We start from the raw sequence: 1,153,433 nt of genomic DNA on the forward strand, positions 1-1,153,433 counted from the left end.
CAAAATGTCAGAGATATTTTTGTAGAAATTGAGAAGCTAATTAAAAATTTATATGGAATAACAAAGTAATTAAGAGTAGCTAAAATTTTGAAATAGAAAAATAAATTTGGAAGACCTGGTTTACCTGAAGAACCAAACTACCTTACTAAAAAGTTTTATAATAAAATTGCATATAGATCCATGGAACAGAATCTAGAACTAGATTGAAATGCATATGGCCAATTGATTATCCACAAAGTTATCAAAGCAGGTCAATGAAAAAAAAATAGTCTTTTCAAAAACTAGTACAGAAACAATGGTTATCTATAAGACCCTCCCCCCAAATTAACCTTATTACTTTCAACTCCAAACACCAAAGTTAACTCAAAAGTAATTGCATCCTTAAATGTAAAATCTAATATTTTACCACTAGAATTGAGCATAGGAGAAAGGTTTCTGTTATTTTGGATCAAGTAGATGCTCTTAGATATGACAGCAAAATGATGACCCATAGGGAAAAAGAAAACTTCATGAAAAGAAAGAACTTGCGCAATTCAAGAGATATTGTTTAGAGAATGAATAGAAATGCCACAAACTGGAAGAAAATATTTAAAAATTACTTATATAACCAAGAACTCATATCCAGGATACATAATCAACTCTGAAAGCTCAGGAATGAGAAAAAAAAATACACGACATTTGTTCTTTTATTTTTTTTCTCAGCGCTTTCTCTACTTTATTTCATTTTGGGAGTTTCTATTGCTATATATCTTCAAGATCATTAGCCTTTTCTTCTGCAGTATCTAGTGTGAGGCAATCTCGTCCAGGGTCTTCATTTCAGACATTGAAGTTCTTCACATCTAAAAGTTTTATATGGGCCTTACAATTTTTATATCTTTCATCTATCTATTATCTCTTTTGTATGGAATGCAGTTATAACTATCTTAATATCCTTGCCAAGTAATCCCATCATCTGTGTCAATTTCAGTGTCTGTTTCTGTAGATTGACATTTCTCCTCATTTTAGGTTGAATTTTCCTGCTTCTTTCTGTGACTGGTAATTTTAGTTTGGATGCCAGACTGTGAATATTACTTTGTTGGATTCTGGATAGTTTTGACTTCCTGTAAATTCACTTAAACATTGTACTAGGATGCAGTTTAATTTTACATGGAAGCAGTTTAATTTTTTCAAGACCTCCATTTAAATTTAGTACAGCAGAACAAGAAAAGCTTTTGTCTAAAGGAGTAACTTTACCCCCACTGATTATACTTCTGAGTAATCTATTCTACCCCTCTGGAATTATATGAGGTTTTCAACTCAGGTTATTGGGAGCCGAGACTATTCTTTGCCCTGTGTATTATTTTAAATTGTTTCCCTCTCATTATTTTGGGTAATTCTCCCGGTAACTCCATGTGTTAGTTTGCTAGCTGCCAGAATGTGATATACCAGAACTGAGATGGCTTTTATAAAGGGGAATTTAATAGGTTACTAGTTTACAGTTCTAAGGCAATGAGAATGTCCAAATTAAAGCACCAACAAGAGGTTAGATGGGTTAGGAACACTTTTGTCAGCTGGGTGGTGATGTGGCTGGCATCTGCCCCTCTAGGTTCTGGCTTGCTTAACACTACATGGCAACATCTGCTATTCTCTAAGCATCTCCAAACATCTGTGTCTCTATTCTCTATGTGTCCACATCTGTGTCAGCTCTGCTGTGAAGTTTCTGCCAGTTCTGAGGCTTCTGTCATTTCTTTAGGCTCTGTTACTTCTGTCGCTTCTAACTTTCTCCAAAATGTTTCCTCTTTTAAAGGATTCCAGTAATCTAATCAAAACCCACCTGGAATGGGTGGAATCACATCTCCATCACTTATAAGGTTATTGCCAACATTGGGTGTGTCACATCTTCCTGGAGAAAATCTAATCAAAAGATCACAACCTATAGTGTTGAATCAAGATTAAAAAACACAACTGTTCCTATGAGATTGGATCAGGATTAAAACAAGGCTCTTCTGGGGTGCATAATAGATTCAAATCAGCACACTCCAGTATTTTCTTACATTCATACACTGATTAGTACTCAGTTAAAATCTTAAGGGTGGGGTGCATGGGTGATTCAGTAGTAGAATGCTTGCCTTCCATGTAGGAGACCCAGGTTCAATTCTCGGACCATGTACCCACCCCCAAAAAAAGAAAACTTAAGGGTGACCCTCTGCAGGGTGAACTTCTTCTCCTATATTTTTGTGGCCTTGTACCACAGGTCCATCTTCTCAACTCAAGGATATCTCTAGGATCCAGCTGGTTTCTGCTTTTTATGCTGCAGCTTGGAAACTGCCTTTAAGTACTAAACTGGAAAACTCTTGGGCTCACCTCATTTATTTTGCCTGTCTCAGGTATCACTGTTCTTTGCCCAGTGTCCAATTTCTAAAAACAAGATATTGTTTTATATATGTTTCCCAGTTTTTAGTCATTTGGGGATGTACTTAGGTGTCTTATTCCATGGTGGCCGGAAAAGAAAATCAGCATTTAACTTTTCATGCAGTGTTTCTCAATCAAGGTTTTGCTCATTTATTCTTAAGCGTTCATTTTTCTCCACACATATACAGATACTTTTATGCATACATATGTACACACACACACACACAGAGATTTCTATCTTCAGAAAATGTCAGTATATTACTTAAGCATGTGGGACATTGATCTAAATCTTCTTGAAGAAAGTTTCATGCATATGGTCACTATGACATTTCAAATTGTGCTTTACTCATTGTAGCAACAGGAATTTTCAGCACCTTAAGAATACTGTTATGGAGCTCTTTTGGAACACAGCTCACAGGACACTCTCTAATTACAATCTACTGCCAAACGTGGAAGGAAATGAGAAGTACATCTGTCCATGCAATCCATTAATGACACTTAGCCTTTCATCCTAATGGGTAGATGATATGCACAAGATCTTCATTGTTCCAAGGAATGTGAATTTTCATTGCCAGGGATGTGAATTTTCTAACAATAAATCTTGGCTAAGAACAGTCACTGACAGAAAAGGAAACACACAAATTAAGGAAAAGGATATCCATTTAAGAAAAGTGAAGTTCACTAAGACAACTTATATTTGATTAACTGCTACTATTCAATGAGTAGATGGAATTGAAAACCATCTTCTGTCAGTTATTAGGCCACATGCACCTATATTCAAATGTAATTTTTTAAGTGAAGATTTCTTTTACCATGAAGAATAGCATGGCATCCCTGAAAGTATGTTTTATAGTATGTTATTCTTATTAGAAAAGTATTTACTTATTAATTTGAACTCTTATTTTCTTGTTCCTGTAATGAGTCATACGAAAAACAATTATTTGCCCATCAGTTTCAGTACAGAGTGTCAACTACATAGCCTTTTATTAATTTGACCCATAGAGGACCTCTCTATGCCATCCCACAAACCCTGCCTCACTGTGACAAGGTAACAGGAGGTGACACTTGCTTATCAGTCTGATGAGGCTTGCTCTTCCTAAAGACTCTTCCTGTAATCTTTCATGTTTACAGAACCATGTAATTCTTGTGTCTCTATTGTGCTGGTTTGAAATAATGTATGTACCCTAGAAAAGCCATGTTTTAATAAAAATCCTATTTTGTAATGGCAGAATAATCCATACTCAAAACTGTATGTTTGAATCAATAATTAGATCGTCTCCCTGCAGATGTAACCTAATCAAGTGTGGTTGTTAAACTGGATTAGGGGATATGTGTCTCTACCCATTGGGTGGGTCTTGATTGGTTTACTGGAGTCCTATAAAAGAGGAAACATTTAGGAGAAGGGAGATTCTGAGAGAGCAGAATGACATAGCCAAGAGAAGCAGAGTCCATCAGCCAGCGACCTTTGGAAACGAAGAAGGAAAACCATCTCAGGGAGCTTCATGAAAGGAAGCCAGGGGAGAAAACTAGCAGATGACACTGTGTTCACCACATGACTTTCCAGATGAGGGAGAAACCCTGACCTTGTTTGCCACGGGCCTTCTCACTTGAGAGAGAAACCCTGAACTTTATCGGCCTTCTTGAATCAAGGTGTCTTTATCTGGATGCCTTTGATTGGACATTTCTATAGCCTTGTTTTAATTGGGACATTTTCTCTGTCTTAGAACTATAAACTAGCAACATATTAAATTTCCCTTTCAAAAAGCCATTCCGTTGCTGGTATATAGCATTCTGGCAGCAAGCAAACTAGAACATCTTTCTATAATACATCCCATAGTTTCTCCCTTCTGAAAAATCTCATTCATCCTTCAAGAACTTTTCTCAGTGTTCCCTCTTAAATGCAACTCTCTCTAACTTATCTAGGAGAAAAGGATACAGACAACTCTAACCTACTCCTCCACAGTTAGTTCATCACATTACAGGATTGACATGGAGGTTGCTTCTGCCATTATCTTCTGAGCTTCTGGAGATCTAAACCCTGTTTAGTATCTATATGCGTCTGTTCTACCCACAGTGCACATACTCTACTTTTGAGAAATAACTGCTGGAAGAAAGAAAAGTAAGCAAGAAGTGAGAATGGATAAAAAAACAACAAATTTACAAATACCCCATTGCTGGCACAGGACAGTACAAAACTTATGGAATATTCCAACTCTAATATTTCCACAAATGGATAGTTCAGGTCATCAAAACTTGGCCACAGTTTCTGAATTAAGATGACTTTGATAAACTCATGCATTTCAGAGAATTTGCACTTTAAATAGTAGGGGAAATCCTGAAATAAGACAATCTGATCATAAGATGTAAATATGTGGAATACAATCCCAATATATTACTATATGAATAACTATTAGCTAAAGTATCCGAGAGACGAATAACAGTATATGACATCTCCATTGATCATTCCTTTGTTGTACTATTAGAGAGATAAACCAAGTTTTCTTCTTGGGTAACAAGGAGAGATAGGAAGATAGAAGACACTGTAACTAGCTTATATTCCGGTTGTGATAATATATATTCTCTTGAAGAAGGATTTGAATAAATTTCTAGCTTCATATAGATGCCAGACATAGGACTTGGTTTCCATAATTAAATTGCCCATTTCTAGCTTGGTGAACCATGAAGAAATGATCCCACCCTGTGGGATTCATTGGCAATCTGAACGGCTAAGAACCCTCCCACTAGAATATTCACACATAAGAAAATAGTGCTACGGTTGAAATAAGATATAAAAACACTGAGTGAATATTAGCAAAGGAGAAACTGAACTAGAGAGGATACATTAATAAAGAAATCTTGAAGGGCTAGATGGAATGTGAAAGCACCAGCACAGAGGTTATCTTTATGATTGATTGCATTCTGTTATTTAGCTGTTGCTGGACGTGGAAGTTATTTCACAATAAAGAAAGTTTGTGCATCCAAATAAGAGACTAATAGCTCATATATAAAATTTGAGGTTAAAGTTGCCATGTACCTAAATATGTCCATGGTAGCTAAATTCTTATCTTGAAGTTAGGGTCAAGTTTTATTTTGCCAAAGTAGTGCCACCAGATATTTATATAAACACTTTCTACATTTTAAGAACTATTTGCCTTCATTTTTGAAAGCATGCCAATATTTTTCATAGCAATCCCACTCGACATCTGAATGTTGTAATGAGCTAGCAATTGCCTTAATTGCTACTCTCATTTTACCTAGAATGTTAGACTTTCAAGAACAATGATGACCTGTCAGAAGATAGTGTTAAAAGGAATGATTTTGCTTAAAACAAAACTGATATCCAATGTTCATTTATCTAAGCACTGGGTTGCTTCCCATCATAAATATGAAATTGTCTCTATCTGGTCAGCTTCCAGTATAGAACCTGATAACAGGGACCTCATATTTTCAGTCTACATGCAACAAAGTAACAAAATAAAAGTTTTATAAAATCAGCAGTGTGCTTTTTTTTTTTTTTGGCCTAAAACCAAAAGAAATTCTAGAGATTATGTTAGAACAATTAAATTTAAAGCATTTCATATTGATGCACAAATTCATTTGTGCATTTGCTACTCGAAGGATAACGATATTTACTCAAACCAAGCTGAACATTTGCTGGTTAAAGTGTAACTATGATTGAATTTCTTCTCCCTCTCCTAACCTTGCCCTTTTCTTGAGTATTTTCATTTCTGAACAAACGCATTTTATAAAATTCTGATCTTTTTCTGAATTCTGAAGCAAAATAAGAAGTCCCATTTCAGGGACTCACAAAAGCCTACTTTTTGACCTTTTCTTCTATGACAAAGTAATAGCATATTTCAAGTGATAACACCTAAGAAAAAATCATGGCAATTATATGAATCATTCTTTTTGGAAAATTAGCAAACCTATGAAATGATAATCTTTGAACACTCATATGTTCCAAGGAAAGTGTTAAATAGTTTTTGCTTAGTCTGGTGTTCAAAAAGTTCATTGTGATACGATTTAATCCATTATTTTATGCTAAGATTCAGGGAGAAAGCTTTGATTGAAAGAGAGAGTTCCATTTTCACCAAATTCTACATAATTTACAAGTAGATTAAGTAAAGAATACAAATTGCTATGGTGATGCAAAAATTAATGACTAAAATCTATAAAATAAAATGTTATATCTAGATAAATCAGTTATTGGAGAATGAGGCTCATTAAGTTTAGTGGCAAAGGGAAAGCTATTCCATCCATGAATGCCTGTTTCTATGACTACAGAAGGTCAACTATATGGATTTGACATAAACACTATTTTATTTATTTTGCACAATTGTTTTCTAGCCAGTCTCTTCAATCTGAAGCTGAAATAAATTATGATTTCTCTAGCAGGATGCTCCAACTGGAAGATGAGAAATTCAGATATTAAGGTGCTGTCTTCAAGATCGTTGAGATACTGTGACACTAATCTCTTGAAGTGACAATGCAAAGCCAATTGGAAGGCCTAACCTGAGTGAATGAAGAGCTTGATACCTAATGTCTTATTCCTCAGAGGGAAAGTGAAATGGTAAGTACATCATCGCTTCTGTCAAGAGTATTCATTTCCAAACCTTGGCATCATCAGATTCATTGCCACTGGGTGGGTAAAAGCTGTTTCACTAAACTTTGCGTCACGTTGGAAACCAAGCATCTCTGCTCTGGGGTGGTGACTCACAGGAAGAGACTCAATCTTTCCCATTCTGTCATCTGTTAAAAAAAACAAAAAACAACTATATGTTTGGGGCATTAAAGGCCTCAAATATTTTGCATGAAAGAAAATCCTTGAAGAAGTGTAGGACATTGTCATGGTTTTTCAAATCTGGAACAACAGTGGCAACTATCAGCAGAGAGATGCTGGAAGATTTATTAGGAGAGCATTAAGAGAACCAAGAAAAGATATTTGATCCCAAGACTAACAGACCAGCCAACTCCAGGAGAACCACTAATGCTGAGATATGTGTAAATGGTCCCTTGTGCCACAGGAATCTCTCTAAATTCCTCAAACAAAAGAGGATCTTTGCAAAGGGTTGGAGCTCCTGCGAGAGTATATGGAAACAAAACAAGACAACCAGTCCAACTGCACTTTAAGCAGGCTCTTGCCACAGCATTTGCAACTAAGTTTCAGAAACCTCTCCTCCAGCAGTATTTTATATTTTATATGTTCAAATACCTAAGTGTACATACAGCCATGTAGGGTAAAACAAAACTCTGGGGCTCTTCCACAATACATTCAGTTTTTCCAAATATAGCAAAAGGGCTCTAAGGCTGAGATTGAGATAGAGTACCAAATTTCATTACTGGCTCCATCACTGATTATCTCAATATTCCTGGGAAAGTTCTATGGTCATATCTGAGCATCCATTTCTTTCTTCTTTATAACACATAGAACTAGCTTAAAGTGTTGTTATAAGATGCTTGCAAAATAGTAAATGTAAATCACTATAAGCATTAGAACACAACATAAAATGGATGCCATTTTCCATTTAAATGGCCCACTTAGCTACTTTGTGGAATGTTAGGAAGGTATTAAGTCAAATCTTAGTCATATGACTTTGGGACAATCTAATGATATTAAAAGTCAAATCAGCGCTGCAACCACCACACTGGAAAACTCGGTAGAAACTAATATAGCTGGACACATTCCATATATGGAGACACTTCGCATTCTGTGAAATTCATGTACATGAGTGTTTATAATGGTATTATTCATAAATAACCCCTGTTCTAGTTTGCTAGCTGCTGGAACATGATATACCAGAACCAGAATGGATTGTAAAAGGGAGAATTTATTAAGTTGCAAGTTTACAGTTTTAAGGTCATGAAAATGTCCCAATTAAAGCAAGTCTATAAAAATGTCCAAATTAAGACACCAACAAGAGGTTATCTTCACTCAAGAAAGACCAGTGACATTCACGGTTTCTCTTTCAACTGGAAAGGCACATGGTGAACATGGTGACATCTGCTAGCTTTCACTCCAGGTGTTTTGTTTCATGAGGATCCCCCGGGGACATTTTCCTTCTTTATCTCCAAAGGTCCTGGTTGTGTGGGCTCTTGTGGTGGTTCTCTGGAGCATTCTCCAAAAATGCTTCCTCTTTTAAAGGATTTCAGTAAACTAATCTAGACCAACCTGGAATGGGTGGAGTCACAACTCCCTAAAATCAAAGGAAAATACCAACAATTGGGTGAGTGACATTTCTGCAGAGATAACATAATCAAGTTTCCAACCTATAGTGCTGAATAGGGATTAAGAGAAATGGTTGCCTCTAAGAGATGGATCAGGGTGAAAATATGGCTTTTCAAGGGCACATAATCCTTTCAAAACAGGACAGCCCCCAAAACTAGCAAAACCCAATTGCTCTCAGAAGTAGAATGGATAAATATATTGTCAGAGATTTATTAATTGTATATAATACATCAACAAGAATAAAGAGATTCTGTTACACACAACATGGATAAATCTGATAAACATAACATCAAGTAAAAGACACCAGATTAAAAAAAGTAATGCTGAGTGGGCAATGGTGGCTCAGTGGCAGAGTTTTTGCCTGTCATGCGGAGACCCAGGTTCGATTTCCAGTGCCTGCCCATGCAAAAAAAAAACATAATGCATGCTCTTTCTGTGACTCTATGTGAAGTTCAAATGCAAACATAATTAATAAATGCATGTTGATAAAAGTGTGAACAGAATTTACCTCTAAAGGATAAAATTAATTGGGACAAGAGGATTCAAGGGAAGTTCTTGGTGTGCTAATTTTGTTCTTTGCTTTTACCGGGGTAGTTGCTATAGAGGTTTATACATTTTTTCAAAACAATGCATGATATTTATACATTGACTAGTAAATTATATTTCACTTTAAAATTTCCCCAAAATAAATTCTAGAATAAATTAAATCACAATGAACTATTTTGAAAAGGTAAAAATTAAAGCGTGACATCATTTTTATCAACTTGTTATTTCTGATGCTCAGTCTCACATTTGGTGGATCCAAAAGAAATAAATACTCTGCTTGATACATAAACAAGCAATATTTAACTGACAGACTGATCTATGATCTTTCAAGAACTAGGTGCCTGCAAGAGTTCACTGTCAATATTGGGTTTACTTAAACTTATTTTAAATTTTAAAATGTCATTTCAATTTATCTTCTCTCAACTCAAAATTATGTGCAGAAATAGGCATTTTGTTTGCATAAGGAGCAGGTCACTGGAACCTTGCAAATTCTCTTTAAAGGTGAAAAATCTTTTTATATCTGGGGAATCCAATATTTATTTGAGCAGGCAGAATAAATAGTCTGGGGCATAACAATGAAATATTGGGTTCAAATAGTGTGAAATAAAGAAGAGAAATCAGATAAACATGAGCGGATAGGTTTGAACTTTTTTCTGTAAGGCTGTAGCTTTCACCATTATTTCTTCATTCGTTATAGTCCTCTTTTCCTTTTACATCAAGCTATGTAATGTTTAATGCAACTCTCTTTGTTAAACACTTAGCCACATGCACCATGCTGCTCAGGATGTATTTTTGTTGATATTTTTGCCTAAATCTTTGATGCAAACAACCATTTTAACATGTCAAGGTTGAAATTAACATAATAATAGATTATGTTCACTCAATAATTTCAGAACTGGAAGGGACCTTAAAAATGTCCCAGCCCCCTCCCCTGGTTTTGCATATTGCAAAACAGGGACAAAGATAGTTGAAGTAAGTAGATGATGCTCACACTGCTTTTTCATGATATGATTAGAACCTAATTTTCTCACCATTACCCATTTCTTTTTCCCCAATGGGCTATTGCAGAACTTGCATAAAAACACTACATTAGGACCCAAGAGCATTCCCATCCCATGCATTTTTCCAGAGATATTCTACCGCATTAAAGTTCCACATTGAATTTTGGATAAATAACAATGAAAAGGTCCCTTGCTAACAGAAAGGACTGAAGGATGTCAGAAGAGGCCTCATTATTATGGTTCTTGACAATTAAGGATAGTTTGAAGAGAATTAAGAGGAAAGATGATATTTGAGATGCCTTTTGTTAAGGCTAGGTGTAGGAGGTTCTTCATACAAGAGTCAAGTCACATGGACATCTTGGAGCTCTTAGGTGTGATGAGTGGGAATGGAAAGGAACTATCCTTGCAGTAATCTCCAGTCTTTGGGCAGGTTTCCAAGTCCCACCTACTGACCGTGGGGGAATCTGTTACCTATATTGCTACCCACAGAGCCCCAACAGTAAAGCCTCTGACTGAAACCTATTTCAGACAAAATTAAAAGCATCGACCTACCTGTTGCCTGAGTTACACAGTTGATCATTTCGACAGGAATTGTGTGAGAAGTCAATACAGAGTGACTGCGAATGAATATTGACAGTTGGGGTTGGTCCCACCCTCCTGTGTAGTCAATATTCATTCCCAGTCAAAATCACACTCTCTTCTACTTCTATCTCATTTTTCTCTTTCTTGCAATCTTCTTCTTTTTCTAACACTTTGTCTCCATCTCTCTCAAGGATCAGGGTGCACTCTTGTTAGTTTGCTGATTTGAAAGTTACTGAGATCAATGCCTGCATTATTTTATTATTTACCTTATTCCATCTGTTCTAGTTTGCTAGCTGCCAGAATGCAATATACCAGAAACAGAATGGCTTTTACAAAAGGGAATTTAATAAGTTGCTAGTGCACAGTTCTAAGGCCGAGATAATGTCTCAATTAAAGCAAGTATATAGAAATGTCCAATCAAATGTATCCAGGGAAAGATACCTTGGTTCAAGAAGGCTGATAAAGTTCAGGGTCTCTTTCTCATCAAAGAAAGCACATGGTAAACAGTTATGATTTTCTTTCTCATATGGAAGAGCACATGGTGAACACAGCATCATTTGTTAGCGTTCTCTCCTGGCTTCCTTTTTCATGAAGCTCCCCAGGAGGTGTCTTCCTTCTTCATCTCCAAAACGCTGGCTGATGGACTCTCTGCTTCATGGTGCTGCAGCATTCTCTGCTCTCTGAATCTCCTCCTCTCTCCAAAATGTATCCTCTTTCATAGGACTCTAGAAACTAATCAAGATCCACCCAAATAGATGGAGACATGTCGTCACCTAATCTAATTTAACAACAACTCTTGATTAAATCGCATTTCCAGAGAGACGATCTGATTACAGTTTCAAACTTACTGTATTAAATAGGGATTATTCTGACTTTATGAAATGGGATTGAGATTAAAACATGGCTTTTCTGGGGACATACATGCTTTCAAACTAGCACACCATCTCTAATGTGTCACCATGCTCCTTATCCACAGATTTGATTTTACCTGTGGTATTTGTCTTGTGCAAGTGTGCCATAGTTATAGAGTTGAACAGTCCACTGGATATTAGTGGATCAACACAAAACCATTTTATCCATTTCTTTCTTTGTGCTTTCTTCCTTTCCTCTTTTATGCATAAAAAATATTCTTGAGTATCTATGTTATCGTATAGGTGATTGTGCTAAATTTTAGAGATATAAGGAGGGAAGACCTAATCCCTGCCTTTTTAGAACTCCCAGAACCCTTGTGAACATTCATGTTAGACTGAACAAGGTAGACACATGGTTGAACTTCACTGTTCAAAGAATCAGCCAACTCTAAAACATGAAAGCAGCATTGTATCTGAGGGCCTGAAAGAGAAAGGCCTATTTATAGCAATTTGGTGAAAAGAGAATCTCAAAACCAGGCGATGCAATGATTTGCCAATAACCACTCAATACTTACATGACAGAGCTATTCCCCAGACTCATCCTCTAACTCCAACTCCTGTCTTCTTTACAAATATACTATATCCCTATACATCTACTTTCAGCATCTTGGTGACCCTGCTTTCCATCTCTTTTCTCCCTTTTTCAAGTTCTTACAGATATTTTGTGTTTTCTACCACTACCAGCCCATGTTCCTAGGCTTTCCTTTCCCTGTTAGTACTTCATGATCCTAAATTCTCGGGAATTGAAAATCTAAAACAAGAATCACTTAAATCAGTACTTTACAGTTTGCGATCATACATCCCTGATTTCCATTCTCTTAAGCATCCTTTCTCCAAATTAAAGCTCAGCAGCAAGTTTAATCCCATGCAGCTGTCAGCTGTTCACAGCAGAAGTGCTCAGACTGATGGTGGGAAGGACAGGCCCCCTTCCTCATCCAACTCACCACCATATAATTGCCTGATCTCCGCAGAAGCTACCTATAATATAGTCACCAATAAAAAGCAATCGTGTGGGGTTTATATACTTGAAAACACTTTAGAGATGAGGGTGCTGGGGCCGACTTTGTCTGAGATCTAAAAGAGAGAGTGGTACAGAGAAAACTTGAGATCAACTCTTCTGACTTCAGATTATACATTAACTACTAAGGTTTCAATCTTTCCAGTTTTTGTTCAGAGCAAACGCTCATGTTGCAAAGCATTCTGAAAACTCTGTCCTCCTGGATATCTCCGATCATCATGGGTGAGTGTCTCTCAGATCTGAGCTCCACTCTCTCTGTATCTGAGCTCTCTGATCTCATTATCTTTTCATCCAAAGGTTACTGGGTCAATCTTATTGATGAGAAGGCTCAAATTTTGAGTATAAGTCCCTAACCTTTTGGTGTAGTCCACAGTTTCATTTTTGCTACTGCTGGTTTCTTTGTCCTGTGCACAAGTTACAAAGTTCTTTCTCTAGTTAGCAGGTCAATTCTGTTGTTCAGAAGGCTCAAATTTTGAGTCTGAATCCCTAGACTTTGGTTGAGTCTGCAGTTGTATTTTTTGCTATTACTTTCTTTGTTCTGTAACATCACAAGGTAAGAAAATAAATGATAAAAATGGGTTCCTTAAACTCTGTTCCCTTTGGCTCCCTGACATATTACATTAAAAAAAAATATGGAGCAGACCCTTGGAGGGCAGTGTGCTGGTTCCACAGGAGGCTAGGTGGAAATATTCCTAGGAGGAAATATTCAACTTCTCCAGTTGGAGAATTTCTCGTACCCTCATAGGCAGTAGAGACAACCAAATCAATAGGCCAAACCCTAGATCTTGGTGTTTACCCCTATGAAACTTGTTCCTACAAAGGATAGGCTAAGCCTACTTAAAATTAAGCCTAAGAGTCACCCCCAGAGTACCTCTTTTGTTGCTCAGATGTGGCCTCTCTCTCTAAGCCAATTTAGTATGTGAACTCACTGCCTTCTCTTATACGTGAGACATGACTCCCAAGGATGTAAATCTTCCTAGCAATGTGGGACAGAAAGCCTGGAATAAACCAAGAGATTGAGAAAAACTTCTTGACCAAAAGGGGAAAGAGAGAAATGAGACAAAATAAAGTTTCAGTGGCTGAGAGATTTCAAACAGAATCGAGAGATTATTCTGGAGATTAATCTTATGCATTATATAGATATCCCTTTTTAGTTTATGGTGTATTAAAGTGGCTAGAGGGAAGTACCAGAAACTGTTGAGCTGTGTTCCAGTAGTCTAGATTTTTGAAGATAATTGTATAAAGATATAACATTTACAATGTGACTATGTGATCGTGAGACTCTTGTGTCTGATTCTCTTTATATCCAGAGTATGAACAGATGAATAAAAAATATGGATATAAATAAATAAATAATGGGGGGAAAAGGGTAAGCTAAATTCCGCAGATGGAAACATTAAGGGTCAATGAAAGGGAGGGGTAAGATGTATGGTATGTATGACTTTTTTCTTTTATTTTATTTCTTTTTCTTGAGTGATGCAAATGTTCTAAAAGATGATCATGGTGATGAATACACAACCATGTCATGATATTGAGAGTCATTGATTGTGTGCTATGTATAGAAAATACATTGTGAAGATTTCTCTATAGAAATTTTTGAACAAACAACAACAAAATTATGGAGCAGGAAACTTTACCTGTCTAACCAAATAGCAAAATCTTGCCAAAGACAACCTAGAGTTGCAATGGCCTTTAGGGGAAACTTTCTAATTAGATGATTTACTTATCTCAGAGGTGTACTTGAGATAAAAAGCTCCCAAGTTAGGCCAATGAGATGCCTTTTTAAATTGGTGCTCTAAGGCTACTAAGGAATTGCAAGACTGTAAAATAGCTTATATAAAGTAGTGAGTTGTGTATGTCTATGTTTTTATTTCTTACTCATAGCTGAAAATTTTTAACTTAAAGCTATAAATTCTCCATCTGTGTCTGTATGTTTGATGTATGGTATTTCCTTACCTTTGAATGGTAAGAACAAATTAATTTACAAAACTCCTTAATAGAGCTCTACTGAAATTGTTTATTCTTAAAGATAAATAAGCATTTATATATAGATATATAGCTATTAAGTACTTCCTTGTAGGAGTATATCTCATGAATTTCTAAGTCCTAGAAATTAAGGAACCCACTCTTCTAATATTTCCAGTGGAAAAAGAAAGTATTTATAGAACTAAAACCTAATGTTCAAAAACAAAGTCAAGTTCACATAATTCAGGTAAATCTTTGATAAACTGGACTAGTTTAATATTATCAGATAAATAAAATAGCTAAGCCTTCTGAGTTAACAATGTTAAATGAAATATAAGCACAATTTTATTCTACTTGGGTATGTTTTCCCTAAATTCATACAGCTTTACTGATAAAATAAGCCAGCGTTATATCTACTAGATCTTTAAGATGATGAAAACGTAAATTTATGTTTAATCAAATTGAGTTATTTTGACAAACTTTATTTTAAGAAAAACTGTGTTGTGTAGTGTTAGCTTGAAGACAGCTTCCAAGATCGTTTTGGTAACTTCAATACGTAAGATATGTAGGACATGTTTTTGTTAAGGAAAAAGAGGGTAAAGTAAAATGACTGGTTGTTGCAGAATGAGACACAAGAATGCGTAGGCAAAATCTGAATGATGCAGAAAGTTGTAGAAGGTTTGCGAAAAATGAATTTTATCTGATGTGGTCAAGGCTGGCTAAGATATGAAAGGTTATATGATTTCTAAGAGTTTTCTCAGCAGACAGTATCTTCATACAAAATTATAATTTGTTTTTCTCTCTGTCAAAATGACAAAGTTTTCTTAGATTATTGGTGTGCTCTTCGTGAGAGGCTATAAAAGGGTTTTCTTATCCATCTAAGTAATCTGCCTAAAAGGCAAGGATTTTATGTAATATCAGAAAAAATTCTTGGTTGACCTTAATAATATTTATACTGAACCTATCATCCTTAATTGTCTTACAGAACAAGCCTTCTCACTTTTAAAATAAGTTTTTTGGTTGTTTAACAATCATGTTAATCCCTATTTACTTTTAAAATCTTATTGTCACTGCAGATCAATAGGGAGCCAAATATTATTTCACAGTGACCCCTTTTCTTATTTAACAAATGTGTGAACCTGTCGGATTTTGACATTGTCCTTCCCAAAATCAAACTTTAAATGATGTCCTATTATCTCAAACTATGTTTGGGATTTTCTACAAAATATTTGTTCTTTCACCTTGAAAAATGAGAGGTTCTAGAAATGACTAGTTTTATTTCATATGTTATGGATTGCCTGGGAAGGACTGTCATATTAAATGGGATTTTCTAACATTCTGTTGGTTAAATTTGCATTGGTAGAATGTTACTAAGATGAACATTTCAGAAATTGTATAAAGTTCTTATCCTCACTGTCCGTGAGATGTTCTCCTATTAATATGTCTGATATTAGACAACAGCACAGTTTCATTGGTCCTAATTTCAGTGATTCTTAAAAAAACATTACATGTCACAGAAAGAACCAGATTTCCTTTTCAATTTTATTATTTTTGTACTGAAATTTCTTCATGCTTCAAGTTTGGTATAAGAGTGATATGTTAACCATAGCCATTTTGAATCTTTTGTCTTCTACAGTTTTTATTCTGATGGTTCCCTGGAAACACTTGAAATCAAAGCCAAAGTGCTTCATAGTCAACAAAAAGGACTGTCTCAGAAACCCACAGAAAAGGACTATGCCAGGTTCTCTGGAGCACAGGTTTCGAATAACATGAATTAAATAACTTCAAGAACATACACTGGACAGAAAAGATTCCAGAATTCTAGTGAAGAAGCTGATGGTTCATGAGATTGCTAAAACAAGGTTGAGCAAAAGAAGTACTAATTATCTATAATGAATATAGTTTTGTTTGGATTATTGCTGATGTTTTAATGTTCTATTTTCCAGATATAAGAAATCCCTTACTCTTTTCCCTTAAGCTATTCATAATTTCTAAAACATTCAGCTTTTACCCCCTGCCTGCACTTTCTTAAATTTGGAAAATCTTATTGAATATTATTTTTATGGAAAAATAATGACTTGCAATAATTTCAATCAAGATCTGTCCTCCTTGTTAACAGGACATAATTAGAGATGCTGGTTATATAACCGATGCTTCGATTGGAATGCCATGATTGAGAGTGCTGCTCATTTAATCAGATTTGACCAGAGACTTTTAAGGAACTAAGGTTGATGTTATGGAACCAATGCTTTAAAAATCCTCCTGGGGTAAATTCTGGTACCTGGATGCAGGATTGTCAGTCTTACAGGTTAGCAAAGAAAGTTACTTTCTGGCAAATATAGGAATCATATATTTTGGGGACAGAAAAAGAATTCATCCAAATCCATAAGTAATGCAGGTGAAATCTAGTGTCTAGTTCTTGACTTGACTTCTTAGCCTTGAGAGGCTTTGAAAAATCTAATTGGTTATTCCTTATACCGACAAAACAAACTTAAAATGGCTTAAATGGTAAAGTGTCATTCTTGCTGCACCTATATAAATAGTCAGGCCAAATCTAATGAAACTACCTTATTTTATGAGTAAAAGATGATCTTTTTGAGTTCATCATTGATCGAAAGGAGAGTGACTGTAGAGAAATTTTATATATATTTTTTTACATGGGCAGGCACCGGGAAACGAACCTGGGTCCTCGGGCGTGGCAGGCAAGCACTCTTACCTGCTGAGCCACCGTGGCCCGAGAAATTTTATATTTCAATAGGATGTTATAGCACACTCCTTTGGGGTATCTGATTCAGCTCCTGTTTATTGCCTGAGCTATCTTACATCTGCTTCGTAAACTGCAGATAACTACATGGATTTTTTGGACTAGATCCTGTGATCTTTCATGTTTAGACCCATACTCTCCACATGCCTGAGCATTTCAAAATAACTGGTGTATGTCAGTACAATGTGGATTGAGCCTCCTAGTAAATCCTTCAAAATTTATAATGAATCATAAGCTTCACAATGGATTACCTCACTCAATTTATACTCCTGAGCCAGAAGCACATTGTCTAGGGCTGATGCTGGATGCACCTCTTTTGTTGGACTTTTATTTCCTTGGTTAGGAAATAATATAAATAATTATATTATGTTTCCTAATATAAATGGAAACATAATCAGAAACTTTTCTGTAACAGTAGGAGGAACCTACTGAGTCCACTGCAAAAGCTATTGCTGCCAACAAAAATCTTTAGCTTGTTTAGCTAGAATTATTTTAGATAATAGAGTTGAACCTGACTACGTGCTGGCTGAACAAGGAGGAGTTTGTGCTGTTGTCAATACCACTCCCTGAACCTGGAGAAACATTTCTGGGAAAGTCTAAATGCAGTTACAAGAAATAGTCAAACAAGAGGCATGGTTTAAGCAAGTCAGGACTTCCTCAGGATTGTTCTTTGATCTCCTTGATTTCACTTGGTTTGGGTCCTGGGGTCCTTGGCTCCACAGCATATTTCAAACTGTGCATTTTAATACTAATCATAATTGTCTCTCTAGTACACTGTAACTTCTTTAAGTTTTTAAATGGTTGCACCCAGCCATCTCACCAAATAGTGTCCATCTTCTAGAATGACAGAAGCCTGAAGAGAACAAAACAATGAACCTCTCAATATCTGTAACCTAGAGTTAGTCACTTGCAAGACTATCTAGAGCCAGCAGTTTATAACTGAGAGTGGCACCAATCTCTTAAATTTTGATCCCAGCCCTTCACTTGGCTGAGGACCAGATCAATAACTAAAATCTAGTAGTCCCAACATGAAAGCACTTATGCTTAGCCCCACATCAGCAAGACAGAAAACCTAAGCCTGTTAATACCTGGCTTGCCCAGAAAACTAAACTTAAATACAGCTGATCAGTTATCACCACCTAACTTCCTCATTCCTAATCAACCTAACACCTTCTTGACACTCTGTAAGAATCACCCTAACTAAAACAGAAACTTCATGTAGCATTTCCCCACTTGCTTCAACATTTGCCCAATATGAGCTTCCCTTCCTCCACCTCTTTGGTGGAACTCCATTTTACTTTCTGAATGAGATGCTGCCAATTCATGAACCACTTGCTAAAGCTGTGTGATCCTAATTTTGCATGATTTTATTTTTTAATCAAGCCCAAAATCAAAAGAGAGATAGGTGTCTGCCAGAGCAGAGGAGGCAGAAGTCCTGGCTTACCTGGGAAAGATGCAATAGGACATGGGTAAAAAGAGTCCACCTAGGCTATTGGTCAATACAGGGTGGGCAGCCACTCTGGGCCAAGAGGGTGCCACCTCTAGAGGCTGCAAATATGGAGGAGTCCACACCCTCTTGTGTTTTTTTTCCCCCATATACCTCATTAGGTACTCATAGAAAAGATTAGAGGAATCATCAAAAAGTCACTCAGTGTTTCAGACCTGGGTAAGGAAAACAGCAGCTACTTTGATAGGAGCAGGAAACTGATGGGACCCTAAATACATATCTCCCCTATGGAATAGAAACTTTTATCTGTAGGAGAAAGGCAAACACACACTGTGGATCTATAGGCTTTAGTGGAAAAATGCTGTGGCTGGGAAAAGCAGTAGGCAAAATCCCTCTAACCCTGGGAGAGGAGCAGAAATAGCTTCTGTACTCACAACTTTGTGGGGAAGGGAGAAGCCATGCCTCCAGCACCCAAGGGTGTGGTGATTGCCTAAGACTGAACCACAGAAATTGCCTCAGCTCTTCCCTCCACCTCCCCCCAACAGGCTAACACACATCTCACAATAAGTAGCTGACAAGAGTCAGACCCTAGGGCCATGGCTGAGGCAAAGCACAAAGGAAATCTCTAAAGCTGAAGGGGAAGGCGACACTAAAGAAATACCCTCTAGCAAAGCAGCTCCTACACTGAACAAAAAGTATCACTAGAGTAATCTAACACCTGAGGTACCCAGGCAGTAACCACAGCAACAGCAATCTTCCAATCCATCCCAACTTCTAATTAGATTAACTCAAACCCCTGCCCTAAAGGCCTAGCAGAGGAAAAGTGTTCCCATTTCCAGGTGAAAAATTTATTTACTTCAGTCTCAATTCTGCTACACAAGACGGCTGGCTTTCAAAAAAAAAAAATTGTAAAAATTTTCTGACAAAAAGTCAGAAAAAGACAATGCACTCCTAAGAAACAGAGCTATCATCAGAGCTAGATGGCATAGTTGTAGGAGCTAGCTCACCACAGGTAATTTAAAGTAATTAGGATTACTATGTTAAAGAGTTATAAAATAGCAGTGAGAAATTACATCATCTATCACCTGGTATGATGTACTGGCAGTGGCATAGCACCTCAGGGTGTCCTGCCCCAGAATCTATACCTTCAGTTTAATCATGTGGAAACATTAGATAAACGCAAATTGGGATTCTACAAAAGACTTGACAAGTACCCTTCACAGTATTATGGTTATGGAAGGTAGGGGAATACGGCAGAACTGTCACATTTCCATAGCAGCTTAAGATGACACGACAATTAATGCAATGTGGTATTCTGTATTGGATCCTAGAATGGAAAAGTAACATTAGTGAAAATCTGGTGAAATCTGAATACAGCTTACGGTTAATAGTGCTCTACCACATGCTTAGTTCTGATCATTGTACTGTGAAAGATGTTAACATTAGGAAAAGCTGGATGAAGGGTATTTGGGAGCTCTCAATATTATTTTTACCATTTTTACAATTCTTCTCCAATTCAAAGATGATTTCAAAGTAAAAGAGTTAAAAAAATGTTTCTGCTGGCCTGTTAATATTCATCCATGTAGTCAACAAATATTAATTGAATGCATGGTACACCCGAGGCATTCTAGGAAGCACCAAGGAATCATTTCATGGCTTCATGGTGTTTGCTGTCTATAAAGACAGATATTTGGTAAATAATCTAACACATATTTTATTATAAACCAATGAATTAAAATAAGTTATACAACTAGAAGCTGTCATACAGGATTTTATCTTGAAGTAATGGCAGTCTCCGAGTACATGGTCATACAAGCAATCTCAGTAGTCAAAGAAAAGAAAAGCTCCCAGACCAAAATTAAAATGATTGAGTTACATGGTTTTTTAAAGTCAATTTGAAGTATACAGGATTAAGAAATGGGAAAGAAATGGCTGTTAATATACTTGGAAAGGGAGCAGGTGAGTTGAAAGTATATGTCACACTACACATACTGTCTTATGCCTGTATATACAGTATTCCTATGTTCTGTCTGCCACTTTGAAACATGACTTTCCCTACTGATGACTGGTTTATGAGAACCAGAGTTGAAGCTCAAGAAAATGAGTCTACAGACAGAAGATGGCTAGGAACAATGGCACTCTTCCTCTATCAGAGAAAGGCAGGGAAAAGTACACTTGTCCACAGCTATGACTTGCCTATTAACCTGATACACAACCACGGGTTTTATTTTGGGGGTTGGGCAGAAGAAATGTGGGGTCATAACAGGTGTCATCAACAGGTGGCTAAATTAAGATCTCATGAATATGTATTGCTTCATCCATATTTAGAGTATTCCAAATATTGAGTATATGTAATATCTTGTATGTCTCCTATATATTTAGAGTATAATGAATATTTAATATCCAGGTGCTTCATGAATATTAGGTATCTTTTGGTCCCCCCATCTGTTCCTCTCTATTTGCACTCCTCATAACCCCTCCTCATTACCCTACATTTTGCTCCTCCAGAATCAAATAAGCTGTTGGGAAGGAAGATAAGTTTAAAAATGATTTCACTGGAAAAGCTTTAATGTGGTATCATACACTTAAGGAGTGACAGCTGCTCATTCAAATGCTTTCTATCATGGGACTTTTTGTAGGTTCTTCACAGATCCTTCCCTTATTGCTAGGTAGTTTTTATTTGTAGTTGCCTGATAAGTAAGGCCTCAGTAAGGGGTCTGCTGATGACAGTCCCTTAGCCTCAGGTTCAGAGGACTCCTCTCTCTCTCTCTCAGGGATGTGACATTCCTTTACCAACCATTCTTAGTTGTCAGGCTGCTTTGAAAAATGTCATACGATGGATTGACTTAGCAGGAATTTATTCATTCATTCTTGGGAAGGTAAGAAGTCCAAAATCAAGGCATCAGCAAGCCTATGCTTTGTCCCCAATTTCTGTAGTGTTCTGGTGCTACCTTGACACAATCCTTGGGGTTCCTTGTCTTGCATCTCTGCTTCTCTTCATTTGGCAATCTCTCTTTGCAACTGCTCTTCTTGTTTCTTCCAACTTCCAGCTTCTTTCTGGGTGGCCTTTTCTGTCTGGTAGCATCTAGATTCCTTCTGCTTATAAAGGAATCCAGGAATACAAATGAAGGCCAACTCTGATGCAGTTTGGCCACGTCAATGATAAATAACGTCTTCAAAAAGTTACTATTTACAAAATGTTCATACCCACAAGAATGCAGATTAAAACTAAGAACAGCTCTTCTGAGGGGGCACAAAATTCAATCTCCCACACTCTTTCAAGGTAGTTCCTTCCAAGATGGCATGCTTTCATGGGGCAAAGGCCAGCACCATAAGAAACAAGGATGTTAGCTCATGTATTGGTAAAAAAAAACAAAAACAGATTGGATCACTGTGGCCCATTTGTTTCTGCTCTGTAATCAGTAATCAGAGGCTATCAGAAGAGTGAGTCAGATACAAGATCCTGAGATTTGTACCGAACCCCATATTCAACTGCCTGGAAGAAAGGAGGAAGGAGCTCCCAACCTGGAAGCACACACTGCACCAACTGCAATCTACACAGAAGCAGAATGATGCAAGGGATGCAAAACTTGCTTAATTGATATCTTGAATCTCTTTAATCAATGGTTTTGCTTCTGATGAGAATCTTAACTGAAAAAAAAAACGTTGAATTGAATGTCCTGTCCTTTTTTAATACTTTACATCAACACATTATTACTATTTTTAGATACTATTAGTTTACACATCGAGTAATCTACCACTTAACATAACTGATAGATAATTGTATTTCCAGGTTGCCATAGTTCAAATAAAATGTGTACCCTAATGAAACAAACAAATTATGATATGTTCACATTTATTTTATTTATGTATTCCATTTATGTTCATATAAACTATATTGTTATGATTTCTAACCTCTTCCAGATCATTTTCAATTCAGAAAAAAGTGCTGAATCTACCAACATTTCCCACTCTCACAAAGATAAATCCAGAAGTTCAATGGCAATGCTGGGATAAATCACTTAAATTAAAAAGAAAGGTATACTTTTTTCATGTTAGAGTCATCTTGGGATCTTATTCAGGATAAGTTCCCCATGTTAAGCAGGTCTGTCTCCATTGGGTATTGGAACAAAACAAGGAGGTAAAACGTACATTTACCCAATTATAGCCCAAAAGTACCCATTAAATTGAAAATATGACAAACTCAGTACATAGCGTTTTTAACTGATGATTTTCAAGTAATTTATACCTTTGTGCTGGGCAGGTAAGTTTTTATAAGCAGGGGGCATAGGACAACCAAACATATCCTTAGGAAAAGCTTACAAGCTGACAATTTTCCTGTCCCTCTTTTTTTAGACCACTTGATGATAGAGTATTGAGCAATCAATCATGCTGCAAAACGTTGATCTGATTCAGTCACAGTCAGCTGGGGGGAAATTCAACTGAAAAATGGCCAATTTAAAGGCACCATGAAGACCAAACAAGTTTGTTTCCCTGGGGGTAAACAGATGAGGAAAAGCAATGTAGTGGCAGTAGTAAAAGAGGATTTTCTCAGCCTCCACATCTCTGAGGCTGGTCGCATGTTGCTTCTGTACCCACAGAGCAAAACCACAAAAATGAAGGTAGTAATAAGATTTTGCCTGAGCATATGCAATGGGATCCTTTTTTTATGATGCCTTCCTCAACTTCTTTTATCCTAGTTTCTCCGGTATTCAGATCAGAAAGTTTCTGGTGAATCGGCACTTGCATTTGTACTCTGTGTTCCTTTCTCTTCTCTAAAGTTTGAGAGACTGAATATACACATTGACAATGACCAGGAAACTCTAATCAAGTATCAGCAGCAACCAGATCAGGAAAATCTGGCCCATAACCTTCAAACATCAGTCCAGGAATCTGGCTAATCTCTATTGCAACAACCCCAGGAAGCCAAGCCATAGTCCCTGCAAATAATCAACTCAAAGCACCCAGGACTGGATCAATAGCTGAGAGATTCCCTAATTTTTGCACCCACTTATAACTTAGGACCAAACAGAGAAAGCCAAATATGCTCCCCTAATTCATTAAATATAATATACTTCCTTTAGGTAGTGCAATTACATTGTCCCATGCCAACAGTGTCCAATCAGTGTTTTCCTGAAGATTTCTTTTTTTGCCCTTTCCACTGTCTTTAAGTCTCTGCTAAAATCAAGTGATGGTGGTAGACAAACTTGCTATATCAAGTTCTAAATAAATTGGCTCTGCTTTTCCTCATTTGGGTGTTCATTTATTTCCAAAAGACAAAATAGAAATAGATAAGACCCCTTAAATAAGATAGAGCTAAGCTATGACATTTAATATAAATATCTCTGGAGACCAGAAACATAGCAGAGAGCAAGGTTGAAGCTACAAGCTCTCTGGGTTCCAGATGCAGAAGCAGGTAGAAGCAGATGAAAGTTTTGCTCTTGTAGGGTTATAAGGACTAAAATTCCCGACAAAAGGTAAAGAATTATAGACCTGTTCATTGTATTAAATCATGGTAAGTTTCTTTAATTATAAAAAAAAGACTGAAAAATTGTTGCTGCCAGCCACTTCCTGACAACAAGGCTTGTAAAAACCTGTTTGTTTGTTTTTTCACAGAAAACAGGGCAGAGATGCAGTGACTGAGTCTTGGTGATGGAATCAGCAATATATACAAATCACCATGGAAGTGGAATTGCTCAATTCTCTACTAGGATCCCTGGAAGGCTGCTTGGAAGCAACTGCAAAACTGTAAGACTGTGAGGTTGAACAGAAAAAGAGCAAGGAAAAAACCTCCCTGCAAACGCCAACAACATGTATTAGTAAAGTGCAATTAAACCACAGAAGTTAGCCAACAAAATCTGCACTGGGTGAATACATTCCCTCCAGATAAAGTGAAAATAACATTCAGAAAAAAAAAAAAGTTTCAAGTGTTCATATTTAGAATCCTCCAAATGATTAGTGAATAACATTCATTAAAAAACCAAGTTATGAAGCTAAAATTGAAAGAAATGAGGCTTGAAAGATGTGCATATCTTGCAATCAGTGTTGCCTTTGTTAGGTTTACAATTACAGAAGGTGAAATAAATTAGGAAAATATTAAAATTATTAAAGTCTATATCATGTGATATATCATAGCAATTTCATGTTTCTTTTTCATATATGAACACCAAGAATGTAAGAGGGCCGATATTATCTGCATTTTATTGAAGACAAATTGAATCTGAGGATTTTAGTCAATGGTCACACGGCTAAGGACACAGCTTTTTTCTCAAATTTAGGTCTTCTGATGCAGAAGCCCTTTAATGTGGTCCCACAACCGAGACCCTTAATCTCTTTGAGATTCCAATTTACACACTTATTGGGATATTGGAAGGATGAAATGCCATCTGTAAATCCCCACATAAGTCCTCAGCAAATGTTACTATTCTTTCTTCTCCTCCTTCCAGTGCCTGTTTGGCTTTCCTTGGTGTTTGGTATTTATTTGACTTTTGTTTCAGAAGATTTTGAAAATTCTGTACAGGTGGAACCAAGTTAAAGTTGTATATATCTTCACCCATTCCACTTTTCAATGCTAAGAGTTTATTTTTACTATCTATGGTAATAACAACTTGGTTCCTCACAGCTAACATATAAGTAGGAAAGGAAGTTATTAGCTTCAATTATTTGTTCGGTTAGCATTGAAGCTCGGGGTTTTGTGACTCACTGACTTTCATGTAACTGTAAAGAAGCTGAACTGCCATATTATATTTTGTTTTCTGATTCTAAATCCAGAATTTATGTCTAAGAGTTGGGTGTTCAATAACCTACCTATCTATATACATACTGTTCTAGTTTGCTAGCTGCCAGAATGCAACACACCAGAGACGGACTGACTTTTAATAAAAGGGGATTTATTTTGTTAGTTCTTCAGAGGAAAGGCAGCTAACTTTCCACTGAGGTTCTTTCTTACGTGGGAAGGCACAGGGTGGTCTCTGCTGGCCTTCGCTCCAGGCCTCTGGGTTCCAACAACTTCCCCCAGGGTGATTTCTTTCTGCATCTCCAAAGGCCTGGGCTGAACCGTGAGTGCTGAGATGAGGGATGCTGAGCTGCTTGTTCTGTGCTACATTGAGCTCTCTCATTTAAACAACATCCTTTATTGCAGCAGGCATGCCTCCTAGCCGACTGCAGATGTAAATCAGCAACAGATGAGGTTCACATACCATTGGTTCATGTCCACCGCAACAGAACTAGGCACCTTCACCTGGCCAAGTTGACAACTGAATCTAACTACCACAAATACCTATGTTTATGTATTAATCATTGTCCTTAAGGCCTGTTATTCAAACAAAACCATGAGTGGAATTGATGCTAGACAACTCTGGGAGTTCTCAAAGAACTTGAGACCTCAACCAAGGGCTGGAGCGTGAAGGTTCTTGACTCAGTCACAAGAAAGAATTCTAGCATAGTCTGTGTGTAGAAACAAATCATTTCATGCCAGAGAACCTCGGGAGTTCTTGGCTGGATGCTAGAGAGCCCTGGAAATTCTTGGTAAAGTACAGACCTTGACTATGAGCTGATGTAGATTCTTGATTCAGCTACAGGAAAGAACCTGAGGACAAGTCAGTGTGTACAGCCTAAGAATCCAAAGACTAGCCAGTGTGTGCTGCTCAAAACTTTAATGCATAGCGAAGGTACAAGCTCAAAGGAAGACGAGGGCAGGCATTCTCCAAAGGAGGAGACTAGTCTGAGGCCTGGATTTTGCTTTATAAGAACTTGGAAGAGCCCTTCCCCATCTGGCTATGCTAGTGAGGGATTGATGAGCTGCACTTTTCACTGGTTCTTTTCAGATGCTGACCAGGGTAGAGGGCTAGGTGTATGTGCCCCAAAGGGAGCTTTTGCTTTTAGGGTCACGTCCCTTTCTATCCCTTCCCTATCTCACCTGCCTCAGAATCTGAATGTGTAAAATAAATGAGCGTGAATTTTCTGTGACAGAGGGGGATAGTTCCGAAAGGCGAGCCCCTCTGCTTAAAGTACATCTGACCCAGATTTACCATTCCTCTTAGAATTTGAGAAAGAGAACTCCTGTGCTGTGTACACGCAATTGTCTTTATACACTTATTAATTGATTATTTTTAGTCTGGACAATGAAATCCAATGCTCTCAAATTTTAGTGAGCATCAGCATTCCAGAGGTTTGTTAAAACACAGATTAATGGCCCCAACTCCAAAATTTCTGATTCAATAGGTCTGGAATGAGGCCTAAGAATTTGTATTTCTAATAAGTTCCTAGGTTATTCTGACGCTCCTTGTCTGAGACTACACTTAGAAAATTATGGTTCCAATCGTTTACTATGAGTTGTACAGTGGAGAGAACATGAGCAGCAGCATCACCTGATAACTTGTTAGAAATGCATAATCTCAAGACTCATTCTAGATCCACTGAATCAGAATTTGCATTTTACCAAGATCTGTACGCATGTTTCAAATTGGGTTTTGAATATGGTTCCAGGTATAGGTCAGGTGTGACCCAACTGGAAATCGAGGCAATTATTACAATAGAAAAGATTTCTTACTCATAGGTCCCAGGGAAGGGGGTGCAATCGTGTAGGACGAGAGGGAACCCTGTGCTTGTGCGCTTCCTTCAGGGGTCATGGATTGATTAGTTTAAAACAAATACAAACAATAAGGGAAAGGGCTGGTAGTTCAAGGGTGGTGAGGATAGATGGTGAGCTTATCATCTGGGATCACTATGGGCTTTGGGTGAGGTGTGTGTATGGTGTGGGTGGCAGCTTCAGATGTGGATTTGAGCTTATAGGAGTTTATGCCCTGGGCTGGAAAGCTGTTCATTAACTAGGGCTAATGGCTAGTGTTGAGGTAAATGGCTTAGTTGAGGTGAGATGGATGCCTAAGCAGCACACAATGGTTTTGATAGTTATGACAGTGCATTAATGAGAAGCTCTGGTTGATACACTGGATATTAGTCCTAGTGAAAATTAACATAACCTAGAGAGCTAACAAAAAACACATGCTTTAGTGTCTCCCAAAAGCATTTTAATTTAATAGGTCTAGGTACTGCCCATGTGATTCTAAAGTGTAAACCAAGTTGGGAGCCATTCACCTGGAATGCATCAGTTTCCCACACTTGCCTTATGTCAAGAAACATCTAATAACTTGATAAAAATGCAAATTCTAAGGCACCTCCTATGAAAATGTTAATTCAGTAGATCAAGGAGTATACAAGCATATATCATTATAACAAGAATTCTAAGCAATTCTTTTTATCAGATAAGTTAGAAACATCCTACTTCAGAATTCCGCACATATCCCTAAAATAAATTAACTGCACTTTGGGAACATTTTTGCTTATACTACCATTTTAAAAGAACCTCAGCTAACACTAAGCCAACATATAATTTTGAGGCTTGTAATTTATCAAAAAAATATTTTGAATTCCTCAGAGATAGGCATTATTTTAGTGGGATGGAATGATTAATAGTTTGAAAGTTGGGGAATCTGGTTTCTAGCCCTCTCTGTGTCATTAATTATAGGCATCAATGGTGTTCATTTAACATCTTAAATGCATTTCACCATTCATAACAAGAAAAGAACGCTATATGGCTGTAGCCTGAAAAATATTTTCACTAAAAGATGAGATGTGTAGCAATTATCAGAAAGTTTACTGTCAAACCTAAGAATGCTTGATTTTGTATTTGGTGCCTTCAACATATTTCCTATAACATCTCCACATATATTTATGGCTGTCACTTCCCCAAAAGATCTCCAGTAAAACCTGTTATCTAAGCAAAGCTAAGAGTAAGGGATAGCATCACCTTGACTAAGTCTTAATAATGTCTCAAGATGGGAAAATTGGGAACTGGTCTTTATAGTATTTGTGACCTGGGCTGGGCTGGATGATTCGAAGGCAACTATTGTAAAGTGAGGAACTGGTTGAGGCAAGGCAGTGTTTGACCTAAAAACTTTTATCTAATGGGCTCAATGAAGTAAGTCTTGGAATTGAGTCTTGATGCACAAGTTGTTAATTTTGATATGTGAGCTGTTTATTTGGATCCTAGGTAACCCTGCAGTAATTAGGTAAATTATTTTTTCCCAATCCAATGATGTGCAACACAGAAGTAGAGAAGTATGTTTCCTCCTAGAATTGTTTAGCACAAGAACAGAAATGATTTAAGTTTTTGGCATTTAATGAAACAAATGTTTGCAAGTTCCATTTCTTTTTTTTTTTTTTCTTTTGTTGAAATAATCATTTTTGTTTTCTGAGGTATTACATGCTAAATCCTAGTCCTTTTCCCCATTAAGGCTCCCTATTTGAGCCAGCTCATCTTTTCTTACTCCTTGGACTTCTCCCTGAGTTACAGAGTCTGTGCCTCCACCCACTAGTAGGATATTCACCAGTTGTATCTCCTGTGGTTTTCAGGGCCATAACGTTACCATAGTTATGCTAGATAAAGTACTAAGGGCAAGATTAAATTCCAGCAACCTTCTGCTCATTCAACACAGGCCATAATCAGCCCTGATCAAGTACTCCTTCCCACAGCCCCAGGAGTTCACTCCCTCAGGCATCTATAGATCTGACCTCAGGGATTCTTTGTTCACGATCCTTTGTGCAGAGGGCAGAGGCTGCCCACTGTGCAGTTGCCTGGTGTGCCAGGAACTTTCATTCTGGAAAGTAAAACTCAGAAATACTTCAAATAAAGACGACCACTGGGTTAGAAAATGGAAATTTAACATGCCAGCAAGTTGTCAAGCTTGAAAAGGGTCAGAATTGCATGGGGGCAGTAAAAAGCACAGAACCAGGCATCTGTAAAGGAAAGGGAAAGGTGAATTATCATATATTAAACAAAAGCTATAATTTCGGAAATTTGATGAGGCCTTTATATTTTAACCTCTTTAAAAAAAAATCAGTATAGCAGTTGTAGGTTTACAGAAACAGCATGCAGAAAGCAGAGATTTCACATATACACCCCCCTCCCACACATAGTTTTCCCTGTTATTATCATTTTGTATTGGTATGGTACTTTTGCTACAATTCATGAAACGATTTATTATCATCAACTTTAGCCTACTATTTATGTCAGGATTCGTTCTTTGTGTGGTTCGGTCTGTGGATTTTCTGTATGTGCGTATGTAAGTAGTAACATATTCAAAAACCTTAAATTTCCCTTTTTTCCCCTTTTCACATATACAGTTTAGTGGTATTAATTACACACTCAGAGTTCTGTCTCCATTCTCATCATCCATTGCCAAAACTTTTTCCATCACTTCAAACAGAAATTCTGTACCAATTTAACATTAACTTCCCCGGTCTTCTCCCCAACATGGTCTCTGGCAAACTGCATTCTAGTACTTTATAAATGTGCATAGTCTGTTAATTTCATATAAATGAGATCATAGACTATTCGTCCATTTGTATCTGGCTAGTTTCACGCAGCATGATGTCTTCAAGACTCATTCATGATATAGCATGCATCAGAACATCTTATTTTTCATGGCTGAATAATATTCTATTCTATGAATATACTATGCTTTGTTTACCCATCCATCTATTGATGGATATTTGGGTTGCTTCCACATTCTGCAGTGGTAAATAATGCCACTGTTAATATCAATGTGTAGATGTCTGAGTCCCTGCTTTCAACTCTTTGGGTTATATACCTAGAATTGGGATTGCCTAATGATATGGTAATTCCATATTCAACTTTTGGAAGAATTGCCACTGTTTTTCCACAGCAGCTGCCCCATATTGTTTTCCTACCAGGAATGTACCAGTGTTCCTATTTCTCCACATCTTAACCAACTCTTGTTGTTTTCTGTTATTGTTGTTTTAATAACCATTCTTGTGGCTATGAGTTACTATCTCAATGTGGTTTTGATTTGCATTCCCCTGATGGCTAGTGACTGAGCATCTTTTCATGTGCTTATTGGCCATTTGTACATCTAATTGGTTTGTGTGCCTTTTTGCTGAGTTGTAGAAGTTCTTGTAGGCTCAATATTAAACACTTATCAGATATATGTTTATCTTTCTGCTTTCTTCATAAAGTCCTTTGATGCATAAAAGTTTTTGATTTTTATTAAGCCACAATTACAACTATCAAAATTTCTGTATGCTACCTCAGCATCCATCTTACTTTGGCTAAGACAGTTGGCTCAACACTACCTTTTGCTTAGTTAACTAGTTCAGACTGGGCCATAAACTGCCCCAAAGCTCAGACTCATATCTTGGCCACCACCTACATACCTCAGCCAAAGCCAACAGCTAGCACCAAATGATAAGCTAACCATCCTCACCACCCTTGGACCTTCATTCAAGTGTGTTTGCTTTGAACTTTGTCTCCTGTGGGAGACAAATCTATGATCTTCCACCCTGGACCACACAAGAGACACAAGCCCATGAGTCCCTCTTGCTCAGCTGGTGTGCTCTCCACATGCTTGTTGAGCTACTTTTTGCTGATTGTATTTCCAACTGAACCCACATGTCACCCCTTTTTTTCTGGGACTTTTGAGTAACAAACTATCTTTTCTTATGCATTATGGCCAGTTTCTTATTGTGCCCTCTACCCAGACCCAAATTTAAAATCCAACTTAACTAATTCATTTAGTCCCATTTATCTATTTTTTTTTCTTTTGTTGCTCATGCTTCTGTTTGAAGTCTGAGAAACCACTGTGTAACACCACGTTCTGAAGATGCTTCCCTATATTTTCTTCTAGAAGTTTTAGCATATTAGTTCCTATATTCAGGTCTTTGATCCATTTTGCTTTAAATTTTGTACATTGTGTGAATTAGGTGTCCATCTCCATTTTTTTGGCTCATGGATATCCATTTTTTCCAGCACATTTGTTGATGAGGCTATTTTTTTCCATTGAGTGGATTTGGTACTTTTGTCAAAGTCAGTAGGGTTTAGTTCTGAACTCTCAATTTGATTCAATTGGTCTATATGTCTGAACTTGTGCCAATACCACATTGTTTTGATTAATGTAACTTTCTAATAAGTTTTAAAATCAGGGAGTGTGAATCCTCCAATTTTTTGTTCTTTTTCAAAATAATTTTGGCTATTTGAGGCCCTTACCCTTCCATATGAATTGATGATTAGCTTTTTGATTCCTGTGAAGAAGGAGTTTTGATTGACATTACATTGAATCTAATATAATGCTTTCAATAGAATTCACATATTAACAATATTTAGTCTTCTAATCAATGAACACAGAATGTCCTTCTATTTATTTAGGCCTTTAACTTACTTCAACAGTGCTTTGTAGTTTTCTATATATAAGTCTTTGTTTACATCCTTGGCTAAAATTATCCCTAGTTATTTGATCCTTTCAGTTACTATTGTAAATCATTTTTTTCTTTATTTCTTCTTTGTATGGTTCATTGCAAATGTGTAGAACATGAACTTATTTTAATACTTATGACAACTCTGTGAGAGACGCATCTTCTCCACTTTATATGTGTGGGAGGAACCTGAGCTGAAGGGAAATAACAGACTCATCCAAGTCAATCCAGTAATATTCAACAGAGCCAAGCTCTAATCATAACTCCAATGCTACTCTTCCCTCCATGGTATGTTTTATCTCTCTGGGCAAAAAGATAGGAGAAGTTGTTCCAAAACTTTTGCTGAGGTCATTTCAATAGACCAGTGGCCTTAGCAGTACAAAAAAGGATAACACTAGCTTTTGTATTTGTCTCAGAGAAATCTAACACTCCATCTGGTAACAAGGCTTAATTTTTCTTGAGGAACAACCCTATTCTACTCGTGGCCATAATATTTAGTTGAGGCTGATGTCATCATAGCCATATAAGATTCTATCATATTAGCTACAACAATAATAGTTGGCATAACCACAAGACCCACCTGGACCACTCATAATCATTGCAAAATTCCTCAGCACATTTTGTTTTCACTAGTGAACTGAAACATATTTGAGTCCAGTGTTTGTTTTAATTAATACTTTAAAAATATGCTTAGATTCCTGGTGCCTGCCCATACAAAAAAAATTAAAAATAAAAAATAAAATATGCACATGGTAAAACATTTCGAACACAAAATGGCATTCAATTAGGTATCAAGCACCACCCAGAAAAATCCACAATTTCCATTCATGAAAAATAATAATTCTGCGAGTTTTTGGTATTTTTTTTTTAAGAAAACTTCTTCATACAATACATTTAAACCATTTGTTTTTTAAAAAGATAACAAATGGAAGCCAACTTGATATATGGTACTAGAACATTTTTCTCTTGAGAAGCTATGTTGGTAAAACTTTCTACATTGGCATAGATACATCAACCTATGTTCTTTTTTTTTATTTTTTATTTTAAATTGCTTGCTACTGTGTTGAATGCACTTAGTATATTTTGCTTAACCTACCCAATAATAGGGATACACATCCACATACATACACATACAAACTTGCAAACTCACACACATACGCACATATACATTGAAAACATATTTTGTTTTGGCTGTTACAAACACAGTGCTGCAATAAATATCCTCCTACATATGTTTTGCTTGCTGGTGTAAGTGTTTCTGTGGAATAAGCATATAGACCTATAACACTGAGATCAAACATTATGTTTATTTAAACTTCTGTTAGATATTGTAATATTGCTTTCCCATTGTTTTCCTTTCTACCTTAAAATATATGAGAAGTTACTTTTTTCCTTTGTAAGCTTCTACTCTCAGCCCCCGAGAATGTGCAAACATGAGGAGAAACAGCCCCAGCTCCCCAGGTAAAGCAAACTTTGCCACATGATGAGATGTTCCAGCTGAGCTCAGTCCAAACTGCCAAACAACAGGAACATGAGGAAATATTCCATTGCTTTAAGCCACGAAGCTTTGAGGTGAATAGTTACACAGTAACAATTGGTAGATATTTAGATGTTGGTAGATATTTAATGTTCCATCTGCCCTTATTAAGATTAGTTTTATAATTTATGGATATGTGTTTTACTATTGTAAATGAGATCTCTATGTCTAACGATTGTTGTTTGTAAGTAAGAAATCTGGGTACATTAACTTTGTATCTAGACTGATGAATTTATGTAGCATTTCTAAAGATTTCAAATTTACTTCCTTGATTTTTCCAGTGATATGATCTAATCATGTTTTAAAAGGATCGTTTTTCCCCTCCTTACCAAATATGTGTTATACACACATGCCTTTCTTCTCCATTTACATTGACTAGTACTGGAATTATGTTTAATAGTAGTGATGAGGTGATAGAAACCCTTTGTGTATTCCTAAATGTAATGAGAAACTTTTATGTTCCGCTGTCAACATCACACTGAAAGTATCCATCTGTTAATATTTTGTTGAAAGGTAAGTGGTTTTAGTCAAAAATATATTTAAAATGTTGTCAAATACCATTTAGTTATCAATCTAGCTGATTATATATTATTATGATAATTATGGATTACATTAATGTATTTCTTAATTTTAAGCTTTCATTATTCTAGGAACAAATTCCATTTTTCTTTGACATTTCCTAATTTATTTATTTGTGGGCTTTGTTTTCTATTATTTTATTTAAATCTTTAAAATCAGTATTTAAAATGAGTTATTGTTCTATATACAGTTTTTTTGTGATTTTGATATCAAAACTATATTTACTTTTAAAAAGTTTGAAGTCTTCTTTAGCTCTCTGTGTTCAAAGTTTAAATAGCATGAGGATGATCAATTCCTGAAATACTGATAAAATTCACCTGTAAAAGCCTCTTGTCTTTTGCCTTTTGCAGGACGTAAAAGATTCTGTAGTGACAATGAAGGTATTTTCTTTTTAAAGTGTTTAGTTTCTCTCATGGTTTGTTTAGGTATTCTGTCATTTCATCTGGTGCTTGTGGAAATTTGCATTTCCAGAACCTCATTTTTATAGTGCACTCTCAAACTGATTTGAGAATGTGATGACTTGTTTAATTCTTTCAATTTCCTCTGTTTTTTCCATTTTCCCTCTAATCTTTTGCATCTTTGCTTTCTTCCTTATGTTTTCCTAAAATGAATCACACTTGGACTTACATGTCATTAGTACATTAGTTTCGAGTGTTTTTTTCTGTTTTTCTTTTCTTTATTAATTCAATCCTTCTACATTCCTTACACTTCTACTAATTTGCTGATTTTTTTTTCAAATTTCACTTGTTCTTTCTGTTTTCTTCTTTCCCTCATTGTTTCCCAGCCTAAATGTCACAAAGTCTCCTGCAGCATTTATATTATAACATTTTCACACATTGGAAAAAAACAAAAATTATGATTATGAAAAAACGCATCTTGATGCAAAACATCCTAACAAAAAATCTTTCACATACTAGGGTGTCATAAACCATACACCTATAATGTTACTTTTATATTCTTCAAATAAGTAAGTTTACATTTTGTTTTTTCCAGGATCAAAGCAAACTCACACAACATTTTAAATAAATTGTTAGAAGAAAGGCTCATATATTGTTTATTAAAGTGTACCCCACTTAAAACACTGGCAAAGGTGTGATTGTAGCCTTTTTTTTTTCAATTTTAGGTTCAGAAAAATTTTTTACTTTGGTAAAACAATCTCATATTTAACACAAAAGGCAACAGCCCTAAATAATGTATTACTGGAAACAGAAAAAGAAATAATTATCCTTTCCATTGTGCATATGGTCCTGCCATCAAACTAATATGGTTCAGTTTTATCTCACTCTGTGTAGAGAGCTGCTCATAGTGAACAAAAAATGTACATTGTTATTTCTCCAGGATCTGTGGACTTAAATTACCATTTCTTTTGGAATGATAAGAACAATAGTGAAACTAAAAATAGTAACCGAAATCTCCCAGTTCAGTTTTGAAGATGGATTTCTCATTTGGAAGCTAAACTAAGACTGAGGCTGGCTGTAGTAACCTGTTGCTATACCATTACATCTCTTTGTATTTGTTTAGGAGAATCTCAGAAAATATCTCCTCACTTTGGTCTCACATTGGGGATCACTTTACCAATAGATAAAATTTTATGTACATACGGATGAAAAAGGGACTCTCAGAGCTTTAGATAAGATTTCTGATCACAGAAAATATTTGTAAATTTCTTCTTCTTTATTCAATTTTCTGACATATTTACTGGTTTTATATAATCTTATAATCAGTCTATATTGACATTAAGCCTTGTTCTGTTCACATTTTTCATTGCTTACACTCCAGGAGATGTACTTGGGCATAGATATTTTCCCGGTGAGTTTCAGGTAAAATTCTAACTTCGTTTCCTAAGGTTTCCTACCCTCTGTCTATTTCTATCCTAAGGGAAAAAATTGAAGTTATAATGGGCAAATATATAAATTATGCCCACATCTGTTTTAATAACATGAAGTCAGCAAGATATTTTGAATGATCCTACACTTGTTACCTGCGTGCTTTATCCAAAACACACGTTTTTGCTTGTCTCATTTTTTTCAATCCTTTTTTCTTTTAAATGGCATGCACCAGAAAATTGAAAATGTTTTTTTTTCCTTTTTTTCTATTTTTTCAATTTGCATGGGCAGACACCGGGAATTGAACCTGGGTCTCTGGTATAGCAGGCAAAAACTCTGCCTGCTGAGCCACCATGGCCCTTTTCCTCTTTTTAAAATTAACTTATTAATAGTTGTCAAGATACAGAAAAAATATTCAGAAATACAGTGTTCCCCTATACAATCCCTCTCACATAGCCAGTTTTCCCTGTCATTAACACTTTGCATCAATGTGATAACTTTGTTGTAATTTATGAAATAATATTATTATAATCATACTATTAACTATAGTTCATGGTTTACATTAGGGCTTATTCTTTGTGTTGTAGAGTAGCATGGTTTGGTTTGTTTTTCTAAAATTTTATTCTGCAACCTAAAATTTCCCATTTTATCCTCTTTCAGATATACAATTCAGTGGTGTTAATTACATTCACACTGTTGTGCTGCCGTCACCATCATTCACCATGAAAGTTTGCCTTCTCTCCAACAGGCTGTCTTGTGATTTGCCCAGTAGTGAATAATTCAATAGCTTGATGTTCCATTTCAAGTGTGATAACAGAATGTAACATAAAAACTGGAATACTTGTGAGAGTGAAAAGAGATTCTGTTGCCAATTATCTTGGGAAAAATGCATGAAAATTTGGATTTTAGGTAAAACCATACATTTGGTCATCCTACTTCCTAACAGCCAAAGGGAAGTACCCTTTTTATCTGTGGTTTACCAACTTTAATCAACATCAAAGAGTTTATCAGAACACAGATTGCTGGGCCCCACTCCCAGAACTTCTGATTCACTAGGTCTGGAGTGAGGCATCAGAATTTGTCATTTCTAACAAATTCCCAGTAGAGGCTAAGACCCCATATTATGAACCACTACTACATAAGTACCAAGATGGTGGTGCAAAGATGCTTCAGGGTGCTCTTTCCCTACAGAATCTTTGGACAACTAGCCAAAGTGGCACACTAATCTTCCTCAAAACTCTGGAAAATAGTTAAGGGTTGCAATAACTGAACAACATGTAAATTAAGAAAAGACAGCCTTAAAAATGGTAGGAGAGACTTGTGCTCCCTTGCTGATCCTGCTCCTAAAACCCCCCATAGCAGTGTGGTATGGAACCAGCTTTCACTCCCATTGTGGATGTCTGGCCCAGTATAGGAGGAAACATAATAACCTCCATGTGCTATGAATGTCTGAATATTCATACTAAACCATACAGGGGCAACCAGAAAGATGAAGTCATCTAACTTATCCTCTCTGAACTTGCCCTTCAGGCAGAAGCAGCTTAAGTGAGCTAACTCAGTTTTAGAAATAATTATGTTAAGGTGGCATGGGGTGTACGAATATCTGCTCCAAGTCACAAAGTAGAGCAACCAGGAGGGAGAGAAATCTATTTCTTAGGAAGTAAAGGAACACTAAGATTCCTCTATATGGGGAATAGCCAAGGTCATGAGTAAGTACAAGTCCAGGACAAGACTAAGATTCAGATAAGACGGAGAAAACCTAGCACTTCACATTTGCCTTGGGCTGATCTTGATAGGAGGGTTAACCTGTGAAGGCACCAGCCAACTCAGAGCAAATTTGTAAGGACTGTGAAACATGTCTTTTGAATCTGATTGTTTGTTTTTGTTAGCTCCTGGCCCACAAAGAAATCTTTATCATATAAACAATTGGATAGAAACTTAAGAAACAGACAGTTCAAGGACTAAATTTCAGAGTGAACACATTGAACTTGAAAGTGCACAACAAAAGATTACAAAGACAAAAGAAGAAACAGTGAATGTTGGCTCATCAAAAGAAACAAGATAAATAAAAATCCGAAATAATCTACCAAGGAAACAAGATTTTGGATATACTAAACAAATAAAGAATTGTTTTTGAAACACAGTATTCAATATGTTCAAAGAGAAAAAGGAAGAAAAAGAGACAAAACTAAAGCATGTCAGGAAAACAATGATTGAACAGTATGATAGTCTCAATAAATAGAAATTAAAAGAAATTACAGAGAAATCTTGAAGTTGAAGACCACAATAGATGAAGTTAAAAATTCCCTAGATGGTTTCAACAGAACATTAGATCTAACAGAAATAAAGAATCAGTGAACTCAAAGAAGAGACAATTGAAATAATGGAGGCTGAGGAATCAAAAGAAAAAATACTTGGCTAAAAAAGTGAACAAAGTATGTGAAAGAGATTTTTGAACATCATAAAGCATTATGGGAATCCCAAAAGGAGGAGAAAGAGAGAAAAGAGGAGAGGAATATTAAAAGAAATGGCAGAAATTTTTCCAAATTTAATGAAAGACATGAATATTGACATTCAAGCCAATGAATCCAATAAGGATTATCTCTGAAGTAACCATGTACAGAAGTCAAATTGTTGTATGCAAAGGAGGAGAGAACTCTGAAAAAAGCTGCAAGAGAAAAGCAACATGTGATATGTTCAAGAGAGTACCAATAAAATTAGTTATTTCTTATCAGAAACATTAAGGCCAGAAGACAGAGGGAATAAATATTTAAAGTCCTGAAAGAAATCTGAAATTTTATATTTGGTGAGATAGTCTTTAAAAGTGAAAGAGTGGGTACACGGGTGGTTCAGTGCAGAATTCTCACCTTTCATGTGGGAAACACAGATTCAATTTCCACACTTTGCAGCCCCCCCCCCAAAAAAAAACAAGTGAAGGAGTGATGAAGAAATTCCAAGATATGCAAAAGCTGAGGGAGTTTATCATCTAGAAATATTAATAATGCTAAAGGGAGTTCTTCACACTAAATGAAAGAACACTAGATCAAAGTAGCATAAATGAATAAAGACCTCTAGTAAAAGTACCCATATGGGTAATTATAAATACCTGACCTATTGTATTGCATGTCTTTTTATATAACTCCACATTTTGCTTTTTACAGTTTCTAAAATTTAAAAGCATAAAAAGAACTATACATCCATTGTTTTGGACATACAATGAATAAAGACGTAGTTTTCAAAAGTTTAATGAAAAAGTGTGTGTTCAGAGGCTATAGGAATAGTGTATGTGTGTGTACTTGAAGTTAATTTGTTATCAGTCAGCTTCTGTTACAGATTTATTGTTAAACATAAGACCCATATAACCGCAAAGAAAATACATTTAAAATATAAAGAGAAAGAAATGAAAAGGGACTTAAAAAGGTGTACCACAAAAAAATCAAATAACTCTGAAAGTAGAAATTAATGGGGAAATAGAGGGACAAAAAAGGTATAAACTTAGAAATACCAAACAGATAATTGGCAGAATAAAGTCCTGCATTATCAATTGTTACCTTAAATGTAAATGGATTAAACTCTCCAGTTAAAAGGCAGAGAATGGCAGAATTTGGATATAAAAGCATGACCCAACTATATACTGTTTTCAAGAGACTTACCTTAATTTCAATGATACTAGTAAATTAAAAGTGAAAATATGAAAAACAAAATACAATGCAAATAGTAAACAAAGAGATCTCAGGTAGCTATACTAATATCAGATAAAATACAGTTTATATCTAAAAATATTATGAGGGAAAAAAGGTCGATTCAAGAAGAAAATGTAATAATTATAAATATATATGCACCTAATCAAAGAGGTCCCAAATATATGAAGTGAATATTGAGAGAATTGAAGGGAAAAACAGATAGCTCTACCTAAATTGTAAGGAAACTTCAAAATACCATGTTCAACAAGTGGTCAGAATATCTAGAGAGTAGAACAATAAGGAGATGGAAGACTCAAATAATAATGTAAACCAACTAGACTTAAGAGACATACAAAACATTTCAGCAACATTAGCAGAATACACATTCTTCTCTAGTATACCTGCGTCATTCTCCAGGATAGACCATAGGTTCGGTCACAAAACAAATCTCAATAAATTTTAAAATATTGGGGATATTCAGTGTGTATTCTCCAACCACAAGAGAATGAAGCTAGAAATCAATAACTGAGGGAGAACTGGGAAGTTCACAAATGTGTAGAAATTCAACATATTCTATTTTTTTTTTTTTTTTGGTATGCTGTATGGTGGGGTCACATTTCATTTTTTTCCATGTGAATATCTGTTATTGCAGCACCACTTATTGAATTTTCAACAACACATTTTTAAACAACCAGTGGGCCAAAAAGATTGAGTCACAAGGAAAATTAGTAAATATTTTGAGGCAAATGAAAATGAAAGTACAGTATATCAAAACTTATGAGATGCATTTAAGACAGTGCTCAGAAAGAAATGTATAGCTCTAAATGATTTAAAAAGGAAGAAAGTTCTCAAATAAGAAAACTAACCATTCAAATGAATTGCCCAGAAAGTGAGGAGGAAAAATAAACCCAAAAAGAACAGATGTAAAGAAACAGCAAACATTAAGAATGGCAAAGAAAGTAAATTTTTAAAAAGACAATTGAAAGAATCAACAAAACCAAAAGTTGGCACTTTGGAAAGATCATTAAATAGATTGAAAAATATTTAGCTAGACTGACAAAGAAAAAATAACTAAATTAAGACTAAATATATTAAATAACTAAATTAATTACAAATAACTAAAATAAGAAATGAAGGGGGGACATTAGTACTGACTCCACAAATAAAGTGGATTAAGAGCCTACTAGCATATCTGTTTGCCATGTCTGTTTGTCAACAAATTAAAATACCTAGATAAAAATGGACAAATGCCTAGAAAACTCAAATTATACACCCTGACTCAAGAAGAGATAGAAGATATTAAAGACCGATAACAAATAGAGTGGCTGAATTAGTAATAAAAAAACTTCCAAACAAAGAAATCCCAGGACCAGACGGGCTCATTGATGAATTTTAAGAGCACTTCCAAGAATTAAAGCCAGTCCTTTTTCAACTCTTCCAAAAATTGAAGAGGTAGGAACACTTCTTAAATCATGCTATGAAATCAACATCACCCTTATAAAAATGCCAGTTAAAGATATGACAAGAAAAGAAAATTACAGACCAATATCCCTTACGAATATACATGCAAAAATCCTCAGTGAAATATTAGCAAACCAAATTCACCAGCGCATTAAAAGAATTATACACCTTGATCAAGTAGGATTTATCCCACATATACAAGTGTGGCTCAACATAAAATCTATTAATATACTATGCTACATTAATAGAACAAGGGAAAAATATAACAATCCCAATTGATGCAGGAAAGATATCTGGCAAATCTAGTGCCCTTTATTGATTAAAAAAAAACTTTTAGAAAGCTAAGAATGGAAGAAACTTCCTCAACACGATGAAGGGCATGTATGAAAACCTAACAGTTAACATCATGGTCAATGATGAAAGACTATAATGCTTTTCCTCAAAGATAGGAAATAAGAAAAGGATGCCCACTGTCACCGGTGTTATTCCACACTGTATTGCAAGTTATAGTCAGAGCAAATAGGCAAGAAAAAGAAATAAGGCATTCAAATTGTAAAGGAAGAAATAAACATTCTTTATTGCAGACAACATGATCCAATATATTAAAATCCTGAAAACCACAACAATGATCCTAGATAAAAAATAAAATAAAATTTAGCCTAGTGACAGGGTGTGTGGTAGTTAGATTCAGTTGTCAACTTGGCCAGGTGAATGTACCTAGTTTTTTTGCTGCAGACATGAGCCAATGGTACGTGAACCTCATCTGTTGCTAATTACATCTGCAGTTGGCTAGGAGGCGTGCCTGCTGCAATGAATGGCATTTGACCTAATTGGCTGGTGCTTAAATGAGAGACTGCAACATAGCACAGCCCAAGCAGCTCAGCATTCCTCATCTCAGCACTCGCAGCTCAGCCCAGGCCTTTGGAGATGCAGAAAGAAGTCACCATGGGGAAAGTTGTTGGAACCCAGGGGCCTGGAGAGAAGGCCAGCAGAGACCATCCTGTGCCTTCCACCTAAGAAAGAACCTCAGTGGAAAGTTAGCTGCCTTTCCTCTGAAGAACTATCAAAATAAATCCCCTTTTATTAAAAGCCAATCCATCTCTGGTGTGTTGCATTCCGGCAGCTAGCAGACTAGAACAGGGTGTAAGATCAATACTTAAAAGTCAGTAGTGTTTCTGTACACTAGTAATGAATAATATAAAGAAGAAATCGAGAAAAAAATTCATTTACAATAGCAACTGAAAGATCAAATAGCTACTAATACATTTAACCAACAGTATAAAACATTTATACATGTCAAAGTAGATCTAAATAAATGGAAGGGCATTCCACATTCATAGATTGGACGAATAAATATTGTTAAGGTATCAATTCTACACAATGCAATTTACAGATTCAAAGTAATCCCAGTCAAAGTTATGACAACGTTCTTCACAGACCAGAAGAGGCAATGACCAAATTTTATGGAAATAAGAGGGATCACAGAGAGCCGAAATCATCCTCAAAAAGAGTGAAGTTGGAAAACTCTCACTTTCCTATTTTAAAACTTACTGAAAAACTACACTAATCAAAACAACATTGTAGTGTCACAAAGGCAGGCATGTAGATTTGAAAATATAGAAATAAACCCTCATCTGTATGGCCAAATGGTATCTTTTACTATTTTTATTGAAAAATACTCACACACATAGAGTCCAATCATATTATACATCAGTGGCTCATAATACCATCACATAGTTGTGCATTCTTTACTATGATCATTTTTAGAATATTTGCAACAGAAAAAGACATAAAAAGAAAAAAACAGCTCATACATCTCATACGCCTTACCCCTCTCTCTCATTCACCCACAGTATTTTTGCCCTTTATCTACCCAGTTTTTACCCTTTCTCTCTCCTTATTACTTATTTACTTTTTATCACTTTTTTTTTTACTCATCTGTCCATAACCTGGATAAAAGAAGCATCAGACACAAAGTTTTCACAATCACTCAGTCACACTGTAAAAGCTATATAGTTATACGATCTTCATCAAGACTCAGTTCTATTGGAACACAGTTTAACAGTTTCAGGTACTTCCTTCTAGCCACTCCAGTACACCATAAACGAAAATGGGATATCTATATAATGTGTAAGAATAACCTCCAGGATAACCTCTCAACTTTATTTGAAATCTCTCAGCCACAGAAACTTTCTTCTGTCTCATTTTTCTCTTCCCCATTTTTGTCAAGAAGCTTTTCTCATTACTACAATGCCAGGGCCAGGATCATTCACAAGAGTCTTGTCCCATGTTGCCAGGGAGATTTATAGCCCTGGGAGTCATGTCCAACGTAGGGGGAAGGGCAATGAGTTCACCTGCCAAGTTGGCTTTAAGAGAGAGGCCACAGCTGAGCAACAAAACAGGTTCTCTGGAGGTGACTCTTAGGCATAATTGTCAGTAGGCTTAGCTTCTCCTTTGCAGGAATAAGCTTCACAGAGGCAACCCCCAAAATTGAGGGCTGTGCTAATCGAATTGGATGTCCCCATTGCTATGAGAGTATCAGGAATTCCCCAGATGGGGAAGTTGAATATTTCTTCCTTACTCCCCAGTTCCCAAGGGGACTTTGCAAATACTTCTTTATTCTCTGCCCAAATTACTCTGGGATATATCAGTGCATCACACTAACCTGTACAAACCAACAAGATCTTACTCCTATTCATGGTCAATTGATTTTTTGATGAGTGCCAAATCCATGCAATGAGGGAAAGATTAATCTTGTCAGCAAATAATACTGACAAAAGTGATATTTATGTGCAAAAAAATGAAGGTGGACCCCTTTCTCACATCATATTAAAAAAAATTAACTCAAAACGGATCGAAGACCTAAATGTAAGAACTAAAACTCCTAGAAGAAAATATAAGAAACATTACCAGGATCTTGTGTTATATAGTGATTTCTTAGACTTTATATCGAAAACATAGGCAACAAAATAAAAAGATAGATAAATGAAACTTTTTTAAACTTAAAAGCCCTTATTCCTCAAAGGACTGATGAATGTAAAAAGACAACCCACTGAATAGTAGAAAATATTTGGAGACAACATCCAACAATGGTTAAATATCCAGAATTTTTAAAGAAATCCTACAACTCAAAAACAAAAAGACAAACAACCCAATGATAAAATGGTCAAAAGTCTTGAATAGACATTTCTCCTAAGAAGATATATGAATGGCCAAAAAACACATGAAAAGATGGTCCACATCATTTGCCATAGGGAAATGCAAATCAAAATCATACATTATCATCTCAGACCCACTAGAATGACTAGTAATTAAAAAATAAAAACTCACAAGAGTTAGACAGCCTGTGGAGAATTAGGAACACACATACATTGTTAGTGAGAATGTGAAATGTTACAGCTAATGTGAAAAAGAGTTTGGCATTTCCTCAGAAAGTTGAATAGAAGTATTTCATGACCCAGCAAACTCACTTCTATGTATGTGCCCTGAAGAAATGAAAGCAGGAACTTGAACAGATGTTTGCACAGTAATGGTCATAAAAGCATTATTCACAATTGCCAAAAGGTAGAGGCAACACAAATGTCCATCTATAGAGGAATGGATGAACACAATGTGGCATATATGTACAGTGGAATATATTATTCAGCCATAAAAAAGAATGAAGTTCTCATACATGTGACAACATGGATGAATATTGAAGAAATCTGGTTGATTGAAATAGGCCAGACCTAAAAGGGTGAATATCCTTTGATCTCAGTGATATGATATAATTAGAATAAATACATTCATATTCAGAAACTAGAATATAAGTTACCAGAAGCTAGAGGGTAGGGATGGATGAGGAATGGGGAATTAATATTTAATTGGTACAGAGTCTCTGCTTGGGGTGATGAAAAAGTTGGCAATAAATGGTGGTGCTGGTAGTACAACATTGTGGATTTAATTAATACCACTGAATTATATATTAGAATGTTGTTAAAAGGGGAAGTTTTAGGTTTTATATGTTATTAGAATAAAAAATTGTAAATAATCCATTTAAGACTGTATAACACAAAAAAGCCTAATATTAAGTATGGAAATTTTTAATGATGTGGTTATGATAATGTTGTTTTATCAATTATAACAAAGTTACCACACTAATAGAAAATGTATGACCTTGCTGCACATCAACTCATCTCAGGAGTGGCAATATTATTTTTGTCTTCACTGTATTTAGGATGGCTTTTTACCCAGTTAATTTTCCAAACAGGTGTCTCATTTTTTAAAGGGAACAGACACAGGACACTGAGTTTATTTTAATGTTCTCTTTTACATGCTAATAATTATGCCTCAATTATTGCAGTAATTTCGTTGTCAAGAGTTATTTCTCTTGAGTGGCCCTAAATTGTAAGTGATATAGAAAAACAGAGCTCACCTGATTATCTATGTGGTCCGTTGCCAATGCTGCGATGTGTCTCTTCAGGACCTCTCTTTGGACCACTTCCCAGATACAAGCACGTGGTTGTTTGTGCTTAAGCCACCTGTACACCATTTGCTCTTATCCTCTTTGACAACACATTGCCCTCATTGTGACTATAGCATATTCTTTCCCAGTTTTCAGAACTCTTATTTTAAGATTGAACTTGGATGTGTTCCCAGGGATTAGTATGATGTTCTTGTTGGGAAGTTTGGAGATCCATGCAAAGATCTATATAGGCAAAAGCTGTACATGCAAAATTTCCAGAGTCTTGTAAAATAAATACCTTGATTTTCACACCACCCATCCAATGTCATATAAGGTCAACTAAATTAAAGTGAAAAGTGTGTAAACAGATAACCATAACTCTTTGTAAGCAAAAATATATATATGATTCCTTCAATACCTATCATTGCAAATTTTCAATACTCATCATTTTCTGAAAATATGCACACATTTTCCTATATTAGAAAAATAAACCCCAACTACGTAATTAGCCCCAACTACACTCTTATTATCTTCCTTTAATTATTTTTAAACTCTAGATAAAGTGGTGGGCATCTGTTGCCTACACTTCTTTACCATCTACTTGCACCTGGACCCCCAGCCATCTGTGTTCTACCTGAACCACTCTGGTGAACTATACCCAAAGCCACACATGTTTTTCTTTGCTTACACAAGAATTGTCCCAAATATTTAAAGAGAAATTAACCCAAGTTTTACATAACCTCTTCCTGAAAATACGAGAAGAAAGAACCCCGTCCAACTCATTGTATAAAGTCATCATTACCCTGATACCAAAAATAAAGACAGTACCCAAAAAATAAATAAAACTACAGTTCAAAAACTCCCATGCACTTAGTTGCAAACATCCTAAAAAATATGGACAAACAAAATCTGAAAAATATATAAAAAGGATTGTATACCATGATCATGTGAGATTTATTTCAGATATGCAAGATGAATTGATCATTTGAAAAATCAATCAATATAATCCATCATCTCAAAAAGCTAAAGAAGAAAAAATCATTTGATAATATCAGTCAATGCAGAAAGAATACTTGAAAAACACCAATTTGTGATAAATCTTTTAGAAAAAGAGGAACAGAGGGGAATTTTCTCAACTTGATAAAGAGTGTCTCCAACAAGCCTAGAGCTGACATTATAAATGGTGGAAGAATCAATTTTTTCCCCAAAGTCAGGAGCAGCAATGATGTCTGCTCTCACAATTCTTATTCAGTATCGTCTGGAAGTTCTTGCCAGTGCAATAAGGCAAGAAGCACAAGACACAAAATAATAAATAAATAAATAAGATTTCATACAAATTAAGCTTTATGCATCAAAGAAACCATCAAGAGAGTGAAAAGGCAGCCTACTTAATGGGAGACATTACTTGAAAATCACATATCTGATATTGTACTCATATTCAGAATACATAAAGAACTCTTAAAACTTGACAATGAAAAGAAAAATAAACCAATTCAAAAATGGGCAAAGGTTTGTAGCAAACATTTCTCTAAAGAGATATATAAATGGTCAATAAGCATATGAAGAGATGCTCATTAAAGAACTGCAAATCAAAATCACAAGATACTACTTTGCGCTAGAATGGCCATTATTAAAACAACCACCACACACATGTACAAGTCTTGTCAAAAATGTGGAGAAATGGGACCGTTACACAGTGTGATTGGAATGTAAAATGATGCAACCATTTTGGAAAACAGTTTGGTGGATCTTCAAAAAGTTGAACAGTCACCATATGACACAGCAATTCCACTTATGGTATGTAACCAACAGAATTGAGAACATAGGTTCACATGCAATGGTACATGAATATTTCTTAGCAGCATTATTTATAATAGTCAAAAAGTGAAAACAACCCTAATATCTATCCACTGATGAAGGAATAAACAAATGTAGTGCATTGTACAATGGAATATTATCCAGCCATAAAAAAGAGTGAGAAACTCATACATGGCATGGTATAGATAAACTTTGAAAACATTATACTAATTGAAAGAAATCAGATACAATTGACCACATAGTGTGTGTTTTTATTTACATGACATTTTGAGAATAGACAAATCTATAGAGACAAAAAATGTATTTGTGGTTGCCAGGTCCTGAGTAAGGTGGCAAGGGGAGTGCTAATAAGTACCAGATTTTTTGTGGGGTTGATGAAAAACTTCTGGAATTAGATACTGTTGATTGCTAACAACTCTGAATACAATAAAACCCACTCAATTATATGTTTTAAAAAATTAATTTGAAAATTTAAAATGATGTGGTTATTTTTAATAAAATGGTTTCATATTTAAAAAATGGGTAGATTTAAAAATATGTAGATGCCAATTTCAAAAACCTGATTCTAATATAAAGCATGAATGTATACTTATTTGACAATTTTGATGTAGGCTCTAGATGTTCTGTCTAAATATTGCTCTAATGATCAGAATTCTTTCACATCTTTGTTGAATAAATTTTATTAATAATGCACCATCTACACATACCAGTTACAAAACCTTGAAAATGGAGCAAGAATTGAAGGACAGATGTAAATTATTCTCAGTCTCTCATCCTGTGGAATTAATATTTTTGTTAATTTTTCATCATTATCTTTTCTAAGTCTACTAAAAAAGACTATTTTTTGGTGCCTGCCCATGTAAAAAAAAAAAACAAAAAGAAAAAAGAAGGCTATTTTTTATTGCTGTTCATTTTCTGTAAGTTGTTTCAAAACACTTAATTTGCTTTTGATAGGAATAACCCTTTATTTCATGATTCCATTTAATCCATCTCTACTTTATTTAATGAAATTATATAATTTATTATATTGCATGTTCAAATAGGCATAACAAGCAAACATATCAAATAGTGGGAGGGGAAGTACAGGAGCATTAATCATCCTGTTTTGCTAAAAAAAGAAAAAAATTCCATCATACACACTTCATTCCTTTCTCCTAGCTATGGTGCTGGGAATTCCAAAATGATTGACAGAGCCCTGGTATGGGTTCTGCAGCCAGCTCAACTTGAATTCTGGCTCCACCACTTGCTAGCTGTGTATTTGGACAAGTTATTTAAACTTTTTTGAGTACACATCCGGTGTTTAATGGGTGCCCATATACCCAGTGCTTGTAACCATGAGGCCAGAACTGCAGGACTCAGTGATTGTCCCATGGTCTGGCGCAGCTGGCTACAACCCTCAACCCAGATCTGGTCTCACATGCAAGTAGAAGAGTGTCACTAAAATCATGGTGTCATATATACAGTAAGTGCTAAGTAAAAATGCTGCTTTTTTTTTTAAGTTTAACAACAACAACAAAAAAAAACAAAAACAAAAACAAAACAGATAAATGTCAAGAAGCTCCCCGTGCCTTTAGTACTTTGGAGTCGCATGTGGCAGAGAGGTGGGACACCCACTGGGGTCACACAGGCTTGACCCCAAGGGATCTGCCATGTTCCCAGTGAAGCTGCCAATCCTGCACAGCTGCTGCACTACGAATTCTGGCAGTGATGCTCACTGGTGTGGCCAAGGACTAAGACATTCTCTTCTGGGTCATCGGCCACCACCAGAGCGTAGCCGGCCCCACAAGTTGTGAGGAATGTCTACCTCGGCGTCTAACTTACAACATCCTGAGCTGTGCCCCTGGGATCCTGCCCCCAGTAGCCAGTGGGGGCCTTAGTCAGGACAACCTGGTGACTCCTCCCCACAGAACCTTGTGGCAGATCAGTGGAGCAGGGCCCAGTCTGCACATCAGTCGGCTGCTCTCCTCCTTGCTTGCCCAGGGCAGGAAGGGCAGCTCGGTGGCCCCTAAGTGCAGGAAGCAGTGCCAGCAGTGGCACCAAGCAGCCTGTTGCCAGGATGTCAGGGTCCAACAGCCACCCAGCAAGACCTTGTGGTGATAGTTGAAGACCCCATCATGGTTGAGGTTGCCCAGGAGCACCCAGCTTGCTGGAGTTCAGCGCCAGGGCCAGGTCATTCGGCTGTACCCATGCAGGATCCAGGTGCTCATCAGTTTCTTGGGGTTCTCCCACAGGCACTGTGACATGGCCAGGAGCTGGGTGTAGGTAGAGTTAGCATACCCCCAGGCCATCTGGGCAGAACCCGTGCTTGTTGTCTGTGGCCCTATCAGCCCCAGACTGGGCATATCAGGAGAAGCTGGGGTTCTGCAAGGAAGGACCAAGAAGCAGTATGAGCGATGAGGTCCGCACTCCCCCTGGCATCTTTCAGGGCTGGGCCCTTCAATATTTTATTGTTTTTAACCTTTTTCTCATCTATAACATGGGGTGAAAATACACATATGAGAATTAAATGAGTTGATTATATGTAAAATACTAAAAGTGTTTGACACATTACACGATCAATTAATGTATGTTTAAGACAAAAGTGAAAGAACTGTATTGAGAGTTCTCCATGTTCCAGAGGAGAATTGAAGAGCTACCACACCATGAGTTCTTATTTTGTAATTACTTGACTATTGATTACCAGATGATGTCATAAAATAGGACAAAGTGGAATAGTCAAAATTACTGGCAAATAGAAGAAGGAAATGCATTTTGCCTCTAATTTTCTGTACTAGTTCATGTAAGCAAAGCATGTGATTATCGTTAGCCACACTTGAGCATTATCTCAGGCGCTGCATTTGATTCACTATGGTAAACTGATATAGGGCAGATAGAGGATAAACCACTGGTTTCTGTTGGATAGAAATACTGCTCTTTAGGGGCAGGCAGCTGCTCTGGTTACATCTACTTTCAGAAACATACATAATATGCTTTCAGAGTCAACCATGATTGGGCCAGCCACGGTAGTCCCAGGGCGATAGTTGATTGCAGCAGCAAGGACACATTTGGCTGATTTCTTTCTCTCAGGCATTTGAAACTTGGGTTGAAAGAGGAATATTAGTCTTGATAATACTCAAACTGAGAAGATAGGTAAACTGATGAGTTATGAAGTAACCACATTCTACCATTGATCTGGAGCAGCTGGAAAAAGCAGTTGACTGAGAGAAGATTTAACAAATGCCCAGAGATAGAAGTGCATGACAATACATTGTAAAAAGAGAGAAAGACACTGTTTTTATCCCCAACTGTTTTCCAGGCAAAAACTCTAGTCTTTTGAGAGATTGACTGCATTTTCTGTTTATTATTTATAATTACTTGCCCCTTTTTTGAAAAATATTTTGAGTGAATATTTATTGTTCTCAACCAAAAGCGCTTTGACCAAGAACAGTCCACTGTTTCCCCTGGAGGAGATGATTGGTTATGTTGATAATTCCTGGTGGGCAGAACTCCTCAAGCAAATAAAATGGTGGAGAAGCATTTGTGTGAGAAATTCCAACAAAAACAGCTGAAATATTTCAACTGGAAGAAAAGAAAGAAAGAGAGAAAAACTGATTTTTTTCCTAAGTTTAACCAGGCAATTGCCTTCAAATTAGATTTAAATTTCCTATGGGATACCAGTTCCATGTATACTTCAGGAATCAGAAGTCCTTAGATAAATTGTGAAATAGGTTCTATATTTAGATCAGATTTCATCCATGTTGATTAAGCTAAAATCTCCTTTATACTGAAAGTTGGCTTTGAGTAAGAATTGATCGAACCCAAGGCTCAGAGTTCCTGTGTGAAGACTAATTGGTGGTGGTGGGCATGTACCTTCTACCACCGAGTTCTCTGTGCTTCCCAGAGCCACAGAGGCTCTCATGTTACACCAGAATTTTGAACCAGATGTTACTTAATGCCAAACATTCCAGACCTATAAGAAGCTTTCCAGGGATGGAAAGTCCTCTTGCCAAGTAATACCTCACGAGGCTTTGGAGGCTTTTCAACTTTACCACCTGGTTTTGCTCATTTTCCAAGGACACACCAATTCTTTCATTCTACAAACATTTATTAAGCAACCTCCAAGTGGCCAATTCAGAGCTAAGACACTAAAAGGTAGGCATGAAAGATAATCTTTTCTCTCAAGGAACTTGTATCAAGGAGACAGAAAAGTAGAGAAATAACTGCAATGAAATTGTCAAGAGATATATGAGCTTGAGGGCTCTGAAGCAGACTAGAAGGGCACCTACTCATTTTGCATAGAGCTGAGCTGCGGAAGTGGAAGTTTCTTGAGAGAGACAAATCATGAATGAGTCTTTATGTTCAGAACAAAAGAACCTTCCAATCATAAGAAATAGCTTGTGAGAAAAGCCATGAAGGGGTGAAATAATATAGCATGGGGAATTTGGGAGTCGTGTGGGTGTGGTAAAAATAGACTGGTGCTGAAAGCTGTGGTGAGATCCGGAGGGATTTTAGATTATGTTTAGGAATTGAGATTTTTGTCTTAAAGACATTAAAAACATAGTGAAGGAAATAACAGAGATATGGCATGTTCAGATTTCATATGACTTTTTTATTATTGAATAATCATATTTTGAGCATCTATAATATGTTACTAGACTGTGGACAGAATAACAATTGTACACAAAAATTAGTCAAGGAAGTACAGAAATGTTTGTCAAATTTCACTGGTTTGTCTAGGCAATGTTTTGGAACCAGAATTGAAATCTATATATGAGGTCATGTCCTTTCCATTGTACCATCTGCTTCCTAAACTAGAATTCAGTTTCAATTAAACTCTACTTCCTCTTTAACAACTGGCACAGGTCTTTGTGCTCAGATAGAACTCAAGGTTATTGTCCATCATCACAAAATCACCAGGAGAGAGAATGTCCTTCTAGTATTATGTGTCATTACTTATGCACAGAGCCTCCCAGGGGAAAAAAAATGTATATGCACCTATATTATAAAACTTCGTTATATTTCATTACATTTTTTTGATAGTAAAGAATATGATTTAATCAGCTTTCATAATTTTAAGGATGCAAAATTTATTAATGCTGTGCTAAACAGTGCATGGTATGTGTGTGTTTAATATTTGACTCAATCCTATTAATCAAGTATTATTTCCACTTTAAAGATGAGGAAACTGAGGTACTAAATGGTTCCTTATTGACCCAGGTCAATCATCAATTAAATATTGGATTCATGATTTTGATGGTAGGCTGCATGAATTTCCATTATGCCATCATCTTAGTTTGCTAGGGCTGCCATAACAAAGTATGACAAATGGAATGGCTTAAAACAACAGAAGTTTATTGTCTCACAAAGTCCTTCAGGCTAGAATTATGAAACCTGTAGAGTAGGATCCTTCCTTGCCTCTTTCCAGCTTGTGGAGGCTTCCTGGCTACCCTTGGGCTTTGATGTGTGCTTCTCTCTAACCATGTCCAATTCTCACCTTCATATAAGGACACCTTAATCCAATTTGGTTTCATCTTAACTAATCATATATTCAAAGATCTTATTTCAAAATTAGGTCTCCTCTATAGGCCTGGAGGATAAGACTTGAGCATGTCTTTCTAAGAGGTACAATTCAACCTGCAACAGCTTTCATTTTTATTTCATCATGTCTGATACATGTTAAGCACTCACTAATTAATTTTTGATAAATGAATGAATGAACACATTAATCTATCTTATTTTTAAATGAACGGCTCTCAAGTAGTCATTCTCCAAAACAAAGTTGTCTTCATGATTTCTGCAGTATCTAAACACAGAAATGATTTAAATTAAATTCCAGTAAAAATGAATGTAATGTATATAAACAATACTGTGCAGTGGAGTCTGAGTCTGTATTTTGTCAAACAGCCAGATCAAATGAATGTCCCTCTAATCATCAGGATTCTTCTTCTGAACCTCTTGATTATCACGTTTCCTATTCATCAGCTCTGAAAGAACCAGCCTGGTCAGACACTATTATTGAGGATACTTCAGATGGCATCTGGTTGTCTGTTGAGGCCTATATTGGGAGCATGTACAACTCTGCCACGGACTTAGGCACATCGTCTCATGAGTCTTCCAGACCATCACCTACTTACGCTGAACCCGCTTCCTTTTAGGTTCCCCTGTTTTGTATTCTAACATGCTGTGTTGAAAGCTGCTGGAATGCAATATACCATAACTGGAATGGCTTTTAAAAAGGGAACTTTAATAAGTTACAAGTTGTGTGGGCCACAACGGCTCAGCAGGCAGCGTTCTCACCTGCCATGCCAGAGACTGGGTTCGATTCCTGGTTCCTGTCCATGCAAAAAAAAAAAAAAAGTTAAAACAAAATAAGTCACAAGTTTACAGTTCTAAGTCTATTAAAATGTCCAAATTAAGGCATCAATAAGAGGTTACCTTAGTGAAGAAAGGCTGATGGGTCTGGAACAGCTCTGTCAGCTGGGAAGTCATGTGGCCAGCATCTGCTAGTCTCTTGTTTGTCCTGGGCACTATAAGAAAAAAAAAAAAAAAAAACTTGCAAGTTGAAATTTAATTTAATGTGAGGAGAAGTTCTCTTTTACTCTTCTTTTCAACCTACTTGTTTTCTTATAGTGACTGTGAAGCCAATATATCTGTGGTACCATACATTGGACTATACAGTGTTGATTAGAGTTACTATCCACTATAGTGGATACTAATTAGAGTTAGGCTGGACATAACAGGAACAAGGAGAACTAGAAATACCTATCAATTTCTTTTTTAATTGCTAGAAATAATGAATGTAACTTTATATGAGTATGTGCATACTTAGGACATTGTCTTTAGCACGACATAATTTATCTCTTCTTTTTTATTAAATGCAGAGGATTATTTGAAAGGGAGATTTACCAAGTAAAGTCTGAGAATTCTAATAGCTAACATGTGAGTTTTACATTGGTTCAAAGCTTGGTAAATAAGCACCTCTGTAAGCCTTTTAAATAGTATTTGAGCTGAGTTAGGTTTATGAGTTAGCTATAAAATTATAATTTGGTTCTGAAGAGGAAACCTCATTTAGTAAGCACTCAACAAACTAATATAGTGACCCTAAATCCCAACCTGACTGTTTAGTTATTACAACCCACCACTATGAAGCCTATTAACAGGCCTAATTATGGCATCAATCACCTATCAGAACTTCAAAACCTTCCAATAACTCTTTTTATGGCATTTTTAGCAATTTGCTTTAATGCATGGGGGCCATATACAAATGAATTGGGTATTAGGGGCCTTGAGAACACGAAGCCATTTGGCAAGCATTGCCAGACCCTGTGCTCACACAAGCTCACTGGGAAACACGCTATGTACCTTCTAAGACGGACAGAATTGAGTCAGAGCTGGAACTCATTCAGCACAGCACAATATATTGTCCAGTTTTTAGATCCATGCAGATATCCAAACAGAATAGGCCAGTGGGCATTTCTACATGAATAAAAATTCCTTTGGTTCAACCTTCACTATCCAGAACAGCCACCCAGGAGAAACAAATCACCCGTATGGTGGCCACTTTAGACGTAGGCTGTGTTGAAAACTATCGAGAGCACAATAAGAGGTTTGACCTGCTGTGTTAATGTACCTGAATTTCTCAAGGGAACACATCTCTAGTAAATCAAGTACCTTTTAGTAAGACAACTTTAAGGGCAGGACATTATTTGCTAAATTTACATGAAATAACATACCTTGACTTATCTGCAGATAGATTTTTAGTATTTACTAACTGGTTTGTAAACTGGAAAATTTACAGATCACTATCTATCCCCTGGTGAAGGCATCTTGGATTCTTGATTCATGTGTCAACAGAACATCAGTGAAGATGAAGGAAATAGGTAGGCAGTCAATGTCTCTTCCAGAAGGATAGCAATTTAAACATCCCAAGAGAATATCAATTTCATGAGTAGGCAGAAGGTGGGATGAGTGGGTGGGAGGGCGTTAGTGGGAAGAATACGATTGATAATGTGATCATTCAAGTCCCAGCCGGGTGCTGCCAACTGATTGGCATGTCCAGGACTCACCTTGCATGCTGAAGATAGGAAATATATCTTGTGATATGATATGAAGGATCCCAAATCCCCCTAAACAAATAAGCTTCCAATTGGTTTAGGTTTCTCATATTAGCCATTTGCTGAAACTAGTATACTGAACCCTTTAAAATGCCAAAGGTGTTAGCATTGAGGTACAATATTTTCAATCCCATTTGTGTATTTACACATTGGAGTAGATTAATTCGTTTTCAAAGAAAAAATCCATGAAGACATGAGGAAGAGATAGGTCAGTTTGAAGAGGAAAAAGATTGAGGTGATTGGAAGAGAGATTCAAGTCTTAGCAATAGGCAAATGTGGGTAGGGCAGATTTAAGGTAGATAACTGAGAGAAAGGAAGGACTGATGATGATTCTTTCTGCTTTCTTAATTAAGGTAATTTTAGCTGCTGTAACAAATAAAGTTCTTGATTGACAGATAGCTTTCCTCCAATGGGTGATTCAGAGACTCACTTTCCTTCCATCTTGTGGCTTCGTCATCTTTGAAAATTACAACTTCTAAGGTTAGCAAACCCATCTTTATTGAGCTGGGGAACAGAGAAAGACTGGATTTTAGGAACCACATTAGAAAGAGATGCTCATCATCTCTGTTCACCTCCAGTTGACTCAAATTCATTCACCAAACACACCTAACCACAGAGGAGATGGAGAAATGGGTTTGGAGAATGCCTGCTGATCGCTGCCACATTCATATTTCTCTTGGTCTCTGACCCTGGCTCTGTGGCTCATAGTCTCCAGCAGGCTATAGTTGCTCATACTAAGACAGAGGGATGCAGAGGCTTAAGACACAAAGGATAGTTAAAGTGGGTGACAGAGGGGGAGGAAATTTTTGGTTATTGTTGGTTTAACTCAACTTTGGCAAAAATAAAAATTAAATTCCTGTCTGTTGTTGTAGGAAATTAATATTTGAGGTAAGAGGGTTGGCAGAACTGGACTGGAGTTTGTTCATGTTTATGTAGTTATTATGTGTGGAACTAAAATCACCTAACCCTATTAACTGAACAGAGTCTAGATAAAGAATCTTTATGTGGGCAGAGTGTTGGCACTCCTATTTCCCACTCTCTTCTCAGCTGTGCTCTTTTTTAGTACTAAAGTGTACCCAATGGTTTTCCTAATTGATATGCCTCAAATACTAAATCTACTTCTATCCCAAGTTAGACTGTCATTATGGAAATCTTGAATTTACTTTACATTTGGGGGATTTAGCTAGGATGGAGTGCTCAATAGCATTTTTTTTTTCAATAGCATTTTATAATTGCAATGTCTTTAAAGACTGAATAATCAGGAAAATGTGATCCCTAAAGTTTAGATAGAGAAACCAAACTGGCTTTCAACTATTTTGTTCTAAAATTCTATGTCCTAAAATTCATCGACACATTTGCTTCTAGCAAAAGGATTATTGAAAATTATCAAATCTGATATTGGGCTCTCACAGCTAGCTGTATTACAACCCATGATATGGATCCACTATATTGATTTAAGGCTTGTACACCTTTGTGTTTACAAGCTCAGGGTGTTCCAGGAACTGAGAAATGAACATCAGAGGCATTCAGAAAATTTAATTCTCTATTTAAAAAAATGGGGAAATACAACTTTTTCTGTGCTTAATTTCCTTTTTCTTTGTTGATAAAAACTGCTCTTTTGTTGTTGTTTTCCTGGAGCATTCAAGCTCTATAGTGGAATGTTGTTACTGTTGAGTAATGTGAGATCAGTGCCTAATGTTGCATCCCTAAATACATGTGGAAAACATTGTTGTAAAGTTGATCATTAGAGCTTAGAATTGTCATTCATTTTAAACCAAGGCCATAAAAAGTATGAAATGTCCATAGTGATGATCAGCTCTTTTAAAAGATGTGAGAATAATTGTGCAGAGTTCTTACAATTATTCAGACAACGCTAAAAGATAAAATATTGCTGTTGTTGTTTTCTCATTTTCTTCATAAAGAATGGTTCTCTGCTCACAGCATAAGGTGACTCATCACAACTATGTCACAGTGAGTGGGCAGAAGGCATAAGCCAGAACTCCACATTATCCAACAGCTGTCACTTCCATTTAAGGAACCGACTCATCCTCTGGTGGCCACTTCCTGGGGCAGTCTTTTGCAAATTGCTCACCTAATTATTGGGAGAACCCAGAAGGAGTTTTGCCCAAAATAATCTCAGAAGTTGACCTGATGTGGAATGGTAAACTAGCCTTATTAGCATTGTTGAAACATGTGATTTTCTCCTATGTAGGGCATTCATTCAGATTTTGAAAATTTGTGGTGCCATTTCTTTCTTTAAGTTACAAAACATGCTCTTTTCAGCAGTTGGTTGGCCTTTAATTTAGTGCAGAAAATGAATGTGTAAGTCAACAGACTGCAAGAGCTATCATTAAGTAAAATGAAAATCATTCATGCTCCCTTGACATACTTCTCAGTATTTTCTTATGGAGAAAGGGATTAATTTTGTCATGTCTTTCATTGTAAAAGACAGTATCAGTTAAGAGTTACATTTTTCTGCAAGTAACAGAGACTCTTCTGCCCTTAAAAAAACAAAAAAAACTTTAAATAAGTTAGGGAATATATGTTTTCCTTTAGCAAGGATAAATCTCAAAATATGCCATCCTACATTTTTACCATGACTGGTTTTTATGCATGACCCAAACCACTAACTCTTCATATTCATTCTCATGAGATGGCTGCTGTGGCTTCAGCCATCACATCTGAGTTCCAGAGAAAGACACAGGCAGTGCCAAGTATAAAAACTGGTAAGCCCTTAAAGTATGCCATTTATTAAGGAAAACTTCCTGTAAGCCTGACCCAACAACTTCCAACAACATCACACAGGACAGAAACATGCCTGCCAAATGAGGTTGGCAAATGTTGCTCCTAAACTAGGGACAATTTCACTTTAAAAATATCTGGAAATATAAATAGTCAACTAGTTGTTTCTGTCATGGGAATGCTGAGAAGGAAATTTCTGTTCTCATCCCTCCCATCCCTATCCCGAACTTTCAATATATACTAAAATCAGGCCGACCTGATTGATCAGACATTGAAATTAATTAGATCCTGTTTTACCAAGAAGCAGAGTTGCTAATCAGAAAAGATACAGATCAGCTTCCTGAATCCTCTCATGTGTCCTATGTCAAATTAATAAACAGACCTGCAGAACCTGCTAAAGCAGGTCCAAAAACATTTTTCTGCTCCAGATTCTTTTCTCCGATATATGTAAAATGACTTAAGTACACATTGCAGGCCCAGTTACCTTTACTTGAGGAAAGAAAAGCAGTGCAAGTAACCCAAACTGGGTCTCAGACCCATGCCACCAGCACACATTTTGAGCATTCTAGGTGGCTAATCCACATATATTCCCATGACATATATACTCTATCAATGAGAAGTGGAAGAGAAGGCATCACAAATCCCTAAATTTTGACCTCTGCATGATTTAGAAAGCTGCACACATTCCACTTTGCTTGCCTTTCCCACCTCTCTAACCCAGTACTACTCTGTCTCCAGTCATCCAAAACCTTGTCTTGATCATTCCCTGTCAAGAAAGATTTTTCCCCGAGACTCCTCTTTGGGCAGAATTGTCACCCTCCTATCTATGTCAGGCATGCATATTGTACCTTGATTTATGAGAGCATTCAGCCTCGAAGTCATAATTATTCACTTGCTTTTCCTCTTCCTTTTCCTTTTCCTCTTTGTGGGCAAGCTCATTTTGAATCTACAGGGCCTCGCAAAATTCTTGGCACATAGTTCTCAATGAATGGTAATTAGAATTATTATTATTTAATAACAGAATGGAAACTAGTAGAACCAAAATAAAATACCTAAAGAGGTCAAAGCAGTATCTTTCCCAAGAAGTTTGGCAACTTGCAGAAGATGAAAACTTTAGTTGGTAGCAGTAGTTTATAAAGTCTGTTAGGGAGACCTGTGGCAGTGGATTTTAAGCAGGCATGCAAAACAGGCTCTCTTATGTTGTGTCCTATTTTCACTGTTTAGTTTCATATTCAATAGATTGGTGTGGGTGTGAAGCTTCTGTAGGTTTAAAAGTGCTCCCCAAGGATTCTGCTTCACCTAACTAGATTAAATTAGTGAGAACAGGCTCCTCTGTTCCCCTTCCCGCCAGTAACTCAACCATGGCTGGTTTTTCATGACCAGGGAGCTTCTCAACTTTGGCCAATAGAATCACCTTGGCAACTTCCAAAATTCTAGAGGCAGAGTCTATACCCCAGGGAGTTACACTAGAATTTTTGGGGAAAGTCCTAGGCATCAGGTCATTCAAATGAGTAGTCAAAGTTGAGTCTATTGCAAACAGAGATTCTATAAAAACTTTCATCCACTGATACAAGGCAACGAAATAAAACATGAGCAAATAAATTAAACCTCACAGTGCCATTTCAGATATTGGTTCCATGCATTTCTAAATTCATGCCAGATAGTCATTTGCTGAGCATTAAGTTATCACTTCAATCCGGGTTCTCACTCTGGCTTGCTCTGCTCTTTCACACAAACCTGTTTATCTGGTCTTTGACCCTCTCTTCCTTACTTTTCTCTCCTGAATTGAGTTCTCTTCGTTTTGTTGGTCTCAAATGGATTCTGCCCATCTGCTTTCCCTAATCCTCGACCTTCATTGTCTCTCTAACTATAACTTGTGCCCAGTACTTCCCTCTAATACTTTTCTGATCTCACAAATGTTTCATCTCTGCTGTGTCCAGCACTTAACCTGATTCAAAATGTCTGTTTTTGTAAGATGTTTCAAAGAGCATTCAGTAAAGAATCTGTATGCTCTCAAGACTTAGTTGCAACTCAGTTATATGTAAACTAGTGTAAATTTTCATTATTTCAATGGCATTTTATGATAAGGAACAGTAACTTCTACTTTTGGGAAATTCCACTGTGTCCTCTGTTACTTCATGTGCATAACTCTAATGGGTCTGTACCTCTGACTGCCTCACACTTTTGTGTTTGTGGCCAGCCCTCCTAATTCTCAGGGATGCTTCGATATCAGTGATTATTTACCTAAAACAGTCATTGTTTACATATATACAGATAGGTAGATAGATAGATATAGATATCTAGATCTAGATATAGATATATACATATATTAAACCATCAATGATCCAAATCACTACTCTACTCTAGCCCCTCCTTTTTTTCCTGACCTATTAGCCTTCTACACCTTAATACTTCAATCATTGTTAGATTGTCCAGCCTTACTCACAGAGTAGCTCTTCCTCCAGCCTTGTTGTCTCTTTGCAATGATTTCACCAGCCTTTCAGAGTGGAAACCTGACCCTTTCTGCTCCTTTGTGGAGAACACTTCACTATCTTTCACAATATCTTCCCCATCCTTCACAGGCTTTCCTTGTCCTGACCAGGCTGTGGTCCAGTCCTCTCCCTATTATAACCATATAGTACCATGCTTCCCCAAGAACAAGGCTTGTTAATATCATCAATATGCTCAACACAGTGAATGATCCACCTCAATAAAGGACTAATGTCTGGACCACGAAATGGTTTAGTACCCTACTGCATGGGTGCTGGGTCTGCTCACTGGGATGTCATTTCCTGCGATATAGACTTTCCCAAAGCTACTGCTTCTGTCGTTCTCCTTGGCTGTGGTGACCTTTCTTACTGTTCCAATTTTATTCCTCTGTTGTATCTGTCTAATATATCATTTACTAATTGAAATCTTCCCCCAATGATCCCATCTGAATAGATAACACTTTCTTTGACTCTGATGGCAAATATTATATTCTGCTTTGTACTGCACTTGTTAATAGCTTATCTTCATTAACAGATTCAACTTGCTCTGATATTGGGAAATTTACTTATTTTATTACCTGCACCCACACATACCCCTATCATTAGCTCATTGGCCTTGACCTTAGACAGCTCTGAGTAATTAATGCGCAAAATTACAATTAATTAATGAAAAAAATGGGTATCCTCTGGACAGAGTTGTATGTTTGTACTAGAGAAAAAAACGGAACTTCCACTTATGAAATATTTGCATCTCTTTCTCTCTTTCCCTCAAATATAGAGCTGTTTGAGTTCCAAATTGAATGCTAGCCTCCTGGCAGAAAAAATATTTGGAAGCAATGGCATAAAAGTGAGGCTGTTTAAACATCCAAGGCCTACAGAGTCAAATAGAACTTCTAGGCAACAGGAATTAGCTGTGAGATACATTTAAATATGAATGTACTTGGAATATTCATTAAAAAATAATGGGGGCTGAATGTAGATTTCCAGGCAGTATTAATATGGGAGTATTTCATTCACCCTATTTGGGGATGCAAATCTTTTGCCAAGAATATCAGGACTCTCATGTGGGTATAATGTCTTGGGGCCAGATTTTGTTTAACACAATGTGTTGCCTAAAATATAATGAAGAACAAATGGAAAATATGAAAAAAAAAATACACATTAAGTAAGCCTTGCAGAGCTAAAGGATAAGGTGAATAAAATCCTTTAGGGTAGAAACATCTGTTTTGAGAAATTTAAGATCTTATAAGAAAATACAGTTTGAGAAAGATGGTGAAATAGTGAAGTGTGGAATTTAGTCCATCCTCCAGAGCAGCTAGCAAATATCCAGAAAGGATGCAGAACAACTTCTGGGGGAACATCAATGACTGGACAGACAGCATACACCAATCTGGACCAGGTAAATGGCTGAGACCCCACACAGAACTGTAAGTCCCCTAAGCTACAGAGGCTGGTGCCTCTCCCCTATGGGCATGACAGGCTGATTCCCCCAAGAAAAAAGAAACAGAATTTACTAGCAGCAAGGGCTTAGCTCAACCAATCTCTAATGACAGAATTAATTAACAAATTCTGATTACTGAAAACAGGCCCCCAGCACAGATAAATCTGAAAAAAACAGTTTTTACCCTGGCAGAGAGGGAGTGAGGCTGATGGAAATAAAAAAAAAAAGCAAAACAGAGTCATTTTGGGTTGTACAGCACAAAATAGTGGAAAAGAGCTAGACTCCAAGAAAAGGGGTTACATAGAACCTAGAGATACATGGATCCATGTCCCAACTCAAGCTCTTGATTGTCAAACTCGAGGAGTAGGGTTCTAAATCTGAAAAGGCTTCTTTTTTTTACTTCATAACAGTTCATCAAATAGAACTGCAAGCACTCTCAGGCTCCAGCACTGCCCCAGGCAAGGGCGGAAATAAAGCATGTCTGAGAGACAAAGTAACTAGTCAGGTAAAAAGGGTTAATTCCCTAAAGGGCATATCTTTCCCAAGAAAATGGGGGCAGGGACCACCTCAGTGGAATCCCTCCTTCAAGGAATTTGGTCCCCAGAGGCTGCAACACAGAAGCAATCAAAGCCCACCTACCACCTCACCTCTGTATCAACCAGGCCCCTGGCAGGGAGAATCTGCTGAAAATAAAGATGCTAGATCACTTTACACTGATGGGTAGCCACAGGTATATAAGCATCACATGGTGGGCAGGATGGGAAAAGAACGGAGTCTAGAGGCTTCTAGAAGGTGCTGAGTCTCACCCTCAGAGAAAACTGATGATGGCTACTCTCTCTTCCTGAGACATAGTCCTGTCTGGTCTGGGAAAATCTGACTGGAATCTATAATATCTGAGGAGACTAGCCGTAAAAAGAAAAGAGAAAAAAAAATTGCTCCAAGGCTCCATATAGGCAGGGCAAGAAACAGAAAAATAGGAACTGAAAAAATTCTGATGAGTTCAACAGAACCTATGCTAGAAGTCTAGAATAAGTTGAACTGAATATCAAGGAACAAATAGAAAAGAAAAGATCCAATAAGAAAACCCCAGGTAAAAGAGTTAAAACAACCCACAGACTAAACTAAGTAAGGAAATCAAATGCCTAGATGCCAGCAAAATTAATGAGTCATACTAGGAAATTTGAAGATATGGCTCAGGCAAAGGAACAAACCATCACGTCAAATGAGATACAGGAGTTTAAACAACTAATTCAGGATGTTTGAACATAAATGCAAAATCTCATCCAAAATCAAATCAACAATTGAGGAAGGATAGGAAAAGATAGGTGAGAGAGGTCTATAAAGGAGTTTAGAAATGAAGACTATCAGTAAAGGTTAAAAGAGAGAAAAAATTAGGTATTGCATATAAAATCCAAAAGACAAAATGGTAGAAGAAAGTACTGCCTTTACAGTAATGCATTAAATGTTAATGGATTAAGGATCCCAATCAAAATACATACATGGCAGAATGGATAAAAAAAATAGTACCCATCTATATACTGTCATCAGGAGACTCACTTCAGGTCCAATGACAAAAACAGATTGAAAGTGAAATGTTGGAAAAAGTTACTTCATGCAAACAACAACCAGAAAAGAGCAAGAGTTGCTATACTAACAGACTACACATGTAAAACAATTAAAAGAGGCAAAGAATAACACTATGCATTAATAAAAGGAATAATTTGACAGGAAAGCATAACAATCATAAATATTTATACACAGAGCTAGAGTGCTCCAAAATAGATGAGGCAAACGCAGAAGGATAAGGTACTGTATGATTCTACTTTATGACCATGGTAAAAGTAAAGTCAAAGGCTTATAATATAAAATATAGAAGACTTAGGGATACAAAGAAGCTAGCGATGGGTGAACAGTTAGCTAATTAGGTTATATTTTGGGTAGCATATTATCTAATTTAACTCATATGGTCAGTTTACTTGAACACCATAATTACATGTAATCTTGAATAGACATGAGGTCTGGTTGGTTTGTACAGGCTAGTGTGATGCCCCTATACATCCCAGAGTAATTTGGGCAGAGAATAAAAAAGTATTTGCAAAGTCCCCTTGGGATATTAGGAAGAAAGAAAGAAATATTCAATTTCCCCATCTGGGAAATTCTTGATATTCTAGCAAGCATTGGGTCAACCAATTCAATAGACTGAGCCCTCAATCTTGGGGCTTACCCTTATGAAGCTTATTCCTGCAAAGAAGAAGCTAAGCCTACTGATAATTACACCTAAGAGTCACGTCGGGAGAACCTCTTTTGTTGCTCAGATGTGGCCTCTCTCTCTAAGCTAAGTTGGCAGGTGAACTCACTGCCCTCCCCCTGATGTGGGACATGACTCTCAGAGGTGTAAATCTCCCTGGCAATGTGGAACAGGACTCCTGGGGATGAGCCAGGGCCCAGCATCATGGGAATGAGAAAGACTTCTTGACCAAAATGGGAAGGACAGAAATGAGACAAAATAAAATCTCCATGGTCGAGAGATTTCAAACAGAGTCATGAGGTTATCCTGGAGGTTATTCTTATGCATTACGCAGATATCCTTGTTTAATTTCTGGTGTATTGGAGTGGCTAGAGGGAAGTACCTGAAACTGTTGAACTCTGTTCTAGTAACCTTGATTCTTGAAGACAATTGTACAGCAATGTAGCTTTTACAATACCACTGTGTAATTCTGAAAATCTTGTGTCTGATGCTACTTTTATCCAGGATATGGACAGACGAGTAAAAAAGTAATAACAATAAAGATAAAAATAAATAAATAATAGAAGGAGATAAAGGGTAAAAATTGGGTGGATTAAAATACTATGGGTCAATGAGAGGGGGGTAAGGGATATGAGATGTATGAATTCTTTTTTTTCTTTTTATTTCTTTTTATTTTTCTCAATAAAAATATTTTTAAGTAAAGAGGGAAAGATAATCTGTAAGAATTTTGAGATAGAAGGATTGCTTTTAATGAAATACATATTTTGACTTACAAATACAGTTGGGAAGTGATTTCATGTGACGGTAAAATACATATATGCATATACACAGACATACACACTTACATATGTTTCTGCAACAAAAAAGACCAATAAATATAAATACACTTTAAATTAGTAACAATTTGTGGCACTCTGGTCAATTTCTGTTCTTTGTTCATACTTTCTCATCACTACTGGTTTCAAGTGGATTTTTTAAAAATAATGTGCATTTTCAGTTACTATGCTTTTGGGAATGAGTACTTATCCAAATATAAATTCTCTTTTTTTATTTTAAGTAAATATTTTCCTAATGCCTCCTGTACTCTGGAACATTCACCAAAACAAAATATCCATTCCCTAGTTATCTATATCTTGCCACCTAATTCAATAATTCAGTAATTCAATAGTAGGATCTGTAATCCACAGTAATTCAATAGTTGAATCTGGTTATACTATTCCCCAGCTTTTTAAATGATTTTAAAACATTATTTATATTTTAAATAAATTTACAATACCCACTCATCAGTCTTTGACTTTTCTTTCCTTTTATTTTTTATTCACATCATGTTTCTAATTGCCTAACAATTTCTAGGTGGTGTGTCTTCGTTTGTAAAAGCTGCTGGAGTGCAGTATGCCAGAAACAGAACAGCTTTTAAAAAGGAGAATTTATTAAATTGCAAGTTTATAGTGCTAAGGCCATGACAATGTCCAAATTAAGGCAAAGCTATAAGAATGTTCAAACTAAGCATCTAGGGAAAGATACCTTGGCTCAAGAAAGCTGATGACATTTCAGGATTTCTTTCTCAGCTGGAAAGGCACATGGCAATGTCTGCTAGCTTTCTCTCCAGGCTTTTTCAACTGCTCCGCCAGGGGCATTTTCTTTCCATATGTCCAGTGGTCTCTGGCTATGTGGGTTCTGTTGGTTCTGTTAGCTCTTTAGCTTTTTTCAAAATGGTTCCCTTATAAAGGGTTCCAGTAAGGAACCTCACCTTGAATGGGTGGAGACATATCTCCATGGAAGCCATATAATCAAAAGTTACCAACCACAGTTGGGTGAGTCACATCTTCATGGAAACAATAAAATAGAGCCCACCCTGCAATATTGAATTAGCATTAAAGGACATGGCTTTTCTGGGGTACATAATAGCTTTGAAAAATTTCTCTAATGGTTTATGAAATTGCTTTAAACCTAACTTTAAAGTGGATTTCTACTGGCAAAATTAGGCAAAATTTTGATTTTCTAACATATCATGATTGAACTGTAAATGGAACCATTATTTTCCTAGTGTTTTATCAAGAAGTTTCTTTTGTTTATTTGTTTGTTTTTGCTTTTGAAAAGTGTTTACAAGTTCTGTTAGTAAGTGACTTAGGGCCTGGCAAGTATTATTGTGCATAGGTTTTGAAAAAGCAAAATGTCTTAATTTAGTGTATTTGTCACTATAAAATTGTTTCCCAAGGTTGAGATTTTATCAATTGATTTTATAGCTCATGTAACCCTAAGAAGTAAATATTGATAAATAGAAAACCCCAATTATATTTTTATTGAAACTAAGAGAGTGAAAATATTCTTCACTGGGATAATACAATTTGTTTTGTTTTGTTGAGGAATATACAAAGAAGGAAGACAAGCATTCAGAGAGAAAAAGTAGAGTATTCCCATAAAAAAATAGCTTCGCATCTTTGCTGCTGGTAGTCAGATATGTATGGATGGGATTAATGCCTTCACATGTAGACTGTTTAATGTCTCTACGAGCATTGCAGGAATTGGCATTTTAGTTTCAACTAGAACATATGGTTAACTTGGAATGGTCTCTTCCTGGGATGTAGAACAGACTATTTTCAGGCTCCAGTCAGTAAAATTGGAGCCACTACACTTCTACCTGCTTTGTTTATAGCCAACATTGACAAGAAAAACAAAAGCAATGCAAATGTCACCCTTAAAAATGTTCTCTTATGTTTTTCTCCACCGATTATGAGGGCACCTGGTAAACCATAGGACACCCTACCAAATATTTTTGTAGCATTTTTTTTAACTTTTGTATTAGCTAGGGTTCTCTAGAGAAACAGAATCAGCAGGAGATATGTGTAGATACAATATTCATAAAAGTGTCTCAGATAACCATGGGAATGTAGACTCCAAGGTCTGTAGGGCAGGCTGCAAGCTGGCCATCAATGAAGGTTCTCAACGAACTCTCAGGAAAGGCTGGCTGGGCAACCACGGGAACATAATGGTCCAAGGTCTGTAAGACAGGCTGTGAAGCTGGTGACTCCAACGAAGGGTCTGGATGAACTCCACAGGAGAGGCTCACCCGCTGAAGTAGGAAGAGTGACTGTCTCTTCTGAATCCTCCTTAAAAGCCTTCTGGTGTTAGATTGAACATCACTCACTGCAGAAGAGACTCCCCATAGCTAATTACAAATACAATCAGATGTGGATGCAGTTAATGTAATCATGATTATGCCCATGATATGTCCTTGTACAACAGACAAGCCTGCACTTGCCTGACCAGATGACCAGGCACCACAACCTGGCCAAGTTGACACATGAACCTGACTATGACAACTATGAAGTTACCTTTTGGGGGGAAAAAAAAAAGAGCTGAGTGAGCCTACTCCCACTCTAAAACTCCCAAATGCACAATGTAAATAAGAATCCTTTAATATTTATACCTACGATTTTTTTTGTTTTTGTTTACCTACCAAATTCCAAACAAATCATGACCTTAAAGTGATAAAAGTGCCTGCATTCTTCTGCAGTTGCCAAAGAGTAAGTTGAGACAACAGTAAGCAGTAGACCTATTTTTTAATGTAAGCAGTTTATTTTGCCAAAGGCAGTATCTGCTGTGATTTATCATTTATATTTTGAGGGTTCCCTTTTTTCCTCAAAAGTGCCATCAGAGCAATGGGGTGTTTTATTTGTTCTTAGAGTAGCAGCACTTTTTTTCCTTGGATTTTTGTACCTAGATACCATAAAAACTTGTCATGTCCAATGTGGTAGCCACTAGCCATATGTAGACATTGACTCCTTGACAAATAGCCAGTCCAAATTGGAATGTGCTATAAGAATAAATTAAATACCAGATTTCAATTCCTTAGTACAAAAAATAATGTACAGTATTTTATTCATATTTTTCTGTTGATCACATATGGAAAGAAAAATATTTGGGGTATATTGGAGTAAAATATATTATTAAAAGTAATTTCTCCTATTTATTTTTATTTTTTTTACATGGCAACTAGAACATTAAAAATTACATATGAACCTTGCATTATATTTCTAGGGAATATTGCTCATAGAAATTAAGTTACCCTGCCATTAAATTTCCCTCCCCAAATTGATTTATACAGACATTTATAAACTACTTCAGATTGGAGCTGTCATCCAAAGAGTTATAGTAAGATATTTATAAAATCAGGGTGGTGCAATGGTGGCTCAGTGGCAAGAATTCTTGACTGCAGAGCTGGAGACCCGGGTTCAATTCCCAGAGCCTGCCCGTGCCAGAAAACAAAACAAAACCAATGCTGGCATCATTTTTCTCTTCCTCTCCAACCATTTTAATGAAAAGTTCTATAATTATCTAATAATTAGAGTTCATTAAAATTATTGTGACTTGTAATATATTTTGTACTTCTTCGGTCTGAATTCAACAAATTGCTCTTAAATTCCTCAGTATGATTCCTATATACTTGGTAGAGACAGGAAACATTGTTATTTAGCAACCTTTTGAAAACTAACACAAGGTCCATAAAGACAATTGTGAAATCCTATCTCATCATACCAATGTAGAAATGAATCTAGAACACCCAAATAAGTACGAACCAAGCCTATTTACTCAGAGCTTGCCATAACAAGGGAGTCAGCCACCATCACTTGTGTTTGGTAGAGACTTAAAGGTAGGCAGTGGGATGTGGAAGTGGACAAATGGAAGAGTTAAAGTCAGCTCTGCTTGCAGGCTGTTGGCATGGGAATGAGGTGGGTTAACTATAAGTAGGGCATCCCATGTGATTGGTTAGGGGAGTGTATTTGGTTTTCTCTTGTTGGTCCCATGTGATTGGTTAGGGGACCGTATTTGGTTTTCTCTTGTTGGTCCCATGTGATTGGTTAGGGGACCATATTTGTTTTTCTCCTGTTGGTCCTACATCGGAAGCAAAGGCAGAAATTAGGGAAGCTGTCAAGGCTATTTTGGGTCAGTTGTTACAGGGACTGTGGTGTGATTTCCTGGTCTGGCTGCTATAGTTAGTGGCCAGGTTCCTCAACTCTTTGTTGTAGGTAGCGGACCAGAGTTTCCTGGTCATTGCCTGTTTGTATATTCAATTTCTCCCTACATTCAGTTTCCAGCTTATGTGAATTGCACTTACGATCTATCCAAATTTGGCCCATGTTTTCCTCATTGTTCACCAGTTTTATGGAGCAAATGAAGAACAAGTTATCTAGGAGTGAAAGAAATAGCTATGGGATAGGGAGAAAAAGGATTCAAACTTAGTATTCCTGTAAATCCTAAACCTTGGAATGCATGCATCACAGAGGATGTGCTTTGGAAATAATAACTGCCTCTGTTGGGGAAGGGGAAATAAGTTAGTGTTTGAAAAAATGCTGTTGCTGAGAGAGAGAGAGAGAGAAGGCTGTGCATCAGGCCTTACCTATGCAGAGATATCCTAGGGTGTGGCCTTTGTCCTCCCCCAACTGTCAGATTTTTCTGATTCACAACAGATGTGACTTTCAACAAGCGCTTCTAAGGCACCATGAAACAATGCATTTATTAGCAGTGTTCCCCCAAGGCACAATGTACATATTTATGTTAGAACCATTTATCACTCTTGAGTGTTAATCTCTGATGCTTGACTCTCTGAACAGAAGTGCACAAGAACAAACAAGCCTGGGGAACCTGAAACAGAGAGAATATACTGTTGGCTGATATTTTAATATTTCGTAGTTGAAAACATTGCTCAAGATTACTCTTAATTTTGAAGAGGTGGGGGACCTATTTATATAGTAATTAAAGTTTCCAGTTGGTTTTCCTAACATTTTTGTTTGGAGGATCTCAATATCAAGCCATGTAACTATCAGTGGAGCACTGAAACCAAGTACAAATCTATCATTCAATAATAATTGAGCTTATTTTTCTCGTGAAAGCCTTTTCAGGTGACCTAGTAATTCTAGTAGGTATGAACCAGTATAAATTGGCAAAAACAACTCTCTTTGCCTGGAATAATGTCCCATCAAATTTCCTTTGAGGATTCTGGCTTTCTTCAGTCTTGGCACCCATTGCCTGCTGTATTCCCACTACTGACCCCATTGTTTATTGAAAAAGTGATGCTCCCGTTTAGCATAGAAGGTTCCAAAAGGAAGCAATGAGGAGCAGATGTGTTTTATCTCAGACCTAGCAGGCTGTTCTTCTACAATAGGATCCTCTAGCTGCTGGCTAGCTATGCATATGAAGCAGAGGCCAGAACTATGGCTCAATAAATGTGCCATATTACTAACCTCAACTACAAACTGCTGCTCATAGCATCACTTACTTCTTGAAAATTGTTCCACCAGAATGAATCTTATTTTTTTATATCCACCCCCCCCAAAAAAGACCCTCAAGCTTGTGATCATACATGCTCTCTTTTCTCTTTCTCTGCCATGTATACACAACACATTCAGAGCTACATTGGAATGCAGAGATTCGGAGATCTAGTCACCAAACATACAGCTCATTTGAGAGAAACACAATTGAATAGAAAGATTTAACCCAGATATGTTTACATGACATAAAATAACCTGCTCACTTTTCAGAAACCTACAGCCTCCAGATGGGTTCCTGGACCAGATAAGTCCTGAAGCCTAGAGGGCCCAGCCTCTCCAGAACATCAACGAGTTCCATCTCCATACCTCATATTATTGACAGCCCCTTCCAACGTGAAAAAGTTAGAATGGCCATAGCCCACATACCCATAAAGAGTGGGATAGAAAGATCAAAGGTGATGGTGGAGTTATACAGAGAAGGTAGGGTTTAATAAATGAATATGATTGCTGGATTATTAAATTGATATTTCTTTTAGTCTCCAGTGTCTTAGAGCAGCTGGAAGTAAAAACTAAAGTTGTGAAATTGTAACCCATGCCAAACTCTGAAGTCCATTCTACAACTAGCTGTTGTGCTGTGCATTGAAATTTATTGCTCCTCTCTACACTTGCCTCCATATGACCATCTATTATTCACTAACTCTTTCATGTCACATTTTTTTTTGGGGGTGTGGTCCAGGAATCAAACCCGTGTCTCCCACACAGAAGGCAAGCATTCTACCACTGAACCACCCGTGTACTCCACATCATATATTTTATATCTCATAGGTCCTAACTAATATTCTTGCAAAATGAAATTTAAGATGCTGCTTCCTATATAAAAATCTTTGTTTTCTTTTTGGATTCCTTTTCAAAATGATGAATGGCTCAATTATGGAAGCCTCATATTGACTTAAGATTGAAATGGACTGATATGTGTATACTGCTTTGATATAGATTAAGCCGTAAAAGAAGAACAATGGAAACGCCACCTATCTAACGAATTTCACTTTTAGGTGTTCAAAGAAATGTCCACACAAACAAGGACATCATGACAAACAAAACAATTACGATGCTTTTAAACAGCCCTTTCACATTTCCTGAGGCTTTTCTGTTGAATCATTATGACTTGTGAAGTTAAATTCTAGGAAATCAACAAGAGTGATAATGAGTAGTCTCACAAACCAAGCTTCTTTTTTTCTATTTCTTTTTAGCACCAAATGATAATGCCATCTTAATATATCCTAAAGGATTATGTCTGTTATATCTGTGCCAAGCAATGCTCCCTGAAGGTTCACAGGTCTGTGGCAGGAGGATTGCAGAAACTACAAGTTGTGTATATTGGGAGGGAGTGTGGGAAGAAACAAAGCCTAAGAAATGACCTATGTGGAATAAAATACCTGCTAATCACAGACACCTGGGAAGGAGCGTTTTGCGTCCAGGAGAGCCTGAAGCACATTCACAAATGTAAAATGCAGCAAACCTCATTAGGTGAGTAGCGTTTTCTAAACTTCCACAAATGGCTCATTAATGTATTGCTGGGAGGGAAAATGAAAAGCCCTAGACCTTCCCCTGAATATTTAGATTGATCTCTTGTTCAACAGAAATCAAGAAAACAAAACCTTGAAATGAAATAGTTCATCTCTTTAAAGAGAAATATAAAAATAAATTAAAGGGCTTCAGGTTTACTTCTATGGGAAGTTTGTGCCCCAAATTGCCACCCCTGGGTCTTGTCTTATGTAAATATGGATGTGGCTGTACAAAAAAATGGTCAAAGGATTTATGAAAAAGTTCCTGATCTACATGTCTGTGTTCCTTACCTTTAAATATTTTTATATGAGAATAAGGAATTTTCCTTTATGGAATGACACTTGGCAGGACATTGCAAAGTGACTGACCAAAAACTCAATGATTGTAGAAGGAAAGTAAGGTTTGCATTCGGATTAGGCACCAACCTGGAAGACTGAGGAAAAGATGGATGGACAGTGTGAACCAGAATTGTATTCAGCCATTCTGAGTTGCTTTTAGGTGACAGGAGCCAGGATGAGAGAGAGGCAACATATATGAAATGTTAGATTATTTTTCCAATTTACATGAGACTTTAAGGTGATGATTAACATTTACTTACTACTCATTGTGTGTCAGGAGCTATTCTAAAAGTGTTTCTTGTAGTATTGTAGCGAGAAAACCAGGAACGGCCTCCAGGAACATTCCGCACAGTTAGAACAGGCTGAGACTAAGGATCCATGGTTTTGGGAAGCAGGTTTTATTTTCTATGGCCATAGGACTCAGCCGAGTAGCATCTGAAAGTCTGATCCCCGAACAAAAGGCAACCTTAGCTTTTATAGACTGTTTGACATGTCAAAGACAAGGTAAATGATTGATTGAAGTTGAGAATGGTCCAAAGCTGAACCGTTGAGGGGTCCCCACCCCAGGAATGTCTTATTTTGCCTACATGCATTGTCACCTGTACCTGAAGACTGGCGGAGGGGGTTTCTATCCCAGGAATGTGTCTTATCTCGCTTACCTGCAGTTTTACCCCTTCCTGAAGGTCAGGAGAGGGGGTTTGGGGATTTTCCACAGAGAGCACAGCTGAACCAGAAAGAGCGGGAGGCCTACCTGCTACAGTAGTTCATTTAATTCTTACAAATCCTCCATGATGTAGATACAATTATCATCAACAGAAACGATGCAAACCATGCCCAAGGACATACAGCCAGTCAATGCTAGAGCTGAATATCCAGCCCAGTCTATCTCCAGAAATACCCCAACCAATCATTATACTAAACTGTTTAGTTGAGAGAGCACTCCTGAATGGAATAGTTACACTCTCTTTTCACCTGTTACATCATTTTGCTCACCTGTGCTATCCAGTCCAAACCCTGCTTTCTTCCTGACATTTATCTCCACATCCACAACTCTGTCCTAAATGGTTTTAGAGTCTGTATACTCACTTGACATATATCATTAACTCTTCTTAAGGGTAGTACATTTATTTTCTATTTTTTCATTTTCTTTTTTAAAAGTATCATTTGCTCATTGAAAAAACAATCAAAGAATTGTGAAAGCTATGAAATAAACAGTTGTTCTGAATCTGCCCTGTTAATTATTTCTTCAGTATCCTTCTAGGGGGGAGAAATGCATGTGTGTGTGTGTGTGTGTGTATTTGTGGTATGAGTCAACAAATGTTTGAACATATTTTTTAATACACAAAGGGAATTACTCATTATCCATTGTTCTGCACTGTGTTTTTCTTTCCCACTTACGACTGTATCTCAGAAGTATCTCCACATTTGCAAAAGATACTTGCCAAGGCCATGGTGGATCAGCAGGCAGAGTTCTCATCTGCCATGCCAGAGACCCAGGTTTGATTCCTGGTGCCTGCCCATGCAAAAAAAAAAAGACACTTGCCAGAGAGAGCGAGACAATGCTTACACGAAGAGGTGGCTTGGCTGGGTGGAATAAACTTGCAGCAGAGTGTGGCCATAGCTCGTCCATAAGAATCCCACAAGTGAGCATTTCCAGACTACCCACAGGCTGATTTCCTTGCTATTATGTCCTCAAAACAGTAGACCAGAAGCAAGAAGCTCCAGTTTCTTCTATTGACAAAGTTGACATTGAGACATCTGCAAAGGAGAAATGTCTACAGGGTCCAGCTCCAGTATCACAGAGGAAAAAGAAGGGGGATTTAGAGCTGAGAGGCAATGGTACATGTATCAGACTGATCAGAAATGCACAATGGTGTATTTTCCACTTCTAGGGCCTCTCCTGTTTCATTGTCACATTTGAACAATTCGAATTTATATGGGAAAAGAAAAAAAAAAGGAAAGTATAATGCCCTGTCAAAACTTGGCTCAGAGGCAACCCCAGCAGCCTGACTGAGTCATTCCTGCCTTATAGCAAATTACATGTACATGCCTGTCATTATAGTGAGGCATTAGCTTAATTAATTCAGTCGTGTTCCATGAAGTTATCAACAAGACAAGATGACATGAATGTCTTATTTAGTTATGTTTCTGGAAATACTGACACTTGAATTCAATAATGCACATTCTTCCACAAAGAAGGAAGGTGGATGAAGTGAGGTAGAGTATGTGTAGGCATTCTTCAGCCTGCTTTTATGGAATAAGGAATATTTAAAACAATTTGGTGGTAAATGAACTTTCTGTTTGCCTCATTTCCTTGTATCGATTGTATGACTCTTCACCATAACTATTTATACTGTATCTCATGCTATCTGAATCATTAAGGATATACAACTAATCAAGGTAGCAAACACTACTTCATAGTTTAGATTATTTTTTTCGAATTCAAGTTAATTCAACTAAAGTTGTTTTGCATAATTAAATAATTGCCTTTGGTGAGTTTTTCAAAAGTGTAATTTCTTCCTTATTTTCCTTGATTAAACTATATAGAAGGAAAGAACAAGGGATGGATAGGATAACATACATAGTATATCAGATCAAGCAGTCCACCAAGCATTTATTATCTTTTGCAGAGGACATATTAGCAAACAATATCAGAAACTATCACTTCTCTAATAACAGTATATTAACAACAACAGCAGCTGCTACTATTTATTGAATGGTTATCTTGTGTTAGGCATCATGCTGGGTGCTTGTTATATATTAACTCACAAAGTCTAGTAAACTACGTAAATTGTTACCCCTACTTTTTTACAGAGAGAATAAAGACTTAGAATTTAGTTACTATCCACAGGTTGCACAATTTTGTAAACAACAGACATAATATTCCAATACCGATTTGACTAACTTCAAACGTGTTTTTCATTGTGCTATACAGTCTATTAAAATGTCAAATTCTGTTGTACAGATTATATATACCACATAAGTGAAAGGAGGAGATTTTAGCAGCCACCCTTGCCCTCTGTCCCCATTTGTTCAGGAAACCATTTGAAAGAAGTGCTTGATGCTTTTCTCAAATCTACTCCTATATTCCCTGTTATCTTCAACTCCTAGCAACTTAGCTTGCCTCTCTTCATTTTTATCTATTAACCATCCTCTGCTGAAGCATTCTGCTCAGGTCTTAGTTGGGATGCAGACCCTCATATTCCTTTGACTTCTGTGGCAGAAGCAGCCATACTCTGGCCAGCAGATTCATTTAAATATCTAATCAATCAGGTAAGATGACATTGCACCAAAAATGTACATGTCCCCTAGTCCATAAGGACCCCACAGGTCAGCATTTCCAGACCTAGGGTGCCATCCTGAAAGGGGGTAGTTCACTGAACTAACTAGATTTTGCCTCTCTTCCTTCATTATAAACTGGATACCCATGTAATGACTTTTCAGATGATTTCAGATATTGCTGGAACTTTCAAAAAGCCCTCTACCATATACCTTTCCTAGAACTCATCCCTCCTTTTCCCCATGGAGAGGAAACACTTATTTTGACTTATATAATAATCATATCCTATCTTTTTCTTTCCTGTTTAAATGCCTGTGAATGAATTGCTAAAATCCACACATTACTTTTACTTGCTTTTGTACTAAATTTAAACACAGCTTATTGCTTCATTTGTAAATCACTTCTTTTGATCATTATTGTTAGTGATTTTCATTTCTGTTACTCTTTATAATTTTAACTTTATGGATGTCTCTTCACTCATTTGTTCATTTTGGTATTGACTGGTATTTACGTTAGATCCAGTTTGGAATACTAACAGTGAAGTATTAACATTCCTGAATGTATAATCCAATGTAAATGAATAGCATTTCTAGGAGAGAGTTTTACCGCCTCAGAACTATTGACATTAGGGCCAAATATTCCTTTTCCATGGGGGCTGTCCTGTGTATTTTAGGTGTCTTTCTTTTTTTTTTTTTACTTGTGTATGAATGTGTATGGAGGGGGAAATGTAGTTCAATGCAATTTTAGCACATATTTTACCCATATCTTTTTACTTGTTGCAATCAGCAATATCAGAGAGAGAAGGGAAGGTAATAGTATGCAAAGGATATATAGAAATATCAGGGGTTGTCCATATACTGGAACCTCTTATGTGCTTTATGGAAAAGAATTACATAACAAAACTAATAATAGTTGTCACCAAATGTTGAGTACCTACCATATTCTAGGTCTGGGTATTTTATCAATGTGAGGTATTTTATTATTATTTTTTTTAATTTATTTATTAATTTAAAAAATAAGAAACAAAATAAAACATACATAATCAGTAATTCACAATATCATCACCTAGTTGCATATTCATCATTTCTTAGAACATGTGCCTTAATTCAGGAAAAGAAACAAAAAGACAATAGAAAAAGAAATGAAACGGACACAGGAAAGTTAAAAAAAAAAAAGATGTTTAGTAGCACCCCTGTTCTCTCCTCACTGGATGCCAGTAGTGTGTATCCCCATCCCCACCAGGCTGAGAGAAGCAAAAATGTCTCCAAACATTGCTAAATACCCCTTGTGGGGGAGGCAAAATTGCCACTTGAGAGCCACTGTTACAGAACGGTGGGATTATCATTAATTTTTCTGAACAGACATTTCAGGATCTTCACCTTCTGGTCATCCATTGTCCTTCCTGACCATGTGTGGATGAGTATGACATGTGATTAGTTATGGCCATGAGTTGTGTCAAAATGCATGCATTTTTCCTGGGCTACAATGTCATAGGCTTTTTTCCCCTCCAACTTTTTTTCCCCTCCTGCAGCATTCAAAATGGCTGTTGATTTGTCTGCTTGGGTTGCAGAAAATATGAGCAAAGCACAATTACCAACACTCCATAGGCTGAGTATAAGATGTGTGAGAACAAATCCTTGTTTTAAACAACTGAGATTTTGAGAAATGCTTGTTCTAGGACCCATTACAGAAACCAGTATCTAGAGTTAGGGCACTATCATAACATAAAAATAAAATGATGGCTGCCTATGGGCAGAAAGAAAACTGCCACTCGAAGTTGGAAACATGGCCATCCGCATAATGGAGAAGCAAAATACTTGGTAATAATTTAGCCTGAGATGACTTCAAAAGCAGATAATATCCTAATACATATTATGGCTTTAGGGATGGAGATCGAAGAACAGAATGCTAATAGAGTATGTTGGCTTTTGTTTGGCTGCATTTGATATGGTTACTCTAAGGAAAATAAAACAAACCTTACATTTGCAAGTAACAAATACAAAGATTACAGAAATGTAGGGACTTGAAGAGTTGGGTTGGGTAACTTTGCAATACCAAACACTAAAAGATGAATTTGAAAAATGCTACAAGTACCAGAGGTAAATTAGAGCTCAGCTTAATGACAGATAAATAATCTAGGGTATATGCATGGTGTAAAATAATCTAGGCTTACTCACACTGTAAAATCTCTGCATGAATTAGGAATTCCAGTAATCTATCAGCAGAACAAAATTCTCAGGGTAAGGATGTTGTTTGCCCACCAAACTGATATGCTTGGAATACACACACTAAATCTAAGAAAGGGAATTCTTAAAAAAGTGCTGTAGGCGTGGCTAATGACACATGGAGCTATGTGTGATTACATAGGCTAAAAGCTAAGATTTTGTAGATTTTATCAAAGACACAATGAGCCAATACTGAAAAAATTTTTTACTAAGATTTACAAAAATCCTTATGATCTCAACCTTTTACAAAAAAGAAGCAAGCTAACACCCGCTCTCAACACCTGTCCCTGAAGAACGTTTCCTCCAATGCTAACTTCAGAAGGGGCCAAGGAGGAGGATAAAAAAAAGAAATGTTGGGAGACAATTTTCCATATTTCTACTTGTCTTGTTAGCAAAGGCATTGAATGGCTTTGCTCTGGACTATCTTAAGTATTGTGGACTGATTTGGAGAATAAAAAAAAAGTCTCTCCAGAAAAAGGGCAAGAGTGCTTACTGTACAGTATAATAAAAATAAGATCCTCTGTTCCAGGCACACTTGCTGCCCCTTATAAAATATTTTGGTTTCTTCAGCTCAAGGATCCATTTCTATAATGTAACCCTGTATATACAGGTGTCATCTGATCCCTTCTGCATTACTTAAGATTTAGGGCTTGGGAAAGAGGCACAAGAAAATGCTGATATTCTGGCTGGTCCTATTGTTGTGAATAATAAAGTTCTCTGCCTCATGTTTTCTGCCAGCAACTGTAAAACTGTGGCAGGCCAACTTGTTAGTTTGCAAGTATGACAAAATGTCAGACCCTTCATAGATTTTGACAGGCAGATCCACAGAGAGGGTTGAAGTCAAGGGCAGCATACATACACACAGGCACATAATGTACTAATGATTTTCTGGAATGTAGTAGAATCAAGGTGTAAAAGGGATATTCTAATCTCAGATCAAGGGTCCCTTGAAATGTCTGCTCAACAAAATTGTAGAATTGCTGCAAATTAATCAGTTGTGTGTATTCCTATTATTCTCTTTTCTAAATAGCAGAGTTTGTTTGCAATTATCCTACCCCTGTAAGATGATTTTTATTGACTATGTGGAGAGTAGATAACATGCCTTGGTTCAATAGAATCCATGTCTGCATGTGAATTTAGAACCTAACTAATGCCTGAGTTTGTTGCTGTGTCTGGATAGAACATTTTGGGTGAGAATATTTTGTTGGTCTGAGGGAGAGTGCTTCAGTTTGCTAAAGATGCCCAAATGCAATATACCAGAAATGGATTGGCTTTTACAAAATAAGTTTATTAAGTTACAAGTTTACAGTTCTAAGGCTGTGAAACTGTCCAAATTAAGGCACCAATAAGAGGTTACCTTCTTGGAGGATATGCAGCATGCGGGTTCCTCTTCTATGTAGCAAGGCATGTGGCAAAGTCTGCTGTCTCTTCTGGATTGGTTTCAAAATGGCTTTCTCAACTCCTATGACTTCTTCCGGCTTCTGCCAGGGTGGGGCTTTCCATCTGCATCTCTAAATGTCTATATCCTTGTTTCATCTTTTTGCTCTATGTCAGCTCCAGAGCTCTTTCTCTCTTTGTGAGATCTTTTAAGGATTCCAGCAAACAAATTAAGTGGGTGTGGTCAAGCTCCATGGAAATAACCTAATCGAAAGGTCCCACCCAAACAAATAGATCCACCCCACAAGATTGGACTAGGATTAAAAGAACATGGGTGGACAATGATGGTGATTAAATGTACACATATAAGACTGTTTTTGGATGGGGGATAGCAAGTAAATGTCAACATTGCAAGGTGTTGAAAATGAGATGGCAATACAGGAAAAACTGCAGTCAATGCAAGCTAGGGTCTATAGATAACAGTAACATTGTAAAATGCTTCCACTGAATGTAACAAAGGCAATATGCAAAAACTCAATGTCAATGGGGAGGGGGCAGAGGATGGGAGGGGATATGGGGGAGAGGTATGGGATCCTTTGCAGAAGAAAGGAAATGTCTTCATATAGATTGTTTTGGCGAAGGCATGGCTATGTGATTATACCAGGGACCCTGGATTTTTTACTTAGGTTGAATTGCATGATGTACAAATAAAACTGTTTAAAAATGAACAGAGACAAAAAAATGAACAGAAAGATACAAGTGCTGGAGAAAATGTAGAGTTAGAGATGCACCTATTCACTGTTGGTTGGCAAGCACAGTGGTGCAGACCCTTAAAAAAAAAAAGGGCAATTTTGGGATTCCACAGGAAGCTATAGGTGGTATTGTCATATGATACTGAAACCACATTGCTAGGTACTTACTTGGAGGAACTGCTAGTGGGGACAGGAATGGATATTTGCACACTGAGGTTTATGGTGGCAGCATTTGCAATTTGCAGTGGATGGAGGTGGCCTAAGGATACATCCACTATGGAATGGAAGGGGAAACTGTGGTATATACATACAAAGAACTACTGAGAGGCTGCAAGAAGGAATGAAGCTGTGAGGCATGCAACTAGGTGCATGAACCTTGAGAACAGGGTGCTGAATGAAATGACAGGAACAAAAAGACAAATATTAATATGCATCACTCATATGGACTAACTATAATAAATAAATTTAGAGAAGTGAAGTCAAGAGCATGGATTATCAGGTTGGGGTCTATTGCAAAGCTTCCTAAATTATAAACTCTTGCATCAGTTACATCTATTCCAGAGTTGTAACTGTTACTACTAAATTCTGAGATGCTGAGCTATTTGTGCACAATCTGGTTGTTCCCTACAACTTGGGGTATTTATGTGACACCTGAGACTCAGAGGTAGAGCTCTGAAGCCATGAAAGTCAACATTACCCCATACAGCAACTGTTTAAAAGGTTGAAAAAGTGATGAGAATTTGACTAGAGATGTGAATGAAGCTGATCTGGATGGGACTAAGATAAATCTGAATACAGGGTAAAGAACAACATGGCCTATATTTTAAAACTTCAACTTCTATGTGAGGCCAAAGGAAAGGTTATTTATTTTGGGCAAATTTATATTTTTGGTAACACATTATCTAATTTAACTTGTATAGTCAGTTTATTTGAACACCGTAATTCCATGGAATCTTGAATAGGGCGTGAGATCTTGTTGGTTTGTACTGATTAGTGTAATGCCCTGATACATCCCAGAGTAATTTAGGCAGAGAATTAAAAAATATTTGCAAAGTTCCTTTGGGGGACTGGAGAGAAAGGAAGAAATATTAACCTTCCCCATCTGGAGAATTCCTGATATTCTTGCAAGCAATGGGGACAACCAGTTCAATAGGTTGAGCCCTCAATCTTGGGTCTTGCCCCTATAAAGCTTATTTCTGCAAAGGAGAAGCTAAGCCTATTGATAATTATTCCTAAGAGTCACTCCCAGAGAACCTCTTCTGTTGCTCAGATGTGGCCTCTCTCTCTAAGCCAACTACGCAGGTGAACTCACTGTCCTCCAGGGGAGCATGTCCTTACATGAGACATGAATCTCAGGGATGTATATCTCCTTGGCAATGTGTAACAGGACTCCCGGGATAAACCAGGACTTGGCACATCTTCTTGACCAGAAGAGGGAAGAGAGAAATGAGTCAAAATAAAGTTTCAGTGGTTGAGATATTTCAAACAGAATTGAGAGGTTATCCTGAAAGTTGCTCTTATACATTATATAGATATCCCTTTTTAGTTTATGGTATATTAGATTGGCTACAGGGAATTACCTGAACTGCTGAATTGTGTTCCAGTAGCCTTGAATCTTGAAGACAATTGTATAAAGATACAGCTTTTACAACGTGACTATATGTATCTGGTGAGTCAAAGGATACTGTGATAGACTTATCAAGTGTCTCTTTAGCATGCAGGTTCTGTTCCATTCTTTTGGTTTATTTGTATCCATTCTTAATTCCTTTCACACCAATTATTATGGCTTTATATAATAAGTTTTGAAATCTAGTAAATTTTCTTTTTTTTCTCCTTCCTTTCAGTAGTCATTCCATTTCTGTATAAATCTTGGAATTTTACTTGATTAAAATATAAACACATGTGTGTACATACACACATACACAAATATACACACTCAATCACTGGTATTTTTATTGGATTGCTTTGTACCTAGAGATCAAGTTGGGGTGAACTGACATCTTTACACTATTGAGTCTTCAGAACAGAAACATTGCATATTACTCCATTTATATAGATCTTCTTCAATGATATCCAATAAACTTTTATGTTTTTCTTAAAGTTCATGCATAATTTTGTTATTGCATAATTCGTGCATAAATACCTAGATTTATTGCTAGGTATTTTATTTTATATGTTGATGCTATTGGAAATCAGATCTCATTTGTTTTCTGTTCTTTTATATAAAAGCACAATAATTTTTTTTTAATATTTGATTTTATATTCTCTTCAAACTTTCTAATAAAATACATTTAACTATAGAATCTTTAAATATTTTTCAGAAATTTCACATATATGAATAATGACCTTTTCTTTCTAATTATTTTATCGTTATTAGTTTTTCTTGCCTTAGTCTTCTAGGTTAGTGACTCAAAATACTAGTTTAAGAATGTTAACTATGGTTAAGATACCAGGCCACATTATACTGTCCTGATCTCAAAAGATATACCTTTGACATTTCATCATTACGTAAAATATTTATAGTTTTATTTTACTGCTAAAATGATTATATCCCATCACAGAAGGATTTTTGATTGACCTGTGTTGATGAGGTATAAGTTAATTAATTAATTAAATCTGTATTAATTAAAATAATATTGCCATATTTCTGGGCTATAGCCATATCTGGGAAGCACCTCTAGCCCTGGTTTCTATCAGAACTTTCTGAGACGATGGAAAATGTTATGCTGTGCTGCCCATACTGTGGCTATTGAATGCTTAAATTTTGTTGATGCAACTAAAGATCTGAATTTTTAAGTTTACTTAAATTTAATTTAAAAAACCACAAGTGGCAAAAGTTTTGGTCTGTTGTAAATCACAGATTTAGAGAAATTAGCCTAGGTACACAGGACATATTTAACATAATCTTACTGCTGCTGCCCGGTTTTAAAAGAACAAAGAGTAGGCATAAAAATTCAAATTACATTTAAAAAATCTCAGCATTGTTCTTACACAAATCCTGAAATGAATGATCATTGGAAGAGCAAGAAGGAGAAGTCAAAGTTCACCCTCAATAGCATGAGTAGACATTGTTCATATCAGTGGTTTCCTGAGGATGCTGAAATATACTTCTTAAGAGGAAGTGAAAGTCTCCAGTCCATGCTTTCACTCTATGTAAAATGTCTTCCTTCTTGTGTATTCTATTAGGAATGCCTTCACCTTCTCAGAGGACAGCTAAAGAATCTGATAAAGTAAACTGTGATCGTGTCTTAACAGCTATCATGGTGCAAGAGGATGCCTCTTTGAATTTATTAAAATTCCCTATAGGACTCCCTGAAATATTATCTTTTAACCAAAAAGGATGGATTTCAAGTGACTACCAGCCAATCAATGAAATGCCATAAACCCTATCAAGAACACTTGGCAAGTATCAACTCTGACCTTGAGGATTTAAGCAAAGTCCCATTCAGTATAAACCATTTGCTAAAAAAGGCCATCAAGGTTGGAAGAAAACAATGAAATTTTTGGCCAAAACCATACGTGCTTGTCACTATCTGAAATTCAATTCATCTTGCTACACAGGGACTTTTATTTAAGAAATGGGACTATGTGGAAATAATAAGAAAATTAAGCCTAGTGTGTGATATTAATGACTGGGCATTCATTAGCCCTGACTCTTAAGTATAGTTTCTTGTGTGTGCTTTTGCGTTTTGAGTCCCCATAATGTTTGTACTCCCTTAATTCCTCATTTTGGCCTTCTACACAAGTTCTATCAGTGGGTCATAACTCATTTTTGGTATGAACATTTTTAAGAAAAAACTGATTTACTATCTTGATATTTTCTCCCACTTGCTTGGATAGATAGGGAGACTTAAATTATCCATCACACCAAGGGTGAGGATAATTCTGGAAAGAAAATTGGAAAGTTCTTGGTTATTGGTATTTGGGTCAGGAACATTTACAAATCACATAGCTTGACCTAGCTTTCTCTGAAAGGTTGTGTGGTGTAAGGACAATAATAATTTCATTTTGTTGTTCAATCTCCGTTTTGATTTGGTTGTGCAATCTCCTTTTACTTTTCCTCACCACACATATCTGCCTGTAAGATACTAAATTTTATTTGAGGTAAGAACAGATTTATGGAGACTGCAAATATAGTCTGGCTTCAGAAAAAATACAGAAAGAAAATATATCTAAACACTATTTCTATTAAGATATTTAGTCTTTATATGTTAATTGGGAGATATCAATAATAAGTCATACTGCTGTGCAGATTTTAACCCATATTCAAGCGTCTTCTTATTTCTACACTTAAATGAGTACTGTTTTACAGCCCAAAAGACTGAAGGAAGCAGATAGTATGCTGTTATGACTTTGATATATTTTGACAGCACCTTGAATTCCAGCTATCTTCATGACTTAAGGGGATGACATTTAAAAATTAATGCTTTGATTCCTTTTAAAATTAGGTAAAAATCCTTTTGAGCCCAGGTAGGTGGTAGGAAAGAAATGGGTTGATTTTTTAAAAGTTTTTCAGAAAAGAAAATGGATGTTTCTGACTCCAAAGTATTGCCTATGCAAGAATCAGACAAACCCATGCATCCCAATAAAAAGGAGAGAATAGTGCTGGTTCTGTATATAGGTTTCAAATTTTGCAACAAATCTGCATGGGGCACAGAGAATATTTTTAATTTCCTTATACTTAGATGCTATTTTTTATTGTGAAGTATAAGATACATACAAAAAAGCAAAGAATTTCAAATTACATTTGTAAGTAGTTATAGAACAGATTTTGTCGTTTGGTATGGATTACAATTCCACAATTTTAGGTTTTACCTTCTAGCTTTTCCAAGACACTGAAGATTAAAATAAATATCAATATAATGGTTCAGCAGTCATACTCATTTGTTAAATCCTATATTCTCTATTATAACTCCACCTTATTCTTTGATCCTTCTCCCAGTCTTTAGGCTATTTGTGCTCTGCCATTCTAACTTTTTCATGTCAAAAACGGGTGACAACAACATGGCATTGGAGGATGGAAATAGTTGATGTTCTTGGAATGACTGGTCCCTCTGGATTTCATGGCTTATCTGTCCAGGAACCTTCTGGAGTTTGTAGGTTTCTAGAAAGTAATCTTATTATGTGAAACTTTTGTAGAATCTCAGTAGAGCCCCAGGTGTTTTTTAGGGTTGAAATGAATGGTTTTGGTTGGGGTCTTGCAAACCCTGATAATCAGCAATATCTACCTGAAGCTTGTTTAAATGCTATAAACCCTATCAAGAGCTTCCAGAATCATCTCTCAACTCTATCTTTTAATGATAAAATATAAATCAAATTGGATGAAAAAAATGAAATGAACACTTCTTCTTTAATGGGGATTAAAATCTGGGCAATAGCATCAGGAACTTCAGCATGGCATTAGAAAAGAATGACTGGACAATGGTTTACTCTCCTTTGAACTCTACTTTACTTGACTTTGTTTTAGAGGAAGGAGGCAATGCTTAGTCTCTCAATCTTTCTGAATATATAAAGGATAAGGATAAATATCTTATGAAACAAGGTAATTGCCTGGAATGTAAGTGAAGGAAAATACTGTAGAAACATAATCTATCATTACATTATATGTCATGATACTGCTCTCTATTTATGGTTTCCAGTTGGTAGCCTTGTTAACGTGTGGAGTGGATACAGTGGTTATAATGGTTAGCATGCATCCAACTGCAAAACAAAACAAAACTGAAAGCCTGATAAAAACAGCTTAACAACAAAAATATTGTTATATTGAGCACTTTCTTTGTAATAAACATTTTTTTAGGTGTTTTCCCTATATTATTTTATTAATTCTCACAATAGGTCTGTAAGGTCATTACTATTATTATCCCATTTTACAGAAATGAGAAAACTGAAACCAAAAGCATGTCTTTACAATAAATTTCCAAGGAATGCAAAATACCAACAATAAATTTCCAAGGAATGCAAAATACCAACATGATAAGTCCCATGATAAATATTTACTTTTGTATTTGCTTATATGGCAACAAGATGGTTGTAGCTGCTATAAGAATGACGAAGGTAAGGAAAAGAGGCAAGAAGTAAGCTGGGTTTAGCTGTGGGATGGGGCCCCTCTTTGCTGATTTTTTATTTGAATAAGGGAGGAAATTTTTTTCTACAAGTAAGCAAGCAAATTCCCCTTTTCTCTTCATCTGGAAAATGGAACCACGTGACAATCAATAAAACTTGCTGGCAAAGGAGAATGGGATTGCCATAAATGATTTAGGTACCCAGGTATCTACTGCATACCTTGGTAATGGGCATTTTGCTTCCTGAGACCTGGCACTATCTAGGATATTTTAGCAAGGAAAAGATTGGATGCTGGTTAGTTTGCCAATTGTGCTGGTTTGAAGTGATGTACCCCAGAAAAGCTGTGTCCTTAAATCCTCATTCAATATTGCTGGGTGGGACATGTCTAATGATTTCCATGGAGATGTGTCTCCACCCATTCAAGGTGGGATTGCTTACTGGAACCCTTTAAGAGGGAACTGTTTCAAAAAAAGTTTTAGAGCAACCAGAACCAACAGAGCCCGCACAGCCCTTTGGAGGTGAAGAATGAAAATGCCCCCACCAGGGAAGCTTCATGAAACAAGAAGCTGGGAGAGAAGGCTAGCAGATGTCACCATGTTTGCCATGTGCCTTTCCAGTTGAGAGAATGTATCCTCTTGTCGGTGTCTTCATTGGACATTTTCATAGCCTTAGAACTGTAAACTTGCAACTTAATAAATTCCTCCTTTTAAAAAGCCGCTTGGTTTATGGTATATCGCATTCCAGCAGCTTAAAAACTAGAACAACAGCCTACATATCTGCCGTATTTGTCATAAATAAACATTATTAGCTGGAGAATTAAATAAAGCTGATAGTGAAATTGACTGATCATCAATAACATTGAAATTAAGCATCTGTACAAAGATATTTCAATTAAAAGCAACAAAAGAAAGCAGAGCTGGAGTAATATTAAATTCAATTTAAAACTAACCTGATCAAAGAGATTTCTTTCCAATGGTGTTCATAATTTTATGAACCTTTATGGAAAATCTGAGAATTAGTAAAAGAAATTGTTAAAATTCAAGATTGTTATGTATATTTAGCTGCACCTACTTTAGATAACAAACGGATATAAATGGGTGATGGATAGACATAAATAGTTCTTTTCAAAAGAAAATACAATTTCTTTTCAAGCACCCTTCAAATGTTCACAGAATAGATTGTATATTTTCCATAATGCATACCAGTAAATTTAAAATTAGCGTTAATATAAGCCATGTTATCTAAACACAACTTATAAACAGATTAATCATTGAACTAAAATATTTGAAATTAACAACACAGACAGCTAATAAAAACAAATATTAATGAATTTAAATAAGATTTTAATGCATTAGAAATAAAGAAAATAGAATTGATGGCTACACCCATGGCAAGTTTTTCGAAACTAGAAATTCCCACCTAAAATAAAGAGAATTCTTATGATGTAAACAAACTGAGTTTCAGTTACTACAACCCTAAAGAACACTATACAAACATATCTGAAAAGGTATGTGTGTGTGTGTGTTTCAGAGGAACTGAGTGTATTTTTGTTTTCTTGTTTGTCTTGCTTATGGATTAAGTCAAAATTTCTTAGGCCAGAATTATAAAACTGGAGTATGATTCTGGATTTGTAGGATTCCTAAATCAGGAATCATTATAAGAGGAGAAGTTCTGGTTAAAGAAGCAAATGTTTTATGAGTCATGAAACATCCTGTTGTTATACCTCCAGGACTGATGGGGTTGTGGTTCTAATTCTCAGTCTTTCATAACAAATGAGATTGGTTGTTCAGTACAAAATCCACCTAACTCAGATGTACACCATTGCTGTGAACTTTACATGAACTTGTCATCTCAGAAACTATAGTGCTGGAACAGGGTATAACCTTGCTGTTCTCTTTTTGCTGAATGATAACTTCTTAGATAATCTGATGTGACAATGACTGCAAGACTCTGGAGAATGCATGCCTGACAACTGCATCACACAGTACTAAGATCAAAATGATAACTAGACTTCTTTGAATTTTTAATGCCATGATCTGAGTTACTAAGCTCAAGCCTAGATCAGATGCCCTGGGGTCTACTTGGATCTACCTTGGAGCACCTGGTGATTATCTCCTTTAGTTAAGATTTCCTAAAAACCAAGTGTCCAGAAATTAGTTCTTGTGACTTTTGCTTGGGTGGATTTTGGGGAAAGGATGTTTATACCTGTTGACGATAAGGTGGAGGGTATTTCAAAATCCAGAATGCTTTGCAATGTTTGGCCATGCTTACAGTGTATAGGATGAAGGATAATATCCCTAGTTGCAACATGAGCCTATTACCAGCTCAGAAGAAGAGAATCAATGAACTCCCAGAGAAATTGAAATCACTGCCTTCAAAGACAAGGGCAGAAACTTGGGTCAGAGAAGATCTAGTGTTTCTGAAACTTCGGCCAACTTTGAGAATGTCATTGATCCTTTAAACTTTACCTGAATATTGGTGTTGTTAGGACAGTGTTGTCTTGGAGTAAATGGCAATGCCTTGCAGAACTATTTAATGACAGTCTCAGGGAAATGAATACTCTTATGACAAGAGAAATAGATTAATATCCCCAAGTAAGAAACACAAAATTAAATAGCCATTTTGCTCTGTAGGTGCCATAGTTTTAAAATAAGGAATGGCTTGTAAAAGCATCCAATAACTAGAACACAATAATATCTTGTTGCAGGAGTTAATTTTACAAAATGCTTTTGATGTGCTCAAGTAAGCCCTGGGGGTTTTGCCCTCAGCCATGCCCCACTTTACAGTTCTAGCAAGATTAAATTCTTGGCAAGAAAGGCATGCACTGGAGATTTTCTTAGTGATTTTTCTCCCAAGTCATCTACCAGTTTGGGTTGAGAATGGTGGCCAGTTTGCTTTTGTTGGGTAGGTGATTTTTGTGTAAGGTTCTGTTTGGGATCCTGTAGCACTACCAGGTGGCCATCTGAGGAATTCGAGAGATTCTCCTCCTGGAATTGATACCGCAAACATTTCTGGTAGTTTACTTCGATTTGGTGGACAATATTACATTCTATAATGACCTCTTTGAGCTCTTGAAGTCTTGTATTTTGGGGATATCATGGGGTGAACTCCTATGTAAGCACCATCTGTTGGGCACAATGATATGATAAGGAGCCTCCCTCAATCTCTGTATCATCCTTTCTGGAATGAGTTTCAATATTTAAAGCAGATGTTTCCTTTGGCAGCATTACGGCATCTGTAAGTTTCTTAACCAGATGTCTATTTTTGAGTATTATCTTTTATTTAATACCCATATCCTGCATGATATCAGTGTTGTGCATAGATTTATATTAAGTACAATATTGATATTGCTACACATAGTTTTTTTTCTTTTATCACCATTGTCTGATAGGTTGTTTTTCTTTCTCTTTATTTTCAAGCTTTCTTGTCCTTTAGTTTGGTATGTCTTTCACAGTATTGTATATGTGTATCATTTTATTTTAACACTATCTGTGTTCTCACCTTTTTTAATAGAATCTTTATTATGAATGGTCAGTGTTAAAAAATGTGAAACATATGGAAACCGTTGCTTATGAAGTCATTTGAGAACTCTAGCTGCAGACATATAATATCTAGTTCATTGCTACATATGAGTATAGATTTTTAATTTTTATTGTATATATTGGTTAGAATGAGGTAAGATCTCTCATGTGTGTGTTTTGTGTGTGTTCATAATTACTCTGAACTACTAATTCTTTCAGAGAGGATATGAAGGTAAAACGTTTTCCATATTCTTTGATATCAAAAAATGTCTTTGTCTTGCTCCTAAAATTGAATTCTAGTTTGGCTGAGGATATGAATCCAGGTCTAAAGCATTTTTCCTGTGGAGCTTCTTAATATTGTCCTCATTTACCTCCAACATTTAGTGTGTCTAGTGAGAAGTCTGCTACTAATCTGACTCTTGTTCTTTGTAAGTTATTTCTTTTTCTCCTGTGGAAAACTTTATGACTTTCTTTCTATCTTGGACCTCAAAATTATATAAAAATGAGTCTACAAGTGAGTTTATTTTGATCCATCTTATTTTGTATTCTGCTGTCCTTTTTAAATTTCAAGACTCGAGTTTTTCTTTAGAGTTGGACAACTTTCCTCAATTATGTCTTTTGCTATTTCCTTCTTATTCATTCTCTCTTTCCTTTTCTTCTGGATTCTTATGAGATAGATTTTAAAACTTCTGAAACTATCCTTTTTATTTTTTAATCACTGAACAAGTCAATCATGAAAGATCACATTTTGTATGATTCTATTGATATTAAATGTCCAGAATAGGCAACTTCTAAGAAAAGGAAAATAGATTAGTGGTTGTGTCATGGGCTGGGACAAAAGAAGAATGGAAGGTTATTGCTAATGGTTATAGTTTCCCTTTGTGACGGTGAAAATATTATCCAATTAGAGGTAATTTTTTTACAACTTTGTGAATGTACCAAAAATCAATGAATTGTACACTTTAAAATGGTGAATGTGGTATGTGTATTATTACTCATTACAATGAATTTAAAAATAAAATCATAGAAAGTCTAGATATCTGAGTCTTTTCAGAGTTAGACCATTGAGTTTAATGGTCATAAATAGAAAGCAATGGGATCAAATAAAGCTCAGAACCACAAACATCTAGTAAAACTTTACCTTGAATAGGAGATCAAGGTAAAAATCAGTTTAAAGGTGTAGACTTCCCTTCTACTGAGGCAGCCTTTAATTAGCAGCCAATATATTGAGTGACAAAGGAAAAAATTCCATTCCCTACCCTCCTAAAAAGAACAGAGTATCAAACTAGACTTTAAAAAGTGTTTGGGTTTAGTCACAGGTTTTAGACCTTTCTCCAAGTAAATGAATAAGAAACCAGCTAACTTTTCCATATCTTTTTAAAAATGAACCTATGTTAAAGATCATTTGCTTATTTAACATTTTAGAAGAACTTGAGCCTGCAACTCTCTCTGGGCTAAGAAAGTTGTGTGACACCCCCACGCTAACCCCCAAAGCAGACTTATCCATCCTTTCCCTTTCCAAATGAGACTATTTATTTTGGTTATCCCATCTCTGTTCAACCCTTGTATTTTAGGAGTCTGGAGGATAGAACAGTTTTTTAAAGTCAAATGTCTTCAGACCAAAAGTAGTCTCCTATGAACTGAATGTGAAGGCTACTGTATAAAACTCAGAGAACCTGTGATTTGAACTGGAAAGGATGGGGTTGATTCTTTTGAGGTGTGTAGGTGAAACAAAGGAGAAAATAAAATATTTAATGTCCAGAATGGTAGACTCTAACACAAATAGCAGTGCTCACTAAATTCTCTGTTATTTTTTTCCACTAAATTTTTCCAACCCCTTTTCTGGCTAGATGTGGACCTTGAGATTTGTCCCAAATAATAAGACTATAAGCAGGCATGCAATGGATGTCACTTTACAGCCGTGATAATGGAGAGTTGGCGTGGTGGTGGGCTCTTCTACCTTTCTATCACTCCAAGGTTACTTGGTGAAGACCATGTGCTCCAGGTGGCATAACCATAAAGCTCTCACATGCCCATATGTGAATCCATATAAGTTGAGAAATTAAGCCTTATCTGCCCAATATACTGAAATTTACGATATTGCCCATCACAGCAACTAGTGACTTTTAGTAACTCATTTAACTTTGCTAAGCTTTGATTTTCACATTTGAAAATTGGAATATTGATTGTACATAACTCTTGTGGCTGTTTGATAAGTCAAATTAGTCTATTGATGAGCTTAGTCTAAGACCTGGTGCATAGAAAGCAATTTATTATTATTTATTATTATTATTATTATTATTATTATTAAGAATATAATTATTTGCCTAATAAATTACAAACAGGGAAGAGTATAATATAAATTACTCACATAAAAGTACACGTGAATGAGGCGTTATACTCAGTGGTATAGAATAATGAGGTGAGAATTTGAGGTTGTGGAGCATTGGACATATTGGGAGAGACACATTAGAATTTGATCAAAAAGTGAATAAGTAAAGGTTTATTTTGTTCAGAACCCAAATTTTCTGTAGCACATAATGTAATCCAATCTGTCTGGATAGCTCATTTGAGCAATCAAAACCCAGAATAAGGATAAGGGCCTTTAATCCTGTGTACATTAACACAATGCCTGGATATATTCTGGAATATAGTAAGGAGATAATCAAAAAGTATTGGTAAAGTCCCTTAAGGGATGTGAGAAAAAATATGGAACCATTAAGCTTTACCTTTAGGGAATCCCCTGATACTGCGTCAAACATTAGGGAAACCCAAATCAATAGGCCATGCCCTCAATCTTGGGACTTGCTCTTGTGAAGTGTATGTAACAGAAAACCTTAGCTTACCTATAGGTATGCCTTAGAGTTACTTCTGGAGGACCTCTTTTGTTGCTCAGATGTGGCCTCACTCTCTCTAAACCCAACTCCGCAAGTGAAATCTTTGCCCTCTCCACTATTTGGGACATGATATCCTGGGGTGAAAGTCTCCCTGGTGACATGGGAGATGAATCCCAGGGATGAGTCTGGGCCTGGCACTATGGGATCAACAATTCCATCCTGACCAAAAGGGGGGAAAAGAAGTATAATTAATAAAGTATCAGTGGCTGAGAGAATTCATATAGAGTCGAGAAGCTACTCTGGAGGTCACTCTTATGCAAGCTTCAGTTAGACATTGCTACCTATCATAATTTGCCAAACTCCAACAAAACCATTCCAGCCAATCCTAAAGAACACCTAGGGCAATATATAAGATTCTACAAAGGTTCCATGCAGTAAGGTAACTTTCCAGAAACCTACAACCTCCAGATGCATTCCTGGACCAGAGAAGTCCTGAAACCTAGAGGACCCAGCTTCTCCAGAACATCAGCTACTTCCATCTCCATACCCTGTGTTATTGGCAGCCCCTTCCAACATGAAAAAGTTAGAATGGCCATGGCCCAAATACCCCTAAAGGGTGGGATAGAAAGATCAGAATTGATGGGAGAGTTATACAGAGAAGGTAGGGTTTAATAAATGAATATGATTGCTGAATCATTAAATTGATATTTCTTTTAATTTCCAATATCTTAGAGCAGCTAGAAGTAAAAACCAAAAAGTGTAGAATTACAACCCATACCAAGCTCTGAAATCTGTTCTACGACTAATTTGGCTATGCTTTGAAACTTATTGCTTTTCTGTATACATGTTATTTTTCACAAAAAGTCGATTGTGATGATTGAACAGTATTTATTCCTTCTAGCCTCTTGTGTTCTGGAGCAGCTAGAAGGAAAAATCTGAGATGATGTTATGGTAGCCCAGGACAAACTCTGGGATGTATTCTGTAACTACTTGTTGAAGAGTGCTTTGAAAACTTGCTTTTTCCTCTTTTTTTTTTGTATATATGTTATATTATATAATAAAAAAGTTTTTAAAAAGTGAATAAGGATATTAAAGAACATTTTCTAATGCTGTACAGAGTCCAGGTGAAGTCAACGAAATGTATATTCACACGTAAGAACTTTTAACTCCCTTTTCTAATGTGTATCACCCTGAGGGCAATAGAAGAGTAAGCAAGTTACATGGTTTCCTGGTTTCTGGGGACTGAGGAAAGTATATTGAAAGAAGGAAAGTAAACACACAATTGGTTCTGCATCCAAGCTGGATAGAGATACAACTGATATCCAAATCCAGGGGCTGAGCTAGGGCCAGTGAGTCATTTGATTTTTCTTTGTACTTTTCTTCTTAAAAAAAAAAATCCTGGAAATATCTAACTTTCTATAAAACATGAATTCTTTCCTTCAACCCATAAAAAAATTCAGTTAAAATAAATTAAACATGCCACAAAATAATGAAAAAGGAAAAAAAAATAAAACTGGGCAAAAACATCTTTATCAGTGTTCCTCTGCAACAGGAGATTTGAACTGAGAAAAATTTGTTAAAAAATGGTAGGACTTTCCCAAAATTTTCCCTAAAATTGAGCATGGAATAGGAAGCTACATACAAACTAACTTCTCATTAGTATGAAAGTTGGCTTTGCAGCCCCTTTTAACTTGCATAAAGTAAGTACTTTCATTATGAGGTACTTTTTCAAAAGGAGGACTTCCAAGGGAATGAGATATGCAAGCAGGAGAGCATTGCAAATGCCACACTGAGAGTCAAATACTATTAAGTGCACTTTAATTTTTAGTACTGATGACTCACTTGGCTATAATCCTTCAACTAAAATGTCCATTCAGACATTAGACATATTAATTAGATGGTGTCAGAAAGGATCATAATGCTGTGTCATAATGGCAAAGCACCCAGAACATAGTAGGCCCAAAATAGATTTGATTTATTACATGATTTGATGCCAACCTTAAAGCTGAACATTTCCAGTTTCCATTTATCTGGATAATTTGTCCTCCCCAAGGACTGAAAATCCAATAAGACCATACAGATCTTTGAAAGTCACACATGATGTCCTCAGGGATCAAAAGTTGGAGCATAATGAGAATTATGCCTATTACAAGTGCATATGAATGGAGCAGCTGTGTTACCTGTGCTCCTTGGTCAGGCCTTTTCTTTTCTCATCAGTAGAAGCCTTGCAATAACCATCAATCAGTAGAATTAATGGTGGGTCTAGCAATTCAGGCCATACGGAGATAATCAAGGCATCATAAATCGTGTTACAGCAAATAAAGCCTGCAAAATGGGATCCCTAGTGCAGCAATCAAATTTTAAAACTGCCTGCCTGCTCTGGAAAATATGTCAACAGTGAAGAGCAGAGGTGAAAATAGAAAATGTTGACTAGGGAAGAATTTACTAGTTCTCAGGAACAGAGGGTGAGACAGGTGTTGGGAATCATCTTGGAGGAAAATAAGACATCTTCAAATCTGTGTCAAACAGTCAGTCCTCTGGTCTAATGCCTTGAGAGATGCCTTTAGCTAAGACAGCAGGAAGGCTCCTATTATCATGGGTAGAGTTTACCCATACATTGGGCTCCCATCTTGTACCTACTTTTGTACCTTTCTTACTTGTGTTCTGGCTAAAGAGGTTGCATATTTCAGAACCATAACTTTCTAGCCTTCCTTATATCTAGAAGAGGGGCTTGTGACCAAAGCACAAAGGGGAATTGTGCTCAAAACTCCTAGAGGAATTTATCTGTATTCCCTGACAAACTAATAGTAAGGGGGTTGTCACACCTTTCCCATCAATCTTTGGGCATGGCTGTGAAAGGACAAGTATCCTAGGCAGGTTGCAGTTTTCCTAATACCATCAAAAGGGACAGTCAACAGATTGAGGCTGGAAAAGTAGAAATGGTGGAGGAGGATGGGAATTGGTTCCATCATTGCTCTGTTAAATGGAACCTAGAACCACCAACTCTGAATGTCAGTTAATAAATATTCTTATCATTTAAGCCCATGTTTTTCAAACCGTAAAATACACATCACTTAAAATTCAGTCTGTGATTCAGGTAGGTCAGGGTGGAGTCTGAGAGACAGCACTTCTGACAGACTCCCAGCTGATGTCCAAGATGCCCACATATAGTGTCACAGATATTCAGGCCAATATTGAGTTTGTGTTCAGTTACCTGTAGCCAGAAGCATCTTAAGTGACATCACTGAGTAGATTCAGACTAGAAAATTGAATACAACTTAAGAACATGAAGTTAAACCTTAGGAATTCACCACTCTAAAATGATCATTCTAAAATGATCATTGCATGTGAGGGCTTTGAGATCACCAAAGTCCGAGTTCAAATCCTGAGTCTATCATTTATAAAGTTTGACCAATACTATGAAAATTCTTTATCTTCTTTAAGTCTTGATTTATTCATTTTTGAGCATTTCCATATATCTCAAATGGTTGCTTTAAGGATTAACTGAAAAATGTAGGAAAAAAAAAAAGCCTAGCACAATTTGTGGTCCATAGAAGACGCTGAAAAAATTTGAGTTCTTTTTCTATGACACCACTGACAATATGGGATTCCACAATCTAAATCCCCCCTCATGTCAAGGATAATTTAGCTAAAATGGTGCCAGGCCTGATAGAGATGTTCCGCCAAGCTTCCATATTCAAAAACCTTGTATCATTGTGATCCTTGCATTAGACAATTCAAAACTTAATTGGAAGTCTAAGAAAAATAAAGAAAATTTTACTTTGATGTGATTTCTTTCACTTTTAAAACCTGTCTGCCTGTCACTGGTGAGAGAAGAAACTTTGAAATTCATAGAGTCTTTCTTGAGCAATGGTTGGGACATTTCCAGATGGAATAAACCTGTCGTTAGCAGCTCTGATAGATGGCGACAAATCCTAGTGCCTAAAATGGTAGAAAAATAGGATGGAAAGCAATTTCCCTAAGTTACAGTGTGGGTAGGTTTGTTGGTGCTTGCTGTGACTCTAAATGTTGCAAAGTGCTTTCTGGATTTGTGGTTGTATATTTGAATTTTGTCCCAAATCATCCAATGGGCATATGTTTTATAGTGTGTGAAGATCAGGTAAGGTTTTCATGTTTTCAAGTCTGGATGCTCTGGTAAAATAATGTTCCTCATAAATGGACGCCTCTTAGAATGATTTTGGAATGTCCTGCTATAATGTCAGTGAAAGGGTATGTACTACTGACTTTCCAGGTATATACTCATGGCGTTTTGGGAAAGGGTTTCCATGGAAAGGAGGAACTCTTAAACTCTTACATGTCTCCAAAAGAGAGTGAGGGAAGTCAAACATGTAACTTCAAACTATGGCTATAAAAACTGTGATAATTGGGCTATCATTTACCTTTTAATATTTTTGGTATCAAATCATTCTAAAAAACTTCTAGAACTATGTGTTTAAATATTGAGAATCCTTTCTCAGATGGATGAACATAGGTTAAACTTCCTCTCTTTCATAGAGTGGAGTGCCTGAGAACATGGGCTTCTATGCTGAATGGAGCTGGGTTTTAATTTACTTATTAGTTATTGTGACCGTGGGCAAGTTACTTCTCTGAGACTCACTTTCCTTATTTGTACAAGGGGAATAATGCTACCTCATCAGGGAATGTTTTGAAGAATCAATTTGATATTGCATGTAGAACACTTAGATATGTCTGACACTTAGCAACAGTCCCATATATTTTAGGTAGAGACAGCTTATTCAAACCTGAAAAGAAGCCATTTCCTTAGTCTCCTTTTTATTTCTTCTTCCTATAATATTCACAATGGTAAAGTCTTGTGGAAAGTAGAGTTTTCCTAGAAAGCAAAACCTGAGACAATAGCTGGGGCATGTGTAATTTATTTGGGGAAGTGGTCTTAGGGAAGAGGAGTAGGAGACTGAGAGGAGTGAGTGGGAAAGAGCAAAATGCAAGAGTACACAGCTGTGGGCACCCAGGGCTCATTGGAACCTTCAAGAACCACAGAGAACATCAGCAGGGAGAAAAATGAGAACATATTGCCAATGGCTGGTATCTCCCATAGGTTGGGGTTCAATGTGGCGGGGGGGCAGGGAGGGGCAGGAAGGGCGCAATACCTCCATGCATGCTTGTATTGTGTGGCTAGTGAATCAGTTGGTTCCAGCAGGTGGCCAATATGGCAGTCAGAGACTCCCCAGAGCACCAAGTGAAAGACAGGCAGTGCAGCTGGGGAGGTAGGTTATACTTTATGCAGTACTGGAGGCAGCAGGATGTGAAGGTGTTCACAGGAAGTGAAGAGAAAGAAAAGCGGTATATGATACATGGTCCTTTATAGATGCCACGTGTTCCCAATGAACCTAAAGGCTTGGGAGAAATTGGGTCTCAGACATCACGGTTGCAAAATCCACCAGGTGAAAGGATGGTGGCTTAAATAATCCACCAATGTGGAAAAGTCTCCTCATTTTTTGTAGACTGGCACCCGCGAGACACTCAGGGGTGGTTTCTATTTTAAACATTCAAACAGAAAGACCCCTCAGAGCAAGCTGAGGTGTGTGCTGTGAAGCGTTCCCCTCCTCCCAGCTCTGTCAGAAAACACAAAGGGGTCAATACTGTCTTCTTAGCCTCTAAGTGTTGGATGAGAGCCTTCCTAATGGAAGTAATTAAAGTGAAAGAAACACTTCTCCCTTTCAAGGATAGTTTCAAAAGGTTATGTGTTTATCTCTGGGGATCACTTACTATTGCTTACCTGTTTTATTAGAGAGTTTATTTTTTGTATCTTGAGTTTTTCTAACTTTAAGGGGAAAATAACACTCGGCAAGCTTGCTACTGGATTCCTAGGACACTCTAGGAATACATAAATATGTCTGAAATACTGGAATTATTATGACAAGGGGTATCTGGATAATGGGCACATCCAGTTACATGATTCCTTTAATAATTGGTGACTGTGTTGGTGAACATGCCTTATTTAAAATGGCCCGATTGTTAAGCTCAGATACTCATGGGGACCGGGAGAGGGAAGACAAATTTTCTCCTTCCTACTAAGCAGTATGTCTTCATTTGAGAGATACGTAGTCTTTGAAGTCAAAGTGGGTTCCAGACAAATGCCATTCACATTAGAAAGTGTATTAAATTAATTGAAAAATAGATAAGCATTGATAATAATAATAATAAAACAAGAGAAATGATGAACAGAAATAGGTAAATACGTTTAAGTGTTACTCAAAATGACATTCAATAAAACCACATCTTTCAGACAATGTAATTATTTGCATCATAAAAAACTCTAGTGGCTGAAGTTTAAAATATTGATTAAAAAGCTTCAGTTGGACTTGAAATTAGCCTAAAAAGAAATTTCCATCTTAATAAAATAGGCAAAACTTTCCTTTTAGTCATTACAACTTATTTTGTTTAAAAAAAAATGCATTGACTATTCTTGAAAAAGACCTGCAAAGGGTCTTTCGAAACAGAGAACCTTTCCCATTTTAAATTGAATTCAACTGGGCAGTGAAGACACAATTTCAAAGCATCCAGAAGAAAAGTGGGTTACCCAATCAATGATTCATACATTTCCAAATAACCTCGGGTTTTTCAATGAAACAGGAGGATGACTGAGCAAATCTTGACATTTGAATGTTTCCTTCTGCTATTCTGCCATCATGATAATTCATGATGTAATAACGCCTTCTCTAAGACCACAAAGGATACTGCATATGCTCTCGGTTTGTCTAAACTTCTATGCCTGGTTACAGACCATTATATATCTCCTGGAATGTCCCTTAAGAGACTGAAAGACATTCTTTGACTTAAGCCACCAAAGTTAATATTCTCATGCCTTAAGTTGACTTCATATAGTCAGATTTATTTTACACTCTCAGTTGCTTACTATTGCAAGTCACAGGAATTGATGTATTTTGTGCCTTCAACTCAAATTAAATAGCAACCACCTCTGTTTGTGAACTTTTTGGTCAATGAATAAAAATGTTTCATTTCTTATTCTCATCAGAGAATTTAAATTAAACAGTAACAGATGTATTGGATAGGCATAGAATACTAAATAGGAACTGGCAAATGAAATAATCCAGCTCTGTATTTACAAGGAAAATGAGAATTGATTCTGCACTGAGAGATAGAAGTAAAAGGACCAAGTACTTAAAAAAAAAAAAAAAAGCCTTCTCCACCAAAAGAGCAAAATAGCACTCAGTGGCATTGCATTGTTAACAAAATTTCTTTATCAGAAACTATAATTTAATATTTAAGTATCTAATTTACAGGTGACAAGGTATCATATCCAAAAAATTAAACTGCAACTAGAAAACTATTAAACACTAAAAACAATACCAAACACAACCCAAACATTTATAGGAAAGCAATAGCTAGAATTTGAATTGGAAAAAAATGTCTCTCATATTTGGCTCATTAAACAAAGCATCCATTATAGCCTGTAATAGAGCATCTCTCTAACTCATCAAAGGTTTATCCTTTGTAGCAGGAATAACATGTAAAGATAGGTTTATAGACTGCATATGCTCACACGTGTATATATATTGTGAAACATACACTCGTGTGTTGACTTAAAGATATTATATCTACCATTAAATGGCTGAACTTTGGAAGGTGCTGAAATCCATATTTCTACATGTCTTTGACCCATTTAATAATGCCTTTTTTAAAAACAGAAATTACATAAAATACTCTGTTTTTTATTAACTGAATATTTTCTTATGCATAATAATAGACAATGAAGGAATTGCACTTATTGTAATGGTACAGTAAAGTGTTAGATTGCAGCTCAGCCATCAAGATCAGAAACTGTAGTACTGATGATAACTTGTGATGATGATGGTGGCCACTGAAATTAAAATGTGAGCAACTAGTTACAGAACAAATGGGGATAACAGAAGAAAACATGCACTACTCCTACTTTAATGCAAAACTAATTTCTCCCAGAAAACCAAAGCTTTGCCCTCCATTCTACAAAGAAACAGGTTCTGCACGCCCTGGCAACACTGACTTGGACTTCTGTATTCAAATTCTAGTTCATTGTTTCTGAGTGTGCTGTTTCAGTGTCATCTCCTTAAGCTGCCCTTGAAATTCTGAAGCCTCTGCAATATTAAAGTCTCTTGGTTAGGTTTCATTGAGCCTCAATATCCCCTTCAGTCCTGTATAAATAGGGTCCATTATTCATCTTCTTCTGGTTCCTGTGGCAACTCGGCTATTTCTTCCTTTAAGCAATCACTGAAGAATCTGAGGATTGTGCTGTAGAGGTGAAACTTGCTTTTCTCAGATACGTTATGACCTTCATCTGGGTAAACCTAAGATGTTGAAGGGAAAGGAGACTTCAGGTTACCAAAGCAGCTGTTCTCTCTCAGCATTCATTTAACACCAGTGATGTGGAAACTTGGAAAATATCTTACCTAATTCAATTCTGCTCTCTGTATGTGGATTTATGTGTGCTATAAGCATATCGGAATCTATACTTGAGACAACACAAGTTTTTATATATAAATTTGGGCTTAAACAACAACAACAAAATGTCAACTCTTTCTTGTTTATGTCCTTTCCAATATAAATGACACTAGTAATTTTTTTTCTAAAATACAAATATGGTCCAGTGAATTTCTGGTGAAAACTTTTTAAATGATGCCTCATCACTGCCTCAGTTATTGTTTCTCTGTGAGTAATAGTGCTTGACAGTTTGTGCTGGACAAACTATTGGGTATTTGAGGGTTGAGTTATGGAGGTCAGTGATGGATATTCCATAGGTTTAGGGTAGGAGAATATGTAAAGCATGTGATTTGGTAGTCTTCAAGAGTAAATGCATATGGTTCTGTGGTTGCCTCTAATGGGTCAGTGGTAGGCATTTTTTTATCAGTGTTTCATGTAAAGGGTAGGAACAGATATGTTTGCTTTGTTTCTGATATTAGGGAAAATAATATTCTATCTCAATGATTAGAATACTTATTAGTAGGTGGGAGTGTCTTACATGCAACATCTCATCAGTCAGGGTACGGTCCAAATAGTTGACATTGCCCCTCACTAATTCCAACTAGAGATTATCAGGTCAGAAACCCACTGAAAGAACTGTCTGAATAACTAAAGGGGCAAAGGATTCCGTAATGTACAAGGTCCATTGGCAATGCCATTATGATGGCCCAGATGTGGAAATTAATTCTGGAAAAATTAGGGTCCAGAAAATGTATATAGGAAAACCTTTAAGCTAATTTTGTGATTGTAAAATACTGCTGAATTCTTCCTTACTAAAACTTGCACCCCTAAAAGTACTTCTTACCACTATACCTCATATTTTTTGAAGCATTGACCACTATTTAGACGTAATTATTTAGATATAATAGCATAACAAGTCAGAGTCAAAAGAAAAAGAAAACTTGGAAAGGGAAATAAAAGTACTTTTGTCTACAGATGACATGGTTGGGTATATAGAAACCACTATTAAATGTACAAAAATACTAGAGGTCATTAGTAAATTTAGCAATGTCACAAAGCCAAAAGTAAAAATAAAATTCAAATTTTTTACACTGGAAAAAAAATAATGGTGCCCCATCACCCTCTGAATAAAGCCCACTACTTCTTAATGTGGCTTAAGGCATGACCTGAAATCTGTTTCTCTCTATATCTTTATCTTTCATCATCCTAACCTCAGTGCTTTGTGTTTTAGATAAGCTGAATTATTTCTGGTTCTCCCAAATACCAAGGAATCAAAATTAATTTTGATTTCCTTCTATGATTTTGCCACAAGACTGAGAGATCCTTGCTAGTATAAGTATATGTTATTGACTCATTTGGCATACTGGCCACTCTAAAGGAAGTTCATGATAAATATTTGTTAAATATGGTTGAATGCATAAACATAAGTGGGGTTTCAACCTCTCCTTTCTTCCTCGTAATATTTCCCCCAAACACGTTTCCCACCCTGTATGATAACTGATTGTTATAGATTGAATCATGTCCTTCATAAGGACACACTGAAGTCTTAAACCCCACAATCTCAGAATGTGACCTTATTTGGAAATAGGGTCAATACAGATGAAATTAGGTAAGATAAAATGAGGTCATATTGCTCCCAGGGATGAGCCTGGCCCTGGCACCATGGGATCAACTGTGTCCTCCTGACCAAAAGGGGGGAAAGAAATGTAATAAAATAAGGGATCAGTGGCTGAGAGAGTTCAAACTGAGCCGAGAGGCTATTCTGGAAGCTAATCTTAGGCAAACTTCAGCTAGATATTGCTATTTGCTGTGGTTCGCCAATCTTCAACCAACATCATTCCTATTAACCCTAAAGAATACCCAGGGCTTTATCTGAGCTCTTACAAAAATTTCACAAACTAAGTTTATTTTCAGAATCCGAAACCCTTCAGATGGTTCCTAGGCCAGATAAGTCCTGAAACCCAGAGGTGCCATTCTTTCCAAGGACATCCTCCTATTCCATACTGTCAATACCCCTTTACAACATAAGAAAAGTTAGAATAGGCATAATCCAAATATCTCTAAAGATCGGGAGAAGGATCAAAGGAGAAGAGGAGTTATAACAGAGATGTTAGGATTTAACAAATGAGTATGACTGCCGAATCATTATAGTAATGCTTCTTGTTAGTCTCCAGAGTCTTGGAGCAGCAAGAAGGAAAGCTCTGAAATTATGGAATTGTAACCCATACCAAACTTTGAAATCTGTTCTATAATTACTTTGTTAAAATGTACTTTGAAATTTATTGCTTTTCTGTACATATGTTATATTTCACAATAAAAAATGTTTAAAAAGAGGTCATATTGCAGTAGAGTGAGACCTTAACCCTATATGACTGGTGTCCTTAGAAGAAGCATAGAATTGGACACAAAGAGTCAGATAAAGGTGCAAATGCTCTGTGATGACTTAGGCACAGAACACTGAGGCTTGCTGGCAAGTCACCACCAGAAGCCAGGAGAGAGGCAAGGAACATGTTTTTCCCTTCAGATTCTAGAAGGAACATGACCTTTCCAACACCTTGATTATATACTTCTTGCCTTCGAAACTGTTAGCTTATAAATGTCTGTGGTTTTAAGTCATCCAGTTTGTGGTACTTCATTTTTGCAGCTCTAGGTGACTAAAACATGGTTGGAAAGCAAGGAGAGACAAGAAGAGGGACAAGAGGGAGAATAGGAAATGATTCTTTCAAAATAATTCATTATTAGTGTTTTATTCATAAACATCTGATACGAAAAGAAACGTGTTGAAAAAGATTACCAAACTCACTTGTAAAACATGAGCTGATACAAATTCTCATTGTGATTAGGAACACAATTTATGGTACCTAAAAACATAGTAAAAACCATAGCATGTTGGATGGGTGGTGAAGTCAAAAGAGAGTGGTAAGAAAGAAAGGAGGTAATGGACAACGAGAAGGTGCCACCACAGCATGGGAGACAAATGTGGCATTCTACCAAAATGTCCTCCAAAATCAATTGAGGGGACCAGATTTTAAGTACATATTTTAACAGATTGGTAAAGTAGAAGGCCTAACTAAAATTCAAAGATGCTTAAAGATGAAGCATTGTGGTCTCTACCGAGCTAACACATTTCTTCCCTGGGAACTAGGGGCTACTGTACACACGGTGAAGTTCAAAGAAGCAGAGTTCTATATCTTGTCACAAAAAGGGCAAGGTCAGAAAACACATTCTTCTGAAAAAGTGTTTTACCTGCATAGTATAATTCACTCCGGCTTTTATTAGGTGCTTGATTAATTCTGCTGAATGCTGGAAATGAACTTTTGCTGCAAGATATTAAATTATGATATTTGAAAGAAATAAATTTATTAGAATCAGAACATTTTGTATTATTTTTTCCAAAACATTAGATATTTTCATTACATATACTGTACACTTAGAAGAACGGTACCTGGGCTTTAACTGGAAGGCTGGTGGATATGATAGAGATAAAGCAGTGTTACATTATATAACAACACACAAAAAGAGAAACTACCAGTAAGGATCTACTTCCTGTACTGGATGGTATTTACATTTACTTTGTTGAATAACATTTTTTATTTCTCATTGTTTTCATAATTCATATAATCCTAAAAATTTTAACACAGGAAATGTTTGGGTATTAATGCAGCAAACCAGCTTGCTATTCCTTCCTGAGCACTACTGATGTTAGTCTCAGTTAGATAATGACATTCTGCCTTATTATTTAAAATCAGAAAATAGCATCCCATCTTGAGAAAATAAGAGTACACATCTCAGGAGCTAAATATTTAATGGCACTCAATCTGGTTTCAACTGTTTCCTTCAGTTTCCTTCTGTCTGAACCTAAGATCCCAAACACTGAAATATGCACCAGAGTGGACCTGGATTAGATAAGGGTGTGACCATTAACTACTTATGAAAACCTGGACCAACCTCACACCTCTCTGCATATCAGTTTGGTCACATGCCACCTGGGCTACTCATTCCTGCCCTCGGCACCCCTTTGTATTTTTGTAAATCATTTTTAAGCTAATATCTTAATTACGTTAGCAAAAATGGAGATTCTTCATTCTCTAATTCTATAATATTGATTAAATATATCACATAGCAGGTAATAAAATATTCTAAACAATCATCAAACTCTTCTTTAAAAAAAATATGCCCAAGATATTTTTAAACATTTTCTTATTGCAACACTTATTGGGAAAATTACCATGGACTCTCTACATAAGTACAAGTTGCTCTGTAAAAGTAAGCTTACTAGAAATTCTAATAAATAGGGGCAATGACCGAGATGAAATGATAGTTCATTTGTTTACTACTGGAAGGAAAAGGCCCCTATCCTTCCTCTGTATAGATCCAGATTTCCCAACTGGATTGTTTTTCTTCTTAGGTTCTCGTGTAGTCTGTGGATATTTGTAATGTGCGCCCCTCCCTATAATTAAACAAGGGCATTTTCTAATTGACCGAGTCTGACTGGCTGAGTAAACTGATTCACTGGCAATTTTTGAAGATCATACTAATAATGGTACATTATAATGTCCCTGACTGAGCACCTATTTTCCACCAGGCCCAGATGGAGCAGGCGGTGTGTGTGTGTGTGTGTGTGTGTGTGTGTGTGTACTTGTTTCCACACTCACATGCATTTCCTCTATATTAATCAGTGCTGAATCCACCCCCCTCACATTTTATAAAGGCGGGTGAAGCACAGGCCCATGACTGAATCAGATGGAAAGGACATGATTCACTGTAACGGCTACCGCACATGACAGAAATATTTGTGTGATGGCTGGACATAAGGGGTTCCACTAATCAATAGCTGTGTGATTTAGGCAAGTCACAAAAACACCCTAAGATCAATTTTCTCAAATTGTTAAATCAGTAGAGTAATAATATCTCCTGTAGAACATTTTTGTGAAGAACAAATAAGAATATACTAAAAGACTTGGAAATATTTTGACATGTAGTCAGCACTTAATAATTGCTTCTTCCTGCTATTACCATTCATATATATGTAAGCTCTCATGAACTTAGAATACAATTCAAATGCCCTTCAAAACTTTTGTGCTCACTTTCATCAGTGTGCATTCAACACTGGCACAAATCATCTAAGCCCTGTTTCTTTTTCTTTTGAATACATTTTTCTTTTGCATGTATCTACCTAAATTTTTTGAAACTCTTCATAAGGAAGTTTATCTCTTCTCCCCATTTATTTATTTATTCAATCATGTACTAGCATCAGTGTGGATCAAAACCCTAACTACATCCTGAGATGCTTGAATATTAAGTAGGAGAGCTGATTATATAATAATTTTGCTTAGTGATTTTCTCTGTAAAATGGGCTAAATATACCGATGTCTGGCTATGCGGGCCAACAAAAATAAGTTCAAGATTTTGGAAATATCTATCTATTCAATACATTTACTCTCCTGTTCACTTGCGAGGTAGCCTTGAATAAATCAGTTTTCCTCCTTGAAATTTATTTTCCTTGTCTGTGGCTGGTGCTATAAATATGTGGCCCTCTATTATAAGGCATCACATAGACTAGTAAAATTATAAATTCTTTGAGCACCAAAAGCTTCATGCAAATATAAAATAATATTATTTATTTCTATAGTATTATCAATCACACCCATTTCCCGTGTCTAGTGATGAACAAATGAGAGATGACATTAAAGTGCTTCTTTAAAGTTATAGTTTTAAGTTCATTCTGGTGAGTAACTTCATCAGAATTCCATCTCCGTGCTGACACCATGTTGCTATCATGCTGTCTTCCGTGCTCGTTTCCATTTGAGCTGTGCTGAATAATATCATAGTTACTAGCCACAGGTGGTTACTCGAATGTATATTAATTAAAACACACACACAAAAAAATTATTTTCCTTAGGCACACAAACCACATTTCAGTTGCCAAGGATTCACATGTGGCCAGCAGCTCCTGATAGAGAACGGATAAAGAACATTCTCTTCATCACAGGGTCATTGGTACATGCTGCAGTTTGAGTCTGATTGTTCCTTCTCCCTGTACTCTTGGGATTCCTTCTTTCCTCTCCCTGAGGTTGTGATTTCAGCCCCTAATGTTTCCTAAGCAAGGTCATGGATCTGTTTGTGCCTCTGCTTTCTATTTCTCTTTCAGAAGGTTTACAAGGCCCCGTGTAAGCAAGTCTTCAGATGTATTCCTCTGTACAAAGTCAGACTCCATAAAATGGAAGCACCAAATACTATACTTACTGTCAGCAGTTCCATGAATTATTAATAGATTTTCTTCTTTTAAGCCATGAATATTATGTAGTACACTGGATGCCTATAAAAGTAAACACAAATACCTATATGTTTAGATTTATCTCTCTATATATCTAATTTGCCTGAACACTTAAGAATAACAACAAAAAATATTTTTCTTTTTTTCATGATTTTAAGTTATTTACCTGATAGGTGCTTTCTTCCTTAGATGGCATACCAAGGTATCTTTCAGAGAAAGCCGAGGCTATAATCCAGAAAACAGAAATTTAAGAATAAGCTAAGGAAATACCTTACCAGTACATTTCAATAATTAATTTTGACATTGCACATGTAATTTTCATATTCCAGGAACGGTGATTGAATCAGGACAAGAAAAAATGGCTGAAAGCATAATCAGGTAACACCTGATAAATGAAGTCAATTGAGCTCCTCTGCATTGGTATTTTCTTTTCTACAAAACAATACATTGTATTAGGACCTTCTGCAATAAGTACTCACCATACAATTTCATGTCTGTCATGGGAGCTACCACTGATCCACATTTGAAAAGTTTCTCATCTGATTTTAAGATCATTGATGCAATGTATCCACCATACCCCTGAAAAAATAAAATATACATTCACATATATGACAATTATCATTGGAGACTTTTTTAGTTTTCTTATCAATGTTCAATAATGGACACATCAGAATGTGTCGCGACATCTCAGTTCTGAGAAAAGAACATGCTAAAATCACATAGTGCAAATGAACATTTTAAAAATAGCTTAACATTTTATATCACAGGCTGATTCTAACAACCTTAGATGAAATAGAAAATTAATTGCAAGCTGCCTAATGCCAAATATTTGCTCTTTGCTTTCATACTGTACCCCTGGGAATAGCCCCAAATATTCTGAAGCAGAGAATTAAAGTTAGTATTAAATGGGATAGCATTTCAGCAAACTGTACATATATATAATAAAACATTTCAATAAAATACATAAATAAGGTGTTTAAATAACACATTTAAAATAATAAGTATGGTTATACAGAATTAGGAAAATAATTAGGAAAGTACACAGATAGTTACTATACAGCAAAAATGGCCACCAGAGTCCTTGAAAAATCTGTCCCAAGAGAGAGCTTTTCCAGTATGGTGTTTCCATTCCCCTGCCACGGAGCAGGAGCAGAGTAAGGCAGCCAAGTGTCTTCAAAAGTCACTTTCAATAGTGAGATTATTCATATAGTGAGAAGATGCACACATCTTTGGTGATTCTCAAAACACTCTCGCTTCTCATTACTCAACAATCCAGCAAACTTTTATGTAACCTGACTACACTGAGAGAACAGCTGACTATTTCAACCCACAGAACTGCATATAATATTTACATGATTCAATTTAATAAATTGGCAAAGAGCTTTTGTTTCTTAACCTCAGTTTCACTTGTCTTTGAGAGCCTGGTTATCTTCAAGAACAAAGAATGGTGCCTGGGAGAACTGCATGCGGAACAACGCCTCTCAAATCGAAAGTGCGTTCAAAGCACTTGAGAGTCTTGTTAAAACGCAGATTAAGATCCAGTAGATCTGGAATGGGCCCTCAGATGTTGCATTTTTAACGAGCTCCCAGTGGATTTCTGCTGGTCCACATTTTGATAGCATAACAATATGATAAAGATGCTTACTAGAAACATCTTACCAGCTCCAGCAGCCTTCCCTAGACCAGGGGGATTTTTAAAACATTACCAATGTCCCTCTAAAACAGTTCAATCAGTGTCCATGGAAGTGGATACCAGATGGCGCTCCCCATGTGATTTTTAAGTGATGTCAGGGCTGTGACTCACAGCGGAAGCACAAGGAGTTGTATTTTACTGTCTTTTTAAAATATGAAACTTCGGAATTTAATGACATTAAATAGTTTCTAGGACTTAATGATAGTGGAAGCCATTGTCTAACATTTTCTCTATAGCATTTAAAAACCAAATCCAAAATGCTCATTATATTTGATTTAATTGAGGGAAACAACTTTGATTTTTAAAAAGAAAATCAACAAATGTGGGAATTAGAATATGTTTAATTTTAATTGCTCACCTTCTTCCCTATCATTTTATATTTATTCACTTGAAAGCAAGAGGAGCTCACGAATGAGTTCTTGAAAAATATATTCTGAAAAATGCTAGAATCAGAATCTAAATTTTAACTAGATATAAAGATAGTGACTTTAATTTTCAAACCAACTCATATCTCAGGTTGATTCTAAAAATTGGTGCTCTGCAGTCAATTAGAGGGTGTTTTATATTTGATTTAGACTAGAAACAGTAAGCATAGTCAGCATAGACTGTTGTGCTACACTGAAATTAACATTCGATTGGTTTTCACAGTCTTTACAATTGGTTTGTCATTTCCAAGTGCAAAGCACTTTAGCATTATTTATAAAATTTTAGCATTTTTACCTTATTATTATTATTTTTGGGGGGTGGGTGCACCGTCTGGGAATCGAACCTAGGTCTCCTGCCTGAAAGGACGGCATTTTACCACTGAATCACCTGTGCACCCTTACCTTATTATTTTAATATATAATTTAGTAGAATCATGGTATGAAATGTTTTCTGGAAATTTTCTTCCTTTAAAAAATCACACCAGAGTCAAAATTAATAATTCAATTTAAATTTAATCCACTGGATAGAAGGATTTATGGGAATAGGAGATAGTGCCTCATAGTTTTCAGAGTCCCATGTTTTGAGATAAATTTCAAATGACCATGGAAATAATTTTCAATTGGATTTGTGAATATAATCAAAAGGTACACTGACAGAACTAGAAAAGATGGAGCTTCTTCCTCCAACTTCAACTTGTGTGAATTCTCACTGAACTACACCACTTACCTACACAATGAACAGATATAAAATAATAACCCCATAAATGCTGTAAGTTAAACAACTTTGTTGCATTTGTATTATTTTGCATTGAAACTGCTCATTTGTTTAATGCAAATGTTTAATCTTTATCACAATCCTTGAATTTTTTTCTTCAGATTATATATATTACAAGTTTCAAACCCCAGAAGTGGCTCAGACTTGTCTCAAAATACGGGAGCTTGGCTCCTTTGAGAATATGTAAAACTATAGAGAATGAATAATTTATTTGTACAAGTAAAATTTTAAGAGCCCCTCCCATATTCATTCATATTTTTAAATTGCTTTACCTTCTCCAGATATCCATATTTCTTTGTTTTTCAATTTCCTTGTTTTTGCTCAAACTCTATCTCCTCAGTGAAACCTTTCCTGAAATCTGATTTAAAATTGCAACCTCATCTTGTCCAGAATAAACTGGCCAGAAGTGTTCAGTCAGGAGAGTAAATATGTCATACCAATTATTATTTATTGAATAATTACCATATGGCAAGTTAAAAGCTAAATATGCAAATATTGTTAGTTTTTCATTATTTCAGAAAACCAGATAGAAAATAACACTGAGAAAAGGGTACCAATCACAATGAAATTAAACTCACTTGAAAAAACGCAATACTTAGAAATAAAAACTAGCAAGAGAAAGAAAACCACAAAATTCTACTGAAAGATATAAAAGAAATATTGAATAAATTAGACATAATGTGTTACCCAGATGAAGACTACATTCTGTGATGATGTTAATTCTACTTTAATTAATACATGGGTTGTTTTAAGAAAATTATTAAAAATTAAAACTAAATCTTTGAGACAATGAAGAACATATGAGAAGTAAGCCAAGAATGTTTTGAAAAATAAAAGTCAAGGGTGGAAAATCATTTTAATAAATATTAAAGTGTATTATTATTAAATGTGCCATACTTTAAAAACTATGTAAGATTGGCAATTAGAACAAATCTAGGCAGAACATGCCCAAGAAATAAGCCCAGGAATATTTGAAAACCTAATAATATCTATGTGGACTTACTAATCAAAGTGTTAAGGATGATTTACTCAGTCACTAGAGCTGAGGAAACTAGCTAGTCAAAGGTAGATATATAAATAGATCTTGACCATTTATCACAAGTGCCACACAATTTTCTCTGAACTACCCAAAACCAGGTAAAATAAAGAGAAAACACACACACACACAAAAGCTATTTAACCTTTTAATAAGAGTGAGATTTCTTAGGAATATAATCATTGGAAGCAATCATGAAAGAATTTGAGGCAATTTTGTAGAAAGAAAAATGAAAGTTTAAAACAACTTTTTTGAAGTACCATAAGCAAAATAAAATGTCAATCAACAAACTGAGGGTATATTTCAAACCAATGTGATCAAGAATTGATATCTTTAGTATAGAAAAATCTCAAAAATCAATAAACAAAAACACAAATGTTCATATATTCATCAGAAATTATTATAAACTAAGCATTCATACGTGTATAAAAAGACAATTCAAAAAGAGAATTTTAGATCAGTTAATAACTTAAAATATTTAAATTTACTAAGGAATTCCCAATTCTATTATGGAGTAATGGAAACTGATTTATCCTTCCTCGTGAAACAATTAAAAATTTTGACAAAAGATATGAAACAGCTATTGTCAATATATTGGACATTGGGCAAGAAAGGTAAATGATCCTTGAAAGACACAAAATCAACAAGCCAGCCCTAAGATTGCTACAGATAGCTGCCTACAAGAGAAAAAAAAAAATTAACAGAGCATTAGTGAGCTTATGGACAACTTAAAGTGGTCTAATATATAGGCATTTGGAACCCATAAAAAAGGTGGGGTTGGGGGGCTGGGCAGGGGGAGTGGCAGAAAAGAATTGAAGCTATGCTAAGTGAAAATTTTCCAATTTTAATGAACATACTAAACCCAGTGATCCAAGAAGCTCAATGCACCTAAACAACAAAAGGCACATGAATAAAACTTCACCCGATTATATCACATCCAATTGCTTAAAATAAGCATAAAAAGAAATTATGAAAAGCATCTGGAGGAAAAGGACACAATACAGAAGAAGAAAGCAGAGATTATAGCATATTTTTTACCTGTGAATTGGTAGATAAACATCTTTAAATACTAACAGAAAAAACAAAAAAGTCAAAACCTAGAATTCTTTGCTGAACCAGATATCTTTAAAAATAATGACATACTAAATTTGAAAGTATTCATTACTATCAGACATTCAGTTAAAAAAAAATGGAGTTAAAAGGTATCCTTAAGGCAGAAGGAAAAAATGATATCAGAAGAAATTTGAGATTTACAACAAAAGAAAGAAGAACATTGGAAATGGTAATCGCACGGGCAACATAAAAATATTTTTATATTTTATATGTCTCTTTAAAACAACTGACTTTCCAATGCAAAAACAATAGCAACACATTTGGGGATTTATAACACATAGCAGTAAAATGTACGACAAAAACAGCATAAAGGCTGGGAGGGTTGAATGGAAATATTCTAAGATTTTTATACTATATACAAAAAGAGATATCACAAGAAGGTTAAACTGTGATCAATTAAAACTGTATGCTGTAAATCCTAAAGCAACCATCATATTAATAGAAAGAATAGTAAAACTGATGATCTAATAATGGGGCTGTCTCTTATATTCTGGAGCAGTTAAATATGAGAGGATGGTACAGTCTGTCTCATAACAGAGTCTGGGATCCGTCCTGTAACTACTTGTAAGAGTTCTCTGAAAAGTATTGCTTTCTTCTTCCTTTGCTTTGTATATATAGTATAACATACAATTTAAAAAGTATATAGATAAATAAATAAATAATAGGGCTGTAACCTGTCCATAAAAAATACTTTTTATAGAATAGAAGTTACGTTAGCTGGAAAATATGCTAGCCTTAGCTGATTTTAGCAATCTTCTCTTTATACTTAGTTCCCAGGGCATTAACTAAACATTCTCAGTTCTGCTTATAGAAATAAGATAACAGAACAGCATCAAGAGCACCCGTGTGTCCAGTGAATCAGTGACTCCCTCCTCAAAAGACAAAAGTTTGAAAAGAGTCATGAGGACCCTGCATGTAAGAGTTTGCACGTCACTATCTAAAGCTGATCACAAGCTAGAAAAAGACGTGCCTGAAACAATGCAGGATAAGATATTTTGCCCCTGCCCTTCTCATGATGATCCAATGTTATTGCTGACCTGACAGGAATAAATCATATAGATGTTACTTAGTTTTTTACCCCAATCCCCTTTCCTTTACCTATAAAAACCCTAACCCACTTCCCCACTTTGAATTGATTTGGGGAAGATTCCTCCAGTTCCTTTCAATGTGCACTTGCAATAAATCACCTTCACACTGAGCCACGTTTCTCCTTTGCAGCACCAGGGCAGGTAGGCTCATCTATGGAAAGTGCCATGCTTGCAGTAGCAGATAAAAAAATAAGAGAAAAGAGGACAAAGAACAAATAAAAAAAAAAAAAGAAAGCAAATAGCAAGATGATAGGTTTACATGCAACCATATCAATACATATTAAAAGCAAAGGGTTTAACCAAACCAATAAAATGCAGACCTGTCTGATTGGATTAAAAAGTGAAGAGCCAACTATATCCTCCCTATAAGAAACACATTTAAAATATGAACACATAAGTTGAAAGTAATAGAATGAATAAAATATAATTTGTTAATTTTAATCAAAAGATAGCTGGAGTACCTATATCCACATTAGACAAAATAGATCTCAAAGCAATAATTATAACCAGAGATAAAAAGGACCCTCCTTAATGATCAGGGGGTCAACTAATCAAAGGAACATAAAAATCCCAAACATGTACTAAAATAGCTTTGAAATACATGAAGAAAAAATTGATGGAACTAAAAGGAGGAAAAGGCAAATTGATAATTATAGTCAGAGATTTCAACAATCCTCTCTCATTAATTGATGAGTCAGAAAATCATAAAGCTCTAAAAAAAAGCATAAACAATATGCTCAATCAAGACCTAATTGACATTTATAAGAACAATTCATTGGCTGAAATTTAATTAAATTCCTAAAGAAGACATAAAGTTTGAACAGAGGTTTGACAAAAAGGGTAAGGTTTGAATCTCCAGAGGTAAAGGAAATTTTAGATTAGGGAAAGGGCATGAGACGATATTAATTCAATATCTTTGCATCAACAACAAGAAAAAAATAAAATAAAACATATTTATCCTGAAAGGTTTATAGGCTAGAATAGGAAATGAAGCAAAAATACAAATAAATATATGGACTGATGTTTTAATAACTAAAAGAAGTTACCAATGAAGTGTTCTAAAATTGTACAGAAGGGAATGATGGAATGATGCTTTTCTAGTGGGAGAGATGTAAAGAATGATTTATGGAGGAAGGGGCATTTGAGTTGGGCCTTTAAGAAGAGATAGAATTATAAAAGTAGTTTATGAGCCTGTGTCTGTTGTGAGAAATAAAAAAATCATGAACAAAGACACTGACATTAAAAGGCGGAAGGCATATTTATTGCCAAAGAGAATCCCAGTTTAATTTAATTATAGAAAACAGTTGAGGCAGTAAGTAACATTTGAAATATCCTTAAGATACATTTTAAGTAATAATCAAGCTTTAGTACAATTATGTTTATCCAGGGAATACTTAATGATATAAATTGGACATATAAAGCCAAAAGGTGTCTTCTATGCTGGCTGCGGTTTATCTTTTCTTTTCCTCTTATATTCACATTGTTTTAGATGGCAATATATTCACATAATCAGTGGTTTGTGGGTTTCTACAGCCTAACATTTAAACAAATAATATAAAGCAAGTAACAGTGTTCACTGAAAAAAGTATTACAAATATTACCTTCCTATTCCTTAATCAAAGTGCATGGTTAGAGAGCATAGTTTAGAATTGGTTTTCAAATTCCAGAAGATTAAACTAGCACAAATTACACATAAAATAAAAAAAAAATACTGATAGTTTTTCCATTCAGCTTTATAGATACCAATTGGGAAATATACCCCAGTATTTGTATCTGAATTTAGTTTCTCCAAAAAAATTCAAGTATAATGATTGAACTTAGTTAGTTAGCTAGCAAACTAGCTACTGATACAGATGCAAATGCAGATATACCTATACAGGGCTATTTAGCTTGGACAGATAGAAAGAAAGATTAGATAGATAGATAGATAGATGATAGATAGATAGAGATTTAATTTATAGAAACAGAGATAAAGATATAATCCCCACAAAAACTGGCTGGATCTTATGTCCAAAAGCGAAAAAGCAGAACCTGGAAATTCAATCAAATATTGGTGAATGTAAAGGCAATAACTTGATCAGAGATGGCAAACACCTGGTCCTAATGTTGTTACCCATCCTTATTTTTCCAGGGGGAACATCTCAGAAAATAACGACATTCTTTTCCCCTTCAGGTCAAAATCAGCCTGTAAGTAGTAAGTCCTGCTTTACCCTCATGGATGACCTTCGTATACTCATGACAATTCTATTTCCAGCATTTGGTGAAATGGATACTTCTGATGATCCTCAACCAAAAAAAAAACCCCTCCAAAAATAAAAATTAAAACAAAAAATGCAAATCTAATGTGGTGGCTAAAAGAAAGAATAAAAAAAGAACAACAAAACTAAAGCAACAAATAAAAATAAGCTTAACTGCATTGCTAGATTGATATAAAAAGTGATGAATACATAGAGGCCAAAGACAAATGGAAATTTGGAAACCTTGAAGATAAACAAGTATAAAACTAGTATTTTTTTTCCCTCTAGTGAAATTGAGCTTGTGTTATGATGGCTTCCTCAGGAATGGAGTAGAAAAAGAATGCTTAAACTCCTCCACTCAAAGGGTCTAAAGAGAGCCTTTGGGAGGAGGTGAGAGCCCAGAGGATTGACTGAAGTTGACAAGGGATAAAATGCTGTACAAAAAGGATTGGTAAATAGGCTTTATTTGCTTATTTCCCTTTCATAGCTTGTATGGCATTAAGGAAGAACAATCTTGACTAAAAAATTGAATTGTTAATCTACACTCAAGTCTGCTGTTCTAATTTACAAGTGTGATTAAAGAAAACTAAACTTAAACACCAAAACACAACATAAAAATGTAACTGCATTCCACGCTTTAAGGAATTCCCATAGATAATATTCCAAGAAAGATAAGCTCACAGTTAAATGTATAAGCAACTGGAAACACACACACACACACACACACACACACAAAGAGAAAGAAATCAATTAGTGGGAGCCAGCAGAAATAATAGACCAGACAAGACAAACAGATTCTCATAAGCATTATATGTGCATTTAATCAGATGTGAAATATCTAATAGCAATGCAGAATATAAGTAAAGAAATACACATTTGAAAACACCAAAAAGAGACTAAATATAACTAAATATTTTTATGGAAAGAATGCCCAATAGACTTTCTGGTAATGCAAACATTTAGTTTAAAATTCAATGAAGAGGGAATTATTGGACTATTATTGGAAGAATGGGAGTTAAATAAAATGAAGCACAGAAAGGCAAAATAATATAATATGTGGGAAAAATTTATAAAATTAGTGATAAAGTGAATTTAACTTTTTGTTTTGCATGGGCAGGCACTAGGAATCAAACCCAGGTCTCCAGCATGACAGGCAAGAACTCTGCCTGCTGAGCCACTGTGGCCCACCCTAACATATTTTTAAGAAGAGGTTATAGTTTAGGAGATTAAGGAGGCAATATACGAATAGAAAATTGACGCTAACTTTCTAGAATTGATCAAAGATACCCAACACAGATTTAGAATACCTGACAAAATCTAAGCAGAATAAATAAAATTTATCCATAACTAGAAACATTTTGTATAAACTATAGAACACCACAGAAAAAAGAACTTTACAATAACTAAATATGAAAGATCCAATATTGTTTGGATTTAAGTTCTTCCCAATTTATCCACCGATTCGAACAAATCTGTAACTGAGAATTCAAGATATAAGGGCCAATTTTGATTGCTGAATCATTATATAGATATTCTTTTTTGCTTTCTGGTATATTGGAGTAGACAGCGAGAAATATTTGAAATCTCTAAACAGTAATCCAGCTGCCTTGAACTCTGGTAATGATTGTATAGTCCTTATCTTCTGTCTCTACGATTGTAAAAACCTTGTGACTAACCTTCATTTATACCCAGTTACCCAGTTCTTCAATTTTAGAGTCTTGTGATCACTAAAGACAATGCCTAATGTTTATTAATGAAGGATCTTAGGTCAGCCCAGAGCTAACCTACTCCAAGTCCAAAGATATTGTCACCTATACCTCATTCCACCATTTTCTTACATATGTGTTCAAAGCATGTAATCAATCTGCACATGCTCAGTAATTAGATCATTTCTAATTATATCATCTGGGGCCACTATGTTCATTATTCTAAACTCTGCCCATCTTTTGTGTTAAAAATACTATCAGAACTACTGCAGTATGTGGAGGCAGATTTTGCATCAATAGGATATCTGATCTCCCACTATGCACCTAGTAATAAACTCTTTCTGTGGTGTCTCAGGAATTGGTTATTGTGTGTGTTGGGCAAAAGAATGCCCAGCCTTTGTCTGGTAACAATTCTGATCAAAATCCCGGCAGTCTCCTCTGTTGAAGCTGGCAAGCTAATTCTAAGATTTATATAGAAATGCAATGTACCTGGATGAATCAAAAGAATTTTGAAAAAAAAGAAAAACAAGATATAAGGCCTTACTTACCTGATTACAATGTAATTAACATGGGTTAATTTTATGGTATGTTTAAAAAAAACTAAAATTACTATGGCTTAGAGATTTAAAATGAGACATTTCCTTGGCCTTAGAACTGCAAACCAGCAATTTATTAAATTTCCCTTTTTAAAAGCCATTCTGTTTCTGGCATTTTGCATTCTGGCAGCTAGCAAAGTAGAACAGCAGGTCTCAGACAGATACCAACTGTAGAAGAAAACAAAGCATCAAGCAACAAATTTTCTCAAAACCCCAAGGATATCTGCACCATAAAACAAACTAAAGATAACTCAGTTAACTATCTAACTTGAAGGACAATTAGAGTAACCCAAGTGTCCATCAACCACAAAGAACTTTTATAATTTTCTTGTTCAAAAACACATGCCTGGAAATGTCAAGACTGGATGTAATTCGGGTTGCTACTTAAAACCATGCTCCCCGAATTGCAATTCTGAAACTCCAAGTAAATGTGTTTGTTGCTTTGCAGCTTAATTTGTTATTTCTTGGTTGATAATGTGTGAATTATATCTCAAAAGCTAATACTAAAATAAAATGAGAGGCATACTTGTGGTTACAATATGCTCCTGCAATTTAATAAGTCTTAAATGATAGTATCTGTTATACAACATGAATGATCAAATGATAGTATCTGTTATACAACATGAATGAACAATTTATAAGTTTTGCTAAAAAAAAAAGAGAGAGAGAAAAGAAAGATTTAATATATAATTAGAGTATTTAAGACAGTAGGGTACTTGCTTCCAACCAGATGCAATGGTTCTCCATTTGGAATGACCTTGCCCCAAAGGGGATATTGAGCAATGTCTGGAAACTTTGTGGTTTTCCAAACTGGTATGTGAGGGATGGTGCTTCTGGCATCCATTGGGAAGGGGGCAGGTGTAGTGTTAGCATTTTAAAGGTAGCCTTAAAACTGTAAGCAAGCTGTGATTTGAGTTTTAGTCTCACCAAGGAGCAATGTGTAAAGCGTGTACCCAGGCACAAATAGGCAGCAACTGAGCTATACATTAATTACCATTGTTTGTGTTCTTCCATCACCCCAGACTTGGACACAGCATGCCCCAGGTATCTCAGGATGTAAAATCTAAAGGACACAGCGAATAACTGAGAAAAGGAACTAATGAAGTTCTCTAGGCCTTGCTACTTGTACCCAAGATGATGATGATCTTTCTTTGTCTCTAATGGGTGCAAAGCCACAAGAAAAATCACTGAAGAGGCAGATTTGGGAAGGTTCTCCTGCCCTCCCACCTGCATAAATCAACCCTCATTTTCCTTCACAGCCTGTGCTGTGTGTTTGTGCATTAAGCCAAGCCCAGTGAGGAACTCACAATGGGAATGGGGGTGGGTGTCAGCTTTACAAGAATGTTGTTAGTTGCTAAACATCCCATGATACAGAGGACAGATCCTGGGGGGGGGGAAGGGGGGAAGTAAATTAAAGACAAACTATATCATTCTGCATTATAATTGGATATATATTTTTAAATTTCAGTATATATAAAACATATACAGGGTGGGTCATGGTAGCTCAGCTGGCAGAGTTCTCGCCTGCCATGCCGGAGACCGGGGTTCGATTCCCAGTACCTGCCCATGTGAAAAAAAAAAAAATATATATATATATATAATATTATATATATTATAGATTATATAATTTATGTGAATATAATACATACTATCAAATTAATTTAATATATTAATATATATTTAATATATTTTACTTCTGTATTCACCAGTTTTTAGGTAAAGTAAGAAACTCTAAAGTGCTCATGACATTTGGATTATCAAGTAAGTAACAGGACATTTTAACACTTCTATCAGAAATTAGAAACAAAATAAATCATTAAGTAAGTTTCTAATTTGAATAGCATGTTGGCCAAGTTTAACTAAATGGACGTGCATGCAATACCCAAATTTTCAAGCATACCTGGAAATTTTATTTTATTTCCTTTTTAGGGCATAAATCAACTGATACATTTCAAAGGATTTTTGTTATACAGACAAATTCTCTAACAGCAGTTCAATTCTAATCAAAGTCAGAAACAGAAAGGTAACAAAAATGCCTTTATTTAACCTGATATAAAAATAATAGAAACAGTTCAGAGGGCAAAGACTTACCTGGAAAATCAATGAATCCTTTTACCAAGTGTTAATGAAAATACCACACATAATTACTAGTGGGAGGTACCTAAGGGAGTTCATTCTTGAAGGTAATTATAATGTAAATGCTTATATTTTAAAAGAAGAATGCTAAAAGCATAATAAACTAGATGATCAGTTTACTAATTTAAGAACAAAAGAAATTTAAAAAGTAGAAGAAAAGAAATAATAATAGTGAGAATATTAAAAAGTGAAAGAGAAAACACAGATGAATAAAGAAGAATCAAGCCCAGTTGATGGTTCTTTGAAAAAGAGGGGAATGGAGCCAAGAGAGGAAGAGGTGAAAGCAGGGCAATGGAGAGAGACCTGCATGCAAAAAGAATGAGAGAGTCCTCTAGGAAGAGAAGCAGGGCATTAGCAAACAATACTGAGGATCAAATAGTATATTGCTATCTCTAGAGAAGAGGTTAGACAGATAATAAGGAGATATTATCTATTATTCTTTGCAAATATACTTGAAAAATCATATGGAATGGGAAAAAAAATCCTAAAAAAAAAATAACAAAACTACTTAACCAAATAAGTATGGTCCAAGAAAAACAAAATTACATGACTTTCAAAGACCTGAATGGTATGTTCCTCAAGGCTTAACAATGCTCCTATATGGTCAGAAATGTACTTTCTAATTAAGAATTCAGTGCTGTATATGCGTATTTGGTTAAGTGAAATGGAATATTTTACTCGTTTAAAAGGAATCCACTGGTGTTATTACATTTGCTTACATCCTATAACAATCTGTTTGCAAGTCAATTGCCCTGATTGATTGGGAATCAGATTCCCAATACAGTGAAAAAGACACGTTTTTGGACTTCTAAAGCTATACTAGAGTTTTTATTCCCCCATGTTTCTAGACTAAAATCCAGTTTCTGTGCCTAATCTGGAGGACCCTCTGAGGTCTGTGCTCAGCCTTCCTATTAGTCTTATTCCCCATCATTTCCCTATATGAGCTTTAATTATATTCAATTACTTCATTTCATGTTCTCCAGACATGCTCTCCTTACTACTGACATTGTGCATCTGCATGAGACTATTCTCTGCATCTGTATCATTTTCATCATCCAGTTGATGTCCCATTTTTCCCATGAGGCATTTTATAACCCTCGTATTTTCTCTAAATTTCCACCATAATGAATGTTTGTATAGCTCATTTGATCTTGTAAAAAGAAATAAAGTAGAGTTACTATAGCTAAGAAATTTAATGTGAGTTGGGAGGTCATTCTTATGCAAATCTCAGCCAGATCACAAACCGCCAAAGTATGCAAAACCTCAAGCAACAAAGTTCCTCAAACCTTAAGGCATTGGGACACTATAAACAAACTGCAAGATAAGGAATTCTGTAAACTATTAACCTGAAGGGCAACTAGGAATACCCCAAATACACACCAGCCACAAACAACTTATCTATTCTTCTTTTTCTTTGAAAGCCCTTTGAAACCCTTGCCTGGAAATGCCAAGGCAGGACAGGATTTGGGTTGCTGCCTGAATCTGTGCTTTCAGAATTGCAATTCTAAGACCTCAGATAAATACCTTTGCTGCCTTGCACTTTAGTTTGTTATTTCTCAGTTGACAATCTTTTATACTTAGGTGTCTAGAAAGTAGAACCCTGAAACACATAAGCCCTGAGTCCTTCAATTATTATGTACCTCAATGCACTAAGGAGTAAAGTATTTTCTACTATACATGGTTTTGATGTTTCCAAGTGTCACTCTCTGAGACATTTTCATTTTTTCACTGTTATTTTTGTTACTAATGATGGGCTTTCATATATCTATTTGTGTGCACTGATGTTGGAGCAGCATTGTTCACCAAAGATATTTTTATTGAAAGCTTGAAAAGTTCTGGCAATGAGAATAGAGGACAACAAAGCCAAGGTGTTTGGAGTAGGGAATGGGAATGGGAGATGCTGATGGTTTAGACTGATTTATATTTTACCCATTTGTTCAGTGGCTGTTTATACATATATGTGTCAGTGTGCACAACTAAAATTAATGCTCCAGTAAAATTTCCTGTTATTACATGTCATGAATCTCTGGGTTCGCTTATGAACAATAGAAAATATTACATGTTTAAGACCATCAAGACCAGTAATTTGCTTTGTCTCTAGAGTAAACAAGGTCTCCCTCCTTTCTTTCACCTTAACATCCTTGAGGCAGGTTACATAGGAAAGGAGGGAGGAGGAAGTGACCCCAAAACCCATAACAAAAAGTTCATTTTGATGCACACACACTTACCTATGGCATGCACACATCTACCGAGCACCAGCCCCCTCCCTGTATACCTAGCCCTCACTCAGATCAGTACCTGAAAAGAACTAATGAAAAGTAGAGCTCATCAATCCTTTATTAGCATAGCCAGAGGGGGATGGGCCCCTCCAAATCCTTCTAATAAGGATCCTGACCTCAGATGGCTTCTCTTCCTTTGGAAAATTCCACGCTCATCTTCCTTCAAGCATGTACTTTCACTACCTAATGCGTACACACTGGCTAGTCTTTGAGTTCTTTGGCTGTACACACTGATAGTCCTCAAGTTCTTTCTAACAGCTGAGTCAAGAAGCTTCATGGCATAAACCTCTGGTTGAAGTCTTGACTTGACCAAGAATTTCTGGGGCTCTCCGGAATCCAGCAGAGAATTCCCAGGGCATTCTGGTATTGAGCTTATTAAACTATTTGTACACATTGTCTAGTCTTTGACTTGTAGGACTGAGTCAAGAACTCTCAGGGCACCAGCCCTTGGTTGATGTCTCAATTTCTCCAAGAACTCCCGGCCTCATCCTTAAAGTGTCGTATCTATAGGAGGTCTGCTTTCCTACTGTGAAAATTATGAAGAACCTGACAGCAGTTACTGCAATGAGAAGCAAATATTTCGCAGAGAGCACAGGAGATAATTATGCACATTGGCCATCATTCTGTTTCTAAGCTAAGGTCAGCCTTAAAGCCGTGGGACATGCTTCCTTCTGTGATAATCTTGGGCTCAAGAGCTTGGTAGCTTAAATATCATCTCATCTGAATGGTCTGCCTTGGCCACCCACTATAATAACATTGCTTCTCTCTCTAATTCCCTTTTATCTGTCTTTTTTTGTTTGTTTTCCTTATAGATCTCAGTACTATATGAAACTATCTTTCATTTATTTGTTTGCTATCTATTTGCTCTCACTAGAAGATAAATGTCATAAAAACAGGGTCCTTGTCTATCTTGTTTGTTGCTCTGTTCCCAGTCCCCAGCACCATTTAGATAATCAATAATTAGCTGCTGAATTAATAAATGATCAAACGCATATATCAGTTAAAATCTTACATTTTAAAGGATAATGCAGAGAAATTGTCACAAAATGAGGAAAGCACTTACACCCACATAAACACACACATACATTCAACTTTCCTACTATGTACCTTTCCAAAAATACTTAATCTTTTGGAGTCAACATATGGCTGTTTCAGTAAAAATCTGCAACAAAAAAGAAAAAAATAAAGTTAAATCATCTTGAGTGACATGTACATGGAAATTCATTCATGACACAAAAAATTCATTAGAAATACTTTTACTGATTGCAACTCTATTCATGTGGAAAGGTAGTATATTCCAAAATCTTGCTACTCAAAGTGATGATCCAGTGTCTTTGGTATAATTTGGAAGCTTGTTAGACATGTAGAATCTTGGGCCCCATTCTAGACCAACTGAATCAGCATCTCCATTTTAATAAGCTCTTACCTTTTTTTTATGTGCCATTTTAAAGAATCTACTGGTTTTATTAGGTCACTCTTCCATATAGCGTGCTAATGTCTGTACCAGTTTAACATTTATAATGAACTGGGGAAACTTAAGTTGTATCGATAGTCACTATGGATAACTATAAACAATTAGCATAGTGATGTACTTATGGTCCCTCCATATTTTCATTATGGCACTAAGGCTGATAGGTACTTGAAAAAAATGCAGTAGGCTACATGATTAACTTAGAAAATTGTCCAATCGCCAAAACAGAAATAGCTGAGTTAGGGATAATGGTATCATATATTGTATACCTAGATTTTATCATTACGGAGAAACAATAGGAAAAAGTCCACCTACTTACTTTGCAGCTGTTATCTGATCCTTTACTTCCACTGAACCTAGGCGTCGATGAATCTCCTGCAAAATTTTCAGGCCCTGGAATCCACTTCCTCTGCCATCAAATCTTGCTATAATGACATTATCTGAGTCGATAAGTACTGAATCCCAGTCCATGTGGAACTTATCTGTAACCAGCTGTCCTCCTGGTTCTTCATCCCTACAAACATCAACACATCAAACCAAAACAAGAGCAACTGACATTCTGGTAGATATTTTAGCATTCACAATTAGTTAACAAAAACAATGGGAAAGAACTCAGACAGACCTATATTGACTATTAAACTTTCTATCAATTTTTGATGATAAACTTGAAGGGGTAAATGCTATTTGACTTTGTGACATTTAAAATGAAATTTCTCTGAATAAAATGAAAAAATTGAGCAGGAGAGATTCATTTAACTCATTTTTGCACAGAAGAAAAATGACAGAAAATATACTTTCCATAGATATTCCTAAAGGATGATCTGTAAGTTGACAGGCCTATTTCTATTAGATTTCTTCCTGACATTATATTTTAAAAATTTCTTACAATTGGTACACAGAGGCCAAAGTGTCTGAAAGAGAGAACCAAATATGGAGGATTGATAATAATTTAAAAGTAAATGTACAAGTTTAAAGAACGTCAGACTCAAAAAGAATACTGTACTTATATTTCCTGAGTTCTATTTTTGGGGAGATGGGGGAATTCTCCCTAAGGAGAATTTAAGCACACAGTGAGAAAAAATTCCAATTCGTCATGAAGTTGACAGCAAAAAACGCAAGCAGAGGCACATATTTTTGAAAAATTTGAAAGCTAGAAGTAAAGAAAGACACACAAATTATAAAGCGTGAACATTCCCTCTAGAGGCAAAAGGTAATACGATTTTAAAATCTCAGATTAGAATGGTATTTATTATTTTATTGTCTATAAAACAGGAAAGAGAAAAAAAGCAGACTCATAAAATCACACCAGATAACTCCATCTACATTCAAACTTAGGTATAGTTTCAATAGGCAGCTGTCCAGGTGATAGGTTTGAATGGTCAAAAAACATCTAACTATGAAAACACCTCCATTGTTAGTTGGGCTACATACTAGAAACCTTACCCTACTTCCTCTTCAAGGTAAAGGCACCAACTCTCCTGCCTTCATGCTTACAAAAATGTGTAACCTAGAAGCAGCCACACCCAAAACCAATCCCCATTAACAGACTTATTCTATTTGCTAGACCAACAATCACTGGGTAACAAATGGCACTAGACAGATACGGGAGTTGCATGGGCTGGGTGCCTTGGGTAAAGTTGGAAGTAGTGAATAAGGAAAAGTGAACATTGTACAACTAAAAATTTGTTGAATTCCTTCTGTGGTCTAAGTACTTAAACTTTATTATCTCATTTGCTCTATGCTACCAAAAAATAAACAAATCACCTTTTCAGGGAGGCATTTATTACATGTATTATTACTCTTACATTGTTAATAAAGAAATTGGATTGGAAATGATTTATTCATGCCACCCCAACTCCCTCCCATCCCCCACAGCTAGTGTTGGTACCGCAATCCAAATCTAGACCTGCCTGGTCCTTCTGCGACGTTTGTAACCTTATCTCTTGATCATGGTAACTGGAAATCAGTTATTATGCAAATGTGCATGCTCTAACCTAGAATTCAGATGGACTGATTCAGAGTTAAGTCTGGGATTGGTGTTTTCTCTATTTCCCCAGTTACTACTGATACAACTAGTAGAAAATTTGAGAACTAGCTTGAATCATCATGCCCAGCAAAGTTTCTAGCACATGTGGACTACAGCAAGTACTGGTTGAATTAGAGATGCTTTCAGGGAAAGCAGATATAGGGAAAGAATGGAAAGACTTTTAAAAGCCTTGAGCTAGTATAAACACATTGTATTTTGAAGCATGGTGATTTATTGTAGAGATTAGAAAGCAAAACATGACTCTTGGAGGATGAGGTACAAGAATTAACTTCAACTTGTAATACAAAGCTGTGAGTTAAAACACCAGTGTCGGAGTCCCACCTTTACTCAGAACACTGACAAAATATTAATACTCTGACTCAGTTTCTTTATCTTTAGAAATGATTTAAAAGTGCCATACTGTCACCCTAAAGGGATTTTGTGAACATTAAATGGTATAATGTATTTGGAAATAGTTTATGAAATATAATGAAGAATGTAAAACTATTATTAAAGTTATGGTACAGGGCCACGGTGGCTCAGCAGGCAAGAACGCTTGCCTGGAATGCCAGAGGACCTGGGTTCATTTCCTGGTGCCTGCCCATGTATAAAATAAATAAATAAATAAATAAATAAATAAAAATTTATGGTACAATAAAGCCAGTATTAAGATTTTGTTTGAAGCCATTTTTTTTTCTGATATTGAGTATACTTCCTGACAATTAAAAAAAATTAGACAACTATATATTTTAGCTAGCTGGGCAGAAATTAGACTAGGCAATGTTTGTGGATAAAGACATCATGCGTCCTGAGTGAGCTATTATGTCAGTGGGATTGCCATTTTCTGGATGGAACGACGATATTAGAAGACTCACATGACCATAAAAAAGTAAATCAACAGTCATATTCAGGTGATTAGGGGAGTATTACTAGCTTTTAAGGCAGGGTTGTCCAACTTGACTCACTGGTAGCAACTCTAAAGTACTGTTTAAAAATGCTTGTTAATTTGAAAGATACAATTTATTTTGACCCATTGCATTGTTCACGGCTATTTCAGGAGTTCACAGCTAAGTTAATTTTAGACAAAATGTAAATTCCACAGACATTTTATGGGAGAAAAACAAATTATTTTAGAAACTAGTTTCAAATAAAGCACATTTTTCAAACTTGCAATTGGTAAAATGTTGCACATTTTTCAAACAATAATCTTCAATCCTTTACTCATGCTTTCAACAGCTAGGGGAAAACAAAATGTCACTCTCATTCTTTTCCAAAACTGCAATTTGTTTTAACTTCAGCATTGCCGCCTTGTTTTTGCAAGGTTTTAATGTTGAAACACTGCATGCCAGCAATACATCATCAGCCAATTATTTTAAATACATTCCTGTGTCTATTTGGATTGCACTGTTCTTTCTGTTTTGGTGTATGATTTCACAATGAGTTATAAAAGAATATGGGCTGTGATGCAGGTATTGCAATTATAAGATATGAGCCAGACACTTAGAAGGGTATGATTAAAGTCCATTGTTCATAAAATATTGAGCAGATAACACTAAACCTGCTTTGCTAATATGGCCAAATAATTGCTACTGATTCAGGAGGTAGAGACAGTATGATGCTTGATGGCAGATGGCAGTCTACTGCCAACCAATCCTGGATGTTATAATTAAAGGGTGTAATTACTTGGGCACGTATTGGCCATATAGAATAAGGTAGTGCTCATTGATTTGATTCCAGTTTGGTTTTCCCTGGGTTTCTTCTTCATCTTTTATTCTGCACTATTTTACTTTTCTCTCTCTGTTTTAGAAACCTCTGGGGAGCCATAATTTGGAGGGTGTTTGAGGGTTGAGTGTAGGGACACAGTATTTTTTTTTTAAGTTGTCATGAAAAGAACAATTCCATCTGTTCTAAGTGGAAAGGTCACAGCAATATGAAACTTGTCTATTTCCTAGCACAAAGAGCAGAATCAAATTAAGACTATAAACTTCTCTTAGAATGTAAGGTCTCAGAGAGCAAAATCTCTGTCTATTTCAATTCCTTCCCCAGCGAATGTGTCCCTATGGATGATGATTTCAAGATTTGTGCATAAAATAAAACATGAAAAGGATGATGAATAAAATAAACAATGTCCAATAGATCTTTAAAATGACAGAACAAGTCACCTGTTTATGGCATAACATCATCTATATCAAAGCTGAATTAAACTAAAGAAGCTAAATTCAGATTACATGCTTGGCCAGGTTTACAAAGAGCCATTTAACTTCATGTAAAAGGTGTTGAGTTTATTTTCAGAAAACAAAGGTTTCGATCCTGGTTTTGTTACTGATATGCTGAGTTACCTTAAACACTTACATACTTTTAAAATTACTATTTTCTGATTCTCGAGAGGCGGGGCCAAGATGGCAGCTTAGTAAGATACGTGCGTCTTAGTTCCTCCTCCAGAGCAACTACTAGGTGAACAGAAACAGTGCAGAACAGCTCCCGGGGCCATGGCAGGGAATGGACACACAGCGTACCCCAGTCTGCACGGGCTAGACTGACTGCGAGACTCTGCTGCGGTGAGATCCCCAAGCAGCGTGCGAGTCCCCGAGCCACGGCAGCTGGCGGCCGGAGCACCTCCCTCCCTCCTTCCCGGGCCGGCTGAGAGTCTTGGAGAGGCAAGTTTCCCAAGCCGTGGCGGCAGGCGCCCCTCTTTTGCGGGCGGCTTCCTGGACCGGCTACGAGTCTCGGATCAGAGGGCTACCCAAGCTGCGGTGGCCGGCAACCGGTGCCCCTCCTCCGCGGGCGGCTTCCTGGTCCGGTGGTGAGTTCCCCAGGCTGCGGCAGCTGGCGATCGGCACCCCTCCAGGAAGAGGAGGGAATTTCCAACAGTGGCAGGGACTGGGTCCAACCAAAAACCAATAGGGGCATTAATAATAGGAGCCACAGGGTCCCCTCAAGCCGCGGCGGATGACGCCCCCACCACGCGCGGCCTCCCGGACCAACTGAGAGAATTGGATCGGAAATCCCCAGGCCGCAGAGAACGGTGACCGGGGGATCCCTTCCAAACACGTGAGACAAACGTGTGCCACGAGCGCCACCTACTGGGCAGGATAAGAAAAACAGAACCCAAAGAATTCACAGAAAAATCTTACAACCCGTTGGGTCCGACACCCAGGGAAATCTGACTAAATGCCCAGACGCCAGCAGAAGATAACGGTCCACACTCAGAAGATTGAGAATATGGCCCAGTCAAAGGAACAAACCAATAGTTCAAATGAGATACAGGAGCTGAGACAACTAATGCTGAATATACGAACAGAAATGGAAAACCTCTTCAAAAACGAAATCGATAAATTGAGGGAGGACATGAAGAAGACATGGGTTGAACAAAAAGAAGAAATAGAAAAACTGAAAAAACAAATCACAGAACTTATGGAAGTGAAGGATAAAGTAGAAAAGATGGAAAAAACAATGGATACCTACAATGATAGATTTAAAGAGACAGAAGATAGAATTAGTGATTTGGAGGATGGAACATCTGAATTCCAAAAAGAAACAGAAACTATCAGGAAAAGAATGGAAATATTTGAACAGGGTATCAGGGAACTCAAGGACAATATGAACGACACAAATATATGTGTTGTGGGTGTCCCAGAAGGAGAAGAGAAGGGAAAAGGAGGAGAAAAACTAATGGAAGAAATTATCACTGAAAATTTCCCAACTCTTATGAAAGACCTAAAATTACAGATCCAAGAAGTGCAGTGCACCCCAAAGAGATTAGACCCAAATAGGCGTTCTCCAAGACACTTACTAGTTAGAATGTCAGAGGTCAAAGAGAAAGAGAGGATCTTGAAAGCAGCAAGAGAAAAACAATCCATCACATACAAGGGAAACCCAATAAGACTATGTGTAGATTTCTCAGCAGAAACCATGGAAGCTAGAAGACAGTGGGATGATATATTTAAATTAGTAAAAGAGAAAAACTGTCAACCAAGACTCCTATATCCAGCAAAATTGTCCTTCAAAAATGAGGGAGAAATTAAAACATTTATAGACAAAAAGTCACTGAGAGAATTTGTGACCAAGAGACCAGCTCTGCAAGAAATACTAAAGGGAGCACTAGAGTCAGATACGAAAAGACAGAAGAGAGAGTTATGGAGAAGAGTGTAGAAAGAAGGAAAATCAGATATGATATATATAATACAAAAGGCAAAATGGTAGAGGAAAATATTATCCAAACAGTAATAACACTAAATGTTAATGGACTGAATTCCCCAATCAAAAGACAGAGATTGGCAGAATGGATTAAAAAACAGGATCCTTCTATATGCTGTCTACAGGAAACACATCTTAGACCCAAAGATAAACATAGATTGAAAGTGAAAGGTTGGGAAAAGATATTTCATGCTAACAACAAACAGAAAAGAGCAGGAGTGGCTATACTAATATCCAACAAATTAGACTTCAAATGTAAAACAGTTAAAAGAGACAAAGAAGGACACTATCTACTAATAAAAGGAACAATTAAACAAGAATACATAACAATCATAAATATATATGCACCGAACCAGAATGCCCCAAAATACGTGAGGAATACACTGCAAACACTGAAAAGGGAAATAGACACATATACCATGATAGTTGGAGACTTCAATTCACAACTCTCATCAATGGACAGAACATCTAGACAGAGGATCAATAAAGAAATAGAGAATCTGAATATTACTATAAATGAGCTAGACTTAACAGACATTTATAGGACATTACATCCCACAACAGCAGGATACACCTTTTTCTCAAGTGCTCATGGATCATTCTCAAAGATAGACCATATGCTGGGTCACAAAGCAAGTCTTAACAAATTTAAAAAGATTGAAATGATACACAACACTTTCTCGTATCATAAAGGAATGAAGTTGGAAATCAATAATAGGCCAAGTGCCAGAAAATTCACAAATACATGGAGGCTCAACAACACACTCTTAAACAACGAGTGGGTCAAGGAAGAAATTGCAAGAGAAATTAGCAAATACCTCGAGGTGAATGAAAATGAAAACACAACATATCAAAACCTATGGGACGCAGCAAAGGCAGTGCTAAGAGGGAAATTTATTGCCCTAAATGCCTATATCAGAAAAGAAGAAAAGGCAAAAATGCAGGAATTAACTGTTCACTTGGAAGAACTGGAGAAAGAACAGCAAACTAATCCCAAAGCAAGAAAAGGAAAGAAATAACAAAGATCAGAGCAGAAATAAATGAAATTGAAAACATGAAAACAATAGAGAAAATCAATAAGACCAGAAGTTGGTTCTATGAGAAAATCAATAAGATTGATGGGCCCTTAGCAAGATTGACAAAAAGAAGAAGAGAGAGGATGCAAATAAATAAGCTCAGAAATGGAAGAGGAGACATAACTACTGACCTCACAGAAATAAAGGAGGTAATAACAGGATACTATGAACAACTTTACGCTAATAAATACAACAATTTAGATGAAATGGACAGGTTCCTGGAAAGACATGAACAACCAACTTTGACTCAAGAAGAAATAGATGACTTCAACAAACCAATCACAAGTAAAGATATTGAATTAGTCATTCAAAGGCTTCCTAAAAAGAAAAGTCCAGGACCAGACGGCTTCACATCTGAATTCTATCAAACATTCCAGAAAGAATTAGTACCAACTCTCCTCAAACTCTTCAAAAAAATTGAAGTGGAGGGAAAACTACCTAATTCATTCTATGAAGCCAACATCACCCTCATACCAAAACCAGGCAAAGATATTACAAAAAAAGAAAACTACAGACCAATCTCTCTAATGAATATAGATGCAAAAATCCTCAGTAAAATTCTAGCAAATCGAATCCAGCAACACATTAAAAGAATTATACATCATGACCAAGTAGGATTCATCCCAGGTATGCAAGGATGGTTCAACATAAGAAAATCAATTAATGTAATACACCATATCAACAAATCAAAGCAGAAAAATCACATGATCATCTCAATTGATGCAGAGAAGGCATTCGACAAGATTCAACATCCTTTCCTGTTGAAAACACTTCAAAAGATAGGAATATAAGGGAACTTCCTTAAAATGATAGAGGGAATATATGAAAAACCCACAGCTAATATCATCCTCAATGGGGAAAAATTGAAAACTTTCCCCCTAAGATCAGGAACAAGACAAGGATGTCCACTATCACCACTATTATTCAACATTGTGTTGGAGGTTCTAGCCAGAGCAATTAGACAAGAAAAAGAAATACAAGGCATCAAAATTGGAAAGGAAGAAGTAAAATTATCACTGTTTGCAGATGATATGATACTATACGTTGAAAACCTGGAAAAATCCACAACAAAACTACTAGAGCTAATAAATGAGTACAGCAAAGTAGCAGGTTACAAGATCAACATTCAAAAATCTGTAGCATTTCTATACACTAGTAATGAACAAGCTGAGGGGGAAATCAAGAAACAAATCCCATTTACAATTGCAACTTAAAGAATGAAATACCTAGGAATAAATTTAACTAAAGAGACAAAAAACCTATATAAAGAAAACTACAAAAAACTGTTAAAAGAAATCACAGAAGACCTAAATAGATGGAAGGACTTACCGTGTTCATGGATTGGAAGACTAAATATAGTTAAGATGTCAATCCTACCTAAATTGGTTTACAGATTCAATGCAATACCAATCAAAATCCCAACAACTTATTTTTCAGAAATAGAAAAACCAATAAGCAAATTTATCTGGAAGGGCAGGGTGCCCCGAATTGCTAAAAACATCTTGAGGAAAAAAAACGAAGCTGGAGGTCTTGCGCTGCCTGACTTTAAGGCATATTATGAAGCCACAGTGGTCAAAACAGCATGGTACTGGCATAAAGATAGATATATCGACCAATGGAATCGAATAGAGTGCTCAGTTATAGACCGTCTCATCTATGGACATTTGATCTTTGATAAGGCAGTCAAGCCAAGTCACCTGGGACAGAACAGTCTCTTCAATAAATGGTGCCTAGAGAACTGGATATTCATATGCAAAAGAATGAAAGAACACCCATATCTCACACCCTATAAAAAAGTTAACTCAAAATGGATCAAAGATCTAAACATTAAGTCTAAGACCATAAAACAGTTAGAGGAAAATGTAGGGAGATATCTTCTGAATCTCACAATTGGAGGCGGTTTTATGGACCTTAAACCTAAAGCAAGAGCACTGAAGAAGGAAATAAATAAATGGGAACTCCTCAAAATTAAACACTTTTGCGCATCAAAGAACTTCATCAAGAAAGTAGAAAGACAGCCTACACAATGGGAGACAATATTTGGAAATGACATATCAGATAAAGGTCTAGTATCCAGAATTTATAAAGAGATTGTTCAACTCAACAACAAAAAGACAGCCAACCCAATTACAAAATGGGAAAAAGACTTGAACAGACACCTCTCAGAAGAGGAAATACAAATGGCCAAAAGGCACATGAAGAGATGCTCAATGTCCCTGACCATTAGAGAAATGCAAATCAAAACCACAATGAGATACCATCTCACACCCACCAGAATGGCCATTATCAACAAAACAGAAAATGAAAAGTGCTGGAGAGGATGCGGAGAAAGAGGCACACTTATCCAGAGTTGGTGGGAATGTCAAATGGTGCAACCACTGTGGAAGGCAGTTTGGCAGTTCCTCAAAAAGCTGAATATAGAATTGCCATACGACCCAGCAATACCATTGCTGGGAATCTACTCAAAGGAATTAAGGGCAAAGACACAAACAGACATTTGCACACCAATGTTTATAGCAGCGTTATTTACAATTGCAAAGAGATGGAAACAGCCAAAATGTCCATCAACAGACGAGTGGCTAAACAAACTGTGGTATATACATACGATGGAATATTATGCAGCTTTAAGACAGGATAAACTTATGAAGCATGTAATAACATGGATGGACCTAGAGAACATTATGCTGAGTGAGTCTAGCCAAAAACTAAAAGACAAATACTGTATGGTCCCAATGATGTGAATCGACATTCGAGAATAAACTTGGAATATGTCATTGGTAACAGAGTCCAGCAGGAGTTAGAAACAGGGTAAGATAATGGGTAATTGGAGCTGAAGGGATACAGACTGTGCAACAGGACTAGATACAAAAACTCAAAAATGGACAGCACAATAATACCTAATTGTAAAGTAATCATGTTAAAACACTGAATGAAGCTGCATCTGAGCTATAGGTTTTTGTTTTGTTTTTTTTTTACTATTATTACTTTTATTTTTTTCTCTATATTAACATTCTATATCTTTTTCTGTTGTGTTGCTAGTTCTTCTAAACCGATGCAAATGTAAAAGAAACGATGATCATGCATCTATGTGATGATGTTAAGAATTACTGATTGCATATGTAGAATGGTATGATTTCTAAATGTTGGGTTAATTTCTTTTTTTCCATTAATTAATAAAAAAAATTACTATTTTCTCATTATGAGATAATAAGTGGTAAATGGTTAAGAGCTCATATCATCAGCACAGTACAGTTTTTTTAAAAGCAATTTTTTATCAGTAAAATTTTGGTTACAATTAATGGAAGGAAGAGTATTAGAAGAGTCATTTCCATAAATGCCCTATTGCATTACAGAATTTTAAAACTGCCTTATTGACAGTTGCATAACTTTGTCTCTTGGGGGATGAAAGGAGGACACATAGAACTGCTTATAGTCATCTCTGTTCTTTCTCTTACTAGACCTAATACAGCTGGATTTCAAACCATCAGGGCCTGGTAGAGCTCAATTCACTGAGAACCAGGTATCACAGTTTTATTTTAGGTGGCATGAGCTTAAAAGGCATGTATGTGAAAGGAAGGGATAGGAGAAGAATGGAAAGATAAAGGAAAGGAAAATAATTATGTGAAGTGCTATATCACAGTAAAATTGTAAGAAAGATTAGCTGTCAATGCTTCTGATTTTGTTCTTTAGGAGAAGATTCATTTCACACTAGGACATTAATTTTACTGGACAGTAGCTTTATACAATGTTTACATTGTCTTAATGTGAAACACTTGATAGAAATTTCATCAGTGGTGGTTTAGTTGCAGCATGTATATACATGTAAACTATCATGAATTTTTCCTTCTCTTTTATGCATATACACATATATTCATACGTCCAGATACATACATTGGTTAAGGGTCTTTTGAGCCAATTCTAGCTCTTTATTATTCTTAGATTTCTTTGCAAGTATTTTGTCCTATATGCAGAATGTCAGAATGAGTTTTTTTCATATATATCTGCTCCATTAGTTGAAGAATGACGTTACTTTTCCCCACATTTCTTACACACATTCATATCTTCTATTATGAACTTGGTAATATAATCTTCGATATTCTGACTCATGGTTTGTTCATAATATAATTTTGGGATGAATTCCTTTTCTTTTGAGTCATAATTAGGGAAGTATTTGATGTGGTCGAGGTTATTGATCCCTCCATCCAGAAACTGTTTTCCAGTTCCTGAGACATTGCCTCTGATGGTGATTATGATGAGGCTAGCTGATAATACATAGAAAACCAGGCTTACCAATTTATCTTTCAAATTGTATTAATCTCCACTCACTTGTATTAATATATTTGTATTCAGGGATCTTGTCCACATCATACATGTTAGAAAGATTGTTCTTATGACCTGTTCTCAGAGGGAGGTGGTGTCACAGTAGAAAGTGTACAGGTGATGTGGCAATAGACCAAACTGAGTTGAGCTCAGGCCCACTGCTTTTAGACAAGTGACTTTTCTTTCCTAAGCCTCTGTTTGTTCATCTTTGGTAAGAGAGATGATCATAATCATGCCTACTGAATAGAGTTATGCAAAGATTAAAGATCATCTATGTAAATTGCTTAGTGAAATGCATGCTTCATGGTCAGAGTTCAATAGTACTAACTCATTTCTTGCTAATGCTTTGGAACTTGACCTTATACCTTCCATTCCTGTCATACAAACTGAGCTCTATGATTTGGCCATTCCTAGCTAACTCTACACTAATAATTTCTATGCCCTTATACAATAACAGGGCTTCTCATGAAAGGGAGATATTGTCAGCCAAAATTTTCTTGACCTCTATGCTATGAATTTCACAAATACACATGATTCTTTTTAAAAATATGGAATGATTCTCGAATTTGCATGTCATCTTTGACCAGGGGTCATGCTAATCTTCTCTGTATTGTTCCAATTTTAGCATATGTGCTGCCAAAGTGAGCACTGCACATGATTCTTAAAGCTCTTTTTGTGTATGAACTATTACAGAATTCTACCTACAATAGTTTATATATATCACATATCCAAGTCTTTCCTTATATATATCAAAGTTACTTAGCAATTATTTTTATACTAATGAAAATTAAACATTTTAATTTGTCTTTTTGACATGTATATGATCTTAAATATATAGCTATTGAATGAATCCCAGTCAGTGTGTACTCAAGATGTCTCAGGAAAGGGGTTGGTGTCTTCCTTTTTAAATAAATTGCTAAAATCCAGGGTCCTTCTAAGAAACTCAGTTATAGCTTGATTTTAAATGAAGAATTCATTGGCATTTCCATTTATCTTTCTCATATTGGTCAACTGAGTAAATTTAAAAACTATTCATGTTGTTAGTTTTGTCTACATAAGAATCTGAAAAATGGACCTGCCAAATTAAGCCACTTTTATGACTCATCAAAGCCAATTTCTGAAAACTCAAGTTTTTCATGTGGTGTGTGTGTGGTTTGGTTTTTTGTGGTTGTCAAATTTTTCTTATTTGGTTTAGTGTAAATGGAGGGACAGTCACCTACATTACAGATGTTCTCCTTTTCACAGTGGCGGGATCTTTCCATTATTTTGGGAATGAAATGATGTGTACGTTTGCTTCTGTTCACGTGCATGTCTGCCCGGGTATTCGATTTTTTTCTCACTCATGGTCACGTATGTTTTGGTATGCGAGTGAAATTTTGTATGTTATTGTAACTTTGAAATCCCTCTATTCCTTTTTCCACACATGTGTAGTAAGACAGCCTGCTCTGGTATTATCTTTCTGGACTTTAGAATGTGTGACATAAAAACTAGGTCATCTTCTACTCCTCTTTCTTCTGGAGGCACTATGTTTCTTTACATTTATTTTCCTTTACATTATTATTCTTTATATTTAGAAAACTGCTCAGAAAAAAAATGATTTTTTTTTAATTGTAACTTTGGGACTTGGAGTGTGGGAGGGCATTTGCATTAATAAAACTGAACCTTCCCCACCTCTTTCCTTTACCCCTCCTCCCACTTCCCCACCTTTCTTTCCTGCCATTGCTAATAGAAAACCTTAATCATGCTGTAGTCATTTTCTGTCAACTGAAGGCACTCTTCCTTGTCGTGAAGGGAGTTCTACCTTATTTTGCTCTTTGGTTTCTCCTGAATGGAAGCGAGAGAGCGGCTTCTTAGCCTGATGCAAAGACTACATGATAGCTATCATGAGACAGTGAAGAAAGAGCAGAATCCAGTTTTTAAATTAACTTACTTATATTGTAATAGGAAACCAAAAACTGACAAGTTTATCAGTACACGGGTTTAAACATGGAACAGCCTGGATATTAATGAGCCAACTATAAAACTCCAAAATGGACTGCTAATATTATCCACACAAAATTAACCTCGGGATAAACATCTTAGACAGCACATGAAAATATCGGAACACAACCAATAGAAAAGGGCCTCAGGGACATCTTCCAGACAGAAATTGTGCAATAAACGGGAGGAAGCTCCAATCCCCTAATCATCTCTGCTGTCAAAGTCTTACTACATTAATTTTTATCCTTTGCCAGTTTTGACTTGGGATAATTTCTAACAGAGTGAGTGATAAAATAGAAAAGGAAAAGAGCTTGGTGATCCTTACTTCCAGTTAATGGGAAAAGCAGTGCCATCACAGAGATAAGATTGCCTTTGATCCATCCTCTTGCCTTTAACGAGGGTCACACCTAAACCACTCAGAGTCAAAAGAAAGCTTAGCACATTTTTTAAACAGACCAAGATAGTACAATTTGCCCTATTCTTTATGTGTATATGCACTTTCCTTTTACAGCAAGTCTGCTTTAGATGTGATAATGGTAAATACTTTACATGCTGTCTTAATGATGTGGGAGTATTCTAGATCACAATAGGAAAAAAATCTGTATCTTTAAAAAGAAAGAGATGCAAATCTCCACAACAATCTTAGATTTCTCCATTTTTCTGATGAAGAATATAATTCAGTGCGGAAATGGTGTGATTGTAACATATTGAGGCATACAAAACATGGGTATACAGCAGTCACATATATTCAGGAATTGTAACTGTTATCTCTAAATTCTGAGATACTGAGCTATTTGTATATAACCTGTCGTTCCCTGAAACTTTGGGTATTTATGTGACACCTGAAACCCAGAGTTAGAGAAATGAAGCTACGGTTGTCAGCATTAATTCATTCAGCTAGCGGCAAAAAAGCTGAAAAAGTGATCAGACTTTGTCTAGAGATGTGAATGAAGCTGATCTGGATAGGACTAAGGAAATCAGAATACTGGGTAAAGGATGACATGGCTCATATTTTCAACCTTCAACCTCTGTGTGAGAGAAAAGGGAGAGATGTTGATTTGGTGAACATTTATATTGTGGGTAGCACGTTATCAAATTTAACTTGTATGGTCAGTTTACTTGAACACCTTAATTACATGGAATCTTGAATAGGGAGTGAGATCTTGTTGGTTAGTACAGGTTAGTGTGATGCCCGATATATCCCAGAGTAATTTGGGCAGAGAATAAAAAAGTATTTGCAAAGTCCCCTTGGTGGACTGGGGAGAAAGGAAGAAATATTCAACTTTCCCATCTGGGGAATTCCTGATATTCTCGCAAGCAGTGGGGACAACCAATTCAATAGGCTGAGCCCTCAATCTTGGGGCTTGCTGCTGTGAAACTTGTTCTTAGCAAAGGAGAGGCTATGCCTTCTGATAATTATGCCTAAGTGTCACTCCCTGAGAGCTTCTTTTGTTGCGCAGCTGTGGCCTCTCTCTCTAAGCCAACCTGGCAAGTGAGCTCATTGCCCTTCCCCCTACATGGGACATGACTCCCTGGGGTTAAATCTCCCTGGCAACATGGGACAGGACTCCTGGGGATGAGCCAGAACCCAACCTCAATTGCAAGAGAAAGCCTTCTTAACCAAAAGCAGGAAGAGAGAAATGAGACAAAGTAAAGTCTCAGTGGCTGAAAGATTTCAAAGGGTCAGGAGGTTATCCTGGAAGTTATTCTTATACATTATATAGATATTATTTTTAGTTTATGGTATATTGGAGTAGCTGGTGGGAAGTACCTGAACCTCTTGAACCATGTTCCATTAGGCTAGATTCTTAAAAACTTTATACCTATATAATTTTACAGTGTGACTATGATTGTAAAAACCTTGTGTCCAATGCTCTTTCATCCAGGGTATGAACAGATGAGTAAAAAAAAAAAAAAAAATTAAGGACCATAAATAAATAAATAATATGGGGGAGATAAAGGGTAAAAATTGGATAGACTGAAATACTGTGGGTCAATGAGAGGAAAAGGTAAAGTGTATGGGATGAATCAGTTCTTTTTTTTTCTCTATTTCTTTCTCAGAAGTGATGCAAATGCTCTAAAAATGATTACAGTGAAGAGTACACAACCATGTGATGATATTGTGAGTCATCAATTTATAATATGGTTGGACTATATGTGTGTGGCTATTTCTCAATAAAAATATTTTTAAAAATAGGTATATGTCAGGGATTGTAAAAGACTTATAATACAGGGACGGATTCCAACTATATATTAACATTGCAACCTGCAGTTCTTTCTTTAGTATATAATCATGGCATCAATAAGGTAGGATAAGTTTACATTACAAGTCAATTTATCCAATGGAAAATATCTATGTACAAACACATGCAAATTCTAATATTAGTTTACTTTGTTGAGTTAATTAAAGAGAAATAATAGTAATTAGTAATTATGCTAACTTTAGGCAGGGACTATAAGTAGAACCATTTTACAGTTCAGCAAACTGAGACACAGAAGTAAGAAAATTATTAATTATAGATTAATACATAATTCCAGCTTTTTGAGATAACAAAATTATAAGAGTTGACCTCAGCAAAACACCATTTAGTATCTTTGCCATATATGTATGTGGTTATATCCACAAAACAGGGAAAATGGAATTCACAGCAAGGAATAAGGTTAGGCATTTAAGGTGTGAAGAGTCTCTCTTTTTTTAAAAACTGAGTTCTAGCTCTGGGTCTTTTTCAAAATTAACACCACATCTTCTGAATGTCTTTGTCTTTAGAATTTCTTAGGGGAAAATAATGAAAGCCTGAAAATGTACTTTTCTGCTAAATTTTCACCTGTGGTACATCACTTACCACTTCTGATCAAGTGTCCTCAACTATAAAATGGGGATTATAATATCTGCCCTGTTTTACTCATGTAACTGTGAGAAAAAAGTAAAAAAGAAAAGTGTGTGGAAGTATCTTGGAAACTGCATGCTATATACACTGGCATATTTTAAAAGACTATCTTTACAAATTAATATATACTTACACATATATACATATGTTTATAGTTCATTTTTCTACTTTTAATACTCAAAGATACAGTGTGTACTGCTACAACACGTTTCTTTTACACAACAAGTTTCATATGTAATGGCTAAAAAGGGTAATGATGTTGGAGTAATGCAGACATCATCATGGCTTATGCACAGCTTTTCCTAAGACATTAATGGTTGGAAGAAATCAGGGACAAACTTTCACACAATTAAAAAGAATACCTTTGTTTGTTGGTTTGAAGCTATGATGTACCCCAGAAAAGCCATGTCCATTAATCCTCATTCAGTATTGCTGGGTAGAATTTTTTTGATTATTTCAATGGAGATATGACTGACACAATTGTGGGTGGTAACTTTTGATTAGGTGATTTCCATGGAGATGTGTCTCTACCCATTCAAGAACTGCTTACTGGAGACCTTGGAGAGGGAACCTTTTTGAAAAAAGTTTTAGAGCCAACAGAACCAACAGAGTCGTGGGGAAGCCTTTGAAGACTCCTGGAGAGAAAGCTAGCAGACTTCGCCACGTACCTTTTCAGCTGAGAGAGAAACCCTGAACTTCATTAACCTTTCTTGAGTGAAGGTAACCTCTCGTCCAAAGGCAACTGGGACATTTTCATAGCCTTGTCTTAATTTGGACATTTTCACAGCCTTAGAACTGTAAACTCGCAACTTAATATATTCCCACTTTTAAAAGCTGCTCTGTTTCTGTATATCACATTCCAGCAGCTCACAAACTAAAACATTTAGAAACATATTAAGATCTTAAGCAAAAAAAGGTGAAAACCAAACCAAGAGCTTTTCTTTATTGCTATTTATGGCTATTTTAGTAGCCAAAGTTATTACGTTTTCCTCTATGATAGGCTGCAGGGATATGGATTACTAAAGAAGGCTTCCCATTAATAAGGTATGGTTTTGGTAAAATGGCTGTATAAAAATGTTCATAATGGTTGGAAGAGAATATTGTCAAGGAAGATGCACACATGTCCAAGTATAAACTTGAAAAGGACTGAGTGATTCTAGGCACAGAAAGTATGAGAGAAGTACAGAACTTATCATTATCACTGGAATCCCTCAACTCTTCCTTATTTTACCTACATGATACAGTCTTACGTAATTCATGAGACAAGATTTTTAAATATAAGATAAAAAGGGAAGAGGATATAAGAGAAATCTCAGAATGATATAAACTCATTGATGTACTGCTCAAAGTTGGAGTTTTGTGGGATACCCAAAGGAGAAAATACCATATTTAAGTAACTTAAATTTAATCTTTCAGAGTCATGTTAACCTAGTAACATGGTTAATATTCTTTTTTATCATGTTTTTTAGAGATAAACAAATAACCTAAACAGAAAAAATAATGATTTAAATACAGATAAACGCTTATATTTATGACATAATTTATACTGACCCAAACCTAAAAGCCAGATATTTTAGGAAGATTTTCTTATAAAGTTATTCAATAGGATATCTTTAAATATAGAACATCCTTATGAGTTTTAAACAGCACTTAGTATATATAATTCAAATACCAAACATTTGTAAAAACATATGAATGGCATAACCATAAACATATTTATATTTATATCAATTGCTATTGAACCCATATTATTCATATTAAAGTATGCATAGCTATGGCCTCACTAACAGTGGAAAAAAGCTAATGTGTAATTGTGTAAGTCGTGGAAATTATTTTATAAGTTCTACTATATATATATATATCTGTTGAAGAGAAACTACCAAAGAAAATATTATAACTAATGGATTATATGCTCATTCATTGTAAATTTTTATATTTTTCCTGTGGTACTTCCTTAATACATCAACTTTGGGTCTGTTCAACTTTAAATAGTACTAAGTAATGAACGCTGACATTTAAGATGCATTATCCACAGACTGTGAAAGACCAAGGTTAAATATGTTCAAGAAAAAAAGAATGAAAAGAAATGATCACCTTCTCCCCTTCCATTACCTAGATTAAATGCCACTGTCTTTTCTCTTCTTAATCATTTCTTGTGTATTATAATGTGGGTACATTTTCCACCATTTAAATGAGGACAATTAAAAAAATGAGAAAAATCAGAGACAGAAAATTTAAGCTTTGACCCTCATTACTTGGCAGAGTGATAATAATCATTCTTTGCGACAAGCACTACCTCTTTCTCTTTTCATAGGAGACAGTATGCGTTATCTTTGAAAGAAACTGAGAGTTAAGTGGATGTGCATTTAGCCTGAACAAAAGGAGGGCCAAAGAATATTGTGTAGTTCTTTGAAATATGCATTTCCACTCTTGAGAAACAAAGCAAACCAACCTCTGCCAATATGATCTGCTCGAAAGTCTATGAATATAAGAAATAGGAGAAGAATGTATAGAATTTCCATAAAGTAAATATTTTGATTAGAACGCAGAATTTTATGAATCGTCTGAGTTGAGAATTTGATCTCCCATATGGAATGTTTAGGAACTCACTCATGACTTCTAAAATCAATATTTCATTTCAAAGCACTAACATCGTACATGTGGAAAATGTTATATTCCAGAGGTTCTTGAAAACTGTTACGTGGGAAGAATAAATGATGATAGAGTTTGACTGTAAAGAAGCTGCTATAGATTCAGGTTGGTATTCTTTGATAATTTGCTAATAATAATTATCAGACAATGGACTGTTTAGGCAGGCTGTCAGTATAAAGTAATAAAAAGAACAGGAGGCTTTGAGCCACAAAAAACAACTGAATAAAACTTGCTTCAAATCCTAATTTTGCCACATTCATGATCTTGAGGAAATATATGTGATATATTTTAGTTTTAGTTTCCTTATCTTAAAATGGTAATAATGATATTTACCTTCCATGCTTTCTATAAGGATTAAAGATGGTATCTAAACATCTTTTGCATGGGGCCTGCTAAACAAAGACACTTAGCAAAAGCTAGATAAAATTGAAAGTCATTTTTAAGAAAATATGCTCAATATTAAAAATGAGAAGATATAGGGAAAAGACAGCAAAAAGACCAATCAGAATTCAGCATTATTTAGAAATGAGAAAGTCTCCTCATATTTTGCTAGGCAGAAAACTAAGTTGCAAAGAAATTAAATGACTCATCCAAAAGGTGGAATTCATGCACACTATATAAACTCAAACAATTTATTTCTTCCCCTTTTCCTGCCTTGACTTAATCCATTCCTGATGGCAAACTCTGGGTTGATGGATTTGTTTGGTTATTCAGTCACTCATTTCCCCTACCAATAATGAAGCACTCACTGTGAAAAAGCAAAACAATACAGAAGGAGTTCTCACCAGCAAGGAATTTACAGTCTAATGGAAAATACAATAAAGTAAACATTTGTAATCTGGTGTGATCACGTGTTACAACAAAGGAGTGCATAGAATTATGTGGAAGTATATCTTGAAATATAAATAGAGCTTTCCTAGTTGGACAAAGAAACTAAAGGCACTGTCAAACTGTGTAAAAAGTCATAGAGGGATGACTGAGTGGCTGCTATTTTTTCAGTATAAAGTAGATGGCATATCTCAAACACTGAATCGCTATCTAAGGGGTGGGTGGCTTAGAATGAATATAGAAAGATAAGTAGTAAGCAGATCATGAAGACTTTTTCATGCTTTGCTAGGGAATGTGAAATTTCAACAATTTGAATGACAAATAATGAGAGAATTTTAGACAGAAGAGAACCGTTTTTAAATAGTAATTCACAAAGTTCACTTTTGGGGCAGAGTGGAAAAGCAACTAAAGGAACTTATGAGAAGGAAGAGGAGGTAAAGAACAGGGGTCAGAATAGAAAATGTTGATAGATCCAATATCCAGATATGAAATCTGCCTGTTATGGGGCTTGATGAAGAGCATGGACTCTTAGATAATGCCCAAGGTACAAATATCAAGACAAGAGGCTATGATCCCTTGGGCTCCACTTAGTACACGACTTTAAACAATATCTCCTATTGTATGCTAAAAGGACAACGTGTGCACAAGAAACTGGTGATGATATTTTCTTGACTATTAGAAAAGAGTAACTGAAATATTGCACTCACTCTGAATGTATCAATTAATTATATTCTACCATTCAACAAGTAATTATAGGGAAAAAAAACAGCTGGCAAACAGCTCACTTCCATCAAGAAGACCAAATTGTGGGACTCTAATATACATCATATTCATCAAATGATGAGAATACCTGCATTAAAATGAATAATGCTCCCCAGTTAGAATAGCTTATTGGGAAAACTTTAATTAGCCCTGTTCATTTGGCATTCAAACAGTATTCCATTGCTCACTCAACAAATATTTTCAGAACAATTCTTATTGTAAAAGCTAGTTGATATGAGGACCACACAAATGAATCAGACATTGTTCAGTATATGAGTGGTATATTTTTAACCTCTATTTTCTTAAGGTATTGAATATTCAATAAGCCACTTAGCAAATTATTTATCCAAATACTCACTTCTAACTTGCAAATCTTATTTCAGGATCGGTGGTCTAAAATGTAGTGAAAGTCAGAACTCTCCTAAATAGCATATAAAAACATTCGTACAAAAATTAGGAAAATGTGAAGAAATGACAATATGATCAACTTTGTGTAAGGCATATGGAGAACCCTTGGACAAGTCTGCAGAAGTGGACATGGATTTGGATTTTGCTAGAAATTAGCTGGACTAATAAGGAGAAATTAGCTGGACTAATCAGGAAAGCTTCAGGGAGATAAGTATAGGTGGAGGACCAAAATTCACTAGAAGTTCAAGGAAGATAAATTCAGGGAGGAGGTACAAAAGCAGAGAGGCATGATAGAGCATGCCACATACTGGAAAGTAATATAATTTGTGGTACAGTTTCTGTCTTGCTGCATTAGACCTTTATTAACTGTGGCATGGGTAAGTTTAACACGAAAGAGTAGAAAATGGGAAGAGAAGATGGTACTGATTTAAATGCCTCAGCTCAGCTCATTTTTCTTCAGGGACAGCAAAATTAAAAAAAAAATTAAAATCTTTTATCTTTAATAACAGTATACCTTTCTGGACTACATTGTATTAAGGTCTAGGCATATTAAAGTGGTATTGATATTTACCAAAAAAATATCTACAATGGAGGCTACCTCCCACAGAATTACAGAATTACACGTTAATGAAGAAGTTTCTCCAAAGTGTGCTGGGGATTTTGGAGATATGCTAAGCAAATCTTAAAAACTATTATAGATATCAAGAAGCTTGTAACCTGTTTTTATCTCTGAACAGTCATCAGCACAGGAACTTGGTAAATGTTTATTATACTAAATTAGATATACATGAATAGGAAATAAAAATAACATGGGTAGCAATTCAAGGTTATAAAAGCTGAAATAGATATAGATGTGGATAGAATGGATATAAAGAAGGAATTAAATTACTGACATCTTCAGGACTCCCTATCTGGTTAAACAGAAGGATTGGGGAAGGAAGAGAAGGCACAGGAAGAGGAATTGACTTAGACTAGGAAAAGGGGGTGATGGGCACACAGAGGCCACAGTAAATCCAGGCTAATGGGATACATCTGTGGTTGCAATGAGTCTTAGATTTTCTGTTATAGTTGAATATCTGTCCCACTGATTCACTAGTATTTTCGATATCATGATTTAGGTTTGTGTTTCAAAAAAATATGACCACAGACAGGTCTTCAGAAAACCACGTCTTCTGACACTTCCAATGAAGACTTAGAGGAAGTGGGGTTTACAAATCGCCGAAGGCCACTTCCTTCAAGGCCAGTCTTCCTCTGAGCCACTCAAGTACCTGTTACAGTTTGTATTGACTCACACATTCATCAGAGAATTTTCTGCATTTAACCCATCTCTATGGATGAAGAAAGGACTCATAGTCTGTCAGGTACCAGATACTCTACACGGGATAGCCATAAAATAGTGATGCTAAAATCACCAAATCATCTCAGCCTCATTTGAACAATAGACCCTCTATATATCATTCCCACGCTCTAATTGACCACTGAGCAAAAACAAAACAAAACAAAACAAAACAAAACATTTAATTTATTATCTATTTCTTTTATAAATCGGGGTGTCCATTTGTCACTGAAAACATTGTTTAATCTTCTGAGAAAAAAATATTCCTTTAAATACAAGCGACTTAAAAGAAAATACAAGCAACTTAAGGCAGAATAAAAAAACACTTTATACTTAAGCTATTCCAACCCATATATGTTTCCAAGCATAAATATTTCAGGCATGAGAATGCAAGTTAAATCAACAGATAATTTTTAAAAGAAAAAGAACTACCTTGGTATATATTTTTTCAAGTTACATTCTGAATTATTAAATATTAGCAAAACATCTGAGATTCTAATTCTGAACACCAAGGAGTTTGGATAAAGTAAATTAATATTTAATATAACCAACATATAAAAAGGAAATAACCACTAATGAATCGTTTTCTGCTCTCATTATTCCCTTCATCAACCAAATGTAGCAAAATAAATTCTATTGGCATGACTACAGTCCTGTAATAGTATGTGTCTTTCAAATAACTTTATGGATGCTAAATTGCACACTGATTCTGATGTTGATAATTGCATATTTGAAATATTACTATGAATAATGACTCTTATTATGATTACAATTTATTAAACGCTATGTGTAAGTGTTTATGCTCTACCAAATAAAGTGATTATATATAATATATATATTATGTATATGCATAATATATATATATATATATCCCATGTTATTGTCTCCAATTTATTTATAAGGAAAAGGAAGCTTAAATAAATTAAGCAACACAACGGTAAATCTTTGAGCTGAGATTTGAATCTCCAAAACCTTTACTCTTCTTTCCTGTTTCTAAAAAAATGATTTATTCTTTGCAACAAGATAAATCCTTAAATTGGCTTCCTATGCTAGCCTTTATATTCCTCCTATAAACTAAACATCAACCAGACAAAGCACAAGCCTGATACCAAGAAGAGTCTGTACTTCTTGTCTGCTTTTTCCCCACAGTGTTTGATACTATTTGGAGCCAGTGGAGAGACAAGTGTGCATGTCCAACTATGCAAGTGAGTCATTTCTATCATCTCCCATGTTGAAGATAAGTAAATACTAAAGGGTATCTAGTAGGATTCTTTCCTCTGAGAAACCTTATTTTTCAGTGAGTAAAGATAATTTCTTTCCTCAAAGGGAGATATATTTGAGAGAGAGGATGAATTAAGGATTTTTTAAAATTCCTTTTGGTCTCTTTTTAGTGCTTCAAATATTTTCTTCCATAAATCACAATTATAGTTCAAATGGGAATTGAAGGGATCTAAGTGAGAGAGAAGAGAGAGAGGAGGAAGTTAAGTAAAAGCAAATAAAAACTTCTTCAGTAAGATCCCTAAAACTTTCAGAGCCATCTGGCTATTCAAAACAACATGAAGAGGTCTGGGCATGAGAAAGAAACTAAGTGACACCAAGGCATTATATTTTGGAATGAATGCTGGAATGAGGAAAATATTAAGTATTATGTAATTTTTATAATATTTGACTTGTTAAAATGAAACCACAAATTGCTTCTATATATTACAATAGCTCTGTAAACCCAATGTAATCTACATGCAAATAATGAATTTTTACCACAATAATCCTAAAAATCATATGTAGTAGGCATTGTGGAAAGCATTTTTTGTATTGCATTTAATTTAAACAAAAAACATAGTTTGTATAATAAGAGGTTAACTCACACAAGGACGCGTAGCAAAGGAATGACAAACCCAGAATTTTAACCCAAGCAGTGTGATTCCACAGCCAGAATACTTAACCTCTACACACTCATAATCATAAGAAGCAATAATATTTTTTTAAACTTTTTTTTACTAAGACTTTGTATATAACTCCAGACAATTTTAAGGACTGACATATCAATATGTTGGTTGGACTCTCAATAAGGGAAAAAACCCTAGGGAATATAATATTAATTCAACATTAAGTTAGTTATCCATTAGGGGCTTCTGTGCCCAAAGCTACACAGCCACAATATTGTCTCACAGAAAGCATGAAGGAATTCAGTTTCAAAGTCAAGTTCAAAGTTGGCAAAGCATGGAAACTGCCCATTGCCAGTCACGAATCCAGGAAGGAAAACTGATAGGAGGAGTGGCAAAAAATGCAACCAATTGCTTCATCATTGGAAATAACTGTTTTCTCGATGTTATGTAAATAATCAATAAAAAGCACAGGGCTTGATTAATTGCTAGCAGACATCACAAACCAAATTATCTCCTGTCAGTATTCCCAGTGTAGCACTGGATTCTGTTTGGGATGCAAGAAGGCACAGAAATTTACCTAGTCCTGCATGTAGTTTAGTGATGGTTTTCTGGGGAAACATATACATATGACAGCTGCCCCAGTAACTATACATATAGGGCTTCCTCTGTTATTTTTTAATTGGAATGCTGTCATATGAGACATAGGAAAGATGGAAACATATTTAGATTCCTTTATTTCATAAACAAATAAAATACTTACATTATTAAGAGAAGAGCATACTGGTTTCGGTCCGTAAAATCTTTGGGAAAGGACAACTGTAAAGGAAGTTCTTTTAAAGAAAGAGCACAATATTAAAGATGGGGAGTCATTTACATGTAAAACAATAAGATGCAGAGAAAGTTGGTTTTGAATAATATGCGATGCACAAAACTTTACCATAATCATCAATATGAAGCATTTTAATTTCTGACTTTACTATCTTCTTCTTCAGGAGAGCTTCCTTCAGCAGAGAATTGTTTTCCAATATAAAATACTCTGTAAACCAAAAAGGGTAGTGTAAGTAAAAACTGCTATTAGATGATTAAGAATCGATGTAATACAACAAATACTTATCCAGCTGTTACCATTTGGCAGGCACTTTACTAGGAACTGATGAAACTCTTAAAATTTCTCCCCTGACTTAGTACAATAGTTTTTAACCAGTGAAATTTTCTCCAGTTGGTCCAATACATTGGAATTGGCATTTAATTTCCAAAACACAAAACTGCTCATTTTGCTATTCTGTTTAAGACTATCTAAAGGGATGCAAAATTATCCAGCATCCAATGGGATGAAATTCACAGTATCTGGCACCTAATACATAATTAATAGATGTGCAAAAAGAAAAAAACAGAACAGTAAATACTACCCATGATGAAGACAAATTTAACAAATAGAGACAGATTCAGAGGTGACACAAATGGCACAAATTAGTAGACAAGGACCTTAAAGTAGAGATTATAATTATATTCTATATGCTTAATAGCATAGAAAAAAGAATGACCCTTAAGAAGAATCATGAAAGATACAAAGACCAAAATAAATTTCTAGTAATGAAATTTCTAGTAAATTTGCTAGTAGTTTCACTTGTAAATTTCTAGTAATGGAAGACTGGAGATGAAAAACACATGAAAACCATAAGATATGAGACAGAAAATGAATTGGATACAAATAATAACAGGTTAGATACTGCACAAGAAAATATTAATGAACTTTATAATATAGCAATAGAAATAACAAAAATGAAAAACAAAAAAGACTTGAAGAAATGAAGAAATAGCAGTCACTTGCTGGAATTTTTACAGATATTGCATTAAATCATAGATGCAATTTTGGGGACCATATACTAAAGATAGTGAGCTTTATCTTTATACTAAATATTTAATACAATTTAAGTTTTTCTAAATTTCTCCCAGCAATGCCTTACAAATTTTATTTTAGGGGTCTTGCACATGTCTTATTAGATTTATTATTGATAATGCATGATTTTTAATGTTATTTTAAATTATATTTTTCATTGCTAGTTTATGAAAGAAATTTGACTTTTGTGCATTGAATTATACCTGCAATCATGATGAACTCACTTATTATCTGTAATAGTTTATGTGTGTTTGTGTAGGTATGTAGTAATTTTTTTAATACAATTTGTCTTCACAAATAGTGCTTTACTTCTTTTATATTTTTTCTTGTCCCGTTTACTGGCTAACAATTCTAATATAATGCTGAATAGATGTGGTGAAAACAGGTATTCTTGTCTTTTCACCCTATCTTTAGGGGGCAAAGCATTCAGTCTTTTACCATTAAATATGATGTTAACTGTAGTATTCTCATAGATAACATTTACCAAGGTAAGGAATTCATTTTTTCTTATCTTGGTGAGATATTATTGCTATTACTATTAATGTCTCTCAAATTTATCAAAAGATTTTCTAAATCTTCAGATTGTCAGTGTAATATGGTGAGTTTTATTGATTGATTGTCAATGTCACAATAACTCTGGGTTCCTGGCATAAACTACAGGATCATAATGTATACTCCTGTTTAGAAATTTCTGGGTTTGACTTGCTAGCACCTTGTTAAGGATTTCTGCATCTACATTCATGTGAAATTAGATTTTTTTATCTTTGTAATGTCTATATCTGGGTTTGGAATTTGTATAATGTATGGTCTCTCCCCCTCCTCTATTTTCTGAATGAAAATATGTATGTATTAAACCACTTGTGTAATTTTAGTTTGTGTTTGAAACAATCGACCAGTAAAGCAAAGTAGAGCTGGAATTTTCTTTGTGGGAAGAATGTTAATTGTAAATTGAACTTTTTATAAACAATGGGATATTTAGATACTATATATTTTTTGAGTGAATGTACAGCAGTTTTGTTTTTTAAGGAATTTATCCATTTAACCATACATGTCAAACTTACTAGCATAAAATTATTTATAATATTCCATTATTATGTTTCAAATCCCTGTGGTATCTGTATTAATATCATCTCTTTCATTAGTGAAAGTGATATTGATATTTGATTTCTTTCTTTTTCTGTGTGATTCCATGTAGAATTTTATCAATTTTTTGGTCTTCACAAGAAAGATCTTTGGGTTTTATATATTTTCCCTACAGCTTGTCTATGTACTCTTTGATTCCCAAATGTATTATTTCCTTCCTTTGACTTTGCATTAACTTGGTTGTCTTTTACTAGTCGCTTAAAGTAGAGGCTTAGATCATTGGTTTTAAAATTTTACTAGAGCCATAAATTTGCTTTTAACCATTAGTTTAGCTGCATCCCACAAATTTGGATCTGTTGTGTTTTCATTTTTTTTTTTTTTTGGTTAAATGTATTTTCTAATTCTTTAAAATTTCTTCTTTCTTCTTTTAAAATTCTTTAAAATTTCTTTCTTTCTAATTCTTTAAAATTTCTTCTTTGATAGAATCAAAGAAGAAATCCTATGTGGTAATGTCCTAATGTTTGAATGTTTTTCAGATAGCTCTCTGTTACTGATTTCTAGCTTAATTCTATTTTATTCAAAGGACACTATGATTCTAGTCATTTTATATTTGCAGAGGCTTTTTATGGAAGAGGACTGGTCTTCCTTGGTAAACGTTCCAAGTGCACTTAAAATATATATTCTGCCGATGTTTGGGTGGAGTGGTCTACAAAGGCTGCTAATCTCAACTCAGTAAATGGTGTTCAAATCTATATCACAAATAGATTTTCTGTTCACTTGTTATGAATTACCAAGAGCAAACTGAAATCGATAACAAGAGTTGTGGGTCTATTTCTTCCTTTAGCGCTGCTAATTTGTGCTTCCTATATTTTTGAGTTCTACTATTAGGTGCATAGACAATCATAGGACTTGTTATCTCTTACTGATGAATAGATCCATTTACTATTACAGAATATCTATTTTTCTATGTGGTAATATTCCTTGTTCCTGAAGTGTTTTTACCGGATATTATTAAAGCTACTCTACATTTCTCATTATTTGTGCTTACATGATGAATCTTTTTCACTCTTTATTGTTAAGCCATCTGTGTCTTCATATAAACATAGTGTTTCTTTTACAGAGAGAGATAGCATACTAATTGCATCTTTATATCATGACTGACAATATCTGATTCTTAATTGGACTGCTCAGATGATTTTACATTTACTATAATTACTGATATTTGTGCACATAAATCTAATTTTACCCTCTGTTATCCTTTGCTCCATAATTTTTGTGTCTTTCTTTTGCCCTCTTTGATATTGTTATATTATTTTATTCATGATTTCACTTTATCTACTATTGGAATATCAAAACACTTATTTAGTCTTTACTCTAGGTTTTGCCAAAAGTATTTTAATCTCCAATACTCTACCTCAAATACTGTTATGTCATATGTCATGGTCAGGTTCATGTGTCAACTTGGCCAAGTGGGGGTTGGGCAAGTGCTGGCTTGTCTATTGTGATGAGGACATTTCATAGAATTAAATCATGATCATGTCAGCTGCATCCACAGCTGATTCCACTTGTAATCAGCCAAAGGGGCATGTCTTCTGCAATGAGTGATGCTTAATCTAATTACTGAAAGACTTATAAGGAGGATTCAGAAGAGACAGGTTCTTCCTGTTTTGGCTGGTGAGCCTCTCCTGTGGAGTTCATCCAGACCCTCCATTGAATCTTCGGCTTCACAGCCTACTCTGTGGATTTTGGACTCTGCATTCCGGCGGTCACGTGAGACACTTTTATAAATTTTATATTTGTGAGAATTCCCTGTTGATTTTGTTTCTCTAGAGAACCCTAACTAATACATCTTGGTACCAGGAGTGGGTCTTAAGAACCAGAATCTTAAAAATGGATTTTTATGAATGGTTTTCTTTTTTTTTTTTTTTAACATGGGCAGGTACCGGGAATTGAACCCGGGTCCTCGGGCATGGCAGGCAAGCACTCTTATCTGCTGAGCCACCGTGGCCCGCCCTTATGAATGGTTTTCTAATCTGATTAGACACAAAGACACTAAAGACTCTGATTCCCAGAATCAGAATGACATTCCCAATCCATGTGGTGAGTTGGCAAAAGAAATAATCAAAAACCACCATTTGATTCTCCTAATGCTTTGCTTGTTTGAAGCCAGGCTCTGGGGGAAAATATTTTTGACACCTTTACAGAGTTTTATAGAAATTAGAGGTATAGAGATGTTGGTTGGTTGTTGTTAGTTACACTGGCTGCATTAAAGGGTGGAAGGGATGGGCTTAAAGTTTTAAACGAGAAGCTCAAGCGCCGTCTGAAAGATGTAGATGCTTCTATGAGTATCCTGAAGGAAAATCTTATTTCCTATAGCCGTAGACTTGAGATCTCTGAAAATCAGACTCAGAATTTTATTGTTAGAGTAGCAACGTAACAACGTAAACTGAAATCTCAATCTTGAATGGTGTCTGCCGTTAAAGTGAGGGCATTGATTGGAAAGGAGTGGGACCCTGAAAAATGGAATGGTGACATATGGATTGATAATGATGTTGGGGGTAAGGTTGAAACCCTAGGTCATGCTGACTCTTCTCTAGATAACCCTGTAATAGTCTGCCCTGTAATAACCGCCCCACCTCCAGCCTGCCTTGAGGAGTCGGCTACCCAACCTCCTCCTGAAGGGATCAGTGCTAGAGTGATTAATCCTATTTCACTGGATGAAACTGAAAATGAATGCTCTGAAGCAAATGGCTTGGAAGATATTTCTAATTCTTTTCATGATCCACCCCCACCACCCCTCATTTCATTCAGACCTATAACTAGACTAAAGCCCCAACAGGCCCCTAAAGGAGAGGTACAAAGTATCACACATGAGGAGGTACATTACACTCCAAAAGAACTGTGTGAGTTTTCCTATTTATGATGACAGAAATCAGGGGAATATGTGCGGCAATGGATTTTAAGGGTGTGGGATAATGGTGGGAGGAATATAAGGCTGGATCAGGCTGAATTTATTGATATGGGCCCACTAAGCAGAGATTCTGCATTCAATGTTATAGCTCAAGAGGTAAGAAAAGGTATTAACAGTTTGTTTGGATGGTTGGTTGAAACATGGATCAAGAGGTGGCTGACATTACCTGAGGTTGAAATGTGAGAACTGTCCTGGTATAATGTAGATGAGGGGATCCAGAGGCTTAGAGAGATTAAAATGTTAGAGTGGATTTATCATGCAAAGCCTGCTCTTACACACCAGGAATGTCCAGAGGATGCACCTTTTACCAGAACAGTGAGAAATAAATTTGTGAGACTAGCACCATCATCCCTAAAGAGCTCTGTGGTTGTACTTGTCTGTAGATCAGATATTACTGTGGGAACTGCTGTCAGTGAGCTGGAATCCTTAGACACAATGGGGATGACAGGATCCCGAGTTTGCAGAAGCCAAGTGGCAGCACTTAATCACCAAAGACAGGGTAGACGTGGCTATTATAATAGACAGCAAACTCAAAGCAGGCATTAAAATTATATGACATACAGAGATTTGTGGCATTGGCTAGTAAATCATGGGGTATCTAGAAATACAATAGAAGGACAGTCTACTAAATTCTTGTTTGAGCTGTATAAACAAAAGAATTCTGGATCAAGTAAACAGAAGTCTGACTTGAATTACAAAAACAAGATTCATGGCCCCTTAATCAATTTCCAGACTTGAGAGAGTTTACAGATCCAGAGCCCCTTGAATGAAGGGGAGGCCAGGTCCCTTTGGGGGAGAACCCTGTTACACTGCCACAAATTTATATGGTTGATCTTCCTCCAAGCCTTCCCCAAGGAGACTGATGGCCTTTTACCAGCAAAACTGTGCATTAGGGAAAAGGGAATGATCAGATATTTCCGGGATTATTAGACACTGGTTCAGAAGTGACATTAATTCCAGGGGACCCAACACATCACTCTGGTCCACCAGTCAGAGTGGGGGCTTATGGAGGCCAGGTGATCAATGGAGTTTTAGCTCAAGTCCATCTCACAGTGGGTCCAGTGGGCCCCCAGAACCATTCTGTAGTTATTTCCCCAGTTCCAGAATGTATAATTGGTATGGACATGCTGAGCAACTGGCAGAATACCCACACTGGCTCTCTAACTCATGCAGTGAGGGCTATTATGGTGGGAATGGCCAAGTGGAAACCACTAGAACTGCCCCTACCTAGCAAAATAGTAAATCAGAGCAATACTGGATTCCTGGAGGGATTGCAGAGATTACTGCCACTCTTAAGGACTTGAAGGATGCAGGGGTGGTGATTCCCACCACATCCCCATTTAACTCTCCTATCTGGCCTGTGCAAAAAACAGATGGGTCTTGGAGTATGACAGTAGATTATCATAAGCTCAACCAGGTGGTAACACCAATTGCAGCTGCTGTTCCAGATATGGTATCATTGCTTGAGCAAATTGGTACATCCCCTGGTACCTGGTACACAGCTTTTGACCTGGCAAATGCTTTTTTCTGAATAGCTATTAGTAAGGACCACCAGAAACAGTTTGCTTTCAGCTGGCAAAGTCAGCAATATAGTTTCACTGTCCTAACTCAGGGATATATCAACTCTCCAGCCCTATGCCATAATCTTGCCTGCAGGGACCTTGATTGTTTCTCCCTCCTATGAGACATCACACTGGTCCATTATATTGATGATATCATGTTGATTGGACCTAATGAGCAAGAAGTCACAACTACTCTAGATTTACTGGTAAAGCATTTGTGTGTCAGAAAATTGGAGATAAATCCAACAAAAATACAGGGGCCTTCTACCTCAGTGAAATTTCTAGGTGTCCAGTGATGTGGAGCATGTTGATATATCCCTTCTAAGGTGAAGGATAAGTTGCTGCATCTGGCCCTCCTACAACCAAAAAAGAGGCATAATGCCTAGTTGGTCTTTTGGATTTTGGTGACACCATATTCCTCACTTGGGTGTGCTACTCCAGCCCATTTATTGAGTGACCAGAAAAGCTGCTAATTTTGAGTGGGGACCTGAACAAAAGGAGGCTCTGTGACAGGTCCAGGCTGCCATATAAGCTGTTCTGCCACTTGGGCCGTATGATTCAGCAGATCCAATGGTGCTGGAAGTGTCAGTGGCAAATAGGGATGCTGTCTGGAGCCTTTGGCAGGCCCCTATAGGAGAATCACAACACAGACCCTTAGGATTTTGGAGCAAAGCCTTACCATCTGCTGCAGATAACTACTCTCCTTTTTCAGAAACAGCTTTTTGCATGCTACTGGGCCTTAGTAGAGACTGAACGCTTAACCATGGGCCACCAAGTTACTATGAAACTTGAGTTGCCTATCATGAGCTGGGTGTTGCCTGACCCACCAAGCCATAAAGTTGTGTGTGTGCAGCAGTACTCTATTGTAAAATGGAAATGGTATATACAAGATAGAGCCAGAGCAGGTCCTGAAGGCACAAGTAAGTTATATGAAGAAGTGGCCCAAATGCCCATGGTCTCCACTCCCGCCACATTACCTTCTCTTTCACAAACCAGAGCTATGGCCTCTTGGGGAGTTCCTTGCAGTGAATTGACAGAGGAAGAGAAAACTCGGGCCTGGTTTACAGATGGTTCAGCACGATATGCAGGTACCACCCGAAAGTGGACAGCTACAGCATTACAACCCCTTTCTGGGGTGTCCTTGAAGGACAGTGGTGAGGGGAAATCCTCCCAGTGGGCAGAATTTTGAACAGTGCACCTGGTTGTTCATTTTGCTTGGAAGGAAAACTGGCCAGAGGTGCATTTGTATACTGACTCATGGGCTGCTGCTAATTGTTTGGCTGGATGGTCAGGGACTTGGAAAGACTATAATTGGAAAATTGGTGACAAAGAGGTCTGGGGAAGAAGTATGTGGATAGACCTTTCTGAGTGGGCTAAAAGCATGAAGATATTTGTGTCCCATGTTAATGCACACCAGAGGGTGACTTCAGCAGAGGAAGATTTTAATAATCAAGTGAATAAGATGACCCATCCTGTGGATACCAGTCAGCCTCTTTTCCCAGCAACCCCTCCCTGTCATTGCCCAATGGGCTCATGAACAAAGTGGCCATGGTGGTAGGGATGGAGGTTATACATGGGCTCAGCAACATGAACTTTCACCTTCCAAGGCTGACCTGGCTACAGCCACTGCTGAGTGCCCAATCTGCCAGCAGCAGAGACCCACACTCAGCCTCGGATATGGCACCATTCCCGGAGGTGACCAGCCAGTACATGGTGGCAGGTTGATTGTACTGGATCACTCCCTTCATGGAAGGGGCAGCAATTTGTTCTAACTGGCATAGACACATACTCTGAATATGGGTTTGCTTTCCTTGCATGCAATGCTTCTGCCAAAACTCCCATCTGTGGGCTTACAGAATGCTTTATCCATCGTCATGGTATTCCACATAGCATTGCTTCTGATCAAGGAACACACTTCCCAGCAAATGAAGTGCAGGAATGGGCACATACTCAAGGAATTTTCTGGTCTTACCATGTTCCCCATCATCCAGAAGCAGCTGGATTGATAGAACAGTGGAATGGCCTTTTGAAAACTCAATTACAGCGCCAACTAGGTGGCAATGCCTTGAAGGGCTGGGGTAATGTTCTCCAGGAAGCTGCATATGCTCTGAATCAGTGTCTGCTGTATGGTGCTGTTTCTCCCATAGCCAGGATCCATGGGTCCAGGAACTAAGGGGGTGGAAATGGGAGTGGTACCACTCAGTATTACCCCTAGTGATCCACTAGGAAAATTTTTGCTTCCTGTCCCTGTGACCCTGAGCTCTGCTGGTCTACAGGTTTAGTTCCAAAAGGGGAAGTGCTTCCATCAGGAGAAACAACAATGATTCCACTGAACTGGAAGTTAAGACTGCCACCTGGTCACTTTGGGGTGCTTATGCCACTGGATCAACAAGCCAACAAGGGGATTACATTATTGTCTGGGGTAACTGACCCTGACTGTCAGGAGGAAGTAGGACTGCAACTACATAATGGAGATAAAGAAGAGTTTTCTTGAAATACAGGAGATCCTCTAGGATTTCTTTTATTACTATCATGCCCTGTGATTAAAATCAATGGAAAACTGCAACAACAGAATCCAGGCAGGACTACCAATGGCTCTGAAACTTCAGGAATGAAGGTTTGGGTCACCCCACCAGGCAAAGAACCACTGCCAGCTGAAATCCTTGTTGAGAGTAAAGGGAACATGGAATGGGTAGTGGAAGAAGGTAGTGATAAATATGAACTTTGACCTCGCAATCAGTTACAGAAATGAGGACTGTAATGCTGTTTTGTTCATGTTATACTATTTAAGTTGTAAGATATCAAGTTTAAGAATGAATATTACCCAAGGACTTGGACCCTATTCTGGAGAGATTTAATGTGTTTCCAGTTATATGCAGGACAGTTGAGTATTGTTAGGTGAAAGAAAAAAATGTGAGTTTTATTGTTTTTTATTTAGAAATTAGGTATGGTTTAAGGTGGCATGTATAGCTGCCAAGTTGACAAGGGGTGGACTGTCATGGTCATGTCATGTGTCAACTTGGCCAAGTGGGGGTTGGGCAAGTGCTGGCTTGACTGTTGTGATGAGGACATTTCATAGAATTAAATCATAATCATGTCAGCTGCATCCACAGCTGATTCCATTTGTAATCAGCCAAAGGGGCATGTCTTCTGCAATGAGTGATGCTTAATCTAATTACTGAAAGGCTTATAAGGAGGATTCAGAAGAGACAGGTTCTTCCTGTTTTGGCTGGTGGGCCTCTCCTGTGGAATTCGTCCAGACCCTCCATCGGAATTTTCAGCCTCACAGCCTACTCTGCGGATTTTGGACTCTGCATTCCCACAGTCACGTGAGACATTTTTATAAATGTTATATTTGCGAGTGTTCTCTGTTGATTCTGTTTCTCTAGAGAATCCTAACTGATACACCACATTATATATAATATTAGAAAATGTCAGCAGTTCACTTCCATTTTCTCCTCATCCTTTCTGCTATTGTCATTCCAAATTCACTTCTACATCTATCATAAATATCACAATATATTTTATTATATTTGCTTTAGCATTCAATTATCTTTGAAATAAATTTTTAATATACTAAAATATTTACCTCCATTTCCAAATCTGACATTCCTGAGGTTTTTATTCCCTTGTGTAAATCAGGTTTTCATATAGTAATTATTTTACTTCCATGTGAACAACTTCCTTTACTATTTCTTATCCCTCATGTTTTATGGCAAAATATTCTTTCAGATTTTTTTCCTGAAAATTTATTTATTATCATTTTTATGTGCCTTTTCTTTTGAAATTTATTTTCCTAGATGTTAGTCTAGATGGCAATTTTTTGTGGTTCTTTATGTTGTTTTTGTTTTTATTTTTGCAATAGGACTTTCTTCTCTCAGATTGTTCATTTTTGCATGATCTTTTGAGCATGCAAATAAAAGCTGTTTCATCATTTGTCAGCTAGTTTCATCATTTCTGTCTTTTCTGATTATATTTCTTTTCAACAAATTTACAGCTAATTATGGGTCATCTATTCCAGTTTCTTCTTTTTTTTTGGATACTGGCCATTATAATATTTACATTTTTCAATCATAGACTGGTATTCTTTTTTTTTTTCTTTGAAATACTTTTAAATTTAAAGAACAGTTAAAAATAATACAAATCTCATACAGAGAACTCCATATATTCCTACTCTTATACCCCAGATACACAGATCCAAAATTTTAACACTTTGCAACATTTACCATATAATTGCCTCTATCTATCTATTTATCATCTATCTACCTACCTATCTATGTGTCTATCTATCAATCTATTTTCTGAACATTGAGAGTAAGTTGCACATATCATGCTTCTTAAATACTCAATGCTGCCATGTACATTTACTTAAGAACAGATATATTCACTTACGTAACCACCTTAAGTGAGTTATCAAGCCCGGGAAATCTAACATTAATATAAAGCTTACATTCTCTATTCCAATATTTTCATATGTCCCATAAATGTCCCTTTGAGCCTTTATCACCCTTTTCTAGATGCCATCCAAGATCATGTATTAATTTAATTGTCATTTTCTCTTCAATTGCTATTTCTATTTTTTTTTTATTGTGGAACACAAATAAAACATGATCATTTCCTTCTCAAACATTCCGAAGCCTGCTGTTCAATGGGATTAATCACATTCATGATATTGTGATAACTTCACCTCCTTCCAGTACTAAAATCTTCCCATCTCCCCAAACAGAAACCTTACATCCATGATGCATTAACTCCCCATTTCCCCTGCACATCACCCCTGGCAACCTGTAATCTAATTTCTATCTTTGTGAGCATGCATACTCTCCAATATTTTCTTCCTAGTTACCAGGAGACTTAACTTAAACTGAAATCTATATAACATTCTTGGTTTGATACCAGCTTAATTTCAATAAAATATACAAACTATGTTCCTATATTCCTCAATCCCACCACTTTATGTAGTTCTTGTTACAAATAACATGTTTATAAATTATCTGTTCAATAGCAATGATTTATAAATTCCATTTTATGAATTTGCCTTTTAGATCCTGTAAGAAGTAAAAAGTACAGTCATAAACCAAAAATACAAGAGTATTGACATTAATAATTATCCATTTCATTACCCTCAGTGGAGATCTTTACTTTATGCAGCTTTGATCTGTTTTCTATTGTTCCCTTTCAACCTGCAGAACTCTCTTTAGCATCTCCTGTAAGATACTTCAGTGGTGAGAATTCCCTCAGCTTTTATCTATGGCTATCTTAATCTCTTCCTCATTTTAAATTAAAAATTTAAAAAACTAAAAAAAGTTAAAGATTGTTTTGCGAGATATAGAATTCTTTGATGGCAATTTACTTTTGCTTTCAGCATTTTAAATATATCATCTCACTCCCTTCTTATCTCCATGTTTTCCATTGAGAAATCAGCACATAATCTTATTGAGTCTCCCTTATATGTGACATGGTGCTTCTCTCTTGCAGCTTTCAGAATTTTCTTTATTTTTGGTATGCAACAGTTTGATTATAGTATGCCTCAGTGTGGGTCAACTTGGTTTTATCCTATTTGGAGTTCCTTGAGCTTCCTGGATATGTGTATTCATGTCTTTTGCTAAATTTTGGAAGTTTTCAGCCATCATGTCTTTGGATATTCTCTCTGTCCCTTTGTCTCTTTCTTCTTCTGGGACTCCCACAGTGCACTGATGGTATCCCATAGGTTTCTCAAGCTTTGTTCACTTTTCTATGTTTTTTCTTCTTTCTGCCCCTCAATTGTCTTATCTTGAAGTTCACTAATTCTTTCTTCTCCCAGCTCCTCTAATGCTGAAAATGTCTAGAGAATTTTTAATGTCTTCAGCTCTTTTTTATTCCTTTTCATAATTTTCATCATCTATTGAGAGTTTCTTTGTGTTCACCTATAGTTTTCCTGATTTCATTTAGATCACTGTCCCTATTTTCTTTTGCTTCTTTGAGCATATTTAGGATCAATTCTAAAAAAGTATTTTTTTGGTATGTTCCAGGTCTGACCCTCCTCACTGATGATTTTTAATCTTCTACTTTGCCTAGGTCATCACTTTCTGTTTCTTTTTATGTTTTTAAACCTTTTGTTTAAATCAGCACACTTGGATATTTTAATAGGTGTTTAAGTTTGCTTAAGCTGCCACAATGCAATGCACCTGAAATGGACTGGCTTTTATAAAGGGGATTTGTGTAGTTACAGATTCACAGTTCTTCAAAGGAAGGGCAGCTGTTTTTCACCTGGGTCCCTGTGTAACATAGGAAGCACACAATGATGTCTGCTGGTCTTCTTCCCAGCTTCTGGTTTCAAACAGCTTTCCCTGGGGCATTTCTTCTCTGTATCTTCAAACATCTGGGTCTGTGTCAGCTCTGAGTGTTACAAATGCTTCTTTCTCTTCTGATTTCTCCTTTGAAGCCTCCAGCTGATTAATTAAACCACTCATTATGGGGGGTACTACCCTTCGCTGACTGCAGATGTAATCAGCCATAGATGAAAGTCACATGCTGATAATTTGAGTTCACAGTAAGAGAACAATGGGGTATCATCACCTGGCCAAGTTGACACCTGAACCTAATTATCAGTGTCTCCCCCTTGCCAACTTGGCAGCTATGCATATACCTTGAATCATATTTAATATTTAAATAGAAAGCAATAATAGACATATTTTCATCTAACAATGCTTATCTGTCTTGCATACAGTGGGCTAAATCTTTCCATAAGCAAAATACATTCATTTCATCACAATATCACAAAAGCCTTAAATCATTTTAGTAACTATATATATAATACCAACTCAAAAATAGTGCAAAATCTCATCAAAGTCAGCTACAGGCATGGTCTGTCCTAAAACAAAATTCTCCTCTAGCTCTGGATCTGTGAACTTAGAGCAGACTATATACTTCCAATATACAAAGAAGGAATAGTCATAAGACAAATGATCTCATTGCCATATGGAGAAATTAAAAGGAAAACAGGTGTGCTGGTTTGAAAGGACATATATCCCCTAGAAAAGACATGTTTTAATCTAAATCTCATTTCATAATGGCAGAATAATCCCTATTCAATACTGTATGCTTGAATCTGTAATTAGATCATCTCCCTGGAGATGTAACCCAATCAAGAGTGGTTATTAAACTGGATTAGGTGATGACATGTGTCCACCCATTTGGGTGGGTCTTGATTAATTTCTGAAGTCCTGTAAAAGAGGAAATATTTTTGGGAATGGGAGAGATTCAGAGCAGAGCAGAATGACATAGCCATGAGAAGCAGAGTCCACCAGCCAGCGACCTTTGGAGATGAAGAAGGAAAATACCTCCTGGGGAGCTTCATGAAACAGCAAGCCATGAGAAGAAGCTAGCATATGATGCTATGTTCGCCATGTGCCCTTCCAGATGAGAGGGGTACCCTGACTGTGTTCACCATGTGCCTTTCCAGATGAGAGAGAAACTCTGACTCTGTTCACCATGTGCCCTTCCACTTGAGAGAGAAACAGTGAACTTCATCAGCCTTCTTGAACCAAGGTATCTTTCTCTGGATGCTTTTGATTGGGCATTTCTATAGACCTGTTTTGATTGGGACATTTTCTCAGCCTTAGAACTGTAGACTAGCAACTCATTTAATTTCTCTTTTTAAAAGTCATTCCATTTCTGGTATATTGCATTCTGCCAGCTAGCAAACTAGAACAACAGGGGTCACTGGACCAAAACAATTCTGAAAACCTACAGGTAAAACTCCAATAGATTTTAAAGTCCGAGAGTCATTCATCCTCAGGACTGTAGAAGGTGGCCGTTCCATTTTTTCCAATGGCCTATACAATGGCCCTGGTCTCTCCAAACACTGCAAATAGGGTTGCAACATTGGGGAACATTGGGGAGACCACTTTTTTCTCAGTCCCACGTTCCTTAAGCATGTAGGTGGCACCCAGATTCCCTGCCATCTGCCATCTTCAGAGAAAATGCTCTTCAGAACAATGGGGTGGCAGCCAGCCTTCCCCCTGCTCCCCCGCCCCCCCCATCTCTGGGGAATGTGCTCCAACCTCTATGAGGCCTGAGTTTCTTTGTACCTTAAAGTTCAGTTCTCAGCTTATCCCCTTTTTCCCCCTCACATTTCACTATAAGCTACAAGGAGAAACCAGGCTGCATTTTCCATATTTAGTTTCAAAATCTCCTAGTCAAGAATCCCAGATCATAACATTCAAATTCTTCCTTCCATTCAGCAGCTGGACTCAATTTTGCCAAATTCTCTGCCACCTTAAAATCATCTTCCTTCCAATTAGCCTTGGCACATTCCTCATTTCTGTCGGGGGCTGCATTGGAAGTATCTTTAGAGTCTATAATTCTACCAACAGTCTCTTCAAAGCAATCTAGGCTTTCACTATTAAGTTCCTCATAATTCTTTCAGAATCTTCCCCTTATCCATTTAAAAAGCTTTTCCAACAGGTTTAATATTTTCAAACACAGCAGCATCCTACTCTTGGTACCAAAATCTCTTTTAGTTTGCTAAAGCTGCTGGAATGCAATACACCAGAAATGGATTGGCTTTTATAAAAGGGATTTGTTTAGTTATAAATTTGCAGTTCTTTAGAGTAAGGACAACTATCTTTCATCTGGGTCCCTCTGTCACATGGGAAAGTACATGGTGATGCCTGTTGGCCTTCTCTCTTGGCTTCTGGCTTCAAACAGCTTTCATCTCCAAACATCTGGGTCTGTGTCAGCTCTGAGCACTGAGCTGAGCTGTGCTAAGCTGCTTCTCTCCCTTCTGACTTTTCCTTTTAAGCCTACAGCTGGTGAAATTAAACATCACTCATTGTAGGGAGAATTAGCCAATGGCAGATGTAATTCGCCATAAATGAAATTTACATGCTAATAACTTAAGTCCATAGCAATAGAACAACTGGGCGCCATCACATGGCCTAGTTGACACCTGAACCTAATTATCACAGGTTATAATTGGAATTTAGACTCAGGCATTTGTTCCTAAGCTTATATATAGGTAGTGTCATAATTGAAATTCCTTGAATTTCCTTGAATTGAACTTTCCTACTTAAAAAAACAAAAGAAAAGAAAGAAAAACCTTTCCCAGGCTCCTCTGATTGAACTGTGGTTGCAGGGCTTATTTACACAGTACGTTTAGAGAATAGCTCCAGGCCAAAGAGTAAGATTCTCCCTGATCCTTTCTACCCATGCCTTTTGTTTTGGGCATGCATGTATAGCCCTAGGAATGTCCTCATTTACACAGTTCTGAATGTCCCTTCTTCCCTAGGAAACAGTTTTCTCCCATCTTCAAGCATGCTACTATATGTCCTATACCCAACAATCCCTTGCCCAGGCATCACAACTTGATTGCTTACCCATAGCATTCTGTCGAGACGCTCTATGAATTGTTTTCCACTGCAGGACAAGTTCTAGGTAAATAAGTCCCTCAGACCACCCTTAGACAGATTGAACATGGACTACATGCTCTTAGTGTGTGCATGAGGGCTACTCTGCTCACTTCCTACTGGGACCAGACATTTGCACTGAGAGTGTGGGCTAGCTTTGCACTGAGCTAGTGAGGAGTGAGGGCAGAGCCAGACAAGGCACCATGAGATCCTGCTTCTTTCAAATGGCTTTTTTCTTGACATGGTGCTCACCTTGTTACTGCAGTCCTTTAATTGTTCTATGGAACTTTGAGAAATTTATGTCAACCAGTTCTTGCTGGTTGTCCAAAGCTCCTGTGGGGGAACAGAGCCCTGAAATGTCTCACTCTGCCATCTTGATTGGGGTGGGTCTATTCATGTGTGTTTTTTTTTTTTTTTTAAAGAGTGTCTTGAGGAAAGTTGTTTGTCTGAAGTCATATTTGTTGCTTTCCTTTTAGCTAAAATCCAAGTCTCGAAACCCTGAGAAAGATGAACAGCATTTGTGCTGTCAATATCCATTATAGTTTTATTACAGTAAAAGGATACAAATAAGAAGAAACTAAAAGAAGAAACACGTAGGGTGAGGTCTGGAAGAGTCTCAAGTGCTAGCTATGATGTCCTCCTCACCTGGAGTCAGAATGTGTCACCTTCCTGGCACAGAGACACATCTTATCAATCATGGAAGCTCCTGTGGTGTTCCTTTAAAAATTGTTGGATTTTATACTGACAGGCGTACAAGCTACTGGCAGATAAGCTTTTCCATTTTAAAACTTTTGAAACAGGTGTTCTGGTTTGGTTATGAGTATACTGTATTCTATGGCTAATTTAGTTCTACTATTAAGACATGACTCTTCTGGGATATATATTGAATGTCCCAATATATTCCCTGGCTGAGAGTTGAACATCTCTTAGCACTGTGTGAGCTCTGGAAATAGCGTCCTGGCTGCCCTTTGCCCAGGCTCATGGAGCAGCCCCCTCTGCGTGTACAGTTAGGTATTCAACAATGAACTCAGTGTGATCTCTATCAAGATGGAATCTGCTTTCCACAGAGTGCCAGAACCTAACATTTCAGAAACTCAGCCTTCCTGAACTCCAATCTTTGTTTCCTAAACTTAGGGATATCACTGTGCACAGCTTGGGTTATCATCTAGTGATCAAAAAAAAATCATGGCAAGAAACCAGGGCAATTACAGGGTTCTTATCAGTTATTTCCATTCTGTTAAGAGTCAGAGACCTATGTAGACTCATGTCCAATATCCAAAAACAGTTGTTTGATATATTTTATCCAGTTTTCTTGTTTATTTCTTTTATTTTTTTCAGATCTTTTCTCTTTATTTTTATTTGTTTGTCAAGCTATCACATCTACTTTCATTTACTCTATGGCCAGAACAAGAAATTAAAATGACAAACTTGTCAGTAATCGACAATGGCTTATCATTGATTATTTGTAGTTAAATCCCAGTTCCTTAGAAAGAAGTATAGTCACTTTATGTTCTGGGCCCAGTCTAACCCTCCAGAAGATAGTTCTTCACATGTTTCTTGAATGTTCTCTTCCAGTCAGGTTGGACAACTTTTATCTTGCAAATGTGATATATTTTTCAAGTCAGCTTGTGTTTGTTAACATGTGTTCCCTCTTCCTGAAATGCGCTCCCACTGACATTCATTTTCTATTTCTTAAATCTGATATATCCTCCTCTGTCGCACCTCCCTGAAGTGTGTCCACTTCTACCAGAGGACTGTGACTTCTGATATGTGATATAAGGCATATCAAATCACCTTGTTTGGAAATAAATATCTTCTGTAAATATAAATCACTAGATTTTGTTAACTACAAAGTGGCAGCTGTATGAAGTATAAAGACTTACATTTTAAAATTTTACACTTTTAACCACAGATCATGATGTTGGGTGGGGATTTTTATAAAGTAGCAACAGTTTATTGTATTATAATCAATGAATAAATGAATAAGTAAATCAATAAATTCAGCAAGAGGCCACGGACTGAGTGTAACAAATTAGTTTCTAATAGTTACTCTTTATTACTAAATACTAACAGAAAAAAAAACACTTCAATCTAATAACGTAAATTAATTATGTGATCATAGGGGTCAATTGAGACATTTTTAAACTTTTAAATAGAAGACCATTTATTTAGGGAAAAAAAATCAATTCCTGGCCACAGGAAAATAAATTCTATTTTAAGAAAAGGAAATATATAAAAGATTAAAATCACTTTTTTTTTTTTTTTTTAAAGAGGGAGGAAGGGAAGGAAAGACAGAGAGAAGGAAGGAAGGATAGAAGGAAGGAAAGGAAACATCTTTAAACATTTTCTTGTATTTTGTTTGTTTGTTTGTTTTTTACATGGGCTGGGGCCGGGAATCGAACCGAGGTCCTCCGGCATGGTAGGCAAGCGCTTTGCCCGCTGAGCCACCGCGGCCCGCCCCTAAAATCACTTTTAATATATAAAGAGCAGACAGAACAGTTAATAGATGCAGAAAATATGTTAATATATATGACATGTTTGGTTAAACACTGTAAAGAGAAGGAATTGGAAAAATGTTATTTTAAGTATGTGATTGAAGGGAAATAGAGAAGGAAAATGAGAAAAGTGAGATGAAAATAGAAAGAAAAAGATGAGAAAGAAGTACAAAGAGAGATAAGGAGATAGAGATGGAACAGAGAGAAACGAAGAAGAAAGAGGAAACAAAGAGTTAAAGAAAGGAAATAGCCATATGCACAATGTTAGGAGGAAAGAAAAAGGTAAAACTATAAAATTAAAAAAAGAAATGGTAGGAATACAAGAGAAAGGACTTTAGAAATATTAACTAAGCAAAATGTTATGTATTTACACTTTGTCTCAAGTCACTGGACACTTTAACAAAGGGATTCTTTTTCATTATAACAGTAATAGATACTCACTGTAGAGAATTAAGAAAATATTAATGGAGAAATAAAAATAAAATCACCTGGAGGGCTGCCGGACAAATGTAAGAAATTTTAACACTTGCTTGTATTGTTATCTTGCATTTTTATATGCATTTTCAAATGGTTTCATTCAAGTGGCATGAGTCTTTGACTTCCTTACACACTTAGATATCTGGCTTAAGCATTCTTGATAAATTGACTTGTATAAACATGTATGCATTGTTAATCCTAGCAGGAAAATGATATCATGCTGCAATTAGAATTATTTGCTGAGGTTTTAATAAAGGAGTTAATTGCACATGCATGGGCAATGGGCAAGGAGATTTAAAGGGTAGTACAGTTACCTAAAATTTATGACAATGACTAGGGGTCAAGGAGAAAGAGTCGTTCCTAGAACCTCCATAGAGATGTTTGTGTGAGAGATCATCATTGGGAGAGTGGCAACCTTCAGACAAGGGTTAAGGCTTGCCTGTGCGGACTCCAAAGGGACCTTTCTCTCTTTTTCCAGTCACCTACAAGAGTCTCATTTGCTAATTCTGGTTATAATCCATAGGGCCAGGAAAAGTATTCAGTTATCTATTCAAAGAATTGTGGCAGGGAGCATGGCAGAGAAGAATTGAGAGTGGAGAGTGGTTCTGAAGGGGAAAAATAGAAGATAAACAGGGCACTGAATAATATTCCATTAACATTCAGTTACAAATTCTCCTCTTTGGTCACATGTAATATGTTTTCTGCCAATATAAAGAGCACTGTTATTCTGTATTTAGACTTACTTTCTCAGTATAGACAAAAGGAAATACCGTGAAATATAAAAGTTAAAAAAATTATACAGAAGATATAAAGTATTTAATGCTTGTGTCTGAGGTTTTTTGTTTGTTTGTTTTGTTTTGTTTTTTTGTTTTTTTTTTTTGCATGGGCAGGCACCAGGAATCGAACCCAAGTCTCCAGCATGGCAGGTGAGAACTCTGCCACTGAGCTATCATGGCCCACCCTTGAGTTATTTTTTAACAACGTATTTGAAGATACAATGTTCATTATGTCTGCATTAGCGATTAAGTTTTTGATGTTACTAAGTTGTTAGGAAAAATTATATTGCCATGCTTTACTTTTCATTTCTTTGATAGCTATCGGACTTAAAGTTGTTCTAAGTTTTTAAATTATTTACACTTTTTCTCAATTTTTTCTTCATTCTCTATTCTATATTTTGTGGTCCAAAAATGAGTTATGAATGATCACTAGCATACTTGCTTTGAAAAACCCAGAGTCCCTTGCCACTGAATCTAAGTTTTATCTCTATAAACATAACCCCTGAAAAGAAAATTAGACACCTGACTCCTGTTTACAGCCTTTTTTTTGTTTCTCTTTATCCTCAGACAATTAAAGTTAGCTTCTGAAAGGGGGAAGTTACAAAGATTTCCCTTAGACAAAAATGTTTTATGATTTGCAGCCAAAGTCATTAGACAAATATTGCCTTTAGACAGTTGGATTAAATTCAGAACAAACTGCACTTTTATTATCCTTGTTAAAAGCAGAATTCTCAATGTAGGCCAAATAGCTGTCATTTGTTGAGGGTGTCCTATGTGCCACAAATACATCTCATCCTCATAGCATACCTGTTTGAGCATTTGGAGGGAATTGATCCTATAAGATATTAAATACCTTGTGTCTGATCCCCCCAAAAGTATTTGGATTTATTTCGTACATTGCTTTCTCTGTCTATAAAATCAACATTATTTTAATTTTAACCATTTAATCAATCATAATGTATTTTTTATCATTACTGTCACTTTACTATTAACATTCAAAATTCTAAATTTGCTTACCTTAATCTGATTAAGGTTTTATACTGAGGACAGGGATAAAGAAATAGACATTAAAAGAAGTGCTAAACCATCTTCCACCCGCACAAAAGCCAATGCAAATTTAGAAATTTTGTCTTTGTTTGGGATATGTAGGACAACTCCATCTGGTGGCATTTGAAGAGTATACAATGGTCTGTCTTTGTTCTCTCAAAGTGACATCTGCCATTGGACCTTATACTTTTAAGTCAATCTACTGTGCCTCAAGGCATCTAAGACTCCTACTTAAATGTAATTATGTTATTCAAGAGGCAAAGACACAATAAAATATTATTATTATACTGATTACTATCCCTATTATTATTATACTGATTACAAACATTATACTGATTACTATCCCAACTTGCAGTCAAATTGCCTCACTTGATTCCTGGCTCTGCTACTTATTTATATGATATTGATCAAGTTACTAAAAAATATTCTCTGTGACTCAGTTTCCCCATTTGTAAAATGGCAGAATAAAATTATCTTTGCAGACTATTCAGAGGATTAAGTTAATATATATAAAGTCTCATTATTAGTTAATATTAGCTATATAAATCATTAGAATATGAGAGAATTATTTGAATAGGTGACAAAATAACATGAAAGAGGAAATATAGATGAAAGAAAAGAAGGAGAAAGAAGGCAGGAAGCAGGTTAGCTATTCCTTTGTAAAATTAGTTCAACTTAATATTTACTTAACCACTGTGCATTAAGTACTTAAGCACAATAACCACATCCTACTCTAAGTAGCCCCAACCTCTATCACATTATTTGATAAACTGCTAACTTAATAAATGTTGGATTGACAAATAACTATATAAATGCATGAATAAATGATTGAATATATAAAACTAGAAGGCTCTGGATATTCGGAAAAAAGATCAGAAACTACATAATATAATGTAGTTTTCATAATATCCCTGAAAGTCTTTAAGAGACGTTGTTCCATAGGAATGATTTATATGAGGCACAGGAAAGAATAAACCAGAGAACTCCAGGGCCGATAGACTGAAACATATGCACAACATCTTTTTCAATCACTTCTCATGAAATTCAGCATAAATGAGACCATCTGATTAATCCAAGTCCAGATGTAAGATGGCCCAAACTATTTGCTCTACTGTTTCTCTTCCATACACAAGGTCAACTTGATAGTGTCTACATAGCTTTACCCAACTGAGGATTCCTTTGAAGTAGGTTCTGTAGAGTATGGCATTCAGTATAAGTAATATGATATCTGAACCCAATGCCAATAATAACGATTCTGAATCGTCTTGCTCATATACTCACTTGCTGTGTTGTCCGTGCTATGCAGACTCACCACTGGGACCCCTGGACCTGGATTTTAAAAATATATGTATAAATATTTTAAAGAGATCTATATAATAATTATTTGAAAAGCCATATGGCAGAGTTCTTTTTTCAGAATGGAGGCATTTCACAGTTAAAATATAATGAAACAGAATCTAGATAACTAGATATCATTTCTTTATAGGGATCTTTTACTCATAAAATAAGGACACACTGAAATAAAACACTATTTGCATAGATTTTTGTAAGATTTCTTCTCCCCCAGAATACCCACTACTTCTACATTTCTGTGGCTCTAACCAATCTTCTGGGACTCACTCTCTAGTGTTTTATGGAATTGTCACTGAATTTTAGAAAGCTGACTCACAGCCCTGAGACCCCAAAATCACTGATCCAAGAGCAAATTCTTTTCACTCCTCATCCAAAAAAAGGATAAATGCTTATATATTACAAATATTGCATACATGGGATGCACCAAACATCTTGGGGTAATTATACTGTCAAGTTTTAAAACATAAGTTAATCAGAAACTTCAAATATTCAAGTATACAGATGAATTAAGATGTTACCTCAAATGCTCCTCTCTGAGGAAGCTTATCTAAAAGCCTAATGGCTTTTCAGTGCTGTCATCATATAAGACATTCTCTCTTTTGATTATTTCATTTGAGGTCAACAGAAAAAATAACTATAATGAGCAAGTTCTGGTCTCTTACTCATGGTGTCTTTAAACAGGACAGTTTAAGGTACCAGCTAAAACAGCAGCATCACTCTCTTCCCATTATAAGAGATTATATGCATCCCATTTCATCACTGGGAAGTATCATATGACATATTAAAGGTAAAACGATTGCTATAAGTATATCCTAGACATACCATGCAGCCACGTAAGTGTATAGCATACTGTGCCAAATAAAAGTAGTATTTGGAGTCAAAGAAATTGCTCTAGGGGGATGCAATAGGGAAATTCGATTCCATGTGGATCTCAAATCTCTTAGCAACTAAGCCAATGTTTTACCAACAAGACTGTTGCTTCTTTTCCTAAAGACTGGGTACACTAGTTTATTCGTGTGACACGCTTTGCTGGTAGGAATGTTTATTCACCTTTTTAAAAGGCCCATGTTCAAACAGCCTTATTGATTGTGTGTGCATGTTGACTTACTCCCTTTCTACTCTTAAACGGAATATCTGAATAAGATTTGTATCTCAATAAACCTATACTTTTTAACATTTTACCAAAACTGTTATGAATTAAGACTATCAAATTCTATAACTAGAGAGTAACAATTACTAATGGCAGTAATAGTAAATGATGAAATGAGAATGAGAATTTTTAAGACATCATCTGTTCTCACCTTTGCAGAATAATAAGAAATGTTGATTCATAGGACTAAAACTGGCACTGAAATATGTGCATTGTTCTTTCATAAAATTACAAGAAATGCATTGACGATTCAATAATCCTTCAGTAGAAGCACTGGGGAAAGTAAAAGAAAATTATAAATCTCCCATTCAAGGCATTTGAATGTATGGTATCCATATTTATACAGTAGCAAAAAGAGAGGAGCTACAACTGTGCTTGCATAGAAGCTCCTTGTAAATTACCACTTACTAAAGACAAGCAGAATCAATTTCCATTATTAATATAAGGACATACACTTTTTTATTACATGTAATAAAATTGAAACTATGCATGCCTGTATGGTGGAATTCAGGTATGTATCTATGGCACGGCTATAAATCAACTAAATGATTTTCATGGGATTAAATATAGCATTATTATCTGCCTTTTCTTTACAGGTATGTCTTTGTAAAGTCTTATAGGGAATTTCCCACAGAGACTAACATAAAGCAACTGTCAATAAATATTAGTTGAAAGCATGTGGAAATGTTTCTATAAATCACCCCAAATATCAAGCTCATGAATTTCTAAAGTCAACATTATACACATTGGAATTTGTCATTAGTGCCAAATTTTCCCCATCAAATATTTGCATTGCATTTCTTTGGTAAAGAAAAATTTAGTTTTGAATGATGATAAATATAATGCTTGAATTTTCATCACTCCCAAGAAACATCAAAATTGCTAAAGTATGCTAATGATAATGTATACTTTGAAATATTGGGGTGGTAAAGACAAAAGTGATCATTACCTTTATTTTACAAATAATGGTGCTTAAGGTCATAGGGATTGAGAGAATTAACCAAGATTAAGTTCCATACATAGAATTGCTTACTTTATAAGCACAGTTGAATGCTAAATTATCTAGACTGATGTATGAAAACTCTGGTAATGATTAAAACAAAAACTGGATTGGTTAAAGGACTTTCAGTTTCAACTTGGAATGAAACACGATTTTGGCTATGTATTTACAAGCGAATCCCAGTTTACAGAACTGGGATTCTGAACATGCTGGTTCTGATAGGCAGCATGCTGACTGCATGGTAAGGAGGACGGGGTGTTGAGGTGGGCACCAAAAGCACTGAAGAAATTGATTTTGAATATCACATATAGTTCACAAAATTGCAATTTCATATTTGAAGCAGTAAATGTAGGAGCTGATTACAATCCAAATTTTACCTTTACTAATGAAGGTCATAATATGCACTAGGCACTTAAACAAGGAACTAATTTCTTTCTTATGATAACCTACAAGGTAATCACACCCATTTTTAAATCTGCCGAAATGAGGCTCTTAAGAGAGGCTAAGAATATGTTGGAGTCACACAAGGCTATTTAGTAACAGATCCAAGTTCCTTAGAGACTTATGTTGCTACTTTTTCATAATTTAGACTGCTGAAATAAAGAAATGCAAATTTTGAGAAAAAAATATAATACTGAATATAGTACAGTTCCGACTCTGCAGAGGTCTCTAATGCCACTTATTAAGTCAGCCAATGATCATTTTTATGGCCTGGAAAAGACATTGATTGAGTTCTCTGGGTCAAACACTAACATTATCTTACAGTAAAGCCAACTGGCATTTGATGAGCTATTTAAGGGGAAATTTATTGGTGCTACATTTTCTTTATAAAACAGCCTGCTTCACTAGCACATGTCATTGATACTTTGACTGCTCTGCCTCAATCACTACAGAGATAAGACAAACACACAAATCTAAGAAATCATTGTGATTCAAATCACATTGTAGGCTAAGAAGGACAAGAGAGATTTAGGCAGTTACATTGGATGATCTTGGCTAAAATTAATCTCTTCACAGTGACATTTTTCTCTCAAGTTCTATGAAATGAGAGGACTAAAACATTGATCAAGTATTTCCATGTCTCTAAGGTATTGTTCATGATCATCAGTATCAATCATACAGTATATGTTGCAAGAATGATAAGCTTCAGGTCATTGTAAAGAGAAACGGTCTGATCTTTAATTAAGACTTCAAATCCAAAATTAGAACCAGTCTCACTAAATAAATAAATAGCACTTCTTTTTTTTTTTTTATAAGTCATTAGACTTGGGAACAAAGGTTCCAGGAAGACCAAAAGAAAAGAACAACAATATGAAAATGAAATATTGGGAGAGGTGATAAGAAAGTTGAAAGCAAATTATGCATAAATAAGAGCATGGGTGTGGATGAGGGGGAGCTACAGGATGTTAAACAAGCATTTGTGGTCTCTGAGGAAAGCTTGGGCTACTTGGCAAGAATCTGGGGTGACGCATCTTCAAACATAATGAATTTCTGCTGAAAATATGCCATGGCAGCTTTGACACTTTAAAATGGATTTATGAAATGGGAATTAGAAAGTATATATAAAGTCTAGAATTAATGTTTGCCAGATATTAGAAAAAAAATTCTTATGATGTCCTGTTGAAAGCTTTTCAGGTGAGCAGGCATTTTAATACTAAATGGGTGTGATCTCCTGCCCTTTTATAAATATAGCTTTGCATTTGGGAAAATCAGGTTGATGTAAATATCCCCCCATGCATTGCTTTAGTTTAGTTACCAACAAGTGTTCCTGGCTTAAATAAGGATGCTTATTTAAGCATCCCAACAATCTCAATGGATTTTAGAGAATAAGGAAAAGAAAAAGCTTCCACTTACTGCACTCTAAGTGTTCACAAAAGCCTTCTGTTGTTCAGGAATAAATTACATGAGCACCACATTAATGCACTGAAAATTCAATAGGAAGCTTATCAGAAGAAGAGGCCACACAGGAAAACACTTAAATGCCTGTGATGTGGGTTGCTTCTAGAGGCAAGCCATGGAAAAGGATATTTTGAACATGTAAAAGAAGATGAGAAGGAAAGAAAGGAAGTAATGGCAAGGCAGAGAACAGTTTAAGGGACTGGACTAAGAATATGTGTCTTTGTCATAGAGGGTTGTCTCCCCCCAACCATGTTGAAAATAAGACTTCAGATTTTCTACCCTTACTCTATATGGTGTGGATGGCTACTGAGAAGCCAAGCTGTGGAGGATGCCCATTACCTTGTGCTTACCTGTAAAGCTGCCTCCCCCTGGGAGAAGACTCCGTACTCAGAAAGTAACTGTCCAGGAAAGAAAACAATGTGAAATTCAGGCACAAATCTAATTTTTCCAAGCTGAGTTTTCACTTGAATTTTCAAAACTGTTAAAGAACAGGCAAGGGCTCTTCTGTTATTTGACAGCAAGACTTTTTGATCCATTTGGGAAACATATACATGTTTTTTTTTTTTTTAATATAAAGTCATCCCACGTTTTCAGAATCTCTCTCAATCTTTCTGTGTGTGTGTCTGTGTGTGTGTGTGTGTGTGTCCGTGTAAGGGTGTCTCTTTGAGGCATAGAAAATTTCTTCAAGGAAAAGGCTGTACTTTACATGTTTTGGCTGGGTCCATGGGAAGCTAAACATATTTCTGGTAGAAAATTTGGGCTTTGATAAACCTGACCTTCAACCTGGCGAGAGAACCAAATGTTGCTCACATTTTTTGAGCGTTTTCATCGTATGCCAAGATCTTTATCACTTCCCAGTTTCCTGACGTCAGATGTCGCACGGTAATTTGCTCACTTTTACTCTGCAAAGGAATAGAAAATATTGATTTAAAAAATGATAACAGTGTTTCTCTGGGAAAGCCGAAAATATTGACTGCTTGTCCCCCTTGTAATTTTTAAATTTTCAGTTAACATTGTTTATTGTTTTAAATCTCAAGAATGCACACACATTCATCTAAACACAGGCTCAGGCAGCAAATGGTTTTCTGAATGAAAATCATTCAGAAACTATCCCCTGCCCAGGTTACCTGACAGCAGTGTTTGGTACCTGTGTAGGACTTTGATTGTTGCCCTCTAAATAAGTAGCTGTGAAGTTTGGACAGCTTTAAATAAAACATTCCAGGGAAACTTTATTCTGAGAAAATACTTCATGTCATTTTCTCTTAAAACATGAAAGCATGTGCATTACTACGAGATTTGCTATTTTCATGCGTTTGTTTCTGAGATTAAGCCATGTAGATGCTTGTACTCATTGCTCATTTTCCCTGCTGTAAGGCATTGTATTGTATAAATATAATTTACCTGTACTTCTGACATTTAAGTTGTTTCCAAACTTTCATTCTCAAAAACAAGTTGCCTGTGAGTATTTTTATTAATGCCACCTAACACGCATGGCTAGAATTTGTTTTGAGATAAACACCTACAAATGGGATTACTTGGTCATAGTATATACACAGTTTCTGCTTAACTAAAGAGTGAAAAATTATTTTCTAAAGTTTGCCCAATTTATACTCTACTAGAATATGAGTTGTGGTTGTTTCATATAGTCCCTATTTCCTCCCCAACAGTTTATTATCATTATCACACCATTTTACCTTTGTCAGTCTAATGAGTATGAAATTGTATCTCATGCATTTTATGTTTATTTAGAAAATGTTCCAATCTACAGAAAGGTTGAAATGGGTACCTATAGAACCTTTACCTAGATTTCCCAAATGTCAGCTTTTGAATATATTCCTTCCCCTTTTATTTACCGAGTCATTTGAAAGTAGATTGCAAACCTTGGGATTTTCCAGCCTTAAATATTTTGGAACATATGTCCCAAGATGAATATTTTCCCATAAAAGCAAAATTCATACCTACGAAAATTAACAATCCAGTATCATTGTAGCATACAGTCCATTTTAATTTTTTTTCAACTGCCTAAAATAATAACACTTTATATTAAATCATAATATTATATTTTATATGTGTGGATGTGTGTATATGCATGGATATAACATAAGATCTAATCAAGGTTTACCTATTGCATTGAGTTTCATCTCCTCAGTCTGTTTCAATAAAAGTCATCCTATCTAGTTTGTATTCTTTGACATTGACTATGTTTTAACAGTCTTGGCTCACTTGTCTAATAGCACACCTAACATATTGGATTTATCTGATTGTTTTCTCATCATTTCATTCAGGTTAAACATTTTTGGCAAGAATATTATGTAGATGATATTGGATACTTCCTATTAGGAGGCAAGTCATATATCATTGAAAGTTTTCCCATATGCGGCAATGCCATTGAAGGAGAAACTTCCAAATCTATTAACTAAAAATACATTTTGGCTTGTAATTAAAAGTGGGATGACAATTGCACATTATGCGAATCTCCTTTTTCCGGTCGATACTTCACTCATAGTTTTGGCATCCGTTGATGACTTTTACTTGAATAAATTATAGTTCTACTGTGATGTTTCAATTTTAATATCCCTTCTTATTTATGTGGCATTCTTCTTTAAGGAAGAGCATTCTCACCTTTTTCCCGTTACATATGCTCCCTCACTTTCTCATCTTCCTCTATTAGTATTGTCTTAAAAATCTTTTAAAGCAATGTATTATACTCCATTAATGTTATTCTTTATGGTGCTGAAATTGTCAAAAAATTTAGTCAGTAGGAACCCCTTCAATGCCTCTATTCTTTGGACATGATTATAATGGTCTTTGACACTTCCTTGATTTTTGCAAAACAAAAGATATTCCAAGAACATTTTACCTCCTCTCTCCCATGCCTGCAATCAGTCTTTTCTCTCTATGACTCTAGTGGATTGTGGTATATAGACATTAAGATCTGGAGTTAGGTGATCTCATTGCTTCTGGAATATTATTACTTTTAGGCTCTTTAAAAAGGACATACCTATATTGATCGATCAATTGATCAACACAGAGATATTACCTTACGTTCTCCTTCTGTATGTGTGCGTGTATGTGTACATATGTTCAGAGAAATATCTCCAATTATCATTCTCATAAATCCAGCTTTTCTTTTTTTGCTTCTCCTAGCATTTAAATTTAGGTTTAAGTTGGTATTTTTACAACCATTTATTTAATTTTTAAAATATGCACATGGTTCAAAAATGTACGTAGTATAACACGTAATATTGAGAGAAGACTTTTTCTCATCTGCATTCCCATTCTCATTAGCCATATGTAGAAACTTTTTCTCATTAATTTTTTATTTTCTTTCCTTTTCTTTTGGAAAACTAAGAATAATAAATTTTGTAAATATAAATATAAATGTAACCAGGACCCACATACACACACACATTAAAGAGAGTACGGGATGCACTGCAGGTCCATTCTCACAGATCATTGGCCATCTTTTTTATTCCTTTCTACGTCTCTGCTAGGTGGATGTATCCTAGTTCTTTCAACTAGCCTTCAATGGTGTTTATCTCAAATAATGCTGCAATGACGTATATATTGTTTCATATCTATATATCTTCAGGATAGGTTTCCCCAAAAAAACACTATCATTTCACAATCCCACCAGAAATGTAGAGGAATAGCTGTTTCCCCATGAAATTGTTACTGGTTGCATGCTCAGTGTTTGCATTTTTGCTGTTCTGATCATTAAGAACCAGTATTGTACAAAACACGAGATTGTGACTGATCGGTGCCCTCTTCAGGAACAAAGGGCCCACTCCCCAAATTGCAACAGGGCCAGTTGAAGCTCCTCAGGCAGCTGTCTGCTTTGGGGTCCACCTTGACTGAAGAAAATTGCCTCCACTATCATCACGCTTCTCTCCAAGGGCAGCCCTTCCTCCAAGGATGCCCCATGATGCTGTCCTAACAGGCTCTGAAGGGTCACCACAGCCCAAATTCTCAGGGAGTTCAGCTGAGGTATGGCACCTCAAATCCTTCTGCCCAATCTTTCACTCTTCTGCTCCTTTTCAGAGTTACTGATCCTTTCTGTAATGGTTGTTCTATGAGCTAATCTTCCTTTCAGAGTCTGTTTCCTATGCAAACAAACTTGTAACAGGTATCATGCAGTTTCTTTTTTGCATGGGCAGGCACTGGGAATCGAACCCGGGTCGCTGGCACGGCAGGAGAAAACTCTGCCCGAGTCATGTAGTTTTAATTTGCATTTCTCTTAAGAAAAATGTTAGACATATTTTAATAAACAAAAAGTTTATGTGCACTCTTTTCATGTGACTCTGTTCCTGTTAGCCCACCAGGTATTTTGGTCTTTTTTTTTTTTTTTAAGAGTTCTATATGTATAATAGATCATCCAAGCAGGTATGTGAAATATAGACTGTAAATATTGGCTTTTCATTTTATTCTGACATTGCTCATAGAATTATTTTTCACAAAAGTTTTTTCTTTTTTCTTTTTTCCAGTCTTCACATAATCAAGTGTATGCTATAGTCTTGTATTGTTTCTGGGTGCTGATTCATACTTCAAAATAAAAGCTCTCTCCACACCGAGATTAGTAAAAATTTACCATGATTTCACCTAGTATATGTGTGGTTTCATTCTTTACCATTAGTTCTCTCAGCATTTTAGTCACAACTTTTGTATGGAAATAATTTTATCTTTTTCCTAATGGATATTGTTTTGCCAAAACTATTTTATTAAAAGGTTCATTTATTCCCAGTGATTTTAGATGTAATCTTTATTATGTAGAGTTTATTTCTGCACACTCTGTGCCAAATCATGAACCTCTGTTTATTCATGTCCCAATACCATGGATTTTTAGTTACTGTTTTTAAAATGTCTATATTATTTTAATATCTGTCAAGATCAGTTCCTTCTGATTTTTTTCTTTTTCAGGCTTTCCCTAGATATTGCTGCATATTTTTTTTTTGAATGAACTTAAAAGTAAGCATATATAATTGAAGGGAATTAATTTTTTGAAATTTTTTTATGGAATCCCAAGTTTTTATATTAATTTGTGGATAACTGACATCTTTATGGTCATCAGTCAGTGCAGATGTTTTTCCATATGTCTATATTTATGTTTTTCAGTAATGGGCTTTTTTTTTGTATGCTGTATGGCGGGGTCACATCTCATCATTTTTCCACGTGACTATCCTGTTATTGCAGCACCATTTGTTGAATTTTTGTTTGTTTGTTATATTTTGTTTGTTTGTTTTGAGGGGAGTGCTAGGACAGGGAATCAAACCCAGGTCTTCCGCATGGCAGGCAAGAATTCTATCATTGAACTACATTGTACCCCCCTCAGTAGTGTTTTAACATAGTCCTCATATAGATTTTCCCCATTTCATTCCATATTCATCTCATTTTTATATTTATTACTAAGGATTTTAATTTTGTTGCTATTGTAAGCAGGGCTTCCTCTTCTGTTATATTTGCTAATTGGTTGTTTCTTGCATATATGAAGACTACTGATTTTTTAATGCTAAGCATCTATTCTGATGTGTCACTGAGCATTTTTCCAAATATTACAGCTCTGGTTGATTATTTTTGCTTGATTTACACTGTCTATTGCCTCCAATAGAACATTAAATGTAGTGGGGACAAGTGTGCATATTTCCCTCGTTCCTGACTTTAATGGGAATGTCACTGATATTTCTCCATAAAGTAAGATATTATCTTTTGGGAACATATGTTTTATCATGTTAAGAAGTAATCCATCAATTCCTACATTTTAGCTATTATATTTCTTGTGATTGTGGCCTTTAGTATTATAAAGTATGCCTTTTGGCTTCCTTTAATGCTCTGGGACACGAAAGATCTCTTGTCTGGAATCAGGATTTTAAATTTTCTGAAACATTTTCTTTAGATGTGCAGTTTGCATGAAAGAATGAATCGGATACATATATTATATATAGTATTTTTTCTTTTAATAAATAAAGCAATTCACATTTATTAATAAGACTGTTAGACTTTTTAAAAATTCTGTCATATTTTTGTATATATGTTGTGCATATTATGCCTATTGAGGTTTGTGAGATTTCCCCCTAGGGTTTTTTCTGCTTTTTTAATTTCTTTTACTATTTAGGAATCTGGTATTAGGTTTGTATTTTTGTCTTACAAATTAACTTCTTATTAATAACTTTCATAATGATCTTGCCACCTGCCGTATATTTTTAACTTAGATTTTTATTATTTGCTTTGCCAACCTTAAAAGATATTCCTTGACATTCATCTGTGCAGTAACAAATGTACAGATTTAACCTTTCTCTTTCTCTTTTTCTTAGAATCTTTTGAAAATGTTTCATATAGTGTCAGACCTATAAATTTTTACAGTAGTTTTCCACACTTATCTTCACATATGCTTTAATTTTCAGAGCCAGCTCTTTGGATGTCTCTGCTCAGTTAGTCGTTTCTTCAGGGAGGATCATAAGTAGACTATTTCCCGAGATCTTGAAAATGATAACTCGTTCAATGATCTGACATTTAAAGGCAGCTAGTCTGTATAGAAAATACTTGGCTCACACTTTCTTATCTTGATTATATTGCTCACCCATTTCCCTGCTGTGTATGTTGCTGTCTCGCAGTTACATGCCTGCCTGATTTTCTTTCTTCTGTAAGAGGGTTAGTTTTTTTTTTACCAGGAAGATTCAATGATTATTTTTCTCATTAAAGTCTAATATTTTTACAAGGTACTCTAATGGAATTGGCAGTCAATTTTTCTGAATACACACAAGGATACATACTCATTATTAAATAGATTGAGGGGTGTTCTTGTTTTTATTATTTCCAGAATGTTCATATCTTGTTTGTTTTGATTAGATTATGGTTTTATATGTTGCCTCTCTCCCACTGTTTTGTTTTTCTCATTTCAGAACACCAACTAAATATCAGTTGGACTGTATTTACCCATCTTATACAACTATTCATCTAGAATCCTTTATTCTTTTTATTCCATTGGCTGTTTTCATTTCTTTACTTTTACCGTATTTTCAACGATATCTATGTACCATAGAATGCCACCTAATTAATTTGTTTCTCTTATTATTTTGCACTTTTTTTCCAATTTCCTTCCTGAAATCTGTCATTTTGGGGGTTATAAGTTTTTTTTTCTACTCTTTGTGGCCACTTCTAAGTTGTTTATTTTTTTTAACTTTCTTACTGAAATATAATTTCATACCTGCTTATTTAATAATACTTTAATTCATATTGGAGTATTGCTTTACACTATTCTCAATCTTTTTGTGGGGAGTATTTTTTTATTAGCTGAAATTCTTTTGTTTTAATTCTTGTTTTCTGTTTCCTTCTATAGTAACTTTGTATGACTAGTCATGTTTTGTTCTTTTGAAATATCTTGGATTTTGCCAAGCCATATCTACATAAGGCTGATGAAAGATTGAGGCAGAGAGGTTTCCATGCTAGCACTCTGACAAGCAGTTTCTTTATTAGGAGGCACAGTTAGGAGCAGATATGTGTTCTGATTTCTAATAACCTTTTTTTTCCCCTGAAAGATCCTTAATTTCCATCCTTGCTTCCATGTTTCTCTTTACTTCCAACATTCTCAGAGATGCCTCTCCTTATCAAGTTCCTTTCTTCTTCTTCATAAGTGGTATTTTCCAAAACTGCCATCTCTGGTTTTGTGCATATTCAAATTACTTCCTTTTGCCTCCCTATCAATGCCTTACAGATTTGCACTGTGCCATTTGTCATAAATCTAGTTTCTTTCAGTGCATAGTTTTTTTCCCTGGGTTCTCTACCATCTATTGACCTATTTGTTAATTGTGGCATCAATTTCATAATTACCTTAGCTTTTTAGTACATCGCAATATCTGAAAAGACAAGTTTCCTTCCCTGTCCTTCTTTAGGAATTTGTTATTCATAGCACTTTGTTCTTCCACCTTACTTTTGGAATTAGCTTGTCAAATTAGACCAAATAAACAAAAATCCCAATGATATTTTGAATGGAATTGCATTGAACAGACATATTTACTATACTGAGTTCTCCTACCTATAGACATGTTGCTTCCTCTTCATTTGTAAGACTACTTTAATGATAAATTTTAAGTTTTTCTTTATGATGATTTCATATCTCTCAGGTAAAAAATATATATTTTTTATATATTGTCTATACTCCTAGACACTGATATTTTTGTTGTTGCCCTTATTATAAGTATAATCTTTAAAAATCCTATATCCAGCTGTTTTTTATTGAAATAGAGAAATGTGAAACTTTTTTGAATATTAACATTATACCCAGAAAACCTACTAAATTTTCTAACAAGTATTGAGTAGATTCTTCTGAGTATTCTAAAATTTCAATACATCTAAGGATTCAATTTGCCAATATTTGGCTTAAGGTTTTTTATCCAACCATTAATTGTCCTTTCTTACAATGTCCTGATTTGTTTTCGGGTTACAGGATTGTATCAGTTTCATAAAATAGATTGAAAGATATTTTGGCTTTTTCTATTTCCCCAAAGTGTTTCTATTAAACAAGAAGTAAGTATTTGTTGAATATTTGGTAGAATCCACCTTTACAAATAGCCTGTGCTTGATGTGAAGAGATTTTTGATAACTTTTCTCTTTATGTGGACTGAACAGTTTGTCTGTGTCTTAAATCAGATTTGGCACTTGTTTCTCTAAGAATTTATACATTTCATCTATGTTTCCAAATATTTTGTCATAAAGTTATTCCTAATAGTCTTTTAATACCTTTTAAAATTGTGGTTATGCCCCCCTCCCGCTGACTTTCATTATGTATATTTTGGAGAAAGTTTTCCATCTTTATTTATTAAACTAGATAGACATCTATAGATTTAATTATTTTTTCTAAAGAACCAATGATTTCTTTTTCCCATCCTTTTTATTTTAACTTTAATTTCAAGTTCATTAATTTCTGTGCATTCTTTTCTCATTTCTATCCTTCTAGATTTTTATTGTTTTTTGTTATTTTCCTAAATTCACATATGGGATATTCATTAATTTATATTTGTAATATAATATTAAATATATATATGATTATATATTATATGTATAATTACAAGTCATGCATTTCCCCATAGTTATTGTTTTCTATTTCCTTCATGTTTGAATGTTCTTTTAGTTCTAAGTATTTACTAACATCATTATGATTTCTTCTTAAATCTCTGAATAATGAGAATTCGTATTTTTATTCCCAAATGTATGGCTTTTTAAAAGTTGTAATTGTTGTTTCTGACTTTTAATTTCCTTACATTGACTTTTGGAAATATGATCCATTAACTGAGTAATATTAAAATTTCTGAGATGTGAGACAGGCTCAACCCAAAGATAGGCAAGGAGTTCTGAAGTCAGATATTTGATTGCCAAATCCTCATAAGACACTGTCCCAGTGGATGACTCCCCCACTCATTTCCAGGCCCTGCTTTTAAAGAACCAGGGAAGACTCAAGATTTTATTGCATCCCTGGTGCCCAATGTCAAGATGGAAAAAAAATCTCAAAACATTAAAAAAAAAAACTTGACTCAGTGTTTGTAAATATCTGGAGATGCATTTGTTTCTCAAATTCCTAGGTTGGTTATTTTCTTTATCAGAGAAATTGATTTTGTGTGTGTGGTATGTGTTATGTGTTTATGTAGGTTTTACGGACCACATTAAAAGTGCTTAAAGTAAAAAAAAAAAAATAAACAAAAAAACAAAAAACACTGCTTTGACCAGTGCTTGACACAGTGTATAAAGAATAAAAATTATATAAAATTCATTTTTACAATCAATCTAGTGTCAAAGTATGATGCTTCTAAGTGTTGGACCACCAGACCTCTACTTGGAAGCCACAATAACAACCTTACAACCTTTGGATTTTACTTCAAAACATCTATAATTGTCGGACTTGCTTTAGGGAAAATTTGGGCTAGGAATAAGCTGAACCTTCACTTCAAATATAATAACACAGAATGTAATTTACAGCTAAAAGACCCTTAACATATTCTCCAGTAATAGATGTCAAATTATCTCACAGCAGCGAGCATGTTAAATTTGAATTGGACTCTAGGTAACAATCCCACAACAATAAAAATATAGTGGCCAAATATACAATAGGTTAAAAATAATTATCATGGGACTTGGCTGTCTTCACGTGGGGGCGCCTATATCTCAGGCAGTTTTCCAGTCACCTTCAGCAGGCATAAAACCAGAGGAGAAGGAATTTAAAACAGCAGGAAAGAATAATCATTTTTACTCCTGAACAATTATTTCTTTGCATGAACCCATTCTCTTTATATTTAAACTCGTTACAATAGAATTCCACTAAATTACAAATATAAATCATAGTGGACTTTTGGCAAGGGCATCATGGCAATATACTTTAAAATGAACATGTATTTCAATTTTATTTTTAGAATAAAAAGTAATAAATCCTATGATTTTATTCATTATCAAAAGAAGACTGAAATTCTAGGAAGAAAATAGAATAGCTATATTTGGTACTTCAGTCATCAGATATCACTCCTTGAATCCGTACAGGTTTTATTTTTTGTATTCAAGGATGTTGAATATTAATTCTATATTTCTATTTATAAATTACAAACTCATTGGTATCAGTAAAAGTTTAATGACATGTGTGCTTTTTACCTGATTATACAGTATTCATTAAAATTTCTCATATTAAATTATGTTCCACTTTTACACCTTCTAAATAAGGGAAATGCTCTGGTTCTTATAAAAAGCATGCTTAATTTACTATCTATTCATCATACGAGGTAAGCTAATTGTTTTCAGACAATGTCCTAATCAGATGCAGCAGTGAAATTTAATGAAAAATTTTTATTGGGTTGATTAGGTGATAGAATTGTGGATTGGGGGCATGCTATTTTCTACAGTATTTATAATGAATAACGGCATTTAAAATGGTTCCAAGTGAAATCAGCTCTTGTGAGTAAAACTTTCTATTGGTTAGAAGAGAAAGTGAAAGGATTCACCAACATATAATTTTTCATTTAACACCATTTGGCTAGGTAATAGGGCAATAGCTTATGTTCATAAATCTGAACCACTTGCCATGAGTGAAACTCTGCTTACCCCACATTAGAGAGAGAAAAGTGACTATGCTTTGACAAAAACCCTTTCCTTAATTTCCTTCCTGAATGAGCAGGATGTTATAGTTCCAGAGACAGGAATTTAGAGTTAGAAGTCTACCTAAGGAATGCTAATTAAAAATATATATATATGTATATATGTGAAGTGATCAAAAGCTTAATGGTTTGAGATAAAATAAATTTTATATTACTGCTTGCTTCAAGAAGTATATAAACTGAAATTAATGCTGCATACTGCATACTCAGAAGGTTATTTTAGCTATATAAATTCCCAGATAAATGCTGTTTTAAAATATTATCTTTAATGGAATATATGGAAGTACAGAAAACTCATGAATTCTATTTTCACATATTCAAAATGAAAGTAATTTGGCAATATATATAAGGCCCTGGAAATATTTTACTTCTGATTCTAAAATTCCAATTCTGCTAATAAATACTTGAGAACATTAATATGATTATAACAAATTATCACTAAATTAAATACTGAAAAATAATGGTTAACTATGTACATAAGGCAACTAAATATCAACCTTCTAAATATTTTTCAAGATTATTTGGCATTGTGGAAAAATGTTCATGATATAATTATGTTTCTTTTAAAAAAAACAGGATATAATACAAGGATTTCCATTAAATTATACTTATTTATTTAAAGGCGAAAACTGGAGGGAAATGAGACATTCTTCTATTTTGGAAGGGGAGGAGCTTTAATGAGCATTGCCTTTATAAATGAGAAAAATAAAGTCCTAAAATATTTGTAATGAAACCATCACTCTCCATAATGAAAATAGCCTGCAAGGACTAATTTTATAGCTTGCTCTTTAATCAGTGTTTTTTATCTACCCACTAATTGTGTAAGAGGGCAAGGTGTTTACAAAAATTATTAATTTAAATTAGTAAGGATATTATTCTATTCTCCCTGAATTGTGGAGCTCTGAGATATAGCTAAGTGTCAAGTAACACAAAGGTGGCATTCTTGAGTACGGATTGCCAGGCATCAGGTTCATAACTGTTTTCATTCCCTTGGCTGCTCAAGTAAACACCATGCAATGGGTTGGCTTAAACAAGGGGAATTTCATGGTTTACAATTTTGAGGCTAGGAAAATGTACAAAGCAAGGCCTCATCAAGGTAATGCTTTATTCCTGAATGATGTTCTGGGGCTGGCTGCCATATGGCAATGCACATGGTGGCCTCTCCCGGCCTCTCCCTTCTCTTCCAGTTTCCGTTGACCTTCAGCTTCTTGCTTTCCTTGGCTATCTCTGCCTCTGTGTCTGCATTTCATTCTGCTTTTAAAGGACTCCAGTCATAGGATTAAGTCCCATCCTGATTGAATTGGGCACACCTTGACTGAAGTACCCTCATCAAAAGGTCCTGCTCACAATCTTTTCCCATTCATAGGAATGGATTCAGTTTAAGAGCATGCTTTTTTGGGTACATACAGATCCAAATCACCACAATGTCATTTCCTACTTTCTAAGCATGTCAGTTTTAACTGCACTACTCTAGCATGGCAGGGGAATGAAGGAAGTGTAAAAAGTAATCCATGTTGGCATGTACTGCAAATTATTATACTGTTTTCGAGAACCAGTTTGGCCCTATATATCAAAAACCTAAAGATATACATAAATATACATATGCTTTGCCTAGGTATCTTTTCACATCTAGAACTGTATTCTTATGGGAAAATCAGAAATAGAAACAAGTATGCATTTATAAGAATGTTTGACTTGCAATCATTTCTAATATAAAGATAGAAATAATTTTAATGAGAAATAAAATTGAATCATGTAAACACAATAAAGAGTATCTACTAGATGGACTGTTGAACAGCTATTAAAATCACATTTAGGAATAATATTAAAATATTATTAAATAATGGGAAAATGCTCAAAATATTGCAAATATTTATGAATATTATATGTGTGTAGGGATACTTTTATCACAATCTATTAATGAAAAGTGTTTTTTGCTGTTTTTTTCTTTTGGCATGGGCAGGCACCGGGAATTGAACCTGGGTCTCCTCGTGACAGGCGAGAATTCTGCCTGCTGAGCCACTGTGGCCTGCCTGAAAAATTTTTTCAGTGTAAAAAGAAACTGGGAACATATACACTGATTGATTAACAGGATGAAGGTGTTAGATGATGAGATTGTGGTGTATTTTTCTCACTCCCTTATTCAATGTATTCATTTTAGAATTTTCCAATTTTTCTATAGTATATATAGAAATGTTTTATAAGTAACAGATTCAGCATTTTTGTTAGATATTATTAATTGAGGCAGGGAGATTCAAACTACTTATTAAAATAGTGTGTGTGTGTGTGTGTGTGTGTGTGTGTGTGTGTGCATACCTAAGTAAAAATCGTATTTACCTAAGTGCTAACCTCTCATTTTTTAACAAAGTAGATTAATTTTAGCCACATTGCCAAAATATGCATAATCATATGCAATTCTCAGTGATGCAAATCCAGAATTCCCTAAGCTTCAACCAGAATAGATATAAGTGTTCTTTACTTCATGAAAACTTTGTTAAAATTTCCATATGGAAGGGAGGAAAGTAAACACATTTGTTCTATGAAGTTGCTCTTCTGAACATTTCAGAAACAACAGATTGTACTGCATATAGGCTGGTTAGATTGGGGGACAAAAGGTATTTCTTCAAAAGGCTTATGAAGGTACTTTTCAGGTGCAAAAATACCTTAGTTCCCAAATGTCAACATCATCGCCAACAAAACACTTTTTAAAAGATGTTTCTCTTCCTGTTTTGTGGAATAGATTGTCTTCTTCTTGGAATTGCATATATAAAGATGTACTTAATGTATAATATGTAGAAACTTTGATCACCAGGGTTTGTACACAGCTTCTTGAAAATAACATACTGGGAATTAAAAGCGCAACAAAATGCCTCAGTCAATCCTAACATTTGGAAAGTGTGATTTTTTTGGCCAAATATTGACTTAGAATTTCTGATAACTAAGTTTGTTCTTAACTAGCAAAAGTCAATCAGGTTAAGTAATTCACTAATGAACCTTCCTCCAGTTCACAAACAAAAACTCAAAAGGTTTCCTTAATCCCAACTTCCCAACCCATATTATATAATCATTTTTATAGCTTCATATGGAATTTTCAAAAGTTCTATTCACATATAACATATACATTTATTGAGAACATAAAGATCATATTATAATATTATATACATATAATTATTATAAATATAAATGTAATTATATAGTCTATAATCTGATTTTCCACCTTAAAAATAATGCATCATGAAAAAAATCTGTATACTGTGGAAATTATAGGTGTTTCAAACTATTTATTTCTTCCATGATCAAAATTAAAGTTAAAACCATTACCCATTATTTTAACAGCACAGATATTGGATGAGTGTTAGGTTATGCACCATTGAAACAAGATTTTGAGGATTCAAAGCATTGAGCTTCCCAATAGAAACATACATGTAGATAAGGTAAAAGTATGAGAAGATGCACATGACTTTGAAGGTTCTAAAAACAAAATTAGCCAGATCGGGGTCTATAACCAGATTTAAATTTACTCTGAATTTTCTGAGTATGAAATTGACTCTTGATTTTTTTTTTGTAAGATTCTCCCATTATATTTCAATTTAACCACAATTGTTTTTTGAGACCAGGAAGCTTGTTTACTTGATTTTGAAGCAATTCCATTTTCCTCCTAAGTATTTGTCATTGGGAAATTAAATTCAAATTAACTCCTCAACCTTGTCATATGTAAACCACTTATTATGAGTTCATTGGTCTTTAAAATAACTGAATAAAAATTACAAGATTCTGGGCGGGCCGCGGTGGCTCAGCGGGCAAGAGTGCTTGCCTGCCGTGCCGGAGGACCCCGGTTCGATTCCCGGCCCCAGCCCATGTAACAAACAAACAAACAAACAAAATATAATAAAACAAGAAAATGTTTAAAAATGTTTCCCTTTCTTCCTCCCTTCCTTCCTTCTCTGTCTTTCCTTCCTTTCCTCCCTCTCTCTTTAAAAAAAAAAAAAAAAAAAAAAAAAAAAATTACAAGATTCTTTTGAAGTTTGAAGGAAAACTGAGCCTTTCTAATAAAAATAAGGACATTCATATACATGCAAATCTGCACTGTATTTCATATGCACAAAATCTGCACTGTAATACATTGTATTTGTACAAATCTGTGCATAATCTATGTGACCATTCAATTTTTGATGAGCATTTAGGTTGCCCCAAATATTTAAAATATAATTTCTAAAAAATAAATAATAGATATTTGATGGAGTGAAAAATAAATGTCTCCAAAAGATTTGTCCTCAGATCCTTGAAAGCAGAGGTCAGCAGTTTTCATTTATACATATACCAGGGGTCTCAATTCATAGCACATGTGTGTGGTTCTTTCAATCTCATTGAGTATTAAGGTTACTTAATGGGAGAGTATGGTAGGTTCAATTAGGCACCTCAGGAAAAAAAAAGGTCTTAATCTTAATCCACGTCTGTGAATTTGGACCCACTGTAAATAGGACCTATTGAAGAAGTTATTTTTAGTTAAGGTGTGGCAAACTGAATCAGGATGGGTCTTAATCCTATACGAGAGGCCTTATAGAGAATTCCACAGGGAAAAAAGTCATCAGAGAGGAGTTGAAGCTGGAAGTCAAAGGAACCTGGAAGAGAAAGGAGAGGACATCGCATGTGCATTGCCACATGCTGGCAAAACGACAGACCAATGGTCTCTGGTGACCAGTCTCAGAATATCACAGTCTTTGGGGAGAAGCATCACCTTGCTGATGCCTCAATTTGGAACTTCTCTAAGTCTCAAAACTGTGAGCCAATAAAATCCCATTATTAAGCCAACCCATTATATGGTATTTGTCTTAGCAGGCAGGAAACAAAGAGAGAGGTACACCTAAATCCATGGCTGCAAACAGGGATCCTCTTCTTAAAACGAGTCTTGCTGGATCCCATGTGTGAAGTTGACTATGTAGGACATTTGGCTGGGCTTTACAGGCATTGACTATAGGTTGACAATACTTCAGAATCAGGCTTTTAGAGAATAATGGAACAAGAGCAAACCATGGAAAATACTACTACTTACCTGGACTAGGAACATAGCTATATGGTGAAATTCTCCACGGCCCCCTTGCTTAACAGGAACTGTCATAAAGAACTTACTGCCATCTCTGGAAAACACAGGCTCCTCATTCTACAACACAGAAGTGCATATAATCATCACAAAATAGCATTTGAAACTTTTGCTGGCAACTATTATTAATCTATAAATGGATCATGCTAATTACTGATTGAGAATTTATTTAGAAATATATTCTAATTATTTAAGAATAATTAGAAGATATTTAGTATTTTTTAAAGTGAACATAAGATAAATTGTGTGCATGTGCATGTTTGAGTAGCAGGAAGGATAGGGTAGATTCTTGCACTTCGAATAGGTATGACTAACAGTTAACCTAAAACACATTTGAAAATTGGTTCAACAAAAACTTCCATATTTTACTTAAGATTGTATTTAGCAGCATTTTATTCACAAATAAGTAAAATGTGAACATCTGTTCTAGTTTATCAAAGCAAAATTTTAACAAAATTATAAAGTTCTATTACATTAAATATTTAATGTGCTGAAATCTCACTCAGCAGCTCTAATTACTTAATATAAATTTCTGATGATGTCTATGAAAATATATCAAAAATACAAAAACCACAAAGCTACAACATTGGAAGGGATTGATAGAGATCTTTTAATCCAATTTCCCATCCCTACTGTTCATTCCCCCCACACACATACACCTACACAAATGCTCACCTACTCTCAACTGTAAATTCCAGTTCAGTGTGTTTTAGTGAAAATCTAGTAGTACATTAATTGAATTCAAAAATAGAATTACTTTTGAAAATTAAGTGATGGAAGCCATATATATCTATATATTGCTTTATCTTGCTTCAGGAGAAGCAAAAGAAAATGGATTTACCTGACCAAAACTGAGTCCTTTTCTGTTGGATTAGTAAGACTAATTATACATATGGTATAAAAGAGAGGTTTTTATATTATTTCTTCTGTAGGTCTTTAAAATAGCCTCCAAGGTCTTTTTTGAAGGTCATGTCCTCCAATATCTTCCTCATCCCATGTTCTTCCATTTTTCTGTCTCCTCTCTATGCTCCTACATACTCTTGCCCCAGGGCCTTGAAACTTCTTATTCTCTTTGCCTGCCTCTTTCTCTTACCTCCTTCATGTCTCTTCTCCAATATTACCTCACCAATGAGTTAGGTATTTCTTAAAGCATGATCAGAAAACCCAGAACCTAACTGCCTGCCATTCATCATGCCCTTTTATCTTCTACTTGTGTTTATTCCATTTTATTATATATTATATTTTCTCTATGCATTCTTGCTTTCATGTATGTATGTATGTATGCATATATGTAGTCTTCCTTTAGAATGGAAGCTCCATGAGAAAGGAAGCTGGTTTTCTTCATGTTGTATCTTCAACACTTAGCACAGTTACAGTCACATAGATTGTACTCAGTGATTATTCATGGAGTGAAAGAGTATGTTGAACAGATAACTATTTTAATACCCAATAGAGTCTTATTCTAACTTCATGAGTAAGAACATCTTTGATAGTAATATAAAGCTAATATTTTCCTTGTCTACCTTGTTGGCACTTGTGAAAATATAAAATGACATATGTAATAAAATTAAAACTCTGAAGAAATATGTAATACAAAGGCAGGATAATTGCATTACTGGGCATATAATAGGTAATGACAATGATTAAGTGAATCACATCTTTCCTCCATGAGAGAGTCATAATTCTGTTGGTTACAACTCTTGTCCTTCTGGAATATTTCTCTTTACCTTTTCATACGGTGCTTCTTCTGTCTGGAATAGATTTACTTTCTTTCTTTTTGTGCTAAATCCTACTCATTTCTTTTTAAACTTCTAATTCAAGGGACAGAATCTGTTTTTCCCTAGTTAGGGAATCTCCCCTCATTAGGATATCTTTCCTTAGAGACTTTGACATTGCCTTTAATTCACCTCAAGCATGGCTTTCATCACACCTTTTCACATTGATCTATTATCTTGTTGACCTCCTTCACTAAGAAATTAGTCATTAAACTAAGTTTGTAATTTTACCTTCAGCCCCAATTGCCTAGGACACAATAGCATTTGGCATAGGTTTGCTGAATGTATAAATTCATGCATGTAATGGGCAAAGGCATTTATGATAAATCATTCTATTCACTACATTAACACCAACCTATTGACTCCTGACTAACTCACCATTCTCCCTCCTTGTTCAAAAATAATTTGCTTTCTTATGGCATGAGGATATATGAGCATGCTCCCTTTTACATTGACACCCTCCCCTTTTGGAGCCTTAATAAGTGATTCTGATGAGAAGCTGATGAATGCTGCAATGTCAAATGCATAGCTGGACTTAAAACTCTAACCACTAGGCAATAACTGGCCACAAACATTGAGTTCCATGCAGACCCTTCCCTACAATCAAATGAAGGAAGTTCTGATAGTCCCACTGTCCACTTTCATGATCCAAAGCAAGTCAGTGCTTATGGTACAGCAGACAATGATTAGACAAATTCTATCCATTATTAAAAATTATTATATACCAGTTATCTCAACTCCAAGTCCCTTGAAGCATGGCCACTTCTGTCTGTTCTTCCTACTAGCCAGGAAGTGAGTATGTTATAATTATCATCTTAGTAAGATGCTTCATCTCATTACTGCTACCAGGCTTTGTCTTTAAATTTCATCTATTTCTAAATATTTCATAAAATTCCCTTATTGCTTCTAGAGAAAATGTCAACTGTGATAAACTATCAAATGCATTTTCTAACTGAATAATTGATAACTGGCTGCTTTGTTTTTTAAAAAAAGTTTCTATTAAACATTAATAAATTGGGATTTAAAATTTAGATGGCATAATCCCAGAACAGCAAGCATTATGTTGATGTATGTTAGACAATTATCAATGTCATCAGCAATAAAAATATTAGCAAAATAGGTTTAATAACGTAAGGCAATTCAGAATGTATCAAAATCCATTATATTATTGCTTTTCATTGTTTTTATTTTCAATATCTAGATTTTTCCAATTTCATTTTGCATATTGACTAAGATTTAATTTTTCACATGAAAAAATATCTGCATATATGTAAATATATAAATAAATATATAGGGGGCTTTATAAATAGACAGATATAAACAGAAGTACATCTATACTTCAAAAAAACAAGGAATTAGCCTATTTAGGATCCTTTTTACAATTTTCTGTTTATTCATTCAACAAGTATTTATGGAGATCTTCTGATATATTAGGCTCTATATTAGGTATTTGGGTTATAATTTGGAATGATGGACATTCTTCCTGTCTTCATAAAGCTTAGTAAAATAATCATAGGAAATATTGTAGAAGTAGTACAAAAATATTACACTTGACTCTGAGATAGTAATTAATTGACTAAAAGCAAAAACATTATCAATACATTCTGAATTGCCCTGGATTGTTAAATCTATTTTGCTTTATTGTTATTGCCAGTGACATTCATAATTGTCTAACATGTATCAGTATAATGCATGCTGTTCTGGAATTATGTTATCTAAATTCTGAATCCTAATTTATGATTTTAATAGAAACTTTGAAAATGTAACCAGTATTAATTTTATTAGAGGGATGTAATGTGGTTAGGGTGGTTGAGGGAACTGTCGTCTTATACGGGTAAGAGCTGAGATCTTTAAAATGAATAGGTGTCAAATAAGAAAGTAATGAAGAAAATTCCATTCAAAAGAAATGGCACATGTCAAGGTCCTGTTTATATGAAGGACAATGTGGGTGGAATGGAGAAAAATGAATGGAAAAAAAAAGAATGGTATGACTTTGAGACAGAAACACTTTAAATTCAATCCCTTAAAGACCACATTAAAGATGTTGGTATTTATGTGAGGTCAGAAGGAAGAGATGAAAGTATTTTAAGTTGGGGGCTGGTAGGATGAGGATGATGTGTATAGAGACAATCAGATGCATAGAACAAAAAGGTCACGTGACCCGCAGTGTGGAGAACAGATTGGCAGGTGCCCAAGGGTTTCATGGTTCACCAGATAAGAAGGAACTGCAGTACCTTCAGTTTAACCTGCACAGTGTTTGTGAAATGGAGGAAAGTCAAATGATTTGACAGTCTGTGGAACTATAATCAAAGAACTTGGCAATGCATTATATATGCAGATAAGTATGAGAAAATCTTTGAGAAGGACTACTAGGTTTCTAGTTTAAAGAACTGGATGGATAATGATGTCATGTCTACCATGGGGAGAAAAAATAAGACTGATGAGAAGAGGGATGTGTTCAGATTGAACCTGTGGAGTTTGCTGTTACTTTAATAGATTTAGGAGGAGATGCCAACAATTAATTTGAGTGTTTCAGAACTCAAGAAGTATCTTGGGCTATAAATTTAGAAATATCAATAAATGGGTGGTAATTGAAATCATAGATGTACCTACTATGTGGGAGAGAGCATAAAATTAAAGAGGGCTGTGAAGAACAAAGCAAATCAAATTCAAACTAAACCAAACAAAACACTCTTCCATTAAGAAAAAAAAAGACAATGATAGAGTTAATATAAAAATGCATTCAGCCATATTTGGTTAATCTGCTTATATTTCCCTCTGAAATGTCCAATATAAGCCCATTTGTAGAAACATGTGGTTATGTTATTCTATCATATCCATCTGGATTCCAGCCTCGTTTGTGTCACAACCTATATTTGAGAGCTAAGATATATCTTCTGATGAAGAAAGTCTTCATCTCTACGATTTCCACATGACTAATTTATGGGGCAGTTTGGTGAATTTTATGGACAATTTGAGCAATGATTGTTTCTAATTTTGATGGTCCACAACTTTTTCTCCTTCATCTACAAAAAAGCTGACTGATCTGAAAGATCCTGGAAATGAACTCTGTTATTCTTCAGATTCATATCTCATAAAATATATAGAATATATATAGAATATATAGTTATTCTTCAATTTATATCTCATAAAAACAAAAATAACCTGTTCACAAATGACATCATAGAGAGCCCAAATCATAAATAATATTTTAATGGAAAAGACTCACTTTGTGAAAAAGAGCAAATCCTTAAAGTCCCATTACTGAAATAACATTTTAGAGAAACTTATCACATACTAAATGAGTTAAATGGACAATCACAGTTGTGAAAATATAACAAAGACCACTAGTACCTGTTTAGAGAGCCACGTATCTGATGTCATCTCATATTTCTGAAACAAAACAATTAATTCCATGAAACATTTAATGACAGAAGTGAATATATAACAATTAACGCTTTTTTTATATTGTTCTCATTAAGGCTTTTTTTTTTCCTCTTCAATTGGTGGACCACCATGAGAAATCCTATTGTCATTATTGATTTAAACTGAATGAGGAAGTAGAGAATTGAGATTAAATAGTAATTTAATTATAAAGTCTTGTTCTTTGGTAAGTTCCTTTAGAATTCACAGCAATATATCATCAGGGATAGCAGATAATTTTCCATCTCTGTTTGATTACCTTGCTCAAAATGTTTTGAACCACTAGACACTGTCTCTTTTTACATGTAGACATCATTGAGGAATAAAACCAAGTCCTTCAAAGAAACTGGGCAAACAGCCAGAAATAAAATTAAAAGGTGTACATTCTTTCAATATTCAATCCACCATTCAGGATAGCCACATTTTCATTGAGTACTACAGTTTTAAGGTAAAACAATTAAATATTTGAAATGATAAAATTATAGGTTTATTTAAAACAGTTTTTCAAAGGATCAGAACTAAAACCATATGCTAAAAACAAAATTAGACTAATCTAATGCTAAATATATAGATAGATGAAATAAAATTTAAATATTATTAAAATTTCAGTAGTACATGTAATGACATGAAATGTCTTATAGTTTTCAGAATAAAATGATATAATAGAGGTTTTTTAGTAAAGAAAACAAAATCTCAATATGTAATGGATTTTACCTATATGTAGAGGTACTTATTTCAAAACGCTAATGATAGTAATACCTTTACAGATTTCTCTCTTTTTAGCAATTTCCTTTTCTAAAGCTATATTGCCATTATTTTCTAATTAAGCCCCTCTCTTCTTAGGGCACTGTTATTAATCAATAGATTTTTCACTGCATGCAGACATCAGGGAAATGCTTTACTAAATCATCCCTTGATTTTCTATTTGCACCTCAACAATAACCATTCACAGACTTATAATACATACCAATGACTGTGCTCATTGGTATCACTGTGTTTCCTTAGAATCCATGAGACTGGACAATTTTATGTGCTGCTTTTTGCCACATGATTTCACTTAAAGTAGATAGGAAAATATCTGCTTAACCCAATAGATGGAATAGAAATAAAATAGAATGTCAATAAGGTACCAAATGGATAATATGGCAGGGTTCCTATCTCCATTTGCTATTGAAGTTTTTTAATGTGTTCTTGATACCTATAAATAATGAAAACATTTAGATTATCTTTACATAGAAAAGATAACAGGCTTTCTCTGATAAACCAGAATATGTGTGCACCAATTTTTGAGTGACTTAGTGGTCAGTTGTATAAGAAACTATACAGAAGGGTGCATGAGTGGTTCAGTGGTAGAATGCCTTCCATGTGGGAGACCTGGGTTCGATTCCTGGACCATGCACTCCCCACACAAAAAAAATAATAATAATAAAAGTAAAAGAAACTATCCAGAACACTTTAACAAATAAATGGAGAAAGCTTAGCCAGTTTATAGTCTATCTCAGTGGTAGAGAATGAATGGAGACTGAAGTAACTGTTCCATTAACACAAGATAAATGAAAAGAGCATCAGTCATACCCAATAAATAAATGCTCAACAAAATGACCTCTTGTTTGTACACTTATACTCATCATTCCAATAAGAAAGAATTTTCTCTTGCTTTTTATTTTTTAGACCATTTAAAATAACACTTTTTAAAATATTGAGATATAATTACATACAGTGAAATGCACATTTTAAGTATATAATTTGATGGTTACTGACAAATTCATTCACATCCCTCTAACAGAGGATGTTTACATCTCCACAAAATGTTCCCTTGTATCCACTCCAAATGGTTTTCAAAAGATAAACACTTCTGGTTCTTTTTCACCATAGATTACTTACACCTGTTTTAGAACTTCAGCTAAATGAAATGATGCATCACGTATTACTTTTTGCATGAGGTTTCTTCCTTTGAGTTTTATTCACGTCGTGAGTGTATCAATATTCTGTTCCTTTTAAATTGTTGAGTAGAATTCCAGTGTATAGATATGCCTCATTTTGTTTATCCATTACCTTTTAATGGACAATTCAATTGTCTACAATGTTAGATTTGTTGTGAATAAATCTGCCATAAAAATTTTTGTACAAATCTTTATTGTGGACATATGTTTATATTTATTGTTTAAATGTGTAGGAAAAGAATTACTGTGCTGTCAGGCATATGTATTTAAATATATAGAAACTGCCATCATTTTCTAAAGTACTCATACCATTTTACAATCTCAGCAGCAAAGAAAGAGAATTCCAGTTGTCCACATTCTTATTAACAGCTGATATTGTCAAAACAGCTAACTTTTTTGTTATTTCGTGTTTTTAAATTTTAGTCATTTTAGTGGATATGATGGTCAGGTTCATGTGTCAGGTTGGCCAGGCAGTGGTGCCTGGTTGTCTGGTCAGGCAGTGCTAGCCTGCCTATTGTTGTGAGGACATTTCACAGATTTAAATCATGACCCTGTTGGCTGCATCCATAGCTAACTGCATTTGCAATTAGCTAAGGGGAATGTCTTCTGCAATGAGTGATGCTTAATCTAATCACTAGAAGGCTGTTAAGGAGGATTCAGAAAAGACAATCACTCTGCTTCAGCCAGCCAGCCTCTCCCGTGAGTTCATTGAGGACTTTCATTGGAGCTGCCAGATCACAGCCTGCCCTACAGACCTTGGACTCTACATCCCCGTGGTTACATTAGACATTTTAATAAATTTTATATTTACAGATATCTCTTGCTGATTCTGTTTCTCTAGAGAACCCTAGCAAAAATATAATATATGCAATATATATATATATAATATAGCTGGGTACCAGCAGTGGTTCTTGAGAAACAGAATCTTAAAAATGGGTTTTTACAATTGGTTTTCTACTCTGACTAGACTCAAAGGCACTACTGACTCTGATTTCCCATAATCAGGATGACACTGACAATCCAAGGGGCGAGCTGACAAATAGTCAAAATATCACCATTTGATTCTGTTAATTGTATGCTTACATGAAGCAAGGCTCTGGGTGATAATGTTTTACATCTTTACGGAGTTTTGCAGAATTAGGAGGTATAAGGATGTTGGCTGGCTGTTGGATACACTGGATACATTGATGAGGGAAAGGGATGAGCTGAAGGCTTCAAATGAAAAGCTTATCTGCTGTATGACAGATGTAAATGTTTCTATGAGTGCCCTGAAGGAAAATCTTATTTCCTGTAGCTGCAGACTTGAGATTTCTGAAAAGCAGACTCAGAATCTCACTGTTAGAGTAGCAACTTTACAAGGTAAATTGAAATCTTAACCTTGCTGGGTGGCTTCCATTAAAGTGAGAGCATTGATTGGAAAAGAGTAGGACCCTGAAAAATAGATGGCAACATATGGATGGATAATGATGGCTGTGGAGACATTGTGCTGAGTCTTTTCTAGATAACCCAGTAATGAACAGCCCTGAGGTCACAGCTGCCCCACCTCCAGTCTGCCTTAAGGAAATGGCTTCTGGACCTCCAGTCAAGTCCTGAGGACTTAGCCACCCAAGCTCCAACTGAAGGGCTTAATCCTTCGGTGCCTTTTGAGGCACATAATTACACCCCATGGGGAACTAGCCCTTGGTCCGCTGCCTTAAATGATTAATCCTGTTTCACTAGGTGAAACAGCAAAGGAATACCCTGAAACAATTGGCTTGGAAGACCCTCCTAATTATTTTCATGATCCACCCCCACCATCCCTCATTTCTTCCAGACCTACAACTAGACTGAAGTCCCAACAGGCCCAAAAGGTGAGATACAAAGTGTCACCCATGAAAAGGTACACTATACTCCAAAATAACTGCATGAGTTTTCCAATTCATGTAATCAGAAATCAGGGGAATGTATGTGGGGATGAATTTTAAGGGTGTAGGATAATGGTGGAAGGAATATCAAGCTGGATCAGGCTAAATTTCTTGATATGGTTCCACTAAGCAGAGATTCTGCTTTCAATGTTATAGTTTGAGGAGCTAGAAAAGGCACTGATAGTTTGTTTGGATGGTTGGCTGAAACATGGATCAAAAGGTGGCCAATGTTATTACTTGAAATGCCAGAACTGCCCTGGTAAAATGTAGATGAGGGGACCCAGAGGCTTAGAGAGATTGGAATGCTAGAGTGGATTTGTCATGGAAAGGCTGCTCTTACACCCCAGGAATGTCTGGAGGATGCACATTTATCAGTACTGTGAGAAATAAATTTGTGAGACTAGCTCCATCATCCCTGAAGAGCTCTGTAGCTGTCCTTCTCTGTAGGTCAGATATTACTGTGGGAACTGCTGTCACTGAGCTGGAATCCTTAAACACAATGGGGATGATTGAATCCCAACTTGGCAGAAGCCAGGTGGCAGCACTTAATCGCCAAAGACAAGGTGGATGGGGCTATCATGATGGACAGCAGACTCAAAGCAGGAGTCAAAATAATCTGACTCACAGAGACTTATGACATTGGCTAGTAGATCATGGGTACCTAGAAGTACAACAAAGGCAGTCTACTAAATTCTTGTTTGAGTTGCATAAGCAGAAGAGTTCTAGGCCAGTGAGCAGAAGTCTAACTTGAATTACAAAAACAGAGTCATGGCCCCTTAATCAATTTCCAAACTTGAGAGAGTTTATAGTGTCAGCACCCCTTGAATGAGGGTGATGCCCCTTTGGGAAAGGACCTTGTTACACTGCCACAAGTATATACCGATAATCTTTTTTCAAGCCTTCCTCAAAGAGACCTATGGGCTTTTACCAGGGTAACAGAATTGGGGAAAAGGAGATGATCAGATATTTGGGGGGTTGTTAGACACTGGTTCAGAAGTGACATTAATTCCAGGGGACCCAAAACATTACTTTGTTCCATCAGTCAGAGTGGGGACTTATGGAGATCAGGTGATCAGTGGAGTCTTACCTCAGGTCCATCACACAGTGGGTCCAGTGGGTCCCCAGACCCAATCTGTAGTTATTTCCTCAGTTCCAAAATGCATAATTGCAATAGACATACTGAGCAACTGTCAGAATCCCCACATTGCCTCTCTAACTCATGCAGTGAGGGCTATTATGGTGCAAAAGACCAAGTGGAAAACAAAACCATTAGAACTGCCCTTCCTTAGCAAAATATTAAATCAGAAGCAATATTGGATTCCTGGAGAGGTTGCAGAGATTAGTGCCACTCTTAAGGATAGAAGGATGCAGGGATAAAGAGTCCTACCACATCCTCATTCACCTCTTCTATTTGGCCTGTGCAAAAAACAGATGGGTCTTGGAGGATGACAGCAGATTATCGTAAACTCAACCAGGTGGTAACTCCAATTGCAGCTGCTGTTCCAGATGTGGCATTATTGCTTGATCAAATCAACACATCCTCTCATACCTGGTATGCAGGTATTGAACCGGCAATTTTTTTTTTTCTCAGTAGTTAATAAGGACCACCAGAAATAGTTGGCTTTCAGCTGGCAAGGTTGGCAATATGCTATAACTGTCCTACCTCAGGGGTATATCAACTCTCCAGCCCTATGTTATAATCTTTTCCACAGGGAACTTGATTGTTTTTCCCTTCCAAAAGACATCAGACTGGTCCATTATATTGATGATGTCATGTTGATTAGACCTAGTGAGCAAGAAGTAGCAACTAATCTTGACTTATTGGTAAGACATTTAAGTGTCAGAGGATGGGAAATAAATCCAACAAAAATATAAAGGACTTTCACCTCAGTGAAATTTCTAGGTGTCCTGTGGTTTGGAGCATGTTGAGATGTCCCTTCTAAGGTGAAGAGTAAGTTGCTGTATCTGACCTATCCTACAATCAAGAAAGAGGCACAATGCCTAGTTGCTCTCTTTGGATTTGGGCAACAACATAATCCTCATTTGGGTGTGCTACTCTGGTCCATTTATAGAGTGACCAGAAAAGCAGCTAATTTTGAATGCGGACCTGAATAAGAGGAGGCTCTGCAACAGGTCTGCTGCACAAGCTACTCTGCCACTTGGACCTTATGATCCAGCAGATCCAATGGTACTGGAAGTGTCAGTGGCAAATAGAGATGCTGTTTGGAGCCTTTGGCAGGCCCCTATAGGAGAATCACAACGCAGACCCTTAGGATTTTGTAGCAAAGCCTTACCATCTGCTGCAGATAACTACTCTCCTTTTGTCCTGCTATTGGGGCTTAGTGGAGACTGAACACTTTACCATGGGCCATCAAGTTACCATGAGACCTGAGCTGCCTATCATGAGCTAAGTGTTGTCTGACCCACCAAGCCATAAAGTTAGGTGTGCACAACAGCACTCCATCATAATATGGAAATGGTATATATGAGATAGGGCCAGAGCTGGTCTTGAAGGCACAAGTAAGTTACATGAGAAATGGCTCAAATGCCCATGGTCTGTACTCCTGCCACATTACCTTCTTTTTCCCAGAGCAGATCTATGGCCTCTTGGGGAGTTCCTTATAGTGAGTTGACTGAAGAAGAAAAAATTGGGACCTGGTTTACAGGTGGTTCTGCACGATATGCAGGTACAACCCGAAAATGGATGACTGCAGCACTACAATCCCTCTCTGGGATGTCCCTGAAGGACAGTAGTGAGGGGAAATCCTCCCAGTGGGCAGAACTTCAAGAGAGTGCCTGATTGTTCATTTTGCTTGGAAGGAGAACTGGCCAGAAGTGCATTTTTATACCAGTTCATTTTATCCTGACTCAACAGTAATTTTATACTGTTGCTAATGGTTTGGCTCGATGGTCAAGGACTTGGAAAGACCATGACTGGGAGACTGGTGACAAAGATCTGGGGAAGAGGATGCAGATAGACTTTTCTGAGTGGGCTAAGAACATGAAGATATTTGTGTTCCATAGGAATGTGCACCAGAGGGTGACTTCAGCAGAGGAAGGTTTTAATAATTAAGTTGAGGAGATAATCTGTTCTGTGGATACCAGTCAGCCTTTTTCCCCAGCAATTCCTATCATTGCATAATAGGCTCATGGACAAAGTGGTCATGGTGGTAGGGATGGAGGTTATGCATGGGCTCAGCAACATGGACTTCTACTCACCAAGGCTGACCTGGCTATAGCCACTGCTGAGTGCCCAATATGCCAGCAGCAGAAACCCACACTCAGTCCCTGAAATGCAACATTCCCCGCAGTGACCAGCTGGCTACCTGATTGCAGTTTGATTATATTGGAGCACTCCTTTCCTGGAAGGAGCAGTGATTTGTTCTAACTGGAATAGACACATACTCTGGATACGGGTTTGCTTTCCCTGCATGCAATGCTTCTGCCAAAACTACCATCTATGGACCTACAGAATGCCCCATTCATCATCATGGTATTCCACACAGCATTGCTTCTGATCAAGGAACACACTTCACAGCATGAAGTGTGGGAATGGGCACATGGTCATAGAATACTCTGGTCTTACTATGTTCCCCAATATCCAGAGGTAGCTGGGTTCATAGAACAGTGGAATGGCCTTTAGGAAACTCAATTATGGTGCCAACGAGGTGGCAATTCCTTGCAGAGCTGGGGCTGTATTCTCCAGGAGGCTGTGTATGCTCTGAATCAACATCCACTATATGGGGCTGTTTCTCCAATACCCAGGATTCATGGGTCCAGGAATCATGGGATGGAAATGGGAATGACACCACTTAGTATTACCTCTAGTGATCCATTAGGAAAATTTTTGCTTTCTGTGCCTGAAACCTTGAGCTCTGCTGGTCTACTGGTTTAATTTCCGGAAGGCAGAGTGCTTCCACCAAGAGAAATAGTAACGATTCCATTGAACCAGAACCTATGAGTACCACCTGCTGGTCACTTTGGACTACTCATACTTCCATATCAAAAGCCAAGAAGGGGATTACTTTACTGATTATGTTACTGACAGGGGTGATTGACCCTGACTATCAGGGGAAAATAGAACTATAACTAACACAATGGAGGTAAAAAGAGAATTTTCCTGGAGTATAGGCGATCCCCCAGGGTATCTCTTAGTACTACAATGCCCTGTGATTAAAGTCAATGGAAAACTGTAACAACCCAATCCAGGCAGGACTACCAAAGACTCTGAAACTTCAGGAATGAAGGTTTGGGTCACCCCACCAGGCAAAGAATCATAGCCAGCTGAGGTGCTTGCTGATGGTAAAGGGAACATGGAATGAGTAGTAGAAGAAGATAGCAATAAATATGAACTACAACCATGTGATCAGGTCTGGAAATGAGGACTGTAATGATATAAATATTCTTCCTTGCTTTGTAGTAAGTATCTATGTATTTATGCATAAATCAAAATATCTTTTTTTCTTCTTTATTTTATCCCCCATTTTCATATGACATAAGCTGTTTTGTTCATGTTATAGTATTTAATTTGTAGCATATCAAGTTTAAGAGTGAATATTACCCAAGGACTTGCACCCTATTCTGGAGAGATTTGATGCATTTCCAGTTGTACACAGGACCGTTGAGTATTGTTAGGTAAGGAAAAAGATGTGTCTGTTATTGTTTTCTATTTAGAGATTAAGTATGGTTTAAGGTGATGTGTATAGCTCCCAAGTTGACAAGGGGTGGATTGTGTTAGCCAGGTTCATGTGTTAACATGGCCAGGTAGTGGTGCCCAGTTGTCTGGTCAGACAAGCACCACCTTGTCTGTTGTGTGAGGACATTTCATGGACTTAAATCATGACCATGTTGGTGGCATGCACAGCTAATTGCATTTGCAATCATCTAAGGGGATTATGTTCTGCAATGCTTAATCCAATCATCAGAAGGCTTTTAAGGAGGATTCATAAGAGACAATCACTCTTTCTGCTTCATCCAGTCAGCCTCTCCTGAGTGTTTGTTGAGAACCTTCATTGGAGCTGCCAGCTCGTAGCCTGTCCCACAAAAGATCTTGGACTCTTAGATCCCTATGGTTGTGTGAGACACTTTTATACATTTTAGATTTACAGATATCTCTTGCTGATTCTATTTCTCTAGAGAACCCTATCTAATACAGTGGCCATGCAGTGTTATCTCATTGTGAATTTAATCTACATTTCCCTAATGTCTAATGATGTTGCATACTTCTACATGTGCTTATTGGTCATTGGTATATCTCCATTTAAAAATGTCTGTTTCACAATGTTATTATAGCCTTACCACCATCCACTACCAATACCTTTCCTCATCTCAAACAGAAACTCTGTACAGTTTATGCATTAACTCCCCTTCCCTACGACAACCTCAACCTCTGGTAACCATATTCTAGACTGATTCTAAGAATTTGCTTGGTCTGATTATTTCAGATCAGTGAGATCATACAATATTTGTCCTCTTGTGTCTGGCTTATTTTGCCAACATAATGTCTTCAAATTTCACCCATGTTGTCATATAAACCAGAGCATCATTCCTTTTTAATGCAGAACAGTATTCCATTGTATGTATTTACCACACTTTGTTTATCCCATTGTTTGATGGACATCTGGACTGCTTCCCTCTTTGACAAATGTGAATGATCCTGCTTTCAACATCAGTGTGCAAATATACATTTGAGTCTCTACTCTCAAATTCTTCTAGGTATTTACCCAGATGTGAGATTACTAGGTCATATAGTTATTCCATACTTAGGTTTCTAAGGAACTGCCAAACTATCTTCCACAGCAACTGCACTATTTTATATTCTTACCAGCAATACATGTGTTCTTATTTCTCCACATCCTCTCCAACACTTGCAATTTTTCTATTTCTTTAATAGTATCTTTCTAGTAGGCAGTAAATGGTATCTCACTGTGGTTTTTATTTGCAGTTCCCTAATGGCTAATGATGTGGAATACCTTTATGTGCTTTTGGGCCTTCTTTGGAGAATATCTATTCAAGTCTTTGCCCATTTTTAAATTAACAACACTGAGCTATGTATTTAAGTATGACTAAAAAAAAAAATTGTAAGTTGTATATATGTTATTAGAATAAAAATTTTAAAAATATGACATAGGACTGTACAACACAGTGAATCCTAATGGGAACCATCAACTATAGATAATAGTACAATTATTATAACATTCTTTCAATAGTTGTAGCAAATACACCACACTAATGCAAGGTGTAAAGAATAGGGCGGTGTACAGAAAACCTGTATTTCTGCATTGTTCTTTTGCAAACCTACAACTTCTCTAATATTTTTAATTGCCTGTTTTGCTTTTTTTATTGGGTTGTTTGCTTTTTATAATGAGATGTAGGGGTACTTTATTTATTCCTTTGTCAGATGCACATACTGCAAAATACTTTCTCCCAGTCCATGGTTTTCCTATTCACTTTCCTTAACAATATCCTTGATAAGAAATTTATAATTTTTGATGATTATATTTTTCTTAAGATTAGTGCTTTCCCTTTTGTAAGGCATTTCACCTTCTCATGATAGTAAAATTATAATCTCACAATACCCTCTTGATGATTTATTGTATTAGCTTGTAAATATAAGGTTACAAATGATCTCAAATTAACTTTAGAATATTTTTTGAGATAGACATCAAACTTCATTTTTTCCCATATGGATACAGTTGTTCAAGCACCACAATTTCCATTGAATTACTTTGAGCCTATGTTGGAAATCAATCGATGTTATAAATGTGGGTGTATTTCTGAGATCTCTGTTTAGTTTAATAGGACTATGCATGTATCCTCATGTCTAAACTAAAAACTTTGATTTATGTGGTTTTCTATTTATTCTTGAATTCACATAGTGTGACTCCACCACTTTTTTACTCTTTTACAAGATTGTGTTGGCTATTTCAGGGCCTCTACATTTCCATTTAAATATTAGAACCAGCTTAATTATTTCTATAAAAAGAACCTGATGGGATATGAACTGGGATTATTTTGAACTATTTTAATTGTATCAATATGTTTTCTTAATATATTTAATTATTCAATTGCATAACATGATATAGCTTCCACTTATTTAAGTCTTCTTTAATTCTTAACAGTGATGTTGTTCTTTTTTGATATTGAAATTTCACACAATATTTGTTAAATTTATATCTACATATTTAATGTATTAGAGTTTTTAATAGCATTTTATTTTATATTCCATTAGATTATTGCTAATGCATTGAAAAAATATATATATATTTTGTATGCTGTATAGCAGGAGTCACATTTCACTCTTTTTCCATGTGAGTATCCCATTATTGCAGCAACATTTGTTGAATTTTTGTCTGTTTTTTTATTTGTTTGTTTGTTTGTCTGCTTTTTTTGGGGGAAGTGCATGGACCAGGAATCAAATTTGGGTCTCCTGCATGGCAGGCAAGAATTCTACCACTGAACTACACTTGCACCCCTAGAAATACATTTTTATGTCTTTATTTTTATATAAGCACAAATTTACAGAGTGGCTTCAAGACAGCACAAGAAATCTCTTCATACTATGCACATATATTATATATTACATACATTCATTCACTGCATGTTTAAATTTGAGACATTAGCTTTTTACTGTTCTCTCTGTTTCACTCTATGTTTTCTAGACCATTTGAGAGAATGGTGGGAGTGTACATTTTCAAAAACAACTAAAGGAAAGTTGGAAGTATTTTTTATAGACCATTTGACAGCAAGTTTGAGGCATTTTACTCATTTACCCTTAAATACTTCAGTCTTTCCTAAGAATACCACACTTCATACATAGCCACAGTAAAATTATCAAAATCAGAAAATTTAATAAATAACAGGTGTTGGCATCTTGGCCTTATAAACTGTGATCTGGCATCCTAGTATATTGTTTTCTGTGGCTATGTTATTTTTATGTATGTAATTAAGCCAGTCAAAATGGTATTCTTTCCTTACTAAATTACCCTAGTAAGGAAGTGTGCTGGTTTGAAGCTGTTGCGTACTCCAGAAAAGCCATTTCCTTTAATCCTCATTCAATATTGCTGGGTGGTCTCTTTTTTATTGTTTCCATGGAGATATGACCCACCCAATTGTGTATGGTACCTTTTGATTAGGTGGTTTCCATGGAGCTGTGTCTCCACCCATTCAAGGTGGGAATGCCTACTGGAGCCTATTAAGAGGGAACCATTTTGGAAAAAGCTTCAGTGTTAACACAGCCCACACAGCTATAGATCATTGGAACTGCAGAAGAAAACACCCTTGGAATCCTTAGAAATAAGAAGCCAGCAGATAAAACTAGTAGAAGTCACCAAGTGCCTTCCCAGCTGACAGAGGTGTTCCAGACAGCATCAACCTTTCTTGAATGAAGGTAACCTCTTGTTGGTACCTTAATTTAGACATTTTCATGGCCCTAGAACTGTGAATTTCAACTTGATAAATTCCCTTTTTAAAAGCCCTTCCATTCTGGTATATTGCATTCTGGCAGCTTTAAAAACTAAAACAGGGTGTAAAAGGTTACACAGTAGTAGTGCCTAATTGCAGATCTTAAGAAAAATGAGGTCCCTATTCCATCATTAACTGTGATATTTGCTGTGTGTATTTCATAGACACTCATTATCAGATTGGGTAGGTTTCTTTCTATTTTTTCATACTGAAACTAATTATCATGAATGAGTGCTGAATTTTGCCAGTTGATTTTTCTTCATTTACTGACATTTATCTTTTCTCCTTTGTCTGTTCATAGAGGACTTATATTGATTGATTCTCAAATGAACCTAAATATGAAATTCTTGAAACCAGTCTTGAATTCCTGTAATAAGCCTCACTTAATCACAATGCACTAACTTTCACTTATATTGCTGGATTTGATATATTAAAATGTATAGAGATTTTTGTTGTTGTTCATGAGTTATATCATTCTAAAATGTTCTCTGTTGTAATATCTTTGTCTAATTCAGATATCAGGATTATCCTAGTGTTTTAGTATATTAAAGCTGCTGGAAATGCAATATACCAGAAATGGGTTGGCTTTGTAAAGGGAATTTATTAAATTACAAGTTCACAGTTTTAGGTCCATAAAAAAGTAAAACTAAGGCATCCAGAGAAAGAAACATTGACTCAAAAAAGGGCCAATGACTTCAGGGTTTTTCTCTCAGCTGGGAAGGCACATGGAGACATCTGCTAGCTTTCTCTCTTGGCTTCTCATTTCAAATGACTTCCCTAGGGGTGTTTTCTTTCTGCATCTCCAAATATCTCTGTGTCAGCTCTGGAGCTTTTTCCAAAATGGTTTCCTCTTAAAGGACTTCAGTAAGTGACCCACTTAGAGTGGGTAGAGATACATCTCCATGGAAATTACCTAATCAGAAGCCCCACCCACAATTGGGTGGGTACATCTCTCTGGAAGCAAGTTAATCAAAAAGTTCCCATCCAACAATATTGAAGCAAGATTAAAGAACACAGTTTTTCTTGGGTACACAACAGTTTCAACCCAGCACAGTTAGCCTTATAAAAAGATATGGAGTATGTTGATCTTTCTGCATTTTATAAACATTTGTGTGAGAATGGTACTACTTATGCCTTAAATATTTAATAGGATTCATAATTGAAGCCATCTGGTCCTGGGGTTTTCTTTGTGGGAAGGTTTCTAATTATGGATTTAATTTCTTTAATTATATATAATTTAAATGTTCTTCATCTACCTATGTCAATGTTGGTAATTTGTGTTTCAAGGAATTTGTCCATGCCATTAAAGTTGAAAATCTGTCAACATACTACTCCTTCATTAGATTTTTAGACTTTATGAAATCTATAATGATGCCCCCTTTCATTCAATAATAAATGATATTGGTAACGTGTTTTTTTATTATTAACTTTTTTTTAACTTTTTATTTCTTTGCTTTGTATATAGTATAGCAGATATACAAAGCAAAGAAATAAAAAGCAGTAGTTTATTCTGATTAATCTTAATCAAAATAAATATGAATTTACCAATATCATTACTCTTTGTATAAAAACAATTAAAAATCATTGTGAAATATAACATATACGCAAAAAGTGATAAATTTAAAAATACAGATTAACAAGTAGTGAATAGAGCAAATTTCAAAGTATAGTATGGGCTACAGTTCCACAATTTCAGGTATTTCCTTCTGGCTGTTCTAACATACTAGAAACTGAAAAGGAATATGCATATAATGATTCAGTAGTTGTAATCCTTTGTTAAATCCTAACTTCTCTCTTCTCTGTTACAATTTCTCCCTCTCATTTGACCATTCTCTCAATCTTCAGGGATATCTGGGAAATGACCATTCTAATTTCTTCATGCTGAAAAGGGGTAGAGGATGCAACTGGTTGAAGTTCTGGGAGAGACTGACAGCTCTGAGTTTCAGCATTTATCCGGCAGAGGAACAACCTGGGGGTTTTACATTTCAAAGAAACAATTTTCCTTTCATTGATTTTCTTTACAATTTCTTTTTTCCACTATTTTTAACATTTGTGCTCTTATGTCATTATTTCTCCTCCTTCTAATTAGTTTGAGTTTAATTTGCACTTTCACTTCCAGATTCTTAAGTTGGAACTTCATATAATTGATTTTATATCTTTCTCATTTTCTAATACAAGTGTTTAAAGATGTAAAGTTCACTTAAAGGACGACTTTTGTTACAGCAACATATTTTGACATGTTACATTTTCATTTATGATTGAGTTTTTAATTTCTCTTTTGATTTGTTCTTTAACCTATGTGTTATTTAGGTATAAGCGTTGTTGTTTAATTTCCAACTGTTTAGAGATTTCCCAGATATATTTTACTTTACTGATTTCTAATCTGTCTTGCAGTAAAAAAATATACTCTTCATGATTGCAGCGCTTTGAAAATTGAGGCTTGTGAATATTCCCCTTGCACTTGAAAACAATGTTTATTTTGTAGTTGTGGATGAAATGTTCTCTAAATATGTACCTGGTTACACTGTTGATTGTGTTGTCTACATATTCTGCACCATTAATGATTTTTTTGGTCTACTTGTTCTATCAAATATATAGAAAGAAGTTCTAAAATCTCTAAGTGTAGTGTTTCTATTTCTTCTCTAGTTTTGACAGTTTTTGCATATGCATTTGGTTTATGTATTTTGAAACTCTGTTATTAAGTGCACAAATATTTGTAATTGTTCTGTCTTCCTAATCAATTGGATATATCACTAAAAAATGATCCTATTAATTTATAGCAATATTCATTGTGTTAAAGTGTATTTTCATATTAATTTAGCCACTCTAGCTTTCATACGATCATTCTATTTGCATGGTATTTATTTTGCTTTCCATAATTTTCCTTTTAACCTTTTTTCTATGTATTTTTAAGAAATATTATATAGGTTTTGCTTTTATATCCAGTTTACAACTCTTTCTTTTGAGTATTTATTGTTGCTTTCAATTGGAACATACATCATTAATGTGTTATTGTCTATCATGAGATAATATTATATCACTTCACATATACCACTTACAACTGTACACTTTTGTAATTCTTTTCTCATTTTTTTGTGCTGATGTCATTCTACTTTTTATTTTTACACATTATAAATCCTATATTATAACTTTTATTTGTTATAAGTTTTCAAGTATGTTTTTGAGAAATTAGTAACTAGGAATAGTATCTTATATCTGTACACATATTTAACATTAGTAAACCCTTCCTTCCTTCATTTGGACTTCAGGTTCCATCTGATGCCATTTGCCTTCAAGCTGAAGAACTTTATTTGATGTTACTTTGTAAGTTATATATACCTATATTCTCTTGTATATGTTCTTAAATTCTTTCTCAACTCTTGTTTATCTGAAAGTGGTTTTTGTTCTCATTTTTGAAAGACATTTTCCCAGAATATAGAATTTTAGGTTGATATTGTTTTCCTTTCAGTCCTTCAAAAATGTCATTTCATGTTTTCTTATTTGTTTAATGAGACATGGACAGACATTCTTCTCATTCCCCCTTATTTGTAATGCGTTTTTGTTTCATTTGACTTTTCATATTTTTCTCTTAGCCCTTGAATGGTAATACTTTGAGAAAGGTGTGCCTAGGTGTGCATTTGTTTGACTTTCTCCTGTTAGCATCTTCAATCTGTGAGGTAATATTTTCAAATCAAATTTAGGAAATTGTAAGTCATTATTTCTTAAGATTTTCCCTGTCCCAATATCTCACTCCTTATCCTCTGTGCCTACAAATTCATATATATATATTGTACCAGTTTATATTCTCCTATGGTTAATTAAGGCTTTATTCATGTTTCAGGATGGCTTCAGTTTCAATTGTTTCTATCTCCCTGACTGCAACTGCACTAATTTTTACTTCAGTAGAGTCCAATATGCTGTTATGTACATACAGTTAATTTTTCATTTCAGATATTGTATTTTTCAGGTCTGGTCTGGACATGCCATTGTTCTATTTTTATAGTTTCTATTTATGTATCAAAATGTGTCATCTAATTAGTTATTATGGGCATTCTTTACTTAAATATCTAATAGTTTCTTAAAAAGTACTTGTCTGCTAATTCCATGATCTCTGTCCTTTGTAGGTTGACTTCTATGGATTAATTTTTAGGGATATTGGGTGGGTTAGAATTTCTGCTTCTCCATATCTGTAGTATGTTTTGATTTTGTGGTTGGCATTATGAAGCTACATTGTTAAGAGGGAAATTTTCATTATTTTAATTTTCCTTTATGAATGGTAAATTTTGTTCTGACAGGCAGTTAATACAGGCAGAACCACTGAATCTCTTCAGAGTTGGATATAAATGTTTATAAGGTGGAGTCTGGAGTAGTCCTACTTTTAATGCCTTCACTTTTTAGATTCCCAATTGAATGTCCAAGGTTTCAAAGAGATCTCTCCACTTTGCATATTCAGAACTACAACGTCTTTCAGCACTGTGCAACCTAAAAACACCATTTGACTCATAGATCCTTAATGGCTATTTTCTCTGAGGCACTGTGAAGTGAAGTTATGCCCTGTATATGCACAGAGATTAAAATGTCCACTATGTAGGTTGGAGTTCTGTGGGTTTTTTTTTTTTTTTTTTTTTGTATACATCTACCTTATCTAGTACCTGCCCTGCAAATTCTAGCTACACCATATTCTCCCACTCTGATTCTATCATCCTATTTTGGATCATTGAGACTGCTGTCCTTTTTTTGGGCCCAACATCCAAGCACTGTGGTCTCAAAAGTGAAGCCAATAGAAAGTCCTAACAAGGATTACTTTGTGCATTTTCTTCATTTTGGAATTTATAGGCCTGGTCTTCTTAATCAATATCTAAAAACAGTTTATTTATATATTTCATACAGTTTTATAGTTGTTTACTGCAAAAGGGCTACTCTGGTAACATTTACTCTTACCTTGGTCAGAAGCAGAAGCTTGAAAATTCAAGCTTCTTAATTCCACAATCTTTTAGATTTATCCAATTACTAGGTACAAAATATAACAATTTAAACCAACTATGCCGTTACCTTTACCAAGCACCATTAAAAATGACACATAGAGAAGTTATTGAGGAGTTTATGAAAACTGATTTTAGCAAATGAAATGCAATCTGCTTTCAAAACACAGTGATTCAGCAACCCATTTTTACTTTTGACTATTCTTAATTAATTTAAGGATATAATCATTGTTATTTCATAAAGCTAACCTGTACTACAGAGAAAAATTAAATTTTTGGAATGTTTTTAAAAGAGACAGGAAAGAGGGCGGGCCGCGGTGGCTCAGCGGGCAAAGTGCTTGCCTGCTATGCCGGAGGACCTCGGTTCGATTCCCGGCCCCAGCCCATGTAACAAAAAACGGAAAAACAAAATACAATAAAACAAGAAAATGTTTAAAGATGTTTCCCTTTCTTCCTTCCTTCCTTCCTTCTCTCTGTCTTTCCTTTAAAAAAAAAAAAAAAAAAAAAAAAAAAAAAAAAAAAGAGACAGGAAAGAAACATCCCTTTTCCTCAAGTTAATTAAAGTCAAACCTTACAGAGAAGTTCCAGATTTTTTGATAATGAAACTAAAATGGTTTGGACTCTGCTTTATGCTGTACAAGTATTCATTTATTGTTTAAAATTTCAGTTTATTCTATTCTGCTTCTCATTTGTATGCCTCACTTCAAAGATTGGAAACCTTGTGGCTTAAAGTATACACTCTTAGTAGTACTACTATTTATTATTATTTGTTTTTACTACCTTGAGATGTTAAATATTGAAGACTTTGTACCAAAAGATATCATACTTCTCTTAGAAAAAGAAACATAAACTGCTTCATTTTCAGTGTAAAAGAAGAAAAAATTATACTTACTCGGCTACAAGCACCAGTCGTGGTCTCACAGACTGTGAGGATAGAGATGTTCTGAGGTCGGTTTAGCCATCTTACCACCGTCTTGGTATTGCTTACCCATTTAACCATAGTGATATAATATTCTCTAGTTTAGAAACAAAATTAAAATTTAAGTTTAGAGTCAGAGATTACATATAGTAATCAAACCCAGGTCTCTGGCATGGCAGGCGAGAACTCTGCCTACTGAGCCACCATGGCCCACCCCATGTTATTTTATATGGATAAATTACCTGAAGGCTAAAAAGATCCTCAAATTATATTAAATTCTATGTGTGTGTGTGTATATATATATATATATGTATATATATATGTATATATATATATACATTTATCTGTTCTTCTAAATATTCATATATAGATAAATACATAAATGTGTGGGTATATATAGGATACATATGAATATAGATACATGTATACACATGTAGAAAATTCATGAAAACATTTGTTAATGAATGCTTTTCCAGAAAAGAAACCCTTTCAAAATGAAAATCAGGGTGCTAGATATTTATAAATAGTTGGTGATTTTCTATTGATTAGTAGTAATATATTTCCAAGATAAGTGTTTTCTAAGCTATATATTATATCTTTAAATATAAAATCAATAACAAATTTAAAGACAAAGATTATTCTTGAATTAAAAATTATTTTTTTATGCATCATTTCTATGTCATTTACATTGTTCATGGGAATTTGCCTATAGAACTGTAAACCCTATTTTCGATTTTGTCGGTTGTGGACTAGGGATCAACAAGTTATTTTCTTGTTACAATTTGGAACAAGAAGGAGCTGCACTGAAGTATATGAGGGGCTCTGGATTCTTGGTAGAGTGCAGGTACTATTTAGCGGGGCTGATGGTGTCTTAAGGGTGATTGTAGATTAGAAAAAGTTTTTATCTTTTCCTTTATGACACACAGATTCTATGTTTGTAAATTTACATAATATATGACAAAACCTCTGGCCTATACCCAAAAAGTACAATCATCAATAAATATTCAATTTTTGCTAAAAAGGTAATACAAACAACTTTTCTGCAAACTTGTTTCAGCTTCAGAATAGAGTCTGAGATACTTTAGAATTGGCCTGAGAAATACCATCCATGAATATTCTCTTAAAACTAATCAGCTGAGTTTTTCTAGAACCAAAAAAAAAAAGCTAGAAAATATCACCTACAGCAGAAAAACTTTATGATACAATTACAAATTATGTGTCTTTAAACATGTCTGGGTTAGACATCCAGCCACATGAACATTACATTTCTAACACTGCTGGGTAGCTATAGCTTCCTCCGGAAAACCTGTTAGCCCATCAAACTGTAGATGTCAGTAAAAGGGCAAGCATAACTTGTCATCTAAAGAAATTTGCCATATTTTCTTCAACAGTCTCTCCAAGACATCTGGCAGATTTCACAACCAGCTGAGCCCACTTGAAAATTGCCAGACACTCATTGAAATCATAACATGAAGTGCCATAAATGGAGTTTATACAGCGACTTTGAATAAAATATGCAGCTGATTTATGAATAATCTTTGGCCAAATCAATAAGCCTTGAGATTATGCAAGGAACAATGTCTAGTTCGCTTCACTATGTGTTGTTAAAGCATATTTATTTCACACATATTATAACATTTGGCAATATGAATATTAAAAGCAAAAAATACAGTTATTCACATTTAAATAGTTTTATCTAGAGAATTTAGCATGGGGTCAATATGATAGTGGGTATTACAATTAATCAGAAAAAGAAGTGCTGAATAAGGTACATTATTTTGATAATATTTATTTCTGATTCGTTGGTATCAATGCTCAAAAGTGAAGTAAAATTAATCTGATCATTGTAAAACAACTAACTAAAAACTGCAAGATCGAGGTGGGCACATTTATGGGAAAATCCAAATAGAACTGGTATAAATAAGATTTTCAAATCCGGTCTGAGATTTGTCCCAAATATATAAACTGATATTATGTTATGCTTTTTTGCAGAGTGAAATTATAAACTAACGTGAATTATTTAAAAAATAACAACAGAAAGAAACAAAAATTTTAATAATTGTGTTGTCCCTTTCAAAGTAGCCTTCAAGTGAAATTTTGCAAGAAACCTCCTTTGCAACACCTGAATAGTTTTTGACAGTCTATATTATCTACTTATGATGGCAAATCCTGGCTTTTAAAGAGGATTCTGTATTTGGAAACCAATCAGATGTCAACCAGTGTTAAAGGGAAAACTTAGACGTAGAATTGTAAGTTAAAAAGCATTAATCTATAACTGTGACATATTTCTCTTGGATTAACAATGTGATTATTTGTGTTTTACAGTGTTATCTTATGTTCTTAAGCTAAATTTAAAGATATCTCTGTTATCATCTCATTTTTACCCAAGGGTGCCCTTATCCATGTAACAATAATCTGAAGAGTGAGATTTCTCCCCCAAATAGAATTTGTAAAGCCTTACTAGGGCCACTTTCAAACCACTGAAATGTCCATGATAATGTGCTGGAAATATCTCAAATGGAAGTTAAAGTAGAACTTGACACATAACGGGGAGGAAAGACATATCAGCTAACTAAACCACACTCTATGCCCTTTCTTCTCTTACCTCAATACCCTGGATGTCCATCTTATGATTCGCATCTACTGATTCTGCTTGCTCATAATATTCAGGCTTCTTCTGGGTGGGGGTGTAGCGAAGTGTCTTATCTGAAAATGACACACTCCTGGGCCTGCCTGCTGCAGTTGTGACTGTCCTTCTGGAACCTGATCTCCTGAACATGTTGGGCTTGGTGTCCCACGACCAGGTGCCAGCAGAAGCATTCCTTTCTTATAACTGCTTGTCCCTAGACTCCATGATTCTGGATTACTCAGGAAGTTCTCGAGGATCTGGTCCTCCTGAGTCACAGAAGCAGAGACCAGTGGGCTAGAGGGATTACACTCAAGTCATCAGCTGGATGGTCTGGCACAGGAGATCTAATTGTCCACAAGGTATTTGAAATGGAGGTCCCAACATCACCAGGAGATGGGTATGAGAGCTATTATACCTGTGTTTTCACTGGCTTTCTCTCCAATCACCACACTGTATTCACAAAAAATCTTTGTGCACATACAGTTATACTGAGATCATTCTGAGTCAATGGCCAACTCATAGATAGTGTCCCAAAGACACCTCTGTTAATAACCATGCATTATTTGTAATAAGGGTCATTTAGGACATTTCCATGAACGTGGATGAATTTACTGAATACATTTTCTTGGGAGGAACAATATTCCTTCGATTAGTATGAGAGATTGGAGACATATATAAACAGAGAGACACTTATCACATGGCTTCATGTATAAAAACCATTGTGTGTTGGGGACATCGCTAACAACATCTCTAAAGTAATTACAGTAGGCAAACATAATCTTTAAATTATTTGTGTTGAATATTCTTCATTTCCCTTAACAGATCCTTTCTCCAAATTGTCTCCCGAAGCCTCCAAGGGGCTAGACTCTATCATGGAGCTTCCTTACCAAGGAGACCCCTCCAGGATCTCAGGTTGAGAGGAAAGAGAGTTTAGGGCTTATTCCCAGGCCTGCTTCCTTGAAACTGGGGTCAGTGTCTTGGGCTCATTTGGCAGTCTGGAAGACTGTGCCCTTAACCTTGCAGTTAGGCTAACTCTAAGTATAATGAAAAATAAGTGTTTAGTTCCCCTCTTGTGTACAGTTAGGTGAGTGAAGCTTTCTTTGATTCATTACATGGATATATCTATTTTGCTCATGTCTGTGTTCCTTTGGGCCTATCTACATAATACCTGGGTTCAGAGTGGCTGAATGACGAGGATATAAAATTCATTGATTATCCTAATTTTCTATGAACTGGACTAAAACTTTCAGCATGAACAAATAAAGAAGGAAACATATTTCTCTAAAATTGAAGGATGGGGACTAGAGAGCACATCAGTTTTGAAGTAATTTTTTATATTAAGTTATCTAATGCACGTGCTAAATAATATTCTGATGCAGTTGGTATGCTTCAATTGGCAGTCACATAACACTATAAGGGAGATGAAGCAATATTGTCATTCACATTGTATAGATAAGGTATTACATGGCTTCCCCAATATCATAGATCAAGTTCATTGCTAAATCCCCATCTGATTAACTCACTGGAAACTCTTAGGTAACAAATCAAGGGCAGGAATCACTATCTCTTATTAGAAAGAAATCTGAATGTTGTCAAATTGACCCCATTTCAAAGATTTAAAAAAAACGATGAAACTAGAAATCATTGTTTCTTAATCAATTTGAAGATTAGGGGATCGAATCCTCAGGAGGTCAAGTGACTTATCCAAGGTCACACAATGAAGTAGTGGCGAAGGTGAGATCTAAACACATTCCTAGTCTAGGGCTCTTTTCTGTTAATGCAGAAAATTAAATAAATCTGAGAAAATATATCAGTTAAGGACCACATAAAAAATCAATAGTTTCCAGAATTGCTTCATTTGTGATTAAATCTTTCATGGTTTGTAGGTGTAACTCAGAAACCAATTGGTATTTGATTCTGTCTGTCCTACTAAATTATATATGTGAACTCAGGTGGATCTTGCAGATTTCCATCTCAACCTGGATGATATGTTCTGGAACCTGACCCAAGTTACTCCATTTTGTACCTATGCTATCAACTGGTCCAAAGGTCCTACCTCACCCATTGATTTTCTTAGGCCTCATCTTTTCTTTCAGTAAAAGTAGCAGTTTATATTAGGTAGTTAATAAAAGTCCTTATAGTGTAAGCATACTATTACATTTTCAAATAGAAAGTATTCCCACACACTCCAAATTATCTGTGGAAATCTCCCAATGCGATGAAATTTTGCTAAATATGTCAATGGAACAATATTGAGTGGAAGTTCTATTTGAACTGATCACCTTGCATTTATTGGTGCGTTACCCACATTCAAAAGTTCTTAAATAAGGGGCTTCTTATGTAAGGTACTCAACAAAATCTCACTAAATTTCACTGCATGGAGAAGAAAGCTAAGCAAGCCGTGAGGAAAAAGTTGGAAAAACTCCACAAAATTTAGAGAGAGTACTCTTGTAAAGAGCAGCATTTTAAAAGTGGGGAGATGCTTTTCAGGAACAAAATTCAGTAGAAAATTACCCTTTGTCCCCATTGCACTGCCCCATCTCTTGCAAAAGGCCCTATTCTCCTTATCAGTATCTTGAGTCATTTTATGATGCTGCTTAATCACTGTGAAACTGAACTTTCTTGGGAACAGCCAGAAATCCAGAATGACTTCATTTCTGAAGTAATGGAGGCAACGTCAGCTCTATTTTCAAGTGGATTCGTTGCACCGAACATTTCTCTCTCTCTAAATTGCAATGAAATGATAATTGGAATGAAAATATCTATTTCCCTGTAAAAGTGAAATTGAAATTGCCTACCTTGATTTAAAGCTGTCGGGCGGCATGAGTTCCAAAGTATGAGTTGGTCCATATAGGTTTACAACATATAATTTTATTGTTGGGTTCACTTGACCTGCCTTTGAGAAAATGAAAGTTATAATGCAAATACATTAACCATCTGAATATTTTCAGAAATAAAAGGATTGCATTTTGAGTCGTTTATTTCTTATCTTAGAGAAAAAAGCTTAATTTCTCTGAAGTAGAAATGATTTTAAATTCAACAACTTGATTGCTTTCCATTGTTTTCGCAGAATGCCATTTCTCAGGCATTCTAGTCAGAGACAATTAAAGGTGATAGAAAACCATGATCACTTTATTCATTAGGCAGTGCAATTGTGTTCCTCCCCCAGAACGGCACCGGGAGGGCTACTTTATAACACAAGGGGTAAATCAAGCAGCTACTCACATTGTAGGATATGAAATGCTTGGATAATTAAACAAGAAGTAGGTAAAAGAAAAAATATATACCCAATCCAGGTGCCACATGCTTGAAATTTGACAATACCCGATTTATTCCCTAACATTAGTCACCCGGAATTTTCTTTTAAACTTTAATGATCATTACTAGATAGGTGACACATTTATATAGGTGACCCATAGGAGGGGGGGCATGGGGCAGACTGTCCTAACTGAGTACCTAGTGGAAAGAGTAGAAAGACAGTGCTAAGAACATGTATTTGTGCTCAGTGAATCAAAATTTTATTAACTAGTAATTAGCATGCATGTGGTTACTGTGTTTCAGAGACATAGTATGAATTAAAGGCATTACATGAATACTTTCATTAAATGTCCCTATTACAGTTCTAAGATACAGTTATGGCCATTTTGTATATGAAAATGGAGAGGCTAAGCAAATCATGGGAGGTGACATACCTAATAATTGATGGAGCTATAATAAAAGCACAGAAGGTTCTTAGTGGTAATAATGTGATTTTGCTTCAGTTGATTTCCAGGCAATGGCCTCCAAAATTTTCCTAAATACACTCTAAACTGTTAGGGGGCAGGAGATCAAAAATTGTGTTAACATATCTCTAAGCATTTCCAAATATTCGTTAGTTATTTTCTGAATGAATGAATGGATGTGCTCACAAATACATGATTTACCAAATCACTTGATTACTTGTGTCTCAATGTGTTTCTAAACAATTCACCAAAGAGAGGACAATGTGAGATATGCAGAGCAAAAGGATGAAAATAAAAATGATTTGGATTAAAAGACCTAACAGAAATCTAGAGAAAATGATAAATCTGATTTAAAGATGGCAAAGAAATATCCACATTCGGGGAACTGGCATTGGCAGATCCCAAAGCCAAATCAAAACCGGAATCAGCATTTTCTCCACCCATAGTCAGTAATAGATTCTCAAGGTCAGTTTTGTTAGGTTAGCTAAAGAAACTAGCACTTCTAAAGCAGTGGGTCACACACAAGTCTGAAATTTTGAGCCAAAGACGACAGTTTGAAAAAAAAACCATTCATCTAGAGAAATGCAAACACTATTAAGACAGAGCATAGGGACATTTCATGGGTAAAGGGCTTTCTAGAAGATAAGCTCTGGGCCTGTCTTACAGAGAAGGCTCTGGTCTAATTCTTTGTAAAGCCTTTTAATACTGTGAAACCCCAAGTGTCTAGACACATTTATCTGGAGGAATTTTTGTTTGACCACTTTGAAGAGCTCCTTCTCATATCACCTTTGTTTAAATTAAATTGCCATTTTCATCCCTGCAAATATTATCTGTATCCAGTTCTTTCTTAGTCTAAACCTTTCTCTAGCTTCATTAAGTTATGTTCAAATTTAGCATTGGCTGGTATCGAGAGAGAAGAATGAAGCTGATCAGGTTGGGATTAAGGTAATTCAGAATACAGGAGTAAGGAAGACTGTCTGTATTTTACAACAACATCTACTCTATGAGATCAAAGGAAGAGAGATTTTGTTTTGTCCAGAACTTAAATTTCCTATAGCACATAATCTAACTCAATCTGTCTGGATAGATCATTTAAACAATCCAAACGCATGGAGCCCAAAATAAAAATGAGGGCCTTTAATCCTGTATATCTTAACGTGATGCCTGAATAAATCCCAGAATATATTAAGCAGATAATAAAAAGTATTGGCAAAGTGCCTTGAGGGGCAGGAGAAAAATATGAAACTATTAAACTTTATTACTGGGGAAACCCCAGACACTGTGTCAATCATTAGGAACACCCAAATCAATAGATCAAGCGCTTGATTTTGAGGTTTGCACCTGTGAAGTTTACATATGTAGTAGAGAAGCTTAGCCTACCTACAGGTATGCCTAAGAGTTACTTCCGGAGGACCTCTTTTGTTGCTCAGATGTAGCCTCAGTCTCTCTGAGCCCAACTCTGCAAGTAAAATCATTGCCCTCCCCTGTTACATGGGACAGGGCATCCAGGAGTGAAAGTAGCCCTGGCAGTGTGGGAGACGAATCCCAGGGATGAGCCTGGTCCTGATACCATGGGATCAACAATGCCATCCTGACCACACGGGGGAAAAGAAGTGTAACAAATAAGGTATCAATGGCTGAGAGAGTTCAAGTAGAGTCACGAGGCAACTCTGGAGGTCACTCTTATACAAACTCCAGTTAAACATTTCTCTCTATCATAGCTTGCCAAATCCCAATCAAAACCATTCCTGACAATCCTAAAGAATATCAAGGGCATCATATAAGATTCCACAAAGGTTCCATACACTATCGTAACTTTCCAGAAACCTACAACCTCCAGATGGTTCTCTGGACCAGATAAATCCTGAAATGCAGAGGAGCCAGCCTTTGCAGAATATCAACTAATTTCATCCCCCTACCCCATATTATTGACAGCCCCTTATAATCCTAAAGCATGAGAGAAAGAGAAAAGGTGATGGTGAAGTTATACAGAGAAGGTAGGGTTTAACACGAGTATGATTACCAAATCATTACATTGATATTTCTTTTAATCTCAAGTGTTTTGGAGTAACTAGTAGTAAAAAACTTAAAAATATGGAATTGTGACCTGTACCAAATACTGAAATCTGCTCTACAACTAATTGTTGCAATGTGCTTTGAAATTTATTGGTTTTTTGTATTTATGTTATTTTTCACAATAAGGAAAAAAAGTTGATTGTGATGATAAATGCACAGCTATATGATGATCTTGTGAACCATTGATTGTACACTTTTGGGTAATTACATGGTATGTGAATATATAATACATATCCAAAAAATAAATAGATATATTAATTAAAATTTAGCATTGCGACATAGTATTTAGCAGGGTCTTTATGTGTGAGGTTCCTGTACCAGCAGTGTCAACATCACCAGGAACCTTAAAATAGCAAGTTCATGGGCCTGCCTCAGCTCCACTGAGTTAGCATCTCTGGGTGTGGGACCAATCAAAATACAGTAGGTGTTTTACAAGATTCTCAGGTAATTAGTATGCAAATCTTGGCAAAATATTATGTGTGTATATATACACATCCATATATACACACACAAATTTTATATATAAAGATACATGTGTATATGTATGCAAGTACGATTTCAACTCAGAAGCTGTCAAACATTAGTCTGCATGAGAATCACCTGGAGGTTTACAGGAATTGTTAAACCACACATTGCTGGGACCCATAGACAGTGTTTCTGACTTCTAAATGAGACATGAGGATTTGCATTTCTACCAAGTTCCTAGTGATGCTGTTGGTACAAGGACCACATTTTGAGAACTTATTTAGCTTGAGTCAGATCTGGGTTCAAATTTTGGTTCTATTGTTTACTTCCTACATGACCATGGACAGGCTTCTAAAGATCTTCAACTATTATTTTTATTTGATTATCTATGATGAGACAAAGATATCTCAGGGAATAAGTCTCAGGTCAGAAGTTTTATGCCAAAGAAGCTTTTCTCATGAAGACAAAAATATCTAAATGGTTTGTTTAAAAAAAAACTTTTTTACGTAACTCAGAATAGTATAGAGTAGTGAATACAAATGATAGTTAATGCTAAAATACTAACCCCTTTCCTAGTTAGTGACATGGCACACTTATTTTTATTATCATTCATTATATTGATTAAAGAAAAAGGCAAATTAAAATCAATTTGATCTTTTTGTGAACGCATATCAATGATGCATAATTACATGATATACTTTGTCAAAAGACATACATGGTTATTATGGCATTTGTTTTCTTGTCAGTAGCACTGTAAGCTTATACCCGGTGCAGAATTACTAATATCCCAATTAGATTGTACATGTACACAAATTAAAATTTTGTACACATGGGTCCAGTTTTTAGATGAAAAGTGAACAATTCAAACAAATATCAGGCTGTCTCCAAAATTCAGCTGCTTAGCATTCTGTAAGCTGATTCTCTTAATAGACAATTAGATTTTTATCTTTCATGGAGTTTTGAAATTAAGTGCAAATTCAGGTTCATTTGTACCTTTTAATATCTGAATTGTTCCAATACTTTGCAAATTGAAAGAGTTCATCTATTTGCTTTTTACAGTCACATTTGCCACAAAGACTGCAAATCCACAGAATCCCTTCCTCTATGATTCTGAAACAGAAGCCTCAATAATAATTAACCTTATTTTACTGGCAACTAAATTGTCATTAAACGAGATAATGCTTTAATTAAGAAGATTAACCTGAGGTTACTGAGATAGAACCGTGCATCTCTTTTGTGCTGAATTGCTAATGATAGGGTATTTTATGAGTTCTGAATCATGCTGAATTAAGTAAAATCCAAATATGTTTGTTTAGTGTAAGTATTCCATTAGTAAATCTGACCACATTGGACATTTGCCGCAGTCATTTTAGTCTGGTTAATTTGAAGCACAATTTAGTAGAAACTCTAGGCGTTACTTCAATTTCTCAAATGTCTCTTTTTGAAAGTTTATGGCTTAGGTAAGAGCAAGTCAAAACAATACATTTGCTACTAGAAAAACTAATAACATTTTTTTCCAAAGTAGAACATTATGAGGCTTTGAAAATTCAAGTAACATTCCCAAAATGGTATTGACAATTTATTGTGGGGAACAGGACTTTAATGGCACAGACCAGTCTTCTTTGAATTCTATTGCCTAAGTACCTGAACAATTACTCCTACTGACAAAAACATAAGGCCCTGGGTTTTTTTTCTCTTGGATTTGGCCTCAAAAGAATAGCTTTCTCTTTTTTATCTTCTACATTCTTTAGTGGTAGTCATTGAAACACACTCACAACTTTCATCATGTATGCCTAAGTTTTATACATCTATATATAAATTGCAGGTGCGAGACTGCCTAAGAGAGATACCCATATATAGCTAAGTAATCAGCAGTGAATTGAGTAAACAGAGCTCCACAAATATTTGTTGAAGTTGACAAGTAGATGTTTAGATTCCAGCAACTTCTTCTGACTCACAACTTGCCTTTTGGTAGTTTAAAAAAATGGGATGTACTCAATAAAGCTGAATAATTTCCTTTATCTTAGAACAACTTCTGTGACTTTGATAAAAACATATAGCCTTGTAGAACTTTCGTTTTTGCCCATCTGTATGGGCAATTGTGATGAGGGACCAAATGAAGAAGAAAAAAAGGAAAAGTCTTTCTAAAGTATAAATCATACTATGAGCACATGTGATTTATAGAATTAATAAACAAACTACTCCTACTACTATCATCTTTACTATTAAATAATATTAAATAATTAATTAAACAATAATTATTTATACAAATAGTAGCCAAGTGTATTGGCTTGCCAAGGCAGTATCTTCTGAATTACTGCCGACAAATTTCAACTTTCTCAGTTGCATTTCTTTGTAACAGTATTGCTAAGATTATGAGACCTAGGAGTGTCCAAGTTTGAATACTGTAAGGCCTTAACTGACAACGCCACTTGAAATTGCAGCTATCAAATATGGCTCTTGTGAATCATAAAGTTCCCACTCTTCTGGTGAAATGAATTCCAATAAGTTGTCCCTTCCTTCCTTGGGGCTTTTTGGGACTGATTTTATCCCTTCTGTGGAATCCACAAATTGAGCTGCTGTGTATGAATTTTTTCCCTATTGATATTTCTTAGTAAGTTGTAAAATGCCTTTCACAATATGCCACGAGCTCTCCATTTTGTATTTAAATTGGTGAATCAGGTGAATGTTCATTATCATAAGTAAATTAAACGATGTGAGAATCACTATGTTGGAGAAGTCATTTTCTTTTTTTTTTCTGGAATGAAAAGATACTGTTATGCTATGTAGGCACATAATGTTACCAACAGAAAAAGCTCTATCTATAATTGACTAAATCTCTAATTGGAGAAGTCTTAATACATTTTTTGGAGCATAATGAAAATCTTTTGTTAAATATGACTATTTTGATGGTATGTCAAAATGTGTTCTTCCCAAGAGCACTGAGTACATGTGTCTTCTTTTCTATGTGCAGAGCAGACCCTAAAACTAATGTTTCAAAATCATAGAATCAGAGTCCTCACAGTCCTGCTACCCTATCCTTATTAGTTTTAGGTGAGTCACTTAATAGTACAAGGGTGATAGTTACCACAATAAGTCTTAGAGGATTTGAACTCTCTTCAACTAATCAGAAATTCAGAGATATAGGGACAGGGAGTTCTGGTGTTTGGAAGGCATGGAGCAATCGAAAAGAAAGAAGATCAAGGTAGTGAAATGCCAACTCATTAATGAATAGAAATTTAGGAATGTGTGCATAAACCTACGGAAGGAAAGCAAGGTGAGTGAAAGAAAGGCCGTTCAGAATAGCTTACTTAGGACGACTCATTTTATTTCCACATGCAAGATTTCTTTTAAATTTATTTACCTTGGGTAACTTGAGTCTGGTGGATGATAGTAGAAAAAAGTGGGTATAAAGGACCTCACCCCCCCACCACCATCTTCACGCCTTCATTGAGGGCCCAGAGTGTGATAAGTAGTTTGTCGGATTCTTTGCCCAGCTAATGTAGCCCATAAATTGAAAGGCAGAAAACCCATTGTGTTTGGGAAATATATAGCATAACTCACTAAAGGAATGTTTGCAAAATGGCTTTTAAATGAAATCAGCAGTCATCTCTCACCTAAATAGGAGCTAAACTGTGTAGAATGGAGTTGAAAATGTGCTCTGTAAAATATCTTTACGTGATTAATGCCTTGGGGGGGCCTTACTCTTGAATCTTCCTCATTGTTAGAAACATGGGGAAAATAAAGAAAAAAAAAGAGCCTCGTGTAAATAAAGTTGACATACAATAGAAAAACTAATACCCTATAGATATTGTTGAAACTTCTTCCTAGAAGGCACAACTAATACTTGAAATGTTCTTCCTATCTGGCCAGGATTTCCATATTCACCTTACCCAATAAAAGAATTCCATCTATCCTACTGACCTCTGGCTATGACTCCATCTTGGTAGGTATCTTACAAAGCATTTTCCAGAGTACGCTCTGCCAAAATGAAACTAACACCAATACTAATGCTAACAATAATACAAATAAATTTGTTAACCTTAGCTATTCTTTATGAATATTAGCTATTCTTTACTGAAGATTCCTTATGCTTGGTCCATTTTTTATTGGAGATTTATAATACACATTAACATTTAGTCTATTTAGTGCTGTAAGAAAACATCTGAAAGAAGCTTGTTTTTATAAATCTAAGAACACCTAACTTATTGACCATAGTACTTTTGGTTCCTTACAGCACATATTAACAACTCATAGAATGCACTTTGGGAAAACATTTGACCTGTCATCAGTGCTGCCACCTATCTCTCTTCACCCCTTCTTTAGCTGGGAGGGTGAAGAAACAAAAGAAAAATAGCTTAGTGGTAAAGAAATGCAGCAAAAGTGAAAATTTCGACACCCCTCCCCAAAGCTGCTTCTTCTCCTTTACTCAAGCACTGTATATAGACCCCTTCAAGCTCTAAAATGATGAGTTTGCTAACAAGTAAGTGGGACTTTTCTTTTTTCTCCAATGACAACTTGTTCATGAACTAAGAACAGTATCGATCAACTCATTCGTACAGACACAGGGAACAAACCAGACTTCCACATTACTTACCTTAGGATATGGATACTGCTTTCCTTTGGGATACAATGCTCCAGTAAAGCGAGGGATAACCATGTTAGGCACCAAGGAGTCATTTATCATCAGGAATGCAAGCCTTTCTCCATCTGGTGACCACCAGTGGGCGATGTGAGAATGCAGAAGCTCCTCTAGAATAAATGAGTGTTAGTTGAAATGAACTGTAGAGATGTGGGCTCAGTGACCCACAAACATCTGTCCTTGACACCTCTGTTGTACATATATGTTTTCTGCCTGGTGTGCTGGATTTTTTCAACACTGCTGAGAAGTCTCTATATCTGAGTTACCTTTTTTGTTCCAGAAAAGCAGATCAGGATGCAGAGGGAGTAAAGAATGAAGTGGTGAAGTCAGGATTTTGTGGATTGTCAGCAAAGTAAACAGAGCACATGAAAGCACAATTGCAATAAAATGAATGAGAACAGTGATTGAAGAACTGAAGAATGATATATGGCCTAGAACTATTTTCATGTTGCCATCCATTCATATTTGCATTTAAACATGTTTATCCTCTCATCCTCAAATGACCTTAGGCTCTAAGGACATAGAATCAGGAATATACTGGATATCTTCCATATGCCCTAAAATTCATAATTCAATTTCTATGACTGTTTTCTGGCCCAGAAAGTTAATTTGTATGAACTACATCAACAGGGACCCAGGACCCTTTGTTGCATTTGACCCTTCTTTAGTCAGACTTCTCTAGAGGAACAGAATCAACAGGAGATACCTGTAAAAGTATCTCTAAAAACTGTGGGGATATATAAGTTCAAATTACATAGGGCAGGCCGCAACTCCAATGAAGGTTTTTGATGAATTCCTTAGGATAGGCTGGCTAGCTGAAGTAGGGACAAAAGTTCTCTCTTCTGATGGCTGAAGTGTCACCTCCCCTTAAAAGCCTTCATATGATTAGATGAACCATCAATTATTACAGAAAACACTCCCATTAGCTGACTGCAGATGTCATCAGCCATAGATACAAATCAACATACTGATGACTTAAGTCCACAAAATGTCCTCACAGCAATAGACAAGCCAGTGCTTACTTGACCAGAAAACTGGACCCCATCACCTGGCCATGTTGACACATGAACCTAACCATCACAAACTTTATGGTGCTTTAGCAAGGAATTAAAAGGAGGAGGTTAAAGTCAGGATCTTTATTCTCTTGGCTCCCTCTTGCACAGTCACCGCAGTTTGGCTGTGTGTTTGAATTATGTCACTACTCTTGTCATTGCAGCCTCCTCTACACAGCTATCTCCTTCTATGTTGGGTAATAGTTCAGCTGTATGCCCACAGGAGGGGTAATAGCTTGGCTGCTACCGGTCTACATTACAGCACTTTCCTTTCTGGTTCCCCTACACCTTCACCTTTTTAAATGATTTCTTCATAAATAACTCTTCCTTAAATTATCCTGTGCTGAAGGGGTCAACTGTTTCTCTTTGGTACTGTGACTAAGCATAAATTAATATCAGCAAATTAGATTCTGGGATTAGGTTGGTGATATAGATATGAGGGTTATAATAATCATCTTTTGCATGGGGGTGGGATTGGGGCATTGGAAACAGCATGGTATCCTAATTAATCAATTGTTATAGGCATAACATGGAATGAAATCCAGGTAGGGGGAGAAGGTCTTTGGAGGAAAAGTAGCTGTGACACTTAGTTGCTATAAAAATAATGGCCATTATGAATATCTTGGCATAAATCCATTCTGACTCATGCACAGTAACTAGCCAACTGACCAGGGACATGGAAAGAGTTAAATCAGAACATTAGTGACAAGGAGGTTTAGGGAGAGAGAAGTTGATAGATCTGTTGGAAGGGTTAAAAGCATGAAAATGTGAAGTTATTAGTATCCTATGCAATGTCCACCAGAGCACATTTATAGCTGGTGATTAAGGCTCTCCATAATCAGATAGACAAAATGACTTCCCAAACAAGCCAAGGAGCATATTTCCTCAGCCATGCCCATGCTTTATTTATTGAGATACGAATACAGTGGCCATGGCACAAGAATAGAAGCTATGCACAGTCTCAGGAACATGGATGTTCTTGTAACAAGACCAATCTGCTTTCCACTATGACCGAGGGCCCAACATGCCAATGTAGTAGCCATCAGTGAGCCAACCAGCAGGATGCACTTGCTACCTGATGGCAGGTGGACATGGGGTCCCTTCTATTCACAAGAGGTATCATTTTTAACTCAGAGAGACAGACACATGTTCTGGTATGCCTTTCTTGCCTGCAGTCCTTTGCCAGTCCCGTTTTTCATGGATGTGGAGAATAATTCATATTCTACTATGACCCACCCTAAATTACCTCCAAACATGGAGTATTTTGGGCAAAAAAGAAGTATAAAGGGTTTAGACCCATGGAATTCATTGGTCTTATCACATTCTCCAAAACTATAAGCACCTGGCTTGATAAGAGTGTGAAATAGCCCACTCTATCTCACCCAGCCTCATTTGGTTGATGGCAATCTTGAAGTTGAGATGTCTTCCTACACAGTCTAATGTATCCCTGATAATTAGGCAGGGTGCACACATCTACAAACAAGTGGTTGTGGCCTGTTTCACTTTCATAACAATAACTAACTGGACAAATTTTCCTTCTTGTTCCATGATACTAAGTTTGGTGGGTTTTAAGTCCTTTTGCCTAAGGGAGATATGCAATAAAGAATATAGTCACAATGCTATTACTTTGATTTGGAAGCTGAAATTCCCCCTGGCTATTTCAAGCTCATTATACTTAGGAGGCTGCATGTAGGGTGGGGTGAGGGGCAAACAACATAAAAAAAATAGTTAATGCAGTCACTGTGCTGGGTCTGATGATTGAGTACATCTACCAAGAAGAAAATCAGTCTCTGCAATACAAGGAAGTCATCAAAGAATATATTTGGAACTCAGGAAGTCCACAAGTACTCATTTGCCAAATAATCGTGGTCAATGAACAACTGAAAGTGTAGCTATTTAATAAAGACAAGGATACAAAGGAGTAAGATTTGTTTTGGTTTGACCTACCAGATAAGTAATATGTCTAGTTGAAATGCTGGTAAAAGGTAGGGGGTAAAGAAAAAGAGTGTGTGTGTGTGTGGCGGGGGGGGGGGAACAGTAGCAGACTTGGACTTTATAAATCCCTTTTTCAGGGACAGAAATGTTCTATTTGGCCAAAGAATAAAAGCAGATTCTGAGGAACAAAAGGAGTGGCTTGTGCACAATCCATTTTGTTTGCTCTTCTGAATCTTTTCCCCATGCTTCTTTCAGCCCCAGAGAGCTGTCTCATGTATATTATATCAATAGTACATCCATGCTCTCTAACTTAGTTGGGTTTTGGTTATATTAAGTCCAGGCAAACCAGATGAAGGGAAGAAATAAGGCATGGAATTTATTTTCTTGTCTCCTATCCTGTGAAATCATATCGGCTGTTTCCCTCAACCCAAACTCACTGCTTCTATTAATATGATAACTCTATAGAATTCCTTCCTTCTAGATTCTGAGAACTGCTGCCTCCCCTTATCACTTCAGAGATAATGGATCATCTATTATTAGCCACAGGATACTGCATAATTCCTTGACATTCTCTCCTCCCCAGACCCCTGTAATAAATGGCCTGTTCGTAGATAAAACCTCTGTGATTTATTCTATTTTGAATGTGCCTTTTTTTTTCTCCAGTTGTGATCCTGACCTTGATTTATATTAAGGAACTTGCAGTCTAGCTAAGGAGACATGAGTTATACACATGCCACACTTGGAAGCAAAAATGCATGTGATCTGCTGAATGAGTGTAAACTGTAAACCTTATGAGATTTCATGCTACAGAGAGATAGCAGTGAGTGGAGTCATTGCTTTGGGTTTCTAAGATGTGGAATCTCTCCTAGGTGCTGAAGCATGTATGTACAAGGGTAAAATTGCCCCAGATTTGAGAGCACTTGTTCAACAAAAACTGGATCATCGACTCTCATTTATTTTACAGTGATTTCTGCCTAAATTTCTTCTCCAGAAAAAATGCAAAAATATCAAACTAATACATTCCGGGAGTTATGCAGCCTTCAATACATAAATAAAGCTACCTGGAACGGAAAAGAGATAACTCAAAGAATCTTTAATGCACATTTGCTTAAGAATTACCTTAGAGAAGGCACAAATCTCTTTTAATTGCAACTACTGGAGACTTTTTCTCATGCAATGAAACTTCCTGTGTTAATTATATTATTTACAAACGATTTAACTTTACAAATTGCATATTACATTTAGGGTTGGTTTAGCTCTCCATTGTTTTTATTACACTGATTTACAATATCTCAGTACAGATGGAGTTTTCAACACATGCATTTTTATATCACAGACATTTTAAAACATAGCCCTTGCAGAAATCCAACTAATATACAACCGCTGTGTTCAGATTAACATGTTATCCTGAAAAGCAAACTGATTTTACCCATTTATACTTTATATACTTAGCTAGAAGGATTTCCTGAGGATGCTATGTCAGGCCTGTGGACATAAGTTTTTGGTTTTTCTTCTCTTCTTTTCACAATTTCCAAGTCAATTTTATTGAGAGACTTGTCTATATTCATAACTTTCTCACTTTCTATTTGGACTCCTATCCCCTGCAATCTATTTCCAACATTCAACTAATTTTGCTTTCATGAAGATCAACAAAGATATGACAGCAAATTCATGGTAGTTTGCTTGACTTCTCCAGAGACTCAGCACTGTTGATAACTCCATCTTCTTTTGACTTTCAGAACTGATTTTTCTTGCTTTCTCTCTCTCTCTTTCTTATCTTTCACAGTCCAGTTTTACTGGCACTTAGTAGGTGTTTAATGAAAATTTGTTAAATCAATGAGTGGATGAATGTAACTTTCTGTGTCCAACAGAAGGCAAAAAATAAAAAAGAAAATGGATGTTTCTGTTGTTCTCATTAATCAAAAAGGAGTGACCATCATCATCTGTTGATAATGATATTGTCCCATTTCCTCCATGTAGCCATTCTGAATTTCCCCTGTTCCATCAAAATTAGTCCTATTTATATTTCTATTTATCATGATTCTGATTTTACTTATATAATAGCTGTTTACATGTTTATAGTTGCACTGTGTTAAGAACATCCAAGGGCGGGCCACGGTGGCTCAGCAGGCAAGAATGCTTGCCTGCCATGCCAGAGGACCTGGGTTCGATTCCTGGTGCCTGCCCATGTATATAAAAAGAAAAAAGAACATCCAAAACATAGATATACTTATTTTTCATTGCATTATGTCTTATAGATGTATATGCTTAATAACTATTGGGCTGAAATTTAAAGAAGTACCCCTTAAAAACACGAGTTTCTCAAATATTCCTTTGAATCATTTAGGCACATCAGTTCTGTTTGTCTATATGCTCAAATAATTGGAAATGACAGTTGTTTTTTTCTAGTTAAATTAATGCTCTATGGACATCTTCAAAGCCTTGAACTGGGCAACTGTAAACATTACTTTTACTTTCTTAATCAAAATATCAATATCCAATTTTATTTCAGTAAGTTGCCATGGTAAATACTCCAACTTATATGAAATAACTTCAGATGTGCTTCATGAGAATTATTTTTAAAATGCTCCTTTATTTTGAGCATTTTATTTTCTCCTGAACTTCACTAAGCCTTCAAAATGCATTATGTTTTATATGCTTTCACTTTCCTTAGCAGATGAATAATATTTGAAATAGAGACAGAGTTTTAAATACTGATACTTTTAAAGACTTTCAGACTCTGCATTAGTGACTGTGTTTGAGAACAACACCTATACTAAAAAGATTTAAATGTGCTTAAAATTGCCATAAAACTGTTTAATGTCTTTTATGCAGCTCCTGTTCTCTCATTTATTTTTTTCTATAACATTTGGAGTAGGTAAATTTTAATTAATAAGAAAAAAATGTGGCAATGTTACATGTGCATCTCCTTCTGATGCTAATTTAGATTGTATTTGGTTTCAGTAAAGTAATGAAAAGAAAATTTTCATGCCAGGGTACCATACATGTAGTGTGGAGGTCATATGAGTTCCCTAGAAGCTGTATCTGTATATTGGTGAGAGTTTTCAAGGAAGGAGGAAAGACCTGGAGTTTGGGAGCTCTTGGCATATTGGCTTAGCAAAGTGATAAAGGGAGATTAATTAAGGGACACCCTTGAAGCATGGTTGAGGATGACAGAGAAGGTGTAGACAGAAAAACAATGAGACATCTGAGTTCCCTAAATCTCTCTGTTATCCCCTAATGTTGATTTCCTTGGTAGGGCCCCTTCTCTTGGAAAAGGAGCAAGAATCGGAGTCCATGCATGGACAGTAGGGTTCAGAGCCATTGCTGAAGGAAACAAACCAGTGAACTCCATAATGGCTGACACCTGATAATGTATGCTATACCTTAGGGACAAACAAAAGGCAACCCACTATGACAGGCAGAAAAGACTGGAGACTGAGCTCTAGCTTGGGAGGCAGAAGTCACACATGCAAATACATGGCTCTACCAGGCACCAGGATAACTCAGGCTATCCTTCCTGAGTCTTGGTTTCTTCATTAAGTGATTAGATGTACTAGTGTTGTTAGGATGTCATGGTCAGGTTCATGTGTCAACTTGGCCAGCTGGTAGTACCTGTTTGGTTGGGCAAGTGTTGGCCTGTCTGCTGTGATGAGGATATTGTATAGAATTAAATCATGATCACATCAGCTGTATCCACAGCTGATCCCATTTGTAATCAGCCAAAGGGCATGTCTTCTGCAATGAGTGATGCTTAATCTAATCACTGGAAGCCTTTTAAGGAGGATTCAGAAGAAACAGGCTCTCTTCCTGTTTTGGCCAGTGAACCTCTCCTATGGAGTTCATCCAGACCCTCCATTGGAATCATTGGCTTCACAGCCTGCCCTGCGGATTTGGACACTGTGTTCCCATGGTTACATGAGATACTTTTATAAATTTTATATTTGTGAGTGTTTCCTGTTGATTCTGTTTCTCTAAGAACCTTAACTAATACAACTCGGTACCAAGAGTGGTTCTTAAGAAACAGAATCTTAAAAATGGGTTTTTATGAATGGTTTTCTACTCTGACTAGACTCAAAGGCACTAAAGACTCTGATTCCCATAATCAGAATGACAATCCCAATCCATGGAGTGAGTTGGCAAAAGAGATAATCAAAACATCACAAATTGATTTTCCTAAAGCTTTGGGGTATAATGTTTTTGACACCTTTACAGACTTTTGTGGAAATAAGAGGTATAGCGGTGTTGACTGGCTATTGATAGTTACACTGGCTACATTAAGGAGTGAAAGGGATGGGCTTGAAGCTTCAAATGAGAAGCTTAAGTGCCATCTGACAGATGTACAAGTTTCTATGAGTATCCTGAAAGAAAATCTTATTTCCTGTAGCCGTAGACTTGAGATCTATGAAATCAGACTCAGAATCTCATTGTTAGAGTAGAAACTTTTCAATGTAAACTGAAATCTCAATTTTGCATGGTGTCTGCCATTAAAGTGAGGGCATTGATTGGAAAGGAGTGGGACCCTGAAAAATGGAATGGTGACATATGGATTGATAATGATTTCAGGGGTGAGGTTGAAACTCTAGGTCATGCTGAGTCTTCTCTAGAAAACCCTGTAATAGTCTGCCCTGAGGACATAGCCACCCCACCTCCAGCCTGCCTTGAGAAGTTGGCCACCCATCCTCCTTCTGAAGACATTAGCCCTAGAGTGATTAATCCAGTTTCACCAGATGAAACTGCAAATGAATGCCCTGAAGCAAATGGCTTGGAAGATATTTCTAATTCTCTTCATGACCCACTCCTACCACCCCTCATTTCTTCCAGACCTATAACTAGACTAAAGTCCCAATAGGCCCCTAAAGGTGAGGTGCAAAGTATCACACAAAAGCAGGTACATTATACTCCAAAGGAACGGTGTGAGTTTTCCAATTTAAATAGACAGAAATCAGGCAAATATGTGTGACAATGGATTTTAAGGGTGCGGGAAAATGGTGGGAGGAATATAAGGTTGGATCAGGCTGAATTTATTGATATGGGCCCACTAAGCAGAGATTCTGCATTCAGTGTTATAGTTTGAGGGGTTAGAAAAGGTATTAACAGCTTCTTTGGATGGTTGGTTGAAACATGGATCAAAAGGTGGCCAACATTACCTGGGATTGAAATGCCAGAAGTGCCCTGGTATAATGTAGATGAGGGGATCCAGAGGCTTAGAGAGATTGGAATGCTAGAGTGGATTTATCATGCAAAGCCTACCCTTACACCCCAGGAATGTCTGGAGGATTCACCTTTTACCAGAACAGTGAGAAATAAATTTGTGAGACTAGCGCCATCATCCCTGAAGAGCCCTTCACTGTAGGTCAGATATTACTGTTGGAACTTCTGTCACTGAGCTGGAACCCTTAAACACAATGGGAATGATCAGATCCAGAGTTGGCAGAAGCCGAGTGGCAGCACTTAATCGCCAAAGACAGGGTAGACATGGCTATTATAATAGACAGCAAACTCAAAGCAGGAGTCAAAATTCTATGACTCACAGAGATTTGTGGCATTGGCTAGTAAATCATGGGGTACCTAGAAATACAAGAGAAAGGCAGTCTACTAAATTCTTGTTTGAGCTGTATAACAAAAGAGTTCTAAATCAAGTGAACAGAAGTTTAACCTGAATTACAAAAACACAGAGTGACAGCCCTTTAATCAGTTTCCAGACTTGAGGCAGTTTACAGATGCAGAGCCCTTTGAATGAAGGGGAGGCAAGGTCCCTTTGGGGGAGAATCCTGTTGCACTGCCACAAAATTTATACTGTTAATCTTCCTCCAAGCCTTCCCCAAGGAGATCAACGGCCTTTTATCAGGGTAACTGTGCACTGGGGAAAAAGAAATGATCAGATATTTCAGGGATTATTAGACACTGGTTCAGAAGTGACATTAATTCCAGGGGACCCAAAATGTCACTCTGGTCCACCATTCAGAGTGAGCGCTTAAGGAGGCCAGGTGATAATTGGAGTTTTAGCTCAGGTCCATCTCACAGTGGGTCCAGTGGGCTACTGGACCCATTCTGTAGTTATTTCCCCAGTTCCAGAATGTATAATTGGAATAAACATACTGAGCAACTGGCAGAATCCCTACATTGGCTCTCTAACTTGTGCAGTGAGGGCTATTATAGTGGGAAAAGCCAAGTGGAAGCCACTAGAATTGTTCCGACCTAGCAAAATAGTGTATCAGAAGTAATACTGGATTCCTGGAGGTATGGCAGAGATTACTGACACTCTGAAGGACTTGAAGGATGCAGGGGTAGAGATTCCCACCACATCCCCATTCAACTCTCCTATTTGGCCTGTGCAGAAAACAGATGGGTCTTGGAGGATGATAGTAGATTATCATAAGCTCAACCAGGTGGTAACTCCAATTTAGCTACTGTTCCAGATGTGGTGTCATTGCTTGAGAAAATCAACACATCCCCTGGACCTTGTATGCAGCTATGCAGGCCTCTATAGGAGAATTACAATGCACACCCCTAGGATTTTGTAGCAAAGCCTTACCATCTGCTGCAGCTAACTACTCTCCTTTTGAGAAACAGCTTTTGGCCTGCTACTGGGCCTTAGTAGAGACTGAATGCTTAACCATGAGCTACTAAATTACCATGAGACTTGAGTTGCCTATCATGAGTTGGGTGTTGTCTGACCCACTAAGACTTAAAGTTGAGTGTGTGCAGCAGCACTCTATTGTAAAATGGAAATGGTGTATATGAGATAGGGCCATAGCAAGTCCTGAAGGCACAAGTAAGTTACATAAGGAAGTGGCCCAAATGCCCATGGTCTCCGATCCTGCCACACTACCTTCTCTTTCCCAGACCAGAGCTATGGCCTCTTGGGGAGTTCCTTACAGTGAATTGGCTGAGAAAGAGAAAACTTGGACCTGGTTTACAGATGGTTCAGCATGATATGCAGGTACCACCCAAAAGTGGACAGCTGAAGCACTACAACTCCCTTCTGGGGTGTCCTTGAAGGACAGTGGTGAGGGGAAATCCTCCCAGTGGGCAGAACTTTGAGCAGTGTAACTGGTTGTTCATTTTGCTTAGAAGGAGAACCTACCAGAGGTGTGTTTTATACTGACTTATGGGCTGTTGCTAATGGGTTGTCTTGATGGCCAGGGACTTGGGAAGCCCATAATTGGAAAATTGGTGACAAAGAGGTCTGGGGAAGATGTGGATAGACCTTTCTGAGTGGGCTTAAAACATGAACATATTTGTGTCCCATGTCAATGTGCACCAGAGGGTGACTTCAGCAGAGGAAGGTTTTAATAATCAAGTGGATAAGATGACCTGCTCTGTGGATACCAGTCAGCCTCTTTCCCCAGCAACTCCTGTCATTGCCCAATGGGCTCATGAACAAAGTGGTCATGGTGGTAGGGATGGAGGTTATGCATGGGCTCAGCAACATGGACTTCCACTCATCAAGGCTGACTTGGCTACAGCCACTGCTGAGTGCCCAATCTGCCAGCAGCAGAGACCCACACTCAGCCTCCGATATGGCACCATTCCCTGAGGTGACCAGCCAGCTACATGGTGGCAGGTTGATTACATTGGGCCACTCCCTTCATGGAAGGGGCAGCAAATTGTTCTAACTTGCATAGACACATACTCTGGATATGGGTTTGTTTTCCCTGCATGCAATGCTTCTGCCAAAATACCATCCATGGGCTCACAGAATGCCTTATCTGTCATTATGGTATTCCACACAGCATTGCTTCTGATCCAGGAACACACTTCACAGCAAATGAAGTGCGGGAATGGGCACATGCTCATGGAATTCTCTGGTCTTACCATGTTCCCCATCATCCAGAAGCAGCTGGATTTATAGAACGGTGGACCGGCCTTTTGAAAACTCAATTACGGTGTCAACTAGGTGTCAATGCCTTGAAGGGCTTGGGTAATGTTCTCCAGAAAGCTGTATATGCTCTGAATCAGCATCTGCTGTATGGTGCTGTTTCTTCCATAGCCAGGATCTATGGGTCCGGGAACCAAGCAGTGGAAATGGGAGAGGTACCACTCACTATTATCCCTAGTGATCCACTAGGAAAATTTTTGCTTCCTGTCCCTGTGACCCTGAGCTCCACTGGTCTACAGGTTTTAGTTCCAAAAGTGGGAGTGCTTCCACCAGGAGAAACAACACTGATTCCATTGAACTGGAATCTAAGACTGCCAACTGGTCACTTTGGGCTATTCATGCCCCTAAATCAACAGGCCAAGAAGGCGATTACATTATTGTCTGGGGTGATTGACCCTGACTATCAGGGGGAAATAGGACTGCAACTACACAATGGAGGTGAAGAAGAATTTTCTTGGAATATAGGAAATCCCCGTGGGCGTCTTTTAGTACTACCATGCCCTGTGATTAAAATCAATGGAAAACTGCAACAATCCAATCCAGGCAGGGCTACCAATGGCTCTGAAACTTCAGGAATGAAGGTTTGGGTCACCCTACCAGGCAAAGAACCACAGCTAGCTGAGGTGCTTGTTGAGGGTAAAAGGAATGTGGACTGGGTTGTTGAAGAAGGTAGTGATAAATATGAACTATGGCCATGTGATCAGTTACAGAAACGAGGACTGTAATGCTGTTTTGTTCATGTTATACTATTTAAGTTGTAAGATATCAAGTTTAAGAATGACTATTACCCAAGGACTTGGACCCTATTCTGGAGAGATTTAATGTGTTTCCAGTTATATGCAGGACAGTTGATATTGTTTGGTGAAAGAAAAAAAATGTGTGTTTTATTGTTTTTTATTTAGAAATTAGGTATGGTTTAAGGTTATGTGTATAGCTGCCAAGTTGACAAGGATGGACTGTCATGGTCAGGTTCATGCGTCAATTTGGTCATGTAGGAGTACCTGTTTGACTGATTGGGCAAGTGCTGTCCTGTCTATTGCGATGAGGACATTTCATAGAATTAAATCATGATCATGTCAGCTGCATCCACAGCTGATTCCATTTGTAATCAGCCAAGGAGCGTGTCTTCTGCAATGAATTATGCTTAAATTATTCACCGGAAGGCTTTTTGAGGAGGATTCAGAAGAGACAGGCTCTCTTCCTGCTTCAGCCAGTGAGCCTCTCCTGTGGAATTCATCCAGACCCTCCATCAGAACTGTCAGCTTCACAGTCTGCCCTGCAGATTTTGGACTCAGTGTTTCCACGGTTAAATGAGACACTTTTATAAATTTTATATTTGTGAGTGTTTCCTATTGATTCTGTTTCTCTAGAGAACCCTAATTAATACATAGGGTTAGATGTCATTGTATATGTAAAATTTCTTACTGAACCTGGAACGTAAAAACCAAAGAATTGAGTTTAACCTAAATGGCAACAACTATAATTTTTCCATTACTAATTCAATAACTGATGTGTCCCCTTTGGAATATGTCTGGCCTATTGTATCATTACAGAGATGTTTGTTACTTGTTTGTCTTCACTGCGCCACACATGGTTCATGCACAGCCCAAATATATAGATTTTAATTCTCCATTGAAAAGTACATTGGGTACCAGATAATGGTCTGTATTTCTTTTCTTAAAATTTCCATAAAGATGTAATGTCTATACCTCTGTGAAGCCTTCCCAATAGGGCATAAACCTAAGTCATCTTGATCCATGGTCAAGAGAGCAAAATAGGCACATTTTACATTAAATATACCCCCAGCTGGCTTAAAAGTGCATTGACGTTAAGAATCGCATTCTGGCACCCAATGTGGCATGCCAGCACACTTGGATATGCCACGCTCCCACTAAATTATTTCACTCCTCCCTCAAATCCACTGTTCCTTGTGATTATTGCTCCCTGTGTTTGCCACCACTATTTACCAGTGACCCAGAACAGAAAGTTCTCATCTACCCTATCAATTTGTTCACTAAGTTTGACCTATTTTACTGCCTCATCAACTTCAGAATCTACCCTGCTTCTTACTATTCTAACTCTAGTTCCATTGCTCCTTATCTCTTGATAGAATACAGAAAAATGTTTATAGCTGTTCAGAGGGTCTTAACCCTATTAGATCCCAGCTTCATACTGCAGCCGAAAATGACCTATTTATACAGAAGATCTAATTTGGCACTCCTTTATTTGAAAAGCTCTACTGGTTCCCCATTTACTAGTGGAAATATAATTGAAATCTAAGATCAGTATTAGGGTCACCAGTGCTTGATTTTTGCTGCCTCCCTTTGTCTCAAAATGTATGCCTCAATAATATCAAACAGATTGTAATCTCTGGACACATACCGTGCTATTTAACCCTTCATGGTTTTGTAGGCTGTTAACCTCTGCTTTGGTTTTCTTTCCAAATTTCTTCTCATGTATAACATTTCTTAATCTTTCAGACTCAAGTTAAAACATTTTACCTCTAAGGAAATCATATGTAAATCCCTAGAATGGGCTAAGCATTACCACTCTGGTGTTTTATAGAATCAGGTGTTTACTGTGATTTGACTTTGACTTTCTACCTCACTGCATTGGCATATTATTTCTTAACCTATTTGAGTCCCTTATGGTACCAATGACATTGTGAAGATAAAAAGCATATCTTTGTCTCCATACTTCTCTAGCCAGGGCTGTCAATTAGCTACTGCTATCTGGATTCCCAGAACTAACTGTGCTTCAGGTTCTCCACATGTTTTCTCAATTCCAAGGGTTATCCCATGCACCTCCAATAATTAATTGTTTTAACATAGGAAAGCCAGAGTCAGCTTCTGGTACTCTCAACCAAAGAATTATACTTTTCTATCTGTATATTTCCTTTTTACACTTTCATGCCAAACTTCAGCTTATTATTTCCATAGTAGGTCCCACAAATCCTTTTATAAATCTGGTCTCTTAAATATTTTATTATTTGAAGCTGGCATGTGTAAAAGTAAATTATAGATATAAATATGCAAAGCTCAAGGGCTACCCCATTTCTCCCTTACTAAAAAATAGCATCAACCAACATAATATTGCACTTGAATGTCAGGTTCTGAGGGTAGTACTTTATTTTGCTCCCTGCTGTATCCTATCACCTAGAAGACTACCTGGAACATAGTAGGCTTTGTTTTATCTTTTGAGTGAAAAATTGAGTGAATGGATGGATAATCTCAATGATTCACTGTAATAGACTTTATGAATATTGACACTAAGGCAGAGAGATTGCATTTGGAAATGTTTCTGTAGAAGTGAAACTGATATTTCTGGGTGATACTGAGCTTTATAATTTGTAATCACATAGGCTGATTTAGTCTAAATCTTAACATATTTTGCCAAATTCATCTGCTGAGCCTCTAATCTAGGTTTTAAAATCAATCTTTGAGTCTTCCTCAGGCAACCTGCCTGCACCCAGAACTCAGTTGACAACTGTACATGATAAAAACTGGACAAAGGTTTTTGTCACCTGATTCATTTTTATAATCTCAGCTATTACTAAAACTCAATTCAATAGTCATTGTTAAACTATTCTTTAGGTGGGTTTTACTTTTCTCCTTAGAAAGTAGCTTTCAAATGTGATGGAATGTTCCTACTGGGGATGATTAAAATCAAGTGCCTTTCATGCATTTTTGGAACAGTGTAGGTTTTTTTTTTCCAGAAAAATAAGTATCTAATTCCAAAGTGATGTAAGGCCACCATCCAGTGTCATTAATTAAGCATTGTCTAAAATAAAATCTCCCTTGCCTTATATGTGAAATCATATAAGTAGATGTAAATTACAACCAGTGGAAATATGAACTCATACAAAGATAAGTTCATATGAAGATCATTTTGGAAGGAAATGAAGAGAAGAAATAGTGCTATAAGTATTGTTCTGGAATGCATTGATTTTTCTTGTAGATTTTGTATAAAAATTTGTCATTTGTACTCTTTTGAAATCAAATTTGTTCAACTCACCTTCATATAACCAGTCAGCAATTCCATTAAAAATAATTCCTTCTTTTCCAGAAGATGTCAGTCGCAATGAACTGCTCTTTATATCAGGTTGATAGTAGATATTATTTTCAAAAATATAAATCTGGATCAGGAAACATGTGAAGCAAAGAAACAAAAAATCCAACATATTAGGATGATTTTTTTAACATTCATGGAATGATAGCTGAATAGCTAAGTTTCTTATTATTTACCTGGTTTCCTTCATTTTGTATTTAATGGATATATTTGTCTTTTTTCAATTATTAATAGCTGCTTCTTTCCTTATCTTATCAATATCAAGTTGCCATTTGGAAATTACATGGCGCTCAGTATTGATGTTCTAAAATCCACATTTTTAACGATAATATTGCACCTATTTAATAACTTCTTTCATGTGGAACATGCAACCCATGCGGCTAATATTTAAAGTAGGGCTGACTTTACACCAAACAACCTGGTTTGAAATCTGAAGCTTTTGAAGGATAGAAATTCTACATCAAAACAAATCCTCTTTGGCATCAGCAGTAAATTACCCCAAACTATAGACAAAATAGGCACACAAAATCCCCCTCATCTGGAGGGAATCCCTTTTCTGTACCTGCACTTTCTGTTAGGACTTGCGAACAATAATGTATAGCCTCCACACCAAGGCCACTGGCACATGTGGCAATTATTAACAATAGGGAGGATTGCTCCAAGAGTCTTATGGTTCCAAATCCCCCTGCTTTCCAGAGGCTTCAAACTCTCAGTCAAAATAATTAATAAAACCTCCACGACTTTGGCAGATGTATAAATTATTCCAAACTATTGACCAGTAATTACATTTATATTTGAAGAACAGATTGGATGATATTCAGAATCCATATGAAACTGACATCTGCTCCAATGTAAAAGAATAAGAATATGGAGTCAGAATTTTAATGCCCTTCTATTGAAAGCTGCAATATCAGGAAAACCTCCATAAGATATTTTTCTGTGGATTAACAATTAGTGGTTCTCTTTCATAACAATGTAATTTTACAGTTTTCTAACCCCTTTTCAATTATCAAGGTATTTCCTTAAACTAAAATTTGATTAAAACAGAATCATAAACTCTAATGCTACCTTCGCAATTTGAGAGTTGCAAATGTTTCTAGGTGCTTTCTGGGCAATCTGTTGAAGTTAAACTTGATCCAAATGGCAGTCATTAAGGGCTGCAACTGGATTTAAATCACACTGAAAATATGACAAACTCTAATGCTAATACCTTACTGTTACTAATTAAGCTGTCACACTATTTTGATACCATTAATAAATTCCTTCGATGAGCCACCTAAATAGTATAAGTAGAAATGGACAGCTTTTTAAAATACTTTTTGATTTATGAAGTCAGTCAACTATCCCATTTTTCGAAAGGAGTGCACTTAATATTCCACAAAACAATTCAGAATTCATAAAGGCACTACAAAGAGAACAGGAGAGCAACTGAAATGATACATGCTGAATCATGCCAATTTAAGAAATATGTACTAAATGTTCCCAAAAATTAGAGTAATCAATTATTACTCCATTAGTCAATATTGCTCATGTTAAGTGATACGATACAATGTGAGTCACTATTAAAAAGTTGACTTTAGGGGCAAGTTTGCAGTTTACCACCCTTTCTACTCCCTGTGGTGTCTACCAGCTCTTCTCCAGATGGTGAGGGCCTCAGCAGACTATGATTTTGGGCAAGGAGAGATAGAGGAGAGTCACTGAGCCAATTTGTGATGCAGATGTGACAACAAATAAACAACTGATGTTATAAAGCCATTAAAGTTTTGGAGTTGAGAGTAATCACAACATAAACTAACCTACTCTGACTGATTCAACTAATGATGGTAGCTAATGCAAATTTACACCAGCAGTATGGTCAAACTTTTAACAAACTTTAAAGAAAGATAACTACAAAATCAAACAGGAATATAATTGAGCATTAGATTCATTTTCACTGAAATATTACTGAAAGGCCCTTCTACCGTCACTGATTTGAGTGATTTTCATAAAAAAATTAAATTTGAAAACTGTGGAACATCAAAAAAATCCCCATGCATTGTAATGGTGTCAGAGGATCTACAGAGTTACAGTAGAATGGGGATAGTACTGAGTTCTCTTCTGTGACCTGTTTTCTCAAAAACATTGTCCTTAAGAAACTATCATAGATAACACATTGCTGACAAGGATATGGTGAAAGGGTCATTTCCTATATTGATTATGAAAATATAAAGCAGTACAGTAATTGGGAAGGCAATATGACAATTGGAAACCAAAAATATTCTATCTCACCAGCAATCCCAAACATGAGACCTTGTCCTGGAAATAAAAGCAACCACTTGTATGGAACAATGGACAGTGATGTTTATTTCAGTATTGTATACAATGTTCAAACAGTAGAAGCAAATAGAAAACCCATCATGATTGAGTGCCTGAATGAATTATGATCCATCCACATTGTAATGACTTGTAGGCTTTGAAGAGAATATATTGGTGCTATATGAGTTGACTTAGTAGGGTTTCATTGTGATATTGTTGAGTGACAAAAGCAAGATGCAAGAAAAAAAAAACCGAGTTCAACGTGAACCCATTTTAGTGCAACAGACAATGACAATATTCATACAAACTTATACTAGCAAGATTTTTTACCAACACCTATACATGAGATATCATCTGCTAGTACTCCATAGCCTTTTATTACCCAGGTGGATAGATACCTGAAGTCTACATTTCCAATACTCCTTTGCAAACTACACTTTCAAGGCTTTTCTGTTACGTGAGTTCTAGTCACATTCTGACAAAGCAGGAATGGAGGAATTGGAAATCATTCTGCATCTGATAGTAGCGCAACAGCTTCAGTAACGGTGGCTCAGTGGCGGTGGTGACACTTCCAGAAGTGGTGAAGAACTCCTAGGCTCCTGCCTCGTTAATGGAAGTACAGCTGCACAGGTTCTAGGTATGTCCACTTCAGATCCTCCAGCCTTTCCAAGAATTTGTATCTTGGTTTCGTAGGGCAACTATGAAAAACACCACACACTGGTTGACTTAACAGGAATTTATGTCTCAGTTTTGGAGGCTAGCAGTCCAAAATCTCAGTACCAACTGGCCGTGCTTTCCCAGAATCCAAAGCATTCTGATGGTGCTTTGCTGCCTCCATAAAATGACCATCTGTCTCTTTGGTCTCTTCTTATGGCTTCAAAAAATTTTTCCTTTGCTTATAAGGACTCCAGTTAGTTGGGTTAAGATTCACCTGGTTTTAGTTTGCTCTCATCTCAATAGGATCTTCATAGACTTCAGTTACAAATGGATTCACACCCACAGGACAGGGTTAGGACTTGAATATGTCTCTGTGGGAGACACGACTCAATCCCCAAAAGTCTGTAACAGTTACCTTTATCAATTCCCTTCTGCTTGAAATACTTACAATGATTTTTGTTTTCCTGACAGGAAGCTCTTACTCTGTGTGTGTGTGTGTGTGTGTGTGTGTAGCTTTAGGTAAATGTGGGAACACCAAGGAAGGACATATGCTTGCCTTTTAATATGGGTATATGTGTTGAAGCATTTATGTACAGTGGAAAGGGTAGTGGAAAAGCAAGTATTAAGCAGGAAAGACTGGGAAAATGCACTAAAAGGCTTTGCTAAATTTATATGTATATGCAAATTATATAGGTTGGTTTATGTGTAAATAAACTATAAACATTAATTTCAGTGATAATAAAAAATGATGATGGTCACAGGCATCATCAGTCTGGCATGTGATTACATTATTAGTATAGGCTTAATCATTTTTTTCTTTGAAACTAATGACCATAAGGTCTTTTTCCTAATTTACTGCAGGGATTTCCATCCTGGACACTATCAACATTTCTAGACTGGATAAATCTTTGCTGTGAGCGACTGTCTTGTGCATTGTAGGATGCTGCCAAGCCTCTACCCACAACATGCCAGCAGCACCCCTCAAAAATATCTGATATTATCGCATGTCACCTGGGGACAAAATCTCCCTCAGTTGAGAATTACTGATACATATAGAAATAAGTTCTTTGCGTGAGCATGCTCAGTAAATGGAATAATTTAGTTTCCCCCCCCCCCCAAGCCTTTAAGAGCCAATTTGTAGTTTGTTGTTTCAAAGTACTGTACTATGTTTCCTGGGGTTATAAAGACTTCTAATATGCAGACTCTATCCTCAAGAAGGTTAAAATAATTTAGTGTGAGAGACTGGTGTGTAAACTTTTATAACCCAAGGAAGAGAAAGCACATATTTAAGGTCTTAGACATGAATTGCAGTGGTGGAGGGAGAAGGTGGTTCTTGAATACTTTCTAAAAGGTATTGAGTTTTAAATTGTGTCATAAAAGGAGTGATTTAGTGGGATAAGGAACATAGAGTGAAAGAAACTGCAGAGTGAAGGAACAAAATTGAGCTAAAGCAAAAAGAGAAATGCTATAGAAATATTTGGGAAACATCATCTAGGATATTCGGTATATTGCTACACACCTATGGTTCCTCTAAGTGTTAAGTTGGTGTCTAATCATGGGGCAGCTCAAGTGCCAGACTTACTTTGTCAGTAATTAGCAGCTTTAAATAGTTTATGAGCAGGTGAATTATTTGATCTACTTTAGGAAAATAATTGGTGTCAGTTAAAGAATGGATAGTAGACATGGGAGACTCCTGGCAGAAGGATAATTAAAATATTCTACTTAATAGAAATAATAGTCATCCAAATGGAATCATGACTTCTAACATTGGACTTCTTGCTTGTGTCTAGGAAGTTCGCTGGCTCTAAAGACCATCTTCCAGTCTCTCATATGTTTCTTGGCATCACCATCCAGAGTGGACCATTCCATGTTCTTTTACTCTGATTGCGTATCTCTCATATCAGTTGCAGTTGCTGACATTTGCCACACTCTAACAGAACTTGAGACCTGAGCAGCCAGACAGCCACTTTCAGCTCCCAGCAGTCCCAGGACTATCCTTGGCTCCCTTTATCTCCAGGCACCTCAACCATACTCCACCATACTCACTTGCCTAAGAATGATTCCAAAATTTGCCTGAAACCTTTGGCTTTTTGTGAAAGCAAGTGATTTTAGTTTTCAGTCATACCAGCTTATCAATGTATTAAAGAGCATTTATTGGATTGGGTAAAGCAACTATTGGTTAAAAATGAATTTAAAATTGTCTTGGAAGTAACCCAGGAGACGTATGAAAATTTTGCAATGCTTAAGAGTCACTGTTAGGGAGAGCGGTTATTATTGTTCAATAAATGAGAAGGTTTCATTAACAGAATTAAAACATATAATTAATTATGCATATAATTATTATTTAACAAGAGAATGAACTATGTCGTACAAATAAATTGCCTTGAAATCCAGAACTACATCATGTAAGATAAGATGTTGCAAGACATTTAAAAATTAATGAATACAAATGTTTGAATTACTTAAAGCATATTGCATTAATGGATTTGGTTCCATTTAATATTGAAGAAAGTTTTTCTGCTATAAGCTATATACCACTTATAGTAATATACTTGTATGCTATATAATTTCGGTCTAGGGAACATTTGAAAAAAACATTTTTTAAGTCTTGACATATAAGTTTATAAATGAAATGTTCTTATTTTGATTTATGTAACTTGGATTCCTCTGGTAATATGAGAAAATATAAGCAAACAATCAGAAATAAAAACAGTAGAGTTTTTGTTTTACAATAAGATTGGCTCAAGTGAAAGAGAGAAACAGTAAGTTTTGCCAAGGATGTGCCTGGAACACGCATGTACTGCTGATGGGAGAATAAATTGCTACAATCGCTATGGAAATCTTCTTAACATTTTTTTTTTTTATTAAAGGGGAACATATGCATAGCTGTATGATTCAGCAACTCCACTCCAATGTATATCTCTAACATAAATGTGTAAACACAAACACACACATATAAATGCACACACACACATATATAAAAAAACAAACGCAAATTAAAAGATACATACAAGAATGCTCATAGCAGTGATATTTATAATAGCCTATTATGACTTTAGAAGTCAGGCTATTGATTATCCTTGGAGGCAGATAATGCCTGGACGAGGGAAAAATTGGGGTCTTCAGGGATGTAAGAAATCTCCCATTTCTGCTCTGGGAGCCATGTACATAGGAGTGTTGACAGGTATCATTAGGCTGTTATTATGGTCTGTATACTTTGCTGCATGTATGTTAAATGTCAATAAACAGGTGTAAAATATTTTAAAGAATGTGTACTAGAATCTTAATTCATTTAAAATGTTGCCATAAAGCTTATTGATATTTCACTGAAAGCCACAGTGCAATATCCAATTTTTATACAAATTCTGTTTTCTTTATTTGCTAGGATGTAATAAATTAGAGTGTCCATTTTGTATAATGCAAAGTAAAGCTATGAACATAGGTTACATAGTTTGATTACCTCTGATATTTTGGCCTTGAGTAAATCTCTCTGTTGGTTATAGAGTACTGCTTTCATTTCTCTGCAGGACTTTCAATGGGGTATAGAGCAACTCATTCAAATCACTCATGTCACCTTTGCACGGGTACCTGACATTCTAGAAATAGAACTACGATTAGAGAACTCTCATCCCTTGACATTTGCAATTATTCATATCTGGGACTCCTTTCAAAAAATTCTTGTTTCTAAAAACTTTTACAGAATATGCAGTTTCAAAGAGGTGAAATATATCCCTTTGTCTTAAATTCATAATGATGGAAGTTACTTCCCAGCACCAGAGTCCTGTTTTTTATCCATGCTCAGGAGATAAATTGCTACTAGTTACAAGTTAGCAAACAGGTAATTAAAGAGCAATGCTGTGATGGTTAGGATCTGGGGTCAACTTGGCCAAGTGATGGTGCCCACTTGTCTGGTCAGGCAAGTACTGGCCTAACATTATTAAAAAGATTCTTCATGGTTGGTTGATAAACCAGAAGGCTGGTTTCAGTTGGGGCCGATTACATCTACGATAAACTGAGGGCATGTCTCCCGCAAGCAAGATAATCCAATCAGTTGGATTTGAGCTCATCAGCTGAAGACTTTTAAGGGAGAAGAGACAGTTTTCACTGCTTCTTCAGCCAGCAACCTTCTCCTACAGAGCTTGTTGAGACCCTTCATCGGAGTTGCCAGCCCTGAAGCCTGTCCTATAGATTTGGGACTCTTGCCCTCCCATGATTGCATGAGGCACTTTTCTAAATCTTATATTTACAGATATCTCCTATTGGTACTATTTCTCTAGAGAAGCCTAATTAATTCAAATACCAATCAATGAAATGCCAAAAAAATAAAACTATCTCTTGGCTATGTCAGTCCATAAGACCTACGTAGCAGCAAAGAAGACCTGCTAATGATCAGAGCACCTTAATAATTCAAAATGTTTATACACATATTTATGGACTACAGGAAATTAAACAGGGCCCATAAAATCCCGAGAGTCATCAACATTATTATTAGTGTGAAAAAAAAAATGCTAGTGTTAGGAGGATGGTCTTATCCAGTCATTGTCTCTTCTCTCTTGCTCACTTTCCCTTCACCATTCCATCTTTTTGCACTGCTTCCTTTTCTCCAGTTCTCAGTCATAAGTCAAATATTTGTTAGATACTGTCTATATGCTAAAGCACTATGCTAAGTCCAGGAACATAAAAGCTAAAAGGGGGGCAGGGAGAGAGAGAGAGAGAGAGGATCTTATAGTCCAAGGGGCTCATCCAGCACAAGAAGCAGCACATATATATTCCTATAATAGGAGGGATAATAGAAAAATAAAATCAGGGGCCCTGAGCATTAATTGCAAAATGTTACTGCCTAATATGAATTATGGCAGTAGAACTTGAAAAAAAACATGAAAATAAAAACAAGGTTTTGCATACTGGGTAAAACTATATTTAAAAATATGTAAGAAATATAGAACAAATAAATAATGAAATATGTGACAGCTTTTCAATTTGAAATATAATGTTATCCATGGCCTTGTGGAAAAATGGATTTTATATCAGAGGGACATGAGATCAACTTCTGACAATATCAATTACTCTTTGTAAGAATCTAGGCAATTAAATTACTTCACTTCTCTGAATCTCAATTTCTTCATCTGTAAAAAGGCAGTATTAATACTTTTCATGGTGGTCTATAGAAATAAAGAAACTGAAATCAGATCATGGATATTGGCCTATGTACCTTTACATAGATGTCTGTAATTTAAAATTAATTGAAACCAGTAATGAGTAATTGGCCACAAAATGATACCATCTTAATTTGTGAAGAAGTAAAAACCCTTACCAAGCTATCCCGAAAAGAAGCTCAAGCACTTGAAAATAGTAGGCAAGTAAATGATGCCCCACATTTTCTAAACTCAGCTACAAAGTATACATCTTTTCTTATTTGGCTACTCAGCATTTGACTTCTCTTTCTATTTTGGAAAAATATGTGATTATTGGTTGGAATTACTGCCCAGCCTCTGATTATAAAGTCAAAGAGCTAGATAGATCTTCCATTACATTAGGTCCTTATCTGTGACTCTGAATCTTGAAGAAATAAAGTTGCAGATGAGAAATTATTCACGAGAGCAACAGCAGACCCTCAGGGTGCCACAGAGACAGTGGTGAGTGTCCATGAATGAAGTTGCCTCTTGCAGCATCCTCATAAGATGCTGACGTAGCAAACATATTCCTATATCCAGCAATGCCTGGCCCCTCATGGTTTCTGTTCATTTTCAGTCCTTGGCCTTCTAACCCTCTCATGATTCAGAGAGTTTCCGGTTACATTTTCAATGAAGTGAACCTGGGTTCATTTCTGTTCCTTGCTCCCAGGAATCTTTATTGGCAGTTGGAATACAGCAGCTTAACTTTCAAATCCTCACGGGTAGGAAAGTCTTTTCCTTTCATTTCATATGTGGGTGAGCTGAATTTTCCTTCCATCTTGTTTTCAGCTAGCCGTCCTCCTTCTCATCCATTCAAATATTTGCAAAAAGCATGTTGCGTGTGTCCTTTCCCCTTTGTTGTTAAAACGCTTTGTTTTCACATTTGTAGTTTAACTTATTTTTTATTTAACTCATTTTATTTCAAATGAGGACTCCAAAATTCTTAAAAGAAATTCCATAAAGAAGGATAAAGGGGGAGTAGAAGAAGTTCACATATGCTTATCAATGGGTTTGTGCCTAATACTTTCCAGTTTATGGGCATGCTGATAAGAAAACAAATTGAAAAAGCAGAAGGTGGAACCAGCCTTGGCTATCTCCCATGCACATTTTTCCCATAGCTCCAGAGCCTTTATTCCACTCCATGCCATTTCAAGGCATCTTTCGCCACAAATGAAGAAATATAATTTTATTTGAAATACAGAAACATTCAAACATTTTTACTTTATCCATCAAAAAATCCTGGATAGGAAATATGTATAGAAAAGAGGGTCCTGGTAATGAGATACTCATGTCCAGAATTAATTTGCTTATTCTAGCTAGTGTCTGTATGAATTTAATTTTAATTGAATCAATGATCAACTGATGATGGGGGTCATTTAAATCCAAGCATAGTTAGTGACCCAGAAAGAAAGAACCTTTGGATGTTTCCCTGTGTCCCCCAATGAGGTTCTATATAAATGACCACCCCTTGTGACCTAGTTGCCTGCTACAATGTGGTATAAGTACACCCTTCCTATGATGTATATGTAATTGCAACAAATCATACTCTAATAATCTTTTATTTTGTAAGAGGGTGTTCTAGTTTGCTAGCTGCTGGAATGCAACACACCAGAGATGGATTGGCTTTTAATAAAAGGGGATTTATTTTGTTAGTTCTTCAGAGGAAAGGCAGCTAACTTTCCACTGAGGTTCTTTTCTATGTGGAAGGCACAGGATGGTCTCTGCTGGTCTTCTCTCCAGGCCCCTGGGTTCCAACAACTTTCCCCCGGGTAACTTCTTTCTGCATCTCCAAAGGCCTGGGCTGAGCTGCAAGTGCTGACGTGAGGAATGCCGAGCTGCTTAGGCTGTGCTACCTTGTGGTCTCTCATTTAAGCACCAGCCAATTAAGTCAAACGCCACTCATTGCAGCAGACACGCCTCCTAGCTGACTGCAGATGTGATTAGCAACAGATGAGGTTCACGTACCATTGGTTTATGTCCGCAGCAACAAAACTAGGTATGCTCACCTGGCCAAGTTGACAGCTGAATCTAACTAACACAGAGGGTATTTAAAAGAATAATTTCTGGTTCTTAGTAATTCATCTTTGATTTTTCACAATAGACTATTCATTGCTGACCTTCCCTTCATTTCTTCTCACTCATATCCAATACAATGTAATACATAATCCAATATAATGACAAAACAGAATCATGTTGGTATTTTGACTATGTTGCTGCTCAATTAAAAGAGCAGTTTATGACTCTACTTTCTAAAGGTTAAAGGTCAAACCATTTAGGCTAATATTCTAAGTAATATTTACAATTTATAGATTACTCCATCTGTAGAGACAATGTCTGTCTTAGCAAATCTCATCTACTTGCCATTGTACAAATATGACTTTATATCAGTATGTGTCATATTTACTACTTCCTTGAAGACAACACTGACACAAAATAGAAAAAGCTAGTTTGGACAGAACAGTTATATAGACTTCTTGGTGAAATATCACTTATGTCAAATGCTAATGCCAGATGATATTATATCATAACATTTATTTTCAAAACATGCAGGTATATATTTGGTATTTGGGGGAAATATTTTTAAGTTTGCTAATTAAGAAAGTTTAAAGATAAAATAGAGACGATTGCATGTATAGGGGTGGGGTATACATGCAGGCATGATGGCTATACAGCTATACACTCATTCATTTACATGTTCAATATGTTCCAAATATGTACCATATCTGTGAGACAAAGCTGACTCTGTCTTAGCCCTAGCTGTTGACGAATTCACAGTTTAAAATGAGAAAAATAAGTAAAGACTGAATTAATTTACAAAATACAATATTCCTATAAGCTAGTGATGCATAAAATATCATGGGAGCTGAGTGAAGGACACAGGAATCTGAATCTGTTGGAGTAGAAGGGTCAGAAAAGGCTTCACAGGAGACGTGACATTTGAACAGGACCTGTATGTTCAGGAGGACCCTGCTTGGAAGAGTAAAGGTAAAACTCTTTAAGAAGGGGAAATAGTATGCATAAAGGCATACCTAGATGATCAGATGCTGGAAATGTAGTACAATGAAAGCAGACAGGAAAGGAGGAGAAATGACAAGGTAAAGAAATGTGTGTTAGAAAGTAGAGCCAGACGGTGGTTTAACAGAACAACTGGAGAACTGGAGGTGGAAACATATGGAGATGTGAGGGACACATTTTCTTAACAGTTGTTCATTTGGTGGTTTGAATCATCTTCATTCTAAAAATCACTTTCATCAAAAAAACTGGCTAGAATAATGCCGGTGCATTTTAAGAGAGACAAAGATAGATCTAGAGAATGTTTTTCATCCTGAACTTAGAAATTTTCATTTCATTTTGCATAGATATGAAAAAAAATGCCTTCTTTACTCCCTGCTCTAGTGAAGGAAATGTAAATGAAAAGGAATATCAAGGATCTGAATGATTTAGTAGTACTGACAATTAGGGCAAAAGGATCTCTCCAAGTGAGTCCCCAAACACCTTTTTCACATATGTTTCCTGGTTCTACAGGTATTAATACAGTAAACAAATAATATGATGAGTTAAAATTGACAGCCTTTCTCATTAACCTTTGGTAAAGGATAGTGTGCTTCCTAAATTTGATGCATATAATACTTTAATGTTACAATGGACAAAGCAGAGCCTGGAAGAAATGGAAATGCAGATAGCAAGATGAGATTATGGGAAAGTCAAATTCAATTTCCTCCGATGACTTGATATCAAAACTCTTTTTTAAACATTTTTTATTGAGAAGTACCCACACATGTAAAGTTCAACCATATTACACAATCAGTGACTCACAATAGGTATCATAACTCTTGAAAAAGATATAATAATATCATAGAAGAGCAAATGGACAGTGGAATTCCGGGTTGGTTGTTCCCAGTGCTTATAAATTTAAGAGGTTATAAATGGAGGATGAGATAAGAAGATATGAAAAGAAATAACAATTGACTCGAATTAACCTTTAGTGCAATCTCCCTGAAAAGGCTTTTCTGGGGAGTTAAAAGTAAGAAGAAGGGAATTTTGAATAGGGCGTGAGATTTTGTTGGTTTGTCCAGGTTAATGTGATGCCCTGATAAATCCCAGAGTAATTTGGACAGTAAATAAAAAAGTACTTGCAAAGTCCCCTGGGGGGAATGGGGAACAAGGAGGAAATATTCACCTTCCCCATTTGGAGTATTTCTGATATTCTTGCAAGCAGGGGGACAACCAAATCAATAGGCAGAGCCAGGTGGGCTATGGTGGCTCAGTGGCAGAATTTTCGCCTGCCAGAAAGCTGGGTTTTATTCCCTGTGCCTGGCCATGTGAAAAAAAAATAGGCAGAGTCCTCAATCTTGGGTTCACCCCTATGAAACTTATTCCTGTGAAGGATAGTCTAAGCCTACTTAAAATTATGTCTAGGAGTCACTCCCAGAGAACCTCTTTTGTTGCTCAAATGTGGCCTCTCTCTAAACCAATTCAGAAGGTGAACTCATTGCCCTCTCCCAGCTATATGGGACATGACTCCCAAGGGTATAAGTCTTCCTGGCAATGTGGGATAGAAATCCCAGGATGAGCCAGAACCCAGCATCAAGGGATTGAGAAGGCCTTTTAGGCCAAAAGGGGGAAGAGAGAAATAAAACAAAATAAAGTTTCAATGGCTGAGAGATTTCAGAGTTAAGAATTTATCCTGGATGTTATTCTTATGAATTATACAGATATCCCTTTTTAGTTAATGGTGTATTGGAGTGAGTGGAGGGAAGTACCTGAAACTGTTGAGCTGTTCTAAAAGCCTGTGCTGGTTTGAAAGTATTATGTACCCCCAAGAAATTGATTCTTGAAGATGATTGTATAAAGATATAACATTTACAACGTGACTGCATGATTAGGAAAACCTTGCATCTGATGCTCCTTTTATCCAGGGTATGGACAGATGAGTAAAAAATATGGATAAATAAATAAATGAATAATAGGAGGGACAAAGAATAAAATAAATTGAGTAGATGGAAATATCAGTGGTCAATGAGAGGGAAGAGTAAGGTGTGTGGTATGTATGAGTTTTTTCTTTTTTCTTTTTATTTCTTTTTCTGAGTGATGCAAATATTCTAAAAAATGATCATGGTGATGAATACACAACTATGTGATGATATTGTGAGTCACTGATTGTACACCATGTATGAATGTATGTATATGAAGATTTCTCAATAAAAATATTTTTAAAAGAGTAAGAAGAAGAAGGGAAAAGAAAAAGAAGAGACGTGTAGAGAGGAAGAAAACAATGAGAATTGAGGAAATGCACACACATGGTTTATTATTTATTTTTCAGTCATAGGCTCCAAAACATACACGACTGCTGCCCAGAATCCTTCAACACACAGTTCAAGCACTACGATGATTTATAATACCTTATATTCTACCAAAGAAAAATGGGCAGGCCCATTCTCATGGATCCGATCAGCCCAGCAACTGAATTAGATCCTCCTGCTGACAAGTCTAGAGCCTGCCTTCCTCATATATTATATGAACTAAACCTCTCATGCCATTTAATCTTGTTTACATCAGTCACTCCTATGGTAAGCCCTATTGCTTCTATAAGCCTGTGCTGGTTTGAAAGTATTATGTACCCCCAGAGAAGCCATGTTTTAATCCTGACTAAATCTTGTGGGAGCAGCTGTTTCTTTTAATCCTGTTTCAATAATGTAGGCTGGAATCTGTTGATTAGATTATCTCCATGGGTTGTGATTAATAATAATACTACCCAATTGTGGGTATTAACTTTTAATTAGTTGGATATGTGACTCTACCCATTCTGAGTGGGTCTTAATTAGTTAACTGAAGTCCTTTTAAAGAGGAAACATTTTGGAAGAGAGCTCAGAGCATACAGAGCCTATAGAAATGACAGAAATGAGAGAAATGATAGAAGTCTCAAAGCTGACGTTAAGTTCACAGCAGAGATGATACAGATGTGAGCATGTGGAGAACAGAGACGCAGGCATTTGGAGATCCTGGGAGCCCAGCAGATGCTGCCACCAGATGTTAAGCAAGTCAGAACCTGAAGAGAGCCAAGAGATGAAAACCAGGTCCAGAGAAGCAAAGTAAGGAACCTGCACATGGACAGACATTGAAAGCAATGGAGCCCAGGAGGAAGGGACTGGCAGATGACAGCCACATGACTACCTAGCTGACAGAGGTGTTCCTGACCCATCCGCTTTTCTTGAGTGAAGGTAACCTCTTTTGGTGCCTTAATTTGAACATTTCCATAGGCTTAGAACAGTGAACTTGTAATTTATTAAGCTCTCCTTTATAACAAGTCATTCCAGTTCTAGTATATCACATTTCAGCAACTTGCAAACTAACACACAGCCAACCCTCCACTATGCTATCACTTCTATGAGACAGTACTCCCCACTCCTTTAATGACTCAACCAAGCCCTTTCACTGCACATTCAAGAACTGGCACTCCATATGCAGCACATTTCACTTTATTCCTATTTTTTCTAAGTATTCCTCCTCCTTCTTGCTATTGCTGAATCCTGCTTTTCCCTTGAGGAAACTATTACTTGGGTGCCTCTCTAGTGACTCTGCTTAGGCTCTTATGCTTCAAGATACTCGTTGCTCTTGATTGTCTCATTACACTGTAACTTTTCTACCCTATTAAATAAAAAAAAAAAAATCTCAATTGCAGTTCATGCCAATTAGCCTAGCCATTTTTTCCCTCTTTATTGTAGAGTGATTTTTTTTTTTAAATACTGGTCCTAAGAGGTATTATAAGAAAAAACAATTCCATAGTCTTGGGCAGGGTTCAGCAAAACATGGTCTGCCACCTGTCTTTATATGGACCATGAATTAATAATATTTTGTACAAACCAACTTTTGCAATTAATTTAATGACAGGGAGCACTATGTTAGAACCCCAATTAATTGTAATTTTATCCCACAAAACAATTTTATTCTTATTGTTAATAAACCTGTATTATATATATTGTATTAATCATTATATTTTTTATTACTTCAATAGCATTTTTGGTCATTTGATTTCTGTAACTACCTACATACGTGCGATGTTGCCCCTTGTCCTGGAAAAGTTTAATATTTACTATTTGTTCCTCTTCAGAAAAAGTTTGCTGACTCCTAGTTTAGGATAAACACAACTGGGAAATTTTGTGTTAAATAGAATTACACAGTTTTTATTTCATTTTTCTTCCTCTTTTCACCTCCCTTCTTCCTTCTCTCCTTCCTTCTTTAACTATTATTATTATTTTTTAATTCAGGATTCCTCAAAGTCTTTGCTGATTTCGCTGTGAATCTTTTAGATCAACGGAGTTATACTGTGTTCCCTAAATATATTTGACTCAGGATTTTTTTTTTTTTTAATAAGAAATATGGGCAGGTCCTCCCTGCTAAGTGGGACATGACAGCCAGGCATAAAAGTCTCCCTGGCAGCGTGGATGATGACTCCCAGGAATGAGTCTGGCCCTGGCACTGTGGGGTCAACAATTCCATCCTGACCAAAAAGGGAAAAAGAAGTATAACAAATAAATTATCAGTGGCTGAGAAAGTTCAGAGGCTACTCTGTAGTTTGCTCACATTGCTACCTATCATAACTTGCCAAACCCAGCCAAAACCATTCCAGCTAATCCTAAAGAACATCTCGGGTGCTATGTAAGGGTCTACAAAGTTTCAGTACACTAGGGTAACTTTCCAGAAACCTACAAACTCCAGAAGTATCCCTGGACCAGATAAGTCCTGGAACCTAGCAGGCCCAGACTCTCCAGAACATCAGCTAGTTCCATCTCCCTACCCCATATTATTGACAGCCCCTTTCACATGAAAAAGTTAGAATGGTTGTAACCCACATACCCTTAAAGATAAAAAGTGGGATAGAAAGATCAAAGGTGGTGGTGGAGTTAGTTATACAGAGAAGGTAGGATTTAAAAAACAAATATGATTGCTGAATTATAAAATTGATATTTCATTTAGTCTCCAGTATCTCAGAGCAGCTAGAAGTAGAAATCTAAGATTGTGGAATTGTAACCCATACCAAACTCTGAAATCTGTTCTAAAACTAATTGTTGTGATGTGCTTTGAAATTTATTACTTTTTTTGTATATATTTCATTTTTCACAAAAAAAAAAACAAGAGAAATGTCAATTGTGATGACAAAAAAATATGTATTCATTCTAGTCTCATATATTCTGGGGCAGCTAGAAGGAAAAATCTGAGATGATGGTATGGTAGCAATGACAAACTCTGGGATCTGTCCTGTAGCTACTGGTTGAAGAGTGCTTTGAAAACTATTGTTTTGTTCTGTTTTTTCCTTTGCTTTGTATATATGTTATACAATTAAAAAAAAGTTGAAAAAATTGGCAGGCCACATATTGTAGAGAAAATTCTTTTAAAATGCATTTTAAAAATATATCTTGTTTCTTAAATTAAAATGAACTGTAATGTGGATTGTTATATGCATTCTTAAGGACCAATTATTTTCAGTTTTTGGAATTCATAGTATTTTCCTAAAATGGGTGTCAACTCTACATCAGCAATGTCCAGTAGGAATTATAGAAACTTGTCACAAAGAAATTAAATATTAAAGATTGACTAGAATTAATGTGCTTCATTATAGCAACATTTTCACATTTTCCTAAAAAGTGAGTGAAGTTTTCCAAATAAAACTATTCATATTTATCATATTTATTCATATTTTCTTCACTTAACTGCTTGTCTGTTGCAAACACACAGTACTTAACACTTATTCTTTATTCTCTGACAGATGTCACTTTTTAACTTTCCATTTTTCCTCCCCATGGTCCTACCATTTAAAAAAAATTCTTTATAAACATGTAGAAGAGTTAATTGTGATCTCCCTATATCCTGGGCTTCTTTGATGGCCATTGTTAGATCAAAATATACAAAGTATCTCCTATCTACGTTATTGGCATGCTATGAAGCTTTTCCATACCCCAAATGGTAATGGGTTAGAGGGTTGGCAGAACTGTTACCTCAGTGGATTCCATTCCAAGTTGCCTTTCTGCACTCCTATAAATACATTTGGTGCATACCTATGGAGTTATCTTTTTAGAATTATTATTATTATTTTTTTTTATTAGAGAAGTTGAAGTTCCTGAATTAAACTGCATTTCAGATGTACAAGAATCCAGAGTGATGCTCATGGTCAGTTTCATCAAATATTTAGCTACAATAGTATTTCAGGTCACCCAGCTATTCCATGCTTTCCCACTGTATCCCTCATATTTTCATCTTTTGGATTCTCGAATATAGTAAACCCATTATCCAGAGCAAACACATAAAACCATTACCAAAATTCTTTGCAAATAGTTTTTTTTGTGTGTGTGTATGTGTATGAAATCTCTTCATTCTTATTTGCAAATTGAGGCAAATCAATGCACTTTCAAGCCCCAAATCAAAAAACCATGATTCCAAAATTTTTTTTTGGGGGGGGGGGAATTTCCACCTTTAAAAATATTCATTCAGCCAGCATTATCTGCACATATAGTTGTACTGTATCCATTGTAGTTTTGCTCGAAGTATTTTCTGACTTGTTACCTCTGCTCCTAGATTTTAAATGCCTCAGCAGTTTTTAATTTCCACTCCAATTGAATTCTCTAGAGTGACTAACATATAGCAGATACTGAAAACAAACTTCTTATTCTTTAACAACTCAGCCACCTATCATTTACAGAAATATTTTTCAATTTTACCAATTATTAAAGATCATAACCTTTGGGAATAACAAATGCTACCAGAAAGACTGAATTACTTAATAACAATTTTATTAACAAAATGATTAAAACTCAGCTTTGAAGAGAATACATCTTCCCTTTAGGAAGAACAAAAATAACCAAAATCTTAAATGTTCACAATGTCCTAGAAAAGCCTTGAAAAAATTACATACCATTATATCATAAATCATTTAAAAGGACACTTTTAGAATGACTTGCTTCAACTTTTCAAATGTACTGAGAAGAAAAATCTTTTAAATAACGAACACTGTTTACAGATGCGTGATTGTTTCTATGGTCTGACTGACAGAAATGAGCAACCACATTCCAAAATGATCCAAAATCATTTACCAATCTGATTTTTATTAAACAATTCCAATTTAAGCCAATTCTAGTCCAAAGGGTTAATTTAAAGATCTCATTTATCAATAGATATATGTCAGCAAGACTCAAGGACAGGGTAGGTATTTATTACAGATATAGAAATAGTCATGAGATGGTGCAAATTATTCGAGGAAAATTCTTTTGGAAGCCACTGAATTTGGAAGGACTTATTGCACAGTTTTGTCTCTCTTAAACGAATTGCTGTACCTGGCTATATTCACTCCCATATTCCAGTTTAGATCTGGGGCATAAAATGTAATTATTAGGATAATTTTGAAAAAAAAAACAGTTTGGGTACCTGTTACAAATATAATTATACTTTATCCTACTTTTCATGCCAGAGCACATCAGAAACAAATGAGATACTAAGGCTTTTAAAATTCAATCTCAGTACTAGCACCTTCTAACAAATAGAGATGAAGGTACAAGACTTACATAACTGTTTTTTTTTTTAATTCTGTGTTAACTCTGTAATCAGAGAGTTAAATTCTTCCTTCTCAAACTATAGTTCCACATGTAAATTTAAACTGTATAATAATTTTAAACAATTTTTGAAGTCCAAGTCATCCATTATCTTACTATTCTAACCAAGTAGTTATTTTTCCCTAAATATATCCCCTTTCTGTCTCTGCAACTGATTATGTTCCACAGGTAAAATCTGGTGTCAGTATTGCTGAAATATTCTTCAGAGAATAAGTTATATATATATATATATATATATATATATATATATATAATATATAAATGTCTCCCCATAAGATAATAAATTTAAACTGCCATTGTCATAGATTTTATCTCTATTTTGAAAATTATTGACATGCTTTAGTTTCTATATGTTGTACTAAACATAATCAATTTTTTCTTTTAAGCTTTGTTGTTGATAATTTTTACATTAAAAAATATATAGAAGATATCTATGAAAAATGTTAAACATTATGAAGGCATATATAATATAATAAATATAAACTTCTCTCTTATCCTTGTTCTCTCCCCAGAAGACTTTTATCATTTCTAGTGAATTCTGGAAATGCTTAAGAAATATATATGCATGTATTCTTATTTTGGGGGGATTTTTTTTCTTTCTTTATTGCAATTATTCAACACTCCAACTAATTGTCTGCTCTTTGGATTTATTACTGGATAACAATCCAGACATGTACATAAAGAAAATTATATTAATTTTAATACCTTCAAAATATTTTATTATATTATGTGCTGTCATTGACTTTACAAATCTCATATGGATGACCTAAGTTATTTTCAGTCTTTTCTTTTGGTTCTAAGTTTTAAATAATATTGCAATGAATTATCTTGCATGTCCGTAGGCACATGCACACTGTATTGATAAAAAAATCTACATTTGGAACTGCTAGATATAAATATAGTTCTTATTGGACTTTTTTTTGAAATTTTTTCTATATCTATATATACCTCTCTATCAATCTATCTTTCTATAGATCTATATATCTAGTCTATATAAGCATTTTAAGCTTTCTTTAATCCTTGATTATTGGTATCAGGAGTTTTACATATGTATTTCCTAGTAATCATCTCTCTTTGAATCCCTGTGATAAATCATACTTGAATTATATTTGCAACTCTTTGACTCTGTTTTTTCAAAGGTACCTACAGATTGATCATTAAAAAGAAAATTGGGGGCGGGCCGCGGTGGCTCAGCGGGCAAAGTGCTTGCCTGCTATGCCGGAGGACCTCGGTTCGATTCCCGGCCCCAGCCCATGTAACAAAAACGGAGAAACAGAATACAATAAAACAAGAAAATGTTTAAAAATGTTTCCCTTTCTTCCTTCCTTCCTTCCTTCTCTCTGTCTTTCCTTTAAAAAAAAAAAAAAAAGAAAAGAAAATTGGTTTCATATCCTTTTGTTTTTGGTATCAGTATAATATTGGCTTTGCAGGAGCAAATGAAAATTCATTATTTTAATCTTCTAAGTTTAGGAACAAGTCAACAACATCAAAATTAGCTCTATTCTTTAAATGACTTCTTTGTGAAGGCATTTGGGATTGCCAAGGTTTTTGTTTTGTTTCTTTCTATGTTGAGGCATATCTTTGGCAGCTTTTTAAATTTAGTTTATGGTAATGGATGTTCAAGGTTTTCTATTTCTTCTGGGATCAAACATGCTAATTTATATTTTCCTAGAAAATTGTTCATACCATCTGTTTTTGCATTCATTTACCTATGGTAGTGTACATTTATTTTTTCTATTAATATTGATATAAATGGTAGTTTTTAATTTTTTATTTGATAATTGAGTTTGCTTGTTTTCATTTTGATCATAAATTTAGTTTGTGCCTCTTCTATTTTATTGCAAAATACTCAGATTTTCTTTGTGACTCGATGCTTTGCAATATTTTGTAAATATTCATGTGTACTTGGAAATATGTTTTCTCTTCCAAAGATAGAATTTAGAGTTTTGCATGCATCTACTTATAATTAAGTAATCCCATGAATTATTTTGGGATAATAATTTTTGGGTGGTGAAGTGCTATAACTTGATATATTGCAGGGTTGCTAACAATGTGTTAAGAATGTTCATATCCACATTTATAAGGGATACTTGATCTGCAGCTTTCTTTTTCTTTTTGGGGACAGTAAAGTTCTTATTTTGTCATAATGGTTATGCCTGACTCAATGAGTTGAGATCTCTTCCTATCTCCTTTGCTATTTTGTTTGTTTTTTTTGTAAAATATATGGCAGGGGTCACATTTCATTCTTTTTCCATGTGAGTATCTCGTTACTGCAGCACCGTTTGTTGAATTTGTTTGTTTGTTTGTTTGTTTTGGGAAGTGCATGTACCGAGAATAAAACCTAGGTTTCCTGTATGGCAGGTGAGAATTCTACCACTGAACTACACTTGTACCCCCTCTCGTTTGTTTTTAGAAAAAAATTTGGTAGGATTGGTTTTATTTTTACCATAGATGCTCAGTAGAATTTATGAGTGAATTCATTTGGACCTAAATAATAAGAAGGAATTTAATTAAGAGCGCAACATATATTTTGTGTTTCAGAGCTATTCAAATTTACCATCTTCTTTATTTTGCAATTTGTATTATTCAAAGAAATTGTCAATTTCATTATAGTTGTCAAATATTGACATAAATTTGTTTAAAGCCTAGGTTATTATCTCTTTCATATCTTTAAGATCTCTAATATCCATTTTTATGATATTGTTAATTTTACATTTGACTTTATTTTATCAATCAAGTGAGATGTCTATCAACTCATGATTTTTCTAGGAACAAACTAATGTCCTTGATTTTATGTTTCATTATTTTCTCCTCTTATTTCCTTCCTTCTACTTACCTTAATTAAAATTTGTTGCTGTTTTTTAGCTTCTAAATGGAAAAACTTACATTGTTGATTTTAAAGTGTTATTATCTAAGGTAGATATCTAAAGCTATAAGTCACCTTGTAGGTACTGCTTTAGCTGCATCCCACACATTTAATATCTCCAGTTCTCATTTTCATTTAATATAAAATATTTTAAAAGTTTCCTAGTGATTTGAACTTTGATGCACTGGTCAATTAAAATCATGTGGTTTAATTACCAGTATTTGGGGATTGCAAGATATACTATTCCTATTGATATCTCATTTAATCCAATTGTGGCCAGAGAATCTATTTTAAATGATTTCAGTCATTTTATATTTATTGAGATGTGTTTTATGGCCTAGTGTGTGCACGTGAAAATACCATGTGTTCTGTAATTGTTGAATATATAGTATTCTGTACATTTAATTATGTCTGGTTGGTTGATGGCATTGATCAAATTTTCTATATCAATATTGACTTTCTGCTACTTGGTCCACGCTTTATTGCAAGAGTTGTGTTGAAACTATCAGATGAAATTGTTAATTTCTTTGTTTCTGTGTATTTCAAAAAATCTGCTCAAGTTCACTTTCAATTCATTCCTCACTTCAGTGAATTTTTACTTCAGTTCCTTAAGGATTATAATTTAGGTTGTGGCTGTTAAATAGTTTCAACAAAATAAAGTTTTCTTTTCTTATTTTCATTTTCCTTATCGTATGTGAGAAGGGGATACTGGAAGGGCTCCTTTACTACAACATCTCCAAGGATGCATAAAATTATTTCTAATGTGAAGATTCTAGACATTAACACAAGTCACAGTTCCCCTCAGAATTCTCTGCATGTCACTTAATAAAACACTGAAAATCACTAAAATACTACTAAACTCCTCTTAATTGGGATCTTTTTTACCTCAAGGATTGCATGAGGTAGTTCACCTCTTACAAAAGACACTATTAAAATCCTATTATTTAAAAAATATTTTATTTAAAATGTTGATCATAACTTTAAATCACCATAGGAAAACCCTGCATGGCTAAAAGTAAGAATAATATGCATACAAAACCATAGGTGCAAGGAAACAGAAAAAAGGGTCTAATATTTAGGAACTCTTATTGATTATTACCTACATTTCTATTCAGCAATATTTGCTTAGCAGGAACTGTCCAAAGCATTCACTACATTAAATTATGCATGAACTAGATTTACAGCCAGAAAACTTACAATCCTGGAAACTTTATTTCTCATACTGCACAATTTACTATTCAATTTCATGTTAGAAGCACAAAAATTGCTACTGGTGTTAGAAAACAGAGGGAAAATGATTGTTGCATTTATCTCATTATTGCTAAGTAAAGCAACAACTGCCTAAACTTCAGTTAAGGGAAAGACAGTGAGCTTCTCGTACTATTAGAAAACAATCACTCTTTCTAGTGCAAACCTGCTGATGTGTTTTTTATTTCCAGCTTACCCAATTCTTTTTTCCTTTTCACTTTTGGAAACAATATTTATGTTTTAATTTTGTTATTAGAAATATAAACAACAGAGTATACGAATGTTTATGGCAGAATTATTTATAATAGCCCAAAGGTAGGAATAGCCGAAATGTTCATCAAGAGACGAATGGGGTAAAAGTTGATATATCCATACAGTAGAATATTATTCATCCACAAATAAGAATGAAATTTTAATATTTTACAACACAATGAACCATAGGGTTTTCTTGGAAATGCTATGCTGAATAATATAAGACAGATATAGAAAAGCAAATATTGCATGATTCCACAGATATGAAATATCTGGAATAAACATTGCTGAGACAGAAAGAGTAGAGGTTACCAAGGACCTGAGGGGGGAGGGGGGAGCAGGATGGGAAGGAATCAATTAATAGGTACTAATTTCTGTTTGGGGTCATGAAAATGTCTTGGCAATGGTTAGTGGTGATGGTGGCACAACACTGTGAATATAATTAATACCACTGAAGAATATACTTAAAAATGGCTAAAAAGAGAAAATACAGATTGAAAAAGAAAAATGTGATTAAAACATGTAATTCTATATAAATCTATTCTATTTCCTTTTGTATTTGGCAAACTCATAGTTCAAAGGAATGCTTTTAAATAATGATCCGAGTTTTGTTCTCTATAACTCCAAAATTCAACTCACATGTCAGTTCTTCCTTGAAACTGCCTTATCATCTGTGAGATAGGGCCCAGGTGAGGAGAGCTTCTGTTCTAGAATCTTCTACAGCTTGGTATCCTCACCCCAGAAAATAATGTCCATGAACTCCTGGAATGCAGGTCTTGTCCTTCTATATCCCTAACGATCATTATATATTTAACCCATAGTTATAACCGCTATAAATAGAATAATGCATAACCAATCAATACACTGTGGATAAGGGTGAAGCCTATCTCTCCTAGACCAAAGAAAAAGAAGTAGGCAAAGTGCAGAAGTCCCCTCATTAATATTTTATCTTTGTATGATAAAGTTCTGACATCAGCTTGATTTTTCTAAAATTTGGAATCAAACATGAAAATATATAGCACATGTAAAAGGTGTCCTCAGAGCACTGATGATTTTCTGTTGTTTTGTGTTTTCCCTAGAGTTACACCTGGAATAGTTCTACTCACTCTTTAGAGCTGTACTGACATACATCTAAATATCTTCCATTTTCATATGTTGGCCGCTTACCCAAACAGCTACCATCATCATCATCATCATCATCATCATCATCATCATCAGAGTGGAATAAACATGGCTGCTACCTCTATGGTTCACTATATAGTTTTATATGCTATGAGGATTATAGAATTTGAACTCCTATATTGAGAAGGTCTACAGTCTGGCACACTCAGCAAGGTCAACACATACTGATCAAGTGACTTATACTAAGGCCAGAGAGATCAGCTAAAAGTAACACAAGTATGGCTAAAAGTATATAAGTTGCTTAGTTTTCTCCTTACACTGATATATGCAACACACAACAAAAGGAACAGAGTTTAAAATGTGTGCTTTAAGGAACAGGAATTTATTTTTCACTTCTTTTGGATATTTCAGAATTTAAGCAGAAATTCATAAAATGTTTAATTATAAGATACTAAGGGTTTTATGGTAGTGTTTACTTGGTACATGTGTGATTTTCATACAGCAACAGAATTTGTTATTTTTAAAATTGTACATTTTAATGAATTTGCTTTTTCTGTTTCCTACACAGACACACACAGACACATACACACACACTGTCATAACATTTTTATTTATATTTAGGAGAACACATTCTTTGATACATTTACATACATAATATGTGAATGTAAATATATACCTTATACTTGAATGCATTACAAATCTATCAGTTTTGATGTTTGAGATATTTTATGGTGGGTTTTTTCCTTAAATTAAAACAGATTATGGCCAGTTCTGTATTTCAAGCCTAAATATTGAGCAAAGAAATTTTATAAGCTTCTTGATATTGATCATCCTTACCTTAAATTTAAATTGAGACTTATTGGCCTTAGGTGTTGCTAGTTCTAGAATGTGGTAAGGAAGATTGTTTTTATTTTTTGCAACTAAACAAAAACATTAAATTGTATTCCAAATAAAAGGAAACTGAATCTGTTTTCAAAGATCTCCACGACTGAAGATTATGGTGCTGTAAATGATCCAAAATTCATTGATATTGGAAACGCATCAAAATGCTGAACACCTGAAAATATTATTGGTGAAAATTTTCTTTCTTCTTTTTCCAGCAATCATCCTGAATCAATGTGCTAGGTAGGAAATGAAACTTAAACACAATATAGTAAAGAATTGACTTGAAAAATGTAAGACAGAGCATAAATGGATATGGATGGTTGTAGCAAGTTCATGAAGAGTAAAAATCATGGTCAAGGTTAAGCAAAATTTGATGGGTCTATAATATACTATATATTATAATATATTATACATAATGTAAAACTAAAACTTAGTTTTCTGTTACAGTGACAACATTTTCTTAAATTATTATTCTATTGTTGGTACAGAGTTTTCCTTAAGTAGAAGTATAAAAAGCATAAAGTTTAGTTTGGCAAAATAATTTGTGTCTGGGTTAACATTAGCATACCCTTAGTTGTTCAAAATAAAACTTCTAAATCTTTTCCCCAACTTTAAATAAAAACAAAATACTTTCAAACCAGACTACTTTTAACATTTTGCATTCCTAAGGTCAAACACTAAAAAATATCTTTTTATTCCAAACAGCTGCAAAACTTTATTTTCATTTATAAAACTTAAGTGCTAAAAACATCTAACTTCATTTAATATAAGTGGCATAAAAATATTCAGTTATAATTAAATTTTCCTGTCAACTATTTCATTTCACTTTAATGCTTTTCTAAAAGTGTTTGCAGTAAACTACAAATCAAAAATTCATCTTCAACAAAAAGAGATTTTTCAAAGAAGCAAGGCAAGTATATAAATAATATTCTCTCTGTGAGCTAACCAAGCCCAGTTATGTTAGAAAAGAGAAGTTAACGTCAGTTTTAACTCAGTATTTTGCAAATACGTTCCTACTTCAAGTAACTCTAGCCTCCCATGGAATATTCCTCCACTGTCTTCAGCTAACTGGAACAATTAAATAATAAACTGTCAATCATTAATGTCTCTTAAAGTGACTACCTAATTCTAATACTCTCTATAACTATTCCCTCTGTTCTATATGTTATCTCTATTGTTAGAGCACATCTAAAAAAGACCTGCCCATCTGTGACACGTGTTTGGAATAGCTCCATCTGGATAACTACCAAAGATGGCATTCTGGGTACCAGAACTCCTCTGAATTAGAGGAGTTGAATTAACTGTACACCGGCACATTGGATGGCTGTCCACATTCAAGTGACTGAAACATTACATGACAAAATAAATGAATGGGGTGAGCCAGACCACACTTACCTTCCCCCAAATGCGATTGTATTTTCATTTCTCAACATGGTAAACATAAATCTATAACCTCCTGCTCCCACACTCAGGGACTTATGTGGAAGAAGTGGCTGAAGATTGTGAAAGTGGTGGGATGGGGTGGACTATAATATAATAATATTTTTTCATTTTCCAATATCCCCCAGCCTTCCAATAATTATGCACATTCCTACAGGTACTGTCTCAACTCTATAAAATATATATTTTTAAAAAATCATCCATCCACCTCCCTTTAAAATGAAAGGGATTTAATTTTTTCAGGAGGAGACTGAAACAGGATAAAAAAAGACAACTGTCGAGTCCCTGGTTCCCTATTCAGCTCTGAAAGAGTTAACAGAAAACTGCAAGTCCCTTGTTTCTTATCTAGCTCCAAAAGAACTATACAGAGCTGAAAACTTCCTAGGACAAAACCTTCCTATAGCCCCCAAACCACCGAAACCTCCCTAAACCATAAAAGCTTATATAATTCTGGCCCCAAACACTTGGTTAGTGATGGAAAAGCATAGGGTCATAAAGATTGTTAACCATTTGCCCAAAGACAAATTTTAAAAATATAACAACAAACCACAAATTCTGCTATCTCCTCCTAGAACAAAGAAGACACCTAGTATTCAAAGATTACCATGGAAACCTGCTCAAAACAAAACTTTCCTAGACAACAAGCCAGCCCCCTCCGATCAGTGCATGTCCCTCCATTTGGCAGGTCTGCATTAACCTCTTTAACATGTATTGTCTCTTTTTTAATAAACTTCCTTTTTTCAATGTTTTATTACTTATTCCTAAAAAAAAAAAAAGACCTGAAAATGAACTTGATTTTCACTGGCCTATTTTCCTTATCTATTTCCCTTAAAGCTCTGGCACTCAAGACTCTAAGCCCAGGCATTGCATTAGCTGTAGAGTTTTTATGTGTGTGTTTGTGTGTGTGTGTGTGTGAATGCAATACACTCATTATTTATTATCCCTATCAATTATTTATTATATTTGCATATGTTTATCTTACAGTTCTTGATTATATCCTACTGGTGGTTAAAATAATTACTTTTATATTGAATGACAGATATGTGGCGGGATATGAGGCAAATCATATTGATTTTTATTAGGAAAAATGAGGTTCAAAAAACATGTTTGAAAAGTGCAACTTCAAACAAAACAAACAAGGGAAAGTTCAAAGTGGAAAAGTCAATAAAACAGTTCAAAATTTTATATGGAAAAAAATAAGCAGATACATGAAACAAATTTAAGTTCTACCAGAGACAATAAGTCATTGTAAGAAGTCATTATTGATTATTATTAAGGTTGTAATAAAATTTTAAAGTAAACCTCTGATCATGATAAAAATATAAGTGATAAGGAGAGCTTGTACTTTTTGTTTGTATTTGGAAAATAACCCAAACATTACACTTTTCAAATATAAAGTCAATAAGTTTTGGGAAAGTGATTTCCCTAACATCTAGTTTGTGGTGAATAAAACACTGGATATTTTAAAGTTTTGTGTCATTGGAAGTATAGATATTTTGATTTTATTTTATCCTGTTTGCAGTGAGATAGTAGTCATATCAGATGAAATGAGTCTAAAAGACAAATTTTTCCAAAAATTTGTAAAAATATTTTCCTTTAATATTTGCCAAATTTACTTTTCATAAATGAGTATATCCAAAGTAATTTTCATTGTTGGACAGCCACCAAATTTTACATTTCTGTTAAGGCCTTTTCCATATATTTGTTAAACATGTTCAGTTACAAATAATAATAACAGCATCTAAACCTAGCTCCCTGACTTCAGTAAGTTCCTCACAGTGTGTCCTAAAGTGGTCTACTAGACCCATCTTTTCAGCCATGATTTTTTTCATATTGTGCTGTTCTCAGCACCTTCTTTGGTTTCCCATCGTCCACAAGAACAGGAATCAGCCTTTCATTAATTTCTCAATGCAAGCAAGCCTATGCCCTGCCTTGCAGTAATTTTTAAGACTGTAGACCACTGACAGAAAATAGCAAGTAAATTAATAATATAAATATATTAAATAATTTGAGTTTAAATAGAAGAATGTTAGAATCCTGAGAAGCAAGCAGTTTACTAAGTAGACTAATGGTGGGGAAGAATTATCAGAGACTGGAGAGAAAGGTTTTGGCAGTTTTTTAAGGAAAAGGAAAAACTGATGAGGTCTTCAAAGGATGACCAAAGAGTGGCTCAGGGACAAAAAGGTGCATTGAGTCATCATGCAAGAAGTACAAAACGTTTGGTTCAGGTAAAGAAAAATCTGTGTTTCTGCGATGGAGTGGCAGAAGCCAGGTGATATGTATAATTACTCACATCTTGTATGTCATAGCGATGACATTGTGTGTGCCTTCAATGATATTTTGCAGCCCCCTGGAGCCCATTAGGTATATACACTTTTAACACATATCTCTGCAGTTGGTAGATGGAGTAGAGTAGCTAGTGAATGGAGAAGGTGAGAAAATAAGCTACTAAAACTTTTAGGCCTAAAATGATGAGACCCGAATTATACAAGTTATCATAGAGAAGGCCAAATGAGAATACAATAGCTATCACTTATTATGAGTGTTTATTATGTCAAGTGTCATAGATGCCATATCTCATTGAGACCTCAAGCAATACTGGAAGTGATTATGAGTGTCTTCCCTTTTTAATATGAGTAAACCTAAGTTTACAGCTGCCAGCCTTAAGTTACAAAGTAAGAAAGAATCGAGGCATAAGCTGAGGTTTTTCTGCTTCTATATATCATGTTTCAACCAGTAAAATATTTTCACTTCTTAAGCACAAACTCCTCCATCTTATTTTTAAAATCTTCAACTTTGATGATGAAGTTACAAATGAGTATATTTTCTTTTTTAATATAATTGGATGAATTTTAAAAATTTCTACAAACTTTTATAAGAAAGAGGTAATATTGAAAGAAAGAGACTGTCTTCAACCAGAAGTCTTTTCTGTTTTTAATATCCATTATTCCTTTTTGTAAAACACTTCATATAACTGCAATGATCTTCTCACCACCTTCTTTGAATAATACATGTGCTATTGCTTCAGAGTCTTCTTTCCAAATTTGCCATATCCAGAATGGCTTCCTGGATTTGGAAGCATTTCCAAATTTCATGCTACTGAAAACGCTCTATCCTTTGAGTTCTAACTCAGGTCCTTATCTTCTACAGATTTGGAAGATTTCTTTTATAGCAATCCAAATTAGAAAATCAAGGATCAGAGATTTATTTAATGTGAAACTAAAGTATTATAATTACTTATCTCTAATAAAATCTTATCACAGAATTTGCCATTGGTGTCAAGTACTGACTAAATGCCTGTCATTCTCATATGAAATAGATTATTAGTTATCTGTAGAGATATGTTCTTTACTTATATTGAATTTCTGTTTCTATATACACAGAAAGAACCTTGACAGGTATTGAATCCTTCCTTTAAGAACTTTGAAAATCCATTACAAACAATTTAGTCTTATTTCTCTATGAAACTAATGAAACTACTGTTCCCTAAGACGCTTAAATTCAAGCAACAAGGGTTTTTAATCTCTTTTTTTAGAATAATCATAATGATTAACATGTAATAATTTCTCCATGCCAGACACTATTCAAAATGTTCTCATCTATATTAAGACATTTAACACCAGAAAAAAAGCACTATTAATAAAGTGTGGTTATTATCCCCATTTTACAGAGGAGGAAACTTAAGCACATCAAGTAATGTTCTTAAGGTTAACATCTAGTAAGCATTGGTCCCAGAATTCAAACACCTACCATCTGGTTCCAGTGGTAACTGGAATATAAAAGACTGATGACTTTTATATTGTTTGGTAATTGTTAAATGATTTTCTAAGGTATCTTAAAGGACAAGAGCTCAATAACATATGTGATTCATTAAAGAAAATGCATATGATTAGTAATTCTGTCTTCAATATATCAAACTGTTATTTGGGCATTGGTGTGGACTCCTCTCAGGCTTGGAAAATAAGGAAATCATTGAAAACCAATCAAAATTTTCAAGATTCTGCAAAGGACTCTCCAGTAACATAAGTATGAAGATTCCCTGATAATCAGGGCTCTGGAATTTTGTTTGTTGTGAATTTTGTTTGTTCCAAGTGGAGCAGCACTATTGCTCACATCTCCTGAGTGAATCAGTAGGTCTAGAGCACGTGCCCCATTCTTGGACTCATGCACCACTCTCCATGAACTCACTGATCATCTGACTTCTCAGAATCTAGTCTACTCTCTTAATATCTCTAGCACATCCCAGGCAGTTTTAGCTGCCATTCTTCAAAAAATGTCATATGGAACCTAGAGACAGTCCCATAAAGGAAGATTAAATGAGTTTTCCCTAAAGGCAAACATACAGTTCATAATCTATGAGATTTGGAAAATTACATTAATTTCTCATTCGAGTTATTGTCTTATTTCCCTTGCAATTGTTTGTTCGACTGCTCATGTGGATATGGCAGTGCAGAAAAGGTACTTTGAAGGACTTCTTTCTGCAAAATGCAACCATAAACACTTTTAAAAGCAGCTTCAATTCTAATATCTGGCATCTTAGTGTATGCTTCTCATTATTTTCAGGTAAAGCTTTTTTTCATCAATGTCCCCTTTGGTCTGAATTCGCAAAACAATGTTTAGCATGTGGAATATTAAAGATCAGGGTTAACATAATTTATTTTCTCTTGCTTATTTTAATTTTAATTTACCATTTAGGTTTTGTGTTTAAGAAACACATGCACCAAAGCACAATGGCAGTTTTGGGCTGCAAAATGTTTTTCATATGATAAAAAGCTAATTTATAGCTTGGCTATAATTAGCTTTTTTCTAAATGAATGAACTCTCTCAGGTTAAATACCCCTTCCCTCTTTTTCAATCTCCCATATTCTCCCTTTGTTTTTATCTAATCACTATGAAATAAAGATTTTTAAATAATCTCAGTTTTTAAATAAATAGAACAATGTGCTATTTGATATGGTGATGAAGATGCGATGAGGTGAAGAGGGAAAAAAAGATTTGCCCAGGGTCACATGACCATCTACTAGCAGTAGTTCTGGAAAAGTCCAGAAACTTTTCTACTGACAACCAGTAACACTAGTTTTGTATGCCATTTCATGGCCTCTTGTGATGTGGAAAATATAATAGTATCAACTCCCTATTTTACCAATTAGCTTAATAAAGAATTTCTTAGGATAAAAAGCTGAATAAAAATAATAATTAGGGCAACACAAGAATATTAAGTGAATATTTGTTCATATAAAATACTTCATTAAGGGAAATATTTATATTACTCCAATTAATTGACATAAGACATGATGGTATGGATACATTCATTTCATAAGTGAGGAAATTGAGGTACATAAAAAAGTAACTAAGCTCACCCACCAGATGTTGCTGAAGCAGCAATTCTAATTAAGAAGTCAAAACTCGAGCATTCTTACCTCTATTAAGGATAGGGTGAGGGTTGATCAGTCTGGATTATTGAAGATGAACAGGGTAAGCAAATATTGATAAAAATGTCAGAGTTTCAATTTACCAAGAGGAGTTAATGTTTTACAACTCTCTTACTCTTAATAAAACACAGTTTCATAAAACATTTTCAGACAAAAAAGTCACTGAGAGAATTTGTGACCAAGAGACCAGCTCTGCAAGAAATACTAAAGGGAACACTAGAGACAGATATGAAAAGACAGAAGAGAGAGGTGTGGAGAAGAGTGTAGAAAGAAGGAAAATTAGATATGATATATAAAATACAAAAGGCAAAATGGTAGAGGAAAGTACTACCCAAACAGTAATAACACTAAATGTTAATGGACGGAACTCCCCAATCAAAAGACATAGACTGGCAGAATGGATTAAAAAACGGGATCTTTCCATATACTGCCTACAGGAAACACATCTTAGACCCAAAGATAAACATAGGTTGAAAGTGAAAGGTTGGGAAAAGATATTTCATGCAAATAACAACCAGAAAAGAGCAGGAGTGGCTATACTAATAGCCAACAAATTAGACTTCAGATGTAAAACAGTTAAAAGAGACAAAGAAGGATACTATGTACTAATAAAAGGAACAATTCAACATGAAGACATAACAATCATAAATATTTATGCACCAAACCAGAATGCCCAAAAATACATGAGGCATACACTGCAAATACTGAAAAGGGAAATAGACACATCTACCGTAATAGTTGGAGACTTCAATTCCCCACTCTCATCAATGGACAGAACATCTAGACAGAGGATCAATAAAGAAACAGAGAATTTGAATATTATAATAAATGACCTAGACTTAACAGACATTTATAGGACATTACACCCCACAACAGCAGGATACACCTTTTTCTCAAGAGCTCATGGATCATTCTCAAAGAAAGACCATATGCTGGGTCACAAAGCAAGTCTCAACAAATTTAAAAAGATTGAAATCATACACACCACTTTCTCAGATCATAAAGGAACGAAGTTGGAAATCAATACTAGGCAGAGTGCCAGAAAATTCACAAATACGTGGAGGCTCAACAACACACTCTTAAACAATCAGTGGGTCAAGGAAGAAATTACAAGAGAAATCAGTAAATATCTCGAGGTGAATGAAAATGAAAACACAACATATCAAAACTTATGGGAGGCAGCAAAGGCAGTGCTAAGAGGGAAATTTATTGCCTTAAATGCTTATATCAAAAAAGAAGAAAGGGCAAAAATTCAGGAATTAACTGTCCACTTGGAAGAACTGGAGAAAGAACAGCAAACAAACCCCAAAGCAAGCAAAAGGAAAGAAATAACAAAGATTAAAGCAGAAATAAATGAAATTGAGAACATGAAAACAATAGAGAAAATCAATAAGACCAGAAGTTGGTTCTATGAGAAAATCAATAAGATTGATGGGCTCTTAGCAAGATTGACAAAAAGAAGAAGAGAGAGGATGCAAATAAATAAGATCAGAAATGGAAGAGGAGACATAATCACTGACCTCACAGAAATAAAAGAGGTAATAACAGGATACTATGAACAACTTTATGCTAATAAATACAACAATGTAGATGAAATGGACAAGTTTTCTAGAAAGGCATGAACAACCAATTTTGACTCAAGAAGAAACAGATGACCTCAACAAACCAATCACAAGTAAAGAAATTGAATCAGTCATTCAAAAGCTTCCAAAAAGAAAAGCCCAGGACCAGATGGCTTCACATGTGAATTCTACCAAACATTCCAGAAAGAATTAGTACCAACCCTGCTCAAACTCTTCAAAAAAATTGAAGTGGAGGGAAAGCTACCTAATTCATTCTATGAAGCCAACATCAGCCTCATACCAAAACCAGGCAAAGATATTACAAAAAAAGAAAACTACAGACCAATCTCTCTAATGAATATACATGCAAAAATCCTCAACAAAATTCTAGCAAATCGAATCCAGCAACACATTAAAAGAATTATACCCCATGACCAAGTAGGATTCATCCCAGGTATGCAAGGATGGTTCAACATAAGAAAATCAATTAATGTAATACACCATATCAACAAATCAAAGCAGAAAAATCACATGATCATCTCAATTGATGTAGAGAAGGCATTTGACAAGATTCAACATCCTTTCCTGTTGAAAACACTTCAAAGGATAGGAATACGAGGGAACTTCCTTAAAATGATAGAGGGAATATATGAAAAACCCACAGCTAATATCATCCTCAATGGGGAAAAATTGAAAACTTTCCCCCTAAGATCAGGAACAAGACAAGGATGTCCACTATCACCACTGTTATTCAACATCGTTTGGGAAGTTCTAGCCAGAGCAATTAGACAAGAAAAAGAAGTACAAGGCATCAAAATTGGAAAGGTAGAAATAAAACTCTCACTGTTTGCAGATGATATGATACTATAAATAAAAAACCCTGAAAAATCCACAGCAAAACTACTAGAGCTAATAAACAAGTACAGCAAAGTGGCAGGTTACAAGATCAACATTTAAAAATCTGTAGTGTTTCTATACAGTAGCAATGAACAAGCTGAGGGAGAAATCAAGAAATGAATTCCATTTACAATTGTAACTAAAAGAATAAAATACTTAGGAATAAATTTAACTAAAGAGACAAAAGACCTATACAAAGAAAACTACAAGAAACTGTTAAAAGAAATCACAGAAGACCTAAATAGATGGAAGGGCATACCGTGTTCATGGATTGGAAGACTAAATATAGTTAAGATGTCAATTCTACCTAAATTGATTTACAGATTCAACGCAATACCAATCAAAATCCCAACAACTTATTTTTCAGAAATAGAAAAACCAATAAGCAAATTTATCTGGAAGGGCAGGGTGCCCCGAATTGCTAAAAGTATCTTGAGGAAAAAAACAAAGCGGGAGGTCTCACACTGCCTGACTTTAAGGCATATTATGAAGCCACAGTGGTCAAAACAGCATGGTACTGGCATAAAGATAGATATATTGACCAATGGAATCGAATAGAGTGCTCAGATATAGACCCTCTCATCTATGGACATTTGATCTTTGATAAGGCAGTCGAGCCAACTCATTTGGAACAGAACAGTCTCTGCAATAAATGGTGCTTAGAGAACGGGATATCCATATGCACAAGAATGAAAGAGGACCCATATCTCACACCCTATACAAAAGTTAACTCAAAATGGATCAAAGATCTAAACATTAAGTCTAAGACCATAAAACAGTCAGAGGAAAATATAGGGAGATATCTTATGAATCTTATAATTGGAGGCAGTTTTATGGACCTTACACCTAAAGCAAGAGCACTGAAGAAAGAAATAAATAAATGGGAGCTCCTCAAAATTAAACACTTTTGTGCATCAAAGAACTTCATCAAGAAAGTAAAAAGACAGCCTACGCAATGGGAGACAATATTTGGAAACGACATATCAGATAAAGGTCTAGGATCCAGAATCTATAAAGAGATTGTTCAACTCAACAACAAAAGAGAGCCAATTCAATTACAAAATGGGAAAAAGACTTGAATAGACACTTCTCAGAAGAGGAAATACAAATGGCCAAAAGGCACATGAAGAAATGCTCAATGTCCCCGGCCATTAGAGAAATGCAAATCAAAACCACAATGAGCTATCATCTCACACCCACCAGAATGACCATTATCAACAAAACAGAAAATGACAAGTGCTGGAGAGGATGCGGAGAAAGAGGCACACTTATCCACTGTTGGTGGGAATGTCAAATGGTGCAACCACTGTGGAAGGCAGTTTGGCGGTTCCTCAAAAAACTGAATATAGAATTGCCATATGACCCAGCAATACCGTTGCTAGTTATCTCCTCAGAGGACTTAAAGGCAAAGACACAAATGTACATTTGCACACCAATGTTTATAGCAGCATTATTTACAATTGCAAAGAGATGGAAACAGCCAAAATGTCCATCAACAGACGAGTGGCTAAACAAACTGTGGTATGTACATATGATGGAATATTATGCAGCTCTAAGACAGAATAAACTTATGAAGTATGTAACAACATGGATGGACATAGAGAACATTATGTTGAGTGAGACTAGTCAAAAAGTAAAGGACAAATACTATATGGTCTCACTGATATGAACTGACATTAGTGAATAAACTTGGAATATGTCATTGGTAACAGAGACCATCAGGAGATAGATATAGGGTAAGATAGTGGGTAATTGGAGCTGAAGGGATACAGACTGTGCAACAGGACTGGATACAAAAACTCAGAAATGGACAGCACATTTCTGACCTAACTGTAATGTAATTATGTTAAAACACTGAATGAAGCTGCATGTGAGAATGATAGAGGGAGGAGGGCTGGGGACATAAATGAAACCAGAAAGAAAGATAGATGTTAAAGATCGAGATGGTATAATCTAGGAATGCCTAGAGTGTATAATAATAGTGAAATGTACAATGTACAAATTTTAGAAATGTTTTGGCATGAGGAAGAACAAAGGAATGTCATTTCTGCAGGGTGCTGAAAAAAGATGGTAATTAATACTTTAAAATGTCACCTTATGTGTGAGACTAAAGCAAAAAATTTTTATTGGCTACAAAATTTAGATTTTGACTAGAGCATTTCCTAATATAACTCATGTAGATAGTTTGATTGAATGTCATAAGTACTTGGAATCTCAGGTAGCACATGAGATTTTGTTGGTTTGTCCAGAGTGATCCCCTGATGAATCCCAGAATGATTTGATCAGTGACTGGAAAAGTATTTGCAAGCCCCCTTCAGGGAATGGTGAGAGTGGGGAGAAATTCAACTTCCCCAAGTTGAATTTGTGATATTCTCACAAGCCGTGTGGACAACCAAAGCTATAGGCTGAGCCCCTAGTCTTGGGGTTTGTTCACATGAAACTTAACCCCACAAAGGATAGGTCAAGTCTACTTAAAATTTAGTCCTAAGAGTCACCCCCAAGAGAGCCTCTTTTGTTGCTCAGATGTGGCCTCTCTCTCCAGCCAATATGATGAGCAGTCTCACCACCCTTCCCCTCTCTGCGTGGGACATGACTCCCAGGGGTGTGGACGTTCCTGGCAACGCAGGATAAAAATCCTGGAATGAGCTGAGACTCAGCATCAAAGGACTGAGAAAAACCCTAGAATGAGCTGAGAATTAACACCAAGGGATTGAGAGAACCTTCTCGACCAAAAGGGGGAAGAGTAAAATGAGACATAGTGTCAATGGCTGAGAGATTCCAAACAGAGTCTAGAGGTTATCCTGGAGGTTATTCTACGTATTAAGTAGATATCACCTTATTGTTCAAGATGTAGTGGAGAGGCTGGAGGGAATTGCCTGAAAATGTAGTGCTGTGTTCCAGTAGCCATGTTTCTTGATGATGATTGAACAATGATATAGCTTTCACAATGAGACTCTGTGAATGTGAAAACCTTATGTCTGATGCTTCTTTTAGCTACTATATCAACAGAAGAGTAGAACATATGGAATAAAAATAAATAATAGGGGGAACAAATGTTAAAATAAATTCAGTTTGAAATAGTGGTAAATGAAAGCAAGGGGTAAGGGGTATGGTACGTATAGTTTTTTTTTTCTCTATTATCATTTTATTTCTTTTTCTGTTGTCTTTTTATTTCTTTTTCTAAATCGATGCAAATGTACTAAGAAATGATGAATATACAACTATGTGATGATATTAAGAATTACTGATTGTATATGTAGAATGGAATGATATCAAAATGTTTTGTTAATTTTTTTAATTAATAAAAAAACATGGTTTCAAATTATATAAGCAAAAATTGAGAAAATACTAAAGGAAATAACGTTTACATATTCATCTTCATTATATTAGGAAATATGTTTTAAACAATATAATTATTAAGATTGATCTAAAGGAAATATACAAGAACATGATATCTATCACATGGAGAATGCATAAAATTCTCCATTATTTTGAAACATTTCTAAAAATTTAAACTAAGTCATAAAACAAGACTCATCAATTTCAAAGTATTGAAGACTTGTTTCTGGCTCCTAAAGATTAGTTTCAAAATCAATTTTACATTTTGAAATTTAAAAACAAACTTCAAATAATCCACCTAAAATAAGAAGACACTAGCAGGTATATTGGGAAATACACAAATACTAATAACATACTACTTTCAAAACTCATAGAATACAAAATTGTGGAATTGTAACCCATACTAAACTCTGAAATCTGTTCTACAACTAATTGTTGCAATGTGTTTTGAAATTTATTGCTTTTGTGTATATATGTTATTTTTCACAAAAAAATCAATTGTGATGATAAATGCAGAACTATATAATAATATTGTGAACCACTGATTGTATACTTTGGATGATTACATGGTATGTGAATATATAGTATATATCAATAAAAGATAGACAATTAAAAATTTAAAAAAAGCAGTGAGCTGGAAACTCATCATCTATCTCAGGCAGGACTCTCTCTTGCAGCTATAAAATGGTTTTATAGTCTGTACAACCTTATTATGAGATAATTCATTATGACATAATTTCATATATACAACACATAATAACCACACAGTTGCTGTGACATTGTTAGCCTATAACTGAGTTATTAATCCTGCCCACATGACACAAGGATTATGAACATAACTGTGCTTCTCTTTAAATACAGAGACAACACTCTTGCAGTAGGTGGGTGTTCTAGTTTGCTACTGCTAGAATGCAATATACCAGAAATAGAGTGGCTTTTAAAAAGGGAATTTAATAAATTGCTACTTTACAGTTCTATGACCAAGAAAATGCCCAATTAAAGCAAGTCTCTAAAAATGTCCAAGTTAAGGCATCCAGGGAAAGATAACCTTGTTTCAAGAAAGCCAATGAAGTTCAGGGTTTCCCTCTCAAGTGGAAAGGCACATGGCAGAACACAGAATCAGCTAGCTTTCCCTCCAGGCTTCCTGCTTTATGAAGCTCCCTGGGAGGTGTTTTCCTTCTTCATCTCTAAAATGTTGCTGGTTGGTGGACTCTCTGCTTTGTGGTTCTGAGAAGCATTCTGCTGCCCTTCTTTGCTCACTCCAAATTTCCAGCTTTCTCCAAAATGTTTCCTCTTTTATAGGATTCCAGTAAAGTAATCAAGACCCACCTGGAATGGGTGGAGACATGTCTCCACCTAATTCAATTTAACACCCACTCTTGAGTGGGTCACATCTCCGTGGAGATAATCTAAAGTTTCCAACATACAGTACTAACTAGGGATTAGAAGAAACGGCTGCCTTTCAACATTTAATTTGGAGATCTCTCCGGCTAAATATCCAAGTTCATGGCTTTTAAAATCAGCCTCCCAGCCAAAGTCATTCATCAATCTTGCCAGATTATCTGTCATTTTAAAACAAGGCTCACCTTCCTTCTAGTCTATAATAACACGTGCCTCATTTCTGTCTAAGGCTTTATCAGAAGTGTCTTTAGAGTTCACATTTCTACCAACAGTCTCTTCAAAGCATCCTAAGGGCTTCTCTATCAAGTTTTTCACAACTCGTACAGAATTGTAAGAGTTATTCATTTAAAAAGCCATTACAACATGTTTGGTATTTGCAAACCACAGCAGCACCCCACTATTCTGGTACCTGATTGCTAGCTGTTGGAATGCAATATACCAGAATGGAATGCTTTTTCAAAAGGGGAATTTAATACATTGTAAGTTGACAGTTTTAAGGCCATGAAAATTTCCCAATTAAAGCAAATCTATAAAAATGTCCAATGTAAGGCATCCAGGGAAAGATACCTTGATTCAGGAAGGTCAATGAAGTTCCAGGTTTCTCTCTCAAGTGAAAAGGTACATGGCAAACATAGTCACAGTTTCTCTCTCATCTGGAAAGGCATGTGGCAAACACAGCATCCTCTGCTAGCTTCCTCTCCAGCTCCCTGGGAGGCATTTTCCTCCTTCATCTCCAAAAGTCGCTGGCTGGTAGATTCTCTACTCTGCAGTTCTGTGGCGTTCTGCTCTCAGAATCTCATGGCTTTCACTCTTGTTATTCTGCAGTTTTTTCCAAAGTGCTTCTTCTTTTAAAGGATTCCAGTAAAACCAATCAAGATCCACCTGGAATGGGTGGGGAGACACGTCTCTACCTAATCCCATTTAACACCCACTCTTGAGCGAGCCTCATCTCCATTGAGATAATCTAATCAAGTTCCCAATATCCAATGCTAAATAGGGTTTAAGAGGAGTGGTTGTTTGCACAAGATTGGATTATGATTAAGACATGACTTTTCTAGACTACATAAATCCTTTCAAACCAACACAGTGGGTAATAACTTGCCTAAAGATATGTTTTATTTGGACTAACCAGTGTTAAAAAATATTTTTTAAAATATATGCAATGAATTTAAAAAGTTAACATACACACACACGTGTGGAATGAAGAGTAGGCAGAATTTAGAAAGGAATCAATAGATTTCAGTGCTTATGTTAGAAAAATAAAAACTGGAAAGGTATTGGGCTAGGCATTCATCACAAGAAGTTAGAATAAAACACATCAGAATGAACCTATAGAAAATAAGAGGAGAGAAATAAAAGAAATTTGAGACAAATAAAACCCCCAAATTAATGAAATAGAACATAACAGAAAGGATCAAATAAATTTAAAACTTGACTATTTAAGAAGACAAACATGAAATTAATAAATATCAATCAAGGTTGATTAGAACTAAAATAAAGCATGTATTTATAAATTATGTTAGGAAAGAAGAAGAAATATAACAACAAATGTCGAACATAAAAGGATAATATTTAAACGTTATTAACAATATTGTGCTAAATGTAAACTTAAGTGGGAGTCTTAGGAACATATATTACCTAAACTGCTTCAAAAATAAAGCTACAACTTAAATAATTCTATAACCAAAATAGACTCAATTTTTTAAAATCTTCTTGCAAACAAAATACCATACCCAGACACATTCATAGGCTACTAGTACAGTAAAATAATAAAAATGAGCATAACCTATAAATAATAAAGTGAAAGACGCAGTATTGTCATTACCAACAATATGTTAGTCTACATCAAAATAATTAGGAACTGTGAAGTGGTCTTAGCACCAGTGATACACACAAAAACAATAAAATAATTCAATTACATTTCTATGTAGCAATAACACAAGGACAAAAAATGACAGCTTTTAAAATAGCAACCATAAATAAAAGGTGCAAGAATCTTTAGGTAAATAATTATAGAATTTCCCTGAAATAAATTAATGAAGTCCAGAATAACTGAAGCTATGTAAAATGTTCATGGATATGAAAATGAAATATTAAAATGTTAATTTTCCAAAATTGACCTATAGATTCAAAATAATGTCATTCAAATGACCAACAGTGGGCAAGTATGTATGTGTAAGTTGAAAGTCAATTCATAAGAAAAAGTAAAAAAGAGGATCTATTTCAAAGTACAAAATAAAAGATGAGCAATTCCCTTATCACACATTAAGGCATTTCATTATTACAGCGTTGTCTAGGGGCATGGATAGACAAACTGGATGAAATAGAGAGCCAAAAGAGATTTATGGAACATGTGTAGAAGAGTAAAGGATTAAAGGGTCAATAAAAGGTTTTGGGAAAACGATTGGCCATATACATATATGCAAATGTATAGTGATTTAACATCATGCCTGAAAAGCAATTTCAGATAGATCAAGAACATGGAGAACACAAGTTAAACAACTTCTAGAAGAATGGAATAAAGATGTATGACTTCATGGTAAGAATTACTTTAAAAAGACATAAAAATATAAACCAGAATGCATTCAGTTAAAAATTCTGTTATAGAAATGAAATTTAAAATGAGTAAAAACTATGGCCAATAACTGGGCAAAGATAGAATTGACTAAGTATTAGTGGCCAGAATATAAAAGCTATTTTTAACTTAAATTAGACAAAAAACAAGAGAGAGAAGTATGTGGAAAATATATTAATAGGTATTTCACATATGAACGAACGTAAATAGCCAGTAACTATATAACATTTGCCCAGATCCATGAAAAATAAGGGAAATAGAAAATATTAATCAAGTCGCAATGAAATACTATTTCATACCCATAAGCTGGGGGATAATTTACACTGGTGAGGATTTGGAAGAAAGAGAACTCACACTTTGTTGCTGGTAGGAATATAAATAACAAAAAAACACTTCAGGAATCATTGGACAATGTCTAGTACATTTGAGCATGTATATGCCATATAATCAAGCAATTCCATTCACTGGACAGCATTCCCTAGAGAAAGTCCTTTATATGTACATCAGAAGACATGTGCCAAAATATTTAGCACAGTGATTATACTGCTTTTATAATAAAATATACATGTTTTTGAGTTTATGATTATTTCTTAATACAATATGATGAAAATCCCAAGAATATTGTCAAATGAAGACATCTGTTTTAAACTTTTTTGCCTGAAGACATCTTAAAGAATAAATAACCTCTTTTTTTTTTTTACTTTTGCATGAAAATAGAAAACACAGTATGATGGAAATTGCACAAAACTCGACCCTGCTATTACTGGACTCTTTTCTACGTCTCGTTATTAACTAGTGGTTTAATCATACATTTTTATTTTTATAGTTGTAAACTTTTAATCTTTTCATTAAACTCTAAATAATACCAGTATCACAATATATTCTTGCTATAATACTAAATAAGCTATGAAGGTACTTTATAAATTATCAAGTCTAACAAGGCAGTTTTAACATAGAAGTAGTTCTGAAAGCCTGTTCCATCAGCCCAGGACTCACGGCACTGGGTGGAGACTACTGTCTCCTGCTTACCAGCTGTTGTCCTTGGACACCCCAGGCTGCATACTGCAAGACAGAGTCCTCTACTTCTGGAGGATTTAGCTCCCAAACTTCCCTTGAAAAAATGTAAATATTTTTTACATGAACAAATGCACCTCCACCAACAATTGATCGGACAACTGTTCATGAAAACCAGGCAATCAAAGAACTTACCTAGTGTGTATGTTGTAAATCACATATGAAGCAGTATACGAATAATGAAAAATCTGAAACAAAGAGAAAAAAACAGTTATTCGTGCTACTTTGATAGGAAATTTCAATTGTGTGTGTGTGTACGTATTTTTTCTCTTGTATGCTGTATGGCAGGGGTCATATTTTATTCTTCCTCCATGTGAGTATTCTGCTATTGCAGCACCATTTGTTGAATTTTTTGTTTGGTTGTTTTTTTCTTTGTTTGTTTGTTCTGAGGAAGTGCACCGGCCGGGAATCGAACCCAGGTCTCCCACATGGCAGATGAGAATTCTACCCTTGCACCCTCTTATTTTAGTGTATGTATATGTTTTTAATACACACAGGAATTGCTGTTAGGGAGAAATAAAAAAATGTGTATATATCCCAATTCCAGAGTTTATTACTTTCTTTGTTCCTTAGGGTTATAGCCTTCAAACGCCTCTCCCTGTCATCAGTCTCAGCCCTTATTCAATCCACTCTTTACCTAGTACAGTTGTGATTATATCACTTTCTTGTTCAAAATTTCAGTGGCTCCCTATTGCCTGCACAATACAAATCAAACTTTTTCCTCTGATGTTCAAGGATATTTGTGTTTGGGCTTCTACATGCTTTTTAACTCTCACCTCCCACTACTTCTTTTTACCCAGTCTCTAGTTCAGTTTAGATGAATTCCCTCATGCATTTTGAATTTTTTATATATATTTTTTCTTACCCCTGGTAGATCCTACCCTAAATCAAGTGGGGATTTTCAGTCTCCTGCAGCCGTTGCATGGAGCTCACACTGGTTCCCTCAGTTGAAAGACAGCTCTCTGACAGTTTACTGTATGATTCTTAAGACACTCAGCGCTATACCGTAAACTACATAAGTATTTTAAGTTTATGTGTTCTTTGTCGACTAGAATAATGCCTAGTCCCAATGTGAATTACCGTTGCATCTTCCTACATGTTTACATGAGAGCAAAAGGAAAATGTCATGCAGCATTTTAGCAAGGGCTATAGAACCCATCACAGGAGTGACATTAAACTCAAACACAGAACCATTGGAAAGAAGGTAAAGACATTTCAATTGTTTTGATTATTACTAAATGAAATAGGAAGAATTGAGATGACATAATGGAATACAGAGAAAATGAGGAAAATTGCAAAAGACAAATTAGGAACGAAACGGGACTTATATTTCAATGAAAATGATTTTTCTTTAAGCTTTGTGGAAGAAGCGTTGCAATTTTTTTTGACTTAGCTATATTACACTGTATTATTATTTCTAGTACTTAAAGAACTTACATTGATTCTTTAATTTTTCAACATGCAAATATAAAGCTTTTTAAATTCTGTAGTGGACATAGCTTTTTAAATTCTGTGGTTATGCAAATATAACACTGTCAAAACTGTTATTTCTCTGGCTGCTGTGATAACTTCAATTAAACATGATTAGGCACATATATTGTAAAGAAATACCAGTGTTCTCTTTTTGCATTGAAAATGCAATCCCTCCTCCATTTGTTTTAATAGTGTGTTTTACAATAATTTTTCTCCATTTCTTTTGGAATAATCTTAAAGCTGAGATTGTTTGCACTTTAGAGTTGCAGAAGCAAAAATAATATTCTCTTTGTCTATTTTGGCATTCATGTATCTTGTAAAATTCCCCAGTTGACTTCAAATTGTTAACCCTGAACCTATTACTACAACTTAGAAGAGATGAAAAAAATACGATCAACTCTACAAACGTATTTCCCATCTCAGAAAGTTCTGTTATCAAAGCAAACTGCCATGTGAGCACTAGCTCTTCAAAACAAAGTGGTGTTATGGGTTAAAGACACTATTCATCCCATCTGTTAATCATCTCACACTCTATACCCGAAATCTAGGTTCAAATTCATCTTGAGAGAAGGTTATGTGCATTCCTGTTTTAGGCAAAGCAGGTCAGAACTGGATATAGCTATTGAATTTTGTTTTCTTCCTGTAATATTTGTTATAGGGGTTTCTGCCTCTTTTCAAAGTGTCAGCTCGATTTAAATGCCTTCAGGATGTTGTAAACTGGAGAGTGAAGGATATAAAATCCACTTGTAGTTTTCTGGGTCTTAGCCTGAGACCATATTTGTTTCCCTTAGTTGGTGTGAGGAAGTGGAAAACCGCAATAAAAAAGTCAAACCTTAACTGCCAGCAAACTTGTAGGAGGTTGAAGTAAGGAGTTATAGGGGTTTCATTCTCATCTACTGACAGCTATGTGTACTACCAAGTCAGCAGCTTGCCATCTAAAGAAAATTAGAAACTTGCCATTTACATCTAGCTTAGAGCTCTTTCCTTTAAATTCACTGTCTTTTGATGTGTGTATATATGTGTGTGTGTGCATGCATTACCAGCTAATCTCAAATATTTCTTCTTTTGTAACTTCCCATAATTGAAATAGAATTCTGGGTGGTGCAATGGTGAAATTCTCGCCTGCCATGCCAGAGACCTGGGTTCATTTCCCTGAGACTGCCCCTGTTGAAAAAAAAAACATTGTATGCCCATACTAAATTCAGAGTATAGTATGAGAGGGGTCAAAAAGAGTCTTGAACAGCGTTAAAGGGAGAGGTTTCTTTTTTCTTGTATAGTGTTGGAGAGACTTAAGAACTCTCAAAAACTTAAATCTCAAAAAGAACTAGATTCAGCTATGTTGAAGGCACACTGGCCTAAATTCAGTCTGTTAATGTGCCTTTTTCTCTCACCTGCTTGCTCATTTGCTCTTGTTCTCACTCTGTCTCTTTATCCCCCTGCTTTCTTGGACTTTTTTTTTTTTGCCTTCAACACTTCTCTTTCCTTTTATCTTAGGGTCCCTTTCTATGTTGTCTAAATGGTTCTGATTTCAGGTTGTGGATGTCATGGTGGAGTCACCCAACTTCAGGAACAGTTTTCCTTTCTTCTGTAATGGTTGGCTAATGCATAGTGTCATGGTCAGGTTCATGTGTCAACTTGGCCAAGTGATGGTACCTGTTTGTCTGGTTGGGCAAGTGCTGGCCTGTCTGTTGCAATGAGGACATTTCATAGAGTTAGATCATGATCACATCAGCTGCATCCTCAGCTGATTCCATTTGTAATCAGCCCAAGAGGAGTGTCTTCTGCAATGAGTGATGCTTAATCTAATCATGGGAAGCCTTTTAAAGAGGATTCAGAAGAGACAGATTCTATTCCTGCTTCAGATGGTGAGCCTCTCCTGTGGAGTTCATCCAGACCCTCCATTGGAGTCACAGGCTTCACAGCCTGCCCTGCAGATTTTGGACTCTTCTGCATTCCCACTGTCTCGTGAGACACTTTTATAAATTTTATATTTGCAAGTGTTCCCTGTTGATTCTGTTTCTCTAGAGAACCCTAACCAATACACATAGTGAAAGCCAAAGTGAACATCTGGTGAGATCTTCAAGGACACATGCATTTCCAAGTCAAAAACTGCCTTGGGATATATATTCCTTCCTCCCTCTGCTAATCCTGTCCCACTGGTTGTTGTGGAATGTGAATTGTTATAGTAATTGGGGGAAGGGGGGCATAATTAAGATCTAACATGTAAAACTATGACCAAAGCTTACTCCTGTAGCTGGCTTTGACATGTCCCGTCATTCAGTACGATGCCAAAACACAACAGGAGACCCAGAAAGCATCATAAAGTTCTGCAATCCAATCTGGTCCCCATCTTCTTTACATTACTTTGGGAATCCCAAGAAGGGAGTGATTACTAAGACAGGCATGCTAATATCAATAACATAGACATAGCATGGGATAAAACCAGAAGAAAGAAAAAAAAGGTCATATATGCCCTTCCAGAACTTGGAAACAAGCAAACTATGAAGTGTCCAAACCGGTGGCATTCATGCTTTAAAGAAAATGAGCCACACCCATCCTTTTAACAAGTGTCTGTTAAGCAACCTCTTTTCCAGTTACTGCACTAAGTACTATCTTGTGTAAAGATTACGGTAACAAAAATGATAAAAAGGAGGGCCAAAAAGCCAAAAAAGCGTCAGATAATTTTATTTATTTCTAAACATTTTCTGTCCATTCATAAAAAATTATTGACTATTAATTATGTGCCAGCTAATAAATTAAGCTCATTTTCAAATTCAAAGATGGTAAAATATGTGACTGCTATTCCCAACGAGCTTATCATCCAGTCAAGGTGACACGGCTAAGAAATACCACATTAGTATAGAACACTCGGTTGCAGCTCATTGTTAAATTAGAAACTGTTTATTATAAGTCTCTAGGCTTTCCAAGAAATGATTAATCTTTTTGGTTTCAAGAACACATCATAGAGAAAATAAGAATTGATTTGGGCATTGAAGGGATGAATATAGTTGAGAAAAATACAACTGTGTGCCAAAGTTAAAAGAGTTCTGCATATAATAACTCTTGAATTGAGCATTGGCTACCTACCAGACTCTGCTATGTGTTTCATATAGATCACATCGTTTTATCTTTAAATCAACTTCAAGAAGTAGATATTATCAGGCATAATTAACATGACAGAATCTGGAAGCACTGAATGTTTAAGATAAAAGAGCCACCATTTGAGACCAGGTCTGTCTGACTGCAACCCATTTTGAGACTTAATCTCTCCACATACTGCCTTTTGGTGAAGCTCGTATAAGAAGCACAACTCCAGCTTTGTGAAAGATTCATATCTGAAAGACCTATAAAACTACCATCTGAAGATTTATTGACAGTAGCAGGTGTGAGTTAATTGTGATCACCACAGTTAAGAGGGGCTTCATTTTGAAAAAATGATCTAATATATCAGATTAAAAATGTAAATTCCCTTCTCCTTTGCTGTTTTTCACAATTTTTTTCTCTTGGAATATCCATTATTACCTGAGACATCTATGGGGATTCATGTCAAAGAGAGTTACAATTCCAAGAAAAAAAGAACAAGGTACTATAGTAATTTATGCTTGAACCAAAGGTTTTTATCTCTAGGTGGCAAAGCTTTCTCTGTGCTGCAGTTAAACTGCTGAATTGGTATAAATAGCATTCATTTTCATGGCCTAGAGAATATTTAAAATGGGATTATGGATTTGCCATCAAATCAAACAGTTAGTAAAACTTAACTATGAGGAAGCAAGCCTCTGAATAAACATTTATGAAAGAATTCCAGTAAGGAGAAGACAACATGAATGCAAAGGGCATTCATTTCTCTTTGGAGTTAAGTAGTATGGTGATGCTAACCTAGTTCTAGGATAATGAGACACTTTTGAAGATGAGCGAGTAGTGACTCTGTTGTTTGGAAGTTTTTTTTCCTTTATAATACAGTTAAGGATGAGGACAGTCAAGTAGGAAACTCTAGTGCAATAAATTCAAATCACCCATTGACAAGCTGAAGCTCTACAAAAATTTTGATAAAACATTGTAAAACAAGACTTTGTGAACACTGTGAAGAAAGAATATCAGGTAAATGACAAAATATATAAGGAATGGAATTTAAGGAATCATTAACATTTATCAATAATAAATCAAAACTATGGTTTCTCACTTAATGATCATTATGTACTTAAGAAATATTATCCATCACAACTAGCATGACCATTATCAGAATCTATGACTTATTGTTTCCAAAATCCATGTCCTGTCCAGTACAATAAAGGAGGAGAAAAAGCAAGCATTGTTTAAATTTAGTATCGCATAGCAAAGTATTCTTTAATTGTATTACCGTCATGCTGAAAGGCAGACAAGGTCACCTATTTCCATGTGTTTCAAGCCAAAGACTAAATGTGAGTGCCGATGAAGATCAAGTTTAGGTGCTATTTATGTGAGGCTACATTTATGCCAACAAATATAAAATGTAAATAACAATAAGCTTCCTAATTTAAAAAGAAATCCATCAGACTAGGCTGCCAAAAAAAATCATGGTGCCATTTACACACTAAATGTACAATAAATTAACATTAATACTTTTTCCTAGGACTACTTGGGTCTAGTAGGCTTTGCATTAGGAAATGATAGGATATTATTTTGTCTATTTTAGCAGTAATTGTATGTTCACTCTGAGTTGAAACACAATACTTAGAGCATACTATACAAGCTCACACCTAATAAGTTACTACATGAGGTAAACAGGTAGAAAAAAAAACACATTATTTTATTTAAGAAAATGATGGCTGATGATTCAGATTTTAAGGCAGGCAGCACACCAACAATTACCTGGGCAGCACTTTTCAATTTCATGGGTAGGATTGTTCTCCTCAGGATATAATCTAACTGGCTACTTATTGACAACAGCCAGAAGAAAAATAATATACATTATTATACAATAGCAGATCCTTGGGTGAGCCTAGTAATTCATGTGTTGATACTTCCCAGCTAGAAAAAAAACTGATCTTCACAGATAAAACTTCTTAAAATTGTTTTTAGAATTCAGTTCATGAGATGGTGTGAATATTGTAAAATTTCATTTCCAATTATTCATATTTACCTTGCGATTTTCATCTTACTATAATGCTTATTTGAGTATGTGACATTGACAGTGCCACTCTGTAATAAAATTTTTCCATGTACCAGCCTTTTTGCATTAATTAATAGAACTGAGCTACTTTCATTGGCATTCAACTACTACTACTTACCATTATTTGAAAATAACTAGTTTGGTAATCTGAATAGCACTCAGAGGTCAATTACTGACAGGAGTACCTGTAAGTTTTCAATTTTACCCTGAAATAAATTTATCATCTTACTACCTATAAACTAGTTTTCTCTCTAACATATCAATATATTATAAATATATTGATTGACTGATAAAATTAAATAACTATACTGCAATGGAACAGAATGAGAGTGAGACAAGCTCTTAAACCTATTTCTACTTAGTGCTAGAAATAAAGAGCCAAGGACGAAAACGTTTGACCATGGGATACTGCAGGTCTTCATCAGCTGAGCCAAGAATATGACACTAAAGTGGTCATTCTATTCTGCAGCAGCTTGGTGAATAGGTTATTTCTCCATCACAATGAGATCAAGTCCCAACTTCAGTTTTTTCAAGCATAGTGCTTAAAAAATAATAATAATTTACTCATCAGAAAAATGGCAAAAGTAATGCCTATCTGTGGTGGTTAGAAGCTATACATAACCCAGAAAAAATATTTTCTTAAATCTAATCCATTCCTGTGGGTCATTACGAGGAGGACCTTTTGATGAGATTACTTCAGTTTTTGTCCCTCCTCAATCAGGAAGTGCTTTAACCATATTACTGGAGCCCTTTATAAGAGCTGTAGATAGAAACAGCCACTGAAGCAAGAAACTAAATGCAATGAAGTACAGAAGAGAAGGGAGTGACCAGGAGGCAACACCATGTGCCTTGCCATGTGACAAACTAAGGACCAGGGACTGTCGGCAGTGAGTCTTCTGGAAGAAAGCATTGCCTTGACGATGCCTTGATTTCAATTCTTTCCTGGCCTCAACACCATGAGTGAATAAATTCTGATTGTTTTAATCCAGCCTATTGCATGGTAGTTTCTTTGAACAGTCTCAGAAACTAAAACACTGTTCAACATAGTTTGATGATGTTTGGTTTTGAGGATTATAAAACAAAATATATAGAAATTAACTCAGTTAAATATACCATAGGCTAGGAAAAGAGAGTGAAGAAGAAAAAACTCAAATTTCAATCACAACTTGTTAATTTCTTTAATAAACTTTACCCTCCCAAGAAAGGTAAAGGTAAAGGGAGGGTTTTCTCCTTTTCAAGAAGGAGAAAACCCTCCCAAACTTAAATGATTTCTTCAGATATTACATCAGTCATTTTTTACACTTTACTGGCATGGACAATTTAGTCTCAACTATGTTGGGAGAGTTTTAAATTCTAGAAAATACTATGATGGATATCATTCCTGAACATGTATAATATGTTTAAGTATCTTCTACTTACTAATTGCCATTTAGGTGTGAAGATTTTTCACATGAAAAATGCCGAGATTATGGTGTGAAGATTTTTCACATGAAAAATGCCGAGATTATTCTCATTGCTTATTTGTGCATGTCCTTAGGATGTATTCTTAGGCGCGAAATAGATCAAAACTACGTTTAGCAGTTTGAGGGGGTGCGAGGGTAGTTCAGTGGTAGAAATCTCACCTGCCATGCGGGAGACCCAGATTCGATTCCAGGCTCATGCACTTCCCAAACAAACAAACAAACGAACAAAAACAAACAAAAAGACCAACCAAAAAAGAAAAAAATTCAACAGATGGTGCTGCAGTAAGGGGATACTCACATGGAAAAAGAATAAAATGTGACCCCAACCATTACAGCATGAAAAAAAACAAAACAAAACTATACTTGGCAGTTTGATTCATATTGCCAAACCATTTTCCGGAAAGGTTTTAAAAATTACACTCCTAAGTGTTAAAATGTTATCTCTTTTTTATGATGCAATACCATAACGTTACCCACTGTACTGTTTTGGATTATCTGAAAGGTAAAACAAAACAAAACAAGACAAACAAAACATTATTATATAGACTTGCAGTTTGATTATGATAAAGCTTAAATATCTTAACATAAATTTGTAATCCATTGTATTTCTTCATTCCTGTGACTCAGCTATCAATGTATTTTCCCATTTATTCATGAGGTCTTTTGTCTTCACTGGTTTGACCTCTAAACTTTGTAACTTTGTTTTCATGAATACAACACACATATTACCAAATTAAATGTTCGCCTTTTCATATTGGGAGGGGGTGTTCTATAGAGAAAGTTTAACTCTTTGTATGGTTATTTCTAATTGTTATTTCTTTTTTGCTTTCAGACCCTTGTAGCATGCTTAAAAAGGCTTCACTAACTCAATGCTATAAATTTTTGGAAATTTTTTCTCCTAATATTTTTAAAATCTATGATCCCCTCCAACCAACTATAATTATTTTTTTGTTCAAGGTGTACTATATAAACCTAGTTTGTTTTAATATACAATCGACAAGGCAGTTGCTCAATACTATTTGTTCAATAATTTAGCTTTTTAAAAATTTGCTTGAAATGTTAGTCTTGTTACACTTGGATTTTTTTTTGGTCCTTCTGTTTATATATTTATTTATCTACTTATTTATTAGTCTAGTTTTTTGCCTTTCCAAACCACATGGCAACTTTATAATTCATTTTAACATTTGGGATGATTAATAAAGTTAATCGTTTGTGTGGCATATATGCAGTCTAAATTTTGACCAAATAATGCCATCTTCTTTATTAAGATCTAGTTAAACTGAGTAGAAGAATGTCATTGACGACAAACTGCCTTGAAAATAATTTAAAAAAGAAAAATTGTTTGGCCCATGGTCCTTTAAAAGCTCTTGAGTCATTTGTTAAAACACACATCTTTAATGATCATGAACATCATTTAACTTGTTCCTGCTTTTAATTAATATGTTCCATCATCGTACCAGTGCGAGTCTGCAAGAGGGTGTCACAGTGAAGACCGTGCATTGTGTGTAAAAGCATCTGTGTGGATTGTGTGGCTGGCACACCAGCCACTGTATAATCTTCGGCAAGTGACAACTTCTCTTGCTTCAGTTTCCTGGTGATGATGACATGGTCAAGACAAACTGCTGGCTTTCTTCTAGAGGAAGAAAAGGTTTTGGAGCATCTTAAGTAACTCTAGGCAAGGGTAAGAGTTCTGGGTTGAAAATATTTGAGAGTAATTAACCTTGGAATACAAATAGAAGCAGATATCTATAAAGATCAATGTGCTGTTTATGAACTGCTTATGAAAAAATGACTTGAATGCTAATGAGAAAGATTGGTTTTTCAAAAGGAAACAGCACTCTAGAAACAGAGCTTTATGGTCCACTTGCTCTTGTGCTAATATTAAAGTGTTGTTTCTACCCACAGCAAAATAACGCTACTGATTTTCAACATAAAATTCCCTCTGACCTCTATTTATAAGGTCCTGACAGCATGAAGCTCAACTACCTAAGGAACTGGCTTTCACTCTCAATCATTTCATGTATATTCAGTTGGGCTGGCATGTGGCCCATGTTAACACGGTTATTATTAAAAGAAGATATTATTCCCTGAAGGCCAAATCTTTAGGCCTGTAACCCATCCAAACTGCTGCCATGAGCTGAGCCTTGAAAAAGTGGAGCACATCATCCAGCACATCATGCAGAACAGGTTCCAGATAGAGCTGTGTTTAGAGAACAGAACTTTTCTCTCCCTTAGGAAGGCTGCCTGCTACAAGCAGTACCTACTTGGCAAGGGGCAGCTACTACAAGTTATTCAGATCAGAAATCAGAATATCAAGGGATATTTGCAAGAAAGAGGTATAGATCTGTTTTCTTCACTTCTAGGCCCCATCTCTCCTTGATACTAGAAGCCTAGTGTTATACCCTGACCACCTAATGTTTCCCCGTGCTCCCCACAAACAATTCCACCTAAGGTGAGCCATTCCAATTTTCCACTCCTTTAAAAAAGAAAATATGGGGTGCAAGGGTAGTTCAGGAGTAGAATTATTGCTTGCCATGTGGGATGGCAATCCATGCACTTCCCCAAACAAAGAAAAACATTCAACAAATAGTGCTACAATAATGGGATACTCACATGGAAAAATAATGAAATGTGACCTCATCATACAGCATACAAAAGAAGAAAGAAAAGAAAATAGTACCCTGCTGTCTTCAACTTTTCCAAATCATAAAAAATCATTGGAGACACTTCATAAAAATATAAATTTCTGGATATCACTTGAGGTGAGACCTTGGATTATAAATTTTAACAGGTGCCTCTGGTCATCCCTCAAGGTAAGGCAAGCTTGAGAAACACTCTTCTCTATTATCCATTTGTTTAGTGCTAATGTGACTGAATAGTAAAATTGAGAGCTGCAGAAGTTTGGTTATAGTAACTCCAAAGGGCTTCAAAGTCAATGTTCCTATCCATTGTGAAATTGAGCATCCTTTTACAGTGGGGCCTACAATAAGAAATGATTCCTTTCAGCAAACCTCCAAACACAGTTACATCAGGCTCAGAGTCCAGAAGTTTCTATGTGAAATACACAGATATCAAGTATTCTTACAGAACATGCAGAAAAAGACCACTGAGACTCAAAGTAAAAATATCTGACTGTAGGCATTACATGTCAGACTGCATAAAAAAATGCTTTTTATAAAGAACTATTGAGATGTCTAGGAAGAGAGCAGAATAGTAAGGCTGAGTTCACTTCTGCTCTGTGGAATAACTAGAGAAGTGACAGAAAAACAATCAGAACAGCAGTTCCTGGTGTGACCAGAGAGGGTTTTCTACACAATATAGGGAGGTCTTGGATGAAAAAGTGGAGAAAACTTGGAACGGGGAGAACAAGGTGAGTCTACTTGGTCATGACTTCACCTGGGGCAAGTGGCAACACACAGGAAATGGTGGGTTCCGAAGGAATGGGGCACTTTTGCAATTCTGCCTGCCACTGCTGCTAACTTGGGAGAGCTTCCCTCTAAGCAACACAGCCAGGAGCCCCTCTGGGGAACCCAGAAGCCAGGAGTCTTGGTTTGCCAGTGAACAGAGACTTTCCAATCAGTGCACAGTGCCTGCTCCCAACCCCTGAGGAAGGGGGCTGTGGGTGCCTGGTACTTGGCAGAGACTGGGGAGCCCTGCTTTTAGGAGGAGGGGGAGATGCAGGGTGGAGCTGAACTGACAATTAGCTGATGAAAGAGCCCCACTATGGCTTCCCTTTCCTCACGGAGGACTGGAGCACTCAGGTGTGCACTGGTGGAGAGGCATGGCCGAGGAAGTGAGAGAAGTTGTGCTATACCACCAGGCTTTTCCAGGTTAGCCGAGTATTATCCAGTTGAAATACTCGGTTTCATAAGGCAAACTCATTCCAAGCATGAGCCTGATGCCCACCAGACCTATCAGATTCTCTGCCGAGGTGCACACTGCCCATGCCCAAGAACTAGGGGATCAGCATTTTCAGTGCACTCTAAGACCAGCAGCCTTTGCTGGAACTGCACCAGGTCTCCATGTTGCTCAGCTGGCCATCACGTTCAGGGAGAGGTGGTCCTGAAGGGAAGAGGTAACCCAAGAGTGCCATCTGTGGGGAACCCGTGGAAAGTTCGGTCTGGCAAACTGCCACCTGCCTAGCTTTCAACAGATCTTCAAGTGGGGCTGCTTCTTCTACATGATGTCTGGGTCTTAGTTTGGTGGGGAATTACAGACAAACCAAGAACTAAAGGAGACCTTCAACGCAAACCCAAGCAAATACAAAACCTTAGGCAAGCAAGGGAAATGATCCATCAAAACAACCTTATCAAGATAATTAAATGCCTCAAAGCCAATAGTAACGTGCAAAGCACATGAAGATCCAGGCAGATATGGCCCAGCCAAACGATCAAATTAAAACCCCAGAGGAGACACAAAATTTGGAACAACTAGTAAAAGACATTAATACAAGTCTCCTAAAGAAATTCAGTGGGTTGGCTAATGACATAAAGGATATCAAGAAGACACTAGAATTACATAAAGAGGAATTTGAAAGAATAAGTAGAAAAATAGTGGATATAAAAGAGATGAAAGATACCATAGATCAAATTAAAAAGTTACCAGAGACACACAACAGTAGATTTGACAAAGTAGAAGAAAGAATAAACAAACTAGATGACAAGGCAACTGGATTTGAACATACAAAGAAAAAATAAGAAAAAAGGTGGAAAGATGGACTTGGATCTTGGGGAAATGATCGAACAACATGAAGCATGTAAATAAAAGAATCATTGGTGTCTCGGAAGGAGAAGAGAATAGTAAAGGGCTAGAAAGATCAATTGAAGAAAAACTGAAAGAAAACTTCCTAACCCTTATAAAAGCCATAAATATGCAAATCAAAGAAGCCCAATAATCCCAAATGAAATAAATCTAAATACACCCACTCCAAGACACATGTTAATCAGACTCTTAAATACTAAAGAGAAGCAGAAAGTCCTGAAAGCAGTAAGAGAAAAGCAACTCACCACCTAAAAGGGAAGCCACAAAAGACTAAGTTTGGATTACTCAACAGGCAGCATAGAGGCAAGAAGGCAATGGTATGATATACCTAAGATTCTGAAAAAGAAAACCTGACAGCCAAGAACTTTTATTCAACAAAGCTGTACTTCAAAAGTGAGGGACAGAAAAAGAAAAGGGAGGGAGTTATAAAAAATTTCACAGCCAAAGAAATGCTGAGAGAATTTATTAAGAAGAGATATGCCATATAAGAAATACTAAAGAGAGTACTGTCTGTTGAGAAAAAAGACAGGAGAGAGATATCTGGAGGACAGTACAGAATTCAAGAGTATCAGTGACAGTAACTAAAAGGATAAAAAGAGAGAGTGGGAAAAGAAAATATAGATCTGATATAAATAAAAATCATAGGATAAGATGGTAGATTTAAGAACTACTTTTTTTTTTTTTTTTTTTTGCATGGGCAGGCACCAGGAAATCAATCCGGGTCTCCAGCATGGCAGGTAAGAACTCTGCCAGCTGAGCCACCATGACCCACCCAAGAACCACCTTTACAGTAAGAATTTTGAATGTTAATGGACTAAACTCACCATTAAAAGATACACATTGGCATATTGGGTTCAAAAATATGATCCATGCATATGCTGCTTGCAAGAGACTCATCTTAGACCCAAGGAAACAAATAGATTGAAAGTTAAAGCATGGAAAAAAATGTTCCATGCAAGATGAAACCAAAGGAAAGCAAAAGTAGCTATACTAATACCAGACAAATAGACTTTAATGTAAAGATGTCAGAAGACACAAAGAAGGACACTGCATATCAATAAAAGGGACAATTCATCAAGAAGAAATACAATCATAGATGTTTATCTTCCCAATCAAGGAGCTCCAAAGTACTTGAGGCAAGCATCAGAAAAACTGAAATAGATGTTTCAACAGCAGTTGTGGAACTTTTCAATACACCACTCTCCTCTATAGATAAAACAACTAGACAGAAGACTAATAAGGGAGTAGAGAACCTAAACAATGTGATAGATGCATTAGACCTAACAGACATATATATATATATCATTACACTCCAAAAACACCATGAGATTTATTACTCCATTCTTCTCTAGTGCTCATGGAATGTTCTCCAAGATAGATGATATGCTGGGATACAAAACAGGTCTTAATAAATTTAATAAGATTGAAATTATCAAAAGCATTTTCTCTAAACACAAAAATGATGGTGGAAATCAACAACCACCAAAGAACCAGAACTTTCACAAATATATGGAGATTAAACAACACACTTTTAAATGAACAGTGGGTCAAAGAAGAAATTGCAAGAGAAACTGGCAAATATCTGGAGATGAATGAAAATGAGAATACAACATATCAAAATTTATGGGATGCAGCAAAGGTGATGCATAATATCTATATTAAAAAAGGAGAAAGAACAAAATTGGAGGATTTAACTACTCACCTTGGGGACCTAGAGAAAGAACAATAAGCTAATTGCAAAACAAACAGAAGAAGAGAAATACCAAAGATTAAAGCAAAAATAAATGAATTGGAGATCAAAAAACAATAGAAAGAATCAACAAAACTAAAAGTTGGTTCTTTGGGAAAATGAATAAAATGATGGAACCTTAGCTAGGCAAATAAAGAAAAATAGAGAGGATGCAAATAAACAAAATCAGAAATGAGAGTAGGGTGTTACCATGGACCCTAAAAAATATAAAAAATAAAAATAAAAACAAGAGGATACTATGAACAACCATACACCAACAAACTAGACAACTTAGGTGAACTGGATAAATTCCTAGAAACACATGAACAAATAGAAGATTTGAGAAAAATAGAAGATCCCAACAAATCAATCACAAGTAAAGAGATCCAACCAGTCATCAAAAATCTTCCTACAAAGAAAAACTCAGGGCCACATGGCTTCACAGGGGAATTTTACCAAGCAGTTCATAAAGAACTAACACCAATCCTGATCAAACTCTTTCAAAAAATTGAGGAAAAAGGAATACTACCTAGCTCATTTTATGAAGCTACATCACTACAATACCAAAACTGGGTAAAAATGCTACAGGAAAGGAAAACTACAGGAAAATCTCCCTAATGAATATAGATGCAAAAATTCTCAACAAAATACTTGCAAACTGAATCCAACAACATATTGAAAGAATTATACGTCACAACCAAGTGGGGTTTATGCCAGGTATGCAAGGATAGTCCAAAAAAAAAATCAATCAATTTAATATAACACCTTAATAAATTGAAAGAGAAATATCGTATCATCTTGATTGATGCTGAAAAATCATTTGAAAAAATTAAGCATTCTTTTCTGATTAAAAAACCTTTCAAAAGTAGAAATAGAATGAAACTTCCTTAATATGATAAAGGATACACACGAAGATCCCTCAGTCAGCATCATACTTAACTGTAAGAGACTGAAAGCATTCCTCCTAAAGTGGGGAACAAGACAAGGATATCCATTGTCACCACTGTTATTCAACAGTATTAAAAGTTCGAGTTAGAACAATCATACAAGAAAAAGAAATAAAAGGCATCTAAATTGGAAAGGAAGCAGTAAACCTTTCACTATTTGCAGAAGACATGATCCTATACTTGTAAAACCCTGGAAAATATACAACAAAGCTACTTAATACAAAAACTTGATACAAAGCTAATAAATGCAGCAAAGTAGTGGGATACAAGATTAATGTACAAAAATCAATAATGTTTCTATAACAAGCAATGACCTAACTGAGGAGACAATTAAAGAAAAACTTTCATTCAAAATAGCAACTAAAAGAATTAAGTATCTAGGAATAAACTTAACCAGGGATACAAAATACCTGAACACAGAAAATGACAGAACATTGCTAAAATAAATCAAAGATCTAAATAGGTGGAAAGATATTCCTTGCTCATGGAGAGGAAGGTTAAATGTAGTTAAGATGCCAATTCTATCCAAATGGATCTATAGATTCAATGTGATACCAATCAAAATTCTAGGAACCAACTTTGAAGACTTGGAAAAGCTAGTTCTCAAATTCATTTGAAAGAGAAAGAGACCTAGAATAGCTAAAAATATCCTGAAAAAAAAAGAAGATGAAGTGGGAGGACTAACACTGCCTGATGTTAAAGATTATTATAAAGCCATGGTGGTCAAAATAGCATAGTACTGGCACAAATACAGAATTGACAAATGCAATCAAGCTGAGTGTGCAGAGATAGACCACTAAATCTATGGTCAACTGGTCTTTGACTAGGTCTCCCAAATCCACTGAACTGGGACAGAATAATCTCTTCAATAAATGGGTATGGAAGTACTGGGTATCAATAGCCAAAAGAATGAAAGAGGATCTCTACCTTACATGCTGTACAAAAACTGACTCAATTTGGATAAAAAACATAAATATAAGCACCAGTACCATAAAACTCATAGAAGAAAATATAGGGAAACATCTCCAAGATCTAGTAATAGGAGGTAGCTTCTCAAACTTTATACCCAAAACACATACAATGAAAGAAAAAATAGATAAATGCAAATTCTTCAAAATCAAATGCTTCTGTGCCTCAAGGAACTTTGTCAAAAACATGATGAGGCAGCCAACTCAGTGGGAGAGAATATTTGGAAACCACATATCGGATAAATATTTGATATCCAGTCTATAAGAAACCATATAAATCAACAAAAAAAGAATAAACATCCCAATTATAAAGTGGGCAAAATACATGAATTCATATGTTTCTGAAGAGCAAATAAATATGGCTTAAAATCACATGAAGAGATGTTTTATCTTCATTAGGTATAAGGGAATGCAAAACAAAACAACAATGAGATATCACCTCACATTTATAAGAATGGCTCCTATTAAACAAACAGGTAACTACAAATGTTAGAGAGTATGTGAAGAAATTAAACACACGTACTGCTGGTGGGAATGTGTCATGGTACAGCTGCTGTGGAAGACGGTTTCATGGTTTCTCAGGAAACTAAATATCAAGTTGCCCTATAACCCAGCAATACAACTATTCAGTATATACCCAGAAGAGCTGAAAACAGTGTCATGAACAGATATTTGCATAGTGATGCTCATAGTGGCATTATTCACAATTGCCAAAAGATGGGAACAATCCAAGTGTCCATCAAAAGACGTGTGGATAAACAAAATGTAGTATATACATAAAATGAAATAATAAGCTGCAGTAAGATGAAATGAGGTCTTGAAGCACAACATGGGTAAACCTTGAGGACATAATGCTGAGTGAAATAAGTCAGACACAAAAGGATAGCTACTGTATAGTTTCTTTAATATGAGCCTAATAAAAGTAAACTCAGAGTCTTATAATATAAAATATAGGGAACCTAGAGGTACACAGAAGTTAGAGATAGGTGAATGGTTATTTAATAATGTTGAACTTAAATGTATGGTAATGGATAGGAGTTATGGCAATTCATTAGTGGGTATATTGCAATATTTAAGGTGAATATGATTGAAAAGAGTTGTATACAGCCATGTATTTCACTGATTAACACACAAAAAAATAACAAGTTCTTGCAAAAACTGTTTCAAAGGTATGAATCTTGTACAAAGAGTCAATAATATAGGGATATGGGGGAAAACCAGTATTGCATACTAGGGCCTATATTTATCAGGAAGACATCGCCAGTACCACAGCTATACCGGGGGTAAATAGTTGGGGGGCAGGGGAAGGAACAAGAGTTGATTTTCTCTTTACTGAGGGTGTGTTTATCTGTTATTTTTCTCTTTGGAGCAATGAAAGTTATCTAAATTTGAGAGTGATTATGACTGTACAATTAAGTGAGGAGATAGTAAGACATGGATTATTGACTGTGGATATTATACATGATGCCCAATGGAAGAAAGTGTCTGAATTGTGCAATGACTGAGAAGCAGAAAGGCTAGTAGTGATGTAAAAATATAAGGAGTATTGTGGGACCACAAAAAGGAATCAAGTCATGAGGCATGCAATGAGGTGAATGAACTTTCAGGACATAATGTTGTGCAAAATAAGCCAGAAAAAAAAGCACAAAAATGTATGGTCTCTTTTAGACAATATTTATATAAAAATTGGAGCTTAGATTGTAAGCTCTTATAGCAGTCACATTTATTCCTGGGCTTTAACTGTTGTTTCTAGGTTCTGAGATGCTATGCTATATATGTATAACCTGGTATTTCCCTGGAACTTTGGGTACTTGTGTGATACCTAAAACTCAGAGTTGGAATTCTGCAGCTCTGAAAGTCAGCAGTGCTACATGCAATAGCTGTTAAAGAAACCAAAATAGAGTCCAGGCTTCAATTAGAGATAAGAATGAAACCAATCTGGTTGGGACTAAGGTAATCAGAATACAGGGTAATGATAAAAGATAATGGTGTTTGTATTTTAGAATTTCACCTACTATATGAGACCAAAAGGAGAGAGCTTTGTTTTGTCCAAAACCTTTGTTTTCTGTGTTACACAATCTAACTCAACCTCTCTGGATAGTTCATTTAAACAATCCAAACACACGGAGCATAGAATGGGACTGAAGGCTTGTAATTTTGTACAGATTAAGGCAATACCTGGATATATCCCAGAGTATGTAGGCCAGATACTTAAACGGTATTGGCATAGTCCTTTGAGGAACTGGAGAAAAAAAAAGGAACTATTAAACTTTCCCACCCAAGAAACCCTGGATACTCTCTCAAACACTAGGTATTCCCAAGTTAATACTACAAATCCTTTATCTTAAGGCTTGCTCTTATGAAACTTATTTCTGTAGCAAAGAAGTTAAGCCTACCTATAATTAGTTATGCCTAAGAGTTACAGTCAGAGAACCTCTTTTGTGGCTCAGATGTGGCCTCTCTCCTTCTAACCCCAATTCTGCAATCAAAATCATTACCCTTCCTTTTAGGTGAGACATGACATCCAGGGATGTGTCCCCTTGGCAACATTGGACATAACTCCCAGGGATGAACCTGACCCTAACACCAATGGATCAACAAAGTCTTCCTGACCAATAGGGGGAAAAGAAATGTAACAAAATAAGGTATCACTGGCTAAGAGAGTTCAAATGGAGTCAAGAGGCTATTCTGGAAGTTATTCTTATGCAAGCTTCAACTAGATATTGTTAATCACTACAGTTTGCCAAATCTCAATGAATTATCATTCTTGTTAATCTTAAAGAACACCCAGGGCTCTGTCTGAGATTGTACAAAAGTTTCACGCATTAAGTTTACTTTTCTCAAACTTAAAACCTTCAGATAGTTCCTAGGCCAGGTAAGTCCTGAAACCCAGAGGTGCCTGTCTCTTCAAGAACATCAACTGGTTCCATCCCCCTATCTCATACTGTTGACACCCACTTTTCAAAATGAGAAAAATTTAGGCATAACCCTAAATTACCTAAAGATTGGGAGAAGGATCAGAGGAGAAGAAGGTGTTGTTATCACAGAGAAGTTATGACTTAACAAATGAGAATTACCACTGAATCATTACATTGATATTTCTTTTTAGTCTCCAGTGTCTTGGAGCAGCTAGAAGGAAAAACCTAAAATTGTGGAACTATAACCCATACCAAATATTTTAATCTGTTCTATAACTATTTGTGAAATGTACTATGAAATTTGTTTCTTTTTTGTATGTGTTATATTTCACAATAAAAATGTTAAAAAAAGTATTGTTGATGATCTATATTTTCTTTAATCCAAGAATCAATGCAAATTAAGGCTCTGAACTTTCTAAGATAAACATGAGGACCTGCATAAGAGAAAATAATATCACAGTTCAATCTAGGAATACAAGAAAAGAACATGGAGAACTTGAGAAAGTATCAGTAGATACTGTAAACGAGAAGTTAAGATTTAAGAATGATTATGATTACTGAATGAATCATAAGCATGATTGTGATTACTGAATCATATAGATATTCCTTCATATTTTCTGGTATATTACAGTAGGACAAGGGAAATACCTGAAATCTTTGAACTGTTATCCAGCTGCCTTGATCTTGATAATGATTGTATAGACTTTATCTTGTGCCCTTGTGATTGTAAAAATCTTGTGCTTGCACCCATTTATCCAGTTTTTTTTTTTAATTTTAGAGTCTTCTGATCACTAAAGACAGCTCATAGTATATACTAATAAAGAGTCTTGACTCAGCCCAGAACTAACTTACCCCATGTCCAAAGTTATTCTGATAACCAAAACTGGATCTTATCAAATGGGCCTGTCTGCCAGGTACAGTAGCGTAGACTTTAACCTATAAGTCACCTAAACCTCATTATAATACTAAAAATCATACACATTATCATAGCAAGGCTACCATTTCTTACAAATGTTCGGTGACTAAGCATGTAATCAAGCTGTGCATGCTCAATAACTTCAATTACCTCTAATTACATCATTTGGGGCTATTGTGTTCATTATCCTAAAACCTGCTTATCTTTTAATGCTATAAAAGCATAGAATTACTGGAGATCAGGAGCAAGTTTTTGTGCTGATAGGCCATCTGATCTCCTGCTTCACACCTAGCAACAAACTTTTTCTCTCTTTGCAACATTAGTGTCTCAGGTCATTTGAGTACATCACACAAATGTATTTACCCTCTTTGTCCTGTAACATTATTGGGAAAGGAGTAGATGACACAAGATTGGACAGGAGAAATACAATTTTTTTTATCAAGTGGTTAAACACTTGATATGCTATTGGAATTTAAATTCAAATGAATCACTTTCTAAAGTAGGGGATGCTCTCTCAGCAGGCAGAGTTCTTGCCTGCCATGCCAGAGACCCAGGTTCGATTCCTGGTGCCTGCCCATGCAAAGAATATAAAATAATAATAATAATAAAGTAGGGGACGCTCTACTTTCCACATCTGGAAGCTAAGAATGATGATGGGACCTGTTTCAGAGATTTGTGCGGATTAAAAGACATAATACTTGGGAGGTTCCATAAATGCTGGATTTTATTATTGTTATTGTTATTATATTAGGAGTTTCATACTTGAATAAATTATATGCGTTCTCACAAAACCATCTCAATTAATATAGTCAAGCTAAACTACACTGGTTTTAATTATACATTGCTGAGAAAAGAAAACTCTTCAAGTAGTCTTAGAAATGTCTTGATTCTCTAAATGCCTCATTGATGACTGTTTTGAAGATTATAGTGCTTGGAGTGGAATATTCCTTATAACATCCTCCCTTAGCCTGCCATTCCTGCCTAGGCAGGCTCTACATCACAATAACTTACTGACATGTTGTAACCATTAGAAAGAAAGTAATTAAATAGATTCATCCTGAGGGTTGAATCAAAGATAGACAGCTGAATAATGATATCACTTTTGGTTGCACTGGTAATCTAACACCAATAATTTTTTAAACCCCCAACTCAATCATTAATGATTGAACTGTTTCTGGATGACGGATGGGGTAAGGGGTGGAGACACTTCCCAGATTTGCCTTGTAAACTATGTAGGCAAATGTTAACTCCACAATTACACAGGATTGCCTTGGGAGAGATTGTTGTAGCTCTGTTGACTGCATAATCACTTTTTATAATATAAATCATGCAGACTATAAACTAGAAAAGGAAATGAGAACATTAAGGACAAGCAAAAATGGAAACATCTTTGAATTTAGTTTCTTGTGAGTGTACACCTTTTTATTAAGATATATATTGGAATCATCATTGTATTAATTCCTAAGGAGTCCACTTTTTCCCTTGTCCTTGCCCTCATTTTTAGCATTTCAGGTTACATTGTAATTATTTATACAAAAATGACTTTCACCAAAGAGGAATTATGATATATAAACTCTAGAATCTAATATGGTTTTGGGGGGAGGGACAGTACTTTGTACACTATGCCTCAAAGAGGATATCAAAAAAACAAACCAACCGTTTCAACCAACCACAAAAAAGACTTTATTTATACCAGGAACACCACAAACGCATATGAAATCTTTATGTACAGGCATTATTTCTCAATTGATAGTAGTTTTATTCAATTTTGCACTCAAGCTATTCTTAGGAAAATGCACATGTTCCTAATACTGGAAGTTCCAGTTAGCTTCTCAATATTGAATATATTAAGGTAGGTAGCCTCAGCTATAACCTTTTTTGCCCCATGAGTGGCTATGAGCCCAATATGAATAACCAGAATCTTCATATAATAAAATGTTTTGCTTTACATATTTGATGCCATACTGTGCCTTTTGCATAAGTATTGATGAGGTATAAGCCAAGTTTCAATAGCTTGGGCATTCCTTAAAATTGCTGAATAAAATGTCTGGTTAATATGCTGTTTAGCTAGGAGAAAGGAAACAATTTTAAATGTTTTGTAAACATCTGTGTAGAATATTTAGGATACAAAGGGCTTTCTAAATTTATAAATCTGGAACTTGCCAGCATTGTCTAACAGAATCAAATCTAAGCCATATGTACAATTTTAAATTTTCTCTTAGCCAAATTAAAAAAAAAAAACTGAAAAGACTCAGGTATAATTCATTCTAATGCTATATTTTATTTAATCCAATATATCCAAAATACTTGTTTGACATAAGGAGCTAGTCACATTTCAAGTGCATAATAGCCGCTATTGGCTAACAACTACCAAATGGGACAGCAACATAAACTAGATATTTGAACTAAACAGAACATGAACTAGATATTTGATGAGTTTACTTTTTTGTTAAGTTCCAGTTCAGACTCCAAAATCTATTTAGGTTTACTACTGGACTGGAAATCAATAGTTCAATGCAAACCAGTATTTGTATACTTACCTTTTTCAGATGTGTTAATTTTAAAATCACATGAGGTTATAAAGAAGTTGCATTCAGTTCAAAAACAAAAGAGTCATATACTAAATATGTGTCTTTTTCTTTACTCAGATACCTAACAAAGGTCTATACAGAATTTTTTAAATGGACAAAGATAGCATTTAAGATTAGAATGTTCTGAAAAGCATTATTTCACAATGAAAACTGGAATCAATAGCAATTATATCAATCAGGAACACAGTTGTACTCCCCATGATTGTGGACACATCTGAACCACAAACTTTCCCATAACATAAACTTTAAATTAAGTTTAAAACAGTTAACTTAGGTGTGTACAACATTAAAACTCAAGAGTATCCTTTATTTCTCAATTATGGCTTATTTTAAAGGTTTTAAGTTAATACAATGCAATTTATTGGCCCTATAGTTTTGTGGGTTTTTGTTTTATTTTGTTTCCCTGCAGTTCTTCCAAAACATATGGGGGCTAATGTGAATCTGTGTTTGGCTCTTCAACCAGATCGTTATATTAAAACTAGTAAGAAGTTTAAAGTGTGTGAGAGAAGAGTTCTAAACCAATTTCCATTTGTCCTGGGGGTATGCTCAGAGGCAATGTTGGCAAATGGTAGACAACATCACACCTGTATGAATTAACTGAAAGGATTACATGGTATTTATAATGACATGATACTTATTTATGAATATGTGTTTTATACAAAGTTTGACTGAGTTATTATTAGCAGTAGGTAAAAATCTCCCTGTGAAAGCAAAGTTAATGATAAGAGAAATGAGTTTCAGCTATAATCACATCTTTCTTCTTCAACGATTCAACCTCTCAAAATTGCTTTTGTTTCATTGAATGGCCATAAGATACAAAACTAGCATGAGCTGAGGTAGCACGGCATAGTCACAAATTTTGGTATCAGGCAGACAGGTGATTGAATTTTTTTGGCCACACAGAATTAGTTAATCCTTTTTTTCTTAATATCTTCTAATTTTTGCTTGGGAATATAGTCTTTCTTTACTCTTAGTCAAAGTAGTAAGAAGGGATTTGGCTTCTCTCTTGATGTCATGAATACCATGTGACAGTGTTTAGTTTGCTAACTGCAAGAATGCAATATACCAGAAACATAATGGCTTTTAAAATGGGGAATTAAAAAAGTTGCTAGTTTACAGTTCCAAGGCTGAGAAAATGTCCCAATTAAAACAAGTCTATAGAAATGTCCAATCTAAGGCATTCAGGGAAAGATTCTTTAGTTCAAGAAGGCCGATGAAGTTCAAGGTTTCTCTCTCAGCTGGAAGGGGACATGGCAAACATGACATCATCTGCTAGCTTCCTCTCCAGCTCCCCAGGAGGCATTTTCCTTCTTCATCTCCAAAGTATACTGTCTGGTGGATTCTCTGCTTTGTGGTACTTTGGCATTCTCTGCCCTCTCCGAATTTTTTTTCACATGGGCAGGGACCAGGAATCGAACCCAGGTCCTCTGGCATAGCAGGCAAGCATTCTTGCCTGCTGAACCACTGTGGCCCGCCTGCCCTCTCCAAATTTTAAGCTTTCTCCAAAATGTTTCCTCTTTTATAGGATTCCAGTAAACTAATCAAGACCCACCTAAATGGGTGTAGACACATCTCCACCTAATTCAGCTTAACAACCACTCTTGATTGAGTCACATCTCCCAGGGAGGTGATCTAATTACAAATTCAAACATACAGTACTGAATAAGGATTAGAAGAAATGGCTGCCTTCACAAAATGGGATTAATATTAAAACATGGCTTTTCTAGGTTGCATACATCCTTTCAAATCAGCACAGACAGGCTTGGTCAATCACAGCCTCAAATCTTATGGTATTAATGACTTGTTTAATTTCCATTTAGCCATTAGAGCAAGTGGAATGTCTTATATTGTTAGATAAAACAACTGGAACAGAAGAAAACAGGTTTCACTCCAGACAGGGAAGGTGGGAGGCTCTAAGAGGCAATCTTGCTGCACAGGGGAGTAACTGTCTTAGAATCAAATTAGCATGATAGAAAAAGAATCACAGAAAGAGAAGACACCAGGTCCACATAATATTGTTTTAGCATTTAATCAAGCCACACTTGAAGCTAAAGTAACTGTGAACTTTTCATTATATAATCCATTAAACTTCCCTGAAGCAATTTTGGAAGAGGATTTTACTCTTTTGCAAACAAAAAATTTCTAATTATACACAGAGACTTAAGAATTCACTTTAATTTTTCCCATTTGGATTATTGTCCTTTCTATTAACTATATGTGCTGGTTTAAAATGATGTATGTAACTTAGAAAAGCCATGTTTTAATCCTAGTTCAATTTTGTAAAGGCAGCCATTTCTTCTAATTCCTATTCAGTATTGTATGTTTGAAACTGTAATTAGTCATCTCCCTGGAGATGTGATTTAATCAAGAGTGGTTGTTAAAATGGATTAGGAGAGATGTGTCTCCACACATTTGGGTGGGTCTTGATTAACTTCTGGAGTCCTATAAAAGAGGAAACATTTTGGAGAATGAGAGATGCAGAGAGATTTGGAGAGAGTAGAATGACATAGCCATGAGAAGCAGAGTCCATCTGCCACAACCTTTGGAAATGAACAAAGAAAACACCTCCCGCAGGGCTTTGTGAAGGGAAGCCAGGAGAGAAAGCTAGCAGATGATGCTGTGTCCGCCACATGCCTTTCCAAATGGGAGAGAAACCCTGACCCTGTTCGCCATGTGCCTTCTCACTGGACAGAGAAACCCTGAACTTCATCGGCCTTCTTGAACAAAGGTATCTTTCCCTGGATGCCTTTGATTGCACATTTCTATAGACTTGATTTAATTGGGACATTTTCTCTGCCTTAGAACTGTAAACTAGCAACTCATTAAATTTCCCTTTCTGAAAGCCATTCTGTTTCTGGCATATTACATTCTTGCAGCTAGCAAACTAGAACACTATAGTATACAAGCAATCTGACCTTCTGTTACATGCTTTCCAAGAGTGAATTTTGCTTTATCTCTGGAGATTAAACAAGAGATCTTAATTAGTTTAAATAATAAATGCCATGTCTTTATTTACTTTTCTTTGTTTGCTTATTATTGTGTTAATTATGTTCATTTGCTTATTTTTATTTTCACTTTATTTGTTCTGTAGATCTTCTCTCAGCTGATAAACCTAATGTGAAGGTATATCTTCTGGTATTAGCATTCTCCCCAGTCATAGATACATTTGTTATGTATAGTCTGTAAAAGCTTTACTCAATAACATAACAGTAACACACATTTCCCCATTCTAAGAAACTAGTATGGTATGTAGCTACTCCATCCAGTAAGTTCTATTTGTTCAATCTCAATTTTGTGAAAACTCTGCAATTGTGAAATGAGGTCATCATTTTGGGTCCTACTGCAAAAGCCCAGAATAAATGTTGTTCCCTACCAGCAAGGTTAAAAACAGAAGAATACAGAATACCTTCCTGCCTGCCTGCCAACACTAGGCTAACAAGTGTTGAATATCAAGTAACAATCTACTGTTGTGAGGACTCAAGAGTGTTAACAGAAGGACCTTTTCTGATACATTTTATTTTTCTTATAAAAATAAAATGAAAAGAGCAGATATTATGAGAAAACACATGACAAACCAGCCCTTATATTAGGCACTAGGTAAGTAAGAGGAATGGAAGGAAGTCTTAGGGAATTGAGAGTAACCATAGTAACAGAAAAACGAAAAAAAAAAAAAATCAATAGTCCAGCATCTGACTAAACTGGCACAATATAAGGCATGGGGAAAAAAAAAAAAAAAGAGCCCCATTTGTAGGCAAAATATTATGTATCTCAGTTTCTACTGTTCTGATCAAGATATCTGTTTTTCATCCAAAAACTTGAAGGTATGTGATAGGCAAGTAAAAATTACAGCTGCCCAGAAGAAACAATCATCAACAGAACCAGATGTCTAGATGGCACAGCTGTTAGAATTATGAGACAGGAAATTTAATTTACTAATTATAAATATATTAAAGTACCAAATGGAAAAGATGGAGAATATCCATAGTGAGATGAAGTAATATCAGCAGAAATGTGAAATTTATGAGAAAGAATCAAATAGCAATGCTAGAAATGAAAACTAAACAACAGAGGTAAAAATTGCCATTGTTAGGGGCAACAGTTGATTTGACATCACCATAAAAAACAAATCAGTAAAGCTGAAAATAGGTCAAGAGAATTACCAGAAGTATATGGAAATGAGAAGAAAGAGTTAGAAAAAGTCACATAAGAGAATCCAAGATTTGTGGGACAATAGCAAATGGTCTAGTAGATCTGCAAATGGAATTCCAAACTGAGAAAGAGACAATAAGGCAGCATTCAAATGAAACAATGTAAGAGGATTTTCCAAAATTAAGGACAGTAAGTCACAGACATTTAAGAAGCTCAGCTAACACAATGCAGTATAAATCCCTCCACCACCATGCAGAAAACCAGCCAGATTTTCAATGCTAAAAAGCACAGATAAATACAAAATATTGATGGCTGTCAGGAAAATAAGAAAACAAGCATGTTGTATACAGAGGAAATCAAATAAGAATTACACCAAGATGTCTTTTCAAAAACCATGCAAATATTGATATTTTCAAAGTGCTAAAAGAAAAATAAAATGTATCAATTAGGAATTCTATAACCAAAAAAACCCCAAAAAGCAAAAACTAAACTTTCAAAATTTAAGTTGGAGTAAAAACTTTGTCAAACCACCAAAAACAGAGGAAATTTGTTATCAACAGACTTAGATTGTGGTATTAAGAAAAGCAATAAGGAATATGATATTGGAAAACAACATGGATGTGTACATACAAATGAAGACTGCTGAAAATCAAATTAACAAATTAAATATAAAGGTCAGTTTTCTTATTTCTAATTGCCTTAAATGAGAAATGACCTACTATAACAAAAATAATGGCGCTATATGATAAGATTGGATGAAGGATGGGAGTGAGAAAATGTAGCCAAGTCTTTAAACAAGACTTAGAGTTGAACTTTCAGTATTTGAAGGCAATTAATTAAACATACATATTTTAAACCTTAAAGCAAGCAGTTAAAAAAAAAAAGCAAGGTAGGTATAAATTCTAAGTCAGTCATAGAGATAAAGTTGAATAAAAATTATCAATATATCCAAAGAAAGAAGTGAAAGAAAAAAGAAAACAGATAACCAGTGAAACAAATTGAAAAATGAGTAATATGAGATCTCTACCCAAACATATCTATGATTACCTTAAAAATAAATTGCCTTGATAATAAAATAAAGACACAGACTGACAGACTGGATAATAAAGAAAAAAATTAATTATATACTCCCTATAAAACAAAACAAAACAAAAACGCTTAAATATAAACTACAATTTAACAGACAAAGTAAAAAAGATAGAAAATATTATATCATTCAGACACTAAAAATCTAGAACAGCTATATTCATCTCACTCAAAGTAAATTTCTACCAGTAATAAAAATAAATATTATATAATAATAATGTCAATTAAGCAAGAGGATATAATGATGCAAAATGTATATGCACCTAAACAACAGAACTTCCAAATGTACAAAGTAAAAATGAATATCATTTGGAGGCAGGACAAGACGGTGGCAGAGGGGTGTGTGGAATTTAGTTCACTAGAGCAGCTAGTGAATAGCCAGGAACTGAGTGGAACACCTGCTTGGGGGACATCCATGGCTGGACACACATCATTCACCAGTCTGGAATGGGTGGAATGACCAAGAGTACATCACAAAACAGTGAGTAAAGTCCCCTAAATCCAGAGGCTGGTGGCCCTCCCCCACTGGCACAGCAGGCTCAGTCAAAGAACACTTACCCATGGGAAAAAGAGGAGGCCTATGCTGGGAGCAAGGGAAGGCAGCCCAGCCAAGTTCCAACTGCAGCTTTAATTAACAGAGTTGGTCCAAGCACAGATAAATACAAACTCCAAGCACCAGTAATTCAAGAGAAAATAGGGAAGGAAATCTGAAGTTCCTCCTGGTGGCAAGAGGTGGAGCTGATGGGAAAAACAAAAACAAAAACAAAAAAAAAATGAGACTTCTGGAGTTGGCACAGCTCAGAATACTGGAAAAGGGCTGTGCCCCAAGGCACAAAGAGACAGGCAAAGCTTAGGGGCTGGGAACTGGCTCTTAAAAAGGATTTAAAAAAAAGATTCTAAGGAGTTCATTACAGAAAGCATCACATATTTAAAATTGTAAGCCCAAATCCTGGCAAGGAATTAGGCTAGGTTTGAGAATCAAGTAACAAGCCAAGTGAAGGACAGAATTTCTTAAAGGTCTTATCTTCCCCCATGAAAAGGCTGGGGGGTGGGGGATGAGTAGCAGAGACCAGCTCAAGCGGCAGCCCTCAATCAGAGAATTCAGACCCCAAGAGCTAAGCCCTGATACTACCTTCTACAACAGTCTGTCTCAACCACAGCCTTGGCAGCTATAGAATCACCTTGGTACTATAGGCACTGCACCACTTTACATTGGTGGAGAATTGCAGACGGACAAATACCATCAGCTGGGAAGGACAGGAAGAAGCACAAAATATAGAGACTTCACAGGAATCTCTAACAACCTGCTGGTCTCATCCTCAGAGAAACTTGTTACTGATTACACCCTCCTCCTGAGACCTGGGCCTGCCTTGCCTGGGAAAATCTAATGGGTCAGTGAAATTTGGTGAGACTCTCCTCAAAATAAATGGTTCCATATAACAGGCAAGAATCAGAAAAACAAGAGCTGAAAAATTGTGATCAGTTAAATAGAAGCTATGCCAGAGTCCTAGAATAAGTTGAAGTGAACATAAAAAAAATAGATAGAAACCCAAAACCATCAGTTAAAAAAAAATGTGAAAATGACCATCAGAATAAAGAAATCAAGGAAATCAGATGCTGAGAGAGTACAAAAAAAAATTATGAGTCATACTAGGAAAAACAAAGATATGGCCTAATCAAAGGAACAAACTAACTTAAAATGAGATATAGGACTTGACAAAACTAACGTACAATCAGACAGGATAAATCAAGTCAAAAATCAAATCAATGAGTTGAGAGAAAGTAAGGCAAAAGAGATGAAGGATATAAAGACAATGGGTGACAATAAAGAAGAACTCAAAATCTTGAAAACACAAATGGCAGAACTTATGAGAATAAAAGGCACAATAGAAAAGATGAAAACATCTTACAGCAGCAGATGTAAAAAGGCAGATGAAAGGATTAGTGAACTAGACGACAGGATAACTGAAATCCTACACACAAAAGAATAGTATGGGAAAGAATGAAAAAATACGAGCAGGGTCTCAGGGAATTAAATGGCAATGTGCAGTACCTGAATATACATGTTATAGATGTTTCAGAACGAGAAGAGAAGGGAAAAGGGGAAGAAAGAATAATGAGGAAATAATCACTGAAAATTTCCCATCTTTTATGAAACACATGAAGTAGCAGATCCAAGAAGCACAGCATACCCCAAACAGAAGAGAGCCACATAGACTTTGTCCAAGACACTCACCAATCAGACTGTCAAATATTAAAGAGAGAATACTGAAAGCCACAAGAGAAAAGAGATCCATCACATACAAGGGAAGCTTAAAAAGACTATGTGTAGATTTCTCAGTAGAAACAATGGAGGCAAGAAAGCAGTGGGTTTGATATATGATATATTAAAGACTCTGAAAGAGAAAACTGTCAACCGAGAATTCTATCCCCAGCAAAACTGCCCTTCAAAAATGAGGTAGAGTTTAAAATATTCTCAGATAAATAGATACTGAGAGAGTGTGTGACTAAGCGACTGATTCTAAAGAAAAAACTAAAGGGAGCACTACAGGGAGATAGGAAAAGACAAGAGAGAGAAGTCTGGAGAATAGTGTAGAAATGAAGACTATCAGTAAGTGTAAAAAGAGAAAAAAAAATGATATAGCATATAAAATCCAAAAGACAAAATAATGAAAGGAAGTACTGCCTTTACAGTAATAACATTAAATGTTAATGGATTAAACTCTCCAATTAAAGGCACAGACTGGCAGAATGGATTAAAAAAAAAAAAAAGACCCATCTATATGCTGTCTACAAGAGACTCACTTTAAACCCAAAGACAAAAATAGATTGGAAGTGAAAGCTTGGAAAGAGATATTTCATGCAAACAACAATGAGGAAAGAGCAAGCATAGTTATACTAGTATCTGACAAGTTAGACTTTAAATGTAAAGCAATGTAAAGAGATAAAGGACACCATGTATTAATATGGGCAATTCATCAAGAAGATGTAAAAATCATAACTATTTATGCACCAAGCTAGAGTGCCCCAAAATATATGAGGCACACACTGACAACACTGAAGGGAGATCTAGACACCTCTACAATAATAGTTGGAGAGTTCAATACATTGCTTTCATTAATGCATAGAACATCTAGACAGAGGTTCAATAAGGAAACAGATTTTGAATAATATGATAAATGAACTAGACTTGAAAGACATTTACAGTATTAGATTCCAAAATAGCAGGACACATATTTTTCTCAAGTGCTTATGGATCATTCTCAAGGATAGACCACATGTTGGGTCACAAAGCAAATCTCAATAAAACAAAATGATTGAAATTATACAAAATATTTTTTTTAGATCATATGGAATGAAGTTGAAAATCAGTAATAGGCAGAAGGCTGGAAAATTCACAAATGTATGGAGGCTAAACAACACAGTCTGAAAGAACCAGTGTATCAAGGAAGAAATTACAAAAGCAATTAATAAATATCTCAAGGAAAATGATAACGAAAACACAACATATCAAAACCCACAACTATATTCAATAGGAAAGATTGAAAGCTTTCTCTCTGAAATCAGGAACAAGATAAGCATGTCCACTGTCAACACTGTTATTCAGCATTGTGTTAGAAGTACTAGCTAGAGCAATTAAACAAGAAAAAATGACATTCAAATAGGAAAGAAAGAAGTAAAACTTCACTGTTTACAGATGACATGATACTATATGCCAAAAAACTGATAAATCGACAGCAAAGCTATTAGACTAATAAATGAGCATAGTAAGGTGGTAGATATAAGATCAACACCCCAAATCAATAGTGTCTCTATAAACCAGTAATGAGCAATCTGAGGAGGAAATCAAGAGAAAACTTCATTTACAGTAGCAACCAAAAGACTCAAATATTTAGGAATAACTTTAGCATGACCTCTAAAGACGTATACACAGAAAACTAGAAAAAATTGGTAAAAGAAATCACAGAAGACCTAAATAAATGGAAAGGCATACTGTGTTCATGAATTGGAAGACTAAATATAGTTAAGATGTCAATTCTACCTGGATTGATTTATAGATTCAATAAAATACAAATTAAAATCCAAACAGCTTATTTTGCAGAAATTGAAAAAACAATAACCAAATTTATTTGGAAGGCAGTCTGCCCCAACTAACTAAAAATTTGTTGATAAAGAGGAATAAACTGGGAGGGCTCACACTACCTGATTTTAAAGCATAATACCAAGGCACCGTGGTCGAAGCAGCATGGTACTGGCATAAAGACAGATACACTGACCAATGGAAACAAATTGATTGTCATCTGTGGACAACTGATCTTTGATAATGTGGTCAAGCCAACTCAACTGGGACTGAGTCACTCAATAAATGGGGTTTGAACAACTGGATATCCATATCCAAAAGAATAAAAGAGGGCCTATATCACATCTTATACAAAAATTAATTCAAAGTGGATCAAAGACCTAAACATTAGAGCTAATATCATAAAACATTTAGAAGAAAATCTAGGGAAATATCTGAAAGATTTTATGATAGGAGGTAGTTTCCTAGAACTGACACCCAAAGCATGAGCAATGGAAAAAGAAATAAAATAATGTGATCTCCTAAAAATTAAATACTTTTGTGCATCAAAGGACTTTAACAGGAAAGTAGAAAGGCAGCCCACACAATGGGAGACAATATTTGGAAACCATATATTGGATAAGGGCTTAATATCCAGAACATATAAAGAGATTCTACAACTCAACAACAACAAAAAATAATCCACTCTAAAAATAGGCAAGACCTGCAGCCATTTTTCCAAAGAGGAAATACAAATGGCTCAAAAACATATGAAAAGATGCTCAACCTCAATAGTTATTAGGGAAATGCAACCTGAAACCACAATGAGATATCATCCCACATTTACTAGAATGGCCATTATACAAGTGCTGGAGAAAATGCAGAGAAAGAGGACTAGGATAGTATAACTTAGGCCTACAGTAGTCAATGATGGTGATTAAATGTACAAATGAAAGAATGTTTTTTGTGTGAGGGAGAATAAATGAATGTCAACATTACAAGGTGTTGAAAATGGGATGGTATGGGGACAATATGATCAATGCAAATTGCAGTCTATAGTTAATAGTAACATTGTAAAATGCTTCCACTGAATGTAACAACCCAAATCTAAATGTTAATAAGAGGGGGATATGGGGAAGGGCTATGGGATTCTTTGTGGAACAAATAGAATTGTCCTTATATAGATTGTAGTGTTGAAGACATGACTATGTGATTATGCCAGGAACCACTGATTTTTTACTTAAGTTGGATTTTATTCTGTATGAATAAAACTGTTTAGAACTATACAGAGAGATACAGTGCTTGAGAAAATGTGGAGAGAGATTTAACTATTCACCGTTGTAGGGAACTAGAGTGCTGCAGCCCCTCTGGAGGGCAGCGTAGTGGGTCCACAGTAGTTAAGGTGGCTCTATGATCCTACAATCCTGTAGACAGATGCATGCTTGGAGGAACTGAGAGCAGGTACCCAAAGGACATTTTCACATTGGTGTTTATGGTGGCTGTGTTCATGTTTTGCAGTGGATGGAGGTTACCTAAAGTAATGGAATGGAAGGGGGATCTGTGGTGCATATATACAATGGACTATTGAGTGGCTGCAAGAAGGAATGAAGTTGTGAGCAATGCATCTAGATGAATGAACCTTGAGGATAGTATGCTGAGTGAAATAAGCCGGACATGAAATGACAAATGTTGTAACACCTCACTAACATGAAATATCATGTGCAAACTTTAGGGAGAATTGAAGTCCAGAGCGTAAGCAATCAGGTGAAAGCCTGATTGTTTGGTATTCTAGTTTGCTAGATGCCAGAATGCAATATACCAGAAATGGAACGGCTTTTAAAAAGGGGAATTTGATAAGTTGCTAGTTTACAGTTCTAAGGCCAAGTAAATCTCCCAATTAAAACAAGCCTATAGAAATGTCCAATCTAAGGCATCCAGGGAAAGACACCTTGATTCAAGAAGGCCGATGAAGTTCAGTGTTTCTCTCTCAACTGGGAAGGCATGTGGTGAACATGGTGCGAGTCTGCTAGCTTTCTCTCCCAGCTTCAGGCTTCATGAAGCAACCCGGGTAGTGTTTTCCCTCTTCATCTCCAAAGGTCTCTGGCTGCATGGACTCTGGTTTTCTCATCCTTCTATCATGGTTCTGCAGCTCTTTCCTCATTCTCAAAAGGTTGCTGCTGGTGGACTCTCTGCTTCGTGGCTCTGTGGCATTCTCTGCTCTCTCAGAATCTCCAAAGGTCACTGGCTGGTGAACTCTGTGTTTCTCTCGGCCTCATGGTTCTGCTCGGCTCTGCTGTGGCTTTCTCGTCTTTCACAAAAGGCATTCTCTCCAAAAAAAATGTCTTCTCTTTTATAGGAACTCAGTAAACTAATCCAGACACACCTGGGATACCCACACTTGATTGGGTCACATCTCCATGGAGATCATCTAACGTTTCCAACATACTGTACTGAATAGGGACTAGAAGAAACTGTTGCTCCCACAAGGTTGATTGAGATTAAAACATGGCTTTTCTAGGGTACATAAACTTTTTCAAACTAGCACATATGGGTTCCTAGATTATAAGCTCTTACAGCAGTCACATCTATACTAGAGTTGCAACTTATTTCTATATTCTGAGATGCTGAATGCTTTGTGTATAACCTGGTCAATCCCTGGAATGTCACATAATTGTGTGACATCTGAGACTCAAAGCTAGAGTTCTCCAGGTATGAAAGTCAGTATTACTCCATACAGCAACTGGTAAAAATATTGAATAAGTAATCATACTTCAATTAGAGATATTACTGAAACTGATCTAGGTAAGGCTAAAGTAAATCAGACTACAGGGTAAATGATGATAATGGCTGCATTTTAAAACTTCAATTTCTGTGTCAGAATTTATATTTTTGATAGTACACTATCTAATTTAGCTTATATGGTAAGCTTATTCAAACACCATAAGTTCATGGAACCTTGACTAGGGAGTGAAATCTTGTTGGTTTGTACAGGCTGATGTAGTGCCCAGATACATCCCATAGTAATCTGGGCAGAAGAGAATAAAGTTTTTGCAAAGTTCTCTTGAGGGGCTGAGGGGAAAGGTGGAAATATTAAACTTCCCCACCTAGGGAAGACCTGATATTCTTCCCATCCTTGGGGACTGCCAAGTTGATGGGCCAGGCCCCTAGTCTTGGGGCTTGCCCTTATGAAACTTCGTCCTACAAAGAAGCTAAGCCTACTTATGATTATGCCGAAGTCACCCCCAGAGAATCTCTTTTGTTGCTCACATATGGCCTCTCTCTAAGTCAACTCTGCAGGTGAACTCACTGCCCTCCCCCCATGTGGGCCATGATTTGCAGGGGTTTAAATCTCCCTGGCAATGTGGGACATGACCCCCAGGCATGAGCCCAACCCTGGCATCATGGGATTGAGAAAGAGTTCTTGGCCAAAGGAGGGAAGAGAAATGAAACAAAATAAAGTATCTTTGGCTGAGGGATTTCAAATAAAGCTAAGAGATCATTCTGGAGGTTATTCCTATGCAGTATATAGATACCCTTTTTCAGATTTTGGTGTATGGAGTAGCTAAGGGGAAATACCCGGAACTGTTAAACTGTAATCTAATAGTTTTCATTCTTGAAGACAAACGAATAAATACAGAGCTTTTAATGTGTGACTGTGCATAATGGTCATGTCCATGTGTCAACTTGGCCAGGTGGTGGTACCCAGTTGTCTAGTCAGGCAAGCACTGGCCTATCCATTGCTGTGAGGTCATTTCATAGACTTAAATCATGAACACACTGGTTGCAGCCACATCTGATTACATCTGCAGTCAGCTAAGGGGAGTTTCTTTTGCAATGAGTAAACACAATCTAATCACCTGAAGGCTTTTAAGGAGAATTCAGAAGAGAGAACTTCTCTCTCTGCTTCATCCAGCCAGCTTCTCCTGGAAAGTACATTGATTAGCTCCACTGGATGTGCCAGCTCATGTCCTGCCCTACAGATTTTAGATTCTTGTGTTTCCATAGTTGCATGAGACACTTTTATAAATCTCATATTTAGAGATCTCTCCTGTGGTTCTGTTTCTCTAGAGGACCCTGACTGTTATCTGTGTGCCTGTGAAAACCTTGTGACTGACACTCCCTTTGTCCAGTATATGGACAGATGAGTAAGATAAAAAATAAATGAATAGTTGGGGGGAGAAAAGGTATGGGATGTTTCAGGTGTTCTTTTTAACTTTTCTTCTTTTTTTTTTTTGGAGTAATGAAAATGTTCAGAAATTGATTGTGATGACAGGCGCATGGCTATGTAATGATACATACACTGAACCACTGATTTTACAATTTTACTGATTATAATATATAGGCATGCGAATATTTAACATACTTCAATAAAATTGCATTTAAAAAGGAGTATAATTTAAAGAAGAAATAGTCATATCCATAATTAAATTTGAGAGTTTATCACTTCTTTCTCTGGAATTGATGGAACAAGTAAAAAATATTCAGTAGGTATATAGAAATACTGAACCATACTGTTAGGCAATTTGACTTAACTGACATTTATGAAACAGTCAACTAACCACAGCAGAATATACATTCTTTTCAAGTGTGCCTTGGACATCTAATACAATAGATCATGATATGGGTTAGAAAACAAATTTTAACAAATTCAATTTCCCCAAAGGAAATTTTTGAAAAGCTCTCAGACTATGATGCAATTAAATACAAAATCAAACCCTCAAATATTTGGAAATTAAATAACTCGCTTCTAAATTACACATAAGCCAATGGTACAGTAAGAGTAAATAATAGAGCATTTTAGGAAATAAATGAAAATAAAAGTACAACATAACATTTTTATGATTCAGCTGAAGCAATGCTTAGGGAGAAATCCAAAGCAATAAAAGCTTATATTTGAAAAGTAGGATGTTCTCAAGTCACTGATTTATACTCCCATCTTAAGAAACTAGAAAAAAAAATCATCTAACTACATCCCAAGCCATAAGAAATGAATAATTATAGATAAACAGATGAAAAAATGAAAGAAAACATATACAAATATATGGAATGAAATAGAAGTATCATTATAGAAAGTAAAATATTAAAATGATAATAAGCAATACAATTAACTATAGCCATACAATTTAACTATAGCCATAAATTTGATAACTTAAATGAAATGGAAAAATACCTTGAAAAACACAAAATTTATATCAAGATGGACTATATCATCTAAATAGTCCTTTTTTGTATTAAAGCAACTGAGTCCACAGCTAATAAAATTTGCACCAAAGAAACTTTGGCCCACGTGGCTTCATTAATGAACTTTATTTTGCACTTAAGGAAAAAAAAAATTAATTCATACACATTCTTCCAGAACATAGGAGAAACATTTAATATCCATCCATCATAAAAACTCTGAGAAACTAGAATTAGAAGTCAATGTCCTTAATATGATATATCTGTGTCTATGAAGAACATATAGCAAAGATCATATTTTATTTTTATTTTTTTCAGTGAAGGACTAAGTATTCATCCCCTTTGTTCCCCTTGGAAACAAAGCAAAGGTATCCATTCTCACTATACTTATTCAACATGTACTGGGATTCCTAGCTAGGGCAATAGGCAAGAGAATAAAATAACATGCTTATTAATTGGAAATGAAAAAAATAAAACTGTGCATTCTCAACCAACATAATTGTCTGTGGAGAAGACCCAAAGAATCTACAATAAAGTTGCCATAATAAAAAACCGATAAATGGGATTGATAATGCCAGAGTATACAATGACAAGTACAGAAAAAGAATTAAAAAATTGTGTGATAGAAATGAACAATCAGCATTGAGAATTTATGATATCATATGATTTCTAATAATACCAAAAATGAAATATTTAAATATGAATTGTCAAACAATATGTGCAAGCTCTATATGCCAAAACTATCAATCAGTGATAAGAAAAAGCAAAGACCTAACTATAATGTGATATAAAGTATTCATGGATTGGAAGACTATACACTTAAGATGGCAATTCTTCCAAAAAAGTTGATTTCTAGATGCAACAGAATTCAAATCAATATCCCAGCAGAAATTTGTGGAGATATTGAAAAACTGATTCTAAAATAAATATGGAAAAATAAAATAAATATATAATTTTAAAAAATGAATGAAAGCCTAAAATAACCTAAATTTTTTTAAAAAAGAAGAAAGTTAGAAGACATGCACACTCTATTTTCAAGATTTCTTGTAAAGCCCCAGTAATCAAATCAGGATGACACTGGAGGAAGGATAAACATATAGAACAAGAATGAGAAATCAGAAATAAACCCACATGTATATGGTCAATTGATTTCTTTTTTCAGTATGTAGTAATTTTAATCCCGGTAGAACATTATATATTACCAAAGTTAATTTAAATGACTTATTCTAATACCACCACTGACGTGGTGATATATGCATATAAATACATTCATGTACAGATTATATTAGATATATCAGTACTTCATATGATTGTGAAGTTTTTTCTCTACTTCTATCACCTTTGGGGGGATAAGGGAAGGGAGGCTGAAATCCAATCCACATGCTAGCTGTGCTCTGGCACAGGGCTGTGTTCTCCCAGAGGAAAAAGCACCTTTTTCATCAGTCTACTGAGCCCTTGCCAAGCAGTATGCTTGTAGAAGTAAATACCAAGAAGGGACAATTTTCATAATGTTTTTATCTGGAGAGACAATTCCCATTTTTAACACACAGACACAGGGGCCCTGAGATATATCTATCTACTTATATAAAGGTAGTAAACACATGCACACCCTGACACCAATATGCATCCTTTAGGCCAAACACATTTTCTCATAATATGGAGGCTCAGAGAAATTAAGGAACCAATTCAAAGAAAGAATAGGAACTACAGATGAACATGTAAATAATGTGTATGAAGATAGAAAGATGAAGTAGGAAGAAAAAAGAGAAGACAAAAATAAAGATGAGTGCATAAAATGAAGGGTGGGTCACTGGGCTTAAAGCCACAGACATTTGCAATGATACAAGGATTGCTTCAAGATTATCATTTTTATTATAGAGCACAACAATATTAAACATTAAGAATGGGTGGGGAGTGCTTTAGAGAGGGAGAGGAGTTTGGCCTTAATCCTCAGCCTGATAAAGAAGCAGAGGTTCAAGACAAACTGCACCGGTATCCAAATGTTTTGGTGGAAACTACACCACGAAACTTGGGTGGTGAAAAAAACACTGTGGCCATAATAAGCCCTATTAAAAGTTTCTTCCTCCCCCATTCCTCAAAAGCTATTTCTATGCTAGGAATAGGACTTGGAACAATTGACACCATTGAATGCCAAACACTTGTGTTGGACCCATCCTATAAAACACAGAGACACCAGAGAGCCTGCTCCCTCATACTGATCAATTCCAAAATAAAGTTCAGTTGATTGGTAGTCTACGTTACTTGCCAACATCCTAACTCTTGGAGGTTTCCATATTGGCAAGGTAGAAATACGGGGATTGCAGAAAGGCTAGTCAAAGATGGGAAGCCACATAAATGATATTACCCAGTGCACAGCCAAATAGAAATACAACATTTCAGACCAAAAGGAGGAAAAGAAGTGTAACTAATCAAGATTCAGTGGCAGAGAGAGTTCATATAGAGTCGAGAGGCTACTCTGGAGGTTGCTCTCATGCAAGCTTCAGTGAGATATTGCTGCCTATCATAACCTGCCAAACCCCAACCAGGACCATTCCAGCCAATCTTGAAGAACACCTAGGGCAATATATAAGATTCCACAAGGGTTTCAGGCACTAGAGTAACTTTCCAGGAACCTACAACTTCCAGATGGCAACCTGGTCCAGATAAGTCCTGAAACCTAGTGGGCCCAACCTTTCCAGCACATCACATAGTTCCATTCCCTACCCCATATTAGCGACAGACTCTTCTAACATGAAAAAGTTAGAATGGGCATGGCCCAAACACCCCTAAAGAGAGGGACAGAAAGATCAAAGGTGATGGTGGAGTTATACAGAGAAGGTAGAGTTTAACAACTGATATGATTGCTGAATCATTAAACTGATATCTCTTTTAGTCTCCAGTATCTTAGAGTAGCTAGAAGTAAAATCCTAAAACTGTAGAATTGTAACCCATGTCAAACTCTGAAATATGTTCTACAGCTAATTGTGGTGCTATGCTTTGAAATTTATTGCTTTTTTGTATATATGTTATTTTTCACAAAAAAAGGAAAAAAAGTTAATTGTGGTGATAAAAAACATTTAAGCCATGTAGCCTCCTATATTCTGAAGCAGCTAGAATGGAAAATCTGAGAGGTTATATAGTAGCCCATGACAAACTCTAGGATCTGTTCTGTAACTGCTTGTTAAAGAGTGCTTTGAAAACTATTGCTTTTTTATTTTTTTGCTTTGTGTATATGTTATACTACGCAATAAAAAAGTTAAAAAAAAAAAAAAAAAAAAGAAATACAACATTTCACGTAAAATAATAAAGCCAGATTATTTTTTTCTTTTTTGCATGGGCAGGCACTGGGAATCAAACCCGGGTCCCTGGCATGGCAGGCAAGAACTCTGCCTGCTGAGCCACCGTGGCCCACCCTAAAGCTAGATTCTTTAGGCAAAATAAATTATGAACAGGCTGCACACATTTTTCATTAAGATTATTCTTGAATTTCATATGCTGGCATGGAAAAATATGACTTTTGAAGAACTGTCCCAGAACTCACGTTGGTTTAATAATTAGCAAAATAATAAATGGTATATAAATTTGGTACCAAAAGGATACTCTTATTTATAAGGTATACTTTATTACTTCCTACTAGATATAAAGAACCACATGATTGCAACAAAGCAAAAGAGGACAGAATAAACAAACAAGACACAAATTCATGTAACGGGACTATGAAGATAACAATTAGAACAAGTATATACAACCAGGCAGAAAAAATGAAAGGAAAACATAACAAGAATTATAATGGAACCTAGGATAAACTGGCAATTTGACTTGGACTATTGGACTCCAAATAAAATAAGGAGTTGATTTGTTTTCCAAGATATTTAGAATGCGTAAATAGGCAATCTTAATCTTAAGGCTCCAAATGCTCTATTTCCTCTAAAGGAATCCTCCTCTTCCAGGGATATTTGTATAATAGGATTTTGGAGCCAAAAAAACTCCATAGCTAATTAGCTTAAACTTCTCATTTCCCATCCAATTATTTGATTTACCACTTCATTTTACAATGACTATAGAAATGGCCACAGATACATGAAAAATGAGTCAGGCATCTCAAAAACTGTTAATTTACCTGGCTGTACTATACATTGGTCAAGTGAAAGAAAGAAAAAAAAAAACAATTGCAATATTTCAATTTTATGGTCAAGAGATATCTAATGCAGCTGCGAGTATGAGAAATAGACATCTGGAGTTGATAATGATAATGATAAGGATAATCTGATAAGATTAAAGAATAAAGTAAAAGATGCTGAATCAGGAAAAAATATAAATGACACAGAAATCAGAGAAAATATAAATGACACAGAAATCAGAGAGGGTTTCATCAAACCCTTTCCTTTGGTCTACCCTCCAAATTTTGATTTCTATAATTCAATCCAGATTTCTCTCTGAACAATTTTCTCTTTCTGGGGTAGTGTGTTCTTTGGTCTAGTTCTTTTCTTGCAGTTTTGAACATTTCATCAAGAAATCCCTGCGTTATTTTTTCCACTCTATTTTAACTTTGGTGGCACTTTCAAAGGCTCCATTATAATTGTACTAGGTTCAGTTTATCTCTAAAAATTATTTTGATTCTAAGAACATAATAAGAAGTTTATTTTCCTGGGTGTTATAGGATATCTCCAAAGTGAAAAAAAAAAAAAAGTAAAGCTATAATTTATAATATGTCACTGTAGACAATGCCACATTCATTCAAGACAACATGATTCAGAACTCTCATTATTATAAAAACAGTTCTCACAAAGCTCTGGGAGAGTGTGCAATCATCCTCATTTTAAAGATATGGCTACATAATTTTCCTCTGCTTACTGCTCTACTAAGTAGGACATGTAGATTTTCTGATTCCAAAGCACATGTGTTTTCTCAAAAGACCAAAATGGCCTAATTTCCAACCTTGCTTAGAAATGGCGGGCCACCAAATACAGTCAGTTTATAAAAGTCACATTGTCAAATTTCCTGGTATTCTCTTAACAGTTTTCCAACTTCTTATATTTGAGCTAAATTCTGGAACTTTAAAGGGACCTTATTATAGAAATAAAGAAGGACATGCCCATATCAAGAAGTTAAATTTATGCAGCATTCCACTCTTCTAGTAAGAACACACTATATATACAAAATCAAGCTTCAAAATACAAATTCTGTAATATTATTGATTACGCATAGGCGATGCATGCTTATATTTTCATTTAAAATCACATCGATATGATAAAAGTGCAAATGGTAAAATTCATGATTATTAAAATTTTATTTTCTTTATGTAGAATGACAGTAAATGGTAAATAAAATAAATCACAGCAAATAAATAGCAAAAAAAAAAACAAAGGAAAAACATGGAGAGACCTAGGAACTGAAGAGATGTGGTGCTGGTTAGGCACGTTTGCCAATTTAGAACTCGGAACTTAATGACTTTATATGTCTTTTACACCCTACACTATGTCAAGCCTGGGCAGAAAAACAAGAGGGCACAAGGCAACTTTGTATAATGGGAATAATGTTTTAATTCTGTGATTTTGAATGTAACACTTTTTCTAAACTATACTTTTCATTAAAATAGCATTATTTCCTAAGTCCCTATTTTTTGTTTTTTGGGGGAGGGTCTAGATTTTCCCCCTTAATAAAATCCTTAATTCACTTAAGAATCGATTAGAAACAAACAAAAGGCAGTAACAAAAAATAAAACATTGAGAGGCCACCACAAAAAACATTTTCAATTGTACTACCTTTAAAAGCCTTTCTCTCCTGCTTTTTGAACACAAGATCCCACATTTTCATTTTGCTCTGGGTCTAACAATTTATGCAACTGGCCTGCCTACCTAGCTGGGAGTTAGATTTTATTGATGTGATTTACTCTGATTCATTTACACCATCCAGTTTTCTTCAGACCTGTATCTAATTAAGTTCCATTTCAAGCTCTTGAATAGAAAATCAGCTATAGTGCTGAAACATTTGCAACAATAGGGAAATCTGACATCCGGGAATGACAACACTATGAACTGAATGGTCTTTCATGCTTTCAGATGAGATGACTTGAAACACCGATGCCTCTACCTCTAATTTTCCTGATCTGCAATATCGAACAGGTGAAGAGATAAAAACACCTGTGATATCGAACAGATGAAGAGATAAAAACACATGATTTGAATCCAAAGGCAAAGAACTAATGCTGGATCTTCTGCTCACCAATCAGTTCACCTTTGGCAGTAAGATCAGATTTTCTGAGCCTCGGTTTCCTCTTCTGTGAAAGGAATGATTTCACCTAGATAATCCCTCTGTAGTGGCCAGTTACAAACAGGATATAACACAAGGAAAATACTCAGTGCACTGATGGAAACATAAAAGGTATTCAATAAATGAAAGCTATTCTAAAATTGTAGAGCAACCTATTTCTCAAATTAACCACATTTATATCCTTAAATGACATCATAACGAATGTATCTGGGGCTGTTTGTTAGCATAATGTGGCAAAACTAAGAAAGATGGCATATGTAAAAAAGGTAAATTTTTGAAATGACTAATTGCTCTTAGTACTTAGGATATGATTAATTAATAATAAATCAATAGAAAGAAATTTCCACATTATAAAGAAAAGAATATTCAAAGAACCATTTCTATTTTTCTATGTTAATGTGAATCTGCTTCTTTCAGTTATTCTTAAGATTCAGTTTCTAAAGCTCTGATAGATTTGTTGCACTAAAATTAACTGACAAGGTCTTGGCTTTGCAAACATCCCATATACTTGACTCAATTAGCATCAATTTCTCCCTGGTGATTGATAACCACTTGTGTCTACTATCGGTCATAATTTATAGGTAATATTAACACATTGAGGAGTGAAATATAGCAAGCCAAGTTTAATATTTGCTGCCAAGTTCAATTAAATATGAAAGAAAGGAAGATTTTAAGACACCTAATTTATCTTTAAGAAAAAGCGTTTCCAGATACACCTAAATAGGATAAGTAAAGAGATTGGTCCAGAAAAACTAGAACTAAATGGGTGAAACCTGTGATCATTATGCAATATTAACAACAGTATACTGATGGGGATGTGTAAAAAAAAAATTTTGTAGAATGAAAATCAATTAAAAATCTATTACAATCACTTTAAGCAGTTAAAATTGCCTTTTTCAGATTGCTGCTACATTAGCCAACCTTTACAGATACATATGTTAACATTTGGATATGTACATTAGACATAGCTCAACAATCCAGGATAGGTGAATTTCTTCAAAAAGAATAATTTACATAATTTATCTTGAAAGTCTAATATATCACTGTCACAGAAAACATCAATAGTTTTACTAACTTGGTATAATAAATGTGAATAACACATAAGATGTTTAAATATTGAAAGAAAGAAGGACAGGTATATTCTGACAGCTGTTAAAGAAGTTTCTCTTCAGACATGCATATTTAAACATTCTTTTCTGCAAAACAAGTTTCCTATGATTAAAGCTTTAAGAGAATTTTGTTAAACTATTTATTTTTCATAGCCATTATCATGGGAAGGAAACAAAGACACATAAGGCAAGTTAAAATGTATTTAAAAGGTTTTAAATCTTGTGATGAATATCGTACGCACTTTACGATATCTTATTTATCAGAGTATCTTCCAACCATGTAGATCAGTCAATAATCTTAAATAATCAATTAAAGCAATAATCAATGGGCCCCCATATTACTAATTTACATGTGCCAAGGAAGCCTTTTTGGTATGGTTTTGGAGTATTAGAAGCAGACCATAGGCAGTTAAAGCAGGAGAAATGAGTAGACTACATTAGGGGGGAAAGTGAGAGCAATGAAGATTAAACAGCAAAATTTTTTTTTTTAATAGACATATTAAACAACGTCTAGAAAAAAAGGCTAGAGAAAATAAATGTATTTTCTAGGTTTTATAAATTTAAAGAAATGCATTTTGTTTAAGATTCACATACTAGAATAAATACAGAACTTAACATGGGATTTCATAATTTTGAAGTGTGTGGCTTTAAAGTCATTAGCAATGGGTTTCAATATTGCTATTAAATTAGAGGTTTAATGTTAATTAATTCCTTATACATAATGTTTCAATGGGATGAAATGAAATGTTAATTTTAATTTTCTAGGATTTACTGACAATTTAAGATGATTTTACAATTACTATCATGGAAAGATGGTCATGTTAATTTATATGAAAAAATCACTTTATAAATTTCATGGAGAATGATTACAGTCCTATAAAATAAATAAGTATGACTGTCAATATTGTAGTCACAATTATATATAATCTTATATTCTTGAGGAATATAAATTTTTTCTATGTAATATAGCATAAGAATTGTTTAATATTTCTAATTTTCATGTATTCCTAAAAATGTTTTCAATATTGCAATGAAAGCTTGACAAAGGATTAATTCCGAACTAAAATTTATGATTTCCCTTCTCCCAGATCCTGAGATTTACCTATCCTTTTTTTCATGCAAAAAATGTGAGAAAACACAAGATTCTTATATATCTTCAGAACTATGTGAAAAATATTAGCTGTTTTCTGGAGCTGGTATAGCCTCCAGCTTTTTATTCCTCTCTGTATTAATTATATATGTATATAAACTCCAAATTTTAATTTAAGCCTAAGCGAAACCAATCCAAAATATGAACAATGTCATACAGAGTATCACTTTCTTTCTGACCTTTCCATAATAATTAATACCCAATCAATAAGGCAACTTCTCCAGTCTTTACATTGGAAACTTAAATATATCTTGAATGAAGAGCAAATTCTCTGAAGATTAAAATTAATTCAGTAGGAAGATGTTAAGCAATTATGTGATCAACCTCTTAATAACTTCTATATTTGCTAATTTTCCACTATTCTTGGAAATAATTGTAAATTTAAAAGAAATTTTACCAAAGGAGGAAAAGGACAAATATCCATGTGATTGGAGAGTCCACCTCCACATACCTGAGCCAATCTGTCAATAGAGCTATCCAGAAGGAAATAAGATGGGCAGACATGAGGAAAAGAAATTCAATCCATTAGCAGAGCATAAAGTGTGATTTTCACCTTTTCCAAATTCATGCAATATATTTTAAATATTGTATCGGTTTATGCAAAGTTTTCTAATGGACCTTGTATAGTTAGATTTAAGAAAAAAAAAGCAAATTCCAATGCATGTGCACAAATAATAAGTGTTTTTCAACATATAATATACACAGAATGCATATTGTATGTGTATTGATTATTGAGGTTTTTTTTTCTTTCCAAATCTAAGTTCTAGAAACCTCATTATAATTGTCGACTGTGGTTATTTGTTCAAATACCTGTAATTAAGACATCTGAAGGAGTTACTTATTTGGGACACTGTAAAAATTACCAAATGCAATGAATACTTCACCAGAAAGTAATATTGGAGTCTAAATTTCAATCCAATTCTACCTCCAGTTGAACACATTTCCATAACAAACTAAAGATGAAGTTAAAACAAAATTAATTGCTCTCAAGTATCCACTTGGAAGGATAATGTGCAAAGAAATGCTGAAAAAGACAAGTAGAATAACAGAATAAGTGTAGAATACTTAAAAATGAGAACAAGTGAGGCTGAATTTCATGAAGAAATTAAGTCAAAAGGCCAAAGTTGTGGGGATTGATGACTGGAGACTGCTCTCTCTATCGCTGATAATTAATCTAATGAGTCTATCAGCCACTTTATCTTGTACAAGCTAACATGCATTTTTACCTCTTTTGCCCTCTGTTGTCTAAATGCTGACAAAGACACATTGGGATGAAGAGATATTGATTGGTCTATAAACAATAAAGACTGCTATCCTGACTATTAATGTGTAATCATACAATGGGATTCGTACCTTAAAAAGTGAAAGAAAAAAACATGCGGTGTTCCCTTAAGACAATATTATTTAAAGCATATAATTTAATTTTCATGCTGTTTTTGTGACTGATGAAAGAACAACTTCCAAATTCCTGATGTATGGGCTTTTCTGTTTGTTTATGCAATCACATAGCCAAATTAGTATCTTTCCTGATCTTTCTGTTATTATATTGTTTGGTACTTCTCTTTTCAAGGATATTCCACACATAAAAATGAAGAAAAATAAACTGTATAGTTGTTTTCGTTCAAAACATATGTCCATTGACATTCCGACAGAAGAAATTTTAATAAGGTTTTTCCCCTTAATTTTTAAAATGGCAAAGACATTTGGTGCTTTATGAAATACTTTTGTTATTGATTTTGTTGCCTTCATTCAGAGTTAGAATTTCTCCTGACATCTTTTCATGATGAATAAGATATTATAAAGTGCATATAGTGAACCTAATACTGCACAGAGCACAGGGGAAGCAGGGTGGATAGAATTCATTTCTAGATTAAAGGAAAGCAATAATAAATTAAGTAGACTGATTAATTAGTCTACTTAATTAACAATTATTAATTCTGATATGAATAGATACAATATAGTGAGGACTTTACACATTTTTGTTATATTATTAATAAGAGGGTTGTCAGAAAAATCAATTTTGATAATTTTGTAGATTTGGTATTCAAACCGGCAATTACAATTGCTTTTATTAACTGAGGACCTTGGGCAAGTCATTCAATTTCTCTGAGCTATAATACTCAGCCCCACACACACCCACCCACACACAAAAAATAAAATATGGATAACAGAACCTGCCTGTGCCAGTCTGAAAGGATTATGTACCCTAGAAAAGACACATTTTAATCCTGATCCAGCTTTTGGAGGCAGCTGTTTCTTTTAATCCCCATCCAGCATTGTAGGCTGGAACTTGATTAGATTATCAGAGCATGTGACACATCCAATTGTGGATATTAACCTTTGATTAGAGGGAGATATGACTCCACTTATTTAAGGTGGGTCTTGATTAGTTTACTGGAATCCTCTAAAAGAGGAAACATTTTGGAAAAAGCTTCAGAGTCATGCAAACCACAAAGCCCATGCAGTCAGAGACCTTTGGAGATGAAGAAGGAAAACACCTCTGGGGGAGCTTCATGAAACAAGAAGCCTAGAGAGAAAGCTAGCAGGTGTCACCATGTTTGCCATGTACCTTTCCAGTTGAGAGAGAGACCCTGAACTTCATTGGCCTTCTTGAACCAAGGTATCTTTCCCTGGATGCCTTAGCTTGGACATTTCTATAGACTTGCTTTAATCTGGACATTTTCACAGTTTTAGAACTGTAAACTTGCAACTTATTAAATTCCCCTTTTTCAAAGCTGATCTATTTCTGGTGTAAAGTATTCCAGCTGCTTGCAAACTAGAACATTGCCTCATAGGGTTGTAGTGAGAATTAAATGAAATAATGTAGTTGTGATACACTCAACAGGACTTGACCACTCATAGATAATGAATAAAATCAGCTACAATTTCCAATTCTCGTTTCCTCTTCCTCATCAAATTATCAATCTCATGCATATCAAATGTTGTCTTGCTCAACCTAAACTTGCTTTCCAAGGCATAGTTTTCACCATTGGAAATTGTGAATTGGAATTGTCTAGACTAGAAAATGAGCACAGGTTGAGAAAATAAACTTCATCACTATGGAAATGTTTGTGTAGTTAATAGTGGGTATAATTTAGTGCATATGAAAGAAATAGTGGTAGGAAATGAAGCTGGAAATAAATAGTAAAGGCATAGTATTATGAGCATTTATTGGGATACAAAGGAATTTGAATTTAATTAAGAAATTGGGGATTTCAAGACATTTTTAAGCATGTGGATGGCAATTAGAAGTATTGCTTTGATATGCACTTCTAACTACTGATTAGTAATTGAACTTTATTATTAATTGCAGGAACATTTACTGTGCATGATTATGAGCCAGGCTCCATTTTCACTTATGCTTTGCCTTTCCTTGTTTTAAAAAAAAACTGTACCTTTAATTTTGACAGTACATTTATGAGTGATTCCACCAATATTTTTCTCACTTGAAATTGTCATAATAGATAATAGAAATATCTGTTAGGAGCTATTATCTGCCAGTGCCTATGTTATATGCTCCATTTACCAAGTGGTTCATAATTTCCTTGCTTCTCAGAGTTCTCATCTGTAAAATGGGTAAAAGAATTGTATATAACTCATAGTTTTGTTGTGACAATTTAAAGCATTAATTTATAAAGCACTTGGAAGCATGTCTGGGCACATACCATGTACTCAATAAATTTTAGCTATTATATAGCTAGCATAAATATATTAGCTATTATTCATTTTATCCTCATAAGATTATACCAATATATTATAACTCAGAAAAAACAGCTTTAAAGATGAAAATTAACTTGTCCAACATTGCAGATATGATTAATTATGGGGTCAGGATTTGAATTCACATTTGTCTGAATCTTAGGACTTGCTTTTAATCTACACATCATTCAACTGGTATATTTCAGATGGACTTTAAAAACATCATTATTTCCTATAGCTAGAGGAAGCTGAAAGTTCAAATCAGTTTGACTCTGCTCTACCAACAATCGGTAGCTGGGTATGCTGCCAACTATTGGTAGAAAGAAGGGAATTTTCCAAAACATACAAAGGCTGTTCAAACATGGAAACTATCTGTTTCCTTTCTTTAAGCATCTGTAAAAAAAAAAAAATTACCATCTCTATCTTTTCTCCAGTCCCTGTATCATATGATCAACATTCATTGACCAGATATATCTGTCTTTACTCTGTGTCCTGTGGATCATCCCAGTAATATTCACAGTTTTTTTTTTTCCCTCCATATATGTGGGAAAACATTTGGCTTCCAAAATATTTATTCATAATATCATTTGGCTTTCTCTCTTTCTAACTCTTTTAATAGCTTTTGTTTTTTTGTATGTTATACAGCAGGGGTAACATATCATTCTTTTTCCATGTGAGCATCTCATTATTGCAGCACTATTTGTTGAATTTTTGTTTGTTTGTTTGTTTTGGAGAGTGCCTGGGCTGGAAATCGAACCTGGGTCTCCTGCATGGCAGGCGAGAATTCTACCACTGAACTATCCTTGCACCCCCTCTTCCTAACTCTTTGACTTGAAAATGAAAACACTTTTTTCCCTCTAATTGCTTAATAAAATTAATTAACTTTCAACTTGGGTAAACTATTTTAGAAGATAATTCAGAGTGAAAAGGGAAAGGATGAAAACAGAAGAATAAAAGGTCCCAGTTATGTTCTTAGAAAGCTTATAATGTGACACCCCAACTTTCATTTGGAGTATCATTAGTTTTTGTCCAATTTACCCGTTAGAAAAACTAATTTAGATGTCCAATTCTATTGTACAAAAAGGGATGGGTGATTCAATTTTGCTCTGGTTTGGTTTGTTCTCTCTGTGTTTCTCTTTCTCTCTCTCTCTGTGAGCTGTAATTTCCATTAATTTCTTCTTTCATCCAAAAATGGTCTAGCCCCCGATACTGCTAGATGCTGGGGCACACAGAGACAAGACTCATTGCTGCCTTCAAGTTTTTAATCATCTGACAAGGAGGAAATAAAACATGAAAAACCTTTACAATACCATATGAATTTGGTAGGTGGTGAAATGGTACAAAGTAGAGTGAAAGTGGGCCATCTGTCAGGGGCATTTGGTAAAGTTTAAGGAGAGAAATACCTGAGGAGAGTCTTGAGAAATTAGTAGGAGGATTTTGTTGTTATTGTTTGTGTTTTTTATTCATTTTTTTTTATACTGCTAGAAGAGAAAGACTACAGGCAAAAGCCTCAGCACCAAGGGGAGAAGAAGGAATAAGAGGACTACAGTAGTTGAGCATTGCCAGAGTGTAAATGCCATGGGAGAATAGGGGAGAAAAGGTATTGGGGCCAAGCAGGGGCCACAGTGAGAAAAGACCACTGTATCATCCTAAGAACAGAAATAAATTTGTAAACAATAGAAAGTCACTCTTTATTTTTTCCACCAGGTTTGTTATTGGCCAAATATATGACAGATGACATCACTTTGGCAGAAAGGTATAGAATGCGATGGAAGAATGAGAAACTATACTCAAACCATGCTTACAAATTACCAATTCATTTATCTTAAAAAGGCAAAAATGCAGGTAGCCTTATTAATGCAAATAAATTACTTTTCCCCTTACTCCCACCCCTATACCACCATCTGCATTTATCTTGACTCCAATTTCCAAGATCAAGGAGATAAGAAATTGCCACGTCAGAGAAATTACTCAATGAAAATTTTAACATGTTCCCAGAATGATCACACTAGCTAGGAAATCTTCTTTGGACATTACATGATTCAAGTTGAAGTGACTGAAAGACACTTTTGAATGTTTACAAACTTCTGAGGAGACATCACAATGACTGAAATTCTGTGTGGCTAAAATCTGTGATTCAAAATCTATTGCTAAAGTGAGGCCATCAAAGAGGGAATTAAGTACCATGTACAATATAGAAATTATTTGTGCCAACAAATTAGCCCTGGCCACATGGACGCTTATCAGACATTAATTTTATTATTTTTAAATTGTGATTATGATTATGATTTTTTTTTTTTTTTTGCTTGGGCAGGCACTGGGAATTGAAACCAGGTCTCCGGCATTGTAGGCGAGAACTCTGCCTGCTGAGCCATGGAGGCCCACCCCATACACTAATTTTTAGTGCCTGTTTTCTTCCCACAAATCCAGAAGTTCATTGAATTGTCACATTTGAGATACTGGGAACAAAAAGTATAGCTTAGTTCTTTCATACTGGAGGGATGTGATATTTTCCAGATTATTTTAATAGCAACCAACCTCCTTTGATGGAATTAAAAATAGAAAGAGATTCTTATGGCTGATTGGAAGCCAGATATAACAAAAGTAGGAAGCTGGAAAAAAATGAAATATGTTTATTTTCTCACCATCTGAATTAATATGAAAGATTAAGGGAGTCTGTAGTTTGAAAATATGGGATGTTTCCATTTTAATATATTGTCTAACACAAACAATAACAACAGCCCATACTGCTTATAAATCCATACAGTGAGGGAATGTAAAATTTAATTGAATTCTCTGCTTTTTTACCAGTTCAAAGTATAACATTGTTAACTCCAAGGATTATTTTAAAGTAGTCTAAAAGCAACTTAATCTTATTCTAAAAGATATTGTAAAAAATGAAGTATTAACAAGACACTGATCAATGACTTCTTTAAAACATCATGTATCTATATAAAGAACATTTTGAAGACATACTAAGGATTGAAAGACAAAAATATGCATATCGAAAAATTCAATCTGCAGTTCCTAAAATGTATTTTGAATTTATCATTAAATATAGTATTCTTCATAATAAACTCTCATCTCATTTTGATTGTTGATTATTATCACTTAATCCTGTCAAGTCCATTAGGATCCCTTAGGTTGTTTGATTGCAGAACATCATTTAATTCTAGTGCATTAGTGATCCCTTTAGTTGTTAATGAACTCAGAAAGTGTAATATAAGAGTAGCTCTTCTCACTTACATTGGAGGGTTGACCTGGCATTTATGCCATTTATAAGTATTAATTCACTAATCCTGCCAGAAAGATACATATTCCCAGTCATAAATTCTCCCATTCTTGTTGCTGTACTGCTTCCTCTCTTCTTTACTATTCCACTGAATTTTCTCTGGATTTTACTCTTTTCTTTCTACCAACACTGAGAAGATACACTTTGAACATGGACTCACAGTTCCTTTTAGGACCCACCTATAGAAGGAACTATGCCAAGTCTCAACTACTGCTCTGTTATCCAACTGGGTTTGTGACTCTGCTCTATTAATCTCTTTATCTTCACTCATTCTAGCTTTGCTAGGTACTAAGGTAACAAAAATGCATGGTAGGGAACCACCATATGATTTCAGTTACTGCTGGCTTTTCTACTGGGTTGGAGTCTCCACTCCATTAATCTGTGAATTCTCACTTCATTCTGCCTTTACTTTTCTTCATTCTACTTTTACTTATCTACTCCGTCCCTTAGGATAATTGGCATAAATTAGTTAGGATGCCTTCGGCTACAAAAAAGTACTATGGGTTACTTCTAAATAAAAAATTTAAATAAATAAATAATGAATGAATGAATGAATGAATGAATTACAATAATGAATGACTAAATAAATAACTAATTACTATGGGTTACTTTTTAAATAAAATAAAAAATATTTTTTATTAAATTAATAGAATTTTAAATAAAGTTAAATCAATAAAATTTTAATAAAATAAAACACTTTAAATTAAATAAAATGTTGAGCAAACATTCTTCTTTTTATAGTGGAGCCTTCCCCTGTTCTCCTAAGTGAGAAAATTGCTTGGATTTCTCTTTAACTGTTAGCTAAATGAGGTACTTATATCCCTCTGGATGTACATATACTAAAGTAACACGATAAAATAAGTTGGTCCTCCTTCCCACCGAGCAAAAGCAATGATAGAGTCTTCACTGGGTGGATTTAGTCACACCCCCACCCAAGTTCTCAGTCTTTTGCTTATTTACTTTTTCTCAGAACTATCTCTATCACAGCATGTTCCTTATTGTACCCCAGTAGCAAAGATTTGCCTATGTGATATTGTATATCAGATTCCTAGCACAATGTCTAGCACAAACTGCCACCAAATCATTATTGGCTGAAAGAACTGACGAAGGAGTACAATCGTTGCACAACTGCATGGGGAGATTTAGAAAGGCAGCTAATGCACCACACTCTCCTCCTGATGGTTTATCTCCGCACTGAAATTCTAGCATTAGGAATGCATTTCTCTGGGTTAATGTCTACAGGGACCCTTGTTAAATCCGTTGTACCTGTAAGAGAAGCACTATTCATCCTTTGGCTGCATCACACTAAGGAAAGAAAAGGCCCTGATGTGACTTTCAAAAGCCCATGACTGGGTGGGCCACGGTGGCTCAGCAGGCAGAGTTCTTGCCTGACATGCCAGAGGCCCAGGTTCGATTCCTGGTGACTGCCCATGCAAAAAAATAAAAAATAAAATAAATAAAAACATGACTACCTCTTCCTTCTTGCTGTCCATGCATCAGGAGCCAGCCCACAATAACTGCAAATATAGAGCTATATCGCTAGTCTCCAGAGTCCACATGACCTTCCTTTCATCTCAATTTTTGGGGACTATTTTTCCATTTCCAATAAAATTTATTATGAGTTACAAATTATGAGCTACAAGAACTTATACAAAATTATCTCCCTTATCTTTTTTTTCCTTATCTTTTGATACTGACCCAGGAGCAATCAGTGATCTCAAAGTGGCAAAAAGAAAACTATTTCTAAATGACCTTATAGAATTCTAGAAGTATTAAATCTGAAAGAAACTCAGTAAATACACAATTCTACTTCCCCCAGTTTAGAGTGGAGGAGCTTGAGGTTCAGATAATCTTTGTTAGAACGTATTAGAAAATAGCCTGTTCAACCTGCCAGAACAAAATGTTTTGGAAATAAGATTCAATCAGAAGAACTAACAATATGTATCTAGTGGCAACTGAAATAGTTCAGTACAGGCACCCACACAATATTGTACCCCACAATTCAAGGTGGGTAAAGAAAATATCTAAATGTATACTAAACACACACACATACACACATTCACAAACTCACTCATGTCTTAATGAAATGGCGTCTTACATCCAAAGTAGAAGGCATTGCTGTTCAGCTGAACTAATAGTGCAGATGAGCCTGACTGTGTTATCACAGCCCTTCTGAGATTCAATTTTAAGTTGTGCCTGTAGATCTTTGTTCCTTAATCTTTTTGTTTTCTTGATGCAATTCTAGAACTCCCTTACATGTTATGTTCTCAATTGCCTTCTTACCACCACTCAGGTTGTCTTCCTATTCCCAGTGCTGATAATGATAATTCCCTGCCATAATGATCTTTAATATCTAAGTAGGATGTACTATTTTGAAAGACTTTCTTGGTCATTATGAGTCTAACAGACCCAGAAGAATCATGCCAAAATCTGATTTCCATTAATCTAAGACTGAAGCAGGGCTGGTATAGTTAGATGAACATATAATAGGAATTTAGTAAATCTTTTTAGAGTAAATTAATAATTGCAATTAATAGGAAGAGGGAAAGAGCAGCAGAGGTGTTTTGTGTGTGTGTGTGTGATAGGATGGTGTTCTAGTTTGCTAGCTGCTGGAATGCAATATACCAGAAATGGAATGGCTTTTAAAATGGGAAATTTAATAAATTGTTAGTTTACAGTTCTAAAGCCAAGATAATGTCCCAATTAAAGCAAGTCTATAGAAATGTACAATCAAAGGCATCCAGGGAAAGATACCTTGGTTCAAGAAAGCCAATGAAGTTCAGGGTTTCTCTCTCAAGTGAGAAGGCACATGGCAAACACAGTCAGGGCTTCTCTCTCAGCTGGAAGGGCACATGGTGAACATGTTGTCACCTGCTAGTGTTCTCTCCTGGCTTCCTGTTTCATGAAGCTCCCTGTGACGCGTTTCCCTTCTTCATCTTCAAACCCTCTGCTTCTCATGGTTATGTCGTTCTACACTCTCCAAATTCTCTTGCATTCTCCAAAATGTTTCCTCTTTTATAGGATTCCAGTAAACTAATCAAAACACACCCAAATGGGTGCAGACACACCTCCACCTAATCCAGTTTAACAACCACTCTTGATTAAATCATTTCTCCAAGGAGATGATCTAATTAAAGTTTTGAACATACAATACTGAATAGGGATTAGAAGAAATGGCTGCCTTTACAAAATGGAATTAGGATTAAAACATGGCTTTTCTAATGTACATATATCATTTCAAACCAGCACTGACGGGAAGCATCAGTTAGGGTTATATTTGGTCCATCTAGCCAAAACACAACCATAGTTGCTTAACATTTCAGAATCTTCTAATTTTCCTTGCTATAATATTTAAATTTTGTTTCTGTTCCAATAATTCTTACCTCATCATCATGATATGGCTGCCCTAAATTCTCCTTATATTTTTTTCTGTAGGAAGGAGGAGGGGGAAGATAGGAAGAGTCGGCAAAATTTCCTCAGAAATCCCAAACAGATTTCTGCTTTTATAATACTGGACCACACTCTGTCATATGACCAAGAATTTTTGTAAGGGAAACTGGGAACTTCAGGATTTTATTTATGGTTTTATTTTGCTTTTGTATTTTTAAATGGGCATATTGCCAACCTGAACAATATAAGGTTTTTGTAGAGTAAGGAAGAAGGGATAACACATGATGGAGGTGTGGGCGAGTTTCAGATTTCCCTCAGCTTCACACAAATAATTTCCCATTCATGACACTAGTTTTCACATGAGGAAAATAAAGGATTCAGACTCACCTAGGGATTGCAAAAACACATGACTACAGAGGCTAGGAAGATGTTGCAAAAATTAAAGTGCCTGGTGGGGCTTAAATTGTAGGGTTCACAGGGCTGAAATGAGATGGAACTTCTCAACTCCGGCTGATCAAGGTTATGTGAAAATGTGCACACAATTTTCTAATTTTTCCAAGTAAATTGAAGATCACCATGATTGTGTCAAAATTCCCCATCTTCAGTAGTTTAACTCAAGGAAGTAAAACACATGAAGGGGTTGAACTTTGCCTGTTAGATAAAGGTTTAGGACTTTAGGAAAGTGTGTTAGTTAGATTCAGTTGTCAACTTGGCCAGGTGAGCATACCTAGTTCTATTGCTGCAGACACAAGCCAATGGTACGTGAACCTCATCTGTTGCTAATTACATCGGCAGTCGGCTAGGAGGCGTGTCTGCTGCAATGAGTGACGTTTGACTTAATTGGCTGGTGCTTAAATGAGAGAGCACAACATAGCACAGCTAGCAGCTCGGCATTCCTCATCTCAGCACTCGCAGCTCAGCCCAGGCCTTTGGAGATGCAGAAAGAAATCACCCCAGGAAAGTTGTTGGAACCCAGGGGCCTGGAGAGAAGACCAGCAGAGACTATCCTGTGCCTTCCATGTAAGAAAGAACCTCAGTGGAAAGTTAGCTGCCTTTCCTCTGAAGAACCAACAAAATAAATCCCCTTTTATTAAAAGCCAATCCATTTCTGGTGTGTTGCATTCCGGTAGCTAGCAAACTAGAACAGAGAGTAACAGTTTTCAGAGCCTATTTAGCTGGAACAATCTGAGACTTGGCTCCCTTTCGGACCCCATTCCAGAATAATCCTCACAGCACCACCAAGATAAACACTTCAAATGACAGGAGGCAACAGCAGAAGGTCAAGAGCCAGAAGGCCAATGAGCCCCTGGACAATTTGCCTTTGTCATCTGACTTTGTCACTCTATGGGTTTTTCTATCTTGTTTCATCATCACAAAAAACCATAGGATCCAATTATGCGGGACATGTTTATACTTCAGTAGACATAACTACATCTTTGGTGAGTATAATTTACTCAAACTACATTAAATTGAGGGGATAATTTTTATTGGCTTCTGAACTCAACCCCACACTCATAGTCAAAGAATAACTAGATGATGAAAATTGTTTGCTTGTTTTTCATATGGGTTAGACTTATATGTCTGAGTTTTTCTAATTTACAGGAATTAGATTTTCTAATTTATAGAAATGGGGTAGCAACGGTTAATGTGCAGTTGAGACTAGATTTTAAAATGCTGACTGGCTTACCAGAGAATCCAATCTAACTGACCTGGCAGTCCAGTCAGGTGCTGATGGAGCCAGTGATGACGTCAGTGACAGGAGAACATCACCCAAGATGATCGTGCAGACTATATGAAGCATCTCTACATTGCCCTCTAGAATATTATTCCCAAATATTCCAAAATGGAGTGTGTAGAAGATGGCTTGACTTAGCCTGGGCTAAGTGTGACCATACTCAAAATAACTGACTAAGCCAATCATGGACACATAGTAAGAATTCATAAATATTCAGTAAATCAAAAAATTACCTTAATGACAGCAAAAATCTGGGAATAGGACTTATTTCATGAGTATAAACCAAAACCAAACCAAACCAGACCAAAACTCTGTGAGGAGCTTTCTAAAATTATGCAGAATTTAGCTACTTTCACAAAAAATTAAGGGTACTAAGAGTACAAATAATCCAGGGAATGTAAAAGAGGCCTTAGAGAATAGTTCTTTGATACAGCTTCAAATGTGCACCCTTTCCCCAGTGCCATCTAGATTTCTGACTTAGCCGTTTCTGGTATTAATCCACCATATCATGGGTTCATCTTTATTCACCTTTTCTAATATTTGTGCAGAATATGGATTTCACAATCTGCACAAGGAGCTCCCTTGTGCCTTCAGTTTTAGTATGTCTTTATAATCTCGCTATTACTGCTCTTTATTAGCAATCGTGTTAACTGTAAAATACAATGGCTTGATTCTTTAATCTCTCTATCTCAGCCAAAGTAGCCAATGTCATGGGGAAGTGTCTTGAGTAATTAAGAAGAAAAATTGTGCTGAACATAACTTTGAACTCCCGCGACAAGTTGTACATATTGTAACAGCTAATATAATAAGACTAACTCACTAAGGTCATCCATTCCATGGAATACTAATGCTGTTACACTTACTCTTTTTACTTTTTTTTTCCCAAAGAAGTCTATCGTTAGAGCCAAGACTGGCTTTGATTAGAAAATCTGGGGAAATAAACTAAATTGAGCTTCTTCTCCTGTTTCCTTTTACATGCTAAATTATTTTAAAGGCTTCATTTCCCACAGGGCATTCCTTATCATCTTTTGGTTTTATTATAATCTATTGACAGTCTTTGAGCGGTGACAAATTGAGCCAATCTATTTAATCAAATTAATAACCAAATTAATATTTCAACAGGTAATGTATGTTCACTAAATAGCACATTTTGAATCTATAATCATAAATATGTTCTAAGCTGCTAAATATCACTCAATTATATTTATGAGACACCACCATTATTCTTTTAAACATGTCCTAATTTTTATTAAAGGAAGGATCATATTTTGGTGATGAATTGCAGTAATGTATAACATGTAAATACCATATTTACAAATCCCTTATCTAATCATATCAAATCCAATAATTTGGAAGACAGTACCCTATCCAGTTCCATTTTGGGGAAAGTGATCACCTTAAATTCTCCATGAGTTTTCTCCTCAGTATTCCAGCTGTTTAAGGAAGACATTGATTCTGAGGTCAGCTAGTTCTGTTTCACTATTTCAGATGCTGTGGCTGAAAAGGAGATACTTGCAAACAGTATTATACACGGAATGATGTAAGAAAAGGTTTTCTTTGAAGCCACCCATATCTCACATTTTCCTTAATCTGACTAGCCATCAAATTGTCCAGTAAATGTGAGACTCTCTTGTCATTCCCATTTGCCCATTCCTTTATTCAGCACATGTATTGAACACAAAATATGACAGTCACTTTTCTAGGTATTAGAGATATGAGACAAAGACATTATCTTCATTGAGCCTATGCTTTAGTAGTAGGAAACTAACAATACATATATATAAATAAATAAAGTATATTCGGATGTGATAAGTTCTACTTAGAAAATAAAACAGGGGCATGTAATAGAGGGGAAGAGATTGGACTAACTGATTTAAGCTGGGCTACAAAGGTGTGTCAAGAGGTAATATTTGAACAGAATGAGAACTGCAAGACCAGGTAGAAATGAGCTGGGCATGTTTGAGGATTGGAAATGCAGCCCCTGTGGCTGGAAAGTAGAGAATGGGTCATCAGTTATCTATTAGTCTATTTATTTTCAAAGCTCTTTCATAATTTTAAAATCATGTTAGTCCTAGCAGGAATTCATCAAGATGTGGGAAGAGAGATAGCTTTACCATGGTTTGGCAAATGAAAAGCAAGCAGAACAGAAGTAAGGTTGAAGGATTGAAACTTCTTATTTTATAACAATCTTTTATAACATCCCTGTGTAAATACCAGTTCCCACCTAAATATCTTTCATACTGAAGAATTTGTTAATACGCAAGACAACTAAAAAAAAATCTGGGCCAGCTCTGATTGTTAGAAACTTACCCAGTAATCTGCTTCCCAACATCGCCTGAATTGAAATGCAAGTAGCTGAGCCACATTTCAGCTCCTGCAGCCAGACTTATCTTTACAGCTGCAATCTGTTTCCACAACTTTCTCCCTCATCTTTTCCTTTGAAAACACAATTAAATAATTTGACCAAAGTGAGTCCACAATATTTCTCCCAAAAAAGGTAGGCAAAGAAAATCTGATTTTTTTTAAATTCACTATAAATGTAATATCATATAAACAAGCCAGATATGTTTTGTTTTGTTTTGTTTTATCTTGAGAAGAAACATGAAGTATACTGAGGACAGCCAAAGATGGAAATATCACAGGAGATTTTTACTGGTGTTGGGTCCAGAGAGAGGGAGGAGCATGATGTAGAAAATAAGGCAAATCTAATGTTCTCATTCTTTTTGGTGGTAAGTTTCCCAAGCCCTTCCTTCTTACCTTACTAGTTCTCTTATTTTAAGAGTCTTGGCCTCTGGGCTTTTCGTAGAAATCAACACAGACTTAGTATACTAGGAGACAACTATTATTTCCTCTTCCTTGAGAGGGTTTAATTGTTGTATGAGTAACAGGCATGTCACTAATTAGGTAAGTATGGCCTTTTACCCCATTCAATAGATAAATGATGCAACATGGAATCAAACCAATCTAAATTAGGATATGATATGACTTGAATAATTTATTTATCATCTTTAGCTTTAACATTCTTTTCTTTAAAAAATGCTAACATTTACTCCACTAGTTAGTTTTATTCAGATTTTCATTCATGCATCTCTTACTCTAATCAGTCTCTGGTCTCAGTGCTGAATATAGAACAGCCTCTAAATAAAGACCTGACATAGCTTTGGCATGAATTAGCCAGTCAGCAAGTCATTGTTTCCAGACTATACTACACAGAAGAATGACCAATCAGAGAATCCTGTCTAACATCCTGGAGCCAAGACTCAGAGGTTCTTATTCCTAAATCAGCAAGGGGGTTAAAGAAATCTCTATTTTAAAAAGAAGCTCAAGCAATGTTGCAATGGGTTTTCTATGATTATATTTGGAAGAAAAAATAAGTATAACAAGTTTGATCTATAACTGCTTGTCATCTCACAGGTAAATCTTGCATCAATTTGACTCATAGCACAGACCTGACTCTTGACCTCCTACATTCTGACATGACCTATAACCAGGCAGAAGTCATCTGCCTGGACTGTTTTTCTTGTCTGCCCCCTTTTTTTGGCTTGTCTTGTGCTTTAGACACTGATAGAGACTTCCTAATTTTTCTAAGTTACATGAAAACCACTGGCTTCTCATTGCACTGGCTGCTGGGTTGTGTTATGTCAGCCTAGCTAATGCAGGCTATTATATTTCCCATATACCTTTCTGATACTTCCAGGTTAGAGTTGACCAGAAGAAATACTTGTGATCGAAAGACTTGTGCTCGTAAAGTCTCTACACAGAGTCATACGATAGATGTGAAAAAGAAGCCACTACTCATAAAAGATTATCATTCACATTGAGAGACAGACATAGAGACACCAAGCAAGTCCCAGCTTATTCTTACTTTCCTATTCAGGAATAATGGCAGCCCTAGACCTATCACTGGGCACTTGGCTGTGATCCTCAGAAGTCGTAACTCCAAGAGGCCACATTTTCTCATAGACCTCAAGTTCTGTCTACCCAAGTTCATTTTGGGGCAGGACATGCTCAGTTTCTTGGATTCCCCTGAATGCTCTAACCTGTCTACCTGGGCTGGAGCTTCAGACAAACTCTTTAATAATTCTTTCTCTGATCCTCTCACTCATCCTTAAAGATCTTCGCTTCACCTGCTGCTCCCACATTCCTATAATAAATTCCTTATTCTCATGATGTTTTTAGTAGCTATTCTCATGACTGATATCAGAAGGATACACACACTAAATCAACTCAACTAACAGTCCAGAAGCTTCACATTTTGCAGTGCACAGAAGAGTAAGGACATCAAAGGGAAACTCAATAGGACAATTGAATCTCAAACTTAAAAAAAAATAATAATAACATACCAGATTATTTTAAGTGAACTACTCTGAAAATGAACAGAATTTTTCAGGCATCCCTACTTTATTTCTGGAAATAAATATATTGATAGTTTAGTCACAAAACTTTTCCCTGACAGAGAATCCAAGATGCAAGAGAGACAAAAACAACTTTTCTCTCCTGAAGGCTTGTTTTGTAGGCACTTGGATCCAGTCTTGGAGATAAATGCCAAGGTTGATTGAAATGCACAGATGAAAGAGATTACCATTGCAAATTGCGTTAACCTTCTTACTGCATGGTTGGCCATAACCAAAAGAGTGCAGTCTTCCAGATTGCAATCACATATAATATCAGAGAATTAAATCACCCGTTACCAACCCTTCAAGCACAGTTTTAGTAAATATACACTTAAAATTCTGAGTCAGTTTTGACTGAACAAGAAATGTGCAATCAACTGATGGATTTCCAAGTCCCATGATACTTTTCTTTCCAAAATATCAGATTCCAGTACCCATTCAAATGAGGCAGAACCACAGATGTGTATAAAATTGCATACATGGAGAGATGCCCACAAGTCTTATTCAGAGGGAGACTGAACCTCGCATTCTGAAGATTATATTAATCCTCAGATTCTTGTCTATGCCCAACACAAACCCAACATAGAATCAGATCTCTAGCTATTATTGTACATATTACTCTCTAACTTTATTTGATTCAATGTTTTCATTCTTTACTTACACTTGAATTATACTGCTTGAATGTGATATATATGTGGCATTCACAAGAGTTATACTAGAGGTCATGAAATTTTTAGGCCTTAGTCAGACTTCATACTTGTTTGATTTGACCAGCATCATCATGCCATTCACTGCAAGCTGTGTGTATACCTGCCTTATGTAATGCAGGCCCCTCACCCTTAGAAACAGACAATTGAATTCCAATCTTATGCTCTATGAAAGATCTTCTATTTCTGGGTTCACTAATAAATTCAATGGCACTTTTTGTCTTAATTTTCATAAACTAATCTCTATCTATAAGCTGGAATTGCTAAATTCTTTCAGCTCTTGGAAATTCTCTATATTAATTTATCTAACAATACACTGCAATGGTTTTTCTCATCTCCCAAATCTTTACTCTGTCATTGTTGTCCAATCATCTTTTATCACCTACATTGCATTTTGCATGTTCCTTGAGGCTCAGTTCTGTACCTTTTATTTTATTTTTTTATTTTTCTCCTCTATTTTTGGCATGATTTAGGTCTATCCTGTCAGTGGTTATTCTAATTTTACTTTAAAAGTTTAAAGACAATTAACTTATCTACTTCCCAAAGCACATGAAGACCACAGAATGCTATCATTCTGCTCACCTTCATACCAATGTATATTATTTTGTGACAATTAATTTTTATGTCCAAAGAAGATTTTTCCCTTCAAGATTTTCATAGTATTGTCTCACACACTACTCATTTTGTTTAGATTTAACCCACATATATACCAATATAATAGTGCCTAATTTCTTCTTGTATTTCTGCCTTTCAAGATATCATAATTTTCCTTAAGCCTAAAGTATACCTTTATAATTTCTTAAATGTTTTCTATTGTTTTTTGTCAGTATGCTCGTCTAAAAATATTTTCCTCTTACCCTTGCTCTTGAAAGATATTTTTGCTGGGTATAGAATTCTATTCTGATAGCTTTTTTTTTCTCAGCTCACTGAAGATATCATTCTGCTATATTTGGGTTTCTGATGGCTGTTGATGAGAGTTCTGTTGAATTATTAATGTTCTGTACTTAGTTCATCTTTTCTCCAGTTTCTTGAAAGGTTTCATTTCCCTTTGTATTCTGCAACTTTATTGTGATACATATTGTATGGGAATAGAAATCTGCCATCCTCTAAGTCATTTATCCTCAGTCATTTATGTGATTTCACATTCAGTTATATTGTAAATTAAATAATATTTCTCTTTTAAGAATTTCAAACTTGGAGAAAAGTTTTAAGAATAGCGAAATGAAGACTTGAATAGTCCTCAATTAAACTCATAAACTATCAACATCTTGCCTTATCTATTTCATCCTTCTCTCTCTCAACACACACACACACTCGCACACACACAACTCTTCTGTCAAATCTTCATAAGTAAACTGCATATATCAAGACACTGCAGCATGCATCTTCCAAGAACATGGCATTCTTTGATATAAACAGAACACCACTGCTGCACTTGAGAAAAATCAGTCTTAATTTACAACTTGACACAGTATATAATCTATATTCAAATTGCCCCAGTTGTCTTAAAAAATGTTCCTTGTATCTATTTTTTATCCAAGTTGCAATCAAAGTTTATATACTGCATTCTACTTTCGAAATGCCTTAAATTTCTCTTATTTGGAATCATTGATTTGATTCCCTGTGCTTCTTGTATTGACTCCTATAAAAAGTCCAGACCAGCTGTCTGTGGTACATTCCATAATGAGGATTTGACTTTTTTCTTGTGATTAGATTGATATCAACATTTCTAATAATAACATGTGAATCTCCTACTGCAGTACATCAGAAGACACATACAGTTAGATTTTTGGCCACCATCAATAGCAAATCTGACCGCGGGGTTAAGATTGTGAGTCTTATCATATGAAATCCCCATTGTAAAGGCATATATTACACTTTATATCTCACAAGTAATACGTGTGATTGTGCTTTGAAAACATATGAATATCCTATTCCTAAACACTATTTTTTACCCAACCATTTGGCCAAATAGATTATCATCTATCGATAATCTTTCTACCAATTATTAGATTAGCAGATAAAAACAAAGAGTTTATTTTCTTTCATACCAACAAAATTTATTAGCTGGCATTCTTCTCTAAAAGAGAGCTCCCCAATCTTTTTCCTTTCTTCTTTCTCTCTTATGTCATTGTGGAATCATAGGATTTAAAACTTCAACATGTTTATCTATATGTTTTCGTCGACATTACATTTTGCAAATTTGGTCAATATGCACAAATTTGTATATAGCCCCTATACACAAGATTTGTATCCTTTACATTTACTGTATTAATCTTTAAGCACTCCTTTGTGTTTGGGCACAACAAGAAGTTCCAGACACATTTTTCTTGCCTGTCTCAGGCCTGAAATCAGTTTTGTATGTAAGCCTCCCAGATTCTGTTTTCATATAGAATGGTTTTTAGAAATCACGATCTTGGGACTAGATGCACAAATGGGAGTTATGGTATCCTTTGATCAAGAAGAAGAAAATAATGTTGGAACAAAGAACAGTTAATGGATTTAAACTGTGAATGCACTCTTACTTGAGGGATATATACGTAGTGTGTCTGTGTGTCTGTGTGTGTGTTTGAAAGATTTATGATACTTCCTGTGGCATATTTCTCAGGGATTGGAGCCTAGTCATACTTAAAAATTTTTAATCATTTCTACCTTCTCTCCCTGCCTCTCATGTCTGTAGCCTAACTCACTGTTCTCCCTTCCCCCTCTCGTCGTAAACCGCCCATCTCAGTAGCTTATCTCAAAACCACAAGCCTTCCTGTTATTCTGTCCTTGCCTCCAGCCCTCTTCTGCCGCCCTTGCCTAGCAACTACCTTTTAGCTTGCGTGATTGGCTCCCCAAACCCCCTACCCTCTCCCCTACTCCTCCCCCTGTGCAACTGTATATAACCTGAGCTCCCTAGAGCCTCGGGGTCTTTTGTGCACTTGAGCCCCCTCAGTACTTATAGCTTATACCATGTAACAATAAAGAAGCTTTGTGCTGATTAATTGGCCTTTGGCTCAAGTCCTTCAGTCCCCTAGCTGAGACGGCTAGGTTCTGCTTACCTCAGGTTTACACCCAGCGAGCTCGCCCCCTCTCACCCAGGGTTCTGGCCGCGAAGCAGCCCGGCTGAAGCTATCCCGGCAACTTCCAAATAAAACCAGTACTATACTTCCTCACTGTCCACCATTCCTTACGTGTATCTCCCTTATTTCAACAATATCAATGTATTTACTTGTTGATTCTTTCCTACAATGCAGACAAAATATTTTTAGAATGATAATGTTAATACCACTACCAACAACAAACTTATTAAGAAAATTTCAGGACATTTTGTGGTTGTTTTGGACCTTGAACTACATCTTCCTAAGTATATACATTCTGGGTACCATTGTCAAAAGTTACATGATTAATTATTTGCTCTGTGTGGTAGTTATGAATTTTATATTCAGTAAACATCATTTATTTCTGTTTAATTCATTGTTTTTCATCCTTTATATTTAATTTTGTTTTTTTAATATATAAACCATTAGCACAATCCAAAAGTCAAACTATAAAGAGGTGTTCTCAGAGAACTCATGCTCCCACTACTATTCACTCAATCTCATTTTCATTTCGCTAGCTTCTGTTTATTCTTTCTCTCTCTTTTTGCCAAAAATATATAGAGAGAGATGGATGGTTATAGATATCTCAAGATATAGAGAATCATATATTCTTATATGTCCTTATTTGCCATATAAAATTTAGTGTATATAATCATTCTTTTATATTTTATGTCCTGGAAATCACTTGATATCACTTCAAAGAAAACTTCCTAATTCTCTTATAGGACTAAATAGTACTCAGCTAAGTAGCTATAGAATAAATTATTTAGCCAGCATCTTAGATTATTTCCAATACTTGAGAATGTAAATAATGCTTCAATTAAAAACTTTGGGTATATAATGACTTTATATATGGGGGGAAATCTTAAGGGTAAACCTCTAGACAACAGGAAAAAAAGGGTAAATTCAAAGGTAGTTTTGTTAAATATTTCCAGTGATATTCTAATCTTCATGACTGGTCCTAATATCTCAATCTTTTATCTCATCAACAACAGCCACTAACCGACTATTTAACTTTTCTTTAATACTCTGTACCTTTCATAATGGAGTGACTACAACAGAATCACATACCGTAATAATCATGTTTAAAGAAGAGTAGGGCAATAATCACCATTGTTTTGCATACTCTATATCTATTTAGAGTGGCTATGTTTATAATGGATCACTTTTGGCAGACATACCTCATTATACCATTAACTCTTATTCTGCTCTTACATTCAATTTAAACCCCTAAGTCTTTCCACAGTTATATCTTCCATTTTACAGATTTGTGAGGGTAGTATTTTGTATCCAAGCAAGGGTGGTTCTCACATTTCTTTTAAATGTCACCTCAAAAATCATATGCATTATACCGTCTGTCAATATGGCGTGGCCATCATTCTGCCACACAGCATTTTATTAATCTCTTCCAGCTTCAGTTTTCCACCCAAAACTTGATTAAATTGTCTTAATTTTCATTTAAAACACTGATAAAAGTGTTCAATGGACAAGAGAAAGAACACTGAACCTTGAAAAACCCAGAGGAACTGTCTTCTATATGTCAAATATCTCCTTAAAGTATAGATTTATGCAGTTGTTACTCTATTTAACTCTTTTATGTTATAGGCCATTTCTTCTGCTGCTCATAAGACATCAGGATATCTCTATTCATTAAGTCTTTTGTATTTCACTGATCTGTGTAGTGAAAAACTCTGACCCTTGCTACACTACTAGTGTTTTCACACATACTCAAAGTTGTCTTTCAAATAGACATGCATTCATTACTTAGACAGATGTTATGGGTAAGTAAGAATAATTATTGCATGCCAACTATCTACTTGGTGCCTCAGAACTGCTAAGGTAAATACTATTAGCAGTATTTATTATACAACTGAGGGAACTGAGTAACTGAGGAAGACAGTAATTCATGTACAGTACATACTTGATAAATGGCAGTGTAGGGAATTGAACTTGAGTCTGACCCAGCCCTGAATTTTGAATAGCTTCACACAGCAGCATCTTAGGTGATCTCACCTGCTTGCTATCTACACTTCCAGTCTGTCTACTATTTCTAAATTGGAACTCCTTAACAATGCTTGCATTTTATGGTTGTTTGTTTTTATATTTTGGAGGTATTTTTTGAGAGATTCAATTAAAAAATTGGCAAGGAGATTATGATGGTATTTATGCAGCTGATACCCAACCATGAAATGGTCAAGGAGGGAAAGTGTTAGAAAGAAAAAAAAAGGGTGGGGAATAAGAAAGTTTCTCTAAGCCTTTGAGAACTCAAATACTTCACTTTGAAAATTTTATCTAAATCAATTTAACAAAAAAGTAAGGAATAATCCTTTTAAAAGTTTTTGAGCCTCAAGAAGAATAAGCTATTATATTATCTTTCCTTGAACTTCTTTCCTCATGATCTTAAAGTGCTTTAGAAAGACTCGTGAAAGACAGGTATTTAATAAAGGAAAAAAATAAACTTCAAAGACCTTTTGAAGAAGGAATTACCCTAACTAATTTATAGGCCTAACAGATACATAAGGAAAAGTTTGAAAATCTAAAAGATCGACTTGTACTAGGAAACAAAAAATGACCAGTATTTGGTCTCATTTTGCTTCCACAACCTTTTATGAGGCTTTTACATCTTAACTCAATTCTTGACCCATAGAGTTCTAATTCATTTCTTTTTTTGTCCATAAAATGCTTAATGGAACACTAACTCTGTAAAATGTTCTGTGAAACTCAAAGGTGCTATGGTCAGGTAACTTCAGGAAACCCTACTAGAAATTTTGCAATGCACATTTCACATATTGAAGGCTATGGGAAATGATGTGGAAAAATAAATCTGTTCCTTGGATATTGAGCCGGATATTTTTTTTCCCTCACAACACAGAAATAGTCTCACACTTTTAGAAATGACTATTCTAACAGTTCTTCCATTAACCCTTACTTACTATCATCTCCGGGAGTCTCTCAGGCCTTTGGCGCCCTTGGACACCCACCAACTTACACTTTCACGTGTAAGAGACAGGCTTTCTATAAATTGTGAGCTCTGTTAGAGCAGAGGTCTTGTCTATGCTCATTGCAGTGTCTCCAGATTCTAACATAGCTCCTAACAATATGTGTGTAAATGAATAATGAATATGAATGAATGGATAGACCCTTAACTCCAATATCAAGTTAATAAGTGGATTCAAACAAAACTATTTCAATCTTCTACCTCATATACAATTTATTTCTTATTAAGCAAACTGGTATGTGGAAATGCACTTGTAAAAAATATATAAATGAGATTATTTTATAATAGACCAGTTAGTAATTGTTTTAGGCTTTCTGGGTCATATAGTGTCTGTCATAGCTACACAACACTGCTACTGTATTACAAAAGAGGCTATAAAATACAAATAAATGGATGATATGGCTGTATTTTAATAAAATTTTATTTAAAAAATAGGTAAAAGTGCTCAACATTATTAGTCATCCACTTGAATATCTATGATATAAATGATGAATAATAACAAATGTTGGCAAGGATGTAGAGAAGTTGGAACTGCCATATTTTTCTGGTGGGAATGTAAAATGGTGCAGCCACTTTGGAAGACAGTCTGACAGTTCCTCAAAATGCTAAACATAGAGTTACCATATGACAAAGCAATTCCACTTCTAGATATCTATCCAAGAGAAATGAAAATACATGTCCAGAAAAAGTATACATGAATGTTCAATATAGGAATTATTCACAATAGTCAAAAAGTAGAAACAGTGTCCATCAATTAATGAATGGGTAAATAAGTTGTGGGATATTCATGTAATGGAATATTATTCAATAATAATAAAGAATGAAGTACTGATACATGCTACTACATACTACTCAAAAACATCATAATAAGTGAAAGAATACAGAAACAAAAGACCAAATACTGTATAATACCATTTTATGAAATATCATCATAGGCAAATCCATACAGACAAATGTAGATGAAAGGTTGTCCAGGGTACCCACTTGAATATATTTATAGACACAACTGAATGTGGCTGGGAAATCTGATTATATGGACAATCCAGTTATATAGGATATTGTGAACTGCTAAAGGCAGCTGTTCTATCATAGATATTCATAAATAATATTATCTACATTGCTAGGAAAATGCTTGAGTAATAATGGATGCTCAGTAAACATTTCAGAATTGAACAATTTTTGGGGTTCTATAGTTAAGTAAAAACATCATATTTTTAAAGCTGTGACACAAACTAATTGGATATTATTATTATTATTATTATTTTGCATGCATGAGTAGGCACCAGGAATAGAACCCAGGTCTCTGGCATGGCAGCAAGAACTCTGCCACTGTGCCACCATTGCCCACCTTGGATATTATTTTTAAAACATGAAAAAATTAGAAAATGTGATTGACCCATACAAGTATATTCAACAAATTATACACATGACAAAACCAGATCCTATAAAATAAATGAAAATAATTTTTACAAACTTTCCAGATGGTGTCATGTTATATATTCAAGTAAGAATCATGTAAATTAGCAAGAATTCTTAGAAGAAAGGGCTTAAGCATCAGAAGTAGCAAGGTCTTAATCTGGAAGCCATCAACTAAAAGATAGGCTCTTGTCATGGTCAGGTTCATGTGTCAATTTGGCCAAGTGGTGGTACCTGTTTGTCTGGTTGGGCAAGTGCTGGCTTGTCTGTTGCAATGAGAATTAAATCATGATCATGTCGGCTGCATCCACAGCTGATTCCATTTGTAATCAGCCAAAGGGGAGTGTCTTCTGCAATGAGTGATGCTTAATCTAATCACTGAAAGCCTTATAGGGAGGATTCAGAAGAGATAGGCTCTTCCTGTCTCGGCTGATGAGCCTCTCCTGTGGAGTTCGTCCAGACCCTCCATCAGAATCATTGGTTTTACAGTCTGCCCTGTAGATTCTGGACTCTGCATTCCCACGGTCACGTGAGACACTTTTATAAATTTTATATTTGTGAGTGTTCCCTGGTGATTCTGTTTCTCTAGAGAACCGTAACTAATACAGCTCTAGTGGTTGTGAGCTCCCAAAATTGAACACAAAATTGTGTGTTTGAGTACTTATGTGCATTTTTCTGGGTAGAGGATCCAGGTTTGATCAGATTTTCAAAGTGCTATGTGGCTCCAAGCAAGGTTAAGACAAAATTTTCCAATATTGTATGATCTTATAAACAATAGGAACAAAATTAACAACATGCTTGGAATTTAGGGAACATCCTATTCTCTTATACCAATTACAACATAAAGGCTAAATGCAGGAAAAGGTAAAGTTTATCATTACACACTGATTGATTGATAACAGATGATGCTACAATTCACATATAAAGAGTGTGCTCTTAAATTTACTACCTAGTTGCATTTATTTCCTAGAGTGAAAATGGACTGCCCTTCAGTGGATTACTTGATCAACAGTACATGTTTGCTAATAACCACCCTGAGAGATAGCTGTACTCTGGAATGACTTAGGTTAAGTGTTCAGATGAGGATTGAATCCAGTATTCTGAAACTCAGTAACCATACTATAACCAGCTTTTGTTAAAGCCTCGCACATACATTTAACAATAGAAACTATTGCTGGTTCACTTATTGGAAATTTGTTTTTGAAAATTCATCCAGTCCCTTTAAAACATCAGTTCCCAAAATACATTCTCTTTTGCGCTACTTCCAGGCAATGCTAATGGGTATTATGAAAAATGCATTTAACATTTCTGAAACATGTTTGTTCTTGGAATTCTTGAGAGCCAGTCCTTTTTTGTAGCACTTTTTGTAAAGTTCCCACTTTAACTCAAAGATGAGAATGCAAAATAATTCATAAGTCACCAGGAAACTAAAAATTAAGGTACCCTTAATAGAGGTCTGAAAAAAATGCAGTCTTCTTAATGCATAAATTAAAAATGAAGCAAAACAACAACCTCTAACATTTAAAGGGAATGCTCATTCTTAGGGACCTTCATTATCTTTTGCTAGTCATCTTTTTTTTTTCACTGGAATAAAGTTTACAGAGTAGACAGCAAACTATTCCAGTAAAAATAGGATACATTCTGCTTTCTTCCACGGAGAAACATAGCTATGCATATTAGAGGTATAAAAGAATATCATGCAAGTATTCATGGGTGCTCAAGAACCAACTTCAGAACAAAGATATGAATCAAATGGACTTCAAGGTTTATGAATGGCTACAAATAAGCCATATTCCATGAGATACTTGCTCACTTAAGCAAATATGCTGAGACTAGGAGTAAAACTTCAGAATTATTTTTGTCAATATTGAACATTTAGTATATAGATTTTACAGTATAGAATTCCATTGTAGAAATGTTCCTTACATTTAGATAGGCTCCCCCTAGACATAATCTAGAAAAATCAAAAGTTCTGTATGGAATTAAAGTCAAAGAGGAAATAATCTATCACTGCAATTAATGGTACTCAGCTTCCCATTTTTCCTATTTAGATATGTTCAGTGCGTTTTATCAACTGTGCTCTCATGAAGTATTACCTATTCCTTATCACATACTAAGATATCACACATTTGACAATTTATAGCTAGAAGTAATTACTATAGTTAAATGCAATATTTTATAATAGAAGGATAATTACTTTATAATAGAAGGATAAATAAGCATAAATTAATGTATTTATGCTTATTTCCCCTTCTTTTGAACACTGCACTTTCATTTAAAATAAACATCACACAAAAAAAGCAAAAATAAAAAAAAAAACCTACAGGGAAAAGAATCTACAATAGATTAAAAGTTCATTGTCACTCTTTGATCCAAAAAGAGATCCTTAAGCACTGCAACTTTCTGCATCTTTTTCTGCATTACAAATTTGTACCTAACACTTGGAAGTAAGTGGAGAAAGATTTTCACATCATACATCAGTGTTATGCCATCTTTCTCCTCCCAGATAATAATCATATCACTCTGAAATATGAAGGTAAAATTGTGCATTTAGAAGGGACTTTATATTTCCAGAAGTGTTGAAGATTAAACATTTGCAGTATTTGGAAATATTCCTTCCCATAAGAAATGGCTCCCTTAGCAAATCCACCTTCCAATTTATGCCTGTGGTCATGGTATAATAAAAATAAAGCTTTGTTTATTCTCAAAATGTCACCTGGATCTCATGGATACCAAGATGGCTAAGAATCAAAAAGTCAGATCATAAGAAATATTGGCAAGGATGAGGAAAAACTAGAACCCTCATCCACTGCTGGTGGGAATGAAAAATTGTGCAGCCACTTTGGAAAAGTCTGGCAACACCACACAATGGGTTGGCTTAACAACAAGAATTGATTGGCTCACGTTTTCAGAGGCTAGACGCTTGCTTCCTCCCCAGGTCAGTATCTTCAAGCAGGCTGGCAATCTTTGGGGTTCCTTGGCTTTTCTGTCACATGGCTATGTATGTGGCTGCATCTTCTTTCTCTTTTTGGATCCCTTGATTTCCAATTTCTGATCATTCCCTGTGGCTTTTCTTTTTGGGTTCAATTTTCTTTTGTGACAAAAAAAGAATGTTTGGGCACACTTTAAAAAGAGCCTCAAAGGTCATGTTTACATATGGGTTCATACTCAGAGGAATGGATTAAGAGTAAGAACATGTTTTTCTGGTGTACATTATTTCAAGCCACCAAGATAGTTTCTCAAAGAATTATATACAGTTACCATATAATCCAGCAATTCTCTGAGGTATTCATCCAAGACAAATGAGAACAACTCTCCATGCAAAAAATTTGTATGCAAATGTTTATGGCAGAATTATTCGCAATAGCCAAAAAGTGGGAACAACCAAAATGTCCATCAATTGATGAATGCATAAACAAGATCTGTACAATACAACATTATTTGGCCATGAAAGAAATGGAATACTGACTCATGTCACACAATTTGGACGAACATTGGAAAGACTGTGTTAAGTGACAGAAGCCAGCCACAAAAGGTCACATATCACATGTTTGCATTTTTATGGAATGTTCAGAATAAAGAAATAAACATATTAGCAGTTGGTTAGGACTGGGGGAGTAGATGAAGGGATCAGGGGGGATAGCTAAAGGGTATATGATTCTTTCTGAGGTTATGAAAATGTTCTAAATTTAACTGTGGTGATGGTTTCAAATATATCTGCATATACTAAAAACCGAATGGCTCCCTTTAAAACCCTTTATTGTATGCTATATGAATTACACTTCAATAAATTTACTTACAAAAACAGTGACCTGGTTTGGACAATAAATTTTATGGCCACTTTACCCTACTTTCTTCTGGAAGTTACCTAAATTAATCTGATATGAATCTGATTAAAAGATGAAAATTTCCATAATCATAGTCACTTGGAAGTTTATAGGAAAGTAAGACATTACTAATCTTTACCTTATAGGGACAAATACCAAAAAAAAAAAAAAAAAAGACATTTACCTTTGAGCAAATAGATAGAGGACTATGGCTCTATAGGGAACTTTTAAAGTGCCAACTCAATTGATAAAATACACAGGGAAAGTAGTTATGTTTTTCCATGAAATATGAAAATGTTCTGTTTAACTGACAGTGTTTTGCAGGTTTGGTTGCAAGACATAATATTTAGCCTTTGTTTTGTTTTTCTAACTTGGGTCATTTGCTCTACAAATCCTAATCCATACTCACAGTAAAACTAAAAGTTGGAAGTTACAAGCTACTGAATCTGGACAATCTTTTCTCTTTAAACACAAGAATGGTATGTATACTAAGACAAACATGAAGTTATTATTTTAAGCATAAATAATGTGTGTGTGTGTGTTTGCAGAAGGGATAGAGAGAAAGGTAAACTAGTGTTTAGCACACGTTGAGCGACTAGATCACAAGTTGAAGTCCAATGATCTGTTTTGGAAGCCAGTTTCAACTTGCAGGGTGTACCACCTATTCTCCTGAAGAATACTGGTGCATATCAGCAGCAGTGAGCACAAATTCAGGAGGGGGAGAATACCCATCACTAAAGTAGAAGTGACAGAGCATTTCAACATGCCACTTATGAAACATGAAGGTACTTCACTTTTAGGGCAAAAGTAATGTTGAAGAATAAATTCTCTTTCTCGGTCTCTATCCAGTTGTGTTACAAGTATGACACCCATTTCAAAACCTATTCAGATTTTTAGAATCACTCAGGTATATATAATCAAATCATAAACCACTCTTCAGATGACACCTCTATTCATTGTAGGAAAACAAAGATAGATCAGGCTCCCATACACAGTGAATTTACCAAAGCAGACTGGGTGGCAAATGCCAAAATGCAGTAAATGATAGCAGCTGTTGTGAAAGAAATTCTTATAGAGTATGCCAGGGCCACTGAGGAAAGTCAGATCTATGCCTGGATTTAAGTTTGCCAGGACTGGTATAAAAAACACAGACTGATCAGCTTTAATAATTTATCCTCACTGTTTTGGAGGCTAGAAGTTTGAAATCAAGGTGTTGGCGAGATCATGCTTTCTCTGAAGTCTGTAGCATTCTGGTGGTGGCTGGCCAGCAATCCATAATTTCATATGTGCTTGTGTCACATGGTTGCTTCTCTCCCCATCTATGCCAACCTATCTCCTGTTCTTACTGTGTCCAATTTCCTTTGCTTAGAGGGACTCCTGTCATATTGGACTAATGTCCACCTGATTCAGTTTGGCCTCGCATTAACTAATAACATTTTTAAAGATCCTTTTTACAAATATTTTCACAACAACAGGACTAATAGTTAGAACTTGAACATGTCTTTGCAGGCAACATGATTCAAACTACAAGAGTTTGGCCAGAAACAGCCTCAAAGTATAAATGACACTTGAGCTGAGCCTTAAGAGAAGAATGGGTGACTTTAGATTGGCAGAAGATTATACAGAGGAATCAGCATGAGTCAAGACAGGAGTGTTGGAAAGAGCTGGTCTATTCAGAAAATTCTAAGAAAACATGTACTTGAGTGTGGATCTATTATGGAAAAGGAGAGAGTTGTAAGGAGTTATGAAGCAGGGGAAATGCCATGCTAAGGCATTCAGAATTTTAATTACAGATAATGGGGACACATGAAGTATTTCCAGCACAGAACTAATACATGCAGACTTGAGTTTTAGAAGTATAAATGGTATGGAAAATGGAAAGTCAAATAAAAAGGGTTGCAGTACAGGCAAGCATTTATTCTAGACTTTAGAAGGCTACTCCATGCAGGTAATATCTGAGCTAAAGTTCAAAGAGAAAGCAGGGGCTTCTCCAAATAAAGAGGTCATTCCAGAGAGAAAGAAGGAGAGTAGAACCACAAAAACATGAAATATCATGATAGAACATAAAGACAGTAGTAGAAAATTGTGATGAAAAGGGCTGAAACAAAATGTACACCCCAGTTCAGAAGAATATTGCTTTTTATAAGGATTGACACCTCCTGACACTATCGATGACATGCAATTCAGGACCAGTATATAATACAACTGTAGAGAGTACTACCTATATCATAGTGTAAATGAATCATACCGGTGTTTTGCAGTGCACAGTGTAAAAGGCTTAAGAACTGTCTTAGTTTTCCAAGTCTGCTATGACAAATGCCACCTGTGCCAGTTTGAAAGGATTATTTGCCCTAGAAAAGCCATGTTTTAATCCTCATCCATCTTGTGGAGGCAGTCATTTCTTTTAATCCCTAGTCAGCACTGTAGGTTGGAAGCTAGATTAGGTTTTAACTCCAGGGAGACATGACACACCCAATTAGGGGTATTAACTTTTGATTAGAGGGAGAAGTGACTATACCCATTCCAGGTGTGTCTTGATTAGTTTACTGGAATCCTTTAAAAGAGGAAAAAATTTGGAAAAAGCCACAGAACCCATATAGCCAGAGACCTTTGGAGATGAAGGAATATGCCCCCAGGGGAGCTTCATGAAACAAGAAGCCTGGAGAGAAAGTAGCAGATGTCACCATGTTCACCAGGTGCCTTTACAATTGAGAGAGAAACCTGACCTTCATCACCTTTCTTGAGTGAAGGTAACCTTTTACTGGTGCCTTAATTTGGACATTTGGATAGGCTTGTGTATTAGTTAGGGTTCTCTAGAGAAATAGAATCAATACGAAATATTCATAAATATAAAATTTATAAAAGTGTCTAATGTAACTGTAATAAAGTCCAAAATATGTAGGGCTGTCTGTGAAGCTGATGATTCTGATGGAGGGTCTGGATGGACTCCACAGGAGAGGCTCAGCAGCCAAACCAGGAAGAGAGCCTGTATCGTCTGAATCCTCCTTAAAAGGCTTCCAGTAATTAGATTAAGCATCACTCATTAAAGAAAACACTCCCCTAGGCTGACTACAAATGGAATCAGCTGTGGATGTAGCCAATGGGATCACGATTTAATTCTATGACATAGTAAAAGACAGGCAGCACTTACCCAACCAGACAAACAGGTATCACCACCTGGCCAAGGTGACACATGAACCTGACCATGACAGTCCACCCCTTGTTGACTTGGTAGTATACTGATCACCTTAAACCATACCTAATTTCTAAACAGAAAACAATAAAATACACATTTTTTTTTTCTCACCTAACAGTACTCAACTGTCCTGCATATAACCGGGAACACATTAAATCTCTCCAGAATAGGGTGCAAGTCCTTGGGTAATAGCCATTCTTAAACTTGATATCCTACAACTTAAATAGTATAACATGAACAAAACAGCATTATAGTTCTGTTTCCATAATTGATCACATGGCCATAGTTCATACTTATCACTACCTTCTTCCACTACCCATTCCATGTTCCCTTTACCATCAGCAAGCACTTCAGCTGGCCGTGGTTCTTTGCCTGGTGGGGTGACTCAAACCTTCATTCCTGAAATTTCAGAGCCATTGGTAGCTCTGCCTGGATTGATTTGTTGTAGTTTCCCATTGATTTTAATCACAGAGCATGGTAGTACTAAAAGACGCCCTAGGGGATCTCCAATATTCCAGGAAAACTCTTCTTTACCTCCATTGTGTAGTTGCAGTCCTATTTCTGCCTGACAGTCAGGGTCAATCACCCCAGCCAGTAATGTAATCCCCTTCGTGGCTGGTTGATCCAGGGGCATGAGTATCCCAAAGTGACCAGGTGGTAGTCTTAACTTCCAGTTCAGTGAAATCATTGTTGCTTCTCCTGGTAGAAGCACTCTCCCTTTTGGAACTAAAACCTCTAAACCAGCAAAGCTCAGGGTCAAAGGGACAGGAAGCAAACATTTTCCTACTGGATCACTAGGGGTAATAGGGAGTGTTACCACTTCCACTGCCATCCCTTGGTTCCTGGACCCATGGATCCTGGCTATGGGAGAAACAGCACCATGCAGCGGACACTGATTTAGAGCATGCACAACTTCCTGGAGAACATTACCCCAGCCCTTCCAGGTATTGTCACCTAGTTGGCACCATAATTGAGTTTTTGAAAGGCCATTCCACTGTTCTATCAATCCAGCTGCTTCTGGATGATGGGGAACATGGTAAGACCAGAGAATTCCATGAGCATGTGCCCATTTCCGCACTTCATTTGCTGTGAAGTGTGTTCCCTAATCAGAAGCAACTCTGTGTAAATATCATGATGATAGATAAGGCATTCTGTAAGCCCATGGATGGTAGTTTTGGCAGAAGCATTGTGTGCAGGGAAAGCAAACCCATATCCAGAGTATGTGTCTATTCTTGTTAGAACAAAATCACTGCCCCTTCCATGAAGGCAGTGGTCCAGTGCAATCAACCTGCTACCATGCTACCATGGTAGCCAGATGATCACCTTGGGGAATGCTTCCATATCGGGGGCTGAGTGTGGGTCTCTGTTGATGGCAGATAGGGCACTTAGCAGTGGCTGTAGTAAGGTCAGCCTCGATGAGTGGAAGTCCATGTAGCTGAGCCCATGCATAACCTCCAACTCTACCACCATGGCCACTTTGTTCATGAGCCCATTGGACAATGACAGGAGTTGCTGGGGAAAGAGGCTGACTGGTATCCACAGAATGGTTCATTTTATCCACTTGATTATTAAAACCTTCCTCTACTGAAACCACCCTCTAGTGTGCATGCACATGGGACACAAATATCTTCATGCTTTTAGCCTACTCAGAAAGGTTTATCCACATACCCCTTCCCCAGACCTCTTTGTCACCAATTTTCAAATTATGGTCTTTCCAAGTCCCACCTACCAGCAAAACCATTAATAAAAGCCCATGAATCAGTATACAAACGTACCTCTGGCCAGTTCTCCTTCTAAATAAAATGAACAATCAGGTGCACTGCTCAAAGTACTGCCCACCGGGAGGATTTTCCCTCACCACTGTCCTTCAAGGACACCCCAGAAAGGGGTTGTAGTGCTTCAGCTGTTCACTTTTGGGTGGTACCTGCATATCATACTAAACCATCTGTAAACCAGGCCCGAGTTTTCTCTTTCTCAGTCAATTCACTGTAAGGAACTCCCCAAGAGGCCATAGCTCTGATCTGGGAAAGAGAAGATAATGTGGCAGAAGTGGAGACCATGGGCATTTGGGTCACTTCCTCATGTAATTTACTTGTGCCTTCAGGACCTGCTCTGGTTCTATCTACTTTGATTTTATGTCAGAGTGCTGCTGCACAAGTCCAACTTTATGGCTTGGTGGGTCAGACAACACCCAGCTCACGACAGGCAACTCAGGTCTCATGGTAACCTGGTAGCCCAAGGTTAAGCATTCAATCTCTACTAAGGCCCAGTAGCAGGCCAAAACCTGTTTCTCAAAAGGAGAGTAGTTATTTGCAGCAGATGGTAAGGCTTTGCTCCAAAATTCTAAGGGTCTGCATTGTGATTCTCCTATAGAGGCTTACCAAAGGCTCCAAACAGCATCTCTATTTGCCACTGACACTTACAGCACCATTGAACCTGTTGGATCATATGGTCCAAGTGGCAGAGCAGCTCGTACAGCAGCCTGGACTGTCCAGTCCTCACAGAGCCTCTTCCTGTTCAGATCCCCACTCAAAATTAGCAGCTTTTCTGGTCACTCAATAAATGGGCTGGAGTAGCACACCCAAATGAGGAATATGCTGTTGTCAAAATCCAAAGAGATCAACTAGGCATTGTGCCTCTTTTTTGGTCATAGGAGGGGCCACATGCAGCAACTTATCCTTCACCTTAGAAGGGATATTGCGACATGCCCCACACCACTGAATACCTAGAAATTTCACTGAGATAGAAGGCCCCTGTATTTTTGTTGGATTTATCTCCCATCTTCTGACACACAAATACCTTACCAGTAAGCCTAGAGTAGTTGCTACTTCTTGCTCACTAGGTCCAATCAACATGATTTCATCAATACAATGGACCAGTGTGATGTCCTGAGGTAGGGAGAAATGATCAAGATCCCTGTGGACAAGATTATGATATAGGGCTGGAGAGTTGATATACCCCTGAGTAGGACAGTGAAAGTATATTGCTGACCTTGCTAGGCGGAAAAAAAAAAAAAAAAAAAACAGTTTTTGGTAATCCTTACTAGCAGCTATTGAGAAAAAAGCATTTGCCAGGTCAAAAACTGCATACCAGGTACCAGGGGATGTATTGATTTGCTCAAGCAATGATACCACATCTGGATCAACAGCTGCAATTGGAGTTGAGCTTATGTTAATCCACTGTCATCCTCCAAGACCCATCTGTTTTCTGCACAGGCCAAATAGGAGAGTTGAATGGGAATATGTTGGGAATCACCACCCCTGCATCTTTCAAGTCCTTAAGAGTGGCAGCAATCTCTGCAATTCCTTCAGGAATCCAGTATTGCTTCTGATTTACTATTTTGCTATGTAGGGACATTTCTAGTGGCTTTCACTTGGCTTTTCCCACCATAATAGCCCTCACTGAACGAGCTAGAGAGCCAATGTAAGGATTTTCCCAGTTTCTCAGTATGTCTATTCCAATTATGCATTCTGGAACCGGGGAAATAACTAAAGAATGGGTCTGAGGCCCCATTGGATCCACTGTGAGATGGATCTGTACTAATACTTCCTTGATCATTTGACCCCCATAAGCCCCCACTTTGACTGGTGGACCAGAGTGACGCTTTGGGTCCTCTGGAATTAATATCACTTCTGAACCAGTGTCTAATAATCCCCCAAATATCTTATCATTTCCTTTTCTCCAATGCACATTACCCTGGTAAAAGGCCATCAGTTTCCTTGGGGAAGGCTTGGAAGAAGATTAACAGTATAAATTTGTGCCAGTGTAACAGGGTTCTCCCCCAGAGGGACTTGGCCTCCCCTTCATTCAAGGGGCTCTGAGTCTGTAAACTGTCGGAAGTTTGTCTTAAGGGGCTGTGACTCTGTCTTCTTGTAATTAAATTTAGATTTCTATTCACTTGATCCAGAATACTTTTGTTTATACAGCTCAAATAAGAATTTAGTAGACTGCCCATCTATTGTATTTCTAAATACCCCATGATTTACTAGCCAATGCCACAAACTCTGCAAGTTAGATTATTTTGACTCCTGCTTTGAGTTTGCTGTCTATTATAATACCCATGTCCACCTTGTCTTTGGCAATTAAGTGTTGCCAACTGGCTTCTGCCAACTCGGGATCCAGTCATCACTATTGTGTTTAAGGATTCCACTTCAGTGACAGCAGTTCCCACAGTAATACCTGACCTACAGAGAAGTGCAACAACAGAGCTCTTCAGGGATGGTGGTGCTAGTCTCACAAATTTATTTCTCACTGTTCTGATAAAAGGTTCATCCTCTGGACATTCCTGGGGTATCAGAGCAGGCTTTGCATGATAAATCCACTCTAACTTCCATTCTCTCTAAGCCTCTGGATCCCCTTATCTACCTTATACCAGGGCAGTTCTGGCATTTCAAACTCAGGTAATGTCAGCCACCTTTTGATCCAGGCTTCAGCCAACCATCCAAACAAACTGTTAATACCATTTCTAACCCCTTGAGCTATAACATTAAATGCAAAATCTCTGCTTAGTGGGCCCATATCAATAAATTCAGCCTGATTCAGCCTTATATTCCTCCCACCATTATCCTACACCCTTAAAATCCTTTGCCACACATATTCCCCTGATTTCTGTCTATATAAATTGGAAAACTCACACAGTTATTTTGGAGTATAACGTACCTCCTCATGTGTGATACTTTGCACCTCACCTTTAGGGGCCTGTTGGGACTTTAGTCTAGTTATAAGTCTGGAAAAAATGAGGGTTGGTGGGGGTGAGTAATGAAAAGAATTGGAAGTTATATTCCAAGCCATTTGCTTCAGGGCATTCATTTGATGTTTCATCTGGTGAAACAGGATTAATCACTCTAGGGCTAATCCCTTCAGGTGGAGGTTGGGTGGCCAATTCCTCAAGGCAGACTGGAGGTGGAGCAGCTATGTCCTCAGGGTAGACTATTACAGAGTTATCTAGAAAACAATCAGCATAACCTAGGGTGTCAACCTCTCCACCAACAACATTATCAATCTATATGTTGCCATCCCATTTTTCAGGGCCCCACTCCTTTCCAATTAATGCCCTCACTTTAACAGCAGACACCATTAAAGAAGACAGTCCCCTTGGCTGACTACAAATGGATTCAGCTGTGGATGTAGCCGACATGATCATGATTTAATTCTATGAAATGTCCTCATAGCACAAAACAAGCCAGCATTTGTCCAACCAGAGAAACAGGTACCAACATCTGGCCAAGTTGACAGCGATGAACATGACTGTGACAACTTGCTTTAATTTGGACATTTTCACAGGTTTCGAATAGTAAACTTGCAACTTCATAAATTCCTCCTTTCAAAAGCCATTCTGGTTCTGGTATATTGTATTCTGGCATCTAAAAAACTAAAACACCACCTAATGTGTCAGCTTACACAACTGAAATAGATTGTTTCATGGTTTGGGAGGCTAGAAGTCCAACAATGAGGTATTGGTAGGACTTGCTTTCTCCTAGAGTCTGTAGCGATCTATCATTCCTCCATCTCATGGGCATCGTGCTCTCCTCTGATTACTCCTCCAGCTTCTACTGACTGTATCTGAATTTCCTTTGCTTATTAGGACTTCAGACATATGAATCAAAGCCCACTCTGATTCTATTTGGTCTCATCCAAGTAGGATCTTTGAAGATCCTATTCACAAATGATTTCACACATAACTAGTAATAATATCCTCAAAGGTCCTATTGATAAATAGCTTCATGCTGCAGGCATGTGGACAAAGACTTGAGCAACTTCCTCAGGACATTTAATTGATCTGTCTTCTACCTTTATGCTCTTTCCCCAACCCTTTTCATTGATTTCTCTCCTTTTATTATTCATACCTTGGTTCAAATATCACCTTCCCAGAGGAAGTTTACATGACTGCTAAGAGCCTCAATGGCACTTTGCAACAAAGTTAACTCAACTGACAGACTTCACTCACAAGTACATTTTATATAAAACACTGTGCTCTTTTGCTCTTTATCCCTTATCTGTTTTATGTTTCTTCAAAACACTCATCCCTAGCAGTAAGCACATTATCTGTTTACAAATTCATTGTCTTCATAACTTGAACAGTTCAGTCTGACTATAAGACTCTCAAAGGCAGTACTTAGTTATTTCTATATCTGTATCTCCAGCAACTGGAAAAATGTCTAATACACAATTATTCCAAAATTATAAAGAAAGACTGAATGAAGGAAGATAAAATAAAGATTATCATAGGGCTATGTGTAAGAATAGTTTTGTGGGAATATAAGAAGATCAAGCTTTAAATGAAGATGTCCAGCAGACATCTGAGCATATATGAGTTTAAAATTCTGAAGCAATCTGGGGGTGCAAAGGTAGTTCAGTGGTAGAATTCTCGCTTGCCATGCAGGAGGCCTGGGTTCGATTCCTGGTTCATGCACTGCCCAAACTAACAAACAAACAGAAATTTCTACAAAATGGTGTTGCAATAACAGGATACTCCTGTGGAAAAATAATGAGATGTGACCCCTGCCATACAGCATGCAAAAACAAAAATTCTGAAGCAGTCTGACTAGAACCAGTAGCATGAAATGATGGTTGAGCATGGGCATACCAAAGATGAATATGTAGCATACAAAGGAGACACCGGAAAACACTAGTGTTTATTAGAAAGAAGACAATAAAGAACAGTCTTTGAAGGAGTCAAAGAAGAGAAGTCTTTGAAGTAATCAGAGGACTACATCATCAGAAAGTTAAATGGTCAATTAGCAAGGCATAGTAGTTCTGGAAGGCAAGAGGGTAGTGGCTTACCAAGTCAAGTGGTGACTAACTTCATTAAATGCCACTGAGAGGTTCAATAAGTAAAAGAATGAAAAATAACCTAATATCGCAAATCATGACTAATATTCTATATCCTATATTCTGGTTTAGGTAAGAGCAAGGACAACAGAGGATTAAAGTAGGTCCTATACAAACTAGCTGGATAGCCATAAACATGATTCTGAGCTCTGAGTCACTCATTTCACATGGAAAATGGGGGGAGGGGACAGATTTCTATACAGATTTATAAAAGATTTAAATACAATGCTAAAAATAATGTACATATTATCATTATACCTTCCTATTCTCCAGCATAGTATACCCTATTGTACAGAATATAAGCTTCAAAGATTTCCTAACAGATCTAAGATAAAATGAAACTGGCTAGGTTGGGATATCAAAGCTAATTTTTACAGTTTTAACAAACTGACTTACTTTCCTAATTCATCTAAATCATAGTTCATTGAATTTAAGCAGGCCTGAATGATTTAGAATAGCTAATAATTGCACAAGTGCTATATTCAAGAGGGAGATTTCTATATTTTAAAACAGTTACTTTAACAACTCAGACTAATTCCATATAACCCTTGCTTTATTTAATTAATACCGTTATACTATTCCTTCATGAATGACCTGTCAAATTCAATTTTCTTATATAATCACCATTCCAATTCCCTCTGAAAAGAGAAAAGGATAGGATTCCTGGATGAAATGTCTAATTCTGTGATAATTGAGTCTTCCATTTTTCCCAATTATTAGGTGTGGCATTAATTTTCTGAATAGCCTTTTAGAATTGCAATGATCTTAAACAGAACTGACTTCATTCCCGATTTGAAGCAGTGGTTTGTAGTTTATCGCTTAATACAAAATTAATTGTATTCATTTTTTATTTATATTTTTAATGTGTTGCTCCACCTTTTGCTTTAATAAACACCATTCTGCTTTAATGCAGAAATTTCATAGATAACTTTGGCTACTTGAGAATACATTTATTCTATAAGGCTGCAGTCTTATGAGCAGAATCTGTACTTGTATAGTCTGTGGAGTCACGTGATACCACTCATAAACCCCTGTCATTCTAAAATTTATATCAACCAATTGTATAAATGTATGATTGTGTGTGTGTGTGTGTGTGTGTGTGTGTATGTATGAACTTGAGTGAATTAATAGAGAATTTGCCAACAAATTCTTAGGTATAACAAAAAAAACCCACAGTTTTATATCCATGATGCTATTGTCAAATATTTGTTCACTTTTACATTGTTTTTTTCTTGGTAGATTACATAAATTCCAGCACTTGCTAACATTGCTTCATTTGTTTCTTTTTCTTTTAAAAGAAAAGGAAACAGTTTAAATTTTAATTCTCTTTTTTCTCATTTTTTAACCTCAGAGTGACTTAACTTTATTTTGATTTTATTTCCTTTTTTCTTGATCCTAGCATATCCATAATTGTTCTTTTACAATTTTACTTATACCCCAATTTTGCATTCTTTCTCTATCCTGATGGATCTTGATTTTCATTTTTTAAAAGTCTTACAGACCTCATAGAATATCACCTCTTCTCAGAACCCGTGATGAATCTGAAAGCATCTACGTATATAAGAGGAATGACTAATACAACAAAGCACCAGGAGGGGGAAATATAATCTACACAAACAGGGTAGAAGTATGTCAGTTGAAATACTCAAGTGTTTCACAGTCTTTCACAACTAGATTCCATTTATTTAAGAATCCATGAATACAGAGTCTCCCCACCTAATTCCTGCTTGGCAGCATTTGTAGAAACTATTAGCTAAAAAAGATGATGGTACTTAGGAGAGTAAGAATTTTGTCTATGATGAAATTCTGGAATTATAGTATGTATCGTGTAAACTTTACTGGTCACAATAACAAAGTTGTTCCAAAATATACATGCTTTCTTATGGGTGAATGTTTTTGTTGACTTGCAAAGATGTTAAAGTGATGCTCTCTCATTCTCTGCCTCTGCCTTGTGCATATAAGATTGCTAACACAAGTAAGGCTATTTGACGAGTCCACATAACACTTCAATATCTGTTCTTCATTCAAACATTATTTTATACTGTATGCATCAGAATTCATTGCTATCTAGGTAGAAAAAAAAAGAAAGGTGGGTTTCTGCTCTCATTCCATGTGGAATCAGGAATCTGGGCTCCAGTTGCCAAGCACCCTTAAGCAAGACAACTTCCTTGCCAAGCTAAAATTCCTCCCTTTATCATATTGTGGAATTCAGAGAGCAACATTTAATAACAGTTACACCAGTATTAGGGGCACATGAAAATGTGCAGATGTGATTTGTGCAGTCAGGATAACTGGGCACCTAAATGACATTGAATAGGCAGGGTGGAACCAGGGAAGTTAAACATCCTGCAATGTGCATAAATTAGTCTTACCAAACAAAGAACTGTCCCATCTAAAATGCTATCTACCACCTTTTTGAGAGACATAGGTGGAGACTGATCTCTAAGATTATTTCCAAACCTAAAATTAGATAGGGAATATGATTTGAAGCATCTATAGCAGACACATGGGTCCCCTAACCATCTACTCCTGCCCACACCATTTCAGAGCCTGTCTTCTCTCCCAGCTGATAACCCCACAGCATTCTCTGACCTTCACTCAGCAGGCTACAGTGCTTGGTAATTAATGCCCCTGGGGTCAGCTTTAAATTAGGGACTGAGACCAACCCTCCCTCCTGGGAGATACCTCTCAGGTATGAGTTCCACACCATTTCCCAAAGCTTGTCAAGTAATGAAGTGCCACTTACCTACCAAGGTAATAATATGCTTGATAGTTTCCCTTTTATTATACCTTTCGTTCCTGGTCTCGCATTCTCATTGGTGTTTGTGCTGGTTTGAAAGGATGTTCATACCCTAGAAAAACCATGTTTGAATCCTAATCCCATTTTGTAAAGTAGCTGTTTCTTCTAAGCCCTATTCGTTACTGCATATCTGAAAGTGTAATTAGATCATCTCTCTGGAGCTATGACTCAATCAAGAGTGGTTGTTAAACTGGATTAGTTGGAGACATGTCTCCACCCATTCTAGGTGGGTCTTGATTAGTTTACTGGAATCCTATAAAAGAGGAAACATTTCAGAGAAAAGGGAAGATTCAGACAGCGCAGAGAAGAATGACATAGCCACGAGAAGCAGAGTCCACCACCCAGCAACCTCTGGAGATGAAGAAGGAAAAGACCTCCCAAGGATCTTCATGAAACAGGAAGCCAGGAGAGAAAACTAGCAGATGACGCCGTGTCCACCATGTGCCCTTACAAATGAGAGAGAAACCCTGACTGTGTTCACCATGTGTCTTCCCAGTTGAGAGAGAAACTCTGAACTTCACTGGCCTTCTTGAATCAAGGTATCTTTCTCTGAATGCCTTAGATTGGACATTTCTATAGGCTTGCTTTAGTTGGGACATTTTTCTCAGCCTTAGAACTGTAAACTAGAAACTTATTAAATTACCCTTTTTAAAAACCATTCTATTTCTGGTATATTGCATTCTGGTAGGTAGCAACTAGAACAGTGTTCCTTAAGATTACCTCCCAAATGATCTACTTGCACTCAAATCCACATCTCAGAATCTGTTTCTGTGGGAATACAAATTAAGACAATAATGCACTGACTCTAAGTTTCATCAGACTCAGAGAATCTTAGCAGTATTTGTTCAAGCTGTCAGGATGGGATTCACTGAAGATGGAGACTTATGTTAGAAAATTGAAGCGGAAAAGGGAGAGGGCAGCTGGAGGAGTGAGTCTGATATATGCAGGGACCTCTTTTGAGCTGCTGTGCAAAGTTTACACCATGCAGAGTCAGTTATGTTAGATGGACAAATTGAAGGCACATAGAAGTGAAAAACCTATGGACATTGAGGATGGAACTGTTCTCGTGATGCAATGGTGCAAGGATTTCTATATGTCAGTCGCCAAATGGTGTTCCGTTAGTATTTATCAATCAGAAGTCACAAATAAGTTTTGTCTATGTTGACCTTCAAATATTTCCTGCCAGCTTATTAAACATTCAACTAAGCAGTGGAATTTCCTGAACTTCATTCATAGCTATGGGACCTTGTCAGCCATCAAATTACAAAATATGAGGCCACTAACTTCCAATAAATGGAAGTTTACCTGTATAAAGTTTACCTGTATAAAGTGGTATCTAAGCATCTTGTTTACCTAAAAATCACCTGAGGGGCAAGTCACAAAACCACATCACCACTCATACGGCAGTGTAATTATTTCAGCTCTAATATACATATGCAGTCTCTCTGCAATGAAATATGAAAGTCATATAGCAGCCATGGTTATGCTCATTAAAAAATACATTATATATATATATATATATATATATATATATATAATGTATTTTATATATATATCAAACACATAGAAGCTAATGGGGACTTAAAAATATAAATTTTGAATAGACACATATCCCAGGGTCTAAGTTTAGTTCTCCGATGAGTGCTGTAGGGAGGTCTCACAAGGGGATATCATTTTCAATTCATATTTTAATATATCTTATTTGCCTAGTTATGAAAAGTTACCTTTCTCATTTATAAATAGAGGTCTACCATCTTTGAACACACCAAACTGAGAATAAGAAGACGTGTGGTCTAGATTTGATTGTTACCTTAACTTTCTATTTGACTGTGAGCAATATTAGAGCCTACAGAGATCTTAAAAACAGACAAAAAAGAGATTCCTGAAATGTAAGTGACTTACTCAAGGCAATTGTACTAGTAAGTAGCCAGGCTAACAGAGGGCTTCAAAGTCCAAAAGGAGCGCTTTTAAAACATTTACGGGCTGCTTTCCACCCTATGATATGGGGTCAGCAACATGATTACAAAGGTCAATTACAAAATTAAAAACTCTGTGACATTCTCATATTCTTAAGCTACAGAAGATGAAGCATGAGAGGAATCCAGAACCATATTTTTTATAAAGAAGTTAGTAAGTCATATTGCTTTAAAGCAGTTCAACTTAAAAGAAAACAAAAAGTCAGCTTTGTATTCAAAGCCTGCAATAGACAGTAAATTTTCTCATCAACAAGGCTGTGGGCATACAGAAGAAAGTTTCAGAATCTGTGGTGCTGGAAGATGCTTCTCTAACTTACTATAATTCATTCCCTTGACGATATTAATTTACATATTGAAGTGTTCATTGCTTAGATTAAGATTGGATTTTTGAAAGATGTTCCCAAATAATTTATGCAGGAGAAAAATATACTCTTCTCCTGAAGTGTGGAATACTAATTTGAAAATGATCTATTTTCTATAATCATTTTACATTTCATTCCCCTCTCCTACTGGAAAGTTAGGATTCTAATTTTTTTTCTCTCTCTTTCATTTCCTGCATGAGGGTTTTTTATGCACTACAATTCAAGAATATTAGTCACACAATCCAGCTTTTATTAAAATTCTATTTCCTTTTCACAGTAAGAATGCAAGCTACATCGATCTAATATAATATAGATATGTAGGAAAAAGATCTATGTCTTAAGATATCAATTTCCAACCATTATCAAGAGAACAGATTAATATCCTGACATGTCTAAGAATATCAATGTTCTATTAAGAAAGATTCTTTCAAAAGGTATTCATTTTGGCCACTGCTATTTTTCAATTTTTTCCCCTTTGCTAGAAACTTTTCATTACCATCCCATTCAGTACTTGGAGTTTTGCAGTTCTCTTAAAGACATTAATATAAAACAGCCAATTCCAAGCACTTGCAACTTGCTTGCATCATGGTAGCAGATATGTAAAATTTAAAGGAGGCACATAGCCTGCTCTTAGATAACTTGATAGCTCTTTCAATAAAAACAAAGCAACCAGATTAAGTGGCTAAATATGTATGGGTTTTAAGGAAGAGATGATCCCAGATGTACAGTTTCATTCACATGGTTAATTATAAAACATATTCATTTTTAAATAGTGAAGCATCTTCCCATGAAGCTCTTTGTTAGAGGTAAGGGATCAGTTCTAGGTATTACTTCATATTGAACACATACACGGAAGCATGTATGCGAGCGTGTACAAGCACACACACACACACACACACACTTATACAGATTGTGGTAGCCAGTCTCCAAGTTGGCTTCCATGAACCTTGCCTCCTGATGGTCTCATCCCTGACTTGTCCCTTTCTACCACGAATAGGGATTATTTTAGCAATTGTGGAAATAATTGTGGACAGTGTGGAAATAATAACTCTTGAGTTCTCAGACTATTCATGGGAAACATTTCCACTATTACCAGCTTTTGCTTGAAACACTCTCTGGGGAAAGCCATCTTTTATGTTGGAAGATTCAAACAGCCCCAGGGAGAAGTCCATGGGTGGGAATTAAGGCTTCCTCCCAACAGACAGCACACGGCTGCCATTCCTGTGAGGGAAGCATGATGGCAGCAGAAACTCCGGCACTGGCTGAGCCTGAATAGCTGCACTCCTCGCTGACATCTTAACTCCATCTTCGGGAGAGACCCCACACCCTACGCCATGAGCACTCAGATGAGTCACTCCCACATTCTTGACTCACAGAAACTATGCGAGATAAGGAATTTGTTATGCAGCAATTCGTAACTATCACACGGCATTTTCTTTATTTTAAAAGTTTTAGATATTCCCTATTGACTTCCCACTAAAGGAGATGAGGATCTAGCTCTCATATATTCATCCTCATCCCCATCAAACAACCACTGATTATTTCCTTATCCACCCCAACGCATGTATAGTCTACATTTTTATAAACCATCTTCAATAGTTTCACTTTTTTATTTTTTATTTTTTTTACATGAGCAGGCACCGGGAATCAAACCCGGGTCCTCTGGCATGGCAGGCAAGCATTCTTGCCTGCTGAGCCACCGTGGCCCACCCAATAGTTTCACTTTTAATGACTATAAATATGACCTACAACTGAGCATCATTGCATTTATTTATTTATTTTCGATGCACCTTTGGTTTCACTAAAGTTAATAATTCACCCTTAAAAAAATTCTTACTGTTCCATGTAATAACAACTAATTCATGCCATAAGTCCCCAAATGGACAAATGTCACAATAACTATCAATATTGTATCAGTTTGTTTTTGTTTCTTTTTAATTTATTTTAAACCTTACACATCCCTTTGAGAGCTTATAATCATCTTGATTTTATCTGAATTTAGTTGTTCTCTGGGCTTGCTAATAAAGGGCCTCCTGGGATCCCCTTTCACTATCGTTTTGATAATCTGCTTTTCATTTTCCCTTTGATGGATCCTTTTTCACCTGGACACCAAAATCATGTCTTCTTTCTTTGTGATATTCATGCTATTATTTATTCCAAAACACTGCATAGTAGCTGTTGTTTCTTTGGAAAATTTTAGGATGTTTTCATTAACATCTATTTTGAGGAATTTCATAATGATTTGCCTTAGCATGGATTTCCTTTCCCTTTCCATTGTTCTTGTTTCTCAGTCTAGAAAATCATGTCCTCAAAATTTAGGAATTTTAATATATATATTTTGATAATGGTTTCCTCTCCATTTTCTCTGTTCTTTCTTTCTGGAATTTCTGTTGACACTTATGGATTGATCTTTTATTTGTTGTATGTTTTCTCTTTCATATTATATGCCTAAATACTTGGTTATCTCCCAATGCCTTCATATTTACTTCAAAATCTGTAGTGATTTTTTTAAAAAAACTGAATTCATTATATGTTTTTTTAAATTTCCACCCCAATAAGAAGAAGAATATTTCTTCTTATAGTGTCTGTTCATTAATAGAAGGAATTTCTCTGTGGACATGAATGTTATTTTTCTTTTTATCACCCCTACAATGTGTCTGATACTTACAGGTTCTATTTCTCCCGTTTGCTTATTATTGACCCTTTCATGTTAGAAGCTGTACTCACATATCTGGTCTCACTGACTATCCATTCACATTTAAGGGAGAGAACACTAAAGGCTAACTGCAACTTCTTATCTCAGGTAACATGGAGAATGATGATCCTCACTGCAAAGTGACCAGGAAACTCATGTTATCTGGGATAACTGTGTGGCAATATCTGTGCATTCTTTTCTCTTGGATTGTACCACTTTCAGATAAGAGCCTCTCAATTTCTTGCATGAGAGAGTACAGTGAGCAGGCAGAGTTTTGGGATCTTGAGTGGGGAAAAGAGTCAGAGATGTGTTATCATTCAGGACACAGATTTAACCATCACCTTCTCCTTATTTAGAAATGCTGTGTCCTCAGTTGACTTGCTGTCTACAAGGCCAGAGATATGAATACAATTTTATTCCACCATGTTTAATCAGATGTCTGGGTTACTCCATTTGGGAGTATCTTTCAGTTTAGAAAAGTTACAACAGAATATGTTGAGTTTAAATTCATCTCCCCATAATTTGTATTTATTGTTTCTGGGCATGTGTCCTGGAATGTAATGTATAATATATCCACCCAGTCCCCAACTTGTTCAAATCACACCTATTAAATTGCCTCAATTAGTCAGACACTATGAATACACACCTTGGGCCATATTAGGCATAAGTTGAATAAGTATTAGTGAATATGACAGAGTTTATATGGGGCTTACAATCTAGAAGAAAAGATATTCATTAAAAAGTAATGAAATGGAGGGCAAGCAACCGTGGCTCAGTGGCAGAGTTCTTGCGTGCCATGCAGTAGTCCTGGGTTTGATTCCCAGAGTATGCCCATGAGGGAAAAAAAAAAAAAAAAGGAATGAAATGGATTACTAATGTTAAAATGTTACAAATACTAGTCAACATGAAATGGGTAGAATGTAATGGAAAAAATTCTACTTTTATTTTAGCACACCACTTCTAGAAATGATACCCGATATTACATGAGAGCATCTTTACCAGCAATATAATGCATTTAGCTCATGTTCAATGTCATCAACTAAAATGCCCATGTATTTTTTTGCTTAAACAGATGTTAAATGGCATTTCCCCAATGTGTTTGTATCAATATTATGTTTTTATTTGAATGATTTTACCAACGTGGGCCCTGCCATCTCTATTAAATCTCCTCATGTGAGGAAACGTGCAATTTCTTACACTGTTGAGATATATTTGAATTAATTTTTTGTTATTTTTACAAATATTGACCAAGTCTCCCATGGTTTTGTGATCTCTAAATAGAATGAGCACACCTCTTTGACCCTTTTTCATCATTAACTGAGTCACTGAGTAGATGATCAAAGAGATCAGGGAAAAGCTGTAAGGGGGCCTGATATAAACTGAAATTATTCCGCTAATCAAGTCTTAGGCTTTAGACTTTTAGTTGTCTGTGAATCTTTCTTAGAGTTCTGTTCCTTTTACCATCAGATATGTTTGGAGCTGCAGATTGTTTGTGAGCTACTCCAACCCTAGACAGCCAAGGACACCTGGTTCCATTTTACTGACTCCAATATATCACAAAGAAGAAAAATGACAGCTCTCATTCCTTCCCTTATTTTTGCATAAAATACTTTTTGCCACTTCTTATCTCTGAATTATTGAAGCTCAAAGATTTTTGTGGGCTCAGGGAAACAGGAATAAAATTTCCTCTTTGTTTTGTAGTGCACATATCAGCCTCTAACCCAAAAAGAGGGGACCTTCTTGAGAGCCAGCCCAGGAAATGTAGCGTATGCACTGGCATTCAAATCCTGAGCTCTTAACTCTGACTTTCCTGATTTCTTTATAGCAGGAACAAGTCTGATGAGCAGATGAACCCTTCTCTATTCACAGCTCAAAAGGTCTCCCTTCAGAATTGATAAACTTACTTGAACACAAACTCCTCTCCTATTGCAGAGGCTGAGACTCTGTCAGTCAAGTATTTTTGAGTAGCTGTGATCGCCTGCTATAACCAACATCCTAGCTCTCAAGAGGGAAGTGAAAGAAACAATTCAAAGGAATTAATCAGTACTCAGCCACAAGTTACAGAGGATGAAGTGAAGAGGAAAAGACAAGAACACTTTTTGGTCTACTTACATTTTACATCGTTCTATTTGGTTTTGCTTGGTTTTGTCTTTTAGACTTACAGTTTCAAATTGTACATATTATCTTGAATAAAATAATGCTTGGGATGACAGTGAAAAAGTTTTTATTTATATGCCTTACATTGCAGTTTCTCAATATGTGAGAGCACACATTTAGAATTAAAGATCAAATGCTCCAGTTTTACCTGCAAAATATTAATAAGATTTTTTTGCTTTCAAGAATTAAAAGGCAGGCCATGTATGGCTCAGCAGGCAAGAGTTCTCATCTGCCATGCCGGAGACCCGGGTTCGATTCCCAGTGCCTGTCTATGCAAAAAAACAAAATAAAATAATAATAATAATTAAGAATGTATCCCAAGTTATTACCATATTTTTAAAATTAGAATAATTCTTATTTAACAATAAAATTTCAATTTTGAGCCAGTATAAACAGGCATAATTTATTAAAAATAGAAAATTTTATACAAAAAATCAGCAAATTTTAATTAACCTGAATGTCTATTGAATTTTTAGCAAAAGAGCTTCATTTTTAACACCTCTAAACCATGAATATGAAAGACTATTATCTAATGATATATAACATTGCTCAAAGCGTTGCTCTCTGGAGCCATGAGATGTAGGTTTGAATTTCTGTGTGAATGTTGAACATAGATTTACTCTATTAGAGTTTAGTTGTTTCTTCTGCCTAGCATGCATAATAATATCCATTCATAGTATTTTGGGGAAGATGAAAAGGAGGATGACCCTCTCATATAGTAGATATTACATCAATATTGATAGGATTTGAGTTTAAAAGATGAAAAAAGTTACTGTGTTTGAAATAATTTTCTTGAGTAGATTTAACTTTCTTTGATTACAAAATGGGAACATTATTTATTGGAACATATCATGATTTGACACTAAGTCGAAATTTGCTAATCTGCAGCCTTTCCTCCCTCATCCTTTCATCCATTTTCCTCATCCACCCTTCATTCAATACTAAGGAACATGAAAGCAAGATCAAATACCAAGACCTTCACTTAGACTTGAGATGATAATGATACACTTCTCTTCTCCACAGCATGGACAGAATCAGAACATGGAAAAAACTGTAAATCATCTGTAACTTGGAAATTCTTTACCAAAAGGGAAAACAAAACAAACTTAAGAATATTGGAGTTGGAGGCTCTTAGCTAATGCAAAAAAATTAAACCACACCATTTGGAAGGTTATTCAATTACTCTATCCTCCATTATATCACTGCATTTTTTAGGACATTAATCAGTCACATTTAACTACCTAGATAACACGTAAAGAGTGACCTCTTAGAGATCATGTGGTAAATGTTAGTACATTCCCTTACGCTAAATTAATGGCAAATCAAATAATATATAATCTTTTTAAGGAGAGAAAAACTAAGAGAACAACCTACATGCAAGGTGAAATTCATAAATTTATTACAGAATTTATTACAATTTCTGTAACATTTATAAAGACTGTTGGCCAGAGAAAGGGACTTATAAAATGATAAATCTCAAGCTAGGTATTATTCAATAATTTTCAATTATGTACATGTTAAATGTTAACGTCAATTCCTATGAGGGCATTTAGAGAGAGAAAAAATGGTGTTTGATTTTGGGAACATGGATCACGTGTGAGAGGATGCATGTGCAGTTTTTAGTGTTGTTATTTATGGTTGGTTTGCTGACTTTTATAAATACCTATACAATCAGAAAAATCAGGATCAGCATGTTTACCCCCATTTCCCAACTTCTTCCCCTCTTTCTTCTTTGTTTTTTCTCTCAGATTATGAAATTTAAGAAAAGAGTTGACCCTCTCTAGTTTAGACACATCCCAGAAGTAATTCAACAGACAATTATCCAGGTGTGAATAGAGCCTATTTCCCATGTGTTAAGAAGTTTGTAAATACTGAAATATGTAGTCAGTACAGTGTCATGTTAAATCATAAAATAGAGCTACTTGAGGATTCTGAATAATAATTAGCGAAGATTTGGGTAATTTAGGAAATATAAATTGAGTTCATTAGAGACGTAGTAACTTTTAAATAAACTCTTATCTTTAACATTCAGTGAGAAAGCATGGGGAGATAGAAAAGTTTTAAAACATTGACCTGTCCTCCAAAAATTGTGTCATGTTAGAAAAAGTATGATATTTAATCTTTCTAACTCATAGTCTTCTCAACTTGAAAGTGGGGGAAACAATGCAGTTGAATGTTTCTGATTAGTATTAAATGATAAAATGTGATACCTTTGACACTGATTGCTCTCAATAACTGTACATTAATCATCATCTACCCAAAAAGACACAACCAAATGTCCTTCTTTTCCAAAAATATAGCTAAGACCTAGTCCTATAGATCAAATGAATATAAGTGACTGTATAATAATCTACCCATCCTCATGTTCTCTTGTAATATCACAGAAAATCTCTATAGAACTCTTCTTTAAACAATGAATTGCAAAACTTAATGGTAGGTCATTGTGCTCAGAAAAAGCCATATTATTTTAACACATTCCTGTGGGTATAGATATGTTGTAGGTGGCATCTTTTGGTTAGGTTATTTCAATTTAAAAGGTGACCCACACCATTCAAGGTGGGTCTTAATCCTTTTACTGGAGTCTTTTTTGAGAGAATAAAGGACAGAAAAGGTTGAGAGAGCATAGAGAGAAAATCCCTGGAGAATTTAAGAGAAGACCCACAGAGGAAGCCAAATAGAACCAGAAGTTGAAAGCAGTGAAGCCCAAAAGAAAAGGACCAGTGTGTTCACAAGTGACAGAGGTATTCCTGATGCCAGCAGTCCATCTTTATAGTCCAGGTATCATCCTGCTGATGCTTTAACTGGGACATTTTCATGGCCTAAGAACTGCAAATTGTAAGTTAATATACCCCCAATCCATTTCTGGTATATTGCATTTCAGTAGCTTTAACAAACTGAAACAGTGAAAAAATCAGTTTAATATTACAAAATTAAAAAAAAAATTGAATAAAGTGGAAAATAAAATATCACAGTTCACTAGGTAATTCATATTTCCTGAATTTTGTGTGGTAAGAATGAGAGATAAAATTGGAGAATTTTAGATTATAAATGGCCTTAACAGTCTTATAGAGAATTTTTGACAATAAGTAGCAAAGGAGGTAATTAAATGTTTTCAGTAAATAAATAGACTGATAAAAAGTGTAGTGGACAATACTGTTGATATTGTAAGACTGTAAGATATTGGGATAATTGTTGAAAGGTCCATTCCTGCTTGTGAACTCATTGTAAGTAGCTCATTTTTTTGAGGTTACTACAGTTAAGGTGTGGCCCACCTCAGTCAGGATGGATCTTAACTGATTACTGGAGTCTTTTATAATGGGAATGAAATTCAGGCAAGAAAGAACGTCAGAGGGAGCAGCCAGAAGCTGGACATCAGTGGAACCTGGTAGAGAAGGGAGGGACTAGGAGACATTGCCACGTTCATTGCCATGTGCCAAGCTAAGGACCAAGGATCACCAGCAGTCAGGCCCAGAACAGGAGTCTTCAAGGAAAAGCAGCACCTTGATGATGCCTTGATTTGGACATTTTTCCAGTCTCAAAAGAATGAGCTAATAAATTCTCATTATTTAATCTGACCTATTTCATGGTATTTGCTTAAGCAGCCCAGAAAACTCAAACAGTATTCAAGGTGAGGTAGGTTGATAAATCTGTGTCATTTCCTTGAGGAAGAGAAAGAAAGGTTGTTAATTGTAATAGCAATTACCTTGAAAGAAGAGAAATATGGTGGCTGAACAGTTAAGATTCAGAGAATACTGTTTGTTATATTGAGTTGGCAAGTAATCTAGATTAAGAGAGTTCCTCTGAGGTCATGGAAAAAAAAAATAGAGATAAAAGAATTGCAGTCAGGAAGTTTGGTTTTAAACTAGAATTCGGGTAAGAGCTTACAGAAACTCTATGATATATTGTTTTAAAACTAATACCAGAAGGCTAAGGACTTCAAGAAATATACAAGTAAGGCTAGAGAGCATACACATTCTGCAAATGGAGTGCAGAGGCTACACTCTCAGGGGATGGCTCTGAGAATCAGCTGTCATCATCCCACTTAAAAGAAAAAAGTAGTGGGGCCCAGCTGTCGATTTGGTTGAAAGCATATCCATATATCCTGAAAAAAGGGCATTGTCTCAAAAGCCAGTGACTTTAAATAAAGCAGCTTCAAGGGAGGTTTATTCACATTGTAGTTTGTTCCTAACTTGGTGCTGTCTCTATTGACCTATGGGTACATTTACATCTGTCCTTGTTTGACCAAGTCTTTATAAACAACTAGTCTTATTAAGCATTCAGTTGCCTATGCAATTTATATCTTTCTCAGAAAGTTAGTTTCTAGGGGTTTGCCTTAATTTTATATAGGTAGAACTGCACCAAGCATAGAGTTTGCAAAAGATTGCTAACAAATGCCTCATGATAACAATCATGTTGTAAATATCTCACCTTACAAAATATATGAATCCTGTGTATCCCACATCTTGGACAATCAATCATATTTGTTCCATGAAGAAGTATCACTGCTCTGAAACAGTGAAGATTTATTTTTTCACAATGTGCAGCTTTAAAAATATGCCAGCACTGCACATACCAGGACTAACAGTTTATATGTTTCTCTCTGCACTTCATCTTACATGGTTTTATCTGTCAGGAAAGCCATAGAAAAACATAGCTGAAAACTAAGTCTTTCCAGCCAAACTCTGTTATGCCCAGGTTTACAGAGGAGTATGAGCTGACACCTATCTTACCTGCTTTTGCAGACACTGAGGGGAGCAGAGAATGCTGAGAAAACAGTTCTGGTCTATTTTCATGGTCACTGCTGCTGTATTCCTTTTTGTACATTTCTAATCCACAATTCACAGACAATATGGCACCCTTGTAACCAACTGGAGAAACTATACCACAAAGACAGGCTGTAACTTGAGCAGGAAATTTCGAGGCAAACCCAAGAGGTTTTTTTTTTTTTTTTCCACTATAACATATTCAATACCAGATGGGAATTTTTAATTATGGATTTATTTATTTCTAACTGATAATATCCACAACATTGATAAGGGTGAAGGGAAATACTACTCTTAAATACCCCAGGCAGAATAGCAAATGTATCCAATCTGGAAGATAATTTGTCAATATATATCAAGAACCTTAACAATATTTCTCTCTCTTAACCATCTTAAACTTTATGCTATTTAAACAATCATTACACTTTTGAGAACTTATTTCAAGGAAATAAGAAGAGAAGAGTGTGCCAATTTTTATGTAAATTAATTTGTTACAATATTATCATTATTTAAAATAGCTGTTGACTGCCTGGCTTTTTCAGCGCAGGAAGAGTAATCCTTGGCAGAAATGATGAAAGCAATCGCAAAGCTCAGATTTTCCTGCAGCAATTGTTCTGTGATCTGCGTGCACCCAGGCTGTTCCCTGAATGATGTCCTGGGAGGACTGTCATCATACAAAGAGATGCAAATTCTTTCTCACACTGAGTATTTGCCTGGGGGGAAGGCCATCCTTTCCTTCATAAAAGCCTAGCATTATATGATTATCAACTTCACATGAAAGAGAAGAAAGAAAAAGTATAGACAAATTTTACACGGCTCAAAAGAATAAATAGAAATACTAAAGGAAGTATATTTGAAAAGACACTTTTAGATATTGAATGAGGTTGTTTCTTTACTGGACAGAGAAACAAATACAATTAGAAAATATGTGGTTTAAATGGATTCTTTAAAGTGCCGTAAATTTGATTATGACATTTGTAGTGGCTTGAAGCTGTATGCACCCCAGAAAAACATCTTAAATTTAACCCATTCTTATGGGTGTGAATTCATTGCAGTAAGACCTTTGGATGAGGCAACTTCAGTTAAGGTGTGACTCACCTCAGTCAGGATGGGTCTTAATCCTATTACTGGATTCAGTCAGACAAAAAAAAAAAAAGGAAAAATGTACAGGAAACAAGAAGCTGAAATGGAACCCCAAAAAGAAGGAATAGACCAAGAGATGCCATCATATGCCTTGCCGTGTGACAGAGGAACCAAGGATCCCAGGCAGCCAGCTCCAGAATGCCACAGGCTTCCCGGAAAAAGCATCACATTGATGGTGCCTTGATTTCAAATTTTTTCCAGCCCCAAACCATAAGCAAAAATTCCCATTGTTTAACCTAACCCATTTCATTAGTATTGGCTTTGGAGCGTCTCAGGAAACTTAAACAAGTTATTCCCAAGATTCTGCACGAAAAATGCATGTTGATTTTGGAAGGGTGTACATTCTTGCAGCACTTTATGTACTATTCATTTATTCTCATATGTCTGACTCTGTCATCCCATCACAATTGTCAGCTTCTTTAGACATAGGCATATTAATTATTCTTGTAACCTTCAAAATACATACAGGTACACAAGATTATGGAAATCATCATTGCTTAGAGCCCTCTAATCCATGGATACAAATTTTTACCTAGAGATGCTAAATTCTTGCTTGCATTCTGGGCTGTTATTCATGGAAATGCTAATTTTTGAAGAAAATAGAGAACTTAGAGGTGATTTGATAAAAAATAAATCTAATTTCACAATTGAAACAGAGGAATTGAGTGGTCAAACCATTTGTCTAAGGTTACACAGTTGCAGTGCTATCCATCTCGTTAGGAGTCAGGCTTTCCAATTCCCCTGTCTATGCTAATTAACCCAAGTGATAATTCTTTATTTTGCCTCTGTAGGTCTCTACTTAATAGGACAGAACTTCTGCCAAAATCGCCACATTTTATCAATGTTACCAACATTTAACTTATCTGTGTTACAGATTATAGATAATAAATCTCAGATGAGGCATCATTTAACATGAAACAATGTCACTCTTATCATTGATTTACTTTTGATTATTTGACATTTGTGTTGTTGTTACAAGAGAGGTGGGTCAGCTCAAAAAAACTAATTCAAACTTAGGATAAGTTAATACTATTTTAAAGTCCAGATTAAGTGGAAAAGAGAGCTTGATCACATTTAACATGAAACACATTTAATCTGAATAAGCAAATTCTATGCAATTCTAGTCCCCACTTTAAGATGGTTTTTCAAAAACTAAAACAATTCCAGTGAATAGCAGCTATAGTTCAAAAAGTCTGAATGAATGGATACCTTTTCTCTTTTAAGAAATAGGTAACTGGGCCAAAAGTGAAAAAAAAAAATTATTTGGCCTCATAATGGCATAGAAGGACTTGGAGAAGAAAAATAGATGAATGGGCATGAAATAGAATGGGTAAAGTAAGCTTTTATTTCTTTTTATTTTTTCTGTTCTCTAAGTGCTAATTCTGAAAAGGCCAGTTCACATCAAATTGACTATATTTTGGCTACTCATAGAGGATGGGAGAAAAGAAACTTGGAATGGTGTCACTGTTAAATGGTACCAAGTTTTGAACAAGCTGTTATGCTTTTGTGTAAATTTAAATTAAGGTATCTTCTTATAGACTGTTAATCAAACAGCAATATTCAACTGAAGTTTTCCCTCATAATTAAACTTTTATTTTGCATAATATGCCATTTGCACTTCATCTGCAGCTGTAATCTCTCTGATATAAAAGAAATGTCAACTTCAAAGTTGCCATCTCTTACAAATTATAAATTCAGCTTTGTAGATTAAGGTTATAAGTGGCCTACTCTTAAGAAAATTAAATGTGAACGAACCATGTTTTAGAGGCAATCAAGCAGAACTCTTTTTTCCCAAAGATGTACAAGAACGGATTACCTTAATTATTTAGTCTTGTGCTTTTTACAGTGAAATCAACTAACACAATTTAACAGGATTGATATGTAAATAAAATTTTCTGGAAACCACCATTATCATTATTTTTCAAGATATATTTTAGTGCATTCAAAATTGTTAAACTCTTTACCATTCATTTGAGGGGAATTATATTCCATTATTCTTTTAGTTATTCAAAAATTACTGCACCTGGGGCTTGTGCTTTTAAGATTGAGGAGTGAGCTCCTAACATCAATCCTCACAAAATTAACAGCTATATGTTCTGGATAAAATATAAAAAAAAAAAAAACACCTAGTTGAAGGGTCTGGAGTCTGAACAATGCTTGGAATTTCTGGAGAGGAGGAAACTCTTGGAGCAAGTGACCAGCACAGAGTACGATCCCCATTTTATTGGTGTTTAACCTTAGGACATCCACAGTTATAGCAGAGGCTTAAAGGACTTCTGCTCAGAGGAACCAGGTGAAGAAGCACAGGGAAACAAGAGCTACCAAAGAGTAAGAGACACGAGGGAGAGAGCCAAGGAGAGGGAAGTATTTGGTGCATAGATTATGTCCAAGTTGGTTGGCCATCAAGGTGGTGGGGAGACAGGAGCAAAATAAAAGTGCCTTATAATTAAAAATTACAAAACAAGTGAGATTTGAGCCCCTGTGTACTTCAGGTGTGATGGTCTCTTATTTGAGCCTAAGCAAGTCAATTGCTGCTAAAATTAAAAGCATCAACAATTTTGGAAAAATAGACCCAGAATGCATGCAGTATAACACTTAACAATGTCCAGTATGCAACCCAAGATTACTCCATTTAGGAAGAGCCAAAAATATGACCCACTTTCAATGTAAAAGAAAATCAATAGATGCCAGCCTGAGATGACCCAGAGGCTAGATATAACCGAAGGGGATGGTAGACAGCTAATAAAAATATGTTCTGTAAGGTAAATGAAAGTGCATTTATAATGAATGAAATGGGAAATCTCAGTAAAGATACAGAAAATATAAAAAAGAAATAAAAGTAAATTTTAGAAGTAAAATAAATCAATATCTGAAATAAAATCCTGGGCAAGCTAGATTTTTGCTAATGATAGAATGGAGATGACAGAGAAAAAGGTCAATGCACTCAAAGACTGTCCCTTAAAAATCTTTAAATCAAAAGATGAGAGAAGGAAAAGATTAAAAAAATGAACAGAGGCTAGGGGTCTATGGGGCAACTTCAAAAATTAATACTAAGTTAGTGGGTTCCCAGAAGGAGAGAAAAGAAAGCACTTGGGGCAGAAGGCCTATTTGGAAAACAAACAAACAAACAAACAAATAAAGACTAAAATTACCATTGCTGGTAATAGAACAAAATGTTAATTTAACAGTTCAGCAAACACCAAATAAGATAAATTAAAAGAGGACATTTCCTAATTATATCATACTCAAATTGCTCAAAGCCAAAAAGGAAGAGAAAATGTGAAAACAATCAGTGAGAATAACATATTACTATAAAGAAAGTATTTGAATGAACACTTACTTCTCATCTTGAACCATGGAGTCCGTACAACAGTGAAATAAATCTTTCAAGGTCTAAACAAATGCAAAATCTTTCAAGAGCTAAAATCTGGCAACTTGTAATTTCAAATCCAGTGAAAACTTTAAGAATAAATATATTCCACATAAATAGCAACTAGGGAAATTTATAACCATCAGATTTACAAACAAAAAAAGCTAGATTAATAGTTCTTCAGGTTGATGGGAAATTATACCAGGTGAAAACTTGAATCTTTATGAGTGAATTTATTTTGCAGCAAATATAATTAACATTCTATCAGGCTTTTTTTTTTGTAGATCTTGACAAGTGATTCTAACCTTCAATGAAAATGCATATTACTAAGAATAGCCAAAGACATTTTTTAAAAGTAGAACAAAATTGGAAGACTTATGCCAAGACAACTCAGCAAAGAAAGGAAAGTCTTTTTTGAAAATAGTGCTAGATATCCGTATGGAAAACATAAAGAGCAATCCTTACCTCATACATACAGAAAAATGAACTGAAAATGGATCACAGACCAAAATGTAAAACCTAAAATTATAAATATCTTCAATCAAATGTTAAGGACAATATACAAGACCTTGGAGTGGGTGAAATTTTATAATCTATGACACACAAAAATGCAAACAATAAAAGAAAAATCTGATTACTGAAATTTATCAAAATTAAAACCTTCTGATTTTTAAATGCCATTAAGAAAAACGAAAGTTAGAAACTGAATTGGAGAAAATCTTTGCAATACACATATATGACAGTAGGTTAATATCAAGGGAAAAAAACTCCAATTCAATAATAAGAAGATAAACACAACAAGCCAATAAAATTCAGACAAAAAAAGACTTTATTACATCCCAACCCGAAAAAGATGGCCAAGTGAGATGTTTCAGAGCTCTATCTCCACAAAGAAGCTTTGAACAATCAGAAGGTACTGGCAGACGCATCTTTCTCCAAGGTCCAGAAAACAAATAAAGGACTACAGTAACAGGGGGAGCACTCAGCCAAGGAAAATGTTACTAAGTGATAGGATCTCCTGGAAACCTGGCTGGCCCCTCCCAACCCCTCAATGGCTCAGGAGGGAGCAGACCCATAGCGCTGGTTCTGAAGGAAGCAGAGCAAATCGTACACACCTCCTGAGGGCATTTAGGTCTGCACAATCTGTCTGGTGGAAATCTGAGGGACTGGACCAGGACACTGGTTATGTACTTGCTTCCCAGAACCTACCCTGCATAGATGGCAGATCACTGAGTTTTCCTATAGAATGTTGTAGGAGAGCAGTCAAGTGTCTGCCTAAGCCAAAGGATTGCTGGCTGTAGGATATACAGTACAGAGCTAGGACCCCAGGAGGCCATTTCCTAGGGCAGAGGGAACATTCATATCCATGTTAACAGGGGAATTGCTAGGGTCAGTGCGCCTGCCCAAGACAAGACCAAGGCATAGGAAGAATCAGGGTGGCCCCTACACTTTGGTCTTAGGAGATTCTCTAAAATCATTGTATGGATAAAATCATTGTAAGGACTGCATTCACACAGGTCAAACTTACTTTCCCTTCCTTCCTTCCTTCTTTTCTTCCTTCCCTTTGAATGCTCCAGGCATCTTTCTTTCTTTCTTTCTTTCTTTCTTTCTTTTCTCTCTGAATGCTCCAGGCATCTTTCTTTCTTTCTTTCTTTCTTTCTTTCTTTTCTCTCTCTCTCTATCTCTCTCTCTCTCTCTCTCTCTCTCTCTCTCTCTCTCTCTCTCTCTCTCTCTCTCTCTCTCTCTCTCTCTCTCTCTCTCTTTCTTCTTTGAATGATCCAGGCATATCAAGAAAATGCTGTTTCAAAACTAGTTGGATACAAGCTTAAGGAATAGATGCCACAGAGTCCAAATTCTAGTACTAAATACATTAAAATATCTAAAGGTCCAGGTTTAAACAAAAGACTTAAAAATATACAAATAAATTGTGTAATTGTCACCCATACCAAACTCTAAAATCTGTCCTACAACTAATTGATGTGAAGTCCTTTGAAATTTATTGCTTTTTTTGTGTATGCTATTTTTCACAAAAAAGAAAAATAAAACAGCCATAAAAAATTATATAGATAAACATGAAGTGATGGTCCAGGCCAATAAATGATTAAAGCATTAGATACCATCAATGAGGAGGACTGGATCTGAGACACACCAAACAAAGATTTTTAAAAATTATATATTGTTCAGGAAAATTTCATTTCCTCTTTATATTATATATTATATATATCAACCAAACATGAGAACCATTATCCTTATTTTACAAAGAGGAATGTGAGATTTAAAGAAGTGTTTTAGAAAAGTCCCAAAGTTAAGTGGCAGAGCTGAAATTCAAACTGAGATGTATCAATTACCCAAATCATTCTTTCTGTGTACTATGCTTCATCATAAATAGATGAGAAATCCTGTATGAGAAGCAACTTTCTTCATATTTGAAATCATCCCTTTCTAATCTTTCAAAATATTATTCTCACCCCTTTAATTGTTAATGATAGACAGAACAGTGTACCAAGAGCTATTCTAAGTAGTTTATGTGCCAGGCACCATTCTAAATAGTTTACAAATAGTGACTTAAGTTTTATGACAACCATATAAGGTAGGTATTATTGTTGTCATCCAATCCTTCTGATGGTGACACTGAGACATTGAGAATTTAATTGTTTGTATAACATAGGTACCACCAGAAAGCAGAGCCTAAGAATAGACTTGCAGAAAGGATTTGATCTCAGGAAGCAGGAGTAAGGAATCAAGAGAGTAAAATAAGGAAGGAAGGAAAATCAACATAAAGATGCATGATTGAGTTGGTGATCACTGTGGATTACCAACATTTGACTCTGCCAGGACCTTTTGAGTATTTGTGTAATAGTTTGCCTGAGGGATGAAAGGGGGAAGGGTTTATCCATCTGCTCCACTTTCCCATTCTTTGAAATTTGGCCCTTGGAGCATGAACTCCCCAAAATGATTTTTTCAGGTGGCCCCTGGTCCTTAGTTAGAGAAGTCCTGGGGCAGACAGTGGTGTGCATTTGACTTTAGTTATCATGAGTGTGAAGCAAGTTGAAGCTTGCTCAGAATTGTTCATCACAGCCATTGCTGGAATCAAAGCATGGGATGAAATGCAAAAGTAGTGTTCCATATAATCTATTCTTACTTCACTCAGATGCCTTCACATTAAACGTACCATGGACCTAAAAAAAAAAAGACTGTAATTAAACAAGTATTTGAAGAAAATGTGGTTTATTTCCCTTCTAACATTGGAGATGAGAAAGCTTCATCAATTGTCTAAAATTCCATATATTGTACCCTTCAAAACTTCATATAAAGGGGTTTATAGAACAAGCTATAATCCCTGATGATTTCACTAGTTCTGAAACAATATTCAATATTCCTTATCTGTCTCTTCTAGTACCACTCATTCTGTATTTTCCTCACCCTTGGACATCACCTCAGCTAGGCTACTTTGCCTGATGAGGTGACATATACCTGAACACAAGGGTTCTGAGGCATCAGCAATCTTTCACTTACTGGTTAAGGCTGAATGTCAGTTACTGTTATAATAAGGCATGAAAGCATCAAGAAATGCTACAATGGGGACAACTAAATCAATAGGCCAAGCCCTCAGTCTTGGTGTTTACCCCTATGAAACTTATCTCTGTAAGGATTGGCTAATCCTATTTAAAATTAGGTCTAAGAGTCATCCCCAGAGAACCTCTTTTGTTGCTCAGATGTGGCCTCTCTCTCTTAGCTAACACAGTAAAACTCACTGCCCTTTCTTTCTCTACATGGATGTAAACCTACCTGGTGACATGGGACTCAGCATCAAGGAAGTGAGAAAACCTTCTCGGCCAAAAGGGGAAAGAGAGAAATGAGACAAAATAAAGTGTCAGTGGCTGAGAGATTCCACACAGAGTCGAGAGGTTATCCTGGAGGTTATTCTTATGCATTATATAGAAATCTCCTTTTTAGTTTATGGTGTATTAGAGAGGCTAGAGGGAAGTGCCTGAAACTGTAGAACTGTGTTCCAGAAGCTATGTTTCTGGAAGATAATCTCGTAATGATTTAGCTTTTGCAATGTGACTGTGTGACTATGAAAACCTTGTGTCTGATGCTCCTTTTATCTATAGTATGGACAGATAGGTAAGAAATATGGATAAGAAATAAACAAATAATAGGAGGAACAAAGGTTAAATAAATTGAGCATATTGAAATACTAGTGGTCAATGAGAGGGAGGGGTACAGGGTATGGCATGTATTGATTTTTCCTTTTCTCTTTCTTTTTCTGGACAGATGCAAATGTTAAAAAAAAAAGATCATGATGATGAATATACAACTATGTGATGATATTGTGAGCCATTGATTGTAATCATGTCAAGATGTTTGTATGTCAAGAATGTTTGCATATAAATGTTTACAATAAAAATATTTAATAAAAACAAGAGAGAAACAAATGCTACAATGGATCCCCTGGGTTCTGGACAAATTTCCCTTGCCCTTTTCACTAGCAGGTGCCTGAGATCCTCCTGGTAATAAGGGTGGTTACTTTCAGCATGATGACACTTTATTTTTAAAATGCATGCATTTACATTTTTACATATATGATAAAGAAATAACTGGAACTATATTAAAAAATGAAGGGAAAAAATAAGCTTTTTCACCCTGCACATCACAATAAATTCCAAATGGGTCAAAAACCTTAAAAAAGACTGTAATTAAAAAAAAAAAGACGATAATTAAACAAGTATTTGAAGAAAATGCCTAAATAAAATATGACAAATGGGAAAAAAGTATATTTGCATTTTATATCATAAAAGTAATAATTGTCATTTATAGCTCATAAAACACACAGTTTACAATTGTATCACATTTTCAACATATGAAGAGTTTTGAAGAACTGAGAAAAATAAGCCCAACAAATTGAGAGAAAAATGGGCAAAAGAGCAATTTAGAGAAAAAATAAAGTCTTTTAATCATGAAAATCTTTATAATAAGAAAAACTGCAGTGAGAAATATTTTCTTCAAAAATATTTTGATTCACTATATAACCAAAATTCTATGTTGAGCAACACATCTTTTGGTGAGCCTGTGGGGAGCAGTCACTTATATCCCTTATTGTTGGGAATGCAGAATGGAACAATACAAACAGAAGGGAATTAGATGATTATCATGTAAAAGTTTACATTAATTTACCCTTGACCCAGTAATCCTACGTCTCAAAATCTTCTTAAAAAATATGAGATGTGGCAGTGGAAATATGAGATGGCATATGGCAATTCTATTTTTAAAAATTATATTATTTTTAATAGCAAAAGCCTGGAAGCAAACCTAAACGTACTCAAGTGTGGTCTTTAAACTATGTTGCATCTTTACACTGGATTATTAGTGATTATAGAAAAACACTGATGGTATCTTTATATACTGTTTTATGAAATAATAAAGGGGGTCTGGATAAAATTTGACTTTTTGACCTTGTTTGGTTGTTGCAGGGCTCAAGCGACAACATACATGAGAAACTATAGTGTTTTGCGAAGGAAAGGGATGCAATTAGCAACAACAACTAATAATCTTGTTGAATTAGCTAAATAATAAAACATGATCTTTTTTTTTTCTCAGTACTACTTGGGTGTTTTTTAATCATATATCTCCTCAAGATGCTATTTATCTGGATTATCCATGCCCACAACTGCAATTATGGCTAGGTTAATCACTGCAGTTTATTCAAATGAAGACTAATGGAACTAAGATTATTAGTAATCCTAATTAATCAATTTACTTTTCAGCTCATACCTGCTCTGAGGACTTAGAAAATATTACCTGGATGGATTTGATAACCAGTGTTTTTGCTCCATAGCCTTCAGTGGAACACTTTTTCTTAACTACCAATGTCTGTGATGTACAGTTCATAAAATAGTTACTCTGTAAGAAGGTTATTATTAATATATCATTTCCAGTTGGCTATTTTGTATAATTAAGGTCAATGAGACTCAATAAAAGGTGTGTTAGTTAGATTCAGTTGTCAACTTGGCCAGGTGAGCATACCTAGTCTTGTTGCTGCAGACATAAGCCAATGGTACGTGAACCTCATCTGTTGCCAATTACATCTGCAGTCAGCTAGGAGGCGTGTCTGCTGCAATGAGTGATGTTTGACTTAATTGGCTGGTGCTTAAATGAGAGATTGCAATGTAGCACTGCTAAGCAGCTCAGCATTCCTCATCTCAGCACTAGCAGCTCAGCCCAGGCCTTTGGAGATGCAGAAAGAAGTCACCCTAGAGAAGGTTGTTGGAACCCAGGGGCCTGGAGAGAAGACCAGCAGAGACCATCCTGTGCCTTCCACGTAAGAAAGAACCTCAGTGGAAAGTTAGCTGCCTTTCCTCTGAAGAACCAACAAAATAAATCCCTTTTTATTAAAAGCCAATCCGTCTCTGGTGTGTTGCATTCCAGCAGCTAGCAAACTAGAACAAAAGGTAACGGCAAACAAGAGAAGAAAGAGAAATTGTGAGGATCATGCAACCAGTACTTAACCTCCTTGAACCCAGCATGACACCAATCACAGTTGCTTCTGTTCCATTCGGAAGTACTGGTCTCAGGGACCCTCCTATATCCCAGGAGCTGAGGCAAGGCTCAGAAATGCAGTCCCTAGCTTGGATAGCACAGCTCAGCAACAGCTCTATTCCACGAAATGGAGGATGACCTTCTGCTGGTCACTAAGCAGGGTCAAACACAACTTTCTAAGCAGGCTCAATCATAAGTCCATAACATCACATTGAAAAGCTCAACAAAAAAGAATGGAGTGAGCTCTAGAGCAGGGAGCAGCAAACCTTCTCCATAAAGGGTCAAATAGTATTTTAGGCTTCTCAGGCCGTTAAACATTTTTCATTCATTCCTTCCTTTTTTGTTGCTTTTTTCCTTCCTTCTATATTTCCACCTTCCTCCCTTCTTCCTTTCCTTTCTTTTTTCTTATCTCTTTTCCTCCCTCTCTCTCTCCCTGTTTCTCCCTTCTTTCCCTCACCCCTCTCTCTTTCTTTGTATTTTTGTGACTTTTTGTTTTTACTAAAGAAATTGTAGGTTTGCAGAAAAACTATGTAGAGTTCCCATATACTGCCCACACACACACTATTAACACCTTGCATTATTATAGTACATTTATTACAATTGATGAAACAATATTATTATCGTACTATTCCCTATAGTTCACAGTTTACATTAGGGTTCCCTGCTTATGTTACACGGTCCTATGTTTTGTTTTTTTGTTTTTTATTTCTTTAAATTTGTATTCTAATAACATATATATAACCTAAACTCTCCCCTTTTTAAGCACAGTCACATATAATCCAGAGCTGTCAATTACATTCACAATGTTGTACTATCATCATTACCATCCATTGCAAAACTTTTCCATAACCTCAGAGAAGCTCTACAATTTAAGCATTGACCACTACCTCTTCCCTACCCACATTCTACCATCTGATAACCCGTGTTGTAGTTTCTAACTCCATGAATTTGCTCATTCAAATTATTTCATATCAGTGAGATCATATACAATACTTGTCCTCTATCTCTTAATAACCCTTTAAAAATATAAAAATCATTCTTAACTTCCAGGTGGTGCACAAACAGGCCACACACTGGATTTGAAACCACGGGACATAGATTGCCAACTCCTGCTATAGAGCAAGTCTGTGCAATAGAACTTTCTGTGAAAATGGAAGGATTTTATTCTTCACTGCCCATTATAGTAGCCATAGTGACACTGGTTATTTGAGCTCTTGCAACATGGCTAGTACCGAAGAGGTCCTACATTTTAAAATTTACTTATTTAAATTAATTTAATAGTCACATATATCTATGGCTTCCATATTGGACAGCACACGTAGCCCCACATTGTTTCAAAAACAATGTCCCCATTTTATTTCTTGACGTTACATGTACCCTGTGGCTTATACCAGAATAAGTTTTTCTCTTCTAGCTGCTTGCTCCCATCTAAATTAGAGCCCCAATTATGACATGTCTGTATAATACTCAGTATGTTTTCTTCTCATCAGTTTTATCAGGATTGTGGCTGTGTGATTTAGGTAATATCTGCCTTTACAACTAGATTGCAAGGACTTTGAGGCACAAGACTACATCTGCTTTGTTTACTGCTCTGGTTCCGAGGACTAGCACAACACATGGTACAAAGTAGGCATTTAATAAATATACATTGATGAAACTTTGGGAGAACCATGATAAAAGAGCTCTGTAACAATAATATGACAGACTATTGTTATGTTCAAATGTTCATGAACATAATGAACATAATGTGTGAATGTTCAAAACGGGTGATAGATTACAGCATTTCCCAAAGTATTGCATGTCTTTGTGTTTTGTTGGTTTCCAGAACACTTAGTAAGATGAAACACAACATGAAAAAATGCTGTGTTAGATTTTTTGCTAAAGGAACTGTTCTAGTTTGCTAGCTGCCAAAATGCAATATACCAGAAACAAAATGGCTTTTAAAAAGGGGAATTTAACAAGTTGCTAGTTTACAGTTCTAAGGCCAAGAAAATGTCCCAATTAGAACAAGGCTACAGAAATGTCCAATCAAAGGCATCCAGGGAAAGATACTTAGTTCAAGAAGGCCGATGAAGTTCAGGGTTTCTCTCTCAAGTGAAAAGGCACATGGTGAATACAGTCACGGTTTCTCTCTTGGCTGAAAGTGCACATGGCAAACATGGTGTCATCTGCTAGCTTTCTCTCCTGGCTTCCTATTTCATGAATCAGCCTGGGAGGCATTTTTCTTCTTCATCTCCAAAGGCTGCTGGCTGGTAGACCCTCTGCTTCTCATGGCTATGTCATTCTCTGTTCTATCAGAATCTCCTGCTTTCTCTAAAATGTTTCTTCTTCTATATGATTCCAGTAAACTAATCAAGACCTACCTGGATATAGCTTAACAACCACTCTTAATTGAGTCACATCTCCAGGGAGATGATATAATTACAGATTCAAACATACAGTATTGAAAAGGGATTATTCTGCCTTTATGAAATTGGATTTTGATTAAAACATGGCTTTTCTAGGGTATATATATCGTTTCAAACCAGCACAGGAACAAAAGTAATTCTTGCAGCTCATATATGTTCTAGTGCAGATCACTGGGCTAAAGCCAAAGCTTTATAATGACACACAGTGTGTTTTTCCAAAATGCCTCATGCTATATAATTTCTAAGAAGACTCTCTCACCATAGGAGATTTAAACAGTCATGATTCTTTGTACCTACTGCAATCAGGAGGTGGAAACTATTTTAATATCCTAGAATCTGGGCAGGCAATGTGACTTGTTTTAACCAATAGCACATGGTGGGTGTAATGTGCAAGTTGTGTGCCCAGGATTCTCTCCTCTTTGTTTGCAGACACCATTTGTACAACCCTGGTCTAGCTTCCCTGAGGTTGAAAGATCACATGGTGTGGTAGTTAGATTCAGTTGTCAACTTGGCCAGATGAAGGTACCTAGTTCTGTTGCTGTGCACATGAGCCAATGGTACGTGAACTTCATCTGTTGCTGATTACATATGCAGTCGGCTAGGAGCTGTGCCTGCTGCAATGAATGGTGTTTGACTTAATTGGCTAGTGCTTAAATGAGAGAGCTCAACATAGCACAGCCCAAGCAGCTCAGCATACCTCATCTCAGCACTCGCAGCTCAGCTAAGGCCTTTGGAGGTGCAGAAAGGAATCGTCCCGGGGAAAGTCGTTGGAACCCAGAGGCCTGGAGAGAAGGCCAGCAGAGATTACCCTGAGCCTTCCCACCTAAGAAATAACCTCAGATGAAAGTTAGCTGCCTTTCCTCTGAAGAACTAACAAAATAAATCCCCTTTTATTAAAAGCCAATCCATCTCTGGTGTGTTGCATTCAGGCAGCTAGCAAACTAGAACACATGGTAAGAGAGTCCCAGCCAAATCAAGAGGCCAGATGTTCCAGCCATCCTATCTGAGATCTCCCAATTGTCTGTACTTATGACAAGTGATAGTGGCTTTCCATTAACAATAGTGATACAAGATTTATTTTAAATATTAAATAGCATAGAGTCAATTCAAGTTAAAAATAATTAAAATATAGTAAGAGGGACTCAGATGTTTTAAAAATGGTCAGCAACGTAGGTGAATTACAACTATCTGAGAACCACTGATGTAGGAAATACAATGGATGTGGCTATAAGTATGGGGCTGGAATGGATTTCAGTTATTCAGTATCTTTGCAAAATACTCATCCCACAATTAAGCTTAATAGCAAAAGTTACGAGTATAGCAATGGCTAACTTTAATTGCTTTCCAATTTTTTGACTAGGGAAATCCTTCCCAGATGTTGGAATCAAACTAACAAGACGAACCTTCTAATGCCTCTCACTCTACACCTTGCAGCCATCCCATTCCCCACACTATAGTACCCAGACTGTGAGCAGAGCAGATAGCTGCATGCTTATCATCAAGGAGCAGATATATATAAAATGTGCAAATTAAAGATGGCTATAGACTCTGTGGTATTTTTCTCATTGAGAGGTGGGGGTCTATGCCCTTTTCCCTTACATCTGGACATCATCATGACTACTTTAATCAACAGAAAGCAGTGGAAGGAATGTCATGCTTGTTTCTGTACCCAGGCCCCAAGGAACTGCTGGGTTCCTGACTATTGGACCACTTTCTCAGAAGCTCCGAGTTATCATGTAAGAAATCCAACTACCTTGACACCACCATGTTGTGGAGGTCATGTGTGGTGCTTTGGTGGATAATCCTAGACAAACCCAACCTTCTAGCTATCCCCTCCAAGCCACCATCCCTTTCAAGGCATCAAGGAGAAGCCTTGATCCAGACCAGCTCGTATCCCAAGTGAATGCCATCAAGTGACTTCCACTGATGTTCAGCGGAAGAAAGGAATCTCCTGTTCCAAATTCCAGACCCATGAAGCCATGATATATAATAAAACATGTTTTAATTTGCTAATGTTTGGGATGATTTTGCAATCAGCAATGAATTGCTGGAATAGAACCAAATTTTGAGCCCAAGTAAGTCTAAAAGGGCCAGCAAAAGAACTGAAATCCTAGGGGTTCTCATGACCATGAGATCTAAGAGGAAGGCCACTTTGTTTGGCATTTGACCTGGAACATATGAAATCTAGTGAATAGGTAGTATACTATTACCCCATTCTTTGTTGGACTTAAATCCCTCTTCTGCTTGGCAACAATTCAATAAGCTTCTGAGCCTTTATTTCTCAATCATAAAAATGGAGATGACAATATTTGATAACTTTATAGAGCTTCAAGATAATAAAATAATTTAAATATGGGGCATAAGTAATAAGAAATAGATAACTAGTTGACTGAGTGCCTAGTATATGCCAGGCATATGCCACGTTCCCCTCATAATTTGGTTACAAGATCACAGGCTCAGAAATACAAGAATGAGTAATATTAACTGTGGGACACTAGTTAGCCACTGACTACCTCTGAGAAAGTCTTTTGCTATCTGAAATAGTGGGGGGGATTATTACTCCTTCTACTAATATCACTGGGTCTTATAAAATGAGTTTCAAAATGTTAACTGCTATTAACAGACTTTAATAAGTTAAAACTGCTAGGAAATGTGAAAGAACCTTGTTCCTACCATACCTACAATTTTGATTCATCAGGGGTTTGACTATTTTGTTTAGTAGGTTATTTTGTATAACAGTGTTTAGCAGCATGTGTGGCAATGAAAAGACCAGGTCAGGAATTGGGAACCTGAGCTTTAGTTCTGACTCAGCCATGTTTTTCTGGGTGACCTTGCGGAAATTACTAACTCTTGGAGCTTCAGCTTACTCGTCCACACAAAGGTGATGATAAGACCTGATTCACATGCTCGTTAATTAAGAGTAAAAGAAAAATTAAGTAATTAATTAATTAAGCAATAATTAATTAAATAAATAAAAAAATAAATCCTGCAAAAGTAATGGGAGAATAGTAAAGAGCCTTCCAAATGCAAGGCATTATTATAGTGTTGCTATTAAAAGTGCTTATTATTATTGAGTCAAATTCTTTTCTGCAGTTGAGCTGGCACAAATGACCACAACAAGACAGAGACATTCATACATGAACATTCAGTTTGCCCACACTTGAAATTATAAAAGATGAGCTTCAGTTATGGTCCTAATGCTTCTCTGAGATGAGTAAATATATAAATTTATACAAATATTTATTAAAATATAAATATATAAACAAATACAGCCAATAAGTACTTGGGCTCCACAAATGATTACTGGGTATATATTTTTGCTTTGCCACTTTCCAGAAACTTGACTTTGGCTGAGTGATTTAAGCTTCTGTATATAACATTTTCCTTATCTGTACAATGGACATTTTTCTTTTTTAACCTTTGAATTAGTTCATGAAATAACTTATTTATATTTGTAGTGTTAATTGGTGGGATACATGAGTCTATACAACTCCTTTCAATCATGTCCATCTTCAATATGAAGGTGGTTCATGAGTGGGTCTATAAGTAATATTACCATATTGAACAATGGACATTTATTCAACAAATAATTATGGAGGACCTTCTATATGTCAGTTCTCAGAGATGGGACACAGAAGCACATCCGGCAGCAACATTTCTTGTCATCTTGAAGCTAACATTCTATAGGAGAAAATTTGCAATTAACAAATAAGTAAAACCTAAGATATATAAGATGGAGGTAAGGTGACGAAAAAGGGAAAATGGGAGTGTTAGTGAAACGTTGCAATCTTCAATAGCATGGCAAAGAAAGGCCTTGCTAAAATAATGGAATTAGAGTAAATTCCTGAAGGCAAGGAGGGATTTAGTTTATGGGATCTGGATTGAGAACATTCCAGGCAAATAGAAGGGCAGGACAAAACCCTAAGACTAATGTGTGCTTGTTATATTCAAGGACCACCAAGGAAGCCAGAGTGGCTGGAGGAGCATGAGTGAGGAGGAAAGTAGAAAGAGTTGAGGCTGGAGAGACAGAAAGGATAATTACATTACTATGTCACAGGATGTTTGGGAGAATAGTTGAAATAACACAGAAAAGTGTTTCGGATATAGTAAGTGCTCAATAAAGTTAGTTTTCATAACAATGCTGATTATTATGAGCAGTGAGTTGCTTTGAAAATTTAATCTAGGAAGAAACAAATGAGCTTTTCCAAAATGATAATGCCAAATGGGTCCATTACAAACCCAGCCCCATCAGCAAATGTGTTTCTTCACTTGTGGATTTGTCTTTTACAAGGTACCAACACCTCCCTCAAAAGGAGATGCCATGCCTCCACAAAAGAGGAGAACAGATGTTCAAAAATATATTATGCAGGTGTGTAGAGAGAGAGAGAATGGAGGGAGAGAGGAAGGAGGAGAAAAAGCAAGTGTACAAATTATAGGAAAAAAGGATATAAAATGTTAACAGTGGGAGGTTCTGGGAGAAGGGCATATGAGCATCCTTTTTACCATTCTCATTCTCACAACATCTCTGTAAGTTTGAAAGTGTCTTCAAATAGACTTTTTACAAATACAAAGAAAAACGTAGGGGTAAATTCACAAAGCTTGCATTGGATGGAGTCCAAGGTTTGATCAAGCAGCAGTTTGAGCATCTGGAAACATAAGACAGTTTGGTTTTCACTTTGCTACATGATTTGCCTCACATACTAGAACCACAGAGAGATTCAGTGGCACTGAGCAACATTAGCAGGGATTCCTTTTAGAATTTTAAATAATTATTCTTATAAAGCATAACACTTTTAAAAAAACTGTCTGGTTAATATAGCCTCTGAAACAAAGTGGGTTTGTAATAAATGTTGTTCTCCCCAAAGAGATATGCATGATTGGCAGCAACTGTTTACTTTAATAGAGTCACTTGATATATGCATATGAATATTCTTTAAGGTTCTCTTACGTGACACAGTCTTAATGATTCTCAAAATGTGATTGGTGGAAAATGAGCACCAAAATGAGCATCAAAATGAAGCCAAACATGGCTTCCAAGAGCATAGGCTCTGCGACATTATTATTTGGAGTCAACTACCCTGCCTCCTTTTCCCTCACATAAAATTAGGAGAGAAAAAAAAATGTAGTGTTTTGTGACTTTAAATAAGTTGACATTTATCAATTGCTTACAACAGTGTCTGTCATATAGAAAGCTCTGTGTGAGTGTTTGTCTAGAAAAATAAAAGTCACAGGGAGGTGTGTTTTAATATAGTGCAGATTACCAGGTCCCGCTCAAGACCTATCAATCAAAAATCCCTTGGGCCTGTTGCACTTTAACGAGTTCTCCAGATAATTCTTTAAGACATAATTCTTAAAGGCACTGCTTTAGTTAATAGGAGTCTTGATGGGCTGATTCCTCAGGGGTAGCTAATACAGTAAAATGCAACTTCACAATGTATGTGAGCACATTAGGTCCACAAAATACCCAAATCCTTATGGTACACTTTTCCCCAAATCAAATTAAATGAACCAATAAAACATGCTTCTGGAATGATTAGCATCTCCAATCACAGTTGTGAATATGCAGGTTTCCTTGATTGTTTTATCCAGGTGGCTTCCCTTCCTTGATCAATTTCCCCAGGATAAATGTTACTGCCTATCCATCTCATTGCTTGCCTTGGAATGGATGTATATGCAGCTATGGGGAACTGGGGAAAGAGCCCTTCCCCTAAATTATTCAGAGAAAGGCTCTATGCCTGGTAGGAGAGAGGCTCTCACACAAAAGTACAGCTTACAGGTTTAGGGGAAAATGCCAGTTAAACATGACAGTTTTAGCATTGATAGCATTCCTTAAGGGAATTTAGAGTTGTTGCAGAGAAGTTGTCATTGCCCACGTTTATTTTGTCATTGAAGACAACTTCCACAATGAAACTGAATGTGTTCAAGAAGCACAAAAAATGATGCCATAGATTTAGGGCAGCTTTTCATAGTAATGATAACAAAATCTACAGAGTTCCAGGTGCTGGTGTCAGAGGCTGTTCACATGAAGGTGAGACACTGGAACTTGTTGCCACCTTATTATTGTCCCTGAGAAGCAGTGACTCTGTAAACCTAAGACATCAAGTGGACCTAAAAACATCATTCACATTTTAATAGATGAAGTTCATAGCTATCATAATTTACAAAAATACTATTTTAATAGCTGAACTGGCATTAATAATAATAAAATTTTTATAGAACTTTAAATTTTACTGAAGATTTATACGATCACATGGAAATTCATTAAAAAATACATAAGAGTTTACTGTGAGAATTAATATTATCATTCCCATTTTAAAACTGTAGAAACTAAGGCCCAGGGATGTAGGATGATTGGCCAAATTCTCATTGTTAATAAGTGCTGAATAAGAAATTCAATTCTTGCCTCCTCACTAAAAGTACTGTTCTCTTTTCATTGTACTACATGGCTTTCTTGGGTTACCTGATCTAAAAGTTCTTGGGTCTACAGAACCCTAGGTAGGAAGAGATGCTGATGATGCAGTGTTTACCTCTAGACAGAATACCTTTAGCCCCAGGAGTCAGTGCACAGCTGGAGCATCTTCAGGTGCAACTTCTGATAGGTAAGGGCCCCTCCACTGCCTTAAGCAGCATTGCTCCTTCAATACTTCAACATGTGGTTAGAGGATATCATCTGAGGATTTCTTCTAATGTTAATGACTATCATTGTCTCCCAACTCCAGAGGGGCTGGAAACCAAAATGGTAAGTGGCACAGTGTCCCACAAATTGGTAGACCAGTTTCCTCTGACAATCCTGCTGCAGAGTACAGTGGGATTATGCAGAGTGAGAAGCTCTGAAAGTTATTACTAAATCCCAGGACCCACAATGCCTAAGTTCAATTCAATTAAAAAAATGTTTGTTGGTCACTGGCAAATACTAGGTAGTATTCCTGATTTTGTGTGCACAAAGAAATGTAAGATGCCATCCTCACCATCAACAAGTTTACAATTTAATGACTAATAAAGACAATAAGATATTTATTCAGCAGACAATAATGTGTGCTAAAATAGAAGTAGCATAGAGATCATTTTAAGGAAACAAGATTGGTGGCAGGAGAGAGTCAGTTAGCAGGCTTTCATAATAGGTTGGGAAAGAGATGTTATATGCCAAGAGGGTAGTATGAGGGAGCAAGGAGGTTAAGTAACTCAAGACATAAAATTGTCAGGACTTGCTGAACATTAAATGGTAGTCCTCACAGGGTGTCAGTAGGGGGAAGAGGCAGAGAAACTTAGGGGAAGGGAAGACTGAAACATGACTTCCAAGTTACTGAACTGTGTGAATGTATGGATTGCTGGTAATTGACTAAACTCACAATACCTCAAGAAAATTATGCTACTGACATGGATTGTGGGTAGAATGGATCTAGTTTTAGTTACGCTTTAATAGTTCAAGATGTAGATGATCAGTCAGCTCATGTAAAGGGAGGGGTTTCTATAAGGACACATAAGTGAGAAATAAGAAGAGGGGAATAAATTGGAAATTCAGGAGTAGAAACCTCAGGAGGCCTGACCTTCACAGAGGCTGTGCTAAGGGGCTCTTCAATATACCAGGTAGGGTTAGTACTACGGTAGTGAGAATTTATGTAACTTCATTTGCCTCATTAACATGGCATCCTCTGACTCTTTGCTCTTTTCTACTTTCTGCCAATAGACTTCTTCAATCCCTACCCTACACGTCATTTTAGCATACCAACATTTTTGTTTTCTTATGAATTTGGGTAATATGTTCTGCTTAGAAAATCTCCAAAGAAGCATGAATACACTACTAATCAATTTTCAGGACACTAAAACAGAATTTAGACATAGTTTAGACAATGATCAGTATGTCTTCCATATGGTGTTATTGCAGGTGCAACGCTAAATCCACCCTCTTCAGTCTCTTTCCTGCCTATGGCAACATGCAAAATTCATGGTTAACACAAGCTAGTTATTTCCTATAAAATGCCAAGTTACCACCAAAGCTAGTCAAAGGTGATTTTAAAAAATAGGGTGATCACGGTAAACTTGGATTTGTGAATAATTCATCCACTTCTTTGACTGTCTGCAAATCAACAACCCACATGTAAGGTTCTATGTTCCTAGAGAAATATAGTCCCCAACTCCCAGGCAATCTCAAAACTACAAATCTGTGTGATGACTCTTATATAAATCAAATAACCTTGATTCTGTCCCACATGAATTATTAGAATCTTCATGCGCTTTGTTCACACATGTAGAAAGAAGAAACAGAGGTATGAACAAACGAATACACGTGCATGTATATATGATCTATCCATATGGGAATATACACTTACATGAGCATATACACATATATGCATGCACATATGTATTTACACACATATATACCCACCCCATCAATTTGGCAGACTAAGTCAAAAGAAAATAAGTAACTTTTCCACTGGCAATTCTAAACTGAGGAAAGGAGTTAAGGGGCGAGGATACATTAGAAGAATAAAGGACATGATATTAGAAAATACTGTTATCCCAAAGCCTCATAATATTTTGCTCCTATATCTTTCCGCAAACTAACACAGGAAGTGTTTGTGGATAGTTAAGTTATGGGGCAAACTTATGATATGTATAAAATGAATGCATCAAATGCATTTATTATCAAAGTTTTTTTTAAAAAGTCATGATGTTTATATATCACTATAGCAACCCAGGTGTTTTGTTACATGCTTTGATCTGTAAATATATCAAGCTTTTTAAAGAGTACAATATATAATTCTATAATTAAACCACTTTGGTTTGTTCAGACAATAGCTGGGTAAAATACTTTCGATTCAAATTGGCTGATACGATTATCCAATAGAATAATGTCCCTCTACAATTTAGTTTGGAAGATGAATATGGTTTACTCCATAACCCTCTTGGAGCACATATTTTTACTTTATAAAACGCACACACATACAGAAACTACAAGATACACTGGAGGAGAATTTATCAAGAATGTGTTAAGGATTTTTGGGGGGGTTTGGAGATTATGGGTGATTTTTGTTTTCTTTTCAAATTTTTCTCCATTTTTCATGTTTTCCATAACGAGTATATATTTCTTCTAAAATCAGGAAAACAACAGCCATGTAAGCCATGTTTTCTGAGACGAAAGAAAGCTAAACCCTTGTAGAGGGGTGCCTGTAACTAAGGGACAACCAAGTGACGCAGATAAATGCCTGTTTTCTGTACACTGGCTATTCCTAGCTCTTTGTGCACATTTGTATGTTTGATGGAAGATATTGACAACAACCAAGGTGACAGAATGACCAAATGCTTTGAAACTTTTGGATTTCTTGACTCATACTTAATACCTCCTTGGATCTAATTATTTTGCTTTCTCAGTGAGACTAGTAAAAAGACAGCCAGGCTGAGAGTGGGCAACAGCTTTCTCAAAAGGAAACCAGGAGTGTGGGTGCCCCAGACAACTGAAACCAGGAGTGTGGGTGCCCCAGACAACTAACTGATTCTGAATCTCAATGCCTTAATTCACACTGTGGCTAATCACCATGGACTTGCTTGGCAGGACTGGGATGAATGGTCACTGAGTCAGCATCTGCCATGCGAGATGCTTCAATAGCTGCGAAGAACAATATTAAGCAGGATGTGAGATGTAAGTATTGAGCGACCATTTTGTCTTATTATATTTCTGTATTTATATTTACAATATTTGTTTGCTCAAATTGTTTAAGGTCTTCAGTCATAAAGAATAAATGGTAGCCACTTCAGTAATTTAGTTAATAAGCACACTTATGAGAGAAGCAGGCCAAAGTTTGTACTTTTAACAAAGGAATCTTGTTTTTAGGACTTTTTTCTTCCTTAATTGACAGCCTCTTATAGATAGATTAGAATAACTACATCACAGAATTAACTCAGAACCAATAATTGGCAGGCACTGAAAGATGACATAGCAATATGGAGATGGAGTGATTTCTCTAAGACAAAGGCCCTGTTAATAGGTTCTGAAGTTCAAATGAAACGTGAGCAGAGGGAGAACTGTTGGTACAAATTCCACATGGGATCTGAAGTACAGGCACTACTTGAAATGCCAAAACAATTTACTAATAGAAGTTCAGTTTCACAAATTTTACCTTTGAGGAAATATCTGGAAAATGTCTAGCAAACTTATAAAAGGATAACTCTTTTACAAGTGTCCCATTGAAATTGTTGAGCCAATTTCGGTAGATGTGGGTTTGAAATTGCCACTTCACCCCCCACCCCCTTATCCTATTTTGACTATACTGAGTACATGGAAGTATTTTAAGTCTGTCTGTTTATTTTGGTCATGCAGATGCAGATACATCATATCATTTATCGCTCAGTTTCTTTCAAGTAACTCATGATGAGTATCACTTGCATAAAATAAGAAAACAGCAGGCATGAAAGACAAGAGTTTTCCAGCAGTCTAGATTTATCTGCAGAAATAAAGACTTCTCAGAAAGCAACACTTCAGTGCCAAGAGGAACTTATTACATGCAATTTTCTCCTCAGATGCTCAACCTTACTCCTTATGTTACACTCATCATTCAGAGGTAATTTCAATTGCAATGAGCCTGAATCAAACAAGATTGGCTGATAGGAAAATTTGTTTTCCATTTCTCTTATTTTAAAATTATTTACTTGTAATGATTAGTATTCATACATAGACAGATTGCATTTTATTTCACATTAGATAATCCACATTTATGATAAAAATTAAAATATAATAACAACAGTGTGGCGATTATGTGACACATTCCATTGAATCTTAGGTTCTCCCTGTTTTCTGACCCATATTACTTCATTGTGCTCACAGTCTGGGCAGGTGTTTATGCAGCCTACAGCCAGGGTGTCAGTCCATACACACACAGGTGTGGCTGTGAATGTACATCATCATGGTCCATGCTAGAAATGATTATTCTGGCTAAATAAAGCTCACCAGACAAAAGCCATCTTTTCGTTGGATCATATGCCAAGTAAACCAAAAGAAAAGACCCCAGATCATTTGGTTATAATCAAAGTGTATTTTAAAATAAATCAGTGCAATATCTTATTAACGAATTTGTACTCACCCCACAGAGTATGATTAGTATTTGGATTATCTCTTTAAGTATAAATCAATTTTCAAAATCATTGCCACTAAAGGCTTATAATTATTTAATATATGAACTATAGCATATTACTGCCTCTTTAATGAAATTCAGATACTTTATTTGCCTATTGTATTACTGGATAAACTGTTGTCTTATTAAACCTTAATATACAGTATTATATTTCTTCAATTTTTCCAAACCAATCAAATGCATTCATCTCATGCAGCATATAGATTACTGGTTCAGAGTTCTGGCTCTGAAAGCAGGCTGCCTTGATCTAAAATCTAGTTGTATCAATTATAAGTGATATGAACACGGCTACTTCATCTCTCTGTAACTTGGTTTTGCCTATTTATCTCTAAACAAAGGGCTTATGAAAGTACATATCTCATACAGTTGTTGTCAGGTATAAGTGACATACTGCAAAAAAGAGGCTTAGGATATTATTTGAACACATCTACCAAAATAAGGACCTTTGTTTATGATGATTAACAGTAGAAAGAAACTAAGAATGACTACGAAATATCCATCACAAATACGAATGTGAAGGAAAGAGAAACACAGAGGGAAAAAAGGATTAACACACCACCAAAAAGATGAATGGGGCTTCTCATCAAACCAGTGTGGCCAGTGCAGGGTCAATGTATACTGGTAATGCACAAGACACGTCATTCTTAGAGCCACTTTTCTAGAGGACATGGAAAAGGTGCTAGTAGGAGGTCAGAGAATAAAACGATTGAACAACTCAAAGATGGTCTGGGTGAGTGGAGAACACAGCTAGGAAGTTATTTCATGGGGAGAAATAGAGACAGAGGATAAAAGTAAAACTCCAGATCCCACAAATTCATTTGTAAGATTTTATGTTTGCTTGAAGAAGAATACTGATGCCACAGAGAATTTCTGAGGAGGGAAGTGACTTCATGAAGCTGTCCCTGGTGTAGTGAATGTGGAGGAGAGGAGAGAATACAGGCAGGTACCTCAGGAAAAAATACTATTCTAAGTTTTATTTTACAAACCACTGGTTTTGTGAATTACAGGAAAAAAAAATAAACCATAGCCAAACACAATATATGTATATATTCTGTGCGTGTGTCTCTCTCTCTATATATATATACATCACATATATGTATGTAATGTATATGTGAATGCATATATATATATGTATGTTTAAGGCATTCATGTAACTGAGAAAATAACATATCCCCCATAGTCTATGAAAAAAATTACATAGGAAAAATTAAATACACAAACACCCTAAATGAGCATCGTTAAAGGGAGGGAGAAAACTCAAATTACCTGAGTGTAAAAAAAGAAAATGGAAAAGAAAAAGAAAGAAAGGAATAGAGGGGAGAAAGGGAAGGAAGAAAGGGGGAGAAAAAGGGAAGAAATAGAGGCAAAACTTTGTCAGAAGTAAAGATGGAAGGGACGAGAGAAGAAAGGAGGTCATGGCACACGTAAGATAGAGCTAACATCTCTCCCTAAAAGAGAGAGAAAGTTGATTCAAGTGTAGAAAGACTGAGGACGAGTCTTGCTAACTGAGAATTCTGACCACAGGGAAGTACATACTATTGGCGACTGCTGTATGAACACATCACCTGTGGCAGAGAAGAAGATGAAGAAGGAGGGAGAGGTCCTTTAGAGATTGTTGATGAAGGAGAAAATGAGCAAGAAATGGAAATTTAGCATTTCACAATAAAAAAGAGAAGCAACATAGTAGGGATCATCCTATTTATTCCCCTATTTCCAAAACCACAAAAGTAAAACTAAGATAGATAGATAGATAGATAGATAGATAGATAGATAGATAGATAGATAGATAGATAAACAAAAGTAATAAAACATAAACAAGCATCATTGGATCATTGAGCCTTTTAAAATACCAGGAATCTTCAAAATGACCAAATGAAAAAATAAATTTAGACAATTCTAATAAAATAAATTTTAAAATGAGAACTAAAGCACCTAAGTTGATGAAACCTCTCTCCCCCATAAATAACTGCAAAAGCAAACAAACAAAAAACAATGAAGGAGAATAACATTATAACTCACCACTTCAAACTGAATTAAACATTTGGAGATATGAAAACAAGAACACCTTAACTCAGAAATTGAAAAAAAAAAATCAGACCAAAAACAGGAAGAAATTTAAAAAGAGTTGAAAAATTGGGTCAAGTATCTGCTATAACCTTGTAGGGAACATTTTCCAAAATATGATTTGAATTCCAGATACAATTAAAGAAAATACTGATAAATGCTACATTGTAAAAAATTAACTTAAAACACTCACATTTTGTCATATAGATATTCATGTGTTCTTTTATTTGGCATTTATTTATTATTTATTTATTTATTCATTCATTCTGGCTCTAGTGATTTTGTGTATTCAAGTAAAAAGCTAAGGAATTAAAACATGTTTACCAATGCACTGGTAGCAATCATTAGCATAGTGAATGTCCTTCCAGAATGTTCCCTATAAACAAACGCACTTAAACATGAATAGAATGATGCTGTTTATGTTAATATGTAACCAGATTTTTTTTGACATGTCATAATTCTATGTTAATATATACACAATCCGTTCTTATTTAATGGACTTTTATTCCAGAATATAAATGGACCATAATTCATTTAACTACTATCCTTGCAATTCTTTTGTTATGAAATTATTCAAAACCCATGATTCTTTTTAGTCACAAGTCTCAACAGTTATCATACACAGCTAATGTTTTCATTTATTTTACTTGAAAGAGAAAATCTTGAAAAGTGTATCATATGGTAAATGTCAATTTTGAAAGTGTTTCCCATACTAAAAATATTCAGTTTTTCTGTTTTTCAAATTTAATTCCCAATATAAGTCATATTTTATATTAATTTGTCTTCTATTTATAGAAGAGTCTAGTGTCCTAATCAGTTGAGTTAGAGTGGAAGAAACTGGATATCTAGAGGCACGTTCTGGCCACAATTAGATCTCAGATGTTTGCTTTTGAGAAACTAAATTTATTTCTCTTTCTTCATTGAGAGAGGGTGAGTAATAATCTGAGTTTCTGTACTTTTATACCAACTAACCTTCTTATTTCCTATGATTCCATAATAAAAACATGAAAATGCTATGTACCAGAGACTGAAGAGCATAGCACTTTTTGCTACTGCCAGAAAAGCAGCAGGTAATAAGCAATTAAATTTTTGAATGTGGGTATGCATGGGTGGATATGTAGATGTCCCTGGAAATTCTTTACTTTTTGTTTTGTACTTTTCAGAAATACTTTTAATGTGAAATACTTTCAGATTCCAAGTAATTCACAAAATTATTCAGGTTATAATGTAATCTCTTAATCCACATTATCCCTCCTTTGTCAGTATATGCACAATCACATGTATACACACATACAATTTTTTTTTCTGAACCATTTTAGAGCAAATTGATTATTTAGCCTCAAATACTTTATTTCTAAAAAAAAAGAGAACATTCTCTTGGAAAATTAAATAATGAAATGATTAAAAATAAAAAAAAATTAATCTTGTGCCATAAATAAATCACCATATTACATTAGCATCTAGTTTACAGAATTTATTTAAATAGTCAATTGTTCTGCTACTGTCCTAATAGGGGAAAAAATAGTCCTGGATTCAATCCAGAATCACCCATTGCATTTAATTTCATTTCTTTCGGGTCTTCTTTCATCATATTGCATTTATTCTATCCCATTTTCCCCATAATTGGAGATGTATTCCTTTGGATAAGGAAAGCTTTGTAGTTTTGAACAAATACAATTTACTCTCTGATAGAGTTATCGAAATAACCTTCCAGAATTAGACACAATTATATGCTTGGAGTCAAGAAGAATGAAGAAAAAAATAGTTGAAAGTGAAATGAATGAATCTAAATTTCACCTATTCAAAATTATGGCAAGGTAACCACCTGGAAATATTAATAACAAACATATGAATGTTAACCTCAGGCATAGAGGTAAAAACTTAAATATAGATGTCTAGCTTTATTTCATCATTTTTAGAGTTCTTGGATGGACCATTTAATTTTAGAGAAAATCTGTCTTGTTCTAGCACTACCACTGATAATGGGGAATCCTTAGCCACACTCTCTTTTACCTCTAAAATTGTTTGATACCTTGATATTTTCTCTAGACATTTGCTATTTTGTCATATTTTCTCAAGCATTTAGTTCCTTGGGTTCTGAGCTCAGCTCTCTCTCTCAAGTATATTTCTTTACAAAGGGATAGCTGGAGGAAAAAGAAGAGAGACCAACTTTTATCAAGTTTTTCAGATTCTGCCTTTCAAATCTTCTTAAAGAGCTTTGATATTTCTATATAATGTCACTAAGTGGTAGAGATAAGATATGAAGCTTTGATTATCTGGGGAAAGCCCAGCATATTCTCCATAGCAATGTTTATAGCTACAACCAAATCACATGTTCTTCATTTGCCTTTGCATTTTCTCATTTGATTGTAACCGTTGTTTGGGGTCTGATCCTTGTTAGGGGCTTCTGCTTTTTTCTATCTGATTACATGCATGGTATATTACCCCTTTTAGAGCTACATTGAAATAACTTAATAAACAGGAGACAAGACTTCTACAGACTCCCTGTCTCAGAACTCTGATGTTGACTAATATCAAAAAAAAATAAAACAAACATTTCACATACATATAAGTTATAAATGAATAAATATGGGGAAAATGTTGAGGGTGCAATGATAAATTAACAAGAAGACACTGTTCCAGAGACGATCCAAATGTCAGAGTGCATGGAAGTTATGGAAAGTAACAGATACATTCAAGAGATGTTTGTTCTAGACTCTCATGTTTTACTTGCAATTTTCATAAAAGGAGAAATAATTTAGTCGGTCAAGATATATGCTCATGCATTATATTCCAGGAAACATAGTTGGATATCTGATACATTTATGCCTGAATGAATTCCATGCAGAAAGAAGTAGCGAACTGGCCTCAAACATCTAACAGAGGCAGGTCTGGGGAGATTTTATCAGCTCATCTATGATCACAGAGCTTCCTGATGATCTTCTAGTACCAAAGAGTAGCCAGGGATAGTCAGGAAACTTAAGGTGGGTATTTAGAGCAGGATTGTTGAGAAAAACAACTTGCATTATCATGGTACATTTGCTACAATTGATGAAATAATATTGCTGCAATTGTACTATCAACTGTAGTTCATGGTTTACATCAGGATTCCCTGTTGGTGTTGTACAGTCCTATGGTTTTGATTCTTTTTTTTTTTTAATTTGTCTTCTAGTAACATATAGACAATCTAAAATGTCCTCTTTTTAAGCACAGTCATATATAATTCAGGATTTTTAATTGCATAAGAGAATACAGAAACAATGGTTCCCTTTATTGTAGGAAGGACCGTTGCCGTTAGTGATGTGCTCTTCCTTATGTTCACTTTTACTGTGTGTGTGGGGGGAGCTAAATGAGCACAGGTATTCCTACTATTCCAAGCCAAGATCACCAACTCAAGGAAGATCTGGTGATTCACTTGAAAATGTTCCAATCATTTTAGAATGGAAGACTAAATGGTTATAATACCCATGGTGAGATGAATTTCATAGGGAACATCAAAATATTTATTTCTTCTTTCCCCTTTCTTTTAAATGCTTGCAGTATGGCTTTGCTTGATTTTCTCCTGTGCAGTCTTGGCCATGCCAGGGTGAGGTCAGGTAACTATAAACAGAACTACTTAGGGGGCTAGATTTTGTGAAGGTCTTTTTTAGGTATGCTGCAACAAGATACCCTTTGAAGTCTGTAAATACATTTTCACAAAGAAAATTGGTAGCTTGTCTTATGGTCTTCAATAGCAGTGAAGACACTGTGGGCTCTTTTGCAGCAATGAGTTCTTTGAACAGAGATGTCAAGCTTAAGAGGGAGAATTTAAAGCAGGGAGCCCCTACAGGATCACACAGAAGAAAGGATTTTCTTTCTTTAGAATCACATACACATAGATGGAGCAAACTCAGGATCCTAAAACCATGAAACAATGCACCCTTTATAGACACGGTATCTAGCAGAGAAACACCACAAATTTATGTCTAAACACTAGAAATGAACCTAAAACAGTTTGACAAACTGTGGTATTTGTTAAATAATCTGTCCATTCTCATTTGATCTTGTTACTGAAAAATGAATTTTAAGATGGTTTTAGTAAGGACAAAAAATAAAAACTAACTCTCCAGATTGAACACATGGGGAGAGGCTTCCTCTTCCTTTCCAATCCCCTCCTCTCTTTTATTTACTTTAGAAAACCTTTAATTGTAGTTTTCTCTTTGGCTTTCTGAAATGTAATCAAGAAGATGACACCCTTATCTCTCAGTTTTCTGGGAAGATATTAGCATAACTTCCATGGAACTCTTAGCTCCAAATTATAAATTTACCTCCAAAATCTTAAGAATGTTTATGTAGTGGATTGCATCTCCTTAGTCACATAAAAAGGGTATGTTCTTTTGTGTCTTTCAGCTGTCTTTGGGGCTTGACTGCGATGCATTACAGTCTGGCTTAATGCTTACTAAATAATAAACTTGCTTTTCTTACACTTCTACCCTAATGGAGAGGCTTTCTGGGTTCAGAGAGAATTCTGTTTTTCATGATATTTCCCCAACACTATCTGGTCACTACAGCTGTAGATTTGACAGGGCTTCCTCTATAAGACTGAACATGATTTGGAAAATAACTGCAATATTTTTAGTGCAGTTATAAAAACAAACATACAAACCACAAATGAATAATTTCAACTATCAATGGAAACTGAGCTGAAGTCTAATGTACCATTTTATCATTTTAGTATTATTTATATTACCTTGGATTAATTTAAACACCAAGAAGGCAGTCTCTACCCTATTCAAGTTTATAAAATAGAAATGAAACTGTGAAACAAATAAGCATGACCTCTATTTATCTAGCTATTCAATGATACCAAGCTAAGAAGTCGAGTCATAAATTATCATTCTGTCACTAGTTACTATTTCAGAATATTGAAAAATTATAGGGGCCTATTACCATCATCCAAAAAAATGTTTTGGTCACAATAAATGAGTCCCTTCTAGAATATTTTGCAATATTTTTAATAGAATGATTTACATTTATACTCAACCTGCTGCTATGGCTTTCAGATTTTCATTGGTGTATTTGTCCTATTCAGTACATTTTTGTGAGGTTGAACAGGAAGAAATTAATAAAGTTCTAGAAAACAGTGTGTGCAACCAATCTTACCAAAAGTTGTGGAACAAATAAAGGACAAAAATATTACTTGGAATTTGAGATAGAATGATATGCTCTAATGCTTTTCCACTTTATCTCCCAAGGGATTTATCTTGATACTTACTCTTATCTGGGAAAATGCCCTATTTGACCTGGAAAGCTTGATCAACTAAACTAGCTCAGTATAGGCAATTCATTTGCATAAAGTACCTGACATTCACAAATTGGGCTCCCCAGTGATTCATTATGATTAAAGTAGAGAAGGGCACTTAGTGCAACAGAAATACCAGCTGAGAAGCGAAGTTGAAGTCCTTCAAATGTCTGTCAGTCTCTACTGACTTTGTGAAGTTCTATAAAAATTTTTAATCTATTGATGCTTCATTATATGATATCATTCACTGTATATAATTTATGTAAAAAAAAGAAAGTAATTCTTAATTCCCCAGTGCATTTTTTTAAATTTAAAATCCTTACATATTTCAACTTCTCAAATGTCTTAATGAATGCAATTTTATATTTTCTTTATGACTGAGGCAGGTCAGTGTTTTTCAGACCTTGGTGCACCGAGCACACATTAGAATCACCTGTGCTGCTTGTTAAAAAAATGCACATTCTTCATCCTCACTACCCATCCACTGAATCATTACATCTGAGACCAGGGACAACATTTAAAACAAAACATTTGAGTTGACTCTTACGCACCCTAAATTTGAAAGCCTCTGACACATGGTTACCATCAATAACTGTTCCTACCATTGATCAATGATGGCATTTAGTGAAATCCCCAAGAATTCTTGAAATGCACAAAGCTATCTTCTCTAGTAGTCATGCATTTTTCGTGAACATTCTGGGTCACACACAGTGACAGCATGGAAATGCACCACTTGTATCTCCTTCAAGAGACCCTGCTGAAGGGAGCAGAGCTGGCCAATGGTCCCATCTGCTGTTCTCTATATCCATGATCAGGTTCATGCTTAGGTATGTGTCCCCCAAGGGCCACTCTCAGCATTGCCCTAGGATGGGTCCATCCTGCAGGATGTGGGACTCCTTGAAGATCAGCTTGGGCTCAGGGACTCTCCATTGTCCTATCTGAAAATTTCTCAGATCTGCACTACAGTCTGAGCCTTCCCAAATCTCTGTCATTTGCTATACTGAGGCCTGAAAGCCTTCTCTACTTAGTCTTGCTTCTTTCTCTTTATCTTTCTTAGGCCTTTCACCAAATAAACCTCTTCCACACCTAATTTGCCTTTCAGAGAAACACATCCACCCACCTACCCACCAACAACCACCCACACACACACTATATATAAACAATCTATGCAGATGAATTTTAAAGCATATATATTATTATTCCTGTATAAGAACATCTTAAGAAACAAACCCACTAAAATTTGACTTCTAAATCCATGCATTTTTACTAGGCAATGATGCCTTCCTGTTCTGAACATTAATCATGCAATTATGATGACATTTGGGAACTCTTCTTTATAAGTAAAAACCCAAGAGTCTTATCGGCCACCTGAAAAATGTCTTCCTAAGAATAAGCCTCTGCATTTCAGATTAAGTATCAAATGAGAAAAGGCCATGCTGTTTCTCTCTGACCTTGATCCATCTTTTTTTGTCAAAGGCCCTGTAATCCATGATGGATCTATGGCCTTTGAAGCATCTGGAAAAATGTTCTGGGTGTCTCTGAGTTTGTTTGTTTGCTTTACCACCTGCCCACAAATCTTCAATCCGGTTCATTAGATTCCACAAAATTGTACATAGAGGAAGGGAAGTTCCTGTAAAATTTAGAACAGCAATTGCAAGAAATCAGATAGCGCTTCACTCTGCAGGCTCTGCAGAGGTGGAGGACAGGATTCTGGATGAAAAACTTGCAATGATGGATAACGCCATGGCTGTCCTATACAGAGTCAAAATAATAGCTTGCTTGGAAATCTGTTTTGATAGGTGCTTCAAACTGTCCTCCTGCTGCTATCAAGAAGTTTCTCACCAATTTGATCATCATGCTTTCTGAAAACACACCAGTCATTAACTCTCAGAAGCAACATGATAGGTTTCATGCATTTCGCAATTTTTGCGATGCCACTGGAACTCTTCTGTTATATTTGTTACATGAAGTCCAAGCATATAGAACAAAGTGCAGGTTCTTCATGAGGCCAAATATACATTTTTAATGGAATACAATTTAATTGTGTGTAGAATCCCTTTAGTATACCTAAGTTGCAACTACTGGTTTCCATTTGCTACTTCACAACGTGAATGATAAGGTCATTGTAGTCAGGGGAAGAAAGTCTGAATTTTGAGTTTAGCACTGTTCTATGACCTTGGGCAAATAACATAATATCTTATTATGACATGATAGCTTATGTCATAAGGCTGTGTAAGCTTGACACTTTATAACTTCACAATAGTGCATTAAGTGGCAAATAGAAAGCTGTTCTATTTTCGGCTTATTTCAAAACGTAAAAGCAGCTCTAAAATGCAAACAATACCTTGGAGAAGAAAACATTAGATAAAACCACTTTGGTCTGAATTGTTTTTTAGGTACACTAATTTAACTAGAATGTCCTTATAAGGATGGATATGGTATAGATTAGATTACATTTGTTATGGTTTAAAACAATATGATAGTATGTGATACACATAATGGTTTCTTGTAAGTGAGGGCTCTAAATTTTTTTTTTCCCTGGTAAGAGCAGGAAGATTCTAATAGTACTTTTCTTTTTTGGACACAATTAGGATTCTGATGCTGGTGTCTTCTTTGAACAAGTTACAATTATATCTACAATGGCACCTTGTTTCTCAACTTCTAGAACTTTTCTTTCTCATTTTAAAAATATTCATAATATTAATAAAAAGAGTATCTTCCTATTAAGAAAATGTGCTTGTCTTTTGAACAACTCAGCTAAAGGTATAATAAAGAAAAAATCTACAAGTTGACCTTAGGTTATGCTAATAATACTTAGAAAAGTTCTGACTTCAAATTCATGTGTATTCTTTGAGAGTTCGCAAATGGTTATTCAAAAATTAGAACGTGCTAATATTGCATGGGCAGGCACCAGGAATCGAACCTGGATCTCCGGCGCGACAGGCGAGAACTCTGCCTGCTGAGCCAGTGGCCTGCCCAGGATTTAGGTTTTAGGTAGGAAAAAGATTTGTACACAGTCATGTGTTCCAAGTTTAGGGAAAGGTTCCTGAATAGGAGGGAATACTTTCAGAAAATATTTTGCCCCTGAATTTTAGATCGAAAAGGAATTCTCACATCTACATCCATATTGAACATTAAATACCAAAGAGGTAGTGCGATCCTGAGGTCAGGCCACAGTCACCTTCTCCCTTTGCCTGGGTATTAGTGTGAGAGTTAAATATTTTCTCCTACCCCCAGCAAGAGTTGAAGAGTTGGTCTGTCTCTGTATCGGAAAGTAATATTTCTGAGAAAGAATATCAACAGAGAGCTCAATTCATTCTGGGCTCATGTTGCACAGTAGGCAGTTTTCTCCAGTTTTAACTCCCCAAGCTTTGTCAAATACAATGTCAAAATTCAGGTAGATAGCATGGTAAGTCTGGGAAAAGGACATGAGTAATCACTGGCATTAATTCAAATAAGGATTTTATGTGGCTATTTTTGTGGATGTGAGAAAACCTGTTTATTTGTCCGTGTGTGTGTGTGTGTGAGTGTGTGTTTCATGTAGTACTCTCCACTACCCATTTTACCTGGGAACACTGAATAATTCAATTTGCCGTGGAAGGTTTAGGAAGTTTGAATAGTATAATAAAAATTGCCAAAGGCAAAATACATCTAGAAATAATTTTGCGTGTCAAAAGAGCATCAGAAAGCATGTTTTCCCAGTACAGACACAAATCTAAGTCATATGCTTATGAAGTTGTCTAAATAAAAGAATCAGAATAGATTATTTTGCTGCCAAGATCACAGCATGAATAAAGTCAGATATACCACTTGTTTAGTAAATACTAGCTTCAATGTACTCAATAATGTATTTAATCAATGTTCTAATCCAATTAGGATCCTTTATTCTTCCAGCAGGAAGCCCATGATCATGTATTATACTCAATTACCACAACATTTTATGCTAATTTAATATACCATTTTATTTATCCATTCAAAGTTCAAATGAAAAACAGTCACACATTTCTTGAGGAAGAACTATAATAGCAAACGTGTGAAATGCCAGATTTGAAAAGAGTTTACTAATGTATGTTAATATATTTATTAATCCTGAAAGCAACAATTCCCATTTACAAATGCAATTTGGATTGGATTCATATTATTTGGAAGAGCAAGAAGGACAGCTATGAGGAAAGACACAATGCGAATTTGAATATAAAGATTCATGGTTAGGATGCGGTGCAATTTCATAATTTATACCAAGCATATTAGGCCTGAGGAATCTACAGAATATGCTTTGAAAGTTAAATGACTTTAGACTTGAATATAAAATGATAATATCTTTATAGTACATGAATAATGCAAGAGTGTATATTGAAATGTTTGCAATAAATTTATCTGAATCGCTTCTGGCATAGTGAGTTCTCTTTAAAGTCATTCATTTCTCAGGCCAGGCAATGACAACTACATGAAGGTTTTGGTTTGAATCTTCTGTTCTCTATATTCTTTTGATTCATCACAGCTGGACTGAGACCTCCAAATCCAGGAATTTAAGTAAATGTTTGCATGCATTGTATAATCTCTTCTTGCTTGAAATCAAAGGAGGGAGATTGTTTTAAAATTGTGGCCTTCTTTATCTTGTCTCTCTGGTTAACCCATTCTTTGACACTAGCCCCTCCTAAACCAAGGTCTCCTCCACCTGCTTCAGTAGGCGTAACATGTGTCAAGGACAAATTAAATCCAAGATAAAAAGAGGAAAAGAACAAAGAGTTCAGCAGCCGTACTCCTCATAAAATATTGATTGGTTTATTAATATTTCCATAAGTGTGACAATATCCTGGAAGGAGGCTCCCTGAAGCACAGGACTAGGTCTATGGTAAAGTTGTCTGGGAGAATAGAAGGGCTGTGTGGCCACCTTTGTGGAGCGCCTCCACGATCACTTCTCTTTCCTTCCAGATTCTAGGCTACCACAGCACTGGGAGATACCTTAACCTCAGGGAAGAGGTATCCTATGTTAGCCCAAGGGGACAGATTATAATCTTTTTTAAATGAGTCATTATGATCTCATTCCTCTTGGTCAGAGATTGTTCTTAATTTAAGTCAGCCGGGTGGGACTCCAGGAAATATTTTGCTTCATTGATGAGTAGCTACAAACATAAATGGGATAGCTGTTCACCCTTTTTATTTCCTTCCCCTCTCTGCCTGGAATAGATCTGGGGCACCTGAAATTGTGGCGTCAATCATATAACAACAAAGCAATGGGTATAAGGGAAAGGTTAAAAGCAGCTGGAGGTGCCATCCCAGGTATTGTGGAACCACAGAGCCAATAAGATTAGTGGACCTCTCATTGTGTGCAACTAATAAATCATTTTTTTAAATGATTTGTGTTCCAATTTTTTCTTTTACTTGTAGTGAAAAACATGTCTAATCGATAGACATTGTATCTTGCACTTTATCACTGAGAGATTTGCATTTAACTTTGAAATTGATAATGCATTTTGCCTTCCTTCTATTGTTCACCTTGGTCAAATCCTTTGTTTCTGAGGATTGTGTTATATGATTGTTAAAATCTGAAATGTCATCAGAAGTTGGGCAGATAATATAATAGTTGAACTACATTAAAATAAGAAAATAGCAAAAATGTGAGTGCTAAGGTTAACTGAAGAGGGACTATGCCCTATCAGTAAGGGCCAATGATCGCTATGAGGAAGTACCATCCCAATTTTGACAGATCTTCCAACTTTTCAAGAAAATAAAAGAAACATAGATCTGTATGTAAAATCTCCCATTTAAAAAAATGTTGACAGATTATTCTTTTTAAAATTTTTAAGGCAGTATTTGAGCCAACATTGTGATGGTCAACCTAACCATCTTTGTGGGCCAGAATATTACTTCTGAGTTGAATTCTTTAAACATGAAGACTGAGACAATGCTGATTTTCACTCATCTCACTGTGGCAAAATGGTGCAGCACACAGCTTTCCTTTGTTTTTCCCACTTCATAACAATTACATAAATAGATCTTACATTATACCAGGACATGAGAATGGCATGGAAAGTCTGAACCAGCTGCAACCCCATATTTAGCTTTTTCACATTCCTTTAAATAAGCTTTTAAAAGTGTATTCTTATTTCAACTGAAAAGTTGAGAAATAAAATAGGTCACAGTCTAAGCAGATGGCTACTGAGAACTTTGTACAAAAACTGAAAATGGGGGTCAGTTTCTGAATGGAAAAACAGTTACAAAATTAAGCAGATATTTCTAAGTCATAAACTGCCATAGAAACTGTTTCAATAATGCTCTATGCATCTTCCTGGAAGCATGGTTTTGAGCATAATTTGTAATTATCATATACTTCATTATATCTATCAGGTCTGAAAAACGTTTTAGAGATGCGATAACAATAACAACATTAAAGGAGTTGGTGTTATGAGAATTAAAACTTCTAACTGGGATGAAGAAGCAAATCAGTTACTTTAGCCATTGGGCTGATATGCATGCAATATATGATAATGAGTGTTTTTTTTTTTTTCATTTTTCACTCATATTTCACTATCTTACTCAATATACTTCTTAACCATTTACAGAGTCTCTGTAATTACATATTTTATAAGAGCCATTACTGATCAATGGCTACCTAGCCCCTATTCTTACTTTCATTTTCTTAAGAACATTTTGACTTTCCTTTAGGAAAGTGTCTCTTGCTGCTTTTGAATAACTCAAAAGGTTTGGGTGGGATTAATCTCACCCCAAGCTGTAGAGGTGGAATTTATTTGTATATAGGAAACAGTGGAATTATGTCTTCACACTGGCTCAGTGGGGAAGAGATATACGAAGGAATACAGTTAGGTAACAGCATACTTGAAGACTGGGTAAGACGGAATATGAATTACACAGAAATACATACCATCTAGTGTGCCTGGAGCATAAACAGTGAAAAAGATAATGGAGAAAGGCAAAGGTAGAGAGATACGCACAGGTCAGAGCATGCAAATCTTTATAGACCGTCTAAGAACAATACTAATGGGGTATCATTGATTAATTTTAAGTAGGTAACTGATATGGTCATATTTGTGCTTTTAAAAATCACTCTGGTTTCTTGTTTAGAGACTGGATTAGAGAGGAGTGTTGGCGTGGCTATAGAAGGACCTGTTATAGCAATTCAGATGAAGGATGATAGAGATTCTGACTGGTGTGGTGTTGTAGAAATGGAATTACCAGGCATGGTCGAATGGCAATGTCTTAGTTTCCAGGTTGCTATGACAAATACCACACAATGAGTTGGCTTAAATAACAGGAATTTATTGCAAACAGGAATGGCTCACAGTTTCAGAGGCAGGGTTCATAGTGTTCTGATTGGCTGGTAATCCTTGGATTCTATTGACTTGTTGCTTCAGTCTGTTTCCCTCGACTTTCTCTTTTATAAGCCCTCAGTGATACGATTAAAACACATCCTGATTCAATTCACCACACCTTAACTAAAAAGTAACATCATCAAAATGGATTTATTGAAAAATGGGTTCACATGGGATTGGAATTAAGATTAAGGATATATTTTGTTTTGTTTCCCCTGGGGTACATAACTGAATCTACCATAACTATACAGATGCTTTGACTTCTATATATCGATATAAGTATCACAAGAGTGGTACATAAGTTTGTAAGATCGCAATGGCTTAAAAAGGTCATCCTGAAGTGAGGAGATAAGGGGAGAATGCATGGAAGATAAAATCTTTGGACTGAAAAAATGAAGGCTAGAAGAAATTTGATAGAAAGAGATGAAGGTTGAAGAAGCAGTATCTGTGAGCATAATTAATAAGACAGTTAATTAGTTTGCTAGCTGCCAGAATGTAATATACCAGAATCAGAATGGCTTTCATAAAGGGGAATTTAATAAACTGCTAGTTTACAGTTCTAAGGCCAAGAAAATGCCTCAATTAAAGCAAGTCTATAGAAATGTCCAATCTAAGGCATCCAGGGAAAGATACCTTGGTTCAAGAAGGCTGATGAAATTTAGGGTCTCTCTCAAGTGAGAAAGCACATGGCAAGCACAGTCAAGGTTTCTCTCTTGGCTTGAAGGGCACATGGTGAACACGGCATCATCTGTTAGCTTTCTTTCTCCTGGCTTCCTGTTTAATGAAGCTCCCTGGGAGGCATTTTCCTTCTTCATCTCCAAAGGTCACTGGTGGTGGAATCTGCTTCATGGTGCTACAGCAGTCTCTGCTCTCTCTGAATCTCTCTGATTCTCCTAAATGTTTCTTCTTTTATAGGAGTTCAGAAACTAATCAAGACCCACCCAAATGGATGAAGACACACCTCCAGCTAATCCAGTTTAACAACCACTCTTGATTAAATCACATCTCCAGGGAGATGATTCAATTACAGTTTCAAACAAACAATACTGAATAGGGATTAGAAGAAATGGCTGCCTTTATAAAATGTGATTAAGATTAAAACATGGCTTTTCTAGGGTACGTACATCATTTCAAAGAAGCATAGAAGGGGTAAAGAATAAGTGTGCACATTTGGATAGAACAAAGAAAACAATGCAGACATGGAAAACAATGTCACTGAAGGTACACTGTGTTGACCTCAATACCAGGTTGCATAATTTATATATCACTCAACAGAAGACATTGTGCAATTTAAGGTTGTCAGGAAATCTATTTATCCAAGCAAAGCTATGTTTTAGTAGTAATGAATCTGGCAGTAGTAGTGACAGTGTTTTTGGAGTCATAGCTAAGTAGAAGATTCAAAGGGGCCTCAGCATATCCTTGAAGTGAAAATGCAGAAGCAGCATTAGGGGGATTCGGCGATGTCAAAACATACTGCCCGGGTGATCATGACGGTAGTACAGAGCAGACCAAGGTTTCAAGCTTATTTAGTTAGGTAGATAAAGATACCATTAACAGAAACAGAAATATCAAGAGAACATTCTATTTATAAAGAGATTGTCCAACTCAACAACAAAAAGACAGCCAACCCAATTACAAAATGGGAAAAAGACTTGAACAGACACCTCTCAGAAGAGGAAATACAAATGGCCAAAAGGCACATGAAGAGATGCTCAATGTCCCTGGCCATTAGAGAAATGCAAATCAAAACCACAATGAGACATCATCTCACACCCACCAGAATGGCCATTATCAACAAAACAGAAAATGACAAGTGCTGGAGAGGATGCGGAGAAAGAGGCACACTTATCCACTGTTGGTGGGAATGTCAAATGGTGCAACCACTGTGGAAGGCAGTTTGGCGGTTCCTCAAAAAGCTGAATATAGAATTGCCATACAACCCAGCAATACCATTGCTAGGTATCTACTCAAAGGACTTAAGGGCAAAGACACAAACGGTCATTTGCACACCAATGTTTATAGCAGCGTTATTTACAATTGCAAAGAGATGGAAACAGCCAAAATGTCCATCAACAGACGAGTGGCTAAACAAACTGTGTTATATACATACGATGGAATATTATGCAGCTTTAAGACAGGATAAACTTATGAAGCATGTAATAACATGGATGGACCTAGAGAACATTATGCTGAGTGAGTCTAGCCAAAAACTAAAGGACAAATACTGTATGGTCCCACTGATGTGAACCGACATTCGAGAATAAACTTGGAATATGTCATTGGTAACAGAGTCCAGCAGGAGTTAGAAACAGGGTAAGATAATGGGTAATTGGAGTTGAAGGGATACAGACTGTGCACCAGGACTAGATACAAAAGCTCAAAAATGGACAGCACAATAATACCTAATTGTAAAGTAATCATGTTAAAACACTGAATGAAGCTGCATCTGAGCTATAGTTTTTTTTTTTTGTCTGTCTGTTTTTTTTTCTTTTTCCTTTCCTTTTTTTTATTATTATTATTATTTTTATTTTTTTCTCTATATTAACATTCTATATCTTTTTCTGTTGTTTTGCTAGTTCTTTTCCTAAATCGATGCAAATGTACTAAGAAATGATGATCATGCATCTATGTGATGATGTTAAGAATTACTGATTGCATATGTAGAATGGAATGATTTCTAAATGTTGGGTTAATTTTTTTTTTCTTTAAATAATAAAAAAAAAAAAAAATTAGGCTATATGGAGAAAGTGGCTCAAAATGCAAAATTGGGGCCAAAACCTCAGTGCCAAGCTATAAAGGCACCAGCTGTAGAGAATTCCCTGTCGGGAACCCAGCTCAGATCTCTCTAGGCCTCAGTTTCCCCTACTGTAAAGAAACAGCGTCAAACTGGGAGACTCAGTCCTGACCTTCCTGAACCACATTTTGTTCTGGGCCCAGATTTTCTCATTAGTAAAAATATCATCTTAAGAGATATAAACTTTATAAGAAATTAGGAGAGAAAACTTTTGTAAGATCGCAGAGCAGTTTTTAAGATCTTTGTAGAAAGAATAAAGCAATGAAGGGCTCTAAAAAGAAAAAAAAAAGAGAACATTCTGTTTAGGTAAAAGAAAAGGATCATTATAAAAAATAGTTTAAATTTGTGATATATCTGTGTCAAATTTCCATAGAACCAAGCAACATTAATTACAGCTAAGATGGGATCAAATGTTATTTTCAAGTGAATGTATAGCTGCCTCAAAGTGTACAAGTATTCATACTGTGGATGCATCAAACCTTGTCATGATATTTATTCATAGTTCTTTTTATTTATCTGCTTATTGATATCCCTCCTCTCCCACCATTAGAGGGTGAATTCATGGAGTCAAGGAACTGTGTCTTCTTCAGAGTCCTTCACGTTTGGAAAACTAAGGAATCCTGAAATCTGTTGATGATCCACTTAACACCTCTATACAAGGCCCCTCATTGCATCACTGACATATTTACATTGAATTTAAAGAATACCCCCCTTTGTGCTCCATTTGTCTTTATACTTCTATCTCCATCTTTCTATCTGTGACTTGACTGACTCTCTTCTTATAAGACTAGCAGCTCCTTCATGTATGTATTTTCAGCACAATGCCAGGGAATGCCAGAGGTTTGTTGGACTCTGCCAGTTAACCGAGGGGTCATTGGAAACTGTTCTTTCAGTATTTGTCAATGATACTCTCCTTTTCAAGGTTTGTAAGAATATGAAATCTAACACCCAGAAGGAAATCTGTATCAAGGATCCCCAAAGACTTACCTATTAAAATTGTGATTATAAAAATACAAAAAAGCAAAGGAAGCAGATTAGATGCTTATAACCCAAAGTACATTTTCTATTATATTTTTCTAAATTCCAGACATTTTTGAGATGCATTATATTTTCATTTCTTCTGGTTAATTGATATTTCTTGTTTATTTTGTTCTACATTCCTTCTGGTTAATTGATATTTCTTGTTTATTTTGTTCTAGCTAGCCAAAGTTTGATTGTGCAAAAGTTAAAATGACATATTTCACTCTAGTATGCTTTAAAGTCTAATTGTTATGGAAAGTGCATTTGGACAATGAAATATAAAAGAAATAGATTTTATTCTAACTTAAGTAAAGATGGCAATTCTACTCAAGAAAATTAACTGCGTGCTGTTCTTATGTATAAAGAAATATAAAAAGTCTGCTCCCCTAACGAATTTTGCCCTAACAAAATTATTTATATGCCATTTTCAGAAATATACAGATGATGTAGTCTTATGAAATGAATTCAGAAATGGAAAAATGAGATAGGGCATTGTGTTTGATTTTGAATATATGCTACTATCATAACATTAAAGTCTTAAATATTCTCTTGTACAAAGGAACTTTTGCAAAGATCTTGATGGTCTAATGAAAAAGACATCAGTATTATAACTCTGGAAATGCAGCCGTCCAAAACAGCTTTATAAGTTATAGCCAGATAGTTTTTTAAAATACTAATCCAAATTATGTAACAAATGAAAAATGAAGAATGACCTCACTAGGAATTCTAGAGTATGTTATCACTCATGTCTTGCTTAGACTTTTTCTTTAGGGCAAAACGGGGATGGAAATGGATATGGAGTGACATTTGGTATCAGGGATGAAGAGCAGTGTGCAGGAGCAAAAGTGAGTTAAGGAAAGAATATCAAATTTCAAGCTTCTCAAAGACTGGGGTCACAGCTTCCAAGACTTTTATATTATTTCACCTTGGGCTCAGCACACCATAATTCTACTAATAGGTGTACAATAATTACTTTTTAAGTGAAATTTCATTTGCATATGCGATGCAGCAACAGTGCTGCATACTGAAAGGGGGAGCTGGAAAGATTTTTACTAGTTCAATGATGAAATAGGTAAAATTTCTTTCTCCCCAAGGTACCTGGCATTTTCATGCTGTCCACTATATCAGGCAATTTTGATGGGTCTTCTCAAGACTTTAGATCTCTAGTTCAAGCAACACTCCCTGAGCCCTTTATTACTTGAAAAGAAAGGAACTGGATGCATGTGATATTGCTGGCATTTGAGGAAATTCAACTATAAGACTCTTCTTGTTTTATATTAACTCTACACCTATATTTTATAAAGACATTGATTCATCTAACTCATTCTAATGAGAACAGAAAATATTTCCTATTTATTAATACCAGGATACAGAATAAATGGGAAGAAGCAATGTGTAAGGAAAAAAAAAAATGGTAGATATATTGTGGAAAACACAAAATGACCAGGAAGGAAGGCAAAATACATCCCCGTTTCACCACAAAATAACCCCTGAATTCTTTGTAGGTTTGGGTTTATCCATATTAGGGACACATGACAAAAACAGCTGCAGAGAGCTTTACTTAAATAGGGAAAATATGTATATACATATATACATACATGTATGCAAGAATGCACACCTACACACATACACACAAATACACATGTTAAATTGGGTTACCCCAGGGATTGACAACTAATTCAATAATTTCTGTTTTAGCCAAAGGAATTTTCATTTGATTGGAAACTGCCAGGCAGGTAAGCCCTGGCTTTTTATTTTTGATAGACGTTTTAGTGACCAATTGGGAATGAAGTCAATGGAACCCAAGTGTGTCACCACCTTCCAGAAATGGCTAACCATGAAAAGAGGTTCCTAAATCACAAGGCATCCCACCTTAGATATAAGATGGCCTTTCCTAATTTGGTGTGTTTCTCAGAGCTTCCTCTTACCTTTCTCATCCACTCCCACATGGGAAGGGTACTGTTGAGACCAAAGATGGCTTGGAAAGGTCCTAAGGGCTAAGTGGGGAATATGAAAAGAAGGGCATCGAGATACTCACTTTCATGCTGGCCTAAGTCAGTGGGTGGAAAGATTCCCTGTGACTTCCTGATATTGCCCAGCTCATTAGGGCTACAAGTGCCCTATAGAGGCAAACGTCTCAACACAAGCAGGCTACCTTCTATCGACTCTTCAGGAGCCTGCAGGTGATTCAGGATTTGGGGATTCATACTTTATTTCATCACAACTAACTCTAGAAATGGAAAATAGTTAGCAGATTGATACATTAAGTTTAATTCATTCCCATACTTCATCTTCCAACATCCAATGGAATGTCTCCTCTGTTCTGTCAGCTTGCTAGGGCCTCTCATGTGTTTCTGCACATACCTTAAAACATGTTCCCATTTTTTAAATCTCTCTTTCTTTTAACCTGGAAAACTTCTATTCAATCATCAAGATAAAGTTTTGATGACTCCTCCTTGGAATTTTTGAGCCTTTTCTTTCTCTCTAAGTCTGGTCCTTGCTCCAATGATTATACTTCTATTTATATAAATTTCCAGCACTAGACTGTGAACTATTCAAAAGCAAGGTGGAAATTATATATAACTATATTTTATTCCTAGTACCTAGCACATTTCCTGACATTTAGTAGTTTGAAAGTGAATGAAGTTGTGTTTGCTCTTTTTAGAATCCAATGCAATTAGTATCTGAAAGATATCAAGATGTATGTCTGTTTCCAACACTTTTGGAAGGAGTAAAAGTTCTCCCCCTCCCATTAATATGGAATATCTTGAAGAATAGTGTGGTGGAGAAGCCTTTTGCTTGAGAATTAGAAGACCTTATATTCAGGCCAAACTCTATCACTGCTTAGCTTGATGTCATTTGACTTTTCTAGGCTTCAATTTCCTCAGCAATAAATCGGAATGTTCTCAAAGTCCTCTCTAACATAAAAATGCTGTCATTTCTTGGAAACCATCCCAGAATACCTTCCTTTACCCCAAAGAAAGGAAAAAAGCTGAGACAACAACTGAGACAAGTCTCTTATCTCTATTTATCTAACAGACAATACAAAATAAACAAAGTAAAAGGAATAAACTGTATGTGGGGGCTGAGAAAGGGGTTATGAGAACTCTTTACTTTCCCCATGATTTTTCTTAAATCTGTAACTTCTGTAAACCTGAAACTTTTCCAATTAAAAGAAAAGTGGAAAGAAAAAAAAAATGAATAGCACAAAAGAAATGTGTTCCCCAGACTAAAACCAGCTCCACTCCCCTCACTCTATTCACCTTCAGCAGTAGGTGAGGAACATGTAGTTCTTTCTACATTTTGTTCTACCATTGTGGCAGCATAGGCTTGAATTTCACCGTGTTATCTTTCCCCAAAGGCCTGCAAAGCTGTAAACAAGGACTGGTCTAAATGCCATTGGTGTTAAAGATTTAATTTGGCCTGGACCTTTAAACTGAAGCAGACTTGCACTGAACCAGACTTAAACTGAGCTGGACTTAAGTTTCAATCAAGAGTTGTACTTTTGATGGGAGGGAAGGACCAAATAAGTACTTGCAGGATGTGGAGTTCAAAAATTGGTGCTGGATTGAATTCTGTGGAAAATGCAAAAGTTTCCCATATGTGAAGTTTGTAACCCTTGACCAGGTTGTCTTATATTTCCTATGGTCTCTATATTACACTCTCACACTTCATTCTTTTTTTTTTGCATGGAAAAGCACTGGGAATCGAATCCAGGTCTCTGGCATGGAGGTGAGAACTCTGCCTGCTGAGCCACCATGGCCTGCCCTCTCACACTTTATTTTTAAAGATAAGAATGGTTAGGAATTAATACAAAGTAAAATGGAAACTTGATCTGAGCTTGAAAAGACCTGCAAACTAACAAGTGTTCATCTTCCATCTTATTGTTCATAGGAGTTTAGGAGATTTAAATATGGAAATAAGAAATTAAATCAACAATAGAAAAAGTCCCTCTAATTCCAGAAGGCTGGCTTTATTGACAATTTCTTAAGGATTATTTAATATCCTAAAAATGAAAACCATAAAGAATTTATATTCTTATTTTTCTCATGACACATTACTATAGAGTTAAAATACATTTTATTTTTCAGTTAGTACTATCTGGTGCTTTTCAGAAAGAAAACAAGCACCTGAGAGATGGTGTTTGTTCATTTTTTCCCTTATCTCTACAGTATGAGGAAATGCTTTTGAGTATTTTTTTTCAGATAATTAGTTTTCCTTTTTGAAGTTACAATTGTTAAATAAAAAAACATTTTATAGTAAGGTGATATGCACAGCAGGCCCTCAAATCAACACAATTACCACTTTCCCCTCTTGATTCTTGGGAGTTAGATTTTATCTCTCAATTATTTGTTATAAGGGGAAGAAACAATAATCATTAAAGGCCCATGGAAGGTATTTCCTAGTTCTATTTACAGTAGGATTCATATTTCCACATGACTTGGAAGGGATGCCTTGTGTTCTTTTATGTAAGAGAAACATCTCCACGTCACAAACAGTGACTAAGCACCTGCTGCTTTCTACTATTCTGGGCACTACAGGGAGAATAAATGAAGGGGAAAAACAAAACAAAACAAAAACAAATGCACACACAAATAGAGTGTTTGCCCTCAGGGAATTTATGTTTGATGATGGAGATGCAATTTGTAGAAGAGCAAAGGGTAAGTTTCCAATTACATAATGCAGAATAAAGAAAATCAAATATTCATGGAGAAGCTAACAGCTGAAAGGAATAAACTTCTAGATAGTTGGCTGCATATTAACCTGAGAGTTTACTGTTATCAACACATTTGTGAGCATCAAATTAGGATTGCCAGCTCTCCCCAGCACAAATCCAATTCAATTTCTTCATTAACATCTGTGACTCTGACTTCCAAAGTTTTGCTCATTTATTGAGTTGCTTATGAGACCAGTCAAAGGTCTTAGTCTTTGACACAGTAAAAAACTGAGACTTGGCTCAGATCATATAATTACTCAAATGGACAGGAATTTTCTGAAGCACCCAGTTAGTCCTGGTCATCTGACATGATCGCACAGAAACACAGATATTGCCTGGTAAGGCGTCATTGCCATTTCCCCTTCTTCTACATTATTGTGAACTGTGTTGAGAGCCCCCACCTTGATGCAATGTCCTGATGCAGTAGTGGGTGGGAGGAGATGAGACATCAGAGAATAAGTGTTACCCATCTCATACCAAATTACTTGAAGTTTAGATAAAATCAAGACAGACATTCCATAAATGGAATATAAAGTTCATATAAACTTTTTAAAAAATAAGTTGTTAGCCAAGACAGTTTGCTATTACAAAATACCAATCCTTACAATCTATTCAGTTGTTGGAAGTAACTTCAGAGGGAAAAGCTGTAGTGCATAACTACAGAGGTGTAGTTATGAAGTCTCTATAGCCATATAGTCACTAGAATTATACTAATTTTGGAGGATTTACAAAGCCTTACAAGATTGGTCCCCTGTAAACCCCAATTCATCTCTTAATGCTCTCACCTCTCCCACTCCTCAAGCCACAAACAATTTGCCCACTGATCCAAACTTTTCCCCAGGGCAAAGACCTAGCTAGATAGTCCATCTTCTTGAGAAACTTCTCCCAGAGATGCACAAGAGTCTTTTCTCATACCCCAAGGTCTAGATTTACGTGTCACTTCCTCAGGAATGTGTTCACCAGCCACTTCATTGAAAATTGCACCCTTTTTAATGGTGTTTCTTCTTTGATTTAAATTTCTCTGTCCAACACTCAGCTAGAAAAAGGAACAAAGTGTTGATATGCACAACTAGGATGGATCTTCAGAGCACTATACTGACTGGAAAAACAAAAGCCAATCTCTATGATTTAATTTATATAGCATTTTAAAAATGATACCTTATAGTAAGGGAGGTATTCTAGTTTGCTAGCTGCCAGAATGCAATATACCAGTAACAGAATGACTTTTAAAAAGGGGAACTTAGTAAGTTGCTAGTTTATAGTTCTAAGGCTGAGAAAATGTCCCAATTAAAGCAAGTCTATAGAAATGTCCAATCGAAGGCATCCAGGGAAAAATACCTCGGTTCAAGAAGGCTGATGAAGTTAGGGGTTTCTTTCTCAAGTGGAAGGGCACATGGTGAACACAGCATCATCTCCTAGCTTCTTCTCTTGGCTTCCTGTTTCATGAAGCTTCCCAGGAGGCACTTCCTTCTTCATCTCCAAAGGTTGCTGGCTAGTGGATTCTGCTTCTTGTGGTTATTCATTCTGCTCTGCTCTCTCTGAATCCCTCTCATTCTCCAAAATGTTTCCTCTTTTATAGGACTTCAGAAACTAATTAAGACCCACACAAATATATTGAGACATGGCTGTACCTAATCCAGTTTAACAACCACTCTTGATTAAATCACATCTCCAAGGAGATGATCTCATTACAGTTTCACACATACAGTACTGAATAGGGATTAGAAGAAATGGCTGCCTTTACACAATGGGATTAGGATTGAAACAGGGCTTTTCTAGGGGACATACATCATTTCCAAGCAGCCCAGGAGGGTATATCTCTGATTGACAGAGATTAGAGAAGGAGAAGAAAGATGTGACTGTATAAAGGGGAATCAGGAGGGAGTTCTTTTGTGGTGAGAGAAGAGTTCCGATTGCAGTTGAGGTGGAGGTTGCATGTGATAAAGTGTCACAGGATTATACACAAAGGCCACAAAATATGAGTGTATACGAAAATTGGTGCACTCTGAGTATGTGCTATTGTCTATTTAATTTTATTGTGCCAAACTATTTCCTGGTTTTGATAATGTACAATTGTTATAGAAAATGCCACCCCTGGGAGAGTAGGGTGATGGGTACAGGAGAACCCTCTGAACTATTTTTCAACTACTTGTGAGTCTTTAATTAAAAGTAAAAGTAAATACAAATAAAATTAAAAAATAAACTATAAAAATAGAAAATTCTCCTTGGAACCTATTACTATCTAATATGCTATATAACTTAGTTATGTTCTTTATTCTCAGTTCCTCTCCACTAGGATGCAAGCTCCATGTGGGCAAGGGATTCTTGTTTTGTTCATTGCTGAATTTATAGCACAGAGAACAATGCTGAGTACAAGGTAAGTGCTATAAGCAATCATGGAATAATTTATGATTAATGAATATAGTATTTTACATTAAAAATCATTTTAACACTGTGGATAATGACCTTTGGTTTTGATCCTAAATTTGTTATCTACTTTACATTCATTGAATTTCTTGAAATGTTCAAGTTTCATTTTTCTCACCCAATATATTAATAGTGTTTAAAAGGTTAAATTAATAAAAAGCACTACACTATAGTCTCAGTAGCAGTGATATTTGAGATAAACTTCTTGGGAAAAAAATGTAGTGATATGTTTCAATTTCCTTTACAAAATTAATTCTGTTTGGCCTATTGATTTATCAGCTTTGTAGATAGAGATTTAAGTACAAGAATGAGCATCAGAACATTACTTATAATGGGAAAGTTTGAAATAACCTAAATGCCTAATAAACAGGAAAAGGGCTACATATTTTTGGTGTACAGTCAGTTGCAATATTTTTTAGAAAATGAATACCTCAGTTCATTTTACAAATGAATAACAACTAGTGTTCTAATTCACAATTACTGAGTTAAGGTCAGATGGTAAATTTCTATGTTTTATTAACATAATGACTCTTCACAACATCCATTCTTTAGGAAAAAAAAAATCCCTCTCTCAGTGTGTATTGCAACATGTCTGAATTTTGCATGACATCAATTAAAGCAAATATAATTTTTCATGTCACTTATAAGGGAGAGTAAGTAAGCATCCATTTGCTTGTTTTGGTCTTATGGCATTGTTGAATCTGCAGACACAGGAAATGTAGATTATTGGTAAAATACCTTTTCCTGGAATGCGTTATTATAAATGACAGGCATAGGTGTTAAATAAGCTGCAATTTAAAAAAATATCTGGGGATATTGACTACTTCTTAATTCTGCATGTAAGAAAAACCACTAATGACAAAGCGATAACCTTATATTGAAAATTATAAATATTTTTATCTTCTAAATGTTATGGGTAGAAATATTTTATAAAGAAATAAAAAGTATTATGAAACTTGTTACTCAGACGATATTCATAATTTTAAGCACAAAATCATAGGCCAAAATATGTTTGAAGTATGAAATTATATACAGAAATAGTATTTAATTTGTTTTTTCATGAAGATCAAAGTTCACATGAAGTTCAGCCATTTCACACTGCTGGCTTTTCATCAGCAGTGTCAATTATCTCTCATTTTGAGTAGGGTCTTTGAAAGGGGGTTGAGAAGCAGCAGCAGTGTTCCATATTCATTTATTCAAGAAACACACAAATGGCAAAATTATGCAGCCACACTGTTCCAGGTATTGTACTTGGTGTTGAAGATACCACACAAATTCAGGCCCGCTTAGAGTCTTAAGGATCTCAAGGCCACAAAGGGTAAAATGTCTCAAAATGTGAAATAAATATAATTAACTATAAGCAAAATTAAGTTGAATAAACAATAAATATAACATGTCAGGGACAATGATTAAATCTCACAATTAAGCAAAATTTTGCTCTTAAAAACATGAATGAAATTCAAATTTTATGACAGTAAGTCCTGGTTATTTTCTGGTTGAAATCATTTAAAAATGTATTGGCATCACTATTCTAATTATATGTTCTTCTCCCTCTTTACTCAGAAACACTAATGTTCTTTCCACTTGGTTTATTAAGATACTACTCTAACCACACATTACCTTTTAACTGGTTAATTTATTAATGCACAATCTTTAGCTGTTTTTTTTTTTTTTTCTTTCTTCAACAGGCCACATAAAAACAGCACAAAGTCAATAAATGTAAACTCTAGGTTCCAGAGAGTGGTAGGAAAAAAAAAAAACGACTTCCAGCTTTCTTTCTCTGTGGGTATATTTTGTTGTTTGCTGAACTTTTCTAATTCTAATAAGAATTGTTATTTTTATTATTATATGAAAGCTTATCTATATTTGATGCTTTCCAAAAGAAATATGACTGACTAAAGCAAATTCTATGGCTTTCAGTTGAAATCTGTGGCAAGACTTGAAAAGCAAAAGGCAGGGACCGTATATTCTGCAGATTTCAAACTTGACATAAAAGCTATAGAGTCACAGCCTCCTTTCTTCCTGTGTTTATGCTGTGATCTACTTCATAGGGAAGTGAAATTAATGAAGACATTCAAATTTAACCATCCCAAAGCAATTCACCCATGAGAGATTTTCTTGCACCACTCTAGTCACCCTTGAAAAATTTCTCTACCTCTTACACTGGCCTATGCACTGTTGAACAAACTCAACTGTAGGGGAGATGTTTATGTTAGGTCAAAATCTGCCTCCGTGATAACAGCTGATATCATAGGCCTTACCCTAAAGCATGTGTCTAATTTCTATTACCTTTAAGAGCCCTCCAATCCTGAAGATTACTATTATTCTCCTTATATTTTGCCAGGTTTTCTCTTTCCAAAATAACATCTCCAATTCCTTCATCAAAATTACAAAGTCGTTGAGGATTCTGTCTCCCTCTATAAAAACATTGTCGCCAACTGAGTAGTTTCATGGATGTTTTCCAATCAGCACTTAGAAACACTGGAATATTAAGTTTGGTGTTCTAGACATGTGCTGAGCAACAGAAATACACACAAGCATATGCAATTTCAAACCTACTAGTAGCTGCAGTAATAAAAATTAACCAGGTGAAATCAATTTACTAATATATTTACTTCACCCAATGTGTCCAAACTAGCATTTCAACAATGATGCATTATTGATATTTTACATTCTTTTTTTCTTGTTGTTGTTCTAAGTTTGTGAAGCTCAGAGTGTATGTTGAATCCATACAGCATACTTCAGTTAGGACTAGCCAGAATTCAAGTGCTTGATAGCCACATGTGACTGGTGGCTAGAGTTTTAGACAGCACAACCTAGACAGTTTAATTTTATTAACTCAGCCTAAAAAGACATCAGCATTTTAATAGTTATGAGACAGCCTAGGCTCTCACTGAGCTTCTGGTCAATAAACATATCTAAATTGGCATACCAATTACCATCACTCATCCTGTATTTTCAGAATCAGATTTTTATAAAGTACAAGCTTACGATGATGAAACACTATTAAGTTTAATTGTATTGACTTGGATCAGCATTCACACCTCTAGCTTATCTCTAATTTTATTCTGCACTCTACTAAATTACCTCTCCATTCTAACTCACTCATTCAAAACTTCGATAAGAATTATTTTTCAAACTTATTTAAAGTACTGAGCAGATCATCATGCAAATAATAAGGGCTCATGATATATGGGTAGAAGCCCTCACTCAAAATATTATTTACAATTCTCTACGTATGGCTATGCAGACAACTTTAAAGACACTTGTTTCCGTTTTTAAAAGCTACTAGAATGCAATACACCAGTAATGGAATGACTTTTTGAAAGGGGAATTTATTAAGTTGTCAGTTATAGTACTAAGGCCATTAAAATGTCCAAACTAAGGCAACCAGGGAAAAATACCTTGATTCAAGAAAGGCCGATGGGTCCAGAACACCTCTGTCAGTTGGAAAGGCACATGGTGACATATGCTGAGGTCTCTGGCTTCTAGTGTCAAATGTCTTCCTCAAGGGCATTTTCTTTCTTCATCTCCAAAAGTCTCTGGCTGTGTGGGCTCTGTTAGCTCTGCTGGCACTGTGCTTTTTCCAAATTGCTTCCCTCTTAAAGGACAACCCCTTGTTGTCCTTTTTCCACCTTGAATGGGTGGAGACTTATCTTCATGAAAATCAGCTAAGCAGAAGTTACCACCCATAATGGGTGGGTCACATATCCTTAGAAACAATAAAAACAATCCCACCCAGCAATATTGAATGAGGATTAAAGGACATGGCTTTTCTGAGCTACAATTAGCTTCAAACTGGCACAACACCTAACTTCACTAGCATTCAACATAAAACCTTCACCCAACTCCTCAGTCATTTCATGAGGTCCTCTTCAATGCCTTCACACAAGTCAATTCCTTCATCTCAAGATCCATGGTAGCAAAGAGAACTACCAATGATACTCATCACACAATTTTATGCCCTTACATAGTTTTCTCCCACAAAGTGTTTGCAGCTGGCTCAGGGTGACCAATAAATTCAGCAGTTGTGATAGTGTCTGAGTTCCAATGCTGGCACATAAAAAGTATTGCAGACTCCACCTTGCCCTGTTGGATCGTCCACTCTGGGAGAAACTAGATACCAGGCCATGAAGACTTTAAGTAGCTCCATGGAGAGGCGCACATGGAAATAAAGTGTGGCTCCTAGCTAATGGCCAGGATCAACTTCCCAGCTGTGTGAATGAGCCACCTTGGAAGTAGATCCACTTCCAGATAACAGTAGGTTCAACCAAAATCTGATTGTAATCATGAAAGAGATCCCAAGAAGGAACTGCATAGTAAAGCCCTTCCAGAACTCCTCACCCACAGAATCATGAGCATAAGAAATTAAAGTTTTGTACCACTAAATTTTGGAGTAGCTACACAGCATTAAGTAACCAAAACAAGATTTTAACATTCAGTATTGTATGTTGTACAGTTGTATGTTGTATTTTGCTAATATGCAAACTTAGTACATACCCAAAGAATGTTCTTTGTGGTACTCTATTAACATAAGCTGCTTTAAGAAAATAAGTGAAATGTAAGAGTATAAGCTTGGGGAGCATTAGATATGCCATCTTCTACCTAGTGAATTATAATACAGTAGTGTTACTTATATCTCTGAGAGCCTTACAATAGAGATACTGCTTTAGTCTAAATTAATCCAACACTTTCAAAATGTATGAGGATTCTATAATAAGCCCATTGATATTTTGTAGAATTCCATATGTTGCAGAATAATAAGGGAATAAGGTAACTCGCTCTCTTAGCTACTCACCTGCTGGTAGCAAAGATAAATACCAGGCTTAAGCAGGGATCTTTTGAACTAAAAAAGAGCCTATCAGCTTACTATAATCACATATATAAGTACTTATCTAAAAATGGATTTCCAAAATCCACCTGCTATTGTAAATATAGGCAAAGCTCAACTAGCTATTTATCATTAGTGAAATTTGCCAAATTAGGGCAATCAAGGAAGTAGTTGGGGTCTGCATCTCATAATTTAAAAAGGATATATAGCAGTATGCTATTTGCAAATAGATTCATGCAATGTCTGCATTATTCATTATTATTATTATTAATTTATTATTTTACCATTAAAAGCCTGACATGGGTGGTAAAACAGTTCAGATATGTTCCATTAAATAATTCTAATGTCCAGAAATTCTCCTTAATATTTATTATTTCTAGTGTAATTTGGACAGAGTAACAGAAGCACCTGCGTGATGGAGAAATTGTGCAATGATTTTAAATGTTTATGGTTGCTTTCTCAATACTCTAATCTTCTATATCTGCACTTAAAATAGAGATGGAGTTTAAACCAGTGAACTTTTGGTGAAAATAAGAGGAGAGATCAAAACCTGTCAATTAACATCTTGCAGATACTCCTATGGATGATAGCTCCTTTATAAATATGTTTTCATTGCTTTATCTAAGAATAACTGTTAGTATTATAAAGCAGCAAGTCCAACATGAACTAAAAACACTTTAAAACTCTTAACTGGAAAACACACATTTACATTACTTCCTGGAGGCATTTTAGAAAACTGTGTCAAGAGGCCTAGCAGAGTAGATCATCTTTGAACTAATAATTCCAATCTAATTATTTAATTAGAATCTAAAATCTAATGATTTAAGTGGGAATAACCAAAGACATATTTACTATATATGTGTGTTAATTAAGCATTTTTTGTAATATCAATAGATTCTGTGAGCTTTAACTATCAAATAAAATTAGTAAGAAGAAATTAAAACACATGAAATTATTGTGGAGATATTACAATTTATGTTTTGGAAATATTTACAATAAGGACAATGTCTATGATGTGATATACTGGATAATAACCCATATTATCCCTATCATTTGTCTATAAATGGAAAATTTATACATTATTATGACAAAACAAAGACTTGGATGAGATAAAACAATATATTGTCAGTGATTTTCTCCAATAGAGGTGATACAGGCATTTTAATGATCTTTTGTACATTTTTCAGTATTTTCAAATTTACTATTATAAATATGTATTACTTTCACAATCAAAAGAAAAATATTCTAGCTCAAAGCATGTGGATAAGCTAGTGGTAAACTGATAGATACATTGATAATTATGATAAAAATGAAAATTGTAAACACTGGGAAATAAAGAAGTACTATCCTTTGGTTTTCTTTTTAATTTGTTGTGTTTTGTTTGTTTGTTTTTTCAGATTTAATCAAGGTTAAAAAAATCCTCTGAAATTAATACTGAGATTTTTTCATACCTTGTAATTCCTTAGTAAAGAAGAGGTTAACTATTAGGTTGCATTAGCATCAGCAGCTTATAAACCTAGGAAGAGGCACACCCCCAGGGTCCTGGGGGGCAGGAAGCTCATGGATGAATTGTGAGATGCATATATTACAAAACAGTTTATTTTCTAGGCTGTACTTTCCTTGAGTTTATCATTAAGATTATTTGAAATATCAATGCAACCAAATGTATGAGGCTTTTGATACTCTCATGACCAGCTCACACACTCCCAGAGACTGTTTGTTGCAGTTGTTGGCATGGGCAGGCATCAGGAATCAAAGCCGGGTCTCTGGCATGGCAGGCAGGAATTCTGCCACTGAGCCACTGTCATCCGCCCCACACTTCCAGAGACTTTTAAAATAAATATCTATAATTACAAAGTGCTGACGTATTAAGGTCCACAATTTAATGATGTAATTTACTGACAAAGAGTTACTTGTTCAAGCTGTAGGATATGCAGTGATTATTTTTTAGCTAAAATAGATATTTTATAAAGTATATTTTAAATATGCAGGTGGTAAAGGATGGATGACTGAGAAGTAGATTGGAGAATGATGTTGCAATAGATACAATCGAATATTGTGCTGCTACAAAAAGGAACCAAGTTGTGAGGCATGGAACACTGTGAATGAACCTGTGGGACATTTGGTGAGGCAAAATAAGCCAGAAACAAAAGATCAAATATTGTATGGTCTCCTTTAGAAAATTCTTATAAGAAAACAGGGGCCTAGATTGATAAGCTCTTATAAAAGTCACATTTAGTCCAGAGTGGTAATTATAATTTCACGATTTTGAGAGACTGTTTTATATATGCATTACCTGGTATTTAGAGATAAGAATGAAGCTAATCAGGTCAGGATTAATGTAATCAGAACACGGGGTAAGGAAAACATTGTCTATATTTTAGAACCTCACCTTCTTTTTGAGACCAAAGGAAGAAAGGCTTATTTTGTCCAGAACCAAAATTTTCTGTAGCACATAATTTAACTCAACCTGCCTGGATAGATCACTTAAACAATCCAAATACAGGGAGCCCAGATAAGAATGAGAACCTTTAATCCTGTATAACTTAATGTAATGCCCTGATACATCCTAGAAAATATTAAGCAGATAATCAAAAAGTATTGGCAAAGTCCCTAGAGGGTTGGGAGAAAAAATATGGAACCATTAAACTTTACCATCAGGGAACCCCTGAGGCTTGCTTTTGTGAAGTTCATGTATGTAGTGGAGAAGCTTAGCCTACCTATAAGTATGCCTAAGAATTCCTTCTGGAGGACCTATTTGTTGCTCAGATGTGGCCCCTCTTTAAGCCCAACTCTGTAAGTGAAATCTTTGCCCTCCCCCTTACATGGGACATGATATCCAGGGATGAAATTCTCCCTGGCACATGGTAGATGACTCCCAGGGATTAGCCTAGTCCTGGAACCAGGGGATCAACAATTCTATCCTGACAAAAGGGGGAAAAGAAGTGTAACAAATAAGGTATCAGTGGCTGAGAGAGTTCAAATAGAGTCGGGAGGCTACTCTGGAGGTCACTCTTATGCAAGCTTCAGTTAGACATTGCTACCTATCATAACTGGCCAAACCCCAACCAAAACCATTCCAGCCAATCCTAAAGAACACCTAGGACAATATATAAGATTCTACAAAGGTTCCATGCACTAGGTTCACTTTCCGGAAACCTACAACAACCAGATGCGTCCCTCAACCGGATAAGTCCTGAAACCTAGAGAGGCCAGCCACTCCAGAACATCAGCTAGTTCCATCTCTTTATCCCAGTTACTGACAGCTCCTTCCAACATGAACATGTTAGGATGGCCATAGCCCAAATACTCCTAAAGAGTGGAAGAAGAGTAAAGGTGATGGTGGTGTAATACAGAGAAGGTAGGGTTTAACAAATGAGTGTGATTGCTAAATCATTACATTGACATTTCTTTAAGTCTCCACTTTTTTAGAACAGCTAGAGGTAAAAACCTTAAATTGTGGAATTGTAACCCATACCAAACACTGACATCTACCCTATAACTACTTGTTAAGTTGTGCATTGACAATTATTTATTTTCTGTATATATGTTATTTTTCCCATGGAAGAGGCACTACTCAGCTACTCAGCTAATGCCTGCTCCCTCATCCACATTCCCTTCTGTAACAGGTGCCAAATTAGAATTAGAATCCAGTTTATAGGCCTTCATATGAATGGAAAAGTAATTATGTCAGAGTACAGAATAAATCTATTAAGATAGCTAAGAACTTTCTCATAATGACAGTCTAATCAGAAAACCAAGGGCTTTGGAGCTAGACATATGGGATTCTGAATCCCTGCTTTAAACTCTGAAGCAATAAAAAATATATGTTAGTTTTTATCATCACAATTGAAAAAAGCCAATTTAAATATTTAAATAAATATTTATCAGAGAGGGTCTTATCTACAGAACCGCAGACCTGTGAAGTTATAAACTGAACGGAATATATCAAACTCTAGAGAATAACAATATTCTTCTTTTGCAGAGCATGAAGTTTGGAGGATGGAAACCAACACAACAGATGTAATACATGTATAATTGATTTGTTCTTTCTATTAGACATGATTTAAATAATTCATTCAATTATTAACTTTTTTATATTGAGGAAGTGCTCATTCTCATGCAGGTTGATGCCTCAGTATGCATTAAGAACATATCTCATTACACTGAAACAACAGTAAATTTAATTAAATTTCCTACATCAAACATAAGACATATTAAGAAAGAAGTTGACAATACAAAATAGTTAACTAGTTCATTTAACAAACATTATTAATCCAAACTGAAAGAAATTATGATAATTTGTTATAAAGGATATTCTTAACCACTTGTTTCTGCCTACTTTTTTTTTTTTTTTTTTGTCTTAAAAATGGTTATATAGGGTGGGCCATAGTAACTCAGCAGGCAGAATTCTCGCTTGCCATGCCCGTGACCCGGGTTCGATTCCCAATGCCTGCCCATGCCAAAAATAAAAAATAAAAAGTTGCTGACTTTTCAGATGCCTTAAAAATGTAATTGTTAAATAATTCAAATGTATCCATACTTCAAGCATATTGTAATAATACAAAGAAATGTGTTCAAAAGGCTAAATTCAATGTTTATGTAAATTATTCAGAACAACAGAAAGATAAATTAATTGGATATGGGAAGTAACAACATACTAAAAGGCAATCCTGAACGACAAATATTATGACAATCACTATTTTGGAATCCCTTTTGTCTTCTTTAAAAAACACTTTCAATTTTATGACACTGAAATGCATTGCATAAGGATTTATTTGGGTATTTTTGAGAAACTATTTCAAGCAATAGATACACAAATAAAATGTACAACCACTAAGCCTGGAGAAGTATAATAAATGCTACTTGAATAGTGCAAATAATCATATACAATGCAAGTTCCAATTATCTTCCAATTAGAATCCAGTTCATAGGGTTTCATATGAATGGAAAAATAATTATGTCAGAGTACAGAATAAATCTATTAAGATATCTAAGAACTTTCTCGTAATGACAGTCTAATCAGAAAACCAAGGGCTTTGGAGCTAGAAATATGGGATTCTGAATCCCTGCTTTAAACTCTGAAGCAATGCCTATGAGTAAGTTAGTTAACTCTCTAAATCTCCTTCTGTAAAATAGATTATCAATGGCCAAGGAGGTTTTAAATTGGGAGGTTTAAATTTACAAACACAATCAAAACACTTCCCATGGAAGAGACACTACTTAGCTACTCAACTAATGCCTGCTCCCTCATCTACATTCCTTTTTGTAATAGGTGCCAAAGGAGAAGCTGGGTGATGGAGGGGATGGGATCAGAGGAAGAATCCAACACAAAAATGTGGTATTCATCTATACAGATTTTATAGTCCAATCAACAGTAGAATGGATGAACTTTGATACATGCAATGGAAGTTTTTATAGTACCAAGGATAAGCACATTATAATAAAGTTCCTAAACCTATCAATCAAAAGAAAATATACACTAAAGAATACACATTGCATGATTCCATTTATATAAGTCATACATACATGGAAATCCTGATCTAAATTGATAAAAGTTGGGACAGTGGCTTCCCTTGTGGTATTGTGGTGGGTCCACTGGAAAGAAACACAGTAATATTTTGTTTCTTGATCTGGGTGATGGTTACATGGACATGTTCAGTTTGTAAACATTCATAAGGCTATATTCATAATATGTTTACTTTCCTTTAAGTACATTTCACTACATCAGGCTATATTCATATACACGCACTTGCCTATATGCATATTTCACTACAATCATAAATTTCAAATCCAAATAACTCAAACTTAAGCTCACAAATTTGGCTCCAAATTCCCTTCACTGTCTACTATACAAATCCATACAAGTGTCCAAGGTCAGGAAGAAAGACTGGAACATTAAATCCAGGATCAGTCCTTTTAAAGGCTGAATAATATTCCATTGCATGCATGCGCCATGCTTTACTTATCCATTTACAGCTTGATGGACACTTAGGATGCTTCTATCTTTTGCCTATTGCCAATACGTTACTATGACTATTGGTGTGCAAATATCTGATTCCCTGCTTTCAATTCTTAGGGTATATGTCTAGTGATGGGATTGCAGGGTCATATGGCAATTCTTTACTTAGCTTTTGAAGAACTAGAATGATACATGCTGTAACATGGACAAACCTTGAAGTCATCATGTTGAGTGAAATGAGCCAGATGCAAAGGGACAACTATTGTATGATCTTACTGATTTGAAAGAATTAGAATGAGCAAACACAGAGTCAGGATCCAGAATATAGGTTACTAGGGGATACGGTAGGGATAGGGTATGGACAGTTAAGGCTTAAAGTATACAAAGTTCCTATTTTGAATGATGGAAATATTCTAGCATTGGATGGGGTAATGGTAGCACAACATTGTGAATGCAATTGTCAGCAATGAAATATGTAACTGAAAGTGATTAAAAGGAGGAAATGTTAGATTGCATACATGAAAACAGGATAAAAAAATTTAGAAATTTTGAAATACAGTGCACAAACAATGAACCCTAAGTTAAACCACAGGCTATAGTTAATAGTACAATTATAAAAATGAGCTATCATGAATTATAAAAAATAGTCTACACCAACATAAGGTGTTATTAACAGGGTGATGGGGGAAATTCTGTATCTTATGCAGCTTGCTCTGTTTACCTTCAACTTCTCTAATAAAGAAAAAAAAAGATCCAGGATCAAATTGTTGTGAAACACTAATGGAAAAAAATGGCATAAAATCGTCCTTAGGTGATATTTTCTGTACATTTTTCCTCTGTACATTGTTAGGATCTGGCTTAAGCATGTTTTCACGTGAAGACTTTAGATGTAAAGAATCAGTTCTAAAACAGTGGTTCTCAATTTTAAGCATGCACCAAAATCACCTAGAGAGATTGTAAAACCACAGATTGCCAGGACCCTTTTTGCTTTAGGAGGTCATGACTGGAGCAAGGGAATTTCCATTTCTAACAATTCCCCAGATAATGCCGCTGCTGCTGGGGCTAAACTTTAAGAACCACTGTTCTAGAGAAAAGGCTTTCAATCCTGAGTCACTTAGGCAAGTTTTGGAATCTCCTTAGCTCTGTATTGCCAACAAAAATATAAGAATAATAGCAAATTTTGTAAAGAGAGGTTAAAGGGATTAAAAGTCTATAAGTAGGGCGGGCCGCGGTGGCTCAGCGGGCAAAGTGCTTGCCTGCTATGCCGGAGGACCTCGGTTCGATTCCCGGCCCCAGCCCATGTAACGAAAACGGAGAAACAAAATACAATAAAAAACAAGAAAATGTTTAAAAGATGTTTCCCTTTCTTCCTCTCTTCCTTCCTTCCTTCTCTCTGTCTTTCCTTTTAAAAAAAAAAAAAAAAAAAAAAAGTCTATAAGTAAAGACTTAAGAATGGTATAAAAAAAAGCAGTTATTTTAATTCTTATTTCTAATCTTTCCCTTGTCTGGAGTCAGAAAGCATTTAAGAAATGGAATAGACCAGTTTGCTTTAGTTCAGTGTCAACCCTAGCTGCAAACTAAACTCTCCTAGAGAGTTTTAAAAACTCCAAAGTCCAGGCTGTACCCAAGACAAATTAAATTGGAATTTCTGCAGCATGGGACCAGAGCATTCAGCATTTTGGGGACTCTCCGGATGTTTGTTACACAAACACGGACTGAGTAATTCCTATGTGCCAATCACTGAAGAAAACTCTACAGGCATAAAAATGAACGAAGCAAATTATTCCTTTTTCTTTTCTTTATGGGACTTATAAAGACCTATAGTAAAGGATATGTACAAATAAATTGATGTCAATAGAAAGGGAGAAATATTATGGCATAGGTATAAACCAGGCGCTATGAAAGAGCAGAGAAGAACCAGTTCCCTTCACTTGGCACTTCAAGAGAAGTTGGCTGGAGATTCAGTTTTATTAATTCATACAACAAATATTTTTTCGAGAAACACAACTAGGGACTCTGCTAGACACCATTACAGTTGTGGTAAATTCCACAAAGGAGAGGTGAAATGCTATGAAACTTAGGAAAATGGAATTTGACTAAGTCAGAGAAGTCTAGGAAAGCTTTTGGGGGTGGGGAGGTAAGTGATGATTGAGTTGGCATCTGAAGAATAAGCAAGAATCATCAGTATGAAGAAGAGAGCATAGGCAGGAAATTTTTTCCAGGCAGAGGAACAATAAAAGTCACATGTTGGGATAGAACACAGTAGTTTGAGACACTAGAGGAAAGACAATGGATTGGAGTGATGAGAGCAAGGTGAGGAGAGGGGGATGTCCTGAGAGGTGAGGCTGGAGAGGCTGGTAGGGTCTTCTGGACAGTATTATGAATATTAATCTTTATCCTAGGATGCCTAACAGAGGATGATAATCAAAGTTTCTCCTAATTTAGCTTCAGCATAGAAAACTGTTTAAAAGGAATGAGAGCGATTGCAGGAAACACAAATGGCTTAAAGGCACATGAGAAGATGTTCAGTTTCACTGGCTATTAGGGAAATGCAAATCAAAACCACAATGAGATATCATTTCACACCCATTAGAATGACCATTATCAAAACAAACAAACCAAAAAAAAAAAAAAAAAAAAAAAAAAAACAGAAAATGACAAGTGCTAGAGAGTGTGTGGAGAAAGAGGCACATTTATCTACTGTTGGTGGGAATGTAAAATGGTAAAACCACTGTGGAGGGCAGTTTGGCGGTTCCTCAGGAAGCTAAATATAGAATTGCCATATGATCCAGCAATCCCATTACCAGCTACATATGCAGAGGACTAAAGGGCAGGGACACAAATGGACAAGTACACACCAATGTTTATAGCAACATTATTTATGATTGCCAAAAAACGTAAACAGCCCAAACGTCCATCAAAGGATGATGGCTAACTTATAAACTGTGGTATACACATAAGATGGAATATTATTCAGGTATAAAACAGAATAAAGTCATGAAGCACATAACAACATGGATAAACCTTGAGGATGGTATACGGAGTGAAACTAGTCAGAAACAAAAGCATAAATACTGATTGGTTTCACTATTACAAACTAACATTAATGAGCAAATTTGGAGAATTGAAGTTAAGAACACAGGTTATCAGGAGATAGAAATAGGGTAGAGATTGGGCAATTGGTGCTGAAAGAATATAGATTGTGCAACAGGACTGATTGTAAAAATTCAGAAAATGCACAATATTACCTGATTGTAGTACAATAACATAAGTACAGAATGAAACTAAATGTGAGCATGACAGAGGGAGAAGGGCTGGGGGCATGTATGACACCAGAAGGAAAGATAGAGGATAAAGACTGAGATGGTATAATTTAAGAATGCCTAGAATGGACAATGATGTTGATTAAATGTATAAACAAACAAACAAAAAAAACACATTTTTTGTATGAGGCAGAAAGAAAAAGAGTGATTTCGGGAAGACGTGGTAGGGGGCATTGCATTCACCCAAACCAGAGATTATGTAAGCACATTATTTCTCCATTTCCAGAATCCTTCATTCATCCTGATTTTGCACCCACCCCCAGATTCAAGCACACAGAGGCAAGAGCAGAAGCAGGAAAACTCTCATTGTATTATAGCATAGTAATCAATATTCAAAATGTAATGCTCTTGAGCAGAAAGAAAAAGCATTTAATGGATTCTCTTTCCTCCATCTATTAATGCAGAAAATGTACAGTCTATTTTATAAACATTTCTCTCAAACATTGTTATATCCTGAAATGGAATTGGATAAACCAAAACAACGCTGGATATATGAGGTAGGGATTGTTATGTTTTTGTCTATATATTTGGCCTTTGACTATGAAAATTTAATAACTTCTGAAAAGGGGAGAAAGTTGTCAGATTGCTTGTGTTTTTGTCCATCTATCCAGCATTTCAGGAATATCCACCTGGAGATTTCTAGTGAAAACTGATCTCTTTCTCCCTTTTCACAAAGTTGATGTAGTATGCACCTTGGAGCTTTTACCATACTTCAAGTGTCTTATAGCAAATATATAAATATATAAATATATATATATATAAATAATCATCATCTTCCTCTTTTCTTCCTCTTCTTGATAACAATGGGGAAACAGGTTGATGGCATTTAGCTGTGTTACATCTCTATCAGTTGTTTTGTGTGTTCTCCTTATAATATATCAAAATATTCTTTTGGAGGCTACCCAGGAGATTCACTATGATTTTACTCATTCATATATGAGATAGATCTTTTCTATTATTATTATATTTTAAGAAATGGGTTCAGACCACCTATCCCATAAAAAATAACTAAAAATAAAATAAAATAAATGTCAAATCAATATTAATAAAATATATAAAAATAAAATCAAAATCAAATAAATGTCAAATTAATATGAATAAAATATATAAAATAGGGGAAAAAGTACACTGAGAGATTTATCATATTGGTGGAAATTTCCTGAGACTAGAGACAGGAGAAAACAGCAAAGTAATATGCAAATTTTTATGTCAAAATTTAAACTTTCTCTAAGTCAAAAGTAAAGCCAAAAAAATGTGAAATGTTTAAAGAAAGGACAACAACAAAATTAATGTTTGAATTATACAAATGAATATTTTTAAGAAACCAAGACTCCAACAGATAAACAGATGGAGATATAAATGCATTATTCAAAATAAAGCTATTAAAACTGATGTATATGTACTGAAAGTAGTAGTCTAACTAGTATTCAAATACATATTAAGATAAATATATTTAGTCCTAGATCTCTAAATATACATATATATTTTTGCACTTACATGGTTAGAAATATATACATTTATAATAATACATACAGACATGCAAACACATACACCTAAAATAATATATGCACATACAGACACACACACATATGCGTATACTATTTCTATCAAGTCAACAAATTTATCAATATAACAATTACTTTTTCTTTAAGATACTATCATGTGTTGATGAAGATGGGAATATAACTGGAACTAATATACTGCTTAAGGGGCAGTATGAAGCAATACAACCATTTTAGTAAAAAATTTAAAAATGTATAACAGAGATCTTAAAATGTTACACCTGGATTAGTATAGACTAAAACCTAACTCAAAATGGATCAGTTACCTAAATATAAGAGCTAAAACTATTAACCTTTCAGGAGGAACCTAGGGGTAAATCTTAATGCCCTTGAATTTGATAATGGATTCTAAGATGAGAGCCAAAAGCATGAACAACAAAATAAAATAGAAACATCGGGGGATTAGAAGAAAATGGTACCTTAGCAAGGTGTGGGATTTAGTTCATCCTCCAGAACAGCCACTAAATAACCAGGAACAGTACAGAACAGCTCCTGGTGCCACACCAGTGACCAGACACACAGCGTACCCCAGTCTGGACCAGCTGGACTGGCTGTGAGCCCACCTAGAACTGTGAATTCCCCAAGCCATGGCGGCTGGCGCCCCTCCCCCACAGGCTGCTTCCCAGAGTGGGAAGGAAAGAGAATTTACCAGCAGCAGGGGCTAAGTGCAATTAAGCTTCAAGTGTGGAATTAATTCACAAATTTTGACTACTACAAATAGGCTCCCAGCTCAGGTGAACCTGGTCAAAGTGAAGGTCACTCATTTTTGCCCTGGTGCAAAGGGGGCAGGGCTGACAGAAAAAGAAAAAAAAAAAGAAATAGAGGTTTTTGTGGCTATGTTTCTACAAAGGCTTGACACTCTTTGGATACAGCTGCAGAGCTTCTCAGACTGCAACTGCTCCAGGCATAGGCAGAAACAAGCCTGTTTGGGAACTTGTCTGGAGCCTGTGCCTTCTCCAGTGGAGGGGTGAGGCCCAACGCAGGGGGAGTATCTCCCTCAAGGAATTCAGATACCAGGGCTTGGTAATTTGAAGCCATTAAAACCAGCCTACAACCTCTCCTCTGCCTCCACCATGCCCCCAGCAGGGAGAGTCTACTGAAGTTATAGGTACCACATCATCTTACGCTGGTGGGACCTGCAGGCAGACAAGCACCACATTTTGGGCAGGATAAGAAAAACAGAGCCCAGAGACTTCACAGGAAAGTCTTTCAACCTGCTGGGTCTCACCCTCAGGGAAAACTGATGCAGGTGACTCTTTCCACCGGACAGGAGGCCAGTTTGGTCTGGGAAAATCCAGCTGGGATCTATAATACCTAAGTAAACTCTCCTAAGGGTGGGGGGAAAAAAAAGCACCACACAGGCAGGGCCAAAAAAAAGAAAAAAACTGAAAAATTATCCTCTGTTAAACAAAACCTAAGCTAGTGGTCCAGAAAAAGCTGAACTGAATGTCAAAGAATAGACAGATAACAAATTCATCCAGCAAGAAAACCCTAGGTAAAAGAAGTGAAAACGATCTCTAGACTAAACTAATTAAAGTAATGAAATGCCTAGAAACCAGCAAAAAATAACAAATCACCCTAGGAAAATTGAAGATATGGCCCAGTCAAAGGAACAAACCAACAATTCAAATGAGATACAGGAGTTGAAACAATTCATAATGTACAAACAGACATGGAAAACCTCATCAAAAATCAAATCAATGAATTGAGGGAGGATATTAAGAATGCAAGGATTGAACAAAAAGAAGAAATTGAAAATCTGAAAAAGCAAATCACAGAACATATGGGAATGAAAGGCACTGTAGAAGAGATGAAAAAAAAAAAAACAATGGAAACCTACATTGGTAGATTTCGAAAGGCAAAAGATAGGATTAGTGAACTGGAGGATGGAACATCTGAAATCCGACAAGCAAAAGAAAATATAGGGCAAAAAAATGGAAAAATATGAGCAGGGACTAAGGGAACTGAATGACAATATGAAGCACATGAATATACGTGTTGTGGGTATTCCAGAAGGAGAAGAGAAGGGAAAAGGAGGAGAAAAACTAATGGAGGAAATTATCGCTGAAAATTTCCCAACTCTTATGAAAGACTTAAAATTACAGATCCAAGAAGTGTAGCATACCCCAAAGAGAATAGATCCAAATAGATGTACTCCAAGACACTTACTAATCAGAATGTCCGAGGTCAAAGGGAAAGAGAGAATCTTGAAATTAGCAAGAGAAAAGCCATCTATCACATACAAGGGAAGCCCAATAAGACTATGCATAGATTTATCAGCAGAAACCATGGAGGTGAGAAGACAGTGGGATGATATATTTAAATTATTAAAAGAGAAAAACTGCCAACCAAGAATTCTATATCCAGCAAAATTGTCCTTCAAAAATGAGGGGGAAATTAAAACATTTTCAGGCAAAAAAATCACTGAGGGAATTTGTGACCAAGAGACTGGCTCTGCAAGAAATACTAAAGGGAGCACTAGAGGCAGATATGAAAAGACAGGAGAGAGAGGTGTGGAGAAAAGTGTAGAAAGGAAGACTATCAGTAAAGGTAAAAAGAAGAAAAAATAGATATGACATATAAAGTCCAAAAGACAAAATGGTGGAAGAAAGTACTACCTGTACAGTAATAACACTAACTGTTAATAGATTAACTCCCCAATCAAAAGACATAGACTGGCAGAATGGATTTAAAAAAAGGAACCATCTATATGCTGTCTACAGGAAACACAACTTTGACCCAAGGATAAACATAGGTTGAAAGTGAAAGGTTGGGAAAAGATATTTTATGCAACTAACAATCAGAAAAGAGCAGGAATAGCTATACTAATATCCAACAAATTAGACTTCAAATGTAAAGCAGTTAAAAGAGACAGAGAAGGACACTACATATTAATAAAAGGAATAAAAGGAACAATTCAACAAGAAGACATAACAGTCATAAATATTTATGCACTGAGCCAGAATGCTCCAAAATACATGAGCCAACCACTGAAAACAGAAATAGACACTTTTACCATAATAGTTGGAGACTTCAATCTTACACTCTCATCAATGGACAGAACATCTAGACAGAGGATCAATAGAGAAACAGAGAATTTGAATAATACAATAAATTGCTAGACTTAACAGACATTTATAGAACATTTCATCCCACAACAGCAGGATACACCTTTTTCTCAAGTGCTCATGGATCATTCTCAAGGATAGACCATATTCTGGATGACAAGGCAAGTCTCAATAAATTTTAAAAGATTGAAATCATACAAAATACTTTCTCAGATCATAAAGGAATGAAGTCAGAAATCAATAATAGGCAGAGCGCCAGAAAATTCACAAACATGTGGAGGCTCCACAACACACTCTTAAACAACCAGTGTGTCAAGGAAGAAATTACGAGAGAAATCAGTAAATATCTCGAGGCAAATGAAAATGAAAACAACATATTAAAACTTATGGGATGCAGCAAAGGCAGTGTCAAGAGGGAAATTTATTGCCCTAAATGCCTATATCAAAAAAGAGGAATGGACAAAAATTGAGGAATTAACTGTCCACTTGGAAGAAGTAGAGAAAGAACAGCAAACTAACCCCAAAGCAAGCAAAAGGAAAGAAATAATGACGATTAGAGATGAAATTGAGAACATGAAAAGAACTGAGAAAATCAACAAAACCAGAAGCTGGTTCTATAAGAAAAGCAATAAGATTGATGGACCCTCAGCAAGATTGACAAAAAGAAGAAGAGGGAGGATGCAAATAAATAAGACCAAAAATGGAAGAGGAGACATAACCACTGATCCCACAGAAATAAAGGAAGTAATGACAGGATACTATGAACAACTTTATGCTAATAAATACCACAATGCAGACGAAATGGACAATTTTCTAGAAAGACATGAACAAACAACTTTGACTCAAGAAGAAGTAGATGACCTCAACAAACCAATCACAGTAAAGAAATTGAATCAGTCATTAAGAAGCTCCCCAAAAAGAAAAGTCCAGGGCCAGATGGCTTCACATGTGAATTTTACCAAACATTCCAGAATGAATTAGTACCAATCCTGCTCAAACGCTTCAAAAAAAATTGAAGAAGAGGGAAAGCTACCTAACTCATTCTACGAAGCCAACATCACCCTCATACCAAAGCCAGACAAAAATATTACAAAAAAGGAAAACTACAAACCATTCTCTCTAGTGAATATAGATGCAAAAATCCTCAACAAAATTCTAGCAAATCGAATTGAGCAACACATTAAAAGAATTATACATCATGACTAAGTAAGATTCAACCCAGGTATGCAAGGATGGTTCAACATAAAAAAAATCAATTAATGTAATACACCATATGAACAAATCAAAGCAGAAAAAAACACATGATCATCTCAATTGATGCAGAAAAGGCATTTGACAAAATTCAACATCCTTTCCTGTTGAAAACACTTCAAAGGATAGGAAAAGAAGGGAACTTCCTCAAAATGATAAAGGGAATATATGAAAATCCCCCATGATATTCAATGGGGAAAAATGGAAAACATTCCCCCTAAGATCAGGAAGAAGACAAGGATGTCCACTATCACCACTGTTATTCAACATTGTGTTGGAAGTTCTAGCCAGAGTAATTAGACAAGAAAAAGAAATAAAGGCATCAAAATAGGAAAGGAAGAAGCAAAACTCTCACTGTTTGCAGATTATATGATACTATATGTCAAAAACCCTGAAAAATCCACAGTAAAACCTCTAGAGCTAATAAATGAGTACAGCAAAGTGGCAGGTTATGAGATCAACACTCAAAAATCTGTAGTGTTTCTATACACTAGTAGTGAACAATGAGAGGGGGAAATCAAGAAAAGAATTCCATTTACAATTGCAACCAAAAGAATAAAATATTTAGGAATAAATTTAACTAAAGCGACAAAAGCCCTATTCAAAGAAAACTACAAAAAATTGTTAAAATAAATCACAAAAGACCTAAATAGATGGAAGGGCACACTGTGTTCATGGATTGGAAGACTAAATATATAATCAATTCTACCTAAATTGATGTACAGATTCAATGCAATACCAATTATAATCCCAAAAACTTACTTTTCAGAAATAGAAAAACCAATAACCAAATTTATCTGGAAGGCCAGGGTGCCCCAAATAGCTAAAAGTATCCTGAGGAAAAGAGTCAAGTTGGAGGTCTCATGCTACCTGGCTTTAAGGCGTATTATGAAGCTACAGTGATCAAAATAGAATGGTACTGGCATAAAGATAGATATACTGACCACTGGAATAGAATAGAGTGTTCAGATATAGACCCTCTCATCTATGGACATTTGATCTTTGATAAGGCAGTCAAGCCAACTCACCTGGGACAGAACAGTCTCTTAAATAAATGGTGCCTAGAGAACTGGATATCCATATGCAAAAGAATGAAAGAAGACCCATATCTCACACCCTATGAAAAATTAACTCAAAATGGATCAAAGACCCAAACATTAGATGTAAGACCATAAAACTGTTAGAAGAAAATGTAGGGAAATATCTTACAAATCTTATACAGGAGGCAGTTTCCTAGACCTTACACCCAAAGCAAGAGCATTAAATAAATAAATAAATAAATGGGAACTGCTCAAAATTAAACACTTTTGTGCATCTAAGAACTTCATCAAGAAAGTAAAAAGACAGCCTGCACATTGGGAGACAATATTTGGAAATGATATCTCAGATAAAGGTCTAGTATCCAGAATTTATAAAGAGATTGTTCAACTCAACAACAAAAAAGATAGCCAACCCAATTACAAAAGACTTGAACAGACACTTCTCAGAAGAGGAAATACAAATGACCAAAAAGCACATGAAGAGATGCTCAACTTCCCTGGCTATTAGCGAAATGCAAATCAACACCACAATTATCTCACACCCACCAGAATGGCCATTATCAATAAAACAGAAAATGACAAGTGCTGGAGAGGATGTGGAGAAAGAGGCACACTTATCCACTGTTGGTGGGAATGTCAAATGGTACAACCACTGTGGAAGGCAGTTTGGCAGTTCCTCAAAAAGCTAAATATAGAATTGCCATATGACCTGGCAATACCATTGCTAGGTATTTAGTCAGAGGACATGAGGGCAAGGACACAGATGGAAATTTGCACACCAATGTTTATAGCAGCATTATTTACAATTGCCAAGTGATGGAAACAGCCAAAATGTCCACCAACAGACGAGTGGCTAAACAAACTGTGGTATATATATATATATATATACCACATCATATATATATATGATGGAATTTTATGCAACTGTAAGACAGAATAAAGTTATGAAGTATGTAACAACATGGATGGACCTTAAGGACATAATGCTGAGTGAGATTAGCCAGAAACAAAAGGACAAATATTGTATGGTCTCACTGATATGAACTGATATTACTTAATAAACTTGGAGAATTTCATTGGTAACAGAGACCATCAGGAGATAGAAATAGGGTAAGATATTGGGTAATTGGAGCTGAAGGGATATAGATTGTGCAACAGGATTGAATGTAAAAACTCAGAAATGAACAGCACAATACTACCTAACTGTAATACAATTATGTTAAAATACTGAATGAAGCTGAATGTGAGAATGATAGAGGGAAGAGGGCTGGGAGCACAAATGAACTCAGAAAGAAAGACGATAAAGACTGAGATGGTATACTCTAGGAATGCCTAGAGTGTATAATGACAGTGACTAAATGTACAAATTTAAAAAATGTTTTTGCATGACGAAGAACAAAGGAATGTCATTACTGCAGGGTGCTGAAAATAGATGGTAGTTAATATTTTAAAATTTCAACTTATGTGTGAGACTAAAGCAAAAAATGTTTATTTGGTACAAAATTTGTATTTTGACTAGTGCATTTCCTAATATAACTTATGTAAACAACTTAATTGAACACCATAAGTACATGGAACCTTGAGTAGGACATGAGATTTTGTTGGTTTGTCCAGAGTGATGCCCCGATAAATCTCAGAGTGATTTGAACAGTGAATAAAAAAGTATTGCAAAGTCTGCTTTGGGGAATGGTGAGAAAGGGGGAAAATTCAACTTCCCCAAGTTAAATTCTTGATATTCTCACAAGCAGTGTAGACAACCAAAGCAATAGGCTGAGCCCCCAATCTTGGTGTTTGTTCATATGAAACTTAACCCCACAAAGGATAGGACAATCCTACTTAAAATTAGGCCTAAGAGTCACCCCCAAGAGAACCTTGTTTGTTGCTCAGATGTGGCCTCTCTCTCGAGCCAACACAACAAGCAAACTCACCACCCTACCCTGTCTATGTGGGACATGACTCCCAGGGGTGTGGAACTTCCTGGCAACGTGGGACAGAAATCCTAGAATGAGCTGAGACTCAGCACCAAGGGATTGAGAAAACCCCTAGAATGAGCTGAGACTCAGCATCAAGGGATGGAAAAAACCTTCTTGACCAAAAGGGTGAAGAATGAAATGAAGCAAAATAAAGTGCCAATGGCTGAGAGATTCCAAACAGAGTCAAGAGGTTATCCTGGAGGTTATTCTTATGCATTAAATAGATATCACCTTGTTAGTCAAGATGTAATGGAGGGGCTGGAGGGAACTGCCTGAAAATGTAGAGCTGTGTTCCAGTAGCCATGTTTCTTGAAGATGCTTGCATAATGATATACCTTTCACAATGTGACTGCGTGATTGTGAAAACCTTGCGTCTGATGCTCCTCTTATCTACCTTATCAGCAGACGAGTAAAACATATGGAATAAAAATAAATAATAGGGGAACAAATGTTAAAATAAATTTAGTTTGAAATGCTAGTGATCAATGAAAGGGAGGGATAAAGAGTATGGTATATATGAATTTTTTCTGGTTTCTTTTTATTTCTTTTCTGAATAGATGCAAATGTTCCAAGAAATGATCATGATGATGAATATGCAACTATGTGATGATATTGTGAATTACTGCTTATATATGTAGAACAGAATGATCAAAATTTAAGAATGCTTGCTTTTGTTTGATATTTTTAAAAAATTTAAAAATTAAGAAAAATAATAAAATAAAATAGAAACATTGGACTTCATCAAAATTAAAACCTTTTTCAACAAAGGATATTATCAAATGGTGAAAAGCCAATGTACAGAACAGGAGAAAATGGTTTAAAACCATATATCAGATGTAGGTCCAATTCCCAGGATATAGATATATGTTATCACTTAGAAACAAAAAGAAAAACAATTCAATTAAAATGGGCAAAGAGCTTGAATAGACATTTTTGAAACAAATATGTAAAAAGATGCTCAATATCATTAGTCGTTAAGGAAGTGCAAATAAAACCATGATGAAATTCCACCTCACATCCACAAGAAAAGCTGTAATTAAAAAAAAAAAAAAAAAGAGGAAAATAGGAAATGTTGGTGAAAATGTAGACGAATTAGAACCATTGTACTTTGTGAGTAGGATTTTTAAATGGTGCCATCACGGGAGAAAACAGTTTGGTGGTTTCTCAAAAAGTTAAACATTGATTCACCATATGACCCAGCAATTCCTTTCCTAGATATATACAAAAAACTGAAAGCAGCTACTCAAACTAATACTTGTACACAAATGTTATAGTAGCACCAGTCACAATAGCCAAGAGGTGGAAACAATCCTGATGTGTAATGAATGAATGTATAAACAAATAGTGGAATGCATATGTGGCTGAACTATTATTCAGCCACAAAAGGTATGCAGTACTGATACATGCCACAGTATGGATGAAATTTTAAAACTACACTAAGTGAAATCATCCAGAAACAGAAGGTCACATATTGTGTGAGACACTTTGCATGAAATATCTAGAAAAGCTAAATTTATAGAGAGAGTAAAGCAGATGGGTGGCTACTTGGGGGCCTGGGAGAGGAAGGAATGGGGAGTGACAAATTAATGGATACAAGCTTTTCTTGTTGGGTGATTAAAATGTTTTGGTACTACATAGAGGCGGTGGTTGCACAACATTGTAAATATAATAAATGCCACTGAGATATGTACTATAAAATGGCTAATTTTATGCTATATGAATTTCACCTGAATTTTAAAAATCCATTAAATACGTTCACCCACACATTTCATTTCTGGAAATGCATCTTATAAAAATATTAAATTCAGGAAAAGGGGGTATACTAAAAGATATTTTTGAAACCTTTTAAAACAGTGAACATTTGGAAACAACTAACGTCCAACAATAAAGGAGAATCTACAAATAGAATGCAGCCTTTGAGTGAGTTTTTAAAGTTCAGCATATCTGCCATACAATTAAGATAAGCCACTTCACTGGTGTGCAGCAATCCCTTCTAACTGAAAGATCTTGGGTAACATTCTAAATCTGTCTGATCCTGCATTTTCCATTTTTTTCTTAGCCAGAATTTTCTCCTATCTGAAATCAGGATAATAGTGTCTGATTAACACAATGTTTAATACATGAAAAAAGCACCAAAACAATTCTAGTGGATGAGTTCAGGAAGCTGTATTTTATGTGATTGCTTATTTCCTGTTTGTGTTGATGAACATTAAACACTCACATAAAATGACACATAGACACAAATACTCACACATGGAATAATCACATCTATTACCCTAAAACAGTTAATGACCCCAAATTGCTATATTTGTATAAACTAAAGAACAGAATGTCATTCAAGTTCTTCTATAATTTGAACACAATCCATATATATAGGTTTATGTTTTTTTTTAATGTGTTAACTTGTGGACAGGTTAATCTGAAATCACTGCTATTCTCAAAGATTTAATGCTACTTCCATATTACCTAACCACCCAGGATGTTTTTCTATTAATCTTTGCATAACTGCTTTTCAAAGTTCAGTATAACGTTCCCCATTCAAAATCCCATGATTAGCATGAGTGGAAATTTTCTCTACTTCTTTCATGTGACCATTCTTATGTCATGTCATATAGAGCTGTGCATACTGTATATAAGCATTTGTGTTCCATTACTTCTACTGGACAGTAGGTTTCTTGAAGGTGATGGCTCAAATTTGTGCATACAGACACACATACAAACACACACACAAGATGCAGAATGTCTGGCTCAGTAGTTTGCAGCTGATAGATGATGAATAAACAAAATGAATGAATGAGTGAAGTGATTTAACATTGTGCGTTTTCATTTGATCTTTTTAAATCATCAAAATAACAGCTTCCTCTCATTTCTAAAGATTAATCTGCCATAGAGTATTTTTACTGTTCCTCAAAGTAACAAAAAAAAGATATGACATATAAAAAATGGTCCACAGATATGTTTCTATTGTTAATTATATTTTCATATGATCTTGACATGTTTGTCCAAATATTCAAAGGGAACCAAGTTTTATACTTTATATTCCACATTCTTCATTTAAAGAGGAATCAAAATTACCAAAAGTTAAGATGAAAAGATGACATCAAGTCCTCTGAGTGAAGGATGGTCATCAGGGACTCTATATGGGCTGAACAGTTATATTCTAGCATAATTTTATTTCTCACACCTCTCAACTCCCTGAAAACAACTACTAAAAATATATATAGACACTGCATGGCATGGACAGAGATACAGATTCCATCAAACTACTAATCCTAGGTTGATTAATAATTGGTCATAATTTACATTTTTAAACTTTTTCATACTACAAGTCTTCTAAAAGTACATCAGATTTGTGTAAAACACAATAAATATGGGTATAAGTACAAATATTTCTCATCTATTTTCCCAGCAACTTATCTGAGGCAGAAGATGTCAAAGATCTGGCATCATCTATACATTTGATGAATTTTATATGAATAAGGAGAAATAAATTGAATTTGATTGGGGGGCTACCAGGTCTTACTTTATTTTAGGAAATTTTCTTCAATTATACTTTTTATAAAACTAAAATTTTTATTTTGAGATAATTATAGATTCACAAGCAGTTGTAAGAGTTAATACAGAGAGGTCTCATGTACTCTTTATCCGTTTTTCTCCATTGGTGACATCTTTCAAAAAAGTACAATATCACAAATAGAAGATTCACATTTATAGTCAAGATACAGAAGATTTCTATCACCACAAGGATCCCTCATGTGGCCCCATAAAATAAAGAATAGCCACACCACTGTCCTTTTTAAGCACTGGCAGCCACTTAACTGTATCCATAATTTTACTACTTGAAGAATGTTGAAATACATATGGCATGTAATCATTTGGGATTGGCTTTTTCATTCATCATAATTCAGCACAGATTCAACAAGGATGTTGCATGTATCAATAGCTTGTTCCTATTTATTCTGAGTAGTATGCCTGGAATGCACATACCAGAGTGTATTTATTTTTCTATTTTTACTTTTAATTATTTTTTAAAACTTTTTTATTGTATAATGTAACATATATACAAAGCAAACAAAGAAAAAAGCAATCATTTTCAAAGCACTCTTCAACACGTAGTTACAAGACAGATCTCATAGTCTGTCATGGGCTGCGATATCATCATCTCAGATTTTTCTTTCTAGCTGCTCCAGAGCATTGGAGGCTAGAAGGGATATATTTATATATATTTATCATCACTTTTTTTATTTTTTGTGAAAAATAACATATAGACAAAAAATCAATAAATTTCAAAGTACATCACAACAATTAGTTGTAGAACAGTTTTCAGAATATGGTACGGGTTACAATTTTAGGTTTTTCTCCTAGCTGCTCTAAGATGCTAGGGACTAAAATACCAGTATAATGATTCAGCAACCATATTCGCTTATCAAACCCTACCTTCTCTGTATGACTTCACCATCACCTTTGACCTTTCTCCCATTCTTTAGCTGTATTTGGACTATGCCCACTCTAACTTTTTCATGTTGGAAAGGCTGTCAGTAATGAGGGGTCAGGAGATGGAAAAGCTGATTTCTTGGAGAGGCTGGACCCTCTAGGTTTTAGGACTTATCTGCTCCAGAGACCTATCTGCAGGTTCTAGATTTTTGAGAAGTTATTCTAGTGCGTGGAACCTTTGGAGAATCTTATATTTTGCCCTAGGTGTTCTTTAGGATTGGCTGAAATGGTTTTGGTATCACACTGTGTTTAAACATGAACTCATTGGATAACATCTAGGTTACCTTCAGTTTTTGGCTATTACAAAGAAAGGTGCTATAACTATTTATGTTTAGATTTTTGCATGAATGTAAGTTTCCATTTCTCTGGGATAAATGCCTAGGTGTACAATTGCTGGGTTGGAAGGTAATTGCATGATTGCTACCAATATTTTTTTCCAGATAGGTATTTTTTTCTTTATATATCCCATTAGCAACGCATGAATCATCCAGTATCTCTGCATGCTTGCCAGGATTTGGTATTTTGTTTTGCTTTGTTTTATTTTATTCTATTTTTATTTTAGCCATTTTGAAAAAAAAAAATGCAGTGATAGTCCGCTGTGGTTTTAAATGCATTGCATTAATGGCTAATGACGCAAACTTTAATGTTCTCATTTGCCATTTGTATCTCTACAGTGAAATATCTTTTCATGTGTTTTGTTCATTTTCTAATTGGCAGTTTTTGTTCATTTTTTTGTTTATGTTGACTATTGAATTTTTTTAATATTCTAGATATTAATCTTTTCTCAGCTAGGCAAATTGGAAATATTTTCTCCCAGTGTACAGCTTGTCTTCTCATTCTCATCACAGGGTCTTTCACAGACTACAAGTTTAAAATTCAGTGAAATCCAATTCATCAACTTTTTTCCTTAATGGACTGTTCTTTTGATCTAAGTTTAAGAACTTTTACATAGCCTTAGATCCAAAGATTTTCCATATATATATATATATGTATATGTATTTCTTATTTTTTCTAGAAGCTTTACATTCTGTATTCAAGTAAGTTTGTGATCCATTTTGAGTTTGTATAAGATGTCAGACTAAAATAGGTTCTTTCCCCTTTTTTTTTTTTTTTTTTTACTATGGATGGTCCATTGATCTTTCCAACATTAAGTTATTGTTATAGCTACACATTTGTCAAAAATCAACTTGGTACTTTTTTGTGCATGTATTTCCATGTTGTTTATCATGCTCCATTGATCTATGTGCCTATCCCTCTGACAGAGTTCTGTTTTTTAAAAGCCATTAACAGTTTAATGTAGCAGTAATTTTAAGTTAACATTAATCAGATAAATAATAGTGTTTAAAAGTTTTTAGGAATGGTAATATTTTTGTTTACAGAAGTCAATCATTTTTTCTTACAAGTTACATGTGATTTTCAAAACCTCAGTGAAAGGAAATAGCAGCAAAAGTTAAGGAAAAAAGACCAAGATTTATAATAGAAAGTGATGAGTTTCATTGTAAAGTCATCTTTACAATTTATCTTTTTCAGTGCAAAATAATTATTTTAAATCATAATATAAACTCTTGCAAAAATATAGCACACGTATATCCTAAAAGACTAAAAAAGTAGCAGGTCTTTACTATGACATTCCATGTGTTCAGGCTTTTGATGCATTATACGAAGCTTCCTGCCTTAAGTCCATAAATTTTTATTGTCCATCCTAAAGCCCATAAAACTTTCTTCAAAGGTTTCCAGTCATTTATTCTATACAGAAACTAATCTGCTGAATTGCGTTCCAGCATTTTAACAATGAAAATTATATCTATGTACAAAACTACTCAACAACCATACGTACTGCTCTAATTGTGCTTTAGAGCTGGCATGGAATACTGAAACCCTAATTGCAATTAGAACATTTAATATGTTCATAAATAATTTCTTGTCTTGCCTTACTTGTAAAATTTTCTACAACCACAAAACTTATGCTTAAACACCACTAAAAAATCCATTGAACACAACCTAACTCAGTCTGTCCCCACTATCCACACTGCAGCTCTGGGCACAACCAGTGAGAAAGCACCTTATCTACCGATGCATGAAAAACTCAAGTACACAATGTGCCATATCCTGAGAATGTTAGAAGCCCCTATTTGTTGCATTTTCAAATCCCTGACCCACTCCACTCTGAAAAGAGATGGCCTTGGATCAGCTCATGCACTTGACAGTCCACGTTTCCCACTGGTTAGAGACAGGAGAAAGATCATTATATCTAAACTGTCTTGTGCAATCTTGGTCATCAATGCCCCTCTGAAACCATTGGGTACGCCAAACTTTTCCTAACCAGGTGGACTGTCAAGGAAAAATATGAACGGCTACCTGAATGCATCACAACAAAATTTTCTCAAAGAAAAAAAGCATCACTCTTTTACCTGTTTGACATCATATGCCAGAAGAACATATTTTAAATCAGGTGAAACTGAATGTCTTGATGCTTTGAAGGTTACCTAGCAAAGAAAACAAACAATTAACTTAAAAAACTTACTATATAAAGATTACTATGTACTTGGATCCATAAATATCAAAAAGACTTTGATTCGTATCACCACACTGTGAAATGGACATTCTCATTCCTATTATATATATATATATGCCTATGGAATCATACCATGTGTGGTATCATATCATACAAATGAAATCATAGAATATGTTGAATTTGCTTCTGGTTTCTCTTACTTAGCATAATTTTAACTATTTTTTTTTTTTAATTAGAGAAGATGCAGCTTTAAATAAAAGTCATGTAAAAATGCAACATTCCCAGAGACCACCCTACCATTCACATTTTGCATTGGTGTGGTACCTTTCTTATAATTAATGAAAGAATATAAAAATGTTACTGTTAACTATAGTCCATAGTTTGCAATAGGTGTATTTTTCCTCATATACCACTCTATTATTAACACCTTGTAATAGTGACGTACGTGTGCTATAATTCATGAAAGGTCATTCTCTTGTTTGTACTATTAACCAGTCTTCATCCACACAGGGTTCACTATGTTATACAGTCCCATATTTTATCTTCTATCTTTCTTCTAGTAACATACATGACCTAAAATTTCCCTTTTCATCTGCATTCACACCCATAATTCATAACTCATAATAACATGCTACCATCTCCATTATCTCTTTCCAAATATTTACAATCAAACTGATTGAAAATTCTGTACAAATGTAAGCATCAGCTCCCCATTCTATAACCTCATTTTAACTCCTGATAACCTACATTATAGATTCTAACTCTACGATTTTGCTTATGATACTTAGTTTATATCAGTGAGATCACACAATATCTGTCTTTTTGTGTCTGCTTATTTCAGGCAACATAATGTCATCAAGGTTCATCTATGTTGCCTCATGCATCAGGGCTTCCTTTCTTCTTAGAGTTGAATAATATTCCATAAGTTGCTTTATATGTTCTGGATATTAACCCTGTATCGGATATGTGGTTTCCCAATATGTCCTCCCATTGAGTAGCTTTCCTTTGCACATTCTTTACAAAGTCCTTTGAAACACAAAAGTTTTTAATTTTGATAGGGTGCCTTTGATCTATTTTTTTTCTTTCCTAGCATATGCTTTGGGTGTAAAGTGTAAGAAACCATTACCTACAACAAGATCTGGAAAATGCTTCTCTACATTTTCTTCTAGGATTTTTATGGTCCTGGCTCTTATATTTAGGTCTTTGAACGATTTTGAGTTAACTTTTCATTGGGGTGTGAGATAGGGGTCTTCTTTCATTCTTTTGCATATGGATATCCCGTGCTAGCACCATTTATTGACAAGACTATTCTGTTCCAGTTGAGTGGACTTGGTAGTCTTGTCAAAAACCAATTGCTTATAGACATAAGGGTCTATTTCTGAACTCTCAATTTTATTCCAATCATAAATATATCTATCTTTAGGCCAGTACAATACTGTTTTGACCAGTAGCATTACAATATGCTTTAACATCAGAAAGTATGACTTCTTTACACTTTGTTTTTCTTTATCAAAAAGTTTTTGGCTGCTCAAGGTCTTTTACCTTTCCAAATAAATTTGATAATTGGTTATTCTGTTTCTGCAAAGTAGACTGTTGGAATTTTGATTGAGATTGCTTTTAATCTGTAAATCAATTTGGGTATAATTGGCATTTTAATGACATTTGGTATACTAATTCATGAACATGGAATATCCTTCCACTTATGTAGGTCTTCTTTGATTTTCTTTAGCAATTTTTTGTAGATTTTTATGTACAAAGTCTTTACATTTTGGATCAACTTTATTCCTAGGCATTTGATTCTTTTAGCTGCTATCATAAATTTCCTTCTCAGATTGCTTATTACTAGTGTATAGAAACAGTAATGATTTTCCATATTGAACTTGTCCCCATCACTTTCCTGAATTCATTTAACAGTTTTGTTGTAGTTTTGGGGGAACTTTCTATATATAAGACCATCTCACTTGCAAATATTAAAAGTTTTACTACCTCCTTTCCAATTGGGTATTTTTTAATTTATTTTTCTTCCCTAATTTCTCTAGCTAGAACTTCTGTATAATGTTGAATAACACTGGTGACAGTGGGTATCCTTTTCTTATTCCACATCTTAGGAGGAAAGCTATCAGTCTTTCATCACTGAATACAATGTTTGTGGTGAGTTTTTCATATGCTCCTTTTATCATGTTGAGGAAGTTTCCTCCTATTCCTGTCTTTCAAAGTGTTTCTATCAAGAAAAGATTTTGGACTTTGTCAAATGCCTTTTCTGCATCAATCAATATGATCATAGGGTTTTCACCTTTAATTTGTTAATGTGGTGTATTATATTAATTGATTTTCTTGTGTTGAACCACCACCATTGCATACCTGGGATAAAACTCACTTTAAAAGAATTATGCACCATGATCAAGTGAGTGATGTGCTGTTGGAGTCAATTTGCAAGTATTTTGATTCAGATTTTTGCATCTATATTCATTGCAAAAAATAGTCTATAGTTTTCTTTTCTTGTAGTATCTTTATCTGGCTTTGGTATTAGGTTGATGTTGGCTCCATTAAATGAGTTAGGTATCATTCCCTCCTCTTCAATCTTTTGAAAGATTTTGAGCAGGATTGGGATTAATTTTTCTTGGAATGATTGGTAGAATTCACCTCTAAAGTCACCTGATCCTGAGCTTTCTTTGTGATGACTAATTCAGTCTCTATTAGTAATTGATGTATCAAGGTTTTCTATATCTTTTAGAGTCAGTGTAGGTTGTTTGTGTGTTTCTAGGAATTTGTCTATTCCATATAGGTCATCTAATTTTTTGGCATAGAGTTGTTCATAGTATCCTCTCATGATTCTTTGAAAAATTTCTGTGGGGTCAGTAGTGATGCCCCCTCTCACTTCTGATTTTATTTATTTGTATAGCCTCTCTCTCTTCCTTTTCAGTCTAGTTAAGGGTTTTTCAATTTTATTGATCCTCTTAATGAACCAACTTTTGGTTTTGTTAACTTTTCTATTGCTTATTTTTGTTTGTTTTAATTCTCAATGTCATTTATTTCTGCTCTAATCTTTATTATTTATTTCCTTATAATTGCTTTGGAATTAGTTTGTTGTTCTTTCTCTAGTTTCTTCAAGTGTTCAGTTAGGTCTTTGATTTTAGCTCTTTCTTCTTTTTTAATGTAGGAATTTGGGGCTATGAATCTTCCTCTCCAGTGATTTTTTCCTCTCTAGCAATTTGTTCTTGCTACATACCATAATTTTTGATACGTTGTACTCTTGCCTTCACTCTTTTTGAGGTATTTACTAATTTCTCTTGCAATTTCCTCTGTGACACACTGATTGCTTAAGAGCATGTTGTTCAACCTTCATGTATTTTGATTTTTCCAGTTCTCTGCCTGTTATCTATTACCAGCTTCATTTCAATATGGTCAGAGAAAGTGCTTCCTCTGACACATACTCGTCTTTTTTAATTTATTGAGACCTGCTTTATGACCCAACATGTAGTCTATCCTGGAGAAGATCCATAGACATTTGAGTAGAATGCATAGCCTGCCATTTTGGTGTGAAAAGCTCTGTACATGTTTGTCAGGTCTAATTCATCTAGCATATTATTCAAGTTCCCTGTTTTCTTACTGATCCTCTATCTTGATGTTCTATCCATTGATGAGAGTGGTATATTGAAGTCTCCTACGATTATTGTGGAGACATCCATTTTTCCCCAACTTTGCTAGTGTCTGCCTTATGTATTTTGAGGAACCCTAGCTATGTGCATACATATTTATGATTGATACTTATTATTGATGACTTGGTCCTTTTATTTATATATAGTGTCCTTTGTCTCTTATAACAGTTTTACATTTAAAGTCTTCTTTGTCCAATATTAATATAGCTACCCCGGTTCTTTTCTGGTTAACCTTTGCATGGACTATCTTTTCTCAACTTTTCACGTTAAAACTATTTGTATCCTTGGGTCTAAGGTGAGTCTCTTGTAGACAAAGCCCATAGATGGATCATACTTTTTTTTTTTTTAATCCACTTTGCTAATCTGTGTATTTTGATTGGGAAGTTTGTTATCACTGTAAAGACAGTATTTACTTTAAGATTTTATCTTTTAGCATTTATGTGTCATCTTTTATTTTTGTCTCTATTTTTACCTTTTTAGCTACCTTTACTAATAATCTTCATCCCCACACTCTCCTCCAAACATCTCTCTCCTGTCTTTTCCTTTCAGCCTGCAGAACTCCTTTTATTATTTCTTATAGACAGATCTTTTTTTGATAAACACTATCAGTTTCTGTTTGTGAATATTTTGAACTCTCTCTCATTTTTGAAGGACAGTTTAGGCAGATAAAGGATTCTTGGTTGCATTTTTTTTTTTTTTTTTTGTACCTTAAATATATCACACACTGCCTTCTTGCCTCCATGCTTTCTGATGAGAAATTGGCGTCTTATTGTAGTTCCCTTATATGTGATAAAATTGCTTTTCTCCTGCTGCTTTCAGGATTCTCTCTTTATCACTAACATTTGACATTGTGATCAATATGTTTCAGAATAGGTCTATCCTTATATTCTGTTTGGAGTATGTTGTGTCTCTTGGACATGTATATTTACGTCTTTTATAAAAGTTGGGTCATTTTTGGTCATTATTTCCTCTCATATTCTTTCTACCACTTTTCCATTCTCTTCTTATTCTGTGATACTTGTGACATGTATATGTGTGCTTTGTGCAGTTCCAGCTGTCATTCACTTCCCTGAGACCCTGTTCAATTTTTTCCCATTCTTTTTTCTATCTGTTATTCTGTCTATAAGGTTTTGTTTGTCCAACATTGTGTTCTCTGTCTCTTTATTCTGCTTGTTCAAATATGCAGTTGTATGTCCAGTATATTTTTAATCTCTTCTATGAAGGTTTTCATTCTCATAAGTTCTGCTATGTTTTATTTCATACTTCAGCTCTTCTTTATACTCACTCAGTGTCTTCTTAATATCTTTTATCCCTTTAGCCATAGTTTCCTTTATCTCCTTGAACTGATTTAGGTAATTTGATTGAACATCTTTGATTAGTTTTTACCTTTCTTTTTTTTTTTACCTGTTATCTAGGCATCTGCCTATCTTAATGAGCTTACTCTGAAGGTCAGTTTTGCTCTCTTGCTTCGGTTCTTAGTGTTGATCAGCTTTGTGTCAAGGTTCTTCTTTGACACTTGGTTCAACTTATTCTATGCCTTCACAATTGTCTGCTTTAACTGATCCGATTTTTTTCAGCTCTTCTTTATCTGATACTTGCTCTGGGTGTGTGGTACTATATTTAAGATTTCACAACTTGTGAAATTGTTTCATCCTAAGAGAAAGTTTCCTTTCCTCTTTTTTTTTCCTGAGGATCTTGATCTGTTTTGTTTGTTTTTGTTTTGCCTCTATTGTTTTGCTGTTTTTAAAATCTCTCCTTTCATTGCCACTAGCTTCTTTTGCCTGGAGAACAAATTCTGGCAGGAGGGTCACCTAGAAAGTACTTCCCCAAGTAAGTACTTTCCAACCAAAACAGTGTCAGGGACCCATGAAGGGGCACAGACCAGATTCAAAGAGCCCTGTGGAGAAGATTAGGAAAGACATCAAAATGCTTCTGAGATGGCACCCTGAAGCTACACTTTTCTGGTCTTCCCAGCAGATGAAACTCTTCAGTAAGCCATTCTCCTCAGCCCTACCTCCGTAGATAAGTCCCTTCATCTTTAAACTTCCACTGCTTTTGCCATTGTGGAGGGTAAGGTTAACCAGTGGCCGTGGTGGTCCCTGGTTGGGTGGGCTAAAACAGTGGTTCAGAACCAGGACCCAGCAATCTAAATTCACCAGTAAAAAAAGGTTCTCAGTACTTGGCCATGCCCCTTCTCTTCTCAGGGAAGAGGGCTTCTATTTTAGTTTCTGTGGCAGACAACCAGGGACTAGACTTAGCTAGTTAGCCTTAAAAGTGTGGGATGGGAACAATGGGCATGAGCACAGCCGTGGAGTGAATAACTCACAATCCTTCATCACACTTCCTTAGCCTCTTCATCCTGCTCCTGCCTGGATTTTGCACAGTGCCCTCCTTGCCCCTGGAGCCTCAGAAAGTTCTCTCAGACAGTTTCTGAAAAAAAAAAAACAAGCTACTTTTGGAAGAGGAGTGAGTCCTTGAGCTCCCTACACTGCCATTTCCCCCAGAAATCCAAAGACATTCTCATTAAATGAAATTCCCAGAGTGAAACAGACTGAAACATAAATATATTACAGATTATATTTGATTTAAAAAGTTATACTGCCCCTGATTGAATTTGAACCTGTAATTTAATCATTGAATATCAAAATGTCAAAGGGAATTTGAAATATGAATGAAGGAGAATATATTGAGTTTAGGGAGAAAAGTTTTATTTGAAATAAAAATACTTATGCAATTCATATCTAGAGAAAGGACAAGCAAATAGTGATGATGCATCAAAAACCTGCAAAATACAAACAAAAAAGAAAATAAACTGTATGTAACTTTTAAACAGATTAGAAAATCTGCATGACACATAATATATTGTACACCTTATGTCATGAAGAACAGATAAAAAGTAAAAGTCAGGTTTTTCTTACTTAGGGATCCCTCCCCAAAATCCATGTATAAAGATAAGAAATTCAGACTAATCAATATGGGGCAAATTTGTTTAGTCCTGAACCACGTATGCAAGAAAACAGAGTGATCTGAGATAGAATGTCTTTGAGTGGCAAGGATAAGACTTGGGGTGTTTGTCTACATTCATTCATAATACACAGCCCATGTTAAAGCCACTTTAGAAGAGCAAAGTAATAACTAGCCATTCTTCACCTCAAAGATTTTGGTTTTCATATTTTAAAAGACCCATGCTAATGACAATGAGGAGAAAGATGATGAAACAATAACAACAATAGTGGTTAACATTGAACAATTATTTATCACATACTCTGGGCTTGCTAAGAACTTTGAAGAAATTATCTTTCAATAGCCATCATAATTGCACTGTGAGACAGGTTTCCTCATTCATATCCCTTTCTCTCTTTTCCCTTTCATTTCCTTTTTCTGTATCTCTCTAAGATATATCTATGGCTGGATGATAGTTCAGATAGACAGTTTAGATAGATGGTGCATTAGCCAGGTTCTCTAGGGAAACAGAACCAACAAGAGATATCTGTAAATATGAGATTTTATAAAAGTGTCTCACTCAACTAAAGGGATGCATGAGTCCAAATTTCGAGGGAAGGCTGCAAGGTGACAGCAGCAATGAAGGTCTTCAATGAATCCCCCAGGAGTGGCTGGCTGGCTGAAGCAGAGAGAGAGAGAGAGAGAGAGAGAGAGATACTCTCTTCTGATTTCTCCTTTAAAGTCTTCACCTGATTAGATTAAATGACACTAATTGCAGAAGACACTTTCCTTGGCTGACTGCAGATGTCATCAATCTGCTGAAGATTTAATAAACTAGCCTTCTTATTAACCTGCTATGAAATGTCCTTACAGTTACAGTTAGGCCACTGCTTGCTTGACCAGAAAGCTGGGCACTATTACCTGGCCAAGTTGACGCATGAACCTGACCATAATGGATGAGTAGATAGATAGATAGATAGATAGATAGAGAGAGAGAGAGAGAGAGAGAGAGAGAGAGAGAGAAAGAGAGATTAGAGCAATCTGTGTAATTTGTCTATGGTCAGAACATTAACTATAGGAACACATTTGAAACCCTGGTATCCAGAAGCCACAGATATATTGCTTATACAGAAGGAATAGAGAGATTGAACACAAGTGAACTTATCATAGGTTGAAACACAATAGAAATCAGTCTATAGTGGATTGAGGGTAACATTGAGGACATAAGGTCACCTCTCCCAACATTACAATATAAGGAGGAATAGTAATATGTAAAAACTGGTTAAGAAGGCACTGTCATCATTCCTGTGCTATGTGGATTAGGAAACTCTAATACCACAGTTCTTAAACTTTTCTCAAGGTCACAGAGAAGCATACATAATAAGTAAATCCAGGAGGACTCCTTTTATAGGCCTTGCATTATATCACCAGCACAATTTTTTTTCAAAGAGCTTTACCGTCTGAAGTCTCAATTATTTAAAGAAAATCTCACCTTCCCTGTCCCTATCCACCCTCGTGTGATGTTTCTCAAACAAATTAACTTCACATGTTCACAGGTGTGTCTGTGCCTCCAGTTAAAACATTTTAGTATCTTTTACAGTTCCTACAATTATCCAGTCTGGCACTTTATTAATTATCACTATTCTGCCTCCAGCTCATTACACAGCACACAAATTGGGAAATCTTCCAAACACCATTTCAGGGTCCCGAGCTGCTGAAAGTTCTCTGCATTTACTGAGCACTGTGCATGTCACTGTTGCTGCAAAGAAATGATACACATATCATCTCAGCCAAAAAAATCTCAGGCAAATCTCTGTTACCATGCTCTTTTAAGGTTATCATCCACCACATCTGGGGATTTATTGTTGCTGAGAATGCTATCAGGCTACCTACATGTTTAATCATTTCATTACAACTACAATAAAAGGATGTAGAGATATTTTCTATGTGTTTATTGCTATTTTTGACACCCAAAATGGTACAATAGGTGTTAAATTGGATAACTCTGCCATCTAGTCACATTCAATTAAAGTCAGGCATGGTAAAATAATCATAGCAAAATAAATATGCAGGGGATTAGCTATAATACTTAAACAGAAAAGATAAGATATTTAATCAAGTTGAGAAACACATGTTTTCAGGCAGCTTGGGAAGATATTTGCAGTATCTCATTTGTTTATTTCACTCAGCTCTAATAAATTATTCACTGAACATTCACTATATGGCAAACATCATGGTAAACACTAGGTACTACAGACTTGAGAAACAAAGCCCACTAGAGCATTTTCCAATCCATATTGGCACACTAAGGCAAGCACCATGGATCTCTATAGTCTACAGAAGAGCAGAGATCCAAGCCCAAATGCCTAAGAAACTGGGTGGGTGGTACAAGAACGAAGCAGTCTGGGTCAAGACTGGGGACAAATGGAGCTGCTACGGATGTGCTGCTAGTTGTCTACTTTTTTTTTTTTTTAATAAGCTAGAAATCAAGATATTGTCTGTTGATTTTTATAGCCCAATATTTTAAAAATACAACTTAGGCCAGATCCTGCCTGGAGGTTTCCAGTCTGGTAATTTTTGATAAAGTAATAACAGTCATAAGCATAGGGAGAGGGTAAAGAAGAAAATGCTACTGAGTTTAAAGAAGTAAATGAAAACCTCATGATTCAGTGTTTTTCAGATCAATGAGATTATGAACCTCACATGAGACTAACCTTCACAAAATGAACAAGTGGCGTAAAAGATCCCTGAGGGAAAATGTGGATTCATGCTAATATTAATAGCCGAAGTAATATTACCAATATAAACATAGCAGAGCTAATCACTGTTTTCATTAACAAAATTTAAAACTACAGAAGCAACAAGACCTGATCTGGATTTAGAGTGATTACTCTGGCAATTGGGTGGAAAATGAGCTGAATCTGATGACACCTTGAGGTCATGAGATCTAGTAAGAAGCGCTCATGATAATCTATGCAAGCAATGAAGAAAACCTAAGTTAAGGTAACTTTGGGACCATAAACAAAAGTGTAAAGGGAAATTGCAAATAAAACAAAAGAATGCAATGGCTAAAATTGAAGACTGAGAAAGAAGGAGATGATTAAAAGACTCCAGGTTTTCAGGTTTGTAGAACTGGGTGAATTTTGTCATCACTTCTTAAATTGGTAAAACGAGGAAAAAGAAATACATTTTGAGGGGAATAAAATAAAGATGTCACATTTAAGACAGGTTATGATAGTAGTCCCTGAAGGATAACCAACGGGAGATGTTCAAAATTTGTATATAAAAGCCTATAGCTTAAGAGAGCTCTCTGGGACTGTCATCTTTAGTTACACAGGTTATTCTATGGAAGTCTTTCAATAGTTCTGTGCAAATCCATCCCTATTAACAAAAAAGGGGAAAATCCCTGAAAAAACATACTGTAGCAGGGATGAATGGGAAATGATGCAGTTGCTATTATTATTGTTATGACAACCTTCATTCTTTAAATGTGCATGTTTTCTTTCTGCTGTATTTCTGCTCACCCTGCTCCACCTACTTGTAACAATTTCACCTCCCTCCCTCCTTTTTCAATTCTATTTCTGTAAAATGTCATTCTGATTTTCCCACTTTAAGCCTTCCCTGTCCTTCTCAGCTCAAGTGATTAATCTGACTTCATATGAATAGCACTGTATGTGCAGTCCATCTAGAAACTGATCGCTGTTTCACGATTGTGCTTCTGGGTTGTTTGGAAAAGGAACTTACATCTTTTATTGCCATAGCGATGCCCCTAGTAAGAGGCTATGCGGCAGCAGTTCGATTTTGTCAGAAACATTATAAGTAGAGGTAGAAATAAGATAGTCTAAGATGTTATATTTTGAGGATTGTGGCAAGAAAATCATTAAATAAGAACTTAAATGTAAATGTCAAAGGACCTGCAAATATAAAATGTGTACTTGTTTGACTGGAGGCTGAGAAAGGACTAAGAAAAGATTAAGAGATAGAGTCAAAAATGAGCAGAACTGGGTGAGAAGGTCTTGGTGGCCTTCAGACTGAGAAATGAGAGAAGACTGGTAATCATACAGTCAGGAGCATCATTGTTCTAGACCTCGGAACAAGCTGGCATCTCAGATTAAAAGGAAAAAAAATCTTGATACAAGAACCTAAGCCAGATGAGCACCCAAGCCTTAAAGGGTAGATTGTAGAGAATGGTGAAAACAAGAATACAGGTTTTCATGGACCTGGTATCTTTCCTTCCTGCTCTCTCTCCCTCCACTCCAACATATGCCCTTCACATACACACACACACACACACACACACACACACACACACACACACACACTAACAGACACACAAACGCAGGCACACTCACACCCTCAGAAATCCCTTAAGTTTAATTTATTTTGAGCTATAACTTCTCTCATTAACCAATCAATTATTAGTTTTTTGATACTGGGAAAAATGTTTAGAAAAGTCATTTATCAGTCTAGAAAAATGAACTTAATTTATTAAACATCTGCCCAATTATATAATATAAACACATTTCTTTTACAATACAGTCATCCATAAACCGGCCAAATCAAATAATTCTCTGGCTTGAACACGGACTTAAGCAGGCAGGAGGCAGTGGACAGTTTACTATCCAATTGGAAAGGAGAAAAAGAAGATTGAGAGTAGCTGGTAAAGGATGCAAGCAGACTGCAGCCCATGGCATAAAGCCTAAGATGAGCTCTCTCTCTCTCTCTCTGTCTGCCTCAAATGACAGGTACAGGGAGGAAGCAAAGAGGTTTTATATTACAGCTCTAAACAAAGCCACATTTTGTCTGTGTGTATGTGTGTGTGTGTGTGTATGGCTATAACTGTGTTTGTATGCTGGGGATTTTTATTTTTATTATTTTATTGTGTTTTTTTCCAAGCTCTCTTTTCTTAGATCTTCCACTACTTATTATAGACTGCTGAGTTATATTTTACTGTGATAGCCACAACATCTGTTCTTTATAAACATAATAGATCCTCTCTCTCTCTCTCTCTCTCGTGTGTGCATGCTTGTGTGCATATGCATATATATATTTTTTACACTATGCATTCTATTGATGATGGAATATTTTATAAAATGACTCAAATGCAGAAAATGTTATGGTGCTACTATGTAGTGCTTGAGACTATTGAATTGGTACTTACTAAACCATGTAGAGTGCCTGACATATATCTTCATTGTTCAATAAATGTGAACAGCCAAAATAATATCCTATCGATTTGAATTGCAGGGCACACTTTAAAACATTTTAAAGCAAGCTTTATCTTTAACAGAAGGTGAAAACTAATGATCAGTGAATTCTATTCATAACTTCTGACAAAAAGGCAGACAAGATGACTCTGAGGAGAAAAATGTCAATATTCTTCAATTCTAAACTTCAATAAATTAGAAAAGCTTTGGTAAGAGAAAGGGAGGAATGGGATAAAATAACTTGCATATTTTGCAAATTATGTTTTTGAAGTTCCATTTGCTCTGGTCTACTGATTCTTGAAAGAGTTTTATGCTTTCTAATGGTCATATTTCAAATATATTTTTCTCTTATGTGGTGCTGTTATATTCAAGTCCAGCTGCTTTAAATGCATCAGGTAAAACATAGAAAGAAATTAAAAGTTATGGAAGTCCTGAAAATATCATGGTAGGATTTCTGAACTAGTTTTCCTCATGGTGGACTTAAACTCACATAATAGTTCCAATACTATCTTGTATTTCAGAGAGTAAATGAAGGCATACACAGCAGTTCTCAATACAGTGCATAGTTTCTCACTTTCTAATGTGGAAAAAACAAATAAAACAACTGTTCTCTAGACAAATGCAGGCCTCTTTACCCTCTTCCCATATAAATTAAGGTGGGTGAACTAGAGTGAGTCAGTAGCAAATTATTGATGTTCATTCTTGCTATGATATCTCACCAGACAAATTATAGAGAGTATGATTTCAAAAACTCAATAATGTAGTTATATTTTAAAATATGAAATGCACATTTCAAGAATCTCCATCAGGAACATGATTTTATTTCTGGCATAGACCACAAAGATGACTATGGAGAGTATTTCAATTCCCATATTTTTGAAAAGAAGAGAAAATTCCAAAACAAATATTGTCTGCTACAGAAATTACATTTTTTAACCTGGAGAAGTTTTTCTAAGGATGGGATTTCAAAAGACTAATAGTGCTTTAACGAGTAGATTTCTTGACAGCTGATCAATTATCTTATAGTGCAAAGGCCCATTTAAAGTTGGTAAAACATCATTAATTTAGTATTACCATTAAAAATTACAGGGAAGAAGACAGACTATTAGGGGAATAACTAAGAAGGAAATTTGTCCAGATTTGACTTATTCTGGCATATTTCTCGGTAAAACTATGTATGATGCCTACTTTCTCTACTTCATTTTTGGTCTTGGATAAAATTGGTGTATATAGGTAGCAGAATATTTATTAAATTGTGACCCATCTTAATAGTCCTAAACTGCACAGAATTGGACTCATCATAATTTTTTCCTCATGGCATAGCGTCATTGTTACTGAACAATGGCAGTGGATTCTTTTGCCCAACATGCTAAATAACCAATTCTTGTGACACTGGAGTTTCAAAGAGAGAGTTTATTATTAGGCATGTAGCAGGAGAGCAGATGGCCTAGAGAACCAAAATCTGTCTCCCCAAATTTAGGGGGTTCAAGGTTTATAAGGATTTTAGCAAGGAGAAATGGGATAATTTTGAGTAGCAAATTTAAAGCAGAATAGGAGACAGTGTTATCATTATCATTTCAATAGGAGACCATAAGCTGAAAGGAGGGGAGGCAGAGCTATTACTTCAGTACTGAATGTGAGAGCCAAAAGGAAGGGAGACAAGTTATCTTCCAGTAACAGAGTCTAGTTGATATGATTTACAAATATCTGGTGCTAAAACTATAGCTGGCGGCTGACTTCAAATTTTTCATTAGCATTAGGGTCTTTGTCCTATAAGAAAATGACCAGAGAAAGGGGGTAACAGCTGTTACAGTCACAAAGGCACGAGATAAGGGCATTTACAGTCATTGCAGTACAAATTTAGAGATTTTGGAAATTTCCTTCTGCCTACTCCAATATATCAGAAGGCAAAAAGGATTGCTATACAATGATTCAGTAATCAAAATCATCCCTTAAATCATGACTTTTTGGTTACGTCATTAATAATAGGATCATCAGAATGGAAACACAGAAATACAGGGTGCCTGGGTAAATTTGAATATCAAACCAAGTAGCAAATATATTGCATTGGGCAAATCTACCCTAAAAAAATTTTCTGTTGCTTATCTGAAGTTCAAATTTAAATTATATATCTGGCAAACCTAAATTTAAATTATATACCTGGTAAACCTGTGCATGGCTATATTCTAAATGAACACTTATGGCCCTGTCATCCTGCCAGAGAATTAGAACATCCCCTATACTTTACATCTCCACATGTTCTCCTTTAACCTCTCTTCTATCACCCCCCGTAAAAGGTGACCATTTTCCTGATTTGTGTTTATATAATTCCCTTAAATTTCCATTTGTTTGTTTATTTTGTTACACTTATATGTTTGCCTAAATGACATATAATTTAGTTTTTAAAACAGGTATCATGCTGGATTTCTGGGTTTGATTTCGGTGACTGCCCATGCAAAAAAAAAAAAAGAAACAAAGGGAAAGAGGCATCAGACAGTCTGTGATTTACTTATACTTCCTTATTTCTTTCAACACTCTGTTACTGATTCATGCACATTTGCATTTAGCTGTGGAGTTCAATTATTTCCTTGGCTATAGGACAGTTCATTCTTTTCATGTTGTCTTCATATATCATATTTTCATATATCATAATTTGTTTTCGTGTCCTCTTGCCCATAGGCATTGGGCAGTTGTGTCCACTTTTGCTACTATAACAGTGCTCAGTAAACACCTGTCTTGTTGCTTCCTAACGCATTTGAGCAACAGTTTGCCTATGCACACAGCTTTGGAGGGGTTGCTGGGTTGTAGAGCAACTGGATGTTCTACTGCCCATGATAAAGACAAACAGATACTATAAGAAGAGAATTAATTTTAACTTTTGCACAAAATGGTGTGGAATGGGAGAAACAACACTTACTAAACAGGGCTGCAAAACCCACTCAGATTGGTCTCACGGGCAGAGAAAGAAGAGGGCCTCTGATGTAAGCCCAGAATTGGCAGCAGATCCTTACATGGGTAAAAATAAGTTTAAATAAATAATGACCAGGGTAACTGGGATGTAAAGTATAATCAAAAGCTGGAACTTTTGGAGGGCAATTTGAATTAGACTACTCGGATAGGCTGTAGCCTCTTGAGAAATCTAATCAGCAGAGAAATAGGGGAGGAACCCGTGTGTTAAACTTAGGGTATAAAAACTGTGGCATTCTGTCACTGGGCAGGCCAGCCAGCCACCACATTTCAGTTGTGCTGGTGCTCACAAGATTGCAAATAAATTATTTTCTTCTCCACAATCGGGTGAGTGTTTATTCTCTTTCAGGTACAGCTTTCTTTCTAACAGATACCCAAAGTGAAAACTCAAATTACACACTCACTAGCAGTATGCAAGATTTCTTATTACTCCACTTCTGTTCTAATAATTGCTAATTTAAGTTCCGCTTTTTCAAGATAGTAGGTATGAAGTAGTAACTCCATCCATTGTAGAGAAACATTTTACTGATTATAAATTATGATTAGCATCTTTTTGTTTATCAACAATATTTGTGCTTTTTGTGAAAAGTTTGTTCATATGTTTTGTGAATTTTTCAATTTCTTTAGAAAAGTTCTTAATGTTAATTATATTCATTAGAATGGAACAAGACACAATCAGAGACTGGCAGCTGCCTCAAGATTTGGACCCAAATTGCTAGCTTTTAAAGTCAGCATAAGGTTCTACTTTCCCCTACTTTCTCCATCTCTGAATCACTGTTGCAAACAAATGCAGACTCCCCAACTATGCTTAAAAGCTGAGTTGAAGGTTCCCCACACACTGAAGGATAGATACAAAATATAACTTCCAGGGTGAATTACTTAGGAGTTGAATTGTCATTTATTAGACTTACATTGTAACAGCCCAAAGCTAAAATGTTCATTTACAGCTCCAACAACTTTCTGAAAAGTATAGAAATCTAAGAACAGTATCTTCTGTGCATGATTTTAAATGTCCATATAGTGATTGGATTTAAAAGTCTAAGCCCTGAAAGTGTTCCATTTTTATGTTTTGTCTTTTTTTCTTTTGTATTTTTACTTTTGCGTTATTTTGAAAACAGAGGGAAGTAACATTTAAGGGGGTAGACACATTTCTAACACTTGCAGCGATCCTCTAATTTTTGCTAAACAGGTACTTAAAGCCAGATGAGTTCATATTAAACATTTATTCAGCTCTTCCCACTGTTCCTCCTTCCTTTTCTGAAATCCATTAATTGATCCCTTCTTTCATGCAAGGTAATAACAAATATACACCCATGAAGAGATTTGAAACACACAAACTCCTCCTACTGAAATTTCCAAATGGTGGTTAAAAATAATTCCAGCGTGAGGCAGACTAAGAAAAAACATCTAAAGAAAAAAATGTTGCTGCACACACATAACACTTAAAAAGTCCCAGCATGAAAGGCTTATAGAAAGGAACACACAACAAAAAAACAAACAAACAAACAAAAAAACAATTTCCAATGTACATATGAAAAAATGGTGTTCAACCTCACTTAGCTAAAAAACTGCAAATCAATATAACAATTAAACATCATTTTTATCAATCAAATTGGTAGGAATTTAAATATTTGATAATACCTAATGATAGCAAGAATAGGCAAAAAGACAATATGTTATACCTTTAATGTACATGATAACACTGAAGCAGGATAAAATAGGGCAACTATAAGTCCCTGGTTTCCTATTCAGCTGTGATAGAGTTATAAAATAACTGCAAGTCCTTTGTTTCTCATTTAGCCGCAAAGAAACTAATGCAAACTGCAAACTTCACCTGAAAACTTCCTGGGACAAAAAAACCCCAAACCGTAAAAGCTTGTAAAATTCTTGCCTCCAAACAAATTCTTATTTAATAGGAAGCATAGGTTCATAAAGATTGTTAACCACTTGCCCAAAGATGAATTTTAGGAATGTGATAACAAACCACGAATTCTACTAGCTATCTCCTCCTAGAACAAAAAAAGACCCCTACAATTCCAAGGTTACTATGAACCTGCTACCAACATAACTTTCCTATAAAGTTTCCACTCAGGGCATGTCCCTGCCTTGGGCACATCGATGTTAACCTAACGTGTACTCTCTCTCCTTCTCTTTAATAAACTTTACTACTTATTCCTATTGGCCCTCTGGTTCCTATATTCCTTTAGTTTCAAGACTAATAAACCTGGATCGGGATTTAGCTGGCACCATTGCCAGCAGGGCAGCAGTTATACTATCTCTGGAATTTCAAATTTACTTCCCCTTTAATTCAGCAATACTACCTCTATGAGTTTCTCTGACAAATATATTGTAAAAATATTCACTTAGGGTCAGGCCACGGTGGCTCAGCAGGCAGAGTTCTTGCCTGCCATGCCAGAGACCTGGGTTCAATTCCCAGTGCCTGCCCATGCCAAAACATATACATATATATTTGCTTAGTATATTTGCAGTATGTATATAATAGGGAAAAAGGTAAATAAATGATAATACATCATACAAGGAAATTCTATGTAGCTAATAATGCTATAAGAAAAAAAAAACAAAAGGGCCTATATAAAAAGATCTTCACGTTACAGTATTAAGTTGATATATAGTAGGGGCCATCCCTACTGTTGATGTTAAATATGTATGCACATTAAATATAATAAATATACACACACATATATATACATATTAGTAAATATTATTCTGAAATATTTTATTGTTTATGCCAGACTTTTGAAGACATATACCGAAATATTTCTGAAGATTTGTTTTTTTGACAGGTAAAGACTTTACATGGCTGCTTTACAACATGGGTACTGGGAGTCCTCTGCGGGAAAGCTCTTATTTTCATTATATATAATTTCTACATCAGCTCTGGCCATAAGAACTTTGTGATGATGGAAATGTTCTGTATCTATGTTGTCCAATGTCTTACATGGGTATTGAATATCTGAAATATTGTGAGTTCAGCAAAGGAAATTTTAACTTTATATTATTATAATTGAAATATAAATTTAAACAGCCTCACGGAGCCAGTGGCTCTCATATTGGACAGTGCAAAAGATTTATTTAAATATATATATATATTTATTATATATCATTAAATATATATAATCATAAGGTACTTTATTAAATTACAATACAGTTTTTCATTGATCTTAGCTAGTTTCCCTTCTCTCATGCTTTGTCAAAATATGTATTATGCATAATAGTATTTTTTTCTCTAGAAATTTTTTGTCTTTTATGATAAAGTTTTTAAATAAGCTCATTATTCCAAATCATCACCAATGCCCTAACAAAAATGGATTTAGAACATCTGGGTTCTGAAGGACATTTTTAGAGTATTGTAAAGGAAAAATAACTTATTTGAAGATAGAAGACAAATCTGAAGTAGGCTGGGATAGGTTTCATAATGTCAGACATTAGAGTTGTTAGAAGGCAGAATTTTCATTACAGTCTCTCCTAATTCATGGTAGTCAGCCTTTGACCACTGTTTAACTACATCAATGATTGGAGGTTGCAATAATGCTATTAATACAAGACAGTTATTACCGTAAAAACACATTTGAAGTTTTCAACACAAAGTGAGCTAAGCTATTTTCTTTTTCAGACAGAAGGGAAATGAGGTCGTTATTATTATAGCGTACCACTAAATGTGAGATATGAAATTATAACTACTTATATTAGTAAATTCATTAGGCTCCATTCTACTTTTAGTAATGGAGTATATAAACACATGTAAAAATATTAAGAAAAACAGAAGATAAAGAAAAGAACAGAAAATAAAAATCAAGAAATAATGACAAAAATCTTCTCCAATGAAGGAAAAAAAATTACACATTCAAGAGCCTACAGATTCCAAGTAGAATAAACTCCAAATAACGAACTCCAATCAGAATAAATAAGAGCCAGACATCGATACATCATAGTCACATTGACAAAAGTCAAAGACAAAGAGAAAATCTTGAAAAGAAAAAAAATGACTTCTTATATATGAGAGCTCATCAAACTAATGGCTTACTTTTTATAAAAATTCATGGTGGCCAGGAGAGAGTGGAATGACATCTTCAAAGGATTAAGAGAAAGAATGCCAACCAAGAATTCTATATACAATTAAAGTTTGCTTTAAAACAAAGGAGATATTAAGACTTTTCTGACACACAAAAACTGGGAAAACTTGATGCCATCAAACCTACCCTACAAGAAATATAAAAGAGAGTCATTCATGTTGAAATGAAAGAATGCTATGCAATAATTTGAATCCATCTAGTTACTTGAATGAAGAAAATTTTTTTAAAGGACGAGGAAAAGTGATGACATTTGTATTATGAAAGACATTATAAATATATTTTTGTTTGTAACATTTTTCATCACCTATGTGCAACTTTATAAAAAATGTATAAAAGTATATTGTTTTGAATATAACAGAGCAATGCAATCTATATGACAATAATAGCACAATGCAGGGGGAGGGAATGAAGATATATTGGAGCAGTTTATGCATGCTATTGAAATTAAGTACCTACTAACCTGAACTGGATTTGGCTTAAATTAAAATGCTAATTGCAATCCCAAAGATAATTACTGAATAAAAAACCAAAAAAATACATTGTAATAGAGACAACAGTGAGATTGAAAAGGTACAACAAAAAAATACGTATTTAATGAAAAGGGAGTCAGGAATTTTTTTCTTTTAAAAAGGACAAAGAGATATAAATCATACAAAAGACAAATGTCAAATGGCAGAAACAAATGCTAGCTTACAATAAATACCAATGATTTAAACATTCAAATCAAAAGGCAGATATTGAAGGAATGAATTAAATAGTATGATCTGATTATATGCTCTCTACAAAAGACAAACTTAAGATTTAAATACACAAATAGGATGAAAATACGAGGAAAACAAAAATATTCCATGTAAGCTATAATTAAAACATAGCTGGAATTGCTTTGCTAATATCAGACAGAATAGAATTAAAGCAAAAATTGTTCATAGATAGAAAGGAGATTTTATAATGATAAAAAGGAATATATATCAAGTGTAACATTTACACACCTAATAAAATAGCCCAAAATATATGAAACTAAGCTGATAGGATTAAGGAGTAAAAGAGGCAATTCAACAATAGATGAAGTCTTTAATACCCGTTATTCAGCACTGAATAGAACACTAGGCAGAGGATAAATAAGGAAATATAAGCTTGAATGGAAGTAGAAACCAAGAAGATGAACAAAACATCAAAAGTAGCAAAATACCCATTATTATCAGGTAAAAATGGAACATCCTCCAGAGTAGACTTTATATTAAGCCACAAATCAAGTCTCAATGAGTTTTAAATGATTGAGATCATATGAAATATGTTTTATGCCTATAATGGAATTAAATTATAAGTGAACAACCAGTGAAAATTTGGGAAATTCACAAATATGTGGAAATTCATTTTAAAAAACCCTACATAACCAATGGATCAAAATAAAAATAACAAAGCAAATTAGAAAACACTTTGGAAGAACAGAAATTAAAAGAAAATATAGCTTATGGAGTAGAAATGAAAGGACAAATAACATGGCTTATGGAATGCAGCTAAAGCAGGGCTTAGATAGAAATTAATTGTTGTAAATGTCTAAATCAAAAAGAAGTACTCAAATAAATAACTTACAATCTAAAGAAATTAGAGAAATGAAAAACTAAGCAGAAAGAAGTAAATAATAAAGATTAGTTTATAAATTAAATGCAATAGAAAATATAGAATTTTCTTTAAAATTTTGGTTTGCAGAAAAGAAAAATAAAACTGACAAAAGAAAAAACAAAACTGACAGACCTTTAGCTAAATTGATGAAGTAAAAAAGGGAAGACTCAATTACAAATTACGAAATGAAAAAAACAGATATACTACTGACCTTATAGAAATAAAAAATAATAATGTAGGAATGCTATGAAAACTGTATGCCAACAAATTAAATAACTGAGATGAAAAGGATAAATTCCTGTATGGATATGAGGTAGTTTATAAGCTTAACTTCAGCATTATTGTTGTATAACTTTATGGATATACGTGTATCACTTTGTGCATGATTCACAAATCATATTTATGATTTATTTTACATCATTTTATGAATGTATGTACTCTTAAAAATATGTAAATGCATGCTCTCTAAAAGTAGTAAAACAAAATGTCTGCTGCTAGTCTGTGTCTGCGTGAGTCATGTCCAGGCATGACCAGGCATGTCCTGAGCTACCTGCATTTCAAACAAAAGAAATCAGCTAAGGACCAGTGTTTACAGCCCGTTCCCATAGTAACTCCTGCCCTATTGTTCTGCTTACCACTGGCCCTGTCCATTAGCATGGTAACTCCCACCCGCTTGCTGGCCTATATAATCTGGAGTTATAGGATGCTGGGGGCTCAGACTTTGGACAGGAGTCCTCTGAGTCTGCCGTGGCAATAAAGGTTTGTCCTCTTCTCAGAGGCTCAGGTGCTTTCTTGCATGGTGTTCAGGGTTTTCCCTACTTCAGATACACCACATACCTAAACTGACTCAAGAAACAACAGGTAATTAGAATAGATCTATAACAAATAAAGGAATTGAGTTATTAATTTCAAAAAGTCCTTTAGAATAATCATGCAATCTTCAACATAATATTAGCAAACAGAATGCAGCAACATATAAAAAGGTGTGTATACCTTGACCAAGTGAGATTTATCAGTGAAATGGCAAGGTTTATTAACCTTTTAAAAGGTTTATAAACCTTTTAAAAGGTTTAAAACACCTTTTAAAAAAGCCATGCAATACACCATATTAACAGAATAAAGTTAAAAGTTACATGATCACCCCAAAAGATGCGGCAAAAAAACCTATGATAATATTCTAATATTCTTTATTGATTAAAACAAAAACTCAACAATAGGAACCAACTTGATAAAGGGTATAAACCAAATCCATAGTTAATATCATACTTAAGTAAGAATGGCTGGATATTTTTCCCCTAGGATCAGGTATAAGACAACGATCTCTGCTCTTGTCACTTCCATTCAACTCTGTACAGGAGGCTCTAGCCTGAGCCAATAGAAAAGTGAAAGAAATAAAAGGCATCCAGATTGGAAAAAGAAGAATTAAAACAATCTCTATTCTCAGAAGACATGATCTTGTAAATAGAAAAGTCCAAGGAACCCACTAAAACATAATCTCAAATAATAAATGAGATCAGCAATGTGGCAAGAGAAAGATCAATAGACATACATCAGCTCCATTTGTATACAATAGCAATGAACAATCTGAGGATGAAATCAAGAAAATCATCCACATACTAGCAGCAAAAAATAAATAAATAAAATGCCTAGTAGTAAATCTAACAAAAATGTACATGATTTGTGCACCAAAACCAGAAAACATTATTATGAGAAATTAAGCTCTAAATAAATTGGAAGACATCCCATGTGCATGTATTGGGACATCTTAATTTTGCTAAGAAAGCAATACCCTATAACTTAATGTTAAATTAATACGAACTGGTATCACCCAAAACAATCTTGAAAAAGAAGAACAACGAGGATGCACACTTCCTGATTTCAAACCTATTGTAAAGTTACAGTAATAAAGGCTGTGTGGCACTTGCATAAAGATAGACATACAGATCAACAGAACAGAAGTAAAAGTCTAAAAATAAATTCATATATCCTTTGTCTACTGGTTTTTGACAAGGGTTCCATAACCATCCAAAGGGGAAAGAATATTCTATCAACAAATGTTTAAGGGACAATGGGATATCCACATGCAAAAGAATTAATCTGGGCCCAACCCCCCACCATACACACACAAAAAAACTCAAAATGGACCATAGAATAAAAATGTAAAACTATAATAATCCTGGGCAAAAAACATATATACAAATCTTTGAGACCTTGGTTTAGTCAATGGTTTCTTATATAACACCAAAAAGCACATAAGGTTAAAGAAAAAAACATGGAATGGAAAAAGGAATAAAGTACTGATACATGCTACACAATGAGTGAACCTTGAAAAATATTAATGCTAAGTAGAAGAAGCAAGCCATAAAAATCCACATAATGAATAATTCCATTCGTATTACATATTAGAAAAGGAAATCCATAGAAAAACAAAGTAGTGGTGATCTGGATCTTGGGGTGTGGTGGGGAGCATAGGAAATGGGGAAAGACTGTACAGGGTTTCTTTTCAGGGAATTGAAAATGTTCTAAAATTAGATCATGGTAATGGTTGCACAACTCTGTGAACATACTAGAAATCACTAAACCGCATACTTTAAATGAGTGAATGTGTTGGTAGGTGAAATACATCTCAATAAATCTGTTATATATATATATATATATATATATATAGAGAGAGAGAGAGAGAGAGAGAGAGAGGCAAATAAATTACAAAAAAAAGGAAATTTAAGATAAAATAGCATGATGAAGTAAAAATGAATTAAACAACTTCCAATTATTTCCAAATTATCTTAAGTAACCTTTTAATTAAGCTCTGAGTTTTCTGTTAGTCAAAAACTAGAAAAAAAGAATGAATTACAGGCATCTTTTTTTTTTATTAATTAAAGAAAAAAAAGGAAATTAACCCAACATTTAGAAATCATTCCATTCTACATATGCAATCAGTAATTCTTAACATCATCACATAGATGCATGATCATCATTTCTTAGTACATTTGCATCGATTTAGGAAAAGAACTAGCAAAACAACAGAAAAAGATATAGAATGGTAATATAGAGAAAAAAATAAAAATAATAATAATAGTAAAAAAAAGAAAAGGAAAAAGAAAGAAAAAAAAAGACAAACAAACATACAGGCATCTTTTACTTATCATTTGTCAATCAAGACAAAAAGAAATTTTCCGAAACTAAAATCTAAGAGAAATTTTCCTTCAATATCTAGAAAACAATGAATAAATTTAGGCATGAAAAGCAAGTTTCTTCTTCTATTTATCCATATTTCTCAAAATCCTATAAATTAGCAATGTTTCAGAATTAATAAAGATCTATAGTGAAGAATCAAGTAATTGTTTTCTGTCCTTCAGTCTTTGCTGAGACTATTAGCCATATTCAATAATCAGAACAATTTTGTTCTTACTTACAATTTTATGGATAGGGAAAATCATTTTTGGAGGGAGGAAGGGGACATTTAAGCTATTTTTCTACTGTTGAATCTAACTTAATGTTAGTTCATGAAATCTCCTTTTACTCCTACATTTTCTTTGAGGCCACTTTGAATCAAATATTTACAGAAATGATGCTATGGGAAGAATAAAAATTAATATGATTAATTCATAAGATGGATTCCAATTGTCAACGTTATACTATTCTGTCACTGCTATAGGCATTGAGGACACAAACCTGGTTAAGGCTTGTCCCTTTCTCTTAAGAAATTCACAACTTAGTGAGAAGATTAATTAAATATATAAAAATGTATGGCATCCACTTAAAAGATAATAAAACTTTGACTTTGAAAAAGCTTGAATACTTCTGAGTTTCTAAAACAAAGAGCACTTTGTTAATAACATCAAATGTCTAACTACTGTCAAACTACAGTTTTAATTTAACATTTGAATCAAGGAATTTGACCTAAATATTGTTTGCAAAATATCCCCACTTATTTCCTAAATAGATCTTGATAGATATTTCTATCCAAGCATACCTTCAAATTTGATTTTCACCAAAGATTTCCCATTTCAGTATGATGCCATTAATGTTAAGATATCTAGAATTAGCAAATTTTCAGAGACAGTAGATTAGAGGTTGCCAGGGGATGGAGGGAAGGGGAAAGAGAGCCATTTGTACTTGGAGGGTATAGAGCATAAAATAAATTTAAAATTAAAGGAAAAATCTTGCTTAATCGTAGAATGTTGGAATAAATTCAATCACATTTCCATACTTGAAAATACATCAGTGAAGGTATTAATGTTTTCAGAGACTTCCAATGGGGAAGGTACACATCAAAAAGATTGATAACACCCAGTGTTGGTAAGTGCATGGGGAAAGGGGCCCTCCCGTCTAATCTGGGGAATGCATGGTTAGTAACACTTTAAAAAGGCAAATTAGCAGAATATATCAAAGTTTAAATTCTGCATACCCTTTAGCCCATCTATCTTACTTTTGGGAGCATCCTATCGTAAGATTTATCTGCGTAAAATGATATATGGCCAAATACATTTTTCACTTTAATGGCAATAGAGAAAAACTGATGATGATGAAAATGTTCCTTAATATGGACTAATTAAATAAGATGTTCATAAAATGGAGTGCCACGCAGCTATATGAAGAATGAGAGAGAGCAGTATTTACTGATATGTTAGGGAACAAAGTTAGTTGGAGAAAATATCTAAAGTATGAACCAATTTTTGTAAAAATGCATGGCAAAAGACCTGGGTACCCCTAGGAATGGTGTGGGGAATGAATGTAAGTAGGGAGGAATGAATGATCACTGTTTATTTTATACAGTTTTATGAATGGTTCTATTTATTCCAATGGATACTTTCATATTTTCACCTTTAGTATAGTAGTGCCTTACTAGAATTTTTCTCAATAAGCAAGGACATCCTCTGTAATTGTTTTTTTAAACAATGAGCTGTACAGAGAAAAAATTAATCTGCTTTTGTTTAAGAAAAAAGATGTTGAATCATGCAATCAAATAATCATAACTAAAACTGTTTTAAACCCCAGGGGATAGTGGGTGACATCTCTTTGTTCCATGTAAATTTCTTAATTCCATTTAAAGTCTTTTTTTCCAACCAGACAATGAAAAATGCCCCACTGTCCTGTTATAAGCAAAAAAAGATGTGCATATATATACATATATATATATATATATACACGTCAATGAAATTAATCTGTTGTCAAGTCTAATTGGAATACACAGAAACAGAACTGCCCATTTTAATGTCAAAATTTTAAATCTAGGAGACTTCTTGATTCCTCTATTCCTGACTGGTCCATGCTAATCAGTTAACAAAGTCAGGTTCAGTCCTTCTCCAAACCAATCCTGCATCCACCTACTTTTCACCTCTAGTACATTTTGTCTTATTAAAATTTTTCTCTATAAGTAAGGACATCCTCTGTAATTGTTTTTTTAAACAGTGAGTTTTATAGGATAGCTGGAAATTTACACCTTCTTCTATTGGTACCATTGCAGTAGCTTTCAAAAGTGGTCTCTCAGTTTCTACTTCATTTCTCTCAATGTATTGCTCAGGTTCTTCTACAATATGACAGAGTATTCTTTTAAAATATGACTCAGATACTGCACTCTCTTACATCAAAGTTTCCTTATTTCTCTCAAAACAAAATCTTGACCTACAAAGCACAATGTAATCTTTCCTCAATCCCACTGGTTTTATCTTGCATTCTTCTCCACATCACCCACTACTTATATAATTTATGCTAATGAACTAGATCTATGCAGTTTCTACCCTAAGTTCTTTGTAATTATTGTTCTTTTAGACTGCTAAGCTCTTCACCCTGACCTTGAAATGTTGCCTCCACAGTGGGCCTTCCCCGTACCCTGGGTTGATTTTCTGTAAATCTTTGATACTAGCTGACATTTTCTTGTATTTTTTTCCTGAATATTTATCTATTGTCTATCATAACCCACCAAAATTTAAGCTTGCCTCATTCACCATTATATCCCCAGAACCTGAGATATTATCTGTCACATAGTAGGATTCCATAAACAGTTGGCAAATGAATGAATGGACTAATAAGATATTATGAATCATTTCAACAAAGATGCAGAAACATTGTGAAGATGACGAGGTAGAAAATTCTCTGCAAGGTTTTAAGAGGAGGAAAAGCCCCAGCTGTAAAGTAGATTGTTACATACAAATTTATCATGGGAGAGAAAGGAAGAGAAGCAGACTGGTTATTCATAATCACAGATGTGACATGATGATGAAAATGTGCATGTGCATACATGTGTGACTCAGCCAAGGTTGATTCCCTCTGCTCACACAGGCAATATTTCCACAAGAAAAGACAGATGAAAAGGATGATAAAATAGGGGGTTAAAATTGAGATGTTGAAAAAATATGCTAAAATCAAATATGGTGACTTCAGCCAAGTTAAGGCAAGCAAAAACACTAAAACCACATCTTTTCTTTTTTTACATTCACTGTCTAATGCTTTCTTCCTGATTATCTCAAAAGAAAAACAAATTTGTGTAAAAGCTTTAAGAAATATATATATATATATATATATATATACATACATATATAAATATGCTCCTTACACATAAAGTTTTAAAGAATTGTTATTTACTTTTACATTTCTTTAAAAGGAATTTTGGATGGAATACTCAAATAAGAGTAGGAGACAAGAAATTTGAATTCTAGCCTTAATAGCACACTAGATATATATCTTTGAGTAAGACCTTTTATTTCTCTGAATCTCGGTTTCTCATTTTTTCAATTGAAGAGGCAGACAGGAAAAATACATTCCAGCTTCAAAATGTGCTGCCATTATCATTTGAAGTTTGACAAGATTTAAACTTCCTTGAATGCTCACACATATTTCAAAAGCAAACTAAAGTACTAATTTAATATATTTCCATTTTACTGTAAAAATATCAGTAACCTATAGCGTGCATGGATTTCAAAAGTTTTCACTAATGCATAGTTCTATATCAACAAAATGGTACAAAACAACAAGGCCACTCTGAAATGTCAAAAGAGCAACAACAATAAAAAAGATCTGAACATATCATCAACTTGAAAACCTTCAAAGATTTCTTGAAAATGCATTTTACTCAAATTCCAACATAAATTAACAAAAGAATCTGAGATATATATATAAATATCTATATAGTACCAATTGGTTGCCCACAACCAAAAGAGAGCAAAATATGGAATTATTCAGAAAGAAAATTAAAGGCAGAAATATCTATCAGATGTTCAAGGGCATGTAACTAGAGTTTTAAATTGTCAAAATGTACCCATCACCCCAAACATACAATTCATTCTGCTGATCTCTCAGAAAGCCAAATTCCAAAACAATTGTGCTTCATTGCAATAATAAATCTGGCTGCCTGTTAGTTCCAGTATTCTATCTCACACACACCAAGGCAATTTATAACTTCAGCTCAAAAGAGAACAAATGAAAATCTGGAAAGAAGTAAATACTGGAATTGCAATCATTTCACTGCACATGTCTAAAGGGATATATCAGACAAAATTGAATTTAGAAAGTTCACATGGTTAAGCAAGTGATATCTAATATGAAAAATGATATTTATGTCAAGATTTCATTCTTGTCTAAGAGGGCCTTTTATATATATCATTTAGGTAGTTTTGATTTCAGTCAATGAATCACTCAAGAATATGCATGATGATTAAATATAGTTGGAGATGTGGTTTCATTAGTAACAACACTATTAAGAATAAAATGATTATACCAGGGAATACATTTCCTAGCAATATCTGGTTCTTAGGTCATTCACAGAGGTAATTTAGGGTGAAACATATTATGGGGTGGTCTAGTTTAGCTCCTTTCTCATCAAAAGGGAATGTATGGAACATAGGGTAATCATGTCATATCTGTAAGCACATGGAAACAAAAATACTATCTCTTCTTATACACTAAGTTAAATTTATGTCTAAGTAGACTTCCAGGGTAAAGAACAGAACTTTTTCAAGTTTTCTATTTTTATGACTAGCACTTTTAAAACTATCCTGAAATACATTTCCATAATCACACATCTTACAGAATCTTTTTAACAAACTGAATATTTATGGCTTGGGAAAGGTAGATTGTTTTTTTTTCCTAAATGAATAACTATAAAATAAATATTCCAATTTTTACTGGAAAACCTATTAGGGCATTTTTATTTGCCTGAATTTGCATAGAAGGTAATAAAGTTAGATCCTTCTTTTATAACTGAGAGTTGAAAAGTATTTAAATGATCCATATAAATAGAATACACATTTTCAAAATGAATAATGTGAATGTATAAAGCACCTAATATTTTTAGAGGTAAGGTGGATAATGAAAATGAGATGTATGACCATATTCAATAATAAGGAGTGGTGAAGGGGATAGATATGCCAAAGACAATTAAATTCAGTAATTCTTAAGTATGGTACTTAAGATTGAAAAAATTATGATGGTTGAATTCCCCAGTGGTCATTAGTTTTTCCCCCTCTAATTTAAAGAGGAACTGCTGCTTCCTGGTAAAAAAAAGTTGACAGTAGCCAAACAAGTGACATTAACTTATGTGAACAAAGAACGTCTCAGTTAGAGGTTTCCCCAAGGTGATTACAAGAACACTGAGGTCAGGTTTTAGCTTTTTCTCTGCAACATCTATAAGAGATGAAGCCAAGAGAAAATAATTCTTCATGCATTCTGGTCTTTACAGGCTAGCCTTAAAAAGAAAATTGTCTCAGGATAACAAATCTAGAAGCCACAACTTAAGATGTCCTAGTTAAGGTTTCAATCTCACCTTCAAAATATTACCTTCAGATCATCCTATGATCTCCATGGTATCTCTGTCTGGAAGAGTGGTTCTCAACCTTGGCAGTCTTGACATTTTTAGCCAGATAAATTATCATTATGGTGGGCTCTCCTGTGCATTGTAGGATATTGAACAGTATTCCTGATCTCTACCCATTAGATTTCAGCACCCACCATCACTCATGCCAATGCCTCCAGCCTTGACAATGAAAAAGTTCTCCAGATATTGCCAAATGTCCTCTGGAGAGTAAAATCATTCCCCGTTGAAAACCACTGGTTAAAAGAAAGAAAGTGTACAGACACATGCAAAGGAAAATTTATAAGTGTATGGTTTCTGTGACTCAACTGGTTATTCAGTATTAGTTACACTACTGAATTCAATCAGTAGGGGTGCCAACCAGTACAAATACAAATCTTAAACAATGACAAATTTTCCAACTTTAAAGTCAGCATTAGAGGCCACAAGGCCAATCAGAATTTTCTGATAATTCTTCTTCAATTCAAATGTAAAGAGGTGAAATTTTGGGTGCGTTCATCCAACAATTCTTTGCTCATGCCCTTATATTTTTCCCCACATGGGACACATATTTCCACAAGCATGAAACAGAAAATATGTTCCTTGAGTTTTGGGTGGTCCAAAGAATTGCATCTTTGCCCCTTTCCCGAATGGCACAACAAATAAAGTCAACAAACAAAACAAAGCAAAAATAATATGAAAGCATGCAAGCCACTGGTTCTATCTCTACACATAATAAATCAATACACACTCCCCAGTTTCAGTCAAACCTACTATTTTGTAGTGACCTAGAAATAGGCAGTTGGACCAAAAGACATGCAGCCAACATTTTCCTTGGTGTCGTTCGGCTGCTTTTTGTAAATTACATTTCACTGTTTTAGACTATGTTTATAGTATGTTATGTAAAAGGATACAGTTTCCCAAAATCAAAGAGATTTAAGAGCCTCGTTTTTATTTTGAAGCTTTAACCATCTTTGGACACATAGCCAGGCCTGATGTTTCCAACTGTTTTCTAGATTCAAAGAGCAATTCGATAGAACAATTTAAGACTGCTGGTGTTTTCTGCCAAGACTACTGGTGATATTCACATTATTGACAGGAGAAAGAATACAGCTAATACTTATGAAAACAATTTCCTCATTGTATCACTTGAATAACCTTTTATTTGAAATAGTCCTGGCTTTGAGAGATAATATTTCCAAACACTTTGAAATGATTAAGTGGGCTAAATCACTTCTTTCACATAACTCTTCTTCAAAAAGTTATATGCCCTTTAATTTCCTCCTTCATTAGAAATCCACATATCTTCAGTCCAAAAGAATGTCTTTTTTTTGGCCAATTATTTAGACAAATTATTTTCTTTTGTTTTATTTTTGTCAGCTATGTCCAATATTACTTCTAGTCACAGAGTCAGCAATTCATAATTGCATACCTAAATGTGTCCAGTAATTATATTTAAAATGTATTTAGACCTGGAAATGATAATGTGATTTTAAATTACTTTTAATTTGCTAACCCTAACTTAAATCATGGATTATAGTTAATGGCACAATTACAAAAATGTGCTATAATCAATTGTTACAAATGTTCCACACCTATGCAAAGTGTTAATAATAAGGTGGTATATGGAAATCCTATCTTTTATGCATGATTGTTCTGTAACCCACAACTTTTCTAATAAAGAAAAAAAAAGAAATCTTTTATGAACATAATATTTAAATAACAGGTCATTCTGTTATCACATTTTTATCAATGCTATGTTTATGAATTCTCAGTTAACATGGCACATTTCTATTGCAAATTTGTGCATAGTGATCCAACTTCATTTTTATGATCATAATTGAAATGCTGATAATTGTTCAATGAACATACTACAGGGCGGTTAAAATTCCTATGTGTTAAGAGATTTTTCTGGGGGAGAGAGTAAATCTAGACTTGAGCCTTATGTAACTTATAAAAACACAACTGCATATAATAAATGTTAGTTTGGAATTGAGAGAAAATTATTGAGTGCCTCTGAAATTGTCAGGAAGCGGTGATTTATACTTTTGTTCGCAGTTCTTGGGTTAAATTGGGTGCAAATATATTCCACCCTCCACTCCTTTATCCCTTCCTGAATTCTGAACCTTCTATGACCTCTAAATTTCTTACTAAGCTGTGTGATGAGAAATGTGTCTTTAGAGTGCTTATAAATCTTAGAAGAGCAGCAAATTGGAATATTTGCTAAATCTGACTCATAGTAATTAAGAATCATGGTCAACATAGGGGAGAATAGAAATAGACCTCAGTGGCTCTTAACTCCCCATCAGAAAATTTTAGTTTTTGGTAAAGGGAACAGGACATTTTAAAATGCATTTATTTTTGCTGCCCAAGTTTATTTTGTCAAAAATCAATCTACAGTTACTTTAATCAGCTGTTCATTAGCATACCTTCCCAACTCTACCAATTCCTGCTTTCTGACCCCAGTTACCCTCCTATCAAGGGCTTCTCTTCCATTGATTTCAGCATCTCTTAGTGATTCCCAGCCTTTTCTCTTGTATCTCAGTAGAACATCCCATTAACAGATAACTACTGGTCGATACTGTTTATTAAACTTGTTCATGGGGGTTAGTATTTTCTCCCCAAAGGAAATTCATATTCTTAGAAATTAAGTAATATGCCTTACATTTCCTCAGCATGCCCAATTTGCTATAAAGGGCTACATCCACATAGCTGTTTCTTAAATAGCTGTGATTTAACTCAGCTTAAAAATGTCATTATTTTCTCTTAATGGCCAAAGTACATCAGCTGGTTGTTAGAGTTTAGCCTAATGGATCTATGCATATATACCCATTTCTTGATTTCAATGACAATTTTATTCATAACTTAAAAAAAAAAAAAAACACTAAACAACAAAAGGTTCCCAATCCATCTCTTTCACAGGGCCACCCTATAATAAACATGAAGTTAAAATATCTATTTCAAAGTATAATTAAGAGTAAGTAAAAAATTTAGCTAATTATTTGGCTCATTGTTTTAATTTATGTGGTAGCCATTCTAAGGCATTGTATTATGTTTCATCAGCTTCAGGCAATATATTGGACCTTTGATTACATAAAAAATGAGTAAATAACTGTGCGCTATTTGGCTTAAACAAGAGGAATTTATTGGTTCATGGTTTCAGAGGCTAGAAGGCCTGCTTCCTCTCAGGGTCAGTATCTTCTGGCTGGGTGGATTTCCTTGGCTTTTGTGCGCGTGGAAATGCATATGACAGTGTCTCAGTATCTTCTCCTTTCTCTTACAGGTTCCACTGATGTCTTGGGTTTTTTTGGCTCCTTCTGTGTCTTCTTTCTCCATCTGACTCTCACTCTGTTTATAAAGGACTCCAGTATTCTGGATTAAAGCCCCACCTGATTCAATTAGGCCAGATCTTATTTGAAGTAACATCTTGAAGAGAGTTTACTTACGAGTCCACACCCAAAAGAATGTGGACTGAGACCAAGAACATGTCCAAAGTGGGGTCCACAATTCAACCCACCACTTTTTGTAATAGCAGTACAAATGTTCATACATTTAAACATTGCCGGGCTAATCATCTGATTCTGAGAAGAAAAATGGTAATGAAAGAATCCTAAATCACTAAAAGTAAATTACATCAATAGCAGAAGGCAAGTTTTAGAAAGCCTGCCTTCTACCTGATCCAGAAAACAACAGAACTAGAAATCAGAAAAATTGAAATGTTAAGAGGAAAAAAAATATTAATGATAACTTGGGCTAGGCTAAGCTTTCTTTTTTTTTTTTTATCTTGGCATTTTTATAATCAATCATATGCAGATAATATCAGAAGAAAAATTCATTCTAAGACAGTATTATTCCTGGAAACATCTACTCACTGATTATAAAGGGGAAATGAGAAAATGAAGCAGATGGCTCACACAGGTGTTTTATATCAATAGATCTACTGATCCAGCCTTAACTTTTCATCTGAAATGCTTTGCAATGCTGGAGCTGAGGAATAGCAAGTTATATAAACCTAGAGAGCATTCCAAACAATATTGAAGTGCACAAAGTAATTAATTATTCATTACTTACAAAAGTTGTGTTTTCCAGCAATAATGTGGTTGCATTTGTTTCTATATTCAGCTTAACGACATGTCCATTCTCGCTTTTATACACCACATCTGTATCTGCAACAACAAAGACATTAAAATTTGACGAATACATTGACTACTTAATATAATAACTATACACAGGAAAAAAATGTGCATAACAAACAGACACGTTCGAACAATCATTGTTAGCCTTTAATAACCTAAGCAGATTTTAGAGCTTTGCTCCCATTAATCTTCTTGAATGATCCAGAAGGCAGGATAACACATGGTCTATTGTTCAATGGAAACAGGGTTAGCGGGAGGGCCACTCAGATTCCCGAGTTAACAAACGAAAATAAATTAAAATATGAGCAGTCCGTTTCCTATTCTGAGGTGACAAAGAAGGAACAAAGAGAAGTGCCTCCGGTTTCCAAAGTAAGCAATCACTGATGAGTGATCTAGTGTTTTATCTCATAACGAGGGCTGCCAGGTAACCTTCATTCTGAACAATTCTAAGGCTTCTCAAATTGAACCACCCTCACCCAGACTTATCTACATATCCAGTCCTTTTCCCCCAACTCAGACCCTGTTCAACCACATCTCAATTGAGCAGAAAATTTTGTTTCTGATATTTTATGTGGCTTGTATGATACCAGATCAAAATCACTGAGGCTGTTAGTCTATTATTGCATCCACTTTGTCAACGCTAAGCAAATGGTACCTCCAGTGTTAATGACTGCAATGCATCCGGAAAACTGTTGATTTTCTTTATTTTGGAGTTAAATCCAGTCACATACATCAGGAAATTAAATCATCTTAAAAATCTCTGACTGAAAATATCAACTTGAGGGAAAATTGTCAGAGAGGACACATGGAATTGATAGCCAGAATTGGGGGTGTTAGAATTTTTGCTGCCATGCGGGAGACCCAGGTTTGTTGATTCCCAGCTCATACACTTCCCAAAAAACAAACAAAAACTGAACAGATGGTGCTGCAATAAAAAGATTGCCAGAATTATGTAAAGAGGAAGATGGTTAATTACAATCAGTTTTGAAGTTTTCCTTTTTTTTATAATAACCTCCTTCCACTTTAAAACAATCATAATCTCCTCCATGACATTACATTTCCCTAATCCTCTACCTATGCTTGAAGAAAGGCGATATTCAAAGGAGTGGGTCCACTATTTACAGATGATGAATTTATACAACTTATAATCTCTCAGGGCCTGAATGTCTTCATCTGGATACTGAAATAAAAAATGCTGCATGGTGGAGAGACCAACTGCAATAATATATGTGGAAATGTCTACAAATGACATTAGTAACAGCATGATTTTCTAACCTCTTTCTTAATTATACCATATTATAAACAGTATCACCTGTGTGTTATATGAGGGGAAACAATTAATCAACACTAGTAAAAGTGCGGTCTGTCTTTCCTTGGCACTTCATTCAGAAGACTTGAGAATCCAATAACACCCTCCTATTAGAGTGAAGGATGGCTGGTAGGCTGGAACACAGAGGGGCAATACTTCTTCTTGATCTTACTTGGGAACAATGACAGGTTGAAACTGTGACCTGAGGGGTGGGGAAAGACAAATGGCATTTGTGGTACATTCCAGTGTCAACTTGGCTGGGTGAAGGTGCTTAGTTCTATTGCTGGGAACATGAGCCAATGGCATGTGAACCTCATCTGTTGTTGATTATATCTGCAGTCAGCTAGGAGGCATGCCTTCTGCAATGAATGATGTTTGATTTAATTGGCTGGTGCCTAAATGAGAGACTCAACGTAGCACAGCCCAAACAGCTCGACATACCTCATCTCAGCACTCGGAGCTCAGCCCCGGCCTTTGGAGATATAGAAAGGAATCACCCTGGGGAAAGTTGTTAGAACCCAGAGGCCTGGAGAGAAGGCCAGCAGAGATTGTTCTGTGCCTTCCCACATAGGAAAGAACCTCAGATGAAAGTTAGCTGCCTTTCCTCTGAAGAACTGATGAAATAAATCCCCTTTTATTAAAAGCCAATCCGTCTCTGGTGTGTTACATTCCAGCAGCTAGCAAACTAGAACAGCATTTTAAGAAATTATGGAAAGAAAAAAAGAAAGAATTTCCAAGTTACTATTTGAGGTTAAATGTATGGAGTGAAAAACAGGCCAATGTGACAAGTAAAATAATATCTTATATCACCTATATCACCTTCTGAGCTTTTGTAATTGGCTCCAAATATATTAGGTTCTTCTTTTCATTAACTTTACCTGTAGCGCTTTCTGTTGATGCAAAGCAAATGACAGGTTAATGTAAGTAGTGCATATTTATTTTGATTTATATACTTTTCCTTTCTTCACTGTCCTTTTCATGCCATGTTTAGGACCACAGCTCATTAGCAATACCTGTCACCTTTGCTGCTCATTTGGTCTTGCCAGCTGATTCTGGTCTCCTGTTTTCCTGCTCTCAATTCATGCTTGTTGTATATAATAGTTCAATCCCAAACTGGGATACTAATCCCCATTCTCTCTCTATTATTTTTCTTGCTATTCTCAATTCAGGACCTCTCCTTGATTTTTGATGAACATTATCATCATACAGGAAGAGTGAGCTATCATGCCTTAATAAATCACCCTTATAATATTTTCTCAATAAAGTAAGAGGGAACAGATTTCCCTCCTTCCATGACACCCTGAGGATAAACACAGCAAAAGCCACTTCATGACTGGTCCTTTCCCTAGGGGACAAGCACACACTGCAGAATCCCAAACAAGGATGGAATGTGTAGGCACGGACAGAAAGAGCACAGACAGCAGCTTTATTATGGACAGTGATGATTCTTCAGTGGGAGAACGAGTAGCACATGGCCCCATAATCTCTCCTTTAAGTAAGACAAAACTCTGAGAGTGACGGGTTCTGATAAAAGGCAGAGAAAGCACAACTAGTTTTTATTTCCCTTACAAACAAAGTAGAAAAAGTCAATCTTGGTTTAGAAGATAAAGGCTATATTTAACAGTGATTTGTAAAGACAATTTTGGTGAATAATTATTTGAACTTGGGGAAAATCTACAAAGATGTGAGATTTGTAAAAACTTTTAGATCTGTACTCCTAAAGCTTTCCCTATTAGATTCAGAATTTCATCTGCAGGAGAAACATTTTTTTTTTCATTTTACATGTAATATTCTAGCCTAATATTTAATAAAATGTTTGCATGAATTAATTATTTTAAAAGCATCTAATTTCTGTGTTACTTTTATGGCCTCATCAATACTCTTTATTATTTTTTATCATTATTCTTTAAAATCTGGTCTCCTGGTTTTTATTTTTAAGCTAATTTACTATTTGATTTATAATCACTAGTGGAATCTTCAAGTTTTGAAACTCCTTCTTTTAGAATAATAAATGACTCTCTGGAACTACAGTTTAGACCTTTCTATTTTGTAGTTTGTTTAATGTTAGTTAATGGAATATGAGTGAATCAATCAATGAGTAAAGTACATGAACAGAAAAAAGCTGAAGGTAGGTATACTAGAAACATTTTTAAAACACAGCATTATGCATGTCTATATAGGACTTTGATTAAATAATCTTTTAGCCTTTTCAGCTCATTAAAATTAGGAGTCAATTATCATGAGCACATATTCAGTTCAATCAATTCTTAAATGAAAATTGTGGTAGGCTAGAAATCACTTACTCCCTACGTACGCTGAGACCTAAGCATGTATCTTCTGCTTTTTGTACCCCTAAATGATTATTGCTGTCATTTCTACTGAATACTCCCCCACCCCCATCATTTGGCTAGCAAAAGGAAAAATATGAGCGCATAGTCTATATCTCTTGGGTAAATGCAACCTTATATTTTATACCTCTTCCACACAAAGCAGACTACAAAGCATGCCACCTTACAGTTTGGTTCTCAACATGCTCTTGGCAGAGGCCACCTCTATATCCACTGTAGCTATGAGTAAGAAGTAAACTGGCCTGCATCAACATATTTTACTTTTTATCCTAGAAAGTTCTTGTCCATGAAGATAAGGCTAAATTAGTACAAAATCTTCACTGCCTTTCTTTTCTGCCATGGGGAATTGCAGAAAATTAATTTATCTGAAGGAGGCAAATTGCTCAATCATCAAACAGCTATTTACTTGACAAGATTCACTCCTAGGTGCTTGCTTCTCTGTGTCCACCAATCCTCAAGTATCATAAAATGTGCCCAACCCAACGAGATCCTCACATTGAAACACCTGTCTTAATTAATCAAGCCCAGACTCCAAAGGATATAAAAGTAATATATATTCACCACCGATATCCCTCCCACTGTATCTAAACACTTAAAAAATCAGTCACAGTTTTGTCTTCCTTGACTCTGGTGCATAATAAACTCAGCTTTGCTGAACGGGTTATTCTGGGCATCTCCCAGGAAGTTGACAGTTGTTCTAGTCTGCCAAAGCTGCCAGAATGCAACTCACCAGAGATGGATTGGCTTTTAATAAAAGGGGACTTATTTAGTTAAAAATATGTAGTTCTTCTGATGAAAGGCAGCTAACTTTCATCTGAGGTTCTCTCTTACATGGGAAGGCACAGGACAATCCATGTTGGCCTTCTCTCCCGGCTTCTGGGTTCCAACATCTTTCCCATGAGTGATTCCTTTCTGCATCTCCAAAGGTCTGGGCTGAGCTCCAAGTGCTGAGATGAGTATGCTGAGCTACTTGGGCTGTGCTGCATTGAGCTCTCTCTTTTAAGCTTCCCATGAATTAAAAGCATCACTCATTGAGGAAGGCACTACTCCCCTTAGAGACTGCAGATGTAATCAGCCATAGTGAGTTTCACAAGCTAATGATTCAAATCCACAGCAACAGAACTAGGCACCATCACCTGGCCAAGCTGACACCTGAACCTAACTACCACAACAATTGACAAAATACACTTTCAATGTATATCAATATAAACTCACCCAATTGATTTTTGGCACAGTTATTGATAAGTGTGCATTTGCTTTTGACATAATTTTCTTTAATTGTTCAAAATTAAATGTGTGCATGCCTGCCATGCCAGAGATCCAGGTTCGATTCTCAGAGCCTGCCCATGCCAAAAAAAAAAAAAAAAAAAAAAAAAAATTAAATTAAATGTGTGCATATGTGTGTATTTGGAATGGCTTATAAATTACTGTTAAACTGTATTTTAGAGTTTTCAAGAAATGGAAAAAATATAGGCAAATTAGCTCTTTGAGATATTTTAATCAAAACATGATGTTCATTTTAGAAAACTACTTTTGATATATCTAAAGTAAAAGTTCTGTGGCATCTCATTTTTTATTATATATTCAAAGAATAGACTGAGAAAATTAAAAGCAAAAAAGTTAAATAAAACACCTGCCATGTCAGAGACCCAAGTTCAATCCCAGTGCCTACCCATGCAAAAAAACAAAACAAACAAACAAAAAAACAGTTAAGTGAAATCATTAGCAGAGAAAATGCTCAAATAAATAAATAAATTTTGGAAGACTTTGTAAATTAACAGAGTTAAGGTATTATCTATTAATTCAACCTATGGTCAATCTATGATATTGAGGTATTGAGAATTGAAAAGCAGCAAGGCCATCTTAAAATACAGATTAAAATACAGATCACAGCAACTATGCAAAATTTCCCTCACTCCTTAAAGAGTCTCACTCCTATATATTTACCTGAGAAAATTTAGGACATCAGAAATGGCTTAGTCCTTTTTCTCTTACTTCAATTTTTTTTTTCATATACACTCTTCTTTTTCCTCAGACTTCTGAAAAAAGATGACCTTTCTCCTTTACAAAGAAAAGCTCTATTTTGTAACAAACTCAACATCCCCTGAGCTCTTACATATCTTAGATTTCTGCTTCCTCTACACCAGCTCCTTGTACTTTTTATGGTGTATACAGTTCTTCTCTATATTCAAAAATAATAATAAGCACTTTCATCAGTTATTCTGGTGAATCTGGCTGTCTCTTGATCCTTCCCTTTCATAATAAGCCCCAATAAACCTTTTGGATAGGGGCTCTACCTTATTCTGTGTTGGCCAGACATGATATTCTCCATATCTCCTTGCAATGCACCTGCAGTCCCCATTCTCCTAAAAGCTCAACCTTCCTATATCGCCACTTACCTGCAATAAACAATTCCCTTGTCTCTCCCCCTATGTTTAATATCCACCTCACTCGACTGCAGTGTGCAAAAAAGACAGTGAGCAAGATCTTTTTAAATACTCTTCTCTTATTTTGATCCACTGCATTGCCTTGGTATTTTCTTCTTAAATTTCTTCAAAATTTTCTTTATGTTCTGTCTTCCCAATTGCTATCTAAATCAAGGTATCCTGCAGAGCTCAGTCCGGGGCTTTAATTTTTATTATTTTTTAAATTATTTTTAAATTTAGCAGCCTCTCCTTGAGTGATTATTTCTACTCAGACTTCTATTGATTAATTCTTCAAGTTTCAACTCAAGTCCTGACTTCTCCCATATACCAGTTTCATATTTCCAATTCTATGCTAGACCACATAAATAAATATCTTTTAGATACATATAACTTAGTATACTAAAATTAAACTCTTTTATCATTTGGCTACACCCTCACTCCCAGTTCCACATATAAACACATCCTTATGTTCATTACCTCTTCTCTAGCTCTTCATCTTCTATATTTATCTTGTTTTTTATATCCTCTTACCTGGAAAACTGTCTTAGCTTTGTAAATGTTCTCTAGGCTTGTAGTTCATTCCCATTACACATCCAACCTATTCTACACACCACTTCATATGGTCTGATATGCTCCAAAAAAAAAAAAACATAACTCACTAATAATAAAATATAAAATTCAAAACTGGAACTCAGGTTCTTTACTACTTGGCTCTAATACATAGCCCATATTTACCATTTGCTGATACCTGACAGAATAGCCTAGATCATCAGTTTTATACAATAGTCCAAGCATTTTATTCACTCTTATTTAGATTTCCTTACGCTATTTACTGTCAAATGCTCCAGGTCTTGCCTGGCATTTTTGTGTTTTTCAAAGCATTGCTAAATCCTCAACCTATCTAAAGCCCTTACTCAATATCTCCCTCTTCTGTACTCCTGCCACTGGTTATCTATGCCAATCATTTAATATTTAATCATTTAATTCCTCTCTGCAATGTTTTTTACCATCTAATTTTATGTCACTTTGGTGCATCTGGTTTGGGTTTTCAATTATTTGATAAACTCAGGAAGGGGGTTATTTCTTGGTCCTTTAAAAAGCAAAACCAACTGGGACTCACCATCAAGAGATTGAGAAAAACTTCTCCACCAAAAGGGGCAAGAGAGAAATGAGCCAAAATAAAGTGTCAATGGCTGAGAGATTTTAAACAGTCAAGAGGTTATCCTGAAGGTTATTTTTATGCATTATATAGATATTACCTTTTTAGTTAAGGTATATTGGAGGGGCTGGAGGGAAGTGCCTGAAAATGTAGAGCTGTGTTCCAGTAGCCATGTTTCTTGAAGATGATTATATAATGATATAGCTTTCGCAGTGTGACTGTGTGATTGTGAAAACCTTGTGTCTGATGCTCCTTTTATCTACAGTATGGACAGATGAGTAAAACATATGGATTAAAAATAAATAAATAATGGGAACAAATGTTAAAATCAATTTAGTAGATCGAAATGCTAGTTATCAATGAAAGGGAGTGGTAAGAGGTATAGAAAAAAATAGTGGAAACAAAGACTAAAATATATTGGGTAGATGGAAATACAAACAGTCAATCAGAGGGAGGGGTAAGGGGAATGGTATGTATGATTTTTTTTTCTTTTTCTTTTTATTTCTTTTTCTGAATTGATGCAGATGTTCTAAGAAATGACCATGGTGATGAATATGCAACAATATGATGCTATTGTGAGTTATTGATTATATACCAAGAATGGAATGATCATATGGTAAGAATGTACATGTTTATTTGTTGCTATATTTAAAAAGATTTTTTATATTTAAAAAAAGAAGCAAAACCATCTACATTCACCCATCTTACTATGTATATCAACACGAGCTTCCTATTCAACTGTCGGCATTAATGTGACTTTAATATTTTAGGAAACTCTTCCCAGGAAGATGGGGTTGCAAATAGCTTCATCATTTTTTTTGCAGGCACTTCCTGAAAATCTATTTGAAAAATAGAATATTCAACTAATGCTCACCAGAGTAAATATCCATTTCTCAGAACAATATGGAGCTCAATTAAATGACCATTTATTATTCAAAATTCTCTCTAAAACCTCCCTGAATTATCCAACCCACATCACAAATTTCACCCAATTCTAGTTGAAACTGCCCATGGAATGACTTGGCTTAAATAAGATCCCGAAAAGACTCATAAACCACCCTCCTTTGTCCTTCCTTTTCCATACACAGCAAGATTTCAAGATAGTTATCTCCTTTACTTGTTGAATGTGATAAAGCAAGCAATAACCCACCTGTGCTTTATCACATTCCATGTTATTCTGGTGGTATTTTATGGGATCCAGCATTTAACACTTTGTCACTTCTACAGTTTGTAATATGGCAATTATCCCATAGCAGGATCTCAATCAATACTATGGTCTCTACAAGATCAAATTGTTTTACGATGTTTGTCTTTTTAGTATTTTATTTTTTCACTGTTAATGATTTTACTTAGAAATACAATTATCACTACCCTTGCAAATCTAAATTTAGACTTTCATAACGTCCTGGCATTAAATTTAAAAACATATGTGTAAAATATAAATATTATAATAGATTCATAATTTATAAATAATTTATAATATATAAATATATGCTAGACCAAGGGTCCAGAGACTATGGGCACATGCTAAATCTGGCCCACTGGTGTCTGTTTTTATAAAAACAACACAGCCATGCTTATTCATTTTCATCTTGTCTGCAGTTCTTTTCACACTACAAAGGAGTTGAACAGTGAGACAGAGACCATATGGCCCACAGAGCCTAAAATATTTCCTGTTAGATCCTTTAAAGAAAAAGTCTGCCAACTCTTGTGTTAAACTATTTACTAACAGTTTGTCTCTTTCATAGAATACATTTTTACTTAACTACATTTATAAATGTTAAGTTGATCACTAATTACTGCAATGCCACTAGAAAACTTCTTGTGGTTGTTGCTCCTGTTTTGGGGATTTCCAAATTATCTATACTGTCTAAATAGTTTTGTTTTGGTTTTCCAACCTGGTAGCAGAAATATATTTGACTCAAAATGATTTGAATTCCTGGTAAATAATATGAAGTTCGATAAACAAAATAAATGTGTTTTCCTAAAAAGTAACCAGAAAAAAAAAGCTTCATAATTGCAAGTAGTCATCATTAATTCATATGCAAGTGTCAAAACTATGAATGGCACTTTGTGTGATAAAGAGCTCTTTCCAGGCTAGATAATGGAGCAGTTGATTGCCACTCAACTAAATGATGTTTTTTTGATTTGTTGCTAGAATGTGAATAGCAGTAATTTCCACATGATCACTTTATTCTTTAAATTATTTCCAAAAAAAGGTCACATAAGAGGAAAGTGCTCTTTAAAAAAAAAAAAAAAAAAAAAAAAAAGAGGAAAGTGAAACTGAGTTCTAGAATTTCGAATATCTCTTCCTCCCCTAAGGTTAATTTGCATAACAGTAGCATGAGTACCAGTTCTAAAAGTTCTTTCTCCAGTTACAACCTACAGATGTCAGCAGGGCTTTACTAAAATGTTCTTCAATTTCAGACTCCTATACTCAGCTATCACTGCTGGAGTGGCTCCAGTATGGAAGTCTGCAGGCAAAGGGAAGATGTCAGCAAATAAATGCCTTCTCTTCACTGAGCATCTTACATAAAATGAACGTAAATGTTGGCTGGATTTCCAACCAAAGGTTTGGAAGTCTACACTGCGGGGACACATGCAGACGGCAGAGTAAATCTGAAGTAACATATGAGCTCCAAAAGAAAGAGAGAAAATTAAGAGGCTACACAGATGTAAATCACTCTTCTCCCTTCCAATTTTGTCTTTGTCTATTGTTCAGCATGAACTGTCACCATTTTTTTTTTCATTCTAATAAGATTAACTGGGCATCTCCAAATATCTTGTCCGGGGATGGGTAACTCACCAGTAGTCTAGTACAAAACAAAAGTTTGCTGATTTGGGGGTTCCATTCTTGTAATAAATCCCATTGCGGGTACAAATACTATCTGGCCCTCACCGCATCATGTGTGGGGATTTGTTTGTTTCTGTGAGTAATAAATTGTCATTGCCTCTGACCCAGAGGCCACATATTTTTTGCCTATCTATTTCCCTAACTTTGTATGTATTTATGTATGTATGTATATATCTCTGTCTATGTATCTACATCTATCTACATGCATATAATACACACAAGCACACACATATTTGTTAGCTTGCAGATGGTTGAAATCTCAGACCCTTCACTATTAGTCACCTAAAAGACATCCTTCTTCAATTCCAAACACCCTCCTCCTTTTTTCCACATCCGAGATTTTAATTTTCATTCCTGTACCACCAATAAAACAAGCCTGAAATTGTCAAATAAACCTATTGTAAATTAGAAGGTCAAAATGAACATCCAATTTGTGGTTGATCCTGCAACACTGACCATCATTGAAATCTTTGAATTCCACTATTTGAATATCTGCCTTATCCATAACTTAGCTATTTTGCTACCCTCCCTGGGTTTTTTTAAGGTCAGTTGATGCACTAGAGCCAATTTCTAATCCCACTGACAAACATGCTGTTGTAAGTTGAATTATGAAAACCAACAAAGACATTTTCTAAAATTTAATTTGAATCCTGATGGATATGAGCCTATTTTAAATATGACCTTTGCAACGTGTTATTTAGTAAAGGTATAGGAAACTGACTCAGGGTGGGCCTTTGGCCAAATTACTGGAGGCTTAATAGACAGAAAGCCACAGGGAGCAGACAAAAGCTTGAAGTCAGCAGAAATGGGAAGAGCAGAAAAAAAGAGAGGATATCACCATACGACTGGAATCCCAAGGACCGCTGGCAGCCAACATCAGAAACTACTGAATTCAATGAAAGCATGACCTTAGCCATGCTTTAATTTGGACTTTGTGGCTTCTGAAACCATGAGCCAATAAATGCTTGTTTAAACCAATCCATTCAGTGGTATTTATCATGGCAAACCAGCAAACTAAGACACAGGTGTATTCTCCAATCACACTGATAAGGTTATTTCCCTCTTATCAATATGCAAATGTCTTCACATTGACCTTTCAATTGAATGGCTAAATGAGACCATTATATCTGACTACCCAGTGTCAGATATTCCTCTTAGGCAGATTTTCTTATTCAATAGAAATGATTTCCAAGCCATCGTTAATATCAGCACAACCAAGATGACAAAGGACAGAAGAAAAGGACAGATGGGATTAAAGAGAGTAACTAATTTTTTTTTATGATTTTAAAGTTATATATATATATATATAGAAAAATTTTTATATACACATACATACATAGAAAATTTTAACAATGAAATCATAGTAAGGAAAAATAATTGTGTAAAATTCAATGTGTTGCTTTATAAATTCACAGTTGAGATAACCAAGTATATCAAGGTCTATATCAGCTTTTATTTTCTTAATGTATTATAGAGGACATATTATACCCTGTCATTAATAATTCCCCATATACCTCTACTGTGTGTGTGTGTGTGTGTGTGTGTGTGTGTGTGTGTGCGCGTGTGTTTCCTATTTCAGAGTGTGGATATAAAATGGGACTTCAAATGCCAGGAATTTTTACCATAAAAAGTCATACCAGAAAGTAAAGTAAATTGAAACAGGGTAATTGGGGATGTAGAAGAGAAAAATGGCAATATTTGAAATAGACTATAGAAAACAGGAAATGTAGATGGTATAATTTGCAACACTCTGAGCATAGAATTGTGAATTAGCGCTGAGGAATTTTGCTGTCTTACAAACTAATTCACACATCTAAACAACAGATGCTATGATTCTTCAAATGCATAATGGCATACCTTTATCAAGTTCTGCAAATTTCAATTAAATCTCTAGAGACTAAAATTGATTGCTACACTCCAATAAGTATATGATTGAACCATAAGATAAGACTTAATTGAATGGAAAAACTGATTTAGTGAATAAATTAGGAATATTGCCTAGATTTAAAAGGAAAAGGCATGAAAGAAGTAACAAAAGGGATGATTAAAAACTTACATACTCAAAGAAAATCAGACCCTGGAATAAATAAGTGAAAATGTAAAATATATTAAAATTATTGTAAAGGAATAGTTATGGGACAATTACCAATATCAGAAGGAAGTATGCTTAGTTCTAAAGCTAAGTTTAATGAAAGTAAGAAAATAACAGCAGGAAATAGTTTTTTTGGTTTTGAGATTAGATTAAATCACTTCTTAAGCTACTCAAGCATTTTACTGTTCAGTGTTAAAGTTTGTGAAAAAAACATAGTCGATTAAAGAAAAATGCAAATAAGCTCAAGGTTGTATAATGAGTTTAATTATATTTTGCCATATACCTCTAGAATGAAACCTTAACTGTGACCAGAAATTACACAAATGAATGAAGTTAGAAGATTGACCAGATAAGAGTGTATGAGTAAGTCAATGATGCTGTTTTCTACTCAGGGTAGAAGCTGAGAGAAAACAAAAGGGCTACTTCTGTTAAAGCATCAGTAGCTCCGTCCACATGGGCTAAGATTCCATAAAAGACTGTAGTGCATGCCTCACTTCAGGTACAGCTTAATGCAGAAATGATTTCATCAGGGTATGAGTTCTGTCTCTTGACATTTTTGTTGTAGTTTTCTTTCAGATACCTCCTTTCAGACAGGCTTTTTCTTCAGGATAAAAAGATGACTGTAGGAACTCCCAGACTCCATAGGCCCCCAGTTTCAAACCCAACAGGAAAAATGAAGCCCACATTTTCCAGGATCCTCATTCAGGCTTCAGTTATTCTCGTCAGTCCTGTTTGGGCTCCCATAGTATGCATTTATAGCCCTTAGTCTCACATCTACCTTTGCAATTAATGTTACAATTAATACTTCCCGAAACATATTGCAAGGGTTGTGGATGGATTGGTTTTTAAGAGAAAAATTAGTTCTTGGATGCCAGAAGAAATATCAAGATTGGATAAATGACACAAATAACAGGTGTCTCTTATACAGTGCGTTGAGTGTTTTTACTTGTGAAATAATCACTTCAACCCTGCCCTGCATAGTGATTTCACCTTCCAGGAAAGTGCAGTACAATACACAGTAAATGTGTGTGCATGTGTATTGCAGTGGGTACTTGATGGCAAAAGAATGGGTCCATAATAGGAAATGTATTCCAGTAATTGCTAAAATTCTGAGCAGATGTTGCAGTTTGTCTGATGTCCTGCCATCGACCCAGGCCATCTCTTCCCTGGAGAAAAATGATTTTGCCTGAAATTTCCAGACTTTTGCTACCCATGTGGGAAGCTTGCCAGGAGTATGTGTGCTTTTGCCAGGATGAATAGTCAGATATTAAATATACTGAGTGGGAGAGAAAGCATGCTGGCAGCAGATCAGCCTGAGACTGCTGAGGAACTATAGATATACACCCTGGAAGAATCATAAATCTCTATCAAATTGCGAGTTTCCTGATGAGTTGTTAGGAATTATCAGCTTTGCCAAGGAACAGATTGCATTTATGAGTGAGTTCTGCCAATAAAGATAAACTCTAAACATACTATTTAAAATCAGTGTCTTAGTGTTACTATACCAATGCAGGAAATATGCTTTTTATTGTAGAGTTTGTTTTTTCCCAAACTACTGACCCTACCCCACTTCTGGTCATGATTAACCAAATCTTCCTTCCTAAATATAATAGGAAAGTTCATGCTCTACCCCCTCCATGAATTCTCTTGAAACAATTTTAACTATCTGTCTATCTACCTATCCTATGTTTAGTCCAACAGTTAGAGAAAGAAAATGTTTTGGAGGCTTGAGCTGAAATTTGACACTTTCAATGTCTAACTATTTAATTTGAGGTCTGCTCAATGTAGCTATCTGTAATGTGCTTTTGCCACCTTTAAAATGAAATAACAACATGCCCCAAGTAAGTTGTAATGCATGTAGAAAATGAAATTTCTATGGGTCTGATGACGGCAGTACCTTTGCTGACTATGAAGATTTAGTTAACCTTCTTTTCTCATTCACCACTAAACCTATATTTCATCCTTATTATTATCAGAAATGGTCATCAGTCATCAAGAAGTCTATGTACTCTTTTAGGAGGGAAACAAAATTCAAATTTTTTTGTTATCTAACATATTAGCTAGAATAGAATTGAGTACATAGTTGCCATCTATGTGCATCACTGAACTTATCTCCAAATATTCCCCTTTTGAGCACTGTGTAATTTCTACATGTTTAACGACAACCAAGTAAAAGGCAGAGTGAAGCCCTAAGTGATAATGATGAGGGGGAAAAAATAGGATAAGATTAAAGTAAAAAATCAGCGATAATGGAAACATCCCAAATGTTCATGAACTGATAAATGGATAAAGAAATGTGTTATATCCATACAATGAGATATTATTTGCCAATAAAAAGGAAAGAAGTAGTGATGCATGCTACAGCATAGTTCCTCCTTAAAAACATACTAAGTGGAAGAAGTCAGTCACAAAAAGTTTTGATTCATGAGAATTATACAGAATAGGAAAATAGGAGTCAAACTGTCAAAGCCGTTGCCACGGGCTGGAAGAAGACGAGAATGGGAAGTGACTGCCAATATGTCTGGTTTTTTTGGGAAGTGATGAAAATGTTCTGAAATGAGGTAGTGATGATGGTTGCAAAACTTTGTAAATATACTAAAAATCAGTGAATTGCATACGTTAAGTTGGTGAATTTTATTTATTCATTATTATTTTTTAAGTTGGTGAATTTTATAGTAGGTAAATTATATCTCAAAAAACGTTTTTTAAAAGAAAAATGTTTAATTAGGAAGAAAAAAATCAATGATGACCAAAAGAGGATTTTCTTTTGGGTTGAGCCACCAAAAGTTTAAAGTACAAACTTAGCTGTCTTTTGGACATAAGTACAAAACTGTTCAAGTAATAGAAAATGCAAGATGTGAGCTATTTTCCTGGTCTTTGTTCCAACCTATTACACAAAGCTAAACTTTTCACCAGCCTTGAAAGAAAAGGTATTTGTTCTTAAATTATTGTTGCTGTCTGTAATTCATGTTCTCCTTTACACTGAATTGTCTCATCATGACTTTCATTAGTGCAGTTCTAAACACAGTCGATTCTGAATAAACCATCAGTACATTTTTTACATTTCATATATTATTCATATACTAGAGTATCTCCTCATTGCTTTATGAGTAATTATACATTCATTCTATAAACGAGTCCGGAGAATAAAGTTGAGGACATTGGGCTCCAAAACATGTTGAAGAACAAGGAAGCACCAGAAATGCATCTACCTTGAACAATGTCTTTGTCAACAATGGGGAAATGAAGCCACAGAAAACCTATGTGAACACAGTGAAGAATCAGGAACCAAAACTCCTGAATCAGCCTTTCAAGTTCAGTCCAGTTTCTGCCACACAAGTCACCTCTTAAATAATCACTGCCACTTATATTGCTTTTTCAAACTGGTCCTCCAAGCTTTGCATTGTTTTTCCTTACCATTTGGCTTTAAGCTTTCAAGAAATATATAAGTGCTTAACATATATTAAGTATATAAATAAAAGGAATCTATAAGTGCAAGAAATACAAACTGTTCAAGCCAAGAGACTCATTGCTAAGTCATATCTAAGGCACAAGTGAGCTTTGCATGAACTGTGTTATGCTGTAGGGCATCTTCCCTACTGCTGATTTCAGGATGTTCTCTGCTGACCCATCGTCTGTTGTGGGGGCAGAGCCATGTCCAGCTGCTCCTTGGGGTGCCATGCTGAATGGCAACTATGAGCAGGAAGGTGCCGAGAGCTTTTTTCCAACTAATATTTCCATACTTCATGTTCCAGCTTAGACATAGCCCATGGTTCACATTTCTCCTCTTACTACAAGTACCCTGGGGTTTTTATTATTTTTTTTTTAATGTTGATTCCTTACCACCACACCAAATTTGATTTTTAAAATACTGAGCATCACATTGAAGTCAATGCACCTATGTGCTGTTCACTTTCAGACAAGGGCTAAAGGTCTGGACCTGACAAAACACAAGAGTAAACTGTCACTTCACTTGATTTCTCTGTGTTTAAAGTGAATCAAGGAATCAGAGAGAACAGATGTCTCTCTTTAAGCATTTTATTTCACATTTTTTCTCCCATGATCTCTTAGAATATATGAGATTCTTTGTTTTGAATATTATTTTTCGGTTTCAAAAAGATGAACCTTCCCAGTCCTTTTGCAAAGATGACACTTAACTGTACACATCAGAAAGCAGGTAAGAATCATAATCTGCAGCTACTGCCACACTTCAACTGCATTTTACCTTCATAATATTTGCTCTGGGGCACAACTGAAAGCATACATGTGATACAAGAGTAGATAACTATGTTCACAGTTATAGATATGAGATAGAAAATAAGCACTATTTTTGTCCTTATCAAAGCATTCTCATATAACAAACAAGAAACAGAATTATATACATAATTATTCAATGTATGGTTAGAATAGTTAATCACCTATTTGTTAAGTGCAGACAATGTTGCAAGAAAAGATGAAGAGGGGAAAAGAAGGGACTTAAAATCTAGTCGCTAAAATAAAATAATGTGGTACAATAAAACAACAACCATTTATTGAAATCTCCCTTGCAGAAGGCATTTTTGGGCATTTATACTTCTGTCATTTAATTTCACAATATGGGCCTTGTTGGTGATTTCACTCCTTTTTACATAAGAGGAAATAAAGCCTCAGGGAATGTAATTAAGTGTCGTAATGTGGCAAATTCAGAAGCATGTGCCTCCGTGTCTATTCTGGAGGGTGCATCCTGCTGCTTCTTTGTCAGTGTCCAGCATCAGAATCTTGTCACAAACAGAGGTAGCAAGCAACACAAAGGCATCTGGTTAAGAGCAGAGCAATTTCTGGCCTGACTGGTGTAGACGCCCCTCTAAGGCACAGCAAGGATGAAGGTGATGACATCTAAAGGGCCAAAAGGAGAGCGTGAGGCACAAGCAAGCGTGATCAAATCCTACCTGTTATATACCAGACCTCATGTCATCATATCAAAGATTCATAAATCTGTGTTTTGACTTGAAGAAAAGAATGATGTGTTTTTATGACTTAAGTAATAATATAATACATTTTGTAAAGAAAATTAAAATAATAATCTTAGTTCTAGATCCAGTGGTAATCTCTTTCTCTTTGTTTTTTTTTTTGTTTTTTTTTTTTCTGTATGCTGCATGGGGGTCACATTTCATTCTTTTTCCATATAAGTATACCACTATTGCAGCACAACGTGTTGAATTTATTTGTTTGTTTGCTATTTTTTGCTTGTTTGGGGAAGTACATGGGTAAGGGAATCTAACCCAGGTCTCTCACATGGCGGGAATTCTACCACTGAACTACCCTTGCAACCCTTTCTCTTTTTTATAGTAAACACTTTAGAATCACACTCTGCCAGCTTATATGTGCTTTTTTCTTTTTTTTTTTTGCAACTCAAATGTTAATAAAGACCATTCCAGAATATGGAATATTATTTTACATTATGGACAATATATTAAAGTGCTCCTTGTAGAACCCTCCTCGATGGTTAAGAAAACCACCAGGGACCCTCCGGTTAGACAGTCTCTCCCAGAATTTCCCCAGAACCACAATTACTTCTCTTCCAGGTACTCATCAGAACTACCTTTCCCTCAAGGCATCTCCTTCAGTTGCCAATAATGAAACCAGCTAATAGGAAAGCGAGAGGATATGATGTTTTCCAAATTTGCTGCAAGAATGCTTGGGATATACTGACAGGTATTTTTGTTTATGGGAAAAGATGTGTTAGCCCCTCCAGGATAACCCATGGATAATAACTATATTTCTATAAATTGAAATAAACAATGACCAATAGAAAGGATCACTGTGCTTATGCATCCAGAATCTCTGTAGTTGAATTCCTAAGAAGCCCAGGTTCATGAGGGTCCCTGATGCTTCTTCTAATTCCTGCCTCTGTGAATTGAAGCCATAAGGGGCTATAGAAGAGAGGCCAGAGATCCCTTACGCATTCTTACCCTCTTCTCATAGGCACGCGTTGCTTTAGTTTCCATAGAAATCTAGTAATAAGAAAAGGAAGAAAAACTTAATTTAAGCCTTAAGAAAGAAACAAAACTCTAAGTATCCTATTCCAAATTAAGAATAAGTTCCAATTTTGTGGCTATGGACATTGAGGTAATAATAGAGCATTCTTTATTAATAACTGCTATTTTCCCTGTTTTTACAAAGGCATCACTGGACAACAACAAGATTTAGCCTTTCCTGTGTTTAAGACCATATCATCATTTAACAGCACTTCAAATTCTAGCTCTACTCCTAAGAGAACTTTTCCCCAGTACACACGCACACCAGCCCAGGATTCAAAAGTCCCAGGTTTTTACTGAGCCTCTAATCTAGTCCAACAGTAAGATGCTTTTCTCCTTTCTTTCACAATATTTCTGTGATGGAGCCAATAACAGGTCATCCTCAAAGGATTGTGAGTTCATATTCACCTTTTCTTTTTAAATCAAAATCCTTAATTCACTGTATCCTATTATTACTATTACTATTATCCCTACTACTATCATAATAGTATTACTACTATTAGTAGTACTATGATTTCATTTTCTCTTTTCCTTCTCATAAAATAAAAGGCAGGGAAAAAGGTAAAGAACTATTTATTCTTAACTTACACGGATGACTCATCTCATTCTCTTTATCCTAGGGCAGGTCTTTCCACATTTAGCAAGAAAAGAACATGCTTCAGTATGTTGCTTCTTTTTATTATTATTATTATTTTTTTTTAAATTTTTTTTACATGGGCAGGCACCGGTAATCGAACCCGGGTCCTCTAGCATGGCAGGCAAGCATTCTTGCCTGCTAAGCCACCGTGGCCCGCCCAGTATGTTGCTTCTTAATATGGCCAAGTTGAACATTTTATATGTAGCAAACTAAATTACATTTTTAAAATGAGAGTTTAAGTTTTCTTTAAATTCTCTTTTAAAAATTTTAATCAGTTGTCTTGATTTGAACAAATTCTCTGCACTCTACCCTCTCCTATCTCAAAGTCTTGTGATATAACCTCCCTGAAGTACTCTTTTTTTAACCCAGCTTCTAAGGTCATTAGCATTCCTGTCTTAAGAGGGAAAGATATACTTTCAGAAATGCTCAGCTCTTCCTTCGATCACTTACAAACATGTACAAGATAGCTGAACGAGTTTCCCTTTCTTGTATTTTGCTAAAAAAAGCAGGAGACTGTTCTGGGTAACAGTTTTGAAACTAGAGTTGGATAGGCCTTCAATTCACCATTGAGTAATAGAATTCTAAAAATGAGGAGTCATACTCAGTGTTAAGAACTTCTGTTGCAATACCCCAGACCTGTGATTTCTCCAATGATAAGCTAAATAGTTATGCTACATGCTTGCATTACACACATAGAAATATGCATCCATTCACACACACAAACACACACACACGTAGTTGTAGCTCTGCATACTAAATATCATAGGAGAAAATCAATTTTAATATATCATGAAACAGTATTCCAAAGCATTAAATAGTTAATTTAGATTGATAAAATCTTAACAATGGAAGCAGATATAAAGTTAGCTGATTTCTAGAATGTTATATAAAACTGTAGCCTTTATGCTACCACACATTCTCCATGGCAGCCAGCCAAAGAGCCCTTGGAAGACAGAAAACTCATCCTGGAGCCATTGAAGTTTATTCTTGCCCATTCTGTGAAATTGGCCGATATTGATAATTGCTATAAAAAGTTTACCCCATGAGCCTCATAGGCTGCCAAGAATGTAATTGGGCTGAAATGGAAGGCTGGTATTAAGCTCGCATCTGGTTCTGAGTCAAGAAGCCCTCACTCTTTGACTAGCATCAAGGGAAGTGCCTTTCATTTAGGGAAAACAGATGGAACGATTCGACTATAATGGAGTTCATGCTGAAGGACTGTCCCAGCTTGTCCCAGGTGATGGCAAATCGGATAGGATTTCAAATAATAACTAACACCTGTAGGAGTAGCACTTACTCCCTTGGCTCAAGTCAGAAAATATTTATTAGGCATCTTCTATATATGAAGCATGATTTCACTCATGGCTTTACCAAACATGAAGTTAGATGTGTTTAGGTATTTTTTCCTCTTACAATGCCAATTCTGATTTCTTTTTTCTGCAGAACAATTCTAATAGAACATGCATTATTCTGCAATAATCAGGAACTCTCTCATAGCCTTTTAAGGTCATGTTTAATTTGAGATATTAATATATGATTCTAGTGAAACATTTACATGCATCCTTAATGTGGAAACTTAGGCATATTCAGTTGTCCCTGAAAACTTTCTCAATCTTTTTGCATTACTTGTTAGGAATTGCAAATGCATACCTTTCACAAATTTGGTAAACATTTTGAATCTCTTGAAGATTCAAATCAACAATGATTAAAAAAAAAAGGTGTAGCTATAAATCTCTATACTCTGAAGTAACTTTAATAGTTCAGCAACAACATTCAATAAAGATTTAAGCTTCTACGATTTGTCAGGCACTAACTAATCTATGTGATAGGAATAAAAATTTGAATAGCAAAGGCTTCACACACTAAGGGAGCTCACAGCTCTATTGGGGAGGCAGAGAAATGAGACTATTTAAATACAAAGAGGAGATTACTGAGAGTCAATATACAGCTGTGATTAAGAATAAAGACTTGTGCTTGGGAGCACTAGTCTGAATTGAGATGTGCTGGAAGTCTAATATTGGATTTTGAAAACTTATTTTGAAAAAAATGCTTTAAAAATCATTTTTTTATATTGGTTACATGTTAAAATTATTTTTGGAATATATTTTGATAAACAAAATCTATTATTACAATTAATTTCATCTGTTTATTTTTACTTTTTCATATGGCTATTAGAAAATTCAAATTATATATAGCATCTGCAGCTCAGATTTCTATTTAATACTATTAAGGACTCTGATGATAGACATCTGGTCTTTAAAACTTATTCTATCACTTACTAGCTATATACTTTGACAAATTACTTAATTCGCCTCAGTTATCTGAGGTGCAAAATGGGGCTGATGACTTTGTATTTTATGTATAATTTTTCTATTAACCTACAATTTCTCTAATAAAAAAAGGAAGGAAGAGGGGAAATGGGGCAGATAGTTACAATTGTTTATTTGAATAGGGTTTGGGGACGAGTGAATCAAAATATGTAAAGGATTATTTTCATCAAACAACTAAGCATAGAGAACTAAGTAGGTACACACAAAAGGGACATAACTCAGGTTGCAAGAAGTGAACTCAAGGAAGAATTCCAAAATAGCATTATGGTTTCACTAAGTCTTAAAGAATGTGAAGGAAGCTGTTGGATATAAAAGGAGGAGAATAGGGCTCCAGAAATAGGGAACAATATGAATAAAGTTATCAAAATTGAGAGAACTGTCGCTCATTTCGAGATCTGAAAGAGGGTTTTCAAGGCATGAGTTTGCAAAGCACTTGGTACCAGTAGTGGACAAAAACTAGAGAGCGTGGCAAGGGCCAGGTCAACGAATTGACCCTCACTATTCTAAGAAAATTGTGAAATGATATATTCCCATCAGTGAAATTAGCCTCACTGTCTAAGGAGGATCAAAGATTATACACAAACAAAAGAACTTAAATGGGAATAAGTGATGTTATATTGGAGATTATTAAAATATTAATATAAAGTGTTTCTGCGTAGTAAGGCAGACTTTCTCCCTCCCCACTTTATTGACTCTCATGGCCAGCCCGTTATCTTTTCCTACTAATTGACCCTATTAAACCAACAAGCCTCCAAACATTGTACTCATTTAACGCATTCACTATACCCTAGGTTATGAAAATAAATTTTGGATTTTAGAAACTGGCATGGCTAAAGTTATCTATTAAAGCTCAGATTTTATTATGATTATGGTTAGTTATAACCAAAAGATGTTTATAACTCACAAGAACAAAAAAGATTTAGAGAGACCTACCTCACAGGCAAAAAAGAAAAGTTTACAATCTCTCTTCAAAAAGTTTCCTCCACCCTTTATCTTAGAGCTGTACATAGTTACCATGCTATGCCATGGAAAACAAAACAATCAGAAAGGGGAACTCTTCTGTAAGAATAGGGTGGGTTAAAATTCAAATATGTTATATAAAAAAGAATGTATATAAGATACAAGATACTGTTAAAAGACTGAAATAGCCAGATAAATGCATGTGTAGGTATGCATAATATATGCTAAATTCATGCTAGAGACATCTATAACAATAAGCAGCAAGGAATAACATATGAAATAACTTTTAACTTTCATTAAAATGTTCTTTTTGTTTTATCCCCTAGTAAGAGTGCTCCTCTTTGTCACTGATGTTTTCTTTTTTTTAGGTATCTCATGACACCATTTATGTAAAAATTTTAAATGATATGCACACAATGATACTCGTTAAGGATATATATGGCACAAGTGTAAAACAAACTGGAAACATCAAATTCATGATAGTAGTTGTCTCTGGAAAGGGAGGGAAATGGAATCAGGCAGGAGAACCTAAGAGTGATTGTCAGGGCTCCTTCTCCAAATCTATAGGGATTTCTGGATAATGTCTATTGTGACTATTTCATGTTGAGATCTTGACAATAAAGGACAGGGGGATGTAATTAGTTGATAATCCTGGAGAGGCTGGTCCCTCTGAGTTTCAGGGTTTATCTGGCCTAGGAACCCTCAGGAAGTTACAAGTTCCAGGAAAGTAAATTTTTATAGAGTCTCAGAGCCCTAGTGTTCTTAAGAGTTAACAGGAGTGGTTGTGGTTGCAGTTTGGCAACATCAAGCTGAAGCTTGCATAAAAGTAACCTCCAGAATAGCCTCTCAACTCTATTTGATCTCTCTTAGCCACTGATGCCTTATTTTATTCTTTTTCTTTTTTCCCTTTTGGTCAAGAAGGTGTTGTTGATTCCATGGTGCCAAGGCCGGACTCATCCCAGGGAGTCATATCCCACATTGCCAGGGAAACTTTCACTCCTGAATGTCAGGTGCCATGTAGGGGAAAGGGCAATGATTTTCTTTGCAGAGTCACCAATATTTTAAATGTCTATCTATATAGGACAGCAACTTCAGTAACATAAGCCAACATTGTCGATAGAACTGAAGCATACCTTCACAGTTCATGATCTCTGAAGAGGTCTCCCAAATATTTCTTTGTTGCACATTATTAACATACATCTCAGAGCTTATCTATATCCCATTTGTTTGTCACACCCCATCATTGTTGGATATGCCAACGAAGGTCCGCAACTTTGACCTTGAGGAAGGCATACTCTTTCTGTCCAGTGGAATTAAGAACCCCTATGTACTACACATTCATGGCTTACAATCATGATCTTCCAAGTGTATCTTTCCTTTGTGTTAGATATTTTGTGTTTATCATCCTTCAGGTTTAAAAATTAATGACACAAAACGAATCTTGAAAAGAGTATCATTGTAGCTAAGATTGCATTATAGCTAAGTATTTGCAGATGGGTGAGAAAGTGGAGAGCAAAATATCAATGTAAGTGAAGGTCATGTTAAATCACCTTTAATGTTATCTCAGGATCTAAAATCCTAGGGGTCTGTATTTTTACTGACTGTATATTCAAACATAAATCTATCTGAGCCTGTTTGGAGGAGGAAAGGTAGAAAACTAAATTTTGTAAAAGAACAAGCGACCTAGAGAAGAGAATAATGCAGAAATGGACTCGTTGTTGAGAAAGCAGATTGGGAAATATCCAAGCAACAATAATGGAATGTGACAGAAGCTACCAAAATCCAAATGCACACAAACATTCAAGTTGTTTCTCATTTGAATACAGTTTCTTCTCCTAGTTTGAACTCAATTACAAATAACTGGCCTCATATTCTCCCAACCCAAGCCCACAGAGGGAAGCAGGTCTATGCTTCCAAGCATTTGGGCCATCTACTTGTTCATATGCTTTGTTTTGATGCCCACATTTCTTTCTGTGCCATGAAACTCTGATACAGGATGAAACTAGAGAAAGATGGTACAGTGACAGGATGAAAAATGAGTTTCACTTTGTTTAAAGGTTAGGCTGTCCTCTTATATCCTTGACAAAAGAAACATTTACAGGAATCTGCACTGAAACATATTCTGATATAAAGTTCCAAAGTCAAATAACTGATACCCAGGATATATAACAGGACAAACAAATAAAACTTCTTTATTTTTTAAATATGGAAACCCAAATTCAAAATTAGAACAGAAAACCTTTTATACATAAGGTTTTTATTTGTTTGTTTTATTTCTAAACATATTCATATTTTGAAAATTCCCAACTTAAGGGACACATTAGAGTGCACATATTCTATTTAATGAGGGTTCTTCACTATAAAACAGCATTTGCCATATAATTCACTTAAAAATTGAACTCATCCAATGTATTTAAAATGCAATAAAAAACATAGTTCTTCACTGATTTCCACTTTTTTTTAAAGGACAGTCTTTTAAATAAAACATGGGAGAGCTAATTCTTACTTCAATATTAATTTCAATCTGTGATTGCAAAACTTTGGAAATGATCTTAATTCTTTGAGCAAAGATAAAATTAAAGTGAAAAAAGGAATTCATAGTAACAGTATGAAAAATAACAGGACTTTTAAAACTGGACAGAGTCTAAAATAAAAAATTCAAAATGATAGCCAGTAATTTTTTTTTTCATGTAGCTTCACTATTGCAGTCAGATATTTTATACATTGTCATCTAAAATTCAGTTAGATTAAATTTAATTTTAATATATATTTTAGATAGCTATTTATTTAAAAGACTTGAGGAACTTTCTTTGGTCTTTCCTCTTCTTCTAAATAAAAAGAAAGATAATTTCATATGCAATTGTTTTTGTATGATTTTCTTAATTTTCTTTATTCATGCAAACTCTCTTACCAGATATTTAGCAAAACTGAGTGCAGAACTACAATAATTGTTATCTCAGAATATATATGTAATTTCTTATGATCACTGGAGTTTATAAAATTGTATTTCACAAGGGCCTGCTTGTGTACAGAATGTTCTGCATGATATTATTTGCTATGGAAATCAGAAGTTAATACCTATCTGTCTATATGTTAAACCGCAGTCTAGGTGGAAGCTAATTCCACCAGAACAGTGAGCATCACAGTCCAATCTCTCCTTTTATCAGAGACTCCATTTCGTCTGTATGTTTGTGCTGTTTGTGCATGTATGCATCTGTATGCATGTGTGCATATTTCGTCTCTATTTCTGTTTTTTCTGTTCTATTGTTTGTCTAAACTTTCCCCATCTTTCCAAATTTCTGGGGATGCTTTTAACTTTGTAACAAACCTACATAGAGTGGTTCCTTCCTTCCTTCAAGAATTGAGTTCTGTCTCTTTGTTGGAGATTAGATGTCTTCATTGTCACCAAGTACTTCCTTAGGATAATATTTCAAATAGAAGACAACGAATGGAGAAGAGAACTAATCTATAATCAAGTTTCCTACTATGTGCCAGGAACTTTAAATATGTTAGTCATTTTATTAACATCACAACTCTTTAAGAAAGATAACATTGCCACCATTTTATCTATGAATAAACAAATCCAGAGACCTCCAGAAACCTGCACCAAATCTTGATTCTTCACCTTATACTGATTACAAGTGAAGAACCCAACGTTGAACTAATTTCTGACAATAATACCTGTGCTCTAGTGTCACGTCACAGTGTTTCAAGCTACCAGAAAGCCAAATTTTAAATACTCAAGGTTTTACCCTGTAGCCTTTTCAATTTTTCACAAATAAGGTTTATATTATTCTACCATCACAGCTATGGATTTTATTGCACAAATTATTAGCACAACACATGGATCACATTAAGTTTGTTAAAGGATACTTTGAAAATAATATTTTAAAACAAAATTGTTAACTTAAAGTACTTTATTATTGATAAAATAAACAAAAGCAGTTTTCAGTATAATTTAGAGAATGTTTATTTTTCTATGACTGTTCTATTTGAAAGTATTTCTCAAACGCTGCTCTGAGCAACACAAGCTGTGCAAAATGTTCATTGGTATTCCAAATTATGGGCCCCATGATTTTAAAAGTTCAGGAACACTGCATTCAAAATTCCTATCTTAGACATTTTAAAACTCATATTAGATATTTTTAAAGAGCTCTGATGGGAGGTAGGATTCTATTCTTAAAACACTAGATGAAGTTTTCTCCAATATGAGTAATTAAAACTTAGATCTATTAATTTTTAGAGGTAGAAAACAAACCAGTCAGGAATTTTATAGATAAACATCTTGGTGAGATTGATTCAAATTTAAAATTGCTAGTTACATTTTTAGTAAGAGAGAATTCTCTGAAAATACAGTAAACCATAGATATCCATAAAGAAATGCTGGTTTACAAAGGCAAATTATGAATGTAAACTCATTTGGGAAACAGAAGTAAGACTAATGGCAAATTCAAAATCTGTGGACATATCAACTAAATGATAAAATTTTTCTTCTCATAGTTTCACACTTTCCACTTCAGCACATTTAGCATTTCCTGATGTGCCAAAGGAATTTACTGTTGGATTCATGAGTACATTGTGTGGCATCCTAGAGTCAAGAACAGGAAAAATGCACTACAAATATTTTTAAGTGTGTATTAAATTTATCTTTATATTGTTTTTTCCTTGAATCATTTTCTTCTCAAGTTGGGGCCAAGAGATTCATTATCCTCAGGCAGCTTTTGTTGGTGACTTGACCTCTTCAGGAATTTAACAGGAGTACCAGACCTTGAACTATTTGGAAAGAAGTAAACCACAGAGTGTGAAATAAGGGCATTGGTGGGTAGGAACATTTATCTTTGAGACTTGACATTATCAGACACCTAGACTGCTATTAGGCCAAGGACACTCCAGACTTTTCCCCAGCTGCACCCCTAGTCATGGGGCAAAAATTACATGAGGCCAAGGGGATGTCACATATACCTGTTATGCCCATCTAGAGTCCATATCTGGTCCATGTAACCAGACCTAGAGCCCCTCTGGTAGATTTAATAATGTCCCACACAAAGACATGTTCAAATTCTAAACCCAGTTCATAGATATGAACTCATTATAAATTGGATCTTCAAGGTCTAACCACCAGCCCTGTGGGTATGAACTCATTTGTAAATAAAATCTTTGAAGGTCCTAATTAAGATGAAGCCAAAATCAGGGTGAGCCCTAATCAGGATGAATGGAATTCTTATAAATAAAGGAAATTTGGATACACAGAAGAATAAGCCACCAGAACAGACAGATCACCATGTGAAGAGGCAGAGATTGATCACCAACAAGTCAGAATGATACAGACTTCAGAGAATTTCTGGCCTGTCATACCTTGATTTTGGATTTCTAGCCTCCAAATTGTGAGCCAATAAATTCTAAATCTGACTATTGCCTATAAGGATAGTTTATTCCACTGCATTATAGCTTAATGTCGTCAGTTAAATTAAATGGATTAAAATAAAGCATGTTCTCCCAATACTCAGCAGGAGGTGGTTCATAAAGAAGACCAAATCAGTTAAAGAAAAATTATATTATTTATATATTTTATGGTGAAACTTATGTGATTTCATGACACTACTGTTCATAGATAATTATTTGTTTATATATCACTTACACATATTATAAGAGATGGCTACTGACAATTTTGTGCCCTTCCTTCCTACCCCCTAACCTCAGAAACCAACACTTCAGCTATCTCTTTGGGTTTTCATTGATCTTAAAAGTCTGTTATAATAAAACCCTTGAAACAATGATTCTTTCAGCCTAAGTACACAACATAAAATATAAATATCTATCAGTAGCATGTCAAGGTTTGATGTTCACCATGAGTCAGATGCCAGGCTAGGTACAGGAACTGCAGAAATGAATCAGTCAGAGATATCATGCTCAAAAAACTTATAAGGGAGGCAGACTAAGAAATAGGTTTCTGTAGTGGCATAAGGAAGGGGTTATCAATTCTCTGTCAGAAGAAAATGAATCATTCACAGAGGTGGTGACAATGGATCTGAGTAGCTATTCCACTAGGTGATTTTGCTTGGGGAAGCCCACTCCAGGTAGAAGACATTAATACAGAGGAATGAGTGAACCTTTCATGGTTTAGAGACCAAACTCTATTAAATATGGTCAGGTTTGACAGTTGCATAAGAGGTGGATTTTATGTCCTGAGGAGTCTGGATTTTTTCCTGTTGGTGTGGAGAATCAGAAAAGAAATTTAAACCAGAAACTGGCATGATCAATTTGATATTAGAAAGGTCACTCTTCCTACTGCAAGGATTATGGATTTTAGAAGGCAGAACTCAGTAGAAGAACCACAAGATAAGTGAAAGATGAAGGAAATAAAATTAAGGTGCAGCAAAAGCACAAATACAAGGAACCAGGTCCAAACTGGAGATAGAACTGAATGAGCTTGGATGCTGTGGGAAGGCAGGAGATCACAAAAAGGGAGTCATGGAGGAACTGTCTTGATTGATTGATTAAAAAGTGATAGTATCATTTACCATAGTTTGTAAAACAGAAGAAATGAGGTATTGAAGAATAATAGTGGGGTCAACTTTAACATTGTTTTGGTTTGCTAATGCTGCCAGAATGTGATAGACCAGAAGTGGATTGGCTTTTGTAAAGGGGATTTATTAACTTACAAGTTACAATTCTAAGGCCATGAAAATGTATAAATTAAGGCATCAACAAGAGGATCCCTTCACTGGAGAAAGGCTGATTCTGGAGTTTCTCTGTCACATGGGAAGACATGTCTTCTGTCTTTCTCTCCCAGCTTCTGTGCTTAAAGGGTCTCTCAGCAACTTCAGCATCTCCATATGTCCGTGCGTCTTGATTTCATCTCTCTGATCTCCCTGTCAGTTCTCCAAGCATCTGTGCTCTCTCCAAAATGTTCCCCTTTTAAAGGACTCCTGTAAACTAATTAAGACCCACTTGAATGGACAGGGTCACATCTCCATGGAAAAAATCTTAACCAAAGGAGAGGTCACACCCTGCGATAGGTCTGCCCCTTCAAGAATGGATTAGGATTAAAAGAACATGGCTTTAAGAATGCCTCTAGTTCATACAGTTGAAAAGAGACAGAAAGAGTGAGAGAAAGTAAAATGGACTCTATAATCAGCAATTATTCAGCAGAGTATTAGGGCAAAGGGGGCATAACCTCTTAATGCATAAAAATATTGGCCAAATCGTGTTATAATACTTTTAGCTAAAATAATAAAACACATGATGGCCTATCAGATCAATGGAAGAGAGAAAGATAAGTCACCATTTTAAAAATTAGCTTAATTTAGGTATAATTTGAATGTAATAAAATTCACCTATTTTAAGAGTATAGATGGACAAGTTTTGACAAATATTTACAGGTATGTAACCACCATCACCATCAAGATATGGAACATCTTCACCATAGAGTGGAAGAAAAAAAGTGCACCTTTATTCACCTGGGTTTTGAGTTTTACTGAAAAATAAAACAATCAAACCCAATGTAGGAGTTCAGAAAAAGTATGCAAGAGCAAAATGAACTCTTGATGCAGTCAAGGACTTAGATATGAACCAACTGTCAGACTAGCTAGTATTGTATCCTCCAGATGGTACTGCTACTGCTAACACCCTCCCCTGCGAGCATCTCACCATGCCAGATACATGCACCTGCACATCAAAGGAGAAGACCTCAGCGATCTATCATACCCTAAGTCAACAAGCCCCCATCCAATCAAGGGACAACACACCACCTAGTGGGCACCCTCCCCTCCTGGTGTCACTTTCCCTTTAAGACAGTTCCCAGAACAGGCCATCGGAGCCATTTTTTCTAACTTCTGCAGACCTTTGTGTCGGTGACTCCCTTCTGCTCCCGGCTTTCAATTCCCCAATAAATCCATTAATCTTTAACTCACTGTCTCGTGTTGAATCCTTAACAACGCCATGCCTAACACCCAATACTAATACATTTACGGAATTTGGGGTATTTGGGATGCCAAAATATGAGGACATACTTGTATTCATTTTTTCATCCTTTATTCCTTTTTCATAGAAGCCACAGAAGAGCTTATCAATAAAAAAACATGTCATAGTCAGCTTCATGTGTCAATTTGACCAAGTGGTGGTATCTGTTTGTCTGGTTGGGCAAATACTGGCCTGTCTGTTGCAATGAGGAAATTTCATAGAATTACATCATGATCACATCAGCTGCATCCACAGCTGATTCCATTTGTAATCAGCCAAGGGGAGTGTCTTCTGCAGTGAATGATGCTCAGTCTAATCATTGGAAGGCTTTTAAGGAGAATTCAGAAGAGACAGGCTTCTCTTCCTGTGTTGGCTGGCAAGCCTCCCCTGTGGAGTTCTTCCAGATCCATCCGAATCATCGGCTTCACAGCCTGCCCTGTGGATTTTGGACTCTGCGTTCCCACAGTCATGTTAGACAGTTTTATAAATTTTATATTTGTGAGTGTTCCTTGTTGATTCTGTTTCTCCAGAGAACCCTAACTAATACAATCAGTTAAATAATTTTGCAATCATGAGTACAACTTCATTGCATTTAATTTCATCTTCCCCATGGAATATGGTCCCAGAATGCACTTTACAGTCAGAACCCCCAACTGTAAAATTTTATCTGAAGTGATTACTTCCCCATCTCTTTATGGGAGAGGTATATGCTCTTGTGCAGTCTGTTCCCAGCCTTTGATTGTGCCAAGCTATACCTCCTGATCCCACTCATTTTACAGGATTGTGATTACTCTCTTCCTATTCAAAAGAACTAGCAGCAGCCTAAGTCAATATTATCTTAACTCCAATGCTCTAGTGACATTCCTCTGCCATTTTCTAGGATTCTGACCAGATGACATTAAAGAGGCTCAGAGTTAAAGAGTGGATGTAGCTACCACCTTCTCAATGTGATGTGTATTCTCTAGAGAAATGTTTGGGTAACTGTTCAAGAAGAATAGCCAAGTAGAGAACTTTAAAAGTATGAATACATTTGTTAAGATAAATGATTAACTTAATATGCATTGAGCATTTCCAAATTCTTATAAGAAAAGACTATCTAAATCTAGTTTAAATAAGCTGTGTTTTAAAATACAACACCAAGGAGACTGCTTTTTCAGTCAAGAGAATGTCACCTTGAGATATATTACTTGAATTTAAATAGATAAAATTGATAAAACTCTGGAAGATTCATGGCTCTTCTACTTACATGCCAGAAGATAATAACTAATAGGGAGAGAAAGGAAGGTTCTATATTTGCAGACCATTATGAAACATGTAGTTCATTTTTACAACAGGGTATGTGATTTCTCATGTGGACACCAGGTAGACTTAGTGGACCTCTGAAACCCATTATATCAGTAGCTAGAAAGTATTTATAAATGTAGAATTTGCTATTCCCATCATCACTGAGCATTCCTATGAATAACTCTGGTTATTAATTCTAAAAAGGAAAATTCTTGCATTATTTTCATATGCTGAGAAGAAAATAACAATTAAATGTAGTTTTCCATCCTTGATGACAAATTCCATATCCTTTGCTATTTTACATCCACATCACCTAGCATACTGATATGAACAAAGATGCTCAATATACGCATCTCCTTAGATAAAGCTTGCAAGTAATATTAGTTAAGAGTAGTCTGATGGCACAGAAGACTTTTACAATCTTTTTTCTTTAAACTCTAGTCATGGAAATGAAAATCAATCTCAGGAAGTAAAATTAGTCCCAAATATTCAATTGATGGAAGTTGAATACATTTTACTCAGAAATATACACACTAATTAGGCTTCATATTATATTCTGGGTTTGTTCTACAAAAAGTCTGTTTTGTTGATCTCTTCCCTGGGCACTTCATGATCCACCTTTCTTCAAAACACCTTTTTTATCCCTAGACAGAAGTCAGTTAAGGGAAGAGATGGTGGGTGAGACAATTAGGTTTAGTACATATGTGATGTTTCACAGTGTTAATACTGCTTGCTTGAAAGAACTAAAAAAACATGATAGTCATGGTAATGGAAACCATGGACACTATCTCTCAGCTAGAGAACATTACATTTTCATTAGTAAAATGAAAACTGACCTTGGAAACTGACAACTGCCTGCCACATTCCCAGAGTCAACATGGGGTATCCCATCAGTTTAACAGGTGTTAATCACTGCTAAGTGCATTAATTATATGCATTGGCAATGGTCAATTGCCAACTTCTGTCATGGCATGCATTATGACATAGAGATATCTCTTGAGCTGTTTCTGCTGTTAGAATAGAGGCAAAAAGGAAAAGGCTAATTCTTAATTAGCTTAATATATCTTATGATAAGAGGAAAATCTAGTAAAACATAAAACAAACATGCATCGCTGTAATGTTCAACATATAATGTCATATGTTTAACATTATTCAGTTCACATGATATGTTCAATTAAAATATACAAACAAGTATTATATGAAAACATGCAACATATTTTTTACATATATCTTATAATTTGTAAAATATTCTAGGATACTTATAATGTAAAAGCATCTTGTCTTGTTCCCTTTCATTTCAAAAGGGATGAAATTATCTTTTCTCTTGTTCTTTTATTTCATATCATAGTTTATGTCACCATATTGAACATTCCAAAAATCTTTCCATTTTTATCAGTGCTCAAAATCGGATTGTAAGTTAATCATTGGAGGTCTTGATTATATAGAGAGATAGCATATAGATTATAGATACAGATAATGTGTGCTTATGTACGTACGCATATGTGTATAAATATACACAGAGAGAAATCCTAAACGTCAGTGAAGTTTTGCCATGGTTTGTGTCTTGGAGGAAATCCCAATTTTCATTCTCCAATACAGGAGAAAATAAGACTAAATAAAACGTGAGGTTGAAATGTTAAAATAACATTTACACATGTAATTATAAATGCAAACTTTGAATTTAATGGGAAAGAAGTCAAATCCTGAACATTACCAAGACCAAACCATATTCTTAGTGCTGGAGTGAACACAGATGCTGTGAAGAAATCCATGGCAGTCCTACAATGCAGACAAATGAGGACTCATGAGTCAGCACGCCCCAACTGATTAAGTTGAAATGCATTCTTTTGTCCTAGTAAAAATTAAATTTTCCAAAATGTCTGCTTTAATTGGATTAGCAAAAGTGAAAAGATACTGTGTGCTGATTGAGTTTCTGATTAGTTCATAATTACTTTATTTCAATCTTGTAGTTAATCATTTCTTTAAGATCAGTATTAGACTGCACTTTTGACTTGTTGAGTAATAGCTAGTAATGATCAATAGAATATTTCTCATGATGGTACTTCAAAACTACTATGTTGCCTATTGATTCTCATTACATACAACTGCAGGCATAGATACAGAGATAGAGACCAAGAGAGAGACAATAAAATATTGATCAAATATCGACTGTTAACTGAAGCCAACATGTAATATATAAAATTTTCTTGTTGAACAAAAAATTTTTCTGACATATTTTAATTTTTCATCTTCCTTCCTTTAAAGAGTTTAGATAGGAGTAAAAGAAGTCATTGAAGACATTGTTTAACTAGATGAAGCTTTCTGCATGTCTTTCTTTCTGTAAGTCCAAAAGAGACAGCCTAGGTATATCATTTCAAGAAAAAGTGGTTTTTAAACAATTGTCGAAGAATTTAAGACACAAATGGAATCAGGGCTTATCCCTAAAGCATTTTTCTCTATCCTCCAAAATTCCCTTGCTCTTGTCGAAAGTAAAATAACCATGTTCCTGAGACTTTCCTTCAATTAATGTCATCCTCGTGTTAAGAGGCTGAGACTGTATCTCTGGCTCTGATGGCTCCTTCCATGCAAACAGCCCTCGTATGTGCATTCTCTCGCTGTTTCTCCGTCTCTGTCTCTGTCTCTCTTTCTCTCTTTGTCTTTCTGTCTCTGTCTCTCACTCTTTCACTCTCTCTCAGCTTTACTGAGGCATAATATATATACCATAAAATTGAATTATTTTAAGTATCAATTCCATGATATAAAATAACTTTAAAGATCTGTGCAATCATAGCCATAAACCAATTATAAATCATATTCATCAACCCTCTAAATTTTTTCATGCCTGTTTTCAATCTCCACTTCAAACCCAGCCCCAGATAAGCACCGATATACACTTTTTTTTTTTCCTCTGGACATTTCAGAGAAATGTACCTTACAATGCCTGGTTTTATGCATCCTATTTCTGTTACATAGCATTAATATTTTCAGGGTTCAGTCAAGTTGTAGTGTATGTCAGAATTTTGTTTGGTTTATTGCTGATTAGTATTCCTCTCCACTGCATGAGTATATGTATATATATACATATATATATACTGACAATATATATATATATATTGTCTATCCGTTCACCAGCCAATAGACCTCTGGATTGTTTCCAGAGTTTGGCTAAATGAATAATGCTGTTATGAATATTCATACACAAAATTCTTGCTTGGATAAATGTTTCATTTTTCTTAGGAATATACCTAGGAGTAGAATCACTGGATCATTAGATAGGAATATGTTTAACTTTTAATAAATTGTCAAACTGTTTCCCAAGCTTCGATATCATTTTACATTCTTACCAGTAATGTATAAAGGCTTCAGTCTCTTTACATCTTTGCCAATACCTGGTATTATTTTTATTTTTTTTTTATTATAGTCCATCTTGTTAAGAGCGTAGTAATATCTCATCATGATTTGAAATCACATTTCCCTAAAGATTAGTGATGTTGAACACTTTCCATGTGTTTATTATCCATTTTTGGTGAAATACCTTCTTTAGTGAAATATAGGTTTGAATATCTTGCCCATTTTTAATTGTGTTGTTTTCTTAATATTAAATTTTGAGTTTTCAAAACATATTCTTGATACAAAGCCTTTAACAGATATGTGGCTTGTAAATATTTTCCTCCTATTTGTGGCTTGTCTTTTCATTCTCTTTAAAGTGATAAGTCAAGTTTTATCATATTTCAGTATTATGGAGCTTGCATTTTGGTGTCGTAACTTAGCACCTTTGCCTAACCCCATGTAACAGAGATTCTCTTTATGGGCCTTCCTCTAAAAATTTGCAGTGTCAGCCTTTACTAGTAGGACAATTGTCCATTCTGAATTAATTTTCTCTATAGTATGTGCTAAGGGTTTAAATCCACTATTTGGCACGTGATATACAATTATCCTATCACCATTTGTTGAAAAGATTTTCGTTTTCCCCCTCGAATTTGCTGGCCACTTTTTTAAATAAGTCAATTGGCCATAAATCTAAGGGTTTATTTCTGGACTTTTGATTCTATTCCTTTAACTCATTTATCCATTATTATGACGGTACCACACTCTTTTGACTACTATAGTAAGTTCGAAGTGAGGTAAGGTAAGTCTTCCAGCTTTATCCTCTTTTCAAAATTGTCTAGACTATTTTAGGTCCCTTGCATTTCCAAATATATTTCAGGATCAGCTTGTCAATTTTCGCCCCTTAAAATGCCTCTTGGAATTTTCATAGGAATTGCACTGGATCTGTAGATCAATTTCATGAAAATTACCATCTAAACAATACTAAGTGTTAAAATCGATGAACATTGAATATCTGTCAATTTATGTAAATCTTGTTTAATTTGACCCAGCAATATATCAGTTCTTTTAGGCATAAATTTTGCTCTTTTGTTCATTTTATGCCTATGTATCTCATGCTTTAACTTCATTTTCAGATAGTTGCTTGCTAGTAGATAGAAATACAATTATTATTCTATATTAATTTATTTCCTATCACACTGATAATTTTATTAATTAGTCCAAGTACTTTGATTGTAGGTTCCTTAGTATTTTCTAAATAGAAAATCATTTCAGTTATTAATCCTTTTTTCCCCCATATTGTACTGGCTGGATTATCTAGTACAATTGAATAAAGGTGGCAAGGACAGATATTCTTGCATCATTCTGAATTATAATAGAAAGGCGTTAAGTTTTTAGCCATAGCTCTTTGTAAAGTCTATTCTGGGCATTTTTACTGTGAATGGGTATTAAACTTTTTTCAAATGCTTTTCCTGTATCTATTGAGATGATAATGTGAGTATGTCCTTTCTTGTATTGTGATTCTTTGCATTGTTTGATTTTTGAGTGGTAAACCAAGCTTGCATTTCTGGGATATAGCCTACTTGGTCATGGTGCATAATCCTTTTTATATGTTGCTGAATTGGTTTGCTAATAGTTTTTTAAAAGATGTATATCTCTTGTTCATGAGGGATTGGTCTGTGGTTCTTATTGCTGTTGTTTGTTTGCTTGTCTTTTACTTTGTTTTCCTTGTGAGGTGTATGTATAGTTTGGGAATCAGAAGAATATTGGCCTCATAAAATAAGTTGTCATAATTCATTCTTCCTCTGTTTACAGAAAGATAGCTACTATTTCTTCTTTTACTATTGATCAAATTCCCAAGTGAAGCCATCTTAGTGAGGGCTTTTCTATTAGGGATGATCCTTTTTTTTTTTTTTTTTTAATTTTTTAAAAAATTTTTACATGGGCAGGCACGGGAATCGAACCTGGGTCCTCTGGCATGGCAGGCAAGCATTCTTGCCTGCTGAGCCACCATGGCCTGCCCTATTAGGGATGATCTTAAATTACTAATTCATTTCTTTACCTGTTATAGGTTTATTTATATTTTTGAATTCATCTTTCAGTTCTGAAAGTTAGCCTGGGTCCACACAGCAACAGTTAAAAAACAAAAAGAGATCAAACTCCAATTAAAGATGTGATGAAACTGATCAAGGTAGATCAATATACAAGGTAAAAAAATAATATTGCCTGTATTTTAAACTATCTGAAAATGAAGTTAAAGCATGAGATACATAGGCATAAAATCAACAAAAGTGCAAAATTTATTTATTTATTTATTTGACATTGAAATAGGTGTTTATTATTAAAGTAAAAGCGTAAATGTGAAGACAAGTAATAAATTCAATTATATTAAAATTAACAGCCTCTGTTCATTAAAAGACCAAAGAAGAAACATAAAGTATATGAGATGAAATATATTTTTACAATATTCCAACAAAATATTAATGTGTGTGACACACACACATAGATACATATATTTCCCCCCACAAATGTATACTTTGATAAATCTAAATTACAAGCACTGGTAAAATAGATGAAACTAATTCATACAAGGGAAATGCAAATACATAAAAATGAAGAAGCATTCACCTCATTAATAATCATGGAAATAATCATTAAAACTATAATGAACAATCATTTCATACCCATCATTAGGCAAAAATATTTGAAGAAGTGGGAGGGATTTGAATAAATAGAGCTACTCACATGCTGATGGCTAGGAATTGTACAACCCCATTGGGGACAACCTGATAGTATCTAATTAAGTTGAGAAGATGCCTACCATAGAACCCTGCACTTCTACTTCTATCAGTATAGAGCTGTTTTCAAACTTATGAGCATGTAACATGTATTCCTGTGTCCATCATCTGACTGACATATAATTTGTGGCATATTTATATAGTGGAATATTACAGAGCAGAAAATTACTGAAGCTACAGTTATCAACATGGATGAATCTTAAAAACATGATGAAGAGAAAATGGCAAGTTGGCAAAAAAAACAATATGGTACTATTCATATAAAATCTTTACAGCATGTCAAAAATGTGTGAGATAAAAGTTCCTTTTATGTGTGAAGTTCTTTTTCTGAGTCCTGACGATCTTGAGGATACTTCAGCAATTTGGGTTCTTCTGGGAACTTTTCCATTTTATCCAAGCTATCTAAATATTTCACAAAAGGCTGTTCAGCATATTTCTTTATAACCTTTTCTAATTTCTGTAGAGTCCTCACGATGTCCCTCTGTCATTCTTAATCTTGATAATTTGGATTTTTCCCTCATATTTTCTTGGTCAGTCTAGGTAAGGGCTTATCAATTTTTTGATGTTTTCAAAGAATCAACTTTTAGTTTTATTTATTTATTTCCACCCTAATTTTAGTGTTTCCTTCTTTCTGCTTGTGTGTAATTATTTTATGCTTCAAGTTTCATAAGGTGAAGTTTTAGGTGTTGATTTGAAAGGTTATTGATTTAGTTCTCTTTCAGTTAAAAATATTTCAATATGAACTTTTAAAAATTCTTTGTTAACTCACAGGTGTAAGTGTGATTTTATTTAAATTTCCAAATATTTGGAATTTTCAAAATTTCTTTCTGTTGTGAATCTCTAATTATATTTTCTTGAGAGAGCATAGTTATCCTTTATGAATTATCATCATGTATCCTGACATCATGCCCTTCATCATCATTGACATCAATCACATTTGTCAAACATTGTGCCATTTTCCAGCTTTTCTTCCACAGAGCTTATTTCATTGGATACCCAGTTACCCTATATACCACACTCTATGGAGCTATAAGGATAATTTCTCTTCACCTTTATCTCAGTGAAATGGATGTTGCAAAATCTCAGAACGCTGATTTCTTCATGGTTGTTCTAAAAAGAATCGTTTATCCTAGATTATGGAATAATTGATAAGGCACAAAAAGAATAAAGGAAAATCTAGAAAATGCCAAATTAAAGTGTGTTCCTTCTAGCAATAATCAGTCCCCCAAGTTTTAAATGCTCAATCATTTGAGTTATAATGAAAGTATTCCATGATTTTATAATTAAAAATGTCTGCTTGTAATATTGATCAAAAACTTTTTGGATGCTGCCTCAGTGTCCCCCCTCTTAGCTAATCTACTTGCCTCAATGCTGACCTTTGGCCCAGTTAATGAACATCTTTCCAGTCCTGGGGCACCAACACCCCCACACACATCAGCAGGCACCACCTAAACCATGGTGCTGGTCCCAAAAGATAAGCTAACCTTTCCCATCTCTCTCAGACCCTCAGTTCCTTTCTCTTGTCATATACATTTGCTTTAAACTAATCAAGCCTTGACTTTTGCAGGACACCAAATAATACCCACCCATGGACCACCATAATGGCTCAAATCCACCTGTCCCTCTTGCTCTGCTTGTGTGCTCCCCCCTGCTGAAGCCTCATGGCACCCCTCTCTGTCTGGGACCTGTGACTAACACAGTGTCTTTTTTCATGCATTATGGCCTTGGTTTCCCACCTGGCCTCCATCCTGAGCCAAATTTAAAACCCAAGTTCAATAGTTGGGGACACTATTCAACTAGTACCTTCCTTTGAACAATAAGAGGTAAGTGAGAAGATTGTACATGTTAATTTCAAGAATTAATATGGGTACAAATGAAATCATATGTAAGGTACAGTTTTACTTTAGTGAATAATCTTAATAAATCATAGTTACATTAAACACATTGAATAGCTTGAAATACTCAATTATGGATTTAAAAATAAACAATCTGATCATGGATACAGAATGAAAGATAAAGAAAAAGGCAAAAATTCTTATTGTCAAATCTATGAAGGAAACTGTGTATTAACATAGCACCTACTATGTTCATCGTGACAATGATCTGAAGAATGCAATCTACTCAGGAAGTGCATCTGGTTATTTGAGGTACAAACTTTACCTCTTCTGTTATTGGAGAACTTTATCTGGTTTCCTTTGATCACTGTTTTTAAAGGTTTCTTTGGTCACAGAAAAAGATGGATATGAACAAGTGAGAATTACATCAGCAGTGCCTGTATGATACACCACATACGATGCAAATATTAAGAAACAGTTAAAGAAAGAAGGAAGAAAAGTCCCCATGAAAACACTGAAGATCTGTAGGGAAATCAGCAGGAATAGGAAACGCTTGGGAAGAACAGACACTGGCACAGAAAACTTGAAGGTAGAATCACAGCCCATTTCCACATCTGAGAATATAGAAGAGTGTAGTTATTTTGTGTCATCAGTACCTTGAGCAGTACACAAAGAGAAAGCAGTCACAGGGAGAATCCTACCCATCATGAACCAAGTTCAATCAGCCTTGACTTAATCAGGATGGAAAAGAAAAGCTTTACAGATTAGAGAGTGGGGCTGGGGGGCACAGGACCACTTTACCAATTTGCTTAAACAAGCCTTCTTTTTCAGCATACTGTAGCATTATCAGATGGCTATAGAGTAGTGACTCTATAAATCAATGCTATACCTAAACAAAATGAAAGTCTATGCCTTTAGTCAAGTCAGGTATTCCCATATGATAACCCCTTCAGGACCAAGCATAGCATGCTCATAAGTCTCATAAGCACGTTGGTCACAAATCAACCATATGTTCATATATATAAAACTAAAGAAGGGGCATAGTAATGAGAGAATAGAACTAAACTGAGAATGTGAAGATCTCTTGTTCTCATTTTGGTTCTGCTACCAACAAACTGCATGACACTGAGACATTTATTTATTTATTTATTTATTTATTTATTTATTTATTTATTTTATTTTATTTTATTTTATTTATTTATTTTTTTGCATGGGCAGGCACCAGGAAGTGAACCTGGGTCTCTGGCATGGCAGGTGAGAACACTGCCACTGAGCCACCCTGGCATGCCCTGAGACATTGATTCAAACTTCCTGATTCCCAATTGTCTAGATAAACGCTAGTGTCACATCTAGTTCAAATTTTCTGGGATTTAATGCATTTCCCACCACCTCTCAACACACACACACACACATACACACATATACGCTGTGGTTGTTAGATACAGTTGTCAACTTGGCCAGGTGAAGGCACCTAGTGCTGTTGCTGTGGACATAAGCCAATGATATGTGAACCTCATCTGTTGCTGATTACATCTGCAGTCGGCTAGGAGGCGTGCCTGCTGCAATGAATGACGTTTGACTTAATTGGCTAGTGCTTAAATGAGAGAGCTCAACGTAGCACAGCCCAAGCCGTTCAGCATACCTCATCTCAGCACTCACAGCTCAGCCCAGGCCTTTAGAGATGCAGAAAGAAAATACCCCAGGGAAAGCTGTTGGAACACAGAGGCCTGGAGAGAAGGCCAGCAGAGATCACCCTGTGCCTTCCCACGTAAGAAAGAACCTCAGTTGAAAGTTAGCTGCCTTTCTTCTGAAGAACTAACGAAATAAATACCTTTTTATTAAAAGCCAATCCATCTCTGGTGTGTTGCATTCCAGCAGCTAGCAAACTAGAACATACACCTATGCCATTGATACTTTGTTCCTTCTAAAAGTTTTTATACTTATTCTAAATTTATACAGAAAATATGAGCACTACCATTTTATTATAATTAATGTTGACCATTATTTTGTATTTAATACAGATTGTTCCTTAAATAAAAAATAACATATTTTAAAATTAACCAGTGCACAAAACACACGTTATTTAATGAATGTAGATAAAACTACTTCTCCATAAAAAAGTATATTTGTCACAGGAATTAAATCCAGGAGACCAGCTGTGCCTTCTTAATTTTCAGGTTCCCTCCACTGACAGCAATTTTAATTAAATAATTCTTTCAAATGTAATATTATGGAAATAGTAAAATGGAAATTAAATTTTTTGTCAAGAATGTTCCAAACAACTTATCACATAAAGGAGACAGGGATAAGTGGAAAGAGGCTATATTTTTGTCTGCAAAACTTGGAGGACCATGAAATCTTTGAGGATGAAAATTTAATATAGCATTCACTGAGAATTTTTCAAGTTCTAGTCATTTAAACAGAAGCTTCACTAAACAGTTCTTGAATCTATATATTTATATTTTGAATCTTTTAATCTTTTTTCATATCTAGTGAAAAGTTATTAAATCCTCTATATTGAAATATTTAACTTATTATACTGCCATTTTTAACATTGCTTTAAGTGATGATTCAATTTAAAGAGAAAATAGTGTTTTAGAAACAACAATAACATTTCCTGTGAAGAGCTGTTACATGCAATACTGCAGAAAAACCATTGGTTGGGAAGCAGAAATCCATGCCCCAAGCTTTGTCACATTCTAGGTTTGCAATTTGTGTCATCAAAATCTATTAACCTTCTAGTTCTTTATGAATAAGATGATCATAGGGCACTGATCCTATTACATAGGATTTGAGATTAAATAAGAAGCAATATTTTATAAACTAAATGTATCATCAAGAGATATTATTTATGTTGGGTTTATACCCACTCAGCAGACCAAGACCAAGAACATGTCCAAACTGGGGTACACAATCCACTCTACCACTTTATTAAAATAAGGTCCTGTTATGATACCTGGCAAACCTCCGGTCAACCAATATGTGGCAAACAATGCTCCTGGGTGGTATTGCACACAGAATCCTTGAAAAGCCAGCAAAACCTAGCAGAACCATCTTCCTCAAAACTCCAGGCAACAGGTAAAGGATTGCTTTAACTGGGCAAGTGACAAATCACGATAACATAGCTTTAAAAATGGTAGGATTGATGTCACCCATGCTGCCCCCTCCCTCACCTAATCCTAGCTGTGGTGTGAAGCCAGCCTATGCTTCCACTGTGAGTCCCCAGCCTTTTCCTGGAGGGAGCACAGTAACCCTTATGTGCAGCAAACTGGAACGAGCTTTAGTGAAATGGAATACAAGGCAATTCAAATGATTCAGGCTGATGAGCAGGGGGAAAAAAAGTGATCAGAATCTCAGAAGAAAGAGAGAAAGGAGTAAATAGAATATTCAAAGAAATAATACTGACAGCTTCCTATATTTAACAAAAGGCATGTAAATACATCTTCAAGAAACCCAAAGAACACCAAACAGGATAAGCTTGAAGAGACCCAGGTCCAGAAACAAACTAGCCAAACTGTCAAATGCCAAGGACAAGAAGAGAATTCTAAAGACTGGAAGAAAAACTAACTAAAGAGATTGAATCCATAATCATAAAGCTCCCAGCAAAGAAAATCCCGGGACCAGAGGGTTTCACAGGAGAATTTTACCAAACATTCCTAGAAGAATTCACACCAATCCTGTTCAAATTCATCCAAAAAATTGAAGATAAGCTACTTAAATAATTCTATAAGATCAACATCACTTTAACACTAAAGCCAGATTAAGACACAATAAGAAAAGAAAATGATAGAACAATACTTATAAATATGTATGCAAATATCTTTAACAAAATACTAGCAAACTAAATCCAACAGCACGTTAAAATAATTTTCACTATGATCAAGGTAGGATTTATCCCAGGTATGTAAGTATAGCTCAACACAAGAAAATAAAAAATGTAATATGCTACATTGACAGAAAAAAAGAAAAAAAATGCATCTCAATTGATGCAGAAAAGGCATTGGACAAAATCCAGCTCTATTTCTTCATAAAACACTTGGAAAACAAGAAACTTCCTCAATATGATTAAGGGAATATATGAAAAACTCACAGCTAAGATCTTACTCAACAGTAAAATATTGAAAGCTTTTTCCATTAAGATAAGTAACAAGACAAGGATCCCACTGTCACCAGTGTTATTCAACATTGTCCTAGAAGTGCTATTCGGCCATGAAAAGAAATGAAGTTCTGCTACGTATGATCATATGGATGAACAATGAAGACACCTTGTTGACTGAAATATGCCTAACACAAAAAGACAGATATTGTATGATCTGACTGATATGAAATACAAAGAAGAGGCAAATTCATGGTGTCAGTAACTAGAATATGAAAGTAAAAAACATGCACTTAATTCTTTTTTTTTACCAACTTTTTTATTGTATCATATATTGTATATATAAAGCAGAGGAATAAAAAAGCAATAGTTCCCAAAGGATCCCTCAACAAGTAGTTACAGGACAGATCCCGGAGTTTCTCATGGGCTACCATACCATCATCTCAATTTTTCCTTCTAGCTGCTCTAGAATATAAGAGGTTAGAAGGCCTTAATTCTTAACTGGTATAGAGTTTCTGATTTGGTGATGGAAAAGTTTTGGTAATGGATGGTGGTGATGCAGCACAACATTGGAATGCAATTAAAACCACTAACTAAATATTTTAAGTTGTATATATGCTACTAGAATAATTCTTTTTAATGGACAATACAGTGAACCCAAATATAAACTATGGACTGCAGTTGATAATAGTATAATTATAATAGTATTCTTTCAGTAATTGGAATTAAAGATACACTAATGCAAGTTGTCAAGTTTTCAGAAAACTGAGTGTGTAAGGGGAGCTCTGTATTTGTTTACATGATTTTTCTGTAAACTTACAACTTCTTTAATAAACAATATATTAACTTTAAGAAATAACTTTATTCTTTAGCTGCTTCTTTCTTTCCCTACCCCAGTGATTCTCTTAGGGACTCCTTCATTTTTCATGTGCCTAACTCTTCCCTAGAGTGGATTTTTCAAGCGTCTTTTTGTTCTGTACTTTTTCCAAGAGTCTGACTTTTGTCTGTCAAGTAGCCAGTGGTCTGATCCATCATGTAGAACACTTGTTCTCAATATTCCCTACACAGTGAAGATCCTCTCCCCTACTGGCAAAAATCCTGATGATCTTATCTCTATTCCCATATCATGATCCTACATTCCTTTTCTCCCTTTATACAATACCTATTTGAAGCTTGTGCCAACAACTTATTATTTATTGTCGTTATTGTCCTCAACATTATCATCATCATCATCTTTTAGCATCTTGCTCAATAATTTGCTGGTGATGGAGACCCTCATCAAACAGTTTGACCAAAATGTCAATGGGAATTGAATCTTGTTATGGGCCTACTACCAGAACTAGCAAGTGGAAACATGACATAAGCCAAAGTCTATTGAGCTACTGGCGAAAGTACATGTATTTAGAAGTTTCAAAATTCATTACTACCACATTTGCTTTTAAATCTCAACTTCTTTTATCTACTTGGCCCCTAACAACCTGTCTTCAAACAGTACCTTCTGTTGTCTAAAAGCCAGAAAATTAAAACATTTTAACTTTGGTTCAAAGACATCAGACTCTCAAGCAACTTTCTACTTCATAGTCATTAGCTGGGAATTGTTTCTGAAATATGATGGATGGGCAACTTCAAAAATGATTCAGAGCTTCTTGGAAAATAAATTCCCCAGGGAATCTGTGATTGATGGAGGGTATTTTTGTTTTTTGTTTTTGTTTTTTTTTAATTTTTAAATAACTTTATTTTAGAATAGTGTTACATTTATAGAAAAAATGTGACAATGGTACAGAAGAGTTTCCATATACCCCCTCACCCAGTTTCCCCTATTATTAACAAGGTACATTTGTCGCAGTTAATGAATGAACTTTGATACACTTCTATTAACTAAAGGCTATACTTTAATTAGATTTCCTTAATTTTCGCCTAATGTCTTTTTCTGCTTCCTGATCCCATCCAGGATACCATGTTACATTTAGTTGTCATGTCTCCTTAGGCTTCTCTTGGCCTTGACAGTTCTCAAGCTTTTCTTGTTTTTGATGACTTTGAAGGTTTTGAAGAGTATTTGCCAGGTATTTTGTAGAACACCTCTCAATTGGGATGTGTCTGGTGTTTTTTCCATGATTAGTTTGGGGGAGCAAGACTACAGAGATAAAGTGCTGTTTTCATCACAGCATATAACAATGCATACTCACAACACAGCTTATCATTGATCACCTGACTCAGGTAATGCAATTAACTTTTTGTAAATGTAAAACTGATTACAATAACCTATGAGATAGGACAAGGCAAGTAAAGGCATATAGAGCACATTGGGCTTCAAATGAATGGTTTCTAACTTGAAAGACATTAGCTCTCATCAACAACTAAGGCCTGACTTCTAAAACACCATTCCTAGATGTTCTAGGCGTATCTAGGTATTCTGGTTAAAAGCTCATGTCTGTAAGAGTGACAGTTATTTTAGTTGGTACCTCTGGCAATCAAACCCAAAATTATTTATTGAAAGTAAAAATATTTAAAAATTCATTTAACTTTTGATATTTGATAAAGTCAAGTAAATTAAGTGGGGTGAAAAGAGTTTATCTTTTTATGAATTTACCCAATAATAAGAATAATTTTAGATATTAGACCTCTGAGGTCAACTTAAGGAAACTTTGATAACTGATATACTCCATTCAGATTTCTTTGTAACAAAGCATCTAAAAAAAAATTAAACTAGCAGTCAACATCCATGGAGGCAATTCACAAAACCACGCTAATATCATACATTTGTTTTTCAGGTAAAGGATGTAAAATAAATGGTATAAAGACTTACTGATGGAGGGTACTTTTATAGCACAATTTATCAATAAGAATATTTTGATTTATTACTAATATGAAACAAACAAAATATATATATATATATATATATATATATATATATATATATACTCTTTTCTTTCTGAGCCTCTAAGGGACATGCCTAATTCCTCCCTAGAGTCAATCTTTCAAGCTTCCTTTTGTTCTGTATTTTTTCGAAGACTCTGACTTTTATCTTTCAAGTAGCCAGTGATTAATTATTTTCAAAGATTTAGGAAAGAGTAGTTACCTCAGTTTAACACATGAAAGAAAACCTCATTTTAATTACAGGGGATTCATCAAATCTACAAATTTATAACATAAATAGAATGAGTTACTATTTAAGGTCAAAAGAAGAGTAATCTATAAGAGTATACATACGCTCTCCACTTCAAAAAAAAGAGGGGAGAGGAAGAAAAACACACACCCTGGGACCGAGGTGTTGGTAGTGGGGCATAGGTCAAGAAGGTGAGACAGGAAAACAAAAAGAAAAGAGAGAGAGACTAAGGTGCCAGAACTTAGGTCACCTCTGTTTAGGCTTTAGATGAATTTATTTAGGAAGCCTGTGATGAATAAAGACGGTGGAGTCCCTTTTTACTCCTTTCAGGGGTATTTTATCATATACAGTAGCATAATAAGATAAAGGGAGATCCATGTTATTTGAGCATTACTGGGTGAAGAAGGAAAGTGGTAATGAGCAATTAAAAAATATTCAAGGAAGTAAACCAAAGCTACAGTATCAGAGATGTATGTTGATTCATAGATACAGACGTGTAGAATGAAGACTCTCTTGAGGAGGCTTGTAAATCTGTTTACTTTAAAATATATTTACCAGTGAAATACTAAGTGTACATGGGTATGGTTTTGTCTTCTTGCTTTAGACTACCATGACAGTGTCACTCCTGCCTCCCTAATTCTAATTTTGCCCCCCTCCAATTTATTCACTGGACAAAAATTGTCCATTTTAAGATAACTACTTGAAACTCAAAAGTGAAGCCAGTTTATCTTTCTAACACAAAAATTTAGTCTACTTTTATGATTTTATGTATTCTTATCCTAGATGATTTGATTGCTTCCTTTAGGATAAAGCATAAAATTCTTAATTAAAAGGCCTTCTTAGATCTTCTCCTGTGTCCTTCTCCAACCTTATGCTGACCTCAATGCCTGGAACAAACATGAATCACAGTGCCTATTAAGCCTTTGAATCTCTGTTTAAATTATATCCTCAGAAAAGCAGTCATTTACTTTCTATACTTGTATTTTCCAGGCCCTATGATACGAATCACCTGTAATACTTGCTAAACATGGACATTCTTGGGCCCATTCTCCATCTCCTATATCCACATCTCCAGAGACTGGACTTTAACACCATTATAGGCACATTATCAAGCAAGAATGAGAAACAATGCCTATTTTAGTTTGCTAGCTGCCAGCATGCAATATACTGGAAATGGAATGGCTTTTCAAAAGGGAAATTTAATAAATTGCAAGTTTACAGTTCTAAGGCTGTGAAACTCTCTAAATTAAAGTAAGTCTATAAAAATGTCTAAACCAAGGCATCACCAAGAGGTTACCTTCACTCAAGAAAGGCCAATGAGTTCAGCATTTCTCTCTCAGCTGGGAAGGCATGTGATGAACATGGTGATGTCTGCTAGCCTTCTCTCAGGCCCCTTGCTTCATGAAGCTCCCCAAGAGGAGTTTTCCTTCTGTGTGGTTCTCATGGCTTTCCCGTCATTCTCGTGGATCTCCTGTCATCCTTGTGGCTCTCTCATCATTTGGTCACAGTTCTGTGGTTCTTTCTGCATTCTCATAAGGGACTCTCTCCAAAATGTCTCCTCTTTTATAGGATTCCAGTAAAATCAAGATCCACGTAGAATGGGTAGAGGCATGTCTCATGTAATCAAGTTTAATACCCACAATTGATTGAGTCACATCTCCGTGGAGATAACCTAATCACATTTTCAACCCATAGTGCTGAATAGGAATTAGAAGAAACTTGCTCCCACAAGATTGATTAGGATTAAAACATGGCTTTTCTAGGGTACATAAATCCTTTGAAACCAGCAAAATGCCCTAGACCGGGGGTTCTCGATTAGGGCTATTTTGACCCCAGGGGATATTTGGAGATTCTTTTGGTTGTCATGACTGGGGGGTGACAACCCACCTAGTGGGGTACAGACTGTGGATGTTACCTAAATATCCTACAATGCATAGGACAGAGCTCCCTCAACAAAGAATTATCTGGTCCAAAATATATAATAATACCCAAATTGGGAAAACCTACCTTGCCCAGTAATTATCAAACTTCAGCCATGAGAATCATCAGGAGAGCTAATCAAAATGCTAGACTCCATCCCCAATACTTCTGACTCAGTAGATCTAAAGTTGGGCCTTAGACTTTGCTATTTTGAGAAATTTCCCAGTGATGCTAATGGTACTTGACTATGAACCATTTTTGAGAACTAGCACTCTTGATTCAAATCACTTTGATATAACCATTCATAAAATCTTATCTTGCTCTTACATAAGATATAGCATATTTATAATCATAAATGTTATATCCATCTTTCCTTCTGAATTCTGAGCTCCATAACTGCTGAATTCATCACTGCAGATTCCTCATCGCATATTCATCACTGCAATTTCCATTGAGTAAAAAAATTCTTGAATTTGTGTTTAGAATACTGCCATAATGTTTAAACCCTAAAAGATAGTTGTCTCTGGAGCCCATTTCCTTTACAGAACAAGCACAAAGTGCAGGTTAATCATAGGTATTAAACATTAAGAGATACGTATGGGTAGTACATTTTGTACTGTTTATATACTCTCTGCTTTAAAGGTTGAAAGCATCAAAAACTGGGCTCAAATTCCTTTAAGCCATTAAAAATTCCCTATAAAACTGTTATATAAGTAATTGATATTAATAAAAACCTCTCATACTTAGAATCACCAATTTTCTCATACTTATTCACCAAATCAAAGAAAGAGCTTCCTGGAACACATTAAATTTTAAAACAACTTTTTTTATTAGTGAGACTGTGTGCTGATTTGAAACTGTTATGTATCCCAGAGAAGCCATGCTCTTTCAATTCAATCTTGTAGGAGCAGACCTCCTGATTAGGTTGTTTCCATGGAGATGTGACCATGCCCATTCAAGGTGGACCTTCATCAGCTTACTAGAGTCCTTTAAGAGGGAGACATTCTGGAGAAAGCACAGATACTTGGAGATAGAAAACGCCGCAGGAGATGCTAAGCTAAGAGATGAAATCCAGAGCTTACACCAGAGAAGCTAAGAGAGGAGCCACAGATGATTAGAGAGAGAAATGTTCCAGAGATGCTAAAAGACGACTTGCAGGATACAGAGAGAAAGTCACAGGAATCAGAAGCTTAAGGCAACGAATCGACCAGCAGACACCAGCCACGTACCTTCCTAGCAGGGAAGAGGTGTTCCAGATGTCAGGACCTTTCTTCAGAGTCTAGGTATCAACATATTGATGCCTTAATTCAGATATTTTCATGAGCTTAGAACTGTAAATTTGTAACTTAATATATCTCCTTTGTAAAAAACAATCCTAGGATACTGCATTCCAGCAGCTTTAGCAAGCTCGAACATAAGATAAAAAGACAAACTAAAAAGGGTAAAACAATCAAAACAGTATGTCGTACAGGGTAATAACCTCCATTATTGTCGTAGATTTTCCTTCTTATCCAGAACATGTTATGCCTAGTTTCTAACCTGAATTTACAGATAAAACTAAAATTACATGGTGTAATAGAACTATAAATGAACGACATGTTAGCTAAATAATGTTGACAATTCTGAAAACTGCTAACTGCTCAATTTCTCTCAATTTTTAAATGTTCCTAGGGAAAAAAAAATTGTAATAGTTTTTAATGTGACTACACAGGAGAGATCCGCTATATAGATTCAGAAAAGACAGAATATATTGAATATTTTTCTTTAGATTTATGTTTAATATAAAACATACTCAGTAACTATCAAAGGCATTAAATAAATGGCATCCCTACCCAACTGTCATCTCTTTTATAAATCTACACACATGGAAGTAACCAAAATGACATTCCTAAAGCACCACTTTGACTTCTTTCCTTTCTTATAAATACTAAGCAACATCCCATGGAATACTGAAAACTGTCACAGAAACTTCTGGTTTCAGAAGATCAAGAATTGGGCTAGCTCAGAAACACTCTCATGATGAGTTTCACGATGCATGTGTATGTGTTTTTCATCCAGTATAGAAATACTGCATGCATACAAACAACAATACAGAATAGCTTCATTTGGAGAATGAAAGTAGAAATAGATGTCTAGAGTGGTAGGCTACCAAATTGATTGGCAAGATCCCTAGTATAAGCCCTGGACCTACAAACACTAAAAGGAATTGGAGTTTGATGTCCATACTGGGCAGATGAGGCCCTGCGACTGCAAAATGGCTAAGTTACAACTGAGACGACTATACTAAATTTAGGACTTTAAGGGAGTACAAGCCCAGTCTTCACTTACCAATTCTTCACTTACCAATGCAAGAAACTAAAGGGAAGCTTGTCTTGTCCTGAATCAGAGAAGAATAAAGAAAGTTTCTTGTGATAAATAAATTACTAGGTCTGTGTTCCTTAATAAGCTTGGAGTCTAAATTTGTACTCACCATGGGATTTGGGAAACTCAAAGCCAAGAAATTAACATTAAACATTAAAATGATAATATATAATACATAAAATGATAATAGGATAATGAAACCCTGTGGGTTTCTGGGAGGAGGAAATAAAAAGGTACTGGAAGAACATTTCAACTGTCTTGGACTCAGGACACTCTTGAATAAAACCTATTGAGATGAATTCACAATTAACAAGAAAAATAAAATACAAAGCGTTTGAGCAATGATAAGCAGCTGGAAGAATCAGAAGACAAAAGCAGAAGGATTAGAACTCATCTAAATTTGAAAAAAGAGAAGAAAAATGTAGAAAACATAATAAAATGTATATATTTATAATTATAGAAATTGAAGTATAGAAAGCAAGTAAAGAAAAATGAAAAGGAGTAGTATATTTTATGAAAATTTTATAGATATAAGAATAGCCATATAGATTAAAAAGTCAGTGGATTGGGTCTACCAGCACTATTAAAAGCAGAATTTAGAATTAGTGCTTGAAAAGATGGCATTAAGGGAATTCTTGAGGAATTAGGTATAAAAAATAAAGATATAAGAAATTTGAAGGAGAAATTAAGAGACATGAAGGACAAAATGAAGTAAGCCCTATATCTAGTAGGAATACCAGGAAGATTGAACACATAGAATGCGCAATGATACGTACATACAATGTATGTATCAACATAAAAATCCACATACATTTCCTACCATATATATACGGGTACATGGAAACACACATGCATACACACACATGTATTATCTATCATTTTAAGTGACAAGTTTCTTTCCAGGGAAGGTTGTTTCATGGGCATAGAACTAAGGTAAAATAGTGTTCAAAAATACCAGGTGATTCATAAAATGAAGATTAAAAAAAAAATGGCACCTAAAATATTTCTTTTCAAATATTTGCAATAACTACTGAAATAAAAGTAAAGAACAGCAACTCTGAACTTCTAAGGAGGTAATCCAGTGTGAGATAGTATTTAGAGGAATATAATAACATTTCTAATATTATCTAATTATCAACTTCATATCAAATCTCTTCTTTTAGAACATTTAGTTCTGTAGATCTCATTCAATTAAATGTTATCTAACTCAGGTGTGCTGGTTTGAGACTGCTATGTACCCCAGTAAAGCCATGTCCTTCTGATCCAGTCTTTTGAGAGCAGACCTATTATTGGGTGTAACCCTTTGATTAGGTTGTTTCCATGAAGACGTGACCCCACCCATTCAGGGTGGAACTTTATCAGCTTACTGGAATCCTTTAAGTGAGCAGACACAGACATTTGGAGATGCTTGGAGACAGAGGCTCCAAGCTTTGCCACTGGAACCAAGAGCTATAAGCAGCAAAGACTGGATGCAAAGGGCCAGCAGATGTCACCATGTGCCTTCTCATGTGACAGAGAAACCGTGGTTGCAAGTAGCCTTTCTGGGGCAAAGTTATCCTCTTATTGATGTCTTAAATTGGACATTTTCATGTACCTAGAATCGTAATGTGCTACTTAATAAATCCCCTTTATAAAAGTCAGTCCATTTCTGGTATATTGCACGAAACACCAGGTCTTTGACAAGAGCTCTATTTTTTATTGCAACTCCCAACAGCTATCTGGGTAAATACATATACTATGGTTCATACCCAGATAATATATAGTAAATGTTTCTAAAGTTCTGTTTGTTATGTGCTGTGTTTTCCCCAAGATTAGAATCTTCTCACTAGTTTTTATCTTAAATTTTATTTTATTTGAAATTCACTCATATGAATAAGTTTATCTTTCCTTTTCTCTTAAGCTTGGATCCCTAATCATATACTTTTTTTAAAAATATCTACTTTAAAACAAATATCACTGTTAATCTTGAAATACACAAATATCAGATGTTTGGTGCTACATAATGCAGAAAATGCATATAACTCAAAGTACATGTGTTATAAAAGAAATTGTATGGTTTGGGGGTGAAAATTTTGACATAACAAAAACGTTTTATCATTTTGTTCATTAGTTTGGTGATTGTTCTCCTAGTACCACCAAGAAAATTATTTATCAACATACAAATCCACATACGTTTCCTACCAAATCAATGTAAATGTTTTAATCATACTCTTAATATGATTTCACATTCTAATACAAGCTGTTGTTTACTACAAGCTTAAGATAAAGGAACAGTAGATTATGAATATTTAAGTTGTAATCTGTTTTCCCAACCAGCAACATTTTCCAATTTTAAAATGGCCATATACACATTTATCTGTGAGACTGTCAAAGTCATAAACAACCTCTAGACAGCATTAAAACTGTGCTTATCTATCTGAGTGTGCTTGGGGGGAACAATCTGCTTGGCTCTCTCAGACTCAACACACACTTCACTAATACAACTTATGTGACCAGGAAAGTTCCTCTTTTATTCACTTATACTGCTCTTTAATGCCACAGTCTCCCATTTTGAAATCTATATCACAATTTTAAATCTTCAGAAAAGAATTGAGATGGGATTATAGCTACTCAGCCCCAAATTACTGTATCAAAAATAGGTACAGACTCTAGAAGAAAGTGTCTGGGCATGAGATGTGGGCAGATAGAGCACTGAGTCACAGCTTCAGTGTACCCATCAAGGTAGAAATTGGCAAAATGTATTTGTTCTTTAAAGCTGGATTACTAAGTGGTTACAATCAAGAGGTGGTTTAAAGCACAACAGAAAGCTCATTTTGTTGCTAGGACTACATCCTAGACAAGAATAATTCATAAGTAATCTCCTTGGCAATATTACTGACTGTTTTTACTCCACTGTCTTAGTTTGCTAGGCTGCTATGACAAACATCACCTAATGAGTTGGTTTAAACAACGGAAATGTATTGGCTCACAGTTTTGAAGCTAGGAGAAATCCAAAATTGAGTTAGCAACAAAGAAATGCTTTCTTCTCAATATCAGTAACACTTTGGTGCAAGCTGACAGTGATCTTTGGAGTTCCTTGTTGTACATCCCTGTCTCAGCACATGATAATGTCCTCTCCTCCCTCTTCTTATTCTGTTGACTTCTGGCTTCACCCTGTGGCCTTCTCTGACCCTGGTTTCTGTTTTCTTATCTTTATGAATCCTTCAGTAATTCTTAATAATGTACATCCTACTTTGGTTGGCCACACCTTAACTACAAATATCATCTTCCAAAGATCATATTAATACTGGGTTCATACCCACAGGAAGGCAAATTAAGCTCCTACCTAATTCGTGCTGCATGATCAAATCTAACACACCCATTAATCTATAATTCAAGGTCAATTAAAATATTGTTTATTCTATAGTGATTTCACATTGTTAAAATCATGTGAGAGGCTGGAATAGATGACCCTTGAGGTCGCTCAAAATTTTAAAAATTTTGCATTTCCTTGATATGTAAATATCAGTAAAATATATTCTGATTTGACTTCATGCACTCTCGCATGAAGACTATAGGAGACTATATTCTTCTTTCAGAGAAATATTCTATCCCAAAGTTTGTGAAACAGCCAAATTTACAGATTATGTCATCTAATTTTTTAATTGATTGCAGGTATAATGAAGTATTAGTTGGAGCCCAAAGGATACAGTTCAGTTAGAAATGCTTCATATAAAACTCAATCCCTACCTCAGACATGGCTGTGCCCTTAAACTCAATGAAGTTTTCAGAATCAGAACAGAACATCAAATCAGGAAAAAAAAAGTTGCCATATTTAAAAAAATCTTTAAGTCTTTGCTCTTGTCCATTTTTCAATACTGTCATTTTTAGTGCCTGCACTGTTGTCTGCAACATCCAAATAGCAAAACCCTGCCAAGTCCCTAAATGACCTCCAAAAAGGGTGATTAAGAGTGGTTGAAACACTACATCTAATTTTTAAGCCCTGTGGGTTTTTTCAAGAATCCATCAGTTAGCTGATATTAGGGGTTTTTTTCTAAATGAGACCTACAATTACAACCAAATGCTTAACTCGATGTTCAAATATTTTATTATATCATGCAAGTATTTTGTTAGAGTGCTTAGGCAATGTATATTCAATATCTGAGAATTTTAAGAAACACAACACAAAATAACCTATTTATAATTTACTTGTTACAAGAGTAAAACATTTTAAAATCATCTGAACCCCGAAATTCTTATAGCTAGGTCAGTATATAGAAATATAAATCAACTACAGTCAATTTAATCCTTTGTATCTAGTTTACATTTGATAAACTGAATATAGGCACAGAATATATTTTCAGCATGTCACTATTTGTTTCTTAACAGATATTGCAGATTTTTCTCATCAATCTACTCTCATTATATTCATTTCTTTTTGCACTGTAATAGCATTTCTATTGATATCTCTAAAAGAAGTTTCCATCTTTCATCCCAAAGTTTCTACTATTACCTGAGTTATTTCATAAAAATATTTTTAAAAGTTATCATCATTCCCAGTAAAATGTCCAAATATTTTTGCTGAATGCAAAGTTAAAGTTCATCTGCTGAATAAAAGGAACCTCAGACCTTCATCCCTTCTAACATTCCACCTCTTAACTATCTCTTCCAATACTTCCTTTGCTCAAGCCTCGATGATGTGACACCTTTCTCAGGTTTTTCATCTTTCTAAAGTGTCCTACCCTCATAAAAACTATGAGCCACAGTATATAGAAGTTATTTGTCCAAAGGTACATGGGTGATGACTGTTAAAGTCAGGCTGGAATTCAAGTTTCAGGCAACTTACTAAACCTGCTGAAATAGAAGTTTGCATTTAGATGTGAGTGTGCTGATGGTAGTCATGATATGAATGAGATTTGAAGAATTAATCTCAGAATTAGGCTAGAAGCTCACTTAGGCAACTTCAACATGGAAAATATTAGTCCTTTTGTTTTTGAGGCATAAAGTAATAAGTGTAGTTAATATAAGAAATAAGAGAATAATACTGGCTGCTTTCCATTTGTAAGGCCCTGTGAGCCGTTCTAGTATAAAGGGCAGCCATATGTCAGCCTGATGTTTTAATTTTAAAGTGAAATCAAGGGAATATAGAACATTCAGTGAATGTGAATCTTAACTGGGAAAAATATTGTGTAGAAGAAGAGTCAAACTCAAGAACTGTGTCTTGCTAATGGAGTTAATGACATCATAGATATATGAATATTCAGTTTTTATTTACAGAAATAACACTATACCTGTAGCCTTTGGAATTTACTTTTCATATAAACACGACTATATATGCATATTTATTTATTCATTTATTTTTACACACATGCACTTTCAGAAATGGTCAAATCAGCCCTCCCCTAATTTTAAAAATGATTAAGATTACAGGAATAAAAGACAGTCTCATTATTATTTTGAATTGGCAATATATAGAAAACTCAAGTGGCAATTGATAATATTGATTATATTAAAACTTTTCTAAAAGCTTCAACTCCCTTTTTTTGTCATAGCCCTGACACATTGACATTAGGCCACAAAGAAAATCTTAATAAATAATGAAAAGCAATACACAGCTTGAGCTCTTTAATCATCGCTGATAGTTCTATTATGAAGTGGACTGTCACTCATGTGAACAAGGATGGTCTCCAGTCCTAGTGACTGAGATGCTTTCACCCACGTGGTAAGGATATGGGGGTGTCTCCTTATGTGTTTGGTTTAAGTATTTAGAAGCCACCTCTGTACCAATCGCTATGTCCAGAAAGATGGGGTATGCCACCAATTTGGGTCACAAATCCGTCCCTTTGGTGAGGATCACAGGATAAGATGACTGAAAGCACATGTAGTGGGAGATTAACAAGAAAAGGAAATATAGGTATCTATAACTATATCTATGACAACAATCTAGTTGCAAGATTTTTCAACCCTGGCAATCTGGACATTTTGGAACAAGTTGTTATTGTGGGAAGACTGCCCTGTGCAACTTCGCATGTTTAACAACATTCGTGTTCTTTACCAACTAGAAGTCATTAGCACCCCATCCCTGAGTCATCACAATCAGAAAAGTTTTCCAGATGTTGCCAGGCATTGCCCAATGTCCTCTAATGGACAAAAGTGTCCCTGAGCACCACTGAGTTATATGTAGATACAAAATCCTCTCTCATCTGCATATGCCTTTTAAACCAGGACTCTTCAGAAGTACTTCAAAGGCTTTCAGGTTCACAAACATGGGCTTCAATCAAACAATTAATCATTTCATCTGTTCATCAATAGTGAGCTATAAAATAACTGAAAGGAATGGCCCTCTAGATGATCAGGCTTGAACCCATCATAGTGTCACAGATGAAGAAACTAAGACCCATATTCGTTGACTGACTTGCAAAAAGTCCCTCCCATAGCTAGATAGTATCAAAATAATAGAAAGACTGATTATGAGAACTTGTCCAGACAAATGTCTTTTCCTGGGGAAAGGCAACTGATGGATAACAATGAGTCCCAACAATAGAAAAATGGAGTTTAAATATTGACTATATCATCTGAAATTCCTTTTTTGGTTAATGGTGTTTTGTCTGCTTTTCTCTTTGGAGTATGGGTAATTTATACAGCTTTGATTATTATGCTTACTAGCGTGATTTTTCTCAGAATAAAGTAGATGAGTTTCCTGACCAGTTTTGAAAACAGCTTATTTGTCATATTAGTGAAATGTCTTGCATTATTCTAATCAAATCCCAAATCCAACTTCATAGACATACTGTTGTAATGAAGACCCAGAATATTAGTTTTTTTTTTCAAAGTAGTTCACATGAATATTAGGCCTGCAGAGTAAAAGTACCTACTTCTGCTGTTATTAAATTCAGATCTCCAAGAAGTGAAGAAATAATGTTGGACTATAAAGGAGAGTCAATATTCAAAGCCTGAGCCTTTGGAGGAAGTTAAGTCACAAACACAGAGAAAGTGATCTGGACAGAACATCAAGGTTGTCCAGTAAGGAATACAGTCAGCAAGATGGAGAGGTCAAGGCTTATGGAGAGTGAGGAATTTGCTGTGATTGCTCTCTAACATTTTTAGGTTCCCAGTTCTAATATTTTGGATGCTCAGGCTAAAGCCACCAAGAGCCATTTGTTCTTTGGCCACTTCAATTCAGATATCACTGGCCTCAGGCAGGATGGCTGAAGTAGCAGAACCCTTACAGATTTTAGAATCAAGCTTCATTCTTGTAGCCTGTGTGTATTCTGTACCTTATCTAGACCCTGACCTAATCACACAGAATTTTCACTGGGACTCCTGATTCCATGATGCTTCTGACCTGAGCTGGAGTAATTGGCCCTTTGGTGGTCACTGATCTTTTATCCCTGATTGTTGCATTTGGTCTTCTACCTCTTCCTTCCTGTACCCCCGCAACTTGGTTGCCCAGCTGCTAGCATTTGTCTATTTCTCCAAGATCCAGTGGCATTCAGGGGCTCATCCTCTAGCCTCTTGAAAGTCTTTTGTGTGTCTGTCTTAATTGCTTAGATCTCTAGGCAGGACAGGCCATCTAATATTTATCACCGCATCTCTGTGTTGCTTTTTTTTTCCCTCAGGATATTAGTTCATGAAGAATCACAATGCATTGTCATGAACAGTCCTTTTTTAAAAATAAATCTCTACTTTAATGTCATCTGATTTTCATTCTCTTACAAAGCTAGTATTATATCTATTTAACCAACCTAATATAATGTGCCTGGCAGAGTATTGTATGCAGAGTGGTTCTTAATAAATGATGAGGGAAATTTATGCCACCTTACTCCAATATGTTTCATTTAAGTTTTCTGAGAAATTGTTCTCTCTTCAAAAAAAAGAAAAAGATAAGAAAAAGTGTTTCCTCTAAGTTCTACTTGTCAAAAACTATGAATGCAGGAGTTGAGTAAGCAGTAAAACACAGAACAATTTGCTCATCTACCATTTCATGGATCTTGGCAATGTGCTGTCTTTATTAAAGTCAAATATGAAAAGAATATAATTCTTGAAAAAGTATTGCCTGAGGCTTTTCAGTTAGAAAATCCAATACAAAGGAGAAACTAGGGATTATCAATTTAGCTGTTTCTTCATGTGTGTTGTAAAAGGAGGGCTATTTTCTAATTTGCTTCTCCTAGAATATATAAAATTGTTTTTGTGCTACTTGGTATATCCTATTTCTGGTTAATAGCTGAACTCCAAAAATACTTGAACCTTTGATTGTCAAAGGTCTTTATAATCAGTCTCACAAAGAGGAGTCAGGGTGCTATTGCTATCCATTTTTTTTTTCTGATCTTAAAATAATTTCATTTCTCCCCTACCACTTTGATACATAAAAAAATCATGCTTTTAAATTATATGCATGTGTTGCATAACATTTTACATTTATTCATATCCTTCAATTTTTAAGTAAGAAATAAAGAAAGTTTCTAGGAATCTTGGAATTTTCTAGTCTAGATTTATTTCCAATATGGGAGCCTCAACTATAAGTCATTCAGTCAAAGCTAAGTACCAAACTCATCACTTTGCAATGTAAACCAGTGTTTACCAATGGGCAGATCTGCTTACTGGAAAATCTTTTCTTAGAATCCAAACATACCTCCTACTAAATCTCTAACTGCAGGACCTAGTTATTCATTTAATTCATTTTCCATGTGCGAAAAAAAAAACTAATTATATCAAACAATCCTTGGATTTCTCTTCCTTTTTAAGAGTCTTGCAAACAAAATGCTTCTTCAATTTCTTGTAATATACAGTAGCTTCACTCTTCTGGTCCCATTTCCCTGAAAATGCTCCAAGTTGTTTATGAACATTCTTAAAAAATGAAAACAAGAATTGAACACAACAGAGTAGAGTGTGTTAATTGTAAGGGTCATTCAAGATATGACCGTGTATGATTTTTATTAAGGCCTGTCCCATTACACAGTTCAGGCTCTCAACCAAAGCTTGTTTGTTTTTTCTGAGCAGAAGGCTGTGTTTCTATATGGATTACTGTCATATTTGCCAGGCTGCTATGACAAATACCACAGAAGGGACTGTCTTAAACAATGGGAATGTACTGTCTCCCAGCTTCTGAGGCTAGAAAGTTTGCTTCCTCCAGGCCTCGGTAGAGTTCAGGTGCTGGTTGGCATCAATAGCTGGGGTTCCTTGTTTTTTACTACTTCTTCCCATCACAAAGTGATGTCCTCTCCTTTCTGGTTTCTGTGACTACTTGGTTCTCTTTACAAGGCCTCCAGTAATCCAGATTAAGACCCACTCTCATTCAGTTTGGCCACACCTTAACTAAAAATAACATCTTCAAGAGGTCCTATTTACAACGGGTTCACACCCGTAGGAAAGTGGATTAAGACTGAGAGCTTGTGTATGTTAGAGTACACGATTCAACCTGCCACAATTACTCACACAGTGGACCAAGAGCATGTTCTGGACAAAATCTTGATGCTAGCGAAGAGGGTTCACAGGTGCGTCTCTTACTTCATGCTTATTCTAATTGTAAAATATGTGTGAGTTTATGATAGCTTGCTGAACTTTATTTATCTTTACATAAATCTTAATTCATCTTGCAAATAAGGCAAAGAATATATTAACAAATAGAATTCAGTGTTAATATCATAGTAACCTCCAAATAAGAAAAGCATATGCAGGCACATTTAATTTTTTTTTTATTTATTTAACTTATTTCAAAAGTTATGTGAGGAGCTTGGGGGAAAGAGTTAAATGTGTAAAACAAACAAAAAAATTACTACTTTATTCACTATAATTTTATTCACAAAAATAACCACAACCAAAGTTTAGCATGCATCATTTCCATGTATTTTTTATTACCATTCTTTCTTTCCTCCTGCTTTATAGTCATTAACCCTTCCTATCTTTTCATTTATTTTTCCTTCCTGACTACTTATCAATCAACCAAACATTGATCTTCTTAGAATAAATAAATAAGAAAAATGTTAAACTACTTTGCAACCTGTAATATAAATGCAATTTTTTTAAGTTGAAAATTATTTTATTATAAAGAGGTATCTCTTTGGGGAGATGGTGGAATAGAGGAGGCAGAGCTAACTTCACCACTGTGGGATAACTAGAGAAAAGGTAGAAAACAACCGGGACAGCAGTGCCAGGGTACAGATGACCAGGGAGGGACCCCTACATTATATAAAGAGGATTTGGATGAAAAAGCAGAGATTTTATGACTGAAAGGATGGGTTGAGTTTATTTAATCATGACCACCTCTGGGGCTCGTTGCTATAGGCCAGCCAGGAGCAGGTGAGGGAGGAGGGAGCACTCCTGCATACCCATCTCCACAACCAGTTGGGGAGTCATCACTCAGTCTTGCAGCCTGGAGCTTCTGTGTGGAAATTCAGTAATCAACAGATTTACTTTATTCACACACAGGGGCTTTGCTGTGGTGTGCAGTGCCTACCCCAGAAACCTGAGGCAGGCCGCTGCAAGCATCTGGTTTAGGGGAAGGCTGAAGAACCCTCTCCTCTGGAAGAGAGGGATGCAGAGCAGAACAGAGCCTACCTGACAATTGGCATGTGAGAGAGACACTCTATGTTCCACTGCCTGTATCCTTTCTCCATGGAGGTCCACAGCATTCACAGCATGCACAGGCAGAGAGGTGGTGGCAAGGCAGAGAGCCACACTGAAGCACCAGGAGGTACTCTCTCATTCCAGTCGCCCAGGAGTACACAGTGGGCAGAGATCTTGTAGGCCACCAAATAGCAGAGCACTTCCAAGCTGGCTGAGGGCCGGGGAAGGTGAAACTCTCAAACCCCATAGCCTGAGGTTTTCCACTCAGACGTCTGGGAACCACCAGACTCATCATGTCCTTAAGCAGATTCTCCACTGAAGTGTGTAGCGCCCACCTCCCACCCCTGGGGCTGGTGGTCATCACCATGCCTGGAGACCTACTGTACTGACTGGATTTGCACCTGGTTTGAACCCACCCAGCAGGCTGCCACAGTTAGAGAAAAGTGGGTTTGAGGGGAAGAGGTGATCCAAGAGTCCTATCTGATCAGAAGACAGGGAAAGTACACTCAGGCAAACTTCTGTTCTGCCAAACAACCAGACAGAGGATCAATGAAGAAATAGGGACCCTAAACAATGTGATAAAAGCATTAGACCTAACAGACATATATAGGTCATTATACCCCAAAACACCAGTTCTATAGTGCTCATGCAGTATTGCTCAGGATATATCATATGCTGGGGCACAAAACAGGTCTCAATAAATTTAAAAAGATTTAAATTATACAAAGCACTTTCTTTGACTACAATGGAATGAAGCTGGAAACCAGTAAGCATTAAAGAACCAAAACATTCACAAATGTATGGAGGTTAAACAACACACTCTTAAACTAGTGGGGCAAAGAAAAAACTGCAAGACAAGTCAGTAAATATCTGTAGAAAAATGAAAATGAGAACACAACGTATCAAAATCTATGGGATGCAGTGAAAGCAATGCTGAGAGGGAAATTTATAACAGCTTTAAATACATACATTAAAAAGGAAGAAAGAGCTTACCAAAGACCTAACTGAAGAAGCTAGAGAAAGAACAGCAAACAAACCCTAATGCAAGTAGAATAAAAGAAATAACAAATATTAAAGCAGAATCAAATAAACTGAAGAACAAAGAAACAATAGAGAGAATCTATTGTTTTTTATAGAAACAAAAAACAAAAGTCGGTTCTTTGAGAAGATCAACAAAATTGGCAAACTCGTATCTATCCTTGACAAAGTCAGAAAGAAGATGAAAATAAACAAAATCAGAAACAAGAGGGGGATTATTACTATGGATTCCAAAGAATAAAAAAAGAACATAAGGATACTATGAACAATTGTACATCAGCAAACTAGAAAATTTAGAAGAAATGGACAATTTCCTAGAAACACATGGACAAGTTACACTACTCAAGAAGAAATAGAAGACCTCAACAAACCAATCACAACTAAAGAGATTCAACAGCTGCTAAAAGCCTTCCTACCAAGACCCTAGCACCGGATGGCTTCACGGGACTTTTATCAAACATTCCAAAAGGAGTAACACCAGTCCTGTTCAAACTCTTCCACAAAACGGAAGAAAAAGGAACACTACGTAAGTCATTTTTTGAAGCTAACATCACTCTAATATCAAAAACCAGGTGAAGATACTACAAGAAAGGCAAACTACAGTACAATCTCTATAACGAATATATGGAAATTGAATCCAAAGGCACATTAAAAGAATTATACACCACAACCAAGTAGGGTTCATTGCAGGCATAGAAGAGTGACTCAACATAGGAAAAAATCACATGATGATCCCGATTGTCACTGAAAAAGCATTCGACAAAATTCAGCATCTTTTTCTGATAAAAAAAAAAAAACATTTGGAAAGGTAAGAAACAAAGGAAATTTCCTCAATATAAAGAAGTACCTAATTATTTTTAGCCACTTCTTTATTTATGGACTTTTAGTATGTTTCAATTTGTTCTTCTTATAAATAATGCTGAAAAAATACCATGTATGTATTTTTTGGTATGTTATTTTTTTTTTAAACCTAGGTTCCTAGAAATGGCATTGCTGGTTAAAAGCTATTAAAATTTTGTTAGTAACTAAAATATTAGATACTCTCTCCCTCATATATATATATATACACACAAAAGTATATGCTTTAGCTTGCTAAAGTTGGAATGCAATATTCCAGAAATGGAATGGCATTTACAAAAGGAATTTATTAAATCACAAGTTCTAAAGCCATTAAAATGTCCAAATTAAGGTATTCAAAGAGAGATACCTTCATTCAAGGAGGGCTAATGGGTCTGGAACACCTCTATCAGCTGGAAAGGCACATGGCAACATCTGTTAGCTTTCTCTACCAGCTTCTTCAAATGGTTTCCCCAGGGGCATTTTCTTTCTTCATCTCTAAAGGTCTCCAGCTATGTAGGCTCTCAATTGTTTTCCAAAATGGTTCCCTCCCAAAGGACTCTAGTAAGCAACTCCACCTTGAATGGGTAGAGCTACACCATGGTAACCACCTAATCGCAAGATTCCACCCACAGTTGGGTAGGTCACATCTCCATGAAAATAATAAAAGAGATCCCACCCAGAAATATTAAATTAGGATTAAAGATCATGGCTCTTCTGGGTTCACAATAGTTTCAAAACCACACACTATATATAAAATACTTTAAAAAAAAGTACACAATTGAGTCTTTTTCATATAAACTCCACAACTGTGGCTATTCTCAATGCTTCTAAATATTCTAAATAATTCCTAAACTGGTCTCCTTTTTGTTAATATTTACCACTTTCTCTATTTCTCTTACAGTTCACAGTGTGGATGAGAAGAGTCAGGTTCTGGCACACTTATTTCTTACATTAGTCAACATTTCCCAAAAAAGATATGGCCTGCAGCAAGCCATTGGTGAAAAAAAAAAATTGCCCCTTCTTTCTTACCACGAGCTCTCTCTTTAAATAATAAAACAGATGCAAGAAAGAGAATCTTTAGTCCATTTTAAGAGGCAAGGAGTAAATACCCTTGACAGAATTATGGCGCTTCTACAGAGGGTCTAACTGGGAAATAAAGATTTTCCTTAATGACAGGTACCATGTTGGATATTCACTATCTTAAGTATTGGATTACAAATTCAAGATTATTTTTAATATTTATAGGAGTTTCTGGAATTGTCCAACAGATACCCATCCATTGTCCCCTGTATGCCACTTGACATCTCATTTTATTTGCCAAACCTATTCTTCTTCTGAAAGCAGTCAATCAGATAATGGGTTTCCCAAGGGGCAGTACCTTCTGCCAAATTGTAGTTTCTTTTAAAATTTTCTTCCACTAATGCTCTTTGTTTTACTAAACAGTCAATTTCCCCACAGTGATACCCTGCACATTTCAAAGAACACCCTCTTAATCCCATTCATGCCCCAATCTCATTTATCTTCTGCAAGTCAGCTTAGCATGTGCATATTCTACTTGTCAAGCAAGTTTTTAAAGGAAAGCATCACTTACAAATAGTTCATTACTGCAGGCTCAATGCAATCCTTTTTTACACATAATCACTCAAATTGACCTTGGCAATAAATAATATGGATTTTCTCTTAGTGTGCAGTGCCAATAAAAAACCAAAACCCAGGAATTAATTATTACATCAATAAATTGCTTCTCATCTGTTATTAAAATACATTTTTTCTTTATCTCCAATTTCCTTTTCATTTCATTTCCTTCTTTTTCTTCTTTAATGAGCTTTTCTTCATCTGACCCATGCAAAGAACACATCTTACTGGGCCAAAGAAGACACAAAATTGAAGCAGATGAGAAGTAAGAATGTCCTTTTGAACTTTGAACAAAGTTCAGCAATTTAATAAACAGATTTCCAGAAGCCATGTCAATAGTTGCTCTTGATTTTATTTCCCTACCTGTTAAGTGTTTATCTTAAAAACAGTGGATTATGTTTAGAACAGTTTTAACTGGTTGGTTTGGCTGTTTTTGTAAGAGTGATTCCCTCTTGTGCTATTCCGCCCCGTGACTCACTACGGTTCTGGGCAAGTTGGAAGAAGGTAGTAGAGACTTCAACAAAGAACTGCTCTTACAAGTCTCAACAAAGGCTCTGGTCAGATTTTGTACTAACTGGTCCTGAAGGTACATGGTACCAGGAGGGGCTAGTTAGATAGTTATGCCTGGTGAGTTTGGCATCCTCAGGAAAGCAAATTATGGATTGAAAATAACAACAACAACAACAACAAAAGGTATCACTTTTGCTAAGAGATAACCTCATGCAACTTAAGTAGAAAACAAAGCTAAGCAAGTACTATATAGGATCTCTTTATTACAGATGAATTAGTGAAAGCAAAACAAAACAGAACAATCAGATTTCTCAAATATTGTCTTTCATTTAGTATCAGACAGCAATTCCACAAGGCACTGCTACGTCATTGTGCACTGTGATAATATAATACTTCTTTCATCACATTTCCCCCAAACAATTTATGATGCCTGTATTAGTTAGGGTTCTCTAGAGAAACAGAATCAACAGGGAACACTTGCAAACATAAAATTTATGAAAGTGTCTCACGTGACCGTAGGAACGCAGAGTCCAAAATCCACAGGGCAGGCTGTGAAGCTGATGACTCCGATGGATGGCCTGGCTGAACTCCACAGGAGAGGCTCACCAGCCAAAGCAGGAATGGAACCTGTCTCCTCTGAGTCCTCCTTAAAAGGCTTCCCATGATTGCATTTAGCATCACTAATTGCAGAAGACACTCCCCTTTGGCTGATTACAAATGGAATCAGCTGTGGATGTAGCTGACGCGATCATGACCTAATCCTATAAAATGTCCTCATTGCAACAGACAGGCCAGTGCTTGCCCAATCAGATGAACAGGTACCACAACTTGGCCAAGTTGACACCTGTCCCTAACCATGACAATGCCCAATGTCAATATTAAAATTTGCTTAACTAGCTTTGGAATAGCCTCTTCCTCACCCTCAGTTTTCTCTGCCACAATCCTAGGCAATGCCGATCTTTGCCGCGGTCTGAGTTCTTTCCCCTGCAAAAACTTTCCACAGGCAAGCACAGCCATTTATACAAATAAAATATCCTTTTAAAAGGCATGACTTTACTTTGTTTAGACAAAACAAAAAATAAACAAACAAAAAACATGGTATCCTTTATTAGAATTTTTATATGACATTAAAAAAATCCTATCACTTATGAGTCTTCCTTTAAATGATAATTTCCTATGTCCATAAGAAAATACACTCTACAGCTTCTCAGTTCATACAGTAGCCACGAGCCACGTGTGGTTATTAAGCACTTGAAATTCTGAATGGAATTGTTCTGTAAGTATTAAATATTTCATAGATTTTATAAGATTCTTTACAGACTTTAGAGAATTAGTATGATAACAAGAATGCAAAATATTTCACTAACAATTCTTTACTAGGGTCAAATGATAATTTAATTAAAATTTATTTCATCTCTTCTATATTTTTCAGTGTACTTATTGACAATTTAAATTTCATTTGTAAAGGAATCGCCAACCTCTAGCCTACCCTATGGCATTTGGACCTACCAGTCCTCACCACACTGTTTCAGGCATTTTTCCAGGCTGCCATTGTCATCCAACAGTCCCAGAAGGTTCCAGTCAGAGAATCTCCGCTTACCCAATATCAACCTGTGAGTGGCATTCCCACCCACTTCTCACCCTGGACCTTTCCCTCCTATTTTTTCAGGACTCAAATGGGAAAGTTTAAGCCTAACTGATTTTATGGACCAAAAGGATGTAGTAGAAGAATATTCTGGAACTTCCAATGTTAGGTCGTAAGTGTTGTTCCACTTGAGGCTTTTGGAACACTCACTCTTTAGAACACACTTCCTTGGGATATTCCCTCTCAGAATGCAGTCGCCATGCTGTGACAGCCAGAAGCTACAGGGAGAAGCCACGGGTGGACACTCTGCTTGGCAGACCCAGCTGAGCTCAGAGTCAACAACCTGCACCAATTGCCAGCCCTGTGAGAAGATTTCTTGGACACCGAGCTCAGTCAAAAGCCCTCATCTGACTGCAGCCATAAGCAACCCCAAGAGAAAATGGCCCAGTTAACTCATAGAACCATGAGAGATAATAAGAAATGGTTGTTTAAAGCCATGAAAAAAATGTGACACAATATATTTCAGTTGGACAGCACTGCTCTCAGAGAACTCTGCTAGGATATTTACAAGGCTCTGGCAACATATTATATGGGAGTGGAATTTGAGGAATTTCATTGTCAATTTCAGCAACAGAGGATTAAAAAAATTCCCATACAGATATATAAATCTGAGCAAACAGTCCCAATACTGAGAAACACATAGTGACAAGCATGATTCTACAGTCTTAATTCACCATTTTTAACTGTATGAATTTGGAATATCGAATTGACATAACTTAAGCAATGATTTAATTTCTCCATTATCAAGTTTATTTGGGGTTAAAAATTATAAACACACACAGGTTAAGAATACAACGTGTGATTCTTTACTAAATCATATCAGGTAATTCACATGAACAGAATGAAAGTCATGGGGAATTATGCCTATGAGTAGGATTTTCATCATTTGTAATTTGTCTTTCTTTCTGGAGTAAATAATTTTGTAATTTGTTTAGCAGAATGATGCATGTTCTTTTCACAGAGAGATATGCTACTGGTGTAGTCACACAAACTTCTTACCTAAACTGTTATGCTAAGAAAACCCCTGAATAAAATTGCTTTCTCAAACATTCTTCGGTGAAATAATCAAACTGCCAGTATATTCATTGAGAAGTAAAAAAAACCCAACTTAGATTCAAGAGCTTTACCTTGTGCTATAAATATCAATATAACATTTTATGACTTTAAAGAAGTCTCTATTCTGCCTCTCACAGCCAATTAATCCTTGGAATGACTGATTTCACCTCGATTCACACGAAGGAACAGAACTCATTAAAGAGTTTTGCATCGACAATTTTCTCCCTCAAATCCATTTGAGTTGCAAAGGAATCTCCCATAGAGGCTCACCACAGACCAGTCACTTCTCATCTGCTCCAAAATAAAACTCAGAGATTTTGAAGGTCCTATTTATATCACCTAATCTATTAAGGACCCTGTAGTTTGGGAAGATTTTTAAACTTGTCTACAGATGGAAGAAAATTTTGGACTAGAAAGTAGTCCCAGAATTTGACATACTTACATTTTAGGTAGAAGTAAAAAAGTTATATATTTAGTCACTCAATGAATCCCCCTCCCTATATTTTTCACTCTTTGCCTAAGTGTAGTTAATTCAAATTAATATAAAGAAACTGATGTTGGTAAAGATCCTCTTCAGATTTTACATTTATGAATATATACAGGTAGAAAATTCTTAATGTAAGGTTATATTTAGTATTTTGGTAAGGATTTAATACATAATTTGTGAATTAAATGCACTGAGAAAGAAAAAGGAAGAAGAAGATATATATATATATATATATATATATATATATATATAAGGAGAACCACTGCATTGTTAACTAATAATATGGAATGGAGGCATAGCCAGCCCTACATTTGCTATTTCTCATCCCAGATGAGTTCAGAGAGAAAGATTACAAATTGGGATATACTAAGAATAAAAACATTCATGTATTTCTGGCTTCCATTTCTACCTACTATTGTGATATCCCAGTGTCCTCTGGGTCATTTCCCAGTCTTCAAGAAGAATTTAATATTTCCACCACTACTCTGATCCCTGTTTCCCATGAGGCTCCTGCAGCTCCAGAATCATTTGCTGATGCCTGTCAAGAAGTGAGAACCACTCCTCTTTTCAGTCACAGATGAATTTTCTGCATCTGAAGAGGACCCCACCACAGTCATTGTTTGTAGGAGATGCTGGTCTGGGAAGTCAGGGACACACCCAGTAGCCATGCCCAGTCCTTACTTACTTTTGCCTTCTTTTCTATTATGTGAAGATATTTCAGTATGTTTCTGTTCTACAACAGAGGAGATGATAGATCTAACGGACAGCTTGACCTTACCTTAAACTCAGCTGCTCACAAGGGTGGAACTCTCAGTAGCGGGAACCCCTTCTCTTGGGTTGTATAAATACCCAGTCCTCTGAAAGCATGGATTTGTCTCTCTCCAGTGTGAAGTAGAGTGCATGCAACTGCCATTGTGGATTCTGATGAGAGCAGTCAGCCTCCTGGGAGGCAGGCCCTGATGAGATATCTTCCCCTGCTCTTTTGGATCCTTTGTGCTGGGTAAGCAATAAAGTAGTCATCTGCTGAAACTTTCTGTTTTGCCTGAGCCTGTGTTCTCATGATGCACCATACAGCAACTCTATCCACAATGTCAATTTCCACATCCCTGATAAACCAAAGCTACAGGTGTACGATACTCTCGGGAGCCTTCAATGCGTCCAAGCAACATGATGTCTTAGGCCAAAGAGGAGAGAATCCTTCTGTGCATTTAGATTGAACTATTGGCCAGAAACTTGTTAGTAGAACTTTTGAGTCCCATGTCTTAAATTCATATAGTAAAAGACACCCTTACATTTTTTGTAGCTCCTACCCCCTAATTCCTGTGTCTCTAACACATGAAGTTCGTATCAGAACTATAATTGGGAATCACTGATATTCAGTTGTATGGACAATCAGTGTCCCAGCCTCACCATTCCACCTTCTTCATAAGGCCCTACCAAATTCATATTTGCTGCTTGGACAGAACCAAAATATAACTCAACTTAGGTCTAGTTCACTCCTCAGTACTTCATGTGAAATAGATTCCTAATGATGTACTACCATCAATGTATGCCATGCATTTTAGAATCCTATGGATGTATATACAAACTGGGAATCAAAAGAATTCATAAGATGAGTCAAATTCTGGTGCTGATTCCATCAAATGAATCACAAGTCATTTAAACTCTCTAAATTTCCACTCTCTCATTTATACTATCAGGGAGTTGAAGTAGATGCCTTTCAAAGTGATAACTATCCCCCAGATTATTTCAGTTGAAATCAAAATGCAAAGAGGTCCCACATCTTCAAAGTACTTCATTTGGCTTCTGGCACAGTTCTCAAACTAGCCCTGGCTCTGCTCTATATTTTTCTAGAGTTCTCCTTGAAGGATGAGTTGCATATCACAGTGTTCATTGTATAAGGCATTTATTAGGTTACAATACTCCCTTAATATGTAGTCATCCAACATCCATTCTCTCCTTGTCCATGCATTTACATTTTAACTCTATTCTGTGGTATCCATATAAATGGATTATTTTCTGGCTCAACCATCTCTTTCTCCTTTCTGTAAGCATGCTTGTGTATACCAATAAAAAGACATATTATGGGGAAATGCAAAGCTCTCATCAAGCCTCAAATTTAGGTCATTTGTGCCCACTCATTCTTTGTCCAGAGCTCTGCATTTCAGCATAAGATATTTACACAACTTGTTGTTAATTTGATATCCAAATGTACAGCCTCTCAGGAACTCAGTGGGTAGAAATGATAATTAGCAAGACAGGATTTCGGTTTACCAACTACCAGACCAGAACACTCCTTAAGAACACCAAAGCCTCACCTTAACCTCTGATAATCTGCATATGTCATTTTACATTAATTAAATTAATATTAAATTAATTTAATATTAAATTAAATATGTTGATGCAGTAAAAAAATAATTTTTTTTCAAAATATTCCCTGTCTCTCAATTAACAGAAATATATGTCTGCTGTGGCTATACACAGTTTCAAGAAGAAAAGATTCACAACCCCTAGAGGAGAAGATTCAACCCATTTCCAAGTTGCTATCATACTACATAAATAAGCAGTTCCCTCTTTCTTACTTTAAATATCACCAGGGGAAAATTTAAATGATTTTAGATATATAAAATGTATTTTAATTCTTTTTCTTCCGAAGAATTCAAACAGCAAATACATTTTTAGGGGGGAATTGACTGATTTAAAGTCAAAGAACAGAAAGATGGCCTATTATTAAGTAAATGTTTAAAAGTTCACTTTAAAATTTTGGACACGATGCTAAATTGTGCAAAGCATTAAATCATGAAGCTAGTCAGGGGCTTTATCTCTGAATACCACTGTTAATTTTGGTATGCCTCATAGAGCAAATCATATATTTAAACTCTGTCATCATAAATTAAATATATCTCATTAGGTGCCTTTTAATGGAATCTGTTTTATAATCATTCACTCAATAAATGAATATTAGGCATTCTTAACTATATTTTCTTAATACTAGCATTATCATGCATTTATTGGACACTGTACCACTTGCATTCACAGTCATTGTAGATGTGCACATTTATTAAAACAATTTTCTGGCCAAGGACAGAAAAGCATTTTATTGGAAGGAGCAGCCATTACTAAATTGTATAAATGCACCACTCTCTCAGACAGATAATTCAGAAGTTTTCTTCTCTCCTCAAGTGCCAAACACCTCCTTCCTCTTCTGTACTTTCAGCTGATGGCATTCCTTTACTAAGAAAATAGAAGCAATCAGAAGAGTGCTACCTCATCTTCCCAGGACCCTGTCTCTGTAACTAACTGTATCTGTTTCGTTCATGCTCCACTCTATGGACAAAACTTCCTCTTAAGACCAAAACACAACACTTTCATCAACTCATGAACAAATTTCTAGAAATTGCCATCTCTCTTTCTTACATCAATCTTTCCCTCTTTACTAGGTAAAACACAATATGTTAGTATGCGTTCTGTTAAAAGCAAAAGAAAACAAATAAAACACCTTCAATTGATACCATACCTTCTTTTAGTTACAGTAACCTCCCCTTCATGCCATTCCCCCTTACACCAAAATTCCTTGAAAGACCTAATTCTAATTTCTCTTCTCCCATTCTTTCTTGGTTTCATTCCATGCAAGCTGATATCCTGATTACTCCATGGGAATTTGTTTTTATCAAGGACAACAATGACATCTACACTACTAAAACTAACAGTATGCTCTCCTACTCTTCTAACCAGACCCATCGGCAGCATTAATGCACTAATCACTCCCTCTTGAACCACTTCTTCACTTGCATTCTAGGGCACAATTCTCTCAAACAGTGGCAAGGTTTTAAATGTGTTTTAAATCTGTGTGATGATGAACCAGGGATTTACGTTTGCTGTCCGGATTTCTCTCCTGCTATTTAAATGTGCTTATTTAATAGACTATTTGACATCACCACCTGGATGTCTAAAAGGATCTAAAACTCACTATGTCAAAGAACAAGTTCCTGATCTATCCCCCAAACCCGCTCCCTCCACATCTTCCACATCTTGGTAGGCCCCCAAAACTTGGATTTCTCTATTTCTCTTACACGTCATATCCAATTCATCCACAAATCCCATTGGCTCTACTTTCAAAACAACTCAGGCCCTACTTCTTTTCACGCTACTTTCTTTCACTTGGATTACTGAGGTTGCTTTCTTATATGAAGCAATATATACCTAAGCCAACATCACACATATTAGGGGAAACAATGGAAGAATCCCCACTAAGGCATAAAATCCACTCCCATAACTATTATTCTGAAGGTATTGGCGAACACAGCCAAGAAGAAGAAATTAGAGAGAGAAGAATTCAAAATCGGTGGTATGAAAATTCACCGGTAGTGTGATTGCAAACCTGTAAAACACAGATGATTCAACTGAAAAAGTAACATAAAGTAAATCAAAACACCAAGCACAAAAGGAGAAGGAGCAAAGTGTTATAAAGTCAAAAACATGATAATGTTAAAGAAGTTAAGAGTAAAGCTGCTTACTTTACTCTTAACTGCCTTAAGTTTGCCTAAGTTTGACTTAGGCTCTGACATTCATTAGCTATGACCTTGGAAAATCTTAACCTCCTTCTGCCTCTGTTTTCTCACATATAAAATAGGATAAGGCAGAAAAGTGAATCATAGAGCTATTATAAGAATCAAAAAGATAATATATGTAGGCATTGGTAAATGTGCCTGGGTGTACAAGTGCTTGCTAAAATATAGTGTTATTATGATGTTTATTATTAGCATTAAAGTAAGTTATTAACAAAATTTATATAAAGTAATCCCTTCTACAACTACAGATATATTGCCTATCCCCTTCAAAATGTGTTCCTCTCCTATCACCAGAGTAATCACATCCCTTAGAAAGACGCTAACACTATTACCTAAGAGGCAGAAGAGGAAATATTTTTACATTGTTTTGGAGGTTTGCATCAAAGGATCTTAAATTTTCCTAGGGGGTCCTTGGTAATTTATGATACACAGTAGCAAGAAATTAATACTGAAAGACCCACATATACAGGGAATCTCTGATATATTTACACAAGGGATCAGTTAAATTAAAAACACATGCCTCTGTGCCAATATCCATCCCTCACGAAAAAGGCTAACAATAAGATTATATCAGTCTTACATCAAAAGCAAAGGTGGAAATGATGTAATTGGCCTCTCTATAGCTGAGTTGTAGAACAATTCTTGGAAACGTTATAAAATAAAAAGACCTGCAGAATATCATGGTGTGCCCTCATCTGAAGCAGTCCCTTAACTGAACTTTCCTTCTCAGGTCTGGATATGACCGATTCCTCAGGGTTTTCATATCTCCTTGTGTAACTTGATATTTTTAAAACTGGAATAAAGCTCTATAATTATCTGCTTATTGTTTTAACTCCCTCAAAAGCCTTTGAGTTCTAAGTGAGAATAAATGGTTCCTAATTTTTATATCTTACAGAACCAGAACTAGTAAACTTTTGCACACGGAAAGTGCACAAATAAACTGTGATTTAATTAAGTGATTGATTGATATTTAGATTAATGGAATATTGTGTATCTATACAACTAGGGAAGATTCCCCTAATGCCTTATCTTAGTTTCTTGCTTGCTAAAACAAATACAATCCAATGGATTGGTTTAAATGATAGGCATTTACTGGCTCACAGTTTTGAGGCTAGAGAAGTCCAAGACCAAGATGTCAGCAAGGCAGTGCTTTCTCCCTGAAGACTGTGGTGCTCTCGGGCTGGCTGCTGGCAGTCTTTGGGTCGTTGGCTTTTCCGTCACATGGTGATATCTCTCCTTTTTCTTCTCAAGTCCACTGACTTCCAGCTTCAAATTCTTCCTTGTGGCTCCTCCTTGAAGGTCCAATTTCCTTTGCTCATAAAGACTTCAGTCCTATTGGATTAAGGCTCACCCTCATTTAGTTTTGGTACACCTTAACTAATAACATCTTCGAAAGTCCTACTGACAAATGTGTTCACACCCAAAAGACCAGGGATGGGGCCGAATATGCCTTTTGTCAGGGACACGACTCACTCCCTAAACCTCTTGTTCTTCAGTATAATGATAAATTAGTAGTTATCTACTTGATACAAGGAAGGGTAAAGGTAGAGTAATGTAAAAAGAAGCAAAGCCCAGTATATTTTAGAATATATTATAAATTTCTCAAGTACCTACTTTGGCTAGACTCAGCCAGGCTTTCCAGTGTTTTTTATCCAGCTGCCTTAGATACTTACCAAGGAAGCTACCAAGTTACAGTGGAATCATTCTCCACTTGAAATGGGCATGAAAGCAGAATCAGCAAATTGTCAGAACTTTGGGAGGAATACCTGATTATTTAACTTTCCTCTGAAATCCCAAAAGTATTCTATTGTACACCATGGAACCAGAAAGGGCGGACTGCCTTCTACATTCTATCAGTTTTGAATCTGACAGAACCTCTGTGACTTGGCTGAGAAAAATGTTCTACAGCCACTAGGGTGGCCATTCCACTGCAACACATTCTGCAATGTAACACAGTTGCCAACAGCAAAATATAATTTCAAATCTGGAAAGATACCTTGCAGTCTAATTAGCTTCATATTCTCAGGAGATAGGGCAAACACAAATGACTTCAAGTTTACTGTTTTGTTTTCAGATTTTTGCAACGGATTTTTGAAGCAGTATAAAGAAATGGCCACATCTCTTGAACTTAAATACTACTATTTTAAATTTTCCTTGTAAATATTCGTCATAATGTGGTCAATAAAAGAAATATGGATGTAAGTCTATTTACACAGACATAGATCTACAAACAGACCTATTTATTGCACTCTGATTTATTTTCTACAGTCACTAGGTCAGAAACCCCACGTTCACATATATATGCAAACTCCACTTATGCCAAGCATGCACATATATCATGTAAATGGCAAGTACAAAGACAAGCAGGATCCTCATTTTATGCATTAGTACAAAATTAAGGGAAGGTCATATATTTGAGAAGTGCAGTCCAAAGAACCCTTGCTAAAGAAAGGTGCAATTAAGTTTCTGGCCCTGTGCACTTGGCAAGCTTTCACCTGTCCAACGTTTGGCACTAAGCCCTTAATGGACCTTTTAATTAATACAGACCTTGTTACTTCCCATTTTCATTTTCACCAGAGATCATATGCAGCAGGATGGATTTTAGAGATTAACCCTTTAAAAACAACTGTTAATAGAATATTAATGTGCATAGACATCGATGCCAAAGACAGATTCAGAAGCAGCTGTTAGTGTAAATGTTTGGTTGATGATGGGGCCATGGACCTATCCAGCAGAGCCAGAACTTGAGTTGATCAGATAGATAGATATTGGAACCAAATCCTCATAAACAAACAAAAAAGCACAGCTAGATGAACAGGTGCTGAGACAGAATGATAATAGCAAGAAAGGTCAGGGCCGGTTAGGAAGGAAACAGCAGAAATACAGACAGATGAATTACCTCTCTTACCAAACAAGCAGGCTAATAAGAATAGAACAAGAGGCCTCCAGATCACAGGTACAAGTCAAAGGTAAGGAATAGGAAAAGACCCCTGGAAGGCTAAGATCCAAGTTAACCGTGAAGACTTCTAATGACAAAGGAAGGCTCAAAGCCGATCTTGGCAGTAACAATTCAGAGAAATCTGTCCCCATCTTAATGATCATGGTTCATTAGTGGGAATGTAGATATACTGGATCAGTAGTAAAACCTTCCTTCCAAGCTTCTTTCTGAAGATAGTGTTGATTTGAGAAATAGTGGCTCTGCAGTTTGGTCCTTGATGCATTCCATGCCCAGAGCATTCCAGACCTCAGCACTATTACTCAAGATATTTGGGGGGTCTTGCATGAGGCATGGAATATTTAGAAACAGAAGGCAAACTTTATATTATTTTCTTTCGACAGATCCTGGCAGAGTGCCAGGCACAATTTCACTTACGTCAATGAATGCTATTTGATGTTAAATATATGTCAGTCTCAAAAATAGTCATACATAACAATGAATGTTGTGAAAATAAAAGCTTTTCCAAAGATCACTTATTGCTTCTCTTACAGTATGCATTCGGTATTAAATTAAATAACATCCTTCCAATACTATGTGTCAGGAGCTATGTTAAATATTGGAATAAAAGATGAGTTAGAATGTACCTGTCCTAAAGTATGATTTGTATCTGCTAGAAATCAGCAACTTTCGATCTAGACCCGGCTTTATTATGTATGTTTAGAATAATAGCAATTCACCTTATTGTCATGGATTGCATGTCTTCATTGGAAGACATGTCTTTCTTCCAACCTTCATAGGAAGGTTGGGTAAAATTATTTCTAAAATCTATTAAGGTTTGAAATATGATAGTGAAATTGGATCCTACATAGGTACAATTTTGGTTGTGGTGATCACATGTTTCAATAATCATTCAGGTAGCATCTTGATAAACCTGACTTAAACCAGTTTTATACCAATGGAAGAAGGAAGCTCATGCCTCTCTCTGGGAGTAAAATGTGAATAATTGACACTTTGGATCATGGGTCAGAAGCATATAACAAATCTCTTAGTCTCTAGACAGAATGACAAAGACATGTTATGACAGAGAGTTGAGAAAGCAACGCTGGGAAATCCCTCATGTAGTAGTATTTTTCTTAGACAAATTCCAATGGTTAAACATAGGTAACTGGAAAATTAAAGTTAGAGACCAATACGCTAAAATTCCCACCACCCACAATGGCCCCTGAGCTGAAACACTGGGTAGAAACATATGTCCGGCTTTAATTCAGAAACTGGGCATGTACATACAACCACATAGGAAATCTAGAAAACTGTCTTCTAGCGCAGTCAGTATTTCATTCATAAAGCAACAGATGCAGTGATGACTTCTGAAGAGTGATGATGACAAAGGAAAATCTAGTTAAATGAAGATTTTTTTTCAATTTAAGCTAATTAATGCTATTTAAATACATTTTTCTGATCACAAAAGTAATATTTTCTTATTGTAGACTATTTGAAACATAGAGAAAATATAAAAAAAAGAAATCTAATTTACACTAACTCCATTACACAGCCATAACGTACTCTAGTGTTTCTCCAGCACAGAGGCTTTGCCAAGTTTTGTGATTTTACAATACTTCTGTTACTCCATTTCACGGATTTTACAGTCTTGGTATCTATCTACTAACTTCCTTCTGTTACTCTGCTTCTATTTTCTATACGCTTTTCTTTCAAACCTGGAAGAGAGCATTTCTGAAAGGTTGACTGATCACCATTCAGTAATGAGTAACTGTGGGGCTGAGCTTTTGTGACAGGCTACTTTGGAAACTCCTAGCCATCCTACTGATAACTGCCTGGACATCAGATCCTTTCTTTGGTCCATTAGCTGTGTCCAGGATGAGAGGGCTCCATGTTACAATGCTGGGAGGCCCATAGTTAGGGAAATCAGATAATAGGATGTGGCATGGAACACACAGTGATACTTTCCAGAAAAGGGAAATTGCATATCACAAATTGCATCAGTGTTTCAAGAGGAATTACTTGGAGTATTAATTAAAGGAATAAACCAGTAATCATGCATAGTTCATTGTACCCTTGTAGAAGAGGGAAGCTTCACTGAATCCCTCAAATAATACAGTAGAGGCAGCTATCTATTTTTAAGGAGTAAATGATCATCATCCAGCGTTAGAAATTTCATGTTTCCTCCCAATAAGAGTTAAAGTTCTTGTCTTTCTCAAATAACACAAGAAATGTGAGGGGGTACATTCTAAACCCATTAAGTAGACAAAGTTGAATAATTCCAGGTGCTTACTTACACTACTTTGAATAGATCAGATCACTCAATCCTGTGCTAAGGAAAACCGAGAGTCAATAAAAAGGAAAAGAAGATCATTATATGTAATTGTTTTTCAACCCTGAACCAATAATGCTACAAGTAATTCAGATGTAAATGTTATTCAAAACTCAATATGAAAAATTCAGAGCAAAGTTACATTTCGATGAACATACAAGAACATACCTGTCTTTACAGAGTGATTCTTTTAGTTCCTCAAAATCTGCCCTTTTTATTCAAGTTGGATAAAGATCATCTACTATGTATGAATCTAGAATTTATACTTTAAATATTGTGTAGTTAAAAGTTATATTAATATTGGGTGGGCAATGGTGGCTCAGTGGCAAAGTTCTTGCCTGCCATGCTAGAAACATGGGTTCAATTCCTAGTGCCTACCATGTTAAAAAAAAAAAAGCTATATAAATATTACAACACTGTCTATCCTAATTTCTTCCTATGTAGTAATAAAGCCTTTATAGGTAGTCATTTGATCGATGCAGGCAGCAGAGGTCTATAAATATTCACTTTAATGTGAAGACAGTTCCCAGCCAGGAATTTCCCTGTCTTCCCTACCCTTCACTAGTCCCTCACAGCCTCTTTCAGCCAGAATTTATGTGCCTTCTGTGATCTACTTTGGAATTTGAAATGAGTTTTTATAGGGGCAAACAATCTTTTGCTTTGTTTTGTTTAGCTGTAATCATTTTTAACTCCAGTGGTTCACAGTAAGTGAGCACAGGTAAGTATGTGGTGAACTTTAATGAATATTTAAAAAGTAATGTTATATGTGCAATTCGCTTTTTTTTTATTTTTTGAAACTTAAAATCTGGATGGATAATGCAGAAACTAGTAAAAGTGATAAATCATAGGGAGCAGGAAAAATCAGCACGAAGGTGACCACCAAAACCATCCACCCCTGTTCCCAAATTAGGTTCCTAGGTTCTTGGCTGTGCCGTGAGGAAGAATTCAAGGGCACAGTACAGATGGAGTAAACAGGTAGAATGTTTATTAAGTACACATGTGAGATGGACTATGCAGGCGTTTTTGCAAAAAACGAGGGGCAAGAGGCCCTGGGGCTGTGGGACAATTTGCTTTTGATGCTTAGATTTACTTAATCCCCCATCCTCCTCCTTGTTCAGGGCTCTTTCTCCTACCTTCCCTTCTCCCCATGGGGGCACTCAGTGGCAGACAGTGCCTTTGGGCAGGTTGGCTGGCACTGGGTGTTTTGTGTAGGTGGGGAGCCCCAGGCAGAGTGTCTGTGCAGGGCAGACCCTTGACCTTGATTAACTGTCCTTGCTCAAAGACTTCCTCATGGTATTTTTTCTCTCTTCTCAGATCCCTGTGCTAGCCTGCCTCTGCTCCACACAGCCTTCCGTCCACATTTTTATAACCTGATTTTTCCATGGCCTTCATTCCAGGAAACTTGGCCAAGACGAAAAGTGTTGCAAACAACTTACTTAATTTTCCATTCCAAGAACTTTCTGAAAATCTCATTTAAATGATCAAATTGTTCAGCTCTTTAACAGATACCATCAAATGTCAGTTTAAACTCCTAAACTTTTCGCAAAATACTCACTTTGCTGTGTTCACACATCTGAACTACTACGATATGATGGTCCATACATATTCTTAATCAAGCTTATTCATGAGAGATCTTCTTTAATGCACATACCAAAAACTCAGAAATATTCTCAATTTGTTCTCTTCCTTCCAAGACTTACTAAAATTCTTCAAAGTAATGTGCTTCTTTGCCACATAAGAAGAGACCCAACTTTTTATTGTTTCACTGCGAAGGCCAAGAAGTTATGACATCATAGGAATAGCTGACCTAGTGCTAAGATCTTGTTTTTTGTTTTGTTATGTTTTACATAATATTCTCTCTATACTAAAAGGAATCAGGGCATTCTGGAGAGAAATCTGGTTCCTCATGAGCAAGGAACTTTGACAGTAAAACATCAAATATCCAGGTAAGGAGAGGGGGAGAAAGGGAGGAAGAAGTAGAAAGAGAGATAAAGCACTTAAAGAACTACAATTAAAGGGAAAAAATCAAGAATTTACCTTGCAATTTTTTAAAGGGGAAATGTTTTTTATTGTCATCTTATGAGGGACAGTTTACTTTTATAAAATGCCAGGTAATAAAATATAAAATAGATGCTAGAATTATAACAACAGCTTTTTTGTGAATATCAATTTAAAAATTAACTTAAACACTGTCTATATGTATATGCTAACATCATTAGGTGGCTGATCGTTGTAGAACATCAAATTGCTGAATTTAATTAGCACCTCAGTGATCACATGTTCATTCCAAAGAAGAACATTCTTTTACACTGGGGCGATTGGAAGTTAATACCTACAATAAAGACCAAATTTAGCCTTACTAATAAATGAGCCACCTGAAAAAATGTGCTTGTTTTTGAGATGCAACATAAATATACAAAATAACCTCAGAATTATTCTTGCCAAAACCAAGAATGATCAAGACCAAAGTCCTTAAGTTCAGCTTACAATAAATGATATTTTTAGGGTAGGAATAAATGCAATAACACAAATGAGAAAAAGTTAAATTCAGAATATCATACATTCTCCAGGACAAATGACCAGGTTATGATAAATAACAAACAAAAGTAAGCGAACGATAAAAAATTACAAGTAAAGATACATGGGAGAGAGAACTGTTCTTGACTAAAAGGGAATAGTGAGACTGAACCAAATGTAACATATAAACTTTGAACAAGATGCATGCAGAAGTATTTAAAGGTGATATGCCATGATGTATCTGACTTAATTTCAGATGGTACAGATAAAGACTGCATACATAGAACAAGCAAACATGGTAAAACATTAACAACTTTTAAAGTTGATAATAGCTATGGAGCTTCTTTTTGATTCAACTCTCAGCAAATTTGAAAATTTCCCAACAACAGTGTTGGGAAAAAGATTTTTATTGTTGAAGATACCATAATTGTCATTTTTTCAGCTATATCATGACTTGCAATAAATCTGTTGGGCTATTTAATTACAATAGAAAAACGATACCTAAAATAAACTGACAAAATAAAAGAACTTGCTTCTTTATAATAAGTGGCTAGCTATGGTTCATTACCATTACTATTTTTTTTACTAAAAATGTGTTAAGGTATAACACATGCACAAATCTTAAGAAAATGTGTTGATACATTTTTAAAAGGTTTTTAAGTTATAGTTTATATAACATAAAACTAGTGAGTTTTAATTATACAGATTTATGAGTTTTAGTAAATTTATACTGTTGTGTAACTATCAGCACAATCCAGTTTTAAATCACTTCCATCACTATAAACATTTTCTTGCTTCAATCTGCAGTGATTCGTATATACAGCTCCAGGCAAACAAAGCTCTATTTTTTTTGTCTCCATATTTTCCCTTCATTGAGAAATCTATTATAGATGAGATCTTCCATTACACATACCCATTTCCATGTGGCTTCTTTCACTTAACATACTGTTTTCGGGTCCATCCATATCCTTGCATATTTCAATAGTTTGTTTCTTTTTCTGGTGAGTAGTATTCAATTGTATGATGTACCAGTTTGTTTAGCTATTCCCCAGTTGACAGACATTTTATTTCTAGTTTTTGGCTATTGTAAGGGATGCTGCATGCACATTCCTGCTCATGTCTTCATGTGGGCATTTGTTGATTTTTTTCTTGATGGTTGATTGTTTTTTTAATTGACAAACCAAAAGAACAAACAAATGCAAACATTCTTAACAAACAAACATTCCATATATGGTGTACAATCAATGGCTCGCAATATCATCACATAGTTATATATTCATCACCATGATCATTTTTTAGAATATCTGCGTCACTCCAGAAAAAGAAATGAAAAGAAAAAACTCATACATACCATACCCTTTACCCCTCCCTCTCATTGAACACTAGTATTTCCATCTACCCAATATATTTTAATCTGTTTCCCTTATTTTTTTCTATACCCCTTATCTCTCCCTTTCATTGATCACTAGTATTTCAATCTACTCAATTTAACATAAGTTCCCCCTATTATTTGTTGATTTTTAATCCATATTTTTTACTCATCTGTCCATACCGTAGATAAAAGGAGCATAAGACACAAGATTTTCACAATCACACAGTCACATTGCAAAAGCTATATCATTATACAATTATCTTCAAGAAACAAGGCTACTGGAACACAGCTCTACGGTTTCAGGCACTTCCCTTTAGCCTCCCTAATACACTTTAGCCTCTGTAATACACCTTAAACTAAAAAAGGGATACCTATATAATGTGTAAGATTATAGACATTATCTCCAGGATAACCTCTCGACTCTGTTTGAAATCTCTCAGCCACTGACAATTTATTTTGTCTCATTTCTCTCTCCCCCCTTTCGGTTGAGAAAGTTTTCTCAATCCCTTAATGCTGAGTCCCAGCTCATTCTATCTGTTGATCTTTTCTTGGGTAGATGCCTAGGAGTGAACTTGCAGGTCATGTGGTAAGAGAATGCTTAACTTAAGAACCTGTCACACTGTTGTAAAAGAACAAATGAATGATTACGGTTGCTGAACCATTTTTTTTTTTTGAATGAAAAAATACTTTTATTTAAATCCCTAAGATTCTTTCTGTTACATAGGTGTACCACACTGGAGATAAGCGTGGCTTAACAATTTACAGAGTGCTTGTCATAACTGATAAGTGTAGCAATCAACATACTGATGTTAAGTAACTATATAAATTAAAAGTATTCTAGATACACGCATTTATAACTAGTTAGAGCTGGAAAGACTGAATCCATCTACTATTGGAATCTGATGAAATGGCAAAAATATTAAAACCATGTAAATACATATGAGTTTAAAATAATGGAAAATTATTTGTGGAAAATTATTTGTGTTGTGTGTGTATGTCCTGTATCATATATTTGCAATATTTATAATTATGTTGTACTAAAAAACATGAATCATTTTATAGGTGTCCTTTTCTTTCTATATTTTAGAATAGGCAGAAAACACCTGAAATCACTGAAACTCAACTAGTCTTACCCCTGTGGATACTTATTATTGCAATGGTTATTACAACCTCTCACCCTTGTTTATACTTACTATTATGATACAGTCATTCTAGCTTGGTTTCAGCCTTGTGTTGCCATAGTAACAACTCCATACCCCTTTATTCTAATTCACAAGAACCCTGAATTCCATAGACTCTGGGTGACAGATTTTTGGGCCATGGCCATCTTATCTCCTGCTCTCTGCATAGCAATAAACTCTTTCTCCCTTTCAAATTCTGATGTCATAGATGGGCTGTTGTGGGCATAGGGCAGAGAACCCTGCATTTATTTGATTTTGCTGTTTTCCTCCTACCAACAACATATGAGAGATGCAGTCTGTCCACATCCTTGCTAGCACTTCAAATTGTCAGTCTGGTTGATTATAAATATTCCACAAGGTGCTTTATGGAATCTAATGTGAATAAAAAATTGCAGCCCCTTAATGACTGATGAGATTGAGCTTATTTTATGTACTTATTGAGGTTTATGCATCATCTTTAGTGAAGCAACTATTCAGAAATATCATGCATTTTTGTTTTGTTTTGTTTCGTTTTTGTTTTAACATGGGCAGGCACTGGGAATTGAACCCGGGTCTCCGGCATGGCAGGTGAGAACTCTGCCACTGAGCCACTGTCACATAGCCCTGACATGAATTTTTAACTGTCACTTTTTGTCTTCTCACTATTAAAGTTGTATGAGTTCTTCATGTGTTACAGAAAAAAATTCATTGGATATATGATTTGAAAATATTTTAAATGACAATTAAAAAAATATATTGATGAAGTCTAATTGTGCTTCCGGTGCCATCTCTAAAGAAATCTTTGTCTAACATCACAAAGATTTCCCTCTATATTTTTCCCTAATTTTACAGATTTAGCTCTTATATTTAGGCTTATGATCCATTTCAAGTTAATATTTATAAAGTGAGGACAGCACCATTTGTTGAAAAGACTTTTCTTCCCCCAAATGAACCATCATGGCATGTCTGTCAAAATTAAATTGACCACAAATGTGGAGGTTTATTTCTAGACTGTCCATTTCAATTCACTGATCTATACATCTCTCCTTAGGCCAACACCTCACTGTCTTGATCATTGTAGCTTTTAGAATAAGTTTTAAAATCTGTAGTATAAATCCTTCACCTTTCCTAGAATAGACCAGCAATTTCTGCTTTCAAAATTACTGGTCTATTCTAGGTCTTTGGCATTTTCAAAAGAATTTTAGGATATGTTTGTCAATTTCTACAACACAAAACCTGCTGGGATTTTATTAAGGTTAGCATTGAATCTATAGATCAATTTTAATCACTATCTGACAAAATAATGAGTCTTCTAATTCAATAACATGAAATGTCTCCTCATTTAGTTAGACCTTCAATTTCTTTCAATATTAATTGAAATTTTCTGTCTATAAGACTGGTACCTCCTTTAAAAAAAGGCTACTTTATGTATTTTATTATGTTTTATAATATTGTGAAGGGGACTATTTCCTTCATTTACCTTGAGATTGTCAGATATTGTTAGCATATACAAATGTAATTGATTTTTGAATATTAACCTCAGATTCTGCAACCTTACTTAGTTCTTTTAGTAGTTCTTATTGGTTGTTTGGTAGATTCCTTAAGGTTTTCTACATGCAAAATCATGTTAGCTGAAAATTAAGACAGTTTTGCTAGCTCCTTTCTAATCTCCTTGTATTTATTTAATTTCTGTATCTTCTTTATTGCATTGGCTACAACTGCAGATCATAGCTGAGTACAAATGGTGAAAGCACATGTATATCCTTGCCTTATTTCCAAACTTAAAATGAAAATTATTAATTCTTTCACCTTTCATATTAGATGCTATTCTTCCATAAATGTCCATTATTAATATGAAGATGTTCCCCTCTATTCTAGTTTCTTGATAGATTTAAACATGAATGGGTGTTGGATTTATCAAATGTCTCTGTATCTATTGAAACAACTGTACATTTTGGTCCTTTCATTGACCATGGTATATTACGCTAATTGATTTTGAGGTCTATTGATGTCCCCTTTTCATTCCCAATTTTGGAAATATTCTTCTTCTCTTTTTATTGGTCATTCTAAATAAAGTTTCATCAATTTTGTTGAACTTTAAAAAAGAGAAACTTTTGGTTATTGATTATTCTGTTTTCTGTTATTTCTATGTTCATCTTTTCTATTTATTTATTTCTAGTCATTTTGGATTTGATTTTTCTCCTAATTTGTCGAAGGAGAAATTTATAATCTTGCTTGCCAGATCTTCCTTCCTTTCTAATATAAATACTTAAAGTTACAGATTTCCCTCTAAGTAGTGTGTTAGCTGCATTTTATAAATGGTGATATACTATGCTTACATTTTATTCCATATCAATGATTGTTTTTCTAATATCCCTCAAGACATTTTCTTTGACCATTGGGTTACTTAGAAAGGCATACTTTTCAATTTTTTGTTGTTATAAAATTTCTTTTGTTGTTGACTCCTAATTTAATTCTTTTGGGGTCTGAGAACTTATTTCATTTGATGTCAACCTTTTGAAATACATTGAAACTAGTTTTATAGGCTAATATATAGTCTGTCTTTGAAAATGTTCCATGTGCATCTCAAAAGAATGTGTTTTCAGCAGGTGTTGGGTGGAGTGTCCTGTAGATGTCAGTTAGATCCAATTAGTTGATAGCCTAATGGATTTTTCAAGGTTCTATATTCTTAGCTATTTAGTATCCTTTCCTATCCATTTTACTATCAAATATTGGGAAAATATTGATACATCAATTACCAGTATAATTGATAATATTTCACATGAAATATTCATCTCTCCTTTCAATTCTCACAGTTTGTTTTTCATTATTTAGGAATTCGAGTGTTAGGTACATTTATGACTGTTATATATTCTTTAAAATATATATATATATATATTCTTCAAATGTTAACCCTTTTTACAAAAGCTGTAATAGACCCCTTTTTACAACTAGTAATATATCTTGCTCTTTAATCTTTTTTTTGTCTTATTTTAATATAGTAACTTAGCTCTCTTATGGTTCCTGATGCTATAGCATACATTCTTTTTTTTTTTACATGGGCAGGTACCAGGAATTGAACCCAGGTCTCTGCTATGGCAGGCAAGAATTCTGCCACTGAGCCACCATCGCACTGCCTGTATAGCATACATTTTTAAATCAACTTAAAGACTATTTTTATCTTTCAATCTAGAGTGAGTCTCATCTTTTGTAGATAGTCCAAAGTCAAATATGGATTTTGTCCCCAGTCTGATAACTTCTGCTTTTCTTATTGGCATACTTACGTCCTTCACATCTAATACTGATATAGCTGGCTTTATTTCTGTATTTTGCTATTTGTTTTCTGTGCGTCTCATTTCTTTTTTGTTCCTTTGTCTATCTTTTACTATCTCTTTTTTTCTGTTAAACAAATATATTTTTTAGTTTACCAGTTTTATTGAGAAATATTCCCATATCATACAACCTATCCTGAGTGTACAGTCAATGGTTCACAGTATCATCACGTAGTTGTACATTTTCATCACTCAAAAAAAAAAAAAATCCCATACCTTTTCTCCCCCTATTATTGACACTTAGCATTGGTGTGGTACATTAGCTACTGTTGATGAAAGAATATTAAAACATTACTAAATATAGTTCACATTTCACAGTACGTGAATTTTTCCCAAAAAACACTCTATTATTAATCCTTGTAATAGTGACTTACATTTGTTCTAGTTTGTGAAAGAACATTTTTTTCCAAACATTTCAATTCCAGCTAGTCAAAAATTCTGCATGCATTAAGTATCTACCTCCCACCCCATTCTCTATATACATTCTATTTCCTGGTAACCTATCTTCTAGATTTTTGCAACTTATATGATTTATTAAACTGAGTCACCCCTGAAGCAAATGCCTTATTAAGTAGTTAAAAAATTCATGACAGTCCTTACCAAAGTGAGTGCCTTAGAGAAGCTCATTCATCCGATAAATGTGTTTAACAAAATTGCTTGAACTGAATCTCTTTTATGAATTCTTGTAATTATTGTTCTTATTTAAGATTTAGATATATATAGCATAAATAACAGAATGTGTCACAGTTTGTTTTTGAATGTAAATAGTCACAGTCTTTTCTTTGTAGGGATGTAATAAAATGTTTGGTTGCAGCCATAAAACTGCTCAATAGACTGTGGTGTACTAGAACATATTATTCTCATTGTACATAGCTGTGTTTCTGTTTTGAAATTTAAAGGGACATACACAATGGAAACCTATGATTTCTTATTTTGCTTATTGTGCTCTGGCTCAAGCACTTGCTTGCAGAATGAAGATCTTAAATTTTGACTTTTCTGGGTTTTCAGAAATTTCACCATGAAAAAGGCTATTATAAAAGAGTTCTGTTTCCTATATCACCAGAAATACAAATATCTCTCTCCTTATCTGCCTGGGAAGGTCACTTTTTAAAGGAACACACCAGAGGAAGGAAATTTTGTGAAAATACATCTTCATCTAAATTAGTCAAAGCAAGCCATTAATTAGTGGAATAAGGTAAATGGGGAAAGGTCTAGAAAGAAATTCAGAGGTGTTTTTGAATTGATAACAAGGGCCTTTGAAGATTTAGGAAATGAAGAGTGTATCATGTGAAAAGCAGTTTTGAGACTATGAATATATTTTATATATAAGTATACAGAAAGCAAGTATTCTAGTCCACCAAAGCTGCCAGAATGCAACACACCAGAGATGGATTGGCTTTTAAATTTATTTAGTTAAAAATGCATAGTTCTTCAGAGGAAAGACAGCTAACTTTCATCTGAGGTTCTCCCTTACATGGGAAGGCACAGGGTGATCTCTGCTGGCCTTCTCTCCAGGCTTCTGGGTTCTAACAACTTTCCCCAGGGTGATTTCTTTTCTGCATCTCCAAAGGCCTGGGCTGAGCTGCGAGTGCTGAGATGAGGTATGCTGAGCTGCTTGGGCTGTGCTACGGTTGAGGTCTCTCATTCAAGCATCCAGCTAATTAAATCAAACATCATTCATTCCAGTAGGCAAATCTCCTAGCCAACTGCGGAGGTAATCAGCAGCAGATGAGCTTCACATGCCATTGGCTCACATCCACAGCAGTAGAACTTGGCACCTTCAGCTGGCCAAGTTGACACCTGAACCTAACTACCACAGCAAGCATAAGGAAATAAAGTTGAATTCATTTCTATTTCATGGTCAATATGATTGTTTTTGATCTTTACTTCTCTGTGCCATCCCCAACGCATGATGACATTGACAATATTATCCTTTGGAAGGATTTCTAATACTGTTATATTTTATGAACTTCTCATGTAAGAAAGAAAGATATATACATATATTATAAAAATTTCCTATATATAAAAAAAAGTAGATAGGTATCTGATCTGAAGAATAATAAAATTTGTGCTACTATGAGCAAATGATAGTGACATTACCCTAAAACTACTTGATTAAGCTCTCATCCTATAATAGTTAGGCTTGTATATGCAGTATTATATATATTACACCTGATGTGAATTATTTTGATAGTTAATTTAAATACCCACTTTGGCTATCATAGTAGATAACTGTATCACACTAGGATGAATGCATTTAAATCCATTCATTTCATTAGCATTAGGGAGCATTTGCATTTAGTAGACATTTTCTTTCTTCTTTTCTGTTTGGCTAGATTTAATTACTTATTGAAGTCTATAATAGAGTGCAATTTTTAAATTATAAGAATAATTTAACTTGTTTCATATTCCTAAAAGAGTTTCCTCAGGAGTAGTGGCCTGGGTTTCAGTAGTCCTTCTTCTAGTTACATTCAAGAACACTGTGACGCTGAGAAAAGTCATTTGATTTCTTTGTGGATTTGTATTCTCATTTGAAATGACTGAGCTAGTGGTTCTCTGCTTTTGGAGGTTCCAAGATACTAAAACCCAAATCTTTCAAATTCTAATTTTTAAAATGGAAATCTGATCATGTCACTTTCCATTTAAAGCACTTTGCTGTCTCCTCATGGCTTTTATTTATTTATTTATTTTTCAAGGGCAGGCACTGGGAATTGAACCCAAATCTCCAGTATGGCAGGTAAGAACTCTGCCTGCTGAGCCACCATGTCCTGCCCTCTCCTCATAGCTTTTAGAATGAATTCCAAATTTCTTTACACATTTTGATGGGACTCTGCATAATTCAATCTCTTTTATAATTTTCCAACCTCATCCACTTCACTCCACCAGTCCCCATCCTTGCACATAACAAATTCCATATTTATATTTCATTAACTTAAACTTCTTTCAAGTCCTTGAATAAACCATATTCTCTCATCAATAGACCCACTCATACAATTTCATCAGCCTTAAGTATCATAATACATCATCCTCAACTACTTGATCTGTTCAATCCAATTCAACCTTCCTAACCAGCTTAGAATTTGCTTCCTTTAGAAACCACCTGAAACAGGTTTGGGAGGTTACTCTGACTCTTTATTAGGTCCTTTAACCAAGCTAGACAAAAGTCCCAACTCTCATGAGCTATACTGTAGGAAAAGCAACAAGTTCCAAAGCTCTGTCTCCTTTTTCTTGGGGATGCACAATGGTCCAGAAAGCCAGAAAACTGATTGGATCTTTACTGGTCTCAGTATTATCCTTCCTCCAATGAACAACTTACCTTGACATGGAACTTCTAACAGTAACTGGGATTCAAGGGCATAAAGACCCTTGGTAGAGTTCTATTCCATATTGGCATAGTTCTACTAAAGAGTGACATGACTTCAATTTCTAGCACACCATCCTACATCCATTCAGACAGTCCTTACTAAACTGTTCTAGGTATTTGTAGACAATTATTAGCACTGGATATCTTTGTTTTAATGTAACTAATTCATATTCACTTTAAAAAAATGTTTTCATTATTCTGAAAACTCATTTAATGATGATTACAAATATATAGAAAAAAGATTACAAAACTATGTATTTGCATATGAATTTTAGATTAATCATAATTTAAATCATAGCCAATGAAATAAAAAAAAACAATCTTTCATATATACTAGTTGGCTTATGAAATAGAGTGATCTGAATTTGATACTCTCATGATAATAGTATTCCATAGGATTAAATTCACTTGGCTTAGCATTTTCTACCTATACTCTGAAAAAATAATATATGTATATATGATATTTTCAGGGTATACATGAAATTACATATATTTTTTTAATGAAAACACACAGCTTTATAGGCAAAAGTATGTGATTCCTCCTGAAAAGCACTAAACTCAACGGAACAATTTATGTCCTGAGGGCTGACAATTTTTTGACCTTTCTATCACCATGAAATCAAAATCACCACCTCTCCTTAAAAGTACTAGTTATTGATAATAAAACCCAGTACAGCTTATAAAACAAAAGGTCACCCGAGACTAGAGCATTAGCATGTTCTACTAACTATATAGCTCACCAGTAATTCAAAGTTTGAGGGGAGAGAAAACAATATTATCCAAAACGACATTAAAATGTGAGTCCTTGAGTTGATTTCCCCTTTGAAAACCCAGAATAAATAATTTGTAGGGGAGAACTACTCTACAGCAAGCAAAGAATATGAATCTTCACAGAACCATGTAAATTTATACTTAGATGACACCTTACAAACCATTAGGCCTAATTCTATATTATACAGATGAGAAAATACAAAGGGTACGTAACTTGTCTTGGGTTATATATGTGCTAACTTGCAAAACTCAGGTCCCCAGTCTCTTAGGCCCAATACTGATACAGCACCTATCCACCCATCAGCCACACAGACAACTCACTCTGTGTGTTTCTCCCATTTGGAGAGAGACATGCTTTTTCAAATGTGTTCTTTCTGACCTCAGTTTAATAAAATGAATTTTGGGCCAATTATTTAGATCATATTTTGTACTAAAACCATTTTGTACATATTATTTTCTTTTCTCTTCCTGGTTTAAATATTAGTATTTCAGATACACAGATTTGGAAGCTGTAATTTATAGAGTATATGGTCATTAAAATAGGTGCCCAATTTTCAAATCTAGACATGTTTGACAACAGCATTTTTTGCTGTTAGTCATTCTATACACCACATCAAAATTCCTTCTTTCAAGTATCCAATATTTACACCATCTGTTCTCATAGCACCTGAGCACATGCTATTTTAGCTGTCAAGAGATGGAAGGATCTAAGAATGTGATCACTCTCCATGGGTCTTGACTGATGACATGATCTATGGCTAGTAGTCAGGTCTTTATATTAAGTGGCAACATAAAACATTAGAAATAAGCATGGAGATGTTCTTGTTGTTTGTTATTTTTCCCCATTGTATATCCATGCTCTAGAAGACTCTGAGTTAGCAAAACATGATGGAGGTGACAAGTCACATGTTACATAAATGTTGATTTCCACTTAACCACACTGATTTCCACAAGTATCTGATGCTGTCATGTGGCTCATAAAACCCATATGAATCAGCTCTCCTGAGCTCCTAACATAATCTTTTTTTGTCTATTGATCCCTATGATATCAATTACAGGATCTCAAGCAATGATGATTAGAAAGACAGGACGATTACTTTTGTGTATAGATTATTTGTGAAAGAAAAGATAAGTGATAGGAGATGATAATGATTGTGAAGATAGGAGAAAAAGTATAGGATAAAGACAAGAATCCCAGGACTTAGGAATGGATGGCAGACAAGCGATACATTCTACCTCAGTTTAAATTTCTTCACCAAGTGGGATGCTTAGATTGCAATTTTTCCTGGTCTAGATAGTTCTGACATGCCACTTCATATATTTCTACACTCTCTACACAGTATGGAATTTTAGTAGGTGAGTTATTCTTAATCTTAAAAAGAAAAAGATTGTTCCTCTCATTCATTAAATATAACTATCAAGGGGATTCTTTCTTTTTCTCATTAATTTTGAGTGCTGAAGGGAACAACTGGTATACTGAGGGAAAGACAGTAACAAAAGACTGTTTAAGAAATGGGCAGTATCACTATTTACATCAAGCAGAGCATGGAGATGAGCAATTACAAAAAGAGCCAAATTATCTGATGGTCCATGTCTCTTGTAGAGAGGCTTATAGAAAATCTCTTGTGCCATAAAGACGCAGCTGTAGAGAGAGCAAACCACAGGAAACTTATAATCAACAAACAGAAATGACATCTCCCTTTGGCAGAAAATACCAGTTGGTTAACATATAATTATTATCAAGTAAAAATAACCTTTGTGGCAATCATGCCAGTTTAGCTTTATTTCCCTGGGTGAGAATATTTCAGCCTGGTGTTTGTATTCAACCAGTATCTCTGAGAGCATAAATACAAACCTTTAAGTGCTGCTTTTTTCCCTAGTTTCAACTCTGATAAATAGTACTTGAGTATCTACAATCTGTCAGCCACTGGAGTAAGAGCTGGAGAGACAAAAATAATATCACAAAGAGAAGTTTGGCTAAGAAAGGGATCTGGCTGCATGTAAAAGTATTTTATCCATCATTAGCAAAGAAATGTCCAAGTTCTCCCTATTGCCCTAAAGATCCTACCCAAGGGCAATAAGGCATCAATGATCTCTAATGCGACTTTTCTTTACAGGAAAGAGTAGACAGAATTTTACAATAAAGGAGGGTTAAGCTAAATCAAGGAAGAGCAATCAGTTACAGAGAAGTCATCTCAGGGAACTTCATAAATTTGATATGGTTGTCAAAAATATGTTCACACAGAGGCTCTCCATTAACTGTTTATATATTACATACCACTCTTCCGTAAATAGCGTTCTCAAGAGTTCCCCAAAGTTTTCATGCCTTATGCTGGGCTCCCCTAGAACTCGGATGCAGTTTTGTTACTAGTGGGTGTTATAATCCCTGGGTACTACTCTTAGTAGGGCTCTTCCCTCCCTCCATCCCTTCAACACTGGTGGCATGACAATCACCCTTGGCTTCATAACATAAGCTTCAGTATGTTTACAATTTGGTTCATTGCATCAGTTACATATTCATGAACATTTTGTTAAATCCCAAGAGTATGGCACCTGTGAGATGTAGTGGATAGAAAAATCAATAAAACAAAAATAATACCTGTCCCCATGGAACTTAGAGTGTTAAGGGGCTAACAAAAATTAAATAAGCTATTACACAAAAGATGAATTAGTCGTAATGTGTTAAAAAGCAAGGAAGGTTATGTATTACTTGCCATAAACTGAGAGAAGTCCCACATAGTTGGCATGCAATAGAATGAGTGTGAGTGTACAAGAGATTATGCTAATTTCAGGTGGGGAAATCTGTAGCTATTTACATTTTGTTTGTTCAGCTAACATTTTAAAAATTGACTTCATTAAATTGATAAGAGTCAAGTTATCACAGAACATATTCTTCACCAAGATAACTGGGAGTGGCCTTGATTGCTGAAGGAACAAAGGAGAAAAGATGGGTTCAGACATCAGGTGTATGATTTGGTAATCAAAAATTGAGGAAGCTATATCTGGTTCACTCAAGAGACTGGAAAATATGTGTGCCTGATTCTTTTATTGGTGATCCCAGGTAGCTCATAAACATATTTTTCCAGTCTAAGAATTCAAAGTTTTAAAAAAAAGAAATAAGCTTTAAAGTTTTCATAATAGCTATAACTACAAATAATACATTTTAATATTTTCCCCTAATGTTGCAAATTTTTCAATTACAGAACCCTAGGAACACACTTCCATTGAACAGCATCTGTGGAATGTCAAGCAAATGTCCATTAAACGACTCCAGTTCCACAAAATGTACTGAGAACTAAATATAAGCAAGAGGCTAAGAAAGACACCTGACATATGTCTGGATGAGACATTTCCGTCCTCAAGGACCTTACTGTTTGGTAACAACACAACTGGGAAATTTCAATATAACATTTTACATGCTGTGATAGAAGTTCCCTTATGATGCTATTGTGAATATAAAGAAAGAATTAAGCAGAGTTAGTTGAATCGTCTTCAGGAGGCAGGAAGTATTTGTCCAAGCAGTTTTCTGAAGCCATGCGCTACTATCTCTTTTGCTACAACTCTGGTTGGCGCCACCTCCATCTCTTTCCTGTTCTACTGGACACCTGCTACTAACCAGTCCAATGCTTCTGCCTTTGCCCTCAGAAAATTTTCTGAAGCCAGACTTATCTCCTTAATTAGGAAAATTTTTAATGTCACACTCCTATTTTAAAGGCCCCAAGTCCTTCCCATTATACTTGGAATAAAATCTAAATTCAACCCCACTGCATAAAAGACTTTAACATGGCTCTGATCTGCCCCTTCAATTTTTTTCTCAAAACACTCTCCCCCTTTCCTCAAGACACTCTAGGAACAAAGACTTTATTCCAGTCTTCAGGAAAAAAAAGTAGGCTTGTTCTCACCATGGGAAATCTGCACCTTCAATTCCTTCTTCTTAAAAGAACACTCTCTTGATATTTGTCCATGCGTGGATGCTTTTCACAATTTAGCTGTCATGTCAATGGCATTTCCGCAAAAAAGTCACCCTTCACCACCTTGCGTGCATTGGCTTCCAGGCCCTGGTCACATTGTGCCACTTTTCTTTTTTCTTTCTTCATGGCACTTATCACCAACTTCCTTAAATTCTTTCTTGCCTGTCTACCACCATTGATGAAATGTAAGTTCAAAAAGACCTCATCTATCTCATCATAAACAATTTATTAATAGCAACTAAACCAGGGGTTATCAAATATTTGATACTTATAAAACATAACCAAGTGAAACGTTGGTATGGTTGCAATATTTATTACAAAAAAATACAAACCCTTAATTACATTTGAATTTCAGATAAAGAGTAATGATATTTTAGTATATGTCCAGAACATTGCATGAGACATACTTATATTAAAATGTGGGGATTTTCATTGGACCCTGGCCCAAACAACTCAATTGTAAAGGATGTTTTTAGGACAATTAAGAATATCAGAAAATGATAGTAAGACATAACTGCTCATTTTGGCCAGATGTGATGATGACATTTTGCTTATGACAATGTCTTCATTTTTTCAAGTTGCATACTGAGAAATTTGTGGGTAAAATGTCATGATTCCTGTTCTTTATTTTAAATTGTTAAAGCAAAGAATTAAAAAGTTGATGAAGCAAAGAAGGTAACCTGTCATCATGTTATCTGAAGCCTGAAACTGTGAAAGGAGAGGAAGAAGTCCCCTGCGGAGTCTCCTTTACCCATTCTTACTTCTCCTTCTATTGTCCAAATTCATTCTGAGATCTCTAAGTAGAAGGGGGCTGGAGATGCAGAAAATCACAGCGGCCCCTTTTAACACAAAGGTGAACAGTCAAAGCTATAAAACAGATACCAGCACAAACAGGTCCAAGGTATATAAAGGGTTCATAATATTCTTCAATTACCTCTTCATTTGCTGGAAATCTTTCATAATAAAAATAAAATTAAAGTATTCTACAGCTTAATAGGTAATACGTTGAGGACAAATATTTTAGTATGATCACATAACTTTTCAAAAAGAATTTAACAATCAATAAATATTTATTGCATGGTGAAAAAATATTGAAAAATGAATCGTCCTGAGTCATAGCATTTTCTATATTTACTAGGAACAGAGGAAACACTGAAGCCTGCTTATTTTATTCACTTAATCCTTTTAATTAGCAGTGTTTCATTACTCTTGCTTCCTTTATAAAGTTTGTCTAATACAATTAATTTCCAAAGGGATTAGGAATAATGAATGTAAAATGCATAAATTGTCTAACAACTAATTAATACACAGAATAAAGACAATAAAAATATTAAATGTAATAAATTCTAATGTTCAAACCTACCTGGATTGTCAGCCTTAATTGTTCCCAGGTGGCAAATTAGCCTGAGGACATCATTTGAGTTCATTGGTTTGCCTTTGCTAATTTTGTTTACCAAAGAGAAATGTGAATATTATATTGTACATAATGTAAGTATGTAGGCATTAAGATGCAAAATTTTAATTCTAATAGTCTAATGGTTAGATAAATATTCCATCTTTGATCCTGTTTTTTATACTTTATTTATTTGGGGGTGTTAAGTTTAGAAAAATAGGCAAGGCAGTCCTTCAGTCAGGCAGTCCTGCATTGCTGGGAAATAACACTAAAGCTGTTCTAGTTAGAGCAGTAAGCAAATGCAGGAACAATTAAAAACATAACCTATTGTAATAATTTCAAAATCATTATCACATTCATAGAGAAAGTTATAAATCCAAATATGAAATATGCTTTTTAATATATATTATAATTTTATATAAAAATATGCATGCTCATGTAGAACTGGCAGAGTAAAAATTTTGGAAAATTCTTTGGAAGACTAATTTGGCAAGTTTGGAAAAGGCAGAGACTCAGCCTGAACTAGCTCAAGTATAACAGAATGTCCAGGTTCATGTAGCTGGTTTATAAATGGCACTCAATGCTCGGGTGATTCCCTCATCTGAGCACACACATTGTTCATCCATTCTGGATTAGTATCACCCATTATCTTTGAATAGTATCCCACTGCACATCCCTCTTTGTTCTAGTTTCTTCTCTGCAACATTTCTCAAATATGGTGATACATTGAGAATGTTGCAGAGTTGTGGGAATATAGCAGATCCACTGCAGTCATGCTGAGGTGCTGCCTCAGGAACGCTGGGGTGAAGACCCGAAGAGGGCTCTCCAACAGCCCTCTGACCTCCATTCCCTTCCCACAACTATGAACTGTTACGTATTGTTTCAAAACATCCACCCCTGACTTTTGCTTTCACTCTCTCCTCTTCACCAATCACTTTCTCCAGGCTCTTTTACAATGATAATAGAACGGGTGGCAACAATATGGTCGGAAGTTGGCAGTGAGGCAAAAACTAATCCAGTTTATGCTTTATTTGTTATATCCAACTCAAGCTCTGCTTGATGTGTAATAGCTCTACTTTTACCCTGTATACCTGCCCCATTAAACACAATTTACGCTGGGGAGGAGAATTAATATTATGAGCTAAACACTTGCATAGCATTGGACAGGGACCATTAGAACCAACAAGAGTATCTGGGTGAAGTTTGGGTTCTGAATACCAGTCTGGAAAAGCAGAGCTAAATAAAACAAAGCTGATAGACTATCTCTTGGGAATGTTCTCAATGCCAGTTTTTCTAATCCTTAAAAAGTACACTGTGAAATCACACCCTTTTCCCACAGCGAGGTCAAAGCTCAAAATACTTCTAGGTGTCCACACCTAAAATTCACACATTGTATTTATAAATGTAAACTTACGTTCCAGGCTGTATACACCCATTCCTGTCAGATCTCACAGCATTTAAAACAAAATGGTAGCAAGAGAAACAATCTCCACATACAAACAAGCAAATACATGTTTTTATATGTCCCTGACATTTTCTATTACTCCATATATCTTTAGCAAGAGTAGGCTTTCTCTCAGCATTCATCCACTAAAGCCTTATTGCCAGGCTTTCATCCTCAAAACTCTAATGAATCTCACATCAAACACTGTTAGTAAATTGCCGTGTGCTAAAGCCAACAGAATGTTTTGTTATCTTCTTGCTTTAGCTCCTGGACTATCTGTCTCTACTGACTTTTTTCTCTTTGAAACATTCTGCTAATTTCTATTTTATTCACTTACTTTTCTGGCTTCTTTTTCCTATTCTTAATTCCTACTCTCTCTTTCCTATTCTAACTTCCAATGAGAAGGGAGGGACCCCTGGTATTTAAAAAATTACTTTTCTTTTCTTTTTATACTTTATTATAGCATTTATTATGAGCATTTCTAAAACTCAAAGCAACCTATATGGAAAAGACTCGGAAATCTGTTTAACACCCTGCGTAGCATTGAACAGGTGTCAGTTTGACCCCCCGCTCAGTTTCAGCTTACTGCTTGCACACAACTACGTTATATAACCTCCCTAAACATCTATGTTCTTATCTGGAAGATGAGGAATGATAAGAGTTCCTATCAAAGGGATGGTTAATATATGTTTATTATTTGACAGTTTGACACACAATAGACAAACTCTCAATAGATATTTACTAAAGAGCTATTACTTCTACCTTTCCCTCTGGTTACAGCTAATATATACCTTCCTCCAGGAAAACTCCCTGATTTTCTCAGTCAAGTAACCCTAACGTGGGTTCCAAAAACAGACTGCTATTGACCCATCATAGGAATTATGCCCCTCTATTATAATTACTCATTGCACATTGTATATTGTAACACCAGAAACTTGGTAACATCAGAAAAAGGCTGCCCTAGACTATAAATTCCTTGAGGGCAGGCAGAGGCTAGGTCTTAATTATTGTCCTTATATTCCCAGTGTGCAGCACAAATTAATTAATCAGCATAAGATCAAAATGCAGGCCTAGACTAGGATTTCAACCCAATTCAGACATCAGAATACTGCCCTTAACTAAAGTGCTTATATTGCACTGACTTTCACTGACGGTTATACTTTTACTCCAACTGCTGGATTATCAACCCCAAGGGCTGGCCAGCTAATCTGGTCTCTAATCAGGGTACATTAACAACCTTTTTCTCTCCTCCAGTTGCTGAGTCCAGAGGCATTACCACCAGTAATGGCCTCTGGCTGTGCACCAGGCCCACTGAAAAGAATGCAGGCCAATTAAGACCATTTCATACTCACTAAGCGTTGCATCCTACTGCTTTCAGAGCAAAATCAATCTTGGCTGTACATTGAATTTGTGACCTTGCAAAATTACAAAAACCTTTATACTTATTGAAATCAACTAGATTTGATAAAACTTGCTGAGATTTTCTTCTCTCTAAGAGGTAATCACTTTTTCATTCCCTCTCTTAAGTGATACCCAGAAGCTAAAGAAAGAGCCTAACAAGAGCTGCAATTTTTGAAAACCACTACCAGAAATAACTTGGTCATATTTTCACACCCAAAGAACTCAAATATTCTTTTTCTTTCTTTTTTTCCTACCATAATTCATGATAGGAATAACACATCTCTTATAGCCCAGTGATCTAAAAAATATGATCAACAAAATTACATCCATTAAAAATAAAAATTTCTTTAGTGCAAGATTCCAACGAACTGTATTTCCTTAAATATATAAATATTTAGGGAGACTGAAAAACTAGTAAAATTGCAAAGAAAACAAGCATGGGAGGCAAATAAGCTCAGTGTAAATGTGGCACACCCATTCAGACATATTCTCTCTCTTTTAAACGTCTTCTTGTATAGTATTTGTTACAAGTATTCATCCTGCCATAAATTGTCATAAATTGAAAGTATTTATGGAAAGTTTTAAGTTTAATTGTCCTATCACTCTTTTTAGATCCTCTTTCTTACATTTGGATGAAATATGCTTCCCTGTAACTCTAAACTGTGGAACCTACCCCCTTTCTCTGCCCTTATAACAAATTATGCTAATGCCCCTTCTCTAACAAAGTACCACAATCCCTTAACACAAACTGCCCAACACAGGCAGATACCAGCCTAAGCAGTCTGTAAAACCTCCACAGTCAGACACATGAACACTTGCTGCCAAGGATAAACCAAAGTTTTAAGCTTTCCTTCAAAAACCATCCTCAGAACCAACATTATGAAGATGAGAACTCCTTGGAAACAAATAAAATGCAAGAGTCCCTCAAAAAGAAGATAAGACTTAGTTCACAGGCATATTTCCACTAACTGCCAATCAGAATACGCCAACCTAAATCTCATTATTATCCTCACCTCCCTTTGTTTCTGTCCTATAAATTTCCGTTAGCTTTTTGGTTCAGGGTGACAGATTTGAACTTTGCCTCCTGTCTCCTTGGTGGTTGACTTTGTAATAAATTTCTTTCTTTCTTCAGAACCCTGGTGATATGGTATTGGCTTCTGTGCTCATCAGGCAGTGAGCCCATTGATAACATAACTTCCCCCATTGATACTAAAGCTAAGACAGAAATATTCTTTCCTCCACATGCTATTTCTGAAAATATATAAAGATTATTTTCCCTTTAATTCTCTTCTCTTCCAGTCTGAAGATCAAGCATATGAAATAAATTTGCATCTTTGGTAAGAGGGATGGGGCTCAGATACGCATTAATTAAATAACTGAGCATGTTCTTGCAATAAGAAGAGAAAAAGGACATGGAAAAGAGAAGATAATCTACAACGATTAAAGAAAAATTTTTTTCATACAAGTTAGAATCTCATAGCTTTATTGAGTGACTCGTGAATTGAGCAGGATCCTACCATAAGTAGAGGGGAGCTCCAAGGGAGTAGAAAGGAGAAGGTTAAATAAGACCAATATAGACGCAAGTGAGGAGATGTTCTGATGGGCTGACGTAGAGTTAATATTTTATATAGGGGGGTCTTACAAAGTGGGCAGTAAGTAAATATTGATTATATGAAATGCTTATCCATTCTCATAAGCTCTCTCTGCCTGAACCAAAGTAGTTTTATCACCAGGCGCTGCTTATTAACAACCCGGTGGCGTATGTTCTATCTTCTTGGAAACCTCCTGCAGGTCAGTTGTTTTTGTTCTCTGGAAAAGTCCTTCTCAGAAAGGGGTCTTCTAATAGCAATGCCCAATATGGGCAGCCGTTTTATTTTATTTAACAATAGCATTGCAAATCTTTAAGGTCAAGGAAAGGGATAGTTAAGGGAAAATTAGTATGTTTGAAAAACAGTCATCTTTAAATGGTGTTTCAAAATGAGTCTTAAATTCATGTATTTCAGTAAAATGTCAGGTTTTTTTTTAAGATTAGCTTGCAAAAATTTTCATGCAATACATTTATCCAAGAAATTATAAGAAATTATCAGAAATATATTCCGAGTATTTGAGTTCATCTTGGAAAATGTAAACATGAAATTTTAAATGCATATTTTGCTGCTCTTATGAGATTAAAAAAAAATTTTTTTACATCATCAAGGCAAGAGCTACATATTCTTCTTTAACTCCACATAGGAAAGACTGGCATACTATAAAAACAAAAATTCATAAATATATTCATGAATTGACTAACATAGCTTACAGTTTGTGAAAAATATCAATGGACAGAGGCTGTGTAGACCCAATCACTGAATTATAATATGAATAGTTGTTATTGTAAAAACCCATTTAATGTAATTTTTAAGCCCTTAATTTCCCAAATAAAAGTTCTTTTAATTTGTTCTACTCAGACAGAAGACAGTGAAGAAACCCTTAAGCAAGGGCAGTAGAACCAGACCTGTTCAGACATCCTGCTTGGGGCTACCCGATAAGCAGAACACTGGGGGCAGCCCACCCACCCAAATACACAATCGACCACAGGAACCATCCAGCAGAGAAGAGTGTATAGGACAAAGAGCCTGGACTTGTAAGCTATGTTTTCCAAAGGTCTGTTTTGCAAAGATAAGACTTAATGGAGAGGGTAACAGAAAATTCTTGTTAAGCAAAACACTTAGATCTAACAAGGAGGGAGTAAAAGGGGTAAATAAAGCTAAGAAATAAGAGCAGATCGCTCCAATGTTGCACATCTCTTCCCTCTGCCTCTTTTCTTACGAGAGCACATGCATGTCCACAGGCTCCTCTTGCCTGTGTACTCAACAGACTTGATCTGCTTACTGGATCTGTGCCATGCCTTTGAATTCTTTCTCGCGGCATGGTCAGGAACCTAGGAACTCAATGCCAGCATACTCCTCGATGCTTTGAATAGCTTCTGCTCTGTGTTTATTCTTCTTTCTCAGGGACTTTAATTATTCTGCCTCTGCCATTCCTCATACACTTCAGCTTTCTAGATCAAGCTTTCAATTCGTCATGGATTACTTGCAGCCTAATATGATCAACTGCATTCACGAAGTTGGACGTGAATTTCAAAGGGCTGAATATTCTTAAGGCTCTAAGCGCACTCCCAATTAACCTGTCATTTAGCATAGATTAAACAAGAAACACAACCACGAGCTAAGTCTTCAATGGACTTTAATTAAATGTACCATACGCGTGTATTTCAGTTTTTCGCCAGAATACCACATCATTTTCTTTCCAAGTAGAAAACTTCAATATTCACACAATTTAAAGTGAGAACTGTTAGGGCTGAAGTGAGGAATCGAGAAAGCTTTTCACTTAGCTGTTCCTTCCATGGCCCCAGAGACACTTCTTTGCATCCTAAAGTTTCACCCAGTCATGTCTGTAAACCTTGATCTAAAATATTTTCTTCTGTGGGTACCTTTGTATGTATTAAGGATGATTTAGTAGGATTCACATAAAAATGACTTTTTGGTTTAGGCACAACAATCAGCCAATAAACTGAGTAACGGAAGAGAGAACAAGAAATTTCTCAGATACTGAAGAGAAAAGCATTCAGGTTGCATATCTACATGTAAAGACATTATTGTTTCTTCAACCTTTTATACTCTCTGACCCAATCTTGTTCATTTAGCAACTTCTACTCATTCCTAAAAATTCTACTAAGGATTTAATTAGTGAAGACAGTTGATTTTCTTAAGAAAATAAAACAAAAGCATATATTAGACCATAAAACAATCACAGAAATAGCCATAAATAAACTTGCCATATAGCAGTCATATCATATCAAGGCAGTTTGCAGATATCACATAACTCTCCAGGGTGGTGTCAAATTATAGTCAAATAAAATTATTTAAGAGCCTCAAGCACCTCAAATTAAAAAAGATATTGACCACTGCACCATGAAGCACCTGTATAAATACCTAAGGACATGAAGCCTTTCGATAAAAACTTCATGCTGTATTAAAACACTGCAATATGTTGCATAATATATATTCCCTTGACAATGAAAAAAAGGAACTGCCACACTTTAATACAATAATAATTATATTTCTACACACTAATATTTTTTTCTCATTCTTCTTAACTAAATTCAATTCAAATTTGTGATTTAATTTAAATGCTGCCCAAAAAAGAGAATTAAGAATTAATATGATATGATGTGGTGTTTCAAATGCTTAAAAGAAATAATGAACTGATAAATAGATGATGGATGCTTTATTAAAAAATAAAGTAATGGAAAATAAAATAATTCCGGATCTTCTGTGTATACGCTTTGCATAGCACCACATTATATCTTCTGACATTATAACAACCCTGGGTGTGATAAGTGCCAAACTGTATTCTTCGAAGACCTGGGGATCCCACAAAGGACCTAAGGGGCTGTCAAAAGACAAAAAATAAATAAAAAAGAGAAATCCTACAAACTTCAGACTTCTGGTCAATTTAGACTTTATTCAAACGAGTCATTCTCTCTCTTCTCTCTCTCCCAGTCTCTCTTTCTGTCTCTCTCTTTCCTAATGCTTCCATGTACAATTTTGTTAGTATAAAAGCTGATGACCAGAAGAATCAGAAAACCAATGCAGCATGGATTCAGCAAACCTTCACTGATTATCACAAACCTTGGTTTATTGCAAGTGCTATACCAAAAAAAAAAAAAGGTATCTTGAGCTCATCAGTGGCTTCTAAAAACATAATGACCATGAGAAGAAGCAATTTTCCCAGATTTGTATGCCCAGATAGAGTAGATCTAGGGAAAGGTTTCTTTGATTTCTAAATTGTTCTCAATTAGAAATCTAAAATTTCCAGTCCAAAACCTAAAAGAATGACTATTTTTATTCTTTTAACATTCTATAGAATATTAACTTCTGTTCTTATAAATATTAAAGCTAGTTTTATTAGCTATTGCATAGAATTTTAATTTACCATAACTTCAAAATAAAGAGGTAACAAACAACATATCTCACAGAAAGATATAGGGATTCATTAGCACTTGTTATTAATTGGTAAGTGTAGTCTCTTAAAAGCTTAAATATTGCATGCAACTGAAGATTCAATCATTTACTGATCTTATGATGCCTTCAAATTATCAGAAATTTCTTAGTGATATAAAGAATTCTGAAGTGGGTCAAGACAGAAAAAATGACTGAGACTTTTTTGCTTTAACCTTGAGACTTTAAAAAAGCAAAAAATTAAATGATTTTGTTAATGCTAAATGGTATACAGTTAGTAATACTTATCACATGTTCTCCTAGCTTATGCTAAATTATATATGAAAACAAAATGGTTATATTTAGTAGAGGTGATAAGTACACAGAAAACTTGGAACTCTCATTCTCTAAGAAATTGGGAAGAATTTCTATCATCCAAAAGCCCCTAGAATTGAACTTCAGGTACAATATTTGGATCATCAGGCTATGTTGTCAAAATAGGCTAAGAAATAAAGACTACACCCTGCCACCATTGTCTGTCACTTAGACTTAAAATTCAAGGTGGCTGTTATCAAGGAAATAAGCCAGCAATTCATTGAAGACCTTATAAATTAAGAGTTATAAGCTTGGGCATAAGCAAGGTGAATCTTTCTAAAAAGCTATTCTTAGGAATATATTGTGATTTCCATGTGTGCTGTCTCTTTGGAGCGTCAGAGAAGCAACAAGGAGAGGGATGGAAAAAGACAATTTCATCTCGTAGAATTACACCAGCTGGAATCTGATGAGACACTAAGAAATGGTCTGGGGCTAGGCCCATCTCCTGTCTTCTATCTGAGATTTTCAGAAGATCCAGAAGTTAAAAGGAATAAATTCTGAGTCTTTACATCAAATATAAACAGGAAAAAATAATCAATGCTGTTGAAGAAAAAAATAACAGATCATTCTCCTAAGGACTCAGAGGAAGAGGTAATCACTGATACTGACCTATTAATAGAAATCTGAATCTGAGTCTAAAAAAATAAAAATAGTTTAAAAATACATTTAGTAATGTAAAAGGATATTTGACAATGTGCCGTGTGTAGAATCATAGTAGAAAACTGTAAGGAATACAGTGGGGGGGTGGGGTTGGGGCAAAAGAACTAAAGAATGAAATAAAGAAAAGAGAATATAATTAAGGTCTTCAGGGCATCCAAATTTCAAAAGCCATATTGGAAGTATTTATGGGTAGCACCGATACTATAAAAAGTGAAAGAAGGAAAAGTTGGGAAGGTCTCAGAATATGGAGGAAAGTGAAAAGAGATGAAAGTAATAAGGGCAAGATGATAGATATAAATGCTGAGAATAAAGAGTCACCCTAAGCATTATAGTATCTCTGGGGAAGAAACCAAGATAATTATATTAGCTAAAGTGCACCTCTCAGCAAAATTTCAGCCATGACTAGGTGCTGGAACGCAACACACCAGAGATGGACTGGTTTTCAATAAAAGGGGATTTATTTAGTTGATGTATAGTTCTTCAGAGGAAAGGCAGCTAACTTTCAACTGAGGTTCTTTCTTACATGGGAAGGCACAGGGAGATCTCTGCTGGCCTTCTCTCCAGGCCTCTGGGTTCCAACAACTTTCCCCAGGGTGATTCCTTTCCACATCTCCAAAGGCCTGGGCTGAGCTGCGAGTGCTGAGATGAGGTATGCTGAGCTGCTTGAGCTGTGCTACATTGAGCTCTCTCATTTTAGAACCAGCCAATTAAATCAAACATCACTCATTGCAGCAGGCAAGCCTCCTAGCCAACTGCAAATGTAATCAACAACAGATGAGGTTTACATGTCATTGGTTCATGTCCACAGCAATAGAACTAAGCACTTTCACCTAACCAAGTTGACACCTGAATCTAACATCACAACTACAAATTTGAATCCACTTCCCTTAAAACTGACCTTTAAGAATTGCATAAAATCAATAAATCTATAATCAGAATCATTCCTGGTAGAAGGTCAGAAAGTTCAGTTATATATTAATATTAATTTGTAACAAAAATAAAAAGCCATCCTCTGATTTTAAATCTAGCTCAATTTCCACTTTTGTGACTGTGGGAAAAATCACAGTCATCCTAGGATTCAATCGTTTTAACTCTAAAACAGGGGTTGCAATGATGACTGTGGATGGTGACAGGTGGAATGGGGGTGTAGATACAATTAAGCTCAGATAAAATTTAATGAGCACCTAAAATATGGCAGACATAGTTGGGTATCATACACTTGAAGATGTATTAGACCTAGCTCCAAATTTCAAATAACTTAGGCTATTGAGGCATTGAGGAAGACTCTAAGATCCCTTCCAGTTTTAACTTTCTAGGATTAATTGTCATTTTATTGAGAAATTTAAAAAACTGAGAAAAAAAAGTGTTTAGTATAAAGAAACCCTGTCTTAAAACAGAAGGTGAAGGATGAGGAAGAAATGGAGAAGGAAAAGAAGGAGAAAAGAACACAAAACCAATGGTGTTCATGAAAAGATGATATTTTCTGCTTGATGACTTGAACCATCCCCAGTTGATGTCTAAAATCTCTTCCAGGTCTTGGCAACTGGGATGGTTCCACAAAACCGATCTACCCTAAACTTCCCTCTTCAAGGAAGCAAATTATTCTTATTTAAACGTATCCATATTTGCTTCTTACTTTTCTCTTATGGCAGATCTGGAGTTGGGTAATGCCAAACTTGATCACAATCCATCTGTCCCACTGGTGTGCAAGATTTCAAGCTTACTGGGTTTCTAGCGTGGTTTGTCTAGTACCAGAGATTTGGTTTGTTCAGATATAGCTTTAAAACACAAGTCAATATTTTAGGGACCACAACAGAAAGAAATGTTTCTTCTCCTCAGAACTTGCCTCTATATCTGTAGGAGAACACTATTAGTCTTTTTATATATGTATAACTTGCTACAGGAGTTTGTCCATCAGTAATCACTCTGCACTCAATGATAACACTGGTCATAATAATTTTGTCCCTTTTTAAAGCTAAACAAATGAAGCATTTCCTTCTTCTTAATTTTTGAAAGAAGAAATAAATTCTTCAACTATTTATATTTCATCAAAAACTATGAGGAACTGCTTCAAAGTACACCTTCAAGATAGTGTCAAATCACACTCAAATTAAAATGAGGGTCTGTTCCAACAAAACAATAACATTTACTGAAGTAACTACACATGCTAAACACTGTGTTTGATGCTGGGATTACAAAGACAAAAAGGCAAACTTCCTTCTTGAAGGAAACGGTTTAGAAAAATGGTTCTCAAACAGTGCTAGGCATACAATTCATTCAGGGGCTTTTATTAGAAATAGAGATTCCTAGGAAAATGAGGTTTGAGTTTAGAGTAGCATTGATGATTCATGAGGAACAAGAGCAACTGGATTTTGATATGGAAAAGAAAAAGATATTACCAGCAAAAGTAACATCATGTCAAAAGACATGATTTGCGGCACACAACCACATACTGGGAAACATGCAATAATCTACTGCTCTCTTCCTAGGGTCTGAGCACTGGATCTTGGTATGACTAGTCTCAGAGAGTAGAAAGTGGTATTATGATGGGACAATATACTGACATGAGAGCAAAATGCAAGACCTTTGTAACCACAGCATTTAAACTCACTCAGTGAGTTCTAAGATCTTAAAGGAAAAGCAGTTTCAGCATAGTGGGAAGGGCAGCTCTAAACTGCAGGAGCTCTTGGAATTTCAAAGCAGATAAGCAGTAAGGACATTACATCTCATCTATTGGACAAAGTTGGCCAAAAGAGAAAAAAGAAAACTGAAGTAGCAAATGTTTTTTGCCCTACTTTTTACTTTCCCCAACCCATGCCCACCCAGGCAAAGCTTTCTGGACCATTTTAATCTCTCCTGATTTAATTACCTAAAGCATCTACATCCAACTCTGCCACTTAGTTGCTATGTCAGCCTAAGAAAGCTACTGAATTCTCTTAGCTCAGTTTCCTCAGCTGTAAAATAGAGAAAACAAAAATAATTCACGAAGATGTTGTGAAGATTAAAAAAGGCAAAACATTAAAAGCAAGATTAAAAAAGGCAAAACATTAAAAGCAGTTAGCCTGAGGCCCAGTAAATAATGCTCAATAAATGTTAGGTGTTACTGGTGCTGTGAATTTCATTCAATGCTTTGACAAAAGTAGTATACCGCATTATTGGATGGCCTTCCCAATGTCAGCCAGTCTAATGGCTTGAAAATCAATTTTCATTCAATAAGAATAGAGATGTAACTTTTTAAGTAGTTTAAAATTTTTTGAGACCTTATATCCATTATGATGCTCAGAATGACTTAAGAAGGAAGGCATATGGGAATTACCCTGTCCATCTTATGGGGGAAGATATGGTCACTTAGAGAAGTCAAGTGACTTCAGAGAATGAACTAGAGCCTTGATTTCTGAAGCCCTAATGCTTCTCCTGCAGGCACTGCCTCTGACACCCAGGCAGACTCCTTCTCCACCTTGATGCTGGGATGGGCTCTGGCGAGCAAGGCAGCTGCATGGCTCAGGGTGGAGATGCCAGGGAATCACAGGCTCCGAATGGCTTTACCCACTTTTCTAAATAAGAGATATAATATTTCCTAATCTTTTGAATATAAGAGCATCTTTGAGAACAATGTAAAAATGTTTCATCCTGGATGTGGGGTTAAGGAAGAAAGAATGAAACAATTAGCAAGTACAGATAATGGGAGAAAACCAAGTGAACATTTACACTCCTAGGAAAGCGAACACATACACACATAGAACCAAAGGTGTATTATTTTTCACTTGCAAATTGAATATCAACAGAGACCAGATAAGTGCCAACCACTTGTTTTCAGATGCTGTTTGCAAGCACATGGTAGTGACAAGTTAGTGGTGAAGGGAACACAGCTCCTGAGAATGAATGTTCAAACTCATTAAAATTGACACAGTTACCCATAGCACAAAGGGATACACCAAGGTGTTACCAACTGAAAGTACAAAATGAGATCAGCTCTGAAATTATTTTTCAGCCACTCCATATGGCCAGTTGAGCCATAGAGAAAAGTCTTTATGTCACATAGCAAAGACTTGTGTGGAAATGAGATGCAAAGAAATTTCTGTGAAAGCTGACAGGACTCCCTAAAAACTGCCTTAAACCGAAGTACCAATTGGCTTCCTAAACCAAGGATCTATTAAAATAGTAATTTGAATAGTACATTTATGTGACTTTCAGATAAAATGTTAAAAGTAAGATTTAGAGATAATCTTCTACAATTTCATATTCATCATCTAGTATATTAATCCTATTAAGGTACCCTAATCATGTGATCACTCATTCTCTCCATAACAACAGCAGGGATCAAGAACTCCCTATTTTCTGTCTCGGCCTAACCAAAAGGTAGAAAACTACAACTTGCCAGAGATTTCTTCATTCAGCTGAGCAGACTATCTGTCCCTGCTGACTTTCATTTTAGTTCATTTTAATGTCTATATGACAAATCTAATCTCTCATCCTCAGGATGCCCATTCAATTTCTGACGCTGGTTCTGATATCACCTCTAAGTCCTGGCTTCTCTAGCTCCTACTTTCTTCAACCATATTCCATTGTGCAGGCTAATTTCCTTGCATACACTCTTAATGACAAACTGTGCCATTCAGAATTGTCATGATTCCAGCTGTCATTTTTTCCCACAAACATTTGGGAAATTTACCATGGGGTAAATTTCTGACAGCATATATTATTTGATATTTACTTTCCATTAAGTGTCATATGAACAAAACTAAAATGGAAAGCAGAATTTTTTTCTCCAAGATCTTAAAATACTCTGAAGATTATTTATAGATGCCCCAACCTCATCATCAATCTTAAATTGTTATGATTTAAGGATTTTAAAAATAACCAGTGACAGGGTTTTAGAGTAAATTAAATAAAACTTTAATCATGTTAATTATTCTCATTTGGAACAGCATTAAGTAATAATTTGACTCATAAATACATACAGTATTTAATGCATTTAGCCATTATTGATGATAAAAAATAAATGGACATTGCCCAAAGACCTCTTTAGGTTGGGAATAGAATCAAAGGAGAAGGAGGAGTTATAACAGAGAAGATGGGATTTAGCAAACCATTATGACTGCTGAATCACTGAAATGATTCTTTTAGCTTTCAGTGTTTTGGTGCAGCTAGGAGGAAAAACCTGAAAACGTGGAAAGGTAAACCATTCTAAACTTTGAAATCTCTTCTGTAACTACTTGCTAAAATGTACTTTAAAAATGATTGCCTTTTTTGTATATATGTATTATTTCATAATAAAAAAGTTTTAAAAATTAAATAAATAAATAAATGCTAGCATTTTTACATAGCATCATAAATTAAAATATCAGCTTAACTATGCCATTTAGCAATTCCCTTAGAAATTGGAAAAGAGCAGGATCCAGCTTAGATAGCATGAAAAATGCTACTATTTCTGCTACTACTACAAATTCCACTTGAACTAGATGAGGTGGACAGTTTTTAGGAAGTTTAGAAACATGCAAAGTCTAGATACCTTGTGGGCTCTGGGTCATTCCTGTTATAACATCTAGATCTGGATAATTCCAAAATGAGAAAAATGGAGGTACTTCATGGGTCATTCAGTTCAAACCCTCTAACCATGCAGATGAAAGAACAGAAGTCCAGCAAGGTGATGTGGTTTTCACAAGGCGCACATTGCCCTACTTAGCCAAGTCTCCTGATTCCCAATTTAATATTCTATTTTCTCTTCCATCTCAAGTTTTTAAATTCTAGTTCTGTGTGGATCTTATTTAGGATTTCTTGTGCAAATAAGAGAAGTTTCATTTTTCCCTACATTAATTATATAGCATATGCTTAATTCTTTTTTCTGCAAAGTAATTATCTTCCTTTAGTATTATTTGTCTTTCCTTTAATTTTCTATTCCTTAAATCTATATTTGCTAATAGTCACTATGCTCATTATCATCTAAAGTTCACAAGTGTACATGAACTTAAATTCCGATTTTGTCATCTTCTATTTGTATGGCCTTGAAAAAGTCACCTATTTGCTTTAAAATTTAATTCTTTCATTTATAAAATGAGTAGAATTCTGCCTAATTTAGATAATTAAATATAGGTATAATATATTTAAAATGCATAGCATGCCACCTGGCTCTTTGTAGATGTCCAATGAAGCACAATTCATACTAGCAATATTGATGGCAGCAGATAGTATGTTTTCCATCCTAGAGTACTATATAAATCATAGTGCTTAATTTTCAAAAAAATTAATAAGTGCATTTTATAGCAAAGAAGTAGAATTAGATTTCAGCTTGCCTTTAAGAACAGACATACAACCACACTTTAACAGGAGAGAACATTTCAGTTGACTAAATGCCTATGCTTGAAATGCTTTCCTATAGAGAATCTGTCATTTAATGAGTAATAATTTTATGAGTCATTTAATGACTAATAATTTAATGAGTAATAATATTTTCTCTAGAAATTCTTCTAGCTAAGTCTTTCTGGAATATACCTACCGGCTTAATAATTATTTATTCAATAAAATACTGATGGGCTGAACTAACTGATTCTGGGTTATCTAAAAGACTCTATGACATATTCAAACTGACTATATGACCAAACTGATTAAGTGAAATCAGTCCTTCAGAAAAAAATGCATGCACAGCCCCACACACAAATAGAAAACATGAATCAAACTAAGCAAGATGAATTAAAAGCTTAATATGAAAATATGTTCTAAATGTAAATTTATTATTTTAGCGATCTGCAAAGACTTTTCAAATACAATTAAGGTCTATGATATAAAAATGACTACCTTTTCTTAAAAGCATCTAAAAATTCTAGTTAAACTAAAACATTCCAATATAATTAGTAAGGAAATCTTCCATTGGAATTATCTATTCCATTTCTCAAGCCTATAGATATTCATTACTAATTTAATCAACATTATTAAATGGTATTTTAATAATGCAAACAAGTTCATTTCAGACATTTTCTATACTCCAGTGTATCCTACCCACCACAGAACAGAGAAGACCTGAATTCTAGCAAAATTCATCATTATCTTAGAAACTGGGAGAAGAGAAGAAAACCTCTCGCTATCGCACCTTCCCCATAACAAAGATGATGCCCACCAGGCCTACTGAACAAGGTTTTATGAACTAATACAAGAAAATAATGTATAGATAAATGTTCTGTGAATCCTGACATATTATAAATTCCTGTTAACAATATCTTCTACTTTTAGGAAAATAACAATTGTCAAAGCAACTTCCAATTCCCGTTTTAAAACTATAATAAAAGGCTAAATCTGGAGATGTATAATAATTGCAGTAAAATAATCAGGTCTTCATATTATAATTATTTGCTAATATTCACCAACTTTATTCACCACTAATCTCACACACACACACACATATATGAACTTTTCCTTAGAGCTAACTTTACATACTGTGCTAATTCCTGTGTCTCATTCCCAGGAATGCTTCTCTTTTCCCGTAGCCCATCTGACCACTGCACCATGGTTGACCTTCATCATCCATAAAGATACTCCAATTCTTCCCAACTCAAGCCAGTTTGAACAACTTTTTGGACATTGATAACCCAAAACTTTGTCACCAAATTGCCTTCTAATAAAATAATTGTAGTTTATTTCTTTTGACTATGTAGAGATATATGTATATAATAATAATATGGCCTACTAAGTAAATGAGGTTTGCATCAAATGAAAGGAGATGGAGAGAGAATAAAAGGGGTTCATATAACAAAATGTATCAGTGTGTGCCCTATTCCAGAGTGAAGAGAGCTATGTGGGACAAGGAGATGTGCTTTAGATTCAGGGAAGGAAGTTAATCAAACCTCATAATAGCCTCCATGGAATGTTTCTTGTAACTCTTCCTTTTACCTTTGCTTCCTGCCTATTTCATTGCCATCTGATTACTAATTTTACTTTTTAAAGTCCTAGAAGTCAGAAAATAAATTGAGCACATCAGGAAAATAACTTTTACTTTAATAATTTCCTTCAGCATTGACTGATTCTGTTGATCTTTATATCGTTGTATTTAGAAGAAATTTTGGCTCAATAAATATGTACTGACTAAATCAAAGCAAAAATGGATACATGGATGGAAAGATAGATGTCAATGCCATATGCACAGTCGCCTATATATGTGTTGACAAACCCAGTCTGTAGGCTTACAAACCTAAGGATCAATCCACTGTGAGCAGAATGCACTAGGAATATGTTTAGCAGTTATCCAGGCTTCCTCTTGAACGTACCGTTTAATTTACCACAAATGCTTCAAAGGTCAGCAGATGACACTTGGGATATACAAAACACTGTGCAGAGCTCATAGGTAGGATTCAGTAAATGCTTGTTGATGAACCGTAAGAATAATTCTTCACCCTATTCACCCAGATGATTTTTTCATTCTTTTAAAATATGGGTTTCTATTTCAAAAAGAAGCAGCTTTAACACAAAAGTTAACTCTCTTACTCTAAATCTTTGTTTGCAATTCAAATTCCCTTTCAATATTCAAAAGCAATCATTGCTTTTTTTTTTTTTTTATTTGCCTGGGCAGGCACTGGGAATCGAACCTGGGTCTCCGGCATGGCAGGTGAGAACTCTCCCTGCTGAGTCACCACGGCCCACAAAATCATTGCATTTTACAAATATTATCTTCTTTTTTATCCTGAAAAGTAATTTTTCCTGGAATGTTAACACTAAGTTTTATGGGTAAGTCCTTTTCCTTATTCACTCTTGGTGTTTGGACTCAGTATTGTCATTTTAAGACAAGCTGGAATCTTAAAAAACATTTCTAAAGAAAACTATTTAGAGTTGAATTTCAAACAGAAATGTGAATACTTGCAGTTAGCATATAACATTGTCATAGTGTGCCAGCATTTCAATTTTATTTGTAATTTCAAGCTGTTTTAGTAGAGAGAAAGTTTAGTTAAAATTTAGATAATAAAATAACTAAATAATTTAGCAAGAGAGAAAAAATGGTGATATGGAAAAAAAGTAAATATGCTTACTGATACACTTTTGTAAGCACTTCTTAATTTTGTCAGGAGATTAAGAGTATCTACTCTTGATGGCAACAGCCCTTGACATCTATTACTCTAAAGACATTCAAAGGCTGGCCTGGTAACAATTAATTATACTCTTAACTTAATTTTCAATTCTCTGAACAATGAATCAGGAACTAGACTGCTATGTCATAATTTCATCAGCCCTCTACAGATTTATTTTACTAGAGGGAAAAAAGAGAACAGAGTAAACCACAGGGAATAATCTCTCTTCAGTTACTGGTAGACAAGGGAGTGAAACTGCTCCTTACAAGAGCCCATGTGCTTTACGTCTAAAAGCTCCCCTCTCCTTTGAGGGCCTTCCCCATATCCCAGGCTCGGCTCAGTAGCAACACTGATACTACCTTCTGCGCCTCCCTTTGCTGCCCATTTTTTGAAGGAAAAGAACACTGTCTTTTATTCCAGCATCTGGTGTTTTGGGGTGGGAGGTGGGGGTAGAGTGGAGTTTTTAGGCCTACCATAGACTCTGTTTCCAAAGACATTTTTCACTCCTGTTACGGATCCACCTACCCTCTGGGACTGCCTTGCTTCCTCATTATTACCTTTACCTCCAACTTGTTTTCAAATAATAAATAAATTCCTTACATAAAGACAAAATTAAAATGTGGCTGCCTGCAAGTATTTACATTTAATTGAGAATTTTAGTAATTCTTTACTTGTTATAAAAGTGCCGACACACTTATTGCAAGTTTAGAAAATGTACATAAACATAAAGAAGAAAATAAAAATAGCAACCCATAATCATACTATCAAAATTATTTAAGTAGCTATGTTTCTTGATGATGATTGAATAATAATATAGCTTTCACAATGTGACTGTGTGGTTGTGAAAACCTTGCGTCTGATGCTCCTTTTATCTACCATATCAACAGATGAGTAGAACATATGGAATAAAAATAAATAATAGGGGGAACAAATGTTAAAATAAATTTAGTTTGAAATGCTAGTGATCAATGAAAGGGAGAGGTAAGGGGTATGGTATGTATACATTTTTTTCTATTTTTATTTTATTTCTTTTTCTGAATAGATGCAAATGTTCCAAGAAATGATTATGATGATGAATATGCAACAATGTGATGATATTGTGAATCACTGATTATATACGTAGAACGAAATGATCAAAATAGGAATGTTTGTATTTGCTTTGTCTTTTTAAAAATATTTTTGGTGTTTAAAAAGATAAAAAAAATAAAAATAAATTAAAAATTATCTAATATTTTGGCATATTTTATACTGGTGAATTTTTTTGCATATGCAGGCATAATGCAATTGTGAATATACTATACAATACTATTCTACTATTTTCACTTAACGCTTTATTCTGAGCATATTTCAATGTCTTTTTCTTTATTCTTTCAAAAGATCATTTTTCAATAGCTGCACAGTATTCCATTAAGTGAATTACAAAATAAATGTTGCAATAGTTTTAGTTTGTAAATGCTGCCAGAACACAATATACCAGAAATGGAATGGTTTTTTAAAAAGGGGAATTTGTTAAGTTGCAAGTTTACAATTCTAAGGTCATGAAAGTGTCCAAACTAAGGCACCCAGGGAGAGCTACCTTGATTCAAGAAAGGCCAGTGGGTCTGGAATACCTCCGTCAGTTGGAAAGGCACATGGTAACATTTGCTAGCTTTCTCTCCAGGCTTCTTCAATGGCTCCCTTGGGGGGCATTTTCCAAAGGTCTCTGGCTTTGCAGACTCTCAAGCTTTTTCCAAAATTGTTCCCTCTTAAAGGGCTCCAGTAAACAACCCACCTTGAATGGGTACAGCCACATCACCATAGAAGCCATCTAATCAAAAGTTACCACCCACAATTTGGTGGGTCATATCTCCATGGAAACTAAAAAAAGATTCCACTCAACACTATTGAATGAGGATAAAAGAAATGGCTGCCCCCAAAATTGGATCAGGATTAAAATATTGTTTTCTGGGGGACAAAATAGTTTCAAACCCAAGGACCTTCATAGGTGTAAATTTAATTTTATCTCATTTATCTTACATCAGCTGGGTTAAAGAATATACGAAATAAAATTTGGGGTTAAGAAGAAGGAAATAAGATCAAATTTAAAATACTGACTGAGGGCTTAAAATAGGGCAATAATCCTTTAGAAGGAGTTGTTACCTGTTCTATTAAGTCTTTAAGACATTGAATGGCTTGTACAAATCAACAAAATTGAGTTGATGGACAAAACTTTTAGAATGATGAAATAATGCCAAAAAAAAGAAAGAAAATTAAAAAACAAAACAAAACAAAGGTTTATTTGATTCTTCTAACTATGAATTTCTATGTCCTTGATTATGAGTTCCTTTAATTATTGTTAATAATATTGGTATGTTCAATGATGTGTTTTGTTTTCCATAAAGGACACAGCAGTGGCTTTTTACTGCATATTCAATATTCTGGATATAATCCATCAAGATAAGACTGCCAGGGAAAAGGAAAAGAAATATTACGCGTCCAGAGATTTTGTAAAAGCGACCTGTAAAAGGGGATCTCTAGAATGTGAGAATCTACAAGGCTCCAGATTCATTGCTTTTATAAATTTTAGTTCCTCTTATTTTCACTCTGGTTCTAGGTGTGGATATGAATATCCTTAGCTGAGATGAAGAAACTAAGCCTCAGAAAATTCACATAACTTACTAAAAGTTCCTGGCTTGTCCAGTTTTAATGATTTTCCTATTTCAATATATTATACTATCACAAATGATTTAAAGAATAACAGGTTTAAATATTTGGTCAGGATATTTTGTGGCAGTTCAATTGGCTTTGACAAGGGTCCACAGAGATCAAAACAAAGCCCAGAGCTTCACTCAGTAACGCTCATCCTAGCCAGCCATATTTTGCTACTACTGGGAAAGATAGGTACTATAGATCAAAGAAAAATCTATTCTTCCTGAGTGAAAAAAAAAAAAAACCCAAAATCCCAAAACCTTGAAATTTCACCCACTAGTGATTATGGGTCAAATGGCCCACCTTTACAGCAAAAGAAATAAAATACTTTAGTATATTATACCAATTAAACCATTTTATTGAGCACTGACTATTCAAGGCATGATGTTAATTGCTAGGGTGACTCACATGTGAAAGTCTGATTCCCAGTTTATTGTTTCTTAGAGCAGAGCTGTTCTAAGAGAGGGATAGGCAGGGTTGCTTAGTGGATGAAGTATCAGCCACTGGTCCACAGCAGGTTACGTCTAATTGAGAATAAGCATTTAGGAACTTTTATAGCAATTTGATATTGCTGCAATATCTAAGTGCCTGGCTTGTAGGCTAATCTCACTGAATAAACACTATCAAATTAATGTGGTGATGCACAAACTGCAAACCAGCTATACACAGTAGGTCTTATTTCAAGGTATGATAATTTAAAGTTGAATTGCTATAATTCAGAGGTGTATAAAAATCCAGAATCTATGTTTTGATCAAAAGATAAGTTATCTCTATACATTTTAGAACTGGCTCCTGACAAAGAAGTTGAAGAGAAGGTTTGAAAATACAGCTACACTTAATTAATTTTTTATTAAGATTTAATAGGAATAGTCCAACATTATTAAAACTGCTTTAACACTGCTTCTTTCTTTACCATCATCCTGATGTTGGAGATTGGTTCCTTCTCTTCTATGAGTGTTATTAAAATATAAAATTGAAACAGTTATATACGCTATCCTCTGTGAATAGTGCTGCCATCAATTCAACTGAGATTACTTGGTTTAAGAAGAAGAATCCAAACCCATTTATTACATTAAAAGATTAAAATCGATATTCCAGTTTTTGTTCAATGTGTGAGAACAGGCATTTAATGTGGGTAATCATTATTTCGCTCAACCTTTTGTTTAATTCTGATTTAGGAATGACAAGAAGTTATGAGTGCAATAGCAATTTTCTCTATTAACTGGCTGTATATGTACTGTCAATCAAAGTAATTTTTGAAATTACTTTCTTTTTTTCCTATGCCAGGTCTATACTTCTTATATTTCTTTCTCTTGTGATTTATTTTATTGTAGTTTACAAAAGTATTGGTTCATGTCAAATTGCAAATGAGAACAGATGAATTAAAACTTAAAATTGTGGTGTGTCCTTCACCACAGTTCGAAAAGTGATGTCTTGGAGGAGACAGGGCATGTTGTGATTATAAGCAAGGTATAAATGTTTATGTCAGAGACCCTCCTATAATTGAGAGGAAGGTGATGTTATACTGGCAGGAAAAAGAAGAGAAGTCATTATTTGGTACCTGGGCATCAAAGCAGGTGAGCATTTGTATTCCAGGCTGTGGAAGGAAATCTAGGTAGAGAAAATAGTGGGGGCAAAGGTGCAGAGATAAGAAAGCTCTGAGAGTAGGAATATCAAATAGTTCAGCGTGCCTGAAACACACTGTGAAGGAGAAGCGCAGGAAGGAGGCTGAGGTTGATTATGAGCAGCCTAGAACACAAAGGGAGGAGTTTGGGGTTTATTCAATTGGAAAAAGAATGCTTCTGATGGTTTTTGAGGAGTACATTAATAGTTCTTATCTTTAGCAAGTCGTTCTGGACAAGAAACTGCAAGAAGAATTAAACACTTTTAAGACTAAAAATAGGGTATTTTTTTTCCCTTCATTACTTATAAACCAAAGAGACACACACATTTATTGAAGCAAATTTAGAAAACAAAAAAGAATAGACACACACACACAAAAAAAACACCGTTAAAATCCAGCAACCTGGAATAAAACACAGATATACAGTAGAACCAAAGTGTTATCATATACTATCAGCACTGTTTTGAAGTCAGTAAATATGCATGTATGTCTTTAGTGATCGCACAAGTTACGAGGATATGTATGAACCTGGGGAGACACAGTCATTATTGCAATATTTAATATGAGAGGCTTAGTAGCAATGAGATTATCAGGGAGGTAGTTGAGATATGTGTTAAATATTGAGAATGGCATGTCAGAGTAAAACAGTGAGAGAGGCTGCCTCGGTTTCAAACTGAACACACAATGATTAAAGCAGTCTCCAGGCTTGTCTTTGGGTAAGTTTCTTGGTTAAGCCTCAGTTTTCTGGGGTGAATAATTTTAACCTCACATATTATCTTATGCTATCCTATAAACTTAATAGAGGAGGCACACAATTCGTGTTAGACACCGCTTTCATGATCAATTTTAAAGGCCAGGCTTCAAGGTGACTTAATTAAGAAGAAGATGCTATAAAAATGGAGATTCAAGGATAGACATAGAGTTGGGTAAGGCAGCTGTTAACGGTAACCATGAGCTTGAGTACCCAGTCAAGGCTGCAGTGACATCTTCAGGCATATTATTTGAGAACCTGCATAATAAATGACATCACTTCACTGACAGGCTGCACATGTCAGGACTATCTATACTCCATCCTTCCCCTTGACCAACAAAGCAGTAAATGTTCCTCTGGTGACCTCAACGTAGTAAATGAAATTTCCACACAAGCTTAGCTTAGACTCCAGCAAGCCTCGTCTATACCAAGGAAACTCAGTGAGCCATGCTTTGAAATTAAAGGAAAAGCTCACAATTTACATTTAGATATGATCTGTGATAATGAGGCCAAGGTTGCACATTCTAATCACATAGTTTCCACGGCACTTTCTGGTTCTATGAGGAATATGCAAATAGGTCAAACATCTAGAGACTGCTGGTAAGGAGGTCAGAGTTGGATGAGGGGAACTAATGATCACAAATCCATTTTCCTAGTCTAAAAGCAACCCCGAAACACAATCAGCTGACAGCAAGCCATTAAGTTCAATGGTATTTATAAAATATTACCTGCCTCTGCAAGCTCAGATTCTGCTTTATCCTGTTTAAAGAGGTGGCTTTATATCAGTCTCCTTTATAAATATTACAGATACAACATAATTGCAATACATCACCTTGTTCCAGGGTGTCTTCTCAAGGTCAAGTTTACCAATGAATGGCAAAGAAATTGCCAAGAAAATAATTCAAGTGATTAACTCTAAATATATTATTTTGCTATCTTGTGAAGTATAAGAGCAGAGCATGCATATTAGACATTGAAATGTGACTTAATTGAGCATGCATATCACTGATTAAATATCAGTTTATTTCTTTGGTGCTTTATTATCAAATCAGTTATATACAAGAGTATATGTCTCTATTAACAGACCACGCTAACCTGAGAAGGTTGACGAGAACCATGAGTCTTTTTTTTTTTTTTTTTTTTTTTTTTTTTTTTTTTAAAGGAAAGACAGAGAGAAGGAAGGAAGGATAGAAGGAAGGAAGAGAGGAAGAAAGGGAAACATCTTTTAAACATTTTCTTGTTTTATTGTATTTTGTTTCTCCGTTTTCGTTACATGGGCTGGGGCCGGGAATCGAACCGAGGTCCTCCGGCATAGCAGGCAAGCACTTTGCCCGCTGAGCCACCGCGGCCCGCCCCCATGAGTCTTTTTTGCTTTCTGAAATTGAAGGCAATACAAATCTCTATGCCGTGGCCAAAATCATGGCAAATAAAACAGAAGAATATTCAGAATTTCAAACTTCATGTTTCACAATACTATAAGTTGAACAATATCCTGATAACTTCTCTTTTATTGGTTGTCTCTCAATAGAAAATCCTTTCTGATAAATAATGTGATGACTTACAGTAGCACAGCAGGAATCTGTGAGATATCCATCTATTAGGGTAATTTCTGGTAAAGCTATACTTCCTTTATTAGCCTTTCTTAGTCATAGGGTTCAACTGAAAGAATCATAGGCCAAGGCAAAAATATGGCAAATCAAAATTCATGAGCAATTCAAAATGAAAGCATACAAATAGATTAAGAAAATGGCTATCTCGTTTTCTATGTGGAATACCCTCACCATGATACAAAGCTCATTTCCCAGTCAATTTCAACTGGAACTTGAATTTATGGAAGAATGACACTGGACTTCAGTTAAATATATACAATCATTTATTGAAAAAAATTTTTAAAAAGTCTTGCATGTGTGCTGACCACCAGGCATGGTATTAGCACTAGGTAAATAAGCATGACAAGGCTCCTGCCTTCATAAGTTAAAGTGCATTCAACTTAGAGCTTTCATAAATTGACATTCAATTTGCAGGAATCAGCACAGTTAATTAGATTATTACAGAAGAAAGAGTGGACTGTAAATGAGATAATCTTGATTCAATAAAAAGGCCAAAGTTCCTTTTATCTATCACGAAAATAATCTACTCTACGCCTTTAAAATAACAGCTATTATGTCTAAGCAAAGGGCAAAGATTAACAACTATCCAACCTCAATAATTAGTATGGTCTGGTAAATTGGAAAATTCTGGAAATGAAAACCTGATTTCCATTATAACAACATATTTCTTCCGACTAGATCACCTAATAACTCTTGCTGTTACCTTCCATAAATACAAGCCATAGCCATCCATGAGATACTCAGTGCTTGCTTTCTTTTGCTTTTTGGGTTGTCATTTTGGTTTTGGTTTTGGTTTGGGTTTGGGTTGCTTCCTATGTTAATACAAGTGCCTTTTAAAACTTCTTGAAAACAATAAAATCAGGAATTAGTTTCCTTTGCCAGCCCAGGAAAACACAAAGTACAATATACTTACATGTCATTTCTAAGCCATTTTAACTTTGTAAAAAATTCTTCCTAGTTTGTGTTTTTTACATTTAAAAAGGAAAGCCACAATGACAGAAAAGAAAACTAATCATAGTGTTCCTAATAGAAGTTCCTTCTTCATGTATAACGCTACATGAAGAAGAATTATGCAGGGAAATGCTAGAGATGTAACACACCCTTGATATTCCATAATTAATGATTATGAGGGAAGAGCATGTACAGTACAGTTAATGATTGCAGGACAATTAGTATTACATTCCTTGGGAATTGGTTTTCTCCCATATGAGCTGTGGTATTTCTCATTAAATAGTATAAGTAATCTTTGAAACATAATGTCAATTAAAATAATAGCAGTGGATCCCATTACTTACTTTCACTTCAGTTATACAGAATTCAGTGTAATTATATTAAATACAAAGATATCCACGTACCATTGATCCACCGAGCTTCTGGATCATGAAGCACAAAATCTTTCCTGAAGAGGTCTTCTAATGACAATCTGGTTTCTGATGAATTTGTGAGTTCATCTAAAATAAAAGAAATTCTAGATTAGACAACCGATTTTACATTCTTTTTTTAAATTTAATGAATTATAAAAGCTATTTTGCTTCAAAATTTTGTCAAATAGATGACAATCATACTGTGGCTATTTTTTGACTTTTTTTGGCATTTGAGGTTTTTTTGGCATATGAACTTTTTCAATAAATTAAATTATTTTAATATAATACAGCCAGCAGTTAATTAAGAAATCAATCCCTTGTCATGTAGTGGACTATACAAAAGTGTAGTTAAGAATTCCTGTTGTGCATTCAGCCCTAAAAGGGCACTTTTTTTTTTTTTACTGTTTAACTATAATTTAGCCTTCTTCCCATAATCACTGACATTTTCTTTGGAATTGATTCACAGTTTACTTGTTAAATCCAAATGTGGAAGACTGAAGGACTTGAATGTATATGATAAAAAATTTTCCCAATTCAGTAAGAGGTTTAACAAATAAATAAAACCAAATAAATACCCAGTTTCACAAAAACAATCACCCCCAAACACATACTAAATGAATTTAAGAGTTAAATGTAAAACTTCAAATGATAAAATGTCAATGAAAAGCACACATTTTATATTAGTACCTGACATATAAGTAACCTGTTGTACGTTTTTTCTTTTTTTTATATTCCAAATCCTAAGAAATGAAAGAACAGCATAGTTCGAGTACCAAAATTAGGTATAGCAAACACGCTTTCAGATCTAAGATGGTAGAGAGAGTTAGCAATATTTCATTTTCTTTGCAAAATAATTGCATTGTTTATTTGCTGTGTAAATTCATCTTTGGGCCCTTTCAGCTGTGACCTTCACTCTGATTGAAAATAAAATGTCAAGGATATATATTAACCTTGTTAGATCTTGTTTTTAAAAGGTTCTGCACTTATTGCAGCAAGAGCTTTGCTGTTTTCAGCTGAAAAGCTGGGGCAAACAATCAATATGACTTCTGATGCAATTCTATTTCACATGAATCAACCAGTTATTTAAGGCAGAAAATAACTGCTAAGAAACAATTGAAAAAATATCACTAGTGGACATAGATACAATCATTTGATCCTGACATTAAATGTTGTGATTATGTACAGACTTGAAAAAAAAAAAGGTAAAATAGGTAATTTGGTCATTTGCATGAGAATCTATTATAACCAATATCCCCTTCTTCAGATGCCTCAAAAGACTACTAAGTGTGGTATCCTCATTTTAAAGTTGGTGAAACTTAGACTCGACAAAGTATAAGAGCTTGACAAGGTCGCATGTTTAGTAAGTGGCAGAAATGAAATTTGAAGTTACAGCTCAGGCTTTCTCTGTTAAGCTACATTGTTTCCTAAAGTAAATTTTCTTTCATCACTCTCTTTAATGCTGAATTAATTAGATCTATATAAGAAAAATAATATATAATTTTATCAATGATATTTTAAATGGATTTTTACTGCCTTTTAGCAACAATCCCAATTTATCCCAATTTAAATCTAATTCCTCAAAGTATACTTCTCAGGATCTTATTAGCATCCCATTCTGCTCAAACTTGTCCATGAAGTTATGTCACATCTTTTCTGAAATTTAGCAGTGGCACGGCATTCAATAAAAAGTAGGTCCTTTTGTTTGTTTTTTTCAAGGAAAATGGTCTTTAATATGACAATTAAAATGCCTGCCTGAAACTCCAAATTTATCCCTCTGCACACGGTTTTCATGCTCTTTAAAGTGTTATAATGTAGTAGCATCTGTCAGCACATTTCATCAGCAAAAATTCATAATCCACATTGCAACCTGATTTCTCAGGCACTTGTTTAAAGTATGTGAGAACTAAACCCAGGGAGAGTAGCCTGTAGACACCTTAGTGTTTGATACATTTTAATATCTTTCTCTTGATTTTAACTACAAGGCCACACAGAAAAAGAGATTTCTGGATACTAGCTAATTTTCTCACGTTGAAGACTGAGAAGGTAGCTCAGAAAGAAATTGGTCTTAGATTGCAAACGTTTAAAAGAGATGATACTTTTTCTAAAACTCTTTTCTTCTTAATCTTCAGAGGAAGAAGTTCTAAAACCAATACCTATACCCTCATGTCAATGATATTGCTAGAGTTCAATATTCATCTCATAGAATTTGCTCCTCAGTGGTGATAAAGGTATTTGTTAACATAGCCAATCACCAGTCATTCTGTAACTAAATATGAGATATTTATTTGGTATGTATGTCTAGAGTATGAGTGTCTGTATATACTTATGAATGTCTGAAAACCTAATATATAAATTGACAGTTGTATTAAGCAAATGCAGTCTTATGATATGATTATAACTAGCAGCACAAAATCCAATGAAATACGAAATTTAACAACAATCACCAGTATAGTGAGAAATAGAAACAGGTCCATTATTTGCAAAATAGTTATAAGGCATAGAATCTTAACTAAAACATATAGGTTTGGCAAAATGAAGAAACAGAACTGAAATTAAATAATTCACTCCATGTTCTTTTCTCCACTCTAGACTGTCATTTAAGAACATAGACTGCTGTTGGTATGCCTGTGCTTTCATCCAAAAATCCAATCTTGCTTTTAAATGGCCTTTTGAAATAAGTTGGCTACATAATATTAGAAGAAAAAGAAAAAGTTCTTCACTATTGAACCGAAGAAAAACTAATTTATGATTTTCAGCTATTGGTTTCTCTTTACTAATTACATTACTTTTTATCTAGTTTATTACTGACATCAAAAGTTTAGAAATGTTTCTTTTAATTTAACCCATATTTGAAATAATTGCTTGTTAAAACAGTAATGAAAAATAAAAATGTAATCAGGTTGTTATTCAGGGTTTCCCACTAGAAGAGCAAAGCTATTTTTCCCCTCCCTGCTTTTGTGGTCCTCAATTCTCTCTGGACTCCCAATGTAACAATGCCTCTACTTTCCCCTGCTAGAGCTGAAATATCAGTGTATCCTTAAAGGGTATCCTCTGTTCCATGTTTACTATGAGGACAGGTTAGTTTTCTAGTGCACTTCCATTTTAAATGTTATTGAACAATTGTTAGAAGTGGTGGTACATTTTTTTAATACCCCAGCTAATATACCCACCCCCCCATATAAATTGAAAATATTGAATGCAAATCACAGTAATCATGGCCAAACTCAAGATTTTTCAAGCTATTTATTGTTTGTACATTCTCTAACCAGTCAACAAACCTAAAGTTTTGTGCTTTTATTAATCACCTGAATCATTTTTCTTCTCTTATTTTCTATCTATATTTATCCTCATTTCTTATTTCACTAGAGTGCTAAAACCTCACTTAGTAGGATAAATATTATCAAAAATTGAAGTTATCTGAGATCAGACATAAGATGACAATTTGTTTTTAATGCTTCCTAATTGATCACCTAGGAAAGAACAAACATTTGTTATCTTCCACTTAATGAATTATATAGTTTTTCATGTAAATTTAAGGAGTAAAATACATATTATTTAAACAGAAAAGAAGTTACAAGATACAGTGTGATGCAAACTGCATTTTTTTTAATAAATGAGAAAATAAATGTAAATCACTAGGCAAAATACACAATTCATTCAATGTCAGTTATTGTTATTAAAAAGTAAAAATATAGGATGGAATGATGAACCTTTAATTTTTTATAAATTAAGAACCACAAAAAATGTTTTCCAGTCCTTTGGAGTATTTTCCTCTTCCATAGCTCCCCTTCTAAGCACGAATGTTTGCATGTGTGTTCCCAGATTTGCCTGATCAGAAGCATAGTATTAAGTTGCTTCTCATAGATAAAGGATAAATTTAGTCTCCTTCTGAAGTAAGGACATTTGACTGTCAAATTTGTAAGGTCAGAAAGACGACCTTAAAAATAGTAAGTTAAACAAATAAGAAAATAAAAATCAGTCTTATCAATGGAGGAAATTTCTAGTAGCTTGTCACTTAGAATTGTTGAGATCCCAGTTTACCCATTCAAGCAAAAGTACAAAATAAAAGAGGATTGCACCATATCTGCTTTACAGACCTAGAAAATTACCTTTCATCCTCTAGGCAGGAGGTTTCCTTTAATATCTCTCTCTCCTTTTTTTTTTGCATGAGTACGCACCGGAATTCGAACCTAGGTCTCTGGCATGGCAGGCAGGCGAGAACTCTGCCTGCTGAGCCACATGGCCTGCCTTTTCTTTTGTCTTTCTTTCCTCTTTCCAACTTTTTATGATAATAAACAAGTCTCTTAGACGGAGGTCAGTCAATTTTTCATAAATTCTCATCTAGAACCTTTTAATTCAGATTCACCCTATATCAGATGAAGTCTAATAATGTATACCCGTAGAGTTGAATTTCTTTCCCAAATCATACTATTTTCTAATGAGTGTTCATTTCTTCTTGAATATATTTTTAACTTGTGAATCCTATCAGGCAGCCATGTCTTCATAGTATAAAAATGCATTTAAAAATGCAGCTACCTTGGTAAATTACTACATTATGACCAAATATGTCTATACTGAAAAGAATGAAGAGGGCAGCTGGAAATAAGAAATTACAGATTCATTCAGCAGTCTTTTTTTTTTTTTTTCTCCCTCCCAAACCCTGACCCTTCTTTACTCATACATGGGAAGAATTTTTAGCAACTCCCCATTGAATGTGAAAGCCAAGATTATGGATTGCATGAAGTTACCCCTCCATTCATATCATCTGGGGTTTCCAGTGCACAGTTAAGAACCCATTCTCTCCTTCTCTATTCTCAAACAGGGATAAGCAAAAAAAATGCTAAAAGAATGGTACTCAGCGCTAGGAGATTAGCTTTTATAGCTAGTTCAATCTGAACTAGACTTAATGGAGTGTCACAGCACCTTAGGGTAAACAGAAGACCTCACTCCAGAGACTAGATATATGAATGCATAGCATTGTCGGCTAGTTCACTCTATCTATTTCCTCATCTGTAAAACCAAAGGGTTGAAACAAATCACACTCTGATCAGCTATATTTTCAGAACTATAAGGAGCCCTATCAGGACAGAGTAGGGGAGGAAAAGGACCTGGTCCCTTGGTTAGAGCTCTTCAATCAGAACAGCTGTTTTAGGTGTTTCATTTCTATAGGGCTTTATTGGAAACAATATACAAACATACAAGCAAACACACACACAAATACATTACGACACACAAAAATGGCTCACAGTTCTAAAACCCTTTAATTTCTGTTATATTTCATACTAATTCTCCTTGTTTTCATCAGAGACTGAAAGCAATCACAACCAAGCACTGCTCTTTTGGATTTTGAAGGATTGTTTTGTTCTATCTTGAACTTGTCATTCTTTGATAAAATAAGTCAAGAATCTTTGGATTTACTTATGGATCTAATTGTCAGGTTAGTCAATTATGCAAAAATGCTAATCATTCCAAAATCTTTTTCAGGAACCCTTTTCAAACCCCCCGGAATTGGGAAGAGAACCAAAATATTAGAAATGTGCTTACATAAAGTCTTTCAAATTAATACTATGCTTTTATACATGTATTCTCTGGAGTGACATCTTCTTTTCACCCTAACATGCTATGACTCTTCATTAAGTCTTCATAGTCATGTTTAAGTTCCTCCATCTAGAACAGTGTTTGCTTCAATCACATCAAAGCAGGCAATTGTTGTCCATGACTTTCATTAGCCCACACCAGTGAATGGGTGGGCGGTGCTGGTGGGCGCTCCTAAATATCAGAACTGTTTGCTTGATAATACCAAGACATTATTTTTCTTTTTAACAGGTTGAAATTTTCACTTCTGTTGCAAAAGCAACGGTGAATAAAACTGCTGGCATCTTATCAGGAATCACCGCTGGGGCATCAAACTATACTAGACTGATTATATTTTTTACTACCACACATTCTCAATAAAAAAAATCCAATTTTGCTTAAGAATTCCTTTGCTAGAGCATTAAAAATTATTAATTGTATTGACAACTTACCCTTGCGATCCTTTCAATATCAGTAGTGAAATAGGAAGTATGCATAAAAGCCCTCCTGCTATGTACCAAATATGTTGGTCATCAAGAGTTGAAAAGCATGTGGACAAATGCTTGATTTGTCAGTCGAACTAGATGCTTTTTTCATGGAACACCATTTTGATGTGAAGGAATGAATAGCAAACTATGGTTATCCAGACTGAAGAATCTGGCAGATTTTGTACTTGAAAGTTATGTTTTGGAAACTTGTAATTTCCACCTTGAGATTGAGCTTTTCCCAATACTTAAAGGCTATTCTAATGACTGCAACATTAATATTAGCCAATGGGATTTTAAACTCTTTTATAATAAAATCCATCAACTTTTGGAAGATTTTCATAACTCAGTGACCCAATATTTCCCAAATGACAAATGATTAATGTTACAAAATCATATATGTGGCCTTTCAAATTGAACAACGGAGCAACAGATTTTAATGTAGCAGATTATGAAAGATTCATTGACATGGTTTCAAATTCTTCGTTGCAACTAATCTTTAAGAAACAACAATTTTGTGAAGATTTTGAGAAGTATCAAGTAAAATATTTGCAATTATCTGAAAAAGCTATTGAAATATTTCTTCCATTTCCAATGATATATCTCTCTCAGGACAGAATTCCCTCATATCCTTCTACCAAAAAACCTATTGCAAGACAAATCACACAAGAGCAGATATAAGACTCCAGCTGTCTTCTCTTAAGCCTGATATTAGACAAAATTTGCAAAAAATGTAAAAAATGCCAGCTCTCTCAGGAAATATAGTTATTTCTCATCAAATAATACTTATATTTGTATGTGATAGTTTTATATTTGTTGCTTTTAAATGAATTATTAAATATTTTCTAAAAAGTCTCAGAAATTAATTTTCGTTTCTAATAAAGTCAATGTTGTTAGTGTAATTCAAATGCCCAAAAGATCTTTTGGGTCCTCAAAAATTTATGAAGTGCCCTATACTAGCCTCTACAGTGTGTATGCTAATTTCACCCCCCTTTTAAAACTGACAAGGTTATAATAAATCTTAATCTAGTTACCTAAGACTGTTAACTTCCTTTTCAATTTGGTATCACCATCAGATTTAATAACCTTATTCTATTGTACTATCATTTATTATGTTAATCACCAAGAACCTTCACTTAATATGTCTTAACATTCTAATTCTTTTTTTTTTCACATGGACAGGCACCGGGAATCGAACCTGGGTCCTCTGGCATGGCAGGCGAGCATTCTTGCCTGCTGCGCCACCGTGACCTGCCCAACATTCTAATTCTTAATGCAATAGTGAGTATTTGGGTAAGTAGGCTTCTGATCAACTTTTTCTGAAAATTCAGTTTGTGTGGAAAGTACAAACTTAAACATAAGATATTAAATATAGGGAGCAAGGTAGAGAGAGAACACATGCAGATATAAAGCCTATGCTTAATGGCTTAAATATAATAAGGAACTCAGATCAATGGATTACAAATAACAAAAAGGCACACATGAAAATCGTGTCAACAAAATTTGAAGTTTTGAATCGGGGAAGAAAGACAATGAATGTAAGGGCAGAGGAAAAGTGATTTGAATACTAGAACTCCAGAATGTTGAATAACAAATCATTTTAAAAAAAGGAAGTGTACAAGACCTTCCTTCCCAATGTAGTAAGGATAACATGGAAAAAGCAGGAGCAAAACAAGGACCTGACCCCAAGCAAAAAGCCCCATTCTAACCTGCAATGTTAAGGTGCAACCTTCCATTTAAGTAAGACCATCTTCCAAGTCTAGTTTTATTGATCCCAGTTTTTCTAGAGAGTTTATTCAACTGGACTTTACAGTCAATTGAACAATCTTAGATCAAGAGAAACAGTGTGGATTACCAAGCCAAAATAATGGAAAACATTGAAATAGTTCCAGTTAAGTTCTCATTTGACAGAACAAAGTCAGAAAGTGGGATATTAACCACTCTAAAATACTGCCTAACTAAGATACTTTCTTAAAAATACTAATATTAGCCCTCCTTACAGTTAATAAGTAAATTCTGGACTAGGGGTGACCTTGGCTATGTTTCAAATCCAATAAATTGGATGGTAAAATCACAGGCAAATAATTGGATGTTAGAATAATCCCTTCCATAAACACAGGGGCAAATATTGGTTAAAACACTCTCTTTTTTTTAGGGGAATGGCTGTTAATTGGATGATTCCCCCATTTTTATGCAAATATAGGTTAAAATACTCTCCTGGGACTGGGGGCAACTGGATGATTCTCCCACTTTTATGGAAACTCCTCTTGCCAAGGAAGGATCAGGATACTTGAGTCCCCCATATTGTACAGGCTGGCCAGCATATTTCTAAATTAAATATTTCTATTAGGAGGAGGAAAAAAAATGACATAATTATTTAAAATTCTATAGTGAAAAAGAGCTTTTGTTCAATATAATTTAGGAAAGAAGGTGTGGACTCATATTTTATCATGTTTTTTTGTTTGTTTGTTTACATGGGGAGGCACCGGGAATTTAACCCAGGTTTCCGGCATGGCAGGTGAGACCTCTGCCTGCTGAGCCACTTTGGCCCGCCCTACCATGGATTTTTAAGATTCCAGAAAAAATATGAAATTTAAAATAAAAATTCAGACAAAATTTATATTTCCAATTTTCAGTTTTCCATTTTTTGCCACCTCCTTCCCAATTACAAATTGTCCCTCTCTTTATACCTTTACTCCCAGCTGAATTACTTTTCTGCTGTACGTTCTTTATCAAGAATTTACAAAATTACTTAAGACATTAATAAAATGAAAGGACAGAACAAAGCAGAGCTTCTCTCTCTCTCTTTCTTTCTCCCTCTCTCTCTCTCTCTGTCTCTCTGAAATATTTATTGCTCACACCTTCTGTGTGTGCAAAATATATTATAAAGGTTAAAACACATGCTTGTGCCAAAGGACGTGTGGCAGCAGCCCTGCTCTTTCACATTCTATGTGGATGAGCTTAGGTAATCAATTGTTAAGACACAACTGAATGCTGTAGAATTTGGATAAATTAATAGTATGTATTTCACAAAGTAAGGAGGATTAAATAAAATGGTATGTCAACAGCACTTAGCTATAACATCTGGCATGTGACAAGCAGTTAACAAATAAGTTACCTATTAAAATTGATTTGCAGGGTACAGAGTGTTAATAAATAAAAATTAATTTTAAAAAGTATTAAGAAAAGATACGGGACCAATCAAATTTTATATAATATACATTGAGCATGCAATCATAATAGCAAGCTTTTCTGACCTTCCTTAAGAGCCTTCCTATGGGCACTGGTGGTGCTACCACCATTTTCAGGTAAGGGAAACAAGGTGGCATGGGGTTAGGCGAGTGAGGCAGGGATCACGCAACAATGAGTTGAGACCCAGCTCCTATGTCCCTTGTTCCATCTGTAGCTACACACCTGCTGTGTGCCCCACATACTGGCCCTGTATGGTACCTTGGAGGAGTTAGCACTGTGTTTTGCCCTTTGTGGAACTCATTCATTCATTCCTTGGTGTATTTGTTCAATAACTATCTGTTCTAAACCCACAAAGTACCAGGCACTGTTTAGGTCGGTCAGCTCCAATAGTGAGCAAGGAAGATTCTCTGGAATGAACATTATGATAAATTTATGATGTATTGGGGAAGACCAATGGGTTTAAATAATTACATTTTCACTTCTAATTAAAAAAAAAAGAAAGAAAGAAAGAAAGAAACCACAGTAGCTAACTTCAGGAAGAAAGTGGTTGGTTGCACAAGTCTTTCTGTTTCCTATGGTTGAGGGAGAAATAAAGCATTATGAGGGATCTCAAGGGGGAAAAGTTCACATCTGGAGACTCTGAGGAGGCTGCCTGGAGAGAGTAACATTTGAGCTGGTCCTTGAACTGCAAAGAGGATTGGTCTCTGCATAGATGGGAAGAATGCAGGTTTGTATTTGACTGGAGTATGGTCATATTATGCCATTACCCCCCCACTGCTGAATGTTTCCTTTCCTAAAAAAAAAAAAAAAAAAACACAACAAAAAACAATACCTTCTGATTCTGGTAAAATTAAACACATTATAATCTAAATATATATGATACAAATTAAGTAATCTTATTGGACACTGTAACATAATGAGAGTAAATAAGGAAATCGAATATGACTTAAAAGATAGAAATGCAACCACAAAGAAGAGCCAAAATCCAACAATTCCTACCTTATTATATGAGAGGAAATTATTTTTCATTCAACATCAACGATAACTCTATTAGAAATTCTGCAGCAAGCTATGCTAGGGGTAGGGAGGGGGCAGGAGGAAAGGACTGTTAGAACGTGATACTATTTTCTGTTTGGAAGCGTCATTAGGCCTGGGTAATGCCACATCCAAATGTGTTCATCTGTGCTGTTCTTGAAAAGCACAAGCAGAAACACATTAGATTATGCCTATCAATACAACATACCTCCTTTTGTAATTCAACAAAATAAAATAAACAATTTGCATCTTGGTTGATCTTGATGTTTACAGATGAGTAATGCAAATCACAAAATCTATAAAACATCATTTCCTCTTCATAAAAGCATAATGGGATAGTTTAATCGTTGCTTTGACATTCTAAACTACAGGTCAAAGACTTAAATGACAACTTTTATATTACAGCTGTCATGAGGTTACTTGCAACACAACGTAACTTGACATTTTAACTAACTATAACCAGGAGCTATTATTTTGGTCGAACATAATAATAACTAGAATAAATTCATTTTTGGTTTTTGCATAATAATAACAAATCAACTGTCACCAGTCCAATAAAGTCCTTAATATCAAAGGGTTTCTGGAAAATAATATCTTTTTTTAAATAGGAGGAGTCTAATTTTTTTTTTGAGCCCAGTTTCAAATGTTTTTATTTATTTATTTATTTTAACTTGGTGTCAAAGAAGCTAGTTCTTTTGCAGACAAGATAACATAACACCGTGGATTGGGACCAACATTATCCAGGAAAACAACTGAGTCTTAAAACATAACAGATTGTGAATGGTGATTCACTGAAAATAAATTTAGGACTAAATGAGAAAAAGTGTAACTAATTAATGTTACCTTGAATTAGTTACATGATGATTTTTTTTTTTTACCAAATATAACATAGATATCGTAAAGTACAGAAAATTATAAAATAAAAATGTTACCATCATTAAAAAATGTAACCATTATGATCGATATATAACATATTACAACTATTCCAAAACATCCTTTCGTTTCCCCTCTCAGCCAATATCTCTACTTTCCTCCCGAAACATAAATACTCTGATGACTTCTGTCACAGTCTAGCAGTTTTGCTTAATTTTGTTATATTCCATTAGAGAGATGGAATTATGAAATATTCTCTTGCATTGGAGCATTTTTCAGAGGTTAATCCAAGATATTGCTTGAGGCTGTAATTCCTTGTTCATTGCTGTGCAGCGTTCAATAGTACACCTGCATCTAAAATCCATGCACCTATCGCCTTAATGATTGACATTTAGTTCTTTAAAAATGTTGCTATATCTAAATATACCTGTGGCCTTTCTACATACCCCACATTCTCACTTACAGTACGTTTGTTAGATCATTTAATTTTAGCCATTCCTCCAGGCATGTAGTAATAAGTCATTTTGGTTTTACTATATATTTTTTAGTGATAAATGATAAAAGCACATTTTTATTTGCTTATTTTCCATATGGATACCTTAAAGTGAACAATCTGTTATGTTTTGGTATAAGTCCTTTGAACATATATGTGTTACAAATATCTTTTCTGCACTGTGTAATCTTTAGTCAATCTCTTAATGGTGTCTTTAAATGAATAGAAATAGTAAGTTTTAATGAGGTCAGTTTATAGTATTTTCCTTTTTGGTTAATTGATTTGTGTGTTGTTTACATCTGTGTGCTGTTAAAGAAATTTTGCCTACCCAAAGATGGTGTGAATTTATTTCTGTGTTTCCTAGAGGATTTGTTAATTTACTTTTTACATTTAAGTCTATAAACAAACTGAAATTGATTTTCATGTATGGTATCAAAAAGAAAATAAAAGTGTATTTATTTGCAAGGTTATCAATTTTAACTAGCACTTTATTTTGTAAAAATTCATTCTTTCACAACTTCATTTCATTGGGACTCTTAATGTAAGTTAGATGATTGCATGAATAAGTTTTGACACCTGATATCGTAAGTCTTCTGATCTTGTTCTTCAAGATTTTCATCAATATTCTTGAATATTCCTTACAAATTTTCTAATGCTCTTGTCGACTTCCTCTCAAAATGTTAATTGGAGAGATCATTTCTATTTTGTATATTCCAATACATAAACATTGTATTTGGATATGTGTGCGTGTATTTTTAAAATTTTACTTAGTAATATATTGGAGTTTTTTCCTATGGAGAATTCACACCTCTTATTATGTATTTATTATTAGGCATTTGAAAAAAAGTGAATAGATTATTTTTTATTCATCTTTAAATTATAAATGTTACCTTCTAAAAATATAATGTCCTATTTGCTTTATCTCATCATAAAGTTAACAAGTTTCCTTTGTATATTTATTTTGAATCTAGGAAAATGAATGAATTGTTTAACTAACAGTTTGTCTGTAGATTCTTTTGAGTTCTCTATAAACATGAACTGTCATCTATATATAATGAAAGTTCTATATCTTTATTTCTAGTTCTCTTTATGACATATAATATCTAAAACCTCCAATAAAATGTTGGATATAAGAGTTGAAAATAGGCATCCTTGACTTATTCAAAATATCAACTACAAAATTTCAATTATATTTGCTTGTAAGTTTTGTAGATACACTTTATTAAATTAAGGAAGTTCCATTCTATTATTTGCTTGATAAGTTTTACCATGAATTATTGCATTTTATGTGAAATTCATTGAAAAATTATGTTTTATCTTCTTTTACCAGATGATTTTATGGGTATTGATTAATTTGCAAATGCTAAACCTAACTTTCATTTCCTTTCCTTTTCTCCTCACTTGTTTTCTTTTGGATCAGTTAATGTTTGCTTTAAATGTTATTTTTATTTTCCATTAGATGGTAAGTAGTATATTGTTTTTGGTATAATTGTTTTCTTTACCTTTGCCTCCTTGGCTTATTTGAGTTTACTTTAAATTAGAACTATTAGCTATTTCACAGACAATGCAAGAGCATCTTCATTCTTCAAATGTATTCCCACATATCTTTTTATTATTTATGCCATAAATTTTCATTCTATATCTATTTGCCACAAAATGTTCTTTTCCTACCTGTGGTTTGCATAGGTTTGATTTTCTCAGTGTTTTTCTTCCTTAGAGTCTGTAGAGCTGCTCACATTTGTGGCTAGAGTTCTTTTCAATTTGGGAAAATCCCCAGACCTCATCTTTTCAATTATTTCATCTAACCTATTTCCTCTCTCTGATATCATTAAATCCAATCATCCATAGGTCAGATTTTTTGCCAATGTTTCATATGTCTATTATGATCTTTTTTCTATATTCCCCATTTATTTGTTTTGTTGTTATTGTTTTTAATTATTATGCTTCAATATATCTATCTTCTAGTTCATTACTCCTTTCTTTCCTAGGTTCAATCTACTATTAAAATCTACTAAATTTTGATTTTAACTTACTGTATTTTACATTTGTAGCCATATATTTTAGATTAAAATTCCATGGTAACCAATACATCCCAGAGTAATCTGGGTAGAAGATTAAAAAGTATTTGTAAAGTCCCTTTGAGGAACTGGAAACAAAGGTGGAAACATTAAACTTCCCCACCTGGGGAAGACCTGATATTCTTGCAAGCACTGGGGACTGCCAATTTGATGGGCCAGGCCCTCCGTATTGGAGTTTGCCCCCTATGAAATATTTTCCTGTAGACGGGAAGCCAAGCCTATTTACGGTTATGCCTAAGAATCAACCCCAGAAAACCTCTTTTGTTGCTCAGATGTGGCTTCTTTCTCTAAGCCAACTCCATAGGTGAACTCAGTGCCCTCCCTGCCATGTGGGACATAACTCCCAAGGGTGTAAATCTGACTATGTCAGACATGACTCCCAGGTCTGGTGATGTGGTAGTAAGAAAGACTTCTGGACCAAAAGGGGGAAGAGAAATGAAACAAAATAAAGTTTCAGTGGCTGAGAGATTTCCAACAGAGTTGAGAGGTCATTCTGGAGGTTATGCTTATGCAGTATATAAATATCTCTTTTTGGTTTTTGGTGTATTGGAGTAACTAGAGGGAAATACTTGAAACTGTTGAACTGTAATCCAATGATGATTGAGTAACTATAGAGCTTTTAAGGTGTTTTTGTGTGATTATGAAAACCTTGTGACTGACATTCCCTTCATTCAGTGTGGACAGAAATAAAAACAAAAAATAAATAAACAATAGGGGCACACTGGAGTTATGGGATGTTTTGGGTGTTCTTTATTACTTTCATTTTTAATTTTTATTCTTTTTTGGTTTGGGGGGAAGTAATGAAAATGTGTAAAAACTGATTGTTGAGGATGAATACACAGCTGGATGATGATACTGTGAACCACTGATTGTACATTTTGGGTGATTATATGTTACATGGACATATAAAATATTTCAATAATAAATAAACAACATTAAGAATTTTTAAAAGTTTCATGGTAAAATTCTCTGATTTTTTTTCTATGCTTTAATATTTTTTATTTTATGTGTTTAACTATAGTTGTTTTAAAGTCCACGTCTGTGAACTTCCTACATCAACTTCACCTGTGCGTTTGTTCCTATTGCCTATTTTCTTTCCTCTTGGTCCTGGTTTTTTAATTCCTGTTCGTTTTTAATTGAATGTTAGGCATTGTTATGAAAAATGGTAGGGGCTCTATAAAATGTTTCCTTCTCCAGAAGGGATTTACTTTTCTTGCAACAGACAGTACAGTTAAAACACCTTGATCTAGCTAAGTTTGTTCAACTTAAAGTTTGTCCCTATCTTAAGGCATAGCCCTTTTAGGACTGTCAATTGAAATCTTAAGCTACTAATTTATTAATTAATTAGATATTAATTTACTTAGATATTAATTTACTAATATCACCCTTTCTTGGTAGACCAAAACTCATTTTTTCTAGGACTGTGGCCCCACAGGCCATTCTGTATTGGTATACCTAAATGCCCGTATTTGTTTCTCTGGCCTACTTAGTGGTCACAGCTCTAATTCACTACAGGTCTCTTTGGTGAATGTGCCGTGCCCTGAAAATCAGCAATTGTCAAAAACTGGCAGAGAATATAAGGATCCACAAAGTGCTTCTATTCTTCCTGGGATCTTGGCCCTTCACGTCCTGACCACTTTGGTTGTTCTCTTATGCTTTAAAACAGTTATTTCTTTAATTCGGCTTTCATCATTGTTCTTAGGCTGGGAGAGGGGTCTGAGATCAGCCTACTCTGTCCTAGCTCACAGTGGAAGTCCTCCTATGCATGACGATCTGACAGTGTACTTTGTCATGAGGATTTAATCATTTCCCTTCCTATTCCTCTGCCCAACTACTTCTCCCCCTTCCTCTTTCCCTTCCTCCTTCTCTTCCTCATCCTCCTCCTCCTCTCCTCTTTTTCCTACTCCTCCTTCTTCTCAGGTTGATATTAGTCAAAAGAAGCTTCATGATGATTAGTGTATTAATTTCATAGAAATATGTTCAATGATTCAAGTTCATACTACTATCTAGTTTTTTTGCTACATGCCATTTCCTTTAACTTCCCTTATAAATCGCATCCAGATAAATCTTCAAGAACAGAATTGTGCACCAAATGCTCCCTGCTCAAGAGCCTTCAATAGTTCTCCCCTCACATGTACATGAGCCCTAAAGCCTATACTTTAAAGTGTTATCTAATCATACTTTTGCATATGCATCCTTAAAATACCTACTCTCAAGTGGCTTACATCCTTTCTTTCTAACTAAAATATTGAAATAAAATAGCCATTTATTTTTGCCCTGAAAATATTTAAATCACAACATTTGTAGTGGTAACTGCACATGATGAGACACCTGGGACTCAGAGAGCAAGGTGGCTGTCACTGTCCTCCTGTAATTTCATCACAGCAGCAACACTAGAGAAAATGTCTTTGAAACTAATCATCTGTGTTGCCTCCTCTTCTACTTGAAAAGCTGGAACCACTTTCCATCACTTCACCTTGACATCCTTTAATTTCTCTACTATATTCCTACTCACATAATAGGCATTCTCTTCTTAACAGTAAAAACAAAAATGTGGTACAGGGAAAAAATGGGTAGAGAAGGAAATTTAGAAATGTGTTTAATTCTATTTTTCATTCACCCATCTTTTCTATATGACTTAAAAGTAGAAAACTATAAAAACTATTTGGTTTTGAACTTTGCATATGCAAACTTCTGCCTAAATATAGCTGACATTTCTACACATCTATAAAATATAGAAGAGAGAGGGTTGCATTAAAATTCAATTAGAGAGAAAGGGCAAGAAGGCGGCATAATCAGCTGTGGGATTTAATTCATCCTCTAGGGCAGCTAGTAAATAGCCAGGAGCTATCTAGAACAACTGGGGACTTCTGTGACCAGACACACATCATTTACCAACCTGGAATAGGTGGAAGGGCTGAGATCACAACACAGAACCATAAGTAAACTCTTCTATGCTGTGGCGGTGGAGTTTCTCCCCAAGAGACACAACAGAGTATCTCAAAGTGTCTCACCTGCAGGAAACAGAAGTCCTCTCTACTAGGAGCAAAGGAAGGACAGCTCAATCAAGATCCATTTGCAGATCTGATTAAAAAATTCAGACTGCTGAAGCTCTGAGCACAGATAAATCTACAGGGCAAACTTGGGAGAAAACAGGTGTCTCCCCAACAGTGATGAGGCAGGGCTGAAACAAACAAACAAACAAAAAACACAGAGGCTTTTGGTATTGGCTTGGCTCAGGTACTGGAAAAGGGCTGTACTCCAAGAAAATGGGCACACATAGCTTGGGTACCAACTCCAGCTCTTGATTGGTGAACCTGGGGACTGGACCTGGAAAGAATTTTTTTTTTTCTATTTTATTGTTTTTTAAACTTTTTAGGAGTCCATTAGAGAAATCAGCAAGCCCTCTCTCTTTTTTTAGCCCTACCCAAGGAAAGTGTGGACTTAAGGAATGCTTGAGAGATAAAGAAAAAAGTAACTAATCAGGTGAAGGAGATAATCCTCTGAAGCACATATCTTCCACAAGAAAAGGTGGGAAAGGACATGACACAGCACTTAGAAAATTAACATTTCAGGGGCTGATGATATCAGTAATAGTTTCAACCTACAAAAAGTGGAACGCAGCCTGTCTCAAACACACAAGAATTTCAAACAACAAAAAGCTGAACCCAGCCTGTCTCAACTATGCTCCAGGCAGGAAGGGAGGGGGCTATATGAGAGTCCTGTAACTTTCTAGTCTGCAAGGAAAAAGTGGATGAAGAGCAGTTCCTCCCTACTCCACCCAAAAAAGAGGGAGGGCAAGGCCCAACACAGGCAATGACTGTTATTTACAATAAATAAATATAATATTTATAATTTTTATAATATATATAATTCTGATCCAAGGATCTGGGAAACAGAAACAGATTAAGCTTCACCTTCAGCCTCAGCATATGTCTCAACCATGCTTCTGACAAGGACACCGGCAGCTGAATATTAAAGGCACCACATCACTTTATACCCATGAGGAACAACAAGCTGATGCATGTCATCTATTGGGCAGGACAGGAAAAGCTCAACATTAAGAGACTTCACAGGCAAGAATGGTACCCTGCTGAGTCTGATCTGCAGGGAACCCTGATACTGATAGCATCCACTTTGTGAGTCCTGGGCCTGTTTTGTCTAGGAAAATTTGATTGGGGTCAATCTTATCTGGGGAGACCTTCTTTCCAGAGCCAGACGTCCGGGTAAAAGTTGCTAGAAGTAACAAAGAAGTATTAAAAATATAGAGAGGCAACAAATATAACAAAACAACCAGCAGATCAACATTCCCTGATGAAAGAGAAGGAAGAGAGAGCTTTCTCCTGGAGTTGAAACAAGGGCACACGGACACAAAGAAAAGGGCAATTTCACAAAACTGTTATATAGGCTGAACAAGAACCAGATAAAGAAGAGCTGAAAAATTCTGATCAGTTAAACTGAAGCTATGCTGGAGGTCTAGAATAAGCTGAAACAAATGTCAAAGAAAAGATAGAGAACAAAGCCCACCAACAAGAATACCCTAGGCAAAAGAGAGAAAAAGACCTCCAACATACACTAATAAAAAAAACAAGATATCTAGACACCAGCAAAACAATCACAAGTCACACCAGGAAGCATAAAGATATAACCCAGTCAAAAGAATAAACTAATACTTCAAAGGAGATACAGGAATTAAACAACTAATTACACATGTTCAAACAAATCTTCTAAATTAATTTAAGGAGGTGAAGAAAAATGTGGCAAAAGAGATAAAAGATACAAAGATGACACTGGATGACCATACAGAAGAACTCAAAAGCTTGTGAAAAAATGGCAAATTTATGGGAATGAAAAGCACAGTAAAAGGGATGAAAAACACAACAGAGTCATAAAACAGAAGATTTGAAGAGGCACAAGAAAGGATTAATGAATTAGAGGACAGGGCATCTGAAATTCTACACACAAAAGAACATAAAGAGAAAAGAATGGGAAAATATAAGCTTGGTTTCATGGAACTGACTGACAGCATGATGCATGTGCATATACATGCTTTGGGGGTCCCAGAAGGAGAAGAGAAGGGAAAGGAGGAAGAAAGAATAATAGAGGAAATAATCACTGAAAATTTCTCAACTTTTAAGAAACACATAACATTGCAGACCTAAGAAGCAAAACATATGGAATTGATACAAATAGACCTACTCCAAGACATTTACTAATCAGATTTTCAAATATCAAAGACAAAGAGATAATTTTGAAAGCAGCAAGAGAAAAGCAACCAATTACGTACAAGGGAAGCTTGATAAGACTAAGTGTGGATTTATTAGCAGAAACCATGGAGGTGAGGATGCTGTAGTATAATATATTTAAGATATTAAAAGAGTAAAACTGCTAACTGAGAATTGTATATCCTGAAAAACTGTCCATCATAAATGACAGAGAGTTTAAAATATTTACAGATAAACAGACACTGAGAGAGTTCATGCACAAGAGATGTATACTACAAGAAATACTAAAAGGAACACCACAGGTAGATAGAAAAAGATGGATTTGGAAAAGAGCATAGAAATGAAGTAAGGGTAACTCCAAGGGTAAAAAGGGGAAAAATAAGCTATGACATATAATATCTAAAAGACAAAATGTTTGAAGAAAGTACTGCTTTTGCAGTAATAACATTAAACTTTAATGAAATAAACTCCCCCAGTCAAAAGACATAGGCAGGCAGAATGAACTAAAAAACAAACAAACAAAAAGAAAAACAGAATCTAGCTATATCCTGTCTACAAGAGACTCACTTTAGAACTAAAGAAAAAAATAATTTGAAAATGAAAGATTTGAAAAAAAAAATGCTTCATCCAAACATCCACCAGAAAAGAGCAGAGGTCGTTATAATACCATCAAACAAATTAGACTTCAACTGAAAACAATCATAAGCGAAAAAGGATACTACATATTAATAAAAGGTATAATTCATCAAGAAGAAATAACAATCGTAAATATTTATGCACTGAGCCAGAGTGCCCCCAAATACCTGAGGAAAACACTGACAATTCTGAAGGGAGTAGTAGAAATCTCTACAATAATAGCTGGAGACTTCAATACAACACTCTCATCAATGGCTAGAACATCTAGACAAAGAATCAGTAAGGAAACACTGACCTTGAATAATATATAAACACACTACACTTAACAGAAATTCACAAAATATTGCATACCACAACAGCAGATATAAATCATTCTCAAGTGCTCATGGATCATTCTCCAGGATAGAACACAAGTAGGGTTACAAATAAGGACTCAATAAATTTTAAAAGATAGAAATTATACAAAACACTTTCTTGGACCAAAATGGAATGAAGGTGGAAAACAATAACAGGTGGAAGGCTGGAAAATTCACAAATATAGGGAGGCTAAACAACATACTGTTAAACAACCAATGGTTCAAAGAAGAAATTATGGAGGAATCAGTAAATATCTCAAGGAAAATGAGAACAAAACATACCATAAGTTATGGGATTCAGGGTACGTGGGTAGTTCAGTGGTTAGAATGCCCGCCTTCCATGCAGGAGACCCAGGTTCGATTTCCAGATCATGCACCCCGCCTCCCCCCCCAAAAAAAGTTATGGGATGCAGCAAAGGCAGTACTGAGAGCGAAATGTATTGCCTTAAATACCTACATTTTAAAAAGAGCAAAAATAGAGGAATTAATGGCTCACCTGGAGGAGCTAGAGAAATAACAGCAAACTAACATGAAAGCAAACAGAAAGACATAACTAAAGAAAATTAGACCAGAAATAAATGAAATTAAGAACATGAGAAAAGTAGAGAGAAAATCAACAAAACCAGAAGTTGGTTCTTTGCGAAAAATCAATAGACCCTTAGATAGGCTGACAAAAAGAGAGAGAGAGAGAGAAAGAGGATGCAAAAAAATAAAATCTGAAATGAGAGAGGGGCCAAAAATACTGACCCCATGGAAATAAAGGAGACAATAAGAGGACAGTATGAGCAGCTATATGCTAAAAAAACTAGACAACTTAAACAAAACAGACAAAACCTCCTCAAAAATCATGAACAACCAACATTGACTTGAGACGAAACAGAAGACCTCAATAAACAAATCACAGAGATTGAATTGGTCATCAAAAACCTCCTTAAAAGGAAGCCTTCACACATGAATTCTGCCAAGTATTCAAGAAAGAATTAATACCAATCTTGCTCAAACTCTTCAAAAAAATTGAGGGGAAGGGAAGATTACCAATCTCATTCTCTGATGGCAACATCACCCTAATACCAAAGCCAGACAAAGACACTCCAAGAAAAGAAAATTACAGACCGATCTCTTTAATGAATACAGTTGCAAAAATCCTTGACAAATACTGGTGAAATGAATCCAGCAGCACATTAAAAGAATTACAAACCATGACTAAGTGGGTTTTATTCAAGGTATGCAAGGGTGGTCCAACACAAGAAAATCAATTAATGCAATAGTTCATATCAATAATTCAAAGGCGAAAACACCATCTTGATTGATGCTGAAAAGTCATTTGACAAAATTCAGCATCCTTACTTCATGAAAACACTTCAAAGGATAAGAATAGAAGGAAATTTTCTTAACATGATGAGGGAATATATGAAAAACATAGTTAACATCATACTCAATGAGGAAAGACTGAAAGCTTTCTTCCGAAGATCAGGAACAAAATAAGGATGTCCACTGTCACTATTGTTGTTCAGCTTCGTGCTGGAAGTTCTAGCTAGAGCAGTTAGTCAAGAAAAAGAAAAAAAAAAAAGGCATCAAAATTGGAAAGGAAGAAGTAGAACTTTCACTGTGCATGATCCCATACATAGAAAATTCCCCAAAACATCTACAGCAAAGCTACCAGAGCTAGTAAATGAGTACAACAAAGTGGCAGGATACATGCAAAAATCACTAGAGTTTCTATTCATTAATAATGAGCAATTTGAGAAGGAACTCAAAGAAAAAAAAATCACTTACAATAGCAACCAAATGAATCAAATATTTAGGAGTGAATTAAACAAAAGATGTATACTCAGAAAACAACAAAGCATTGTTAAAAGAAATCAAGAAAGATCTGTATAAATAGTAGGACATACCAAGTCCATGGATAGGCAGGATAAATATACTTAAGATCCTATCCAAATTGATTTATAGTTTCAATGGAATACCAATTAAAATCCCAATAACTTACTTTTCAGAAATAGAAAAACCAAATATCAAATTTATTTGGAAGGCTGTGTGCCCTGAATAGCTAAAAATACCTTGAGAAAGAAAAACATAGTGGGAGTCTCACACTACATGACTTTAAAGCATATTACAAAGCTATATTGGTCAAAATGGCTTGGTACTGGCATAAAGATAGATGTACAGACCTGTAGAATTGGATTGAGTGTTCAGAAGTGGACTCTCTTATCTATGGACAATTGATTTTTGATAAGTGGTCAAGTCAACTCAACTGGGACACAGCAGCCTCTTCAATAAAAGGTGCTTGGAAAACTGTATATCCATATCCAAAAGAATGAAAGAGGAACCCTATTTCACACCTTATACAAAAATTAACTCAAAATGGAAAAAAGACCTGAACATTAGAGCTAAGACTATAAAACTTTTAGAAGAAAATTTAGGGAACTATCTTAAAGATCTTTAAATAGGAGATGGTTTCCTAAATCTTACACCTAAATGAAAGGAGAAATAGATAAATAAGATCTCAAATTTGTGTGTCAAAGGGCTTTACCACAAATGTGAAAAGGCAGCCTACACAATGGGAGAAAATATTCAGAAACCACAAATTGAATAAGAGTTAAAACATTTGATCCTACAACTCAACAACAACAACAACAATAAACAACCCCAAAGTTTTGGCCAAAGACAGGGAAAGACATTTTTCCAAAGTTGCTCCAAAGCATATGAAAGATGTTCAACTTCACTAGCTATTAGTGAAATGAAAATCAAAATGACAACGAGATACTATCTCACAACTACTAGAATGTCCATTACAAAAACAAAACAAAAACGGAAAACTACAAGTGCTGGAGAGGATGTGGACAAATAGGTAAACTGCTTCATGGTTGTTGGGAATGTGGAATGTAACAGCCATTTTGAAAGTCAGTTAGCACTTTCTCAGGAAGCTAAGTATAGAATTGCTACATGATCCAGCCACCTCTTTGCAAGGTATATACTCAGAAGGACTAAAAGCAGGGACATGATCAGGCATTTTCACACTGATGTTTATAGCAGCATTATTCAGGATTGCCAAGAGATGGAAACAGCCCAAACATACATCAATGGATGAGTGGATAAACAAACTATGGTGTATACATATGGGACATTACACAGCTATAAGGTGGAATAAAGTCATGATGCATTAAACAGCATGCATGAACCTTGAGGACATTACGTTGAGTGAAATAAGCCAGAAACAAAAGGACAAATACTGTATGGCCTCACTAATGGGAAATAATATGATTGTATAACTTAGTGAAACCTAGAGTGGATTATGATGATGATTAAATGTACAAACTAGGAGAGTTTTTACATGAGGGATAACAAATGAATGTCACCATTGCAAGGTTTAAAAATGGCATGGTATATGGAAAAACATTACAATTAATGCAAAACTAGGGTCTACGTTTAATAGTAACATTCTTATGATCTCTCATTTATTGTAACAAAGCAATAAACCAAAGCTAATTGTCAATAAGACGGGGATACAGGGGAGGGGTATGGGCTTCTTTGTAGTTATTTCTATTTTTTCTCCTTTTCTTTCTTTGTAGAAGAAATGAAAATGTTCTCATATAAATTTTGGTGGTGAATTAATTATGCGATTATATCAGGAGACAATGATTGTACAGTTTGGATGGGTCCTATGGCATGGGAATACAACTTTAAAAAAATAAACAGAAAGATACAAGTGCTGGAAAAGATGTGGAGAGAGACACACACCTATTAACTCTCGGTATGAAGTAAAATGATGCAGCACTTCCCCAGAGGGCAGTTGGTGGTTCCACAGGAGGCTAAGTATAGGGTTGCCATATTAGGTATATACTTGGAAGAACTGAAAGCAGTGACATGAATAGACATTTGCACACTGGTGTTTATGGCAGCATTATTCACCGTTTGCAATGGATGGAGGTGGCCTAAGGGCACAGCAACTGATGAACAGAAGGGCAAACTGTGGTGTACACATATGATGGAATAATGAGCTGCTGCAGGAAGGGATGAAGTCATGTGGCATGCAACTAGGGGAATTAACCTTGGTAACATTATGTTGAATGAAACACTATATTATGTTGCCAGAAACAAAAGGACAAATATTCTATGGTCTCACTAATATAAACTAACTATAATGAGCAAACTCTGTGAACCGAATTCGAGAGCATAGGCTATCAGGGAAAAAACAGTGAGTAGAGATTGGGCAATCAATGATTAAAGAGTATAGAATGTTCAGTAAGGCTCATTGTAATGGTTCCTAGATTGTAAGCTCTTACGACAGTCACATCTATTCCTGAGTTCTATTATTTCTAAATTCTTACACACTATACTCTTTGTGCGTAACCTAGTTGCTCTCTGGATCTTTGCTTTGGGTATTTGTGTGACACCTGAGACTCAGAGTTAGAGTTTCAAGGCTCTGAAAGTCAGCATTACCCCATACAGCAGCTGTTAAAGAAGGTAAAATTAGGTCAGACTTCAATTAGAGATATGAATGAAACGGATCTGGTTAGAACTAAAGTAAATTATAACACAGGGTAAAGGATGATATTGTCCATATATTAAAACTTCAACTTCTGTATGAAAACAGGGAAGAGATGTTTATTTGGTCTAAAAATTAAATTTTCTGAGGCACACTATCTAATTTAGCCTGTCTAGTCAATCTACTGAAACGACCTAATTACACGGAACCTAGAATAGGGAATGAGATCTAGTTTTTCTGTATATGTTATGGTAATACTGTAATAGAGCCCAGAGTATCTGAGGCAAAAGATAAAAAAAATAAAATCTTTGCAAAGTCCCCTGGAGGGACTGGGAAAAAAACTGGAACTATTAAATTTCCCCACTTGAGGAATTCCTGATATTCTCTCAAACATTAGGGACTCCCACTTCAACAAGCCAAGCCCTCAGTCACAAGGCTTACCCTTATATAACTTATCTCTGCAATGGAAAAGCTAAGCCTACTTATAACTACACCTAAGTGACCCCTAGAGAACCTCTTTTGTTGCTCAGATGTGGCCTCTCTCTCTAAGCCAAGTCTGCAAATAAACCCACTACCCTCCCTGCTACATGGGACATGACTCCCAGGGGTGTAAGTCTTCCTGGTAACATGGGACATGACTCCTGCTGATAAGCATGGCCCTGGCATGGTGGTATTGAGGATACCTTCTTAATCAAAAGGGGGGAAAGAAATGGAACAAGTGGCTAAGAGATTTCAAACACAGTCAAGGAGTCATTCTGGAGTTTACTCTTATACAAGCTTCAGCCAGATAGTGCAAATTGATACAGTATGCCAAGTCCCAACCAGTGGTGTTCCTGAAAATCTGAAGAATACACTGGGCTGTATCTAAGACTCGATACATGTTTTACCTAATAAGTTTATTTTTTAGAAACTTAAGGCTTCCACATTGTTCCTATGCCAGATATGCCTTGAAACTTAGAGGTAACAGGCTCTCCAAAAAATATCAACAAGTTTCATTCCTCTACTCCATAACGCTGACACCCCTTTCTAGCATAAAGAAGCTAAAATGGTCCTTGTCCAGATATCCTTGAAGATGGAGCAAATGATTAAATGAGAGGGAGGAGGTATAACTAAGAAATTAGGATTTAACAAATGATCATGATCATCGGTTTGTTTAGATATTTCTTTTTTAGATTCTAGAGTATTAGAATAGCTAGAAGAAAATAACAGAAATTGTTGAGATGTAGTCCTGAAGCCCTGATCTGTGATAATGACTGTATAGCTACATAGCAAAAAAAAAAAAAAAAAAAAAAAAGCCAGTTAAACATGTTTTATGGCTCCACATCTGGATGTTTTATTCATTCCAGTATAGATTTATACATCTGCATATCTATCTCTGACAATACTACACTGTCTTAATTAATCTACCTTTGTTATGTCTTAAAATTGGATAGAGCCCTACAATACTAGGGCTCAAGAAGGATGAGGTTGGATAATGGTTTGGGATGTTTTTGTTTTTCAATTTTCTTTTTATATCTTTTTCTGGAATAATGCAAATGTTCTAAAATTGATCATGGTGAAGAATGCACAACTGTGTGATGATACTGTAAACCAATGATTGTATACTTGGAATGGATTGTATAGTATGTGGCTATATTTCAATAAAATTACACTTAAAAATTCAATTAAATATGATGAGCTGAAAAGATAGAAAGCTACTGTGTTGACAAACGCGCAAGCTGCTATTGCTTCTTTACTGTACTGACTATACTATCTTATACGTGAACATTTAGAGGATGCTTAAGTTTTCATTGGGGGGGGGGGGGTTGCTGGTGTATGGTCCAGGAAACAAACCTGGGTCTCCTACATGGAAGGTGAGCATTCTATCATTGAACCATCCATGCACCCCAAAGGTGTTGATTTTTAAATACTAACATGTTTGTCCCTTTCTAAATATTAATACATTGCTCAATTATAAAACATCCAATTTACCTCATTTTTGATACCTGCCCCAAATATAATTTACCATTCTTTTCTCTTACTCAGAATTTTATAAAACTATTCTCATTACTAATCAATGGCTAAAATGTGGAAAGAGAAACGTTTTTCCAACCTAATGAAAGCTGCTACCTCCCACTCTCTCTGCCTAGTTCTAATCACTGCACATTTTTAAAAAAAATGATGCATTCTCTTCTTAAAATATAAACATATTTGCTTACGGCTACATGCTCTTCACATTGCAAGACCAAATATGCATAATATTCAAAACAGGATACATCATTGTTTATTTAACTTGTAAGACAATTGAATATTTCTATATTTTCAATATTTAATACTTCACTGAAAATGTTCATCCATATAACTGTATCCATATTTGAGTTTTAATTTTAGGAAGGATGACTAAAAGATGATGGCAACAATATCAGCTGCCATTTTTTGGTATGATATATTTGACCCTACGCAAAGTACTTTCTCTCAAATAGTCCTTATAGTAGCCCAATGAGTTACTTCTTTGAGAGAGAGCATATGTGTAAAAAGAATCATTTACCTAGAAGTCATATTCACAGGCACATATAAAGGCTCAAGTAAGTTTAATACAAAAGCCAGTTTAACCTCTCTACCTTTTATCCTTTCTCCCACAAGCCACCTACCTAAGTCATTCAAATTTTCCTGGTCTTAGCTGTTTAATGCAGAAAACTGCTCTATTTCTTTTTAACTTTGGAGTTATATAGATTAATTGATAAAATGATTTGTGCATAATCCTTTCAGAATATATTTAAATTGGTATTGTTTTCAAAGAAAGACATAATTCTTTAAAGGGAAACTTCTAAATTTTGCTTTGTTTTGTCGCTTTTCCTGAATGGGACTGCCTAAAATTATCTGGTTTGCTCTGCTTCCTTAGTTCTATGACTGGTTCAGATGAACTTTCTGAGCGTAACTTGAAGGATCAAAACTTATCTGATATTAAAGACTTACTTAACAATCAACATCACCATGGCAGTCTTAACCTCACTAAGTTACTTCCTCAAATGTTATCTGAGCTTAGTATAAAATTTTTGTTATTAATGATACTTCTAGAGGAGAAAATAAATGTGTCTGCATAGTAGAATTGGACTGCCCTTATTAAATTCTTCTCTCAACTGAGATCAAGGAGAGGTCTGATGGTTCATACCTGAATGCTTGGTTTCTTTTATACTTTGATGGATGTATAATGACCACTCCAGGATGCTTACCTAGAGAGGGTACTAAAAGGAATGGGGAAGTTGCCAAAAGAAGCAAGAGTAATGATGAAGATAAAATTTCACTGCTCTACAATTTTCTTTTTAGTCAGCCATGATAGTAAATCAGCGCGAAGACAATACTGTGGCACTGACTGATTACAGACAGAGTCAAAGGGCAATAAGCCACTGTTGTTGATGAATAGGTGGTGTAGACACAGTCCAAAAGTGACAATCTCAGCATGACAACGGAATTGAAGAGCTTGGTGGATATCTTCTCCTAAAAACATTATGACTTATAAAATAATCACCTCTCTTCTCAACACAGGTCAAAATGGGCAATTGTATCCTGCATTTAGTGTTTCCTAAGTATGGTTATTCCCATTCTACCTATTAAATATAAAAATGAGACAGTAGAATAAATGCATTAATAATAATAATACACTAGCCAGGTTTACATAACAGGAATGCATGCCCATACATTTCTGGGTTATTTTTATTGCTCTTATAATTACATAGTCAGAAACTAAATTTGGGTAAACTTTTTTATTTTTCAAAATTCCATACAAACAAGAAAAAATATATTAAGTTTGATCAATGTTTCCAAATAATTCTGCCCTTTAATCAGAAAAAAAGAATGAATAATATTTCCTTTCAGGAATAGCTACTTTTAATAAATACTTGAGTGAATAATTCCCTGTTCAAAAATAATTAGGACTTCTCTTCACAAGGCAGGGAAGTTGTTGGCAATCTTGGAAATTAAAGCACCTGTGTCAAATTACTTGTGTAATAAAATTTGCAATCAAACCAAAATTACAATGAACATGCTTATCTGGTTGTAGACTTCCATTGCTTTGCTCTTCCCTACAACGTGGTACTATTTTGAACAAAATAGTTTCTAAATCATTTCCTAGCGGGGGATGTTGGTTATCTTTCCAGGTGTATAATTTTGTGTGTGCTTTCTTCTTAAGCCCTCCGAAAGAAAACCTACTAACTATATTTTCAAAGTAGTAAAAGCTTAGTGAAAGAGCTCACCAGATTTAATTTGATGCTTTGTTACTATAACAAGCCATTAAAGTTATTATTGCTGTTCGGGTTTGGATTATAGACATTAGGGTTGGCATAAACTTTTAGAGGACATTTTACATTCTGGCAAACCAAGTGTGTGTATACAATGAAACATTTGGTGTCAAAGGAGGTGCGTGATTTGTCGAAGGTCACAAAGCTATCGAAAGGTATATAAACCTGACCCCCTCGCTTGCTAGGCGAATTGTTCTGGAGCATTTCCTTGCCCTGAAAGAGCTAGTATCTTGCTGAGTGGTGGCCACGATCATAGTTATTCCTCCTGATATGGATTTCCCAACGTGGTTGAAAGTTTCCACCAGGTTGTTTTGCAAAGAAAGCTAGGCCCTGTGCAAAGATTGGTGGCCAAAGGGAGGGCAAGAAGCAGGGCCTTGTTGGCTATCTTTGCAGGTGTATTTTGTAGATCTGTCTTGGAAGGCTGAAGGACAGAGGCTTGGTGCAATTCAAGCACTAGGGTGTGAGCACAGGCGTGTGCAGGAACACGCAGGTACTACATCAAAGGGCTACCTGAAAGTCTTGCTGCAGTTCCAGTCCTAAGAACCAGTGATTACACAATTCAGATTCTTTCCTGACTAAGGAAGGGGCAACTTCCAGATAATTTCTAAGAATTCCTTTATGCTTCCAAGTTACTGTGGACTATGAACTGACATTCTTCTGGCCTTATACAGCACCCAGATTTGTTTGGCTTGAGCCCACCATGTTTTAAAGGCTTTGTAACTGGGCTGGTATTATGCCTGACAACAATTTAAGCAAATTCATAAGAGTCATTACATCTACCTACTTCAAACAGAGGGTATAGAACACAGATCATCTGCTTCTTATAGCATTACCTTTTTTCACCTTAGCATACTCAGTTTTATATTTCATTTCTTAATATCCATGCCAAAAATAAGTGACACTCAAACACATTTTGAATATGTTGTATATGAAAATCACTTTGTAAACTGTAAATATCAAAACTAATTGCAGCTTCCATTTATATAATCAGTCTTCTACCAAATTAAGTCTCTGGGTAGGGGACTGAGTGAGTTTCCTAGATTGGTGTGTTTGTGTAATTGGGGATGAAGGTGGTTGGTGATGACAGACATAAAAAAAGAGAAGCACAGAGCTTACGAGCACAGTATCTGGGATGTGGTAAGAACATGGTAATTATCTGTTGAATTAGGGAGTGAACAAAGGAACAAACAAACAAACTGCTGAAAGCCTAACTCCAGATTTAATCATTAGTCTCTCTCCAGTTGGCATCCCTTCAAATGGGCTTCACAGAATATCTCAATTCCTGTGAGACTGTACATGTTTTTCCTGAAAAATATCCCTCCTGTGGTACAATATTTGGCAGGTATGTGGCAGTTGATAAGTACTGAATAATAGAAACAATAACAGAGTAGCAGCAGAGAGCTAGGACTATACTAAACACTTGGCCTCCATCCTCTCATTTATTCCTTAGAATTACCCTGTAAATTTGGTTACATTTATTGTACCCAGAATACAGATACGTAGCATGAGGGACAAGGTTCAGTAACTTGTCAAATTCACAAAACTATTAAATTATAGAACCAGAACTCAAACCATGCTTCCATGAATGAACAAGTGCAAGGCAAAATGAATGAAACAATATTGGGAAAGAGGAAGGGGTCAGGTAGAGAGAGTGTGATTTAGTCCTTGGTTAACTCTTGTTAATCTTTGGTATACCAACTCTGAAAAGACACCAAACCAGCACTATGGATTCAGTGAGTGACAAGCAAATCAGAGAGAGTGAATCACAGGGACAAGAATACTAGAACTGGAATAGAAGTTAGAAGTTCAAGTGAAAACACAGGCACTATGTCAGCAACGTACTACATCTGGTTAATAGTCACCAATAGAAGTCAGTTAAAACAGTCATTCATTTTTTTAATAATTATACTAAAATTCCTATGTTTAAGTGAAACACCGAGCTGAATGTAAGTTCATCTTTCTTTAACAAAGATTCTTGGCATTCTGCAGCAACTCAGAGCTGTCACATTGCTTACTTACATCGCACTGCAGATGTACAAATGAGGCAGTGAAGAGAACACTAGATAAGCCAGCTCCTACCGGAGTATTTTTTATTCACATTTCTTTCCTTTATTATTATTATTTCATTCTCTTTATTTCCTCCTTCCTCTATCAATTTCTTCCTCAATCTCTTCATATATAAAAAAGACAATTACAAAATATACATTTGGCAGTCTATACTTTGCAAAACAAACATGTTTACAAGTATGGCATATTTCACAAAGCACCACACTGGAACAATTGAGTCTAGCATGTGTACAATAAATCAACATATATAGTTGGCTAAATGACTCTAAAAGAGAGCACTTATTAATAACATTTTATACATGAGGAAATAAGTTCAATGGGTTAAGGAGATGAGGAAATGACAAAGCCGAGACCAGAACTGAAATGTAAATATATAAAATTACCAACAGGCTATATCAGTTCTTCTCTGTTATAGCTCATTACTATCCTATAAATGACTGTTTTAATAATACTGAACAATATATGGCAGCCTAGTTCTTAAGGAAGCTAGCTCAGTGAATTGTAGCAGCATATCAAGTCTATTTAGTCACAGAAAAGGGTTTGGGGAGTTTAAAAAGTGAACAGATTGGCTAGTTCTACTTTCCCTATGAGATCACCCAGTAAAGAGCAATGACATACCTCTAGGTATTTAAATAATAACCAAAGAAGAATTAAACCCATTGATAATTTATCTCTTAGTGTTAAACTATTTAATCTGAGAACAAAATTCAAAGATCATCGCAAGGGCAATTTTTAGAGATTCTGTAAATACAGGCAAGTGGAAAGGCAAGCAATGAAAAAATTGCAGGGAAAGAAAGGAAAGGAGGAAGAAGGAAGAGATACCTATATTCGAAACTAGCATTCTCTTTTGATTCAATTATCTTCTTTCCTCAGATCCTTCAAATCATCATTACCAACAGGCTAACATCTACATACAGGAATTCCAGACTCCATTCCCTAATCTTCAGCCCTCAGTAAAAGTAAAATTCTCTTGCCTTTATCAAACTACAAAATCTAATGTCTCTAAGTAGCAAGGAAGAACAAATGTCTCCTTGGCATATTCTCTTTCTCTCTCTCTGTCTATATATATATATGTATATATATATATACATATTCAGCTTCCTAAAATATCCTGAGTGATATTTAAACAACAGCATGGCTGTGCCATTTTTGAAATATATGGTTATGCATTGTTTTTTTATTCCAAGCAATGCTAATGTGCCCTTAGATATCACATACTGCTATCCTCTTAAGGCATTTGAATGTGAAATTATCATCCACAATACCATCATAAGAGAGGAATAAAGACAGATTACCTGGGGTTAAGAGGATGACTGACATAGTGATGAGTGAGCATACAACTAAAATCACCAGCAGAGCAATAGCAATTCCCTTCCAGTTTCTCTGTGGAGGGCTGTTACTTCCCAGTTCCTACCGAGATAGAAAAAAAAAAGGTTTCATAATTATACATGCTCCAAGAGAACTGTATTCATAAAGGAATGATTTAGTGCACAGCACAATCACAGTATGAGAGCTGATTAGAATCCATTTCCTCTTCAGTAGCTCATTTATTTCTTCAAAGGTGCACATACTTGTAAGCGGCTATCTTTTGGGGGGGATCTGATTCCTTAGGAGACGAGCTAGCAGAACTTCATGCCTGCTGTCCAAAATGTGATGGCGTTAAAATGCATTCAGTATAAACACTAGGACAATAGCCAAAATATTCTGTAAAGTAATTATGGAGATAAAGTGTGCCCATTTACATTTATTCTTTCTACAATAAAAATGTAAATACAAATGTTCCTGAAGTACTACAGAATTACTTTTCTAACTGGAATGGGGGCAGAAAAGATTAGAAATAGGAAAATAACTCAAAATGTCCCTCATCATAGAGCATTGTGCATTTGGCAACACAACAGGTCCTGTTAAATGGCACCCACGCTGTTCATAAACATAAACAGGATGCTGTAACTAAATTAACAGAGTGCTTCTATATTAATGTTTAATGGTGTTGCCTCCGTGGCAGAATGCGTGATATTGACAAAGTAGTAAGACTGATGGGGAAGGATAAACTTGAGTATTCCTCACAATATATATAGTAAAGCTTTTCATTTTTCAGATGACCTGTTTTCTAGTCTGTTGACTAGAAATGTGTGAGCATAATTCACCAAAGCAAAGCATAGACTGCACTGGATTGAAACGAATGCCAAATTTTCTTTGATAAAATTTACAAAACTCTCAGCCTTCCTTTTCTACTTTCTACCCTATCCTTGATCTCTTTCCATCCTATCCTAATACAACTTTTTTTTATTCAGAAATAACTAACTGATTTGGGGGAAAATGAAACAAAACATGAAGGATATCCAATTTAGTACAGGTACACAAATCACCCAAGAAACATAGAATAGCCTTGCTTTAAAGAAAGAGAAACAGAATAGCAACTATTTACTAAATTATAAATGGATTTCTATGACTCAAAGATGAAAGCACTGAAGCAAATTTTCATATGGGGACTTCAACATTCAATTCTCCCCAAAACATGTTAGCCTTAAAGAACTAGGATCTAATGAAAAACAAGACAAAAACATAGAACTCAAGGAAAAAAAAAAACAGAAAGAAACCATGCATAGAAAGTTTTATGGGTGTTGTTTATTTTTCCCTGTCTCAGATCAACTGATTCAAGTATTGCTTTAACCTTGGTGCACCAAATCCTGTGGTGGACAATTTCATTTTTTTTTTTTTTAATGAAACAGCTCTGTCTCAGATAAAGCTTGTTATCCAACACCTCTATTCCTCTTTCATTATGATTAGAATTTCCTTTTATATCTTCTGCAAAAATCAAGACAGTGGGTTCCAGAAAGGGTCTCAGAATTAGCAACTTTAGAATAACAAATATCAATACAAGCAATAGTTGCTTTATGACTATAAGCCCTTTTTTGGAATGCAATGTTACTGTAGGTTTCTGGGTCAGTTCCCTGACCCAGAAAGTATGTGACTTAATGACTGCTCATTCTCTATGGAAAGGCCCTACATCATGACTAGTCAGAAGCCAGGGAGAGAGAGTTGGAGAATCACTGCTGTAATTCAAAGTTAACAACGTTCAGAAAGTTGTAGAATACCCATCACAAGAACTAAGAGATGAGTGGAGGCAGGGGGCAGTAGTCAGATAGAAAAGTAAGTGTTCAGGCAATAATTATGAACAAATTCAGGTAGGCGTACCAAGGGTTATTACTTCAATTTGCAAGAAAAAAAAATTAAAAATTAGAAATTTAGTACTTATTGCTGAATAGTCTGTCTAGAATCTAGAATAAATTATGAAGTCATTTCTATTGATTCTGACCTGATTTATTGACTCTAACGCCAGGCTAGTTATTAGAAAAATCACCTCAGTTTTTGAGTATCATATGTACATGCAATATCTACTAGACATGATCTAATACATATCAATAATGGCTAAATATCTTGCTATATGCTGCCCTTGTACTGAATAGTTTATATTTATGATATCACTTAATCTTCATAATTTTGTGATATTGATATTATTTTGACAAAATTGCAGGTGAGCAAAATGAGATTGAGAGAGATTAATACGAAATCTATTTACTGTTAACAAATGGGGGAACTGGGGGTCCATTTCATAAAGTCTGGCTACAGAGACAGCGCTTTTAACTGCAATAATATGCTGCTTCAACAACAAATATTTCTAGAATGAACGAATCAATGAATTCATCATGAATCAATTATTTGGACCCTTACATGATAATAGTTGTACTTTAATAATTACCACTTGAGAAAATTAACAGCGATGTAAAAGCAATCCTGAATTTAATAATGCTTTGAAATAAATTTATTTAGTTTTTCCCAGAGACAACAGACTGAGGAAATACACCATTTATACATGGCAAAATAGAGGAATGAAAAATATTTCTCTATCTATAAAGTGATGCACATAAAAGTCTGTAGTTCCTCTAAAAACATTCATCAATGTCCAAAGCTTCTACAAGTTCCTGTATAGGAACTGCTGATTTAATGAACTCCTATCATTTCCATCCAACTGATAGTACATCCCATTACCATGGAAAGCATGCTTTTACTTATGTCACTGTATTGTTCTAAGTCCTTCAACATCCCTATACAATCAAAAACATCAAGTGCAAATGTGTTAATCTAGAGTGTCATTGTCTTAAGCCAAGCCAGTATCCACATCCAGCATACTCTCCTTTCAAGAAGGAACTCAAAAACCCCAAACTGTTCTGATTACCATTTCCCATAAATATCTCCTGTGCTTCAGCCTTCAGTGTTAACTCTTTTCTATCTCGTCCTTTTCATATGTATCTAACTAAAGACTACTGTCAATCATTCAAAAACCTGCTCAAATGCCTCTTCTCTATGGCGTACTCCCTAATCATGCAAGTGAGATATGATTTCTTTCCTCTGGAGGAGAAAATGTCTAATGCACCAATAGGCTTCAATCCAACTCTGCTACATAATAGCTATAATGTTGCAAACACACTTGTAAACTTTTCTTAACTGCAGATTTCTTATCTTAACAAGTAGGATAATAATGATAATTATTTTTAAACAGCAGGCTTAAGTCAGATCATTCATTCAAAACTCTTATCCAAGTGTACAATAAGAAAGTTGACAGCAAATGAACTTCCTGGGATGTTCTTCCAAAATACAGTTGCACAGATTGTTCTCTCTCATCACTGAAATCCCACATGCATGCTTCCTCAGAGAAATCTCTCCTCACCACCCTCTCTAAAATAATATTTCTTCTCCTTTTCTTTGTCCCCTTTTCTTCATAGCATTATCACTTTGGGGTACATATGTAATATGTTATTTCAAATTATATGCCTATTATAATATATAGTAATGTTTACTTTACTTGTCTTGAATTTCCAGAATATAAGCGCCATGATGTTCATCTCACTTACTGCTGTATCCCTAACAATCTGAATATTGGCACATACTAGTTGCACCAGAGATAATGCACAATGAATGAATGAATTATAGCTGCTGTGATGATGATGATGATGACGATGGTGGTGGTGGTGGTGGTGGTGACAGTATTGATGGTGATGCTGAAAACTGTTCATAAACTCCGTAATATTCTTGTTGAGGTTATTAAATCCTTAGAAGTAAGAGACACATCATAGAAAACTTTAGATTCCTTAGACCATTCTGAGTCTCTTAATTGCTTAGAAACTAATTGCTCAATTAATTAAGTGATGTACTTGGTGACATGAAAGGTTAGAGTGCTACTCTGCTATTAGTTAAATACATGTTGACAGCAAACTTTTGAAATGTAGCTATTTGGTTAAGATTAATTTGACTACAATTACTTTTAGCCTCATCGATCAGATGCCTGGCTTCCAAAACACAGTTGCCTCCTTCAACAATATCTTGCATAATAATTTCTATTGCTAGGGAAATGGTCTCAGTTGATTTTGCTTTTCAGTGACTCCCTACCACCCAACACCTGAAGGCAATCAACTGCACACTCCAGGGTCACAGAAGAGGTATGCCATTGTATAGCAGCCAGACAAATGGAACACATAACACGCTTGCAACTGTGGCCATCTGGATGCTTTGGAGTCATACCAGAATCTATTTTGGGATATGATACTCGTAGAAGAATATTAGACAGTCAAGAAGGAATATTCAATAATCCACATATGGTACTGCATTTATAAATCACTTCTCCAATGGGTGAACACATCAGCTCAACAGTTTGTGTCCAATTTCAGATGATATTCATGGCTGTGATTATCTAGAGACACACTGGTTTTACAGACCAAACTAAACTGGACTTCTAACCCAGCTATTAATATCGTACCTGCTGCCAATCAAGTTACTTATCTGTCTTCAGAGAATGGTTTATTTTCCAAACTGAACACTACCCTGATAGTTTCTCTAAATCCAAATGCATTTTGTATTTTTTCAGGTGCAAAGAAAAAAATGTTGAAAATCATAAGCAGAAAAAATATATGGTGGTGTCTATATCATTTCATTTGGCAAAACTAAGAACAAAGTTTAACTATCATAATCATTTGTCTTAAAAAAGAATGTATAAGTGAAGTATACCAAAATTATTTAGGATTTATATAAATAGTATTCCAATTATACTCCCCTTTAGAAAACCAAAATGCATTCATTTGCTATATGCACCAGGAGAAGACATATGATCCCTTTACATAAAAATAGTCTCAAAAAGTGCTAGCATTTGGAGGAAAATACTAGGAAAAAACTTTCATTGACATGTTGAAATTATGTTTGTAGTTTGGAGTTGGGTATGCTTTAATAAAATAGATCTTCTTCAACCATGTTCCTACCTTTTCAAAAGCATAGGAAAGGCTATCTAAAATATTTTAATTCTGCCTGAAAAGGTGAGTTCATATTTTTAGGCTTAAAGTATTAACATTTATTACATTGGTTCTCAGTTTGGTTCTCAAGGCAATCAAATCAAACATCCAATAACTTAATTCTTCACTTTTACTTTACCCCCTCCCTATACTTATTCTTATTGCTCAAAACCCTTCTGATGTGCTTAAGCCTTCACAAACAAAATTTTTCAATGTTTCATGAAATAAATTCAATAAAGTTCCTCTGATTAAAAAATGCAGCAATGTATTCTGTTGGTTCATTTTCTATTAGAAACTCAAAACTTTGAATTATATTTTATGTTTCACATTCTAAACTATGATTAGATTGAAGAGGTCAGAAAGAGTCCAGAGATATGTATAATGGATTAATCTGAAACTACCTTAAAGGAAGTTAAAATACTTTAAAATTTCATATTTTGTTTCAAGATATTAGAAAAACAGTATTTTAGAGTTATATTGTTAAAAGACACCTGGGGAAAACTTGCAACTTGATACAACATTTTTTATAGCATGCCTAAGAATTTATTTTAGTTAGTTATGATTTGAAAAACCTTGAGATATGAGAGCTCAACAGTTGGTCAATTCCCTTTGAACGAATTCCATTTAACAAAATGTAGGAGACTATTTTGGGTTTCAAGAGCTTATATTAGTTGGCAGCTGGGAATGCAATGAAAAATAAGACCTGCTATGCAGACATCTCTCCATGTGGATTCTAAGAGTCTTTTTCACTACAAACTTTATGGTGTTGGAAAAGTGAAAAGTTAATTCTGCCCCCAATCCTCTCTCTTTTTTTTTTTTTTTTGGTCTGGGAATTTATTTATTTTTATTTTTTATCATCACAATCGTTTTTTTTTCTTTTTTGTGAAAAATAACATATATTCAAAAAGGCAATAAATTTCAAAGCACATCACAACATTTAGATGTAGAACAGATTTCATAGTTTGGTATGGGTTACATTTCCAGTTTGAGGTTTTTACTTCTAGCTGCTCTAAAATACTGGAGACTAAAAGAAGTATTAATATAACGATTCAGCAATCATGCTGGTTGGCTAAACCCTACCTTCTCTGTATAAATCCACCATCACCTTTGATCTTTCTTCCACTCTTTAGAAGTATTTGGACTGTGCCCATTCTAACTTTTTCATATTGGAAAGGGCTGCCGATAATATGGGATGGGGGATGGAACTAGTTGATGTTCTATAAGGACTGGCCCCTCTGCATTCCAGTACTTTTCTTGTCCTGGGACCCATCTGGAGGTTGTAGGTCTTCTGAAGTTACCCTAGTTCTGCCCCCATTCTTAAACCAAACTGAGTCATGTTTTATTTAAAGGAACTGAATATCAACTTTATTTTCCAGAGATGAGCACTGATGCCAAATTTTACTCCAATTTACAATGTTACTCTTAAAATTCTGTTTCTTTCACAAGGGAATTATCAACAACCACTTTTGAAAAATGTCACCCAAAGAGTCCTGCCTATGTGACCTGTTTTTCATGAACATTCATCCATTTACTCATGTCTTATTATTGGTGGACAAAACTTACCTACACACGTATTTGCAGTTACTATGTTAGGGTGCTGATTACTGATGATAAAGGTTAAAAAAAGTGGCTGCCTTATTTTCTGAACACTCTCCCTATATGTTTTAAGGGCACTATTATCATTGTTTTTAAATAGGACCTGCTACATTAAGGACACATTAGAAAGGCAGACTACTACAAAACTTTCTTAAAATGAAATACAGAGCCCCATCACGAGGTTTGGTCTTCTTTGAGATTATCAGATTCACTTTATCTGGTTGACCGCTGAATATCATTATCCTTTCCCAAGCCACCAAATTGTTCTAAAGTAAGGATATTTTTCAAGGACACTGGTTGGCAGGTTTTTTGTTTTTGTTTAGCATGACAGCAAATAGTAGACATACAGTTGCTGGGATGTTTTTAATCACACTGCTCACTGGTTTTTAACCGAGAATAAGTAAACATTTCAAATGTATCCTATTCTTCCTTCCCTCCGACTTTGGGACAACTTGGAAGTTACATTTGTTCCTTTCAGTTTATGGGTTCTGTTTATCGACTGAGTCTCACATTGTACTATGAATTCCTCACACTCTAAGCATAAGGTTTCTATGCCTTCCATGTGTAAGAAAAGTCCTCCCTACATGGCAGTCTGTGTCACTTTTAAGCTTTCTGTTTTTACAAGTAAGTACTTTGATCATGAACTTTTAAATAAAATAATTTTAAGTGACAAAACAACAACAGAACAAACCTCTAACGGGGATTTTCTAGCCACTAATATGATGTAAGGTTAATAAACAAGGGCAAAATGGAAAATCAAATCCCTTGTCTATGTAAAATGAGGAGGGATGTTATTAATTTCCTTATATATTGCCGTAAAAAATTCATTTTGCATATTGAATCAACATTTCCTTAAAAAGGGGTACTGGATGCTGTGGGAATATATGTCTATACAAAATCTATTATGAGAAAAGGAATCAAAATACATATTTTTAAGTATGTAGCAAATATATAAAAAATACACACTTAAATATTTAGAAAGGTCAATGAGGTGTGTATTTTACCTTCTAGCAAAAATAATAATTGACACAATTTACAAAAAAGAATAGATCAATAAACATAAAAGAAATTGAGACAATTTTCAAGGAGCTTGAAAAAATGCAGGGCCATAGATTTTGCCTCCAAGAAACAAATAATAATTACTGTATCATTTAAAATGTTTGAGAGTGTGCTGAAAGAAGGAGGGGGAGGGATTCTCTACTTTATACTAAGTGCCCATGGCCTCTACAGAATATCTGGAGACAACAGCATAAAAATAAAGTTCAAGCTCAATTTTCATCAGGAAATAAATGAGAATATGCTAAATAAAATTTTTGCAAATTAAATACAGGAGCTGATTACAAAGAATAATTATTAGGAGATATAGTCATAATTATCTACAATATATTAATGAACAATATTGATAAAGAAAATATGTAGCTAGCAAGCATTTCTCAGGTTCAATTTATTCTAATACTTATCACTCCTACTGTTTCTTAAAATTGCCCATGGACTGGTAGCCATTCAGTTTCCTTGCCTATACTACTTCTCTGATGAGGGAATGCATCCTAAGTGAAGTTCATATTTTTTTTGTAGAAGCTCGCAAATGATATGCTTTTCCAAGTCATGTTTGTTCATACATTTCTTCCATTGACTTACTCGAGGTAGTCCCAAAATCAGTGCTACTCAAACTGTGGGCCCCAGCAGCGTCAACATCACCTGGGAGCTTGTACAAAAGGCAAAGTGAGCAACATTTTTACATTTGTTTGTCTGTTGGTATTAGCTTGATTTAGTTTGGTTTTGTCACTTATCAATTTTGCATAAGACTCACAATTATGTCAGTGCACAATTCAGCATTTGTCCCTGTCCAATAGCTATGGCTGATGGTAAAACAGTCCTAAATGCATGGCCAATAAATGAGAAATGAAACAAAGATAACAGCTATCATCAATACATTGTGTGGTTTTAGTTTTCTTAGGATTTAGATATCTGAGATGGGACGGAAGTAACTGTGAGTTTGAAGATGTTTAGGATTCACAAGCACAAGGAAAACCACAAAATACTTAATTCACGATAGTAACAGGTATATACAATTAATTTAGAAAATTCGTGTCCAAAGAAAGAACACAAAACTTTAATGGAGGACTTGTAGGATCATGCGAAGGATGAAGAGGGTCACTGAGTCCCTGTTAAGGAAAAATCAATATGATAAAGGGGTCCATCTTTTCATGCTTCATCTATAAATTTTAGGAAAATCCCCGCAGAACTCTTTTTTATTAAACTACCAAAATTCCCTTGAAGTTCACCTGGGAAAATAATCCTACAAAAATAGAACAATTTTGTAAAAAAGAAATAATCTGAGATATTGAAATCCAACATAAAGTTACCAGTAATGAAAAGAGATTAGGAAAAAATATATTTTAAAGGAAGGTACATACACATGCACAAATAGAATTGTTTGTGTTATCTCTCCACTTTCTCACTACATCTCCTTTCTTTAAGGAAGGAAAACTGGGCTTCCACTCAACACTCCAATGAGAAATGTCTTCATGATCTCCATGGGGCCAAGTCAGAGAGTCAATTCATCCATTATCTTACAATACCTCTTAGCAGCATTCTACTCCACTAACCACTCAATCCTCCCACGAAATTCCTCTTGGCTTTTGTGACACCACTTCTCCATTTTCTTTACAGGGCACTCCCCAGACTTCTGTCTAAATATTGGTGTTCCCCATGCTTTCATCCTGACCTGCCTCTTTTCTGTCCCTGACTGCTGTTCCTAGTGATCTCATTGAATACCACTGTATATATCATTCACAATTTCTATCAACTTTATATATTATTATTATTTTTGCATTGATAGGCATTTTAAATCGAACCCGGGTTTCTGTCTCTCTGGCAGGTGAGAAAGCTGCCACTGAGCCACCATCACACTGCCCCTATATATTAATATTAAATACAGAATGTACTAACAAGCTATTTTGAAAAGAAAGAAAAAATAAAAAAGATCGTCTCTCTGTGGACAGATAGCTAAGGGAATCACTATTCCTTCAGGCAGACTGCCTTCTTCTATACGTAAAAAATTCTCCTTATATATCAGCAGCAGTTATTTCTCACAGTACTTTAATAATTTCTGATTTTCCCCCTGCTTCTCAAATGCAAGGACTCCATGCTAAGCAGAGCACATATTTTGACTAAAAGCTTTGCATTTTTCAAAACCGGATTTCTTAGTAGATTGCTTCTGTCAAGCTATTTAGATAGTTCCTTACTCAATGTGGTCCATGGACTAGCAGCATCAGCATCATGTAAAAGCATGTAAGCAGGGCAAATTTTGAGCCCTCCCCAAGAACTTAAATCTGTAGGGTAGACCCTATCTCTTTTAACAAGCTCTCCAGGTGATTCCACTACATGTTAAGTTTAAGAAACATTTCCCTAAGTCTCAGTATTGTCAGGATCATCTCTGAGTCTCTCATAAATACAAATTATCAGGCAACACCCACCCCAGATCTACTGAGATTCTGGGGTATGGCTGAGCAATTTTTGCTTTAACAAGCTCTCCAAATGATTCCTGTGCACACTAACATTTGAGAAGCTCTACCCTAGATATTAACTTTTGTTATATGTTCTTGAACTGATAAAATGATCCATTTCTGACTCAGAGGAATTTGGTGAAGGTGTTTGGGTTTAGTGAATTAGAGTCAGCACATCTGGGTTTCAAGCTCCTATTCATCCATTTACTAGCTCTGTTACCTGTGTAATGTATCTCATCTGTCTAAGGATAACTGTAAACCTAACTAGGAGTGCCAGAGACTTGATGGTCAGTTATTACCTTTCTCTATACTTGATTGTTATTTTCCAAGTCAAGCTGACATCTCAACTGAATTCCATTAGGTCAGAGACATTTTCATACTCATTATGCATCCACCTTCTAGTACAGTACATAGTAACTAGTCACAAAATAATTAGAATGAAGCACTACCCTTGAGCCTTCTGCTGTAAGAGTTAAGAATTGGGTCATTTAATCCTAAAGGATGTATATCAGCAAAAGCCTTTGGAAATGCCCAGCTATCTGCACCTGAAATTAAAAGAGAAAGCTATCCTAGGGGTACAATTGTTCAGAAGATGCAGGTTACACATGGCTTTAAGAGAACTACAAGAACCTCAATTATCTACAAACTAGACTGACAATTCTAAATCTGGGGGTTCTTTAGATGGCATAACTTCTCAAGCATGAGTTACTAACAAGCTAAGCAATTATCTAAGAGTCTGATGAGCAGGCTAAAAATGTAATCTGCAAAGGCTGCCAAGAGTTCTAGTATTTTAATAAGCTGACATCTTGACTATGAAGAATGGCAGAGAATCTGGTCATTTCTCACTGCATCCCCAATGATGGACATGGATTTTGGTATACGATGAAGCCAACATATTATTAAGTAGATGAATGTAACAAACCAAGAATCAAACTTTTGGCTTTATGTAATGTTTAATCTTTATTTTTACCTTGAAGTTGTAGCAGGCAGGCCTTCCCCTCTTTCTAGCTCAGCTGTGCTCTCTGTGGAAAATCCCCAAACCCCCTCTCCTGACCTTCAGGAATGGATAACACTGCAGGTAAGCGAGATAAGACACATTCCTGGGATAGAAACCCCCTCCCCTAGCCTTCAGGAACTGGTGAAGCTGCAAGTAGGCAAGATAAGACATTCTGGGGTGGGGACCCCTCCCTTAATGGTTCAGCTTTGGGCCATTCTCAACTTAAATCAGTCAATTGTTTGCCTTGTCTTTAACATGTCAAAGAGTCTATAAAAGCTAAGGTTGCCTTTTGTTCCGGGTTCAGACTTTCAGAGGCTACTCACTGAGCCCTATGGCCATAGCAAATAAAACCTGCTTCCCGAAACTACGGATCCTTAGTCTCAGCCTGTTCTAACTTCACGGAACGTTCCTGGAGGCCTTTTGCCTCGTTCCTGGTTTTCACCGTACAAAGTTATATTCAGATTTTCAATTCTAATTTTCAATATTCTTTACAATTAATTTTAAATCAAGATGCAACATTAAACTAATATGACAACATATTATCTAGAGTACTGCAGAATATGCATTGTAGAAATTTAGAAAATAGTGACTATTTTAGCCTGGTCTGCCTAGATTAATATTACTTGTGTGATTTAAGATTACTATTTTATCTTCTTAGACCTCATCAGAAAGAGCAGTGCGTGCCCAAATTATGCTGTTGGGTATGTCCAAAGCTGCAACCACATCACAAAATTCATTCTTGCTTTCCTAACTAGTAGATATATCAAAGCCTCTCTTTCTCACATACACAATAGAGATGATATGGCCTATTTGCATACAATTTTTGTGAGATTTACAGAAATGATGCAAATGGAAACTCTTTGCAAACTGCTTCTTCTACGTAAATTTTAGTTTTATAACCATGTCTCAGGAATTTGGAGGATAAAAAAAAATCTCTACCTTATTGCTGATGAGGATTTCCCTCATTACATCAGGGGAAAAAATCAGTTCCTTTGAAGCAAACAGTGTTAAGATTTCTGTAAACCCTTAAAAGGCAAATAAAATTTTTGAGCCCTAAGTAGGACCTTAAACTGTTGCTAAGGCAGTTATCAATATATTTGGACAGATGGATAGAAGGAAGGAAAGAGGGAAGGGAAGGAGGGAGGGAGGAGTGAGGAAGGACTTCAGATAAGTCACTGCCCTCAAATGCCCTATGGAGATTAATAGTTCATTAAACATTGGAAGAACAATATAGAAAAAAAATATATTTTAAAGATATTCAGTATCATGGTGCAAGATGCTAAATGTGAAAGGAATCTAGAGAAGAGAGAGAACCATGCTGCTATTAATTGTTAGATGTTCTCTCTAAAGACTAAATTCATTTGACTCTTCCCTACTCAAAGAAGACTCCAATAAAGAAGCATGGGCTTATATGTAAAATATCCCAAGCTGATGGAACCACCTTTCACTGTTATTTCTACAGGTTGAACATGGTTTAATGGCCCTCTTTCTTAATGGTGAGTTAAAGGTTGGAATTGCACAGGAGTCAAGATCCCAAACAATGGGTAAGAAAATAGTAAAACCACTGGCAAAATTTGACTGTTTGAAAAGAACAAACGGTGCTGCAGCTTCAAGCCAAGTTCAAAACCAACACTGGTAATTTGCTCTTCATAACACAGCTGACCTTCAGACACCGTGAGCATCTGGGAAGAATTTGGCAATTCACCAGATCTCAACATTTTTAATAACTCTACTTTAGCACCTACCACCTGCAGGTCAAAAACCTCCCTGGTAGCACGGCACTGAGTTGAATCTGAATTTGAGCTCCCTCACTCCCCATGAAAGAAAAGTTGGTAGCTGAAAAGCATTCACCATTTTCAGCAGAATTACTTTTAGGGTTCTCAGAGGTTAAAACTGATACTGAAATAGAAATATGTGATATAGCTCAAAACTTTGCTTTTTCCCACATGTTTATTTTCTTATTTATTCTCATTAATTTTGAAAAAATGAAATGAAAATTAACTATGAAGAGCTTAGAAAGTTAAGCATTCACTCCATGTTGAAAAATTTCATCTGTCTTATAAATTGTAGGAACAAAAGTATAGTTAAAACATATTTATAAAGTTTAAAAATCACGTGTATGTAGGAATATGTCTTTTCAATTTCCTCTTTAGATATGGAAAATTAATATAATCTTTAAAAAGAAGCTGTAACTAAGACATCAATTCTAACACAGCTTTTGTTCAAAAGAAGAAAAAAACTGATGAAATAGGGCAGAACAGGAGGTAAATATACTTTTAGTTATTTTTATTGCTTTTGCCAATAGAAATATTAATGTCATAAAAGTATTTTAAAAATAAAGAAAAAATTATATTGCTGTATTTCAAATGCGGTGATCAAATTCCTATGCTCCTTTTAAATAGAAATGAAGTTAAGAAAGTCCATGTGTTTGAAATTTTCTACTATTCTGTGAGTTTTAATAACAAATTCTAACACTGATATGTACTATATCCTATACTAATAATTAACAGAAAGAAGTTAACAGAGATTTGGACCCTTCATTTAAATATACAGTAAGGTAATGTTCTGGCTATTTTTCAGAAACTCCATGGACCAAGAATAATTAAATGAACCCAAGGTAGGTTATACTTTATCTGCGTAAGTATGCATCAAGCTCCATTTGTGCTCTGCTTAAAGCAGGACTTCTCAGGCTGAAATTTTTGTATGGATGAGTAAGGCAATTACTTGCTTCAAAGCCAGTCAATGTTTCTATTCATCTGTTGAAGACAGCCTTTTTCCCCTAGGTCTTTCTGAATAGAGTAGCCAGTATCCTCTGCAGTCCGAGGAATGCCTGTTCAGTACCGCCCTTTAAAAATACACCATCCCCACACACTTTCAAAAGAGGTTTTCTGTACAAGTGCCTTTTGCCTGAAATATTCTATTACAGATAGTTTTAATCTGAACTACAGTCTTATTATTTTGTTTTGTATTTCTTATTTTCATTCTCCAAGAGAGGGGAACAGGATCCCATGGATATGTTTGCATGGGGGGGTGGAGGGGTGTGACAACCCACCTGCCAGGAAAAGACAGCTTTAGTCTCCTATAAAATGATCACTGCTTTGGCCAGATGATAAGCATTGATTCCTTGGTGGGGATATCTGTTAGTATAATGAAAGCATTCTGATCATTTGGGCAGTTTTATAGTTGTCTCAACCAACATTCCTGGGTAGAAGGATCCCAGTAGTAACCAATTATAGGCTTCCCAATATGGCCCCAGCCATTTTCATTATGATGCCTTTGAGTCTAAATTTATTATGCCTGAATCCAAATAATGTTAAAGCAGTTCTTTGAAAAGATAGGACTGCCAATCATTTTGGAACTTTCTCCCCATCCCCACCTCCCAAGCCCCCAAAAAAGAATGAAAGAAGGAAATGACAGAAATAGGGAAAAAATGGCCTCTTCTCAGGAAACAAAATGGTGCAGATCTGCTTGCCCAACCTCCCCACAGTCCTGTTTGCTAAATCTCCCAAATCCAGGTGCCTTGTTTAAGTCCCAATTAACACAAATTAAATTTCACATTCCTCTAGGCTGGTTCATTTCCCCGAACCCACATCAACAAGGGGACTGTCACTGTAACCCCAGACATTCCTAAGGGAGGGTCGTGTCTCTTTCTAATTGGATTAGCTTTGACACTCAACACTGCAAGCCCACAACTCCCAGCCAATGGGGGAGGGGGAGCAGGGGAGGGCACAATCACGTTCAGGCACCTATATATTCTTTGTTACTGTGCAGAGCTGCCACACTTGTGTGCGTCCACTTATCTGGTAGGTGCCATTTCTCATGAGCAAAAAATAAAACAGTGGCTGTCTCCCCTCACTTGGGAGGTGGGGTTGGGGAGAAAGTTCCAAAATGATTGCCTTCAAAAGAAATCTCTTGCCTTCAGAAATCTTCTTTTGGGTAAGTGACTGTCATCCCACTCAGAAACAAAACAATCTACTATTCAAGCCTAATTATCTCCCTCAAACTATGTCCAATGAAACTGTAATAACACTTTGCTCCTCAGTTTAGAAGACACCTATCCAGAGGGATTGAATGATGTCCTTGAGCCTACGGAAGGCTCCCTCATGTTTTCTCTTGGCACCTTGGCAGACCCTTATGATATCATTTATGAAATGATATTTGATTGTCCAGTTTCATGTGTCTCATCGCTAGACCATAACCCTAACTCTAATCCCTAACCCCAATCCTAACCTGAGAGAGTAACAGGGAGTGGGGTATATCTTTTATCAATAAATACTTATTGAATAGGGAATGTCTGGCATAGTATACACCCTAATAGATCAAGTGTATTGCTACTTCAACAAGAATAGAGATTCATAGTTGCCAATCTTGATTTAGAATCTAGTAATTAAGTACAGACTTCTGTAAGATTATTGAGGGTACATGACTCTATCATGATTGCCCTTCCCTCTTAAACCATCTCTAAATTTCTACTCTTCTCTTTCTTTCCATGTAATGGGTATGTTATCTTAAAATTGCACTGTGCATTGGAGATCCACAATTTCTGAACAGCAGGACATAATTGCCTAAATTTATTCTTTACTTATTAGAACCTTGTCTGCACTGCATGGTACTGCAAGAATGAGCTATAAAAGAAAGGAGAAGTAAACGAAAGCACACTGCGCTCTTAAACAGCTGCATCATAAGAAACAGACAGGTCTCAGTGTAGAGAGAAAGAGACAACATATATCTTGATGAAATTAACACTATCGAGAGAAGCAGTAAAGCAATCAAAAGATGGTCAATGCCAGCACTACCATCCCAGTTCTTGACAACTCTAGCTCTGTTTGGAACATAATTCCCTTTTGAAGAAATAAGTGCATGAGGAGATATTAAGTCCAAACTGTTTAATATCTGAATCATAAAACTGACTTGACTTACTCTGATTTCATGCTCAGTGTGCAACTTACATTATTTTACCTTGCATAAAAACTGCCAATAAAGACAGAAAGTCCTGACCAGACTGACCTGTAGGCTGCAAAGACAGTTTTCTCTTTTTTTTTGCATTTTTTGCCTTGGCACTGTGGTGTATTTTCCCGGCTCTGTGAACATGGCTAAAGTGGATCTGTACTCAAGAGATGGCACCATTTAATGTGCTATAGACACCCAAGTATCTGTGTCCCAAACCCAAGTGCTAGGACATTGTACCTACGTGGATTCAGCAAAGCAAATGGGGTACGATTGGAAATGTGGGCAGCCAGCCAATTGACTTCATGGAGCAACAGGCTGACCTTAGCATACACCTGTATTTCAAACTTTCACACAGACACATTCCAAGGATTCAGCCGCCATCCTTGGTAGGGTCCTAAGCAGCAGAACATCTCCCTACACCATGCAACAATTCACAGACCCTCAGTAGAAGGAAGTGCATCAATTTAATGCCCATGTGTTTAAGGGTTAAAAAAAACTATATTCATAAAAGAGCAATAAATATATTACAATTGTGTTCCTTTGAGTCTATGCTCCCAAATTTCGATACATAACAATTCTGGAGGACATAGTAGATGCCAAGGATATGTTCAGCTACAGAATAAATTCAAAGTACCTTTACAGAGATTTGTTTTAGCTGAACAGTTGATGTGTGAATGTATTCTATTAGAGGAGTAAGCAAAAATACTGCATTTAAAGTAAGTATAGATTCAGCATTGAGTCCTGAGCAAAAGATATGTGGTGCAATATATATATATATATTTTGTATGCTGTATGGTGGGGTCACATTTCATTCTTTTTCCATGTGAGTATCCCGATATTGCAGCACCATTTGTTGAATTTTTGTTTGTTGCTTGTTTTGTTGGTTTCTTTGTTTGATTTGGGGAGTGCATGGGCTGGGAATAGAACCCGGGTCTCCTGCATGGCAGGTAAGAATTCCACCACTGAACTAGCCTTGCACCCTGACACATATATTTTCAAGACAAAACATTATATACCAATGATATTTCAATCTAAAAGAAGTGTATTTTTTTAAATTCAGTTTCCATACACCCCTCATCACACACAAAATCTTCCCTATTATTAACACTTTGAATTAGTGTGGTATCTTTGTTACAATTGATGAAAGAATATTATTATAATTATACTATGAATTATAGTCCATAGTTTATATTAGGTTTTTTTTTAATTTATTCTACTAACATCCATGCAGTTGAAATGCCCATTTAACCACCTTCGAATACATGCTTTTGTACTGTTAATTATATTCACAGTATTCCGCTATCATCACCATCAGAATGGTGAACATCGGAGTACAAGTATCTGATCTAGTCCCTACTTAACTTTCTGAGGAACTGTCAAACTGCTCTCCACAGATGCTAAACCATTTTACATTCCCATCAACAAGAGAAAAGTTTTCCTATTTCTCCATCCTCCCCAAGGCTTGTTATCTTTTTAAAGTAGCACACATTTTAGCGAGCATGAAATGGTATCTCATAGTTTTGATATGCATTTCCTTAATAGCTAGTGATTTTGTGCATTTTTTTCATGTATTTATTGACCTTTTGTCTATTTTCTTTGGTGAAATACCTATTCACGTTCTTTTTTAACCTCTTTTTTTTACATGGGCAGGCACCAGGAAGCAAACTCAGGTCTCCGGCATGGCAGGCAAGAATTATGCCACTGAGCCACCGTTGCACCACCCTTCAAGTCCTTTTTTAATTGAGTTATTTGTCTTTTTGCTGTTGAGTCATAAGACTTTTCGGTAATGTATTTATTAAAACGTTTATGGGACCCGTGGTATTCAAACATTTTCTTCAGCTCTGTAGTTTGTCTTTTTATTTTTTTGATGAAGTCCTTTCATGTGCAAAAGATTTTAATGATGTATAATGTCTAAGAAACCATTGCCTAACACAAGGTGATGAAGATACTTCACTGTGTTTTCTTCTGGGAGTTTTATAGTTTTCTTCCCTATAATTAAGTCTTTGGAATTGTTTAATGTTTAGTTAATTTTTATATATGGTGTGATAGGAGCTCACCTTCATTTTTTTCAATATGGAGATCCAGTTTTCCCAGCAACATTTGTTGAAGAGACTATTTTTCCCCTGTTGAGTGGACATGACACCCTTGTCAAATACCAGCTGTCTATATATGTGAGAGATTATTTCTTAACTCTCAATAGGATTGCATTGGTCTATGTGGCTGTCCTTGTGATTGTATAGTGTTGTTTTGTTTCTGTAGCTTTAAATTAATTTAAATATTTGGAAGTGAGAGCCCTTCAGCTTCATTCTTCTTTTCAGGATGGTTTTGGGTGTTCAGGACCCCTTAAACCTCCCTATAAATTTGATGATTGGCTTTTCTATTTCTGAAAAGAAAGCTTTTGGAATTTGGAATGAGGCTGTATGGAATCTGTACATCATTTTGGTTAGAATTTACATCCCATCAACATACCCATGAGCACTGACAGTCTTTTCATTTATTTAGGCCTTTGATTTCTTTTAGCAATGTTTTGTAGTTTTCCATATACAAGTCATTTACCTCTTTGGTTAAATTTTTCATAGATATTTGAATCTTAGTTGCTACTGTAGATGGGTTTTTTCCTTGATTTCCTCTTCAGATTGTTCATCACTAGGGAACAGAAACATTACTCATTTGAGCACAATGATCTCGTAAACTGTCACTATGCCAAGTTCAGTTGTTAGTTCTAGTCATTTTGCTGTGGATTTTTCAGGATCTTCTATATATAGGGTCATGTCTTCTCCAAATATGGAAAGTTGTGCTCATTATTTTCCAATTTAGTTGCCTTTGTTTCTTTTTTTTTTCCTTGCCTAATTACTCTGGTTAGAATGTCCAGTAAAATGCTGGATAACAGTGGTGACAGTGGGCATCCTTGCCTTGTTCCTGATTTTAGAGGGAAAGTTTTCATTCTTTCACAATTTAGTTTGATGTTAGATGTTCATGTTTCATATATACCCATTATTGTGTTGAGGAAGTGCCTTTTTTCCCTAGTTTTCTAGTTCTTCCTCTTTTTCTTTTACCTCCTATTCTTTCTCCTCCCCCCACCTCACCTCCAACTTCTTCTTTTTTCTTTTTCTTGTTCTTCTTCAGTGTCATCATCAAGAAGAGGTGCTGGACTTTCTCAAATGCCTTTTCATGTCAATTGAGATTATCACGTTTTGTTTTGTTTTTTAATCCTTGCATTCTGTAAATGTGATGCATGATATGAAGTGATTTTCTTATGGTGTAACACCTTGCATAACAGGGATTCATTCAGTTTGATCACAGTGCATAATTATTTTAATATGCTTCATATTTTATTTACTAGTATCTTGTTGAGGATTTTAAAATCTAAATTCATAAGGGATAGTGGTCTGTGATTTCCTTTTCTTCATGTGTCTTTATCTGGACTTGGTATTAGGATGATGTCAGCCTGAAAAAATGAGTTGGAAAATGTTCATTTTTTGGAAGAGTTTGTGCAGAAGTAGTTTTAAGTCTTTAAGTGTATTTGGTAAAATTCACCAGTGAAACCATCTGGTCCCGAGGTTTTAGTTTTGGGGAGATTTTTGATCACTGATTAAAATTCTACTTGTTATTGGTCTATTGAGATCATTTATTTCTTCTTCAGTCATTGCAGGTAGTATGTGTATTACTAGGAATTTTTTCCATTTTACCTAGCCTATGCAATTTGTTGGTACACAAGTGTTCATCTTACTTTCTTATAGTCCTTTTTATTACTGTTGGGTCAGTAGTAATGCTTTCCCTTTCAATTCTGATTTTAATAATTTGTATCCGCTCTAATATTGCCTTTGTCAATTTAGTTAAAGGTTTGTTGATTTTATTGATCTTTATGTAGAATCAACTTTTGGGTGTGTTGATTCTATTTTTTTAATCCTTTATTTTAGTTATCTCTCTCTTTGCTATATATTTCCTTCTGATTGTTTTGGATTTAATTTACTCCTCTTTTTCCAGATCCTCCAATTTTGAGGTTATGTCTCTATTTGAGATAATTATTTTTCATTGTAAGGATTTAAAACTATAAATTTCCCTCTCAGCACTGAATTTGGAGCATTCATAAGTTTTGGTATGTTATTTTGTTGTTATCCACCTCCAGATATTTACTAATACCCCTTGTGATTTCTTCATTGGCCTATTGGATTTGATTTACTAGTATTTTGTTGAGGATTTTTAAATCCAAGTTCATAAAGGATAGCAGTGTATAATTCATATGTTTGTCAATTTTCCTGTTTTTTTTTTTTTCCATTTTTGTGACCTCCTATATGATCTATACTGGAAAACGACCCATATGCACTAGAGAAGAACGTATCTTTTGCTACTGCTGGGTGAAGTGTTCCTAATTAGTTTAGAATATTGTGCAAGCCTTCTATTTCCTCATTGATATTCTGTCTAGATGGTCTACTCATTATTGAAAGGGGTGTACTGAAATCTACAACTACTAATGTAGAAACATCTATTTCTCCCTTCAAATCTGTCAATTTTGGTTCATGTATGGGGGATCTTCTGTTAGGAACGATTATATGTATATATATACTGGTAACATCTGGTTGAATTGATTTCTTTATCAATATAAAGTACATTTTATCTGAGTTTCATATAGCTACCCCAGTTCCCTCTTTTTTTTTTTTTTTTTTTTTTTTTTTCATGGGCAGGATCCAGGAACCCCAGGACTCTTTTGATTGTTCTTTGCATGGCATATTTTTATGTCTATCTTTTCACTTTAAACCTACATGTACATCTGAAAATAAGGTCTCTTAAATAGCATAGTTGAGCCATGCTTTTTAATCCATTCTGCCAATCTCTTTAGAACTGGTGAGTTTAACCCATTTACATTTAAGAAACTTGGTAATGTAAAACTTTAATCTGCCAATTTTCTCTTTCATCTCTGTAAATCATAAGTTTTTGTTCACCAAATGCCTACTTTCATATTTATTTTATTTTTGTAGTGCACCATTTTGAGGCCCTTCTCACTTCTTTCTGTACATATTTTATATATACTTTCTTTGTCATTCTATAGGGCTTAAATTTAACATCCTAAATCTAAATCATATTTTATTTGGTACCAACTTAACTTTAATAGCACATATATACTGGTGTTATACCTCTTTATCACTCTACCTTTATGTTTTACTTGTCCAAAATTATATCTCTGTGCAGTGCATGTCTAAAACCATTGATTTATCATTACTTTCTTATGCATTGCATTTTAGAGTTTGTGAGAGGAAAAAGTGGAGTTACATACCAAAAAAAACAAAAAGAAAGAAAGAAATGAAGGAAGGAAGGAGGGAAGGGAGGGGAGGAGAGAGAGAGAGAGAGATAGACATGGTTATCTTTATGGGAGGTCTTTATTTCTTCATGCCACATTGATTCACTGTCTTGTGTCCTTTCCTTTCAGTCCAAAGAACTCCCTTTAGCACTGGTTGCAGGGCAGATCTGGTAGTGACGATCTCCCTCAACTTTTGTTGATATGGAAATTTTTTCATCTCTTCCTCATTTTGAAAGACAGGCTTACCAGATATAATGTTCCTGGTTGGTGATTATCTTCTTTTAGTACTTTAAATATTTTATCCCACAATCTACTTTCTTCCATGGTTTCTAATGGGGAATTGGAGCTTAGTCTTATTGATCCCCTTTATACATAACACACTGCTTTTCTCTTGTAGCTTTCAGAACTACATCCTTGCCACCCAACAGTTCAATTACTATGAGTCTGGATGTGGTTCTCTTCAAATCTGCAAGTTTTGGAGTTAGCTGGTGTTTTAGTTTGTCAGAATGTGATATACCAGAAATGGAACAGCTTTTAAAAGGGGGAATTTATTAAGTTGCACGTTTGCAGTTCTAAGGTCATGGAAATGCCCAAATTAAGGCATTCAGGGACGACACCTAGGTTCAAGAAGGCCGATGATATCTGGGATTCCTCTCTCAGCTGGAAAGGCATATGGCTACAACTGCTAGCTTTCTCTCCAGGCTTCTTCAATGGCTTCCCCGGGGCTCTGTCCATTCTGTCAGTTTTGGTGGCTCTAAAGTTTTTCCAAAGTGGTTTCCTCTTAAATGGCTCCATTAACCAATCCCACCTTGAATGGATGGAGACACATCTCCATGGAAATCATCTAATCAAAAGTTACCACAACTTGGGTGGGTTATGTCTTTATAGAAACAATAAAAAAAAAGATCCTACCAGGATTAAAGGACATGACTTTTCTGGGGTACATAATAGCTTCAAACTGGTACAACTTGTGTTCTTAAATGTGCTTATTTATGTCTTTTCTTTACTTTGGTAAGTTTTGTGCCATTATTTCTTGGGATTATCCCTTCTGTCTCCTTCTTCCTTTCTTCTTTTTCTGTGAATCCCAAAATGCATATCTTGGTATTTTTTATGGCATTTCACAGGTCTGTAATATTCTGCTTGCTTTTTGTTCCTCAGCTCATTTTAACGGCCTTTTCTTCAAGTTTGCAGCTTCAATCTGCTGCTGAAACCCTGTAGAGTATTTTTCATTTCTGTTATTATAGTCTTCAACTCCAGTATCTTTGTTTGGATCCTTTCTTAAATTTTCTATCTCTTTACATTATCATAATGTTCATTCATTGTTTTCTTCATATCCTTTAGCTCTTTTTCTGTGTGTTTTCCTTTATTTCCTTGAAGATATTGAGGATTAAAAAAAAGAGAAACGTCTTTGTCCAATATGCCCAAAGACTGCCTCTCTTAATTGATAGTTTCTGGAATTATAAATTTTTCCCTGGTATGGCCATCATTTATTGTTTGTTTGTCATGTAATCTTTTGTTGCACACTGTACATTTTAATATGTTAAATTGTTAACTTTGAGCACTTGCCCCTGAGTTTTCTGGTCCAGACATTTGTATCCAGTTAGTGAGATACAGAGATTTCCTTTAGTTCCAGATTTCCTTTAGTTCCAGGTGCTAATATAAACAGAACCATGGAAATATACCTCCCACACTCTCTGCAAATTGACTCTGCTTTGGCAGGTGGTCTCCTTCAGATCAAGATCAGCCTCAGGTGAATGTGAAGTGCAGGGTCCTCTCTGTCTCATCTGAGTCTTAACCTGCACTTGTGTTCTTATGGCCTTAGAAATTCCTCCATACACAAGAATTTGAATGCCTCCTTTACTCCCTATGAAATAGATTTTCTCCACCTCCTGGTTGCTCTAGTGTAACACGTAAAGCAGGCAATCCTTTGTCTAAGGCCACTTTGACTTAATTGTTTCTTAAACTGCTTTGGCTGTCTATTAATTGCTTCTGTCTTCAGGACAAGTCCTGGAAGGGCCAGCCAGAGATGAGTTTCCAGGTTCAGCCTTTCAGGCTGCGATTGGGCCAGACATGCAGGCACCCTACTGTGTGCATAGGGGTTACTTTGCTCCCTCTAGGATATAATCAGGATGCCATGATAGGAGTGCAGACGGGCTCTACTTGGCACTGGGCAGGGTGGAGGAGAGGCCAGCAATGCACAAATTTCCCCTACCATTTTTTTTTCTTTTGCATGGGCCAGCACCAGGAAGCAAACCCAGGTCTCCAGCATGGCAGGTGATGAGAGATCTGCCTGCTGAGCCACTGTGGCCCACCCTCCCCTATCATTTTTAAAGTTGGGTCTTCTTGCTTTGGCAGTCACCCATCACTATAACCCATGGACTGTTTTCCAGAGCCTGAGAAAAGTATCCCTATTAGTTTTTGCTAGTTGTACAAAGATTCTTTGGAGGAATAGCACAGCACCCTGGGACTTTTTATACCACCATCTTAGTAGAATGGAAATCAGAAGTATTTAGTTTCTAGTCCCACCTGATAATATTTAGTAGAAAAGTTTGAAGATACTACTCTAAAATAAAACCAAAATAGTTTAAACTGTACATTATAGATATAATGACTGAATGAAATACAACTGGTTTTATGTTTAGTGATTTAATTTATACGTATATGAAGTCTACTATGAGAATGGTATTCACAAGAGGAATTAATTTCTGTGAATTTTAGTTGAATAAAGGCTTCAAAGTGCCCTAAAGAAATTGAGACTAGTCACTAAACCCAGCAAGGAGTGGATATATACATGAAATTATTTATATCGACAAAACTTTTCTCCAGAAACCTTTTGGAACCTGTCCTGATACTGCTTCACTTGGCTGGTTTAGGAAAAATTCTATAAAGGAGCAAATGTTAGACATGGATGCCCACTTAAAACACTTTCTAGGTCTATGTTTTTCTTGTTATGTAAGCTTACAAGAAAAACAACCAATTTACCTAGTCTTCATTTTGGGAAACATTATTTTCGTCTCTTGGATGATAAAACAAATGCCATAGAATGGTTTGGATTAACAACAAGAATTTATTACAGTTTTAGAGGTGAGAAGATCTTCAGGCTAGCTGGCTATCTCTGGGGTTTCTTATCTTTTCTCTTAAATGGGAATGCACATGGTAGATTCTTTTCCTTTCTCTTCCTATTTCCATTGACTTTCAGCTCTGGCTCAGTGCCCAATTTCCTTTGCTTATTACGTCTTCAGCCACACTGGATTAAAGGCTCACCTTCATCCAGTTTGTGCACACCTTAACTAATAACATTGTCAAAGGTCTTATTCACAATTGGGTTCACATCCATAGGACCAGGGGTTGGGACCCAAATATGCTCTTTTTTTTTTTTTTACATGGGCAGGCACTGGGAATCGAACCTGGGTCCTCTGGCATGGCAGCCAAATGTGCTTTTTATTGGAAACATGATTCAATCCCAGCATACATTATATAATACACACAGTGCTGTAGATCCACAGAGTCTAGTCACCCTTAAGGTCTTTGAAGTGATGAAGATATTGAAAAGTAGTAAGCCTATGCTTGAGGACCTGTTCAGTGACCATTTCATTGTCGTAAAAGACCAGTTCTGAAATTCCCATGGCTATTTAACTCATGAAATTTACCAAGTACTAGTTGTTTCATTCTTACTAACATATGGGCTTAGAGTAAACATATCTACCATTCAAAGTAAAGGTGGAAAAATATGTCAACAAATTAAATATTGATATAATGGTGATATAAATTTCTCATGAAGACACATATTATAATACCAGATATTACACTATGCTTCATCCAATATTTATAGAGGAAAAATAAAGCACACCCTTAAATTACCTGCAATAGGAAATTTGTGGTGAATAAATTCAATATGTTATGTTGGTTAGGGAAGCTTAAAGTGAGAATTTTTATGCCTCCAAATTCAATCGCATTTTATTAATGACCTTGAGTATTTAGTCTGGGGTAGACGGGAGTGGTGGTAAATGGGGAGGGGCAGAGTTTGATCTCTGGTCATCATGTGAATACCATATCTGCCTGCAGGATTGTACATGGAGGGATATGCCCAGCCCCAGAAATTACCATATATCAGCTACAAAAACTAGTTGATTAGCTTTATCTTCATCTCCATTAAGGGGCAACAGGAATGATTTCTATAGACCAGTAAGAAGGTCTTCCATGGCAAGAAATATAGAAGTGTTAGAGAAAGCAGAGACGCTCTTATTGACGTGGCATAATTTAGGTAAAAACCAATGTCCATCCTTGAAATATAAACCATGCCAACTTAGAGAGATGTCAACTAAGCCAAAATGTCAATGATAGGTTAAGACAATGATTGACACTTAGAGGTTATCTTCAATGTGGTTCTCACGCCTGCTGTGGTTTAAGCCTCAAATATGCACTTTAATGTGTTGTTTCAAAGAGTTCAGCCAAATTTAAGCCAGTATTCATACAGAGGTCCTGTATACCAAGAAGCATGAAATATAACACAGTGGACCACTGCCACACATCTGTTTAGTAGTATATCAGTGCCATATGACTTAAGGAAATATTTTTGCCAAGGATTTGCAAACTCTAATTCTTTTTCATGAGCATATCAAAATTGACTACTTTCCCAGTTACATTCTGAATTTTAATGGGGAGTCAAACAAGAGTAGGAGGGCCAATTATAATAATGTGCATCTTTTAATAGGGAATAATACAACAATAAACTTCACTTCTGTTAGGTATCAGGAAATAAAACTTACTATACAAAATGGATTCTGTGACATGAGGGCCCCTTCAATTTCTCTCCCTCAGCTTCTCTTCTGACAGGACCTGATGTGACAGCAAGATAGTGAGAACAAATTTGCTGATGCCCCACTGACCAGAGGCCAGACCCAGATAACCATGAATGTGAATTCATGATCTGCACCCTGATATATCCCAGGGATGCCTTTGACCACACATCACTCCCATCCCTCTTGGTATGGTTTTGACTTTAAAATCATAAACTGTCAGAAAGAGAGTTAGAGCTATTTTTCCTTTCCTTTTACTAACAGGTTTTGCTGGATCCCACCCTCCTGCTCTACTTTTGCCCTCTGTCAATCTTTTTTTCTAGCAATAAACTATTAAGTTTTAACTCACTGTCCCATAGAGAATCCTTTAGCAACCCTATGCCTAACATAAATGGTGCCAAAACCCAGGATGAAGACCTGATTAAAGGCTAAGCTTTCTGGCCCCTGGGGGCTACAGGACCACCTTCCAGTCTCTCTGTCCACCGAACTGGCACAGTCGCTATGGTTTCCATGTGATTGACAGCTTGAGTTTTTGGCTCAGACCATCTTAACTTGACACCATCTCACATTCACAGCATTCAAATGACTACAACCAATTTGGCCCAAGGTAAGTGACACCTTCCTTCCCAGATCCCCCTGTGAGTTTTGTTCAATGTCCTGGTAACACCTTTGCCTGCCTCAGTGTGCCTGGGCCAAAGCCTGAGCTCTTTCTAAATTCTCAAAGCTTTATGAGTGTTTTCTTGTGTAGCAGTCAAAAAACACTTGGGGGATGCCCTAAGTGAAAGGCTGAACACTTTCCTAATCCACAACAACAAACTAAGGATGCCTGCTTCGTTACTGAGAATGGATCTTGGATCTGGGTAAATTAGCTTCACTTAATGCTACAATGGCCCATAAGACACCAACAGAGCTGGTAGCTTCCGTAAGCCTCCTGTCCACAGGGCCCCAACAAGAGTCAGCACATCCCAGATGGAATTCCTTAGGGAGACCATCGCTCTTCAATGGAGCTGGTGATTGTCAGCTTCAAAAGGAGCAGTTAAACATAAGCCTCTATGAGCAGACCTCCATAAGTCTCCTGCAAGCAAAATCCCTAGCACGTAGTAAACCTTCCCCTCCATATTAAAAGTTAGCAAATAGTCATGGGTAACTTCCTAACAATTCCCCTCTTGAAGGTTTACTTTGTAATCTCAGTAAATTCCCATTAAGAAAAGAAAATAAATGCAGAAAAACTTATTTTTCTCTGCAATTTGGCTGGGCCACAATACCCTTTAAAACAATAAAAACATCGATCACAACACAGCAATCTCAATTAACAAATGGTCTGAAAGTCCATTCTCCCAAATTTAACAACTTTATTCCTCTGTACGATTCTATCACATAAGTGTTTCATGTCTCTTTAATTGTTAACTAATATATTTGGTATGTTAAATATTTAATGCCTATTTGTCAGCTAATGTGTTCAGTCTAATTATTAATTGATATGGTTCCTACATTTATATAAGTCAAATGTTCATAACTGGTTACTAATTACAAAAATTCTTTTAAAAAGGGAATGTTAGGCTGTATTAAAACATTTTAGTTATAAGTCTACAAAAAGGTTTTATTTCTATAACATAATCTAACTTCACTCTAATTTAAAATTTAAAAAAACGACTATGTCAGGAATTAAATGTATTTCATCCCATTTTTACAAAAATGGGATAAAATGGCCTATTCAATCCTTTATTTATCCCTCTCAAAAATATTTCTGTTTCTGTTTTTCTCTTCAAATAATAAATTTCTTATTTATGCCTGTATGCATTTTCAATGTATAGTCTCATACCTCTGAATAGTAACAGCAAATTAATATTTTTTTTTAACAAGCTCTAAGTCTAATATCTTTCTGTCTGTACAGCCAATTAAGAAGTTTTCCTAAATTTAAATTTGGGACAAATTCAATATAGTTCCCAGAACTTAATAGTCAATATACTTTTAAAGGGCTTTGTAATTTTGGAATATAAAAACCATAGAAGAAATTAAATAATGAATCTTTCAATTAAGCAAATACAATTTTATTCTGCTTAAGTATGTTCTCCTTAAATTTAAATAAACTTACTAATAAATAAAGTGATAGCATAAGTACATTTTCAAAATTCCTCTTAAAGTAGTCTAACAGGTTGCATAAACTTAGCAATGTACCTAATAATAACACATATACAATATAATAAAATTAAAAATATGCTAATACTTCAAATATATTCTCTTTAAAGAAATCAATTAAGTTTAATAAAAATATAAATTGATTTTTCATAACTTTAACTGAAGTTTATAAAATCTAACTTTTCTTACTTAACCATTTGTAATCAATAAAACTATTAGAAATTCGCCAGGAAGCCAAGGCCTCAATTTTAAGGCTTGCCCTTATAAAACATTTTTATAATAGTAAACTAAACTTACTTAAAATTAGTGTCTAAGAGCCATCCCCAGAAGATCTCTGCTGCTGCTCAAATGCAGTCTTTCTCTAAGCAAAACTCTGAACTTCTCCCAAAGAGAGACATAATTTCCAGGAATATAAACCTGGCAATTAACAACATGAAATACAACTAACCTTATCATCATAAAACATGGCTGGCCCTGGCACTGTAAAACATAAGCTCCAAAGGTAAGCCTGATCCTGACATGGATGAACTGACCAAAAGGGAAAAATGGAATTTCAATGGCTAAGAGATTTCAAATCAAGTCGAGAGGTTATACTGGAGGTTACTGTTATGCAAACTTCAGCCAGATATTACAAACTGCCACAATATGGCAAATCCCATCCAATAATGTTCCTAGAAACCCTAAAAAATATCTAATGTACTTAATAGGTTTGTTTTTCCGAAACTTAAAGCCTTCAAATTGTTCCAATGCCAAAGAAGCTCTGAAACCTGAAGATGTTAAACTCTCCAAAAATAATAACTGATTTAATCAATTCATCTCTTTGTCCCTTACATCTTATTAACAACTCACTCTTCTTTAATTATCCTCCTATTAATTTTCCTCCTAACCCCCTGCCTCTTACAATGTCTATCTAAGTTTATTCACAGTCAACAGCAGCCATGACTAGCCTGCAGAATTCTGAAAGCATACTTCTGCTACATCAAAAATTTGAAACCTGCTCCTGTCACAGCCCAATTTATGATGCCTCTGCCTGGCTCAAAGCAATTTTTCCTTCCCCAACTTTGCCTGGACAAAGCAGGAAGTAGCCAAAAAGAGAACATGACGTCCCTACTCCCTCCAAAAATTGTTTTAAGCTCAGCTAAGGCACCTCCCCTATCTAATCCCAATTCCAGTCAATATTATTAAAATAAAAAGGCAGTAAGGTCAGGTATCAGAAAATAAAGCTTACTATGCAAAATGGATTCTGTGATATGAGGGCCCCTTCAATTTCTCTCCCTCTGCTTCTCTTCTGACAGGACCTCATGTGACAGCAAGATAGTGAGCACAAATGTGCCAATCCCTCACCCACCAGAATCCAGACCAGATAACCATGAGTGTGAAGTCATGATCTGCACCAGCCTGATATCATCCCCACTCCTCTTGGTACAGTTTTTCCTTTAAAACCACAACCTGTCAGAAAGAGAGTTGGGCCATTTTTCCTTCCCTTTTGCTAGCAGGTTTTGCTGGCTCCCACCTACCTGCTCTACTTTTGCCCTCTGTCAGTCTCTTTCTAGCAATAAACTATTAAACTTTAACACTGTTTCATATGGAATCCTTTAGCAATCTGTGCCTAACAACTTCCTTCTTCTTTCTCGTTTTACTCCCCATTGCTCCTAATCCACAATCTCACCTCTCTTCTCCACACATACCCTGCAAACCCTCTTGCAAATCCTGTTCCAACTGCCACTGTCATGAATGAGTCAATAGTGGTACATTCTCAGCCCTCGGCTATATATATATTTTTTCATTTTAATCTCTGCAGGCTACCTGAAACAGGAAGATACATCATATTTTTAAAACTCAAAGTAAAAAAGTTGTGATGCTACATATATACCTTAAAAGGAAGTTTAAATGCTTCTAAGTCTTCATTTACAAATAAAACCAGCATTTTAAAGGATTATAAGAAGGATAAAATCCAGTCTCTCTCTTATCTTGAAGCAGAAATATTAGAAAAAAAAATTACATAAGCCAAAATATCTCCAAATGTTATTAAAAGCTATTGCAGTGTAAACATTTAATGATGTTTGCATACTGGTATTAGGACCCATAATAACTCTTTCTCAGAGAATTTCATTATAAAAATAAAACATGGAGGCTGTTTCCTCCTGCAATAATGAAAACGAGCAAATACAAATAAATTAAGTAGTGCAAAGACCATGATTTATTTATTAGAGCTAATGCAAAAGTTACCCTAAACAACATACAGAAACATAACTAAAGCATGTGTAAAAATTAACATAAACATACGTTATCTTGTTTTTAAAAATTAGGCAATGGCAAAACAATAGATAAAGTGCTTCATTAACAACAATATATCATTACTTTATTTCCACCAGCACTTTAATCATGAATTTAAGAACTGACTATAGGACAAAGAGAAGCAGATATAATGTACTCACATGAGGAAACCATAAACTAACTTGTTGCTGGGTTTTATTTGCAGCATTATAGCCCTAGGTACAAGAGTCTGAGACAACAGAAAGAAATTCTCTTTTTTCCATACAAAAGAGAAAGCCAGAAAGGAGGACTGACCAATTTAACAATGCCCTTTGCTTACTGAGATCAATCGATCTTTAATCCCACGCAGTGTGGTTCCGATTATTCAGTTATTCAGTTGAGATGAAAAGAATTTCATCTAACAATGGGAAGCCTTTTCTTAGTAGAGCTCTAAAGGTCATCAGTGTAACTAGCATACATTCCAATACGCTTATATATACCAAAAAAGAAATTTATAATACATCAACACATAGATAATGATCCTTTCTACCGTGCCCACCCTTTCACTTCCAATTTTATGTTCATTATACAAACATTTGGATGTATAGTGAATATCATCACATTTCAACATTATAGGATATGTCTCATTCATCTTATTAAGTAGTAGATGATAATTTTGTTCTTTCAGACAAACAGCACACTGACGATTTTAAGGCTGGTATATGAAAAAATAATTCTTAGTATATGGACCTCACTGAGAAGACATGTGGACCCTGGACTTTCTCTGACCCGGACCTAAATTTATGACAAAATTCCTGAAGCTTCAGTTTTCTCATTCATGAATAGAGTTCATAGTAATATGAACTTCAGAGTGTTGTTGAGGGATTAAATAAGAGAGTGATTTTGAGCTCAGAACACTGAGCAGAGCATATAATAGACATGTAGTAAATATTAATTAGAGATTAAGATAATTACAAATCCATGTGTTAGATAGTTGAACACAATACGTCAGAAATACCATTGAGAAACTGAGAATTTGATATAATTATGGGCAAAGGTTACAATTTTAGAGAATTGTAAATGAAAGAAGAATAAAGAGAAATGATCTAGAAGATAAACTAGAAATTAATCTGCCAACAACTTAAAACAAATCGTTTTACTCCATGGGTCCTTATCTTAATATCTTCCTCTGCATGGCATCTTAGATATAAAGGTTTATAAACCATACATTTGAACCATAACTTTCCTCCTCTCTACATGTATTTCAGAAGCATGCTAATCTTCTAAAACAACATTCTAACATATTTTATAATCTGACAAAAAAAAGTACATTTACTTTTCTGCCAAAAGCTACTTTTCTTCCATTTTATCGTAACTAATTAACATATCTACTTCTTCACAGGTAACATTTTCTGCTGTTAACTAAAAGTGAGGGAAAAAAGTGATTTGATGCCTATATATCTGAGAATTTCAAACCTGAGTTCAGGCTTTGACTTACTGATGCCACTTGGAGATTACAAACAAAAAAAGTAATAGGACTTTTAAAAGTTAATGCATTACTTTTTTTTTTTTTTTTTTTGCATGGGCTAGCACCGGGAATCAAACCCGGATCTCCAGCATGGCAGGTGAGAACTCAGAGCCACTGTGGCCTGCCCAAATGCATTACTTTTAAGCTGATGAGCCCTCTCTGTTGAACTGGTTTAATGGTAACATGATCAGGTTAAACAAATCAAAGTATTTCCAAGAATACTCATATTGTGAAAGTAATTTTCATTTGGTTAACCCAGAATTAATAAGGTATATTACTAACTGCTAACATTTTATCGATACTGCACAATACTTTTTCAACAAATTGATGTAGATTCTTCTATTTTTTGCAAGTTATTTACTTAGAATTGCTTAGAAGTTTGAGAATGTGGACAAAAATGATAGTTACTTTGCTCATAACTGAGCAGATTACAATCCAATATCCGATATATGCACTAACAGAACCACAATTTTGGTGATGTTCAGATTGATTAGAAACCATTGCTGATTATTTGGGCCCCTTCCACCTGGTAATAGCAACCATCAGATTGGGCTTAAACGCTAAAATAAGAGTGAAAAACCGGTTCAAAATAACCTCAGGTCATCAAAATCTCTAATAAAATTGCATTATATGCATTACCCCTAAGGTCAAAAGCAATAGTTTTCAAACATAGCTACTAACTATTTGGAATTACAAAAGTGACTAGGGCCAGCCACGGTGGCTCAGCAGGTAAGAATACTTGCCTGCCAAGCCCAAGGACCCAGGTTCGATTCCTGGTTCCTGCCCATGTAAAAAAAAAAAAGATAGAAAAAAAAGTGACTAACGTAAAAAGCAATAGTTATCAAATATAGCCACTAACTTTTTGGACTTTTAAAAAGTGACTAACATAAAAACAATAAACTATAAACACAACCAATAGAGCATGCAGAGAATCAGCCCACATGACATCACTTCTTAGTTAAGAGATCTTCAACAAATTGCCCATGCAAAAATGTCATAGTGCCCAATATCACAAACATTTTCATTAATTCCAGTCTGATTATTAAAGATTAAGTTATTAGGGTTTAATATTATTATAATTGTAATTCATGTATTATTATTTTATGCTTCAATAAGATTGTTTATAATTATTTATTATTGTGAGTGATGCATCTGCTTCAGTAGCCCTAAGACATAGAAAATTATACCATCTTTGCACCTGGGAAAAAGGTTGAGACCAGGAATGGGATCTGGGTGAGCTGGGAATGGATCTTAAAGAAATACCATGGCCAGATTATAACACCTCTTACAGGAAAGGCACATGGATTAGGGTCCACTACAAGGTAAGAAATACCCCAAGGTCCATGTTAGATTGCAAGTGCACATACAGAAGTGATCTTAGGTTAACTGGGATTCTTTTTTGAAAATCCAAACATGGCTGTAGGACAGTGGTAAAAAGAATGTCCATCTTTAAAGACTGAGCCAAGGTTCTGCTGTCCAAACAGGGCAACAGGGCACAAGATAGGAATGGTCTCATGCCCATCAGACTGAAATAACAGAATCTAAAAATCTGCAAATGTTGGGGATATAGCTTAAGTTGCATGTTATGTTCTACCCCCAAATAAAGGTTTTCTTCCCTCTTCCTTGAATGATAGCTAGGTTTGACAGATTTTGATAAAAGCTAACTGGTGTGAAATACTACATTGCACGTGAATGTTAGCTCTCATGGTTAAGATTATCTGAGGAGGAAGCATTTTTGGCTCTAAATGCCAAAGAAAAAATCAATGTCAAACTTAAAGGTTATTTCTAGGAGAGGATACCAGAATTTTGAAGGCACAATCTTACCCGATCAACATATTGGTACTTTCCAAGTATTTTATTTTGCACTTGCATTATTCTTTAATCATAAAGCACAGAGACAGTTTGATCATTTTTAAGGTGCTCACTATTTTTTAACAGCTGAATATTGATCATGCATATTTATATCCTAAGGCCTGAACTATGTAGATTAAAACATCCATTCATTTAACTAACATTAATAGAGTTGTAGGCTTGCCAGGTATTGTTAGTAATAAAATAGCATTAATAACAAAAACAGCAACAATAATAACAAACGTTTAAGATTTTAAGGACTCCTTGGAGCCCTGATTTTTGGCATTTGGTTTGCTCATAGCCTACGTGTTCTAGTTTGCTAGCAGTCAGAATGCAATACACCAGGAATGGAATGGCTTTTTAAAAGGGGAATTTAATAAGCTGCTAAGTTCTAAGACCGAGGAAATGTCCCAGTTAAAGCAAGACTGTAGAAATCTCCAATCTCAGGTATCCAGAGAAAGATACCTCGATTCAAAAAGGCCAGTGAAGTTCAAAGTATCTCTCTCAAGTGGAAAGGCAGGTGGTGAACACATTCAGGGTTTCTCTCTCATCTGGGAAAGAACATGGTGAACACGGCATCATCTGCTAGCTTCCTCTCCAGCTCACTGGGAGACATTTTCCTTCTTCATCTCCAAAAGTCACTGGCTGGTGGACTCTCTGCTTCATGGTTCTGTGGCATTCTCTGCTCTTTCAGAATCTCGTGGCTCTCTCTGTTGTTCTCTAGCTTTTTTCCCAAGTGCTTCTTCTTTTAAAGGATTCCAGTAAAACCAATCAAGACCCACCTGGAATGGGTAGAGATATGTCTCCACCTAATCAGGTTTAATACTCACACTGACTGAGTCACATCTCCATGGAGATAAGTTAATTAAAGTTTCCAACATACTGTACTGAATAGGGATTAGAAGAAACGGCTGCCTTTATAAAATGGGATTAGGATTAAAATATGACTTTTCTAGGGTGCATAAATCCTTTCAAACCAGCACACTTCACCCTCTGGACCCTAAAAAAGACAAGTTTTCTCATATAGAAAATCCATTCATTCCATAACAATATCAGAAAACCTTAAACCATTGCAGTAACATTACAAATATAATACAAGGTTAAAACCAGTACATACTCTCAAAGTTAGTTACAGGCATGATCTGTTCTAAGGCAAAGTTCTCCTCTGGCTCTGGACCTGTAAAAACTCGAAACAAGTTATTTGATGCCAGCATACAAGTGAGGAACAGTCATAGGATACATATACCCATATCCATAGGGAGAAAGGAACACAGGGGTTTTCGGACCCAAGCAGTTTCGAAAACGCACAGGGCAAAGTCCATTAGATTTCAAAGTATGGGAGTCATTTATCTTCTGGGCTTTAGAAAGTGGCAGTTCCACCATTTTTAAGGGCCTATGCAGTGGTCTGCCTTTCTCCAAACACAATCTGTTCTCCTTGGGGAGGACACCTTTCTCTCAGCTCTACCCTTTCCAAGGATCAGGGCTGCAACCCAGGCTCTCTGCCATCTCCAGGGCACATGATCAACCCCACCATGTGGTGGCATCCAAGCTCTCCCCAAACCCCAAGGAATGTGCTTTACCCTCTCCAAGGCCTGAGATGGCATGACTTTTCCACTAGAATGAGGTGGAAGGCCCATCCTCTGCCTTCAGGGCAAACTCACAGTCTTCACTTGCTTGGGTGGATGCGCTCTCCTGGCCCAAGGCTTTGTGACTTCAGACCCCAGCCTCCATGGCTTTGCCTCTGAAGTTATTTTTTTCCAATGTGCCCCTTGTCTATCCCATTAAGTCCTGACTGGCAGTGATTCTCTTTATACAGAGCCCACAACACTCTCATTGGTTTTATATGCAGTAGCTCCTGATTGTGACTATCAGACATAAGGAATTTCCACAGATCCTTCCTGGAGAACTCCGTGTCTGATCTTGGCTTTCTCTGAAATGGCTAAGTGGTTCTATATTTGGCCAAATCTTCACATGGGACCCTATTCTCTAGGGTCTCCCTTCCTGGAAGCCCAGAATTTCTAGAACATCAATTTCTGTTTTCTTTGTACCCAAGAGTTCAGTTCTCAGCTTATCTTTCTCCTGTCTCATGTCACTATAAGCTGTGAGGAGAAATCAGGCTGCACTTTCCACATTTAATTTGAAGATCCCTTCTTCTAAATATCCAAGTTCATGGTTTTTAAAATATGCCTTCCAGGCAAAGCCACTAGTCAATTTTGCCAGATGATCTGCTATTTTAAAACAAGGATTGCTTTCTTTCTAGTTTGCAATAACACATGCCTCATTTCTGTCTCAGACTTTATCAACAATATCTGTAGAGTCCACATTTCTACCAACAGTCCCTTCAAAGCACTCTAGGCCTTCTCTATCAGATTTATTACAACTCCTCTGTAATCTTCCCCTTATCGATTTAAAAAACTGTTCCCAAAAAACAAAACTGTTCCAACATGTTCACTATTTGCAAACCGCAGCAGCACCCCACTCCTGGTACCAAAATCTATTCTAGTTTGCTAGCTGCCAAAATGCCATATTTGAGAAATGGAATGGCTTTTTAAAAGGGGAATTTAATAAGTTGTTAGTTTATAGTTCTAAGGCTGGGAAAATATCCCAATTAAAGCAAGACTATAGAAATATCCAATCTAAGGCATCCAGGAAAAGATACCTTGATCCAAGAAGGCCAAAGAAGTTCAGGGTTTCTCTCTCAAGTAGACAGACAGGTGGTGAACATGTTCAGAGTTTCTCTCTCATCTGGAAAGGCACATGGTGAACATGGCATCATCTGTTAGCTTCCTCTACAGCTCCCTGGGAGGCACTTTCCTTCTTCATCTCCAAAAGTCATTGGCTGGAGGACTCTCTGCTTCATGGTTCTGTGGTGTTCTCTGATCTCTCAGAAGCTCATGGGTTTCTTTGTTATTGTTCTCTAGCTTTTTCCAAAGTGCTTCTTCTTTTAAAGGATTTCAGTAAAACCAATCAAGACCCACCTGGAATGGGTAGAGATATGTCTCCAACTAATCAGGTTTAATACTCACACTGATTGAGTCACATCTCCATGGCGATAAGCTAATTAAAGTTTTTAACATACTGTACTAAATAGGTATTGTAAGAAATAGCTACTTTTATAAAATGGGATTTAGGATTAAAGCATGACTTTCCTAGGGTACATAATTCTTTCAAACCAGCACACAAGGCTACTTCGATAGAACAAAGAAAGGGACTTTGAGTAAGAAGGTGATTTATAGCCAGCCCACTGCTTAAAGTGAAGGGGAATTCTGGCAGACCTCATCCTTCCTGGTGTGACCTGGACCAGTTCCTCTCCTGTCCTCTGTGCTTGCCTTACTTAGATGCTACCAGACTCAAGACCTGAAATCTATAGTTTCACAGGATGCTTATTTGTCTTCTAGCCTTATAGGGCCCCACTTTCATCTTAGGATGTATTTTTAAATGTCAGTGCCCCTTCCTCCCTCGTGTCCTCCCTTTGTTACTGCTGCGGAGTGGCCTGAGACTTGTTTCAAGCTTTCAGACCCTGTCCCCATGTGGGGTGAGGCAGGAGCCCTGAGTGATGCCTGTTGACTTCCTATCTAAATAACTAGCAAGAGTGGCTAGGCTTCCTGGAATAGGCTGCAGTTACCTGGTAGTAGTCTTTGGAAAGGGATCTTGAGCTTAGTTTCTAGGCTGTTTCCTCCAGTACTGATGACTGGTACCAGGTGTTGTAAATGGGGATTGGAGTCTGGAGTTAATGAAATGGTCGTTTGGTGACAATAGCAAGTCTCTTCCATCTCTGGAGCCCACTCTCCTCTGTGGATCCTCTGGGATCCTCCTGCACTGTCCACTTCCTGAACACAAGCAGACTGACATTGTCTTTAGGAAGAATTGAAGCATTTGTTATGCTGGCCATAGTAAGCCTTCAGGGAACATGGAGCAAACATATGTTAAAACTGCTGGGCTAAAGAAAACAAAGCAGGATTTGAGTGCTCAAGCCATCACCCTTCCATTGGCTGGAACAGTGGGACAAAAACCTTCAGATATGTTTATAAGGCTGTGCGGTTGTATGGAATAGTCTTGTGTGTGTGTGTGTGTGTGTGTGTGTGTGTGTGTGTGTGTGTGTTCTCAGCTGTGTGCTGACAATGAGTGTGAGGAGGGGTTTTTAATTCTTTGATGAAATTGTGTTTGTATGTATCTGACTATAGCTATAGCTGGGTGTTGCTAGAAATAAAAACTTAGTTTGTAAAAAAAGAAGTTTAATACTATATGTGCTTTTTAAAGGAAGTTTTGTTTATACCTATAAGCACATTCTATTTATCATGGACTCATGTGATTTCACTAAAAGGCACAGTTATACTGAGAAGTCTACTTCAAACAAACATCAATCATGCAGCATGATGTCTATTAGCAAATGAGCTTCACTTAGAAAGAAACTTGCTTTTCAGGGAAGTTTTCATATTTGTATTATCTTACATACTCTATGGAAGTTCTTCCATACTTCTCACTAGTAGACACAGTAAAAAGAAAAAAAAAGTCTCTAAAACACGCACTACCACAGAGAGATTTATCTTTGCTTCTGAAATGAAAAACTAAAGTTTTCCCCAGTTCTGAAATGGAATCAGGAGTTACCTCGTTAAGGAACCTATATCCAACTGCAAGTGAAATACAGCAAGAACTCTAGTTTATTCGAGTGAACAGTGAGAGAGAAACTAAAATTTGAGAGATATAATGGAAATCTTTTGATAAGCAACAAGATAAAAATAAGTTAAAAATAAACACTTATTCATGGTTTGGCTGACCAAAGAAATAGTCAGAAAAATGGACAATATAGTTTATAAACATCAAATACCAGTTTCATTTTATATGACTTAACCTTTCCACTTTTTAGAGAGCTATTACAGTTACAATTTGTGTGTGTATGGGGAAGGTGGAATAGATTTCTGATGTTTAAACATATATGAAGGAAATCATATGAAAATAAAGATATAAAGTTATCGATCAGAATGGATTTATATTTATCAGTACATTCAATTATATGACCTTTCACAGATAACCAAGAGAAAAATAGCTAATATTCTTTTGCAAGAATCCAGGAAATAGAATATGGTAATATATTGTACTGATAGGAGAAAATAAAGAGTTTTTCAAACCTTGCACCAAAGGTTAATTGCCAAGGATAAACAAAGAAATACTCAGGAGATAAAATTTTCAACACATGCGGAATACAAAGCATCAAATATCACAGTTTGCTTCGTAGGGGATTATTTTTCCAGTACAAACTATCTATTGCCTATATAACTGTCATTGTAATGAACATGTGTGAGAAATCAGAGTGATCAATGAACACTACATTAACAGACTTAACGAAAAACATGCAAATGACATCTCAGTGCAGTAAAGGCATTTGACAAAATCCAGCACCTCTTCTTGAAAAATACTCAGAGAATGGGAATAAAAGGGAACTTTCTCAGCATGATAAAGCACATATATAAAAAACCTATAGGTAACACTATATTCAAAGATGAAAGACTGAAACTGCCTCCCCTAAGACGAGGAAAAAGACAAGGTATGCCCACTTTCACAACTGCTATTCAACAACTGTGCTGGAAGCTCATGCCAGAAAAAGAAATAAAAGACATTCAAATTGGAAAGAGAAAAGTAACATTCCCAGATGACATGATCCTATATGTAGAAAGTCCCAAAGAGACATCAAGAAAGTTAATGGAGCTAATAAATGAATTCTGAAAAGAGGTATGATATAATAACATGCAAAAATCAGTTTTTTTTTGTTTTTCTATACACTAGAAATGAGTGATCCGAAAAGGAGTCAATACAACAATTCCAGTCACAATTGCAAATTAAAAGAGTAAAATATCTAGGATACATTTAAACAAGTTGTAGAAACCTGTACATGAAAAACTATAAGACATTGCTGAAAGAATTAAAGAAGACCTAAATAAATACAGGTGACCTGTTTTCCTGGGTTGGAAGATTTAATACTGAAAATGACAAAAGTCCCCAAAGTAATTTAAGATTCAATGCAATCCCAGTCAAAATTCCAACAGCCTTCCTTTGCAAAAATGGAAAACCCAACAATCAAATTTATATGGTATCAAAAATGGCCTCAAATAGCCAAGTCCATCTTGATAGAGAAAAAAAAACAAAATTGAAGGACTCACACTAATTGACTTCAAAACTCATTACAAAACTACAGTAATCAAAACTGTATGGTACTGAAACAGGCTTTATGATGGTTACTTAGTTATTTTTTTAATGTGTCTATGGATAAGCTAAGTAAAATATCCATTTTAGGTGGTTAAGATTTTCATATGTTAATGGTAAAAATACTTGTATCTTCATATTTTCCTGAAATAAGGAAAATACCTAATAACATAGGTCATTACTTTAGCAATGCAGTTTTTTGTTTGTTTGTTTCATTTTTTTGCACAGGCAGGCACTGGGAATTGAACCCAGGTCTCTGGTATGGCAGGTGAGAACTCTGCCACTGAGCCAATGTCTCATCACCTGCAATGCAGATATTTGTAAGAACTTTCTACTTGATATTTTGAGAACATTTGCAATTTTTTTAATTTGTTTTTATTAATCAAAAAAAAGAAAAGAAATTAACACAACATTTAGAAATCATTCCATTCTATATATGCAATCAGTAATTCTTAGTATCATCACATAGATGTATGATCATCATTTCTTAGTACATTTGTATCGATTTAGGAAAAGAACTAGCAAAACAGCAGAAAAAGATATAGAATGTTAATATAGAGAAGAGAATTAAAATAATAATACTAATAAATATATATATATATATACATATAAAAGGAAAAAGAAAAAAAACAAAAACAAAAGATACAAACAAACAAACAAAAAACTATATTTCAGGTGCAGCTTCATTCAGTGTTCCAACATAGTTACATTACACTTAGGTATTATTGTGCTGTCCATTTTTGAGTTTTTGTATCTAGTCCTGTTGCATAGTCTGTATCCCTTCAGCTCCAATTACCCATTATCTTACCCTGTTTCTAACTCCTGCTGGTCTCTGTTACCAATGATATATTACAAGCTGATTCTCGAATGTCGGTTCACATCAGTGGGACCATACAGTATTTGTCCTTTAGTTTTTGGCTAGACTCACTCAGCATAATGTTCTCTAGGTCCATCCATGTTATTACATGCTTCATAAGTTTAGTCTGTCTTAAAGCTGCATAATATTCCATCGTAGGTATATGCCACAGTTTGTTTAGCCACTTGTCTGTTGATGGACATTTTGGCTGTTCCCATCTCTTTGCAATTGTAGATAATGCTGCTATAAACACTGGTGTGCAAATGTCCATCTGTATCTTTGCCCTTAAGTCCTTTGAGTAGATACCTAGCAGTGGTATTGTTGGGTCGTAATCCATTCTGCCAGTCTATGTCTTTTGATTGGGAAAGTCAGTCCATTAACTTTTAGTGTTATTACTGTTTGGATAATATTTTCCTCTACCATTTTGCCTTTTGTATTATATATATCATATCTGATTTTCTTTCTTTCTACACTTTACTCCATACCTCTCTGTTCTGTCTTTTCGTATCTGACTCTAGTGCTCCCTTTAGTATTTCTTGCAGAGCTGGTCTCTTGGTCACAAATTCTCTCAGTGACTTTTTGTCTATAAATGTTTTAATTTCTCCTTCATTTTTGAAGGACAATTTTGCTGGATATAGAAGTCTTGGTTGGCAGTTTTTCTCTTTTAGTAATTTAAATATATCATCCCACTGTCTTCTAGCTTCCATGGTTTCTGCTGAGAAATCTACACATAGTCTTATTGGGTTTCCCTTGTATGTGACAGATTGTTTTTCTCTTGCTGCTTTCAAGATCCTCTCTTTCTCTTTGACCTCTGACATTCTAACTAGTAAGTGTCTTGGAGAACGCCTATTTGGGTCTATTCTCTTTGGGGTGCGCTGCACTTCTTGGATCTGTAATTTTAGGTCTTTCATAAGAGTTGGGAAATTTTCAGTGATAATTTCTTCCATTAGTTTTTCTCCTCCTTTTCCCTTCTCTTCTCCTTCTGGGACACCCACAACACGTATATTTGTGCGCTTCATATTGTCATTCAGTTCCCTAATCCCCTGCTCAAGTTTTTCCATTCTTTTCCCTATAGTTTCTGTTTCTTTTTGGAATTCAGATGTTCCATCCTCCAGTTCACTAATTGTAGCTTCTGTCTCTTTAGATCTACCATTGTAGGTATCCATTGTTTTTTCCATTTTTTCTTCTTTGTCCTTCACTCCCATAAGTTCTGTGATTTGTTTTTTCAGATTTTCTATTTCTTCTTTTTGTTCAGCCCATGTCTTCTTCATGTCCTCCCTCAATTTATTGATTTGTTTTGAAGAGTTTTTCAATTTCTGTTCGTATATTCAGCATTAGTTGTCTCAGCTCCTGTATCTCATTTGAACTATTGGTTTGTTCCTTTGACTGGGCCATATCTTCAATTTTCTGAGCGTCATCCATTATTTTCTGCTGGTGTCTGGGCATTTGATCAGATTTCCCTGGGTGTGGGACCCGGCTGGTTGAAAGGTTTTTCTGTGAAATCTCTGGGCTCTGTTTTTCTTTTCCTGCCCAGTAGGTGGCACTCGTGGCACTCGTCTGTCTGCGGGTCCCACCAGTAAAAGATGGTGTGGCTCCAAATCTCGCAGTCGGCCTGGGAAACCGCGTGTGGAGGGGGTTCGCCAGCCGCCGCGGCTTGGGGGAGTGCCAGTCCAAATTGCCCATCTGGCCCGAGATGCCAAGCGTGGCGGGAGGGCCCCGCTATCCAACGTTCCCAGTCAGACCGGGGAGCCACGTGCATGGAGGGGACCCCAGTCGTCAGCCACCCCGGCCGGGAAAACACGCGCCCCTCGGGTATCTCACCGCAGCGGATTCTCCCTGCCCGTTCAGCCGTTCCAGAATGGGGCACGCTGTCTTTTTGGTCTCTGTCGTGGCTCCGGGAGCTGTTTCATATTGTTTCTGTTTCTTTCGTTGCTGTTCTGGAGGAGGAACTAATACCCGCGCATCTTACTAAGCCGCCATCTTCTCCGGAAGTCCATTTGCAATTTTGACAGCTCACAAATAGTAGTTGAGTTAGTTTTTAACACTTAGAGTTTAGGAACTTCACTATCTAATGGCAAGAAAGAGGGAAAATTCAACTTTCCCCTTTGGAGAATTCCTAACATTCTAGTAAGCAGTGGGGACAACCAAATCAATAGGTCGAGCCCCAATCTTGGAGTTTGTTCATATGAAACTTATCCCCGCAAAGAACAAGCTAAGCCTACTTAAAATTAGGCCTAAGAGTTACTCCCAGAGAACTTCTTCTGTTGCTTAGATCTCTCTCTCAGCTAATACAGCAAGCAAACTCACTGCCTTCCCCCTCTCTACGTGGGACATGACTCCCAGGGGTATAAACCTCGCTGGCAACATGGAACAGAAATCCTAGAACGAGCTGGAACTCAGCATCAAGGGATTAAGAAAACCTTCTCAACCAAAAGGGAAGAGAGAGAAATGAGACAAAATAAAGTGTCAGTGGCTGAGAGATTTCAAACAGAGTCGAGAGGTTATCCTGGAGTTTATTCTCACGCATTATACAGATATCCCTTTTTCATTTAAGGTAAATTAGAGAGGCTAGAGGAAAGTGCCTGAAACTATAGAGCTGTGTTCCAGTAGCCATGTTTCTTGAAAATAATTGTATAATGATGTAGCTTTCACAGTGTGACTGCATGATTGTGAAAACCTTGTGTCTTATGCTCCTTTTTTTTTTTTTTTTTTTTTTTTTTTAGAGAGAGGGAGGAAGGGAAGGAAAGACAGAGAGAAGGAAGGAAGGATGGAAGGAAGGAAGGGAGGAAGAAAGGGAAACATCTTCAAACATTTTCTTGTTTTATTATATTTTGTTTGTTTGTTTGTTTCCCACATGGGCTGGGGCCGGGAATCGAACCGGGGTCCTCCGGCATAGCGGGCAAGCACTCTTGCCCGCTGAGCCACCGCGGCCCGCCCTCTTATGCTCCTTTTATGTATGGTATGGACAGACAAGTAAACAAATATGGATTAAAAACAAATAAATAATAAGGGGAACAAATATTAAAATAAATTGAGTAGATTGGAATACCAGTGATCAATGAAAGGGAGTGGTAAGAGGGATAGAAAAAAATAGAGGGAGCAAAGGTTAAAATATATTGGGTAGATGGAAATGCTAGTGGCCAATGAGAGGGAGGGGTCAGGGGTATGGGTATGTATGAGTTTTCTTTCTTTCTTTTTATTTCTTTCTCTGGAATGATGCAAATTTTCTAAGAAATGGTCATGGTGACGAATATACAAGTATGTGATGATATTGTGAGCCGTTGATTATATACCAAGTATGGAATGTCTATATGTTTAGAATGTTTGTATGTTGTTTTGTTTTTTCTCTCTCTCTCTCTATATATATATGTAATAACTTTGCTATTTGAATATGTAGATTTTTTCCTTGTTGCCCTAATTTTAAATTGGTTCATGAAACTTGTGTATAAAACCAGGCTTTACAATAATTACATGGATACTTTAAATATGCCTGCGGTTAAGCTAACTAAGATATCCATTTTTGGTGGTTCTAAGTGTATTGTTTTTTTTCTTAAATTAAAAAACCAAACTGTATGTACTGGCAGAAGGTCAGGGAGTTCAGAAATAAACCCATACATCATTTGCCAGGTGATTTTTGACAAGAGTGCCAAATCTACTCAAGGGAGAAAGAATAGTTTCTCCAACAAATTGTGCAGGGAAAACTGGATATCTGCACACAAAAGAATGAAGGTGGACCCATGCCACACTATGCATAGAAAAAATTAACTCAAAATGTATCAATCACATAACTATGAAAGGAAAAATTATACACTCAGAAGAATACATAGGGGAATATCTTCTGGAGTTTTTATTGGACAATGGATTCTTTCGTTTTATACCAAAAGCACCATGCAGGATAGGAAAAAGAAAAACAGATACAGTAGAACTCATCAAAATGAAAAGTATTGTACATGAAAGGACATTATCAAGAAAATGAAATACAACCTACAAAATGAAAGAAAAGTGTCACAAACCATATATATGATAAGGGTTTAATATCTAGACTATATAAAAATGTCTAGAACTCAACAAGAAAAAGAGACGAACTTAAAGATGACCAAACATTTTATTAGACATATCTCCAAAGAATATGCACAAATGGCCAATAAATACATGAATGGAGCCTCAACATAAATGGCCACCAAGGAACTGCCTAACACCCATGAGGATGGTTATTATTTAAAAATTGAAAACTAACAAGTGTTGTCAAGAATATAGAGAAATAGGAGCCCTTGTGCATTGTTGACAGAATGTAAAATGCTGCAGGTGACAAGGAAAACAGTTTGATGGTTCCTCAGAAATTTAAATAGAGAATTATATGACCTGGCAATTCCACTTACATTATCTGTCCAAAGAATTGAAAGCAGAGCCTCAGACGTAAATCAATAATCACAGCAGCATCATTCACAATAATAAAAAAGGGGAAACAGTAAATTGTCCTTCAACAGATGAATAGATAAAGAAAATATGGTCTACACACACATCAGAATATTATTCAACTGTAAAAAAGATCAAAGTTCTTGGGGTGTAAGGGTAATTCAGTGGTAGAATTCTCGCCTGCCATGAGGGAGACCCAGGTTCGATTTCTAGACCATGCTTTTCCCCAAAAACAAACAAACGAAAAACCAAACAAGGAAAAAAATTCAACAAACAGTGCCGCGATAACGGGATGCTCACATGGAAAAATAATGAAATGTGACCCTGCCATATACACAGCGTACAAAAAAGAGGGAAAAATATGAATGAAATTTTGATACATGTTACCACATAGAAGTTACTTAAGGGCATGTTAAATGAAATTAGCCAGACACAAAAGGGTAAATATTGTATGAGTCCATGTATGTGAAACAGCAAGAAAAAAATTTCTAAACAGAGAGTAGATTACAATTACCAAGGAGCCAAGGGAAGAGGGGATGGAGTTACTGCTTAATGGGTACAGAGTTTCTACTCAGGGCATCGAAAAAGTTTCCATAATGAGTTGTGGCGATGGTAGCACAACATTATGAATTTAATTAGTATCACTTAAAAGTGATTTAAATGGGAAATTTTATACTGTATATATGTTACTACAATAAAAATTTTAAAAAGAAAGAAAAAATCTACCATCTACCCTGATATTAATATGTGTTTATCATTTATAGACTATGTTTCAAGACTTGATACTTCAAGGGTACAGCCTTGGGTGTCCAAAAAGTCATTGTCTTCCTGGGAGAACCTGAATTCCTAAAACCTTAGACTGAGAATATCTGGAATACAATTATTTTAAACAGATAAATTGCTTTTGGTAATGCTATCAATATTCTACCCTACATACCTAAAAGTATAAGACACAGACCTGAAGGTTTTTTTTTTCCCTCCCATTTCATAGTAAAAAAAGTAATAAAATTTTTACCATTATTTAGTATCCCTAAGACTATAATTGCCGGTTTTCCACACAGATCTGCTGGTTTTAATGTCACATCTTTCACTGTGTCACATTTTTTTTTTTGCCTCAAAAACCATAATTCAAAATCAAAATCATGTACTCTATTCACCTTTCCACAATTCATTCAAACAATAGTCATTAAAAGCAATCCTGCGTGCACACAGTAATATATTCTATAAATTTAAATGTCATGATTGCTTCCTCGTGATCATCTGTCACTCAGACCACAGCAGTCTACTCATCGTCTGTGATGTGAAGCTGTCCCTATGTGCCTAGAGGGTGGCTCTTCATTTCTGGAACCGCTATTAAGCCACTCACTTGCCTATTAAATCATTGCTACAGATACCTTTTAGAGTCTGGCCGTGGAGAGGCTATTTATAACAGCATTATTGAGATATAATTTACATACAACATAATTTACCAGTTTAAACAGTACAATTCAATGGTTTTTAGTATATATACAGTGTTGTGTGACCGCCCCCACAATGAAACTATAAAACTCTCAAAAGAAGACATAGCAATCCTGACCAGGATTTAAGTATCATTACCATTCTCTTAGATCCTTTAGGGTAATCTCATAAAACACGCTGTGCTAAAAGATAATGTAGGCTTAAAACAGCTGGATGTTTTATAAGGTTTACTCACAGCCATTGTGCTTAACTGCCTGCCTAGTTCACAGGTTTCAATGGCCTCTAAGAGATGGAGAGTCAAATAAGTATATTTATTACTTGTTTATAGTGTTGATTATCCAAAATCTGAGTTGGAAAAAAATAAAATAATATTTTATTTTTTAGGAATTTGCTTCTGGATTTTTCTATCAAAGTTACAAATATTATGAAAATTGTAACTTTTTCAAGATTCGTATTCTTCTACTATTTCTGAATTTGTTCAGGACATTGGTAATAGCAACCATCTTAGAAATATTTTGGAATAATTTTAGAAACAAGAAAGAAAAATTGGCTTCAAACTTTGAACTTTTTTTGGCACATGATTCTGTGTTGAAATATCTTCTGGATCAACTGAGAAATGAAAGGACATAGTTCAATAGCAGGATTTCTTAGCCAAGAGCATTATGAAAATTATCCTATTAGTGTAATCCTGGGAGTAGAACAGCAGTGAATCAGAAACATTATTAGCACCTACTTAATAAAGAGGAAAAAGAAGAAAATGATAAATGTGCCTCTAAGAAAAAGATGATCTTGCCAAAATCTCTCATGCTTGCCTTTAAAGTGCCACCAATAAAGGTGATTGCATCTCATTGAATATCTTACAGAAGTCTCAGAGTAATCCATCTAAACGGTGGGCTGTATCTTAGAGCACCAGGAAATAAATGGCATCATTAAGTTCTTCTGAAGTAATGTCTCCTTTCTCACTTAAGTACCAACTCCTGTGGCAGTCTTCCCTGGAACTCCCAACTTAGCATTTTTATCTCCCTAGTAAGAGTGGAAGCAGCTCATATTTACAAAAACTGCCTCTTTCCTATGGAATTATAAAAGCATCTCTTTTTCAAAATAAAAATGCAGGGAAAATTGGCTCAATATAATGTGTGTATGTGTGTGAGTGTGTTGCATTTCAGAGAAGGGAGCATATTCTAGCTTCGATTCTCCACAGGCCATTTACAAATTCTTCTCTTGAGTGATACAAATGACAGGATTCATTAGAAACCTTAGTGAACTCTCTCCATTTCTTGGTAGGTGATTGCCCTAAATCTCGATTGCAAAGATTCCTCTGGGTCTTTATCCCTTCCTCTCCAATTGGTAATTGGCCATTTGAGTGTTTACTAATTATCAATAATGATGTTAAGATCCAGGAGAAAAGTGTAACTCTAACTGACCTCTCCATACGCCCAGTAAGGAAGAAGAGATGGACATAAAATCTACATCTAAGCTTACATTCTGGAAAGGATTTTCTGATCTGAAGAGATGAAATACACTAGAATGTGACAGAAATTAAGGAAATATTCTTAGGGCACGAATTTAAGAGAAACATTTCTACATAGTTTTTACATAATATTCAGAAAGCAAAGAAAGCCTGGTTTTTGCTGTCAAAATAATTTATATATTAACTTTGTCTTTAGCACGTGTACTTGGGAAAATCCTTTAAACTCTTTGAACCCCAATTTTGCGAAATATAAAACAATAACATTATTTTACTCCAAGATTTTTTGGAAAGTATAGATGAAATCACATACCCTAATGAAGTACTGAATACATAGTAGTTACTTATTAATAGAAATCAATAGATTAATTATGTAAAAATATATTTGAGTTTATGTATAATCTCTGTACAAACATATAGATGAATCACTATCCAGAGAGAGAGAAAGAATAGAGATGATTATTTAACCAGAAAATTCAATACAGATGGTGCATGATTTATCTCAAAGTACTTCTCAAAGGCACAAAGCAATCCTACTTTTTCCATACAGGTCAACCTGCAGTTTTGGACATCCATTTTGTGAAGTGCCCTGCATGAAGTGCTTTCAATTATAGGTGGCTGTTAAAATTTATTTCAGAATGCCAAGAAACAACTGCTATATATGCTTTTACTAAAATTTGTTTAAATCATTGACCTTTCCTCCATGGTTCATAACACCTTGTCAAGATGCAACAGACTGTTTCTAACATAAAAGAAAACAAAACAGGATTCTATTTTGGGATGACTGCCCTGTCTGAATGGTTGAGGACAAATGTACTCACAGAAGAAAGTCAAAGTTAGAATCCAGGCCGTGCATATTCTCCATATATATTTTTATGCTTTATGAAGAGGAAGAAAGAAATGAACTACATCTGTTAATTGGCAGCCATTGTAATGCCTGTCAAATAATGAAATACATGAAGAGATTGTATACTCCCTCACTAGTTTGCATAGCCTCATTCCATGTGCATGGTTAAAATTCAGCTTTTATCTGAGTTTCTGACTTTCCATTTTAAAAAGTTGGTGATTGGTAATTTTTCTTTCTATTTTCCACAGCGCATGTCGCTATAAACCTCTAAATCCATGATGGATAGTTTTCAATGAATCATTCATTTAGCCAAGGCCTCCACAGTGTAATTTTTTTATTAGATCTCTTGGCAGTGGATACACTCTATAATTCTTTCCATCAGTGTTCTAGAGAGCCTCAGAATTTCTCTGTAGATGGAACTAAAATAAAAGGGTGGAAAAAGAAAAGCAACAAGCAAAGACTTTGTCCATATCACTAGAGCAATATCAATCAGGTCTCAAATTTCGTCTAACAATCCATCAGCAATATAGAAACAGCCAATGGCAATGTAACAGTTTTATAACAGAGTTGGGTTCTAGTGTTAAAGAAACTTATGAAATGACAGGATTCTGACTAGTGAAATTTTACATCTTTAAAATTCATCATTATTAATAGAGTGAAAAGATAAAAAGCAGGCGGTATATTCAATAATAGTTATACAATTGTGTATGTTAGGAATGTCATTCGAATGTGAGATTAACATGGACAATAGCTATTAACTGGAGGTTTTATAGAATGTGTACACAAGTGCACTGGTTCCTCGGGATATTCTGAAGGAGGAGGGGAAGTTCAGTGATCAGTCAGATCAATAAATATAATACATACCATGGCCTCTCCAAGGAGGAGGTCCAGGATGTATCTTAGCATAGCAAAGTTTCTGAGATGTTCTGCAAAAAGCTAGAAGTGGCTTAATTCTGTAATTTCCAAATTTATTTGGCTGTGGAATCCTATTGTCAGGGCATGACACTAGTATTTCATGCAAAACAATGTAGGGAAGCACTAACTTGGCTTCATGTCCCAAATTCAACCTTTTTAGAATGAATATTTACTGTTAATCTTGAGAAAAATAACAGTAAGTTTAATATTTAAGAACATCATTGCAAAGCTCTAGGAAAATTTCTGAAATACTGCATTTTAGACAAAAACAGACAGTCACAAATGCTCTTTAAAAGAGCTGTTCAAAAGCAAATGGTTTAGGTTTTCACTCACTCCCCTCTCTTTGCGAGAGTGCCTCACACGTCCTCTTATATGTGTTTTCAATAAATTTTCTGCCTGCTTACTAAAAGAAAAAGCAAATGGTTTAAAATAACTGTGAAAAAAAACAGTATAGATAATCTTGGTCATGCAGGATACAAGTGGATGTTTAGAATGAATAAAGCAAAGAATAAAACTGAAGAATTGTTGCTATCTTTTAGAAAGCAATTGACTCCACGCTTGAACATACAAACAACTTACACTGAAAGGGGAAAGGGGAACATTTTCAAAGACCCAAGGGAAAAGACAAACTTCATATAGGTTTTATACACACACACGTATAGATATGCATACACACACACACACACACACACACACACACATGTATACACAGAGAGAGAAATATCACATCTTAAATAAAGTGCAGAAGAATATTTTGTATTTAATAAAGAGTTTTTTTTTTTTTTTCATTTTTATGAGGAAATCCTAAGCAATAATAGTTAAGGTGGAGCAAGCCTACTCTTTCAGATACCTTAACAGCACAGGACAAATCTGGCAAGACTTTCTGTTTCCTACCACTATTTGTGTATATATCTGAGTTAAGAAATATTTTTATCATGAAGCATTTCATGTCTATAAATGTGTTACAACATGCTGCTTTTGAGTAAAATACACAAAAAGAGCAAACACTACAGAGTTCAACTGAAAAGCATTGCCTTTTCAAGTTAGCTTAGCTTGCAGAAAAAGAGTGTATCAATATGAGAATACACATGTAGGGGGCTGGAATGGGGAAGAGAGTAGAGGGATTTAACTACCAGTACAAATGACAAATAAAAGGGAAAGGAAAAGGGATGTTTAAATTTCTGATATTTTTTTCGGAGGGTGGTGGGGGAGTAACCTGAAACAACTACTTTAATTGCTTCCACAAACTCACTTGTATGTAAAAAGGACCTTATTTATGTGAATCAGTCACTGGAGATGCTGGAAAACAATTGCTCCCCTAAAAATCCAACATGAAGGGTGCATGGGTGGGTCTGTGGTAGAATGTTTACCTTCCATGAGGGAAACCTAGGTTTGATTGCCAGACCATGAACCATATCCCTCCCCCCAAAAAAACAGTAACTATAGTTCTTTTTTTTCCTTTTCAGTGGGTCAAGATTTTTAGTCTGATTTTGACATGTTTATTCTTGAATGAATTCAAATACTCTAGGTCTGAAAAAAGATAATTTCTGTTCATTTGTAATATTTCTACACACTGTACAAGTAGGAACTTTTTTTCTAAGCAAATATTGGCATGCCCCATATCAGAAACTAAGTGCATAAGTCAGTATTTCTGTCAGTCTGAAAATAACTGTGCCTACACCCATCCTGGCCCTAACTTCTCCATCTAAGGTCTTTTGTCAAGGTCCTACTCTGTGTTCTAGGTGATGAGGATTATGGTTTCACAAGAGGAAACATAAAGTAATGGTTTACAGTATCAAATATCTGTACAATTTATTTAAGAAGACACCTTTTCTTCATATTTATTATGCAAATATCGTAAAACACATTCCATATTTGACAGATCATTTCTTGAATAGTATCTGAATATAATATAAGCAGTTGGTTGAATTTGTATGCTTACTCTGATTTCAGCATTTATTGAAACTCTAAAGTGGGGGGGAGTTCCAGGGTAGTTCAGTGGCAGAATTCTCGCCTGCCATGCAGGAGACCTGGGTTTGATCCTGTTCTAGTTTGCTAGCTGCTGGAATGCAATATACCAGAATCAGAATGGCTTTTAAAAAGGGGAATTTAATAAGTTGCTAGTTTACAGTTCTAAGGCCGAGAAAATGTCCCAATTACAACAAGTCTACAGAAATGTCCAATTCAAAGGCATCCAGGGAAAGATACCTTGATTCAAGAAGGCCGATGATATTTGGGGTTTCTCTTTCATCTGGAAAGGCACATGGCGAACACAGTCACAGTTTCTCTCTCAGCTGGAAGGGCACATGGTGAGCAAGGCATCATCTGCTACTTTCTCTCCTGGCTTCCTGTTTCATGAAGCTCCCTGGGAGGCATTTTCCTTCTTCATCTCCAAAGGTCACTGGCTTGTGGGCTCTCTGCTCTCATGGCTATGTCGTTCTTCCCTGCTGTCTCTGAATCTCCCATTCTCCAAAATGTTTCCTCTTTTACAGGACTCCAGTAAACCAATCAAGACCCACCGAAATGGGTGGAGACATGCCTCCACCTAATCCAGTTTAGCAACCACTTTTGACTAAATCACATCATCCAGGGAGATGATCTGATTACAGTTTCAAACATAGAGTATTGAATAGGGATTATTCTACCTTTATGAAATGAGATTTTGATTAAAACATGGCTTTTCTAGGGGGCATACTTCCTTTCAAACCAGCACAGATTCCCAGTCCATGTACTTCCCCCAAAAACACAAACAAGCAAAACAAAAGAAACAAACAAAAAATCAACAAATGGTACTGCAATAACAGGATGCTCACATGGAAAAATAATGAAATATGATCCACCATTCAGCATACAACAAGAAAAAAACTCTAAAGGGATTATTAAGATAAAATTTTGCACGCAGGTTTAAACAAAATATGTTCCTTAATACAAGTGGAGCTCATGGGAAAAAAATAGTGCCATCTTCATTTTCTCCAATTAAAATATCTATGCTGAACTTTTACTTTTGCATTTTTTTGTTAATATTCATCAACTTTAATATATAAAAAAAAAACATCTGCACTATGAATTACTCTCCTGGGGCCATCAAATTATTATCCAAAACTTTTGGCATACATTTTCATATTCATCTACTAAATGTTTCTCACAGAGTTTACTTAAACTCTGCTTTTATTTTCTAAGGTTTAATTTCATTTTGAGGAGGATTTTGCAGTTTCCGGTTGAGCTGAAAAAACATTTTCAAAACATCACAGCTATTCAATGGGAGCCAAAATCTTTTCAGCTTACTCTTCTTGTGTGAGTTTAGGGCTGGTCACCATATTTCCAAAATAGTATGAAGAAAATGGCAAGAGCAAGATAGTGTTTAATGGTAAAGAAAAAAGTGCAACAACCTGCAGTGCAAAGAGTCTAGAAGTTAATTTTCAGCCTGATCCCTTGTGTGACTTCAAAATAGACTCTTAGGAAAGTACATAGTTTTCAGAGCTTGAAAATATAAAGAATGCACTATTCAAAACTTCTGCCAAGATTTCTTTATACTGGAAAGTTAGTAAAATACTGAGTTGTCTTATACATAAATATCAAATATTACTCATATTATATATACACACATACACATAACATATATATCAATATGTGAGAGAATATAAAATATAGTCTATATTCATAAATTTGGACTATAGCTCATTTTGTTGTTACTAAAATCAATCTAATCAAATTAGATCCAATTCCTATAAGAAGTTTAAAAAGATGGTTGTTTCCTATAACACCAATTTGTTGATATTTTTCACAAATTCTCTTTAAGCTGCAATAAAAGAATGTTTAAACTGTTGTAATGTGGTACAAAGAGATTGAACATTTTCCAGTAGAGTTGAACTGGAATTGAATACTGGTCACTAACATATTATTGAATAATTTCATTTGTTGTTGTTTTTCAAAGTGGAATAAAAATACCTAAATTGGAGATTTTGATGAGAATAAACTGTATTTTTTTAAATTTATTTTTACAGTAAGGAAAACAAATAGATTTCAAATCAAGTTACAGTCTGGAGTGACTGGCAGTCAGTGGTGCCTGAAACACCATTTCAAGAACTATTTGTGGCCCCAAATCTAGTCTTGGGGGTAAATAATGCTATGATCAATTATCAGTGTCTCTGCAAGGAGCATGAGAAGAGAGAATGTCAGGGTAAGTACAGTTGTAGGTGGCCTCTAAGATAGCTACCAAAGATCCTTCTCCTAATATTTATACCTTTCCATAAACCTTTTCCCTTGAATGTGGGTTGGCCTCCATAACTTACTTCAAATCAATAAAATATGGCAGAAGGGATGATATGTCATTTCCAAGACTGTGGCTTCCATCTAGGACATATTCTCTTTCTCCCTCTCTCTCAGGCTACTTACCCTGGGAATGCCAGATGCTGTATCAGGAGACAGCCCCGTGGAGCAACTTGCCAGCAAACAATAGAGGAAGGTCTCTAGCTCTTAGCTGTCAAGGAAATGAGAGACTTTTCCTTCCCTCATTGAGTCTTCAGATGAGACCACAATCCCTGCCAACAGCTTGATTGCAACCTAATTAGAGACATTCAGTCACAGGAACCAGTCAAGACAGGACAAATTCTTAAACCAAAGAAAATGTGTGATAATAATTGAAAGCTGCTTTTGGACATATGTTTTGGGGTAATTTATAATGTGACAATAAAATACTGATGAAGTCACCCTGTGTTCCTATGAATATCTGGTGTCCCACAATGCCTTAAAAGGAACTAAATAAATAGTTGTCTCCACTAATATTAACAACATAAACTTGAATTGTTTAAAGCTCTTAGATGAAATCCAATTGATACTTTCTCCAAATAACAGGATTTGAGCATATATTTCCTATCAGACACTGTGTCTAAGTCTAGTGGTATGAAGATGAATAAATTCATGAAAAAAAACAGGGAAAAAAGCCTGTTTCCATGAACATATCAAAAAAAGTTGCAATAGTGTAGAAAACGAAAGATTGAGAGGAAATGAAAAGTTAAGCACCATAGCATAGAAATGATGACAAATCACCTAAAAAATTATAAACACACCCACTGCCTCTCCTCTCTCCCAATCCATTTTTTCAATAACCTATTTTTCTCATTGATTCCTGAACACAGTACATGCATCTTTCTTTCCTGAGGTCATAACTCATCAATTCATACAGCCAAGAACATGCTTTACAGAAATACTAAGCATAATGGCCTCACTCAAATACTTGATGAATTGAATTAATGCATCATATTTTAGGCAGTCACATGATATATTTCTCTCTCTTGATGGGCATACATCATAACTGCAAAGACATGATTGTTAAGTGATTAAATTGTTCAGGTTTTGCAGAAAGCTATGAAACTTTCAAGTCAGAACTCTCAAAATTTTAATTCTGGTTCTTTTATCTTTTGGCTTAGAAGACCTTAGGAAGTAATTTAGCCTCTGATGCCTAATTTGTTTTCCCTATAACATGTAGATATTAATGCCCCAATATTTCAGAGTATTATTCTGAAGATTAAATTAGACATGCCATCTGAAATATAAAGCACCCAGTAGAAGATTTGGTTCATAATTACAGTCATAGACATAGGGATATTAACGCATAGTGCCAAGCACCAAGGCATACACAGTCTTTTGACTGAAACTTCTAATTAAACAATAACATCACGAAAGTATGGCTAGAGTTACACATACAATTAGAAACTGATTCATAGTCACAATTCAGTTATACATTTGAGTGCCAACTATGTGCAAATGTCTGTGTTAATAAGCAAGAGGTATTTGAATAAGACGCACCTTCACCTACATAGAGCGCGATGAAGTAAGTAGATGGATACACATAAGATACCATCAAACCAGACAGACAGGGATAATTACAATAAAAGAACAAGGTACAGTGAAAACTGGGTCATAAGAAAATCTGATGACATATTTTAGAAAACTTTTAAAGACCCTGTGATTTGAGTGGACTTTGAATAATGTTTGAGAGTGATGCGATGAGGTCCTTATCAACCAAGACGGACATGCAAGATGCTCCAGAGTGCTGCTCCCCCATAGACTATTTGAACAATTAGCAAAACTGGCAGAGTCATTTTCCTCAAAATTCCAAAAAGAAAAGTTAAAGGGTTGCAGTAACTTGGGGAGTGCCAAGTCAAGAAAATGTAGCTTTAAAACTATAGGCAAAGCTCAAAATACCCTTCCTGGAGTAAGCACAGTAATCCCATAAGCACTTATTGTGGTCCTTTACGTTGAGGCCACTCTATTGGGAGGTAACAAAAAAGACTGAGCCAGAAAACTTATCTCTGGCTCACCCTCACCAAATTGGAAGAGAAAAGCAACTTATGGACAACTAAAGCAATGTAAGAAACAATTAAGCCAAAGTGGCCTAGGACAAAGGATTTCCTGCTTTAAGTCATACAATAGAACAGATGGGATGGGGAGAAAATCTATTTTATACAGAGGAGAATTGGCATTTGAATTCCAAAAAGTGGGAATTCCTAAGGCCACAAGCAAGTACAAGTCCAGAACAGGCTCAGGAAAGACAGAGAGGACCTTATACTTCACAGTCACCTCAGCAGATCTTTTTGATAGGAGGAGTAAGTTCTGAAGGACAGCACCAGCTGTCGAAGAGCCAATTTGCAAAGACTATGAAAAGTATCAATTGAATTGGTTTCTTTGCTTTTGCTAATTCCTGGCACACAGGGAAATTTCAGTTAAATCCCTATCTGAAAACAGGCTTAAGAAATAGATAGGTCAGGGACTAAATTCTAGAGTTAACATCTTAAAATATTAAAATGTACAATGTTCAATAAAATTCAAGACAAAGAACATCCATGTGATGGCCCATACAAGGGAAAGGATAAAAATTCAGAAACCATCAATAAAGACCAGGATTTGGGTATATAGGACAGAGACTTAGTACATAGCTTCAGTACTCTCACAGAGGTAAAGAAATACAAAGATAATTAACTGAAGGATAACAGGAAAATGATGAATGAATTATATAGGCAGCTCAAAAAAGATGGAAATTTTAAAACCCAATAGGAAGATACTAGATTCAAAGACAATAATAACTGAAATGAAAAATTCCCTAGGAAATTTGAACAGCAATTGGAGCTGTTAGGAAAAAGAATCAGTGAACCTGAAGACCAGACACTTTAAATGATTCAGGATGATTTGCAGATAAGAAAAATATTTTTAAAAAGCAAAAAAAAACGTAAAAGAAGTATGAAAACTACCAAATGTACCAATGTATGCATTATTAAAGACACAGAAGAAAAAAAGAGAGAAAAGGGCAAAAGGAATATTCAAAGAAATAATGGAAGAAAACTTCCAAATTTACTAAATGCAATGAACATACACATTCAAGATGCCCAATGAATCCTGAACAGGATAAACTCAAAGAGAACTATACACGAACACATAGTAGTCAAACCATAAAATGCCAAGAACAAGAAAAGAGATCTGAACACAACATGATAAAAGAAACATGTCATGCACACGGGATCCCAAATAAGATTAAGTGTCAAATTCATGTTAAAAAACATGGAGGCAAAAACGCAGTGGGATAAAATATTTGAAGTGCTGAAAGCAAACAACTGCCAACTAAGAATTACATATCTGGCAGGTTGTCTTTCAAAAATGAGAGTGTGATCGAGTTATTCCCAGGTAAGCAAAGTGGAAGGAATTCATCTCCAACAGGGCTATCCTCCAGCCAATACTACCGGGAGCTCTTCACACAGAACGAAAGGACACTATAGATGGTAGATCAGAGCAGTGTAAAGAAATAATGACCTCCAGACAAAGTAACCATATGGTCAATTATAAATATCAGGACTGTTTTATTTTATTTTTGGTATGTAATCCTACGTTTAAATTCTTCCCAGTTCTGTAGGGAAATGTACAAAATGTAATGACATATCTATGTTTTTTGACATAAAGTATATAAAGATATAAATTTTAAAGAAATATTTTAAAAATTGGAGGGACAGAGGGTATAAGAACTGCGTTTATGTATGATGTTGAAGTTAAGTTCGTATCCAGTCAAATGTGATTGCTATAGATTCCGAATGTTAAATTGAAGTCTATGGTAACCACAAAGGAAAAATGTGATATACATATATAGAGGAATGAGAGGGGGCTTATAGTGTACCATTATAAACAAATAAATAATACAGTTGGGATTAATGGAAGAATTGAGCAACAAGAACAAAAAAGGTGTAACACGAACATCAAATAGCAATATGGTAGAAGAAACTTTCATATCATCAGTAGTTACTCTAAATATAAATGGATTCAATTATCCAATCAAAAGTTAGATGTTGGCAGAATGGTTGAGAAAGTATGACCAAACTATATGCTGTTTAAGAGACTGACCTTACATTAAAAAAACAAATTCAATAAACTAATGATACGTAAGAGACATATACAGAAAACTTTACCCAACAGCAGCAGAATCCACATTCTTCCCCAGTGCACACGAATAATTCTCTAGGGTAGACCATAGGAGAGGTCACAAAACTAGTCTTCAATACATTTAAGACATTGAAATCATATAATGTATCTTCTCTAAACACAATAAAATGGAAATAAAAATAAATAAGGAGGATTAGAAAATTCACAATTATGTGGAGATAAACAACACACTCTTAAACAACCAATAGGTCCAATTATTTTGGTATTTATTATCTATGCCATTTATTAGGCACTTGATATTAGAGAATATATGATGTGTGTGTATATTGCTTCTTTTCCCTTTTAAGACTAACCACCAATTGGACCTAAAAATCTTAAAGTGGTCTTTTACAAAAGGTGGATTGATATGTGTTAATTAGAATAATATTCATTTAATGAGTTGCTATCAGCCCTTATCCCAAATGTATCTCATGGAGAAAGGGAAGTTATTAATTTGTAAATCATTTATATGAATGTGCTTTGCGGGTTACAATGAAAATATACTTCTTAAAATGGGCTGGCGTCTTTAAAAATATGAAACACCATTCCAGGGGCACATACCCACTAGTTATTTAAATATAGCATGTCTAATAAAAAATTCTATTAAACAGGTATTCAAAAGGAATAGAATAGAAAACAATGAAATTCAGGAAGAATCAAATATATATAAGGGGAAGCCAAAATCAAAGGGCATAATGAAGAAACTGGGAGCATCAGTAAGTAGCTATTGAATGGGAAAAATAGGGAATGTGAAATTGCCAAGATCAACTTTCATTTTCAGTACAGCCTGACATCGGCTCTGAGTTGAGACCTCACCACAAGGCCATGCAGTTCATTAACAACTGTGTTGTAACGAGACCATATTTGTGGCTCAGAATCAAACTCAAGTGTAATCTATAGCTGGTTATAATTCCAGCAAGTCATATCACATAAAAATATGAAAGAAGAGCTCATTTTTCTTCAGTGTGTAAGTTAGAACATTTGGCACCCCTAATAAAATACGTAAATAGCATTTTTCTAAATTCATGGTTCTCTTATGACCATTTTCTTTCATATTCTATTACATAGCCCAGAATTTGGTATCCACTTTTCACATATATTATGTAAATAGAGCTTTATATTTTAAAACAAAGATGACATATGAATAAACATTAAGTATCTTACAGAACTGAAATAGCACCATCTGTCTAAGCAATATCATTCTAAAGTACACAGGGTCTTTGTTTACTGTCTTCCATAAAGTATATTTTGAATGTGCTATGTAAAGTATCAAAAGTGATATAAAATATTACCAAGCATGGCCAGGTGGCTGATTATATTATTTGTTCACAGTTCTTCCTTCCTTCCCCACCTTGATACACCTTCACTGCAGATAAAAGTATGCCACCCTCTTCACTGATTTCAGCCTTAACTTTGTGACTTGCTCTGGCCATTAATATAATGATCCACATCCAAACTTTCGGATTTGCATGTGTGTGTGTGTGTGTGTGTGTGTGTGAGAGAGAGAGAGAGAGAGAGAGAGAGAGAGAGAGAGAGAGAATCCATCAGTGATGTGGTTTGGTTTGTACAATGAACTCCTGCCCTAAACCAAGTAAATATTACTCCTCAGGTAAGTACTGGCTCTGAAATGAGAAACATGGTGGAGATGTGGCTCCAGCCCAGATCCTGAAGCACGGCCACTCAAAACAATTTGCAGAATTTTCAGTGAGGTAACTTTTGTTGCTATTAGTCATTGAGGATGTGGATGGTTTGCTATGCAGCATTATTATAGCAAAATCTGATTACATTTCATAATTTACTATAATATGACCAAAAAACCTAAAAATATCTCACAAAAAATTAAAGTCTTAGAAAGTTGCACAACTTTTTTTAAGTTTTGCAGCATTATTTCCTTAGCCTATATATTATTTTTCTGTATAATCCTGCTAAATATTTAATTATGGAAATTATTTTTGACACTTTTCCATTTTCTCTTTATGAATTAAGATCCATTTTCCTAGTCATTTCAAATGCAACTTTGTATAACCCATAATTACTTGAATTCAGATATGCAACCATCAGGAAAATGTGTAAATGGACATAGACTTATTGGCTGTCATCTAATATATTTAATAATGGGTTCACGTGTCTATTTTTGAAGTCCTTCATGACTTTGTTTGGTAATATTTGCACTACCACTTTGCAAAGGAAACAAAGTTTTGGATCCAAGTTCAGAGATCCAATCTGACTATCTAAAGTGTATCTATCTAAAATGTGTATGATAGCTATCTAATGTGTGTGAGAGGGTTTAGTATGTAAGCTGCTGTAATGCAATATGCTAAAAGTAGGCTTTTCAAAAAATAGGAAGTTGCAAGTTTACAGTTCTAAAGCCATGAAAATGTCCAAATCAAGGCAAGGCCATAAAAGTGTCCAAACTAAGGCATCCAGGGAAAGATACCTTGGCTCAAGAAAGCCAACAATATTCAGGGTTTCTCTCTCAGTTGGACAGGCACAAAGCAAAGTCTGCTAGCTTTCTCTCTAAGCTTCTTCAGCTGCTTCCCCAGGGGTATGTTATTTCTGCATCTCCAGTGGTCTCTGGCTGTGTGGGTTCTGTTGGCTCTGGGTTTTTTCCAAATTGGTTCTCTCTTAAAGGGCTCTGATAAGCAATCCCATCTTGAAAGGGTGGAGACACATCTCCATGAAAATCATCTAATCAAAAGTTACCACCCACAATTGGGTGGTCACATCTCCATGGAAACAATAAAAAGATTCTTCCCAGCAAATACTTAATGAGGATTAAAGGACATGGGTTTTCTGGGGTGCATAATTTCAAACAGAGAAAGACACTTGAAAGTAAATATTAAACCAATGGTATAGTATTAGTATATATTCCTGACTTTTCAAAGACTAACCTTACACAAATAGAATATTTTAAAACTTTTTTACAACAGTAGAACAGTTAGAGATTTGTAGTTCTTAAGCAGATAAAGCCTCTAAAGCAATCCACACTGCTAGCAAGTTTAAAGACTCCAAAGTCTATCCTATGTTCTGGATAGGATGGGTATATGCATAATTAGAAGGATAATGTTTGACCAGGCAAGTTCTGGGGGCAAAAAAACAAGACAAAGTCAATCTTAAGCATTCTTTAGGTAAAGAACCATAGATATTATAGCTAAATACACCTTTAAAGATCATCCTATAGGCTAAGCCTAAAATTAAAATTAGGCCTGAGAGTCACCCCCAGAGAATCTCTTTTGTTGCTCAGATCTGACCTCTCTAAGTCAACTCAGCAGGTGAACTCACTGCCCTCCCTCCTATGTGGGACATGTCTCTCAGGGGTGTAAATCTCCCTGGCACCATGGAACAGAAATCCCAGGCTGAGCCAGCATCTAGGGATTGAGAAATCCTTCTCGAACAAAAGGGAGAAGAGATAAATGAAACAAAATAAAGTTTCAATGGCTGAGAGATTTCAACAGAGTCAAGAGGTTATCCTGGAGGTTATTCTTACGCATTATACAGGTATTCCTTTTTAGTTTATGGTGTATTGGAGGGGATGGAAGTACTTGAAACTGTTGAGCTGTGTTCCAGTAGACTTGTTTCTTGAAGACAATTGCATAAAGACATAATGTTTACAAAGTGACCGTGTGATTGTGAAAAACTTTTATCTGATGCTCCTTTTATCCAAGGTATGGAGAAATGAGTAAAAAGATATGGATAAAAATTAAATGAATAAATAATAGGGGGGAAAAAGGATAAAATAAATTGGGTGAATGGAAATACTAGTGGTCAATGAGAGGGATGGTTAAGGTGTATGGTATGTATAAGTTTTTTCTTTTTTCTTTTTATTTCTTTTCCTGGAGTGATGCAAATGTTCTAAAAAATTATCATGGTGATGACTAAACAACTCTTTGACAGTATCATGAGCCATTGACTGTGTACCATGTATGGAATGTATGTATGTGAAGATTTCTCAATAAAAATATTTTTTTAAAAAGTCATCCTAGCCCAGGGAACGAAGTCTTAGGTACTAGTTCTCGTCTGCCAAAGCTGCCAGAATGCAACACACCAGAGATGAATTGGCTTTTAATAAAAGGGGATTTATTTAATTAAAAATGCATAGTTCTTCAGAAGAAAGGCAGCTAACTTTCAACTGAGGTTCTTGCTTACATGGGAAGACACAAGCTGATCTCTGCTGGCCTTCTCTCCAGGCCTCTGGGTTCCAACAACTTTCCCCGGGGTGGTTCTTTTCTGCATCTCCAAAGGCCTGGGCTGAGCTGCAAATGCTGAGAAGAGGTATGCTGAGCTGCTTGGACTGTGCTACGTCGAGCTCTCTCATTTAAGCTTCCAGCCAATTAAACCAAATATCATTCATTGCAGCAGGCATGCCTCCTAGCCGACTGCAGATGTAATCAGCAACAGATGAAGTTCACATGCCATTGACTCGTGTCCACAGCAATAGAACTATGCACATTCACCTGGCCAAGTTGACACCTGAACTTAACTACCACAGCTACTTACTAAAATGGGTATTAAATATTAAAAGCACATACACTTGGTTTCAGTAATCAACAGATAAAATGGAATGGTGTGGGATCTGGAAAAACAGAGAATTCACGATTTTCCCAAGGGCAGCCTCTCCTCAACTAGAGCCCACTATTGGACCTGGTCTATACTCGGAAGTATATTCAACTGCTTCAAATTTTAAAATTAAGTTAGCTAAACAACATGCATTTGTAATTCCAATAAGATCCCAAAAGTTTATGACTTCTATTGTGGATAAATTTCTTTCTAATATTTTTGTAGAATGGGAAACGACAGCCACATAAATGAAATGACTTCCTTTAGGACATGCTACCATTTCCAGAAATATAGTAAGACACACTGTTCTTTTATTGGTCCATTTGATAGTTATTGTGAAAAGAACTACCTACACACTATGATTTCATGGGAAGTAGGGATAAATATAGAGTGGCCTGCTGCTCCCATAGAAAATTCAGGCTTTTAGTTTAAGGTTTGTTTCTTTGTTTTTGCTTCCCTCTTTGGTAACAAATGGAATTTGGGGATTGATATACAGGGTATTATAAATTATTTAACTAGGAGGGTTTGGTTCCGGGAGCCTGCCCATGCCCCCCAAAATAATAATAATAATAATAATAATAATAATAATAATAATAAATGATTTAACTAGAACCTTCTTTAGAAGGACCCTGGGGGAAAAAAATTCATGAGAACATAGATATGGAAATGCTAGTATAGTAAAAAGGAGAAGAATTACAGATGGGGAGAAGAGCTTTATTAGACTAAAATTTTTTAACTCACAATTTATCCAAGAACCATCTCTGTTTTCAACAGTAAGTTTATCTTATCTGTTTTTTGTTTGTTTGTTTGTTTGTATGCTCTGTGGTGGGGTCACATTTCATTATTTTTCCATGTGAGTATCTGCTTATCTGTTTTTGGATACTTTTGGATACTTGGGATACCTTAAACCAAAAGCATGCATTTTCTATGGGAGCAGCAGGCCACTCTATATTTATCCCTACTTCCCATGAAATCATAGTGTGTAGGTAGTTCTTTTCACAGTAACTATCAAATGGACCAATAAAAGAATAGTGTGTCTTGCTATATTTCTGGAAATGGTAACATGTCCTAAAGGAAGTCATTTCATTTATGTGGCTATCGTTTCCCATTCTACAAAAATATTAGAAAGAGATTTATCCACAATAGAAGTCATAAACTTTTGGGATCTTATTGGAATTACAAATGTATGTTGTTTAGCTACCTTAATTTTAAAATTTTAAGCAGTTGAATACACTTCAGAGTATAGACTAGGTCCAACAGTGGGCTCTAGTTGAGTAGAGGCTGGGCATGGGCAGCCTCCTGGAACTGTAATTTCTGTTAAAATTGAATTTTCCTCAATATCAATTATAGACCAGCTACACATCTGTGACAAAAATAATATATATATATTTTAGTATTCTGTTGAAGTTTCAGTGTATATGTGCATATCACAATCAACAGTATTGGATTATGTGACTTTCTACTCATATAGTTAAAAGGAACATTCACATTGAACTATATTCACTGAAATTTAGTTTTCTAAGAAAATTCTTTAAAAAGTTAAAAAAAAATAAATTGGTAAATATATGGAAAGGATAGCAGTAAACAAATGTATTATGGATAAAATCTGGAGATAGAAGACTGAAAAAACCTGGGATATAATAGTGACAAAAGGCCAGGTGCTAAATCAAAAGTAACAGATCTATACTAACTCAGGGATTTTTAGTTATTGTAACTAGATACATTAAACCACTATGTACGCTGTTCCTTTTAAAAGACATGGAAAATCAAGATAAATTATATAGCCAATTCAGAAAAAAAAAATGTGTTACAAAGAAAGAAGGAAATTTCCATGTGCTAGAAATGAAGGGCAAATAGGAATGATAAGCTCAGGAGTTAAGAATTGTTTTTCAGTATGTGGAATCGGGTGTGCTGTAGAAACTAAATGCACATAGGCCTTAATTGCTTGGTACTGGGGTTTTAATATTAGGCTCTTATTTTTTTCTTTTTTATTTAAAAAAGACATGCCTAAAACATAAGAGCAAAAAAAGGAGACAACTGAAAGTAAAAGGTTGGAAAATGACAGGACCAACCAGGAAGAAAATAACCTAAGAAGTTAGTAAAGGCATTTTATTATAAGACAGAATAGACTTTCAGGCAATAAATAGTTTTGGAGATACAGATGGGTCATTATTTAATAACACAAGGATCTGAATATTCCTACAACATGAATAAGTTAAATAATTAATTAAAATATACCTACAAACAGCAACAATTTTGCAGACGAATTCAACCACACTTCAAAGGAATAGGTAATTACACAGTCTTAGAGAAAATGCAAAACAAAACAAACAAAAAAGGAACACAAACTCCAACCCTAACTCATTGGATGAGGATAGTAGCATAGCATTGATACGAAAAATAAACAATGACAGTTGGAAAAAAAGAAAACAAAGGCTGATTTCATACCTTAACATAGATGCAAAAACCTAAACAAAATATTAGTAAACCAAATCCAGTGTTCAATTTAGAAAGGCAATGTTAGTTTAGCATTAGAAATTCAAATGAACTAATTCATTTTGTTAAAAAATAGAAAAAAATAACTACAATCATGCCAGGAAACAAATAAAATCATTTGATACCATTGAACTTGTATAAAAAACCTGAAAATATAACAGAAATTCCTTTACCTGATAAATGATTTAACCACAAAACTGCAGCAAACTTCACACTTACTTGTAAAATGAAAAAATCGTTCCCTTTAAGGCCAGAAACAAAGTAAGAATGAGCACTATTGACCGATTCTGTACAATGACACCCATGCTTCTCAATGTGGGGATTTAGAGGGGTATGAAGAATAGTGAAATGGTATCTTAACTGATTATATAAGGAAAACTGCTTCACCAGCTTCCTTTGAAGGTCTGACCAAATAAGTTACCATTTCCCCTAATATGAAGGCAGATGATACTAGCTCTTTATAACTTGACTTCGAAAGCTCCTTTGTAAACTTTGTGGGGATCTGTGAAATCTCTCTGTTGAGCGTCAACACGACCCACTCCCTCCGTAAAGTGGACCCAACACCTCATCTGGATATGCTCTAAATATTTTGTTTCCCACCGAGGGGAGTGCTATTAAACCCCTGGGGTTATGATCTCTCCCTGCCATGAGAAACAAAAATGCTTGAAAGTAACTCAGTGGCATTATGATCTCCATCCGGTGGCATTGGGGGTATTCTATACAAAACACATGAATGTTATTTAAGCACTAGCTGGAAGGCATCCTGGTTTCTTAATTTATGTACCAAATCCACTTGCTCTGTCTTGGATTCTATGGTTCCTGTGCTATCATTCATTGCCTCACAGCTGGCTTGACTTTACAGCCCAGAATTTTCAGATCAATATTTCAATAAGAGTTTTATTTCAGCTTCAACAGATTTTCCCAAGTGTTAGTGCTGCAGGGTGCTGGGCTTCTCTCATCCTTTATTAACTGCCTCAAGCTACAATTGCAAACAGATGAAACACCCTGCAATCCTGTTTGTCTGGAGGAGAAGTTAAGACAAACACTGCCCTGCTATTATTAAAGCCTGATTGAGGTTGCTTGAAAAGGAAGCCTGTGCCTTCTATGAAGTCTCCACAACATAACTGAATGTTGCAAAAGATACAACAATATGGAGATAAGTAAAATACTTCCGCCACATTGTCAGTGGAATCTGGGAAAGATTGAAAGAGAGATGAGGAAAACATTGCATTAAAACTTAATGTAATACAAGGAAATCACATACCTTCCAAACTACTCATCACCTTAAATATTTGGCAAGTATCTCACTTCTGATTTTACAACAGACACAAAACGTTGGCTTCCATACAAATATGCTCTCTCCCCTTGTCCTCTCCAACACATGTATTCAAGAAATATATGACCATTTTATTTCCTTTTAACAAAACGCAAGTGATAAATTGGATTGTAGAAAGTCTCAGGACAAGAAAAGCCAAAGTAGCTAAAAATGCTCAGGAAGTCCCCACAATGCCAAGTAAGTTTCCAACCTCCAGTTCCACTAACTTCCCTTCTTTACCATCAGTTTCCTATAACATTTTCAGGACCCATATTAGAAATACCCAAACTGTAAATGGCCCACTAAAGTAACTGTGAAAGCATTTTAGATGAACTAAAATTGGGTCATCTGAAGACTCCCTTCCTCCTCCCTTCTTTTTCCCTATAAAGCTTTTAACTAGTGGTCATCTAAAGGTAATGAAATACCGAATGGCATAGATTCAACAAACCTATGATACAAATTAGAAATGTAGAACAAGACGTGTTGGGTTTTTTTTTTTTCTTCAAACCACAGCAATTAAAGTCCCTCCCCTTAATTATATCTTGCTAAGGTGATTGGGATTTATTGGCTATGAAATGCACTGTCTCCAGCCAATGCTTGTGTGCAGTATTTTCCACTGCTCCGCTTCTGTTAACAAGGACAATTCAAGGGCAAATACTAATTATGATTTTGACACAGTTTTACTTTCATATTTAGCTTTGAAAGTAATTCCATAGTATGCTCCAATACCCCTGTCAGTTTCCTCTACTTTTAATTTCCTAATTTAATGACTAAAAGAACTCAAAGAAAGAATCAGACTTTTTAAAGTATTTTCCCTTCCCAAAGTTTTAGTCTCATTTTTCAAAAGCACACTTTGAATTAAGATATACTTATGAAGTACTACAAACTACGACTATTTAAAACTCTGAAAAGTTGTACTACAAAAGGGCTCTCAGAAATCGTTCATCTGTCACTTTGCCTTATTAACCACAAATTATTTCTAGGTAAGATAGGCATTTGAGAACTAGTTCTCTAAACTTCAAAACTTATCCATGGACAATATTTAGGCTCACATTTAAGCAGACAATCATACCCGTAGTGAGATTTTGAGAAATTGGTAAATCTGCTCTGCTTCAGGGTTGGCAGGTATCTTGGGTTTATGGGTTCATTTCACAGCACAATGATTTATCTCATGGCTAGGCTTTGCTGACTGGGACATCTGACCCTCAACTGTAAAGCTAGCACATTCTATTCATATGAGATCATGTTTCTTGGTTCCAAATTGGGGAAAAAAATAAAAATAATACAGAAAAGCAAGCTCAAATTCCTAATAACAGAATGATTTTCAGCCACTTCCAATTTCCTAACTGCCATATTCTTATATTCACTAAAGATTTGAAAAGAATAACCTGACGTTTGATTTACATGGTTTTTGAAAAATAGTAATTTAATATTACTTTTCAAAGTAATTAATATTTTCACAAACTTATTTCTCATTAAAATGTTTATGAAAAGACGTTTTTAAATTATAAAATTTAAAAAAAACTGTATAACTCCAATGATAGACAACCAATGTTAGATACTAAAGCAAGTATGACAAAATTAACCTTCTGTTTAATTTTTGTATGGAAATATCCATGTAGATAATGTACTTATATCATGTATCACATATGATGTGTATGCAAGTGTTTGTGTACACAGTTTTAAAATAGTTGTATATTTCATACAAACATGTCATGAAAAAGACTGCTCATTTTCCATCCAGGAATTATACACAGGGCAGAAATATGTCCAGGTGCAGGCTATCTATTTCCCACAGTATTTTGTAACTAGGTGTGGGTATATGATTAAGGTCTGGAAAATGAACAATAAGCAAAAGGTTTCTTTTGGGTAGACTAAGAAGGCTTCATAAAAAGAGGACAGATAGCTAAGAATTCTCCTTGCTTCATTTTTCTCCTCTTACTCCCTGGAATGTAGGCATGATGACTGGAACTCAAGCAATGATTCTGGATCATGAAGCAATCTTGAAGTTGGAAGACAAGTGCTAAAAGGGTGTAGGACAGAGGTGATTACTGCCTGTTCTAGTTTGCTAGCTGCTGGAATGCAACACACCAGAGGCGGATTGGCTTTTAATAAAAGGGGATTTATTTTGTTGGTTCTTCAGAGGAAAGGCAGCTAACTTTCCTCTGAGGTTCTTTCTTATGTGGAAGGAACAGGATGGTCTCTGCTGGTCTTCTTTCCAGGCCCCTGAGTTCCAACAACTTTCCCCGGGGTGACTTCTTTCTGCATCTCCAAAGGCCTGGGCTGATCTGCAAGTGCTGAGATGAGGAATGCTGAGCTGCTTAGCAGTGCTACCTTGCGATCTCTCATTTAAGCACCAGCCAATTCAGTCAGACGTCACTTATTGCAGCAGACACGCCTCCTAGCCGACTGCAGATGTAATTAGCAACAGATAGGTTCACGTACCATTAGCTTATGTCCGCAGCAGCAAGACTAGGTATGCTCACCTGGCCAAGTTGACAACTGAATCTAACTAACACACTGCCATACCTGCCCCGGAATGCCTACCTTTCGGTTTCTTTTACATGAAATAGAACTACAGCTCTGCATTGCTAAAACCACTTCTATTTGTGTTGTTCTGTTCTAACAGCTGAACCTAATACTTGGTGATACATACATACACGCATGTGTTTTTTGAAAAATAGAAAGACTCTGTAGTTTGGAATTCTGCTTCAATTCTCATTGAAATATTGTGTACATGTTTATTTTTATTAAATATGATTCTATATTCAATTTAATTTCATTTTTAATTTAATTATAATATAGTTAATTAAATTCTATGGAGATTTAATCTACCAAATTGAATTCAGGAGGTTCCAATCTAGAATATATTAATCAAACTTAATTTATTCCTGCATTCTTGTCCTCATTCTATTGCTTTCCAGTTATTTAACCTTTCGGAATAGTTTTGCCATCTGTAAAACAACCTATTTCAGGGGGTTCCCAACTAAAATTGAGAGGCAAAAATGCATATATCTGACACACAGTAAGTGTTCAAATAACATCCGTTACCATCAACATCTTTATCTTGACTTACATCTTTTAGTTCTAACCTTTTGTGTATTATATTAATTTCAGACTCATTCAATTCTATTTTGGTATATCCTAAAATAAGGAAATTATCTTGAAAGTCATTTTGTTTTGTTAATTCTTCTGGTTGATATTTACTTTTTAAAGAGAAGCAGTTAAAGTTTTAAATGACAGCTGTTCCTATTTAAAGATTAGGAACAACAGTGAGAGTACAGGGAAAGAGATAAGTCAGGTAACACATTTTTCAATTCCAAGTGAAATTCTACGTGTGTCCTCTCTCTTTTCACAGTTCGACTCCTTCCCTTAGCAGAAAATATCTTAAGAACTTTTGATGACTAAATTCAGTTCTATTGACATTTCTTTAATAAAGTACTATTAAATAATTTTAAGCCTTAATAAAACCTAAGTTCTGTCATCAAAGCAAAAGCATGTGTTAGATTGATGAATTAATGTAAACTACAACTTGACGTAACTTTGAAATAAATACCTACTTGCAAATGATAGGGTTTCTACTTCAGTTTGTCATCCTCTCCAGATAAAATTTCATTTTCAGATGTATATTCATATTAATGATTCAAACGAAGAGAAAATTGGAATCATGGGTTAGAAATAAAATTCTTTGTTACTGAACTACTTTGCTTTTGGCCAACTGCATGCAAATAGACTTAGAAGGGATGTTTTGTTTTGTTTTGTTTTCATCTCAAGGAATTCAGTTGGGAAAAAGAAAACTTTGCATGAGAAAAACCAACTAAATTGAGACTGGAGATTTGAAGAATTTAGGCAAATATCCTTCAAACATATAGAAAACCTGACAACTCTTTATTAATATGTTTAAATTTAATATGCATGATTAATTAAAATAAACTACAATGACCCTTAAATGCATCAAATTTGTCCTCTTATAGACTTTATGAATTGAAGTGAACACAGAGAGCAGGCTCTCACTAAACCATGCCCAATCCAAGCCGAAGGATCAGAATGCCACCAACAGACACTGACAGTCAGCATTTCTGCATTAAACTAGGGTTCAATTGATAATTGAGAAGGAAGGAATTAGTAATTGGCAATTATTTCAGGTATAATCTTCAAGTCTTCTAGAGTCCATGGGGGATGGGTTTCAACAGTTGAGATTATCCAAATAATTTAAGTAAAAACCACTCATTGACACTACTTAGAAAAATGAGAAGAGTGACTTTTGTGGGGAAAAATATGTTTTCTGTATCTGCTGCCTATTATACCCAAATCAACCTTTTATTGAACAGAGACAAAGTAAATATCATACCATATATTAAATAAAGGTCTAAATATAGCATTGTTAAAAAGAAAAAAAAAGAAAAACAACTCCGGGATCAAATAGAACATTGACTTCCTTAGAAACACATTAATCCAATAATTTAATGGGTGCTATGACCTGTGTTAGGGCTTCCTATTGGAGTCTGCTCTAGGATATCAAACTGATATGTGATAAATGCAATGCTCACAAGTATGGGATTTTTTAGGCATGGTCAACAAGGTGATTCATCTTGTAACAATTTTCAGTACAGGTTTCCTCATTAATCCTGGGAGGGTAGGATTAAACTGATCCAAAATCAGTTTACAAGGTCTGTTGCTTTTGCCATATTCTCAATTCCGACTATTTAAAAACAGCTCGAAATATTTTATAAATACATATTTATACGTCACGTTGCTGCTGCCTTGAAGGTAAGGACCATTTCTTTCACATTTATGACCCTTCACTGCCTAAAACAAGGTCTGCATTTAGTTCATAATCAATAATTAATCAATTACATTGGATAAGCATGGACCTGGGAAAGTATGCAAAACTTAACACAGTTAGTTATTTTCCTCAACTACTGCTTTTCCCAGTAAGCACTTCTTTAGTTTTTTTCCTCTCCTTGTTTCATTTCCTTTTTGTTTCTTTTATATTTTTGCAAGTGAATTATTCCTCATAGGTTTTTTCGTTTGTTTGTCCATTTTTTGCACCAGGCAGGCACCAGGATACAGCCTGGGTCTCCTGCATGGCAGGCAAGAGCTCTGCCTGCTGAGCCACCGTGATCTGCCCCCTCATAGGTTTTTTTTGAAGAGACTTAGAGCTAAGACTGTAGGGCTTTTTGGTTCAAGTAAAAGCTTTCTACTAAGAGGATTATACTAAGCTCACTTTTCCCAAGTGACCAAATTTACAGTAGTGATAGAGAAATTGAAGACCGCTAAAAAGGTGATAGAAGAGTAAGATGTGTGTGTGTGAGAGAGAGAGAGAGCAATGGTGTTTGAAGAACAGAAATGTCATTTAGCAGTAACAGCCTCAATTTCAGTAGCCTTCAAAACCCTCATTAATAAAATTAGGACAATCACATCTATTTCTCAAAGGTTTTCTGACAGAAAGCTATGGAGCTTTTCTTAATGAAGCTGTTGGGAAAGAGGAGACAGTGCTGCAAATAGTTGTGGATTCCAATCAAATCAAGTAGCAGATACAGGTGGTTCACTTCCCAGAGAATCTCCACAGCAACACCAGTGACCTCCACGGCTACTGGGGAAGAAAGCCCTGGAATACTTTCAGACCAGATCGCTGATCTCTTCTCCCCTCCATTCCCCTGCCCATCGTTGTAAGAATGAACCCTAGTTACTGGAATATTCTCCACTGTCACACAAGACTACCACCAATTTAGAAATATATGATGTAGGTATTTCACTGGAATTTAATATACGTAGAAACCATATTACTACTGTTCAAGCAGTAAAATTCTAGAGGTGGTTATCAGAAAAGGGAAGATTTTGCCAAGCCAACGTGGAAACCTCAACATTACATAGTACCATTTCTGAAGTAAGGATTTTGAAGTTACAAATGACTATTTAACAAATACAATTTTAGAACATACACTATTATTAGGTTGGACTCCTTGGCAATGTAATGATTTTGTTTTCCAGAAAACTTCTCCAGGAATCTAAGAAGGTGTGCTATGAATATCCCTGGGCCATTAGGCTACCATCCTCTATTTAGCACAGCCTCACTGTTTTCCCCACTGCTTATACTCTGTCATCCCTCCATCCCCAATCCACTCTACTCTGTTCCGTTCTCCTTTTCTGCTACACCCTTCTGCTCACATATTTCGGACATGGGCCAATAACTCCTACGATAACTTTCTCTCGTACCACAAACTTTTAATTTTAACCCACATCACAAAAGGCAGGATTTGTATCTTGGTTCAGATTTAGAGTAGAAAAGCTGCCTCATCACTTGCCAAGCACCGAATGAACTGATCTTGGATTAAAAGTTTGCACATTTGTAGTCTCTCAGTAAATATGTTTTATGAAATTATTAAATAATGGACACTCCTTGAAGCAATATTCCTGGCCAAGAAAGTATGTAAAAAATAGATCTGGCGCACATGTTAGATTAACATGTATAACTGCCCCACCGAAGGACAATGAGACCAGTGAGCAGGAATGAAATAAATATCATCTGGCACCTTTGGAATCTGCTTAAATAGTGAACTCAAAAGCCCAAAGCCTCCCACTTTAGGTGTCCTTTTCTATGTCTGATCAGTTTATTAGAAAGATTGCTTTACTCTCTGGAAACTCACCATTCCTGAAATTCAATAAATAGAAGATAATACAGTAATACACAACAGCCAGAGTCACCATCATTCAGATCTGTTTGAGCATTTTATCAGGCAATTCATTCTACTACAAGAGTCTTCCTGACCCCAAAGATCCACAGTTCCTCTTCTGGAACCAGGCTGACCTTTTTCAATTCCACTAAACTCTATTTTAAGGAAAAAAATCAAAGTTCCTTTTTCTTTGTTGGCTAGTCCTTCCTTGGATATGAATTCTCCTTCTTCTGTAAGAGCTGTTTATATATGTGTAACTCAAAAGTCTTGATATCCACAGCAACTCTTTTCTAAAGTATCAGATCAGATCATATAAAAACTTGACTTTAAAAAAATCCAAGGGAAGTGTTTAAAATAAAATAAAACCCAAACTCCTTAGCACTGTATGAAATGACTTGACCTCAAACTACATTTTCAACCTCATTTCTCTTAATTTCTTGCATGGCCACAACACACATAAATAAGCCTATGCACACATATCACTCACCTCTGTTATTTTATCTCTGAAGAGTCCTCTACTTGGAATGCACCACATTTTATTCCTGCATTTCAGAGCGCTACCTATTAGTAAGTGTGCTGGTTTGAAAGGAAGTATGCCCCCTAGAAAAGCCATGTTTTAATCAAAACATCATTTCGTAAAGGTGTTTTATATTTGAAACTGTAATCAGATCATCTCCCTGGATGATGTGATTTAGTCAAGAATGGTTGTTAAACTGGATTAGGGGACGACATGTCTCCACCCATTTGGGTGGTCTTGATAAGCTTGAAGTCCTATAAAAGAGGAAACATTTTGGAGAATGAAAGAGATTCAGAGAGAGCAGAGAATGCTGCAGCACTACGAAACAGAGTCCACAAGCCAGCGATCTTTGGAGATGAAGAAGGAAAATGTCTCCTGGGGAGCTTCATGAAACAGGAAGCCAGGAGAGAAAGTAGCAGATGATGCCTTGCTTGCCATGTGCCCTTCCAACTGAGAGAGAAACTGTGACTGTGTCTGCCATGTGCCTTTCCAGGTGAGAGAGAAACCCTGAACTTCACCGGCCTTCTTAACCAAGGTATCTTTCCCCGCATGCCTTAAATTGGACAATTCTATAGTAGACTTGTTTTGATTGGGACATTTTCTAGGCTGTAGAACTGTAAACTAGCAACTCATTAAATTCCTGTTTTTAAAAGCCATTCTGTTTCTGGTATATTGCATTCTGGCAGCTAGCAAACTAGAACAGTAAGGCTTAGCTAAAAGGTGACATCTTTTACAAGGATTTTTCTGATCTCTTCATAAATAAATAATCTTTTTGATCTCCCCTAATAATTAGCTTCTTATAATACTTAATATTTCTTACAATGTATTTTATATTAAGTTGTTAGTAAGGATAGACCTTATATCAGAGTCCTATATATATATAGGACTATATGTATAGTCCTATATAGATAGATAGATAGATAGATCAAATGTATCTATTTCCCGAAAGTGAGCTTATGAACAATACCTAATTATAATCTTTGGCATAATGAAGAAAATAAAAATTACTGCTCAAGTCTCAATAATATATATATCACTAAAATTTCAATAGAATCTAGAATTTTCCTTTTCAAATTGTCTTATTTTGTGATGTTCATGGAATATATAATCAATTTTTCCAATTATGCCTTTTTAAAAAGATCCCTTCTCTCCCAGATCACCCATATCACCCCAATGATTTTCTCCTTGTCTTCTAACTGGTTTAATCATATGTCTATTTGTATATTTTTCATCTCCTATCATGGTACTGGAGCAGAAGTACGATTTGTAAACTTGTGCCTTGTAGAAGTAATATTTTTCACATCGCCACACATTTGTTTCTAGTACAAAGGAAATTATGGATGGGCTTCCTTTTTAGATAGTCACGGAAGCACATTCCCCCTCATTATCATTAGGAACTTTGCGCTCCTTTTTCTCCACCTCCCACATTCATGCAGTGACAAGCCAGGGTAATACGAACTTGAACTCTAGCCCTCTAGCACTCACTCTGTAATGACTAATGCGGCAGATCAGCCCCACTGGCTATCTAATCTGTGTATATATACCCCGACTCAATCATGGCTAGGTATGTGTGATGGACAAGTGGGGTGGACCCACAGGGAGATGTTGGCAAGTGGAGTCAGAGAAGCTGCTTAGGAAAACTCTCATCGTAAGGAAAAAAAAAAAAAGTGAGAGCTTACGAGTGTATTTCAAAGACCACAAGTCAGGCCTGAATGGAAGGGTGATGGACTACGGCTCATAGTCTAGCACTTAACACATCTGCCAGCCTTTCTCCCATGGGACTCATACCTGAGTCCCAGAGAGGGGAAATTGCATTAAAGTATAAAAGAGCAAATAAAAATCTAAGAGCTGCCTAACAGATATTTATCAGACACTGAAAGTACAAGGCAAATCTACTTAGTGACTGAAGTGAGATTCTACAGAAGTGCCTTCTAACAGAGATGACATCACCCATTCAGCAAGCATCAATACCTTTAGGGAAGGCATGTATCTATCTTTGGTTCCTTTATTGCAGTCAGTGACATAAAAGATCACTACAAACTCCCAAAACAGAAAGAAGAAAACTGACAAAGGAGACATATTATAAAAAATGATTTGCCATATGATGTTCAGTTTGGGAACATCATAAGCCAACTGTTAAGAAATATATGGAACCTGATTATACATAAGGAGACTAGTTACCATCAGCTACTAGTGGAAAAAAATGAAAAAGTGTATATTGGTTTGTTGTCCTGTCACTGTATGGAAACCTTAAGTCAATTCAATATTCACCTCAAACACTGTCACTTTTCTTTCCTTTATCACCAAACTTTTATTTCTTTATTCTTACGTCCATGTATTCTTAAAGCCGCTGTAACCATACTTATTCCTTTACCACTTTACTGAAAATACGTAAAGCAGTCACACCACTGGCTCTTTTTGGGCAAAAGAAATGACCTCTTTTTAGCTTTTGTCCTATTTATTCCTGATGTGGCATCCCATGCTGTTCACACCAGCATGCCTTCCTGAATCTCTTCCTATTCATCTATGATGGTTAAGGTCATGTGTCAATTTGACTAGGCCATGGTGTCCAGTTGTTTGGTCAGGCAAGCTCTGGTCTAATTGCTGCTATAAGCATATTCAATAAATGAATTTGCAGGTATTATCAGTTGTTTGCATTGGCAGCTGATTTCATCTACAATCAGCAAAGGAGACTGCCCTCAGTAATGAGTGGAGTCCCTCATCCATTCATTTGGAAGCCTTAAAATACGAATTGTGTACCTCAGAAGTCAGAAAGAATTTCTCTATACTTCAGTCAGTCAGCTTCTCCTGGAGAATTCAAGGTCACTTTTGGTGTTTTCAACTGTGGCCCTCCCTTGGGGACTTACTAATCCCCAAGGTCACAAGAGCCAACTCCTATAAAAAAGCTCAATGTTTACACACACACACACACACACACACACACACCAGTTCTATTTCTCTGGAGAACCCTAATACGCCTTCTATCTATAGCTCCCTTCTTTTGTCGGTCAACCTTATTCTGTTCATTTTAGTATCTTTTGATTTTTCATGTGGCTCAGAGATTTACATGACATTATCATTTTACTTGTGACACTCAATATTCAATGGTCCTATTTGTGATATATCAGCCCAGCTTCCTGGATATCACATCAACTCTCATGAGCATACCTGCTATTTGTATACTGATGATTTCCACAATTTATATTTGTTCCTATTTATGTATCTTGGTTGATTTGAAAACGATACGTCAGGTTTGTGGTGAGGACTTGGCAGACATTTCAAACTTAAACTGTCAAAAGCAAAGTTAGGACTTTCTCCCAGAAAGTTCTTCCCCTCTTTTTCTCCGTTTTCCTCCTGCACTCTTCATTCTGTTCACCATTTTACCATCCACCCACAGTCTAAATCTGAAAAAAAGAAGAGTGACATCGCAACCTCTCACTCTCTCTGGCCTAGTCTAAGTGACTCACCCATAATAATTACGGTGAATTCATGCATTTTCCCTCATCTAACCACTTCTTTAGTTCAAATAGCGGCTTTATTCCTCATAAAGCAGTTTGGTAAAACTAGCTCAGGTCTTTGGAAACAGCAGACTTTCTAACACTCTTCTCTCCCTCATTCACTTGCACAGCTGGGCAAATGGTACCTCCGGTAGTAAGTGATGTTCCTTGCTTAATTTACTTATTGGCTCACAGGAAGCTCGTAGAAGCTAGTTCCTTTTGTCTCTTTTACTTTCTTGAAGATATAAGCAAGGTAGATGTGGCTATACGCATTTCACTATGAAATTTAACTAAGAAAATCAGGTTCAAACTCAGGTCCAAAGGTCTATGCACCTACCCAACCACATCTGTGTTTTTCTGATACATCAAATCTGCTCTATTCCAGGTCGGAGCTCTCTCTCTCCATTCTATTAATACTTCTCCTTCCTCCTTACCACTTCTCTCCTTCTTTTCCTCTTAATACTTTACCTGGGCTGTTGCAAAAGGCTCCTCACTGGTGTCTATTTCTCCTGCCTCTACCAGACTACTTGCAGTCTATGCATTTGCTGACAACCCAGCTTTCAGTTTAGAGTGCTCTCAGCCAAGTCTCAACTTGGAAAGATCCACCAGCCCCTGAAGGCCTAGGTTAAGGTCTACCTCTTTTGGAAAAGCCTACTGTAGTCCTCAGACTAATGCAACAATATGGTAATTCCACTGACAGATTTCTCAGCAAACCGTGCTTTCCCGTTTGCGAAGTGAATGATCTTCATTACATTTGTATAGCTACTATGCGGCAGAATGTCTGCTATAAAGCCAAGGGTGTATAACTGCAATGAAATGAAATAAACTTTATCAATTCTATGGGCAATTGGGAATAATGACCTACACCATCTTCCTCCGCCCCAAAATATCCAGTGGGTGTTGGGGTTTGAAAGTCATTAATGGAAACAAACTGCATCACTGTATTCCAAAAAAGTTTGATTTTAGATTTGTATCTTTCATTTCACTTTTTTGCCGTCATTATCCAGATTTTTCTCATATGATACATGAGCACAATTTTTGAACTGCACTGAAAGTGTTTTCCAAATACAAAGTAACATCAACACAAACTTAATCAAAAACCAATATATAAGCTATATTTGAAACTGTTTGTGTATTTTACGCCTGAAATTCAGTTCAATAATACTGCCACCTTATTTTTGGCCTATTTATATACTTATAGGAAGTTGAAAGAATTATTACACTTGTGGCTGACTATTTTAAAGAGTAAAAATTAGCTATGTATTAATAAGACATCTATTCTTATTGTATCACAGAACAGTTTCAAGTCTGAAAAATAAAATTAAAAATAATAGTAAAGACCAAGGCAGTCTCAGGATGCAGACTGCAGAAAATAATAAAAATATATAATACTATATAACACTATATAGCATATATATGTATATATATATATGCAACGCACTATATATTTTTGAAATTCTCATTACAGCGTATTCAACATTGTCAAACTAAAATTTAAGTGAACATTCATGCAACATTTTCCATTTGTTTCTTCAGCTTTCAATAGAATGGATTCTTTTTCACATTATCATTTTATGAAGTGTTTACAACTATTACATTCAAGGATTAAAACATATTCTATAGCACCAGGCCAAAAATAGGCAACAAAGCTCTGTTTTAAATTATGTGTGCTATTTATTTTGGCTTTAAATTCTGAATTCTCTGTTATAAATTTGTAATGTCAGAAACATTTTTATATTCCTTTCATCTTAAGTTATTTTACCATTATTATTTCTTAACTATAGTAATTTGTAGAAGTAATTTGTATATATAATGAAGCTATATTTTTGTATGTGTATATATGTGTGTGTGTATATGTATACACGCACACACACACACACACACATATATATATGTGTGTGTGTGTGAATTGAATATATATATTCAATTCAATCCCATATGTTGATTCAATTCAATATATATAGACTACCCGGGATTTATTTTCAATTCTGGCATTAATATCCATAAAAATATCACAGAACTTCCTTTTAATGTTAAACGGGTTTTGTTAATCACTTATTGTATAGGATATTTATTTTCATAAAGTGCCACTTTTTCTGAATAAATAGCACAAATGAAAAAAAAAGGCATAAATTTTTAAAAAGATGGTGGACTCTAAACATAAACCATTTGGGATTTCCAAATAATGAGAGTAAAGATGTAAACAGTCTGCCAAATTGTAATATTATTTTGAGCTGTAGAATACTCATAATGGCAAATAAATGTAGCATTCTGAAACAACTTTTTTTAAGTTAGCATCAATATTTATCTATAAATCTATACCATATCTTTCTATCAGATGAAAACACTGACTAATGTTTATTTTAGCTGCCTATAAGCATTCTCTGGTGGCTATAAGCATAACAATAGTTAAAAGAAAAATAGGAAGAAGGGAAAAAAGAAGAGAGTTCAAGTATCTTAAGCTAATGCACATCATGATACAAATCATAGTTAAGTCAAGTACTCAGTAGCTGGCTGGACTGTGTCCTTTTAATTTATATGAATATTTTCTGAATCTCCCAATAACAAGGTGAGAAATCATAGTGAGATTTTCTCCTCCATTTCTGTTGTCATAATAGAACTCCGTAAGGGACTGAATCTTGTCACCACCAAAGGCATGCTTGGATCCCAACTCCTGGTCTTGTGGGTTTGAACCCACTTACAAATAGGACCTTAGAAGATTTTATCAGTTAAGGTGTGCCCAGACTGAAGGAGGGTGGGCCTTAATCCAATATGACCCAGGTCTTACAAAGAAAATGATGTTGGGCACATAGAGAGAAGGCACAGGGTAAAGCCAGAAGCTGGAAGTCAACAGAGCCTGGAAGAGAAAGGAGAAGATGCTGCCATTTGCATTGTCATCATGACAGAAAAGCCAGGGACCCCAAAGATCGTTGATGGTCAGACAGTCAATAGACAGTGACCCAGGGAGAAAGTAGCCTTCTGGCCTCTGAAAAAATAAGCCAATAAATTCCTGCTGTTAACACTAACCCATTGTATGGTATTTGTTCTAGTATCTGGGAAACTAATGCAACACATTAGCATGGGGCTGATTTTACAGTTTTAATAAATATAAATGTAATACTTCTATATAATACATAATTAGATGAAAATGTGAACACTTTGTGTTTTTATAGAAAAATAAATATTTTGTTCTTTTTTATTTGCTTGTTGTAACCTCAACTTGGTTTTATTTTGACTTTAAGATTTCACAGTGACCTGTGATCCTATTTAACCAAATGTTCAACTATCCCAACAACTTTTGTTATTTTGCCTCCTCAGATCAAATGATAAATGATAGCTTTTCTTCCCAACTATCTTTCACTTTATAAAAAGAGAGGTACTAGAAATAGGCTTACATAATATTATAAGTTGCAAAGGAAAGAAGTTTTATCAAATTACAAGAGATTTTCTCACCTTCTGTTAGTTGGATTTATGTATAAAAAATATATATAACTTTCATATGTATAAAAGAATATGCATATAACTATGAAAGATTTATCAATGTCCTCACTGTTCATGAGACATCCTGGTACTGATCTGCCTAATGCATCACTCATAATTTCAGCTATTCTTACAAAAGTATTACATTTGTCAACATATGTTATTTTATAATAAATTCTTATCAGATCTTTCACTTTATAAAACAAAGCTAACCGTGCCATTCTTTGTCTTTTAAGTTTCAAGTCTTTTGTAATCCACAGACAATTAAAAAATATATTTGTTCTGATGTTTTCCTGAAAACATGGGTCATCAGCCACAGACTGATGGGCTTCATCTTCAACAAAAAATCACTGTCTCAGAGATCTGTAGAAAAGCCTGTTCCAGGTACTCTGAAGCACTATATTCTGATGACATTGTTTAAAGAATTTTGAGACCATACCATGACACTGATTCAAGAGCTCCAGAAATCTAGTAGGAAGCTGATGAGTTCATAAAATTGCTTAAACCAAGAATGAGCAGAATATGAATTAATTATTTAGGACTGAATGAACTGATCAAAGATGATCACAGATTTTATTTGGAAGATGGCTGACATTTTATTGTTTTATTTTTTTTAAGATACAAGAAATGCTTTTTGCTTTTTCCTTAAACATATCTTTAATTCAGAAACCTTTTATCTTTTTCTCCTTGCTTGACCCCCTAGAATTCAGATATTCATTACAAACATTCTTGTTTTTATGGAAATGTAATTATTTTGAATAAGTTCAATAAGAAAATGTCCTCCCAGCTAACAAGGCATAATTGGAGACACTGGTTATATAACCATAGAGAGATCAATAAACAATTACCATTTATTGTAAACCACAGTATCTAGGAACAGCTCATCTTAGAGATAAGAGAAACAGTATTCATATTCATTAGTTTGTCACGAAAAGTCACTGCTGTGATTAGGTTCTCTGCTGCATCACAGGCTTCAGGAATTTTGAAAAGTAGACCTGGATTTCAGTCCTGGATCTCCCATTTATTAGCTGTGTTCTTGCTGAAGAACTTATTGAAGGCTGGACTGTAGTTATTTTGTTTTGATTTATAGAGAAGGAAACTGTAGACGATTGTTGTGAAAACTGCATGTGACCATATAGGGAGAACCCAGTGGAGAGCTTAGCTCTATAGTTGGAACCCAGTGAAGTTTTACTATTATTGCCATGGCTGCTGCTACTGATGGACATTAAGGGACTGAGAGGAAAACAAAGATCACTGAGATACTAGTCCTTGGATTCAGGTTGACCATGTCCAATCTCAGTCTAGGTTTAAATGTAATGTCTCCTCCCTAACGTTCTTAACCTGCTGTAATAGTAAGATGTTAAGAATGGTTTCATTAGCAGGCACGGACAGCTTCATTAAGTTCCATGAGAGAAGGTATCCTATGAGTTAACCAGCTTATTTTCTGTGATGCCTAATACAGTGCCACTTGCAAAGCAACATTTATGTGAAGGATTTAAGGGATAAATTCAAAACTCAATCATCAGAGAAGAGCCATAAGATGGAAAAAGACAGGAATGGCATACTGGTTTCCATCTGGGTGTCATCAACAATGAATTGGCGGTAGCCAGTTAGAATGCTCTTCCGTGAAGGTTTCTGTGGCCAAATCTAAGTTTGGTGGGGAAGAATGTTTCCCATAGAAAAAGAAAACAAATGAGAAATCCTTGATGTTTGCTTTGGATGCTTATAGATAACGCAGAAATTTTGCTTGGCAATCGCAGGACCAAAGAAAACACTACTCTTCATCTGAATCTTCATTATCAAGAGACAAGACACCTACTGGACTCTCACTGGAAATCTGAGGGGGTCTTTAGGAGTAATCAAAGGAGGGCAACTCTGCACTAACGCACCTGCCTGTCAATCATGCCTGGAATATATTCTGAAAGAATGTGGATTCAAAGCAACAACCAGCATGAATCTAAATCAATGAGAAATTTCTTGAAGAAAATTTTATTTCTTCTGTAAAATGGCAACAATTTCACTTCAAAGTACTATTTTATGGATTACCAACTCTTGGCATGGTGCTAGGAAAAACAAAAATAAAACAGCAAAATCTCATTCCACATATGGTTAAAACTATCATTCTGATTGAGCCTTAAGGCTTTGTGGGAGACAGGTGTAGAGGTTTTGTTTTGTTTGCTGTTTCCTGCATTCTTAAAAGAATGAACCTTTAATTCTAATCGTGAGATACGACTCTAGGGTTGAGGCTTTGAGAGCAATTTAAGCTTTTTAACCGTGAAGTCTCCTACTGGGCAAGACTCAAGCCACAAACCCATCTGTGGGCTCACAGGCTCAAGAAATTTCAACTTTAGGAAAAATTGGAGCACTCCTGGAAAAGACATCACATACTCTGGCTTTGAAAGGATGAAGTAAGGAAGGTTTATTAGAAATACATTGTTTCTAAATGTTTTCAAACAGCAAAGAGTCTGCCTCCAACTTTAGTTCCTTTTTTCTTTTTTTTTCTTTTTTTTTTTTTTTGCTGTGTGTGCCACAATAAACCATTTCCAGCCCACATTTTTCTTACAAAGAAAAGTCTATTTCTCTGAACTTTCTCTGAAGGAGGTTTTGTAGAGCAATTTACCTTTTCCTGTGGATATCTGAGAGGTCACACTGAGAATAAAATTAGCGAGTGTACAATAAAAGCTAAAAAAAAGAAAAGTTAAAAAAGAGAAGCCTAAGCATTTCCATGCTAAATAAGAAGGAAGCTTGAGAAAGGTGAGTCTAAAAATCATGTTCTTAGCCCAGAGAGATAATAAATCTGCCCTTCAAGGAAATAGGGAGGTGCCAGTTTAAACTTTAGAGCAAGAGCTGACTTATATGGCAAGTTCACATTGTCTAGGAGATCAATTTGTGGCATAACTGAAGCCCTGGTGGAAATGAAAAGAGAACAAAAAAAATAAATGTGTATGTGTGTGTGAGTGTGTATGTGCATTGGGCAGAATCTGCAGAAGATGTGAAACAGTAGTTACTCTGCAGATGTGAGAAATAGTAGGTAATTTTTAAAGCTTGCATATTGCAGAATGGTTTTCTTAACAAGCAGATATTAGTACCAGATTAAAAGAAAACATTTTTTTTAATAAACATAAGCATGCCCACAAACAGCTACCTTGAGTCAAAGCATACACCATGAGAAGTTGGCATAACATGCTGACTGCTCATTTTCTAGCTGTCTGAATGTTCCCCAGTTCATTTAGGGATTGCCAAAAAGAAAACTCCTCTCAAGAATTAAGATTCTACAATTTTCAGGACCAAACTGTGAGACTTGACCCAACAGAAAGGTCATCCTATCAGTAGTGAGTCATGATAAAAACATCTTAAAATGGATATAACTGAATAGGAAATGGGGAATAATACAGGGAATGTAGCATAAAAAAAACATTGTTTCTTTTTAAACTTTTGCATCTCAGATGTGTGTGTGTGAATTATCAAACCTCCCCTGTAGGGAAATCACCTGTGAATGTGGGACACCAGGAGGAGAGCAAGAGAAGAGGAAAGGAATACGGAAAAGAAGAGGCCTTCTCCAGCCCTCAAATGACATCTGCAGAGTCAAGTCCAGCCTGAACTGGCTGTTATTAACAGGGGGTAGATGTGGAAGCGGGACACAGTGTATAATCAACGTGAGACTAGACTGTAAGAACTGCATTTTAGAACAAGCTCCTTAAACACACATACACATCTTGATGAGACTTAACCAAAAATGCTTGAAATGTTATGGATTCAAACTGTTTGCTCTCAGGAAGCAAAGTGGCAGCAGTGATTAAAAAATAGAAAACCACATATCTAGCCTCCATTGGACTGGGTGTGAATAAACTTTCCTCCCCACATACACACACCCACTCATTACACATTTCCTTAAGTTGTGCAAAAGGTTACTCTCAATTTTGTAGGTCCATAAAAGTTTTGTCATTGTCAGCCTTTAAAATGTGGCATGGTGGTTGCCTATTTACTTTGCCAATTTAAATTCATTTGGGAGGAAAAAAAGATGTCCATCAACCAGATTAAGATGGCTATAAACACTACCAAAAAAGTTGCTGAGTTTATGTATATGACTCAGCTACAATCCTTACCAATTCTGGCAATTCATTAAGTTATTTACCTTTCCTGAGCTTCAAATTGCCCAATACAAGAAACAGTTAAACAAAACTACATCTCAGGGTGTGTGTTCTAAGGACATCTAGTGATGATACAGGCATAAAATATGTAGCACTGAGATTAGAACATGTTAACTACTGAATAATCAGCAGCTGTTGTTACAATTTCTAGGAAATAGTAATGCTTATACCAATTCAGAACTCAAAATCAGTATATTCACTTCATTCAACACACATTTCTGGGAGCCTGGCAAGGGCAGTAATTATGAAGAGGAACAAAATTATCTCCTTCACCTTGTGAGAAGATAATGCAAAATGCGCCTTACCACTGACACACTGCAAAATGTCTCTCACCACAGTCCTATGATAATTGTATACATGTTAAGAGGAGGGAAGAAGAATATGATAATGGGGAAATCATAGCAGGCTCCAGAGAGGTGAAATCAAAACTGAATATTTAAGTCTGTTAAGACAGAGAATCAGCTGAAATATCTTTAGCAAAAGAATTAAATGAGCAAGGGACAATGTGGAACTTTCAGCCATTGCCTGCTCACAGCAGCAGCCCCAGGTCTACTGAGTGTCTTCTATATGTCCAGCATTTCATGCACATTATATAAAAATCTCTTGCATTTCTTTTTAAAAGGTGAGGTCCAGAGAAATTTTAGTAGGCATAAAATGTCAGGTCTCTGCCAGCAAAAACCACAGTTTTTTTATTCTATAATTCAATTACCACCTTTTTTTCAATTAGAGGCTTTAAATATCTCAGTTTTAACACTACTTTAAACACAACAATAAAGTGTAACAAAAATAGAAACTTCTACAGTAGGATATGGGCTAATTCAAATAATAAATTGAAGACTTGATTTCTTTTCTTTTTTTTAATATCTTGACCATTGAAAGAATTATCTTCACCCTCAGCTTGCTTCCCCCAATTCAGTTATCTAAATTAACTAGTTTTGATTAAACTTTTTAAACTCCCAAGTATCATATAAAACTGTAGTTCTCATACTTTGTGAGAAATGAAATAACATAAAGAGCTTTTAAAAATCCCATACCCAGGCCACACACTCACTCAGTGTCATATCCTGGAATAGATGCTGGAACAACAAAGGAAAAAAAAGTGAAAAAACTGGTAGGATTTGAATAAAGTCTATGGTTTAATTAATAGAATTGAACCAATGCTAACTTCTCAGTTTTCATAAGTGTACCATGGTTATGTAAGGTGTTAACGTTAATGCAGAGTGAGAGGTACACGGAACTCTCAGCACTATTATCTATGAAACTCTTCTGTAAATCTGATTACAAAATAAAAAGTTCTTAAAAGTTATAAAGTTAACATGTGATAACATTTCAAACGAGTGAAATAACTGTATTCGCATTTCAATATATACATATGTTGGCAGCAGATCTGTTTACTAGCTAATTTGCTAATCAGAAAGATACAAAAAAGGGCTCTTTGTTTTTCATATTTACCTAATCAATGATATTTTCTTCCAATATAATGGATGCTACAAAGGAAATATATAGCTTTGTCTGTTAAGTATTCCCAACTTTTTGGTAACTGATGTCATGCACCCTGTTGCATAAATGGGGTTTTGCCAGTCGTGGTGGTTCCCAGATGCCTGGATACAATTGATTGCCCAAGGACAGGAAGCCCCACATGGCTAACCCAATCAGAGTCACTGCTCTGCTGCCAGATGGAGCTGGGCAATCCTAACTTAAACAGCAAGCCATGCCCAGTATCATAATAGTACTTAGGTGAGAGCAAATCAATTTGGAGTTTCACAAGTGCATTTTCTTTTGGTAAAACACAAAACAAATTTAAAATGCAGGTTATAAAATTCAAAATTGAGGGCCTTGATTTTTTTTTAAAAATCACAAAAAATGTATATTTTAAATCAAATGCATCTAGGATTTCTAACCCATAGATGCGATTGGTCAAACGTTTACATATTGGGCCTAACTAAAGTGCTAATAACAATATTTTTAGCTAAATGTTGAATATCAAATGTGAAATTATATAAAAATCATTTATTAATTTGATGACAATAAGGCATCACAAAAAAATATAACATACAAGTTATCATAGATCCCAGGGGCTTTGATATAATCTTTCTTTTTTTATTAAATGCAATATTATTTTAGTATTTAAATTAATATTATTAAAAATTTAAGTACTTCCATAAATATGCATTAATAGTATAATAAATTTTTAAAATTCACTCTTTTCAAACACTAATATTGTCAGAGGTTATAAGAAAGTCCTAAAAGAAAATAAAAGTAGAAAAACAATAATTAGTCAAAATGCTAATAGGGACGGTGCAATGGTGGCTCAGTAGAAGAATTCACACCTGCATGCTGGAGACCTGGGTTCAATTCCTGGAGCCCGCCCATGTGGAAAAAAAAAACAAAAAAAAAACTAATGGAATGCTAGTGTTCATGGCAGGAACACACTTCCTACAGGGGAAAAAAAAAGGCTGAACAAACTTGTAGTGCTTCATACAACGGATTACTATTCATCAGTGAAAGGAGATACACTACTTTACACAAAACACATTGGTGTATCTCAAATCTTCACGTACAGTCCCAAAGAAGCCATTCTTGAAAGACTGCATATTGCATGGTTTTATTTAAGACCATCTGAAGGGGCAAATCTATAAGGCCAGAAAACAGATCAGTGTTTACCAAGGACCGGGAGTGGAAAAGGGTGACCAAAGAGGGGCATGAGGGAGTTTTTTGGGAACTGTTCTCTATATTAAGTGTGGCAGTAGTTACAGGGCTGCATAACAAAACTCACAGAACTGTCAAAACATGGAAAAAGGTGAATTATACTGTTTTTAATTACACTGAAACAAACTTACAAAAGAAGGAAGGGAGGGAGGGAGGGAGGGAGAGAGAAAAGAAAGGATGGAGGGAATTCTTGAATTTCAATTGGAAGTATCATCATGTTTCTCTACTGAAAACTAAATATTTCTAAATGATCTCATGTGTCTGTAAACTCACCATAATCCCACAAATAATTTGTTGCTAAAAATGCAACAGTCTGTACTGAAATAAAAATCATATATATATTTCATTTCATTAAGTCACTAGACTCACACATGTTTACACAATTAAGACTCTTTAAAGCATTTGATTTTATATGAGTTGAGAAAAAGAAAGAATATATTGCAGAAATAACTCTAAGCAAAGTTTTTCTTTTTTATTGTATGCTGTATGGTAGGGGTCACATTTCATTCTCTTTCCATATAACTTCCCATTATTGCAGCACCATTTGCTGACTTTTTTTTTTTTTTTTTTGGTGGGGGGACTGCATGGGCTGGGAATTGGGGCCAAGAATCGAACCCAGGTCTCCCGCATGGCAGGTGAAAATTCTACTGCTGAACTACCCTTGCACCCCAAAGCAAAAGTTGCAAATGAAGTCTTGAGACTACCCTATTCCATCCAAATGTCTTGATGTCATAATGATGAAAAATACAGTGCCTGTTTTCATTTATAGCCTATAAGGCCATCCTAGGAACATGGCTACTTTTATGGGTTTTCTCATTTTTAATATAAACATAAAATGTGCCTCCCTGCCTATACTCTGTTCTCATGTACCTTGGCTGAACTGGCCTCTTGTTTTTCTGTTTGTTTGTTTTACTCAAACCTGCAGTGCTGCAGACTTGAACACATATATTCAGAGACACGTGGAAAACTTGACTATTACAGTTGATTATACAAAGGTAACTCTATTTTCAACAGGCAAAATCTAAGATGCAAATAAGTAACTTGATCAATTTCCTCGTTCGAAATATTTAATTAAATTGTGCTTCTTCTAATACTATTGGAAATACTGAATTAATACAACTGCCTTAGGCAGGCAAAATGGGCATTTTAATAAACTCTGTTATAGCAAGAATGTTCAATAAAGTGCCATTTTCCATGTATTAAATATTCTGTAGCTGAATACCTGACACTATGTTACATGACAGTTCAAAGATTTTGTTCATTTATTAGGTTTTATTTGGCTATTTGGATAACTGACAGTATACTTATAAGTATTAAATTCAAAAATAGGGTTTACTATATCTCAAATGAATTTCATGGAAATATAGAATAAAACTATATGATGGCTGAGTGGCAAGTTTACTGACTGAAATGTAAGCAGAAAATCCTATTTATACTTCTTTTTCTCATAGGATCTTTGTGACAGTTTATCAGATTTAGCAAGTCAGTTTGCTACACACATACATGTACATTTCACAAAACAGATAGATCTAGATATACAAATACTAGATTTCCTAATAAAAAATTTGTCAAAGAGTGCATGATAAACAAGGTATGATAGAAAATATTATTTAGAAATCTGGCTCACCCAATACCTGGATATTGCTAAACAAATCATGACAACAAAATCTTCAGTCTAGATAAATGAGAACAGCATCATAAGTGACAAGCTGTTTAGCATATGCACTGTTTGTTGAAGAGTAAGTAAAATTGAATTTAAGCTTTGTTGACAACTTTTGACAACAGCTAACATCACTGCCTGGGAAATATTTGATAACTAGAGTTTTGATGACAATGATACAGCAAAAGAATAAGAGAAGACGTCCATCAAGTGAGTCAGGCAAACAGTACAAAAGATGGGAGCAAAAAGGCCACTTTATCCAAACATGAAACCTTGCATCCATCTCTCAGGTCTCTCTCCACTGTCCTTGGCATCATGTACAATGATATTTATTCTATCATGGCAAATTTTAAGTTCATCTCAATAAACTTTTAAAAAATTTCTTCCAACAAAAAGCCACATATGGGGCCACGGTGGCTCAGCAGGCAAGAATACGTGTCTGCCATGCCAGAGGACCCGGGTTCGATTCCCGGTGCCTGCCCATGTAAAAAAATTTAAAAAATTAAAAGAAAAAAAAAGCCACATATGTTGATCAAAATAAAAAAGACAAACTAAAGGAAAAAGCATATGGTAGAACTGTAATCATACCAATAGATAAATAATTACTGTTAATAATTGAGGTGCATTCATCTAAATACATTTAATGCATTTCTCTTGGTAAATCCATTCATGTCCATATTTTCAATTTCCAACTATTTCCTGATGACTTCCCAATCTACATTTCCAGCCCCATACTCTCCCTTATTCATCTGCTTTAGTTCCAACATTTATACCTTTCATAAGCAATCAACAAGAGGAGTGCAAGAGTAGTTCAGTGGTAGAATTCTCCCCTGCCATGCAGGAGATCTGGATTTGATTCCAGGCCTGTGCACTTCCCAAACAAACAAACAAACAAGCAAATAAAAAAACCAAATAATCAAAAAAAATTCAACAAATGGTGCTGCAATAACAGGGTACTCACATGGAAAAAGAATGAAATGTGACTCCAGCCATACAGCGTACAAAAAAAAAAAAATAGCATCAACAAGACAGAAAACACTCCTGGCCACTGCACGCCCCTGTGCTTGTTCAGTGCTCTCCGTCTTAGGGAAGGGCTTCCCCATCGTCTTGCTGATCAGTCAGAAGCCACAGGTGTCTCTGACATCTTCTCCTTTGTCCCTTTGCCCCCCACATCCAATCCGTCATCAAGGCCCATCTAATTTTACCTGCTACTCATCGCTAAGACCTGTCTCCTTTTCTCCGCAGTTCAAGCTATCACCATCTGTCTTTTCCAATATTTTAATAGCCTCCTAATGGACCTATTTCCCTTCTTGCCCCTCTTAAGTATTTCTTCCCACAAAAGCCAGAGGAATTAATCCAAAATGCATACTAGTCAGTGACCTTTTGTTCTTATTTTTAGGATAAAGACCACTTCTATAACATCAAAAATAGATCTATGGTCTGTCTAGTATCTAAAAGGTAGTAAAAGGTGATTAAAATTTAGTCCAGATTCAAATTCTAGTTGTACCAGTGTTGCATGGCTTAAGAGTAAATTGTTTAGTTTCATAGTTTTCTCATCTATAGAAATGTAAATGATGATCATACCCTACCTCATAAAATTATTTAGAGTATTTAATGTGATAATTTATAATGCTTGGCACATAAAAATTAGTTCTGGGTCATCCAACAATTTATGTTAATTTTCTGAAACAAATACTCCCAGACCCACTGGCATTCTCTAACCTTTAGCCCCACAAGCCTTATTTCACTTTCTAGGGGTGGCAGTGGGTGTGTGTGGCTAAATGATCATTCTTTCTCCTCCTTTCCTATTTTCCTGTCCCCTGACTTTTCATATACTTAACTATTGATTCCTTCATCATTCAGGTTGCAGGAAATTCTATTCAGATCAGGTTCCCTTTCTGAATACTTTCCTAAGACTACACTTTTATCTTCATATAGTTTTATACAGCTGTAACTTTACATTCATTCATTTGCATATTGATTAATATCTATCCTCACTTAATAGGCCATAAACCCAAGGAGCACAGGCAGCATGCTAATTTGGTTTCATCGTCAGATCTTCAGCAAACATAATAATGTCTAATACATGGTAGGGCCCACATATATTTATTGAATAAATTAAATGTAACTGTACCGCTTTGATATTGGTGGATACAATTCTACAAAATAAGTTTAATGGTTTTGTAAGTTTTCCAAAGCATTGATACAGCATGATTTACTTAAACAACATATTTTAGTGAAAGTGCCCTTTGCTCCCAAACTCTATGGTTATCAATGCTGTGATAAATACCTCTGGGCATCTCTTGCCCATGTGTTTTAGTTTCCCTAAGCTGCTGTGACAAATACAATATAATCGGACTTAAGAACAAGCATTTATTTGGATTTTACAGAAAACCAAAATTAAGGTGTCAACACCTTGCCTCCTCTTCAAAGTCTGTCACATTCTAGTGCTGGCTGATGGAGATGCTGAAGGTCCTTTGACTTTGATTCCTCCCTCCTGGGCATGCCCATGTGCTCTCCTTTCTCTTTTTGGTTCTGTTGATTTCTGGCACCTGCCTGGATCTCCCTGTGGCTTTCTCTCACTCTGGTTTCTGGTTTCTTCCTCTTTGTAAGGTCTCCAGTATCCCGGTTTAACATGCCACTTCATACAAATAGGCCATACCTTAACTAAAAATAATATCTTCAAGAGGTCCTATTTACAACGGGGTCACAGCCATAGGAGTGGAGATTCAGATCATGTCTGTAAAGGGGTACATAATGCAATCGACTACAGCATGTATTGATGGTTTCCTTAGAAAATTCTTAGGGTGTTCCCTTCAGTATTTTGGTTTTTGTTTCTTTTTTTTTTTTTCACGTGCATCAGTGTGATCTCAACGGTTTTCTATTTTCCAAGGTTTCCTCAACACTTTCAGGTTATTGTTTTTGCTAGATTATGTTCTTGTTTACTGTGCTGTGTTGGTTTCATACTTTTCATTCCATCATTTTCTGTCTTTTTAGTGTGACATTTCTTATATTCAGTCATTCATCTTTAATGTAGCTTTTTTTTTTACAAAATTACTGTTTGATCTCTCAAAATGCTGTAAAATGCATTATCTAATTTTTAGTTTACTAAATACTTTATGGCATATTCCTAGGACTGTTATTCTATGCATTTTCAGGAAATCTAACCAGATTAACTATTTAAACTACTTATCAGAGCTTCCTTAAGGAGCATCGGCAGGCAGAGCCCTAATTAAATCTTGAGTTCCTCGCCCTTTCATTGAACCCTTCTGTCTTTCCCTTATACATTGTGATAAAGTTAAATAGTGCCTTACAATAATCTTACTGGTTAAAAATAATAAAATACACACACACACACATGCTCAGATTCACATCTATAATCACAAATATAAACTTACACACATATACTTTAAATATATACCTACATATCTATATATTTTACATACATATATATGTTTATACCCAGATAGCTCTCTATATTATACCATGTAATATTACACACACACACACTTATAAAATCGCACATGTGCTTCCGGTTGTATAGAAACATGGTAAATTAAACATATTGCTTTAATGAATATATTTGAGGCCCAGTGGCTCAATATGCAATATCCTCCCAGAAAATAAAATTCTTAAACAAAACTTAAATTTTCCTTGAGGGAAAATCTCCAATAGTTCAGATATCCTACTGCCCCCATTACTCCTCTACCTTCACAGTGGTCTATTCTGAGTTCAACAAAATGTCTTGGCTCTCCTGCTTAGCTGAAAACTCGTTAAGAAAGAGCTAGCCCTTAACACAAAAGGTTACTTCCAGAAATATGGTATGAAATATGCTTTGAATGCATAGGATCTACTAGGGTGACTCAAAATGCATTTACAAATAGTCTTACAAAAGTTCGCTATGTTGACTCCCCAAAATTTTGTCCTTCTGATATGCTGACGGATAAGATCTGGCTGGGTTTGGTGGACTGAATAGTGAACCCCAGGTCAGACATGCTCTTGGTTTAGGGTGGCATGTCAGTGGATATGGACACACCGTAAGTGGAATTGTTTCAAGATGTTGCTTCAGTTAAGGTGTGGCCCAACTAAATCAGGTGGTGGTTTAACACAGACTACTGGAGGACTTTATAAACAGTTAAACCAGATGAAGAGAGAAAACACTGGGAGCAGCCACAAGCTAGAAATCAGTGAACCTGGAAGAGAAAGGAGAAGATGCCATCATGTGCATTGCCATGTGGCAGAAAAACCAGGGAGCACAAGTCGCCAGCAGCCAGCCCAGAATGCTACCCTCTTCTGGGAGAAAGCATCCTCTTGGTGATCCTTGATTTTGGACTTCACCTAGCCTCAAAGCTGTGAACAAATAACCTCCTAACTGTTAAGCCAACCCATTGTGTGGTTTTTATTTCAGTAGCTCATAAACTAATATACTGGGCAACTGAATTTTCTGTTAAATTTAGTTCAGTTTTTCATAGAGGAACAAAAACTGTCAGTGAAATCATAGGCAGTACAATGAAAAACTAGCCCTAAGTTTGTATGACAATATCCAGATTCCAAGCTTAAACTTGGACAAATTTATTAAACTTTACAGACCATTTTTTATGACCTCTTCACGCGATGGAGAGGGACTACACTTTCTTCACTGTTTTCAACTCCAATAGTCAGAGACTATGATTCTAAAGCAGAGACCACAAACCCGAGGTCTTTCTTGAACCTCCGAGAGTCGTCTTTGGTGGGGTGAGCCCAATGTTCTTTACAATATTTCCTCCTCGACACCCCCATCCCTTCATTTTATTGTCCATCTTAGTTTGCCTCGACTGCTATAACAAATACCACACCCTGGCTGGCTTAAACAATGAGAATTTATTACCTCATAGTTTGGAGCCTAGAAGTCCAAATTCATTATATCAATAGACTACATTTTCTCTAGGTCTATGGTATTTTGGTAGAGATCTGTCTCCTTAGGGATCTCCTGTGATTTCTACTACTCCTGCTCAGTTGTTTATCTCTCTCTCGATTCCCCCTCCTTAAAAGGACTTTTGATCTATTGGATTAGGCACACCCTGATCCAATTTGGCCTCATTTAATTATAACCTTCAAAGACCCTATTTACAAATGAGTTCATACCCATAGGACTGGAGGTTAGTACCATGAACTTGTCTTTTCTGGGGATATGATACAATTGTCTACATTGCCTTCAGGCGAGATATGCATTGTCAAGTCCTTGTGTGTCCCTCTTTACTCATTTACATGATGTGTTTAGCAGTTGAAGTAATTTGAGGACTTCGCCACTAAATGGTACCATGCTGCATAATCGACATGCCTCTGTTCACTGATCCTGCTCTCCCAATATCTCCTAAACTTCTGGTAACCCGGATATTTGTTAGTTGACACTTCTCGTAATCTAAATTAAGTCCCTCAGTTGGAGAAACTCCCCAGGGTCTAGATTGAAATGACATTGCTTATTCACATTTAGCATTTTCACTGTATTAATCTGCTGCAAACAAACAGTTTCAACCAGAGAGTTCAGACAAACTTTGGATACCAAATCTGGCTTCAGAAGTCGAAGGTGATCAGAGAAATCAGCTGTCCATGTGGACTTATCAGCTGAGGTTACAGAAATATCTTATAGGCCATGACTTTCTCCTGGTTCACAGAGAAAACAGAAAGCAGCAAACATTTAACTTTGCCAAGAAGACCAGTTATTCTATATGGAAATAATGTCTTAGTGTATATGATTGCTTTCAATAATACTATTAGTTTTTTCTTCAAATACTTGAAGCCGATGTAGAATAAAGACAGGACTTATACACATATTCTAAAAAAAACAGGTCAGCAAAGTTTCTCTGGATTTTCTCCTGGATAGGTCAGTTAGTAATTATTTTATTTAGCCCAAATTGCTGATGGAACTATAGAATAATATCAGTAAGGGAAGTGAGCCCTGTGGGACTACACTTGATTAGGGGATATTTTTCCATTTAAAGTCCACTTTCCCCTAGCCAATAGACCCACACATGGATATGGGCCCAATATTGCCAGATTATCAATATTTCAAAGGATTGAAAATTCGGATATCTTTGTGTAATATTTAAATGTTGTCAATTAATGCTAACAAGAACTACCACCATAGAATATTCACTTCAGGCCAAGTAATACACATTGAAATATACAAGAAAAAATGCTAATGGAATTGGGCAACTTACTCCCCCTGAGTATTAGGTTTCCCATCTTTAAAATGGGAATTTTAGTTATTATGGAGTTGAAATGAGGATTAAATGAGATGATGCTTATAGAGATCATGAGTGCTCAATAATTGCTAGTTGTTTTGTTGTTATTATTGTTATTATTATTACAACTACCACAATCACCCTACAAAGCAAGTAATCAGGTGGGCTAACTGGCTAATATATCTCTAGTGCTGATGTCAGATAATGATCTGATAAAAAAAAATTAACCATTCACCTTGTCCCGTGAATTTCTCTTTATTCACATAAGAGCTAAGACAAGTTTGCATCATTTATAAGCATGTGACTAAGTCAACATATTTAAGTTTTCCTCTAAGCTCCATTTCAAGCTAACTATGAGACTCTGACCAGTCAGTTTAACCTTCCGTTCCTCACAGTTTGGCTAATGATATTTAAGGTCATTTTATGCTATATATTCCTAATTAATACATTTTCACAACATTTAAATGAGAATTTAGGGCAAGAGTTCAAGAAAAAATTCCGTGTTATATATCATGCCTATACCTTCAATTATCTTGATGGTTGGTGGAAAATCTACCTTTATTATTGTTATTATTATCATTATTATTATTCTTTAAGGAACTGTTTCTTGGCTTCTGGACCATGACTAGAGAAAGATCAGTAGTAAAAATTGAGACATGTATTTATGGTCTAGGAGAGAAGTAAAATGAAACTAGAAAAGTACTTAGAATCATAGCCCAGATATATGGAAGAATTAATTGCATTCCTAATATGTAATAGCTAGTAGAGAAATATATGCCAATATAATTTTGCCTATTTTTTAAGGAATTCAGCCTAGAATCCAAAAATGTTCAATCTAGAACCTTCAAGTACAAACATGTAAATGCAAGCCTATGTCACCAGCACAGTTTTATTATTTTGGTCTGAAGAATTAATTCCACTTAGCTTAATTTCAGTTTTAAGCTATTTAATTTTGAACAAGGGAATAATTTTGTGTCCCTCTTTACCATTTATAAATGGATAAAAATAATTATTTTAGATACTTTGATAATGAATGCTTCTATCACTACAATAGAGTCTGCTGATTTGAAAGCACTCAATATATATAGCTATGCTTCAAATATTAATGATGGTTGTCAAATATCATGGCTATTAGAATGTGTAGTATTTATGCATCTAACATTAATGGGTTAATTTATTCTAATTTGAATAAATAACATCAGTCCCCTCTTATTAAAACCTATAAGAATTACGTTGAGTTTCTCTCAATTAAAATACAATTTAATTCAGTAGCACCATTTGTTTAACTTACAGTCGAAGAAAACAATCATCACAAAACTGATTTGTAGTTCACAAACATAAGAGAACCAAATGTTAGACATGGGAAATCAGTGACACATTTTATTTTAATTATTGCAAGCATACACTATGTACCAAGGATTTCCCTGGCATGGGGAGAGAGCCAAAGATTTTACCCACAGCATTCTCAAAGAAAAAATTTTAGATGGAAGATATAGTCTATTGCAATGTACTTGAAAGCAAGCTGCCTTCAAATAATGTCTTTTAAAAAGACTGAAATCTTCATGGTATCAGAATTAGATTATACTGAATTTGGGAAAAGAGAGCTTAAGAAAAATCTAAGAAATCAAAGGATTTATAAAAGGATATTTTCTTCCTTCACAAAATGTGATATGGGACCTCTGCTTTGAATCCTATGCCAAAGCTATACTGGAAATCATACAGATTAAAAGAAATATTTCTTTCCTAAGGTACATTTTTCATTTAAATACCATGCTCCAAGGAAGCTAGGTAAGAGTAAAAGTAAGTAGGGGGAAAAAAAAACTAGCTATAAAACGTAAGGATCCAGCAGAACTTTCTTGCTACACAATGATTAAAATCACAGGGAAGATATATAAGGCTAGAGATCATGCTTAAAGGAAAACCAAATCCTTTTTTCTTTCCTTTGCTAAAACCTCAAAGCCACGTATCTCCTGAGTTGAACTTTTTACTTACATTTGACAGCTAAGATACAAGGACGCCCAAGTAACATTCTACATAGGCAAATGTAAAATAAGAATTGTGTCCTTTTGGATACAAGTCAAGAAGCTGTATCTAGAAATAACACTGTATAAAATATTCAGTTCAGCTCAACACACGCTTACTGAATCCTATCAGGAAACTAGGAACTGACTGACAATATATTCAGAATTAATTAAGACATTGGAAATATGCCTGCCCTGAAAACAATACAATCTCATGTGTGAAAGAAAAAAACAATAAGAATAAGGCTTAAGTGACATAAGACAAGTAAGCAAAGCTGAGAATAGAAAAGGAGCATCTAAGCCTAGTTGCAAATGGGAGAATGTGATGCTTGAGTTGATTCTTCAGAAAGTAAGGTAGACAAGGGTAGAAAGCAAGGACAATAGGACAATTCTAGAAAGAAGTAACCAATAATTATGTGAGCAAAGGCAAAGTGACACATGAATCAGTAGTGTCTCTGGAAAACAAAACATTTCATTATACAAGGTGTTGGTTACAAGAACTAGAACCAGGTATTCTCAGACGAGCTTGATCCTCATATGCAGGAGATCAGATGCCTTATAATGAATGATAGGTGGCATTGAAAGAAAGTCAGATGTAGGGTACACTTGCTAAGTCTCTCTGAAGATATTTTGATAGAAGAACGGAATTCTTTGTTTATTCACCCTAAATCAACTAAACACCTACTATATTACCAACATATGTCAGCTTCTGAAGAAAGATCAGTGCATAACAAATGATTGCTATCTCGAAAGGGTTCCAGTATAGTAGAAGAAATAGTCATAGAAGCAAATAATTTAAAAAAAAAGTATCCGAAATCCTAAGTACATAATAATGATAACCATCATTCACAGAATGCAATATTAACTGACCTTTGGGTGCAAGTATCTGTGTGTTTCTCATGCATTTTATCATTTAACATTCATAAAAAGAGCCAGTTATTATTATTAAGTAATTATCATTCTACTATTTTATAAGTGAAGAAATTAAGATTTATGCCATTAAGATGATTAGCCAGCACAATTAACAAGCTGAAAATTAGCAGACGTAGGGTTCAAAACTAGGTTGTCTAATTTCTATTCCTCGCTCCTAATTATGAAGTACCTTGGATAAAACCATGTGGTTAAAATGTGTGAAAAGATGGGGAATTAATATATAAATTAGGTCTTGACAATGAATAAGCCCTTATCAAAGAGATAAAGGGATAAATCCAAACACATGACACAAACCAATTTTAAAGGTATTTTATAACTAAAACCTTAAATTTTAAATGCATGACTTTGATTACACAAGACACAGGCATAAAATCAGTCACTGAATTTTTAAAGTTCCACAGTGTCTGTAGAACTTGAAGGATTTAAAAATTCCTATGTATGCATCATTTAAAACAAAACCTGGCTTACTTTTAAATTTTAAGATTGGAGTTTTTTCCAAGAAATTCAAGCATCTAAAATCACATCATATTTTATAAAGCCTTCTCTTTTTCAGGGTTAAAAATCAGAACTTTTGTTAATCACACCATCAAACAATTTAAAAATGTCATTATTGAATAAAGTTATGTGAGTCCCTACTAGATAGGAACAAAGATGTTTCTTTGTTAGGGCCAATGTTATACTAAATTACCCTTTGGCACTACTTAAATAGAAACACAGCACATTTACCAGCCTAGTGTAAAACACCCACACTCTTGTGCAAAGGTAATTTCTGAATAATCAACACTGAACAAATTCCATGGAATAGTTACCGTACAGGTATATCAGAACACAAATTGCCTCATTTGCAATAAAAGCACATATTTTTAAGAAGCAAGGCTATTGGATTATGGAGCAGGTTAAAAAAAGCAGGTCTCAGGCTTTTCCAATTTATGTCTATACCATAGATAGCTCTGGTTGTTGTGAATAGGACAGTAAGCTAAGGAAAGAATATAAAAATGGGGATAGCAAATGAGGACCAGATATGGGAATAGTCAGACTGAGTGGACTGGGAAACCTGAAGTTAAAGGGAAGAAAGTAAGAATATACCGGAGAGAGGTCCGGGAACGGCAGGGCCTTTGCTGAGTTGATAGACAAAATCGGGCAAATTTCTTATGTATCTCCAGAGACTGAAGACAACCTCACATTAAAGTTAATGTAGACCTATTGGGTGTTACTGACTAAAGAAAGGAAGAAAGTCAGAGATGAGGAAGATTTATGAGACTCTTATATGATGACTAGGCAAACCTGTGCAGCTGTGCTCAACAAGAGAATAATTATTTCATATACAAAATGCATAACACATGACAATATTGAACAATATTTCCCTATCTACGTCCCTCTCAAAGAAGGCTGAAGTGGAATTAATCAGAAATGAACTCACAATATCTTCACAAGTCTTCTGTTGATGCAGATTACTTTCAAAAGTCCATTCAAAATCTACAGGGTTTAAATTTTTCCTACCATCTAGCAGGGCCTGATGCTTAGACTTGGAAATGAAGTAATACTCTTGGGTAAGCTTAACCCCAGAAAGGATCCCTGCAACTGCAGCAGAATTAGAATAATAAAGCTTTTCATCAACTCACTGAAAGCCAGGGTTGTCACTAAACCATCTTCACGGGACGGAGCTTTCATTCCTTACATTGACTTGGCACCCAGACCAAATGCCCATTCATTCCCCATCCACAACAGTTCTCAATTTGCATGGCCCTTTCCAATCCACTGGCCACATTTGCCAGGAAATTATATTACTTTTCCAAGTCTACCTCCCAACAGCCACCCCTGGAAGGCTTCCTTCTCTAACACAGAATTTCACTGCAAAATCAAAGGCCAAATACTAACTGCTATCTGAAATTTTCTTAGACCCTAAAATTCTTTATTTAAAAAACAGCATTTTGCCGATTTCCTTCGATCTGTAAAAACTGCCTTTACTAACTAAAGTATTGCAATCCATACCACGGAGTCTGAGTCAGTTTACTAAGCTCTTAAATATGCAAAAAAAAAAAAAACTACTGATGGTAATAAATACTGAAATAACAATAGCCTAGGTACAATAGAACTAAGCTTATCATTATAGTACTTAGAAGTCAGGCATCTACCCGTCATCTTGACATACACTCTAATGTACCATGTTAGTATTCAGTTATTATTAAACCCATTGATTTTAGAAAATACAAATATTAAATGCAGCAATACAACTGAAAACAAAATCAAGGAATGATCAAGATGAGATTATAAACAATATACTTGTCATTTTCCTCTAGTTAAAAAAAAAAAAACATAGTGGGCTCACAATGTCCAATTTAGTCACACATACACACACACACAAATATACACACAACAATTATTCAGCAAACAACCAAAATTGCATGAACCAAGAGTTTCAGAGGAGAGGGTCACCTGTGAGCAACAAATAAAAAAAGAAAGAAAAAAAATCAGTCTGAAAAGACGAAAGCTAAGGCATATGTGATCAGTCAGGATGGGGATGGATAAATACATATAAATCCTTGAAAAGCTGATATAAAACAAACCCTTGAATCCTTAAGTATAAGCACTGATTACTCATTAATTGTTCATATCATGGGTAGGTGACATGTTATAAAAATGCGGGGAATATCTTATTAGCAAGTGATTTATAAAATAGGTCTCTTGTACTTTTTAGTTTATAGTCCCAGATTTTAAAATTTTATTCTAGTCAAGACCACTACTTCCTCCTTAAAAGTCTCTGTTATTCATTCTCTGCCAAACATGTAAAAGCGCATTGTATCATAATAGAGATGGGAATAGATATATACCCCAGGTATCCAAAAAAGATCCATAAAGATTTTCCTACCATCCTGTTGGAAATTCTGCTCTACTATATCTACTTATAACCCCCTGAAATGTATTCTACAGGACTTTCAAAGTTTATATTTGAGAGTTCATTTAAGGTATAAACCATATACTTGATCTCTGTTTTTTTTTTTTTTTTTACATGGGCAGGCACCGGGAATCGAACCCGGGTCCTCGGGCTTGGCAGGCAAGCATTCTTACCTGCTGAGCCACCGTGGCCCACCCAATCTCTGTTTTTAAATGATATAAATGAACTGTTTACATAGTCCTGAAAGAGAAGTAAAATAGAAGTTTAAACCCCTTATGCAATAAATCCAATTTGAATAAATCATGCATTTCTTATATTGATATATTGAGCACAACACTTTAGACAGAATATGTATGTATATAATCTTGCTACCTTAGGAATTCAGACAAATAAACTCAAATATATATACACAGTGATACAAGCTATTTTATAATAATAAATCAAGATAAAAGATATTTCATATTTGTGTGTGCTTCAGGAAGTTAGTACTTTAGAAAATTTGTTTTGTATTTATCATTACTTAGATGACTGTCCAGTAAAAGTAAAAATATGATGTAACATAATACTTTATCTTGTATGTTCAAAGAACATGCAATCATACATAGATCCACTGTGTGCCTGCCTGGTCTTTCCATAGTTATAAATACTCAATAGTCTGTGTGAAATTTCAGAAGAATATGTAGATCAAAGTTTGGTATTTTGGCTACCGTAACTGAAGGCTATCTCTGATCAGAATACTAGTGTGTGCCTTTTGGCAAAGGAAACAGTGATCCAAGCAATGTATATTAGGCTGACTTTTTCCATGAAGTAGGCTGCTCTGAAAGTCTTTGCTTAATTTAAAACTGCCTCACAATTTGAAAAGAGTCTCTAATGAAGGGTCATGCCATACCATACTCAACCAAAGCAGTACACTCCAAGGTGTTTTCTAAAGCACTAAAGAGCTTAAGGGAACTATAAGTATTTTGTTTAAAGGTAACACAGATAAAGATTAACCTCACAATTTGAAAATTAGCTAATTTGTGGATGAAGTACAAATACTTGACAAAGGCATCTGCAGAGCTTCATTGAGAAGTAATTGCAAGGGAAGGTCAGGGCTAAACTATGCATCCTGGGTTTTTGTTTTTGCATAAAGCTGAATGCAGTTAACTGAACAAATCAAATGGTTTGCATCTGATTTTTGCTAAATAGCTTTAAGTTGCACTTATTTATCAAGAAAGAAATAATAAATTGAATAGGAAAGTATTTCAACTACTCAAATCAAGTATTCCCTCTACATCCATGGCATAAAAAGGTTAATCTTCCACTATATTTAATCCAAACACTGGCATCATTTTGTTCCTTAAAGAGATTCCAAACAATATGTGCACAAGACATTTCAAAATACAAGTACACTGTTGTGGTACTAATTTTTATTGCTTCTGATGATAAAAATGTCTGATTGTTGGAATATCACTGCCATATTTAATGAAAGGGCACAGGTGTGTGGCCCCCAAGTGCCAATATTGAAAGAGGAAAAGAAAAACAAAACACTATTAGGACAGGTTTTGAGATCAATGAGAACACATTTCAATAAGTAAAAGGGCTATGTTAGTGTAATGAGTAATGTCATGTTAATTGCAACAAGGGAGCTTTCCCTCTGCAATGAGAGGATTCTCCTCATTCAATCATTTGGAGGTCTTACAGTGAGAACTGAAGATGCCAGTTCCCCAGCCAGTCAAGCTTTTCCCAGGAGAACTTCACCTTCACCAGAGTAGATTGCAACCTGCCCTACAGAATTAGGACTTGGCGTTCCCCACTGCATCTGATCCAGTTCCTATAATAAATCTCTTAATATTTACACACACACAAACACACACACTAATACACACCACACATACATCCCCTATACAGTTACTCTGCTCTGGAGAACCCTGACTAATACAATTACTAAATAAATCATTTGTCTGCATCAATGCTGGGCCACGCATGACTGACATCATAAGCAGGAACTAGTAGAACTTGCTGAAATGGCAATGATAATATTATCCAATGACATTTTACTCAGTCCTTCCTAGGGCTCGACAAGGCTTAATTATTTTCATGTGCTGTCTCATTTTTATCCTGATAACTTTCTTCTCAGATGTGAACTAGTATTTGGATCACTTTAAAATAAGGACCTTGAGGCCTGGGGAGAAGGCATTCTCTCATTACTCATCCAATGTTACACAGCTACCCAGTGGCAGACAGCACAACCCTGATTCTTGGCTATAACGTTTCAAAGTCCACCCTCTTAATTACCACGCTACGATGCGCTCTGTTGTGGCAAATCCAGTCACGTTAATAGCAATTTAAAGAAATTCTAGAACACATCCATAAAAATCTTTAGTTTTCTTGTTCAAATTGGATCTTTCTGATTGTTATATCTGCAAGCATTCAAAGTTAAAAATAAAAAGCACCACTTAAAGAAAACACTTCTTTGACTGTAATTGTCAGGCTGTGGTTTTGATTATAATTTTCAATTGCAGATATGTTACTCAAATGAAAAGAACAATGATGGCTTTGAAAAAATTGGGAGTTAGTAAACAGAATATTTTAGGAAAAGTGAAATCAAATGTCAAATTTTCCCTGTCAAATCAGTAGCAACGAGCATTCAGTTTTAGTCAAACATTTTAAGACATGTAAGCAAATCATTTAAAAAATAATTTATCATAGAAATATTATGGCCTAACACCAAACAAAAACAAAAGAGCAGCAAAACAGCAAAAAGATCAACAAAAGAAACTAAACAAGCAACTCATCTTTGCAAGTGTAATACAAAAATGGTGTAAGATTAACTCCAATGCTCAAAAAGTATGAGTTATTTTTTTTTGCAAAATAAACTTCATTAATGCATGTATGCCTTGAGTGCTTCTTATTTGCATTGCTTTGACTTTTTAATCTTCCTCTCTGTATCATTAGCATCCACATTCAGGATGCTGTAGAAATGTAGTGCTTTTCATTTGCATGGGCGGGCACCAGGAATCAAACCCGGTCTCCAGCATGGCAAGTGAGAACTCCGCTGGCTGAGCCACCGTGACCTGCCCAAAATGGAGTGCTTTTTTAACTGTGTTACTATTAAATATAAAGTATGTCACTAAAATCTGGAAAGTATAATTTTGGGAGACATCTGCAGTTCTTTCCCAACCCTGCCAGAATCACAGGAGCAGCTTCTTCCTGCATCTGCTTTGGCAAGAGTTCATCTCCAGGAAAGGCAGTTTCTTACTTACAATTATTGGGGTTTTTGTTTTTCTCTCTGCTGTTCTGAGCCATAACAGCACATTTCCCAGAGGTTTGTTTACCTGCTCAGGAGAGACCTAAAGTAGGGCAATTAAAGCAAGGTATAAAAGAAAGACGTTAGATTGGACAAAGCAAAATGAGAAGAAAGGGATATTATAGAAGCAAAGCTCACAGAAGAAAGTCTACTTTAGTAAGAAGGTAAACAAGTAAGATTACTACAGGTTCACTTGCCAAGATTTTCCACATTTAAACTTAGCCTTAGAATATTTTTATGTAACATACATACGTGTGTGTGTGTGTATATATATATATATATATATATATATAAACAAATGTACATCAAATGTACACGACCTAAATTTTGCCAAGTAAATTCGTCTCATAGAAGCAATTAAGTAATGAATGAGTAAAGAATATAAGATGTGCAAACAGCTTCAATTTCTGCCTCGGTGCTCACTTTTCCTACAGAGGCATACTGGGTTCCAGTACAGAGGTCAGCAACATGTTGCTGAGGGTAGCAACATTTTCCTTGAGACGAGTATGCTATAATCGCACTACAATCACAACCTAAAGTTGGGGAAAACCGGTTAAGATTAAGGAGATCTCCTTGGCTGCAAATTGGTGCAGTCTAGGATCAGAAAAGAAACCCTCAGAGCAGAGTATAGCTGTCATCACAAGTGAAGGAAAAGGGATGACCCAAGACATCCCACATGGTACCAGCTCAAAATAGTTCCACTTCCTGATCTGAGCACCAAACTTCTTGTCCATGCCCAGAGTCAACCCCAGGAAAGGTTTCAGATTAAACGTGCAGGACCCAAAGATGACTATTTTTTTAATAGCTTTGTAAATTTGTTCCTAAACTTACACTTCCAGAAAAATTGAAACTCTGATATTGGCAGTTCTTTACTCACATCTTATGCCCGGGAGCCCATTCTTCATTCCCCAGAAAAGGTTGCCATCCCATAATATTTTAAAGCATCCTAGGCTTCAAATGACCTGCTGCCTTGCTTGTTTTCCCTGCATTGGAAGAGGCTGAAGGACAGAAATTTTATTCATAATGGATGCCCAACACCTATTGTAGTCCCCGGAACATAGGTGGCAATCAATATATGCTTACTAAATAATGGAGACAGTGAGACTCGTAGAGTAAAGAATATTCCTCAACATTAAGTAACAGGAGATGGAGGCAGGTGCCATTAAACACTTCCCCTGTGCCAGAGGACCTCATTTTAGCAATTTATAATTAAAAGAAATTACTATTTTCCTCAATAGTATGCAGTTAAAGCTAAATGATGAAGATAATAAAGTCAAAAATTAAACATAAATAAGGCAACTTTTCCCTAGCAACATGGATTCTGCTTTTTTTTTTGCTTTGCAACTAACCAGCTCTGTGAAACTTCAGCAAGGTGATTTGATCCCCCTGAGACTTTGTTTCCGCATCTTTGAGCCAAGGGTTTGAATTCGTGGCTCTTCCAGCTCCAAAGTTCTATTATCCTCTAGCTAATACACTTATAGAAGCTAGCAGCCGTATATAAGAACAATAACTAGAACTCTCCATCTCCGCTGCCCTCTTCCTGTCAAGCCATTGTTAGCTAACTAGGCAACAGTATCCATACTGGTGTCCCTGCATCCAGACTTACCCTCTCCAATTATAGTCCTTACTATACTGAGTCATCTTTTCTTACAGACAAAAATGTGACCTTGGCATCCCCTGTTGAAAGGCCTGCTGTTCCCTTCAGCTCCATTTCAAACTCCTTAACCTGGCTGGAGATGCCTTCTACAATGCAGTTCCTGTGTTTCAAGTTTTATTTAAAAATATTCTGATTTTGGATTCTATGCTCTGGCTTCACTAGGTTTCCTTCCAGCACAGCGGCATGCTATCTCACATCTCTTGGACTTTAGCTTTTCTTGGAATAACCTTTCCACCTTCACTTTACCAAACCAACTTCTGCTATTCATTCTTCAATGGCTATAAAACATCTAGCAGAGTGACTTCAATGCACAATAGACACTCAAACATTGGATGAATAAATAATTTAAAAATGACTAAAAACCCAGTATAAAGCATTTTCATTGTTACATACAGCGTACCTATGGCACTGAAGAAAAACTCACACAAGGAAAGTACTAATTGCCAAGATTACGGGGCAAAAACAAATCTTCTTCTATAACTGTACACAAGCTACTCTGCAAAAAGCTAAGCGAGACTCACTAGAGAGACAGCTGCAAAGCACACAATGATAGAAAGTGTTTGCCAAGCTGCAAAATAATTTGAAAGTTGCTTCTTCAACAGCTGGTATCTGGATAGTGTGAGCATCATTCAATCTAGTTAAAATTACACAGAGCTGGAATGTTTATTATGCACGCAAAAAGGAGGTTCGAATGTTGAAGTTCCAGCACTTTTAAAAGTCTGGAACAGTAAACAAAACATTGGTCGGCAGTTGAAAAAGTCTCCAGTAGTTACATTTGTTTGCTCATGTTCTATTTCCAGTTCAGCAAAACTTATGATCACATCTTTGAAAGCTGTTAAAAAGAGTTATCAATGGCAATCTGGTTCATGTCACATAATTCTTTGAGCTTGGCCTGTACACAGATTAACCAAGTAAAATGGGGTGCAGTTGACCTTAATCTCATTAGTTAACATGGCTTGACATTTATGGAATAAATGAAAAAAAAACTAGTTCTATTAGTTTTATACCTACATGGCCCCATACCAAATAGGGTTATATAATTATTTGAACAGCTAATAAAATGGTTGTCCACAACCCATCCCCTGCCAAAAAATGTTTTCCCTGATCCCACTTTGGTACCTGAATTTTCCACATTACTCACTCCTTTCATTTAATGAAACATTTCTGCAGTATGTCCTGCAGAACAAGCATGTTAATAGGTTGTCTTTGGAAAAGAAAGAAAACATGGTCCATTGTCAAATGCGGGAAGATTGTTTTAAACAAAATCAAATGTTTTCTCCATCTCAGTACTTCTCAAACCTTTGAGGAAGAGAGCTCTAGGATATTTTCCTCTGCATGTCCCTGTAAATTGAATTCTTCATTCATTGAACTCCTTTCCAAAGAATATTTACTAGTAGCTTATAGAAAGCAGATTAGGAAATGCTGATTTAATGTGTTTCAAATTCTTAAACAAAATTAAATTGATTTCCTGAGACATCTATCACATTATCACATGCTAACATACTTATCCAATTAACATATCTGGTCAGCAGCCCAATCCTCTATCAGAGGGAGCACCATCTCTCGTCCTCATATTTCCATAAGAAAATGTGTATGGAAAGCTGCTCCAGGGATCAGGACCCAGGTTTGGACCTCCCTAAGCCTCGACGTCCCCATTTGTAAAACAGGGTGGTGATAACTGCTTTTGAGGACTGTTTTGGAAATTAGATTTCAAGCATGCAAAATGCTTTATAAAGTCCTAGCATCGTCTAAGGGCTCAATAAATGATTTCTCTCGGCCACGACCATAGAGGTCCACACAATTGTGTGTTAGTTCTACATAGTGTATGCCGTATCTATTGCTCCTGTCAGATGCAAGAGGCTAAAAGCTTTGTCTTTTTCATTCAATAAATGTTGAGTACAATGACTGTTCTTGGTGTACCTTTAGGGAGTGACTTCCCTAAGGTGAGTTAGATTATCTTCTTTGCTACATTTTTTACACATTGCCTAAATTAGAAGCATTCACTTAGTGTTTTAAGAGGCCACCAACTCAGACATAGATTTACAGCAAAGATAAGGCATAAGGGCTTTTAATGGTAGAAGAGAATTTCACCAACTAGCTTTCTTTTTCTTTACAAGTAACATGAATTCAGGCTAAACCAGGATAACAGAAGAAAATTAATAGGAAGCTAGAAGCAAGGGGATTTCTCTTCTGGTCTAAACCACAAACCCCCAAATTCAATCATTTCAGAGATTCATTTGAATAATAGAATTTCCCTATGATATTTATTCTTAATCCAGAGAATTTCATTCACAACTGAATGTGAATTACTTTAATATTATAACTAGGCAAATCTCTATATATAAGAAAAGTTTAATTGGATAGTGAGGAGGAAAAACATTATAACATGTATAGTATAGTAAAAAGATTTTTGTGTTTGGGAATAGAGGATAAAGCAGGTCTTAAGGGGATTCAAAAAGACACAGCAAGATAAAGGTAAAGCACCAGTCTCATGGTGTTTTTTTTTTCCAAAGTAGGAAATTTACTGTACTAGTTGGAAGAAGCCAAAAAAAAATGTCACAGTAGTTTGCAAGGATATCACCCTTAGTTCTTATCAATTCAGCTATGCCTAGCATAGGGCAACTCAGCAACTCCCTCTCTAATCTGTTCACACTGGTATAGGAATGAAGAAAAATCATATAAAAGGGAAGCATAAATGTATGTCCCCATACCTCCTCATCTCAATAGCACTTTCCACTCACACAGCTGCTTCTTCAGTAGAAACCTGAGAAATGCCAAGAATCTTTTGAATTTATATACCCTGGTAACAACTTTAGAGGTAAAACACAAGAAAGAGATTCAGAAATGGACTCTTAGATATTAACCCCAGAAGCACAAACAACAAAAGAAACAATAAATAAATCTGATTTCATTAAAATATGAAACTTTTGTACATTGAAAAATTATGAAGAAAGTAAACAGACAACCTACAAAATGGGAAAAAAATATTTTAAACCATATGTTTGATAAGGGTTTAATATCCAGAATATGTAAAAATCATTTACAGTGCAACAGCAACAGCAAAAGACAAACAATCCAATTATAACATAGGCAAAGGACTTGAATAGATATTTCTCCAAAGAAGAGAGACAAATGGCCAAAAAATATATTAAAGATGCTTAACATCATTGGCTATGAGCAAAATGCAAGTTTAAACCACAATGGGATATCGCTTCATACCCACAAGGATTGTTATTATTAAAACAAGCAAACAAACATACAGAACAAAAAAAAAGAAAAACAGAAAATAACAAGTGTTGGAAAGGATATGGAGAAAGTGGAAGTCTAGTGCACTGTTAGTGGGAATATAAAATGGCATAACCACTACGGAAAGCAATGTGCTGCTTCTCAAAAAGTTAAACATCAAGTTACCATTTGACCTGGCAATCCCACTTCTAGGTATATACACAGAGAGAGTGAAAATACATCATAAACAGATAACAGTGATTATAGCAGCATTATTCCCAATAGCCAAAAGCTGGAAACAACCTAATTGTCCATCAGCAAATGAATTGATAAACAAAATGTGGTGCACACACACACAATGGAGTATTATTCAGCCATAAGAAAAAATTAAAGTTATGAGACATACTGGAACATGGAATAACCTTGAAAACATCATGCTCAGTGAAATAAGCACAAAAAACACACATTGTATGAAATCACTTGGAAGAGATGACCATAAATAGCAAATAAACAGCAGAAATAGAAAACAGATTAGAAATTGGGGGTGGGCACAAGGGGGGTTGTCAAAAAAAAAAAGCTAATCATTCTATTCAAAAAAAAGAAAGATAAATAAAGGAAAAGTTAAAACTAGATTGCAAGCTAACCTTATTCATCGAATACTTAGCCATCCTTGCAATAAACTTGTTACTGCTGCTTCATTCTCTGAATGCTGTGTCCCTAGGTTATATCTTTCTCCCCTCCTTCCACATGTTTTCTGTCTATTCCATTATCACCTTTTTTGATCAGTTATCATATAGCTGATTATTTTCTAAACATAGTTAGCCATATATTAAAGTTTTCTTTATAAACCTTCAAGCTTATGCAGAAACAAGCATTAACACCAAAAGTTCTTATTCCAAAAGTTTGTGAAAGGAAACTGTACAGTTGGTAGCTTGATGAAAAATTATCAAGATAAACAAGGTAAGTCAATGATATTTTTCCCCTCTCGGGCCCTGATAAAAGTGATGTTTCTAGAGCTACACTTACCATGTGTGGCTACATAATTTAATTTAATTTTAATTTAATAACATTCAAAATTCAGTTCCTCAGCCACACACGGCACATCTCAAGGTTCAAAGACCATGTATTCATATGGGACAGCACAAGAGAAAATCTTTCTCATTGCAATAAATTTTATTAGACAGTATGGTTCCAGATTTCTTGTTCTGAGTAGAGGAACAGGGAAGGTAAGTAAAAATCACTATATAAATAATCTAATTTGAACTGAAATAAGGAACTACTGCTAATAAAAACACAATACTCAGAAACATAAATTGTCCAGGAAGAAACAGGCAAATAGATCACACAAATCATTTGAACCGAAACTGTGCAATTAAAAATAAAATGTCCTAAATAGAAAGCTGAACTAAATGAGTTCAAGATTCCAAGGGAGTTTAATCAGAAAATTGAGATCATTTCAATTTCACAAAGCCATGATTTTACCATTCTTGATTAGCAGGTATTTTTCATTTAAATTTAAAAAAAAAAAACCAACAGGGAAGGTTTTACTTTAAGTTGCTAGGTCATAGAAAATTGCTTGACTTTAAAATCAGCAGCCTTTTTATTGAATATTTAACTAATTAAATAGTAGAAATGAATTATGAATCTATGGCTGAGTTTCGTGCAAATGTAAAATAGCCTTGGTAATTAACATTTTATGAATGCACAGTCACTAATTTAACATAAAATTTAGAACCCTTCAAAACACAGGCGCTGTATCTTAAGACGCAGAGCACTTACTTTAAAGAAAGACACTAATGTAAGAGGAAGCAAAAGGCATTCTTATGCTATAATTTACTAATAGTTTCCTTTTTCACATACGGATTTTTAACCTTGAGATTTCCTAATGGGCTAATGGAATAAGGATAAGATTTCCTTATCTAGCAACTCTGGATATGCAAAATCACTGCTCCAGATGAAATACTCAGTCTTTGCTAGGTTCTAACTGCTCTACTCAAGAGGGAGGGGATTGGATCTAGTACAGGACAGAGGCTAGAGCAATTATTTTTATCTTTTTTTTGGGGGGATGGGGGGGTGGGTGCTTGGTCCAGGAATCGAACCTGGGTCTCCCACATGGAAGGCGAGCATTCTAACCACTGAACTACCCGTGCACCCTAGAGCAATTTTTTTAAAAGTCTTTTCATACAACTCAGGAATAATACAAGCTTTTGAAAATGAATAGACTATTTGTTAAGGAATCATTTTTGTCTCTTCTTTTAAGACTCTTCTCTGTTGTTTAGGTACAGACATAACTTAGAATAACGTGAAAAATCTGGCCCATCTGTAAGGGGGATCACCCAAACAACTGTTTTGAAATCGGTGAGATGTGTTGAAGACTGAAAAGTTTTAGTTTCAAAAAAATAAGATTCTGTAATCCTTGGGATCCCCTTTATTTCCTTAATAGAATTAATAGGGTTTTCTAAAACAGGACTGGTTAAGTACTATGTGTTGAAGAACAAGAAGTCTCTCTCATTTCCAAATAATAACTTCCTACCTGCTCCCTCACCCAAATAAGTGACTATCATGCTTGCTTTCTCCCCCGCCACCTATTATGGTTATTTCTTTGGGTTAAAGTTCTGAAGTCTTCAGAGAAATGCAAACATAATGTATTGAGCAAGTTGACAACACCTTAGTTTAAAAAAACAAAACAATATCCCAAATGGTTCAAGTAGACAAGTATAAAGAATAATGAATTCATCATATATATGAAGGGACAGGAAGAGTTTAAGGTCTGAGCAGTTTTCAGCAGAGAGGTCTTGGGTAGAGCGCTTTGTGTCAAAACTGTAAAGGGGACTAACAAAAGTAACGGCCAAAAAAAAAATGTAATGGACAGAGAATTAGGTTAGCAGAGTAAACAGATAATCTATAATTTTTCCAAGCACTATGCTGTTTAGGGAAATAATATTCTTATAAAGTCTTATGCTTCTATATAAAAAATTAATCATTTCCACCAAAGACACTAAAGAGTACTCTGCAGTTTTTTCTGAATGAACCTTGCTTTTTTGTTATTTAATCAACTTTTATTTTTAATCTGTATATATAAAAGATTAGATTCTAGGTGTTTAATGATTTTGGAAGAAAGAAAGCATTAGTTGACTATCTAATCTCATCTCAGGGATTCTTGTACACCTCTATGAAAATTTAAGAGCCACAGCAGAGAGTGGCTATAATACTGGTTATTTAAAACTCTGCTTCTACACAATCTATACAACAAATAGCCTCTTTCAATGCTTCCATTCTTCAAATATGGCACAGCCCTAGATGGAAAAGATGTCAAATGAACCAACTGTCAGAGAAGATAGAGTCCCGCTGAAAAAAGCAGTCTGTTTGCCTGTACTCTTAAATTTTCTTGCTTCAAACTCGATGAATTGCGGGGAAACAAAAAAATACGCTGCCTCTCTGATGCAACACAGGTGTGCAAAAACAGTGATGGAAAGCGGAGTCGGTATTATTTCTGTATAATGTAAATTTGGAACATGGTCATTCTGAAGATATTTAATATATTTCCTGTTAACTAAAGTTTGTTATTCAGGAGACCAGCCCCCTGCCTTCTTTGTAAACCACTGCAGGTGTTATGATCATATTTGATCTCAAAAGTGCCAGGTAGGGGGGGACTGTTTTTCATTTGACGTATACTTAAACTCAGATCTCTGACCTGTAAACTATATTACTTTATGAAATCCAGATAGCTTGCACCATCCCCTGAAGACAATGAATGAAAGGAAATCATAACAGAATGACTATCTTTCATAAATCATCTCTTCATTCTAAACACAATTTTTTTTAAAAAAGATAATGAATGGAAGAAGTGGGTGGATACAAAAGAAGGGCATAATAAACACCAAAATCAAGAATGTCTAATACTACATGAATCACAAATTTCCTCTCAAGCACTTCTGGGGATTAAGTATATAATAAAATAAAGACAGAACTTTGGGGTTTGCTGTAGATAAATGCCCCTCTAGGGGTTTTGGTACATTCAAACCTAAGATATAGAAGTTCAAATAAGGTAATGAAGGATGATTCTTTTAGAAATCAGTTTTTGAAAATTAAAAAGTCAGATATTCTTACAGTTATTTATAATAGTTTTGATGCCTAGTTCTTAAAAAAGTTAACCGACAAAAAAAAAAAAAAAAATCACCTGGCAGTGATACGCTCTATACTACACGAGGCTATAGGAAACACACATACAAACGTACACCAGATGCCAAGTAGAAAGCACTTACATACATAAAAACACACTGATATATACATCTACACATACATAGATGAAAATGAATGAATAAATACATAAATAAAAATAAAAAATATAGAATAAAAAGGTGATTAAGAATATTGTGAATCTCCACAGCTAGATTCCTTTAAACATGGTAGGTGGCTAATGGAGTCTATAGCAGGACCTTGTCTACTCTCCAAAATCTACCATATATAATCTTCACGACCTTTGGCAAATTTCTCCAAGCATCTGTAGATGGCTTTAATTACATGTAACAGGGGTATAATAATAATATCACCTCAATTGTTTATTGAGAGGTTTAAGTTCATTAAAAATTTAATAAAATATATTTTAATGAATAATCGAATGATATTAGTTAATATTTAATTAAAATGTGCCTATTTTAGTAAGTATGCAATACAATTTAGTCATTACTATTATTATTTATGTTACCATAATTAGCCTCTGACCACATTTCTTAGATGGACAGGGAATGCTGTTTGGAAATGTGAATATGAAAAAATACAGAAATTTGGTTCCACTTCCTATTTCAAGTATGACAAGTACTGCTGATTAGAAAAACAAAAGTAAGGGGAATTTTTTCATATTTTTTCTTCTTGAGATCTATTTCTTGAAAAAGGCGATAATAATGGATGACTCATGTAGGAAGAGCCTTCCAATCTTTCATTTAAAATATATTTATTATATACCTACTATGTACAAGGCATTGATGTGGGCAATAGAGACTTAGTTGTGTATAAAGTATAAGGAAAAATCCTGGTCCCACTGGGCTTATTTTCTGGTGGGTGTGGAGGAGACGAAAATAGCAGAAATTAAGTACATAAAAATAAAGTATAATAGAAGGTGAATAACACTATGTAGAAAAAATAAAGCAGGCAAGAGGGATAGAGAATCCTTGGAAAGGGAGTGGGTGTGATTCTATGTAAGGTAGACTGTGAGTGATTCGCTGAGAAATAATCAGAGCAGACTCTTTAGGAGGTTGAGGAGTAATCCATGAAGACAATCCAGATCAAGGGGTCATCAAAGGCTAAGGCACTTTTGAGGAACAGCAGGAAGCCCAGTGTAGCTAAGGCTGGATAGTATGAGTAAGAGAAAGAGTTTTAGCAGATGAATTCCGAATATCAGAAGGTCAGATTATATAGGATCTTGTAAACCTGTTACAAGATCCTTTAAACATGGTAGGTGGCTGTTACTCTGAGATGAGGAACTAATAGAGGATATTAATTAGAAGGTTGCTCATTTAAGTCTTTGCCTCATCATTTCAGATCAATGTTATCTATTAGAATTAGTCTTGATGCATTTGTTTTAATCATTTCAAGAAAACAAGAATTTTATGTTCGCTAAGTTGTAATGCGAAGATACGATAAATGAGGAACATACAGATAAAGTTTGAGAGGTAATGCATTAAATAAATTAGCAAATCTCAGTAAATCTTTCGAGATGAAAAGCACTACATAGATGAACTATTACAAAGCCTAAAGAAATAACAGCATTTATAATGACCATCAATATGTTACAAATTACTCAAATTTCTCTATGGAGAGATCTATATAAAAGTTGGTCATGAGATCCTAAACAATATAGACACATGTTATGCAATTTGCCCAGTTGACTTCTGAGTCACACCAACTACAAATATCATAGTATATTCATTTTTCCTAAGCACATTTCCCAAAATCCTGCTGCTTCAACCAAATGGAATGTGAATCGAACCAGCTGTGAAACTTCATGGCCAAGATTTAACACCATCTCAAACTCTGGCTGCCAAATAGTAATTTGTTAGGTTTTTATGTAGGCTTTTAAGGCAGTGTAGAGACTAAGATGGCCACCCTCAAAGAACTTGAAGATGTATCCAATACAATATTCTACCTTAAACTGAATCCTCAGCCAACTTACAGTGACTAAAAATAGCAAGAGATGACTGACTTCCAGGGGTGGCAGCTTGATTAAACTACTTCTGATGTGAAACTCTTTTAGTAACTCCCGAATATCCATTTATGACTCTACATTCTCAACTCTTTATTCCAGCCTCTTCTCTGTTTCCCAAATACTCCATGATTAAATCTTAGCCCAACCAGCATTTATCTACAGTAATGTCCACTACCTTACCACTACTGGACTATACCTCATTCATCCATGGTACAGATGTGACTAAAGTTACAAACTTGCAGTAAAGCAATCCCTGGTAGACATCGCTTCTCTTTTGTGCTCCACATACTTCATTGTAATATGTGGTTCTATTCAACCCTACATTTCAATTTTATTGCACTTGGTCTTCCAAATACTCTATGACCAGCATCTTCAGGACAGTTACTAGGATATAATGACCATATCTCTGTATCTCTCAGCATAATGAGAGGTAGAAGCAGAGAGCTCCATAAAGATTCATAAATGCTTTAAAAATCTCCAGGAGAAGATGGTCGGGAGTCTTGCCTGATTTTGCTTCTAGTGATAAATCCAAAAGTCAAACTTTGAAAAAGTGTTCATTTAAATGGAGATAGTTACCCGCTGAAATAAAGAAAGATACTTCAGATTCTTAGCTATTATGGATCAACACAAATTATAAATTATAAATATTTTGTTTTAAACAGAAGACTTTGAAGTCCCAAATACTTTTAGAGTTTTCAAATAAGTCTACTCTTATAACAATAATGTTTAAATATGCTTGCATAAGCTAAAAGAGGAAGCACTCATCTGCTAGCTATTTATGACTCTCACTATATCAAACCCAACTAGAAAAGGCAGGTAACCCAAGATCCAAGCAAGGCAGACATTAATAAGTTCTGTTTAGCATATGACGTCTGAGGGAAGAATAGGCTCCGATAATTGAATATATGTAGGGAAGAACTCTAATTCTTCTTTCCTAGCTGCAATTTTTCATTTTCTATATTTCATATAAGCTAGAGAAACATAGGTGAAATATCAGGGAAAATATTGCCATGTTTTATGGGATTATCCATAATTAATATATAAAATGGATGTCTTTCCCCTGAGAAAATGGCACATCAATGATACATATTTTTTCCTTAATATTGAAATCAGAACAAATTGACACTTCATGTTTTTCCTACATATACTTTTCAAGATGTGTTCTTTATCTATGATTCTGTTCCATTAAATACTTGGTTGTCATGGCAAATCTACTTTTTCACCACACTGGAAGTAATGCAGTAAAAGATGTTTTGTTTGTTGATACGCAAGTAAATGTGGAAAAGAAGCAAGAGTAAATTACAGCACACACTGAAGAGTTGCCCTGTTGCTTTGTTTAGGGTGGAGTGCCAAAACATGCATTACTTTGGTTACTGAAAGAAGAAATTCCATTCAATAAAACCAAGGCTGAAGCAGTTACTAAGAATTATGTCAAAATATCAAAAAGTATTTACCACTTGTAAATTAACAAAAAAGATCTCACAAGTTTAGATGATTATCTAATCCACAGTACTGAAAATAAAATACTTTCTGGGTACACATAGCCAAAAACTGTATTGATCATGATAGAACAATTGCATAAACCAATTAACACAAGTAGACATGAGAAGATGAACATGTGCGTAGTCTTTATATGCAGAGGCAAATAAATGGGTAGATTTTTAAAGTACAAGCTTAAAGTGATACACATCAATCCTTTCAAAGACAAAGTGTAAAATAAGCCTCTATATGCTGCAGTTGCAAAACCAATCAAATATCCATCTCTGTGGAGTTGGAGTGGTCTTTTTCAACAGATTAAAACACAAATAACACTTACTCCTTACATCTTTAGGAGTAGACAACGACAGCTTTGAAGAAACGATCACACAGTCTTGAAGAAATGTCTTTCTTGAAAGCCAATTTGTATCAGAATTAGATTTCCTACAAAGTCTCATGAGTATAAAATAGTCTTTGAATTATAAAGCTCCCCTATCTTCTAATTATAGTGCTGCTGATTCAACATAAATTGACCCAGTCTATGGTGATAATTAACAGGTATTAAGTCCCCAGATTACACCCCCTAAACCTGTACCAGACACTGCTCCAATCTGAATGTTATCAGACAGCAAAACTCAACACCCTAAGTTAGCCAACGCAATTCTTTCTGAGAAGACCTTAGGTATGGTGTCTGCCAAGTAAGATAATGTACAAAAACCTGAAACACTGAGAAATTTCCTTTTGGAATTACACTTCATACATAAATGTCCATTCTAACTCCCTGCCAACAAGATTACAACCAGTGTTGAGCATGCTGTAACCAGGGCTGAAAAATCACTGGAGGCTCTTACAAGAGCAGCACGGAATTGCTGAGGAGGCAGTGGTTAAAAAGTCAGAACTTGTTATGAAGGCCAGCTCTGCAGAAGTCTTATGTTTAATACGTTTCCAAACTTCTCTAAATATAAGTTTCCTCATCCATTCATCGGGAATTATATCCAGCTCACATTTCACACACACAGGAGTCCAAGAAATAAGATAATTAAATGCGATTACTTTGGGGATTTGAGGGGGTTGTTTGTGGGGTTTTTGGGTCATAGGGATATTCCACACAGTTTATAAGATCCAAATTACTATGCTTTAAAGTCATCGGAATAATTCCTCTCCATATGACTATGTCACCAATCTGTGAGTAAGTTTAGTTAAGATCTATGAGCATCTTTAGTTTTTAATTTTAGTGATTCCTCTAATTCAGCTTTTCATAATTAAAATATTTTAACAGCGATCCAAAATCAATTCTACCAGAAAATATGCATTCAAAAAATGAATATAATTTCTTTTCTTGTTACTCCCCATATTGTTTCCCTCTTTTCATTACAGATAACTATTTTTAAATGCTATATTTATCTCTGAGATAAGAGTGTGCATGTTTCAGTATAAGCTTCTCTGGTCGATGGGCAATGTTGCACATGTACTTCCTTCCTCTTTCCTTTCTTCCTTCCCCAGTCCCCTGTCCTTGGAAAGAAAGACAATGCAATGTAGCAGTCCATGGGAAAAGAGATGACCTACCTCTTTCATTTGGTGGGGAGGGGGTGGAGACATTGTCCAGTAATTCTTTTGTCAGGACTCTGTAAATTGAGGGACTTGGACTAGATCTCTAGTTACGAACACAACCTGTGACTCTTTGGACAAAGATACAGAACCCATGTAATTAGGATGAAGCTGCAGTTGTAGGTGCTTTCCCTCACACATAACACAACTCTCAAAAAAATGTACATCCACTTATAGTATTCTACCATATAAAAATATATATATGGGGCAGGCCAAGATGGCTCAGCAGGCAGGTTCTCACCTCCCATGCTGGAGACCCGGGTTCGATTCCCAGTGCTGCCCATGCAAAAAAAAAAAAAAATTGTATATACACATATTTACCTTTTTCAGACAAACAGTAGCATAAAAGACACACTTCTCTTTACTTGGTGTCTTTCATGTGTTTATCATGAAGACTGTAAGACAATACTCATTAGATATATTTCTCAATCATTTCATAGCAGCAAAGTACTGCATTTGTGTGTGGGGTGTGTGTGTGTGTGTGTGCGTGTATCACGATACTATTAAAGGAAATTTGGATTGTTTCCAATCTTTTGCTATGAATATATTATTGGGTGTACTTTTGCTCATATTTTTGCCAATGGATTGTGAAATAGGTTTCTAAAAGTGTGATTGCCAGGTCAAAAGGCAAATGTACATGCTATTTTACTAGATACTGCAAAATTAATCTCCATATGGAGTTATACCATTTTGCATTTCACCAGCAATTATCACAGCCTCACTAACCAGTTTATGTTGCTGTATGTTTGGATTATTGCCAATTTAAAAGGTGAGAAGTGGCATCACAGTGAACTTTAAATCAGTGGGTCTCTTTTTCTGAGCAAATATGAGCAACCTCACATGGAGTTAGAAAGCACTGCCGTTTTTGTTTTCTATCTTTAACCCCCCATTTTCTATCATTAACCTTTCTTTAGATTTCTTGTTTTTTATGACCTGGCCCTAATTTTTCGAAGAGACACTAAAGTACTGAGCTACTTTCTTAATATATTTCTTTAGTACTAGTGTCTCTTAGATGCAGTGAAAGTTTATTAGCCATAATATAGCATCTACATATAAGCCCAAACTTTTGTCTACACAACAAGATCCAGATCTCTCATATTCTCCCATGACCTTGCTTCCTTAATTATCCTCTCTCCCATATTTTCAATTTTAGTCCAACAGACATGTTGCCCACAACTTTAAATTTTCTTTAATTCTCCTTATCTTAAAAAAGGAAAAACATCGGTAATATGAAATGAACTTTTTAAAAAAATAATAAAAGCTGCTGAATTTCATGTCTCCTCCACTCATATTAGTTTTTCCCCTTCCTTGCTCAGCAAAGCCTTTTTGTAATTTTAATTTCTGTCTCTTCTTTCTTATGCTCCTACTCATTACATTGTTTTCCACTTCTACTTCCCAAATGACACAAGAATTTATTGATTCCATTTCCAATTCTTTCTGTTGCTTTTAGCATTGGGACTCTTCTCTTGTTATTGAAATGTCATGCTTTTTTGGGTTCCATGATACCGTTCTCCGGTTTTCCTCCTACTGCTCTGGCCATTTGATATTGGTGGCCATCCTGGACTTTTCTTTTTTCCATCTGACCCTTCAAGTGTTTTCTCCAAGGCTCGCTGTATCCTTGACCTACTTGTTTCCAAGCATATACACTAAGCCTGAAAAATTCTATCCACTTTGATAGCTTTCATGATTACGTATATGCAGTGACTCCAAAATATATATCTTCTTCCCTCAAGTTTAAGTCCTATATCAAAAGATATTCAAAAGTATCTCATAATCATATATCAAAACTAAATTCATCTCCCCAATCAGATTTGTTTCTCCTTATATATTTTATGAATCTTCCCACCACCTCTCTAAGTCAATAGAACTAGAAATCTGTAAGGCATTCTTTGACGTTTTCTATTCCCTCAAAATAGATCCAACCCAGATGATGTATCAACATTCTTGATAATCAAACCCTGAAGAACTGAAACTATATTTTCAAGGTTTTACTTCTGTTCCCTCCTTAGAACTACTGTCTTAGTCCAGGTCCTCCATTATCTCATCTGAACTATATGAGCTGCCCCTGACACGACTCTCTATTTAACCTATTAATATAATTCAAGTCTATCATCCTACACATTGCTGTCAAAATGCAACCTCAAAAATCCCAACCACATCAATAACCTACTTCAAGCCCCACCTTCCTCCTCATCCTCTCAGATAAAGTCTAAGTTCTTAGGAATGTCATAAAGGACAATGCTCTTCATAACTTGGCTCCTCCAATCCCATCATGTACCAATCCCTTGAACTTTACATATATACATTGCATATATACAATATGCTCCTAATTCTTCCATAAGTGCTATGTAATTGGGATCTCTACAATTTGAGCATAACGCTGCCTAGTTCTTGAAATGACCACCCTCCATTCTTCCCCACACCTCCTTTACCCAATCACTCGTTCATGTATCAAGTCTCAAGTTAAAGGTCACCTTCTCTATAAATTAAGTGAAGTTCTACAAGGCAGCCACAGCGTTCAGTGCATTGTGTTGATGTTTCTGCTTCCATGCCACTGTAGGCTCTGAGATCACTATCATGTCTTCCTTAGCAATGAAAACCAAGTGGTCAGCTCAGCTCTTGACACACAATGTTCACTAAGCAAATGTTTGCTGCTCCAAGCATAAGAAAATATACTCTCATTCTTCCTATATAGAGAAACTTCCATGTCAAAATGGGTTTACATATACAATAGGTCAAAGCAAAAAACTAAGTGTAGAAATGAAGAATATAATAAAAAGTGAAGTTACTAAGTGGTGAGAGTAAGGGGATTAGAGAAGAAATAAAAGAAACTTTCTAGTCAAAAGTTGGACAATTACATTAGTATAAAATATTTGTTTTTAAAATTCAACTAATTACTTTGTGAAATTCATAATTAATACAATAATATGGTGCATATTTTTGTGGGATAAACGTGGTAGGGAGTTATTCTGTTTTAATATAACTAAGTTTGTTTTTGAACTTCCTTTAATATTTTTCACCAGAGAAGAGTGGATACTTCCCAGAGAACTCCAGTAGAATATCTTTGCAAAACAACCTATATTAATAGGTTTATAATTGTAGTAATTACCTCTGAATAGAGTGACCCAAATGTGTAATATTTTCCTGTTATATTCATCTATTAAAATTAGCACCCTAGAATTCCTGCTACAATGAATTAGAACCACATCCATCTGCACAATTAGATAACATTAAAAATCTTATTTTCCACTTGGTTAGTTAATCACAACCCTAAAATATCCATACATTCTCAATACAATTATCTCTAGAAATCAACAAACTTGCATTTTAATATAGATTGATATAAGTTAAAATATTTCTCAGCAATAATATAATTTTTCTACTTTTAAATTTTGAAAATATCCATCTTTTCTTAGGATACTAGTGATGATTCTTCTGCATAATGCATTGGATATAATGGTTAATTAATATTCCATGAGTTTCTTTTTTAGTACAGACTCTTCCATAATACTTCAAAATTTTTATCATTAAAGTCATTTCTTGAACTGTTTCAAACATATTTAATGAGCCTTGAAAAGGTAAATTCTTGACTTTGCTTTCTCCCTCAGTAATACGACTCATTTCAACCTGCAAAGTATGTAGAGCAAATCACAAGACTCCTATAAATCACTGTATGCTTATATTCCTAAATTAAAAAAAAAATCTTACTATCTATAAAATCAAACTCTTGAAATAAGGGAGTCATAATATGCTACGAATTCTTTTCATAGTACACCTGTAGCACAATCACTATAATTTTCATAAGAGTTGAGCCCTCAAGAGTTAAAATCTATGATCGACTTAATTTTATAAACCGAATTTAATTCTTAAAATAAAACTCAAAAATGAGCTATTTTCCTACTACAAAATTTATTTTATAATTTGATTGACATAAGGACAATGATTTCTCCATAAAATTTAATTTTTTCAAGCAATGATGAAATTATAATAAAGTATCGTTTAAGATTTTTAATATTCTCCTTGCCTTTTATATTATACATTCCTAAAACCTGTTAGTCATCAAGATAGCATAGTATCATGAACATAACTAATAGCACTGGATTATATATTGAATGTGGTTAAAAGGGAAAATTTTAGGTTGTATATATTATAATTTAGAGAGAATAAAAAAAAAGAGGACAGTGCAACACAAACCATGAATCCTACTGTAAATGATGTAAATCTAATAGTACAATTGTAAAATATTCTTTCATGAATTATTACAAATGCACCACACTCATGAAAGATTTTGCTAACAGGGTGGTATACAGCCACTCTGTATTTTATGCACAATTTTTCCATAAACCTACAACTGCTCTAATAAAAAAAAAAGAAAAAGCAAAACTGTTCGTCATTTTTCTTAGCTATATTTAGCAGAAAAATATTACTTGAGATAACAATTGCTTCTACTAGATTATTCTGTCTCATTGCAATTACTTAAGGCAACCTGCTGTCACCAGTCACAGTTCAGAGATTCCAACAATATGTGAGGCTGCTAATGTTTACATTAGGATATCTATCTCTTGTACAAATGTTTGAAGGTGCATTGGGCGAAGAGATAAATAGCTGTCTTTCTTATCTAACATTTATTAATACCCAAATACTTCAAAGACCAATATCAGCCTGGGTCATTAATTACACTGCCTCTGCTCTGCCTGGTACAGCTCTGCCACATATGACTTCTGTACCATTGTGATAAACAGGAACATTCCTCAAGGGCAACCTCTAAAGAGAATGTTAACTCTTGTCAAGTTCCTGGCTGCTCCCGCCATCATCTTGTAAAAGTCCAAGAAACTAATATTCTGATTCTAGGCACCACATCTACAGATGTTTACACAACTTTTCTCTACTCTCCCCTCCTCTTCTGAAATTGCCTCTTCCAACCCGACCAATTCAACCCAATATATTCAGCTCAAGTGTCCACATAATCAGACAATTAAAGAATTCTTTCTGACACACCATATGATGGTGAGAAAGAAAACCAGCCAGATCTTATATCATTCAGAGTACTGGACCCAATTTTAAAGCTATTTCCCTTCAGTTCTTGGTGACCCTCACAATCGGGCCCTACTCTTGGATCCTTTATACTTCTTAGCAGATTTTTCTGATTTCCTTGTAATTGTTTACCAGAAAAATCTGTCAGTTCCCTAGTCTTCCTTTCTAGGCTTCAAGTCCAAAGATAATGATTGAGTTTAGATTTGAAACTAATGTTGAATCTACTCCCATCTGTCAATTTAGCCTGTGATCCTTGCCACCCGGTAAAATACAATGTCTCTAAACAGCATTGTTTTCATGAAGAACTCTAGACACCCATATGAAACACGGCCCCCCACCAGTCTAGTGCCCTCTGGATTCAGCTTCTCCGTGTTTGCTCTTTCTAGTTCTTTAAAACCCTTTTGATCTAGCTTCTTGAGCTCTCACATTTCTTCTCATTCTAGATCTTTTCGGTGTGAGTATGGTGGTTTGATACTGTATGCACCCCCGAGAAACACAGTCTTAAATTTCACTCATTCCCGTAGGTGTGAACCCATTGTAAGTAGGGCCTTTTGATTACTTCAGTTAAGGTGTGTCCCACCTTAATCAGAATAGGTCTTAGGCCTATTATAGACGTCCTTTATGTGAGAAGAAAATTCAGTCAAACAGAGGGAAAGAAAGCCATAGAAGGCAAGAACCCAAAGCCACAAGAGAAGGGAGAGACTAGGAGATGCTGCTATGTGCCTTGTCACGTGGCAAGCTAAGGGCCGCAGGTTCAAGAGCAGCCACAGCCCCAGAACACCACAGGCTTAGAGGAGACATCGTGATTTGCATTTTTTTTCAGCCTCAAACCATGAGCTAATAAATCCCCATTGTGTAAGACAACCCATTTCATGGTATTTGTTTGAACAGCCTAGGAAATGAAAATCTGAGGGTTATATGTCAAAAGGCTAAAAATGACTAAATATTCATTCCACTTGTCTATGTAAGATCAACCAGCCCTTATCAGTCTACCCTGGCTAGTATCCTCACAGTGTCCACATGCTGGAAGGTCTTATAAATACTAATCAACTTAATAAGGATTACCAAGGGCCCTCCCCTAAATGCTAAATGTTGTTTCTTTAAAATTATTTCTACTACAAACAAATGCACAATTTCTTTTTTGAAACTTCCTCATTGGTGATTCAAAATTTACAAAGCCCAGCCAGTGCTCTCAAGAAAAGTGAAGATATTTGGAAAGAACCCAGTAAAAAGGCAATTTCTAAGTATAGTGGAGGCAAGGATTCATGGGGTTACAGCTTGAGGAAAAAATTGCCAAAATTTGAGGAAAATTGCCAAAATATGGTGCTTAAAATGCTACACACACTACTTTATTCCTAAATAGTATAAGTCAGAATCAGTTTGGAAAAATTAGAGTTTTTTCCTTTAAGTTTGGAGCTGTAATGTAATAACAGGTCTCTAAGAAATGAAGGGCAATTCATTCTTATATGGCATTTTCAGTAGAAAAATATCACCTCAGCAGTACAGAAGTTCCTCTATGTTCTTTTCTTTTTTTTTTTTTAATTTTTTTAAACATAACAACATACAAACATGAACATTCTTACCATATGATCACTCCATTCTTGGTATATAATCAATAACTCACAATATCATCATATAGTTGTATATTCATCACCATGATAATTTCTCAGAACATTTGCATCAATTTCGAAAAAGAAAAAAGAAAAAAACCTCATATATGCAATACCCCTTACCCCTCCCTCTCATTGATTGCTAGTATTTCCATCTACCCAATATATTTTAGCCATTATTTCACCTATTTCTTTTCTACAGCCCTTATCATTTCCTTTCATTGACAACTAGCATTTCATCTACTAAATTTATTTAAACATTTGTTTCCCCTATTATTTATTTACTTTTAATCCATATGTTTTACTCATCTGTCCATACCGTAGATAAAAGGAACATCAGACACAAGGTTTTCACAATCACACAGTCACATTGTGTTTCACATCTTCAAGAAACATGGCTACTGCTACACAGCTCTACATTTTCAGGCAGTTCCCTCCAGCCTCTCTAAAAAGGTGATATCTATATAATGCATAAGAATAACCTCCAGGATAACCTCTTGACTCTGTTTGAAATCTCTCAGCCACTGACACTTTATTTTGTCTCATTTCTCTCTTTCCCCTTTTGGTCTAGAAGGTTGTCTCATTTACTTGATGCTGAGTCCCAGCTCATTCTAGATTTTCTGACCCACGTTGCCAGAAAGGTTTACAACCCTGGGAGCAATGTCCCAAAAAGAGAGAGGGAAGGCAGTGAGTTTGCTTGCCATGTTGGCTGAGAGAGAGAGGCCACATCTGAGCAACAAAAGAGGTTCTCTTGGGGTGACTCTTAGGACTAATTTTAAGTAGGCTTAGCCTATCCTTTCTGGGGATAAGTATCGTATGAATAAACCCCAAAATTGAGGGCTCGGCCTATTGCTTTGGTTGTCCCCACTACTTGTTTTCTGCTTTGATTAGGAAAGAGTGCATGAAAGTGCAGTCATTAACTAGTTCTGTAGGATTTATGCTACCAACCCAAGGGAATTTTTCAAGTAATTATTTCATTTTATCAGTTTATATCTGTGTGTGTGTGTGAATTGTTCATATTCCCCCAAGGACTAGAGACAGCCTGTTATCCTTGTGATGTCTGCCACACCACTCTTTACAGAGGAGACAGTGAGATTCAACACCTGGGACATCTTGGTTTCTTTATTCCCATCTCCCATGAAACTAAGTGAAGATGGAGGGATGAGGCAGGATTTTAAACAGAATAGGCAGCATGGAGTAGTAGGGAGCACAGAAAGAATCTCCCCATCATTCAGGTTATGTAGGGCCTTCTTTCCTTCTGAGATAGCCTCCCTACCTTCCCCTATATTTGTTAAATCACCTTCACCTGATCCAAAGGGTAAATAAAGGAAACTTTTTTCATATATAGGGGCATATTCCGTGGACAGGAGTATCCACACTTTTCATTGGAATCTATTTTTAAACATTCTGTCACCAAGAGCAAGGCACTTTTCAAGCACCATTAATGTCTACTGAGGGTTAGTAGCAATTTAAAAAGATATCCCATAGAGATACCCCAAGAGCTTCTCTCTGAGCATTTTTCCCCTTCAAAGCTGGCTTTATATGTAATTTTTGGAACCCCACCAATCTCAGCTTAGCTGCTTCATCCAGCATGAAATATGACAATGTAAAATATTTCACAGTGTCTGAATTCATTAAAGCAATTATATCTCAGCGTTAAAGTATCTTTATAACCCTAATGACCAACTCCTGTGCAGAATGTTGTCCTCTCCTTTATAAAGTACACCTTCTCAGAAGTATAACTATATGTTTTATGTAATGGCACTTAATTACTCTAGCTGATCATACTTCCCGTGAAGTTAAAAGTAGGTTTAAAACATGCCATCTTTTTCCAGTCAAGCAGTATATTAAGTATATTTCTAAATAAATATATTTCAAGGCTATGCCGAGATAAAAGTGATTGTTATATATTTATTTCTATTTTATAATGAAAAAGCATCCTTGCATTTGAGGGACTACTTTCTAACAGTTACAGCTTTCCCTCACATTGTATCTCAAGGGATATACTGATGAATCATGGCTAAGTACAGCCCAGACACTATGGCACCTCTTTTATCCTTATAATATTTCCATAATCTAAATTCCTCCTAAATTCTGTACATCCTCATATAATGCATGTCTATACCCAGATATATATCTCCTGTTTTGGCCAATGATTAATATTGAGTCTGTCATGGATAAGAGATGGTTGTACTTTTTATCACATCTCTTATACAGACAAGGAGCTATTTTCCCTTCCTTTGACTTTGTGCTGATGCTATGATCTGCTCTGACCAATAGAGGGTGGATGATGGGATACTCTGTAACTTCTATGTTTGGGCCATAAGAGAAATGTAGCTTCTGCTTCCACTGCTCAGAATGATCCTTTTTGGAAGGCAATTGTCTTGTAAGAAGTCCCAAGATCAGTGCTGTGGAGGCTGAAGGTAATCCATATGGAAAGAGAGAAAGGCACAGGAAGGAGCAGCAGGTACCAGCCATATGAGTGGAGCCTTCTTGGACCTTCCAGCCTCTCCCAGGCACCAGCTGAGTACAGATCAATACTACAAACAGCAGAAGAGCTGCCCACCAAGCTCTGTCCAAATTCCTGACCGAAGAATTATGAGCAAATAAAGTTGTCGTTGTTTTAAGCCACCAAGGGATGGAATTGTGTGTTGCGCAGTTAATAGATAACCAAACCAGAATCTGCCTAAATTACTTTCTGAATACCTTCAGTTGAGCACAATAATTCACCAGATTTTCCCCTGTAACTTCTTAAAAGCAAGCAATCAGAGTTGGTCATTTTCAGTATTTTTGCACCACAACTGTTTCTCTAAAAATTATTTTTCAAGGTCCAAGATAAAAGAAACAGATGTACTTTGCATGGTCTTCATGCAAAGGAGATTCTTATGCTAGGAAGCTGCTTTTAAATTTTCCTTATTTACAAATAGAAGAAGAACTGAAATTTTTTGTTAGATGATACACCTTTTCAGGAAGAGAAGAGATTTTTATCCACTTCTTTATTTCCTCTTGCCTCTTAAAAAAATAAAGACAAAGAAAGACTGTAAACACTCATCTCCATAGAGATTGAGATGAATAAGCAGAAAGGTCTTCCTTTTTTTTTTTTTTATTCTCCTAATTTAGAAGAGATTTCTTGCAGCATAAGCCTGTGTGTCCATATACATATGAACATTTCCAGTCATAGGATGTTCAAGTTAGATTTTTCCCAGGGCATAATTTATAACCCATCTGGTGAACATGTCAGAAAAATCAGACAGTTAACTGGGAAACAGCGGGTTTTGGTATATTGCTGAAACAGTAATATCCTAGGGACCAGGGCAAACGGAATTCTTGATAAACTGCCCTCTCTCAGTGTAATTAGATTATCTGATGTAGGATTTCCAGGTAGATTTGGAAAAGCAATAGGTCTAATTTAAGAGACTGTGGCTTATAATACACAGGTGGGCTGATTCCTAACTCTAAAATGATACGGTGTCATCACATAGTCTTTATGTATGAATATTTACTTAGTGATTTAAGAAAAAAGTCATACTCATTCCAAACTTATAAAATGAAATAGGGAATCCTTCTGATACTGCTTTATCAACCTTTATCTCTAGGTTATTTAAAGACATCAAGAAAAAAGGACTACCAAAATTCTACTTGACTTATATTTCCCCCATTCCAATCACCCATCGCCACGTGCTGCCACTCTTCCCCTAACATAAACAAGATATCAGGAATAGACACCTGAGTCAAACTCTGAAGCCCACCTTCCATGCAGTATCCTGAATTTTCAGAAGCATTATAAACTAAATGTTTCCTCCTAGTGTTAAGATTAGTAGCTACTGAGTAGCCTGCCATAAGTCAGCAGGTGTGTTGTTCAAATTGATTTTCCTTAAAAATATTCAGACAAAAGAAGTTATTTGATTTTAAATAGCTCTCTCATCTTTACAGAATTTTTACCAAATCTAACGAAATTTTAAAACTTGATTTTTCCTATTGTTAAGAACAAGTTAACTAAAAATTCCTCCTGTGAAATTGTTTGGAGTGTTCGTAGAACTGTTTGTTCATCCTTAAGAGATCAATAGAATATTTCCTCACCACTATTTTTCTTCCTGGAGTGTTTGTGGATAATTTTCAATAACACATGGTAGACTAGAGAAGGATATTTTGGCCACATAAATTTGCTGAGTTTGAGAATATTTTGCTTCCTCATTATACGTGGTGGTAAGGACATAAATTCCAACAGTTTATAATTTGTTGAACTAATTTTTCTTTGAGAACAAAATACATTCTGCAAGGCTAAAGTCTTCTATCTCCACCTCACCTTTTATTCTTCTCCTTTCCTCTTAAGTTGGAGGGTGATCAGCTGTGACTGAGGGGAATACATAGCCTTGTCAAACTAAAGAGAGATGTGAGTGATGTATGCTATATTCCATTAAGAGATGCTTCCCATTTCCTATATTATGTTAACCCCACAGGATATAAGAAAATTCAAGCACACCATGCATTTAACATCACCTGTTCAAAGTCTCGATATTCCTTAATAAATTTACAAGACACAACATTTTTGCAATGTTGGATCCTTCCCGTCAGCATGCTTTTGGCTTCACAGTATCTTTCATATGTCCAGGTAGTGATATGACAATTCCCTTATTTTCACAGAAAATACACATACTTTTCAAATTAATATATCCCTATGTATAGGACTAACATATTAACATATACACGAACATGCACATATAGTATTGAAGTGAATACCAGTGGATAAGCATGCAAGCGAGTACCCATGTGCACACACCTGTCCCAAGTCTGGTTATCAATTTATACAAAGCATAGAAATAATTCATTGTAAATAAAGAAGGATAATTTGTTAAAGAAGCCAACTGCTAGAGGACCTATTTTGATAATGTCCCGATTTTTTAGCAATAAAACAACATAAAAAAGACTATGCACTTTTTTTGCTACTGTTTATATAAAAAGGGAGGTGGAGAATGAGTCTGCAATGGCTTATATATGCAAAATTTTCTCGTGAACATAAAGAATTAATAGCAGTTATTTATTAAGAGAATGAGAGCATAAGCATCATTTCTTACATTTGTTAGAACTGTTTTCTGTGAGACACTAAAATATATTTCAGGAAAATAACGTTCAATAGTTCAATATGTTTTTTTTTTTTGCCCAAAATTATTCACAGAACCCCTTGTTCACAGAATGTAAATACTCATCTAAAGTTATCCTTTTTCTTTTAACCAGTGAAAGGAAGTGCCTTGCCCCATATGAAGGCCATGATTTCCAAACCCGTATCTCTCTCTATTTCCTTCTGCCCCTACCCAAGTCATATAAGGTCCTCATCTTCTCTGCCCCCCAAAACATCAGTTTTCAAGACCAGGTATACAAAACAATCATGTAGAGACAAATGAAAACAAGTTAGACTTAAACTGTTTATATCCATTGCACAGTATTAAAGGAATCAGAAGATTTGGTGGAATTTTAGAAATAATGCATAGATGAGAAGAGATATTTTTCAGGGTATGGGGAACAATGCAGTGAGGAGGTAAGGAAAATGCATGTTATACCATAAACCAGACCGTGTGCGTGGCCATGTATTCTCTATCACCTAAGGGCAGTTCTGAATGCAATCATCTCCTGGATAAACTACCACCATTGGAAGTAACTTGACCTGAGCTTCATTTTGCTAAATGTTTTCCTCCTTGTGTGTAATTATCCTGCTTCGTCTTCCCTACAAGAGAGTTATTTGAGATTATCAAATTGTTTTCTTCTATCCTTCAAAAGCACCTGGTCCATTTTGTGGGATGAACCTGACTCTCAGAGTTGGTGGATTGGCTGCATTCCAGGAAATTGCTGCTGGTGAATCAGACCTGACATTCTCAGCTCCATAAGGCTTGGAGAAAGCTTTGATAAACCTGCTTGAAAATCTGACTGGCATCAAGTATAGGCTCAAAATGCATCATTTTTGTGAAGTCAGGATGTTATGAAAAACATTGAAAACTTGGAATGACCCCATTTCCATCTTTTCCATGTCAGAGTAGGGCATTGTCTAATCAGCCCACACAAGAATTTTATAATTTAAAGAGAAATTTTATTTGACTTACTATTTACTATTGACATTGGCTCAGAATCCATAAAATTAGATGTTAATATACAATAGATAGGTAAGGAGAAAAAATTAAAAATAAAAAAATTAATTAATATGTCTGCCATAAAAGATAACCCCTAAGCCCAAAGATTATGGTTTAAATGTTCTGTAAGTTATTAACTAGAGGATCTCTGTTTTCTCTATAGGATATTATCTAATTCTGCAAACTTTGTATGCCATTCTTTCCCCCACTGTATATAAGTCTCTCTTCCTTGAAAACTCTTTGAACCAGCTTTACCATTTTGGTGGTTTCTTTATTAATGATTTAAATTCTTGGTGAAATATTCAGTATATGAGAGATATGATTTTTACTTGTGAATGTATACTTTAAGAGGAAACAGTAATATTTTATAGACCTACATATCTGATATGCGCCAGATCTGCCTATTCTCTGCTACCTCATCTGGGAAATGAAGAACTGCAGAAAATTTAAGCCTTATTCAAACTGTTACACATGTGACACCTCCTCTTTTCTGCTTTGAGACAGTATCTACATAATAGATTTGGTCTTACAACAGCTACTACCAAAAAAAAGCAAAAACACAGCTTTTAAACCAACTGACACCTTTCCACTTTAATTCTCATCAATTTTTCTTCAACTGATTAAACTACAGATAACCACAATTATTTATATGATTTTGATCATGAGTGAGACTCCTATCAACTCCCAACCTAAGAGGGAGGAGCTCTGGTTTCTCATCTACTAAACTCATCAGTGCTATGATCTAGAGCAAATCCACCTTTATCACTCTCAGTTGCCTTATTAGTAAACCAGGTGACTTAATCAAATTGCATTTCTTTAATTCAAATTGCATTACTTAAAAGGGACATGGGACAAAATTGAAGGGAAATTAGACGATATGTTTTAAAGCTCTCAGAGTCAGAAATAGGAACACAGGGCACATTACAAATAACCACCATCTGCAGATCTTATATTGGCAATTTAACTGCAACTTCCCATACTCGGGTTACATAAGCTGTGCCTATCCTAGAGTACACCCACAAGCACGGTTATCCCCTCCTTTAAAATTTAAATGGAAGTCAACAGATTGTACTGTACGGCAGTTCCATGTTATGATTACTGCTTAATTTTTTTACTTTAATCCCCTGTATAACCAACTGCTGGAGTCTTCTCACCTCTCTGGAACATCTTTTCCTTGTTACAGAGTAACTCACTGTGGGGATGAGTGGGTATGTAACCATTATGAGCTTGTTATGTTGCACAGCTCCACCAGCAATTTTTATCATGATGCATTTGCCCTGGGTTTTCCCTTATATATAATTGCTTGTGTGAACAATAAGCAATGTGGACCTGACATTTCTGAACCCAATTCTAGATTGCATTTATCTATTCTCAAATATTTGTACCATCTGTGATTCCATATTAGCTGTTTTTTTTTTTTTTATTTCAGATTTGGTGCTACAGCTCAAGGATGGTAGGTATGGAAAGGAAGGAAGCATCACTTCAAATGCAGAATGAATCACACTGGCATGAGACAGAATTTAACTGTGAGATGAGGAAAGAAAAATTTTGAGAAAAGTGAATGCATATTCAGTTCTGTACCTTCAAAATCAAATTTTGTTGCCTTTTCTGCATTTACAAAGAATATAAACCTGTATGTCATATCTTTTCTTAGCCAAGCCCTAATTCATGTTTGCTTTGGAGCTAGAGTGACTCCATCTCCATATAGTCTCCTTGTCAACAAAAATAGGCCAGTAATAAAGGTGTCTTTAAGTTTCTGATTTGATCAAGATAACAGAGAAATGTTTATCCAGTCACTTGTTCATCCACTACTGAACTGACATTTCAGATGCGAAGTGTAGAGATCCATGTGTGTTTACTCATAGAGGAGGGAAGAGAGGTAGCTTAAGAAAGCTGGCTTGTGAATGTGTGGGAGGTGCTGTCAGTTCTTTGAAGCCATGGATCTCACAGGTTGGTTTGCAAATGGTTTGACTGGGAGTCACTTATTGCTGCAGCAAGTTGGAGAACATGCACATGTGGTTGTGCAAAGTCTTAGGGCCGGATGCCAAAAGTCTAAGAGTCAATTCATCACAAAGGCAAAACCAATAAATGGCAAATGAGTTTTGCCTATGAACTCAAAGCTTTAACAAACATAAATTAAGGAAAAAAGCTTACTGTGATGTCAAGTGCTAACAAAGGCACAGGTATCCCTAAGACATCATCAAAGACTCTTTACCGGCAGCTGGATCTGTAAGCATGATACATGGAATACGGCATTGAGTGATAAATGAAGAGACCCGGAATCAAGTCCTGCCTCTAATTCTAACCAACTGTGTGACCTTAAACAGACCACTTCACCTCTCCATTGACTGTTCCCTGATTTGAAAACAGAAGGACTGGATTCAGTAATCAAAACAGCCCCTCCAGCGGGCCACAGTGGCTCAGCAGGCAGAGTTCTTGCCTGCCAGGCCGGAGACCCAAGTTGGATTTCCAGTGCCCGCCCATGCTAAAAAAAACAACAACAACAACAACAACAACAACAACAACAAAACAGCTCCTCAAATGCTATAATTATCTATGATTTTCATGGAAGTTTGAAAGGAAAAAATTTGGAAAGACAAAGACCACTGTTGATGTCACAGTCATCTAGACATCAGAGAATCATTTATCCTGGGACAGAGGGGCTCTCAGAAATGCACAGAGGCAGAAGGAACTTGATTTGAACTTGGAGATGGCATATGCTCAAAGGGTAACAAATAAACCAAAATCACCATCTGAAAAACTCAGGGGTGCTGACTTTGCAGACAGACAGACTTTGGAAAGTTTGGGCAGATGCGGAAGCAGCAGACACTCGTAATGCCACCACAGTGCTAAAGTAAGCTCCATTTTAGAGCAATTGTAAGCAACCTCCTTAGAGACTAGGGAGGGAGGGTCTCTTTCCTTTTTTCTGGGTTTGATTCAGATGTGTCTATCTCTGCCAGGACGGTTGTCAAGAGGTGGAATACACATAATTCCTAGGACCAGAGAAAAGGGATAATCTTGATCTAGATGCTGGATACAGCTTCCAAATATACCCATTTTATTTATTGGGACAGTTATATTTTATAGCCCTTTAAAAAGAAACACATATAGGGTATTTTTTTTTGTCTTAAAATCCCAAAACACTAATGGAGTAGATAGAAAATCTGTTCATAGTTTTAAAATGCATACTAACTCAGCGAAATACATTTCTTACTTCTAAGTTTGAGAAATTCTTTATGAATTCCAGACTTTTCCTCTCACAGAGATAAATCTATTTTTGACCTGTGTTCTTAATCTTCAATTTGGGTCTAAGAGAGAAAAATCACGATGAAACATTGAAAAGGTTGTTTTATGTACAAGACATTCCAATACTTGTTTTAAAACATGTGAAATGAAAAAAATGGCCATATCTTGTTTTCATTAACTTACATAAAAATGTTGGCTAGAAGTGGGATGTGATTAATAGAAGCACGAGTATCTGAGCTTCCACTTACTTGGTTCCTCTTATCTAAAGCAAGCCCATGTACCAAGAGCGGGAGAGACCTACTTCTACCCTTGAATGAACATTACTAATGCAACCTCAAGTGGTCTCTCTGGTCCATTATTTGAAAATGAATCGCAGTAGCATCTGCTATTCAAGTTCTCAATTATGTAATCCAGATTTGTCATTTTTCTGTTTTCAGAACAGGGACTCCCAGTTGCATAAGAAATTGAATCCTCATTTAGATCTCAATAAAAGGGGTGAGGATAGAGGTAATAAAAATGGCTTTTTTCCCCTCACTTTTCTTCATTTATTATCTTGGATCCTGAAACTTAGACTTTTAAGCTGACCTGAGAAAATCAACAAATATGATAAATTACAATAATATCAAAGTCAGGTAAATATACAGGTTGGCTGGGGAACATTCCCAAATGTAAAGTCCAATTTGATTATGCACTCAGCTAATTTTTCTTACATTTCAACTCAAAATATCATCAGTTCCCATATGCAAAGAAATTCTAAGTCAATCATTCCTAGGAAACGAACTTCAGGAAAGAGAATATTAAACCATGAACAGATAAAAAGAATATCCTAAGTCTTTTGGGACAATAGGTAGATTATCATCTAAAAATATTAAATCAGACTGTGATAGATTCAATTTTATCTGATGTTTTATAATAATCTAATTGTAAAATTTCCTTTATTTAAACCATAAGCACAAACATGTACGTGGTATGTGTATTTTCAGCAGGGTGAGTGTGCATATATACAAACACATACAGGCATTTTTGCTTTTTACTAGCAGGAATGCCAAATTGCTCTCTAAAAGAAAGAAATAATCTGAATCGATATAGAATGATACTAGTAATAAGAATAAAACATTGATTAAGCTCCTACATGTGGGCTAATTCTAACCCTAGCCACTTCTCACTGTCTTTTCCCATTAAAAGATGAAGGAATGGTTTTAAAAGTATTAAATGATTTGCCCTAGATCTCATAGTCAGTAAATGATAGAGGAAGGATTCAGGCTGAAATCTGTTTGACTCTGTTCTCAAACCTTCACCAGGTTGCCTCCCCCTAAAATAATTATATCTGAAAACCACCTGGTAATTCCAAAAGCACTGTAGACTGTACTGTTCTGGCCAATGGAATAAACATATTACCTGAAAGTTGGTTTTAAAAATTATTAAACTTTTGACAATTTTTAAGTAAACTATATAGCACCATAAATTTGAAAGTGAAAATCATTTTTCATAATGTAGAAAGCACTACAAACAGCAGTGTCAACATCAATTACTTAACAGAATAGTTCAGAATAAAACATTTATTTTATTGGTTTTGGATAGAACCAAATTTTCTCTATTTAGCCTGCCAGTGAGTGGTATATTTACCACTATGTAAAGATAAATCTGAAATCCTGAGAATTCAGGGCAGCTTAGCAAAAATAGCAACCTACACCATGAAAGAATCTACAATATGAAGAGCTTTCTCTTCGGTGGCCCAGTCTCTCCTCAGGTTCTATATTCCAGCTTTCTCGACCATTCTGGGAATGATTAGCTTTCTTTAAATCAGTGTGTGATTAACTATTATGCTTATCTACCAGGTTAGGGAGAAGGTAGGTGTTCAGTTTAAAAGCCTTGGAGAACAGGAAAAAGTAAGCACATAGTAGTTATTGCCAAAAAAAAAAAACATAGGCCAGGTCAATACAAGCTTCCAAACAGCAGTATGTTAGGAATAACCCATACTAAGCCATATGACTTCTCAAGATGAAGGCAAGTTACACAAGGGCAGAAACAGTTCATATCTCTGTTTTAACCTACATCTATCAAGTTTCATTCTCCACATTGCTTATTTGCTCTTTTGTGGACATTTTACAGGTCTTTCAGATGGAAAAACTTCAAACATTCCTGGTGAACGAATGTCTTTGTGTACAGATCCCCATTGTAATGTTTCAGTAAGGCATGAACTTGATTAGCGCAAAAATAAAGTTCCTCCACAAGTATGAAAATATATTGAGGTAATTTTAATAGTTGGAATATCAAGGAATTACTTTATTTAACGTTGCATAATATTAGATGTCAAACAATTTGCATGAAAAAGTTTGAAATAATGTCTAGTCCTACTTTGGCCTGCTCCTTCTAACCCTCCAGTGCCAGTTGCACCCTCAGCCTTAGATCTTAGCTACTCCATTGCTATGTCCACCCTCCTGGGTATTTCTATATTTCTATACATTACATCTCTTTTCAAACTTCCTCCTTCCCATGCTAATTATCTTCTGAAGTGCATTACATCATTAAAACATAAACAAAAACAAAAACCACATATTCAGCATTCAGTAACTCATTCACGTGTTAGTGAGACTTAGCCAATGTTTTCTTTCAGCCAGCCCCTTAGAAAGTAGGACAGGAAAGGATGTAAGTTTTGATTGAAGAAAAGTAGAGATGTAACAGAATGCTTTGAAGTCTGTATGTCTGCCGAATTAGATTTGTTGTCCCAAATCAACTAATATAAAATTCACAAGCCTAAAAGGTCATTCAATATTTTATGGAACACATTTTACATGGAACATATTTAATCATGACATATGACCACCAATTATTTCATCAAGATGCTGCTGCAAGAGTTTTGGTTTCCTACCAAAATGCGTTTTTAAAGAAAAGTGCATAACATCATTTGGTCACTTAGTTGCTTTACGATTATGCGTTTTAGTTATTCTCCAAAAAATAGAGTTGTGATTCCTGTTTGCTTGGGTTTGGTTCGGTTTGGGGTTTGGAGTTGAAAGAAGAGTCAAGCATTTTAGAAACTTAACTTCCACCCATGGGATTCAGCAGAAGGGTGCCACCTGGTGGAGACGCAGGAAATTCCAAACTTTGCCTATAGAAATGCACTCATTCAACCAAACTTGAGGGACTGAGCATTACTAGAGGCAAGTGACATGAAGACGAAAAACAAAAACAAACAAAAGAGCCCCTATATATGTATAAGGATCTATCTGGTTCTTTTTATGTTATTTAGATCAATAGCAGAGATATTATATTAACTTTAAAATTTTAAGAGCTATTATTTGCAATCATATGTGAAGCTTCAAACAAATTTTTCACCCATTTTACAGTCAAGGTAAATTTGCACCCCCACACACAAAATTTGGAGTGATTTTACATTCTGCTAATAAGAATGTGCTATATTGTGATTATGTAATATTTAAAAGGTGGTACTTCAGACGTAGGTGAGCTTATTCTAAATGATCAGGGCCAAGTCTCACTTCCTCTCTGCATTCTCCTCTGTAAAAGTGGGAAGAACAGGATCCACCTGTAAAAGTTGCCTTGAGAATCAAATAAGGAAAGGTACTGAGTAAATATCACCTCATCAGCCCTGAGAACAGTCCTCTCCAAAAAGCCAGCACTTAGGAAACAATACAAAATAATTTTTTTTTAAGAATAAGTTATAATTAGCCACTCAAATCTTGGATTCCTCAATGTAAAATGGGATATTGATCAAGTTAAGTGAGAATGGCTATCTGCCCATGCAAAAGCACTGACTTTTAGGCATTTTTGGAAATGCAGAGTGTTATGAGAACCATACAAAAAAAATTGCTGTAAACATTTACGTAATCAATGAAGCTTTAAAGGGAGGATTATTAAAATGATAGAAATATTCCCAATGATTCAGAATATTAATAGAATTGTTTGGCCCCTGCTATTCTTGTCGCTGCCACCCCCTGGAAAGGGGATGGCTCTGGTCACAGTCCTCTCCCCAGTGTCAGAGAAAAAAATCACAGATAAGATGAAAAAGGGAGAGTGAGCGCCCTACAGGACCATAACAACCACCAAATTATATAGTTCACAACCATTTTCACTCAGAGAAAAACCTAAGATCTTCCACTGCCCTGAGTCTTCCACAACCACATAGGTGTTGGATGGTCTCAGGACAAGGTGTCTTTGAGGTTTTAGACAAATCTTTAACATGGAAAGTGAAAGACCTTTTTGGGCAACATTCAAAAGCTTAAATCATGTAAAATCGATACACGGTGAGTGAATAGATGGAACAAGCCCCCTGTTTAACCATTAGGTAGGATTTATAAAGCTATGTTTTCTATTTAAATTTGGATATCATGTTTTTTCTGAAATATCATGGAAACCAGAACAATGAATCATGTCTACATGGAGGTATTATATCCAGTATCACCTGAGAGTTGTGTGGCATTTTCTAGACCACTATGATTAATACTGCTAATAAAAGCTTAGTACTCTTACAGCAAGTAGTTTGAGCATGCACAGCAATCATCCATGTTATTTGGCCATCATTTAAAATGTCAAGCTTTGGACAAAGAATGCACTAGATATAGGGATTTTTAGGGAGTCCTTAGAAAACCCTCAATGGGATGCTGGCACACATATTTCTGTCTGACTTTCCTTCTTGCAAAACCAATCCACTTCATTTTAAATTCATGCATGATATGCATACCACTGACATTTTAAAATCACATAAATGAACAGAAAGGCACTTCAAATTTACTCAATTAAAGCAAGAGTTCTGGAAATGGTCCTTTCCCAAATATCTGAAGTGGCTACAAAAAAAAAACAAAAACAAAAATAAAAATGGATTCAAGCTTGACCCTCCTTATAGGAATTTTAAGGACCAGCTTAGTCCTGGCAAAAGGGGTGGATGCATGTATACAGTTTGCCCACTATTTACGTATACATTTCCAGCTTTTTATACACTCCTCTCTGCCTCTTTCTTCCCACCGCCACCATCACATAACTGTTTGCAGCACCTCAAGTAACCAGCTGGTGTCACAGGTTAGTGAGCAAAGATTTCATGTGGGGGCTCTCACCTGACTAATCATTCTTATTGGTAGCATCATTTCAAGAGCAGTAGAGAGGCTCAGCAGCTTGTTAATGAAATTGAAGGGCTGTCAGCCTGAAAGAGGATATCCAATCCATGTTCCTCTCCTGGAATTATTTCGCTACATCTGCTAACCAGTTGCTACACTGTGGTGTGGGTAGGAGAAGGGGGCAAGAAAAAGAGGTATAAGAGGAGGAGAGCCTTAACGTTTTCATATCTCAGGGAAGGGAGCAAAAGATGGTTCAAGGAAACAACTGCTTTGTAAAAACACACACAGGCACGATGCAACATTCACCCCAGTGAACCGAGGGGAGGCACTGAGTAATCCCCACCACCTGTGTGAAATATCTGTGAGGGAAATGAGAAGAGGAGGAAAGGGGAAAGCAGCGAGATCACAAGTCAAAAGAGCTGACCAAGACTAGAATATTAATAGCAGTATCCCTGACATCGCCTCCGCCTCCCTCGCCGTCACTCCTGGGCGATTTGGACAGCTCCCCTGAACACACTCCTCAGTGCTTAGAATACCCGAAGAGCTAGCCGCTGCTGGGGCCCTGCTGTTTGCACCCTTTTACCCCACTTTCAGCAAATGTGCCCGGAGTGTCCGCCAGGAGCACATCTGGGCGGCCTTCCACAGTGCCTTTCGGGCAGGGAGCACCAACTGCGGTACCCCCCACCCCAGCCCGCGCCCTTCTGCTCCGTGGTTATCCGCTGACCTAAGGGCAGCCCTCTCCGCCCAGGGTCTCTAACTGATGTAAAGGTGACAGCACCTCGAGCGAGCTCATCACAGGCTCCCTCCTCCCCACCAGGGCACCTCTGCGCTCCCGACCCTCCAACTTTGGAAAAAGCGACGCCCGAACTCCCGAGTCACCTCGATTCAGAGAGAGACGAGATGGGGCTCCACCTTACGGTTAAGCTACAGATCCCTAGAGATCTAAACAGAAAGGGGGTGGCTGGAGTAGAAGGACAGAAGAAGGGTGGGAATCACTTCCAGCCTACCAGGGCACCCCATCTTTGCAGACGCACAGCATATCTGGATCCAACAAATCACTAAAATTCAACACCAACCTCCCAGATCCCCTTAATAACACCAACCCAGCTCTCCTTAAAAATGAATGCCTTTCTGTCCGCCCCCCCCCCCCCCCCCACCATCCCCTTTCCATTCAGAAGACTATAGATGCCTGGTACTCCTTTAACCCTGTGTATCTCCAGCCTCGCTCAATCAGAGAAAAAAAGAGAGCAAAGAAACAACTCTGCCGGCCTATAAAGGTCATTTGCCTATCCGGATCTCTTCGACCACCGCGCTTCCCAGCGCCAGGAAGGCGGGCTCTCAAACCCTGCTAGCAAACGCCTTTGGGAGCCCAGCAGATCCCTTCAACATGCATGGCAGGGAGCCAGGAGGCCCTACTTCCCTGGGCTCGGCCTCCCCCCGTCTCCCTCCGTGGCCGGCCCGCCGGGGCTCCCCACGGCATCCCCAGCCTTTACCTCTCTACCCGCTTCCCCGCGGCTCTCCACCTTGCGCATCCTCTCTCCCAGCCCCACAGCGCACTCAGATGCTCCAACTTCCTGCGGAGTCTAGGGGTGAGCAGAGCAGAGCCTGGAACTGGGGGTGGGGTGGGGGGGGAAGGGGTGCGTGGGAGCCAAGCGAAGGAGGAGAGACACGGGGAGTGCGGGTTGGAGCCTCTCCTCCCGGGAGGGCCTGGCCACAACTGCCAACTCTCACCTGGTCCGCTGGCTGCGCCTGGCTCGCCCTGGCCCCCGGGGTGGGCTGCTGCTCCTGCTTCATGGCTGTCATCGCCCGCGGCCCGCGGTGGCGCTCACTTCCTAGCGGGCACTTCAGACTCGAGGACCGTCACTTGGCCGCGATCGCATGTCACAGGCGCCCGTCGCTCTCCGAATTGGAGGAAGGGAAAGCGGCAGCGACCGGGTGGGGGGAGGGGAGCGATAAGGAGGGGAAGGAGAAGGGAGGCACCAACAGGCTCCCCCCTCGCAGGAAACCTTCCTTGGGCTATCGCAGACCCTGTAACTCCCCACTGCCCCCCCCGACCCCCCACCAGCCCAAAGCGTAGATTGCCTCGGAGACCCAGAGCGACCAAGTGGCAAGTTAGTGGAGCGGCCAGCGGCGGACACCAGGCACCTGACTGAGCTCGCGCGACGTCTCCCAGCGCCAGAGGAGCCCAGCTCTCATTCTACCGCAGTCCGCGTCCCCCGCCGGCACCGCAGCTCAACCCCGGGTGCTTCCCGCGCGGCGCTCAGCGCGCCAGGTGGAGCAGCCCCGCGTGGCACTCCAGCATCTTCCGAGCACCCGCAACGCGGGAGAGAAGCCTGCGCGGCGCTCGAGCTTCTCACTGGTGCGGCCAAGGCTGCCGGGCTCCACCGGCCCCCCACCCCTCCGCCCCCCGCGGGCTCCGGCTAAAACCCGGAGAAACGGAGTGCGCCCATGCAGAGCCCTTGGCTCGGGCGCTGCCACTGGGCATGCTCCAGCGCCCCAAGAAAGCAAAAGGAGGAGGGGAACTGGGGGCCCCTCGAGACCCGCCGGGGGCTGGCAGCACTTGTTACGATCCAAGGATTAGTCCTAAGACACGAGCCCTAGTCTCCATGCATCCTGATCTGGGGCAGTGGACTTCCCTTGGCATCCAGCCTGGATTCCCCCGCTCGCTGCCTGGTTAGTAACACTGGAATTCCTCAAGGTTGGTTAAAAGCAGTGATAACAGAAATGGTGAAAATCTGGCATTTGCTTCTTCTTCTTCTTCTTTTTTTTTTTTTCTTTCTTTCTTTCCCCTGCCCTGGACACGTGGTTAAAAAAACGTTCAAATTTTAAGTCCCTTTCCCAACCTCCCATTCCCCCTAAATGTCCCACTTCCATTCAAGATATGTTTATTGAACACCTTTCTTTTGCCAAACATACTGCATGGCGGGATTGCTGAGGAGAGGAGCTAAATAATGAGCTAAATCAGACAAATTCCCGCCTGCAAGGAGTTTACATTATAGCATGGAGACTGAGAGACTAGACCATCGACACAAATGTAGCCCTTTGAAAGTTGAATTCGCGTGGGTGTAAGAGCCAAAGCCCACCAGCTCCATTAAGATGCGGTACATGTGACTTTCCGAGGGTGCCAGGAACAGACCTGTCCGAAGTAGATAAGCCACAAGCAGTCCCCACATCCCTGGCACAGATTGTTGGGGACTGCTCGGCAAAGAAAAGATTGGAGCGTGTTGAACACCCAGATTTACTGGCTTCAGCATGTGGGTTATGAGAAGGTTTGGGCAGAGGGCACAGAGGATATGGGAGAGTCAGGGAGAGCCTTGAGTTGGGTTTTATTGGCTAAAGACAGGCTCCCTCCTTTTCCGAGTTATTTGGCCTTTGAACTAGCCAATTTCCAGCTGAGGGGCTATTGTAGGATATTAAGAGCTGTGCCCTACCTGCAAACTCCTAAAACATGAATTGTCACAATTTCCCTAAACATTAGTAGCAATATTAATCCCTTTAAAATAGGTTTATTTAAAGGAAATAAAGCAGTGACCACCAGTAAATTTCATTGGATTAGAAAGTCAAATGTAATGGTTTTGTCTCCAGGAAGGTAGAATTTGGGTAAGGGAGAGCCTGCTTTTTAAAACCATGTATTCAAGTGCACAATATGAGGGACTCACTGCAGTATTTTGGTCCATTTCCGTTTAGTGTCATTGCTAGAAATATAAAACACATGAATTTTTTTAAAAATCCACTGGTAATAAAGCTACTAGGCAGTTTATTCAGTAAATCTGAACAACCCTACTTCTCCCACACAGGTAATTTTTTTCTTCAAAATGTACTTTATGTACAGGGAATTCTGTTGGCACAGAACAAGGATACACTGGAAAGGATTATCCTCATACTACTTAAAATTATGGATTTGATTGAATTGAACTGTTTAACTTGCATGCATTTCAATGTATGGCACATAGTGACTTTGGTTTCACATCAAGGAATAACTATGTTTTTTGTATGTTGCATGTGTGTGAATCATTTTTGTTTTTAAGGAAGACTTTCTCAACTTAATTTGCTTTGGGGTCAGTTGCTATTTCCTGGGGTAAGAACATTCCTTTATAGCTGTTGGCATCTAGGATAAGGGTACTAATGCAAACTTAATCCATATAACCTGATTTTCCCAATTTAAATACTCTGCTATTTGAAATGTGATATACTTGACTTACAATGTAGGCTATTCTACTTCCTTTCCAACTCTTATTGAAAAAAAAATGTTAATAGCCCCCAAAACAAAAATGTAAAGCAATAACTTACAATCTAAGAAAGAATGCCTGAAGTTCTGTTTTATGTGATTTCTGATTATGGTTAAACACTGATTTACAATCAAATGTCCACAACTTTTGTAAACTACTCAAGCAGATATAGCTCAATTACTCATTCACTCTGAGTTCTACTTCAGTGTAAATAAGAAGGACCTAAACTAGACTGGATGTCAGGGAATGGGGCTTGCCTGAGCTCAAGCAGGTTATGGGGTTATTGGTCAAAGTGAAGGCACTTGCCTCCTGCCTCTTCTTACTTCTTTGGTAAAACTAGAAAAAAAAAGTTCAAACCTGATGATCTTTAAGATCTCTTCTTTCCTAAATTCTTACGACTATATATTTTATAAATCAAAAGACTATACTCTGAGTGAAATTTTTATGTCTCTGTAATTTGGTGGGAGGGTCATTTAAGTGCTTATAAAAAAATCCAAAATTCAACAAATGAGTTAATTACCTTAGAATGGGTATGTAACATCCACCAAACTTTCCTGATACTCCCCAGTTACATATAAGTAACTCTATTTGGTTTGATAACTTTTAAAGAAATTTTTAGAATTCAGAAAATTAAAATTAAAACATTCTTTCCAGAGTCTCATTTTTGAAAGTTAAATATCTCTTTAAAGAGAGTATGATGAGGGGGTGCAAAGTTAGTTCAGTGGTAGAATTCTCACTCGCCATGCCAGAGACCCAGGTTTGATTCCCAGCCTGTGCTCTTCCCCCCAAAACAACAAACAAACAAAGAAATAAACAAAAAAAATTAAATAAATGGTGCTGCAATAACAGGATGCTCACATGGAAAAAAGAATGAAATGTGACCCTCACCATATAGTAATCCAAAAATAAAAAGTAAAAAAGAGTATGATAGAGATTTACAGCATATTTTTACATAATTTTCCTCATATATCTTTGACAAACTCATATTAGTTCAAGTTTCTCTCATGCAGTACGACAAAATTTTTAATATTCTAATTCTGATGTAAAGGAGTTTTTCTTTCATGGAATGGAATCAGACTCTTATAACTTATACAGAGACCAGGAGACATAGCCGAGAAAAATACTCTCTACTTTGAATTATAAATGTCTAAACCTTACAGATAAGGCTATTTTACTATTTTATTAGAGAACATTTCCTAGGATTCAGACTACACCATTCCCTTCTGAAAAGAACAAAATTTCCTCGAATCCTAATTTTACATTCCCATGTAGACATAGCTATATGCCACTTTTCAATTTATTTGTTTATGTTTCAAAAGTCACACAAAAACGTCCTCACATATCTACAATGTTTTTTTTTTCTCCTTGATATTCCATCCCTCAAAAGTGAAATGCTAAAGCAGCATGTTTCATTTTACCAGGAAATATCAATGTGATTAGTTGAGGATAGGTTTTGAGTTTTAGATAATAATTGAATTCATTCACGATTACGATTAAAATGTTTAAGCATCAGTGGCATATGTGAGCTGTTCCAGAAATGCACAGGACAAAGCCATTGTATGCAGTCACCCATATCAAATAGCAGACAAAGGACTAAAGAACCCTGTGATAAGGCGAAGGAAAAGAAGTGGCAGCCACCCCAAATTTACCCTAACAACAGCCAAATAACAAGCAAGACCTGGCTAAATTCTGACATGTCAGAGAACATGTCAAATGTCTCTTGAGATTTTGTGAAGAACAGCCTTTACAGATACACTCTTCAGTGTCAGATAAATTTGATAAAGCAGATAGGAATTTGTAAACAGCTATTTGCCTGGAATTGCTTTTTCCCTTTTCCTTCTTCTCTCCTTCCAGGGTAAATATGCAGTGTTATGTAAAGGCCACCTTGATGGGGAATTCCCTAGCATTAACCAGTCCACTTTGAGTATTCATAATGAGCACAGCATCAGAAAGACAGAGTTCATGAGCTGTGTCTTCAGAGACCTGGCCTGAAATGTGCTCAATTAGCTCTTCACAGATCAAGAAATAGCTTTAGCTCACATCGTCTGCTATCATTTGGTTTCGATTTATAAATCACCTCCAGTCACCTCAATCGAATTCTTGAATTCCCCAAAGTGCAAATCATGTCTTGGGCAGAATATGGAGCAATCCTCAGAACCAAGCTTTATTTTCGCAATTCTAACCTGTACAGAATAACAGAAATTCCATTTTTTTAAAAAAGAAAGAAATGAAGACACTACATATTTAAGTAATATTCATGTGCTTAGCTTCTAGTGTTCTGACATTCTTTTGGCATGAATTTAAATAAACTGTTTGTCAGTCTCAGTCTATCACAGGAAGACTTTTCTGTTGCAAAAATCCATAGCCCAATTATGATCTCTGGTGGAAGCAGACAGAGTTGCAATATCCTGAGAGCCAGTCTTGTTCACTGGAGGCCTGAAGTTGTAGACAAACTGCTCATTCACACTGAGGTCCAGTATCATAGACTCTCCTTGATTGTTATATTTACAAATTTCTCTTTTCCACAGCCTTTCTAGGGCATACATAAGGACATTACTATAGGAAAAAAGAAAATTTCAAATGATTTTTCCCAAGTATGATTTTCTTTTCGTATGTATAGCTGAGTTCTGACATCAAAACAACTCCAGAAAGTAGGAAATTTGCACAAATCATCATTTTTTACCCATTAATATGCTTCCATTTTTTCCTTGAAAAGCACGTTATTTCTGAGCCTTCTTTTATTTTCAGACTTTTATAATAGTCATCTGCCTCCCTTCTTTATATAATTCTCAGAACAGCACAAAGCAGATTTCCCTTTAAGGGCAATCTTTCATGAACTAATAGAGAAAACTTTACTTTGAGATCTTGACCAATTTTTAAGGGAAATTCCTCTTTTTTAACAGTTTCATCACACTTCATTTATTCTTAAGGACTTACTACCAGATTCAGACTGCCCCATAAATTTTCCTATTGAAAACTACAGATAAGTCTAAAATTCTGGAGAAATAGCCCCAGAGTACCTACTGACATAAAAGGAACCCTGACATTTTTTTTCTCCACCAATTGACTTTTTACCACTGAAAAATAATCTTCTGCAATCTTCAAAGGAAATTGAGACCAGGTTCTTGGGTTCATCTATTTACCATACAATGTCATCTATTTAGATTGCACAATCTTCAAGGTGCAACCTATACTGAAATGAAACAAATTAAAATGCATCTCTCATTACTGAACACTGTTAAATTCTGTTTACTCTCATAGCTTAGATAGGTTGCCAGCTATTGATGCAAACTAATTCATATCCATCTATCTGCCTATCTGTCATCTATATGTATACGGAAAAATATGACAGTGTTTTAAATCTTGCCATTTCTGTGCTTCAAATCTATATATTTACTAAATTCACATATCTTTACCCATCTTGAAGGAGGAGAATAAGGAAGAGAAGGAAAGGAGGAGGAAGAGGAAGTGAAAAGGGGAGAATAAAAGCCAATATAATGTATTCTGAAGAAGTTAGGGCATATTAAGTCTTTTTTTCATTACTATTAATGCACTCATAAGGATTATGAAATGCCTTAATTCCTAATGGTCAGATTCCAGAACTTGCTCCTGCTCTTGGTTATAATCTACACAGTTATATAAGTGTACAAAGTATGGTTCAATTTTTAATTTCCTTATTCTTCTATAGGTGATTTATATTTGACATTTTCAATCAATTTCATCCTTACCTTTGCTTCTGATATTTAATCATTTGCAGCACTTAATTAGGCAGTAAGAATCAGTGGAGGAAGCAAAAAAAATTATAACAAATATCACAGTTTATAGAAATCATTGACTAGAAAAATGCCCATTAACTAGCTATTTTATTAACTCAGCAGGGTTTATATATGTACTTAATGCTAGCTGATAGGGCATCAAAAGAGTCTCAAAGGATGGATGAGCAGTTCTCTTTGGTGGTTCCCCTCTCCTCCCCATGGAGAAACTACCCTTTCACTTTTCCATCTTCCCGAACGTACTTGATCCATTAGGATCCAGCTCATCTCATATCTGTTCCTAACTCAAGTGCACAGGAACTTCCTTCTCTAACTCTTCTTGTAGTTTCTAACCCTCTAAAAGATATATATGCCTATCATGCTCTAGCTTGTTCAGCATTCTAATTGTCACAAGTGAGATCTTATATTTCCTACTGAATTCTAAATTCCTTCTGGGAGAGAAAACTTGTTGGCAGCTGGGGTTAACTTTACTGTCTCCCTTTTTAAGTAGGGGAGGTCTCAGAGGTAATGTGCTTTGGAAAAAATATTCTTTCTATTCCCTCTAATTAAGCCCTTTCATAGCATCTTAAAAACTTAAAAATAAATATTGAACCAGAATTCCAAGGAAAATCTCTTTTCTTTCCCCTAAGAACAATTTACTGACCTCTATTCGACATGCAAGAATTATACAATCTTGGTATTCCTCTAATACCAAGACAGGGAGATACCAGTAAGGGCCCACCCACCACATATCATTTAGTACTAAAACCTCAAGTAAAAGCCAGATATGCTTGGAATTTTCTACTGCTTATGAGCAGGTACTCATACCTGTTTAAAATACTGAAGCTCCAATGCTGAGAACTCACAGGGAAGAATGAATTGGAGATAGCGGGTTATAAAATAAGATAGCACTTATTTTATTCTAATTTTCTTTGGTATGCAAATTCTAACTAGAATTTGAGAAAGCAGGGGCAATGCACTGCGTAAAATGTTAGGACTTGTTGAAATTCAATAAAGCATTTTGTTGACTTAAATACAGCCTAAATCCCTATAGCCTGTACATATAATGACAGGAAGTATCACATGGTCAGAACAGTCTTCTAGGATTATGCCTCACTTCAGAGCACAGTTAATTTCCTTTTACATCTTCTCCACTCTTTTTAAATAAGCTTGGTTATCTGATTTACTTGTGACACCAGGGACAAATTTACACTAAAGAATAATTTTTTATGAATATGAAATTCAAATTTAGCTGGCTGTCTTGTGTTATGCTAAATCATGCAACCCTGATATTAATGACTATCCCTCGCACCCAGACTCAGGTTTTAAAAGAAACCATGACTTCTTGGAGAAATGGCTGATTTCAGGGCTGGGATAGGAAATATACCAGATAAAGCTGGAGTATTTTTCTTATATCAAAATTGAAAAGAAGCTATCAAAAACTACTTGGGTGATGTTGAGAGAATCAAAAACCAACTTTATAAAAGCTCTACCAGGCCAAAGGGAAACTTGGAGCTTTAATAAGGGTAAAACTTACAGTGGATTTGAACCCAGCAGATATATTTAAATCCTAACTGAATACTTTCTGAGGATGGCCAAGAGCCAATTCATTATCTTGAAAACTGGATAAAAGGCAAGAATCAAACACTGTATTTTGGGGGTGGGGACTGCAAATTTTATTTGTGAACTGTATTTGGGTAACCAAATAGATGAGAAGAAGCATCTCCTCATAAAAATCATTCAAGCTTGTATGTAAAAATTATGGATAGAATTAAGAGTATTGCTATTTTGGAATCCCTAATAATGGGCTGCATTAAGCACTGATGTGCCATCTGATGAAAGAACACAGAGCTACCTATAGTTTTGCCAAATATATCAATTCTGAGTCTGATCAAGCATCCTGCTACCCTACTGGCAGGAGATGCACAGGATAGAACATGCAAAGCTGTACCATAAGTGTACATTCAGCAAACTATACTCTGGGTCAGATTTAACCAGACAAATGGCCAAAGTTCTTCAACAGATATATCTCAAGGAAAATAAGGAGGTGTTGGTAATTAAAACAGACATATAATGACATAGCAACTGGAAAAATTGAACATGACTAAACTATAGTGCCTTGGAATGCACACAAATAATAAACCAAAAAAAAAAATGCAAGGAAATGAAAAGTCAGGATACAGGTTACTTTTGAAAGGAAAGGGAATGTGAGACAGGGCATATGGGGGCTTTTGGATAACCAGCAAAGTTTTATGATTTGACATGTGTAGTAGTTAAAATGGTATTTTTCTTAGAATGATTTTACGTGGCCTTTTTTTAAATCTGTGTTTCATTTTAAAACAAAAGTTTAAAAAATCCTTAATAGAGTCCCTGGCTCTTAGTAAGCACTCAATAAAAAGTAGCTATTAAAGAATATAAAGTAAAAGACAAGGGCATGTTTACTATACTTGGAACAATTCCTTCTAAATTGTTATTTTTTAAGGTGATGGTAAACCTTCAGCTCTCTAGGGTCAGGCTCTCTCTCCAGTGTATGTACAGCTATAAAATTGCCCCTGTCTTTCCAGAAGGCATTTATGGCATTGAAAACAGAATGTTAACCTTTGTGTATACTTTTAGAACTCCTCAGTTTTAGCAAACACCAAGAGAGACTAAAGAGGTTTTGTGGAACATGGAACTGTATGTCACTCAGCATCTTCATTGCAAGGCCATTAACCAATTTGCATACTGTTAAATACCTCATCTACTTAGGTTACATTCAAAATCATGGGGGAAATTGTAAATTGTGGTCTATTTGTTCAATTCCAAATTTACCTGGAAAAAGCAATGTGTCCCAATAGAAGACCACTCTTTCTTACCAACGGCAGAACTATACAGGCTGTGATGTAGAGAACAATTTCTGCTCTTCTTAGCAGGATTTGTCACTTTGGGTGACTATCCCTCCTGCCTTCCTAAATCCAGAGACATGCTTGTTTAAAGGGCTCCAGTCCTAGGCCTGCAATTTCCGACTATAAAAAGGTGTTCAACCTGCTGTTCAAGCTGAGCTTTAATTAGTGCTAGAAACATGTCTTCTCCTCATTGTGTTCAAGCTTCTTTCCTTTATAGCACCTATGTTGGCACCATCTCCACTTACATTGCCAAGTCATGGTGCAGTGTGGGCTGTTTCTGAGAGTTCAAATTGGGTTCCTCCATCTGCCGAGAAGAAGCGCTAAAATCTCTGAATTTGTACATCTCTGAAAAGAACCCATTCCACGTGCCTGTTCTCTCTACTGAAAAAACTTTTGCTATATTTTAGTCCCTTCAAATAAGTCATTTCTGCCCACTCCGGTGGAAAGTGATGCTTCTTTTTTTCTTTCTGTTTTACATCCCTAAAGAGCTTAATTTCTGCATCATGCATTTGTCACATACCATTTATTTTCTGATGACATTAGCTATCAAACTCTCATTTTAGCACTCTTTCCACCTTACCAATCTGTTGTGTCCACTCCCATTTAAAATTTTTCCTATAAAGCATAATGAAAATAATAGTAGCTCACAACTATTGATTCCTTATGTGGATCAGGCACTGTCTACGGCTTTTAATGAAACAATGCCACAGAATAGGTGCTAAAGCCACCTCCAATAAGCTAAGGTTTGAAAGATGGTACCAAAGCTTGTTCAAGATTCCACTGCTATTTAGAGGCATAACACGGAATTAAACATAGATAATCCTCTTGGTAGTATCTTCAATAATATCCTGTCTTAGACTGAAAAACACACAAAATAGATGTCTATTTAATTTAATCCATAAGGTTTCATAAAGTGCCTGCCATGCTGATTTTTTGCCTGGCCTGAAATTTCTATGTGTGTAATATATATTTATAAACACATATGTGTAGTATACTGTTTTAAAATATTTTTTGCTACTCAAGATAAAGCCAGTAAATAGACATATAGGTATATAAATCTATCATAACACTAGAATTATTTTGTATATTTGCCCAATTTTTCTAGCACAGTAGATATTCTATAACCTAGATTTTTTTCCTGTTATCAGAATTCTCTCTATGCTCCCCATAATCCTTATAACTACTATTTCTGACCCAAAATGTTATGAAAAAATACATGAAATGTGCTTCACCCAGTGTCTGGTACATAGGAAGTGATAATTAAGTGTTAGCAATTAGTTTGGTAGGGGTGGGTAGTAGCAGTTGTAAAAGTGTGGATGTCCCTTATTTGCATGTCCCTATTAAAATGGCAACATTATATGGAAGAATACTGGCTTTGAATTCAGACAGAATTGTGCCCAAATTGCAGATTCTCTATACACCACATGAACTTGGACCAGTTTCATAGTCACACTGAATCTCAGCCTCTTTCCCTGTAAAATGGTTTACAAAACTGCAGAACACTGTTAATCAGTGTGGTGAAATCTGTCCCCATGCTGCCCAATATGGCAGTCACTAGCTACATGTGGCTACTGAGCAATTCAAATGAGCTAGTCCAAACTGAGATGTGCTCTAGGTAAAAAAGTACAAGTGGCTTGATGACTTACTACCAAAAGAAATGTTTTTATGTTAATTACTCATTGAAATGATAATGTGCTAGCTACATAAGATTAAATACAATATATAATTAAAATTAATTTCATATGTTCATTTTCACTTTTATAATGTGGCTACTAGAAAATTTAAAATTGTATATGTGGTTTGCATTATATTTCTATTTTACAGAGCTGATCTATGAAACTGCTAACCAAGTTTCTGGCATACAATAGCTTCTCAAAATGTTAGCACAGTCCCTGGTTCTCATCAATGTCCTGATTTATCTTTGCAATGCTCTTTCCTTGTTTTTTCTAAATTATAATCAAATTTTCTTTTTATATGTTCACTTCTTTTCCATCGATAAATTCTAATCAACAATTAAGGCCTGCTTAGTCCTTAAATTCCCCTGTTGCAAGTCTATTTTCCTGAATTCCCCCCTTGGGACTAAAGTCACCTCAGTTCTCAGAACTTCCCAAGCTTTCAGAAGTGTCCCAGAAACCTGAATTGGTAAGCTCCCAGTCTAACCTCAAGTTAAGCTTTTTTGCTACTCAGTCCCACTGATGTTTTCACCCTTCCCCTAGTATCCTGATTGGATAGCCATTTCCCTGATTTCTCATGAGGTACTCATGACTTTGAAGAAGCATGTTTTTGTCCTGTACCATGCATTGGTTTTTCTATGCAACATTACAAATTACCACAAATTTAGGGACTTAAAACTAATTTATAATCTCACAGTTTCCATGGAACAAGGATCCAGGCATGACTTCTGTGCATCTTCTGCTTAGGCTCAAGCAGGGCTGCAGTCGAAATGTTGACTGGACAATGTTTTCATCTGGAAGCTGGATTAGGGAATAATCTGCTTTCAAGCTCAGTCAGGTGGTGATACAGTCATTTCTTTGCACCTATATCTGACTGAGGACTCCAGCTACATACTGGTTGTTGGCTGGAAGCTGCCCTGAGGTCCTAGAGGCCACCTACAGTTCTCTGCCATGTGACATTCTCCTTAGGCAGCTCACAACATGGCTGTTTTATCAATGTCAAGTGAGCCTAATACATAAGGAAGAGTCTAATAATGTAACATAAACGAGAGTGGCATCCTACCACCTTTGCAACACTCTGCTGATTAGAAACAAGTCACTGGTTCTGCCCGCACAGTGGGGCAGGAGTTACACAATGGCATGACTCATTGGAGGTGACCTTTAGGTGTTTCCGTCATATACTTCTTACTAGTGTATGAATGTCTGCTTTTCGCATTGACTCTTCTTTTTTTTCTCTCCAACTCAGGCCCATGTAAGCTGCATAGTCTGTCTCTTACTGTCAGTCACCCAGAGGGGCTGGACTGTAGGCACCTACTCTTAGGTATTTCAAATGTGCCCACCATTTGCTTGGACTTCTTTCTCTCTTCCTTTCCTTTTTCCTCACTGATTTTACCCCCATCTTCCATTTGTTCCTTTTCTCGCCTTCTACTTCTTTTTGCCTTTTTTGTCTCAGATGGATAGATAGAGAGATACATATAATGCTATGACTTTGAATCTCCAATTTCTTGTATAAACGAAGTGAAAAATAAACACAAACCTTTACATCACAGGGTAGAAGGTTAGCAATTCAAAATCCCATTCCTATTTTCCTTAGGAATGCTTCTGGAATTGCTGAAAAAGCTTCTAACAGATTGACTTCCCACAGATAATAGTTATAAACTCTGAAAAATGCAAAACAAGCTACCTGACAGTTCTGGGGAGTGACAAAAGCAAGCAAATTCTGAATGGGCATCAACACTTGGAAGAAGGGAATAGCATTGGGTAAGTTTTACATTTTTACAGCATCTTGCCTAAGTAAGGCCTCAGCTTGCACCTTGAAAAACAGTTAAAACACCAGTTAAAAATCCTATTTCATTTTCTGGCCAATTCACGAACTACACATATGTGGGTCAGATTCCAAACAGGTGACATAAGGTTTAAGAACATAAATAAAAATTTGAGTCTGCAGTTTGAGTTCAATTAAATTAGCTGCCTCTTAAAACAAACTTCACATCAACCCTCTTTGGAGGAATATAACAGAGCCTACATTCCATAACACTCATAATGTCCAGAATATAATAAAAAATGTTAAATATATGTAAAATCCAAAAAAGTGAGATATTTTGAAAATAAAAGACAATCAGTGATTGCCAAAAATATCAATAATGATGCTAGATGTTAATGGACTTAATATTCCAAGTAAAAGATATTCCCCGAATTGATTAAAAATACCCAACTATATATATATATACATATGTATGTATATAAGAGATATACTTTAAAAATAGAGACACAGATATGTTGAAAGTAAATTTACAGAAAGAGTTTATCATGCAACAGCAAGAAAGCAGAATACCAGGACTAATAACAGTTAAAAATACACTTCAAGGCAAATACTATTATCAGCGATAAAGTGGGACATTCCATACTGATATAATGTTCAATTTCTCAAAGAAATAACAATCCTAAACTTGTATATGTCTAAAAATAAAGCTGCAAAATACATGACGCTTTACAGAATTAAAGAGAAAAATAGGCAATTCTATAAACATAGAAGATTTCACAAGTCTTGTTGACTTCAATTCAATTCAATTCAATTCAATTGATTGAATAAGTAGAGAAAAACCCAGTACAGATATAACTGATCTGAAACATGTCATCAACATTTTGACCTAATTATTTATAGAACATATATACCCAATGACTGGAGATGACCCTTTCCTTTAGCTTTCTTTAAATATAGAAGATCAAAATTTGCTTTTTTTCTTCTAAATAAAATTTCAATTGGCTATGCTTTTGAAAAATAAAATATAGGGGGTGCAAGGGTAATTCAGTGGTAGAATTCTCACCTGCCATGTGGGAGACCCAGGTTCGATTCCCAGCCCATGCACTTCCCAAAAACAAACAAACAAAAGAAACAACAAACAAAAACAAACAAACAACAACAACCAAATCAACAAATGGCACTCAATAACAGGATACTCACTTGGAAAAAGAATGAAATGGGGCCCTGCCATATAGCATACAAAAATCAATTAATTAATTAATCAATTAATATTTTTAAACAAAAACCTACATAGAGGTGTTGGCTCAGATGCAATTAAAGCTTTTTTTTTTTTAAATCCAGGGTTATAATTCCCTGAATAATTGTGGATTCTTAACCATTTTACAAAACAAGGGCTAAGTACTCCTTATGCTGAATCCTAACCTGTGCAAGGGTAGGGAACAATATCTATCCATGTGAGAATGATCAAAGAATAAAATATAATTTGTAGTAAAAATAAATCATACAAAGGGGAAAGGTGGTCACACTGAAGCATACCTTGGTTGTAGGGTAAAAATATTTATTTTAAACCTCCCCTTTCTCTTGCATTGATATTTCTCAGAAAATGTTTCAGTTACAAGTTCCTAAAATTGATGGCAAGGTAGGTGACACAGTACCTGAATCATCTTCCTGCAAGTAACCATGTAGACCAATAGAACAGTTTAGGTTAAAAAAAAAATGTACAGTTCTAAATGTTGCAAATTAAACCAACTGTATTCTACCCTGTTCTCTCCACAGTCCTTATGATCTGTAACGTAGCACAACATTAAAGGTCTCAACCCAAAGGGAATCCATGATTTTCTTCCCCACTTTGCTTGGGCTTTTCCCTTTGATTTAGTAAGTGGATATCAAGCCAGGTTGCGGAGAAACAAAGACTATGCCCCTGTGATTTCATGAACATCTGGCTGAAGGAATCTATAGGTTGGAAAGAAGCTGTATCTGGGAGACTCTCTTGCTTTCTGCTGGCACTGGAACCAAAGAATAGAGACGTACTGGGGGACCCTTAGGTGTCTGAAGAGATTCTTCTAAATTGGTACCCATCTCATTCCATAATGACACACATTTTTGTGCTCTCAGATCAAAGAAGTCTAAACATTATTGAGGTATGCCATCCTCAGCAAAACAAACCTGTGAACTCAGCAATGCATTTTGTGCATTTTGAACCTACTGTGCTTTCCATGACAATAACTGCATATTGTGGATTTCATAGTCTTGTGGAAATCACCGTACATTTAGAATAGAGACCCATCCACTTACCAGATGAGTTCATTCTCTGCCATTTATTTCATCTTGTATATTGTTAATATGACAATTATGGGATTTGGGGACTGGAGACTTGTTCCTTCTTTGTGGTACAGCTGGAAGTATCCTTTTCCCCAGAGTCCTGACAGTGACAGTTATAGAGCCCACTCAGAAGGGTCTGTGCTCCTATTTAGACCATTAGTGCTGACTTCTCTCTGATCTCCATCTCTGCTCTGGTTCCTGCATTTGGGCTGCCTGCGGGTATACATTGTTCTGTTCTCAGCATAGGACTTTGTTTGCATTTAGAATCTCAGGGTCTAGCTAGCAAAGACTGCCTGAATCCCAGGATCTAGTCTTCCAGCAACTCCTACTCAAGCCCCTTTGTGGCCCTGCTTGATTAACTGATCACTGCAGAAAGCAGTGAATGATTTCTGCAAAGCCCAGGATTATAGGCAGTTTATGAATATTAAACAGGCAAGAGGAATACAGCCTTTAAAGCAGAAACAGCGTGCTGTTATCTGAATCTCTTGCTAGAACAGGAAATCCTTGAGAATAAGAACTGTGTCTTATTTCGCTGTAGAGAACCCAGCTCTTTGCTTATCATATGCACGAAATGAATTTTGGATAATGAATGAATATAAGAATACAACAGTATACAAGACGGCATGAAGTCTAGACTCATAATGTGTCCAATTCTACAAGTGTTTCTTTTCCCTCCATAATTGAGTATATTACTGTACAGATAATATACACTCAGTTTATTAACTCAAGTTTTTGTGTACCCCTATTTTATACTAAAATGTTTAGAAGTATCTGTTCAACTTTTTCAGATAGAAATGGCTACAAGGCAAAATACCAAGACTGATTCTGAGTAGTTATGTTATCTAGACGTAATTACTAAACCTCACTTTACTCACCCTAAAATGGAGCAAATAGTCTCTCAAAGGCTTATTGGATAATTAATTAAGATAATATGTATAAAGAAGTAAGTACAGCATCAGGGACATAGGAATTCAGTGAATATTCATCTTTTCTCCCTTCATAAATGATAATTTCTGGATTTTAGTTTGAGAATGCTTCTGAAACAAGCAAACAGAGAATTTATCTTTTGCAGTTTTCATTAGTGATTTCCATATTGAGAAGGAGCTATGAGAATCAACTAAAGAATTTTTCCAAGTCACACCATTTGCTACATCCCCATCCCCAATACCATCTCTAAAACATATAGATTGCAAAATATTTCTAAGTGATTTTGATACTTTGACCACTTCACTGAGCATCCCTCCTTCTTGTCCTAACTCAATATATAACTCAGTTATAATTCCTGACTGAATGCTACAATCCCTAGGGGGAAATTCAGAATTTCTGGTAAATTTTTAAGGTTATTTGGTAAACTTACTATATTCTTCTAGTCCATTTGTTCTCCTACTTTCCAAGATAAATATTTTATATCTTTTCCTCTGAACTTGAATATCTAAAAGGCATCTCAAAATTTTCATGCCCAAAAAATGAACTCCTGATTTACCCCCCCATGCAAAATCGACCCCATTTCAGTAAATGACAACACCATCCTTCTGATAACTCTGCCCAAAAGACTTGGGAATCATCAATTATTCTTCTCTTCACCTCTCTCTCCCCTCAAGCACCACATCCAGTGCATCAGCAAATCCTGTTGGCTCTCACCTCAAGATAGATCTGGGATTCAGCTACTTCTCATTGCTTCCACTACTGGAACCCTAGTCCAAGCTATTAGCATTTTTTGCCTGGATTGTGGCAAAAGCTTGCAGATATCCCTTCTTACACCTCTTCCTCCCTTCAATTTCTTCACACCCTCTGAGTGAGACCAGAGGGGGTGAGCAGGGGGAGAAGGATGAGAGCTGAGGCTCAGAGGCAGTGACAGGAAGGATGACCGATCAATGAGAATCTTAGAGGCCTCTGTAGGAAACTTTGGCTTGTTCTTTCAGTGAGGCAAGAGGCCATTGGAGAATTTTGAGTGAAGAATGATGTGAACTGGCTTTTCTTTTAAATGACTCACTTTGGCTGCTGTGAAGAAATTGAAGGGAGAAAGAGGTGTAAGAAGGGATATCTGCAAGCTTTTGCCACAATCCAGGCAAAAAATGCTAATAGCTTGGACTAGGGTTCCAGTAGTGGAAGCAACTAGAAGTAGCTGAATCCCAGATCTATCTTGAGGTGAGAGCCAACAGGATTTGCTGATGCACTGGATGTGGTGCTTGAGGGGAGAGAGAGGTGAAGAGAAGAATAATCGATGATTCCCAAGTCTTTTGGGCAGAGTTACCAGAAGGATGGTGTTGTCATTTACTGAAATGGGGTCGATTTTGCATGGGGGTGGGTAAATCAGGAGTGAGTGTTTAAATAAAAACAGCTGCCCTTGCTGTGCCCTCAGCTAGGAGTGGACTTTCCCCTGAAACCCACTTGACTCATTGTTCATTGCCTCCAAGTCTGTCAAATGCCACCATGGCAGAAAGACCTCCCATGGCCACCCCCTCTAAAATAGCATCCCTGTTATTCTCTGTCCCCCTTATATTGGCTCATTATTTCTTTTTTATTTTTTCTTTTTTTTTGTGAGGCATATAAAGGGCATATGAATGGGGTGTATGGAGGAAGGTTGGTTAGTGGGGAGAATGGGATGAGGGAACACAGCCTCTAAACCTGGATTGTTTCACATTCCCCCTGAACAGCTCTCCTTTCTTCTCAGAAGGCTCCCTTGTTTCTTTCCCATCTACTTCCTAATTTCCGTTACTCACTGTATTAGTTTGTTAAGCTGCCAGGATGTAATGTACCAGATATGGAACAGCTTTTAAAAAGGGAACTTAATAAGTTGCAAGTTTACAGTTCTAAGGCTGTGAAAATGTTCACATTAAGGCACCAACAAGAGGTCACCTTCACTCATGAAAGGCTGATTCCATCCAGAACACCTCTGTCAGCTAGGATGGCACGTGGCTGGCATCTAGTGGTCCTGTGCTCCTGGGTTCTGTTTCTTCCAGCTTCTGATATCAGTGGTTTCCTCTCTAAGCATCTATGGGCATTCACTTAGCTGCTCTGGGTTTCATTTCTTAACTTAGCATCTGCCAGGGCTGGTGATTTCTTCTCTTCAGGTTTTGGCTATTTCGTGATCCTCACTTAGTACCCAGGCTATTTCTGTCTCCTTCTCCAAGCAACTTCATTGGCTTTCTCTGTTGGCTCTGAGCTCCCTTCAAAATATTTCCTCTGTTAAATGACTCCAGTAAGACCAATCTGGAATGGGTGGGGGTCACATTTCCATGGAATCAAAATGTCACAGCCACTATTGGGTGTGGCACATCTCCATGCAGAGAATCTAACCCAAAGTTTCCACCCTATAATACTGAATCAGGATTAAAAGAGACATCTACCCCCACAAGATAGGATCAGGATTAAAACATGGCTTTTCTGGGTTACATATTAGATTCAAACTGTCACACTTTTCATGTACCCATAGAGATATGCTGCTGTCTCCTGAGATTACTTTGGAAACTCCACCATAAAGACAATTAGTTCCAACTTCTTTGTCTTATAGATCATAAAACTAGAGCTCAGAGAGATGGAATTAGAGACACAGTACTGATCAGTACCTGAAGCAGTACTAATCCTTTTGATGCCTAATCCAGCATCTAATTTTAATGACCTCAGTCATTGTTTCTTTTTAGCACTCATCACAACCTGGAATATGTTTATTTATTTGTTGATTGATTTATTGTCTCTCTTCTCTAAGTGCAATATAAATTCTATAACCTAAAGGTCTTTGTCTCTTTTGTTCAGGAACATGTCCTAAGCACCTAGAACAGAGCTGACTGCTTGGGAGACATAGAATAGATATGCTTGAATATTGATGCCTGAATATCATGTCCTCTCCAGTGGGATCCAATGGTCTAGAGCTTAGACTTTGTGGCCTGGAACCCATTAGCCTAAGGCAAAGAGGTCCATACTTTCAGCCACTTCAGTGACCAACTTTACTGTTTTGACATAGGCGTTTGATTCATGTGTCATTAAGAGAATCATTGAGTTATTTAGAACAGAATACTCTTAATGATTTTCATTTAACAGTTTCATTTCTCAGATCTATCTTCAAATTACAGCCTTTTCAGTTGCATCCCTAGGTGTGCTGCAGAAGCTCTGTCTACACTTGTTTTTCACCTCTGAGCTGATTTGAAACTCAATTCCTTTTCCTAACTGACAAAGCCTTTATGTATTAACCTTTGATATCCAGCCCAAAATGCCCATTTTATAACTGATCTTTCTAGATGATTATGGTTAGATTTATAACCAGATACTTACTATATATTTCATTGTGTCTTAATAGCATTAGCCTGGCTTTTTAAAATGAAGCTTTTAAGATGTATTAGTCTGTGTATGAGTATGTGTGTGTGTGTGAGAGAGAAAAGGTGAGTCAGAGAGGGAACAAAAAAGCAGAGAAAATGTCTTCCAAGAGGCATTTGAGGATTTATACCACTAGACAAAAAATGAAAAATTTTGAAAAAGAAAAAAAATCTATGAATGTTCCTGATATTTTTGTCTCTGTTACCATCTAACAACACAAATGCTATAACAGCAATATATTTTTCACTTATTTAATTAATAATTTTGAAAATCAAGTCCCCTGAATCAATTTTTAAATATAATGTAGTATACCACAAATTAAATAAAAATCTTGTTCTTTTTGTCTATATTTTCCATTTCCCTATTGTAATAGCTGTTATAGTTGCTATTTTAGATTCCACTGCACAATCTTTACAAATAGCCCATTGGAAAAAATGAATTTTCTAGAAAGAGTGTAACTCTCTGTCATACATATATATGTATATATATATTTTATAATCAGTGGCTTTTAGTATAATCATAAGGTTGAGCATTTATTACCACAATCAATTTTAGAACATTTTCATTACTCCAAAAAGAAAAACTCGATTCTCCTCAGCAATCATCTCTCAATCCCTCTATCCTTCCTCAGTCCTAAGTAACTACTAATCTTATTCTGTCTCTATAGATTTTTAAAACATTTTTTATTGTGAAATAGAACATATATACAAAAAGCAATAAATGCCAAAGTACATTGTAACGAGTAGTTATACAACAGGTTTCAGAGTTTGGTATGAGTTACTGTTCCACAATTTTAGGGTTTTTCTGTTTAACTGGAGGAAGGAAAACTGAAGACTAAAAGAAATGTCAATATAATGATTCAGCAGTCATACTCATTTGTTAAATCCCATTGTCTCTGTTATAATTCCTCCTTCTCCTTTGATCCTTCTTCCAATCTTTAGGGGTATTTGGGCTTTACCCATTCTAACATATTCATGTTGGAAAGGGCTGTCATAATATGGGGTAGGGGTATGGAACTAGTTGATGTTCTTAGAGAGACTGGCCCCTCTGCGTTTCAAGACTTATGTGTCCAAGGAACACAACTGAAGGCTGTAGATTTCTAGAAAGTAATTTCAGTGCATCAAACTTTTGTAGAATCTCTGACGGTGTAGAATCCCCTAGGTGTTCTTTACAGTTAACAAGAATGGATTTTGGTTGGGGTTTGGCAAACTATGGTAATTAGCAGTATCTAGCTAAAGCTTGTATAAGAGTAGCCTCCAGAATAGCATCTTGACACTAATTGAACTCTCTTAGCAACTGATACCTTATTTTGTCAATTTCTTTTTCCCTTTTTTGGTCAGGAAGGCATTGCCGATCCCATGGTACCATGGCTAGGATCATCCCTGTAAGTCATGTCCCATGTTGCCAGGAAGACTTTTACCCCTTGATGTCTTGTCCCATGTAGGGGAGAGGGTAATGATTTTCCTTGCAGAGTTGGGCTTAGAGAGAGAAAGTGTGAGAGGCCACATCTGAGCAACAAAAGAGGTTTTCTGGAAGTAACTCTTAGGCATAGCTATAGGTAAGCTTAGCTTCTCCACTCAGGAATAAGCTCCACAAAAGTAAGCGTCCAGATCAAAGACTGACTTGGGAGTCCCTAACATTTGAGACAGTAACATGGGTTTCCCCAGTGGTAAAGCTTAATAATTCTATATTTTCTCTCCCATCCCTCAAGGTGCATTGCCAAAACTTTTTAATTAACTGCCCAACATATTCTGGGAACTATCCAGAAATTACCTTGAGTTATACAGAATTACAAGCCTTCATTCCCATTCCGGGCTCCATGTGTTTGAGTTGTTTAAATGAGCTATCTAGACAGGTTAAGTTAGAATATGTGCTACAGAAAATTTAGGTTTTGAACAAAATTAACCTCTCAAAATTAACCTTTCTTCCATTCAGTAGGTGAAGTTCTAAAATACGGACAATGTCCTCCTTACCCCTGTATTCAGTCCTGACCTGATTGCATCTATTCTTGTCTCCATTTGAAGCCTGATTTCTTTTTTTTGGTTTCTTTAAGAGTTGTTGTATGTAGCAATGCTAACTTTCAGAGCTGCAGAACTCAAACTCTGAGTCTTAGATGTCATACAAGTAGCCAAAGTTCCAGGGAGATACCAGGATATTCATATATAGCACAGCAACTCAAACTCTAGAAATAACATTTACAGCTCTGGAATAAATATGACTGCTATAAGAGCTTAAAATCTTGTCCCCAATTATCTTATAGGTATTTTCTAAAAGAGACCATATTTGTTCTTTTGTTTCTGGCTTATTTTGCACCACCTAATGTCCCCAAGGCTCACTCACCTCATTGAATGCCTCACAACTTCATTCCTTTCTAAAGCTGCACAATATTTCATTATATGTTTACATCACAGCTCACCATTCTAATTCTCAATGTATCCTTCAGCCACCTCCATCCATTGGGCATCATGTAAAAGATCCAAAGTCAGCAATCATGTCTCACATTACCCTCACTTAGTTCTATAATCATTAACACACTCTTTCTCTCTCTTTTTTTTATGCTATATGGTGGAGTCACATTTCATTATTTCTCCACATGGTTATTCATTATTTCAGCCCCATTTGTTGAATTTTTTGTTTCTTTGTTTTTTGTTAGTTTGTTCATTTTTTTGGGGGGGGGAATTGAACCCCAGTCTCCCTCATGGCAGATGAGAAGTCTACCTCTGAACTACCCTTTACTTCTATCATCACTCTTGTTTTTATAAAATTTTCATTGTTCTAAAGAGAAAAACAACTGATAAACACCCTCACCAAATAGAAAGTTCAAACCTCTCCTTAACTCTTGTCCCCTCCCCAGTTATTTACCCCTGTGATACTATTGATGCCTTCCTATTATATACAGAATGTAGCATTCAATAATAGTTCCCCCCATACTCCTCTATTAATGACTCTTTGTGCAAGATTCATACTGTTGAAATAATTCATGCAAGAACTTATTTATATTTGCAGTGTCATTCAGTGGGATAGATCTATAGAACCCCTTTCAATCATGTTCACCTTCAATATGGTAATATTACTTATAAACTCACTAATGAACTGCCTTCACTTCTATCCATTCCCTTATATTTAAGTTCAATTTCATTAGCCATCCCATTACACATCTCTAGGTTGTGTGAATATCTAGGTCCCTATATCCTACATTATTAGCCTCTGAGCTTCTCTTCACCTAGATCATAATAGCGAAATCATACAGTATCTATCTTTTTGTATATGGCTTATATCACTCAGCATTATGTCCTCAAGTTCCATCCATGTTGTCATATGCTTCACGACCTAATTTTGTCTTACTGCTGCATAATATTCCACCATATGCATATACCACATTTTCTTCAACCATTAGTGTGTTGAAAGGCACTTGGGTTACTTCCATCTTTTGGCAATAGTGAATAATTAATGTATGAACATTGGTGTGAAAATGTCTACTTGTGTCATTGCTTTCAGCTCTTCTGAGTATATACCATGTGTCTCTAATTTTTATATTCAAATTTTCTGTAAACGGAGTCATATGATATTTAGTATTTTGTATCTGATTTCTTTTACTTAGCATTCTGCTTTTCTTCGAGAAATTATCAGTTTACAGAAAAGTCATGTAAAAAATACAACATTCTAATATACCCCCATCCCCATAGTTGGCACTTTGGATTAGTGTTATATCTTTGTTACCATTGATGAAAAAATATTAAAAGTTACTGTTAGCTATAGTCCATAGTTTGCATTAGATATATTTTCCCCATACATCACTATATTATCAACACCTTGTAATAATGATGTACATTTGTTAAATTCATGAAAGAACATTCATATATTAGTGCTATTAACTACAGTAAGTAGTCTGCAACAGGTGTTATACAGTCCCATGTTTTATCCTCTAAATTTTCTTCTAGTAACATACATTACGCAAAACTTCCCCTCTCAACCACATTCAGAAACATAAGTCATCATTGTTAATTGTACTCAAAATAATGTGCTACCATCACCACTATCCATTTTCAAGCATTTACAATCACCCTAAATAGAAATCCTGCACAAATTATCAGCTCCACATTCACTACCCCCATTCTATCTCCTGGTAACCTATATTTTAGATTCTAACTATAAGAGTTTGCTTGTTATACTTAGTTCATATCACTGAGATCGTATAATATTTGTCCTTTTGTATATAGCTTATCTCACTCAACTCAATGTCCTCAAGGTTAATCTATGTTGTTGCATACATAAGGACTTCATTTCTTCTTGCAGTTGAATAATATTCCATTATATGTCTATGCCACAGTTTGTTTATCAATTCATTGATTGATGGGTACTCAGATTGCTTCTACCTTTTGGTAATTGTGAGTAATTCCACTGTACATGTTTGTTTGAGTCCCTGCCTTCAGTTCTTCCAGGTAACTGGATTGTTGAATCATATGAGAATTCTATACTTGGCTTCCTAAGGACCCACTAAGCTGTGCACTGTATGCTGTCATTCAAATCCCTGAGACTTTGCTCAACTCTTTCATTCTTTCCTTTATCTGTTCTTCAGCTGTAAAATTTCAATTTCCCTGCCTTCTAACTCACTGATTCTTTCTTCTGCCTGTTCAAATCTATGATTATATGCCTATGATTATATGCCTTTCGGGAACCGAACTTGGGTCTCCCACATGGCAGGCAAGAATTCTACCACTGAGCCACCATTGCCTGCCCTGCTACATTTCTTTTATACTCTCAAATTCTTCTTTATGCTCATCCAGTGTCTTCTTAATAACCTTTGTCTCTTTAACCATATTTTCCTTCATCTTCTTGAATTGATTTACAAGATTTTGTTTGAACAACATTGATTAGTTGTTTCAAATTCTGTGTCTCATCTAAAGTTTTTTATTTGTACCTTTGATGGGAACATATCTCCCCATTTCTTAATGTGGTTTATAAGTTTTTGCTGATGTCTATGCACCTCATGAACTTGATGAGTTTACTCTGAAAATCAGTTTCTCTCTCTGCCTGGGGTTGGTTGTTGATTGGCTTTGTGTTAAGGCTTTTCTTTGTCACTTGGTTCAACTTATTCTAGAATGTTAGAATTACCCATGTTTAACTGATCAGATTTTTTCAACCCTTCATCTGATTCTTGCTCTGGATAGCCGGTACAATTTTTAAGTTTGCACTATTTGAATCCTTTCCTCAGTTCCTTTTCCATGAGCATTGATATGTTCTGTTTGTTTTTGTTTGTCTCTATAAGTTTTCTTGACACTCCTTCCATTGTTTCTAGCTGCTATTGCCTGGAGGGCAAATTCTGGGAGGAGGGTCACCTCAGAGAGGACTTTCCCAAGTCAGTATTTTCCAGCCAAAACAAGGCTGGGGACCCATGAAATATGGGTGAGACAGCTCCAAAGAGTCCCAGGAAAGATGCCAACAGCCTTTTTTGATGAGTCACTGCACTTTCCTGGCTTGTTAGGCAAACAGTTCCACAAACTGTTCCCTATAACCCTGAGGAGGTATTATGTCTTTAAACCTCCTCCACCTACACCCTCATTGGGGACAGGGTTGAAACATTGGCTGTACCCCTCTCTGTCCTGCGTAGGCTGAAAGAGCAGCTCAGAGCCAGCACCCAGTGATCTGAGTTTACCGATCAAAAAACCATCCTCAAGTGCTCGGGTGTCCCTCACCCCCTCCCTACTTCTTAGGGGAGAAGTCTTCCATGTCCCTCTCTGTCCACAGCGGCCAGCCAGGGACCAGACCTCAAGGTGGTCTGCTTCAAGAGTAGGAGATGGGCCCTGTCAGTCACTGTGGAGCAAGCTACTCACAGTTCTTTACCTCAGTTTTCAGCCTCTCCCCCATGCTCTTTCCTGGATACTGTACAGTGTGGCCTCCAGAACCCCAGAATAGTTATTTCAGATAGTTCCTGACTGTCCACTTGCTGCTTTGGAGATGGAATGAGTCTTATTGCTCCCTACTCTGTCATCGTCACCAGAAGTTCTCTCAGTCATATTTGCAAAGGAATAGGGACTTATTTAGATTATAAATCTCTATGTACCACACATAGTGCCTTGTTTTCCTTCACCATTAATTTTCTACTCTCTGGGAGTTATTGATAATTTTAAAGATATTTTGCCCAGATCTAAGCAATAAGAATTTACTATAGATTGTGCATTAAGGAACTGGTCATAAATTAAGCATATTGCTATAAAATCATGCAGTCTAAATCTTAATAAATAGATATTGATCAAGGATTCTGATAGCATCTACAAATGTAAATATAGAAGCAAAAGTTAATAATACATAATGTCTCCCAATGTTTTCTTTAAACTGTCAATTAAAAATTAAATCATTTGGCTGAATTTACTTAGGTATTGCATGTGCTCTAATTAATTAAAAAATACAACTTATTTTCTCATATGCAATATAAAGCAATTGTTCTTACTCAAAAAGGCTAGTTTTCTTGAGTAATTAATTATATCCAAGTCTGTCTTGTTTTTTAAAGCAATATTGAGTAAAAGCATTGAATTAATATATATTAATGCAAATTATAAATATATTTGGAAAGAGAGAAAACACCATTCTTATTAAATGCATGTGTGACTATTTCAATACAAAAATAAATCACGCCTAATTTTATTTTCAAAATGACACCGTTTAACCAATATAATGCACAATCAATTTTAAGCACCAGGCAGGGTGTTTTATAATGCTACTCTAGGGAAGACAGACAACTTCTCATTTCACCCTCAACATATATATGTTTAATCACCAAATAATCAACGACCCCTGATTCACCAGATACCATTTTCCACCCTCTATCCGAGATTAATATGTAGTGATGGTTTCAATAGGGTATTGAAAAAATCTAAAATATATATGATTTTCTTTCTTTTTCCTCTAGATAGTCATCTTCAGTCCCTCATGTGGAGGGGAAATAAAGTGGTGTGAGTATTTATGCATATACTTTTTGGAAAAGCAAATTAGAATTTAAAAATATATTTGTTGAAATTTTAGGGGCCCACTTTTTTTAGGGGCCCATCTCAATGCAATATGGTGCAGACCAGAGCTTCTAACAGTCTGTCTATCATATCTTCTGCCTTTTCCTTCTTAAGGTCTGAGTATCTGTATCTCTATACTGGTGTCTGTCACTTCTCTGTGTAAGTCTGGCCTAGCCTTTGTAACACGGCGGGAAGTATCAGCAGCCTATGCCTCATCATCTGATAGAACTTTGAATTGGATATTGCTCTCATAGGCTAAGAGCTAAGATGTGCCCAGAATGTGGTCCGCTGTAAAACCTTTGAATTTTAACATTTCCTATATCTTATCATATTTTCACATCTGTATCTGCTGTCCATTGACAGGCTTTCTTAAGAGTCTAGCCAACCTCTTAACTGTTCCTCCCATTGTGGAATATTTTGTGCCTCCTATAGCCCCATTGTGAATGGACAGCTCTCTCCAAACAATAGTTCCAGTTAGTGTAATTCTTAACTACAGCTTGACCTCCCCTTTTGCTTGACCACCTGCTGTTAGACATTCCTTGAAATTGAGCCAGAACACTTATCATAATTGGCCTGGCCAAAACTTGGGACAAAATGATGCAGACCACTCAGTTCTCTTTCTGAACTGATAGCTTCTGCCACTGGGGTACCTGTCCAACCAAGTCCTGCCTCCTCCTGCTCCTTTCCCACCAGCCTGTTTGCTAAGGGACTAGCACACCTTATGGCCACCTCCACCACTGTTCTCACATACTGGTTTCCTGCTAGATGGCTCAGCCAGATGGATGAGTTAGAGCAAATCAAATCACTGACCAGAGTTGGGATTTTTTGTTGCACTCTCTAAAGCTCCTATTTATTAATTACATTGGCTGTAATTCTGTCACTCTTTATCAGAAAATGAAATACTAAATAGATGTCTTTCACATGCAAAGGTGATGGTGGGATATGCACTTTAAGTGTGTTTTCCATTAGCACAGATGGTTTCCTCTTACCAACCACTCTTCCCTCCCTCTCACACACTCCTGTACATGGTTTGCATGATAACTGCTCTAGGGCTGCCTTCTTGAAAGAGAATGAAGTCCCCAGGCCCATTTAAGGGAGTAGCCACCCTTCCACCTAGTGCTAGAACAAACTGAGCTGAGGGAATCTTGGACTCAAATGGAATAACAACTAATTTACCCACCTCGTTGGTGAAGGAAATGTTCCCTTTAAACTAAAATATTTTAAAATCTATTTTAGATGGACATTTTTTCTAAAATTATTACACTGCTACTTGCTTTATTTAACTGGGAATTTTAAATATGATGACTTGGGTCAGCATTTGGAACATCAATTTTTGTGCAATGCACCAAAGATTATTAGCTTAGGTAGAATTGTTGGCTGATAAAATAGGTGTCCTTGGACTACTTGGCATTGTAAATCACTCTATCTGCTTTATGTTTTTTCCATCTATTCCTTTGCATTTTTGTCTTTGATGACTTCTAGCAGCCTTCCCCCTTTCAGTCTGGTTAACCTGGTAGATCAGGTAGTCATGTTTGGTAGAATAAAGCATAACATAAAAATATATTGGCTGAGATGAGTGCCTGAGGGCATTTCTTTGTGTGTGTGTGTGTGTGTGTGTGTGTGTGTGTGTGTGTACACACATATAAGCTTTTAGGGGGAATCATTTTAACACGTTATGACCTTTCTTGCTTATAGCTGCATCCCTGCCCAATCAATAGTGTCCTTACGCATTCTATAAGAATAATGTCAAAGCTAGAAAAGCGCTGAACCTTGTATAAAATGTCTTACAGCACATACAACATCATCACAGAAATTCTGAGACTCACACTCAGCTAATAGGCTCAAATATGTATTCTCTAATGAGGAATCAAAGTTATTTAGATATGCATAGAGTTCAATTTCGGTGAAGAGCCCCTAAGTATGTGGGTGTGTCTAAAATCCTATTCAGGGTTGATGCCGTATCTTGATTTGAATTCACAGGTTTTTATCTCAGGATACATCAGGTAGCTGTTGTTTTGTCTTCTGAAGTTTCATCTATTACAGACCCCTCAGAGTCATAAAACATCTTTTTCTTCCTGTTCCCTTCCATTCCTTAACAAAAAATAATTAAAACAACCTCCCTGACTAAGTGTTGTAGTGCTTCTTAGAAAACTCTGCTGGTGGAAGAGTCTGACATAGTAGGAAGCCAAATTAGCAGTCCTGGCTGCTCAAGTTAAAAACACATGTGAAAAATACTGCTCTTGCTTGCCATCTTCCTGCTCATTCACTAGGGGCAGAAAAATCCCAACCATGAGGAAAGCCTGCCTTAGATCCTTGAGATGGAACCCAAGAAGTCTTTTTTGCAGGATGATCTAGGATTATGTGTAAAGCATACAATATTGAATCTCCAAACTCAAACACACACAGGAATAGATCTCCTGGGCTACAGTGGTGGCTTGGAGCTGTGTGGATCCAGAAAAAAAAAACATATTCTTAATCTATTTACTGTGCATGTAAACCCATTCTAAGCAGAACTTTTTGATGAGACTACTTCAGTTAAGATGTGGCCCAACACATAAGGAGGGCTTTTAATCCTATTACCTGGGTCCTTATAGGTGGAATGAAATGCAGTCAAAGAGAGAAAAAGCCAGAGGAAGTAGCCAGAAACTGAATATCAATGGAACTCAGAATAGAAGGGAAAGACCAGGATTCGCCACCATGTGCATTGCCATGTGACAAGCTAAGGACCAAGGATCACCAGCAGCCAGCCCCAGAATGCCACAGTCTTTGGAGAGAAAGTGTCACTTTGATTTGAACATTTTCCTAACTTCAAAACTGTGAGTCATTAATTCCCATTGTTTAAGCCATGATGTATTTGCTTGCAGCCTAAGAAACTAAAACAGCTAGTTGGTGGTTTGACATTACCACTCACATATACTGGTAGAACTAAAACAGCCCCATGTTGCCACACTCCAGTCACTCTCTCCAGCAGGTGAGGAAATAAAAGTTCATTGTACTGAGGACCAGAAACGATTTCACAGTGCTGAAAAAGGTTCCATTTTAATCATGAGCAGTGTTTTAAGAATTGGGTTATTCTATCCAGAACTTGATGAGGTAGAATTCTCATAATACTTGGACTTGCTCATCTTGTTAAGCAGTTAAAATAGGAATATAAAACCTGGGTTCTGTGAATAAGACAGTTAGGCTTAGTGATGTTGATATAGAAAGCCATAATCAATATATTATTTCAAAAGAGATAAGTGGGAAACTCATACAGGATGCACATATTTGGAAGGAAAGAAGGAAGGAGAAAAAAGGTATGCAGGAGGAAAAATAAAAAGCCATTTTCTTCCATTTAATCTTTTTTAGCATTCTATTCTTCTCTCTACAGTCCCTAGATTGTACTTTGGTGTGAAAATTGTGGCAAAAAGTCACATGGGTATGTTGAAATGTAGTCCAAGTGTCCCTCCCAAGGGAGCCATCCCTTATCCTAAAGGTGCAGGAATGCCTGACCCTACAGCTACTGGACTTAACTCCATTATTGTGTTCAACTTTCTATCTTCATTATCTAGTATATTGTATATTGATCACTTTAGCTCATGTCTGCCTGCTCAAGATAATTGGTAGAAGGTTTCACCACCATTATCTTCTTCAGAATTCTCACCCAGCCATCAGAAGTTGCATGACGGGTGCTCCTAACCTAAGTTTGTGATGCATGTGCAATTTCACAAATTAGTGATTGATACTATAGTTTGTGTTCAGTAAAAGCAATAGTATAGAATGTTCCCAGGCGGGACGATGGTATCTCACAGCTCCTCTCCCAGCATTCTTCTTTAATCTGATGTAAAGGCTCATCCTAAAGTGCACTTATGCTTCTTTAATAGGAGTTTAAATTTTTCCATTACTAAAATAACGAAATATAATGTAACACAATATAACCACTTTGCATTGTGGTATGTTTCCTTCCAGTCATTTTTCCCCCCAAAAATGCACTTATCCTTGACCCTGTAGATATTATAAATATTTTATTATCCATTACTCTATTACTCTACTCTTTTGGGTGAAGGCCCTATTTGTGTCAATGTGTCTTCCTTATATGCTGAGCTCTTGTAGATAGAATGGCGTAAGTGGAATAGACAAAGATTTTGAAGTCAAACAGGCAGGTTTTACACTCTGGCCTTATCACATACATGGTGTGTTAGTTAGGGAACTTAATGTAATCTGACCCAGACCCACTTTCCCCTTTTTATAAGTATCACATATTTCATATGATTGCTTTAAATGTCATTATTGGCAGTCCAAATGCACCATCTTGTCGACCACCTAAGGCAGGGCAGGCACATAATAAGCCCCACCCTCTTTCTCCATCTCCGAAGGATTAGCCCTGGAGTGTTATACTCATTTGGGGTACTGTGCAAGTAGCATATTTTTGAAATTATCTATTGAGAGTTTTACTGGGGTATTCAACGTAGGAGAATAAATCGTTTGTTTCCTTATAAGGATTTCAGTGACTCTGTACTTAAATCTGCATGTCAAAGAATTATATTCTTTATTGTTTCTCAAAAAGGAATTATTCCTAATCCTTTCCCTGTTCTCCCAGATATTTAACTATATTTAAGGATCAATAAGCTCAAAAACAAAGCAAATAATAATTCAACGATCATTTCGGCTAGACGTTTTCAAAGGATAATAACTTTATTTTCTTTAAAATATTCACAATAAACAGTTGTTTGTTAACATGGGGACAAAGAGTTTCAAAGAATTTGATGAGTGTCCCCTAATAGCACACTAAAGCCTATCCATCAATTCAGAAAGCATTTACTGTTTATTTATGAAAGAACACAGAATTAGGCACTACAAAATAGCTAGAAGATACCTTTGCTGACACGATAACACACACAAAAACACAAAAAACACATTAGATAAGCAGTTTAGTTCACTTGTGTTCAAAATGATCTTTCTCTACCTTACAGCTGTAAGTGGTTATCATGGAAACAGCCTAGGCCTTGAAGTCAAGCAAACGAAGACTCATCTCTGACCTTTGCCACCCAAGAGCCCATTTCCGTAAGCAAGTCATGGGTCATCTCGGAGCATCATCCATCACCTGCAAAATGGGCTTCATATACAAGACACCCAGGCATGCCTGAAAAACTTCCTAGCAATACTCAGTCACTGTCATTTTCACCATTTTCCCCTGCTGATAATACCTAATTATAAAGTTTTCATGAAGATTAAATGAGAAAACCTACCTAAATGCCCATGAATAGCAGACACTGAAGTCTAGTAAGTACTACATGTTAGTTCAGTTCCTTGATCTTTAAATTTCCTAAAAGAAATTCCCCTTATCCATCTATGTTTTTAAGAAGGATTATCCTTAAAATATCTTATATGGGACAAATGATCTTATATTTCTAGCAAGCTATCAAGTGGTGCCCATGCATCTGGTACTGTGGTCATATTTTGGGAAGGACATGGAGGACAATATGAGTTATCACATGGAATTAGTGTTATGTGCAAAATAAGATTATAGTTTGTTAAAGCACAGAAAGAGCCTGGTGGTTAGACATGGCAAGGGAGGAACGACAAGGATACATTCGACAAATGGTTTGTGTATTCATTAAACATATACCTAAATTCTCTTTTAACTTGCACATACCACTCCTTTGCAGTGCACATTAAGTCTGGCTTCCTGAGAGTTTAAAAAAGATAAAATAACATATACAAGAAAAAATGAAAATTGTACTAATGAATGCACAAGTACTTCAGAAATAAATAAGTCCAAAGCATGTTAGAGATGCTTGGTAGACAGAATAGATATTTCTTTGGATCAATTTCTTTGGATTAAGATTTCATAAGGATTTTCAATGTGCCATTCATTCTGAAATTGAATGCATATTGTAGTGCATTATCTCCCACCCTCTTTACATTCAACCTTTAAAGGAAGATATGACAGATATAAAGTTCCTATCAATTTACAGATTGCAGAGGAAAAATGAGACTGTATCTTGAACTGGAGTAATCCTATCTCTTTAAGCTCTTTCACAGTGGAAAGCTACCTGGAGCATAGATTCCATATTATTTCATCCAGACAAAAGAGGAGAAGCAAAGAGCAAGTGTTATGAAGAGAGAAGCATTGTTAAACAATCAGAAATTATCTAGCATACTTTTAGGCATTTCTCTTGCTCACCTGAATCTGGGACTTACCCTTCTTTTCTACCTGTTCATTTTCTTAGGCAATGAACAACACATGATTAATCCCATTTTTAACTCCCCATGGTAGTTGTAGGTATGTTATAACTGCTCAAAGAATTTGGAGCACAAAACGATTAGTAAGATCAAGTCCAATATCTTTAGCCATTGCTAGCTAGTTTGGAAAAGAGGTATAAACAGAAAAAGTGTATTTTGAACTAGAATTGCATAAATAGTCTTTTCAGAATAATATTCTGTGAAATTCGACTACAAAATATGGTCAAAAAGGGGGTTTGAAGCTGTTAGGGACTGAATCCTGGTCCCAACAAAAGGTATGTTTGTTTCCTAACCCCTGGTCCTGTGAGTGTGAACTCATTTGCAAATAGGATATTTGAAATTCTTATTAATGTGTGACCCAATTGAATGAAGGTGGACGTTAAGCTAATATTGCTCAAGTCCTTGTAAGCAAAGGAAATCGGATAGAAAGAGAGAAGCCCCAGGAAATAGCCAGAAGCTGGAAGTCAGTGGAACCAGAAAGAGAAAAGAACAGACGCCTCCATGTGCATTGCCCTGTGATGGAAAAGCCATGGAGCAAGAATCACAAGCCCGAAAATGCCACAGTCTTTGAGTAAAAAGAATGATTTTGCCGATGCCTCAATTTTGCATTCTACTGGCCTCAAAACCCTGAGTCAATGAATTTCTATTCTTTAAGTCAACCCATTGCTATGATATTTGTTGATACTGACAAGAGTTTGTGAAATATCATATATTAAAACTACTCCTCTCTGATAGTAATAGGAGAGCATGCATGTTCGAATGTTTCTGAGAAGTGCTGCATTATTAAATCTGATTAATTGTGCTTAAAATAAAGGTTTGTTGTTTTTGTTTTGATGTTTAATTTTTTTTGTTGTTGTGGTGATATATATACCAACTCAAAACTTCCCATTTTAATCACTTTCAAGTGTACAATTCAGTGGTAATAATTATATTCAAAATGTTGTGCTGCCATCACTACCATCATTACAGAACCTTTTTCATCCTCCCAAAGAGAAGCTCTGTGCCCATTAAACAATAACACCACATCCCCCCTGTCTGGCTCCTGGTAACCATAATCTACTTTCTGTCTCTGTCTCTACAAATTTTCATATTCTAAATATTACTCATAAGCATAATAATACAACATTGTCATTTTGTGACTGTCTTATTTCACTCAAAATGATGTCTTCAAGGTTCATTCATGTTATATCATGAATCAGAGCTTTATTTCTTTTGATGGCTGAATAATATCTTACCATATGTGTTTATCACATTTTGCTTATCCATTTATGTGTTGATGGCATTGGGATTCTTTCACCTTTTGGCTACTGGGCATTTTGTTTTTAAACCACAAAAATTTTATCATAAAATATATTACTATCTCAGGGACTTAGTATTCCTTAGAGGACAAATAAAAAATATTATTGAAAAGATTACACCATTTGCAACAGTCAATTTAGTGCAATTGCAATTAGGAAGGACAATAATCATTTCAGGAATCCAGGAAAGATGTTAAAGAGGAGTTTCAATCTGAGCTGGCCTTGAATGACACAAATATTTTGATGCATCAACAAAATAACATATTCTGGGTTGGGATAGAAGTCGTGAGTGTTAACAGAATAAATCAAAATGTGAAGAGGGAAATGGTTCAGGTATATTTAAGGAACAATGAGAAAATCAATATGCCTGGAGAACAGGGTTTTGAGTGAGTGAAAATCAATTGGTGAAGGCTGATTATAAAGACTCTCTTGCATTTGGGTTAGGGTCCATGAAGATCGAGGAATGCATTAATTGGATACTGAGGTAAGCCAACAGCAACAAGTTTTAAGCATTCTGACCAAACCATTGGTTTTTCTTTTTCTTTTTCTAATTGTTGGCTCTGTTTGTAAAACTAGCATAAGCATATGGTGAAAAATTCATAACACAAAGGGTAAACAAAGGAAAGTTAATCACCTGAAACCTTACTGTGGTGTATTGAATCATTTTCCCCACAAAGTCATGTTCAAGTCTTATTCCACAGACCTGTGGGTATGAATTCACGTATAGATAGGATCTTATAAGATTCTGTAAAGTTGAGACCAAACTCAATCAGGTGGGGTACAATTGGGTGGGTGGGGGTACAACTGGAGTCCTTATAAGCAAAGGAGATGTAGACACATAGAAGTAAAAGCCACAGGAGAAGATAGAAAGTGACAGACTCTCCATGTGACAGCATGGCATAGACAGGTAGGGGTTGCTTGCTGGCTTGATTGACAGCAAGCTGCCACCAGAACGCTACAGATTTCTGAGAAGGCATGGCCACCTGACACCTTGATTGTAGAATTTTGGCCTCCAAACTGTGAGTCAACAAATTTCTGTAATTTAAGCCAACTAGTATGTGGTACTTGTAATAGAAGACCTGGCAAACTGAGACACTAACCAGACACAATGCAGTTGACATTGGAGCATGTCCTTTCTCACAGTTTCCTAAGCATATACTGCTTATACACACATACATTTTGCATAAGCTAGCTCACATTATATCACAATGCTTGCAAATCAAACTCCTATCAAGGTCAAATAAATGTATACAAACGTGTATAGAAGAGTAGAGGAGGTAGGGTATCTGAAGATGCCGTCTTTCACACATAAACACTATTAAAAACAAACATACAGGACATTCTTTCATTGTACAAAGAATTACACTTTCCCCCTCTACTCTCTCTTTTTTATTTGAAACAGAGTCACCTAGGCCTATTTTTAATTTTCCCACTCTGTATGGAAATTCAAGTTTAAGGACAATTCTATTTCTTTAACTCTGCCATTAGGAAAGCGATAAGTAGATGGAACCCAATGCCAGTTCCCAGTATGTTGGAGGCAATGGCAGTGGTGGGGGTGTTTCTGAATTGGAGAGCCCAATGTCCCCCTCTTTTTTTCTCAGTATCTCAAAATTCAGAAATAACATAATATTACAGCTTGTGAATATATTTCTGCCTAGCAGGAATGAGGCCTAGAGTAGACAGATCTTCACATTTTTTTCATGAAAAGTCCAGACCTTACGATATTTTGAATACAAAAAGTAATTAATCATAAGACAAAATGACATCCTGAAGCACATGACAAGATGGATGAGCCTTGAGAACATAATGCTGAGTGAAATAAGCCAGACACAAACTAATAGATACTGTATGATTTCATTTTTATAACCATGGAAAAGGTAAAAATCAGAGGCTTATAATACAGAATATAGGGGACTTAGAGATACATAGAAGCTAAAGATGGGTAAACGGTTAGCTAGTGAGGTTGGATTCTAATGTAAGGGAATAGATAGGAGTGAAGGTGGTTCTCTAGTGGGTCTATAAGTTAAAAAAGTAATCATTTAAGCAAATCAGATCAGAATTCTTTCGGTAAAACAAAATACCCTTGTGATTTTACAGTATCTATTTTTTGTTGACACATACCCACAAAACAACACAACAGCAACAAGTCTTACAGTTTTTTTTCCAGTTAGGGAATGCTATTACACTGCCTCCTCTCTGGCAGAAAATTTTGAAACCCTAGGGTAATGGGCATTTTTACTTACTAAACTTTTCCATTCTTAGATGATGTGACCTGGTACAATATTTACATTATGTTTGCATATTATGAATATTTCATTGTAAAAACTCTCATTTGGAAAGTTTGTAGCATTTTTAAAACGCTTATTGAGTGTATATTTTATTTGAATAGGTATTTACCTCCTGGAGAAAGATCTATTCCTAAATACCACTTAGGTTATTTTCACAAGCTCCCTACTGAATATTGATGCAGCTGCGTGCCTTTGCAGAAGTGGGAACAAAACCGGCTGTGTGAACCTTAGAATCAGAGTGAGTAATTAGTACAATGTCTGTAATCAGGGAAAGGTTAGGTTTAGAAAAAGAAGACTATAAATGTCTGTGACATGCAAAAAAGGAATGAGAGAGAAAGAGATCATTTGAATAGCAACCATAAAAAGAAGAGTTAACCTTTAAGTACAACAAACAACTGATACCCACATACATATAAGCACACACACGTACATGTATAGCAATCATAACTTCTCCATTTCCAAAGGAGAAGTATGTATTTCTATCCAGGTGATACTACACTTTTATCTATTTACAGCATTAGAATTGATTTTAAATAAATATATTTCACTACTCCAGGTTGACAGTAAGTGGACATTCATATTCAGTCAAGATTGTCTCAGCATAGAAAATGCAAAATAACTTGAAATGTGTGAAGTGCTATGTAATTTTTGTGATAGTAATCATGGCATAAACTAGAAAAAATGCATAAGATAGAAATATTCAACAAATACAGCTCTTTCAACGAAACTTTCTATTTGATCATTGTGATAATAGAGACACAAACCAACCTCGAAATAGCAACCTTTTATTTAATCTAATATCTGCCTTTTTAAAGATCTAAGTGAAATATTTTGTTTTAATTAAAGGATGGATCTATTACACTTGGTAGCTCACTATTTGAAGAAACAAAGAAAATAAGTATTTGTAAAACCTATAATTGGCTTCCAATTTTTCAGTTTTCAGAGTTTATCTTTCATACATTTTGTTTGCTTACAAGTCGGGGTTCATTTTTCCCCCACATTGGCAAGGATAAGAACTGCTCAGGTTTTTAGGCACCTGTCAACATCAAGTTTCTCTTACCTTGCCTTTTCCTGTTTAGAAATAGCTTGAGAAATTTCTAATATTTATCACAATTTATATTCTACAACCCAAGATGATCTTTATCAGGTGAGGTAGGAAAAATGCTTGTTTATGGTCCCAAGACTGTGTTCTTCCTGGTACTTCACTAGTAACATGATTACTACTGTTTGAATTTTGGACCTTTGGATTAATATCCTCAACCATGCACAATTTATAAAGTGGTCAGTCAGTCACCAGGGATGCCTGGTTTAATGCATGGGATTCTTTCCACAATGATAGTAGGTAGGAGAAAATTGGACTTTGGACAAGAAGAAGGTGGAAAGAGCCTCTTGATATTGCTACATGCAATATCTGGGTTTATCTGTAAAATGGGAATATAGAATTAATTACCTCTAAATTGTTCCTGGCTGTTCCTGACAGATAGATCCAGATTGAAGCCTCTAGAAAGTTAAAACATAGAATCTAATCCATTTGTTTATTGATCTATTTAATAGGTGTCTATATTGCACTATTATGGAAGGCACTATTCTAGAAGCTAGTGGTATTTTCCCTGGCTAATTTCATTATGAACTTTAATAACATAATAAAATTTACATGATAGAAAGAAAGACATATAATTACAAAGTTAATTGATTGACTATTATCCTAAGGATTACGAAATCACATTAAAAAGGGACACTTCCCTGAGGAAATGGTCTTTAAGTTGTATTCTGAAAGAAAAGCAGAAATTAAGGGGAAAGGAATGGAAGACCAGCCCAAGGAAGCTGCCTAGGACAAAATGAATCTTATCTATCTAAGAAATTTAAATTAAACCCCTGGCGCTGGAGATCAGATAATGAGGGGGTGAATGGTACCAACAGGGCCAGAGAGGTAGACGGGGGTGAATCAAACAAGCTCATTTAGAGCTATTTTAAGAATTTTGCTATTTATTCTAAAATAATGGGAAGTCACTGAATAGTTTTAAGCTAGAAAAGAGCTTGATCAGATATGCATTTTGCTTACCAGGAGCCTGCTGGGTGCAATAGTAATAATTGCTAAAATTTGCTGAGCACCTCCTGTGTACCCAGCTTCTTTAGGGTGTTTCACATATTAACACATTAAGATTCATAAGGAGTCAATGAGGTAGATATCATTATTTCCTTACAAAAAGCTGAAGTTATTTGGCCACTACCACATAGCTAATCAATGAGCAATCAGACTTGCAAGGTGGCAGTCTTAACCACTACACTGACTCGATGGTAGAGAGGGATAGAAATGAATGTGAAAGACAAAGTGATCTAGGTAGGAAATGATTTTGGCTAAGACTATGGCAATAGCAGTACATTGGAGAGAAGTGGAAAGATCCAGAGATATTTAGGAGACAAAATCAGCAGAAATTGATGATTCAATGGAAATAGTAGGCGATGGAGAGAAAATCAGCAACACTAACACCGTGGCTTGGGCATTGAGCAAGTAAGTGGAAGGCGGTACCGTTTATCAAGGTTAGAACCTATCCTAGAGGAGGAATAGGTTTGAATGAAGAAGAATTTTGCTAAGGCAAAATTACTATCATGCAAATTTCACTCCAGAAAGAAGTTACTGTCATGCAAATTTCACCCCAGAGGATTCTATTTGGCATCTTGGTTTTACTTAATATTCCAGAATTTCTTTTCTCCTAGACATTCTTCTTTCCCCTTATCCCCCAGCATAGTCACTTTGAAGGTGTGTAAGGCTATCAATATAGAGAGGATGACGAAAAGGGGAAAAAATGCACTCATGTTTCTTTTCCCTCCTCCTGAGTTCCTTTGTTTAGTTACATCTATTTGTTTCTGAACGTCCATAAATAATGATTTCAATAAGATCAGACCAGCTGTTATCATCTTCCTTTCCATCATTTGTTGCAAAGCCTTTTCAGGAATCTAGGCCTACTCGTCAGAGCTCCGAAGGTGTGAATAAGTAAGTGAAATATGGATACATTTTGAAATACAAACACTAGCAGTTATTTTCAGGTAATTCACAGTAGAACACTGAGCTGACAGGCCGAAAACCACACCACAAGAAAAGGCTGGCTGCTAAAATGGCTGTTTTGGCTTTCTACATCCCTGGTAGTAGGTAGAACACCACAAGAATGCCCAACTTCTATAATCTTATTTTCCTTTTCAATGACAAAAGCTGCACCTTCTAAAAGGAATAAACTAAACAATATAACCTCTCGCATGCCCAAGCATGGACCAATTGCCAAATGCTGACAAAGTGCCACTGCCTATGGCAGGGGCAATATACTGGGGCCACCGAGCAGCTACCAGGAAATGAATGAATTTTTCTCATGAAACTTTCAGTCAAGCTGATGGAATAAGATCTAAACGTGTTTAAGAAAACATGAGAAATTATAAGGAGGGATCAATACAAAGGTGATATTAAGTACACCATGGGTGGTTTATGTTCTGTTGGTTCCAAGAAAAGAGAAATTATTTGCATTTGGAATTCATTAAGGATTTCTGAAAAATGGAGCTTTTGAGCCCATTCTTACAATATGTATAGATTTCAGCTACAAGGAGAGGAAATGAAAGAGGAAAGGATGGTATAATATTCCAGTTGTGAGTAGCTCAAGAAGAAAGCTTGGTGTTGTAGAAAACACATTGTGCTGGTGTGAATCTGTGGTGGACCCCAGAAAAGCCATGCCCTTTGATCCTCATTCAATATTGCTGGGTGGGAGCATTTTGATTGTTTCCATGAAGATGTGACCCACCCAATTGTGGGTGGTAACTTTTGATTAGATGGTTTCCATGGAGGTGTGTCTCCACCCACTGAAGGTGGAGTTGCTTGCTGGAATCCTTTAAAAGAAGAAACATTTTGGAGAGAGTGCCCTTTTGGTAGAGCCACATGAAAGCCAGCAGATGCCTCCACGTTCGCCATGTGCCCTTCCAGCTAAGAGAGAAATGTTGAATGTCGTTGGCCTTCTTGAACCAAGGTATCTTTCTCCAGATACCTTAGATTGGACATTTCTATAGACTTGTTTTGATTGGGACATTTTCTCAGTCTTAGAACTGTAAACTAGCAACTTATTAAATTCTTCTTGTTAAAAGCCATTCTGTTTCTCGTATATTGCATTCCGGCAGCTAGCAAACTAGAATACACATCAATAAGATTAAAAAGTAGGAGATTTGTGTTTTAACTCAGCTACAACAATGGTTATCTATGTGTAAAGCAGTCACTTCTCTGGGCCTCAGTTTTCTCAATTTTAAAATAAAGGAATTGTATTGGTTGGTCTTTATGAAATCTTTGAACTTCAACATTGGTTTTTATTATAAAGAGAGAGTAAGTTACCCTTACTTTTCAGCATTATATGAAATTAACAGAAGATAGAGGGTTTGTAAGGACACATAATATACTTTGAATCCTATAGACTAGGAGTCAAATCTTGGCAGACCCATCTGTTTCCTAGGAAGCTTGGGCAAGAAGCTTACCCCAGCTGAGGCTTGATTTCCTTATCTATAAATTAAAGATATCAGTGTATAATTAAAGATTATAGATAGAGATACAAATAAAGATATATGGTTAGCCTTTTCCATGGACTTGTGAAAACGGTATATAATGGCACCAGCATGAGGCCCTCAGTGGATTTTTATCCCATCCCTTACCATGCGTGAATGAAAAGGCTCTGGGTTTGCAGTCATAAGATCTGAGTCCAAATGTCTACTGCACCATAAACTCGGGAAGTGTCTTGGGAAGATAATGGGGTTTGAACTTGATCACTGTTTATATCTATTTCGATGCACTCAAATATTCCGGAAGAAAAGATTGAAATGCACATGGAGCAATATGAATTGCATAGAATGCAGTAGTTGAGGATGTTAGATGTCTAGAGAATTTTACAGTAAACACATATTTCACATAATGTTTGTCATTTCACTAGGCTAATATTCCCTCACCTCACTTTCCCCCTGAAGCTTCTGATGACTTTTTTTCTTTTCAAAGTGCTTTGGGATCCTTGGATATTGTTCAGGATTAGGATGGGCAACATCATCACTCCACTCTGCTAATTAACCTAATGGTGAATAATTATCAACAGCTTCATAATTGTCCCTAGCCTAATGTTTTTATTTTATTTTATAGATTATGAGAAGAATGGCCTGAAACACATTACCAGTTTTCATGCCAAGAATATTTCATCTAACTTAAAAATGCCAAACAGTACATTTTAGGAATAAATGTCACTTATAAACATGGTTTCCTAATGTGTATTGAAGTGTCTTGTACTAAGGACTGGAGTAGCTATTGGTAGTCAATGAATAATGGATAGGGATGATTAATGACTTTGTGAGATAAGGGATAATTAGATTTGGCATGTGCATCCACCATTTAAGCAAATTGGCATGTGGAATGCATGGCTGAAAGAGAGGCAGACAAATGACATCAAGCTCTGATGATTCAAATGGGTCTCCAGAGAATGGACCGTCCAAATTATTTTCTTCTCTCTCCCAAAACTCAACACAGCCCCAAAGGTAACCATGGTTCTATTTTCATGTTAACAATGGTTGTTACAGCAACAGAATGACAGACACAGGAGACTTGCCAAGCCTCTTCACACCTTCCTGCCTTCTGGCCATTTACCCTTTTCCCGGATCTTGGTCAGTTACTCAAATAATGCCCTATAGTTCCACTACCTATTACATAGTGATTTTGGTGGGCAGCAAGTACTTTTGGTAAAATTGTGAAGAGGGTACAGTTTTATATAATACCCCCACCCACCTCCCCACACACAGCACCCACACGGGCAAGTATATCTTCTTAGGTACTAAATCAATATTCCACTCTATGGCTGTTCACCCCACTACAAAATGCTGCCTTAGTAAAACTTACCTTCCCCACTTCATGAAATGTTTTGAGTCCTCTTTATTATTATCAAACCAATTATGTCTCACTTCCCATGTTTACAGATTTCTGGGTAAATCAGCGACTTAATCTCTGCCTGTGTGTTAATGCTACACTTTTAAATCTCAACGTAGAAACACACTGGTATGCCAGTCAGGGAGAGGCAGGTAAAAGTCAATTGTTACTAATTCTAGTATTGGTTACTAATATTAGCTAAAATGCAAAATTGTGTGAGGGAAATTTCTTATATAAGTTAGACTTTATTCAGTGTTATCAGTATAAAAAACAATCCTCACTTACATGAAATGTGTTTTCATGTTCTTGTAGTGGGAATTAAATAAGTGGTTCAAATAAAATTCATTATCCTACGTGTGTGAGCTGGAATGGAGGTGAAAAGGGACTTCTGATGGAATACGAAGAGGGTCTAGATCATGAATATAATCCTTTGAGAATAAATGACAGGTGCCAATTGATAAATGTGTTTTACTTTTTGTAAATATTTATAACTTTAAATGGGTTCATCTAGATATAATAGAACACATGAATGAACATTATTGGGTATTAAGCTGAGATTTTCATTAGTCAAATGCCTGCCCATTAGACTTTTAGTGTCTTTCAGTATTAAAAGGAAGACACCCCCAGGAATAACAACTAAATAAGACTCAAAAGACAATATTATAGGTTGCACAAATGTCTGATACCTTACTACAGAGCTCTGGTAAAGCCTGGTTTTGAGCAGACTCTGTGGAACCTTACAGATTGTCCAAAATCTTCATCTCATAACCCGCTCATCCTTTTTACTAATCACATAGATGAAGGGAGTAGAGATAAGGGGAGGCTTGAGCTGATCAGTTCTGGAAACTCAGTTCTTCATGAGCTAAAGAACATCGAAAATAGAAAGAAGATAAGTGGACGTGTATGATTTAATGCACACTCATCCTACACATTGGTGAGCTCTGGCTTTATCATTGATTGCTTATTTATCAGATTAGAATTACCTTTCTTCAGTAAGGGAGTGAAGGTTGGAGATAACAAGGGGTAAAAGCTAGGATGGTTATGGGAAGAGAAGAGCAGAATATCTTGAAAACATGATTAAAAAATATACCTCCTGCAAATATCAAACATTTGGGAATTTGAGGCTAATAGAGACATACTGGAGCAAAAGCACCATTCAAGACATTTAGATTAAACACACAAACATAGAGAATATACATAGTACACATGTAAAGCAAATGTGAAACATAACATACTGTATCACATGTAAACATATATAAAACCAAACATATGTAAAGCATCATATATATAAACATATATTGACATAAAATATATAACATATGCAAAATACTGTATGTGTGTATATAGTTTAGTTGAGAGTAATACACACATACTACAAAAACACCACTTAGTCACTTAAGGAAGCATATAATCTGTTGTTTCTTCTCTTATAAAAACTGAGTCATGAATCATCAAACATGCAAAAATTGTGAAATATACCAAGTGAACCAACATACAGCTTACTAAACAGAAATAAAAATTATATGAGATGAATACATAGAAATGTACATTAACTATATCTATAGAGAGACAAGTACTTGTATTCATAAAAGAAGAGACTACTACCAAAAAATAAAAGAGCATTAAAAGAAGACAGATTACCCAGCAATTTTGAAAGTCAGCATATGGAATGGAAAGTAAAGTGAACAGAATCAAAGTTCCATATTATGATCTGGAAGACAAAAATTGAGAAAATGTCCCAGAAAGGAGAACAAAAACAAGAGAAGGATAGAAAGATGAAAGATTCTTTCCAGAGAGGAAAGATACAGGGTTCTAGATCTTGTCTGATAGGAGTTCCAGATTAAAAAAATAACAACAACAACAAAAAACTGTGATAATAGATAGAAATGATGACATAATATGAAATAAACTATCTTTAAAAGCTCACCCTTAGCTAAAAATGACACATCTTCATATTAAAGACACATACAAATGCTATTCAAAATGAATGAAAGATCCACATCCTGGTGAAATTTCAGAACATCAAGAAAAAAGAGAAGTGCCTCAATCTTCCATTTGACTTCTCATTAGAAGTTTGTGTGCTAGAAAACAGTAAAGAAACATCCTGAAGGAAACTATTTCTAAGCAAGTCAAATTATCAGTGAAGCATAATGAAAAGTTAATTTTTCAAATGTGCAAAGATTTACAAGACTACACTTACCAGGTGTTTTGTATTCTATTTTGTGCTGCTCAGATTCAGCCCAGCTCTATCCCTCATTTAGTTTGGAAGTATGAATTTTGCAGCAATTGGGAGTACTGATTGCAGATGGTTTTTAGCAGAGTCCCTCCCCACCTACCACCCCAGTACTGTTCTGCTGAAGAGAAACCCCTGTCCTGAGGTCACACCCATTCCTGGGGGACACACCCCACCAGTGGCTGCCCCTTCAGAACCCCAACTTGGGACATCTCTGAAGGTGCATTCCAGCTCCAAAAATCTCCATAGGATCAGAGGTGACCTTTGTTGCCATTGCTTCATAGCATAGCTTTTCCTTTTTACCCATCCTGCTTCCTTTTTGTATTTCCCTCATCCCTAGCCTGCACCAGTTTCATGCTTAGAAGCTAACTCCAATCAATTTCCTGAATCCAAATTTCTGTTTCAGTCTGCTTACTGGAGAACTTAATCTATGATGAGATCCTACACAGCAAACAAGAACAACAGCAGCAAAAAGGAAAAAAGCAAAAAACAAACACACATGCAAAAAACAGAATTTCAGAAAGCAAATGACAGGATTTTTATGAATTTGGCATCACTGGCAATGTATGAAAAAATACAAACAAATGAAGCTTAAAAGGAGGAAAAAAAAGGCATAGTACATGGATTCCTGGGACATTCTCCTATGAAAATGTATAGTATCATAGAATTGCATTTCCTTCTCTACAGTTTTAATTCCAACATTTTTGTTATGTATTTCCAAAATTTTAAATATTTATTTAATTTTAAAACTGTGTTTTTATTATGCTTATCCTTTTGGAAGGAACCCGTAGCAAAATGGAAACACAATTTAGTTATGCATCAAATGTGAAATTTATAAACTTTGGCAATTTAAAAATACAAATATAAATTATAAGCTTAGGAATGGAAGGAGGGAAAATGGATGGCTGGGCAAGTCACTATATAATTAATCCTTCAAAGAGTGGAGTCAGATACTGTTTAAAGTCAATAAATCAAACAGAAAAATCAAAACATGGATTTTAAATTTATAAAGGAAAATACCAGAAGAAGTAAAACTCAGAAATTATTTTAAAAGATTAACTATTTGGAATAGAAATGGAGGAACTTTGTACTCTTAATTTGAGACTCATCTATCTATCTATACTAAATGTAGATATATCTTTAATTAAAATTTAAAAAACAAAATTAAACTAAAAGTATCTTTATCTATAAAGGAGTAAGCAATAAATTATAGGAAAATAACTTTTTAACCGCACTGAAATCCTTCAATTTAGATAATGCTCATAACTTCTGAAAGTGCTTCCATATGTTATTGAAGTAAAAATCATTTATTGATCACACTGTCATAACTTTCAAAATTTTTTGCATGCTGCCTCAGCATCAATCTTCCTTTGGCTGAACCACTTGCCTCAATACTGACCTTGGGCCTGATCAATACTTTTTCAGCTCTGGGGCCTAGACTCCACAGCACTCAAACCCCATGTGCAGCCATCATCCATACCACCCACAACCTTACCAGAACCTACAGCTGGTCCTAAATGAAAGCTAATCGTGGTGGTTTGAAGCTGTACATACCCTAGGAAAACATGTTCTTAAATCTAATCCTTTCCTCTGGGTGTAAACCATTGTAAGTAGACTTTTTTGATGAAATTATTTCAAGAAAGGTGTGGCCCAACCTAAATACTGGAGTCCTTTGAAGCAGGATGAAATTCAGACATAAAGAAAGAAAACCAGAGGTAGCAGCCAGAAGCTGAACATTACCAGGACCTGAAAGAGCAGACTAGGAGTGAATGCCAGGTGCCATGCCAGGTGCCATGTGCCAAGTTAAGGACTAGGATCACCAGCAGCCAGCCCCCAAATATCACAGTCTTCAAGGAGAAGACATCATCTTGATGATGCCTTTATTTGAACTTTTTCCTAACCTCAAAACTGTAAGCAAATAAATTCTTCATTGTTCAAACCAACCCATTTCATGGTATTTGCTTGAGCAGCCCAGGAAACTAAAACAGATTTTGGTACCAGGAGCATGGGGTGCTTCTATTTCAAGTACCAAGAATCTGGAAACAGCTTTGAAATTGGGTAACAGGTAGAGGATAGAAGAACTGTAAGGTACTTGATAGAAAAAAAGCCTAGCTTGCTTTGAAGAGACTGTCAGCAGGAATATGGATGCTAAAGGTACTTCTAATTAGGTCTTAGCAGGAAATGCCAAATGCATTATTGGAAAGTGGAGGAAAGGTTATCTTTATGTGAAAGTGGCAGACAACTTGGTGAAACTAAGTTCAATGTTAGATTGAAAGTAAAACATGAAAGCAATGAACTTGGGTATTTAACTGAGGATACTTCCAAGCTAAATGTGGAAAATGCAGGCTGGTTTCTCCTTGCAGCTTATACGAAAACATGTGATGAAAGGGATAATGAGTGCTGATTGCCTGAGCACAAGGAAACAAAAAATTGATGGTTTGAAAAATTCTGAGTTTCCAGAAAGCCACTCCCCAGAAAATAAGGCTCCACATGAGGGTTTAAATAAAAATGGATCCAGTCAGCCATTCAGTGCAAGTCATAATTGGAGATTTAGTTATCCAGGAAAGATCTGTGGAAAGACCTACTGTCTGATGAATTGGACCCCTGTGAACTGCATACAAAACCAACAAGGTTTTTGCAAAATTTGAATGAGCCTGGACTGAAAGGGACAGAAAAGGGACAAATTGAAGGGAGAATGACTTCAAGGACAGAACAACTGAAGCTGAGTTCTGTACTAAATCGAACAGCTTGGGCCTAGAGAGTGGGCCCATGTGGTTACATGCATGGAAAGGGTGGGTTTTTCCCTGCACTTGGAGGGGGCAGGTCTAATACCCTGGCACTTGAAGGGGCTGGCTTTCTGCCCACGTTCAGGGAGATGCTACCACCCCAGTGCTGACAGAGGGTGGGGCCTTTGTCTGGGATTAGCAGAGAGCTTGACCACCACCCAAAGGGTGGAATGTTCATGCTAGTGTTACAGGAAAGCACAGACACTGCACAATCGCATAGAAGGGGTGGAACTGTCACTTTCTCAGGCCTGGAGGACGAGCCGTAGATGACCCTCAGATTCTGAATTCTACTGGAATTTGTCCTGCTGGGTTTTGGAATTGTTTGAGACCCATGACCCCTTATTTCCTCCAATTTTTCCCTCTTGCAATTGGAATGTTTATCCTATGGCTGTCCCTCAAATTTATATAGGAAGCAGATAACTTATTCTCTAGGTTTTACAGAAAGGAATTGTGGTCCAGGACAGACCACACCCATAACCCATATTGGTGAGATTTATGCTTAGTTTGTAACTGGAATGACTTAAAGCGTTTTGGATATTTTGATGGATAGAATGTATTTTTCATGAAAAAGAACATATCTTTTAGAATATGGTGGTTTGAAGTTGTCTGTACCCCAGGAAAATATATTCTTAAACCTAATCCATTCCTGTGGGTGTGAACCCATTGTAAGTAGGACTTTTGATGGGATTACTTTATTAAAGTGTGGCCCAACCAAACAGGCTGGGTCTGGGTCTTAATCCAATTACTGGAGTCCTTTATAAGTGGAAAGAAATTAAGACAGAGAGAGAGAAAGCCAGCCAGAAGCAGAACATCAGTGGAACCTGGAAGAGAAGAGGAGAGACCAGAAGAGAGGCTAACATATGCCTTGCCTTGTGGCAGAGTTTCCCAGGATCACTGGCAGCCAGGCCTGGAATGCCAGTCTTCAGGACAAAACACCCCCTTGATGATGCCTTGATTTGGACATTTTCCTAACCTTAAAACTCTATGTGAATAAATGTCCATTGTCTAATCTGACTCTTCCTGGTATTTGTTGAGCAACCCAGTAAACTAAAACACTAACCATCCTCACTGCCCTTGAGCCCCAGTCCATTCACCTTTTTAATGCACATTTCCTTTAAACTAATCAATCTTTGACCACCACAGGAGGCCTACTACCCTGTACCCCTAGTCCCTCTGGTTCTGCATGTGTGCTTCCCACCTGAGCTAACTGTGCTTCCTGTGGATGCTTCCTGGCACCTCTCTCTCTGGGAAAAGAGTAACAAACTCTTTTCTTATGTATTATAGTCTAGATTTCCCATTGTATCACACTTGACCTCCAACAGGACCCAAATTTAAAATCCAATGTAACTAATTCAAAACATATTTCTTTCAGGCAAACCATTGCTTGCCCTATTAACTCATTTATTTTCATCTCTGAAACAGCTAAGAGAAAATGTATTTTCATCCTTCCAATAGTGAAAAGAACCAAAACACAGATAGAGTAATTTAGTTGCTTTTCCTAAGTTCATAAAGCTAATTCCAGTGGTACTAAAGGCCTATGTTTCTTCCCAATCCCAGATTATTTTGTTAGCCTCTTTTTCCGATACCAGAATATAACCAAATTATGTTAGTCCAGGCAAGCCAAAGAGAGATATGGGTAGGAGGGGGATCGGGATATGGATTAGTAGGTAAGTAATTACTATATTCTACCTGGCTTTTGTCAGGTATTGTGATAGGTGCTTATACACATTTTGCCTCATTATTATTCCTCATAACAATCACTAAGAAAGAAATCTTATTGTCCCCAGTCCACACACTGGGACACTGAAGCTTAAATTGTCTAAGTTACTTACAGGAGTCCACACAGATAGCAAATGGCATAGAATTATCAAATCTCAGACTTGTGCTTTTCTCCCCTACAGCAGTGTTTCTCCACCTTAGCTCTATTGATGGTTTGGACCAGAAAATTCTTTTTTTGTGGGAGGATGTCCCATGCATTGCAAGATGTTTAGTAGCATCCCTGGCCTCTACCCACTGGAAGCCAGTAGCATCCTCCCAGTTGTAACCATTGAGAATGTCTCCAGAAGTTCCCAGGGGAGAGGGTGGTAGGGTCTTACTCTCAGTATAAAATTAATAACTGGTCTAGACCATAGAAACAGTTGAACTGTTTCTCTAATGGAAATGCTGTTCCTTAGACTTGTTTACCATGTAGCTTTCTTTTTATACCCCACTGTCATCCCTGTTATTTAGAATAGAATCAAAATACAGCAAAAACCTAAAAAAGAGTTCCAAACCACTAAAAGCCACTCAACAATCTTTCCTGAATATCCCTGGAATACATACTGTAAATACATAACCAAGTGAAAAAAAAATGAAGGCATTGCATTCATAGATTTCAAAGGTCACTAACATGTGCAACCTTCTAAGTAGACTCATTTGGAGTTCTTGGATCAGAAGGAAGAGAAATAGCTGTCTATGAACTAACATCTATGTATTTGTCAGCATAGGACACAATTGATATGTCAGTTGTGTATTAAAATGGCTGAGGCATGGCTGGCTGGAGTGAATGACTCTAAGTGAGAAACTGATGTGATGAGATTCATTGCCTGAGGCAAAGAACCTTTCCTTAAACTGCCTTCCAAAGGTTTGGATTTATGAGAAGCCAAGTTGTCTCCTAAAACAGCTTTAGTGACTGAGAAATGGCTCATCATTGACAAGGGAGCAGAGGTGAAACAGAAATATAGCCAACACTTGATCTGCCGTGGAGAGGTAATCCTCTATAGCCATGTTAGGGTTATTTCCTGGTTGTGTTTCTCTCATCCTAAAACCATTTTATATTAGTCTATAATGGACAGGGATAGAGTGTGTGCATGTGTGTGTGTGTGGGGGGATGGAATGAGAGATGTAGGGGAGCAAAAATAGTTCCACCTGATCTGGTTCTGCCTATTATTTTTTTTAGCTATCTCTCATTTGTCTCTTTGCTAATTATTGTTTTCAGTATTTCTGGTTTCTCAACCCAAATTCTGGACTTTGATTCAACTCTATTTCTTCTATTTTAAATTCAATTTTTTTATTACTGTTTTAATATTAAATGCACTCATGACATGAGTTGAGGGGGATTGTTGAAGTTCCCTGTACATCCTGTCAACCAACATCCTAGATCTCTCGTTCTCATTTTGGAAACATGCACCCTCTCTTCCACTGAAGAGCGGCTGCTCTAACATTGCTGTTGAGATTTTTTGGATCTACAATGATTTCAATCCCAGGGGAATTCAGAGGCCATACAAGCAAGTGAATGAATAAAGTTGACAGGTATAAGAAAATAAAAAATGGTGGGGCGCATGGTCGAGCTAAGTAGTACTGAAAAACATTCGAACTTAATTTTAAACTTCAGACTTTTATTATAAAAAGTTTATGATTCCTATCATTATAACTATTCACCAGCTCCAAACCGGTTGTCAGTAGACCAAATTTCTCCCAGAGATGTGCTTTGTTTGGTCTGTATATTGTTCAATAATTTGAGTTAGTTACCTTTATTTAAGTGGGAACTGACATTCAAAATTGTTCCAATTTCTCTTCCCAGGCTGGTAAGACCTATTCTATATTTCAGCAAGTAAACGATCTGCCTGACTTTTGTCATATCTTTTGAGGGGGCATAGGCTTTCAAGTCCGCAACTGTCAATTGGATTATACTTGGCTGCTCAATCCATTTATATGTGCTAATTCCCTAACAGCATCTGAGTTTTCAAAATCTGGTCTATAAATGTTATGCTTATTTGACCCTACCTTAGAGTCACAAATCCACAGACTCTTTTCTGAACACAGGTCATCTACCTCCATCAAGACATACACATTCTGAGGACGGATGGATTTTTATTTAAGGACTAACTATCCGAAGTTGAGGGTGGGAGGGTGGTGTGAATATGGCTCAGTGACAGAATTCCCGCCTGCCATGCAGGAGACCCAGGTTCAATTCCTGATGCCCACCTATGCAAAAAATAAATAAATAAAATAAAAACAAAAACAAAGTTGAGGGTAGGGAAGGTCTATGTAACACCCTGGGAACCAGCCTGGTGAAAGAAAAATCCAGGGCCAAGAAAAATAATGGTGACTCAACAACATCTTGTTTCATTAGACTGACAATAGAAAAATACCAAGAGATTGATTTTGTATGAAATAATGGGGAAATCTTATGTTAATCAGGATATGTGTAGTATATTCAATACTTTGGAATAAGATACATGTTCAATTTCTTTTGTCCTCCAAATAAAGAGGAGAATATTTTAGTAAATAATTTTGAAGAAGAGAATGCCCTGTTTTAAATTTTTCATGGTCGGGTTTTCTTAAAAGGAACGACTAGAAAAGTTCTTTAAATCTTTTGAAATTATAATAAGTAAGATAATAATGGAACAAATAATAAGTGCTTAAAAATTTCCCCAAGCATTATATTTTCTAGAAATTAGCATTATTAAAGTACATTTTGAGTTCATGATCAAATGGTAATGCATAAGAACATCATAACTTAAACTGAAAAAGATGTTGCATTTTATACATGCCGATGTGTGTTCCTATCTTTATCTATCTATCTAAACTATCATCTGCACCATTGTTAAGACAATATCTGCCCAAATGTATCAGACTAGCTTTTAAAATAAAATTTTTAGGTTTCTAGCTATCTGATATACAGTCAACCTTATGATTAGCCCTTTCAAATAATTTTTAAAAACTCAAAGCTGTAACCAATCCAGAAACTGATATTGCTTCCTCTTTATTGCATTCCCAATCAACTCACTTTTTTCTCCTTTCTTTTATGGAAAATTTTACTTTTAACCCCTGAGCTTTAACATTTTAAGGAAATTCAGCATGTAAATGCCTAATTAGTCCAAGAAAACTGACTGTCAAATTGGTGATCTCTATCCATTTCAAGTTATAAGACACAAACAGAGTAAAATGAAAATGATCAAGACAAAACTTTTATATTCCCTGACCATATACTTCCCCCCAAAAAATACTTTTACATAAAAAATTCTGTTTGGAGTTATTATAGTAATTGTTAATTGGAGATGACAGAAGCTATCAGTTTGGGAATTTAAGAGAAAATGCATCTCCCAAACCAGATCTATTTTTTTCTCATCCATTTCTAATTTGCGCATACAGTTTTCACTGGGGACTAAAGTCCGTGCTTTGGATGCCAAGAAAGCCATCCTGTAGGAAATCAGTCACTTGTAAGACACTTGCACAGAATGGAAAAATATTCCCCTACTACTTCATGACAGAATGCTGCCTGTGGAAATGATCAGTAATTCTAAGCATTTGTGCAATCACTGTTCAAAGTGACATTAGCAGAGATGTGGCATTGACAAGAAGAATTATAAAGCAGCAAGGAAGATAAAATAATTTGCAAAAGTATAGTAGGCCATCACAGTGATGCCAAAATAGCTTTAGGTGATGGAAATTATATGTATGTTCATGTCTTTAGTACTAGGAAACAAAGTTTAAGTGTCTGGGTTATGTCAGGAGTTAATCTGAACTGTGCTTTAAAGCACCTAAGTTATGCTGAAAAATAAAAATTAAAAGCTTTGTTTTTCATCAGGATGTAATATTCTTTCCAAGAAATTTTATTTATTTGGAGACTTTGCCTGAATATTTTTCAATATTATCATTGAAAATTGGCAAAATTAAAAAGACACAACAAACAGAACAGTGAATGATTCACTGATCTTAGCTTCAGTACATGTTGTGTTAGAAAATATAAATGTTTTTCTTGCCTAGGCTTGATATTAACTTAATAGACTGGAGCATAGGCAGTGATGATAACTGTGCTAACCCATTCTTACATATATAATCATATGAATTATTAGAATTATGATGTAGCTTTCTAAGAAAACAAATTTTAAAGATTCACAATCAATAGAGGAGATAGACCTAGACCCGAGTCAGTACTAAGAACTAATGGTAAAATAGAAAATCAGTACTAAATTATCTTTGACAAACTTAATTTTTCCTTGCAACCGTGGGTAGGCTAAATCAGTTCAGCCAAACTCTCATTCTATGAAACCATTTTTTTCTTTTGTATAAATAAAGAACAAGATTGAATAAATATTTATTTAGGTGATCAGATATTTTTGGTATTATGTAAAAATTTTGGAGCGCAATATTCTCTCATTAAGCTATTGGTGAAAAAGTATAAGATGACTACTCTTAATCAAACACTGATGAGAACCCAAATAATACGAAAAATCAGGGACATCATAAATACTGCTCCAAGAAGACTGGCACAAGTGTTGCTGCTGTCGATAAATAGATAGATAACAGGTAGGTGGGTATGTAGGTAGGTAGGTACAAAGATGGATAGATAGACAGACAGACAAATAGATGAGAGGGAAGGGGTGGGGGGGACAAAGAAAAAGCATGCACACTGACAACATAAAACAGGGATTATTTACAGAAGTGGGCTGTAGTCATAACAAAAAATCTAAAATATGTAGCAGTGGGTTAGTGGTTGGGTAGTAAACACCAAGAGAACTGATATTGGAGGTTTTCCAAATGGTGACCTGTGCTAGAAAGTTGCAAATGTTTTGGTAAAAACTGTTGCCCACTGTAACTTGGGCCTACTCACCTGTACTTCCAGGGAAAATGGTTGAAAAGCCAGTGTAATTCCGTGTACTGAGACAGTAATATAAGCGAAAAGTTTATCCAGCAAAGAATTGACTTTATTGCCAGCAGAAATGAAAAGGAATTGAAAAAAGTCTAGATTTGGGAGTCTTGAATGTTTGGAAAATTTATTGCTTAGATCACAAATAGTAAAAGATGAAATCCGCAGAAATGTTGAGGAACAAAAAGCTATTTGTATTCAGCTATGAAGCAAAGGTCAGATTAAGGCTGTTACTACCTACTCAAAACTATTATGCCAGAAAGTCTGAATTTGCCACTTTAATTGAGATATAAAGAATGAATGCAAGCAAGTAAATAAATCAATCAGGCTACAGAAATAAGTCTAGGGAAAACATTGGGTGTGATTATAGGTACATGGAAATGACTGAAATAAACTTGATGCTCCTACTAAGTTTTTGAAGGAATCACATTACCAAAACTTCCTCTAACAGTTTTTAAAATAGCTTTTGACACTTGCAGACAACTCTGGAACTTACAGTCTTGCACAAACAGGAAGCATGTGGTAAGAGACATTCCATCCCCCACTTTAGGTGTGGCCATCAAGAATGGAACCAGGGGTCTCAGAGACCCTGATTCTCTCAATGGACAAGAGGAATTCCTGACAGAGAGCAGAATCAAGGTTTCAGGGGCAGAATCGGGTCTGATTGAAACTGCCTCCACCTTCAATTTAGGGTACTGTCATGATGTCTTCCCAGCAAGATTTCATAAATGCTATGGACCAAGGATTCAGTGTGTCTTCCATTTTACCTTCTCTGAATGAGAATTTTCATTTATCTCCTGGATCCATCATTGTATATAGGGGAGATGCAGATGAGTTTTACTTTGGGTTGCTAAGCTGATGCATCATGAAGAACCACATTTGGACCTGAAAAAATATATAAATTATGCATCATCTAAAGATTCTGAACTTTGAACAGGTGGCAGTGATTGAATGGAACTTTGTTTTTTCTCCTTAGAGGGAATGAATGCATTTAATATATCAGAGTAGGAGGCAAGAGGGCATTTGAGGAACATAAGAATGGACCACAGCCCTGTCTGCTAATCATCAAATACTTTTCTACTCCTTCCTGGGAAAACAACTTCCCATTCTCTTTTGCATGGATCATATGGCGTAAATAATGTAGGCAAAGTGACATACATGCCCTGATCCATTAAAAACTTCCCATGCATGTTCTTCCATGTTTTTCTCCCCCTTCACTAAGGCTGGAATTGAGTTGATCTCCAGGGTGATTCTGGAGGCCAAGTGTTGAAGATGGTAGGAAAAAAAATTGAAAGAAGCCTGGGTTCCAGAATCATTGTGTAGAAGAGACTAGGCCATCTGGAAGTACTCATTTTAATTTTTAGGCAAGAGACAGATAATTTATATGAATTAAGCTACTCATACTCTGTTTATCTTTTATAGCAGTTATTGATACCTTTGCTAATGTAACAGACAGATTTCTAAGTAAAATCTTAAGGTAACTAGAACTTCAGATAGGTTCAGTAGCTGAAAGATTTCATCAAAATCATGGGTTGTTATTATCCAACAACCAACTTATGTGTGTTGGCGTTTCAGTTGTGTTCTTGTTTGCTTTGCTGCTACATGGCCATAAAATAATTTCCACAGCTTTAAGCTCTGAGATCACATCCAAGGGTGGGAGATAAAAAGAGGATTACGGGGAATGCAACATGATTTTTTATTTTGCTGACTCTCTTTTAATCAGTGAAAGATACCTTTACTAGAATGCCCCCACATCCCAAAAACATTTACTCTCTTAACCCAGGACTCTGTTAAGTACCCCCCACTTGTCATTCATAATTAGACAGAAGAGATCTGGAACATTTAGACATGCCATGGTTTAATATTTTGTTCGTTGGTTCACATATTATAAACATCGTTAATTGGACAGATTAGTAAGAAGTTGAAAATGCACAGGAGGTCTTGTTAAGATACATGTACCCCAGAGAGTATGATATAAACCCAATAAATACTTAGAGATTAGCTACATCAATGATGTTTTTAGGAAACAAATGGTCTGAGGTATATTTGAACAATCTATCTAAAGTAAAAGACAAAGTACTGTACTTCCTTGACTTTCAGAGACAACATATTTCACAATATAGATTCAGCCCATTATCTGGGTGACAGGAAAAGCTTCCAGCTTTCAGTGGAAATTAGAACATAAACGAGCACTGTAGCAAATATAGGATGCAAAGTGGTCCTACCATTTGGGCCATATAATGCAACAGATTCTGTATTATATATGTGTCAGCAGTGGGAGTTTATAGTAATCCCTAGTAAGATAATCAAAACACAGAACTCTTATTTTCTATTAGAAAAATAATTCCTAGAAGATATGGAACAGCTCACCATGAGATATCAGGTAACCATTCAGACAGTACTGTCCATCATGAGATGATTTACAAGAGAACCAGCAAGTCATAAAATCAACTATGCCCAAAAGATAGCTGTCATAATATGGAATTGTACATCTGGAATTGAGCAAGTGTGATATGCAAGTAGGTGGCCCAGACATCAATTCATCCATTAATATTAAACACACATTTATTCCTCAATTCCACATCTATGGCTACCTCAGGAGGATCCTTGTGACAAGTTGACATTGGGGAAAATTGCCGAGCCCAGTTCATAGGTGGACTGACTCAGGATGTGGTTACAAACTAAATGTAACCCTGAAAAATAGTTGGCTGTAAGAGTAAATCCTCTGAGTGGGCTGAGCTTCAGGTAGTGTACCTGTTTTGCCACTTGGTATCGAAAAAGAAGTGGCCCAACATAAGAATATATATATGGTATATTGTGAAAGGTCTTATTGGCTGTTCAGGGGCCTTATAAGAGAGAGATTATCTGACTGAGACATAGGAGCTCTGAGGAGTAGATATGTGGCTGAATCTATAGGAGTGGTCACATCTTTGTGTCATAGGCTAACACTCACCAGAGGTCATTCAACACAGAAGAGGCACTAAACAACCAAGTATAAATCAGCCAGCTTCCCTCATTTGCTATCTAAGTACTTGCACAGTAGGCATATATATAAAGTTCACCTATGGTCACAGGGATGGAATCTATGCACAGATCCAGTAGTATGGGCTCCTACTCATTAAGTTTAATCTAGTTTCAGTTGCTTTTGAATATTCCACCTGCCAGTAACAGAAATCAGTTCTGGACTTCCAATACGTCATCATCCCTACAGGAAGGCCAATCAGCCATTTGGTGCTGCATTGACTGCATTAGATCCCATTCACCTGGAAGGAGCAGAAATCCATCTTGACTGGAATTGTCTATACACTAAGAGTGGATATGCCTTTCCTGTCCATGGAACTTCAGTCAGCACCACTATATAAGAGATTAAACAGAAGAATGTTTGACATGTCACCATGTATCCCAAATAACACTATACTGAACCAAGTAATCCACACTTCAGTAAAGGAGATGAGACAGTAACCATGGGAACCACTGCTTCTATCACAAACCATATCACCCAGCAGCTGCCAGGCACACCAAGCAATGGAAGAAACTTTTTTTTTAAATGGAAGGAACTTTTAATGCACAACTGCAACTCTAGCTTGGAGAGGACAACCTCAGGATGCAGTATGCACTGTACATCAGTGACCACTATGTGAAACTGTCTGTGATGGTTTGAAGCTGTATATACTCCAGAAAATTATGTTCTTAAATTTAATCCATTCCTGTGGGTATGAACCCATTGAAAGTAGGAACACTTGATGAGGTTACTACAACTAGGGTGTGATGCACCTCAATCAGGATTGGTCTGAATCCTATTATTCCTTTATAAGTGGAGTGCAATTGAGAAAGAGAGAGAAAGACAGCCACAGGAAGCAAGAAGCTACATCATCAGAACCTGGAAGAGAAGGGAGAGAATTGGAGGTGTTGCCACCTGCCTTGCCATGTGACAGAGGAGCCAAGGATCGTCAGCAGCTAGCCCCAGAATGCCAGTCTTCAGAAAGGATCATCGGGATGATGCTTTTATTTCAATGTTTGTTTAGCTTCAAAACAATAAGCTAGTAAATTCACACTGTTTATGCCAATCCACTTCATGGAATTTGCTTGAGCAACCTAGGAAACTAAAACATTGTCCTCAACAGGTATAACACTTAGAACTAAGGAATATCCACACTTAGTATCACTCCCAGTGATTCATTTGGGGAATCTGTGCCTTCTGTCTGCACAGTTTTTAGCTGAATAAATTTAAAGGTCCTGGATCTCAGAGGGGAAATATTTCTAGCAGAGACACCACAAGGGTTCCATTAAACTTTAACCTATATCTGCTACTAAGTCTCTTTCGGCTCCTCATGCCAACAGATCAGCAGGCCAGGAACTCATTATCATGAGACAAAACTGTCTTATCTTATCTTGATCATCAGAGGAATGGATGGCTACTATTACAAAATGGGAACATGGAAGAATTTATATGGCATCCGTATGGCTAACCTGGTGATTAACAGGGCATCTCTTCCAACTCTCTTGCAACTAGCTTGGTGCAACAGGCAAGGCCTGTGAAGCTTTTATAATGATGAGTCCAGATACATTGAGTTATGATATTCTAGAATGTCCTATTAAGTAAGGTACCTGGATTAGTAGAGATGATAGCTAAAGATGAGAGAAATCTAGAAATGATCATGGAAAAGGGCAACAATAAGTATCAAATATGGCTTCCTATCAGCTGTAGTTCTAGGGCTGTAGCTTCTTTTAAGTACCTTCCATTGTGTGTTTTCCCAGGAATTGTAGATTTAGTTCCAGAAGTTAAAATGCAAAGCATAAACATCTGAGTAGCACAAGGAGTGGGATATAAGATGGTATTCAACACAAACCATATTCCCTCATCAAGGCTGAGTCCCATAGTCCTCCAGCTTCTGGGAGTATTTTTGACTGACAGATCTCAGTCAAGGTCTTCCTCTGGGAATTTTCCTCAGCCAGGGAGAGCTGACATACCAACAATAATGCCCCCCCCCCCTCATCCAGTCCTAACTGAATAGGGGATATAAATGCCTATCCCTTTCCTGCATGTTGAGATAATTCTATAGAAACATTCTAGCACAGGAGCTCTTGGTGGGATGGAGGGAATTTTTGAGGACTTAATTTGGACTGAATTCCCTTCATTACCCACCTCTCCCCCAATAGATGTTAATCCCAAGAGCATTCCCCAGGGAATTTCCTATGTGGAAATTTCTGTCCCAAAGTCTATTTTCTGGAGAATTTGACTTAAAGCAGTGATCAAAAACAGTCTCTCTAAGAAGATGATATTGGGGCTGAGACTAAGTGACAAGAAGGATTTATCCATAAGAAGAATTCTTTAAAGAATGATTCCAGGGAACAGAATAAACTTTATTTCCTGCCTAGACTCCCTTTCTCACTCTGTGACTCAGTCATAGTTTTATTATCTGTCCTAAGACGATTTCTAAGAAATTGTGGAGCCTTATCTTGCCTTGAATTATGCCCATATGAACTAGAATTGGATGCTTCATTAATTTCACACTTTAATCAATTTAAGGCAGAAAGTAAAATGATAATTTTATCATTTAGGAACTTCAGGTCATGTTTATTGAAGGATTAATGTGTTACATGTTCATGATATAGTTTGTTAACTAGCAATAGGAGTCATTACCTAAAGAATTTCTTCCTTAGAGAGATTTTGGTGATCTAAGGGTACTTAAATGAGAATCAATATTTCCAATAGATTTCAAAGCATTCTAGCAAAGATCTTCACATTAGAATGCAAAGCAGATACAGATTTGAAGTATATTAAAAAAATAAATAAATAAAAGAAAATCTTTAACCGGGCCCAGAAATACAATTTAAACATTAAGTTAGGAGAACATTTATTGATTGGAAAAGATTGAGGGTGAGAGGCATCCTCTAGCCATACTGCAATGGCTCATTATTCATATTTTAAGTATATAAGGAAATTTCTACAACATTTGGATCTTAATAACCTGGCTAGCTGAATGTCAGCCACACAGGCTCATACCTATTGTTCTAGTTCGCTAGCTTCTGGAATGTGATATCCCAGAACTGGAATGGCTTTTTAAAAGGGGCATTTAATAGGTTGCTAGTCAACAGTTCTAAGGCGAAGAAAATGCCCCAATTAAAGCAAGTCTATACAAATGTTCAAATTAAGGCACTAACAAGAAGTTATCTTCACTCAAGAAAGGGTGATGAAGTTCAGGGTTTCTCTTTCAGCTGGAAGGGCACATGGCAAACATGGCAGCATCTGCTAGCTTTCTCTCTAGGCTTCTTTTTTTTTGGTTCTCTAGGCTTCTTGTTTCATGAAGCTTCCCAAGAGGTATTTTCCTTCTTCCTCTCCAAAGGTCTCTGGCTGGTGGACTCCGGTTCTCTTGTCTTCTGTTGTGGTTCTGTGGCTCTCTCCTCATCCTCAAAAGGCACTTTCTCCAAATTGTCTCCTCTTTTATAGGATTCCAGTAAATTAATCAAGACTCACATAGAATGGATGGAGACATGTCTTCATCGAATCAAGTTTAATGCCCTCAATTAATTGAGTCACATCTCCATGGAGATAACCTAATCAAGTTTCCAGCCTATAGTACTGAATAGGGATTAGAAGAAACCTTTGTTCCCATAAGATTGATTAGGATAGAAACAAAAAACATGGCTTTTCTAGAGTACATAAATCCCTTCAAACAAGCACACCTACCTTGGTTTAATCTCTACCAAAATGGCTGTATCCTCACTACCAAAGTGACTATTCTTACAAGATTTTAATGTCTATATTAGGCAGACAGCCATTCTGCTTGAGCAAAATCTTCTATTACTATTTTTGAGTGATAACACCAAGGGAATGAGTTTAAATGTGTGAAATAGATTTAAAATGGATTGTTATTGATTTATTTATCTTTAAGCCTTTTACCTTTTTACAATTCACACTAGTACAAACTTGGCATCACATCTGAAATGAGCTTTTGCCACAAATTGCTAGCTTTTGCTACTAAGGTTTCATGAAATAGAGAAACTGATAATACACATATGTGTGTATGTAATATGTAATATGATGGACTTACGAAAATGGTTTCCTGACCAATGACCTTCATTTCTTTTGAACCAGGCTATCTATAACCTATTGTCTTCCTTCTCTCCAATTTTCATTTAAGTTTTTACTTGTCCATTCTATCTTATGCATCAATCATGAAACTTCATATATTAAAGATTTTTGAGAGCATATAAACACATATTCACATACTGCTGAACACACATATATCAGAGTTTGGTACATGACAGTTTATGTGCTGGCCATCCATTTTTGTAAATAAAATTTTGTTTTAGAACAGAATACTTACTTGTTTCCATATTATCTATTACTACTTTATTTTACTACAACATCAGACTTGAGTAGCTGTGTAAGAGGCAGTATGGCTCAGTAACCTAAAATATTGTCTTTCAACTTTTTAAGAAAAACGTTTGCTGACCTCCTGATATATATTCATTGAATTACTTATCTTTTGCTGTGCAATAATCATTTATAAGCCCCAAGTCCTGATGGTTGGTGCAATTTGGGCTGAGCTCACTAAGACAGTCCTTTTGTTGGTCATTTTCCAGACCCACATACCTGGTAGCAAATAGCAGGACACTCATGGTTCAAAATAGCCTCACTCCTGGGTCTGGTAGCTGGTGCTGGTCAGCAGCTAAGACCTCTTTCCCACAAGCTTTATAATCCATAAGACAATTAGCATTAATTTCTTTACATGATGGTATTGGAGCAGCATTCTAAGAAAATAAGAGCAGGATCTGCAAGGTTACTTGACCTCAATATTTTATTACATTCCCATGTTCTATTGGTCATACTAAGTTGCAAAGCCAATCAAGTTTCATGGGTTTATAGAAATTCCTCCTTACTGCAGGAATGGCGAAATCACCTTTTAAATGGGTAAGGTGATTTCGTCATTTAAATGGGTAAGACATTGGAAAGAATTTATAGCTGTTTCTTGCTATGTACCGTACTCACTAGATTTCATTAATATTATCTGACAATTTCAGGAAGTGAAATGGTCCATGCAAAAATGCTTCTCAGGACCTCAAATCCAAATCATTTGAAACCTTGGAAATAGATTCATGTGCTCTAGTTTGCTAGCTGCCGGAATGCAAAATTCCAGAAACAGAACGGGTTTTAAAAATGGGAATTTAATAAGTTGCTAGTTTACAGTTCTAAGGCTGAGAAAATGTCCCAATTAAAACAAGTCTATAGAAATATCCAATCAAAGGCATCCATCCAGGGAGTGATACCTTGGTTCAAGAAGGCCAATGAAGTTTAGGGTTTCTCTCTCAAGTGAGAAGGCATATGGAGAACACAGTCAGGGCTTCTCTCGAGCTGGAAGGGCACGTGGCAAACACAGCTAGCTTTCTCTCCTGGTACTCTAGTTTGCTAGCTGCTGGAATGCAATATACCAGAAACAGAATGGCTTTTTTTTTAAAAAAGAGGAATTTAATAAGTTGCTTTTTTACAGTTCTAAGGCCTAGAAAAAGTTCCAATTACAAGTCTACAGAAATGTCCAATCACAGGCATCCAGGGAAAGATACCTTGGTTCAAGAAGGCTGATGAAGTACAGGGTTTCTCTCTCAAGTGAGAAGGCACATGGCAAACACAGTCAGGGTTCCTCTCTCATCTGGAAGGGCACATGGCGAACATGGTGTCATCTGTTAGCTTCTTCTTCTGGCTTCCTGTTTCATGAAGCTCTCCAGGAGGCATTTTTCTTTCTCATCTCCAAAGGTCACTGGCTGGTGGACTCTGCTTCACGTGGTTATATTGTTCTGCTTTGCTCTCTCTGAATATCCTTCATTCTCCAAAAAGTTTCCTCTTTTATAAGACTCCAGAAACTTATCAAGACCCACCCAAATGGGTGGAGACATGTCGTCACTTAATCCAGTTTAACAACCACTCTTGATCAAATCATATCTCTAGGGAGATGATCTGATTACAGTTTCAAACATACAGTATTGAATAGGGATTATTCCGCCTTTACAAAATGGCATTTTGATTAAAGCATGGCTTTTCTAGGGGACATATATCCTTTCAAACCAGCACACCTGGCTTCCAGTTTCATGAAGGCAAAGCAGAGAGATGGACTCTCTGCTTTGTGGTGCTACAACATTCTCTGTTCTCTCTGAATCACTTATTCTCCAAAATGTTTCCTCTTTTATAGGACTCCAGTAAACCAATCAAGACCCACCCAAATGGTAGAGACATGCCTCCACCTAATCCAGTTTAACAATCACTCTTGATTAAATCACATCTCCAGGGGGATGATCTAATTACAGTTTCAAACATTCAGGGGTGAATAGGGATTAGAAGAAGCGGCTGCCTTTACAAAATGGGATTAGGATTAAAACATGGCTTTTCTAGGGTATATATATCATTTCAAACCAGCACATCATGGTAGAAAACTATCAATACTATTTAGCACATTTTACTGCCTTCCTTTATAAAATATGTTTACTATAACTTAATTGATATTGATGACTAGGTTTGCTATTATGTAATGTTATTTGTAGAGGTCTCTAAATTAGCAATACCTTCAGGGATTATCAAGGAGAATAGTTTTGTGGAATAGTTGACCCAAATTCAAGTGGTCAAACACATTTAAAAAATAAAATCTAAAGTTGTATTTTATTTTTTAAATGATGTGATATCAGTCAACAGTTCTTGTTTTATGATTCCTCCTCCAGCAGTATCCTCATATTTTATGTTATTGCAAATTTTCCATTTCCAGTTAGTAGATGGAAACATTGTTTAAAATAATGTTGAGACTGCATCTGAAGTCAAAATATGTAGTTTCTCTCTAAAAGGTTCCTGCAAATATTGTTCAATTTTAATGCAGCCTAATGCAATTCAATCCAGCTAAGTCGCCAAGACCTCTCACACGAGAATTGGTCCAGGTTCAGAGGCCAGCTGCGACACTGATATCTTTCTAAAAGGTAGCTTAAAAGAGTCAATGCTGAGAAGGGTTATATTACTCAGGCATCATGAAACACAACCTTTCTAATTTAGAGTACCTGAATAAATTTCCTTATTTAATTTTTTTAAAGTTAAAGACATTTGGAAACAACCAAAATTTAGTTAAGTATGAGTGGTGAACTGGTCATTTTTCTCTCATTCTCTCTCATTTTCTATCTTTTGCACTTTTTCTGCATATACACATTCATTCCTTCTCTCTCTTTCTTCCACACACACGTTGTATCTTATATAATAAAAAACCGTTTCTCAAAGAAAAGCTCCTCATTACATACTAGGATTGGTGAAATACTTTAAAAATAGATAATACAAAAATGAAATTTCATTTCTATCTTCATGTGTGTTTGGCCTCAATTTTACTAAAACACAATTACTTTTAATTAATTGTCAATATGTTAAAACTAGTAGATTGCATATAGAAATCTAGATTTTTGGCTCATCTAAAATATTAGAAAGTCTCACAATACTGGTACCACTTTCTCACCTGGAAATCTTCCAAAGAGATGGGGAATTACTGACATTCAGAAAAGGCAACATTCTTTAGATCACAGTACTTTCACACAGCCCATGTCTCTCTTCTTGTGACTCATCCTGTCCATATGGCATTTTAATTTAGGAGCCCATTTTTACATTAATCTTCCCCTGGATCTGCATCTGTCCTCACTGGGCTGGACACATTTGATTACATTAATGTCCTAAGCATTTACCATCTTTAGGGTTTCCTCTGACTTTTTCTGCAAGAAGTTCAGATGAATTCTTAAAATGCTGGCCTTTCTTACTTAACCACTGGTACTGATTTTCTGTTTCTGTGGCTTTTTATGGACTAAAATCTGTGTTCGTGCACTTCCATTTTGCATTGCATCATGCTGCTGAAAAAGAGGTACTTTTCTCTGAAGGCTTACTTAGGAAAGCAATGATTCTTCTTTTTATTTCCTGTATTTGTTACATTGACCCATAGTTTTACTTGTGCTAAATTGTTTCCCCATGTATACTGGCTTCAGCTATTCATGACCTGTATTTTCCTTCTGTGATAGACTCAATCTCAACTTTGACAATTGGTAGATAAAAGTGAAGTTTTCCAGTCCTTCAAAGGATTGCCCAAAACTTTATAGTCAAGGCCAATTTCCTCCCTGATCACATATGCTTTCTAGTATTAATAATCACCTAACCAGGAACAATACTCCCTAATAAGACCTCCCCCGACTGTTTTACCTAAGGTTCTATTCATATGCTTAATCTAGTAATCTTCCTTTGTTCACTCCTTTACGCCACCCACCACTCATCCAACACTTTTAAGCTCTCATGGTTTGTATAGGAATATAGCATTGGATTAAAGAGATTGTAGTAAATTTAATGCCTCCTGAGTCTAACCCAAATTCCCTCCTCTCCTCCTCACTCCACTATTGCCATATTTATATGTGAAAATAGTTTGTGGTTTCAGGGTTGCACATGGTTCTCTACTAACCCTTCCTGGCATGGATCAAGTAGAACTTTGTATGTCTGCATGGGTTTATGGTGAGAATAATAATAATAATACGGAAAAGAAATGCGACTGAGATCTTTGAACCACAGTTCTGTGACAGATATGCTTACTATTTTAGTTAATTAATTTTACAGAAATCAAAGTTATTGAAAGACATGGCCCAGAAATGATTCATAGATATTCTTGGAGGTTCTCAAACTTTCTTGGTGTGTTTCATAGCACTCATAGTTCCTTAATATTTTCTCAGTGTCACCAGGACAAGCAAAATGTCTACCTTCTTTTGTTAAGCAAGGTCTGAGAAATGTATTGTGTTTATGTCCTAACAACCTTTTGGTCATTGTGCAACTTCTCTAAGTTTAGAACTAGATTTCTTTTTTCTACATTGATTTTTTTGCAAGTACTTGATTTTTGTCACAGCAAATGTCAAAAAATCAGTTTCAAAAGATATGGCATATTTGTAAAAAATGTAAGTGTCCTTAATGTTAAAACTGAATAATCTCCAGTTGGTAGATGGCACAGCATCTGTCAGATGTCACTGTGAGTTCACTTTGGAACCACAGGGCACTTGGAGACACAGTTTGGAAACTGTGAGTCTAAGTGCTAAATGAGTACATAATGCACACCTGTGTACCTGGCGTTGTTCCGTGAGTAATTTTGCCATTTAGATATTTAACATCTGGGAAACTCATGGCTTCTGGGCATCTTAAAGATAGGTAGGCCATTAGCTATTATTAGATAAAGCTACTTTATTTGACCCATGAGGAAGCTAAGGCTCAGAGATGTAAAAAGTTGCCCAACTTCATTTTTTTCTCCAATTTTCTTTTACATTTTATTGTTATGTCACTCTATGCTATTACATACAAATTGCATTATAGTTTGGAAAATGGCATGCAGTTCCTTGGATAATGTACTTCTACTACAGTCTGATCTCATTTAAAATACAAAAATGGATTGACTAATTCCCAAAGCTCATGTTATTTTATTGCATATTTTGCTCAGTTAGAAATGTAGAACTCATGATGGCAAAGGATTGCACAGTCTCCTGAATATTAGATCTCACCTGTGCCTAATGTTTCCCAGTGTGAGATGCACTTATATAGGTCTTCCAGGACAGGACTGGCCTGATATGTCAGGAGAGCGAGCAGCTGCTCCTGCTCCATCTAACTCGCCCCCACTGCTCCCAGAGCCCATTTGCTTATGACTTCTCTCCTATTGCCGGGAATGATATTCTCTCTTTATCTAAATCTATCCTTTTTCTAAGGTTCACTCTCAACTGTGTAATTTTTTTCTTCAGACTCATTAGAGTCTCCAGCTTTTTTTGACTCCTATTATCCACATTACCCACTTGGCGCCCAGAATTTGTAGCTAATATGGTGAAATAAACACATAACTAAATAATTCATTTCAGTTGCTTATATTAAATTCACCAGAAATTGCTTCCAGTGCACCACCGGACTATCATTTTGTCTGCATAAATTTGCACCATGGAAGACCAAACATACAGAAGTGTTTAGCTCCACTGTGTGAACAAGTCTTCAAATTTATTGCACAAAAGTCTACTTTGGGGTTGGCAACCTACAGCCCACAGGGCAAAGGTGGGTCACTGTCTGTTTTGGTATGGCTTGTGAACTAAGAATAATAATATAAGGATTAAATAATATCCTCACTTTTGCTTTTTTGGTTCCCTAAGCTTAAAATGTTTCTTATCTGGTCTTTCACAGAAAAAAGTTTGCAGACTCCTGGTATGCTTATTCCTGTACCCATGTGCTATGCTTATCAGTTTCAGCTAAGTAAAACTACTTAAGCTAAATTAATTGCTTGGGTAATTCAACTACATTTAAATTCAGATAATCAGATTCTGTTCACTTCAAAAATATGCTTATGGGGATTCTAATTCAAAACAGGTATTATGCTGGGTCCTGTGGGTGTAAGAATTAATAAGAAGCTCCCAATTCAATAGAATCTCCTCATTTTACTTGTAGAATATTGCTTCTCCAGTACATTCTGTTTGCTACAATTGAACTAGCTTACCACCTGTTTTAACTTAAAAAGATTGAAGATTGCCTTTTGACTTGTGATCAATGAGAAAGTTAGTTAAAGGTAGGAAAGTAATTTTTCTATTGCCTCAAATGCATACTCCAGTCTAGATATTTGACTTCTTTTATTGCCTTCTGTCAATTCACACTAGAAATTGAATAACACCCGCAAAGCTTGTATTGTAGAAAAGCATAACAATTAAGGTCAGTTGCTGTCATATTTCCAACTCTGAATTTAAATGACATTTCTGATTTTAATTTGTACATCACAGTGTAAAGTAACAACGATTATACCTGCTGTATGAACAGTTTTCCCTTTACACGTAACAGAAACCTGAATCTCATCATTCACAATCTATATAGTTACTTGTTGTCCTTGCAAAACAGTAGGCCTTAATGCCTCAATTCCTTCCATGCAGTTTTAAAATAAAAGAAATCACATTGTGATATATGTGAATTTTTATTCCTATATGATCCATTCAATTCCATAAAATAATTTTGAAACTGAATATTTCAGGGATACAAATGAAAGTTTTGCCACCATTAGAAAATTTTAAAAAGGATTCTTTAAAGGGGTCCCAAAATGCACCTATGCAGAGACATGATGCAAGAATTATACTTTCATAGACAACAAAAAATTCATTTAGTATAACAAGGAAAATATTAGTTACATTTTATTCACTTCCCTAACATTTAAACTGTTTTAGAAATCTACTTCTTTTTATAATTAATGCCCTAGTATTTATAGGTCAACAGAATCATTGTTTCAGCCTAGCCTTTTACCCACAAAAGTTTTTCATCTAATGCCAGTGTCTGTCATTCCCCAGATTTGGCTTCCCTACTAAGCAAAATACATAAATTAACATACTATTATATACTTTAAAATAAATATTAAAAATAGAACATTTCTTTTAAAATGTTACTCTATTTTATAGTGGACAAGTAATACGAGGCAATAACGTAGTATAATCTTCGTATTCTTGATACTAACAAAATCAATTTATAACTCAGTATTGATATTTACCATATTATTTTATGATGTATATAATTATTTGTGATATATAACTCAATTCATGTTAGTTGATTCAACTGGAGTAGCCATATCACTGTCAAGGATAGACCAAGGCATTTACAAAATTTTGATAAAGTTTATTTGGGCAACAAAAGATTCAGAACAGGAAAGCACTGACCAAAAGTAATAAAGAGTTCCTCTGAGGGAGTGAATAGGGGAAGTTCATAAAGACAAACGTGGAAGCAAACAAGGAAATGTTCTGATTGACTGAAATCAAGTTTTCATTTTTCATAGGGGGATCTTACACAGTGGGGAGAAAACGCTCATTTATTAATATAGTATACCTGCCTATTCTGACAAGATTCTATTCCACTTAAACTGGTTTATCACCAGGTGTTGATTATTTGCAATTCTGTTGCATATGTTTCATTTTCTCAGAAAGTCCTTGTACCAATTGTTTTGTCTTTTGGAAAACCCTTTCCCAGAAGGGAGTCTGTCTTGGCAATGCACAAAACAGGGGGTCATTTTATTTTACTTCACATCGCATACATTTTCAACAGCTTTGTTTTGGTAGGTAGTCATTTTGAACATTTTCACAGTCCTCTACCCCATCTCTAAGATGGGTCTTTACCTATCTTAATTTGTTTGCTTCTTTAAATTCTAGCACATTTTCACTCTGCTTCTATTTGTTTTTCTGGTGTTTATCTTTTCCTTTTTAACTTAATAAGAGTTGGAGAAGTCCCCAGGCAATGAAGAGCCATGTAACTTCAGGGGAAGGAAACACGCTATCACAACCTCTACAACTATATTTTAGGCTTACAGTCTCGGCTTTGAATTTCTTTTTCTGCTCACTATTTTTACTGCACCTCTCTTAAAAGTTAATTAAATAACCAGCCAATCAGCCATTGTTTATTAGCAATGACAAAACAGAGTTACAAAGTACTTTAAAAGCTATAAAACACATCCATATCTATTATTGCATTTGATTCTCTCTTAAATCTCAATGAAATATGGTAAACATGTAATTTTACTATCATTAACATTTTTACGGATGACAGTACTGAAGTCCAGTGGTCCCTGTCATGTTTTCTAACATTATATAGCTAATAAACGCTAGAATTAGAACTTTAGATTTACTTCTTATTTCAAAAGCCATATATTGTTTTCATTTTCGCATGCCTTCTTTTTTTCCCACTTGTAATTGATTTACTGAAATCAATTACCAAAAGCCAAAAATCAAAACCAACTAAAACAAAAAAAAGTATCCAACCAGACATTGTGGGGGATGCAAAGTACAACCCTGAGACCTAGAGGTGATAAATGTATTTCTACTACGAACTGGCACATTAAAAATAAGTGTTAAAAACAGAAAGAACTAGGGCAGAGCGAGGGTTGCTCAGTGGTAGAATACTCTCCTGCCATGCGGGAGACCAGGTTTGATTCTCAGACCTTGCACATGCCAAAAACAAAAGCAAAAACAAAAACCAGAAAGAACTTAGGGTTTTAAAGGACAACACACTACTTCATTCTGGGATACTCAGGGAAAGGGCAAAGTGAGATAAAACTGGCCCTTCAATAATGGATGGGATGTTTTATAAAAGAATCATTCTGGAAATGAGCAATAAAATGAAGAAATTAATGAGGTGATAATGTGGGAACCACGTGATAATGGGCAAGGAATGCTTGGAAAGTGGGTTATTTGGTATTAGTTTGGCTCGCGTTCAATAGACTATGGAGTCAAATAGAACAGACTCCACTGCTCATTAGCCTGATGAACTAGCCCAAATTGTCTATATTTTCTGAGGTTCAGTTTCTTGATTTTAAAAATGTGGGCCTATCACACAGGTCCTGGGTTGCTTACATGATTAAACGAGTTGTGTGTAGAATCACTTAGCAGACAGCCTGGCAGGCCAGACACACTCAGTGGGCAGCTGGGGTCAATGGTAGTATCCCTGGGTTGCTGGAGTCCAGATGACTATTTAATGGTGTTGGTTAGAAAGCATCAAAGCACCATTGTGACTGTTTTCAACCTGCAGTCCAAGGATGTTGCTTTCAGCATTAAGGAACCAAGATGCCGCAACAGCAGACAAGACAATGCAGAGGAAGGTGGGCGGAACATGTAATACCCAGAACGGAGGGAAACAGAACTGAGCTATGGGTCAAATGAAAACAAAATGAAGCCTTTCCCAGAGCAAAGACTGTCTGGAAAAGATTTTTTGCTCGTTTTGCCACTTCAGTATATTTTTTTTCATCAATACAATTTCCAGATCTTGGACAATTACACAATCCTCTAAAATTAGAGTTGCATGGTCCTGAAAAGGCCAATGATCTTTTGAAGAGAGTATCTGTGAGTTCTAGAAGTGTGAATGATCTGAGGGAGAAAGGGAAAATGACCCTGTAGGGACCCAAATCCACAAAGCAGACCAGGAGAGTGCATCTTAAGTGACTCCCTGCTGGCTTGCCATTTGCCTTGTTTTCAATCCTGCTTCTAAGCAGAGGAGATGGGTAGAGGTAAAAGAACAAGGAGGGAAGGAAGCAGAGGTCGATCAACTAATCCTGTCCTGTCACAGTCTCATCCCGAAAGCCAAACTCCAAACAAAGAGATGCTCCTAAGTTGGAGGACATGAGGACATAAGAGATTTTGTGAGTAGGTATTTGGTGTTTCTGACAATAAACCCAACCCGGTGTTTCAGGTCATTCCAAGGCAAACACTCCCCTGCCACGACTATCCCTTGCCCCCCACCCCCACTCCTGGACCAGCTGTTTAATCCCCACTCTATTCATCTTCTAACAGCTACTCTGGATAGAATCTGCTGCTACTCCGCCACCAACTCCCCACCACCACCACCACGCACGCGCACACACACACACACACACACACACAAACTCAGTGAAAGGTAACAATACAAAGAAACCAGAATTAGATCCAGGGACTACAAACTTGAAACATGCACGCAGCTGTGTCCGGAATGCCATTTAACAAATGCCAGCAACGGCTACTTCCGGGTGAGAAGAAATCTCTGCTTTTATGTCTCACTTACAAAATGCAAAGTAGCTTTAAAAAAAAAAAACAGTCATTTTAGAGTGAACATTTGGCAACTGTATATGCAAATAAATCATAATATGAGAAAGCAATAGGCAAGAGGAGAAAACTAAGGGGAAATAACTACAGAACTCACCAGTGAGGAAATGAGGAATGATCAGTGCTTTCTTTACTCAGCAGCATCTGCTATGTGCTAGATATGGAACCAGTTGTTGGAGACACAGGAATGAAAGGTGAGAGTCACAGTGAACAAGGAGCTCAGGGGAGGGTTGAGAGAGACAAACCAGGACAGAAATTATTTCATCAAGGGTATTTTTTTATAGATGAAAATGCAGATGGCTATGGGTCAGCCTTGTTTCTGAATATTTAACTGGTGGCTACTCCCCCAGGCTCTGCACTGGTGACAGCACATACAGATTAAAATGGGATACTTAAGCAACACTACCACGTGCGGCTGTTGCTTCTGCTCTTGTTTTCCCCTGAAGCATAAGTGATTAGGCATAGGTTAGTGGAAACTACAAGTACTAGTGAAGCAAATTATAGTGGTTTGAATGGGGGCCCCCAAAGTATGTCCATGTCCCAATCCCTGAAACCTGACAATGTGACTCTTTGGAGGGAAAAAATAAATTCTTTGTGGATGTAACTAAGTTAAGGAGTTTGAGGTGAGGAGATCATCTGGATGATATGGGTGGGCTCTCAATCCAGTGGGGGAGGATGATTTGAGACAGATCGGAGAGGAGAGGGCAATGTGTAGACAGTGGCTACAAACCAAGGATATTGGCAGCTAGCAGAAGCCAGAAAGGGACATGAAAGGAATTCTCTCTCAGAGCCTCTGGAGAGAGAGTAGCCTGACTGACACCTTGAATTTTGACTTTTATACTCCAAAAGTGTGAGGGAATTCATTTCTGTTGATTCAAGCTATCAGGCTTGTGGTAATCTGTTATAGTAGGCAATGGAAACTAATGCCAGAAGAGCAAAAGACACTGGAGGAACAACTGGCCTTGGTCTTTTGTTGTTGTTATTTTCTGTGTGTTGTATGGAACGAAAGAGCATCCCCCTCCCCGCCGGAGGGTGATGGAAAGGTGGTGAGGAACAGACTTACTGAGAACCTAAAATAAAGATTGTGGAAAAGAGCAGAGAGTGCTAATGAGGGACATGTGCCCCTACTGCTCAGCTAATATTGGAGATCATATTTTCCATTTGCAATTCCACAGCATGGTCTTATTAATTTTTCTGGCAGTGATTAGTAGTGTGGGAGTCAAATGTATAAAGATGATTAGATTGGATTACTTTGGCCATATGGGACAAGAATGAAAAGCAAGCAAATATTTTACTGATATTGGGGAAAAAATGAAGCCAGAAGAGAATTAATTGAGAAAAGAGGAAATCTGAGCCTGGAGGTTGTGGACGGAGTTGGCATGCTGGAATTTATGGTATAAGAGGCAGAGCAGGTCTGGATATGGACAGTTTCCCAGGATGTTACAGTGAGGGCGGGTGTGAAGATGGGAGGGCAGTGAAATGTGTAGAAGTCAGGGGTTAATCGAGATCATGCTAGAATTGAGATTTCGTTTTCTGTTAAATAAATTTGCCTAGATGTTCACTAAATGTTGCACTAATTACTCAGTGGAAAAAGAGTTATATATTAATATAAATCCCACTATTTATTTATCTTTAAAAAATGCTGGTTTTATTCTTTATGTGGCAGCTAATTAACTAGCACCCACTTTTGTTACTTTCAATTAATATTTCAGTGATCTATAGGAAATCCAGGTGAGAGATGCTTCTAGGTATTGCTCTATAAGCGTAGTAACTTATAGAACAATAACATCACCTGGGGACTTGTGAGTGATGCAAATTATTAGGCTACCCCATGACTTACCGAAGAGAAACTGGGGGTGGGACTCAGCAATCTGTGATTTAACCAGCACACCATGTGATTATAACGCATGGATGAGTTTGCAGACCTTTGCTCTAGAAGTTACTTGTACTAATTCATGTAAGGATTTTTATTTTTGATGCCCATACAAGTATTAAAAGATTTCTACCAACCCCTAATATCCATCTCTTCCTTCAACATTTCTTTGAAGGCATCTACAGCCACCATAACACTATTATTTTAACATATCCAACTGGCATATTCAGTTTCTCTTAACCATTATGGATTGAACTGTTTACCATAAGATAAATGGAGCAAGAAAGAATACGGCAAAAGAAGTAAGATACATTAAAGAATGGACTCATCTTGGAATATGCAAAATGCTCATTGGTTGATAATGTTTGTCCTACAGACTGTTAATATTCATGGGAATAGAAGATTCCAGACACTGCATGCATTGCTTGCTGGAGCACATGTTGGAAGTTATATATGGTAATAGGGGAAATGTATGTACGTGTAATGAGTGTGCACTAAAAGTCTAAGTGGCTAACTATATATTACATTTTATATTAAATTTGAATATAAACATAGGTAAAACAATATTTTGGATACAAATAACATTATGATGAGCCAGAGTAAGGAGGGCTGAGTTCGACCACATATGTGTATTGGAACCTTTTTTTTTCATGAGAAAAATTAAAACATAAGCAAAACAAAAAAACACCCTTTGAGATTTTCTAACCTGAATCTTAGTAGCAAGGACCAAATATTCAGGTAATCTCTACTTTGGAAATTTCAGTTTGAAATTCAGTTTTCTGGGTACTAGTATTATTTCATTAAAGTGTTTCTTTTTAACTATACATTCTCTAAATCTAACATGGCAAACTCACTGATCAAGATTCAAGTGATTTATCATAATTTGGAAAGGACTGCATTGAAATATCATTTTTTATGAAAAAGGACTTTTTAAACTTATTAATATTTAAAGGAAAATATTTAACAGGTTTCAGCAAATGCTCTGCTTTCAGTTATTATAACAGCATGGGTCTGACATACCCAAATTATATTACATAAAGAGGCAGGACACCCTCTATCTAGAACATGCCACACCTGATAAGGTAATTAGTATTAGGAATATATTAAAACTAGATTGTAATGTCAGACTCTTTAAGTATGATCTGTCTAAATTATAATAAAACTGCATTTATTTTTTTTTAATTATTCAATACTTAGACTATTTTCTCCTTCCAACCAGTCTCCCTCGTTATGATATCCATATGCCTTCTCATAGAAACGTAGCACAATACTTGTTGGTTTTTTAAAATGTGGTGTTTTCCCACCTTCAGATATACATTTTATTATTTGCCAATTTTATATTTAAACTTCCTCCCCTGGAGCCATAACATTCCCTTGTTTACTAACCTTTCTTTTTCAGCTAAATGCTTGAAAAATAACCTTTACTCATATCTGGAAGGAATCTGAGCATATAAAATTCAAGTCATAATGCTTTCGATATTCATTTAATCAGAAATGAGACATTCTGACTTATATTGACTACTGACAAATATGAAAGCAAGCAACTGTTATGCATTTGTGTATGTGTGTGTTTGAGTATATGTGTGTGTGTAGGGAGTGAAGAGAAAGGAAGAGAAGGGAAAATATCTAGAATTTCTGGTTTTTGATATTGCCTAAGTAGATAAAACCAATATTTCAAAAGACCATCTAAAAGAAGTAAGAATACTTTATTCCCTGAGCAAACTATTTGCTAGCTCAAATTCAGTCTATTATAATGAAATAATAAATCACAGAGTAAAATACAGAAAAACCTTTCAGGATGTGATTCATTTCAGGTGTCCTAGGCCCACTGCAAAGTCTTCCACAAGAGATAAGCCAGAAGACACTTGGCATTTTCTGTATGGGCCCATGCTATGGGCTCACCTCAGAATAAATGTTGCTTCAACTGAACATCAATGTAGTGCAAAACTCGATTGTTTCTGAACAAGCCAACTTGCAAATCTGCAACCAGGAAAAAAAAAATAAACACTTTTCTCAAACGAATTAATCCTTTTTACCGAGGGCTGTGTCTTCTAAAGGGATGCATTTAGATATGCTTGAAATCGTGAGCACCCTGGGAGAATACCAGCCCTAAGCAACTTGAGACAAGCATTATTAGACTGAAGCTGCTCTATGGTTCAGTATATGGATCACAAACTGGCAGAGAGCCTGAGCGCTCTGCGGAGGGATGCCAGTGCCCCTCTATCATTTCCTTAAGCTGGTGGGAGAGATTTCAGCTCTTCAGCAGTTTCACTTCCTGACCAGCTTTTCCCAAGATAAATCTGAGCTAGTACCATATGTTTGAAGAACACAAAAACAGCTTCTGAATTATTACAGCATGGTATACTCTGGCCAGGAAATTCAAGCCACTTAGGCACTGTAATCATGGAAGCAGGCAAAATGTGAGACAGCAGAGAACATGATTTCTCACTTGTCTACAAAGAAAAGGAATCCATGTGAAATTCTCTGAGATAGAAGAAAATGTTTGCCTGTGGCCTCCAGTTATTTTGGAATCATAATCCTGGCTAAATGACCAGTTCTTAGATGATCTTGCATCCATAAGCATGCTTGCGGGTGTAGAGAAGTCAGTGTTTTCCTTCAAGTGTGCTTTATTCTAAAACCACAGAATGGCTATAATTGTCAGCTACTATGTGAAATGCTGGGCATATGAAGATGTTTTTGGCATAGTACCTGACCTCAGAGCGTTCTAGTGAGCTAAATGGACATATCATCAGAAACCTGCAAAATTGTGTGCAGGTATAGTTATAGAGATTCATACAGGGTTTGGTAAGATCACAAAGGAGGAACATCTAACCCTTTCTTGATGTTTCATAAAAGTATTCATGAAACAAAGCTGACTTTAATCTTGTAAGTGGAATAGTAGTTAATAACATGAAGAATAGGAAAATGGATGGACATTATTAGGAGAGGGCTCAGTACAAGCAGAGACACAGAAGTAAAACAGCAAAACATGATATATGAGAAAATACATGGTTGGAGTTTTGTTTTGGTATTTTGCATAAAATGTTCAGGAAGGAATGGTAAAAAATTCAGAACATATAAAGAGGAGACAGCTAATAGAGAGCCTCCCATTTACTTACTGCTCCATTCATTCAGGCACTCAGTGTGGTAGATTAAAAATGACCACATGTGCTTTGATACTCCTCTCCGCAAGAACTAGAACTCCCTTCCTGTGAGTCTGGACTGGCATTCACACTTGTGTAATCAATAGAAGGTGTCGTGCGTGATCTTCTGGGACCTTCCAGGCTTACAGCCTGGGCCACCTAGAATTCTTGCTTTTGGAATCTGACCACCATGCTGTGAGAAAGCCCATGCAGCCCCATATAGAGGGGAAGAGAGGATCAACCAGCCATGTTGCTTGGGCTCCTTGCCTATGGACTGCACTAACTTGGGGTGCATTTGAATGACCCAACTTGGGAGTAAATCTCTGAGCCTCAGTTGAGCTGCTCCAGTTAGTGATGCAAAGAGCTGATATGAGCCTTCCCCACTGAGCCCGACCCAAATTATAATTTGTGAATGAAGTAAATTAAGTTTTTATGTCATCAAGGTTTGGAGTTATTTGTTATGCAGCAGCAATGCAATTAACTGGCACCGCCAATGAGTATTTATTGAGTGCTTACCCTATGCTTACAATCTTACATTGTGGAGGTCAGACTTTAATCCTCAGGCAAATATACCAAATAGATTTCAATTGTAGAGCTATCTCCTATCCAATAATAATGGCTGTCTGTAATGAGTTGGAGTCTAGGCTTAACATGAAAACCATGCAGAGATCAATTAGTGATGACTATCAGAGGGAGGCAAAATAATTGTGGTAGCATATGTGCTTATTATTTGCCAAATCTGTCGCAGTAAATAAGCTTATGAGAGGGTTTTTTTAAATAACTTATTTTTACAGCTGAATTTAGGATGGAAAAGGGAAACAAAACTAGTGTTAGGGAGGCTTCAGGAAGCTATGACAGTGTTCTAGGACAGAGAAAAGGAGGGCCAGAACTAGGACACTGGGGTAGAATAGCGAGGAAACAAATCTGATGAAGAAGATGGTGTGGAGTTTATGTTTCTTTAGCTGGTTGCTGGATGGATAGGTGTGACACTGTGTGAATTGGTGATGCAGCCAGATAGACAGCAGATGGCAGAGGAGAACATCATTATACACCCTGGGAAATACTGAATCGGAGGGTCTAGGGGGCATACTGCGATCCTTCAAGTGTCAGATGACATATTCAGGTCTGTAGCGCAGGAATAGGTTTTGTATAAAGCAGTAGAACAGGTTATCATGACCTATGGATGGAGGAGAACCACCGGGCAGAGCTGGTGGATGGAGAAGGATGGGAAAGAGATTGAGACCTTGTACACTTACAGGAATAATCAGAAGAAATAAAACCCATAACTTAAATGGAAATGGAACGGTAAAGAAGTTCTAGTGGAAGCAGAAGGTATGGTGTCATAGAAACCAGAACGTATGAATTTTTATAGAATGTGTAAACAACACTGTCAGATGCTGCAACACAGTCTCATTAGTAAGGACTGACAAATGCTCATTGATTTGACAATTAAGAAGTCATTAATGACTAACAAGAATAATTTTAGTTAAGTGGTATATCAGTTTGTTTGTTCAGCAAACTAATTTCTCTTCTAAATCCAGTAGATTAAAACCACAATCAGTTATTCAGTTTACAAATCCATAGGTCAGGAGTCTTGGCTGGGTTCAGCTAAGTGGTTCTTCTAATCAGGGCCAGACTTGGCTGATCTCAGTGAGATTGCTCATGGATGTGTGGTCAGCTGGTAGGTGAGCTGCTTGGTGTGATTAGAGCATCTGTCCACATCATTTTAAATTCTCCAGCTGCCCATTACTGGCTTATGTGAAGGTCACTGTACTGCAAAAGTACCCTGCCTCAGGACACATAAAACATCCTTTCTGTAACATTGTATCAACCAAAGTAAGATATATAAGGCAGCCGAGATTAAAGGGCTGGAGAAAGAGACCCACAGCTGGAGAGGAGGAGATGCAATGAATTGTACCATTGTTGCAATGTACCAAGGAAACACAGAAGAGATCTTGGAATTCTGGCTATCTGTCCTTTATGGATGAAAATGGCCTTAAGCAATTATTCGAGCCTGGGCTTTGCATCATGTTTGAATAAAAGGACAGGAAGCATGGCTACTACTGCCCTTTAAGTCCAAGAGCTATAAAGTAAAAACTTTCAATTCCCCCTTCCAGAAGGCAGCAAAAGAAGCATCAGTCTTAGCAGAAAACTCGGCTTTTATTTAAGGCCTCATTTGACTTAATATTCTCACCTTCAAACTAAATGTTCAGAAGACATCCTATTTCTAGTAAGGGGAGGGCTAAGTGACTGGGATATGCCTACCTGTTGAAAAGGACTCAAATGGCTGGATAAAACATTACAAAGGATCACACAGACAAGGCAGCAAGGAATTAACAGTCCCAAAGGGAAGGAATAATGAAAACCAGAGATTTATGCCACAGGGAAACTGATTTTGCCCTGAAGATATTTGAACTCCTGGAAGAGACAAAGCCCAGGACTCACCTAAACTGGGAAATCTAATAAGATTCCTTCTCACTGGGAAACCAAGACCTAAAGAGTTTACCCTCAGGGTAAAGGTAAACCAGAGGTGGCAGAGCCCATGTAGAATTACATCTGCATTGAATCATCTATATCAAGCTTAGAAGTTGAGACAGCAATGGACATTAACTTTGAAAAATTGTCAAACTAGTCCTAAAAACAGTAAAAACAGTTTTTCAAATAGACGTTTCTCCACTTCATTAATGATAATAAGAAGCGTATGCAAAATAGACTCTATGAGGGAGAACAAGCCAAAAAGAGAGGAAAGAAAACCGGAAATACAGCAAAAGGCAAAGATTTTATAAGTTGGAAAAATCAGACTCCAACTATAAGACAAGTGTGCTAATGATGTTTAAATAAATGAAAGACCAACCTGAAGACACGTGCAGAGGGCAAGGAACTGTTAAACTGATACAGCAGCCTTGAAAAAGAAATCTAGAAATAGGAGATGTACAACAGAAAATAAAAACTCTGGGAAAGGGCTTATTAACAAAATACGTAGGTCTGCAAAAGAGAGACTTAATATGAATATATGAATATAAGTTTGAAAGAGTTCTTGAGAGCTCAGTCCAGAACTCAAAGAAGAAGCATACATGAGAGAGATTAGTTGCCATGGCAGACACTGTGACAAGGTGTAGCAATACGTAATCGGAGTTCCACCAGAGAGAAGAAAGACTATGGGACAAGGGATATATCTGCAGAAAAAGTGGCTGAGAATTTGCCAGAGCTGAAAGACACTGATCTGTATATTCAAAAAGTCCACAAATCCCACGCAGGAGAATCAAAAAGGAAATCCACCACCAAATGCATTAGATTGAAACTGCAGAAAAATAATTAGCAAGGGAACAATCTTAAAGGAGGCAGTCAAGGTTGAAGGCGAATGCTATGGTCAAAGGAACAAGAGTTAGGGAACTGACTTTTTAACAGCAACATTAATCTCTTGAATGTGGTGAAAGAGATTGATTACAACCTAGAGAACGTTTCATGAATGGCACTGTATAAAAGGACATTTTCAAAAAAACTGTAGGAGGGGGCTTCATGGCAGACTCTCACTAAAGAAATTCTAAAGGATGTACTTCAGACAATAGGAAAATGATCCCAGGCTTGTCTGGGTGTAGGCAGGAATGAAGAGAAAAGAAAGTGGGAAATACGTGGGGAAAAAACAAACAAACAAATGTGTTCTGGAGCTCATGATCTTAGGTATTAGCAAATGTTTTTTGTAAGTAGGTAGTAAATACTTTAGGCTTTGCAGGCATTACTGTCTCAGGTGTGAAAACTTGGCATTTGTTGTGCTAAAATAGCCATAGACAATAGGTAAAAGAAGAGAGCCTGGCTGTGTTCCAACAAAACTTTATTTACAGAGGCAGATGGTGGACTGGATTTGGACTGTGGGACAAAGTTGCAGATCCCTATCTTCAGTGGCTTCCAAGCTGCTGGAAGCTCTTTCGTACCACCTCGATACTTAGGAGAAGGAAGACAACGAGGAAAGGAACCCACCTCAGTTCTTCCCTTGCCATAGGCTAGCATATGCAGATAAACAAAGTGCCCATTGATTTAACACTGACTCCTTCCTCTACAATCACAAAGCCTGGGCCATCTTCAGTCACCAAAAATCCTCCTAGTATGTGCACTCAACTCTTCCCGTTGTAGGAGATACTCAGCAACCAGGGGGGCAACTAAAATGAGCTTTCTGGTAAACAAATCTGACAATTCCATTTTCCTGTTTACATTTTTTAAGGGTTTCTTTGTCTGGTAATAAAGCCTTCATCCTTCACAGCAACTTGAGGGCCCTTTGGCTCTGGCCTCTGCCCTTTCTCTCTAGCCACTTCTCTCCTACCTCATCTGAGCTCATTTCAGTTTGCAACTCACAGCATGTTTCCTGAGTGCTCTGTGCTGGTCCCTGCTGCTGTGGGGTTGGTTACATGTTTTTGGTTTGTTTGTTTGTTTCCTGTTCCACCTTCTTTGCAGCTGACAAATACAAGTCTTTCAAGGCTCAGCCTAGGCAATCTTCCTCCCAAATGTGATAACACCCTGGTCAGCACACACAGGCCCTCTAGACGGTACTCTGCTAATGTCCACAGCACAGCTGACCCTTCTGGATGTCCTTGTTTAACTTTCTTCCATGTGAAACTGTCATTTCCTTGAGGATCTCTTATATCTGTGTCTCAGCATGGTACAGATGGGCACTCAGTTAAGTGTGTGCAAGGGTGTTTTGTATGTGTGTTTTAATGAATTACTGGTGGAAGCAAAAAAAAAAAAGTAACCTGTAGTTTATCATAGAATCAATCTAACTCAAAATCACCCATTAATCAAGTAATTCATAAATATCTATTGTGCATGATTATAAAGAGGTCAAATTCATCAAAATATTATTGCATGGTAATTATGGTGTTACTCTTTTAGCAATTAAACTGATCACTGGAGCAATTTAAGTTATCTGTAATAATTATGTTTTCAATTTTAATGAATGCACGGAAATAATGGCAATGGGCAAAAAGAAAAAGGATTTTTATTTAACCAAACTCGTAATCTGAAACAATAAAAAATTCCTATGAAATGATAAGTAATATGTATACATTACAAATTCAGGGCTGCTTAGGTTAGCAATTCTTTCAGTTAAATATTTCAGCTTTTACTTTGAAACATAATACTAAAAATTAGCATTTAGAAACTCTATATCTTGTTTAGATTTTCAGTATACAACCTAAATAACCTTTAATAAGCCTTGCATTGGGCAAATAGCAATTTATGTCTGCTTGCATTTTTAGTGTGTTTCATTTGCTCATTGATTTAAAACATGTAATAGAACTACTGGTGTGGTGGTTTTTTGCCTTGATTCTTTTAAAAATAATTGACTTTAAAACAGTTCTACAATATTTTCCTAATCTTTTTGCTAATACACAAATTTCTAGTCGTGATGTGTTTATGAGATTATAGCATAATTTTCTTTTATTGCTTATTTCAGTAATGCCCAACATTTTTATGTAATATGGAGTTAATTTAATATTGACTAGTGTGAAATGAAATCATTTGGTGTTCATTTGAATGTCACATATATTTTCTTAAATGTTTCATTATAATTTAACAATATTTAATAGGCATTAAAAACAAACTGGTACCTTCATAGCTGCTCTCAGCTCTATTAGCTTTCTCTGCTTATGCCTCTGAATTTCAATAGTGAGTCTGTCTCAGACCTTTATAGGGCAGAAGAGGGTGGAAAAGTTTTCATGAGTGTATGTGAGGAAATTAAAATAAAAAGAACATAAAATTATTTCTGTTTCCCCCACCCCGATTTTAATAAAATGAGACTGAGGCTTATACAATAAGATGTTGAAAGAACGTATTGTTTTTTTTAAAGCTACCTAAAAAAGTTTCCTTTTAAGAAAATATTTTCAAAGATGGATAGGATATTAAGTCACTGTCAGTACTGGTTTAACTAGTTTACCTGATTGGTTAACAAGAAGGAAAACCCTGAAATAATAGATAAGAAAATAAGTAAGATTTTTATTTGTCTCATGATTTTTTTAAAAAAAATCATAATGTGTAAATAAGGATGTTGGTAACATTGTTAGTAAACTTTTAAATCTAAAATCATTTGAAATTAGGGAATATCAATGAAGGGATGTTGGAGGCTAAAGTGTAGTTTGATAGTTTGACTGATTTCCTAGTTTGCCAGTATAGTCAGATGTTATGTATACGGCTAAAGTAAGACCAGGATATTTTTTTTTGTCCCACTTTAAAGTTCATGGTGAATTGTTATGCTCCAATCAAAAACTACATAGTGCTTTTTCATTACTGAATTGAAATTATTATTATAATCCTCATCATTTAGTGAATGAAATAGATGTTCAATTTACCTTATTTTGATTATGCAGAGTTATATGTTAGATGATTTTGTTAGAGTTAACTTTAGGAGGCAGCAATTACTTTACATGGTATTTGGCTTGTTACATTGCATAGGTATGTACTCAGGTAGTACTTCGTGGAAATAATCAAGGAGTTGGTGTTACTTAAGAAATGATGGGCTCAGATTTTCCGAGGCTACTAGGTGGAATCCTATGGCCAGAGTCTGATGAAACTTACTTCCTGAAACTTTGGATCCTCAATCCAGTTGTTCTGTTCCCATGTAATGTGCCCAGAAGCTTGCAGCCTTGTTCCTGGTTACACGCTCCAGTGCTGTTTCCACCTAACGTTCCTAGAGGCTCTTGTGGAGCCTTTTCCTGGTTTCTCGCTACACTAGAAGAGAAGTGGTGAAGGTTGCTCTCTATGAAATTGTAAAACAAAAATCTATATATCGGACTTCCGGAGAAGATGGCGGCTTAGTAAGACGCGCGGGTCTTAGTTCCTCCTCCAGAAAAGCAACTAAAGAAACAGAAACAATATGAAACAGCTCCCGGAGCCACGACAGAGACCAAAAAGACAGTGTACCCCATTCTGGAACAGCTGAACGGGCAGGGAGAATCCGCTGCAGTGAGATACCCGAGGGGCGCGCGTTTTCCCGGCCGGGGCGGCTGGCGACCGGGGTCCCCTCCACGCACGTGGCTCCCCGGTCTGACTGGGAACGTTGGATAGCGGGGCCCTCCTGCCACGCTTGGCGTCTCGGGCCAGCTGGGCAATTTGGACTGGCACTCCCCCAAGCCGCGGCGGCCGGCGACCCCCCTCCACGCGGTTTCCCAGGCCAACTGCGAGATTCAGATTGGCAAGTTAAAGGAGCCACAGCATCTTTTACTGGTGGGCCCCGCAGACAGACGAGCGCCACGAGCGCCACCTACTGGGCAGGAAAAGAAAAACAGAGCCCAGAGATTTCACAGAAAAACCTTTCAACCAGCCGGGTTCCACACCCAGGGAAATCTGATCAAATGCCCAGACACCAGCAGAAAATAATGGATGACGCTTGGAAAATTGAAGATATGGCCCAGTCAAAGGAACAAACCAATAGTTCAGGTGAGATACAGGAGCTGAGACAACTAATGCTGAATATACGAACAGAAATGGAAAAACTCTTCAAAAACCAAATCAATAAATTGAAGGAGGACATGAAGAAGACATGGGCTGAACAAAAAGAAGAAAATAGAAAATCTGAAAGAACAAATCACAGAACTTATGGGAGTGAAGGACAAAGAAGAAAAAATGGAAAAAACAATGGATACCTACAATGGTCGATCTAAAGAGACAGAAGCTACAATTAGTGAACTGGAGGATGGAACATCTGAATTCCAAAAAGAAACAGAAACTATAGGGAAAAGAATGGAAAAAATTGAGCAGGGGATCAGGGAACTGAATGACAATATGAAGCGCACAAATATACGTGTTGTGGGTGTCCCAGAAGGAGAAGAGAAAGGAAAAGGAGGAGAAAAACTAATGGAAGAAATTATCACTGAAAATTTCCCAACTCTTATGAAAGACCTAAATTTACAGATCCAAGAAGTGCAGCGCACCCCAAAGAGAATAGACCCAAATAGGCATTCTCCAAGACACTTACGAGTTAGAATGTCAGAGGTCAAAGAGAAAGAGAGGATCTTGAAAGCAGCAAGAGAAAAACAATCTGTCACATACAAGGGAAACCCAATAAGACTATGTGTAGATTTCTCAGCAGAAACCATGGAGGCTAGAAGACAGTGGGATGATGTATTTAAATTACTAAAAGAGAAAAACTGCCAACCAAGACTTCTATATCCAGCAAAATTGTCCTTCAGAAATGAAGGAGAAATTAAAACATTTATAGACAAAAAGTCACTGAGAGAATTTGTGACCAAGAGACCAGCTCTGCAAGAAATACTAAAGGGAGCACTAGAGTCAGATAAGAAAAGACAGAAGAGAGAGGTATGGAGTAAAGTGTAGAAAGAAGGAAAATCAGATATGATATATATAATACAAAAGCCAAAATGGTAGAGGAAAATATTATCCAAACAGTAATAACACTAAAAGTTAATGGACTGACTTTCCCAATCAAAAGACATAGAATGGCAGAATGGATTACGACCCAGCAATACCACTGCTAGGTATCTACTCAAAGGACTTAAGGGCAAAGACACAGACGGACATTTGCACACCAGTGTTTATAGCAGCATTATCTACAATTGCAAAGAGATGGAAACAGCCAAAATGTCCATCAACAGACGAGTGGCTAAACAAACTGTGGCGTATACCTATGATGGAATATTATGCAGCTTTAAGACAGACTAAACTTATGAAGCATGTAATAACATGGATGGACCTAGAGAACATTATGCTGAGTGAGTCTAGCCAAAAACTAAAGGACAAATACTATATGGTCCCACTGATGTGAACCGACATTCGAGAATCAGCTTGGAATATATCATTGGTAACAGAGACCAGCAGGAGTTAGAAACAGGGTAAGATAATGGGTAATTGGAGCTGAAGGGATACAGACTGTGCAACAGGAATAGATACAAAAACTCAAAAATGGACAGCACAATAATACCTAAGTGCAATGTAACTATGTTGGAACACTGAATGAAGCTGCACCTGAAATATAGTTTTTTATTTTTTGTTTGTTTGTTCGTATCTTTTGTTTTTTTTTCTTTTTCCTTTTTATATATATATATATATATTTATTAGTATTATTATCTTAATTCTCTTCTCTATATTAACGTTCTATATCTTTTTCTGCTGTTTTGCTAGATCTTTTCCTAAATCGATGCAAATGTACTAAGAAATGATGATCATACATCTATGTGATGATACTAAGAATTACTGAGTGCATGTGTAGAATGGAATGATTTCTAAATGTTGTGTTAATTTCTTTTCTTTTTTTTGATTAATAAAAAAAAATTAAAAAAAAAAAAAAAGAAATGATGGCAGTGATTTTGGTGATTACCTCCAAAGACTTAGCTATGAAAGCCTGAGATAAAAATGAACATACACACAAATGAAAATACTAATCGTTGGCAAATATATGGAAAAATGGATACTCTCTTTTACTGCTACTGGGAATACACAATGTACAATCACTTCAAAGAGCAATTTAGCATTGTGATAGAAAAGTTTGACATTTTTATAATTTATATGAAGAAATAAATATTCTATATAAAACTGTCCCATATGTGCACACGAAGACATGCACAAGGACAAAGTTGTTCATGGTTTCATTATTCATAATAACAAAATTATAAAAACCTATTCTATATCCATGGGAGCATGGAAGAATACACTGTGGTAGAGTTATCTCTACTGGTGCAGATAATTCTCAAAATCAAAACACTGAGTAAAAGCAAATTGTATAATGTTACATTTAATAGAATAATATCTAAATAAATGTAAAAAAAACCCACAAATAATAGTGCATTTTTATTGACACATAACTATGCAATGAGAGTATAGAATCCCGGGATAGAAACTATTATAGTTTTCATATATACAGGGACAGTACCTGTCGATTTTGGCATAGTCTCTGGCCCCATATTCAACAGTCACAGGTAAGCTCTGGGAATTCTTCAGTCATTAAAACAGCATCCCTTCCTGTGCAATGAATATCTAATTATGGTTACATGCTAGGAGGGAGTCTAGGGAATGGGCTGGGGGATTGGAAAAAAAGGGACTTTGTACCTGAAATGTTTAATTTTTTCAAAAATAAATGACAATTATCCCCTGGTATTAAGGCTTAATGAAACTGTGTGTTCATTATAATACTTTATTGCTGCCTGTATGTCTGAAATAATTCACAATAATATTTAAAACCTCAACCTCAACAAGGAGGTTGAAAAAACAAAAACCAAGGTTTTAAAGGAAGATATAGAGTTCGGGAAGATAAGGAATTTACCCACTGCTGAAGATGTCAGTTCATAAACACATATTGTGGCCTGGCCGGGTTGAATGGAAACTTGTATTGGACATTTCACAACAGCATCCCTTCTTAATTACTTTTGTACTGTACTTGAAACCCAAATTACCAAAGTACTCCAGAAACTGAAGGTTGAGATCACATTTGAGAAACAGTGGACTAAATTTCACTTGTTATAGTTTTAAATGGCCTCACTCTCCCTAAACAGTAAGGATTCAAGGACTCCGCCTGATGGGCTAGAAATAGAATTTTAACAAAAGGGCAGGTGTTTTCTGCATTACAGATTACAGGGAAGTTGCCTAATTTAGGGAAAAAAAATTCCTTCCCCATTGCTTTATGACTCTTCTCACTGTAGGCAAATGGGCAGAACTAGTAAACCTCAAATGTCTTTAAAACTGCTAAGATTATTTGAAATTCAAGAGAGTTTTAGAATACCTAATTAAACTTTGGATTACAGACTACAGCTGTCATATGTGAAAAAATATTTTTAAAGAGGCTGTTTTGACAAAACCTCAAACCTCTATTGTATTATATACAATATAAAACTTCAATGGGTTTTATAATATCTTAAAGTATTATAATACAATAAAGTATTATAATGATCACATTATAAAAGATCCAACACTTCAGTTTAAGTTCCTGATTCCCAAATTTTTACCCCTCCTTGTAGATTACACTCTGTCAAATTGGAGGTACCCCAGATTTATTCATTATCGAGATTACTAATAAGTAATCACCTGATTCTGGACAGGGTTCCAAACTGCAATAGTAAATCAATCTTCAAAGTTCTCAATCGGGAACTCACACCTGATCACTCTGCCTAATGAGCCATTTGGAAATTTTGGCTTTTCTTGCAGACTACCAAGGATGTACAAGTGATATTTCTTGAAGAACAGCTTTGCTTTCACTACTAAACAACTTCTCAGAAAGAGGACCTGTGGGTTAGATTATATTATTTTATGCGAACCACTAGCATAGCTTGCAGACACTGCTATTAGAGAAAATCCTTAATAACAATTTGTGTAAAGGTCCTTTTCTCACTGTGTACTTCTGCGAGTATGCTCTCCCACACTCAGGGCTTCATTTACCCCTTGATAATCTACAGCCAAGCACCGGTTTGTGTCAATCTGCTTCCCACATGTCTCCTCTGTGAGTCTGAGGCACCTTTCCAAATGTTTACACGACATTTCATCCTGGATAATACAAAGGCATCTCAAGCTCAGTGTGTTCGAAGTGTAAATCTTACAACCCAAAGAAGAGACTTAGTTATCCCAAACTCATTGGACAGCAATATTATTCAATGGTTTGCTGAGGTCAGATATATAGATATTACATACAAGCTTCTCTTTCAAATCCTGTTGATTTCACCTCCCTAATCACTCCCTCATATTCAGATTCTGTTGCTTCTACCTCCTAATGGTTCACATAAAGCTACTGTTTTCCATCTCCACTCCACCATCCTAGTCCAAAGTGCCACCATCTTTCTTACTTGGGCAACTTCCAACACCTTCTAAATGGTCTACCAATATCCCTTCCTGCTTCCCCCCACCTATCGGTAGCTATTTGTATATGTTCCAGTTATCTACAGGATATTAAACAAAATTTTGACTTTCTCTAGAAGGTAAATTCTATGAAATCAGGGACCTTTCTTCTTTTTACTCAGATTTATGCCTCAGAAACTTGCAATTGCAAAAAATTGTCATCTTCCCTCACATGTCCTAAATTCTAGGAAATAATATTACATGTATGGTTATGCAATTTTTTTCAACATCAGCAACATCTTCGGAATAACCTTATAACCCTCTAAGGTTTCTATTTTAAGTCAGACAGTACATATTAAGACAAAGGTTTTCTGCTATGTGTGGTTTAAAAACTTGTCTTCCTTAAGACTTAAAAGCACTAACCTTCTCCCCAGTCTTTAAAGAGAGAGTTCCAAAATAATAAATGCACTCACTTGATTTTGATCACTTTTCCTTACTTTGCCTATAATAGAGTGCAGGAACACCAGCAAACATGAAAAACTGTAACTACACGTGGAGTATCTCCTGTGGGTTAATTCCTACATGTATGACTTTTCATTTTATTTGAGCATTACTGGGTTGTTGAATATATTTTTGAATCACCTCTACTTCATAGAAGACATGGATGTCGCGAGAGAGTCAATAATTTTCTAAGGTATCACAGCAGGTTAAAAGATCCAACACTCCAGTTTAAGCCCCTGATTCCAAAATTTCTGGCCCTCCTTGTAGGTTAGGCTCTGTCAGATTGGAGGTGCCCCAGACTTATTCATTGTCAGGCTTCTTCAGTGCCAACACTGTAAACCGAAGGAGGTTAATTTCAACTCTAAAATTCAGAAGGAACTTCCCTCCAACATCCTGTTTCATTGTTCCTGGGGTTTGGAGAAGAGGTTTTGTCCCGCCACAGGAAGGCCCTGGTATGGCGATGCTCGACCAAGCTGTACATGAAAATGACTGAGAAATTTTAATATCACCATTTCTAAGGGTAGAATTCAAGTTTCAGCAGTTTTACAGCTCTTCTGGGGATTCCAATATGCAGCTAAGTTCAGAAAGCAGAGCTCAAATGTCTTCGTGGGAATGGATCACTATATCTATAAATTTGATGTGTGAGTGGATATTAAATTTTAGACAGACAACAATTATTCCTTGATGTGGAAGGCAGAATCAGGAAGATTACACTGTTTGTTTCTAAATCTATACAAATATATAAATATATATAATTTGAATTTCTATTTAATATGCTTCATGTCCAACCATTATTAATAAATCCATGCACCTGTATAAGCAGGGAACTTTAGACACTTTAAAAGCTATTCACAGGAGAGTATGCCTTTTTTGGCTATTCTTGAGTTATTCACACATTCCCCCTGAGATACTGTGTGTATACGTATATACATTCGAGCAATGTGTTAATTCGATAATAGCACCAGAATGTAATTTTCTAAAAAGAGGCGATTCATAACAGGTTAACAAAGAAGGCAGAAGACTAGCAGCTGTCGGTGTAACAATGTTGAATGTACTACAGGCTGCTGTTTCAAGGGCACGGGTGAATTTAAAACTACTATATTCACATCTACACATAGCACAAATCACTCAAGGCAACAGAGTAAAGAATGTCTTTTATGAATAAAATATAAGCCTAAATTGTTCCTTTTAAGTAAAAAGACATATCTATGCTGAATCGAAAAAAACTGTTTCCACGACTCTTCCCTATGGCGATGTCACTTGTCTGCTTGGCTTAGTCTGATTGTCATCTTCTTCAGTGGGGCTCTCTTTCGGATAACTATCAGTTAATATATGTGCGTATATATAAAAAAAAAAGCTGAGAAAGAAGGCATGATGTGCATTTATTGCATTTCCAATCTGAGACTCATTTCTGTCCTTTCTTCATCCTATTGCTAAATTCTACATTTTTCTCTGTCCTCAATGTTCCCTCTGTCGCTCTTCCAGATCCACTACCGTTACCTCAGCTTCGGGTTGCACGACTCATGTCCACAACTAGCCTATTCCTCCTTGCTGTTATTGTTCTTTCTAGCGTTTCACCCTCTGGTCGTGTCTTGGTGCCACTGCCAATGACATTGAAAAGTTTGACCAAGTCATCCTCTACTCATTTGAGGGAAGCCTAATGGAAACTTTTGGGGGTTCCTAGAATATGGGCCAGAGAGCATTCTCAATTTCTAAATCAGTTAAACCAAGGTGATCAGGCCTTCCGCGCTGTGCTTTTCCTCATGTATACCTCAAGCGTATCTGCCTCCGCACCAGTTGCATCCTGTGTTGCTTAACTTAATACCTAACTGGAAACTCAGTATATGGGAGGTTGGGGAGGATGAAGGAAGGAAGGAACATGCAATACAGAATCAAAAGGAGGTGAGCAATAGTTAAGACTGAAGAATAAGGGAAATTGTAGGCAAAAGAAAGATTTAAAAAAATAAAAAACAAAAAGAACTCTCTGCTGCTGAGTCTTCGAAGAGCAAAGATTCATTAATTTCTATTTTAGAAGACAATATTGGCATTTAATTGCAAATGAGAAAAATCCTTATTAAATATTAAGCTTCAAAATACTTAGGAGATTATTGGCATTGATTTTCCAGATTTGTTTTTTCTCCCTGGGAAAATTTATGCCTGAAGTCAAATAAACATTTTTATTAGGTGAGGCTAACTGCACTGATAAATTAATTTGAGAAAACGCTAATTTATTTTATGTGTTCTTTTCTTCTTTAAAACTGAAGGAGGCAATAGACAAGCATCCAATAAGTATTAACAATTGCGAATTTGAAACACAATCAAGAAGTTAGCATTTCCAGTTTTATCTTTATACTTATTATTTCTGGAGTAAATTAGTTCATATATTATAAGAAAGGGCTATATCTTTTTTTTTAATAATTGCATAAGGTTACCTGTTTAATAGCAATTAACATTGTTAATTGGTGTATTAAGATAATAAATGTTTATGATCAGTGAAAATTAACACTATTTTATCCCATTATTAGAATTCAGTGGCAAAATATCAGCATCATGTTTTGTTGTAATTTATCATACCTGACTTAAACTTATGTGATTCAACATGGTAGTAAATAATCTAGTACCCTCTGGAAAGAGTACTTGAGTACTGTTTAATAATTCTTGGACATGTATTTGCTCTGAATACTGATCAAAAACTCTAGTTTGATCTAGTGCTTGTTAGTTTAGTTAAAAAACTTACAAGACAGGGATGTACTAAATGAGTGAAATATATAAAGATTTTGCTTCTGTTTGTTGTATAAGAACCATGGTACATTAAGAAATAAAGACTAACATTTGCATAGCTGACAAACATAGTCATAAACAGAAAAAGATGTGACATGCCATATTACCTCTTATCACCCCACAATGTATTTCTCATTATATGTCTATTAGCCTGTGGTTTCATCGTGCTTGTTTTAGAGCATCCACATTTTAACCTAATAGACTGTGATGATAAAAATCTATCTACCAGGGTATTAAGCTCAAATCTGGACAACATATAAATATGCAGACTATGTTTGTCAATAAATAACTGCATTGAATACTTTCAGGGGAGGAATTAACAAGTTAGAAATTGGATGCTTATTTTGTGCTCAATATTTTATATACTGTTTTTATTAGATTATCAAAATAATTCTATTAGTTTAGTGTGATTGTTATACTCACTTACCAAATGAGGAAAAAAAGAAAAAGATTCTCAGGGAGGTTAAGTAATATGCCTGAGTTCAAAAGCATATAATTTAAGAGTCGACAGTTGGAACCTGGAAATTGGAATTTGATCTAATGTGAAAGCCTATATAACTAACCACTCTCCTAAACTGCATAGAGATGGAGTTGACATAAATCCAAGTAATAAAAATAATAATCCTTTATACCTAGTCTTTGCAAGAGTAGTGAGGGTAAAACAGTCATTTCTGTAAGGAAATTACTGATCAGTCTGGAGGATACACATTACTGGTCTTCATAGATCTCCAAGTTCCCCACATTTTGGTGGAAACCCTTTTTAAACATCTATTAATTGCTGAGATAGTTTATTTTCTTTTGGATCAGATATCCACAAAATAAGAATACTACTACCAGGGCAGTGCAATGGTGGCTCAGTGGCAGAATTCTCGCCTGCCATGCCCGAGACCCGAGTTCTAAAAAAACCAAAACCAGAATACTATTACCATTGTTCCTTATCTTGCTAAATTTTTGAGAAATGTAACAATAAGAATCATTCAAGGCTGTTATTTTATTCCTGTATTCACCTTCATGTTTCTGGTGGCTGACAGCCCTGAGCAGACGGTATCCAATGAGTATCCATTGAGGAAATCACACATATCAGGAACAGGTGCCAATTCGGTTAGTGCCATATGTTATTTGGTTTAAGTGCAGCAACATCTGTTGTTACCATTTGCTTTAAGTTTAACGTAATTTTTACTTCTCAAAATTTGACTGACATTACAATCTTAAATCAATTGTGCCATCTAATGGACCCCCAAGTCCACATTAAATCCCAGAGGCATATTTCTAATTTGATCGTAAGGCTGTTCAAATAACTTCATTCGTCCTTTTTATGTTTTTATTTGTATATTCCTTGTATTTTGCATATCCTTGACTGCAGCCTTTAGCAATGAAGCAATATATAAATATAGAGGTGCAAATGTGTGCACCACTTTGAATAAAGAATGTACACATGCAGGCATGGATATGACAAAAAATTGTCACTGGTATATATTTTAAACACATTAAATCCTGATATGCATATAATCTGTAGCATGATTGACAGAGGAGACACTTAATATTACAGACTAATGAATCCTTATTTGTGATGTCTTTGGTAGAACAGATTTATGTTACTGTTTGTCTCCTAACATTTGCAGTATATATTTAATGTTATTTAGGCAATAACATGCAAGTCTTACAATTTAGAAAGATGGCAGATCTAAACGCTTTGTTGTTTATTACTGTATCATTGTAATTAAGTATCACTCTGACTCAGATGCCAAGTCCTTTGCAAGATGACAGGCGATACCTATGAAAATTTGAGGTTAACATGGCTTAAAATTAAAAATTTATCCTCTCGAATCTCAGATATACTATTTGATTCATGCAAGGTGTTTTTTTTTTCCCACTTAGTGACTATGTTTTAAAGAAAACTAGGTGTAACAAAAAGATGTAATTATTTAGAAAGTGTGCTGGGAATCAAATCAAAAGAAGTAGATTCTAGTTTGCCAATTTGCAAAATCCAATAAAATGAGAAAAAGTTAGAGCCCAAAGTGGAGTGGGCAAAAGGAAGAGGAAAAAGGGAAGGGAGGGAAGGGAAAGAGACAGAGAGAGGCACAACTGAAAAGTCAGGCTGGCTATGCAACACATACATACACACCTTGAAAATGAGCACTGGAAAACTGAAGAGTGCTATCAGTGGACACAAATTTTTGAAGAATCTCTGAAACTTAGAAGATTAAAATGAGCTCTGAAGAAAATTAAATAAACCTAAGGAGCCAGGACCCGATCCTTTAATGGTATCAGATGCTCTGATCAGGCTGTAGCAGATTAGAAAGCCGATGGTTACTAAGATGGGAGAGGCCACTGGTTATTCATTGCGATGACTTTTGGAGCAGATGGGCTGTTCTTCCCTCCGTTCTTCCCACTTTATATGTAGCAACTGTCATTCAAGATTTAGTTTGCTCTGGAATTTTAAAATTTCCAATTGAAAGGAAACAATTGGAAAACTCAATTGATGGGTTAAATGCAGGCAGCTATAAGGGAGCTAGTGACCTCAAAAATGTTTTTTTGTTCCTGGAATTCAGCAAGGAACTATGTAACACAGTTATATGTAATTATCCAGGCATGTTGCAAAAATATCAACAATATTAAATTAAACCCCAGAGAATAACAAGATGACAAGTAACTGGTAGAAGTGGGGCAGGGAAGTTACAAGGAAGGTGAACATATGTCATTGCTGTTTTCTAAATAGATACATATTGGAATTATCCTTCAAAAATTATAGTATAATCATTTATGTTAAATATTTATGGGTAACTTTTGGACATGTGATTTCTAATGCCTCAAATTAGAAAAATAATAGAAAATGGAAGAAGTCAGGAATATGAACTAAAAGAAAGCCAAAGTAGATAGGAAATGAAAAGGAATCAGACATCCAGGAAGAAGGAAATATTAATCACCACTTCTGTACCATCTATTCACCTTCCCAGACCCACCTGCCCCCCTTAGTCATCTCTGATGATCAGCCCTGAGTGGACTCTGACCAACTTCTGCAGTGACCTCACGTACCTCCCCTCAATGCTGGGCCTTGTGCCCCAGTCAGGCATCCTGTGCCCCAGTCAGGCATCCTGTGCCCAGTGATTGGCCTTCCACATAAAGTGTGCAGCCAGAATGGTGGAATGGGATTAAAATGCCATCAGCCAGAATCCTGACCTGTTAGTGACAGAAGTTGATGGACAATGTCTCACTCCTTTCCCCTTGAACATTACTGTCTGAGGCACAGACAACTTGGAAGAAAATGGTACTGGATATCAAACTCCAGCCTTCCTTTTTTGGCAGCCAGTTTGATAATACATCTCGCTTCTTTCCTGCTTTGCTCCAACTGAACTCACAATTTCTCCCTGGGATCATATTCTCTAATACAATAAAAGCCCATGAGCCTTTGTACCTGTCACTGCTTTCTGAGAAACCCAACCTATGAAACTATGTTACTAGGTACAATAAAAGTTAAAAAGCTATATATCCTTGTTATGAAACAAGACAGATGGAAATAACAATCCCAATCCAGCTATATGCTGTATGAAAGTGAGAGCATTAAAATGATGACATGAAGCATAGTAATAAAATGATGGGGAAAGTATATTGGGAAAATTTTATCAAAAACAAAGGCATTGAAAAATACTATGAAGCCAATTATAGTGTCAGGAAATAAAATGATGAATGGACCAAGTTAAAAAGATTTCATATTGATAAAAGAAAAAATCATGAACACTTATGCATCAAAAAACATAGCATCAGATTATGTAAACCTAAGCTGACAGAAATACAAGGAGAAATTGACTAATCCCTAAATGCTAGAGTCTTAAAGAGAACACATTCCAAAATAATTCTATATTAGACTCAAAACAGAGAATGGTTAAATTCAAACAACTTAAATTCTTATTTAATAGCTATATAGAAAAAATATCCCCTCAAAATAATAAACACATTTTTCAAACACCCAAGTATCATTTTAAAAAAATCATATTATAGGTCATAATGAAAATTATATAAATTTATTGAAAAAATATATGAATTAGTAAATCTAGAGGCCACACTCACCAAATGAAAAGTTTTAAAAAGTAAAATTACAAAGGAATAGCCTAAGAATAGCCAACAAGAATACCAAGTACCTTTATCCTTATAAATTTTAATAATACATTTGTGAATAACTCTTGTACTAAAAAAGGAAATCAAATCAGAAATTGTAAATATTAAGTGAAAGAAATAATTATCAAAATATAACCTTTCTGTTCCTCTAATCTGTTGCATTCATTAACATCTCAGGCCCTCTGGTAGGCTGAATTGTGCGTGTGAATTTAGATATGTTCTCAATATTAATCCATATTCCTTGGGTATGAACCTATTGTAAATTGGACCTCTTGAAGATGTTCGCTTTATTTTAAGGTATGGCACAAGGGAACCAGGTTGGTCCTTAATCTGGATTAGCAGTAGCTTTATAGGGAGAAATCCACAGGGAGGAACCTGAAGCCTGAAGTCAACAGAATGAGAAGAAAGGAGAGGACATCATCATGTCACATGGAACAGGGATACTAGCCAAAACCCCAAGGCTCAACCAGCACCAAATGTTATAGACATTGGGGAGAAAGCATTACCTTGCTGATGCCTTGATTTTGGATTTCTCCTGGCCTCTAAACCATGAGCCAATAAATTTCCATTGTTCAAGACAACCTTTGGGTGGTATTTGTCATAGCAGCATGGAAAACTAATTCACACCCTTGGCACTTTATTTATTGCTAATATTTTTTCAAACTCTCAACTGGGATGATCATAGCACCTACTCAAATGGTCATCAGGAGAATTAAGTGATTTATGTAAAGTGCTTACAGGAAGCCTGTCACACTTCCAGAATTACATATTATCTGTGTGTAAAATGTTGCTTAAAATTCATTATTGGATATCATTATGATCAATCCCCTTTCCATTAACGGATAGTAGCTTGCCACTGCAAAACAAAAAACAAAAAAACGGGGGGCCAAGATGGCGGTTTAGTAATGTGCACACGTTTTTAGTTCATCCTCCAGAGCAACTACTAAATAACCAGAAACAATACAGAACAGCTCCCGGAGCCACGACAGTGACCAGACACACAGCGTACCCCAGTCTGGACCAGCTGGACCAGCTGCGAGTCTCCGGAACACTGAGTTCCCCAAGCCGTGTGCACTTCCCCAAGCTGTGCACAGATTTCCCCAAACCCCGGCAGCCGGCACCTGGTGCCCCTCCTCCACAGGCGGCTTCCCAGAGGGGGGATTACACTGGCTGCAACTGCCCCAAACGCAGAAACAGGCTGCTCTCAGGGCTGTCTCCCACCTGAACCTTACCCATGGGAGGGGTGAAACACAACTCAGGTGGAATCCCTCTCTCAAGGAATTCAGACCCCAGGGCTTCGCAATTTGAAGCCATTAAAACCAGCCTACAACCTTTCCTCTGTCTCCACCATGCCCCCAGCAGGGAGAGCCTTCCAAAGTTAAAGGAGCCACAACATCTTTTGCTGGTGGGACCCACAGGCAGGCAAGCGTCACATACTGGGCAGGATAAGAAAAACAGAGCCCAGGCTTCACAGGCAAGTCTTTCAACCTGCTGGGTCTCAACCTCAGGGAAAACAGATGCAGGTGATTCCTTCCCCCTGAAAGGAGGCCAGCTTAGTCTGGGAAAACCTGGCTGGAGTTTGTAATACCTATGTAGACCCTCCTAAGGGTGGGGAGGGAAAAGGCACCTTACAAGCAGGACAAAAAACAAGAAAACAAGAACTGAAAAATTACCCTCTGTTAAACAAAACTTAAGCTAGAGGCCCACAAAAAGCTGAACTGAAGGTCAATGAACTGATACACAAAAAACTCATCTAGCAAGAAAACCCTAGGTAAGATAAGTGAATAAACTAATTAAGGTAATTAAATGTCCAGACACCAGCAAAAAATAACAAATCACACCAGGAAAATTGAAGATATGGCCCAGTCAAAGGAACAAACCAATAGTTCAAATGAGACACAGGAGCTGAGACAACTAATTCTGAATATACAAACAGAAATGGAAAACCTCTTCAAAAACCAAATCAATCAATTGAGGGAGGACATGAAGAAGGCAAGAAATGAACAAAAAGAAGAAATGGAAAGTCTGAAAAAACAAATTACAGAATTTATGGGAATGAAAGCTACAGTAGAAGAGATGAAAAAACAATGGAAACCTACAATGGTAGATTTCAAGAGACAGAGGTTAGAATTAGTGAACTGGAGGATGGAACATCTGAAATTCAAAAAGAAACAGAAACTACAGGGAAAAGAATGGAAAAATATGAGTAGGGGCTCAGGGAATTGAATGATAATATGAAGCACACAAATATACATGTGGTGGGTGTCCCGGAAGGAGTAGAGAAGGGAAAAGGAGGAGAAAAACTAATGGAAGAAATTATCATTGAAAATATCCTAACTCTTATGAAAGACCTAAAATTACAGATCCAAGAAGTGCAGCACACCCCAAAGAGAATAGATCCAAATAGACGTTCTCCAAGACACTTACTAGTTAGAATGTCAGAGTTCAAAGAGAAAGAGAGGATCTTGAAAGCAGCAAGAGAAAAGCAATCCATCACATACAAGGGAAACTGAATAAGACTGTGTAGATTTCTCAGCAGAAACCATGGAGGCAAGAAGACAGTGGAATGATATATTTAAATTACTAAAAGAGAAAAACTGCCAACCAAGAATTCTATATCCAGCAAAATTGTCCTTCAAAAATGAGGGAGAAATTAAAACATTTTCAGACAAAAAGTCACTGAGAGAATTTGTGACCAAGAGACCAGCTCTATAAGAAATACTAAAGGGAGCACTAGAGACAGATATGAAAAGACGGAAGAGAGAGGTGTGGAGAAGAGTGTAGAAAGAAGGAAAATTAGATATGATATATAAAATACAAAAGGCAAAATGGTAGAGGAAAGCACTACCCAAACAGTAATAAAACTAAATGTTAATGGACTGAATTCCCCAATCAAAAGACATAGACTGGCAGAATGAAGTAAAAAACAGGATCCTTCTATATGCTGTCTACAGAAAACACATCTTAGACCCAAAGATAAACATAGGTTGAAAGTGAAAGGTTGGGAAAAGATATTTCATGCTAATAAAAACCAGAAAAGAGCAGGAGTAGCTATACTAATATGCAACAAATTAGACTTCAAATGCAAACAGTTAAAAGGCACAAAGAAGGATACTATCTACTAATAAAAGGGACAATTCAACAAGAAGACATAACAATCATAAATATTTATGCACCGAACCAGAATGCCCCAAAATATGTGAGGCATACACTGCAAATACTGAAAAGGGAAATACACACATCAACCATAATAGTTGGAGACTTCAATTCCCCACTCACATCAATGGACAGAACATCTAGACAGAGGATCAATAAAGAAACAGAGAATTTGAATATTACAACAAATGTGCTAGACTTAACAGACATTTATAGGACATTACACCCCACAACAGCAGGATACACATTTTTCTCAAGGGCTCATGGATCATTCTCAAAGATAGACCATATGATGGGTCACAAAGTAAGTCTCAACAAATTTAAAAAGATTGAAATCATACACAACACTTTCTCAGATCATAAAGGAATGAAGTTGGAAATCAATAATAGGCAGAGTGCCAGAAAATTCACAAATACGTGGAGGCTCAACAACACACTCTTAAACAACCAGTGGGTCAAGGAAGAAATTACAAGAGAAATTAGTAAATATCTCGAGGCGAATGAAAATGAAAACACAACATATCAAAACCTATGGGATGCAGCAAAGGCAGTGCTAAGAGGGAAATTTATTGCCCTAAATGCCTATATCAAAAAAGAAGAAAGGGCAAAAATTCAGGAATTAACTGTCCACTTGGAAGAACTGGAGAAAGAACAGCAAACTAACCCCAAAGCAAGCAAAAGGAAAAAAATAACAAAGATTAGCGCAGAAATAAATGAAATTGAGAACATGAAAACAATAGAGAAAAATCAATAAGACCAGAAGTTGGTTCTATGAGAAAATCAATAAGATTGATGGGCCCTTAGCAAGATTGACAAAAAGAAGAAGAGAGAGGACGTAAATAAATAAGATCAGAAATGGAAGAGGAGACACAACCACTGACCTCACAGAAATAAAGGAGGTAATAACAGGATACTATGAACAACTTTATGCTAACAAATACAACAATGTAGATGAAATGGACAAGTTCCTAGAAAGGCATGAACAACCAACTTTGACTCAAGAAGAAATAGATGACCTCACCAAACCAATTACAAGTAAAGACATTGAATCAGTCATTCAAAAGCTTCCCAAAAAGAAAAGTCCAGGACCAGACAGCTTCACATGTGAATTCTACCAAACATTCCAGAAAGAATTAGTACCAACCCTGCTCAAACTCTTCAAAAAAATTGAAGTGGATGGAAAGCTACCTAATTCATTCTGTGAATCCAACATCACCCTCATACCAAAACCAGGCAAAGATATTACAAAAAAAGAAAACTACAGACCAATCTCTCTAATGAATATAGATGCAAAAATCCTCAACAAAATTCTAGCAAATTGAATCCAGCAACACATTAAAAGAATTATACATCATGACCAAGTAGGATTCATCCCAGGTATGCAAGGATGGTTCAACATAAGAAAATCAATTAATGTAATACACCATATCAACAAATCAAAGCAGAAAAATCACATGATCATCTCAATTGATGCAGAGAAGGCATTTGACAAGATTCAACATCCTTTCCTGTTGAAAATACTTCAAAGGATAGGAATACAAGGGAACTTCCTTAAAATGATAAAGGGACTATATGAAAAACCCACACCTAATATCATCCTCATTGGGAAAAAATTGAAAACTTTCCCCCTAAGATCAGGAACAAGACAAGGATGTCCACTATCACCACTGTCATTCAACATTGTGTTGGAAGTTCTAGCCAGAGCAATTAGACAAGAAAAAGAAATGCAAGGCATCAAAATTGGAAAGGAAGAAGTAAAACTATCACTGTTTGCAAATGATATGATACTATACATCGAAAACCCTGAAAAATCCACAGCAAAACTGCCAGAGCTAATAAACGAGTACAGCAAAGTAGCAGGTTACAAGATCAACATTCAAAAATCTGTAGTGTTTCTATACACTAGCAATGAACAAGCTGAGGGGGAAATCAAGAAACGAATTCCATTTACAATTGCAACTAAAAGAATAAAATACTTAGGAATAAATTTAACTAAAGAGACAAAAGTCCTATACAAAGAAAACTACAAGAAACTGTTAAAAGAAATCAGAGAAGACCTAAATAGATGGAAGGGCATACCATGTTCATGGATTGGAAGACTAAATATAGTTAAGATGTCAATTCTACCTAAATTGATTTACAGATTCAACGCAATACCAATCAAAATCCCAACAACTTACTTTTCAGAAATAGAAAAACCAATAAGCAAATTTATCTGGAAGGGCAGGGTGCCCCAAATTGCTAAAAGTATCTTGAGGAAAATAAACCAAGTTGGAGGTCTCACGCTGCCTGACTTTAAGGCATATTATGAAGCCACAGTGGTCAAAACAGCATGGTACTGGCATAAAGATAGATATATTGACCAATGGAATCGAATAGAGTGCTCAGATGTAGACCCTCTCATCTATGGACATTTGATCTTTGATAAGGCAGTCAAGCCAACTCATTTGGGACAGAACAGTCTCTTCAATAAATGGTGCCTAGAGAACTGGATATCCATATGCAAAAGAATGAAAGAGGACCCGTATCTCACACCCTATACAAAAGTTAACTCAAAATGGATCAAAGATCTAAACATTAGGTCTAAGACCACAAAACAGTTAGAGGAAAAGTTAGGGAGATATCTTATGAATCTTACAATTGGAGGTGGTTTTATGGACCTTACACCTAAAGCAAGAGCACTGAAGAAGGAAATAAATAAATGGGAGCTCCTCAAAATTAAACGCTTTTTTTTTTGCAAGGAACACCACAATAGATTTTATTAAGGAGGCTTCTTCTTTAACAGAGGAAGAATCAATAGCCATATAGCAATCACCTTATAATGCAGGATAGGCAAAAATGAAACAATTAATTTCCAGTGAGGAAGAAGATATGTTAATATGACTGAAGAAGGACTATTGGGTCTCTCACTTAGAAGTCTGTAAGTTCTGAACCTGTTCAAATATGTCAAAAGCTATACCTTTTGGAAGGGAAAATGATTATACCAGTTGAAGTCACAGTATAAAGTATAAAATTAAACACTTTTGTGCATTAAAGAACTTCATCAAGAAAGTAAAAAGACAGCCTACACAATGGGAGACAATATTTGGAAACGACATATCAGATAAAGGTCTAATATCCAGAATTTATGAAGAGATTGTTCAACTCAACAACAAAAAGACAGCCAATCCAATTACAAAATGGGAAAAAGACTTGAACAGACACTTCTCAGAAGAGGAAATACAAATGGCCAAAAGGCACATGAAGAGGCTCAGTGTCCCATGGCTCAATGTCCCTGGCCATTAGAGAAATGCAAATCAAAACCACAATGAGATATCATCTCACACCCACAAGAATGGCCATTATCAACAAAATAGAAAATGACAAGTGCTGGAGAGGATGTGGAGAAAGAGGCACACTTATCCACTGTTGGTGGGAATGTCAAATGGTGCAACCACTGTGGAAGGCAGTTTGGCGGTTCCTCAAAAAGCTTAATATAGAATTGCCATATGACCAAGCAATACCATTGCTAGGTATCTACTCAGAGGACTTAAGGATAAAGACACAAACGGACATTTGCACACCAATGTTTATAGCAGCATTATTTACAATTGCAAGGAGATGGAAACAGCCAAAATGTTCATCAACAGACGAGTGGCTAAACAAACTGTGGTATATACATACGATGGAATATTATGCAGCTCTAAGACAGAATACACTTATGAAGCATGTGATAACATGGATGGACCTAGAGAACATTATGCTGAGTGAGACTAGCCAAAAACTAAAGGACAAATACTGTATGGTCTCACTGATATGAACTGACATTAGTGAATAAACTTGGAATATGTCATTGGTAACAGAGACTATCAGGAGATAGAAATAGGGTAAGATAGTGGGTAATTGGAGCTGAAGAGATACAGACTGTGCAACAGGACTGGATACAAAAACTCAGAAATGGACAGCACAATACTACCTAACTGTAATGTAATTATGTTAAAACACTGAATGAAGCTGCATGTGAGAATGTTAGAGGGATGAGGGCTGGGGACATAAATGAAATCAGAAAGAAAGATAGATGTTAAAGATCGAGATGGTATAATCTAGGAATGCCTAGAGTGTATAATAATAGTGAAATGTACAATGTACAAATTTTAAAAATGTTTTGGCATGAGTAAGAACAAAGGATTGTCATTATTGCAGGGTGCTGAAAATAGATGATAACTAATACTTCAAAATGTCACATTACGTGTAAGACTAAAGCAAAAAATGTTTATTTGTTACAAAATTTAGATTTTGACTAGAGCATTTCCTAATATAACTCATGTAGATAGTTTGATTGAATGTCATAAATACTTGGAATCTCAGGTAGCACATGAGATTTTGTTGGTTTGTCCAGAGTGATCCCCCAAGGAATCCTAGAGTGATTTGATCAGTGACTGGAAAAGTATTTACAAGCCCCCTTCGGGGAATGGTGAGAGTGGGGAGAAATTCAACATCCCCAAGTTGAATTCTTGATATTCTCACAAGCAGTGTGGACAACCAAAGCTATAGACTGAGCCCCCAGTCTTGGGGTTTGTTCACATGAAACTTAACCCCACAAAAGATAGATCAAGTCTACTTAAAATTTAGGCCTAAGAGTCACCCCCAAGAGAGCCTCTTTTGTTGCTCAGATGTGGCCTCTCTCTCCAGCCAATAGGATGAGCAGTCTCACCACCCTCCCCCTCTCTGCGTGGGACATGACTCCCATGGGTGTGGACCTTCCTGGCAACGTGGGACAAAGATCCTGGAGTGAGCTGAGACTCAGCATCAAAGGACTGAGAAAAACCCTAGAATGAGCTGAGAATTAACATCAAGAGACTGAGAGAACCTTCTCGACCAAAAGGGGGAAGAGTAAAATGAGGCAAAGTGTCAATGGCTGAGAGATTCCAAACAGAGTTGAGAGGTTATCCTGGAGGTTATTCTTACGCATTAAGTAGATATCACCTTGTTGTTCAAGATGTAGTGGAGAGGCTGGAGGGAATTGCCTGAAAATGTAGTGCTGTGTTCCAGTAGCCATGTTTCTTGATGATGATTGAACAATGATATAGCTTTCACAATGAGACTCTGTGAGTATGAAAACCTTATGTCTGATGCTCCTTTTAGCTACTATATTAACAGAAGAGTAGAACATATGGAATAAAAATAAATAATAGGGGGAACAAATGTTAAAATAAAGTCAGTTTGAAATAGTGGTAAATGAAAGTGAGGGGTAAGGGGTATGGTACGTATAGTTTTTTTTTTCCTCTATTATCGTTTTATTTCTTTTTCCGTTGTCTTTTTATTTCTTTTTCTAAATCGATGCAAATGTACTAAGAAATGATGAATATGCAACTATGTGATGATATTAAGAATTACTGATTATATATGCAGAATGGAATGATTTCTAAATGTTTTTTTAATTAATAAAAACAATAAAAAAATAAAAATAAATAAAATAAAATAAAATACTCATTAATGTTTTTCCTATATTGCTTATATGTTGAGTGATAATATTTTTGATACATTGGGGCAAATAAAATATATTAAAATTAAAAAACAAAACAAAACAAAAACAAAACCTGGAAATTGTCAACTGCAAAAACCATTTACCTAATTTTGCCGTAATAAAAAAATGTGGGTCATTTTCACCTGCATTTATCTATGAATTTTTAATAGCAAACAAACAAAACACAAAAGTATTCCCAGTATCTCCTGCAGAGGTCATAGGCTTCCTAAATGTTGGTGCTTAAAAAGGAAGGAAAAGGGGAATTCTCTGTTCTTCCATTATTTTTCCATGAGATTGAATGATTTCTGACATCTGCCATATTGTTGACTATGGTAATTAATAGCCTCATAGCTGCCAAGGTTGGGGGTAAGCCAAACTGAATTTTAGGAGTTTTAAGAGTCTCTTAGGCAACCAAAAATTCCCTAGTTAATTGTTTAAAGGGGAGAAAGGGGTCACGGGGAATGTTTCATTGATCTTACCATGCAGCAAAACGTATTCTAAAAAGACACAATGGAATTTATGGCTATGATTATACTACGTCTTTCTCCCAAGTGAGGTGGACACCAATACCATACATTATCATAAAAAAATTTTAACGTTAAAGAATTTGAGCACTATCTCTCAGTGCTCTGTTTATTATTAGTAGATGAGCATTCCTAGATAAGACTAATAATAATCCAGGATTAAGTTAGAAGGGGGAGATTCCATGAGAGCACGTGAGAAGATGAATTCTGTTAGAATAAAACAAAAAAATTGTGAATGAGTTCCCAGTGATAAGCTGTTAAACTCAGGGACTGTGGAGAGTGGCAGCATTGCCAAAAAACCTTTTCTGGCCTTCCTGCCTTCCTATCCATCTATCCATCTATTTATCTCCTAGTGCCTGACAATGTGCTACACATAAGGGGATTAACAAAACAATGCTTCCTGTCTTCATATAACCCACAATTAAATTAAGGATGTGGGTTAGAGAAAATAAGTGCTAAAGATTTGCACATATCATTTTCATGTTTTAGGGTGGAAATCATTGATTTTGGAAACTCCAGGGAACTGTGATGTCTACTTTGGGAAAATGAAAGTATAGTGCTCATTTCTCTTTTGGCTGCAAATAAAAGAAACCCAGCTGAAAGTGGCTTAAACAGAAACAGTGACTGAAAATATTCACTGATAGAACTGACTTCTGGCATGGTGAGCATCCTATCTTTCCAGGTTCTCAGGAACCCGTTTTCTTCTCCTGGCTCATCATTGATGTGTTGGCTTTTTTGTTTCCTCAGGCCTCCAAGAAACCCAAGCTTTTCTCCAAATCCTGTTGAAATTGAATCTATTTCACTGTATTTTCAACAAAAATTCTACAGTTACTTCTGAGTGGCTCTGAACGGCATGCTCATCTCTGAATCATCATTATGGATGGTGGAATAAAGTGTTTGGATCAGTCAAACGAGAACCTTGTGTTCTACTGAAGCTGGCAATAAGCAGAGGTCTGCTGGAACACACAGACTTAAAAGTGAGGGAGCCTAGAGCCATAAGGAAATTAGGGTACTCTTATTAGAGAAAGAGGGAGTGGATTTTACATATGCTAATAACAAATGTCTATTGCAATGTTTACCTAATTGTTTGTGAGAACTTAGAGAAAAAAAGAAGGAAACTCTTTTAAACTTACTTTTTTTAAAAGATTTATTAAGAACATGCCACCCCAAAGTAGACTTTTCCTTTTCCTTCTTTCTTTCCTTTTCAACTTTCTTTCCTTCTTAATTTTTCTTTCATTCTGTCCGTTCCCTCCCTTCCTTCTTTATTTCTTTTGTCATTCTTTGCTTTTCTCTTTCCTTTTCTCATTCTTTGCTCTCCTTCTTTCCTTCCTTCTCCTTCCCTTTCCTGTTTTCTTTTTCTGTTGTCACCACAATCATTGGAATGACTAACAATACAGGCTTTCCTGTCTTTATACAAATGAATCCCTGCTAGGCATGTAATAATCTGGGAGATTATTTGGAACAGTACGCCCACAGACTGTTCAATATGGATCTGAGAACACAGCTATGGTCTCTAAGTGGAGAGTGTAGTAAAAGTTCAGGAGTAAAGAGGCTTCAATTTCAACTATTTCTAACTATACAACTTTAAGAAATTCATCTACTTATCAAATCCTCTGTTTCCTCATCTGAAAAATGATGCCAATAACACCAATCTCATTAGCCACTCTTATTTAAATGAGATAACAGACGTGAAGCGTTTAGCACAGTGCCTAGGAGATATTAAACCCTCAGTAAATGTTAGATTACCTAACCAAACACCTGGAAGGAACAAGATAGAGAGGGATAATTTATTTGCAAAGCAAACAGAAAGATACTGAAAAAGATAAAATGAAATCGGAGGATTGAAGGAGAATGTAAGAGACAGCCTCTTTTACTGGTAGAAAATTGCTACTATAGCTATAGTTCCAGCAGAACTTTTGTAATTCCTGGGACTGATCTGCAGAGCTATGATTGAGGCCTAAAGTGACAACTTATGTTGATATGGATAATGTGCATACTTACCCATCACGTGTTTTGAGTACCTACACTGAAATAACTGCTGTGACTGAGAAGTGAATGGGACAGACAAAATCCCTGCCATAGGGCACACAGCAAACATCTCAAGGCAAACTCTTGAACAAAAGTGACGATGAAATATGTGCTGGGTGATAATATCATTGCATAAATTTATATTTTGTAAAGTATAACTTTACACTACTAGGTTAAACAAATAGGTAATGACAGAATAAAGGAAGAAGGTGATAAATCAGAATTTCAGGTGAATAAAAATTCCAAATGAACTAAAAATGCGACCTGACTACAAACAAGTTGGTTTTATCTTTAGATGAATCCACAGATATATATTCCCATCAGCAAGAAGGTTGTTCCAATGTTTTCTGTGCATTTCAAAACCGGCAGTGACACATCAGAGAAGTTCTGGTGAGAGCACAAATGACAAAGGAAATTGTGTCATGGGAGGAAAGTATCAGGATTTGGGGATGTTTGACTTAGAAAAGCAAAGATTAATACCAAGACTGCGAGTGGTTGTAGGGGAGGTAATTTATTTAAATATTTGAAGAATTGTTTTTGTTACATATACTGCTGACTTTTACTGTGCCTCCCTAACGGAAAGGGCCACGAACTGAGTAGTGGCAACTGGGAGGCGTTTGAGGAATGTTTCCTGCCACTGTAATATTAAAATGCAGCCTTGATTTCCATGTAAAATTGCAGAAGGAAGGCTGACAATTAATATTTCCCAAGCTGGAAGCCAGTGCCCTATAATATCAACTCCCACTATGGGGATCTTTTGCAATGTGTGTGGGGTGTTCCTTGTGACAGGTTTTAAGTTTGCCAGCTGCCAGAAGACAGTATGCCAGAAATTGAGTGGCATTTAAAAAGGGAATTTAATAAATTACTAGAGTTCTAGGGACAAGTAAATGTCCAAATTAAGGCACCAACAGGAGGTCACCTTTGCTCAAGAAAGGCTGATGCTGCCTGGAACACGAGTTAGCTGGGAAGGCACTTGGCTGGCATCTACTGGTCCCTTGCTCCATTGCTTTCAACCTCTCTTTCCCATGGGGGTTCTTCACTTGGCATCTCCAGGACACAACTCTGGATTCTGACTTGCTTGGCATCTCATGGGAAGGCACATAGCAACATCTGCTGGGCTCTGCATCTCCAAATGTCTGGGACTTGCATTGACTCTCTCGGCTCTGAAGCAACTGTTCTCCAAGTGTATGCAGCTGCCCTGAGGTTTCTTCAAAATGTTTTCTCTTTTAAAGGACTCTAGTAAATGAATCAAGGTCCACCTTTGGTGGGTGGAGTCACATCTCCATCTAATCAAAAATCACACCCACTATTGGGCATGTCACATCTCTGTGGAGATAATCTAACCAAAAGTTTCTGCCCTACATTGTTGAATCAGGATTAAAATAAGTGGCTGTCCCCCATAAGATTGGCTCAGGATTGAAATATGGTTTTACTGGGGTACATAATAGCTTCAAACTGGGATATGTGTTGTGAGAGACATGACTCAATCAATTGTATTAAACTTGATTAGATGGAGATGTGTCCCCTCCTATTCCAGGTGGGTCTTGGAGGCATTTTGGAAACGCTTTGAGATCTGAGAGAGCCCCCAGCATGATGAGAATGACATAGCCACAAGAAGCAGAGAGTCCACCAGCTAGCAGCCTTTGGAGAGGAAGGAGAATGTCCCTGGGGGGAGGGGAGCTTCACGAAGCAAGCGGCCCGAGGATAACACTAGAAGATGTCGCCAGGTCCGCCATGTACCTTTCCAGTTGAGAGAGAAACTCTGAACTTCATCGGCCTATCTTGAGTAAAGGTAACCTCCTGTGGATGCTTTAATTTGGACATTTCTATAGACTTGCTTTGATTGGGACATTTTCCCAGCCTTCGAACTATAAACTAGCAACTTATTAAATCCCCCTTTTTAAAAGCCATCCCATTTCTGGTATATTGCATTCCAGCAGCTAGCAAACTAGAACACAGGGATTGACCTGAATGATCTCAAAAGTCCTGTTCAACCCCTAAATTCTGAAACTCTATGTCCATTATCTACTGATCAATGCAATTGCCATCTATAAAGTAGAAGCTCTTTGATGTCACATAGTGAATAATTCACCATATCCTTGCAGCTTTGTTTTCCCCCATCACATTAACATATACTTAAAAATGAAATAAAATAAAAATATCTGTCCTTTCTGACCCTTCTGCAGAAAGATAAATTCACCTGATAAAAAGAGAAACTCCACAACTTTTTACACATCACTGAGCTCCAGTTACCCCATCACATAACTGGGCGTACTACTTCTGCCTTACCTACATTCATCAGTTTGCTGGGATCATTTGAATGATTGAATATGGAAATGCAAGAAAATTGTAAAACTTAGTCCAATGTAAGTCTTTGTTTTCATAATTCCTCCTCTAAAAAAACGTATAGTGTGGATAAAGGGTGTGGAGATGTACTTCTGGAATTAGGTGGATCCTGGGCATATTTCCTTTTAGCAATTCATTTTTTTTTTTTTTATTTTTTATTTTTTTTATTTATTTATTTTTTTTACATGGGCAGGCACCGGGAATCAAACCCGGGTCCTCAGGCTTGGCAGGCAAGCATTCGTACCTGCTGAGCCACTGTGGCCCGCCCAGCAATTCATTTTTAAGGAGTCAAGAAAGGTGCAAGCAAACTGTATTAGCTTCTATTGTAAAACACTTTCCAGGTATCAGCTTTGGTAGAAAAAGTTTAAGAAAAAAATTGCTTTATTTGTTTTACCTTTTGGTTATTATGGGGATTGTTCTCTTTTAGACTTAAATTGAGAAAATGAAACTTAATCGTTAAATGATTTCAATTTCCGATTTGTTTTCATATGTGTACACACTATTAGATGCAGTTAAGTGGTTAGAAATAGATCTTCTGTTGTTGGATACAAGTTATTTTAGGCAATTTGGCTGCTGGTGAAAGGAACTCAGGCCAGTTCAATAACGAGCAGGTTGTTGTAAATGTAGGCATGGCTATGAGCTGAGTCTCCATTTTGACTCACTCTGTTCTGTCTCTTCCTCCTGTTTTCATCCTCCTCTTGCATCTCAGTCCCCTGCATTTTGGGTCATTTGAGGGAGAGGATTTGTAGCATTGAACTTAACCTTCCTTCTGTTCTTAGAAAGTCAGTACCCAATAATCACAATGCTGCCCCAGTCATTCAAGTTCATCAGACCCTGGACATGAAAGTGCCTCGGTGATGCACTAGGTCTGCCCTACTCACACTGGTCCCCACGCTGCAGTGTCCTTGACCCACACATCCTTTCTGTAAATCGTAGCCACCTCCCCTCCAGTCTCCTGCTGCTTTATCATGTCCAAACTCTGGAAATCTAACTTTTGCTCATGTTGATAGCTGCCAAGTTGTTTCTCCTTATATTTAATTTCACTATCCAGAAAGAATCTGGAGATGTTACTAATTTTTATTTTATTTAATCAGATTTAAAAAATAAGCTAGTCTGATGGCATTTTATCACCAAAAAATTGATTTCATCACAAAAATAGATGCAGGCACTGTTGATTTTTAAAAGGATGAAATGGCCGAAGACGACATAACAATGCATATAGCATAATACTAAATCTATCTCTTTCTGTATTTATTTACATGTAGATACATTAAAAAAAAATACTTTGTATTAGTCCAGGGTTCCATGCATATGTAGTAAACATATGGAAAAATCCCAGGGAAATGACATGCCAAATCTTGTTTATCTCTGGTGGGTGGGACACTCAAAGTAAGAAACAAGGGAAATTTGACTTTTGGCAATATTGTATTTTTTAAGCAGACATGCTATTCATTGTAGTATTCTTTATAGATTTTACATTTTGCATGCTGCATGATAAATTAATCCGGAAAAGAGTAAACTTTATATGCCACATTTTTAGTATTATAGTAATACAGCCTTACATCTCTTTTATGACAGGAAAGGCTAAAAAAAGCACATTTTTGAGAGTAAAAATTAGAAATTAAATATGAGATTATGAAAAAATTCTCCCTTACAGCAGTTTAGTTGCAGGAAATGCAGTCAGCCCTCTGTTATAGAACTGGGGTGGGAGTGAGGGAAAACAAATTATGCCAATTCTACTAACTACAAAGATATAACTTCAAACCACTCTTGGACAATGGCTAAAAATAAATGTTTTTAGATAATTTCTGCATCAAATATCCAGTTTTTCAGGTTTACTATCACATTTATAAACTTGAGAGAATAGAATTTTGAGTGTGAACGGCAGCCTAAAAGTTATCTATCCAAGTGGTTCTTAGCCCATCTTCTACAAAACACTTTATCAAAGAAATTGAGTTCACCTATCATTGAAAAAATAAGCCTCTTTTCCCGAAAATGACATCAATAAGTTATTTAGAATTCTGTTACATGTATTGGTTATAGTGAGTATCAAAACAAGAAAAACATTTCCAATGGTAGCCCTTGGAGTAAATGTTTTGTTTTCTGTTCAGTCACATAACTCTACAAAATATGAAAAATACATTAAAACCAGGAAAAGCTGTATGATAACCTAAGAGAATAATGGAAAACAGTCTTCAGGGGGTCTGAAATGGTCAAGGCATTGTTACTTTGTGTGAGTATTCTGTTTTAGTAAAAGCTAGGTTCATTGAAAGAAAACAAGCTGAATTAAAAAATGACAGACAAAGCAGTCCAATAGCATGATTTCATTTCAAGCATCAAAAAATAATAGTATTTTATTGAATGAGAATGGAGCTCAGTGGCAGTGTTCTCGCCTCCCACACTGGAGACCTGGGTTCGATTCCGGTGCCTGCCCACTGGAGGAAAAAAAATGACAATTCAGAAGAAATGAAATAAAATGAGAAAATGTGAGCAAAGAAATACATTAAATGGTTGATGGTAAGCACATAATATTTTGAAAAGAAATTGTATATAGAAGGTATGATACATATTTCTAAAAGATCACACATGAGACTACCATCGACCAAATGCTAAATCAAGGAAGTGAATATTCAATTTAGTTATATAGTTAAAACTTTAAGTTGTTGCAAGAAACTACCATAATAAACCCAATAGTGCATTTTTCCGAGAATATTATTGAAAAGATGGTCAACTTTAAGATGGTATCAATGACGCACTGTGTATGAATATGATGTTACAGCTAAGTTCTACAGAGACCTGTAGACACAACTTACAGCTAAGTTCTACAGTGACCTGTATGCAGTTGCAACTATATAAGGACTTGCATTTCTCAGTTACTAGAAAGTGGACCTGTTCTCTATCTTCTGAAACACTATTCTAGGACACTAAGGCATCACAGAGCATTTTTATCTATTGAAACCAAAGATAATAGCTGATCCAAGTATAAAGGAAAATTACGCACTATTCAATTGAGTTACCCAACAACTATTTGTTGATATGCCCATCATTTGTAAGTCACTGTGCTAGTTGCAAACAGTAAATTAAATTTAACAGAAATGGTTCTACTCTAATGGTATTTATATAGGGAAAATATCACAAACAGGTATTTGAAAATCTTAACTTAGTACACTATAAGTTTAGAAGCAAAAGTGTAAGAAAATGAATTATCATTCAGACATATCTGAAAAGAATTGCACAATGGTCTATGAGATAGATTCCTACTGGCTGTCAGTATTTGGATCTTCTTTTGAAATTTTATATTGAAAATTCCTTTTTAATTTAAAAAATCATAAGATTCAAATAGCATAAAATGTGACATTTAAAATGTTCAATTCAATAGTTTTTAATATCTACCCAATATTACCCAATAGTCACCACTATGTAATTCTAGAATATTTCATCTCATCTGCCCCTATTCTCCCCTCCTCCCAGTCCCTGGGAATTATTAGTCTAATTACAGATTACTAATTATCCATAGCTATGAATTTGCATAGTCTGGAATTTCATATAAATGAAATCACATAATATGCATCCTATTGTGCATACCATCAGTTTAGCATGTGCTCAGAAAATTCATCCATGTTCTAGCATGTATGCGTATATAGTTTGTTTTAAGGCAGAACAACATTACATTGCATGGACAGAACATATTTTGCTGATCTATTCACTAGGTTGATGGACATTTGGGATATTTCTCCTTTTCGACTACTGAGAATAATGCTGCTATGAATATTTATGAACAAGTGCTTGTGTAAACACACGGTTTTAATTCTCTTATGTACATACTTAGGATATAACTGCTGGGCTATATGATCCTCTATAATTAACTTTTTGAGAAACTGCCAGGTTGTTTTTTTTATAGTGGCTGTACCATTTTATTTTCCCACCAGCAATGTATGAGTGTTCCAATTTCCCCATATCCTCTCAAACATTTATCATTTTCTTTATAATTATTTTAGCTATCCTAGTAGCTCAGTGTGGTTTTGTTCGTATTCCCCTAATGACTAATGATGGTAAGCATCTTTTCATGTGCTTATTAGCCATTCGTATATCTTCTTTGGAGAAATGTCTATTCAAGTCTTTTGCACATTTTTAAATTGGTTTACCTTTTTCTGTGGAATTGTGATATATAGAAAACGATTTGCAAATATTTCCCCCTATTCTGTGGGTTCTCTTATTACTTTAATAGTGTCCTACGATGCACAAATGTTTTTAATCTTGATTAAATCCAACTCACTTACTTATTTGCTGTTGCTTGTGCTTCTTTTGTCTTACATAAGAAACTGCCACCTAATTCAAGGTTACAGAAATTTATACCTGTGTTTCCATCTAAGGATTTTGTAGTTTTAGCATTTACATTTAGGGATATGATCTACTGTGTATTAAATTTTGTATATTTTATGCTGCAGAGGTTCAACTTTATTATTCTACATTTGATATCTAGTTGTCACAGCACCATTTCTCAAAAGTACCCTTCTTCCATTGTTGTATGACCCTTTTAATCACCCTTTTAAAAAATTAATTGGCCGTGTGGGGGGGGCGTTATTTCTGGACTCTCAATTTTTTTATTATGCCAGTACAATACTGTTTTTGTTTGGTTTTTGTTTTTGTTTTTGTTTTTGTTTTTATTTTGGCAGGGGCAGGCACTGGGAACCGAACCCAGGTCTCCAGGATTGCAGGTGAGAGCTCTGCCTGCTGAGCCACCATGGCCTGCCCAGAACAACACTGTTTGATTTCTGTATCTTTATATTTTTAAACTGGGAAGTATGAATCCTCTTACTTTGTACTTCTTTTTCAAGATTGACGACTCAGGGTCCCTTGAATTTTCATATGAATTTTAGGATCATCTTGTCTATTTCTACAAAAAAATCACTTTTGTTTTCTATAGAGATTTTATTGAATTTGTATATAACTTTGGGTAGCACTGTCATCTTTAACAAGTCAATTATTTGTAGTATATTCAAAATGTGCAATCATCACCACTATCTAATTCCAGAATATTTTTATCACTCCCCCCCCAAAGAAACTGTGATCATTAAGCAGTCACTCTCCATTCTTCCCTCCTTCTAGTACCTGGCAATCACTAATATACTATCTATATCTACGAATTTGTCTATTCTAGACGTTGTCTTTCCATTAACTTAAGTCTTCCTTGGTGGCTTTCAACAACATTTTGTCGTATTTTGAGTGTACAGCCTTTCACTTTCATAGATAAATTTATTTATCTTTTGCTTCAAAAAATATGGAATGCTTCTCAAATTTGCGTGCCATCCTCACTCAGGGGCCTTGCTAATCTTCTATGTATCTTTCCAATTTTAGTACATGTGCTGCCAAAGCGAGCACTATTTCTAATTATTTTATACTTTGATGCTACTATAAAAGGACTTGCCTTATCTCATTTTTGAGTTTTTCATTACAACTACGTAGAAATACAATTGATCTTGAATATTAACCTTTTATCTTGAAACTTTTTAAAACTTGTTTGTAAATTCAATTCATTTTGCATGTGTTTATGGATGTTTTTACATATAGAAGATATTATCTGTGAGTAGATAAAGTTTTACCTTTGTCTTTCTAGTTTGGAAGCATTTGATGAAGTGTTCTTATTTAATTGCACTAACTAGTAGAACCAGTACAGTTGAACAGGAGTGATAAGGGTAGACATCTTTGCCTTGTTTCTGACTTAGAGGAAAATCTTTCAGTCTTTCACCATTAAATATTATATTTGCTGCAGATTTTTCATAGATGCTCTTTAACAGGTTGAAGAAATTTTCTTCTATTCTTACTTCTTGAAGGTCTTTCATTTTGTTTTGTTTTACTAAAAGGTATTGCATTTGGTCATATGAATTCTTCTATCTATTGACATGATTTATTAACTTTATCCCTTGATATTATGAATACGATGTGTTATATTTCTTTGCATATGTTGAAGCACTCTTGCATTCTTGGGATAAATTCCAGTTGGTCATGGTATATAATCTTTTTACTACATTGCTGGATTTGATTAGATAGCCTCTTGCTGAGTTCTTTGAATCTATATTCATAAAATATATTTTCCTGTAGTTTTCTTGATGAGCTTTTCTGACTTTGGCATCAGAATGGTACTGGCCTCATGGAATAAACTAGGAAGTGTTCTCCTCCTCATTTATTATTATTATTTTTTTTTAGAAGAACTTGAGAAGGACTGCTCCTGATTCTTCTGATAAATTTGGTAGAATTTACCACAGAAGCCATTTGGTGGTGGATTTCTCATTGTTGAAATAATTTTGACCCAGTATCTTCACTTATTATAAATCTATTCAATTTCTTTATTTTTCTTGAGTCAGTTTTAGAATTCTGTGCTTAAAGAAATTTTTCCATTTTGTGTAGGTTATATTATTGGCTGACATACAAGTGTTCATAGTATTCTCTTATAATCTTCTTTTTTTAATTATTATTATTTCTATCGGGTTGGTAACATTCCTGCTTTCATTTCTGATTTTCACAAATTGAGTCTTCTTTTAATTTTATGGGTCAAGCTAGTTGAAGATTGGTCTCTTCTTTTTTTTAATCTCTTTAAAGAACTTACTTTGGTTTCATTGATTTCCTCTGTTGTCTTTCTATCCCCTCTTTGCTTATTTCCACTCTAATCTTCATTGTTTCCAACCTACTGCTTTATTTGGGTTTTCTTTTTTCATTTTTTCTAGTCTTTCAAGGTAAAGGTTTGGGTTATTGAGTTTTTTTTTTTTTGGTCTTCTATATGGGTATTTACAGCTATACACTTTGATCTGAGCACTGCTTTCACAGAAGACATTAATTTACTTTGGTATATAGCTTTTTTTTTTCCAATCCTTTCAAGCATTTTCTAATTAGAGCTGCGATTTCTTTTTGACCTGACCCTTTGGTATTTTAAAACCATGTTTTTAAATTTCTATATATTTGTGATTTTTCCAAATTTCTCTGTGCTTTTGAGTTTTAATTTCATTCCCTTGTGGTCAGAGAACATGCTTTATACGACTTGAATTTTTTCAAATTTATTTAGTCTTGTTTTGTGGCATAGCCTGTGGTCTATTTTGGAGACTATTTAATGTGCACTTGAATAGTACGTATTTTTGTGGTTTGGTGGAATGTCCTATAGATACCCATTAGCTCTAGCTGGTTTATAGTGTTGTTCAGTCCTCTTTTTCGTTGTTTATGTTTGGTCTTTTTTTTTTTTTACCTATCCTGAAAGTGGGCTATTGAAATCACCCACTGTGGTCACTGAACTGTCTATTTCTCCTTGCAAATTCTGTCCTTATTTGCTTCATGCAATTTGGGGGATCGTGGTTAGGTGTATCTATATTTATAATTATATATGTTCATGATGGTTTGACCATTTTAAGGACTCCAATGTCCTTTTGTCTTGTGTAAAAATTTTTGTCTTAAATTTACTATGTGATTTAGTATGGCCCTCCAACTCTCTTTTGGTTACTATTTTCATGGAATATGTTCTTCTATCTTTTCTCTTTAACATACTATGCTTTGAATGCAAAGTGAGTCACCTGTAGACAATATAGAATTGAATCATTTTTTAGTTCATTTTAACTTGAGTGATTAATCAATTTATATTCAGTGTACTTACAAATAAGGAGTGATTTACACATGCCATTTTGTGACTTTTTTCCTATACTCTTACCCTTTTTGGAGCTCAATTCTGCCATTATTGCCTTCTTTTTTATTAGATATTTTCTTGTATGCTATTTTAAATGCATTGTAGTTTCTTATATGTATTTTTCAGTTATTTTCTTAGTAGTTGCTCTGGAGCATCTTGATTTTTTTTAACAACCTGGTTTGGCGTAGTATCCACTAAATTCAATATTATACAAATACTTTGTGCTTATATAGGTTCATCCCACCCCTAATGTTACTATTGTTACAAATTACATATTTGTACATTAACTGTCCATCAACAGATTTACAATTGTTGTTTATATAGTTGTGTTTTAAATTATTTAGGAAAAGAGAGGTTATAAATAAGAAATACATCAATACTGACTTTTATATTTATAGTTAAGAACACTTCATGTTCTATATATTTCTATATGTGGATTCGAGTTACTGTCTAATATCTGCTAATTTCAGGCTGAAGGACTCTTCTTGGCATTTTTTGTAGGAATGGGTCTACTAGTTATGAAGGAAGAGTGACATTCTCACCACTATTCAAAATGCCAAAAGAAAAATACTGTCCTCCAAGAATTCTGTGCCTAAAAAAACTATACTTTAAAAATGAAAGAGAGATTAAACATTCCCAGATAAACAAAAAGTGATACAGTTATTTGAACTTTAACTATTGGAACATATTCAATATAGTTCACAATTTGAGCATATTTAATATTGTTGATTTAAAACCGTTGCCTAGTTAAGTCCAATATGTGGGTTTATTAAGGGACAGTGCCATTAATTTCTTTGTCCTGGTATATGGGCCATACATCTTGCTTCTTGAAATGCCTCTTACGTTTTTTGTTGAAAACAGTATGTTTTGATTATTATCATGGCAATTCTAGAAATAAGATTTTCACCCCTCCCTAAGGTTTGTTGCTAGTTTTTGTTGCAGTTGATATTTGTTCAGTGACCTTTTTGAACTAAATTTGTAAAGTTTATATTCTTCATCATGTGTGTATACTGGAGTCTTGTGTTCCCTTCACTTCATGGTCAGCTGGTGATTAGATATAAATTTCCTTAAATATATAGAGAAACAAAACAAAACAAAAATATGTCTTTGTAGGTGGGTTCTGTGTGTGTGTGTGTTGGAAGCACCCCAACACTTAGCTAGAGAGTTCACATCTTTGTTTCCTCTTCACTTCCTACTTACACAGAACCTGAATTCAAAAGGAGGTAAACGCTTAAGCCTTTGTCAGGTCTTTCCTGAGCATGGGCACAGTCGTGGGCATATGTGTAGATTTCTAGGTTCCAGGAATATATCAGAACTTTCCAAAGGCTTTATTTCCTAAAGAATCTCAATCAAGCTTTTCCATCCAAGATTTTGGTTAGCCTATCAGTCTACCATTTGCTATCCATTGCCCCAGGCAATAGTGACTAATACATTTGCTTGTATGTTTTCAACAATAACATCCTTGAGAGAGTTTGGGCTTAGGTGAGATAAAGCAAGCAGAGATGTCTTTGTGAACGTGGTCCATTTCGCCTTCTCCAGGACCGGTATCTGTACTGTTAAAATAGGCTGTTTTGTTTAGGGACAGCAGTAGGTGATGGGACCAGGTTAACTTAACATTCTAAAAACCCTCTTCTTCTTACATACTATTTAGCTTATTTCTTTTGATTAAGAATTCCCCTGATCACTGAAAGAATTCATTAATTTCCAGAGTTAGGAAAGGTTTGAGTATTTTGCTATACTATCGTTGCTTTTATGGAGAAATAGACTTTTAGAGGTCTTTACTTTGCTATTTTTGCTCTATTTTTTGCAAAAGAAATTTACTTCTACAGCTTATTGGAATCCTAATATGGTGGTTTAAAAAATTAGTATAACTGGATAACTGAGACATCATCATTCCTTTGTGGCTGGCATTTTATTTTTCATGATTCTTGGTTAATTTTCTCCCTAACCATTTCCCAAGAAGATTTGAGATGACTTACACATATCTATATACCATTTAAATGATTTGTAAAGATAAAGAAACCAGAAAATGGAAAAATCAGCACCAAATTTTCATTTAATCTAGAGAAAATGTACAGAAATCCACAATGTAATAATGTCTTCAAATATGAACTCCATGATTATTCCTGATATGGTAAGGATATAAGAACGGCTGGAATGAAATATTCAGATGTAGAATAACTTCACTATGAACATGGGTAAGATTATTTTCTGGTTTTAGAGGAATATGAATTAAATTGTGAGAAAAGATGATTTATATCAAATTTCTGTAGTGTAAGACTTTAACATCATTTTGAATTATTGACTCACTTTTTATAACATAATTTTATCAAGTCAGAAAATAACATCTCAATTGTATAGATAAGTTCAAAGAATGAAAAACAACTTTAAGTAGAGAATTGTCTTGCTGAAATAGAAATCAGACCTAGGTTTATGTATTATTATTTAATATGCTCTTTCCCCAAACTTGGAAAGAAAATCACCAGTAAGAGTTGCATATATGATGGCGGTTAAAAGGACATAGCACAATAGTAATCATATATAGTAAAAATCAATAATGTTATTCTTATGATCTTTGCCCATTATCGTTTTCATCATCTTTTATATCATAATAACATTATCTATTTTTAAGTGGATTTCAAATGCTCTTTTTAAAAAGAAAATTATATATTTTTGTATTTTGGCTATATAAATTTCCTTATTTGTTCAGTACATAACTTGTGATATACTATGAATTGTATATCTAGCCAATTATGTATCCAACCATCCATTTGGTTATTAAAGAGACTTTTATTAAACATCTTCCCTGAGCTGGCTACTGTGAAGCATGTTGGAGCTACTCCGCTGAGATTAAAAACATGATTAAAATGGGAAGAAAGGCTGACCATGGGCAATTTTTAGATATGCTGGTGATAGATAAGTATTTGTAGATAGATAAGATGTACTGTAGATTGTTAGCCATGGCACTGTCTCAGAGGTTATGCTAATCCAAAAGCATAAAACGTATTTCTAGTATTCAATGACTTTATATTTCCATTAAGAAAAAAAGACACTCATACATAAAAGTGAATTAAACATATGATATAACACTAGAGAGTAAGAAAATAATGCAAGTGAGTTATTTACAGAGAATTGAATACACTGATATTTTTCAATCACAGTCTAACTGTAGATTGTCAAAGTTAAACATTTAGCATTGTTGGCAAGGAACAGTAACATGAATGGGTTTAAAGCGGCAAAGAGCAAACACATTTTTAGATATCAGATAACTGATTAGAAAAAAATTATATAAAATGTGTGATTACAATTTGGCATGAGTCGCTAGTCTATTCAGCATATTTTTTACTTACAAAAGTTTAAAGATATTTCTGGATCAAGAGTTATATTTCAATATGCTAAGACCTTGATCCTGGGGTTTGCCCCTGTGAAACTTTCAGCAAAGGACAGGCTAAGCATACTTAATATTATATCTAAGAATCACCCCTAGAGAACCTCTTTTTTTTATGCAGATGGGGCATCTCTCTAAGCCATCATGGCAGGTGAACTCATTGCACTCCCCTCTACATCCTCCATGTGAGGCATGACTCCCAGGGTTGTAAATCTCGCTGGCAATATGGGACAGAAATCCTGAGATAAGTCAGGACCCGGCATCAAGGGATTGAGGAAGCCTTCTTGACCAAAAGGGGGAAGACAGAAATGAGACCAAATAAAGTTTCAGTGGCTGAGATTTCAAACAGAGTCAAGAGGTTATCCTGGAAATTATTCTTATACATAATATAAATATTCCTTTTTAGTTTATGTCGTATTAGAGTGGCTGGAGGAAAATACCTGAAACTGTTGAGCTTGTTCCAGTAGCCTTGATTCTTAAAGACCATTGTATCAAGATATAACTTTTACAACATGACTGGGATTGTGGAAACTTGAGTCTGTTCCTCCTTTTATCCAGGGTATGGACAGATAAATAAAGAAATATGGATCAACAATTCCATCCTGACCAAAAAGGGGAAAGAAGTGTAACTGATAAAGTATCAGTGGCAGAGAGAGGTCAAATAGAGTTGAGAGGCTACTCTGGAGGTTGCTCTTATGCAAGCTTCAGGTAGACCTTGCTACCTATCATAATGTGCTCAACCCCAACCAAGACCTTTCCAGCCAATCCTAAACAGCACTTAGAGCAATATAGAAGATTCCACAAGAGTTCCATGTACTAGTGTAACTTTCCAGAAACCCACAACTTCCAGATGGATCCCTGGACCAGATAAGTCCTGAAACTAGAGGGCCCAGCCTCTTCAGAACATCACATAGTTCCATTTCCCTACCCCATATTAGTGACAGCCCCTTCCAACATGAAAAAGTTAGAATAGCCATAGTCCAAGCACCCCTAAAGAGTGGGATAAAAAGATCAAAGATGACGGTGGAGTAATACAGAGAAGATAGGATTTAACAAATGAATATGATTGCTGAATCATTAAACTGATATCTCTTTTAGCCTCCAGTATCTTAGAGCAGCAAGAAGTAAAAACCTAAAATTGTGAAATTGTAACCCATAGCAAACTTCAAAATATGTTCTCAACTAATTGTGGTGCTGTACTTTGAAGTTTATTGCTTTTTTGTATATATATGTTATTTTTCACAAAAAAATAAAGAAAAAATGTCAGTTGGGATGATAAAATAAATATTCAAGCCTTCTAGCCTCCTATATTCTGGAGCAGCTAGAAGGAAAAATTTGAGAGAATTGTATGGTAACCCATGACAAACTCTGGGATCTGTCCTGTAATTAATTTTGAAGAGTGCTTTGAAAACTATTGTTTTTTTATTTCTTTGCTTTGTATATATATTATACTATACAATAAAAAAGTTTTTTATAAAAAATACTCATATTTCAAGGTGAGAAGGAATTTCTAAAATAAAAGGTATAGAAGACAAAAAAAGATATATCGATAAAAAATAAATGGTAGGGGAGTCAAAGGATAAAATAAATTGGATAGATGGAAATACTAGTGGCAGAGGGAGGGAGGGTTAAGGGGTATGGGATGTATGAGTTTCTTTTCGCTTTTTATTTCTTTTTCTGGAGCATTGCTAATGTATGTTTTGTAGTAATAGTGGAAAGTAGTAAAAGTACATTCTAAAAAAAATGGTCATGGTGATGAATACACAACTATGTGATGGTAATGTGAACTGTTGATTGTGCACCATGTATGGAGTGTACGTATATGAAGATTTATCAATAAAAATATTTTTAAAAAAGGAATTATATTACTTATTCAAGGGAATTATGCAGATATATACTAATGTAAAAATTTGAATTCTCAACTGATTATAAATAATAAATGAAAAAAATGACATGGGAGAGACAACTCTTCCATTTTGGCATATGAATGGGAACCAGATTGAATGAAGGTAATCCATGTTTGATATGTGTCAGATGTATATATTTTTGTTGATGAAACTTATTGAATAAAAACGAAATTAAAATTTACCAATTATAACCACTATGCCCATCTATAATAATATTAAGAAAATGTCAAGTGTCAATTCTGATTAAATAAGACAAAAATCTCATGACAATAATAAAAAATTCTTCTTCTAAATTCCTATTATTCTAAATTCGTATATAGAATGAAAGGAATTGTGACAAATAATAATAAATCCTTCAACAAATAAGAGTATTGTTTTTTCCAGCTAATTATATTTGGATAGGTCTTTCTTTGTAATAATTTTAGAAAATTAAAGGATGTTTAGGTCTTTAGCCTTTATAAGGTATTTGCCAGATGTACACTCTATTATGTCACTACTGCCAAGCACTGATTAATGAAACTCCAAACCAAGATGGATTCTCCTGTTGGAAATTACAGACTGCACCACCCAGTCAAACTTAGGATGACTTAAGGCCAGCACACACCTGATTGGATATAATATACATAAGGGTCACCTAAAGAGAGATTCATATTTTTTCTTCACCCAATCAGAGAATCACTCTTATTAAAACTACTCATAGTATATGAAGGATAGGAGTCCATTTAAGCTTTAAAATTGCAAGAATTTAGATTGTATGATTTTGAGTAATCTTTATTTAATCATATAAGAATTTATAACTCTTGTAACTAGGGCTGAATTTTATCACTACTTTAAAATGATATTTATGAAAAAGATGGTTTTCCAGCTGGGAACAATTTTAAGTTGCTTACACCGTGACTAATTGCTGGAACAATATTTCCTTTCTTTATGACACTAAAATGTCTATTATCATTGCTTTTACATGAAAACAGCTTGTCAATTCAAAACCACCAATGGGTTGAATTTTTTCAACATTAAGCAAAATACACACATGCCTAAGCACATGAATATACACACATACACACTCAAACCATACAACACACACCAAACGCCTCTCTTGTGCAAATGTAAGTTGGAAATAGTACTCATCAAATATTAAAACAAAACAAAAACACAACTAACAGAATTAGTAAATCAAAATGATTGTCTGTCAGTGGTAGAATGCTCACCTTCCCTACAGAGACCCGAGTTCGATTCCCGGAACAGGCACCAAAAAAAAAAAAGATTGTCTGTGTCCTTCATCTCACCAAAATTTATCTTGGATAACTACAATCAATGTTTTGTAGTGATAGTGGAAAGTGGTAAAAGTACAGTCTAAAAATTTCAAATAAACACCAATTTTTCAAATATTTCCTCCATGAACTCTTACTAGAATTAAAACATTATTTGCTAATAAAAACATAATATTTTAATACATATTTTCTTTAGTTTGTTTCTCCTCATTCTTAGTTCTTCATGAATACCGATATGACCAGAAGACATACAGCAAGGAGAGATCAGGTAAAAGAGTCAAGAACCTGGTTATATACCAACTAACTGGTTAATCCTTGAAAAAATGTGAATTCACTCTATTATCTTTTGGTAGGCATTTAAGGTTAGTTTTAATCATTGAAAGTTATGAAGCTTGGTGTAATTTCCACTGAAGAAGGCTTCTTAAGTGAATAACTACAAAAATTGTTGACGTGTTATGTCTACATATTGTGATTATGACACTTAAAAATAAAAATGTACCAGAACCAAGTGATCTCAAACTTTGCAGTATAGGAAAGTGAGTTCATTTACAGCCAATCAACTAATTTTTCAAACCTATTTGATCTTTTCAAGATTCATGTGATTATGTATCATTTGTAAATTTTCAATACAGGCTAGATCAGTCATGACTAAACTTCCAGTAACATGATTTCCAGAATCTGGCACTTGTATCATATTAGACCAGTAATCATTGGTTTCCTATTTTGAGCTTAACTGGCATTAGCCCAGGACAAGAAAGGTTGTTCATCATTGCCCTTAATCATGAGATGTTGCTTAAACATTGGGATGAAACAGAGATCTCCAACTTAGTGACTTTTTTTATGACCCAAATCAGGGTATGAATTTAGCCATCTTTGCTCTTATAGACTGACAAGGTTGGTTCTTGTCAGAAAAAACAATAATCATGCAATATTTTTTCCTGCATCAGAATGTGAAATATTTGTTAGGGAGTCTTAAAAAAATAGGATGACCCTTGGAACTTCTTAAATGAAATATTTGAATTGATGTTTCTAGCAAAATCTAAATATATTTTGGCACCACTGAGCTGGGAAAATCTACTATATCTCTGTGCTGTGGAGGACGACGGCTTTGGACACATGATTTCTCCTCAGTGAAGTAAATTTACATATATCCTTACTGAAATGAACTATTAAATCCTAAACTTATTTAAGATGCAAAAATTCATAAAATTCAAGGGTTTCACATGAACCATTATACAGAATCTAATGAATTAGAGTCCCTGATTTCAAATTTAAAATGGTACACAGGCACTCACTATGCAGTTAGAAGAGAAATACTGCTATGAGTTTGGGAAATAGCAATATGGGACATAAATCATGAAATAACATAATAGCATGATGAAACTGGAATATCAAAATGGTTTGGAGAGAGCTAGTTCTGTCTGAATCCCCTGCTCTTTGTGCAACTCACTGATTCCCTCTCAATGCCTTGCTTTCCTAATCTGCATCACGAGGGGCCCAAATTGAAAGAAATACATCAGCTTTACCATTCTATCAGTCAACAACCAAGAGTAAAATGCATTCAAAATATTAAAGTAGAAATGACAATTAATATTCATGGGAACTTACTCTGTGTCAGACAAAGTGTTGGCATTTTACATGGATAATTTAAAATATATAACAATTCTATGCGGTTGCCTTGCTTTATATGGGCTATATTTATTTCCATTTTACAGATGTGGGAACTGATAATCACAAAAGGTAGATGACAAAGCCAGAAAGAAATCATACCTGCATGTTCTTGCCTTCAAACAATGTTCCCCCCCAAAAAAATGCTAGTTATTGAAAGAAAATGAGAGAGAGAGAGAGAGAGAGAGAGAGAGAGAGAGAGAGAGAGAGAGGGAGGGAGGGAGGTGAGAGGGTGGGAGGGAAGGAGGGAAAGAAAAAATACAAATTAATTTTAGAAAAGGAGGTGGGCCATTCAAAACAGCTCCACTGCTGGAAAATCAACAAGTCTGCAGCAGGAGGGCCTAATAAGAGAGGACCACAGGGCTGCTGGCATCCTGACTATGTGACAAAGGCTCCACCTATTTCTATAGTTTGTTTTTCAAAAGGAAAGTATTATCCAGTCATACCAACTTCTCATGCAAAAGTGAAGAAGGATAGGCCAAGAAGAGCTTTCCAGGTATCTGAACACTAAAGATCTATAATTCTCATCAAAATTATTAATGCACAGAAGAAAACAGTGAAGGAGCTATACTGTGATACAAAAAGGGGGAAAAAGAAAGATGCACCCAAAGAAACAGTGTTGTTACTATGAAAAGCGTACAAAGAACCAAACTTGCCAGTCTATAAGAGCAAAGATGGCTTAATTCATATTCTGATTTGGGTCATAAAAAAAATTCACTAAGTTGGAGATCTCTGTTTTATCTCAATGTTTAAGCAACATCTCATGATTAAGGACAAGGATGAACAATCTTTTTTCTCCTGGGCTAATGCCACTTAAGCTCAAAATAGGAAACCAGTGATTTCTGGTCTAATATGATACAAGTGCCAGATTCTGGAAATCATGTTACCTGAAGTTTAGTTACTAAGAAACGATTGCAGATAAGATTAATGAATAACTTTATTCAATTGACCAGGTGATCACAGAAAACCAAGAAAATACGTGAGTAGTTGCAATAGATATGATCAACTGTTGTAGAGTCCTTCCCCTTTCTCCTCTTAAACTTATTTGTATGTGTCTGCAATAGTAACAAAGTTGATTCCATTTTTTATTTGTCAATTATGTTAGTTCAATTTTAAACCAAGTTGTAATCGGAACTTTTAAAAATATTTCTTTATTTTTCTAGAAGCTAAAACGGCTGCATTTCTTGATGGGCCCGAGGATGAATAAACTGATAAGATTCTAGAATCATCTGTATCTGTGCTTAGGTGGTATTTAATGGTTAGTTGGAATGGCTTCATCAGAAGAGATTTTTAAATGTCATCTTGTTAAGTACTCAGAGGTGGTGCTATTAAGGCATTGCTTGAAAATAGTCCTAGAGAAATGTGTGGATGGATATGTACATTTGCACATCAGTAGAGTTGTTGTGCCCAATATATAGTCTAAGAACCCCAAAGTACAATCAATCTAGGCCATATAAAACGTGATGGCTTAAAAAAAAATAAGTCATGCTCATGGATGTAAAAACAAAAGTTTTGTTGAATGTAGCTGACCTGCAAGAATAAGAAAATTCACTGACTCATGAGATAAAAATTGTGCACATAACTTGCCAGGTCAAAATCTGCTGGGAAGGTCTTGCCCTCTGGTATAAGAAATCTTGTCATACTTCTCCTTTCCTTGGGGCCAGAATGCCTGCAAACTCTTTGAGAACCACAGTTCTCTCCTTTATGCATTTCCCAGAAAACTAAAATTTCCAGTAAGAAACCATTTAGATGTATTTTAATATAATAATCACCATTCTTTGAACAATCGTTTTTCTAAAGTGAAATCTAATCATTTACCTGTTCAACATCATTCAATCGGCTTTATAATCTGTAGTATAAATCTAAGCTTCTTGGAATGGCATAAAATAACTTCAGTATCTAGCCTCTTCCTTCATGTCCACCATTTCCCACTCTATCTCAAAGCTTACACATCAGCAAAACCAAGTAATTTGGCACATTTCTCACCTTCCATGCTCTTGCACATGCAGGTTCCATCTGCACAGGATGTACCCCTCCTTCCCCGCATGCGCTCCAAGGACACTCCGGCCAGCTTTATCTGCTCCTCCAAGTAGATTCACAAATTCCCGCTTCTTCCTGCGTTTCCTCTGAACCTCCTTTATGACTCCGTTTTATCACTTTGGTCACATTATTTTTTTCACCTGTGTGTCTAATTGAGCACTTTGATGAACTCATTCCCAGCTGTGATGTAGTATAGTATAGATATTAAAAGGGAAGGCCTTTGATGAAAAGTGATGTGGGTTCAAGCTCTAAGTACAATTCATTGCAGCTGGATGACTTTGAGCACGTTACCCGGCTCTCTCTGGATCTCTGCTTCCTCACTTCTAAGGCAGGAGAAATATCCCTCTTTTACACAGTTGTGAAAATTAAATGCAGTAAGCTATGTGACAATTAAAGAGCATCACTGATGCATAGTAAAAATGATCAATAAATGTTTGTTTTTATTAATATTTTAACATACAATTTAAATTCCTGGCTCATGGAAGTTTAATAAATCTGCACCAAATAAAATGAATGCATGGCTGAATGAAAACAGTTTGAGTTAACACTGAATTCTGGTGGGGATATTTCTTTATTTCCTTTTCTTTTTTTTTAGGTAATAAAGAAACTTCTACCTATATTAATTGGCCTACATGTCCCTCCACCAGAATGATAACTGGTATCCAGACACTAATTTCCTAGCCCAAGGAGTACATCACTTCTCTTAAATTTGCAGTGTCCGTAAGAAGCTACACAAACAAGCAAGAACTCAAGTATATAAGTTTAAACAGATTCTCCTTTTTAGAAATGAAGTGGTGGCTCATGATGGAATTCAAGTACTGCAGAACATTTTCTCCCAATCACTCCTCAAACCAAATGGTCACATCACATTGTGGACTGCAAAAATCATATGCACTAAACCAGTGCTTCTCAGACTTTAAAGAAATATGAATCACCTGATGAGCATGTTAAAGTGCAGATTCTAATTCAGAAAGTATTGGGATGGGAAATGCTGATACCAGTGTAGTTCCTCAGACTACATTTTATATACCGGACAGTAGAGCAGTGTGCAAATTTTAGGAAGCAAAAGAGTCAACTGGTGTATTTGTTGAAAATAGAGTTGTTAGTATTGCACCCACACTAATTCTGATTAGAAGTGGGCCAGTTATCTGTAATTGTAACAAATATCTCAGCTGCTTATGATATAGAGCTAAGGGATATGCTTACCCTATCCTTTTGTAGTCTAAGAACTATGATTTAAAAATTTTCTACACAACAAATATAAGCTTTTTAAGATCAGTGATTTTTGCCTTTGATTTCTATTACCTAGTACAGCTCATGGAACTTAAAGGGTAATTAAATGCATTTGTTTAATGGAAGACAGAAAGAAACATGTTTGGTTCTTACCAAGGGTCACCCTCCCGGAAGTGCGGATTTATTTTTCTGATTAAAGAAAAAATGTTTAAAGGTGTGGATGAATCAGGATTTCACCCGAGATTTTAGAAGGAATGTGCACAGAAGCCAAAACTATGTATACATATATTTATTTTTGTGCCATGCATGGGTCAGTAATATATGTAATTCTACAAAGGTTTTCCATGTCAGCTCTGGGATCTTATTTACCTCTCTTTCATAAGCTTCTAGTTGGTCATGATTAAATAATAATATTCAGAAAGTACGAACTAAGTAATAAAGCATGACTATTTCAAAAAATTTATAACAAACAAGACTATTTTTAGGTTTATTAATAACACCCTTCTATGTGCTGCTCCTTTCATCTCACATAATATAGATTTAGCTAAAAAGTCTGGGTCTGGGTTTGGTAGGCAAATGACTATTCAGGCAATTTAATCCATCTAGAAAATGAGAACGCCAACAGATCCCATTGTTCCTTCTCATTAAAAGATTGTATTGTCAGGTTCCAAGCACTAGCGTAACTTTCAAGAAACCTCACACTTCCAGATAGGTCCCTGGACCAGATAAATTCTGAAACCTAGAGGGCTCAGCCTCTCCAGAACATCAGCTAGTTCCATCTCCCTACCCCATATTATTGGCAGCCCTTCCAATGTGAAAAAGTTAGAATGGGCATAACCCAAATACCCCTAAAGGGTGGGAGAAAGATAAAAGGTGATGGTGGAGTTATACAGAGAAGGTGGGATTTAACAAACGAGTATGATTGCTGAATCATTATATTGATATTTCTTTTAGTCTCCAGTATTTTAGAGCAGCCAAAGTAAAAACTTAAATTGTGGAACCGTAACCCATATCAAACTTTGAAATCTGTTCTACAACTAATTGTTGCTCTGTGCTTTGAAATTTATTGCTTTTTAAAATGTATATGTTATTTTTTTACAAAAAAGAAAAAAAAATCAATTGTGATGATAAAAAAATATTTATACCTTCTAGCCTCCAATGTCCTGGAGCAGCTAGAAGGAAAAATCCGAAATGATGGTATTGTAGCCCATGACAAACTCTGGTATCTCTCCTGAAACTACTTGTTGAAGAGTACTTTGAAAACTAGTACATGTTTCTTTCTTTGCTTTGTATATATGTTACAGTATAAAATTAAAAAAAAACCTATTTAAAAAAAGATAGAAGAGCTTCCTAATTTGCAGATTTTATGAGACTCATAGACATGGTTTTTTTCCCTCATTTTTAATGTTTCCATTGTAAAAGGACTATTAATTTATTTAATTCATCCAAAAGAAACTTGTTAGAAGAAAAATTTATGACCAGATATTTAATTTAATATACAGATGGATAATAAGTTAATAAGCACAAGTTAAGTTGAAAAATAAAACAGTGATATAAAACAAACAAAAAACAATTGTGGTCTCATGCAGCATTAACTGAGAATCTGAAAGTGGGAAGTGTTTATACATTTCGGTGCTGAGATGAAAAATAAAAGTAAACATCTCAATGTCTTATCCCCATGTTTCCTTTGTTACTCCTTATGAGTTATGTGATAATTAAATATATTTCTTTTTAAAAAATATCTTTAAAGGGAATCATCAATCCTTCCTTTTTAGTTGGAAAAATCCAAGACAACATTTTATATGTACATGTACATATAAATATATATAGGAAAGCTTGCACAAAAAGCTAGCAGAGGAAAAAAGAACTGGATAATAAATGATTAAAGATAGTAATAACGAATGAAGCTGCATGTGAGGTATAGGTTTTTTTTTCTCTCTATTATCGTTTTATTTCTTATTCTGTTATCTTTTTATTTCTTTTTCTAAATCGATGCAAATGTACTAAGAAATGATGAATATGCAACTATGTGATGATATTAAGAATTACTGATTGTACATGTAGAATGGAATGATTTCTAAATGTTTTGTTAATTTTTTTAATTAATAAAAAAAGATAGTAATAGCAAGTTTTATTAGGTGCTAACCATGTGCCAGTTAATATTCTAAACATTTTATGCATATAAATGTAACCAAATCCCATGGCAATCTTAGAAAGTCATTTCACCATTTTATGGTTGAGGAAATTGAGACATAGAATGGTTTAGAGACTTCACATTAATTCACAATCTGGGTATTGAATTTTGAAGGATGTGAGGAAAAGCATGGATTATAAAGGCAGCAGTTATTATATTTACAGCCCCATACTGGGTGGGCTGAGGGGATTAAATCTATGAGTTGTTTAATCCCATTCATTCAAGAAACATATTTTTTGGGGGAAACTGCTGTGCTAAATATATGGATGTTCTCAGAATGATAAAATGTACTGTAATTGTAATTTTTATACAACTTTAATACAATGTAAAAACATAATATTATATAAATAATTATAAAGACATTTACACATTTGAAATTCATTTCTAAAAATTGTATGGAAATCCTGAAGAGATAGCACTCCATTCTGCTTGATGGGACAAGGGTAGAGGTGGATAGGGACATGGGTAGGGAAGGAAAGCTGTTTAGGCTTATAACCAAAGGTTAAGGAGGAGCTTTCCAAACCGAAAACAGAAAGCAAGGAATAAAGTATAAGAGCATGATGTTTGCGATGGAAAGGTTCCTCTCCAGGTTAAGAATCAGTTCTAACTAGAGAACAGCATGGGGTATGTTTCGGGGTAAATAATGACTGGTGTAACTGGTTCAGTATTTTGTGTGTAGAATGGGAAAAACCCTACATGGCATGTGTAGATGAGCTTATTACCCGGAGCACCTGATCCTATATTATTTTAGCAAAAGGGCTGTGTATATGGTGAGGACAGCGGTAGAATATAATGAGAAAAGTACGAATCTAATGTAAGGGAGGTTTAGCTCTTTTCTCATTTGGAAAGATCTCCCTCTGTTTCCAAGAAGAATGCATTCCAGTATATTTCCTTCCGTTGTTAACAAGCATTTATTTTATTTTGGAACCCCTTTATTTTCATGTGCAGGCAGACTATATTGATGTCAAAGCCTTTTTTTTTTTTCTATTTTGATTCTTCTTTTAGAGGATTTTATAACAAAATTATATATGATAGGCTGAAGTTTTGCTTTCTGCTACCATAGTATTTACACATTCAGCTATACCACACAGTGTACTATGTGTGTAGTGGGCGGGCTATGTTTCAAAGTGATTTTTCAGCTATTTACTTATATAGTCCATGCAAGGGCTTTTGGGAGGGGGAGTGGGGGGTTGAGAAACCTGAGATGAAGAAAGCAAAGTGATTTTCCCCTGCGTCAGATAGCAAGGTTAGAAATGAAAAAAAAAATGAAAAAGCTCTGCATTCTTCACATTATAACAAACCACATTTAAGGTTTGAGAGCTTTTATAACAGTTTACCCTCTCACGAATTCACTGGAAAAAATGATGAACAGAACAAATCCTCACCTTTTCTATTTTTTTCTTTCACTCTGAATAAAAAACAATAAAACCATTTATATTTAATATGCAGCTGAATACAGAAGAATGACTTCAATTTAGAATAAACAATAATTCAATTATGTTAGGAAGTTGCTGATGTTTATTTCCTTGAAGGTCAACAGAAGTGAGGAAAATATCAAATTATTAGTTTGCAAACCAATCTGGCTTGGGCACAATTAAACCAGGCTAACACTAGCCATCTTCTCTGATGATCCTTCAGACACCTTTTAAGGTGTATCTCAACAAGATAGTCTGTGCCATTTTTCCTTACTTCTAAATACACACTGAATTGATAGTAATTCTCCCTAAGTAATTCTTCTATGTTTAGGACCTTGGAAAACATTCTTTAGAAGAAAAAGAGGTTATGAGGTATCATGGGACTTTTGAGAACATAAACATATTTCATGGTATTTAAAGTGCTTCCAAGTGAGAAATGTCCGTCATCCACAAGTTATTTATGTCACAGTAGCCTTCAGCCCAGGGACCGCATGTCAAAAGATTGTCAATGGCAATGAAATCCCCAGAATTGTGAGTATCCTGGCATGATAATCTAAATGAAACACTGGGAAACAATCCCTTGCATTATATATTGAAACATTGTTAGAAAATTATATTCTTAAGTAAACTCTGGAATGGGAGATAAAATGTAGTGTACCATCATTTCAATGAATGCAGACATCTACGTGGGAAAAACAAATTACTGTCATGCCTAAAACATGAAAACACACAAGCACACACACACACACACAAATGAACAGAAAATAAATAGAAAAATATATGATCAGAGAATCAGTGGGCTGTGGGGTAACTTCAAGCAACAGTCCCTGAAGGAGAGGAGGGTAAGGACAAAAATATTTGAGAAAATAATGGCTGATTTTTTTTTTTTACAAATTCGATGAAAACATACGCAACTGCACAGATCTGAGAAATTCAAAGTACTTAAATCACAAAAAGCATGAAAAAACTGTAACAAGGCACATTTCAATCAAATTGTTAAAAGCCATTGATAAATGCAAAATCTTAAAAGCAGTCTGAGCAAAAAAAGATACAATACATAGAGATGGAAAATGGGAAGAATGACAGTTTTCTTTCCAGAAACAATGTAAGGCATAAGGCAGTATGGTAATATATTTAAAGTACTGAAAGAAGAAAGAATGTCAACCTAGAGTTCTAGATCCAGTGAAATATTTTTTCAAAAAATGAATGTTAAATATAGACTTATCCAGACATATGAGAGCAGAACTTTAGAACAAGTTGACTTGTATTAAAAGAAACATTAAAGGAAGTCCTTCAAGCTGAGGGAATATGATGCCAGATAGAAACAAGGAGCTGCATGCACAGGAGAATGAAGAATAACAGAAATGGTAACTATGTGGGCAACTATAAAGACTATTTACCTTATTATTTAAATCTCTCCTTTTATTTAGACAGTGAACTTTCTAAATAAAAGCAGCACCACTATATTGTAGGTTTTATAATGTATGTAGAAATGAAATTTATGACAATGGCACAAAGGCTAGTGGGTGATAATAGAAATATACTTTTGGAAATTTCTTTGGTATATGTGAAGAGGTATGATACAATTTGATTAAATTAAATTAATTAAGTATATGCAATATAAACCCCAAAGCAATCACTAAAAAATAAGAGATATAAGCTGAGAAAAGAGATAAACTGGAATGATTAAAAAAAAAAAAGACTCATTTAATCTAAAAGAAGGCAAAAAAGGGGGAAGCAGGAAGAAAGAAAAAATGAGGCAAATAGAAAGCAAACAACAATCATGTCAATATTCACATTATATGTAAATGGCCTAAAAACCTTGATTAATGAGAAGAGATTGCCAGATTGGATAAGAAATCAAGAACTAACTGTAAACTGTCTACAGGAAATCCACTTGAAATATAAACATGCTAGAAATAAGGAAATATAAAAAGACATGCTATGCTAACACTAAAACAAAGAAAGATGAATGGGCTATATTACTATTAAAGTATATCTCAGAGAATAGAATATTACCAAGAATAAAAGGCTTAATTCATCAGGATGACATAACAATCAGAAACATTATACAGCTTAATAATAAAGCTTCAAAATAAATGAAGAAAAGATGATAGAAACACAATGAGAACTAGACAAATCCACAGTTAGAGTTGAAAAATTCCATGACTCTTTTCACTAGTTGACAGAACAAGTAAAGAGAAAATCAGTAAGAATATAAAACATGTGAGCAACACTATCAATCCACTTGACTTAATTTACATTTATAGGATATTCTATTTTATAACAGCAGAATGGACATTCTTTTCAAGTGTACACAAAACATTTACCAAAATATACCATATTCCAAGCCATTAAAATAGTTTCGATAATTCTCAAATGATTAAAATCATGCAAAGCCTGTTCTCTGGCCACAATACTATTAAATTAGAAATGATTGATGGAATATTATTTGGAAAATCCCCAGATATTTGAAACAAAATAAAATATGTCTAAATAAGCCATTCATCAAAGAAGAAATCAAAAGGGAAATTAGAAAGTATTGTGAACTGAGTGAAAATGAAATAACATATTAATAAATTAATTGGGTCCCATATTTGCCTCTAGAGATACAGTCTTAATTATATCTGCCCTTTTATGGGCATCTCTACATTTTCCCCTCTATTTATTCTGCTTGTTCTCCATCGATTTTTCAGGTGTTGCCTCTTGGTTTGACCAGTAATTGCTCACAATAGTAGAAGACGTGGAACATCGAGGAGTTAAGTAAAATAAAAGAATTCAGACATACCAAGTTTTTTGCTATGAACTCACTAAACATGAATTAATGGACTTTTCAATGACTAAATAATGGAATTTTGGAGCTATTGCTGTAAAAATCAATGCAATTTACAGAAATAAGCATCTCATTTTCATTTCTTATCATAACATTTGAGCCCTTTGGACATATTTTAATTACGCAGAAAATTTGCATTGCTTATCATGTTCTACAGATAAGCAGTATAAGCAGTATATACCATTTGACCTTTTAATTTTCTATTATCTTACCTTAGATACCAAAGAATGATAATGCTTTGTGACTGACACCTGGGCATAACCACATTTTTTTTTCAATTTAATTTTATTATTATTTTTTAAATTTTGAACCTCTTATTTAGGATTATTTTCAAACATATAGTACAATTACAAAAATAATACAAATCCCATAAAGGGCACAAACATATCCCTATCCCTCCAGATACCTCCAGATATTGTTTAATCTACTCTCCATCAATCCATCTATCTATTCATCTGTCTCTTTATTCTGTTTATTCTTTATCTGTCAATCAATCAATCCATTTATGAAAACTTGACTTTTAACACTTAATAGTGCCATGTACATTTCTTAAAAGCAAGGATATCCATTTATGTATCCACCTTAAGTGCAGTTATCAAGTTCAAGAAATTTAGCATTGATATGAAAATTAAAGTCTATGTACCAATTCTTTCAAGTTGCAGTAATGTCTTTTTGAGGCTTCTCTCCCTTTGTTATATTCCATCCAGGATCATGCTTTGTTCCACTATTGACCAGAGATGTGCAGTGGAAGCAGGGGCCAGTCCCACACAGAGCAGCCCAGCGGTGAGAGAATGGCTCTGGTATGGGCAGGCTCAGGGAATTGAACCCAGGTCTTGGGCACAGCAGGAGAGAATTCTACCACTGAGCCACCAGTGCACAGCCCCAGATCCTACCACTTTTTAAATAGTCCTTTTTCTTATTTCAGCACTAATTCTGTTACTATAGTACTTTACTTGTTTTCTAGGGCTTTGAGAAAGATATTTCTGGAACAGTTTTCTGCTGGTTGGTCAAAGCTTCTGTGATGGACAGAACCCAGAAGTGTCTCACTCCACCATCCTGATAAAGGAGGGGCCACCCTGTCTGTTTTTACTCTCTATGATGAAAAATGCATCATTTATGTTTACAGCATACCAATATTTTCTAAAGTTGCCCCTCTGACTTATATGATTAACTTATTTAAGAAGCAGAAAGAAGGTCTCGTGCATTGTGCTTAGTTACAAACTATGTGTGACTGGATAAATAGCAAGTGCACACCTGTGTCTCTGATTTTCTATTATTATCTACCAGCAGGAATAAATCAAGACTTGATTCCACTGTTACATTCATGTGCGCACATTTTCACAGGGTGCTACCATCTACTATGAACTTAGGTCTGGAGTACCCTAACTGATTGATTCTAGAAGTTTTAAAATAAATTTTATCAAAATTATGACATTATATAATTGCAGAAATCAGTCATGAATGGGAAGATTATCAAGAAAAACAACAAGATATTTAACTATATTGTAATTTCAAAATATGAAAATATATGCCTTATTGCACATTGTAGATACTGCATTTTTTTGACAAATTGAAGGTTTGTGGCAACCCTCCATCGAGCGAGTCAATTGGCACCATTTTTCCAGCAGCACAGGCTCACATCATGTCTCTGTTGCATACTTTTGCAATTCTCTCTCAAAATATTTCAAACTTTTAAATTATTATTATAACTGTTATTGTGATCTGGGATCAGTGATCTTTGATGCTGCTATTTCAATTGTTTGGGGCACCAGGCATCATGCCTATGTAAGACGGCAAACTTAATCAACAAATGTGTATGTTGTGGATGCTCTACAGACCAGCTATTCCTCCATCTGTCTCCCTCCCCTTGGGCCTCCGTATCCCCAGAGATACAACAATATTGAAATTATGCCAGTTAAAAACTTTACAATAGCTGCTAACTTTTCAAGTAAAAGGAAAAGACACATATCTCTAGTTTTAAATAAAAAGCTAAAAATTATCAAGCTTCATAAGGAAGACACGTTGAAAGCAGAGATAAGTCAAAAGCCAGGTGTCTTGTACCAAACAGTTAGCCAAGTTGTAAATGCAAATGAAAAGTTCTTGAAGAAAATTAGAAGTGCTACTTCAGTGAACACATGAATGATAAGGAAGAGAATCAGCCTTAGAGCTGATATGGAGAAATTTTTAGTGGCCTATTAGGAGATCAAACCAGCCAGGAGATCCCCTTAACCCAAAGTCTAATTCAGAGCAAAGTCCTTCAATTCTGTAAAGACTGAGAGAGGTGAGGAAGCTGCAGAAGCAAAATTTGAAGCTAGCAGAAGTTGATTTGTGAGGTTTAAGCCAAGAAGCCATCTCCATAAATTAAAAGTGCAAGGTGAATCAGCAAGTGCTGATGTAGAAGTTACAGCAAGTTATCTATGTCTATCTAAGATAATTGATGAGGAGGACTGCACTGAACTATCAAACAGACATTCAGTGGATTCAAAACAGCCATCTATTGGCAGAAGATGCCATCTAGGACTTACACAGCTAGAAAGGTGGAGTCAATGCCTGGCTTCAAAGCGTCAAAAGTTAAGCTGAATTTCTTGTTATAGACTAGCAGTTGGTGATTTTTAAATTGAAGCCAATGCTCATTTAACATTTTGAAAATCTTAGGGCCCTTAAGAATTATCCTACATCTACTCTACGTGTGCTCTTTAAAAGCAATAATAAAGCCTGGATGACAACATGTTTGTTTACAACATGGTTTATTGAGTATTTTAAGCCTGCTGTTGAGACCTACTGCTCAGACAAAAAAAGATTGCTTTCAAAATATTACTGCTCGACAGCAATGCATCTGATCCCCCAAGAGCTCTGATAGAATTGTACAATAAAATCAATGTTGTTTCATGCCTGCTAACACAGGATCTGTTCTTCAGTCCATTGATCAAAGTGTCATTTCAAATTCCAGGTCTTATTACTTAAGAAATACATTCCATAAGGCTAGAGCTGCTGTAGAAAATGATTCCCCTGGTGGATCCGTGTGAAGTCAATTGAAAATCTTCTGGAAAGGATTCACCATTCTAGATGCCATTAAGAACATCTGTGATTCATGGGAGGAGGTCAAAATTTCAACATTAATAGGAGTTTAATGTAAGTTGATTCTGGACATCATGGATGACTTTGAGGGGTTCAAGACTTCAGTAGAGGAAGTAATTGCATATGTGGTGGAAACAGCAAGAGAACTGGAATTAGAAGTGGAGCCTGAAGATGTGACTGAGTTGCTGCAACTCATGATAAAACTTTAATGGATAAAGCATTGCTTCTTAAGGATGTGCAAGAAAAGTAGTTTCTTGAGTTGGAATAGATTCCTGGTGAAGATGCTGTGAACATTGTTGAAATGACAACAAAGGACTTAGAATATTACATAAACTTAGTTAATAAATTAGTGGCAGGGTTTAAGAAGATTGACTCAAATTTTGAAGGAAATTTTACATGGTAAGGCACACAGTGATGTCTGCTGAACTTCTCTCCTGGCTTCTGGGTTTCAAAAGCTTTCCCCTACCCAATTCCTTTCAGCATCTTCAAATGTCTGGGCTGAACTGCAAGGGCTGAGATGAGGTATGCTGAGCTGCTGAGTACTCTTCTGACTTCACTTTTAAGCCTCCAGCTAATTAAATTAAACCTTACTCTTTGTGGAAGGCACTCCCCTTAGCCAACCATAGATGTAATCAGCCATAGATGAATTTTACATACTGATGACTTAAGCCCACAGAAACAGAGCAATGAGGCATCCTTACCTGGCCAAGTTGACACCTGAACCTGCCTACCACACAGACAGCACTGCATGCTACAGAGAACTCTTCCATGAAAGGAAAAGTCGATTGAAGCAGCAAACTTACTTGTTTTATTTTAAGAATTACTACAGCCACCCCAACCTCCAGCAACCACCACCCCGATCAGTCAGCAGCCATGAACATCGAGGCAAGACCTTCTGCCAGCAAAAAAGTTACAACATGCTGAAAGCTCTGATGATAGTTTGCATATTTTAGCAATAAAATATTTTTTTAGACACAATGTTATTGCACACTTCATAGTCCTCAATATACTCTAAATATAACTTTTATATGTGCTAGGAATATAAAAAATATGTGACTTGCTTTACTGCGACGTTCACTTTATTGTGACAGTCTGGAACTGAGCCTGCAATATTTCCACAGTATGTGTATAGATGGCAAATAGAAGATAAATTGGGAAGTTTTATAAGACATGCTATACACTATCAGAGTACTTAGCACACTCTATTTTAAATATGTTTCATTTTCTGTAGACTTTGCGGGCAGAAACTGGCCTTGTTAAGTTTTATGCCTTCAGTAAATATATAGTTGCAGACATAAGTAAGGGCTATGCAAACATCAGTTGACTTGATAAATGAACTCATCTTAGTAGATCAAGACTGTATCTTTAGCAAAGGTTACAGATTGCTATAAAAGTTTGTTTTAAGTCTATCTATTAATCCCTACATATAAAAGTTTGGTGGATATCTACATGCATATATAATATTTACTTTTTCAATAATCTGTGGCTATTTTGAGAATATGTACGCTTGAAATTTATTTATGAGCAAATCGTGTTATATTTATGGCATAATGTTTTACAACTCTTAATTTCCTTTTGATTTTTAGTATATTTACTTTACAGATCAAAGATTTCAAAAAATTAACTTCAAAATGACATTTTAAAATAGCAAATCTAACTGTTTATTTAGATGTTGATGTTTAGTATTGAAGATGAAGAAAGGTAGATATTGAATATAGAAGGTTATTTTCTGGATTCTAGTCTTTTTTTTCTTGTATGCAAAAAGTCCTTAGGATACTTTTAGATGTCACAAACCAAGATCTGAAATATGTTTTAATTTTTTTCAATACCAAAATAATGGTTAGTAGAGGAAGATATCAATCATGAATTATTTTCTTTTTGATTTACAATTGCAATGAAGTGTTTATTTTTAAATTACTCCTAAACCTGAATGAAGATTAGACAAATTCATGTATCAGGGGTGAAGCTTATTTTATTTTACTTTTTTTATGCTTTGATGAAATTTCAACTTACAAGAATGGGCAATTAAATCATTTTGTCTCGACGATAAAATTATTTAAATACACACTAAAGATATTATTTTATTATGCTATTGTGTGCTTAAGGGCTATTATAGTAATATATTTTATAACCATGGTAGCAACAAACAGAAATGAAGAGCTACTTATAGAGCAAGTGATAAACTCAGATCAAGCAGATTTTATGAGCACCAGCATGGGTTATTACCATCAGGCACTTTACTGCAATGACAAAAAGAACCAATATAAAAGATACAAATGTATTCTTAACTACAGGTGTCAAAAAAACTCCTGAAACAATTAACTAGATTTATTTTTTTTCTTTTCCAGTTCACACCACACAGTTCTTCTGGATTTGTTATCTCCTAAATTGTTTGTTTTTTTTGTTTCTTTTTATATCCCATTCAGTCCTAAATGTACAGAAAGCACTAATTTAAGCTCAATGGATTATATTTTTAAATTGTATGCCTTTGTTTCTCAACAAGTAGCTCTTGGACCATATGTAAGTGTGGGGGATGGAGATAAAAAAAAGAAAATGTACTAGAGTATATTTTTCTTCTTTTGTAACTTCTCCCATTTTTTAACTTTAAAAATCTATTTTATTGAGATATACTATACATACCATAAAACACACCAATTTTAAATGTGCAATTTGACGAGTTTTGTTAAATAACTTTTATTACAATCAAGACCAAAATTTCCATCAACCTTTCCATCATCCCCAGGATACAGAAGAGAGCAAAACAGAGCCTTTTTTTTTTCTCATGGACCTTAAACCCATATAGTACAACTTCCCCACACATTATAAAAGTATCTGCTTAAATGCTTAGCCATTCCAGGCTGATTTACATTTTTCATCACCCAGAGAAAAACATGATTTAGGGTAACATTTCAAGAGGTAAGACAGAGGGTAAGATATTTTGCATGAAAGAAAGCTTCTTCAATTTCTTGAAATCATACCACACAGGTAACTACCTGCTTTTTATAACACTGTTGCATTATTCTCAACCCTAATTGACCATCTATTTCCTGCAAAGATCCATCTTGAATATTTTACATATATTATTGCATTTAATCCTTTTCACACTGTAATAAATTCAGGAATGTGGTATGAATAATAACGATCCTTCAAAGATGTTCATGTCCTAATCCCTGGAACTTGTGCATATGTTATATGTTCACCCTTATATGGCAAAGGGGACTCTGAAGTTTTGTTAAGAGTATGAACCCTGAGATATGGAGATAATCCTGGATTACATGGGTGAGGCTAATTACCATGCGGAATTCCTTGAAAGTGGAGACTCTTTTCCAACTGTTGTCAGAGAGAGAGAGAGAGAAAGAGAAAGATGTGATAGAAGAAGCATAAATAGTGTACATGTTGGCTTAAGTAGGATCCCTGTTGCTGGTTGTGAGATATAGAGGGCATGTGCAAGGACTGGGTAGAGGACTCTAGGAGTTAAGGGGATGCCTCATCTGCTAACCAGCAAGGATATGGAGACCTTAATCCTACCACATGAAGCTGAATTCTGCCAACAACCTGAATGATAAGAAAATGGATTCTCCCTTAGAGCCTCTAGAAAGGACTGCTGCCCTGCTGGCATCTTGGTTTTAGCCCATTGCGACTCACACTGGACTTCTGACCTGCAGAACTATAAGATAATATATTTGTTTTCTTTAACCCACTGTGTGGTATTTTTATAGCAACAATAGAAAATTTACACAAGTGTGTTAGATTCAGTCGTGTACCCCAATTTAGACATGTCTTTAATCTGAATTCACATTCCTGTGGATGTGATATCTCTGGAAGATATTATTTTTAGTTACTGTTGATCCAGTTGAATGACATTGTACCTTAATCCAGATTGCTAGATACTTAGAAGAAATTCAGGCAGTGAGAGAAAGCACAAGGGGGAACTAGAAGCTGAAAGTCAAGAGAACCAGGAAGAGAAAGGAGAGAATATTGCTATGTAACACAAGGCAGGAGTACCAGCCAAGGAACTCCGAGAATCACCAGCAGCCCATCCCAGGACATTACAGACTTCAGGAAGAAAGCAACGCCTTACTGATGCCTTGATTTTGGACTTCTCCTAGCCTTAAGACTGTAAGCCAATAAATTTCTGTTGTTTAATGCAATCCATTGTGTGAAATTTATCATCGCAGTCAGAGAAACTGAGATAACAAACATTTGGATAACATTTTTATCGATGAGGAAATAGAGACTCAATGATTTTAGTTTTGTGTCCATTTGAGGCAGCAAGTCTTATTTGTGATTGGTCTGGTAGGTATTGTCAGTCCATAGAACTGTTAAATAGAAATTCTATGGTTAAGAGTTGCTAGACACATTCATGTAGTTCTTTTTCAAAAGCTAATGCTTGACCAAAACGGCCAATTCAGCCAGTTAATAGTAAATATAAACAGTTGCAGAGTGATTGTGTCTAATATTAGAATGTAATAAAGTTGCTGCATATCACCCTGCCTATATAACTTTGTTGGTTCGGGTTACAGTTATTGTCCTCTTCTATAAACCAATGTAAATTCGTCTTCCTAAAGCATTTAAAATTTAGAATTCTCTGGGCTAGCCATTATTGCTCCTATTTGGGAGGAAACGCAGGTCTTGACTTTCCAAGGAAACTCACCATTATAGAATCACTCATCACCTATCTGAGTGATACCAAATTCAAGAAACTTTGTCCCCAAGATTAAAGAAACAGATATATATACATATACATATATATATATATATATACATATATATATATATATCATTTTCCCTTTTGTCCCCGGATCACTTCCCTTACCTAAATGGAAGTCTTTCCTTCTGTCTCATCAATTTTCATTTCAGCATCTTATGAATTTATGCAGCCAAGGTTATTTTCACTTTGACTACTTTTGATTGCCATATTTACCAGCTCTCGGATCTTTTATTAATTTCAGTTATTGTCATAAAATTATAATGTTACAATTTTTTAAAGGTAGTTTCCCCTCGTTGATTTCAGAAATATGTTCCATATATCTCTTTTGTGCAGGAGTGTTGAAATCTTCTTGTAATATTTAATTTTTCATGAATTATTTATTATTAGATTGACTAAGGGACACAAGAGACATAAGGCTCTTTTATATTGGAGAAACCAAAATTATTGTTCCACTTGTCATTTTCTAACAGAAGCTAGTAGCCAGTGACTCCTTAAGAAATTTGTTGCGAACTAAGACATGTTACTACACATCAAAACATTATTAAGCTAGTATATATTTGGCAAATTTTAGTTTGAATTATGGATCTGCTCAATGGATAGTGTAAGCCTTTGAACTTGGGTAATTAAAACTATAGAGCTACAGATTTAAGGTATCAATATTGCCTAAAAAAATATAATACCAGTAAAAGAGAAAATGGCAAGTGTCTTATAAATTAAAATTAAAGAAATTAAAAACTTTCTTCAACCTCTAGTTATAAAACTTCTATTACCTGGGAAAAGAAGTAAGAAAAGAAGAAAAAACATTATAAAGTGAATGTTTGCGTCAGTGTTTGCATGTATTATGTCTCTCAATCATGTTTTAAAGGGAAATAATTCCCACTTCATGGGTGCTTTTCCCTGTCATTGTTATTTCTATTCCCTATTTTCTATGACAAAGAAAGTCGAATGTGATTTACAGATAGGGAGAGCAAAGAGTAGTTTAGAAGTGAGGGGATATGATTTAACTGAAGAGGAACATGATTACACTATGCCTCAAGTCACCATGATATTAAAAATAAATTAAATCCTTTGGAAGAAAAGCGAAGCCATTCAGATTCCACACCCATCTGTAAGCTTGATGTGTATACCCTTTGGACTAGCAGTTTAGTAAAATATCCTTACTTAGATAAATTATTTCAATATTTGAAAGAAAAGTCTTTCGTGAGGGGGTTCAGAGCAATCTTTCCAATATACTAAATCTAGGGATTCCTAATTTTTCTATAGCCACAGCTAAAATATGAGGTTTTCATTATTAATACAGAAGTGAGAACATTCTTTATTTGGTTACATCTTCCAGCTTTGTGAATTTATGGATGATTTTTATCTAAAAAATGCATATAATAAATAGTGCCTTAGAGAGCCCATGAAACAGGAGAGATAATTTATGCCTGCAGTTTGTCTTAAAAGTGTACAGAACCAAAATATAGTCATTTGAGGAAGAACGTATCTGTTGAAAAAAAAAAGAACACTGATGATGTTTTCAAAGTTTGTTTTTCTGGTCACACTTTTCACCATAAGTTTTAGAGAAATGCAGTATATTATACGAAGACCACTGAGAAAAACAAATAATTTTGATTCTCTTAGACAAAGTTTAAGATTGAGGGCAGATGTAGGTGAATTAGTTTATTGCATATGTTGATAAATTTAGGCAGATTATACAATTTTCTTCCCCATATGTTTATTTTTGTTAGAATTCCTTTAAGAAGGAGACCAAGCTTTTACCTATTACCTATAAGATATAGGTAATATATCTTCCTTTGTGAAAGGGAAAATGATGGTTCAGTTCAACCAAAGCATGTTAGGACAATTATTATTCTAAGTATGGGGGAGACAGAGTTAATCAAGGCATAGAGCCTCTGTTTCCAAGTAGTTCACATGGTAAAGACAAGTCAATTAGTTTATCTGCCACTACAGTGATGTGGCCTAACAAACATCCATGATCAAGGAAGGTAGGGCTCAGTGACTGGTACAGACTGGCTGCTCTATGTGTCTTTCATCCTCCAGCAAGTTGACTTGAGCAGTTTCTCATGGCAGTGATAAAAGACCAGAGCAAACAGACCTCTGCTGTTATCACATTTGCTAATATCCCATTGACCATATTGAGTCACTGGAGCAACCTCAGGGTCTGTGATATGTGGGCCCATATCACAAATGAGCACCACAAAAGGATAAAGAGAGGGACATTAAATTGGGGTCATTCTTTTTCCAATCTGCAACACTTGTATAAAGAAATAAATGCAGTATGCTAAATACGATATTACAATTGATAAGGTAGATAGAGGTAATCCAATGTATAGGTGTGCTATCTAGTTAGAAGGGTCTTTTTGAAGCAAGTGATCTTACGACTCAGATTTAAAGATGAAAGGGCATGTGTCATACTCCCAAAGAAGAGAAGGGGATTTCCAATATTATAAATATGTGACAAGTAAATATGTGGAAAGGGAATAAAGTGTTAATGGAACTAAGAAGACTTTATTTGACAGGATGTTCCGTGCAAGTGAGGGGATCAGGGATAGGGTGGGTGCTGGAGAGGGGCAACTGAAGCCTGGGATACAAGGAGTTGGCTGTCCCGCCTTGGAGAGCCTGCATGCCATGGTGGAGTATTCTCATTGGAGCAGTTTTTAATAGGGTGGGGCAGGAGGAAGAGTGAGAGACCCAGAAGACACTAGTTTCATGAAAGGGGAGGAGTGGATGTAAAAAGGCAATGACAAATATAAATTCTACTCCTTCACGGTAGTTTTGAGATTCAGTCCTGATCGTGGTCATTTTAAATGAAAATAAAAATAAAGGAAGGACACATCCCTAGGTAATTTTCTCATATGGCTGAGGTTAGCTCTACTGTTCTGCACAGTAATTATATTTATCCCACATGATCTACTCAGACTTTTATTATACTTTGCAAGTGCATTTTAAAGAGCTTTTTTAATATATCACACATATGTAACTAACCAATAGATTGTGCAAAGCCAAAACAAAAAAACCATAAGATTGTGAATTAATGACACTAATGATAACAAAAAACGTAATGTTTATAGAATTTTATAAACAGACATTTAAAATAGAGAAATTCTCTATTTAAAATAGAGAAATTAATAAATTTTGTAATTATTTTTCATAAAGTAAGGTTTTTTAGTCTCATTTAATGAAAATTAAATCGCTATCCTAAAACAAAGCCTACATCAGTTCCATGAAGAGCAAATTTTAATGGAAGAAGGAAGGGAGGGGAGAAGGCACAGTTCAGCAACATGGAGCAATACTTAAGAAAATAAGGTTGAAGGATAAAGCATTCAAGGAGGAAATGGAATCAGTGATTCAGTGATTATTAAGTATTCATTGGGGTCAAGTAAGGCTTGGTTGGCTTTGCAATTGCTTCCCAAAATCTACTCACATGTGTATACCTATGGGTACACATATACTCATACACACACACATGCACACATACACACACACAAACCTATGCCCAAGGATTTAGCCATGCATGATGTCTCTCTCTCGGTTCAGACTTTCATACAACCTGTGAAAACAGATAACATGAATTCTTTGCAGGTACATACATGCTTTGCTACTTCTATGCATAGGGTAAATTAGGCTTTGTGTACAGGGAATGGACGTATATCTATTGAAAAGATATACAATAGGAGTCCATTCAACATCTACATAGAAGTTAAAGCCTATATAAAATTGAACTACCAGTTTTCACTTCATTGATTATAGCAACAATGGAATTTTGATTTAAAGTGAATGCTGTGTGCATGTTGTCAGATTTTGATGTGGAAAGAACTTGAATTTGAATTACTGGGTTTTTTTCATCCATCCAATTGGAAAGAAAAAGTATTACTCACTCTGTACAAGGTAAGAGGGATGCAAACAGCCCCACTCTTAGGAAATAGAGAAAATAGATGCAAATAAATGGAAAAAGCTAAAGTACAAGACCCAGAGAAGTACAAACAACTAGGTGGATTAGTGCAGTGATCGTGAGGGAGAGCAATGCCAGAAAGTAAAAGGCATCAGATCTGCTGCTTCCTCACAGAATTGTGGGATAATAACACACATTTATGGAATAAATAAAGTTCGCAACTGTGGGTGTCATTGACTGCCTAGAAATAGTTCACAGTCTAACTACCTGTAATTATGAATGTGGTCATATCTCTCTAATGACTCAGTTTTAAAACTCTAGTTACTTTGCTTTCTTCCCTTTCTAAAAACGTGTTACTAAAATAATTCAGCTATTAAGCCCTGCTCATTCCTCCTTTAAATGTCTTTTGCATTTGTTGTCTAGACCAAGATCTTAAGCCTACTATTTATTGTCAGAAATTTACCCTGGATGCAGAAATCTTAGCTGGTTGGTGGAAGGAGGTCAGAGCATTAATTAAAGTTCTTTGGTTGCAAGCAACAGGGTCTGATTCTGGCCATCATAACCCAAAAAAGGTTATATTGAAAGAGTTTAACTACAAGCTGGTGCAAGGTATCAGCTAAGAAAGATTTGGAAATTACAGTAGCAGGAGCTTGTGGAAGTTCTCTGTAAGAGGCTGACATTACTGTATCTCAAGCTCAACTACTTCCCATTTGGAAGCTCAAAACAGGAAGCCAGGGTTGGGGGCAGTGTCTTTTAGGTGTCTGTAATTTTATTGACTATTAACAACAAGTGAAGCCAGATGAAATGGTAAACAGATATGAGAAGAATGTGCTTTTCCCTGGTCATTTACAGTGATCCTAACAGAACCTCAGATTTTCCTTTCTCATTATCACTCATTTACTTCTTCAGCTACAATTCCATGTCCGCCCCAAATTCCATAGAAGCCTGTAAGGGAATGAGTTACTTTCTGGCTATTATATAACACATCAATCTGGCAGTTACCCTGGTGTATTTTTAAAAAGACATTTTTCCTCTCTACATGTACAAATTATTTTAATACTTGAAGTCTTCCATTCAGTCTTATGGAATAGAAAATTTTCTGGAGCACAAAAATTGACTTGAAGGGATGAAGGAGAAAGGTTTTTTTGTTTTTATTTTTTCATGTTTACACTTTTAAAAGAATGAACATCCTTGCACCCAAAGAAAAATTGGTATTTATATTTATACCTATATATATATATATATATATATATATATATACAGAGAGAGAGAGAATATAATTTTAAAGTTACATTAACCCCTTTTGTCCTCTGGTTTTAGAAAAGTTTTTTTTTTTTTAACTCTTCCATAAAGTGAGGAAAATAGGGAAAAAATGTCAATGCAGTATTGAAGGCTCCTCTGAGGTCACAGAAAAGGAAGAAGGAATAGAAGCTGTCTCAGGAGCAAACAAGCTGTTAACTTCAAACAGGTTCTTGTAATGACCAGAAAGGTCCCTAGAGCAAAAGCAGTCAAGGCTCTTTCAAAGAGAAATTTCAGGGGAAAAAAGAAAAAAGGAGAAAAAATACTATTCTTTAAAGTCTTGAATGAGTAAAGGAATACCAACAGAAGGAGGTTATTGGTTTAACTGTTGAGCATAAAAATAAATATATGTAGGGGGTGCAAAGGTAGTTCAGTGGTACAATTCTAGCCTGCCATGTGGGAGACACAGGTTCAATTCCTGGTCCACGCACGTCACAAAAAAAAAAAAGCAAAATAACAAAAATTCAACAAATGGTGCTGCAGTAATAGGATACTCACATGGAAAAAGAATGAAATGTGACCTGGCCATACAGCATACAAAAAAAAAAAAGACAAAAAATAAATGTATGTAGAAAATAATAAAGAAATTGTAGAAAATTACTGAGCTATTGATAAATATAATATACGGAGAGAGGGAATTGGAGAATAAATTTAAATTGAGAAGAAAGTATGATGGGGGATCAATAGCTAGATAGCCAGACACACATATATGCAATTATTTTCGTACATTTAAAATTAAATTTTAAAAGAATGCCATCACAGAAAATTCAGCATCTCCTTGATTCCCGGTTTTCTATGTAATTGTGTTGAAAAATGCATTGTTCCAGGAGATGGAAACAATCCAGGTGCCTATCAACAGATGAGTGAGTAAACAAAATGTAGTCTAAACACATAACGGAATATTATGCAGCATTTAGACAGAATGATGTCCCTAAACATATGACAGCATGGATGAAATTTGAGGACATAATGCTGAGTGAAATAAGTTAGACAGAAAAGGACAGATACTGTATGATTCCATTATCATGACTCTGATAAAGCTGCCAGTGTTTTGAGCAGCTAAAAGGAAAAATCTGAGTTGAGGGCATTGTAGCCCATGACAAACTCGGAATTGTTCTGTAGCTGCTTATTGAAGTGTGTTTTGAAAATCGTTGCTTTTTTTTCTTTGTGCATATGTTATATTTTACAACTAAAAAACAGTTAAAAACATTTTAAAAACTGCATTGTCAACATGTTCAAACTATGATTATGTTTTTATATAAATATTAGTTTTACAAAGAAAGAAGCTGTGTCTTTTTATAAGACTTCAGTTGATTTACTTGCACCAAAGGACTAATTAACTTTACTATAGAGAATATTAATCAGTAACCCAGGTTTATTTATATATTTACCTTGATAATAACTACTTCACAGAAAGGAAGGGGAAGGACACACTTATAAGAAAATAAATAGCAGGGAAGCACATCATGCAAAATGATGAGAAGGATTTTGATGAGATAAAGAAGGAGGAGGAGGAGGACGACGAGAAAAAGAAAGAGACACGAGTCATGGAAGACACAATGAGTTTAAAGAAGTTGAATCTTCCATCCTATAATTTGAGACATTATGGTTTGGTACTAAGACTGATAAACTCTGATCTAACATTTCTGAAGGTAACCAAACTCCTGTGCTGGTAAATGTTCATAGGAAAATACAAATAATTTTAAAAGAACTTCAGTATAAGGGCTACATAATCTATATGGAGGAAAAGATTCATCGCAGATAGACTTCTGCTGTGTTTTTTAAACTAATGTACCAATGGAAAATATTACCTTTGAATGCCATTGTGGTTGTGGTTTAAGTAACTGACAGCCTCCAAAGCAGTCTTCCTAACTCCAGTTTCCTACATAGATTTCCTGTACCTTACATGAATGTCCTAGAAACTCATCTCCTGAAAATTCTGGATGCGGTAATAGTTGTATTATCACAAGATACCTTGCAACTTGGATACAACAGTCTTTCCAGACACACATCCTCCACTAACCCCACACTACAGAAAATCGATTCATAGGTCCTATGTTTGTCATTTCCTCCCTCTGGAGTAGTCTGCATTTTAGCTGTGGATTTCCAATTCATCCAGTCACATCCAGTTCCCATATGATCTCCTTTAGAAAATTTTCCTCAGTAGACCGTGAGGTTACAAGGAGTAAATAACATAAAATATAAGAGGATCTTACACCAATCCATAATGACAATGTTCCACTAACTGAGAACTGTGATTGAATCAAATCTCAACAGCAGAAAAGGAAAGGAGGAAAAAAAAGAAAAAGCCCCTCACCCCTACCCTGCCCCAATCCTCTCAGTCAGAATGACTTTTCTCTCATGCGTAAGTCTTTGTGTTTCATCATCACAGTCTGGCTTATAATATACTCTGTTTTTATCTTAGGAAAATACTATTCGGTTTATCGGTTTACTGTTGTATTCCCCCTGAATTTGTCATACAGCAAGTGATTAACAAATATCTTTGGAATTAAATTAACTAATTCAGCTGTCAAATCAGGTTAATATTTGCTTGCCACTGAAAATGAAAATCTGAAAATGTCACAGGAACTTTAGCTCTATCTCTATTTATTATTACAGAATCTAAATAATTATTCAATTCAAACAAAATGTGAGAAAATCCTTCTATTAATGACATACATTGATTTTGGTAAAGGGAAGTACTGATCAGAAATTATACAATTTGACTATTAAAAGGTTTTGTAGGGGGCAGGCCATGGTGGCTCAGCAGACAGAGTTCTCGCCTGCATGCCAGAGACCTGGGTTTGATTCCCGGTGCCTGCCCATCCCGGGGGAGGGGGGGGGGGGATGGGGGATGGGGAAGGTTATACATAACGTTTTAAATGAAGTTTCAGAAGATTGGTGTAGAAAAATACCAAATGGAAACTGATGGATGAGAAAGAAAGCATTGGTGGCATATCACTGGTGAAGTAAAGAAGATCAAAGATGCCATATCATAGGGAAAGGGGTAGAAGAAAGAATATTTTATTAAGAAGTGTTTTGAGTCTGACTTTACACCTAGATGGTGAATCAATGGGAATGTATGAGAAAGAAATGCAAATTTATGGTGTGAGGTCCTGAAAAATCAGGCACCAAGCACTAGAAGAAGGCTTTCTCTTGACTTTTGCCATCTCCTTCTTCTTACACATGTATGATCAGCTTATTTACTTACATCTAACATTGTTTCCCAAAATGCAGCCAATGATCAGAGTATCCACAATCCCAAGGTGGGGTGGTGGAGGGACAGAGATACTAATATTATATGCAAAATGGCCAGTTGGTACCACACAAGTACTAAATAAGTACTTGGAGAACTAAATAAGAAGTAAGATTATATGCATTTCCATTGGGAAGGATTGTTTCAATGAACATGCACAAGGCTAAAAACAACAAACTTCTCTGGAACTATTCATTTCATAAATGTAGACTAGCAACTCTTTTCTGGGTCATGTGTCAGATATTCACTTACGCGGCATGGATGTGAAGATAAATAAGACCCTCCTCTTCCCTCATGTAGTTTTTGTCTTGCTCTGGTAGTGAATAATAACACCCCAGCAAGACCTGAGATATTTTTGGCTCTCTCTACATAAGCAAGATTAATGGTAATTGCCACTAATTTCAGCTTTAAGAAAGGGTTTAATAACTGTAATTTCCATTCAAAAGTGGGGGAATCTTCAAAGAAGTGTCAGCCCTTTGCAGGCTCATGTACTGTAGAAAGGATGAAATTTAGAAGGAATGGATTATATACTGCAAGAAATAAAATAATGGAAGGAGGGGGAGGAAGGAGAAGGGGGGAAAGAGAGAGATTGAAATCAAGAGGTAAATTTATAATTATAGAAATACTGGTCAGTAGAAGAGAGGTTATATTGGGTGTCAGGCCCTAGAAGATGATTAATGACTTTAGCAAGAGGTTGGAAAATGAAATACATACTAGCTGTAGTGGAACGTAGGGTATAGATGCACCAAAGTTGAAGACGTGGAATGGACGTAGAGTTAGAAAATTCTGATCTGTAATTTTTCTAGCAGTTTTACTAAGATGTAGTTGACATATACAATTTCCAGATAAGTGTACATTTCAATGAGTTTTTGATATATACATATTTTTAAAAAGTCTTCATAGGCTATTAGAAAATCTATCCTATAAGAATGCATTTGTAAATGTCATTTTTAGTATTTTGCAAACATTCTTAGATATCTGTATTCTTGACTTCTCCTTATTTAATTACGCTAGTTATTTGTATTATAAATCTTTTTGTTTTTAAATCATAATTAGGTAATTTCATTATTATTTTTGTAAACTTGTGTTACTTAAAATAGTCTTTCAAATCTGATTATTCCTGGTAATTACAAATAGAATCATGATCACCCATTTGGAGCAATTTGCAAGTTTTCTTATTCTCCCTATGTAATTATATCCAGAGAGGGTTTATAAAATGGAACCTCAGATAAGAGGTTGTAAATGATATTCCTAAGAATTCTGGAAAGAACATAAATACAATGACTTCCTCTTTAAAAGTTTTCTAAGCCTTAATTATGTTTTGTAGTAATTACTGTCTACTCAAGGCCCAGCCCAAAATGAAGAGAAAACTTAAGCCAACAAACAATAGCCATTTCATTGTCAGTTTATCTCACATGTTTATGCTCTTAGAGGTTTCTAGAAAAGTTTCTCTGGGATTTAAATGAAAAGAAAAGAACATGGAATTTATTACAAGTGTAATATTTTACCCTTTAATTATTTAACTTCCAAAATATTTCTTCAGTTTTAATCAAAATTATTTCAATTGCTACTGTAGGTTTTATCATTTCAAACTATAATACACATATTGTGTGCAAGAATTTCAATTACAAAGAATGCTTAACCATGTAAATTGACAGTCTTATCATAGAGTGTTTTCAGTTAAGCTAACACTGAGGATGAAGGCATTCAATTTAAGCTTTCAACTTGCAAACACTCAGACATGCCTGCAATTATTTTAAAATTAATTTTATTTATTTATCTCATTTTAATTATTGCCATTTTATTATTAAATCTGAAAACTGTCAACTGCAACATGCATTTTTTTATGTAAGGACAAAATTGTAAACACAACACAAACTACATATATATATACATATATTGTATATGTTATATATAGTATGGATATTATGTATATATATATATTTATATATCATGAATTTGCATATCATTCTTTTACTCTGTCATCATCATTTTAATAGTCTGAGTATATTAAGTTTGGGGGTGTTCAGTATAGGGTGACTTCCTTCTGCCTGTCTTTCTGTTATCACAACCAGTGCAAAGAAATTATTCATCATCTGTGGTCTCAGACCTGAACAATTTCTCTTGACCCTGTTCTGGATACTTGTCTCACCAACAGTTTCATTCATTCATTCAGTAAACATTTACTGCATTCCTACTGCATGCCAGGTGTTTTATACAACGTTGGGGATTAGTCCAAATGAGGCAGAATGGGTCTCTGCACCGGTAAAGTTTCCAGTCTAGCGAAGCAGACAATACACATATTAAGAAATAAGTAAGCAAGGTACTTTAGAATGTAGCAATTGCTGCAAAGAAAACAAACAGGGTGATGTGATAGGGAGTAATTAGGGGCCCTGTTTTAAACAGCTGGCCAGCAGAGCTCTGTGTGAGGAAGTGATACTGAGCTGAGACATGAATGAGGTTGGGCAACACATTGGAAAGGCTTGGGGAAGAGTATTCCAGACACAAGGGAAAGTGAAAAGACCCCGAGACATGACGCTGTGCAACTTATCAGAAGTGAAAGGAGAACAGGGTAGCTGGAAATAAGAGAGAACAAGACAGATAAATAAGAAGTGGGCTAGATAAAAGCAAGGTTATTCAGAGTCTTTTGGACGTGACAAGAACTTTGAATTTTATTCTACAATCTATGGAAATGCACTGATGTTTCTTTTCCTTTTTTTTTTTTCCTTCACTGATGAGTTGTAAGCAAGAGAGTAACATGATCTGATTCCTCATTTAAAAACTTCTGGTGTATGTCACCGAGCATGATTTGGGGGAAGGACTAAAAGCGGAGCCAGAGGAATCTACATTTAGCAAGTGGTCACGGTGAGATGCAGGTGAGAGAATCCTGAGTTGGACTATAGGGCTGGGCTAATGGAACTTGGAGCAGTGTTCACATTCTGACTTTATTTTGGAAGTGGAATTTTAGGGCTTACTAAAGGCTCTGATGTGGTGGTAGAGAGTGAGGGTACTAGAAGAAACTTAAAATACCAGGATTCTAGCTAGAGGAAGTGTTGCCTGATGTGTTATTTACCCATGATTTTCCTGTTGTCATTCCTAACACGCCCTTGCGAACAACACACTCCACTGACTGGCAGCTATGACCATTATTTCCTTGTTTCTTTTTCTTTTTCCTTTTTGCACAAATATTTAAAAACTGCATTTTCTTCAGGTGATATTGATCCTGGTTCCACTTGTCCTTTTGAATCCAGCAGTCACAAATGTGACAGCAGTCACAAAAGGTGGACCAGTTTCACTATACCCTGCAAACCAGGGTTTGTAGTTTAATGAAAAAATTCGTATTCTAGCAAAATGTAAGTAAAATGAAGCTCTAAAACAGACTAAGGACCAGTGATTTGAATGAGAAAGCTTATCTTTCTCCATGTTAACAGTCTGTTAGGAGATTAGAAGCAACAGCTACATCTCTTTAGAGATTAGAAATTTGTTCGGTGGTAACAAAATTGAACCAAATCAGATTTATTGGTGTAGCCTAATAAAATGGTTAAATGAACAGGGAAACCAGAACTTGGAAGTTCTGGGAAATGGGTTTATGGCAGCATATTTAATATAATAAAATCTTGGGTTCATCTGCATCTGCAGCGTTATATGACATTTGATTCCAAGTACCTATTCCAGGCACCTTAAGCCAATTCATATGAAAAGGTAATGTAGCTGGATGGCTAAATCAGACTATGGACTGTGGAGCCAGATAATCTGGGGGCTCCACTATAGCTTAATTTCTTACTCCCTGGATGCCATTGAATAAATTTCTTAACCTTTCTGGGCCCAAGTTTCTTTAACTAACATGGGGATGACAACACAATCTATTTCTTTGATTGTTATGAGAATTGAATTAATTAATATAGATGAAGTGATTGGGAAAAGTTTGTGCCCCCTGGTAATCTCTATATAATAGTCACTTAATTCTATCATTATTTCCTTTTGTCTTCAGTTTTTTTAGTTATTCATTCTACTGGGCAATCTGCTAATAAATAGTAAAATTTATCGACAGCATTCAATTTTATATAGCTGATGAAAGCCTTTCACCATGTTTAAAGGCAAAAATGACCTTAGGGGAATGCAATTTATATTATAATGGTTTAATGGAACCAATTATATTATATCAGCATAAAAACTTTTAAGTGGAAAAATGTATTTGCCAGTAAAAATGCCCTATGTTTCAACTAGAATATCTGTATGCCAACTGTTTATTAGTCAAGATTTAAGAAATATTCACCTGTTAGTATTAAATTTTATATTTAATTCAATATTCATTAATTAGTTAATGCAGAAGAAAGAAGCATTTCTATAACATGTCATTTAATTATAAAATAGTCTTAAGTATGAAACATACGGGAGCTATGTCAAACTTTTCAACAAATGCAACTAATTAAATCTTTTGGGGAGAAACTGGGTCATCTAGTAATTATGATTTAAAATCATGCAACGCCAACCTCTGCAGCAACGAAGACACTGGCGTTCTCTTTCACATAAAAGACTGTAAAATTAATCATCAAATTTATAATACATGATTAGCTCTGAATGGCGCCATTAATATTGGATCAAAGAAAATAGGTTTAATCTCAAATCACTGGGGCATAGATAATGTATACAAATAATATTTTAGAAGGACAATAACGCCTAAGTAATACAAATAATAGTTTACATCTGAACAGTTCAATCTGATAAATTGAATTTAATTTGATGTAAAAATAATTTTTATTTTCCTTAATAGTTTTCTATTTGGCTTGTAGCTGTAATCATATTAAAAGAAGGTTTGTGCTTATTATAATTACTCTCTGTTGCATTACCACAGTGTCCACCCGACTATGAGAATAAAATGTGACAAATTAGTAAAAAAGGAAAGCTATAAAAGGCTTTATGACAATTAACTGTCCCTCTTTCTTTGGGATTTTTATGGATCATTATAACTTTGTGATAAGAAGGAAGAGTTAAAGGAGCTCTAAAATAAATGAACATAACTGGGTGAAATAGAGCAAGAAGAAATGTTAATGATCTACATCGATATAAATTAGACCTATTTCAGATATAATTCTTAAAGTTAATTTAAATTAATACATTATCACAAAAGCTGGCTGTATGTTATTTAAACGTGTTTTTGATATGACACATATTCAGTTTGCTTGTGTATGTTTTTCAGTTTGGGAGAAAACAAATGATATTACATGTTTGGCTAAAACTGCTGTTTTCAAGAGATATTTCTTGACAAAACAGTAGAAATAATATATTGGTCCTGCATTACAGAATATGAAATGTTATTGGCTTTAATTTAAATTAAAAATTACAAATGTAGTACATGTTCAGTGTAATTTATTTTTAAATCAATAAATAGAAAAGTGAAAGTCCCTCAGTTAGCCAGAGCCAACTCACAGTGGTGATCTTTGTTGTCAATTTAGATTGTACGATTTAAGACTTTTTTTCTTACACTTACAAAAATATATGGATTCATGCATTTATACACGGATATATATACTCACACATGTGATATACATTTTTAAAATAAAAATAAAATCATTTTAACTAGATCTGTAACTTGCTTTTTGGGTAAAAGATAAGTTTTCACATAAATTTTCTTATTCCTATAATGGCTTAAAGTAACACATTCTATTGATCCCGTATAATTTATGTTTACCAAAGCTGAACACTGAAATTGTTTCCAATATGTTACTGTTACATACAGTGTGTCAGGGGCTATTTGTATAGACACCTTTGAGCACCAGGGGAAGGTTTGGCAGGGTTGATTCTTAGAAGAGGAATTAATCAGTTAATGGATCTGAGCATTTAAATTTTTGAGAAATACGGACAAATTGCCCTCTGAAGTGGCTGGGCCAATTTACTCTCCTATCAAGAGAATATGATAGTGTCAGTATCTTCTTACCTTCTGAAATGCTAAGTATTATTAATCTTTCCTTTTGTCAATCTGGTTGGTTAAAAATTGCTGGGTCATCATTTTTGGGTGCACATCTATTTAATTAAAACTGGGATTGCGTATCTCTTCATTTGCTTTTTGACCATTTGGATTTCTGTTTCATGGAATTCCCTAATCATTATCTTTCTTTGTTTTTCTATAACATCCCTTTATTCCTTCTAAATTCTATGAGCTCTTTATAAAGAGCAACTTTTTCTCTTCTGTATGTTCTATAGGTTATAAATAATTTTTCCAATTTTCCATTTGTCTTTTTTAAAAATATTTTTATTGAGAAATGTCACACACACAGTCTATATATGGTGATCCACCATATCAGTGGCCCGCAATATCATCACATAGTTGTGTATTCATCATCATGATCATTTTTTGAACATTTGCATAGCTCCAGAAAAAGAAATAAAAAATTCATACATCCCACACCCTTTAACCCCTCTCTCATTGACTACTAGTATTTCAATCTACCTATTTTTTTTAACCTTTATCTCCCTCCCCCATTATTTATTTAATTTTTACCCTTAATTTTTTACTCATCTGTCCATTCCCTGGACAAAAGGAGCATCAGACACAAGGTTTTCATAATCACACGGTCACTCCACTTGTCTTTTAAATCTGTTATAAATTCTTGGTAACTCTATAGGGTAATATCTCTTAATCATATTCCTGAGGACCACTGCAATTTAACAATGATAGGTGTCACAAGTCATTTATAGATATTTTTAGAGGGCAGAAGATTGTGATTATTTTAATTATCAAAGGATGAATAAGGGAAGATTATAGTTATTCATATATTAGTCTTTATCACTTGCTTCTCTATAAACGCTCCTAAACATTGGGGATAAAACAGCAAAACACACACATGCCCACAACATTCACATCACTGTTCTCAGGGAGGGACAGTTTGGGTGAAGAATCTGAAAAAAATGATAGCAGGTAAGGGAAAATAATTTACTTTGTTTTTTAAGTCTAAGAGAGACTTTTCTCATTATCATTTATTATTGGAGACTTAGCAAGAAACTGACTCAATTCTTAGTAAGATACAAATTGACATTTGTGCCAGGAGGCAGAATTTTAATGTTTGATTGTATCCACTTATATTTCATAGAAATATATCTAAACACATGATTTTCATAATTAAAATGATATTTTATAAGTAGAAGTTTCTTACATTTAAAAAGATTTCTTATACCAATTTTCTGGTTGATTTACTAATGTAGCTAATTAATTTGTATTGTTCATCGTTTAATCTTCAAAGCAGTTCCTGAATGCATGCAACAAAAATTTAAAGTGAGTCCTGGTTAAATTTTACTTGATGATTCACTTCCATGGCTAAAAGTATATCTTTGGTAATAAACTTCCAATATATGAGATTATATAGCCATAATATTTACACATTATAAAGGATGACAGACTGTTCACCAAATATCAAGTACCTTCACTCAACAGACATCTAAAATATCTGAGCACAAATCCACGGCTAGAGAGGGGAAAGCCTACTAAACAATAAATTTAAATGATAATAACAACAGATGATAGGAAACAAAGCAATAATAAAGATTATATGAAATATCAAAACTGGTGGAAATAAAATAGTGGGCTCCATTAAGTAATCAAAAAATAAAATTTCCAAATGAAATATTCAAAATAGTTGTCCTTTTCATCTTGATTCTCTTCCCTTTATAAGGTGCTTTGTTAACTTTTCAATAAAGCCAGATGAAGGCATTATACACATTAAAAATTCAGGATGGAGGGAATTTCTTTGTAAATCACTACTGAAAAGTGGTTCCAACATTCAACTAATTTATAATATATGGTAACCTGTTAGACCCCTGAAACTAGATGGTGAGATTATTCAAATGGATGCTGCCAACTTTGCTTCTCTAGAAAGTTCTGGGCGGTATTTCTATCTGGATAGGAACATGACAAAGTGTCCTAATTTGTGGATGAGCCACGCTAGGTTATATGGTCCAAAAATATGGAAAAAATGTCAACAGTGTTAGGGTAGTTAGGAGGGAAGGAAATTATTGCAATGCCTACATTGTTTACAATAACAGGTCATGTATGAAATTTTAAAAATCCCTGTCTTAAAAGGATTTTCCTTTAGTAGTTTTTTTTTTTTTTTTTGCATAGGCAGGCACCAGGAATCGAACCCGAGTCTCCAGCATGACAGGCAAGAACTTTGCCTGCTGAGCCACCATGGCCCGCCCTTGTCCTTAGTGAGTTTCTGATAAAATTATCTAGCAATGTCATGGAGGAATCAGTTGAATACATATATATAATAAAACATTAATATCATTATTTTTCTTTTTTTGGAAATGAATTTACAAGCTGAGCTCTCCAATATGGTAGCCATTAGCCACATGTTCTTTAGATGAAAATTTAAATTAATTAAAATAAAACAGAAAATTTCTTCAGCCACACTATGCATATTTCAAGTGTTCAATAGCCACATTTGACTGGTGACTAATATTTTGGACAGGGCAGATAGAAAACATTTTCATCATAAGAGAAATTTCTTTTCAGTAACTATGCCGAGAGTCACAGCAATGAATTAAACTACTGCTGAATTCCTCACGCTATATTTAACCATTCCAAAACCTCCTAAGAACCCCACTTTCTTAAACTTCTTCTCTTTTACTTCATTCCTCACATGACCAGTGTTATTTTAGGGACCAGAGAATTTGGGATTAAGGAGGTCAAGGGATGCACTATTGCAGAATTTCTCTCTCCCCAAATTACAAGTTACAAAAGCAGTAAAATTTTTTCCAGCACCAATAGGAAATAGTTATAAATATCAAAAAGTTGTAACCAAGGAAAGAAAGGAAGGTTCTAGCTCTGAGTACAGCACTACTGTGGAAAGAAGGAGAATTAATTGAGTACTGATAGCTTTAATGATATTTTCCCATTTCAATAGATACATTAAAATGGAAAGTAGATAACCAGAGGTCATTTCAACAAAGAAGACAGTTCTTAGGGATGGAAGATTTCACATATCAACATAGGACCTTGGAAATAGGAAAAGCCTAGAGGGATTGCTTTACTCTAAGGAGTTTTGCTGAACTTAGGGAAAATCTAAATCCAAGAGAGTTGAACCTGGGCAAAACATTGAGAATGTCAAAGAAGAGAACAAGCTTATGTGATACAGCAAGGAATGTTTCAGCTTCACACAAGATAGCTAGTTCCTGCTGTGTATTCAGAAAAGTACATTAAATTCAATAACCAGAATTCTAATTTTCATATCAAGGGGAAACAAAAGTTTTCCCTAAGATGATAAAATTGTGAAGGAGAATTCATATATTATATTACAGTAAATAGAGATGTGGACAGAGCTGCCCAACTTAAAGAACAAGATTTTTAAAAGGGGACAGCAATTTGCAAATACATTTGAGCACAGGTGGGGTATATATTGAGAAGAGGAGCATAATAAACAAAGGATAAATAAAAAAAGAACAGAGGCAACTAGCATAATTTAATATAAATATGAATTCAATAGAAAAGGAAAAATGTTGATGATAAACAATGGAATGAAAATTATCAAAACACTTTGGATATCAAAACAACTCCACTACGGATCTCATAAATTGCTGTAAACCAGAATAAATGAAGATGACCCTGAGTATCAAACTACTGGCATGGAGGGAAGTAATCAGAGTGAATGGAAAGGAAAAGACATAAAGATCAAAGCAATTAGAAAATAATACATGTGGAAGGTGGACAAAAGAGCTTGAACACAAAGAAAATTGATTTTCTTGAAGTAGAAAATCCAACCAAGGGAATGGAAAACAGTACTGGAAATACAATACATGGGAAAATTTCCTGCTATGAGCATGCATTGAACCTGCAGACTATACAGGAACAAATAATATACCAGGGAAATTTATTACTGAACAACTAACATGCATATACATCTTAATTACATTTTTATTTAACTTTAAGGATAAAGAAGGAATTTTGTAGCTGTACAGGAAGAAGAAAAGCAATGTCAAAAAGGGGGGAAAATTAAGCTGCTTTCAGATTTCTCCGCTGAACTATTCAGTGCTAAAACACAACATAAAACTGTCCACAAAAATAAAAAAAGGAAAATATGGTTCAATAATTCTGAGTTCTTACCAACTATATTGTCATTCAAACTAAAAGATAATAGGAAGGCATTTTCAAAAGCAAACAATAAAAACCTTCAGGGAATTTAGCATTCTTATGTTGCTCCTGGAAAAAAAAAAAAAGCCTAGTGGTAAAATTTAGCCAGTTTAAGGGATAAATTAAAATAATTCAAAAAAATGGGGACACTTTGGTATAACAACTACTGACTCTACTTAAATATAACAAACAGCAACAGGAACGTTATAGACACAGAATGATATATAAAGCAAATAAAATAAAAAATCAAGAGTAAAGGATGGAGAAGGAAATTGGGAAGGTAAAAGTAATAATTTCCACATCCTTCACACAGAGAACCTGTAAATGTGGAAGTTGTAGTTTAAATGGATGACAATTTCTGACGACCCTAAAAATAATTTATAAAAAGTTCAGCAATTTTTAGTATTATTTCACATCATTTTCCTTCCATTAAAATCAAGTAAATTTTACTGTAATGTAATGCTTTAGAAGCCCTCTCATTTAAAACAATTGTTTACTGAATTAAAAAAATATAAGTTAAAATATGAATGAAAATATTATCAACATTTTTATGTTAACCTAAGGGATATTTTCCCTAGTCATTATTCAACAGTTAGTTGATGTAGGGTAAATGTGTGCTTTTTGAGTATATATCCACTGATTGGATTTCAAAATTTCCCTTTCAGTTTAATCATGCAATAACATATTTCTATAATTTCCAATATTGATAATGTCAAAGAGCAAGACCTTAAAATATTTTCAATGTTTTCAAAATAGGCTGATTGAATCGTCTAGATTTTTAAAAATTCATCCCAATATTTTAGATTGCCTTTTCCCACATTAATTCTAAAGAATATTTTAGCAGCTTAATAGTGTCAAATCTTTAGTTTGCATAGATGCAACTCTATTTTTTTCAATCTTATGTTTCATTAGTTTTATGTTTACATTAATTTTATGAAATAATTAAATTGAAATGACAAGTAAAATTGGAAAATAATGCTTGAGAACAAACTGTTATGATTCTTACAAAACACAGATTTCAACTGATAGAAGCTGAAGTACAGTTACACTGAAAATTGCCCACCAATTATAAGCATCTAGTTCCATAAATGCAGTTAATAAGTAAACTGAAGTCAGTAAAGGGAGCACCCAGTATACTACATATAAAACATGGTATGCAAAGTATAAACTCATTCTTACAAATTATTTCTGCTCAGTTACTTCCATTATGTATTTCTCTATGTAGTTATTCATTCTTCTATATGCATACATGCATAGAGAGAGGTTAGAAATCATCTTCACCAAAAAATAACACAGGTGGAAAGATATTCATTGATATATTTTACTTTATACTTTTAAATGACAAGCACTTATCATTTTATTACTATATCACTATCCATTGTATTACTATAAGTATATTTATTTCTACCATTATATCACTACTCATTGGCTATGAAATCAAAATTAAGTAAACAAAATCACAAAACACCAAAATGAAAAGAACAAAAAAGCCTAAATGGATTTGGGATGCTGGACAGTTGGCTATTACAGACACTTTTGATTTTTTGATTTGTATAGATTGATCCTTTCTGCTTCCAAAAGAACCCCCATGGCCTCCATCCTGTCGTGGAGCCCATGTACTTTGATAGACTATAATGAGAAAATTATAGCCCTTTGGTCACAGTCAATATTAACTGTGGACATGCAATTTATACAATCTAATCAGGTTAAATTATAGAAATCTTCTTTGTTTAGAATACTGGATAGGACAGTCCCATCTCAGCCTTTTGATGTATATGAGGAAACATATAGCCCCAGTTTCTAATAGCAATCACCCTACAGCCACAAGGATGATGAGTGCAAGATGACACTAGCACTGTGGGGAAATGTTTGGTGAGATCTTATTGGCACTGGATCAATGAAGCCACCCACGCAGTGGCTCATCCTACTTTTGTTAGGTGAGCAAGTGCATCTTTTTGTTTGTAAAGCTGATGTGGGTAGGATACCTCAGGCATCTTCACTGATACATTCAATCATTAGTCAAGAGCACCAGTCCTTCATGTCAGATAAATAATATGAAATCGTCAACTTTGTCCTTGAGTATAATTATGAACTGCATGGGTCACCTATCTTTAGTCTTCCTGAATCTTCAAAACTGGGTGCTAAATCTGTGAAAAATAAAATGACTCTTCTAATCAGATGTGCCAGTAACTGAAAATTAATCTGGTCAAATTGGTGGGTGAATGGTGACTCATCCATTTCTATTGTAAACTAACGCTTGTCAGGTAAATGAATAACAATGAGTTCAAAGCTGATGACCCTCCAAGGACAATAACAAAAAGTGAAGTGCAAGAGAGCGATTAGCAATTACAATAGTTATAATTACCATCTAAATTAGTTTCATTCCAACCAATTTATACATAGTAGTCTAACTTGGTTTTCAATTGTGTTCCTCTAAAGACTAATATCAGTGAATCCAAGTTTGTTGGCTTTATTTCCACAGACTTTAATGATTACACCAGAGAACATCTTTTAGCCAATTTACTACTGCAACTTATTAGTACTGAGGTGAATGAGCAAAACTTGATTGCCTAAATATGAAAAACAGATGTATAATTATACTGAAAATAACTATTTTTAAAAGTTGTTTGGTTATCTTCTTTAATAAAGAAAGGTTAAACATATAAACCAATTATGTCAGAGAAAATGGGAAGAACACTCAGATTTTTATTCAATATTTCTGGCCTCCTTGTTCCTATGTTCCTTTTAAGGCTTCATAGCATCGCTCTCACTCTGCGTTTTCCAACTTTCACTTTCTAGTCACAATATAGATAAAGAACAATTTTGTTTAGGTCACAGCAAACCATATGAATGCCCTATATAACTCTGTGTGAGTCAATTTTAATGTGTTCCATCTTCCAATGGTGCTTTTAGATCTAAACCATAGATCTAACAATATAAGGAAAGATTTTATTTTTTCTAAAGCTGATTCAAAAATAAGTGAGCATGTGGTGCTGGTTTTGAGAGGGAGAGAAAATTCTTTTCCAAGGGACCAATAAGCGTGCCATGTGATTATCAGCTAGTTTACTTATTTTCAAAAATTAAATAAATAGGTAAATAGGTCGATAAAGAGAGCTAGCAAGTTAAGTCATACCTATGAAAATTAAGTTTCTTAAAATGGCTAATATACCATAAATCATGATATCCCAACTTAACTTCAAAATTTGAATCAATTTTATATCTCAAGTTGGGTATCAACATTGCAGGAGTGTCATGAGCACTAAATATGTTAAAAGACGTAAAGCACACACAGTAGATGCTCAAATTACATTGTTATCTTAATTGTATATATATGAAGCCACAAAGTGTAATATATTTATCTGAATTACCTGTTTGGTTATATATTCTATGCTAATGACCTCCTAAGCAAAGCCTTCCCTTTGCTACCTCACCTTCTCATTCTAGTTTAGATGCACAGCCTATGTGCTTTCTTAATGTCCTGAGTTTAACGCAGTCATCTATCTGTCTACTCGTTGGAGTTTTGAATCCCCTGAGGACTGGAATGTTGTTGCTTGAGATCAATATTATTGGAATTGGATGAAAAAAATCAATTTGAACTAATTTGTTGCTAAATCCTAATTTGAGGCAATGTGCAACAAACATGCTAATACATCATTATTACAAAACAAATATTCATTAATACAAATATATTACAAAAACAAACAATAAATTTAGGGGAAAAAATTCATGAGGAGATTTTCTTAGCTGCCATGGTCTGAGGCAAAACTTAGATGCCTGAACTTTATTACTTATCTTGAGAAAATAATCTTATAGTTATAACACTGTATGCCAGGGGATTAGGTATCATCTGGCCTTCCTATGATGTATACCTACTCCTTGTTCTTCAATGGGTCAAGATGTGTCACTTTTTCAAAGGCATATTGAAAGAGCTTAGGAGATGAGAATTCTACCAATCTAAGTAGGTAACAGTTTTCATGCTTATAAGAGTGAAAATTATGGATGAACTACATAAGGCAGAGCTGCTAAAATATTGCATGGACTAGTAAATCCCTGGATGTATAAAATCTCTAGAACAAGTTACCATTCCTATTATTGTCATAGATTTTACCTTTACCTAAGCCATATCTCGGTTTTTAAGCCTTGATTTATTTCTCCATTTTATCTTGCCATTATTTCATTGTAAGGCCACTACTAAGCCTGCCAGAAATATGTTGGAAACTTGTGTATGCTCCAGGCCAAGCTTGTTCAGACTCTGCCTTGATTCCTGCCCAAGTTCAAATTCTGCTCTCTCGCTTTACATCATCTTGGCCAAGCAGGGCCTGAATATTCAACCATGCTTGAAGGAGCGTCAAGGGTGGGATAAACCTGGGTTTTGTTGTAGAGAGTATATTCCAATGACATTAATTAAGGGAAATAATATTAACTTCTTTATAAGATAAATCCTGAAATATCAGTGTTTAAAAAAAATGCAAGTTTCTCAACCATATCACAATTCAATGTGGGTTGGTGGGGCCTAGACTTGTTGATAGAAGTAGGAGGTGGGTCTCTCCTCAAGCCAGTTCCAGAGTCCTCTATATTCAGCCAGATGACAGGAAAAGAGGCAAGAAGCACTTACAAGAAGGCTTTTTATTTTTTTGGAGGGCAAGGCTTACCTGAAAAAGGCACATATTAGTTCCACTCACACTGTATTGAATGAACTCCAGTCACATGGTCATGTGTAACTGCAACTGATGCTGGGAAATGTAGTCTAGCAGTGTGCCCAGAAAAGGGAGGGAAAGACATCAGAGAGCACAAACATAATCTGTACAAGGGAAATCCCTAGAGGTCAAGCAGATAAGCCTCACAAACATCAATGTCAGGGATATGTAGCATTGCAGAAGATCCTCTGCAGATTCCTTTAATAGAGCATATATATGGATGTATACCCTGGCTATAATTTCTACATAATTGAGAAAAAAAAACAAACTTTAAACATTCACCTTATATTTTAGTCAAGATATTACTTTTTTTGTAGAATTAATAATCCTCTTCCAAAAACAAGTAGAATCCCACAATTTATACTAGTCAAGACTTTATTATTTCATTCAATTTGTTATAATAAATCATACATTTGCTGTATTAAGTCAAGGCTAATATGAGTCTACTTGTGATGCGTAAAGAATATTCTAGGGTGGGCCACTGTGGCTCAGCAGGCAGAGTTCTTGTCTGCCATACCAAAGACCCGAGTTTGATGCCCAGTGCATGCCCATGCAAAATAATAATTAATAATAATAATAATAATATTCTATCTGCCAGCAGTATTGAAACTAAACCAAAATCTCTGGTAGTTTGCCTGTCAGGTGATTCTATTAACCCACCAACAAAAAGGGAAAATTTATTCAAGCTATCACACTGGATATAGATAATCCCCAAATTAATAATTTTGCCATCTTATATCTTCACTACCTAAGACTATCTTATCATATGTTCATTTGTTTAAATGTGTCAGTTGGCCCAGCTGTATGGCAAAGTGTTTTCTCGGCATAGTTCCCTGAAATCAATTTCATAACAAATCGGAAAGGGTCTGGTTGACTCAGTTGTCTAGACCATGACATTTATTAGGTCATTATCATGTATTTTTCAAATTAGAAAAACCTGTTACAAAATCACAGACTGGTTACGTTGCCCTGACAAAATATTAGGCAAATATTGCTGAGAACCATAAGGATATTCTTGGGGAAAGAGTCTGAATAGGTGGAAACAACCTGATATGGATCAAAGAAATTAATTCACTCAAATCACAAAATCTTGCTGAAGAATTAGTGAATATTAAGCATTAAAAAGAAAAGCATTATAAATATTCTATTATGTAATATTGTCATAAATGACCTGATGCAAGCAAATATGTTCTATAAACAGATTGTTCATTATCTCTTGCTATGCACAACGCATAATAAATTGTTGTGAACTGGGTTTGAACATGGCCTAAAATCTTAATTCAGGAACCATTTTATTCTGGAATAATATTTCAGTCATTCACCTAACAATAAAATGTGACTAATGACTAATTACTGTTCTAGACTACAAAGGCAAAAAAAAATATATTTTTACCATCAAGTACATTTCTGTCCAGTGGAGAGTAATAAATGTAAAACATAGCGATATAATGAAACGCCTGTTAAAATGAGAGGTCGCATAAAGTTTGGTTGAATCAAAGGAGAAGGGGCATTTATACTGACCTAAGGGGAATCAGGAAAGGCCTCAGCTTAAATGCGAAAAATGAGGCTTTGTTTTGTTTTGTTTCTGCTCTGTGACATGGATAGGGGAGAATATTCAGAACAAACAGAATAGCAGAGACTAAGGCATGGAAATATGAATAAAAACTAGAACACAAGATGCAGTTAGAGAAGTTGAGTAAGGAAAGGATTTTTAGATGCTATGCTTTAGGCAAAGAAGACCCAATAAAAATCTTGACGAAGAAACATGACACCCTGAGGTTTGCTTATTTGGAAAATCCCTAGGGTAACCCGATGAAGAACAGATTTCAGCAAGGGCACTGATTCTCAAATTGTATGTGTATAAGCAATCACTTGAGTCCCATTCCTAAAGATCTTATTAAATATGCCTAAATTGAGGCCCAAGAATTTGCATTTCTAATAAGTTCCCAAATGATGCTCATGACGCTGGTCTGTGAACCATGCTTTGATTAGCAAGGGATTAGAGGCAAGCGAAAATGCCCCAGGAATAATAACAATGACCTGAAATAATGCATTGGCCATAAAAATAAAAAGAAGCTGAAGGCTTTAAGCAGACAGAATGACCAAGGCTGATAGGCCTCAGGAGCAACAGGAAGTTTTGAAAAATACAGATAATCCTCTAACTCACTGAACAAAACCTCTAGCTTTTCACTGTCCTTCACCTCTACCTCCCACTCCCTCCATTCCTCAGTTTCTTCCTTGCCTTATTTAAACGATCAGTCATAAGCAATCCTTTGCATATATCTTCACTGCCTGTCCCTCCTCTCTTTACTGTACTTATTTTTATAAACAAGATTCCAGGTTAAACCCTATTCTCTAGACTACTGTTTATCTGCATTTAATGGCTTAAGATAGATAACTATTTAAAAGCACAAAACAGTGCTGATTGGTAGACTTTACATTTACCGTCACTGACTTCAATGGATCCATAAGGCAGTCTTACAATGAACTATATTTGTTAATGCACCCTCCCACTCTCACACCCTCTGCTGTATTCTCAGAACTTCAATACCTCCTTCCTACCAGATTTACTTTCAGTTTCATGTTCCACTGAGAGTTAAGAACTAATCAGGAGAGAACGTACCAGGCTCTCCCCACCACATCCATCTACCTAACTGTGGCTCTTACCTTATACTGCAGACTCTCCTGTGTCCACAGAGTAGAGCTCCCAACCCCATCTCAAGACAAACCTTCTACTTGTGCACTTGACCCTATGCCTTCTCACCTGCTCAAGTTCATCATTCCAGTAATTATCAATTTCTATAGTCTCTTCTTAATTAAATATTTTTTAAATTAAAAATCCTCACTTGACCTCAATTCTCCTTATTTCTTTGTTCCCATTTGCAGCAAAACTCCTTAAAGGTGTTAATGGTACCTGCTGTCTCCAACTTATTTCCTCCCATGTCTTTTTAAACTCATTTAATCATGACATTGTCTCCAGTTTTTACTGAAATTTCTCATCTCCAGGTTGCTACATACAGTATTAAATATTCATTTATATCTTACCATATCATCAGCATTGAAAAGTGCATCACTCTCTCCTCCTCAGATACCATCGTTATTTGGCTTTTAGGTCACCTTAACTGTCCTGATGTCCTGATTATTGTCCTAACTTAGTCATTGCTTTTTCCTCTATATTTTTTTACCTCAAAAAAAAAAATACACACACACACACACACACACACACACACACACACACACACACATATATATATATATGTATGTATGTCTTCGGTTCAATAATAGATCTCACTCCCCTACTTCCCAATGTCTCCTGGGGATCTCAACTTTTCTCGTATGCCCAAATTTATAAATCCAACCAAATCTACTCTTCTGACCTCCATATTTTAATCCAAACACTACCTGACATCTTGGTTTGGATGTCTAACATGCAGCTCAAAATTAATATCTCCAACATTGAACTCCTTTCCTGTTCCCAAATTTTGTACTCCCCAGTCTTCCCTTATTCAGCCATTATCAACCCTGTTCTTCTTTTTGCTCTGGCCACATACTCCCTTTTATAATAAAGCTCATCGAATCTTCCAGTTAATTCTATTGACTTTATCTTAAAATATAACACTTGCTCAACACACTCACTGCTACCACTCTGGCTCCACATCACAGTCATTTCACACTTGTGGTATTGCAATATATTTTTAACCAGTGCCCTTTTTAATATTCATTTCCCTATGGTCTATTTTCAGTGTAACATTCAGACTTATTTCCCAGATCATGCCACATTTCTCATTTTACTTAGAGGAAAAAACAAAATCCTCACTATGACCCAAAGGTTCCATATGATGGCCCCATATTAACTTTCTGTCTTCATCTACATATTTCCCTTAATTTGCTTCAGCCATCCTGCTCCCCTTGGGTTTCCTGGAACATGTCAGGCCTTCTTCCACCTCAAGGCCTTTGCACTTGCTCTTCCTTCTCCTTGGATAATATTATCCCCCAAATCTGCATGTCTCATCCCTTCACCTCTTCTGGTTTTTAATTAACTGCCAATTACTCAGCGAAAACTTTCCTGGTCATCTATAAAATTTAAACACACTCATTCTCTTCCCCATCACTCTTGCTTTCTTCTCTGCTTTATTTTCCTTCATAACTTTTAGTCCTATCTGTACCTGATTAGAATAGCATACCCCCAAAATTCTTGTCCACCTGAAACCTCAGCGTATGATCTTCTTTGGAACTAAGGTATTTGCAGATATCATTAGTTAAATGTGGTCATACTGGATTAGGGTGGACCTTAAATCAAATTACTAGTGTCTTTATAAAAAGGTCATGTGAAAACACAGAGAAACACACAAGGAGAATGCCAGGTGATGACAGATGTAGAGATTGGAGTGATGCAGCTACAAGTCAAGGAACACTAAGCATGGCCAGCAACCACCAGAAGTTAGGAGAGAGGCATGGGATGATACTTCCTTGAGCCTCTAGAGGGAACATGGCCCTGATGACACCTTGATTTCAGATTTTAGACTCCGGAACTGTGAGAGAATAAATTTCTGTTGTTTTAAGCCATCCAGTTTATAAACTTTTCTATTGAAAACCCTATAAAAATTATCACCAACTCTGGAACAGGGAAGCAGAGTGCTGCTGTAACAAATACCTAAAACTGTGGATGTGGCTTTCAAATTGGGTAACATGTAGAGACTAGGAGAATTTTTAAGAGCATGATCAAAAAAAAAAAAAAAAAAAAGCCTAGATTTCCATGAAGAGAGCATAAAAATGTGGAGGAAAAGGACAATTTGCTTTGGATATAAAAGATCTCATAAATAAGACAGAGAGCCCTAGAGAGAGCTTCTACCATCTTAAAGAACACATACATTGTCATGGACAGAATGACGCTGGAAGTACAAATGTTAAAAGTGTTTTGGTTACATTTCAGAAGGAAGTTAGAAAAATGTTATTGGACAGTGGAGTAAAGGTAATCCTTCTTATGAAATGACAGGGAACTTGGCTGAATTATGTTGGGTGGAAAGTAGAGCTTTAGGTAATTAACTTGGATATTTATTTGAGGAGATTTTCAAGCAAAGCATGAAATGTGTGGCCTGGTTTTTCCCTTGCTGCTTATAGTAAAATGTGAGAGGAAAGAAGGAAATTTAGGAAAGAACAGTTAGGCAAAAGAAGCCAGAACTTAATAATTTGGGAAATTTTCAACCTATCGATATTGCCAAAGAGGGAAAGTGTGCTCTGGAGACAACCCTAAGGATGCAAGTGATAAAGAGATTATGCATGTGATTTATAGATTCAATCAACCATTTCAGCAGAAGCCAGGAAGAATCTATGGATAATCCACATGTCTACTGGTGAGGAACCCCTTAACATCCACCGAGCATCAATAAAAGTTTTGAGAATTTTTTATCTGCAGAAACACTTTCAGCCTGGACTGAAAGAGACAGAGATGGAATAAAATGTAGGAAGGATGACTCCAAAGGCAGAGCCACAGAGGCAGATGCAAAAGAGTGAATGAAGCCAGGAGACCTGAGGCCAGGGACTGATGTGGCCCCCCACTAGAACAGATCCAAAAGACAGAATATTAAGTGATAGAAAATTATATTGTGCCTTAAAATCAAATGTAACTCATCTTTCTTGGATTGTGAGCTTGCTTTTGACAACTAACCTCTTAATTCTTTCCATGCTCTCCTTTTTGGAATGGGGCTATCTAAGCCATACCTGATCCATTGCTGTAATTTGGAAGCTGGTGACTTCTTATTTAATTTCACAGATGTGATGGTCATTTCATGTGTCAACTTGTTCAAAAGTGAAAGACCCCATATTTGTTTTCAGATTTGCTAGATTCCTTGGCTACATGAACCAATTTTTATAATAAACATTTAATATATATCTATATATCCTGTTGGGTCTGTTTCTCCATGGGGAACTCTTACTAATACAAATTAGGGATCATGGAGTGACTCTTGAGAAAGAGAATTTTAAGGATGATTGAATTGGTTCTGGGGTTTGGGGAATTGACTTTTAATCTGATTAGATTTAAAGAAACTAAAAGGTATATTTCTAGTAATAAACTGGGCACTGATAGTTTATGGCATGAATTGGCAGTAGATATACATAAAAAATTACCACTGGATAAGAGGATATGAGAGGCAAGGTTTGGGATGACTGAGTATTTGATACTTTAGAACATTTTTTGTCAAAACAATGAGTATAATGGAGTTGATCGGTTGTCCCTAACTATAGTATATGCTAGATAAATTGTAAAAGAAAAATGATGAGCTCAGGGCTTCAAATTCCCAGTCCAAGTACTCCATGAAGGACCTGAAAGTTTCTATGTGTGCCCTGAAAGAAACTTTAATCTCATGTAGCCATAGAATTGAGAATTCTGAATTCTCAATGAAGAATTGAGAATCCTCTCATATGCAGAGTCTCAGTATGTGAGTGACTGAATTATATTTCATAGTGAATTCCCAAATTTGAAGGCTATCTTAAAATTAGGGCATTTTTAAAGGAAAGGGATTCTGAAAGTTGGAATGAGGACATAAGGGCAGATCACAATGAAATGGGGACATTGAACTCCTAAATTCTCCAGAGTCTTCCTTGTTGGATAAACATGTAATTGCCTCTCCTTATTGAAAAGCACCTTCATCTCTGAGGAGATTAGTCTGTTTTGCCAGAAGAAACTGTAAGGTATGCTTAGTCCTCTGAGGACCCACCCCCACCATCCCTCTTTGCTTCCAAGACTATAACTAGACTGACGTCCGAGCAGGTCCCAAAAGATGAGTCAAAATGTGACCCAGAAGGAGGTGAGCTACATTTCAAAAGAACCATATGATGTCTTCTTCCAATTTATACAGACAGAAATCAGGACAACTGTGTAGGAATGTCCATTGAGCACGTAGGATAACTGTGGAAGTAAAATAAAATACTCTCAGGCTGAATGAATTGATGTGAGTCCACTAAGCAGAGGTTCAGGATTAATATTGTAGCTCAAGGGATCAGAAAGGGCTCTAAATAATTAGTTTGGCTAATTGGATAAAACACGGATTTAAAGGTGGCCTACACTAAATGAACTTGAAATGCCAGAACTTCCCTCATGTAATGTAGCTTAAGGTATCCAAATGCTTAGACAGACTGGAATGTTGTAGGAAGAACATCACCATGACTGTGAAGAGGAATCTGTGAGAGGACCTCTGGTTGCTGTTCCTGGTAGTCAGTTATACTGTGCTACTAGGGATGCTCAGACCCTCAGTTGGCAGGGGTGGTGGCAGTTTAATCACCAAACACAAGGTAGGCATGGTTACCAGAAGGAGCAGCAAAGTCAAAGCAGAACAGAGGATGAACTGAAATCCATTGTCAATTGTCTCTGATCCCAGTGATGTGGGGAACCTGCAGGGCTCTTTGTCACAAAGTTCAACACACACCTGGCACAGAACTTGGAGAAGCTGCAGGAGGACCCAGGCAGAGGTTGAACAGTTGCAGACTCATCTGGTGCTTCACACAAATGAGGGAAACCAATGGATGAGTGACAATGTGTGTGCGTTACAAAACTCCCAAAAGAGTCTCTCTTGTGTCCCACCCTAACTGGAAACACACAGGAAAGAGAATTTGGGGCAATATAGTTCAGTCTAGTCACGGCAAATATGATATCTGATATCTGGGTATAAGAGGTCAGGAACAGATGACTAGAGCTCAAATCACAGCTCCATCACTGACTAACTGTTGATTTTAGGGAATTATATAAACTCTCTGGGTTTGTTTCCCTCCCCTATAAACTGTGCATAATATTAGTGCCTACCTCTTCAGCTAGTTTTAAAAATTAATGTGGATGTTGTGTGTGAAACACATTACAATGATGTCTGACTTATTTTGACAAGTAAAACTACTGATTATATTTATTCATTCCCTATTAAAAGCAACAAGAATTATTTATGTCAATTAATTTTTAACAATAAAATAACATTTTTCTAAACAATGTATAAACTGAAGTGGAAATCTTTCACTTCTAGAGCAGCTCAGTTTAAAAACAACTGAAACTTTTATTATGGAAATGAAAACACTAGATGAGTTTTAAAATATCATGAACAATATGCAAATTACTTTAGTAAATTGCATTTAAAGTTACTTAGAGACCATTGTTAGACTCTAGATTTATCACACTTTCTGAAAAAATAAGGCCAATTTAATCTGTGAATAATGCCTAAGGAAAAAGGACAAGAAGTGAGGGGAAAAGTTTATTTCACAGATAGACCAAAGATGTAAAATTAATATGGGATACTAAACGCCATTTTATACATTCCTTTTTCTCCATAACCAGGCCGACCCTCTGTGCCAATAGTGGTACAGTAAAAAATGAAAAGAAGCAGACTGAATGTTGTCTTCAGCCTTTACCTAAGCAGTCCCAGGAGGAGCAGAGCTGAGCCTGAGAGTCCGTAAGACAGACTCAAGATTCCCAGGAGAGTAGTAATGGGACAACCAATGACGTCACCTAGACAATGTGATCACAAGTGTTTTCCTGATGATCAAAGCTGGGGACCCAGTAGTGCTTGAGAATTCAATAGATGGAGGGTTTGAAAAAGAGACCTAGTAGGGTAGAAATGGGGTCAGTGGTTTCAAAAGTGAAATGTGTAATATAGCCCTTAAAGCAAAGCTATTGAGCAGACGGAAGCATTAAGAGCCTTTTGGCTGGGCCTATGGGGACAGAAGGAGCACTCTAGGGTTGAGGTAGCTAGGAGAATGGACTAAACAAACAAATAAGATCCCACCCCTAGAATAGTCCACTAACTTGCTAGGTGCCTGAAAGGAATAGATTTGATTTATTTATTTGTAAATGAAGATAATAGCCAGCTGCCTTACACACAGACTGGCTATGAAGATTAAATATGAAAGTGGGTATGAAAACGTTTTGCAAAATTCAAATTCATTTACAGATGAGTTACTGTCCTATTAATATCTTTTCTCTTTTTCTTCCTTCTTAAAATTTCCTACCATTTAACAATATTTTATGAGCTTCTAGTATATACCGGACATTTGATGTCCTAAGTGAATAGTCAAAATTTCCTCTCCTTATGACTCTTACATTTATTTAGGGAACATAAAACACACAAAAATGATACATTAGTTTGTGTACTTGTGTCCCAGGGGTACTTTAATCAAATGCCACCAATCAGGTGGCTTAAAACAGTAGAAATTTGTTCTCTTACAGTTCTGGAGACCAGGAACCTGAAATCAGTGGGTCAGCAGGACTGAGCTCCCTCCCAATGCTCAGAGGGAGAATCCATTCATAACTTCTAGTGGGTGCCGGCAGTGCTTTGCATTCCTTGGCTTGTAGAAGGGTGATTTAAGTTATGGCCTCTCATTCCTTATTTTCCTCACTGAAACAACTCCAACAAATAGCCAAAGAGTCAAAGTAAATTTTGCATAGCATTTCTCTAATTTGTCCGGCATCACAGCCCACATGCTGCTGGATCCTTACCCTCCTATAAATTCAGTTTCTTCAAGGGAACTGTATAATAAAATATTGTTTCACCTTTACAGTGTCAGAAATCTGTTGAAATTTCCCTTTTTCTATGGTGTAAACACCATACAGAACTGAGAGCAACTAAAGCACGTCCTTCTTCTTGAACAAAATTTATGTCATCCTTTAAATATAATTGCAGCATAATCAATAGAGTATAAGACAAATCTATCCTGAAACAGGCTAACATGAACATTAATCTTAACAATTCTTCCTTCATTTGGAAGAAAGGATATGTTCCTCATATATACTTGTATCTTTATTAAAATATACATTCCACCCAGGAATCAAACTTCCTCTGAAGATGCAAGGAAATGGCTATCATCCATGAAACAACCTTTAAAGTTCCTACTTGCTTCAACAACCTGAAACAAATATTTAGATGTAAGCTGAAGAAAGCAAATGAGAATAGACATATATCAGACTACCCATATGCTTATCATCAAGGAGAACACATATCTTGATCTTCGTCTGAATTTTTTGAAAAAGAATCCATACAGGGATTTTTGATAGAGACGTGCAACGTAAGCTGAGAGTAAAGAAAGCATGTTTTTGCCTCAATTCTCCACATCATTGGTCTGCTTGTCAGCCTTGTCATCTCTATCATCAAAGCGTTTCAGGAGTCTGATTACTTCTCACCCCCTGCACTGCTACCACCCTTGTTCCGTTACCCTCTTCTTCTTACCTGAATTCTTCTAGTAGCCTCCTATCTGGTCTTTCTGCTTTTGCCTTTGCTTTCCTTTAGTCTCTCCTCCATAAAGCAAGCAAAGAGGTCTTAACTAAAATTGAGTTGCATTATGTCACAGTCACCCAAATTCTTCAATACCCGTTCATCTCACTGAGAGGAAAGGTCAAATGCATGGCCATGACCTAATGGCCTATGATTCTGCCCCACTCCCCTTGCTGGGCATCTTCCAATGGTCCCTCCACACCTCCTCTATGCCCATCTCCAGCCTGCTCTTGGCCATGGTGACTTGACCTTCTGCTTTCTGGTTGAGTTTGACCAATGGGGGCCACAGGCTGAAGATTAGAGTAAAGAGGGTGGGTGAGGGCATTATTGATCTGGCTTTCCCTTGTGAGGTCATCTGGAATGGGATGGTCTCATACCCTATGATTCATTTCTCCAGCTTTCTCCTTGTGAGTTTAGGTAGCTCTTCCCTCTCCACATTCAGGCCTTAAGGTTGGTAGCAGTCTCACTGTCACTAGCCAGGGGCAATTCCCCATTCCTTGAAGTTTCCATACATCCTCTGTATATATAGTCATTTATCAAACTCTAATCATCCTATTTTGGATGCACAATTAACACATTCACCCTGACTTTCCTGATCTTAACTTCCTTCTTCTTGCTGTTCTTTGAACAAGCCAGGTATGCTCCTGCCTCAGGGCCTTAGTACAAGCTATTCTTTGTCTAGCATCCCATGACTGCCTTATGGTTTATGGCTCTCTTCTGGTCATTTTCTAAGTGAGACCTTCCCTGGTGACTACTTCTTATATTTCCCTAACCCTACTCCTTCTTACCCCTTTCCTGCACCTGCTTTTTATTTTCTGAATTCCTATCACTATCAAATATACTATGCATTTTACCTCCTCATTTTTGTCTTGCCTCCTGCACTAGAAAATAAGCTCTACCATAGTGGGGGTCTTCGTCTTTGTTTTTTTCCCTATTGTATCTCTAGTGCCCAGATCAGTGCCTGGCACATTGTAGATCCTCAATAAACACAGAATGAATGAATGATTAAATGACTGTTTCAACTTAAAGCGATATTAAACTGACATCAGGCATAGCAAAGTATTTTTTATTTACAGAAGATAGCTCAGCGAGCATCCAAATGTTCGATGAGATGTAGTAAATTTGGCACTTAGAAGAGTTTCTGGCATAAGCTGTCTTCTCCATTGCAAATATAAAATAACTATATTTTAAAATCGAATACCATTATGCCATAGTATGCAACTAGTACCTTTTTCCTCACATGTAAGTCTAATCATTTTTATATAGAGAAGTATTCTATTGGAAAGAAATTATTTCCTTCCACCTATAGATTTCTCTCTTGTGAATAAATAAGTGGCTCTACCAACAGTTATTAGAAAATACATTTCAAATCATGTTTCCTTTGAGTGATGCTATAATGTGCACCCTGTTGTCAAACTTATCCAGTAACTGATGGAATGATTTCCATGTTTTCTGTTAAAATTCTAGTGCCCCTTGTCACTCTAGTGAAATGCTTACTTCTACATGAAGCTATCCAGTCCATATTAAAATGTACCTGGGCTCTGGGTCTCGATACTACCAAGTTTTAACTAATGGCTTCAGGAAAGCCATACTAACTCACTCTGCAAATATATGCAAAGATAATCCATGTATTAAAAAATATATATACTGTATTTAGGAATGTTTTTAAAGGCTATGCCTGTTTTCCTCAGAAATTTATCTTGTGACATTTTAATTCTTTCTATTATACAAATGTGTAATGGCGTTGCTTCAAGGAACTTAACAAGAGAGAGTAATTATTTTCATCCATCTCATTGAGGATATATAAATCTTACATTAAATATGTTGCAAGTTATGGGAATATATTGGCCCTATAAACTAAATTTAGTGTCAGAAGAATTCAGATGAAGCATTGGAATAATAATTGAGAAAGCCAAGTGATTTAAATTAGGGTACAACAATAGTGCCCAGCAAATCATTTTCCAGGCCTTTCACTCCAATTTATGTCTCTTCCATAAGTAGATTAAGCTAATCGGTGCCCAGAGATTCACATCTCCAGCAGACTGAGATAGGCTATGGTTACTTCAAATTTTCTTTCTCTCAAAGGGCAGATATTACAATCCAAAGTGTTTTCATTATGATTCACTTATCAAAGATGATGGGTGTCAGGTAGACCATTTAGCAATAACATTTAGTGAGTATTCATTTTGGACAAGCTTTGTAATTTGGATTCTGAGCAGAATGGCAAATAAAAGAAGGATAAGATGTGGTCACTCCTCTTAGACGCATGAACTAAAAAAGTCACACGGACACCCCCACTCCCTTTCCTCAGTTGTGCTCACATGAGGGTTAGAGTAAATTCTCATTTGTCCAATACAACTAAGGAGATCCTAATCTTGAAACACATGCAGAATCTTAGTTCCTTTATCTCCACATTTTCTGAAAAATGACATGTAAAATACACAAAAATAACAAATGCACACATAAAAAACTGATAAAACTCACCTTGAAAAATGGAGACGTAACCATTTCTGAATACTATTTCTCTAAGATTCCATTTTTCTTTGACAAATTTGGGATGGAAAGAGTACTGATGCTATAGAGACGTGAAGATTAAATGAGGAAAAGCAAAAGATCATAGCATACAATCAGCACATTAGAAAGAATAGTTAAAAATAGTATCAGGAGAAAGAGCAATTCTGATACTGATAGCATGATAATCAATTCATTGAATTACTGCTGAGTTTCTTCTAAATGCCAAGCATTCATTATACTAGGCACTGGCAAAATGCAGAGAAAATGCACAGTCCATAGCCTTACTTATTTCTCAGGTTTCTTGGAAAATAGACACAAACATAAACTCAAAAACACAAACATGCACATGGTTTGCAGCTATATGTACTGCAGAAAGGTTTGTTTAAGTAAATCTGTACCTCTGGGTGTAGATCCATTTTAAGTAGAATCTTGGTAAGGCTACTTTACTTAAGGTGACACTCACCTTATTCAAGATAGGTCTTAATTCTCTTACTGGAGTTCTTTATAAATGGAATGAGTACAGAGAGAGAGAGAAGGCCAAGGAAGCAAGAAGCTGAAGTCAACAAAACCAGGAAGAGAAGGGAGAGACGAGTAGACACCACCATGTGCCTTGCCATGTGACAGAGAAGTACAGGATTACTGACAGGCAGTCTTCAGGAAGAAAACATCACCTTAATGGTGCCTTTATTTGGATAGTTTCACAGCCTCAAAATTATAAGCTTGCAAGCTAATAAATTCCCATTGTTAAAAGCCAACCCATTTCTGGTATATTGCTTTCAGGAACCTAGGAAACTAAAACAACACAAAAAGATACAATTACAGATTGATAAATGCTCTGATTATATTTCATAAGAAGGTGCTATAAAAGCACATAAAGGTTCATTAGTATGCAAATGCCTCATATTTATTGGCATTTTAACACCATCTATTTAAATCTAAGCAATGTTTTAATTAGAAATTATTTTTGTTTTAGATGGACCATAAATCATTGCTGCCCCATGAACTCAGCTGAACTGCACAGTCAGAAAAAACACTAGCCAGCTACCAGGAGTAAAATTATTTCTCAAAGTCACCTGGACTTTAACAGTATGTCCACTTGACAGAAGATAGCAATTCATATTGGTTATACAAATGACATTCCATATAATGAATGTCCAGTGAGTGAATAGCATATAGTATTTTCTTAAAATGGAATATCACTGGAGCAGAAACCATATGGACGTAACTCATCACCACTGGCAGAGTGTTATTATGATTACAACTGGATTTTCATTTAAATGGTCTTGAGACTAGAAAATGAGATTCCACCTGTATAAACTAAAAATGTAAAATCATGTTTTGGTTTTCTCGTGTTCTACCTTCTTGAAATAAATGCGTGATAAAATTATATTTTCTTTTAGGAGGAAAATTAACAGCTGTAAAATATTAACTTTGCAAATAGTATTCCAATGCCTTGGATTTTCAGCAGTTATTCCCAGAGACCACAGTTTATATCTCATCCAACAAAAGCGTATATGTACAAAATACATCTGGTGCTTTCAGAGACACTGGTCCTATTTCTTAAACATTTACACCTCCATCACCTATTGCAAACAGTTATTTTGGAGATAAGCTTTTGAGAATGAGACAATAGTATCAACATCTCTTTGTTTTCAGTTTCCTTCCACTTTGAAAGGAAAATTTATGCAAGAAAAAAAAATACCTTGCTTTGGGAAGACACTAAAATATCACCTAGCAAAGAAGTTTGGCAATAGATGGAGAAATTTTGCATTTTTAACCTTAAATAATGGTAGCAGCAACTGTTATATCCTTGCTGGATGTTCATGTAAAAGATTAGTAACACTCAGCAGCAAAGTCCTGGTTAATTTTTCCTAATCAGAAATGGACGAACACATGTGTGCCAGTTTGAAACTGTTGTGTACCCCAGAAAAGCCATGCTCCTTAACCTTGATTCAGGATTGTTGGATGGGATCTTTTAGATTAAGTTGTTTCCATGGAGATGTGACCCACCCAATTATGGGTGGGATCTTTTGACTTGGTGGTTTCCGGGGAGATGTATCTCCACACATTCAAGGTGGATCACTTACTAGAGTCCTTTAAGAGGGAACTATATTGGAAAAAGCTTCAGAGCCAACACATTTGCTTGAGAGCTGACAGAGACACAGACACTAGGAGATACTTGGAGTGTCGAGAGAGAGAGCAAAAGCCTAGACATGGACATTTGGACGTGCAGAGCCCAGCAGATGTTGCCATGTGCCTTCCAATGAGACTTTTTTTTTTTTTTTTTTGCATGAGCAGGTTCTGGGAATTGAACCCGGGTCTCCAGCATGACAGGTGAGAAGTCTGCCACTGATCCACCATTGCCCACCTGCCACCATTACCTGCCCTTCCCATGAGATTTTAAACAAGCCAAAACCCAGAGTTTTACCCCAGAGGAGCTAAGTGAAAACCCACAGATATTTAGAGAGGAAACTACTAGAATCAGAAGCTAGAAGCAATGAAACCAGGAACAAGGACCAGCAGACGCCAGTGACATGCATCCCATGTGACAGACATTAACTTTTCTTGAGTCAAGGTATTTTTTCGTGGGTGCCTTAGTTCAGACATTTTTATTGCCTTAGAACTGTAAGCTTGTAACTTAATAAATCTTCTTTTTAAATGCCATTCCATTTCTAGTGTATTGCATCCTGGCAGCATTTAACAAACTAATATAATTTGTTAAACTAATATAATTTGTTATACAAAAATGATGACTACAAATTGAAACTAGTCTGTAGACTACCTGTATCTTGGTATCTTAAAACTCAATAATGAAAAGATAAATAACCCAGTTTAAAAATGTGCAAAAGATTTGAATAGATCTTTCTCCAAAGAAAATATCCAAATGACCAATAAGTACACGAAAAGACACTGAACGTAACTAGTAACTAAGGAAATGCATATTAAAACCTTGAAAGCATACCACTTCACATACTCTAAGATGGTCTTAAGAAAATGACAGAGAATAACAAGTGTTGGTGAAGTTGTAGAGAAAACTGGACAATCGTACATTGTCGGTTGGAATGCGAAATGTTGCAGTCACTTTAGAAAACAGTTTGGCTGTTCCTCAAAACGTTAAACAAAGTTACCGTTTAATTTAGCAAATATGCTACTAAGTATATATCCAGAAGAATGTAAATATATGTCCATATCAAACTTGTACATAAATGCTCATTGCAGCATTATTTATAATAGCTAAATGTTGTAAACAACTCACATGTCCATTAAATGGTGAACAAGTAAATGAAATGTAGTGTATTTATACAATGGCATATTTTGAGAATATAAAGAAATAAACACTGATACAGATGAACCATGAAAATATTATGCTAAGTAAAAGAAACCTGCCACAAAAGCCCATATACTGTTATGATTTTATTCACATGAAATGTTTGGAGTGGGCAAGGTTTTGAGACAGAGAGTAGTAGTTGCCTAGGGCTTGAGTGAGGAGGGGATTGAGGGATAAGAGAATTGGAGGGTGACAGCTAGGAGGTGCAATGTTTCTTTGTGGCATAATGAAAATGTTTCAAAATTGACTGAGTGTGAAATTCAACTGAATGTGATATGTGTATCCAATAAGATATTCATCTTCATAATTTTACAGGAGTGGCCTTTTATAGGCCTCAATTCAAAATAACACCAGAAGTGGGTTACAATCATTCTAAATAATAATTAGTACTAGACATGACACACACGACACACATGCACAAACACATATGCACATATACACACACTACAGACAGGAGACCAGGAAACACTTTATCCTGAAGTCCTTATACTCAGAAAAATAAAAGTCAAACTGAGAGCAAAAGTTACCATATGCATGGATCTTGGTTTGCAATGCATTTGAAGTTATGCCTTCAACCTAGATATGCCCTCAAAATAAGATGTACTTTGTTAATGTAAATTAAATTAATTGCTTTATAGAATTGCCACATTGTGCTAAATAGTTCCATAATGCAGGTTTGAAAGTCACTGGGAGAAAGTATTGCAAAGCTTCTTTTCAGGTTTCAAATTCTATAGTTTTATTATTTTAAGCATGATTAGAATGCATTTAAAAGTTTTTAAAAAGTATTCAACATTTTAATGTTACATAATAAATTTTTGGATTATTGAGTTTTGATGTATTCTCTTCCAATGACTCAAAGAGACATGGGGAAAAACATGTGAATTCTTTCTCTCATACACTTGTAATTTCTGTTTCATATGCCATAAATGCTTTTCCTGATACCCAGGATTGACTTTCTATCCTTGAAGTCTTAGCTTAGATGACATCTTCTCATAAAGATTGTGCCTTATAAGAGAATCTAAAGGACTCTAGGCACATCATCACAATGTACTGGGTAAGTACAATCATAGTTCCTTGTGGACAGAGGGTGTGTTGTGTTTATTCTCTGTTTCTTTCTCCCCCTGCACATGGTACCCACAGGTGTGACCCTCACACACTGAGACCAGGAGTACTGTGTAGCCTAAGAAGCAGATTTAGGTCGGCCTTTGCAATTTGGCCCAGAGATCTTAGAGACCAAAGAGTTTCATATTCTAATTTTATAAGACAGGAGATCAAAGACCAGAGAAGTTTGATCACTTCCTCAATAAACAAAGGTTAGAATCCAAGTCTCAAATTTTATGGCTATTATTTTTTCTAACACACCATACTGTCTTTGATGTCAATGTCTTATAATGGAAAAAATATAATATCGGTGTTTTTATGTGTGTTTGCCTGGGAGTGTACTGTTGAATACAGGAAAGGTGATTTTGCATGCAGTGTTTCTTGCATTTCTATTATATCTATGTAGGTATGTATGCATATTTCTGTAATAATTTTCTATAGACACATGTATATATACTACTGAACATAAATTTACCCATAGGAACTTTATCATTTATTTAATTAAAATGTTGGTATTTTTAGATTATTTTATAACCCCTAGATATATCTCCTATCGAGATTTTAATGTGTTAGCTTTGTAACTAATATGTTTCTGTACCAAATCATAGTAAACTACCAATATTGGTTAATATTTATGGAATACAGTTCTAATGTCATAATGATTGCTAAGTCGAAACTTGATTTGACAAGACTTTATGAAGTCTCATATTTAATGTCAGATAAATATTAATTTACTCACAAAATATATTGAGCCTTAAATGTCTATTAGTGTATTAGGGAAAAGAGAAGGAAGCACACGAATTAATCAGGTATGCCTCCTAGTCTCATGGGCCAACAGAACCGTGGAGGAGGCAGATAAATGAAAAACTCTAATATGAGCCAAATGAGTTAAGAGCGCTAATAAATGTAAAACAGTAATAATATCCCAAAGGAGTAATATTAATTCAGACTGGAAATACCAGAGAAGACCTGATAAAAAGGAGTTATTTGGCTAGAATAGTATAAATATCAAAGTAAAATTCTAATTGTATTACTTAAAATACCTGTTCTCCCCTCATTATTAGAAACCTTCATTTTCAATGTACCTTTAGGATATTTTACAATATTTAGACTTATATCTAATAACCTAGAGTAATTACTTATGGATGCACCCTGGGAAATAAATGCAGTTGTTTGATTGTGATCACTTTTTAAATATACATAACTAAAAGTGAAAAAAAAACACAGTTTATTTACTGAGCACAGAGGACGGTCAAGAGAAATCCGCAGGGATAGTCTTTTTATCATGCAGCTCTCATCAACTTATCTTCCTTATAAAATTCCCTGCACAAGGACCAAATATAATAAACATGATAGTAGGATTGAGCAAATTATACAAATGAAATACTGATCCAAATATGATTGAAGGTTGAGCTTACTTGAGCTAAACCTTGTAAAATATATGATCACCCCTTCCTGTGAGTGCTGTATACTGAATCTTGCCTTGATTTATGATGTTGGAAATTTTGGAAGGCATGCTTTCTAACACATATACTCAGTCATGGTTGAATAGCTTACGAAAGTACTATATTCCCTGATGAACCAACCAATTTAATAACTGCCAAGGCCAGCTTTTGCAGCCCCTAATTGACATTCCAGTGCAACAGCTAATAACAATTTGCTTTCATTGCAACATTATATCTTGCTATTGTCATTCCACCAAAAGATGCTTTCCTTTAAACCCATAGTGTTGACATAAATGTAAACGGTTGGCCAGCTCACCAAATAAGTATCCATGGACCCTTACTGCAAAAAATGAACACACATCTGTTTCATTGTCAAACAGTGTTTTCTATGCCATTTGTGTTTCAGTCTTTGAATGGACTCAAATATTTCTCAATTCTTGAAACCCTGTCGTTGATTTGATAAAATCATCCATTCTCTGCAGGAATATATCTTTCTTTAGTTAATAGTGTCCCTTTGGAACCTATGTAACTAAGTAGGGTACATATGAACATTGAACGGATTTAAAAAAAACAGAGGTTTTCTAAGTTACATGGATATTTGAATCTAAAAGTTACTCCAAGTATTTTAAATAATTCAAATCAGCATAATTCTACCCACATGTGGCAATTGTCTTGGTAACTTTTGATCAATGACCAAAAGCGGCTAAGGATGTTAAAGGAAATAATTTCACTGAAATGAGTTCCTTGGGTTTAGAAAAGATAGAATTGAATTTACATTACCGTAACTATAGAGAGCTATGAAAGATCATTTTAAATTTAAGGGGTTATCAAAATAAATGAATGGCAAATGGGTCTATGAGCATAGTGTTCAACATGTTTTGAAAACTTTCTTTCAGTTACATTGGCCTTCAGATTTCTAAAAAGATGATAAATCAGCACAGGTTGCTAGCCCCATACACGGGAATCTACCCTAAAGGAAGACGCCACAGAGAAACAAAGAATTCAAGGACACTAAACACTGAAATTAAAATTATAAAAACAGAAAAGCAAAATCAAGAACAAAAATATACCTTGGGAAAACAAAAGAGAGTGTAGCACCACCACTGGGGAAACCAATAGCCCAGAGCTGAGGCTTGCGGAGAACTCAACATTTCCCACCCTCCTACCCCTATTTCACAAGGTGTATCTATGACTCTGTCATTAGTAACGAAAGAGAAAGCAATCGAAGAAAAAAAACTATATGAATAGTCAAGCCAAAGAATTTGGGGTAGTAAATTAGGTTCTCAGAATGGACTCAGACTAGCAGCATCATAACACCTGAATGCATGGAAGAAAGTCAAATTCCTGGGCCTCAGTCTAGACCTACAGAATCAAAAACAATGAGGTTGGTGTCAGCAATCTGTGCTTTAACAAGCCTTTCAGGTACCTTCTGATACCCTCTTAAGCTTGGGAACTAGTGGACACCAGCTGCAGTGGGAAGTGGTTAATAATAGATACAGACAGGCTTCCAGCAATACTCTCCGCTTGCACAGAAAGAACAGCAGTACTTAATAAGGTGCTAGCCAAATAAAAAATTTTTTAAAAAATTTAAAAATCCCTGTGGAGGAGGATGTTCACTAGTGGAAGGTGGAAATAAGTGGTTCAGTTCCTATTTTGATGGTAGGGTATCTTTGTCATGACATGCTTAGCTTTCTTCTTAAAATCACAAAAGGGGAAGAAACTAAGGTCCAGTTTTTTGCATATCCTTCTACCCCAATATACAAGATTATAGGAGATCGTTATCTACAGAAGACTATCAACCCAAAGGACAACACACCAAGAAACTGATCATCAGAATATGTTTTAAAATGACAAACTATGCAAGAAGTAAATGCAGGAAAAGATGCGTTAAGAATTTTAAATAGACAATTTAATAATGTTGGGAATATAGAATAAGAATGAACAATTTTTGAGAAAAAATGAATAGAAATATTGAAATAAAAATTAAGAAATGACTTGAGTGACTAAAGTCACAGAATGGATTCAGCTAAAGAACAAATTAGTGAGCTTAGCAATAAAGTTCTGAACTTCTCTGAAAGGCAACTGCAAGGAGTTAAGGAGTAGAAATGAGAGAAAAGCTAAGAGATATGGACAATATAAACAGAAATGTCACTACTCATCTAACAGTAGTTCTAGGAAATAAAAATGAAAATCAAGAGAAGAATATTTGAAGACATAATGAGCAAGCATTTTCAGATATACATATAGCAGTAACACCTCAAAATTATAAGGGTTCATAATATACTGAACCAAAGAGATAAGGGGGAAAAGATTTGCAGATATCATATATTAAATTTAATGATATCATATGCCAAAATAAATTTCTAAAACTTCTTAAGGGAAAGAGCTTACCTTACAAGGAAATATGTGCGTGTGTTGGGGGGGGGGGGGGGGTAGGCTGTGAAGCAAAAATGTACATCTTTCAAAAGTATCACTTAAAGAAATTGAGAGATGTTCAGAATTACACAGCTTCAGAATCTTCATCTCATTAGCACATCTTTCGAAAGACTTACTGGCGAAAGTACTGTTGCAAAGTGCAAAAATATATAGGGAATATGAAAAAGTAATTAGTTTTTCAAATGCTATTTTAGCAATGACAAGAAGAAGGTACACAAATAAACCTCTTTGAGAAGGCAGAGGAAGCAGGACAGGTGGTAAAAATTCCTAAGGAATTTTTCTTATTTGGAAGAAAACAGATACAGAAATAGATAGAGAAATGATTTTTAACAGAACAGGAAAAGTGTTCATATATGGGCTTTTAAAAGCTGAAAGAAAAAATAATATATAATTTGCAAACAGGCAGATAAAAATTTGTTTTATTCTAGGAAAAATAAAGAAGATAAGAATAAAATAAAAACACAGCATTGAAAGCATAAAATATAAATGAAGCCATCGTCAATAAGTACTACTATGAATATACTACAGAATATAACACTACCATTACAACAGAATTTAGATACATACACACAAATGCAACTTTAGACTCTCAAAGAATGTTATGAAAGATCCATCGAAATAACATCACCACGAGATTTACTGGTTGAAAAAAAATGTACATTATCCAATATTATAAGTTAGCTATCAACTTTCATATAGGGAAAAAATATAAATTAAAGTATACAATAACAAAGTAGATATTATATTCTGGTAAATGGAGCAAAAATGAAAAGGAAGAATGGCCATGAAAATATATATGTGGTTTGCCAAGCATCCTCAGAAGAAGTAGCAATAACTGATGAACAATAAGAGAATTTTTTAAAAATACATTGCACTTGAATACTTTGACACAGCTCTCTCAGAAAATGATAAAAAAACAAAAAATTATGCAATGCATTTGAACATTTGGATGAAATATTCATGTTACTTCAAAAATATCACTTTCCGGAACACACATAAGAAAGTCTGAATATTCCTATATATTTTAAAGAAATGTAATCCACATTTACAAGTCTTCCAACACAAAAGAACTACAGAATCATAAGCTTTGCTGGAGAATTCTTCCTAACATCTAAGGAAGAAATAATCCCAATTCTGTGCAACTTTTCATAAAAATAGAAAAGGAGGGAGCATTTCTCAGGGTAGCACTGACATAAAACATTGGCATGGTCCTTACATCAAATAGTAGCATAAGCCAATATATGCTATTAACATAGACACAAAAATTCCTAAAACAAATATTAGCAAACTAAATCCATCAATATACAAAAAGAATAATGACAATGTGAATTTATTCTAGAAATTCAAGGTTGATTTAACAATCAAAAATCAAACAATGCACTTCACTACATTAGCAGTATAAAGGAGACAAAGCATATGAATAAGAAATATTTTGAAGTCACTTCAGTAAAGTAATATATTCTTTCAAATAGCTAATATGCTATTTCAAAACTGGATAAGACTATTTCAAAATATAAGTCCAAGAAAATATTTGGCAGTTGTCAAACTTTCTTCAACCTCAACATATAGATTGCAATATAGAGATGTTAATAGATAGTTTATGGAAAGATACTACTATAAGTCTCAGCACTCATTCAATAACAGTCATATATTATATCATATTTTATTTTATTTTATATCATATATCACATCATTTTATATCGTATTTTATTAAACATTTTTTATATCATATCATATATCATATTTTAATATAATGTTATGTATTATATATACATTATATTTCCAGGGGAAATAGAAGCATCTTTAAACTCTGTCATAGAGCTTGAGAGTTTCAAATGACAAAATAAATAACTCCTACTACAAAGTGTGGTGCCAATATATTACTCTCTGTTGCGTAGCCAAAAAAAAAAAGTCTAATTTAAAAAACTTAGTAAGGAAAGGAATATTTAATTGTAGGTGAAAACTAAAGGGCATCAACAAATAATTGAGAAAAGGAGATGCAAATGTTTAACAGACAACCTCATTAGTCAAATTCACATGTATTAGATAAAAAGAAATGCTAATGAAATGGAAGAACCATTTTTTTCCTGTCAGGTTAAACAAGTTATCTAAAGCTGGTAAAGTGTGAAGTGGCACTGGAATACATATACATTACTGGAGTGATAAGTCAAAGTATTACTAGTGTAGTACCTCAAAATGTGATTTTAAATTGTATTAGTAATACTAAGGAAAAATACTGTCCCTAAATTGATATCCTCAGGAAAGGAATTTGTCACTGTCCAATAATATTTTTAACATGCAAACATAAATAACTCTACTTAAGGAAAACTGTTAGAATGAAATTGAAATTAAGTAAAAACCTTATATCCTAAGATACATTTTTGTATAACTATATGACAATATATAAAAATTAAAAGAACAAGGTAAATAAATTATAGTATTCTCACACAATGGAATATTTTGAGGTCATAAGAGCATAAACTGAAAGCAAGATAAGAATAAAACAGGAAAATGCTTATGCTATAAAGTTTTATTTAACTACAGTGATGAAATTGTACATATACCATAATTACAACAATTTTTAAAAACAATTTCAAAGAAATATAGCAATATCTTAGTTATAGTTTTCTCGGGAATTATGGCTATTTTAAAAATTCAGAGCATCGATGTTTTCTTAAAATTCATGATTTAGATTATTTTCAGAAAAAAGTGAATACAGAGTGAAATAAAATACTTATTTCAAGTTTAGCTCAATTATGTTCCTATTTTTTAAAAAACATGGCTTACTATGATGCTTCAAAATACCCATGATGACCTTGCTCTTTAGCATATATAATTTTTGCAGTATATGACCATGATAAAATGGTCACAGGTGTTGTATTTATAATAAAATAAAATAAAATAACAAGGGCAATAGATGCTGAAGTTGCATGAGGGATAAATAAATTTTATACAATTTGTGGAAAATATTGTTGGAACTGTGGTATAGAAAGCAGATTAGTTTGACCATAGTGGTGGGACCTTGCTTAGCTGCAGTACACATACCAACTAGCCAAAGAAGAATTTTGAAAATTAATTGGTCAATTTAATCAAAAGATATATAACTCATTACTCTGACTCCCAACCTCCCAATACCCTTCCCCAAATGGAATTGACAAACTGAACTGGTCAAAATATTCAATTACGGTGTAGCAGCATCATAATCTTTGACCCAGTAAGTGGCTAGAACCATACATTTTCTCTATTGATTCAATTTTGTCCCCAAAGCCCACTGTACAGATCTTTCTAAAATACTACCATGTCCTCAAAATTCTCAGCAACTCCATGGAAAGGTCACCAGGGTTGTGACTGATCGAACATAAACATAATAATTAATGGCCCTTTCGAATGTCTGTCAGCACCGAGTCTATTAATTACCTGGTATAGAGAGGAAGTTGATGACAGCTAATTGTCATCTGTTAATAATGTATTTCACGGCACGGTATTAAATTCAACAATTTAGTGCCTTTGAAATACAGGGGCATTTAGGAGCACTGAGTTGCCTACTCCCTTTGTACAAAGATTAAGAATTATCTGGTGAAATGTAAAATGTTCCAGACATTTTAAATAATATTAAAATTATGCTTATAAATACTGTATCACCTATGGAAAATGTTTCCTAACTTTCAATACACAAGGAATAAGTACTTTCCTGGGACCATCTCATATATGGAAGAAACAGTGATTATTCATGGATGGGTGAGAAATTGTTGATCTTTGGGTTTAGAACTGAATGATACCTAATTGAGAAAAAGAAGACAGAAACTCTGAGCCATTAAAGAAAATCAGAGCTTTTCAATACATACTCTGGGAGTAGACAGAGGCTTGACGAGAAGAATGGCATCTAAGAAATGGGTAGAACCTAATGAGATGGAAGAACCATTTCTCAGTTGGGAGGCTTATATGTATTGTCATGATATCATGCAAATACCACACCCAATCATTAGATATGAAATAGCTTTTAAATTTGCTTTGAAAAAACAAAAAGAATAAAATCTTTGGATTCCCATTTAGCACCTTTGCAATTAAACTTTTCTCAAGTGGTAAGAAACAACTTCCTGTAAAAAGTATTCAGTAATGTGATTTAGCGTTGAGAGTGTGTGGCCTTGTCTGGGCATTACAGCAATTTGTTGAGCTGACAATACCCCATTGTAAATGCAAGCAATGGTCACTTGAATGAGGATGTAAAAGTCTTGAGAATGTAATTATTGACCTCGGAGATATATTTAAGGAAAAATCACAGCTTTTAATCAAATTAAGAGGCCAGAGAAAAGAATGTGCTGGCAGAATAAAATGTGTGTGGCACAGAAGTAAACACACATTATAGTAATGCACAACGCCGTTAACATAGAAGGTTTGCAGTCTTGGCTGTTTAGTCTATCATTTAATGCTCTATTATCAAGGACTGATGTTTTAATTGCTTTTCTACCTAATTGTTATTCCCACAACAACACAAGGTAAAGACAAAGTTTCATATCTTTGCTATGTTGCTTATTGGCTAAACCAATGCAAACATGCAAGAATCTTATTAAAATGTCACTTTTTCTGAGCAGTCTCTGGTGGAGATTTGTTATTTAGATGTAAACTGATTAGCATAACACTAACTGCTGTAGCTCACAAAAATTTTCATTTCAGGTCAGTGTGTTTTCAGAAGTCTACAGCTGTCAAATCTTGTATCTTTCTCTCTTTTTGATCCCTCAAGCAGATCTACTCTCTTCTCTCATAATAAAATATGTCTGTCCTCTAACTGATTACTGTATCAACTGGAACATGACAAGATAGTCCTATTATCCAAAGGATTGTATATCAAAAAGCAGTTTAAGCTTCTTGGTGGAATGGAGCAATTTCTGAGAGTCTAACAGTGTAGCAATTATAGGCTTGATCTGAAAAGGACAATATTAGATTATATATTAACCTTTTGATGATCCATGATTCTAGAATGAAGGCATTTTTAAGAAATAAGTGTTTGTTACCCAGTGTTATGAATGTTTATCCCACTGAAAGGGATTGATGAACAACCTTTAAGAAGTTGGCAGAACTCATAAGTAAGGTGGGTGGGTAAATGCCACAAGAGACTAATTGAAGGGGCTTTGATACCCAAACCACTTAGAATATTTTGGAATCTATCCCATGACCTATTGTAGATTCACACACCACAGTACGCAGTAAATGTGTCACAGAAAATTTGAGAATGTATTGCAATTTGTAGATAAAATAAGATACCCTATTAAGAGATGCCTGAGATATGAAAAATAAAAATGCATATATATATATATGTATAGGACAATGTAAAATATTGTTCTTAAAATTAAATGGAGAATTTGAATTAGATTAATTGGATAGGAGTTGAAGTTTATGATGGATTGTAACTACCTCTTGGGTTCACCTGTCATTATCTTCAACTATAAACAGGATTTATTTAAAATTTGACATATTTTTAAAAAAATTCACTATAAAAGAGAAATAAGGTAGGGTTTGTGCTCCTGGTATTCATATGCATATGAAGTTGCAATATTTTAAACAGCATGAAATGTGTGTCAGGATAGACTGACAGATCAAGTAAGCAAAGTAGAAGTTGGAGGGAAAAAGCAAATGCATGATACGTGTAAAAGGAATACACCAATTAGTAGAAGAAATACAATTATTAAAAAAATAGGACTGAGAAAAATGGATAAGTAGTTCTAGAAATGAACTAAAGTTTTCCTATTTCATGTCTCACAATAAATTCTAGAATAAAGATATGTATACATATATTTTGTACATGAATTCATCAATAATTAATTTTGAATTTGAATTAGGAAAGGCAAGCGTAATATCAAAAGAAAGGAACCCCCCAAAAAAAAGTTTGATGGCTTTGACCAAATAAGATTGAGAAAAAGCAAAAGTGGGGAAAACATGATTAAAACAAATAAGGGATAATATACTTACCAATACTTAACATATAAATAATTCATACATATCAATGTGAAATAAAGATACTCCCTCTAAATACGGGGCAAAACACCAACAGAAAATTAGCAAAAAGAAAATCTAGACAATTGCCTAGGGAAAAATATTCAAAGTCACTCTTCCTTAATCATGCAAATGAAAACAATTAGGTGCAATTTTCCCCTGGAAAATTAGCCAAATGAAATAGGTTTATAATAAAGTGAGCTAATGACAGCAGTGGACACAGATATTCACATGAAATTTTGGTAAGCTACTTTCATATTTCTGAAGGTGATTCAGAATTGCATGATCGTCTTTTAACTCAGAAATTCATTTTCATTTACCTGATAAATAATCACATATTTTATTGCAGAAATTCTCTTCTATAATGCTGGTGGATTATCAGCAATGTTCACAAAGTTTCATGTAGAAATATTTATGCTGGCATTATTGAAAATGGGAAAATCTATATGGAAGCAAAGATTTCAGCTAAACAATGGGTTACCCATATAATGGTGGGCATTCTTTAAAAATAACATTTTAGAAAAAAATAATGATATATGAAAACGTCTACTCTATATTAATAAGAATGGCCTAACACTAGTTAGTATATAAATATAAAACTGATTTTGTAACATTCAAAGAACAATACAAGAGGAAAATGACTAGGATGAAATCGTGTTAGTAATAAATGGTGACTTGATGACTATTTCTTTTCTGTACCTTTCAGTATTTTCCAATCTTTCTAAAATGAAAATTTATCTTCTATATCATCAGAATTGAATTGGGAATTGATCATTATTATATTAATTTAAGGATTTCCCCACATCCTATGAAGGAAACCCACACAACATACTGTCGTACACACAATTCTTTTTATTTCTCTGGAGTCAGTAGGAATATCCTCCCACTTGTATTTTTTTTAAAATATTTTTATTGAAAAATCATCACACACATACATTCTATACATGGTGTACAATCAGTGGCTCACAATATCATCACAAAGTTGTGTGATGTATTCATCACCATTATCATTTTTTAGAACATTTGCATTGCTTCAGAAAAAAGGAATAAAAAGAAAAAAAAAGTTTCATACATTCCAAGCGTCTTACCCCTCCCTCTCATTGACCAGTAGTATTTCTATCTCCCCAATTTATTTTACCCTTTGTCCCCCTTATTATTTATTCATTTTTATCCGTATTTTTTCACTCATACCCTGGATAAAAGGAGCATCAGACTAAGTTTTCACAATCACAACCCTCCCATTCATTTCTGACTTTAGTTACTTGCATCTTCTCTCTTTTTTTCTTTGATAGTCTAACTAGAGGTTAATTGATTGTATTGATCTTTTCAACTAACCAATTTTTGTTTATTATCCCTATTTAAAAAAAAAAACCCTTACTTCATTTATCCCTACTTTAATCTTTTTAATTTCCATACTTTTGCTTGCTTTGGGTTTAGTTTGCTCTTCTTTTTCTAGATCTTCCCATTGTGTGGTTGGGCTCTGTTTTGAGAATTTTCATACTCTATAATGTAAGCATTTGGAGCAATAAATTTCCATTTCACCACTGCCTTTGCTGCATACTATGTTTTGTCAGGCTGTGTTTTCATTTTCATTTGCCTCAACATATTTTCTATTTTCCCTTGTAATTTCTTCTTTGACACATTGGTTGAAAGTATATTTAATTTCCACATATTTGTGAATTTTCCAGTTATCCCCCTGTTACTGCTTTATTGCAAAGTGGTGAGAGAAGATAGAGTGTATGACTTCAATATTTGCTAATGTATTGAGACTTATTTTATGACCTAAACATATAGTTACATGGGAGAATGACCACGTGTCCTAGAGGAGAATGTGATTCTGTACTGTTGGGTGCAGTGTTCTATTATGACTACTAGATCTAGGTGGTTTATAGTATTGTTCAAGTCTTCTATTTCATTATTACTATCCTGTCTAGATGTACTATCCATTACTGAAATTGATGTATTGAAGTCTTCTACTATTAATTTAGAAGTATCTACATCACCCTTCAAATCTGTAAATATTTGCCTCATATATTTTGAGGCTCTGACGATAAGTGCATGTATATTTATAATTGCTATGTCTCCTTGTTGAATTGACCCTTTATCAATATAGAGTGGCTTTCTTTGTCACTGGTGTTTTTAACCTAAGGTCTTCTTTATTTGATATTAATATAGCTACCCTAGCTCACTTTTGGCTACCATTTGCATGGAATATTTTACCAATATTTTCATGTTCAACCTACTTATGTCTTTGAATTTAAAGTGAGTCTCTTGTAAATAGCATACAATTGGGCCATGCTTTTATGTCCATTCTGAAAATCTCTTTTTTCTGGGGAGTATATTTCAAATATATTTAATTATATTTAAAGAAATTACTATAATGTAGGATTTTCCTACCATTTTGCTATTGTATATTTGCACCTCATATATTTTTTTGTCCCTCAGTTCTTCCATTAATGTCTATCATATTTATTTAATTTTCAGTAGTATAACATTTTTGAGTCCCTTCTCTTTTCCATTGTTCATATATTTTAATATTTTTTTTGGTTACCATGGGGTTAAATTTAACATCATAATCTATAAAAATCATGCTTGCTTTGCTGCCAATTTAATTTCAATAGCACACAAACACAGGTCTTATATCCCTCTATCCTCCCCCAACCTTCCGGTTATACTACTAGCAAATTATATCTTTATATATTGTGTGTTCAGATCCATAGAGTTATCATTATTTTTATCCATTTGCATCTCACAACCCGTAAGAAGTAAAAAGCAGAGTCACATAACAAAAAATACCATAGACTATTACTGGAACTCACAATTACCCATGTAGTTACCTTCACAGGAGGTCCTTATCTCTCCATACTGCTTCATTTCACTGTCTAATACTTTTTCTTTCAGGCTGAAAACCCCCTGATAGCATTGTTTGTACAGCATGTCTAATGGTAACAAACTCCCTCACGTTTCATTTATCTTGGAATATTTTAATCTCTTCCTCATATTTGAAAGACAGTCCCACCAGACATAAAATTCTTGATTCCCAATGGTTTTCTGTCAGCACTTTAAATGTTCTTTCCCACTGATTTCTTGTCTCCATGATTTATGATGAGAAAATTAGCACTTAATATCACTGGGCCTCCTTTGTGCATAAGATGTTTCTTTTCTCTTGCACTTTCCATATACTATCCTTTTGCTTAGCAACTGACAGTTTTAAAACGGTATGTCTGGACATGGTTCTCACTGAGTTTATCCTATTTGGGGTTCGTTGAGCTTCTTGAATGTGTATATTCATGTCTTTTATTCAATTTGGAAAGATTTTCTATACTTATTTCTTTCAGTATGCCTTCTGCCCCTGTCTGTCTTTCTTCTCCTTGTGGGAACCCCATAATGCACTTATTGGCATGCTCGATGGCTTCCCATAAGACTCTCAGTCTCTGTTCATGATTTTATTTTATTTTTTTCATTCTTTTTTTTTTTCCTGCTCACCAGTCTGAATCATTTCAATTGTCTTGTATTCAAGTTCAGTGACTCCTTCCTATGCCAGCTCCAATCTGCTGTTGAAAGCTCTTAGGTTTTCATTTCAGTTACTATTGTTTTCAACTCCAGTATTTCGGTTTGGTTTCTTTTAAAATTTTATATCCATTTATTGAGATTTTCATATTGTCTATTCATTGTTTTCCTGATATCCTTTAGTTTTTTTCTCCATGTTTCTATGCATTACTTAATCTTCTTGAGACTACTGAAATTGTTTTTTTTTTTTAAGTCTTTGTCTGGTATGTGCAAATTTCAGTCCTCTTCATTGTGGTTTCTAAATATTTATCTTGCTCATTTTGGTGGGATATAATTTCCTGTTATTTGTTGGTCTAGGGGACTTCTGTTTTACACCATACACTTTTAAACATTTTAATAATTTAATGTGTTAAGTCTGAGATTAGTCTCTGAACTATTGTTTCCTTAAGTTAATATCCAGCAAGTAATATGACGGAGATTTCCTTGAGTGTTAGGAGCTGCTTCAGTTTGCTAAAGCTTCCAGAATGCAGTATACTACAGAAATGGATTGGCTTTTATAAAGGGGATTTATTGAGTTACAAATTACAATTCCAAGGCCATGAAAATGTCCAAATTAAGGCACATGAACAAGAAGGACCATCTCAGAGGAAAGGCTGCTGGCATCTGGGGTTCTTCTGTCACATGGGAAGGCACATGGTGATGTCTACTGGTCCTTCTCTCCAAAATGTCTCTGTGGGTGTTTTCTTTCTCTCTGAGCTTCTCTTGGCTCGGGAGCTCTCTCAAACTATATCTCTTCCTTAAAGGACTCCAGCAAGTGGATTGAGACCCACCTTGAATGGTTGGGGTCATATCTCCATGGAAACAATCTAATCAAAAAGTCCCACCCAATAATAGGTCAGCCCCCAGAAGATTAGATTAAAATAACTTAGGCTTTTCTGGGGTACATAATAGACTTCAACCAGCATAGGAGCTAATGAAAACTAACAAACTAATGTAAAGATCTTCTCATTGTCTTTGAAAATCAGCTTTATATTGGCTGGCACTCTCCTTTAGAGCTGAGCCCTTCTACCAAGATTATCAATTCAAGGTACATATGGAGTGCATGGTTCTCTCTATCTTTTCTCAGCCTGCATCTTGTCCTGGGCTTGTGATTGTTCTTGGCCTTAAGAAACCCCGTCTTTATAGAAACCCAAATGTCCCCTCTACTCCCTATGAAACACACTTTCCCCCTTTCCTGAGTAATCTATTGCATGTCTTAAAGCTCCTGATACTTTGCCCCAGATGACTTTGACTTCTATTTTACACTGTGTTTTCTGTCTGCAAGCTCTTTCTGCCAGCAGAATTAGCTCTGGGAGAGTGAGCAACAGTTGAGATTCCAGGTACAGTCTTTCAGGCTTCCACCTGCTACTGGCACTGACATACAGGCATCCCAGTGTGAACATAAGGGTTACTCCACTTTCTCTAGAAAAGTGCCAGGGACCCACAATGGGAGTTCAGGTACGCTCCACCCTGGACTGGGGAGAGTGTGAGAGCATGGCCAACAGGGGTGTTACAAGCTTCTCCTTCCATGTTTAAAGTTAATGGCACCCTGGAGCCATTTTATGCCACCATCTTGGTCGATTGGAAGTCTAGGTAATTTATTGTAATGTCTCTTTTTTGCTGGTTAGAATATGAGTTCCTCAAGATAAAAATCGTTCTATTTTCTTCATCACTGAATTCCACATGCCTAGCAAAGTGCTTTATTCAAAGCAGGCAATCAGTAAAAGTTTGTTGAATAAATATGTGAATGAATGAATGAAACTATATCTATTACACACCACCCTAATACATAGATATGTATCTATAGTTGCTAAATTTGTTCACAAATATTCTGCTCTTTCTCCAGGAAGAAACAATGTAATTTCCTCCAACCTAAAGGCAGGTGTGACCACATTTCTAGTGGAGCCAAGTTAAGTGAATGGAAGATTTAATAGCCATGTAGTGGGAATGAAGCATGGGAATTTTTGAGCCACTGAGATTTGTTAGGTTAATTAGTATTTGAAGTATAACATGCATAAAGTTCATTAATCTTAAGTTGTACAGGTCTATGAATTTATACCTATGAATATATCTGTATCACCACCACCAGGTTAAGATACAGAATATTTCCGGCACCTCAGCGCCCAAAGCCACAACAGAGATAAAAAAGACAGCGTACCCCATCCTGGAACGGCTGGCTGGCTGAGAGAAGCAGCTCGGGTGAGATTGCCGAGGCGCGCGGGCCTCACCGGGCAGGGCGGGAAGCAGCCGGAGTTACTCCCTTCCCCCTTCCCGGGCCGGCTGGGAGAATTGGAGAGGAGGTCCCCTGAAACCAAGGCGGCTGGCGCCCACACCACGCGCAGCCCCCCGGACCAACTGAGAGAATTGGATCGGAAATCCCCAGGCCGTGGAGAACGGTGACGGGTGGGGAGGCCCCTTCCAAACCCGTGACTCCCGGGGAACGTGCACTCTCTCGGGCGGGCCGCTGCCGCTGGCGCCCTCCCGCCACGCTTGTCGCCCAGGGCCGACTAGGAAATTCGGACGGGCTCTTTCCCGGGCTGCGGCGACCAGCAACCCTCCCTGCGTTCGGACCCCAGGCCGGCTCAAGTCGCTTCGGATAGCGAACCCCCCGGACGGCGAGAGTTTTCCAAAGTTTAAGGTCCCACAGCACCTTTTACTGGTGGGACCTACAGACAAACGTGTGCCACGAGCGCCACCTACTGGGCAGGATAAGAAAAACAGAACCCAGAGATTTCACAGAAAAATCTTCCAAACTTTTGGATCCAATACCCAGGGAAATCTGTCTAAATGCGCAGACGCCAACAGAAGATAACGGATCACGCTCAAATAATTGAAAATATGGCCCAGTCAAAGGAACAAACCAATAGTTCAAATGAGATACAGGAGCTGAGACAACTAATGCTAAATATACGAACAGAAATGGAAAACCTCTTCAAAAAGAAATCGATAAATTGAGGGAGGACATGAAGAAGACTGGGCTGAACATAAAGAAGAAATAGAAAAACTGAAAAAACAAATCACAGAACTTATGAAAGTGAAGGACAAAGTAGAAAAGATAGAAAAACCAGGATACCTACAATGATAGATTCAAAGAGACAGAAGATAGAATTAGTGATTTGGAGGATGGAACATCTGAATTCCAAAAACAAACAGAAACTATCGGGAAAAGAATGGAAAAATTTGAACAGGGTATCAGGGAACTCAAGGACATATGAAGCGCACAATATACGTGTTGTGGGTGTCCCAGAAGGAGAAGAGAAGGGAAAAGGAGGAGAAAACTAATGGAAGAAATTTTCACTGAAAATTTCCCAACTCTTATGAAAGACCTAAATTACAGATCCAAGAAGTGCAGCGCACCCCAAAGAGATTAGACACAAATAGGCGTTCTCCAAGACACTTACTAGTTAGAATATCAGAGGTCAAAGAGAAAGAGAGGATCTTGAAAGCAGCAAGAGAAAAACAATCCATCACATACAAGGGAAACCCAATAAGACTATGTGTAGATTTCTCAGCAGAAACCATGGAGGCTAGAAGACAGTGGGATGATGTATTTAAATTACTAAAAGAGAAAAACTGCCAACCAAGACTCCTATATCCAGCAAAATTGTCCTTCAAAAATGAGGGAGAAATTAAAACATTCTCAGACAAAAAGTCACTGAGAGAATTTGTGACCAAGAGACCAGCTCTATAAGAAATACTAAAGGGAGCACTAGAGTCAGAACCAAAAAGACAGAAGAGAGACGTATGGAGAAGAGTGTAGAAAGAAGGAAAGTCAGATATGATATATATAATACAAAAGGCAAATGCAGAGGAAAATATTATCCAAACAGTAAAACACTAAATGTTAATGGACTGAATTCCCCAATCAAAGACATAGATTGGCAGAATGGATTAAAAAACAGGATCCTTCTATATGCTGTCTACAGGAAACACATCTTATACCCAAAGATAAACATAGGTTGAAAGTGAAAGGTTGGGAAAAGATATTTCATGCAAGTAACAACCAGAAAATAGCAGGAGTGGCTATACTAATATCCAACAAGTTAGACTTCAAATGTAAAACAGTTAAAAGAGACAAAGAAGGACACTATATACTAATAAAAGGAACAATTAAACAAGAAGACATAACAATCATAAATATTTATGCACCGAACCAGAATGCCCCAAAATACGTGAGGAATACACTGCAAACACTGAAAAGGGAAATAGACACAAATACCATAATAGTTGGAGACTTCAATTCGCCACTCTCATCAATGGACAGAACATCTAGACAGAGGATCAATAAAGAAATAGAGAATCTGAATATTAGTATAAAGGAGCTAGACTTAACAGACATTTATAGGACATTACATCCCACAACAGCAGGATACACCTTTTTCTCAAGTGCTCATGGATCATTCTCAAAGATAGACCATATGCTGGGTCACAAGGCAAGTCTTAACAAATTTAAAAAGATTGAAATCATACACAACACTTTCTCGGATCATAAAGGAATGAAGTTGGAAATCAATAATAGGCGGAATGCCAGAAAATTCACAATATGTGGAGGCTCAACAACACACTCTTAAACAACGAGTGGGTCAAAGAAGAAATTGCAAGAGAAATTAGTAAATACCTCGAGGCAAATGAAAATGAAAACACAACATATCGAAACTTATGGATGCAGCAAAGGCAGTGCTAAGAGGGAAATTTATTGCCCTAAATGCCTATATCAGAAAAGAAGAAAAGGCAAAAATGCAGGAATTAACTGTTCAATTGGAAGAACTGGAGAAAGAACAGCAAACTAATCCAAGCAAGCAAAAGGAAAGAAATAACAAAGATCAGAGCAGATAAATGAAATTGAAAACATGAAAACAGTAGAGAAAATCAATAAGACCAGAAGTTGGTTCTATGAGAAAATCAATAAGATTGATGGGCCCTATCAAGATTGACAAAAAGAAGAAGAGAGAGGATGCAAATAAATAAGATCAGAAATGGAAGAGGAGACATAACTACTGACCTCACAGAAATAAAGGAGGTAATAACAGGATACTATGAACAACTTTACGCTAATAATACAACAATTTAGATGAAATGGACGGGTTCCTGGAAAGACATGAACAACCAATTTTGACTCAAGAAGACATAGATGACCTCAACAAACCAATCACAAGTAAAGAAATTGAATTAGTCATTCAAAAGCTTCCTAAAAAGAAAAGTCCAGGACCAGATGGCTTCACATGTGAATTCTACCAAACGTTCCAGAAAGAATTAGTACCAATTCTCCTCAAACTCTTCAAAAAAATCGAAGTGGAGGAAAACTGCCTAATTCATTCTATGAAGCCAACATCACCTCATACCAAAACCAGGCAAGGATATTACAAAAAAAGAAAACTACAGACCAATCTCTCTAATGAATATAGATGCAAAAATCCTCAACAAAATTCTAGCAAATCGAATCCAGCAACACATGAAAAGAATTATACATCATGACCAAGTAGGATTCATCCCAGGTATGCAAGGATGGTTCAACATAAGAAAATCAATTAATGTAATACACCATATCAACAAATCAAAGCAGAAAAATCACATGATCATCTCAATTGATGCAAAGAAGGCATTCGACAAGATTCAACATCCTTTCCTGTTGAAAACACTTCAAAAGATAGGAATACAAGGGAACTTCCTTAAAATGATAGAGGGAATATATGAAAAACCCACAGCAATATCATCCTCAATGGGGAAAAATTGAAAACTTTCCCCCTAAGATCAGGAACAAGACAAGGATGTCCACTATCACCACTATTATTCAACATTGTGTTGGAGGTTCTAGCAGAGCATTAGACAAGAAAAAGAAATACAAGGCATCAAAATTGGAAAGGAAGAAGTAAAACTAGCACTGTTTGCAGACGATATGATACTATACGTCGAAAACCCGGAAAAATCCACAACAAAACTAGAGCTAATAAATGAGTACAGCAAAGTAGCAGGTTACAAGATCAACATTCAAAAATCTGTAGCAATTCTATACACTAGTAATGAACAAGCTGAGGGGGAAATCAAGAAACGAATCCCATTTACAATTGCAACTAAAAGAATAAAATACCTAGGAATAAATTTAACTAAAGAGACAAAAAACCTATATAAAGAAAACTACAAAAAACTGCTAAAAGAAATCACAGAAGAACTAAATAGATGGAAGGGCATACCGTGTTCATGGATTGGAAGACTAAATATAGTTAAGATGTCAATCCTACCTAAATTGATTTACAGATTCAAGGCAATACCAATCAAAATCCCAACAACTTATTTTTCAGAAATAGAAAAAACCAATAAGCAAATTTATCTGGAAGGGCAGGGTGCCCGAATTGCTAAAACATCTTGAGGAAAAAAAACGAAGCTGGAGGTTCGCGCTGCCTGACTTTAAGGCATATTATGAAGCCACAGTGGTCAAAACAGCATGGTATTGGCATAAAGATAGATATATCGACCAATGGAATCGAATAGAGTGCTCAGATATAGACCCTCTCATCTATGGACATTTGATCTTTGATAAGGCAGTCAAGCCAACTCACCTGGGACAGAGCAGCTCTTCAATAAATGGTGCCTAGAGAACTGGATATCCATATGCAAAAGAATGAAAGAAGACCCATCTCTCACACCCTATACAAAAGTTAACTCCAAATGGATCAAAGATCTAAACATTAGGTCTAAGACCATAAAACAGATAGAGGAAAATGTTGGGAGATATCTTATGGATCTTACAACTGGAGGCGGTTTTATGGACCTTAAACCTAAAGCAAGAGCACTGAAGAAGGAATAAATAAATGGGAACTCCTCAAAATTAAACACTTTTGTGCATCAAAGAACTTCATCAAGAAAGTAGAAAGACAGCCTTCACAATGGGAGACAATATTTGGAAATGATATATCAGATAAAGGTCTAGTATCCAGAATTTATAAAGAGATTGTTCATCTCAACAACAAAAAGACAGCCAACCCAATTACAAAATGGGAAAAAGACTTGAACAGACACCTCTCAGAAGAGGAAATACGGATGGCCAAGAGGCACATGAAGAGATGCTCATGTCCCTGGCCATTAGAGAAATGCAAATCAAAACCACAATGAGATATCATCTCACACCCACCAGAATGGCCATTATCAACAAAACAGAAAATGACAAGTGCTGGAGAGGATGCGGAGAAAGAGGCACACTTATCCACTGTTGGTGGGAATGTCAAATGGTGCAACCACTGTGGAAGGCAGTTTGGCGGTTCCTCAAAAAGCTGAATATAGAATTGCCATACGACCCAGCAATACCATTGCTGGGAATCTACTCAAAGGACTTAAGGGCAAAGACACAAACGGACATTTGCACACCAATGTTTATAGCAGCGTTATTTACAATTGCAAAGAGATGGAAACAGCCGAAATCTCCATCAACAGAAGAGTGGCTAAACAAACTGTGGTATATACATACGATGGAATACTATGCAGCTTTAAGATAGGATAAACTTATGAAGCATGTAATAACATGGATGGACCTAGAGAACATTATGCTGAGTGAGTCTAGCCAAAAACTAAAGGACAAATACTGTATGGTCCCACTGATGTGAACAGACATTCGAGAATAAATTTGGAATATGTCCTTGATAACAGAGTCCAGCAGGAGGTAGAAACAGGGTAAGATAATGGCCAATTGGAGTTGAAGGGATACAGACGGTGTAACAGGACTAGATACAAAAACTCAAAAATGGACAGCACAATAATACCTAATCGTAAAGTAATCATATTAAAACACCGAATGAAGCTGCATCTGAGCTATAGGTTTTTGTTTTGTTTTGTTTTGATTTTACTATTATTACTTTTATTTTTTTTCTCTATATTAACATTCTATATCTTTTTCGGTTATGTTGCTAGTTCTTCTAAACCAATGCATATGTACTAAGAAATGATGATCATGCATCTATGTGATGATGTTAAGAATTAATGATTGCATATGTAGAATGGTATGATCTCTAAATGTTGGGTAATTTCTTTTTTCCGTTAATTAAAAAAAAAAAGAGAGAGAGGGATAATTGGAGCTGAAGGGATACAGACTGTACAACGGGACTGGATATAAAACTCAGAAATGGACAGCACATACAGTTTCCTTCTTGTCATTTCCCAGTCAGTACAACTGCCCACCTGCACCCCAGTAACCACTATTCTGGTTTCTATTGACATAGATTTACCTGATCTTGGAACGTCATATAGATAAAATCATACAGAACATATTCTGCTGTGTTTTGTTTTTCACTCAAAGTGATGTCTGTGAGATTCACTCAGATTGTGCTCTTTTTAATGCTGTGTACTGCTTCACATGGTAAATACCATAATCCATCTATTTTACTGTTGATGGATATTTGGGTTATACCAGTTTTGGGCTATTATGCATAAAGCTACCATGAAAGTTCTATACATGTCTTTCGGTGGAAAAATACTCTCATTTCTCTTGGTATATACTCAGTAGTGGGATGCTAAGACACAGACAAGCCTATGGTGAGGCCATGGATATTTTGCCAATGTGTGTAGTGGTTCTTAGATTTATTCTGTCAGAATGACCTGAAGTCACTGGACCCATCCCCAAAGTTTCTGTTCTAGCAGGCCTGGACAGGGTTCAAGAATGTGCATTTCTAAAGTTTTCAGGCCATGTTGATGCTGCTGCTCTGAAGACTACATTACAAGACCACTAACAGATTAATGGAATTTGATTGCTTAATAGAATTTGCCATTAGATTTTCAAGAAGTTACTTCAGCTTAAACTAGCTCACCCTGATAGGAATTAGGCTGCCATACTTAGCAGGAAAAAATACAGAACATCCAGTTAAATTTGAATTTCAGACAGAAAATTTTAAAATGGGGGAGGGGAGGATGCTATGTGCCATGCAATATTTGGGACATACTTATTTTAAAAGATTAACTGTTGTTTATCTGAAATTCAAATATTACTTACCCTTTTCTCTGAAGGCCTTGATTAGGTCATTATGAAAAGCTACCCAGCTAGTAATTGGCTGCAGCAGATTTCTAATCTCAATCTATCTGCCTGAAGTCCACATTCCCTCTATTCCAGCAATATTTCCTTCTCTGCTGCCTCACTGGCCCAATCTTGAGTGAGAGACTGCTTCACTCTCCAAAGTTACTAACACAGCATCAGAAGGAGTACTGCAACCATTTACTCATGCATAAGCCTAGAAACACTGCTCCCTGGGATGCTACATAGAAATTTATCTTCTCCATGCTAAAGAAGAAAAGCATTTGATGACTTGGTGCCCCTTTAAGCTCCCACATGCTTTCACCTTTAGATTCCACTGCCTCTCAGACCTGACCTTTCTGATCAAGGGTTCACTTGTCTCCACCAGGGGTGTAATTTCATATGCAGACATTTGCCAGGGAGTCCATGAGAGTGATACATGGCTTACCTTTCTCTCTCAGAGGACAAAAGTACCTGTCACTTCTACAAATTGCTCTTTTGTGGCAGGGCAGGGCAGCAGGCAGTTAGCATTCTTACAATGTTTCTCTCCAAGGACAATCCAGCTAAATGAGCTCAGTCTTTCAGTCTGTTCCAGCTTGTGCTAAATGTCAACAGTCATCCCAGTGGTGTGATTTTTAAGGGTTCTAGGATAAATGTCCCACCTCCTAGCCCCACATGTTCTCCCTTCCTAACAATAAAAATCTCATTATTATCAATTCATACTTGAATTTTACGAATAGCTCACTAATGTTGAAAATCTTTGGAAATGCAAATTCATTATCCAATCTAAGCATCATAAATATACCAGTTGAAGGAGTTTCCTCAGTTCCCTTTTATTTCCGGACACAAGAGTTTTTCGGGAGCAGAATGGAACTTGCAGGGAAAAGGAACCTGTAAGAGTTGCCAAGTTCAATTACCACACCTTCTGCGAAGACATTCCTGAGCTTTTCAATCACAAGTCTGAACTGAACATTTCTCCAACCTGAGCCCAACTCATCATACCATGCTAATTACTATGTTGCTCTTGTCTATTTAATTATCAGTCTTCCCAACAAGCTGTGTACTTTTGAGAATAAGAACTTGTTCACCTCTGTGCTCCTGACACCAGTACTTGATTTAGTAGAATATCTTAGACATTCAAGATACTTTGGTAGACTGCTTGCCTGAGTAATTGCCAAGGACAGATTTTGACTTAACAATTGGTCCTTAGGCTGGCCTGTAGATGCTTTTAGTGGCTAATTTTAAGATAGCTTTCTCCCTGAAGGAAGTTTTAGTATATATATGCATGTGTGTGTGTGTGTATGTGTGTGTATATATATATGTGTGTGTGTGTGTGTGTGTGTGTATGTTTATGGCAGCCTTCAATCACCCTCACCCCACCTCCCCCCCCCCCACACACACACACAGAGGCACACACATAACTGAGTCTCTGTCTGGAGGGATGCAGTTTCTTGGCTCTCAATCCTTGCCCTGGACTAGAGGTACATTCCAAGGTTGCCTTAAAGAGTTGCCTCATCAGAGTCCGTTTGAAACCTGGGTGTTGGGTGCTATTGGGAGGGATTTTCTTCAAGCTATTTTGAAGAGTTTTGGTCCACTTAGGTAATTAAACCCCATAAAGGAAATGCAAGATGAGCAATTCCCATGCAGCTGCTGAGGAAAAAAAAGCAAAACATATTTGACCTTTAAATTTGAATATATGCAAAAGGATCATCTTAAAAAACAGAACCTAAGTGGAAAATGAAACTTTCTCTTCTTCTGAAAGAGGAAATTAACTCTCTGTGCCCTTTTACCTTCTAGAGTCTTGATAATCAAAGTTTGGTTCTGGACGGCAAAATCAGCATCACTTGAAGCTTATTAGGAATGTAGGGTTTCAAGTTCATGCATTAAAGGTTGAGAAGCAGTGCTCTTCAGAACCATATGATTACAATTCATTTTACTCCCTTACATACTATGGTTTGTTTTGTTTTGTTTTGTTTTGTTTTGTTATACCATGGGGTTGGGATGCCTTCAGTAATTTCTGACCCCATCCCAAAGATAATAAAGCAAAGGCTGAACAGCTGGGGTCTCCTTCACCAGAAAAGTCTTATTTCCTCTTTCCAAAGATGCAATGTTCTATAATATCCATGGGTTTTGTTTGTTTGTCTTGTAGGCTATATGGTGGGGTCAAATTCCATTTATTTTCTATGTAAGTATCCTGTTATTTCAGAATCATTTGTTGAATTCTGTTTTGGGGGCCTGGGGATGGGGGGTTTGGAGTGCACAAGCCGGGAATTGAATCCGGGTCTTCTGCATGGCAGGCAGGAATTCTACCACTGAACTTCCCATGCACCCCCTTAACATCCATGAGTTTGACCTGAAAATGGGTATTCTTTGTTTAGCAAGACTCTCAGATTTTATCTTTTCCTATTTTTTTAAATCTCTTCTTGTCTGCCTTCTTTTTTTCCCTTTTGCAAAGAACCTTTGCAAAGTCTCTGTCGGTCTCAACTGAACAAGTAGGAAAGTGATTTCTAGTGAGTTCAGCATCTTGGGGACTTGCTTTAGAGAATAACTATGGCATTTTCAGCTTCAGGTGGGATAAAGTCTATTATTTGGATTGTAAATAAAGGGAGGCACACAAAGCAAGTGACTTAAGATCACAATAATTTATATTTCTTTTCAACAATGATAATTAAAAATCAAATAGTGTTCTTAGATATGACACCAAAAGTATAAGTTCTATAAAAAAAAGTTCTATACTTTCCCTATAAAGTATAAGGGAAAATGGATAAATTGGGTCATATCAAATAGAACTAAAATGGCGATGCAAACTATACTAACAAGAAAGTGAAATGACAACCCACAGAATGGGCTAAAATAATTGCAAATCATATACCTGATGAGTGACTCATTTCCAGAATTTTTAAATAATCTCTTACAACTCAATAATAAAAAAGATAAATAACCCAAATTTAAAAAAATGGGCAAAGGCTTTTAATAGGTATATCCCGAAGAAATTATGAAAAGTGACAATGAGCACATGAAAAGATGCTAATCAGTCATTATGGAAAAGCTAATGAGAACACAATATTATACTATTTCACACCCAGTAGAGTGACTAGAATCCAAAAGGGAGACAATAATAAGTGTTGGCAAAGGTGTGGAGAAAATGGAACCCTTACATTTTGCTGAAAGGAATGCAAAATGGTACAGCTGCCTTGGAAGATAGTTTGGCAGTTCCTCAAATGGTTAAACATAGTGATACCATATGGCCTTAAAATTACACTCATAAGTACATACCCAAGACACCTACTAACATATGTACTATATCTGAATAAAGGTATATTAAAAAATCTAATCATGGACAACCAACTTGTAACATGTTCAGTATTCAGCTACGATGTTTCTAACACTTTGCAAAGTAGATAATACAGCATCGTTATACATGCTTTAAGTGTGAACAAATACTAGAATGTGTGGTCCAGGTGAAAATCAATGGAAGTTTAAGTAAGGAAAATGCCACTGTGTCCTATATATCTGCCTCTTTGTTCATTTGTCCATCCACCCGTTCATGTTTACCTCCCATGCATTCATGGAGCATCTGTTACAAGTCAGCATCGTGGTAGATATTCAGGATACAGCTGGGATAGACAAACATCACCTCCTGAGACAATGAATGGTAGCAATGATGTAGGTGTAAAGTCAACTAATAACAAATAATTCAACAAAGTCAATTAAATAAAATGAAAGGAATCTGTGATACTAGAGCAGACATGGTCATACTCATTTTGCTCACATGACCTCTAAAATAATTTTGATAAATCTATGTGCTCTCCATACATTTTTAAGTTTACAGGTAAGTACTTTTATTATAAGCTGAAATTAATGTATCTTATTTATATTAGAAACTAGCATAAGATGAAATAATATATGTGAATATAAATAGATAAATCTGCCATGATAAGCTTTCTAAAATGGATTTCAACTATAATATTGAATTAATCCCATGATATGCAAAATAATTATGCAAAAGGTTTACTCGTATTTTATACAAAGAGCTTTGAAAAAAAGATGACAATCTTTCAAAATATTCCAACTACACTTCAAAGAACCAGCTTTACTAATCAGTGCTGCTCCCCAGATGTATTAATTCAGAGTATCCACAAATAGACCAAAATACTTCCCTAACTGTAAGCTTCACCTATTTATGTGACCTAAATTAAAAATTAAAGTATACTTTACTTAAGCTAATATTTTGCTTTTTTTTTTCCTTTGTTTGATGCCCTGGTAGATTTTTATAACCCATGTTGGATTTTAGAACATCACAGTAATAATTGGCATTGGTGAGGAGTTTTAATTACTCATTTACTTATGGGTTTTTTGGTAATTTTTTAAAAAGAATATTGTGAATGTTGGCTCATTCTCAGACAGATTAATTCTAGCAAAGAGTATTTATGAAAGATGAGAATCTGGAAATAAATTGCCTTAAAACTTTTGGTGCAACCACACTAATGCCAAGTCTTCCCACAACCCTTAGGTACCTGTATCACCATGAGCTCATATACCACCATGGGCACCCCAAACATACTCTTGAAGCCCACTGTTCTCTGGTAGACAGGGGGAATTTCTGTAGTAAATGGAATTAGCAACAATAAAGTATAGATGTGAGGAAATAACAATCAGCAAGAAATGAGGAAAGAGTTGTAAGTATGTTACAGTTCACATTCATACAAGGTGTTAGCACAGAGATGAAAGAAGGCATGGCCAAAATAGGGTAAAAGCAGGTATATCAGACTCTTGGCACTTCTAGGGTGAATGGGGGAATTAGCCTTAGAAATTGTGTTAGAACATATGCTCTAACCATCAACCCACTATTTATTTTATCTGGTCAGTATCCCTGACTGGTAGTTGAAATTTGGGAAACAGCCATCTTCTTTTCCATACCATCCAGGACGCACTCAGGGGGATGTGGTAGACAGTTTCTAAGCCAAGTGCTATCAGTCCTTTCCATCCCCATACATGCAAGGCATTCCACCATTAATAGATGGAATCTTTTCCTCCAATATCTTGAAGCTGGGCTGGTTTATGACTGTTTTGACCAATAGAATTTTGTGAAGTCAAACACTGTATGACTTCTCCGACTAGATGAGAAGCAGCATTGCAGCTTCCCCATACGTCTCTTTGACCATAGGCTCTGGGAAAAGATGATTGTCATTGCTCTAGAGAGGTCTTTACTGACCATCCCTCAAAAATAGCCACATTCCATTCCCTCTGTTCTCCATCACAACACCCAATCCAAAACTTTCAAAATTAGTGATGAAACATTTTATCTGCCACCTGCTTCTTCTTTTCTTCTCCAAGAGCACAGAGCTCTTCTTTGTCTTTTACATATTTTGTTCTTTGTGCTAAGTGTCATGCCTAGTACAGAATGGGCATTCAGTGAATTTCTGTAGAAGAACAGAATAGATGGACAAACAGATCCATTGGGGCTACACAGAGGAAAACACTGAAAAACAGAATGTATGTCCTCTCGGAGGTTATTACTTGTCACCTTGGAATTGAAAGGACAAGGCACTTTAAAATGAGACAAATTTAAAAGGTAAATGGAGAACATAAAAAAAACTCAGAAAAAAATAGCTTAAAAGTAAGAATTTTCTATGAATGAGGGACAATGAGCTCTATTGATTTCAAGCTTAGCTGATAAATACTGTATGCTTAAACTCATGCTAGCCTTGAAGAAATAAAAAGACCATATTAGGTATCTCCCTTGATTTATAAGAGATTACTATCTACTAAATTATATATATTTACACAGAGAAAGAGAGAGAGAAATGCAAATTGATTTCTATAATTGGATAATAGTCAAATTTGCATCTTAAAGAACAGGAAAAAAATGAAGGCCTACTATTTTCTATGGAGGAGAAGAAGACTTTTTCCTACAGGCAAAGTCAAAGGAAATCAATTTCCAGATAACTTTAGAAAGCAAAGTTCAAAACAAAGTTGAATACACTTGTTAAAGTTGAAGTCCTTTATTCCAACAGTACTAGATACTTTTGAGCACAAACCATTTAACTTTAAAGCATAGATTTTTGAGTCTATCTTAGAGATCATTGCTCTGGATTTCCTTGACAAAATGCTTTTGGTGATTTCTCTATTTCGTATCTAAGAGAATATGTAATTTACATGTATATGTATCTCTTCTTTGACTCCTTTCATACCATACAGAACAACTCTAGGCACAAAATAAGTAATCGATGCCTAAGTAAAGCCCTGCCAAAAAGAAGAATAAAGCAGGAATATTATTAGATTGAAAATGGGAATTTTTTAAGCTTGGATCTGTCCCTGAATGTGACCTTGAACAAGTTGCCTCATCATTCAGATTTATCAGACATAAAATGAGAAGGTAAACTTAATTATTTCTAAGGTCTCTTTACGATTTAAATTTTTACAAATTGCTAAATCACATTCTAAAAGAAATGATCAAAGGAAAGACGACTTGTCTCTTTTGAACTTAGTCATTGACAAAAGAATAAATAATGCCGAAGCGCAAAGTAGATCTTCTCAGCTAAGAAAAACAACAAAATATCAATTCCAGAATAAAGGGCAGGTACTTTATTCCCAGGGGTTTTGGTAAATTTGAAACAATATTACAAGCAAAACAGAATTTTGCACGTTTCAAAATAGAAAATAAATTAAACTATATGAAACTTTCTCTGCCAAGAAAAATAGCACAATTCAGTTCCACATTAAATACTGAAATCTCAATAGATAAAGAAAAAAAATTAGGAAAACTCGGTTAATTAAATTACTTCAATTTTCCTGCGAAACAGTTCACAGTTAATCAGTACATCTGACTTTCTGTAAAAGCAATCGTATGTATTCCCTAGATTATGTCCATCCCTTGGTTATTATTCATCATAGATCACCTAACAAACTATGCCATGTTGATTCTTCAACAGATTATTCATTTTACTGATCAACAGTTTATCTTAATGTATTTATTAGTTCTAACCATTTAGGTTTTGACTCAAGACCCTGAGAATGCTAAAGACATCTATTACTTTCAGTTTTTATTTAATTACTACTTTATTTTCGTAAAGTTTGCTTAAAATTTATTTTGAAAGGATAATATCTGTCTTAATTGGGGACTATTAATAGATCATAAGGACTCATTGCGATTTGTTTCTTTGATCAGTATTAAAAAATTCCCAGCCATTATGCACCTCCTATGTTTTCTTGTCTATCCTTTTGGAACTTTGATTAAGTATCTATTAGCTATTTTTATTCTTTCCTCTATTCTTAAATCCCTACATATTCTTCCCCCCTCCCCCACCTTTCTGGGCTGTACTATAGAAATTTTTAGAATTTATCTTTCAGTTTGCTACTATAATTCTTTCCTCATTGTAAATTAGTTATTAAACCACCAATAAGATTTAATTGTTATAATTTAATATTTTATAATCTAGAAAATCTAGCTGGTTCTTGTTGCTTCCTCCATGCCAGATGCTCCATTAGGTATAGCAGACATAGCACCTAGGACTCACAAGACATTTAGGGTCCCTGATAAATGTTTTAGTTTTTTTTAATATGGATTAAAAAGGATTTTGATTGAATAAAATTTTTAATATAGAGCATTAATATATTTTCCTTATAGCACAGACATAAAATCTGAATCTTAATATTTTTTAATGGAGGAAGGGGCTTGCAAGGCCAAAGTGTCTAGTAATCCATGCAAATAATAATGAAGTCTTATCTTCTTCACATAATCTTTTAATTCTTGAGAATATATATTTTATATAGAAAAATCCACAAAACCAAAAATTTCTACAATGAAAAGTTCCACAAAATTGAACAATCTTTGTCTGACTGACCAAGAAAAAAAAAGGGAGACTCAAATTATTAAAAACAGGAATAGAAGGTATTTCTACTGATCTTATAAAAATAAAAAAAGGATTATAAGGGATACCATGAACAATATTTCATCAAAAATTATATAACATGTGAAATAGATTTATTCCTAGAAAGACACAAATTGCCAAAATGAACTCAAGAAATGGAAAATTTGAATAGAACTATAGTAAATTGAGATATGAATTAGTTATTTAAAAACTTCCTGCAAAGAAATTCCCTTGTCCAGATGGCTCCACTGGTAAATTCTAACAAACATTTAAATAATTAATGCCAATCCTTCATAAAGTCTTCTGAAAAATAAAAAAGGAGGACTCTTCTGAATTCATTCCCTGAGGCCACTGTTACCCTATTACCAAACCCAGATGGACCAATAGATCGCATTATTATAGATGTAAAACAAAAAATATGTGCAAACCAAATGCAACATATAAAAAGGATTATGCACCATGACCAAGTAGAGTTTATCCTACTTGGTTTGAAATCCAATTGTCAATTAATGTACTAAACCATATTGATAGCATAAAGAACAAAAAACCACATTAGCATATAAAAAAAAACCAGAAACATATCTGACAAACTTCAACATTTTACAAGATCAAAACACCCAATAAACTGAGAACAGAAAAATTAAGTCTTCTACCTGAAAAAAGGTCAGTTACAAAAAATATATAGCTAGCATAATATGCAATGGTATCATCCCCGTCAAGATCAGGAACAAAAGACAAGAATGTCTGCTCTTACCACTTCTACTGAAATTTACTTGAATTTCTAGCAATTGCAATCAGGGAAGAAAATCAATAAATGATACTCAGTTTGGAAAAGTAGTTAAACAAATAACAAGATATTCTATGCAGAAAAACTGATGAAATCTGTAAAGGGCTAACATCATACTCAATGTGGAAGACTGAAAGCATCCCCCTAACATCAGGAAAATGGATGTTCACTTTTGACTTCAGTTTAGCATTGTACTGGAGATCCTAGCCAGAGACTTAAGAAAGGAAAAATAAATAAAAAGCCATCATGATTGGAAAATAAGGAGAAAAACTATCTCTAATTGGGCACAACCTGACTTGTTTGTTAGAAAATTCTAATTAATTGACTAAATTATTAGTCAATTAATTAGAATAATGAGTTCAACAATATTGCAAAATTCAAGATGAGTATATAAAATGTTTCTATGCACCAGCAACGAAAAATCCAGAAACAAAAGGAAGAAAATTATTTCATTTTCAACAACATCAAAAATCATGAAATATTTAGGAATAAATGTAAAAAAAGAATTGCAAAATGTGTATACTACAAATGTAAAACATTGTTGAAAGAAATTTAAAAAGATCTAAACAAATGGAAAGACATCCTATGTTCATGGATCAGAATACTTAATATCGTTACATGGCAATATTCCCCAAATTAATCTACAAATTCAATACAATTCCCATCAAGTCCCATGTACCATTTTCTTTTTTGCAGAAATTGACAAACTGTTCCTAAAATTCACATGGAAATGCAAGGAACTTATGATAGCCAAAAGAACCATGAAAAAATAAACAAAGATGGGTTCTGGGAAGATGGCAGAATAAGATAGGTCGAGTTCACCCCTGCTCCAAGGAACAGCTAGAGAAGTGACCTGGAGAGCAATTCTAGGGGATAAGTGACCCGGGAGGGTCTTCTATACCACATAGGGAGGCCCTGGTTGAAAAATCAGAAGAGCTGTAATGCAGATAATCAGAGCCATCCAGCTGGTGCAAACAGCCTAACGCACCCCTTTCCAAATGTCCAGAGTCCTCAGGAGTGCACAGTCAGGGAGACGAGTACAAAGAAGTAAGCCAACCCTCATTCCTTGAAAGTGCTACCCTCATGCACACTGACCCCACCCCGTGACCTACAACTACCTCCACACCCCATGCACATGAACCCCTTCACCCGCTCTCCCACCATGCTGCAAGCATCCCCCAACCCCCACCCCACACATCCCTAAACCACACCCCTGCACTATGCATGAGCACAATCCTGTCCCAGCCTGACCCACCTCTCCCACACAAGCACACAGATGTGCCCTGCCCCTCTCAAGACCCATGCACGCACGTCCAGACCTGCAACCCCCACCTCTCCTGCCCCAGCCATAAAGGCAATCATCTGTGCATCTGGGCTGCAGGCACTCACCTTCATACCTGGCCACAATGCACCCACCCACATGGTCACTTAAACCCACTCAGTCCCCCTGAGCTCTGTGCACATACACAGCAACTTCTATCCCCCAGACAGGGGCATGTGCACATACCCATTCATGCCACACCCCCTCAACTCTGGGCAAGCATTGACCTGCACATCTGGGCCACAACTGTCCCCAGCCCATGCAGGCACAATCCTGCCCTGCTGTCCCTGAGCTCCACACACATAGATACCAGGGCCCTGCCACCCAGACCTGTACACATCAGGCCCCAAACCCTAGACCCATGCACTGGCACAGACACATCCTTCCCACCAGGCACCCACATATCCGTGCACTGACCTCTTGATCTCTCTACCCCATCTGCACAGGGGTTTAGGGGTGAGGCACAGATCATCGAGGTTGCACACATGTACCAGGGCCCTGCCCATCCATCTTCACCCACCCCTGACACATGTCCTACAACCTAGGCAACCTGTGCCTCACCCCTAAACTCCTGCGCATCTGCATCCTAGGTCCCCTGGGCCCCTCCCCCTGTACTAGAATGCACCTGTACCCTGTCCTCCCTGTGCCCTGTACCCCAAACCTTGCATCCACAACCCACATGCTTCATGCACCCACTCGCATCCTGCCCATGTACCAGTCACAGCATATCCGCTCAGTCCTCCATCCACTTCCTGCTGTGCTCTACCTCTATGTCCCTCATGCGGCATCCTGCTCCTATGCTCCATGGCCTGACTGGGATGCCCCTCACCCCCATGAGCCCCCACATTGCAATGCACAATCCCAGGACACACACCTCATGCTCACAGGAACCAGCATAGCATCTTCGACCTATGTATTTAACTGCAACACAGCCCATCACCACACTGTTGTGCCCTTCCCCATGTTCCATATCCTACTCCACATCCATCCTGCAAATACAAAGCTTTAGACTACTGAAGGAAGTCAACTTCCAAAGTAAACCAATCAAGATATTTACATGCCATGAAGACAACAGAAGATCATTAACCATGCCGACAGATATAGCCCAGTCTAATGACCAAATTAAAATACTGGAGACATACACTATGGAACAATTAATCAAAGAAGTCCATTTAACTCTACTAAATAAAATCAATAGGATGGCTAATGACATAAAGGAAATCAAGAAGACCCTAGAAGATGATAAAGGGGAAATTGAAAGAATAAATAGAAAAATTGCAGCCATCACAGAGATTAAAGATGCTGTAGACCAAATAAAAAATGTTAGATACATACAACAGCATTATTGAAAAGGCAGAAGAAAGAATAAGCAAACTAGAGTAAAGGACAACTGATTTTGAACCACAAAAGAGCAAATGACAACAAAGAAGGAAAAAAAATTTAATTGGATCTCAGGGAAATGATGGACAAAACAAAGCACACAGGATAGGATAAGCCTACTTAAAATTAGGCCTAACAGTCACTCCTAGAGAACCTCTTTTGTTGCTCAGATGTGGCCTCTCTCTCTCAGCCAAGATGACAAGCAAACTCACTGTCCTCCCCCTCTCTATGTGGGACATGATTCCCAGAGGTATGGACCTTCCTGGCAATGTAAGACAGAAATCCTAGAATGAGTTGGACTCAGCGTCAAGGGATTTAGAAAACCTTCTCGACCAAAATGGGGAAGAGAGAAATGAGACAAAATAAGGTGTTAGTGGCTGAGAGAGCTCAAACAGAGTCAAGAGGTTATCCTAAAGGTTATTCTTAATGCATTATATAGATATCACCTTTTTAGTTAAGGTATATTGGAGAGGCTGGAGGGAAATGCCTGAAAATGTAGAACTGTGTTCCAATAGCCATGCTTCTTAAGGTGATTGCATAATGATATAGCTTTTGCAATGTGATTGTTTGATTGTGTAAACCTTGTGTCTGATGTTCCTTTTATCTATGGTATGGAAAGATGAGTAAAACATATGAATTAAAAATAAATAAGTAATAGGGGGAACAAATGTTAAAAAAAAATCAGTAGATTGAAATGCTAGTGATCAATGAAAGGGAGTGGTGAGGGGTATAGAAAAAAAACAGGGGAAACGAAGGCTAAAACATATTGGGTAGATGGAAATATGAGCAGTCAATGAGAAGGAGGAGTAACGGTTATGGTATGTATGGGTTTTTTTTCTTTTATCTTTTTATTCCTTTTTCTGAATTGATGCAAATATTCTAAGAAATGATCATGGTGATGAATATACAACTATGTGATTATATTGTGAGTTATTGACTATATACTAAGACTGGAATGAGCATAGGGTAAGAATGTTCGTGTTTGTATGTTATTATGTTTTAAAAAAAATTTTTAATTAAAAAAGAACAGAAAAAAATAAACAATAACAAAGCACACAAATATAAGAATTATTGGTATCCCAGAAGGAGAAGAGAAGAATAAAGGTCTGGGAAGATTAGTGGAGGATATAATGAGGGAAAGCATCTCAATCTTTATAAAAGACATAAATATGCAAATCAAAAAAGCCCAACAAACTCCAAATAGAATAATAAGTCCAAATAGGCCTACCCTTAGACACATACTAATTCGTCTGTCAAATGTTGAAGAGAAGAAAAAATCCTGAAAGTGGCAAAAATAAACAACTAAGTAAAAGGGAAACCATATAAGACTGAGTTCAGACTACTCAACTGGCCATTATGGAGATGAGAAGGCAGTGGTATGATACATTTAAGATCCTGAAAGAGAAAACCTTTCAGCCAAGAATTCTGTACCCAACCAAATTGTCCTTCAAAACTGAGGGAGAGAATAAAATTTTCACAGACAAATGAAGACTGAGAGACTATGTTAAAGAGACCAACTCTACAAGAAATACTAAAGGGAGTTCTGCTGGCTGGGAAAAAAAATGACATAAGAGGGAGGCCTGGAGGAAGGCACAGAATTGAAGACTACCGGTAAAGGTCATTTAAAGGAGAAAAAGAGAAAGAGGAAAAAGAATATATAGATCTGACAAATAAAATCCAGAGGACAAGATGGTGGATTCAAGAAATGCCTCTACAGTAATATTTGAATGTTAACGAACTAAACTTATCAATTGAAAAATACAGATTGGCAGAATGGATTAAGAAATATAGCCCAGCTATATGCTGCTTACAAGAGACTCATCCTAGACACAAGCATACAAATAGACTGAAAGAGGAAGGACGGAAAAAAGGTGCTCCAAGCAAGCTGTAATCAAAAGAAAGCAGGATTGCTATACGAACAGGCAAAATACACTTTAAATGTGAAGACATCATAAGAGACAAAGAAGGTCACATATATTTAGTAAAAGGGACAATTACCCAGGAAGAGATAACAATCATAAATGTCTATGCTCCCAATCAAAGAGCTCCAAAGTGTGTGAAACAGACATTGGCATAACTAAAGAGTGGGAGAAAGATCAAAGGTGATGGTGAAGTTAAACAGAGAAGGTCAGGTTTAACAAATGAGTATGACTGCTGAATCATTATACTGATATTTCTTTTAGTCTGCAGTGTCTTGGAGCAGCTAGAAGAAAAGCGAAAAATCATTGAGCTGTAATCCATACCAAACTTTAAAATCTCTTCCATAACTACTTTTTAAAATGTACTTGGAAGTGCACTGCTTTTTTGTATATATGTTATATTTCACAATTAAAATGAGGTTAAAAAAAAAAAGTAAATGAAGATAGGGGATTCAAACTTTCCAAATTCAAAACTTACTAGAAAGCTTCAGTGATCAAGACATTGTTGCACTGACATAGGATAAACATATAGATCAATGGAATAGAATTTTAAGGTGAATTGTTTTTATCAAAGTTGCCAAGACAATTCATTGAGGAAAATAATAATCTTTTCAATAAATCGTACTGTGAACTAGATATTCACGTGCAGAAGAATAAAGTTGGTCCCTTCACTTAATACCACATACAAAAATTAACTTTAAATGGATCAAAGGTCTAAATGTAGGACATAAAATCTTTAAAGACTTAGAAGAAAATGTAGCAGTTAATTGTTATGACCTAGTGTTAGGCAATGTTTTTATACAGACAAATCAGAAGCACCAGAGCCAAAAGAAAAAAAAAATAGATTTTTAAAATTACACCCAAATTTCATCCAAATTAAAACTTTTGGGCTGTACATGACACCATAATGAAAGCAAAATGACAATCGGGAAAATTGGAGAAAATATTTTCAAATACATATAGCTGGTGTATCAGAATGTATAAAGAAATCTTACAGCTCAACAATAAAAAGGTAACTCAGTTAGAAAATATAAATTTTCCAAGAACATAAGAACATGAAAAGATGTTCAATATTTTAGTCACTGGGTAATTGCGCATCAAACTATGACCACGTCACTTCACAACTTTTAGGGTGGCTATAATCAAATAGACACAGAAAATCAGTGTTGATGAGGTTGTGGAAAAAGAAAAACCTTATACTCTGCTGGTGGGAATGCAAAATGATACAGTGCTTTTGGAAAAGTTTTCCCATTTTTCACAATGTTAAATAGAGGTACTACGAAACCCAAGAATTCCACTTGCTGGCATACATACTCAAAAGAAATGAAACCAGAAGTCCATGCAAAACTTTGTACACTAGTGTTCATAACAGCATTATTCATAATAGGTCCCAAAGAGTGGAAGCAGTCTAGATGTCAATTAATTCATAAATGAATAAATGAAATGGGGTACATCCATCAAATGGAAAATTATTCAGCAATAAAAAGAAATGATGTAATCATACATACTACAGCATGGATGAACTTTGTAAACATGCCGTGTGAAACAGACCAACTACAAGGAACATTGTTGCTAATTTTATTTATATGAAATGTTCAAAATTGGAAAACCTATATTTATTTAGAGAAGGCAGATTTGTGTTTCCTGGGGTGGAAATGGGGGGAAATGGGAATAATTGCTAATGAGTTTAGGTTTCTTTTTGGAATGATAAAAATCTAAAATTGCATTGCTTGCATGGTTGTAGAACTGTGATATTCTGAAAGATATTGAATTGTACTCTTTAAATGAGTGAATTTTGGTAGGTAAATTTATGTCAATACTCTTTTGAAAGTGCAAAAGGAGTTTATGCAAACATACAAAAAAGTATACAGATCTTACTTGATAAAATACTGAAGGTTTTCTTTTCAAGACGTTATCCTCTATCACCACTTTTTTTCAGCACTGTAATGGAAGTCTTTGTCAGAATGGTAAAACCAGAAAAAGAAATAAAAGGGAACAACAACAATAAAAACTCTTTATCATTATAAGAAGATAACACAGTGTGGTTATGAAATATGAACCTTTTTTCCTTTCTTTCCTCCCTCTCTTCCTTTCTTTTCTTCCTCTCAGCCTGACTCATTTGAAGTACCTCGTCTATAAGTACACATTCTTTATTCTGCAGCTCCCGTTTGCTCTTGAAACCCACCTGGGCATTTTTCATTTCAGTTATTGTGGTCTTCAATCCTTGCATTTGGTTCCTTTCTAAAATTTTTCTCTCTTTTACTCAGATGCCATATTGTTCACTCATTGTTTTCCTGATATTCTTTAGGTTTTTTCTCTGTACATACCTTCATTTTTAAGAATTTTTTTAAAAGACTTTGTTCAATAAGTCCACATTCGAGTTTTGCTGGTATTTTCTATATTTTTATCCTCTTCCTTGGGTAAGTTATCATTTCCTGTCTCTTTGTTTGCCTTATACTCTTTCTTTGCACACTAGGTTTAATATTTATGCTGTTAACTCTGGTATTTACTCCCTCAGATGTCTGTTTTTTTTTGTTTTTTTGTTTTTTTTTAGTCAAATGTTGATACAACAGGGATTTTCTTGAGCTTCAGCCTTCCTGTCAGGAAGGTATGTCCATGGCGAATGCCGGGTGCAAGGATCTCCCTGTCTTTCTGAACCTCTGTCTTGTTCTGAGCTTTTGTTTGTAAGTTGTTTTGGAGTTCCCCTGTTTACAAGAGTTTGGTTGTCCTCTCTGCTTTCCAGGAGACAGACCTCCCTATTCCAGATATATGAAGACAGCAGACCTTTCTATCAGACCGTCTGCCTCTAATTATTTTTACACTCCTTTGGTTTCTTCACCCTGCTTTTTCCTGGAAGACAAATTCTAGGAGGACAGTCTCTCCAGAGAGGACTTTCCCAAGTCAATCTTTTGAGCCAAAACAGGGTCAGGGACTCACAAAGGGGAAACAGATTGCCCCCAACATGTCCTGAGGAGAGGGTCAGGAAGGACCCCTAAATCTTCTCCAATGGTTCTCCAAAGCTGAGCTTCCCTGCTTGCCCAATAAATGCAACTCTTCAGCCAACTGTCCCCTGTAGGCCTGAGGAGCCACAGTATTTTTAAATCCCCACTGCTCTGTCTCTGTCTGGGAAGGGTTGAATAATGGCTGCCCTCAGAGATAGGACCCAAATTTCCGAAGTTGATGATCAAAAGCCATGATCAGCGATTGGCTGTGCCCACTTCTGTTCTTGGGGAAGAAAATTTTGATGCCGTTTTCTGTTACTAGCAGGTTGCCAGGGACTGGACCCCACAGCAGTCTACCGAGACGGTAGGGTATGGGCATAGGTATTCACAATGTAGAGAGAATAATTTACTTTCTTTAACATAATTTATCAGTCTCTTCCTCCCACTCATTCTTGAATGCTGTACAGTATTCTCCTGTACTCTGAGTTTCAAAGTAGTTGTTTCAGACAGTTCCTATCTGCTTAATAGTTGCTTTGGTATAACCACTGAGTCCTGAGGCTCCCTACTGCATCATCTTCCCTGGAAGTTCTCTAAATCAACTTTCTTAATAAAAGAGTTTTGCAAGTTTCCTAGATATAATGTCAACATAAATAATTGCATGTATATAGTCCAGCAATACAGAGAAAATAAAATTTTACCATATATATCATTTATAATAAATAGAAACATCAAATATCTAAAAATAAATCTAAATGCATGCAAGACTTCTGTTTTAGTATGCTTGAGCTGCTATAACAAAGTATCAGAGAATTTCTTAAAATAACATGCATTTATTGTCTCACAGCCTGGATGCTGGAAGTCTGAAATCAAGGCATAAGTAGGGTCATGCTCCCTATGAAACCTATAGGGGAGAATCCTTTTCATGCCTTTCTCCTGGCTTCTGGCAGTGGATCCATGGAATTCTCTCCCTTATTCATCACATAGTGTTCTCCCCTTTTCTCTTCCTAGATCCAGATTTTCTAATAAAGACACTGGTCATATTAAATCAGGGCCCATCCTAATCCCATTTGGCTTCATTTTAACAAATATCATCAAAGATCCTATTTGCAAATAGGATCATATTCAGGAGAACAGGGGTTAGGATTTTAGAATATGCTTATGGAGTATACAATTCAATTCATAGGAACCTCTATGAAGAAAAGTGTAAATTATTACCGAGTTAAAGAAAAAAAGAGATGAAATGATCGATGTTTATTGGTTAGAAGATTCGATATTATAAAGATCACAATTCTCCTCCTCAAGATTAGGCAGATATTTAATGTAATCCTACTTAAAATACCAGCAAGCAGTGTTGTGTGTGCAAGTGTGTGTATTATCATTTGGGCCACAGTGAAACTTGACAAACTGATCGTAAAATTCGTATGTAAACAATAAGAGTTTCTCTACTTGATCTCAAGATTATTGGCCTAAATTTGAAAAGCATTTCATTACAAAACTCCCAGAAGTTTACATAGGAGAATACCTTTATGTTTCCAGTTTGAAAAAGATGTCTTAAACGTGCCTAAAAATATATATATAAAAAAGAAGATTGATAAATTGTATTATATTGTTAATCAAAGGGCATATGAGGAGAATGTGAAGACATTCCCAGAGTGACAGAAGATATCTGCAATATATAAAATCCACAAATGGCTGAATCTAGAATGTATAGATATGATGCTAGATGCAGATATAGATACAGGGCTAGATATGGTGCTTCTGTAAATTTGTGTGAGAATGACCCATAAACCAGTTAAAAAATGAAGAAAAAGACTCAAACGAAAAAGGAACTCCAGATTGCTAATAAACATATGAAAATGTGATTAAGTTCATCATCAAGGAAGAGGAAATTAAAACCACAATAAGATAAGAAGAGGTACACATCAGATTGCAAAATCACAAAGATTTCTAAATGTTATGCATTGGCAAGCATGGGGAGCCATTGGATCTCTGATAATCTGTTGGTGGAAATGTGAATTGGAGTGAATTACATGCAAATATGAAGAATACATACTTCTGAGCCAACAATTCTCATTCTAGTGTATGCCTTCAGAGGAAGTGTACACAGGATGTAGGATATATGTACAAGAATGCTCATGGCAGCCTGAATCTAATAGCCATAAATTGGAAACAACCTAAATGTCTATCAATAGTAAAATGCATTAAAAAATTATAACATCTTCATATCATTGTTATTTAGCAGTGAAAATGCATTTACAACAGCTCATGCATTAACATGTCTACATCTTAGAAATCTAGTGTGATATGAAAGGAGACAGTCAAAAAAAAGTAATATCGATCGTTCCATTATATCAACTTCAAAAACTAATAAAATCCTAAAGTGTTTAAGTATGCAGAGTTAGGTGGTGCAAGTATTAAAAAATCAAGAAATTCCTTACTATGACAGTGGTTTAATCTAGGGGAAAAAAGGGGATTTTAATTGGGAGGAGCACGTGGAGGTCTTCAGTGGTTCTTGCAATGCTGTATTTCTTGTTCTTCATAGTAGGTGTTCAAAAGTTTATTAATAGCAAACTGCTATACTTTATAGCAAAGTTTAATGTATTTTCTTCTGACTGTGTATTTCATCTCCTAAAACAAATTTTAAAAATACTTACTCTGAACTGCTGTAGAGCTGACTCTAGAAAATAGACAATTAGCCATGAGTTACATTTAAGTATAAAAGTATATTCATATATGGAATTTCTACATTGATTAAGCCATTATGTATAGTTTATATTGGTTAGCCGTTTGTTCATAATTATTCTGAAAAGAAATGAAATTCCTGAAGAGAAAAAGAATGTATTCATTTAAATAGATAACATGCATTTTTCCCATGTCACACCTCTCTCCATAATAAATTAGATGAGATTCTCAACTACCAAAACCACATTAAAATTCTAGTCACACCCAGAGGATTGATTTAGGAGAGACTTAAAGAATTAATGACCTGGAGTTGTTCTGCATATTGAATATTGGCTGCTCTACTAGAGGAAGAATTGGGCAAATTGGTGGAGAGATATCAGGAACAAAATAAAACCCTGTTCTTTTCTTCAGTATGTCAACAGCATGTGTGTCTGGAGAAAGCAATGAAAAGGAACTGGATTCTGGGTTGCATCTATGCAAAACTAGCATATATTATTGAAAAGTGAAACATTCTGCTGAAAAACTGACTGTGTTATTGTTAAAAACATGATTTGACCAATTGTTCTGTGGAGCATACATTTCCCAGTGCTGTGTAAGTATTGACTAAATTCCTGTTAGATTTGGATTTAACTACCATTTATTGGGTCCTTACTATTTTCCAAGCATCATAACTATACTATTTAATTCTTACAGCTTTTATGATAGGAGTTTCACAGCAAAGAAAGGGAAATTAAGAGATTAAATAGCTTGCCTGAGGTTACATAGCCAGTAAATGTTAGAAGCAGGATATAGACAAAAATGTCCTAAATCCTATTTGAATAATTTTTATTACTGTATCTGTCACAGTAGGCTAACTTCTGTAACACACAGCCTCAGCATCTAAATGACTTAACACAATAAATGTTCATGTTTTGCAATACAATCCAACTTTTTGGATGCCGGATCATGGTTGAGAGCTTTGAATCCCATCACTGAGTCCCAGGCTTCCCCAATCTCATGACTTAATCATGTCAGTGAAGTCTTCCACTGGATAGGAGGGATAAGAGAGAACCTAAAGGATTCTGTAGGTGTGTTTTCTATTTTACATTTGAAAATGCCTTCTCCTCATTTCTTCTCCTCAGATTCCATTGGATCCTACTGTGTTCCCAGGAGTAGAAGAGAAGGAGTCTCATGAGTTTCTATCACCATATTCCGGACTATAGTCAGTCACAATGAAGTAACTCTTCATTGATTATGGATATTATGAAGATTTAATACTTTAGCATCCATACTTCATTATTTTATTTTTCATGCAAAATGTAAAATACACATTCCATTCTTTTTCAGGGCGTTTAGTAATAATGATAGTAGTCAATACTTATACAGCATGAACTATAAATTAAGCACTCCTCCATCTTTTTCAATTATCAATGAATTTCAATGTCCTTATAACTATAGAAGTTGAAACTATTATCACTTTTTTTCATAGATTAGGAAACTGTAACACAGAGTTTTAACTTGCCTAATTATCATATGTGTCATAAGTGAAACAACAGTATTTTCAACCACTCTTTCATTGGCATCACATTATTCCGTTTCTATATGTAAACTTTCCATGCAATAAACTACTTACATATTATTTTTTTACGTATTATTACTAGTTTGTTTTGTATTTTTTTCATGAAAAGCTTTCATTTAAACTTTTGAAAGTAGTTTGATATATAATTGTTGTGGATTGAATTGCATCCCCCAGAAAGATGTGTTCAAGTTCTAACCCTCGTCTGAAGGTGAACTTTATGAACTTATTTGGAAATAGGGTCATTTCAGATGAATTTAATAAAAATGAGGCAAGATGGATTAGGGTGCACCCTAATCCACTATGATAGGTGTCTTATAGGAAGAGTTAATTTGGCACAGATGCGAATATAGCAAGCAATGCCGTTCAACAATTGAGGACTTAAGCCCAAAGACCTCCAGCAAACCAGTAGAAGGTAGGAAGGAGCAAGTAAGAATTTCTCCTCACAGATGTCAGACTTCTAGACTCCAGAACTGTGAAACAGGGTATTTCTGTTGTTTTTATGCCATCTTGTTTGTGTTATTTTGCTATAGCAGCTCTAGGAAATCAGGCAATCACCTATTCATTCTGAAGTTTACTCTGGTGTTCTAGTTTGCTAGCTGCTGGAATGCAATATACCAGAAACGGAATGGCTTTTTAAAAGGGGAATTTAATGAGTTGCTAGTTTATAGTTCTAAGTCTGAGAAAATGTCCCAATTAAAACAAGTCTATAGGAATGTCCAATCAAAGGCATCCAGGGAAAGACACCCTGGTTCAAGAAGGCCGATGAAGTTCAGGGTTTCTCTCTCAAGTGAGATGGCACATGGCAAACACAGTCAGGGCTTCTCTCTCAGCTGGAAGGGCACATGGCAAATACGGCGTCATCTGCTAGCTTTCTCTCCTGGCTTCCTATTTCATGAAGCTCCCCGGGAGGCATCTTCCTTCTTCATCTCCAAAGGTCACTGGCTGGTGGACTCTCTGCTTCGTGGTGCGGCAGCATTCTCTGCCCTCTCTGAGTCTCTCATTCTCCAAAATGTTTCCTCTTTTATACGACTTCAGAAACGAATCAAGACCCACTCAAATGGGTGGAGACATGTCATCCCCTAATCCAGTTTAACAACCATTCTTAACTAAATCTCATCAATCAGGGAGATGATCTCATTACAGTTTCAAACATACAGTATTGAATAGAGATTATTCTACCTTTATGAAATGGGATTTATATTAAAACATGGCTTTTCTTAGGGGGCATGCTTCCTTTCAAACCAGCACATCTGGTAAATTGTGGGAAGGTAGGTTTTAGACTTAGTTCATTTACTAGCAAAAAGTTTGGTCTTATTAACTAAATTTTCATTAACCTAATAAAGTCAGGCATTTAAAAAAATCTGTTAAAGAATTGTTAAGGAAAATGACTTGTGTTGATTGCTATTCTGAAAAGAAACTATTTTATTGCTGTTATTATGTAACTGCATTGGTGTGGTTTACCTCATAAGTATTCTTTCAGCAAAAATATGAAACAGTTTAATATTGCTCAAAGCATATTGGAGAATAGGTTGGATTTAGAGGTAGTTAATTCCTAAATTATTAACCAAAGCGATCCTTCCATGAATTGAATAAGCCAACATCTCAGTAGTGAGAATTTCTCAAAGGTCAAATATCCATCCTCAATCTTCTTTGAACTTTGTTGTTGTTGTTATAAAATTAGAATTATGTAAGTGTTAACTTTGTTTCTAGGCACCCAGAAATAAAATGTGACCACAGAGTTAAGAGTGATATTTATTTTTAATTTATTACTTTAGATTCATATATAACTCATGGGAAGAAGTGCAATATATTTGGTGAATGAAAACATATTTTGCAAGCCATGTTCCATGATACAGTCATTTATCATGTATTGTGTATGAGGTTGGGCCCATTGATAAACAGCTCTGTAATAGTATAAATTGGGGAAGTTCAATTTCACTATCATATTTCTTGGAGTCTTGAGACTTTCAAAGAGAGATTTAGATGAAAATTTATATGAAAGCTTGCCAAGTACACAATTTTTAAAAAATATTAAGCTCTCTTTTATCTTACAGCATACTGCTGGTCAATGGAATACACTTAAGTAAACACTCATGTCATGCCTATACTAAAAAACAAGAGCAAAAATCGAGGACTTAACAGCACACCTGGAGGAACTTGAGAAAGAACAGCAAACTACCCCAAAGCAAATAGAAGAAGAGAAACAACACAGATTAAAGCAGAGATAAATGAATGAGAGAACAAAAGAACAACAGAAAGAATCAATGAAACCAAAATTTGATTCTTGGAGAAAATCAATAAAATTGATGGGCCATTAGCAAGACTGACAGAGAAAAAAAGAGAGAGGATGCAAATAAACAAGATCAGAAATGAGAGGGGGTGCATTACCACGGACCTTGAAGAAAGAAAATAAACCATAAGAGGATACTATGAGCAACTATGCACCAACAACACAGACAACTTAGATGAAATGGACAAATTCCTGGAGACACACAAACAAGCTACACTGACTCAGGAAGAAATAAAGATCTCAACAAACCAATCACAAGTAAAGAGATTCAACCAGTCATCAAAAATCTTCCTACAAAGAAAAGCCCAGGGCCACATCAAATAAACCTTTTTTCCATTGGTCTCAAAGAGTATGTGTGGTTCTAAAATATAGACACTGACTTCCTTTCCCCGATGTCCTGAATTACTTTAACCCCAACCTGTTTGGCTTTGTTCTTATCACTAAATATCAGGTTATATATATGCAAAACAGCCTCTCAAAGTCCAGAAATAATAATCACCACTCTGGACTTAATGGGCTAAAGATTTGAACAAGCATTTTTCCAAAGAACAAATACAGATGGGCTCAAAAGTACATGAAGAGATGTTCATTTTCATTGGCTACAAGGGAAATGCAGATCAAGACTACAATGAGATGCCACCTCACACCTGTAGGAATGGCTGCTATTTAACAAACAACAAACTATAAATGTCGGAGAGGATGTGGAGAAACTGGGACTCTTATGCACTGCTGGTGGGAATGTATAGTGGTGCAGCCACTATGGGAAACTGTTTGGCGGTTCCTTAGGAAACTAAATATCAAGTTGCCCTATGATCCAGCAATAGCATTACTTGGTATATACCCAGAAGAGCTGAAAGCAATGACACAGACACACATTTGCACACCAATGTTCATAGCAGAATTATTCACAATCACCAAAAGATGGAAACAAATCAAATGCCCATCAACAGGCGAGTGGATCAACAAAATGTGGTATATACATTTTATGTAATATTATGCGGCAATAAGACAAAATGACATCCTGAAGCACATGACAAGATGGATAAGACTTGAGGGCATAATGTTGAGTGAAGTTAGCTAGACACAAAAGGATAGATACTGTATGATTCAACTTTTATGACCAGCATAAAGGTATAATCAGAGGCTTATAATATAGAATATAGGGGACTTGGAGATATATAGAAGCTAGAGATGGGTGAACCGTTAGCTAATGAGGTAGAACTCCAATGTAAGGGAATAGATAGGAGGAAAGGTGGTTTTCTAGAGGGTCTGTAAGTAATATTACCATATGGAAGATGAACAAGATTGAAAGGGGTTCTATAGACTTACATGTCCCACTGATTAACACTATAAATATGAATTAGTTCTCCCAGGAATTACTTCTAAGATATGATTATTGTATAAAGAGTGTTTAAGTCCAGGGTACAGGGGAAAACTGCTATTGCATTCTATGAGCTATATTCAAAAGGAAACCATCAGCACTACCACAGCAACAGCTGAGGTAAATAATGGGATGAGGGACAAGAGTTATAAGGAGGTTTAGATTTCTTATTTGGAGAAGGTGTGTTTATTGGTTTTCTTTATCTTAGGAACAATGACATTATCTAAAATTGAGAATGTTGATGGACTGTGAACTTTGAGCTCTCTGCATGATGCCCAATGAATGCAGGGGGCTGAAGGATGCACTGACGGAGAAGTAGATTGGGGAATGATGGTGTATGCTTATGAATGAAGGTTGTGCTGCTACAAAAAGGAACAATGTCATGAGGCATGCCATGATGTGAATGAACATGAGGGACATTTGGTGAGACAAAATAAGCCAGAAACAAAAGAACAACAATGGTTATCATCACCTTTAGAAAATGCTCATAAGAAAACAGGGACCTAGATTGTAAGCTTTTAGAGCAGACACATTAAGTCCAGAGCGCTGATTATTATTTCTGGATTTTGAGAGGCTGTTTTATATATATAACCTGATATTTAAAGGTAAGAACAAAGACAAACAGGTTGGGGTTAAAGTAATTCAGAATATTGGGGTAAGGAAGGCAGTGTCTTTATTTTAGAACCATACATACTCTTTGAGATCAATGGAAGAAAGGTTTAATTTGATCTGGAACTGAAATTTTCTGTAGTACATAATCTAATTCAACCTATCTGTATAGCTCATTTGAACAACTGAAACAATGGGGCACAGAATAAGAAAGAGGTCCTTTAGTCATGTATAGATTATGATAATGCCTGGATACATTCTAGAGTACATTAAGCAGATAATCACAAAGTATTGGCAAAGTCCCCTGAGGGGTGGGAGAAAAATATGAAACTACTAAACTTACCACAGATAATTCCTGGATACTGTGTCAAACTTTAGGGACACCCAAATCAATAGGCCATGCCCTCAATCATGTGGTTTACTCCTGTGAAAATTATGTAGGCAGCAGAGAAGCTTAGATTACCTATAGGCAAGCCTAGGAGTTACCTCTGGAGGACCTCTGTTGTTGCTCAGATGTGGCCTCAGTCACTCTAAGCCCAACTCTAAGTGAAATCATTACCCTCCCCCCTACATGGGACATGACATCCAGGGGTGAAAGTCTCCCTGGCGATGTGGGAGATGACTCCCAGAGATGAATCCAAACCTGGCACTATGGGATCAACAATTCCATCCTGCCCAAAAGGGTGAAAAGAAGTGTAATTAATAAAGTTTCAGTGGCAGAGAGAGTTCAAATAGAGTCGACAGGCTGCTCTGGAGGTTGCTCTTATGCAAGCTTCATGTAAACCTTGCTACCTATCATAACCTACCAACCCCCAACCAGGACCATTCCAACCAATTCTAAGAAACACCTAGGGCAATATATAAGATTCCACAAGTGTTCCATGCACTAGAATAACTTTTCAGAAACCTATAACCTCCAGATGGGTCCCTGATCCAGATAAGTCCTGAAACCTAGCCCAGATATCGAAAAACATCCGATAGTTTCATCTCCCTACCCCAGATTAGTGACAGACTCTTCAGAGAGGTATGAAAGATCAAAGGTGATGGAGTTATACAAAGAAGATAGGATTTAACAAATGAATATGAATGCTGAATCATTAAATTGATATCTCTTTTAGTTTCCAGTATTTTAGTGCAGCTAGAAGTAAAAGCCTAGAATTGTGAAATTGTAACACATGTCAAAATCTGAAATATGTTCTACAACTGATTGTGGTACTGTGCTTTGAAATTTATAACTTTTATATATATATGTTATTTTCACACACACACACACACAAAGAATGAAAAGAAGTCAATTGTGATGATAGAAAAATATTTAAGCCCTGTAACCTCCTATATTCTGGAGGAGCTAAGAAAAAAAATGTGAGAGAATCATGTGTTAGCCCATGACAAACTCTGGGATCTATCCTGTAACCATTTGTCGAAGAGTGCTTTGAAAACTATTGTTATTTTATTTCTTTGCTTTGTGCATATGTTATAGTATACAATTTAAAAAGTTAAAAAAAAAAGTGCATTTATTTCATCACTTTTGCAACTCAATGGAAGATCCTTACTTGCCTCTGCCAAACCCCATCTACCCTAGCTGTGGGATCTTCCAGCTCTGGGTGTCTAGGGCCCCAACCTGTGTCCTGGGTTTTTTAAAGAATGCTTGTCCTTCTGGGATGCATCCACTGTGGGTGAGGTGTCTGAGCAAAATCTGTGTGATTAAAAAAAAACTTCATACTGGCCACAGCTGGTTGGTAATCCTCATTAAATGGTAAGGAGAAGAACAAATAACATGAGTTCTTGTTATAGGCAATGCACAGCATTTATTTCATGAAGCAGAAGGATCTTAGAGTCATAGAGGTCCCACTGGTTCCCTGGAGCTACTAGCTAACTGTGCCCATGGAACAAAGCTCAGAAGTACATCCTTACTGATTTCATTACAGCTGCTATTTCTGTTTTGTTTTACCTCATTCACTCACGCAGCCCATAGATCATTTGGGAAGTTAAAAACCCAATCACATCTGAAAAAAATCTAACATCTCAATGGATCATAGCTTTTGAACAGAAGAGTCAAGAGTTTCACGTCATTGTTCCTTTTGAGACCATCTCACAAAGTAATTGGTTCATACAGTCTAATTGACTGGACTAGGGATAGGGCAAAGCTTTAGGGTACAAGGAATATTAGAAGGGGTAGCAGGACAGGTAATACAAAATATGATCTTACCAAATTAAAACTGATATATATGAATTATCTCACGTTAGCCAATATTAGCCAATAAATTCCTTGGGGCTTACCTTGTGTTGTCCATAAGACTTAGCAAAGAGAGCTGGTGCCTAATGAATAACTGATAAATGAGTATGAGGTTTTTAAGAGATTAGTTGTAGAACTCTTCCAAGCACCTATGAGTACGAAGTGTTTAGCACATTAGTTGTAGGAACTCTTTCAATCACTTAGGGCCATTTTGTGGTTACTAGTTTCCCACTCAAACAGCTGATATATCAAGTTCTAGCTTTGAAGAAGCTTAAGGATCCTGCCTCATGAGAGCTCATACTAGCACCAGAAAAAAAAAAAAAAAAAGGCATGCATTATTTCATCAAACAGACAGATATTACCAGAATGACATACATTCTGCCAAAGGTGTGAACCATCATTTCACTTATCATATGATATTGGAAAATAGGTGCCATTTGAAGTGGGAAAAATGTCATCTTCTTGTTTAAATTGTAATTTTGACTTAGTGTCCTTCAATCACTTAGAACAAAAGGAGATTTACAACCTGTTTAATCATGCACCAGGAAAAAAATGTGTTTAAAGATGTTGCAAAATGACTCTTCAGCAAGGTCACATGATCTTCCTGCAGTGATGTGAAATTGTTTGCTAATGACTGATTATGTCCCTTTTGATAAAAGCGTTGCTGGTGGTGATGACTTTATGTGTGGGCACAATTACAACTAATGATCCATCTTTGGTTCATTCCTCATACTTACGTGCTTAAAGAACAACCCTCATGCTTTTCTGTCTACTTTTGGCATTTCTAAATGCAATTAAGCTTACTTTTTAATAATAAACCTTTCCATTTTTCTGGCGTTTAATATTTTTAAGGTACGTTAACATCGTGTGCCACGTCAAACTTAGAACAGCCCTGAGAGGTAAAAAGAGCAGGAATTATCTTTCCAATTATGCATGAAGTACAAGGAACACAGAGTAGTTGGCACAGAATTTGTGATAAGGCTTATTTTGCAACCCTATAGTATCTTATTTCCCTTTAAAATTTTACTTTACTCTGTTTTGTGAATATCTTCAGCTCGTGTTCCTTGCCTTTTTCCATCCTCAGCTTGGCATTACACAGTTACATGGATATTTGGCTGCCAATCACCCTCTACAGATATTCTTCCCACAGAATTGGTTGGGATAAACATTCCTTCAAGCTTTGGAATTTGTCTGAGACATTTTGCTAACTCTTTCTCTCTTAAAAAAAAAAGTCGGTTTGATTTTGCTCAGTGGCATCTCTTATCAAGATATGATTATCCAGAACTACTAGTAGCTGAAAACAAGTCCCTTAAAACACTTGGTGTGTTGTCCTAAGTAGAGTTAAAGCATTTGGCCGTACTATACCCTGCTTCAGTTCTCTCTATATAGAATGTACTAAATAAATAGGGGAAATGAAGATACTGGTTTTGTTTGCTTGTTTTTCTAAGTTGATATCCAGTGTCAGTTGCTTCCTTGGCTCTAAACTTGATGTTCTTCATTTAATGATATGAAACATAGTAGGCACACAATAAATGTTTCAGGAACGAGTGATGCTAATAAGTATCCAAATGTCACTGCAACAACAAATGACAGATAATTTAAATTGCTCTAATTATAGTTTCTTTTTATAAAATTTTGAGAAGTTCCTTTGAGGGTACTGGGAAGCTGTTTTGCGTTTGAGAATCCCATTAAAATGTGTTTCCATTGCATATGTTTCAAACTCTCCTCTTTCCAGGCTTCTGCTCTTTACCTTCATATTTTTGGAGATGGGGGGAGTGGTTCTATGTTTTATTTCTTATCTCCATCTTGCTCTCAGTATTCTTTCTCATACCTCCCATGATCAAATTGCCTTTTTCCAATTATCAGTTCTTTCTTGGAAAATGTTTTCTTTTTGCCTTGTGGCACATAAAAATCATTTAGAAAATATGATCCTGAGACTGCCTCAAACTCATTACACTCTGTGCTAACATATCAATGTACCCTTATTTCATATCCTTTATCTTAATAATCAGAGCTGGGTTATGCAGGGTACCTTTCATAGCACATATAGCCCCAAACGACATGAAAGCATTGCTTGTCTCTCCGATAGACTGTGAAATCCTTGAGGAACAGAAGAATGCTTTATTTTTCTTTATACCCTTACCTGATAATTAGAGTAACTCCTACCATATAAACACAACAAGCGTTCATGGATTATGTCCTACATCTTCTCAGGTTAGGGATGAGGAACTTGACCTTAGCAAATGAATGCTTACTTAACATCTGAACAGATAAAATAAAATGAATACAGTGTGCATTTTCTCTTAGTCAAATATCTTTCAATTAAGTTATTAGATTCTTTCTTACTTTACGTGGCAAAACATGAACAGGAAGTAGAACAACTGTGACAATCACCTGTCACATTTCCAGAGTCACCGTTATGATGACTTCATCAATTTTAATATGAGCATCTTGCAGCCTGATAGAATCAAGCCTAGAAAATCATTTTTTTCCCTAATACAATGATTTTCTTCGCGCTTCCCATAAAAACGCAAATGCTATGCATGAAGATAAAAGAATGGCTCAATAAATGTGCCTTTCAAAATTAACTGCTTGCAACATTACATAGAAATTTAATTTTTTTATACATTCAAGCCCAAAGGTTACACTATCATGAGTAAAGAAGACAATGATGTGGTCCTAGGTTCAAGTCACAGCTTTACTATTAGAAATAAGTGTAAAAGGGCATGTAAAAAATTAAAGTTTACTTAGAGTCATAAATCCAGTTTGATAGCTTGATAGCTAACTTTTTAGATATTGTGCACACTAAAGAATAGGATAATATGGGAGACATTTTCTAAATCCGGTACTAGAGACAGTGTGAATAAGGAATGACATAGCCTCTGAGGTAGAGGTGATTGTATGGACCACAAATGTGCAAACTACCTCTGGCAGAGCATGTGTTTGCTGTTACCACAGCTTCTCCACGAGAAGAAAGGATTGAGAAGAGAAACATGAGGTTCTGCATGAGTTTTAATCCAAAAAAGAGATACCTTCTTTTAAATCTCTCATTAAATCATTACAGAGGGAAATACTTTAATAAAATGCAATAACAGTAACTTTTTAAGCTCGGAGTTTTGTGATCTCCGAGTTCTATCATGAGGTCCTTAACACAAGGTTCAATCACTCTCAAAATGAGCTTCAAATTCCATTTACAAACTAATTTAGATTTAAATGCTTTGTGTTAACTAGAATTTCTTTGATCTTTCTTTTCTTTTTTGCTGCTAAATATACTTACCAAACTTAGATTTTAAAGTAAAATTTTCTTTAATCTTAATCATCACATAGATTCATGGACATTTTTTCTTGAGCTCTGTCCCTTGTGATAATACCTCTATGGAATGTATCTTATTTTTCTTTGATGTACTAGTCTCATGACCTATTTAGTATGTGTGTTTCTTTATGATCCGTTCAAAGTTATAAGGATCAGTCAACACATTTGGTGGGTTCAATTCTATGTGGTGGGAAATCTGTGCTCAAAAAGAAGAATTATGGGGATGCCCCCTTGGTGAGCACTGGTATTGAAGTCTTATAATCCAAAGACAAATGTTAGGACATTCACTTTTAGATGAGATGCCTCAAGCTCATATAAGTGACACATATAAAGTCAGACCAATAGTTTGTCTCCTGAGCTAATATTCAAACCCAGCTTCCACAGACACCAATACCTATGCTCTTTTTCCCATGCCATACCATATTTTCCTCCAAATGATAAAGAAAAGTAAGTAAGATTGATGACAGCTCCTTGCGCTCTTGATGCTGTGATCCTCAGATAGATTCTCTGAAGTAAGCATAGCCATTTTACAGAGGAAAGAATTTTCACTTTGGGAAAAGTGAGTAATTTATTGTCCATGATTGAAAGACAGAAAATGAAGCCCAAGACTTTTGTGGGCCTTCTCATTATAAGACACTAACTGTACTCTTAAGGAGTTTTAAATTAATTGAATACCTGTAAAGATATAAACCAAGAAAAAAAAACATATTTACATATGAATCATATCATGACAATGGTGAAAATTTTCTAAAAGACATAGCTCAAGGCATTTTTAAAAATTAAATATTTTATTTGTTTATTTATTTTTTTTTAGTTTATGTCTCTTTCCTAAGAGTTTTTCTCAAGTACCCTTAAATTTAAGTCTTCACTAAGTCACTAATGCAAGTGCTTTGATTTAATTCATTTCCATGTAATCACACAGTAAAGCCTCCTAACATGAACTCACAACACTCACAGTGTTCAGGGGCACCACCAGGCATAGATGAGGAAACCAAAAGTTCAAAGGAAACTTAAGTGCTCTAGAAAAATAAGGCAAAGTTAGGGAATCAGTGCATGGAGAGACACTTTGGAAAAATACAGAAACAAGGAAGACAAAAGGAAACAAATAAGGAGGCGAGAGAGAAACAGAGACTACTATGGATAGCAATTTAAAAACATGAAATAAATAATCCACACTAATGAAGAGGATGCAAGAGAGAATGATCAAACCCAGAAATAGACTGGGGAAAATGGCACATGGCAGAAGGGGAAGAGAAAAACTACTTAGAAAACATTCAGGTATAATAGGAGAGTATTATGGGCAACCCTTCATGTAGTCTTTGCCAACATGCCCAAGGCAAGGCATTTGCTACATACCCGCAAACTTTACAATGAACAATGCAAAGGAGAAAAGTATTAGCAAGGTTCTCCAAGGAGGAAAGGGTATATATATATATATATAGACAAATCATATTTGTAACAGAGATTTGTATAAATACAAGTTGGAATTCATGAATAAAACAGTAGATGCCAACTTGAGATTTAACAGGTATATCTAAACCTATGACTTCAACAGAAAAATGCTGTTTTACAATCCCTGTCAAACAAAATATTTCAACCTGAGGAGCATGATATTTTTCAGAATATGAACTGCAATATAGAGAGTCCATGTGAAAATCAATCCATCCTGGAGGCACTATTATAGGGTTTTCCATATCATTATATTGATAAAAATATATAATGTTCAATGACAATTTCAGATTTAAATCTTTATATAATAAAATATCAACTAGGGCTTGAAAAAGGGAAATTTACTGCTAGCGTTTTGTTTGAAAAAGTAGATGTCTAGGATGAATTGCTTTTATTCTCATGAGCTAAGAGAAAACTTCAGAATGGCCTCAAAAATATTTTTAATGAAATATTAATAATCATTTTTCCTGAATATTTTAAATGAAATGTGGTTTTAAAAATAAAAGGTGCTGGGGGCACGATCTGACAATTGGCCTGCAAGAGAGAAAGTTTGGGGTCCCAAAGTCTCTATTGTTTCTCCACAGAGCCCCAGGGTGTTCACAGTACGCACAGGTGGTGGCAAAGGAGGGATCTGCACTGCAGCACCAAGAGCTCTTCCCCCACCACAGAGACCCGCAGGTGCATGCCAACCTGGGTCCTGCAGGCCAGTGAAAAGTCGGGCACTCACAGAATGGTTGCGGGCTGGAGAAGTTGAACCTCTCAGTCCCACAGTCCAAGGGCCTTCCATGTGGGAACCCAGGAATCACCAGACCTGTCATGCCCACAAGTGGGTTCTCCACTAAGGTGCACAGTGCCCACCCCCACCCCTGGGACTAACAACTTCTAGCATGCACAGAGACCTGTGGCATTGATCAGATTGTTGTCTGGCCAGGTCCCCTCCCAGGTGGGCTGCCACCGTCAGACAGTGAGTCCTGTAAGGGCTTTGGATTTGGTTTGTCTGGAAATTACTGTAAAACCAAATGTTTAAGGGGACTTCAACACAAATGAAAGCAACTACAAAATCTTACGCAGGTGAGGGAAATCAACGTCAAAATAACCTTATCAAGATAATCAAACGCCTAGAAACGACAAAAAATCACAAAGCAAATGAAGATGCAAGAAGATATGGTCAAACCAAAAGACCATATTAAAAAACCAGATGAGACACAAAATTTGGAACAATTAATCAAAGATGTCCAAACAAATTTCCTAAATAACTTCAGTGGGTTGACTAAAGGCAAAAAAGATATCAAGAAAACAAAGAAGAACATAAAATAGAATTTAAAAGAAAAAGTAGTAAAATAGTAGATCTTAAGGAAATGAAAGATGTGACAAAATTTAAAATACACTAGAGACACACAACAGCATATTTGAAGAGACAAAAGAGAGAAAAAGTGAACTAGAGGACAGGGCAACTGAATTTGAATGCACAAAAGAACAAATCATGAAAAGGTAGAAAAATTTGAATTGGATCTCAGATAAATGAATGACAGCATGAAACACACAAATGCAAGAATCATGGTGGCCCAGAAGGAGAAAAGAGTAAAGAGCTAGGACAATTACTTAAGTAGATAATTGGGGGAATTTCCTAACCCTTATAAAGTACATAAATATGCAAATCAAAGAAGCCCAATGAAATCCAAATAGACCCCACTGCAAGACACCCATTAATCAGATTGTCAAATGCTGAAGAGAAGGAGAGAGTTGGAAAGCAGCAAGAGAAAAGCAAATCACCACATACAAGGAAAGCCATGTAAAATTAAGTACTGACTACTCAATGGGCATTCTGGAGGTAAGAAGGCAGTGATATTATATAATTAAGGCTCTGAAAGAGAAAATGCCAGCCAATTATTCTTTATCCAGGAAAGCTGACCTTCAAAAATGAAGGAGAGGTGGTATATTACACATCTATATGCTTTACAGTTATCCAAAGTTTGTATGAAATTTTTATAACTCCTGCATTTGTAGGACTAATAAAACAGTTTAAAAACAAACAAACAAACAAAAATAAGTGAAGGGGAGCTTAAAATTTTCACAAACAAATCCTGAGAGAGAATTTGTTAAGAAGAAATATACTTCAAGAAATATGAAAGGTTGAGAAAAAAACAAGAGAGAGTTCTGGAGGAGGCCACAGAATTGAAAATTATTAGGAAGGGTAACTTAAATGATACAAAGAGAGAGAGAGGAAAGAATACATCTGACAAATAAAAAACAAAGGATAAGATGATAAATTCAAGAACTGCCTTTAGAGTAATAACTTCGGATGTTAATAGGCTAAACAGATTGGCAGAATGGATTAAAAAAATATGATCCATCTATATGCTGTTTACAAGAGACTCATTCTAGACCCAAGAATACAAATAGGTTGAATGTGAAACAATGGAGGAAGATATTCCTTGAAAGTCTTAAAATACATTTTTTCTCTCTCCTCAGTATTGTTTTAAATTTTCTCTACAAAGAAAAATAATTTGATTAAAATCATAGACTTTAAAGACATATCAGTTCATATTGGAAAAGAAATCATCATAAATAACATTAAGCATAATAGCTCCAATGTACTGAGTGTTAAGTGTGTGTTAAGAACTTTTAAAAATATTTTATTGACAAATCTCCACTCACATACAGCCCATACATGGTGTACAATTTTTGGTTCACAAAATCATCACATAGTTGTGTATTCATCACCATGATGATTTTTAGAACATTTGTATCACTCACTTCAGAAAAAGAAATAATAAAAAAAAACCTCATATGTCCCATACCCCTTACCCCTCCCTCTCATTGACCACTACTATTTCAATCTACCCAATTTATTTTACCCCTTATCCCCCTGATTATTTATTTTTTTATCCATAATTTTTTACTCAACTATCCAAATCCTGGATAAAAGGAGTATTAGACACAAGGTTTTCACAATCACACAGTCACATTTAAAAGTTGTATCATTACACAATTGTCTTCAAGAATCAAGGTTACTGGAACATAGCTCAACAGTTTCAGTTACTTCCCTTCAACCACTGCAATGCACCATAAGCTAAAAAATGATATCTATATAATGCATAAGAATAACCTCCAGGATAACCTCATTTCTCTCTTTCGCCTTTTGTTCAAGAAGGCTTTCTCAATCCCATTATGCTTGATCCTGGTGAATCCCAAGAGTTCTGCCCCATGTTGCCAGGGAGATTTACACCCCTAGGAGTCATGTCCTGGGGAAGAGGGCAGTGAGTTCACTTGCCAAGTTGGCTTAGAGAGAGAGGCCACATCTGAGCAACAAAAGGGGTTCTCTGGGGATGACTCTTAGGCATAACTATAAGAAGGCTTTGCCTATCCTTTGCAGGAATAAATTTCATAGGGTCAACTCTCAAGATCAAGGGCTCAGCCTATTGATTTGGTTGTCCCCACTGCTTGTGAGAATCTCAAGAATTCTCCAAACAGGTAAATTGAATACTTCTTCCTGACTCCTCAGTCCCCGAAGGGGACTTTGCAAATACTCCTTTATTCACTGCCCAGATTACTCTGGGATATATCAAGTCATCACACTAACCAGGACAAACCAGCAAGATCTCACGCCCTAGTCAAGATTCCATGTACTTATGGTGTTCAACTAAACTAACCACACAAGTTAAATTAGGTAATGCACTACACAAAATACAAATTTTGTACCAAATAAACATCTCTCCATTTGGTCTCACACAGAAATCAAAGTTTTAAAATAGGGATGATATCCTCCTTTACCTTGTAGTCTGATCTACCCCAATCCTATGCAGATCAGCTTCATTCATATCTCTATTTGAAGTCAGATTCCATCCCCCCCCCCCTTTTTTTGGCTTTTAAAAGGGAATCCAATAAGTTGCTAGTTCACAGCTCCAAGGCTGAGAAAATGTCCCAACCAAAACAATTCCACAGATATGTCCAATCCAAGGCATCTGGGGAAAGATACCATGGTTCGAGAAGGCCAATGATACTCAATGTTTCCCTCTCAACTGGAAGGTGAGAGGGAAACATGGTGGCATCTGCTGGTGAACATGGTGGCGTCTGCTGGCTTTCACGTGGCTCCACCAAAAGGGCAGATTCCTTTTTTAACTTTTTAAATAGTTTCTGGGTGGGGTAGTGTTGACTTTCATAGCTTCAGAGCTCTAGCTCTGAGTCTCAAATTCCCCTGAAATTTCTGGGAATGACCAGGTTATACACAAACAGTTTGGTATCTCAGAATTTAGAAATAACAGTTCCAACTCCTGAATATATGTAACTACTGTAAGAGCTTATAATCTAGGACCCTTTACAGTGGGCCCCAGCCTGATAACCCATACTCTCAACTTCAATTCTCTGAGTTTGTACATTATGGTTAGTCCATGAGTGAGGCATGATAATATTTATCATTTTGTTCCTGAGCTTTCATTCAACATACAGTCTTTAAGGTTCATTCACCTAGTTGCATGCCTCACAACTTCAGTCCTTCTTGTGGTGGCTCAATAGTCCATTGTATGTATACACCATAGTTCCCTCTTCCATTCCTCAGTCATTGTACCCTTAGGCCACCTCCATCCATTGTGAATCATAAACACTGCCACTACAAACACCAGTGTGCAAAGGTGTATTCATGTCCCCACACTCAGCTCCTCCAGGTATACACTGAGCAATGAGGTCACAAGATCTAATGGCAACCCCACCCCTAGCCTCCTGGGGAACCACCACATTGCCCTCCAAGGGACTGCACCTGTCAGTTTCCCTACTGACACTGAATAGGTACATCTCTTTTTCCAGTGTCTCTAGCACTTGTTTCTCTCTGCCCATTTTTAAACAGTTTTATTCATGCATCAATACAACCTACATAAATAGATATGTATTTGCCACCATAATCTGTATGAAGACATTTCCTTCCCTTCTGCAAAGAATCCATATCCTTTCCCATGTCCCCAACCTGTCAACGTTTTGTTTTTGGCATAATATCTTTAAAGAACTTTTGCATACTGTTTCCTTTATTTCTACATCAATGCTTGGAGGTTGGGCTATCCATCCCTGTTTTTCAAATGAAGAAACTGAAGCTTAAATTTTAAATAATTTACTGGTAATAATCAAATAGCAAGTGAAAGAATCTGAACCACAACTAGATAACTGTAATTTACACATGCTAAACCACAGCAGTCTACAGCCTTCATGTAATCATATAATTATGGACACATTTTTATATCTGCTCTATTTTTTTTATAAATGATTCTGTTGTCTGTAGATTATCTAGAATATCTGACATGAACAATAATAATTTATGAGCATGGAAAAATGAAGGCTTACTCAGATAAGTTAAAATATTACATTGTATTTAAGATGTATAGTAAAATCCACTTATTTTAACAAAGACAAATAAATTCTAATAGAAAATCAGTTTCTTCCCTCGGTACATGTATTGTATAACTATTTTTTTTTAATAAAGGAAAATGTTTCTGTAATAGAAAATCAGTTGCTCCCCATACCCAATGACTCTTAAACAAAAAGTCAGAAAATAAAAGAGGTAACCACGTCGCTAATATTTGTTTGGTTGATCCTGGCCTTGACCTCCCTCTAACAGCAGCACTGCTAGGGATGTGTCACCATTTTCTTGCTTCATCCCATTCTATGAGTAATGCTCATCCAGTTCTAAGGGAAAGACTTGCAGCACTAAAGGGGTTCTCTTTTATAAAATGTGTTCAACCTGCAAAAAAAGTTTTAAATGTCGGCAGCTATCTCAAGGCCTATTCAAGGAGCCATTATGTATTATAAACTCATTGAAGCATGTTTTTAACATCTTATACCCCAATATAATATTCTGAATACAACAGCCCTGAATGTATTCTTAAAAAAAAAATTGTGGTAACCAACAGAGAACACAAAATTTCCCATTTTAATTACATTTGAGTGTACAAAACGGTATTAATCATATTTACAATATTGGCATCTATTACCCTTCTTTTTTCATCTCTTCACACAGAATCTACTCACCCATTAAGCTATAATCCTCTCCTCCTGTCCTGCCCCCATCCTTACCCCTGGTTACCTATAAACTACCATCTGTCTCTATGAAGTTTGGTTCTTTTAGGTATTTCATAAAAGTGAGATCATACGAGATTTGTATTTTTATGACTGTCTTCAAGTTTTAAACATGTTGCAACATACATCAGAACTTCATTTCTTTTTACAGCTGAAAAATATCCCGTTGTATGTATATAACATATTTTGTCCACCTATTCATTGGTTGATGGACAATTGGGTTGCCAAAAACCAGCTCAATATAATCAAATACAGAAAAAATACAGAAAGATTGTTTTGATTTAAGACTGCATCACTTTCTATCTATGGTACAGTGGACCATTCCTCCCTGTCTATATTGAGATGACTGATGATTGTTTTCTTAACAGTTTGATTACACCATACAACCCATCTAAAGTGTACAATCAATGGCTCTTCACATAATTATAGAGTTATGCTTTCACCAACACAATTTGTGAGCATTCTCATTTGTCTGAAAAAAAAAATCCCATATCCCTTATACCCCCTTTTATTGACACTTAGCTTTGGTATAGTACCTTTGTTATAACTGATGAAAGAACATTACAATGTTACTAGTAACTACAGTCCTAAGTTTGCACTAATTGTATTTCTCCCATATATCACCTAGTGGAAACACATTGTAATAGTAATGTGCATTTGTCCTAATTCATGTAAGAACTTTCTTATATTTGTACAATTAACCACAGTCATCATCCACAACAGGTTTTGTTATTTTATACAGCCCTATGTTTTATCCTCTGGCTTTCCTTCTAGTGACATACATGACCCTAGACTTCCTCTTTCACCCATACTCACACTCAGCACTCTTAATTACCCTTACAGGATTGTACTACCTTCCCCTCTATCCATTTCCATAAATTTACACAACCTTATTAAAAAATCTTTACTCCTTAAGCATTATCTGCCCACCCTCTATTCTCTTTATGTCTCATGGTAACCCATGCTCTAGATCTTAACTCACTGAGTTTACTCATTGTAGTTAATATATATTAGTGAAACCATACAATATTTGTCCTTTTGTATCAGGCTTATTTCATTCAATATAATGTCCTCAAGGTTCACCCACAATGTCACATGCATCAGGAATTCATTCCTTCTTACAGCTGCATTATATTCCATCATATGTTGTTTCAGTTTGCTAAGGCTGCTGGAATACGATGTACCAGAAATGCATTGCCTTTACAATGGGGATTTATTAAGTTATAAATTACAATTTGAAGGCTGTGAAAATGCCCAAGTTAAGGTAGCAGCAAGAGGGACCTTCTCAGAAGAAAGGCTGCTGGTATCTGGGATTCCTCTGTCACATGGGAAGGCATATGGTGACATCTGCTGGTTCTGCTCTCCAAAGTGTCCCTGTGGGCATTTTTTTTCACTCTTAGCTTCTCTCCACACTGAGCTCTCTCCAAAATATCTCTTCCTTAAACTGCTTAAGGTGCTTAAGGGTGCTTAAGACCCACCTTGAATGGGTAGGGTCACAACTCCATGGAAACAACCCAATCAAAAGTTTCCACCTAACAATAGGTCTGCCCCACAAAATTGGATTAAAACAACATAGGTTTTCTAGGGCATATAACAGGTTCAAACCAACACATATGTGTATACCACCATTTGTTTATCCATTTATCAGTTGGTGCACACTTGGGCTGTTTCCATCTTTTAGTAATTGTGAATAATGCCACTTTTAACATCAGCGTGCAAATATTTGTTTGTGTCCTTGCTTCAGTGCTTCTGAGCATATATGTAATAACAAGATTATATGGCAGTTCTACACTTAGCTTTCTAGGAACTGACTAACTACCTTACAAACATCTAAACCATTCCACATTTCCACCAGCAGTGAATATGTGTTCCTATTTCTCCACATCCTCTCCAAACCTGTAGTTTTCTGTTTTGTTTTGTCTTGTTTATTTTGATATTGGATATTCTAGCAGTTCTGAAATGATATCTCATTGTGGTTTTGATTTGCATTTTCCTAAGAGCTAGTAATGTTGAGCATCTTTTCATGTGCTTTTTAGCCATTTGTATCTCCTCTTTGGAAAAGTGTCTATTCAAGTCTGTTGCCCATTTTTAAGTTGTACTTTTGTTTTTTATTGTTGAGTTGTAATAATCCTTTTTTTTGTAGTAATCCTTTTTTATATTTTGAATATTAAATCCTTATTGGATATGTGGTTTCTAAGTATTTTCTCCCATTGAGTAAGTTACCTTTTTACTTCCTTGACAAAGTCATTTGAAATATGAGAGTTCTCAGTTTTTTTTTTTTTTTTTTTTTTTTTTTTTTTTTTAAAGGAAAGACAGAGAGAAGGAAGGAAGGATAGAAGGAAGGAAGGGAGGAAGAAAGGGAAACATCTTTTAAACATTTTCTTGTTTTATTGTATTTTGTTTCTCCGTTTTTGTTACATGGGCTGGGGCCGGGAATCGAACCGAGGTCCTCCGGCATAGCAGGCAAGCACTTTGCCCGCTGAGCCACCGCGGCCCGCCCGAGTTCTCAGTTTTAAGGGGAACCCATTTATCTCTTTCTTCTTTCATTGCTTGTGCTTTGGGTGTAAGGTCTAAGAAACCACCTTCTAACACAAACCTGATATGATTTTGAAGTCAAAAAATGAATTAATTTTTTAGGATCATCATATCTGTAAATATGTACCATCTACAAGGTATGAAGCTAATAGCCCCATTTGCAAAGTAGATGATCAAATGATCACATATAACTAAGTGAACCCTGTGTGAGAACTGTAGTTATACCATCACAATGATGAGAAGGGATGATTCTCCAGCCCATGTTTCTGCCTCAGTCTGGTCCTTTCCCTAAATCATCTTTGAGACACCAGGGATTCAGATTTTCCCACTTTCATATCTTTGTCAATATGAATGCATGTGATTCTACAGGATTTTCAGTGTACTTGGCTTTCAAAGCAACTCACTCACTGTTTTACTCATATCATTACATTTTTATTTTTTCAAGTAAATGCTTTAGTGTATTCAACTAATTTTATTTTTTAATATATTTGAAAAGATTGGCATATATGCATAACTCTCTCTTTATTTCATATAATTTTATTTAGTAAAAATTCAGTTCTTGGAAAGGTCCTTAAACAATGCTTCTCATTAACAACTGACAACACTTACAAACCCAACAACAAATTACACTCTAGGATTTTCCCCCTTTTTATTGAGAAACTCATTTATTTTTAAGAGAACGCTTTATTAATCTTTTCTAGCATGCCATTGCATGTTTCTTTCTTTATGTGTATCTCCAGCAGTTAAAGGTAACCTCTGCCTTTCCAGATAATGCTCACAAAATTATATATGATGGCACTGATGCAGCTACTCGATGGCATGCCACAACCTGCTTTGTTAATGAATATTTTTAAGATGTTTTGAAGTCTTAAATATGAAAATAGAATAAAAATGTGACTACAGTCACTATAGCACTGCCAATTTGTTAATGAGCCAACATTATTTAATCTCAGACCAAATTCGGTGCTTGTTTTGCAAACAGCACAAAGCACTGATTAACATGTAAACTAAGCTCCTCAACTTTATGTTGTGGGTATCTTTATGCAGATTTATTCACATTTTTCCCTTTTAGTGTTTGGAAAGAATCAAATTTCACAGCTTCAATTAGTTCATCTATTTAGTACAGATCCTAGCTGCAGGTAAAACGGAAGTGAAAAAGCTCCATGGGGAGTAAGTATGATCTCTTATATTATACGTTGTCATAAAATACTTTATGTGGTGGCATTTGTCAAATAAACTGGAGTTGGTAAAATCCCATTATGCATAATCATCTTAGTTGTTATTAGTGTTAACTTCTACAAGTTACTGAGTATGGTCTCTTCTGCTTCATTCAAAACATCCTTGGGTCCTAAAGCCTAACAGCAAAGGACATTGATGGAATGGGGAACCTTTTGTCAGGGAGAAATAGCCCCCATATTCTACAACCTTTCATGTAAAATTATTTTAAAATCCCCTACAGTCTATTATCCTCTGAAATAATTTCTAAATAACATTTTCCTGATTTTTCTTCACCGAGTGTTTCAGTTAGCGCAAAGAAATTTTCACCGCTACTTCCCACTACAACCTGCCCACCATCATAGAAGCTGTTTTTTTTAATATTTGGAATTATGTTTGATTTTCTTCACTACAATCGCAGTTTTCCCACGGGCACTTTGAAATCACTTGACAATTATGCAAACAGTTTGCTTCTTTAGTGAGAGAAAAAGTATACTGCATACTTAAAGATACTAATTTTCATTCTGTTCCACTCCTGAAATTCCTTGCAGGCTACTAAGTTAGATAGTGTTAAAAGAGTTTAGATGAATTGGTCAGATAGGTTTATAATGAAGTGATAAAAGGAAATGAGGATATTCATGAGGTAATAATAATAATAATAGCTATATTGTATCGAGCAGGAAACTAGTAAAATAAATAAAACAAATGCATCAATACTTGTTATGTAGTAAATTCCTTGACAGCAGGACTTGTGAGCAATAACCATGTCTTATAAGACAGTTAGTACACACATGCCCTATCTGTACAGTTGTAAGTGTTCAATAAATACATGTTAATTTCAGGATATTATTTATTTATTATCAGTTTGATAGTCAGGTAAAAGTAAGCAGAAGGACAAATGTAGGGGAAAATATTGGAACCATTTGCCTACACAGTCATCTACTATTTTAATTATCTTTCAAATCCAAAATGGAATTCCATACCTCTTGGCAGGAAAATTATTTGCCAATTTGCCAACTCCTGGGAAAGGGAATTGCATACCTTTCTGTTAAATCCTTTTCCATTCACCTGGAAATAATAGGCAGACCTCTTCCTAATGAAGTGTAATAATTGGACAGGTTTGTATATAAGGAATGGGTGCACAATGGAACTTTTAGATTGTGTCTAGAAGAAAGTGAGTTCATCTGCCTTATCTGAATCCAACTAATCAATCAGTTTGAGTGACTTTTCCCACTTGCCAAATGTTTGACTAAATCATTTTAAAATTGTCTTGATGTTTTTTATTCTGAAGCTGATTAATTTATGAAAGCCTTGTGTGTTTTCTTTTTCTTTACTTGTCATTAAATGTTTCTGAGAAATGCCATTTTCATTTTGTTTCCTCAGCTAGGCACAAGTGAGGATTGGGAGATCTGGGTATCCAGCAGACTTCTCTCTCCAGAGTTTTCACTATCTGGTGATTAAAAATAGCAAAACAGACTTTGGAATTTTAATGCCTCTCTCTTTAAATGTCCATCTTGGGTCAAAGATACACATGAATTGAGGGAGGTAGAGAGACAACTTGAACCAAAATTCTTGAAAATGCATACAAGGGAGATGGACAATACCTAAACATTAGGCATTAAAGCAAAAGAAATCTGATTTTCTTAAACTTGTTTGTAGTTACTTATACCATAGTAACTCTTATGTATATGTCTATCTGTTAAAGGGAAAGGACAGAGACTAAAATATTTAAGTCTAGGGTCTAAGAAAATTGTATTACCATTGACTAATAATAATAGTAATGATAATGATTTAGTTAAGAATGATGGTGATTATTCTCTGGGTCAAGAACAAGATCATTCCTCTTGCTTTAAGTTGATGAGTTTAATTTGAATGTCACAAAACCCCCGCGAGGTGGGTAAATTCACAGGTCCATCATTTAAATTTGTTGGTTTTCTCCTCTACCATCTGGTCTCTTACGTTGTCAGGCTGGGACTGAGATGGGCTATAGTGACCGCCTTAGGTATCAGAAGACATCTGTGACTCTGGGCTTAATGTCTCCTGTGAAAGCCAACAAGATCCAATGCAAACAAGACCAAGCAAAAATTGCTTTTATATGGCCAGCTAAAGAGAGGGATCAAAGATTTGGGACCAAATAGGTTTGGAAAATGAGGCAAATCAGTTTATTAAGAGATTCAGAGAAAACAGAAAGAATGCTGGATTTGGAAGACTTTTTGTATACAAAAATTCTTAACTGTATATCAAACTTGCAATGTTTTGCATACATGGCAATACCTTGGTTTTAAAAGAGGGTAAATCAAAACCTGCATAGCACAGTGGGGATATTGATGACACTTACAGCCTTTATCATATCCACAATAACGTCTTCCCTGTAGGCTCTCAGATCCTTGACAGTATATTTAAATGCATTAAAATATTGTTAATTCTACCTTGTTCCCATTCCTTTCATATACCATGACCTTTGTATTTGTGAATTATTTTATTATCAAGTCAACTTTATTTTTCTTCCTTAAAACCCTACATGTAAACACACACGTGCACAAAGAAATACACACCCATAAAGTGCAAATGGACCTCTCAAAACCTTTCTTTGTCTAGATTAAATTGTCTCTTGTCTCTTTACTCAAGAGCTTTGAACTCTGAGCCTATGTAAAGTGGTTGAGGAAAATAGAAACATCTAATGCAGAAAAGAAAAGATTTGGTTTAGATGATGCAAACTCAAATACTTAAGAGTAAACAAGAAGGAAGCATAAACAAGTCAGAAAGCAGACTAAGCAGTAGAGCAGAATGGTTTAAAACTGTGGCAAATTGGACAATGTATTTCCTCATTTAAGTGGAAAAGCCGCGCCACACTTCCTGCAGTTACTTGCATTGCGGGACTGTGAGCTGAATCGTTTTAGAATGTCCCATGTTTCAAGTGGGAGCAGAAATCCAGATTACGATATAAAATGTTTATATTTTAAAAGGCCCAGCATAGCATCATGATTAAGAACATGGCTTCTAAAGCCAGCGTGCCTTGGTTTGAATCCTGGTCTCAGCCCTGACTCACTGTCTGTGCCCCAGTTTTCTCCTTGTTAAAGATGGCATGGTTATGGTATCCTCTGGAGAATGCTTATAAGAAAACAGGGGCCTAGATTGTAATCACTTATAGCAGTCCCATTTAGTCTGGAGTGGTAATTATTATTTCTGGATTTTGAGAAACTGTTTTATATATCTATAAACTGATATCTAGAGATAAGAACGAAGCCAATCAAGTCAGGATTAAGGTAATTCATAACATGGGGCAAGGAAAACGTTTTCTATAATTTAGAGTGACACCTACTTTTTGAGACCAAAGGAAGAAATGTTTTTGTCTGGGACCTAAATTTTCTGCAGCACATAATTTAACTCAACCTGTCTGGATAACTCATTTGAACAACAGGAACACAGGAACACAGAATAAGAATGAGGGCCTTTAATCCTGTATAGCTTAATGTAATGCCTGGATACATTCCAGAGTATATTAAGAAGATAATCAAAAAGTGGCTTGGCAAAATCCCTTGAAGGATGGGAGAAAAACATGGAACTATTAAACTTTACCATCAGGGAATCCCCTGATACTGTGTCAAACATTGGGAACACCCAAATCAATAGGCCAAGCCCTTGATCTTGAGGCTTACTGTTGTGAAGCTTATGTAGGTAGCGGAGAAGCTTAGCCTACCTACAGGTATGCCTAAGAGTTACTTCTGGAGGACCTCTTTTGTTACTGAGACGTGGCCTCACTCTCTCTAAGCCCAACTCTGTAAAGTCTGCTACCCTCCCCCTACGTGGGACATAACATCCAAGGGTGAAAGTCTCGCTGGCAGCTTGGGAGATTACTCCCAGGGATTTGTTCAGCTCTGGAAACATGGGATCAACAATTCTGTTCTGACCAAAAGGGGGAAAAGAAGTGTAACTAATAGAGTATCAGTGGCTGAGAGAGTTCAAATAGAGCTGAGAGGATACTCTGGAGGTTGCTCTTATGCAAGCTTCAGTTAGACATTGCTATCTATCATAATCTGCCAAATCCCAACCAAAACCATTCCAGCCAATCCTAAAGAACACCTAAGGCAATATATAAGATTCTACAAAGGTTCCATGCACTAGGGTAACTTTCCAGAAACCTACAACCTCCAGATGGCTCCGTGGACCAAATAAGTCCTGAAACCTAGACTCTCCAGAACATCAGCTAGTTCCATCTCCCTACCCCGTATTATTGACAGCCCCTTCCAACATGAAAAAGTTAGAATGGCCATAGCTCAAATATCTCTTAAAGAGCAGGATAGAAAGATCAAAGGTGATGGTGGAGTTATACAGAGAAGGTAGGGTTTTAACAAATGAATATGATTGCTGACTCATTAAATTGATACTTCTTTTAGTCTCCACTATCTTAGAGCAGCTAAAAGTAAAAACCTAAAATTGTGGAATTGTAACCCATATCAAATTCTGAAATCTATTCTACAATTAATTGTTGTGCCATGCTTTGAAATTCATTGCTTTTTTGTATATATGTTATTTTTCACAAAAAAGAAAAGAAAAGTTGATTGTGATAATAAAAAAAAATATTTATTCCTTCTAGCCTCCTATATTCTGGAGCAGCTAGAAGGAAAATATCGAGATGATGGTATGGTAGCCCATGACAAACGCCGGGATCTGTCCTGTAACTACTTGTTGAAGAGTGCTTTGAAAACTATTGCTTTGTGTATTTGTTATATTATACAATAAAAAAAAATGTTTAAAAAGATAGCATGGTAATGAAATAATAATGACCTACCTCATAGTGTTGTTATGATTTTGATTTTTGTAAATGATTTTTTAAAAATGACACAGTAAGCACTATAAAATGATGACTGAATAAAATCATAAATAAATCACACTTTAGAATACAGACTATAAAAAACACTGTATAAATCAGGCAAACCATAATTATGTATTGTATACATGCTGCATGACATTTAGGTTTGAAACCCTGATGTAGGGAAACATCATATTTCACATGACAGTACGGAAAATGGGAAGTAATTTTATTCTTTTTACTTTGGATAGAATAGAATAGAGATTAGTGGGTGGAAGTTAGAAGCAGACCTAGTTTGAGTCAAGATCAGAAGTGACTTTCAACTGAGTATTTGGGAACATTAGAATGAACTTCTTGAAAAAAACCCAATGAGTTTCTTGGCACTGGATTAAATTCAAGCAGAAGCTTCAAGACATTTTCTTTTGGAGATAGATTAGAAGGAATTTCTGCAGTGGGTAAGATTTTTGAAAAATGAACTGTAAACTGTCATTCAACTTCAGTCTTAAATATAAAGCAGGAAGTATTGGAGAACCTTGGCAAACAGGGAAGTGGGAAACAGTCCCTGGAAGATGCTGCTGGCTCCTATCAACAACCCATAAGCAGTAGTCAGTCATGTCAAAGGCCACAGAAGTAGAAAGAAGCAAAAGCTCATAGTAGGCATTTGTAGGATCTACTAAGGAGTCTTCCTACCCCATAGTCCAGAGACGGTACTGAGATTAGAGCCACATGCACAAACAGGTGGGGAATGAACAGATGGGATGACCAGAATGGCAGCCTGCCCAAACAATGCCAGCAACCTCTTTCTGACTTTTCTTTAGCTTCTATGTGTATGAGAGCTATGTTCCTGAAGTACCTTAAAGAGATTGCTTTTCTTTTGATAATTATAAATCCTTTCCTTACAGAAGAATTTAATGATGAGTGGATGGAAGGTATACTGGGTGACAGAGAATTGACAAAATGCCACTAGATAAATGGTCATCCACAGTTTTCGCCAAGGGCAAGTGCTACATCTTATCCCCAATAAAGGTTGAAAGAATCCACTTATATATACATATCTTCTCTCCACCTCACCCTACCCACCCCAACACACAACAATGGAGAGCTTCTGTCTAGTTTTCAGAGTTCACTTTAGCAAGACTAGTCCTTTCCATAAACCCTATTCTAATATTGTAACCTTTAAAAAGGAGATGAATTTTTAAGTTGACTAATTTGTTTTTCCTCTGATATGTCTGACATATTTAATGTTTTAATTTTGGGTACATGTTTCTTGAGACAGTTTCCCAAAGTTTCAATTTTTAGAAGAAGATTATAAACCATTCCAACTCTAGTGGATTCAATAAAAAAAAAATTATCAGAATATTTCCTATTATTTACCTATCATAGCATCTTACCACTAATTTTATAAATTTTCTTATCTTAAACTTATGCTTGTAAGTTTTCTAAAAATGTTGTGGAATTTTAGAATTTCAAGAATTTTAAAAATTCAACCCACGTTTAAAAATAAAGAAGGTAAAAGCCAGAGAAGGAGCTTGTCCAAGATAAAATAGCTAGTTAGTGGCAAAAATTTGTCTCTCAATTTGCTCTCAGTGTTCTTTCTACAAAAGATAACAAAATAAATTTCTGATTACACAAACATTAACTGAATTTCCATCTGCACATGGAACATTGAATGAAGTGTCCAAGAGACAGTAGAGAAGATTCCTGCCCAAAAGGTTTGCACAAACTAAAAGGTGAGTCAAGACAGATGTCAGTCATCAATAAAAGATATAAAGACTGCCTATCATACTGTGTTGATTAAAAAGGGATTTCTGGATGAGCTGATTTCATTTTTCAAAGAAATGGTCCTCAAACAATGGAATAAGAGAGAAAAGAGATATCACTACCTTAACTTTCTGGATACTCAACAACTTGTATGTATCACTCTACGGAACTTCAACACATACTTCTGGGGCACTTACTCTGTTCAAGATACTCACTGTTCAAGGCCCTGGGGGATAGAGAAAAACAACAAATAGATGAAGTTTGTGTTCTTATGGAACTTTCGTTTTAGTAGGAAAGGAAGATGGACAATTAACAAAAAAAAATGAAGGTAAAAAATTGAATAGAGATAAGAGCTGTGCAGAAAACAAATGAGTTGATATAACAGAGAGTGAGTGGATAGCTACTTTAATTTGATGGTCAAAAATGTTTGATTTGAGAAAATGATTTTTTTTAAAATATGAGTAAGAGTCAGCCTTGTAGAGCTCAGTGGAGAGAGCATCTGGCATGGGGGAAAAGCTAGTACAAGGGCTCTGATGTATGTATAGGCTTGGCATATTTGAAAAACGTAAAAAGACTGTGCAGCTGAGTACAGGAGGCAAAGAGGAAAGTAAAGGGGCATGAAGAAGAGGGATTCAGTAAAAAGATTTCAAAGGGTATTTTAGCCAGGGTAGGGAGTTTGTATTTTATTGCAGATGTGGCAATGGTTGTGTACATATGTTTAAGGGCCAGTGGGAAGGAGCTGGGCACTGGAGTGTTTGAAGCAGAGGAGCGTCAAGATTTTTTTAAAGATCACTTTGGGGTACATGGGTAGTTCAGTGGTTAGAATGCCAACCTTTCATACGGGAGACCCGGTTCAATTTCCAGACCAGGCACCCCCAACCCCCAAAAAAGATCACTTTGGCATATGGTGAATGGAATGTGAGATGAAAATCCTGGAAGCCAAGATGGCTGGAAGGTGGTTAGGTTGTAGACCAAACAAGAGACAATAATGATTTGGTCCAGACCATTGATTTTCAAATAGGGACGTTCTTCTCCCTAGGGAATATTTGGCACAGCCTGGAGACATTTTTGATTGTCATAAGTAGTGGGGAGGGGCTACTGGTATCTAGTGGGTAGAGTCCTAAACACCCTACAATACACAGAATAGACCCCTACAACCAAGAGCTATCTGGTGTTTACAGGACAACTTCCTGAGCTTGCACACTGCAGTCTCACAGGGCCCTGAGTTCAGAAGGACCCCATACTATGTTTTATGCTTTGTTGTCACCCTCTTAAAAGTCTTAAAAATTTTATCTGTGAATTATGATTTGTAAGTGAAATTCTTTGGGATTGGATCACTCCTATAAGCAGAGAAGATATGTGCACTACGCATGTTCTCCTTTTCTTGCTGGCCCATTCACAGATAGGATTTGTGATGCTTGATGAGCAAGAATTCCAGCGGAACCATGATATGTGGGGTTTCAGTGAGACTGAAATTGAGTAGAAAATTATGTCTACAATTGAGTAAGCAGGGCCTAGCAACCCCAAATGACCACACTTTCCGTTTGAACCAGAGATCACATCTAATGCAGAAAGAAGGCAATTGTTTTGGAAGAAATATAGATAACCAAGGAACTCTTTAAAGTCTTTCTTACTCATGTTACTCTCCTGTATTAGTCAACAACTTATATTGAAAATGATATTGAAGGAAAGTGAAGAACAGAGCAACCCTTGTTCCCTTTTACTTTCAGACCTTTTCTCATTTGTCAACAAGGCAACAATAGTAGAGATTATTTGGAAAATATTCCATATCAAGAAGTGAAATTAAACAGTTGAGTTAGTTTTATGCAACACTTCCACTGTTCTGGTGAGAAAATGTATATGTACATTCACAAGAAAAATTATTAATTATGAAAGTTTGATTACACATAAGTTAGAAACTCTTATAAATGCATTTATAACTGGCATTGTACAAGATAATAATGAATAAATAATTCATACTAATTTAACACTTTAATATTTCACATGCAATGACATTAAATAACCAACTAATACCATGACAAGTAAAGGGAGAGACTGTATAAGAAAGGAAAAAATTTTATGCTTTATTACCTTTAATGTCATAATTTAACTTCTTTTTGATCAAGGGATTGCACATTTTCATTTTGCACTGCACCCTGTAAATTATGTACCCAATCCTGACCCCAAATATCAATAATGGCAGGGTTGAGAATTTTGGGTTTAGAGGATATCAGGGGACATGGACAAAACTTGGCATAGTCAAAATTTGTTCTGGAGATAGAATCAACAGGAGTTGCTGATGCTCAATTAAGAATATTAAGCAAAGATGGCTAGTTTGGTGCTTGAGTAAATGGTAAACATGAAATAATGTGCCATCTAATTTAATCTACAGTGTCACAGTGCCATTGTGCTAAGAAATATATATCTCTATATGGATAGATGCATATCTTATCAATCATCTATCTGTCTGTCTATCTATCTATCTATCTATCTATCTATCTATCTATCTATCTATCTATCTATTTATCTACCTATCTATCTATCTATCTATCTATCTATCTATCTAAAGGCAGGATGCAACCGGTTTTCCAAAATCCCAAAACTAGTAAAGGGGCAGTGTCAGAAGTAAAATCCAAAGCCCTGGACTCCATAGAGATTTGTCCAATTGTCTGCACTGCTTCCAATGATGAGAAGGAAGCTGCAAACTAATGAGGCTTACCTGCAAACTGTAGAGCCAATTGTGAATAGAAGTTTGTTGAATAGAGCAAAGGACTATAATCCTTGTCTGCTATGATCTGTAGATTTTCCTGCTCCGTTGGTGATGTCATAATGAATATCTCTCTCACTATGACTTGTCAATACATTTGCCTCCTTGTATGGCATTTCTTTGAGGTTAGTCATAGAAATTGGAAAATACAAGTGTGTGAAATACATAGAATTTGCTCAGTTTTGTCATTATATTATATTCTATATTTTGCACCATTTATATTTTTCTTTATAAACACCTTGTCAAATATTTGAACAGTCATTTACTTTATCTGCAGTCAGTGAGAATACTAAATATCCAATCAAAACTAAAAAATTACCAAGAAATAGTATTCTAGAAAAATTCAGTGTATAAATATATTGAAATTTGTGAAAGCTCATTATAAAACATCATTAACTACTAAATACACAGAGATGCTGACATTTGAAACTTTAAATACGCCCTTATATATTTCTTATTATATAATACATACATTTGAAAATAATTGATCTTCTAATTAAAGTACATCTTTAAATTATACATGGCTCCGTTACACTAGCGACAATGAAATAGCCTCTGACATAGAAATGCGTTTATGCCAAGAGTTTCAGTAATTCAATTGTGAAGTAATGAACATTCCTTTATTTATCTTATGCTAATTTCTTAACTGTCTCCACCTGCTTATTTAGATAACCAGAGCCTGAATTTTTCTCTGAATATTTGGATCAAGTTCTAATAAGCTGAACTGCTTTTACCCTTTTCTTCTTCTCAAAATGTGTTGTTTCTCATCAAGCACACCGCTGAGAATTGGGGCCGAACTTATTAGCTTCTTAACAGAGCTTTTGCTGTCCCAGGAGGCAAAGTAGATTTATTCCCAGACAGAACCAAAATAAAGATATTGCTTTTAGTCCTACAATAACCTAATGTAAGAAAAAAAAATTAGCAACTTGCATTATGGGACTGCCTATGCTATCTTTAATTTATTCACTTACATGTCTGCTTTTCTCAATAGGCATGAGGCCCTCATGAATAAGAACCACATCCTAAGCTCTTCTATGCCCACTTCCTATTATAATGCCCTGACCATATGTGTCCAAAAAATGTCTGATGAGTGAATGAATACTGAAGAAAATCTTTATATCACTAGTACAAATAACTCCAGCTTGTAACAGTTAAGCCTCCTGACTGAAGGTCTTTGCCATTAATATGAATTAAAAGCAGGCAAACTACAAAAGCTGACTTACCCAGTTTAAAGGTTAATCGCGTCTTAAAGGTTTATTTTCTCTGTTTTGTTCTGTTATTCTTTTACAGAGATGTAACTTTGGAGACTACTTATTCTAATGTATCTGGAGAAACAACAAAAACAGCATCAACAGAACACCTGCTTCCCCTCCAGTAGCAAAATGGAGAGGCTAAGAATAAATGTTCTGTTATTAAAATGCCCAAGATCGAAAGTCTGCTCTTCTGTTTACAAGCTATGTGGAGGTCGGCTGGTTAACAATACTAAATGTCAATTTCATTCACAAGCTTCATTTGTCAAATGTAGCTAATAATAGAATCTATATCACAGAGGTGTTGCAATTTCAACATTTAAAAATAATTGCTAGGTATAGATCCAAGGGCATACTAAGAATGTGGCAGTTCTTAGCTCTTACTTCGTTAGTATGATGAGTTAACTCTTTCATCTTTCAGGTTCAAGGTAACTCTATTTCCTTTATTAGATCTTCTCTGGGACTCCTACATCCACTTTCATTTCTCCCTATCCTTATGTATATCATGCATTTTAGTAGAAAGGTGTTTGGGCACTGACAATTTTTTCAGCAACTTGAATTTCTTCGTGCTTGTTTCCCAGTGTCCTTTCATCTTCAAGGAAACAGTGGGATTTCTGCCCCCTGCCCCTCAAAGGGGCTCAGGACAGCAACTTCACCAAAAAAAGGGATAAGGGCTGCGTAGGGCAAGGTGGTTATTGGACACTGCCCAAAGGTGGAAAGCTAGAGGGTAAACAGCAGCTTTATTCTAGGGAACACCAAGGTACATGGCTGTAGAGCACATATTTATCATCTGTCAAAGGGCAAGAAAAAGAAAATCAGGTAGAAAAGTTTATACTTTGGAAGAAAGCAGGTAAAAAATAGCAAAAGCACCCCAAAATCAGATAACTCAAATCATTTACCAGTTGGAGAGACCAAGACTTACGCTCATGGGCATTGGCCATTGTTCTTGATGGATAAGTCCATTCTAAAGGTACAAGATAAAAACAACATGCTTTGTTGAAAAAACTTCATCCTTCAGGTATGAATTCATTTATTATCCATCTTATTGAATCTTCCTCAAGTTTACCTTTTACTCTCAGCAGATTGAAAGATTTTAAGAAATGCTCAATGAATTCAATTAAGTCAAAGGGTTCAACTTCATATAAATCTAAACATAATCATAAATATGCTGATAGTATGGGTTATTTTTCTCAGTCAGAAAATGGGAACTAAAGATGTGTATCTTCCTATAATTGCATCCTTTAAGAAGCAAGCAAGAAGACCTGCTTTCATCCAAAACAAAGCAACAGGTATCAGATTTAGCCTTCTGCTTAAACCAACCATAAAAATCCAACAAAATGTAAGAATCAGCATTTTAAAGAAACTGGTCATCAGGCAGTGAAGGACAGTCATCTCTGAGAGTGGGGAAACAAATAAGGAGGGCCCTACAATTGCCTCAGTTTATTGCTTCAGGTGCTTTTGGCTATTCTAAAATATACTGGAACATACAAAGGCATCTTTGCCTTTGTAATCATTCAGTAACTGTAAACATTTGTTAACTCTTAACTCTCAATTACAAATGCATGGAATTAACACAAAGTTCATGAACATGGGGTTGTACGGTGGAGCTTCACAGACTCCTGATTGGAGATGAGTTGAAATCCAGAGAGCAGGATGGCTAGGATCTGCAGGGCAGAGGAGAAGATTGAATGGATAAAGAAAACAAAACAAAACAAAAATACAACAGACAAAACCAATGGAGATCTGCAGATAAGAGAGACCCCCTAAGTATGCAGGAGAGCATAGTCATCAGGCATGCCTGTGGGAAACTATCTGAGGTTGTAGAAAGAACCATCAAAAAAAAAAAAAAAGAAGAAAAAAGAGAGAGAAAAAGAAAGGAAATAGTGCATGCAAGCACATAGCACAACAAATCTTGTTATTTTCAATGAAGGAAATATATTTTTATAAATGTCAGAGATTTAATTTTATTATTTAAAGCAAAATTTTTTGCCCTGATTTACTAGTAGATTTTCTGAAAGTGGCTGGAAAATGGTCACTTCAAGTCTTAAAAAGTATTGAACAGGAGAAAATAAAATTAATATATATCAAATAATGATTTCTAAAAATAGGCAGCAGCCTCAAAACGACACCCCTTTGTTTTGGGAAAACCACATCTCTTTGAGATATGCTTCCTCCTCTAAACTAGGCTGAAGTGGACATAGAATTTTTGAATGAATACAAAATAATTATGAAAAGGATTATTGGAAGTGGCCTATGGATGGGCCACCTACCATTAAAAGCAAACCTGACCAGTGCTATTTAAATATAAATGAGGTAAGTGAGGGCATTTTGTTCTCCTGGGTTGTTTTACATAGAGAGTTTCAAATTCCTAAAACCTACTTATCGGCAGCTTTTCAGGTTTTGCATCAATTGTGCAAAGGAAAGCACAATTTTCTAGTGCAGTACAGATTGATGCAATAAAAAACTAGGGCTGTAAGTAGATATGGCTAACAGTTTTCTCTCTGACCCTGTGGGGATGCTGCCCTTGTCTCTACAGGGTTCACATTCATTCAATCAGCAAGTTCTGCAAGTCTACTTAAGCTGTGTTAAATGTCTCATTTTTCCACAACTATATGGTCATGGAAAGATACTGACGGATTCCCTATACTAAGAGGAAATATATTTAAATAGATATTTAATATCACCTGAGATGTTCATGAACTTTGCATTAATTCCATGAATTTGTAACTGAGAGTTAAGAATTAACAAATGATTATAGTTACTGCATCACTACCCAGATGCCTTTGTATGTTCCAGTATATTTTAGAATAGCCAAGAGTAAATACCTGAGACCACTGGAACTCACTGAACTGTAACCCAGATGCCTTGATCTTCAATGATGATGCTTTATTGTGTAACTATATAATCTTTACCTTGTGATGGTAAGGGCTCATGATAACTTGTGACTGGCCCTGCTTGTACCCCCTTATATTGTATTACAACTTTGAAGTCTTGTGATCATGAAGACAGCCCCTTAATGTTTATTACTGGAGGAACCTGCACCAGCCCAGGTTCCTAAGCCCACTCTAATTCCTAAGCTATTTTACTAGATAAGCTATTTCTAATCAAAATTGGTCTGCCTGACCTAGGCAGTACCTTAAACTTTAGCCTACAAGTGACCTATTCCTCACTATAATACTAAAATTCACACCATCATCATGTTAAGGCCACCATTTTCTTACATGCATTCTGCGACTAGGACATAATCAATTGCAAATGTTCAAAAATTAGACTACCTGTAACTTTTGTTATCCAAGCTATATACTGATTATCCTAAACCTGCCTGTCTTTTAATACTATAAAACTCTCAGAGTTATTGTAGTTTGGGGAGACAGATTTAGGGCTCATAGGCCTTCTGCTCTCCTTGATTTGTGCTTTGCAATAAAACTCCTTCCCCCTTTGAAACCCTGGTGTTGTAGACTGGTTGTTATGTGTATAGGGCAGAGAACCCCTTCGCTGAACAGCATCAAGCTCCTAAAGATATTCCATTATTCCCCAAACTTATCTTTACCTGATCATTAAAGTGTGTTTTTAGCAAAAATAGAAACCTGTTCTCTAGTGATATTATCAAAAGCCCCTATTTTCTTGAGATTCCTTAACAACCACCCCTGAGGTCACAATTTCACCTTTTAATGTTTCGGTTATCTTCTGTGTATTTCCTCCAGCCAAGGGTTTCCCTTTACTACTTTTCTACTTTCTGTTATCTTCTACTGCCCAAACAACACATCTTTTTTTTTTCACATGAAATATATACTATAGAATTATATATTTAAAAACAATACATTCTCTCTATAGACATTCCATCCCTATTTAGAATCAATGCTGTGAGATCTGTACTAATACAGGAGCTAGAATTCATTAAGGGTTTATTCAGGGTCAGATATATTTTAGGTACTTTTCATGCATTGCACCATTTACTTTTCACAAAAGCCCTATGGAAGGAGGCATTGTTATTACAGCCATTTCACTAAAAAGAAAACCGAGGCTTTTGAGAGGTTTGCCCAAGGTCAGAAATTTAATAAGACAGAACTGAGAATTGAACCGAAGTTAACTTTTGCACTTTAGTCTTATTGTACAGAACAAAAATCATGTGTCTGGGCGACAGTATTCTTTCATGATAATCACGTTCAAGATTAGAGGGAGAACCAGGAAACCATGCTATTAAGTTAATATTTATTTATATGCCCATGAATATCAGGAATGAATTTCATTCTGACTGTTCTTATACAGCGGTGACTTACTACTTCTCTCTTTTCCTGTGGTTAAGAAATCTTCAAAGAGCCGTGTGCCTTATTCAGGGAGTTGAGAGAGGTAGTTAGATCATGCTGTCCTTCTGCAGTCAGACAAAAATCCAGGAGTTACTCACTGAATCTTTCCAAAGGGAAAGATTCAGATGAGATCTGATCAGTAAGCCCTTCATACCTGTAAAAGAAAGCTCTATAGGTGGGCGGGAGAGAAGAGCCTGGGCCGTGATTTGAGGACCACTCTGGGGCCTTGCAAGAGCCTCAGGATGTGGCAGGTGTTCTTGGGTTTCTACCCTCCCTGCCCCTTATCTCCCCAACTCCCACTGCCCTAGCCATTGGGGTTAGGCAGCCACATTATCATGTTTTTATCCGATTGCCATACTTTGCACATACCATATTATAATTGCCAGTATGTTTGTTGGATTCGCTTACTACACTTAATGCTTACTATGTGTCAATGTGGTTTAAGGTGCTTTGTATTTGTTAATGCATTTAATTCCTAAAACCCTTAGAATAATTATCATTATTTTTCTGAGTTCATATTTACAAGCAGGGCACATAACTTTCTCGATTCCATACAAGTAGCAAGGGGAGAAGCCCACATCCCATCCAAACCCAGGCATTTGAACTCTGGAGCTTGCACCCTAAACTGTTTCATCTTATGGCACATATGTCCATTACAGCTAGTTCTATTTATCAGTAAAGAAAATATGCCTTGATCTATTTATATATCTATCTATATATAAATTGGCATGTATAATATATATGTATGTCTCATAGTCTAATAATAGTCTAAACGCATTCCTCATCTGAATATATACTTTGTAAATAAAGTGCAGTGCTGCTCTTAAGTCATCACTTGATAATCCTTCTCAAATAAAATAAAACCAATGCCTCAATTCAATCAACATAACAGCAGCATTTATCTGTTGAGCCCGCTCTATGGTGTAGATACTGAACTCAAACTTTCCGTGAATTACTTCCTTTAATTCTCCTAGCCTACTGTGGTACACATTTTTCCAGTTTTGCTGTTGAGGAAACAGAATGACTGCAATAGGGTAAGCTATCAAATTCACACAGTTATAAAGCAGCACTCAGCTGCTATCATAAACACTACAACCTACTGCCTCATGCCTCAGTTAACATTATTTTCAGCTTACATCCTTTACAAAGTTCATCTTGAGAGCCTTGATTAGGTACCTATGAAATTCCTGCCAGATCCAGGTGTTAGGCCTCTGTTCTTTTCTACAAGTTTGATCTCCAGATCTATCCTTGTTCCTGGGAATCACCCTGATATAAATTGATAAGCAGGCAGAAGTCCTGTCATTTGCCTGACTACCAAGAACATGTCTTTGGTTATTTGCTGTCGTTGGGAATTGGCCTTGTGGTCCTGTGTGATAAACTGATCTTTTCCAGTACTCTGTCATATCATCATCTGAACTGGAGGTGAAAATGGTACAATGGGGAAAAATAAGATTGTCCTTGGTTGATTAAACTACAAATCAATACCTTACGGATGAGATCAAGGTTGCCTTAAAATAGAACAGTTCTTTATGCAAAGAACTCTTAAAATATATAAACTATAGTTAGCAGTAATATTTTAATATTCTTTTGCCTATTGTAACAAGGTACTATACCAATGCTAAACATCAATAATAGGGGCATATAAGGGTATGAGATTTTTCTTTTTGGAGCCATGAGGGTGTTCTCAAAACGACTGCAGTAGTGAACGCTCTCTGTGATTATACTGACAGCTAATGATTGCATATTTTGGATGGATTGTATGGTGTATGAATAAAACTTTATATATATATATATATATATGTAATGGCTCCAAGGCTAGCAATATTTAACTGTGATCACCTCAAAATTTCAATCTTTCAAATCAAGTGTCTATTAAAAAATGGCTTGGTTAATAATAGAACATGGAAAGAGCAAAAAAGCAGAGACAAATACTGGCCACTTCTTTTCAAGTAGTGCCCTGGGAGAAGGATTCCTGATAATAATCTCAAACTGTATGAACCACACACAGTTCTTTAGATAAATGCATTAATCTACACTATTTGGGGATTGTTGCATATTCAAATCATAATGAATTCAAATTCCCCCTGTGTTAATGTTACTCAAAGTTTGATCATAACTTGGCTTTAATATGATATGCCAAAAGGAAAGAACATCAACCAAGAAATGTGAATATCAGCTTCCTCTGGCAATTATCTATCTCTTGCAAATGAATTGTCACTCTTGTTCTGAACATCATTTCATCGGAGCAGTGTTAATGTAACTCAGCATTCAGAACTAATCAAGTCTGGGATACACCTGACAAGGCCAAGTTTCTGAGCCTAGAGAGCTGAAGGTCAGATGTGAGACCTTAGAGAAGCCAGTCTCCAGGCCTTTGTTGGTGACACTCTAACCTCATTTTCCTTTGGATGCTTTCAGCAACATCTTGTTGGGCTCTTGAACTTCTTTAGAAAGGAAAAGAATAATCTGCCAGGAAACTCTCACTTCTTTCCATGACATAGTGGAGACATAAAATTGGTCTCAGTTTTAGCGAGCTGCAACTTGGTACATAATGAGACATACAGCCATAAATAAACACTCTCAAAGTTTGTGCAAGATCATGTTAAGACAGATGCCATAGCTTGTAATTGCAATATACTGCATATTACTGAAACTTTTCATAAAATCTAATGAGATTCTAACTTATAAGGAAAGAAGCATAGGGAAGCTTGTAGTGACATAATTGGATGATACCTTCTGCCAGAGGGCAAAAGAAGCTAAAATGCATAACTGGTATCTGTGTTCCTAAAAGACAAGGATTCAGAAAGATGTTTAAAATTTAATAAGTCCAGTTTTGATTACACTGTCTTTTTTTTTTTTTAATGCTGTATGGCAGGGTCACATTTCATTATTTTTCCATGAGAGTACTCCATTATTGCATTTGTTGAATTTTTGTTTGTTTGTTGTTTGTTTTGCTTGTTTGTTTGTTTATTGGGAAGTGGATGGTCTGGGAATCGAACCCCGGTCTCCTGCAAGGCAGGGGAGAATTCTGCCACTGAATTACCCTTACACCCCCTGCATTGTCTTTGGAAAGCTAGAATGAAGGTTTTTGAACAAAGGGTTCCAGAAAGGGTAATTAAAAAGTCCCCACCACTGAAATCTTATTAAATAAGGTCATTCAAAAGATGTGGCTCTTTTGCCATGGAAATGAGAAGCAGAAGCAAGCTAAAGAGACAGCCCAGACTTCCAACTTTGTGCTTGAACTCCCCAAAAAGTCTCCTTATTTTAGAGGAGGCACCAAGAACTGGGAAAAGAGTTCAATTTGACTTAAGTCAGATGTAAAGAAACATCTTGAAGAAGTAAAGGAACAGTGAGTCCCGTGTTTCATCTTCTGAATCTTGTTCATTAATGAAGAACACAAAATTCTTCATGGAAATGAATATCAGCTACATGTGGGGTCAAGGAGGAACCCAGCAACACCCCCTCTAAGCTAGAGAGCCGCATAGAGTGGATATTGACACAGCCAGTAACAGGATAAAGCTGGCATATGTGAATGTGATGACGGGTGAGCCAATAAGCCTTAGACACAGCTGAGATACACAGGGGGTGTCTTTAGTCTTCATTTACAAGCAAAGAGGTCAAGGGAAAGTCCTAGACTTTCAGTGCAGCACATTTCCACCTTTCTTCAGGCCACAGGTTACTAGAGGCTTGTTGATAAATTTACTGAAGAAACCACCGGTTCCATTTCTCACATATGTGACTTAAGAGCACAGACCTTTATAATTTGCTTGTTAACTCCACCCCTTATTAGCTGTGTGACCCCTGGCAAGTTACTTATCTTTTCTAAACCTCAGCTACCTCAACTGTTAAACTGGGAAAGAAAATGCTTACCTCATAGAATTGTCATGAGAAGTAAATAAGACTCAGTTTCTAAAGCTTTCAATACATATTCATAGGAACTTATATTCACAGCCATATGAACTTACCATATTCATATTCATGGTAAGTTTATTTAATCTTTCAACAAGAAATCTAAACATTATAAGTGACATAGTGCCTTTCTTATATTACACATTCCATGTGTAATTTATACAGAGTATATAGTGCATAGGGTACTTTTCATATTTATGTGTGTTAACTTATTAGATAATATAAAAAAGCAAGATAGAGCCCAGCATAAGAGCTCAATAAATAGTTGTTTTCCTCTTTTCTTATTAGCTACCACATGCCTCTAAGTTGGATGAAAATCTAGGATGAGATTAATGATCATTCTTCCCTTGTCATGATTTATAAGTGTGATTATATTTTGGATAAACAAACTTAAAAACTTTTGGATAAAAGATATTTCATTTATTAGAACCGAGAAGATGTCAAGATTGTCTTTAGACTGGTTAAGTCTTGCTAGTTCAGAAAAGACTTTTGGGACAATGAAGCAGAAATAGATATATCAGAAAATTAATCTTCCTTCCTGTTCTCTCCACTTAATGGCCAAGACAACACCCAGTGAAATGGAATTGGTGTTTGGAATAGAACGTGTCCCAGCATCTTCACTCTCACTTGAATATTAATATGGAATGATTAATGAACCTGTTGTTCAACATGTTAAATTACATAACAATGAAGAGATTAAGTATGCCTTTCCTATTATAGAGTGCTGCATTTTAAGTCCTAATGTGTAAAGTAGACCATTAGTTTTCAGTTAGACTTTGTAATAGATTTATTTACGAATTTATCTCACCTCTGTTGCAAGCAAATCATGCAGCAAATACTTATTTCTTCATTCTACTTAAAAAGTTGAAAGCTTGTTCTGCAAGTAAATAATGCAGATCTCTGACCTTGAGTTTTCTGCATAACTGTCATTTTCAGACCAATTAGGATGGATAAGTAAGATATTCAGGACTTAATACCTCAACTTACTTCTGACACTCCCAGTGAAACCACAGTATCTAAAGGTGTGAAAAACCTAAGGGTCTTCAATATGAAAATATAATTTATAATCATAGCACATATTTAATAGCATCTGTGACTATTCCCGTAGTATCAGGTATTCAGTAATTTTTGCTTACAATTAGAATAGATGAAAAAAAGTGTTCATCCTTCTTCCCAGTCTAGGATGAATAATTACCTTTTATATGTGTTCCCAGATTTCATTACACCAGTTATTTCTCAGAATGACCAATGGTTTTCCAAGGGGAAACTGTGAGAATTATTTGATGAAGACTAAGGCAGGAGGTTACCAATAGAAAAATGGATCTGTAGACCTGCCATTTATTTTTCAATTGATGTGTACACTTCATTGGGTATGTTGGATGCTCTTCAATACACAAGAAGAAAGGAAGGCAGAAAAAAGTTGATAAATAAGCTGTTAGAGTGTATGTGTTTCTGTGTATGTTAGAGTGAGAGAGGGTGAAAGACAGAGAGAAGGAGAGGGGGGAAAGGGGAGGGAGGGAAGGAGGAGAGGGAAAGGGAGAAGGCCAGGGAAAGGGAAAGGGAGAGGAAATGGGGAGAGAGAGAGACTCCAGGTTATGAATTTTAAATTAAGTACTATATATATTAGCCACTCAATGTTGTTACTAAAACAAGTAAAATAGAACTTTTTGGAGCATTTTAGTTATCCATTTACTTAAGTTCCACGAAGCACATATCTTCACAAAAAAGAATATTATAATTTCTGCCTTATCTAAATTAAGAAAGGTATCGGGAAAACAAACTTAAATGTAATCTCAAACCACTTATCCAGCAAGTCAAATTCCAGTTTTTCATAAATGGGACTTTCATAATCTCTGAGAAGATGGATCATCATGAGGCTAGACAACTTCACAATCTCCCTCTCTAAATTTAATGTAAATAAATTTCTTTGGGATTGTCCTGAGATTTCTTTCTAGCTTTGTCACTCTTAAGCCAATCTTAGGAATTTGGGCTTTGGCATGCTAAAAGTATAATAGGATATGTCCACTAGAGTCTCAAGCTTCAGTTCAACCACTTTTCTTTGGAGTCCCATTGGATACACAGATGTCCAGTGATTTGTGAGTGATTCATCCTTTACTTCTCTATTCTTAATATTCAAATGAGAAACTCCTTAGAGAAGAACTATGAGGAGAGGCTAGTTTTTCAGTGATATGCACCCTGTGTCTCTCTCTCTTCCACATTTTAGGTAGCCTAGTCACTAACTGAATCAGTAAGAGGAGCTTCAGGGTCCCAGGCTGATACCTCATTGGCACACACGCTACAGTCTTAAGTCTGTACACTGGATGGTAGTCTTGCCAGCAAAGTGCTCCACAGCCCAAACAGTTCCTGCTGTTGCATGGCTGATTGGTTACATGCTCTCTGATTCCCTAAGTTCTCTATCAATAAGTGAAGCAAAGCAGGGGTGGAGTTCTTCTCCAGAGTGCAATCAATGGTGTCTAGCTGTGATGAATTCAAGCTTACTTGTCTTCAGACTAAGAGGTTGTTGCACTCTGCATCCTTGTCATCTCTTTTCTGGTTTGCTTTAATAACTTTTGTTTTATGCTTTCACTGTGACTTGCTAATGATGTCTCTCTACTGTCAGTCTTGATACTTGCAAGGCTGGTAGGGGAGGGAACGTGGTTTGCTTAGTCATTGTATCCCCCATGCTACAGCAATGGTGTCTGGATAAACACTCAAGAGCTGTTCACCCATCTGTGTGTTCATTACAAAAGTCACATTCATAAAAATAAATCCATACTACAAAAGAGTGAGGAAGGTAGGTTATTGGATGCCATGGGGAAATGAGAGGGAGTTTATATCACATTTGTTACAACAAACAACTCAATGAGTTCTGATTAGACATCTCTGTTTTTCCTCTATGTTTCTCTTTTATATTGGCTCCTCCTTGCTACATATATATATATATATACACACATATATATATTCTAAGTAGTATCTCTCATATCTTCTATTGCCCTAGCATTTTAGTTCTGACCCCAAATTGCATATCCTCTGAGCAAACAAAAACCCTTCAGTTAACTGAACCAATCATTTCTTAGAAGGCAGATTAGCAATCAGCAACATGATGCTTTCAGCCTCCATCCCAAGCATCTTATCAAATTATCTACATCTTTCTCTGAGTATGTAAAGTGCTGGGACAGTGTGTTAGTCAGGGTTCTCTAGAGAAACATAACCAACAAAAGAGATCCATAAAAATGAGATTTATAAAGGTATCTCACGCAACAGTGGGAATGAAAGAGTACAAAATTCACAGGGCAGCTGTGAAGCTGGCAGCTCCGATGAAGAGTCTGGACGAACTTTACAAGAGAGGCTCACTGACCTCTCATAACAAAACAAGGAGGAAATAGTCATATGATCACAGTCCTCATTTCTTTAACTGGTCACGTGGTTGTACTTCATATTTATCACTACCTTCTTCTACTACCTGTTCCATGTTCCCTTTACTCTCAGAAAACACTACAGCTGGTCATGGTTCTTTGCTGGGTGGGGTGACCAAGATCTTCATTCTTGAAGTTTCAGGGCCATTGGTAGTCCTGCCTGGATTGGGTTGTTGCACTTTTCCATTGACTTAATCACAGGATATAGCAGTACTAAGAGATGCCCTAGAGGATATCCTGTATTCCAGGAAAACTAGTTGCAATCCTATTTCCCCTTGACAGTCAAGAACAATTACCCCAGATGGAACAGTAGTCCCCTTTTGTGCCTATTGATTCAGTAGCATGAGAAGCCCAAAGTGGCCAGATGGCAGTCTTAATTTCCAGTTCAATGGAGTCATTGTGGTATCTCCTGGAAGGAGCACCCTTCCTTTTGAAACTAAGACCTGTAGACCAGCAGAGCTGAAGGTTTCAGGGACAAGAAGCAAAAATATTTCTAGTGGATCATTAGGGCTGATAATGAGGGTGTCACTTCCATTTCCACCACTTGATTTTTGGACCGATGAATCCTGGCTATGGGCAAAACAGCACCATAGAGTGGATCCTAATTCAGAGCATACACAGCCTCCTGGAGAACAATGCCCCCCAGCCCTGCAAGGTATTGCTACCTAGTTGGAACCATAATTGGGTCTTCAAAAGGCCCTTCCACTGTTCTATCAATCCAGCTGCCTGTGGATGATGGGGAGCATGGTAAGATCAGATAATTCCCTGAGCATATGCTCATTCCCACACTTCATTTGCTGTAAAGTGGGTTCCTTGATCCAAGGCAATGCTGTGTAGAAACTGTGATGGTGGACAAGGCATTCTGTATGTCCATATGTGGTAGTTTTATCAGAAGCATTGCATGCAGGGAATGCAAACCCATATCTGGAGTATGAGGCTATTCCAGTTAGAACAAAATGTTGCCCCTTCCATGACTGAAGTGGTCTGATGTAATCAACCTGCCACCAGGTAGCAGGCTGATCACCTTGGAGAATGGGGCCATACTGGGGGTTGAGTGTGGGTCTCCGCTGTTGGCAGATTGGGCACTCAGCAGTGGCCATAGCCAGGTCAGCCTTGGTGAGTGGAAGTCCCTGTTGCTGAGCCCATGCATAACCTCCATCCCTACCACCATGACCACTTTGTTCATGAGTCCACTGGGCAATGGCAGGAGTTGCTGGGGAAAGAGGATGACTTGTATCCACAGGACTGGCCATCATAACCACTTGATTATTAAAACCTTCCACTGCTGAAGTCACCCTCTGGTGAGCATTCACATTGGACACAAAAATCTTCAAGCTTTTTGCCCACTCAAAAAGGTCTATCCACATACTTCTTCCCCAGACCTCTTTTTTTTTTTTTCTGCTTCACTTTGCTTCTTTCTTACAGATCAAACCCTCAAAAACTGTCTCTGATTCAAACACATTATTTGTATAGTCACTATAGAAACTCAGCATCTTTCCATATACTTAAACTGGCATTGTTTTTGAATGGCTAACATAAGCAATTTAATTACACATTAGTTACTGAACTAGAAAACAGATGCATATTGTTATGTAATGTATTATACTTTTACCTGAGCTCCTCTAATACATATAGCCTGTGAGAACATAGGCAAGAAAAATGAGTTATTATGCAGTACAATATTTGTCAAAGTGTTCTTTTTTTTTTTCTTGCATGGGCAGGCTCCCAGACCTCTTTGTCACCAGCTTTCCAATCATGCTCCTTCCAAGTCCCTGACATCATAGCAACAGCCCATGTCAATAAACAAGTGTACCTCTGGCCAGTTTTCCTTTCAAGAAAAATGAACAACCAGATGTACTGCTTCAGGTTCTGCCCACTGGGAGGATTTTCCCTCACCACTGTCCTTTAAGGACATTTCAGAATGGGGTTGTATTGCTGTACCTGGACACTTTCAGGTAGCCCCTGCATATCATGTTGAACATCTGTAAACCAGGCCCATGTTTTCTCTTCCTTGGTCAACTGACTATAAGGAGCAACCCCATTAGCCATAGCTCTGATCTGGGTTAGAGACAGTAATGTGACAGAAGTGGGGGCTATGGACATTTGGGCCACTTACCTCATGTACCTTCATGACCTACTCGAGCCCTATTTCTAATATAACATTTCCATTTTACAATGGATTGCTGCTGTGCACACCCAACTTTATAGCATGGTGGGTCAGACAACACCCAGCTCATGATAGGCAACTCAAGTCTCATGGTAATTGGTGGCCCATGGTTAAGTGTTTAGTCTCTACTATGGCCCAGTAGCAGGCTAAAAGCTGTGTCTCAAAAGGAGAGTCGTTATCTGCAGCAGATGGTAAGGCTTTACTCCAAAATCTTAAGGGCCTGTGTTGTGATTTTCCTATAGGGCCTGCCAAAGGCTCCAGACAGCATCCCTATTTGCCACTGACACTTCCAGTACCATTAGATCTGCTGGATCATATGGCTCAAGAGGCAGAGCAGCTTGCACAGTAGCCTGGACCTGTTTCAGAGCCTCCTCTTGTTCAGGTCCCCACTCAAAACTAGCAGCTTTTCTGGTTACTCGGTAAAAGGGCTGGAGGAGCACATGCAAATGAGGAATATGTTGTCTACAAGATCCAAAGACGCCAACTAGGTATTGGGCCTCTTTTTTTTTTGGTTATAGGAGGGGCCAGATACAACAGATTATCCTTCACATTAGAAGGACTATCTCGACATGCCCCATACCACTGGACAAGTAGAAATTTCACTGAGGTGGTAGGCCCCTGAATTTTTGTGGATTTATCTCCCATTCTGACCTGCAAATGCCTTGCCATAAGTCTAGAGTTGTTACTATGTCTTGCTCACTAGGTCCAACCAGCATGATATCATCAATATAATGGACCAGTGTGATATCTTGTGGGAGGGAGAAATCTTGCAGACAAGATTGTGACATAGGGCTGGAGAGTTGATATACCCCTGAGATAGAACAGTGAAGGTATATTGATGGCCTTGCCAGCTGAATGTAAACTGTTCCTGGTGGTCTTTATTGACAGCTATTGAGATAAAAGCATTTGCCAGATCAATAACTGCATGTTAAGTACCAGGCAATGTATTGTTTTGCTCAAGCAATGATATCACATCTGGGACAGCAGTTACAATTGGAGTCACCACCTGGTTGAGTTTACGATAATCCACTGCCATCTTCCAAGACCCACTTGTTTTCTGCACAGGCCAAATAAGAGACTTGAATGTGGATGTGGGGGGAATCACCACTCCTGCGTCCTTCAAGTCCTTAAGAGTGGCGCTATTCTCAGCAATCGCTCTAGGATTATGGTATTGTTTCTCATTCAGTATTTTGCTAGGTAGGGACAGTTTTTAATGGCTTACATCTGGCCTTTCCTGCCACAATAACCTTCACTCTATGAATCAGGGAACTGATGTGGGGATTCTGCCAGTTGTTGAGTATATTTATTCCAATTACGCATTTTGTAACTGGGGAAATGACCACAGAATGGGTCTGGGGACCCATTGGACACACTGTGAGACAGAACTGAGCTAAAACTCCATCGATCACCTAACCTCCATAAGCCCCTATTCTGCCCTGTGGACCAGTGTGACTTTTTAGGTCTCCTGGAATTAGTGTCACTTCTGAGTCAGTGTCTAATAATCCCCAAAATATCTGAGCATTTCTTTTCCCCCAGTGCACAGTCACTCTGGTAAAGGACTGTAGGTCTCCTTGGGGAAGGCTGAGAGAAAGGTTAACAGTGTAAATTTTGGGCAGTGTAAAAGGGTCCTTCTGCAGGGATACCCAGATCTTCTCTTATTTGAGTGGCCCTGGGTCTGTAAACTGCCACAAGTCTGGGAATTGATAAAGGGCTGTGATTCTCTGTTTTTGTAATTCAAGTTAGATTTCTGTTCACTTGACCTAAAATTCTCCTTATGTAGCTCAAACAAGAATTTAGTTTTCCTTTTTTACTTCTAGGTACCCCATGATCTACTAGCCAATGCCACAAGTCTCTGCAAGTCAGATTATTTTGACTGCCATTTTGAGTCTGCTGTCCATTATGGTGGCCATGCCCATCTTGTCTATGATGATCAACTGTTACCATTTCTGCCAACTCATATCATCCATGTTGTGTTTAAGGATTCCTGCTCAGTGACAGCAGTTTCCACAGTACTATCTGATGGACAGAGAAGGGCAACTGCAGAGTTTTTTAGGGATGATGGAGCTAGTCTCACACATTTATTTCTCAAGGTTCTGGTGAAAGCTGTGTCCCCTGGACATTCCTGAGGTGTATGAGCAGGTCTTCCATGAAAAATCCATTCTAATTTTCTTATCTCTAACCCTCTGGATCTCCTCATCTACATTAACTGAGCAGTTCTGTCATTTTGACCTCAGGTAATATCTGCTACCTTTTAAGCCGTGTTTCAGTCAACCATCCAAGCAAACTGCTAATGCCCTTTCTAACACCTCAAACTACAATACTGAATGCAGAATCTCTGCTTAGTGGACCCATATCAATAAATTCAGCTTGATCTAACTTTATATTCCTTCCACCATTATTCCATACCCTTAATATCCATTCCCACACATATTCCCCTGATTTCTGTCTATATAGATTGGAAAACTTATGGAGTTCTTTTGAAGTATAGGATACATCCTCATGGGCCACACTTTGTACTTCACCTTTCAGGGCCTGTTGGAACTTTAGTCTAGTTATAGGTCCTAAAGAAAAGAGGGTTGGTAGGTGTGGGTCATGAACAGAAACAGAAGTGCCTTTAGAGCCAATTATCTCAGGGCATTCCATTGCAGTTTCATCTGGCAAAACAGGATTAGTAGCTCCAGGCAGAGAAATGAGGGCTACTTCCCTAGGGGAGGTAGTTATAGGGTTAGCAGGCAATGAAGTGTTAATCTTGTTAGGTGGGAGGTTGGACCACAGTCTCCTCTGAGGAGCCTGGAGGCTGGAAGGTGTTTCCTCAAGGCAGGCTGGAAGTCAGGAAGCTCTTTCATCAGGGCAGTCCATTACAGATCTCTCTAGCAAAGGCTCAGCAGATGCCAGGGATCTCATCTCCCCAGCACCATCATTAAGCCATATAGATATATCACCATCCCATATTTCAGGATCCTATTCTTTTCTAATCAAAGCTCTTACTTTAACAGCAGACACCCTACGAGGTTGAGATTTTAGTTTACATTATAAATCTGCTACTCACACACTGAGGCTTTGTATCAGGTTTTCAGAGATCTTAAGTCTGCAACCACAAGAAATAAGATTTTCTTTCAGGGCACACATTGAAACCTTTACATAGTTCATACAGTGCTGAAGTTTCAAATTTGAAGCCTTCAGTTCATACCTTTCTCTCATTACTGTATCCAGCATATCTAATAACAACCAGCCAACATTATACCACCTAATTCCACAAAATTCCATAAAGGTGTCAAAAACATTATTACATATAGCCTTGCCTCCTATGAGCATGCAATTAGCAAAATCTAATGGTGGTATTTTAAATATGTCTTTTATCATCTCACCTTATGGACTGTCAGTGCCATCTTGACTATTGGAAACATAGTCAGTAGCGTCTCTGAGTCTAGTCAGAGTAGAAAACCAATTGTAAAAACCCATCTTTAAGATTCTGTTTCTCAAGAAGCACTCCCAGTACCACTCTGTGTTAGTCAGTGTTCTCTAGAGAAGCAGAATCAACAGAAGAGATTTGTAAAAATGAGATTTATAAGGTGTCTCACACAACAGTGGGAATGGAAGAGTTCAAAATTTGTAGGGCAGGCTGTGAAGGTAGTGGCTCCAATGAAGGGTCTGGATGAACTCCACAGAAGAGGCTCACTGGATGAAGAAGCAGTGAAAAAGTCTCCCTTCTTCCTTCAAAGCTTTCAACTAATTGCATTATCTTGTTGTGGGAGACACACCTTACTTGATCACAGATGTAATCAGCTGCCAATGCAATCAACTGAGTGATGATTTAATCAACCAGCCATGAAATATCCTTGCAGCAATTGTCAGGCTAGAGCTTGCCCAACCAGTATAATCATTTGGCCATAATCATTTAGCCAAGTTGACACCAAAACCTAACCATCACAGACAGGAAGGAGGTAGTCATTGTGGGGGGGGGGGGGGCATACTTTTGAAAAATATAATTGTTTTCCTTTTCATTATAAATAAATGAGTGGTAAAGTAAATGCAGTCTCCTAGACCATGTCCATCACCTTCTAATGTCTAAAGACCTAGGTGAGCTTCAAATCAATTTTGCCTTGTCTCAGAAAACACAGTAGTGGAAGTCATCCTTCCTCTATTAGTCAAGGTAATTCAAGGCAGCAGAACCACCCTGATTAATGTGGAAAATTAATTTAATTTAGTAATTATACCTTACACAATTGTGAGAGGAGCTGGGGAAGTAAAGACTGAAAAAGGGAGTTGAAGTATCAGAGTGAAGCTACTAACCTGCCATAGTGCTGGTGAACAAGGCAGAGTTTACAGGGAAAATGCATGCATTTGAATTATGAAGGAAAAGCTTTGGTCCTCTGTGGCTTCTTTCTCTGTGAGTTTGCAATGATACATCTAATACTGAACCTGAGATTGTTTACTGTTGGTCAGTGTTCTAGTTTGCAAGCTGCTGAAATGCAATATGCCTGAAATGAAGCAGCTTTTTAAAAGTAGAATTGATTAAGTGGCAAGTTTACAGTTCTAAGACCGTGAAAATGTCCATAAAAATGTTCAAATTAAGGCACCAGGGAAAGACACCTTGGTTCAAGAAGGCCGATGATGTTTGAGGTTTCTCTTCTAGCTGGAAAGGCACATAGCAATGTCTGCTAGCTTTCTCTCCAGCAGTCTTCAGGGGCTTCCCCAGGGGTGTGTTCTTTCTTCATCTCCAGTGGTCTCTGGCTGTGAGAGCTCTGTTGGCTCTGGTGGCTGTCAAGCTTTTTCCAAAATGGTTTCCTCTTAAAGGGCTCCAGTAAGAAACCTCACCTTGAATAGGTGGGGACACATTTCCATGGAAACTAGCTAATCAAAGTTACCCACCCACAATTGGGTCATATCCCCATGGAAAAAAATTAAAAAAAGATTCCGCCAGCAATATTGAAAGGGGATTAAAGGACATAGCTTTTCTGGGGTACATAATGGCTTCAAACTTGCTCAGTCAGCATGATGAGAGTTGGGAAAGACAGATGAGCGTGGAGAAGGGAAGAATAATGTTAAACTGGAACCCATCAACACCTCTGTGTCTGTCTATCACCACCACTAACTAATGGGGACCTTCAGTGCATAATGGTTGCTGTTTCACATCTCCTCCCCAATAATACACAACTGTATTTCACCAACTCTAACCTCAGCAAACATGAAACTATATTGGAAAGGGATGCCCAGAAATGTATTTCCCAGCATAACTAAATTGACGGTAGAATACCCAAGCATACTGACTTCCCTATCCCTTGTCATTTTTCAAAGAAGCTAGTCAACATCTGATATTAAGAAGAGAGCTGTGAGTCAAAGCTTAAAATATCAATTTCCGGGAGACACGGAGCACCAAGTGTGGTAGACTGAATTATATACCTGTATTAGTTAGGGTTCTCTAGAGAAACAGAATCAACAGGGAACACTTGCAAATATAAAATTTACGAAAGTGTCTCACGTGACTGCAGGAACACAGAGTCCAAAATCCACAGGGCAGGCTGCGAAGCCGATGACTCCAATGGATGGCCTGGATGAACTCCACAGGAGAGGCTCACCAGCCAAAGCAGGAATGGAACCTGTCTCCTCTGAGTCCTCCTTAAAAGGCTTCCCATGATTAGATTTAGCATCACTAATTGCAGAAGACACTCCCCTTTGGCTGATTACAAATTGAATCAGCTGTGGATGCAGCTGACGTGATCATGACCTAATCCTATGAAATATCCTCATTGCAACAGACAGGCCAGTGCTTGCCCAATCAGATAAACACGTACCACAACTTGGCCAAGTTGACACGTGTCCCTAACCATGACAATACCCCAGAAAAAAATAAATAAAGCATGCTCTTACTCTTAATCCCATCCCTGTGGGTGTGAGCCCATTGTAAATAGGATCTTTTAAAGATGTTACTTTTAGTTAAGGTAAAACCAACAGAATTAGGATGGGTCTTAATCCTATTACTAGAGGTCTTACAGAGAGAAAGCCATGGGGAGGAGCAAGAAGTCACTGGAACCCACATGAGAAAGGAGAGGATTGTTATTATGTGATGGGAAAGCCAAGGAACCCCGAGTATTGTTGGTCAGCCAAAACACTACTAATCCCCAGGAGGAAGCAAGCCTGCTAGCCTCTGAAACCAGTAAATTCCTGTGAGCCAATAAGTTCCTGTTGTTAAGCCAACCAATTGTGTGTTATCTGTCATAGCAACTGGGAAATAAACACATAGTTGACCCAGAAACTTAAGACAGGTATGTGGATTTTGAGAGGCTTACTGGATGCCTGTGTGCACATCCATATGCACGTGCACACAATTTTTATCACTAGTAAATCTACCTAGAATGTATCCTACCACAGGGTCTTTGGAACAGGTGAGTTGCTTAATATTGTTTACTGAATAACTGAAGAGAACCAGCAGGATGAGTGTAGAAATAAATGAGGGATTTTTTTTGTTTGTTTTTGCCCTAAAATAAACACTTGCAACTTATGCTACCAAATTTCCAGGCCAAAAGTAGACAGTCAAATGATGAATTTGTTTATTCCAAGAAGTAAATAAATTTCATGTATCAGAAATGGACTTTTCCCAAATATCATTGCTTCTTCTACATTGCTCCTGTTCAAATAATCTTCAGTCTATCTCTCTTCTTTTTCTACATTTCCAGCTGAAAGCTGCTTTACAGCTTTCACATTTACATCTGTTTTTCTCACCTGTCTTTCTTTCTTTCCCTTTTGCTGATTTTTGTTTTTTTTGCTTTTCTATCTGCTTCTCATGTGGCTTCTTTTTCCTTTTATCATTGTGCAAAAACCAGAGAACCATTTTAATTGGAATGTTGATTTCACAGTAGAGAAAATCAAAGTCCATCTGCCAAAAAGCCTTTCAGCACTGGTTCCCACATGTGAGATTGGAGGCTTTTTCCAGTCTGCTGACATACATATTGCCAATACTGGACCACACTGCTCTAACACTGGGGAGAAATAGCAAAATGCAATCCCAGCATCTTATAGTGGAGACAGAAATTCTTTTTATCTTACATAAGCAGCGAATTCTTAAATCTTTTATATTTTTTCCACTTGGACATTTGGATATGATAGATTTCCAGATAGAGTTATATCTGCAGGGTTTTTTTCTTGTTGCTGTTTTGCTTTGTATGCTGTTTGGCAGGGTCACTTTTCACTTCATTATTTTTCCATGTGAGTATGGAAAAATATTCAGTTATTGCCCCACCAATTTGTTGAATTTTTGTTCAATTGTTTGTATTTTGGGAAGTACATGGACCAGGAATCGAACTCAGGACTCCCGCATGGCAGGAGGGAATTCTGCCACTGATCTACCCTTGCACCCCCATATCTGCAGGTTTTTTAAAATCTATTTTGTTTTGCTTGTGTTCTCTTGAATTTTGCAAACTGTTTCTAGTGTTACCCTCTCTGAGGCCATTATATTGAGAAGTAGAATTTTGAAATGAGTAATTTAATTCGGCATTCCACTATCTATGTATTTGTGGGCATTATGAGTAAAACATTCCAAGGTAATTGGGCCCAGATGAAAACAGTACTCAAATTCTTGATTCTGAACTACATGAACATAAAACCATTCCATCAGATTTATTTTTTTATTTTTAATTATCCACTAGTATTTAATTATCCACTAGTATTATTTTTTTGGGGGGTGGCTAGTGGGGTAGAGGGATGAAGACATAAACTCTTTCACTTCAGTATATCATACTTCCAAATGAAGGAAGGAAAAAGTTTGCTTATATAAACACAGGCTATCACGAGAAGGATTTTTTTTTAATATTTTTATTGTAAATAACAAACAAACACATTCTTGACATGGTTACAATCAATGGCTCACAATATCATCACATAGTTGCGTATTTATCACCATGATCATTTTTTTGAACAGTTGTATCTCTCCAGCAAAAGAAATAAAAAAAAAAAAAACTCATACATGCCATACCCCTAACCCCTCCTTTCACTGACCACTAGTATTTCAATATACTCAATTTATTCTAACCATTGTTCCCCCTATTATTTGTTTGTATCCTATTCATCATTTTTACTCATCTGTCTATACCATAGATAACAGGAGCATCAGACATAAGGTTTTCACAATCACACAGTCACATTGCAAAAGCTATATCATTATATAATTATCTTCAAGAAACATGACGACTGGAACATAGCTCTATAGTTTCAGGTACTTCCCTCTAGCCACTCTAATATACCATAAACTAAAAGGGGGATAGCTACATAATACATAAGAATAACCCCCAGGATAACCTCTTGACTCTGTTTGAAATCTCTCAGCCACTGACACTTTATTTTGTCTCATTTCTCTCTTCCCCCTTTTGGTTGAGAAGGTTTTCTTAATCCCTTGAAGCTGAGTCCCAGCTCATCCTAGGATTTTTGTCCCACATTGCCAGGGAGTTTAACACCCCTGGGAGTCATGTCCCATGTAGGGGGGTGGGAAGGCAGTGAGTTTGCTTGCCATGTCAGCTGAGAGAAAGCCACATCTGAGCAACAGAAGAGGTTCTCTGGGGGTGACTCTTAGGCTTAATTTTAAGTAGACTTAGCCTATCTCTTTTCAGGGATAAGTTTCATAGGGACAAACCCCAAGATTGAGGGGTTGGCCTATTTATTTGGTTGTTCCCACTGCTTGTGAGAATATCAGGAATTCTTCAAATGGGCAAGTTGAATTTTTTACCCTTTCTCCCCATTTCCCCAAGGTGTCTTTGCAAATACTTCTTTATTCACTCACAGGAAGAATTCTAAAAGAAAATATTGTTTGCCCCTGGGGATAAGAATCAGTGGCTCTAGGACAAGACTGGAAAGGATACTTTATTAAATGCCTTCTGAGGCACTCTGAAATTTATATCAGAAGACTGCACTACAATAAAAAAAATACAAACAATATAGAAGAATACAGATCCAATCTAAAGTAAAAAGATACTTTTCATTAATTTTTTCAGTAAATAATGAAGCATCCAAGTTTCATTGTGTAGCCACAGTTTAAGCTTGAAAAATTTCATTTTAGTGCTGAATTTCATCTCTTTTAATTAAAAAAATAGTTATCAAAGGTAGTGCGATGGTGGCGTAGCAGGTAGAATTCTTGCCTGCCATGTTGGAGACCTGGGTTTGATTCCCGATAACTACCCATGTTGGTGCAGGGGGGGATGTTCAAGAAAAAAATAGTTTTCAAGATGTTAACAAAGTAATGTGTACCATTAAAATCATTCACATATTCTCATATAAAAATGTCCATACAAGCTATATGATAAACCATATATAAATTACCACTTTTTTAAAATGAAAAAATACCAGTTTTTAAAACAATATCCTAGCTCAACTACCAATTACTCTGTAACCTTTGGAAATGTATTTATTCTGTAATTCTCAATAGTCTCATGTAAAATTGAGGCTAATAGTGTTTATTTCATTGAGTTTTTGTGAACATAAAAAATATAATCACATGTGTAGCTTCTATGGTAACACTTGGCATAAGTTTTGCTAGTAGTAAATAGTTTAATTCTATGTTAGAGCAGGGAGAGTAGCCAAGAAAGAGACAGCCATTGGGTCATACAATTTCATTTACATTGGAGAAATCAAAACCTAGAGAATTTGTGACTGATCAAGTCATGAATTAAATTCCTGTAAGTGTTGGGTTAAGGATACAAGTTTCCAACAACCATCTTAAAGTTCTTTCTAATGAGTCAATAGATGCTTGCACGTCAAAGTGTGGTCCAAGGATCAGCAGTGAAAGCATCACCTGAGATCTTATTAGAAATGCAAAAATTCAAGGCCCCACCTCAGACAACTGAATCAGAAGCTGCATCTAACAAGATCTCTAGGTGATTCATATATCTTTTAATGTTCTAGAAATCTTGGTATATACTAACCCTGAAATTGAGGTAATTAATGGCAAAAAACTAGGTAAACTCAAGGGATTCATTTAAAATCAATGCTATGTCAGAACAACTGTCTGAGAAGTGAAAAATGCTCACAATCACGTGTGAGGCAGGTATTTTAGGTGGATGAATGGATTTGTGGATAGAGAGACAACAGACAAAAGAGAGCCATGATGAGATGTGTGTAGATATTTATTTGTGTGTTCTGTAGGAAACTGATTTTAGAAGATACAAGTTCTACTGCAAATCAAATGTAAAATGCTATTGATATTCCTAAATCAAACAACTGGTTTGATTATTCTTTCCCTTGGATAATCTGTTGAAACAATTTGGTTGTTAGAATATACATTTAAATCCAGTTTCAGTTAAGTAAAATATAAATAATGCTGCAGTGAAGTCACATGTACATTTAATAACCTACAGACTGATGAAATAATGTTTCTCAACCAGTTTAATGACATCATGTAAATACAAATGGAATCATCAGAAGCTAATCCTGCTGAGATTCATAACAAACAGGATGGAATATGCAGATAGAGTCTATGTAGGGATTTGGAGTCACATAAACTTCACATAAATCCTCAAGTCACAACTGTAAAACTCATGAAAAAATGTGATCATTTTCAGAAATTTGGTAGATTGTATACGTTTCAACGTATACACTTGAAGGAAAACAAGAATAATACCATCATTTTTGCAAGGATCTTTTTAAGAAAAATGTTCAGCCTCTGATTCAATTGATGTCTATTTCATTAATAATCTACTTTATGGGAAAACATGCCATCAATTTCATTTGATAGTTATGGTGAGTAAACTCATTTAAACACAAAATGCTCTAGTTTATTTTAAAAAGTAATAAAAATAAAGGGAAAGAAGATAGGATAAAGAGTTCACCTAAAATGTATCATTATATCCTAGATTTTCAGGGATAAGGAGCATAGTGGTTTGAAGCTTTATGCAACCCAGAAAAGCACGTTCTTAAAGTTAATCCATTCCTGTGGATGAAATGCCACTCTAAGTAGGACCGTTTGAGGAGGCTGCCTCAGTTAAAGTGTGACTCGGCTCATTCAGAATGAGTCTTAATCCTATTACTGGAGTCCTTTGTACATGGATTTCAGTGGGTCCTTAAAACCCCTGAAATTTTCTAGACACAGGTTTAAATCTGCTGAAATCCCACTGATCATTTTTCCCTTCTGGGCATAATCAGAATAGTGGCTTTGCTGAATTATATCATGCTGAAAGTGTTAGAACCAGCCTCAGTTTTAAAAATTATTATTAGTGGCAGTCATAATGGTGTCTCATTGGCAGCTTAATGATTTTTTCCACATCTTTATGTCTATGTAATTGCCAACTATATAAAGACATAGTTGTACCCCAGAAGGCTCTCTCGGGCCTTTTAAAGACATCACTGACCCCCAAATACAACTATTCTGACTTTTATCACCATAGATTAATTTTGCCTCTTTTTGCATTTAATTTACATAGAATCATGCCATACGAATTTGTATTTGGCTTCTTATCTTTAACTGTAGTGAGTGTTATCCTATGTCCAGACAAAATAGTGCCTGCACAGAGGTTTGGAATTTTTATCACAAAAAATGGATTTTTGAAGAGATCAGATATTATCATCTGGAAGCAGCATGATGATTAACAAATTTCTTTTGATCTAAAGTAAAAACTCGTATACTTTTTTTCAGATACAGAACGCTTTGTTTATAGCAATTCATTTAACAAATCTTTATTGAGTCTTTCCTGTGGATCAGACATTAGATTGTATGAATGGAATATAACCAAATGCATGCAAATTTTCTGATAAGAAATAGCTCCCCGTCTGCTGATTCAAGGGTGATTATAACACAATGTTACAAGTACTATAAAGGAATTAAATGACCAAGAACAGGGAATCCTAACTGTTTAAAAGTGTCAGGGAAAAAGATATTTAAAGAATGTTCTGAAGACTGATAGGATTAATTAGGATTTCATCATAGAGACTCTTTTGTAGGCAAGGAATTAGACTAAAAGTAAGAATGCAGTAGATTCAAAACTTTGGCTAAAAAGTAGATATACCACATTTGGGAGAAGGCATGGGTAGAAGGATAAGAGTAAAAATTGAAGTTGCAAAGAGGGGTGAGGTGCAGCTCATCATTCCCCATGTAAAGCATGGTTAGGGGCTTATATTTTATATTTTACCCTACAGGCCATGGAGAGCCATCCAAAAGTTTTAAACAGGGCAGCGACATGCTCAGATTTGCATACACATAATTCTAGCAGCAATTTAAATAATGGATTGGAAAGGGAGAAAATGGGAGCAGGAGGTTCAGAAAGCAGACACATGATAATATAAACGAGAGATAATGACGCTCTAGACCCTGGTCCTGGTAGTGTGCATAGAAAAGAATAAAGGCAAATAAGGCAGAAAATGGCATCATTTGTCCTCCCTGGGGAAGGTTTCAAGAACAGCTCTCCTGTCTCAATAGAGGTGCTTACTAGCCATCCTTGGTCTCTAGCAAATCCACAAATGGCATCTAGGGGTCTCTGAGTCTCCCAGCACTGTACGCACAATTGTGCTAGTCAGGACATGGGCATTGTGGGGATGGAGAAGTGTTCTCTTCTGAGTTGAGGTCTGTGACCCACATTCATTGTTAAAAGTCATTGCAATAGAGAATCATTAATGCAGTTAGAGTCAAAATTTAGATTCATGTGAATTATTATATAACTAAACTCAATAGTTTTTCACCAAAACATTTAGATATTTTAAAATGTTTAAATTAGATGTGGTCACTGTACAAAGTAGTATACTAATAAATTTGGGAAGTGATTTTTACTTATTTTCATTTGAACTCCTAAAACCTAACATGGTCATTGGCACAAAGTTGGTGTTCGACATGTAGTTGCATGAATGAAATTAGTAAGCCAAAATACAAACAGCTTATGTAAAATGGAAATGTTAATTCTTATAACATAGTGCTGCCTTCAGGGTAAAGTTAAAATATGGGTTTAATGTACTTGGTATTTCATGACACAATATAAGTATTCAACAGATGGTAGTTGTTAATTGTATCAGGCTTGTCCTACAATAACACACATAAACTCACATCTAATAATAACTGTGAAGAAATCATGAAACACTAAATAAGTATTGGGGTAATAATTTGCCAAACATTGACTTAAAAAATGCTACAAATGATGTGAGCCAGGATTGCTATCAGGAATAAGTGTTTAAAAAGTTTTTGATTACTTTTAATTAGCTTTTGATCTTTCCTTTGCCAGCCTTTTATCCTCTCTGTAATAAAAAATAATGAGGGAAGAATGAGTCAAGGTACTAAATCAAAATGAAGCAGTTATATAACATTCTATCTAGAGAATTCATTCATATCGCATACATATTTCTGGCTCTAACTCTTATAAATTGATATAAGTTCTTATCCTACTAAATATCTAAATAAAACAGTCTTTGAAGGTTTCCAAAAAATTGAAAGCATATGGGAAAAACACACTAACATTATATTGCTGGGTATAGTGCAGGTGGAAAAAAAATACATATCCTTAAGCTAAATGCAATGAACAGTAATACAAAGTGTGTGATGTTTGAGTCCTCTGGAACTCTTCTAATCTTAGGGAGAGGAGGTTCCTTCTCCACAGTCTATGCTTCCTCTCCTTTAAATGTGAGTTCAAAAAGTGAGGTGGACTCCCCATTCTCCAGCCTGGAGCAGAAATTGGGGAGAAGCTGCTTAACTATCCTCCACAAAGTTGTTCCTCAACTATGTCTTAGATTTTGCTTATAGGTAATAATGTTTAGTTGTGCATGGATATCTACTTTTCTGTGGAACATGGGTCTCTTTTAAGACTATAAGCAAGAAATGACTTTAAATAATAGGAATTTATGAATCCCCTTCTACATCCCATATATCAAAAGTCTGGAAGAAAGCAGCAAAGCAAAGAGAACAGAGACCTAGGGTGATTATTTTAGAGCAGCCATGACTACTATAGCATCACTCAACCAAATGGAAATCAATCAATAAAGGCTCAGTGGTCTGAATAAACATATATGTAAAGAATCGGATTGAAGCCAGAGTCTTCGCTTATAGGAAAGACTGGCTGTGATGGTTAACTTCAGGTATCACCTTGGCTGGGTTATGATGTCAAGTTGTGTGGTCAGAAGTGGAATTTGGACTCAACTTCAGGATTGGCTTTTGCTGTAATTTCTAGGCAGCCATCTTCCCCTAGGAAATTTGAATTAAGAACTTCAATATCACCTTTAGTGGAGTTTCCAGTTCCTGCCCTACTGAGTTCATACTTGCCAACCCCCAAGGTCACATAAGCCAATTCCTTATAGTAAATTTCTTTGATAAATATATATATAATCTCCTGTTGGTTCTGTTGTTTTTATTGTTGTTGTTTTCTTGAGAACCCTGACCCCTGACATATACACTGGGCAACAAATAACATGTGCACATAATATGTGCTCTAAGCAGTTTTCATTGACTCCAATATCCTGTAACAACTATTTTAAAATGTCTTTGAGGTCATTTATAAGCAGGCATTTTGCTCTAAAATCATTCTGACCTTTAAAGTGACCTATTTTCCTGAAACAGAAACCTACTCAATTTCCCTCAAATCAAACAAGCCTCTGTTAACAAGTCCCGGACAGTCATGACACAGCATTTAACACAGTAATTTCATTTTCTTTAAACTTACAGTAAATTCATCATCAACTCAAATCCTAGAAATATCTACCTGACATTCCAGACTTTTTAGAGTAAATGCTGTAATGGCAAAAGAGAAATTATATTTAATGCCTGATCATCCTGCCTGGCTTCGTCATAAGTTTCCCTTTTGAGGAAGCATTCCAGACAGCCCTAATTATCATGGCCTGCACCTCTATATTGTTTGAATAATAAGAGCAGCCCTAGTTTCTCCAATGGCCTCTTGCCCTTTTCCCACATAATTTATGAGTAAGGTCTGTATCGTCATAGTGCTTGGCTGGAGCTGTCCTCAGCTTTTCCAATCGACCCTTGCCTCTTCTGCTTTTCACACCACACAGCTTGAAACTTGCAATCCCCATATCTGTTCTACCCCTCCCTTCTGGATCACAATAAAGAAAAGAGCCCAGGATCTACCTGTGCTCCTTCCCTTCACCTCCTCCTCCAAGGACCCTTGGAGATGCCTAGATTAGGTAAACCCAGCGGGTCCCTCTGCTGCCCTCACTCACCCTCTCCCAGTTGAGGGCCTTCAATCTAACAAAGCTGTCTCCTCATGCACTCTTGGCTAGCTGGCTCTCTGTGTTTGGGCCTCATCACCCAAAGAATTTCCACATAATATCCAAAACAAATGCAACGGGTCTTTGAAACATGGTTGTGTATTCTCATTTCAAATTTCCACTGTACATATCACTATGTACATGTTCTACACCAACTCATTTTTTAAGAATCAGAATTGGTAAATAAATGAATGGATGAATGCAAAACCACTAGTTGTGGGTTTTACTATCCCCAGTTAAGAAATGGTATAGGCCAGCGATGTTAAATGATTGATCCAAGCTCTGATGGCTACAAATTGATAGTCCAGGGTTTTCTGTCCTATAGTTTATCCCATTCCATTTTAGAATTTTAGGTACTTTGGAAATCCCTAGATGCCTCTCATTGCATAGTGTTAGCTGCCACAGACATAGTCTGAATGATCTAACAGCAAGCATTCTTAGTTAAGAAACTTTTTGTATTTCACAGCTGATATTCATCTTGAACATACATACTTACTATTTAGATTAGTAAGCCCAATGAAAATACAGTACTAATTCCTAGTTAATAATTTTATCTAAGATTACAGTACTCATATATGCATAAATATAAGAAATATACCTTTAAAAATATATCTTGTAGAACGTTTTCTGCACATTGATGAAACGATAGGTTTATCATTTCATCAATTTTTACATAGTAACTTAACATGAAACTACCCCTAAATTAGATCATCTTTACCCCATTCTTTGAGATGGCTGTATATTTGAAGAACTAATCCTCATCTTTAATTGTGAAGAGAATTAATGTCAAACAATTTTGTATAGAATCAGGGTTGGGAAAGGATACTAAGGAGAAGATAATGTTCATGTAGGTGTTTGGACTAGCCCAAGTCCAAACACCTACAGCATATATATTTTCTCAGTATGTGCATTATCTTATAACACTCATGCTCATGCAAGGCAGTGATATTTGTTTTTTTTTGTTTTTTTTTTGTTTTTTTACATGGGCAAGCACCAGGAACCAAACCCGGTCTCTGGTATGGCAGGCGAGAACTCTGCCACTGAGCCACGATTGCCCGCCTGGCAGTGATGTTTTATTTTACAAAAAGCAAATGTAGACTCTGAAGAGAAGTTTAGCTGTTAATAAATCAGAGGGGCAGGATTCAAACCTAGATATGTCTGATCTCAAAGTCAATGCCATTTCCATCTTATCAAGTTGCTTCATGTTATGAAGAATCTCCACATATGGCATGGTATGGTGGTTTGAAGCTGCATGTACCCCACAAAAATATGTTCTTAAACCTAATTCTTTCCTGTGAGTGTGAACCTATTGTAAATAGGACCTTTTGATGAGGCTACTTCAGTGAAGGTGCTACACATCTCATTTAGGATAGATCTTAATCCTATGGCTGGATTCCCTCATAAATGCACACAATGTAGAAGAGAGAAATAAAAGCCATAGGAACAAGAAGCTGAAATCAATGAAACCTGAAAGAGAAAGGAGAGACTAATAGATACTCCATGTGCCTGCCACCTGGCAGAGGAGTCAAGGATCGCCAGCATCCAGTCTTGGGGGAAAAAAAGCATTGCATTGATGTTGCCTGGATTTGGACATTTTCCCAGACTCTAACCATGAGTGAATAAATCTCTGTTGTTTAAGCTGGGCTATTTCATGGTATTTGCTTCAGGAGCCCAGGAAACTAAAACACTTGATCTCAAAGGTGTGAGGAGTCCCTGACATCTAGATCAGTCAACACTGTGGATTGGGTTCTTGTTATTTATGAGCTGTGGAGAAGAACGAAATACATTCTCCACAATAAAAAAATCTTGCAATCTCATTAGGAAAACAGATAAGAAATGATGACTAAACATTGCATAATTACTTGTGATTACTTTCGTAGACAATCCAATGGTCACATCACTTCATGAAAATATCAGCTATAGCACTGTTTTACTTTAGATGTAGGCAAAATGTTTCATGAATGTTGGGAAGACAGGATCCACTTGATTGCCTTTACTTTGGAATAACCTGAGTTAAAATGCATTTGGGAAGAAGCAGAGGGTGGGAAGACTTATTGTAGGCTATTATCCTTAAGCATCATTAGCAGGGTGTGAATTAGGTTATACAACTTTGTTAAGTTGTGATTTAGCAAACTTGTCATCAGGATAATAAGGTAATGGGACACTGACCCTGTAGCAAGGCAAGTATGGCAGGTGAAATTAGAGAAGAAGGTGGGGTTTGACCCCTGTCTGAGTAGGACTGTCTTGGATCAAGGGCCTCAATGGGTCACCTGCATTGGGCATGACTGGAATGACAGCAAAAGAGAACGCAAGATGCCAGATGAATGATGAACATTGCCTAATGGGAATGATCCTTTCGGTAACCTAGTATATTAGTTAGGGTTCTCTAGAGAAAGAGAATCAACAGGGAACACTCTCAAATATGAAATTTATAAAAGTGTCTCACATGACCCTGGGAATGCAGAGTCCAAAATCCAAAGGGCAGGTTGTGAAGCCGACAATTCTGATGGAGGGTCTGAACGAACTCCACAGCAGAGGCTCACCAGCCGAAGCAAGAATAGAATGTCTCTTCTGAATCCTCCTTAAAAGGCTTCCCATGATTAGATTAAGCAACACTCCTTGCAGAAGACACTCCCCTTGGCTGATTACAAATGGAATCAGCTGTGAATGCAGCTGATGTGATCATGATCTAATTCTATGAAATGTCCTCATCACAACAGACAGGCTAGCACTTGCTCAACCAGACAAACAGGCACCACAACTTGGCCAAGTTGACACATGAACCTGACCATGACACCTATATTCCCAGTATTCAGATTCCCTAAGAAGTGAATTCTTCTTTTCTTACTTCCAAGTCATAGCCCTTCAAAAATCGCCCATTTGCCTAGACTATTCTCCTGGCCATTGAAAGGCTGTAGGCAGGTGCAAGGTGAATAACTTCCTGTCATGACCCTATTCCAAAAGTTTGTCAACCTTCCTTTCCAGCTTCCAGAGCCTCTTTGGGGTAGATCACACTGAGGTAAAGCAGAATTTGTTGCCGATCCAGGCCAAAACTGAGTCACAGATACTGATCATTTCATCAGACTTTTAAACATGAGGCATTATTCAGGGTCTGCACAGATCTAGGTCAGACACAGGCAGTCCCTTTCCTCGTGGCTATTCACCCCACTTACCAAGCTCAACCCGGCTCACCTCAAGGGCTCAGGAATGAAATTTTTCTAGGCTATAAGAAAGGCCCATGGATTTTCAGGGAGGAGAGTGTGAGGAGCAAAACAGAAACACCATGCTTCATTGCTTCAGGTAAAATATATTAAGATAAACAATTCAGGCAGAGTTGAGGATTCCTAAGAATTCTGACCACTTCCAGAATAAAGGTCCTGCCTCCAATCACTAATTCAACTCAGTACACTTAAAATATCTCCACCAGGCGGAGAAGAACAAAGAACAGGCCTGGGATCTAAGCAATTTTTAACGGCATGTTATTTGTTTCTCAGAACCTCCATGTCAGTAGCTTCCCTGAGGGGGTGGCCTTGCTCGAAATGAAGCACAGTAGCTTTGCAGGTTGACATCTGCAAAAGGTGTGATGAAATATCTTTGGATAGTCAGAAGGTGTGAAAAATCTAGCCATCAGAAGAGTGCCAGTCATTTCTAAATGGATGCTTTTTCAGGAAACATATTTCCTTTCTTGTTTTTTACTCTCCTGTGGCAGGGCTAATGTATAATAGTTTAAGGTATTAGAAGAGGCAAACTCTATCTGAACCTGTTTTTCCCCTAGCTTTGAAGAATAGACTGTGAGGAGCCTGGGAGATAACTGTTTTGTTATCATGACATCGTTTTGACTAACAGAAGAAATATTTTTTTTCCTCCTACAAATATATTTTTATATATCGGGTGTAACCGAGGATGAACCCTAAGGAACAAACTGTGCTAATATAACCAAATTGGGGGCCATTATAGCTCAGCATTCTACTAACAATTTCAGCATATCGCATAATGTGCCTCTGGTGATGATCATCCATTATTTTGAAAAAAATAATTAGTATATGTTTACCTTCAATTGTGGCTTTCACTAATGCACTCTCATTCCAATGACCTATCAACATTGAAAAATCAAAATTCCAAGCCATGCAATTCAAATCATTTTTTATGAATTTAACTATGCTGATCAAGTAATTGACAAATATCTCAGAGGAAGTCGATAAGGATCTGTTTGATTACAGTATAACAATAAGGGGCTTTAAGAAACAAAATTCATCCATTACTTTCCAGGAAAAAAAAAAAAAACAGATCTGAAGCTCATGATTGAATGATTTGCAGGAAATTTAATTATGTCCCAACTTTTTCCTTCTCTTCCAAAACTTGATTCCAAATAGGTGAAATGCAGTTTTGTGGTTTCCTAAATATAGGCACCATACTCAGAGTCTGATTTTTCTGTTTTAAGATGAGGATTAATAATCTTGCCTACATATTCAATTTAAATATATTGATTTAATATATTTAAAGTCATTTATATATATATATAAATCAATGAAGCTAGGCAGAAAAGAGAAAAAGATAATGATAAAAGGATGGTAGAGAAAGTTGAAATAGGATTTGTCAAGTTCCAGACAATGGAAAATGTTCTTAGGCATTCCCAAAGGTAGCTTTAAGGAGACACATTTAGACCCCAGTAGCTTTGTAACATTTCACCTTAAAAATTTGAATATTGGGTACTTGAATTGATGTGCAAATATATGTAAAGAACATGCAAATCTAGTTCCTACATTCACAGAGAGGGAAGTCTCTCTGCTTTAGCAAAATCCTTATAACATAATAGTCTCAGATATCAAAAATATGTCTAGTTTTCAGGGTGTTTTGTTTGGTGGAAAAAGTAGGAGTCCAGAGACCTAGGTTCTCATTTTGGCTTATTGTGTAATCTGTTATCTAGTAATGGGCGAGATATTTAGCCTTTGGCTAAGCATCAACATTTGGGTGCTAGTGGCCCCACTGCCTCTTTTATAAAGTTGTTCCAAGGATCAAGTGTAAAATACACAAACACATCATAAAGATTGTTATGCACAATATACTAGGGGCAGTGGGAAACTTCCTGTTTTAGATTGCAGGAATGTGCCCACTGTAAGGAGTGAAGGAAAGATGAAATAGAGAAGAAATAGAGGACAAAAGGGAGCTGGAGGGGGATCCAAGCAGTACCTACTACAGTAAAAACTCCAAGAGGAATGATTTTAGAGAACACATACTGCAAACTAATTCCAATTAGATCACAGCAGCTGAACAGTACTTTTTACACCACAGACATATTTTACTCTGTTTTTTTGATGAAAAGGGGATTGGGTAGGTTTGATATGAAATTAGGTTTGCTTTTAAGAACAATAAATTTATGAAATAGGCCACAAACGTGTCTTGGGAAGCCAGACACTGTAATGGTTGCTGATTAAATACTCTCAGTGCCGTATCATTTGAGACAATCTCTCTGAGTAGGCAAAGGAATAATGTCACCAGAAAGGCATTGAGGAGGCAGAAGGGATTGACAGGTCCAGGATGATAAATGGGAAAGGAGGTTATATTACTTCTGAGAGCTAGAAAAACTGAGATTACAATAGTTGAAGAAAAGACATTGAAGAGCAGAGATATGATTGAAATTTTTAAGATGTTAAAAAGAATAGTAAAGGTCAATATAGTTAAGTTTTGTGAATGATAATGACAAACACTGAAATTTAAGAACACATTCTAAAAATAAGCAGTGGATAGAAGGAGATTGCCTTTTGTTGTTCGGGAAACTCATGCATACTCTCTTCACTCCTGAATTATCTTTATTTTGTCAGATAATCGGCACAGGAAGAGATGGAGCCCAAAGTATTATGCATCATTGCAAAGAAGCCAGAGATTCAAACCAGAATTAAGATCACAATTCATAAAATGTTCCTGAAGCTGCACATTTATTTCTTCAGAGGGCCGATGATAGAAACATGAGTAATATGTTGATACATCGAGAAGTCCTGTGGACTTCGCTCCTCCAGAAAGGTTTTTTGTTGGTTTTTGCCAAGAATCATGGAGGCATTACAATCTTGGGTCTAATTTTTATGTTCATTTATCATCTTGGGGTGGGGATGGGATTACAGCCATGCAACTGCTGCTTGGAAATTCTTATGCAAATTCTATGCAGGTGTATTCACTGTATGTGCCTCAAACAATCGTTAGTGTTTTTGTTTGTTTTCCCCTCCCCAATCCAGATCCAGATTACTTTATTATCTCCCTTCAAGTGGAAAGATTTTTCCAAGTCTACTTTTTAACTGAGGATAGCACTTTTTAGGGGCCCTGGCTTTATAGCAGTGTCTCATTTCTACCCCCCTTCCTTTCCTTTACTTATCAATAGTCTCCTGTCCTTATGTGTCTATTTTTAGTCTTCAGGGTTTATCCTTTAAATTCTAGAAGTTATTGCATTTTAAAAATGCTTGTTAGGTTTTATCCAGTAGTTCTAGATTTTTTTTTTAGCAGTCTTCCATACTGCTTAGAAAGCCAAGTTATTACATTCCAATAAATTTTTTGTGGCACGAAACAAGGAACAAGGCTGCAAGTCTCCAGGAACATTGCTCAGAAACAGAACAAACTGGGGCTGAGGCTCTGAAGTTTCACGAAGTAGGTTTTTATTCGTCTATGGCCATAGAGCTCAGCTGAGTAGCCGCTGCAAGTCTGAGCCCTGAACAAAGACTAACATCAGTTTTTATAGACAAGAAGAAAGACAAGGTAAACGATTGGCTGGTTTAGAGTGGAAAAGGCATGAAGAAGCAGATGAGTGGTTGGGGGGTGTGTTTTTACAGGAATTTGTCTTACCTTGCCCACGTGCAGTTTTACCCATTCTCAGGGCAAGCATCCTGTTTACATGTAGTTCTGACTGCTCAGAGAAATTTGGGGAATTTTTAAAAAGGAGGAAGTTAAATATGCAAAGAGGGGTGAGGGATCTGCCTGCTGCAAGGGGCCAGCTTGCAACACTTTCAGTGAAGGAGATAAATAATAAAATAAAATAGGTATTTTATCAAACCTCATGTGGCTTGATTAGCAAAGGTGGACAGTCCACAGATGCAATTCCACCAAATATATATCCTTAAGCCCTGCAAAAACATGCTAGAGCCTAACAGTTGGAAACATATTAAAAGTCACTGAAGCTGTATTCTTTGGGAAGAGAAGCCTTTTTCTTTTTATCTTCAGATTTTTCTTTTCATTATACATTAATTTTTCAAGATTTTAATCATGAGCATTTACTATACACTTTGATTAGTCTCTTTCTTCTTGCCTCTGGGCTCTGTCACTCACCTTACCATCTACTTAATGAATGGCTCTGAAATCACAAGGGCTATGGCCATGAAGAGTTTTCTTCCAGTGTTATTTCTAGGAGCCCGTTCCAGACTTCTAGGCCATGGGTATCTCTAACTCTACCCCACCTGATCATCAGTGACTTCTGGGAAGCAAGTCTAAATAACCTTTACATGTGGATAAGATATTATTCTTGCCAAAACGAAGTCAATTTCTTGTGCTTCTTTCACCTCAGCTCCCCAAAGAAAGATCCTTGAAACTCAGCTGCCCTTACCTTCTACGGACTCTCTACTAGTTAAGATGCCCTAGTCGGCCTAGGATAATCAAAGCTTATGTCAGGAGGCCTGCCATAATTATCAAAGTAACTGCTGACTTCCTCACTCCAAAGTTGACCGATATGAAAAATAAGTAATATGTTCATCCTAGCTCTAATCCAGTTCACATGCAAAACCTGGCTAAGGAAGTAATATAGCTGTCTCTTTCCTCATCACTGAGAAAAGCCAGTTTTAGAGTGAAATCATAGACTCTTTAACCTGGTGTGGTCCAGCATCACTGGTTGGACTTCTCCAATTTTCTCCACTAGTTTTTAGCTGCCAGCCAGAACACCAATCTGTGGAACCAGAGTAATCCCAAATTTGTGTAGTCCCGGACTCATTACTTCCCATGTGCACATCCTATTCTCATTCAATCCTTAGGATTGGACCTCTACTTTGATTCTCAATCCTATTGCAGGTTAGCTAACTTGTCTAATATTCCAGTTTTCCTTTAGACGAAATTGTTGACTCTGAACCCAGCCAGTGCCTCTCTTCCTGAGAGAGACTACATTCCATAACTCTACTGCATATGCAAAATATCCCTTCAACTCGTCCCTAGTTCCTAACTTCCACATTGAAATTCCATTTGAAATCACTCTGTATCATTTGCTGAATCCAGTTTCCTAGAGTTACTCATTGACTGAATCATGCCTGTGTTTTTTTTTTCCTCAATGCGTATCTCAGAGCACAGACTGCCCCTTCCACCCCAGTAACCTCAGTGGACTGCCTGGAGTCCTTAGTCTACCATCTTACTTGATATTAATTTATTTCACTGCCAGCCCTCCATACCCAATGAGACAACTTATGATACATAAGCTTGCCTGACTCTCACTATTATTCACTACCAGAATACATCTACAAACCATTTGAGGGGGAAAACGAGGAATTTAATTTAGTCACAGGACTGTTATAAAGATTGCTGTTCTCTTCTTAGCATGCGATGAGCAAATAACTATTGTTTACGTGATAAACAATTGCTTAAATTCGATGTGTTTTTTTAAAAAATAGCATGAATTTAACAATTACTATTGTATTTAATGTGTGTTTCTGGGTTTGACTCAGAGAAGAATATGGGAATAAACATGATACATATCCTGTCTCCAGGAACTTCCAGCCTGGTAGAGTTGTCTATCAGTTTAACATATGTTGCATCTATAATCATGAACCTGTATGCTCATGGAGATATAGATATGGATAAAGGAAATCCATTTGCTCAGGATTCTAATCATAATTAAATAAGTCACTTAAAAGATTCAGGAAAAATCCTCATAAAACCACAAACCTGATAAGGAACCTGTTTAATAGTGTGACAATAAAACTCCTCTCCCTTATGTTGATTACTGGGTGGAGAAAAAGACAGACCATAAATACTCTGTGTGACTGCTTGCTATCAAATACAGTTAGAAGATGAGATACAACAGCCAACCTCTACCTACAAAGAATGCAAAATGTTGTTGAATAAATGTATTCAGTAAAACTGTTGTTTCTCTATTTAAAATGGATGAAAAGGAAGTAAGTTTTATTAAATTGGGTGGAGATGATTGATTTTATTTTAAATTAATGTATATTTGGTTGATAGCAGAGGAGCGTAGGAGTGTAGATTTTATTCTCAGCCCTGTGATTTAAACTCCATATAAAGTCCATGATAACTGGCCAAAAGTAATCTCTCCCACATGCATGCCTCAATCTTGAGCAAAGGGTTTACTTACTCTTTCCATTTATTTGAGCATACTCCTTCTTCCTTTGTTTAAACCAATTCTTACTAATCTTCCATATAGGAAAAACAAAACAAAACTTTGGTCCATCTATTCAAACTCTAAGTATATTTTAAGGGCCAGTTCATAACATATGCCTTATGAATATTTAACAGGAATTTAATTTAAACTGGTATTGACTTGTAGGAAAATGTTTGATGTTTAGCAGACTTATTTGCAGGCCTAAGAGGTTGTGCATAGAAGGGACAGAGATATTACTCAAATTCAACTTTACATAAACCAGGGGAGCACCTCATCCTTAAATGCTGTGTGGACCATCAAATTTCTCTTGCTTTTTTTCATGCATGAAATTGCCAGTTGTGTGTACTGAATATGCGGTGTCAACCAATAGTTTATAAAAGACTATACCAAAAATCCCATATGAGCTTGGAGTCTCCTTACATTGATTAGAATTTTACATCCTTTTTTTCTGGAATGTCTACCATAAACGAAGACTTTGATCTTTCAAATTTCTCCTTTCTGCCTCAAATTCTCTAAGTGTATTTTCTCTCAATCTAGATACAAAGAGAAGTGACTGAAAATGAGTAGGAAGAGGAGGGTGTAAATTTGGAAACACCGACATCAGAATAAAGCAGTCTAAAGAAAAGTTAATACGTGTGACAGTTGACAAGAGAGTTTTCTTGGAAAACATGAAAACAATCTTTGGTTAATTAACAAAACTCACTAAATTGGCACACTACATCTCCTTCGTGGCTCTATTTTCTCTCTGGATAGACAATAATTGTTCTTCAAATGCCCTTATTATTCTTGTCTTAATAATTTTTGATACCTAATAGAATTTGATGTAGAATAACTGGTGGAATTAGTGCACCCTCTTATTATAGGTGTTTAGCTGAATTAAGCAGCTTAAATTGAAACCACCTTTTCTGGGATCTGTTGTGAGACTTACCTGATTATTAATTCAAAATCTCCTAAGGTCAAAGAGAAGCTATTTTTCCAATTTAAATCCTTCTCTTACACCATATTTTAATAGGGTGTATTTATTCCCATTTAGCTAGATATTCCACATGTGGCAACACAGATTATCCAAGTCTGCCATCCAGGAAATATTTTCTAATAGATAGCAAGCCAAGATCAAATTGCAGTGAAATAAAGACCTATCTCTGTTAAGTATAAAGATAATTTCCAGCAGCATACTTGTCAAAATTTTGTTCCTAGAACATACATTCTATAAGAGACAATAAGTATGTATTCTCAAATATAATTCACATCAACAAAAATGTTCTCAGAGATGTTAAAACCCAAGACTACCTTTAAATGAAAAGAAATAGGAAAGACTCAGAATGCGGGATTGATAGAACAGTCAACCCAAGTTCAGACACATAAATAATATGGAGAGGGCTGAAACAATCTACGCTGATGGAATATGGCAAGTTCCAGGACCCAGAAGAAATCTGTGATGATATGATGCAAGGATGGTAACTCCAAAAATAGACCTTCAGCATCTGTTGGACTGACATGGGGCGCAGTTGTAGATATTGGAAGGGTTTACTTTTCGGTATGTTTTAAAATCAGGATTGTCTTCAGAATCAGGTGAACTTCTAATAGTGCAGGATCTTCTTGCTCCCCACATATCCACGTGCTCCTCCAGCTTCCCTTGAAATGAGGACGCATGTGACTGTGTTCATGCCGATAAGACGGGGTAGAAGTTGCGTGACCGATTACAGGCCTGGCATATAAAACATTCCAGGTGATCTTTCAGATCTCTCTCCCCATGTGAAGAGACCTTAAGGCCATATGTTGGGTTGCCATAACTACAAGATGGAGGAGAAACTCTTGGCCCACAGTTGACTTGCAGGAGTAAGAAATCAACTTTTGATTATTTATGTCATTGAGATTTGAGCATTTATTTATCACTGGTTATCTTGACTAAAATATAAATTGATTCCATAAACTGGGGGACTGCTGTATCTAACAGGTGGCATTGCTTTGGAGGTTGAGCAGTGGGGGATGAGGAAATTGATACACGTGGCTGAAAGATGGTGAACGTAATATGCACCGGTAGATTTGCCTTCTACAATAATGTGAGAGGCAGACCTTGTGAAAATTGAATGTTAATTTTCATTGTGGTTTAGGGATTTATTTACCACCACCCAGATTAGACTAATCTGACTTATACCTGTCTATTTAGTAGATCCCCACTTTTCTCTATTTTCTTTTCAGATATACACTTCATTTGAAAGAAGATAGAAACTTTCATTGTAAAAATGTTGTTAAAGCACTTAATATTCTAGATTGAAGTGCCAAAACTATTTAACCATGTTCCTAGATTCAGCCAATATTTCTAAAATAATTGCTGTCTCCGTGATTCTGTTAAATGCTTTGGGGGATAAGATAAGGACCCCCTGCTCTCAGGAAGGACAATTAAATAACTACAGAACAATTATAATTATGAAATAACTATGACATAATATATCATGTGTCTCAATTAAGTTGTACCCACGAAGAGCTATGGAAGCAGAGGGAAAAGACGATTTCTAGGTAGCAGTTTAGGCAAGATATTTAGAAAGTGGCATTTCAGATGGCCTTCGACAGAATTGGCATAAGGTTGAAGGAAAATTTAGAGTAAGATGGAAGGAGAGCATTCCAGATTAGAGCAAAGATATTATATAAAATAAAATCCACACTTGACTGGAATCTAATATTTTCCTATATTAATAATGAAAAGAGGAGAAAGAAAAAAAGGGATGCAGGACAGCTAGTCACTGCCTCCAAAAGTTTCTTTCAATTATCTGAATTCATAATAAAAGGATACCTAGGACATGCTGCATCAAACAACTGAAGACTAATTATATATATATATATATATATATATATTTGTTTTCTTTTTTGTAAGATAGGATTGTAAACTCATTATTAACAAAGGCCATTTCTGAAGTTTAGTAGACTATTGGGAACATGACAAGTGTTTGCATATGTCTGATTGACAAGAAATTTAACAGGTGTTTCTGGAGCTTATATTTATCCCATTCGCTTAGAGACCAAAATGCAAGATTTTGACCTCAACTGAGTACATGTCTAAATCTCATCAGGGCTGATAGGATGAGATAAATTTCTGGAGAAAGTGATCATCTGCCACCTAGAAAAGCCAGAGTTGTTGGTAGGAACTAAGCCAAATGAGTAATACAATAAACATATATATTTCATCATTAATATTATTTTATTAAAAACTAATGTGTTAACAGTCAGTATACATATGTGTATATATTTCTATATACATGCATGCACACATATATATCTAAATATAGATATGTATAAGTATGTATGTGTGTGTAGCTAGATATCCTCACTTGAAAATATATACTTCAGTTTCTAAATATATTAGTAAATAGGAAAAATGATATCTGGCCATCTCTCTGAAGCTATATAGGAATGTTCTTCCTATTCTGATGAAACCTTTTACATCAGTTCAAAATGGTATTACCAAGGGTAAATTTGTTGCTATGATTTTCTACCTAAAACCAAGTCACTCTTAGGTAGAATCACTGACCAAAGGAAAGATGTCACATACCATCATTGAATACGGTTCCTACCATATTTGCTAAGTTTTAACTCAAATCTGTAAGTGACACCTTGAAATATTTTTCTAATCTCTTTTCCAAAGACTATATGATAGTACAATGCAGAGCACTCTTACTGTTTTACTATGAGGAAAGTGTATTCTTTTAAGAGCATAGCTTTATGTTACTAAATTTTAATTGTGAAAGAAACAGATACAGGGTATCTAGCTAAACCATTAATTAGCATGGGAAAGTGTGAAAAAATGGGAACTAAACAACCGAAACCAAATTTAAGCAAAACACCACTTATTTAAATGTATACAATGAGGTTCTGAAATAATTCTTGAGACAATAAGGATATAAGTATAAATATCTGTTTTAAAAAGGGAGAGAAGGTAGATTTGGACAGACAGCATCACCTTAGTTGTCTCTTATTTTTTGGCTTTGTTAAAGTTATATGTACATTTTAAGGATTTTTTAAAAACAGAAAGATAACTTTATCTTGACACAACACCAGTTCATTTTTGGTCTTCTTGCTGATAAACTATTTGAAGTATAGATTCAATATTTTAGCTAAATGGTGCTTCTCTACAACATAATTTTCAATTCCGTTCAATAGAAATCTGATCACTCCCTTTGATGACCTGAAGGCTTTGTAAGTTATGTGCAAACTCTCTAACTCTTTTTTGTCTTATATTTTTACTTCTCAAGCTTTTTCTGCATGACCAGCTTTCCCAAAAGATCTTTGATCCTGAAACCAGAAATTGATGGTCATGGACAGGAACAGTATGCCTAGATTTAAAACATAGAGAGATAACTTCTTTGCCGTAAAAGTAAACTTGGGTCACAATTATTTGCTTTCCAAAGTCTATCTTTTCTGCATGGGTCCTAAGTTATAAAACACCGAAAATCAATTTTCATTGAGGTGGCTCAGTTCATAAATGTGAAATACTGGACTTCTGGATAGTTGACCTGTTTCTCATTCCAAAAATATATTACAAACATCTCCTATGGTGAAATATGAGCCACAAATACATGAGCTTGTTTTAAGGAGAACTCTTTTTTGAGTGATCAAAGACATCTTTATAACATTTTTTCTTGACTTCATTTTAAATATACAGAATAAAAAAAATGGCATCAGCTCATTTGTGAGACATCAACCAGATTTACCTTATACTATCTCAAAATTTAAGGATCAGGTTCCCCAAAGGGTGTGCAATGCATCATTAAATGGCCTTTTTTTTGAGGATAGAAAGGATTGGGCAGGATGACATATTAAGTTCGACCATGATAGACATGCAAGGCTGTTATCCATACATTTAGATGACTTAAAAAAAGAAAGTAATCATTTGGGACAAGCCTAAAACCTGACATACTCATCACCATTTTTTTTATTTTTGGTGGTAGGAATTTTCTGATTACGTCACATGGGCCTATCAAAGGTGGCAAACAGAAGGCCAATTTCTGTTACGTTTGCCACTGAACATCACACTCCATCCTAGTAAAATTTAACTCCGATTGAATTGAGGGTGGATACCTTACCTTGATGTACAAAGGAAAAGTATGTCAGTGCAAAATGTGGACTAAATTGCTTACAGGAAGAAAAATTTTTTTTAATCGTTACAGGTTGGAAAAGGGAATTTTCTTCCCTGGTTTGGAATCCTTCCAATTTAAGGCAGAACCCATCCATTCCAATTTCTGCCATTGAAAACTTTCTCTGCTTTACTTAGTTTTCTCCTCTTAGTTCAACCGCTACTGAATCCATTTGGCATAACTTTGTGCCATGAGTTAATGATGATAGAATGAAGTAACATGAACAGAGTGAAGCAACACACCATGATAACCACCAACTTCTCAAACATCCAGGATGTGCTGGTTTTAACGGAAGCATGCCCCCTAAGAAAAGCCATGTTTTACCATAAATCCCATTTCATAAAGGTAGAATAATCTCTATTCAATACTGTATGTTTGAAACTGTAATGAGATCATCTCCCTGGATGATGTGATTTAGTCAAGAATGGTTGTTAAACTGGATTAGGGGACGACATGTCTCCACCCATTTGGGTGGGTCTTGATTGGTTTATCGGAGTCCTATAAAAGAGGAAATATTTTGGAGAATGAGAGATTCAGAGAGAGCAACATTACGAAGCAGAGAGTCCACCAGCCAGCGACCTTTGGAGAAGAAGAAGGAAAACGCCTCCCGGGAAGCTTCATGAAACCGGAAGCCAGGAAGAGAAAGTAGCAGATGATGCCTTGCTCGCCTTGTGCCCTTCCAATCAGGAGAGAAACTGTGACTGTGTTTGCCATGTGCCTCTCCACATGAGAGAGAAATCCTGAACTTGATCAGCCTTCTCGAATCAAGGTATCTTTCCCCAGATGCCTTAAATTGGACATTTCTATAGACTTGTTTTGATTGGGACATTTTCTCGGCCTTAGAACTGTAAACTAGCAACTCATTGAATTCCCCTTTTTAAAAGCCATTCCGTTTCTGGTATGTTGCATTCCGGCAGCTAGCAAATTCCGGTTATCTAGAACACAGGATAACCAGTTTCTCCCTGTGGGGTGCCCATTTCGTGCCTGTGCTAAAGCTTTTGCCACTGATCTTTTTTGCCACTGAATTCAGGTGTTCCTGGAATGGCTTCTGCACAGAAGGGCCTATGCTGGGGACAGCACCAATGAAAGTCACCATCTGCTGTACCATGTGTTTGCTAAATGTTATTATAACGAAAATTTTCTGGATATGCATTTTAATTATTGCTTTAAGGAGAACTATTTTTAAAGTTATGTCCTATTGAAGAACTGTCAGCATAAAAATTTCAGAAATCAAAGATAATGAAGGGCTATGATTAAAACATTAATACCCTTTATTTTTCCATTTCTTTTTATTAATGCATAAAATGTGTCTTTATTTTCCCATCACCCATCTCCTAATGAAATATTTCTGATATCCTTTGAAAATTTAACAAAAAGCATTCCTGCAAAGATGTCTAAATATTCCACTGCAGGTTGAAAAATAAAACTCTTTGTCAAAAGTCTATGCAGGGTGAGCCATGGTGGGTCAGCAGGCAGAGCTCTCGCCTGCCATGCTGGAGACCCGGGTTTGATTCCTGGTGCCTGCTCATGCAAAAAAAAAAAAAAGAATTCCCAACAGTAAACCAATAGCTAAGGAAATGTTTATTACTGAAAAAAATTTTAATGAATTGATTGTTTTATATTTTGAAATGACTAACCAATTTGGTTAATGTGAACTAATGAGTTAATATGCAAATCAGGTGCTTATCTGTTTTGGCACATTGTTGGAGTGAGATACTCTGTTGATAAAGTAAAAGTGATGATCTATTAGACCTCATAATGAAACATACATACAACTTTCTCTGTATGTGGCAGAGTCATAGTGGCACATACATTAGAATGAAAAAATTGATAATGTATAAAAGGGTTTGTTTTTAAAGAGGTTATTATATCTGCCTCAATTTTAAAATAACCCTATTCAGGGTTCCAAAGGACATACTATGTACCAGGTATTATGTGTGCTGGATGTATCAGAAAGCGGGAGCAAGCACATTTGTGTAAATAATTCAATGTGGTAATGGTTGATTAAAAAAAAAAGCTAAGAGATTACAATTCTTTGCAATGAGAGAATAAAGACTTCAAATAGAACTTGGCATTTTACTTGGTTCTTGCCAGGTGAATAGGAATCTTCCAGCCAGAGAAAGGAAAGGAGGGTACTCTAGCCAGAGAAAAAAGAACAACTGAAAAGCACAGAATCTAGAAAGCACATGGAATATTTGAGAAATTCAAAATGGGTTGGCTACATCTCAGAGTAAATGGAAAAAGTGAACAGGAAACAGTGCAAGAGAGGTAAACTGTGGCCATAGCTTTTAAGGCTTTAAATGGAGTTCTATGGAGTTTGACCTTATCTTCTGAGCAATAAGGGATGACTTACTGGTTATAACATTGGAACTTATATAGTTAAATCAATGTTTAAAAAGGAAATGTTGTTAGGAATTTGAAAATTATATTGGAATTGTATTGGAAGGAGGAGATACCTGGAGAAAGTAGATCACAAAGGAGGCATTTTCAGTAGAGACTCCAGGAGAGGACAGCAGTTAAACGCAGTGAGAAGGGAGCTGTCAACAGGTCAAAGGCAGTAGGAACAAGAGGGAAATGGATGGATTCAAGATGAACTTCAGGATAGTCTGAACTCAACTTGATCACTGCTTAGACGTAAGAGTAGGGAGAGAAGAAGAAGTCTGAAGTCTGAAATGTACGTTCTTAGAAATATTGTACAGGTCTAGGAAAAGAGGGTGTGTACTATTTTAGGGACTTCAGGGACTTAAAATTATTGCAAATTACAAGTGAAATAACATGTATTTCCCTATTTAAGATGCGTTTTCTTGACTTCTGTCATTTTCTGAAAGGTCCTATGGCCAATTTGTAAATTGCTACACTCATTAGTAATTGGACCTATTTTTACAGAAATTTCTTACATATTCACATTTTTCTCAGATTCTGATTTCTCCCATTGATAAACCCCTTATTCTTTTCAAATCTGTTATTATTTTCCCTTGAATATACACCTTCACCCTATAGCACAAAATTGTCTATGTCCTGGATTGTTCATCGTTCCTTAAATAAACCTCTTCCTTCTTCCTCTCTGCCCAGCTGCCCTCTCCCACATATATATCTATATCCCGGTCTTGTGTTCCTACCCTACCTTTTCTTAAAGACATCAAAACCTAATTTTTCCACAAAGCTACCCCACTGACCCTCAGGCCTCTTTCCCCTCTTCATTCTTGAACTTGCTATTGCCTTTGCAGCTCACCAGACAGCACAGGCTGTCTTGTTCTTGAGTGGTTTTATTCATTAATTCATTCTGTCAATAATCATGGAATGCCTTGCATGTGAAGGACACTATTCTAAGAGTTTCATGCGTACTTTAAGTCACTTCCATCAAATGTACAAAACCTTTAAGAGGAAAATCAAGTATAATTCATCTTGGTAGGACCACACAAACAAGTTAGTAGAATCTTATTAAATACTAACTCCATTTGTACATGTATAAATATGCAGGTTTATGTATATATGAAAACACATGTGATTTTAATTTTATAAGTTTATATATGTAACAGGGACAGAAAAATGCTAATAAAAATAAATGAATGATGAATAATCTTATGTTGATATATACAATTGCATGTAAAATGTATCTCCTACCTTTCTTAGATCAAACTTTTTCTCTACTACAAACCTTTTGAGACTATCTGATCATTATCAGAGGAAAAAGCCTGCAACATTTTCCATGTTTTCTCTCCCTTGTATCTGAAAGGACCGCCCATAGAATTATACCACATTTTTTTCAGAAATAGCACTTAGACATTGGCACGCCAAAGCAAATAGAGAAAGAAAATTTTATTTGGACTGCAATAATGAAAACAAAAAAATAGGAATAAATGCATGCAGCTTTCTCTACAAAATGAGAAAAACAAAGCAACTGAATGTGTACTGTGACTAAAAATCTGCTTTCTATTATTGTTAAAAAAGAGAGTGGTGAAATTCAAGGTGAAATATTTTCTTCATATCGGAGAGAACAATTGCCAGAAAGGGGATGTGACGCATGTTAGCCTCTGAAAGGCACAAAGCCTCTTGGGGAAACAATGAAAATGTTGAGTGCCTTGGAGTCCTCATCCCCTATGGCGACAATAATAAATTGTCACTTGTGCTTGATCCTTCTCTCCCTCTCCCTGAAGACTAAATAGTTATATATCTTTTAACAAAAAAGGAATATTTGATATGTTAAGAACGTTTGGCATATCAAGCATTTGCAAATACCCCCAAAATACAAAAACTTCTGTAAAATCGAGAGAAAAAAGTGGTTTAAATAGAAGACTAGTAGGCCAGGTATAGTCAACAAAATCACCAGATGTAGAAAACTATTGATCAGTTGATGGCCATCAGATATCATTATATAGAAAGCTGCAACTCATCCCAAACTAGTCATGATCAATCAGCTACTGCCTCAATTTCTTCAATACATCCATAGAAAACCAGTATCTACTGTTGTTTTTCTCTAGTGTCAATAATTGGGAATTCTTGAATCATTTCCAATAAAACATCCCCTATAGCCTGATTGGCCTTGATTATGCTTAGAATGGTGTAATTCTGCCTTATACTTATTGCACACCTCGTGAGGTTATTACTTCCTGGTCACCTTCCATTTGAGAACTGTTTCTTAGCTATAGAACATCTGTATCCGGAGCAGAAATATTATTTGCAAATTCGCATGAGAGAACGCTACCCCTGTGCCCTTATCCAATCTTTCTATGGTCTCAATTCTGATGACTAAACACTCAATTTTACTTATTTTATGGCTTTTTGTATAAGTCAATTCAGTGAAGATCAGGTTTCTACTGTTTGGGAGTATTCAATTGAATTCAATTTGCCCATCATGTGAATCAAATACACTAGCATAAATTTCTAGCTGTCCCTTCAGGAATCATAATACTTATCTGCCAGAGTTTACCTGAGTTAGAGAAAAACATTTTGCAAAGTGTGTATGCATAAGCACATAGCCCTTGAGGCTTTAAGAAAAAAATACTTGCTATTCTACTAAGTGTGGGTCTTCTTACATACTTATCTCTATTTTAACATCTCACATACATACTAAATGCTCTGAAACTTCCTATATTTAAGAAACTTGTCAATATACTGCTTCCCAACCTATTCAACCATAGTAGCTTCACTTCTTTTGTTGTTGTTAAATGCTGACTCTTGCCAATTCCTTAAAGAATTATTTCATATTTTATTTACTTAAAAATACAATATTTGGGTAATTCTAAAAGCAAACCATGAAAAATATTTATGTTTTATCACATAATTATGCCAATTTTTAAGTTGGCTTACCCTAGATTTCCAGTCCCTACTTCTTTGCCCACTAGAGCTTTGCTTTCGCCACCCTAAGTGGATAGAGGGGGACTGAACATCACAGGCTGGAAGGAAACGAAAGAGACTTAGTCAGCAAAACTAAGCATCTATAAAATGAGTAACTGATAAATGGAGGGAGAAAGAAACAAGAAAAGAAACTCCATCATAGTTGTGAGGGGAGGAAGTTTCTGAGTGTTTGGCAAAGTAGTCTTTGAACAGGTTGCAAAACATGAAAGAAGATGATAGCTTTTACAGTATGTGAAATTGATCCTCTTTCATTTTTGTCTAAATGTACTTGTAAAATACACTTATAATGCCATTTGTTATTACTTTTTTTTTTTCTGGATGGTTTCTTTATATATGACTCTGCATAGAATGGGCCACGGGGGACACTCCCTTATAATAGGGTTAAATTTGAGGTAGGGAGATGATGGACAAGGAGAGAAACACTCTCATGTTAATAGTTTTCCTCATTGCATAGCCAGTGGTGTGAGTTTCTAATATTAGCTTCAAATTATTCCACTTAAGAAATTGTAAACTATTGGGTGGGCCATGGTAGCTCAGCAGACAGAGTTTTGGCCTGCCATGCCGGAGGCCCGGGTTTGATTCCTAGTGCCATCCTATGTAAAAAAATAATAATAATAAAAATAAAAAAGTAAAACATTAGTAACACCACAACTGGGTATATTGCTTAAACTATATATTATCCAAGTCTGATTTACTTATTTTTATCATTTGGATTTGCATATCCCCCCCATGCTTGTGTACTTATTTATCACATGCGTTGCCATTTAACAGCTATTTCTCAGTCTATCTTTGCAAGTTCACAAAGTTCAGTCCTTAAACACTGAGTTTCAGTAACAATTTCTATGCAACCTCTTTTCTTAATTATAAGAGCATACATTCCCTTCGACGCCTTACATAAGTTGCAAAATGCTGGGCAGCAGTTATTTATTAAGTAGGGATGTTATCTTCCTATTTTTCAAGATAGAATTTTGATCTGTTCATTTCTAGATGCTCTGCTATCAGTCTTCGAGTTTTTCTAAAGTATTGCAGTGATTGGAAGGTGTTTTTACACCCCACTCTTTTTGGGCAGTAAGTGTAACTTCTCATTTGAAGTCAAAATCTGCTTTATTGAAAATAGAAAGTGTGATAATTGTCATCATACCATAATTTCCCCCCTTCTTCTTCAATAGAAATGGATCACAATTTTACTGATTTTACCTTCTTTAACCCTCTGTTGCTTAGGCTAACAGTGCAATATAAACTCTAAATACTTAAAGGTCACTAACTGAATATATATTAATGGAATTATGCATGAAAAATAATTTATATTAATTGCATATATTTATTCATCTCAAACCTAGGGTATGTGTTGGGGTGATGTAACAAAATTAATAAGATAATTCAACAAATGATTATTTTAGGCAACACATATTTGAATATCCCCTTTGCTTATACCTTGATAATCACCTTCCTCTTCATTGGTCTATAGCTCATTTTATAAATATATAAAGATACTTTTTTATCTTCATGCATTGAATTAACTATACACAGGAGGCTTTCTCAATGACAACTCTTTGAGTGAATCAGAACAAACCTACACTCAGGCTTGTTTGCTGTAGGACACCACTCCAGGAGGGAGGGTTACCAGGCTTTCCTTTTGTATAATATAGGATCACACTTCTCTCCTTTACCTACAACATAATTTCTGTTAGAGAAAACACAGAGCTCTCTATACAGTTATTTTCTTTTGATGTCCTGGAATTTTATTAAGTAAGCCTTTTTGCATATTGGTCTGGCATTTGGACATCTGAATCCTAAGACAAGGTTGTTTATACAAAGATTCATTTGTTAACATATTAATGGTTCTTCCAGGGTCGTCCTAAAACTCACATAATTTCCTAATGTTATTTCCACTAACCAACATTCTAAGAAAGTTTATTTTCTAACAATTAATCCATAAATGTAAAAAAACCAACATAAAACTATAGTCTAACAAGTTTCATATGAGATCAAAACTTGCTGAAAGCTTTCACTCTGAAAGTTACCTAAAAATGACACTGAATCAGCATTTGCCTAAACTTTGCTCAGGAGAATCATGTATTTATTCCTTTGCCTTCTATACAACTGAATCAAGGTGGACACCAGTAAAGAAAGAACTTTCATTACCAATGTCATTTTGAAACCTCATCTTTGGTTCTGATGGACTATCAATATCATGAGTCTCTCAATCTTTTAACACTCACATACAAATGTTATCTACAAATTTATCATCAGTTATATGCTATCCTCTCAGTAATTGAAGAGAAGTGTAGGATTAAGATCTCTATACCAAAACGAAGAAGGACAATGTTCCTTTCATTTCTCACTCTTAACACCTAGGTCATAAGCACAGATTGATTTGAGCCTAAGCTATTATCATGCTTGCCATTTTTATCCCCTTAGCATTCCTCATGAAATGTTGCTCCAGCTAAAACTCCACAGAGATTTTTGATGGGTAGAAGCTGAGAAAATAAATCATTTAAAAAGTGCATGTAGTTACTCTGTTTTGAATGAAATGGAGATATGATTTTACCTCTGAGACCCACTATGGATTTCTTTTGAGAAGCTATTTGGACTGGTGGTGAGTCTACCGATCTTCTCTCTCCCTGTTTTCTACCCTTCCTTTCACCAGAGGCTGAAAACTGTAGAATGTTTATTTATTTGTTTGTTTGTTTGTTTGTTTGTTTGTTTGTTTGTTTATTTAATGGCTGACATATAGTTGGATTCAGCTAATGGGAGGCACTGTCAGGAGTATAGAGGTCAAAAGAGAGGATATGGGGGGGGGGGTATTTCCTTCTCTCTCCCTTCCAGCTGTTGTTACTCATTTTGGGAAGCAATAAACCCTTCAAGAATATTCTTCCCCACTGGATACCCCCTCATCCACTGTTGCCCTTCTTATTGGGCTCCAGTAACATTATTTCATTCCCTTATCTCTTAGGCCTTAGTCAGGGAGCTATATAACAGCTTCCCAAAGTTGTTGTATGTTCCCTTAACACTGAGTTTATATAGTCCCTAACTGTAATCTCCTTGTGGATGGGATTTTGATCTTGTCCATTAGACTATCTCCACCAGCCATAAATGGGGACCTGGTACTTATTAGATGCTCAATAGACATTGATGCTTAAAGCTTAATCTGGAGTAAGACAATATTTTAGGATGTCTGCTTGTCCTTTCCGGACTCTAGATATTCTTCAAATATTCAAAACCTGAAGACCACTTGATATAGTGGAAAGTGTACAAACTTCGGTATCACACAGTCCTGGGATTAATGCCACCTCTCTCTTACCTTTGAGGCCTTGTGGCCTCAGTTTGGCCCTTGGAAAGGGTGGGACTGCCACTTTCTAAAGCCAAAGGATAAGTGACTTTCAGACTTTGAAATCCAATGGAGTTTGCCCTGAAGGTTTTCAGAACTGTTTGGGTCTTGTGACTCTTGTGTTCTTTCCAGTTTCTCCCTATGGAAATGAAAAGCTGTATCCTGTGAATGTCCTGCTTTGTATATTGACACCAGATAACTTGTTTTGAGATTCATAGCTCCACAGCCAGAAGAGAATTTTTTGCACCTTAATATTGTTTAAGGTAATGTGAGTAGTTGCCAAGCTGACAAGGAGCAGACATGTGGTAGTTAGATTCAATTGTCAACTTGGTCTGGTGAAGGTACCTAGTTCTGTTGCTATGGACATGAGCCAATGGTATGTGAACCTCATCTGTTGCTCATAACATCTGCAGTCGGCTAAGAGGCATGCTTGCTGTAATGAATAATGTTTGATTTAATTGGCTGGTGTTTAAATGAAACAGCTCAATGTAGCACAGCCCAAGCAGCTCAGCATAGCTCATCTCAGCAGTCACAGCTCAGCCCAGGCCTTTGGAGGTGCGGAAAGAAATCACCCTGGGGAAAGTTGTTGGAACCCAGAGGCCTGGAGAGAAGGCTAGCAGAGATCATCCTGAGCCTTCCTGCATAAGAAAGAACCTCAGTTGAAAGTTAGCTGCCTTTCCTCTGAAGAACTAATGAAATAAATCCCCTTTTATAAATACCCAATCCGTCTCTGGTGTGTTGCATTCTGGCAGCTAGCAAACTAGAATGATCTGTAAAATGGTGATAATAATAATATCTCAGTAGTGATCCTGTGAGGATTACATGAGAAAAGTTGCATAAAGGGCCCATCATTGTCTCTGGCACATTGTAACCTACTGCTATTACTCCTACTTCAGGATGAATGTATTTTCAAAACCTGGCTACCCTTTCTTTTCCCCACAGGGTAATAGAGTTTTAAAAAGAACAGTCTCAGAATAGCCACTCAATCAAATTACAAAGTGTTGAAAAGGTCAAAGTAATATGGCATACCTTTATAATTCATAGATTATTGAATGCATTAACATTCCAATCCCTCATTCTTAAAGAAAAGATTATAAAAAGGACCTCAAATGGCCCACATTAATCCTCTACTATGTCAATAGTTGTTCCTTTTCTGGGAAATGTATAAATGTAACCTCTGCTGACACTGAACTTCAATTTGGATGCCACACTGTGCTTCTCAGTTTTGATAACAAATGGATGCCCCGGAGGAGAGAAATGGGAATATGTTAGCTACTCACAAAAGAAAAAAAAAAGACTTTTAAATATGTTGTAGGTTAATTTTGATAAATGCCAGGTCTAGCAAGTTACACCATTAACTTTACCTGCTCAAGAATATTTTGAGTCCCCACAAGACCAGCTTGGGCTTTTTGCACTGGCTTTAAACAAGCAATCAAGCATCTGCTTCCAAAATTAAAAAGCTAAAAGACTGACTGATTTTAGTTCATGACTATAATGTCAAATATTTATTTGTAACTGCTGGACCATTTTCAACACAATCAGTTTTATTTTTATTTTTCATGGTATTTCCAGGGATAACAAAGGCTCATAATCACCATCTGTTAGGATTGGAAAGGGCTTTAGAGACTACTTAGTACATCCCTTTCACCTTACAAATGAGAAAACTGAGGCCCACAGAGGCCAAATATCTTGTTTTCAGTCACAAAATTAACTAGTTTCTAAGCTAGAATAACATTGAAATCAACCTGAATAGAGAGCTATTGATATTAGTCTATACTACAGGTCCCTCTTCTAAACTTCTTTTTAAGAAAGAACTTAAGTCCAATGATGACCGCATAGCAGAACAAGTTGCTTGGCTCACTTGAAGAAAACTTGAAAATCACTAGGGATAGAAACCTTGGTATTAAAATGATTTCAGAGTTCCTGAAATCTCCTAAGAAAATGTCAAGCATGTCATTTCCTTCCCTCCAGCAGCCACTTACACCAAGACTTTGCAACAAGGTTAAGCAACAGGCCACCTGAGTCTATTCAAAACAGCCACAAGTCATTTGGAAATATCAAACAAACTATTTGGTAATAAGGGTACAAAGTATAGTTATTTAGAGAAACTTTGTGCCACAAGCACAAAATATTGCACTTTTCTTTATTAGGGAATGGCATTGGCATAAGGATGCACAGATGCAGAAGGTGGCTATATATGATATAAAAGGCTTATAGAAATAATATGGCATTTTTCTTCTAGGTAAGCATATAATCTGTAACAGAGATGGATCAACATCTAATCCATATTCATTGTAATAAATGTCAAAGCAAAATGACCTTTTAGAGAGCACTGTTCTAAAAATGCTGGTTAAAAAGATCTAAAATTGGGAAATGACCTGGTTTTATCATTGTTTTGTTTTGGCAAGTGAAAGAGAGATTTCATTTTGATTGACAATAATGAAAAAAAAAGTAAATATTTCTTTTAAATGATTGGTCTTCATTGCCAGTAATGTGTCAAATCTCTCTCTTTTCTGTTTCTGGCAATAATGAGGATTCAGTACCATCTCGGTGATGGAGGATTTTACTGTTTGGTTTCTTCTTTCCAAGCCAAAAAAGTATCTGTTTTTAGTTTTAGATGCTTCTTCAGAGTAGAAAATGTTCCCAATCCCACCAGACTCTGGTTGCCTTCCATGGTTTGCCTTGAATTTGATAAACTCTGCCAGTGAACCCAGAGCTATTTTGACCAACTTTTTAAGTAGCAAAAGTACACACCTCTAAAACCTTCTTGGATCATACATTTCCAGTTGCATTTATATATAACAGAGTAAGTAATTTCAATAGAATAAATGCGGATTTCCAAGATGCAATCTCTCTGGTTACCTACAGGTGAGAATAATTATTTTTCATTTGCTCTGCCTAGTTCCCAAGACCACTCCTGTCCTATTCAGTCTCCTGGAAGCCTGGCTTCTATGGACTGCCTACTCCAATTTTCTTACCTGTTGGGTTTGGCAGGGTGGAAAGAGAGAGAGGTTGTCTTTCTGAGGTTCTAGGAAGAGCCACATATCTCTATGTCCAGAGCTGCTGTCAACTGACCCCTCCTCCAGATCCTAGCTCTCACTAGACTCTAATAGCATAATTTCCTTTCCTGATTCCTTTTCTGGCCCAAGTTTGCTAAAGCTGCTGGAATGCAATATACCAGAAATGGGTTGGCTTTTATAAAGGGGATTCATTAAGTTACAAATGTATAGTCCTAACGCCATGAAAATGACCAAATCAGGGCATCTAGAGAAAGACACTTTGACTCTGAAGAAAGGCCTATGTTGTTTGGGGTTTCTCTGTCACATGGAAAGGCAAATGGTGACATTTGTCCTTTTCTTCTGTCTTCTGGCTTCAGATGACTCTCGCAGCTCCTGTTTCAAGTGGTTTTCACTGAAAGTGTCTGTGGGTCCTCACTTAACTTCTCTGGAGCAGACTCTGGGTTTCATCTCTTAGCTTATCATGTTCAAACATCTGTCTTTGTTTTATCTCTCTGCTCTCCATGTCAACTCTGTTCTCTCTCTCTCTCTCTCTTTCTGTTTCTCTTTCACTCCCACTCTCACTCTCCATGAGCCTTTTAAGGACTCCAGTAAACTAATTAAAGCCCATCTTGAATGGGTGGACCACATCTTGATGGAAACAACTTAATCAAAAGATCCCAACCACAGTAAGTATGTACCTACAAGATTGGATTAAAACAGCGTGGCTTCGGGCGGGCCGCGGTGGCTTAGCGGGCAAGAGTGCTTGCCTGCCATGCCGGAGGACCCCGGTTCGATTCCCGGCCCCAGCCCATGTAAAAAACAAACAAACAAACAAAATATAATAAAACAAGAAAATGTTTAAAGATGTTTCCCTTCCTTCCTTCTCTCTGTCTTTCCTTCCCTTCCTCCCTTTCTCTTTAAAAAAAAAAAAAAAAAAAAAAAAAAACAGCGTGGCTTTTTTGGGTACATAACAGTTTCAAAACAGTGCAGTTTCCAACTCTTGCTGGTCCCTGAGGGACGTTTCCACATTTTCCAGATGCTATCTTTAGCCATGTCCTCACTCTGTACTTAGTACCATCATAGTTTCATTAACTTCTCCTTGGTTAAATCATGTTAAGGGGGCCATTTGTTTCTTACCAGGACACTGATTGATATGCCATTATCATTATATCTGTAACCCACTGCATGATTACTTCTGATGGCAGAGAAGGAAAATCTGCCCCATTTTGCTAAAGTCCTCAGTATCTACTGCAAAGCAGGCAACTGGGATTTGATAGAGGATGTTGATTGTTTACATAAAAATGACTGCCTGGTCTTATTAAAAGCTGCCTTTAAAAGCCTTCATCAAGCCATTTCAGAGCACACCAGATGCTAATGAGCTAGAATTATATATGCTTTTGATCAGGACTGTGCTGACCAGTGCATCCACTTCACAGCCAGCAAAAAAAAAAAAAAAATGTGCTGTTCAATGTTTACATTGTGTCCAAATACCAAAAATAAAAAAAAAAAATTGCTTCACATAAGTCTGGCTTTTTAGAAATCTTTTCTTTGTGATAGATTATGCAAAGTGATTCATAATTTGGAGAAATTCTTGATCTTTATCTACTTCTGGCTAACCCCAAAGGATCTTGACTTACTGCCATTAAAATTTGGAATTTTCCACCTATAATTGCATTCCTTTGAGTAAGTTGTTTATTCACGTGCAGAGCAAAATATTTATTGAACACCTTCTGCCTGCCATATTGGTGGTGGTTTGAAGCTGTATGGACCCCCCAAAAAAACATGTTCTTAAATATAATCCATTCCTTTGGGTGTGAACCCATTATTGGATACTCTGATGAATCTCCTTAAGTTAAGGCATGGCCCAGGATGTGTCTTAATCCTATTACTGGAGTCCCTTCTAAGATAGTGAAATGAGAAAGAGAAAAAGAGAGAGAGAGATAGAGATAGAGAGAGAGAGAGAGAGAGAACCATGGAAGCAAGAAGCTATAATTAATGAAACCCAGGAGAGAAGGGAGAGACCAGCAGATACCACCATGAACCTTTCCATGTGGCAGAGGAGCCAAGGATAGCCAGCAGCCAGTCATCCAAAAGAAAGTATCACCATGATAATGCTTTGATATGGACATTTCCCCAGCCTCAAAACTGTAAGTTAATAAATTCCCATTGTATAAGTCAACCCATTTCATAGTACTTGTTGGAGCAGCCTAGGAAACTAAAACAATATTATTTTTGTTAAGTAATTTCAGATAGAAATATGTATTAGGAAGACAATAAAATGGAGACTTTCAAGACCAAAATGACCAGAAAAAAGCCAGATAAGGAGAACTTTAGGGCAGGGGTTAGAAAATCATGGTGGCCCATGGCCCAAATTCTGCTCACTATGTTTTTTTTAAATAAAATATCATTGGAACACAGCCATATGCATGTGTTTTGACTGTTTTTGTGTTACAATAGCAGAGCTGAGTAGTTGCAATGGAGACTACTTGGCCCTCAAATGCGAAAATATTTACTCTATATTTTACAGTAAAATTTGCTGACACCTGGTCTAGGGGAAGAGCACCCCAAGGATAAGGAAGAGGTAGTGCAGGGGACAAGGTGGGAAGCCACAGTGTTTGGAGTGCAACGTGTAAGGCAGAGAGGAGTCAAAGGTGAGGTCTGGGGTGCATAGGGTCAAGACTAATTAGCAGACTGGATTTTATTCTACAAGGGAAGTAAAGTCATTTCAGCTTTTATTCCAGGAGTGAAATGATCTACGCTTACTTTTGAAATTCCAAACACATTCCAGTCGATGTGCTGTCATAGACAGTTTTTTGTCTCATTTTTCAAAACAAATATTGAACTAGATAAAAGTATTGGTCTCATTTAAGAGGTGAAGAAAAAATCATAACTAAATGAGTTTATCTGACTGGCCAGAGATGAAAAGACAAGTAGTTGAGTGGGGACCTACCCAAATCAAAGACACTGGCCACTGCATGAGAGATGGGAGGAATTTTACTCCTATCGCCAGTTCTGAGTACCCCAGCTTGGATACTATGATTGCTCCCAAATATAATAATAATGTAATTGGGGGAGTAGAAGGACTTTCTATTCACCTGAGTGTACCTTCTGTGTGTTTACTCATGCCTGAAATTCCACTAATAGAAGGTCAACCATCAGACAGCTCTACCTCGGTTACAGAATTACTGTTCCTATTCACTTTGTTCATTTAGGTAATAACTTTTCTGAACAGCAATTAAAGCAGTTCACTACATTCAAAGAAATATAAAGCAGGATCCTCTGGAGTTGTTGCACTACTGCCCCAAAGACACCATAAGGCAGGGAAAGAGGCTTTTTGGAAAGTTTCATTTTGATGACTCCACTAATTCATTGGTCAGATATGACAGAGACCCTAAAGAATAGAGTCCAGCTCCTACCTGTCCTTGAATCCCCAGCCCTAGCTCAGTTCTTGGCACGCTTTAGGTATACAGGGGCTGCTTTTGGAGTACATGAATGTCTTAGGTATGAATAATTCCAGATAAAGTACCAAATTAACATTTTCCTCAACTCTGAACTTGTATGCAAAATGTAAGTAAAATTCTTTGGTGAAATTGAAAATACCCAAATCAGAGTCTTTCCCTTCCTTGATTCTCTGACCCTACCACTTGCTAGCACCATCCCCATGTAGGGAACTGGGATTCGGTAGCACATTAATTGAGTGCTAGTGTGAGAGGGGACAGAAGGAAGTGAGGGATCCTTCATTCAAGTTTACCACTGCTTTCCTATCTCTCCCTCATCCACAATCCTAACTGAATACCCACCAGACCCCTCTGGATATTTCACACCCAAAGACCTAGACTCCAAAGCCTGGGCTAATGCCTCCAAGGCTTGGTTATGCCCTCATTTGGACAGCACCAGTAGCAACTGGAAGAAGGAAGGTATGACAGAATCTGGATCACTGTGGACAAACTGAAGAACAAATAAAGCCTCTTGACAGGAGAACCTCCTGCTTGCTGCCCAAAGCTGACCTCCCATGGAGAGGGTCTGAATTCTGTTGAATAGACTATATGGTAATGCTCAGGTCTCCAGTCATGCTCTGGAGCCGTACCCTCCAGTGCAGTGGTCACTAGCCATCGAGCACTTACAATGTGGTGGATGTCACATGCTGAAGTGACAATATGTTAGATACATTGGCCTAAAGAGAATACACTATTAAAATTAATTTCACCTTGTATATTTATTTATTTATTTTTACATGGGCAGGCACCAAAATCAAACCTGGGTCTCCAGCATGGGAGGCGAGAATTCTGCCACTGAGCTACCATTTCACCACCCACCTGTTTATTTTTTTTAACGTGGCTCTTAGAAAATTTCAAATTGCATACTACATACATGGCATGGTACTGGGCTGCTCTAGAGGAGTGCATATTAAGCTTGTTTCCCAGAGACATGAAAAGATAAGTCTAAACAGAAGGGAAACAAAAGTTTTTACTCAGTTTCCCAATGGGAACATAAAAAGGCATCCAAACATCACTGATACTCTTTTCTAAAGAGAATAATACACTAACCTACTGGCACCCTCTTAAAGCTGACATCACTGAAAATCACCACCATGCCAAATCATAACCTATATGATTAGTAACAAATTATTATTTATTCCTTGAAGACTGTGTAAGCTCTTTAAAGGCAAGGGCCATGCCTTATTACTTTGTCTTTAGTCATAATAGCATCTGCTCAAATGCTGAACATAAGCGCTCAATAGATATTGATCATCTTATTAACAAACATAAGATAAGGAGTAGTGTTTTAGAATAGTTATTAGTTACTGACCATTTCAGTGTGTGCGTGTGCATGTGTGTGCATGTGTGTGCATGTGCATGTGTGTGCGTGTGCATGTGTGTGCGTGTGCACAAACACCAGTGCAAACGTCACAATATTGGGGATGAAGTTATTAAACATGCTCTCTTTCCCCAGCTATTATTGCTAGGGAAATGTTTAATAGTAATAGACAGGCAGTGTGGTGACAGCATATTCTTGATGAGGAATCCAATTTCAGTTTCTGCCTCAAGCCAAGAAAGCTTCTCCTGGCTGACAACAGCTTCTTCTGCTCTCCCACCCCAGAAACTCACCGTGAAGAATAATGTTAATCTCACAGACACAATGTTCTGCCACAGAAACCACTAACAACAAATGCTTGAATCAGAGGTTCAGAGTGTAACAGCATCATGTAGTCAGGCCTTTCACAAAGACTCAAAACTGTAATAAAGCATAAGGGCTTTGAAGCAAAATATGAATATTTACTTTAAACCATACAATGTAGCAGATACCAGCCATCATTACCAGACCTAGTTCTTTAAGCACAGGGTTTCTGAGAAAGAACAGAAGACCCATAAAAAAATGCACATTATGCAGAGATGCCATTTTCTGAATGATTACTAAGTGCTAAGCACTGATCCACATACTCTGCAAATACTGTCTGTAATTTAGGTGCATCTATACCAGTCTTACAGACTGAGAAACTGACACATAGGGAAGCTGACTCATCAGAGTTCACCTAGTTAATCATTCAAACAGGATGGAAAATCAAAGATATGCCTAGTTTGAATGACCACTTCCTTTGTATATGTGCGTGTGTTTCAAATATGACTATAGTAAATCATGTATAACTCTCATTCAAGAGTGTGCATTCATTCTCAACAAAGCTAAAATCCCTTCAAGGGTTGTTGTGATGAGTATCCAGATTATTTGAATGTTGATTCCAACACATGTAGTCTGACAAACCTCAGATAAGCAGCTTTCTTTACAGAATTCAGTTTTCACGAGACTTAATTCAATACATGTAGCACTATGTATGGCACATACTGCTTGTACTTAATCAGCTCTGATGCTCAGGAGAGCACCTTAAAGTAACCAGAGGAGTTCAAGTGATGTTCTACTCTTGAGCATTAGCAAAGAATATGTTTCTTTGCCTATAAACTGGAGGGTTGGCCTATGCACCCCCCAAACCATATCTCTGTAAAGCAGAGCGGTAAACTGGTCTATTCCATTTTGTTGAATATCAGGGGAAGATAGAATAAGAATTCAAAGAAAAAGAGCAGCTTCTCTTAGAGCAGTGGTTTTCTGAGTGTGGTACCTAGGACAGCAGCTTCTGCATCACCTGGGAGTTATTAGAAATCAAATTACCAGGTTCCACCCCGAACCTATTAAATAATACTCTGGGAGTTGAAAACACAGCAATTTGTGTTTTAATAAGCCTGATGCTACAAAAAGTTTGAGAATCACTGGACTGAAGGAAACCCTTGGCTGTAATGTGATGGCCTCCAGCAGAGAAGACCATGTGTATCATTCTCTAGAGCCACTCAGTTTTTTCATAGGCTGCTTCTCAATCATCCTCATTCAAAAATTTTAAATTTACATAATAAACTGACCCATTTGTGTGATCTTCACACAGAAACAGACAATTTGCACCAAAATCTTTTCTTAAGTCCCCATTTAACTGCAAAGCAAACAGCTGCTTGCAGTGTTGAGAAGACATCTGCTTAGCATCTGCTACTTTTATCACAGTTAATAGCTTGAAGAAGAGGCCTAAAAAGTATTTATCAAAGAAGCAGGAGAGACAATGGAAAGAAACTAAAGAATTAAAAAGGGAAAAATGATAATCGTGGCAGTTGGATGTGTAAGACCCTCAAAACTGCCCTTTTTACACTCAGGAAGAGACATATTTCTTATTGATCTCTCAGTCCCAGGGTGACTGTTAAAGTTGAAACAGAGAGCCAACCTAGTCCCTGAGATCTCATTCAATTTTAACATGAATTTTAGCCCAAATATTCAGTTTAACTAATGTTACCAAGCATATACTTGACCCAAGCACTATGCTAGACATTAATCAATATGTATGGAGAATATAAACCATAGCTCCTGCTATCAAACATGTAGGCAAATTTGCCCAATCAAGTCTCCAATCAATTGTAAAAATTAATACATTAATTCTTATGAAACTTATTTCTGTAATGGAAAAGCTAAGCAAACCAGTAATTATGCCTAAGAGTTCTTTCCAGAGAGCCTCTTTTGTTGCTTAGATGTGGCCTCTCTCTCTCTCTAAGCCCAACTCTGCAAGTAAAACCATTACTCTCACCCCTACCATATGACATAATGTCCGGGGATATAAGTCTCCTTGGCAATGTGGGACATGACTCCTGGGATGAGCCTGGACCTGGCACCATGTGATCGACAGTGCCTACCTAACCAGAAGTGGGAGAAGAAATGTAACGATATAAGATATCAGTGGCTGGGTGATTTCAAATAGAGTTGAGAGGCTATTCTGGAGGTTCCTCTTATGTAAGCTTCAGCTAGACAGTTCTGATTGTCATGGTATGCCAAGTCCCAACCAAAAAGTGTACCTGAAAACCCAAAAGAAAACCCAGGGCTCTATCTGAGACTCTATGAATATTTCACTCACTAAATTTATTTTTCAGAAACTTAAAAATGTCTCCTAGGCCAGATAAATCCTGAAACCCAGAGCTACCAATCTCTCTAAGAGCATCAACAAGTTGCATCGCCTTACACAATAATGTCGACACCCCTTCTCAACATGAAGTTAAAATGGTCATTTCCCAAATATCCCTAAAGATTGGTGGAAGGATCACAGGAGAAGGAGGAGTTGTAATAGAAAGGACAGGATTTAACAAATAAATATGACAGCTGACTCATTAAATTTTAATTCTTTTTAGTCTCCAATGTCTTAGAGCAGCTAGAAGGAAATACCTGAAATTGTAGAACTATAATCCATGCCACTTTTTGAAATTTGTTATATTGCTACTTATTAAATGTACTTTGAAATTTATAGCTCTTTTTGTTTGTATGTATATATATATACATATATATCTCTCACAATAAAAATGTTTAAAAGCATTTAAAAATTATAATATTGAAAAGAAAAAGACTAATAATTAATTACAAAAATAGCCTTCTACACATTTTTAGTCATTGTGGATTCTAGTGGTGAAAGATGGAAAATAAGTGAACACATAAATATGATTTTATGTGGTATATGTGTTCTGAGTAAAATAGAATAGCATGAAGAGGAGGAAAACATGACGCAGGAGTAGGATGCAATTAGATTCGTCACCAGGCATGTCCTCTTAGGAACAAATATTTGAACTGGGGGATATAATCATTCAAAGTAGAGGAAACAGCAAGTGTAATGGCCCCAAGTAGGGAATGTGTGCTGCTTGTTTTAGGACTAGAAAGTAGACCCATGAAGCTGGAGCTTTATGGAAAGGTGATGCAGGAGGGCACAAGGCCACAGGTATGTACAGAGATCAGGTTATGTTGACTTTTGCAGGCCATGGTAAAGGGCTTCATTTATGTGCTATTGGAATCTCTATAAGGCATTAAGCAAAAAAAAAAAAAAAAAAGTTACCTTTAAAAGAGATTATTTCATGTTGGCAAGAATATGGAATAATGGGGTGCCCCTTTTATTCTTGGGCAGTATAAATTGGCACAATCTCTCTTGTAAATACATTGACAGTATCTAGTGAAGTCCACAATTGTATGTCTACTTCTATGTATTCATGTTCCAGAAATGTGTGCTGATGTGAGCCAGGATATACAAATAAGAATGTCTATGGAATATTGTCCTTTAGTATAAGAACACTGCTCACAGTAGATAAAAAATAGAAACAACCCAAATATCTATTGAGTGATATATTCACACAATAGAATACCATTGTGTTATTTTTAAACATGGCCAGGGATTATTTGACACTTCCCTGATCAAGATATAGAGTCTATGTCCTCTCCTTGAGTCTAGGAAGGCTTGTGGCAACTCTGAGAAGCAGAGTTTGTTGGAAATGATGCAACCTATCTTCAGAGGCTAGGTCACAAAAGATATGCGTTTCTACCTTGTGCTGCTAGAACACGCTTGCAGTCCTTAGTCTCTATGTAGGAAATCTAAGTACCCCAACACTACCATGCCAAGAAATATCAAACTAGATGTAGAGGACAAATCTAGGTGCTCTCATCTACAGTTTAAGCTTCTTCAATTCATCCTGGATAACTTGGCAAACATATGAGTGAAGAATACTCCAAATGTTTCCAGTCCAGAAGCCTCCAAATGCTTCCAGACACTTGGATCTTTCCAGCTGAGACCCCAGATACCGAGTAGCTAAGACAAGTCCCCAAGCTGTGTCTCATATGAATTGTTGAGCTACAGAATCCATGAGCTCAATAAGATAGTTTTTGTTCTTATGCCTCTAAGCTTGGAGTGGTTTCTTATTCAGCAATAGAGAAATGGAACAACTATAGAAACAAAACCCCAGAAACACAGAGCCACATGGATAAACTAGACATAAAAATGATACAAATTATATGATTCATTTTACATAAAATTTAAAAAGAAGCAAACAAATGTGTTACATTTGATCATTCTGGCTGCCAGGGTGGGAAATGACTGCAGTACAGAACAATGTTAATAGGGAAGTAAATTGCAAGAGTGTTTCTGTACTCCATGAAACAATGCTGGTGGTGTCTTGGACAAAAGACGATAAGGAGTGGTTGGTTTCAATATATTTTGGAAGGCCAGCCAATAGGATTTCCTGATGGATTAGATGGCTCTAGGGCAATTGAAATAAAGAGAGAAATTAAGGAGGATGATAAGTTTTTGTTTGTTTGTTTGTTTGTTTGGCATGAGCAGGCACCAGGAATCGAACCTGGGTCTCTGGCATGGCAGGCAAGAATTCTGCCACTGAGCAAATGGTAAATTTTTGACTTCAGTAATTGGTTGGATAGGAATACCATTATCTAAGATTTTTATGCTGTTCAATCTCATCAATTAGCATTTAGTTTTATTGTAATGTGTTTACTTTTACTGATATGTACTTTTTGGGTTAATAAATGCGCAAAATTAAAAATCTGGTGGCCAATTTCTCAGATTATCAAGGAAAGTAAATACCTTCATGATCATTCATTAAAGATTTGAAAACAAATTCTACACAACTGAAACTCATCATTCTTAGTTATCGTGAAAAGAAGGCAATATAGCTCTTAAAAGAACAAATATAGTCTACATACTCTAAGGTTGAATTCAGTGTGTTGCATTGTTTGAGAACCTCAAATGGTCTGGTAGGAAAAGAACAGTTAGGCCAAGACTCTAAAGTTATAAACCAAACTGTACTATTAATTTGCTCAAAAGTCTTAAGAAAGCCACATACATTTTCTGTGATTCAGCTTCATATCTGTCAAATAGGGATAATAATACTCAGCTTACTTTCATTTCAAATAGGTTTTCTGAGAATAAAATCAGCCTAATATACCTTGCATGTTAACATCGTTCAAAAATAAGAATGTGTTATACTCAGGTGTTTCAGCTGAATCCAAATTAGATAACTAGTGAACCTAGAAAGTGTGGAAACCTTGAAGACATATTTTGCATGAATTGATTTCCTGCAATGGATAGGTGTTCTTGATTGTTTCCTGAATAAGGAATGGTATCTCATAAAGGTACCTGAGCATAGGTTTGAAGAGGGGTTTAGAAGCAGTAGAGAATAATGCAGGCATTGGGCTTTCAACAGTCTGCTTTCAACCTTGTTTTCAATCCTTTTGCACAGTGGAAATGCTGTTCATCAATGCTTTCTAGTTCTCCCTCCATCAGAGCACAGTAGGTTTGTGCTCCCTCCCTTCCTCCAAGAGTGGGGTCATGAGACACTTGTGGCCGGTGAGTTATAAGAAATGGACATGTGTCAATTCTGGATCAAACATTTAATTACCTATGAAAGAGTTCCTTTCTCTCTAGCATAAGAACAGCAAAATTTGGGCGGACTACAGTGGCTCAACAGGCAAAAATGCTTGCCTGCCATGCCAGAGGACCCGGGTTCATTTCCCGGTGTTTGCCCATGTTTAAAAAAAAAAAAGAACAGCAAAATTTGAGAAGGAAGATTCATATGCCTTGCTCCCTGAGTGCCTGCAATTAGCAGAGTTTCCTCGCTGACATTTAAGGGAGAAAAAAACAAACGTTTTTTTTTTTTTTTTTTTTTTTTTTGATTTTAACTAGGGTTTATTAGGAAGTTAGCCTAAGAACCCATAAATGTGGAGGCCTCGGAAACAAGTAAAACATTCTAGCTGACATTGGAAATTATGAAGAGGAATGTAAAAAATGAATTGGTTATGAATTGACATTTATTAATATCCATAAATTATCAATAATGGATACATTTGCATATGTGCTTAAAACATTCTGTATATCTCAGATTATTTGCATTCTGAAATATATCCAACTTGTATGTTAAAATATAATATTTTACATAACACAGGAAACTCAACACATTTCATCCTATTAAACTTCACAATATTTAAAAATAAATATTGATTCTCACAAATAATATCTACATTCGTAAGTTGAAAGAAAAGACACTATCAGCTGATATTATTTTCTAGATCTGTGAAGATTCATTTTGGTGAAATTAATGATAAGCCACTAAGATCTGGGGGTAGCATGACTTAGCCAGTTCTGGCTGATACAGGAGAGAAAAGCTAGAATGGGGACAGAAGGAGATAGTTCATGTTAGATTTTGCACCTGTCTGGGCCAAGCATCAGCTTCAGTTAGTTAGTTGTTCAGTTAGAACAACCCAGTTAGTTAGAGACATTGCCCAAGCTTCATACCCATTGTCCCAAAGTTCACAGTAGTGAATTGGTACCTTAGGCATGAAGGTGGCCTCCTGGCAAGCACTACTATGTCCAAAGGAGAAGGTAGTGGCACGCTCAGCACCTGAGAAGGGACAGGAACTACAGGTGATTAGAGGGACGTATTTCTGGGGACTCCTGGGAAAACTGGGGGAAATGTTAAACTCTTCAAGGGTTAAAGCTATCATGCTTGGGCATTTAAGTTAATTTGATCACATTTGAACCCAATAATTGGTGAGATCTAGAATAACTGAATTATGGTGATTTTTATCATTTGCCTTGATAAAAACTAAGAATCAAATGCCTATCCCTTAGTGAGAACATAAAGGCTTCATGTGCAAGGGAAGCTAGAGAAGAGTGGAAGAAAACAATAACATAGCAGCTAGCAAATTTTCCAAATCCAAAGTCTTTTCACAGTAGCAGTCAGTAGTCATTACTGGTCCTGAAAGCCAACCTGGGATATTCCATTCTGGCTTTAGTTCCTAAATGTTTTGTGGCTTATTCCAGGTCATGAGGAGAGCAGGTAATAGTTAAGATACAATCCTACTAATGAGGTGATATTCATAGGTTTTATTTTTAATACAAGAGGCTAATTATCCACTGAGTAGCTAAACTCTGATCTACCAGAATGCAGGACTATATTTAGTTACACCAGCCGACAGGGCAGAAAAAGTTGTTTCGGGATGTAATCAGACCACATTTAAATATTTAAAAAGTTTAAATGCCTTCATCCCTTATTACCTATATTTATACTTGCCCTTTTCTTTTAAATTATGCACAATTGTGAAAACACCCTTCCTGGTACCCCATGCCTCATTACATTCTCATCTTATGTATTTAAGATTTTGGTTACTAGATAATTTATACTCCTTTACTTCTTGTTGAATTTACATACAATATTTGTCTTCTCTTGGCTGACACCTTAAATGCGAAGTGAGTAATGACTGATTATTGAACTTATTTACTCCTCTATTCCTAATTTTAATACCTAGAATGAGGGAAATTGAGTGAAGTACAGATGCCTGGAGACATTTCCACAAGGATCTGTTTTCATAAAGCAAAGTCAAATTTTAGAAACTGGGGAACTGAATCCATATGACCAACCAGCTCCAGAGAATGGGACTCATTTTGAATGTTTCCGTTTTGCCCCTTTAGTAACAACTAGCTTTGTGTACATAAATCCAAGCTTCTGGGCTTAAAAAGAGAACAGAACCAATTCTTTATGTGTGATCTGTATGAAACTGAACAAGTGGCAAGATTTTGAAATTTTTCTTCTTATATATATATATATATAGTTATATAAATACCATAGGCAGAGAAAATTACTGTAGTTCCTGTCTGTTGATTTCTTTCATTCTATTGAAGAAAAAGGAGTTGAAATGAGGAGGGAACTAACATCTGAGTCCTCAGTGTATTCCAGGTACCATATGCAGTTCTTTGCACATATCACTTTGTTTAATATTTACTTTGATACTTTATTCCCACTGGTGCAGACATAACCCTTCATTATTAATAAATTGAAACACAGAAAGGTTGCAGACAGTCACGTAATTAGTCGTGTAGTTCAGACTCCAAACCCAAGCTCGATAACTCCAAAGTCTATATTTCTCTTTATACCATCCAGATGTCCTGGAAGGAGGAAGCAAGGGTATGGGCATGAGTGCATGCAGCTGCCCATTCTTTAGGGATCACTTGCACACTTAGTGTCAAGCATCATCTGTTTGTTCTTTTTTTTCTTCTGTCTCATCACCAGGCCCTTTTAGGAAAACAGTGCAATTGAAGCACTTCCCCACTTTCTTCTTCATGCTGCTAAGTAAGTACAACCTTTCTTGAATTTGTTTTATAATGCGTGAGTTTTCACTGGCATACGTTAGGAAAACCTGGGGTGTCAGTAAAGTGCTGCCAAAAGAACAGAAGCTTCAGGATCGCATAAAGCCTGGGTTCAAGTCCTGATGGTTTCTCCAGTTGTCTGAGTAGAAAGTTACTTTCTCAAGCTTCAGTTATTCTTTATATAAAACTGGAACAGAAGCACAGAACTTGCCGTGTCATGAATATAAAATGTGGTAATACAGGCAAAATGCCTATTCTCTGTAGAACAATAACTATTAGTTCCTTTCTCTAATATGTGAGATGATGAAATACATATGGTCTAAGATACCGAATGCATTTCCATATGCCTCTCAGAATGCCTTGCTCATAATATCTTTAGCTCTCATCTCTTTGTTCTCTGCCTATTTTATAGCCTATTCTTAATGTTTCTTGTCTGTGGAATGTCTGTATTTTTAAGATGCATGTATGCAGAATGTTAATTTTAAATAAGTATACACAATCTATGTCCTGGTGAAGTAAAGCACATTCTTTTGGATTTTTAAGAAGTAATTTACATATTTATGATGTTAATTAAATTTCCCTTCCTGCATATCGTCCCTATCTGATTAACCTTTACTAGTATAATAACTTTATTACTTACTATCTTTTAAGCCAGCTTTATTTCCACATTACGGATATTTCCCTTTCAATCAATCACAAGTTCAAGGCTTGTTTTTGCCAATTTCAATAATTTCATTTACTAGTACATAGCCAAATATCATGTGGTTTGCATCTTGCACTTAACATTATTCATGCATTGTGTTGGTGAGAAATAAACAAATATCTATTCCTCATTTTCTTCTAAGCATAGTTAAGGGAAGTATGTCAAACTGAGTTGTGTAAAACAACAGAGGATTTGTGCTTTGTTTCCTCCAAATGTAAGACTATCTTCCCCATGCAAGTTGTTTTAAATGCTCATTTGCTGACTCTTCATTCACTCCTCTTCCCCACCCCCACCTTTTTTCCTATTTCTTTTTCCAATGTATTTTAAAATTATTCAATAGATATTCCTCATGGGAGAACCTACTTTAAATGAGTAGTGCCTCTGACTCAAAAATTATTTCCATATTTTCTCCTTTTCGACAATAGTATCTTCTAGTCGGCTGTCACTGGTTTCAATCCAACATTAGAAAACACCAGGCTATGTTAAAAAAATAAGTGTCCAGTTCCCTAATTGAATTATTCAAAAAGAGGGAAATATCTTTTTTCTTATTTTTCCCAGCATAAGAAAAATAATTTTAAAATGACCTGAGGTATAAAAAAGAAATAGATTCCTTGCACTCATTAAAGTAGAGTTAACATGGAGTTATTAGGAATTGTGTCCTTCCTATCTATAAGTGTGTCTTATCTAAATGCTGGGCTCGAGTCCTCCTGGAGGTGACAGGAGTGGATGCTCAGCTCCTGCATTAATCAAGAACTAATCCAGGGAATGAGACGGCCCCACTGCCAATTCTGTCTTCTCCAGGGCTTCGGTCCAGAGTGTGTTATAGATCATTCTGAGAAGAGGTTGGGATTAGTGATAATGCATCAGGTAGACTTACAAACTGAACTTTAAGAGGAGAGATTTGGTCCATTCCTTCAGTGAACTCTATTACTGTCCTCTCCATTTTCCTCAGGGATTTATTCTTTAATATACATTTTTAATTCAGTATAACATAAATATTTAAAAATGAAAGAATCCTAATTGGTTTGTACACAGCGTTGAAAGTCTTCGATGAATTTTCACAAAGTGAGCACATCCACATAGCCAGAAATCAGACCAAGAAATAGGACATTTCCAGAACCTCAGTTCTCCACATGCCCACTTTTGCTCACTATCATGCCCCCAAAGGGTAGACGCCATCCTGATTTCCAACACCCTGGTTTAGTTTTGCTTGTAATCAACCTTTATGCAAATGTAGCACACAGTATGTGTTCGTTCACGCCTTAGAGCTTTTATTCTTAATATTAGGGGAAGGAGAATAAAATAACTTATTTTTCCTTTTGTCACCTATTGGGTGCCTCCCTTCTTTTATTCTCATTTTTTTCCTCTTCCTCTTTCTCTTCTTTTTCTTTATTTACATCATTGTCTTTTAAAACCAACTTTAAAATTTTGAAATACTTTTATAGACAAGTTGTAGAGACAGAATAGAGAGTTCCTATACTCCACGTCTAATTTCCCCTAATGTTAACATCCTTACAATTATACAGTTGTCATAACTAAGAAACAGACGTTGGCACAATATTTTAAATAAACTCAAGACTTAATTGACACTTCACTAGTTGTCCCACCAATCTTTTTCTTTTTTCCTGTGTTGAGACTACAATCCAAGATAACATATTGTATTATGTCATCATGCCACTTTAGATTCCCTTGGTCTTTGACAGTTTCTTAGTCTTGCTTGTTTTTCAAGACCTTGACAGATTGGGGAATGTGGGCCACATGTTTTGTAGACTTTTGTCCCTCAATTTAAATTTGTCTGATGTTTTTCTCATGATTAGATTGGGGATATGCGTTTGGGGGATGAACACCCCAAAGATGAAGTGTCCTTTTCTGCAAATCATATCCAGGAGTACATGACTTATTACTGATGATGCCAACCTTGATCAATTGGTAAAGGTGGTAGTTGTCTAGTTTTCCAACCATAAACATACCTCTCCTCCCTTTCCACATTATACTCTTGGGAAGTGAGTCACTAAGTTCAGGTCACACACATGGGTATTATGGGAAATTATGTTCTACCACCTAGAGGAGCAATTTTTCATGTGGTGTTGTTTGAAATTCTTCCGTAAACATGATTTTCTCTTGTTTGCTATTTATTAGCCAATTAATCCAATCATTATTAGTCTGAACTCATGAATGTTTATTTTGTACCTTTGATATAATTTAGTACTATGTCATGTTGTTACTCAAAATCGTTCCACCTGTGGTCTTTGGGGACTCAGGCTACTTCCTTTGTCCCTTTGATATGCCATTATCCTTTTATTGACTGATTAATGGATTGATTTTTGACTGCTTCCTTAATTTCCGGCACAAGTATTCTTTGGAATATTCCAACATTATCTGGAAATACTGACTCTCAAAACTGGAACTGAGGCTCAGAATAGTTCAGTAATTTGCCCTCAATCACCTAGGGAACAAAAAAGTAGAACTAACATAAAAAAGCAGTGATAACCTGCTTTTACCAAATACAGAGGGACAAAAAACCCAATTTAGAGTATGAATGAAAAAATATCCATAGTGGGGCATATAATGACATACTTTCAAATTTAGAATAATGCCCTATGCTGAGACTAACACAGGGACCAATGACTTCTAATAACATTAGAATCTCTGTTTTTCTTCATGCCCTTAATTGTTCACCAAGAATTCTGGACAAAGCTTTCCTTATCTAAGAAAGAAATCTCCACATAAGAACAATTGTGGATCGAATTTTTGTTGAAACTTTATAAACACTAGGACAAGTTGTGACAAACAAATGAAAAAAATATTTTAACTGGAACCAAGCAAGTAAGAGATAAGTAGCTAAATAGTATATAAAATAAATGTAACATTACAACAGGAGAAAAAAATTAGTGACTACTTTTCAGCTCTAAAATATTAATAATTATGGATGCTTCAAGCAATGTATTTAGAACTTGCACCATTATTCTCTAACATATTATTAATCTATTTTCATCATTCTGAGACCAATGTGCAATGATGCCATTAAGAAGGTAATTAAAAACTGTAATTTTGACTTAGGACTGAGAATGTGTTTATTAACAGAACCCAGTAAAAAAGATCAATTGATCCATATGTCCTATTCTAAAATAGGTTTGTCTCATTTCTCACCCAATTACATGGAATCACTGGAAAAGGAAGGTGGTATCTGAAATCATAATCTTTTTTGGGGGGACTGATTGCTGTAGCAGGAAAAGTAGATTATCGTATTATTCACAAAGCTTCACTTTGCCCATTAATTTGGGCGCATATAGTTTTCATATTGAAAACTCATATGAAAATTAAAAATTTTTCATATTTGTCATATTGAAAAATAATTGAAAGTCTAAATATCCCCTCCACACCACCAGTCTCCAAATACTCCTGTCACTTACTATCCTCTATTGACTTTTCAGCTTAAAAGTATTTGGGGATCAACAGGCATAAAATAAGCCATGAAACTAGAACACAGAATTCTCGCCTGCCATGTCGGGGACCCGGGTTCGATTCCTGGTGCCTGCCCAGGCAATAAATAAATAAATAAATAAATAAGCCAAGAAACCAGAACAGAATACTCAGTTTCTGTGAATATCTAAGCTCTATGAAGTCAGTGTGTGAGTGGCTAGGCCTATGATCTTGGCACAGCTTCCATTAGAACCAAATATCTGTAATTCTCATTTGTGGCAATGTAATTAAAGTGACGGGATACTTTAACCTAAAATTAAAGTGATGGGACAAATGCATCATTGCAGTTGTATGGATTAGTGAAAGCTCAGGAATTGGACCAAAAGTCACAGCTGGACAGACTGGAATTACCAGCCAAGGATAGGTTAGAAAATTCCCAGGTGAAAAAGTCACAGTGTTTCTGGAAAAATCTAAAAGTAAATTTTTATATGAAAGTATTGTGGCTATAATCTGAAAATAAAATAAAAGCTTAAAAGGTAGAAACGCAGTAATGGTTTCAATAAATACTTAAAATATTTTCATTTTTTTTGTTTGTTTTGTTTTGCATGGGCAGGCACCGGGTCTCTGGCATGGCAGGCAAGAACTCTGCCACTGAGCCACTGCATGCACTCATGCCCACCCTTACTTTCATATGTTTTTGAAGTACACTTTGCAGGATACCAGACTGAACACACTTAAAGTACATGAAGAAAAAAGACATTTCATTTGTTCTCAATTCACTTTCTAAGCCTATTGGAGAGATGAAACATAACCACTTGATGCCATGGAGAATAATTACAATGATCAAGGCAAATTTACCTACTGTGTTCATCATCAATTGACAAAAAATGGAGGGAGAATGAGAAAGTTGGTGTGATATCAGAAAGGAAGTCTATGTCTAAGCAAGCATCTAGTGAAATTCATTTTAGGAATCATCTTGCTAATTTGACTGTAATTTGTAAATGGCCAAAGAAGGCTCTTTTGAGCCCAAAAGAACAATGTTTAGGGCACTCTAGCATTCTGCTCTGTTTATGACATCTTTTAGTTTTGGCTGGGGCATTTTCTGTTTTGAACACTGCTGTATCACCAGTACTCAGTACAGTAGTAGGCAACTGATTAATACCTGTTCTTTAGGTAGTTATTTTAAAACACAATAATCAGTCATGTTGGGAGTTCCAAAGACCAACCTCCAGGTTCAGGGATTCACTAGGTGTATGCACGGGATTCAGCATATGGTCTACTCACAGGTACGATATGTCACATTGAAAGGATGAGCAAAGGAAAATGAACAAAGGGAAAAAAGTGTGGGAGTAAAATCCAGAGGGAAACAGGCTCAAGCTTCTCAGAATTCTCTCCCATTAAATTCACAAAAAACATGCTTAATTCCCCCAGCAATGAATTTGACAGCAGGCGTGATGTCGTCCACCAGAGTCTCATTAGAAACTCAATGCCAAGGGTTTTTATTGGTGACTGGTCACTTAGTTACCCTCTGCCCCTTGCATACCAAAATTCCATACTCCCCTAAGGAGAGCAGGTGCCCAGCATAAACCATATTGTTTGCATGAAGAGTTTGGACACAGTGAGTCATTCTATCAGAGTCAGGTAGAAACCCTCCTGAAATCCAAGATCCTAGATATCTTTCAAGGGCCAGCTTTGCAAGCGGGTGTCAGGATAGGGGACACAGGCCTACTATGTTAACTCTTTTCTGTCCAATAGTTACACCTATTTCCCTTTGTCTATAGGTGACAACCCTAGAAAGAAACTTAGTGATTTTCTAATTAATTGAGTGTGCCTAAATTTTCATAGTGGGTATATGTCAGAGAAGTGCCTTATTTATAATATTGTCATTTTACCATCTCCATCATTATTCTTTGTAAGTCCTAGTATAAAATCTACCTTACACTAGTTGTTAACATATAACAAGTTCAAATAGTACACAATGCAATATATTCACACACTGATACAACATCCTAAAGATTGGATCTTATTCATTTATTCACAATATTCAAAATAATAGCCTGCTTTTCAGAGCACATAACACAAAATCTAAACTGATACTAGATCTTGATGATCCATAGGGGCAAAAATATCTAAAATGTCAGGGAAATAGGCTATATTATTTAAATTTGTCAATTTCTTTTGCAGACACATATTTAATAAAGAAATCAACAAAACATGACCATTTTAAAGGTATTACTGGGTGCCATCAAGCGCCAAACGGAAAGTGAAAATATTAATTCAGTGATATGTGTCTAGAATATCCAGATGCCTAGCATCTTATCAGAATAATCTTCTAAATTTCTTAAATACTAGTTACAATATTAAACAATCTTGAATGTTACAATTGAACATGTCAGCCCCCTATGTACATGTGGATGCTGAGTTTCCCATGTTTTCTTCATTTACACCCTTGTGGTCCTTTTTTCATTACCTGTTGACCCTAACTCAAGCTTTAGCACCCATTCAATAATCTACAGTCATGTGTCGTATGCTCAAAGAAGACAGCTAGTGGGCAGGTTTGGGGTGGGGGAAAGGAGGTTGAGGACCTGGGCTATTTCCCTGCGCTGAATATTGAAATAGGCACTGCAGTTTTCAAATTGCCCCCCACCCCCTGAGGAAACCTATTTTCAAACAAACTCCCACTTGGGAGTGCAAGTGAAAAGTAGAAATCAGAGCTGCTAAGGAGAGAAAGACGGGAGATGCTCAAAATTGCACTGACTTCCTCTCCTCCTTTTCTACTCTCAGCAGCTCCTGAGTGACAGCACCAGCTTTCTAGAAAATATCTGCCTATTATGTCCTTAGTTCCTTCTACCATTCATTTGTTTATTAAGATGCCAAGAGGTTAACTTGTCCAAGGCTACAGGACTAGTTCAGTGGTCAAATGAGATCAAAGTCAAGGTTGACCTGGTTCCAAAGCCCAGGATGTTAACAAAATACAAAAAGATATGATCTCTCCACTGTTTCCAAGGTGATTAGGACCTGATCCCAGGCGCTGTATTGTCAGATGTATTAAAGGAGTTCCAGAGATGTTTGGTTACATTTGCAAGTCTTAGCTGTTTGGTGTGGCCTCAATGCTGGAGTTTAGATTTCTTTATTTGGTTATTATACTAGAATAGTGTTTTCATTCCTCTTCATTCTACTTAAATATATATTTTCTCCCCTTCTTTTTTTTTCTTATATTGTATACTCAAGTTTATGTCTTTTGTTTGTAAATTCCAATCGCCGGCATTGTTATATGAGAATTAACAAGTCCTTTTGTGCAGTATAAATTAATACTCTTATAAAAAGATACAGAGGAAAAAGAGTCTCATCTTATCTATACTCTCGTCTTTTAAATATATGTTACAGTAAATTACCTCATTAAACAAGGATAACACGAAAATTAGATGTTTGTTTTTATACATCTTTTAAAGAAGTAAGCATTTTCCTTTTTGTGCTATTTATTATTCCTTCAATTTGCAAAAGCTGAGTAATCAGGAATTCCATGCCACAGCTTTAATTGCAGGCATATCCGCTAAGTGCTGATGCGGGCTTTTCTGCTTCTGAGCTTTTGAAAAGTGACAACTTATTCTTTTTTTATTTTTTAAGTGATTAAGGCAGCCTTATACAATCATACCACACCCTTATCAGCACAGTATTTCTAATATGCACAGTTTCCATTAATAGTCCAATTACTTGACAAAAGACAAAGATGATGACAATGATAATCACCATAATAATAGGTAAAATTAGTTGTCAGCAGACCATACACTAGGCAACCTTGTAAGCATGTGACATGTATTGCTTCACTTAATGAAGTCAAGTACATGATTTAAACATGGATCAAAGAGAAAGTAATTCAACTTATGGATGCTTGCCCTTTCCTAGAATTCTGCATCACAGAGACTTTTGGTTGTGCACTCATTTGATGTACCACATACTGCCTTGGGTATTAACTTCTCATCTCCATTCCCTCATGTACCAGTTATTAATCTATATATTTATTTATAAGGAAGATTGAAACTTGGTGTTTTCTCTTTCCACTCCCTCTCACTTTCCATATCTCACCTATCACCAGATTCAGCAAAATTTATCTCCTAAATGAATCTCCTGGGGATCTTGGTAAAATGCAGATTCTACTTTAACAGATGGATGGAGGTATGTCCATATATTCTGCATTTCTAAGGAGAAGGTGAGGCCCAGCTGCTGATCCTAGTCTGCCTTTGACTAGAAGGGTCCTCAAGAATTCTAGAAATGATCACCTACCCTCCATCCTTCCTCACTGTATTGTCTAGATGAGAGAGACTGAGGACCTTACGTGCAGGTGAGTTTGCAGGAATAAAGCCCAGTATGTCATTTCCTTATTTTGCTCAAGAAATAATTCCTATTACTCTTCCTTGCCCTTCCTCCCTATAATAGCTTGTGAAACTGTAATCAGGGGAAAAACAAACAAACAGTAATACATATTCCTTTATCACTCTACCAAGAAAGTAAAAATTTCCAAGCCCTTGTTTTTGATAGAGAATTGTGAATGCTTATGGGTTTTTCAGAAGAACTATTACCAGATATTCGTATCTGATTATTCTTAACACAATGTGTTTATGGATTAAACTGGTAGATATTACTATTTCCTTTCCAGAAAGTCTCTGAAGGGCATTTAGGCAGACCCTGGTGGAGTCTAATTCCTGGCTGGTCAATATTTAGTGACCCTAAAGCCACAGCTAATTTTCCGAACATACAAAGATGAACTCCCTCTGACACCCTCAGTTTATCTTGCTGTCCCATGACACCTACTTACTCTCTTCTTATTCTTTGGATGACCCTGCCTGGAAATGCTATGCTAATGTTACACAATGAGTGGATCCAGGGTAGCCTGTAGAATTTTGCTGCTAAAAATAGCATAAAGGACCAGATGTGGTCAAAATATTTTATGAAAAATGCTCAAATTTTTAAATTGATAATTCAAGGAAATGTAAATGAAAATAAGATTTTTGGGAGATCTGACTAAGAGATCGTCAAAATCAAAACAAGAATACTCTAAATTGCTGAGGGATGAGCAATTTCATATAATGCTGGTATATAAAGATTTTTAAGGGGAATTTGGAAATATATATCACGTATATTAAAAATATGTATGCTCTTTTCCATGCCACTAGTTCAACTCTTAAGAATGTTTTCTAAAGACATTATTAGCCAAATATACAAAGACTATTTACATATGTATATTTAGATAAACACAGGGATGTATATAACTGCATTTCTCAAGGTACTGAAAACTTAAAAAGAAATATAATATGCAAAATATGGTAAATGTCACATTATTAGATTGAAATGGCCCTTTTACTTGGACTAATTTAATAATTATAATTATTAACATAATTCTATGAATCCACTAAAATGTACTTATATGCATATAGATCTAAGTAGAAAATAATTTGGAAAGGTTTTCACCAAGTAGTAATAATGTTGATCTCTGAATTTTGAGATTATATCTACTTCTTCCTTATGTATATTTTATAATTTTACTGCAATGCACATGGACAAATGTATAATTTCAAAATAAATAAAAGGCCAGCATTAAGATAACCGAGTGGTAATTTGTGCACATTAACAATTTGAAGCTCATTTCCAGTAACCAAAAGTTGGAGACACTTCAAAGTATTTTTTTACTGATGGTGACATGATAATATGTGTTATTAGAAAAAGTCATTTCCAGTTATTGTATTGGAATTTAGTAATTACTTTTTCAATAAAGAAAGTGAAAACTATTAAAAGCAAAAACGTGAAATAAATTAACTTTATATCTTACACTCAATTAAACTATCATAGCCAGAAGGTAATGAATTACGATAATTTGAGGATAGGAATAAGGATTTGCAAAGCAAAGATTTAACACTCTTCTAAAATCCATTAAAATACTCTGAAAAAAGATCACAGCAAAGCAGATAGCCGACAAGGCACTTCAGAGAAATTATGGTGTGCATGCTAAAGTAGGTTGATATATAATTTTTGGTCTCAGAGGTCTTAGAGGCACATGCTAAAAGTAACTCAAGTATGCAAAGATTTTCGTGGTGGCAGTGGACAGAACAGCAAGGATGAGTTTTCTTCTGGTATTAAAGAATAGCAAAATTTTGCCATTTCTTCAGGTCATGTGTTCTCTCAAGGAATCCCCATACAATTTGATAAGTTATTGATATACAAGCATTTAATTTATTATAAAGGATGTGCTTAAAATGGTAAGTCACTGCAACTTCCATGCTTACAATATCCCAATGGCTTCCCACTGCATTTGGAATGAAAATAAGATTCTTTATCAGAGACAACAAAGCTCCATAGGCTCTGACTTTTGGCTTTTGGCTCTTTCTCCAACATTGCCCTCCATCATTCACAGTGGCTTTCTCTTTGTTCCTTGAACAGGTCAAATTCATCCCTGCATGTCTTTGCACTGGCTCTTCCCTCTGCTTGGAATAAGCTTCTCCAGATCTTTGCAGATTCAACCTAAACTCAAATGTTACCTCCTTAGGGTTTCCCAACCACCAACCAAACAAAAATAGCCCCCACCACTTTCCCACACATTTGCCCCCACAAGACATTTCTATGTTTAATTTGCTTCACAGTACATCACCATCAGGCACTCCTCTTTATCTGTCTCCTCCCATTAGAATGTGAACTCCATGAGAGACGGTAACATGCACCCCCAGCTCAAGGCACTGTTGGATATGACTGTTGAAAATGACATGGCTGTCATGGGGAATGGTCTGGATCTGTTCATTTGTGTGGTTAAAAGTGTTGGAGGTGGGGGGTGCACAGGTGGTTCAGTGGTAGAATGCTCACCTTCCATGTGGGAGACTGTACCCCCCTCCCCTCCACCAAAAATTAAAAGTGTTGGGGGAGCCATTGTGAAAAGATTGGCAATCTCATGGATTTTGACCCTCTGCAGAGTCCCAGCCAAAGCTAGCCCAGGTGGCTTTCCCGACCAATATTCCACACTGCTTTGATATGAACTAGTAAAAGTAAATATACCTTAGTGTGATACTACCTTGTGCCACCCTTGAGCCAATCAAATATCTGGATTCTGGGATGAACTTCCAGAGGAGTCATTTCCCTTTTTGAGAATTACTGTATTTTTAAGGTAGTCCCAACAATTTTCAAAATTTGCTCTATACAATCTAGATGATAGAACTCATGCTTTTTTTCTCATTTTCTTAACATGATGTTCCATTTGAATATTGCTTTAATTCTTTTCAAAACATACCATTCCAATTTCAACCTGTCTCACCATCCAAAGAGACATATTCCTCCCATCCCCCATTTCTACCCTTGAGAATCACCAAAGCGGAGCAGCGCTTCTCCAACTATAATCCTTTTATCTTTGCAGGCGCTGTCTAAGTTTGTCAGAGCTGCTATGAAAAATACAACACACTGGTTGGCTTAAGTAATAGGAATTTATTGACTCATTGTTTCTGAGGCTAGGAGTCCAACATCAGGTTATTTGCATGGCTTCTTTTCTCCAAGAGTCTGTCGTGATTGGCATTCTTCCATCAAACGGTGATCTCTTGCGCCTTGTGCCTGCTTTTCTGATTTCTGCTGGCCTTTGGCTTCTACTGACTGACTGCAGATTTCCCTTGCTTGTAAGGACTTCGGTAATCAGGATTAAGGCCCACCCTGATTCAATTTAGCCTTATCTAAATAGGATCTTGGAAGATTCCATTCACAAATTAGTCTACCCTTTAACTAATGACAATATCTTCAATGGTGTTATTTACAGGTGGGTTCACATCAATAGAAAGACAGATTAAGACTTGAATATGTCTTTCGTGGGGATGTGATTCAGTCCCCAGCAGGTATGTAGATGTATTTGCAGGAGTCCTTGAAAACTGTTTTTCTTTATAAAGAGGTATGAAGTACCAACTACATGTTCGAAAAACATTTAAATAAAAAAAAATTAAATAAAGGAGGACTTACACTTAAAATGCCAATATTTCTAGGAGAATAAAGTTTCCATCATAGTACAGAGTGATTTACTTCCATTTGTTTATTTTTCCCCTAACACAGCTGAAATCAGCTGCTCTGTGAAAGTTTGGAGTTTTAGTAGAAAGAAGGGGAAGAGTAGTTTCATATCATAAAGCTAGGTGGAGAGATATCTCTCATTTTCCAAATAAGAGCACCTGAGTGTAGGCTAAGAAAGAAGGAAGGAAGTAGGTGAAAATGAAATTGGGGTTTTATGTGCCTGAGACGATCTTTCTTACCTTGGCCTTAAATTTAGGGAATGAAAATGGGATTAATCTATTCCCTGGATTTATTGCTGCCAGTATCTGTGGTTTATTTAGTTTTTTATGGTTTAAGGCAGCTTTTATAAGTTAATATGGAAAAATTACATCCAAACCTAATGGTATTAATAAAGCAAAAAATGCATTTTGAATTTAAATCCACCCTTTAGCTCCCCATTAGAATGTAACCTCTTCAAGGATGTCCACTACATTTTATTCATTGCTGAGCTACCAGGGCCCTCAAAAGAGTCTCTAAGAATAGATCTTAGTGAACATTTGTTTAGCACAAGAGTTGAGATTTGGGACACAATCTGCTTATAAACTGGAGCCTGTGATTTAGGTTTTCTAATTTAGGGAGCTGCCCAAGTCCATGCAATTCTGTTCAAAGAATGGTGTACAGAATTTCATTCTGAGGTTACTGTCCTCTCACTGACACGGAAGGGATTCTTTCCATACTAGAAAGCAGAGTGTCAAGTCGTATCAGCCTCCTAGTAGGAGACCCTAAGACTTAATTACAAGTAGAGATGCCAGCAACAGCTTCAATGCTAACAGGCAGAACACCCATGATGGTGAGATACAGATGTTTCTCACCTCCAGCCAAGCAGCAACTTGGTAAGGAAATCTTGAGGAGAAGCTGTCCTATTTCCATAAGTTCATCCAAATGAGTTTATTTCAAAATTTCCTCCCCAAAATCCAACCCCACTGGGGTGGACTCAAACCTGCCCTCTATGTTGTTTCATGTCTCTATAATGTAAGTACCAGGTCAACTTGTCTGCTTTTGTCTATTTTAACCTACTCTTTTTTTTTTTTTTAATCTTATTGAGGTAAACTTCACGCACCATACAGTTGATTCAAAGTATACAATCAGTGGCTGACGATATCATCACATAGTTGTGTATTCATCACCACGATAATTTTTAGAACATGTGCATCACTCCAGAAAAAGAAATACAAAGAGGAATGAAAAATCTGATATCTCATTCCCCTTACCCCTTCTTTTCATTAACCATTAGTCTTGCAATCTACCCAATTGTTTTTACCCCTTATTCCTCCTATTATTTATTTATCTTTGTCCTTATTTTTTACTCATTTGTCTCTACCCTGGATAATAGAGCTTTACCCACAAGGTTATCACAATCACATGGGCACACTGTAAAAGCTGCATAGTTATACAATTATCATCAAGAATCAAGGCTACTGAAATACAGTTCAACAGTTTCAGGTATTTCCTTCTAGCTATTCTCATCCATTAAAAATTAAAAAGGGATATCCATATAATACATAAACATAACCTCCAGAATAACCTCTCAACTCTATTTGAAATCTGTCAGCCAGTGAAAATTTATTTTATCTCATTTCCCTTTTCCCCCTTTTGGTCAAGAACCTTTCTCGATCCCATGAGGCTACGTCCTGGCTCATTCCCAGGAGGCATGTCCAACAGTTCCAAGGAGATTGACACCCCTGGGAGTCATGGCCCACATAGGGGGTGGAGCAATGTGTTCATCTGCTGAGTTGGTTTTGAGAGAGTGACCACAACCAACAAAAGGGGTTCTGTGGGAGTGAGTCTTAGGCATAAGTTATAGTAGTCTTAGCTTCTCCTTTGTAGGAATGTTTCATTGGGGTGAGCCCCTAGATCAAGAGCTTGGCCTATTAAATTTGTTGCCTCAAATGCTTTCAGGAATATCAGAAATTCCCCAGGTGGGTATGTTTCATTTTTTCTCCTTTCTCTCCAGTCCCTCAAGGGGACTTTGAAAATGCTTTTTTGTTCTCTGCCCAAATTACTCTGGGATATTTTGAAGCATCACACTAATCTCGACAAACCAACCACATCTCACTCCCTAATCAAGATTCTATGCAGATATGGTGTTCAGATAGACTGACCAGACAATATTTTAACTTACTCTTGTTGTACCAATTTCTAGTTGATATTTTTGAGTAACTGAAGAAAAATAAGAGTTGTCATTATATTTTACTATGAATTAAATTTTATGTATTTAGTCTAAAATGCTTATTGTTGTTATTTTGGTGTGTTTTACCATTGGATTCTAGGTTAGATCTCTTTAAGTATATTCTCTTTTTCAATTAATTATGTTCCTACTATTTTAGTTTTGAAGCAACTTTATATTTCCAATAACTGTGCTAAGGAGCCTTTTCAAATCTTTTTTACTTTTAGATGCCTTAATTTAGACATTATATTACATTATTACATTTCTTTAAATCCTTACTAAACTAGCTTTTAATTTTAATGATTTTGCTTTAGATTCCTTTCGTTTCCAACCTAAATTGTAATTCTCCTTGCAAAGGAAATGGTTTATGTTTTTTTGGATTAGTATATTTTATCAGTGCTCTTTCATTTGATTATTACGGAAACATTGAATGGTAAAAATTATAGGAGAGAATTACACTATCTTCCTTTTTTTTTTTTTTTGTAGTGTGGTAAGTTGAATTTCATACCCCAACAAACACGTGTTCTTAATCTTAATTGTTGTCTCTATGGGTGTGAATCAGTTGTGAGTTCTTAAAGATGACATTTTAAATTATTGGCCCAACTGAAAAGAACCTGAATGTCGCAGATGGGAGAAAAGAGAGGAAGTTGCCATGTAACAGGAAAGCCAAGTAACCTCAAAGATTGCCAGCAGCCGGCACCAGCATGCTACAGTTACAGGGAAGAATGCCAATAGTTTCTAGATTTTGGATTTTGCTTGGCTTCAATGCCAGGAGCCAATAAGTTCCTGTTGTTTAAGCAAACTCATTCTGTGACACTTTTGGTAGCATCCTGGAAAACTAAGACATGTAGTCAGAAGGCTGCAGGTAGCTTTCAAACTGAGCTCCTCTGCTCCTCAACCGTGTTTCCTCCAATGAACTATGTGGGTTGCTTTGTGTAAAATTACTGAAACACGCTAATTTGAAATCACCTAAATTATTCTCAATAAAAGCTGGATTTTGGTAACATTTATTTTAATGATGCAGTTAAGATAAAATGTTACTGTAGCCACTACCCACTTAATTGCTTACTTTTGCATAATCTATCAACCAGACTCCGAATACTTTAAATCTGTAAATGTGACATTAAATGAGAAGAGGAGTTAAAATGGTCTTAATAACAACCACGCTCACTTGACCATTTGATTTCCATAAGCCCTTAGAACCTATCAACATAGCTCTTACTTTTCCCTCCTACTCAAATAGGTGCCTCAGATTCAGGAAACCCAAATATTTTAATTTTATGGAATTTCTATCTCTTTGAAAGACTTTTTCAAGAGGGCCAGCAATATAAGGAATTGTAGACCTTCTTCAAATTAAAACTCAGTTATTTCTTAACTGTGTGAACTTAAGCAACTTGCTTACTGTATTTGAGCTTCCATCTCCTCATCTGCACAAAGAAAAGGAAAATAGAATAGTAATTCTCATGATTAGAATGAAGAGCCAATGGAAAATGTCTTCAACATCATTTGATAGTATGTTAGTTTCTTCCTCCTTTATTCTTGAAAGAACACACATACACATAGACACAGGGAAGCAAAATTTAGCACTCTGAGACTCAGCTTCTGGAGCTGGCCCTGGAGAAGTGGGTGACTGGAAAAACCTCGGAATCTTGCTGTGCTTCATTTGTTTTCAGTTGTGAATCAGGATAATACCTGTAGTTGGCCACTTTTAGAGTGTTGTTCTAAGGACAGAAATGTCTGATGCCTTTGTGAAAGGAATTTAAAGACTAAAAAGAGATACGCCATGTTTAATGTGCCTTGTAAAAATGAAGGGTACATATTTTCTTATTAAAAGAGTGATATATGGTGATGGTGAAAATTTAAAAGTTGCAGGTGAAGAGAAACAAATATAGATGGCCTTGGAAACTCATTCCCTTCCCCTTTCCCTGAGAAATATGCTGAAACTGTGTGGCAGAGGCGACTACATGTCCCAGGCTCTTTTGGAATTAGGTGCAGGCGTGTGACTAAGTTCTGACCAATGGATTTTACATGGAAATGACATATGCCACTTCCAGACCTGGCTCATGTACTCTCCTTTGCTCTCTTCCATAAGTCTGATACTCAAAATAACTGCGTGGAGCAGAGACAATGCTCCACCCTAGCTAACTTCTAGCCAACTTAAGTTTACCACAACCTGAATAAGAAATACAACTTTATTGTGTTAAGCCATCAAATTTCAAAATTGGTAACACAGAAATCACCCACTGTAACTAATGTGGCATGAATCATTAGATACCTCTGAATATGATTTATAAGGTCAAATCACATTATATGAAAGTTCAAGCCCCAACCATGACCCCATGGCACATTTTAACAGGTTTAACCTTTTGCATATATAATCTACTTTAGTGGTTTGCATTTTAAGCCAGCTGTGATCTTCCTGACACATCGTGTAAAACTTAGCTTAATATTACAAGTGTAATCCTTAATATAGCTTAATGATGTGAATATATAGTCTTTATAAGAAATATATTTAGTTTTTTTAAGTTCTCTAGCTTTCAGATATATTAATAATAAACAGTACACCCATTTTAAAAGTGTTGAAACTAAAACTTATAAAATGATACATAACTAATAAAATACAGAGAAGAATTTCAAATTCATATTTTCATATTCTTGACTATAAAATCAGTACTATACTCACTATCCTACAATTATTTAAGCAGAATCTGTCACCAAATTGTGGGTGTGCATGAGGCCACTTAAAGGGCAGGAGCTCTTTGGGTATGTAACTTGATAGAACTTATTATAAGGCATTTTGATACTGCAACTCAAAGAATTTCTGTTTAATGATATACCATATAGCCAGGACACTATATTGCATTTAAGAGATGCAAAGTACTCATTTAATTATTTACTGTTCTTGTTTTCATATTTATTACCAATATCAGCTTTGAGATGAGGATTTAAACACTCCTTTAAATTTACTTCTCAGGATCTCTCATAAAGGATTTCAGAAAAAGACATTCAGCACTTCTGAAATGGCTGCTGCTTCCCAGACAGTTGCATTTGGTCAAACTCTTTTCTTATTTTCTGTTATGGCTGCAAAACTATGGTTTAATATGAGGGAATGAATTCCCAAACTTTTTCCAGAAGAAATATAGCTCCATTGGAACAATATCTCCAAATGCAATCTCGGGGGAAAAAAAAGACTTTAAAAACCTTTTCAGAGTTATCTTTGGATAACTTGTTTCTAAAGGTCATGGTTTGTTGGGTACGAACCCCCATGGGTGGCCCAACAGGAGTTTGAACAGAAAGAGAGGTAACCATTACAGAGCAGTATTGCTAAGAGCATACAATTATGTTCATGCTCGAATATGACTTGGTTTTCTCCCTCTCTTTTTTATTTCTAACAAGAACTGCAACAAATACAAGAGAATATGATAATCAGCAACACACAATTTATCCATTTTTACAAAGTATACTTTTACTTCTGAGGAAAGAATAGCCTTAACATACTTTATAAAGACTATTTCATATGCTTTCATCCAATAATACTAACTATAGCTTATATACTGAGACATAAATATTTTCATATATATATGCATATATATGGTGTTTTATCTTTGCAAAAATTTGTGTGGCAAGAATTATATATATAATTAGGAAACTGATCCTAACAGAATCATTTTGGCTAATATCATATCTTCTGTAATTACTACCCTATCTCCTGTCTGATAATTTAGATCCCTTTTTCATAATTCAAACTGCCCTAAGTGGTTTCTCTACTCACCTCCCACTCCACTACAATTCATTCTTACAATTTGCACTACTTTTATTTAATTTAAATCACAGAAACTAGAATTCATTGCTGTAATACTGGCTCTAATATTATTTATTTTATTTAGTCAACAAACTTTTCTTAGCATTTCCTGTATACCAAGTAATGAGCAAGACCCAAGGAATGTAATTATTGGTGTGCGAGAAAACTGGTACTTCAGACAAAAATAAAAGTTCTGATTGTAGCATTTGCCCATTTCCATGGTGTAAATATTCCCATCATGAATGATTTCAAGCTGCCAGATTTAACCACAAAATTATTTAACCACAAAATTAACCAAATATACCACAAAATTCCTGAATATTTAACAGTCAGCTCTGCTGAGTATATACAGCCAACCCCATCACATCACTGGGACCAGGCCCAGCTTCCAAAGAGCTCATGGCCTGGTGAGGCAGAAAAGCATTAAATTTAAGAAAATTATATCATACAGGGTGTAATGGGTTGAATTGTGTCCCACAAAAAGCTATGTCCAAGCCCTACCCCCAGTCCTAAAAAGTGCCACTATATGAATAAAGAGTTTTTGAAGATGTTATTAGTTAAGATAAGACCAAACTGGGTCAGGGCAGATCCTAATACAATAAATAGGTTTCAATATAAGAAGGAGAGATTTGGGCTCAGACATTCCAACAGAGGGAAGGATGCTATTTGATGACTGAGGCAGAGTTTGCTGGCAAGCCACTGCCAGAAACCAGGACAAAGGCATGGAACAGATTCTTCCCTAAGAATTAGCATGTATGGCCCTGCTGACACATTGATTTTAAACATCTACACTCCAGAATCATGAGACAATAAGTTGCTGTTTTAAGCCACCCATTTTATGATCCTATTCTATAGCAGCGACAGAAAACTAGGCTCTGGGTAAGAATTGCTGTAATAAAAGTGTGTGGTAAAAATGAAGTAGTCACAAGGGAAGAAATGATAAATTACTGGGTGGGGGGAGGTGAAGGTCACAAAATGTTTCTTAGACAAGATACTTAAAGTTCTGGAACTTTAAACATGAATGTAATTGTTTTTGTCCCTTCATATATAAACAGCAACAATATTCAAAGAGAGGAAATGATAATATCAAAGGAATGGATGTGTGGCTTGCCATGGCTTGGTTATGGACCCAGGGTGCAGGGAGGGGAGCTGCTTACAAAGGGGAGTTAGGCAGACATCAGACTATGGATGGTCTTTTGTGCTCTAACATTTGCCTAGCCACTCCATCAATTAGATAAACTTCATGGCATCCAAGGTGTATCCACAATTAATTTTATCTCCAAAACTTTGTCTAATTCTTTATTTATAGAGCTATATCTAAAATCAGTGTGTTTCCCCATCACACCTTCAAAACTCATTCCATTTGCCATCTATTCTTGAAAGACATCACTGATATCTGCCTGGCTCACTTCCATTTCCTCCTATGTCCTGCACAGCAAATTTACTCTGCTTTGAGGTCATTTCTAAGAGCCTTACTGCATTTATTGCCAATATTGCACATTTATATGATCAAATGCTTCTCTCACACCCAAAGTGAAATTCTCATGAGCTCTAGGACTGCTTATAACTGTTCGTATTCCCAGAACCTAGAAACACATATATATAATACATTAGAGGCACTCAATAAAAAATTCTGAATCACGTTGATATAAAGAGATCCTTCTTGACTATAATTCAAAAGGTTAAACAAAGCTCATGGGGATCCTAACTGTTGGAAATGTGAATATCCTGTTTTCTGGCTTCACCTTTCTAATTTTTGCTGTCATATGTCAAGGGAAAGAATACTAAAAGTTCATGTTAACAGTGCTTAGAGAAGGAAAACTTACTGGGACTCTTCAACTTGTCAAAACTTCCCTCAGGCTGATATTCAACCAGTTTAAACTTAGCTCAAGTAAGATGATGGAGAGGCTGATAGGAATTAGAAAGGATTTTCTTGATGCCCAGAATTGGACAGAAATTTGATCCTTGAATTGCTGTGTATGGTTTTAGGACATTTCTAAACTTGGCGCCTATATAAGTCCACCCCCCACCAGCTACAGAGACCAGAAACTTCCTTTTAAAATCCATTAATTTCAGTGCTAGAAAGGACTTTTAGATATCTACATTGGCAGATCTCTACTTGAACAATATACTGGCTTAGACTGTATAGACAGATTCCCCTCGGATGTGCCACTTACTATTAACATTATCTTAAACAAGTTACGACCTCTAGCTGCTGCACGTAAATAATTAGAATAGTAATAGTAACTAAATAAGTGATTTAATGAGTTATTGCAAAGATTAAATGAGATGACGTACATGTAATAGCACCCTCTACCTCTAAATCCATGCTCTTACTGGACGTCAAGAGTAGGGATCAGGAAGCAGATTGGCTTAGCTCAACTCCCATCTCTATCACTTTAGGTAAGCCAATGGGTCAATTTAGGCTTCAGTTTTCTCAATTCAATAATGGGTATAAGAATAACTAAAACAAAGGATTGGTGAGAGAATTAAATTATGTATCACGAAGAGTTTAAGGGTCATAATTTTAAAGGAGATCAAAATGAACGATAGGCTACCATTAGATCAAAGAAGTAATTGAATTCTCGCTTCAGGAAGAGGAGTTAACATCTCAGGTTTCCTTCTATACGTTTCTAGTTTTTCTGAAGCTTTGGCTCAGTAATGTTCCTCAACCACTGCTATTGCTCATTCACTAACAGTTTGTTGATGAAAATCCAAATGCCCTTGAGGATATCCTGTCGAAGTGATTTTTTTTTAATTAGAGCATTTATCATTAATTGTAATCATACGAATACCATCATTTCTGCTTCACAGTTAACTTCTGAACAAATATGTGCTCCAAACTTTAATGCTATATTCAACTTTTTATGCTCCTTAAATTTTCTTTCAAATTCTTTACCTACCATCAGGGTATGATTTTGTTTTCCTCTAAATAAAATTTTTGAACTACAACACAGTGCCCCCAAACCCCCTGCCTTTTGATTCTATTTCTTTCTGCAGTAAACAAGCCTGCTTTAAGATTACTTCCTTTTCTTTCTTTCTTCCAGCCAGAGGCCTAAATATGTGGCTCTTTAACAAACATTGTAGCAAAACCAAAGGCCAAAAGGCTACTTGTTATGCCTAGAATGTTTATCAAAGGCTTGTATGCAAAGACTAGTGTTTGCCTGGAACTTGTTCAGCCTCACATTGGAGTATCAATTTCACCATACATGTTTCTCAATCATTATGAATATGAGCTCCTTGAGGACAGAGATTGTCTGGCTCCCCAGCTCTTGATACAGAATATGATCCTCACTGAGAGTGATGAATGAATGAATATAAATGCCTGACACTTCTTGGCCAGTGGGCTACTGGTATTCACTTTTCTATTTGATGTTTTTCTGTCCACTGATATATGATTAAAGAATATGAAATAACGAACAGGAATTGTATCTGTATGATTCAATCTACATGTTGATGTTATATGGATTTCATTATATTTTAGATGTAAGCTTTTGTGGTGATTTTCCAGGGACCTCATACGTTCTGATCCCTTAAATCAGATCATAAGACCTCATTGCTCTTTTATGGGAAGACGAAGTCCTAAGAAATGTATTAAAAATGAAAATGTTCTCTTTGGTTTCCAAGTACACCTTCATAGATAAAGGACACTAATTTAAGTACGTATTATCTGAGCTCCTTTGGGGAGAGGACATGAAAAGAACTAATGTTTATTGATTCTGCATTATTTGTGAAATCTGTTGCACATGTTCATTTTAAAAATTAGGTATATTGAGTTAAAATTTACATGAAGTCCACAATGAGGTTTCGACAAATATGTATAAATGTGTAATCACCACAGTTGAGATATACAATAAATGCTTCACCCCTCAAATTTCTTTTGCATCTTTTTATAGTCAGTTTTCTAACCCTCCTGCCAGTCACTGAGAATCACTGATCTGATTTGTACCTAAGGTTTTGCCTTTTCCAGAATGTCACCTTAAATGAATCAAACAGTATTCAATCTTTATGGCTGGATTTTTTCACCATATGCTCTAATTTAATTATCACTAAAATCTCATGAAATAGGTATTGTTATTTCCATTTTATGGATGAGAAAATGAAGCTTAGAGGAGGATTTAAGCAACTTACATGCTCTAAACCAGATTTTATTCCTAGGAATTTCATAAACTGTAATAGGCCAAAGAGGGCAAGACTTTTTGGAAGATGTTAAATCACATATTTTAGGAATCTGTTCACATTTAGCTAATGATGGTGTTCTAGTTTGCTACCTGCTGGAATGCAACACACCAGAGATGGTTTGGCTTTCAATAAAAGGGGATTTATTTAGTTGACATATAGTTCTTCAGAGGAAAGGCAGCTAACTTTCAACTGAGGTTCTTTCTTACATGGGAAAGCACAGGGCTATCTCTGCTAGACTTCTCTCCAGGCCTCTAGGTTCCAAAATCTTTCCCTGGGGTGATTCCTTCCTGTATCTCCAAAGGCCTGGGCTGAGTTGCAAGTGCTGAGATGAGGTATGCTGTGCTGCTTGGGCTGTGCTACGTTGAGTCTCTCATTTAAGCATCAGCAAATTAAATCAAATATCATTCATTGCAGCAGGCACCGCTCCTAGCCGACTGCAGATGTAATGAGCAACCAATGAGGTTCACATGCCGTCGGCACATGTCCACAGCAATAGAACTCAACACCTTCACCTGGCCAAGTTGACACTTGAATCTAACTACCATAGCTAGTATGATAAAACATAAATGGAAAGGCCACTGGGTCAGATCACCTGGCTCTAGCATCTTAGTATTTAGGCTAACAGGTGTTTAAATAAATAATTTACAAATATGGTTAATGGTTGGTTACCATAAGATGGTCTTAAGGCTCCAGTAAAGGGAAACCTTAAGGCACATAGAATTAAGGAAAATCAATCTACACAACAAACTATTTATGGAAAAGCTTCCCCCTACTGTGAATGAGGATAATATAATTGCTTAGCAGCCAAAATATGTGTATCCCTCTGTCTGATAAAGACCTAAGTCAAGTCAATATATATATATATATATATATATATAATATATATATGTTTAACCACAAGAAATAGAATAAGAGAGACAGAGATTTGGAGCAATATACTACGAAAAAGTAATTTAGTGTGCCTCTATTCTAAAAGACGGTTTTACATCCCAGAAAAAGAAATTAGGATAATCATGATACAATGTGAGAATTTGGGAGAGAAAATGTCCTCCCAGTAGAAATTATCTGGGGTCTAGATTGAAAGTGTTTCTTCAGTTGTTAATCTTATTTGATACCTGTAATTGACCCTACTAGAGTGACCTGTGGGTGAAGGGTGATGTAAGCAAAGATGTGTTTCCTTGGAAAAATTACAAGTATTTATTAAGTATTTTTGGCATGTCCAAGCCATGGGCTTATTTGCGTTTTTAAAGTTAGAAAATTTATTGTTTTATTGATCTTAAATTGGATTAAGATTATGCATGTTATGGAAGCATGCACTCCTTGGAAGTGTTCTAAGGAGTGAAAGTCATGTGATCCTCTTTCCCATTCAATAAAGGTCGAATGGAGTTGAACAAGTGAATGCTCCCCTCTCCCATACTAGTATCTGTTCTCTTTTTCTCTATATTGACACATGGACACTATCACTAAAGATAGAAAGAGATCCTTTCAGAATTAATTACTCTTTTTATTTTGTATCTAAGTTATTGCTTCCACAAAAATCTATTGCATTCTCGAAGAAGGAAACCACATTGTCTTTATCAAGTCATTAATTCTTATAAGGATGGTCTCTCTGGGGTGACTGGCTGCTGAATCAGAAAGCAGTTGAGGAACATGAGATACAGAACGATGAGGCATATTCAGTGGCTTAGCTGTGAGGGGCAGTCCAAGTAAGGGAGTTACTTTATACCCATCTAGTGCTGGTCTGAGTCAGCCACACTGGACACCAATGCGGTTGGACTGCTGTCCTGTGCAACCAAAATTGCAATTGAAGCAAGCTGAGGATGGAGCAATTTGCCAGCTTCCTCTTGGTTAACATACAAGACATTTGGAGCCAATTCTCCAACAAAAGTTCAAGAGTTCAATTCAATTTTCCTCGGTTTATTGCTGCTCATGGAAATTCTTCTTAGCATATTCTAAATGAATTAGCTCTGAAGAATGACAGTTACTGACGATAACCACAGCATAGTGGTAAGTGTTTGTGCTACTGCCTAAATTAAATATAACACAGATATCCACAGTGTTTAGTGTATCTGACACTAAAACATCTTCCCCATTGCAGTCATGTATTTCGCTTGATTTTATAACTGTTTCTTGCTAAAGACTATCAAAGAGACATGGTTTAGACATAAAGGTTTTTTTTTTCTGAATTTTTGAATATATGAGTAGTTCTAGGAAAGCCTGATTACTCTTTGTAGAAAAATAACCTACAGATGAGATGAGAGAAAAAGAGCATAAATTCTATATATACAGGACCCAGGCTGTGAAAGATGCTATTCAAGGCCAAACTTATGCTTTATGTATAGAAATTTTCCATCTTTTTTAGTCCACATGCTCCCCCTCCCAACTCCATAAACTTGTAAGTATTATGCCTTTCTTTAATGCTTATTTGCTATTTAAATATAAATAAATTCCTCTGCATGGGGTTACTAAATTAAAGGCAAATCACCTTTTCTGGTTTTAAAATATACTGCTATTTTACTTTCGTAAAAGTTTGCACCATTCATACTCCTAACAGGATGGCATGTCTGAATCTGTTTATCATATTCTTCATATAGTTGAATTATTACTATCAATAAATTGACAGATTCCTATTCTTATATTAAAAAGTTGGGCCTAAAATACATTAAAATAATAATATTTAATGCATTTAACAACATTGGAATCCAATAATGTCACTCATGTTAATTGGCTCCCCAACCAGTAAGTGGACCCTACTGCCTCCAAGGATATGAGTTCTCCTTAGCCAAGACTTAACAACTGCAGGGGAGCCACACTCTTGCTTCTTTCTTCCCTTGTCCACTTCACCAGAGGAGGAAGAATGCCTTCTAGAAGACTGCCAACTTTGTGGGAAGGAACCAGTTATGAGAATTTTGATTCTTTCATCTTTGTCTTCTGGAACCAAACTGCTGACCAAGACAGCTCTATCTGCTCTTTACACAGGGGAAGGCTCTGCTCATCGGGGGAAGATTGTAGCTTTCCAGTACTGCCTAAGATTGGGTCTGGGTAGTTGGTTTGGTCTAATTCAGGGGTGGAGTGAGCTAATCCCTTTGTCCAAATATTTTCCAATGAGCTCATCAGAATAATACTGACATTTTGATCTCCAAAGCATCTCTTTTCCAATCTCTTAACTGAGTATCAATTTGAAAGATCAAGAGGCATTTGTAAGTCTCCGTATTCCCTTATGAGTGCATGTGCATGTATGTGTGTGTGTGTGTATTACACTTGAAGAACCAGGTTCGTTTACATGTGTATTCACACTTCTGTTAGCAATTATCAAAATGAATCGCTCTTTAATAATAAAAACCTTTTGAGCTAAAGGAAAGTATTAGTGATTTAAAATTTGGGTTAAGTAATGCTCAGACAGAGCCAACCAGCAAAGTAGCTCTTCTCTGACTGCAGAAATATCAAAACAAAGTTCAGCAACTTCTGACCACCTTGTTTTCTCATGCATATCATCTTATTTCGCATCTAGAGCCTCAAAATAACTTTGTGAAGTGATGAGCATTGATGCTTTTAAATGAAAGACCTGAGCCTTTATCAGTATCAATGGACACTGGTCTATTTGCGATCTGGCTCGGGAGGGAGAGAGGGAGAAGGCCTGACTCTTAGCAATTGCAGATTTCCTAGTGTAAATACTCCCACTATACCTGATTTCAGTTTGCCAGCAGTGAAACAACCAGGTCACAGAATTCTGAACATTTAATAAGCAGAACCCTACTACAAAATAACCATTAGTCCAACCCATGTTTTCTGATTATGACTCCTGGATTTTATTCTGCCACACCTCTCTACCTCTTCAGCTGGTTCCACCTTTCATTTATTCTATTCTTACAGACCTCAAACAAGATTTCTTTCTTCTTCTGGCTTTTGCTTATCAACCCCTTCTCCACGTGGCAAGCAAAGGGATAATTCTAATATACAATTCTGATCTGGTCTTGCTTGGAATGCTTAAAAACATCTCAGAGGCTCCCTATTGCTCTTTTGAATGCATTTAAACTCCTAAAATGGCTTACCATGCCCTCCAGGATCTGAATGATGATTCCCACCACAATCTCAGAGCCACTGATCCACCCACTGCTCTGTTTCAGATAAACTGGACTTCATTCAAATCTGGAGATGTATTGGGTCCTTGGCCATTCTGAAGCCCTTATTCAAGACAAAACCAGACACTTGCATTAGCCTATATCCTTTCAATTGTACCCTTTGTTTCTGCCAGATGGCCCTATAATGGTGCTCCAAAGATGTCCACTTCCTCATCCTCAGAAGCTGAGAATATGCTACCTTACATGGAAAAAGGTACTTTGCGGGTGAAATTAAGGTTATGGAACTTAATATAGGGAGAGAATCCTGGATTATCCAGGTGGATTCAATATCTTTCCACCAGCTCTTAAACTCTGATAAGAGATATGTGATATGAAAAAGATCCAAACTGGACCCTTTTCCGGATTTGATGTTGAAGGAAAGCAGGCAAGAACCAAGGAAAGCGGAAGCCTCTAGAAGCTAGGAATGGCTTTTAGTTTATAGCCAGCAAGAACGTGTGGGCCTGGGCCTACAGATACCAGGAATTGAATTTAGCCAATAATATTAATGAGTGGAGAATGAAATCTCCCCTAGAGCCTCTCCAACAGTTTAGTTTTAGCCCAGAGACCTCTACTGGACTTCTGACCTGCAGAACTTAAGACAAATCTGTTTGTGTTATAATAAAAAACGAATATAGGCTTCTTTACCAGATGGCATGAATCAGCTCTGAAGCATCCTTCATATTTTTCTTCCTATTCAAATACATTTTTGTGGATAGGCCATTGAGGAGTTCCCATTCCTCTTGAAAAACTTAGAAATGTAGTAAAATATTTGCTTTTATAACTGATCCAAGATATATATATATATATGTTTTTACTGTAGGAGGAGGATGTTTCAGAGCATCTTATCTGCTATATTGCCAAAAGCATACATTTGTGGCTCCGTTTCTCCTATTTGTTGTGGTCATCCCCTAATAGTGCTTTATTGTTCACATATTAGTCAGTTAGCAAATGAGTGGATGAAAGAATGAGCAAATTAATGAAAATTAGTAGGAAAAAATGACAATTCATAGCTTCTTGGGGATGTATCAGGATATTTAGACAGCATTTGCTCAGAAAATTCCTCTTGAAAATGTCAAGTGAAGCTAAGACGCTAACATCAGATTTCTTATACATGCTCTCCAGTACGCATATACACAAAACTTTACAATGATAAGCTTATTGTACAGTACAAGTAGATCAAGGCTGTAAAGTATAATTTTCATAAGATGACAATGATCAGACATTAGCCTACCTCTGAAATTAAAAAAAAAAATCAAAAGAAAAACAAAAATGTGCCATGTTTCAGGTCACTAATCTTCTGGATAAAAATACATAGAGTTGATGGTTTCCTTGATATGGCTTGATATGACTGACCCAAAATAGACAAGTCATTTGAAGCCATGTTCATTTAAAAACTAGCAACCTAGCATTGCAATCTGTCTAGACAGTCTATTAGTTATATTTCAAAAGTATAGTACTTCAAGGTCACTGCTGATAGGATTTTTTTGCCCAACATTCTTGTTATACTCAGTACAGTGAGGTCTTTTCTTCTCTGGAATTATACTTATAAATGGCAAATTTAAGCAAAAGTAATATGTTGATGGTATCGGATTGAAATACTTTTCTCCTTAATCTAGCTGGTGGTATATTTAACTGCTAATGGTTTTCTTAACATATCAAAATATTTATATGTTGCAACAGTATTTTAAGGCAGAATAAATGCTAGAAACTCATCATTTTTATATTTTGGTACTTTTGATTCAGACCTGGATTCCATGAAGACAAATATTATTAAATAAGTCATTAGCTAAGCATCAATATTTCTAATTTGTTAATCTCATGCATATTTGTTACAAATTTTAGTGAATATTGTAGACATGAGGAATTTGCGGACTATAAAGTTCTGAAAGAATTCTCATTCCTCTCTTGGCATACATTTTCAGTCTTTTAATTGTGTAGATGACCCTTCATGCCAATTAATTCAGATCAAAACTGTTTTCTAATTCAGAATGTCTCAGCTGAAAAGGTATCTGAATGCAGTAGAAACATGAAAAAATGGCAATTTAAGAAGCCTGCAATTGCAAGAAAATGAAAAATAGTGAAATACGCCAAGGACAGCAGTATAAATAATATAAAATATGTGGCTTTTCAGATTAAATGAACTATCTTTCCATTTTCCTATGTTCACTGCAATACCATTTAGTAACACTGCTTAAGCCATCCAAGTAACTGTTTAGGCAGTATTTACCAGAAGCACTTGCAAAAGGAAACAAATCTTTGTTCACCAGGAAACACAGTTTTTAGTATTTGGTATGCTCCATAGAGTGTTCCAAATTTGAAACAACCTCTCTGCAGAAGAGCCAGGTCTATGTAGCCTATATAAAATAAATGCTACTCTGGTCTCAAATTGCAGTCAGAATCCAGGATCTCATCAGAGGGGCTGACGATGATTAGATCACTTAAAAGAACAGTCTATAGGAGTAGAAAGGGGAGGAAAGGAGGAGTTGCCAGGGCTGCCATACTCAAATTTGGCCAAAATCCATTAATGTGTCTTAAGCAGGAGGCCAACATATGCCCAAATCTAAGGTATCTGCTGCCAATTTTCCTTTCCCCATTCTCATTGCCGCTAGGATGCGTGGCATTAGAAAGCTGCCAAACCAACATGATCCTTTCTTTGGACTCTATTAACATTACCATATTTTCCCTGCCTGGAATTTATCACCTGAGAAAACTGGCAATGCAATTTTCTTTCACTAGCGTTTCACTTAATCTTTGTAAAATACAAAAACTATTGTCTTTGCTTCTAAAGACATAAATTAAACCAAGAGGGTAACATAAACTAAATCAGGATAAAATAAAAATATATCTGAAAACTTTTAACTACATGTGAATTCATTTTATCAGAAGTATGTAGTTTTGATCTATAAATTATTGGTCATTAAGCTAAGCAATATTAGCACCCCATCTTGAATACCATAAGAGGGAAATAAAAAAAAAGAGAAAGCTAAACTGTGATCTACTTCCATTGTCAGTGGTTTCTTCTTACTGTCAGGATGAAATCCAAGCCCTTAGCATGGTACAAGAGGCCTACAGATTTTGTTTCTTCTTACTCTCCAGACTCATTTCTCAATCCTTCCTCCTATGTTTCCAACACTTTAGCCAGAATGATTTGCTGTCTATACAAAATCCTGCCCTTTTACACCCCTGAACACATATTATTAGAATTTTGGTGTCTGATTTTTTTTAAACCAGAAAACACCTACTAATCTAGAAAGACTCAAATTAGGACTCAACTCCTTCAGACATCCCATGTCTGGGTGAAATGCCTTTGCTCCAATCTCCCAACAGCACATAAACCTTGCTTTCATAACCCTTACCAAACTATATTTTATTAACTATTTAACTCTAGGCTTTTCAGAAGTCTGTGCCTCTCAACCCTACATCCTTAGTACATGTCAGACCGTCAGATGCTTCATAGATGCTCAATGAAGGGATAAATTTCACAGTTTTTGCTCTATTTTGCAGAGGTCAGAAATAATCTCTTGTGGCCTGGCACCATTTCTATTCAGACAACGAGGCTCCCTTCAGAATGTTATGTTACCTGTTCCAATGCTGTCTCATACCATCTAATTGTTCGATTCGTCTGTCTGGTTACTGGCAGCCTGCTGTGTATTAGGAGGGAAATTCACAGCTCTTCTAAGAGCTACTTATTGAGTCAGCCCTGAAAGTTTTGCTTATCATTTTCTGTATTCTGCTTCCTTTTATATTCCTTGGGACCACTCAAAAACATTTAAAGCTATCTTCCAATTTATTTTTCCAGTGTATATTCCAGCTGGGTTCTTCTTTTATTACTTGGTAGTTTCTCTTGCAGAATTCTCAGACCAGCACTTGGAAGAGTTCACATCACATTATTTCAGCTCCTAAGATGCTTATACAATTATACCGAGGAATGCAACAGGAGGGAGAAAAAAAGTCAGGGCTCTCTTTTAGAGGTTAGGACAGCATGGCAATTAGAGTAAGTAGCAGAAAAGATGTAGAAGAAACACAGACATCCAAGTGGATTTGTGATCTATTTAATAGCTTCCAACAGAGCTGCTGTTTTAGAGGGGAGAATATCTGCTGTTATGAATATATCCTTACTTCAAGAATGTGCCGAGACATGTAATTAAAATGAGGAAGGTGGTTGATTCAGGAAAAGCAAATAAAAGCAGTGACTCAGAGGAGGCGTAGCATCTGCCTCATGGTTTCTTTTGCCTGTGCTTGGAAAAGGGAGACTTAAACTTCAAGTGAGACAGAGAAAGTACTAACGAGCAGTGTGCTATTTCTGAGACCCCAAACCACCTCTGCTGCCAGCTCTTCTGTCACCATGCCGCTGCAGTCTGTATTATCGGCAATAGAGGAAAATGAATCCTCTATTGTAGGGTAGGAAAAATCCTACCCTACAATAGGATAATAAAGCAAATCTACAGGGAGGGGAGGGGGATGTCTCTAATTTACTCTCCTGGAATGTCTTATATAAATATTCTTAAATTGATTATAAATGGGTTCGATCAGAAGACTTGTACTATGTAGAAATGTGGGAGACCCAGGGAGAATTCTCTCCTAACAGGGATATATGTAGTATCTTTCAAAATTATTTAAACCCTTAAAATACACTTACCTCTTTAAAACAAAAATTCTAACTAAGCATTTTGCTAAGTTATCCTTCCTTAAATGCCTTTTGAAATGCATTATTGAGTGAAAAAAATAATAATTAAAAAAATCATGGAGTCAGATACCTTGGTTCAAACCACAGCTTAAAACTTAGACCTTGAACAAGTTACTTCAATCATCTGAGCCTCAATGTTTTCAGCTCTAACATGCGGAAAATAACAAACAAGTGAAGTTTAAGAATCAATTAATCTAAATTATGTACTCTAATAAAAAGAATTTATCTCCTGCTTTACAAAATATCTTTTGTTTTTTAAATATATATTAATTTTCTCAGTTTGATATATTTGTACATTTTCAGAGAGGTCGTCAAACATTTCCCAAATGGACTCAGAAGTATCTGGATGTTTCAATCTCTATAGAGTCAGAAATTGAGTTTGGCCTTTTGCCTTTTGATACAAATTTCTGTCACTTTGAAAATGTGTAACTTTTTTAGAATGGAATTAAAAATGTAATTTTGGAAAATCATATCGGAATTTTCCTCAGGTAATTAATTATATTTACTTATGTTGTAGAGCAGCAAATGGAGAGGCAGGGTACCATATCTGGTTTCCCAGGAGGACCTAAGAAAGGCATTCTTGTGTTAATGGGAGAGCACTTAGAAG

General features: G+C 35.8%; 1 protein-coding gene, 5 long non-coding RNA genes and 2 other non-coding genes across 11 annotated transcripts; 2 read left to right on the forward strand and 6 right to left on the reverse strand.

Moving 5' to 3' along the window:
• Positions 1 to 99,089: 99,089 nt before the first annotated feature.
• Positions 99,090 to 795,848, reverse strand: DPP10 (dipeptidyl peptidase like 10). Its single transcript, XM_077151923.1, has 26 exons — positions 795,636 to 795,848; positions 653,631 to 653,745; positions 621,547 to 621,642; positions 499,244 to 499,338; positions 465,785 to 465,859; positions 286,537 to 286,589; positions 286,357 to 286,438; positions 243,525 to 243,645; positions 228,594 to 228,748; positions 220,532 to 220,629; positions 215,078 to 215,201; positions 196,825 to 196,863; positions 191,648 to 191,755; positions 176,276 to 176,367; positions 175,816 to 175,863; positions 172,718 to 172,839; positions 171,345 to 171,392; positions 149,301 to 149,399; positions 149,124 to 149,193; positions 124,324 to 124,518; positions 123,641 to 123,695; positions 107,929 to 108,028; positions 107,616 to 107,674; positions 107,419 to 107,491; positions 104,419 to 104,492; positions 99,090 to 101,039 (listed from the first exon to the last, which is right to left on the reverse strand). Exons 1-26 carry the CDS (start codon positions 795,705 to 795,707, stop codon positions 100,905 to 100,907), a joined length of 2,403 nt encoding a protein of 800 aa, XP_077008038.1. The 5' UTR covers positions 795,708 to 795,848; the 3' UTR covers positions 99,090 to 100,904.
• On the reverse strand, positions 136,166 to 136,272 carry LOC143678396 (U6 spliceosomal RNA). Its single transcript, XR_013173208.1, has one exon. It is a non-coding gene; the product is annotated as a U6 spliceosomal RNA (small nuclear RNA).
• On the reverse strand, positions 516,042 to 582,945 carry LOC143676261 (uncharacterized). Its single transcript, XR_013171955.1, has 3 exons — positions 582,806 to 582,945; positions 517,448 to 517,489; positions 516,042 to 516,371 (listed from the first exon to the last, which is right to left on the reverse strand). It is a non-coding gene; the product is annotated as an uncharacterized LOC143676261 (long non-coding RNA).
• A 40,796-nt stretch (positions 795,849 to 836,644) lies between the features above and the next one.
• LOC143677551 (uncharacterized) lies at positions 836,645 to 856,933 on the reverse strand. The gene is made up of 4 exons (XR_013172670.1): positions 856,845 to 856,933; positions 850,012 to 850,129; positions 838,278 to 838,453; positions 836,645 to 836,749 (listed from the first exon to the last, which is right to left on the reverse strand). It is a non-coding gene; the product is annotated as an uncharacterized LOC143677551 (long non-coding RNA).
• Positions 856,934 to 873,074: 16,141 nt separating this feature from the next.
• LOC143676262 (uncharacterized) lies at positions 873,075 to 901,043 on the forward strand. The gene is made up of 3 exons (XR_013171956.1): positions 873,075 to 873,205; positions 900,713 to 900,884; positions 900,971 to 901,043. It is a non-coding gene; the product is annotated as an uncharacterized LOC143676262 (long non-coding RNA).
• Positions 901,044 to 902,493: 1,450 nt separating this feature from the next.
• On the forward strand, positions 902,494 to 930,489 carry LOC143676263 (uncharacterized). 4 transcript variants are annotated; one of them, XR_013171958.1, is made up of 5 exons: positions 902,494 to 902,641; positions 904,438 to 904,617; positions 919,050 to 919,100; positions 927,714 to 927,913; positions 930,079 to 930,487. It is a non-coding gene; the product is annotated as an uncharacterized LOC143676263 (long non-coding RNA). The 4 variants fall into 4 exon arrangements; XR_013171957.1 differs by lacking the exons at positions 927,714 to 927,913; positions 930,079 to 930,487 and adding exons at positions 920,548 to 920,572; positions 923,136 to 924,093; XR_013171960.1 differs by lacking the exon at positions 919,050 to 919,100 and having other exon boundaries at positions 930,079 to 930,489.
• LOC143676264 (uncharacterized) lies at positions 906,923 to 1,052,356 on the reverse strand. Its single transcript, XR_013171961.1, has 5 exons — positions 1,052,251 to 1,052,356; positions 1,051,731 to 1,051,896; positions 1,049,134 to 1,049,237; positions 1,004,439 to 1,004,520; positions 906,923 to 907,032 (listed from the first exon to the last, which is right to left on the reverse strand). It is a non-coding gene; the product is annotated as an uncharacterized LOC143676264 (long non-coding RNA).
• LOC143678435 (U6 spliceosomal RNA) lies at positions 909,873 to 909,979 on the reverse strand. Its single transcript, XR_013173245.1, has one exon. It is a non-coding gene; the product is annotated as a U6 spliceosomal RNA (small nuclear RNA).
• Positions 1,052,357 to 1,153,433: the final 101,077 nt, after the last annotated feature.

Source organism: Tamandua tetradactyla, chromosome 3 (assembly GCF_023851605.1).
Source record: "Tamandua tetradactyla isolate mTamTet1 chromosome 3, mTamTet1.pri, whole genome shotgun sequence".
Taxonomy (NCBI): Eukaryota; Metazoa; Chordata; class Mammalia; order Pilosa; family Myrmecophagidae; genus Tamandua; species Tamandua tetradactyla.

Excerpts from the sequence above, each read along its gene's own strand:
- DPP10 (XM_077151923.1), bottom strand. The coding sequence starts at position 795,707 with ATGACAGCCATGAAGCAGGAGCAGCAGCCCACCCCGGGGGCCAGGGCG. Across the intron at positions 653,746-795,635 it reads AGGCGCAGCCAGCGGACCAG|GAACTGGGAAGTAACAGCCC; the intron begins GTGAGAGTTGGC and ends CTATCTCGGTAG. Across the intron at positions 191,756-196,824 it reads ATACGTGGCTCTCTAAACAG|AATGAGGAGCCTGTGTTTTC; the intron begins GTACTAGTGGTC and ends TCTGTGTTGTAG.